The sequence below is a fragment of the Schistocerca piceifrons genome, chromosome 7 (genome assembly GCF_021461385.2).
Source record: "Schistocerca piceifrons isolate TAMUIC-IGC-003096 chromosome 7, iqSchPice1.1, whole genome shotgun sequence".
Lineage (NCBI taxonomy): Eukaryota > Metazoa > Arthropoda > Insecta > Orthoptera > Acrididae > Schistocerca > Schistocerca piceifrons.
This window is the reverse complement of record NC_060144.1, coordinates 386127300-387280732: the sequence shown is the minus strand read 5'-3', so window position 1 is coordinate 387280732 and position 1153433 is coordinate 386127300. Positions and strand designations below refer to the sequence as shown.

The 1153433-nt window shown below is 41.8% G+C and overlaps 3 protein-coding genes and 1 pseudogene across 3 annotated transcripts; 2 read left to right on the top strand and 2 right to left on the bottom strand.

The window, feature by feature from the left end:
- The first annotated feature begins 250587 nt into the window (after positions 1-250587).
- LOC124805271 (serum response factor-binding protein 1) lies at positions 250588-286996 on the top strand. Its single transcript, XM_047265780.1, has 6 exons — positions 250588-250704; positions 265090-265251; positions 265338-265409; positions 270555-271281; positions 286556-286747; positions 286837-286996. Exons 1-6 carry the CDS (start codon positions 250678-250680, stop codon positions 286947-286949), a joined length of 1293 nt encoding a protein of 430 aa, XP_047121736.1. The 5' UTR covers positions 250588-250677; the 3' UTR covers positions 286950-286996.
- Positions 286997-312093: 25097 nt separating this feature from the next.
- LOC124805720 (sialin-like) lies at positions 312094-372559 on the bottom strand. Its single transcript, XM_047266289.1, has 10 exons — positions 372517-372559; positions 364040-364186; positions 359513-359697; positions 356213-356446; positions 343364-343520; positions 342877-343121; positions 340123-340281; positions 335939-336068; positions 329785-330026; positions 312094-312276 (listed from the first exon to the last, which is right to left on the bottom strand). The coding sequence occupies exons 1-10, from the start codon at positions 372557-372559 to the stop codon at positions 312094-312096; spliced, it is 1725 nt and encodes a 574-aa protein (XP_047122245.1).
- Positions 372560-396236: 23677 nt separating this feature from the next.
- On the bottom strand, positions 396237-1017851 carry LOC124805719 (bumetanide-sensitive sodium-(potassium)-chloride cotransporter-like). The gene is made up of 20 exons (XM_047266288.1): positions 1017597-1017851; positions 671185-671265; positions 611823-611898; positions 605906-606001; positions 581688-581941; positions 561799-561913; positions 561497-561636; positions 552138-552368; positions 544197-544304; positions 534198-534321; positions 533953-534074; positions 529458-529593; positions 495207-495418; positions 493190-493431; positions 467297-467463; positions 434374-434709; positions 426024-426138; positions 401611-401768; positions 396951-397071; positions 396237-396542 (listed from the first exon to the last, which is right to left on the bottom strand). Exons 1-20 carry the CDS (start codon positions 1017849-1017851, stop codon positions 396407-396409), a joined length of 3225 nt encoding a protein of 1074 aa, XP_047122244.1. The 3' UTR covers positions 396237-396406.
- LOC124709452 lies at positions 849227-849344 on the top strand (annotated as a pseudogene).
- Positions 1017852-1153433: the final 135582 nt, after the last annotated feature.

Below are 1153433 nucleotides of genomic sequence, written 5' to 3'. Positions count from 1 at the left end.
CAAATAGGCAAGAGGACGGAATGCCAAAACAATGCAGAACCGACACGCCAAACAAACGTAACACGCAACGAACAGAATTCGAGCTACACTCAACGATCCAGACGAGGTCATCACGTTGAGACAGGGTGTCCTGCCGATGGTCTGCGGCATCCCAACACGGTATTTCGACACCATATCCCGACGTCTTCATCGGGAGGTCCGTAAGGTAACGAGATGACAACGAATTTCCTGGAAAGTCTAAGAGATTTAACCCATCCGAAGGTTTACGAAAAAAAGGAGGGGGAGGGGGGGGGGGGGCAAACTCAAGTGAAGCACACGACTCATCCTCAGATGAGGACGAGCTGCCAAACAGAAAATATTCCAGCCAAAATCACACGGTAATGAAAAAACTACCTGGAAGTTGCAAAAACGAAACCTTACTCAAGAAATGAGACATCCAATTGCGCAGAGACAGACCTGTTACATTAAGTAAGTAAAGCAGTCATCAATCTTAAGATTGTTTTGAACACCACAATGCTGTACTATATGTGGTCCTGTTGGAGGTGGTATGCTGTTGCCCTCCTCCGACTTTTGAACTGATTTACCCAGCCAATTATAGGGGACATAAAGTTTAACGTGGATTCCGAATCAGGGTGCAACTCATACCAACAAACTTTGACAGAGCGGGGAAAAAAGTGATAAGCAACAGGTAAAATAAATCTTACAAGTGAGCGGGCATCGAACCTGGGACCTTTAGAATTTGCAGTCTGGCATTTTATCATTGAGTTAACTGAACTAAAATTCAGCATTGTAGTGCTAAGAATTAAAGACGATCCGTCCATTCAGTCATCATATGAATGTCGAAATGCGAATGTTGAGATAACTGGTCGCGAAACAGAAAAGCAACTACAATCGCTTAGTAATGGAAGGGCATCAGGACCAGATGAGAAACCTATAATATCCTGCGAAGATTATGCGATAGAACTTGCTATCCTTCCAGCAGTAATTTATCGAAGATCGCTGAAGGAAAGAAAGGTACCTACCTTGCGATTAGAGAAATACCCAGGTCAACCAGTTTTCAAGAAGGGTCGTAGGGCAGATGCATATAATTGTAGGTCTATAAGGTTGATGTCAATCTGTTGTAGAATCTGGAATATATTTTATGCTCAATAATTATGACGTTTTTGGAGAACAATAATCTCCTCTATAAAAATCAACATGGATTCCGCAAACAGAGATTTTGCGAAATTCAGCTTGCTCTGTTCTTCCACGAGATACGTAGCGCTGTATACAACGGCGCTCATGTTAATGCTGTGTTCCTTGAGCCTTAGGAAGGCATTTGAGACCGTCTACCACTGTCATTGGCGAAAAAAATTCGACTTAACCGAATATGGGACCAGATCTGCGATTGGATTCAAGGCTTCCTTGCACGTCGCTCTTAACGCAACAAAATTGGCAGATGTAAATGTTATTTCCGGAGTACCCCGAGGGAGTGTGATAGGATCGTTACTGTTTAAAATGTATATAAATGATCTACACTCATGCTCATAAATTAAGGATAATTGCAGAAAGTGGTGCCACACAACGTGGCACTACACAAAACTGGCTCTAGTAATTTTGACACACACGGAACACACACGATACAGATATGTAAGTCCATGGTATTGGTGATAGGTTGAGAAAAGCGTCCCGAAGCACATGTGTTACAAAACGCCACTGTTTCCTGCGCATGTACCCCGACATGCACCATGCACACGTACTCAGGCCGCACAACGGGTCGGCATACTCTGGATCAGTTGGTCGAGCAGCTGCTGGGGTATAGCCTCCCATTCTTGCACCAGTGCCTATCGGAGCTCCTGAAGTGTCGTAGGTGTTTGAAGACGTGCAGCGATACATCGACCGAGAGCATCCCAGACGTGCTCGATGAAGTTTAGATCTGAAGAACAGCAGGCCACTCCATTCGCCTGATATCTTCTGTTTCAAGGTACTCCTCCACGATGGCAGCTCGGTGGGGCCGTGCGTTATCATCCATGAGGAGGAAAGTGGGACCCACTGCAGCCCTGAAAAAGCGGACGTACTGGTGCAAAATGACGTCCCAAAACACCTGACCTGTTACAGATTCTCTGTCAAAGACATGCAGGGGTGTACGTGCACCAATCATGATCCCACCGCACACCATCAAACCACGACCGCCATACAGGTCCCTTTCAAGGACATTAAGTGGTTGGTATGTGGTTCCTGATTCACGCCAGATGAAAACCCGGTGAGAATCACTGTTCAGACTATACCTGGACTCGTCCGTTAATATAACCTGTCGCCACTGTTCCAATGATCATGTACTGTGTTCTTGACACCAGGCTTTACAGGCTCTCCTACGATCAGGGGTCAGTGAAATGCACCTTGCAGGTCTCCGGACGAATAAACTATGTCCGTTCAGTCGTCTGTAGGCTGTGTGTCTGGAGACAGCTGTTCCAGTGGCTGTGGTAAGGTCCCAAGCAAGGCTGCCTACAGTACTCCATGGCCGTCTGCAGGCACTGATGGTGAGATATTGGTCTTCTTGTGATGTTGTACACTGTGGACGTTTCCTGTCTGCTGGAATCATTGTCATAATCTTGAGATCATACTTTGCGGCACACGGAGGTCCCGTTCTGCGACCTGCTGTGTTTGATCAGCCTTCAGTTACCCACGTATTCTACCCCTCACAACGTCATCAATATGTGTTCTTTGAGCCATTTTCAACATACGGTCGCTATTAACACGTCTGAAAACCTCTGCACCCTTACTCGCTGCACCGTACTCTGACATGCACCAACACACCTCTGCATATGCGGACTGCTGCCAGCGCCACCGTGCGACGACGGCAGGTCAAATGCACCGCATGGCCAAACTCCGAGGTGATTGAAACTCGCAAACCGCCCACCAGAAAGTTGTTTCACCATGAATCAGCATTATCCTTAACTTATGAGCACGAGTGTAGTACAAAGCATAGGAACGCCTTTAATACTGTTCGCAGATTATGCGCTTGTCTGTAAGTAAGTAGCAATGCCAGGAGACAGTATCGATTTGCAAACTGACCCGCAGAGGATTGACGAGTGGTGCAGACTCTGGCAGTTGACCCTCAACGTAAATAAATATAACATACTGCGCGTACATAAGAAAAGAAATTCACTGCTGCACACCTACATTATCGACAAATTGCTGAAAACAGTATCTACCGAAAAAGTTTAGGCGTAGTGGTCCAGAGTGACCTTAAGTGGAATGACCACAAAAACAAACAGTAGAAAATGCAGATGCCAGACTGAAATTCATAGGAAGAATCTTACAGGAAATGTAACTCATCCACGAAGGAAATGGTTTACAAGATGGTTGTTCGATCGAGTCTTGTACTGTTCATCAGTCTGGGATCCTGGGATCCTTACCAGGTACGACTGGCATAAGGGATAGAGAAGATCCAATGAGGACAGGCACGTTTTATCACGGGATCGTTTAGTTGGCTCGAAAGTGTTACAGCGATGCTTAACAGACTTCAGTGACAGACGTGTTGTGCATCACGGAGCGGGTTACTACTGAAATATCGAGACAGCACTTTCCGAGAAGAGTCGGACAACATGACTGTTACTTCTTCCCATATGCATCTCGTGAAGGGACCACGACGAGAATATCCGAGAAATTAGAGCTAATGCAGGAGCTTACGACAATTATTCTTCCCAAATGCCAATAGCGAGTGGAACTCATAAGGGTGGGGGGGGGGGGGGGGGGGGGAGCACTACGTTGTACCAGAAGTACCCTCCTCAACAAATCGTTAGGTGGTTTGCCAAGTATGATGTAGACGTAGGTAGGCTAAAGGCGAAACGTTATATTTAACTTTGAGCTCAGGTAACAAGAATATGGTGAACGAGCCAGCTTCGGAATTTCAAAGGATAAAGGTCAGAACAAGAAACCCTCCCGGATGGATAGCCGTTGGTGTTAAAGCGCCCGCTTCCGGTTCGAATTCGCCCGGCGGATGAACGACCTGGATGTGATTTCTAGGCGGTTTCCCACATTCCATCAGGTGAACATCGGGCTGGTACCCAAGTCCAGCCTCACTTACACGATTCGCAAACATTTAGAAAACTTGCGCTCACTTTAACATGGATAACACTCCACGCAGACAGTTGGGGTACACATATTCCGCCATAGGATTACTGCACAAGAAAAAGCAAGAAGAACGAGCAAAGTAAGATGCGCATCTAATCCAAATACGTCGCTTACATTTCTCCTAGCTTCAATTTTAACAGTGTTAAATTTCGTAGGCCGCCATAGCTTGCCAACCGATGTAGGTAGATTTTTGTTGATTCAGGTGGCGACTGATCCGGTACAGGACTTCTCCTATTTTCTTTCGAGCCATGTTGCAACTATGGTGGCAACTTCCACAAAACAACAGGACGAACATTAATTACACGTACTTGTCTAACTTCTTACGAAATTTGAACCGATTTGCACAGGTTTGAAACAAAGAAGTGGCCAACGCAAAAAAAAAACTCATCAAGAAAGTGTTTTTTACACGTAAAATACGAATGAAGCTACATTTTTGGAAGTGAATTTTCAATCTTATGGTAAGAATGCATATTTCATTTATTTTATCCACTTGAAACCGTTCCAGCGCATTCAGTTCAACTAAAAATTAATTTTATGTGCTACATTTAGCTCGACTTTACCATAGTACTCGACAACGTATAAAGAATACTGGGTAAAAAAATTCGTTTTGCTTTATCCATTTATCAACCTTTGTGCAAAGTTCCAACCTATTCGTACAAGTTTAAAGTGCAGAAGCGACGTGCTTCAAAAACCTCCCAGAAAGACGTGTCATTTCACGTAAAGTTGAAATGACACAAGATTTTTCAAACGATTAAAACTCATCTTAGAGCAAGGGCCGAAACACTGGTGGACCAAATTGAACCATCACTCTCGCTCCAGTTCGGAGTTATTTAAGGGTGACTGTTTTGCACTCACAATCCCAACGGTGTACATACAAATGGTGGAGCATTAATTTCAGCCCAATTAAAATATTTTGAAAAAGAACTAATCGATTCGCACAGTTTGGCTGGGCGACAGCTCTAGTTCGTCGTTCAGACTTAGCTTAATATACTGTAACATAGCTACAGTGAGACAGATGTTCGACTGGCTAAACAAATGGTTTTTGGTCCGAGATAAAACAAAATTTTCTATTCCACTGTCCCAAATAGCAACCGAGCACCAAGACATCCCCTCCCCCTCCCCCCCCCCCCCCCCCCACCTCATACAAAAAATCGCCTTTTCATACCTATCTGTTACAGCACTTCCGCTGAAAAATTAACATATTTGACAATTTTGATACGCTTCATAATTAACAGATTGTTACCACTGCAGCGTGCACTGGTATTAACACCTAGCTATTATGATATATACACACATCAAAAAAAAAGTTGTGCACCACCCCGGGTCCCAGAACTCCTGAAGATAGACGTTGACTGTGGATGTTTGTGTCACAGACACAGTCCCTTTGACCGTTCTGAGATGTCACTTAACCCGCCCAAAGACGTACACAACTGTGCATGAGCAGCGTCTATTAGACGGAGGGGGTCCGACAGCCGATCAGTTCCAGTCATTCCATCAGGAAGGCGGTACACGGCTCGTGTTGTCTGTAGTTCAACCATGCCTAGATGGTCTATACTGTGGTTCGATCGCGTCCGCATTGTTACTTTATGCCAGGAAGGGCTCTCAACAAGGGAAGTGTCCAGGCGTCTCGGGGTGATGCAAAGCGATGTTATTCGGGCTTGGAGGCGATACAGAGAGACAGGAACTGTCGATGACATGCCTTGCTCAGGTCGCCCAAGGGCTACTGCTCCAGTGGATAGCCGCTCCCTACGCATTATGGCTCGGAGGAATCCTGACACCAACGCCACTATGTTGAATAATGCTTTTCTTGCAGCCACAGGACGTCGTGTTACGACTCAAACTGTGTGCAATAGGCTGCATGATGCGCAACTTCACTCCCGACGTGCATGTCATGGTATATTTTTGCGACCACGACACCATGCAGCTCGGTACAGATGGGCCCAACAACATGCCGAAAGGACCGCTCAGGATTGGCATCATGTTTTCTTCAATGATGACTGTCGCATATACCTTCAACCAGACAATCGTCGGAGATGTGTTTGGAGGCAACGCGGTCAGGCTGAACGCCTTAGACACACTGTCCAGCGAGTGTACAAGGTGGAGCTTCCCTGCTGTTTTGGAGTGACATTATGTGGGGACGACGTATGCATCTGGTGGTCATAGAAGACTCCATAACGACAGTACGATACGTGAATGCCATCCTCCGATCGATATTGCAACCATATCGGTAGTGTATTAGCGAAGCATTCGTCTTCATGGACGACAATTCGCTCCCCCATCGTGCACATCTTGTGAATGAGCTCGTTCAGGATAGCGACATCGCTCGACTAGAGTGGTCAACATGTTCTGCAGACATGAACCCTACCGAACATCCCTGGGATAGACTGAAAAGGGTTGTTTATAGACGACGTGAACCACCAACCATTCTGAGGGATCTACGCCGAATCACTGTCGAAGAGTGGGACTATCTGGACAAACATTGCCTTGGTGAACTCGTGGATAGTATGCCACGACGAATACAGGAATGCATCAATCATCAATGCAAGAGGACGTGCTACTGGGTATTAGAGGTACTTGTGAGTATAGCAATCTGTACCACCACCTGTGAAGGCCTCGGTGTATGGTGATACAACATGCAATGTGTGATTTTCATGGGCAATAAAAAGGGTGGAAATGGCGTTCATGTTGATCTGTATTCCAATTTTCTGTACAGGTTCCGGAACCGAGGATATGCAAAACTTTTTTTGATGTGTGTAGTAAATGTAAATTAATATCAAAATTAGATGACGCTAAACCTACATCTACATTTACATCTATACTTTGTAAATCACTGTGAGGTGCATGTCAGAGGGTACTTCCTATTGTTATTAGAGTTTCTTCCTGTTCCATTCACGTAAGGGAAATGATGTAAGAGGTTTATCAGCACAATCATTCATCAATTTTTCTAAGGGGACGTTTCAACAGCTGCGTTCAGGCTACACCCCCGTCCGGACCCCCTGAAACGCCTGTGCAGCGCGTAAACGAGCGTCTCGAAGTGTGTGGCAGAGGCTGTACCACACGTTAGGTTTTCTTCCAGTTCCAATAATATATGAAGCACAGCAAGAATGACTGCTCAGCTGCCTTTGCGAGCGCTGTAATTAATATACTCTTGTCATTGCCGTCGCCACGGAAGCGATGAGCAAGGGGCTGGAGTAGATTTCTAGAGTCTTCGCTTAATACTGATTATTGAAACTCTGAATGCAGGCTTGCTGTCTATCTTCAGGTGTCTGAAAATACAGCTTTTCCGGCATTTCTGGGACACTTTCCAGTTAGTCGGAGAAACCTTTGACCATTTGTGCTGCTTTTCACTGCAGATTTTCAATATCGTCTGACAGTATTATTTGCTTCAGATTCCACCCACTTCAGCTATATTCTAAGAAGGGACGCACCAAGAGCTTCGGAAGCAATATCTTTCGTAGACTGAGTGCGTTTTCCCGGTATCCTGTCAATGAACCGAAGTCTGCCGCCTGCTTTCTTTTAACCTATATAATCAGTCCATTTCATAACCGTACAAACTGTTACACCCAGGTATTTGTATGAGTTCATTGAACCAAACTGTGATTCATTGCTAATGTAGTAGTAGGATACTAAAAATCTACGTTTTGCCAAGTACACAGTTTTAATTTTCTGTAGGATTAAAGCAAGCTGCCAATCCTTGCGCCACACTGAAATCTTGTCACGATCTAGCTCGACATTTGTTTAGCTTTTTCAGACAGTACTTCATCATACACTGAAGAGCCAAAGAAACAGGTACACCTGCCTTATATCGTGTAGGGCCCCGCGAGCAGGCACAAGTGCCGCAACACGACGTGGCATGGACTTAACTAATGTCTGAAGTGTTGCTGGAGGGAATCGACACCATGAAACCTGCAGGGCCGTCCATAAATCCGTAACAGTACGAGGGGTTAGAGATCTCTTATGAACAGCACGTTGTAAGCCATTCCAGATATGCTCAGTAATGTTGATATCTGAGGAGTTTGATGGCCAGCGGAAGTGTTTAAACTAAGAAGAGTGTCCCTGGAGCCACTCTGCAGCAATTCTGGATGTGTGGGGTGTCGCGTTGTCCTGCTGGAATTGCCGAAGTCTGTCGGAAGCACAATGGACAAGAATGGATGCAGGTTATCAGACAGGATACTTACGTACTTTATCTAGAGGTTCCATATCACTTCAAATACACACTCCTCATATCATTACAGAGCCTCCACCAGCTTGAACAGCGCTCTGCTGACATGCGGGAGCCATGGATTCATGAGGTTGTCTCCATACCCATACAAGTCCATCCACTCTATACAATCTGAAACGATACTCGTCCGATCAGGCCACATGTTTCCAGTCAGCAACAGTCCGATGTCGGTGTTGACGGGCCCAGGCGAGGCGTAAAGCTTTTTGTCGTGCAATCATCAAGGGTACATGAGTGGGTCTTCGGCTCCGAAAGCCCATATCAATGATGTTTAGTTGAATGGTTCGCACGCTGAGACTTGTTGATGGCCCAGCATTGAAATCTGCTGAAGGCTTGCGCTTACCAAGTTCAAACTCACTTAAATCTTGATAACCTGCCATTGTAGCAGCAGTAACCGATCTAACAACTGCGCCAGACATTTATTGTCTTTTATAGGCGTTACCGACCGCAGCACTGCATTCTGCCTGTCTACATATCTCTGTATTTGAACACGCATGTGTATACCTGTTTCTTTGGCGCTTCGGTGTAGATAACTGCTTCACCTGCAAAAAATCTGAGGCTTCCATCCAAGCAATGTCATTAATACCAAATGTTCAAATGTGTGTGAATTCCTAGGGGACCACACTGCTGAGGTCATCAGTCTGTAGGCTTAAACACTACTTAAACTAACTTAAACCAACTTATGCTAAAAAAAAACACACACACACACACACATGCCCGAGGGAGGACTCGCACCTCCGGTGGGAGGAGCCGAGCAATCCGTGACATGGCGCCTCAAACCGCGCGGCCACTCCGCGTGGTATTAATATCCAAAATGATCATATTCTACTTATTTATCGTGTTCAGTGACTTGTGGGACACCAAAACACTGGCAGGTCGTATTTTTCTTAATATTCTTCTTTCCAGGAAAGCAAAAATGAAAAAGAGCTATTTCTGGGAGATATAGCTGCTTCTTCTAGGAGATATCTTTGCTTATATGTTCACTACCGAATGCAAGACGTGTAACTGCGAGGTTCGCGTCGTCTTTTTTCTCTGTGTTCACACAGTTAAGATCCAGTGACCTAGCGGGGAGCCTATGCATATGACTCGCGACTGGGTTGCGAGCACATGTACTTCACGGGACAGGAATTGGAACAGCCTATCCTAGATGATATCTTCTATGAAATTAATTGATCGAATCTACATTTAGATTCTCGATCAGCGCTACAACTCTTGGACGCGGTCTCACGAATTTCATCTTGATTTCGATATTTTAAACTATGCAGAGGTTATGACCCATGTAGGCAGTCAGAATGCCCCCCGCTCACCTTTCCCCATAACCACATACCCCAAAAACTGACTGATTAAAATTTATTTAGCATACATATGAAAAATAAAAGGTCAAAACCTTTCTTACTTTGTGATAAATAATAATACACTTTCACTCCCAAAAAAATTTCAAGCTGGCCAATTTTGAAAATCGGTGTTAAGGGGATACATGTGTTTCATATTTCATGTTAACTTGGGATTATCAGTGTTAACTTTTTTATATTAGAATGATTTTATCAGGATGGCAATTATGGAAGAAAGCATAACGAAGCAGTACCAAAACTTATTTATTCTCCTGACAATGAAAAATATGAAATAATGCACACAGATTTTCAACATAGCATTTGAAGTTAGTTTTGGCATACCACACAGCAATGTTCTCTACATTCTATCAGATTTTTTGAGACAGGTATGTGCAATCAAATATGTTGTACAAACCAGCAGAGTTACTGTAGTAATCTTTCAAAACAATGTCTTTGTCGTAGAAGAAAACACAGTTAGTTACTTTAGACATTCTTGGAATGGAGAAGAGCGTGATTTGATATGATTTTTGTAAAACAGACACGCTATAACCACACGACACCCCATTTGATCTCTGAGAGCCTTCTACAGGGTGTTTCAAAAATGACCGGTATATTTGAAACGGCAATAAAAACTAAACGAGCAGCGATAGAAATACACCGTTTGTTGCAATATGCTTGGGACAACAGTACATTTTCAGGCAGACAAACTTTCGAAATTACAGTAGTTACAGTTTTCAGCAACAGATGGCGCTGCAAGTGATGTGAAAGATATAGAAGACAACGCAGTCTGTGGGTGCGCCATTCTGTACGTCGTCTTTCTGCTGTAAGCGTGTGCTGTTCACAACGTGCAAGTGTGCTGTAGACAACATGGTTTATTCCTTAGAACAGAGGATTTTTCTGGTGTTGGAATTCCACCGCCTAGAACACAGTGTTGTTGCAGCAAGACGAAGTTTTCAACGGAGGTTTAATGTAACCAAAGGACCGAAAAGCGATACAATAAAGGATCTGTTTGAAAAATTTCAACGGACTGGGAACGTGACGGATGAACGTGCTGGAAAGGTAGGGCGACCGCGTACGGCAACCACAGAGGGCAACGCGCAGCTAGTGCAGCAGGTGATCCAACAGTGGCCTCGGGTTTCCGTTCGCCGTGTTGCAGCTGCGGTCCAAATGACGCCAACGTCCACGTATCGCCTCATGCGCCAGAGTTTACACCTCTATCCATACAAAATTCAAATGCGGCAACCCCTCAGCGCCGCTACCATTGCTGCACGAGAGACATTCGCTAACGATATAGTGCACAGGATTGATGACGGCGATATGCATGTGGGCAGCATTTGGTTTACTGACGAAGCTTATTTTTACCTGGACGGCTTCGTCAATAAACAGAACTGGCGCATATGGGGAACCGAAAAGCCCCATATTGCAGTCCCATCGTCCCTGCATCCTCAAAAAGTACTGGTCTGGACCGCCATTTCTTCCAAAGGAATCATTGGCCCATTTTTCAGATCCGAAACGATTACTGCATCACGCTATCTGGACATTCTTCGTGAATTTGTGGCGGTACAAACTGCCTTAGACGACACTGCGAACACCTCGTGGTTTATGCAAGATGGTGCCCGGCCACATCGCACGGCCGACGTCTTTAATTTCCTGAATGAATATTTCGATGATCGTGTGATTGCTTTGAGCTATCCGAAACATACAGGAGGTGGCGTGGATTGGCCTCCCTATTCGCCAGACATGAACCCCTGTGACTTCTTTCTGTGGGGACACTTGAAAGACCAGGTGTACCGCCAGAATCCAGAAACAATTGAACAGCTGAAGCAGTACATCTCATCTGCATGTGAAGCCATTCCGCCAGACACGTTGTCAAAGGTTTCGGGTAATTTCATTCAGAGACTACGCCATATTATTGCTACGCATGGTGGATATGTGGAAAATACCGTACTATAGAGTTTCCCAGACCGCAGCGCCATCTGTTGTTGAAAATTGTAACTACTGTAATTTCGAAAGTTTGTCTGCCTGAAAATGTACTGTTGTCCCAAGCATATTGCAACAAACGGTGTATTTCTATCGCTGCTCGTTTAGTTTTTATTGCCGTTTCAAATATACCGCTCATTTTTGAAACATCCTGCATATGTCCACACCATGATCCGTAGTGTTTTCCTCCAAGTTCCGAAAACATCTCGCTACATGCTAGCACTGTCCAGAAATGAGATATAGACGACCCAACACTCAAAACTGCATATTACTTTAGTGGGACGTACGGTATGCATCTCATCAACCACGAAAGGATTAATAAACGGTGTTGCGAAAGTACATTCGAGGTCGCACACAATGACAAAAAAAAAAAACCTGTATCGTAATAGGTTTCATGACGCATCCTATCTGGTAGCGCTTTTACCCCAAAGAAGAGCAAGAAAAGGTTCAGAAATCGTTTCTAGGTGCATTCAGTAAATCAAGGACTTCTAACCATTTCTTTACAGTGACTCATACTCTGGCAATTAAAAGTTATGTAGCATAACTTCATGCCCCCAGTTCTTGAGACTGTTGACTCTTAGTTTCTTCGTACCTTAATACAAAGTAAAAGATCTGGTTAGATGTTGAGTATTTTGCGTTCATTAAGGTAAGTAATTATTTTTTATTTACTTATCTTTTGTAGTAGAATTTGTTGTAAAACGACTCGTTCGATGATTGTTGTTGCAAAATGGATTTTCAGGTTCTGTCGTTTCATGCATTCCATCAAATAAATAATCATTTTGATTGAAGACTTGAGTGAATATTTATCATTGTTTCCGTCTTCTTTAACAAAATCTCCCATACAAGACCAAGTCGAACCAATAACTCTCCACTACTGCTAAAACAGAAACTGCATGTAGTGAGTGCCCAGAGATGACACGCGTGAGACACTGAATGACTCTTGCTACAGCTATTTTCCAGAATAAAACACATTTCGTTCATAAATGTCATATTACCTGGTAGGCAGGAATTATTACCTTTGTTATCGTATTGAGAAATTTTTTTAAAAAACGGACAATAAACGCTCTACTTATCATTATAATTCGAGTGATATCACAACCAACATAATTCCTAATAATTTGCAAGAAAATATTCCGAGTAAAAAATGCAAAATATACGGTGATCAAATTTGATTAAAAATGTTAATTATAAAGAAGAGATGATACAAATGTTTGTTTTTCCGTAATCGAATGTGCAAGAAGCGAATTAAAAAAAATTATTCAGATTTTCTTGAGTACATGTAAACGCAAGCAAACTTTTTAATGTATCTGGTAGCTACAATCCTTTAGTAGTAAAATATGTAAGATATCAGTAACCAATGACGAAAATCTGATTTCGTGGATCGTGTTCTTAACTGAGTGTGACACACTGCCCAGTTTCGTTACGGGCTGATGACAGGGCGATTTTACAAACTAGACGAGGCATTTCTACCAGTACTATTGAGTTAACAATGATAGTTGGATCTGTTGCTCGTACTAATGGAAACAGCAATAACACATTAAAACACGACATGAGGCCTATACCACCTGATGGCGCTTATCAGTGACTATTCTTTTTTTTTTTTAAGTACGCATTTGATACAAACACTTCTACTGTCTTCGTTCCTACATTGCTGTACAGAAAACTCAAGAAAATTGTTAAAGCTTGGGTTTGGAAAACTTGTTTGTTATGGTAATAAATTCTGCACAAAACAGATGTTTTTGTCTACTGGGTAGACAGTGAGAGGCAGAAACACTGTCGAGGTGCCGTCCCACGAAGGACATCCGACGAAGAAGGCTGTGTGAACGACACATTTGATTCTAAACTTCATTTACGACGTAAATGTAAATCTTCATTTTACGTATAACGGTTGGTACAGATGTTCACACTTTACTTGAGTGTTGCAAATGTGATTGCACAGAACAAATAATATGGCTAGAGACTGACATTTCTGGCAGATAAGCTACTTGTATGGTAACGTAGTGTTCTGTTCCCCAAGGTGTTGGTAGTAGTGAGTCCACAAGCCATCGGACTGCATAATTTCGGTGGCTATCCTCAAACCCTACCATGAGAGTGTCTGATTCGGTGTTTGTTTCCATCCAACCGCCGTAACTCTCGTGCTGGTAGCTACACGGCTTCCGGCGGTGCTGGTGACAGGCGCACCTACCATGGGTACTCAACGAAATCAAGCTTCCCAGTGGTGAGAGGCAAAGGGGACTCAACGAAATGAAGCACCCCAATAGTGAGAGGCAATGGGGCTCACCAATGTCAAGCATCCCGAGGGCACAGAAAACTATCACATACACGTCGTTTTGTTCATGGATCATGTTAAACGTGGTATCAAACCAGTCATTGAAACGGCTAAGCATTTTATATTGTGCTATCAAATTTGCAACACTAAAGTAAAGTTAGAAAGATTAGAACACAATGGTTTACATTTACATAGTGAGTAAATGCAATGTAGAATCAAATGCGTTGATTCATAATTGCAATAACAAGCACACTTGATATTCATCGATTACAGCGCGCCGGCCGGAGTGACCGAGCGGTTCTAGACGCTACAGTCTGCAACCGCGCGACCGCTACGGTCGCAGGTTCGAATCCTGCTCGGGCATGGATGTGTGTGATGTCCTTAGGTTAGTTAGGTTTAAGTAGTTCTAAGTTCTAGGGGACTGATGACCTCAGAAGTTAAGTCCCATAGTGCTCAGAGCCATTTGAACCATTTTTTGATTACAGCGCCATCTGCCACGAATGAAAAACGATGGTTTGAGTAAACCGTACGCACTTTTCTGCATAGAATCCGAATATTCTATAAAAATGGACAGTTCCCATTTGAAAACACAAAGTTGACACCTCCCACACAGGAGAGGTTGTTAGGAAAGTGACCAGTTGTAGCACAGACATAAGCCTCTTTACTAATATTAACTTTTCACCTAGAACATTTTTCGTGCGATGCGTCGCTTTCGAGATATTTAGCTGTCTGAAGTTAAAATTAACATTAACATCCCGTATGTGTAACTTGTCTCCCATCACGGATCCACTCTTTGTGGTACTTAATTGTTAATGACAAATTTCCCCACGAATGATAAAATGCGTATTATTCACCTAGTTGCCTATACCGCCTGCGAAATATGGGGAAACATTGATTTGTTGTTACACAGATCGCTTTCTGGAAGTTTGTTAGTACCGGTTGTCAATCATCGACCGAACGAATCCACGCCTTCTCATTTCAAGCGAACTGCTTCGGTCCGACCTTCTGCGATATGCACGTACAACAGATAATGCTGCCCTTCGGATGCTGGAACACACTGCCGCATGCGTCAACACAAATCGAAAAGCGCCTCTATTGAGGGAGAATTTTGGCGGGTGAGTGACGGGAAGAAGTAGACAAAAAACAAGGCAACAAATACAACAGTGAAGGAATACAAAGTACCTTTTTTTAAAAAAAAAAAATATGGGTGTTATTCGGCAACCGTATTCTAGTTTAAACCTCAGAATAAATAGCCAACGGGTTGCACAAAAATGTTAGGTACATTGACCTAGGTTTCGACACTTACTAGGGATGTCTTCTTCAGAATGAAATGTTGATAAATCGTAAAATTACATTGCTAAAAAGCAATAGTCAGAATTTGGAACAGCTATGTTCAAGTCAAAACTAAAATACAATGTCCCAGCTTTCGCCACTTGTGCCCAGCTGGGAACAACATCGGACTCATTCTGATGAAGATAGGCCTAGTAGTGTCGAAATCTAGGTCAACGTACCTACCATTTATGTGCAGCTGGTTGGCTGTTTAATACTAAGTTGAAAATACAAACTACTTTCAGCCTTAGAACAGATCATGACATGAAATACCTGGAACGTATGAAAACACAGTGAATCTGAACACTAGTCATGGCAAAGATTTGTGCCACTCCGTTCTTTATACATAGCTAAGTACCTGACGTTGGCCGAGTATCCATCTCCTCCTTCCGTGTCCCTCTCTCTCTCCATCTCCTCTATCCTCTCTCTCTGTCCATCTCCCCTACTCTCTCTGTCTACCTACTACTTCCCCCCTCTCTCTGTCCAACTCCTCCTCTCCCTCTCTCTATCCGTCTTCACCTCTCTTTTCTTTTTCTGTTCAACTCGTTTCCCCTCTCTCTGTCCGTCTCCTCTTCCCTTTCTCTGTCCATTTCCTCGTGTTTCTCTGTGCATGTTCTCCTCCTCCTCCCTCTCTCCGTCCATCTCCTCCTCCTTCTCACCCCCCTCTCTTTCTGTCCATCTCCTCTGTCTGTGCCCATTACCCCTTCTCTTTCTCTGTCCTCCTGCCCTTTCTATATCCGTCCCCCCTCCTCCTTTCTGTTCGTCTATCCGCCCACACATCACTGTCCATCTCCTCCTGCCCCTCTCTGACCATTTCCTGCTTCCCCATCTCTGTCTGTCCATATCTTCCTTCTATCTACACGTTACCACCCCCACACCTATAGGAGCCTCCTGGTTCTTACCCCCACAATATTTCGTTCCAGATAGTAAGTAATGTATGTAACAAGTTTGATTGAAATCGATCCATGGGTTTAGGAGGAACTTTTTACCCATGGCTTTACCCGCATACACACACGTCATATGTGTTTCAGATATGTTTAACGTATTTCACACATATTTCACCTGTATCTCTAGCGAATTTGGATCTGCAGCTTTGTTTTCATGCAGCTCAATGTTTATGACGTCATATCTTTTGAACTATGTGTCGTACGGTGGTATACTTTTGCAGGTACATTTAGTGGTGTGTGTGATACTGTCTGCAACTGTGTAGCGAATAGAGTTACCAGTAAAGACGTAATAAAAGGTCATGCCTGACGCACCAGTTCTACGGAATGAACAGTGAAAATGTAGTTAGTGATGAACTTTTCTTCCTTTATCATTTTTTAGGCGAGTGTGAGCGAGAAAAGGCCTCTTAAAGGTTTGAAACTATCTGTAAAGTTTGTTGGAAGTCGTTACATGCTCTTGTTCTCAAATAATGAGCGAGTGAATGTAGTCTGGCTCGCGCCATCGGCTACTCTGTTACTTCATCCGCTCCCCCATTCCTTTGAGAGGTTCTTAAACCCACAGTGGTCTTTTCCATACTGTGTACTATGTGTACCAAGTTTGGTTGAAATCGATCCACTGGTTCAACTGATGTGAAACATATATACATATTACACTTTTATAACATGCACGGATTATTCATATCGAGCCTTATAGTATCGAGTCTTCTGTAAAGGAAGTAGAAAAGAAAATATCATAAGCGACGAAAACAAATGGAAGGTGTTTCTCAGTGATTCGGCCAATTGAGCAACCTTTTTCTACGTTTTCTCAGTTTTATAGGACAAAGACGGCAACAGAGCTACACAATTTTTATGGGATGCTGTTTGTGACTTGATTGTTTTGTATGTGAAACATTGTGTGTAATCGTTTCAATTCGATTCAGTTTAAAGAGGGCAAACTTTGCCCCCCCCCCCCCCGCACCAACCGACATCATCTCATTTTTTTTTTTTTTTGGTCCACATTAGTCTCTTTATCCCTGTATCGAGATCATCAGTTTACAACGAAGAAAAAGTACAAATATGGATAATTCTTTTTGTATGATACAATTCAAAGCACACAAACCGAAGTCGCATTACTTTTAACAATAACTGGATTCATTTTTTATTGTCGTTCAATACAAAGCCGTAACAAAGAAAACAACAAACGATTTAGGTGTTTTAGACGTGTTGGCTCACTTGGCGGAGGGGGAACGAGAAGGGCTACATCAAGCAAGCGAGGAACAAGGACCGTTGTATCAATAAAAGGTAGGTCTTACGGAACTGTTGCCGAACACAGTCCAATCCGAATCTCCTGTTGTTTTCCTTTCGTACATCTCCGCATTTTAGTGCTTTGCAAACCCTTCATCTCTTCTCCTTTCGCTTCCCATCCTGCTTCGCCTAACTCTTACCATTTTCTTTCGTCCTACCTCCTTTTCTCCCCTGTCACAAATCTGTACCGCTATGGAAATGGCGCGCGTCCCGGGTGGCATTTATAACATAGCTAGACTATCACCTAGCGGAGGTGCAAATCGTCCTCCACAGACTAGATGTAGCGCAATTCTTGTTTTTATTTTATTTATTTTTCGATCTTTCAGCTCTCATGTCTAGCCATGTGTGGTTCTTTTTCAAAATGGTTCAAATGGCTCTGAGCACTATGGGACTTAACATCAGAGGTCATCAGTCCCCTAGAACTTAGAACTACTTAAACCTAACTAACTTAAGGACATCACACACATCCATGTCCGAGGCAGGATTCGAACCTGGGACCGTAGCGGTCGCGCGGTTCCAGACTGAAGCGCTTAGAACCGCTCGGTCACACCGGCCTGCGTTCTTTTTCATTGTAGTCCTTGTTTTCTTTGCGAATTAGCCTTTTACATGTGACAGGTAACTGTATCAGTAACGTGGAGAATTGAAAATTGTGTTTTTATCTTTTAAGTAGGACCATTATCGGCTATACGTACTTAATCTGTTTAGTCCGATTAGAAAGTTCGATGAGACGATATTTACGAGGTTTGGTGTAATGAATGCCTAGAATGTATGAGCTGTTGTTTCGTTTCATTCAAAGCACCGTTAATGCGTCCATTAATAAGTTTTAAAACTTAAAACTGTCGTCTTGGTTTTGCTATGATGTGGATTTAGCGTTTCCATTATAATATAGTATTCATAGTCAAGCTGAAATGTTTGTTGTTTTTTTAGTGCCCTTAACAGCAACTTTACTCCTTTTGGTGCTCGCTTTTTCTTCTTTGTATAATTTTTTTGTCTGAAGAAAACAAGCTGACTGCCTTCGGCAACAAGTTGACTGCCTTAGGCTTTGGGTCTTATGAGTCACAAGTCGAGCCTTTTTTTCTAGTTTGCTGAAGTATTTCATGTTCATTTGTTTTAAGCCTTATGTTGTCGTTTCGACAATTACAGTTTCACTCGCGTATAACGCTAAAACTTCGCTCATGAGTTGGGCAAAGTATAACAGCAATATAAGGTTATATACTATACAGCGATGAAGTTAAGATGGCTCCCTGGGGTACTCCAGTTCCAGGAATAAAAATCGCAGAATGTTTGTCACCTACTGTGAGGCGGTTGTGGGCCTACCATGTGGGACAGAGATGTCTAGCGACCGCATGGAGCGCCAACCTGAGGAGCGCCAGGGGCGTTCACGTGTTACATTTGCACACATATAGTAGTGCAAACTGAAACGAGTGAAACTGTACGTGGGAAAAGGGAGTAATAGAAGGGGGCACCAAATAAAAAGTTGCTTCTGTGCAAAGATGTTCTCCAACCGGTCCGGAACGCAGCTAAATTGTCACCCATACCGACGCAGAACCTTGTGCAAACGCGTCTCGTGCAGTAGCCTAGTCTGCCACCCCTCCCCCTCGTCTCTCTCTCTCCCTCTCTCTCTCTCTCTCTCTCTCTCTCTCACACACACACACACACACACACACACACACACACACACCAGCTTCTCAGAGTACGTTCCCTTTACTGGGTCCCCAAACGTCATTGTCCCGATTCTTTAAACTCGGAAGTTCATAAATGTTGAAAAAATTAATTCTACCATGGCATACACGCATCATTTCTGAACGAACTGACACTAAATACCATATGTCCAACTTCAAGTTTTGTGTGAGTTACTACAGTTTATAGCATTTGTATTTGAATAGTCAATATACATATTAATTTTATGCTGATGTAATAAGTAGGGACTATGCTGAGCAGAGCTGAACGTACTGAGACATTTCTCTCTTTACTTATTTTGATCATCACTAAACTGACACACAATATTTTTAGCGCAACGCAATCTGACTTTTAATAATCCCTACAAAAGAATGGCCCTGACTAACAATAACCTATACCTTTCATGAATCACTTACCTCACAAAAATCTTCATTACTCGAACTACTGCAATACAGCGAGCGCCAATACTGCCAGCTAAATAAAAGATTCTAACTACTGAAGTCACTAACTACTGATAGGCATAGTTAGCAAATGAAAGATTTTGATAGAGAACAAACAATGTATTTACCTTAATAGTGTTCAAAAGTCATAATATATATATATCAATTCATGACATCCAGTCTTACAAATTTACTGTCTCTGATGGACACACGTCCAGATCACCCGCTCTCAAAATTCCGCCATCTCTCTCCCCACATCCACCACTGCTGGCGGCTCACCTCCAACCGCGCAACGCTACGCGCTGTTAACAGCCAACTGCCCAGCACTACAATAGCCAACAACAATGCAAACCAGCCACAGACTGCACACAGCACAGCCAGTGATTTTCATACAGAGCGCTACGTGGCGTTACCAATAAAAAAACTAAACAGCCTACTTACACTGTGGCAGCTGGGCCCCTGTGCTGCTGTGAAACTTGCTACCGTTCGGATTTGACGTCGCGAGAGTCGTTACTAAAATTCAAATCATCGAAATGCACATTTGCACGCGTGGAGTCTAAACCACTAAACCAGCAGTGGGCACAATACACCAGATTAGAGAGCTCAACGAGACGAATATTTAGATATACTGGGTGATCAAGATAACCTGAAAAACTTGTAAAAGTGTTGTAGGGTATATTGCGCTGAGAAATAATTATTAATAAATAAATTCGATACGTTGCTCTCTTGTTCGGTTTTAGGAAACCTATCAAAGAACATGGTTGATGACACTGTCTCCAGCACGCCGCTTGAATTTTCGTGCCCATGGGCCTGACTGATTAACTTCAGTGCTACCTAACTCAGAAACGGCGAAATTTGTATAATTATTTCTCAGCACAATCTACCGTCCAACACGCTTACAAGCTTTTCAGACTGTTTCCGATCTCCCTGTACAGACTGAATGTAGCAGTGACGTATTTAATTAGTTAGTGAGCGGGAAATAAATATGTAACGACTTTTTGCAATATCTGTAATAGCATTTGTACTAATTAAGCCATAGAGGAGATCGACCTACCGAATGAAAGCACTGATCGAGACAAATAGAATGACTTACTCACTTGTTTATTTATGAATTAAATGATTAATTAAAGCCAGCACAGCTAATTATACAAGGCAGTCAAATGAATAACATTGCAGCATGTTTTGGGTCACGTAAGCACACAATATCAACAACATTCATATCGCAAGTTTTCAGTGTGTAATTGCTGTTTTAGATTAATTAATTAGATTTCTCACAGTTGTGAACATAATTGAAAATGAATTAGAGCTAAATAAATTTGAATGACACCAGTGAAAAGAGCAGCTCATTTCCTATAAGACTAGTGTACCACTTGTATGTATGTAGTAAACGTTCGAGTCATAGTTAACTAAGACTAAATATGGTTCTCATTATGTGAGAATTGCGGTTGATTTAAGTGAGATTGTGGACGAATTATTCATTCGAAAATTTAGCGTAATATGTAATTTTAATCAGCACACATCTTTTGGTAACTCTAGTTTTAAGATGCACACGAGGATGGAAGGTTGTAATTCGGGCTGGTGAACGCTCACACTAGTTGTTTATCGCAGTTGTCGGGAAACTTGGGCCGCGTCTATTAAGGAGGGCCATCATCTTGGCCTGGATTCAGACTGACGGACACGATTGCAGAGGCGGGATCAATGCCACTCTGGGAAGTGATTTAGCCACTTGAATTTTTATACTTCGAAAATTTCGGGTTTTTAGATACTTGGACTTAGAATTATTTCGCCTTGAGCCAGAAATACTTGTGTTTTTCGAGTGTAGAGCCAGTGTGGACATCGGATTATCTTTTTGTGATTTGGGTCTTCAACTCTGGCAGGACAGTGTCGACGTAGAATATTTCTTGTCTGTGAACATGTGCAATTTATTTAAATTAATACTGATTTTTAAACCACTATATGAACGCTCAAGTCACATTTCGGTCGCAATAATGGCAGCTATTATGTTTTCACTAGTCCACTGTTGTTGATGTGGATTCGTCTAATAAATTACTGTCATACTTTAATTGTAAATCTCGTCGTTGGGTAACTGCATTTACATGCCACAACTATTTATCAGATCTAACAGACGTTTTTCCTGATTGCACACAGTCCAGTCATGTTAATTTGACCACCGCCGACATTCGAAGTTAACATGCAATAACCACTCACAGACGCCAGGTGGCAACACTAGCAGTGGAAGGTATATCAAGCCTGTCGATGGAATGCTGGAAACAGTGCAGCCGTTGATATAATGCGGAAATAGAGCGATTTATCTGATGTCCAAAATGGCATAATCATTGGCTTTCGGGTCAAGGGTCGAAGCATTTCCGAAGTGGTAAGTTTGTAAACAGTTAGCGAGCCACCATCGTTGAACCACACCGTGCGAGGCAGTATAGCCCTATCCGGAAACCAGCATTGAAGTAACTTTGGTGCACCACGGGCCATTGTTGATGGGGGTGAACATTGCTGCGGAGATATGTAGGGACGAATAGACGTGCAACTGTCGAGGATCACATCAACCCTACGTGCATTTTGTTTTTCCTCGGTATGATGTGATGACATGTTCCAGCAGGACAATGCTACGTGTCACACGGTTCGCAGTGTACATGCGTCATTCGAACACCAGGATGAGTTTACCGTACTCCTCTGGCCACAAAGCTCCCCGAATTGAACCCTAGTCTAGAATCTATGGAACCATCTCGATCGGGCTGTTCGCGCCATGGTTCCTCAACGGAGAAACATAGCGCAGAAACGGCGCCGGGGTCGGCATAGGTCCACATCCCTGTCGATACCTTCCAGAACCTCACTGACTTCTTCCTACACGTCTTGCAGCAGCCGATGCAGCAGAAGGTGGTTAGGTTACTCAGGCTTTTAACAGGTGGTAATGTAAATTTATTGTGAAGGACAGACTGCGAACTTGGAGACGACAACTAAATATGTTGCAGAGATGAAACGAAGATTTTGTCCAGGGAAGCATTGAGAGATACAAATTCTGTCGCAGTTTGGGGCTTTTCTGAATTTTATTATGCACAGCAACTAGACTCTGAGGTTACGATGTGTAAGTAGGCTGTTTAGGTTTTTATATTGGTAACGCCACGTAGCGCTCTGTATGAAAATCACTGGCTGTGCTTTGTGCAGTCTGTGGCTGGTTTGCATTGTTGTTGGCTATTGTAGTGTTGGGCAGTTGGCTGTTAACAGCGCGTAGCGTTGCGCAGTTGGAGGTGAGCCGCCAGCAGTGGTGGATGTGGGGAGAGAGATGGCAGAATTTTAAGAGCGGACGATCTGGACGTGTGTCTTCCAGAAAGAGTATATTTGTAATACTCGATGTCATCAACTGGTATAATGACTTTTGAACATTATTAAGGTAAATACATTGTTTGTTCTCTATCAAAATCTTTCATTTACTGACTATGCCTATCAGTAGTTAGTGCCTTCAGTAGTTAGAACCTTTTATTTAGCTGGCAGTAGTGGCGCTCGATGTATTGCAGTAGTTCGAGTAACGAAGATTTTTGTGAGGTAAGTGATTCATGAAAGGTATAGGTTAATGTTAGTCAGGGCCATCTCTTTTGTAGGGATTTTTGAAAGTCAGATTGCGTTGCGCTAAAAATATTGTGTGTCAGTTTAGTGGTGATCACAATAGGTAAAGAGCGTGAACGGTCTCTATTGGATTCCTTTCATGTTAATTTCTTAAATTTGTTGTCATTTAAGGCATAAATTCCTCTTCTAAATTTACTATGGTGTTTCTGGCTATGTGGGAGGAGACTGAGCAGTGAAACGTGTTATTTTTACACATAAACAAGAACGATCTGTCACACTACTACACTTTGAAACACAGTTTAGATGTAATTCATGTCACACAGTCTCATACGGAACCTACATCTGCTTTCTTTTATATACTGTATATGATAAGATACTGTCATCCCCCTTCCCTTCTATGTGAGAGGATGAATGAGCAAATGTATTTCTAGTTGCATGCTTGATGGTAGCAGAGAAGCCTGTCTGCTAGAGAACAGTAGGACCAACGTCGGAACAGGTAGCTACGCTTTCTAAAAGCAGAGAGGTTTCTATTCTTAGTATGGTCCTGTCCGTCCCTTGTCATGTTGGTATAGGAAGCTGCCCCTCTGGTCACTTCCGTTTGTATCTGATAAGCACGCTCGGTAGGGGCACAGGGCAGTCTGTCCGCGGCGAGCGTCTGAAGTGGTAAGATCTCCGGCTAAGTGCGTGTCTGCTAAGTTTGTAGGACAATGGATTTCTTAAGTTCAGCCTAACTGAAAATTTAAGCACCTTTATTTCAGGTTTAGCTCTAAAATATCGAATGTTATCTTAAATTGCAACACAGTGTAATTCGAGTGTGAAGTTCAGATTATCTTCTGATAGTTGCTTTGTCACTACTTTGTGAGTAAAGTGGAACCACGTGTTGATCAGTAACTCTAACTAAGATCATCAATCTTAAATGCGAATGTGCGTGAGATTATAACGTCTCGTCTTGAAAATATTTTTCAATATAGCAACTTTTCTTTATGTTCAACCCACGTGGAGTGTACTTTGTGAGACCAGTACCATGTGCTTATACAGTTGTTTAACTCATCAGGTTAATAGTAAGACGATAGTAACCAGTTCAAGGTTTTTATTTTGTAAATTGCGTTTCGATGTAATTTATTTTAATTATCGAAATTATTGTGGAGTTACACTCTTTGTGTAAACCAAGTTGACCACGTGAAGCATGTGGTGTAAGTATCAAAGTAGCCCACAGCTATTCTTTTCGGGAAGATTTCACAGAGAGTTAGTATGAATTTAGTATACCAGTGTGTGGTAATTTCATGATGGACAGGATTGCGCTACGAACGTAACTTCTTTGGGTGAAAATTGAATCAGTTGGTTGTGGTTAATTTCCTCTTGCACATGTTTCAACGTTCTTCGTGTGTTATTTTATGAATGCAGTGTTGTATGTAGTCTCCCAATCTTGGCTCCCTATTTGATGTGTTCCATAAGATTACAAACTCACATTTACACAATCCTAAATAAGGCACCAGTTTAGTTATGAATCAAGTTTGATATGCTGAAATTTTAACGGAACAATGATCAATGTTAAAATAAATGTCCAAATATAAAATGATTTATTTCTTTTTATTTAAATTGTCTGTTTATATATATATATATCACCGGTTATCGTAAGATGAGTACTAAAAGATTATAATTAATGTTAGTCTGGTTGGGAATTTGGTAAGCTAGACTGGATACCTGGTGAAACAGTTGCGCAGTAATGCAAGGTTAACTTCTCAGATAGCTCACAGCTTTTAACCCGCTTTTATTGTCTTGAATATCAGCAGCGCTTGCAGAACAAATTAATGCAACAACATTACAAGCGAAATGTGTGAGTACGTTCAGTTCTGCTCAGCTGTTTGAAAATCAAATAACGTAAGGGATTTACCAGCACAGTAATTCACTAATTTTTCTAAGGGGACGTTTCAGATGGAACAGGTGAATATCGCGTGTGAAATTTGGATGAAGAGAGCCACAAGTTTGGTTTTCTTCGGTCACGCACATACACACATCAAAAAAAGTTTTGCATCAACCCATTTCCCAGAACTCCTGAAGATAGACGTTGACTGTGGATGTTGTATCAAGGCACAGTCCCTTTGACTGTTCAGAGATGTCACTAAACCATCCCAAAGATGTAAACAACCATGCATGAGCAGCGCCTATTAGACGGAGGGGGTCCTACAGCCGATCGGTTCCAGTCATTCCACCAGGAAGGAGGTACATGGCTCGTGTAGTCTATAGTTCACCACGCCTAGACGGCCAGTACCGCGGTTCGGTCGCGTCCGCATTGTTACATTGTGCCAGGAATGCCTCTCAACAAGGGAAGTGTCCAGGCGTCTCGGAATGAACCAAAACGATGTTGTTCGGACATGGAGGAGATACAGAGAGACAGGAACTGTCGATGGCATGCCTCAGTCAGGCCACCCAAGGGCTGCTACTGCAGTGTATAGCCGCTACCTACGGATTATGGCTAGGAGGAACCCTGACAGCAACGCCACCATGTTGAATAATGCTTTTTGTGCAGCCACAGGACGTCGTATTACGACTTAAACTGTTCGCAATAGGCTGCTTGGTGCGCAACTTGACTCCCGACTTCCATCGCGAGGTTCGTCTTAGCAACCCGACACCATGCAGCGCGGTACAGATGGGCCCAACAACATGCCGAAACGACCGCTCAGGATTGGCATCACATTCACTTTAGCGATGAGAGTCGCATATGCCTTCAACCAGACAATCGTCGGAGACGTGTATGGAGTCAACCCGGTCAGGCTGAACGCCTTGGACACACTTTCCAGCGAGTGCAACAAGGTGGAGGTTCCCTGCTGTTTTGGAGTGGCATTATGTGGGGCCAAGGTAAGCCGCTGGTGGTCAAAAAAATGGTTCAAATGGCTCTGAGCACTATGGGACTCAACTGCTGTGGTCATAAGTCCCCTAGAACTTAGAACTACTTAAACCTAACTAACCTAAGGACAGCACACAACACCCAGCCATCACGAGGCAGAGAAAATCCCTGACCCCGCCGGGAATCGAACCCGGGAACCCGGGCGTGGGAAGCGAGAACGCTACCACACGACCACGAGATGCGGGCGCTGGTGGTCATGTAAGGCGCCGAAACGACTGTACGATACGTAAATGCCATCCACTGACCGATATTGCAACCATATCGGCAGCATGTTGACGAGGCATTCGTCATCAAGGACGATAATTCGCCCCTTCATAGTGCTTATTTTGTGAATGACTTCCTTCAGGATAACGATATCGCTCGAATAGAGTGGCCAGCATGTTCTCCAGACATGAACCCTATCGCACATGCTTGTGAGAGATTGAAAAGGGCTGTTTATGGACGACGTGCCCAAGCAACCACTATGAGGGATCTACGCCGAATCGCCGTTGAGGAGTGGGACAATCTGGACCAACAGTGCCTTGATGAACTTGTGGATAGTATGCCACGACGAATAAGGCATGCGTCAGTGCAGGAGGACGTACTACTGGACATTAGAGATACCAGTGTGTACAGCAGTCTGGACCACCACCTCTGAAGGTTTCGCTGTATGGTGGTACAACATGCAATGTGTGGTTTTCATGAGCAATAAAAAGGGCGAAAATGATGTTTATGTTGATCTCTATTCCAATTTTCTGTACAGGTTCCGGAACTCTCGGAACCGAGGTGATGCAAAACTTTTTTTGATGTGTGTATATCGCCGTCATGTCAGCAGCAGCACGAGGCATCAGTGCTCTGTAGCACGCCAACATGTCAACAGCATATGGCAGTCGTACAAAGAGAGTAAATCCAAGCTGCATCTATGACTGCTCTTGCATTATTCTTGCAGACTGCTAGCCATGGCCGATAGTATTTTAAGAAGTCGCCCAGTGAATGTGGTACCGGTAGCGTAATGAGTGAGCAGGGGAACCGAAGCTGGGACGTTTAAAAAGTCAAACTCAGGGAATAACCGGTAGATGTGATGAATTAAAAAGTCAAAATAAGAAATTAAAGTTTCAGAATGAGGCAACTAGGTAATATTCCGATCCAAAGATATTAAGAACTCAGGATTTGCTAGAGTGAATTGGTATACATGTAACTAAGTTAGAGAATAAGCTGGCAGTTCGGATAACTGCGGTAGAGGAAGAGTTGGGGAAAGACTCGGCGCTTTGTTAACCGTGTGGGGGGACAAAACCTAGGAGACAGAATCCGCTGATACTAAAATTTCCGAGAATGGAGGCCAGACGGTACAGCCCCAGATAGAGATGAAAACAGAATTGGACGCTGGAAGATTAGGCAGACTGCACACTGCTGTGAGGAGGGAGACAGAGATAAGGAAGAAGGAGATAACCTAGGTTAAAAGCATTCTAAGTAACAGCGATGGCCGCCCGGCTAGCCGTGTAGTCTAACGCACTGCTTACCGAGCGGGAAGGCGTGCCGGTCTCCGGCACGAATCCGTCCGGCGGATTACTATCGAGGTCCAGTGTTCCGGCCAACCTGTGGATAGCTTTTGAGGCAGTTTTCCATCTGCCTCGGCGAATGCGGGCTGGTTCCCCCTATTCCGCCTCAGCAACACTATGTCGGCGATTACTGCGCAAACACTGTCTCTACGTAAGCGTACACCATAATTACTCCACCACGCAAACATTGGGGTTACACTCGTCTGGAATGAGACGTTCCCCGGGGGTTGGGGGAGGGGGGTTGGGGGGGGGCGAAGTTTGGTCCACTGGAGGCCGAACCGCACAATACCCTGGGTTCGGTGTGGGGCGGCGGTGGGATGAGTGGACTGCTGTAGCCTGTTGTGGGCTTGTGTACCGCTGAGGGCTACGGCGGGGACGAAGCCCCTCCTCCGTTTCTAGGTCCCTAGTTCAATACATACATACGTAGAACATAGTGATGAACCAAAGAGAGGTAGTAGGTATGCAATTAAAGCCGAGCCGAAAATAAGTATTTTAGCTGAGATAAAAAGTACCATGTGGTGGACTTATTCTCATGCGAAAGTGTTTTACTGAAGGAATGTCCGACGACGCAAAAGTTAAGACTGGGGCGCACCAGAACGCTGCGCAGTTTTGCGATAACGGTACCGGTACATTAGAAACATTAGCCTGACTAGTACCGGGGATTAGGAAGACAAATGGAATTGCAGAGTGCTTTCCTAAGGTGAATGCTATCAAAGTGGTCGTAGATGTATGTACGAGTTCTGCCAGGAGGGACTGCAGAAATTACTAGATTTGGACAAGCCGCTAGGTATGCTAACAGAGATTTCCACCCTGAAAAGGCGCTTGCAAGACTTTCTGCTGCGGGATTTGGTTCATAGCCCTACTGAGTCGATAGACGAGTTCCTTGATTTCGTGGAGCGCATGTATAATGCGATTTGTTACAGATACAAAGGAAACGGTTCACGAAACAATATTGGGAATAGTCGGGCAGAAAGGAATTGTCGAGAAGTGCAAGGAGCAGATAGTGAGCTATTCCAGGGGGTTTGAATAAGTATCACCAAAATTCCGAAACCCTAGGGATCAGCAGTGAAACAGAATTGCGAACAATAGTAGGCATAATGGCGATAGCCAGCAAAATGGTGCCCGATCCAGGCAGCAGTCGGATAACTAAACTTTCTCCCGACTGAAGAGACTGCAGCGAGGAGAACGGACTTAGCAAAGATTAGAATCGCAGAAGAAATGTGCAAAACAGATAGCAGTATCCATTGACAGAAAAGGAGACACAGATATTTACAATAGAGGCTGTAATGGGTAACGAGGAATTGTGGGGAGGCTGGACTCAGCGCTAACGAGAGGCAACAAAAAGCAGAAGCGACAAAGAACTTCAGCAGATGTATATTCGAAATGTTTATTTAGTCATGAAGATCCTGATTAGTGGATTTCGTTAGTTTGGCAGTGCTAAAGCTAGAAAACCAGGCAGATGCATCCATAGTAATAATGGTCGGCGGAGGCAATGTTTATTCTGATGTGGTTCGAACAGAAGTTGTTCCGGAGTCGCAAACTTATTTACTAGCGAACAGTACACGAATCTGTAGCTGAAGCTACGTGTGGTACAATACTAACAAGGGAATGGTCAGGCTTGTCATGTCGAAATCTGTGTTGCTTTTTTTACCACTGTGAGTTAACATTGCAAGAAGTCTGTATGCAGAATTTTAGCTACTGACATGACCTGGAAGTCTGTAAACAATTTTATGAAGTAAGACATTATTGTCGCTTGGTTTCCGCGCTTACAACTGCCTCTTGTACAACCTTCTCTCGCTACGTTATACTAACACCATCTAGGGACAAGGTGGCGTTAGCTACGCGCTGTTCTCTTGCCACAGCAGTGAGAGAGCTGTTTCCCCCAGTGAAAGCGATCGTATGATAATTAAACATTCGTTGACAAATATGGCTGATGTGTTATCTACAACATTCTTTCCAAATAGCTATGAAATAGACACAAATAAATATACAGTTTAGAACAAGTCCAAATTTTATTTCTTGTAATTACCGCAAAAATGCGAAATATTGATACAATGTTCAAAACATAGGTTTTTTGTGCACCAAGAATATACAAGCAAAGACGACATATGACAGCCCTGCGAATCACAGACGTTGTTAGATGTCCGTAGACAAAACGGGGCTGGTGTTAGGAATGAATCAGGCCTAGTATCAGTATATTTCGAGGAGTGCCACTCATATTTAATCAACTTCTGAAACCGTGGGGAGGAAAACTGATAATGTACTACTGACTGCAGCTTGAGAATATTGTCACGGTGATAGACAGAAAATTGCAGTGATCTGCACCCAATAATTTTCTCTGTTAGTTTTCTGCCTTCCACTGACGGAAAAATTCTCTGTCTAAAGGTTGAATTACGTTCGTCGTGCCGGGTGGAATCTGGAGTATCTCTACTTCTTTGTCAGGGTGGGCTCGAAATACAGCTTTTAATGAATCAGACCTTTTATGACCTGACCACGAATTTAGAAGGAGAAGAGATTTGCTCCCGCAGAGCGGAAGAAAAGCATGACGCATGAAAAGTGTAACGTTTTCATTTCCCATTTTTCCAGACTTCGATGCGTCTACCACAAGATTGTTTGCGTAGAACATTGTTCTTTTGACACGTGGTCCAAAACGTCCAGTTGGTTCTTGAAGACACACATATAGTTTAGGCAGCAATGAACCATCCAGACTAATTATGGGCATTATAGTGTATGAATGGCTGAGTGCAGTCGTGGACTGCATAATCGCCTCAATATGTTTTTTCCCCTTTGAATGACAGTGTTCTCTTCGCACGCATTTCTTTTTGAAAACCTGACTGATCTGCATTGTACACGTACGATTCACTAAAACAAGCGATGTGATTTTTTGCATTCGTAAGAAGAGCTTCTATCATTTCGATTTGTGTCGCTTCATTTTCCGACCTGTTTCTCGATACAAATTTTGTTATTTTTCTTGCCACAATTTTATGTGATCTTTTGAAGCGACAAATCCAACTTTGAGAAGCTGTAAATTCTTTAGCGCCTATCGCGTTTCCAATCTCTAACGCCCAAGCACGCAAAGTTGTATCGCTGACACTAAATGACTGTTGTCTGGCATCGGTAAAATAGCTCAAAAAGTCGCGCATTTATCCCCGTCGCAATTTCCAGTCGACTCTTACGTCGTCCAGCGACTTCCTTTTTCCATCTATACAATTCACGTTCAGAATGGACAAGGCGATACTTATTTTGAACAGCACTGACACGTAGGCGATTCTTACCACTTTCGTTCAACCAATGCGTCACCGCTTTTTCTTTGTCCGATAAGGTAATTATAGTTGCTGGTGTTACTTTCGGAGATAATTGATGATGGTACGTGGCACTATCACTCGAAGAGTCTTCATGAGTTCAACTTTCGCCGATGTCTTCGCCGTCTGTAGATTCACTGTCTGCAATATCGAGTGTTCAGTTGTTTCTAGCCACATGTTTGCGCCATTTACATACTCGTCTAGAAGTTTGACAACCATGTCGCACAACACACAGTCTTCACGCGTGTTTTTGTTGATTGCTTCATTTGGCGTCTGTGGTATATCTCCATGGCAAGCAGAAAAACATTTACAGGATTCGCCATCACCTGTGAGGGGAGACTGAACGTTCACCGTAAAGTGGCTTGCGGAGTATAGATGAACATGTACAGAACATCTTTCACATCTCTAACCAGTTTCAGGACGGTATGTTTCGAAATACGTACCAGAAATTAAAAGGACGTGCATTACACGGAAACGAATATTCGTTTCCCCTTTCCACCAAAACCGTGCAGCGATATTCCTCTTTCGTGAACGCCGCGATAAGACGGCCGCACTTCCCGACCATGCGCACAACGCTCGCGACTCTCCATTTCCAGGGGTGGCCAGACGTCACTGCAAGCGCCAAGCAGGAAAAACAGCCATGTTCGTGATTTTTTTTAGGTGACTTCCAGTTCATGTCAGCAGCTAAAATTTTGCATATGGACCTTTTCCACAGTTAAATAACAGTGCTAAAAAAAAGCAATACATGTTTCGGCATGACAAGTCTGACCATTCCCTTGTAAGTGCCCTCTGCCATCTACTTCACAGAGGCTTGCAGAGCATGTACGTGGATGAAGATGTGCAGTGTCATCAAGTGTTCACCACAGTGCAAGTTTGGTCACCTGGACAACAATTCAGTGAAGCCACTTAGTGCCTTTCTGAAGGGCCAACCATAGCAAAAGATAGAGGTAAATTTGAGACAGACGTTCTTCTCATGTAGAGTTGGTGCATGTTATTTCTATATACACACTTGCATTATCTCCTGAGTGTCTCGTAATTAGATGGCAGAAGTTAAGAAGTCTTCATATGATGCAGGAATGCGAACGAGGCACGAAGTGGCACATATCGTGGCTACAAGTGGCACTCCGATCTCGATAAGGCTCAAATTAGGTCTGCTCGTCATCGTGAAGTGCTTCACGCACGGAAAATTAACAAAAAGTGAGGAATTTCGCCTCTTCAAGCAGATAGCAAAGGAGTGGACCTTAAAAGCCAGATACAAATAAGCTATTTAATCATAGCTGATGCGAAGGAGGATGTCCTGTCGCTACGGTGAATAAATTCGAACAGCATGTTACTTGAGAGTACGTGGCCGTCAGCTTACAGTCGCGTGCAGTGTGGACAAGACGCGTGATGCGTAGTGGTTGCAGCCAGTGCCTCGCGCATGAGGTACTCATGGCTGAGATCATCCAGGAACTATGCTTTGCACTTGCCATAGTGCCAAACAGACAGAGGGGTCAGGGTGCAGCAAAATTACTCGCCAGTCCAGCTCCTGGCAACAGTCGGCGAGCTGGTGGATAATGGAGCAGATAGCTGTGGAAGCACTATGTTCCTGAAGTTCAAACAGTGAATAGTGACAGGTACTGTAAGTTACTGCGATTTTTGAAACCCAAAGGTCTCAAAACTCTTGATCTGGCTACAGGATAATGCCCACTCTCAAATAGCTGGAAAAACAATCCAGTGCATTCGGAATCTTGATTTATTGCTTCTACACCTGTCCTGACATAGCTCCAACTGGTTTTCACATTTTTGGTTGACAAGGTTGTAATGGCGGTGCAAGAGTCGATGCACATTATTCTGCAGAGCTCTTTCCAGCACGAAATTAGGAAATTTGTCAAGAAACGGACAAGGTGCATAGAGGTTGAGGGAGATTATGTACAGAAATTATATGACTTGCGATGTCGTTTTCCCAATAAAAAGTTTATTTTTAAAAATTAATTTTACTTTGTGACATGTCTTCGTATTAACAACAGCACTGACTGATTCTGCTCAGACGGTCTACAAAGATTTTCCAAACTAGTTACTATCTTGTACATATACCAGGACAAGAAAAGTGTCTCTCCCCAGCAATGCTTAGAAACACTATCCTTTACAATATAACAATGGAATTGTTTGCGAAAGAAAACTTATCTCTTTGACGATATTTCAAAGCAGATTCATAATCTTCCAGCAAAAAAACGTGTTGCTAAGTTAGACTTATCCCACGACAAGACAACACAAACTTACTACACTTAAGCGTAAAATAACCATACACTAATAATTAAAGAAAAACAGTTCACTGAATACATATAGCATAATATGGAAAGTGTGTGTAGTTTGTGTTTCAGTACGCTCATCACATCATTAGTTAAAACTCATAATTACTGTCTCTCCAGCCGGAACGTCCACACCCGTTCGCCGCCTGTTCGTCGCTTCCCACCGTTCATATAACGTGCCGAAGATGTCACCTGGCCTCGCGATATCTTTCACACAGTTGTTGTCGATTGCAATAGTGCCAACCACCGCTACAAGTTCGTTTCAATAAGATTTTGTTGTTGGATTTCTGCCGTCAGTAAACTGTTCACATATACGAGCTTGCTGTATTGCTGCACCAAATCCACTCTGATGAATTACATCGAGCTGTTAAATTTCAGTATAATATCTCTTACATTTGTATGAGTACACGATGTCAGGCCCCCTGGATGCCGTAAAATTAAGATTTATATAAAAAAAATTGAAACACCGAGTAACTAGAGGGTTGGCAAAGACGTTAATTATGAACACGCGGTAAGGCGCTGACAAACAAAAACATTTTCTCATTCAATTTGTCGTACAGTTTTTGATTTTAGACAGACACAGTCTATCTCTCTCGTATGTAGAAGGACGATGAGAATTTGCGATTTTAGAAAATGGTTCAAATGGCTCTGAGCACTATGGGACTTAACATCTTAGGTCATCAGTCCCCTAGAACTTAGAACTACGTACACCTAACTAACCTAAGGACATCACACACATCCATGCCCGAGGCAGGATTCGAACCTGCGACGGTAGCAGTCCCGCGGTTCCGGACTGCAGCGCCTAGAACCGTGCGATTTTAGAGATGAAGTATTCCGATCTCGGCGTATTATATGTGTGAGTGAATAATATAATGTTAAAGAACCGTATCAAGCATTTTATTTATTGAAGTAAGTGAAGAGGAAAATCACAGGAAGAGGATTTTCGTGATTACGACAAGCGTCGGTGTCATCGGAGTCCTCAGCTGCCTGCAGCTTCAACAAAAATGTAAGCAAGTCCGATGCCCAAAAGAATACCAATAAGCACAAACATTTTAACAACGCAATCATATTCAATTATAATTCATTTAAGTTTTTTTAATATATTGTATTACAGCTGTCGATCTGTGTGCCAGGACTTCTGTGCACCGGCCATGAGTAATGTTTGTTAACTATGGCTATAGTAAGAAATTTCTATGGCATTGTTATGAATTATAAAAATTAATTGCCTGTATTTCTGTTTGCATGAATCAGACGGGAAGCAAGCATCACAAAAAGGTAAAAATTGAGGAGAAAAATTTTGAAAGGGATAAGAATTGGACGCAGGTTACGTAAAATTTTTCCATAGTAAACTGTTTTATTCGGCGCGGCAAAGGTAGGACGGCTATGCAAGTTGCTTGCATGGTTATGCTTGGTAGCGCCACTTTTGATGTAGATAGAAACCTTTTGACCATTATTTCCTTCCTTGGATTTTATTGGGGAAAAATTTACAGAAATTTTTCAGTGTGATACATATTGTCAGTAAAACTTAAAGATTTGTGACTTTAAATAATTTAAATTTTTCAAGTGTAATAATTAGTGTATGAAATTTTTAACATTTTTGTGAAATTTCCATGTTTTGCAAATTTATATAACATGGCTGAAAAATATATGCCCATTGTTTATAGCGATAGCGAAAACGCAATCAACCAAGATGGTGGAGAAGTGCAAGATCGAACAATTGAAGTTCAAGCACCATGCATGCCTACTGTGGAAGCCTATCGGGTGGAGAAATGTAGGGTCCCCCTGAATGGGTCAGGCGTGCACTACACGCATGAAGCGGCTACAAGGGTAGCGGAGTACGTGTGGAATGCACTTGTGGGTTTTTAGGTTAGAGAATTCCCTCCCTAGGCCCGACAAGACGCCTCCTGAGACGCGACAAGGCAAAACGCAACAGGGAATGATAGTATTGATGTGGTAATAGTAAATTGCAGAAGCGTCTATAGAAAGGTCGCAGAACTGCTCTCAATAATAAACAGTCCAATGCCCACATAGTACTAGGGACGGAAAGTTGGCTGAAACCAGGTGTAAACAGTAATGAAATGCTAAACTCAGACTGGAATGCATTCAAAATGGCTCTGAGCACTATGGGACTTAACATCTGAGGTCATCAGTCCCCTAGAACTTAGAACTACTTAAACCTAACTAACCTAAGGACTCTCACACACATCCATGCCCGAGGCAGGATTCGAACCTGCGACCGTAGCAGTCCCGCGGTTCCGGACTGAGCGCCTAGAACCGCTAGACCACCGCGGCTGGCGAATGCATTCAGCAGAGACAGGCTGGACAGTGTAGGGGGAGCCGTTATAGCGATAAAAAGTGCAATAGTATAGAAGGAAATTGACGAAGATCCGAAATGTGAAATAATTTAGGTGAAGGCCACGGTTAAAGCAGGCTCAAACATGGTAATTGGATGTCTCTATAGGCCCCCTGGCTCAGCAACTGTTGTGGCAGAACACCTGAAGGAAAATTTGGAAAATATTTCGAGTAGATTTCCCGACCATGTTATAGTTTTGGGTGGAGTTTTAATTTACCAAATATAGACTGGGAGACTCAACGTTTATAACGGGTGGCAGGGACAAAGAATACCGTGAAATTTTTTTAAGTGCATTATCTGAAAACTACGTTGAGCAGTTAAACAGAGAACCGACTCGTGGCGATAACATATTAGACCTTCTGGTGACAAACAGACCCGAACTATTTGAAACAGTTAACGCAGAACAGGGAATCAGCGATCATAAAGCGGTTACAGCATCGGTGATTTCAGCCGTAAATAGAAATATTAGAAAAGGTAGGAAGATTTTTCTGTTTAGCAAAAGTGACAAAAAGCGGATTTCAGAGTACTTGACGGCTCAACACAAAAGTTTTATCTGAAGTACAGATAGTGTTGAGGATCAGTGGACAAAGTTCAAAACCATCGTACAATATGCATTAGATGAGTATGTGCCAAGCAAGATCGTAGGTGTTGGAAAACAGCCACCGTGGTAAAACAACCGAGTTAGAAAACTGCTACGGAAGCAAAGGGAACTTCACAGCAAACATAAACATAGCCAAAGCCTAACAGACAAACAAAAATTACACGAAGCGAAATGTAGTGTGGGGAGGTCTATGCGAGAGGCGTTCAACGAATTCGAAAGTAATGTTCTGTGTACTGACTTGGCAGAAAATCCTAAGAAATTCTTATCTTATGTCAAAGCGGTAGGTGGATCATAACAAAATGTCCAGACACGCTGTGACCAAAATGGTACTGAAACACAGGATAACAGACTAATGGCCGAAATACTAAATGTCTTTTTCCAAAGCTGTTTCACAGAGGAAGGCTGCACTGTAGTTCCTTCTCTAGATTGTCGCACAGATGACAAAATGGTAGATATCGAAATAGATGATAGAGGGATAGAAAAACAATTAAAATCGCTCAAAAGAGGAAAGGCCGCTGGACATGATGAGATACCAGTTCGATTTTACACAGAGTACGCGAAGGAACTTGCCTCCCTTCTTGCAGTGGTGTACCGTAGGTCTCTAGAAGAGCATAGCGTTCTAAAAGATTGCAAAAGGGCACAGCTCATCCCCGTTTTCAAGAAGGGGCGTCGAACAGATGTGCAGAACTATAGACATATATCTCTAACGTCCATCAGTTGTAGAATTTTGGAACACGTATTATGTTCGAGTATAATGACTTTTCTGGAGACTAGAAATCTACTCTGGGAATCGGCATGGGTTTCGAAAAAGACGATCGTGTGAAACCCAGCTCGCGCTATTCGTCCACGAGACTCAGATGGCCATACACACGGGTTCCCAGGTAGATGCCGTGTTTCTTGACTTCCGCAAGGTGTTTGATACAGTTCCCCACAGTCATTTAATGAACAAAGTAAGAGTATATGGACTATCAGACCAATTGTGTGATTGGATTGAAGAGTTCCTAGATAACAGAACGCAGCATGTCATTCTCAACGGAGAGAAGTCTTCCGAAGTAAGAGTGATTTCAGGTGTGCCGCAGGGGAGTTTCGAAGGACCGTTGCTGTTCATGATATACAGGGTGTTACAAAAAGGTACGGCCAAACTTTCAGGAAACATTCCTCACACACAAATAAAGAAAAGATGTTACGTGGACATGTGTCCGGAAACGCTTAATTTCCATGTTAGAGCTCATTTTAGTTTCATCAGTATGTACTGTAGTTCCTCGATTCACCCCCAGTTGGCCCAATTGAAGGAAGGTAATGTTGACTTCGGTGCTTGTGCTGACATGCGACTCATTGATCTACAGTACTAGCATCAAGCTCATCAGTACTTAGCATCAACGGGTTAGTGTTCATCACGAACGTGGTTTTGGAGTAAGTGCAATGTTTACAAATGCGGAGTTGGCAGATGCTCATTTGATGTATGGATTAGCACGGGGCAATAGCCGTGGCGCGGTACGTTTGTATCGAGGCAGATTTCCAGAACGAAGGTGTCCCGACAGGAAGACGTTCGAAGCACTTAATCGGCGTCTTAGGGAGCACGGAACATTCCAGCCTATGACTCGCGACTGGGGAAGACCTAGAACGACGAGGACACCTGCAATAGACGAGGCAATTCTTCGTGCAGTTGACGATGACCCTAACGTCAGCGTCAGAGAAGTTGCTGCTGTACAAGGTAACGTTGACCACTTCACTGTATGGAGAGTGCTACGGGAGAACCAGTTGTTTCCGTACCATGTACAGCGTGTGCAGGCACTATCAGCAGCTGATTGGCCTCCACGGGTACACTTTTGCGAATGGTTCATCCAACAATGTGTCAATCCTTAGTTCAGTGCAAATGTTCTCTTTACGGATGAGGATTCATTCCAAAGTGATCAAATTGTAAATTTTCACGATCAACATGTGTGGGCTGACGAGAATCCGCGCGCAATTGTGCAATCACGTCATCAACACAGATTTTCTGTGAACGTTTGGGCAGGCATTGTTGGTGATGTCTTGATTGGGCCCCATGTTCTTCCACCTACGTTCAATGGAGCACGTTATCATGATTTCATACGGGATACTCTACCTGTGCTGCTAGAACATGTGCCTTTACAAGTACGACACAACATGTGGTTCATGCACGATGGATCCCCTGCACATTTCAGTCGAAGTGTTCGTACGCTTCTCAACAACAGATTCGGTGACCGATGGATTGGTAGAGGCGGACCAATTCCATGACCTCCACGCTCTCCTGACCTCAACCCTCTTGACTTTCATTTATGGGAGCATTTGAAAGCTCTTGTCTACGCAACCCCGGTAGAGATTCTTCGTGCTCGTATTGTGGACGGCTGTGATACAATACACCATTCTCCAGGGCTGCATCAGCGCATCAGGGATTCCATGAGACGGACGGTGGATGCATGTATCCTCGCTAACGGAGGACATTTTGAACATTTCCTGTAACAAAGTGTTTGAAGTCACGCTGGTACGTTCTGTTGCTGCGTGTTTCCATTCCATGATTAATGTGATTTGATGAGAAGTAATAAAATGAGCTCTAACATGTAAAGTAAGCGTTTCCGGACACATGTCCACATAACATATTTTCTTTCTTTGTGTGTGAGGAATGTTTCCTGAAAGTTTGGCAGTACCTTTTTGTAACACCCTGTACAGGGTTATTACAAATGATTGAAGCGATTTCACAGCTCTACAATAACTTTATTATTTGAGATATTTTCACAATGCTTTGCACACACATACAAAAACTCAAAAAGTTTTTTTAGGCATTCACAAATGTTCGATATGTGCCCCTTTAGTGATTCGGCAGCTCCCTGCTTTCTTTATTCGTCGACTTTGCGGGCTACGCGTGAAACTTGCCCGCACGCGTTCAACCGTTTCTTCGCTCACTGCAGGCCGACCCGTTGATTTCCCCTTACAGAGGCATCCAGAAGCTTTAAACTGCGCATACCATCGCCGAATGGAGTTAGCAGTTGGTGGATCTTTGTTGAACTTCGTCCTGAAGTATCGTTGCACTGTTATGACTGACTGATGTGAGTGCATTTCAAGCACGACATACGCTTTCTCGTCTCCTGTCGCCATTTTGTCTTACTGCGCTCTCGAGAGCTCTGGCGGCAGAAACCTGAAGTGCGGCTTCAGCCGAACAAAACTTTATGAGTTTTTCTACGTATCTGTAGTGTGTCGTGACCATATGTCAATGAATGGAGCTACAGTGAATTTATGAAATCGCTTCAATCATTTGTAATAGCCCTGTATATATAAATGACCTTGTGGATAACATCGGAAGTTCACTGAGGCTTTTTGCTGATGATGCTGTAATATGTCGAGAGATTGTAACAATGGAAAATTGTACTGAAATGCAGGAGGATCTGTAACGAATTGACGCATGGTGCAGGGAATGGCAATTGAATCTCAATGTAGACAAGTGTAATGTGTTGTGAATACATAGAAGAAGGATCCTTTATCATTTAGCTACAATATAGCAAGTCAGCAACTGGAAGCAGTTAATTCCATAAATTATCTGGAAGTAGGCATTAGGAGAGATTTAAAATGGAAAGACCACATAAAATTAATCGTCGGTAAAGCAGATGCCAGACTGAGATTCATTGGAAGAATCCTAAGGAAATGCAGTCCGAAAACAAAGGAAGTAGGTTACAGTACACTTGTTCGTCCACTGCTTGAATACTGCTCACCGGCGTGGGATCCGTACCAGATAGGGTTGAGAGAAGAAATAGAGAAGATCCAACAGAGAGCAGCGCGCTTCGTTACAGGATCATTTAGAAATCGCGAAAGCGTTACGGAGATGATAGATAAACTCCAGTGGAAGACTCTGCAAGAGAGACGCTCAGTAGCTCGGTACGGGATTTTATTGAAGTTTCGAGAACATACTTTCACCGAGAAGTCAAGCAGTATATTGCTCCCTCCTACGTATATCTCGCGAAGAGACCATGAGGATAAAATCAGAGAGATTAGAGCCCACACAGAGGCATACCGACAATCTTTCTTTCCACGAACAATACGAGTCTAGAATAGAAGGGAGAACCGATAGAGGTACTCAAGGTACCCTCCGCCAAACACCGTCAGGTGGCTTGCGGAGTATGGATGTAGATGTAGATGTAGATGTAGATCAGAGATGAGTGTCGCAGCAGTGACAAATGATAGCGACGCTCCACAACAGAATAACCTTGACGACACAATGTTTACAATTGACGAGACAACGTTCACGCATCTCCCAGAGGAACATACCGCTGATGAATGAAACGACGGAGAGTGATCTAAATACGAATCTTGGTAACACGTTACAAACACCACTTGGTCACAACACAAACATTAATCTGGGAAGTACAGCAGACAGCAATCACAGTAGTACAACTGGAGCACTGCTATGGCAGCTACTATCTATCATAAATGCGAAATTTGATGATATGAAACACAATATACCCATCAATTTCAGTAATTTGACACAAGTCATGAACATGGTAAAACAGCAGCAAAACACTATTACACAAGATGTAAATACTATGAAGCAAGAACAAAAACAAGTATTCAAGAATTTGCAAGACATTTTCTCACAGAATTTCGATGACTTAGCCACTGAATGATATGAAAACACAGGTATAGCATGAAGTACTTTCTGAAGTTAACAGTAACATTACGGAGATAAAACAGAAGGTAGATTCTTTTAATGACCATTGTGATCTAGTAAAACAACAGATAAAGAAAATCACAGGGACCAACACAAACATTGAAGCCACACAAAACCAGTTGGTTTCGACAGTAAAAAAAAGGAACCACTGTCGTTAACAAACTAAATAAAGACTATGAAGGCGTATCTCTAGCTGTAGAAAGCTTCCTTTAAGCGTAGCAACATTAGAAATTGACTTAGCATGTGCTAAGAAGGAGAGAGAGAAGATTAATGAAAATCTGAGTGATTGTAACAGAAAAGGCCATTCAGAAAAAAGAAAATGAATTCGTGAACAAAGTAAACATTAACCTACAAGCCGCGGAAAATAGGATCCGCAATCTTTTAGAAGAAAATATTACCGGATCTCGAAATATGCATGCAAATAATACACAGGCTACAGCGAACAATTACCAGCCGGAATTACAGGTAACTACAATAACAACATAAATACGATCGAAAATGCCACGAGTCTATCAACTATTTTTGTAGACGAAAGTTTGCTGGGACATCGACAATTTCCTACATTTACTACCGAAGGTAAAAGAATGAATCTCGTAGTATTTATTAGTGTTTTTCGTTATATATTTCCACGCAACTGGACGGAAGCACAGAAAATCAGATTTGTCGCGGGATATACGCAAGGAATTGTGCTCTTATTGGCAACTGAAGTGGCCGAACGTTGCAGTACTTATACCCAATTTGAACGAGCTTTCTTCGACACGTACTGGTCTGAGACAGTGCAAGAAATACTCAGACGCGAGGTTTTCAACACTGCACCATTCACCATTCAGTGGCAAATACGGTAGTCTACGTGGGTACTTTGAAAAATACGAGAACAAGACACGGTACTGGACGACCCCAATATCACAGGTAGACGTGTTAAAAATTTTTAAAAGTCGTTTACCATCGATCATTAGAGAAAAATTAGTTACAACGCCCGAGCGTGACACTGAATATTTTCTGCAGTGCTTAATCTATGAGGAAAGACCGGTATCCCACAGAGAAACAGAAAATCTGGCACAACAACATAATTATGTAGATCAGTCAGCAAAACGTGAATTAAACACACAGCAAGGTTGGTACACACGACAGCAAAATAACATACCCAGAGGTAATGAGTACAGCAACGGGAATGGGAAAAACAAACGATTTAAAAGAAATTTCCAAAACAACAGGGGTAATTTCAACGCACGAACGAATTACAATTCACCATCACAAGGCCCTATGCCAAATATGAATAGAAACAGTCAGCCGCAGCAGTGGCCGACGCGCGGCAACAATGCCTTGCCTTGCACTGTACCGCAGCCGACCTTTAGGCAGCAAAATAACTGCACAGCAGCTAACGATACAAATTAGCGAAGTACACACACAGTGGAACTCACTGAAATATCTCCAGCTAATGAACCAAGTCACACAACGCCGTCGGAGAACACCAACCGGTCGTAGTTAAGCTATTGACCTCTCAGGGAGTGGGGGCAAGGCAGAACTACAAACATGTTTCATAAGATTTGACAACGAGGTGATATCAAGGATGATTTGTATCAGCATGAGTTAGATTTAGTAGATGAAGTCAAGGAAGAACAAATACAAGCAATCATTAAGGTGAAAATATTTAACATTGACACACAGTTAATTTTAGATACAGATTCAACTACCAACCCAATGTCAAATGCATTTTTTTTTAATTGAAGAAGCGAGGCAAGTCCCCAACATTTCCTGTACAAAATTGCAAATAGCTACAGGCAGTAAGACTAAATTGGTTGAGCATCAAGCACTTATTCCAGTACAAACTGAGCATTTACAGTGAAGTGCAACTTTCTTATAATTGACAAACTTATAATTAATTGTCTTATTGGCATGGACATGTTTAGAACGTACAAAACACAGGTTGACATAGGTAATGGTAAATGCCACTTTCACGTGAAGGAGCAGATCTTCTCTATTGATTTAGTCAAAACACCTGATGAAAGTAAGAAAAACAAGCCAGAGTCAAATGTCGTAGTACAATGTTCCTTTCCAGCTGTGTATTTCACAAAACAAATTTGATACTGAACAAGAAGCGAACACTGAGGTTAGTTACGAAATGGTAGAGCAGAAACTAAGTGAATCACAGGTACTAAAAGATATCCAACGACAATAACTTTCTAACTTGTTATTTAAGTATGCCAACGTTTTCAGTAAGGAGACAGGAGTAATCAAAGACTATGAATATAAATTTGAAGTCTATCCACATGAGACATTTTGTGTAATGTCATATCCTATTCCATGGGCAAAACGAGAGGTAGTAAGGCAAAAGATCAATCATGTGATTAAATGAGGAATTATACAACCTTCATTATAACACTATTGTAGACCAACATTAACAGTAAGCAAACCATATGGTTCTGTAAGATTAGTTCTCGACGCTAGAGGTATAAATAAGATTATAATACTAGTACGCATAAGATCAGACAATATGGACGAACAGCTTCTAAATTTTTACAGTACAAAATATTTCAGTGTATTCGATCTCAAGAGGTCCTACCTTTTGGACTGAACATTAGCGCAGGAGTGTTTATATCTGCACTGGGCAAGGTTTTAGAACCAGAATTGCATAGCAAAGCCACTGTCTATGTAGACGACCTGCTAATAGCCACACCTACTTGGTTAGAACATATCAGGCTCATTGAACAGGTGCTTCAACGATTTTCGGACACGTTGTGTCAGTACAAGGTATATTACCTGATCAGAAAAAACTTGATGCCATACGCAAATGTCCAGCTCCAAGGAATGAAAAGCAACTAAAAGCCTTTTTAGGACTAGCTTTCGTTTTTCCGTAAATTCGTACAACTGATGAACAGTGATGCATTGCTCAACTTGTTACGAAAAAATAGGCTCTGGTTCTGGGATGATAAGTGTCAAGAGGAAATTAATAACATTAAGCAGGCATTGGTAAATGCAGACATTCTTAGCCACCCTGACATGTCCAAGGATTTTTGTCTATGCGCAGATGCCTCATCTCAAGGGCTGGGGGCATGCTTATTCCAGATACGAGAAGAAGAAGGTAAGGAAGTACCCAAGGTCATCAGTTTTGCTAGTCGCACGTTATCAGAAGCAGAAAGGTCAGAATTGGAAAGTTTAACGGTAATATGGGCATTTAAAAAGTTTGATTATTTTTTGCGGGACTAGAATACCAAAGTTTACTGTGACCACCAGTCTCTGTCATTTCTTTTAACATGTAAGCTATTGCATCATAGATTAGCTAGGTGGTGTCTATATTTGAAAGAATTCAATTTTGAGATCATTTATATTAAAGGAAGTCAGAACTTTATTGCAGACGCTTCGTCTAGGCTACCACTAGGTTTAGAGGAATTTAGTGAATCAACAGAGCAAGCTGCAGAAATCAAAACGTTATTAATGCAAGGTACAACACAACTGTCTGACTATCATAAGTTTTGTAAGCACATGAAAATTATACAACAGCAAGATCGCAGGTGGAGTAAAATCACGCAAAACCTTAAGCAAGATGAAGGTGGCAAGGTAAGTAAATAGTATCACGCGTACAAGGGCGTGTTGTTTCACAGGAAACATGAAAAATCTGATTAATGTATTCCTGAAGATTATATCGACGAATGTATAAGACACACACATGAATTATGAGGACATTGTGGAATGATCAAATGTACTGCAAAAGTTGCAGCACTTTGTTATTTTCCAAATTTTAGAAGGCGAGTCCTACAGGTACTAAGAAAGTGTGCAATATGTCAAAAATCAAAACAGTCCAATGTGTCAAAATATACTGAACTACACCCAATACTCACAAAAAATCCTCTAGATATTGTCTCCCTGGACATAGTTGCTCCATAACCAAGGAGTAAAGGATGAGTGAGATACGTAGTAGCACTACACAATTTTTTCTCGAAACACATCAAAATGTATACCATTAAAAATGCAACAGCTACAAATATCAGAAAAAGAATTGAGGGAGACTATTCGAGAAGAGTAGGTAGCCCAAAGATACTACTAACTGATAATGCTTCATATTTCGTTGGGCGGAAGTGGAAACAATTTATGACCTCACAGTTTTTTTCACCCAGAAGCAAGCCCAGTTGAACGAGTCTTTAAATAATGTAACTGGTTTATTAGGACATACACCCCTCACAAACATACCCAATGGGTAGAATACATAACTTCTTTCATGCAAGTTGTCAATAACCTTCCACATTCTTCAACAGGTTTCACACCTAATGAATTGATGTTCCGGACAAAGCAAACGAATGAGTGGGAGTCGCCTATACAAAAGGTATCCACTACAGAAATGACACTACAAAATAAAATCAAACAAAACGGGGCCGAGTACAGAAGGAAAATTTATAACAAGAAGCTGAAACGTGTTACACAATTGTTTGAAGGGCAACGAGTCCTCTTACGGACTCGTCCTAAATTGACAAAACTTGGCAAACCGAATAAGAAGTGGCAATTACTCTATGCAGGACCATATGTAATTTCCAAAATACCATATCCTGGGACGTACAGATTAGCCTATGAGAAAACAGGAAGAGACAGGGGTCTCTACCCTCACAAAGATATAAAAGCCTTTATAGAATGACGAAGCGTGGTAACATTTTTTTTTTCAGAAGATAATTGTACATAGTCTACATAATTCTAAGTGTAATTTTTCTTCTAGAGATATTAAGATAAAGTAATGTGTATGGATATAAGTGATTCTTTTGATTTGTACACATAGGCATAAAAGTTATCAGCAATGAGAAGTAACACACCGCTTCCTTCGAAGCGAAAGTATGAAAGAAATTAGCTTATGGCTCAGCTGTCGCGCTCTCAACAATACGCGCTGACGTCAGTAACAGGAGAGGAGACATCGACCTGTGCGCATACGCGACAGACTGGCTCAAGGCGCAGCCAAAATAGGAATGCAATATGTACCTAACTTAAACACAAAATAAACGGAAATACTATGTAAATACGTATACTGGCTAAGAACTAAAGAACCTAATGATATACGTACACAGAGATTTAATTAAATACTAAGCTATATACTACATATTTAAAAACAAAAGGAAGCATTATAAAAAACTATACGAGACGTGTAAGCTAAGGACGAACGACAAAACACCGTAAGAAATGTCATATAATTGTCTTTGCAGGGACAATGATCATAAAGGGTAACAGAATAAACGAATGTCTGTGAATTTAAGCAAAATATGGAAATATCTGTGGGCGTATGCAATGACAAATTGTATCAGTGACTTCGAGCTACGAAATTCAGTTAGCTTTAAGTTAGTTTTACGTTTTTTTTTTCTCTTTCAGCAACCAGTGCATCGTCACGGTGCGGAAGAAGACAATTACGCCGAGAGTAGCAAGTACCAAATGACGAAACGGGCTGCACCTCGAGTAAACAATTTAGTTATATTTACAATAAAGGTCATAAGGCAAATGAAAAATGAAATATGGATCGTCGCAGTGTATCTCAGTGGCAATTATCGCTGCCTATTCGCTGTAGAGTACACATAAACATTTAAGCATGAGATTTTACAAAAACCAATTAATTTCTTATCGTCACATATGAAAGCTTGAATAATGACATTTCCAGGTATTTGAGAAAGATAAGTATACGATGGTTAAAACATCAGATTTCACACTAAGCTATCCGTGAATTGAAGTAAACAACATTAGTACATGAAAAAACAACCTGACACTTAGTCAATATTAGTCGGTACACATTATTTCAATGAAGCAAAAGTTTCTTGGCAACTAGTCCATGGTTCAAATGGCTCTGAGCACTATCGGACTTAACTTCTAAGGTCATCAGTCCCCTAGAACTTAGAACTATTTAAACCTAACTAATCTAAGGACATCACACACATCCATGCCTGAGACAGGATTCGAACCTGCGACCGTAGCGTTCGCGCGGTTCTAGACTGTAGCGCCTAGAACCGCTCGGCCAACCTAACCGGCCACTAGTCCATGATTGTGCGAGTAACATTTCCTCATAAATCCTTGAACCAGTAGATGAGTATTTCCTTTCTTCCCTTCGAAACAAAGGAGGCGGCGCCGAGCGTAGTTAGGCTAGCAATGTGCGATGTTTTAGTCCTATTTCCAATGTTTTTCTCCATCCTGTACCTAACAAGGGAACCTCCCCATCGCACCCCCCTCAGATTTAATTACAAGTTGGCACAGTGGATAGGCCTTGAAAAACGGGACACAGATCAATCGAGAAAACAGGAAGAAGTTGTGTGGAACTATGAAAAAAATAATCAAAATATACGAACTGAGTAGTCCATGCACAAGATAGGCAGCATCAAGGAGAATGTGAGCTGTGAAACGCCTTGGTCCCGTGGTTAGCGTGAGCAGTTTCGAAGCGAAAGGTCTTTGGTTCAAGCCGCCCTCGAGAGAAATTTTGTTATTTTCAGACTATTATCAAAGTTAAGGCACTCAAACATAATCAACTTCGCTCTCCAAAATTCCATGACATGTTCAGATTTGCTTGGACACATGCAGGATTTGACGGTCTACACACGGAAAAATTTGAAAACGTTAAAAACATATTTTTTGACAGAGCACAGGGAAAACTGTGCGACTGTGAAACTGTTGCATTCATTTGTTGCAGTTCATGTGACAAACTCTTATGTTTTCATCACTTTTTTGGGAGTGATTATCACATCCACAAGAAAACCTAAATCGGCAAGGTAGAAGAATCTTTTTACCCATACGCCAAGTGTGCAAGTTAGCTGGGTCGACAACATATTCCTGTCATGTGACGCACCAGTGTCGTAAAGAATATATCAGATTTGTTTTCCTGTGGAGGAATCGGTTGACCTACGACCTTGCGATCAAATGTTTTCGGTTCCTATTGGTGAGGCACATCCTTTCGTCTACTAATCGCACGGTTTTGCGGTGCGGTCGCAAAACACAGACACTAAACTAATTACAGTGAACAGAGACGTCAATGAATGAACGGACAGATCGTAACTTTGCGAAAATAAAGAAAGTAAAATTTTCACTCGAGGGAGGACTCGAACCAAGGGCCTTTCGTTCTACATTTGCTCGCTCTAACCACGAGACCACGGCGCTCAGCAGCTAGCATTGTCCTCCATGTTAGATATCTTGCACATGGACTACTCAGTTCGTATATTTTGCTTATTTTTTTCGTAGTTCCACACAACTTCTTCCTGTTTTCTTGATTGATCTGTGTCCCGTTTTTCAAGGCCTATCCACTGTGCCAACTTCAAAATCTGAGGGGGGTGCGATGGGGAGGTTCCCTTGTAAGAAAGAAATAAGCTCCCATGAGTGATAAAAGCCTATCTACAAAATGAGGCAAAAATGTATCATATGCTTATATTGTGTCGTAAAAATGTATATATGTAATTAATTTGTATATGTGATGTGAAGATAAGCTGAAACTAACTAACAAACTGTAGTAACAGAACCCAGTTAATGAAATTTTTATGACGTTTTAAAACTTAAGAAATTTATATTCGTAATGTCACCAATGGATGGAACGTCAGCCGTAGGTATAAGCTATCATATTATGTATACTGTTGTGACTCAATACTTGTATGAATTTTCATTGGAAAGCAAACTATATATGAAGAAATGAACTTCAAAGACAAGCAATTTATACAATGTTTTGGACGGATATGTGTCATTCAATATGTTCGCGGTCAAGTGTGGTGACATGAACATGGGTGTGCAACGAAATAGCTTATGAATATCGTGGCTCACACCGCTTGATACATGGACAAATGATCTACAGTTGTTCGAGCAGGTACTCATCTCATCGACGAATGCTGTTGGTCAGGGCTCTTTCCGCTGAAGATGCGAGTACGACGGATTGTAATGATGCCCGGGCCGTAATAATGGAGATCTTCTGGCACAGCGTCGGATTTTGAACAATAAGCACACACTCACTGCACCCAGAACGAAGACAATCGCCACAGCAATTCTTCGATACGTGGCACTCACATGAAAGTGACTCTATGTGACGTCAACAGTAAGAAAACGAGTGCACGTACGTGCAACGGTACCATATAGCATGTTGACCGTTGGCAACTAGTTATTGCCGCCAAATCAGCCAGTGCCTGTGCGCCAGCGCGAAACCCGGCAGCGAGAATGAAGCAAAGTGGACATTATTGTTAGCGCGCAAAATTTAAATATGTAATGGACTCACATATTATGTTTATAATATTTTAATTTCTTGCAGAACTTTAACATGCTTAGGATAAGCTGACATGTCCATTCAAAAATAAATAAATAAATAAATAAAAAATTAAAAATTTAAAAAAAGGTAACCGACAATAAAGGGCATCGACCTCTCGGCAAATTTAAGTAAAAAAACACTGTACACCTCCACAGCATGTCAACGTACAGTGTGGGGGCAATTGTATAAGTACATGATGACAGTCCCCCAGGATGCCGTAAAATCAAGATTTATATAAAAAAAATTGAAACACCAAGTAACCAGAGGGTTGGCAACGTCGTTAATTACGAATGCGCGGTAAGGCGCCGACAAACGAAAACGTTTTCTCATTCAATTTGTTGTACAGTTTTTTGTTTTAGACAGACACAGTCTATCTCTCTCGTATGTAGAAGGACGATGAGGATGTGCGATTTTAGAGATGAAGTATTGCGTGAGTGAATAATATAATGTTAAAGAACCGTATGAAGCATTTTATTTATTGAAGTAAGTGAAGAGGAAAATTACTGGAAGAGGGTTTTCGTGATTACGACAAGCGTCGGTGTCCTCGGAGTGCTCAGCTGCCTGCAGCTTCAACAAAAACGTAAGGAAGTCCGACCTCTTCAAACATTTTAACAACGCAGTCATATTCAATTATAACTCATTTAAATTTTTTAAATATTCTTTGTTGCGCGTTTCGCATGCAGAGTTATTCATTCTTCATGTGTTTCCTTCCCAAGAAACATTAACTGCTGTGGGAAACATTAACTGCTGCTGGCAAATATTAATTGAGTCCAGATTGCAACGAAGATAACTTACTGATTAGATCACATTAGTTGATATTCGGTATTGGCCGAAATCGCTTATGCGAAATTATCTTCGCTGTGATCTAGACTGAGTAAATATTTATCAGTTAATCTTTGGGCCACTGTGTTTTTCCTAAAGGTATTATGCCAACAATTAATGCGTCACCAAATGTTCAGCTGGTCTAGGTATCCTCTCATACTTCCTTTAAGCTTACGAAGGGGGTGTAGTTCAATAAAAAATGATCATTTGAATGGTCAGATCTCTGGTGCAGTCTTCGCTGTTGTTGCTGCGCAAAATTCTCTTCAGATTACCATTCGAAATATCACTTTCGAAAATGTTCACAGAATTTTTGGATAGTGAAGCTCAGCAAAGTGATATTATTTTTTATCAATGTGTGCCAATTACCTTGAATCTGAAACATTTATTGGCACTACGCCAGCTTTTCGTTTTATGAGGCAGATCATCACTTTACACCAAGTAACAACAGCAATATTTCTTGCCTCCATTCTCGACTGTGTGCTTCCAATTGAGCACTGCGTGCTGCGTCCAGCAGCGTATGGAACAATCCAGAGGTGAGCCGACTTAATGCATGCGCAGGAGGGTGAGTTAAACAGTCACGATGGACAAATGATGTGACGACTGGTCTTTTCAAAAACATTTCAGAGTTTTTTTCAGAAAGTGTCGACGTGGTAGTTAGGCGGGAACCGGAGTACAGGTTAAATATTACGGAACAATTACGTTTTATATGGCAGCATTCTGCACAACTATATTTTAACATGGGCGCTAGATTACGTCATTTTGTCGTCAATTTCTGTGGCCGTTCGGGTGGAAAGAAGCTGTCTCGCCCGCCAGTCCGGGCCTCCACGATTCCGATGACGTCAGCAGGAGTGAGAGGCCAACGCCAAATTCGAAATTGTTGCTCCTGCCCGACCTGTAATTCTCAAGCATTTTCCTGTATTTCTGTTCACTTTCTACTGCCTGTCACTATGCCTACTAAGTATGTGCCCCTGTTTTCTGTTAAGTTACTGCGCCGTAATCGAATCTCAGCTACTTGTTTTATAGCAGAAACCCGGAATGCAATCGTTTGGGTCAGCATCCTCCTCTTCTCAAATAATTTGATGTGGTCAGTCTCGAGACAAGTTCTTGCCACGTCCGACTTGTTCAGTTCTCTTTGTTTTATGTGGTGCTTGGTTTCAGCGGATCTTTTGTCTCACGTAAACACAATAGCATTTTCAGGGGTTACCGAACGCACCTAGCACTTTAATGACCAACGATGTTTTTAACAGGGCAGAACTTTTTCCGAACCTTCGGTGAGGGCCGGAATACAGGTTTCGACCACAAGTCTGTAGAACGCGTCCTGTCTCCTTAGTCGTTGCCTCACACTAAAATCCGTCGCATATAAGGTAAAATTCACAAAAAATTAATAAAAATGCCGTCAACATTGTTTATTCGTATAGTTTCAATTTTTTCCCATGAAAACAAAACATCTGTAATTGTCTTTGTAGCTAATTCCATGCATTTCAATTGTAAGCATAAGATGATAACATTTTTTATAATTATCAACAACTTCTGTAATTGTACTTGGAAAATTTACTGTATGCAACAATACATCAGTTGTTTGGAAGAGTGAACAAGACCGTGAGAAATCGTCTAGGGGCCCAGTACAATGTAAGATCTCGTGCAGCTCTGAGTGACATTACAAATTTTCCTGAAAAATTAACTTTTCACGTCTTTTGAGAATCATGGTGTTCTCTGGACTGTCTTCACTTAAGAGTCATCTGGACAACATTTATTTTGAAAAAAATTGAGCTACACCCACCCAACTTTAAGAAGATTTATTCCAGCTACTTTTTACAAAACGAATATTTCATTATTTCCTTATATTTTATCCTCAGCAAGACGGTTACACCGCAAAGTCTGGCTTTTTGCTGTCCAGAAAACGTTCCACCTCGAAAATCACTTCATCGTCATTTTGGAAATGCCTCCGACATAATTACTTCTTCGTCCGAAGAAAGAAAAAATAATCACTGGGAGCGACAGTTGGACGATACGGTGGTGAGGAAAAATTTGGTAACACTCCCCTGGACAGCTCCAAGTGACGCTTCATCATGAAAATCCCCCTCACCAGGAGCTACGTTAACTGATTTTCGTTGTGTGCTCCTGCGATGGTCTGTCACTTACGAACATAATCTGTTAGCACCAGATCATGGAAGTCTCAAAATATACTCAGTACCACCCTGTCTGAGGACGCTTGGATCGTCTCCTCTTTTGGAACTGTTCAATCCACATGTTTCCACAGCTTCGTTACTTCGGGGTATGGTCATACCTTCTGAATTCGTCCAATATGTTTGGCCGGCTGAAAAAGTCATCTGGATTGGCCTAACATAGACGTGGAATTTCCGTTGATGCCTTTGTTCGGCGGGATTTTTGAATAGGTATAGGCTGACCAGATTTCAAAGAGAAAACAACTGGACCCTTATGTTTATACTTAACTTCGTTACCCACAACTATGCTTTCCTTTCTTGCCGGTTAACATGATTTTTGGAATCGATAATAGGGCTATGACGATCCAACAGCTGAAAAACCCATAGTAAGACTGTATCTTCATTTTTGAATTGGAAAGAAAAATGTTGGTACATTACACATCAATAACATGCTTTTCTTCAGAAATAAAAAAGACCGATATATTCTTTTTATTATAACAGCCTGGATACATTTCCTGCAATACTCAGTCATTTACTGCTTAAATCGGTACAATTTCTTAATCATAAAAACTATGTAATATTGCTAATCAGTAATCAGATACAAATTATACATTTAATCGTAAGATTTACCTTCGCTACATTTATCAGAAGACTGACTTGATTCTAGCAGTTCCTTGTCAGAAAGAGATAATCATAAAATTCAGTGCGATATATATTTAAACGAGTTTTCACAATTATAATAGCTGTCATTGCCTCAAAACTAGTGTGGTCATTTTCATCATGGTAGTACATGTTAATGAAACTGAAAACCGTTTCTACTGCACCATCTGCACCTGGCACAGGTAACTCAAAATTAACAATTTTCTCTACTTTTCCGAAGAGACATTGCAAATTTCACACATTTTAAGTATTCCAATACATCTTTCTTCTAGAGACACTTTCTTCGTTACCAAACCTTTAATCTGCTGTTCTATTATGTTCTTAACATATTCAAACTCATCAGACAATGAATTCTCACTGAAATCAGACAGAGGAATACCATATTGAGACAAAAATCGAAGTGAATACTGAACATTTCTCCAGGAAGGCAGATTGTCGCAATGAGTCAAAGATGTATGTCTGAAAACTGACCAAAGGTCCGCTTCTTTAAGTAATTCACTGTTATCATAAAATGTTTTGAAAGACTTGAAGAACTCTTTTTCTGTAATAAGTCGTCTGCCACAGGATTTTTCAACATTTCTTTAACAGGCTGTTAGTATGAACATGTTGACCTTTCTAGAAATTAATTTTTCTGTAAGACTGCGAATTAAATTAGAAGTTTCAACGACAGAGATATTTTGGTTCTCGATTTGTTTAATGGTAACAACAAAAACTTCGAACTGATCTGCTAAAAATCCCACCCATAATGCGGAGGAGCTATTAGAGAAGAAATCTAGCAAAATTTGAGGACTGTTGTCAATGGACGACAAGTATGACTTACATCCTTCTAGAACATCCAGGATCCTCTGCTCGGCAGAAAGAAGAGGCAGCCAACGTCTTTTGCTGTTACTTAATGGGGACTTGTATTCAACACTGGTTAACTCACAGTTCTTGTAAGTCTAACAATGTATGTTTCAAAACATTCGTAAATTTTGAAGACAATCACCTCAGCATCAATTGGCAGGCCATTTGCTGCTGCAAAACGTGAGCACAATGGCCCCCACCAACAAGTGATTTATTTAATTTTGCTTGACGTTTCTCGTAAACAGTCTGCATTCCATTGCGGTATAATCTCCCCACTAAATTTGTACCTGTCTGAAATTTACCCCAGTTTATCTCCCACTCTATAAAAGTCAATGTATTGCCAAAACTTTGTACCCACAAACTGTTATCGAGCTTAAACTCGTATGCTAACCTTAGATTAAACAGAACCTATAACACCATAACTGTAGTACTCTATTGATTTATTTTGCTTTTGTTCATTTAATATTACATCGTTGAGCTTCTGTAAAAGTGTGTGTTTGAATCGATAACATAAAATTGTGTACTCCTTTCTTTGTTAAAACTTTGATGTCGTGGTTTGATTCTATGCACTGTAGTATATCTGTTATTTAAATTCTTTGTCCTAACTGGAGGGAACAAAACTTACTATATATAATTTTAATTTCTGAATGAATAATTTTTTGTAGAAATGTCAATATGTGCAAATGTTCTGTTTTATTGAATGAATTTGGTTGCTGTTATGTAAACTGCTGATCCTCACTTAGGGTTCTTAGTTAGTTTGTATGTAAAAGGTGTAGTGGTTCCCCCCAGGAACGGAACTGTGTAGCGCGCACAAGTTGTGGTTGGCCTAGGTAGAAAAGGTGGAACAAGAGTCAGTCGGGGACGAGCTACCAGTCGGGGACGAGCTACCAAACTGTGCACTGCCATGTAAAAGATGCATATTGTCCTGGTTCCGAGAGGGGCGTTTTCTGCTACTGTCCAATGCCTCGGATGGATGGATAAATAGCTGGAACGATTCTGGATTTGGTATTCATCATCGCCACCAAGAAGGGCCAGAGTCCAGCAATTCTGCCTGCGGATCCACCCACCAACATGCAGTTGCCACCACGTTGCGCAATCACTGTAACGTAATACTATAGTGATGTACAGTGAAGGATCAGCTTACTGGATGTTTTAGTGTGCACAAATATAAGGTAATTTATAACTGAATTTATGTACCTACCTTAATATTTTCCTTATCATAACACCTCTCAGGTTCCTTTCCGTTTGAACTAAAGTAATTACCAAGTGTCCCTACTGAAAGAACATTAAAGACCATTGTTTTGCTAATTAATGCCTCTTGAACTCAGTAAAAAGAAAGTTAAAGTTAATGTGGCAAGAGAGTGAGTTAAAGTAAATGTTGTTTGCTGAAAATAATTTTCCTATTAAAACTGCTTATTAAAGTGCTGTTGCCAGCTGCAAAATTAAAAGTTCTTAAGATTGAGGCTTATGAAGTTTTGCTTAGCAAATGATCACCTTGGTAGCTGTAGTAAATTCTAAAAGGTGAGTCAGTTTCTTGCAATTTTGTCAACATTGTGTTTCGCTGTAGTAAAAGTGGAAAACTGCAATAGTAGGAAATTATATGTTCATGATTGCTCAGTGTTTGTCTCTCTTGTGTATTGTAAGTGCATAGTAATAGTATAGCTGGATCCACAGTTTGTCTGTTGTGTTAATGCTCGGTAACAAGTAACGGAAAGACCATTAACTATGAAAATCATAATTTCTTTCTTCAAATGATAGTGGCAAGCAACCTTTCAGTGGATTCCAATTAACTTTCATTTTAAATAGTAAAGTATTTAACTGGGAGAGACTTAACCTATATCCAATTAATGATTCTGCAGTGAATATAAATAGTAACGTTATAAAGACCATTTAGTTTGAATAAGCCCTGATAGTAATAGTGTGTTTCGTTATCTATTATAATTTTACAAATAGTTTGTGCTGCTCTAGCTGTTTGTTTCAACCTTAACGTTAACAAATGCAGGTGTCAGAGTTCATTGCACTCGCGTGTGCTAAGTCTAGGTTGGGTTTGTCCGTTAAAGTTACGCATACCTACTTTCATAAACGAGAACGTTAATCTCTCTCTTGCCTAATTATGCTGGCGGCCGTTTTCCTTTTTCTTTAAACAGTGTAGATAGGCAAAAATCTTGTTTGTTACTGTTCGAATATTTACGTAATTCTGACTTTCATTTTCCGATAAGCCACCTCCATTAGGTACAATACGGTCAACATAACAAAATTCCTCTCAGAGGGTAACACTGCTCTGTTGCTTTATACCATAATTGCTTTAACAAAATAGTTTTATTTCACAACCTTTTTCCAGCTTTAAGGTTAAGGTGCAGCAATAGCAGACAGGAGTGTTATAAACCTAACTTGAATTTGACTGTAGCTGCTTTGAAAGCAACTTGTCTTTATATTAAATACACAAATTTCCACTTACCTCAAGGACTTGACAACATTGTTGCAAATTTCACGAAAGCACAACAGCAAACAGCAAGAGGGCAGCGGCTTAGGTAGATTCCCCTTTCCGTTTCTAAATACATATTCAAACTGTTGCATATGGTAATGCGTAATGATAAACAGTGGGGTGGGGAGAGTAACCATTTCTACGAAATAATACGCCAAGACAACGATTTTAGAATGAATTATATATTCAAAAAGACAGAGTAGCACTTCACGTGATCTTCACACATAGCGTAGGTCTGAACAATATTAACCTTAACGAAGTGAACAATGATTTAAAGAGGGTATAGTGTCAAGAGCGAATTTTCATAAAAATCAAACAACTTAACCAATTAATATGTTAATCTAAGACTCTGTGAAGTGGGATGATCTTTCTCTCAGCTCTGAGCTAGTTAACTAGCTGACAATAATCATTCCTAGCTGCACAGTGCTACAGCCGTATCTCAAACTTCTTCTCTTCAAAAATAATAACATTATTCAAAGTATATATTCTCTTCGCTTCCTAATGTATTCATCTTATTCGTCCTTGCTGTCCTTTGCAATCAGTCTTTCTTCATCTAACAGATGTCCACCACCATAGCTGAGTGGACAGCGCGCCGGATTGTCATGCCGAGGGGCCCGGGTTCGATTCCCGGCTGGGTCGGAGATTTGGATGTTTGTGTCCTCTTCATCATCATCAACTCATCCTCATCGACGTGCAAGTCGCCAAAGTTGCACCAGGCGATAAGGTCTACCCACTAGGAGGCCCTCGCCACACGACATTTCATTTTCATTTAGTCTAACAGTTTCCGGCTGTCTCATACTGTGGGCCCTCAAGCTGTGCGGGCTCTCGGTTGGTAAAAGGCAGTGTGGGGAAGGATGCGTCTCAAACAGCCTCTCCTTCTCAAGTGCCCTTACCTCCCTTCTTGAGGTGGAGCTGTTAAGCCTTCGGGCAACTGAAGGGTAGGGGCGCGACGGTGTGCTGAACAACTTGTACACTGGTTCTGATGGCTGCATTTGCTGTGGTGGGATCCTGCCCCAAGTCGGCGATGGCCACTCGCCTTGTCTTGGACTCCGGTTGACGCAATATATACGCAAAATTTTGATGTAAACATGTCAAGAGGAGAATTTGACGAACAGTTCAAATTACGCTTGAAAGTAGGTCCACGTGAGAAGTTAACAGTACACCACGTGGTAGAAGTCTCGCCAAGTTTATGGAAATTACTAACGAGAGTGGGTCGGTTGTATGTTGGCTACTCTGCGTTGAACATAAAAGATTACCTGGCGGTGCCACGATGCACTAAGTGCCAGGACATAAATCATACTAAGACATAAATCATACTAATAAGTATTGTACGCAACCCGATGTCATATGCGGCCATTGTGGCCTGTCTGGACATAAAAAGAAAGGCTGTCCTAATAAGGACAAAGCAGCAGTATGTGTACCATGCAGAAGACGAGGCCGTAAGTGTGGTGGACCTAAAGATTGTCCAACCCACTGAAAGTTCTTAGATAGACTTATACAAAGAACAGATTACGGCGATGTTTAAAATGGTACAAGTCAATGCAATGCGCAGCCAGATGGTTGCACATGAGCTAAGGGAAGTAGCGGAACAAGAACGAATAGATGTTCTATTGATACCAGAATCGAACTCCTGTGCGGGTCGAGTCCCTGGCTTTCCCGCAACAGCACAGGTGGTTTCCTCGGGTGGGAACCCCATGAGTGCAATTATAATATTGAACAAAACTATTAAAACTACGATATTAAATCAATTCTGTACTGAGCATATTACAGTTGTACAACTTAATTTGTTGTCTTACAGTATGTACGTTGTAAACGTCTACTGCCAATTCAGACATGACATCAAGATTTATCTTGATCAGCTGAATTGGATACTAAGAGTTTTAGCTGGGCAGACTATAATTGTAGCTCTAGATGCCAATGCTAAGTCCCCACTCTGGCACAGTTATGTACAGGACGGTAGGGGTGCGGAGCTTGTTGATTTGATAATGGAAATGCACATGCATGTGCTAAACTTGCCTGGGTACCCCCCAACCTACTCAGGGAGGGCGGGAGCAACGTCAAATATAGATGTCACACTTGCAAGCGAGAGGGCAGCACCCCACGTCCATAACTGGCAAGTAAGAGAACACTTGACTGTCAGTGATCACAACTGCATAACATTTGAAATAGCGACAACCATTGCGGATGTGCCAGGCGAGTGGGTGGAACGGTTTAATTATGCTCGGACAGACTGGGACCGACTCGTGCAGGTGTTCAGTCCTCCAGAGTTTGGAGAGGACATAGGAAACATTGATGAAGCTGTGGAGGAGCTTGTGAGCTCCGTGCAAACAGCTATCACACTGTCTGTACCTCGAATAGCGAGATACATCTGCAGGGAACCCACCCCGTGGACCCCTGAATTGACTGTGCTTAAACGGTCGGTCAGAAGGACGCGAAGCAACTACCAGAGAAGCTTTGCCCATGACGAACGGCAATACCACCTGCGTTTTTATCGTCGTCTGAAGCAGAGGTATAAGGATCAGTTGGACGGTGTAAGGCGCCTGTCCTGGGAAAGATTTGTGAACGATCAGTTGGGAACAGACCCTTGGGGAGTTCCTTACAAAATCGTTCGAGAAAAAATTAGATCGCCCGTGATGTTGTTTACACTACGTGCTGGGGATGGTGGCACGACCAAGAATTGGGAAGAAACAGCAAGACTGCTGTTGAACACCCTACTACCAGATGACATCGAGGACCGGGATTCGCACGAGCAGCGGGAAATACGTCAGGCGCTCTCGAATCCGTACGTTAACGATACAAACGTTAACCCCTTCTCTGCAGAAGAGGTAGAAGCAGCCATCTACACCTTTGCAAGGAAAAAGGCACCTGGTCCTGATGGGATCCCTGTGGAGATCTTACAGGGACTCGCACACTTGGTCGCCCCAGCAATAAGTCGTATTTACAACATCTGTTTACAAAAGGGCTATTATCCACTAAAGTGGAAAACTGCAGAAGTCGTAATTATCAGGAAAGGCCCTGATAAGGATCCAAGGATGCCGAAATCCCATCGGCCTATCTGTCTGCTGGATGTAATGGGCAAGGCATTTGAGAAGTTGCTGGCTGACCGACTCTTGAGTCACCGGACTCTGCACGGTATGAGTGACAGGCAGTTCGGATTCCGAAAGGGTCGCTCCACTCAGGATGCGATCAATGATGTTTGCCGGATTGTTCACTCTGCGACATCGAAGTATGTTCTTGGCATAATGATAGACATCTCAGGGGCCTTCGACAACCTGTGATGGCCGGCACTCTTCTCTCGCCTAAGAGAGATTGGGTGCCCGCAGCTGCTGTATGGATGCCTGGAGGCCTACTGTGATGGAAGAACTGCTAAAATAACGGCTCCTGGAGCCGTCGTATCTGAAAGAGTATCCCGTGGTTGTCCCCAGAGATCGGTGTGTGGTTCCATTTTCTGGGATATCAACATGGATCCATTGTTGAACGTCCTGTAGGGAGAGACTGCAGTTTTGAGTGTCGTTGCTTATGCGGATGATCTCGTAATTCTAGTGGAAGGGGACACTCGCAATGTGATAGAAGAGCGATCACGAATGGCTATTGGACTGTTAACAAACTGGTGTGAGAAGACTAAAACGTCTATTGCACCACAAAAATCGCTATATATGCTCTTAAAAGGCAAGTTAAATAGGGACCCAACAGTCAGAATTAATGGCCAGGCAGTGTCGCGACAGAGATATGCCCGTTACCTAGGGGTATACCTAGATGAGAATTGGAGTTTCATTCCGCATATTGAGCAAGTAACGACAAAACCCTTAGCTCTGTTCAATAAGATAATATCAATTGGACAAAGAAGATTTCATCTGCCGTCAAAGGCAATAAATATCTATCACAACAGTATATTGGCACCAATAGTAGGGCACGCATCCAGTGTGTGGGCCCACAGGTTAGCTCTGGTGCGGCCTGCCGCTGCTGTCAGGCGAATACAGAGGAACGTTCTGTTGAGATGCATTGGAGCATTCAACACAAGTCCAACGGATGCACTGTTGGTAATTATGGGTCTATGTCCACTAGACCTGATAATAAGGCAGCACGCAGCCTTCTACTGGCTGCGCAAACAGAACATCGACATGGTGCAAAATATAATGGGCACTCCTCTGGCAAGCGTCAAATGCATAAAATAGGGAAAAGGACAACACTGGAGTGTGACTGTGGTGCCCACGCAGGATCGCCAGAACACATAGTGTTTGAGTGTCCAATATACGAACAGGCTGTCTCAGTTGAGAGACAGCTTCTGCAGACAAGGGATATAAATGATATATTAACAAATGGCGAATTATTTAGTAATTTCGCAAAATTAGTGAATAAAATCTCTAGGGAGGCCCAGCGAGCCTACCTTTGGAGAGGATAAATGTGCTTTAGGTCTAATGCGCAATTGTAAATATGTAAATACTTCGTTTGTTTAAGTCTTTGAATTGTAGTAGCTAGTAGTTGTAGTTAGATCAGTATGGTGGTGAGGGGAATAAAAGAGAGGTATAAATGGAGTGGTTTCTTCTAGTAGTAGCGGCCCGCCTCCACGTGGCTAGGGACGGGCAACTCTCTGGCAAGATTCCAGAGAGGCTAAGAGGCCGATCATTCGTATATAGCACAACGTTCCGTAATAAATAGATAGTGTGCATACATTAATAAACCACTTCTGTAGTACTAATAGCAGAGATAGTTAGTCCTAATACACCCACTCAAAAGTGTCAGAAAGTGGGCTATGAATGTTTCACAAATTTGCAAAAAAAAAAAAGTTACCGTCACAAGTCAACACAGCACTACCCAATACATCCATCACCTACCACCCTCCAAGTAAGAACGCATCAAACCGTGCAGAGGCAAAGACTGTGTCACAAAAATACCAAGGATTGTTCAAGAGTAATATAACTTTCTCTCTCTCTCTCTGACTTGCCCATCGATGACAAACAAAAATTAAAATGACATGTCCATCTTACATATTCTCCACCTTCCCACAGTAGAATTTTGTACGAGGGTCATTTCAAATAGGAATGGGACGAGGACAAAATTACAAACACTAAGTATAGGAATATACAAAACATGTTACAAATACAAAGAGCAAAATAGTTTTACCATTGGTAAGTAGTCAGTTTTTTATGATGTCTATGAGAATGTTCTATACAGGCCTATTTTGGAAGTTTATGTGTAATGTTTTGTACTGAAGTACGTAGTATTGGTGATCTTCACTGTTTTTGTGGCACACGGGAAGTATGTTAGTGTGTTTATATTACAGAAGGCCTACATTTCTGAAGCACAGTCACATATGGCAGTAGTAATTCGCATGATGCAAGTAGGTAAAAGAGTGTCCTGCTCACGAACGACTAAACTTTCTTTAGTTCGTTGAAATAATTTCGCTGTTGTGGAAAGTTATATGGAAGCAGACTCAGTTAGACCAAGCACAGTTCTCAGCTGACTACCCCACACATGAACAAACAGTAAATGTTGTAGTATCTGCTTGAAGCAGACTTAGATCCATTGATAACTCCAAAACCACATTGTAGAATCGAAAAGTTCCTTATGAAAGTTAGTTGCAGCTTGTATCAGTGAAGTATGCCAACATCTGACAGAATGTGTCAGTGTATAATCAGCAGACATATTTCTTCTGTCCTGGCAAGTCTCAATCATTTATGGTAAATGGTCAATCAGTTCCAATTTGTTACATTTACAATATACATTTACCTATTTTAAGACATGAGTAATAAGATTTTACGTCGTTGTGTATATGGAATGCACATGAAGTGTAATGGTAACAACAGATTTCTATCTCTATAAAAAATCTAAGAAAAAAACAGCATCATGGGTTTACAATAATGAACTAAAGAAACATCAGACAAGTACATCATGTGAAACAGTGTACAGTAATAGGCACGATAATAGTCAGTTATAATATCTGTACAGGATGACCCTACACAAGATTCTAAATCTATTCAAATAAATGTTCGTGTGGGCATCAGTGAAATGAACAAAAGTATCCAGAGAAAGATTGAAAGAGACATATAAGGTTAGTGATTACACACTAGAAATAAATACGTAAAGATAATGGTCACACACACAGATAAGGAGAACACAAATATATATGTAGAAAAAAAATTGATTAGGGAGTAACCAAGGTTCACATCAAAGAAAACTTTATACAGCCAGTCAAATGTCAGTCTATGATTGTACCTAACAGCGGCAGCCGCTGCGACATTCCATTGGTGGTGCCAAAAAAAACTTAATTTGGTAGCATACTACGTGCTACAGTATTTTATCGATACTTCATATTTTCATAATATATTATGTCAAACAAACGTATAGAGATACAGAAATAGATACTTTGTAAGTAGGCTGTTAAGGTTTTTTTATTGGTAACGCCACCTCTGTATGAAAATCACTGGCTGTGCTGTGTGCAGTCTGTGTCTAGGCTGTTTAGGTTTTTTTATTGGTAACGCCACCTCTGTATGAAAATCACTGGCTGTGCTGTGTGCAGTCTGTGTCTAGTTTGCATTGTTGTCTGCCATTGTAGTGTTGGGCAGCGGCAGCTGGATGTGAACAGCGCGTAGCGTTGGGCAGTTGGAGGTGAGCCGCCAGCAGTGGTAGATGTGGGGAGAGAGATGGCGGAGTTTTGAAATTTGTCATGAACTGCTATATTTATATATGATGATATCAAGGTAAATACATTGTTTGTTCTCTATTAATATCTTTCATTTGCTAACTATCCCTATCAGTTGTTAGTGCCTTCCATAGTTTGAATCTTTTATTTAGCTGGCAGTAGTGGCGCTTGCTGTATTGCAGTAGTGGGAGAAATGAAGATTATTGTGAGGTAAGTGATTTGGTGATTTGTGAAAGGTATAGTTTAATGTTAGTCAGGGCCATTCTTTTGTAGGGATTTTTGAAAGTCAGATTGCGTTGCGCTAAAAATATTGTGTGTCAGTTTAAGCACAGTCGTGTATAATTGTTCAAAGGGGACGTTTCATATGGCGACCCTGCCAGGATACCTCACTGGAATCTTCTGATTTTTTCTTGTAGTTTGTGTAATTAGTGTAGATTTTGTTTATTGCTAGCGCGTAATTATAGAGAGAATTTCCTTTGTAGTTGTAGTTTTTCATTGTTGTACAGTAAAACAGGTGTGGCACGCATGTAGATTTGCACCAAGTATTTCGCAGCTGCAATTAACTAGATATTTTCAGTGCTATGTTAATATGTTCCCCTATTTTTGCTCTTCAAATTGTGTTTTTCTGTGTTGTCGTGTGAAATATTGTGACAATAATGGCGTGTGAAAAACGTAATACTAGGCTCCAAAGTAAACTGAGAAATGACAGTGAAGACGAAAGCAGTGTGTTAGCGCCGCAGAGTAATGAATTAACAGACATTCAAAGTAGTAATTTGGTAATTGTGCATAGGGAAATAGAGCGGGCGGCAAACAATGGCGTGGACAGTGAAACAATTAGTGAAGAGGGAAGCATTATCGATCGATCGGTCGGCAATAGCTCGCCTCAGGAAGCCGAAATGACACGACACGATCTCGCAAATACTGTAGATTCAGGTTTTGGATCCTCACCGTTTTCTCAAATAAGTCAAGACACATTTTCTGCTTGTCAAAATGTGAATGTTTCCGGTGCAAATTCACTGCCGAAAAGCACTGAGGAACACGTTTCAGACACCAATGCATTGTTATTACAATTAATACAACAAATGGGACAAACACAGCAAAAGCTTCAAAAGTTAGACAACAATGCAAACTAGACACAGACTGCACACAGCACAGCCAGTGATTTTCATACAGAAGTGGCGTTACCAATAAAAAAACCTAAACAGCCTAGACACAGACTGCACACAGCACAGCCAGTGATTTTCATACAGAGGTGGCGTTACCAATAAAAAAACCTAAACAGCCTACTTACATTAACTTGTTAGTTACATTTCACTGCACACGTTTCTGTTGGTCATAGTATATGGACAATATGTGAGAAGTTGGGACTGTTAGTGTTTGCACGCGTGTTACTAATTCAGCAAGGGACTGGATAACAGCATTGCTGGTTCTAAGGACAAGTCCAAAAACTTTGTGAGTGCACAAGTGGTGATTTATGGACTTGCTATATTCTCCGCAAGACTCTTCGATGGTGAATGTGCACCTGCACAATCGCAACAGATGGCTGCTGGACATTCTACAAGGACTACAGTGGGTCTACATCTTTGATGATCCATCAATACCATTATTTCTACAAGGACTGCAGTGGGTCTGCACCTCTGGTGGCCCACCAATACCGTAATCTCTACCAGGACTGCAGTGGGTCTACTCTGTGATGACCTACCTACCAATGTTCTTCAAAACGTCGACTGACTCTGCTGTGGGTTTACTCGGTTGTGGCCCATTACCTGTCTGTATGTCGAGTCAGCACTGTCTTTCCGTTGGAAGGACAACACTACTTCTTCAAGACTGCATGGAAATCCACTACGTCTGTGTGCATTGTCTTTTACTGCTCAGACTTTGAGAAAAGAAACGGCAGTTTTACGATGAACGATTAGGACTGTCTTTATGGACTGTGAGAAAATTTTAGCTTTTGACCAACATTGTATCAATAAGTGTGTGCATTTGATTTCTTTGTTATTGTAATTATCAAAAAAAATTTTTCAAATCTGTATTGGCCACTGCCCAAACCAATTTGTAAAATTTTTTTGTGGGGAGCATGGGGGCTATGTAAGTAGGCTGTTTAGGTTTTTTTATTGGTAACGCCACCTCTGTATGAAAATCACTGGCTGTGCTGTGTGCAGTCTGTGTCTAGGCTGTTTAGGTTTTTTTTATTGGTAACGCCACCTCTGTATGAAAATCACTGGCTGTGCTGTGTGCAGTCTGTGTCTAGTTTGCATTGTTGTCTGCCATTGTAGTGATGGGCAGCGGCAGCTGGATGTGAACAGCGCGTAGCGTTGGGCAGTTGGAGGTGAGCCGCCAGCAGTCGTGGATGTGGGGAGAGAGATGGCGGAGTTTTGAAATTTGTCATGAACTGCTATATTTATATATGATGATATCAAGGTAAATACATTGTTTGTTCTCTATTAATATCTTTCATTTGCTAACTATCCCTATCAGTAGTTAGTGCCTTCCATAGTTTGAATCTTTTATTTAGCTGGCAGTAGTGGCGCTTGCTGTATTGCAGTAGTGGGAGAAACGAAGATTATTGTGAGGTAAGTGATTTGTGAAAGGTATAGTTTAATGTTAGTCAGGGCCATTCTTTTGTAGGGATTTTTGAAAGTCAGATTGCGTTGCGCTAAAAATATTGTGTGTCAGTTTAAGCACAGTCGTGTATAGTTGTTCAAAGGGGACGTTTCAACTTACTACAACAGAGCCCTTGTTGATCACAGTAAGAGTTTGATATATTACTGGAGATCATGTTAGCAAGTGTTTGTATAAGAGAGAGAGTGAGCGAGGTTGCTTTAGCTATTTTTTTCGCATATGTGCATAAGATATAAAACGTAACACTAACTCCAAAAATCTCTCTCACATACACAAATGCGCACACATATCAACAGCCTAATTATTCACTCCTCATAGGGTATGTTCGGTCGCTTTTAGGTGGCAGTCATAAGCAGAGGGTGTTTTGATGTAAAGTTGCTCAAAATACCGGTGGAGATCGGACCTGAGCTACCATGTGACGACACCACCAACCTCAGTTAACAATTGCGCTCCAGCCGTTACCGAATGAACTATGTGCTCTGCTTTGCTTTGAGTTGTGCTTGCTGGTTATTTCCTTTCCGTATTTTCAAATGAGTGCAAAGAGTTATCTTGCTCTGTCACAGGGTTCGAATACGACTCTCACAACACCAGATCGAATCAGCGATCAATATTCCATTATTACATCGGTTCTGCCTTCACAGGACACGGACGTAGGCTGCCAGCCCTGTAAGAGGGAGGCGTGGCTTGTCTCCCTACTTCGCTCTTTTCCCCTCGACAGCCAGAATTCCTCTTCTATTTTACGTTCGCGGCCGATTATTTTACATTCGCGTCTGACTGCCAGAAAAGTGCCTGCTACAACACGAGTGCCATTACGAGAAGTGACAGAACATGTATAAATTATTAGAACTTCTAATCTGGATTTTTTCGAAGCAAATTTAATCAAATTATCAACATTTAAAATTAAAAGCATTGTACTCACCAAAAGCAGCAACGCCATGACTTTGGGAAGACAGCTTCAAAATAATTAGTAGGAACGATATTGTAAATCGATTCATCTTTCGGTCTTGTTGGCAAATAAATCTGTCATCTCAAATTGAAATGTTCAGTTTTACTCACGAATGACTTTTCAGAGGATAGCATCCCTAAGGCAGTCAGTCATTCTTCTTTTATGGTGTTTCGTAGGAACGTTTTAATGCTCTTGAGTATTGAAAAGCACCGCTCGGGTTCTGATGTGGAGATAGGCGTTGTGATTAGCAGTTTCAAAACTTTAACAGTCTCATCGAATGTATCACGAAATTCATCCTCTAGTATTAGTCAAAGAAACGGAACTGCATCAGCAATTGCTCTCAACTCAGGCCTAGCATAGAAGACTTGAAGCTCATCTTCCAAACTTTCTTTCTTCCGGAAATGTATATGTGTCTTTAATTTCAAGATATTTGTATGGAAAATCTGCATGTATTTGTCAAATTAATTTATAACAAATAAGTTGGCTGCAATGATGTGTCCAGTGAACTGAAAACGTAATTTTATTTCAGAAAGGACAGCATCGTACACTTCCAAAGCATCTTTTTTTTATGCCCTTCACGAACCCGTGTCCTCTTGGCAGGCATCATTTCGTCATTTTTGAAGCTAATCTCGTTAAGGATGGAGTTAATGTCATCTCTGATGTTTTGCATCACAGCTTCAAAGTTCTAGTTGTCTTGCGTTGCTGTGGTCAATTCGGTTGTCTTCTTCTGAAGCTGATTAAAAAGTATGTCTGCTTGAGGCATTATCTTATAGCAAAATAATAGCCAGGAAATGAATTCCTTATCTTGCAGTTTTTGTTTGTATGAACCAGTTTTTTCAGAAATGGAAGATATTTTTATGCTCTCACTTGTTTCAGTGAGTTCCATAACAGTAATAAGATTTTTTCCTGATTTCAAAAACATCTGGTACTACTCGCGAATTGTAATTCCATCTCGTCACACACACGGAACACAACACTTTTGGTCTCTGTGGCGAGTTAGAAACGAAAGAAGACTTACCTGAAAGATGTGCAAAAAAGATGATGTAGTTTGCATTTGGATATCTGTCTTTAATTATTTTCTGAACCCCGTTCGACTTGCCACTCGCAACGTCAGCACCATGGTAACTCTGAGCTACTATTTTTGCTAGAGCATCGCCAATTAATGCTTCAATTTCTTTCAGAATACTCTGAGCTATAGTATGAGTATTCTGACCTTCTCGATTAACAAAGTTCCAAAACCTTTCAATAGGTTTTCCCTCAATAACATAACGCAAAACAATAACCGATTGAAATTCTGGAGACAAATCTGTGCTTTCATCCGCGATTATTGCAACGTAATCGGCACGTTTTATTGCTTTACGAACTTCGTCATGATACACTTCCAATGTGCATTGCAATAGTTCGTACTGGACAGTCTTAGAAATGCTTTAGAACACTGATGCTTGAATGAGATGAACTTGAAGATCTTTATCCAGGCCGGACGGTGTGGCCGTGCGGTTCTAGGCGCTTCAGTCTGGAACCGCGAGACCGCTACTGTCGCACGTTCGAATCCTGCCTCGCGCATGGATGTGTGTGATGTCCTTAGGTTAATTAGGTTTAAGTAGTTCTAAGTTCTAGGGGACTGATGACCTCAGATGTTAAATCCCATAGTGCTCAGAGCCATTTTTTTCTTTATCCAATTTCGCGATGAACTGAGTTAGCTTGCGAAATACCCACCTATTTCGAGAGGCATCAGATTCATCATGGCCCCTGACTGCCAGCTCCAAAGCACCACAGAACCGAATAAAGTTTACAATTAAGTTCAATACATATCTATTCTTTTCTACACGTTTGTTGTGACTGTCAATTGTTTGTCTATATGGTGAATCTAATTTCTGCTGAATGTTGGTTTTGCCTACAAATAAAAGACAAAGCGCATTATTCATGTATCGCTTTGACATTTCATGTACTTTCATTTTAGACCATATATGCCCAATGTCAGTTATTCCGGTCTTACACCAATGAACATTTCCCCCAAATAACACACAAGGAAAACAAAAACAGCGTTTCTTTCTTAACAAACACAAATCCATTTCTTCTTTTGGTACATTTCTGGCCTGAACTTTGCATGGGGGCTTAATTATTTAAAATGAAAATATTTTTAGTAGCTGTAAGTCCGATTACGCTGTTTCGTAAACGGTTGGCCCTGACTAGTATTATTACGCAATCTGACTGCATAGAACAACAACAAAGAATGAAATGAAAATTTTCGTTAACACAATTAATTAATTAAGTCCCCAGCAACTATAAAACCTACGAAACCAAAGCACAAGTATAACTGTTCTGTGTGTGGAAGTATGACTCAACGTACACATCTGGCACGGTTCTTCTTCAATAAGACAAGAAATTTTAAATATCATTTATACTGAAGTAATTAAAAAATAGAAATACTATAATTGCGTAAGGAAAGCAGAATTACACTCTAATACAAGAACACAAGCCAGATGCTTTGTTGACTGAACCTGTAATGACGCATTATTTAAGACATTGAGATAATGAGAGAGAAAAGAAAAGAAATTTTTTTTACCTTCGTTTATATTGATGAAAAGCACTCTAAACATTACAATATATCACCATACCGACTCGTTACTATCACATCTCAACAAGAACTTTTCAGTATCACATCTCAGCAAGCACTGCCTACTACGAGTTCTCGACCAGCACTGACTACTACGAGTTCTCCCCAAGCACTGCCAGTGGAGGCGGCTGGATAATACTCTTTGGCGCAATCTCTGGCGCAGTGGCTCAGTGTAGCCACCTTTCATATGTCCCTCCTCCACAGGCCAGAATTTGATGGTATTTTTGCCAGCATTGGTGGTGAAAATACCACCAAATTCGTCCACAAAAATACAGACAAAAATAAAAGATAATATTAATACGTAAATATCACATAATTAGATAAAATTTTGGCTTTGCACTGACCTTTCAATAACCTAATATATAAAATACAGTAAGCAATACAACTTCTTTTCATACATGTGACTTTACATAATAGTTTACACAATACACAAAAATCAGTTTATACAAATGTTCACATAAAATGCTTTCAATGATTAGTTCCAGCAGTAGCACCCAGCAATGCTCAACAGGTGCAGACACCAACAAGTGACATCATTCAGCAGAAGCAGTTCCATTAGTGGCACCCAGCAATGTTGAGCAAGTACAGACACCAACAGGTGACATCTTTTCAGTAGAAGCAGTCCATCAGTGGCACCCAGCAATGTTGAGCAGGTGCAGACAGCAACAAGTGACATTATTTCAGTAGAAGCAATCCATCAGTGGCACCCAGCAATGTTGAGCAGGTCCAGACAGCAACAAGTGACATCATCTCAGTAAAAGCAGTCCATCAGTGGCACCCAGCAATGTTGAGCAGGTGCAGACAGCAACAAGTGACATCATTTCAGTACAAGCAGTCCATCAGTGGCACCCAGCAATGTTGAGTAGGTGCAGATACCAACAACTAACATTATTTCAGTAGAAACAGTTCCATTAGTGGCACCCACCATTGTTGAACAGGTGCAGACACCACAAGTGACATTATGTCAGTAGAAGCAGTTCCATTAGTGGCACCCAGCAATGTTGAGCAGGTACACACAGCAACAAGTCACATTTCTCAGCAGAAGCAGTTCCATTAGTGGCACCCAGCAATGTAGAACAGGTGCAGACACCAACAAGTGACATTATTTCAGTAGAAGCAGTTCCATCTGTGGCACCCAGCAATGTTGAACAGGTACACACAGCAACAAGTCACATTATTTCAGTAAAAAACAGTCCATCAGTGGCACCCAGTAATGTTGAGCAGGTGCAGACAGCAACAAGTGACATCACTCAGCAGAAACAGTTCCATTAGTGGCACCCAGCATTGTTGAACAGGTGCAGACACCAACAAGTGGCATCATTTCAGTAGAAGCAGTCCATCAGTGGCACCCAGCAATGTTGAGCAGGTCCAGAGAGCAGTCCATAATATTCACTATCACTGATCACACTGTTCATCAGAGTTTATTAGCAGAAATTAAACATGTCCTAGTGGCACCAATCATGTAGAAAAAGTACAAGTAACAGTCAATAATATTCACTACCCTAATCACACAGTTCATCAGCAGAAGCTAATCATTTCTAAGTGGCACCCATTATGTTGAAAAAGTGCAGGTAACAGTCCATAATATTCACTATCACTAATCACACAGTTCATCAGCAGAAATTAAACATTTCTAAGTGTCACACATCAATGTTGAACAAGTGCAGGTAACAGATCATAATATTCACTATCACTAATCAGACAGTTCAGGCATGAACAATGGTTTGAATCCACATACAAATGCTTTTACACTAAACATACAAATCATAACAAACACACAAATGATGTCAGATAATTGTCATATTAAGTATTACAAATACTCAAATATCAGTAAACCTATAATATTTATGGGTGTCAGTGCAAGCCACTACAAACAAATAAAATAATATTTAGGAGATAGGTGGGTAGGATTAGGAAAGGAAAACACACAAAACACACACACTCATCTTTCATCCACATTAAGTACTACTGTGTAATTGAATAGTGTTAACTGTGTAAATGTAATTCTGTCAAAATTTGATGTTCATCTTGTGTATCAAGTAGTAGTGGCAGCAATGTATAACAGTCAATAATAGTTAAGTTAACGTCATAGTCATCATGTCAAGACCAATGTTTGCCAAGCCAAATCAAAATGTACGGTTGCTGAACAACTGTCAGTGAGCCAAGATATGCAATTACTTCCTCTCTCTCAAAAAAAAAAAAAAAAAAAAAAAAAAAAAAAAAAAAAAAAAAAAAAAAAAAAAAAAAAAATATATATATATATATATATATATATATATATATATATATATATATATATATATATATGTACTGCTTATTGATTTAACAAGTGTGTGTAGACAATCTTCCTTCTACTTTAGTGTTCTAGTCTGCTATCTTCATCCTCCTTGTTCCATATAGACCAACAAAAAAAATATGCACCTCACTTACTTTACCTCTTATCCACCAAAACTCCAATAATCATCAGCATCACATAATCTCAATACTTCAATAATACCTCTTACGTCGATACATATAAATCTTATCATCAATATCATTTACCTTACCTCTTGTCCACAAAAACTCCAATAATCATCAACTTCATATAATCTCAATACCTCAATAATACCTCTTCAATACGTCGACACATATAAACCTTATTACCAATATCATTTCACTTCCATAACAACTCTTTCCTCTAGTCAGTCTCCTCGAACAGATAAAATCCTAATGCAAACCTCATCATCCCATACAATCCGAAGACACACTGTCAACACACAACCTCTGTGTAATCCATCTGACCCAAATCTTCTACTCATTATAAATTATAAGATGGATTTTGGTTACCCTGTCCATCATTAAATAAAAGAAATGCATACATAACCTCTAACAGACTTAGTTCGAATAACTCTCAGTAATTAAGTACGATTACGGAGTGTGAATGATCATAATATTTCACAGTGTGTACACCACTTCAAGAATTATGGCAGAAGCAAACATGTGGAGAATTTTTTGTGTCAAGTGTCACTTACTATTTCAATTGCTCACGAAAAATGCAGTGTAATAACTGTCAATGGTCTAAACCTAGTTTTGGTATGTCATGTCGTTAGCTTCCTTCCTATTAGCATACATTTATACAGCTTCCATAAAACCTCAGCTCATGTGACTTCTTTGAAGTTTCTTGTACTAATGTCGTTTACGTCGAATTATAGCAGTTCATTTTCCTATCTTAAAAATATAAGGCACTGAGCGTAAGCAAAACAAGCAATAGCGAGTAAATATACCAGTAGAGAACAGAATGTCAACAAGTGGATGCAGCACAATTCTTACAACGAGGCTCTGCCAAGCGAACAATCTATAATTAATACAATAGTGTGACCTAAACTCTCTGTTCGTACACAGTACATCAGCATTTCTATACACCAAATTAAAGAGTAGTTATGACAACAAAACAGAAATGTGTAAATATGCAATCTATAAGCAAGGCAGCAAATATGTTATCTTACGTAATAAACAGGTCATTAGCATCATATCAGCATAAGCAAAGAAATGTTCATATGTCATCTTAATAAGTAAACATGAAGGCGCAAGCTGATAAATCACAAAGTATAACTTACATACATATCAGCACAACTAATCAGGTGACAATTATAATTTAAATAAATAAGCACAGCAGACACATAATAAAAAAAATATAACATCAGTGAAAAAGCAATGCAGCCAAGCGATGCATAATATATACAAATAACAACCCTGTTCATTAATAAAACATTGACAAAAATCAGCAAATGTACGCAAGCACGTCGCTTCACAAGTAAATTCATAGAACATGAAATTAGCACAAAGTATGAATCACGTAATTGCGAGCAGCAACTGACAAGATTTTTAAACGACCAGGACGCTTAGCTGATTTCTCTCTTCTAGCAGCCGCAGATGCAATATTTTGTAGAGCCATGTTCATAACTTCAGAATGCCGCAGTTTCCGTGAAGGCAGAAAAGGAACGATTTCAGATATGCAATTTGTCGGTGCTTTGTTTTTTAATATCAGTATAGGCGGTAAAGAAGTTGAGTCATTAGGAAGTTCATTCAGAATGTTTTGAAAAATATGAAGATACTGATCCCACGTTCTGTGATTCTGATGATAATAAAGACGACACAATTTATTGATTTCCTTCATCCATCTCTCTGAAGCGTTAGATTGAGGGTGAAAAAGTGAAATGAAAATTGGTTTAATTTTACGACGTCGTAGAGTACGAAGCCAAATTTTAGAGCGAAACTGTGATCCATTATCTGATATAACCTTATCAACATGACCAACTTCTTTAAGAAAATGGTTAATGAAAGCATTAGATACTGAACGAGCTGTTGCTTTGCGTAAAGGTGTAAAACACACATATTTTGATGTCAACTCCACTGCTACGAAAATGTACGCAAAACCATTAGTAGAACGAACCACTGAACCGAACAAATCGACTGCAGCCATGTCCTTTAATTTCGCTGGAATGATAGGAAACAACGGTGCTCTGTGAGAAATTGTTGGCGGCTTAGCCTTTTGACATAATTTGCATTTGGCCAGAACAGATCGAATTCGTTTTTCCATATTACTGAAGTAGCAATTTTCCTGTAATTTATGAAAGCATTTTCTGGAACCAAAGTGTGCATAACTGAAATGCGTATACCAAATCAGCTTATTAACCCACTCATCAGGAATACAAACTAATCAAACAGAGTTGTCGAGCGATTTTCGTTTAAAAAGAACTTTCCAGATAGATCACAAAAACGAGGTGTGGCCAAATCGTCCAATCTAACAAAGCGTCTAAGAAAATTAGAGACACCAAGGAAACTACGAACCTCACGTTTTGTGGTGCGAATAGCATCTAATTTTTCTGGATCAGGAAGAATACCTTCTGTAGAAATAATGTGACCAAGAAATTTCACCTGAGAACGACCAAATTCAGATTTTTCCAAGTTCACTGTAATGCCAACTCTTGCAAAAATACATAATAATGAATCCAATATTTTGTTGTGCTCACTCCAAGAACGTTTAGCAATAAGAATATCGTCAACATATGAAGTAATATTGTCACGAAGATAAACAGGTAAAATTTCATTTAAGCTACGAATGAATGCTGCAGAAGATACAGTAAGTCCAAACGGTAATTTCCGAAATCACTTTTAGGTAAAATAGTCATATCAGGTTACTGTTTACTTACTCTCTAGATAGATTGATAGTCGAAGAGTTGTTTTGACAGATGCAAAGAATAGTAAAAGAGTAGGCAGCGGTGCAGAAAACTAAAAGGGAAATAGCACCACTACAGCTCGGGGCCCTATGCACGCTACGGCACATATTCACTTAGAGTAGTGAATCCCCTGAGGACCTTAATAGCCGCACGTAATTTCCAGTTTGTGACTTAATGGCAACTTTGGCGGAAGTGCGTACATAAATTGATCTAACCATGCACATGGATGTAAGTCATTCTTAGAATTGCGAAAGATCTTAAATTTCCGAACAGTCAAAAAATGTTTATAGTCAAAGTTTTCGCCTCGTGGCGACAAAGACCTACTGCGTCTGTCCCTGTCCCAATGTCGATTATTGTCAAGTTCGCGCACCTGGCGCTCTCTTGTTGCATCCCGTAAATGAAACAAATTATTTTCTTCAAAGCCCTCTGCTAAACTAACACTTGTCAATTTATCTGAGATCTCCTCAACTCATTCCGATGAGTCACTTAATTGTTCTTTCTGTTTATTTACGTCTTCTGTAAATGTCGCGACTCGGGTTTCGGTGTTGTCACATTTAGTAGTTAACTGTTCACACTGTTGCGTTAAGTTATTTATTCTGTCATTTGGTACGGATTCCTCGATTCTTTCAATTATTTCTTCCTTATCGTGTGCACGTTGTAAATTTAATTCTGAAAATTTTTGTACTATCACGCGATCTCTTTCTTCCTGTTCTCTGTCCTGTTCCTCTTGTCTAATTTCTATTGAAATTAAATTATTATTGTGAGCATTCAAAATCGGTTGTACTTCTTCTCTACTTTCTTTCTTTGATGCATCTTTCATGTTTTTGAAACATGTCCCTAATCGTGAGTCCAACCGTGTTTCCATTGTTTCCATCTCTGTTTCTAAACGTGTTGCCACTGTTTTTAATTCAGATCCTAACCGTGTTTCCATTGTTCCCATATCAGTTTTTAATTCAGATCATAAAGTTCCCATCTCTGTTTTAATTGTTCCTATTTGTGATCCCATTGTTCCCATCTCAGTTTTAAATTCAGATCGTAACTGTGATCCCAGTGAGTCTAACCGTGATCCCAAATTTAATATTGCACCCATCAACTGCTCCGTATGAACTAGTTCAAAATTCCTTTCGACCCTAACATTTCCCACAAAACCAACTTCCTTCGTCATAGCTGTAAGGCTATCTGTGTTTGATACTATTTCAGAATCTTCTATCGTTAATCTCGTATTCTGTGAATTTTCTGATTGAGAAAAATTTTGAAATGGTTCCGGACTATTTTCCCATCTTATTACATTGTTTTCCACTTCATTATTCATCACACTGTTTTCCTCTGTTGGCGAGTTCGCCATGTTAACAATTTCGTCATTCTCACTATCCATCATTTTTACCTTCTTCATCGATCGCGTAATCATTTACAAAACATAAAAAATTCGTCACTGTACGTACGAAAATTACACACAATGACTCCTCATCTCCAACAATACCATTCACACGAAATGTTTCCCTCAAACACGATTAACGAACAATTGAAATAATTGCACAAAATTGTCAAACCCGTAGACAAGACAACAAATTTAAATTTTGAAAAATACCATTAGAAGAATGCCAATTACCAAATGTACACATGCAAAATAGACTACAATTACTAAACTACAAATTACTACAACAATACTACTGTCTACTATTTTTACAATCAGAAGAATTCCAAGGGACGATCCGAAGCAGCGGTCGCCACATGCATGGGGGCTTAATTATTATTAAATTTGAAAATAATTTTTATTTTTCGTAGCTGTATGTCCGATTACGCTGTTTCGTAAACGGTTGGCCCTGACTAGTATTATTACGCAATCTGACTGCATAGAACAACAACAAAGAATGAAATGAAAATTTTCGTTAACACAATTAATTAATTAAGTCCCCAGCAACTATAAAACCTACGAAACCAAAGCACAAGTATAACTGTTCTGTGTGTAGAAGTATGACTCAACGTACACATCTGGCACGGTTCTTCTTCAATAAGACAAGAAATTTTCAATATCATTTATACTGAAGTAATTAAAAAATAGAAATACTATAATTGCGTAAGGAAAGCAGAATTACACTCTAATACAAGAACACAAGCCAGATGCTTTGTTGACTGAACCTGTAATGACGCATTATTTAAGACATTGAGATAATGAGAGAGAAAAGAAAAAAATTTTTTTTTACCTTCGTTTATATTGATGAAAAGCACTCTAAACATTACAATATATCACCATACCGACTCGTTACTATCACATCTCAACAAGAACTTTTCAGTATCACATCTCAGCAAGCACTGCCTACTACGAGTTCTCGACCAGCACTGACTACTACGAGTTCTCCCCAAGCACTGCCAGTGGAGGCGGCTGAATAATACTCTTTGGCGCAATCTCTGGCGCAGTGGCTCAGTGTAGCCACCTTTCAACTTACGGCTTCGATCTTTTCTTTGCTGCCTCAGATTCAGATTCACGAGTGGCCTACCTAGTGTTTACTATCTGAGAGTCCTTTAATTGTTAATGAAAATATATATAACAATACAACTGCATATATAGTTATGTATGGTAAAAACTTGTGATTCATAACATAGAACTTTAACAGAAATTTTTTTATTGCATAAGTGAATGAAAAATGGTTTGGTCAAACGTTTTAATTTTCGCAACATACATTCCCAATTTATTTTTTAAATTTGCAATTTACATTTTTAGGAAATATGCTCTTTGGTCCAGAATCGGCAAGTAGACACTACTTAAGCTAAACAATGAATAAAAAGGTATCAACAAAGAGTTGTAATTCTTCAGGCTTTACCGGAGAGATCTTGACATGTGGAATAATCGGGTCTACTGCGGTCATCAGTCCCGTAGAACTTAGAACTACTGAAACCTAACTAACCTAAGGACATCACACACATCCATGCCCCAGGCAGGATTCGAACCTGCGAGTTACGTGGCCGAAACATTGTGCCAGAGCGACATAAACATCCAGCAGTAGACCTGATTATTCCATATGTCAACAAAGAGTTGGCTGTAAGCCCTGGTCTTTTTCTGATACAAGGCAAAAAGGTGAGTCTTGTATATAAAATACACCAGCACGTCTGCTCCAAGGTTAAAGCTTGAGGATTCCTCTGTCCCAGGAAATCAATGGTCGGCCTGCAGTGAGTGAAGAAACAGTTGACCATATGCGGTCGAGTTTCGCATGTAGCCGACAGAAGAGGAACAGCAAACAGAGAGCTGGACATAACATAACCGACTGTTTGGAAGCTCTTAAGGAAACGACTGAATCTGTAGCCTTGCCATTTGCAACTGCAACAAGCTCTGACTCCTGATAACAAAGTCAGTTACTTTGAATTTTTGGTATAGTTGCAATAGCCTGTGTAAGAGGATGGACTGTGTGCAACCCATCTTCAGTGATGAAGCAACATTTTTTTGTGAATGGCACAATGAACAGACACAAATTCTCAGTATAGGGGACAGAGCATTCCCATGCTATCGTGCGTCACATTCGGGATTCACCAGAAGTTAATGTATTCTGCACAGTTTCATGGTTTAAAGTTTATGGTCCCTTTTTCTTCTGCCGTAAAGCCATTACAGGACGCGCCGTTACTGGAGACCGACAGTATACACTTCATCTAACAGCAGGATGGTGCTGAACACCACTTACATCATAACATTCATGAATTCTTAAGCAGGAAATTGAGAAACTGATGGATCAATTGTTCAAATGGTTCAAATGGCTCTGAGCACTATGGGACTTAACATCTGTGGTCATCGGTCCCCTAGAACTTAGAACAACTGAAACCTAACTAACCTAAGGACATCACACACATCCATGCCCCAGGCAGGATTCGAACCTGCGACCGTAGCAGTCGCGCGGTTCCGGACTGAGCGCCAAGAACCGCGAGACCACTGCGGCCGGCGGATCAATTGTGATGGGTTTGAAGGTCAGTAATTCATTTCATGGCTTCCACGCTCTCCCCCACAATCCCATGAGATTTTTTTTGTGTGTCATTATGTGAAATCTTCAGTATTTACGCCTCCTCTACCAATAAATCTACCAGAACTGCGAGCTCGCATCAACAGTGTTCTTGAAGAGCTTGATACTAAACTGCTCCGCCGAATATGGGGAGAACTTGATTATCGATACCTGCAGAATCTGTAGGGGGCTCATAAGTAGCACTTACAGAACTAACAAAACCCTTTGACAATATGTCGTACTATGTAGATACAGTAAATACATGAAATCACTTCAATCATTTATAAAATTCCTTACCTTGCTGTCGTGATTGTTTCGGCTTATTATTCTTTCTTTCTTTCACTTACGCCATGGTCTCGCAGCGATCGCAGGGTCGGCTTGGTTACAACGGATTTGGCAGTGTTAGTGTTACAGATGGCCAGATGCCCTTCCTGCCGCCACCCCGTACTCCCCCAGGACAGAATCGGTGTACCCCAACTGTCTGCGTCTAGTGTACATCGTGAAATAGTGCGGACGTGTTTCAAATGTCTGTGATGCATGTAACTGAGGTGGACCGTGGGGACCAGCCCGGTATTCACCTAGCGGGATGTGGAAAACCGCAAAAAACCACATCCACGCTAGCTGGCACACTGGGCCTCGTCGTTAATCCGCCGGGCGGATTCGATCCGGGGCCGGCGCGCCTACCCGAGTCCAGGAAGCAGCGCGTCAGCGCGTTCGGCTACCCTGGCGGGTATTGTTTCGGCTTTTTTATACATGATGTTTTCTCATTTATAAGTTAACAGTTTCTAAAATTATATTCTATACTGAGTAAACAGTACAAAACAGTTCATTTCAGACTCAGTTTCAGCCAATTCCCAATTCTCTCACACTTTTTCTGTTGTATTTGGGAAAAAAGTATACAAGTTGCTGGTTCAAAATACAGCCATCAGGTTGAAATCGAACGGCGCTAATCAATCGCTGAGATAGGTAAGTGATACCAAAACGTTAAAACAACTTTTAACTTTTTGTGGCTAGGCGAAAATTTACTTCATACATGTTGTTACAGCATAAGATCAAGCGCAGGCACGCCAGTCGGGAACGATAGAGCAGAGAGGGCTGTGAGAAACTGTTAGCAATCGCACGCTAACCGACCCCTCTCCAGGACAACGCGACGGAAGCGGCCTCTATGTGAAGAGGACATAAGTGCCGCACCCGACTGGTCGCGAACAGTTCAAGAGTAGCATCAAGACGAGTCATTTCGCTTATACTATGTAGAATTGTCTATACTGAAGAAATTTGAGTATTTCGTATATCACCCCTTGCTTGCGACGTCTGTGTAGCCACAAAGTTAAGTATCGTAATCTCTTCCTTTTGTAATGAAACTCATTAATACGATTTGTTTGAATGTTGTACAGCGATCCGAGAAAGTAGGTATCCTAGACCCCCCCCACACACACATTTGACAACTAGGCTGGGTTTAACATTTGGCGACAAGAAGTTGAACGAACACCAGAGTAACAACCGAGAGCCGACAGCCGACAGCCACCACATATTCTCTGTTTTTTTTTTTTTTTTTTTTTTTTTTTTTTTTTTTTTTTTTTTTTTTTTTTTTTTTTTGTAGTCGCTCGCATTGTCTGTTTATATCATTTGTCTGTTTCAAAATGAACAACCCACCTCCTCCAGCCCCTGCTCAGGCACCACAATTGCAAGCCATAGATGCAACGCGTCTAGCACTGATGTTTCAATTTCAGACGCACCAGATCTCCACACTACTAAACATGGTACAGCAGCTACTCACCAACCAAGCCACCAATATAGTACAACAGGCAACAACTGTCGCTCCAAGTGCTATACCGCCTTTTCGCCAGTTTGACGAAAAAGACGACGAATGGCTCAAGTAGTTGCAACAATTTAAAGCCCACGTAATTGCTCACAATGTACCAGGTACTGTGAAACTATGTTACTTTTTGTCAATGGTATGAAAAGCTGACTTCCGCCTCATTCAGAAATTGTTCCCTAACGCCACTCTGAGAGAGCTTTCCCATGATCATGGCAATTGCCCGCGAAAGGCAAAGGTCCCGGGTTCGAGTCTCGGTCCTGCACACAGTTTTAATCTGCCAGGAAGATTCATATCAGCGTACACTCCGCTGCAGAGTGAAAATCTCTTTCTGGAATCATCCCCTAGGCTGTGGCTAAGCCATGTCTCCGCAATATCCTTTCTTTCAGGAGTGCTAGTTCAGCAAGGTTCGCAGGAGAGCTTCTGGAAAGTTTCGAAGGTAGGAGACGAGGTACTGGCAGAAGTAAAGCTGTGAGGAGGGGGCGTGAGTCGTGCTTGGGTAGCTCAGATGGCAGAGCAACTGCCCGCGAAAGGCAAAGGTCCCGGGTTCGAGTCTCGGTCCGGCACACAGTTTTAATCTGCCAGGAAGTTTCACATCAGCGCACACCCCGCTGCAGAGTGAAAATCTCATTCTTTCCCATGATCAGGTTGTAGATTCGCTAACTAATTATTATGACCAACACGTGAATGTGCTGGCAGCAAGGTATTGATTCTTTAATTGCAAGAAAAGGTCAGAAGAATGTTATTGCAAGTGGGTGACAGATTTGCAGGGTATGATGAGATAATCAAAATTCAATTGTACTTGTGGTGCTTTATATTCAGATACTAGCTATACCCGGCGAACTTCGTTGCGCCTCTGAAAATCTTTATATGTTATAGCTGACCCAGAAAACGTTGTTTTGCCATATAAATTATCTCTAGTCCATAAGAATAATGTATACGTTTAACACAATGTATACGTGTAACATAATAGCCGTTGTTAGGGGGATCTCGTGACACAAACAATAATAATGGCCGAAAACTGTGTAGGGAGTGAGAAAAGGCTTAGGTGGAAGTCTGGCAGTATCGGCCACTATTAGTTCTACCGTTTCTACGGCAGATAGCGGGGATTTAACAACTGCAGCCGATACATGGTTCGTTCATGAGCATACAAACATAGCGGCAATTTCGTGTCCAAGCGCGTTCGCCAGCATTACGAATAAGGCCAAGCGCACAAGTATCGATTTTTATCGTACGTAAAAATATTGTACGATTAAATTCTTATAGAGGAACAAAGGAGAGCATAGGAAATTCTTTGTTCCACTAAAAGAATTTGATCATATGATATATTTCCGTACGATAAAAATCGATGCGTGTGGGCTAGGCCTAAATGTCGGTTTGGCGAATGATGCGTGCTACCTGGTTAAACTTCTCGGTCTAGTTACGTCGATTCAAAGAGAGATATTCGAGTCGTCGCTTTTGGTATGTTTTCTTCAGTTACCAATCTATCGAATAGTGAAAGACTATCACCGGTAGACACCTGGCGGGGATAACTCATCAAGTGATAATTGATCAGTTATAGACTGGGGCTGAAAATTATTAAATTACTAAAATCGCTATTAAAAAATAGAGGTTGGTGGTAGGAGGGTGAAAATTTAGGGTTGTGTGTATTTTATAAAACTACATCATAACAAAAAAATTAAAAAGTTCTGTCCAAAAAATAAGAAAATTTTTTTTGCTGTGGACCACCCGTATCACTTAGGGGCATGAAAAATAGATTACGACCGATTCTCAGACCTACCGAATATACATGTAAAATTTCATCAGAATCGATGGAGCCGTTTCGGAAGAGTATGGCAACTAACACTGTGACACGAGAATTTTATATATAATGATAAGGATGTATTGAATTTAACTGTAAACTTTATTCGGTTCTGTGGTGCTTTGGAACTGGCACTCAGGGGCCACGATGAATCTGATGCCTCTCAAAATAAAACGGTTTTTCGCAAGCTAATTCAGTGCAGCGTGAAACTGGATAAATAGCGGAGCTATTGCGCTCATACAAGCTAGTCTGTGGGCGAGTCCACTGGTTTTGCTCCCCAAACCTTCAGGTCGCATTTGCCTCTGAGTTGACTTTAAGTGTACAGTCAACCTACAAACTGTAGTTGATACTTATCCATTGGCACGCCCAGAGGATCTTATGGACCGATTAGGCGCTGGTATCAACTTTTCATAAATTGATTTGCGCGACGCATACCTACAAATAACACTAGATGAAGAAGCTCAAAAAGCGTGTGTTGTGAAAACTCCTTTGGGCTTGTTCAGATATTTCCATTTGCCTTTTGGCAGTGCTTCCGCACTCGCCATTTTCCAACGGTATTTGGAACAGCTGACTGCGCAAGTACCAAACTGTTCAAACTGTTTGGACGATATGGTTGTGGCAGGTCGTACACCTGAAGTTGTTGCTGTGGTCTTCAGTCCTGAGACTGGTTTGATGCAGCTCTCCATGCTACTCTATCCTGTGCAAGCTTCTTCATCTCCCAGTACCTACTGCAACCTATATCCTTCTGAATCTGCTTAGTGTATTCATCTCTTGGTCTCCCTCTACGATTTATACCCTCCACGCTGCCCTCCAGTACTAAATTTGTGATCCCTTGATGCTCAGAACATGTCTTCCCAACAGATCCCTTCTTCTAGTCAAGTTGTGCCACAAACTCCTCTTCTTCCCTATTCTATTCAATACTTCCTCATCAGTTATGTTATCTAGCCATCTAATCTTCAGCATTCTTCTGTAGCACCACATTTCGAAAGCTTCTATTCTCTTCTTGTCCAAACTAGTTATCGTCCATGTTTCACTTCCATACATGGCTACACTCCCTACAAATACTTTCAGAAATGACTTCCTGACACTTAAATCTATACTCGATGTTAACAAATTTCTCTTCTTCAGAAACGCTTTCCTTGCCATTGCCAGTCTACATTTTTTTTCCTCTCTACTTCGACCATCATCAGTTATTTTGCTCCCCAAATAGCAAAACTCCTTTACTACTTTAAGTGTCTCATTTCCTAATCTAATTCCCTCAGTATCACCCGACTTAATTCGACTACATTCCATTATCCTCGTTTTGCTTTTGTTGATGTTCATCTTATATCCTCCTTTCAAGACACTACCCATTCCGTTCAACTGCTCTTCCAAGTCCTTTGCTGTCTCTGACAGAATTACAATGTCATCGGCGAACCTCAAAGTTTTTATTTCTTCCTCGTGTATTTTAATACCTACTCCGAATTTTTCTTTTGTTTCCTTCACTGCTTGCTCAATATACAGATTGAATAACATCGGGGAAAGGCTACAACCCTGTCTCACTCCCTTCCTAACCACTGCTTCACTTTCGTGTCCCTCGACTCTTATAACTGCCATCTGGTTTCTGTACAAATTGTAAATAGCCTTTCGCTCCCTGTATTTTACCCTTGCCACCTTCAGAATTTGAAAGAGAGTATTCCAGTCAACATTGTCAAAAGCTTTCTCTAAGTCTACAAATATTAGAAACGTAGGTTTGCCTTTCCTTAATCTTTCTTCTAAGACAAGTCGTAGGGTCGGTATTGCCTCACGTGTTCCAATATTTCTACGGAATCCAAACTGATCTTCTCCGAGGTCGGCTTCTACTAGTTTTTCCATTCGTCTGTAAAGAATTCGCGTTAGTATTTTGCAGCTGTGACTTATTAAACTGATAGTTCGGTAGACCAGTGCCTAATCTGTCCATGAGATCCTCTGGGCATGTCAACGGATAAGTATCCCCACAGTTTGTAGGTTGACTGTGAAGATCACATTGCAAATTGGCTTGCTTTGTTTCGTGTGTTATCAACGTGTACACCTTTTTCAGTCACGTTTGTTAGCCTTACGTGACCTCTCAGTTCTTTGCAATGTCACAGAATTGCAATCAGTCTTAGGAAAAATGAACTATTATATTCGGTTCATACCGAATGCTGCACAAATCGCAGCTCCATTGCGTCGCTTGCGTCGCAAGAACGTCCCCTTTGTTTGGACAGCTGAGTGCCAAGAAGCTTTTCAAAAACTTAAGGATGAATTGCTCAGTGATCGATGCTTGGTTCTCTTTGATCCTGACAAAGCAATTGTGTTGCAAGTTGACGCTTTTTCTTACGGAATCGGTGCAGTACTTTCGGACAGATTTGGTGATAAAGACAGGACTATTGCTTTCGCATCAAAAGAGTTTTCGAAGCTCAGTGTAACTACCCACAAACAGAGAAAGAGGCATTGGCTATTGTGTATGGTGTCATCAAATTTCACCACTATTTGTATGGCAGAAAATTTTACTGTGTAAAGGATCACAAGCTATTGCAGTTCTTATTTCATCCGATGAAGGCGGTTCCTGTACGAACTGCCCAAAAATTGCAAAGATTTGCTTTGTTGTTGTCTCAATATCAGTACGAGATTGTGCATCGTCCGACAGGTCAACATGGTAATTCGGACGTCCTTGCAGGTCTTCCGATTGGTCCTGATACAGACTTCGACGGTTCTGCTGCATCTTGTTGTCAAATTGATGCTCACGATTTTGAATTGCTTCAATCCTTTCATATGAACTATAGGAAGATCGCACTGGCCGCGAAAGCTGATTCAGATTTGCACATTTTGCTGAAATACATTCGCACATCTTGGCCTCATTCATTGCATAGCATAAAGAACTCTGTAGTGTGCCGATACTTTGCACGTAGGCAAAGCATGGCTGTACAGCTAGGTGTGATTCTTGTTCAAAAGGACAGTGGACAGTCACGTGTGTTGATCCCCAAAGCTTTTTTCTTTTTTTTCATTTTTTTAAGTGTTGCACTTAACTTCACCAAGGACACTCGGGGATTGTTTGTACGAAACAGCTAGCGCGTCGACACCGTACTTGGCAGGGTATGGACTCACAAATAGAATAGATGACATCACAGTGTCACGCATGTGCGGAAAATCAGTCCGCTACGCCACAAAAATTCTCTGTTTGGCCTAAATCGCAATCACCATAGCAACGTGTACACATAGACATTGCGGGACCTTTTTGGAATACCAGTTCGTTGACTGTGGTAGGCTCTTATAGTTAGTTTTCTTTTGCTGTGCCAGTGAACTCGACAACGTCACGTAGCACAATTCAAGTGTTGTCCTCCATTTTTTGCCTCGAAGGTTTGGCTGAAGTCATAGTGTCTGACAACGGCCCTCAGTTCACGTCATATGAATTTGAAACATTCTGTGAACCGAATGGCATACAGCATCCAACACAGTCAAACGGTGAAGAGGAACGTTTTGTCAGCACCCTCAAGCAGCAGATGGCCAAACATCGCACCGCATACTCCGGAGATCAAGCACTGAAACTATTTCTCACGTCCTATCGTTCTCTTCCACGAGATGGACCAAGGCCGGTGGAATTGCCTCACGGCTGGCGTCATCTGACACTGCTCCACCTGCTCCACCCTCATCAGCATCCGGCAAGTATAGCTTCGCGCCACATGATACGCATGTATGGAATAAATTTTAGTATCACAACTACATTCCTGGAAATTGAAATAAGAACACCGTGAATTCATTGTCCCAGGAAGGGGAAACTTTATGACACACTCCTGGGGTAAGATACATCACATGATCACACTGACAAAACCACAGGCACATAGACACAGGCAACAGAGCATGCACAATGTCGGCACTAGTACAGTGTATATCCACCTTTCGCAGCAATGCAGGCTGCTATTCTCCCATGGAGACGATCGTAGAGATGCTGGATGTAGTCCTGTGGAACGGCTTGCCATGCCATTTCCACCTGGCGCCTCAGTTGGACCAGCGTTCGTGCTGGACGTGCAGACCGCGTGAGACGACGCTTCATCCAGTCCCAAACATGCTCAATGGGGGACAGATCCGGAGATCTTGCTGGCCAGGGTAGTTGACTTACACCTTCTAGAGCACGTTGGGTGGCACGGGATACATGCGGACGTGCATTGTCCTTTTGGAACAGCAAGTTCCCTTGCCGGTCTAGGAATGGTAGAACGATGGGTTCGATGACGGTTTGGATGTACCGTGCACTATTCAGTGTCCCCTCGACGATCACCAGTGGTGTACGGCCAGTGTAGGAGATCGCTCCCCACACCATGATGCCGGGTGTTGGCCCTGTATGCCTCGGTCGTATGCAGTCCTGATTGTGGCGCTCACCTGCACGGCGCCAAACACGCATACGACCATCATTGGCACCAAGGCAGAAGCGACTCTCATCGCTGAAGACGACACGTCTCCATTCGTCCCTCCATTCACGCCTGTCGCGACACCACTGGAGGCGGGCTGCACGATGTTGGGGCGTGAGCGGAAGACGGCCTAACGGTGTGCGGGACCGTAGCCCAGCTTCATGGAGACGGTTGCGAATGGTCCTCGCCGATACCCCAGGAGCAACAGTGTCCCTAATTTGCTGGGAAATGGCGGTGCGGTCCCCTACGGCACTGCGTAGGATCCTACGGTCTTGGCGTGCATCCGTGCGTCGCTGCGGTTCGGTCCCAGGTCGACGGGCACGTGCACCTTCCGCCGACCACTGGCGACAACATCGATGTACTGTGGAGACCTCACGCCCCACGTGTTGAGCAATTCGGCGGTACGTCCACCCGGCCTCCCGCATGCCCACTATACGCCCTCGCTCAAAGTCCGTCAACTGCACATACGGTTCACGTCCACGCTGTCGCGGCATGCTACCAGTGTTAAAGACTGCGATGGAGCTCCGTATGCCACGGCAAACTGGCTGACACTGACGGCGGCGGTGCACAAATGCTGCGCAGCTAGCGCCATTCGACGGCCAACACCGCGGTTCCTGGTGTGTCCGCTGTGCCGTGCGTGTGATCATTGCTTGTACAGCCCTCTCGCAGTGTCCGGAGCAAGTATGGTGGGTCTGACACACCGGTGTCAATGTGTTCTTTTTTCCATTTCCAGGAGTGTATTTAATACATAAAATACTAGGATATATGAATCCACGCAGAGAATATACTGATACACACTTAAACCATACCTTCACTTTGGATGCAGCATTCCCACATAATGACCTAACATATATTATATTTGGTCCTAGCTTTAACTTTCAAAAGTGCCCATTTACCATAGGTGTATCTTAATTTACAAAAAAAAAAGTCTTTGACTTCACAGTTCTATTCTTATTCCTCTATTAGTTACCCTTTTGTCCCCCCCCCCCTATAATAGCTTCTTCTTCATCTCATTAGTCATTTTACAACCTCCCCCCATCCATCCTTCTACGCCCCCCTCCCCTTACACTTCCATTCCATATGCCTACAGTCTTCAATGAATGATTGATAGTATTCTTGACCTTGTGTTTCTTCTCAGTTGATTATTACCTCTCTAAGAAGTAACTATGATCAATAACGTTAGATTTATCTTTGTTGTTAAGAAATAGGAATTAACCCACTTGGGGCTTTTATATGTGGTAGCTGATTACGTTGTTAACATTACTATGTCATCTTTACATCATGTAAGTAAGATGCCACTACTATAACGTGTAAATAAGATTACAGCACCAAGAATGCAGCCATATGTATCAATACCATGATGCACTCACGTTTGTAATTGTATCTGAGCCACCATTAACAAATACTAGGGCATCCCTACTCTTTATATTATGTTAAATTTAAATGTGCTGTCTAACATGAAATCGTTTGATTCTTTTATTTGTTTAAATGCTTTTATGTACAAGACATGTTTCACATACCTGTGTTATTTGCACTTATTCCTCAGTAATGTTCTACCAAATGTAATAGGATTTATATGCCTGATGATACGTACATCGTAAATATCGCCTCAAACCTCACTGGTTAATTAATTATTGAGCAGAATAAGTAATTGCACTGTATTGTATTAATTCTGAATTGAGGCAAAATTACACAACTTAGAGTTGGCCATGTGTTAAATTTCACGTACAAAACAGTATAGTTACCTACTGAAATGTACTTTAAACAACGTCAATGATTAGCTGGACTGTTATATTTATGGATGCAGTGAATATTATCGAAAGGTTTGTTACTGTTTATGTTTATGAGCAGGCAACTTCATTGTACACTTAAGATAAACAGGTATTGCAAAGATGTAACAACTACCAAGGAAAAAAAATTGCTCCTAACCGTTCCTATCCTACCGGACACTGAGTCCAAAGATTAAAAGAAAAAGTCACCTTTGTAACAGGAATTTCTTTGACCAAGACAATTTCACACTTAGCCAACTGTCATTCATTCAAGATGGTATATTCAGTGATGAAACAAAGCAGTAGGCTCTGCGAGAAATATCGACTCCTAGACAATGTGTCTAATAGTGTATTTTAAATACGACAGTATGCCATCTTAGGCACTGTATAACACTTGTAAGTAAGCATTATAAATATGGATTCTTATATGGTTATATCGCTTGTTATGTATTTCACGGTTATTGTCTAATATGCTTTCAGAAAACACTTGATAATGGCACTTTGAAGCCGAAATCATGATTGTGTAAGTGCAAATGTTACACTGTAAATAAACAACAGTCTAATGGCGGTACTGACTCTAAAGGAAAAAAAAAGAAGCATGATATTGTGTTTTTCAGAGTTTTTATTGGCAGCAGACAGTGGGCACAAAGCAAGATCCTTCGTCGACTTGGCGCATGCAAGTACCTCATTTCAGGCCCAGACGGATTGCAGCGCCGACATCACAATCAAATTCGCCACTGTCATGTGCACGGTGATTCTTCTGTATCTCTTCCCCCAGATTCACGGACGCCGAGTACAGCGCGGTCACAGTATCTGCCAGAGGATACAATCACGACACCGAGGGACGACCCCATGGAGGCAGGGTCTTCGTCTCCTCCGCCTGCTCTTGTCCTACCGATGAAGCTGGACCCACCTACACTGCAGCAGCTGACACCTTCTACATCTGGTTACAGGCCTCAGATGGTGGATGCGTACCCTTCTGGGCGTTTTCTGGGGGACGTTTCCACCAGAGCGAAGGCCAGATGGCGGTGTACAACTGGAGGTCTGACGTTCCTTGCAGCCACAGCATCCAGTCTATTGCAGCGTCCACACTCCTGCCTCCCCTCCCATTGTCGTGCTCTTTATACGACGATGGTCCTTCGCTTTGGGGGGGAGGGGGGGGGGATGTGACGGCGTAAAGTCAAGCGCCGGCAAGCCAGTCGGGAAGGACAGAGCAGAGAGGGCTATGAGAAAACGCCAGCCAATCGCACGCTGACCGCCCTCTCCAGGACGACAACGCGACAACAGCAGCCCCTGCTTGAAGAAGACACAAGCGCCGCGCCCGACTGGTGGCAGCCAATTCAAAGAGTGGCTTCAAGACTAGTCATTTCGCTTGTACTATGTAGCATTGTCTATAATGAAGAAACTTGAGTATTTCGTATATCGCCCTTTGCTTGCGACACATCTGTGTAATCACAAAGTTGAGTAATGTAATCTTTTCCTTTTGTAATAAAACTCATTAATACAGTTAGTTTGAATATTGTCTAGCGATCCGAGAAAGCAGGTTTCCTAGACACCCCACATTTGACGACTATGCTGGATTTAACACGTGTGACACTCGTCGCTCTCATAATCTGGGAGTTTCCACTTGAATGTGGAGGCTCTGGCTCAAGAAGCTGATCTCACATTAGCGAGGTTTAGGTTCCCCATAGTTTCCGAAAATCCCCTGAAAAGACTGAGAGAGGGTTCCTTTGTGAAAGACACGGTTGATTTTTTGTCCCATACTCAATCATCTCAAGTTTAGGCACAGTCTCAAATGATGTCGCAACCGACGGGGCGTGACCCTTAATCTCTCTCCAGTAAATAAAGAAGTGTTATTTGTGAGACATCCTAGAATGTTACCAACGGCAGTCAATTATTTAGATGACTTCGTAACAACATATATATTTATTTATCAATTTATTGCTCTCAAAATTAAGATAACTGATACATTTTAAAACTTTCCAACTGACTTTCTAGACCATTATAATAATATCCCTGTGCATCAGAAAATTAGTTAATAGCGTTAAAGATGGCTGCGATTAAGCTAAGAGGGTCAAAGACAAACGGCGTTTTGGTGGGGGTCAACGGATTCTTATTTAACATTTGTATTGTGTTTCTGAATAATTCTATGTGGAAACTGGCATGATTGTTTTTAAAGAGACTACGTTTGCTGCCGCTCTAGTGTTTTCCATGGCAGAATGTTAGAGAGTCGTAGGAAAGAAGTTAGATTACATCATGGTCAGGCAGAGATTACGAAATAATCTACTGGACTGTAAGGCATACCCAGGAGCAGATGTAGACGCAGATCACAATTTAATAGTGATGAAGAATAGTTTGAAGTTCAAGACATTAGTCAGGAAGAATCGATACGCAGAGAAGTGGGATACGGAAGTATTAAGGAATAACGAGATGCGTCGGAAGTCCTGTAAGGCTATAGATACACCAGTAACGAATAGCTCAGTAGACAGTACACTTGAAGAGGAATGGAGGTCTCTAAAAAGGCCAATCACAGAAGTTAGAATGAAAAACATAGGTACAAAGAAGGTAACTGTGAAGAAACCATAGGTAACAGGAGAAATAATTCAGCCGATTGATGAAAGAAGGAAGTACAAAAATGTTCACGGAAATTCTGGAATACAGAAATACTAATCGCTGAGGAATGAAATAAATAGGAAATGCAGGGAAGCTCAGACGAAGTGGCTGCAGGAAAAATGTGAAAAAAATCGAAACTGAAGTGGCTGTCGGGAAGACAGACTCGGCTTATAATAAAGTCAAAACAACCTTTGATGGAATTAAAAGCAAGATGGTAACATTAAGAGTGCAATGGGAACTCCGCTGTTACATGCGGAGAAGAGAGCGGATAGGTGGAAAAAATGTATTGAAGACATACATGAGGGTGAGAATTTGATGTGATATAAGAGGAAACAGGTGTCGTTGAGAGGAGGCAGGGGATTCAGTATTAGAATCAGAATCTAAGAGAGCTTTGGAGGACTTAAGAACAAATATAGCAGAAAGGGCAGATAACATTCCATAAAAATTTCTAAAGACATTGGGGGCAATGAAACGACTATTCACGTCTGTGTGTAGAGTCTATGTGTCTGACGACATAACCGTCTGACTTTCGGAAAAATATCATCAGCACAATTCCGAAGACTGTAAGAGCTGGCAAGTGCGAGAATAATCGCACGATCAGCTTAACAGCTCATGCAGCCAAGTTCCTGACAACAATAATATACAGAAGAATGGAAAAGAAAATTGAGGATGTGTTAGATGATGATCTGTTTGGTTTTAGGATAGGTAAAAGCATCAGAGAGGCAATACTGACGTTGCGGTTGATAATGGAAGCAAGGCTAAAGAAAAATCAAGACACGTTCGTAGGATTTGGCGACCTGGAAAAAGCGTTCAATAATGTAAAACGGTGCAAGATGTTCGAAATTCTGAGAGAAACAGGGGTAAGCTACAGGGAGAGACGAGTAATGTACAATAAGTACAAGAGCCAATAGGGAATAATAAGAGTGGGCGACCAAGAACTAAATGTTCGGATTAAAAAGGATGTAAGACAGGGATGTAGTTTTTCACCCCTATTGTTCGATCTCCACATCGAAGTAGCAATGATGGAAATAAAAATAAGGTTTAGGAGTGGGGTTAAATGCAAAGTGGAAGGATATCAGTGTTACGATTCGCTGATGACATCGCTATCCTGTGTGAAAGGGAAGAAGAATCTGCTGAAAGGATTGAAGTCTAATGAGTATAGAATATGGATTGAGAGTAAATCAAAGAAAGACGAAAGTAATGAGAAGTAGCAGAAATGAGAACAGAGAGTATCTTAACATCAGGATTGATGGTCACGAAGTAGATGAAGTTAAAGAATTCTACTACCTAGGCAGCAAAATAACCAGTGATGGACGGAGCAAGGAGGACATCAAAAGCAGACTAGCAATGGCAAAAGGGGCACTCCTGGGCAACTAGTATCGACAACAGGTCTTAACCTGCCGGAAGAAATTTCTGATAATGTACGTTTGGAGCACAGCATTGTATGGCAGTGAAACATGGACTGTGGGAAAACCGGAACGGAAGAGAATCGAGGCATCTGAGACGTGGTGCTACAGACGTATGTTGAAAATTAAGTGGACTGATAATTTAAGGAATGGGGAGGTTCTGCGCAGAATCGGAGAGGAAAGGAATATGTGGAAAACACTGACAAGGAGAAGGCATAGGGTGACAGGACACCTGTTAAGACATCAGGGAACGACTTCCATGGTACTAGAGAGAGCTGTAGAGGGCAAAAACAGTAGAGGAAGACAGAGATTGGAATACATCCAGCAAATGATTGAGGACGTAGGTTGCAAGTGCTACTCTGAGATGAAGAGGTTGGCACAGGAGATGAATTTGTGGTGGGCCGCATCAAACCAGTCATAAGACTGATGACTGAAAAAAAAAGAAAAAAAGGAAAGAAGAAGAAAACAGTAGTGCTACCTCACATCCTTTACACCTATGTTGGACGAATTTACTGAACTATTGGATACTGGTTTATCCACAAAGTGCTCTTCCAGCATGTGGCATAACACGATGAAGCAGTCGATGCAAGATTCCGAGAAGACAAAACAGGCTCTCAGGATAAGAAAATTGTTTTAGCGTTGTTAAATTCTTTTAAAACAGAGCATTCTTGGTTAAAAATGAAACTTGCTGACGGTCAAAAACGATTTCTTTATTAATTCTAAATGCCATTTCGACTCTGCGGATCGATAGCCAGATATAAGTGACGGCCTTCATCGCCCGATGACATCTGCACAGAACGCGAAACGTGCTGGGCACTCAGAGAACGAGACATCAAGAAACTGAAAAATTCCATTTTTTAAAAGACGTCACGATTTTATCAATATACATTAAGTGAATTAGCTTTTTTTTTATCTAGACTGCGTAGCTTCCGTAAGATCTGCCGGAGGTCTCTGCTCCTAAGATCATTATCTCATCCTGTGGTCATTCAGTTAGTAGTATCTGTTTGTGATACGTATTTGCTGTTATCACGTGCTGTGTACGTGTGTAGTGAACGAGCGTAGTTTGGTAAGTTAATTGACTGCTCTTGTCGAACCTACTGAGTCGTACAGGACATTTTGATCTAGTTTGGCAACCGTCGAACTAGGTTGCTGATACTTCCTTGTCCCAGTGTAGCGGAGCCTCTTTGCTTCAGATTTGTTTCTCTTTCCGAACGAGTGAGCAATGGAGGAAAAAGGTATCCGGCAGCAGAGTATGTAACAGGTTTGCCGAGAGACGGTGGAGGATGAAATTTTGGGCGAGGCGCATGTTTGGAGAGCCGCTGTTTGTTTATTGAAGACTACGCTGGACAGAGCGGTTAGCGCATCGCGTGGTGTGTGGCGGACGCTGTGGCTTGGAGCAGGCTGCCTGCACATAGCATTTTCAGGACAGAGACGTGAAGTGAAATGCGGCTGTTGTGTTTTTGGAATACTTGCTACAGGTGTAAGAGCTGATATTGCATTTCTGTGGAGAGACAGACTATGGTGGATTCTAGTGAAGCTCTCAATGATGCAGAAGTGGTCGAGACATGGCCAGCCGTTAATAAACAAGGGAGGCTATGTTCCATCTCAGATTATGTACTCTTAAGTGAGCATTAGTATCTAGTGCTTTAGATTCCTTTCTGTAGTGTTGTAAGTAGGCTGTTTAGGTTTTTATGTTGGCAACGCCACGTAGCGCTCTATATGAAAATCACTGACTGTGCTGTGTGAAGTCTGTGGCTGGTTTGCATTGTTGGAATATTTGCTATTGTAGTGTTGGGCAGTTGGAGTTGAGCCGCCAGCAGCGGTGGATGTGGGGAGAGAGATGGCAGAATTTTAAGAGTGGACAATCTGGACGTGTGTCCGCCAGAAAGAGTAAATTTGTAATACTGATATATAAATTATGACTTTTGAACATTATTAAGATAATTTGTTCTCTATCAAAATCTTTCATTTGCTGACTATGCCTATCAGTAGTTAGTGCCTTCAGTAGTTAGAATCTTTTATTTAGCTAGCAGTGTTGGCGCTCGCTGTATTGCAGTAGTTCGAGTAACGAAAATTTTTGTGAGGTAAGTGATTCATGAAAGGTATAGGTTATTCTTAGTCAGGGCCATCTTTTGTAGGGATTATTGAAAGTTAGACTGCGTTGCGCTAAAAAAATATTGTGTCAGTTTAGTGATGATCAGAATAAATAAAGAGAGTAATGTCTGAGTACGTTCAGTTTTGCTGAGCTGTTTGAAAATCAAATAACGTAAGAGGTTTATCAGCACAGTAATTCACTAATTTTTCTAAGGGGACGTTGCAGTGTGAAACTGTTAATTCGTTACTGACTGGTATTGATGTCAGTTGCTATGTTTATATGGGCCTCATAAGTAAATGTGAGAGAGGCAGTTCTTAACTGTTTGTGCAAAGTAAACATCAGTGAAATTAAAATTGGTAGAGCACTTGCCCGCGAAAGGCAAAGGTCCCGAGTTCGAGTCTCGGACCGGCACACAGTTTTAATCTGCCAGGAAGTTTCATATCAGCGCACACTCCGCTGCAGAGTGAAAATCTCATTCTGGATCAGTGAAATTTATTGTGAGGTAAAGTTTTCGTTCCTTTATTAAATTTACTGATTTAATTGAGAGGTTTTTTTGGTTCTTTTCTAAGGTCTGTTTCAGAACTAAAGTATTTTTTTAATTATTTACTTTTGAAAATAATTCTTGTTTCAATGTTTAACACTGTTACAGTAATTGTGGCCCACATTAATGAAAATATTTGTGCCGTCATCAGTGACCGAAGTTTTATGCAAATTTGGTCTCTAATGTATGTTTTAAAACTGCAGATGTAATCCAAAGTCAATCAATCGCTTCACCCTTTTCCTACTGTGGCCCAGTTACCGATAACATTTGTGGCAGCCGAGAGAGCTCGATCGATTGAGTAATGTTTGACTAAAATATAGCTTGTCTTTTGTAATTGTTCACTTCGACATCTGGCTTTTTTCAGAATGGCAGATGTAAAGAACCAGGCTTGTTTGAGAAGAAGTGAGTTGGTGTGTGAATTAGAGAGACGGAAGATGGAGACAAAGGGAACTGTTCGTGAGTTGGTCATCAAGTGCATCAAAAGTCATCTACACGCACAAAAAAACAACGGTCCCCAGTGAGGGAGTTTGGCTGCCGCCGTTATCATAACGGCATTTAAGGAAATACAAATTCGTGCAGAGCCAGCCTAGTTGTTCTCCTATCCACACCCGTAGGTAGCAGGCTCGTTGACGCACTACCTGGATAGGATGAATGAATTGGTAGGTGTGGAGAGAGAGCAGGCGCAGCAGTTGCTTTCTAATAGTAATATTATTAAGGGATGATTGCAGGATCAGGACGGTAACGCGAGCGAAATCATTGAGCAAATAAATCAGATAGATCACGGTAGCAACACTAGGGGGACAGTTTTGGATACAGTTTTATCTAAGTTACCAAATCTATTGCAAAATGCGTTACAAGAGTGTTCTAAGTTATCATTAGTCTCAGTTTCGACCATGTAGTTGAATGTTTGAACTTTTCGGTGGAACTTCAGGATAGAGCACAAGCACTGCAGATGAGTGATCTAGAAGCATTTAGATTAATTGCTGTCGCTGAGAAGGGAAACTTACTGCACGAAGTATTACAGGCATTTTGAAAGAAAATTACATGACAGCAATCCCTACGTAGAATCTCTGAGCTAGTCCCACTAAACGCCATGCAAGAAATTATTTACAACCAGTACTGGCGCGAAAAGGGTACTAGAAAGCCACTAATAAAATAGGTGAAGTGAATTAATCAAAGTATGGTAGCGTTTGAGTTGGCATACACTGAAGAACAAGTTGTGAGGCATATTTTAGGTTGGCTGAACACAGAAAAAAGACGAAGGATGATATTTTGTCAGATTCCCGGAAAGTTTGCACGGTTAAACTAAGTAATAAGGTAAACCCAGGCTATGGAATTACCCGATGTGCCTTAAGAGGAACATTACGTGAGAAAGGTCGAGATGGCTAGCAGACAGACACTCGTAAAATGGAAGCACAGCTATATTGTAGCAGACCACATCAGAGTAGATCCTATTTATCAAAATGGAATGGAATGATATCAAAGTTAGCATGTTGGAAGAGTGGTAGGAAGGGTCATATAAGCCCTAAGAACCAACTGGAATTCTGTAGGCATGGACAGTGGGGAATCAAGGCCATAACTGAGGATACTTTCAATAGGCGAGAAAGGAGGGGAGGCAGTATGGAGACATTGGAGGAACAGCTGATACACCTAGACAGATTCGGAAAAAGTTAAAGATCAGTGTGCAGAGTTCCATAATGTATTGATGGAGGAGCTGGAGTGACCAGTTAAGATGAGAACTGGGTCGAATTAACTGATCAGATCCCTGTTAATAAGGCGCCTTGTAGGTTATAACCAAGAAAGATGAAATTATTAAAGCAGCTTACAAGGAGGATATTAGAGCAAAGAGTTATCCATCCGTCCAAATCTCCATATGCAACCTCAATACTCTTGGAGCCCAAGCCTAATGATGAAGATCGTCCAGTAGTGGATTACCGTGAACTGAATAGAAAGGTTGTTGAGATTGTTGCCACTACCGGACTAATGTTCCTGCTTTGGGTGGATTCGAGCAGCACAAATAATTACAACATTAGCAACAGGGGCGGCAGTAATTCCTCAGCTTATGGATACCATTTTTTCCTACATCAAATTTAAATACGTTTACCACAGCCTAGATAATTTAGAGATATAGAGTAGTTTACTCACAGACGTATACAACATCTGAGAGAGGTATTCCAACGTTTAAGAAGGGCAGATATTACTGTAAATTCATAGAAGTTCATGTTTGCTTGTTCATCCATGAAATTTTTAGGGCATAAGGTTTTGGGTAAAGGAATCTGGATTGACCCAGACAGGATAGGACTGTTAAGCAGTTTCCACAGTCTCGTAATGTCAAGCAGGTAGCTCGATTTGTTGGTGAAACCATTTTTTTCGAAAATTCATAAATGGATTTCTAGAAAAGGCTACCTCACTTACTGAACTGCGTAAAAAAGGGTATAAGTTCGCTTGAGATATTGTTATTGGTATTGGCATTGTTAAAATCATTAGTAGAGAAAAGGAGATAAATATATTGTTTACAGAAAGAAAATTTCTGGGTCATATTAATTCCAGTTTTTAATACTTCTCATTATTTTACAACATGAATTAAGCAATTTATACAGAATTCACACGTGAATAAGCTGAAACAAAATAATTAACCAGTATCCTTACCGAATCGCTACTACAACACACCATACTTTCATATGTGGTGACCCATAATATCACACCTTTACCACCCTGCATATCTACGATACTGTTTCTGGACACATCCTTCTTAGCTTGGAGATTGAACTCGCTGAATAGCATTGTACAACACTTAATGGTAGGTCACTGCAGAGAGTTTATGATCTTGGAAAGTTCACTTTCCAAAATGGGTAGGTATATATTTAAGAAAAGTATCAGAATTTGTTACCCGACCATATTATTGATGCATGAAAGCAATATCTTTTCCCTAGAGGCATCTTGAATCACCTGCAGTAAAGCTGTGTGACATACCTGACCATCATCCTTACTAACCAAATGGGTAGGGACGCTGCTGGATAACGCATGATGATCACTAAAGCTACGAAGATCTCTTCAGATGTCAGTGTTTGTGATGGTCTGGGTGTGAGAGCATTAATAGCACGACTGCTAGTGAAAGTCTGGGCATTGCACTGGCATGGGCAACGTGAGCACTTAGGTTCACAGTAATCCAGATGCTGGTGCAGCCACCCATGTTGTGGATGCAATCCGTGCAGGTAGTGAAGTAGGCGTTGTCAATTGTGAAGGCCTAGTTGCAGTTGCAGGTGATGACATCGATGATTATTGGAAGGTCCAAATCGTCCAGTATTACTGCAAAAACGTCTCAACAAACAATAAATATAACGTGAAAATTTATATACCCACATACACAAGTGGAGGCGAGAAAGAGAGAGACAGAGAGAGAGAGAGAGACAGACAGATAGACAAACAGAGAGAGAGAGACAGACAGACAGACTTTCTTAGTTTCTTTGAATTTAAATAATCGTGATGCTTGAAGCGAGCTACGAAAGATTACAGTTAGCTTTTGATGCCTTGTGGCTCTCTGTCAGCTGGTTGTACTGAGCCGAAATTGTGTTTGAACAAATTGCAAGTGCTACAATTCTACCTTAAAACAAATAGTATTTTCATTTAAAATTATCTTTGGCACTCATTGTTATAGCCCTTTTACTGAATATTAAGTTTTATTACTATTTCTTAAAGTCAAATAATTTAATTTGATTTGTACCGCAGGATTGGCTGTATATGTTTCAACCAGGTTTTCTTTAATTTTATTGTATGATTATTTGCCAGTCTACAGTTTGTAATTTTTAGTATATGTGCGTTTTATATTTTATTTTTACCCAACATATATTAGTGTATTCTGTTAACGCAGTGGTCAGCAAAGCTATAGGGTCTGTTTGCTTGGACGCTACACTGTTCGTTGCGTACCAACTTCACTGCCATTGAAAATTTTTGTAAATTATTCAAAGTGTTATTTGTTAGTAATTTACTGTTGAATAAATTGTTCCTCTGTGTTTGTGCCCACGGCCCTTCCAGGACAGAATTGAGTGAACTTAATTTTTTGTCTATTAGTACTACCAGGACTGCTCATTGGTAGTAGACACAAATTCGGTAGTGCGAGGAGCAGGCATACATTTGGACTCTTGTAGTTTTGAGTACTGGTTGTTTTGCTACTATTTCAGAAAGAATCTGAGCCCCTGTAGTAGTGGGGGTTAACGTATTTGAAGAAGGCGTGTTTGATATAAGAACTTCATATACAAGAGGCCTCTACTGAAGGTACTGTTTCTAAAATTGTCCAATGGTTGAGGGTCTCTTGGACTGGCTGGATAAGATTCCCGTAAACATCGTTAGGGAGGTGAGTACCGCTTGCACTGCTTGTGCTAAGCTGTTGCGTGATGGCTGAGAGAGTGTTGTAATTTTAGAGTAAGTGGGTCTTTCACAGTGTCAGGTTTAATATGTGCAGGCATAGTGTAATCATTTATACAATCACATTTTAGATCTGAGTTTCGTAAATACGGAAGTCGCCTGTCGTCCACAGATTCAACAGTTACAAGTTGTTTACTTTAACAGAAAATTAGTTTATTGACTTGGGAAGAGGAGATGGGAGGTAATATACTGCAGTTACGTCAAGGTACCGATCAGCAAACTGGTAGCGAGCAAGCCCAATTTTGGCAGGGTTTTGCTAAATTACCAAACTTGTTAATGTCGATTATGAGAAGATGTAAAAATTTGTTCTTGAAAAACAGTAAGGGGAGAATGAAAGTGCTTTTCTTAACTGTCAAGTTAGATGAACAGGTGCCGTTTTACGGCTTTCACATGATTTTGTGTTCGAAGTACTGTGTTCAGTGACAGTAGGATTCTTCAATAAATTGGTGGCTGAAGCCATAGAGAGTGGTCTTTTAATAAAGTATCTCTGTAGTAAAATCGTTCATGGTAAGTTGGGTGTCCATATGATGGAGGATCTAATAACTGAGTATGTTTTTCGAGTGCGGCGAACGCAAGAAGGGCTGAGTACTTAAGTGGAGGATATTCGTAAGCTGGTATTGTGTTGTCAGTAAAATTGTCAGAAGCTGAGATGGTATGCAGGATCATTGAGGGAATGCTTTCCACTCCCCCTGTAAGGCCAGGGGTTAGAATAGGGCTGACATATTCCTGCCTGTCGTAAGAGGCGACTAAAGGAGTCTCATATGTTTCGGCCTTTCTGTGATGGTCCTCTGTGGAGTTTGACCTCCATTTTTCAAAACTTTCCCGAAGAGCGCGCCAATTGGGGAAGGGCGCCTTGCATGGTACATAATGCCCATCATGTGCTGAGACCTCTCGTATTCTTCGTCGACGTGGATCTGCACTTTCGTTTATTATCCAGCTGCTGGCCGAGGTCGCCCTCCTGGATGCGTTTTCCTCCATCCTCTGTGCAGTATATTTTTCTATGCTGTCGACGATATGGATTTCCTAGCTCGGTTGTGTCTGATATCCAGTACAGTAGCCAGTTCGTTGTGGTGGGGCCACCATGTACCCTATTGGTTGTAGCCCCCTGACCACACAGGGACCCCTCTGCTGATGTCTGCGCCATTAACTCCCCACGTATGCCAAGGAGTAGATGCCCGTCCCCCTGGGGCATGGGGACTCCCAGCAATGGCCATGCTGCCAGGTGGCCTTTGCTGCGGCTGGGTGGCACCTGTGGGGAGGACCTCTGGTCAGAGTGGGTCGCATCAGGGCAGATGACACCTCCTGATGCATAGTATGTCATCTCTTGCTGGTGGTCAGACACCAGCAATCTCTAAGCGGTCAATCTCTAACTTCAGTGCTAAGAAATACGACCCCAAATCGTTCCCCCCTGGCCACACCATAGGAGGAACACCAGGCTAAGGATTGCAGCGAAGCTTATTCACCCCGGCACCTTGTATGTATGAGAGTTGATGGGGAATCTTTCTTGTCAATGAAACAGTTTTTTGTGGAGCATTTAGAGGAGAATATTGTGGAGGTGGAGGGCTTGTCCAAAATGCGGTCAGGGTCGATCTTTATCAAAACAGCATCCTCTGGCCAGTCAAGGGCACTACTTGCCTGTGACAACCTGGGGGATGTTTCTGTTCCCATCATGCCCCATAAGAGCTTAAATATGGTCCAGGGTATCATATTTCACAGCGACCTTCTTTTGCAGTCGGACGAAGAGTTGCGCGCCAATTTGTAGCGGCGAGGTGTCCATTTCGTCTGGTGCGTCCACCAGGGCCAGAGGGATGATCAGGTTGCCACCGCTGCCTTCATCTTAGCCTTTGGCGGTGACACATTACCCGAGAAGGTGAAGGTCATGGTCTACTGCTGTGACAGAAAGCCATATATCCCTCTGCTGACGCAGTGCTTTAAGTGCTGGAAATTCGGCCATATGTCTTCCCACTGCACTTCCAGCATCACCTATCGGGATTGTGGACGTCCTTCATATCCCAATACTCCCTGTGTCCTGCCTCCCATCTGTGTCAACTGCGGAGGGCACCATTCGCCTTGCTCGACAGACTGCAGGATTCTCCAGAAAGAAAGAAAAATAATGGAATAAAAGATCCTGGACCGACTGACCTACACTGAGGCTAAGAGTAAATATGACAGGCTACATCCTGTGCATATGACGTCAACCTACGTCACCACTACGACAACAAATCTACCATCTTCCATTCTGCTACATACAGTTGACTCTTGATGGTGGGGGGCACTTCCCTCCTGGCTGCTCCTGCACAATCTACTTCAGGAGCAAGACCCACCTCCCCAAACCATCGAGGATGTCTGTCCCCACTTCTCAGCTGCAGAGGTGTAAGTTTTCTTTGGCTTCTCTCGCCAGGATGGAATCCTTTGGGTCAGTCCCTTCCCAGGTTCCAACCGGTGGCAAAGCTGACACCTACCAGTGGCTGAAGTAACCACAGGTCGTAGGGCTTCACGCTCCTCCTCAGTCCCTGAGACTGAATCAGTGCTCCCCCAGCCGGAAAAACCTAAGGAGCAGCGAGTGAAACTTGAAAAGAAAAAGACCCCAAAGAACCAAGGCAATGCAGTGGCACCCACACCACCACTATCTTCAAGCTCTGTGTCTGAGGATGAGGTGGAGATTCTGGCGTCCACACAGGACCTAGATCTCACTGGGCCCTCAGACACAATGGATGTCGACCACACAGGTACTCATCTGGTGGTAGCAGGTGACCTGAAGCGTAGACTGCCTCATTGAGTGTTTCATGCCTTCTCAGTCTCACGATCACGTAATCCGCCAGTGGAATTTCGGCAGTTTTTTCCACCACCTGGCTGAGCTACAGCAACTGTTAAGCTATAGACCTGCTTTCTGCATTGCCCTCCAGGAAACTTGGTTCCCAGTTATGCGGCCCCTGTCTTCTGCAGCTATAAGTGATATAACAGGAACTGTAGTGACTTTAATGGAGTGTCAGGTGGAGTTTGCGTCGATGTCTTGAACTCAGTATGTGGTGAACCTGTGCCGCTTAAAACCACTCTTCAAGCCGTGGCTGTCGGGATAAGGACGACGCAGAAAATAACAGTCTGCAATGTACATCTTCCTCCAGATGGTGCAGTACCTCTGAACGTATTGGTTGCACTGATTGATCAACTCCCTAAACCTTTCCTACTTCTGGGAGATTTTGACGCTCATAACCCCTTGTGGGGTGGCGCCATGCTTACTGGCTGAGGTAGGGAGTCGAAAATTTACTGTCTCAGTTCGATCTCTTCCTCTTAAATACAGGTGCCCCCACACACTTCAATGTGGCACATGGCAACATATTCGGCGATTGATCTCTCGGTTTTGCAGTCGTGGCCTTCTATTCACTGAATACCTGTGTGGTAGTGACCACTTCCCCATCTTCCTGTCACTCGCCCCGCGTCATGCCCACAAACGCCTACCCAGATGGGCTTTAAACAAGGCGGACTGGGAAGCCTTCACCTCTGCTGTCACCGCTGAATCTCCTCCATATGATGCCATCGGTGTTGTCGTTGAGCAGGTCACTACAACGATCCTTTCTGTGGTGGAAAACGCGATCCCTCGTTCTTTAGGGTGCCCTTGGCGAAAGACAGTCCCTTGGTGGTAGCCGGAAGTCGCTGAGGCAATTAAAGAGCATCGGTGAACTCTACAGCGACATAAGCGACACCCTTCCCTAGAGCACCGAATAGCCTTTAAGCGGCCTTGTGCCTGCGCTCTCCAGCTTATAAAACGACAGAAATCGGTGTATTGGGAGAGGTACGTGTCGACCATTGGGTGCCATGTCACCTTCCCAAGTCTGAACGAAGATTAGACGTCTTTTTGTGTACCAGACCCCAACAGGTGTCCCTAGCATTAACATAAATGGCGTGTTATCTACCGACGCAAACTCGATTACCGTGCACTTTTCTGAGCACTATGCTCGAGCCTCTGCATTGGAGAACTACCCCCAGTCTTTCACACCCTTAAACACAAGATGGAAAGTTCTCTCGTTCACTACTCGCCACATTGAATCCTATAATGCCACATTTACATAATGGGAGCTCCTCAGCGCCCTTGCACATTGCCCCGACACAGATCCTGGGCCCAATCCGATCCACAGTCCGATGATTAAGCATCTCTCGTCTGGCTACAAGTGACATCTCCTCGTCATCTTCAATCGGATCTGGTGCAATGGCGTCTTTCCATCGCAATGGCCTGAGAGCACCATCATTCCGGTGCTCAAACCCTATCAAAACCCGCTTGATGTGAATAGCTACTGGCCTATCAGCCTCACCAAGTTTCTTTGTAAGTTGCTGGTGCATGTGGTGTGTCAGCAGTTGGGTTGGGTCCTGGGGTCACATGGCCTACTGGCTCATTGTCAGGGTGGCTTCCACCAGGGTCGCACTACCACTGATAATCTTGTGTTCTTCGAGACTGCCATCCAAACAGCCTTTTCCGACGCCAACATCTGGTTGCCGTCTTTTTTGACTAACGTATAGTGTACGACATGACCTGGTGACACCACATCCTTACCACATTGTATGAGTGGGGTCTCTGAGGCACGCTCCAGATTTTCATTCAAAACTTCCTGTCGCTCTGTACTTTCAGTGTCCAAGTCGGTGCCTCCCATAGTTTCCCCCGTATTCAGGAGAATGGCGTTCTTCAGGGCTCCGTATTGAGTGTCTATTTTTAGTGGCTATTAACGGTCTAGCAGCAGCTGTAGGGCCGTCATTCTCACCTTCTCTGTATGTGGATGACTTTTGCATTTTGTACTGCTCCTCCAGGACTGGTGTTGCTGAGTGGCGTCTACAGGGAGCCATTCACAAGGTGCAGTCATGGGCTGTAGCCCTTGGCTGCCACTTTTCAGCCACAAAGTCGTGAGTCATGCATTTCTGTCGGCGTCCCACCGTTCATCCAGAAACAGAACTTTACCTTAATGACGATCCACTCACTGTAGTGGAGGCATATCGATTCTTAGGTTTGGTTTTCGATGCCCAATTGACTTGGCTACCTCACTTTCGTCAGCTTAAGCGGAAGTGCCAGCAGCACCTCAATGCCCTCCACTGCCTGAGCAACACCAACTGGGGTGCAGATCGCTCTACGTTGCTGCAGATCTACAGAGCCCTTGTTCAATCCCGCCTTGATTATGAGACTCTGGTTTACAGTTCAGCGGTGCCCTCAGCGTTGCGTTTACTGGACCCAGTGCACCATTGTGGCGTTCGCCTAGCGACGGGAGCTTTTAGAATGAGTGGTGACCAGTGTCCTGGTGGAGGCCAGAGTCCCTCCCTTGAAGTTTAGGCGCGCACAACTGCTCGCCAGTTACGTTCCACATGTTCATAGTTATCCTGCGCATCCGAGTTGCCATCTCCTTTTCCCAACCACGGCGATTCATCTCCCGCATCGGCGGCCCAGGTCAGGGCTTATGATTGCGGTTCGCATCCTGTCCCTTCTGTCTGAAATGAAGCCCAGCACTCCTTGCCAGATGGCTGCAGTGTTTTCACTACAGAAGTGACGGCCATATCTCGTGCTGTTGAGCACATTCGCTCATGCCTTGGCGAGTCATTTCTCCCGTGTACTGACTCCTTGAGCAGCGCACAAGCTATCGACCAGTGCTACCCTCGCCATCCTTTTGTAGCGTCCATTCAGGAGTCCGTCTATGCCCTGGAACGGTCCCATCATTCAGTGGTGATTGTGTGGACCCCAGGACATGTCGGAATGGCAGGCAACAAACTTGCCGACATGCTGGCCAAACAGGCTACACGGGAACCGCTTTTGGAGATGAGCATCTCCGAACGTGACCTGCGTTCTGTCTTACGCCACAGGGTTTTTCGGCTTTGGGCGACGGAATGGCGTAACAGTACTCACAACAAACTGTGTGTCATTAAGGAGACTATGAATGTGTGGAAGTCTTCCATGTGGTCCTCTCGCAGGAAATCAGTTGTCCTCTGCTGGCTCCACATCGGCCATATGTGGCTAATGTATGGTTACCTCCTCCATCGTGAGGACTCCCCTCGGTGTCGCTGTGGCTCACAAATGACGGTCGTCCACCTCTTGCTGTACTGCCCACTTATAGCCACTCTGCGGCAGACTTTCAACTTTCCCAGCACCCTAATTTCTGTATTGGGCGACAGTTCATCAACAGCAGCTCCGTTTTATTCATGAGGGTGGGTTTTATCATTTGATCTAAGTTTTACCGCACGTCCTTTGTCCCTCTGTGTCTTCCACGCTAGTGCTTTTAGGGTGGAGGATTTAATGTGTTGCAGAGTGGCTGGCTTCTCCTTTTTATTCTCATGGTCAGCCAGCCATGGTAATCTGCTTTCTTATTTTGATCTCTTCTACATGTTTCTTGTCCGTTTTTGTCCATTTTAGTGTTTGTTGCCCTTCTGTCATTCTTGTGGTTTTCTCCTTTCTTCCAGCTGTGTTTTGTATGTCTCGATTATTTTCTCCCACCTTTCTGCAATTATTTTAATCGGAATGTGGGACCGATGACCTAACAGTTTGGTCCCTCCTCTCTTTTAAACCAACCAACCAACCGGAATGCTTCCACCGGGTCGCTTCTGTGAGGTGTGATAAACAGAGTTCGTTCGCTGATCTGTATGGGATGATATCAGCAACTGTAAACATTAGGTCAGCAGACCGAAAATGGCAGTTAGCCTTGGAGGTAGACATGTGCGAGACATTGATAGGCCGGCCGTGGTGGCAGAGTGGTTCTAGGCGCTTCAGTCTGGAACCTCGCGACTGCTACGGTCGCAGGTTCGAATCCTGCCTCAGGCATGGATGTGTGTGACGACCTTAGGTTAGTTAGCTTTAAGTAGTTCTAAGTTCTAGGGGACTGATGACCTCAGATGCTAAGTCCTATAGTGCTCAGAGCCATTTGAACCATTTTTCTGACAATGAAAGTGTGCGAGCACCAAGTAAAAAATGAAAACGTTTTCAAGAATCAGTCTGTTTTCGTTGCCGCAAACCCGGTAACTTGGTCCCTGACTGTCAACAACCACACGGGTCAGTTAGGAATAAACGATGCTCTCGGTCGGTGGCGCGGCATCAAGGGCGCCGCAAACCGAAATTTCATGAGTTACATGTAAATTCTTTAGCATTTGTTTGTTTCTTTTTCAATTCTGGGCTGGTCTGTGCATTGGTCGATTGTGGCAGTTCAGTACCTTTAGTGAACAGCAAGTACTTTTTTCGATATGGCAGTGTTGGAGGGTTTGGGCCAAATACCCACATGCAGAGGAAGTGTTTTACAACTAATGGTTGTTTTCTTTCGATAGTTGGCCAGTGTCACATCAAGACTAAGACTGTTAGTTTTTATGGACTTTCCCATTTATGGTGGTCTATGGGTTGACTACTCAGGTAATATTGGTGTGTAATTTTTTAACTAGGACTGGATGCATGTCAAACTATGCTGGAAAACATTATTTTCTTTTAATTTAAGGAGACGGTATAAGCTTCCCTTTGTCAGTATAACACCCAGCAAAGACTTTGTGCGGTCAATAGAGAGGTCAGTATGTTTAACGTGACTTAGTTAACCAATAATCAAGCTAAATACGTGCTACGTCTTCTTGAGTAATTTCCTGAAGTACACTCTGACAGTCTGAGAGTCACTAATAAGATACGAGACCACATTCAATTACCTGGTGACACATATATCAGACACACCCAGTTTCGGTTATCACCAACGAAAATGGAGCAAACTGATACCTCAAACAGTGGATTTCTTGCCTTGTTGTTTCAGGAGGAGGAGGAGGATGAGTGCAGGCCACTCACTTATGCCTCACGGTTTCTCTAAGAGTTGGAACATGAGATAGACCTTTGCACGCAAGAAATCTAAGTTTCATCTTGAACATAAATAATTCGCGTTGGAAACTGATAACCAGGCGCTGAGTTGGGTGAGTTGGTTCGTATTTCGAGTCAAACACATATGTAGCACTGGAAATCATATTGCCAACGCCTTGAGCTAGATGTTTCAGGAGGAGCCATCCAGTTTGGTTTCTGATAGCTTGGAACACCCTGCAGAAGGGTTGCTGCTATCTTGACTCAGGTCTCATTGTTGTTTGCTAATGTGAAGCATGGATCGAGGAGAGACGGTTGACTGATATCGCATACCAAAGAGACCATTGCGTTACCAAACCCAATGTAACGGCTGCATGAAAATCCTCTTGCCTATGAGGATGATACCAGTGGTGCATTAGCATTTCCATGACCCTTTGTATGATGGACATGTAGATTACGCTAAAACTGTCCAGAAGATTGAACAACACCTTCCATGGAACGGTCTTATGAATCATATTAAAAGTCTGATTGGGAAATGTGAACTGTCCAGGTTGGCTAAACCCAATTCCAATACCTGCAAAAATGTAGAAGATGGCAAAACCAAATTCCAGTACCTGTAAGGGGGTTCTTATGCTCCTCCTGAGAAAGTTATCCCTTGGATGAAATATTCATTGACTACCCTTGCCACATATTAAGGCTAAGTATCAGCAAGTATTCATGATAGCAGATGCATTTAGTAGATTTTTCTGATTGATACCCAGTACGGCAGTTACTACAGATGTGGCCAGTTAACATCTCTAGGCAATTTTTGGCAGTTTTGGCCAACCTTAGCTCTTGATCTGTGATGATCTCTTTGTCTCATTTGATGATTTTGTTTTGATCATGTGATTTCTCATGTGACCACCATATCTTATTTTCCACAGACATGTTTTGCTCAGTCCTTTAATAGATATCTGAAGTCCACAGTAATTATTATTTATAACCCTCCTAAGTAGGCACAGTGGGATCAGGTGGTTGGCCTTTGCTTTTAATACCGTGTTCATCATACCCATAAAAATACACCCACCAGGTGTTTGCTGGCTTACCGCATTAATTCCCTACTTAGTAGTCTGTGGACTATCGACGGCAGCCTACCTGAGAAAGTGGACCCGGGCAGTATTAAGAAGAAATGGGATGTGGCCCACTGCAATATCTGTCTTTCACATCAAAGGCAGACTAAGTGGTAAACCCGAGGGCATAGTGGGCATTCACGTCATGCTGGGGACTTGATGTACGTGAAAAACCTTTACGCTCATAGTAATAGGTAGGACGACGCGTGGCGTGATCGATTGTCAAAGATCTAGGGCCTTGCTTGAGTTCGTGCTATCTCCCGCCTCGCTAGGAGGCGATAGTCACGACTCTGAAAAATAAAGTAGCTCACATGGCGCAGCTAAGGGCGCTATAGGACCCACCTGCAGGCAGTGTTCAGTGTAACACCAGACGAGTAGTGGCCGGACCGGTGAGTCTCTTGCTGTTGCTGTTGAGTGAAGATCATGTAGGGGCTGTGCGGTGGCGCTTTCGCAGTTGGATGCATGGTGTTCTTCCTTGACTGACGTAGTGCACCTACCAGTGGAGTAACTGTGGTCGCCACTGTGAACTGTTGCCGGATAGAGCCTATTGAAAGTTCTGCTGCACGTCGGTGACCAGAAACATCAGACGGAGTTGTCAGCCACTCCCCATTTTACACTACTGGCCATTAAAATCGCTATACCAAGAAGAAATGCAGATGATAAACGCGTATTCATTGGACAAATATATTATACTAAAACTGACATGTGATTGCATTTTCACGCAATTTGGGTGCATAGATCCTGAGAAATCAGTACCCAGAACAACCATCTCTGGCCGTAATAAGAGCCTTGATACGCCTGAGCATTGAGTCAAACAGAGCTTGGATGCCGTGTACAGGTACAGCTGCCCATGCAGCTTCAACATGATACCACAGTTCATCAAGAATAGTGACTGACGTATTGTGACGAGCCAGTTGCTCGGCCACCATTGACCAGACGTTTTCAGTTGGTGAGAGATATGCAGAATGTGCTGGCCAGGGCAGCAGTCGAGCATTTTCTGTATCCAGAAAGGCCCGTACAGGACCTGCAACATGCGGTCGAGCATTGTCCTGCTGAAATGTAGGGTTTGGCAGGGATCGAATGAAGGGTAGAGCCACTGGTCGTAACACGTCTGAAATGCAACATCCAGTGTTCAAAGTGCCGTCAACGCGAACAAGAGGTGAACGAGACGTGTAACCAATGGCACCCCATACCATCACGCCGGGTGATACGCCAGTATGGCGATGACGAATACACGCTTCCAATGTGCGTTCACCGCGATGTCACCAAACACGGATGTGACCATCATGATGCTGTAAACAGAACCTGGATTCATCTGAAAAAATTACGTTTTGCCATTCGTGCACCCAGGTTCGTTGTTGAGTACACCATCGCAGGCGCTCCTATCTGTGATGCAGCGTCGAGGGTAACCGCAGCCATGGTATCCGAGCTGGAAGTCCATGCTGCTGCAAACGTCGTCGTACTGTTCGTGCAGATGATTGTTGTCTTCCAAACGCCCCCATCTGTTGACTCAGGGACTGAGACATGGCTGCACGATCCGTTACAGCCATGCGGGTAAGATGCCTGTTATCTCGACTGCTAGTGATACGAGGCCATTGGGATCAAGCACGCCGTTCCGTATTACCCTACCCTACCGATTCCATATTCTGCTAACAGTCATTGGATCTCGACCAACGCGAGTAGCAATGTCGCGAAATGGTAAACCGCAATCGCGATATGCTACAATCCGACCTATATCAAAATCGGAAACGTGATGGTACGCATTTCTCCTCCTTACACGAGGCATTACAGCAACGTTTCATCAGACAACGCCGGTGAACTGCTGTTTGTGTATGAGAATTCGGTTGGAAACTTTCCTCATGTCAGCACGTTGATGCACCTTGTGTGAATGCTCTGAATAGCTAATCATTTGCGTATCACAGCATCTTCTTCCCGTCGGTTAAATTTCGCGTCTGTGGACCGTCATCTTCGTTGTGTAGCAATTTAAATGGCCAGTAGTGTAGTCACCTCCTGTGGATGCTTCTCTAGACATGCTGATGGACAACAAACCAACACTTAATCGCATGTTGAGCGTCATATTTGGATGTAAATATTTTTTTCTGGTATTAGGCCAAAACGCTCATATGTGCTCTGATCGTTTGAATGTGTCTCTGGGCTTTGAAATTACTGAATATAACTGGGCCTAAGGCTTTTCTTGGTTTAAGAATTGTTTCTTTCAAGAACAGAGGTTAAACTGTTTAAATTTTATTATGTGTTTGTTGATACAATACCTTTTAAACGTTATTATTGTATTGTCCAACTTATTTTAGTGACAAAGTTCCTGTGGTTGCTTTGAATTTATATAACTATGATCCTTGAAGTGAGTTACAGTTATCTTGTGGTGCTTTGTGGCTCTCTGTCATCTGGTTATACTGACCTGAAATTGAGTTTATACAACTTACAAATTTTGAAAACAGTGTATTTTCATTTAAATATGCTCTTTGACACTTCTGGGCAAAGCCCTTTTAGTGAATATTTAGTTTTATTACTAGTTCTTAAACTCATATAATTACATTTAATTGGTGCTCCAAGATTAGCTATGTAAGTTTCACGAAGGTTTCCTTTAATTATATTGAATGATTATTTGCCAGTGTACATTTTGTAATTTTTTAATATATGTGCTTTTTAGAGTTTCTCTGTGGCCAACATATTTTAATGTATTCTATTAAGGCAGCGGTCAACAAGGCCATAGGGGCTATTTGTTTGGAGGCAACACTGTTCGTTGCATGCCAACTTCACTGCCATTGAAAATTTTTTTAATTATTCAAATTGTTATTTTTGGTAATTTGCTGTTGAATAAATGTAAATAATATGTGTTTGTGTTTCTCTGGAGTTGTGCCTACGGTCTTTCCATGATAGAATTGAGTGTGCTTAAGTTTTTGTCCAGTAGTACTACCAGGACTCCTCGCTGCCTTCCCCTCTCAGACTGATTGTTAGGGGATATGTGTGCAAATCTGTTCATAGAAAGATGTAGAATGATTTTGTTGTTCCACCATTTACACCTCCCTTCATCTTTTGAAACCTTCCTGAAAGTTCTGTTCATATCAACTGTCATTCAGTCGCCGCTTTTCAGAAACCGGAAATCTATGCTGTGAATGATTCCAACAATATATGATGTAAATTCGTTGAATCTCATGTCGGTTGCTGCATGGAGATGGTAAATGTGTTTTAAATTAATATAATCTTATTTGATAATAATAAGGTTTGCTATATCTCTTATCAGTAGCTTAGAGATGCTCGAGTATGTCTGATTTCGGTAAAAGACATTAGTTACTATACGTCGGTCAAATCAGATGTATTTTGTATTTCAACGTGATTACTACTGCTACATCAGCAAATATGAACGAAGTATTCGGTTTCACTCCTTCATGTTGTAGGAAATTGCAACTTTTGGCGAAAATCTTGTATGTAGCGCCATCAATCTCCTCTAGCAGTTGGTATTTAGTCTGGAATAGTATTTTTCAAAATATATTGTACCATATGGATGCATTATCAAAGGTATCAGAACATTTGTCTTACCACAATCCAATGGACCTAGAATTATCAGTCTGATGCTGTCTGGAAGTAGTGATTCATTCTTCTTCTCATTCTGTTGTCTGCACTATTCTCAGTCCAATCAGTTATCATAAAGCTCTTATGAAGAAGGTGTTTCTTCTGCCAGTACAGGGTAAATACTATATAACTGCATCAGCATGCTTGGGGCTTTATAGGGAAAAAACACGTATGTCAAACACACACAATTCATTTGTTTTTTATGCTCTTACATTTAGCTAGGCATATGTAATCATTCAAATAAGAACGCAATTCTGTGCTATATCTAATGTGATAAACTTATACGAACACTGGTGTGCAAAATTTAAGGATGACTGTAACTGTTCCATGTGTGACTGCCAAGTAACAGAGCTCGATGAAACTTGAATCATACATAGAAAGAATTGCTACAGTATAGTACAGTAGGTAAGTAAAAAAAATATGCAATGAGACGGAAGGAAACGATACTTTTATCTAAAAACAATGATTAAACTGAAGTCATCGACATTTACGTTAGTCCATGCGCGTTTCAGAAAGTGGAACATGATTTTGAATACAGTGTGCGACCACCACGGATTGCAATGAATGCTCTGTAGTATGCCACATCCTGGCCGCAGCATTAGTAAGGAGTTCTTGTGTAGGGTGTTCCACTCCTCCGCTAGTGCTGTGGTTATTGTTGCATATGGGTGTGCTGCAATATGTCTCGCCATCGGATCTCACACATGCTTCATGGGATTTACGGTGGGAGAGTGGGCAGGCAAGTTCATTCGACAAATATCCTCTCATTCCAAGAGCTCCTCCACGAAAAGCTCATCCATGAAAAGGAATTAAGGGCAAATGCACCCCTGAAAAGATGCACATGGGGAAGGAGAGTAGTACCATAATAACGTTGACCAGTGAGGGTATCATCTTCAAAGAATTGGAAGTCGGTGTGTCCATGCAACATTATGCCTCCCCACACCATAATTCATGTTCAACAGTGATGGATGTACCTTTATATGGCAAGATGTGCGACCATGCATTGCACCCAGGAACATAGGGATTCTACACTCACGGTAGCAGAAGCTTAAACATGTGAATTGTGATGTCAGGGGTGTTGTGAGGGAAATCGCTTGAACATACAAGCTAAACTGTTTGAAACTTATCGTACGTGGATTCTTAGTATAAGTAAACTAATGACATAGGAGAGGGGAAAATTAATTAGTTTTAATTTTCCACAATTTTAAACCTAGAATCAGACCCTAAAGACAGCAAAAGCGGAATGTATTTTCACTATGTAGCGAGTGTGTGCTGATATGAAACTTCCTGGCAGATTAAACTATGTGCCTAATCAGGACTCGAGCCCACAACCTACCCTTTGCGCGAGCAATTGCTCTGCCAACTAAAGTACTCAAGCACGCCTCATAAAGTACCCTCATAGCTTTACTTCCGCCTCTACATCGTCTCCTACCTTTCAAACTTCTCTGAAGTTCTCCTGCAACACCTGCGGAACTAACACTTCTGAGAATATCGCGAAGAGCATTGCCTGTGTAGCAGATTGTGCAATGATATGAAACTTCCTAGCAGAACAAAAATGTGTGACAGAGCGGGATTAGGACCTTTGTCTTTCGCAAGTAAGTGCTCTAGTAACTGAGCTACCCAAGCGTGACTCGTGGCCTGACCTCACAGCTTTACTTCTGCCAGTACCTCATCTCCTACCTTCCATACTACACAGAAGTTCTCCTGTAAAACGCGTGGGACAAGCGCTGACAAATAAAACTGTGTGGATGGTTTGTGAGTCACGCTCAGATAGCTCATTTGGTAGAGTACTTGCCCACAAAAGGCAAAGATATCGGGTTTGACTCCTGTTCTGGCACACAGTATAATCTGCCAGGGAGTTTCACAGCACAATCGATGTGGCAACCATGCAGGCTGCGTCAGTAAGACAGGAAATCTGTTGCAACTGATATGAAGTTCGACAAATCATCCTTTTATCTCGTCGTCAGTGAGATTTGTTGTCTGAATACATTCGTTAATGAAGTTACGATTTGCTGACCACTGTTTTACATAATCATAAAGGTATCAGAGGTCTCCTTAATCACAGTGTCCCGGATTCGATTCCCGGCCGGGTCGCGGTTTTCTCTGCCCGAGGACTGGGTGTTTGTGTTGCCTTCATCATTTCATCATCATTCGTGACAGTAGCTAGTCTGGACTGTATGAACAATTAGACTGTGTAAAAATTGGGACTTTGTACGAGCGCTGAGGACTGCGCAGTTGAGCGCCACACAAACCAGAGGTCTCGCTGGTAACAGTTATTCATCAAGTCTGACAGAATGCAAGGGTCACATAAACAAGCCCAGGAAGTGTACACAAAGCGACATTCAGAGTGTAAACAGAACTGTACATGTGTCTAGTACATTGGTCAGTATTAAATGTGTTCTTTTTATACAGGGTGACGCAAAAGTTAGTTAACATTTGAAAATGCACTAATTCATGGAATAATGTTGGTAGAAAGATAAAAACTGACACACATTTCTGAAATAACAGAGGGTTTTATAGGAAATAAAAACGACTGCAAAAATCTGCCAAAAGACGGCGCTCGACAGCAACATGTCAGTGACGCCAGATGAGAATCGCGTGTAAAATAGGCCCTAGTGAGAGAGGATGTCGGGTCATCTCTTAACATCATTGATAAACACCTGTTGGAAGGTACGCTCCACCCTACAATGCTACACGTGTGAAAGGTTTCTCGCGCACATCGTTTGGTGAGGATCTCGTGCTGAGCCGCCACCTCCTTTATGCTTGGTCTTCCAGGTCTCCAGACCTGAACCCGTGTGATTATTGGTTGTCGGGCTGCCAGACGTCGTAAGTCTGCAGCGATCATCTGATCTCAGTAGAGACGCTAAAAGATAGTATCCGACGTCAGTATCTTACCACACCTACTGATATGCTGAACTTTACCGTCCACAACTTTGTCCCTCTGCAACACTATTATCGGAATAACCTATAATGGTCTTATCTAACTTCTTTGTCTGTTTTTACTTAATGTGATATCTGTATAATCATGCTCATTGAAGTTACATCCATGGAAGTTTCCGAACGAGCGAGTTCACGCTGAAGACATCCGGCCCAAGTGTACTAACAATCAATAATTTGATGGGCAAGTTTGAGGGAACAGTTAGTGTTCGTGATGACAGTGTTGGCAATGTCTGTCGTCCTAAAGGAGCGAAAACGCCTGAAAACATCGAAAAGAAACGCGCTGTGTTTCAAACGAGCCCCAGGAAATCAATCAGACGAGTTACACAACAGGTGGGAATCAACAGGGAGACACTGTGACAAATTATTGCTGAAGGTCTGCATCTCTTCCCATACAAAGTTCAAACCCATCAGCCATTAAGACCCAGGGACATGAAACATCGGTTCTATTTGGCCAACACTGTTCTCCACAAAACTGATGAACAGGACTTTGATGCAAATATGGTTTGATTTAGCGACGAAGCTCACATTCTTTTGGATGGGTTCGTCAATAGGTAAAACTGGCACATTTGCGGGACAGATAATCCGCATTTCGCGATCGAAAAGTCTCTTCACGCTCAATGGGTGAATGTGTGGTGTGTAGTGTCCAGCCACGGAATAATCAGTGCGAGATATTCCTTGATGGCACGGTGACTACTGAATGGTAAGCGAAGGCTTTGGAAGATGATTTCATCCCCATTTTCCAAAGTGACCCTGATTTCAACAATATATTGTTCATGCAAGACAGAGCTCGACCCCATCGAGGCAGGAGAGTGTTTGATGTCCTGGAGGAGCACTTTGGTGACTGCATTCTGGCCCTGGTGTACCCAGAGACCACTGGCATGGCCCTCGACTGGCCGCGATATTCTCAGGATGTGAACACATGCGACTCCTTTTTGTGGGGCTACATTAAAGACAAGGTGTACAGCAATAACCTTAAAACCATTACAGAGCTGAAAACAGCCATTCAGGAGGTCGTTGACAGCATCGATGTTCCGACAACTCAGCGAGTCGTGCAGAGTTTCGCTATTCGTGTGCGCCACATCATGGTCAATGATGGCAGGCATGTCGAACATGTCATAACCTAAATCCGAATATCTGTAGTGACGTATACATGTTGAATAAAGTGTGGGCACGCCTTAGTTTGTAACTATTTTTTTTATATATTTTTTTCAATAATTATCACCTTGTATGTACCTGTAATTAATCTATGGATGTAATTTCAAAAGTAATATGCTGTAAAAGAACGAAAATGTAAAAACTTACTTGTAATACTGATTCATGCATAGGGAAAGTAGGTTTGTAATCATGTAAGTCTTGGAGGGAAGTCTCTCCACAACGGAACTGGCTCAACGAGTATACAAAAGGTTGATCTGGCCGTCGAACTACAAGGCTCCTGTGAGGAACCAGTCAATCGGTGGCCAGCAGGCAACGTGTGCACATCTTGTGAACTGAACGAGGCGAGAAAAACTGCAAGATTATATGACATAGCCTCGGATGTGGATGTAATTTGGCTTATTGTTCATGGCATACTTTGGCTGGCTCTGTACTACGAAAATCCGACGCTAAGAAGAGAGTTTTCAGTGCTAATTACACAACAAGAGCCATGGATACTTTTGCCGCCTTTTTTTTAACTGTACAGGAGACCGACATTGCCACCAACTTCCTCTGAAATTATCAGTTGTGTGCTGTATAATTGCATGGACAAGATATGTGGATTCTTTTTTAATAATGAGTGTGTGCTCTATAAACTCTGTGTTGAGCGCCCATATTCTACCCTTAGTCGTTTACCTAGACAGAGTCCTATTCCAAGTGCTACAAGTTTTCCTAGTATCCCATTTTATTGAATTGGAAAGTTGTTTCAATAATCTTTCACTACAGTGAATAAAATTTGTGGAGTAGTAAATTTCGTAATTATTCAGTCAGCATAAGTCTTGAAGTAATCCACGTAATTTTCTTAAAAGGATAGTTACAGTTTCGTCAAAGTACAGTTTCTGAGTAGAGATTTAAAGTATTGAGTTTAAAGGTTTTTCTTATTAAAATACCAGTGTTTATAATTTCATGTGTTATGTAGTTATAGTGTTCCTACTATAGTGTTGTGACTAAGATGTTCAGCTTAGATCAGAGTCTTACTGATATACTAGTTTCTGGATTCCCACGCCAACAGTTGAACCAGATTTAAATTGCATATTACAGCAACAGTACTTATAAAGTACAACTTTCATTCTTATAGCTTGTGTGTACTACAGTAAGCAAATAACCATTATTATTCAAACTATAATAGGTTCAGGTGTCACAATTCCCATTTCATTTAAATAGTTTGAGGAAGTAAAAGCAGCTTGAGAATACTAATAATGATCAGTAAAGTCAATCTCAATAGTTAACTTTCTTTATGAACCATGCTAGTACTTGGTACAACTTTGACTTATTAGGCTGGCGACCGTTTCCTTTTACATAATTACAGTTTACTTAATTACTGATAGAACCTTCGTTCGGTTTCCGTTTGCTCTGCTAATGCTTCCTTTGTATAGAAATCTTCAAAAAAATAAAAGTAGTCCGACAGGTCTCCATTACGCATGCTCTCTGTCAAATAAAAATCCTTTCATAGGAACAACATCGTTGTCTTGCTAATTTAGTAGTAACCGGTAGTGTTATATCTCGATGCAGGTATTGTTGATGAATGAAGGCCGACATGTTGAGCATTTGCATAAAGAAGGTCGATTTTGCTCAAATCAGTTGTTATGCTAATCATTGCTTTCGTATGACGCGCCATCTGTTGGTCATTTTCGCATTTTTTTTCAGTAAAACCCATGTCGTTCCAAGATGTGTGTCAATATCTACCTTTCTGCCTACATTATTCCACAAACCATTGCATTTTCAAATGTTAGCAGATTTTATGGTCATCCTGTAAACAAATGATCTCCCATCGTACCTTGAAGAAACTAAAATAGTTCTCCTTGTTGATGGTGCACATTATTATAATAAAAACCAATGGAGAAAGTTACACTTGAAATCGGAAATAAAATTTTCATGGAATTTTTAAAAATATTTCTCTACAAATGGACTGCCAGTGATCTTACAATAACCGCAATGCATGCAAATCTGTACAGAATAGAACTCACCATACCGATAGAATAATACGGAAATATAATAAACAGAATACTCTAAATAATTCGGTGATCATGTTAATACGATTCTGAGCTGGAAGTCTCATACAGTATTATTGATATTTCCAACTTCTAAGTTATACATCTTTTATATTACGACTACTAGCAAATTTTGAAGATGAAAATGTCCAAAGGAGATTAATTTCTCTTACATCCACAGTAGCGTTGCTCTTGGGGAGCGAAAAGAGAAAGAATTGTTATTTTATATTTTTTGAAAAATGTCGAAAAAGTGAATATTTTGGTGGGCCACTTGGCAACAGAACCAGGGATTGATTACACTATTATAGTAACATACGTTGAGCATTAAATACCTGGTTGGATTATTTTGAACAAGAGCAGCAGATTGATTTATTTGAGATCCTTCGGAAGAAACATTATCATTTCTGTGCATTTTTATAGACGCGATTTAGTCTTACCCGGAACAACACTAAGGGACTAGAAGATTTATAGACTTTAAAAGAAACGCAACACTACACAATAAAAAAAAGAGCTGATTCAGAAATAATAGGAAAACGATAATGTTCCTTCTGCCTCATGCTGCGTTCGGCCCATCAGCGTGATCGTAATTTCTATTGATGAACTAACAGAAAATAATTAACATTCAAGTAAATGAGGAGATGTAAATCATCAAGGTTAATTTACTAAAATAAGCACGGCACCGACACACTTACCTTTAACACACGTTTTTAATGCTACGTACCTTTTCATATTAGATCACAGTGGATGACCATTGCGGTTAAATACTTTATACGTAACGGTCAAGATGCTGTCTGTTCGTAATCAGTTACAAGGAACTACATGTTCTCTGATTGGAAAAATAAAAATTAGCATATTTACTGAATATTTTCACACAAAATATAAAATACCGATGCGGAACGCAACAAGTCCGCGTCCGCCTTTCATGGAATACAAACAGTAAAAGGTGAGGCGCCCAATGCCTCATTTGTCTTGAAACAACAGAATTCTTTTTTATATCATTAATCGATACATATACATAGAGATTTACAGGCACCGCGCAAGAACGGCAAAGATAAAGAATAATAGATTCTGTCGGTGCTATGCGGTGGTTCATTTCTTTTACTTTACAATTGTTCGATAACTTTAGGCCATCAGACGTTTACTACTGAGCGTATATTAATGTTTGTGAGGCGAAAATTACTAATATTACACTGCCTCCCATGAGGAGGGAAGGAATGCCGAAGGTATTACTTTCATCCTCATGCCCACTGGAATATTTGTAATTTCTTGGGGTAACATACGAGTTATTAAAAGTTTTCATTTCATATTCATTCCATAATAAAGGAATTCACGTTACAATTTGCAATTACTGACGGTAGATCATTGTGAATTTGTTCTGCGTTTCCATCAGTCTTTGTATGGATTCAGTCTTTCTTGATGATTCTTAAAATTTAGGCTATACGTACACATATTTACAAAATTTATAAGGAAAAAGAGTCACACTTCATTTTTCACCGTTGCAAAAGTAATTTGACTATCACAACTGGTTCACAACTTTCTGACTTGACTGTATTCATTATATTGTCATCGTCTTGTCAGTTGATTGCTTTGTCAGTTATCGCACTTAATTATACACTTATTTTCGTCGCACATACTCTATTTATGATAAACTTGGATTGTAGAGCGGCCACTGGTGATGGCTTCGCCAAGGAAGTCCGTATCTTTCACTTTCAGGGCTCGAGAGTGGCTCTCCGAATTATTTCACATATGAAACAGATAAAATATCTTATATTAGAATAGCTTACAAAACTAATTTTATATACGTGTGGGATGGGATATAGGAAGGATCAGATCCTTTGACTTTTTTTCGTGTTCTTATTTTCTTTCGAATCGTGACCTCTCGTTAAAGTTCACATTTCAACAGTGTTCTGAGGTGACCTTGTTACTTATTTCTCTGTGTAATCAGTCATTATACTAAATACCCTAACTTCTCTATCTTCGAGTCTCTCAGAAGGATTATGATACATGCAAAAATGTTTTCAGTACTGGGTGTCACGCACAGCAACTGCTGTTGGTGGTTGAACGTTTGCATTATTTCGTCATATGGTGTCTCTCCGCCTCCAGTGTTGCGAGTAGTCTTGAAATTCAGTCTGCGCGCGTACATGACTGGAGCTTAACTTGCAGAGCGTTGATTTCGCGTTGAGGTGCCGTGCGTTGCTTTTGTTCGTCGGATCGCGGCTTTGTGCTTTTTAGATTGCTGGAGGGAGCTTCTGCCACCGAAACTGCCTCACATCATTTCCTGTCCACTATCCAGTTACGGATTCATAGGCAAGTGGTAGCTACCGCTGCAACTGCATGTGTGGAATGCCACTGATTATGACACACCGCACACATCAATGAATTTTTCACACATATGGTCAGTAGAACACTGACACTGAAAATCGTCGTACTTTACAACTTCACTTGAACTGTGGTGAATGTCTGCGTGAAAATTGTATTCGATGACATTCTCACTTCATAACATCACACTGTGTTTACAAGTTGGTTTACATACTAATATTTACAAGAGTTCATTTAAATCAAGAAATAATCTAATTGACCACTTTGAATCAGAACAATTGTTTCTTAATTACTCTTTTCTTTTACTATTAATGCCTACGGTCACAAGTAAGCTATTAAAAGTCCTTTTTCTTTGACTAAATTCATTCCAATCTCCTTTACAAATTAATTTCATTCATAGTAATCTTTATCACACTTGCTTATTCATTTTGTAGGCCCAACAAATTTTTTAATGCTCCTCTTATTTAGTGACTTGTGAGTGATGCTTCATTATGCCAAAGTTTCTCTCGTATGTGCTTGTCTTTAAAGAAAATTCGAGGACAGATTTGAAAATAGCAAATCCGCCTCTGGATCTCGTGTAGAAATACAAACATTTGAAAAAGAAAAGTGGGCAAAGTGGGCCTACTCGCGGATCGTCGACAGAATTTAAATTACTCCTCAACGAGGTCGAAAATTTAAGTTTACAGTATCGCTAATGCTCTATAGTACCGTGAAGTTGCCATAATAAACCATGTTACTCATATGTTCTTTTACTGAGCTTGTTTATAGTCTAGACTCATCTTAATTTGCTTTATATAATTAACTTACTTTTTATTTCATCACGCTTTTACTTAAGGTTAACATCAGGTCTTTTCAGAGGAATTGCGCTGCGTCATCAATCTGTTCATGCTTAATCCTAGGTATCTGTTTACTTCAAAGAGATGTTATTTTATCGCTGGCACAGCACTGTGCTGGAACTGAACAAGTTAAATCTACCGACTGCTTTGCGCTAACAGGTGGTGCCTTATTTACTTCTCATTCGAAATTAGGGAATAACCACATGGAATCGAATCTTTTCACTCTATTTTCCTCCTTTGTCTGGACATTAAGTATTTTCTTTCAAAACAGGTCATTAATTTGTCCTCGATTAAATTTCACTTACTAATACTAAGAGCATATAATCATCATTTTTATATTTGCTATTTAGCGATAGAGGTGCATTATTCACTCCTTTCCTCCTCATTTTCATAGTACTATTTAATGAGAGAAGTGCATTATTTGCTCCTTCCTCTTTCCTCATTTTAGTACCTCGGGGCTAATTAATACCTCTCGAGTACATCATTTTTCTTACATACTAACTTATTGGAAATCGCCTCTAGGACATGTCCTCCTGTTTACAAAAAAATTATTCATCTAAATACTTGTCTATAAATTATTCTGTATTTTATTTTTCAGACATTTTGTTTTAATACACAAGGTTTTCTTTTAGCACCAGTTAACGTCCATAGTCAGTTCAGTTCAGTTCTTGTCACTCACTGGTTAATCCTGATCTCAAATACCTTAGAATTTCCTTACAGCTTAAATTGATTTAATTTCTGGCGTTATAAAATTTTCTTAAATCATGATGGTGGAACAGTCCTTTGATTTTATTCGTGGCAGGGTCAATAACGAATAGCTACCAATGTGTGGTTTCCTCATTATCACAAAGGGACCTTCATAAATTTGTTGCCACTTACGATTCTTCTTTAACACATGGATTTTTGCGTCTAGGTCCAATTAGTTGTCTTGTAACTTTGGAAGGGGGTCTATCCACTCATTCCTTTCTTTTGATCTTGACATTAACTCTTGTGGCGTGAATCCGGTGCCGGCCGCGGTGGTCTCGCGGTTCTAGGCGCGCAGTCCGGAACCGTGCGACTGCTACGGTCGCAGGTTCGAATCCTGCCTCGGGCATGGATGTGTGTGATGTCCTTAGGTTAGTTAGGTTTAAGTAGTTCTAAGTTCTAGGGGACTGATGACCACAGCTGTTAAGTCCCATAGTGCTCAGAGCCGTTTGAACCATTTTGAATCCGGTTGATAGATGAGGAACGTGGTTTACAATCTGTTCGAAAGGTGTTACGAAGTGTGCCCACTTAGATTGCTTATTCGGAATGTACGCCCTTATAAATCTGTTAAATTCTTTGAAGATTCTTTCTGTCGGTTTCGATTGCGGCCGAAACCGGGATATCAAAATTTGTTCGATTCCATTGCGAGCAAGAGATGCACGCCACGGGCGTGATGTTAAATTTGTAGCATTATCGGATAAGATTGATTCAGGAACCCTGAATCGCGGAAAATAATCATTTTCAATGCGACGAATTATCGGATTTGCACAAAATGATTTCACTGCGCACAGTCTTATGTGCTTAGAAAAATTGCCCAGGATTGCTACTAAGTATTTAGCGCCTCCCCTACCGGTGGGTAGTGGACCTGCCAAAACAATACTAAGAAGCTGGTTTGGCCTTTCAGCAATTATAATATTTAGTGGGATTGAAGTGGAAATGCTTAAGGATTTTGCCTTTTGACAGATGACACAGTTTCTCAATAATTTATGGATTCTCTGATGTAGATTCGGAACATAACAGTAAGTCGAGATTTTCCTTTTACATTTCACTGGTCCATAGTGACCCCATGAAATGTGAATGTACCACAGAAGATGTTCAATGAAATTTCGAGAGATGCAAACACACCACCTCTCAGATGACTCTGACGTCTTATGAAATAGCACTTGGTTATGAACTTTATAAAACTTTGAAAACTTGTGGGCTGGATTTTCGTGAAGAATTTATTTAATCTTTTTCCGTTTATGATCTGTATTTTGAAGAATCTGAATCTGCCTACATAACTGAAGAAAATACTTCCTGTGAATTGGATCTTTCATTAACAAAATTTTATAATTAGACGTTTGTTCCACCATTTGGCTGGTTTCTGGTAAGCCCTCAGGTGAGCAAGAAAGTGCATCTGCTATAGCATTATCTTTGCCTTTTATATATACAATGTCAAAGTTATATTCCTGTAGGAATAAGCACCATCGAGTAAGACGGGGATATTGCAACTTACATGTAAGGAGAAATGATAAGGCTTGATGGTCTGAATAGACTTTAATTTTTCTTCCATAGATATAATAGTTAAATCGCCTAAAAGCCCATACAACGTCGAGTGCCTCCAACTCCGTAACCGAATAAGACTTTTCACACTCAGATAACACTCATAACACTCGACTCGCAAAGCTAATCACTTGGATTTGCTCGTGTTCATCTACTAATTGAATCTGGAAAAGACAAGCGCCGATGCCGACAAAGAAAGCGTGTGCAATAATGCAAAATTCCTTATCCATCTGAGGATGATGGAGAATGTTACTGTTAACCAAACGGTCTTTAACTTTCTGAAATCCGTCTTGGCATTCCTGCATCCAATTCCAATGTGAATTCTTTTTCAAAAGGTTGTGAAGAGCGGGATTGTTCAATACTTGATTGGAAGCAAAACGTCTGAAGAATGACGTAAGACCGATAAATCCTCTCAGTTGCCTTTTTGTAAAAGGGGTTGGAAAGCTTTTTATAGCAGACAGTTTTTCCGGGTCAGCTTTAATTCCTTCAGGGGTGATGGTGTGTCATAAAAATTTAATTTCGCTTTTTCCAAACTTGGATTTCTTAAGATTTGCTGTAACACCATACTCTATAAATCGTTGAAATACCTTTTGCAGAAGGGCCACATAAGCTTCCCAATTTTTCGATGCTACAATAACAGACTGTTACCTTATCTGAAAGTTCAGGATCTAGTAATAATAAAGGGCTGAAATAAAAATTCCGGAACTCACATTTAGTCCAAACGGTACAACTTTGAAATGGTAAGATCTACCTGCAAATATAAACGCAGTGTAGCCTACTTCCTAGACCCCTGCGCAAGTTTTACTTGCCAGTAACTGCTTTTCAAATCGAGGGTACTCAAATACTTAACTTCATGAAACTTCTGCTGATGCTCTTCAAAAGCCTCAGGTCTCGTTCTTATGGGTACTATAATTTTATTGATTAATCTTGCACTAGGACTAGCCTTATGCTACCATCTGATTTTAGTATAGACAATAAAAGACTCGAATAAGGTGAATGAGACACTTCTATCGCATTCCAGCGTAACATTTTCTTGATCTCGCACTTAGACAACTTCGCGTCTTGCATATGGAATGGAATAGCTTGTTCTACAGTTGGTTGAATGGGGCAGGACAACCATTCGATATTCAAAGCCTTTTATTAGTCCAGGTTTCTTAGAAAATACTTGAACGTAATCTGTTAACAAATTGTAAAGCTCATTATTCTATTGTTTGGATAATTCAGTGGACTCACTAGCTTTAACGTGTAATTCATTCTGACCGGGAATTAGGTCTTTATATTCATCGTCATTAATACTTTCAAGATCTGTCATGTCTCCTGTCTGACTGTGCTGTTGTCTTTTAGTCCATGGTCGTACTGCTGTTTGAAGCACACCAAAGTTTGTCTTCTTAACAAATTTACTGTTACTTGTTGCTGACCTGCTACTAGAGTATAAATTCCACACTCGATGTCAATTTTAGCTTTCGTCTGTCTCAAGAATTCCATACTCAGGATACATGGCACTGATAGGTTTTTAACAATAAGAAATATGCATGTTACTGAAATAGACTCTATCTGGATTCGAAGTTGAGTCTGAAGATTTACACGTTGTGTTAGTGGACCAATTGCTCCCTAAACGGTGCAACCTTGAATTGGAAGTGATAAAACTTTGCATACAGAGGATATTTGCTTAAATAAACATAAAGATCAGACATTTATATTATCTCCTGTATCTACGACGGCTGTTACTGGTATGTTGGCAATTGATACTCTTATGGAAGCTTGAACTTGTTCGTCCCATGCATCATCATTTTCTTTCGTCTCCGTGTTTGCTACTAGATCACCCCGTAAGTTTGTCTCTTTGTCATATCTAATTGCTTTAATTTCGTGTGGACTAATAGACAGGGTGACCCCATTCAAACCTGCAGTATCCTCTAGGAGGCTCAAAGGTGCTGCTTTTAATTTTCCGCTCGACGCTTACTTTCCTGTTGATTTATATTTCTTAAAGTTTCTTCCGTCTCGAACTGGTATTGGTTTTGTGGTACGAACTAGGGTGGAAATGGATATTGTCCTGGCATATTCGCTTGCGCATAATAAATTTGCTTATTATAGGGGCGTTTAGGCTTCAGACTTCCCGAAGGTCCGTACGCTTGTTGCGTGAAGTGTATATTTTGTGGCTGAAAAGTATTTTGCTGTGGCTTGTGTTGATTGTAACAGTTATTGAAAGGTGTACGTTGGTCTCCACCTTGATTATGCCATTTATGTCCATTCCACTGACGATTTGAATCGTAAGACTGATCGTTTTGATAATTACCGTTGGTCGGCTGCGTGTTTCCATATTGCTGGGGCTGTGTATTATCATGTGCATTTCCGTACTGATGTGGTGACGAATTATATATTGGATTGTATCTCTGGCCGTTATTGTGCTTATGTTTGTATTTACTGATGAAGTACGTAGTGTGTTTATTTCTGAAACCGTTGTGGGGTTGGTACTGGCCGTCGCTGTGGCGCGCTTTCGCTCGGCCACCATTGTTGCCTGCATACTCCGTATTGTGCTGGCCGCCAGCACTGAAGTGGGCTTTGCCAACATCAACTCTAGCGTCCTCGTAAATCAGATCTAATGAGCTAAACACAGATAGGAAGGTGTCCGTATCGTCCTCAGACAGGTCTACTAACTTTTCTCTGATTGCAATCGGTAGCCTTGTTTTTAGAATCATAATAACGTCTTTGGCGGTGATCGGCGAATCCCAGAACTTGATTTTCGCTAAATACTTTTCACAATATCTCGTCAGACTACCGCGCTTACTGTTAAATACTTCGGCGTTGTAAACCTCTTTTCTCAGGCGCTGCTGCACACCAGAACTCCAGAATTTATCTAAAAACATCTGTTCAAACTCTGTAACTTTTACAAGAGTCGACCATTTCGGTTCCCCATAAGGGAGCATCGCCTACGGTAAATCCAGTAACGAATTGAATTCGCTAGCCGGCCGGCGTGGCCGTGCGGTTCTAGGCGCTTCAGTCTGGAACCGCGTGACCGCTACGGTCGCAGGTTCGAATCCTGCCTCGGGTATGGATGAGTGTGATGTCCTTAGGTTAGTTAGGTTTAATTAGTTCTAAGTTCTAGGGGACTGATGACCACAGATGTTAAGTCCCATAGTGCTCAGAGCCATTTGAACCATTTCGCTGGCAGTCACTCCAGCTATTCGGAAAAAATTCCTGAAAAATTTCGGAGGAATACTATAGGATGAATTTCTCTTTTCTGCGGGTGAAAGGTCGGAAAAACGCTTTCCTCCTGCATCAAACTGGCAAAAGTAGGTGGGCTGGTACTCTGATTAAATTGTGCGTCTATAGAACTGTGGGTTTGAGCGTTATCAGGTGGTGAACGGTAATGTACCTGCTGTTGTTCATCACATGGTGGTGAATTTTTCCACTCTCCTGACGCGAGATGTGGGGAATTTTCAACTTGACACTTTAGTGTACGAACTTCATCAACTATCCGTTGACATCATTCAGGTAAATCTTGAGGTAATCTTGAGGTAACAACTGACATTCACGTACGCCAAGAAGACAAGATGGTTCCTACTAATTACAAAGAAATGAAATATCACACGTTTTACCAGTTTTGAGTGTAATTATCCGCCATATTGTAAAATTTTTTTGATGCACTGACAACAATGGTACACTTTCACTGAATTTAACTACAGAAGAATGGACTATGGAGAAATTGATGTAAAACTGTTTCAAGGCGAGGAAAGACAGGTTTACGTTTGTGATCAACTTGAAAGATGCGACGTCACTACAAAATCTTGGCTACTGTGTATGAAAATTTCACTTACTATGGCTGTCTTGATGGCTGTACAGCTGGATACTCCCGTAATTTAGCCTTCACTTACTATGGCTGTCTTGATGGCTGTACAACTGGATACTCACGTAATTTAGCCATATCTTAAGTCGTTCTTCTGAATTGATTAAAGGTTTGTCCCACTTCTCTTTCTAGGTTGAATTGCATCCACATGAAAAGATGAAACAATTATTAGAACAAGCACAGAATTTTCTTTTCTTTTTAAACTCATTCATAAGATGATTTTTGATCAAGTCCTTGTTCGGGCGCCAAGTGTAGCATTGCTCTTGGGGGCCAAAAGAGAAAATTGTTATTTTATATTTTTTGAAAAATGTCGAAAAAGTGAATATTTTGGTGGGCCATTTGGCAACAGAATCAGGGATTGATTACACTATTATAATAACATACGTTGAGCATTAAATACCTGGTTGGATTATTTTCAACAAGAGCAGCAGATTGATTTATTTGAGATCGTTCGGAAGAAACATTATCATTTCTGTGCATTTTTATAGACGCGATTTAGTCATACCCGGAACAACACTAAGGGACTAGAAGATTTATAGACTTTAAAAGAAATGCAACACTACACAATTAAAAAAAAGAGCTGATTCAGAAATAATAGGAAAACGATAATGTTCCTTCTGCCTCATGCTGCGTTCGGCCCATCAGCGTGATCGTAATTTCTGGCGATGAACTAACACAAAGTAATTAACATTCAAGTAAATGAGGAGATGTAAATCATCAAGGTTAATTTACTAAAATAAGCACGTAACCGGCACTCTTATCTTTAACACACGTTTTTAATGCTACGTACCTTTTCATATTAGATCACAGTGGATGACCATTGTGGTTAAACACTTTATACGTAACGGTCAAGATGCTGTCTGTTCGTAATCAGTTACAAGGAACTACATGTTCTCTGATTGGAAAAATAAAAATTAGCATATTTACTGAATATTTTCACACAAAATATAAAATACCGATGCGGAACGCAACAAGTCCGCGTCCGCCTTTCATGGAATACAAACAGTAAAAGGTGAGGCGCCCAATGCCTCATTTGTCTTGAAACAACAGAATTCTTTTTTATATCATTAATCGATACATTTACAGGCACCGCGCAAGAACGGCAAAGATAGAATAATAGATTCTGTCGGTGCTATGCGATGTTTCATTTCTTTTACTTTACAATTGTTCGATAACTTTAGGCCATCAGACGTTTACTACTGAGCGTATATTAATGTTTGTGAGGCGAAAATTACTAATATTACACCGCCCACTAAAATCTTATGGCATCACGTTCTGAAGAAATTATTCATTGGAGAATAAAGAGTTTGATGTGCAGAAGTTTGTATCCGTTCTAAAGATAACAAATTGTACCCCAGAGAGAACAGTGACACAATTAAAAATTGCGCTATTTGAGATAAATAGTCTTAAAGAATTCTATAAAACTTATATTGAAGCGTCCTTTAAATTTCGAGGAAGTAATTTTGCTAGTTAATTCCAATATGGTCTATACAACAGTACTAAGGACATGCAGTTCCGTTCTCATGGAATGTGAGGTGTTATCTAGTAACTATTGTTTAATTCTTTGTGTAGCTTTTCTTGATTTTCTAAAAACCATTTGGTTTTTGTTATAATCCTCCATGTAATCCTTTTGCCACCCTTCCATCCCAAATATTAGATTTTTTGTTTACTTACTGCAATATAATATGGCATTCGAACCTCCATCAGGCGCAATTAGTACTAAAGTTAATTTAAAAAATGAAAATAAGTTTCATTTTTGTATTATAAAAATACAAATTCAGAACTGTAATTTATCAAAATTAACACAAGCAATAAAGAACAGAGTACGCGAAGAAACTTGCCCCCCTTCTTGCAGCGGTGTACCGTAGGCCTCTAGAAGAGCGTAGAGTTCCAAAGGATTGGAAAAGGGCACAGGTCATCCCCGTTTTCAAGAAGGGACGTCGAACAGATGTGCAGAACTATAGACCTATATCTCTAACGTCGATCAGTTGTAGAATTTTGAAACACGCATTATGTTCGAGTATAATGACTTTTCTGGAGACTAGAAATCTACTCTGTAGGAATCAGCATGGGTTTCGAAAAAGACGATCGTGTGAAACCCAGCTCGCGCTATTCATCCACGAGACTCAGAGGGCCATAGACACGGGTTTCCAGGTAGATGCCGCGTTTCTTGACTTCCGCAAGGCGTTCGACACAGTTCCCCACAGTCGTTTAATGAACAAAGTAAGAGCATATGGACTATCAGACCAATTGTGTGATTGGATTGAAGAGTTCCTAGATAACAAAACGCAGCATGTCATCCTCAATGGAGAGAAGTCTTCCGAAGTAAGAGTGATTTCAGGTGTGGCGCAGGGGAGTGTCATAGGACCGTTGCTATTCACAATATGCATAAATGACCTTGTGGATGACATCGGAAGTTCACTGAGGCTTTTTGCGGATGATGCTGTGGTACATCGAGAGGTTGTAACAATGGAAAATTGTACTGAAATGCAGGAGGATCTGCAGCGAATTGACGCATGGTGCAGGGAATGGCAATTGAATCTCAATGTAGTTAAGTGTAATGTGCTGCTAATACATAGAAAGAAAGATCCCTTATCATTTAGCCACAATATAGCAGGTCGCAACTGGAAGCAGTTAATTCCATAAATTATCTGGGAGTACGCACTAGGAGTGATTTAAAATGAAATTATCATATAAAGTTGATCGTCGGTAATGCAGATGCCAGACTGAGATTCATTGGTAGAATCCTAAGGAAATGCAATCCGAAAACAAAGGAAGTAGGTTACAGTACGCTAGTTCGCCCACTGCTTGAATACTGCTCAGCAGTGTGGGATCAGTACCAGATAGGACTGATAGAAGAGATAGAGAAGATCCAACGGAGAGCAGCGCGCTTCTTTACAGGATCATTTAGTAATCGCGAAAGCGTTACGGAGATGATAGATAAACTCCAGTGGAAGACTCTGCAGGAGAGACGCTCAGTAGCTCGGTATGGGCTTTTATTGAAGTTTCGAGGACATACCTTCACCGAGGAGTCAAGCAGTATATCTTGCGAAGAGACCATGAGGATAAAATCAGAGAGATTAGAGCCCACACAGAGGCATACCTACAATCCTTTCTACGAACAATACGAGACTGGAATAGAAGGGAGAACCGATAGAGGTACTCAATGTACCCTCCGCCACACACCGTCAGGTGGCTTGCGGAGTATGGATGTAGATGTAGATGTAGATCAATTAGGTACAATTTAAGGAACACAGTCTACTAAAACATAGACTCACAAATGTGCTTGTATAATGAAGGAATACTATTCGCCGATAACAGGGATTCGATATGAACTTTCTTTATGGGAGAAATGTCCATCTTTTCCTTGTGAGTTGGAACATACGAAATATTTACAACACCTGTAAGCGTCAAAACATCAGCTGTTCTGTCAGACATGCAGGCATGTGTGAAGGACACTGTAATGTGATGCAGACACTGTATAAACAATGACATTGTCATAATAATCAACGATATTGACAATTACATTCAAGTTACCTTATACATGAGAAGTTCCACAACTCATAATTTGCCACTCTTCGTGAATGACCCGTGCCCACCTGCCAGTAACAATGCTGACGCAATATTGTTTTTACCGTGGCGCAACATGAATTAATCTACAACAAAACCGACACATCTGCCCTGAAGTTGAAATATACCAGGGCTTAACAATTAATTAGCAAATACTCATCATCATTTCTCGGTGTTCTCTGATGCTGCAGAAGCTGTAAAACAATTTGAGAGTTTTATGCTCCACAAAAATTTTCTGCACCTTGCTGATTTATTGACAGTATAGCTATTGGTTTGGTAGTGCTAAGAGAAATTTCAAGAAACTCAGGCTGACATGGTGTCCTTTTCCAAAATCACTTACTTATTGCGCAATGCTGTAACAACACTGGCTCACATAAACTGTCGGAAAACTGACATACACATGGCTGATTCTTCACTACTTATGTTTATTTGTAACTAGTACTACCTATCTCATCCATTATAAGAAACAAAAAAAATTATGGATTACATCAAAATCTTGCTAGTGTACACAGACTGTCATCGTTCAGTTACGCATTAATTCGTTCCTCTCACTCTGCAACATAAAGCTGTACACGACTTTTAGCTTTTAGTATTGAAATTCGTAAAATATGCTCGCTAACAATGTTTAAGTAAAATTGCTTATATCATGAAGATTATTAGTTGGATAATGTTCCTAACATTTCTGTAAGTTTATTACGCAAATACAAATGGAATGCTAATTCCAAACCCTACAAAAACTATCCTGCAATTACAAAATGAGAATTTTTCATGTCTTACATTCAAGTTTCGATTAGTAACAGTCGAACCAGCGCAGAGATATATGTATGCTTGCTAAAGTCGGAATGAAATTAATGACGGAATATGAATCAGTAAAATAAATTGAATTCTAAATTACCAGATAGCTGAAATAAGATTGTTACAATATTTTTATAAGTCTGTAAATGTGGCAGTCTGACACTTGAGGTCCATACTTCATGTCATTCTCGTCCTAACGATCGGAGTGGACAAATTGCGAGATAGAGATGTGACGTTTTTCGTGCATGTTGGGGGACTTCACAAGTATTCTTTCGGTGACAAAACTAGAAATTGCCGTTCTTTTGACTTGTGTCACTTTTCTTGCCTGGGCATTATAGTGTCCACTCTAGACCTTTTTTCGTAGAGCTCCTTGAACTAAGTTGAACCGAAGCTCCTTGAACAGTTGGGTCGCAACATGGTTCGAGAGCCCGTAAGTTGAACCAGCAAAACCACAGGAGGTTGAGTACAGCAAGAAATAACGGAGGTAACACCCCTACTATCGACGGCGTCACCCTGCATTAAGTCCCTTATGAAGTTCGTTGTTAACTATCATTCGCAATTCAAAAAGAACGGTAACATCGATGTATGTAATACTATAAGAAGGAATAGCGTCCATTATCCAACAGTCAACCATAGTGTAGTGCAAAAAGTAATTGAAATTATATCACAGTGTCAGAATATTTGACGCTTGGCTCTCGTGGCGTATAAAATATTGTGTTTTGGAACAAATATGGGTTAGACTTGGCAACAATTTAGCAGCACCTTGGTCTGCATAGAGAATCAAAACAGGTAATTCGCGTATTCTTTCACTTCACCACAAGTTATGAAAATTTCTGCTCTCAAAATTACAAATGGATTCGAACAACGTTTTACTACGTCCCACATTACTGTGACGCTAATATTAAAGAAATTCTCAAGTACGCGAGCAGTCATTCCTCCAGCGTAAAACCAGCACTGATAAGTCACGATGGGCGCCAATGATACTGGCACAATTCTGCCACACACAATCTGTAAAATGCAGGTTTTTCTTTCTCTTGATAAGGGAAGGATATAGACTCTTCTGATTTTCGTAATATCTTGAGTGAAATATTTACGTAGAGCATCCATTGCATAAGAGGGTCGATGTTCTAGCCTCTTATGTATTAGCGTAATCTCAAAGGCTGTTGAATTAGCTTCAACTTTTGGTCAATATAAGATGTACGTCGCATCGATAACAACTGGTAATACAACACCACAAGGCAACAAAGAGTTGTATTTTCATCTGGCTTATACCAAATATTTACTTAATTTCAGAACAAAGTGCACCTACTAGTTTATTGTTTCCCTTGTGTCGCTTACAAGGAGAAATATTCAGTCGATCTCTTCTCCTCTTGATAATGTGGTATCTCACTAAGCGCGTTGGGCTTCTTAGAGATATAAGAACTATCTGGCGCCACTTCTTGATGGCTGGGCGTGATCAACTGTCACCCACTTATTCGTGCGATAATTGTATCGGCTGTAGAACGTATGATACAGCGCAGATTCTCTCTGCCCAACCCACGATATTAAATTGTCGTTAACATATTGAGCAACTACAGGACGTCGTCATCGTAACGAATAATTCATCTGCATCATTCACGTATCAGATTTCCCAACTACAGCTGTGACAGTAATATTGGCTAGACTTGAGGTGCTATCTTCGAGATTGCTATCAGTTAATGAGCCACTCCTAAAGCACATGACGCAGCTTCAGCATTTCACAACTGTTGTCAGATAACGTAGATTTCAAGTAACATACATAAATCAGAGTGGCTTAAAGGCTGTCATGCTGAGAGTGCATTCAACTGCACCGCTTCGTCAGGAATGCACGGGAATATGACGTAAGCTGTATGTCAGGAACACCAACTGTAAATGGTTAGAAACAATCTGTTTATTCATGGGCATGCAATATACCTAAAGGAAGACTTGTGGGATTCAGTTCAGAAGTATAGCAGCACACAGATTATATGGGAATGTGGGCAAGTGTATCCTCTTACACGGCCGAATTAACTGAAAATGTCTTGTGAGTCCCAGCACAGTGGAAGACTCTTATTTCTGTTGTGTTCTCTACAAGGCCCACTAACCTGTTGGCTGAGTCAGTTGAGAAAGACATGATTAGTACATGTTGCCGGGTGGTATTATGGATAAACATCTCACACTTAAACAATGTGAAATTGTTGAAAAGTGACGAGGAATATATGTTATTAAATACCGACCATCTGCTGTTCTGCCACAATCACAACTACATCTGATACTTGATACAATACTCGATACTGTATCGCTAATATGATTCAGTCTCTCTTTGGGGTTAATAAATTTTAACTTTGACGTCGATGGTCCTCCACATCGGAACCTACGTTGTGATTATGAATGTGGCAAACTTCTATTTTAAGTAAATAAATCCGTTGACTATAAGTAGTTAATTTCTTGTATATCTGCAGTTTCGTGTCATTTGAGAAAGAACAAAGTAAAGAAAGAAAGAAAGATTCTCTTCTGTGATCACTACAGGAATATTTGTAAATTACAGTTACTGGTTTTATTCCTTGCTCAGACAACAGGAAACCTGTTTAAACGAGCATTCCATTAAGGCACTGAATGATTGTCTTCTTTATCAGCAATTGCAGTTGAATAATTCCATAGGATAAATTCCCAAAAAAACGCACTTTATAATTTTGGTCAATATACAGTTCGTAAATCTTTTCCCTCCTCGAATCACTACATAGTATTTCTGTAAAGTAACGTCATCTAAGTATTCTGCAATTAGACCTCTCAGAATTAAATAACTTCTTCATATACGAAGGACTTTAAATAAGTAATGAAATACATTTTTTCTAAGCCAGTTTCGATTGAAAAAAATGCGGAATTTGTTGTGCGACATCGTGGAATATTCCCACTGAAGCTCCTACTGTTTCATGAAGTTCCGATAGGTGATGGCGCTAAACGTAGCCTTCAAATTGGCGACTGTAAAGGATGTGCGTTCCAAGCAGGGAGCTTTCACTGATTTTAGTCTGGCGGGAAACCAGAACATTGCAGACATTCATACCCGCTTGCAGAATGTCTACGGTGACCTGGCAGTGAACAAAGACGTAAGTTGTTGGGCGAGGCGTCTGTCATAATCGCAACAAGGTCAAGCACACCTGTCCAATCTCCCGCATGCCAACTAGCCACACACAGCTGTGACTCCTGCAATGTCGGAATGTGCGTACACTATCATTCGAAATGATCGGTGGATCACAAGCAAACACCTGTCTGCACAACCTGGACGTCTCTGTTGGTAGTGCTGACACACTTGTCCACCAGTTGAGGTACTCAAAGGTGTGTGCCTGCTGAATTCCTCACCTTCCAGCTTCCATCTGTTTGGCCCAATGAAGTATACTCTCCACAGAAGCAGTATGTGGATGAAGGAGAGGTTACTGATGCAGCAAAAGGTTGGCTATGACCTCGATCAGTAGAGTGGTACAATGCGAGCATACATGCCCTCCCAATGAAGTGCCCTTAGGCCGTCGTATTGCACGGAGATTACATTGAAAAAGAAGGGTTTTGTAGGCAAAATAGGGGGAATAATATGATGTATTGGACTCCTGAATAATAACCTGCTTTCAGAAAAGAAACGTGTTGGATTACTTACTGAATGCCCCTCAGATATTTAAACAACTAATTAAAATTGCACAATAAATGCAACTCAAATTGCCTTGCTCTTTTGTAAACCAACTCTGCAATGAATGACCATGTCCAGGCTGCTGCTTCTGTGTAGCGTGGGGGTGGGCCCACCACTGTGGTGGGAGACAGCTGTCATGCAAGTGATGAAACCCACTGTTTCCTGGGCAGGAGCCTGGCTGCAGATGGAATGAGCTCAGAAGGCATGATATGCTGTGGCACTACATCCGGAAGTGGACATAGTGCAGGAAGCTGTGGTTACTCGAACTTATGACTGTTGCTGGCAGCTGCATGTTGTCCCTTCGCCCAACATAGCGCCCATGTCCTGGTAGAACTGCTGGACTGTGGATGAAACTGCCATAAAAATTACATCTGTTATGCTAATGCACTGCTTCTGGTTACATACTCACCAAAACCAACAAAACCCACTGGTGGAGAAATCACCTTGGCCACATTGCAAAAACTGTACATTACTACGGCGCTGGCACATTTCGTTGAGTGCGTCTGACCCATACTACAATGATTCAATAGCTCAGTTGCTATAAGCAAAATGATAACACCCTGTGCTTGCAAATTACAGGCAGCTGCTGCAGTACTCCTTGTAACATGACATACTGTAACTGAAAATAAGTGACTGGCTTTGGTCAGAAGTGTATTTGGTTTGCAGGCACTGCACGATATGGAAGCTGGGTGCACACGGCTCCAGCTAGGGATATGGTGGCCATGACAGTGGCTGATAATGAGGGTGTGGCTAACATGTGGAAATTACTAGGTGGGTCATGCACTCCATCAAATTCAAACAAGATGGATGTGACATCAGTTCTGCCATCCACACACACAAGTATCTGATATATATTGTTTGTATTTGCACCCTGCTACACAAATATTATAGCTACAGATGAAACGATGTGTCAGGTTGATGAGATGCATGTGATTCTGCTAATATGTAGGTATGTTCTGTAATTAACGTGTGGGGAGTTACAGCACTGAGAAGACATAGCCAACTGAAAATCAGTAAATGATTAATAACTTTATATTATTTGTGGTATAAAAAAGAAAGTCAAATTGTAGTGTTCATTAAAGCACATAGATTGAACAATCCACCTGCTGTAATACAATCAAATGACTTGTGAAGCACATCTTTTAACTGAACTTTAATGAAAAATCAGCATATCATTTAATACTAGACACCTACACAACTAGCAAGATAGTACGCATTGTGAGAAGTAATTGCACATCACCTGTAAGATTTAGTTCGTAAGATTTATAATTTTTCCTATGTTTTAATTAATTTTCTATTAATTTGCATAGTTTCGCAAGTAACATAAAAACTATTAAAGCTACATTGTTTCTGATAATGCCAGTAGAAAGAAGAGGAAAATTCCTACAAGAAAATTTTCATTTTCATTTTCATTTTAATAATTGAGAAATTCCTCTATGTGTCAGAAGCAGTCTTAAGATAAAAATGCCTTCCGTGTGACTGTGATTTAATACTTGGGGCAGCCAGCAGTAAATCTTTTTGCCATAATGTAAAGTTGCTCACTGACTGAGGTTATTTTTTACTGTTCGATCTTGTAAATTGTTTGCCATGTGTTAGAATCGTAGACATATTCCTTGCTGCGGAACAGGTTTGGATTTACAATAAAATAATTCTTAAAAATCTAAAAGTCTCATTAATACAGGTAGATAGAACGGAGAACATTCTTGTTTTTATGAGGAGTGATCTACCAGACCTCTGTTTTCTTGCTTTTTCCTTTGTTTTTAAGTCTTTGGGACATGTGGGAAGGTTCAGGTATACAAACCGTATCTTAACTTACACTGAAGAAAACCAAAAGAAATGCTTTTCGGATAGTGTTTGTGACAAATATTTTCGACTGATCTCATTAGGTAACATTATATAACTGGATCACAATAACAAAGACACTGATGTCCCGCTGCTTGGAGGGCTACTTCCACAGTAACAGCCAATCAGGGAACAAACTTGATCCATTTTCTGTTTCGGTCCCTGTTGTCAAATCTCTCTGCTATGAATGGGGGTGAAACTTGTTTAGGGACTTCTAGTAACTCGACCTTGGTTCACTACCAATCCACTTGGAGCGCTGCGAGTTTACCAATCATCTCACTTTGTTATTGGTTGATATTTAGTCTTCCACATTTGTTTTCGTTTCGTAGTAAGCAGGATCTGGTTTCACGACATTGTGCTTCTTATTACGAAATCCTGTGTGTATTTCACTCTTTGGATTGCATTGTAAATATGTTACTTGTATTCTGACTGAGTTCTGCTTGCACCCATAATACTGGGTGGGTTAAATGATCCCATATTTGGTATTGTATCATACAAAACAGAAGATAGCTTCGTCACTTATTGTTCTATGGACTTTTGTGTGTTTATTACTGCTTATGGATATGTGTGTGAACTGTTCGATTTAAATGCATGTTAAGTGTACTGCCTTTATTCTACTTTATTTTTGTTTGCACCAGTTTTCTGTACTTCCTCGCATTTAGTGGAGAACTCCATGTTAGCCGTTGTTGACAGTATTGGAATCCAACTTTATTACCTCTTGTTATACAGGGTGTTACAAAAAGGTACGGATAAACTTTCAGGAAACATTTCTCACACACAAAGAAAGAAAATATGTTATGTGGACATGTGTCCGGAAACGCTTACTTTCCATGTGAGAGCTCATTTTATTACTTCTCTTCAAATCACATTAATCATGTAATGGAAACACACAGCAACAGAACGTACCAGCGTGACTTCAAACACTTTGTTACAGGAAATGTTCAAAATGTCCTCCGTTAGCAAGGATACATGCATCCACCCTCTGTCGCATGGAATCCCTGATGCGCTGATGCAGCCCTGGAGAATGGCGTATTGTATCACAGCCGTCCACAATACGAGCACGAGGAGTCTCTACATTTGGTACCGGGGTTGCGTAGACAAGAGCTTTCAAATGCCCCCATAAATGAAAGTCAAGAGGGTTGAGGTCAGGAGAGCGTGGTCATGGAATTGGTCCGCCTCTACCAATCCATCGGTCACCGAATCTGTTGTTGAGAAGTGTACGAACACTTCGACTGAAATGTGCAGGAGCTCCGTCGTGCATGAACCACATTTTGTGTCGTACTTGTAAAGGCACATGTTCTAGCAGCACAGGTAGAGTATCCCGTATGAAATCATGATAACGTGCTCCATTCAGTGTAGGTGGAAACACATGGGGCCCAATCAAGACATCAACAATGCTTGCCCAAACGTTCACAGAAAATCTGTGTTGATGTCGTGATTGCACAATTGCGTGCGGATTCTCGTCAGCCCACACATGTTGAGTGTGAAAATTTACCGCCAACTGGCGGTGAATCGAGTAAGTACAGTACATACTGACGAAACTAAAATGAACTCTAACATGGAAATTAAGCGTTTCCGGACACATGTCCACATAACATCTTTTCTTTATTTGTGTGTGAGGAATGTATCCTGAAAGTTTGGCCGTACCTTTTTGTAACACCCTGTAGAATGCTTATGTAGTTCTACTTGGAACCGCGTTGCTTCTTGCATCTGAAACTGAACAGTTTGCGTTTCGCAGTGGCTTGCCGAGTATGGATGTAGCATTAGATGAGTAAGCTTCGTAGTCTTGGTGACTGGAGCATTCTTCCTTGGAAATAACTAAAAATGCGACAGTAGTTACGCAAATGTTTTCACACGTTATTAATAAGTACTGCAAACAGTACATTTTAGCAAACTCAATTAAAATTTCATGGCCTCCATTAAACGCAACAGTAAGAAAAATTAATGGTAACAAGAACAACGTAGAACACGAGCAATGTACTTATAATGCATCTAAATCGAGCAGCTCACAAATGGAGCCATAAGCAGTAAGAAATAGACATTAGGTCAGAGAATACCATGCGATGAAACCAGCTTCTACTTCACACGATAGAAAAACAAATTTGGAATCATTTACTCCACCTAATATCACGGGTGAGACCAAAAATTAAGCATAGTATGAGCAACATACACTCCTGGAAATGGAAAAAAGAACACATTGACACCGGTGTGTCAGACCCACCATACTTGCTCCGGACACTGCGAGAGGGCTGTACAAGCAATGATCACACGCACGGCACAGCGGACACACCAGGAACCGCGGTGTTGGCCGTCGAATGGCGCTAGCTGCGCAGCATTTGTGCACCGCCGCCGTCAGTGTCAGCCAGTTTGCCGTGGCATACGGAGCTCCATCGCAGTCTTTAACACTGGTAGCATGCCGCGACAGCGTGGACGTGAACCGTATGTGCAGTTGACGGACTTTGAGCGAGGGCGTATAGTGGGCATGCGGGAGGCCGGGTGGACGTACCGCCGAATTGCTCAACACGTGGGGCGTGAGGTCTCCACAGTACATCGATGTTGTCGCCAGTGATCGGCGGAAGGTGCACGTGCCCGTCGACCTGGGACCGGACCGCAGCGACGCACGGATGCACGCCAAGTCCGTAGGATCCTACGCAGTGCCGTAGGGGACCGCACCGCCACTTCCCAGCAAATTAGGGACACTGTTGCTCCTGGGGTATCGGCGAGGACCATTCGCAACCGTCTCCATGAAGCTGGGCTACGGTCCCGCACACCGTTAGGCCGTCTTCCGCTCACGCCCCAACATCGTGCAGCCCGCCTCCAGTGGTGTCGCGACAGGCGTGAATGGAGGGACGAATGGAGACGTGTCGTCTTCAGCGATGAGAGTCGCTTCTGCCTTGGTGCCAATGATGGTCGTATGCGTGTTTGGCGCCGTGCAGGTGAGCGCCACAATCAGGACTGCATACGACCGAGGCACACAGGACCAACACCCGGCATCATGGTGTGGGGAGCGATCTCCTACACTGGCCGTACACCACTGGTGATCGTCGAGGGGACACTGAATAGTGCACGGTACATCCAAACCGTCATCGAACCCATCGTTCTACCATTCCTAGACCGGCAAGGGAACTTGCTGTTCCAACAGGACAATGCACGTCCGCATGTATCCCGTGCCACCCAACGTGCTCTAGAAGGTGTAAGTCAACTACCCTGGCCAGCAAGATCTCCGGATCTGTCCCCCATTGAGCATGTTTGGGACTGGATGAAGCGTCGTCTCACGCGGTCTGCACGTCCAGCACGAACGCTGGTCCAACTGAGGCGCCAGGTGGAAATGGCATGGCAAGCAGTTCCACAGGACTACATCCAGCATCTCTACGATCGTCTCCATGGGAGAATAGCAGCCTGCATTGCTGCGAAAGGTGGATATACACTGTACTAGTGCCGACATTGTGCATGCTCTGTTGCCTGTGTCTATGTGCCTGTGGTTCTGTCAGTGTGATCATGTGATGTATCTGACCCCAGGAGTGTGTCAATAAAGTTTCCCCTTCCTGGGACAATGAATTCACGGTGTTCTTATTTCAATTTCCAGGAGTGTATTTACAGTGCAATCAAAGAATGCAACACATATGAAAATGTCGTAATTAGTAACATAATTTCCAGTTCATAACATCCACATAGTCGAAATTGCACTATCGGTTTTTACACATAAATACAATTTAGTGTAAATTCATTTTAATAATTTCATTTTAATAATTGAGAAATTCCTCTATGTGGCAGAAGCAGTCTTCAGATAAAAATGCTTTCCATCTGACTGTGAAAATGAAAAGTATTATCATCTAGCATCGCATTTCGCAAAGCAATAATAGGGATTATTGGGCCCCATTTTCCTGAATTCGAGGTTCACTACCAGTCCACTATCTCCGGGCGGGGACTACTCAAGAGGATGTCGTTATCAGGAGAAAGAAAACTGGCGTTCTACGGATCGGAGCGTGGAATGTCAGATCCCTTAATCGGGCAGGTTGGTTAGAAAATTTAAAAAGGGAAATGGATAGGTTGAAGTTAGATATAGTGGGAATTAGTGAAGTTCGGTGGCAGGAGGAACAAGATTTCTGGTCAGGCGACTACGGGGTTATAAACACAAAATCAAATAGGGGTAATGCAGGAGTAGGTTTAATAATGAATAGGAAAATAGGAATGCGGGTAAGCTGCTACAAACAGCATAGTGAACGCATTATTGTGGCCAAGATAGAAACGAAGCCCACACCTACTACAGTAGTACAAGTTTATATGCCAACTAGCTCTGCAGATGACGAAGAAATTGAAGAAATGAATGATGAAATAAAAGAAATTATTCAGATTGTGAAGGGAGACGAAAATTTAATAGTCATGGGTGACTGGAATTCGAGTGTAGGAAAAGGGAGAGAAGGAAACGTAGTAGGTGAATATGGATTGGGGGACAGAAATGAAAGAGGAAGCCGCCTGGTAGAATTTTGCACAGAGCACAACATAATCATAACTAACACTTGGTTTAAGAATCGTGAAAGAAGGTTGTATACATGGAAGAACCCTGGAGATACTAAAAGGTATCAGATAGATTATATAATGGTAAGACAGAGATTTAGGAACCAGGTTTTAAATTGTAAGACGTTTCCAGGGGCAGATGTGGACTCTGACCACAATCTATTGGTTATGACCTGTAGATTAAAACTGAAGAAACTGCAAAAAGGTGGGAATTTAAGGAGATGGGACCTGGATAAACTGACTAAACCAGAGGTTGTACAGAGATTCAGGGAGAGCATAAGGGAGCAATTGACAGGAATGGGGGAAATAAATACAGTAGAAGAAGAATGGGTAGCTTTGAGGGATGAAGTAGTGAAGGCAGCAGAGGATCAAGTAGGTAAAAAGACGAGGGCTAGTAGAAATCCTTGGGTAACAGAAGAAATATTGAATTTAATTGATGAAAGGAGAAAATATAAAAATGCAGTAAGTGAAACAGGCAAAAAGGAATACAAACGTCTCAAAAATGAGATCGACAGGAAGTGCAAAATGGCTAAGCAGGGATGGCTAGAGGACAAATGTAAGGATGTAGAGGCCTATCTCACTAGGGGTAAGATAGATACCGCCTACAGGAAAATTAAAGAGAACGACTTGTGTGAATATCAAGAGCTCAGATGGAAACCCAGTTCTAAGCAAAGAAGGGAAAGCAGAAAGGTGGAAGGAGTATATAGAGGGTCTATACAAGGGCGATGTACTTGAGGACAATATTATGGAAATGGAAGAGGATGTAGATGAAGATGAAATGGGAGATATGATACTGCGTGAAGAGTTTGACAGAGCACTGAAAGACCTGAGTCGAAACAAGGCCCCCGGAGTAGACAATATTCCATTGGAACTACTGACGGCCGTGGGAGAGCCAGTCCTGACAAAACTCTACCATCTGGTGAGCAAGATGTATGAAACAGGCGAAATACCCTCAGACTTCAAGAAGAATATAATAATTCCAATCCCAAAGAAAGCAGGTGTTGACAGATGTGAAAATTACTGAACTATCAGCTTAATAAGTCACAGCTGCAAAATACTAACACGAATTCTTTACAGACGAATGGAAAAACTAGTAGAAGCCAACCTCGGGGAAGATCAGTTTGGATTCCGTAGAAACACTGGAACACGTGAGGCAATACTGACCTTACGACTTATCTTAGAAGAAAGATTAAGGAAAGGCAAACCTACGTTTCTAGCATTTGTAGACTTAGAGAAAGATTTTGACAATGTTGACTGAATGCTCTCTTTCAAATTCTGAAGGTGGCAGGGGTAAAATACAGGGAGCGAAAGGCTATTTACAATTTGTACAGAAACCAGATGGCAGTTGTAAGAGTCGAGGGACATGAAAGGGAAGCAGTGGTTGGGAAGGGAGTAAGACAGGGTTGTAGCCTCTCCCCGATGTTGTTCAATCTGTATATTGAGCAAGCAGTAAAGGAAACAAAAGAAAAATTCGGAGTAGGTATTAAAATTCATGGAGAAGAAATAAAAACTTTGAGGTTCGCTGATGACATTGTAATTCTGTCAGAGACAGCAAAGGACTTGGAAGAGCAGTTGAATGGAATGGACAGTGTCTTGAAAGGAGGATATAAGATGAACATCAACAAAAGCAAAACAAGGATAATGGAATGTAGTCTAATTAAGTCGGGTGATGCTGAGGGAATTAGATTAGGAAATGAGGCACTTAAAGTAGTAAAGGAGTTTTGCTATTTGGGGAGCAAAATAACTGATGATGGTCGAAGTAGAGAGGATATAAAATGTAGGCTGGCAATGGCAAGGAAAGCGTTTCTGAAGAAGAGAAATTTGTTAACATCGAGTATTGATTTAAGTGTCAGGAAGTCATTTCTGAAAGTATTCGTATGGAGTGTAGCCATGTATGGAAGTGAAACATGGACGATAAATAGTTTGGACAAGAAGAGAATAGAAGCTTTCGAAATGTGGTGCTACAGAAGAATGCTGAAGATTAGATGGGTAGATCACGTAACTAATGAGGAAGTATTGAATAGGATTGGGGAGAAGAGAAGTTTGTGGCACAACTTGACCAGAAGAAGGGATCGGTTGGTAGGACATGTTCTGAGGCATCAAGGGATCACCAATTTAGTATTAGAGGGCAGCGTGGAGGGTAAAAAACGTAGAGGGAGACCAAGAGATGAATACACTAAGCAGATTCAGAAGGATGTAGGTTGCAGTAGGTACAGGGAGATGAAAAAGCTTGGACAGGATAGAGTAGCATGGAGAGCTGCATCAAACCAGACTCAGCACTGAAGACCACAACAACAACATACCAGTCCACTTGGAGCGCTACTGTCGGTTTCTGTTTCTGTACTGTAATCTGGGCCTTGCACTTCTCATATTTTAGTATTCTTTGAGGTGCGGCTACTACAGCCAGTTGCAGACGACGCTTCCGGCTGGTTGTAACAGTTGTGATCAGGTTTCGTTTTTGTTTTGTTTATCTGTGTGTCGAATTTGTTTGGCACTGCAGACTGTCTGAAGCTTTCAGCGGAAGTATGCAGAAAACTGTAACTGCTAAATGGAAAGTTCAGCAACATGCCCATGATCTGCGTGGTCAGACACGTGAGTTTCTGTTCTCGGTGCTGGTATAATTCGAAAAGGAGAGAGAGAGATAGTGGTGTGATTCTATTGCCTCTAATGAAGGTAGTCGAAAGTACTGCATACTCTTTGGAGGTAAATAAAAACACTGTCGTCAAGTTTGTAAGCAAAAATACTAGGCAGAACAAGAAGGGGCTGGTTTATCTAAGCTACGGACAAAAAAGAGGAACACAGAACAACGAATAACGAACTTGGATTCATTCTAACAAGATGCTGGTTGCCGCCACACTTATGGATCGAGAACATCCAACAATAAAAAAAAAGAAAGAAAAAACCGTGGGTTATTCTTTGCGAGGCAGAATTATTCAGTGGCAGCAAGACTTCGTTGTTAATAGATGCCAGAGCCCTCGATTTTCTGTACAAAGAAAAACAAAGTAATGGAGTCAACATTGTGTTGGAGAGATGTGATATCAATGCGTGGTGTTGTCGATTTTTGAAAGATATTATTTTGAAGACACTGTGTGGCTCGACGAAACATGAATAAATGTCGGTCGCTCCGTCGCAAAAGACAGGACATGGGATAGTACGTATATGCAAAAGTTCTCCTGTTCCCAGGGGAAACGGTGCAAAAATTATTGTGTTGCATGCTGGAACATAATTTGGTTCCGAACTGTCTCCTCCATTACAAGTTGCCAAAATCAAGCGACTACCACGATGAGATGAACCACGACAGTTTTCTGGACTGGTTCAAGGGACAACTATGGGAAAACGTGTCGGCCGCCGCCGCGAAGAAGCCGACATTCTTGAACACCTGAAACGCCTCAGTGTGAAAGTTCAGAATGGTTTATATAAAGCGGAGCTCATAAGACTAGTGAAAGACAATAAGCCACATTTTCAACAGTATGTTGTTGATGAGGTGGCTAAAGAACAAGGCCACAAGTTTCTTAGGCATCCACCACACGCAGGTCAAACATTACGTGGCAACGAATAACAAAAGCTTCACTGTGGCAGAAATTCAAAAAATCTATTAGATATGTTATTGGTGCAAATAACGCCAGAGTAGTGGAGTAACGTAGTATGCCACACAACGGTAGCTGAAGAAGCATGGAAAAGTGAAGAGAGTGTAGAAAATAGCATCGAAACACAGATATCTCCATGGACAAATCCAATGAGACTTTTACCATGTGCTCCGATTCTAATCACCTCGTTGTCGAGCGGTCGTTGAACCATAGTCTTACTTCGTTTCGTATGATTACAGGAAGTAGCTATAGGACTGATAACAAAACAGCTTTGCAAAGAATTCTTAAATTTTTCATCCATGCCCACCTTGAAAGGTACTTCCGCTAAACATAATTCACTGAGTAATTCATTCCTCTGCCCAGTCAGAATTTCCAGAATGTAGCAACTCGGATGGCCTTATTTACATTGATCCAGTTTTGTGTTGTCCAAGGCTGTTCCATTAGAGGCTATATGAGCAAGTGGCCCAGCTCTTGCGTTGTGCTGCACTCTCAGCACATGTATTCATCAGCTGGTAAGATATCCCAGTATTGCATGTTGGTCTTGCAATGGGAGATGCCCATCCTAAGACGATTGAGTGATCTTCAAAGAGTGTGGGCAGATCGTTTCCTTTGCTGGGATATCTGATGACAGCTTACTTCTCCACCTGGTGATGCTGTTAGACTCTGATGTCCCTCCAGTGGTTGAGTTCTAACTACGTAGCTCCTTTTAGATTTCAGTGAACGGACTGTAGGCTGATAATGATGCAGTAGATGATAGAGGTCACTGATTTGCTTTGCCCTCTTCACATCGGCGTCAGTGGTCCTTCTGACATTGGAGAGAGCTATTTCAAATATCGGGTTGAGTTTGTAAGTTGGAGTTGGCTTCATACAACCTGACAAGTTTCGAATATTACGTCAGTACAGTATGTGAAATCAGCGGCGACGAGCGAAAATGTGCACCGGATTGGGATTCTAACTCGGAATCTCCTGCGTACTAAGCAAGTGCGGTAACCTCTGCGCCATCCGGGACACAGCATTATCGCAACTGCACGGACTGTATCGGCACGCATCATGGCCGATACATACTCCCACCGAGCGCCACCTATCTGCGTTCATGTAAGTTTCAGACAGTCTCGTCGACAGTAGTGTCAAGCTGCTAGATGTTAGAGTAGATGCACACCACACAGGTGAGGCGTACTCTTCAGCAGACATACACAAAGAAAGAGCACGGGTTCTTAGGTCATGAGGACTAGCTCCCCAAGTAGTGGCTGTCAGTTTTGTTGAAAATATTATTTCTTGCGCTGACGTTTAACTGGTGTTATAGAAATGTTTCTTGAAGGATAGTGTATAGTCAGAAATAACACTCAGATATACAGGTGTTGGTCAATGTTGAAGTCATTTACGTTGCCATATGAGATCCGATTCACATTGGGCTTCTCTGTACCACAAATGAAATGTTCACACCTGAGACTTGGAATTTCGCCTTAGATGCCTGACCTCATAATAAATGTCAGGCGTGTCCAAAGATGAAGCCAAATTTTCTTCTGTTTCTTCAAAAGTCTTACACTTGGGCTAATGCTGCTGTGTCATCAGCGTAGGTGAAATGCCTGGAGTGTTCTGTAATGGGCTGATCATTGGTGTAAATGTTAAAAGCACGATGGCGAGCACAATGTGTTGTGGTAGGCCGTTCTTTTCTCGTATGTGCTACCTGGTCCTCTTACCCTGGAGAAAGACCTGGAGCCTTCTATTCCGAAGGAGAGTGGGTGTGAGCGATGTATGCTCAATATCACCACCTTCCAACCCAGTGCATCGACCACAACTACTTAGATGAGGATGATGATGATGATGATGATGTTTGTTTTGTGGGGCACTCAACTGCGCGGTTATCAGCGCCTGTACAAATTCCCAAACTTTGCTCAGTCTAATCTCTCCACTTTCATGAATGATGATGAAATGATGAGGACAATACAAAGACCCAGTCATCTCGAGGCAGGTGAAAATCCCTGACCCCACCGGGAATCGAACCCGGGACCCCATGCTCGGGAAGCGAGACCACGACCGCGAGACCACGAGCTGCGGACACAACTACTTAGAGTGACATACTAATCATATTGATCAATTTCTTCTCTTATATTGTTCAGTGTTTGTTGTTTTTGCGGCAGACATTGTGTGGTGTCACCGCCAGACACCACACTTGCTAGGTGGTAGTTTAAATCGGCCGCGGTCCATTTAGTACATGTCGGACCCGCGTGTCGCCACTGTGTGATCGCAGACCTAGCGCCACCACAAGGCAGGTCTCGTGATACGAACAAGCACTCGCCCCAGTTGTACGGACGACCTAGCTAGCGACTAGATGTACGAAGCCTTTCTCTCTCATTAGCTGAGAGACAGAATAGCCTTCAGCTAAGTTAATGGCTACGAACTAGCAAGGCGCCATTAGCCTTACAGTGATTGTAATTAAAGTCTCCTGTGTATAGTCAAGAGCGATGTACCACAATGATTGATTAAAGATAAGTATTAATCCAGCTACGTACTTTTCTTCATAGCATTAATTACGTAGCCTGTTCCAGTACTTCACGCCCATCTGCGTTAGTCTAGCGTGCATTTTCAGCCATCTCGAACTACAAGGTGTTGGCCCAGCTGCCGACACATCACATGGCGACGAGTCTACAAAGGATCTTGTGTTTTACTTTGCCCTAATTTATTTGTGTCATGGCTTCGCCACATTCTCCAGATGTACTGTCCGAATTTTATCGCTTGCAGAATCAGCAGACGCAGGCGTTATTGGATGCTCTTGGACAACTCGTCCAGGGTCAACGTGCCATTCAAACCGATGCGGCCGCCGCCGCTTCACCGCTACCGCAGCCACAACTCGCAGTTGCACCGCCTTTTAGGCACTACGACCCGAACCATGAGACTTGGCAGGAATGGTCCCGCCAGTTCGCCTTCCACCTCGCCGCCTACAGAATTCAAGGTAATGAGCGGCAGCCGTTTTTGCTTTCTTGTGTCGGTGTGTCCACCTACCGTGTGATAGTGAAATTGTTTCCCCGACGCGACGTAGCAACTCTGTCCTACGAGGAAATTTTGTCTGCTTTAGATGTCTATTTCAAAGAAACAGTTAATGTGGTTGCAAAACGGTATACGTTTTTTCGTACAAAACGTACGGCCGGTCAAACTAATAGGGAGTGGGTAGCAACATTGCAAGGACTTACTAGGGACTGTGCCTTTGACTGTGACTGTGGTCTTTCTTATTCACATACAATGGTACGTGATGCTATTGCACAGAACGTTTCTGATGTTCGCATACGGGAGCAAATATTGAAACTAGTTAATCCCTCCCTTCAACAAGTGATAGACATTTTGGATAGACACGACACACTTGACTGTGCTCAGGAATCTTTTGACACTTCGCCAGCAGTGTGTAACATTAACCGGCCCGCCGGGCGAGCTGCGCGGCCCGGTCAACTGCCATCGCACAAACAAACGCAGCTGCCGCCGCGCTCTAAGCCACGTGTGCCGCGCCAGCCCACAAATGCAGTGAAATCATGCCCGCGGTGTGCTACTAGACATTCGCGTGAACATTGCCCGTCACGCCAAGCTATTTGCTTTTTCTGTAATAGGAAAGGACATGTTCAAATGTTTGCCAGAAAAAGCTTCGATCAGACAATCACAATCATTCTAGGCCCTTTGCTTCGCGCCGGAATCGAACCAAGGACACACAGGATCGTGGACCTTCGCCCATGGACATTCATGTAGTTAATTCCGATTCGTCCAGTGCCACTTTCTCTAACAGTGACTGTGTTCGTCCCACAAAAACTGTGCGTCGACGTCGCCGGAAATCACGTCAATTAGCAAGTGATTCTGTACCAGTGTCTGTTCACATTGCACAAAACAGTCGCTCTTGTCGTCAGCAGAACAATAAACTTTTTGTGGACTTAGACTTTGAAGGCAAAGTGATACCATTCCAGCTCGATACCGGAGCTGCAGTTTCATTGCTCAATCACGACACGTACATACAACTGGGCGCACCTCCGTTGCGTGCCGCAAATGTTAAGTTACATAGTTATTCAGGACAGACAATACCTGTGTTAGGACAGTGCACTCTTTTTGCAACATATAAAGGACAAACAAAACTTGTGTCATTTTACGTTCTTCGTTCTTCTACGGCAGTGAACTTGTTTGGCTTAGATTTATTTCAGTTGTTTAACATGTCTATTGTAAATCAGGTCCTATCAGTGAATCAAACTGTGCCTTCAGACAGTGTTTCTCGCTTATGTGACGAATTTGCAGACATTTTTGCACCGGACTTAGGTTGCGCTAAAAACTATGAAGCACATTTGGAACTGAAAGTAAACGCGCAACCGAAATTTTTCAGAGCGCGCAATGTTCCCCACGCATTGCGTGATGAGGTCGCAAGAACATTAAACGATCTAGAATCACAGGGTGTAATTGAACGTGTGCAAGCTTCTCTCTGGGCCTCACCCTTAGTAATTTTGCCAAAACCTTCTGGAAAATTGAGACTTTGCGTGGACTTCAAGGCCACAGTGAATCCACAACTAGCGACTGCTACTTTTCCTTTGCCCCGCCCGGAAGATCTTTTTGCTAAACTGTGCCCGGGAAAATATTTTTCGAAGTTGGACCTAGCCGATGCGTACTTGCCAATACTGGTGGACGACGAATCCCAGCGTGTATTGGTGGTTAACACGCATCTTGGATTGTACAGGTTCAAAAGACTGCCGTTCGGGTGTGCATCCGCCCCTGCATTGTTTCAGCAATATTTACAAACTATTTGTGCTTCGGTCCCTACTGCAGCAAACTATCTGGACGATATAGTGATCTCCGGACAGACAGAAGAAGATCATCTTGCGAACCTACGAACGTTATTTCAGGTCTTGCGACAAAATGGTCTTCGCTTGAGGAAGGACAAATGTGTGTTTTTTGCTCGTGACTTACCATACCTGGGCCATGTCATCAATGCCCAAGGCATACATCCGAGTCCAGAGCACCTCCGTGCCATACAAGATTTACCTTCCCCTCGCAATGTGAAACAGCTACAGAGTGTGTTGGGTAAAATTAACTATTATCACAAATATATGCTCAATGCCTCTTCCATTTCAGCTCCGCTTCATCGCTTACGCCGTAAAGGTGTTCCGTTCGTCTGGACGACGGAATGCGAACGCGCCTTTCGCCAGTTGAAATCGGCGTTGCTTTCTAATACTTGCCTCACGCCTTTCGATCCCCAGAAACCCCTTTTGTTGATGGTAGATGCATCGGATTTCGGGATCGGTGCTGTGCTTGCGCACAAAGTTGGCTCCCATGATCGCCCTATTGCCTTTGCGTCCAAATTGCTCTCGTCTGCGCAAAGAAATTATTCCCAGATAGAGAAAGAAGCTTTGGCTCTCGTGTTTGGTGTTACTAAGTTCCATGATTTCTTGTATGGTCGTCATTTTACTATCCTCACAGACCACAAACCTTTGACATCGCTTTTTCATCCGAACAAGCCTGTACCTCCGCGTACAGCGCAGAAATTCATTCGCTGGTCTATTTTCCTCTCGCAGTACCGCTACGATATCTTGTATCGGTCCACTGCTAAGCACGGAAACGCCGATGCGTTGTCCCGTTTGCCTGTTGCTGAGGATAAAGCATTCGATTCTTCCGAACTTGCTTGCATGTTCATTGATGCGGAAACTGATGACGTGGTCGAATCGTTTCCGATTGATTTTCGTCGTGTAGCTACAGCCACAGCTGCTGACCCTGTCCTTGCTACTGTTTTGCGTTTTGTTGCTACACAATGGCCTTTGTCAAAGTCTCGGATCGAGGATCCGTTGGTTCGCCGATTTTTTGCTCACAAGGAGAGACTTTTTGTTCGACGTGGTGTTTTGTTGTTGCGTTCTGATAATGATCAGTCCAGAGTCGTGGTCCCACGTTCGTTACAGTCCTCTGTCTTACGGCTTCTTCACCAAGGACATTGGGGTATAGTGCGAACGAAACAACTTGCTCGTCAGCACTGTACTTGGTTCGGAATCGATGCTGCGATTACGAATATGTGTTCTTCTTGCGTGGCGTGTGCCGAACAACATTCCGCACTGCCGCGGAAAGTCTTTGCATGGCCAAAAGCCACTTCCCCTTGGCAACGCTTGCACATTGATTTTGCTGGTCCATTCTGGAATGCTCGATGGTTGGTTCTGGTCGACGCCTTCAGTAATTTTCCTTTTGTTGTCCGGATGTCTTCCACGACGTCCTCCGCCACCATCCAAGCGTTGTCTGCTATCTTTTGCATTGAAGGTCTTCCGCAGACTATTGTTTCCGACAATTCACGTCCGCAGAATTTCAGTCATTCTGCCAGGCCAATGGTATTCAACATCTGACATCCGCGCCGTTTTCGCCTCAGTCAAACGGTGCCGCTGAACGATTGGTCCGGACTTTCAAGTCACAGATGTTAAAGTTGAAAGAGTCGCATTCTCGGGAGGACGCGTTGTTGCTCTTTTTGTCTTCGTATCGCTCTCGGCCCCGAGATGGTCGCTCGCCGGCTGAGTTGCTCCATGGTCGTACTCATCGCACCTTGATGTCTTTGCTGCATCCGCCGCATCAGGTTCCTTTGCAGCGGCAGACTCCTGCTTTTGCTCCAGGCGACGTTGTATTTTATCGCAACTATCGAGGTTCACGGCGTTGGCTCGCAGGGCGCATTCTTCGCTGCCTCGGCCGCGCGATGAATTTGGTTTTGGGGGCCTCTGGTGAGGTGCGTCGGCATCTCAATCAGCTGCGCCTCTGTCGTCGCACGGGTTCTGCCGCTCCCCGTCTGCTTTCAGCGACGGTGCCGTCCGGTCAGCGCCCTGGGGACCCATCTACTGGCTCGCCTCATCCCCAGGTGTTACCGACGCTGCCTTCCATTTTGCCCCATGGCGACGCGCCGCCGCCGCAGCCGCCGCCGCAGCCGCCGTCGCCTGTTCTCCCGCCGGCGCCGCCCGCATTCGACGCTTCGCTGCAGCCGCCAAGCGCCTCCCAGGGTCACGCGCCGCCGATCGCTTCCCGTGACCAGCTGTCCTCCGCCATGGAACTCCCGCCCGCTCCGGACCACATGACGTCTTCGCGCGTCGGCTACCCCGACGCAATGGAGGTCGACCCTTCGGCCCCTCCTGTTTCTTTACGGGCGCATACACCGCATGTTGACGTGCACCCTGGACTAGGTTTTCAGGCGTTTCCTAGCTCCCCTCGGACCGAATGGCCGGGTGCGGGTGGCACTATAAAATTAATAAAATAAAATAAAATAAAATAAAATATTAATTATTTTATCTGTATGATTGTCTCTCCTATGAGTCGTCAGGTTTTAATTATTCGGTATCAGACGCTTGACAATGGCTTTTTCGTAAAGGCAATGTTACTCGTAGTTGACCGTGAAATAAAACTGAAATAATCGGACTTCGTAATTAAATCGTTTCCAAAGACTGCTGCGGTAGGTGCGGACTCATAATCTAAATCTCAATATTACAATAATTTGCCAGCCATGCCAAAACGTCGTACAGAGGTGATTGTCTACTTAAACAAAAAAATTACACAGTTAGTTAAATCAGATATATTCAATGAATAAGCCTACAGTTCATAATCCTACTTACTTTTATAAATATAAATTCTTTTCAGAATCGAGTGCCTAGTATGGTTGCAACTCGCAGTAATTTTCTATAACATGAAATATGGCGGTGTGCCAGACAATAAACTAAAATACGTGCTTCTCGCACCACTTCAACCAGAGCTCTCCTTTCTTCATCAAACATACGAGTAACGTAATTGTGCTTTTGTTTTATCAGCGACACAGCGCTGCAGTTGTGTGCCATAGGCTTTATTTATTTGTCACTGATTATTTATTTAATTAATATCTCGCGTTTCCGAGGAAACTCACGCTCGGCATGCAAATGTGCCTTTATATTGCCCCCTGAATTGCGAGGCGAAAGGACACACCTGCAGGCGAGCAATTCACCTAAAGGCACAAGAAAATCTAAGTTATCTACAACTATTTACATGACCTACATTATACACATTATACACATTATATACAAAATTTGAATGACGCGGGTGCGCCGTAAAAGTTCTTATGTTGGCAGATAGAGTGCGCGCATGCGCAGAAGCGTCTGTGTGACTGCCGTTATGTCGTACAGTTAGATCACGCGGCACAGTATTGCAGTTCACATTGTTCGTGTGCGCGCGTTTCTCAGTCGTTGCACAAAGAAAATATTCAACCAAGATTACATATGAAGACTACATTCTATGACAGGTAACTTAGTTTTAAATTTACAATATTCGTTATAACACAATACAACTTAGATTGTTGAATGTTCTTAGTTACATAGTATTGTTTTGAAATACTTCAAAGAAAAATGTCCGTATGTTTCAGGTGCGTTGACCTATACACATCGTGTCGTTATCGCAGTTCATATTCATCTGCTGCACAATAATTTTTTACAGGTTAGTATCGTCGTGGTAAAGTTTTTTGATCAGAGTAACATCGTTGTATAACAACGTGATTAATACATAAGCATGTCCATTTCCTATTTCCATTATAGTCGTTGTGATGCAGTTCGTTGTGAGTAAAAGCATTGCTTATTACAGATCAGACGTGACCCGTCGAGTAATTGGTCCACGTGCAGTTCGTTTTTTACATTCCGTGGAAGCTTGGTTGCAGAACCTCGGACGGCACATCGCTGGCGTCGATCCTTGGACAGTCCAGGTAAGAGTGTCCGTCACATTTCGAGAACATTTCATTCCCTGAAGTTCCAACCAAAATTCTTCCACCCGTCATGTTGTTTTCTGGACAGGCACTTTGTGTCCATTTAATCCAGTTAACATCTTGAAGTTGGGTACTGTAGTAATGTCACTAGACGATGCACGAATTATGCACTTCACATTTTCAGTTTTTTGCTGAATATAGCTCACCTAAATGTTCGTAGTTATTAATCAAGGAAATCGTTCATCGCATTTACATAGGTACGATGCATAATGAATGGCATTAACCGTTTCCTACACATAGGTTTCTGCGTAGTTGCAGAGTTAGTAATGTTCGTTAATGTCCGTGAACAGAGGTTCACTATGCAATGTCTTTTTGGCACTCGTTTTGTTCAAATTTTTACATGATACATCAGTTAAAAAAATAAGTAATTATACATACACACGTCACATATTTTCTTAGTATAAACATAATACAGTTGCACATAAACATGTTTACATCATCATTACATAGCTACAGGTTATTACATTGTGTCACATTTGATTACATGAATTGCAGATATTTACGTCCTCTTTATCGGTTTTGTGATGTCATCTGAAATTAAGATAGGTTAGACACAACATTCATTACATCAGTAGGCAAGACCAGGCGTTTTCGCTACTCAATAAATATTCAAAATAGTAAGAGAGAGAAAATGTTCGATTCCTCGCGTTTTGTGCGTGTGTGTAGAGCGTCTGTGTGGCCTTGACTACTGATAGATGCTTTTCGTGTTGAGAGATGTGCGTCTAATCTATTTCTCAAAGTAAAAGATCGCTTCACAGATGACGTCTGTCAGTTCGTCAGGTGTCATACCAAGTCAGTGGTACCTACAATAACAAATGTTCCGTGAAAAATTAATATGTCATTCACTGCTACGTAATCATAAATTTTACTTTAATATTCAGTCTTCTCGGTGGAGCCGCGGCATTGAAAGAAAAGTTCTTCTGTCTTCAACTGCGACTCTGGAACGCTGAAATGAAAATTTCTATACTACTTATTATCTGTGTTGTAGCAACAGAGTTTTTCGAGTTGCTTAGCAATATTTTGATGGGTATGACTTTGACATTATTCAGCATGAAATGCTCTAAGATCTCGGTGTGCGTATAGCCCAATAATTTTGTTAGTTCTACGATGTTGTAACAGATACGCACCAGGGTGCGGTATGTTAACAATTATATAAGGTCCTTCATATAGCAGACGCCACTTAGCGTTGCGTCGTTTGAGTGCAACAGATTTATGATGAGTACGAAGTAGTACAAGCATTCCTACCTCGAATTTTTGTTTTCTTTTTATTATGTTTCTGTGATGTTTGTTTCGTATTTGTGCGTGATGTGTCAATGTAGTCAATACTTCTTTTATTTTCTGTTCAGGTGTGATTTCCTTGTCTGACAACCTAGGTAATGGTTCTATCCACTGATCGTTCTGTTTGCAATTGAACATGATCTCGTTAGGTGTGTAATTTGTATCGTAAATATTTAAGTTATTGTGTACGTCTTCGAAAAGACTTAGGTAGGACACCCAATTAGTATGTTTTGATGAAATATAGGTCCTCATGAAACGATTTAATTCTCGGAAAAGTCTCTCGGTCGCGTTACATTGTGGACTAAACCTCGAAATAAATATACTTTTAATGTTATTGTCCTTCAAGAAATTTCTCCATTTGTACCCAGAGTAGTATGCTGCATTATCTGATAGAATTGCTTTAGGTTTTCCCACGTGCGTCAGGTAATCACTTGAGAATCTTCGTATTATAGCACTTGCAGTGGCGGATTTTAAAGCATAAAGTTTAACATGTTTAGAAAATATATCGTAAAAAGCTAAGATATATTTGACGCCTCCAGAGCTTGCTGGATGCGGTCCACTGATGTCAGTACACAGAATTTCCAGGGGTTTACTAGGTAAAATAGAATGTAAATCTGTTTTTGTGGATAAATTCTGAGGTTTTAATTTTTGACATATGACACATGTTTTCAGTTCCCTGTAAATTTTTCTTCTCATATTGCTAAAATAACAGTATGTACTGAGCTTCGCTAAACACTTTTTTGTCCCATAATGCCCCCATACTAAGTGTGTGTGCCAAATTAAATTACGTTCAGACTCTTTGGGAATGCATACACACCAGTTAGTAGCATTTGGATGTCGTCGATAAAATAACACATCATTGTGTAACTTGTAATACTTAGTCGAAGGATGATTGTGTTTTTCTACCAGTAATGTTATTATTTTATACCAGTGAGGATCAGATTTTTGTAATTCAGCCATGTTTCTGCACATATCAATATAATATTGGTGATACTGCTTATCTTGCATTAAGAGAATCCTGTAGTCATTTATATTTTCTAAGTCACTGTTGGTATCATTCATACCTAGTGGAAGTCTAGACAAAGTGTCTGCAATGGTGTTGTCCTTACCTCTTATGTACTTAATTTCAAAAGAGTAGTTCTGAAGTGTAACTGCCCATCGTGATAGTCTAGGATGTACAAGTTTACAAGTTAACAAAAATGTCAGGGCCTGGTGATCGGTGTAAATTACTGTATGTTTTCCAAATAAATAATAATTGAATTTCTTGAATGCCCATACCATGGAAAGTGTTTCCAACTCAGTAGTGGAGTATGTACGCTCACATTCAGTTAGAGTGCGACTCGCAAACCCAATAATTCTTATCTGTTCCTCCTCTTTATTCTTTACAACTTGAAATAAGCAACAGCCCAAGCCAGTACGTGAAGCGTCACAAGTCATACAAAAATCTAAATTGAAATCTGGATGGCTCAATATGTTAGCTTTCACTAAAGCACGTTTAATTGTATTAAAGTCATTCTGGCACTGTTCCGACCAGATCCAATTTTGATTCTTTCTGAGTAGATTTAGCAGATGTTTACTGTTCAAAAGTGGTTGTGGCAAAAAACGTCTGAAAAATGAACATAGCCCAAGGAATGATTTTAACTGCTTTTTAGTTCGAGGGCTAGGAAAGTTTCTGATAGCATCTAATTTACTGGGATCCGGACGTATGCCCTGTGAATTAATGATATGTCCTAAATACTTTATCTCACTGCAACCAAACTTTGATTTTCTAAGATTGGCTGTGACTCCAGCTTGTCCAAATTTTTCTAAAATTCTTTGAAGTGTGTCAACGTGTTCATTCCAGGATTGTGTAGCTATCAGTATATCATCTACATAGTGTGTGACTGTCTCAACTAAATCGTCGCCAAGCACGGTATCCAGGGCTGTAATGAATACCCCAGAACTGACATTCAGTCCGAAGGGTAGAACACAAAACTGATAGGTTCGCCCCCCGAACATAAATGCAGTATATTTCCGAGAATCAGGAGTGATATCCACCTGCCAAAACGAATTAGCGAGATCTATTGTGGAAAAATATTTTGCATCTAGAAATTTCTGTAATTGCTCTTCTAAATTTTCAGGTTTTGTGTGAACCGGTAAAATTATTTCATTAATAGCTCTTGCGTCTAACACTAACCTAATGCTTCCATTTGATTTTTTGACAACAAGTAGAGGACTACAGTAAGGTGAGGTGGATGGTTCAATGACCTTCCAGTCTAACATTTGTTTTAATTCTTGCCACACAGCAGGTTGTTGAGATAACGGTACGTTATATGTCTTATGGTAGAAGATCTTGTGAGGCTTAACTTCAATCTTGTACACATAAGTGTTGATAACACCTAATCGTTTGGTAAAAACTTGTAAATATTTGGATAACACTTCCTGTAGTTTTATACGTTCATGTACACTGAGAGCTGTAGCTTCACTTATCTTATGATCAAGCAATGTTTTCCAGTCCATTAGCTCTGCGTCAGATGAGTGTGTTTGCATGTCTTGACTGTCTTTGTCAAGTACTAACTGAACCTTGTACCCTGTACAGTGTTTGTCATGCTTTAGAGTTCTCCTGTCCAAATCAATAATAATTACCCTGCTTTTATCATTTAAAATACATTTACCTTTGGAGAAGTCTATAATGCAGTCCTTCTCGCTCATAATATCTATTCCTAATATGCAATTAGTCACAAGGTTTTGTACAACCAGGAATGGCCATTGTACGGTTCCATTACCTATTTTAACGTTTACAAAAACTTGCTTCGTAACCCTACATGACTTATTCCCTAGTGCAGTAGTTATTTTACAGTTTTGGGCAGGAAACTCAGGCACAGGTTCCAATTCACACATCTTTTTATAAAAATTAAAAGATATAACGCTCACAGCTGCACCTGTATCTAGGATAATAGTAGTTGGAATCCCACCTACTACACCAGTAGTGGATGCTAAAACAATTTCATTTGTGTTTAAACGACATTGTGTACTGTCTTGTAAAAGTTCATCTGATATATTGTTATTGTGGTTGTATCTTATAAATAAAACAGGTAGTTTTTGTTTAGAATTACTCGGCATATCATTATTCTGTTGTTCAAGTGTGGTGTCAAATAACTGATTAACATTGAAGCCGCCCCCCAAGAATTCTTCAGCCACGACCTGGGGCAAAGTAGTGACTGTTTCTAGTTTGTTGGATTAGCATTTGTACTAGGTACTGACACAGATTGAGGTTGTGCATCAGGTGTCATTTCTATTATATTCACATTCGGATATTGCCTATTATGATCTCCAAACTTTTGTGGTTGTTGTTGCTGTCGCGCATTATAACTTACCTGTCGGTCGTAAGGTATGCTCCAATTTTGACCTGGTGGCTGCTGTGGTAAAGCAGAGTTTGAATGAAAGTACTGATCGTTACGAGTCCAACCTTGATGCTGTCTTGGCTCGTAGTTATTATTATTTCTATTTCTGTTTGTGTTTTTGTTATTACCTTTGTATCTGTTGTTACCGTTGTAGTTATTACCGCGGTGCCTCTTGTATGGATTGCCGCATGAAATGTTATTACTGTTGTAACTATTGTTTGTATTGGAATACGCGTGTTGATTTTGATTTCCGTACTGAGACGGCATGTGAGTTTGCTGTTTTTGTTGTACCGCGTATCCAACTGTGGGCGCGCCAGAATTGTGTTGGCAAGCCTGCATGTTTTGCATACCACTAGTGTAAACATTGTGGCTGCTGTTTTGCCGCGCGAAGCGCTGATCTTCAAGTAACATGTCAACCGAATCTAAAGCTGTTAAAAAATAATCTGAATCGTCATCCGGGATATGTAGGAGTTTTTCTTTAATGTTGAAAGGCAATTTGGCCTTCAACGCACGGAGTATATCTCGCGTTGCGACTGGTTCATCTAAAAAGTGTCCCATGTTCAAGTATTTTTCAAAATATCTGCGTAAGTTACCATTTTTACTGTTAAAAGTTTCAGGTTCTAAAATTTGTCTTCTGAGTCGCTCCTGAACGGATTGCGACCAGAATTTGTTCAGAAAAGCACGCTCAAACTCACTGTACGTGGTACATACGTCAGCTTGACTGTATGCCCAGACAGCTGCATCGCCTTGGATGTAACCGACAATATATGAAATCTTTTTCCGGTCACTCCAAGTGCGTGGAAATGCGTTACTAAAAGATTTGAGAAAAATCACCGGATGAATGGTTCGTTTTTCTGGGATAAAAATCTGAAATTGCCTGTGTTTCATTAAGCTTTCGTCTTCCTTTGCATTATGATATGGATTTGTCCCACTGTAATTACTGCTATGTCCAGCTGGCGAGTAATTACGATAATGTTGCTGTGGTTTACCATGATAATAGCTTGTGTTTGTGTTTCCACATCGTGGTATGTGTTGTAGTCGTGGTGTGTTTTGTTCTTGTGTGTTTGTCGTGTGCGGTATGAGTGTGTCATACTCGAATGTATATTGGTTCCTGAACTGTGCATTTTGACTGATATTTTCGTTACATTCAGACTGTGGTCGATCGGTGAATTGTCTCATGGGTGCAGTGACGGATTGTACTGCGTCACTGATCAGCTGTTTGTTATTAGTAATGTATTGCGCTACGGAGTCGTGCACCATTGTTGGTAAATTTTCACGTAAGCATCTATCAAAATGTTTGTCTTTGTTGACTACCCAATCATGAAATTCTTTATTAATATTTTGAAAATGAGCTGTGGCATCAGATTGTAAGATGTCAGTCAGGTGTTGTTCAACATTGTCAAATTTATTCTGTACGTCAGTAATTCGTTTTTCAAGGTTGTCATGTACTGAAGGATATGTTTGAATTTGTTCAGTAAGAACTTCACACGTGACATTAAGGTTTTTTACTTGTGTCTGTAAAAGTGCTACGTCAGTTGTAGTCTTTTCTTGTCTCGTATTAAGCTGGGAAAATTTAGTACTGAGTTCAGTCATCTGTTTGGTCAGTGTGGCGTCTATAAGTTCCACACGCTTACATAAAGTGTCATTAGCTGTCTTGAGTGCTATGAGATCAGATTTGATTCCGTCATTTTGTGTCTTTAACTGTTCATTTTGCTTCTGTAAGGTTGCCATGTTTTCGGCGTTTTGTTTTATTAGCATTTGTAACATGTCGGCAATGTTTACCGTTTGCGAGGTCTCTGTCCCCGCCGCGTCATTAGACGTGACGTCATGCATTAACATGGGCTCTGATTGAGACTTTGAAATTTTTGTGGTGGAGGGCCTATTGTCAAAATTTTCGTCAACACTTGCGTCAATGTTTGATGAATCGTCACTACCGGTTGCTGTCGTAAAGTCATTTTCTAACATTTGTCTCTCGTCCGAGTCGGATTGCGTCTGAATAGTACGTCTTTGCTGTTCCATTTTTGCGTATTGTTTTCTAGTTATTACCATGCCACACGTGATATATGTTTCAAGAAAATATTTGACACTGATTTTAAAATAAAATGCAGTTGAGCATGAATCGCTCGTAGCAACAATGGCTGTCTGTTAATTTAAAAATATAAACTGAATTTGAGATTATTGGTAATGGCTGCTGGCCATGTTACATGATATCGTACAGAAGTCGGCCATATTGTACACTCGTGTATTGGTATTGTTGCATACGTTATTGTTTAAGGAAAAATACTGAGAATGGAATTTATCACTGAAACTGTTATGCGGAAAAGAAACACTACAGAATCTACTGAAAAGCTAATACACTGAATTATACGTCTGGTCAAGCCTGCTAATGCAAAGATGCTGCGTCTTACCTTATTTTGCTGGAAGCTTCTTTGCGTCTTCCCGCAAAATTTTATAATTGGCAAATATTTTCTGATTTTTGTTATTTCTCATATAGTCAAGTCCAAGTCCAGAAAGTTGATTTTTCACATGAAACAAAGAGAACAATGTAACAAATGACAAAATAACAAGTCCGACACGCAGTCGCCAATATAAAATTAATAAAATACAATAAAATAAAATATTAATTATTTTATTTGTATGATTGTCTCTCCTATGAGTCGTCAGGTTTTAATTATTCGGTATCAGACGCTTGACAATGGCTTTTTCGTAAAGGCAATGTTACTCGTAGTTGACCGTGAAATAAAACTGAAATAATCGGACTTCGTATTTAAATCGTTTCCAAAGACTGCTGCGGTAGGTGCGGACTCATAATCTAAATCTCAATATTACAATAATTTGCCAGCCATGCCAAAACGTCGTACAGAGGTGATTGTCTACTTAAACAAAAAAATTACACAGTTAGTTAAATCAGATATATTCAATGAATAAGCCTACAGTTCATAATCCTACTTACTTTTATAAATATAAATTCTTTTCAGAATCGAGTGCCTAGTATGGTTGCAACTCGCAGTAATTTTCTATAACATGAAATATGGCGGTGTGCCAGACAATAAACTAAAATACGTGCTTCTCGCACCACTTCAACCAGAGCTCTCCTTTCTTCATCAAACATACGAGTAACGTAATTGTGCTTTTGTTTTATCAGCGACACAGCGCTGCAGTTGTGTGCCATAGGCTTTATTTATTTGTCACTGATTATTTATTTAATTAATATCTCGCGTTTCCGAGGAAACTCACGCTCGGTATGCAAATGTGCCTTTATAGCACAGCCTCGCCTGTTGTTAGGCTCCCCACCTCATCGCATACGTCAACATGGGGTCCTCCCCACGGCGGGCGGAAGCCTTATCTCACGACCGTTCGCCGATTTGCGGGGGAGGAATGTGGTGTCACCGCCAGACACCACACTTGCTAGGTGGTAGTTTAAATCGGCCGCGGTCCATTTAGTACATGTCAGACCCGCGTGTCGCCACTGTGTGATCGCAGACCTAGCGCCACCACAAGGCAGGTCTCGTGATACGAACAAGCACTCGCCCCAGTTGTACGGACGACCTAGCTAGCGACTAGATGTACGAAGCTTTTCTCTCTCATTAGCCGAGAGACAGAATAGCCTTCAGCTAAGTTAATGGCTACGAACTAGCAAGGCGCCATTAGCCTTACAGTGATTGTAATTAAAGTCTCCTGTGTATAGTCAAGAGCGATGTACCACAATGATTGATTAAAGATAAGTATTAATCCAGCTACGTACTTTTCTTCATAGCATTAATTACGTAGCCTGTTCCAGTACTTCACGCCCGTCTGCGTTAGTCTAGCGTGCATTTTCAGCCATCTCGAACTACAAGGTGTTGGCCCAGCTGCCGACACATCACATTGTCTTCTTTGCAATATCCCAGAGATAGATGTCTAAACGGGATAAATCTGTTGACAGAGCTTGATGCTCCGCAGCGCTTCCCCTTGGTGCTCTCCATCTCGAAGGGAATGTGCGACTGAGAAATTCCCTCACATCAAGTTGAAAGTGAGATGGTGGCCCATCTCATTGCAAGTAATAATCCGCACTGTCAAAAATATCACTAAGACCTGGAGTTATCGAATGCATCATTTTGTAGGTAAGAATCATCTGTGAAAGTCCTTTCAAAGAAGTACCGCCAGGTTAACTCTGTAGATGACTGGCCACACCAGACTTATACTCCAGGTAGATTAACATGCCATTCTCTAGTTATGCACGGGTTTTCACTAGCCCAGTACACACAATTATGGATTCATTCACAAATTCAGTACTAAATCAAAAGTTTATCTTATTACTCTTTTTTATAAATCCTCGGATAGTTGCATTCTGGTGTTATAAATCCCTATCAGAAAGTATTGCGGGACACATTATGCATTGTAAATGAGTCTTCAACATTCTGTATACGGTATTCTGTGCATTTACATACACTCCTGGAAATGGAAAAAAGAACATTGACACCGGTGTGTCAGACCCACCATATTTGCTCCGGACACTACGAGAGGGCTGTACAAGCAATGATCACACGCACGGCACAGCGGACACACCAGGAACCGCGGTGTTGGCCGTCGAATGGCGCTAGCTGCGCAGCATTTGTGCACCGCCGCCGTCAGTGTCAGCCAGTTTGCCGTGGCATACGGAGCTCCATCGCAGTCTTAACACTGGTAGCATGCCGCGACAGCGTGGACGTGAACCGTATGTGCAGTTGACGGACTTTGAGCGAGGGCGTATAGTGGGCATGCGGGAGGCCGGGTGGACGTACCGCCGAATTGCTCAACACGTGGGGCGTGAGGTCTCCACAGTACATCGATGTTGTTGCCAGTGGTCGGCGGAAGGTGCACGTGCCCGTCGAACTGGGACCGGACCGCAGCGACGCACGGATGCACGCCAACCGTAGGATCCTACGCAGTGCCGTAGGGGACCGCACCGCCACTTCCCGGCAAATTAGGGACACTGTTGCTCCTGGGGTATCGGCGAGGACCATTCGCAACCGTCTCCATGAAGCTGGGCTACGGTCCCGCACCCGTTAGGCCGTCTTCCGCTCACGCCCCAACATCGTGCAGCCCGCCTCCAGTGGTGTCGCGACAGGCGTGAATGGAGGGACGAATGGAGACGTGTCGTCTTCAGCGATGAGAGTCGCTTCTGCCTTGGTGCCAATGATGGTCGTATGCGTGTTTGGCGCCGTGCAGGTGAGCGCCACAATCAGGACTGCATACGACCGAGGCACACAGGGCCAACACCTGGCATCATGGTGTGGGAGCGATCTCCTACACTGGCCGTACACCACTGGTGATCGTCGAGGGGACACTGAATAGTGCACGGTACATCCAAACCGTCATCGAACCCATCGTTCTACCATTCCTAGACCGGCAAGGGAACTTGCTGTTCCAACAGGACAATGCACGTCCGCATGTATCCCGTGCCACCCAACGTGCTCTAGAAGGTGTAAGTCAACTACCCTGGCCAGCAAGATCTCCGGATCTGTCCCCCATTGAGCATGTTTGGGACTGGATGAAGCGTCGTCTCACGCGGTCTGCACGTCCAGCACGAACGCTGGTCCAACTGAGGCGCCAGGTGGAAATGGCATGGCAAACCGTTCCACAGGACTACATCCAGCATCTCTAGGATCGTCTCCATGGGAGAATACCAGCCTGCATTGCTGCGAAAGGTGGATATACACTGTACTAGTGCCGACATTGTGCATGCTCTGTTGCCTGTGTCTATGTGCCTGTGGTTCTGTCAGTGTGATGTATCTGACCCCAGGAATGTGTCAATAAAGTTTCCCCTTCCTGGGACAATGAATTCATGGTGTTCTTATTTCAATTTCCAGGAGTGTAGTTTTGAGGCTATTGTAGTAGATTCAGCAGTCGAGCTGTGCAACTAATAATGAACCAATTTTTATGCTCAATGCAGCTTATCAAATATAAATATGTATGGCAAATACTTGTGACAAATGGCGCAGAGCCATGTCTCTAATTATTATTAGTAGTAATCAATGCAATCCAACAATAAAAGATCTTCACCGCTGGCGTTAATGTAGGATACTTTTCAGGTCCTTTTACATCCCTGTGAATTCTCACTCGAGGTGGAGTCTGTGGTATTTAAAATGAGAAGGAATGACGATAGTATCCAGTGATTGCACCACATGTTGTAACAGATGTCAGCAACAATTGCTTCCAGCTCAACATGCTTACTCAATGCATATAAAGGAGAATCTGCACATGATATACTAAGTGTGAAAGATGCTCACAACTTATCCAGTAAGAACATTTTTGCAGGGTTGCAACAAAACTTCGTATTTTGCTTTAAATTAAATGTGGACGAAGCAGTTACTGATGTTATAGGTGAAGACTCCGAAAATATTTTATGTATATCTGACTCCGTGAGAGTGATGCCACTGCCATGCCAGTGCAACGTATGGCCAACTATTTTCACTTTTATTTATAAACCTCTGCTACATTTTATCACTGCAGGGTAAGCGAATTGTTTCACCGTGCTGCGGCATGGGAAACGCTTCATTTATGTATAATACATTTATGGGTGACGAAATCTGTTTGATAATTCTCTTATCTGAGACCCTACACTGTGTATGGCAGATGCGTCATTTGTGATATCATTACAAAAAGTGATAAACGTCACACAGTTATTCCAAGCTCCTATCATTGCACCACATGATGTTATTAGTGTAGGAGATAGTCATTACTGAGTGCTTCATGTACAGAGCAGTTACATATTGTGCTTTACTATAGGGCACACAGAGTGTAAAATATCAAGCCTTTGTATAACCGGTAATATTTTTTGAATGTATTTCAAAATTGATCTTTATATTTCAGCAAACTGAGGAATGTGGAATCGAACATTTACAGCAATTACAATGTGTTCTGTCTCCAAATTGTTTCGCATCTTACGAATAGGAATGGACTTTTACAGAAATCTGGCTTTTTTAAAAAGATAAGGAACTTGTCGTAGCTATATTAGTTATTGAGATATTGATATCAACGTCGCTTTTGCAAGTAATATTATAAATAATTATGCTGATAATACGATAGTTCTGAAACTGCGTTTCACTCTTCAAAATCTAAATAGTAGCTTCAGACAAATTACAATACTGAGAACTTAGGATTTCACTGTTTTGAACATCGAACAGATTGCGGAAGTTCGTGCTTTCACACCAAAATAAAGAAGTACTTTATGTAAGATTAAGAAGAAAGGGATGCACCGCCACATCGCACATATAAAAAGACCTCAGCGCAAATGCAGATTTCTATTCTCTCCCAGCGTACTTCTCACCAATCTACAGAGTGATGGATACATTAGAAAAAACGTGTTTCACAAACCAAGAGAAATTAGCTATTCTACTTCTCTACAAATAATGCAGAAAATACTCGAAGTGAACGGTTGAGTTCTACCCACAAAAGTCCAACAGAAATATCAATTCAGCAAATGTTAAAAAAACTATAACTGAAGGAGCACTGAAATGTTTATCTGAGGGTAAGTGGCAAACCAGCAGCGAGAAGAGCGAACGAAATAAGTATTCTGGCAGTTGTGCTCGCTAATCCGTATGTTGGCACCATCGAAACTTCTAGTGCCTCTGGAATACGTCAGTCAAGGGTCTTTCGCATTTTGGGCGCTAACAGTTTCCACCCATATCATGTGTCACTTAATTAGTATATTAACCACACAAGATTTCAGAAGACACATGGAATTATGTTATCCTGTTCTGATGCACATCAAGACAATAGGTTCCTTCTTGAAATAATTCTCTTTACCAGTGAAGCAACCTTTACAAGTCATGGCAGTCTGAAAGTATAGGGAGTGTTGAAATGAATAGGTACGAAACATCGTAACAACCAAACCGGTCGCAATTTGCATACGCCGCTTTGGAATAACGTGGTGAGACACCTAGGCAATGGTAGCATGCGTCGTCACCTCGCGCTAAATAATACGAAGCTCTGCAGTCTTTTTCGAACCCCGAAGTCCAATACCCATCGAATCCCTCGAGCACGGTAAAACAGTTAACGGTGACGTGTACCGTGAGACACTCCGTAGCCTTCGCAAGTCCTTCAAGAGCTAACGACCTGCGCTGCTCTCGGCGAGAATGATTCTGCTCCGCGGTAATACGCGCCCACACGTCTCGAAGGCCACACAAGGCGTAATGGCCAAGTTCAAGGGGGAGCAGGTTGAGCATCCGCACTATAGCCCGAACATGTCGCTCTGACTTCCATGTGCTTGGTCAGGTAGGAAAACATCGTTATTTGGCACCGTTTGTTTTGAACACACCACATAAGAAATACGCATCAATGGACTCTTGAGACTCCGCACAAACTAGGACAGGTTGAAAATCTAGTGAGGCGACAAGTCATGAGATAATGATATACGCATATACAGGTGGCCGTAGTATTGTGCACACAAGGTATAAAAGGGCATTGCATTGGCGGAACTATCATCTGTACTCAGGTGATTCAAGTGAAAAAGTATCCGACATGCTTACGGCCACACGATGGGAATTAACAGACTCTGAACACGGAATGGTAGTTGCAGCTAGACGCATGGGACACTCCATTTCGTAATTCTTTAGGGAATACAATATCCTGAGATCAAGAGTGTGCTGAAAATATCATGTTTCAGGAACTACTCTCTGTGGTGTCACCGCCAGACACCACACTTGCTAGGTGGTAGCCTTTAAATCGACCGCGGTCCGTTAGTATACGTCGGACCCGCGTGTTGCCACTATCAGTGATTGCAGACCGAGCGCCGCCACACGGCAGGTCTAGTCTAGAGAGACTCCCTAGCACTCGCCCCAGTTGTACAGCCGACTTTGCTAACGATGGTTCACTGACTACATACGCTCTCATTTGCAGAGACGACAGTTTGACATAGCCTTCAGCTACGTCATTTGCTACGACCTAGCAAGGCGCCATATTCAGTTACTATTCTGAACAGATAATATTGTGAATCAGGTACCGTCAAGAGCGATGTTCATCATTAATGGATTAAAGTTAAGTATCAAACTAATTATGTCCGCTTTTTGAATTATAATTCCTTGTCATGTTCCAGACCTCACGTCAGTATAGTTCTTCCCTCCTCACACCAGCCTGCGTGAGCTAAAACGCGTGCATTTCGGCCTCCTCTAGTAACACGGTGTTGGCTCTTCTGCCAACACACACCCTCACCACGGACAATGTAGTGGCCGACGAACTTCACTTAATGACCGAGAGCAGCGGTGATTGCGTAGGGTTGTCAGGGCTAACAGTCAAGCAACATTGCTGAAATAACCGCAGAAATCAATGTGGCGTTAATGGGCAATGACAACAGACGACCGATGCGAGTGCCTTTGCTATCAGCACGACATCGCCTGCAGCGCCCATCCTGAGCTCATGACCATATGGGTTGGGCTCTTGACGACGAAAAACCGTATCCTGGTCGGATGAGCCTCGGTTTCAGTCGGCAAGAGCTGATGTTAGCGTTCGAGTGTGACGCAGTCCCCACGAAGCCATGGACCCAAGTTGTCAATAGTGCACTATGCAAGTTGGTCGCTCCACAATGGTGAGGGCTGTGTTTACATAGAATGTACTGGATCCTCTGGTCAAAGTGAAGCAATCATTGACTGGTATTGGTATTTAATCTTCGTTGATCCATTATGGATCGTGGACGCCTGGCATGAACTTCTTGATGTAATAATTTACCAACAGCCGTATGTATTGTGGAAATTTATTTTATTTTATGAACTTCTAGGTGCTACCAGTTTCGGCATTACATTGATGCCATCTTCATGCCCCATTCGTCATAGCCGTAAAATCGCTATACACGGAAGGAGCCATATAACTGGATCCGTGAATTAATCGTCCTGCAACAGCTGTGTCGCCTGGCCACCAAGAGGTGTTGCAGGACGATTGATTCACGGACCCAGTTTATGGCTCCTTCCGTGTATAATGATTTTACGACTATGACGACTGTGGCTTGAAGATGGCATCACTGTAATGCCGAAACAGGTAGCACATAGAAATTCATAAAATAAAATAAATTTCCACAATGCATACGGCCGTTTGTAAATTATTGCATCAAGAAGTATTGGTATTGTTCGGCTACCTGGAGACCATTTGCAGCTACTCATGTTACTGTGTCACAATTATTTGCGGTTGGTTTGAAAAACATTCTGGACAATTCGAGCGAATTATTTGGTCACTCAGATCGCCCGACGTGAATCTCGTTGAAGATTTATGAGGCATAATCAAGAGGTCATTTCGTGCAGAAAATCCTGCACCGGCAACATTGTCGCCATTATGGACGGCTAAAGAGGCAGCATGGCTCAGTATTTCTGCAGGGGACTTCAACCGACTTGTTGAGTCCATGCCACGTCGAGTTGGTGCACTATGCCTGGCCAGAGGATGTCCGACAAGATATTAGGAGGTATCCCATGACTTATTTCACCTCAGTGTAAGAGGCAATAGATTGTGAATATGCAGAGCAGGAATATTGGACACTATGTGAAGTAGGCCTCATTTAATTGAAGAAATCTTACCGGATAATAGATACGCAGAATTCCTTACTGAAGTAATGCTGGCTGTAGGTTATTTGAAATACGTTCAACAGGAAAAATATTCGTCACTTACGTAAAATAACATAGTGGTCGTTTTGTCCGGCTGTAAATTGTATAAACGTACCAGGTGCTCATGTTACCTTCCACTGTCGATGCATGGAATCAGCACAGTAAGATGGGTCGATAAGGCAGTAACGAGCTATCATGTTTGCTTGTGCTCGTTATCATACCGTGAATAAAGTTGTCATCAAGGCGATCTACCCAACGTGTTTTCGGAGCGTGATGCACTGCTCACAGCTGTGTAAAGCCGCGAACAAAGAGCGGTCGTAAAAATATCTGTCAGGGATCGGAGACGAGTGTCACACCTTGTCAGTCACAATACGCTTCAAAGTCGCCAGGAATCGCTCTTATCAGCGAATGCAGTTTCTTATTTGTTAATGTGTCTTTTGTGTGCCAAGACTGAGAGATTTTGGTGCATTCCCCTGTGGTTTTTTTTTTGTGAAATTAGCAATATGTTGATACAGCACATTGGCAAGAACACTGAGTCGTCCCATCCACGTATAGGTTTTTTTTTTTTAAAAAAAAAAAGAAGTTGGGAGTTGAAGGTGGAGAAGGAAGTTTCCGGGTTATTCGTCTCGCGGCCGCCGTCTAGCGCTGAACGGCGCGCCCTACCATATTTTTGGGGAAATGTAATTACTGCAATTTTGTGTAGTGCAATCCATATTCTGAGCTGCTCACAACCTGTTGTGCTACCCAACTTGTGTTGCCTGTTTGACTGTAATATTTCGTCCCTTTTGTCACGTTTACTTTGAGTTAGCGAGCTGCCCAGATGAGTAGATCTTGCTGCTTTTTCTCCATACAGTCTTCACATAATTTGGTACCCCACCACCAGCGTAAGCGTCATTTTGTGTAAGTTCGATTGAAGTTTTAGAGAACTCTGCTATCTGTTAACTTTTTGTTAATTGTGTGCATCACAAAGAGCAAGCAAAAGTGCATTATACTCAGCTTTGAATTAAATGTCAAGATCCCTTAGATGTTCTACAGCTTTTCCATGGTTAGGTGACCTGAAAATAACAAATATAACCTATTGTACTCCTAAGTTGTTTCCAGAAGGAGAGTGTACGCTGGGATGAAACTTCCTGGCAGGTTAAAATTATGTGTCAGACCGAGACTCTAACTTCAGACCTTTGCATTTCGCAGCCAAGTGCTCTGCCGACTGATATATTCAGGCATGACTCACGTCCCATCCTGCAGCTTTACTTTCGTCAGTACCTCATCTCCTAACTTCCCACTGGACTCGCATTCGGGAGGACGACGGTTCAATCCCGCGTCCGGCCTTCCTGATTTAGGTTTTCCGTGATTTCCCTAAATCACTCCAGGCAAATGCTGGGATGGTTCCTCTAAAAGGGCCCAGCCGACTTCCTTCCCTATCCTTCCCTAATCCGATGAGACCGATGACCACGCTGTCTGGTCTCCTTCCCCAAACCAACCAACCATCCTAACTTCCAAACTTATCAGAAGCTCTCCTTTATTCTGGAAACATCCCACAAGCTGTGGGTAAGCCATTTCTCTGCAATGTCCTTTCTTCCGGGAGTGCTAGTTCTCCAAGTTTCGCAGGAGAGCTTCTTTGAAGTTTGGAAGGTAGGAAGGAAGTGTTTGATTACATAGTCTATGGAATTAATAGTTGGCAGGTTTTTCCTAAAGCCATGTTGTGATCCCCTAATTATTCCTAGATTTTCAAAGTAAATGTATAACTGTTGATAAATAACAATTCCAGCATAATAAAGGCTGTGACTATGGAAATTCGCCTGTAACTTGAATGAGAGCCTTTATCTCCTGTTCTGTGTACAAGAACTGCCCTAGACAGTTTAAGTTATCAGGAAAATATCCAACAGCTATACACCTGTTTATACCACAAAGGATAAGTAATACACTATGCAGCTATAGCTACATGACTACCCTGCAATTTACACTTAAATAACTGATGGAGGGTTCATAAAATCACTTTCACAATATTTCTCTATTCTTTCACTCTCTAACAGAGCGCTAGGAAAGCAAACACTTTAATCTTTCCGTGCGACCTCTGATTTTTCTTGTCTTATTACAACTATCATTTCCCTCTATGTAAGTAGGTGTCACGAAATATTTTCGCAGTCGGAGTAGAACGTTGGAGACTGAAAAGATCGTGCCAATGAAAAAAAGCCTTTGTTTTAATGATTGGCACACCAACGCTCTTATCATACCCATCATGTTCTCTCCACTATTTTGCGTAAACATGAGACGAGCTCTCCTTCTTTGAACTTTTTCGATGTCCTCTGTCAATACTATCTAATGCTGATCCCACAACACACAGTACAACATTTTTTAAAAGCAACTGAATGAACTGTTATCAGGCTTGATGATAGTTATTTCCTGCTTCTTCAACTGATTTAGTTTAAAAAATCATTTAATTTTTGGGGAGAGATATTAATTTTATTATTTCTTGCAACTTTAACAACACTACTTACTGGTTTCCATTCATTTATTGGGGGATTTCACAGTACTTTTGAGATTATGTTTTGACTTCCACAGGGGCTTTCTTATACTCATTTTTATATTTAATATAGGATAATCAGGCTTGGTCAGTATTCAATCTATTATATGTGTTGTACAAAAATATAACTCGACTTTTCAGTTTAGTCATTTATTTTGTGTACTAAGTGTGGCGAAATAAATAAAAAAAATTAAATTTATTGATTTTTTGAAAAGAGGAACATTTGTGGACATGGAATTGTAACTTCAGAATTTTTGAAAGGCCTTTTTTACGGACTGTATTGACCTGTTTGAATGCCTGTAATATAATTTACCATTCCGTTTAGTTACATTTTGAATACTACATCAATGTTGATTTAATCAGAGTTCTCCCCTTAGACGTAGAATTAGTCCTTCTGCCACAATATTAATTCATCAGTCGCCATCGATGTTCTTCTCTTTGTTGACCGTGTGTACCTTCCTGAGTTGGCATCAGTTCACTTCACGATGATGGTGGAAACCAAGGAATACAATGCTACGTCACTTTAAATAATTTTCGTAACACTTCGATACTTCTCACTATTTTTTATTCACAAGACAATAAGACTTGCTCTGCTCGTCGCACAAACCATAATTACTAACAATATGGCTACCTTTCCGCACACACCAAAAATTACGTGCATCCTCCACGAGGCAACAATCGAAAGTGTCTCTTAGCTCTTCTTGGAGTATGAAACAAAAGAGAATCCAATGTGAACATTACAAAGATTATAATGTACATGCCTCTCAATTTAATCTTTGGCGCAGCCTTTAAGGTATTGTATGTCTCTGCGTCGGAATGTGTCATTACACAAGGATTATATCCATTTGGAAGCTTTGTTCTGAAACATTATGCTGCACTTCTTCATGAGAATATTACCACTAAATATCTGTCAAATATTATCCTTTGTGAAAAACCAATACTTGAAGTACAATTTATGGCACATTAACATTGACTAAAGCAGTTTCTGTTAGCAAGGGAATTACAAAACCTGACAGTTTTATCATCAGTGACAAGTCTGGTAATCACAAGTTTTAGGACAGGTCTAATTATATTACTCTTATTAAGAGGGATCGAACTGGTTAATTCAGAGATACACAATTGTGATCAGAAAATGGAAACTTTGTCATATCACATGATACTACTGTAATTTTGAAATTACCGAAAATATCTTCTACACATAATTGCTTTCTTTTAGGTGCACTATTGGCCCTGCATAAATTGCTGTGTATTAGTAGGTTTTTCAAGACAGTGACACGATGTTTATGTGTTGTTAAATCGAAATCTTTGTTTATATGTCTCCCTACTACAGTATCATATTGCACCCATCTAGTCTGTCTTAAAACATCTAACAGCATGTCCAGTTTTTCTAAGAATATATTAATGATACACATTGGTGACCAGCAGAAAGATTTTACAACTAACTGAAAACTACCAATATTTAAAGTCAGAAACTTATTCTTTAGTCTGAATGTTTTGGTGACAGGCTATTAAATATTTTACACTACTGATCTTGTTAGCCCTCTTCCTCTTTCTGTTTCAAGTCAGAACTATTTAAGATGGAGAGGAAAACATCTATGGGGCCCACTGCTCCTGCAGCTCACTTCGCCCATCAGGTTGCCTACGCACAGGTGTAAGGCGTACCTCTACACGAGAAGCAGTGACGTCATCAATGATATGGAATGTGTGAATTCATCAAGATAATGGGTGACAGGAAATTTAAAAATGTAAAAGGGTGGATAGTGGTAAATTTAAAAATCCAAGATAGCAAATGGTGAGAAATTTAAAAATTAAAAATCATAAACCTAAGATGGTGGAATTAGACTTGTTATGTTTTGTAGCATTTGCCCTCTCTACCTCTCTCCATCAATCAGGTGTAGCGCTTTAAAGACCGTTTAAATGAAACAGCCATTCACAATGTAGCCACCTTGGCTGTGCTCAAAGTATCTGAAGGTTCAGATTTTTTTGTGCCACACTCAAAATTATTTATATAAATGTTTCCGTTTTTCCGTATCTAAAAGTAATTTACAGGCCATTAAAATGAAACAGCCCATAACAATGTAGTCATACGGGCTGTACTCAAAAGCACCCGAACACTTTGAACTTCTTGCGCCATGCTCTAAGGCGTTTCTTCAAAAAATTGTATGTGCAAAGTTTGATTTCTGCAGTGGAGATGGTATAAGGTAGTAAGGATCTCAAATTAATTATTTTACACTTCTAAATTGTTCTGTGATGCTTGTCAAAAACAGTGTCACAAGGCAGGCATCGTGAAGACTGAGCTCACTGACTGATCGTTTTGCTTGTTTCAACAAGCCTTGTCTAGGTTACATCTTATTCATTTGACTCAACTCGTTGTATAATGATATGTTCCAACAAGTCTTGTCTACTTTACACCCAATTCATTTGACTTGGCTCGTTGTATAATGACATGTTTCAACAAGTCTTGTCTAGATTACATCCAATTCATTTGGCTCAGCTCGTTATGTAATGGCAATATCTCTTACTGCCAAGATACCTGCTGATTTAATATACAGCTTAAAGTGCACTTGATGACGAGAACAACCAAAGTAAACAATAATGTGGTCATGTCTATAATTGCCAAAACTCGTTTCTAAAACCAATATCAAAGTCAGCCAAGTAGTATAATAACTCTATGTTAGCACATAACTTCAACCTGTAGTTCAAAAAGCTTGTCTTTTTTTGCTGTCACACTGTGGAAGCTATTGTGTAGACAGTGGATCAAATGAGAACTTTTAATGTCCGAGGGGAGAGGAACGGTATGGGAAAGAAACCTCCTCCACCCTCTCGCATGGCTTTCACCGTATGTCCGCGTTCTGAGCTCCTAAGAAAGCAGAACTGACACACCAGCGACTATGATCGCTCATTCCTCTTCATGTGGTGAGAGTCGCACTCAAATTCCCTTATGATAATTTCAAAAAAATTAGCCATTCGCAACACAAAACAAACTTAAGCACACAAAGCATTTGGTAGAGGCTACAGCGCCAATGTTTGCTGTAGCTGGTAGTAGTAGTTCAGACCTGACCTCTACCAGTATCTTACGCAACCAAAGTTCAAAACACTCCCCACCTAAAACTGGCACGACATAGGTTCTGCACCATGCATGCCACCTGATGAACGAGCATACTGAAGAGTAGTAATACGCAGTTATGGGGACGATGAATGAATGGTTACTATGCTTTCAGTGCCAGTTAAATACTAACCAAGTCAATACTAGGGTTTCAGTTTTATCCTACAGCGCAAAATGTTTGCCACCTTCTGTCGCTAACGCAAACATTATAGTACAATATAAATACACATTTATATAGGTGAGGAGTGGGGATTCGCTAAAGTTGGTGCCTAAAACATGACTGACATCTTTCAAATTATACCCTAAGTTATTTCCATGTTTTATGTACCTGTACTATTTTTATGAAACAGTATGAAATACACGTATCAGGCAGTTAATAATTCCTTATAGAGTGAAATGAGAGTGTGAATCCAGTAATGCAGAAACGATTTATTATTTATCAAAAATATGCAAGCACACACATAATGAGTATGTCAATGTAATTACCGTGTCTAAATTGTTGTTTTAAGCACATGTTCAGGAGAAACAACATATCAACTACTGGAACAGTCCAATTAATGTATAAAACCTAGAAACATCACGGGAGACTCTCAAATTATTATCCAGAATGCTATTTTTAGGCCTGCATTGTCCTATAACAAGATAAAACTCAACTGGCAGGCATTGTAGTAACATTCAACAGTCATTATTGATTTTTTGTTATATTTGATCTTGAACATACGTGTGGTAACAAGTTTATCCTTCAACATTACATTTTTTGAAACTTTACCACAACAAACCATACTAAAAAATTTTTTCTGTTGACACCAATGATGTCTTACATTACTTAAACTATATATCTTTGTAACATGCAAGTTGAACTTGATTGTCCATGACCTTGAAACATTTACATTTTTCACAACATGAGCAAAGATGGTACTGGTGGTGCAACAAGAAAGAGTTGAAACATAACAAAAGATGATAGTTCAACGAGGCAGAGTGGAACCTTAAGATATTGAAAATAAAATCTTTCGTCACCAAGATAAAATTATGTATCGTTTATCGAACACAAAACACATGCAGGTATCTTATATGAAATGTAAGCATAGTTACAGATCTCCAGTTGAAAACATAAATTCAAACTATGCAGCAAAATACAATTATTTCTCTAAATATGGAAGACTTCAAGCACAAAACACATATGGCAGTACTGATGCAATTTCATTAATCTATGAAATTTCAAAAAATGCATATAGCTTGCATATTAACACTACTGACAAGACTTTTAGGTTAAGCAGCCCTTGCTAATGACCAGAGTTCGATTGTTGTATCACACATTGTAAGCACAATGAACCCTGAATTTAAATATTTCCACATATCAACTGTCTGTATTATTCATTAAAATACATGCAGCTTGGGCATTGGTGCTACTGAAATAAATTATAGGTTAGTCGACTTCCATTTTTACATACGTTGTTGTAGCCGCTTTGGCTGGCGTTCTACATTTCGATTCAAAGGGTAGAGTGGTGGGGGGGGGGGGGGGGAGGGGGGAGTTGCTATGGTGTGCGCCCTTCACGTCCACTCTATACTACAATGGGGAAAGGGGAGGGGTCACTGTGAGTTGCGTCCAATTCACCCACGTTTTCATGCAGCTACCAGGCTGCCATTATCTGGTATGTCCTGTAGAACAAACAACAAAATTGCCTCAGACTCCGTTCACTTAATAGGTAAGGGAGGGTCACAATCAAATGGGGATATATACATTTTATCTCTCAACTCGTTACTGAAGCAAAGTTAATTGAATGGTTTTCTATTTCAGACTCATGGTCACTTTACTGTAATTAAATTGGTAAACAGATGGCTCAATACGCCGTTAATCACGTACTAAAGAAAATTTTATGCCCAAGGCATACAATCATGAAACCTTTAAATCTTAAATTATTATTTCTGGGCCAGAACACTGAACCAATGCTCGGTACATTCCTGACACATCTGTATTTATTTACAGGCTGACTCATCGTCAACTATCTCATTCTTACAGATGGTAAGAATATATTTAATTATTAGTTGTCATTCTTAGCTTCTCTGTACATTTGAGTAACTTGTGGTAATAGGAGTACAATTGCTTAGTGTTCAAAATACACTCTGATTAGTCGATTACTAAATTAACTTATTGGTCCTTCACTGCTGTGTCAGTTCCACATTTCATTGAAGTTTAATTATGCTGAGCTATTACTAATTTTTCACTTCTCCAGTTATGTTATTCAATTACGTTGCTAGTGTATGTACTTATGTAATAGTCACTCTATTAAAATTTAAAGACAGGATAGCACATTGGTTTCATTTCTATGGTGTATTGCAGCTGATCAGTTTGCTCACATGGCAATCCATATCCACTCGATCGGATGCTGATACCACAGGTAGCCTCTCTCGACTACCACTAAATTGCATTAAGTAATCATGGATATGCGTTATGCTAAATTCCTTAAACCTATAGGACACCATGAGCTGCTTTGTCTCATCTAACATAAGGGTACCTACAGTCGCATTCACTCCTCCAACTCATAACCTTAATATGTGTAGACGTGTCGTAGCACACACTACACCAAAATAATGGCCAGCTCCAACCTCATAAATACTTCAAGGACGTGTCCTTCACGTCTCAGCCACAAACACTGTTCAATTCCATTATTATTGCCATTCCTTGCTATACAAGATGAGTTAATCATTACAACTTATCTGCATATATTCCGTAATACTAAGCAATCTTTTCTAGCATTTACTAGTTAGCTCTAAGGCAGGCAATATGTCTCACTGCCACTTCAGCTTCTGCTTACAAACGAATTTGCATATCTTTTTAATATTACTGTGGAACCATTTTCAATAAAACAACACTTTGTACTTATAACATTACCAGGGTTCTTACTAAAACGTATATACCCTACCTATTTGTTACTCAGATACATTTACGTCTTCATTACTTCATACCTCTGTATTGTTTACTTGTCACTATGAGGTTTGCCACATCCAGTAGTTTCTTCACTAATCGATGGATAGAATGGTTACAGAACTTTTGATTTGTTACTGACAATATTTGCAAAATTTGTTATGGGAAGAAGAAATCGAAACTTGGGGATGGGAAAGATGAAGAATGAGTGAGACCTGAAAAGGGGGAAAGACGATCTCACACAGCTGGGTCTGCACAGCTGCCACACTGCGTAGAGGTTACAGAACAACCTCCTCTCTACAGAATTCATTGGCTTATTACTGCCTTGATAGCCATATCGGAAAATTTTAGTATTGGAAAGAAGGGGTCGAAACTATGGTGGATAGGAAAGGTGAAGAATGAGTGAGACCTGGAATGGGGAAAGAAGATCTCACACAGTTGGGACTGCACAACTGACACACTGCGTAGAGGTTACAGAACAACCTCCTCCCTACAGAACAACGTCTTCGTCCCAATACCTTCAATTTTTCAGAACTCGTATAGGCAGCTCCCAAGTCTCATCATTAGTTACTATGTGTTTGTCAATAAATGATACTGTAATTGCTCCAGTTATTGGCAAGACCATTTTTAACTGGCTTCTTTTAAAGTCAACAACACCCTGATACTTTGACAAGAAATCTATGCCAATTAGAACCTCGATACCGAGATTGTTTACTATTAAGCATGGATGATCAATTACATTACCATTAATATTAAAGGGGAGCAAAGCTTCTTGCTTTACCGATTTTGGCACCTTGACAGTAGCACCAATTATTCTCAGTCCCGATACCCTCCTTACTGTAAGCTTATTTTTACTAGGTAATGCATCAAAGAAGGACTGAGACAACGCACTCACCTCACTGCCACTGTCTAAGAGAGAATGAACATTGACACCTAATATATTTACTAGTATCATAGGGTGGCTTATTCTAGGTTGTACAGGTGGTTCCTCAAATTCATCCACAGTTCCTTTTGGATTTGTCTCCAGCTAAAGTGATCGACATATGTCTTCATTACCTTTAGATCAAAGGGGTACTGTGGCCGCAAGAAATGCTAATGTCTCTCTCTCTACCTCTCTCTACACTGGAACTATCGTGAATTTTATGTTTACTTATGTTTTGTCTCCTCTGTTACAGAGTTTGATGGTACGTGCGCCAGCGCCTATGCCAGACGCCGATTCATAAGAATCACACTATCTGAGGCTTCACTTCGAATCTTTCTTCCACGGACTGCATATGTAGTCTACATACCACTGTTTGCTTTTGAAATAAAATATAGTCCTCAAAAACATTTCAAGTTATTATGCGAACCTGAAGGCAGCTGAGAATTAATTTAGTGCTAACATTGTATTATTGTACAGTGCTGTATTGTCATTCAACACTTCCTTTCCTTGTATCAATGCTTTTTATCTGAGTTAGTTCCCCTCTATTCTGTGTATTGTTTTCGTGGTGGTTTATCGTATGAGATAATCTGCAAGAGTGGAGTGTGTACTGTCAATTTTTAATGCTCTGAGGTGCTCGCAATACACTTCAATAAAACCGACAAGTTGGAGGGTCGGATTCTTGACTGGAAATGGAGGGAAAGCGCACCTGTGAACGTGTGTCCGGAAATGCACCGTTGCTACAGCAGACGGCGCTGGCGAATGAAAGGTCCTCTGACCACGTGCCGTTTGTTTCTTGTGAGTAACAGGCTGTGTGATTGACGCAGCGTGCTGTGAGCAGCAAAATGGTCCGGCATCTATGTGTCTGTGTACGGCATAACAGATGGAAACGCTCGAGAGACAGCACGGCTATACCAAAACAAGTATCGTCACAGACACCAACTACATCACACGAATGTCAAGCCTTGTTTGGGTGTTTGCGTGATCATGGATCCTTCCAGAGTGACGAACGTGCAGGGTGGCGGCGGACTGTGCGTACACCACGTCTGGTGGACTAGGCTTTACAGAATATTGGGACGAACCCTATACAAGTTGCAGGAAAGTGGTCCACCAACATGGCGTAACCCAAAGTATGTCTCAGTATGCTGTAGAATCCGGCAGTCCTGTAGAACCCCCTTGATCACACAAAGGCCCAAAGAGGGTTTGAAACGTTCTCGTGCTTGTTTTGTTGTAGCTTTGCTGCCTCACAACCGTTTCCTTCTCCTTGGCCCTAGACACATACCATCTATGTTTGTTCTCGACATGAAGACCGAACCGTTCTGATGCTTATAGTACGTTGCGTCAGTCACACAGCCTGCAACACCGCAGGGGTTTCCAGAACCACATTTTCAGCTCCCTTTTCCAGTCGGTCTGCTAATTTTAAATCAAAACACCGCTCGACTTCATTACGTTTAGTTTGCTTAACCATGACCCAAATTATTGTGGTCTGAGCGACTCTGCGCCTGCAAACCGGGCAGTTACAGCCAAACCACTTTCATTATTATCGTCGGGTTCCTTCTCAAGTGACAACATTTTCACTTACATTCTGCCCTAAATCTATAAGTACAGTATCAACATCCTGCACAAGCACTTTAGATGAGAGCACATCATTCTCATCGTAGATATAAGCATGAATTTCTTCTGCTTCTTCACCTGACAGTTCAGTACTTTGTAGCTCTTCCCTAACATTACGTTGCTGCGTCTTCTCTTTCTCTTCCCACTTCGAAAGCGTCTCTAACACGGTATCAACTAAATACTGTGAGTGGTTTAATATTTCTGCTGTATCATTGGATGCTACCGCTCATCATCCGAATGCTCCGTTTGAGTATTTTGATCTGTCTTACCAATTGCTGTAATTACTGGCTTAGAAAAAGTAGCCGCCTGGTATGCGACAGTGTCTCATAGACGGGAACTAGTTTTCCTGCCTCTGCCGACTACTGCTTCCCTTATTGCCATTATTGTTAACTGGAACAGTATCGCTTTCAACACTGTTGTTTGCCTGCACATTTTCCTTACGAACATCAGGTTGCCATTGTTGGTTATGGTTATTATTTCTCCATTTCCTACCTTTCTTACAAGGGAACCTCCCCATCGCACCCCCCTCAGATTTAATTACAAGTTGGCACAGTGGATAGGCCTTGAAAAACTGAACACAGATCAATGGAGAAAACAGGAAGAAGTTGTGTGGAACTATGAAAAAAATAAGCAAAATATACAAACTGAGTAGTCCATGCGCAAGATAAGCAGCATCAAGGAGACTGTAAGGTCTGAAGCGCAGTGGTCCCGAGGTTAGCGTGAGCAGCTGCGAAACGAGAGGTCCTTAGTTCAAGCCTCCCTCGTATGAAATTTTTTTTATTTTCAGACTATTATCAAAGTTAAGGCACTCAAACATAATCAATTTCTCTCTCCAAAATTCCAGGACATGTTCCGATTTGCTTGGACACATGCAGGATTTGACGGTCTACACACGGAAAAATTTGAAAAAGTTAGAAACATATGTTTTGACAGAGCACAGGGAAAACTGCGCGACTGTGAAACTGTTGCATTCATTTGTTGCAGTTTATGTGACAAACTCCTATGTTTTCATCACTTTTTTGGGAGTGATTATCACATCCACAAGAAAACCTAAATCGGGCAAAGTAGAAGAATCTTTTTACCTATTCGCCAAGTGTGCAAGTTAGGTGGGTCGACAACATATTCCTGTCATGTGACACACATGCCGTCACCAGTGTCGTATAGAATATATCAGACGTGTTTTCCTGTGGAGGAATCGGTTGACCTATGACCCTGCGATCAAATGTTTTCGGTTCCCATTGGAGAGGCACGTCATTTCGTCTACCAATGGCACGGTTTTGCGGTGCGGTCGCTAAACACAGACACTAAACTTATTACAGTGAACAGAGACGTCAATGAACGAACGGACGGATCATAACTTTGCGAGAATAAAGAAAGTAAAAGTTTCACCCGATGGAAGACTTGAACCAAGGACCTCACCCTCCACAACTGCTCACGCTAACCACGGGACCATGGCGCTCTTGAGCTCAGAACATCCTTAATGTTGCCTATCTTGCGCATGGACTACTCAGTTCGTATATTTTGCTTATTTTTTTCGTAGTTCCACACAACTTCTTCCTGTTTTCTCGATTGATCTGTATTCAGTTTTTCAAGGCCTATCCACTGTGCCAACTTATAACTAAATCTGAGGGGGGTGCGATGGGGAGGTTCCCTTGTTAGGATGGCGAACCTACTGTTCGGATGTTTACATTGCCATTCTGCTCATTCTTAAAATTACCATTAGTTCTATTACTATTTCTATTATTACGTGCCTGCTCCTCATTGGTAGCAACACCCTCTACACGCTCCAAATATTCAATGAAACGGTCAAGATTGTCTCTAGGGGCGGATATGATTCTAGTTTGCCAATACCATGGCAATTTAGTTTCAAGACCTAGCATTATGATTTCGGGTTGCAGCTTTTCCGTCAAATGTGACAGACGTGAAATCCAAAATCTGGCAAACTCTTTGATAGATTCCCTGCCTGCATTGAAGCGTTTCCCACTCCAAAATTCTCTCAACACCTCATTCTGCTTATGACTAGACCAGTATTCATGAGTGAAAGCTGTCTTAAATTCCGCTAATGGGCTGCTCTTCAACATGACATCAGCTGACCAACGCATGGCATCACCTGCCAAATGACTGCTAATAAATGAAATTTTCTCGCATTCAGGCCAATCTGATAGAAACACATCTTCAAAATCGTTCCAGAAATCTAGCGGATGGATATTTTTGTCTGTATCGAACCGTAAGAACTTCCGACACCCGATAAAAGCGGCGTTTTCAGCTACACTTTGTTGTACACTATCATTACCAGAAGCTACTGAAGCTACTTTACTCTCAATTTCAGCAATGTTAGTACTAATAATTTCTGCTTTCATTTCAACATTACTTACTCTTTGCACAACATGAGTAGTATCAGTCTTAATTGCTTCTACTTCTGCTTGACATATGTTCACTTTTACATTAACATCTTTAAATCTATCTGAACACAGTTTAGATTCCACCTCTATCTTTTCTGTTAACTTTTGCTCCAGTTTCGCATCTTCCTTTTGGAAGGCTTTGCGAACCTCGGTAACCTTGGACTTTACCGTTTTATGCAACTCAGATAATTGCTGAGCAACCTTTTCCTTAAAGTCAGCATGGTGGGAATCAATCTTATAATTCAAACTGTTCAGATCCGCTTTGAGCTCAGCTTTTAAATCCTCTTTCAACTTACTGCAGCCAGCCTTGAAGGTATTGTCCATTACGTCAAATCGCTTATTAAAATTAGTTTGGCTGGCCACAATCCTGTTATTTACCTCAGTTATATCATATTTTAATTCAGCTGTCATTTTAACATTACTGGCTGATATTGCCTGCAATATTACGTTTAAATCGATTGTCTCAGTATCTTTGGGTCGCTCAGTAGCTGGTTTCTTATCACACTCAGGTGACCAAAAACTAGACCCAACACCAGAATTATCAAAACTCAACGAAAACATCTGATTGATCTGTTATATCCAACTTCTCCTTTTTCAATACTACCACCACTGATGACTGTTTCATTTTTAAATCATCAGAGAAACTACCATCCAGTAAATTACCAGTCTCTGATTTCTGCTTTACTACAGGGGTTTCTATTATTGAATCATTACCTCTTTTCACATTATTGTCAGGAGACAATGGTTCGGATTTCACTTTAACATCACTATATTCAAGTAGATTTACATTTGAAACGTTGTCTGGATTTGCACTTTCTTCATCAGACATTGGTTCTGATTTAATTTTAACCTCAGATTCTTTCGGCGGTTTCATCACCGACAGTCTTTTAGCGAAGGTTAGCAAAAGTTGACCAGCTTTTCACTTAGTTCCTTCTGCACGACGTATGGCGATGTCGGCGCGGCGTACAAGGATTACTGATGTGGCGCAGCACATTGAACTGCATACGGCACCTCGACAGCTGCTGTGTGTGTGCGTGGCCCGCAGCAGCAGGCGCGGCTCCGGCTGCACGGACGGACGACTGCGGTGGGGAGAGACTGGCTTCTTGCGATGCCGACGGCGCAGCTAGATTCAGAGCCAGTTTCGTCAATCCAGATGCGTTGTAATCCAAAGGCGTCGTTAATAGGTACACATAACACTGTTTATCACTGTACTATTGTTCAGTTGCATGTCGCATTTCACTCCCGAATCCGAAGAATTAAAATCACTTTCACTCAGTTTAACAGTATTTTTCCCGGCAATTGGCAATTGGTGGTGGGTGGAAATTTTCTATTGTTGCCGTTCCCAACACAGGCTCTCTAACTACTATGTTGGCAACCAGAAAGTGATTAGCAAAATCGTGATGCCTGTAATTAAAGTTCACTGTGCCCTGTATGATGGAGAAATAAAGTTGTTGATCATTGAAGTTCATTACGCTGTGGATATAGGATGATGTCTGGGATTAATAGAGAATGCAGTTTACTATAACAGTTTTCACTATATTCTGAAAACGATAAAATGTAAAGTTCCAGACAAAAGTTTACCCAAGCAATGCTACTATTAGCTCTTGTACTATCAGAGCTGTTCAGAGTCTATTGCGCTGATCCTATTATCCCTAGATAACGAAACTGTTCAATGATCGTTATCGATGTAAATGTTCAAAGTGAATGCTCGCCAAAATTTGATGTTAATACTCATCAAACGCCACGCTAGTAATGGTAGAAGCTCTGTCCTGCGACGACACGTGAAAATACGACATACGCAAACTGAGAATAAATCAGTGAGGTCATTCCACAATTAACACTTTACCACAACGCGAACTCATTGTTACGTGCCTACCGAGTTTTGTAATACGGCATCCAAGGCTGGTCCTTGCAACTGCACAGATGCGACGCGGCTTCCGACATGGAGTGCGCGCTGATACGAAAAGCATAGCTGACACAATTTGCCTTCCTGACTAGCCGCTGGGGCTAGTAGAGCACCAGTTTAAGTTACTAAATAATTAATTGCTTCATTCGCTGAAGGCCGATGAAGCTCTCAATTTAATTGTGCAATCAGCACACGGGTACGTATCTATAATAAAATTCTGATGTGGCTAGGTTAAATACTTTTGGCGAGAGAATTATTTTATTTGAACTGCACGCAATAGATGAGCTCTGAACTTGCCCTTTGGAGAGACGCTACAGCTATAGTTTTATAGCTACCTTTTGGAAACTTCTCACATCTTTGTCATTATAGCGTATCTCCATTCTACCTAAATCTAAACATTCTAGCTTTATCTAATCACTTACTTAATCTATCTTGCTTCCGTACTTTTAGGACACAAAAACAGAAAATCATCAATTTCAACCAATATATTACTTTGTGAGATCCGGCATGCTGCTTCCATTAAATTACAATGAAAAAGGAATCCGAATATAAATTTTGAAGTTTCTAGTTCCTTGCTGTTGTGCCGATGATTTTTACGTAAAACGTCCAAATTTCGAAAACTGTTAAAGTTACTAAACTGAAACTTAACACATTATCATTTTGGCATCACTCCTGACATGCTATTAACTTATCAGATTATTTACTTTACTTTTAAGGTATTGTGCAACACTCGTGACGTCATAGCTAGTTACAGTGGACTAGGTTGGCACAAAATGGAAAGCATGTGAATTCTAAATGCCGTGAGTAGGTTGCTTCCCTACACACAGTGACTGTACTGTTCCATACACTGCTGCTTTATACAATTTTTTGGGTAAGACGACTACGTTGTCATTGGCTGTTTCATTTTAATGACCTGTCAAGTACTTTTGGATGTGGAAATACTGCTAATTACACTTTAATGCACTTTTTTGATAAATACTTTTGATTATGGTGCAACAAAACAAATTTAAAAAATTCGGAGCATTCAGACAGTTTTGAGTATGACCAAAAATAATGCAGGTTACAACCATTATGTAATTTTCTGGGTACACACTTTTAAATATGGCATCAAAAAATTCAGATCATTCAATACTTTTGAGCTTGGCCAAGATGACATTGTGACTGACTGTCTTATTTTAATGGTCTTAAAATTCTAGGCTCCAATTGGAGGAGAGGGGAAAGTTTGGAAATGCAACAAAGCACAATTGGGATAGTTCTGCCATCTTGGATTTTTTGTTTTCTTTTTATTTCCCCTCCATCTTTAACTTTTAAATTTCCCACCATCTGCAGTCATTATTTTTTATATTTCACACGATCCACCATCCTGGATTTTTAAATTTCCTGGAGTCCACCTTCCTGGATTTTTAAATTTCTCCATATGACATCTTGATGGTGTCATGCTTTGTCAATAAGTTCCTGCCGCTGTGTGCAGGCAATCTGACCGGAAAATGCCAAAGAGCCCATAAATATACTGTTTTCTTTCTTCTCATAATACTTGACTATGCTTCTTCTACTGTAGAGTTCTTCCCTCATTTTAGTTACACTGTTGGTGCTGCTGTTACTGTTATTGATGGACCTTCTGTTACTGCTTGCAGTGGTCCTGCTACAGCTACTGTTGTTGGGACTGCTTCTGCTACCGTGTTTTGTACTAAAGATGTTTTGGTGTAGTTTTCAAGGTTAGTTAAAGATGCTATAGTCGGAGCTACAAAAGAAGCGCTCGTGTTTAGGTTTTTTTCTGCACCCTCCGACAGCCAATGAGCGTTCATTATTTTTCTGAACGCTCCACAGTGAATGTCTTAGTCAATATCAACATTAAACTTGGTCGTAATGAGATATTTAGCGAAATTTTGCTCCACTTGTTGCGAGCTGTCATCGCTGATGGTAGAGATAAGGCATGAATTCTACACTCCTGGAAATTGAAATAAGAACACCGTGAATTCATTGTCCCAGGAAGGGGAAACTTTATTGACACATTCCTGAGGTCAGATACATCACATGATTACACTGACAGAACCACAGACACATAGACACAGGCAACAGAGCATGCACAATGTCGGCACTAGTACAGTGTATATCCACCTTTCGCAGCAATGCAGGCTGCTATTCTCCCATGGAGACGATCGTAGAGATGCTGGATGTAGTCCTGTGGAACGGCTTGCCATGCCATTTCCACCTTGCGCCTCAGTTGGACCAGCGTTCGTGCTGGACGTCCAGACCGCGTGAGACGACGCTTCATCCAGTCCCAAACATGCTCAATGGGGGACAGATCCGGAGATCTTGCTGGCCAGGGTAGTTGACTTACACCTTCTAGAGCACGTTTGGTGGCACGGGATACATGCGGACGTGCATTGTCCTGTTGGAACAGCAAGTTCCCTTGCCGGTCTAGGAATGGTAGAACGATGGGTTCGATGACGGTTTGGATGTACCGTGCACTATTCAGTGTCCCCTCGACGATCACCAGTGGTGTACGGCCAGTGTAGGAGATCGCTCCCCACACCATGATGCCGGGTGTTGGCCCTGTGTGCCTCGGTCGTATGCAGTCCTGATTGTGGCGCTCACCTGCACGGCGCCAAACACGCATACGACCATCATTGGCACCAAGGCAGAAGCGACTCTCATCGCTGAAGACGACACGTCTCCATTCGTCCCTCCATTCACGCCTGTCGCGACACCACTGGAGGCGGGCTGCACGATGTTGGGGCGTGAGCGGAAGACGGCCTAACGGTGTGCGGGACCGTAGCCCAGCTTCATGGAGACGGTTGCGAATGGTCCTCGCCGATACCCCAGGAGCAACAGTGTCCCTAATTTGCTGGGAAGTGGCGGTGCGGTCCCCTACGGCACTGCGTAGGATCCTACGGTCTTGGCGTGCATCCGTGCGTCGCTGCGGTCCGGTCCCAGGTCGACGGGCACGTGCACCTTCCGCCGACCACTGGCGACAACATCGATGTACTGTGGACACCTCACGCCCCACGTGTTGAGCAATTCGGCGGTACGTCCACCCGGCCTCCCGCATGCCCACTATACGCCCTCGCTCAAAGTCCGTCAACTGCACATACGGTTCACGTCCACGCTGTCGCGGCATGCTACCAGTGTTAAAGACTGCGATGGAGCTCCGTATGCCACGGCAAACTGGCTGACACTGACGGCGGCGGTGCACAAATGCTGCGCAGCTAGCGCCATTCGACGGCCAGCACCGCGGTTCCTGGTGTGTCCGCTGTGCCGTGCGTGTGATCATTGCTTGTACAGCCCTCTCGCAGTGTCCGGAGCAAGTATGGTGGGTCTGACACACCGGTGTCAATGTGTTCTTTTTTCCATTTCCAGGAGTGTACATAAGCAAGAGAGAGACATAATTTGCAGGATACATGTTTTCTTCAGCCGCAAAACCTGCATATACAAGTACCACAATTGTCGCTTGGAACTGGCAACAATGCAATCCCCATCAGTACCTCGACATGCGCGAACCGCCATCATTCGTGAAACGGACTATAGTTTTGTTGGTGTTGTAATTGTTGACCCTGATGGTGATTGTGTAGCTACTGGTTTTGCTGCTGCTGCTGTAAATGTTTCTGTTCGTGTGCCTACTGTCATTGTCACTACTTTTGCCTTTTTGTTAGTATTGTTGGTGCTACTGCTACTATTGGTGTTGATGTTGTTGTTTTAATTGATACTGCTGCTACCTCTGTTTATACTGTCACTAATGCTGTCTGACGTTCCACGACAGGAGCTGATGCTGTTGCCCCTTTTTCTGTATCAACTATGAAAAATTTGCACAAGTGGCCTGCAATTGTCTCGTTCCATGCTTGTGTGAGATTTTGAGAATAGAAATTTTTTGGCCTTATGTTCTGGCAATCATTCTCACGTTTGTTTTCAACATGTTCTGATAAACTCTGTGCCATGGCTTTCAACTTGTCGGTATAGTTTATTATAACCGTGAACAGGCTAGCACTAGGATTTTTGGGCCCCAGGCAATCTTTCTTCGATTCCTTCCAAAAATTTTTTCTTTATCTTCATCATCATTTCATCCCCATCCGGGGCGCAGGTCGCCCAGTGTGACGTCGAATGTAATAAGACCTGCACCAAGGCGGCCGGACCTGCCCCGTAAGGGGCCTCCCGGCCAATGACACCAAACGCTCATTTCCATTTCCTTTAAACTTTGATTTTTTGGGCATTCAGAACATTTTAACGCAAAAAATCAAGCAACGACTTATTTAAAGAAACTGTTTTTAATGCACGCAATTCACAGAAATTCGATATTTTACGAAACTGTTCCTTGTTTCTAGCTTTTTTAGATGCAAACTCTTTTATAACCCCAGTATAATCTAGCACAGGGTTAACTCTGATTACTGCTGTTACAGTTAATCCAGCAAGCCGTATTGTAGTCTTAAAAGAATTCTTAACTCTTGCAAGAACGCTGAATGACCACTCTGCTTGGGTAGCAGTAACAACAAACTACAGAAAATCCCTAAGGCTGCCATTAAATTTGGAAATATATTATTAAAACAGTAGTTATGAAGAGCATGGTGAAAGCGCAGAGGACGAAGTGATTCAGATCCAAAATTAGTTCCTTGGATCTTTTTTAACTGAAAAATTTATTGTTTAACGTCTAACGCTGTGCAAAGGTACCATGTTTTCTACGCGATCTGATAGTGTAGAAACGTCTAGCCTTATGTAGTTCCATAAGAAACGAAATATGTCCATGTTGTCTAAGACAGAGTGTATTACAGTTCAGTTTCCTATAACTGTATCTACAATAACATTGAAATCATTTAGTTTAAAACTGTCCTTTGCGCTCAGGTTTAAATCTTCTTCTTTTTTTTATTTCTTGTATGTATTTATCTACAACACGTTTTGTTTTGCCTTTCTGTTTCTCTCACCGAAGTTAAGCGCTGTCGGGCGTGGCCGGCACTTGGATGGGTGATCATCTGGGCCGCCATGCGCTGTTGATATTTTTCGGGGTGCACTCAGCCTCGTGATGCCCATTGAGGAGCTGCTCGACCGAATAGTAGCGGCTCCGGTCACAGAACACCATCACAACGACCGGGAGAGCGGTGTGCTGACCACACGCCCCTCCTACCTGGATCTTCACGTGAGGATGACACGGCGGTTGGATGATCCCGATGGGCCACTTGTGGCCTAAAGACGGAGTGCTTTCTGTTTCTCTGCGCCGAGAAACGTTACATTCAGTCCGGTGATATTCCAATATTTTCTGTTAAATTGCAAATTTCTGTGACACGGAGGAGAGGTACCTATTCAGTTAGGTACTTGGCCTAGAAGATGTGACAGTCTCCTAATGTTGAACTGCACGAGAACATGAGAGCAGAAAAACTCGTCATCAAGGTTCCGGGCGACTATGTCTAACCACAACAAGGGGGAATCGCCCTATTGTGCACCAAACACATTATAATGCTTTACATCTACACCTGCCACCTGAGAACAAATAACTGACTTCCTGCAACTTTCTGTGTCATGCCACTCCAATGGTTGAAGACTGGCAGCAGTCGGGCTGCAGAATTACCATCCTATGCATAGACTTCCGTTAACGCCACAACAGAAGTGGATGCAGTTGGAGTGTAACCGTGACTGCGAAGCATACACTGCTGATGAATGACTGGGCATCACATTTAGCAATGAATTGCGGTTCTGCACTACCCCAGATGACCCGTGTTGACGAATGTGGTGGCGTCAGGGGGAGAAATCCCGTTCCCCATTGCTTTGAAGAGACACAGTGGTGTTACTCGTGACGTCATGGTGTAGTTAATCAGTGGAAATGATTTCAGGTCATGGCTGGTAGTGGCTGAGGGAACCTGTTGCCGGAAACAGTATTTCATGGACATCCCCCCTCCATATGCATCACCTCACTTTTTATCACATGACACATGTGTCTGTGAAACGTCTGAGTGATGTTAAGCCACTCCTGTGGCCAGCAAGATCCCCAGATCTAGTCCCAGTACAACACATGTCGGACCAGCATGGACGTCACCTCCACCCCAGTGCCAGTATCCTGGATATGAAGGACCATTTACGACAGTTGTGGGGCACCTTGCCTCAGGAGAGGATGAAACGACTTTGCAGCACTGTACCCAACTGAAACAGTGTGTGTACCTAAGCCAGATGGAGTGCAACATAATACTGATAAGTTGGCTCACACTGCCAAGTGACCTGTAAATTTCACTCTATTTTATGACCACTGCAGAAACATCACATACAATCTCAACCAATGATATTTCATTCCGTGTCCTCCTGAGCTTCTACGTGATTCATTTGTTTTGTCAGCAACAATATTTTAAGCAAGAACGGATCTAAACCTGGGGGCGAACAGTTCAGTGTCATATTTTTCTTTCCTCTCCCTAGAAATCTTAAGAAACTGCATTATTTCATGAGTAAAATTTATTATTACACGAAGTTCACTACAAAGATTGCCCAAATAGCGTACCCATTAGAACAGTTATGCAAAAAATGTGCTAAGTTTGTACCATCAGAAGTGTGCCATGAAGGGTGTCTCCAGCTAAAAAATTATCCCATAAGGGTTCCATTTTTACCGACTGAGGTACAGAATCCTAAAAAGTACCTGAAATCTGCATCGTGTCTGCCTACTTCATAATTGCAATGGACACATTGCACTACGGGATAGGTGCTGTACTGTCGAAGAAAAGGCTGAAAGAACTGAACAATCACTTGCTTTCCTTTCTAAAAAAGTATCAGCAGCACATTTAAATTATTCACAGTTGGAAAATGAAGCCCTGACAACAATATATGGCAGGAGTGTACAGAGTTGCAGTATCGTAGGCTAACTGTGACTTTGTAACGGGAAAAGTTGCAGATTTCATAGCGTGTTCTTAACTTGTTTTCCTTTGGAAAGCCTACAACTCCTTTGCAAATGTGACGAATGATGGTATTCAGCAATTGCACAGAATGAAAATGTTTCTCTCCAACTATCCTGACACTACCACTTCTCATCCTGCAATTTGCATTTCCTGCTTGGTCCTGCTTTATCAAGTCTAGGTTTAATTTTAGACCTTCTCGTGGTGGGGACAGTAAATCTTCACAACAACGACTATAAAGAGAAAAATATGTCCATATGCTAAAAACGATTGCTGTATAAAATTTTCGTATATTATTATTGATTGACGACCGTAAAGTAAATGTTTACAGATTTACAGAAAAACATAAAATTATTGCTTACCTTTGTTGCAGAAAGTTCAGTGAATTAATGAATAGCCCAATGAAACAAGTATGCACTGCAGAATACCCGAACTATTGACAGCTAAACAATTTCGTTTCCTGGAAGCCCAGTACTGATCCTGTTCCTGCAACTACAATGTTGCACAAGTTAAAAAATAACATGCCGTCAGACAAGTTATTATTCCGTATCTTGATCCTCCTGCTGAAATTCCAGCTAGATTGGTATGGCTCAAAAGAACTAACTCCTACAAGGGCCCACCTTCTCCTTTCTGGGAGGGAATGAAATGTGAGTAGAAAGATTTTGAAAGAACGACTGGTTGGTGTAGGTAGCTGTCAGATCAATTATGCGCTGCACACGGCACGCGGTCTGTTCTTTCTTGATCCATTGTAGCAAAAAATTTCATGTTTTCCTGTACGGCACCAAATTTCACTGATAACTGAATATAAGCCACTGATATTATTGTTCGGTTCCTGACTGAGGCTGCTGGAGAAAATGTCACAGTGGCTGCTACAGTTGGTCTTGTTTTTGACCGGTTACACATATGACTTACAGCATAGGACCACTGAGCAGCACGTAAACGCCATTGCTTAGCCTCGCCTGCCTATTGGCCTGGATAAGGACTTCAAGAAACAAGAAGCCTTATGCTTCACTATCAGCGACAACAATTGTCAGACACTGCAGTTGTTTGCTATTACTGCTCATGAAGTACAGTTCAGGATCCGTGACTTTGTAGGATTACATCGCTGGTTGAGTGTGCATGGCCAGAGCACTTACTCACAGAAACAGACCCATGCTATAAAACGTATTTTTAGCTGCGATATTACCTCATCACATCGGACACTATGTTGCTGCTGACCACTGATGAGTCAGAATGTGTGTCGTCATTATCACTTTGCTCCGGTCCTGTATCCTCTAGATGCTGCAGCAGATACACTTGGGATGTGTCGAATGAAGGTAACTGTTCGACATCATGCACGCTGGCCCAAAATCGACAGTGAGATGGAACATAACATCTGCAAGACCCATATAAGTGGACCAAATCATGCTTATCCTCATCAGTCTTTGTGGACTAATTCTGAGCATCCATGGGAGTGGGTGTTCATATTGTAGCGGCACCACCATTTAGAATAGGGAAAGTTAGCTTTGTGCGATATTTGAAGCACGAGTTACAGCCAGGTGCGGGCCTGATTGCAGTAAGTTACGCATACCAGCAGTTGCGAAGGCAAATAGAGGCCACCGTGGCGTAGAACTCCTGGAGAGAGCGCACAAAGCAGTTTCCATGGTGCAAGTCACAGCAGAAGAGGGCCACTGGCCAACCTAAGTGTTATGCGTATGTGACGCGAAGTGGTGCATTAGCGAAAGTACATCTACATCTACATTGATACTCCGCAAGCCACCCAACGGTGTGTGGCGGAGGGCACTTTACGTGCCACCGTCATTACCTCCCTTTCCTGTTCCAGTCGCGTATGGTTCGCGGGAAGAACGACTGTCTGAAAGCCTCCGTGCGCGCTCTAATCTAATTTTACATTCGTGATCTCCTCGGGAGGTATAAGTAGGGGGAAGCAATATATTCGATACCTCATCCAGAAACGCACCCTCTGGAAACCTGGCGAGCACGCTACACCGCGATGCAGAGCGCCTCTCTTGCAGAGTCTGCCACTTGAGTTTATTAAACATCTCCGTAACGCTATCACGGTTACCAAATAACCCTGTGACGAAACGCGCCGCTCTTCTATGGATCTTCTCTATCTCCTCCGTCAGACCGATCTGGTACGGATCCCACACTGATGAGCAATACTCAAGTATAGGTCGAGGTGCACAGGCGAGTATAAATAGGTGTTGTTTTCTAATGAGATTCATTCAAGTGTGGCAGCTCTCCTGGATGGCGAGGCGTGTCACACCGCCGGGCTATACGCAGCAACAGATGGGGCGACAGTGTCACAGTCTAAGGCTGGTCGTTGGTTCAAAGCTCTGAGGCCGACGCGGGATCCGCAGCCAGCCAGGGCGGGCCACTCTTCAGCTTGCTACCACGGGCAGTCGTCACGGCTCCCGACACTCACCGGAGACTTCCGAGGCGAGGGCCGCAGAGGTGGACGCCGGATAGCGGGCGCTTGGTCGTCACCGCGCCCAGCCACGCCAGCGAGAAGAAGGACGCAGCTAGCCGCCTGCAGCTCACATTGAGCTGCGCTGAGCAGGGACGCAGACCGCCGAGTCAACTGCGGCACCCTGACGACGACGCACTCCGCTGGCGTACAAGGCCGGCTCGACACAGCATTGCGTTGCAGTGTGTCGCTGGGGCAGTGGCCTCAGCATTGCTGGGCCCAGTGACGTGAACCGAGGTGAACGGAGCATTGTAGAGGAAACAAATCAATCATTTGGAGAGTTCTCGCCGAGTTTTAATACTACACCTCCGGGCGCACCCACCCACTACATTTGGTGTCAATACGCCACATTTGGCGTCGGATACCACAACATTTGGTGTCAGACTAGCGGACGTCGTCTGTCCAGTACGACGTTAGAGCCCACCGCCTGCAGTACAGTCACAAGATCTGCTGAGTGCTGACAAAACTGTTCTTTTTTGAGTGTTGGATGTTTGCTTTCTTTTTTGTTTGTTTTTTGAGTATGTAGTGTCAAAAGCCACATTTTTAGATGTTTTGCGTAGACATATTATTTTGTCGGAATAAGTATTAGTATGTTGAAAGAGTAACATTGTTTTGTTTCGTTTAATTACTTTTGTGTTAATTTGAGTATGATGATACTGAGTATGACGATACGGAGCTGTAGGATATCAGGCTATTCTTATACTTAGTCCCAAAACAAAGCGACTAACTGGGAACGAAAACAACACAATGGCAGATTCAAGGAGGCAAGGTGTGTCAGAACCAGAAGCGGTGCGGATTTTGATGGAAAAGATAGCACAGTTGACAGAGGACAATACACAGTTGAGAAATGAATTAACATCTAGAAGTGAGTGGGAAACCGCATCTGATCAGTCGTTGTTGTCTAGGGTGCAGGATGCCTCAAGTTTGATTATTCCGTTTTCTGGCAAGGCATCTGAGGATGTGCGTTCGTTTGTGGTGGACTCGGAGACTTCAGCGGTGATGAATGGTTGGTCTGGTGAGCAGTTGTTACATATAGCCAAGATTAGATTAACGGGTGAAGCGGAAACATACGTAAGGTGTTCAGAGGCCTTAAGGAAGGCAGGACAGTTCAAGCAGTTAAAGGAATGGTTTTTACAAAGGTACAAGAAACAGAATAGCACTCGGTACTTTAGGGAGAGGTTAAGTACAATGACAAAGAGACAGGGGGAGTCGGTAGGGAAATTTGCGGATAGGACAAGGGAAGTTAATGAGCAGAGGGGGCCCCAAGACCCACCTAATGGAGCTCCCGTTTAATTTCAATGCTACGAATACGTATGCAGAGGTGGAACGTTCAGTGGTTGGATCTATAGGGACTAATAAGTTTAAGATTTTGTTGGACACAGGGGCGCAAGTGTCAGTGGCTACTAAGAATATAATGGGACGAAGGAAGTTAGTTGGAGTCACCTTTGGGGTCGGTGACAGTTGACTTTTGCATAGGGAAAGTCCGATTTAATGCAAACATGGACGTGGTACCAACGGTGAGCGATGGCTACGACATGATCCTAGGAGTAGATTTCTTGCATCAACATCATGCCAAAATTGACCTTGGACAACGAACTGTGGAACTTTGTGGAATGTTATTTCCGCTAGGGGAAACTGTTGTCATTACAGAGCCGTCACGGGGGGCGTTCAACGTAATGAACAAACCAATTGAATCGCGTACATTAGTATTAAGGATTAATTCGCATGATGTAACCTCCCCACAAATATTTAAAAGACAATATTATTTATGAATGCTAATGGACATTGTGCTAAGTGTAAGCTCCCCAGAGAAATTTAAAATGACAATATTTAATAGAAATGAGAGTCAAGCGTAACCTCCCTAGCAATTAAATTTAATGACAATGACATTTAAGTGTTTGAATCGCAATCTGACTCAAGGTGTAAGCTCTCACGAAAATAATGAAAGACAATTCAGTGCTAATGAAACTTCAGTGACAATGAAAATTCAATTAAACCGAAATATCGGTCTTTGGCCCTGTGCAAAAAAAATTATAATTAATTTCTTACCTCATTGAAACTGCATGTCAAATTTCTGCTCTTATTGTTGGCCACGGCTTGGAGGAAATGCATTGCGAATAATATTTTTTTTTTTAAATTTAACTGAAACTTTTCTTTAAAGGAAATGGAAGGAGATCGTTGGTTCAATTAAAAGGTTCTTTTGTAAAAATTGCTTTGAAATCAGAATTATTATTGGGGCGATTATTGCACAAATTAGTCACAATTAATTTACATTATTAGCTAAGGGCATTGCTGATTCATTACCTTGTTTAAAAAATAATATACCTCGTCCTGAATCTTGACCAGAATGCCATGTCGGCGCCCGCCGACTCCTCACACACAACTGCACTGGGCTGCTACTACCGACAGACTGTCCACTGACACTGCTCGCAACTGTACTGCATGACGACTACTGACAGACTACTACTCGCCGACTACTGACAGAGTACTGCTCGCAACACTCGCGCGGTCAAGCGCAGACTAACCACGATAAATGGCTCTCTGGTCAAAGATTTTATCATGCCTCGCCATCGCCGCCACACAATATACGTGTTTCATAACCCTCCACTGGGGGGGCAAAAATTTGGCAGCGATGGTGAGTCATTTGGACTTGCCAAGCGCGGCAAAATTTTTCTTTAATATTCAACTTGTACAATTTACAGAATATTTTGATGTAGTACATGAATCAAATGTTGTGCACATGCACCGAGTACAAAACATTTCACACAAAGACAAAATGTGAGTACAGAACATAGTAGCAAATCAGAAAACTGTATATACAAATTATTTGACAGATAACAAAGTGCACACGCACCGAAAAAATTCTTTAGCATTTTCAGAACAAATAAACAGAATGGCAAAAAATCATGTTGACAAGTGACATGAGTGCACATGCACTGCAGTTGAGAACATATCAGCAAATGACGAAATGTATATACAATGAGTAACAATTGACATAAGTGCATACGCACTGAAGAATTGAACATACAGAATGCGTACAAATCATATTGAAAAATGAGTAAAGTGCACAGGCACTGAAGTTCAGTAGAAAACATATTAACACATAACATAAGTGCACATGCACTGTAGTTCAGAACATATCATCAAAATAAAAATGTATATACAATATAAAAGACAAGAGTGCACATATACTGTACTTCAGAACAAATCGAAAAAATGTCTTTAGCATTTTCACAACAAATAAACATAATGGCAAAAAAAAAATCATGTCGACAAGTGACATAAGTGTACTCGCACTGGAGTTCAGCAAATCGAAAAAAATGTATAACCCATGAACATAAATGATGTTAGGAAAAATGATCTTCACTATGTGACAAGAATTAGAATAGGAAAGGGAAGGATTGCATCATGGTTGTAGCACTTTAGATTGCACACAGCTGTTCTGAAAGTCCATATCTTTCCACAGAAGTACAACACCAAGTGACACAATTTGAAGTTCTTTTCCCATCAGAATTTATCAGCGTAGCCAAGACACTGAACTGTCGTAGTAATGTTCCATGTTTTCATTTTGGCAGTACACTAGGTACACCAAACAGTGCAACCATAATAACGTCTTCATCGCTCACGGTGGTGGACAGCATGTCGTGTCAACACCACGCTCTTACAAGGCACACCAACGTAGAATTAGTGCAAAAACCAAATATAGTGCTCCATGATCATGAGGATGGACAGGACAAATGGACATTGCAGTAATTCAGGGTAGTTAGCTCATAAGGTGAAGGACATTAAGTCACATAATATTGAGAATTACAGTAGTAGTTTGCGGCATTCATAGCCCAGTTATTGAACATTTCTGTACCAAGTATGTAGTATTACAGAATAATGTTCATAAAATTAAATTATTGGCATCATGGGTAATCGTATTACAATAAACAGTGGCAGTCCTTGGCCAGTTACAAAGCATATTTAGTATGACAGAATAATGTTCATCAGAAGTCTTAATTGAAGGAGAGTCAATTATTGGCCTAGCATTAACATAATACATTGAGTGATGCAAATTATTGGCACTCATTGGCCATTTACCAAAACATGAAAAGTCAACATTGAAAACAAGAGCTAATTAATGGCATAATTAATAACATAATTCATTTAGTGATATTAATTATTGGCACTCAGTGGCCAGTAAGTATTGAATAGTATAAAACATTGTTCATCATTCAGTATTATTCAGATCATTAAGAAGTCATTATTAAAAATCAGTTAATTACAGTCATTGCATTAATAATCATGGGCATTATAAGTATTCTCATTACAATAAACAGTGGCAGTTATTAGCCAGTTACAAAGCATTATTTTATATATATTTTTTTTGTATCATTAAGAAGTCATTACTGAAGTGACATACTATTCAGAGCTGATCAGCATTACTCAAAATTGTCTTAAACTACTATCATTATTTGGGAGTGGTAATACATTTTTTTGTTAGCAATGCATTGCGTTGGGATCGATAATTAATTGCTGAGGCATAACAATATTTGCTTTTGACCTATTGCTGCAAATGAGGATAGGTAACGTCATTCGTCATGAGTCAGCTGTAGCAAGGTTATGTAACAAGGCAGTATATGTGATCACATTTATAAATGATAGACACAAAAAAAATAAAAATGCAAGTACTAGAACAGGTATAATAAGTAACAGGTTTAGTAAGTATCATAAAAAGCTTCTCCTGGAAAAAAATACAAAATGGATTATTGAGCTGAAAGAAGAAACGCATACTATGCTGAAAAGTAGTGAACTTCGAATTAACAGGTAGTGAAATGTGTATAAAAATGTGTTCCATAGCTGTCCTTTCCAAAAGCTTCAATCATCATACCATGCAATATAACACCTGCTGTCAAAGCAAACTGCAACAAATACTTAAATAACTACATAGCATAAATACATAACTTCAACATTATCCTCATCTGTAAAGAAAAAAACTTTATTATCCATATTATCATAACTTCATTATTATCATCACCTGTAAAGAAAAACTTCATTATTCATAGTAGCATATCCTTCATCATTATTCATCAGCATTCATTATCATCTGCAAAAAAAATCACTTCATTACTCATTATACAACTATTCCTTATTTCTAGCATATTTCATCACTAAAACTAAGATGTGTAGTTCTGTCTGACAGCCTGCATCAATCACCTTGTATTCTGAAAGAAAAAATTAGTTAAGACTGCTATTCTACGATGTGTATAGTATATTCTTGTTAATGCTTGTTAATCCTGATCCATTTACTCTTCCTCATAAAGTTATTGCATCTTCTTTTGTTTATTCCGTAGGTAAAATTCCCATTTCTGTTGAATTTATTTCTTACACGCATCATTTCTTTCTGAAATTGATGAACAAAGATTAATGTCTTGCATTTAAATCATATACCCACTAAATAATGACTGGTTTATGGTGACATAATTAACCATACAGCATAACATGACAGAAAACGTAATATGTCAAAGACATTGACAGTGTTCAGATGCAAAAATTACACAGAATAATACAATGCAGCAGCAAAAAAAAAAGTAAAACAGTCACGATCTTGAGATGTCATAGGGCAACAAAAATGTCAAAGTCAACTGGTGTGTGTTATATCTTAACTATTTCAGAGTGCATATAAACAAAACTTGAAAAAATCGTATATATATATAAGAAACAAAAAATGTGATGTTCGTTGTGTTCAGCTTGTATGTAGTGTAGTTAATAGAGGCGAAAATTAAAGACTTTAATGGAGAGAGAATTTGGTAAAATTAATACGTCACTACATAGAATTGCGTAATTATTCATAAAATACGTAAGTTCATCTGGAAAAATATGCACGGTCTGATGTGTAACGACAAGAAAAGCGACCTGCTAACCTTACCTTGTCGGGCACTTGCCAAGAAAAAATACGATAATCATCAATAATTAGTCATGTGAATATAATTGCATTAGTAAATGGCATCATAGTGTGTCGAATCATACAGTGTCTTCATTCAATAAAGGGTTTAATATTTGACCAATGGTGGTTGCCTTTCGATTTTATGGTTCTCAAAGTTTCGACGTGTACAACATTGGGGTGAGGGATGCTGCGAATACGATATGGACCTGCGTATAGAAGTTCAAATTTACTGCACTTACCTTTTAATTTGCTGGATAAATAGTGTGTACGTACTAATATTTTCTGTCCAACGTGAAAGTCGCGGCGTGTACAAACCTGTTTTTGCTGTCTTCTCCGGCGCTCTGCGGCACGTTTGATGTTGTTCAGCGCAATGTCAATTATTTCATGGTGTCGTAGGCGACGACATTTAGGGAAGTTTACTAACTCTTTAATTTTGTTTGGTGGTTCAACGTTTTTCAGTATAACAGACGGAGATAGCATAGTGGATTCATTTGGAATGGAATTAATTACATCTTGGAATGAGAGTATGTGTGTATCCCAATCAATATGTCTATTGTGGCAGTATATTCGGCACAGCTTACCAATTTCTTTCATTAATCTTTCACAGGGGTTCGAAGAAGCATGGTACTTGGATATATAAATCGGAGAAATGTTTCTAGCTCGTAACATGCGTGTCCATATAGCAGAACGAAATTGTGATCCATTGTCAGAAATTACTTTCATCACATGCCCTACATGAAATAGAAAATGTTTTACAAATGCTTTCGAAACAGTTTTAGCAGTAGCTTTGCGTAACGGAGTGAAAGCAACAAATTTTGAAGTGAGCTCAACAGCGACAAAGATGTAGCAAAAACCTCTGTTAGTTCTCGGAATAGGACCAAAAATGTCTACAGCGGCCATGTGTCTTAATTTAACAGGTACAATGGGATATAAAGGAGGAATATGTAAAGTGGTGTCTGATTTAGCTTTCTGGCAAATTTTACAAGACGCTAAAACTCGTCGTATACGTTTCTCCATGTTGGTAAAATAACAGTTCTGTCTCAGTATAAGAAAACATTTTCGTGCTCCGTAATGTGCGTAACTTAAATGAGTGTACCAAATTAATTTGTTAATCTGTTCGTCAGGAATGCATAATAACCAATTGTTGCTGTCAGGATGAGAGCGGCGAAACAGAATGTCATTGCGTACAGTGTAATGGTTTCTAATCGTAACATTATTCCTATCTTGCCAAAGGTGTTTAATTTCTTTCCACACGTTGTCTTTATTTTGTTCTTTTGCTATGTCCTGTAATGACGATGAAATAAAATTTTCAAATGCTACTTGCTGAATGTACATGACACTGAAATTTGCTTTGCAGAAGTTGGTTGCTACGTCTTGCTGATTGTTGCTGAGAGAACGCGATAGTGCGTCTGCTATAACATTTTGTGTGCCGGGAATGTGAACTATTGTAAAATTAAATTCCTGTAAATAAAGTTTCCATCTACTTAATCTGTCGTGAGTGAATTTAGCCGAAAGTAAAAATTGTATCGCTCTGTGGTCTGTGTAAACGGTGGTATGTCTGCCATAAAGAAAATGCCTAAATCTCGTGAAAGCCCATACAACACATAATGTTTCCAATTCTGTAACGGAGTAATTTCGTTCAGCAGGTGACAAAATGCGACTTGCAAATGCGATGTTTTTAATTACTGTAGAGCCATCTTCTTCAATTTCCTGGAAAATGTGTACGCCTAAAGCGGTATTGGAACTGTCGGTGGCAATGGAAAAATTTCTAGTAAGATCTGGGTGCGATAAAAGTGGAGCATTCAACAAAGCATGTTTCAGGTTCACGAATTCAAAGTGTGCTTCCTTATCCCATGACCAAATAGTGTTTTTACCTGTTAATTGGCATAATCTAGGTGTGTCTAAAGCAGAATGATGAATAAATTTACGAAAAAAGTTAATTAAGCCCAAAAAACTGCGTGATTGTTTCTTCGTCGTAGGAACAGTAATGTCACGTAGAGCTTGAAGTTTTTCCGGATCAGGTGCAATGCCTTCTGCTGAAATTACGTGTCCAAGAAATTTTATAGAAGTTTTGCCAAAGTGCGATTTACTAAGGTTAACTGTAAGTCCTTGTGCATGAAAAGTTTGTAACAGATGTTCAAGAATCATATTGTGTTCAGACCAGTTAGCTTCTGCAATAAGAATGTCGTCTACGTACGTTGTAATTCTGTCTTTAAGTTCTGTCGGAAGTATTGTGTTCAAACCGCGAATAAAAGCTGCAGAAGAAACAGTTAAGCCGAATGGTAATTTGCAAAATTGATAACAGTCGCCAAAACAGAGAAAAGCTGTGTATTTTCTGCAATTCGGATGAAGTTGAATTTGCCAAAATCCCGATTTCAAATCTAGTGTGGTATAAATAGCAGTACCATGAAATTTCTGTAAAAGTTCCTCTAAAGTCTGTGGTCGATCTGTTTCATTAATAATAATGACATTAATGTGACGTGAATCAAGTACAAGGCGAAGTGAGCCATCTTTTTTCTTAACAATATGTAGCGGGTTTATGTACGGACTAACTGCTGGTTCTATAATTCCTTGGTCAAGCATATCCTGCAATTCTTTCTTAACTTGTTCTCTATGGAAATACGGAATGGGATAATGCTTAGCTTTAAATGTATCGTGCTGTTTGACTTGAAATTCATACATAAAGCCGGACATAGTACCAGGAATGTTGTCGAAAACTGGAGCTTGCTGTAAAAGAATTTTGTGTAACTGCATGCGTTCGTCGTCTGTATTTGCACTGCTTTGTTTAACTTTATCAGAAATCATTTGCATTACGTCGTAGTCAGCTTCGTCTGGAGTATTATAGTTATGTACGTACGTATCCGTGAACAATGTGGGATTACAGCCTATGTTACGAGATACGGAAATGACCTCTGTGCGATTAATTGTTTGTTCTTCCGCAGATAGTGAGTGCTGAAATTCTATAGCAAATTGTATATTTTCATCCTTCAACATTAAATAAGAATTCTGAAAATCAATAACTGCGTCGTGTTGTACCAGAAAATTAGTACCTAAAATGACGTCTGTTGTCAATAAAGGAACAATCCAAAAATTTGAGTGGAAAGTGTGACCTCCTATACAAAATGATAAATGCGTCTGTAATTTAACGTCTACTCCTTTACTCGATACTGCTCCTTTCACTTTTGTTTTGCCTAAAGGTAATGTCGGATAGGTATTCTCTTTGTTACACTCGTTAAAAGTTTCTTCATTTATTACTGATATAGGTGATCCGGAATCAATTACTGCTGAGAATGTCGATGAACCAATTTTAATTTCGATACAGGATGTGAAATAGATTTCTGAACAAATGGTCTTTCCTGCAAGAGAGTGTCTCTGATATCGTCAAAAGTAATTACATTTTCGTGAACAACATTTTGCGTGTCAAAGGTAGTGCTTGTGTTATTGGAAGATGCGTCCTGTGCAGTATCTAGTCAGATTCTATCTGACGTGTTATTATTATTAGGAGGATTCTGTGGCATTTCTACTATTTGAACTGTTCTATTACTTCTTCCAGACGTATTACGTTCTGGATGGTACCTACTGTCGGGTTCATTCATGAGAATATGCTGTTGCTGATCATTTTGTTGCTGGTAGGACCGACTGTTATTAAACGTATGTTGGTAATTATGCTCATTGTTTTTATGTCTGTCGTGAAAGTCATTCCTATACGGTGCATTGCGATAGGAATTGAAATACTGTCTTCTTTGTACGTAGTTGTTTCCTTGCTGCCGTGCGTTACTATTTGTTGGATCTGGGACTATACGTGCACGCGGCGGAACATTAAAGCCTGGTTGATCTTGTGCATTCCATTGTTGGTTAGGTATGCTAACCGGCTGGTTTTGATGTTGTTGTTGTGAAACACCTCTATTGTTACTAAAAATTACGTCCCTGATCATAATTACTGTAAGTTTGTTGACCTTGGTTATTATACGAAAAGTTTTTGTTTACAAAAGAATAATCAGATTGCTGCACTTCTAAAAGCTGTAACAAATCTCTGAATGCTGAAATATTTTCTTTTTGCTGACCTGTTAAAAGTGACACTCTTAATGACCGTGGTAATTTAGAGATACATAATTGAATAAGTGCAGATTCACTGTACGGTTCACTTAAGTACTGGTTTTGTTGGACCATATGCTCAAAAAATTGCGTGACACTGGGAAAATTTGTGTTCTCATAATTTGGTAAGCTAATTAACTGGTCTTTAATTCCGCGCTGTGTCGTCTTCGACCAATACGCTGACAGAAATGCATTCTGGAATTCTTCTACCGAATAGCATTGTCTCGCGATCGGTCTCATACGAGTTGCCGGTTCGCCTTCCAAAAAACTGCAAATAAATTCAAGTTTATGCGTAACGGGCCAAGTCGGTGGAAGAGCAAAGCTAAATTGTTGAATCCAATCTAGCGGGTGAATCTGTGTTCTGTCGTTTTTAAACACTTTAAACTTTCTCACTGACAGAAAATGTTTGTAATCAAAACTATCGTCTCTGTGTGATGGAACAGGTTCAGGATTGTAAGAGAATCTGTTGAACTGTGGTTGTTCGGAATCAAAGTCCCGTACTCTGTGTAGATTACCCAAATTATATGCGCTGCGTGAGTCTGACAAATGTTCGAAAGGTGGCGTCTGCTGTGGTGTGTTATTAACTGAAATATTTTTCATCTCTGTTACTTCTTGCTGTAAACTTGACAGTTTTCTACGCAACGTGTTATTAGATGAATCGATCTCATTAATAGTCTGCTGTAAATTTTGAAATTCAGGTGTTTGGTTAAATGAAACCGGTGCAGTATCGTCTGATTTATTGTCATTAGTATTTTCGATAACATCAATACGACTGGCCAATTCATCACATTTTTCAGTCAGTATTTTAACCTGATCATCGGTTTTAGAATCAGACGCATTAATCTGTTTTTGCAACTTACGTGTAGTTTCGCTCAGTTTTTTAGCATCAGCTTTGATGACATCGCAATCCTGTGTTAGTTCTAATTGCTCGAATCTGTCTGTCACTGTTTGAATATTTACTGTGTGTGTATCTGTTTTTGATTTAAGATCAGAAATTTCATCACGTAATTCCGCGTTCAACTGTTCGATGGTATTAATTTTGTCGGACACTGTAGTAATATTATTGTCTACATACGTCTTCGCTTTCGCGAACATTTTACGTTTGTCTTCTTGTCTTTGAGCAGTGATTGTTTCCATTACTTGTCGTTTTACTTTGCTTCGATCCTGAATAAATTTACGGAAACGCGTATCACTGTTTTGTATATGGTGATTAAGACGTTCGTTAATTTGAGAGTTTTGTTGCTCGAATTTCGCGTCTATCTTTTCATCCATTGTGCGCGAAAGTTCTGCTGTCATTGTTTTAAACTCGTCGCATAATTGTGTAGCCTTTTCAGAGCATTGTTTAGCGACTGTACTAATTTCTGCTCTAAGCGTTTCTGTTGCGGCTGTTTGCATTTCCCTTAACTCTTGCGCAACAGACCTAATTTCTTCGCTACTTTTCTTTGAACAAGCCTCAATTTCCACGCGCAACTGTTCCTTAGCGTCATGACACTGCGCGGCAACGGCTCTAATTTGTTCATAAAGCTGTCTGGAATTGTCGTCTAATTTTTCATTTAACTGTCTGTTCTGTTCCCTAAGTTGTTTGAAATCTTCACTCTGTTGTCTGACCTGTTCACTAAGTTGTTGTTTGAGATCTTCTTTAAGTTGTTTGAAATTGTTATCTAGTTTTTCATTAAATTGTTTAAAAAATCCCATAATTTGCTCCAACCCAAAATTAGCATTTCTATTCTCTGTGCTGTTTGATGGTGGATCTGGAATTGTCTCGCTTTCTGTAACCATTTGGTTATTCTGAGATTTACAAAAAGGTTTGCCAGTCGAATGTACACTGTCGGTCACTATTTCGGAATTAAATAAATCCGTCCTACTTTGTGTAATCTGTTCATTTTCATTAGACAAATTTGTCTGTTCGTCACGTGAATTTAGTAAACCGGTTGTGTTAAGCTGGGCAGCACTCATTACAATAGTGCGCCCCACGTCATCAATTGTCGTCAAATCAACACAAGACACAATCGAGTTCGTTTGTTCATCATTAAGGTCTACATCATTATTAATTGTTGGAACGTACTGATTGTCAGTGAACGCAGGATTGTCATCATTACAATGCGTGTCACAATTACTATCGGTCACGTTGTTTAAGTCGGTAATTTCGCTCATAATACCTCGCGATACACTATTCACAGTCTTTCGCGGCATTTTTACAATAGTCAAAATTATTCACAAAATAAATAAGCACAATGCAAAAGCAACACACAAATACAACAGAGCAACGAATTGCCGTTGATCTGTGGAAAGAAAGTCACAAAATTAGTAAAAGCGTAGCGCCAAATCCTAATTATTCTTAAGCAAATAAGAGCAGATATCTGACTGTTTTTCAAAGATTCTCAACGAAATACGGTCCTGGACTGGGTGTCGCCAAGTGTAACCTCCCCACAAATATTTAAAAGACAATATTATTTATGAATGCTAATGGACATTGTGCTAAGTGTAAGCTCCCCAGAGAAATTTAAAATGACAATATTTAATAGAAATGAGAGTCAAGCGTAACCTCCCTAGCAATTAAATTTAATGACAATGACATTTAAGTGTTTGAATCGCAATCTGACTCAAGGTGTAAGCTCTCACGAAAATAATGAAAGACAATTCAGTGCTAATGAAACTTCAGTGACAATGAAAATTCAATTAAACCGAAATATCGGTCTTTGGCCCTGTGCAAAAAAAATTATAATTAATTTCTTACCTCATTGAAACTGCATGTCAAATTTCTGCTCTTATTGTTGGCCACGGCTTGGAGGAAATGCATTGCGAATAATATTCTTTTTTTGAAATTTAACTGAAACTTTTCTTTAAAGGAAATGGAAGGAGATCGTTGGTTCAATTAAAAGGTTCTTTTGTAAAAATTGCTTTGAAATCAGAATTATTATTGGGGCGATTATTGCACAAATTAGTCACAATTTATTTACATTATTAGCTAAGGGCATTGCTGATTCATTACCTTGTTTAAAAAATAATATACCTCGTCCTGAATCTTGACCAGAATGCCATGTCGGCGCCCGCCGACTCCTCACACACAACTGCACTGGGCTGCTACTACCGACAGACTGTCCACTGACACTGCTCGCAACTGTACTGCATGACGACTACTGACAGACTACTACTCGCCGACTACTGACAGAGTACTGCTCGCAACACTCGCGCGGTCAAGCGCAGACTAACCACGATAAATGGCTCTCTGATCAAAGATTTTATCATGCCTCGCCATCGCCGCCATACAATATACGTGTTTCAATGAGTGTGTGTCTAGTGGCACCGGGAAGTCGCTTTGGGTAAGTGTGGAGTTGAATCTACCTGTGGGTACAGTATGTGTTATTGAACCATTGGAGGATAATGAAGATTTGGGTTCATTGGGTTGTTTTGTGAAACGTAGTGTTGTACGCGTACAGGAGGGGAACGACGGGCGACTAGTTCCTGTGAACGTGCGTAATTTTAGCGCTGTAGACACAAATTTGAGGAAAGGAGTTTTAGTAGCAAATTTGGATGTGTCGGATGACGAAGACTGGTGTTCGATAGGTAGGCTAAGCGATCAACCACTAACTGTCGATTGAACTGCACTGCATAACAAAATTAAGCATTTGGAAGGAGGAATAAGAGAGCATATGGAAGAATTATTGTGGGAAATTAAGGATTTGTTTTTTCCACATGGGCCGTTGCCAGCAACTCCATTAGTTGGACATAGGATACCAACGGGGAATGAAGCACCTTTTTACTGTAAACCATACAGAATACCGTGGTATTGGCAGCCGATTGTGGAGGATTTCATTGATCAGCAGCTTGCGGACGGTCTATAGAGCATAGTAATAGTTGCTGGGGAGCGGGCATTGTCGTTGTGCCTAAAAAATCTACAGATGGATCTAAGAAATACACAGTTTCTAATATTCTTCACGGGTTTGCAGCAGGATCATGTCGTCGTCCAGACACAATATTTCAGCGGACCAACTGGCCGTCATCTTCAGGTGAGTTAATGCTAGTGCACTGCCTCGCCGGAACTGAATTCCAGCCACAACGACGGCAACCTTTGTACACCACGGACAGAGCACCGCGCGTGCGTGAGATGATGGGCAGCGCCTCCTGGCGGCAAGTAGACACGCAGCGCGCCGGTGGGAGAAGACGGCAGAAACGATAAATCGCAACAGCACTAGTTGGAAGAATCCAATGATCGAAAAGAAGTCCGTTGTTGTTTAATATCGGACGAAATCGGATTCATATCTTACTTAGAGGAAAACCTTTATCGCTGTTAGTAATATTACTGGATAATCTAATTTCAATGGATTCTTTAAGAACACATTCCCAACAGCGAGAAGCAGGAGAGATCAATTGTGTCTTGTCATACATCATCCTGTGTCCTTCGTTAAGGCAATGATCCGCCACTGCCGACTTCTCAGGCTGGAACAACCGAGTGTGCCGATGATGTTCCACACACCGGTCCTGAATAGTTCGAATAGTTTGACCAATATACTTCTTTCCACAGTGACACGGAATTTCATAAACCCCAGGCCTCCTCAAGCCCAGATTATCTTTAACTGAGCCAAGAAGAGCTCTAGTCTTGGCCACCGGCGTAAAAACACTTTTAATATTATATTTTCTTAAAATTCTTGAAATTTTGGATGATATACTTCCTGCAAAGGATAAATAAGCAACAGCTTCAAAAGTATCCTCTATGGGTTCATGTGATGGACCAAACTGAGGAGCACGGCATATTTGTTGTTCCGTATATCCATTCTGTTTAAAAACAATCTTCAAATGATCAAGTTCTTCTTTCAAATGTTCGTCGTCCGAAATGGCATAAGCTCTTTTGACGAGAGTCCGCAAAACTCCACTACGTTGGTGTGGTGGATGACAGCTGGTCGCATGAAGTTAGCGGTCAGTATGAGTGGGTTTCCGATACGCACTATGTCCAAAAGTCCCACCATCCTTTCTTTGCACTAAAACATCAATAAATGGAAGTTTACCATCTCTTTCAATTTCCATAGTAAATTTAATACTTGGATGTAGAAAATTGAAATTATCTAAGAAGCGATTCAAAGCATCAGTTCCATGTGGGCTGTGGTGTCACCGCCAGACACCACACTTGCTAGGTGGTAGCCTTTAAATCGGCCGCGGTCCGTTAGTATACGGCGGACCCGCGTGTCGCCACTGTCAGTGATAGCAGACCGAGCGCCACCACATGGCAGGTCTAGAGAGATTTACTAGCACTCGCCCCAGTTGTACAGCCGACGTTCATAGCAATGGTTCACTGACAAATACGCTCTCATTTGCCGAGACGATAGTTAGCATAGCCTTCAGCTACATTTACTACGACCTAGCAAGGCGCCGTATTCAATTGATAATTAATATTATGAAGCATGTACCGTAACGAGAGATGTTCTACAATTGTGGATTAAAGTTAAGTATTATATCAACTACGTACTTTATTTGCAATTCTCAAGATACTGTCCTGTTCCAGACCTCACGCCAGTCAGCGTGTAATTAAACGCGTGCATTTCGGCCTCCTCTAGAAACACAGTGTTGGCTCTTCTGCCAACACTACATGGGCAAACCATAAAAATGTCATCTACTTATCTCAAAAAACACTTTGGTTTAAGAAACGAAGTTTTGAGTGCCATATCCTCAAAGTCTTCCATTAAAAGGGTGGCGACTATGGGGGAGAGTGGACTCCCCATAGCCACCCCGTCAGTTTGCTCAAAATATACATCATTAAAAAGAAAATACTTTGAAGTCAACACATGACGACATAACTTGGTAGTTTCTTCATCTAGTTTCTCACCTGTAAGTAACAGGCCTTCTTCAAGAGGAGCTTGAGTAAAGAGAGAAATACGAGGGCCTTTCAATAAGTAATGCAACACATTTTTTTTCTCGGCCAATTTTGGTTGAAAAAACCGGAAATTTCTTGTGCAATATTTTCAAACATTCCCGCTTCGTCTCGTATAGTTTCATTGACTTCCGACAGGTGGCAGCGCTGTACGGAGCTGTTAAAATGGCGTCTGTAACGGATGTGCGTTGCAAACAACGGGCAGTGATCGAGTTTCTTTTGGCGGAAAACCAGGGCATCTCAGATATTCATAGGCGCTTGCAGAATGTCTACGGTGATCTGGCAGTGGACAAAAGCACGGTGAGTCGTTAGGCAAAGCGTGTGTCATCATCGCCGCAAGGTCAAGCAAGACTGTCTGATCTCCCGCGTGCGGGCCGGCCGTGCACAGCTGTGACTCCTGCAATGGCGGAGCGTGCGAACACACTCGTTCGAGATGATCGACGGATCACCATCAAACAACTCAGTGCTCAACTTGACATCTCTGTTGGTAGTGCTGTCACAATTGCTCACCAGTTGGGATATTCAAAGGTTTGTTCCCGCTGGGTCCCTCGTTGTCTAATCGAACACCTTAAAGAGCAAAGGAGAACCATCTGTGCGGAATTGCTTGCTCGTCATGTGGCTGAGGGTGACAATTTCTTGTCAAAGATTGTTACAGGCGATGAAACATGGGTTCATCACTTCGAACCTGAAACAAAACGGCAATCAATGGAGTGGCGCCACACCCACTCCCCTACCAAGAAAAAGTTTAAAACCATACCCTCAGCCGGTAAAGTCATGGTTACAGTCTTCTGGGACGCTGAAGGGGTTATTCTGTTCGATGTCCTTCCCCATGGTCAAACCATCAACTCTGAAGCGTATTGTGCTACTCTTCAGAAATTGAAGAAACGACTTCAGCGTGTTCGTAGGCACAAAAATCTGAACGAACTTCTCCTTCTTCATGACAACGGAAGACCTCACACAAGTCTTCGCACCCGAGAGGAGCTCACAAAACTTCAGTGGACTGTTCTTCCTCATGCACCCTACAGCCCCGATCTCGCACCGTCGGATTTCCATATGTTTGGCCCAATGAAGGACGCAATCCGTGGGAGGCACTACGCGGATGATGAAGAAGTTATTGATGCAGTACGATGTTGGCTCCGACATCGACCAGTGGAATGGTACCGTGCAGGCATACAGGCCCTCATTTCAAGGTGGCGTAAGGCCGTAGCATTGAATGGAGATTACGTTGAAAAATAGTGTTGTGTAGCTAAAAGATTGGGGAATAACCTGGTGCATTTCAATGCTGAATAAAACAACCCCTCTTTCAGAAAAAAAATGTGTTGCATTACTTATTGAACTGCCCTCGTAACATCAAAGCTAACGAGCAAGCCAGAAGGACCACAGTACAAGCATTTTAATCGTCGAATAAAGTCGGATCGAATTTGATATGTGGTGTTCACATTTTCCCACGTATGGTCTGAGGACTGAAGCTGAATATTTGGCCAAATTATAGGTAGGGGCGCCCAAGTTGCTGACATTGGGACGCAGAGGAATACCACTCTTATGAATTTTCGGTAAACCATACAATCTTGGAGGAACCGCCGCACCAGGATGAAATTTCTTGATGACATCACTAGGTAAGCAGCTCTTCTTTAAAAGTGAGAGAGTGTTCCGTTTTATACTATCCGTGGGATCATTTTTGATTTTCCGATAGGTCGATTCCTCTAACAAAAGATCCATTTTGGCGACATAATCCTCACGTGAGAGAATAATCGTGACATTAACTTTATCAGCCGGAAGAATTATTAGATCCCGATTTTCTCTCAGAGACCGAATAGCAGCCCTTTCACAATATGGTATATTATTCTGTGGAGCGAGAACTCGACGAAGTTTATAGGCAACCTCCTGCTTGATCTCTTCTGCCCTGTTCTCAGGTAAGCGGGCCGCAGCTTGTTCTGCAGCACAAATAAAATCCGTAATAGGAGTCCTCTTAGGAGTAGGTGCAAAATTTAAACCTTTTTCCAAAACAGATAATGTAGCATCATCAAATTCCTAATTTGTAAGGTTAATAGCCGCCCGTTGGCGGGTGTCGTCACCAGACATAATAGTAGAAACACAGAGACATTGGAACTTAGATAACTGTTTACTAGTAGCAATTTTATGCACTGAGTCGGAAAAAGCCCATGAAACGCTATCCACCCATTCCCGCGATGTGGCATACAGTCTTGAAGAAATTTCCAAGTGCAAATAATGTAAATCTTTGGATACAAAGTCCAATTGTCGCCGCGTAAAACAAATACGTTCCCGTACCAATGCTTGACTGGCCCGCTTCTTGATTTTGTTGGCCGCTTTTGTGTCAATATAATGATTAATTCTGGAAAATTTAGGGATAATATGCTCATCCCGACATCTCAATACAAACACAAGAGCACTCAGTAACTTCCCTTTCTTCTTGCGAAAATGATCCAACTTTCGAACAAGACTCACCATCTCCTCCCCGTAGAGGCTTTGGATGTGATTTCGTAGACTTTCCCGGCCTAATAACTTCTGATATTCTTCATGGGTTTGCAGCAGGATCATGTCGTCGTCGAGACACAATATTTCGGCTGACCAGCTGGCCGCCATCTTCAGGTGATTTAATGCTAGTACACTGCCTCGCCGGAACTGAATTCCAGCCTTTTTTTTTTTTTTTTCCTTATTGTGATTTCATTCCCCTGCCCCATATGGGCAGGGGAGGGCTGTCAGCAGCACAATCCGCCGCTCTTCAGCCGAGTGACATAACAACTACAACAAGAATAAAGTAATACATACATAAGGAGGTAAAAAAGGGGATCATAAAACAGAGTAAGGGGAGAAAATGGAGGTAAAAATACACTGACATGTAGACGTTCATTGGGGACAGTTAAAAAAGTCACCAGAAAGTTAAAAAACACAGTTGGCGATTCTTAAAACACAGAGAAGACACTGGATGCGCATGCACAGGTTAAAAGTTGGCCACAGTATTAAAAACACTCCGAAACAACACACTTAAAACCCACTTGGAGCAGACACGACGAAGAATAAAACTACCAGGTGGGACCTGCCGAGGGAAAGGTCAGAGAGGATGGAAAAGGAGGGGAGAGCATGGGGCAGCTGGGGAAGCGGCGGGATGAAGAGAGGAGGGGCAACCGTGGGTTCACGAAGAGGCAGGAGACACATGGGGTCGCGAGAGGAAAAGGGAAGACAGGGCAGGAGGGAGCGCAGAGACACTGAAAGAAGGCACAAGAGATGGAGGGGGAGTAGGAGGGGAAATCCGCTCAGAAGGAGGGAGGGGGAGGATAAATTCCAGCCACAACGACGGCAACCTTTATACATCACGAACAGAGCACCACAGGTGCGCTAGATGATGGGCAGCGCCTCCTGGCGGCAAGTAGACACGCAGCGCGCCGGTGGGAGAAGACGGCAGAAACGATAAATCGCAACAGCACTAGTTGGAAGAATCCAATGATCGAAAAGAAGTCCGTTGTTGTTGAACATCGGACAAAATCGGCCTGACGCGTCAGTTTGGAACCGCGCCGCCGCTACGGTCGCAGGTTCGAATCCTGCCCCGGGCGTGGATGTTTGTGATGTCCTTAGGTTAGTTAGGTTTAAGTAGTTCTAAGCTCTAGGGGACTGATGACCTCCGATGTTAAGTCCCATAATGCTCAGAGCCATTTGTAGCAGAGCTGCCGCACACGCTGCCGGCCATCATGATAGCTGTGACTCACTTAGTGCTCCAGGCTGCTGACATGTGAGACAGTGTGCAGACTCCTGTTATGATTTCACAAGAGTGACACAGTCTATCCGTAGGATCCAAACACAAATATGCACTCAGCCTTACTTGTACAGATGGACGAGAGCAAACAGAAACTGTCGCCAGTCTAGAACAATAGCATACTTTCGCGACACCTCTGTGTGTGTGTGTGTGTACGTGTGTGTGTGTGTATGGTAGTTTATGCAGTTAGCGGTCCTCTACAATCATAAATAACAGAATCTGTCGATCATTTTCACAAAGTCCTTCCTGAGATACAGCTCTCCAGCTTCCTTGATGTCAAAACTTTCTGCAGCAGACCTCAATAATACAGCTATTTTCAGAGCATTCTGCTGTTAATGCTAAAAGCTTTCTCAGCACCTGCAGCAAGGAGAGAGAGGTAATACCTGTCGAAGCTAAACAGTTCTTTGTCTACATATCTCACAAGTTGTTAAATATTCTGGTTTCAAATACATCCCAGAACACTGAGGGGGAAATGCTTTCTGCAAAGCAACACATGCCGGCCTTGTGAAAATAGAAAAATACCTGTCTGCTGACCACCACTTTCTAAACGTGTATCCCACTCCCTATCTCTAGCGACTGAGCAAAATTACGTCTTCACGTTGCTAAAGTACCGCGAAAATCCTGTGCAGCAGTATGTCATAGTGTGTATTTCCTCAAAGTATTGATTCATCCGATAAAGAAAACTATTCTTTTCTGTTATGTCTGGTAACGAAAAGCACTTTATTACCGTTCCAACTGGCGAATCACATCTGTGGCCACTGCCATCGTCTGGTACGAAGTCTAAAATGTACGCTGTGTAGTAGGAATACTCGCATCTTTATTTAAACAATTATCTTATATCTTGCAGTGGGAGAGCTTCCTATTCCACGATCACAGAGCTCACAATCACCACGTATTTCAAAAGCCAATGGAATTCGCGGCACAGTCTTACAGACGAGAAAACTGCGAAAGAAACAAAGTCTAATAATTGCAACGCACCATCCTACTCGACAGAACCCCCCATCCCCATGGTAATAATAATCACGAAACATCTCTCACAATCCAGGAGAAACTTCGGATACTGCATCCTGCCACCGTGCATGCTTTTATGAAGTGGAACCAGACTGCTGTCCACTGTTGAATGGGGTGTGTTGTAAGCAACCACAAGTCCAACACAAAGACTTGCTGGATGGTGAGAGAGAGAAAGAGAGAGAGACTTGTCTCATTCTGAAAAGTGTAACATCATGGCTCACATCACATTACAGTCGACCAAGGGATTTCTGAAAGTTTTTGTCAAAGTTTGAATTTCATTGGATCCTGAAAATACTCCTTCGGAACTTCTCATCAGCTCCCCTTCGTGACTAGCGTCCATTCAAATTCGGGGCCTCTGGTTGGCTGCCTGTGAAACGTGGTGAGTCTATATAAGCCCCCAACCCACCTCTCTCATCCTCATTTGCTCCTACCCGCTTGGTGGCTACAGTTATTTTTCTGTTTTGTCTGTCAATGTGTGTGCGTCTCTGACAATGAAATGCAGCAGCAGCAACTCCAAAATTAGCAGCAACCGCCGAAGATTTCTAGAAGACAAACTACCACGAAAGTAAATAATTGTTTTCATAGAACTGTGGTTATGGTGTGGAAATCGCGAAAAATCCGCGTGTTAAATTCTATTGTGAATTTCTCGTCAGTAATTCCATTTCCTTTCGCTCATTACATCACATCTCCAGGATTTTATTCTAGAGTATGAGGAGAGACAGGAAGGCGTGGACGATGGACCATGGCAGACTGTTCAGCCTGTTCTTGTTGAGGTCCAGCCTCCTGTGAAAAACCCACAGCCAGGAATGTCTGGTAAGTATAAAAAGCATTCTGTAATTTGTTCTCTTAGTAGTAGGTGTAGTAGTAGCAATGGTTTAACGTCCAAAGTTTTGTTTCGTGCTTGTTCTTTTTACAGTTTATATGCCAAGAATGCAGGCTGAACTGGAGATAATGCTGGAAGCTGCAAAGAAACAACAGCAACATGCTGTGGAACTCCCACCAGCAGAGAATGCTTAGCAGCATCAGTCGCTTAAGCACAGAAATAAATACGAGGGATATTCGAAAAGTAAGTTCCGATCGGTCAAGAAATGGAAACCACTGTGAAAATTTAATAAAGCTTTGCACATATGTGTTCGACAGTGTCTCTAGATGCCAGTCGGTCACTTCGCTCTTTTCAGTTCTGAGCTCATGGTGAGCACATAAGAATGCGTAGAAAATAGTGTCTCCCGCCAAGTATGAGCTCCTGGTGAGAGATTTCGCCTGACGTTATGCAGCCCACTTTACAGAACTGTCATACTGTTTCTACTTTGTGACAATTCTCGGTCGCAATCTGCAGGGGCAATGAAAATGCTCCTGCAGCGTTTTCGATGGGAAGCGTTTGATCATTCGGATTACAGCCCATAATTGGCTCCCTCTGCTCACATTAACTAGTGGCTATGAAAACAACATTTTCGCACAAACAACGAGCTATAGATGAGCATAGACGATTGGCGGGAAGCATAGGCAGCTGCTTTCTATGACGAGGTATTGGAAAGTTGGTACAACGTTACGACAAATGTCTAAGACGGAGTGGTGGCTATGTAGAGCAGTGGCTGGAAGCTGTAGCTAGCTGTTGTAGATAAAATATTTCTGATTTTCAAAGTGGTTTCCATTTCGCTATCAATAGGGACTTACTTTCAGAATAGCCCTGGTATCTGTGTATTAGCTGTGTAATCCTTCTGTATGTGCGTGTGTAGTTCAATGTTAACAAAATTGTGTTTCTTATTGTTGCAGCAACTACTCTAGAGGCGCTTGACTTCATAGTTAGGCAGATGGAGACTGTTCACGTGCAACAACAGGTACTGGAACAGTCTCCAGCAGACAATGAGACGTCTGAGCAGCCTTGTAAGTAAAAATAAAAAAAAGTTCTGTAGTGCTAAAATAAACTCTCTTTGTGTCCATAGTATAGGAGAGAGGAGGTCTTGCTGTAACAAATCGATATTTTGTTGTAGCCCCCAATTTCGGCATAGCTGACCAGCAGCTGCAGAGTAGCTCAGACTCTGAGAAGTTGGTATTACCCGAGAGACAGGGGGGATAAGGGTTCGAGCTGCTGCTACCTGAATGGGCCCATGCGGTGCCTGATGATTTTTGGGGGGAGATGATAGCTTCCTGGCATCAGAACGACGACATTGGCAGCGCTGCTGACTCGGGTAAATTATTATATTCTCACGTTTTCTCTCTTTGCAGCATCTGTGTTTGTATTAATCAATGTACTTTTCTTCCTCTCTCTACAGCCGGCTCATCTATGTGTTTAAGTACTGTACTTTTTCATTCTACAGCTAGTCAACAGGCAGTATCTGGCGGTGACAACCTCCGCACTTAAACCCTCTGGGGGAGCCATGTGCACGGCGCTCACACAAGGCAACGGAAGCTGTCATGGATCAGCCCATATGCCGCTGGCCAGAGAAACAGTGGCGCCACAACCCTCAGCCACAGCCACAATGGCCGGCATTTCTGCAACCTGGCTGTTTGCTAAGCCAGGTGGCAGGGCTCCCTCCGCACCAGCGTCCTATGCCACCACCCCACCATTACCTTTGGTTATTTGTAGTAGTAGCAGTAGTAGTATTTAGTAGTAGTAGTAATGGCGACAGTGTTATGGCTAGTAACAATCCCCTCCTGTGTTATGTTAATTGACATCTGATTACAAACGTCATGCTGGAACTAGACTACGCAGTGATCGAGTGCGCATTTGATGAACGATTCTCGTTTACAAGGTTTGAAAATCCGGCAGGATGGTACAAGTTTCCTGTTGGCATGCTACCGTGTCATGGAGAGAGAGCTCATGATACTAATAAATGGTCCGCGATATCCCTCTATGAAATGCAGCGCCGCGATATCCCTCTATGAAATGCAGCGCTGTACTATGCTGCAAACTATCACATCTTCCCAAAGAAGAAGGCGCTGCCGAGGAGAAACGGTGTGGTATCGCGGAGTTCATAGATCACTGAGTGGTTCCATGACCTCAAAAATGGTTCAAATGGCTCTGAGCACTATGCGACTTAACGTCTGAGGTCATCAGTCGCCTAGAACTTAGAACTAATTAAACGTAACTAGCCTAAGGACATCACACACATCCATGCCCGAGGCAGAATTCGAACCTGCGACCGTAGCGGTCGCTCGGTTCCAGACTGTAGCGCCTAGAACTGCACGGCCACTCCGGCCGGCTCCATGACCTCATCTTGGTTGCTATTATGACCAGGCTTTCAGAGATGGCTGGTAGAGGATCCGGTAAAGCACTCATCAATGTTCTGCATATCGACACCCACTCACAACTCCATGACCCAATGAACGGAGGGTCCAGCTATATCGAGCTGCCAAAAGATATAGTAGCCAAACAGGCGTGTATTAAGTCAAGAATAAAACAGACAATGTCTGTTTCACGTGGTCAATCCTGGCTTGTGAAAAAAGTTATAAATTTCATCCAGTTCCAGACAAATACCCCGATATTGTGGTATTAAAATATGTTACAGCTTTGAGAGTATCGAGTACCCCATTAAACTCCAGGACATACTCAAATTCAAGAGGCAGAATGAGGGCATTTCGGTTAACGTTTTCGGCCTGGAGAATAAGAAGTCACATGACAATGGTAAAATCACTCACAAAGTCGTCAGACCCCTCCATTTAACCAATTTTATAGGTCAGTGCAAGCTGCATATTAACATGCTGCTTTTTGTCAACAGCAGCAAAAATGTGTGTGTTTCCTGAAAAAGAACTAAATTGTGTCATATGAAACAAATTCTATCAGCGTACCGAATCTGGGGAACCAATGTGTAGAAGGAACCGAAATGTATTACTGAACATTGACAAGCATTTGTGTTTGTTCTAAAAGAACCAATTCTACCTCAAGAACTAAATTGCACCTCAAGAATCAAACTGTATCTGTAAGAACTGAGTAAAAGTAGAAATTCCTTACCATATGTCTTTGTTTTTGTTATTTACAGAAAGCCTATCCCATTTTTCTGTATAAAGGACGTGTAGGAGACAAGTGACATTAGTTTTGAACATGAGTTCTACTAAGGAGGTGAAGTTTAAGATGTGGAATAAAGAAATATATGTATTGGTTGCATGGGACTATGAGTATTGTGCTGCATGTGTTTTGTTGTGGGAGCAGGTAGCCCATGACTATATCTACTTCCAAAGATGTATAGCAAACATGTCTAAAATTATGTCTCCTGTGCTTCAGAAAAGTTACAGACAAGGTAGCTGAGAAAAGTTACATACTGACAAAGCGTGAACGAAAATACAGTACACACAGATTATGAGGTAAAAATTTACTTATTTCTCTTCTGAATTAAAAGTCATTTTACATTTTCATGGGCACGCACAGCAAAACTATTTTCAAACATCTTCTTCTTTAGTGAATGGAGAGCAGGGTACCCATAGAATTCTAGGTCTTGAATAGCAGAAAATATGAATATTCGACGCATCCATGTGGCCTACTCCTCGTCTTTGATGTAGATGAGGGTAGCCATGTGGTCAGATAATCGAAGCGATGTCATAATATCTTTATAGTGTATACCAGGATCAGACCAGTGAATTCTATGGAAGAAATGAGTTAGTCGGTTTGCACTCCTACATGTTTTAAAACACTACACGTCTTGAAAGACCTTGGTTATGCAATGCATGCTGAGCATGTCTATATTATATAAGGATCTTCTGTGTATGCTATGAATGCAATGTCTTTAAACATGAATTGAATTGTCCATGCTGTTCATCATAGAAACCCTGAACGTTGGCAGTGATGTTCATACCTAGAGATGCCATTGTGAAATGCTTCTGGTGCGGCACAGCATTTGTTCAATTAAATAGCTCGTTGCCCAACACCAGCAAGAAGGCAATAGTTAATCACATGATCATGTAGAACTAGAGCATAAGATGCACTGGGTTCTGGGAAATTTGCTGAAGATTCAAAATCAGTTCTGACATGTATAGTCACTGATGTAACTATCTCGTTCTGTTTTAGCAGTCTGTTATGATGATTGGTGCCAGCTTCTTGGATTTCCGTGGGCTGAGTCGACATACTTCCTCTTCACAATAAGCAGTGTAGAAGTGCACACACATGCCAAATGCTAAACTGTTTACATTTTCACTCCGCTGCAGGTGTAAATTATCATATTACTAGAATTCTGAATTCAGGTAGACTCTGGCATTAGTTTACCCACAATCATCAAATCTGGTGGAATCATTTGCTATATTCCCTCTTCTGTTGATCTGGAATGCAAGTATGATGAATCTAGCTGTCTCCAATTGAGGAGAGGTTTTAATAGCCCATCTTTGTTTCCTTACAGTCGGTAGAACTGGGTATCCAAAAAGCTCCCATGAACAGAAAGACAATGGTAGAAACACAACTGCATTCAAAACTTCTAAAAGCTTCAAACACTGCTTATCCCATGCAGTGATGTGTGGCATTTTCCATATTATTTTATTGATGGTGATCACATTCTCCTCTTATGATCCCTAATTGTTTGATTTGTTGTCCATTGCACTCCATAACGGAATAAGTTCCTGCTTAGCTTTGAAAATTGCATGTCTTCATAGTATCACGTAAGCAGTTTTAGGAGTATACATCCAGTAAATCTCCTGTACTCTTCAGCTGTTCTACCCACTGGTTCGTCTATGAACCATCCAGCAATATCTAAATCGCTCAGATCCGAAGGAGAAGCAGAGACATGCGTTTTAAGAGTTAATGATATGCCTGCATTACATGTATGGTCACTCTCAACTCCGTTAAGTTCATACTGTACCCCATGAAACAGGAATGCTAAAGCATTATGTGTAAAGTTCAATGCCACTGTAGCAGTACCATCCCTTTTCGTAAATGATCTACCAAGATATATGAAGCTTGTGCATGGGTTGAAGCATAAGGTTTATGCAACAGTAGTCCTGACATAATATGCCCATCATATTCTCCTGTTTAGTTCTATCAAATGACGTCATTGAAGGTTTCAGGCACAATGATTTAAGAAACTCATAGTTAGAGCTTGTTCTGTTGTGAAGTGCCACACTGTCGGTTTTACGTCTTATTCCCAAAAAAATGGGACTTAAATTCTGACGTCATCAGTCCCCTAGAACTTAGAACTACTTAAACCTAACTTACCTAAGGACATCACATACATCCATGCTCGAGGCAGGATTCGAACCTACGACCGTAGCGGACGCGTGGTTCCAGACTGTAGTGCCTAGAACCGCTCGGCCACCCTGGCCAGCTCTTATTCCCATTGTCGGTTTCTGATCTGCGGCATGCCTCAAGACTTGGCTAGCTGAAGGTTGCTGTTGCCACTTCTGGTTTCTTGCCAAGGTGGTGTCTTTGTTCTTAACAAGAGTTTGGAGGCAGGTCCACTGCAAGTCATGACTAGTTGAAGGTCATTGCTGGTCTCTGCACATTCAAGGTCACTTGTGGTTCCATTTTAGATGTAGCCATACAATTATTTCCTCGCCAGAAAAGTCGACAAGTTGATTATCCTGGACCTCAATACACACATCCAGATAGTCGATTGTCTGGACTGTTACTGGTAGGTATATAGCGTTGGTATGGGTGTCAGTAATTTTCTACCCAGTTCCAAATAATGGGAAGGATCTGAAAAATGTATAAATCAGTCTACTGTTGATATGCATAGGAGTCTGCTGCAGTGTTGCACTTGACGAGGATGATACTGACAGGAAGTATGTCTACTGACTGATGAGATCTGTAAAATTTATTAGCATCTTCCTTTTGAGAAACCCAACAGTCATCTACTGAAAATTCCGTCTAAAGTCAATCGTTGCATTTTCTGCCTTTATTTAAGATTTAAGTGTGGTGATGTTTGCATGTAGCACAATTCCTATTCCAAACTGTTTTAAAATTTCGTTTAAATCATCAATATCATGTGTGTCATGTTCTATATCCACGATTTCTTTTCGACCATTAATTTCCAAATGAAGTTTGTTGTTAGCCTCTGTGATATTTGGAGTGCTGTTGTATGTCTCCAGTCCAATCAATGCAATGCTCCATCCTCCATTGCTTAAATCAATCGATGGGAAATAATTTGCGAATAATGCAAACAATCGTTCCTCTCAAGTCAAAGTATACGACATTGCATCTGAACCTCAACTGATGAGTGGATGCTTAGTGCACCTCTTTATATATCCTCATTCGTAAACGTTAGGAGGAACATGATGCATAGACGCCCCACAGGTAAGTATTAAAGTCTTGATTGCGATAAAAATTGTGAAGCGCACATCTCCTGTCGGTGAAGTATTGTTGTAACTCTTCTGTTAGTTGCAGGTCTCTAAATGACCAAATGAGTCGAAATAGTAGAAACTATTTGTATTTTTCTTAACAAATGCTACCCAGAAGGTTCCAGGTCCCCCAGCAATATTTAAATTCACATTTCCACATTCTCTGTGTTTCCACGTAGTCTTCGGTAATGTGTCCCAAGTAAACACAATGCGGAATCATGGAATGCTGATTTTTTTCCATAAAACTTGAGCAGATCTGTATTTTTAAGCTGTCTATCTGGTGGGCTGGCTAACAGGTTGTTTGTTTTATTTACATATGAAGGGATGCAGTCCTTTCTTGCTAGTTTCAGGTGTAGTCCTTTCCCGATGGCTACTGCTGCCATCATGTGGTTATGTCGCTCTGCCTCCTCTAGCTGCTTCTGAGAGTTCCATGCATTCTTGACTGTTCTGGCAATAGCTGCATCACCACCAGCCAATGATCCCATCGCTGACAGTCATGCAAGCGCAGGCATAAGAAAGGGGATACTTCTACATTATGTCTTGGGTGTTGACAAAACCCAGGCTGCTGTAGCCGGTCCTTTATGCTTCACGGCCCTTTTTAGCTGCATACATCGCTGACAGGATACAATCTTTTAAACTCCCTTCGCCTTCTTCTTCTTCATTGTTGTCTTCTTCTTCAGTGCACGATGTGCAGCATTCATAACTTGCTCGAAATTGACATCCAAGCACAACCTAATTTTACCATCTATGGTTTTATCAACTACAAACGCTGCAATGCGCTGTTTTGTAACAACACCCTTACTTGCATATACGTATATTGCCTTGGCTTTATCAATCTGTAGCATGATGTCCCAGGAGATCTTTATGTTTTGCATACGCAGTGTTGTGTTCCAAACACTTCTCATCAATCAGGTTAATCCCCTTATCACCACAAGCCAAATGTTTTTTTAACTTTGTACCAGGTCGACAGTAGTTATACCCCAGAATGTGCAATTTAGCTGCAATTTTGTGGATAATACCACTGCCTCCTATAATGTGTCCCTATCAAGCACGCTATGCTGCTGTGCTGGTTATGCTCTGTGCACTCCATTACATAGGAAGTCGTCAACATCAATCCAGTAGTTTTTTGTTGCAGGAAAACTAAACCATTTAACTAGTGTTCCATTCACTCGATGTCTTACGACATGCTCTATGAGAATTGTGTGATTATGAGCTCTTCTGGTTTTCCTCTGTGTAAAAGCATCCTTAAATTTCAGTACCACTGCCATCCTTTAAGATGTAAGTTCTTGGGTTTGTCCTCTGCACTTTGGAAACTGTGATATGTCACTTGACCTGTTTTGGAGGTATGACTTCTCAAATGTTGTCTTGTGTTTTGAGATACATATCAAATTACCCACACTAAATTTCTGTTGACATGGATCCAGTATTTTAATACCATAGTGCACCATCTCCATGAGTCAATTATCATGAACATTGGTTGGTCTCATTTTTATTGTATTATGTTTGGTTTGACTACATTGTGAAATTATTTCTAGGAGGATATCAGTCTATTTGTATGAGCCACAAAGATTAAAATGCATCCACATTTAATCTTTTATTGTTCTGTTCAGATGTTCCATGATAGGCGGCTTCAGGTAGATGAATGTTGAATAGTGGTTTATTTCATACCGCTACCAATTGTAAAACGCCCCACTCTGATTGGCTTGAAGGTTGTCCAGTTGTCAATTCAACCCTGTCTGCAACGAATGATCAAACACCCATGCAAGATCTTGCCCTGTTTTTGTTTTAACCATCAATGCCAAGACAAATTTAGAGTATGTTTCAATGACAATTAAAATATATTTGGATTCATTATTGGCATGTGCATATTCCCCCACATCTACAAGATCAGCCTGCCATAAGTCATCCAAATCTTTATTCATAACTTGTCTATGATGGTATAGTTTATGTGCGGATTTGTGCAGTTCTCGTACCACTGTCTCTCTATGCTCAGAAATTACTGAAACAACTTAGTTTGAATGAGCAGTATTACCAGCTGACTCTTTTATGCTGGGTGTCAATACCATCACCAATGCTGTATCAAGCATCTAATATAGGTCTTATAATGGTTTTTTATTTTGCACTGCATTGCTTTCCTGTTATCCTAAGTACACCAGGCATTTGCAGTATTTCACCATGCATCTCCAGATTTACAGTTTTTGAGGGATTTGGGAATATGAGGCTCATCAGATAATTGTTCTTTGAAATTCCCTATCACCTATCTGTAATGTTTTTTCTTTTAAACTTGTAGGTTGCATGCCCATCATGTGCGGTATTTCACCACTGACACCAAATATTTTGTCTTTCCTATTGTCACTGTGGCTGTTAATCAAATCAGCAATTTCCTCGTTAGTGCGAAATTTCGCTGGGATTTCATCGAATGATTCTGTCACTGGCTTAAAGGTTTCTCTCAGTATGTGCCCTTGATTCAATTGCCCTAGCTGTAGCAGTCACAAATTCTCTCAAACTGACTTCTGGTCAGTGATGGCCTTATGCTTAGTTGACATCATGTTACATATCAAATGGACTGCTTCATAATTTGCACCTTACATACATTTTGCCTAATTCCATCACCTGTACTTTCTTTTCAGTTCCATCAACCTTTACAGCTGTGTTTGTTATACAAATGACACCTTGTGTATTTTGTGGCGCAACTGATACTTGGATTGAAACAGTGTTTTTAAAAACACATTCAAGCTAAAATTGGACTCCATCTGGGAGTGTTAGCATTGACGTGGAAACATTTGTCTTGCCACAACTAGCTAGACCTACAACTATCGCTTGCATATTATCAGGGAAGAGTAATCCATTCTTCTCCTTCTTGTCTCCTTCCACACAGAACCAGTCGCTTACAGCAAAGCTCTGATGCTTCACTCATCCAGCCATGGTACCGATTACAACAGGTGTTGGAGTACAAAGACATTTTACAGAAAAACACTTGTAATAAAATATGTAGCATTACAGCGCAATCATCACCTTACCTACTGAACTACAATGGTTACATTATAATGAAAAGGTTATGAGGTAAGAAAAACAAAAGGTTTATCATAATACATTTTATTCACACTTCAGTAATCGTACATAGGACGTGGTACATCAACAAAATCCACTGGTTCTTTCTTCACACAAGTATAGTATTCAGCAAAGAATGGTTTCTTGTATGCACAGAATTCATTGTATACTTACCTGAAAGTGATGGGCAGGCCTTTAGCTTCTTCTTTTGGTCTCTTGTCAATATGGTGTTTTAATTAGTCTACATGCATACTATATGTATGGCGATAGTTCAAAATGTCTTTATATGCACTTTGGATTCCAACACAGTGGATAGCACTATTTGTAGACAAAACAAGTTTGTAAGGGTAGAGTGCTCTAAATAAATGGACTGACTACCCAGTCTCAGAATGAGTGCAGCACCATTGTACAGTGACGTTATGGATAGTGTCAGGCCAGAACAGCACATCTCTGGGGGAGAGCAGGATGGATCATATTCTGTGAGTAGTAATGCAAAGAGAGTGCTGGATGATTTGGTTTTTGCAGGTTGCATACACTCAGAGGCAAACTTGATTGATTTATGAGATTAACCTCTTGTTCTGCTAAGTGGTTTTCCACATAATTGCTCCCCTCAACCTTGTTCTGCTAAATGATTTACATCATCCTGGGGGATGATCCATCCCTCTGAGAAACACACCACCACTCCCCCTTCCCCTTTAACCTATTGTTAAGCTAACTGATTTATGGCCCATGGGAATAATCCAGCCCTCTGAGAAATATCCACCCCATCCCGCTCCATCTCCCACTCCCCTAATACTCTGGGAAATCCCCAAACCCCCACCTCCCTCGCCAGTACAAACACATTTTTTATATCAAACTAACTCATTAATGAAATCGATAATTAATTAGCCCCTCCCTCTCTGGGAAATCCCCTAGCCCTCCCTTCTCTTCCGCCACTTCCCACCACCCCTCCTCCACCTCGAAATTTGCAGGAAAAAGACTCAGTCTGGGCTGTAGAGGAAGGATAACAAGACAGGAAATTCAACTACAATGAAGAGGGCATAATAATATATTGTTTGTTTATAAAATTCAGTTAGCATACCAATTTCCAGGAGATGAAGCTCTTTATTTGGTTGGAAAAGCTTATCATTCTCTGCTGTTTTCTAAGATGAAGGTCTTGTAAAATACATCACAAAGATGTAATTAAATGTGTTAATAGATCGCTTTTTTCCGACTGCGTCAGAAATACCATCCTGAAATAGCCATCAGCATACCTCACCACACACAATTACGCTGTTGAAAACATCCTGATAGCGTCTTCACACATGCACACACGCCATTCACTGGGCTGCACCACACATTGTTGTCCACTGCAGTGCTCAGGTTGGCCAAGGGGCAAGCTCACACCATCTGCTGGAAGCCGTGGCGCACCCAGGTTCATGACACCACAATGTACCGTAAGGGACTGCCAGGCATCTACCGTTCAGCTCACGTCTCCCAGCATTAGCATGTTAACTATCGATTGACTGTCAATCATTACTGAAATTACGTGACGCATACTGAGGGACCAACAAGCTCTCTTGCTCATGACAGCAGACTCAAGATACATTTTCTATGACTATCTGGCAACCAGGTCACCCCACAGCCATGCTTCCCTTTGTTCACAGTAGCATCCTTCGCTGGGCAATTCCCACCTCAAGTGACTACTTCTGGTTGCAGCAAATGCACAATGTGCTCCCAAACACACACCTTCCATACCAGGTGGGTCGAAACAACTGCTCTATATGTTCGCTCTGCTGTGCATACACTTACTGAGTTAGTTCACAATACCACTGGCAGAGGACGCTGGAAAAAGCAACCTTCCCACATCTTGTCCCCTGCTTCTCACCCCTCTGGTTATTTCCCATTGGACAAATCATCAGGTGGCAGTAAATCTTTGATACAGGTGGTGGTACGTCTTTTACACTGATACCTGGGAAATTCCTGCTGAAACACATGCTCTCTCTCTCTCTCTCTCTCTCTCTCTCTCTCTCTCCTCTCTCTTTCTTTCCCTCCCTCCCTCTCTCTCATTCTCAAGTGGCTACTTCCTACCCAGTGAACATATACCACACTAACTCCGCTTTTGTCCTGAATAAAGTAGTCGATACCTGATAAGTATCCAACTTTGGATGTTTTGGAACTAGTCCATTCATGCTACCCACACTCTATCATACTTATTGATAATTAATTAAATCGATACCCTCTCTAAGTGATAGTAATTCCTTGCTTCCTATGGGTGGACACTTGGATTGGCATATTTGGTTTGAAATTCTGAGGCTATCCGGGAATCAATCCCACAACCAACCAGTTTCCAAACCCTACTCTTACCCCCTTCTGTACTTTCCTTGCATCCTGTTGATGGATGCTGGCACAGCTAGGGCAGTTGGCAGAAAGTCCATTACGTTGGAGGTAACTGAAAATTTCAAATTTCAGCTCAATTGCATTCAATGTCCTTAAACAATCTGGGGGAGCTAGGGCATTGGGTTGGACTGGTGTGTGTGCTCGCAATATCACTAGCAGAAAGAATAAATTGATCAGTCGGGAATTCGACGTTGCTATTGGTTATTAAAGTACTATATAATGCCTAAGTTGGTTCTCTCGCCTACAGCAGGATGAAGAATGAGGTGGATGGATCTATCACATGATAGGATAGTAACAACAATGAACAACTCCCACCTTTTGACTGCAAGGCATAGTACAGTGGACTGTATTGAGAAGCATTGAACACTGCAGACATAAACCATATACCATTCCATAGTAGTAGCTGTAATGGTTATAGGTCAGAGTTCGCTGAAACATTCACACATCTCATGTGCTTATGTCCCAATGTTCACATGCAGCACATCAGGCCACAGGTCACGCAGTGCTAGTTGCCACAGTGGACATGAGTCTCCACGATTGCACCAGGCCAGCAGATGGACTCAGCCAGCTGGAGAGGATTGCCTGGTCACAGAGGGTGTCATGGATGATCAGGATGACAACACATGTGATCACAAATGCAGCCCAACACATACTGAGTATTAGTTCACTATTCACCGGCTCTGAGGGCGACATAGTGAGGTCAACTGCATCCCGTACCACATCTGACCAGTTTGAGAGGCTCAATGATGGCTTGTGCTTTAAACTGGAAATGTCCAGTTGTTCCACTACTGGCTACCTCTGCCACATGCACGAACGCCAGGCAGAGCTCTGCTAGGAAATCAGCCACATATGAGTAATCATCAGTTTAATTACAATTAAATATTACGCTTACAGCACCAATCCGGTGACGTTAAAAAGTGAGCAAAATATTGGAATTATCTCCTCCTGATGACTGTGGCTCTGGAAATATCTATTTCCCCTGTAAATCTACATTCTCCTTATGACTGGAAATAATGTTCCACATAAAATATTACATAACCATTACGGCTATTAATGCATTGCAGTCACAGTTTTTCATGTCATATCTATAACTCCCTTATGAACGAATGTAGTCCCACCCACACCATTCTTTTAGAAATGTCGGATCACTGGCCACAGTAATTTTACACTTCAACACATACACGTTTCACACTAGCAGTTCAATTATCGTTTATTTGTGTATAGCCTCCAAAAAATTATGGTATGTCTGCAGGCACACCGCCTAAGTGTCTCGATTCTCCTCAGCTCTAGGAAATTTTCAGTCAGCTCTTTTGGAAGGTAGCTGAGCGCCTGGCAAACACTTGAAATCTAGCTTGTACAGTAGTTGCACTCTTAGACAGCAAATTAAGGACAGATCAACCCGTTGGTGATTATCAACTGCAACTATAATAAATACTGACGCGACAGCAGACTCAAATGCTAGATAATAACAAACAACATTTTCGCTATACAAAAAATTCGAGGTCGTACAGCAACGCTACTACATCACAAATAGATACACCGAAATATCTAAATGACACTGACAATCGCTATCTACCAGTAATGACAGGACTAGCAGAATACAGTGACAACACATGTTATCTTCCTATCATCCAAAACAAGATACCAAAATTATTTCAATACGATACCTGTTTATCCCCCCCATGAACCATGGACCTTGCCGTTGGTGGGGAGGCTTGCGTGCCTCAACGATACAGATAGCCATATCATAGGTGCAACCACAATGGAGGGGTATCTGTTGAGAGGCCAGTTAACGTGTGGTTCCTGAAGAGGGGCAGCAGCCTTTTCAGTAGTTGCAGGGGCAACAGTCTGGATGACTGAGTGATCTGGCGTTGTAACACTAACAAAATGGCCTTGCTGTTCTGGTGCTGCGAACGGCTGAAAGCAAGGGGAAACTACAGCCGTAATTTTTCCCGAGGGTATGAAGCTTTACTGTATGATTAAATGATGATGGCGTCCTCTTGGGTAACATATTCCGGACGTAAAATAGCCCCCCAATCGGATCTCCTAGCGGGGACTAGTCAAGAGGACGTCAGATCCCTTATCTGGGCAGGTAGGTTAGAAAATTTAAAAAGGGAAATGGATAGGTTAAAGTTAGATATAGTGGGAGTTAGTGAAGTTCGGTGCCAGGAGGAACAAGACTTTTGGTCAGGTGAATTTAGGGTTATAAATACAAAATCAAATAGGGGTAATGCTGGAGCAGGTTTAATAATGAATAAGAAAATAGGAGTACGGGTAAGCTACTACAAACAGCATAGTGAACGCATTATTGTGGCCAAGATATACATGAAGCCCACACCTACTACAGTAGTACAAGTTTATATGCCAACTAGCTCCGCAGATGACGAAGAAATTGATGAAATGTATGATGAGATAAAAGAAATTATTCAGGAAGTGAAGGGAGGCGAAAATTTAATAGTCATTGGTGACTGGAATTCGAGAGTAGGAAGAAGAGAGAAGGAAACATAGTAGGTGAATATGAATAGGGGCTAAGAAATGAAAGAGGAAGCCGTCTGGTAGAATTTTGCACAGAGCATAACTTAATCATAGCTAACACTTGGTTCAAGAATCATGAAAGAAGGTTGTATACATGGAAGAACCCTGGAGATACTAAACGGTATCAGATAGATTATATAATGGTAAGACAGAGATTTAGGAACCAGGTTTTAAATTGTAAGACATTTACAGGGGCAGATGTGGACTCTGACCACAATTTATTGGTTATGAACTGTAGATTAAAACTGAAGAAACTGCAAAAAGGTGGGAATTTAAGGAGATGGGACCTGGATAAACTAACTAATCCAGAGGTTGTGCAGAGTTTCAGGTAGAGCGTAAGGGAGACAGGAATCGGGGAAAGAAATACAGTAGAAGAAGAATGGGTAACTTTGAGGGATGAAATAGTGAAGGCAGCAGAGGATCAAATAGATAAAAAGACGAGGGCTAGTAGAAACCCTTGGGTAACAGAAGTAATACTGAATTTAATTGATGAATGGAGGAAATATAAACATGCAATAAATGAAGCAGGCAAAAAGGAATACAAACGTCTCAAAAATGATATCGACAGGAAGTGCAAAATGGCTAAGCAGGGATGGCTAGAGGACAAATGTAAGAATGTAGAGGCTTATCTCACTAGGGGTAAGATAGATACTGCCTACAGGAAAATTAAAGAGATCTTTGGAGAAAGGAGAACCTCTTGCATGAATATCAAGAGCTTTGATGTAAACCCAGTTCTAAGCAAAGAAGGAAAACCAGAAAGGTGGAAGGAGTATATAGAGGGTATATACAAGGGCGATGTACTTGAGGACAATATTATGGAAATGGAAGAGGATGTAGATGAAGATGAAATGGGAGATACGATACTGCGTGAAGAGTTTGACAGAGCACTGAAAGACCTGAGTCGAAACAAGGCCCCAGGAGTAGACAACATTCCATTAGAACTACTGACAGCCTTGGGAGAGCAAGTCCTGACAAAACTCTACCATCTGGTGAGCAAGATGTATGAAACAGGCGAAATACCCTCAGACTTCAAGAAGAATATAATAATTCCAATCCCAAAGAAAGCAGGTGTTGACAGATGTGAAAATTACCGAACTATCAGTTTAATAAGTCACAGCTGCAAAATACTAACACGAATTCTTTACAGACGAATGGAAAAACTAGTAGAAGCCAACCTCAGGGAAGATCAGTTTGGATTCCGTAGAAACACTGGAACATGTGAGGCAATACTGACCTTACGACTTATCTTAGAAGATAGATTAAGGAAAGGCAAACCTATGTTTCTAGCATTTGTAGACTTAGAGAAAGCTTTTGACAATGTTGACTGGAATACTCTCTTTCAAATTCTAAAGGTGGCAGGGGTAAAATACAGGGAGCGAAAGGCTATTTACAATTTGTACAGAAACCAGATGGTAGTTATAAGAGTCGAGGGACATGAAAGGGAAGCAGTGGTTGGGAAGGGAGTAAGACAGGGTTGTAGCCTCGCCCCGATGTTGTTCAATCTGTATATTGAAGAAGCAGTAAAGGAAACAAAAGAAAAATTCGGAGTAGGTATTAAAATCCATGGAGAAGAAATAAAAACTTTGAGGTTCGCCAATGACATTGTAATTCTGTCAGAGACAGCAAAGGACTTGGAAGAGCAGTTGAACGGAATGGACAGTGTCTTGAAAGGAGGATATAAGATGAACATCAACAAAAGCAAAACGAGGATAATGGAATGTAGTCGAATCAAGTCGGGTGATGCTGAGGGAATTAGATTAGGAAATGAGACACTTAAAGTAGTAAAGGAGTTTTGCTATTTGGGGAGCAAAACAACTGATGATGGTCGAAGTAGAGAGGATATAAAATGTAGACTGGCAATGGCAAGAAAAGCGTTTCTGAAGAAGAGAAATTTGTTAACATCGAGTATAGATTTAAGTGTCAGGAAGTCGTTTCTGAAAGTATTTGTATGGAGTGTAGCTATGTATGGAAGTGAAACATGGACGATAAATAGTTTGGACAAGAAGAGAATAGAAGCTTTCGAAATGTGGTGCTACAGAAGAATGCTGAAGATTAGATGGGTAAATCACATAACTAGTGAGGAGGTATTGAATAGAATTGGGGAGAAGAGAAGTTTGTGGCACAACTTGACTAGAAGAAGGGATCGGTTGGTAGGACATGTTCTGAGACATCGAGGGATCACCAGTTTAGTATTGAAGGGCAGTGTGTAGGGTAAAAATCGCAGAGGGAGACAAAGAGATGAATACACTACGCAGATTCAGAAGCATGTAGGCTGCAGTAGGTACTGGGAGATGAAGAAGCTTTCACAGGATAGAGTAGCATGGAGAGCTGTATCAAAGCAGTCTCAGGACTGAAGACCACAACAACAACCTGTTTATATTATGTCAAGCTACATCGTAAGTCCAGCTTGCAATTTCCTAATCTAGTTTAAGTAGAAAAATACTAAACAAAAGCTGTGGACAATAATTTCAGTGGAATAAGTTTTAATTGAATGAATACTAATTTTATTATTATTGTATACAATAAGTTTCATTGATATTCAAATAAACTATGAATTGTACATTGGAGTGGTACAATGTAAATCAGTATGCATAAAGCATCCGAATATAAAATAGAACGAAAGGAAATGCTAAGTTGCATATTAAATTGGCATATCAAAACTGAGATACACAGCATTGTATACAAACAGTAAGTTTTACACATTACTGGAAACAATCTTCACAAACAAGCACACTATGTTCATTGAAACTGAGATACACAGCATTGTATACAAACAGTAAGTTTTACGCATTACTGGAAACAATCTTCACAAACAAGCACACTATGTTCATTGCATACATTGTCAGAATGTTTTGAAGAACACAGCGATTTTCCTTTCCAGTTCACATGGGCACAAAGGCATCTTCTTCTGTGCCTTTTTCTTTGGTTGTTGATGTCCTGGCAGCTTTTGACGCCACATCTTTGCAATGATGGTATGACATTTCTTTGCAAATTTCGAATTTTGGCTCTGGACTCCATATGTGAATGAATAAGTTGCAGAGCCAAGCCTTTCATGAAAAGCCTCCTTTTATGTGATTTTCCATTTTAATGTTCAGGATGTTGTTTTGTGAATAAATAGAAAGCATTTATAGTTGCTGGATCCATTACATTAGTCCATAATACAAAAGGCCATCTCCTTGTCTGTCTTTTGCAAGTGTATGCACGTACCTTTTGATTAGTAGAGCCGTGCAGGATTAGCCGAAAGGCCTAAGGTGATGCAGTCATGGATTGTGCGACTGGTCCCGGTGGAGGTTCGAGTCCCCCCTCGGGCATGGGTGTGTGTTTTTGTCCTTAGGATAATTAAGGTTAAGTAGTGTGTAAGCTTAGGGACTAATGACTTTAGCAGTTAAGTCCCATAAGATTTCACACACATTTGACATTTTTTGATCAACAGAATCTAAACCTGATTTTGTTTTGTTATAAAATAGAATCATTTTTGATTTCTTCTTCTTATGAGTTTCATCAACTGCGGTGTCGTGATGCATGGAGCTTAGTGGCACCACACTCTTATTCTTCTTTGGTACGTAGCTCACAATAGTCAAATCATCTCTGAATCCAAATGTTGAAGATAAACCCACTCGTGTCTTACATTGTTTCATTTCAGGAGGAATTTGTGGTTTGTTATGGCGAAGAGAGCCGACTTCTGTAATTTTATCCTTCAATAAATCTTGAAACAGGGAAACACTGGTAAAGTAGTTGTCCATTGTGATGGTGGTTGAGTTTCCACTGAGCATCTTTGCCAGAGAATTTACCACATAAGCTGCAACATTAACTTCATGAGGGCGATCTGGAGTTTTTCCTGTGCACACTAGCCCATCTATGGTGTATGATGTCAAAGAGTCACAGAGACAGAATATCTTTATTCAATATTTTCCTGGTTTGCTTGGAATAAACTGTAGAAATTTGCAACGCCCTCTGAAAGACTAGCTGTTCATCTGTTATGCAGCTCACTCCTGGATGAAACCTTTGCCTGCAATTGCTTTTGAATAGTTCCCACATATTGCCAAAAGCTGTCATATTATCATCTTGGCTCCTGGCTTGTCCAGTGCAGCTATTGTTGAATCTTACAGCTCTCCTTATTTCTTCAAATCTGTTTATAGAAGAAGTTGCCATATAAAGAGGGTTGCCAGAAGAGTCGTGAAATAATTCGCTTATAGGAACATCCCAGCTTCTGTCACCGCCAGCCAGTGGGAGAATTCCAAAAAATGCATTCATTTCCCCATATGTGACATTACATAATGTTTGACCTTTTATAGCTGCTGAGCATCGTCCTTTCAGATTTGTGCAATGAACTATTCCATTCACAATATTATGTGTGATGAAGTAACTCCAAGTATCTTTTGGTATTTGTGTGTAACTTACCCTAACAGGACCTGGAGAAATTCTCATTATATTATGCGTAAGCATTCCACTAGAAAGAGGTAGTGTTTTTCTACAATGAGTCCCATCGCGCCCAATAAAAAAATTTGCAGGCTGTTATGTACTTGCTACATTATTTGAATTTGTTGGCAGCTGTCTGTTATCAGACCAGACATTTGTTGGTAAGCCCTCTTCATTTTTGTCGGAATATTCGTTACCACTTTCTTTAGATTTTGGGCTGTCCATCAAAGGTCTATATGCAGGATCAGTTTCATCTTCAGAAGCAATAATAGAGTCACATTCGTCCAACCATTCAGAAATAATCATTAAAGCATTTGAATCATCTGCATTTATAGCAGAATTACGTTCTCTCTTTCGAGATATACTCGATGATTCCATACTGTAAGAAACGAACATTCCATGACTAGAGAGGGAGTCTAAATAATTACTTTGTCAGAGAAAGAGAGAAGAAAGGAAAACAAAGATAATAACAAACGCAATTACTTACATTATCTATGAGAGAGACTTCTTTCACATCTGAGGTCAACGTCTACAATGAGTAGTAAGTCCATTATTGTTGTCGCTGGATTTTGACTCATACAACAACTGCAAGTATAAAAATATCACAGGTACCAACATTCATAAACTGGAAGAAAAGCGCTCACTAACGCATTAGAATACATCAGGCCTGAAAGGCTCCCTTCATGCATTATGCACATACCATTAAGAAAACACTATTTCATAAACTCTTTGCGACATTAAATACAACGTAAGGTCCAATTATATGTGATTTTAATATAATTAAATGGGTGATTAATTCACTCCTTAGCTTGAAAGGCCCCCATCATGGATCCAAGGGTTAAACATCCTACTGATTCCATTTCAAGCTGATTATAGTACCAAGTAGTGCTTGTTACTCAAATGTGTAATGAATATCTGAGGACGCTTGCATGTGTCCTGTGGCTTAATATCTGAAAATTGATTGAAAATACTGTATCTCAGTTTCAATGAAAGTTTCAGATACATATCATTGCATGTTAAAGTCATAGCCCAAACCCAGTGTTCTAAAATATCAAAAATACAAAGAAAATTTATTGCACTTACTGACAAGTATGGAATTTCCATTCAGAAAAATGAAACAACAGCCGGAAAGGAAACATCATTTGCTGAGTGTGATGCTCATTTGTCTGGCATAAGAAAACTTGTCCACTTGCCTGAAATCAATAAATTATCTTAAGGTACTTTTCTTTTGCTTGGAGGAATCGGTGACCTTTTCCAGCAATGAGCAATTATAAAGGTGTTCAGAACACTTTATTCATTAAAATTTTCTGGCACTGGGCATTCCACAAAGATATGACCTCCCATTATGGCGCCTTGTGTGAACAGAGAAATATATGTTGCAAGCATATTATTAAAATAAATGCAAATAGTAAAGTATTGAAAATGTACATCAGAATAATATAAGATGTAGATTCCATATCATGAAAATGAAAATTGTTTCATTAATTTATGTTTCTATTATGAAATTTTATGGTTTTTTGGTGCACATATTGTAAAAAGCTAATTCATTTTTCTTCTTCAGGTATTTGACCCTTTTTTGGAAGCAAAATAAGGAAGTCTTCGTGAAATATTTGTAAAATGTCACAACAATAAAGAAATTCGTAAAATAAAGATACTAAAACTCATACTCTAACTCCATAAAAAGAGTGAGCACAGTGAAATGAGGTTAACTTTCAATGTTGGCAGACAAAACTACTTCCCCTCTCTTCCCCCACCCAACAATGTCACGTTCAAACATTCTTCCTGACAATAGTTGATACTGACATGCTCTTCTTTTTGTTGACGGTCTGTGCATGTGTATGTCCACTTCAGATGCTTTGTGGAATGTTATGATTTTTTTCCATTCCATGACATTCACTGTGAATGTGGAGCACGGTAATTGTCCACATCACACCATTTGGCAAAAAATTCATACGAGAGAACACCATGGTAGGAAAAAGAGAATATTTTCTTCTTCACAATAAGAGAGGAACTGACTTAACAGCTACTGATAATACAAATACCACTATACATGATTCAGTGAGAACTAGTACGAACAGATAAAAAGGAAAGACATTTACATTGCTGAAAATCAATTTAAGCCTCACCATAAATGAACTACTTGAACTATAAGAGTATTGTAGAAGGACGAATCTTGGTGTTGTTTGCGTATCAGAACAATGGCAGACAATAACTAAAGTATACATTTTCATTCATCAGTCCTATGTAGCTGCAAGTTTCAAAAGTAGGAAATAGAAACAAAACTGTGTTGCTCTACATGTTATCAGTGCTAGTCACAAAATCACGAAGTTGATGTAAGCCAGTCATGTTCTGATTTAGATTAAGAGTTCGGAGTTCAGTTATATAAATTTAACAAACTAGAATATGACAGGTATAAGTCTTTACGGGTTTCCAAAGGGGGTTGAAGAAATACTTTTCAAAAATTTTTGCATTATGATTACAAAGTATTAAAGACAAAAATAAACATTACTGTTTGTGGTGATGTTCGAACAGAAATCTCAGACTCTGAAAAGCCAGTGTCATGATGATTGTTTCAATATTCTCAGATTATTAAAGTTATTTTATATAAACAGAAGTACTACGCACTAAAAAGCTTGCCTGGATAGTATTGTTGTTGAATTCCTAGTGTTATTTGTACCACCAGTCATGTACATGGATGGTTTTATGACCACAAACCTTTATTTTCACATTCTGTGTGTAATAGTCAATTCAGACTATCAATTCAACCAAAAAGCAACATGTAGAAAGATGACCGATAGGAGAGAAATAAGAATGTGTATACATGCCCACTGTTATACCAAGTAATGCAAAAGTTGACTTTTGTATGTAATGAAGATGAAGAAACTAATGTTGAAACTATGCCTGATTGATTAATTAGGGAATACATCAAGGTTTTGTTCTCCTTTTCTCCCTCTATGAATGACTCATTTTAAATTTAAATCTAAAAGAAATTGTATGATTGTGATATTGGCAGTATTAGGGGACAACGTTGTTACTACACATATATGTAAAAGTAACTGTTAATTTGGTATGCAATAGGTAGATTCAATTTATTATGCATATGTAAATTATAAAAGACTGTACAAAGTCAAACTCCCTCTCAGTGGGTTTCAAGAAGCATGGGAGTCTGTCACACAATAACACTTTCATACACACAGACAATAATTATTGCTTGAACATAACAAATTAAATGTAGTATTTACTCTATTCCACCATTGGCTGATTAATAAAGCAACTGGTTTTCATGGATATATTAAAAATAAAACAGCCACGGCTGCAAAGTTATTTTTATTTAAAAATAATGTGTTTTGCCATGGTTAGGAATCATCAGATTATGTAAAACTGTCATAGGAAGGCCACTGTTCTGGCTACCAAAACTCCGTCAGCCACAAACACATAAACCATCTGTATGAAAATCTGGTGGTCAGAATAACTAAAAGGATATGTGGGAACCCTTGAACTGTTGTGACAGCAAGTAGAGTACAGCTTCGAGCCACACCTACATATTGGCCTGGATGCCAGCAGCTAAGTGATCTTACTGGCAGTGGCACTCGCTCAGCTGTTTGGTGTGGCTATATGATGTGCCCTACTTGCTGTCATAACAGTTCAAAGGTTTCTGCAGTTTCCTTTAGTTATTTTGACGATCGGATTTTCACCCAGAGAGTTTTATGTGTATATGGCAAATGCAGAGCTTTGGTAGCTGGCACAATGAACTTCATTTGACAGTTTTACTTAATCTGATGATGCCTGCCCGTGATGAAACCATTTATTTTTAAATAAAAATCATTTCGCTATTGTGATTGTTTTATTTTCAATATAAAAAATTAAATGAACTCTTTGTGTCTTCAGTGAAAGAATTTGGAAATTATGTCGCCTCAAGTGATACTTCTGCAAGTGACCAACTTGGTTAATGGTGGCTAGTAAGACAGAACAGTATCATATCTACAACAATTATAAATGCAGCCACAAAATTGTCTTGCTCCAAAAGTACAGGTAATTACTTGTTACCCAGCTGCTTCACCAAGAAAACAATTAACTTGATTTGTGGACCTTTAGCACTTACATTTAACAAATACCTAAAGTTTAGAATTTTCTCTCACATTATAAACATTTCGAACATTATAATAACAATTTTGAAAATGCATGATAAATATCTGTCCCAAAATTATTGTCAGTTTTCAATATTTCCTGTGTTTTCCAAAATATTTTAAAATCCTGCTCTAAAATCAAAGAATGGTTGTTTTGCAACATATAATTTGTTTTCTAACAATCAGCCTGGTTACTGGTCAGGAAAAGGTGCCATCTCAGCATATCATGACATAATCATAACCACTGAAAATAAGGATAAGTCTCTATTGTTTTATATGACGGTAATAAATCTTTTAATGGTAGTCTTTATATGCTATTATTTGAGAAAGATTCCATTTTATGGAAATCGTTGAGACCAGCTCACTACAGGGCTCAGGTCATGAAGCATTCTTCATTATAGTGATTAAGCATTTCAACTTCATTTTGTGGTGTAGTTGCCACTCATTAACCTCCATCTGCCTTAGAACAATTTTCACAAGAAATTCTTGAGGAAGTAGTGAACCTCATTTTAACCCAAATAAGAGCCATCGTCTTATGTTAGCTATGTCAGATATAGAAAATAAGCCAACTAGACTTTCAGGATTATGTAGATTAGATTAGATTAATACTTGTTCCATAGATCACAAATACAACACTTCATAATTACGGTTAATAAAAGGTGTCTATGCTAGATATTACACTGCACAAATTATTACATGATACTTAATATTTTTAATTTTTTTGGTGGGGTTGGGGAAATTACCCACTTACTATATCAAAAAAATCGTCTAATGAGTAGAAGGAGTTGCCATTCAGAAATTCTTTTAATTTCCTTTTAAATGCTATATGGCTATCTGTCAGACTTTTGATGCAATTAAGTGACCAAAGACTTTAGTGGCAGCATAATTTAGCCCCTTCAGAGCCTAAGTTAGATTTAACCTTGAGTAGTGAAGATCATCCTTTCTCCTAGTGTTGTAGCCATGTACAGAGCTATTACTTTTGAATTCGTTCCGATTGTTAATAACAAATTTCATAAGTGAATATACGTATTGTGAGGCTACAGTGAAAATCCCTAGCTCTTTAAATAAGTTGTCTGCAGGATGATCTTGGATGAGCTCCAGCAATTATTCTGATTACATGCTTTTGTGCAATGAACACTCTTTTACTCAATGATGAGTTACCCCAGAATATGATGCCATATGAAAGCAGAGAATGAAAATAGGCATGGTAAGATAATTTACTGAGATGTATATCGCCAAAATTTGCAATGACTCTAATAGCGTAAGTAGCTGAACTCAAACATTTCAGCAGATCTTCAGTGTGTTTTTTCCATTCAACCCCTCATCAATGTGTACACCAAGAAATTTTGAATATTCTACCTTAGCTACCGATTTCTGATCGAAGTCTATATTTATTAATGGTGTTATTCCATTTGCTGAGTGGAACTGTATGTACTGTGTTTTGACAAAAAGTTTAATGACAACCCATTTGCAGAGAACCACTTAATGATTTTCTGAAAAACATCGTTTATAATTTCATCAGTTGATTCTTGTCTCTTGGGTGTGATAGCTATACTTGCATCATCAGCAAAAAGTACCAGCTTTGCACCTTCGTGAATATAAAATGACAAGTCATTAATATATATCAAGAACAGCAGAGGACCCAAGATTGAACCTTGCAGCACCCCACTCTTGATTGTTCCCCAGTTTGAGAAATCACCCATTTTTTGCATATTATGTGAACTGCTTATTTCAACTTTCTGCACTCTTCCAGTTAGGTATGATTTAAACCATTTGAGCGCTGTCCTATTCATACCACAGTACTTGAGCTTATCTAGAAGTATTCCATGATTTACACAATCAAAAGCCTTTGAGAGATCACAAAAAATCCCAACAGGTGACTTCCGGTTACTCAGAGCATTTAATATTTCATTAGTGAAAGTATGTATAGCATTTTCCGTTGAAAACATTTCTCGAAACCAAACTGACAGTTTGTTAAAATTTTATTTTTAGAATGGTGTGAAGCTACTATACAATACATTCCTTTTTCAAGAATTTTGGATAAGACAGTCAGAAGGCAGATTGGGTCATAGTTGTTGACATCAGACGTATCCCCTTTTTTATGCAGTGGTTTAACAATGGCATACTTCAGTCAATCTGGGAAAATACCCTGCTTTGTAGAGCTATTACATATGTGGCTAAGAATCCCACTTATCTATAGAAAACAAGCTTTTATTGTCCTGCTGGAAATGCCATCAATTCCATGTGAGCTTTTATTCTTAAGAGAGTTTATTATCTTCCTAATTTCAGAAGGAGAGGCGGGTGGAATTTCAATTGTATCAAACTGTGTGGGTAAGGCCTCTTCCATTAACTGCCTTGCTTCTTCCAATGAACATTTAGATCCTATTTTCTTTACAACATTTAAAAAATGATTATTCAAAATGTTTTCGACTTGAGGCTTGTTGTTTGTCAAGTTTCCATTCACTTTAATGGTAATGCCATCATCATGTACTCTAGGTTGCCTTGTCTCCCTTGTAATAATATTCCAAATTGTTTTGATTTTGTTATCAGAGGTATTAATCTCAGACATGATGCACATGCTTCTGGACTTTTTAATAACCTTTCTTAATGTAGCACAATAGTTTTTATAATATTTGGCTGTTTCTGAGTAATTATTCTTTCTTGTTGTTAGATACCGTTCCCTTTTGTGGTTACAAGATATTTTTATTCCTTTAGTGAGCCATAGTTTTTTGCATGGTTTCTTATAATTAGATATAACTACTTTTTTGGGGAAACAGTTTTCAAATTCTCTTACAAGTGTATCATGAAATAAGTTCGTGAAATCTTCTCGGGTGATCAGCCGAGTAAAGGCGTCGTCTTCTCGCAACGTTTCGAAGGGTTTCGTACCCATCATCTTCAAGCGAAGTGTCGAGATACTGTCTCTCTTCGCACTTGAATTCCTCTTCTTGAGGATGTTAAGGGGGAGTTTGTTGTCGTTAGACATTTACTCCACTGAAATGGGTTGAGGTATGCTGGGACTTTGGGAATAACTGGGACGGTTGTGCGTATTTGGATTCATGTGAATTGCCTGTCGGAGACAGGCGGTTGGTCACGTGAGTTGACAAGTATGCATCGGCTAGGGGCCATTACTTAACTGGCCCTGTCGACGCCTGGTACTGTCAGTCGGCGACTGACAGAGCGGATATTTAATGATGATGAAGATGATGGTGATGGGTGCCGGACGCAGTGAGGAAAGGAGTCTTCTAGGTCCTTCTGGCGTCTGGGTATCTCTTCTTGTCCTTCTTCTTCTTCTTGTTGTGGTGATTGTCTGCTTGTGACACTTTAGGATGTGTCACATCCTCCCAGTCGGCGTCTTCAGCGGTCCTCGCCCCTTGTTCCTGGCTTGCGTAGTCTTCTTGTTGCTCTTGTTGTTCTATTGAAACGAAGAGAGCTTCCCACTGGACAGGCGTGAGAGGAGGGCGGGCGTTGTAGGACCTGAGAGTGTCCAAGTGAATGGACACTACCTTCTGCAACTGCGTCTTTGAGAGGGGGCAAGGAGCCTCCTCCATGATGGTTTGGGTTGCCATGGTCTCAGCCACGACAATCGTCTGTGCGGCTGCGTCTTGTTTTTTCACCCTCGTGGCTTCCTGTATTACTACAGGTTCCACGGGGGCGGCAGTCTGCGTGTCGGCGTCCTTCTTCTGTGCTGGGAGGGGCTGGCTGGCCAGTGCATCACGGAGACTGTGCACCAGCAGCCGAGCCTCGGCCAGCTCGGCTTGGAGTGTTGCCCTCTCTTCCGCCATTGCGGCTTTGAGGGCAGCAATTTCTTCGTCGGCGGCGACGCGGACCCTGGCGCACGCCTCGCTGACCGCGTCCGGTGGTACAGCCACGTCATCAGCCACCACAGATCCGCTAGAGGCGGGGGGTGGCGAGGACGCAACGGCCTCGGCTGTGTCCGCCTTCTTAGTGATCTTGCGTCTCCGCCCGACTTTGTCATCGCGACTCCAGCTCTTGATGTAGCTGCAGCCGCGGTAATTCGCCGCATGAGGGCCGCCACAATTGGCGCAGCAGCGTGTGGCGTCTTTCTTGGCGCAGTGGCGCGAATCGTGTGCTTGCGCACAACGAAAACACGCCACTGCATTGCGGCAGTACTTGGCAACATGGCCAAGTTTTTGGCAGCGGTAACACTGCTCCTTCCGCTCCGCCGTCTTCGTGCGCTTCCCGTCTTCTGATGCGCCGAGCACGAGGCCCAGCAATTGCAGCAGGGCAGCAGCTTTGCCTCCCTTTCCGCCACGTCCGTACATGCTGGAGAGCTAGCGCTTACGTGCAGCGATTAGCTCAACTCCGCAGCCTGAGCAACGTTTTGAAGGGGTTCCTAATACGTCTGTGGCCGCTACCGTCTTCGTGCCGGAGCGTTCTCTTCTAATTTTAGTTATTGCGGGATTCCAAGCTGTACTAAGTTGGAAACCAGTGTCTCGATTGATCACTGTGAGCACCATGTCAAGAACTCGGCGGAGTTTGTGAAGGTACTACAAGGCTTTCGCCTGGATAAAGAAGATCTTCTTGTCAGCTTTGACGTCACCTCACTCTTCACACGAGTACCGCTGGAAGACTCCCTAGCGCTGCTCGAAACACGCTTTAGTGAGGACACAATAAGGCTGTTCCGGCATGTGTTAACAAACACCTACTTCAAGTGTGGAGGCAAATTTTATGAACAAGTGGATGGTGTAGCCATGGGGTCCCCCTTAGCTCCAGGCATCGCTAATCTTTACATGGAGCACTTTGAAGACATAGCCCTGGACACCGCCCCATTGAAACCTAAAGCCTTTTACAGATATGTGGATGACACTTTTGTCGTGTGGCCACGTGGCAGAGAGAACCTGCAAGACTTCCTGCGACATCTCAACAGCATACACAGCAACATACAATTCACCATGGAGGTGGAAGAAAACGGAAGCTTGCCCTTCCTTGACATTCTAATCAAGAGGCACCCTGATGGCACCTTGGGTCACGCTGTGTATAGGAAGAAGACACATACGGATTTATACCTTCATGCACAGAGTTGCCACCACCCAGCACAACGCAACTCAGTGCTTAACACACTTGTGCACAGGGCCAAGTCCATCTGTGATGATGACAGCCTACCTGCAGAGTTACAACACCTAAGGAAGACCTTCCGCAGCAACGGTTATAATGAGACGCAAATCTCGCGCGCCCTACACAAGAGCAGGAAGGTAGACACACCAGAAGAAGAAGATGAGACCAGATGCCTGGCATTTCTACCATACGCGGGACCGCCAACAGCCAAGATTGCCCGCATTCTGGAGAAACACAACATCAAGACAATTTTTCATGCCCCAAGTAAAATTAAGGACATACTTGGCTCAGTCAAAGACCACCTAGGACTGCAGACTCCGGGCGTATACAGTATTGAATGTGAATGTGGTACGAAATACATCGGACAAACGCAGCGCTGCATCACGCAGAGGCGCTCGGAACACATTAGAAATGTACGCCTTGGTCAGACAGAAAAATCGGCGGTAGCGGAACATAGCCTTAACGAAGGACACACCTTCCTCTTTGAGGGTACGGAGAAGCTGTGTGACACTAAAGGATTTTGGGATTCAGTTTTCAAAGAGGCTGTAGAAATTCGGTTGAACAGCAACCTGATCAATCGAGACACTGGTTTCCAACTTAGTACAGCTTGGAATCCCGCAATAACTAAAATTAGAAGAGAACGCTCCGGCACAAAGACGGTAGCGGCCACAGACGTATTAGGAACCGGCAGGGACTCGACGCCCGGTCCGCGCCGCGAACCCCCCACCACTGGCGCGGCGGCCGATTCCGCAGGTACCTGATTGGTCGGCGCCCGGAATCAGTCACTGGTCCAAGAGCCTTTATAGGACCGCGCAACACAGCATCTCGACACTTCGCTTGAAGATGATGGGTACGAAACCCTTCGAAACGTTGCGAGAAGACGACGCCTTTACTCGGCTGATCACCCGAGAAGATTTCACGAATGGAATACGCCGAGAAAGTCTCAAATCACATGAAATAAGTTATATTTTAAACTAGCATTGGGTTCCTTGTACACCTCATCCCAGTCTAACTGCTGAAGATTTTCCCTGAAATTTCTAATTGTTGAGTCATTAATTGAACACACAACTTTGGAGGGTAGTTTTGAATTACTGAATGGAGCTGTGTCATATACTGTAACTAACTGAGCGCCATGATCAGAAAGGTCATTCTCAACAGGACAAGAATTTATCTTTTTAAACTTACCTTGGTCTATAAAAGTGTTAAGTATCAATGTACTGCTGTCCTTTACGACCCAAATAGGAAAGTCAATGACACATGTCAAACTGACAGAACCGAGCAAGACTTCCAGGTCATTTTTCCTATTACACTCATTCAGTGAATCAACAATGATATCCCCACAAATAATAATTTGCTTTGCCCTATCTGACAGATAGCACAACAGGGCATCCAAGTTTTCCAGGAATAAATGAAAGTTTCCTGAAGGGGGCCTATATACAGTTACAATTATAAAAGAGCCCTCCTTCAGTTTAAGTTGACAGGCTCATGCTTCTATATGTTGCTCTAGACAAAACTTTTTTATATCTAAGCTTCTTACACAGTGATAACTTTTGACATATATAGCAACTCCTCCTCTCACCTTATTCTCTCTACTCATATGTGCAGCTAGTTTATAACCACTGACACTTACCTTTTCCATATCAGACACAATGTGATGCTTAGACAGGCATAGTATATCTATTACATTATCAGATTCAATGTCATCTAAACAAACCAGGAGCTCATCTACTTTATTCTTCAATCCCGAAATATTTTGGTGAAAAATGGTAACATTATTTTTTACTTTACTTTTGTGAGAATCTACTTTTTTCTTTTATCCACCAATATTTTGGTTAAATATGGTAACATTATTATTTACTTTACTGTTGTGAGAATCTTGTGAGTTTTGAACCTCTCTAGCACCTGCCTGCATGAATTTCTCATTGGACACTGATATACTATTAGTCTAAAAAAGAGGTACATCCATGATTACTGGTGTCCCCCTTATGGATTTCACTAACAACCCTGCCAGTTTACACTTCCCTTTCCTATTGAGGTATAGGCCATGCCTTGTGAAATTCCCCTATCGGTAGCTTCGACAGGAACCGATCCAAAGTGTGACAGAGTGGCTGCCCTATGCAACTGATCCAACTCCATATTTACCCTCCTGGCAGAGCGGTTCAACTGGGCCTGATCATTGGCATGGGTCGTTGCAGAGGCTATTTTCACCAGGTCTCACTCAACACTGTAGCCCTGATCCCTATCAATACTGTTTCTCACTCCACCTACTCTCATCACATGATCCTGCTTTGAGAAACCCTTGCGCAAGGAACCTATATCCTCTACCACCTGGCTAAGACAAGCACTTGGCTTGAAAAAGATTGTGACTTGGTACCTGCCATCTAATTTTTCCTGCAAAATCTGGCCCACAACTCTTCCATAGCTGCTACCTAGCAACAGAACTTTCCTCTTACTTTCTACTTTTTTTGAAACAGTTGGTTTCCTAGTGAGATTCTGTGCATCTTAACTACATCTACTTATACTGGAGTCTCTTCCTTATTTAACTGTGGTAGCAAGGCAAATCTATTGGTTGTGCCAATTGGGAAACTGTCAGACCCTGTTCTATTTCTGTGGCCCCTGTTCCCAGCTACCACTTCCCACCGCTGTTTACCCTCCTCCCCCTTAACCTCTTCAGTTTCTCCCTCTCTCTGTCCAAATCAGCCTGAAGGGCTCTAATTTTCTCCTTCTGTTCAGCTATAATCATATCTCTTGAGCAAACCCTGCCAAAGAATGAAAGAGTCTCGTTTGCTTCCCCAATTCCCACGCCGCTACAATTTCCCCAATGAAATCACCTGTCACAACAGCTGCACAAAACCCCTGAACTATCTTTCCTACTGCAGCTCACACACTTAGTATCCATGGTAGTTTGGAAATTAGAGATTTACTAAGTGATAACGATAATATATTAAATACAGATGTAAAAGGACACTAAATATGTTTTGGAAACTAATATGTAAGTAAACTATTAGCAAATGCACTTAAATTTGTGGTATAATGCCAAATATGCACATTCAAAGATTAGGCCTAAACAGCCGAATGTAACCAAAACAAACTTTTCGCGATTACTGGAACAATAAGCAAATAAAAGAAAAACCTTTAATGGTAAGCTTGAAAAGCACCCTAATGAACGTATTTAATTAGTTAAACTACAGCAAATGCACTTACGACTGCCCTATAACACTAAATATGCACACTCGAAAAATTAGACCTAAGCAGCAGTAAGTAAACAAACAAACTTTTCGCGATTATTGAAACACTGCGCAAATAAACGAAAAACTTTTAATGGTGAGCTTGAAGAGTACACTAAAGAACGTATTTAATTAGTTAAATTGACTCCTAATTGATCTGTGGAGATCAACGATATTAGCAAAAGAGCATCAAAGTTAACCAAACTTGTGTGGAAACCGAGAGATGTAGCTATTGTGAATATTTAAAGCTATATATTTTGATCTTATGCAGTCTCTTAAGTCATAAAAGGTGCTATTTGTATCTGTGATATGCTGAACATGCAACATAAAAGTTGAACAGAAAATAACGAGGGCTGACCAAATAGACCGCTAGCGACCTCTCTTTAAAGACCAATTCACACTAGCCATCAATGCACCGTCACGTAACAGCACAGTCACGTCAGTTTGTATTCACACTCACTCCGTTTACATAGAGCTCCCAAACTCAGATTTCGTAAACCAATTTTCCAGTACCGCTTTTGGGTGGTCATGTAAATACTTCGAAATCGATTCTGGAAATCCGATTGTAGCTGTCGGCTTCCCAATCGCTTAATCAATTTTTGGTATCATGTAAATGCAACCGGTTTTGAAACGTACTTGGGCTGACAGGTTTCGTCTTGTTTCTAAACATTTTCGTTCAATATGGACGGAGTGGCTTTTTGTGCAGTGAAGAGTAAGTGGAAATATTAGACTGAAGCTGTTTACACCTCGTCTAATTGGGTTGTTTGGGGAAAGAGACCAAACTGCGAGGCCATGGGTCTCATCGGATTAGGGAAGGATGGGGAAGGAAGTCGGCCGTGCCCTTTCAAATGAACCATACCAGCATTTGCCTGGAGCCTTTTGGGGAAATCACAGAAAACCTAAATCAGGATGGCCGGACGCGGGATTGAATTGTCGTCCTCCCAAATGCGAGTACAGTGTGCTGTCGTCTAACTGAAGAGAACTGGTGGGTGTGCTGGCTAAGTCAGAAACTTTAACAGCTGTTTTCCAAGCGCCATATATAACTGGACTAGCAAATCTGCTTCAGATCTTAACATGTAAACACAGCAGCGGAAAACGGTATTCAAAATTCGATTTTCGTCTTTCGGAAGATGTGTCACACGTAAATGTGGAAACCACAGTCTAACACAAAAGTCGCGACTCGCGACACTCACTGCTGTGAAAGTTGTTAGCGTTTGACAGCTGGAGCGACACTAGCGTTCCAAGTGGCGAGAAAGGAGAACGTCAGATGCATCGTAAGCATAGTGTTTGTTTTGTATCCCTTTCGTACATGATTTAAAAGGTATTTCAATAACTTTTGCCTCCAAGACTTTGTATAGTATCAGAAGACAGATGTTTCTAAAAATGATTCTAAAATAAGTGCAAGTACAGATAAAAATCACGAATTCAGTAGCAAGCTACAACACATTCGTGAAGAAATACTTGTAACACTGGATAGAACTACAGCTTACTACGTTGATATCAAAAGAGTATAAACACAAAGATTCACATATGAGAAGCACAGGGATGTACCCCTATGTGCAAAAGGGATCGACGCCCTCTGTTCCGTATGCCTACTGTGTTTTAGTCATTGCCGCCTGTTGCCACAAATACGACCTTCATCTTTATATTATTCTAAGTGGGACAAGCAACTGACAAATAGTGGTAGAAATAAGCTGTCCGTGTAAACCCCAAGTCCTCAAAGCCAATTTCAGTGCCAGAAGTGTTGCCAAACGTTAAATTTGCCATTAGATACATTTCATACAATAACAGTTCACCAGTTTATCAGTATCAGAGAAATTCTGTACCTTTCGCATTAAAAGGTGGAATATATTGTTACTTACTCCACATTGTATTTGTATGCCTTCCACATACCTCTGAAGTATAAATCATTCTGACAAAACCTGTATGACTGAGCGCTGTAATATAATAAATTTAGAGCAAGCAGCTTATTTTCGTCTTTCCATCTTGCATTAAGTCTCTCCTTCAGTGGCGTGCAAATCTGGCTTAACAATGAGTCACGGTCATCTGTTTTTTAAATATCAGGATCCTATAGTCTTCAAAATTTGTTTGTCCTTCTTCACTTGATCCTTTTGATACAGTTTCTGTTGCTGTCTGTACTTAAAATGATAGGCACTTTCCCTGTTCTGTAATAGTTTTGCCCGTAATCTAGCGATCACACACTTTTGCAAGACACAAATAACTGCACTTAATATGACTACTTCATAGTCGAAGCAGATCTGTGATGACGATGCATATGAATCTGGCACTGATAGACAGAGAGTTGAACTGGCTGCTTTTGTGCCATAGGACTGTTTTACAGCTTTAGACAGATTTTGAACCTATGTGGCAGTTTCCTCTTCATTGTCAAGTGGAGTGGCTTATTTGGGTTGTTAAACAGTGTGGGTACTGCATTCCACACGAGTTTATTATTGTCTGCATTCATGAACAGGTTTGGTTCATGGCGAACAAAACTTATCATTATTGTAAAGGAAAGCAGGATCTTTCTTCAGAAGATCTTCTCGTCTGCTCCTCACTAGCCATTTTATGTTCCTAAAACGAAACGTTAATCATTAATACACATGTAGTTTGCAAGCGAATACTGACAATACAGTTTAGTAACATGATGGTATATACATACCTCTCAGGATCCTCAAAAACCCAAAGAAAAAAAGACTGATCTGGTGTCTCCTTGTTGTTGTTGTTGCTACAATTTATTGCGCTGCACATCCTCCTGTTTGTAAAAACCATTGTACGAACCAAGCTAAACAGCTACTATTCGCTTTCCCTTTCACAATCTCGCCGAACTCAACAGTTTTACTTACTGGCTGCTTAGGGTGCTGCTGGCATAGTAGGCAACAAAATCGAGACAAAGTGTCACAACTTTATGTTAGACTGTGGTAGTCACTATTCATCACGACATGGCATGTCGAGTCAGTTCAAGTCACGTGATCACAACTCGCATGGCTGTCCTCAGCTGTTTGTTTCATGGGAATTGCGATCTTCACAAGATGATTTTCAGTTGTTGTTACAGGTGAAGTACACATTCACACTGCAGTAGTTTATGTATGTCCATGTAGGAATCCTCATTTGTAAGTGGTACAGAAGGGGAAATTCACACACTATCAAAAAGCTCGAGAAAAGGAATCTGTATATTTTAGAAAGTCGAAGCATCAATTTTTTCATTAGTTACATTAAATTGCGCCCAGAAATATCAAAAGGAACATTGTGTTACGAGCTGCCATCACATCCCTTGAAAAATTGGCTTGTTAAGATTAAGTTTAGTTGATACTCCAGTGCAAAGTTTTGTGCAATGTTCATGTCTCTCTCAATGCCGTTCCCTTCGAGAACTATAAGCTTTCTTTACATCTTGTATTTGGTTTTTAATAGTTCAAGTGTCTTTTTTGTACATGAGTTAGCTAGTGAAACAACATAGATATTTGTCACTGATGCTTGAAAAACTGTTTCACACACAATATAAGCCTGCCCCAAACACATAGTTAAAAAACTTGCAGTGTCTGAAGGTTTCAGTACCTTTCATTATGGAACACTACAAATGCCTGACAACATACAAATTCCACGTACTAATAAATTTGATTCTACACGCAGTGCTTCTTTCACTGTAAGTTGCAGCCATAATGCAATCCATTTCATAGTAAAATATTAAATACTGTAACGGTATGTATAAAAAACTACTCTAGAAATATAATACAGGGCAATTCAGACTGCTGCCTAACTGCTTCAATTAATATTTCGTCATTTATTATAAATTTTAACAAAAGAAATAACGAAACGAAACGATTTATAACAAGAATGAACATACTGTAAGAGACCATTTACTAACGGAGCACTATGTAAAAGAAAAATTGATATTCCTAGACACAGATGGTAAAAACTGGTTATTATTCCTACAAAATATTTCTTAAAACTTCCATCTTCGGCTCTTTCTAGGTCGTTAGAATTTTTCACGTTGAACTGAAAAATTGGTTGGCAGAACATCGGTTTTATAATATAACATAATTACTGGATGGAAGTGGAACAAAAATGATATTTTAAAATGTGAAGGGATGTCTAAATGTGAACTAAAAATAAGGCAGTTCATGGCTTGAAATGATGGGCGGTTTTAGACGAGTCTATAGGGACGAATTCCTATGTTCAAATATGATAGTAACTAAAGATTTTTGATAATACGGAAGTTTCCAATGACTTTGCGCAGTTTAGTAAGTACACCAAATACCTCCACAGTTCGTGTTACAACGAAGCGTTTGTGTGCTGTCTAGAACGGAGGATCACTGACAACGATCTTCAGACATCTTTTTTGTGTCGATCTTTGATAGTGTTTACAATTGCAGGACATGTGGGTGTAGTGTTTGTGTTTTGTGTACGATGGAGAAGCTAAGATTGAATAATGAGGTTTGACTGTGTTTTGTTGTAAATATAGAGCTTTTTGTAGAAATATTTTTATCGTACTTGAATTGCAGCGGTAACTTTTATCACTTGCACTTTTTTCTGTAGATTACTGCGGTTTACAAAAGCGTATTGTGAACATATTTTTAAGTCTGTTTCCCAACCTCTCCTCCTCGTACGGACAAAATTCTTGTTACTATTGATTTTCTGCGATATAACAATTTTGTTTGCAGTGATTTGTATCGCGATTGTTTTTATTTGATTTATCGTTACCGGTCACAATGTATAAGTTTGCAGACAGTATTAATAGCAATCTCGGTGGCAGAAACATAGCTGCATAGTTATTCAGTTATAGCTAGATAAGATTTCAAACTGGTACAAACATTGGTAAGTTGCTTTTAATATACAGAAATGTAAAATTATGCGCGTCACAAAACGACCGGACATGGTATTCATGACCACAATATCAGTGAGTGTTGAGTACGACAGTTCGTAGGGCTATGAAATAAATTTTGGTAAAATTCATGTAATGGACATCTGTTCCAATTTTCTTACTTTATGTACAAGACATGTTAATAATACTCATCAAAACACTCGGAAACTTGTCAATTACCTAATATAAATATCGTGAATTTGCGTGCACGTATAAGACGCTGACGTCAAAATTAAGGTAGGCTACAGGTCAGGCTGTTACCGCAACCATGATTTGGCATTTACCACCCCTTAATAAATCGTCACCTTTCAACCTTATCTAGACTTCATTCTCACACCACAACCAGTATTTCAGGGAGTCCAATGCCACTCTGGCCAAAAAAATCATATAGACTCAGTCATTGGTAATACTTGTTGCAAGCTTTAATTCATTGATAGAATACTAGGAATATGCAATCAGTCAAAAAATAGATTAGTTACAAAATACTCTTGTGATCCAGGCTAGAATATTAAGTATATGGGACCTGTACAGAATTTGAGTAAATTTGGATATGGGTCAATCCATATGATGTGGTCCAGTGATGGTTGCTTGACCAATTCTAAATATTTTAATTTTTTTTTATATGTGGTTGTCCCATATTTGAAAAGTGCAAAACAGTTTTTTTAAATAATTTATCTTGCGCATTTACTGGATGGCAGCAATTTTTGTTTGTAGAAGTGCGACGATTTTTCAGTCTGGAGACATTACTGAAAATTTGAATGTCTCTACACTGGTTAAGTTACAACATTCCAATTGACATGATTGTTTTTAGAAAAGTGTCCTCTACAACATTGTCTATTACACAAAATACCCTAAATTCAAAAATAACCAGTCAAAATGATCTCCAAAGTTTGGTATCCAAATTTTCAAAAATCCACTTTTAGGCCGAAAAATAACAAACACGTAGTGATTTATGAGAGTATGTTGTTTCCTGTAGTTAGATATTATACACTACTAGCCTCATATAGAGCAAGAACACTTACAAATGTTTCCTTAATTTTTTATGAATTTTTGAAATTTGAAAATTTTCATTTTTTGTAAAGTTTGGGGTTAGTTATCTTAGGTTGGACTGAATATAAAAATATTATTTTTGCACACCTATGTGATAGCAACATACTGTAAAAATTTCAACATTAATATCTGACTGTCAACAAAGATATGAATTTTTGAATATTAGGAGATAATTCACATTACTGTACAACTGATCTTATGGCTGTTGCCTACCATGTGTGATATTGGCTGGATATAATCAATTATTATTGAAGTAAGGTACTGAATTATATACAAAAAGTGGAAACATCACTGAAATTAACATTTATATTATTTTGAAATACTTAAAATAAATATTTTCAATTAACATCCTTCGAGATGCAACTGTTCCTAAACCTGGTGGTGAGTGTTAAGAACACTTATTTCTTCAGACAACTTCTGTGATATAGAATAAGACCTCCCAGTTGCTGTGGTAAGTTCAAGCAGTGAAAGTTTCCTCAAAACATTTTTCCTTTTGTATCCAAACTTTGTCACTAATCGATTTTTTGAATGATGATCTTCGGCCAACTTCATGAAACTGAATGCATAGTGCTAGCTGATTTTGCAGAAAATTTTACGTTTGTGATTCAGGATGCAATACAAGGGTACCACTGGGTCAATGACCAGGCAACAGTGCATCCATTTATTCTCTACTTTAAAAATGAGAAAGGTGAAGTTTGCAGTTCTTCAATTTGCATTCTAAGTGACTACTTGGAGCACATCACTTTGGCTGTACATGTGTTCAAAAGTATGTAATAAATTACATAAAAGAAAATTTTCCCAACATTGAGAAGGTGATATACTTTTCAGGTGGAAGTGGCAGTCAGTATAAGAACAAAAAGACTTTTTCAGATCTGTGCAGCCACAAAATTGACTTTGGGCTGTGGGCTGAATGGCACTTTTTTGCGTCTTGCCATGGTAAAAATGCATGTGATGGAGTAAGAGGTACAACAAAACGTGAAGTAAGTACATTCAGCCTACAAAGTCGAATCACAGACCAAATTCTCACAGTACAGGACATGTATGTTTTTTGCAAGGATAATATTAATTTTAGTGATTTTTCACAGTTGGATTCATTTTCTGATCAAGAAAGAAGTGCTTCTGCATATGAAAACAACACTTGGGTCATTCCATGTTAAAGAGACTTTGTGACAAAAAAATTAAAATGACAATATTTCAAATATAATCCTAAAAATGCCTAGTTAAAAGTACATTTGTTCATTGCAAAATAATCATGACTATGAAAAAATTAAATTTTTACCTTCACTAAGTGTTTAAAGTGCACTACTCTATGGCACCACGGAGAGGTATGTTTTATGCTATTTCCAGATGAGTATTAGTTGTGTTATCTGTGGCTGAATGTTCTATTGTTGCAAAGAATATTGAAGTCAACATTGTTATAGCTCACAATAATTCGTTTTGTTGAGCTAAGCTAATTGCATTTCTTTATTTTGTTAGTTTTATAATATATGTGCAGCTTGTAACACCCGTAACAAAAAAGATACAAAAGTTTAGTTTGTAATCTAGTAAATTTGTTCTGTACAATACCTTTCTGTAAAAGTGAGGTTATGCACATGTTTCACAATATCATACCATTACATGGCATTTTGAAGTCTTATTTAACACTCTTAGAGCTGTTACGGGTGTTACTAATTTTTGTTTCGGGTGTTACTTAACACATGCGTAACACCCGTAACTTGAATTGGAAGGTTTAATGCCAGCTTCATCTTTAGTAGGCCTAGGCCCTACATTTAAATTATAACCAGAGAGTATTATTATGAATGGAAAAAGTTTTTTAACTACACTCCTGGAAATGGAAAAAAGAACACATTGACACCGGTGTGTCAGACCCACCATACTTGCTCCGGACACTGCGAGAGGGCTGTACAAGCAATGATCACATGCACGGCACAGCGGACACACCAGGAACCATGGTGTTGGCCGTCGAATGGCGCTAGCTGCGCAGCATTTGTGCACCGCCGCCGTCAGTGTCAGCCAGTTTGCCGTGGCATACGGAGCTCCATCGCAGCCTTTAACACTGGTAACATGCCGCGACAGCGTGGATGTGAACCGTATGTGCAGTTGACGGACTTTGAGCGAGGGCGTATAGTGGGCATGCGGGAGGCCGGGTGGACGTACCGCCGAATTGCTCAACACGTGGGGCGTGAGGTCTCCACAGTACATCGATGTTGTCGCCAGTGGTCGGCGGAAGGTGCACGTGCCCGTCGACCTGGGACCGGACCGCAGCGACGCACGGATGCACGCCAAGACCGTAGGATCCTACGCAGTGCCGTAGGGGACCGCACCGCCACTTCCCAGCAAGTTAGGGACACTGTTGCTCCTGGGTTATCGGCGAGGACCATTCGCAACCGTCTCCATGAAGCTGGGCTACGGTCCCGCACACCATTAGGCCGTCTTCCGCTCACGCCCCAACATCGTGCAGCCCGCCTCCAGTGGTGTCGCGACAGGCGTGAATGGAGGGACGAATGGAGACGTGTCATCTTCAGCGATGAGAGTCGCTTCTGCCTTGGTGCCAATGATGGTCGTATGCGTGTTTGGCGCCGTGCAGGTGAGCGCCACAATCAGGACTGCATACGACCGAGGCACACAGGGCTAACACCCGGCATCATGGTGTGGGGAGCGATCTCCTACACTGGCCGTACACCACTGGTGATCGTCGAGGGGACACTGAATAGTGCACGGTACATCCAAACCGTCATCGAACCCATCGTTCTACCATTCCTAGACCGGCAAGGGTACTTGCCGTTCCAACAGGACAATGCACATCCGCATGTATCCCGTGCCACCCAACGTGCTCTAGAAGGTGTAAGTCAACTACCCTGGCCAGCAAGATCTCCGGATCTGTCCCCCATTGAGCATGTTTGGGACTGGATGAAGCGTCGTCTCACGCGGTCTGCACGTCCAGCACGAACGCTGGTCCAACTGAGGCGCCAGGTGGAAATGGCATGGCAAGCCGTTCCACAGGACTACATCCAGCATCTCTACGATCGTCTCCATGGGAGAATAGCAGCCTGCATTGCTGCGAAAGGTGGATATACACTGTACTAGTGCCGACATTGTGCATGCTCTGTTGCCTGTGTCTATGTGCCTGTGGTTCTGTCAGTGTGATCATGTGATGTATCTGACCCCAGGAATGTGTCAATAAAGTTTCCCCTTCCTGGGACAATGAATTCACGGTGTTCTTATTTCAATTTCCAGGAGTGTATGTTTATTACATATGAAAACATTTTTAAGCTTGAAAACAAAAATTTTTATTCCTCTGCATACACTTGTTTAAGCACTGCACCTACATTATAAAAGTTAATTGTGGCATTAACCTGAATCAACTGATGTTCTCCTAAAAAGTTAATTAAGCCCAAAATTCTTTAGATTACATATAGTTTATGTTTTCCATTCTAACTTTCCCAAGGACAACAATATTGCTAACCTCAGTTTTAAATTTTATATAGGCCCAGTAAACTGCTTATTGAGGCAAATTCTAGTCATTCATAAGAGCCTACAATTTCATAAGCATACTTGAGTCTTTGAGCAAAGCTGTTCCAAGCAATCACAAGGAATTATTGGACGAATTAAGTTGTAATTCGCACAACGAAGACTGTGTTTTTGGGTCATGCCACGAATGTCAAATTAAATTGAGAAAATTTATCCCAGAAGGCTTTGACGTAACTAAAAAGATTGTCTGGCAGCAATGGGAAAATGATGCGAAACATCGTCCTTGCCTTAGTGAACATTCAGGGAGCTGCAATGATGCCTGGTTGACAGATTGCCACAGTTTAAAAAACATTGCTACGTGAAGATAAAGCAGAGTGATTTCATCAAAGGAAAGAAAAACAGCCTTGACGCTGAAGAATGTGTTCTTCAAATGGACTTTGCAGAGAATTATGCTCTAATTTCACAAGATGAGGTACAGAGTGCACACTGGGCACATTCACAAGTAACTATTTGCACTTTCTGCATTTAGTTTGCAAACCATGAAGTCAGGTCCTATGCAGTCATCAGTAATGACCTTTCACACACAAAATATTTTGTGTGGACTTTTCTTAAAACAGTTATAACGGACATTAAAAAAGAGTTTCCTAAAGTTAAAAGAGTTTTTATATTTTCTGCAACTGTGCTGGGCAGTTCAAAAATAAATATACTGTGTCCAATCTATGTTATTTTGAGACAGACTTCGGATTGACAGTTGAGTGGAATTTTGTTGCCAGTTCACATGGTAAAGGAGCCATAGATGGCATTGGAGGTGCACTGAAGAGGAGCGTGTGGACAGCTGTTAGATCTAGGAAAGTTATTATTAACAACACAATTGACTTTTATGACTACACTCTGATGAGCTTTTCTAAAATTAAGGTACTATTGGTTGATAAGATAACAGTGGAGCATAACATTCCTGTTGTTGTGGTCTCCAGTCCTGAGACTGGTTTGATGCAGCTCTCCATGCTACCCTATCCTGTGCAAGCTTCTTCATCTCCCAGTACTTACTGCAACCCACATCCTTCTGAATCTGCTTAGTGTATTCATCTCTTGGTCTCCCTCTACGATTTTTACCCTCCACGCTGCCCTCCAAACATTCCTATTTTGGATGAAAGGTGGAAAAATTTACAAGCAATTCCTCAAATCCCCGGCTGCCGTCACTTTCGGCCTTGTAACACAACTGATTTGCTGGTTTCAAAAACAGCAGAGTCATTAATGACAAGGGTGTCAGTATTTAGCACTGAGGAGGCCAAAGTTAAAACATTACATGCAAAAGATGCATAAACTTCTATGAAGTGTGCAGTTCTGATGATTCTGATCAGGAGGCGGTTTCACTATCTGAATCACAAGACAATATTGGAAGTGCTTGTGAGTTAAACCTAAGTAATAAAATTGAAAAGTCTGATTTAAAATTTGGGTTATTTGTCTTGGTTGACATTCCAAGTGACAAAAAGAAGCCAACCCTATCCAAAACTCAATACCATTACTTGGGAATCTGCCAGAGTGAGGTTGATGAAGAGGAGGATGTGAAAATAATGTTTCTGAAGTCAGTAGGAAAAGGTAAGACACTTTTTAAACTAGATGAAACTGATGTTTGTTTTTTGAGATTGTCAAGTACTATCTAAGGTAACAACACCATAAATCAAACAACAAGGTAACCGTTTGTACTAAGAGTTCAATTTTGAGTTGGATGTTGCGGAAAAAGATTATTAAATGAAGTTTTTAAACCAATCAATAATAAGAAAACATTTTTGTCGTAAATTTATTAGGCCTACAAAATGAGGTAAATGTTAAGTAAGTAACGATATCTTGGCCTAGTTGTACTATAAAGTTGTAACAAAATTTTTTGTGTAATAAATAGCTTTATCCTTCAGATATGTTTCCTTAAGTACATACTTTTATTCCAAATAAACTACAATACTTCTTTTCTTTTTATGCAATTGTAAGAGGTAAATTTATTCCTTCAAGAATCAAATCTGATGCATCTATGTAACACCCGTAACAGCAAAAAAAAAAAAAAAAAAAAAAAAAAAAAAAAAAAAAAAAAAAAAAAAAAAAAATATATATATATATATATATATATATATATATATATATATATATATATAAAGTTATAATGTCCAAAAAAATAAAAATTTATATTTCAAAATAAAATTTGGGGCAATACCTCTTAACAGGTGTTTTACAAGAATAAAAGCTTCATCAAGTTTGCAGAAATTAGAGAATTCCCTAACTCATAACAGGGGCCAGGTCTACTTTTGGTAACACACGTAACACTACTTTTTTGATTAATAACCAGGAGAACAATAAAACAATTCCAGTATCAACATTTCTAAGATGAAATATAATGTAATCCTTAAAAGTTTTCAATATTAAATTCAATAAATATTTTTCCTTAGATTATTTTTCCTGATTTTAAGGTGTGTACATGTAACACCCGTAACTGTGGAATTGCCCACTTCAAACCAGATTTCAAAACTGTATAGCAATTAAAGGAACAATGCATTTCCACAAATTCCTTGGCATTGCAGAAAACTTAGTTCGGTGCTATGTAACACCTGAAATCAATATTTATGAGGATCATTGTATGAGTGAAATTACATCTCTTGTCTTTAATGTTGAAAGACATAGTGGCATGTGTGTATGATGGGCAGTGGTGGCTTGCAGAGGTTGAAAGAGTGAGTTTGGAAAACAATGATGTTTTTGTGCATTTTTACCACCTGCTGGCCCAAGAACATCATTCAAGAAATCTACTAGTAACAAAGTTTGGTACCAATGATAAATATTTTAAGGAAACTTCCAGTGCTTGAGCTTACCACAGCAACTGGGATGTCTTATTCTATGTCACAGAAGCTGTCTGAAGAAATAAGTGTTCTCAACATTCACCACCAGGTTTAGAAACAGTCGCACTTCGAAGGGTTTTAATTGAAAATATTTATTTTAAGATGTCAAAATAATATAAATGTTAATTTCAGTGATGTTTCCACTTTTTGTATATACGAGGGCAGTTCAATAAGTAATGCAACCCATTTTTTTCTGAAACAGGGGTTGTTTTATTCAGCATTGAAATACACCATATTATTCCCCAATCTTTTAGCTACACAACACTATTTTTCAATGTAATCTCCAGTCAATGCTACGGCCTTACACCACCTTGAAATGAGGGCCTGTATGTCTGCATGGTACCATTCCACTGGTCGATGTCGGAGCCAACATCGTACTGCATCAATAACTTCTTCATCATCCGCGTAGTGCCTCCCACGGATTGTGTCCTTCATTGGGCCAGACATATGGAAATCCGACGGTGCGAGATCGGGGCTGTAGGGTGCATGAAGAAGAACAGTCCACTGAAGTTTTGTGAGCTCCTCTCGGGTGCGAAGACTTGTGTGAGGTCTTGCGTTGTCATGAAGAAGGAGAAGTTCGTTCAGATTTTTGTGCCTACGAACACGCTGAAGTCGTTTCTTCAATTTCTGAAGAGTAGCACAATACACTTCAGAGTTGATCGTTTGACCATGGGGAAGGACATCGAACAGAATAACCCCTTCAGCGTCCCAGAAGACTGTAACCGTGACTTTACCGGCTGAGGGTATGGCTTTAAACTTTTTCTTGGTAGGGGAGTGGGTGTGGCGCCACTCCATTGATTGCCATTTTGTTTCAGGTTCGAAGTGATGAACCCATGTTTCATCGCCTGTAACAATCTTTGACAAGAAATTGTCACCCTCAGCCACATGACGAGCAGGCAATTCCGCACAGATGGTTCTCCTTTGCTCTTTATGGTGTTCGGTTAGACAACGAGGGACCCAGCGGGAACAAACCTTTGAATATCCCAACTGGTGAACAATTGTGACAGCACTACCAACAGAGATGTCAAGTTGAGCACTGAGTTGTTTGATGGTGATCCGTCGATCATCTCGAACGAGTGCGTTCGCACGCTCCGCCATTGCAGGAGTCACAGCTGTGCACGGCTGGCCCGCACGCGGGATATCAGACAGTCTTGCTTGACCTTGCGGCGATGATGACACACGCTTTGCCCAATGACTCACCGTGCTTTTGTCCACTGCCAGATCACCGTAGACATTCTGCAAGCGCCTATGAATATCTGAGATGCCCTGGTTTTCCGCCAAAAGAAACTCGATCACTGCCCGTTGTTTGCAACGCACATCCGTTACAGACGCCATTTTAACAGCTCTGTACAGCGCTGCCACCTGTCGGAAGTCAATGAAACTATACGAGACGAAGCGGGAATGTTTGAAAATATTCCACAAGAAATTTCCGGTTTTTTCAACCAAAATTGGCCGAGAAAAAAAATGTGTTGCATTACTTATTGAACTGCCCTTGTAATTCAGTACCTTACTTCAATAATAATTGATTATAACCCACCACTATCACACATGATAGGCAACAGCCGTAAGATCAGTTGTACAGTTATCAGTGAATTATGTCCTCATTTTCAAAAATTCATATCTTTGTTGAGCCAGATATCAATGATAAAATTTTTACAGTATGTTGCTATCATATAGGCGTACAAACTGTGCAAAAATCATATTCTTATATTCAATCACACCTGAGGCAACTAACCCGAAACTTAACAAAAAAAATGATAATTATCAAATTTCAAAAGTTCATAAAAATTAAGTAAACATTTGTTAAGTGTTCTTGCTCTACATGAGGCTAGTAGTGTACGATATCTAACTATAGGAAACAATAGACTCTCATAAATTACTCCTCGTTCGTTATTTTTCGGCCTAAAAAGTGGATTTTTGAAAATTTGGATAGTCAGGGAAGTGTCCGATTCCAGATGATATTGTGTTTAGTGGTATTTGGGGAGTTTGTGATGTCGGTTTTTTTCGACGTTTTGTGTGGTTTTGTATGGGGGTGGGTGTCTAAATTTGTTTATATTTACATCTTCAACTTTTTGTAGTCCTGTCTTCCTCAGTTGCACGTAATATTACGGTATATTGATAATTTTTTACTTATGGACCGTCTGACAGCAACTGAATAAAACACAATTTTAGTGGCACTAAAATTGTGTTTTATTCAGTTGCTGTCAGACGGTCCATAAGTAAAAGAAAAAAAAAATATCAATATACCGTAATATTGTTTATATTTAGTTTGTCCCCACCCAAAAACCCCCTATTTCCCGCGCTTGTCCCGTTAGTGTCATTAGGCTTTTTGTGGCACGTGTGTGTGTGTGTGTGGTTTTTTTTTTTTTTTTTTTTTTTTTTTTAAAAATCCTCATAATGTGTACGTAACGACTTTATATGCGCCATATTGGAATCGTGGTTTATGGTCCTTTAGAATATTGTCTATTACACCAAATATCCTAAACTCAAAAATAACCAGTCAAAATGACCTCCAAAGTTTGGCTCAACAGCAGCTCCCGATCCCATAAATTGGGATCGAACACTTCCCTTGACCTATATAGCTCAAAAACATCTCCCAATACCAACATTCACAGCCACACATTGGGATCGAACACTTCCCTTGACCTGTTATCCTTACGACCTCTCCACATACAGCCGTCACTTCCCTTGACCTATATAGCTCAAAAACATCTTCCGGTACCAACACCAACATTCACGGCCACACATTGGGATCGAACATTTCCCTTGACTTGTTATCCTTACGACACCTCCACATACAGCTTGACCTATATAGCTCAAAAACACCTACATTCACAGCCACACATTGGGATCGAACACTTCCCTTGACCTGTTATCCTTACGACATCTCCACATACAGTCGTCCCTGGTCCGAGATGCCGGAACTTTAAGTAAGCCTCATTTCTTCACGACATACTGAACACTTCACGACTTCACCCAAAAATCCGAATGGTTGAAGAAATTTTACTACAGACAACGCATTGTCCCTCATCATAGCCGACAACCGAAAACTGTTGACCCTGTCAGTCATATCCGTACCTACCAAAGACATAAAAAGAGCAATTTACCAAAATTCAAACACGACGCCACACTTGCAAACTAAACCAAAAACATCACCTAAACACCACCAGAGAGCACCACCGATCGCATCAAAATGACACCTACAAACATGCCACTCTCACAAACTAAATTCTGCGCCTTCGTGACGTCACACACCACAGCGGGCTTACTTCACAGGTGAAAGCCGACGGGTGGGATCGGATGCTTCGGTCGACCCGAATATCCTACAACCTCCTACATATTGCACCCACAGTGATCCCAAAGACAACATTAGACTAGTTATAGCAGACACAGAGGCATTCTTCTTGCACTGTATGTGGAAATCGAACAGGAAGCAGCCTTAATGAATGATACAATGGGAAGTTCTTCTGCCAGGCACTTCACAGTGGTTTGGAGGATATTAATGTAAATATTTATCACTTTTGCTGCTCATCATCATTCATTCTCATGACAGATTTGGCGTATTTGAAGTCAGTCACATTTTGATTGCACCTTCTCCGCACTTTTTGCAATTTTCCCTGCAGAATATATCTTATTCGTTAGTAGTGGACAAGGTTTTTTTTGCAATCATCCAGCTGTACCTCATTCAAAAGACTTAGTACAGGTAGTATTTTCAGTTGTTTCTAGCAAATAAAGCTATTACCTGTCAATCCAACCTGGCCCAAGGGCTACACTCAAGTAGTTTTTTATTACAATTGAGTAAAATGGATGAATATTTGGTTTGTTGTTGTTGTGGTCTTCAGTCCTGAGACTGGTTTGATGCAGCTCTCCATGCTACTCTATCCTGTGCAAGCTTCTTCATCTCCCAGTACCTACTGCAACCTACATCCTTCTGAATCTGCTTAGTGTATTCACCTCTTGGTCTCCCTCTACGATTTTTACCCTCCACGCTGCCCTCCAATACTAAATTGGTGATCCCTTGATGCCTCAGAACATGTCCTACCAACCGACCCCTTCTTCTGGTCAAGTTGTGCCACAAACTTCTCTTCTCCCCAATCCTATTCAATACTTCCTCATTAGTTATGTGATCTACCCATCTAATCTTTAGCATTCTTCTGTAGCACCACATTTCGAAAGCTTCTATTCTCTTCTTGTCCAAACTATTTATCGTCCATATTTCACTTCCATACATGGCTACACTCCATACAAATACTTTCAGAAACGACTTCCTGACACTTAAATCTATACTCGATGTTAACAAATTTCTCTTCTTCAGAAACGCTTTCCTTGCCATTGCCAGTCTACATTTTATATCCTCTCTACTTCGACCATCATCAGTTATTTTGCTCCCCAAATAGCAAAACTCCTTTACTACTTTAAGTGTCTCATTTCCTAATCTAATTCCCTCAGCATCACCCGACTTGATTCGACTACATTCCATTATCCTCGTTTTGCTTTTGTTGATGTTCATCTTATATCCTCCTTTCAAGACACTGTCCATTCCGTTCAACTGCTCTTCCAAGTCCTTTGCTGTCTCTGACAGAATTACAATGTCATCGGCGAACCTCAAAGTTTTTATTTCTTCTCCATGGATTTTAATACCTACTCCGAATTTTTCTTTTGTTTCCTTTACTGCTTGCTCAATATACAGATTGAACAACATCGGGGAGAGGCTACAACCCTGTCTTACTCCCTTCCCAACCACTGCTTCCCTTTCATGTCCCTCGACTCTTATAACTGCCATCTGGTTTCTGTACAAATTGTAAATAGCCTTTCGCTCTCTGTATTTTACCCCTGCCACCTTTAGAATTTGAAAGAGAGTATTCCAGTCAACATCGTCAAAAGCTTTCTCTAAGTCTACAAATGCTAGAAACATAGGTTTGCCTTTCCTTAATCTTTCTTCTAAGATAAGTCGCAAGGTCAGTATTGCCTCACATGTTCCATTGTTTCTAGGGAATCCAAACTGATCTTCCCTGAGGTTGGCTTCTACTAGTTTTTCCATTCGTCTGTAAAGAATTCGTGTTAGTATTTTGCAGCTGTGACTTATTAAACTGATAGTTCGGTAATTTTCACATCTGTCAACACCTGCTTTCTTTGGGATTGGAATTATTATATTCTTCTTGACGTCTGAGGGTATTTCACCTGTTTCATACATCTTGCTCACCAGATGGTAGAGTTTTGTCAGGACTGGCTCTCCCAGGGCCGTCAGAAGTTCCAATGGAATGTTGTCTACTCCGGGGGCCTTGTTTCGACTCAGGTCTTTCAGTGCTCTGTCAAACTCTTCACGCAGTATCGTATCTCCCATTTCATCTTCATCCTCTTCCATTTCCATAATATTGTCCTCAAGTACATCGCCCTTGTATAGACCCTCTATATACTCCTTCCACCTTTCTGCTTTCCCTTCTTTGCTTAGAACTGGGTTTCCATCTGAGCTCTTGATATTCATACTAATCTTTCTCTTATCTCCAAAGGTCTCTTTAATTTTCCTGTAGGCAGTATCTATCTTACCCCTAGTGAGATAAGCCTCTACATCCTTACATTTGCCTCTAGCCATCCCTGCTTAGCCATTTTGCACTTCCTGTCGATCTCATTTTTGAGACGTTTGTATTCCTTTTTGCCTGCTTCATTTACTGCATTTTTATATTTTCTCCTTTCATCAATTAAATTCAATATTTCTTCTGTTACCCAAGGTGTCTGCTAGCCCTCGCCTTTTAACCTACTTGATCCTCTGCTGCCTTCACTACTTCATCCCTCAAAGCTACCCATTCTTCTTCTACTGTATTTCTTTCCCCCATTCCTGTCAATTGTTCCTTTATGCTCTCCCTGATATTCTGTACAATCTCTGGTTCTTTCAGTTTATCCAGGTCCCATCTCCTTAAATTCCCACCTTTTTGCAGTTTCTTCAGTTTTAATCTACAGGTCATAACCAATAGATTGTGGTCAGAGTCCACATCTGCCCCTGGAAATGTCTTACAATTTAAAACCTGGTTCCTAAATCTCTGTCTTACCATTATATAATCTATCTGATACCTTTTAGTATCTCCAGGGTTCTTCCATGTATACAATCTTCTTTCATTATTCTTAAACCAAGTGTTAGCTATGAATATTTGGTACATCACTAATAAATACATCAACATGAGGCAACACATAGTGTGAGGGAATGGCCATTCACACAATGCAAGTGATTCATATTCCCCAGTGTATGTGTCTTTGGGTAAAAAATTTGTAGTTTGCTACCTTAGAGCTTACTCTGACAGGCTGCTTCCTTACGTGATGATGACTTATTGCCATCATCTGTATTGTACCTCGCTTAAATGCAACAAGTGGGTGGCCCAAAATAAATTTTAGCCATTTATCACTATGCATTATGTGCTTCAGTTGCTCTATCTGTGATTATTGTTTCTTCACATTTTTATTGTGTATGACATTGTAGTTTGTGGCTGCTAAGTGTGACTGTGTTTAACAGTTTGCAAATATTATTAATATTATCTAATATTATTGTTGTACTTAAAACAGATAGTGTCTATGAGACACAGTGTCAGGAAGGCCCAAGTGCACATTGTTCATAGACTGACCAGAGAAATTAACAAACTTAAGAATAGGAAAGGTAATGAAAAACAAGTTGAAAAGTGTAAAAGGAAAGCAGAAAGACTGATAGAAGAACTGCAAAATATAAAGGTTCGTCCAGTTTTATTTGAAATATGTGGCAAGGCCTGTAGTAGATATTATTGTCATTAATTCTTTTCTGTTTTCCCCCCATACAGAAACTTAAAGAAGATGATGTTTCGAAGTTTGCTATCAAAAATACTAGAGAACTACAAGAAATATTGACTGACGTAAGTGTGTTTAATCTGACATCCCGTTAGTACAAAGGTCCAGCAGTCCAGTAGAATTTGAATCTGTTTTGTTGGCCAAATAAGACTATATGAATACATTAAACACATTTCTTATTTTAAAATATGTGTAAAAATTGGTAAATATGTACAGTCACGTGATAAAGACTTCTCTGTTTCTTATCATGTTATTTATGCAGTGTATACAATACTTAAGTTTCCTTTTCTCTATTTGTCATATACGTTACAGAAAGTTATGAAAAGAAGACCAGAAACACTTTATCACTCATATCCTTTATAACTTCAAACAGTCCTTTCCCCTCTTCTAGCATGGTGTGAGTAGGTTCTAGATGTGTTGATTGCTTTTACTCACAGTATATGTATTTGTCATTGAGTTTATTGTAGATAATCCACTTCAGTACAAACGGAATGATGATGTATATAATTTCAATACCAGAAGGAAAAGTGACATTCATTACTCCACATTAAAGTTTTCTTTATTACAAAAAGAGGTGTACAGTGCTGCAATAGGTACAAATTTTTGATCAGTTATCCAGTGTTATAAAATGTTTCACATACAGCAGAGCAAAATTTGAAAACTAACTGAGAAAGTTTCTCTTTGACAACTCCTTTTATTCCGTAGAATTACTTTTATTATAGCATTGTGTAGAATTATTTTTATTATAGCATTGTGTAAAAAGGTGGTGGGTTATTTGCTACTAATTCACATCTGTCTATCTTTTTTTTAATGTTCAGAATGTATCTGCATGCACAAATTAATTTACAATGTGAATTTAAAGTGGCTTGTTCCACATCATTATGATACCTCGTGCAGAATGATCCATGGAACATGTAACTAACTAACTTCTCCTCCTCTCTTTTTTCATTCCTTCTAACATTTCTTATGTTTGTAACAAACCCTGTTACCAACTAAGTTGAAAAATCCTAAGATTTTTACTAGAACTGAAATGATGCTTTTGTTGTTTGCAAACATGACAAAATGATGAAGGTAGTTGCTACATCACATGCATTGGAGATAGTAGTTATATCTTTGAACTCAAATGTTCTGAAAATAAACTGTATACAGGGTGATTCGTGAAGTTATGCAAATATTTTAATATGTTGTTCTACATGCAACATTAAAGAAAATGTTTAGTTACGGAGCTACTTCTAATAAAAGATTTTGCCTGAAATTTAGCAAGTTTGCTAATATAAAGCCATCGCAAAACTGTACCAGGTTAAAATTAAGCACGACTTCTATTTATTTTTTTGTGATTGATTTGGTGAATCTAATAAAACATGTCCCAGGCATGTATCTGCAGTAGTTTTCCAGAACATCCAAAGAAGAAAAGATGTAATTTCGTAAAATTTTTATTTTGTTTACTACGTGAATTCATATTAAACAGGAAAAAATAAAGCTCAGTGTTACGGAAGTTGTACTGAGCACATACAATTCCACAATACATTCGCAATAGATGTTCAAAAATTTTTCCACCGAGTTCAATGCATTTAGCTGCATATGTATAAACAGATTTTGCTGCTCTTTTCAATTTCACAGGGTTGTTCTTAATTTCGTCTATTGCATTGAGAATGTGAGCAAGTAATGCTTCACATGTATTGACTTGTTCTCATCAACTATGTCTTTCATCCATCTCCATACACCAAAATCCATTGGTGTTAAATCGGCCAGTCTGGGTGGCCACAGACGTGTAGCACCACGACCAATCCATTTCAGAGGAAAATGTTCATTTAAATGTGTAGTAACAGTGTTGGTGAAATGTGTAGGTGTGCCGTAATGTTGAAAATGCATTTGCAATCGTGTAGCAAGTGGAACATCTTTGAGCAAGCGGGGAATTTCTTCTGGAAGGAATTGTAAGTACGACTCACCAGTTACACGTACTGGAAAAATGAATGGTCCAGAAAAGTGTGTGTTGATTGTATCACACCACACATTTATGCTAAATCACTGCTGGAAATTGCATTGCACTGTTGTATGTGGGTTTGCTTGAGACCATATGTGCTTGTTATGTAAATTGTTTATACCATCTCAAGTAAAGTGTGCCTCATCAGTAAATAAAATGTATTTGTGTAACTGCGGATTAGTATTTAGCCAGTTGCACAACTCCAAGCAAAGGGCAGGATCTCTCGGATGTAAATGGTGCACTTTTTGTTTATGATAATGATACAGATTACTGTACTTCAGTATACACCATACCTTAGATTGTGAAATGCCTAATCATTGAGCCCCCCGTCCGTGGTTCGAGTCCTCCCTCTGGCATGGGTGTGTGTGTTGTCCTTAACAAAAGTTAGTTTAAGTAGTGTGTAAGCTGTGGGGCCCGATGACCTCAGCAGTTTGGTCCCATAAGACCTTACCACAATTTTTTTTAATCATTGAGAGGTACGTCATGTACTGGTACCCAGGCTACATTGAACAATGTCCATAATATCCTCATCATCGTCTTCACGTATTGAGCACTCGTACTGATTATTAGAGAACCTGTCTCCCGTAACATTCCAAATACTCAGCTAATGGTTTGTGCATTCAAAATCATCTGAGTTGGATAACATATGCGATATTTGTTAACTGCAGCCGTAGCATCACCATCACATTTGCCACAAATAAATGCCATATTGGCATATTCCTGTCATAAATTTGAAAGGCATCCCCATTTCATAAATAATCAACAAACTACAACAGTTACTATGTGGTTTCACTTAAATACACTGTTGTTATTATGTTCTTTCACTGAAAAATACAGGAAACCAACTCGTTTCAAGGTTAGGAATGACTGAACAACTCGCTAACGGTTGCCGACAGTGACATAAATGTTTCTTCATTCTTAATGGAAAGTAAAAAAATTTACTTGTATAATAATCTTTACTTCTCTGGATATTCTGGAAAACTACTTCAGATACACATCTGGGACATGATTTGTTAGATTCGCCAGACCCATAACGGCAAAATAAATAGAAAACATGCTTTACTTTAACCTCGTACAGTTTTGCGATGGCTTCATGTTAGCAAAGTTGCTAAATTCCAGGCAAAAACTTTTATTAGCCATAACTCCATAACTAAACATTTCCAGACCTATGTTTACATGAACTTTTTCATTAGTTTTACTTGTAGAATAACATAATTAAAATATTTGCATAACTTCATGAATCATCCTGTATAAATAATCACAAAGAGAAGGGGGTACCTACCGAAGAGGATACCTGCAGCAGTAATGAAACATGCTCAAAAATCTTAGTAAAAATAATGCAGGGTGATTATTAAAACTTGTATCCTGGTTGATAAGTACGCCAAAGGTTTATGTTGTTGTTTGTAGTGGAGGATGTTGGAATAGAGCATCAGAGTGTAGTTTCAGCTCTCTGACATGCAGAAGTGTGTGCAAGTTGCGCTTGCGTGAGTGCGTGTGTGTATGTGTCTACTGCTGACAAAGGCCTTAATGGCCAAAAGCTATGATTGAGTGAATCTTTTTATTGTGTCTATCGTGACTCAGCATCTCCACTATATGGTGAGTAGCAACTTCCCTTCTCCCGTATTATTGCACCATACATGAATTTCATTGGAATAAATGTTAAGTAGTCTTGCTCAGCAAAAAATTCCTGGGATTGACCAGGAATCGAATTCCAGATCTTTGGATTTATAATCTCTCACTTTATCACTGAGCTACCAAGTCATAACTCGCAGTCAACACTAATGATACTTGGAGAAAAATGAAATATACTTAGTAACTGCTGTAGTGGGGAGTGATGTTTTCAAAGAATGACACCAAAGGAAGTAGTCCATGTATTAGTATCCTAATTTCATTGTACCATTGTTACCTATAAAATCAGTTATAAGCTTGCCAAGAGTCCATCAAGAGAAGATGAATTAAATACACTCTCACTCTGAAGGACTTTGTAATCTCACACTCATATGCAAACTGTTCATTGTGTTATCCTGAGCTGTGATGCTGCTCCACAGTTAATAATTCACGGAAGCATATAGCAAAATAATGGTTCAAATTCTGATTAATCTTTCTTGCCATTTTGAATGTTATTTGGAGGAGGAGGAGGCAAGTAATTGTAATTGCATTCCCCTGCCTGGAAAGAGACTACAGCAACCTAAATAACACAAAGCTTGGGATTATCCTGACTTCGAGGAGGAGGCAAGTAATTGTAATTGCATTCCTCTGCCTGGAAAGAGACTACAGCAACCTAAATAACACAAAGCTGGGGATTAACTCTTACATAGTATGCATAAGAATGTTCACTGTAAAAGTGCATGACAAGTAGTAATGTGCTACAAATAGGTTTCAGTATATTCAAATATAGGTAAATATTTTCTTTGAAAAGTCGTGTGTAATAAAGTAAACATTCAGCTACCAACAACAGCTGTTTAGTATAACTGTAAAGTAGCAGCATTTTACAAAGTAGCATTTTTTTAACTTCCTGGGTTTAATTTAGACGGCATATGCTTGACTAGCATTAAGCAGTGTAGTGATAATTTATTGTTAATACAGATTACATTTTTACAATGCACTTATCTCCACATCCATTCTTGATAGAATCAACAGAACATGTTGAGGGAAAGAATCAAATGAGGGACAGTAGCATGTGGCGCACACAGTACCGGTTAGAGATCAGTCTTTTGAATGGTTTGGTGCTGTTCTTCACCTTTTCCTGTGTTATATTGAGTCTTCATCTTTATATAATACTATACCAACATCTTCCTAGCAGATTAAAACTGTGTGCTGGGCCGAGGCTCGAACTTGGGACCTTTGCCTTTCGCGGGCAAGTGCTCTTCTGTAAAGTTTGGAAGGTAGGAGATGAGATATTGGCAGAAGTAAAGCTGTAAGGACAAGGATGGGTAGTGGGTCGTGCTTGGGTAGCTCAGAGGTAGTGCACTTGCCCACATTTAATGTCACCCCAGATAATCGATATGGGGTGTAACATGTAAATACATTTGCATTGTATTGTTGTACATTAGTTAACGATTAATTATTTATTTAGTAGTTATCCATATTCTTTTATGTAGTTCACAGCTAATTTACCAAATGTTTAATTTCATTGCAGATATAAGTATTTTTGTACAGGTGGGTTACTGCAGTCCTTTCAGTCGTAGTGAGCAACTTTTTTTCTGTTTCTCTCCTTGTGCAACAGCTGCAGTCATCCTGTCTTGAGCGTGCCCTTGGACGACTGGCTTGTCATCCTGATGTGGAGGCACATGTACGAAAACTACGATCTGAACCTGTTGACTGGGTAGCACTTCTAGATGATCTCGGATCTCAGACAAAAATGAAGAAAAAGAAGAACAAGAAGCAAAAGACAAAACAAAATGAAAATCTGCAAAAATATGAGCCTGGGAGGTTTGTCAGGATAAGGCATACTTCTAGCAGTGAAGACCTTACCTCTGATGTGGTAATTAGTGAGGAAATTGAGACATCAGATGAGGCAAAATGGGAACATAAAATTAAAAAACCTAATATATATCCAGATGCAGCTGTAGGTGTTAATATCTCAGTGAATAAAAATAAAAGTAAACCTAAAAATACCAATCCTGTGGCATCTGATGTCCCTCAGCATTCTGTAAAAAGGAAAAATGTCGCAAGTGAAGAAAATGTTTCATCTGGTGACAATAACAATTTCAGTGAATCATCAGATCAAGAGAGAGAACATTTGTCTGATGAAAGAGTCATAAGATCTGCTACCAGTGAAAACTTAAAATCATTACAGCCGGATCCTTTTTTCTTAACAGATGAAGGAGAATATTTAAGCAGTATTGTAAAAAGTGAAAGTGTACACAGTGAAGAACAGACTATGAAAAAACTTGGAAATTCTAGCAGCAGAGTGTCTACAAAATACCCCAAGATGAACAGAAATCAGAAAGGTACAGAAATTAGGGGCATACATATGGAATCCTGTATAATTACTAACTGGAATTTAATGCCCATATTGTTTTCTTTTGTTTAATTGAAGAAGAAATTCTTCTTACACATGTGAAAAAACACTGGTGGCATAATACCTGTCCATTGTCTTCATTATTGGCATGGGAATAGGGGAAGTAAATGAGACTCATCAGTGGTTTTGTAGGATTTGTAGTAGAGATAGGAAGATACTGGAACAGGAGGGGAAAATTGCCGCCCTTCAGGCCGAGTTAGACAAGGCCAGGGGAGATCTTGACAGGTTAAGGAGGGAGAAGGGTAAAGAGAGGTGGGAAGTGGCAACAGGAGGAACAGGCCTAGAACTTTGTCTTACAGCTTCATGGTAAATGTGGAAAATAGATTTGACCTGTTGCTTCAGTTAGAAACTGGTGAGCCTCAAGCAGTTGCAGGTGTAGACAGGGCACAACAAACTTTCAGCAGCAAATTGAAAAGTAAGAATGTAGGGAAATCAGTAAAGAGAAAGAAAGTGTTGTTGTTAGGTAGTTCCCATGGAAGAGGTGTTGGCCAACTTTTGCAGTATGAACTAGGATCAGAATACCAGGTCACCAATTTTTTTAAACCTAGTGCTTGTCTGGAGCAGATGACAGAGGATTTAGAATCACTTTGCTAAGATTTCATTAAGGAAGACACCATGGTTATAGTGGGTGGGCAGGTAACAGTATTGACAGAGATCCTGGGCACAGTATAGAGTGTGACCTGGCAAAGATTGCATCAGCATCGAAGCATACTAGTGTTGAGTTTGTATCTGTTCTTGGGCGCCATGACCGGCCTCATATGAACTCTTCTGTCAAGAGAGTTAATTTGGAGCTGGAACGGCTGCTTATGTCAGGTGCAGGGTCACACATTGGTGTGGTTCCTGTTGATTCTCTCAGCAGGTGGGATTATAGTAGGCATGGCCTTCACCTCAACAGGAAGGGGAAAGGTAAATTGTCTGGGGAAATAGCAGTAAAGTTAAAGGGGGGAGGCACTCTCATGAGTGGTAAAATATCAGTGGTTATAGGGTTCAGAAAAGACCCTTTTTTAGGGTAGGGAGGACAGAAAGAAAGCAAATTTTAAGAGAGGTTAGAACTGAGACAAACCTTCAGTTTGAGAAAGAAATCAAAAAACATAATTCCAGCTTATTACATCAGCATAAACAGCTATTGGTTAAGAATTTTCAACAGTCAACAGATATTTTAACTCTACCCAATTTTAACTCAGTTAATGTAAAATGTCAGCTATCTTTATTGCATCAAAATATTCGAGGACTGAGAAATAAAATTAATGAATTAACTATATGCATAGATGAATTAGAGTCTTCAAACCCAGCTGACATAATCTGCCTCTCTGAACATCATGTGACCGCTGGTATAGAACTTTTAAGTGTTACAGGGTTTCGGTTAGCATCTCACTTTTGTAGATCAGAAATGGAGAAAGGAGGAGTTGCCACATTCATCAGGAACTGTCATAAATTTAAGAACATAGCCATTCATACATTTTGCCTAGAACAGCATATGGAAGCATGTGCAACAGAAGTAGAATTTCACAAAAAATCCTTTATAATATTAAGTGTATATTGAGCACCTGCAGGCAACTTTAATCTGTTTGTAAACCACCTTGAAGCTGTACTGGCCCATTTAACAACCAAAAACAAAGAAATAGTGGTTGCTGGTGATTTCAATGTAGGTTTCCTTAAAGACTCTCCCAATAAGAACTTATTTGACTTAGTAGCACTGTCATTCAACTTAATTCCCACTGTAAAGTTCCCCACTAGGGTAGCCAATTGCTCACAAACAGCCATTGATAATATCTTTATAGAAAAGTCCAACGAACAAAATTATATTACAAAACCAATAGTCAATGGCCTCTCAGACCATGACATGCAGTTCCTTCTGTTAAATGTTGATACTGGACAGGATATAAAATTTGTTAAATCTGAGCTCAAGAGCGTAATCAATAAGCCAAAAGTTGATTATTTTAGGACACTCCTCAGAGACATTCACTGGACTGATGTTTACAGTGCTCATGGCATGAATGAAGAATATAACACTTTTGCTAATAAAGTGCTTACCTTATTCAAACACTGTTTTCCCCAAAAACTTACCAAGATTAGAGCAAAGTCTACAAAGAAGCCATGGATTACTCAAGGAATAGGGGTATCTTGCAATACAAAAAGAAAGCTGTATCTGTCAATCCGAAACAGTTTCGATGTTGATGCTGTAGCACATTACAAGAAATACTGCAAAATATTAAAGACCGTAATACGGACGTCAAAGCAAATATATTACAAGGAAAAGATAGTCATCAGATAACAAAATAAAGACATTATGGGATATAGTGGAGGAGACCAGTAGAACCAGACATGAAGAGGGACAAATAGCATTAAGAGTAAATGATACATTGGTGACAGATGTGTATAGTCTTGCAGAACTTTTTAACAAACATTTTATAACTGTTACTGAGAAGATGGGGTTGTCAGGTTCAGTAGATGCTGCTATGGAATACGTCAGACCAGACATTTCAAGTAACTTCCATAATATGAATTTGACCCTCACTACCCCAACAGAAATAATGTCCATCATAAAATCTTTAAAATCAAAAACATCTAGTGGGTATGATGAAATATCAACAAAGTTAATTAAAGAATGTGATTCTGAGCTAAGTAACATATTAAGCTATCTGTGTAATCAGTCGTTTATCAGTGGAATATTTCATGAATGCTTGAAATATGCTGAAGTTAAGCCACTGTTTAAGAAGGGAGATAAAGAAATAGCATCAAATTACCGTCCAATTTCATTGTTGCCAGCATTCTCAAAAATTTTAGAAAAAGTAATGTACAGTCGGCTTTATAACCATCGTATCTCAAATATCATACTGTCAAAGTCACAGTTTGGATTTCTAAAAGGTTCTGATATTGAGAAGGCTATCTACACTTACAGTGAAAATGTGCTTAATTCATTAGACAAGGCATTTGACTGTGTAAATCACAATATCCTTTTAAGTAAATTAAAATATTATAGTGTAACAGGAAATGCTGCAAAATGGTTCAAATCTTGTATCCCTGGCAGGAAACAAAGGGTGTTATTAGGAAAGAGACAGTATTAAACTATCAGGCATCATCCAACTGGAAACGAATTACATGTGGAGTCCCACAAGGTTCCATTTTAGGGCCCTTACTTTTTCTTGTGTAGATCAATGACCTTTCATCAGTAACATTACCAGATGCCAAGTTCGTTTTGTTTGCCAATGATACAAACATTGCAATAAATAGCAAATCAAGTGTAGTCTTAGAAAGATCAGCTAATAAAATAGTTGTGGACATTAATCACTGGCTCCTAGCCAATTCCTAGTCACTAGACTTTGAAAAAACACACTACATGCAGTTCAGAACTTGTAAGGGGTGTCCCACAGGTATATGTCTAACATACGATGACAAGAAGATAGAAGAAGTGGACAGTGTTAAATTCTTGGGATTACAGCTAGATAATACATTCAACTGGGAGGAGCACACCACAGAACTGCTGAAGTGTTTTAACAAATCTCTGTTTGCAATGCGAATTGTGTCAGACATAGGGAATATAAAAATGAAAAAGCAGGCATACTATGCTTACTTTCATTCCATAATGTCATATGGGATTATCGTTTGGGGTAATTCATCAAGCCAAGCTAAAGTTTTCCGGGCACAAAAACGTGCAGTAAGAGTTATATGTAGTGCGAACTCAAGAACATCCTGCAGGAGCCTGTTTAAGGAATTAGGGATACTAACTACTGCTCCCCAATATATTTATTCCTTAATGAAATTTGTCATTAAAAATATATCACTTTTTCAAACCAACAGCTCAATTCATGGAGTCAATACTAGAAATAAGAATAATCTTCACAAGGATTTAAAGTCACTTAGTCCTGTACGAAAAGGTGTGCATTATTCAGGAACACACATTTTCAATAACTTGCCAGCAGCCATAAAAAGCTTGACAACCAATGAAATTAACTTTAAGAGAAGTCTAAAGGATTTATTGGTGGCCAACTCCTTCTACTCCATTGATGAATTTCTCAGTGAAACCAACTGATTTGTGTATATATATATAAAAAAAAAACAAAGATGAAGCGACTTACCGAACGAAAGCGCTGGCAGGTCGATAGACACACAAACATACACACAAAATTCAAGCTTTCGCAACAAACTGTTGCCTCATCAGGAAAGATAGAAGGAGAGGGAAAGACAAAAGGATGTGGGTTTTAAGGGAGAGGGTAAGGAGTCATTCCAATCCCGGGAGCCGAAAGACTTACCTTAGGGGGAAAAAAGGACGGGTATACACTCGCACACACACACATATCCACCCACACATATACAGACACAGGCAGACATATTTAAAGACAAAGAGTTAGGGCAGAGATGTCAGTCGAGGCAGAAGTGCAGAGGCAAAGATGTTGTTGAATGACAGGTGAGGTATGAGTGGCGGCAACTTGAATTTAGCGGAGATTGAGGCCTGGTGGATAACGGGAAGAGAGGATATATTGAAGAGCAAGTTCCCATCTCCGGAGTTCGGATACGTTGGTGTTAGTGGGAAGTATCCAGATAACCCGGACGGTGTAACACTGTGCCAAGATGTGCTGGCCGTGCACCAAGGCATGTTTAGCCACAGGGTGATCCTCATTACCAACAAACACTGTCTGCCTGTGTCCATTCATGCGAATGGACAGTTTGTTACTGGTCATTCCCACATAGAATGCGTCACAGTGTAGGCAGTTCAGTTGGTAGATCACGTGGGTGCTTTCACACGTGGCTCTGCCTTTGATTGTGTACACCTTCCGGGTTACAGGACTGGAGTAGGTGGTGGTGGGAGGGTGCATGGGACAGGTTTTACACCAGGGGCGGTTACAAGGGTAGGAGCCAGAGGGTCGGGAAGGTGGTTTGGGGATTTCATACGGATGAACTAAGAGGTTACGAAGGTTAGGTGGACGGCGGAAAGACACTCTTGGTGGAGTGGGGAGGATTTCATGAAGGATGGATCTCATTTCAGGGTAGGATTTGAGGAAGTCGTATCCCTGCTGGAGAGCCACATTCAGAATCTGATCCAGTCCCAGAAAGTATCCTGTCACAAGTGGGGCACTTTTGTGGTTCTTCTGTGGGAGGTTCTGGGTTTGAGAGGATGAGGAAGTGGCTCTGGTTATTTGCTTCTGTACCAGGTCTGGAGGGTAGTTGCGGGATGCGAAAGCTGTTGTCGGGTTGTTGGTGTAATGGTTCAGGGATTCCGGACTGGAGCAGATTCGTTTGCCACGAAGACCTAGGCTGTAGGGAAGGGACCGTTTGATGTGGAATGGGTGGCAGCTGTCATAATGGAGGTACTGTTGCTTGTTGGTGGGTTTGATGTGGACGGACGTGTGAAGTTGGTCATTGGATAGGTGGAGGTCAACGTCAAGGAAAGTGGCATGGGGTTTGGAGTAGGACCAGGTGAATCTGATGGAACCAAAGGAGTTGAGGTTGGAGAGGAAATTCTGAAGTTCTTCTTCACTGTGAGTCCAGATCATGAAGATGTCATCAATAAATCTGTACCAAACTTTGGGTTGGCAGACCTGGGTAACCAAGAAGGCTTCCTCTAAGCGACGCATGAATAGGTTGGCATACGAGGGGGCCATCCTGGTACCCGTGGCTGTTCCCTTTAATTGTTGGTATGTCTGGCCTTCAGAAGTGAAGAAGTTGTGGGTCACGATGAAGCTGGCTAAGGTAATGAGGAATGAGGTTTTAGGTAGGGTGGCAGGTGATCGGCGTGAAAGGAAATGCTCCATTGCAGCGAGGCCCTGGACGTGCGGAATATTTGTGTATAAGGAAGTGGCATCAATGGTTACAAGGATGGTTTCCGGGGGTAACAGATTGGGTAAGGATTCCAGGCGTTCAAGGAAGTGGTTGGTGTCTTTGATGAAGGATGGGAGACTGCATGTAATGGGTTGAAGGTGTTGATCTACGTAGGCAGAGATACGTTCTGTGGGGGCTTGGTAACCAGCTACAATGGGGCGGCCAGGATGATTGGGTTTGTGGATTTTAGGAAGAAAGTAGAGGGTAGGGGTGCGGGGTGTCGGTGGGGTCAGGAGGTTGATGGTGTCAGGTGAAAGGTTTTGCAGGGGGCCTAAGGTTCTGAGGATTCCTTGAAGCTCCGCCTGGACATCGGGAATGGGGTTACCTTGGCAAACTTTGTATGTGGTGTTGTCTGAAAGCTGACGCCGTCCCTCAGCCACATACTCCCAACGATCAAGTACCACGGTCGTGGAACCCTTGTCCGCCGGAAGAATGACGATGGATCGGTCAGCCTTCAGATCACGGATAGCCTGGGCTTAAGCAGTGGTGATGTTGGGTGTAGGATTCAGATTTTTTAAGAAAGATTGAGATGCAAGGCTGGAAGTCAGAAATTCCTGGAAGGTTTGGAGAGGGTGATTTTGAGGAAGAGGAGGTGGGTCCCGCTGTGACGGAGGACGGAACTGTTCCAGGCAGGGTTCAATTTGGATGGTGTCTTGGGGAGTTGGATCATTAGGAGTAGGATTAAGATCATTTTTCTTCGTGGCATAGTGATATTTCCAGCAGAGAGTACGAGTGTAGGACAGTAAATCTTTGACGAGGGCTGTTTGGTTGAATCTGGGAGTGGGGCTGAAGGTGAGGCCTTTGGATACGACAGAGGTTTCGGATTGGGAGAGAGGTTTGGAGGAAAGGTTAACTACTGAATTAGGGTGTTGTGGTTCCAGATTGTGTTGATCGGAATTTTGAGGTTTTGGAGGGAGTGGAGCTGGAAGTGGGAGATTGAGTAGATGGGAGAGACTGGGTTTGTGTGCAATGAGAGGAGGTTGAGGTTTGCTGGAAAGGTTGTGAAGGGTGAGTGAGTTGCCTTTCCGGAGGTGGGAAACCAGGAGATTGGATAGTTTTTTGAGGTGGAGGGTGGCATGCTGTTCTAATTTACGGTTGGCCTGTAGGAGGATGCTCTGAACAGCCGGTGTGGATGTGGGGGAGGAAAGATTAAGGACTTTTATTAAGGATACGAGTTGACGGGTGTGTTCATTGGCTGAGTTGATGTGTAGGTGAAGGATTAGGTGGGTGAGGGCAATGGATTGTTCAGTTTGGAACTGGTATGGGGACTGATGGAAGGAAGGGTTGCAGCCAGAGATGGGAACTTTAAGTGTGAGCCAATGAACACACCCGTCAACTCCTATCCTTAATAAAAGTCCTTAATCTTTCCTCTCCCACATCCACACCGGCTGTTCAGAGCATCCTCCTACAGGCCAACCGTAAATTAGAACAGCATGCCACCCTCCACCTCAAAAAACTATCCAATCTCCTGGTTTCCCACCTCCGGAAAGGCAACTCACTCACCCTTCACAACCTTTCCAGCAAACCTCAACCTCCTCTCATTGCACACAAACCCAGTCTCTCCCATCTACTCAATCTCCCACTTCCAGCTCCACTCCCTCCAAAACCTCAAAATTCCGATCAACACAATCAGGTACCACAACACCCTAATTCAGTAGTTAACCTTTTCTCCAAACCTCTCTCCCAATCCGAAACCTCTGTCGTATCCAAAGGCCTCACCTTCAGCCCCACTCCCAGATTCAACCAAACAGCCCTCGTCAAAGATTTACTGTCTTACACTCGTACTCTCTGCTGGAAATATCACTTTGCCATGAAGAAAAATGATCCTAATCCTACTCCTAATGATCCAACTCCCCAAGACACCATCCAAATTGAACCCTGCCTGGAACAGTTCCGTCCTCCGTCACAGCGGGACCCACCTCCTCTTCCTCAAAATCACCCTCTCCAAACCTTCCAGGAATTTCTGATTTCCAGCCTTGCATCTCAATCCTTCTTAAAAAACCTGAATCCTACACCCAACATCACCACTGCTGAAACCCAGGCTATCCGTGCTCTGAAGGCTGACCGATCCATCGTCATTCTTCCGGCGAACAAGGGTTCCACGACCGTGGTACTTGATCGTCGGGAGTATGTGGCTGAGGGACTGCGTCAGCTTTCAGACAACACCACATACAAAGTTTGCCAAGGTAACTCCATTCCCGATGTCCAGGTGGAGCTTCAAGGAATCCTCAGAACCTTAGGCCCCCTGCAAAACCTTTCACCTGACTCCATCAACCTCCTGACCCCACCGACACCCCGCACCCCTACCTTCTACCTTCTTCCTAAAATCCACAAACCCAATCATCCTGGCCGCCCCATTGGAGCTGGTTACCAAGCCCCCACAGAACGCATCTCTGCCTACGTAGATCAACACCTTCAACCCATTACATGCAGTCTCCCATCCTTCATCAAAGACACCAACCACTTTCTCGAACGCCTGGAATCCTTACCCAATCTGTTACCCCCGGAAACCATCCTTGTAACCATTGATGCCACTTCCTTATACACAAATATTCCACACGTCCAGGGCCTCGCTGCGATGGAGCACTTCCTTTCATGCCGATCACCTGCCACCCTACCTAAAACCTCTTTCCTCATCACCTTAGCCAGCTTCATCCTGACCCACAACTTCTTCACTTTTGAAGGCCAGACATACCAACAATTAAAGGGAACAGCCATGGGTACCAGGATGGCCCCCTCGTACGCCAACCTATTCATGGGTCGCTTAGAGGAAGCCTTCTTGGTTACCCAGGCCTGCCAACCCAAAGTTTGGTACAGATTTATTGATGACATCTTCATGATCTGGACTCACAGTGAAGAAGAACTTCAGAATTTCCTCTCCAACCTCAACTCCTTTGGTTCCATCAGATTCACCTGGTCCTACTCCAAATCCCATGCCACTTTCCTTGACGTTGACCTCCACCTGTCCAATGGCCAGCTTCACACGTCCGTCCACATCAAACCCACCAACAAGCAACAGTACCTCCATTATGACAGCTGCCACCCATTCCACATCAAACGGTCCCTTCCCTACAGCCTAGGTCTTCGTGGCAAACGAATCTGCTCCAGTCCGGAATCCCTGAACCATTACACCAACAACCTGACAACAGCTTTCGCATCTCGCAACTACCCTCCCGACCTGGTACAGAAGCAAATAACCAGAGCCACTTCCTCATCCCCTTGAACCCAGAATCCCCCACAGAAGAACCACAAAAGTGCCCCACTTGTGACAGGCTACTTTCCGGGACTGGACCAGACTCTGAATGTGGCTCTCCAGCAGGGATACGACTTCCTCAAATCCTGCCCTGAAATGAGATCCATCCTTCATGAAATCCTCCCCACTCCACCAAGAGTGTCTTTCCGCCATCCACCTAACCTTCGTAACCTGTTAGTTCATCCCTATGAAATCCCCAAACCACCTTCCCGACCCTCTGGCTCCTACCCTTGTAACCGCCCCTGGTGTAAAACCTGTGCCATGCACCCTCCCACCACCACCTACTCCAGTCCTGTAACCCGGAAGGTGTACACGATCAAAGGCAGAGCCACGTGTGAGAGCACCCACGTGATCTACCAACTGACCTGCCTACACTGTGACGCATTCTATGTGGGAATGACCAGTAACAAACTGTCCATTCACATGAATGGACACAGGCAGACAGTGTTTGTTGGTAATGAGGATCACCCTGTGGCTAAACATGCCTTGGTGCACGGCCAGCACATCTTGGCACAGTGTTACACCATCCGGGTTATCTGGATACTTCCCACTAACACCAACGTATCCGAACTCCGGAGATGGGAATTTGCCCTTCAATATATCCTCTCTTCCCGTTATCACCAGGCCTCAATCTCTGCTAATTTCAAGTTGCCGCCACTCATACCTCACCTGTCATTCAACAACATCTTTGCCTCTGCACTTCTGCCTCGGCTGACATCTCTGCCCCAACTCTTTGTCTTCAAATATGTCTGCTTGTGTCTGTATATGTGTGGATGGATATGTGTGTGTGTGTGTGTGTGTGTGTGTGTGTGCGAGTGTATACCCGTCCTTTTTTCCCCCTAAGGTAAGTCTTTCCGCTCCCGGGATTGGAATGACTCCTTACCCTCTCCCTTAAAACCCACATCCTTTCGTCTTTCCCTCTGCTTCCCTCCTTCCTGATGAGGCAACAGTTTGTTGCGAAAGCTTGAATTTTGTGTGTATGTTTGTGTTTGTTTGTGTGTCTGTCGACCTGCCAGCACTTTCATTTGGTAAGTCACATCATCTTATTTCAGTGCAGTAATGTGTTCATTGTAAATGTGTGTGTGTGTGTGTGTGTGTGTGTGTGTGTGTGTGTGTGTGTGTGTGTGTGTATGTAAGTAAGTACAATCTAACTTCTGCACCTTTTCAGTGCAGTAATGTGTTAATTGTAAGTATTATAGTAGTTGTATTACATGTTTATTACCTAATAAATAAATAAATAAACTTTTTAATTTTAAATTCAGTGCATTTGTATTTGTAAAATGACTCTTTCATATAGTGTTCATTAAAAAATGACGATCATTCCACTTGGGACCTGTGGAATGTGACATTAGCTTATTTGTTTTAGTTGTAAATATTTGTAATGTATTGTTGTTTTTCTGACATGTTCCACATCCTGGAGGACCTCCTCACTATGCATCAATTGGAATGAAAGTAAATCTAATCTAATTATTAACAATTTCTGTTCTAAGCTCTTGATTGTTTGGAACCAATAACAAAAAAAAACAGTGTTATATGCCTACTCAGACTTTTTGGTGTGACACATATCACAAAATACAATATTAGGGTCAACTGAACCTATCGATACCAAATATGCCATAATGGTGTTGTTGCTTGTGGCATCATACAAGCACATACACAAAGAGAACAGAACACAGACAAAATTTTTGTGTTTATATATTTTTGTTGTAGTGTAGGTTTTGGTGGTAGGCTGATCTGTAATGTAGACCAATGTATAAGTTAGATTGAAAAGTGACAGTTTGGTTGTGAGTAGGTGAAACGAACAAATGCAAATACAAAATCTTACTTGTGGTGATATACTGATCTGTAGTGTAGCCCAAACCCTAAGTTAGATTGAAAGATGGCAGTTTGAATGTGAGTGGGCAAAGTGGTATTGAAGTGTCAGTTAATCCCAATATTGTAATCAACTGGCATTATATTAAATCACTTCACTTTTTGTTGGAATGATATGAAATTACATATTGTTTCAGATTTCCTGTGGCTTTCTAAAATTATGTTAGACAAGTATATGCTTGTCCAGGTTGGAATGTAACAATTTTATAAGAAGGAAAGTTGGTACTCACCATATAGCGGAGATGCTGAGTCGCAGATAGGCACAACAAAAAGACTCGCACAATTATAGCTTTTGGCCATTACGGCCTTCGTCAACATGTGTGTGTGTGTGTGTGTGTGTGTGTGTGTGTGTGTGTGTGTGTATTGTTGATGAAGGCCTTAATGGCCGAAAGCTGTAATTGTGTGAGGTTTTTTGTTGTGCCTATCTGCGACTCAGCATCTCCAATATATGGTGAGTCGAAACTTTCCTTCTCATAATATTGTTAAAATATATGCTTGTGGAAGTAGTACACTGTGTGTCTCGATTAGAGAAATCTAGAGAGAAGAGGAAGCAGCTAAAATTTAGTTTGTCTCTCTCTCTCTCTCTCTCTCTCTCTCTCTCTCTCTCTGTGTGTGTGTGTGTGTGTGTGTGTGTGTGTGTGTGTGTGTGTGTGTGTAAATGGGCTTTTCATAACAGTAACTTCAGAGAAAAATTAATTTTATATCCAGTGTTTATGATTGGTTTTGAAAGGTCAGTTAGTAATGGATAACGCTCTGTATATGTTATCTGTTCAGAATTGTCTGAAAGTACACATGAGAGCTTAAGATATGTGAGTTCACATACACCAAAAGATAGATTTTTGAATTGAAACTGTGACAGTATTTCCAAAAATCTAGCTGTCAAATCAGTGTCAAATGGTCAGAGTTAGGCACTTATCTGCAGCTTCACAACACAACTGTATATTCTGTAATGAAATATGTAGTAGATGATCATTCACAGCTCAAAAGGAATAATACTGGCCATAACATACGACACAAAATAAAAATAAATATGACTTTCCTTACACTTCCTTGAAGTTGAATTTGGCTCAAAACAGGGTTCAATTATTTTATGGCAAAACTTCTGATAACCTTCCCAATGATGTAAAATGTTAACAAATAGAAAAGATTTTTTATTGTAATGATACTAAAGTAAGAAGTGTAGTACACACTCTGGCTTTGTTAAAGTAATTTTCAGTGTTGTATGTATTCCATTATAAATAGACAGCAAGTACTGATGTGTGTGTGACACTCAACACCACAATATGTCATGCGAATAATCTGTAGAATAAGTAACTAACATTTTACAGATGAGAAGATATTATAAAGAAAGGAAATGAATACTTAACCCTGAGAAGTGCAATGTAAGACAATGCTCGACAATGCTTATTGCTGAAAGACACAAAAATTGGCTTTTAACTCTATTGCAATATTATATTTGAAGTTTTTATTAATTTATTGTTTTATGAGAAAGTAAGCAACTCAAGGTAACATGACAAAACAACATTGTTGGGAGGTTAGAAGGATCTGCACTGTAGTGAAGTGATCAATAAATTACAATCATCTCAAGAAGTAGACGCATACGGGATGACAAAATAATTTATCCTGAAAAAACAAAAGAACAGATCTCTGCCAAAAGCATTAATAATGTACAATAGCAACAAAGACGTTGGAAGCGATTACTTTGAAGTGGCATATGAGCAGTCTTGAACACATACTTTGTGATGTATTATATGACAAATAACTTTGTTTGATAGTCTTATGAACTGAGCAGTGGTAAAATGTTACAGTTACATCATGAGGAGCTGGGTTGAAGCCCTTGTGGAGCTCTACTGATAAATAGTTTTCTGTTGTTGTTCTAGATTACTCCTGATTTATCTTTGATTACTCCAGATTTATCTTGGAGGTCTTCAACAGTGAAGTCACAGCTTCTTCAAAGGCTGTCAGTGTCAAAGCTACAGTAGTAGTCTCTCTCTGAATGGTTTGACTGATAATGTATGCTGTATGTAGTTTGACATGTGTGCGTAAGAATCAAATTAGATATTCAGTGCATTGAACTTGTGTTGTATAGATTGCTGCTCTTTCTAAATGTTAAGTTGTGACTTTGAGTTGTACAAGTGCTACCTACCATTAATTGGTAGGTATAATCAGTATAATGTAGCTTGTTTTCCCATGGGAAGGCAGGCAGTTAGAAATGAGATTTAATAAATTAATTATGTTTGTATGAATTGGTCTTATTGACAGTTTTAGACAGTGAAAACATATTTTATATCATAATTGCAGTCAATTGTGAGGTTATTATTACTGAAATATTGTCCATACATGTGACTGACACATACATTTGTTCAGTGACTGCAGGATTAACTGTAGGCAATGACCACCTTTTGGGAGGCTTTAAGTTTGTGGTATTTTCATCTTAAATACCAGTATGTCAAAAAAAAAATTCTAGTTGTAACATTTTTTCCTATGGATCAGATTTGTGTGATTGTAATGATTTTTTTTTAAAAAATTGCACTTTCCTGTAACATCCATTTTATCTCTCTTGTATTGCGCACCACATTGTTTTGTATTTTCACTTAATACAAACTATATATATATATATATATATATATATATTTTACTAACATAGTACTGCAAAGTCTTGGAGGGAATACAACTAATGATAGGAATATTGTTAACTTAATAGTTGAGGTGTTGAGTGATTGTCAGACACATGGGAAAGATCGAAATTGCCCCTAAACTTCTGACTGATTAACAGAAACACACCATAAATACACTGAAGAGCCAAAGAAACTGGTACACCTGCCTAATATTGTGTAGGCCCCCCACAAGCACACAGAAGTCCCAAAAAATGACGTGGCATGGACTCAAACTAATGCCTGAAGCAGCGCACGAGGGAATTCCATGAATCCTGCATGGCTGTCCATAAATCCGTAAGAGTACAAGGAGGTGTAGATCTCTTCTGAACAGCATGTTGCAAGGCATCCCAGATATGCTCAATAATGTTCATGTCTGCGGAGTTTGGTGGCCAATAGTGTCTAAACTCAGAAGAATGTTCCTGGAGCCACTCTGTAGTAATTCTGGATGTGTGTTGTATTGTCCTGCTGGAATTGCCAAGTCCATTGGAATGTACAATGGACATGAATGGATGCAATTGATCAGACAGGATGCTTATGAATGTGTCAACTGTCTGTGTCATATCTAGAGGTATCAGGGGTCTCATATCACTCCAACTGCACACGCCCCACACTATTACAGAGCCTCCACCAGGTTGAACAGTACCCTGCTGACATGCAGGGTCCATGGATTCATGAGGTTGTCTCCATACCTGTACATGTCGATCTGCTTGGTATAATTTGAAAAGACTCTCATCCGACCAGGCAACATGTTTCCAGTCATCAACAGCCTAATGTCGGTGTTGACGGGCCTAGCAAGATGTGAAGCTTTGTGTCGTGCAGTCAACAAGCAGGCCTTTGGCTCTGAAATTCCATATCGATTATGCTTCGTTGAATGCTTCGCAAGCTCACACTTGTTGATGTCCCAGAATTGAAATCTGCAGCAATTTCCAGAAGGGTTGCACTTCTGTCATAGAACGATTCACTTCATTCGTCATTGATTCCATTCTTTCAGGATCTTTTTCTGGGCACAGCGATGTTGGAGATTTGATGTTCTACCGGTTTCCTGATATTCACATTACACTTGTGAAGTGGTCATACAGGAAAATCCCCACTTCATCGCTGCCTCAGAAATGCTGTGTCCCATCGGTCATGCGCCGACTATAACACCACTTCAAACTCACTTAAATCTTGATAACCTGCCATTGTAGCAGCAGTAACCGATCTAACAACTGCATCAGACACTTGTTGCCCATAGCGACATATTCTACTTGTTAACATCTCTCTGCATGTGAATACGCTTGCCTTTACCAGTTTCTTTTTCGCTTTAGTGTCTTTATGTACAGTTAAGCTACATTTCCCAGCCAGCTACAGTTCCCTGCACTGTAGTCTGAGTTCATTAGTCAATAAGCTCTAAGGAAAGACTCATCCAAATTCTTAACAATGATTTTGATATTTTTCAGTGCACATTGACTATTCAAGACCCCAGCTGTACAGTGGGTGGTTACCTGTGCTCCATCCTTTCTTCATTTATAAATTGTTTATGTAATCAGTCCTCATCTGGGACTACAAATGTAGGTTATATGCTATTATCATTAAACTAAACATGAGTATCATGTTTTCAGCCAAAAATGCCTTTAATGATGAGTTGCGAGGTCCAATGAGAGTGAAAGATGAATATAGACACATGAATGAGGGAAGAAGAACAGGAATGGAGAAAGAGAGGAAAAGATTCCAAGGGGAACCTCTCAAGAGAAAGCATACACTGAACACCCACATTAAGAGACAAAACACAGAACTGAAAACTAGCCAGAATGGTACGTCTGTTTAAATGCCTTATTTGTGTAGAGCTTTGAGATTTATTTTCTCTTGAATTTCTGTTTTTAACATGTTCTTTTAACTTCAGATGCAGGAGTATCACTACATCCATCTTGGGAGGCAAAAAAGAAAATGCAGCAGCAACAGCTGAATATTCATGCATTTCAAGGAAAGAAGATTAAATTTGATGATGATGAATGAAAATATGTGGAATGTTGTAACTAATAAAATATTTTATATAAAATGTTTTTGATACTTTGATGAGGTTAGGGTACTACTGGAAGTTTGATGACATATCATTATTTTACATATTTCAGATGTGGCAACAAGACAATATGAGGGTAAAGGAGAATTAATTGTAAAGAAAAGAAAGAATATCAGTTGAACAAACACATTTCTCTTAACTGTCTGAGTAGTGTACCAAGTGGAAGATCATTTTGTTTAATATGTAAAAAATAAGAGAAGTTTTCGCCTCTTGTGTCAGAGTTCCTCACTGTAGTAGACCAACATATTTGACATTGTTGAAAACAGTTATCAGTCTGTTGCTAAGTATTAATTATTTGCAAATGGACAGATTTTATGCAGCATGACAGTCAACAGTTATGTAACATTTGCATTACACTATGAGCACTGTGCCACACAGCAAGAGCTTCCAGAAATGTTATCGCCTGTAAACAGAGGAGCTGAAAGGATGCATTACACAAAAGGTAAAATGTACCCTCGCTTCCTCAAAAAAGCAAACTAAATTCTCATGTTTACCCATAGTAAGGTGTGATGTTTTTAGAAAGCTGAATTCTAAGGAAGTGGTCAGCAATGGATTGTTGAACAGCTATTTCCCCACACCACATGACTTGCACTAACACCTGCAGTGCACTGCGACCTGCTCATTGCCATGTACTTGTCCTTTAGGCCGCCAGTATCACAAAACTAGTCACTAGTTCTGCAACTGCCTTACAGGCACACCAGAAATCAGTTGCCCATTTCCTGGTTAGTAGTGAAGTACAGCAGGCGGCGATTTATGTCGATTCCGTTTGTCTGATAGTGTCAGACAGTTCATTTAGAATATTTGGTGATTTACTTAGTTTTTCAGAAGTGATGGATAAGCTTATTACACCGCAAGAAAATGTGCACAATACAAAGAGGAGGTATTTGCAGACTTGTAACGTAATTACAGCTTGTGTTAAAGAGTCAATACGCAAAGAACTGTTGGGTAATATTGCCAGCTCCAAAGAACTGCAATTTATACAAAAGTCAGACATGCCACAATAGTATGTATCAGAAAGGAGTGTGAAAATAAACCACATTGTTTACTGAAATCGCCAAGAGAGGGTGCTAAGAAACGATTGTTACAGACAGTTTTACAAAATTGGTAACTTGATAAATGCTGTTGGACTTTCAAAAAACAGTGTCAACATTATGCAAATTACTTACTGCTGTAAAACAGAAAATTCATTTTTCTTTGCAGAAAGCTGTTTTGCCGATGACACTGCATGAACTGAGATTTATCTGGAAGAGAAGTGTAGGTAAAAGGAAGATTTTGGTAGAGAGAACTGATGTAACTGACTGGTGATGCAAGTATTTTATGCAAGTAAGGAAGTTAAGTGAGCAAGACAAAGTTCTTTATATTGATGAAACTTGGGTGGAGAACAACATTAATAACAGAAAATGTCGACAGATTCGTGGACAGTTAATGGCAGAAACATAATTATTAGAATGAAATTTTCACTCTACAGCGGAGTGTGCGCTGATATGAAACTTCCTGGCAGAGCGCTTGCCCGCGAAAGGCAAAGGTCCCGAGTTCGAGTCTCTGTCTGGCACACAGTTTTAATCTGCCAGGAAGTAACATAATTATTGTTGTCTGTATAGGATCTGATACTGGTCTTGTGCCCCATAGGACTATCACAACAAAATGAACCTAAGAATTATTTTGGATTGGATTTAGACTGAAATAGTTATGAATCTGCCTCTCACCAGTACTACTGCTATGGACAGTGCTTCATATCACAATAAGTTTCATAACAAAGCTCCCAATTTGGCCCTTGAATAAAAGGGGGAAATAATTGAGTGGTTGTTAAAAAGTTATATGATTTCTGACTTGTCAGTGACAAAAACAATAATATTTCACTTAATTGTACAATTTAAGCAAAAAGACCAAGTATTTAAAATTAATAAAATATTTGAAACCCGAGAACGTACTGTGCTGCAGTTTCCACCATACAACCGCAGCCTTAATCCAGTTGAAGTGGCACGGGCAAAGCTTAAAAATGTTGTCAGAAGAAGAAAAATTTGCATTATGAAGTTACTACAGTTGGTGAAAGAAGGTGTGTAGTAATTTTGTGAGTTTTCTTTTTTTATTCCAAACCAATTTTCAGTAACTGAGAAAAAGCATATATTCTCACTTGCCCCCAATTGTTTCAGGTTTGAAAACTGTCACTCAGGATGAATGGATTGCATACTGCCTGCACATAGAGAAATTTGAAAAAGTGTGCTGGGTTCAGGATGGTGTTAAGAAGGAATAATGCAAGTAGATGCCATAATTATTCATTAGCAATTGGCGATGATCAAGACAGTGATATTGTTGAAGATGTCATATTTGGGCAATAAATAATAAATTTTTTTAAATATGTGTTTATGTTTTCAGACATTTCCATTTTCATACAGTCTACATTTTATTTTGGTATGAATGTACTACATGATGACAAAAGTATTATAAAATTTTCCAAGATAAATGCAGTCAAACTTGGTCCGAAGAAATAAACATTTTTATTATTGTTTGTACAAAACCAGCAATAATTCAAGAACTTTATACTCAAATTCATTAATTTTTTGCTAATAGAATGTGTTTCTGTTGTGTCAAACCTTTGCTGCTTATGAGACATGGCTCACCTGAATGGATTCCTTCACTAAATCTCTACCTCAGTTATTGTTCACCTGATAATAAGGAACATTGCGTAAAACATGTATACAATAGCTGTGCTGTACATTCTTAAAATTTCCTTCAAAAGATGCACTCTGGCTCTCAAGTTAAATGTAAAAAGTTTGAGACACAAGGTGCATCCAAATATTAAGGGAATTTTTATTTTTTTTTAAATAATTTTATTTACTGGTCTATATCAGTTTTACCCACTTCAAAATATTCTCCATTACATATCATACACTCATGTCAGCTCTTTCTCCAGTTCCTAGCACAGTTCTTTTACACTGTCTTTGAGGTAGCTTTTAGCCCTTTCAGCATATCATTTTCAATCTCACCTTTGCTTTTAAAATAACTGTCGAAGGTTTTATTTATTTTTGGATACATAAGAGTCACATGAGGTGAATATGGAGGCTAAGGCATCATTATAGTGTTGTTTTTGGCCAAACATTCATGAACATTGAAATAACTGTGAGCAGGTGCACTGTCATGGTGCAGAAAACTATGAATTGTTCCACCACAAATCCGGACCTTTTTCAGATTGTCTCAGTAGGATAGGGTGGTGGATAGTGAAGTGCTGCTGGGGAGCGTGCGAGGATGAGGTGGGGAGAGCATAGGGCAGCTATGTGCAGTCAGGAGGCTAGACAAATGGCAGGGGAGAAGTGGGGGGAGAGGTGTAGCAGTGAAAGAGAAGTAAAAAGACTGGGTGGAATGAGGGCTGTGTAGTGCTGGAATGGGAACAGGGAAGGGACTGGATGTGCGAGGACAATGACTAACAAAGGTCGAGGCCAGGAGGGCTACGGGAGCATGGTATATATTGCAGGGAAAGTCCCATCTGGGCTTTTCAGTAAAGCTGGTGTTGTTGGGAAGGATCCAAATGGCACAGGCTGTGAAGCAATCATTGAAAAGAAGGATGTCATGTTTGGCATCATACTCAGCAACAGGATGATCCATTTGTTTCTTGCCCACAGTTTTGTCAGTGGCCATTCATGCAGACACACAGCTTCTTGGTTGTCATGTCCAAATAGAATGCAGCATAGTAATTGCAGCTTGACTTGTGGATCACATGACTGATTCCACAGGTAGCCCTGCTTTTGATAAGATAGGTGATGTTTGTGGCCGGACTGGAGTAGGTGGTGATGGGAGGATGTATGAGACAGGTCTTGCATCTACGTCTATTACAGGATTATGAGCCATGAGGTAAGGGGTTGGGAGCAGGGGTTGTGTAGGGATGGATGAGTATATTGTGTAGGTTCGGTGGGTGGCGGAATACCACTGTGGGACGAGTGGGAAGGATAGTGTGCAGGATATTTATCATTTCAGGGCATGATGAGAGGTAGTCGAAACTCAGGCAGAGAATGTAATTCAGTTGCTCCAGTCCTGGGTGGTACTGAGTTATGAGGGGGAATGCTCCTTTGTGGCTGGGCGATGGGACTTCGGGAGATGGAGGGAGACTGGAAAGATAAGGCACAGGAGATTTGTTTTTATACAAGGTTGGGAGCATAATTGCGGTCTGTGAAGGCTTCAGAGAGACCCTTGGTATATTTTAAGAGGGTCTGCTCATCACTGCAGATGTGACGACCACGGGTGGCTGGGCTGTATGGAAGGGACTTCTGGTGTGGAACAGGTGGCAGCTGTCGAAGTGGAGGTATTGCGGGTGGTTAGTAGGTTTGATATGGACGGAGGTACTGATGTAGCCATCTTTGAGGTGGAAGTCAACATCTAGGAAGGTGACTTGTTGGGTTGAGTAGGACCAGGTGAAGCAAATGGATAAGAAGTTGTTGAGGTTCTGGAGAAATGTGGTTCTCACCTTTGTTCCAGATAGCAAAGATGTCATCAATGAATCTGAACCAGGTGAGGGATTTAGGATTCTGTGTGTTGAGGAAGGATTCCTCTAGATGCCCAATGAATAGGTTGGCATATGATAATACCATACGGGTGCCCATAGCTGTACCCCAGATTTGTTTGTAGTTAATGCCTTCAAAGGAGAAGTAATTGTGGGTGAGGATATAGTTGGTCATGGCGACTAGGAAGGAGGGTGTTGGTTTGGAACCCATCAGGCATTGGAAAAGGTAGTGTTCAATAGCAGTAAGGCCATGGACATTAGGGATGTTAGTGTAAAGGGAGGGGGCAACAGTTGTGACGAGCAGTGCACCGTGTGGTAAAAGGACAAGAACTGTGGAGAGTTGGTGGAGGAAATGGTTGGTATCTTTTATATAGGAGGGTAGTTTCCGGGTAATAGGTTGAAGGTGTTGGTCTGTGAGAGGAGAGATTGTTTCAGTTGGGGGCACAGTAACTGAGCACAATGGGCATCCTGGGTGGCTGGGTTTATGGTCTAGAAGGTAGGAGTGCAGGGAGTGATAGGGATGAGCAGAGAGATGAACTCTGGGGAGAGGTTTTGGGATGAGCGTAAGGATTTGAGAAGTAACTGGAGATCCTGCTGGTTTTCTGGAATGGGTTCACTGTGGCAAGGTTTGTAGGTGATGTGTCTGACAGCTGGCGGAGCGCTTCTGCCAAGTAACCCTTGCGGTAAAACTGGTGAAGCCTTTGTCCGCAGCTGGAATTATAAGGTCAGGATCAGTTTTTAGATGGTGGAGAGCAGTTCTTTCTGTGGATGTAAGGTTAGTTTGCATGTTGAGGGTTTTGGGGAATGATGGTGAGGTAAGGTTCGAGGCTAAGAAATTCTGGAAAGTTAACGGGGTGATTTTGGAGCAGTGGGAATGGATCTCAGTTGGATGGAGGAGCAAACTGAGTTAGGCAGAGTTCAACATTGATCTTTGGTTGAGTCTACATCTACATTTATTCTCCCCAAGCCACCCAACGGTGTGTGGCGGAGGGCACTTTATGTGCCACTGTCATTTCCTCCCTTTCCTGTTCTAGTTGCGTATGGTTCGCGGGAAGAACGACTGTCTGAAAGCCTCCGTGCACGCTCTAATCTCTGTAATTTTACATTCATGATCTCCTTGGGAGGTATAAGTAGGGGGAAGCAATATATTCGATACCTCATCCAGAAACGCACCCTCTCGAAACCTGGCGAGCAAACTACACGGCGATGCAGCGCGCCTCTCTTGCAGAGTCTGCCACTTGAGTTTGCTAAACATCTCCGTAACGCTATCTCAGTTACCAAATAACCCTGTGATGAAACGCGCCGCTCTTCTTTGGATCTTCTCTATCTCCTCCGTCAACCCGATCTGGTACGGATCCCACACTGATGAGCAATACTCAAGTATAGGTCGAACGAGTGTTTTGTAAGCCACCTCCTTTGTTGATGGACTACATTTTCTAAGGACTCTCCCAATGGATCTCAACCTGGTACCCGCCTTACCAACAATTAATTTTATATGATCATTCCACTTCAAATTGTTCCGCACGCATACTCCCAGATATTTTACAGAAGTAACTGCTACCAGTGTTTTTTCCGCTATCATATAATCATACAATAAAGGATCCTTCTTTCTATGTATTCGCAATACAGTACATTTGTCTATGTTAAGGGTCAGTTGCCACTCCCTGCGCCAAGTGCCTATCCGCTGCAGATCTTCCTGCATTTCGCTACAATTTTCTAATGCTGCAACTTCTCTGTATACTACAGCATCACCCGCAAAAAGCTGCATGGAACTTCTGACACTATCTACTAGGTCATTTATATATATTGTGAAAAGCAATGGTCCCATAACACTCCCCTGTGGCACGCCAGAGGTTACTTTAACGTCTGTTGATGTCTCTCCATTGATAACAACATGCTGTGTTCTGTTTGCTAAAAACTCTTCAATCCAGCCACACAGCTGGTCTGATATTCCGTAGGCTCTTACTTTGTTTATCAGGCGACAGTGCGGAACTGTATCGAATGCCTTCCGGAAGTGAAGGAAAATAGCATCTAACTGGGAGCCTGTATCTAATATTTTCTGGGTCTCATGAACAAATAAAGCGAGTTGGGTGTCTCACAATCGCTGTTTCCGGAATCCATGTTGATTCCTACAGAGTAGATTCTGGGTTTCCAAAAACGACATGATACTTGAGCAAAAAACATGTTCTAAAATTCTACAACTGATCGACGTCAGAGATATAGGTCTATAGTTTTGCACATCTGCTCGACGACCCTTCTTGAAGACTGGGACTGCCTGTGCTCTTTTCCAATCATTTGGAACCTTCCGTTCCTCTAGAGACTTGGGGTACATGGCTGTTAGAAGGGGGGCAAGTTCTTTCGCGTACTCTGTGTAGAATCGAATTGGTATCCCGTCAGGTCCAGTGGACTTTGTTTAGTATTTCAGCCTTACGCGTGTCATCCTCTGTTTCAATGCCATCATCATCCCGGAGTGTCTGGATATGCTGTTTCGAGCCACTTACTGATTTAACGTAAGACCAGAACTTCCTAGGATTTTCTGTCAAGTCGGTACATAGAAATTTACTTTCAAATTCACTGAACGCTTCACGCATAGCCCTCCTTACGCTAACTTTGACATCGTTTAGCTTCTGTTTGTCTGAGAGGCTTTGGCTGCGTTTAAACTTGGAGTGAAGCTCTCTTTGCTTTCGCAGTAGTTTCCTAACTTTGTTGTTGTACCACGGTGGGTTTTTCCCGTCCTTCACAGTTTTACTCGGCACGTACCTGTCTAAAACGCATTTTACAATTGCCTTGAACTTATTCCATAAATACTCAACATTGTCAGTGTCAGAACAGAAATTTTCGTTTTGATCTGGTAGGTAGTCTGAAATCTGCCTTCTATTACTCTTGCTAAACAGATAAACCTTCCTCTCTTTTTTTTATATTCCTATTAACTTCCATATTCAGGGATGCTGCAGCGGCCTTGTGATCACTGATTCCCTGTTCTGCACATACAGAGTCGAAAAGTTCGGGTCTGTTTGTTATCAGTAGGTCCAAGATGTTATCTCCACGAGTCAGTTCTCTGTTTAATTGCTCGAGGTAATTTTCGGATAGTGCACTCGGTATAATGTCACTCGATGCTCTGTCCCTACCACCCTTCCTAAATATCTGAGTGTCCAGTCTATATCTGGTAAATTGAAATCTCCACCTAAGACTATAACATGCTGAGAAAATTTATGTGAAATGTATTCCAAATTTTCTCTCAGTTGTTCTGCCACTAATGCTGCTGAGTCGGGAGGTCGTTAAAAGGAGCCAATTATTAACCTAGCTTGGTTGTTGAGTGTAACCTCCACCCATAATAATTCACAGGAACTATCCACTTCTACTTCACTACAGGATAAACTACTACTAACAGCGACAAACACGCCACCACCGGTTGCATGCAATCTATCCTTTCTAAACATCATCTGTGCCTTTGTAAAAATTTCGGCAGAATTTATCTCTGGCTTCAGCCAGCTTTCTGTACCTATAACAATTTCAGCCTGGGTGCTTTCTACCAGCACTTGAAGTTCCGGTACTTTACCAATGCAGCTTCGACAGTTTACAATTACAATACCAATTGCTGCTTGGTCCACGCATGTCCTGACTTCGCCCCGCACCCTTTGAGGCTGTTGCCCTTTCTGTACTTGCCCGAGGCCATCTAACCTAAAAAACCACCCAGTCCACGCCACACACTCCCTGCTACCCGTGTATCCGCTTGCTGCGTGTAGTGGACTCCTGACCTATCCTGCGGAACCCGAAACCCCACCACCCTATGTTGCAAGTCGAGGAATCTGCAGCCCACACGGTCGCAGAACCGTCTCAGCCTCTGATTCAGACCCTCCGCCGGCTCTGTACCAAAGGTCTGCAGTCAGACCTGTCGACGATGCTGCAGATGGTGAGCCCTGCTTTCATCCCGCTAGCGAGACTGGCAGTCTTCACCAAATCAGATAGCCGCTGGAAGCCAGAGAGGATTTCCTCCGATCCATAGCGACACACATCATTGGTGCCGACATGAGCGACCACCTGCAGATGGGTGCACCCTGTACCCTTCATGGCATCCGGAAGGACCCTTTCCACATCTGGAATGACTCCCCCCGGTATGCACACGGAGTGCTCATTGGTTTTCTTCCCCTCTCTTGGTGCCATATCCCTAAGGGGCCCCATTACGCGCCTGACGTTGGAGCTCCCAAGTACCAGTAAGCCCACCCTCTGCGACCGGCCGGATCTTGCAGACTGAGGGGCAACCTCTGGAACAGGACAAGCAGCCATGTCTGGCCGAAGATCACCACCCTTTCCCTACTATCCCTCCCCCTCTCTGCCCCAGCCTACTCCTTACCCCCACCCAGTCGTAAACCCTTGTTTTACTTAGCAGATTTACCAAAACAATATTTAACATTTCTAAAACTTTGATGGACTTTTTAGTCAATTCTTATACAAAAATTTAATATAATTTCTCTGATCCATTTTTATACAAAATAAATAATAATCAATACTTCTGAAACACATGTAACTTCTCAAACAGCTGACTGCAGACTAATATCAATATGGTTAATACTGTACACATGCTTTTGAGACATATTTATGAACATGGTGACAAAATGTGATACAAATCAGACTAGAACATCCAACATCATTTATTTAAAAATCAGGCACCTCTTGTGGTTAAAGGCTCTGAAACGAAACTGCCCAAAAATATATATTTTAATACATTTCTTAATAACGTAGTACAGAATTTAAATTATTAGGTTGCATTTTGAATATTTCCTAAGTGAATTATGGCAGTGAATCTTTTTGGAACTGTTAAGTGATGTTTATCAAATGATAGTAGCTAATGTTAAGGTGCACCTTGAAACCCCACCTAGCTCTTTCTAGTAGGGGCTGGGGGTTGTTGCCTCTACAGAATACGGCTCTTATCCGTCTCCAAAGCCTCGACTAGCAGAGCCTAAGGTTGTCCTACCACCTTCCACATAATTTTCACATTCTGTTGCTACATGAAAAGGAAGCAAACAGAGTGGCTTCGATATCAAATCCCTGTCCTTGTCTCTGTATATCAGTAATTGATATTTAATATTAATGTTTTGGATAGGTTTTTTGCTTTTAGCACTGCAAATTTATCCAATGTAATTTGTAAATGTCTCATCAGAGTACAGTAAAATGTGGTAACATGTATGCCACCACTTAGTGAGAGATTCATTAAGGAACAGAGGAAATATGCATGGGAAAAATGTTCTGTTACTGTTAGCAAGTTTCAGTTTTGAGTGTATTGTGCCCGAGTTGTGGTTGGTGTCATTTTTTTGCAAATAACTACAGCGTACCATGAGTCTGAAAACAACACAATGTGAATTCAGTGTACAATTTATTCGGTAAAAACATAATCTTGAAAAAGAACTATTGAATTGTCCAGGTGTTAAAGAAATGCTCATAGACCATTTTGCAGCGCAGAAGAGGAGACGAACCTGGGCAAACTGATTTCTTCTATAAACAAATGAATTACAATAAGCAGAATGTGCAATAGTAAATGATTAGAGGCAGTTCCTGCTTTGTAGCTGCCACAACAAACCATACAAAAAATTGTGTGTTTTGGTGAGATCTTTGTTGCTGTATATCGCTTAAACTCGATGTTTTCATAATATACAAGTATAAATTAAAAACCAACACCTGTGGTATGATAGCTTCACAAAAGCCTTTGAAGCAATTATTTTATACCGTTTGGTTGCTTATATAAGCCAATCACAGCACAAAACTTGCGGCAAGACCACGGAAACACTACTGTTTCGTCTCATGAATTCGTACGCACTGCATATTGAACACACATGAAACATTAAACATCTCTAGTTTATAACGGAAAGTGTGAAAAATTTTAAGTATCGATTGAAGCTGACATACACTGCATTAAAAAATCTCTCCAAAAGGTGCCTTTGTAATGGGTACAATTTGATGTGATTTATGACATCGGCCATATAAATATACTAGCTACCTATAGATCTGATCTTGAAGTTATGTGCTGTTATTCAATAGTAGTTGATTATGAAACTGATGGGGGGGGGGGGGGGGGGGGCACCTGTAACAGCTAGTACTGCAAGCAGCATTCCAGTTCTTAAAGTGCTGGAAACAAATGCAAGTTAGCTCTCATTGCAATTAAGAAATATCACATGCTGTAGGAACTATGCACCACTGTCATTTAATGTCAAGTCTTGTGCATTTTTCCTTTGGTGCCCATCATAGACAATGATGAAGATAAGGTTAAAGTCCTCATAAAAGTGCTACAGAATATTGACAAGTTCCTTATAGATGTATGATGTGACATTTAATGGAAAAAAAAGATTGAAAGCAAACACTGTTCCATCTTGTCCTTCCCGCAGCTAAAATGTCAACGAAGCACCTCTATGGCCAAAATAAAAGGCAAAGAGGTTTCAGAAAAAAGATGCTTCAGGTGCAGATAGATTCACCAGGTACTGTCTTCATTTAGCATCTCAAATCAAGGCAGTAAATCCAATGAGAATACTGCTTAGGCTGCAAAACACCCCAATGAAATGGAAAAGAGCAAAAGTGAATACCGTATTTACTCGAATCTAAGCCGCACTCGAATTTAAACAGCACATGAAAAATGAGACTCGAAATTGAGGAAAAAAAAAAAAATCCCAAATCTAATCCACACCTTAAATTTGAGACTCGAAATTCAAGGGGGGAGAAAAGTTTTAGGCCATACCTCCAAATCAAAACAAAGTTGGTCCATTCTAATATGAGACACAATTTAAGTCGAATGAATGACGATACAGCTGTAGTAGTTTGGTTCGAGTCGTAAGCTTAGCAGTTACGCTTTACCAGGTAGCCATTGCTATGTGTCAGGCACTCAGTCCGTATTTATACGTGTACCCTTCCTTTTTCACGTGCTTCATCTGGTTTGAATTGATTGCTTTTTTTCTTTGATCTGATAAGTGCCATTCTCTTTGTTATAGGTGTTTACGTCACTCTAGTCTAAGCTGAAAATGCATTACTGTACTGTGTCATGCATTGTTTGTCGCATTCTGATAATGAGTGTCTACAGCTTGTCGCCCCTCGCGGCATGGCTTCCTTTTGTGCACGATACCGGAAAAAAAAAGGAATCGTCTCATTATTGTTACTTACACTGCTGCTTTCTTTGATAATCGTCAACAAGAACCAAATAATGGACTGCGTATGATAGAAGATGTTCTGAAGGAGAGTTTGGCGAAAAATTTTTCTCCGTTTGAAAATCTTTGCAGATGCCTCTTCAGTACATTACATTCTGCACAGAAATTAGTCATCTTAGATTTAAAAATCTAGTCAATTGCCGTGCTTCATTTCTGACTGAATCACTATTAGGCATAAGGATAATATGAATATAAACATGACATGATATGTATATTGTTTCGCCTTAACTGTTTTCTCACTCTAGTTTCGTAGTTTATTCGGCAGACAGGATTTAAATGAGATAGCAGCAAACACGAAAGAATACTTGGCAAAATGTTTACATTCATATTGTTCTTATGGTGAAGATAATACTGAATGTGATTCTCAATTCATAAAAGTTCCTATTAACAACCGTGTCTTCTCACAGGTAGGAAAAAATTCAGAACGTAGAGTTGGCCATATTGACAAACATCCCGAACAGTCTTGCCAGTCGGATTTTCGTAGTACATCAAAATGCTGCTACATTCGAAGATGAACAATACGGAATTTGTATTTGGATAATGTATGAAAATGCAGTGGTCGAAACTCGGGGCGGAGAAAAAGGCTCGTCTTCCACCTTGTTTTTTTTTAATTCATTTACTGGCGCAAAATTTTTGGCGCCAGTATTTATCTTTGTGCCTGCAAAGCATGCCTGTATAGTGCTATATATATTCGACGGCAGAAGTTAGTTGTGGCGGCACCTACCAACATTTTTCAGAACTTCCGCTTACTTTGCACTCGATCCAAAGTCGCAGGCAGTTTTTTGGATTACAAAAACCAGAAAAAAGTGCAGCTTAGATTCGAGTAAATATGGTAAGCTGCTAAAACCTGCAAAGCTGCCTAGCAACCCACTGTCATCCATACCAAAACTTCTCATTATAGCAAAATTCTGAAAGAGTTGTAACCAAGCACATTCAAAAATACGTGACAAAAAAATAATTTAAAGAGGCTTTCAGAAAAAGTGTGGCATAATAGATCCCTTTATGTGTGTTAGTGACAACATAATGTAAGCTGTTGACCTATGTAATATCGCCTTTGCGGTAATTCTGGACGTCGAGGGACATTTGACAAGGTATGGCACAAAATACAGTGTCACACCTAACAAACATACTGGGCCAAAAACTGATGAAAATATATGTTAATGACAAGACCTGTGATATTTTCTACTCAGAAGCAGGTGTACCACAAGGACCCTTGCCATTACTGTAATCACTGTATACCACAGACATCCCTCAGACCACCAGGCCAAATGCAGGACTTTGTAATATATGCCAATGACCTGGTGTATAGATGCCACACACGAAAAAACAAGGAGCCAAGGAGAGATGAAGTGCCAGTTTATCAAAAATCTATAACTGTAGCTAGGTTGATTTGGGGGGAGAGGACCAAACAGCGAGGTCATCGGTCCTGTAGAATGGGAGAAGGATGGGGAAGGAGATTGGCCATGCCCTTTCAAAGGAACCCTCCCAGCATTTGCCTGATGCAGTTTAGGGAAATCACGGAAAACGTACATCAGGATGGCCAGACACACGTTTGAACCATCTTTGTCCTGAATGCGAGTCCAATGTGGTAACCACTGCGCCACTTCACTCGGTCCATAGCCAGGAGGACGGAAAATATGGCCAATCTGATGGATAGGGTGAGCAGTAATCTGCAACAGTTTACTGATGGTGCTGTAGCGTGCAGGAAAGTGCTGTCATTGAATGACTGTAGGAGATGTGGGATTACTTAGAATTTTCGTTTCGTGTGATGAATGGCGCTTTGCTCTAAATGCAGGAAAATATAAGTTAATGCAGATGACTAGGGTAAACAATTCTGTAATGCTCAAATACAGTAACAGTGGTGGACCCCTTGACACAGCCACATCAATTAAATACATAGGCTTAACGTTACAAAGCAGTGTAAATTGGAACAAGTGTATATGGTTGGTATCGGGGTTGACCTTGGTTTATTGAGAGAATTCTAGGAAATTTTAGCACATCTAGAAAGGATATTTCCTATAGAACATTTGTAAAGATGTCAAAGCAATTGAGAGGTGTGCTGCTAGACTTTTAGCGATAGGTTTGGTCAATGTGTGATTGTTACAAAGATGCTCTGTGAACTCAGATTGGAATCCCTGGAGTGTAGACGATGATCTTTTTGCGAAACACTATAGAGAAAGTTAAGAGAACTGACATTTTTGGCTTCTGCAGTATAAATCTACTGCTGCCATGCTGCCAATGTATATGTTGTCTAAGGAGCAAGAAATCAAGTTAACAGAAATAGTGCTTGAACAGAGGCAAATAGACAGTCATTATCCTCTTGTTTCATTTGCATACGGAACACGAAATGGAATGACTTGTAGTGGCACAAAGTATTCTCTGCGATTCACCATCTGATGGCTTGCAGAGTATGTAAGTAGATGTAGACATAATAGTCTTCCAGCATAGACAAAAGACAGAACACAGAATATGCTTTGGGGATACAATATCACTCCAAAGGAAATTATGGAATATCTTGGCATAACACTAGATAAAAAGGAAGACCTTTAAAAGATAAATGCAAAAATATGAGACACGTAGTGGGGACTAAAGAAACACATGAGAGGCAGGGGAAAGGACACAAACGCAACAACCATGTTACATGCACACTATGCACGACAGAAAGGAGAGTACTTAGAACCATGTTCAAAATGGCTCCCAACAAAGCCGCAAGAGTAGTATATGAACAATAAAAGATGGGACCTCTAGGTTCTAAACTGATAAAGAGAACTTCAAAAATATGGAGGCTTAAAGTACAACATTAACTACAGAAGAAATCGAGACACACTCCTACATTGCAAACTTTCCGTCTTATAGGTATCCACTTCCACTCTGTCTATATTAGAATCAGTCAGTTTTGAAAAACCAGATGATGAGACGACAACCCTACACAACAGCACACATCTACTCTGTGAAGAAGCATTGCTGAGGTTTTGGGAAAATTCCACCAGCAGTAAGGACAAATACATACTAGCATAAGGATATTAAAAACAGAACATAAAATACACCTAGTGTCAAAATGAGGCAGTCTTCATTGCACCTATCCTTAGCCTTTTGAAAAGAGAATGAAACTTAATGTTCAAGAAATTGGTGTGTGCCTATCACATTTTGTCTGCTTCCATAGCTGAGTGGTCAATGTAGATGGCTGCCATGCAGAGAACCCAGGTTTGATTCCTGGTACTGTCAAGGATTTTTCCTTGCTGAGACGATGGGTATGGGGTGCACTGAGCCTCATGATGCCAATTGCACAGCACTAAGTAGTAGTGGCTCCCCGGTCTGGAAAGTGTGCAAAATGGCTGTCTGTGTTGTGTGCTAACCACATGCCCATCCATACCACGTCTGCATGATGCTGCAAGACAGAGAATGATACTGTGGCCAGTGGACATCCCTTGAGCCTCCACAGCATGGGAAGGAGCTCATTTTGCATCAGATATTTTTCATGAAGGAATACAATAAGCTGTAATGCCTCTTCTTACGATACTGGAGATTGCAACTGGAATTCAGAATAGAATGATTGGTGGGAAGTGCAAAGAATGTGACAGAAATATTTCGTGTTCATAGTTCCCGTCATGACAGAGTTTCCAGGGATTTACAAATAAACTGCACTAAAATGCATCCTGGTATTCGTGCTTGCTTTGTGTAGTGGCTGAACAGAGTAATGGAGGTTTAGATGTTATAACTGGTAGCCTGGATAACACACCTGGGGTAGATGGTGAATTTTCTTGCAGCCGTGAAAAATCCACAAATGAGAGAACCTGAACAATGTAGTTCCCAGGGTGTGGCTTGAGCAGTGTATCTTCAAAGTTGTGCAGATAAGTAAAACATGTACACTAATTCTAAAAATTGTTATTAACAATTTTGATGCATCCATGGTGTTTTTTCTACAGGTATTTTGAAACCTGTGATTACTCAAGTAGATGAGTAGGGGGGAAAGGTGATCAAGAGGATCAGGGCTGAAGGTGAGGGTGGTCTGGTTTGTACATGGACATTGAAAGAACATGGACAGTGTGAGTGCAACAGTGAATGTGTACAGGGTTGGGTAGTGAGCTACCATCAAATCCATGAAAAAGTAAAAAACTAAACTATTTTGTCTGTGTTTGTCAAGTGTAGTTGGGTAGAAAATATGTAGGCAGACCAGTACAAGTAGCATAAGATGTAAGGCTGACCACCAAGACATGTTTGTAACAAAATTATTTTCAGTTTCTAGGAACTGTGTATAATTAGACGACTTGGCAATGTGGTCTCCTCTTAGTCCCTTTTTTAGCAGAAATCTTCATGCACAATTTCGAAAAATGTATCGTAGACGAAGAAAACTTCAGTGTTAATGTTGAACAATGGTTTAAATGCATAGATGATGTAATTTGTCTGTGGAATGGCATCACCAGACAACTTAACACAGTTAGAACATCTAAACTCGCAACACAAAAACATACAGTTTATCATGAAACTTAGCGAAAAATCCATTAGCTTCTTGGATCATAATGTAGACATTGCTACAAATACACATTATTTCCAAATTTGGAGAAAAGATACAACATACAACAGATGCTGAAATATCTTGTTGTACATAGCAACCAGTGACACACAAACATGCGGCCTTCTTACATCTACACCTAGAGCTACATCTGTACTCTGCAAACCACTGTAAAGTGCATGGGAGCGAATATAGCATGTTGTATCAGTTATTAGGGCCTTTTCGTGTTCCATTCACATGTGCAGCAAGGGAAGATTGATTGTTAAAATGCCTCTGTGCATGCTGTAATTAATCTAATCTTGTCCTCACAATCCCTTTTGGAGCAATTTTTGAGGATAGTAATATATTCCTAGAGTCATCATTTAAAGCTGTTTCTTGAAACTTTGTTGATAGCTCGTTCTATGGTGCATTGTTTTACATCCATACCAATGTCAAACACAACAAATTAAATTTACTGCATCTAGCAATGGCTATAGCCCTAACTTATTTGATGACATTCTGCATGAATACCAAAGAAGGAAGCTCTTACCCAACAGTTATGCTCCTTTTACAGTAACAGTCACAACTAAAATCAACTGGTGTACTAACCCATATTTAGAAAATTTATACAACAAATTAGCCAAAACTCTCAAATATACCACTATAAAACTGCATTGTATGTAAGAGGCACCACAGTTCGTGTCGTACACAGCAAGGATAAAACAGATTTATTAAATAATAGTGGGGCATTGACTGCAAAATTTTATATAGGCAGGGCTATAATCACTAGACTGAGTATGAACGTAGCTGGAGATTACATAAGTCAGACCAGTTCTGCTAAACATGTGCTGAAGGAATGTCATAGATACAAAGTCCACTCAGAAACGTTACATATAGCCAACAAAGGCAATTGAGAGATATATATCAAATAAATTAATGAGAGGGGATACTGATCTGTTGTGGTACATAAAGCAGGTCAGAACACCATTGCAGAAGCAACGAAGAAAGCATGCCAAATTTTAAAAGAATGCAAAATCTCCAAGATCAGCAAAGTTTTACAGAAGCTCAAAATTTAGAGCTAGTGTCAATGTGAGATGCCTTTAATAGAGTCCACAGTGAAACACACTCTCAAAATCTGGCAGAGAGTCCAAAGAGACACTGGTCATACGTAAAGTACACTAGCAGCAAGACTCAATACTTTCACCACATGATAGCAATGGTGATGTTGCTGATGACAATGCCACTAAAGCAGAGTTAAAAAACATGGTTCTCGAAATTACTTCACTAAAAAAGATGAAGTAAATATTCCAGAATTTGAGTCGAGAACAACTGCCAACATGAGCAACATAGATGTAGGTATGCACGGTGTAGTGAAGCAGATTAAATCACTTAATAAACACAAGGTCTCTGGTCCACATAGTATACCAAATAGGTCCTTTTCAGAACATGTTGATACAATAGCCCCATACTTAGCAGTCATATACAACTTAACTGCTCACTCATAGATTGATCCTTACCCAAAGACTGGAAAGCTGCACAAATCACACCAATACCCTACAAAGGAAATAGGAGTAATCCAATGAATTACAGACCCATATCACTAACATTAATTTGAAGTAGTATTTTGGAACATGTACTATGTTTGAACATTACAAATTACCTCAAAGAAAATGATTTATTGACAAATAGCCACACATATTCAGAAAATATCATTTTTGTGAAGGACAACTAGCCCTTTATTTTCATGAAGTAATGAGTGCTATCAACATCTGACGTTGAATTGATTCCGTATTTTTAGATTTCCCAAAGGCTTTTGACACTACTCCTCACATGATACATCTAATCAGATTGTGTGCTGTGGACTATCATCTTAGTTGCGTGATTGGATTTGTGATTTCCTGCCAGAAAGGTCACAGTTCATAGTAACTGATGTAAAGTCAATGATTAAGTAATAACAGACGTTCCTCAAGGAAGCGTTATAGGCCCTCTGCTGTTCCCAATTTATATCAGTGATTTAGTGGACAACCAGAGCAACCTCTTAAACTGTTTGCAGATAGTGTCCTCATTTACTGTCTACTGTAAAACAATTTGACAAGATATCTGTGTGGTGCAAAAATCGGCAACTGAATCTAAATAATGAAAAGTGTCAAGTCATCCACAAAATTACTGACAGAAGTCAACTAAATTTCAGTTACAAAGTAAATCAGAAAAATCTAAAGGTTGTGAATTCAACTGTGTATGCAGGGATTAAAATTATGAATAACTTAAATTAGAATGACCACATAAATAATGTTGTGGGGAAAGTGGAGCACAGCCTATGATTTACCAGCAGGACACTTAGAAAGTGCAACAAGTCTGCTAAAGATACTACATACACCACACTTGTCTGTCATTTTCTGGAGTACTGCCGTTTGGTGTGGGCTCCATATTAGAAAGGATTGGTATAGGACACTGAAGAGTAGCTGATATTGTATTACTGTGAACTAGGGCAGAGTGCCACAGATGTTATACATGAATTGGGGTGCCAGTCATTAAAACAAAGGTGTTTTTTGTGGCGGCGGGATATCTTCATGAAATTTCGATCACCAACTTTCTCCGCCATATGTGAAAATATTTTGCTGGTGCCCACCTATACTGCAATAAACTATCACCATAATAAAGTAAGATAAATCATAGCTTGCATAGAAAGCTTTAAATGTTCATTTCTCTGATGTACTGTTCAGGAGTGGAATGGTAGAGAAATAGCTCTGACAGGCAGTTAATTGTGAACTGCAGAGTAATAATGTCGATGTAGAAGAGAGAAAAACCTAACCTGTTTGAAGCGCTTGAGGTAAATACGCATTTAGCTCAAAGCCCTCACCCAATTCTAAATGATCAGTTACAGCTGACCACACCCCCACCTTAAGCTTCACCAGCTAAATACTTACAGACCTAGATTCCAATGATTACATATGCGTACCTTTGTTTTCCCTCACAACCTTTAGTGTTATATTTATACAACTTATATATTTCAATATTGTATGTTTTCGTTATGCACTGGATTGGATACTATCCATCTTCTAAAATATAATTTAACGTGTTTGGTACCTGATATGAGTGATGAGCTCTCAATTGAACATCCTTCACCTAATTTCATGCCCAGAGATTCTATGTGTATTGAGATGATCTTTGTTTGTAAATTTTGTTCCCATTATGCTCTAAGGGACACTAGTCAGTTGTTTCTTGGTGATGGCATAATAAACTGAAAACTGGTTCATAATAAACAAATATTAGTAGAACAAAAAAGCATTATGTCTGTTTTTCAATTTTAACAATGAAATTTTTCTAGCAAGAAGTGACAGGAGACTCTGTAAGTAGGAAATACTAACACATTCTGGTACAGGCATTCGAGTACAAGGGAATGCTGAAAAGTAATGCCTCCAAATTTTTAATTCTGTTCTAAATACTGGTTGACGTTTTACATTTCATGCATATTACTCAGCTGACTTTCCCACTTCTCTAACAGAAGTTACAACCGTCTGCTGCTAGGGGTCTCCAAACTGTAGCATGTAACATGGTGGTGTGTAACATAATTATGTTGGTCCAAAAATTGAAAACCCGGAAAACTGAAAACATGAGTCCAGAGAGCTCAGACCACTCATGAGTGCTGTGACATCAGCAACAATGTGACGCCTTTGGTTCACCATCGTCAATCTTCCTCCATATAGTCCTGACTTGACCTCATCCAATTTTCATCTGTTTCCAAAACTTAAAGAGTACCTTTGAGGACTTACTGCTGATAGTGGTGAAGTGGTGCAAGCAGAAGTGAGGCTGTCAACAATGATGGTATCATCAAAATGGTCTCTCATTGGAGGAACTGTGTTCATTGTCATAATGGCTATGTTGGGAAATAAATATTTATACAAGAAATAAAAGATGTAGAATGTCAATAAATTTTGTTTCATTCAAAAAGCTTTAAGAGTTTTCACATAAAAATTTTGAAGGCATTTTTTTCAGCATGCCCTTGTAATAATAAGGAAGTGAGTATCAGGATTCAGTAGAAATGACTTACTGAGTTTTTGATAGCAAGGTGAACAATGGTGCACTATCACTTAAATATGTTTCCAATGATGGTGCAGCATATTGTAAACTTGATGAAAACTTTTGATTTTAAAAGCCAAGTAATTGAATTTCAACAATTTCTTTTTATAGTTCTGTTTCTATTTGCATGTTTCTTTCTCAGTGACTAATTTATCTTTGTGGTTACTTTATATGTTTCTGTGTTTATTTATGGCCAGTATTGCTGTACTGAAACCTCCTTGCATTTCTTCAGTCAAAAAGAATGAACTCTAGGTATCCCAGATCGAAGTAGTGTGATGGTTTAACAAAATCTTTGATAGTCGCTGTGTTCAGGCTGAGGACCCCAATGTATAATCTGTGGATAGAATGAAACAATATTCTGAGTTTGCCGATACAATGAGGCCTTTGAGTGGTCTCATAAGTACAGTGTGTTTGAAAAGTTGTTGAACCCATAGGTCAAAACATAATATTTTATATTGATGTACTTATATCTAAAAACAACATATCCAGCAGACCTGTATGTACGCCACCGTACATTACACAGACTTGTCTCCTTGTCCTCCTCGACATATTGCAGAGCATTTCAGGAGTTTGGCTTTGAAATGCATCCTCAGCACTTTTTTGCAGGATTTCGCTAGTTTTATACCGATGTTGGGTAACATGGGATTTTATTATCCCCTATAACCAATTGTCTAGTGTGGTAGGGTCGGGGCTTCTTGGTGGTCTTTTAAATAGGGCTGGAGATTTTGCTGAATCATGTCCAGTTCAAGACACTTTGAAATTACTCATCAAGGAACTCGTGTGCCTTAACAGCAAAGTGTGCTGGAGCTCCGTAGTGCTATAAACACACATGATCCATGATTCCCTAGTCTTCAAGCTGATGTATTAGCCACATTTGAAAGATGTCCAAATACGAATTTCCTTTCATGCACCTTTGAACAAAATTTGGTTCAAACAGTTATTGTGAAGCCATCCCAGTCCATAATAATATGAAGAGGGTTCCTTTCCCACTGTTGCATACAGTGGGGATTTTTAGTAACTCAGAAAACCACGTCCTCTTTGTGTGTACTGTGTTAAATTACCCATTCATAAGAACATAATACCCTTGAGAGACCATGGCAGGCTCCATGCTGACATCAGATAATCCATTCAGAAACATCAATGTAAATACTTTCATTTTCAAATCTATTTTAATGTGCTAATGCACTTGTGACTGCAGTTTTTGAAGTTTAGCTGCACTTCTGAGAATGGATTTCATTCAAGATAGCTCAACTGACTGTACGACAGCAGCTCCTGTTTCCTCTCCCATTTTCTTATGTGCACTACACAGTCTCATTTTTGCACTGCCTGATTGATTGATTGATTTATTGATCCACTTTCATCTACAGCTGCACAACGTGCAAGAGATATTTGGATTTTTTGTTAATATTAACAGTTTTACATATAATTTACCTTTGTACATAATAACACACGTTAATATAGCAATTAATGATGAATACTTAAATAAATGTTGTTTCGCTATATACAGAGAGATAAAATACAAATGTTCTTCTGAATGAGACTACATTGGGTAAACACACAAAAATTTAGTTTTGTAGGTATTCATTTACTGTGTAAAAGCAGTGATCAACAAAGCACAACTTCAGTTTAGATTTGAAGTGACCAATGTTTTGTATGTGTTTAATGGTATCTGGTAAGGCATTGTATAGTTTGATATTAGGATGGATAAGGCTGTTTTGAAATAACTTTGTGTTGGCACTTTGAACATATACATCCAATTTTTGTCTTGTATCATAGCTGTCTATTGTGTGAGTTTGAGTGATGAGTGGTCTTTTGGTATGTAAGTTTTGCTTTAGATACATTACATTTTCAAGTATATATATGCAAGGAAGTGGCAGGATCATCCTTTATTGAAACAATGGTCTACATGATTTGCGATTATCTACCCCTTCCATTATTCTTATAATTATTTTTTAAATTTTGAATGTTTTGATGGCATCTCCAGAATTTCCCCAGAACATAATCCCATACTGGAGGTGAGAGTGTACAACTGCATAATATACACACTGAAGGGTGTTGTAGCTGGTACAATTTTTTAATGTATGCAACACAAAACAAGAAGTACTTAATTTTTTGTTCATTTCCTCAATATGTGCTTTCCATTTGAAGTTGTCTTGTAGATGAAGTCCAAGAAATTTGGTACAGGCTTTTTGGCAATTGTCTGTCCATATAGCTCTAGATTGGGTGATATCAGATTTTTTGTTTGTGCTGTGTGTATATCCATAGCTACAGTTTTTTCAGTGTTTATTATTAAGTCATTGTCATCAAAGTAACATGTTAGCCTGTCAGTGGCTTCTTTTATGTTTTTTACAAGAGTTTCTTCTGAGTTTCCCGTAATAAAAACACTCATATCATCAGCAAGTTTAGGTCATTTACATAGAGTAAGAACAGAACAGGACCCGTTACTGATCCTTGTGGCACTCCATATTTAACAGTCAGTAGCTTGGAATTATATTTCCTAATGACATTGTCCCTTTCTTGATCTATTTCCACATATTGTTCCCTGTTCTTAAGATAAGAGCTGAGCCAGTTGTTAGCTGTTCCCCTAATGCCAAAATTTTCTAGCTTGTGTAGCAATTTGTCATGATTTATGGTGTCAAATGTCTTTGACTAATCTCAAAATATGCCCATGGTAAGTTTTTTGTTGTCTAATGCTATCAGTGCCTCTAATAGAAAGGAGTGAACTGCTGATTTGGTTGAGCGGTTTGCTCTAAATCCATGTTGAGATTCTGACAGAATGCCATTATCCTCTAAGAAGTCTGTTAGCCTCTTATTGAAAAGCCTTTCTAACATTTTTGTGAAAACAGACAGAAGTGCCAGTGGTCTGTAGTTGGAAATATCATCTTTGTTACCTTTCTTGTATAATGGCTTTACTTTTGCTATTTTCAAACATGAAGGAATAGTTCCTGTAGCAAAAGATAGGTTACATAGGTGGGTTAAGGACTCAGTAATCAAGTCCCCACACTTCTTTATAATGAAATCAGGTATATTATGTACACCTGCAGGGTGTTTCATTTCGAGACTTTTTATTGTAACCTGTACTTATTCTACATTTGTTGGCTACAGAAACACTGATCTGCTTGAGACTTTTTTCCCTGTTTCTGTATGCTGTTTTCTATTAAAAGTCTGTTGTAGTAGTTTCTCTGTTACATTTATAAAATAGTTATTAAACATACTAGCTACTTCCTGTGGGTTATTAATGTTTTCCAAGCCAGCCTTTAATACTATATTAGTAACTCTATTTTTGTAAGATTTGGTTTCCTTTTTTACAACTTGCCAGATTGCTTTGGTTCTGTTTGAAGCATCTTCTATGTATTTGTCATTGACTCGTTTCCTTGCCTCCTTTATTGTTTTATTTAAGATATATATATTTTAAAGTAACTATCAAACTCCTGAGTTGTGTTGTAGCTTCTTGCAATATTGTGAAGGTACCGTTTTCTAGCACAAGATTTCCTTATACCACTAGTAATCCACTTGTTGCTTTTAGTGGTTTGAGTTGTTTTGGCTTTCAATGGAAAAGCAAGATCAAATAATATTTAAAATTATTCATGAATGTCTGAAACTTATCAGAAATATTTTCTGTACTATACACTATCTCCCATGATTCTTGTTGGAGATAATTCTGGAATGTTTGTACTGCAGTATTAGTGAAAGTTCTGCCCATGTATGTAGTCTTTCTCATATAATTATAGGATGGATTAGTGTTTACACAAAAACTTATAGCCTGTGATGGTCTGCCAGTCCAGCTTTAATTACAATTATTATTTGGTCTATGGTAGTACTAGAATGATTCGTTTCACATGTAGGGGAGTGGATTGTAATCTCCAAATTATTGGCTGTTAATATGTTCATCAGCTCAGATTTTGAATTGCTTTGCTTATTAAAGTCTGCATTTAGATCTCCACATATAAGAACTGATTTTCGATTTGTTGCTACTTCATTTAGTAAAGTATCAAGCTGTGTATTGAATTTTTTTAGGTGGGTATCTGGAGATCTATATAAACATATTACAATTAACTTGAATGCTGGAATTTCTATGCCTGATATTTCAAAATCTTTCTAAGTGTTTAAGGATTCAACATTGTCTAAGTTATTCAATTAGATATCTTTCTTTATGTATATGCAGTTCCCTCCACATGTAAACTGATTTCTACAAGTTTGTGCTGCTAACACATAATCTGTTATTTTCACTGTCTTTAACTCATTTCTTTCAGCCAGTGTTCAGTTAAGCACAGTATATTAACATATCTGAGTTCACTTGATAGCAAGATTTCAAGCTCTCTTACTTTACTCCTAAGTGACTGTATATTCTGATGAAGAAGAGTGACCTGGTAATATTTTAGGTTTGTTCTGATTGTACTTGGCTGACTACTTACCTTTTTTCATGAATTTAAATTGTGTGAGAAATCTTCATTCTCATCTAGAAGCGTGAGCTGGTTTTTTCCATTGGTCGTAAGAAAATGTCCTGATGGTGAAAAGGGCTGTTCTCCATCTCTCTGGTCATTTTACTTGTGTGGTCGATATTGAGGTGGTTTCTGTCTTTACTGCAAGGACTGCTACTGGAGGTGGTGTTGATAGGTGCACTAGTTATTCTAATTTGGTCTTGAGGCTTTTTGGGAATAAAAAATCTTATAGATGACGTCGTCGCCTTACATTTCTTCTCACTGGAGTTGCTGAACTTCCTCCTGTTGCTGGGGTAGTAGTTGTTGATTGTTGGTGTTCACTGATACATGTAAAATTAGATGTCCTTGGTGATACTTTTGAGACTGGATCTGCTGACGTCCTTAGTTGGTCTCCTTTGGTGATACTTTTGAGACTGGATCTGCTGATGTCCTTAGTGGGTCTCCTGTAGGTACTGCTTCTGGTTTCCAGTGCCCAGTTCTTCTTGTTGTATCTTGAATATCTTCAGGTGTGGAACTTGGTTCTGCTGCTTTTTTTGGGTTAGATGCTTTTGCCAGTATCACAGCCTGGTTTAGTCAATGGTAGAGCATATGCCTCCCAATGAAGCAGAGTTGTTTCAACAGGTGCGACCTTGCTAAAGCAATCTAAAGACATGTCAAGATTCTGTTATTGTTTGACCTGTTGTTTGTGCACCCACATGAATGCTAGTGATCACTTTTCAACAGTGTAACTGAGAGTGCTAACGTCAGCCAGGGCTTGGCCACCAAAAAAGTGCACTACTGACAACAATGCTTTTTATCAGCTTCAAACTAGGGATATCAATAAAACAAAATGTATCTGTGCCCAGTTGTACAACAACAACAGGGGTACATGGATTTCTCAAATTCCCAATACAACAGTGTTCAAGAAAGAGTATGAGGGAAAAGAACAGATACGTTACAGTGTGTAGATGACTGTATATTCTTCTCATTTGTACAGCTGGACAATGATGCTAAATTATATTTCATCATACATCCTTTCAGATTGTATCGTGTAGTATATAAACATTAAGAAGAAACTTAAGATTTAAATTTCAGGTCAGGTGTAAATGGTAGTAACAGACTACTTTCTTGCTCATGGAATTACTTTTACAGTCCAGAATACAGTGTAATGCTTGACAACTGCAAACTCAAAATCCACTGGAATGGAGTTTTTCATTTATTTATTTATTTATTTATTTATTCATCTGTGGAACAATGTATATTGTATGGATGTTGTCAGTTTATAATACATGAGCACACATTTACATTTACAATAAAACAGATTTCTCATATTTTGTGTAGTTTTTGTAACTAGTCAGACACAAATTTATAATTACATTATATTTTGGTGATAATGTCATATGTTGATAATAATCTACATTTATGTTAAATATTCTTTTACTGTATAACAACTTTTACTTACTAAGAAGGTTTTAATCTTTTGTCTGAAACTGAGGGGCTCATTTATTTCTTTAATTTCCTGTGGTAATTTGTTATACAGTTTTATCCCATTATAAAATATACTTTTTTGCGCCTTTGCCTTGTTCTTTCTATCTAGATGGAGGTGGTGACATCAGTTGTGATACAGATTTCAAACTAAGTAAGGAGTGACATCCAGTATTCTTGAAAATACAGATACAACATCAGGATCCAGTGTGGCAGAATTTTGATACATATTGACTATCTACTAAAAAATAGTTGCGGAATTTCATATTGATTGGCATACCAACTTCAATGTCTGAAATTTAACTGAAAATTTCAGGGTTATGTTTTCCTGTAATATTTTTGTAAAACCTGATAGGAGCTCTTCCATGATGAGGAATTGAAGAGATAAAAACCAATTGGTACTAGAACTTGTAACTACTTGGTATAGTTTCAGAACCAGCAAAACGCTCTCATTAACTGAGAAGGCTGAATGTATAGCACATACAAAAGACCACTGTAAATTCTGAGAGAGTGCCAGCAACTTCACCCAGCTGCAGTGCTGTTTGTCAGATTTGCTAACATGTAGCTTACAGTTGGCAATTTGGCTGTGGATCAAGGGCTAGATGTCTGCAAAAACGGATGCCCCTGCATATGTCTATGAGGCACTGCAGCTTATGGTTGTGAGGCAGGCTTTGTGATTTACCTTTTTTGTTTGGGGGGGCAACTTACTTAGGGACTGTCTTCTAAACAAAATTCTTTTCTTTTCAAGTGTTTTTACAAGCTTTCACACAAGAATGATGATAATACAGCTATTAACTTTGTATTTTTAGTTTTAAATTAAATGTTGAGGTTGAGGTACTTAGGGCCTCTTATATTTTTATGTTTTATGAACATGTGGTACATAGCACCAGTGCTATTTGACCACTGTGAGCTAAATCCAGCCATGGTGTGATGGTGTCATGGTGTTGAGATAGAGAGAAAATAATCATGCCTGTAACTGCACATTTATGATGGATTAGTTTCACTGTTCAACTTATAGACAGAGATGTATCAGAATTATTTTGTGTTGACCATCAACACAAACCTAAGAAAAAGTACCTCCCCTCTCTCTCTCTCTCTCTCTCTCTCTCTCTCTCTCTCTCTCTCTCTCTCTCTCTCTCTTGTTATTTACCTTTGAAATAACACTTATTGCTCCATCTCCCATTAACAGCGTATAAATGAACTCTACTTCAAAAAAATTAATTGTGTTTTAAGTAAATCATTGTAGGAAAAGACAAACTACTACTTACAGTAAAGAAGACATGTTAAGTTGCAGATGGGCAAATTAAAATACACTTACACAAAGCTTTCGGCCACAGCCTTCATCAGCAAAAGAAAAACAGAGAAACATGGACCATTCATGCACATAAGCAACCACATTTCATGCTCACATGACTGCCAACTCTAGCAGCTCAGGCCAGAATGCAACTATCATATGTGATGGAAGCAGCAATCTGGAGGGGTTGGGGAAGGGATAATAGTGTACAGATGGGGGACAGAGAAGCACTGTCTGGCAAAGTGTGCAGGGACTAGAATGCCAACAGGTGCAGCTTCAGGAAGTTGTGGGGCAGGGAAATGGGGAAAAAAGGAGAGGAGCAGGGAAAGATGGGCAGGTGTGTTGGCAGAGGACAGCAATCAAAAGAGGTTGGGAGATGAGAATGGGGAGATGGTAGGACAGAGTGGGTGGAAACAGTTAGGTGGGTGTGTGGGGACAATATGTTAGCGTAGGTTAAGGCCTGGATAATTACATGGGTGGAGAATGTGTTGTAGGGATAACTCCCATCTGCGCAGTTCAGAAAAGCTGGTGGTGGAGTGGAGGATCCAGATGGCTCAGGTAGTCAGCAGCCATTGAAATCAAACATGTTATGCTCAGCTGTATGTTGTGGTACAGGGTGGTCCACTTTACTCTTGGCCACAGTTTGGTGTGGCTGTTCATTCCAGTGGACAGCTGGTTGGCTGTCATACCAATATAAAAAGCTGTGCAATAGTTGCAGCAGAGCTGGTAAATGATGTGACTACTTTCACAGGTGGCCCAGCCTCTGATAGGATGGATAAACATGTCACAGGACTGGAATAGGAAATGCTGGTTGGGTGGATTGGGCAGGTGTTGCACCTGGGTCTTCCACAGGGACAGGATCCTTGTGGAGAGATATTGGGGTTGGGAATGGCATAAGGATGTATGAGGATGTTTTGGAGGTTGGATGGGCAATGGAACATAACTTTAGGAGAGGTGGGAAGCACCTCGGGTGCGATATCCCTCATTTCAGGGCTTGATGATAGGTAATCAAAGCCCTGGTGAAGGATGTGGTTCAGTTGTTCCAGTTCAGGGTGGTACTGGGTGATGAATGGAGGCACTCCTTTGTGGCTGGTTCTTGGGGGTGTACCACCTGTCAAAGAAGCTATGTCATTTACAAGCTCTGCTGCAACTATTGCACAGCTTTTGATATTGATGTGACTACCAACCAGCTGTCCACCAGGATGAATGGCCGCTGCCATACTGTGACAAAGAGCAAACTAACCACCCAGTCGCACAACATGTAGGTGAGCATAACACGTATGATTTCAGTGACTGTTTCACTACCCAAGGCATCTGGATGCTCCCCTCCACCAACAGCTTTTCTTAACTGCACAGATGGGAGTTAACCTTGCAACACATTCTCCACTCCCTTAATTATCCCTGACTCAACCTAAAGTAACAAATTGTCCCCACACCCTTCACCAAACAGTTTCCACCCCTTCTGTCCTACCACCTCCTCCCCATTCTCATCTCCCAGCCTCTTTGTTTGCTGCCCTGTGCCAATTCACCCACACACCTTTCTCTACTCCTCTCCTTTTTTCCCCACTTACCTGCTCCAAGACCTCCTGACACTGCACTTGTTCTACTGGAGTTAGCGGTCATGTGTGTGTGAGGTGTGCTTGCCTGTGTGTATGAATGGTGTGTGTTTCTATGTTTCTGTTTTGCTGCTGAAGGCTGTGGCTGAAACCTGTGTCTAAGTGTATCTTAATTGTACCTGTCTGCAACCCAATGTGTTTTCTTTACAGTAAGTAGCAGTCTATATTTTCCTACACTGTTGATATTCCTACGTGGAGTTTCCATTGTTTAAGTAAGGAAGGCTGATTTGTAGATTGAACAGCCAGGGAAGTCTGATCACTGAAATATTGTAATTAATTGTTCTGTGACAGTGATTCTTCAGTTTCTCCCTGCATATTTGTTGATCAGACAGTCAGAGATGTCTGATTGCTGAAATATTGTGCCCATTGGACATTATGGGCTGCCAATACACCCATGGAATGTTATTATGTGACTGTTTATGAGCATTTGTTTTGAAGTTTAGGTAGGATTTTACATAATTTGTTGTAAAACTATTGTCAATATTGAGTTAAAAGTTTAGTTCAATGGGAGCTATGTATCAATGAGAGGAAAAATACATGTGATTTACTGTTCTCTATGTTTTTCCTTTTTTTCCTTTTGTCAATTCAAATAACATTGGTATTCTTACATTTTTAATGACAGTATCGCATACTGCAGATTGACTCAAGTTAGGTGTGAATTTAGCTTTGTGAGCAAGTAGACTATTTAGGAAGTGTATATTTTGGAGTTATGTTGTTAAGCTTGAGAGCCAAGGTAATAATTAATAAGGAAATCGTTTTACAGAACTGCATTAGACGTATCTTAAGTACATCACATATATTTACCGACATTTCTGACTGGTGTGCATAGGCAATTCAATAAGAGATAAACAAACTCTAAATGTAAAATGTAAATACACAGTATTTCGCTGGATTGCATTAGTACCAGTTGTCATAGTAGTTGAAATAAATGTGTGTCCTTAATTTTGATTAATATTGCATAATACTTCAGTTCTAAGAAGAGAACTGCTGGGTGCTGTATTACCAACTCTAGTATAGTCAGTCAAGTATGGCCTGTCTGCTAAATGGTGAATATTGTATTGCATGACATATAATTTTACCGAAGAGATTTAAAGGATTTTGTTAGAAAATTATAATTATTTTTTTCCATGCCAGTGTTATTTATCGTGTGTGGTTTTTGCCAGATGATTGCAGGTTAAAGTGCTACATATTTATTAACATTTTTGTAGTAGTATCTCTCAATATCATGTTAACAGTTGTTTTTGCTCCAGAGGGCATTGTTAATTTTTTAATTTTTATAGCTTTGAAATCTCTGAAGGACGTTTTGGAGTATACTTTTTGATGTTTCATGATTTATTGCAAATGAACTGATACTGAAATCAAACATTAGACATATTCTTTGACAAAAATATAGATATGTACTGAAAATTTGAAAGGATGCATAGCACTGGTGAAATGGTGCATAACGAAGAATCTACATCAAAACCAACAACAGGTAAATATTATGTCTGGAATCCAGTGCTGGTCGGTTATAATAATACAAATGAAAATATATGATTTTAAATTTAAACATTATTTTATTTATTCCATAACATAGTTCAAATATACAGATTTGCACTGGAAAAAATAGATATTTCTTGTAGTATTTATATAAGTGATATAAAGAACAGACTATTTATGAGTTGATTTCAAAGTACACACCAATGTAGATTGAATTGTGTGTTGTTACGTACATTACAATTATTTATATGTGTTCATAACACATATTCTGCTCATTATTACTCATTTAGAAGTATGAGTAATATTGTGGTCTATCTTGTACGTCCTCTTCTGCTATTGCATGTGACAGCAGAAATAATATATTGCCTTCAGACAATTGCACACTTCTTTCCCTATGTCTGTTACAATCGTGTTTACATACTACATTTAACTTCCCTAGCTCTCGCCTATAACTCCCTTTTCATTTCATGTTATTCCATTCTGTGGCCACTTTCATTTCCACTATTCTATTATTTCCTCTTGCCTTCCATCTGTTTCACTGGCTTCATGCCATGGCCATTTCTCTTGTTTTCACTAAAAACTGTGAGATTCCTATTTCTGGCACCCTGACTGTCATGGTCATGTGCTCCTACTGTTTGATACAGTTATCAATCATATGGAAAAGTTCCACTTTTTGTCTGTTATTTTGCTTCGTGATTTAATTAGCCTATTAATACTTTCCCTCTCAGGTAGAAGTAATTTACTTCCAACAGTACTGAGGCCTATTTTCACTCTAAGTTGGACAGATTCTACAATGAATTTGAGCAGTCTTCAAGTCATAAATACTGTTGTCAGAATTTTCATCTTCTGTTATTCTTCACATGTTGTGTTGCATACTGTCTCCTGGAACATACCTGAAAAGAATTGTTGATTTAATTATGGTCATTATTGTCATTTGTAATTTATACTTTTTTTTACAGAGGTACCAAAATGTAGGGTCTGTCTTTTACATGTGGATTTATTTAGTAGTTGAAACAAAACATACTCTACTTAATATAGTTTGACAGTAGCATTAATTATGGAATCATCTGAATATGAATTCACGCTTAGATTTAAATGTCTAAATATCTTTCCAGCATTCAATAACCGACATATCCACAGTTACAAAAACTGTGTTCAAGAATTTATACAAACCTGTGTTTGAATTAGCACACAGCTGAAATAATTTTTTTTTAAGCTATAGAACTAAATTGATTCTCTGCGAAATACACGTACAGATGACTTCTCAATTAATATCACTTAAATACCCCCCCCCCCCCCCCCCACACACACACACACACAAACTGATTTATTCACAGGGCACTAAGGAGGATAAACAAGAAGCAATTGAAAGTTATAATTCAAATTACTACAACACCCAGAAACAAGAAATACGAAGGTTGAACCTTTAATAGTGGCAACCATTTATTTACAGCTCTTACAAAATAGATACGTGTTTCAAAATTTTACTGACCTTCAGAGTAGCCACCAGCATTGTGTATTACCCATTGCCAGCAATGTGGAAGTCATAGGATACTCTTAGCAGTGCCAGTTGTGTTGACAGTTAAAGCAGCACAATCTGTTGCCTGACAAAACTGTAGCAGTTCTGAAGTGAATGCCGTGAAGTGTTTCCTTCAGTTTAGAAATCAAATTGATGTTACAAGGGCTTAAGTCAGGGGAATGCAGTAGGTGGTATAGCACGTAGCAGCCCCATCAGTCAAACAAATCAGTAACATGTTGATTAATTGGGTTGCTGCCAATTATTCGTGTCTTTCCTGCACGATATTTCAAATGCATGACTCACAGTCTTCTTCAGGTTCCGTCTGATACCGATTCCAGTGTGGAACGAGTTCGGTATTTATGCCTACGCTGCGTCTGGCACTCTGTGTGTGGTGAGCACCATCCAATAGCAATGGCTGTAGCATTTTCTTCTAGCTGCAGCTGTTCCGAATGCTGTGTGCGTACTTTATGGTTATTATCCATTGTCAATATAGCTGAATTAAGTTCTGAATGGCGTCCAAGCTGTGCTAGACATTTTATCTTCCGATTGTCATCATTTGAGTCCTTCTGTGAATTAGGACGTTCTGTTACCATTCTGTCTTGTTTTAGGCGTTTTGTCCAAAGTTTTCACCCCCCAGGAGTGGCTGCAGCATTATTTTCAGGACGATTGTGTTCAGATCGTTGCTCGAGACTCGGAAGTGCGTCCTCAGATACTTTGTCTGTTGTCTGAGGTGCCATTTCACGTATGTCCTTGGTTGCATGTATTGGGCTGTCATCTCTAATTCCATCCTTATGCTTGTGCCCCTTAGGGTCTGGGTGTTGTCTACGTTGCGTCTTCAGAACATCAAGTGCTGAGTTCCAAGCCGAGCTCAGCTGGAAACTGGTGTCCCGGTTAATGAGATTCTCTGCAACCTTAATCTCATTAGATTCTTTGATGACACTGTCCCAGTATCTCAATGTTTGTGTTAAAATCTTTGCATCACTGTACTTCATAGAATGATTGAGTTCTAAACAATGTTCGGCAATTGCTGACTTGGTTGCCTGTCTCAGTCTTTTGTAGCTTTGGTGCTCTTTGCACCTGTTGTCAATTGTCCTGGTTGTCTGGCCAATGTATGCCATACCACATTCACATGGTATGTGGTAAACACCCAGTTTCTGTAGGTGCAGGTCATCCTTCCCACTCCCTAGCAGAACCTTAATCTTGGTGGGTGGATGGAACACACCATTTCTTCTTGTATCTCTTCAGGAATCTCTCATGGGGAAACAGGGCACAGCACCTTTTGAAGATCTCAAGAAAAGTACTCATTTTTGTAGAACACTGTTGCCAAATTATCCGAATCTGATAGAGTTCATGCCCTGTGAACCAGTGTTCTGAGTACACCGTTTTTCTGTGCCAGGTGGTGGCAACTGCTGGCCTGCAGGTACAAGTTGGTGTGAGTGGGTTTGCAGTACACACCATGACTGAAGGTAACGTCTCCCTTCCTCCTAACAAGTACATCTAGGAAAGGGAGCAGTCCTTACTTCTCCAGTTCCATGGTGAATTTAATGTTAGGGTGGCATGAGTTTAAGTAGTCCAAGAAAACATCAAGCCTTTCCCTCCCGTGGGGTCATATGACAAAGGTGTCATCCACATATCTAAAAAAGCATTTCGGTTGATCTGGGGCCAATGTATGTGCGTCTTCTCCAAATCATTCATAAAGAGATTGGCCACCACTGGTGAGAGTGGGCTGCCCATTGCTACCCCTTCCATTTGCTTGTAGAATTGACCCCCATACAGGAAGTACATCAAAGTCAGTATGTATCTGAATAAGTCCAGGAGCACACTGTTGAACTTTTCTCCATTGAGCTCAAGTGAATCATTCAGTGGTACGTGGGTGCACAGGGAGACCACCTCGAAACTGACCATTGTGTCACAGTCCAAGATCTGTAGCTGCCTGAGGTGTTGTAGGAAATTCTCTGAGTTGTGAATGTGATGGGCACACTTCCCCACTCATGGCGAGAGAACCTTCTTAAGGTGTTGAGCAGTGAGGCAGGTGGTCGTGCCAATATTGTTGACTATTGGACATAGAGGAACCCCTTCCTTGCGCACCTTAGGCAAGCCATAAAATCTGGGTGGCACTGGTGCTTTAACCCTTAGCTGCTCAATGGTCTTTTCTGGAAGGCCGGTTTCCTTTAGAAGAGCCCTGGTCTTCTTATCCACTTTGTCTGTGGGGTCACTTTCTGTTGGTCTGTATGCCAGATTGTCTCAAAGTTGTCGCACCTTGCTATCATAATCTGCCTTCTGTGGGATATCAGTTGCATTCCCCTTATCTGCTGGTAACACCACAATGTTGTCATCTTCCCGGAGTTGTTTGAGAGCCAACCTCTTGTCACCGGAGATGTTTGATTTGGGCAGCTCGGTTTTAGTGAGCATCCTACGTGTCTCTCGTCGGACTTCTTCAGACTCACTGGCAGGAAGTTTTAGGGCCACCTGCCCTACTGCACTGACAAAGGCCACAACTGGAATATTTCTGGGGGTAACTGCAAAATTGAGATCCTTGCCCAATACTTTCAAGGTGGTCGCATCCAGTTCCTTCTCACTCAGGTTGACAACATTGTGAGCATCATCGTTCAGCTGCACTTTGTGGTTAAGACGTTCAGACTTGGATTGTTGACAGGATGCCAATTTCTTCCTCATGCACTCAGCTAGGGACCAGGAGGTGCCATTAACTCGATCCCAGTCTTGTCTGGTTAGAGAATTTGCTATAAAAATGTGTAGAGCCAGCAACTCTGTGGATATCACGTCAAGTCGGTGGCGCATGTCATGTACTCTCTCCCTGACCAATGCTAAGCATGCTCAATGTTTAATTCTGTTGGCCACTCTAGAATTGAGGTGATGTTTGATTCTAGCAAATACTGGAACCACGTCCTCTTCTCGGTGTTGCAGCAGGAAACAGAGAGAATTGAGCAGTCTGCCCTTCCTTTGTCGAAGCTTGTCTAACACGGCACAGCATGGTAACAGAACGTCCTAATTCACAGAAGGACTCAAATGATGACAATCAGAAGATAAATGTCTAGCACAGCTTGGACGCCATTCCGAACTTAATTCAGCTATATTGACAATGGATAATAACCACAAAGCATGCACACAGCGTTCGGGACAGCCGCGACTAGAAGAAAATGCTACAGCCGTTGTTATTGGTTGGCACACACCAAGGACAGAGTGCCAGACACTGCACGGTCCACAGTGGGCACGCCTAGCACAACGTAGGCATAAATACAGAACTCATTCCACACTGGAATCAGTATCAGACAGCACCTGAAGAAGACTGCGAGTCACGCAGTTGAAATATCGTGCAGGAAACATGTGAATAACCAGCAGAAACCTGATTAATCAACATGACAATGCCTCACAGGGAAAGCTTGAAGAATTACAAATCAGTAACAGCTTGCACTGTACGCGCTTGAGCATTGTCCTACAAAATGATGGTCAGGTCCTGCAGAAAGTGTGATCACTTCTGTCTCTGAGCTGGTCGAAGGTTGTGTTCCAAAAATGAACTTTCAACACAACTGGCACTGCTAAGAGTATCCTACAACTTTCACATTGCTGGCAACAGGTTATACACAATGCTGGTGACTACTTTGAAGGTCAGTAAAACTTTGAAACATGTATCTATTTTGTATGAGCTGTAAATAAGTAGTTGCCACTATTAAAGTTCCAACCCTTGTAAAAGTAGTCAAAAACAAGTTTCATTAATGTTTTGCTTAAATATGAGGTACATATATTAAAGCAACTCTAGAATTATCTTATTTTAATTGGTATCTTGCCATGCATGTGTTTTGTGTTTCCATTGTCTTTTGAAGAAGTGAAAAATCCATATTTTTATAAATTATTGAAGAAAATTGTGTAGAGTTTGTGTTAACAATGCCAATTTGTGGATGTACAGATCATCAAACAACAGGTATCATGCTTAAATGTGCAAGTGGATCTGCTATTACAATGAAAAATATTACTTCACAGTAGTTGTAGATGAAAGCAATGGACTACATGCAGGAGTTTTTCACAGGTAGTTTGAAACCTTTTATATACACCACCTATGTACTCTGTAAAACACCGTGAAGTCAGGTGCTGATCCAGCAGCTCATGATCCCCTGCATGAAGCAAAACCAAATTTAAATAAATTATTATGATCATATGAAAATGTTCCATATATTTATATTATGAAAAGGAAAGTTGCTACTCTCCATATAGCAGAGATGCTGAGTCGCAGATAGGCACTTCAAAAAGACTGTCACAAATAAAGCTTTCAGCCAACAAGACTTTCATCAAAGATATACGACAGCCCACACATACACACCCACACATGCACACGCATATGCAGCTCACACTGTGTGTGTGTGTGTGTGCTGTTGTCTATTTTTGATGAAGGTCTTGCTGGCTGAAAGCTTTATTTTGACAGTCTTTTTGTTGTGCCTATCTGTGACTCAGCATCTCTTCTAAACGGTGAGTAGCAACTTTCCTTTTCATAAAATAAATATATGCAACATTATCATATGATCATAATAATTTATTTAAATTTGGTCTTGCTTTGTGCAGGGGATCATGACCTGCTGGATCAACACCTGACTTTACTGTGTTTTACAGAGTACATATGTAGTGCATATAAAAAATTATGTGTGTGTGTGTGTGTGTGTGTGTGTGTGTGTGTGTGGGCACACGTGCACCCCTATCATCTATTTTTGATGAAGGCATTGCTGGCCAAAAGCTTTGTTTGTGACAGTCTTTTTATTGTGTCTGTCTGTGACTCAGCATTCGCTACATGGCGAGTAGCAACTTTCCTTTTCATAATATTGTTGCATTTCATCCTGGATTTTCCATTGTATATATTTTATAGTTGTTATTGAAATTCTAGGCATCTGTAGCATGTTATACTACCTGACAAAAAATGTGAAGCACCTAGAAGGGCAGAAAGAAACGAACTGAAACTTCATGAGTTGAGAGGGTATAAGATTTTATTTCAGTGACTGCAAAACTGAGCCAAATGTTTCAATAAGATTCTGCTCTGGTAATCAGTGAAGACTTCCTGCAGTGCTCTTTTGGCAACCAAATGCATTTCATTCAGCATCTATCTATCTACAGCCCTTTGATTTGTTTTATATCTTTTATGCAGCAGTTACTGTTTCTTTAGAAATTTCTTCACAGAGACTATATCATAGAGAGCCTCCTGTCACAAAAGGTATATGTCTATCCAGTGCTTGGTCAAAGATTCTTTTAAACTTGAGCCACATGTCCTTGACTTGCTCCTACTCGAGGGTGAATGTTACCACTGACAAGTTGTGAGTGTGCTCTTATTAATGGTCAGCAAGCAATAATACTAGTTTAATGGAAAATCAATAGTTTAAAAAATAATAATATTATTACTTAGCTACAAGTTGTTCCTAATTGTAGATAGTGTTATTTTGTAGCATTTATAAGCACAAATAAAATAAAAGTGTCATTCAGGATCATTTGTATTGCTAATGTCTCTCTGTCAATATATGCTGGAACTCATTCCTTATCCCAAAATGGATGTGATCAATATAACAATCTATATAGCACAGCAGAAATAATGACTGATGTCCTAAACGAATATAGGGAACATTAACACAATAAAGAGAAGTCCTGACTGGAATACAGTAAATGGAAGGAGTCACTTAGTGATAGGTACAAAGAAAAGAGTGAACAAGACAGTTGCAAGCTGTAATTATTTGTGTGTGTCTGCAGCTCAACAACTCAGCACTAGGGGAAATCATTTCTTTTACTTCTTCCTTCGTACAAATATCAGGAAATTTGCACAGTGTGTGAGGTTGAGAACCATTTACAACATTTTTTGGTTGGATTTCCAGAGCTTCAGTAACATTCAAAACATCAATAAAAACAGATAAAAGTAACAGCTTCCTAGAAACAATGTAGCATTGTAGCTAATATGACAAAATAAATAATTATTGAATTGAGGCTATTGTAATCAAATATCCTTTTTAGAAAGATGTAATGTTTATATAATGTGTGTTATACAAATACAGTGTGAAAAAGGGTACAACAAAGCTTTGTACATTTTACTGATTATTACCTTTTACTGTTAGTTCTTACTTAATTTTTAGCTTCCATTGACTTCAAGCTTAATTTCACTATTTCAAGATTTTTTCTATGTTAGTGCAATTCTGTTGACCAGATAGTTATCTAAAATTCAATAAAAAAAACTTTGTATTTGATAAGCATGAAGTTAGTAGCGTGTAAGTATTAGTAAACTAATTTTTTAAAGAAAATTCAGAGGTACTTATTCAGGAGATAAGAAGTCACAAGAAATAATAAAATAGAAGGCATAAAAAAGTCATATATGACACTTTATTCTGTAAGTGTCATTCAACTCAGTTTTAACATTGTTCAGTCTGTAATCATATTTTGCAAATGCTCTAATCAATCATGCTCCTTTCGTTTTGATTTCTATCTTCCTCATCTTTAATTTCTGAAGAAATTTTCCTTTGTATACCATATTACTATGAGTGTTCCTCCTTTTATTCAGTGTTAAGCTGAAAGTGCTTCTTAACTTCTCACAATGAAATTGACAGTAGAATGAAAAATATTTGAAGAACTCAGTAATTTCTGCATCACAGAATAAAATCATCTACATCTAGATATACATCCATACTCTGCAAACCACTGTGGGGTGCAAGACAGAGGGTGCGTCCCATTGTACCAGTTATTTGGGTTTCTTTGTGTTCCATTCACATATAGAGCACAGGAAGAATGATTGTTTGAATGCTTCTGTGTGTGAATTAATTTTTGTAATCTTATCTTCACAATTCTTATGTGAGCAAAATGTAGCACCATTCTGTAAGTTGCTGCCTCTGCGGCCTGTCTGTGTCATGGAAACTTCATGTTGATGCTGTCGTCATAAAGCATACTCGAATGTACAAAGAATTTGTTATACAAGGAAGAAGTGAGTATGTTTTAGTGACTCACCTGCAGCACTTGTTAGACCTTCGGCACATCCTTTTCCTTCCTTTTGTTCATCCATCGTGTTTCTTGCTCCTCAACTGTCCCAAATAACAGATAGGCTAAGTATGGAATGGCAGATACACCCATAACCACATATAGTACTTTACTCCACTGCTGAATATTTTGCTGTATAAAGAAGAAAAGAGTTGGCGATTTTCCATTACTTCAGTGACTTCAAGGTGTTTTTGAATGGTCAAATTCTTTTAGGTGAAGATGAATTAAGCTGTTATGAGGAACAATACACACATACACAGTATAAATATATTTCAAATGAACTGGCACATTTCCCACTATGATGGAATATAAAAGACATAGTAAGATAGCGTCTGTATCTCTCTCCACTGTCCAAAACACAACACAGTGTTTGTCAAACTGGCAGTATTTGATGTTAGTTCTGCACTGTACATGTTACATGTGGCTATCAACTTTTGCTGATAAAAAGATGGTAATTTTTTTTATGAACACTACACTGGAAGATTGAAATGTAGCATACTGATTTTGAGTTTTTTGCATCAGAGCTCTCTTCAAACCAACTGTATTTCAAGATGCTAGAAGTAAGATACACAAAGCCAGAAACTTGTGCTGCATGTGTATGCTCTTCCACCATCCCTCCCTCCTACTCCCCAAGTGAGTGAGCAATCTGTAGAATTGCCAGTTCTAGAGATGTAGCCCAGAAAAATGTAATTGGACACATCTCTTGCCATGGACGTATGTGTGTGGGTGTCTGCATGAATGTGTGTACTTTAACTAGAGAAAGAGCAAGAGCCCAAAAGCTAGTGTAAATTCTGTTTTCTGTTGTGTGTTTCCATGCATCATGTGCCAGTCAGCTATAGGTGAGTTATTGCCTTTTCTTTATTTTATGTACATGGACACAGTCGTTGACAAACACCCTCTTGGATTACTTTTTGACACTGGTACTTCTGTGTCATTTTTAAATCAGTCTACTTAAGTTTAGAGTTGCAGGCAGGTGAGACAAATCTTTGAGCTTGTTGATATCATCACTTGCCTTTGCTAGGAAAGTCTGCTGTTTTAATTCTTATAATCGAGTCACTTGGCCAGTAAATTTTCGGGTAGCAGCTGAGACCAAAGTGGACAATGTTTCTGGGATAGGCTATTCCCACACTTTTGCATACTGTGCAGTCTGAAGGGCCTTGCAGTGCATTAAAGACTCCATGTGATATGCATACCCAAACAACAACTATTTTAAAGCTTAAAGTGATTGCAGCCCATCCTTTTTTCAAAGACCACCCATTGTGCTTGGCAACACTGAAACAGAGCTGGATAGGCTCACTCATGAAGACATGCTAACACCTATTCCCCATAGTCAACAGTCCACACCCCTGGCCACAGTACACAGGCTCATGCATTTTGATTTCTCATAATGGGATTGTGTTTACATCTTACCAGAAAAGTTTTTCCACCTGTAATAGGTTTCAACACATTCACACCACACCTTTTCACCTGGCCTCCAACAATCACGCAGAGAGATCCCCATGTTTAAAACCCAGCTGCACAAGGAAATGATGTGAAACAACACATCTAATGCTTTCTGTAGGTTTCTAGCTATTTACAGGACGACCACAGCTGAGGGCAGCAGGCAGTTAGAGTGGTTTTTTGGTCATCCTCATCACACCATTTTGAATATACTGTGACCAGTGCCCAGCCCTCTGCCTTCTGAGTGAGCACTACAGTGTGGGTGTGGCAGTTCAGGTGCCACTCAACCTGGATACAGAATTATCTCTGCCCACCATTGGTCCATGTTGTATACCGTGGCTTCCACCCACAGACTTCTGCAGTGGCAATGGAATCAGCTTAACCTTCACCACCCTGGCCGGCATCTATCTGCTTCCCATTTCTGGCAGAATCTCAAGTCCCATGGTGTCTCAGGCATTTCCCATTGGATCTTATCCTGTGTTAGCAATCCAAAGCAACACCCGTGTATATCAACCCACTGCCTTCACTGATGATAGCTCATCCAGACCAAGTACCACCTGCATCTTTTCCCCCATCAGTTTCTGCTCGGAGGAGAACAGAGAGTAATGGCACCACCCAACATTATCATTGAAACCAAGTAGCTGGTATAAAACTACTATTAACCTATATGGTGCCACTACTCAAATGACACTGATCATTGGGCATGCTCTCTGGTGGGATCGCGCCAGACTCTGACATATAGGCTGGCATAAGGCAGTGTTGGCTTGAGCAGTGGAGTGTGTGCCATTTGATATGATGCATATCTTACTCAAAATAATGATTTCTCCCTCTAAATTTGTCTTCTATCATTTGCCCAACCTGCACTTCCAGCCCAACACCTCATATGACATTCCTTGGTAGACGTCTCAGATACAATTTTTACGCTGTTCCTCCACCCACTACCTCCTGTTGCTAATCCTTCACATTACTTTCCTATATAATCAGAGTTAGGGCTACATGTGAAAACAGTTATGTCATCAAGCAGCTGTACTGTGGCTGCTGTGAATCATCCTTTGTGGTTATATGGCCAGCACTAAATTGTGGCTAGCCATTTGGGTAATGAATGTGCAGCACACTGCAACAGCAGTGATTTGATCAAAACTAGACATGTTCATCATTATGGATTGTCCATGATCTTTAGTTGTACAAAAATGTCCTATTTCAGTTTGCATTTTGCTTTTGTTTATTTTCATGCAATCTTCAGGTTGAAATTGAACATTTTGTACCAGTGACTTAATCTGTCACTTCAGCTTCTATACCACATTAATCGTCTCCCACCAGTCACCATCCCCTGAACTGCACAGATAGAAATGGTCTATCTAGAACATCCTCCAATCTCCTTTACACTCTGCTAGTCCTTATCCTACATCTCCTTATCTCATTCATTTGTCTCATTCTGTGTCCTTCCTTTGTTTTGTGCTTCTCTATATCTCTTCTATTCACTCCCCACTCCTCTGCTGCACATATACACACACCATTTTGTTGTGATTACTTTACTCCATACAGCAAAAAAAGATCTCTGACAGACGGTTGGATTGTTGCCATCTTTTACTGTGATATGGAGAATGCTACCTGAAAGCAATAGCTGCCTAAACTGTTGCAACACTGTGGTGATAAAGGAGCATAAGAAAATTGCATTATGTGATTGGTCATAATAAAAGTGCAAAGCAGCTGGTCAAAGTCAACTTCAACTGTCAGGGATGCCATATGGATACTAGGCAAATTTTCACCAATGGCATAGAGAGCATATGGTGTCCATAGTCCATGTCTTTCATATCTCTCTCTCTCTCTCTCTCTCTCTCTCTCTCTCTCTCTCTTTCTGTGTTTGTGTGTGTGTGTGTGTGTGTGTGTGTGTGTGTGTGTGTGTGTGTGTGTGTGTGTGTGTGTGTTTTCAGTCATTCAGTAATATAAAGTTTTTTCAGTGAGTTACGAAAATTCTGATTACTGGAAGAAATTTACAGCAGTGAAATATCATTAATAGCTGTTCCTCTTGTTTCCAGATACATAAATGTGTATCAAATGTAGACATAAGTGGTACTAGTAAAGTACAAGAACACATATCGTTACACACTAGTGCAACAGATTACTATTCAAACAAGAATTCTTATCTAAAGGTATAAATGCAGAAAATTAAAATACTGTCATAGTTGTCGAATTTTAGTACCTGTCATGTTAATATTAGTGGAAGTCTTCCATTTAAGGTAACATACCTGTCCAGAAATGAATGCACTTGTAACAAGTGGTGTTATAATTCCTGGGACAGTGATGAATGTCTGTGCAATTCCTGCTGCAGTTCCAGCAGCATGAGGAAACATATCAATGTGGTTTAGGTATGAACCTCCATAAATTGCACACCGTGTAACCATTGTGAGGACAAACATCGCAACAATTCCTGTCACATCACATCCGAGAAGTGTCACTCCCAACAGGCAAAGTGCAGGTCCAATACAGGCTGTGAAAAAAAGAAATGGGGAACATGAGTTCTTTCAGACATTTAACTTCACTTATATTTTTATTAATGATCAAATAGAGATTACACTCATAAGCAGAATTTTCAGAAAATGAATGGTGAGAACAGTGCAATTTTCTTTGTAAAATGCTCATAAGTTCTGTTTATTCAGATCTACTTAGTAGGCAAAAAATTTTGAAGTAATCAAACCATGGAAACTCCAGGTAGGAATATCAACAATGTAGGGAAAGACAGATTGCTACTTACCATAAGGAAAATACATTAAGTTGCAGACAGATACAATTGGAAGACATTAAGGACGAAATTGCAATCGTAATAATAAATATTTCATACATTCAACGGTGACTATAATGTCTTTTAAGAAGTATTATATGACTCTGAATCCCAACCATGAGAAGTTAAACTTACATAAAGCTTTTGGCCGCAGCCTTTATCAGTAAAAGAGATATACATGTCACTCATACACAGAAGTAAGCACACCTCACGCACACATTCCTGGCAACTCCAGCATTGCTGGCCGGAATGCGGCTATCACATGGGATGCAAGCAACAATCTGGAGGGGGGCACTGAAGGTGAAGTGATACACTCCTGAAAATGGAAAAAAGAACACATTGACACCGGTGTGTCAGACCCACCATACTTGCTCCGGACACTGCGAGAGGGCTGTACAAGCAATGATCACACGCACGGCACAGCGGACACATCAGGAACCGCGGTGTTGGCCGTCGAATGGCGCTAGCTGCGCAGCATTTGTGCACCGCCGCCGTCAGTGTCAGCCAGTTTGCCGTGGCATATGGAGCTCCATCGCAGTCTTTAACACTGGTAGCATGCCGCGACAGCGTGGACGTGAACCATATGTGCAGTTGACGGACTTTGAGCGAGGGCGTATAGTGGGCATGCGGGAGGCCGGGTGGACGTACCGCCGAATTGCTCAACACGTGGGGCGTGAGGACTCCACAGTACATCGATGTCACCAGTGGTCGGCGGAAGGTGCACATGCCCGTCGACCTGGGACCGGACCGCAGCGATGCACGGATGCACGCCAAGACCGTAGGATCCTACACAGTGCCGTAGGGGACTGCACCGCCACTTCCCAGCAAATTAGGGACACTGTTGCTCCTGGGGTATCGGCAAGAACCATTCGCAACCGTCTCCATGAAGCTGGGCTACGGTCCCGCACACCGTTAGGCCGTCTTCCGCTCACACCCCAACATCGTGCAGCCCACCTCCAGTGGTGTCGCGACAGGCGTGAATGGAGGGACGAATGGAGACGTGTCGTCTTCAGCGATGAGAGTCGCTTCTGCCTTGGTGCCAATGATGGTCGTATGCGTGTTTGGCGCCGTGCAGGTGAGCGCCACAATCAGGACTGCATACGACCGAGGCACACAGGGCCAACACCCGGCATCATGGTGTGGGGAGCGATCTCCTACACTGGCCGTACACCACTGGTGATCGTCGAGGGGACACTGAATAGTGCACGGTACATCCAAACCGTCATTGAACCCATCGTTCTACCATTCCTAGACCGGCAAGGGAACTTGCTGTTCCAACAGGACAATGCACGTCCGCATGTATCCCGTGCCACCCAACGTGCTCTAGAAGGTGTAAGTCAACTACCCTGGCCAGCAAGATCTCCGGATCTGTCCCCCATTGAGCATGTTTGGGACTGGATGAAGCGTCGTGTCACGCGGTCTGCACGTCCAGCACGAACGCTGGTCCAACTGAGGCGCCAGGTGGAAATGGCATGGCAAGCCATTCCACAGGACTACATCCAGCATCTCTACGATCGTCTCCATGGGAGAATAGCAGCCTGCATTGCTGCGAAAGGTGGATATACTGTACTAGTGCCGACATTGTGCATGCTCTGTTGCCTGTGTCTATGTGCCTGTGGTTCTGTCAGTGTGATCATGTGATGTATCTGACCCCAGGAATGTGTCAATAAAGTTTCCCCTTCCTGGGACAATGAATTCACGGTGTTCTTATTTCAATTTCCAGGAGTGTAGTAGTGTAAGGGTGTGGGAAAGACGAACACTGTCTGGTGCATGGACAAGAACAACAACAGGCTGCCTAAACCACGGAATTCCCCCCAAATGGCCTAACCATAAGGATTCCTTTTCTGGATCCCACCCCTTCTTTCACAATAACCTACACCTTTTCATATTCTGACAGTCCCTTGCCATAAACAATCTGGTACTGTAAAAACACATCTACATGGCACAGGCAACCCAGAATCGCCTCTGTTCGCTCCACAAGATACTACTACTACTACTACTACTCTACAATCCCATGCATCACATCACTGAAATTGAATTCCTTGCTCTCCAGCACCTAGAGCAGCATTCCAGATACCACCTCCACGAGTTATCCAACGTGCTGACATCCTATAACCACCTTGGGGCACCACTTTCCAAACCCTGTCATACCCACAGTGTTCCTCCTCATCCACCCCTCATAGCAGCTAAACCCAGCCTAGCTGATCTTTTCAAATTGCACAATCCCCAAAACTCCCTACCAGCTCTCCACCAAATCCATAGCCAAGACATCCCCGTATCACTGTTGTTAATCTTTTCACCAAACCCCCCAGCTCCACAGAAGTTTCAGTCTTATCCAAATGCCTCACCTGTAGCCCTACACCCATATTTAACTGTGCTGGACTTGTCAAAGACCTACTTTCCTTCTCCCAATCCCTGCAATGAAAGCACTTTTTTCCCGCCTTTCGAACAAACCACCCTATTTCCGACATTGAACCCTGCCTTTTCCAGTTCATACCACCATCTAACTGTGATCATCCTCACCCCCTCCCCCCTTTCCCTCCCAGCTAACCATCCACTGGTCATCTTCCAGGAATTCCTTATCTCTAACTTATTCTCACCATCCTCCTCCAGGTCCCTTCCTCAGAACACCAAACTTTCAGTAGAAGAAGGTACAGCCATACACAGCCACAAAACAAATCCTGACTTAATCATCCTACCTGCAAACTAAGGTTCCAACACTTTTTATGAATCACAGTGACTACCTGGCAGAAGGACTCTGGCAGTTATCTGACTCCTCTACCTATAAACTGCCAGAGTTATCCCATCCCACAAGTCCAACACAACCTCCAGTCTCTGCTTAAAGCCTTAGGTCCTTTTTGGGACATTTCCCCTGAATACATTTCCCTCCTCTCCTCTATGGCACCTTGCACATCCACCTTCTATGTGCTCCCCAAAATCCACAAACCCAACAATCCTGGACACTCTATTGTGGCTCGTTATTGAGCCCCTACTGAAATAATTTTGGCCCTCATTGAGCAACACCTCGAATCAATTGCCTACAATCTAGCCTCCCATGTCAGAGATACCAACCTCTTCCTTCACCGACTCTCCACCATCCCCACCCCTTTACCCACCCACTGGATCCTTACTGGTCACTGTTGATGCCACTTTCCTGTACACCAACATCCTCATGGTCTTACCACTATTGAATGTTACCTTTCCCAATATCCTTCAGGCTCAAATCCACTATCTCATTCCTCATACACCTTACTAACTTTGTCCTAACCCACAACTACATCTCCTTTGAATGAAAGGTAGATAAACAAATCCCCTGCACAACCATGGGAATCTGCATGGCACCCTCCTATGCCTAACTTCTTGTGGGTCATCTAGAGGAGACCTTCCTAGCCTCCCGAAACACCTAAATCCTATTCTGGTTCAGATTCATTGATGATATCTTCATGATCTGGACTGAGGGCCAAGACACTCTATCTTCGTTTCTTCACCTTCTCTCCCATCCACTTCTGGTGGTCCACCTCAACCCAGCATGCCACCCTCTTAGATGCTGACCTCTTCCTCTCTGATGGCTCCATCCACACCTCTGTCCACATTAAACCCACCAACCACCAATAGTACAAGTATTTTGACAGCTGTAATCCCTTTCACATAAAAACCCCTCCCATACAGCCTGGCCACCTGGGGACAGCTTATCTGCAGTGACAAAAGCTCTGTTGCTCAGTGTGCTGAGGTCTCACCAATGCCTTCACAGACAGGTACTATCCCCGAGACCTAGTCCACAAACAGATCTCCCGTGCCATTTCCCCTCACACCCCCAATCCTCCCACCACACCCAAAAACCAGCCACAAAGGAGTGTCCCTTCAGCACCCAGTACCAACCTGGACTGGAACGACTGAATCACATCCTTCGCCAGGGCTTTCATTATTTATCATGATACTCAGGAATGAGTGACATCGTACCCAAGATATTTCTCATCCCTCCTAAAGCAATGTTCCGTTGCTCACCCAACCTCCACAACATCCTTTTCCATCCCCATGCCACTCCCAATCCCAACACCTTGCCACAAGGATCTTTTCCCTGTGGAAGACTCAGCTATAAAACATGCCCAATCCATCCACCCAACACTTCCTATTCCAGTCCTGTCACAGGTTTGTCCTACACAATCAGAGGCCGGGCCACATATGAAAGCAGCCATGTCATTGCACAGCTTTTTACATTGGTATGACTATCAACCAGCTGTCCACCAGCATGAACAACCGCTGCCAAACTGTGGCCAAAAGCAAAGTAGACCACCCTGTGGCACAACATGTAGCTGAACATAACACACTTGGTTTCAATGGCTGCTTCACTATCTGAGCCATCTGGATCCTTCCCTCCACCAACAGCTTCTCTGAATTGCACATTTGGGAGTTATCCTTACAACATATTCCCTGTTCCCATAATTATTCCACTCTCAAGCTACAGTAGCATACTGTCCTCACACCCTCCACCCAACAGTTTCCACTCTCTCTGTCCTGTTATCTCCTCTCCGTTCTCATCTCCCATCCTGTTTATTTGCCGCCTTCTGCCAACACATCTGTCCATCTTTCCCCACTCCTCTCCTTATATGCTCCTTTTTTCCCCACCTCCCTTCTCCACAACTTCCTGGCACTATGCCTGTACTCTCCACCAGACAGTGTTCATCTCTCTCTACACAAATACAGTACCATACCTTCCCCTTTCCCACTCCCACCAGATTGATGCTTGCATTCCATGTGATGGTTGCATTCTGGCTCAAGATGCTGGAGTTGGCAATCATGTCCATGAGGTCCACTTGCTTGTATGTGTGAATGGTGTTTGTGTCTCTTTTTTACTGGTGAAGGCTGTGGCTGAAAGCTTTATATAAGTGTCCTTTAATTGTGCCAGTCTGCAACTTAATGTGTCTTCTTTACCGTAAGTAGCAATCTGTCTTTTCCTACATTGTTGTTTTAAAATAATCAAATAGACACAAATAAAAACATTTTTTTGGCTTTGGCAGATGACAGAGGATGAGCTGCAGTGGAAGGCTATATGTGAGTGCAATAAAATTCTTGTTAATTATTATTTTAATATTTTACAATATAAAAGAACAATTTTCCACTTGATCATTCTTTTTTCTGCACTGGATGAATAGGTCTTACCTTCTGGATGCTGTGATCCAGTTGCTTTTATGGTGATAATTAACACCTCTGCTATCTTCTAAACTATAAACAGAATCTCTTACTAGAAATGGCTGCTTAGTTCGTAGATTTTATCTGATACAATTTCAGATCAGCAACAGTAATTTGTGGTTTCAGCAAATTTTTATGAAGACAGAAACATAATACATCAAATGTACTGAATGGGGCAGAAGCTTATACACTTACAATGGATGAAATACTCTTTAATTGTACTTTATTCTGGATATACTTTATGCAGAAATGTTCTACTCATCAATTGCATTACATTTGGGGAATAGATTTTTGCTTATCTTTACTCATATACTTACTGGAACTGTTAGAGTTTTGTGTCAATAAGAGAGGGTTAGTAATTATAAAGAAGCTTCATCCATTTGACAATAAAAGAGCAGCAGAAGACAGTTTTGTATAAAAATAATAATTACCTATTGCATCCCATATTTTGAAAGCAACAATCTTACGCATGCCCTTTTGTATGAACCACTGTGTTAGGAAACTGTATATGCTGCAGCTCATCCAACCAAATAAGTAAGGCAGTGCAGATATAAATCCAGCCTGAAAAATAAAAAGAAAAGGTTTTCAGAGTATGGATCATCATCATAATTTGGTAGCTCTTATCCAGGGTTTTATGAACAGTTTCTGACATTACACATCTGTGACTGCCACTTATTAGAAGGACATATTTAGCTCTCTGACCACAATCTTTGAATTTTTACCAGGGCTATTTCCAACAACCTAATCTCTTGTTTATATGCATGGTTTTGTCAAAATACTTCAAAGCACCAAAACTATTAAAAATATTGAAAATTTGCTATACCCCCAGATTAAATGGCAGGGTTCATTCTAATCTTGTCATATAAGACATTTACAACATTATTGCTCCAGTATAAAATTCTTGAGTGTTTTAATTCTTTCTGGGCTGATTCAAAATCAGCTTGAAATTTAAAAATAAACTTTCTGTTTTCTCAGCTGTGTAGATAAATTGTTAAATGCCACAGAGGAAAACACATATAGCTGTCTCGTTTGAAATGTGAAATGTCTTTTCTCATAACATACAGAACTTCAAAACATGAGAGTGATGTACAGGAGACAAGACAGGCTCACAGTTTACTTATTTAAAAATTTTGCTAAACTTACAGTATTACTTGTTGAAGAATTTACTTATTTAAAATTTGTCAAACTTAAAATATTACTCATTGAAGAATTTATTCACGCTTCTCCCTGAAGCTCTTGAAGAATTTGCATCCACTATAAGTAGCAGGTAACTTTTTATTTCATTTTAAGAGTCCAGCTCAAAGTATCAGTTCGTCATTGCAATCTTCAACTGAGTAGTAGCTTATTTCAATTAGAAAATGACGTAACTTGCTTTTTAAAGTATTTAGCTTCATATTTGTTATGTCACACCCTTTTATTTTGTTGTGAATTTTCATGGCTATATATTAAGGGGTCTGCGCATACAATTTTAAGTGATGTAAAGTGAGCATAACATTTTCTTTATGTCTTGTGTAGTTCAAGTGTTGAAAATGATTTCTTTAAAATAGATCAGCTCTGCTGCATAGGAAAGGAATCATCTCAAATATGTATAATGAGGGGACAGTAAATATTTTTAGTTCTTTAAATAATGGTCAACACGATGCCCTTGGCTTTGCAGTGCACATGTTATGAATGATTGTCTTTTGTAGCTTTAAAATTTTTATAATGTTTCCTGAGCCTCCTCAAGAAATATGCTGTGTCTAATAATGGATTGAAAAAAGTTTTAGTATTACACTTCCCTAGTGTCTATATAAGTAGCACTGGCTAAAATTTCCATTGAAAATGAAAGCCTGTTTAATTTATTTGCTAGATATTCTACATGTGTTCTCCATTTGAAATTTCTATCTAAATCTACTCCTAGGAATTTGACAGAGCTGAGTTATTTTTTGATTTTTGTGAATAATAAATATTTCTTCAGATTTTGACATTTTTGTTTTAAAACTCATCATATGGGTTTTTGAAATGTTTAACATTAATTGATTTAGAGTGAACCATGTTTCCAAGTCCTTCATGACACTCTGTGGTATATTTTCAGCATTTACATTTTCAGTGGATGAATATTTATATTGAGAGCAAATCATTTTCAGAGAACAGGAATAAAATTGGCCCAAGGACTGAGCCTTGAGAAACACCTTGTGATACAGTTTTCCACTCTGAGAAGTAAACTGCTCCATTTGATGTAATTATTACCATTTGTTCTTTCTCAGTGAGATATGATTCAAACCAATTCAAAGCATATCATTTATTCCAGACCTATCGAGTTTGAAAAACAGCGGGGCATGGCTTACAGAATCAAATGCTTTTGGAAGATCACAGAATATTCCTGCAAATTTAGATTTCCTGTCTAACAATGAAGAAATTTTTTCAATAAACTCATTTATGGCATCTGGTGTGGTTTTACTTTGTTGTAAGTCATATTGATTATCTGAAACGATATTGTACTGTGTAATGAAGCTTTGAATATGTTAAGCAACAATTTTTTCAAATATTTTGGATATGATTTGGAGTATAGAAATAGAATACTTCACCTATCATCTTTTGAACCTTTTTAAAATACTTCTACTTGTTTTAAAAGAACTGGAAAGCAACCTTTCTTAAATGTTTTGTTCATTATGAGAGATAGAGGGTGAGCTATCATGTTGTAACTTTCTTTAATTACTTTGATGGTGACCCATCCCAACCTGTAGAGTCTTTGGTTTTTAAGGACAGTATGACATTTTTAACATCATTTGTTGAGACCATGTTGTATTTATAAGACATCCACTGACACCGTCTTTCAACCCAAAACTATTTACTTTGTGCTCATAATTCGGTACATCTAAATCAGATTTTTATACATTTATGAAGTACTCATTGAAATACTCAGATATTTGAGCTGGATTTAAAACAATTTTTCCTTAAGTTTAATTTTTGAAATGTCTTGCTTGTAATTTTTTAAACCCAAGTTAGACTTAACTAAAGACCATACTGCCATTGTTTTATTTTTTACCCTAAAATGACTTTATTATTTGCATTTGTTTTTAATCTTTTTCAGCTTTTAAAAAAATAATTTTATAGTTTTAACATCTTTTACAAAATGAGAATCTTTGTTGTACTTCAGATGATTGTGTAACTTTCTTTTCCTCTCACTGAGTAGAGGTGTGATCCACCTTATCTTACTAAATACTTTATTGCAATATGTTCTTGTGGGAAAGTTTCATTAAATACTCCAAGAAAACTATTTAAAAATTTACTAAAGCTTTCATTTGTTAAATCACTGTCCTTGTCAGACCATGTAGCTTTACTCAGTTTCTCATAGAATATTTCAATATTTCTTTTATTGGAACTTCTTGTAATATACCTAAGTTGTTTCTTGTATTATATTTATCAGTTTTTGACTGTGAGAAAAACAAGGCTGAGTGATTAGAAAGTCCTAAGTCTAATCAGAATTTATGTACATATCAAAGAAGTAATTTATTACAATGTTATCAGTGCATGTTGCTGAGTGAGTATTTTCTCTGGTGGACTCTGAAAAATTTAGTTTAAAACCATGCTTTTTAATTGAATCAATAAATTTTGTTGATTTTTTGCTGTCATTTGCATTGTTTTTATTAAAATCAGCAACTGTTAAACATTTTTTCTTTCTTTAGTTTATCCAGCATGTATTGGAATTTAGAGAGGAATGGTGTAATTAATGCTCTTTCTGGAATTCTGTAAACTGAAATGACTAACATGTTGAGGTCCTTAAGCTCTATGCAGAGGGTTCCAAGTATACAATCTTCATTCAAGTAATTGAAATGTGTTTTCACTACATAGCTTATAGCAGAATTCAGGAATACACAGCAATTTCCACAATATTTTTTTCCCCCTTGCAGTAGTTGCTTTCAGTTTTGAAATTTTCAGTTTTATTTAAAATATTATTGTATCTAGCTAAGACAATGTTCATTTAAACAAACAGTTTATATAATTTTACATTCTGAGTGAAGAATTTGTAAATCATCAAGTTTGTAGCTTAGGTTGCTGGAAGATTTTGAATTTAAGACATTTATATTCGACTGCATCAGGTAAGAATTTACACTCATTTTAATGGTATTAAGCATACATTTCAGAAAACAATATTTGCAATTAAATACATTTCTACTCAGCAGAAGGACCCATTTGGTCTTTTTAGCTCTTTTCACCATCACTTATTTTGATTAAATAAACTAAATTATACTAATTTATTGACGAAAAATTACATTTATTCAGTTTGTCAGTAGCTCACATTTTGTATTTTACCCAAGAAATTCAGTTAAGGGTACTTTTTTAATAAATAGTAAGATTTAAATAATCTTATGAATACTACTTATTTTAGATAAATGTTTTAGTTAATGATAATTATTCAGTGAACTATAATCTTCAAACTTTCTGATGGCCATAGTAGAGGTAGACACTGTTTCTTATTCAAAAATGCAAGGAAAACCTAAAATTAATTTGTCATGTTTACTTGTATGTAAGCAATAATGACTCATCTAGCATTTGTAATGGTAATCAATGGGCAGTATTTTACATAAGAAGTAAATAATATACTTACATAAGAAGTAAATAATATACTTACCTCATCAATGTCAAAGTGTAAAATGTTTTGCATATATGTTGGTAATTCTGAAAGCAATGTGTAGTTGACCCATCCAACAGCAAATAGAACAAGACAGTGTGCCCACATGCCAGGAGTCAATGGTATCATAATCCATGGATTAGTTCTGTTTGAATTATCCTAACAGAAGTGAGAATTTCAGATTATCATTATTGTCATAACAGTAATCATACAAATTTTAATACAGGGTAAATAAAGCTTAAATTGGAAAATTAAAAGTTCAAAAGTAGACATCAGATGATTATGAACATAAGTGAAGTATCTGTTATTGATAAAAAATGTTATTACTTGCATATAAAGGAATACTACATCTCAAGCTTTATGATCACCTCTTCAGCATGAGCTAAGAAGAGAGCAAGAGGAAAAAAATGGAACTGTGTGTCATTTTTAAAAAGACGAAAGTCTGTATGATGTAACTGTAATGTCAAAGAATGATTATTGATGCATTTAAATCTGCTATTGAGAACTGAAGAAGCCTGAAAAATGATGAAGATTATTATTCTTTCTTTCTTTTCTATTAATATGTTCATCTCTTAAACCTCCTGACTAGTTAATTATTTTCGCCTCAATATTGTTCCAATAAATGAACAGCATCCCACCTCTTTCCTGCTACTATACAAATTCATTGGTTGACTTTTCTTCCAAACTAACTTGAATGTTACTCTAATTCTAATTACTTTGTCATTTGCTATTAAACTCTTACATCATTATAATTTCCTCTCATTTCTATGTCTTTGTCCCACATAAGAAATAAAATTAAATAAAGAAAATAAAAAATAAAAAAACTAAACTTGAAATTTTATTCCTACAAAGACATTTTTATATGATTCTTTGTTTTTACAAATCTTTTATCTATTTTCAGCTGAAGAAAATAATGTCTCATAGATTACAGAAATACTGAATATTTAATAAAGTCCAAAGTGTATTATTTTTAAAATAAGAAGGATTTAATGGACTTCATAAATCCGAAAAAAGAAAATAACTAGATTAATAACATATTATCAGAAAAAATAAATATGAGGGCTAGTCATAAATTAACCCACAACTGGCTGTTAAAAATAAATGTTTGCAGTTACATTGTGCGAGGGGTTCAAAAACAGACTTTGTAGGTCATGTGTCAGTCAGCTCTGTTGTGTTTGTCACTGCATAAGCAGCAAGTGATTTAAATAGATGATGTTATTGCATCTCCTATAGTTGTGAGCTATGTTCTGTCATTCGCTTCAAGCAAGCAGAAGGTGTCAATGATGCTGAGATTTTTTGTCAGTTGTGTAGTGTGTACATGGATGGAGTTAAGAGTGATAGTGGTGTGACGGAGCAGTACAGAAAATTTGAGCCTGGTTGCACATATGTTCATTATGAAATTGGTCAGGAAAGACATTCAGATGTGACTTATAAACTTGTGCAACATGCTGATGAAAATGTATATGTGAGACTTTGACTCACTATTTCTGAACATTCTGAAGATAAGACTCAGATTTCAAGGATGACCCTCTTTAACACTGTCTCAGAGACGTTAGGTTATGAGGAGTTTTGTACACGGTGGGTAACAACATGTCTAACTGATACACATAAAACTGAAAAAATGGATTTGGGTGTGACATCCCTTCAACACTACACTAAGATGTTGGATGAGCTTGTGAACAGAATCATGACTGAGGACAAGACATGGGTGCAGTACATGAATTACAGTAATAATGAACAGTCCATCAGTGGAAGCACACTCATTTTTCCAGTGAATGCAAAACATTCAAGCAAATGCTGTCAAACTGCAAAATGATGGTTACAGTTTTCCAAGATATCAAATGAAATTCATAAGAGTAACAAATGAGAATATAGTGACATCACAGGTTTACTATCAAACTCTTATGGAACTCCTAGGATCAATCTAAAACAAACAATTTGGGAAAAAAGTCCTTCTCCTTTACAACAATGTGTGACCGTAAAATGCGAACTGAATGAAAGTAAATCTCATATTTTTGGCTGGAAGATTTTTCAGCATTCTGTCTGTAGAATGACGTTTTTACTCTTCAGTGAAGTGTGCACTGATATGAAACTTCCTGGCAGATTAAAACTGTATGCTGGACTGAGACTCGAATGCAGGACATTTGCCTTTCTCAGGCAAGTGCTCTACTGGCTGAGCAACCCAAGCACAAATCACCCCCTCACACCTTTACTTATGCCAGTACCTCATTTCCTACCTTGTGCTTTGGTAGCTCTGTCAGTAGAGCACTTGCCGCAAAAGGCCAAGGTCCTGAGTTGAGTCTCAGTCGGCACAATCTCTCTATAGTCCAGAATTGGCATGAAGTGATTTTCATCACTTTCCAAGATGAAGGTCGAGCTGCCACTCATCACTTCATGATTGACGCTGCACCCAAAGATGCTGTCAACAACTGGCTGAAGCACCATGCAGCAACATTCTTTGATGAAGGGATAAAGAAGCTGGTGTCACAGGGTGACAAATGTTTGAATAGGGGTGGCAATTATGTGGAGTAGTTTCTGCATGTAGGTACAAACTGTATATAAAATACTTTATCTATCTTTTTTTTTTTTAATAGCCATTGGAAGTTTATTTATGAATAGCCCCCATAAATTAAAATTATTTCTGAAAAGAAACAAATTAAAATTATAAATTCATGCAAATTCAGTTATTTCTACAAAGTGATAAGCTTGAGAGACGATTATTATTTAATTTCCATAAATATTATTGAAATGTACCTGGCTGTCCGCTGGCTCTTTGCTACTCTTTTCTTTCATACTACATCCAGTATTTTCCAGAATATATCTTAATTCTTTCTCTGTAATTCTTGGATGAGATTCAGGTTCACTGTATACAAAGTATACCCATGGAATTATTGTAACTGTTGAAATACCACCAAAAACGTAAAATACAGAGGGCCATCCCAAGTTCTTCACCATTGTTCCTGATACTGCCATTGAAAGTAGGGTACCCATGTAGTTTGCTGCAAACAAGTGGAAGTAAAAATTTCACAATCCTTTTCTACGAATAGTTCATCAATAAGTACAAGATATGTATTTATGAAACACCATCTTTAATGACACCTCACGTTACTCATCACTTAGCTCAACATGTAACTGAAAATGTACGTAAGAAAATTAGGTGGCTTTTTAATATTTGATGAATGTTTTAGTAAATTATTTTGCATGTTACCTTACTAACAAGCAGCAAAAATAGATATTCTACCTTTAGCTCTTACTTTTCCTTCAAGAAAAGTAAACAATTCATATATAATAGTAAACATCTGATAATAACCTGAAAATATGGCACCAGATAGTCTCTGACGTTCATGGTCGGGAAACCATTTTGTAAACATCACATGCATTGCAGGAATTATTACTCCCTGAAAGAATAAAAGAAATATGCATATTTGTCAGTGGGTTAAAAACTGTAACACAATATTTACAAATAACTAGGTGGGGTACACCACTTTGCTCAGGGAGTTGATATGAGACTGTGTGGTTGTTGGAATAAAAGGATGAACTGTAAAGTATAAGATGTAAAAAAGATGTTAGTGAAAGAATATTCTATTTACAATTCTTGTTAAAGTATGAAAGGTAAAAAATTATTGAAAACATATTCTAACTGTTTACAATACTTTTTTATAAAAAGCATTTTTCATTTTCTTATCCAGGATGAATATGTACAAAGTTTTTGAATTTCCTATTTGAGAACAAGTTACATACAGCTGACCATGAGAGAAACAGGACTCTTTGAGTTTGATGCCACAATATTTTAAAGTTTGTCCTTGTGCTTTGTTAACTGCAAAACTGAAGGCTAATTTCATTGGAAACTGCAGTTTTTTAAACTGAAATGGCAGTTCAGTGGAGATCAGTGGTATTCTGGGGATAAATAGTGTGCGTCCTTTGTACTTTCCAGTTATAAGTTCAGCCTCAGTGATGTTATTTGATAGCTGTTTGACGATCATCCTTGTTCCATTACATAGTTTTGGTGAGTTGAGATTTCTGAGTAGTACAATCAGAAATCCAATAATGGATTTCCTGGTACTTGCAAAGAGTTTAGAATCTCTGTAGGAAAGTTCACATTTTCTTCAATGATTTTACCATCTTTTCAGTTGGTTAGTATATTCACTCTTCACCAGGAATTTTATTTTAAATATTAAAGTTGATATCATCGCCAATATTATATTTAGTTCCCAAAATTGCCCTTTCAAATAGCCAGTCTGGATTGGTATTGTTGTGAACAATGTTTGGATAAATTTGGTCAACGAGTTCATTTTCAGCAGTGGCAATGTTGCAGAAATCACTGCTGAGTTTAATGAGGCTGATCATCCAGTCAGTAGGATATGTTCCTTCACCTATTGGTAGAAGTTGAACAAAATATGCTGTTGTATCACCTTCAGTAGTTCAACTCTCATATTTTTTGTTAGTCAAAGTATTTGTATGTGTGATTTTTTTAAAGCTTGTCTGCTTCTGTTTGTTCAAAATCTCCTGAGAGTATGAGTAGAGTTCCTTCTATCACTTCAGAATTTTCTCACAAGTCTTGTAATGTTCTGTCCATGGCTTCAAGTGATTTTTTGTGTGCCATTGTGCATTTGTACCAGAAGATAATTTTAGCTCGCTTTAGGAGTTAGTTTAGCTTGCTTTAGAAGTTCATCCCATCCAGATGCTCTTGACATTTTACATATCAGGAATTGTTCTTTGGCTATATTCAATGGTAGTTTGGTGGAATGGGCAGTTCATCCACCTTCCATTAATGTGGCTGCAATGGCAGATGATACCAGTCCAAGTTCAATGTGTTGTTTAGCACACATTTCCACCAGCAATAGATTTGTAAGAAATGTTTTCCCAGTGCTGCCTGGTGTTTTCAGGTAACTAATTCCACCACTGTTGATGTTGATCTGGTCCATGACAACATTGTAAATTTCCTTTTGATTGTTATTGAGGAGTGGTTTGCTGTGAGCAATGTATTGAAGTAATTCATTGATGTTGTAGCTTTTTTCCCTTTGTAATTTCGAAGTTTAGCACATTGATACCATCTTTTCATGGAGTTTGCACCCCAAGCTGTACTAAGGTCTGGTTATTTGTTGCTTAACATTTATCTTCTAAGTAAATGAGTGTTTCATTGAAGATGTCATCATTGAATTTGATAGTCAGTTCAGAATGGGCTTGTCATTAACGCTATGGTGAATAAGTCTCTCATTCGTTCACCTGAGGCTGTGAGTGAGGCTTTTTGTTTTGTTAATTTCCAGTGGTTGTCATTTTCGAATAGTACTAAGCATTGTCATGCATCTCTGTATGTCTGGCTTTGGTAACTGTCAACACTCTTGAGACCTGTGAAACCTGTTGGTCCTTGTATTTCCATGTCTGGTATTGGTAACTGTCAACACTCTTGAGATCTGTGAAACCTGTTGGTCCTTGTATTTCATGTAGCGACATCTGGAGATACAAACATTCAGTGCTGTTTGGATGTATACTTGGCCCAATGCACCAGTTTTCATGATGATCTTCTACTGGAGTTCCTTGTTTTCATCATTGAAAGATTTTTCTTCTTGTGTTCCACATATAATAGGTAATGTTTTTGTGAATGGATCTGTTTGGCACAGTTGATAAGAAGCTGTTAATGTTGTATTCTAAGGTGGTTCACTTGCAATTTTTCCGTTGGTGTCTTCTATCAAATAAACTCTCTGTTCATTCTCTAAATGCACGTCTAGATGTTGCACAGTGTGTTTGCATTCGTGTCTGGGAAAAGCGAAAATCTGCCTTGCTGCTTCATTACTGTTGATGTATCTTCCTGTTTTGTACTTGGGGATATTGTGATTTCTGTTTTGTTGTCTGCTGTCTTTGGCTATTTGAAATACTCTTTGTCACTGCCTTTGTTCACGTACTTACAGACATATTTGGTGGATTTCACTAAATTGCAGTATTCTACATTTATGTGTACTTGGAACATTTTGGAAAGTAGTTTGTTGTACGCTACTACCCATTGATTTGCTTAGCTGGGTGGTAATGTATTTGCCTCCCATGCAAGTGCGCCTGAGTTCGATTCGTGGCCAGATTGGAGATTTTCTCCGCTCTTGGACTGTTTGTTTTATTGTCCTCATCATCATTTCATCCTCTTCACCAGCATGCAAATCGCCCAATGTGGCGTTGATTGAAATGAGACTTCCCAGGTGGGGCCTCCAGGCCAACAACACCATATGCTCCTTTCCATTTTTTACCAATTGATTGTCTATTTCCAGTACATCGCTGCCTCATATTCATATTTTTGCTGAAGCCACAACTTTTGAGTCATCATCTTCTTTATTTGGGATAGCCATCAACTCTGGTTTGTGTGTCATCCAAGTATGGTTTTGGGTATTTTTTTTGTTCGTTTTCCATCACTCATACACAGGGACTTGGGGTTTAATGGCTTGGATGGTCAGTGAATCTTTATTTTCACTACTGTGTCACACAGTTCTGAATCATATTGGGATTGGGAAATTCAGCTTGGATGATTTTGTTGATACCTGTTGATTGAATTCTGTTATGCAGCCATATAAGATTGTATGAATGAGGCAGTCATATTTGCCATTCAATTATGTACATCCAGCATCTAATGGTTCAAAAGATGTGGTATTTTGTCATAACTTTGATAGATCTTATTTGTTTTTGTCAGAAAATTCATGCTATTATGTCTTGTCAATGCAGACGGGCTCGTCCATATCTTAGTTGTTCTTTGATTTCTGGCCACAATGAGTTGCATGTGAATGTTATGAAAAGGTCAGGTCACCCATATTTTCTTGTGGAGGTCATGGCATCTTGAAAGTGCCTATGGATGTGCCTCAGACTTCCTATGTATGATGAGGGTAAGATTACTATTGTTCCAATGTCATCAGAGTTTCCATAATTTATGATTGCGTCTTGAAGGTGGCTGTAGTCTTCTATACATAGTTTCTTCTGATTTAGTCTTATGTAAATTATCCATTCGACTTCTATTTTTGCATACATATCTACCAGGAATTATTAGAATAAACAGTGAGTGCAAAGAATTGTATGTTTCATTGTCTCTGATCATTGAACAGTAAGCATAGAACTCCTTGGAGGTGACTTTTTGGTTTGTTTCTGCACCTGTTTCAGGTTGGATTTGTTTCATGTAAAAATGATATCCATCCTCTTCATGCAGCAATATTAATGGATATTGGAGGGCACCAAATGAACAGTGTGTCTCTGCAATGCATTGTAGTTCTCCTCTTCTTTGTTGTACAATTATGTCACGCTTGTGTCTTAATTACAGTGGCAACTTTGTCTATCTGAGGTGGATTAAATTGATGTTCATGTTTTATCTTCATGATCTACTGGTGGTATTTTGTCAGCTCAAATTATAACTTTATAGTCATCAAAAATCATTCGGTCTACTGCTGTTTTGAATATGTAAAACAGTTGATTCTATTTGTGTAAGATCTTCTGTACATCTTAGACTACTTCTCATCTCAATCCACTGATATTTGTGCATTGTTGATCAATTTCTGTTTCTTCATTTCTGATGAAACGTACTTGCAGGAATTTACGGTCTCCATTGGGTAGTGATAGTAATGATCCCAAGTTTTGATAGATTTTTCCTTGAATGGGAAAAAAAGTAATCAGTTTGAGCTCTGTTAGTGTTGAACAAAGTGGTGCCAAAATAAATCATTTGGAAGCAGGTGGTGTACGCTTTTATATTTTGAAGTGTTTTGAATCTGGAGTTTCCCCAATCATGTAACGTAAAACTGCCTGCAGTGGTGTGTTCAGTGGTGGTAATTGAATTTTCCCATTCAGGCAACAGAATCCTGATGTTTCTCTATTGAATTTTTTTGCATTGCAAAATTGGTAGATGTTATTCATTTTTTCCAATTACGAGATGTTTGTGTTTGCTACATTATTTTGTCAGGTCATAGTGAAATGCTTCATTTGTTATGTTGTACTGTTTACTTGTCTGTGCTTCTCTTAGGGTGATATTTTCATGGCTGGCTTGAGTTTGCAGTCCTTTATTATAAGACTGTGTTGCAATTATTGATTCTTCAATCTGTTCATTTTGTTTTTCTTTGTTTTCCCTGCTTTTCACAGTGCTCATTGTTATTTGTTGGGAACTTAAACATGCTTCGCACTCTTTGTCTGTTTTGTTTTTTCATTGTTCTTTTTGTTTTTGCCATTTTGATTCAGAACTGGCAAGAGCTCTTCCTCTTTTACATTTGGGCATTGACTAAAGTATAAATAAAATAAATGTTTTACTAACAAATACACTAAGTACACTTTACAAATTTTTCACACTTGATTTATATGCAGTCACTGTATCACTTTGACTACTCACACTTCACTGTTTGTTTTTATTTATTGTTTTTCAGATCCTATCTTTGTCACTGATAAGAAACTGATGCTTGAACCTGCGACAGGTCTTACTTTATACCCCTACCACTGGGTAGCCCCACCAGGGTGAATTCCAGAATATACTAGAAAGGCTTCAAATGGCAGACAATGTTCCAGAACATTCCACAACATTTGAGGGTGTTCTGGAATGTTCGACAATGATCTGGCATGTTCTGTGATGTTCCCAAACATTCTGGAATCTTGCTGAATGTTCCACACTATCCCTGAACATCCTGGATCAGTCTGAAACATTCCAGAACATTCTGGAATATTGTGGAATTCTCTCAAATGTTCTGGAACATTCTTAAACACTCTCAAATCTTCTAGAATGCTCTAGAAATTTCTAGAGGGCAAAACTTCCCAGCTCTTACATCTTCTAAAGCACACCCTTCAGGTTAAAATGGCAATGTTCTTCCTGGATGGGGTTAGAGGGCTACCATACCATATAATTCCCCTTATTTATGTCTAATTTCATTATTTTTCAGTATTATGTTTAAAATTAATTTTTCTGTGAAACAAGTCAATATGTCTAATTATACACAACTGAAAATGATATTGTAGTAACATTTTTCCAATATAATGTTGTGAAAACCCCCCCATGAACCATGGACCTTGCCGTTGGTGGGGAGGCTTGCGTGCTTCAGCGATACAGATAGCCGTACCGTAGGTGCAACCACAACGGAGGGGTATCTGTTGAGAGGCCAGACAAACGTGTGGTTCCTGAAGAGGGGCAGCAGCCTTTTCAGTAGTTGCAAGGGCAACAGTCTGGATGATTGACTGATGTGGCCTTGTAACAATAACCAAAACGGCCTTGCTGTGCTGGTACTGCGAATGGCTGAAAGCAAGGGGAAACTACAGCCGTAATTTTTCCCGAGGGCATGCAGCTTTACTGTATGATTACATGATGATGGCGTCCTCTTGGGTAAAATATTCCGGAGGTAAAATAGTCCCCCATTCGGATCTCCGGGCGGGGACTACTCAAGAGGATGTCGTTATCAGGAGAAAGAAAACTGGCGTTCTACGGATCGGAGCGTGGAATGTCAGATCCCTTAATCGGAAAGGTAGGTTAGAAAATTTAAAAAGGGAAATGGGTAGGTTGAAGTTAGATATAGTGGGAATTAGTGAAGTTCGGTGGCAGGAGGAACAAGACTTCTGGTCAGGTGACTACAGGATTATAAACACAAAATCAAATAGGGGTAATGCAGGAGTAGGTTTAATAATGAATAGGAAAATAGGAATGCGGGTAAGCTACTACAAACAGCATAGTGAACGCATTATTGTGGCCAAGATAGATACGAAGCCCACACCTACTACAGTAGTACAAGTTTATATGCCAACTAGCTCTGCAGATGACGAAGAAATTGAAGAAATGTATGATGAAATAAAAGAAATTATTCAGATTGTGAAGGGAGACGAAAATTTAATAGTCATGGGTGACTGGAATTCTAGTGTAGGAAAAGGGAGAGAAGGAAACATAGTAGGTGAATATGGATTGGGGGACAGAAATGAAAGAGGAAGCCGCCTGGTAGAATTTTGCACAGAGCACAACATAATCATAACTAACACTTGGTTTAAGAATCATGAAAGAAGGTTATATACATGGAAGAACCCTGGAGATACTAAAAGGTATCAGATAGATTATATAATGGTAAGACAGAGATTTAGGAACCAGGTTTTAAATTGTAAGACATTTCCAGGGGCAGATGTGGACTCTGACCACAATCTATTGGTTATGACCTGTAGATTAAAACTGAAGAAACTGCAAAAAGGTGGGAATTTAAGGAGATGGGACCTGGATAAACTAAAAGAACCAGAGGTTGTACAGAGATTCAGGGAGAGCATAAGGGAGCAATTGACAGGAATGGGGGAAATAAATACAGTAGAAGAAGAATGGGTAGCTTTGAGGGATGAAGTAGTGAAGGCAGCAGAGGATCAAGTAGGTAAAAAGACGAGGGCTAGTAGAAATCCTTGGGTAACAGAAGAAATATTGAATTTAATTGATGAAAGGAGAAAATATAAAAATGCAGTAAGTGAAACAGGCAAAAAGGAATACAAACGTCTCAAAAATGAGATCGACAGGAAGTGCAAAATGGCTAAGCAGGGATGGCTAGAGGACAAATGTAAGGATGTAGAGGCCTATCTCACTAGGGGTAAGATAGATACCGCCTACAGGAAAATTAAAGAGACCTTTGGAGATAAGAGAACGACTTGTATGAATATCAAGAGCTCAGATGGAAACCCAGTTCTAAGCAAAGAAGGGAAAGCAGAAAGGTGGAAGGAGTATATAGAGGGTCTATACAAGGGCGATGTACTTGAGGACAATATTATGGAAATGGAAGAGGATGTAGATGAAGATGAAATGGGAGATATGATACTGCGTGAAGAGTTTGACAGAGCACTGAAAGACCTGAGTCGAAACAAGGCCCCCGGAGTAGACAATATTCCATTGGAACTACTGACGGCAGTGGGAGAGCCAGTCCTGACAAAACTCTACCATCTGGTGAGCAAGATGTATGAAACAGGCGAAATACCCTCAGACTTCAAGAAGAATATAATAATTCCAATCCCAAAGAAAGCAGGTGTTGACAGATGTGAAAATTACCGAACTATCAGCTTAATAAGTCACAGCTGCAAAATACTAACACGAATTCTTTACAGACGAATGGAAAAACTAGTAGAAGCCAACCTCGGGGAAGATCAGTTTGGATTCCGTAGAAACACTGGAACACGTGAGGCAATACTGACCTTACGACTTATTATAGAAGAAAGATTAAGGAAAAGCAAACCTACGTTTCTAGCATTTGTAGACTTAGAGAAAGCTTTTGACAATGTTGACTGGAATACTCTCTTTCAAATTCTAAAGGTGGCAGGGGTAAAATACAGGGAGCGAAAGACTATTTACAATTTGTACAGAAACCAGATGGCAGTTATAAGAGTCGAGGGACATGAAAGGGAAGCAGTGGTTGGGAAGGGAGTAAGACAGGGTTGTAGCCTCTCCCCGATGTTGTTCAATCTGTATATTGAGCAAGCAGTAAAGGAAACAAAAGAAAAATTCGGAGTAGGTATTAAAATTCATGGAGAAGAAATAAAAACTTTGAGGTTCGCAGATGACATTGTAATTCTGTCAGAGACAGCAAAGGACTTGGAAGAGCAGTTGAATGGAATGGACAGTGTCTTGAAAGGAGGATATAAGATGAACATCAACAAAAGCAAAACAAGGATAATGGAATGTAGTCTAATTAAGTCGGGTGATGCTGAGGGAATTAGATTAGGAAATGAGACACTTAAAGTAGTAAAGGAGTTTTGCTATTTGGGGAGCAAAATAACTGATGATGGTCGAAGTAGAGAGGATATAAAATGTAAGCTGGCAATGGCAAGGAAAGCGTTTCTGAAGAAGAGGAATTTGTTAACATCCAGTATTGATTTAAGTGTCAGGAAGTCATTTCTGAAAATATTCGTATGGAGTGTAGCCATGTATGGAAGTGAAACATGGACGATAAATAGTTTGGACAAGAAGAGAATAGAAGCTTTCGAAATGTGGTGCTACAGAAGAATGCTGAAGATTAGATGGGTAGATCACATAACTAATGAGGAAGTATTGAATAGGATTGGGGAGAAGCGAAGTTTGTGGCACAACTTGACCAGAAGAAGGGATCGGTTGGTAGGACATGTTCTGAGGCATCAAGGGATCACCAATTTAGTATTGGAGGGCAGCGTGGAGGATAAAAATCGTAGAGGGAGACCAAGAGATGAATACACTAAGCAGATTCAGAAGGATGTAGGTTGCAGTAGGTACTGGGAGATGAAAAAGCTTGCACAGGATAGAGTAGCATGGAGAGCTGCATCAAACCAGTCTCAGGACTGAAGACCACAACAACAACAATGTTGTGAAAAGGGACAGGAAAATATTGTTTTACTTTATGGCCAGTTTTGGTGTTATTTTTAGCAAACTTTTCTGTTATTTTTTGCTAATGTTGGTGTTACTTTTTGTTAGTTTTTGTGTGATTTTGTATGCTTATATTTCAGACACTGTACATCCTTTATTTTGTATTAAATAATTATTTTTCAGTGTTATGTTGAAAATATACCTATCAGTTACATTAGATTTATCAATTTCCCACATCACGTTCGTACATTACCAGTATTGAAAAAAGAATCACTTACAGGGTGACAATTATTGAACTATATGAAAAAAAATTAATTACAAACTATGGCATGCACACACTTTATTCAACATGTAAAAGTCGTGACAGATATTTGGATCTAGGTTATGACATGTTTGATATACCTTCCACCATTGGTGATGATGTGTCATGGGTGAATTGCAAAATTCTGCTTGACCTGGAATTGCAAAATTCTGCTTAACCTGCTGAAGTGTCGGGACATCAATGCTGTCAATGACCTTCTGAATGGCTGTTTTCAGCTCAACAGTGGTTTTAGGGTTATTGCAGTACACCTTATCTTTGATATTGCCCCACAAAAAGGAGTCACATGTGTTCAGATACTCAGAATATGGTGGCCAATTGAGGCCCATGCTAGTGGCTTCTGGGAACTCCAGAGTGAGAATGCAGTCCACAAAGTGTTCCTCCAGGACATAAAACAATCTCCTGCTTTGATGGGGTCGAGCTCCGTCTTGCATGAAGCACCTCTTGTCAAAATCAGGGTCACTTTGGATAATGGCGATGAAATCATCTTGCAAAATCTTCACATACCATTTGGTAGTCACCATGCCATCAAGGAATATCACACTAATTATCCTGTGACTGGACATTGCACACGCTCGGGTTCCAGGGTACGATTCCCGGCGGGGTCAGGGATTTTGTCTGCCTCATGATGGCTGGGTGTTGTGTGCTGTCCTTAGGTTAGTTAGGTTTAAGTAGTTCTAAGTGCTAGGGGACTGATGACCTCAGATGTTAAGTCCCATAGTGCTCAGAGCCATTTTTTGACATTGCACACCACACAGTCACCATTTTGCAATTTACAACATGCTGCTCAATGGCCCATGAATATGCAGTGGAATGTGGGACCTCACCTCCATGCTGCAAGGGTAGGAGAGGCCAGTATTTCATCTCTCCTAGGTAATTGGAAACTCCATTCACAACATTGTATTCCTCCAGCATATCGAACATGGGACTACTCGACGTGCCACCATGGCCATGTAGCGAACTACTGCATATCATAATAGACAGTACACTGTGACCAAAGCTCAAGTACTGTACAGACATAGAACAGGTAGTGGCTCTAAATGTTACAATACTTGTGCAGATGCACAAATGGATGATGAATGTTGCAACCACATAAGAAAAACTGAAATGATCCTGATTTACAGAGAAAATAGGAGAAATGTCGGGGCTGCTGTAGCCTCATATACAGAGCATTTTCCACAGAAAGCCCAGTCTCATTTGTTCATTTACAGGGTTGTGAGTACCTTTATCTCTGGTGACAGTGTACCCCTGACAAAAGGAAATGAAGCAAACATGTTACAGGAGACGCAAATAAAATAGCTGTACTAGTGGGAGTGCACCAACCCACTCATAAGCATCCGGCAATTACACTGAGATTCTGATATGTCCATAGGTATTATTTTCACAATATTGCATCATCATAAGAATCATCCACACCATGTGTTACTGCATCAAGAACCTCATGTGGCCAATTTCAATAACTCAGTAGTTTTTTGTGAATGGGCATTTCAACAAACGCAAATGACACCCATGTTCTTTGTTGAGGAACTATTTTCTGATGAGTCTACATTCACAAAACATGGTAATATTAACTGGCATAATATGCATTACTGGAATGTAGCCAATCACCATTGGTTATGGCAAGCTGATCATCAACATCCTTAGTCAGTTAACATAAGGTGTGGCATCATAGGGAACAAATTTATTGCTCCATATTTTATCAACAGGATGTTGAATGGATGCAAGTATCAAATGTTTTTGGAATAGGAACTACTGGTACTACTGCAGGATGGTGTCCTGGACATTTGACAAAATATGTGGGTTCAGCATGACGGTTGCCCAGTGCATTACTCAGTTGAAGCATGGGAGGTATTAGATCATGTTTACACCTGTTGGTGGAGCAGCAGAGATCCACTAGGTTGCCAGATTTGGCATCGCCAGATTTCTTTCTGTGGGGATATTTAAAAGATATGGTGTACCAGCAAGTGCCAACAGGCGGTGAGGTCACGGTTGACTGTATCCGAAACGCCTGTGCTGACATCCCCAAAGATATGCTTCTGTCCTGCATATGGTCATTTGAAAAGTGTATTGAAGTTGGCAGTACTTTGTTTGAACACTTCCTCTAAATGAAGAAATAGAGCAGCATTTGTCTTGAGTCATGGCCACAGAGGCACGTTGAGTAGTCCCCTGTTCAATATATTGGAAGAATACAACATTGTGAATGGTGTTTCCAATTAGAAATTATGAAATACTGTCCTGTCCTACCCTTTCAGCATGGAGGTGGAGACCCACGTGCTATTGGATATTCAAGGGTCTTTGAGTAGCATGTCATAAATTATTATTATGTATCCATTTCTATTTCTCCAATTACAGTGCCCTCTGTGGTGAACTGAAGAAAATGCTTCAAACAAAAGTATGTAGATTTTGCCATAGAATCGTAATTTGCAATGAAAAACAGTTGCCTCCTTCCACCCGCACACACGGTGGGATGAGGGGTCGAGTATGGTATCATTGGATGTTCTGCTCTGAGACAAACACATGAGAATTATAACGTTCTTTGATCTGATGTGGAGTTTTTGAGATATTTCAGTGTGTTCAGTTAAAATGAACACACTGTAGATTAATAGCATACTCATAGGTGTGATGGTATATGAAATATTCATATTTTTCTATCTTTGTTTCAATGGGCTTCCTTTCTTGAACATTTTCTTTGAATTATTCTGTTAAAGACATTTCTTAAACATGGATACTTACTCAAAATACTCCCAAAATGTTCCTATTATTCTGTGATTTCAAATTAATAAAAATGACCTTTCAGCACGTATAGTAGACATTACTGTTTAGACACTAAATGAAACATCCTGTATAATACTCTTTGGGATCCAGGAAAATGAAATCAGCACAGAAAAACTATTGATGAATGAATGAATTAATTAACTTTAGATGGTTTTGTTATAATGACACAGTTCATTTTACTCATGTTAAACATAGAGTCTAACTGAAATTTTTGATGTGACTATAGGGGTCATTAATTACCTAAATACTTGGTGATTGTTGGAAAAGGAGAAACCATTTCATTATTGAATTGCTTTGCAGATTAGCTGAATTTATCATTTAGATGCTGCTCTTTCACTATTTCCTAGTTACAGATGTTTCATTTCAATGAATGTGGAGGTATAACAATATTAGGGTGCCTGTATGTGATACAATGCAAAAATACATCTTATCAATCTTGGAATTCTTACTCATAATATTAGACTTAGGAGAATGAAGCACTAAACAAATGTCTTAGGGAAAATTCTTTGCAGTAGAATTAAATGAACACTTAATATGATAAAAGCAGTGACTTGAATATTCCAGCACATCAACTACATCTACATCTACATTGATACTCCGCAAGCCACCCAACGGTGTGTGGAACTCTGCTGTAATTCTTTTTTATGTGGCACATTTAAATCATAAAACTAGCACAGCTTTTTCTGATTCAAAGAAATTTCTTTACTCACAGAAGCAAGTCCAACACCTATGCGTGAGACCATGAAGACTACAGGTCCAGCATATGCTGCTAGTGGCCCCAAAAGTGTGAGGAGCCCTGCAGCAAAGAGTCCTGCTCCATACACCCACCGCCCACCAAACTTCGCAGCACTGTGGCCACCAACTATCTGCATTGCCACATATCCATAATAATATGAAGACAGAATATGACCTTGCATTTCCTCATCCCAATCGAATTCTCCAGTCTGCAAAAGAATGGTTTTGTTAACAGGTACTTCCTCCAACAGCATTAATTCATGATAATGTTATTTCAGTGATGCCCAGATACAAACATACAGAAAAAAACAGGCCTTACACACACACACACACACACACACACACACACACACACACACTATTGTTAGACTAAACCAGAATAATAACACCACAATGGCACAGAAAAATCATATTCAAATCTGTGTGAGTGACAGTAATAATGATATTGATGTGTGTCTACAAAGAAATAAATGGAACCAAACCATTAACATTTAAATAACGCATGTTGGAATCTAAATGTTTGTATACTTTTGTTTCATTTTTTCTTTATTTCATGGAATTTACAAATGATTTATAGCATAAATGTCATGCATATGTGTTTTCAGTAATTATTTTAGTTGTATAATGAGTTGGTTGTTCAGTCAGGTAAGAAACAACCAAATTTTAATTTCTTGCTTGGCTTTGTAAGAGCAAGGTGAAAAGTGCTTGATCAACTAGGGAAGTACTGCATTTTTTAGGTTAAGTATGCACATATTATTCAAAATATACACTTCTTAGGTCAGCATACTTTCTAAAATGGTTTTCCAGTAAGTAGATTCCATCCCTGAAATTTTACTATAGAATGTCTGCAAAATAACCAACTGTGACTGCCATAATCTTATCACTGGATTTCCAGCCACTAATTTCTTTAGATGGGAGAGTAATCAGAAATCGCAGGAAGCAAAATCTGATGTGAATGGTGGGAGTTCCATCAGTTTTTATTACAGGTCACTCAATTTTCCCATTTCCAAAGTAACTTTGAGGCAAATACATCGTTCTGAGGAATGACAGTCTCTTCTTTTGAAATCCAGATTTTGTCTAGCATTTTTTCACATTCAGTTCCCCTAGAATGCTTGCATGGTATCCACCAGTTGTCATTTTACTGTAATCATGTAGAATAATCCCCTTTGTGTAATGGAATACACATTTCACAAATATTCTGGCTGATAAAATTATCCACAAAAAGTACTGATTTCTTTCCAGAATGGAACAAATGCTACAAATACCTTAGTTTTTGCAACTTTTTCCCAGTATTCAACAAATGTGGCCCCCCCCCCCCTCCCCCTCCATTCTCACAAAGCTTCCTCTTAACTGATCCATTTTATAATCTGGACCAAACCTTCTCTTGTCGTGTGCCTATGATGTCAGTTAATTCATACACATTCAATACTGATCATCCAGTATAACATTGTGGATGTTATTGGTGTTCTCATTTGTAGTTGCAGTTTTGTGATATTCTTCACATTCAACACCTTAAGGAGAAGTGTGGCACATTTGAATCCCGTCCTCCGTATCTTAAATGTTGAGAATCTACACCTGCATTCCACAAACCACCTTTTGGTGACTGACAGAGTACACTTCCAGAACCACAATGATTTACTCCTCCTCCTGTTCTAATTGTTAGTGGTGCATGGGAAGAATGTCTGTTGTTAGCATATGTAGGAACTCAAAATTTTCTGATTTTCATGTCATGATCACTTCAAGATTTGTGTGTGAAAGAATTTATGCTTTCAGAATTTCAACAGTTAACTTTAAAATGCGTATAATGCCTCTCTATGTAATTCAATGATAAATTGTGTGTGTAATATACATATATGTATATTATGAATTTATTGTATATAGCTTTCATTATCTTATGTGACAAAATAATGTACATATGTATGTATAATGATGACATCCATACAAAGAAATTTGTTTACAGATGAATAAATAAATAAATTTCCCACTGGAGTATCATGAACAACTACATGACACTGTTGTGCTTGTACCATCTCACTGTGGCTTAGATGGTAAAGAAAAAGCAGATTTTCTAGCCAAGAAGGGCACAAAAATTAAACGGGCTGTAAAAACTAAAATGTTGTATTTTGCAGTGAAGCACATTATTAACACATTTCAAAAAGAATTATAAAGTTCCAATAAAATTTCATGTGAGCGAAAGATCTGGAAAAATCTCATCTATCAAATGGTAGTGTCTGATGGATCGAGAAGAGAAGCGGTAGTCATATTCTGCTTGACTACTGGATATTACTCTTTGGTCATCTGTCTGCATGAAATATTCATCCTGCTGTCTTCAGATTGTGTTGTGTGTTACAAGATTGGTTTGCTCATGAACAAAGAATGTTTAAACGAGTGTAAAAAATTAAGTGATTGTAATAATTCAGGCTTAACCACATTGTACTGCGAAGCAAGAAGGCAAAATAATAAATCAAGTGTCAGAACATTGAAATAACAATAATGATAACAGCTTCATGACTAAACATACCACTGTTGTATGGATCTTCTCTGTTAGCAGTCTCTAGCAAGGGTCCTAAATTGAGGAGCAATACTCACAAATTGGTCCAATGAGAGTTTTGTAAACAGTCTCTTTCATGTGTGAATGACATTTCCAGGGTAATCTTTGGATGGATCTTGATCTGGCATCTGCTTGTTTCAAAAACTTTTAGCCAAACTTGGTAAAAAAACAAGGTTGTGGCACAAAGGTACCTGTAAACTTCTAGTTATGCAGTTGGGTCAGTAAAGAAAACACTGGGGAATCTAATAGAACTGGCAGTCGTAACAATAAAGGGAAAGGGTGAAACAATATTTATCCTATAGGTATCACTCATTCCAACAGATTTTCCTTTTAACTTTAAGAGATTGCGCTTTCCGCTGAGACTTGTGTTCCTGATGACAGTCAATAAACCACAGGGGCAGTCTATGAAGTACTTTGGAGTGAATTTGAGATGATCCAGTTTCTCTGATGGACAGCTCATGCTGCTTGCTCAAGAATGGAATTACTCAAAAATTCATTTAGTCAACTGGAGGGGAAGTTAAAAAGCCAGTATGTAATTGAGTTTTGTGTTCAGTCAACTGAGAATTAAATAATAATATAGAGCTCTGTCTATTAGTATAATGTATTTGTTTAGAATAAAACTGGGATAAATTATCAGACAACACCCTGAAATTAGTTAGTGATCAATAAAGAAAAGAAGGAGCTCCCTTTAGTTTCCATTGTAAGAAATAAGCATGAGGTTTACCTGTGAACTTGAGCTTGTGTTAGTCACTGTGACGGGACATGTATCATCAAGAACTGCATCTTCGTCCTTGTCAGGTTTGGATACCATTCCCACAATCGCTACTGACAGTGTGACCTTTAGCATATATTGGAAAGCAATTCCAAGGAACCCCAACACAGCCACAGCATATCTTATTGGAAAGCAGGCTGCAAAAGAATTTCAAAATATTAGTTACACAATACAAAACAAGAAAGGGACTTAACTCTCTAATGGGTGAAAATTCTCCGAAGACTTGATTGAATACACTTTTTTATACATTAGACATTAAATTTGATGATATATAATGTAGATTCAGTACACTGACATCATAGATCTGTTTTCTATCAGAATAAATCAGTGTGATGAAATGAGTGCTTTCAAAAGTTGAATGATTTTATTTTTCCATTAACTCATTTCATATTAGCCCACTGTTTGTCTGTTGTCAAATTGTAGAACATAACATTAGTATGCCTCACAGTACTCTGCATTATTTTGCAGCAATTTACCCTTCATAATAACATTTTATTATGAAAACCTTACTACTTACTATGAAATTGACAGTTATCCTGATTTTCTTTTTGTTGGGCGTTTGACCATTTGTGTATCACATTTAACTATGGTGATGCCTTCTGAGGAAGTGCCAAGAATATCCCCTGGTAAATTATACCAATCCTGACTCCTTCTATCCATTGGACTCCTTTTATCTGATTTGGTACATATTTTGGCAAAATATCCCATATCATTGAAGAAGAGCACAAATGAGTTCTTACAAGGGACAAGTATGCTTTCTCCTTTGTGCTGCTTCTTGCTTACTTCATTATCTCTTTAACTTGAACAGAGACCAAAATACTTTGTTTGCCACCTGATATATGTTCACTGAGTGTCACATTATGTATTGGCATTGTTGTCTTGTTGAGATATCACACAGTCTCAGTTGCTGCCTGTATTTTATGCTGTTCCTGCTGTTGATGATTACCAAGTCACTCTTCTCCGTGTTTGTCAACATTGGTCCACAACTAAGAATAAAATGGAAACATGTGGGAGGTGATAATCTTTGTTATCACTTTAGAATGTCTGAGAAATCAAACAGATAGGAACTACAGCCTATTGCAGGAACCAGAAGCCACTGACCATAAGAATAAGTACATGATTTTGTTTAGTAAGTTTCAAACAAGGTGACCTTTGGTCAGCAGCGCAGTTGAAATAGGAGTGGTAAATAATATGGAACTCAAGTGGTCATACATGGATCTGGCAGATACCTGGTGAAAGGAGTTGTATCTTAGTTCATTAAGGAAGTAGTAAAATTAGCTGGATGTGGTGTGAATGTCTGGGGATGTTATTCCTAGCATAAGGACATAGGACTAATTCTCATTGAGAGCAGAATGGTTGCATGAGTTTATAAACATATTTAGATGATAGCATACTTCCCACACTGTAGTAACATTTTGGAGCAACATCTCTTATATATCAACATGATAAACCCCCTATACAGAAGCAAAGACCCTCATAGTTTTGAAAAAGATTGCATGGGTTAGTTGGAGTGGCCTGTTCAAAGTCCCAATGTTTATCACACTCCCCAGTTATTGTTTGGCTAGAGTACATCATCAGCTCAGTAGCAGATCACTTCACCCACCAATTATTCACCAAGCTTCAGAAAGATTCTTCATACCTATCTACATATTACACACTCTGCAAACCAATGTCAAGTGGTGGCAGAGAATACATAGCATGTAACACATGTTTTGGTTTCTTCCAGTTCCAGTTGCGTATGGATCATGTGAATAATGATTGCCTAAATGCTTGTGTGTGTGGTGTAATTTATCTAATTTTTTCTTCACAGTCCTTATTAAAGCAGTTTTCAGGTGAATGAAGCATATCTCTAGATTATTCTCTTAATACTTGTTCTTGAAACTTTGTGAGTAGTCTTCCACACGATAATTCATGACTTTTTTCATGGTTAGATAAAAATGGTCCTATAAGAATGCAAACAAAAGTCAGTGTCACCTGTATGGAGTTTGGTGAAAAGATGTCCCCAAAGACGAATGCTATAAAAGTTGTAAAATACGCCTCTGATCTACTACTCATTTTTGGAACAAATGACACTGAATGTCCACATACTTTTCAGACATGTAGTCGTAATGTATGCTCATATCTTATGTTTGAACTTTCAGTATCTCCTGTTACTAATGTGTCAGGTAGGCATCTCACAATTTTTAATGATTCTTCAGGAAAAGTCATAGAACTATTTTGTACACATCAGTGCTACGGTACATAGCATCCTGCCACATATCTTCATTGTGAGTGTATGTCTCCAGTCTCTTCATATTTTCTCACACCACTGCTGTCAGTTTTTTGCATCCAGAATAGCAGATTAGTTCATGATACCAAATTGTGAAATGAAATTTTAGTAATAAAAGAATGCAGCATTCAATGAAGTGCAGTCCTTCAGACAAGAGGGTTTTAAATACAGCATAGCTGGTCTACTTTTAATTTATCAAATGCCTGAAGCCCCCCTTGATATACAGCTCTTAAACCTGGTAGCAATACAGCAGCATGTGTAGATCCTGTGTGTCGTAGCTCACTAATACACTGTCAGAAAAAAATACACCACCCTTATGGACTGTGTTCAATGGCACCAGAGTATAATATGTGCATACTGAGTCATTTTAGTGTTAAGGAAACATTTGTCACAGTCATCAATGATGAGCTGGCTCTCAGGACGCCTGTCTGTGTACCCCTTGCAGATGGTAATTGTGCGAAACTTAGAAATGAACAGTTTTCGCGACATAATTGTTGGGTACCTGCACCTGTTGACGAGTACCTACACCTGTGGAACAACTTCAACCATTTGAAGAGGCTCACATTGTGGGCCTGCTGGAAGCTGGGTGTGTTTGTTGACAGATTGATGATTATTTTGGGGACAGTGTGTTGGTAGTGAGTCACTGCTTTCAGCAGTGATCTGTGGAACATTGCCACACTCATAGACATCCACGTAGTACAGACATGAACACATCGTGTGAGCAGAAGTGGCTGACTGTACATCGTTCAGGAAAGGAATCCAGGCACATTTTACACCAGCTGTGTCACCAAGGACCTTTGAGAATCATCTGCTTGCAGCAGGACGAAGACCGTGTGGGTTCCTGGCCAGGCTACCACTGTTACCGAGTCTCCACTAAGCATGGCTACAGTAGTGTTGTGAAAGAATTGGCTGGGGAGCGGAATGGCGCTCTGTTGTCTGGAGTGATGAGAGTGGTTTCTGTATGCATGCTAGTAGTGAACATACACATGTACGGTGTAGACCTGGTAGGCTAAGCTGCCTATTCTGGAATGTATTCCCCCATGACACACAAGTCCTACAGTAGGTTTCACACCTTGAGGGGTCATCATCTGATGTTTCTGCAGGGTAAAGTAACCAGTGCCCACTACATTGCACACACTGTTGTCCCCATGTTACTGCCATTTCTTCCACAGGAAGGTGGTATGCTTTTTCAGCACGACAATGCATGTCCACATGCGGTTGCTGCAAACATATTGTACAAGAACTCTTCTGGCCAGCAAGATCGCCAGGTCCCTCGCCAGTAGACTACGTGTGGAACATGATGAAGCGAGAACTTACTCGATCTCCTTACTCTGCAAGAACCGTTACTGAACTGCAACGAAAGATGCAAAATGTATGGAATAATCTATCACAGGGGACCATTCGCTACTTTGCATGCGAGGATACACGCCTGCATAGCTGCCAGAGGGTGGTAGACGGTGGACTGATGCGATTGTTTGGGCGCCCGTTATTGTGACGTGTGTGTTTCGTTCGGTCTGAATTCGTCACATACGTCTACAACGAAAACCCACCCGTTATGCCGCGTCAATAAAATAACCTTATCCTTGAGGTTTTTGCTTATTTGCCCTGCAGTGTGCAAATAAAAACGGCACTGATAAGTGTGTGCACTGTAAAATTAATTCCCAAACCACCGACCACCAGTCACAAAGTTTTGTGTATGGTGCTGTTCTTGATCACTGTAGTGGCTGTGCCGTTGTAACTGCCGTGGTTGTGCAGATATGAGTGCTTGAAGTGGTTACCATCACATCGTGGTGGTCCCCTGGACATTTTATGACTCTTTCGTATCAACGCATTTTTCAAGGAAAACATTCAAGATTGGTCTCTAATTTCTCGAGTTTTTACGAATATTCATATATGTTTTCGGATGTTCAAGAATAGAACTTGGGAACGGCACATATGGCACTGAGTCACTGACGCACACTCCGGCAAAATACGTCTTAACCTGCGATTTGTGCAACGTATTAAAAACAAAGGAACAACTTATCGATAAAATTTTCTCTTGTACGCAGAAACTACTACACTTAGCGACGCAGTTCAACAAAAAATTAGCAAATACAAAATATTGTTCCAGATGAAGATAAAATATTTTAAATCGATTGGTACAGTGATAAACCGAGACGAAAGCGTAAACTTCCCAATATCAGAAACTGCACTTATTTCATCCAATTTACCATTTAGCTTTAACTGGCTGCAATTGTGGTCACTTTCAACATCTGTTATAGTAGGATTAGTACTGCATTTACTTTCCTCTCTTAGTTTCCCTTTGCACCCTGGTACTCTTCTCAGGGCTACTTTTATTTGTCCCAGCCTGTATTTTTCTAATTGAGAAAACAAATGGTAAAAAAGGCCAAGCGAAGTGTATAATTTCAACCAGTATTTAATATTTATTTTGAAACGAAGTGCATTCTATGTAAGAGTTGTGAAAAGTGGTGAAAGACGCGGAATTTCCGGGTAGCGCGCTTTATCAGAAGTACAGAAGCAAGCGAGTTGTGAATAGTATTACGTGCCATGTGTAACGCAAAATCAAGCTAAGCTATAAATGGTGCAGTGCACTCCGTAACAACGAGGAAACCCACAGTGTCATTTTAAAGAAAGACAACCCCAACATAATATGGCGGCGAACATACATGTTCTGCTTAATCGACCTAACATTGTGACCATTCAGCGTCGATTAAATATCGCGTCTGTGCTAAAAATTATCTAAACGCATTACGCTGTTCTTGAACGCGCAAATGGTATCAGTAACATTGCTTCGTCAAAATGAAACTGCAAAATATATAGTGTAATTGTGAAACTTGAAGTAAGAGACATGATACAGCGGTGCAAACCAGCGGCAACGTGAACTATGCAGAAATATGCAGGTAGGCTACTCCTTTTTTTAACCTATTAATTTACTTTTACATAAAATGTGAAGATAACGTCTGATGAAATTTTATTTTATTAATTTAAGCTCTAGGTTGTTTTTTTTTCACCAATAATAGTGCTCTCCATCATGAAATAGAAAAAAAAATTTTTGCACCATTACCCATAGTTCAAAGTTTTACCACCGCTGAAATTACCGGCAAGCAGAACTGACCATTGCCTGCCGTTTCAGGCGCTGTCTTGTACAGACTATCTCGAAATTATTTGCAACTCACCTTAAAAAGTGCAATGCGTCCCATTATAAGCTTATAAAGTTTAGACGTGTGGATATAATAAAAAAATTTTATTCCATAAAACAGTGCAACACGGTCGTGAACGATTGGTGGGGGGAACCTGGTATATGTTGTACGAAGAGCAGGAAACTGGAAAACTAAAACTGCGTCACTAGGCAATTGGGAATAAGCACACTTAAACTTCACAGAAATGCATTGAAACATGATAGTTAGGTCTACTGTTAAGGGACTTTGGTTGAACTTAAAATTAGTGAAAGGGACGTAGAAAAGGATCTGAAAAATATTACTGAGCGATGTAAATTACCGCTAATCTTAATTGAAACTAATTCCGATTGTCCAACTGTTCCTTTTAGCGTCCTACGTAGTTTGGTGCAAGAGTGTATCAACAATTGATTTTTAGGCGAAAACTGAATGATGTAAAGTAAATAATCTCGGGTCGACAATATTGTACAGATTCTTAAGATGTAAATAAAACTATTGTGTCAATTTGTAGTACATAAAACATGATTACGTATTGTGGAATTTTGGTAAATATATTCTTCAATCGTTCGAAATTACAAACATGTCAGTGATCTGCTATTTCCAGTTATGCACAATCCCGATCATATAATCCTACACAGTAGTACTATTTTCAATCCAGCACTGCTAACAGTTAATTTTCCCCCAGAGAAACCTGGTTGTTCGTCTGTGTGGCCAGTAATTGCACGGGGCCTCTAGCGTGCTGTTTGGTTGAACCGACACCCCCGGGATAACAAGGCCGCCCAGCAGTGTTAGTGACGTCACACTAAGCGGCCCATAGCCGACGCAGCAGCCCACGGACACCTCCGTACAGACGCGCCTGGTGCTAACCATCTTCTGTCCGTCATACAGAAAGGAGCGAACTAATCGACAATTCGAACGAAAGACCAAATTATATATATATTCTTGTAAACAATATAAAGGTTCATAATGAAATACCGATTACATATACGGGCAGGAATAGGTTCTAGAACTCCTCTGAAAAGCGTTTATCTTCAGTACCAGAATGAACATCAAATTGTCAGGTTTTCTAAATAGAAAAGCACTTTGTTAGTAACAGACAGCAATAATGAGACTTGCAGTTGGTGATTTCTACGTGGAAAAGGAAATAAGCTGTAGAGAGATTGAAAATGGTAAGTAAAGAGAGCCTCAGCCTTTTGCTCACATTCTTACATGTAATGCAATTGGTTGTTTTTCATTTCCTTACCTTTCATAACATTTTTAATATTTTTTCAAGAAGTGTATCTTCAATAGCAGAGTGAACTTCAAATTGTCAGGCTTTTCTTAAAGGAAAGAGCAGTCCCTTAGTATCACAGTGCAAGACAGAATCTTGTGTTCAGTGATGTCTATGTTAAAAGGAGAATATTTGATATCTATCTTTTGTTTCCATTCTTTATTACTGGGGATACACTTGTAAAAATTCTTGAAAGAGCTGTCACCATGAACATATGAGTAAATTCACAATAGTCAGGTGTTTTATGAGATAAAGCGAACTCTTGTTAACTTATTGTAAACGAAAGTTGTGAGGGTTTTGCTATGTATGACAGTGTTTAAGATCATTTACTTTCAGTGTAATAGCTTGAAAATGTTAAGTCCTGCTGTCAGTTGGCATTTGTCACCACCTGTGTGCGAGTTTTAAAGCTAAATAGTGTTCTGACAATTATAAAATAGTGGCAAAGTTCCTCAATCGATTAAACTTATTCCTGCCCGTATATGTAATCGGTATTTCGTTATGAACCTTTATACTGTTTACAAGAATATATATATAATTTGGTCTTTCGTTCGAATTATAGTTCGCTCCTTTCTGTATGACGGACAGAAGATGGTTAGCACCAGGCGCGTCTATACGGAGGTGTCCGTGGACTGCTGCGTCGGCTATGGGCCGCTTAGTGTGACGTCACTAACACTGCTGGGCGGCCTTGTTATCCTGGGGGTGTCGGTTGAACCGCCTCCGGTGCAAATGTATTGTAGCCGTTACGCAGCAGGCCTACCTTGCAGGCGTTGCTTTATGCGACGCAGTGTTTACCGTAACCTTAACCGATCAGGTGATGTTGTAGAGAGGATCTCTTTTACACAGCCTCGGGGTTAATAACAGACTAAAATCTGTTTCTGTAGAAATATTACCAAATTTAGAATCCACGAGAGGATAAAAGACACGAATGCTACGTCAGGAGTAGTAAATTTGAATTAAAAGACAAATTATAAAATTAACCTTGGTTTTTTGTCGAAATAAAGATGGCGGTGTGTGTATAAATATCTCATTGTGTCAGCTGTCTGCTGCTTCTGTAAGTGTTGACCAAGTTCGGTCGCGCAGATAGTAATTATCAACACATCCCATCATAAATAAAGAAGGGTAAAGTGATGTATGGAGAAGCTTTCGATTCATTGCTGTACTAACGCATAGTAACGAAAAAAGTTCCGTATGGGATATCTAACTAGACTGGAGAGTACACTGAATTTCTCTTGACAGGAGAAGACAACATATTATGTGAATGGAATCTTCCAGAAAAATAATTTTGGACATGCGCCAGGGAAATGCGATAAGGCCACTACTATTCACGTTGTGTGCTAATGATTCAACTGAATATGTTGGCTGCAATTTCAGACTTTGCGTAAGTAGGTATATGAAAAAGACTTCAAGAAGTATATAACAATTCTAGTCCCAAGGAATGCAGGATCTGACAGATGTGAATATTTCCGAACTACCAGTTCAGTAAGGCGTGATTGAAAAATACTAACACGAATTCTCTAGAGGAGAATGGGAAAACTAGAAGCCAACCACGAGAAAGATTAGTCTGGATTCCAGAGAAATGTAGGACAACGCGAGGCAATACTGACCCTACGACTTACCTTAGAAGATGGGTTATGGAAAGGCAAACCTACGTTCATGGTATTTGTTGTCTTAGAGAAAGCTGTTGACAATGTTGACTGAAACGCTCTCTTTTAAATTCTGTAGGTGGCAGGGGTAGAATACAGGGACCGAAAGGCTATTTCCAACTTCTACATGTATCGAGGGGTGTGAAAGGGAAGCAATGATTGAGAAGGGAGCGAGACAGTGTTGTAGCCTATTCCCAATGTCACTCAATGTGTACATTGAGCGAACAGTAAAGGAAACCAAAGAAAAATTTGGAGTAGGAATTAAAGTCGACGGAGAAAAAGTAACAACTTTGAGAGACAACAAAGGACGTGGAAGAGCAGTTAGTTTTGAAAGGAGGATATAAGATGAACGTGAACTAAAGCAAAACAATGATAATGGAATGTCGTCCAATTAGGTCAGATGACGCTGAGGGAATTAGATTAAGAAACTAGACATTAAAGTAGTAGAAGAGGTTTGCTGTTTGGGGGCATAATAACTGATGATGGCCAAAATAGAGAGAACATAAAATGTAGAATGGAATGGCAAGGAAACCTTTCTGAAGAAGAGAAATTGGTTAACTTCGAATAGAGACCTAAATGTTAGAAAGCCTTTTCTGAAAGTATTTGTGTGGAATGCAGCCTTTTATGGAAATGAAACATGGACAATAAACAGTTTAGATAAGAAGAGAACAGAAGCTTTAGTAATGTGATGCTACGAAGAATGCTGAATGTTGGATGGGTTAGATCATATAGCTAATAGAACTGGGAAGAAAAGAAATTTTTGGCTTAATGTGGCTAGAAGAGGGGACTGGTTGAGAGAATACATTCTGAGACATCAAGGGATCACCAGTTTGTATTGGAGGGAAGTATGCGGGGTAAATATGATAGAGGGAGACCAAGAGAGGAATACAGTAAGCAGATTCACAGGTTGTAGTAGTTATTTGGAGATGAAGAGGCTTGCACAAGATAGAGTAGCATGGAGAGACTTCAGACTGAAGACCGCAACAACAATAACAACAACGTGAAAAACTGTTACCATTTAAGACTGTAATAATATTCAGCCAGTCATTGAAACGATATAGACCCAACTCTTAATACAGAAAAGTGTTAAACTGTGTCCTTCGTGAAACGTAAAAATATAGAAATTTTTGACTATACGGCTAATCAGTCACAGTTCGAGTCAAACACATATAAATACCTGAAAGTGGCAACGTTCGGGGATATCAAGTCTGTTGGTTACAGAGTCTCATTTCTAGACGTAAAAAATGACAGAATTCGATTCAGTGATATGATTTTGGAAACTGCAGCTGGTCTTATAAAACGTACGACTCATGTGGGAGTCTAAACTGTTCGAATACTTGTTCGATTGGTGGGAGGGTGCTACAGAAATGACGCAAATTTTGTCCAGGTAACCACTGGAAAACAAAAAAGGGCTCAACATCTTTAGAAAATATGCTTATAAAATAGCAAAACCAATTTATATGGCATAATCTATCACCTTTCTTGGTTCATATACATCGCTACCGTAGGGCCCGTAAACGTGAAATTCGACAAATTACAGTTCGCGAAGGCATATAAGCATTCGGTAGTCCTATGCTACATGTGTGAATGAAATGAGAAGAAACGTTGAAATGTGGTACAATGGAAAGTGCCCTCTGCCACGTGCTTAACGATTGGAATAGAGGTAGGGTTGTGAAGTTTCTGATCACTTGGCTATGAGCAACATGCTATGAGTTAAATCTCAGACCTTTATGGAACGTGTCGCGAATTGATATTCTGGCAAAGTTAACGGTGATCTGTACGTCGTATGGGACGTTAAGCACGACGGCTCTATTAAATAATACCGAACGAGGTTTTCCTAAAACGGATAATATAGGGGGAGGAGGGGTTCCTACCGAAAAAAGGCCTCGGTTGAATCCCTTTCCCCATCCTTCCTACAACCAGAGTTTATACTCCGCCTTTGAAGAACTCCTCGTCTCGTCGACGCTACTTTAAACCATAATCTTCCTCTCTTTTACGTCGAAGTACTCTGGAAACATTGTCAGTCACCTACATGGAACAGTTACTTGTAAGATAAGACACATGCATTTCGCAATGGGATAGTGCCTAGTGAATCTGTACAGAGAAAACCTTAAAGCGGCAGATTCCTTAAAGGACATCCCAGCCCAGAATGCTAGGCGGTATTTAGCTGTGGCTCTAGCGTAGTACGCTGCCTTTGATGAAATCTTTTGGATAAAATCACGAATCTCTTTCGATATGGTGTTGAAATTTCTTTCTTTCATTTTATCTTTCAGAGTAGTTAGCTTTACTCCCGATAGATAAATGCGTCTCTAACGTGGTATTGTCCAAAGAATTAAGACAGGTGACAGACAATTCAGTAGCGGAGAGTGGCTTCTAGGTGTCTGTCCTCACGCAGACGCAGGTAACGCCGGTTTGCGTTCCGACTTTTGTCAATACAGTGCTCTGCGCGTAGGATCGTGATCTATCACAGCAGTGTTAAAATGGGCCGCAAAAGTCATACTAGAACTTAAACAGGTTCTATATTATGCCGTATCAAAATCTTCTTCATTTATTTATTTAATTACTGTAATTCTGACAGACTATATTTTAGATATTGAGAAATGTAGCGTTCAAATATCAGTATTTGCTGTAGGTTTATATTGTTCTGAGGCATCAAGGGATCATAAACGTACCATTGGAGGGCAGCGTGGAGGGTAAAAATCGTAGAGGGAGACCAAGAGATGAATACACTAAGCAGATTCAGAAGGATGTAATTTGCAGTAAGTACTGGGAGATGAAGAAGCTTGCACAGGATAGAGTAGCATGGACAGCTGCATCAAACCAGTCTCAGGACTGAAGATCACAACAACAACAATATATTGAAACGAAATACGGAACCTGTATTTTCTATTTTCGTGTGGTTTTTACCTGTTTGTGTTCATATAGTCTCTACGAAATTATAAGGGGCAGTCAAATGAAAACCAAACAGACACTAGAACGGCACCATGGAATTGTTCCATCCAAAGGTAACCACCACACACATTAAGACATTTGCGCCACTGGGAGACGAGACTGTTAATTCTTGTTTCATAGAACGGGGTCGACCGCCGGCGGATCCACAACCGCACCACTCTTGTACTTCCTCGTCCAACTGAAACCGACGTTCACACATGTCATTCTTCAGGTCGACAAAAATGTGAAAATCAAACGGTGAAAGTTCGGGGTTGTACGGAGAATGTCGCAGTGTTTCACAACCAAATCACCGAAGCTTAGCCTTCGTCCGATTGGCGGTGTGGGCACGGGCGTTATCTTGCAACAGGATGCTTCCTCTGATCGTCGAATTTTTCGAGCGTGAAACCACAACCAACGCGCAGTGATATGGAAACGCTTTGCAGAAACTTCGAAGCGCCACAAAGTCAAATTGCCCAGGAAGGCTGTCAGATGGAAATATCCTGTCGGACGATAACGCCCGCTCCCACACTGCCCCGTACAGCCCGGATCTTTCACCGTGTCATTTTCACATCTTTGGCGACCTGAAGAAAGACATAAGTGGACGTCGGTTTGAGTCGAACGAGGAAGTCCAAGAGAAGGTGAGTTTGTGGATCCGTCAGCGGTCGACGAAACAGGAATTGATCGTCTCGTCGGCCAGTGGGATAATTATCATAATGCGTGCGGTGATTAATTTTGAATGGAACTATTCCATGGTCCCGTTGTAGTGGGCGTTCGAATGTCGTTTAACTGCCCCTTATATGAAATTTCATCCTTGCTTCACAAGCAGTTTCAGCAAGTTACATTAAAAAAATAGGACTTAGTGAACTTTCTTGCGTTTTCAGACTGTTAGATTTCAAACATGGTTTCCGTGCAACCGAGAGTAATCCAGCTCACGTGTCGGTTGCACACTGAGGAGGTGTCTCTCATATTACCACTTCTGCAACATATTTGTTAAATCATGATGAAGTCTAAATTTGAGCCGTAGCTTACCCAGTAGTTCTATATTGTTCCCTCCGACAGAACATGATCGTTTACTTGTCCAGTTAAGCAAAATTTTAAGTTTTTATTTTCCCCTTTTACCACAGTATTGTGATATTCAATGTGCTTATACCCTCAGCGTCCTGTTGGCAACAAAATTCTGAGCTCGTTTTCAAAATTAGTAGATTTCAAATCGCTTCTACTCTCTCTCATTAAAGAATTACTGAAAAACCGCTTTGAGTGAGAGCTGAGAAAATATTTTCAGCAACGTCGTACTCGGTTTAATTGGAGGACGTTATCGTAGATGAACTAGTGCACGGCCTTCTATGAGCTCTCAATAGACGGCTCCTTGAACCCTCCCAACAGAGAAACGGTATTGTTAATCGATTTTCATTTATGCATACAATCGGCATTTATCAAGTATAACAAGTTAATGTCATTGCAAAACTGTCTATAGAGTGAATTATGTTTGCAGGGCAACGAAATTATACCGAGTAAAAAAGCTACACTATTTTGTTCGTATATCTTAAGCAAATTATACCGACAGGAGTGACTACTCATTTTAAGTTACGACCATACTGAAACTCCGAGGTAATAAAACGCGTTAAGTTTAGTAAGACTGGACATATAGTAAGTATGCAATTTCTTACTGAATGGCTTGGCGCCAGAAGGTGCTGATGTCTTCTCCAACATGATTATGCTAAGCCTTTACTGTAGATGAATCTTTCAGATATGTCTTATTTATACATCTCTGTACCTTATCAGTAGCTTTATCAGTGTCTGTGTGTTTTAGATATCAACTCATTCAAATTTATGAAAGACCATCAGAAATATTATCTGGAGCAGAATATGAATGACCAGATTGAAGAGTCGGATTTAAAGATAAGTTTTTGATAAAAGTAATCCATCTGGAGGAACAAGATTTAAATGTACGAGATTGGGAAGGAGAGAAATGATTGAAATGCTGTCGACGTGGGAATCCTTTTCATTGGAACTGGTATTTCGGTGACAGCCAGCACCTGCTGTTTTCCATTTAAGAAAGTATTCATTACACGTATAAGAGATAAGGTTGCATGATACGCATAGCCTCCGTGGTACAAGAATAGACATTTAGACAAATAATAACATTGTGTTACATGATTTGCAAAATGTCGCAAGGGACACAGGTCATGGTACATACTAGCTTAAAAAAGTCTAGACGTGGTATAAGGACTTAAGCAAATTTATCGAAGGATTCAAAAATTTTCGGTGATAGAGAGTGAAAGTAGGCACCTATTGGGACTGGGGAAAATGATTTTATTGTCTAAATAAAAATAGAGCTCTTTTGCGCTCATAACAGGTTTACTCATTTTGGAGACCGATACATATAAAACCTGAATGGTGGTTACTCATGACCTCTCAGCAAGAGAATGGTAAGTGATGCCGGTGTCTAATCGTACACATAGCTAGGGAGGTGGCAGCTACTGCATTTCCATGGGTTGATGGTAGTTCAGCACCTCACCAGGTTCCCTGAGCGAAGCCTCCAGCGGGCCCAAGACTTCTCATCAACGAAGGTGGAATCAAGGTGGTAGCAGCCTAAGGCAGTTAAGTCCTTCAGGGCAGCCTGGCTGTTGCATCGTAGATCCTAGTCACCTAGGCAGGCTACAGATAGAGCGTCACAGGTCCCACCTCAGGACTGGTTAGCTGCAAAGTGAGAACTAAGCTGTGGAAGTCAGGATATTTGTAACGGTTGGTCTGTCCTGATGACGTTATTGTGTGACGAGAACGACCGATTGTGCCCTACTTTTCCGAACCTGTCAGCGCTTTACACTGTTCCAGGGGGTCGCAACTCTGTTCTTGAGGCTTTCAGTTCGGTTATTGCTGCAGCAACCGGGTGCTGAAAGCCATTCTTGTGTGTGGCTTAGGTATTGTTGGTTCACTGTGCATGGTCAACAAAGTGACAATACATTCATATTGTGGCACAGAATACAGATGAACACATGACAGTTAACTGGGTTATTGGACCAAATACAAGAAAGAAAATGAATACAGGAAGAGGGAAGTGACAGCCAGAGGCAATGCCAAGTCCATAGCAAATTCTAGTCCAGCATAGAGCTGTAGGTTTATAGAGTAACCAAGAGCGAAGTCCAAACAACAAAACATATCCAAATCTCGGGTGAGGTACTGTATGATGACAGTGAAATCCACAATGAAGAATGAAATTTGGAAGCTGGAATACAATAATAGGGAAACGACAGCTAGAGGCGATACCAGGTGCATAGCAAAGTTCTAGTCTAATGTAGCGTTAACGATCATAGAGTAACAAAGAGTGGAGTCCAAACAGTGTAGTGTATCGAAATCTCAGGTGCAGCGTGGTATGATGACAGTGAACAGCGTAATGAAGAATCTAGTTTGGAAGCTGGAGTCATCCCAGACATAGGCCAACATAGTGTTCACTAGTGTTGTCAAATGGTTCAAATGGCTCTGAGCACTATGGGACTTAACGTCTGAGGTCATCAGTCCCCTAGAACTTAGAACTACTTAAACCTAACTAACCTAAGAACATCACACACATCCATGCCCGGGGCAGGATTCGAACCTGCGACCGTAGAAGTCGCGCGGTTCCGAACTAGAACCGCTCGGCCTCCGCGGCCGGACCAGTGTTGTCGATGCTGGTGTTGAGCTGTAATGTGTTCAAACCTACCAGTAACAAATCTAGCAGCCCGCCTCTGAATTGCTTCGATATCTTCTTGCTACCCGACCTGTCATGGATCCCAAACGTTCAAGCAGTACTCAAGAGAAATAGGTCGCACCAGCGTCCTAACACGGTCTCCTTTACAGGTGAACCACTCCTTCCTAAAATTCTTCCAATAAACAGAAGTCGACCATTCGCCCTCCCTATCACAGTTCTCACATGTTCGCTCCTCCTCATATCGCTTTGTAAGGTTACGCCCAGACATTTAAATAACTTGGCTATGTCAAACAGGACAGTTGTAAGACTGTATCCGAACATTACAGGCTTGATCTTCCGCATCAACTTACATTTTTCCACATTTAGGGTTAGTTTCCATTCATCACACAAACTGGAAAGTTTGACTAAGTAGTCTTGTATCTTCTTACAGTCGGTCAACTTCGACACCTTATCGTACACCACGGCATTATCAGCAAACAACCGCAGAATGCTGCCCACACTCTCCGCCAAACCATTGCTCGGAAAAACCATTAAAAGTGATGTCAACCCAAAAAAGAACGTTCCTGAAGAATACCCTGAACCTGGACCTCATACAGTGAGTAAATGAACTGATAGTGAGACAAAAAGGACGAATCACATTGGGGCAAATACTTTAACATGTGCAAAAATATTGCAGAAAACAGCTTTACATGATTACGAGGCTACTGTGAACCCACTTAGCGAAGGGTCACTGTGCCCGCAATCAGCTGAAAGCCATTAGTTGAACTTGTTTTTCTCTGTCCGAATATCGACTGTGTTTCCGTTGTGGATGTGTGTACCTATCTCGAGTCTGCAAGAATTCTTTTTTCGTAACCAACAGTATTCATTTGGTATTCAGTGCCTACCCACTTAGTATTGCGTTCAAAGAATCTTTTTTTGGCCGGCCGTTGTGGCCGAGCGGTTCTAGGCGCTTCAGTCTGGAACCGCGCGACCGCTATGGTCGCAGGTTCGAATCCTGTCTCTTGCATGGATGTGTGTGATGTCCTTAGGTTAGTTAGGTTTAAGTAGTTCTAAGTTCTAGAGGACTGATGACCTAAGATGTTGTCCCATAGTGCTCAGAGCCAATCTTTTCTTCTTGTTTTAATACCTTATTCAGTACTTAGTATGTATTTCTGTTTCTCTAATCTCGTTTTTCACCGCTTGAGTGGTAATCAACTTTGGTGTAGTATTGGATAGGTTGTAACGTTACGCGTATGTTCGTGGACAATTTGGCCGCCTGGAGTTGGTAGGATGGTCTTGCCGCAGTGGTAACACCGGTTCCCGTCAGATCACCGAAGTAAAACGCTAGCACTTGGGTGGATGACCATTCGGTCTGTCGAGCGCTGTTGGCAAGCGGGGTGCACTCAGCCCTTGTGAGGCAAACAGAGGAGTGAGAAGTGGCGGTTCTCGGAAACTGACATACGGCCGAGAGAGCGGTGTGCTGACAGTTAACTGGGTTATTGAACCACACACGAGAAAGAAAAGAATACAGTAACAGGGAACTGACAGCCAGAGGCAATGCCAAGTCCATAGCAAATTCTAGTCCAGCATTGAGCTGCAGGTTTATAGAGCAACCAAGAGCGAAGCCCCTTCATATCCGCGTCCAGTGACGCTCGTGGGCTGAGGATGACAAGGCAGCGGGTCGGTACCGTTGGGTCTTCGTGGTCAGTGCGGGTGGAGTTTAGTTTTAGTCTAGAACTAGTAGGAGGTAAGGTAAACTTGTTTGTGTGGGCCTGGGCTCAGGGCGCGGCGTGGCCGTCTTATAGCCAAAGCGTCGCGGCTGGGCAACCGTTACAGGCCAGCCAGGTACGAAGACGAACAGCATCAACGGAAATGGGTAAATCCCAAAGCTGGGAATTTGGACGGCTGTTGTTCGCATGCTCTCTGTGCAGGAGACAATGCTCCAAAAATGGTGGAGTGTCAAGCTAGGTGAAAGATGACTTCTTGCAGCTTTTTGAGAGCCCATAATAATCTTCAATCAAATATTAATGCACATCTGAAAATATCGGCGATCCCAGGAAAACTAGGTGCATCCAATGTGACAAAAATAATTTCAATATCCTTAAACCAACTAACGTTAATAATGTAAAGTGAACAAACATTTTCACAGTGAACCTCTGAATTAGCAGCTTTTAATCACTTCATACGATTTCAACAAATAATATCTCAGGCGACAGAATTGAGTATAGTTATCATCCCAGAAAGCTACTCATCTATATCCATTTTATATATTGACTTATGATGTATTTTATATCTTTTTATTACGCACATGTTTGACAGAACATCATATTCTTCACAATTACACAACAAATGAATAGAGTCTGATTACCTCATACTGCCATACACTGTGAAGTTACTTGATGAACAGTGTACTATTTTCCAATAAGTTTATTTAAATGTTGATTGCAAGTACTGTTAAAAAAAACTGTCCAAATTTAAAAGCGGTCAATCACATATATTAGCGGACACCACAACTGAAAAGAAAATCAAAAGACGGTTCTGTCAAGACGGCATAAATAAATGTTCAAACAATATTTAGCGACAATCTGTTGTCATTTTTTCATGAGCACAGTTGCACAAGAATGCTGGCTTATTTTCTTATGAACCAACGATTACTTATATTTATTGTAAATGGTCTGAGTGTAACTGAATGTTTATGGCATATCTTAATTTAAATATTGTTGTAATACATTAGTTTAGTCTGGGAAGTGGCGATGTTGAATCAAATCATGCGTGTAGAGCTTAAGAACTATGTATTTTTGGTGGGGACAGTCTTCAGCCAATGGAAAAACAGACAGTGATGGAGAACCATGGGATTCAAATGGTGACTGGAAATTACCGAATGAAGAGTTTAAGGGAGCGATTCTGGGCACGTGGATGTTCGTTCAGGAAGAAGGCAGACTTTCCTGTGGTATCAGATGGTTTTTGATGAAGTGGGTGATAAATTCTGGGCAGTGAACGACCAATACCATGCTTTCATTTCTCAAGGGACTTCATATTTCGAGAGATCCAGATGAAAACCCTTGCAGGACTAGAATTTTTTTCACTTATATTAGAGAACTGAGGATAGACAGAGTAGGAGTTACTATTCTTTGTATTATGTGCGTTAATCTGATTTGAAAACCGTTATGTTGAACTCTGAACTGTTTTGGCTGCTAAATATTTCATGTACTGTGATCACGAAATGGACTTAGTTTTTGCGTATATTTGATTACAGTTTAGTTTGGGTATTTTGCTACCATCCTTTTAATGCTCTCAACGAAACGTTACTGTAGCTTAGAAGAATATTTCTGTCTGTATTATACTTGATCATAGTAGGACTACTTTCTATTTATTTGAGAGGTTCTTTCTTGAATAAACATTATTCAGCGTAATTCTCTGTTGTCTACATCAGTTACAGACGTCACAATATAGCCATTCTATTAAATTAGTCATTTATGTTTTATTTTTGCTGTGTACTTTATTAAACCGCAATTCTAGCCGATGTATAGGCTAACTGACTGCAGGATCACAGCTACAGGTTATTATTTGCAGCGAGTTAACTGTGGGGCATGAAAGCAGATGTTTGCGGCTCGATTCTATGACTTCATTGAGCTACACAATGTGATCAAAAGTATCCGGACACCTGGCTGAAAATGACTTACAAGTTCGTGGCGCCCTCCATCGGTAATGTTGGAATTCAATATGGTGTTGGCCCGTCATTAGCCTTTATGACAGCTTCCACTCTCGCAATCATATGTTCAGGCAGGTGCTGGAAGGATTCCTGGGGAATGGCAGCCCATTCTTCATGGAGTGCTGCATATTTAAATATTGTTGTAAAACATTAGTTTAGTCTGAAAAGTGGTGATTTTGAGTCAAATTATGCCTGTAGAACTTAAGAACTATGTATTTGTGGTGGGGACAGCCTTCAGCCAACGGAAAAGCAGACAGTGATGGAGCACCATGGAAGTCAAATGGTGACTGGAAATTACTGAGGAAAAGAAGTATCGATGTCGGTTGGTGACGCGTGTCACGAAGTCGGCGTTCCAAAACATCTCAAAGGTGTTCTGTAAGATTCAGGTCAGGACTCTGTGCAGGCCAGTCCATTACAGGGACGTTATTTTCGTGTAACCACTCCGCCACAGGCTGTGCACTATGAACAGGTGCTCGATCGTGTTGAAAGTTGCAATCGCCATCCCCGAATTGCTCTACAACAGTGGGAAGCAAGAAGGTGCTTAAAACATCAATGTAGGCCTGTGCTGTGATACTGCCACGCAAAACAACAAGGGGTGCAAGCCCCCTCCATGAAAAACACGACCACACCATAGCACGACCGTCTCTGAATTTCACTGTTGGCACTAAACACGCTGGCAGAAGACGTTCACCGGGCATTCGCCACACCCACTCCCTGCCATCGGATCGCCACATTCGTACCGTGGTTCGTCACTCTACACAAAGTTTTTCCACTGTAAAGTCGTCCAATGTTTACGCTCCTTACACCAAGCGAAGCGTCGTTTGGCATTTACCGGCGTGATGTGTGGCTATGAGTAGCACTTCGACCATGAAATCTAAAGTTTTCTCTCCTCCCGCCCAACTGTCATAGTACTTGCAGTGGATCCGGGGTGTCCGGATACTTTTGATCACATAATGTATTCTTTTTAAAAGAGCCGTGCATAGCCCTAGGTACCTAAAGTACAAGTAACAACAGGTAAAGTGGTTTGCTCGTATGGGATGCTTTGTGGAAGAGCAACTACACCAGAAATAACCGTTAAGTACCATTGCAAGGTTTTATTGGGTGCTTCATGCTATCTTATTATTGTGCTAAAACGATGATTAGTATTTCTGTTGGGATTTTCCAGTATGCCCGTCTTGAAAAGTTCAGTATCACATCCCTACCTCAGTGCTAATGGGCTCACTTTTTGCTAATTTTTATACTGTGGAATTACTTCACCTACTACTTACTAAGTCAGTTGTGGCCCATTACCAGTTGCCTACATTACTGAATCTTTTCTACCTTAATAATCTGTGGTACACTATCGTTTGGTTACTGTATTTCATCTTCTCTCACTTTTTCCATGTCATAATGATCTGTGGCCCTTTATCAGTTGCCTATAGTATTTAATATTCTAATAATCTGAGCTGTATATCCCAGCTGGTTTGCTATAGAACTTACGTTTCTTGACTTACCAATGCAAATATCGATTTACACTCATGAGGCTATTCACTTACGTGTTCTTTTGCATTGCAACTTTTAATCATCATGCCTATTGTGTTTATTTTTGTATGCTCATGCAACTTTTAGAGTATGTTATGTCTGCATAGCGTAATAATGAATCTGAAATAGTTGCGTCATTGATAATATGTAACAAGATATTTGGTATGTTTGTCTGATACCATGTCACTTCAGCACTAGACAGCTCTGCACCAATTACGTGTTATTTTGTTTTGTGATCTATTTCATGTTCGTGATTTCCACAACTTCTAAAGATTTGCATCCTTGTTGTTAGGGATAGTTAAAGAAAGTTTCTCCTTTTACTGAGCTGGGCAGTGTCCTTCACTCTATAAATGAGCTTTACGTAGCCTAATTCAACTCCTCGTAGATCAATAGTTAAAGAGTATTGTTGATAGATTTATAGAAAGTAGGAGAGTAGACAATAATGCAGAAATCTAAAATAAAACAATACTGCTGTAGCTTCAGATCCCCTGGAATCGCCACCTACATCCCGACAAAAAGGTGTGTCTCCGCGGAGGTTTTTATTGTTGGTTACTGCCGTCACTTTGTTCTTCATAGTCAACCTCGTACTGATTTTCTCCACTACCTGAATTAGTTTTTATCGCGTCAACTTTAACGAGATAAACTGGTACATTGCATTTATCGTGTTTTGCTAATACGACCATGTCCTGATCTTTCTCCCCATCGCTAATATCCCAAGTGACTGGGAAAAAAGTTCAGGTGACTCCTGTATAGAAGAAGGGTAAAAAAATGGACCCGCAGAATCATAGAACAATATCCCTAACAGCGGTTTGCTGCAGAATATTTGTACATATTTTCTGTTGGAATACAATAAATTTTCTTGAGACCGAAAAGATGTCCATGGATCAGCCTGCCCTTTCCTCACGAGATACACAGCAACTATAGATGAAGAGCAACAGGTAGATTCCATATTTCTAGATTTCGGAAAGTGTTTGACACGGTGCCCCACCGAAGTAAGGAGCATATTAAATAGGTTCCCAGATGTGTGCCCGCTCAAAAACTTCTTAAATAATAAATAACATCCAGTATGTTGTTCTGTTCGGCGAGTGTTCATCAGAGACAACGGTATCGTCAGGATTGCTCCAGGGAAGTGTAACAAGACTGCTGTTATCTTCTACATATATAAACGATGTAGCGGACAGGGTGGGCAGCAATCTGTGGTTGTTTGCTGATGTTGCTGTGATATATGGGAAGGTGTGGAAGTTGAGCGGCTGTAGCAGTATACAAGATGACTTACAAGGGAACCTCCCCATCGCACCCCCCTCAGATTTAGTTATACGTTGGCACAGTGGATAGGCCTTGAAACACTGAACACTGATCACTCGAGAAAACAGGAAGAAGTTGTATGGAACTATGAAAAAAATAAGCAAAATATACAAACTGACTAGTCCATCTGCAAGATAGGCAACATAAAGGATACTGTAAGCTCAGGATCGTCGTGGTCCCGTGGATAGCGAGTGCACCTCGGGAACAAAAGGTTCTTGGTTCAAGTCTTCCCTCGAGCGAAAATTTTACTTTCTTTATCTTCGCAAAGTTATGATCTGTCCGTTCGTTCATTGACGTCTCTGTCCACTATAATAAGTTTAGTGTCCGTGTTTTGCGACCGCACCGCAAAACTGTGCGATCAGTAGATGAAAGGACGTGCCCCTCCGATGGGAACCGAAAACATTTGATCGCAAGGTCATAGGTCAACCGATTCCTCCACAGGAAAACACGTCTGATATATTCTATACGACACTGGTGACGGCATGTGCGTCACATGACAGGAATAGGTTGTCGACCCACCTAACTTGTACACTTGGCGAATGGATAAAAAGATTCTTCTACCTTGCCCGATTTAGGTTTTCTTGTGGTTGTGATAGTCAGTCCCAAAAAAAGTGATGAAAACATAAGAGTTTGTCACATAAAATGCAACAAATGAATGCAACAGTTTCACAGTCGCTCAGTTTTCCCTGTGCTCTGTCAAAACATGTTTTTAACGTTTTCAAATTTTTCCGTGTGTAGACCGTCAAATCCTGCATATGTTCAAGCAAATCTGAACATGTCCTGTGTGAGTGCCTGAACTTTGATAATTATCTGAAAATAAAAAATTAAAATTTTCACTCTAGGCAAGACTTGAACCAAGGTCCTCTCGTTCCGCAGCTGCTCACGCTAACCACGAGACCACGGCACTCCTCAACACAGAATCACCTTAATTTTGCATATCTTACGTATGGACTACTCAGTTTGTATATTATGCCTATTTTCTTCCTAGTTCCACACAACTTCTTCCTGTTTTCTCCATTGATCTGTGTTCAGTTTTTCAAGGCCTATCCACTGTGCCAACTTATAACTAAATCTGAGGGGGGTGCGATGGGGAGGTTCCCTTGTTAGACAAAATTTCTAGTTGGCGTGATGAATGGCAGATGAGTAGGAAAAACTAACCCGTAATGTTCAGATACAGAATTAGTAGTGTCCTGCTAGACACGCTCAAATCGTTGAAATATCTGGGCGTAACGTTGCAAAGCCATAGGAAATGGAACGAACATGTGAGGATTATGGCAGGAAAGGCGAATGATAAACTTCGGTTTATTGGTAGAATTTTGGGAAAGTGTGGTTCACCTGTAAAGGAGACCACATACAGGATACTAGTGCGACCTGTTCTTGAGTACTACTCGAGTGTTTTGGATCCGTACCAAATCCGATTAAAGGATGACATTGAAGCATTTGAGAAGTAGGCTGCTAGATTTGTAACCGGCAGGTTCGAACAAAACGCAAGTTTTACGGAGATGCTTCGGGAACTCAAATGGGAATCCCTGGATGGAAGCCGACGTTCTTTCCGAGGAACGCTATTGAGAAAATTTAGAGAACCGGCATCTGAAGCTGACAGCACAGCTATTCCACTGCCACCAACATACATTTCGAGTAAGGACCACGAAGATGAGATACGAGAAATTAGGGCTCATATGGAGGTATATAGCAGTCGTTTTCCCCTCGTTCTATTTGCGAGTGGAACAGGAGGAGCGGAGGAGGAGATTACTGTTTAACGTCCCGTCGACAACGAGGTCATTAGAGACGGAGCACAAGCTCGGATTAGGGAAGGATGGGGAAGGAAATCGGCCGTGCCCTTTCTAAGGAACCATCCCGGCATTTGTCTGAAGCGATTTAGGGAAATCACGGAAAACCTAAATCAGAATGGCCGAACGCGGGATTGAACCGTCGTCCTCCCGAATGCGAGTCCAGTGTACTAACCACTGCGCCACCTCGCTCGGTGAGTGGAACAGGAAAGGAATTGAATAGTAGTGGTGCAGGGTACACTTCGCCACGCCCCGTTTGGAGTTTTGCAGAGAATGTTTGAGGATGCAGAGGTGGATGTAGATCACTGTCTTCCTTCTCTAACCCTAATTTTATGTCATGAATTATGTTGTAAAATGCGTCCATACTGTCACTTACAAGTGTTGTTATCGTAACATGAACTTACCTGCTGCTCCTTATTTGTACTTTCTTCGTTCTTGTCATTGCTTGGCTGTGCGTTCGGATGGCTTAATGGTCAGAGCTTCTGCCTCATAAGCAGGGGATCCTGGTTAGAATCCCGGTTCGGCACAAATTTCCGACATTCCACGTGGTTTTAAATCAGTGCCCACTCGCAGCCATTGTCTGCAATTCTTTTGTACCTCAGACAAGTCTCTCGTTATATGATCTCAGAGCGCTGCTTGAGCAATAATGAATCATGAATGCTGTAATGAACTGACTGAATGTTTCACATTACGATCCAATTCGCATTCCCCTTTCTAGTGTACTAACTGCGCACCCTGTCTTCTTCTCGTCATCGACTGTTTAAAATATTCCTCCAAATTGTTGTTTGAATACCACTGGGTGGATGCTGCTCATAGTAATAAAAAAAAAAAAACTTATACACGCAAATGCCGATCGTTAGACGTAACGTAGTAATAGGCCTCTGGTTGTAACAGAGCTACCATACACGCAAGGTTGTCGTAGGAGAAGTCCAAATTAGTCACACCTTACAGTTTTTCTTTTGTCTTCAGAGAAGTCTCTTCCGCTGCCGTGGATGTGTTTGGTTGTGGGCTTGTGGCACTGTAATGGTGATAACTGGAGGAAATCCTTAACTGCTGGGGCTTCAGGTAAAGAGAAAACAGTTTAACTGTTTCAATGTAAGACATTCCTGTGGCTAAGCACATCACAGTTCACTCTACACTTACTATGGTGCATAAGATATTTGTTTTCCATTAATCTGCAATTGTGGATAGATTAAACTTTAATAACTTCCAATTCACGTGCGAGGTGTGTGAGAAAAGTAATGCGGCTGATTTGCTATATACCAAAGTTTTCCTTTGAATGTTCTCCACAGTACGAAAATGACTTTTTTTAAAGACATTTTTCACTTTAGAGAAAAGAAAAGAGTCACAAGGACTCACATCAGGAGAATAAAGGGGGCTGTGGGCCAACAACAGGAATACCTTTTGAGGTCAAAAAGTGGAAATGGCCGTATGACATGGGGCGGTGTCACGATGCAGCATCCACTTGTCTGCGATGTCCGGTCTCACTCAATTCACCTTTTTCCTGAGCCTTTTAAAGACATCTTTGTAAAACATTTGGTTGATCGTTTCCCTGAAGGAACAAGTTCTTTATGCAGAATACCCCTACAGTCAAAACAGCAAATCTTTTTTTTGATCTTTGATTTTCTCATTCGAGATGTCTCAGTGTGCCACTCCTGACTTTGCCGCTTTGTCTCACGATTGTACTAAAAAATCCAGGATTCATCACCTGTGATCACACAACAGAACAATTCGTGGTCATTGGCAATCCTCTCAAGAAGCTCAATATTCACGTTTCCTCGGTTGTCCTGCTGCTCAGCTGTGATGTTTTTCGGCACAATTTTGACACAAACCTTTCGCATGTGCAAAACGTCGGTCAAAATTTTATGTACCCGTGACTATCCAAACGTAAATAATATTTTACTTGGTAATTCTCGACTAACGAGAGCTCAGTTCATACGATTTGATTTTAAATTACGTTTATTCATCTGCTTGAATTTAGGTTAACAGGTCATCCTTATTGCTAAAGGTCAGACTGGTGCCACAAGAGCACGCACACGTTCGACGTTTTCGTAGGTTTTTGAAGTTTAAGGCCTTTCTGGGCGAGGTACATCCTGAACGTGTTCTGGGCATTCCAAAAATGATTTGTGCCCGCCAATTAAAGGTCACACTCGCGGATTCCTCCAAGTTTAACATAAAACTTGGTGACAAAACATTCCTCTAAATTCAGCTGTTCTGTTTTCGGAACAAACAACAAACACACAGCTTCACTGATGGCGCTCTCAAAAGTAACGTGACGGCTGTACGGGGCTGAAAGTCGGACTGTGCATCCGGAAGGGACGAACACACTGGTATGCACAAGCAGAATAACACAGCGTTGCCAGATTGCTCGCAGTGTTGTCAGTCTCTTTAGTTTCGTCACGCACCTCGTATATAAACCAACTGTCCAAACGTAGACCGACTATGGACCGACTATCCAAAAGTGAATAATATTTTACTTGGTAATTTTCAACAACTAACTAGTATTTGCTGATTAATAAACACAGTTTCTCAGTAGTTTTGGGTTTTATTTTGGAAGAAATTGTACTTCATTTTCTTCTTCTCCCCTAGTTCCTCAAAAATAGTATGAGTTCCTCTCTCCTTTACTCAGATCTTGGGGATGGTCTTGAACACAAATAATTTTTCACGATTTTTGAATTCCATAAAGACTGTAGCTATTGATGCTTTCAGTAACACTGTTTGGCAACGAGGGAACGAAATACCGTGTTGTGTTGACACTGGGAGAAATGTGTATTTATTACTTTCTCCGGTAATTAGAGACCATATTTTGTTCAGATAATAATGGACATTATTCTCAGATCTGCTGCGTCTATATTTCATTGTTGCTGTTTAATACTTGGGAATTCTCCTAAAGGCGTTGTAGCCTTTTACACCATTAGGGCAAATTAGTTTTCCGAAAATCAGAAAATCATTCGTATCGTCAAACTATTGCTGACTGTGTAACGCTTTTTTCTATCGTGGTAAACTTGAATCTTGCGTATATAACTGCACCTTATTAGTCAACAAGGCAGACTTCATACGTTTTTTACTTATTCACAGAGGTATATCGTTGTGGTCCTTTCCTAAGCAATGCTTAGTAAGAACCTTCAGCATCGCAGCGCGTCAGCAATCGTTGGTTAATATATTAAAAACCAGAAACCCGCCTCGATTGCGAAAAAAGTACCTAGTGTTAACCTTAGTTTCGGCGTAGATAACTTTCCCTTCTTCAGAACAATAAAACCCACAAGTGCCTAAGGAGACCTTTGTCAATGATTAAAAGAACACCATGGCTATACATTTATAAACGAAAAAAAGGAAAACACAAACAGTACATATGTACAAAGTCTAAACCGTTATTTAACTTAATGGTGTAACCTCCACCTCTCACCGGCCTATGTTCGATGGGCCATGACCCGCCATAAACTGCAGCTACAAATGGTCGCTCAATTACACGCCCGACCCGCTACCTATGCACATGCGCAAGACAAGGGAACTTACTTGTATGCGCATGCGCATACGAATACGTGAAAGTTTATACATGGGTCGTAGCTAAATAGCCCTTATATTCTCAACCGTGGATCAACGTACATCAAAAAATAGAATGGATAGAATAAGTAACGAGCTTAATAGGAGATGAAGCTTAAAAATAACCGCACATGGTTGCTTATGGTAGGAAAGAAACATTTATGAAGCTATCTATGACAACAGGAGGAACTCTTAAAAACTATTCCTAAAGCCAATAGTTAGCCTGGGGTGGCTGAGGGGCTGACAAACAAGTGGCTGTAACGCCGGAAATGCATATCCTCCTATTTCCATCTATTGTACTGTAAATTTTTTCCTTATTTTTGCTACCTGAATATATGATATTTCTGTGTCTTTACATATGGTAATTGTTTTACTATTTCTATATATATATATATATATATATATATATATATATATTTATGCATTTATGTCGATGTATAATTGGTTTGTTGTGTAAAGATTATTTGTATTTTTACGCTGGGTCTTGCCTAGGGAAAACTGCTATCGAACGATTACATCGATAGGTCGTGTGAAGAATCAAAGTGTGTAGGATCTTTGGTAGTGTTAACTCTGCCGCGTGGAGCGCGGGCAGAGCATGGGAGAGTCCGGCTGGAGTAGCGAGTGGAGCAGGTGTGTTGTGTGTAGCTCCCGCGAGTTGCCGCGCTTTCGGGGTTTGGCAGCATGTAATTGCGCTCGACTTGCGATGATAGTTTCTGACATGGTGTCGCGGACGGGAAGCATTAGCTGGCGCACATCAAGAGCCCGTTTCGTCTGGTGACCGTGTTGAGAAGAAGGCGCGCCAACATCCAGCTTCTGCAACAGCGACGGCCGACAATGAGTGACTGTCGCCACCTCCTCGATCGACGGCTTCAAACCTTCAATCAACCAACAAGGAAGACTAAAAGCACGTAAAGTTTCAGAACTGTATGGCAGACCTCAGCTTTTCAAATTGTTCCATTTGCCTCGCAAAATTACAGCAACTTAGCATGAACCTTTGTTGCTCATTGTCCCAATTGCATTGCCAAGCAGGGTCCCTTCCTTTTCCGAAATGAACCCGAGTATCGTTGAAATTCAAACGCCAGCATTGAAATAATATAATTAGATTTCACTGCTTTAATTTCAAAGTTCAGTTAAAGTATTCATAGCTGGCTACAATATTTAGGTTACACGAGCACAAATTAAGAATGCGAGTTTTGTTAGCATATTTTAGCTTACCTGTGACTGCAGCTCAGCTTGGTACGTACTAAATTTTACTATTGTTAATTGTTCAGAATCATTTAATTCAAGTTCAAAGTTAAATCTCTTGTTTCTAAATTGCGTAGAGTCATTTTGCTTTTGAAATGATTGTTGAGGTAGTCCAAGACTAACCGTATTTTACTGGAATTCGATGTGCTTCAGAAAGAAAGCTCACTATTAACTTCAGTCACTAAATTAACTTTCGATTTTCCGGTTTTATTAATTCTTTTGCTAAATTAAGTCAGAGTGTAGCGAAATTTATTACTTCTGACAAACTTTCAGTTTTCACACTACACGTGTCAACCTTCAGTTGCCACGCTTCTAGTGCTAATTATATGTGTAATTACCTTTCTTTTTCAGTTACTATAGTAATTGTCCTTAGGACTGGCGACCGTGATTTCCCCCAAATCACAAATATCTAATTACCGCTAGTTAATTGTTAACGTAACGGCCGCACATTTACTTTCTTTATTAACTTTACCCCTTTTCAAAATTAATTTCCACCAGTTTCATTTGCATTTTTCCTTTCATTTAGATGTAACCCTTTCCTCCCTCTTTACCGACAGATTAACTTCGGTGACGATTGCTTTTCCCAAATTTCCATTAGGTACACGCGGTTTAATTTTTCACTGTCATTAAGGTCGATAAGTGAGGGGGAGGTTACACGTGGTGACCTGGTGACAGGACAATCTTCAGATTTGAGGTTGTTCTGGACACGAATTTTGCATTGTGCAAATCTCGTAACAAAGTACTGGTTACGAAATGGTCGATACGTCGGCGAGAATATTAGTGTAAGGAATCCTAATTAGATTTGAGATTTGGCATTTATATTGAAAAATATTAAAATGAGTGAAGGCAACAATTGCCAAAATTTGGTAGACTTGGATACGGAACAATCGGTCGAACAGTGGGAAACGCGCACCACGGTACCCATTGTTCAGGGGCAGGCGGCTAGCATGAAAGACGCCGCCGCCGAAACGCAACAAAGAGCAGAAATGGAATTCCAAACTTTAGAAATTGTTTCGGAATCGGAAGTGAAAATCAAATCTGAATCCCTTGATGACGAATACGGGGGGACAATTAAAGAGGAAGCCGCTGCGGAAGTAAAACCGGTAGTTTCCGAGAATTTAACTGATTTATTGAATGTTTTGATTAACGAAATCAAGAGTCAATCGGCAGAAATTAAAGCTCTGTCTGCCAAGCAAGACGATCAGGCTGCCAAGCAAGAAGCTCAGGCTGCCAAGCAAGAAGCTCAGGCTGCCAAGCAAGAAGCTCAGGCTGCCAAGCAAGAAGCTCAGGCTGCCAAGCAAGCAGCTCAGGCTGCCAAGCAAGTAGCTCAGTCTGAAAAAATTGAACGAATGCTAGACAATCAGAACAAAGCTATTAATGTTGTTAACAACAATGTTGAAGTTGTTAACACAAAAGTTGATAAAATCAAAGACGATATTGTCGTGATTAATACGGAAATCGGTAATCTTAAACAGGAAATGATAGACGTTCAGGCGGAAATTGCGAGCATAAATACTCGTTTTGATTCCGAAATTAGCAGAATCGAGAAAAGTGTAGGAGACGCAGTTGCTCCGATCATCGAGAATAAGGTGACGGAACAAATTCAATTAGTGAGAAAAGAGGATCAACAGAAGGTGGAATCTTTAAAGGCTTTAGTATCCGAAGTAGATACCAAAGTGACGAAGCAGGCTAATACCTGCGAAGAGAAAAAGAGGGAAGTGGAAACGCTTGCGACAACCACTTGCCAAGTGATTACGAGGGTGTCGGAATTAGAAAGGAAACTTGACGAAAAACAGAGCTATGTGCCAATCTGTGCACACAGTTCGGAATTGTTGATGAAAGAGGATCGGTTCGATCCCTTGAAAAAAGGCGGTATACATGCGACGGATTTCATTAAAAATTGTGAAAGAGTTTTACCCAGATCATGGACTAATGAGAGAAAAATTAATGCGGTTATTGATGTGCTGACTGGTGATGCCAAGCGTTGGGGCTTAAACCTCAACATTACGAACCTGACATTTGACGAGTTTAAAAATTTGTTTCTGGCTGAATACTGGTCAGAGCAAAAACAGCAAAGTGTCTGGCGCGAATTTGTCGTATCGAGGCCTTTCGATGCGAATTCGCGCGGCTCGATGAAGGAGTTTTGTGAGGGCTGGATCCGCAAGTTGGAATATTTGCGTGATCGCCGCACGGAATCCGAAATAGTCTGGGAACCAACAACAACGGGTACCACAGCAACCACAACAACGATAACCATGGGAATAATGCATACCGCAACTTTGGCAGCAATAACAATAGTGGTTCGGACCGTAATAACAATCGGTACAATGCAAATAATAACCGGAATGACGGAAACCAGTATCATACTAGCGTGATACGGGCTGCGCAGAATAGTAATAACGCCAGAGGGTGTGACCAGCCGCCTCAGCAGTATCCGGGGAGCGTATCTACTGGGACGAGACAGGGAAACCATTAGCCGTGCCGGTGAGGGGCCGACCGGGCGTGGAGAAATTTTGGCGGCCCAATAACAGGAGAAAACCCAGGTGTCGTCGTTATGAAAATTCCGTATGGAATAATCAACGGCGGGAGAGTGTGCCAGTGTTAGGAGAAAGGAGTGCGCCCACAAGTAGTAGATCAGCTGTAGACACGACCGTAGAAAATACATTCACTGTCAGTGAGAACAATTTAAGCAGTGTTCCGGAAATCGATTATAAAGTGGCAGCTGTAACACCCACAGTGGAACTGGAGATTGAGTTTAAGAATGATTCGCAAGTGTTGAAAGAAGATCAGATGTCGGATAAAACGTCCGTCATCGAGCGAGGGGATGCAGAGAGGTATGAGGTCTGGTTAAGGCAGTTCGGTCGCTTATACGACGAACTAAGAGATTATAGGGGCCTGTACGGGAGAAGTGTTTATGGGGAGCGCGGGCAGGATTTGCCGCGTCTCGTCCCGCAGGAAGATAGTGATTGTGAAGTGATAGAAAGTTCTGGCCCTAACCGGCAGACTTTATCGAAAGTTGTAGTGGTAGAAGTAGCCGACCCATCCGACGCGAACATCCAGTTTAAACATTGCGAGAGTATTAAGGAGAAAGATTACGAAAATTTTAGTGATAGCCAGAAACGATTGGTAGAAAAGCACGTAGATTACAGCGTGTATGAGGTTAGAGCTGACATTATACGGTCAGATGATGGCAGTGTGGGTTGCGCAGATCCAGAGGAAGTAATTGCAGATACTACTGGGCACATTCCTCCAGGTAGATTGGCAGATGAGATCGATCTGACCAAAGAGGAATCAACGAAGGTGACAATTAGTGAATCGATAGCAAAGCAACACTCACTAGTTGACGAGTTACAGGATAAGGTTTCGGTATTGGAAGCGAAGCTACAGACTACGCCTCAGGACAAACGTGTTGAAATTAAAACTGTATGTGAACAGAGGCTGAAAAAGCCGCCAGATAAGCCGAATTTAGGATCAAAGCCGGACGGTTGTTTCTGGAATGACATGGATATAGACGAGGATTTATTATGGGAAAATAAAGAAACAGTCGAGGACAAGTGTAGACAGATAGTAGTGTCTGTTAATATGCACGACCTACAACTAAACGTGTTGATTGACACCGGTGCAGAACTGAGTGCTGTATCTGGGAAAATATTTGAGTTACTGAAAGACAGACCCGGCATCGTAGTTATGCCAGTAACAGGAGTGAAAATTATCGGTGCTACTGGGAAAGCCAGTAAACCGGTCACAAAACAGATTTTTGTCAACTTCGAGATATGTGGGGCACGATTTGAACAAGAGTTTGTCGTCGTGCCAGACTTAACTACGGAAGTAATTATCGGGTTAGATTGGCTATTAAAGTACCGTGCAGTGATTAACTGCGAAAGCAAAACTTTGACATGTATGTCACTAGATAAAACAATGGTAGTTGGTTTTGACGAGGCAGGAGACGGTGTGCATAGGCAATACCACCCTATACACATTGTTAACTGGCCGGATGACATTGACGTAGGAATGAGTTTGAACTGCCGTAACATGAGGAATTTCGACATTGACAAAAGTGTAGAAAGTGAATTGGAAGAGATAATCAAATTCCCTCCACGGATTAACATTAGTATTGGTGTGAAAAAAGATCGTTTGCGAGAAGTAATGAAGCTAAAAGCCGATGCTCGCATACGTCGTCATGACGCTAAAGCGCGTTTTGCTAAGTTTGCAATCGGAGACTTAGTACTTGTAAAAGCTCATGAGAAATCGAGCGAGATAGACCATGAAATCTCTAAATTTAAGTTTGTTTATAATGGACCATATAAAGTCGTTGGTATACCTCACACAAATGCTTATTGCTTAGAGTATCCAAGCTCTGGAAAACTATTAGGTATACGGAACATTGTAGACTTGAAATTGTACCAACCTAGGATCGATTAATACCACACAATGGGTAATTTGTACAGTATGTAATATAGAGTGTAAGATTTAAAGATGTGCCATGTTGCGATGCTTTTGCCTGACCTAGAGGTCATTAAAGAACTTGTAATTAACAAGTAACTAATTTTTGATTAGACGTTTTAACCAACTGAAAAATCCAAGCTGCTAGTTTAAGTTTTCAGCTGAGTCACAGTAGATTAAGGAATGTAAATATGCTTTTGTAACTAGCTGTCAGATTTCATGAATGTGTGTTTTATTAGTCATTGCCGATGTACTTAGACGCTGTTTTAAGTTTCAGGCTAGTACATGCGTGTGATGATGGACAGTGTTGAGTTATCCACTGTGATAGTATTAAGGGACTCCTTGAGATTACTCGGGAGTGAGTTTTTCCTAAAGAATTCAGTGAAACGGACGTTCTGGTAATGCCGTTACGCAGGCGAGTGAGATCAAGCGTGCCGCACAGGCGGGCGCAACAATACTGGCGAGGCGGAGCCGCTGTTGGCTCTTCTGCCGCTGTCGGCTCTTGTGCCGCTGTCGGCTCTTGTGCCGCTGTCGGCATTCTTTGTACTTGCGAGTACGGAAGGCGGAATTGTTTTTCTTCCTGGACAGCTGAAAGAATTCTACTGTCAATATTTATGGGTTTTTTTCGATCTGCTGAATATTATTTTAATTGGACTCTCATGACGAGATAATAATTATGAAAAGGTTATATAAAATGCGTATTCTATGTAATTAAATATTAATTTGCGTATTTTAATATACCTGTTTTTTTTTTTACCATGTACTCCGATTAATTTTGTAAATAGTATTCCATTTCTTGATAGTGTTACGAATTTTAATGATTTTGAAGTAGCTAAACCATTTTCTATGCTTTCTATGAATTTTAATATGTTGTCAACCTGTTTTATTTTGTGCAAGATGACAGAGTGGAATAAGATTAGGACTGTCTCCACTCAAATTTTATGGTCTAAAAATTGATTTATGCTTAATTAGACGAATGCTAAATTTTGATGATGTTTTGAGCATATGCATTTCCGCTGTTTCTTTTTTGGGACATTTTCTGAGTCTGTTTAGGTTACACGAACATCCTCAGACAATGTGGGGCACGTGTAACGCCGGAAATGCATATCCTCCTATTTCCATCTATTGTACTGTAAATTTTTTCCTTATTTTTGCTACCTGAATATATGATATTTCTGTGTCTTTACATATGGTAATTGTTTTACTATTTCTATATATATATATATATATATATATATATATATATATTTATGCATTTATGTCGATGTATAATTGGTTTGTTGTGTAAAGATTATTTGTATTTTTACGCTGGGTCTTGCCTAGGGAAAACTGCTATCGAACGATTACATCGATAGGTCGTGTGAAGAATCAAAGTGTGTAGGATCTTTGGTAGTGTTAACTCTGCCGCGTGGAGCGCGGGCAGAGCATGGGAGAGTCCGGCTGGAGTAGCGAGTGGAGCAGGTGTGTTGTGTGTAGCTCCCGCGAGTTGCCGCGCTTTCGGGGTTTGGCAGCATGTAATTGCGCTCGACTTGCGATGATAGTTTCTGACATGGTGTCGCGGACGGGAAGCATTAGCTGGCGCACATCAAGAGCCCGTTTCGTCTGGTGACCGTGTTGAGAAGAAGGCGCGCCAACATCCAGCTTCTGCAACAGCGACGGCCGACAATGAGTGACTGTCGCCACCTCCTCGATCGACGGCTTCAAACCTTCAATCAACCAACAAGGAAGACTAAAAGCACGTAAAGTTTCAGAACTGTATGGCAGACCTCAGCTTTTCAAATTGTTCCATTTGCCTCGCAAAATTACAGCAACTTAACATGAACCTTTGTTGCTCATTGTCCCAATTGCATTGCCAAGCAGGGTCCCTTCCTTTTCCGAAATGAACCCGAGTGTCGTTGAAATTCAAACGCCAGCATTACAATAATATAATTAGATTTCACTGCTTTAATTTCAAAGTTCAGTTAAAGTATTCATAGCTGGCTACAATATTTAGGTTACATGAGCACAAATTAAGAATGCGAGTTTTGTTAGCATATTTTAGCTTACCTGTGACTGCAGCTCAGCTTGGTACGTACTAAATTTTACTATTGTTAATTGTTCAGAATCATTTAATTCAAGTTCAAAGTTAAATCTCTTGTTTCTAAATTGTGTAGAGTCAAGTTGCTTTTGAAATGATTGTTGAGGTAGTCCAAGACTAACCGTATTTTACTGGAATTCGATGTGCTTCAGAAAGAAAGCTCACTATTAACTTCAGTCACTAAATTAACTTTCGATTTTCCGGTTTTATTAATTCTTTTGCTAAATTAAGTCAGAGTGTAGCGAAATTTATTACTTCTGACAAACTTTCAGTTTTCACACTACACGTGTCAACCTTCAGTTGCCACGCTTCTAGTGCTAATTATATGTGTAATTACCTTTCTTTTTCAGTTACTATAGTAATTGTCCTTAGGACTGGCGACCGTGATTTCCCCCAAATCACAAATATCTAATTACCGCTAGTTAATTGTTAACGTAACGGCCGCACATTTACTTTCTTTATTAACTTTACCCCTTTTCAAAATTAATTTCCACCAGTTTCATTTGCATTTTTCCTTTCATTTAGATGTAACCCTTTCCTCCCTCTTTACCGACAGATTAACTTCGGTGACGATTGCTTTTCCCAAAGTTCCATTAGGTATACGCGGTTTAATTTTTCACTGTCATTAAGGTCGATAAGTGAGGGGGAGGTTACATGGCAACGATATCTATCCCTTACATAGGCAATATAAGTTACGAATTGGGGCGTTTACTCAGAGCCCATAATTTCAGAGTCGCCTATTCTGCTAATAATAGTTTACATAGGAATTTAATCCACTCCTTGCACAATAAGAGCGATAAACTTTCCCAATCAGGAGTATATAAAATTACATGCGAGGATTGTCCAAAATTTTACATCGGACAAACGGGACGAGCTCTGGGTCTCAGGTATAAAGAGCATATTCCTACTAGAAGCGGTGACGGTACTAAGGGCTCTACTTATGCGGAACACCTTGTGCAAACGGGTCATGGGCCGAGCCCTCCACTTAATATCGAGTTACTTCATGCCGAGGTTAAGGGCTTAAAACTGGATGTTTTGGAAGAAATTACCTTTACGATGAAGGTGATTTTAGCCCGTTGAACACCTCACGTTTTATCCCTATATCTCTATTACCCCGACGTCTTTAGATTTCGTCCCCTCAGCCACCCCCCTCCCCCCCGCCCCTCCCCACAGGCTAACTATTGGCTTTAGGAATAGTTTTTAAGAGTTCCTCCTGTTGTCATAGGTAGCTTCATATATGTTTCTTTCCTAGCATAAGCAACCATGTGCGGTTATTTTTAAGCTTCATATCCTATTTAGCTCGTTACTTATTCTATCCATTCTATTTTTTGCTATACGTTGATCCACGGCTGGGAATATAAGGGCTATTTAGCCAAGACCCATGTATATACTTTCACGTATTCGTATACGCATGCACATTCAAGTAACGTCCCTTGTCTTGCGCATGTGCATAGGTAGCGGGTCGGGCGTATAAGTGAACGACCATTTGTAGCTGCAGTTTATGGCGGGTCATGGCCCATCGAACATAGGCCAGTGTGAGGTGGAGGTTACACCATTAAGTTAAGTAACGGTTTAGACTTTGTACATATGTACTGTTTGTGTTTTCCTTTTTTCGTTTATAAATGTATAGCCATGGTGTTCTTTTAATCATTGACAAAGGTCTTCTTAGGCACTTGTGTTTTTTATTGTTCTGAAGAAGGTGTAGTTATCTACGCCGAAACCTAGGTTAACACTATGTGCTTTTTTTCCCAATCGAGGCGGTTTTCTGGTTTTTAAAATGCTTAGTAACATTTGGATTATGTGTAGTGCTATGTCTGATTCTAAATTCAGGTAGTATTAGTGAAAGATGATAGGTTGGTGTTCGCAAATGATATGTTTTATCGAAAAGGATTATCATTCAATAGTGTCATTAGTGAATATTTAGATAGAACTCTAAAACACTAGAACTAGCCTCTTTACAACCAGTTAACACATGTTCAGAAGACTGACGTTCTAAAACGCCCTTTGTTTCTTTCAAGATACAGGCATTTGTCTTGCAACTCCTGAAGTAGTACTCTCCGTCATTCAGGCTTAAAAATATAGCCTTGAAAATAAGAAAGTTTATTTACAAAAGTAAATTTCTTGATGTAATTATTTGGTACATTTCATGTTATGAATATAAATAGGCAACAAATATAATGTATGTGACAGATGAAATCTAAAAATTCTCTATTAATTTGTTCTAATTATAATTTTAGGACTAGCAACAAAGTTTTCAACAATAGAATGTGAGGACAGATGTCTGGTTTCCCCTGAGGATTAGGTACGGCGGCATTCCTCTGGTCAGCAGTTCCAGCCACGCCATGTACAGAGGTGCGGACACAACTCCCTTCCGTGGAATGGGAAGCGCCCTGAAACACAGTTCGTGATCAGATGGGAGTTTGTACTTCTGAAGGTTTCCCGTCATAGGACATTCCAAATTGATTAGAGAGTTATCAGTTTCTTCTGGGAAGCTGTTTGGTTTCTATTGGAACATGCAGCATTTGCACTGATATCTTGTGAAATTACGAGGTGTTTTGAAGTTACCAAGCGCTTCCAAATATTTAAGTCGTTTTAGCAAAACACAGGTAAACAGACCTAAATTCCAGAAACGGTTGGTCACGCACACATTGACACAGTGTTGAATTCTATAAATAACATAAAAAACTAATTACATATACTGGAATGATGATAGGGTAATGAGTTGACATAAATCGTAGTACTGTAATAAACTTAGCGATCTGGAAATGGGATTGAAGTTGTTAGAAGTAGTAACTCACATTACAACAAAAGTTGATGAGATGGAATATTCCAACAGCAGTTCTCTCAGCCTCATATGTCTGTTCGTTTTTTCCTTCAGAGCGAACAGCTCAGAATCTGTTATGTAAATCCCTTGATTGGCTGCAACAGATATACGTTACATTTACATTAGTCATAAAAATTAAATGCTTTCAGTGCTTTCAACACCATTGAGGTAATACCAACTAAGATTACATGGAAAAAGTTACAAATAAATCGTGTCAATCACACGAGTACTAGACCTTTGTCACCAGCAGGGGATGATGTTGTACCTAGGAAATAGTGTACCTTGGAGCGCATGTTACTTTTTGGTCGGTACTTCCGTCTAGTGCCTGATTTTGTAAATATGTGAAGGAATGTGCACTAGAGACCGCCAGAAGCAGGTTCCAACATTTTCTACAATTTTTGTAGTTGTTAGACATGACGTGTTTTGTGCAGAAATTATAAATACGAATGACGTTCAATAAGCAATGCTCAAATTTTTTTCTCGGCCAGTTTCGATTGAAAAAATGCGGACTTTATTGTGGGCAGTCGTGGAATATTACCGCTTCAGCCCGTATAGTTTCATGAAGTTTCGACTGGTGACGGCGCCATACGTAGCCTTCAAAATGACGTCTGTGACGAAGGGGCGTTACAAGCAGGAGCTGTCATTGAGTATCTTTCGTTGGAAAAGCTGAGTATCGCAGATATTCATAGATGCTACGAAGACCTGACAGTGAACAAAAGCATGATGCGAAGTTGGGCGAGACGTCTGCTACCATCGCAACATGATCGCGCAAACCTGTCCGATATCCCTCGTGCCGGCCAGAGGCACATATCTGTGACTCTTGAAATGTTGGAACGAGTGGATACTCTCATTCGAGGTGGTCGGCGGATCGCATTCAAACACCTCCCTGCTCACCTGGGCCTCTCTGTCGGGAGTGCTGACACACTCGTTGGTTCCGACGTCGACCAATAGAGTGGGGCCATGCGAGTAAATAGGCCTTCCCAGTAAGGTGGCGTAAGGCCATCGCATTGAAAGGAGAGCTTGTTGAAAAATGAAGTTTTGTAGCCAAAAGAGTGGAGTATAATACCGTTTATTAGAACCCTGAATAAAACCAATCTACTTTCAGAAAAAAATATGTAACATTATTTATTGACAGCCCTCGTATTACGACCTCAACTTGTTTAGGTATTATGTTATATGTTGATGCTGTTTGGAATATGTTGTTAATTCTTCAGTTACATGTTTTTGTGGCAAGTAAAATTTAACATATTTTTAAAACTAATTATATAACCTGTGGACAGTTAAACCATACTTCGTTAGTGAATACTGTCTTGTACCTTGAAACGAAAGGTGACCTTTTGACAAAGAGCATGTGATATTAGCAAAGCAGCTGAGTTTTATTAATGTCTTAATGATTTAACGTGCCTTGAAAACAGGAATTTGTAGTGGTCGTCAGCAGCTCCTATTTCAAAACGTGTTTAATTTGTAACAGGTTTCTGATAATACTTCTGCTTGATGTTATTTCATGTACTGGTCATTGGTGTATAGTAGAGTAATAATGTAACACATAGGCTATCAAGTACAGAATTGACAAGATTTTCTCGCTTGCAGCGCTTTTAAATTACAATAGAACACTTGTTCCTGGGTAATTGACCATGTTGTAACTTGGAACATGTTTTCACATTTGAAAAACTTTACTTTTTAGTTTTAGAAAAACACTGCATTACATAAAAAGTGAATGTCATCATTTAAAAATGGAATAAGAAGGTGTATTATTTATAAAATTAAGTTTGAAATGTGTTCTACGATTATTTTTAACTGATTCGGAAAGTTTTTAGACACCTATTCAACTTGCAGTAACTACTGTAAATAGGAGAGCATAAGATGAAATAGAGAACATGCTTGTACAAATAAATTAAAAGGAAAATTCTTACCCAAAAAGGAAAAACATCCACTTAAGTGCAGATGTGATTGGTTACGAATTTTAACTATTAAAATAACTTGCATTTCACAGCTGTACTCGGTACGAAAACAAAATGTACCCTAACTCGCAGACTTTCTTCAACAATCCATAAGGATTTTTGGGGTGCATGAATTGATCTTCAAATATTTTTATAATATCATGTTCAATTAGTGAAATCGAACTTTTATTGTAGCTGTTGTTACAGGAATTTTGTTGTACTGCGGAAACATACAATTTCAATGAAATAATAACAGATATTCTTATTTGGTTGACTGTACAGTTTAATAAGTTACATTTTACTCTGCCAATTTGTACGACATATTGTACTGATGACCTATAAGATATGTAGTATAATATTTATTTAAATATGATTACATGTTAAATAATGACATGTCACTTTGCATAATAGTAAATAAGGGAACTGTGTAAGTCAATGGTTCCCACATTGGGGATAGTTACGATCTGAGGGGTAAAACATAGTTTTCTGAGGGGTCAAAACAAAAGGGTTCGATTTTGTTTCGATTACGAAACAACGTTATTTTTAAAAGAACATTACTATTATCAATATCTTATAAGACTAATGACTATTACATAAATTGCCAATAATTTTTTTTACAAATTCGAGGATTAACGCGTGACACAATGTGGTGGAGTTACAGTTTGTGAAACGAATGCGTGAACAACACCTTCCTCACATTGTTCTACCGGTACACACATACTTTGTATTTTTTACGATGTATCGATAGCAGTAAAATTGGGACATATACGTCACATATACTAAAATTGTTCTTGAAAATGTGTTCTCCAACTTCCTGCAATCGACCAGAAATTTCTTCATTATTCGCTTCACAGCAGATAAATGACATTGACAGCGCAATACCATAGTACCTATGTAATGGCTGCTGCATTGCTGTCTGGCCTACGCAGTAGTATTATTATTAGTGGCAGTGGTGAGACACAAACACTGACGGCCTGAAGGCTTTCAGTTCAGAAGTAAGGAGACCCGAAATCAAGGGATTTACAAATGTAACGCACAGTGCACACTTTTAACGTGGTTGATTTAAATGTGAGTACAAGGTGTTAATAAGCATCTGTAGCTAGGAAGAGGACTAATGTAGAGGAATCAGGTTATGTAACAAGTGTCTACCATCAATGTGGATAGTTAACTTTCTTTCCTGAGAAAAAGTTGCAGGTAGCACACAAAAAGCACCGAGACTTGCTTCGCTACTCTGTAAACACAGGTTGTTCGAAATAAGCAGTAGTCATTGTCTCATTAGTACAGGTTTTAATAAAAAAATCTAAAAAACTAAATACTCTGTCACTCAATTTTTTCAGTTTACAAGTAAAAGTGTTCAAAGAAAATTCTTTTTAATTCTAAAGTTTACTTAGGAACTGAAGTTGATGATGGTGGGGGGAGGAGGAGGGGGGGAGTATGATGGGTTGGGGTGTACGAGCTAACACCTCATTGCATTCAGGGGTAAAGGCCTGGTGTAACTTATTGTTTTTCACGATGTAAAGAACAAATTTCATAACAACATCTTTTCATAGAATACGAGTTAACCACGGAACACTTTTTCAGATTGCTTACGAATTTAATGTTTCCGTCTGCCACATCTTTTATCATTAAGCAACTGATGAAAGACTTTGGAAGTAGCATCATTCACTCTTTTATTGCTTGACTGCCGTCTTTTCATAATAATGTAATTATTGACACCATTATTCCTCGTGACCTGTAATGCATTTTTGACTATAAATTTTATGAATATATACAGCTATAATGCCTAATTCCCTCAACGGTTCCTTCAAGATGATCGGGAGTGCACACAGCATCGTCATCATCATCAAACCATCATCCTAGGATCATCGGCTGTGAAGCCACCCATTACCTCAAATTGTCATCTATGTCAATTTATAACTTTCTTTTTAACACTGTCCTTCAATGTCCAGCTCGTTTGAATCTTTTACGAACTCGTGAGGACAGTCCCTCCGTTATAGCCCTTGGCATAGCGCACCCGTTATTCATTTCACATGGCTAACTCAGTTGATTCGGGGCTCCTGAACATATTTGTGATGCGTTGACATTCTGCCATGCCACATTTACCTCCATTTTTCCGCTATTTCCACTCTTTCCCATCTTTGATTGGACCTAGTATTCATGTGATCATCTTTCTTTCAAAGAAGTCAGGATTGTCTTTATCTGCTTTCCTGAATTCCCATATTTCTGCGCTATTGATAGCATTTGGTCTAATGATGGTGTTACATATCTCGATATTAATCTCACAGGAGATGGCGTTCGCTCCCATGTATTTGGCACGGCACATCAAAATAAATAGTTCACTTACTAATTTTGTTTCAGTGTGATACTTTGAATGACAAAAGGTAAAAGTGGCTTAAATGAATTGTTAAATAAGCTCCAGATCGTGTGTTTTTATTTAAATTTAAAACATCTGAAATAACTATACCAGATTTTAAAAAAAAATTTCTTAGTTGCTAATGGTTGGCAACTATGAATATGCAATAGATGCGTAGTAGATGTATTTTTTTGGGGAACCTGCTCATAATGATGGACTCACAGAACCATAAACTCATAGTTTATTGATCTTTTTAATTAGAATCTAGAGAGTTTCTTTAAAATGTAAGAGTAGTATCCTTTGTGTTGTGATACTGTAAAATTACAACCAGAAGCTCTTACCGTTGGAAGAGTTCTCTCCATTACTGCTGTTAATTCGGAATTTCTCGATCAGAGATTCAAATTCCAATCTTGTTTTTTCTTGTGCTTGCTGAGTGATGTTCGGTATCACGACCACATCGCTGTAGTCGATTCGGAATTTTGACAGGAGCGCAGCTAAACTGTGACAGAACATTTTAATTATAAAGTTTTTGTGTTAGAATAATAAGTGTACGTAAAATGTGTATGTTTAAGTTCTACATGCAACAGGTCATTTGCATTCAACACTTGATCAAGGAAATATAAGATCATTTTATGGATGTTTTATTATTCCCTTATTATCCGTATTACGCTAACAGGATCGTACCGACATGTCCATAGATAAATGACTTGTTTGAAGAATAACGATGGACCAGTATAAACTAGTAGTGGACTGTGAATGTTGATCAGAAGTGAAAACATACGACGTGGCCCAATAAAGCTAACAGATTCCCTAATGTTTTCAATATACATGAACATTTTATCAGATGGCGTCAGCGGCACAATCGAGTTGTTCGTGCCTCCAGAAAAGTGTCCCATCTTCGGACGATCGTAAAGAAAGACTTGGGCAAAATTTCCAGTTTCTATAACGAATGGTAGATATCTTTAAATGTGAGTAAATGAAAGACAATTCTCACAAGAAACAGAAAGAACCCGACTACTAAGAAACAGAGAATGTGAAGTAGATGACATTTCCTCTGGATTTCATGGTTACTGACATCCTTGGCAGAACCATCCATGAGAAAACTATTCCATATGATGCGCATGATATATGCAACAGGTGAAGTACCCTCAGAATTGAAGAAGAATGTTCGTGTTGTTGTAGTCTTCAGTCCAAGAAAATTGGTTTGACGCAGCTCTCCACATTACTCTATCCTGTGCGAGCCTCTTCGAATAACTACTGCGACTCACATCCATTTGAACTTGGCTTACTGAATTCGTCTCTCGGTTTGTATCATTTTAACCATTTTAATCCCCCCCCCCCAACGCACGCACACACACACACACACACACACACACACACACACACGCTTCCCTCCAATACTAAACTGAGAATTCCTCGATGTCTCAGAATGTGTCCTATCAACCGATCCCTAATTTTATTCAGTACTTTCTCATTAGTTACGGGATATACAAATCTAATCTTCAGTCCTCTATTGCACGATATTTCAAAACCTTCCATTGTCTTCTTGTCTTAACTGCTTGTCGTACTCTTTTCACTTCCGTTCAAGGCTACACTCCCGATAAATAGCTTTAGAGAAGATTGCCTAATAATTAAATTTGCATGGAATGTTAACAAATTTCTCTGCTTCAGAAACACTTTTTTTATCATTGTCAATCTACATTTTATATCCTCTCTACCTCGGACATCATCAGTTATTTTACTGCCCATCTAGCAAAACTCATCTACTACTTTTAGTGTCTCATGTCGTAACCTAAGTCCCTCAGCAATGGTTCAAATGGCTCTGAGCACTATGGGACTTAACATCTATGGTCATCAGTCTCCTAGAACTTAGAACTACTTAAACCTAACTAACCTAAGGACATCACACACATCCATGCCCGAGGCAGGATTCGAACCTGCGACCGTATCAGTCGCGCGGCTCCAGACTGAGCGACTAGAACCGCTAGACCACCGCGGCCGGCAGTCCCTCAGCATCGCATTATTTAATTAGATTCATCTCATTCCGCTAGTTTTGCTTTAATGTATGTCTGTCTTACATCCGTCTTTCAAAACACTTTCCATTTCGTCCAACTGCTCTTCCGTCTTTCGTTGTCTCTGACAGCTAACGTCAAAGTTTTTGTTTCGCCTCCTTGCACTTTAATTCCTTCCCCAAATTTTTCTTTCGTTTCCTGTACTTTTTGCTTAATGTATAGATCGAAAGACTTTGGGGATAGGCTATGACACTGTCTCACTCCTTCCCAACCACTGCTTCCCTTTCACGCCCTTAGACTCTTCTTTTCCTCACTGTATTTCACCCTCGCTCCTTTCGTAACTTCCAAGAATGCATTCCGCTCAACATTATCAAAAGCTTTCTCTAAGTCTACAAATGCTGTAAACATAGGTTTGCCTAAGATAAGTCGTAGTATCAGTATTGCCTCGTGCGTTTCTACTTTGCTCTCTAACTCTAACCGATATTCCCCAAGATCGGCTTCTACCGGTTATAATTCCATTCTTCTGTAAATAATTTGTGTTATTATTTTGCAACCGAGTCTTATTCACGTAGTGGTTGATAATATTCACACCTGTCAGCAACAGCCTTCTTCAGAATTGGAATTATTACCTTCTTCTTGAAGTCTTGGGAGTATTGCGCGCTATCACATGTGTGTTGCATACCAGATGGAATACTTTCGTCATGGCTGACTCTCTCCAGAATATCAGTTGTTCTGACAGAATGTTGACTACTTCCGAGGCCTTGTTTCTACTTAGGCCTTGCAGTGCTCTTTAAAATTCTTCTCGCAATATCATATCTGCCATTTCATCTTCACCTACTTCCTCTGTCCTTCCCATAATATTGCATTCATTTCCCTGATATAGCCCTTCTATATATTTCTTCCATCTTTCCACTTTCCCTTCTTCTTTAGTACCGAATTTCCATCTGAGCTGTTGATATTCATACAGCTGCTTCTCTTTCCTCCAAACGTCTACTTCGTTTTCTTGTAGGCGGTATCCATCTTTCCCCTAGTTACAAATACTTCTATAGATTAGCATTTGTTGTTTATCTATTCCTGCTTACCCATTTTACACTTTCTGTTGGTCTCACTGTTTAGATGTTTGGTTTCCCTTTCGTCTGTTTCATTTGCTCCACTTCTATATTTTCTCCTTTCATATATTAAATTCAGTATCTCGTGTGATATGCAAGGCTTTCTATTACGCCTTTTCAGAAAAATACAATAATTTCTATTCCAAAGAAGGCAGGTGCTGACAGACGTGAATATTACCAAATTATCAGTTTCATTAAGTCATGGTTGCGAAATACTGATTCGAATTATTTACAGAAGGTCGGAAAATTTATAGAAGCCGACGTCGAGGAAGATTAATTCGGTTTTCGGAGAAATGTAGGAACACAAGAGGTAATACTGATCCTACGACGTATCTTAGAAGATATACTGAATTAAGCCCAAAATACCCCAATACTATTTGTGGGTTAGAGTAGGCTTTTGAAAATGCTAACTGTAATATACCCTTTGAAATTCTGATGGTGACAGGTATAAAATAACGAGCGCAAAATGTTGTCTACATTGTGCAGTTACCTTCATGTTACCGCCTGTCAAAAGAACGAATAATCACCTTTTGCAACGCGGACCGCTGCGAGAAATGTAGGAAGAGAGTCACTGGGTTTCTGGAAGGTACCGACAGGAATATGGAGCCGTGCCGATTCCTGTACCGTGGCCAGCTGCTGTAGGTTTCTCGGTTGAGGATCCATGGAACAAGCAGTCTGATCGAGGTGAACCCACAGATTCTCGATTCACTTTAAATCCGGGGAGTTTGGTGGCCAGAGGACTGCGGTGAACTCATCCTAGTGCTCTTCGAACCATGCACGTACGCTGCGAACTGGGTGACAAGGTGCATTGTCGAGAAAAAAAAAACAATCAGCATGCAGGGTTGGACATAGTCCCCAAGCATAGAGGTATAGTTGTATTGATCCTTTGTACCTTGTAACTAACCTGTTTACGGGTTATTACGTTAAGGTTAGGGTCGCCACCGACTCTAACCATACAACTAAACAAAGGTTTGGCCGAGTCGGAAAATAAATTAATTTGATCACAGACCAAAAACTCATAAAAATGAATACGTCGTGATATCGCTCACAAGGGATTCGATGTAATTAATAGTATTGCCCACGCACTGTTCACGAGAATCAAACATTTAAAATAAAATAGTAAATGAATGAACACTGTGCATAAGATCAGTTCCAGCAACACACCTGAAAAGAAGACTTAATCAAATGCATTTGTTTTAAAATAAAAGAGGAAACTAATCACTGGACCTGTGCGTAAGGAAACGCGTTGGATGTGCTAACGGGAAAGCTACGAGGTGAGTGGCTTAGGTGCAAAAACGTAACCTCGGAACAGAAGAGAAAATTGTGTATGAAATCATTTATTGGTTCAAATGGCTCTGAGCACTATGGGACTTAACTTCTAAGGTCATCAGTCCCCTAGAACTTAGAACTACGAAAACCTAACCAACCTAAGGACATCACACGCATCCATGCCCGAGGGAGGATTCGAACCTGCGACCGTAGCAAAATCATTTATTCCTAAGACATGGATGTTAGGCATGTACACAATTCCTGATAACATTAATTCCTAAAACATTAAAGAAAAGCATCAATACGTTCACCGTTATAATCTACACCTAAAATCATTGGTGTGAATCATTCATACAACTGCTGTTGCCTGATAACTGATTGCAATAACTCGTGAAACGGTACACGTTTCGCAGTACACCCGCGTGAGCACGTGGTTTGTGGAGACGCAATTTCTAGGTATCGTGGCCAAGTTGCAACAATATCACATCACACAATTATGAACAGTTAACATTCTTTAAAACAAACAAGAGATTGGACAGTTAGTGATGACGGTAGCCCAACAAACTCTTATGTTCAACCGCGTGGTTGGCTCCCCACCGACGAAAGATATATAAAGCAAGGAAAATTTACGAGAAGGCAAAGCTATTGATATTCAGGAAAATAAACGCTTATACAGGCACAGCTGAAGGCAAACAGACATTCATACAGGAGCGAGTGCTAAGTTCTTAACGACACCTTTGTGTGGCGCTCTTCCGGCGGATCCAAGTCTGCTATAGAAATTTTCTAAAAGAAAAATGTGCCAAAGTTTTGCATTTCTTGCTGCGACAAGGCAAAGCAACCTTTCAGAGTTGAAAAGCGAGACCAAAAGCTAACAGCTCTCCCCTCGCCAAGTAACAACGCTCCACGCGGTCAGTCTAACTCACCCTTCTTCGACTGGAGCACAACTGTGGACGCTTCCCGTACCGGCGGCAGACTGCCTCCCTTTTTCTTCTTCAGCCTCTTCCACGTTCCGCGTGGCCCGGAAGACCCAAAGATGCCATTTCCGCCACCAACCTAACGCAGGTGGATTTCTCACAAGTAGCGCAAACCTCTTTGCCTACTTGACCACTACGAGAGTTGGCTATTCTGTACAACTGCTGCTGAATCTGTACGACTATCGCAGACTTTCTGCAGCAGACTACGCCACCGTCTAGCAACGTGACACATAACCACATTCATTCAATCACACCACTATGAGAGTTATGAGAAAAGATAAACAAGGAAAAGAAAGAGAAATGCTAGTGAAAATAGGCTAACGGACTAATGAAAGGTGGCTACAGGACCCTTTCAACCTTCCAGAATTAGGAGATCACCCAAAGAATGCCACGATAACATTCCCCAGACTAAAATGTATGCAGGGTGTTTCCTTTCAGAAGTTTCACGCCGTACACGCAAGCGCTAATCTCTACGACGGAATATAACGTATGTTTCATCTGAAAAGGTCACTTGTTGCCACTCAGTGGACGTTGACTTGCGGTATTTAGGTGCAATCTCCATCCTGCGCCTCTGATTGACGGTAGTCAGCATGGGTGCATGAACCAATCGCCTGCTGCGGACGCCCTTTCGCAACAACGTTAGCTGAACGATTCTTGAGAGACACTGTTGGTAGCCCTTGTTTTATCTGGGCGGTCAGTTGCTATTCGCCCGTACCCCATCTCCGCAGCCGTCGTTCAGCTTTGTTATTTATGATCGCGGTGGTATATCACAGTTGTCACAGCGCCGGTTGTGGGTAGAGCCATTTTGCCGTGCGCGATTTACTTTAACCACGGCAGCACGCGAACTATTTATAAACTTAGCTGTTTCGGAAATGCTTTCACCCTTGGCTCGAAAGCAAATGACCACGCAGTTCCGCCGGCTGTAGTGGCAGAGCGGTTCTAGGCGCTACAGTTTGGAAACGCGCGACCGCTACGGTCGCAGGTTCGAATCCTGCCTCGGGCATGGATGTGTGTGATGTCCTTAGGTTGCTTAGCTTTAAGTAGTTCTAAGTTCTAGGGGACTGATGGCCTTAGAAGTTAAGTCCCATAGTGCTCAGAGCCATTTTGAACCACGCAGTTCCGCATCATGCCATCGACTGCAATGTTTTCCGCGTCCACTGCTAATGCTCCTACGAGTCGTCTGTGAGTGATTATTGACGTAAAACATAGGAGATGCTCATTAAGATAATAATGAGCGTTCTTTAACGCCACTGCGGCGACTTGCGAGTGAATGAGGATGCAATGATGATGAAAGACACACAACACCCAGTCATCTCGAGGGAGAGAAAATCACCGACCCCGCCGGGAATCGAACCCGGGACCCCGTGCGCGGGAAGAGAGAACGCTACCGCAAGACCTCACATTAAGATGACTGGGCCGAGCATAGCTTGTATAGAAATCAGACAGCAGTTATATGAGTCTAGGGATAAGAAAGTGAAAGAAACTGGCCAGGTGCGAGTAGGGTACACACACTGAGGGTTGCGTACAAACTTAATTATGTATACAAAGAGTTCATACATTCGTGGAATCGATAAATGGTTCAAATGGCTCTAAGCACTATGGGACTTAACATCTGAGGTCATCAGTCCCCTAGACTTAGAACTACTTAAACCTAACTAACCTAAGGACATCACACACATCCACGCCCAAGGCAGGATTCGAACATGCGACCGTAGCAACAGCGCGGTTCCGGATTGAAGCGCCAAGAACCGCTCGGCCACAGCGGCCGGCCGTGGAATCGAGAATCTCGATCATTTTGCCTGTTACCGGTACTGATACTGGCAAGATATCGGTCCCAAGATTCCAAGATTTTCGAGAATGTTTTAATTTTAGTAATATAAATGTTGTTGACTCGAATACTCTCTTTCCAATTCTGAAGGTGGCAGGGGTCAAATACAGGGAAAGAAAAGCTATTTACAATTTGTACAGAAACCAGGTGGCAGTCATAAGAGCCGAAGGGCATGAAAGGGAAGCAGTGGTTGGGAAGGGAGTAAGAAAGGCTTGTAGCCTATCCTCCGATGTTATTCAGTCTGTATATTGAGCAAGTAGTAAAGGAAACAAAAGAAAAATTTGGAGTAGGAATTAAAATACATGGAGAAGAAATGAGAATTTTCAGGTTTGTCGATGACATTGTAATTCTGTCAGAGGCAGCAAAGGATCTGGAAGAGTAGTTGAACGGAATGGACAGTGTCTTGAAAGGAGGATATAAGATGAACATCCAAAAACCAAACGAGGTTAATGGAATGTAGTCGAATTAAATGAGGCGATGATGAGAGAATTAGATTAGGAAATGAGACACTTAAAGTAGAAAATCAGTTTTGCTATTTGGGGAGCAAAATAACTGATGATGGTCGAAGTAGAGAGGATATAGAGTGTAGACTGGCAATGGCAAGGAAAGAGTTTCTGAAGAAAAGAAATTTGTTGACATCAAGTACAGAATTAAGTATCAGGAAGTCTTTTCTGAAACTATTTGTATGGAGTGTAACCATGAATGGAAGTGAAGCATGGACGACAAATAGCTCAGACAAGAAGATGATAGAAGCTTTGGAAATGTGGTGCCACAGAAGAATGCTGAAGAATAGATAGGTAGATCACGTAACTAATGAGGAAGTACTGAATAGAATTGGGAAGAAGAGGAATTTGTAGCACAACTTGACTACAAGAAAGGATTGGTTCGTGGGACACGTTCTGAGGCATCAAGGAATCACCAATTTAGTACTGGAGGGCAGTGTCGAGGGTAAAAATCGTAGAGGGAAACCAAGAAATGAATACACTAAGCAGATACAGAAGGACGTAGGTTGCAGTGGTTACTTGGAGATGAAGAAGTTTGCACAGGATAGAGTAGCATGGAGAGCTTTATCAAACCAGTCTCTGGACTGAAGGCAACAACAACAACAACAACAATATAAATGTGCCATAAAGTCATGAAGGAAGCAGGCGACCATTATTATAATAACCAGTAGTTCAGAATTCAGGCTGACTGACGCGTTACGGCAACAGTCAGACATCAGACGATGAATGACTTTATTGCTCATACGACGCGTTTCGGAATTTATCCATCATCAGATATCAACGTGCGATTGCTGCACGTGCAGTAATCGCTCTTGGATATCTGATGATGGATAGAGTCCGAAACGCGTCATATGAGCAATAAAGTCATTCCTTGCCAGATGTTTGACTTTTACCGTTGCGGAACTATTGATTGTTTTAGTTTCAAGTTTGACGTTGCAGAACAAATGACAAAAGAAATATTTTTTCGTTTAATATAATTACAAATTAATAATTTTCGGATTTTTTTCCTTTACTTGTACTGTGAAACATTGCTTCTTGCCAAATTTCATGATTCTGTATCAACAGGAACTACCCTATAGATTTTGACTGAATTTGCGAGTATTCTTATAAGTGACACAAGCGGTCGTGTCTTTCGACTGCATTGTCTTACAAGCTTCAATGTTTTAATTACTTTTGAATACATTATGGGAGTGGCAGTGATCAATGTATTACAAATATTTACTATTAAAGACTGTTTTTAATAGTAAATATTTTCAAAGTTTTACTCTGCCAAGGGACAATAGATCTTAGCATGTGACTTAAATTTCAACTCAATGCGTCTACCCATTGCTGAGGGAAAAGACTATTAACAGTCGGCCAGGCAGATAGATAACAAAGCGATCCTATAGGGTTTCCGTTTTTATCTGTTGAGATACGTAACCTTAAAATTTCCAGATAAGGAAATGAGACAGTGGTATAGCCTCTCTAGACGTCACTCCATCTGGATATGAAGCAAACAGGAAAGCAAATCAAGGAAAATTTGGGTAGGGGATTCAAGTTCAGAAAAACGCTGAAGATTAGATTAGATGGGTAGATAGAATAAGTAATGAAGAGGTATAGAACCTAACTGGGGAAAAAAAGATTGTGGCACAACTTGAGTAAAAGTAGGACACATCCTTAGGCATCGAGGTGTCGTCAATTTGGCAATGGAATTAAGCATTTTGGGGGGGGGGGGGGGGCGGCTGGAGAGCTAAAAACTATAGAGGGAAAGCAAGGCATGACTACAATAAGCAGGGTGAAATAGATGTACGCTGTAGGAGATATATAGAGATAAAAAGCAACGGAAAGCACTGTCGTTCTGGCCACAGACGGGCCAGTTTAGACTAAGCGACTGCCATGTCATCCCGTGCCAATGGCATCATTTGGATGCGGTGTGGGTTGGTGGGGATCAGCACACAGCTCTCCCGGCCGTTGCCTGTTCAGTAGACATGGTACCGATACTGCTCACTGATGTTGCTCGAAGACTGGCATCACGAGGGTGAGTGTACCACCGTCCCAATCCTTCCAACAAGGAAAAACCCCTGGAAGTACCGGGAATCGATCCTGGTCCTACGCATGGCACTCAGCCACACTTACCAGAGGTGCAACAAACCAATCTTCGGACTGTACATCACAGCACGATATGCTAAGAAACGGCATGAATGGAACGAATGTCCAAAATTAGTAGTAAGGGAGGCGAATGGAAGACTTAGATTTGCTGGGAGAGTTCTGGGAAGAGTGCAATTCATCTGTAAAGCAAACGGGATAGAAGGCGCAAGTGCGACCAATTCTGAAGGACTGTTCACACCTTTGGAGTTGGTATCAAGTAGGCATAATAGCAGAAATCTGCTGAGCTACCAGTTAGGTGTAGCCCATAGAAAAGTGTAATAGAGATACTAGGGGTAGCTTTCACGGTAATCTATTGAGGAATAATGATGTTGATCTCGCGAGGTATTGTCGGGTAAACTCGAGAACCTGCATTGGATAAATATTGTGCAAAAATCCTCTTGCCATTACAATACAGGGTGTAAAAAGGGAACCACTGCTCAGAATGTCGTCAAATTTGACCAACATATTATTCACGCATGTCATAAGAAAAAAAAACGAAAATTTGACCAGCAGATGGCGCTGGAAACGCCAGAATATGCACACCAATAGATGCGCGGCACACGGTTGTTCCTCATTTTGCGTCCAAGGCACCTAACATGACTCCATGAAGATAACGCGCTGCTGGTAAAGCTCTTTTACAAGTACGGTGACGGTGTACCAGTAGGCCTGCGTAAGTTCCAGAGACTCAACACTATGGAAGAAAGGCATGAGTCTGATATCTGCTAAGGGTCTGGAGAAAATGGTTACAAAATTCGAAAAAAAAACAGGTTCTTTTGAAGTGCATTTTGGCAGTGGAAGCAAAGCAGTTGATCCGACGTCTGTCGAAGATGTGGCCACAGCACTGTATGAGGGGTCGAGCGGTGCTGTGGAAACATGCAGTGTATAGGGAACTGCCCGAACGTTGGAGATGCCCGCAAGCACGGTGCATAAAATCCTACGAAACATCCTGCATTGCTATCCGTACAGAATCTCCCATGTTCAGGAGTTGCTTTCCGCCGACCTGCCTGCAAGACAAACGTTCGCTCTGGAATTTCTTGTTCGCGTGAAAGTGGACAATTAATGGCCATGGAACATTCTTTGGACAGAGGAAGCCCATTTCCATCTCCAAGGACATGTAATACGCAGAACTGTAGAACATGGGCAACGGAGAATCCGCACGTTCGTCAACTTCATCAACCGGCTATATTTCATTCTGCAAAGAGGACTGTGTAGTGCGGATGGACAACATCGTTTGCAGCAGGGCCGTATTTTTTCGAGGAGATGAGTCCTGCAGACCCTTTTACGTGTAGTGTCAGTGGTAAACGCTGTAAGAGTCTTTTACGCACCAAGAATTCCACCGTTCAACAGTGTGCATGTGTGGATAGTATCGTTTTTATAAAAGATGGTGCCCCTCCGCACATTGCATAGCCAGTGAAGCGGCTGTTGGAGAGGCATTTCGGAAATGCTAGAATTATCAACCATCATTTCTCTACTCTTTGTCCACCTGATCTTAATCTGTGTGACTTTTGCCTATGGGGTTATCTGAAAGATGTGTTCAGTGCTGCAATTACGAACGTAGTTGAATTGAAAGCATGTATTGCGCAACGCGTTCTGAAAGTGACCCCCGAGACACTCCAATGTGTAGTGAAACGTGCTGTTTTTTTTTTCAGCTTTTGGCAGAAAACGATGGACAGCATACTGAACATGTCTTGCGCCAGTCTCAAGACAGTTAGAAACCGATATCATTTCGCTTTTTATGCGATTTTTGGTTTCTGGACAGAAAACCAATCTCATTTTGCTTTTTATGCGGTTTTGGCTTCAGGATAGTTAAAAACCGATTTTTCCCCTCCGTTGGCGAGCGACCTTCCCGCTTACATAACGAACAGTGGCACAAATGTCGACTGCCGAATTTGTGTAGTGATGCAGTTTACCAGGACGGATGGTGTAGATTGCAACTCAAATCATAGTTGTCGTACTGCGATTCATCTGTCATTTGTCGCCGACCCGATTTACGTTAAGGCGCACAGCGTCATCTACTGGTAAAATTTTCGTTAAATTTTGTTGTTGTATGACGTTTCCCTCCGCGTCGACAATACACTGATCAAATCTGACATCATTCTTACTCGTAACATGGTTCTCTTTGAACAGTGCTTTCAAACACCCTGCATATAGCGCATAGGGACTAGGAGAATCAGATAACAGAGTTTAGGGTGCTGAAACAGTTACATAGATAGTCATTTTCCCTCGCTCAGTACGCGAATGGACTAAGATAGAAAATCGCTAGTATTAATACGAAGTACTCCCCACCACAGACTCTACAGCAATTTGCTGAGTTCATATGCAGGTGTAGACAGTAATTTATTTCACCACCAGTATTTCTTAACTGTTGCAAGTACACAATTTTAAGGGCTATCCATCAGATATCCCAACTTTATATTTCTCTCTCGCAATAACAACTAGATTAGAAATTCACTCAACGTAGTCTTAAATATTTAAAATATTTCCAGACCCCCCCCCCCCCCCCCCCCGCCCAAAAAAAAAAAAAAGAACCTGTGTCAAGTTGATAAAACGTTTGTGTCTGCCTTGAGTCTAAGCATTGATGAAAAATGAAAAGCTCACCTCGAAATAGCTACCCTGACCCATCTTAAAAGCACTACTATACATGAAAATCAGTATTCCCCATAAAAGTCAGATCAAATAATAGGATTTCATTGAATATCCGCCTCAGGGTCACTGGTATACCGTGCGGCTGTCGACAGCAAACCTTGAGAACGATGGCAATAGCAACATGTTACAATTTTTCAGGGTGGGCGTTCCCAGTCTGATACAAATCTACCAACACAAACAAAGAAAGAAGGATCCTTTATTGTATGATTATATGATAGCGGAACAAACACTGGTAGCAGTTACTTCTGTAAAATATCTGGGAGTATGCGTGCGGAACGATTTGAAGTGGGATGATCATATAAAATTAATTGTTAGTAAGGCGGGTACCAGGTTTAGATTCATTGGGAGAGTCCTTAGGAAATGTAGTCCATCAACAAAGGAGGTGGCTTACAAAACACTCGTTCGACCTATACTTGAGTTTTGCTCATCAGTGTGGGATCCGTACCAGATCGGGTTGACGGAGGAGATAGAGAAGATCCAAAGAAGAGCAGGGCGTTTCGTCACAGGGTTATTTGGTAACCGTGATAGCGTTACGGAGATGTTTAGCAAATTCAAGTGGCAGACTCTGCAAGAGAGGCGCTCTGCATCGCGGTGTAGCTTGCTCGACAGATTTCGAGAGGGTGCGTTTCTGGGTGAGGTATCGAATATATTGCTTCCCCCTACTTATACCGCCCGAGGAGATCATGAATGTAAAATTAGAGAGATTCTAGCGCACACGGAGGCTTTCAGACAGTCGTTCTTCCCGCGAACCATACGCGACTGGAACAGAAAAGGGAGGTAATGACAGTGGCACGTAAAGTGCCCTCCGCCACACACCGTTGGGTGGCTTGCGGAGTATAAATGTAGATGTAGAAAGTTGGCAAGGCACTAAACGAAACGTGTTGGCTTATTACAGGATGTTTGAAACCTACGCCACTTGTAGAACTCTACCGGCAGGCGTAGGGCCACCAGTTATTCTTTGTGAAGTAGCCGCTAATGCGAAGGGAACTAATCAGGCTTATTAGGAAAACCATCCATTAAACGAGAACTTTACAGTAGCCACAAGTATGAGGTCCAGCAGAAGTTTCATCAAGATCACCTCAGTGTTGTGAACAATAGCAGCTACATGAGGTACACAACTGTGAATTTCTCGACTTGACAATTACTCACTCAATCTGGTCACCCCTTCCGGAAACCCTCCCACCTGGGCAGGAACAGAATTGGATCATTTGGAGCTCAGTCAGCTGCCTTCGATCTGAAGTTGAAAGACCCGGAGTAACCTCCAGAAATGGCACTTTCCGTGGATACCACAACTGTCACTGCAGAGTAGAACACCTCATGGAACAGCTGCTGGTCTGACAACTATGCCCAGCATGTTGCATAGATGGAGATCTTCTGCTCGCGGCTCTGAGAGGAACTGATGTTGTAAAATTTTGGGCAGCAATAGTGTAGCTTAATAATTCTTCCTCTCTTTTGTTTTGTCAGTTACCATGTATTGTATTTGTTTACGACTCCAATAAATAACGAATAAATACTTAAGGTCTTGGTAATAATTGTAAGTGAAGAAGATTCGACGTACCGCAGAATAGCTGCAATATTGTTCTTGCACTAGCAATCCTTTATTACGATGGTAATAGCTGTGAAGCGGGACTACACACAATTTGATTATACCAATCGGTTGACAGGATAGCCTATATTCTGTGTAATTTTCTAAAGCACATGAAACAACCACTTTAAAGCCGATAGGGATGGAGTGCTGTTGTTTGTCTTTTTTCACATGAGGACCTGATAAGCGGCTAATTATAACATGGTACAGTATATTTCTTATCTCTACAGGAAAGTCTCTTAATACGCTTTTCTTGACGGCAGTATTGCAAAACACTGATAAGTAGTATAAAGACGTAATGAGAACTGCTAACTGTCGAGAAGACATTGCCACTGGTTATCTCAAGTGGATACATCTGCTGATGGGTATCGGCTGCTGATACCGAAAACGCTTTGGCGCCATATAATTTTTTCGCAAGGTTAGGGGCACTTAAGGTGATACGTGTTCCGATTATTGACTCTCCGACTTGAAAATACAAATTCATGAGATTCTATGGGAATGTGATGCGAATATGATATAAAGAGATGACAAATTTATCTTTGGTGAGTGAAGCCAGCTGGACACATTACAAGATTTTCGTGGAATACTGGTCTGCAAAGATCTGTTCTAGACGTAATATTGAGCAATACTGGTTAGTTAAGTCTGTTAATAGTTATAACAACATCAGGGAAAATCAACTGTAAAATGCTACGAGTTCTTTGTATATAAGGCCAGTGCGTCGTCTCCGCATGTTTTGTTGTATCCGGTAATGCAACATTATTCAAGCTTTAAACTACAAGGATTTTGTGCACAAATATTGCAAACTTGTCGAAGGTGGTTGATGATAATAATGAACTGTAATTGTACTGCTTCCTATTATTAACAGTGACTGAAGTCTGAAGTCGTGTAGAAATAATAAAACATAATGTACAGGTAGATTTAATATTGCATTCTTTATATATTTCGATGACAATAGAAGATTAAAATTTTTAATGAATTTAAAAAGTACTGAAGTGACAAATCAGTACAAAAATTTACTAGATGAAGAATAAATTGGTTTTCGAACGTAAAAGTTTTATTCAGAATTGAAACTTAGAACTCAAGACCATGAAGGCTTTCATAGAGGAACACATATTGCGTTCATTCATTATGAGAAATAATTTGATTGTGTAAACAGAAATATGTTTTTTTCTTTTCGTTTTCCGTCGTTCCTTAGTTACTGCAAAGTTCATTGAGGTGTGTTCTGTCTACGGCATTAACTGCCATTCATTTACTTTCATAGACAGAACACAACACCATAAATAAAAAAAAAACCTTATTGAAATTTTAGAAATGATGAAACTTGTAATCAGATCACATTCGAACGATGTGTCACTGGCACATAATTCGATGAAACTTTGACCAATAATGGAAAGAACTGCTACGATATAGTACAGAAGCTAACAGAAAGAAATACGCGATGAGATGAACAGAAATTACACTTTTATTCAAAAACATTAATTACGCTGACATTGACGATGATCCCATGGAGCTAACGACGAGACATGATTCTTAATAACGATGTGTGATCACCGAGGACGGTAATGCATTCTCTGCCATGTGTCCCAGTGCTGGTCACAAGTTTAGTAATATTTCTTGTGGTGGGTCGTTCCATTCCTCCACCAGCGCAGTTGACAATTTCTGGATGGTCTTGGAGCATGTGGACGAGCTGCATTACGTCTCCCAACGCGTCTCACACATAGTCGATGGGATTAAGTCGGGGGTACGGACAGGTCAGTCCAATGGCCGAATATCCTCTCGTTACAAGAGCTCCTCCCCGTGAGCAGTTCGATGCGGTCGCACACTGCCATCCATAAAAATGAAATCAGGGCCGAATAAATGCCTGAAAAGACGTGGAAAAAGAGTATAGTGTGATAATAACATTGAATGGTGAGCGTAGCATGTTCCAAGATCTGGAAGTCACCAGTCCCATGCAACATTATGACTTATCACACCATAGCACCTGGACTACCAAACCGATCATGTTCGACGGTGTGCTTGGGTGCATTTAGTAAATGAATCGACTTCATTTACTTCCGGTACGATGGACGCGGATCAATTATGGGCAAATTTTAAACACATTGTAAATCACGCATTTGAAAAGTATCTTCCGAAAAAGTGGGTTACGGACGGAAAAGACCCACCGTGGTTTAACAGCGCAATTCGGAGAATGCTCAGGAAGCAAAGGCAGTTGCACTCGCGGTACAATAAAGATCGGGAGAATGAGGACAGGCAAAAGTTAGAAGAGATTCGTGCTGCTGTAAAAAGAGCGATGCGTGAAGCATTCAACCACTACCACCGTCATACCTTAGCAAAAGATCTTGCTGAAAACCCAAGGAAATTCTGGTCTTACGTAAAATCGGTAAGCGGGTCGAAGGCTTCCATCCAGTCACTCACTGATCAGTCTGGCCTGGCAACGGAAGCCAGCAAAACGAAAGCTGAAATTTTAAATTTAGCATTTCAGAAATCTTTCACGCAGGAGGATCGTACAAACATACCGCCGTTTGAGTCTCGTACACATTCCCGTATGGAGGACATAGTGATAAACATCCCTGGGGTTGTGAAGCAGCTGAATGGGTTGAAAATGTATAAATCGCCAGGTCCCGATGAGATTCCAATTCGGTTTTACAGAGAGTACTCTATTGCATTGGCTCCTTACTTAGGTTGCATTTATCGCGAATCTCTTGCCCAACGTAAAGTCCCGAGCGACTGGAAAAAAGCGCAGGTGACGACTGTATATAAGAAGGGTAGAAGGACGGACCCTCAAAATTACAGACCAGTATCCTTAACATCGGTTTGTTGCAGGATTCTGGAACATATTCTCAATTCGAATATAATGAATTTCCTTGAGACAGCGAAGTTGCTGTCCATGCATCAGCACGGCTTTAGAAAGCATCGCTCCTGCGAAACGCAACTAGCCCTTTTTTCACATGATATCTTCCGAACCATGGATGAAGGGTATCAGACGGATGCCATATTCCTTGACTTCCGGAAAGCGTTTGACTCGGTGCCCCACTGCAGACTCCTAACTAAAGTACGAGCATATGGGATTGGTTCCCAAGTATGTGAATGGATCGAAGACTTCTTAAGTAATAGAACCCAGTACGTTGTCCTCGATGGTGAGTGTTCATCGGAGGTGAGGGTAGCATCTGGAGTGCCCCAAGGAAGTGTGGTAGGTCCGCTGTTGTTTTCTATCTACATAAATGATCTTTTGGATAGGGTGGGTAGCATAGTGTGGCTGTTTGCTGATGATACTGTGGTGTACGGGAAGGTGTCGTCGTTGAGTGAGTGTAGGAGGATACAAGATGACTTGGACAGGATTTGTGATTGGTGTAAAGAATGGCAGCTAACTCTAACTATAGATAAATGTAAATTAATACAGAAGAATAGGAAAAAGAATCCTGTAATGTTTGAATACTCAGTTAGTAGTGTAGCGCTTGACACAGTCACGTCGATTAAATATTTGGGCGTAACATTGCAGAGCGATATGAAGTGGGACAAGCATGTAACGGCAGTTGTGGGGAAGGCGGATTGTCGTCTTCGGTTCATTGGTAGAATTTTGGGAAGATGTGGTTCATCTGTAAAGGAGACCGCTTATAGAACACTAACACGACCTACTCTTGAGTACTGCTCGAGCGTTTTGGATTCCTATCAGGTCGGATTGAGGGAGGACATAGAAGCAATTCAGAGGCGGGCAGCTAGATTTGTTACTGGTAGGTTTGATCATCACGCGAGTGTTACGGAAATGCTTCAGGAACTCGGGTGGGAGTCTCTAGAGGAAAGGAGGCGTTCTTTTCGTGAATCACTACTGAGGAAATTTAGTGAACCAGCATTTGAGGCTGACTGTAGTACAGTTTTACTGCCGCCAACTTACATTTCGCGGAAAGACCACAAAGATAAGATAAGAGAGATTAGGGCTCGTACAGAGGCATATAGGCAGTCATTTTTCCCTCGTTCTGTTTGGGAGCGGAACAGGGAGAGAAGATGCTAGTTGTGGTACGAGGTACCCTCCGCCACGCACCGTACGGTGGATTGCGGAGTATGTATGTAGATGTAGATTTCGTGTTCCCACATCTCACCATGTGAGGATACGTCCAGCATTGTCGAACATGACCGTTTTGGTAGTCCAGGAGTTATGGTCTGAGAAGGTATAATGTTGCATAGGCATGCTGACCTCAGACTGTTTGAGCACCATACACTCATCTGTCAACGTTACTGTGACACAGTACTCCTTCCCCATGTGCGTCTTTTCAGGGATGCATTCGATCCCGACTTCATTTTTATGGATGACAATCCGCGTCCGCATCGATCTACGCACTTGGAGGTCCTCTTGGAACGGAAGGTTATTCGGCCAATATACTGGCCTGTCCGATGTCCCGACTTACAGCCCATCGAAAATGTGTGGGGGACGTTTGGGAGAAGTACTGAAGCACGTCCACATGCACCAACGACCACCCACGCTGGTGGAGGAATGAAACATCTTTCCACAGGAACTCCTTGCCAACCAACATTGTAGCATGTCGCAGAGCATGCATTGTCGTCCGTTGTGATCACACAACCATGAAGAATCATATCCCGCCGTTTGTAATGTCAGAAGGACCATCATAAATCGCAGTGACTTCAGTGTAGCTACTGTCTCTGAATAAAAGTGTCATTTTAGTTGGTCTCATTACGTATTTCTTTCAGTTACGTTCTGTAATATCTTTATCAGTTCTTTCTAAGAATAGTCCCAAGTTTCATCGAACTACGTTACATGGTAGTGACACACCATGCGAAAGCTATTTTCGTCCTTAAATTTTTGACAGCGGTGTTGATCAACGAAATGAAGAATAGAATTTTCTGAATGTTGGCCAATAAATAGTGTGCTACGACCCACTTGTCCCTTATCACTAAGGTACTCAACAACTGTATCAGTGTTGCTGTAATGAAGATGAACAGTTCATGATGGCAACATAGTTTCAAGGTAAACAACACATTCGTCGCCATACTACATGCAATCGATCAAATTCTTTGCTAGTACTGAAGAAGGACAGAAATACTCCGTTCAGCATCTAAGGTTATATAAAAAAACACTTGTTGTAAGGCAGTCCCAATAACGAAAAGTTAAATCATTTTTTTTAGGGAAAGTGCCTATTAGAAACCAAATTTATGCAAACAGTTCGGTATTAAGGCAAACCAATTCTTTTAAACGTTTAGATTACACACTGTCTGATACATACGTTTCTGACGTATCATACAAAGTAAAAAAGAAATTCCCAAATAACAGAACTCCAAAGAGAAGCGAAATATGGAACATTCACACTCAAGGTAGGAAACGCTTAGCAGTCACTGAAATGAAATTTCAGACTCGACCCAATCAATCTCACTCTCATTTTAGTTTTGAAAATTATAGTGCAAGATTCTAAGACTGCAGTGAAGAACACCAACGGTTTTTTCAAACTGGTAGACATTTTGGGTATCAGAATAGGATTCGGTTTGGGAGATAGAAAAGAGGGTGTCTGAAGTCGTCAGTGTTGTGAGACCCACGAGAGATTAGAAGTACATAGGATGCGATGTTTAAATAATACGCGGATTTAATAAATTCCGAGGTGCCGTCGTCAACCTAATAAAGGAAGTTGTTCTGTTTACTAAATGAAAAATGTTGTGAAATCTGAATCTACTGATGCGCTACAGATGGCTGCTAGTTTCTTGGGTACACCACAGAACAAAAATAATTTCGTCATGGGCATCATGAGGTGCTTGTAGGCCGGGGCAATGGACAGTTCCACACGTCCTGTGCCCTCACGATGGCGAGGACAAGTATCACTGTAGACCCACATCTACATACATAATCCCCAAGCCACTTTATGGTGCCTGGCGGAGGGTACCTTGCATTAGGGCTGGCCATTTCCTTTCCTGTTGCACTCGCAAACAGAGCAGGAGAAAAACGACTCTCTATATGCCTCCATAAGAGCCCTACCTTCTCTTGTCTTCTTGGTTCTTGCGCGAAAATTACGTTGGCGGCAGTGGAGCCGTTCTCTACTCAACTTCAAATGCCAGTTTTCTAAATTTTCTCAGTAGTTTCCCTGGAGGGAATATATATAGAGTGAAAAGTGATGGCCCTATAACACTCCTTCGTGAGAACACCAGATGTTCCTTTACGTCTGAAGATATCTCTGCCTTGAGAATGCATTCTGTGTTCTCTTTGCTAGAAACTTTTCAGTCCAATCAAAAAGCTGATGGTGATATTCCGTATGCTTATAATTTCTTCTCTAGGCGATAATGTTGTACTGAATCGAACTCCTTCCGCAAGTCAAGGAACACAGAATCAACCTGTGTGCCGACATCTGCTGCTTCCTGGGCCTCCTGGACGAACAGAGCGAGCTGGGTTAAACACGGTCGTTGTTTTCGGAACCTATGATGATTCCTGTAGAGAAGATTATCGGTCCCTCTAGGAATGTCAGAATACATGAACATAAAACACGTTCCAAAATTCTACAACAGCCTCACGTCAGACATAAAGAGTGTTTCCGTAAGAGCTGCAACGTATTGCGCTCAAACAGGCAGAAAGATCCCATTACTGTATCATTACACAATTGCGGAACACTGGAAACAGTCACATCCACTAAATATCTAGGCTTATGCGTTCGGAGCGACTGAAAGTGGAAGACAACATAAAACTAGTCGCAGATAAGGCAGATGCCAGACTGCGATTTATCGTAAGAATCACCAGGAATTGCGATCTGAACACAAAGGAAACCCTCGTTCCACGAATACTTTAATATTGCTCGACAACCTTACATCTGTACCAGATGATAGAGGAAATAGAAAAGATCCAAAGAAGAGCAACACGTTTCTTTACAGATTCATTCAGTAATCGCGGAAGAGTGACGGTGACATTCAGCCAATTCCAGCGGCTGACGCTGCTACAGAGGAGTCCTGTAACACGATGTGCTTTACTGTTAAACTTCCGAGATCGTACGTTCCTAGAAGGGTCATTCGATATATGCTTCATCCTGTGTATCTTGCGATCAAGAATATCAGCGAGATTCCTGCTCACACGGCCTCTTACCACTACCAGCAGTCGTTCTTCCTGCGAATCGTTGCGAAAAGGGGGAAGTGACAGTGGACCAGAAAGTACCCTCCGCCAGACACCATGAGGTGGCTTGCGGAGCGTAAGGGTGGATGCGAATTTTTTTCTATCAATTTTTGACACAGTTATTTTGTTTCCCTAAAATGTGTACCCGTGGTCTAGGAGTAGCGTCTTTGATTCATAATCAAAACGTCTTCGGTCCCGGGTTCGATCACCGCCACTGCCTAAATTTTGATAAATATTCAGCATTGGGGGCCGAAGACTTCCGGCATAAGAAGTCAGCCTCATTCTGCCAACGGCCTTGTCAAAGAGGGCGGAGGAGCGGATAGAGGTTCAGGGCACTCTCTTGTCCAAGGGGTGGGAAATTGCCCCTAAAGGCGGAAGAATCAACAATGATCAACGACATGAGGATGCAGAAGGCAATGGAAACCACTGCATTAAAGACACGTAACGTGTATCCACAGGACATGTGGCCTGTAATTGAAGAAGTGTCATGATGATCTCTCCATTGGCAAAAGATTCCGGAATAGTCCCCCATTCGAATCTCCGGGAGGGGACTGCCAAGGGGGAGGTTACCATGAGAAAAAGATTGAATAATCAACGAAAGGATTTCTACGAGTCGGGGCGTGGAATGTCAGAAGCTTGAACGTGGTAGGGAAACCTGAAAATCTGAAAAGGGAAATGCAAAGGCTCAATCTAGATATAGTAGGGGTTAGCGAAGTGAAGTGGAAGGAAGGCAAGGATTTCTGGTCAGATGAGTATCGGGTAATATCAACAGCAGCAGAAAATGGTATAACAGGTGTAGGATTCGTTATGAATAGGAAGATAGGGCAGAGGGTGTGTTACTGTGAACAGTTCAGTGACCGGGTTGTTCTAGTCAGAATCGACAGCAGACCAATACCGACAACGATAGTTCAGGTATACATGCCGACGTCGCAAGCTGAAGATGAACAGATAGAGAAAGTGAATGAGGATATTGAAAGGGTAATGCAGTATGTAAATGGGGACGAAAATCTAATAGTCATGGGCGACTGGAATGCAGTTGTAGGGGAAGGAGTAGAAGAAAAGGTTACAGGAGAATATGGGCTTGGGACAAGGAATGAAAGAGGAGAAAGACTAATTGAGTTCTGTAACAAGTTTCAGCTAGTAATAGCGAATACCCTGTTCAAGAATCACAAGAGGAGGAGGTATACTTGGAAAAGGCCGGGAGATACGGGAAGATTTCAATTAGATTACATCATGGTCAGACAGAGACTCCGAAATCAGATACTGGATTGTAAGACGTACCCAGGAGCAGATATAGACTCAGATCACAATATAGTAGTGATGAAGAGTAGGCTGAAGTTCAAGACATTAGTCAGGAAGAATCAATACGCAAAGAAGTGGGACACGGAAGTACTAAGGAATGACGAGATACGTTTGAAGTTCTCTAACGCTATAGATACAGCAATAAGGAATAGCGCAGTAGGCAGTACAGTTGAAGAGGAATGGACATCTCTAAAAAGGACCATCACAGAAGTTGGGAAGGAAAACATAGGTACAAAGAAGGTAGCTGCGAAGAAACCATGGGTAACAGAAGAAATACTTCAGTTGATTGATGAAAGGAGGAAGTACAAACATGTTCCGGGAAAATCAGGAATACAGAAATACAAGTCGCTGAGGAATGAAATCAATAGGAAGTGCAGGGAAGCGAAGACGAAATGGCTGCAGGAAAAATGTGAAGACATCGAAAAAGATATGATTGTCGGAAGGACACACTGAGCATACAGGAAAGTCAAAACAACTTTTGGTGACATTAAAAGCAACGGTGGTAACATTAAGAGTGCAACGGGAATTCCACTGTTAAATGCAGAGGAGAGAGCAGATAGGTGGAAAGAATACATTGAAAGCCTCTATGAGGGTGAAGATTTGTCTGATGTGATAGAAGAAGAAACAGGAGTCGATTTAGAAGAGATAGGGGATCCAGTATTAGAATCGGAATTTAAAAGAGCTTTGAAGGACTTACGGTCAAATAAGGCAGAAGGGATAGATAACATTCCATCAGAATTTCTAAAATCATTGGGGGAAGTGGCAACAAAACGACTATTCACGTTGGTGTGTAGAATACATGAGTCTGGCGACATACCATCTGACTTTTGGAAAAGCAACATCCACACAATTCCGAAGATGGCAAGAGCTGACAAGTGCGAGAATTATCCCACAATCAGCTTAACAGTTCATGCATCGAAGCTGCTTACAAGAATAATATACAGAAGAATGGAAGAGAAAATTGAGAATGCGCTAGGTGACGATCAGTTTGGCTTTAGGAAAAGTAAAGGGACGAGAGAGGCAATTCCGACGTTACGGCTAATAATGGAAGCAAGGCTAAAGAAAAATCAAGACACTTTCATAGGATTTGTCGACCTGGAAAAAGCGTTCGACAATATAAAATGGTGCAAGCTGTTCGAGATTCTGAAAAAAGTAGGGGTAAGCTATAGGGAAAGACGGGTCATATACAATATGTACAACAACCAAGAGGGAATAATAAGAGTGGACGATCAAGAACGAAGTGCTCGCATTAAGAAGGGTGTAAGACAAGGCTGTAGCCTTTCGCCCCTACTCTTCAGTCTGTACATCGAGGAAGCAATGATGGAAATAAAAGAAAAGTTCAGGAGTGGAATTAAAATACAAGGTGAAAGGATATCAATGATACGATTCGCTGATGACATTGCTATCCTGAGTGAAAGTGAAGAAGAATTAAATGATCTGCTGAACGGAATGAACAGTCTAATGAGTACACAGTATGGTTTGAGAGTAAATCGGAGAAAGACGAAGGTAATGAGAAGTAGTAGAAATGAGAACAGCGAGAAACTTAACATCAGGATTGATGGCCACGAAGTCAATGAAGTTCAGGAATTCTGCTACCTAGGCAGTAAAATAACCAATGACGGACGGAGCAAGGAGGACATCAAAAGCAGACTCGCTATGGCAAAAAAGGCATTTCTGGCCAAGAGAAGTCTACTAATATCAAATACCGGCCTTAATTTGAGGAAGAAATTTCTGAGGATGTACGTCTGGAGTACAGCATTGTATGGTAGTGAAACATGGACTGTGGGAAAACCGGAACAGAAGAGAATCGAAGCATTTGAGATGTGGTGCTATAGACGAATGTTGAAAATTAGGTGGACTGATAAGGTAAGGAATGAGGAGGCTCTACGCAGAATCGGAGAGGAAAGGAATATGTGGAAAACACTGATAAGGAGAAGGGACAGGATGATAGGACATCTGCTAAGACATGAGGGAATGACTTCCATGGTACTAGAGGGAGCTGTAGAGGGCAAAAACTGTAGAGGAAGACAGAGATTGGAATACGTCAAGCAAATAACTGAGGACGTAGGTTGCAAGTGCTACTCTGAGATGAAGAGGTTAGCACAGGAAAGGAATTCGTGGCGGGCCGCATCAAACCAATCAGTAGACTGATGACCAAAAAAAATGTCTATGCAATTTTTGACACTCTCTGTGCTTAGAATCTTCTCTGCTTTTATAGAAATGTTACTGTGATAAAGGGCTGGTACATAAACATTCAAAATGGGTAACATTTGTGGTATGGTTAGAAAATGCACGGTGCTTACTTTCTCTGCTCTCTGTCGAGTTCGTTTTTGCTGCTCGCTAACGAAAAGATCCTCAGCTTGCAACCAGAGAACTGTGACCTCGTGCTCAGGATGTATGGAATCAGCAGCGTTAAACCTGGAAATAAGGCACTTCTGTTAGACAGTGTACTGATTAATAGTGTCGAAAATTAGCACATAATGCCGCGTAGGCACTCAACAACATTTCTATGTTTAGCGATCGGAGATCTGCGGCCCAAATCCATGTCCGGCAACCTAGATTTAGGTATCTCATGATTTGCCTAAATCACTTGAGACAAATTCTGGGATGGTTCCTTCTAAAAGTAACCACTCAGTTCGAGCATAGAGGCATTTTCGGCAGCGTGTTAACAGTAGGAACTGCATACAAAAAGAAACGAGACGGAAACTGGTAAAAAAAATCGTAATATTGCCTGGAGAGGAAGGTGCGGTTCCTATAAGAGCGGTGAGGCCCCAAACTCTCCACTACAAGAACGCAAGTGTGTACCCACCTGAGGGCAGAGCGAGCAAGTGCACTCGTCGACCTTCCATTGCATGCAGTCGACCCCGCATGCTTCCACTAGACTTTGTCGTTTTAATTCGGGTTCTAAGCGATGACACCATATCTCGTCTCCAGCGACCACTAGTGATTGGAAATCATTCCTTTTTTTGGCATAATACTGCTGATGTTCGAGAGAGAGTACTGTTCGATGCGCTGCCTGTGCTGGGAAGACTGGAAATTTCAGTTTGTCCTTGATGAAGGCGTGATCACTCCTGACGCTGAATCTGAGCTCTGCGACAATGGCTGCTGCCATTGTTGAATAATGAGGGTCTCCGCCCTTTCGACCTTTTTTTTATGTCATCAGTCTTCTGACTGGTTTGATGCGGCCCGCCACGAATTTCTCTCCTATGTCAATCTCTTCATCTCGGAGTAGCAGTTGCAACCTTCATCCTCGATTATTTACTGCCTTCTAGTATCGTGGAAGTCATTCCCTGATGTCTTAACAGATGTGCTGTCATCCTGTTCCTTTTCCTTGTCAGTATTTTCCACGTTTTCCTTTCCTCTGCAATTCTGCGAAGAATCTCCTCATTCCTTATTTTATCAGTGCACCTAATTTTCAACATTCTTCTCTCGCACCACAACTCAAAAACTTCGATTCTCTTCTGTTCCGCTTTTCCCACATTCCATGTTTCACTACTATACAATGCTGTGCTCCAAACATACATTCTGAGAAATTTCTTCCTCAAATTAAGGCCTACGTTCGATACTAGTAAACTTCTCTTGGCCATGAATGTTCTTTTTGCCACCTCTAGTGCGCTTTTGATGTCCTTCCTCCTTTCATCATTGGTTATTTTTTTGCCTAGACAGTAGAATTTCTGAAATTCACGCACTTGGTGACCATCACTCCTGATGTTACGTTTCTCGATGTTCTCATTTCTGCTGATTCTCATTACTTTCATCTTTCTTCGATTTACTCTCAATGTACATTCTGCACTCATTAGACCTTTCCATTCACCAGATCATGAATTCGTCTTCACTTTCACTTAGGACAGGAATGTCATCAGCAAATAGTATCATTGATATTCTTTCGCCTTGAATTTTAATTCCACTCCTGAACCTTTTTTTTATTTCGATCATTGATTCTTCGATGTACGGATTGGACAGTAGCGGCGAAAGACTACATCCCTGTCTTAGACCCTTTTTTAATCCGAGCACTCCTACTATTCCCTCTTAGCTCTTGTGCATATTGTATATTACCCGTCTCTCTCCATAGCTTACCCCAATTTTTCTCAGAATTCCGAACATCTTGCACCATTTTTCTTTATCGAACGCTTTTTCCAGGTCTACAGATCCCATGAACGTGTCTTGATTTTTCTTTAGTCTTGCTTGCAATATCAACCGCAACGTCAGAACTGCCTCTCTGATGCCTTTTCCTTTCCTAAAGCCAAACTGATCGTCATCTAGCACATCCTCAATTTCCTTTTCCATTCTTCTGTGGATTATTCTCGTCAGCAACTTGGATGCATGAGCCGTTAAGCTGATTGTGTGACACTTCTCGCCCTTGTCAGCTCTTGCAGTCTTCGGAATTGTGTCGATGCAGTCAGATGGTATGTCGCCAGACTCATACGTTCTATATATCAACGTAAATAGTCGTTTTGTTGGAACTTCCCCCAATGATTTTAGAAATTCTGATGGGATGTTATCTGTCCCTTCTGCTTATTTGATCCTAAGTCCTAGAGTATGGCATTGTTATTAAGGTGTGGCATTCCGCCCCACACTTCATCGGCCAGCGACATCCGCGCTGCCCTGAATCTCTTGTGCCTTGACCCTTGCAACGGACATGTAGTCCTCTTCGTACACTTGTGCCATTCTTCTGTGAATTTTCGTTCGCAGCATCCCTTCCGCTGTCAGGAAACTCACTAGATCCACCTGATCGTCTTTGGTGACGTCCATTCTTCTGTTTTCAGTACGAATTAGTGCAGTGGACCGTCAACTTGTAAGTGTGCTCGCTCTGTCTTCATGTGGGTATACGCCCGTGTCCTCGTAGCGGCGAGTCTGGGGCCTCAGCGTTCTAATAGGGACCACACTTCCTTCCGCAAATAACGACATTCCAATCATTTTAGCGGTTTTAATTTTATAGCCTCCGGCACGTTTCTTTTTGAATGCATCTTCAATCGACATTCTGTGAGTCCATTTCACTTCTAGCATTTTTATCCACGACCACCTTGAAAAACTGTCCAAGTAGGTTTATTTTCATGTCCATGATTCATTGGTGTGAAGTACTACATTCCAGATGTTACATGTTAACTGTTCCTTCTGTCGCTTTTTGGCGGAACATCTTGCTTAAAAACGAAGAGCACATTACTGTATACATTTTTAAATAAAGGCAACAAACACCATCCCTACTGTAGAAAATTTGTTAAAACCACGAAGGGTTTCACGCTAGTTGAGGCGAATCCTCAGGTTATCTAAACAGGGGTAGAGATGAAGTATTTGCAATTTTTGTCTTTTTACATAGGCTTAGAGAATACTGATACATGGAGTAAAATGGACCCACGCTGTTAGTACTAATGTAATAGTGGGTACAATATTATTTAACGATTTTCTTGAGGCCTCTCCCCGTCCATCACGCCATTGATAAAATTAAAGCCCGCTGGAAGCGTTTGTCAAATAGATAAAACGGAGTGCCCACAAAATAAAATGAAATGAGTATTTGGTTCTCACCCTGAACGCATAGCCAGAACTAAGACGTAACAATTTCTTGTTCGGATAGACCCTTGTTATAATTTTCGACGACTTATTGTGCTGCGAGTACGAACTTCTACTGTTTATAAATTCTCCATTGGTTCTCACAATGCACGGAATAATATTCATTATAAATATTACTAGTCTGCATCATACGGGATTAACAGTATTATCTTCCAATCTACGCATCGTCGGTGTTTTCTGATTAAAACTGTAATTATTTTATGTACAGCACCTCTTTCACGCTTCACCATTCGGTCACTAGCCCTACTTTTCTAGCGCCATTTCACTGTGTTTTCAGGTACCACGGCCAATGCAGTTTTCCTCGTGGCTGCTTGCATTGGGCTGTAGCTAGCTAGTCCAGTGTCTCTCATGGCTGAGCCCGCAGAGTCTACAGCTGATATTATGGTATGTTTTTATTGGTTCTTACATGAAATTCCGCACACTTTGAAGGGCTTATTTTTCTCCCTCCGCACGAAATACTCGTTTTACTTTGTTTTAGGAACACCCCGTTTTATCTATTTTACTAACGCTTCAGCTTTATCAGTGACATGACGGACTGGGAGATGCTTCAAGAAAAGCGTTAAATAATGTCGTACACATAATTATGTAACTATCTAACGTGCGGGTCTATTTTACTACATGTGACAGTATTCACTAAGCCTATGTACAAAGAAAAAAATGTAAAATACTTCCTTTCTAATCCATGTTTAGATCACCTGAGGATGCACCCCAAACAGACGTGAAACTGATCGTGGTTTTAATAAAGATGTTTATTGCCTTTATATAAAAATGAGGTGATTTGACTGCGATTTCCAGGATTAAAAATAATATTTAAAATGTTGTGTATGGTCACCGGGATTAATTTAGTTAGTTAACCGGTTTTCGGCTTACAAGGCCATCATCACAGTTTAACTGCCTCTCTTCGTCAAGAAAGTTACCAGTAACTAGAGTGTGGTACGAACGCAGAGTAACTGTCATCTTTGACAGTGGAGTGGTAACGAATTTAAAGTTAATATTAAATGGACAGAAACTGTTCAATACTTAACCTTTTCCAAACTTCACACAATCCTCACGGCTTCACAATATTTCCCACATTCCTTGCTATTCGTCTATTTTCCTGTATTTATTTATTTTATTGTAATTACATATGTTCTCTTTATATCCTGTTTTTACAATTGTCTTTTACTCTGTCTCTGCATCACTGTCCATGAGTAGGAACTCTTCAAGCTATTCCTTGGTTTCTTGTCAGCTATTAATTTTATTTTGTTGGGACAGTTAATTTCAAATTATGTAGAGGCACAGTTTTTCGAATTTAGTGCTAATGTTTTCCTGATTTTCTCATTTTATACATATTTATTCTTCAGCTTTTAACTTTCTAATTGCGTTGCCATTCCACTGTCAAATACAACTTTTACTCTAGGTTCGTGCCTCACTCTATGTTATAGCATCTATTCCAATGTTGTTTACAAATATTGTAACTTCTTTGACGACGACAGCCCGTTAAAGTTTCATGATTGCTGTGTAAGCCGAAAACCGGTTAACTTAAAAAAATAATCCTGTAGCACATACATGATATTGTGTTTTTCATTCATAATCCAGATAAAACACTTGGATAATCTCTTTATTAATTCTATCGGAATTCCTTGTATTGTTAACTAATCTTTCACCTTTTCAAAAGATTTTTCGCTTAAGTATTTCCTCCACGCAGTTCCGATTTCTGTCACCAAATTTCTTGATTACGTACAAGATTTTATTTGTTCCACAGTCTTTTATTCCAATGGTATGCTTCCTGATACTCATCAGTTTTGCCTTTCCTATATTTATCCTCACGTCATACTCTTTCTCACTTCTAGTATCCTCTTAGTCACCAAGTTCAGTTCCTCCTCCGATTCAGCAAACGCTACTTGGAGATCTGTATACTTCATTGTCTTTATCCATTCTCCTTCCACGATTATGCTTCGTGCTTTTTGCTTTTTCTGTGAGTCTATCAGCATAAATACTGAAAACCGTTGGCGAAACACTACACCCTTGTCTAATACCTCTGCCAACGTCTGTCTCGCGTGCTTTTCTCATCACCAGTGTTTGCTACTACTTTCTGTCTTGAGCGGACCTATTAAGAAATCGAAACCGGTCATGACCAGCGTGACCCGAGGCTGAGAAACACACTAAAAGAATTTCATTACACGACGGTGACTGCCCTCCTTTTGTAAAATCGAAGCCAATAAAAATTTACATTCCTGAACCCATATTCAACAGAAGCTACAAGTCCAACTTTTGGATTTCATCTACGACACGATGAATTAATCTGGCTCCAGTCCACTCCACGAGTTCATTTGTGCTAGGTACATATTAATAAGCCAGAAGCATGTATTCACTCTATGATTCTTATTACGTAGACAGCACATACAACCAGAAATCACAATAACAACAGATATTAACAAGTCTTTTCACTGCTACCACCCTATTCCACCTATTCCTAGAAACACAGATACTGTCGGTCTCACCGACCTACTTCGACATGAGCTCACATCGAACTGCTTTGTGGTATCACATAAAACTCTAAATATAAACATGCCCCTCCCTACCAGCGTAAAGATGTGAGGTCACGATAACGAAGTATAGATATTCACTTCATTGTGGAAACAAGCTGCCTAATTGCTAGCGCTATTTTAATTTATATAAATTTTAGCACAATAGAGTTTTTCCTTTGTACCTTAAATTAATTGCAATGCCTATTAATATCGTTGAAACCACATTTGAGTCAACTATTCTTTCCGTAACTCCTGCTAACATCTTATCGGAATAATATAAATATAATTTATACGGAATTTAATACGACTGTGTAAAATGTCTCATCTACAAGTAATTTTTGCGCTAATTCAAAAACTGTCTTAGATTATGCGAAGCTGAAACGTTTCCGAAGTTATTGAGAATTTAATGTCATGATTAACGCTCTGTCAATATTTATTCATCTGCCGCATTTGGGCTACAGTTGTATGTGCAAAACATTATATTTTGCCTTCTAGCGTTGGTTGAATGAACCCTACTTTTGGAAACAGTCGTTTAATTGTATTTCAGTACTGCACCATAACTACTTTCGTTAACACGTGCCACAATTTTGGAATTAGCCAAATGATCGGGTCTCCTACGAAACCTATCACCTTATTATGATCTTGTTATTGATCCTCTATTCGTGGTACCAAAATAGGATGTGATGAATTTATAGGTCTCCTATGATACCTAGCATCGTACTATAATCTTGTTATAGATCCTCTGCTCGTGGTACCAATATAGGAGGTGATGAATTTAACTACACTACTGGCCATTAAAACTGCTACACCAAAAAGAAATGCAGATAATAAACACGTATTCATTGGACAAATATATTATACAAAAAGTGACACGTGATTACATTTTCGCGCAATTTGGGTGCGTACATCCTGAGAAATCAGTACTCAGAACGACCATCTCTGGCTGTAATAACGGCCTAGATACGCCTGGGCATTGAGTCAAACAGAGCTTGGATGGCGTGTACAGGTACAGCTGCCCATGCAGCTTAAACACGATACCACAGTTCATCAAGAGTAGTGACTGGCGTAATGTGACGAGCCAGTTGCTCGGCCACCATTACCCGGTCGTTTTCAATTGGTGAGAGATCTGGAGAATGTGCTGGCTAGGGCAGCAGTCGAACATTTTCTGTATCCAGAAAGGCCCGTACAGGACCTGCAACATGCGGTCGTGCATTATCCTGCTGAAATGTAGGGAAAACAGGGATCGAATGAAGGGTAGAGCCACGGGTCGTAACACATCTGAAATGTAACGTCCACTGTTCAAAGTGCCGTCAATGCGAACAAGAGGTGACCGAGACATGTAACCAATGGCACCCCATACCATCACGCCGGGTGATACGCCAGTATGGCGATGACGAATACACGCTTCCAACGTGCGTTCACTGCGATGTCGCCAAACACGGATGCGACCATCATGATGCTGTAAACAGAACCTGGATTCATCCGAAAGAATGACGTTTTGCCATTCGTGCACCCAGGTTCGTCGTTGAGTACACCATCTCAGGCGCTCCTGTCTGTGATGCAGCGTCAAGGGTAGCCGCAGCCATGGTCTACGAGCTGATAGTCGATGCTGCTGCAAACGTCGTCGAACTATTGGTGCAGATGGTTGTTGTCTTGCAAACGTCCCCATCTGTTGACTCAGGGATCGAGACGTGGCTGCACGATCCGTTACAGCCATGCGTATAAGATGCCAGTCATCTCGACTGCTAGTGATACGAGGCCGTTGGGATCCAGCACGACGTTCCGTATTACCCTCCTGAACCCACCGATTCCATATTCTGCTAACAGTCATTGGATCTCGACCAACGCGAGCAGCAATGTCGCGATACGATAAACCGCTATCGCGATATGTTTCAATCCGACCTTTATCGAAGTCGGAAACGTGATGGTACGCATTTCTCCTCCTTACACGAGGCATCACAACAACGTTTCACCGGGCAACGCCGGTCAACTGTTGTTTGTGTATGAGAAACCGGTTGGAAACTTTCCTCAAGTCAGCGCGTTGTTGGTGTCGCCACCGGCGCCAACCTTGTGCGAATGCTCTGAAAAGCTAATCATTTGCATATCACAGCATCTTCTTCCTGTCGGTTAAATTTCGCGTCTGCAGCACGTCATCTTCGTGGTGTAGCAATTTTAATGGCCAGTAGTGTGGTTCCAGTATTCGAAATGTGGATTTCTTACAGGAATCCTAAAATACAGTTTCAGAAGGATTGTACGTATCTATGTAATTATCGATCAAATAGCAATGTTGTGCTGTTGTTGTAAACATGTCTTATGTACAAAAAAAAAAAAAAAAAAAGAATTTGCGTAATATCGAGAAGGGCTAGGATCAAAGAGTCTGTTGTTAGGTGTTGCGATCGAGTTTTCTACTGTATCTATTCTGATTCATATAACATAAAACAGTCTGTGTAAAAATGAAGTAACTGAAGCGAAAACATTGTGAAGTTCTGTTATCGTATTGTGTTGGGTAGAGCAAAGAGAGGTGAGGTTAGGACAGGTCACGGAAGACCGCCGTAACCGGAGCGGAGGTGCTCACCGCCATCGTCGTAGAGCCACCAGACGTCGATGTAGCCCTTGGGCTGCTTCTGGCGGAAGCGCGTGAGCCGCGCCAGCAGCTCGGGGCTGAGCGGCTCGCCGGTGGGTCCCAGGAACAGCTGGCTGCCCCAGCGGCGCATGCGCCGCGACACGCCGTTGGCAGCCCTGCCCGCGGGCGACGCCGACGCCGCCGGCGAGTCGTCGGCCGCCACCGAGGAGAGCGCGCCGGCGTCCGCGTCGCGGTCCGGGTCCGGGTCGGCGCTGACGGCGTCGCCGGGTCCGCAGTCGCAGTCCGAGCTCTCGTCCGTCTGCTCCAGGTCGGCCAAGTCGCGCGCCACTGCGCAGAGTGCAGGGTCAGCGACACTCAGGCGCGAGCGTTGAGGAGAAGAGAGCAGAGCATGAGACCTGAACGTGGTCAAGGGGCGAGAGAGAGGTGACCAGCGGCACAACTAGGGTGTGCCAGTCGGGACGTCTGCCCCAGGTGCCATTTCATGACTGCCAAAATAGAATGAGAAGGAGCACAAGGAAAAGGGAAGAGCGAGAGAAAAAGAGGAGGTAAATTACGAGAGGGACGAAGAAAAAGTGGAAGAAGAATAAAAAAAAGAAGCGGAAGGTTGAGAAGGCACTAAATTTGGAAGGAGAGTAGATATATGAATAGAAAACGAGAGGTCGTTCTTGTTGGATTGTGTTGAACAGCCATTACAAAACACCTATCTTTGCCTGCAGCACATACTCAAGTATTTTTAGCTACTAGATGGAACTACTCCTACGATGAAAATGAGCCAATGCAACAAAAGAGGACATAGCATATTTACCATTTGTTATTTTGTTTGTTACTATACTTCATTTGTGCCATGGATTGCTAATTCACCACGCAGTTGATGCCCACCTTACCTAGCGATGGCAGCAGCACAGCCTTATGTGCCCCTTTTCCCATTGGAGGCATGCATATTAGCGAGTTTTGTCGATGTATAACCACATCTAAGGAAGCTGTGGCTGTGTGGCACAGCAGGGTGCAGTCACTTAGTATATTTAGCATTTGATGTTTTGTTTGTTACTATAGAGGGTGTACATAAAGTGCGGTAACACTTTCAATTATTTATTGCACAAGAACAAAACATTGTACAGATGTCATACAAATTGCTTTTTGAAGAGAAACTCTGGAAGTTCTTCTTTTTACGAACATTAAGTATGCGAACCACGAGTGACCCGGCAGACGTCCTTACTCTAATCGAGTTCTTGCCATACCCGTCCCAGCATGGCATCGTCGACTGTAGCAGTCGCTTCCTTTATTCTCTCCCAGAGCTCTGCTGCATCACGTTCTAGAGGCGGTACATACACCAGATCTTTAATGTGTCCCCAAAGAAAAAAGTCCGTACCCGAGCGGTTCTAGGCGCTTCAGTCTGGAACTGCGCGACTGCTACGGTCGCAGGTTCGAATCCTGCCTCTGGCATGGATGTGTGTGATGTCCTTAGGTTAGTTAGGTTTAAGTAGTTCTAAGTTCTAGGGGACTGGTGACCTAAGATGTTAAGTCCCATAGTGCTCGAGCCATTTGAACCATTTTTTTGAAAAAAGTCACATGGAGTGAGATCTGGTGACTGGGAAGGCCATTTCATGAAACAGTTGTCCCCTACTGTAGCACGGTTGATCCATTGATACGGCAGCTCCGTGTTCAGGGACCCCATCCTACTGAAAGATAGACGGAGAGTCCGATTCCATTTGTAGTATTAGATATTGCTGCAACATGTCCAAGTAGGAATATCGAGTGACAGTGCTCTCGGTAAAGAAGTATAAAGAGGGGCTCGTACTCGCTCCACATTCACTTCACTCACACTGGGACGTCCGCTTCTCTATGCCAGGCACAAGCAACCCGTCATAACAAATTTGTTGGGCCAGTGGTAAATGGCCTTCCTTGTTGGTGGCTTCTTACCGTACTTGGTGCTAAAAATCCGTTGAACAGCTGCAGCATACTTGTTTTTGTCGAACTCCAACACACAGAAAGCTCGCTCCACACCAGAACTCGTCATGTTTGCGTTGACTGTCGGCAAATTACCAAATTACGCTGTGGCGGTATACATGAAAAAAAAAAAACTTTCAGGGTTTGTCTTCAAAATGACGTATGTATGATATCTGTACAATGTCTGGTTCTTGTGGAATAAATAATTGAAAGTCTTTCCGGACTTTATGTACACCATGTATTTCACTTATGCCATGGATTGCTAGTTCACCACACAGTTGATGCCCTCCATATCCAGCGGTGGCGGTTGCTCAGCTTATGTACCCCTTTCCCCAGTGGGCGCATGCATATTAGCGAGTTTCGTCCATGTACAAACACGTCTAAGGAAGCTGTGGCTGTGTGGCACAGCAGTATGCAGTCTGGCGACCGGAAGTGCAGTGAAAACAAAATCTTGGAGTCAGCATCTGGGGGCCACACACAGTGGTGGACAAGTCATCAGTGCAGCACCAGAGCCATTCATGGCACACCGGCCAAGCTGGTTTGTGCACTAGCATGGCTGGCTTAGGGAGTTGCAATTGGTAGTCTAGTGACCAGAACTGTAGTGACAACAAAATCTTGGAGCCAGCAGCTGAGGGCCATGGACAGTGGTGGACAAGTGGTCCGTGTGGCAACGGGTCCATTCATGGCACATTAGCTGACCTTATTTGTGTATCAGCGTGGCAGCCTCTGGGAGTTTCAGTGGGGAGTCTGGTGACTGAAACTGTAGTGACAACAAAATTTTGGAGCCAGCACATGGTGGCCATGGACGGTGGTAGAAAAGTTGTCAGTGTGGCACTGGAGCCATTCGTGGCACACGGGATGAGCTTGTTTGTGTATTGGCATGGCTGCCGCAGGGAGCTGCAGTGGGGAACCTGGTGACTGGAACTGTAGAGATAACAAAATTTTCGAGCGAGCAGCTTGGGGCCACGGACAGCAGCGGACGTCAGTGCGTCAACGTGGCTATTTGTGGCACACTGGCCGAGTTTGTTTGTGTTTAAACGCGAATGTCTCAGCGGGTTGACAGTGTAGTGCCGCTCCATGTAGGTGGAGGACGGGGCAGCTGCTGTCGTCATCGGATGGACAGCCTCAGTGGAGAGTATGGAACGGCCAGCGAAGGAGAACACTACCAGTAATTTGGACCCAACAGTTGCCTGGAGAGATGAACCAGGAATCGTGCCGAGGTGCAGCGAGGCGACCTGGTGGACGGACAGCCGACGCTAGTGCTGGCTTGCGGTCAGTTTTGGGCGTAATTCTGGCCAAATCAGTGGACAGTGCTTGACTTCGTGGATCCAGAAAACACAGCGCGGCCAGAAGTAAAGAACTGATTGCAGTGGCGCGTCTTCAGAAACGACAGAGCAGAGAGCATGTTGGTGTGATCCGTGCTAGCGTGTAGTGCATACAACTGCGTCATGGCTGGCCTACTAAAGCCATCTGTTGGTTACTTTTGTAAAACGTTATGAGACCACTTTGGGCCTAGTGTAATCAGTTGAAAAAGTTCTGTGTGGTCGGAGTGTGTGACATTTTATTTGCCATTGCTGTTGCATTTCAGTGTATTACTCTTTCTATTTTATCCTTGCAGCAGTATACAGATGTTGGATTTCCTGTGGATTTTGTCACTATTGTGTTGCGTGTCTAGTATTAAGTAAAGTGTCAGAGTTAGTTGGGTGCATTTTAGGGTCTGATTCTCTGGTAAGACATTTTATTGGGTATTCTCGTATTCTTCTTTTACTGTGTGTTGCCATTTGTGTCTATTACTTCATGTTCCTTGTATTGTAAGGCTGAATAAATTTAGAGGGGCTGATTTATCGATATCGTGTCCTGTTTTATTAAGTATTAGTGTGTTGTGATTTTGGTATATTTATCTGTGTACCCTTTATTGTAAAGTGATTCATACCAGGGTGCAAGTTGTTAAAAGGTGTAATATCCTGTATTCGATCTTAAGTAATAGTTTGTTAATCTAAGTGATGAGCTTTCTTGTTGTTTCTTATCTTGTATGCATTCTAAATTGTTTACACTTTATTAATAAAATTAAGACATTAGGCCAAGACAACCCTCACTTCCACTCCATCGATGCCATGTGCCAAATATTGATTCGCAATACTTTTGGTCACTATTGGTTTAATAGCTGACGGGACGTTAAACCCTGATCTTATATCCTTTCTTTCCCATTGTCCAAACTGAGCTATGTGGGGCAGAGGTCAAGGTACTGGATTCGCCTTTGGAATTAAGCCAGTTGAAATTCCCGTCTAGTCAAACAGATTTAAGTTTCCTATGATTTCCGTAACTTGCTTAATGCAAATGCTGGGACGGATCCTTTGAGTGGCTAGTTGCTTCTCTGACCTTCCCCAGTTCGAGTTTGTGCTCAGACTCTAATGAGATGGTTGTCGACAGGACATTAAACCCCTTCTCTTCCTTCCGTCCCATTGTCGGAAGAATCGACCTTTATGGTAGTGAAACGTTGTACTATATTTTGTACAGTCATTAATCCACGATAAAGGCACTCTTGACCATTTAGTTATCGGAGATCGTGAAAACAATTTGACAGTCTAAAACTTTGCTGGATTGGGACTGGGACCATGCCTTTTGCGGTTAATGTTCATAGAGACTGAGGCACAACTGTTGTAATCCCCTCCTCTTAGTTCCAAATCTGACAGTACCTCTCTCCTCTACTTCTCTAAATGCAATGAAAATCTTAGCTCTCTTGCCTGTTCTCCAGGACAAGCACTCGCGGAAGAAAACAACAGTTTTTTTAGTAAATTCACCCTGGATTCCGAGATTTGTTGGTTTGTAAACCATATGATCTTGCCTAGGAGGAATCGGGATAACACACCTTGCCACTTTCCACGAATCTGAAACAGGGGAAACATTTATGAACCTGTATCGATAGGCAGAGGAGATAGGTGAATCGTCTGCTACACTTCCTTCAACAGATGTGGGAAACATCGCTGACAGCGTAGGTCCGAGCTGTCCATTAGGGACCTTGCATTACCTGAATGAACCACTTCAGACTCACCCACACGCTTTGGTTAGGGGAAGCAGAAGTTACTAAGTTCTAACAGTGGAGCATAACGATGTATCTTAGCACTATACGTTTCTGGATTTCCATGACGTAAAGTGATGGTGGTTCTCAGTTGGAACGACATTTGTCAATGAAAAATTTAATTTTTTATTTATTAATTACTCTGTAATCGCAAAAATCACAAGTCAAGTTTTCCTAACTTTACCTTAGTATGAAAAAATTGTTCTAAAAATAGAATTTCTGAAAAAACTTAGAAAAATGAACATTTCATTACAAAAATATATAGAACTCGAAAGAGCAATCAGTGTTTTCCAGTTTTATGAAAGAATTTGACATAAATTAGATGTTACACAACGCAACATACCGAAAATTTGCTACATAAGACAAATAATACAAAAAGATTACATGATGAATTTAAAAAAGTAACATCTCTTGTTGAGCCATTGGCAGCCTCAGAACTAGGTTTATGGACTACTGGATGAGAGTGTCATTACATCTGCGAAAATTCTGCGATATATATTCAACAATTTTCTTCAAATCCTCAAACATTTTTTATTCAGTGAACCAGCCACAGAAGAGTTACGTAGCGAGCTGAAAGTATTGCTGTTTTGAAACTGCAGTGGCTTTTTTCGTCATCGACAAACAATTGAAAGTCCTGTATATTGTGCATAATGCTGAAATTTCAGGTAGTTACTAGGCGAAAATGTAACATCCTATTCGGCAACAAACGTGTAGTGATTCCCGACTAAAGGCTAAAGGACTTTTCTTGTAACAACCTTTCAACCAGTTATCAAAAGCCGAAGCGTGTAAAGATTCGAAATTTGTGGCTTGAAACTCAGGATAAGATAGTTTATAGTTGACTGCATATTCTTCTGGGATATACACGCGGTCATCTTTATTTAGTTCTTTTTTGCATCCGACAGTTGGGAAGATAGAAATGGTCTCTAATATGAAAAACATGTGTAATCTTGCTGAAGCATCGATAGCGCACATTTACGTCTATAACCTGCAAACCGCTGTAAAGTGCATGACAGAGTCTGTCTCCAGTTCTAACCCGTGTTGAGACTTCTTCTCGTTCCATATGCGTAAGGAGTGCTGAAAGAATGAGTGCTTAAGCGCGTCTGTGCATGATCTAGCTATTCTGATCTTGTCTGCACTGTCCCCACGGGAGAGGTACGTGAGGGGTTTAGTAAATTCCTATATTTAGCATTTAATACTGGTTCTCGAAACTTTGCAAGTGGACTTCCCCAAGATAGCTGATGTCTTATCTTCATGCATCTGCCGGTACATGTTTTCCTGCATCTCGGTGACCCATTCCCGTGGGTCAAACAAATCTAATACATTCGTGCAACCCCTCTTTGTTTAGGTTTAACGACCGCTCCTCGTCCTATTTTGACGGTCCAAACTGTTGAACAATATTCTGGTAATTACTCAGAGAAAGACAAAATCGGTTTCGCCCAGGTCAACAGTCAGAGAAAATAAGCCATTTAAACTACAGAAGTTAAAGATTAATTTATCCATCTGAAAAACATGCCGCAAACGTCATTGCTTTGTTTCTTTGCTTTTCCTTCATGTCATCTATCGTTTGGAGCAGAAACCACATGAGTTGCGGATTTAAGCTGTTCGTGCAGTTACCGCAAAATCGGTTTCGCCATGGTCAAAAGCCAGAAAAGGCAATCTCTTTAAATTATAGGAGTTAAAGATTAATTTATGCATCTGAACAACATGCTGCAAACATCACTGAGCCGTTTCTTTGATTCTGCTTCATGACATCTGTCGTTTGGAGCAGAAACCACATGAGTTGCGGATTTAAGCTGTTCGTACAGTTACCGTGATAAGACGTGTGTATTCGGGCAAGTAACAGAACTAGCGTGATATCTACATACACACACACACACACACACACACACACACAAACACACATATATGCGAGCGCGCGCGCACTCACTATATGTTGACTTGAGACAACTTCATTAATGACTTGAAACGTACTGCGAACAAATACGATGTATGCGTGGTTTCTGCGATCACTGATTCGATTGCAGCTCTGTTTTAGGTACATACTACTTGTATGAGCTAGAAACGTTTACGCAACTTATAATTCTGTCATACACTACATTACGTTCTTAGGTGAAGGACAAAATCCCCGAGAACGGCACCATTATTAATAAATAAGAACTTATTCCCTGTGATTAGGCTGCCGTTCAAAAGTATTTACAAGACATTTTTACGCTTGCGGTTACGGATCTAGAATAACGTTCAATATGCCAACTGAAGACATACACTGTTGTGCAAAACTTATGGCAAAAAGTAACGCTGTTCGACGAAACTTGAACCACAGAAAGAACTGCTACAGTTTAGTACAGAAGGTAACTGGAAAAAATACGCAATGAGATGAGCAGAAATGACAGTTTTATTCAAAGACAGTTACTACATTGAAGCTCCTAGACATTAAAAAAGGCGTGAAATGGTTCTTAACGGGCCATGTGATCACCGCGGACGGAAGTTCATGCTTTGCAGCGTGTTCCCATCCTGACCACAAGGTTGGTAAGGAGTTCTTGTTCAAATGGTTCAAATGGCTCTGAGCACTAAGGGGCCTTAACTGCTGAGGTCATCAGTCCCCTAGAACTTAGAACTACTTAAACCTAACTAACCTAAGGACATCACACACATCCATGCCCGAGGCAGGATTCGAACCTGCGACCGTAGTGGTCGCGCGGTTCCAGACTGTAGCGCCTAGAACCGCTCGGCCACTCCGGCCGGCCGGAGTTCTTGTGCCGGCCGCTGTGACCGAGCGGTTCTAGGCGCTTCAGTCCGGAACCACGCTGCTGCTGCGGTCGCAGGTTCGAATCCGGCCTCGGGCATGGATGTGTGTGATATCCTTATGTAGGTTTAAGTAGTTCTAAGTCTAGGAGACTGATGACCTCAGATGTTAAGTCCCATAGTGCTCAGAGCCATTTTTGGAGTCCTTGTGGTTGGGCGTTCCATTCCCACACCGCCGCGTTTGGCAGCTGTTCGACGGTCGTTTTTGCATGTAGACGTGCTGCGATAGGGCTTCCCAGTGCGACCTACAAGTATGGATGGGATCTGAGTCGGCGGAACCGGTGGGCCAATCCATTCACCGAAGAAGAGCTCTTACCCCTGCTTATTTTCTGTGAATTACGCTACTGTACGTTCAGTATCAACAAAATGTTGATGATAAATCATGACGATGTCTAACAATACCTTCAAGGATCATACTCCGAATTATGAATCGGAAATTCAGTAATACCACGTTATTTGGCGCTAGACGTCCTTATTCAGTATCATCTCTACGTCACACATTAACCTGTTTTGGCGGTACATCATTCGCACCTACTTCCGTGCTAAGTGATCTTCGACATATGTTGACCGAATTGTTTAGCAGGTTCGTCAGACGCTGGATATTTTGCAGGAACGTCGTTGATGGGTACGATTGGATTTAGGCCAGACGAATATGAGTACTTAATTATTCCGCGTGTGTTTTAGCTTTACAATAGCTTAGCGGTACGCTGTATGTGCAGTGCTCTGGCGTTAACAGCCACGATAAGAAGTTCGAACGAACTGAAGCGTACTGTAAACCACGATTCAAGAGAGATAGGAGCTGGCGAACTTTCGGCGCCATCAGTATCAAGGCACAGATTAGGCGTCGTGTTTTTCTCATTTCTCTCGCATGTGATTGCGCCAGTATATGTTGTCATAGGTTTCACTTGCTGCTCTGTCTGCTAACTCAGGCCATTATTACGCAAACTCTTTACAGCGACGTGATTTTGGCTCCTTTCATTCGTTTGAGATACGCAACGCACTGACGCTTTCACGCACCGTTTATGCACTGATAGGCACTGAAATTGTAATACCAGGAAATTTTACTTATTCTGCATATAAAGTACAATAGGAAAATTTACTTATTCTAGACATAAAGTACAACACAAACACATGATTAATGCGAGGACTTGTAAAAAGTCAGAATAACTACATTTACAACACGGGCCGGTGTGAGACACATAGGAAGTGAGCCAATGGGATTCTGGAACGGTACGGACGGGGATGTGGAGTCATTCCGACTCCAGTGGAGGAGCATAAGTTTTCTCGGTTGAGGATCGATGGCGCGAACAGCCTGATTGAGACGGCTCCACAGATTCTCGACTGAACCTAAATCCGGCGAGTTCAGAGGCCAGGGGAGTGCGGTAAACTGTTCCTTGTGCTGTCCGCGGTAGCGTTACCGCCTATCACGCGCGGGACCCGGGTTCGATTCCCGGCAGGGGACTGGGTGTTGTGTGTCCTTCATCATCATTTTCATTATCATTGACTCGCAAGTCGGCGAAGTGGTGTCAACTGAAAAGGACTTGCAATGCGGCGGCCGAACTCCCCCAAATGGGGGCTCCCGGCCAACAATGCCATACGATCATTTCCTTTCGAACCAAGCACGTACACAGCGGGCTACGTGACGTGTTGCATTATCCTGCTTCTAGTTGACATTGTGCCAAAGGAAAACACACTGCACCTGTCGCCACTCAGTGGACGTCCAGTTGCTACACTGGAATGCAAAATACTAACCTCCGTCGCCGATGAACAGCAGTCAGCAAGTGTGCATGGACCAGGCGACTGCTGTTGAGGCCCATAGGCAACAACGTTCGGGGTCTTTGAGAGACGCTGTTGGTAGCCCTTGTTACATCTGGACGGTCAACTGCTCAACAGTTGCACGTTTATTCGCCCGTACACATCGTCGTTCACCCCTGTCATCTACGCCTGTGGTGCGCCACAGTTGCCACGGTGCCAAGTTGTAGATAGATCCAAATGTTTTCACACTTGGCCCGAAAGACAATGATCATGTCATTTTAGATGTCAGATAAAACGCTATCTTTCCGCATTATGATAACGACTGTAATGTTTTTCGTGTCAACCAGACACTTTTTACGAGGGACTTTTGAAAAGTACGTGCAAAAAAAAAAAAAAGAAACTACTTACCTTTTTGGGGTAGACCTTTTTTATTTTTTAACAGTCTCCTTTTAGACTTATACATATCGTCCAACGCTGTTCTAATTTGTTGATCCCAACCGAATAATAGGAATTGTACAAGTCTGCAAAACAGTTATTAGTTGCTGCAATCATCTCCTCGTTTGAATAAAATCTTTGTCCCGCCAGCCATTTCTTCAAATTGGGCAACAAATAGTAGTCCGAGGGAGCCAAGTCTGGAGAATTGAGGGCATGTGAAACGAGTTGGAATCCTATTTCCATTAGTTTTGCGACCACAACTGCTGAGGTGTGTGTTGGTGCGTTGTCGTGATGAAAAAGGACTTTTTGCGGTCCAATCGCCGGCGTTTTTCTTGCAGCTCGGTTTTCAGACGGTCTAGTAATGATGAATAATATGCACCTGTAATAGTTTTACCCTTTTCCATATAGTCGATGAGGATTATCCCTTGCGAATCCCAAAAGACAGTTGGCATAACCTTTCCTGCCGAAGGACTGGTCTTCGACCTTTTTGGTACAGATTCTCCCTTCGTAACCCATTGTTTAGATTGTCGTTTGGTCTCAGGAGTATAGTAATGTATCCATGTTTCATCCACAGTGACGAAACGACGCTTAAAGTCCTGCGGATTCTTCCTGAACAGCTGCAAACCATCTTTGCAACACTTCACACAATTCCGGTTTTGCTCAAGCGTGAGCAATCGCGGAACCCATCTTGCGGATAGCTTTCTCACGTCCAAATGTTTATGCAAAATACAGGGTGATTCAAAAAGAATACCACAACTTTAAAAATGTGTATTTAATGAAAGAAACATAATATAACCTTCTGTTATACATCATTACAAAGAGTATTTAAAAAGGTTTTTTTTTCACTCAAAAACAAGTTCAGAGATGTTCAATATGGCCCCCTCCAGACACACGAGCAATATCAACCCGATACTCCAACTCGTTCCACACTCTCTGTAGCATATCAGGCGTAACAGTTTGGATAGCTGCTGTTATTTCTCGTTTCAAATCATCAATGGTGGCTGGGAGAGGTGGCCGAAACACCATATCCTTAACATACCCCCATAAGAAAAAATCGCAGGGGGTAAGATCAGGGCTTCTTGGAGGCCAGTGATGACGTGCTCTGTCACGGGCTGCCTGGCGGCCGATCCCTCGCCTCGGGTAGTTGACGTTCAGGTAGTTACGGACAGATAAGTGCCAATGTGGTGGCGCTCCATCCTACTGAAATATGAATTGTTGTGCTTCTTGTTCGAGCTGAGGGAACAGCCAATTCTCTAACATCTCCTGATACTGTAGTCCAGTTACAGTAGCACCTTCGAAGAAAAAGGGACCAACAACTTTATTGGCTGAAATGGCGAACAAATGTACAACTAAATGAAACTTTATAGCTCCCTTAATTCGCCGACAGATAGTGCTTAGCTCTGCCTTTTGTCGTTGCAGAGTTTTAAATTCCTAAAGTTGTGGTATTCTTTTTGAATCACCCTGTACTATGTACCCGTTCATTCGAGATGCCCACAGCACTAGCAATCTCAAGCACCTTAACTCTTGTCATCCATCACCATATCATGGATTATATCAGTGATTTCTGGAGTCGTATCCTCCACAGGGCGTCCAGAACGTTCAGCATCACTTGTGCCCATACGGCCACTCAGAAAATTTTGAAACCACTTATAAACTGTTCTAATCGAAGGTCCAGAGTCACCGTAACGTTTTCAAGCTTCTCTTTAGTCTCCTGAGGCGTTTTGCCTTTCATAAAGTTATGTTTAATCACCACACGAAGTTCTTCTTCGTCCATTTTTTGACAGTCACTCGACTTCCTTGATTTACACGAATGCCAAACACAAAGAAATAGACCAATATGGCTGAAACTTGGTGTGCGTTCTTTCCAAAGATGCTACTAACTAAACATGACCTCGATACGCGCCGGTGGTGCCATCTCTCGGACTTTGCACGGACTGTTCAAACGCACCACATTTATACCCTCCACTGCTAGTGCTGCCACTTGCAGGCTGTGAGTGGTTATTGTACCTTAACGTCAAACATAGGCGGTAATCTCATTAATGGGACCGGACCGTGTATTTATATGTGATTTGGATGTGTACAGGACGTGAAATTTAGTACATAGAGTTGCCATGTCTGGCCAATAAAATGGTTATAACCCGACTGGACATCGAGGCGAACTGAAGTTCGATGACGTATATGGGTACGTCATTGTGATGCTTCGACTCTAGGCCAGACTTCATCAACCATAGCGGCCGGCGAGTGGCTGCGTGCCGGCCTCTCGGCGACCGCGACCCTCTACCAAATGTTTTGAAATGGTGAGAGATCTCGAGAAAGTGATGATCCTACCGACAATTGAACATCATCTGTATCAAATTAGGAGAGGACAGTAGAGCTGTTGATGAAATTTCGAATTATCGATATTGCTTCTTCGGAATATCGATACATATCTTCGATACCTTACCCAAAATCTCGACATCAAAATGACAATATCGAGTGCCGATATTTTTATTCTATATTATATTTCTTTCACAATTTCCTAAAATATCGTAAGTTGTTCTTCTCATATTGCAGTAGAACATAATTTTACTTTTACTGTGTGAAGAACTCTTACTACTTTTTGAGCTTTCATCTCATCTAATCTTTCTCTTTGGGTGTGCGAAGCAACTGTAGGTGGCACAAAAAAAGAAGTCCGATTGTGCTGGGGGTTGTCGGTGTGAATGGTATAACAAGATTCCGATGTGAAGAAACAGCACACCAGTTGCGTTAAAATAAACAATTTTAATGCGACTAGTGTGTTGTTTGTTCACATCGACAGTCTTCAAAACCAGTTGCTGAAGGTGATGAACAAAAATCTGAATAACAAGATTGGTCTTTCCGGTTGACGGAGACGTGTGAGGGGAAATGCTGACGTAATAGGCGCTCGGCGCTACCAACAAATCTGCAGCGTTTAGCTTCACCGTGCGATTTTGACGCTACAACTGACAAATCGCTGTAGTTGGCTGAAATTAAAAAACAGGGAAGGCGACATGAAGTGCTCCGGACAAATCGGATATGTGACGAAACCGAACGACGAACCCATCGGACACCTTTTATTGTGCCACTTACATGCAGTTACGATTGTTAGCAAAGTGGTTATTGCCAAGCGTGAATGTGGATCGTTTGCCTTTCAATTCTTGCCTTAAGAGGGATAGGCAGGCTGCTAGCTTGTTGATGTACAGAATATCTAATAACAAATGATTCTTAAATATGCAGCTCTAAAACCAGATCAGTCCGCAGCTGATATTTTTATATGCCGATATATCGGAACTTTTTCGTCGATATATCGATATAGCTATAGTTATTTCGATAAATCGAGTACTGATTGTGGCCCTTTTTAGAGATCGATGTATTTGATTCCCGAATTTTTTAAAAAATATCAACAGTCCTACAGGACAGCACGGGAAAGATGGGATCTTGTGTTATCTTGTTGAAACATAAAGTCAAGACCTCAAAGTTTCGGGGAAGCTACTGGCCTTCAGGCGTCAGGAACGAAACGGCGGTTTTCCTAATTATCGGCTATGCGAACCAATGGCATCTCACACCACCGAGTCTCGTTCTGGCCTATATGGTGATGACGAATGCAAATGGCAACTTCCGATATCATCAAACTTCCATACACGGATACGTCCATCGTGATGCTCTATGCATAAGGGAGACTCGTCTGAAAAGGCTACATAGTGCCGCTCCTGCGCCAAGTGTTGTTGTTGTGCGTATCATTATCGACACGCCCACTCGCTCTTCCCTGCGGTCTCTTCAAGGGAAACTGCAACGATGGTCACTGCTCTGGCTGTCCGTTACGATTCAGACGTTGTCGCACTGTCCGTCTGGACACTTACCTTGCTGCAAACAAGCCCATGCAACAAACGTATGTCGTGGTTATACGATTATGAACGGTGGAGTGAACGTCATGTCTATCCTCTCGCACGATAATGAAATGGGGCCACTGAGATCCGGTATGCCATCGAGTATGGCTCATCTGAACTCGTCGATTGCATATTCGCATGACAGTCGTGGGATCCTGACCATCGCAAGCAATAGTTCCGCGGCATGGTAAACCACAGTCTGTGTAGACAATGATACTGCAGCTGAGAAATTCCGACACACATTGGTACAGGTTTCTCCGTCCTACACGAGACATAACGCAATTTTATCACAAACTACAACATTAAAATGAAATGTGTAAATGAGTAACCCAATGCGTAATCTTTACTTGTGTGTTGTAAGTACGAGGGGCGTTCAATAAGTAACGTAACACATTTTTCTCCGAGAGTAGGTAGCTTTCATTCAGGATTCCAATCCGTCATATTATTTCTTACTCTTTTGACTACAAAACCATATTTTTCATCATACTCTCCGTTCAACGCGACGGCCTTACGCCATCTTACCAGGATGGCCTGTACTCATGCACTGTACTGGTCGACGTCGGAGCCAACGTCTTGTTGCATCAATAACCTCCTCCTCATCCACGTACTGCTTCCGCACAGATGGTCCTTCATAGACCTTTATGTCTTCTATTAGGCGGCGAGAAACCACTAGTGGTGAACAAGTGTGTCAGCACTACCATCAGAGGCATCTAGTTGTGGAGAAAGCTATTTCATTGTGTAATGCCGATCACCTCGAATGAGACGGTCCGTACGTTCCAGCATTGCAGGAGCCACTGGTGTGTGCGACAGGCCAGTACAAGGGAGATCGGACAGGTTTGCGAGATCTTGTTGCGATGACGTCAGGCGCTCGCCCAACGATTCACCGTGCTTTTGTTTACTGACACGTCTCCGTAGACATTCTGCAAGCGCCTATGAATATCTGCGATGCTCTGATTTTCCGCTAAAAGAAACACAATGACAGCTCTCTGCTTCGAATGGTCCTCTGTTACAGACGCCATTTTGAAGGGACTACCAACAGAGACATCTAGTTGTGCAGAGAGATGTTACACTGTGTACGTCGATCACCTCGAATGAGACGGTCCGCACGTTCCAGCATTGCAGGAGACACTGATGTGTGCGACAGGCCAGCACGTGGGAGATCGGACAGGTGTGCACAATATGCTAAAAATTCTTAAATTTTGCATGTGACTGTGCAAGAAAAACGATGTTGGTAGATTTCCTAAACTCATATGATCTGATGCAGACTGTTTTTTTCAACCAGGGTGCAGCGGAACAGTAGCACAGCCATAGTCAATACTTTTATTCGCTCCTCGTTACAAGATGAGGATTCTGTTACTAAAAGGGTGAACAGCCTTCCAGATCATGATGCACAAATTGTAACACTAAAAGGTTTGTGTACTAAAAAATGTCACATATAATTACAATCTATGTAGGAAAGCTAATACAATGGCAAAGGTTTTTAAACCTCGTTAAGGAACAATAGTGACAGGATGTTTATAATGCCGATAACATAGATGACAAATATAACGCTTTCCTTAACACATTTCTCATGGTCTTTGAAAGTTACTTTCCATTAGAACGTTCTAAACGGGGTACTGGCAATAAAACGCAGCCTGGGTGGCTGACTAGTGGGATAAGGATATCACGTACAACAAAGCGGGAATTATATAAAAATGTTAGAAGTAGCCACAATCAAGCTACAGTAGCCCATTACAAACAGTACTGTAAGGTGCTTAAAAATGTTATTAGGAAGCCGAAGAGTATGTGGTACGCAAATAGAATAGCTAATTCGCAGAATAAAATTACAACCGTATGGTCAGTTGTGAAGTAAGCGTCTGGTCAGCAGCACAAGGTCGACGATATAAAGTCTGTTCGTAGTAAAAATGTTTCTGTTACTGATAAATCAAATAAATGTACAGTATTTAACGAGCATTTTCTCAGCATTGCTGGTGAATTAAATAAAAACTTACTTTCTAGAGTGAATCACATAGCCCTCTTGGAAAATGTCTTTCCCAGATTGATGTCTGAAACACTCCTCCGTGATATGAAAAGGGGGAGATTGAGCCAATAATTACTGAAGACTAAGGACTCTCATGGATATGATGGAGTGCCTAGCAGAATACTAAAGTACTATGCAGCACATGCTAGCCCTGTACGTAGCCATATTTGTAACTTTTCCTTTAAGAATGGTCAGTTTTCTGAACGATTAAAGTACTCAGTAGTACAGCCGTTTTATGAAAAGGGAGAAAGGGATTATGTAGACAATTTTAGAGCTATTTCTATGCCATCAGTGTTTTCTAAAGTTATTGAAAAGGCTATGTATGTAAGGATAATTGATCATTTTATATCACATAATTTGCTATCAAATGTACAATTCGGTTTTAGAATTCGTTTAACAGCTGAAAATGCTATAATCTCTTTTCTCTGTGAGGTACTGGATGGATTAAACAAAAGGTTTCGAACGCTAGGCATACTTTTTATTTAACTAAGGCATTTGAATGTATTGATGACAAAATATTGCTGCAGAAGTTGGACCATTATGGAATACAGAGTAGCTCCCAATTGGTTCACCTCTCACTTTAACAACAGATGGCTGTGATGTTGGGTCTGAGTGGGGTACAGTCAAATGGGGGATGTTGGGGCCACTCCTGTTCCTTATTTATATAAATGATATATCCTCTAATATTACAGGTAGTTCTAAAATATTTCTGTTTGCTTGGTAGTTAAGGATGTTGTGTGCATCATTGGCTCTGTTTCAAATAGAGCAGTTCATGGCATAAGTTCATGGGTTGTAGAAGAGAAATTAACGCAAAATCACAGTAAGACTCAGTTTTTACAGTTTCTAACATACAATTCATCAATACCCGACGTTTTAATATCACAGAATGGGCATATGATTAGTGAAACTGAACAGTTCAAATATCTAGGTGTTCAAATAAATAGTAAAGTGTCGTGGAAAGCCCACGTTCCGAATCTTGTTCAAAGACTTAATACTGCCATTTTTACTATTCCAACGGTATCTGAAATAAGTGATCGTTCGGCACGAAAATGATTCTACTTTGCTTGTTTTCATTCGCTTATGTCGTATGGTATTATATTTTGGGGTAACTCTTCCCATTCTCAAAGGATATTTTTGGCTGAGGAACGGGCAATTCGGGCAATTAGTGGTGTAAGTTCTCGAACCTCTTGTCGACCCCTGTCACTAGCCTCTCAGTATATATGTATACTATTTACCGTAGTTTCTTGTTAACAATGTCAGCTTATTCCCAATAATTTGCAGCTGTCACTCTGTTAATACTAGGCAGAAATCCAACCTGCATTTGGATCGCACTTCACACTTGTGCAGAAAGGTGTGCAGTATACTGCTGCATCCATTTTCAATAAGCTGCCAGAAGAATTCCAAAATCTTAGCAGTAATCCACATGCTTCCAAATCGAAACTGAAGAGTTTCCTCATGGGTCACTCCTATTCTATCGAGGAGTTCCTTGAAAAATTAAGCCGACTCTTGTTATACACTCCTGGAAATTGAAATAAGAACACCGTGAATTCATTGTCCCAGGAAGGGGAAACTTTATTGACACATTCCTGGGGTCAGATACATCACATGATCACACTGACAGAACCACAGGCACATAGACACAGGCAACAGAGCATGCACAATGTCGGCACTAGTACAGTGTATATCCACCTTTTGCAGCAATGCAGGCTGCTATTCTCCCATGGAGACGATCGTAGAGATGCTGGATGTAGTCCTGTGGAACGGCTTGCTATGCCATTTCCACCTGGCGCCTCAGTTGGACCAGCGTTCGTGCTGGACGTGCAGACCGCGTGAGACGACGCTTCATCCAGTCCCAAACATGCTCAATGGGGGACAGATCCGGAGATCTTGCTGGCCAGGGTAGTTGACTTACACCTTCTAGAGCACGTTGGGTGGCACGGGATACATGCGGACGTGCATTGTCCTGTTGGAACAGCAAGTTCCCTTGCCGGTCTAGGAATGGTAGAACGATGGGTTGGATGACGGTTTGGATGTACCGTGCACTATTCAGTGTCCCCTCGACGATCACCAGTGGTGTACGGCCAGTGTAGGAGATCGCTCCCCACACCATGATGCCGGGTGTTGGCCCTGTGTGCCTCGGTCGTATGCAGTCCTGATTGTGGCGCTCACCTGCACGGCGCCAAACACGCATACGACCATCATTGGCACCAAGGCAGAAGCGACTCTCATCGCTGAAGACGACACGTCTCCATTCGTCCCTCCATTCACGCCTGTCGCGACACCACTGGAGGCGTGCTGCACGATGTTGGGGCGTGAGCGGAAGACGGCCTAACGGTGTGCGGGACCGTAGCCCAGCTTAATGGAGACGGTTGCGAATGGTTCTCGCCGATACCCCAGGAGCAACAGTGTCCCTAATTTGCTGGGAAGTGGCGGTGCGGTCCCCTACGGCACTGTGTAGGATCCTACGGTCTTGGCGTGCATCCGTGCGTCGCTGCGGTCCGGTCCCAGGTCGACGGGCACGTGCACCTTCCGCCGACCACTGGCGACAACATCGATGTACTGTGGAGACCTCACGCCCCACGTGTTGAGCAATTCGGCGGTACGTCCACCCGGCCTCCCGCATGCCCACTATACGCCCTCGCTCAAAGTCCGTCAACTGCACATACGGTTCACGTCCACGCTGTTGCGGGATGCTACCAGTGTTAAAGACTGCGATGGAGCTCCGTATGCCACGGCAAACTGGCTGACACTGACGGCGGCGGTGCACAAATGCTGCGCAGCTAGCGCCACTCGACGGCCAACACCGCGGTTCCTGGTGTGTCGGCTGTGCCGTGCGTGTGATCATTGCTTGTACAGCCCTCTCGCAGTGTCCGGAGCAAGTATGGTGGGTCTGACACACCGGTGTCAATGTGTTCTTTTTTCCATTTCCAGGAGTGTATTTTTGATTGCGTTTACTTAAACTTATGGCTTGACTTTTTTTGGGTTCATAAGCATTTTATTTTTATCTGGTATTACTCTTATGTTATAATTTCATTTACTGACACGTTCCATGACCTTGGAGATTTGCCCCTCAATTTGGTCCTACCGAACTTTACGTGCAAATGAAATAAAATAAAAGTTTCGCTGCTGACATTACTATCCTGATTAAAGGGAAGAAGAATTGCATGAATTTTTGAATGGAATGAACAATCTAAAGACCACAGAGTATGGACTAAGACTACACCGAAGTAAAATGAAAGTAATGAAGAGTAGGAGAAATGAGATTATCGATAAGCGGGGACCACAAACTAATCGAAGTGAAGAAATTCTGCTACTTTGGAGGCAAATTATGACATGACGGATGAAGCAAGGAGAACGTGAAAAACAGACTAGCACAGATAAAGGAGGCATTACTAGGTAAAATAACTCTACTAAAATGTCAAATACTGTCCTTAATCTGAGGGAGAAATTTCTGAGAATATACGTTTGGAATACAGCACTGTACTGAAGTGAACCATGGGAAAACCAAGAAAGAAGAGAATCGAAGCGTTTGAGTTGTGGTGGTACGTAAGTATGTTGAAAATTAGCTGGACTAATATGAAATGAGGAGTTTCTACGCAGAATCGTTGATAATAAGAAGGAATAGGACATCTATTAACCCATGATGGAATAACTTCCATGCTGCTAGAGTGATCTGCAGTGGGTAAAAACTGGAACGGAAGATAGCGATTTGAAAGTATTCAACAAATAATTGGACCGTTAGGTGTAAGTTCTACTTGAGATGAAGAGTTTAGCAAAGGAGATGCAGTCGGCGTGGGCCAAAACAAACCAGTTTGATCGATTTCTGTAAATATTAATGTTTGCTAAAGTTCTCTCGTTAGAAGCCTCTATACTCTAAACCAATACTATAATAGCACTTTCCAGGCAAAGCGTCAGCCTTCGACTCCAGCAGGCGTGTGTTCATGCCTGCTACAAACTCTGACATAATGTCATAAGAGCTGTATGTTTCACTGACTGTAGGTATAGGGTAAATAAGTGTGTTTCCTTCCTCACGATAACGCACCGAGCTGCATCTGTTTGTTTCCGACCAGAATCTTGAGCAGCTTTTGAGCACCAAGAAGGAGGAAGGAGCAGACAAAAGAAAATGTAACAATCCAAATGCATGCGTTTTCCTATTCCCTCTGAAGTATTAAATTAATATGCATAGGGGAAAAGAATCATATCTCAACGCTTGTTGAGTGTGGCAGAAGGGCAATGAGTGGGAAAAATTTTGTTAACAGTTTTATAAAAATGCGCTGCATATTTACTGGAAAGAACTTCAGAGCTCCCATGCACAATAGCATTCCGGCGAATGGAGTACTCGTGAAACTACTGTGGATGCGGTGGAGACGAGGAAAAATTACCATGAAACAAGAGGTACCAAAGGCATAACCCACCAGCCAGTCCTTCTTTTGTATTCGTCTTAAGACTGACGTGTTGGAAATTTACGCCTGGCTTGGGCCATTATAGTTATTATTGATTAAAACTGAAAGATCAGGTCTACTGACATTGAAAAATATATTTATTTTGTTCCTCGGCAGTCAGTCTTTTCCATCACAGAATGAACTGACGTGAAATTGTGCTCATTTTAATTACACTCAGTTTGCGTAGAATGCAGTTTCTAAACCGGTGGGTGAAGCTATGATATTCATTTGCTTCTTGGCTTCACATTTTATTCGTTCAGTTGTCCGCTTAGAGGCACCGAAGCAGTGGAAACATTTTCCTTGCAACCCGATATTAAATCTAGGGACGCTGTCATAACTTTTTTACTGCTAACGTAAATTTCCCAGGGGTATCAATTAGGCACATTAATGCAGTTAGGCACCTTCAAAAGAATAAACATACATTTTTACTGAACTCTACCGCTTGTGACTGAGGGTTATCAAATAACTTTCAGCTCTGCCTCCTTCGAGGATACGGGGCCGTCGCAAAGTTTTTGAACCGTAGCATTCGGAGGATATTTAACAATGTGAACTTTTCCTCGTATATTACCACTACTGTTGAAGCTATCGTTCCGAATTAACCAATCCGTCAGTGCAAGTTTGTCGTGCAATCAACGCGAGATGACCCTGTGCATGTTTCTGATAGCTTTTGTTGCTGACTGGGTTTTGTAGGGAGCGTCGGCTCACAGTGGGCAGTGGCGTGCAGTTCCTGACCTACAACGCTGACGTGTGGCGACACACGTTGACATGTGATACAGCTTTCGCGGTTAAGAGTCGCACAGTTGTTCCTCCCTCGCGCCTCTCTGCCCCGGGAAACGGTATCTGGGCGCTGTCGCACCAACGTACGTACTAATCTCACTTCTCTCATTCGTTCCATCTATCAGCAGAGTGTTACACTCCTGAATACGTCTAGACGCTGACTGAATGGGGCGAGGGGCACATTTGACCAATAACGTTGGCACTGTTGTTTTTATCTACCGATTAGAAGTCGCCGGCCGGCGTGGCCGAGCGGTTCTAGGCGCTTCAGTCAGGAACCGCGCGATCGCTAAGGTCGCAGGTTCGAATCCTGCCTCGGGCATGGATGTGTGTGATGTCCTTAAGTTAGTTAGGTTTAAGTAGTTCTAAGTTCTAGGGGACTGATGACCTCAGATGTTAAGTCCCATGGTGCTCAGAGCCATTTGAACCATTTTTGAATAAAAGTCGAGAGTATCTTCAAATTTTTCAACAGGTACTTATTCCCCGGTAAAATGTGTCATTGGAAAGATCATTTCATATCAGGAAAAAACAAACATGTAATTGTAGATCTACGACGCCACTGGAAACGAACGACAAGATTCGGATATCATGGAAGTGTTACACACTACTACTTATAATATGGATATGAAAACAGTACCCAACTTTTCCACAACACTTCTGTGTGAACAATGATATGTGTAACTAAACAACTCACTATCTTTAATCTTGACATTGAAGTACTGAATGAGGACGCGTCAGGACCTTCGACTTTCACAAATTTAACCATTGTTAAATTCCTTTACCACTTCATATGAAAAAGAGTAAGCCTACCGCTCGATTATATAGCTTGTAAATATTGACAAATGTGACGTTAGACATCTTACCGTGAGGCGCAATTCAGGACAGTTCGTCTATCCTTTGGTTTTATTCGGCCTGCCTGACTGCCTAACCTGTGCCAACCTCTTCTACTCAGGGTAACACTTACGCCCAACTTCTTCCATTATTCGTTGGATACATTCCAGTCTCTATCTTATCCTACAGTTTTTACACTCTACTGATCCCTCTAGCAACATCGAAGTTATTCCATCCTGTCTTAACGCATGTGGTATCAAGCTGTCCCTACTTCTTATCAGTGTTTTCCAGATGTTAATTTCCTCATCGATTCTGCGCAGAAACGTCTCATTTCATATTAGTCAGCTAATTTTCAACATACTTATGTACCTTTTCAACATACTTATGTACCACAACATCTCAAACGCTTCGATTCTCTTCTTTCCTGGGTTTCATATGACTCACTTCAATACAGAGCTGTGTTCCAAACGTCAATTTTCAGAAATTTCTTCCTCCGAGAAAGACAATGTTTGATGTTGTATTGTATGTTAACCGGGGGCCTAGAAACGATGGAGAGGCTCCGTCCCCGTCGCAGCCGCAGTGGTCCGCAACCCCACGACGACTACCGCAGTCCACTTCACCCCTCCGCCGCCTCACACCACACCACTTTGTGAAGGTTATTGTGCGGTTCGCCCCCCATCTCCCCCCCCCCCCCCCCCTTCGGAACGTCTCACACCAGAGGAGTGTAACCCCTATGTTTGCGTGGTAGAGTAATGGTGGTGTAGGCGCACGTGGAGAACTTGTTTGCGCAGCAATCGCCGACATAGTGTAGCTGAATCGGAATGAGGGGTACCAGCCCGCATTCGCCGAGGCAGGTGGAAAACCGCCTAAAAACCATCCACAGACTGGCCGGCTCACTGGGTCCGCCGGGGACCAGGCGCTCCTTCCCAATCCGGAAAGCCGTGAGTTAGAGCGCACGGCTAACCGGGCGGGCATGTTTGATATTAGTAGACTTCTTTTGGCCAGGAGTGCCCTCTTTGTCTGTACTAGCAATCTATGTTTTATGTTCTCCTTGGTTCATCCATTATATGTCTGCCAAGGTAGCAGAATTCCTTCACTTCGACTGCTTCGTGATCACCAGTTTTGACGTGAAATTAATCGCTAATCTCTTTTCTTTTACTCTTCATTACTCTCGTCTTACTTCAATTTATTCTCAGTCCATATTTTGTGGTCGTGAAATTGTTCATTCCATTCAATAAGTCATGTAATTCTTTCTCCCTTTAATAGAGGATACTAATGTAGGCAGTGTGTCTTACCACTGATAGATTTCACTCTGAACTTTAATCCAACTCCTGAAATTTTCATTTATTTCCGTCACTGATTCTGCGATGCGTAGATTGAATAGTAGGGCTGAAAAATGGCATCCCTGTTTTGCACACTTTTTAATCCGAGTACATCGGTCTTGGCCTTAGCTTCTTATTTTTTCCCTCTTCGTTCTTGTACCTATTGTAGATTATCCGTTATTTTCCCATAACCTGCATCTATTTTTCTGAAAATTTTGATTATCTTGCATGATTATACATTGTGTAACGCTTCTTTTTAGGTCGACAAATCCTGTGAACGTGTCTTGATTTTTTTAAGCCAAGAAAAGAATGAAATCAATTACAGTTTTCACTATTCTCTTTACTTTGTCGTTTGTCACTACGTAGTCTCTGACAGACATGTATCCCCTTCCTGACAATATAAATCTGTGAAGGTCTTTTTTCGGAAGAATTTGTTTTTTATTTTTAATCTGTTAAAAACAGCAAAATCTCTTTCCTTTACAATTTTCTCCCACACAATTCCCACTACTTCTGAGATGAGGACATCACCTATTGTGGTATTTAGCTCCTACAGAGGGATTATTTGACGTTTATCGTTGTATTTATGATTAGTATAATCTTGTTGTTGTTGTTGTTGTTGTTGTTGTTGTGGTCTTCAGTCCTGAGACTGGTTTGATGCAGCTCTCCATGCTACTCTATCCTGTGCAAGCTTTTTCATCTCCCTGTATCTACTGCAACCTACATCCTTCTGAATCTGCTTAGTGTATTCATCTCTTGGTCTCCCCCTACGATTTTTACCCTCCACGCTGCCCTCCAATACTAAATTGGTGATCCCTTGATGCCTCAGAACATGTCCTACCAACCGATCCCTTCTTCTGGTCAAGTTGTGCCACAAACTTCTCTTCTCCCCAATCCTATTCAATACTTCCTCATTAGTTATGTGATCTACCCATCTAATCTTCAGCATTCTTCTGTAGCACCACATTTCGAAAGCTTCTATTCTCTTCTTGTCCAAACTATTTATCGTCCATGTTTCACTTCCATACATGGCTACACTCCATACGAATACTTTCAGAAATGACTTCCTGACACTTAAATCTATACTCGATGTTAACAAATTTCTCTTCTTCAGAAACGCTTTCCTTGCCATTGCCAGCCTACATTTTATATCCTCTCTACTTCGACCATCATCAGTTATTTTGCTCCCCAAATAGCAAAACTCCTTTACTACTTTAAGTGTCTCATTTCCTAATCTAATTCCCTCAGCATCACCCGACTTAATTCGACTACATTCCATTATCCTTGTTTTGCTTTTGTTGATGTTCATCTTATATCCTCCTTTCAAGACACTGTCCATTCCATTCAACTGCTCTTCCAAGTCCTTTGCTGTCTCTGACAGAATTACAATGTCATCGGCGAACCTCAAAGTTTTTATTTCTTCTCCATGAATTTTAAAACCTACTCCGAATTTTTCTTTTGTTTCCTTTACTGCTTGCTCAATATACAGATTGAACAACATCGGGGAGAGGCTACAACTCTGTCTTACTCCCTTCCCAACCACTGCTTCCCTTTCATGTCCCTCGACTCTTATAACTGCCATCTGGTTTCTGTACAAATTGTAAATAGCCTTTCGCTCCCTGTATTTTGCCCCTGCCATCTTTAGAATTTGAAAGAGAGTATTCCAGTCAACATTGTCAAAAGCTTTCTCTAAGTCTACAGATGCTAGAAACGTAGGTTTGCCTTTCCTTAATCTTTCTTCTAAGATAAGTCGTAAGGTCAGTATTGCCTCACGTGTTCCAGTGTTTCTACGGAATCCAAACTGATCTTCCCCGAGGTTGGCTTCTACTAGTTTTTCCATTCGTCTGTAAAGAATTCGTGTTAGTATTTTGCAGCTGTGACTTATTAAGATGATAGTTCGGTAATTTTCACATCTGTCAACACCTGCTTTCTTTGGGATTGGAATTATTATATTCTTCTTGAAGTCTGAGGGTATTTCGCCTGTTTCATACATCTTGCTCACCAGACGGTAGAGTTTTGTCAGGACTGGATCTCCCACCGCCGTCAGTAGTTCCAATGGAATATTGCCTACTCCGGGGGCCTTGTTTCGACTTAGGTCTTTCAGTGCTCTGTCAAACTCTTCACGCAGTATCGTATCTCCCATTTCATCTTCATCTACATCCTCTTCCATTTCCATAATATTGTCCTCAAGTACATCGCCCTTGTATAGACCCTCTATATACTCCTTCCACCTTTCTGCTTTCCCTTCTTTGCTTAGAACTGGGTTTCCATCTGAGCTCTTGATATTCATACAAGTCGTTCTCTTATCTCCAAAGTTCTCTTTAATTTTCCTGTAGGCGGTATCTATCTTACCCCTAGTGAGATAGGCCTCTACATCCTTACATTTGTCCTCTAGGCATCCCTGCTTAGCCATTTTGCACTTCCTGTCGATCTCATTTTTGAGACGTTTGTATTCCTTTTTGCCTATTTCACTTACTGCATTTTTATATTTTCTCCTTTCATCAATTAAATTCAATATTTCTTCTGTTACCCAAGGATTTCTACTAGCCCTCGTCTTTTTACCTACTTGATCCTCTGCTGCCTTCACTACTTCATCCCTCAAAGCTACCCATTCTTCTTCTACTGTATTTATTTCCCCCATTCCTGTCAATTGCTCCCTTATGCTCTCCCTGAATCTCTGTACAACCTCTGGTTCTTTTAGTTTATCCAGGTCCCATCTCCTTAAATTCCCACCTTTTTGCAGTTTCTTCAGTTTTAATCTACAGGTCATAACCAATAGATTGTGGTTAGAGTCCACATCTGCCCCTGGAAATGTCTTACAATTTAAAACCTGGTTCCTAAATCTCTGTCTTACCATTATATAATCTATCTGATACCTTTTAGTATCTCCAGGGTTCTTCCATGTATACAACCTTCTTTCATGATTCTTAAACCAAGTGTTAGTTATGATTATGTTGTGCTCTGTGCAAAATTCGACCAGGCGGCTTCCTCTTTCATTTCTGTCCCCCAATCCACGTTCACCTACTATGTTTCCTTCTCTCCTCGAATTCCAGTCACCCATGACTAGTAAATTTTCGTCTCCCTTCACAATCTGAATAATTTCTTTTATTTCATCATACATTTCTTCAATTTCTTCGTCATCTGCAGAGCTAGTTGGCATATAAACTTGTACTACTGTAGTAGGTGTGGGCTTCGTATCTATCTTGGCCACAATAATGCGTTCACTATGCTGTTTGTAGTAGCTTACCCGCATTCCTATTTTTCTATTCATTATTAAACCTACTCCTGCATTACCCCTATTTGATTTTGTGTTTATAACCCTGTAGTCACCTGACCAGAAGTCTTGTTCCTCCTGCCACTGAACTTCACTAATTCCTACTATATCTAACTTCAACCTATCCATTTCCCTTTTTAAATTTTCTAACCTACCTGCCCGATTAAGGGATCTGACATTCCACGCTCCGATCCGTAGAACGCCAGTTTTCTTTCTCCTGATAACGACGTCCTCTTGAGTAGTCCCCGCCCGGAGATCCGAATGGGGGACTATTTTACCTCCGGAATATTTTACCCAAGAGGACGCCATCATCATGTAATCATACAGTAAAGCTGCATGCCCTCGGGAAAAATTACGGCTGTAGTTTCCCCTTGCTTTCAGCCGTTCGCAGTACCAGCACAGCAAGGCCGTTTTGGTTATTGTTACAAGGCCAGATCAGTCAATCATCCAGACTGTTGCCCTTGTAACTACTGAAAAGGCTGCTGCCCCTCTTCAGGAACCACACGTTTGTCTGGCCTCTCAACAGATACCCCTCCGTTGTGGTTGCACCTACGGTACGGCTATCTGTATCGCCGAGGCACGCAAGCCTCCCCACCAACGGCAAGGTCCATGGTTCATGGGGGGGGGAGTATAATCTTAATACGTAAAAAATTTCCATTGTAACACAACGCTGTATAAAATATTATCTATTCAGAAATTTATCGACAGAGTAGATGGAGTTGTCAAGTAGAAATTACTTCAGTTAGTTGTTAAAAGTTTCACTATCTGCCAGCAACTATAATTTAAAAAAGCTACACACTATTCTTCTTTCTGTAAAAAGGTAAAAAATTTGTGGATAGTGGAAATTATTTACGTTCCTAGTGCTAAATTTATGAATGGTGCTATTATTTTCAAATTTAACAAACAAATTTGTAAGAGGGTATATGTATTGCGAGGGTATTATTAGTATGCTTCTTTTATTTAATTAGCTGCCTACATGAGGTTGGAATGGAGACACCAGATATTATTCATTGAGAACATTTCTGCGCAAAGAATGCTTTGTATCTACGTGTGACATTGTCTCGGAAAATTATTTCGTATGAAATTAACGAATATAAGTGCATAAAGTAACCTAACTTTCGGATGCTTTCCTCAACAAAATTACCAATTAAAATACAGAACACTTGATACTGGACTCAAGCTTTTGGATAGATGTATAACATGAAGTTTGCAAGTAAAGTTTTAGTCAGTATACATACACTTGAATTTTGAAAATTCAGTTTTACATCTTTCCTTTCCCTGTACTCTGTTGCTGCTGACGATGATATGTACAGAACTATTATCTATTAAAATTCTCTCGAGATTCCAGGTGCGCCAGTGGTTTAAAAACTATGAGCTCTCGGTCGAGTTCTTTGCCACTGTCAGATGGTATCTGTCGTATTGTTACTGCTGCCACACTTATGTAGCCTCGCTACCGCCTGTGAAGTAACTGACGCCCAGTCCAGCTCCATATAAGGTAAGATTTTGCTGCAAGACTGCTGCACCTTCTTCATTCTTCTAACGGACGGCTTCCAAGCAGTGCTTAACGGCAGACACTTATCTTTATTGATGACATTGTCAGATATGTTTATCTCGCTCGCTTCTTTTATAACGCTATACCAGAAAACCATTTGTTCGTTTAATAGTAGATGTTTCATCGAATGCAATTCGGTGTCCGTTATCCAGAGCATGTTCTTCCACAGCTGATTTATCAGGATGCCGTAGGCGAAAACACCTGTCATCTCATGAACAGTGCTGTCCAACGTAAAATTGGCTGCACCAGCATGGTATTTTTTATATTCCTGGCGTCATGAGGCCTATGTCACTTTTCATAGATCTCGTAAGCTGTCGAATGCTTCCTAGAAGCACGGAGACTTAACTGAATTTAAATTATCTGTGTTTCTGTCTCAGTTATGGGAGAGACCATATACTGAGAATTGATCATTATTTTTTCTGAATATTTTATTAGATGTTCCTTCTACGGTTGCCATTTTGTTAGGCTTTATTATGATTCTTACTACACCAGGAAAGAGCACTATGTTATGCTTTGTCAGTTTAAAGTGGAAGATAATTTATATATTCTGCAAACCATAGATCAATGACAACGGGCAGATTCCATATTTCCAGATTTCCCGAGAAGCGTTCGACACGATACCCCACTGTAAACTGTTACAGAAAGTAGGTGCATACGGAATAGGTTCCCAGATGTGTAAGTGGCTCTAAGACTTTTCAAGCAATGGCACCCAGTATGTTGTCCTCGATGGTGCGTTTTCATCAGAGACAAGGACATCATCAGGTCTGCCCCAGGGAAGTGCGATAGGACTCCTCTTACTCTCTGTCTAAATAAATGATCTGCCGGACCGGGTGAGCAGCAATCTCCTGCTGTTTGCTGATGATGCTGTGGTGTACTGGAAGGTGGTGCCGTCGAGTAGTTTTCCCCTTGCTCCGTTTGCGAGTGGAACAGGAAAGGAAATGACTAGTTTTGATACAAGGTACTTACGCCAAGCACCATATAGTGGCTTGCGGAGTATGTATGGAGATGTGCATGGCAAGAACAGGAGCAGTCCTAAGAATGAACTGTGTGCAACACCAGTAGTAACTTATGCATACGGACAAGAGAATTCATCATGAAGGCTGTATGAGCTATCTAACGTAGCACATTGCTTTGGATATGAAGCGAGTCGCTTACCCATTGTGCCTTGAACGTCTTTTCTTCGAAGTAGTACTGTGATTTGCTAATTCGAATGCCTTACGTAAATGACACAGATACTAGTAGGCGATACCATTCGAATATTTTGGTATACAGTCGGTGAAATTGTGGATGGTCTATTCTGTGGCGGAATCCTGCTGGAATCCAAATTGCAGTAGGCTCAAAATCTCGAATTTGCAGATATTTTCAACCATTCTTGGCCAATTACCCTTTTTCAAAGCTGTTGAGAAGGTAACGAATAATGTAGCAGGTTTATGGTTATTAATATCTGACAGAATATACTTCTTAAATGGTGGGCTAACAATGCCCTACTTCGTCTGAAAAAAGTGATGCATTATGCATTATATAATTTGCTGATAACAACAGCTGTAACAGAAGAACATGATTGTAATTTAAGTCAGAAGACTGGTCTCGCATAGCTAACTTATTCAGTGGAAGTCTCAGCGTAGCTAACTCAACCCACATAGCCGTTTAAACCACTATGCAGCGGAATGTGCGCTGATATGAAACTTTTTGGCAGACTGGACCGAAACTCGACCTCAGAACCTTTGTCTTTCGTGAACAAGTGCTCTACCAGGCGATGAGGTACTATCGGAAGTAAAGCTGCGAGGACGGGTCGTGAGTCGTGCTTGGGCATCTCGGCTGGTAGAACAATTACTTGCAAAAGGCAAAAGTCCAGAGTTCGAATCTCAGTTTTAAACTGCCAGGAAGTTTCATCTGAACCTGCTTCCTGTGGTCAAGTCTTGGTTTCTCTTTACACATGTTATCTCACACACTCCTCCCCGCTACCAAATACCTATCCCTTGAAGCTCAGGACGTATTCTATTGGCTTATCCCCGCTTTTAGTCACACTTTTAACACTTCGTTTTAAATTTATATAGGGTGCATCAGAAATGACGCGACGGGTCGTAGAAGGTGTGTTGAGGAACAAATCTAGGATAGGAAACGTCATCCAACAACGCTACAGAGCGTCGAAGTTATAGGCTCCGGCGCCTGCCACTAGGCCACCCCTGCAGCAGCAAACGTGACTTCGTACGCTGACCGAGAGCAGGCGGAACATCTCGTGATGTTGTTTGCTATTCAGTGATCACGAGTGATTGCCACGATCACCAGTGGAGAAGATACAGCTAGCTGCAACGTAGAAAGGCCATGTTTCCTATGATTGCAATGCTCTGATGCCACAGTGAATGACGGTTTCAGACACAGGTTCCCATCAGCAGTGTATTTTCCTCCTGGAATCCTTTAAAATCTCCATTGTATTTCAATATACAGGGGAGGAATAAATTACACATGGAAACTCGTGTCCGAAACTGTTATCTACAGACGTAACAGAGCATTACATTCACTGGAGACAAGGCCTTTCTATGCAGCAGGTGGTTTAACCTCCTCCACTGGCGATAGTGAAAATCAGTCGCGATCTCTGAATGACACACAACGTTGGGAGATGTTCCGCTCTACGGTCCGCCAGTGTACAAAGCCACGCTTGCTACCGAAGAGATGGCCTAGTGGCACGCGTTGTTGGGTGACGTTTCCAGACACGGGTTCCTATCCTCGGTTTGTTCCTCAAGACACCTTCTACAACCCTTTTAAGTTTGTGACATCATTTCTGGGACACCCTGTATAAGAATGTACCTGTGACAGAAGCTAGGTGTTCACAGACGATATTGTTGTTTATGGTGAGGTGAGTGAGAGATGTTGCGAAATTCGGCAAAATTGCAGAGGATTGGCGCCTGTCGCAGCAACTATTAGACGTTAGACAACCAGTATGGAAGTTTCCTGGGTATCAAAGCTATATTTCGGATTGGGCCTCGTAGCCAGTGCCGAATCATTGCCAATAGCGAGGAACTCTTTACACAACTGAGCCTTCGGGCACGTCCCACATAGCATCTCGAAGATTTACTGTATTAAAAGCATTCTGAAAATCCAACCAGTATGGAAGTTTCCTGGGTATCAAAGCTATATTTCGGATTGGACCTCGTAGCCAGTGCCGTATCATTGCCAATTGCGAGGAACTCTTTACACAACTGAGCCTTCGGGCACGTCCCACATAGCATCTCGAAGATTTACTGTATTAAAAGCATTCTGAAAATCCACTGTAGGGTTAGATTGTAGCATTGACGGGAAATGGATGGAGTAATTCCTGTGTCCGTTCAAGCAATATAAATGGCTCTATCGTGCAAATTTGATAAGGGGAAGAACATTCACCGAAAAACTTTACCTCTTAGCAGGAACTGCACATGTGAACATCACCAAGAAAGTCTGTATTGACAAAGAAATTTACAGAGTACCTAAAAGGCAGTAACCATTCACTGCATGGGACCATTTAGAGCAAATCACGACCTCAATCAAGGAGAATGCTCATATCTGGGAGAAAAGTTCGTTTGAATTAAACAACTTTAAGCAAAGTCAATGAACGGATGAAACCTGCTAAAGAAATTTCTCCAGGTCATGACTAATGTTAGGATGCCCTTAGGCAGAGCTTTAAAGTGGACACATCCATGACAGTTGGATAACTGGGTTATTTTAGAAGACGTAAATACTCTGTGTGAATGTGAAAGGATTCAGTCGGTGTTCGACATTTGAAACTGCTCTCAAAAAACCGGTGCATGTCGTCTTGACTGACTTACTGTAACCTACAGAGAAGGCAATAATCCTGGCAGAATACTAACGTAAAGCAATGTAATCTGATAAATTTTTTGAAATGTCTGTTTATTTAAAAAACGATTTACTGTTAAATTAACCACATTTCTTTTATAGAGATCGTGAGTGGTCGGATATTAACAGCGACAAAGTTTACATATCTCATTTACACACCTTCAATATTACAATATGGTGGGAAGGTCAGTAACAGGGAGTCCAGCGACTCTGCAGTTTCGTAAATGAAGAACCGAGCATAGTGAACTGGACTTATTGTTGGTATTTTGGGACGTAATCGTCTCTTATTTGGATCCACAATGAACAGTCTCCATAACTTCACAATGCCTATTTTCCACGGAATGGCACGACAATGCTTAGTGTGGGGAAACTTGTAAGGTTTCTAGTTTATTCAGTTCACGAAAAATAAACAAGTAGAAAAGTTAAAAACTGATCGGCAAGGATATCTTCCCAAATACAATAATGTTCCATGGTTTCTAAGATCACCATATTTGTCCGCTTGAGATTTATTATTTTTTTTAATATAACGAAAGACGAACCTACAGGGTCACGATGATACAGTTGAGAAGTAGCAGCCAGTTGAGGATCTAAACCGAAGACTGATCAATTAGATATCTGGAGGAGGAGGAGGATGATGCCGTCTACACGGCGAGAATCAAATGTAGTTATTGGATATTTTTCTTGTTCCAAACAGTCTTTGTAATGGCCTGTCACCTATATGGATAGAAGACTATGACTATCTCTGTAGAATTAAGTCGTATTATAGATGACAGTGCAGTATTATATACGTACAGGAAATGTTGCTATGATTTCGCATCTCCTTTAGTTGACAATTAAAATTTGTATACGATAAAAATAGCGATCGTTTTTCACTGATATGCAGAGAAGTCTGAGTTACAGCACTACAAGGGCTACAGTATCAAAATTACGATGAAACGATACACACAAATGACGTGATGTCATATTTACCTTGTGTAAGTTGACAAGCTGACTGATTTCTCCTAAGCTTCTCCTCTTCGTCCTTTTTGTCCAGTTTAGATATTGGAACGAACTCGTCGTCCTGCAGAACCCTCGAGTAATCCAGGCCTCCGTCGAGTCTCAATATGCCTACAGCGAGGTATCTGTCCAAGGCATTGCTGTTGGAGAAGAACATGACAGTAAACGTCACTCAGAGTGTGTTTCACACCAAAAACATTTAAAACAAAAAATAAAAAAAAGTTGTTACAGGTGAAGATAAAATCCTAACGCCGAGCACCTGCTTTCGTCTGCGAGTGGGATTTAGATACACTACACAGAACTTATTATTGAAGCCTAATTGGTGTTACATAATACGCTGATGAGACAAAACATTAGGACCACTGCTCACTGCGAGACTGAATGCCGCCTGGTGGCATACGCGGAGCAAAGACGAATGTGAATCATTCCAGTGACGACACGGCCAGCAAATGAGAAAATCCAGTGACATAAGCAACTCCGACAACGGACAAATTTTGATAGCCTGGCGCCTGGAAACGACATCTCAGAAATGGTGAAGCCACTTCTGTGTTCTCGTGCTACTGTCCCGGGGATTCATGCAAAGTGGTTAAGCGACAGTGAAATCACGATTAGATGATAAGCCTGTTGACGGCAACGCCTCATCAAAGAACTTGGAGGTTGGAGGCTTGCCCGATCTATAAGGCACGGTAGTCTGCAATCCGTGGCAGATCTGACGACAAATGCGCGCGTGCCCGAACATGCTGGTGTAGGCACGAGTGTTTTGGAGCATACCGACACCGAACACTGCTGAACATAGGAAACCAAGCATACGACCTTTACGTTTTCCCATGCAGACCCAATGACATGGCCAATTACGACTGCAATGAACACGGAATCGTCGAGATTTAACCACGGATCGATGGAAGGATAACGTCTGGTCGGAGGAATCAAGTTTCTTGCTATACCACGTCGGCAGTACTGCCGAATTGTGTTCCAAAGATGACAAACAAGCTAATAATCGGATGGTAATAATGTTTTTGCTCATTAGTGTGTATAGTAATCCCGGCTGTTACTACTTTTGGTAGTAGGAGCATAGGTCAGTATTCAGGGCTTTGACAGGGACGATCGTCCGAAGCAAAAAAGTCTAGTAAACGTGGGCTCTAAAACGCATATCTGAAGAGCTATGAGCACTTCTTCGCCTTTGATTCAGTGAAAAAAAAATCTCTTCTTCTGCAAGCTCTTTGCTGTCGGTATTTTGGGAGGAGGTAGTATGGACCAAAACAAGAAAAAACTGCCTAGTAAACATGGGCTCCAAAATGTATATCTTAAGACCTATGAACACCTCGCCAGTAGAAGAGATGTGTCTCACATTAGGAAAGATGAACAAGTGTTTATAGCTCTTACGGTATGCAGTTTGGGACCCTCCTTTACTGGACTTATTTTCTTGTTTTGGTTCATAGTACCTATGAATATCTATGCTGATATGATCATGAAAGAAAAACTCCTGAAGCATAGACAGTTTCAGCCTTTTGTGCCAGATAACAAATGTGTAAGCCTCGTAGCCTTTATAAAGGGATTTAAGGATATCCTGTCACAGTACTGGAATTATAAGCAGAAAATAAGTTACGAGTCGGGGTATGTACAGGGGAACGTGTATTGTAGGTGACGGAAATGATGGAGTCGTGTACTACGTACGATTATTTAGAGAGGGCGTTCATCAAAGAGTATGTAGCAGGATGTAGGAGAGACTACGCAAGGAAGTCTTCAGTCTGGAGCCACTGAGAAGATATAAGTGCGAGCCATATTGGGACTTGATTCACGATACCCTGTTATCAATTGTTATCAATACATGGCAAAGACGATGACCTAAATAATCATATAGGATGGGAGAGCTGAATATCTAGATTCGAAACCTTATATGGTACATAGTTACAAATATTGAATGGTGTATTTTTTTCCTTTTTCATTAATGTCCCATTAGCAAGGTCTAGTTGGGTGCAGGAAAAGTCCTCTCTTAGTGTCGTTGGAGGGACAGTATGTCAGTTCCTTAGGAGTAGTATAGGAGCATTTGGATTTATGAAGAATCACTTGTCTCTGACGTTAGTGGCCATGCAGATCTCTTTCAGTTTGCACCCTCCCCTCAACAGTTTGAGTGCATCATGGAAAGAAGACATGAAACAGAAGACATCATGATAGCTATCCCACCTGAACCGAAACACTTCTTTGATGACGGCAAGACTCTGCATATTAGACATGTCCATATTGCGATGGTACTATGACATTAGCTAGGCATTAACAGAACGTGAGCGGTTCTCATGTCAACAACAGAATTTGATTTTTGTAACTCACATAGTCGTAATATGTACTACTCGACATATGAAGGGTAAATAATACTAGATAATAATGAGCGCAGATCACAAATGCAGACGTCACTTAAGCCAGAATAAAGGGTGGGAGTGATAGAATAGTCACATCTGATTAAAAAAGCCTTGGTAAAAACAGGTCCGGCTGGTAATGTCTAGCGAGGGCATCTTGCAAGAATTACCATGAGACTCTTGGCTGTGGATTCAGGCAGAAGCACCAATCCTCTCTGTTGGAACACATAGAAACTTCATCCTAGAAGAAGGCAGCAATATACGAAAATCAAGGAGAGGGGTATGGAAACTACAGTGCTAGATGCAGGCGTCGAAGGGGCGACGTGAACGGCCGTTGTACAGTGATGCGAAAGGCAGTGGGAAATTAGCTTAGTACCTTTCTCTCTTACAAGGAGTCCTCAATTAAAAACTTTATGACGTTTCATTTTTTTTGCGTAAAATATTCAGATCAGCACTGTGCAGTTGTTTGCAAAGTATGTGTATTGATGTAGAAGGATATTTCCAAAAGACTACTAAGGAAGAGGTGTAAGGTATGAAGAGTGTACTAATTAGAAGGAAAGAAGACAACTTAAGGTCTTGTCATTAGAGACGGAGCACAAACTTGTTTTTGGCGAAGGATGTGGAGTGAAATCGGGTGAGCTGTTTCAAAGGAACCATTCTGGAATTTACCTTAAGTGATTTAGGAAAATCATGTGGATCCTATACCTGGATGGCCGGAGGGGGATCTGAACCACCGCCCCCCCTCGCCCCCTCCAAGTCCAATATATGTCTGTTACTTTACTACAGTGAGACTTCGCTAGGTAGTACTAAACAGGATGGGAACATGGAATGTTAATATGGTAAAGCAGTGTGGTGAACTAGAAAAATCTAAAGAGACAAATGGAAAGGACGCAGAAGATAGTTCAAGAATCAGTAAGCAGTGTTGGGGATATTCTGAGTGGGGTTCATAGAATTATTCATAGCAGGTACAGCAGGAGTAAAAATAATAACGAGTAGGTGATTTTGAAACGAAGTAAAGTATTATCTGTAACAAAGAGAAAGAAACATTGACGGTGGGATTGAATGAATATACTACAGTTTCCATAATAACACAATAATACAAGCTAGCCACAGATGTGAATGTCATAACAACTGCAAATATATGATAATATATACAAAAGAGAATGAGAATTTAATCATAATGGGAGGATTTAATCACAATGAGAGGCAGGAATGGAGTGGTTTCGGCAATTAATGTGAAAGAGAGGAAAATTAACTGAAATCTTTGATGTTTGTTGCGAACACATTTTTCTAAAACGTCTTTATAAGGAAATATACATGGAAGATTGCAGGGGATCAAGGGCAATACCAGATTGATTATTATTTTGTAAAACAAAGATTCATGAACCAGTGTGCTGACACTGATACTCACCGTAACTTATAACAAATGAATTCTATTTAAAATTCAAGAAAATAAAGAGAAAGTATCTGAAATGTTGGAACCTAGAAAAGTTGATGAAACTACAAACTGAGACTGCCTTTGTAGAAAGGTTGACAAAAGAAATATTGACAGTTCAAGCAGAAACTGGAAAATCGATGGAATGATTTTAAAAATTAAGTGACTACAGCATATTGAAGAAGGCAGAAAGGCAGCAGATCAATGGAAATGCACTGCAGTCGAAAGAGAACAGCAACAACATGGGTCACTCAGCATGGAAATTAAGCAGAAATGTAGAAAATTAAAATAAGAATTACTGGATATATGCCAAGAAATAGATATCTAATTGAAATACTGTAATGTAAATAATATGTAATAAAATCTAATTAACAGTTACTTTAGAGAGTAAAGAACGAGAATCAGAATGATGGTAGATAAAAGTAAATGAATAATGAAAGTAAGAATAATTCCAGAAGATGCAAACAATACTTGAAGAATATTTATAGTGGTCCAGAAGGAATTAGCCAACTGTAAATGAGCATACGGTAGAAGCTGATGATGGGGGCGATGCAGTATTTATTTTCGAATTAATAAACTTAGCACGAATTCGGAACAAATGTTCGTAAAATACCAGCAGAACTCTTATGGGCATCAGGCCGATGGACACAGTAACAGCCACACAAGCTCGTGAACGAAATTCATGTATCTCGAGAAGTTCCACAAGACGTCGAAAGACTGAAATTGTTATGCTTAGGAAGGGAAAATTGTAGTAGGTTTGGACAGGACCAGTTTGATTTTAGATAAGAAACACAAATTCGCTGAGATTGAAACTGTTTCTCCATACGATGTCGTTTGGGCACGATTCACTACAAAGGTGTGTAGAAATTTATAACTGGATCCTTCTATCGATCAGTAAATGCACCTCCGGATGCAGTCGAAAAGGGCAGATAAAACCTCTGCTCACTAAAACAAACGTTTCTTTTTAACACTGCCATTATTTGAGGAGATTTTAGTCATCCAACACTCGACTGGTATAATTACAGTTTTGTAAATGCTGGGCATGACGAGGCATTATGTGAAACAATACTAAATACTCGTACCTTCTAACAAAACTACTCAAAACAGTTACAAATCCAATTCTATTGGCAACAGGCAACAAATAGAACTGGTCCCTCTGGATGATCACATTGAAACTGGAACCAGTGGTGCTGATGCAGCTGTGGTGAAAATGATTTCCAAAGTATGAAAAACAGCTAAAACAAGCTAAAAGCTTTGTGTTCAGCGAAAAAAAAAAGAAGCAGTAATATCATATCCAAGGAGTAACTCGAAACATTTAGCCTGGAGTAAGCTTAGAAGAACACTTGTCCAAGCACTGGATAGATAAGCATCTAGTACAACAGATCGTGATGAGGGGGTCCTCCACGGTACACAGTATTTACGCTGATAAGCCAAAACATTATGAGCACTACCCACCGCGACGTTGGATGCCGTCTGATGGAGTTGCGGTCACGTGACATGGCAACAAAAGTATTTAAGCGGAGCAGAAACTGGCGGGAAATAACCCTAGCGAAGTTATGACCTGCGAATGGGAAAATCCGTCGCGATAAGCGACTTTCACAAGGGCAGATTATTACTACGCAGAATCTGTGAACGAGTGTCTCGAAAACGGCGAAGCTTGTCGAATGTTCAGGTGCCACTGTCGCTAGCACCTACGAAAAGGGTAGAGCAGGAAATTTACCACTAGCGCTAAATGCTTGGACGTCTACGACTCTTCACTAAGATGTGGTTTGGAGACTTATCTGCTCTGTAAAGTAGTATAATGATGATCTGTGGCATCTATGACGAAAGAGCACATTGCTGGTGCACGCACAAGTGTTTCGGAGCACACCGCTCATCGTACATTGTTGAACATGGAGCTCCGCAGCAGACTACCCCTATGTTTTCACATGTTGAGCCAACGACATGTCAATTACTACAATTGCAGTGAGCGCAGGACCATCGGGATTGGACCGTCGATCAATGGAAACGTGTCGGTATCTCGAGTGAATCACGTTTTTGCTACACTAGGCCACTTGTCTCCTCTACACATGCCGTCATCGATATGAACGTCGGCTCAAAATGTGTAGCGCGCCAAGGATGCAGGCTGGTGGGAGCAGTATTATGCTATGGGAGACATTCCCCTGTGCTTGGATGAGACGTGGGGTAGTAACCGAACACACGCTGACAGCTGCGAACCACTTGCATCCCTTCATTCTTGATGGTTTCCCCGACGACGATATCATCTTTCAGCAGTATAATTGTCTGTGTCTCGGAGAATTATAGTGAACTCACGTTGACGTCTGGGTGACCCGGGCACCATTAGCTCGCACGCAAACTGGGCGCCCGTTATTTACGCAAATTACATGACCTAAGCGTATACATGTAATGCCACATACACTATGTGATCAAAAGTATCAGGACACCACCAAAAACATACGTTTTTTTATATTAGGTGCATTGTGCTGCCATCTACCGCCAGGTACTCCATATCAATGACCTCAGTAGTCATTAGACATTGTGAGAGAGCAGGATAGGGCGCTCCACGGGACTCACGGACTGCGAACGTGGTCAGGTGATTGGGTATCACTGGTGTCATACGCCTGTACGCGAGATTTCCGCACTCCTGTACATCCATAGGTCCACTTTTTCCGATGTAATAGTGAAGTGGTAACGAGAAGGGACACGTACAGCACAAAAGCGTACAGGCCGACCTTGCCTGTTGACTGACAGAGACCGCCGACGTGGCCGAGCGGTTCTAGGCGCTACAGTGTGGAACCGCCCGACCGCTACGGTCACAGGCTCGAATCCTGCCTCCGTCATGGATGTGTGTGATGTCCTTAGGTTAGTTAGGTTTAGGTAGTTCTAAGTTCTAGGGGACTGATGAGCTCAGAAGTTAAGTCCCATAGTGCTCAGAGCCATTTGAACCATGAGACCGCCGACAGTTGAAGAGAGTCGTAATGTGTAACAGGCAGACATCTATCCAGACTATCTCACAGGAATTCCAAACTGCATCAGGATCTACTGCAAGTATTCTGACAGTTAGGCTGGAGGTGAGAAAACGAATTTCATGGTCAAGCGGCTGCTCATAAGCCACGCATCACGCCGGTAAATGCTAAACGACGCCTCACTTGATCTAAGGAGTATAAACACTGGACAATTGAATAGTGGAAAAACATTGTGTAGAGTGACGAATCACGGTACACAACGTAGCCATCCGATGACAGGGTGTGGGTACGCCGAATATCCTGTGAACGTCATCTGCTGGCGCGTGTAGTGGCAACAGTAAAATTCGGAGGCGGTGGTGTTATGGTGTGATCGTGTTTTTCATGGAGAGGGCTTGCACCCCTTGTTGTTTTGAGTGGCACTTTCACAGCACATACTTACATTGTTGTTTTAAGCACCTTCTTGCTTCCCACTGTTGAAGAGCATATCGGGTATCGCGATTGCATCTTTCAATGCGATCGAGCACCTGTTCATAGTGCACGGCCTGTGGCGAAGTGGTTACACGAAAATAACATCCCTGTAATGGACTGGACTGCACAGAGTTCTGACCTGAATCCTTTAGAACACCTGTGGGACGTTCCTGCCAGGCCTCACAGACCGACATCGATACCTCTCCTCAGTGCAGCACTCCGTGAAGAATGGGCTGTCATTCCCCAAGAAACCTTCCAACACCTGATTAAACGTATGCCAGCGAGAGTGGAAGCTGCCATCGAGGCTAAGAGTGGGCCAACACCATATTGAATTCCAGCATTACGGATGGAGGGCACCACGAACTTATAAGTCACTTTCAGCCAGGTGCCCGGATATTTTTGATCACATAGTGTACCTCTACAAACGTACCAGCAAGTTGTCAGATCCCTGATACGCTGAATCAGAGATATATGTCGTTCCAAAGTCAGGGAAATAAGCTATTCAGCAGGTGATCATAATGCTTTGGCTCATCAGTGTATATAGAAAATTCTAAAGGAAGAACAACTACAGACCATTAAGTTTAAATCAAAGTATATGGCTGTAGAGAGAGAGAGACGCTAAATGAAACACTTTCAGCTGTCAAAGGAGCAGTGCTTAAAGCCTTCAAAATAATGATCACATAGACTCCTCTGCAGTAAAGGAATTGACAGACTGTTTTATTTGTAGGTACTGGGATAATGCAGTCAGTCTACAAAGGAAATTCCTTACAATATACTCGTTCGACTCACCCAAGAATATTTCTCTACTGTGCAGGACCTAATTAAATGAGACTACCAGGGGATGCAAAGGTATAGAGAAATAATGGCATGACAAAAGTTGATAACTTTTGAATGCATTATGGCAACAGCAGTGATCAATGTCTTGTAAATAATTACTATTAAAAACAGTCTTGATCACGATTTATTTTATAAGGTGACCGGTTTCGACCACTACTGTGGTCATCTTCAGACCTACAAGATGTATACAAAGCACTAATTAGAGGGCTACATGCATTAATGAAAATACATAGAGTTATACGGCTATAAAACGTTGAATTAACATTGAGTGGAAACCCCTTTCTGTTGGAGAATCACAAGACTGTTTTTAATAGTAATTATTTACAAGACATTGATCACTGCTGTTCCCATAATGCATTCAAAAGTAATTCAATTATTGCCTAGTCAGGTATTGGGAGATTACAAGAAGTTTAGAGGGTTACGCACTAAAATTATGAAACTTAATACCAAAATATCTTTTAACAAACAATGCCTGATGAATAATGTGATTCCTAATTATGTAAAAATTAGTCTTAATACCAGATCAAATATAGAAAAGTTTCTACGACAGAAGAGTAGCATTCTGTGGATCAGATCTGAAATTAAAGATGCATATAAAGAAAAAGATACATTAAATCTTGAAATGTACAATTTACATTTAAAAATTAGCAGTCAGTTGTCACCATTAATATTTTCACAGCTACTTAACTTTACAGATGAGAAAATTAATGCAGTGCGAGAAACTATTTTTAATAAGCATAATAAGAAAATTGCAGCCCTTGTTAGTCACCAAAATATGTGTTCACAAGATGTTTCACCAAATGTACATCACTTTCATCCAAGAGTAACCAATCTAACCAAAATTTCTTTTACTCCTGCCGAGACAACACTTTTAAACAAAGGCCTAAAACATAATTTAGCTCCACAATTGAGCAATGCAAATATTAAACGTGTGATTGCTGATGTAAAGATTGCTGCAAAACATGCACAATTTAGTAGGTCTGAAATATGTGACATTGCACGTAAAACTAAGAATGTTATTACTAATGAAAAAGATAAAAATAAACATAATAATGAATTAAAACTTGTAAAGCAAATCAACCAGAAGTTAATAACTAATAAAGCTATTGCAATCAAGGCAGATAAAGGGAGTACTCTAGTCATTGTTAGCGAAGAGGATTATGTTTCTAAAACAATACAATTTTTTAACGCTAATGGAATAACTGAGGTTAATAAAGACCCGACTTCAAGATTTCAAACAAAAATTAAAAAACTGATTGATGATAATGACTCTTTACTTTCACCTAAAGATAAAATAACACTTAAAGTTATGAACCCCACTTTCCCTAAGTTGAGATCGCAAATCAAATTACACAAACAAAACTTACCAATTCGTCCAATTGTTAACAATACCAACTGTCCCTCTTATAACCTAAACAAAAAGCTCAATCAAATCTTAAAATCCTTCTATGTTTATGAAGAAAATTATAGTATTAAAAACAGTTTCGAATTAACTAAGTTAATTTATGATGTGGATATTCCAAAAAACGCAAGGTTTGCATCGTTAGACATCACAAATCTTTACACGAATATACCTATTCAAGAGACTATCTCTATTATTAATGATAACTTAACGCATCACAAAATCATGAGCCCCAAAGAAATAGTAGAATTCATTGAACTGTTAAGAATTACTCTAGATTTTAATTATTTTTCATTTAATAATAAAATATACATACAAGAAGATGGACTTGCGATGGGAAATTCCCTGGCTAGCACTATAGCAGATATCTTCGTCAACTATGTTGAAATCCAATTTTTCAAAAATAATCCAGAAATAACAAAAAAAAGGTATACTACAAAAGATATGTTGACGACACACTGCTATTATATAACGGCTCTAAGGAAGAAATTGATGCTTTCGCTAACAACTTAAATAATTTACATCCAAAACTTGTATTTACAGTAGAACATGAAAGTAAAAATAGTATTAATTTCCTTGACCTCACAATTACAAAACAGAATGGAAGACATAATATTTCTATTTATAGAAAACCCACATCAACCGACGTAATAATAAATGCTACATCATGCCATCCATTAAGATACAAAATGGCATTTTTTAAAACTATGATACATAGGATACTGAAATTACCTCTCCAACATGATGCAATCCAAAAGGAAATTGATACGTTAAAACAGATAGCAGTTTCTAACAATTATAATTCCCATCAGGTTGATCTGTTATATAAAAAATTACAAGAAAAAAATGATGCCGTTATAAATTCCAAGAAGAGATTTACACAAATGACATACATGGGACCTATCTCAGATAAAATAAATAAATTATTTAAGAACACAAGCGTGGCAATAGCATTTAAAACTAATAACCCCCTACAGATGAAACTGAAACACACAATTGGAGACTCAAATAGATACCAAAAGTCAGGTGTTTATAAAATAATATGTAATGACTGTGAGAAACAGTATATTGGCCAAACTGGCCGAAACTTTTTAACACGTTTCAGAGAACATACTACTGGTGCTGCACGTATCAAATCAATATTCGGTCAACATCTTGATGAATACAATCATTCTGAGGGTTGCATTTCTAGGAATTTGAAAATATTACATACTGTGCCAAAAGGACCACTGCTAAATACCTTAGAAGAAATTGAAATTTTTTCACTTCACAAAAGTAATCCATTATCTGTTTTAAACGAACAACTTCAGTTCAAAGACAAACATTTCTTTGAGCTTTTCGATGATCTGCTTTAGAATGTCTACTCTTCTGTATTTGTTTTAAAAAAAGGTCTTTCTAATTATTAAGACTTTTAGCAAATATTTTATCTTTACATTGTAATTGTATTTTACCAAACATTATTTTATGATTGACTATCTGTTTTAGAATTATTGCTTTTATGCTTTTAGACTGCTAATTCACATCGTTTTATTTTATTATTGACAATGGCTCATAATTTAATAATTTTATAATTTTAAATTCTTTCAATTTTATTTGCTTATATGACTGGTATGTAACTTGAAGAATAGCAATGCCTTATAAAAAAAAAAATGGCACTGGTAATCTACATACTAACTTCATAGATAATATTTCATATATACGGTCAACTACTTCGTAGCGTATTTGTGCAGCATGAGTTATATATATCAGCTACAGGTTATTGTGGCTTACTCTTTTCGTTTCAATAAAGACAAGTTGCTGCTCAATAATACATCGTCTGACGCCACAGTCTTTTCCATTCCACTTTGCAACAACTTCATTGGAAAGAAGCCTGCTGCCACATCTTTGCATTGGCGTTTGTCCTCACCATGGCAACCACTAGTTCAACTATCGACTCTACAACAACTTCAGTGGAAAAAGCTTGCTCCTTCATCTTTGCAACGGCGTCTAACTTCACCATAGCAACCAGTGGTTCCAAATGGTTCACTGACAGGCCACGAGAGGGCAACCCATGTACTGCCAAACTGAAGTTCATTTTCCTACATTTTTAAATATTTTTAACGCTTTTTAATTGACAATAGCTGTTAAATAAGCTAAGTTTAATGTATATTTATTTCTAATTCTTGACAATGTTCTTTTAACTAAGAAATTTTAAATTGTAATTCGACTTATAACTCATTGGTTAATAATGACATCATGCAGTCAGAAGTGGGTGGAGCCTCCATTATATAAAGTAAGACGTGCACTGGTTTTTCCCTCCATCTACCCCTCCTATCAACTTTGACCCTGCCCCGCCCCCTACTTCCCGTGTCCTTTCCTTTCGGCACCCTCCCTCCCTTCTCTTCTCTTCCCTTCTTTTTCCATCTCCCTGTCCCCTCCCTTCCCCCTCTTCCCCCGGGCTTCCTCTCCCCCTTCCTCCCTCCCCCCTATCTCCCCTGCCCGTGGCATCTCTTCTCTCCCCTCTCGCTCTCCCACTCCCCTTCCTCCTCCTCCTCTCTTGGCAGGTCCCCGGACTCGCACACGTATAGTGAACATTCGCGCGCCGGAGATCGTCGCCTTTTGTGTCTCGTGTGTGTGACGTGTTTTTGGTGTCCGCCGTCCCACTCCTACGTTCACTTGTGCCGTCGGACTCATCAGTGTTTTGTGCGCCGTGCCAACGTGTTGTCAGTGTTGTTATCGTCACATGTGCACGACTCCGTGTTTTTTATGTCTCTGTGCCCTCTCTCTTTTGCCCGTCACTTTGTTCATTGTCATTCACCATGTTTTATACTCTTGTAAAACGCTATGGCTGAAGAGCGGCGTAGTGTGCCGCTGCCAGCCTACCTGAGTTGTACAGGTTTTAAAATAACAATAAAGTAAAAAAAAAAAAAGCACTGGTTTCTCCATCTCCGGCGGTACACCGAAAGGTTACCGCCCTTCGATAGTGCAATTTTCGCGCTCATCGAAGTGCTAGGGGTTCCAGGTGCCAGCCAGCCAGCAGCAGCAGCAGCAGCAGCAGCAGCAGTTCCCGGTCCCGGCCTGCAGCAGTGGTCCCGCAGCCAGCCAGCCAGCCAGCCAGCCAGCCAGCCAGCCAGCCCTCCGGTGGCAGCAGCAGTCCAGCCAGCAGCAGTCCAGCCAGCAGCAGCAGCAGCAGCAGCAGCAGCCGCCGCCGCCGCCGCCGCCCCGGCCCCGTCCGCGGCAGCAGCGTCCCTGCCTCTCGCCGTCGCCGTCGCCGTCGCCGTCGCCGTCGCCGTCGCCGTCCGTCGTCTCCCAGTGTGTGTCCTGTCCTTTTAGTGCTGTGTTTTTTCTTTCTTCTTCTTGTCGTCATGTCCGCCCCCACCACCACCGTCACTACTACCACCACCGCCATCGTGTATACGTCCCCTTCCGCCGCCTCCACCACTATCACTTGGTGTGCCCAGTCCCACCGCCCTCCTTCCATCCCTCCCCTCCTCTCTATCCCTTCGCCCTCGCTCTTTGTCGCCCCCTCTCCCGCTTCTTCCTCTCGTTCTGATCCTTTCCCCCCACTCCCCCAGCCTGTCACAGCAGCTCCGGCTAGGGTGGTGGCCCGTCGGGCCACTGCCCACGCCCAGCTCTCCCCGTCGCCATCGCCATCACCGCCGCCACCGCCACCGCCACCACCGTCATCATCGTCGCCATCACCATCACTGACACACTCGCCTGCACCGTCACAGTCACTATCTCCGGCGCCGACTGCTGCGTCCGTGCCGGGACCTGTCCCTTCCCACCACCTCCCCATCGTTCCCGTCCCTCATATCACCACCCGCCCATCTGCCGCTGTCAAACGCCCTAGTGGCGCCTCCACTTCCTCTGCTCCTAAAAAGGCTCCACCCCGCCCCCCATCCCCACCCCAAAATGCCATGGACGTCTCCCCACCAGGCCCCGCTCCCTCCTCCTCCTCCTCCTCCTCCTCCCCACCTGGTCTCTACAAATATCTCCTGTCCCGTCTCGATCCTTCCTTCCTCGAGGCCCGGAATCTCTCCCTCCTCCTCCGCCAACATTTCCCTGGCGCCCCCATCTCTCTCCTTACTCCCAGACGGGATTCTGTTCTTATCTCCTCCCCCAGCCCAACCCTCCATAATGACATCCTCTCCCGCCTCCCCATCACCCGTTTTGGTCCTCACGCCTCCCTCACCCCTGCTCCCTCCCCATCTCCTACCCGCCAACCCCAACCCCCGCGTCGCCCGCCGACCCTCACCGCCGTGATCACTCGGCTTAGCCCGTCGATCACGGAGGAGGAGGTGCTGGCGGAGCTGAAGGCCAATCCCACCCTGGAGGTGCGGGCAGTCCGCCGCATTTTCAACGCGACCGGCCCCACCCGCCTTATGCGGGTTTTCTCTGAGGACGCCCCCTCCATTGACCGTCTCCTGAAGGAGGGTGCCCTCCTCTTCAATCAGCGGTACAAGGTCGACCCCTCCCGTTCCCCCCCTCAATCCCTGCGCTGCCAGAGATGTCTGCGCTACAATGCACATCCAACAGCAGAGTGCCGCGAGGCCCCCACCTGCCCGCATTGTCGGCAAGCGCACTTCCTCCGGCAGTGCCCCAACCTCCAATCCCCTCCCTCCTGTAATACCTGCAGCCTCCCCCACCCCACCTACTCCCAAAAGTGTAAAGCCCGACCCCCTCCCACCACTCCTGAACTCACCGTACCTGTCCGTCCCCTGGACGCCCCCACCCCTCCTGGCAATTCCCTTCGTCCCCCCCCCCCCCCCACTGCTGAGGACATCATCAGGTTCCTCACCATTGTCCTCCAAAACGTCCATCCCTTTCAGCGCCCCCACACCTTACAACAGATCTCCCTCGCCGCCCGTTCCATATTCCACCTTAAAATGTACGCCACCTATTCCAATAACCAGGCCCATTTCACCTTCTCCCGCCTTGACACCCTCGTATAAGTCCTTATCATGGCGCGACAGCATCGTATCCTTTTCAACAATAGCCGCTCCCTTCCCGCCAACAAGAACCTCTTCCTGCACACCCTTGCTACCCACCGTGTGGATGCCTTCCTCCTCAATGAAACCTTCCTCCAACCCCACCACTCCATCCACACCTCCCCCTATCTCCTCCACCGCTCCGATAATCCCCTCCCAGTTGCGCGTGGCGGAGTTGCCATTGGCCACCACCGCCAGATCCCCGTTCGGCTCCAACCTCTCCTTCCTGACCCCACCGAACACCTGATCCTTAGTCTCTTCTTCCCCGGCCTTACCATTACCTGTGCCACCATCTATGTCCGCCCCAATGCCCCTCTTCCTTTCGACTTCCTCTCCCACATCGACCGTACCTTTTCCTCCTACGTGATCACCGCCGACCTCAACATCCATAGTCGTTCCGCTGCCCAGTTACGGCGATGGCATCGGTTCCTCTCCACCCTTCAAGGTGACCTCGTCCCCATCCCCCGGCATACCCGTCCTGAATCCAACTCCACTCCTGATGTTATCCTCTCCTCCCCCAACCTCCTTGGCCGCATAACGGTGGATGTCCTGGAGCCTATTGGTAGCGACCATCTCCCTGTCCTCCTCACCGTTTCAGACGGTCGTCGCCCTCGCCCCGACCCTCGTACTGACCCTCCCCCTAAGTATGTCCACGACTATTCCCGAGCCGACTGGAATGCCTACCGGGATACCCTTTCCACCCAGGTCGATAGCCACCCTCTCACCTACCACCACCCTGACGATGTCACCCATGCCGCCTCCTTTCTCCAGCGGACCTTGTCTGAGGCCGTGGAGGCCCATGTTCCTACTGTCGCCATCCACCCCCACCGTCCTACCTTACCCCCACAGGCCGTTCTCCTCCTCCATGAATCCCGTCGTCTCTACCGTGCCTTCCTCCGCACGCGTGACCCGGACACCCTACGACGCCACCGGCAACTCCAGCGACACGTTCGTAATTTGCTCGCGGCTAAGAAACGCCGGGACTGGCGACAGACATGCACCCGTTTAAATGCAACCCTACCAATCAACTCGTCCAAGTTCTGGTCGGCCTTCCGTCGCCTTACCGGAACTAAACCCTCCCCCTATTATCCTCTTCTCCATGATGATCACCCTTTCCCTGACTCCCTTAGTAAGGCCAATCACTTTGCCTCCTACCTCTCCGATGTATTTTCCGTCCCCGATGATCCCCAGTTCGATTACTCCCTCTTCTCAGATATCCGCGATCGAACTGACACCTCTTCCCCTCCCCTCGCTCCTGGCTTCCAGTACTTGGACAACATTACACACACGGAACTCAATGCCCCTATCACTACACAGGATCTCATTGATACACTCCGCACAATACGCAACACCGCTCCTGGTCACGATCGTGCCACCTACCGTCACCTTCGTGAAGCTCCTGTCTCTTTCCTCTCCACCCTGGCCAGGCTCTACAATGTAGTCCTGTCCACCGGTTACTACCCCGACCTGTGGAAAACCTCCCGTATCCTCATGTTCCTTAAACCTGGCAAACCGCCGTCCGCCGTCTCCTCCTACCGTCCCATCAGCCTTACCTCGGACTTCAGCAAGGTCCTAGAATCTATCCTCACCCGCCGCATCCACCAGCATCTCCGCCAGCACCGCCTCCTTCCCGTCACCCAGTGTGGCTTTCGGCCATCCTTCTCTTCCGACGATCTTCTCCTTCACCTCACTCATCTCCTTTCCGAACAGCTTAATTCCCGTCGCTCCGCCATCTTCCTCTCACTTGACCTCGAACGCGCTTATGACCGCGTCTGGCATTCCGGTCTCCTCTTCAAGCTCCAAACCTTTGCCCTTCCCATTAACTACGTCCGTCTGATCGGTTCCTTTCTCTCCCGCCGTCCTTCCTATGTCACCATCCATAACACCGATTCCTACACCTTTTTCCCCTCTGCCGGTGTGCCCCAAGGCTCCGTCCTCTCCCCCCTTCTGTACCTTTTGTACACGGCGGACATGCCGCCGCCGTCGCCCCCTGTCCACCTCCTCCAGTTTGCCGATGACACCGCCTTCCTCGCCCTTGCCCCCACCCTGCAACGCTCCCAACGCCTTCTCCAATCCCATCTTGACCGGTTCACCGCTTGGTGCAACCAGTGGTTGCTCAAGGTCAATCCCTCCAAAACCCAGGCGATCATTGTAGGCAAAACCACCCCTTCCTTCCGCCTCCTTGATTTCTATCTCACCGTCTATGGCCGTCCTATCGCCCTCACTCCCACCCTTAAGTACCTTGGCGTCACCCTCGACCGTCGCCTCTCCTGGACTCCCCATCTCCAGACAATCCAAGCCAAGGCACGTTCCCGACTCCGTCTCCTCAAGCTCCTTTACGGCCGCACGTGGGGTCTGGACCCCTCCACAATCCTCCACACCTATAAATCCCTCATCCGCCCTATGCTTTGTTACCCCCATCCAGCCTGGATCTCCGCCCCCCCTACCTTCTATAAATCCCTCCAAATCCTTGAACGCCATGCTCTCCGCCTTGCCTATCGCATCCGTCTCCCCTCCCCCACGCGGATCCTGTATGATCTCATCCCCTTCCCCCACCTCCTCCTTTTCCTTGAAAGGATACGTATCCTGTACACCTCATGTAAACTTGATCCTCCTCACCCGCTCATTTCCCCGATCCTCTCCCACCCCCGCCCGCTGCCGCGCCTGTATTCCCACGTCCCACCCGGTCTCCATCTCTCCACCCTCCATACCCTCTCCCAAGGTGGCTTCCGCCAGCTCCCTCTCCCTGATGATGTCCTCGTCCCCTCCATCTACCCCTCCTATCAACTTTGACCCTGCCCCGCCCCCTACTTCCCGTGTCCTTTCCTTTCGGCACCCTCCCTCCCTTCTCTTCTCTTCCCTTCTTTTTCCATCTCCCTGTCCCCTCCCTTCCCCCTCTTCCCCCGGGCTTCCTCTCCCCCTTCCTCCCTCCCCCCTATCTCCCCTGCCCGTGGCATCTCTGCTCTCCCCTCTCGCTCTCCCACTCCCCTTCCTCCTCCTCCTCTCTTGGCAGGTCCCCGGACTCGCACACGTATAGTGAACATTCGCGCGCCGGAGATCGTCGCCTTTTGTGTCTCGTGTGTGTGACGTCGTATAGTGTTTTTGGTGTCCGCCGTCCCACTCCTACGTTCACTTGTGCCGTCGGACTCATCAGTGTTTTGTGCGCCGTGCCAACGTGTTGTCAGTGTTGTTATCGTCACATGTGAATGACTCCGTGTTTTTTATGTCTCTGTGCCCTCTCTCTTTTGCCCGTCACTTTGTTCATTGTCATTCACCATGTTTTATACTCTTGTAAAACGCTATGGCTGAAGAGCGGCGTAGTGTGCCGCTGCCAGCCTACCTGAGTTGTACAGGTTTTAAAATAACAATAAAGTAAAAAAAAAAAAAAAAAAAAACTGGTTTCTCCAGTTGTGATTCTCCAACAGAAAGGGGTTTCCACTCAATGTTAATTCAACGTTTTATAGCCGTATAACTCTATGTATTTTCATTAATGCATGTAGCCCTCTAATTAGTGCTTTGTATACATCTTGTAGGTCTGAAGATGACCACAGTAGTGGTCGAAACCGGTCACCTTATAAAATAAATCGTGATCAAGACTGTTTTTAATAGTAATTATTTACAAGACATTGATCACTGCTGTTCCCATAATGCATTCAAAAGTAATTCAATTATTGCCTAGTCAGGTATTGGGAGATTACAAGAAGTTTAGAGGGTTACGCACTAAAATTATGAAACTTAATACCAAAATATCTTTTAACAAACAATGCCTGATGAATAATGTGATTCCTAATTATGTAAAAATTAGTCTTAATACCAGATCAAATATAGAAAAGTTTCTACGACAGAAGAGTAGCATTCTGTGGATCAGATCTGAAATTAAAGATGCATATAAAGAAAAAGATACATTAAATCTTGAAATGTACAATTTACATTTAAAAATTAGCAGTCAGTTGTCACCATTAATATTTTCACAGCTACTTAACTTTACAGATGAGAAAATTAATGCAGTGCGAGAAACTATTTTTAATAAGCATAATAAGAAAATTGCAGCCCTTGTTAGTCACCAAAATATGTGTTCACAAGATGTTTCACCAAATGTACATCACTTTCATCCAAGAGTAACCAATCTAACCAAAATTTCTTTTACTCCTGCCGAGACAACACTTTTAAACAAAGGCCTAAAACATAATTTAGCTCCACAATTGAGCAATGCAAATATTAAACGTGTGATTGCTGATGTAAAGATTGCTGCAAAACATGCACAATTTAGTAGGTCTGAAATATGTGACATTGCACGTAAAACTAAGAATGTTATTACTAATGAAAAAGATAAAAATAAACATAATAATGAATTAAAACTTGTAAAGCAAATCAACCAGAAGTTAATAACTAATAAAGCTATTGCAATCAAGGCAGATAAAGGGAGTACTCTAGTCATTGTTAGCGAAGAGGATTATGTTTCTAAAACTTTACAATTTTTTAACGCTAATGGAATAACTGAGGTTAATAAAGACCCGACTTCAAGATTTCAAACAAAAATTAAAAAACTGATTGATGATAATGACTCTTTACTTTCACCTAAAGATAAAATAACACTTAAAGTATATGAACCCCACTTTACCTAAGTTGAGATCGCAAATCAAATTACACAAACAAAACTTACCAATTCGTCCAATTGTTAACAATACCAACTGTCCCTCTTATAACCTAAACAAAAAGCTCAATCAAATCTTAAAATCCTTCTATGTTTATGAAGAAAATTATAGTATTAAAAACAGTTTCGAATTAACTAAGGTTTGCATCGTTAGACATCACAAATCTTTACACGAATATACCTATTCAAGAGACTATCTCTATTATTAATGATAACTTAACGCATCACAAAATCATGAGCCCCAAAGAAATAGTAGAATTCATTGAACTGTTAAGAATTACTCTAGATTTTAATTATTTTTCATTTAATAATAAAATATACATACAAGAAGATGGACTTGCGATGGGAAATTCCCTGGCTAGCACTATAGCAGATATCTTCGTCAACTATGTTGAAATCCAATTTTTCAAAAATAATCCAGAAATAACAAATAAAATTATATACTACAAAAGATATGTTGACGACACACTGCTATTATATAACGGCTCTAAGGAAGAAATTGATGCTTTCGCTAACAACTTAAATAATTTACATCCAAAACTTGTATTTACAGTAGAACATGAAAGTAAAAATAGTATTAATTTCCTTGACCTCACAATTACAAAACAGAATGGAAGACATAATATTTCTATTTATAGAAAACCCACATCAACTGACGTAATAATAAATGCTACATCATGCCATCCATTAAGATACAAAATGGCATTTTTTAAAACTATGATACATAGGATACTGAAATTACCTCTCCAACATGATGCAATCCAAAAGGAAATCGATACATTAAAACAGATAGCAGTTTCTAACAATTATAATTCCCATCAGGTTGATCTGTTATATAAAAAATTACAAGAAAAAAATGATGCCGTTATAAATTCCAAGAAGAGATTTACACAAATGACATACATGGGACCTATCTCAGATAAAATAAATAAATTATTTAAGAACACAAGCGTGGCAATAGCATTTAAAACTAATAACCCCCTACAGATGAAACTGAAACACACAATTGGAGACTCAAATAGATACCAAAAGTCAGGTGTTTATAAAATAATATGTAATGACTGTGAGAAACAGTATATTGGCCAAACTGGCCGAAACTTTTTAACACGTTTCAGAGAACATACTACTGGTGCTGCACGTATCAAATCAATATTCGGTCAACATCTTGATGAATACAATCATTCTGAGGGTTGCATTTCTAGGAATTTGAAAATATTACATACTGTGCCAAAAGGACCACTGCTAAATACCTTAGAAGAAATTGAAATTTTTTCACTTCACAAAAGTAATCCATTATCTGTTTTAAACGAACAACTTCAGTTCAAAGACAAACATTTCTTTGAGCTTTTCGATGATCTGCTTTAGAATGTCTACTCTTCTGTATTTGTTTTAAAAAAAGGTCTTTCTAATTATTAAGACTTTTAGCAAATATTTTATCTTTACATTGTAATTGTATTTTACCAAACATTATTTTATGATTGACTATCTGTTTTAGAATTATTGCTTTTATGCTTTTAGACTGCTAATTCACATCGTTTTATTTTATTATTGACAATGGCTCATAATTTAATAATTTTATAATTTTAAATTCTTTCAATTTTATTTGCTTATATGACTGGTATGTAACTTGACGAATAGCAATGCCTTATAAAAAAAAAATGGCACTGGTAATCTACATACTAACTTCATAGATAATATTTCATATATACGGTCAACTACTTCGTAGCGTATTTGTGCAGCATGAGTTATATATATCAGCTACAGATTATTGTAGCTTACTCTTTTCGTTTCAATAAAGACAAGTTGCTGCTCAATAATACATCGTCTGACGCCACAGTCTTTTCCATTCCACTTTGCAACAACTTCATTGGAAAGAAGCCTGCTGCCACATCTTTGCATTGGCGTTTGTCCTCACCATGGCAACCACTAGTTCAACTATCGACTCTACAACAACTTCAGTGGAAAAAGCTTGCTCCTTCATCTTTGCAACGGCGTCTAACTTCACCATAGCAACCAGTGGTTCCAAATGGTTCACTGACAGGCCACGAGAGGGCAACCCATGTACTGCCAAACTGAAGTTCATTTTCCTACATTTTTAAATATTTTTAAAGCTTTTTAATTGACAATAGCTGTTAAATAAGCTAAGTTTAATGTATATTTATTTCTAATTCTTGACAATGTTCTTTTAACTAAGAAATTTTAAATTGTAATTCGACTTATAACTCATTGGTTAATAATGACATCATGCAGCCAGAAGTGGGTGGAGCCTCCATTATATAAAGTAAGACGTGCACTGGTTTCTCTCTCCTTTCCGAACAGCTCAATTCCCGTCGCTCCGCAATCTTCCTCTCTCTTGACCTCGAACGCGCATATGACCGCGTATGGCATTCCGGTCTCCTCTTCAAGCTCCAAACCTTCGCCCTTCCCATTAACTACGTTCGTCTGATCGGTTCCTTTCTCTCCCGCCGTCCTTCCCATGTCACCATCCTTAACACCGATTCCTACACCTTTTTCCCCTCCGCCGGTGTGCCCCAAGGCTCCGTCCTCTCCCCCCTTCTGTACTTGTTGTACACGGCGGACATGCCGCCGCCGTCACCCCCCCCTCCACCTTCTCCAGTTTGCCAATGACACCGCCTTCCTTGCCCTTGCCCCCACCCTGCGACGCTCCCAACACCTTCTCCAATCCCATCTTGACCGTTTCACCGCTTGGTGCAACCAGTGGTTGCTCAAGGTCAATCCTTCCAAAACCCAGGCGATCATTGTAGGCAAAACCACTCCCTCCTTCCGCCTCCTTGATTTCTATCTCACCGTTTATGGCCGTCCCATCGCTCTCACCCCCACCCTTAAGTACCTTGGCGTCACCCTCGACCGTCGCCTCTCCTGGACTCCCCATCTCCAGACAATCCAAGCCAAGGCACGTTCCCGACTCCGTCTCCTCAAGCTCCTTTCCGGCCGAACGTGGGGTCTGGACCCCTCCACCATCCTCCACACCTATAAGTCCCTCATCCGCCCTATCCTTTGTTACGCCCATCCAGCCTGGATCTCCGCCCCCCCTTCCTTTTATAAATCCCTCCAAATCCTTGAACGCCATGCTCTCCGCCTTGCCTATCGCATCCGTCTCCCTTCCCCCACGCGGATCCTGTATGACCTTATCCCTTTCCCCCACCTCCTCCTCTTCCTCGAAAGGATACGAATCCTATACACCTCCCGTAAACTCGATCCTCCTCACCCGCTCATTTCCCCGATCCTCTCCCACCCCCGCCCGCTGCCGCGCCTGTACTCTCATGTCCCACCCGGTCTCCATCTCTCCACCCTCCTTACCCTCTCCCAAGGTGGTTTCCGCCAGCACCCTCTCCCTGATGATGTCCTCGTCCCCTCCATCTACCCCTCCTATCAACTTTGACCCTGCCCCCCCTCCCTCCTGGTGTCCTTTCCCTTCGGCACCCTCCCTCCTTTCTCTTTCCTTCCCTTCTCTTTCCTTTTCCCCCGTCCCCTCCCTCCACCCCTCTTCTTCCGGGCTTCCCCTCCCCCTTCCTCTCTCCCCCCTCTTTCCCCTGCCCGTGGCGTCCCTGTTCTCCCCTCTCGCTTTCCCACTCCCCCTCCTCCTCCTCCTCCTCCTCCTCCTCTCTTGGCAGGTCCCCGGACTCGCACACGCATCGTGAACTTTCGCGCGCCGGAGATCATCGCCCTCGGTTTAGTGTCTGTGCTGTCGTGTCTGTGCATCAGTGTTTTTCGCCGTCCACGCTCCTTCGTTCACGTGTGTCATCTACCTCGTCAGTGTTTGTGCCCAGTGCCGACGGTTTTTCTTGTTTGTTTCGTCAAGTGTGAACGGCTTCATGTTTTTTTAACTATTGTATCTCCTGTTTTTTAAACCGCCATTCTGTTACTTGTCTGTCTCCCTTTCTTTTTTATTGTACTGCTTATGGCTGAAGAGCGGAGTACACTGTTCCGCTGCCAGCCCCCCTTGTATGGGGTGTCCAAATTACAATAAAGAAAAAAAAAAAAACTGGTTTCTCCAGTTGTGATTCTCCAACAGAAAGGGGTTTCCACTCAATGTTAATTCAACGTTTTATAGCCGTATAACTCTATGTATTTTCATTAATGCATGTAGCCCTCTAATTAGTGCTTTGTATACATCTTGTAGGTCTGAAGATGACCACAGTAGTGGTCGAAACCGGTCACCTTATAAAATAAATCGTGATCAAGACTGTTTTTAATAGTAATTATTTAAAAGTTGATAAGTTTATTAAACGCGGTCTCTCGGAATCCTACTTACGAAGCTCCAAGAACCAATGTTAAATGAGCGGTCTAGGAGTACGCTACAGCCCCCTTCACACCAGTCCCTCAGAGGATACGTTAGACTGCCTAAGAAGGCGATTAAGTGGTAATTTTTCCCATACTTCATACGCGAATAAAAAGGGAAGAAAACCTAACATATAGTACAATGGGAAGTGCACTCTGCCTTCAACCTCACAATGGTTTGCAGAATATGGATGCACACTTATGCTCATAAATTAAGGATAATTGCAGAATGTGGTGCCACACAACGTGGCACTACACAAAACTGGCGCTAATAGCATAGGCACATAGGGAACACACACGACACAGATCTGTAAGTCCACGGTATTGGTGATAAGTTGAGAAAACCGTCCCGAAACACATGTGCTACAAAACGCCACTGTTTCCTGCTCATGTACCCCGACATCAATATGGGATATGATCATCACGTACACGTATACACGCTGCACAATGGGCTGGCATACTATGGATCAAGTGGTCGAGCAGCTGCTAGGGTATAGCCTCCCATTCTTGCACCAGTGCCTGTCGGAGCTCCTGAAGGTTCCACGGGTTTGAAGACGTGTAGTGAGTGATACGTCGACCCAGAGGATCCCAGACGTGCTCGATGGGGTTTAGGTCTGGAGAACAGGCAGGCCACTCCATTCGCCTGATATCTTCTGTTCCAAGGTACTCCTCAACGATGGCAGCTCGATGGGACCGTGCGTTATCATCTATCAGGAGGAAGGTGGGACCCAACGCACCCCTGAAAAGGCGGACATACCGGTGCAAAACGACGTCCCGATACACCTGACCTGTTACAATTCCTCTGTCAAAGACATACAGGTGTGTACGTGCACCAATCATAATCCCACCCCACACCATCAAACCACGACCTCCATACAGGTCCCTTTCAAGGACATTAAGGGGTTGGTATGTTTCCTGATTCACGTCAGATGAAAACCCGGCGAGAATCACTGTTCAGACCATACCGGGACTCGTCCGTGAACATAACCTGACCTGGGACCACTGTTCCAATGACCATGTATTGTGTTCTTGACACCAGGCTTTACGGGCTCTCCTGTGACCAGGGGTCAGTGTAATGCGCCTTGCAGGCCTCCGGGCGAATAAACCATGTCTGTTCAGTCGAATGTAGACTGTGTGTCTGGAGACAACTGTTCCAGTGGCTGCGATAAGGTCTGAGCAAGGCTACCTGCAGTACTCCGTGGCCGCCTGCGGGTACTGATTGTGAGATATCGGTTTTCTTGTGGTGTTGTACACTGTGGATGTCCCGTACTGCAGTGCCTGGACACGTTTCCTGTCTGGTGGAATCGTTGCCATAATCTTGAGATCACACTTTGTGGCACACGGAGAGCCCGTGCTACAAACTGATGCGTCTGACCAGCCTCCAGTCGCCCTAATATTCTACCCCTCACAACGTCATCAATATGTGTTCTTTGAGCCATTTTCAACACACAGTCACCATTAGCACGTCGGAAAGCGTCTGCACACTTGCTCGCTGCACCGTACTCTGACATGTACCAACACACCTCTGCGTATGTGGACTGCTCCCAGGGCCACCGTGTGACGACCGCAGGTCAAATGCACCGCATGGTCATACCCCGAGGTGATTTAAACCCGCAAACCGCCCAACAGAGCGTTGTTTCACTATGTATCAGCATTATCCTTAATTTATGAGCATGAGTGTATAATTAGGAAGAGAGGAAGTGTGGGGCGGATGAGGTTGCATTCGAGAAGATATTTCAATACGCTGTTAATAACGAAGGACAGATTAGGAAAAACATCGCTTTTGTAGTTTTGGAGAAGGTATTTTATAATGTAGAAACGATTGAAATGGTTTCTATTCTGAGGTAGAGTAGCATCAACTACAGGGATAGGATTGTAATCTATTCTCCTTACGTGAATATAAAACAGAATTGAGAAATGAGCACGGATTAAATAGTACAGGCGGTCAAAATCAGTGGTAGTTTAAGGAAGGGTTGCTCATGGTAACAACTATATGATGTTGTGGTAATGTTGCCTACTGTCTGATGTCGTAATTGGGATGTGTGGTTGTACTGTCTGCTGTCTGATGTTGTGGTAATTGGCATGTATGATAGTATCACCTAATGTATGCCGATGAGGTGATGATACATGTGGTAACGTTGCCTAATGTCTGATATTGCAGTTGTTGAGACGTGTGATCGTGATCCATAGTATATGATAGGGTGATTGTGCGGTGTTGTAGTGTTGACTGTTGTCTAATGTTGTGGTAACTGGGAGGGTGGTAACGCTCCCTACTATACGATGGTGAAGTTGTTGAGACAATGGGTAGGCTTTCTTAGTAACTGAGGTAGAACTGTGACGTGTGGTAGTGTTTCCTACTGACTGATGTGCAGTGACCTGGGACATGCGGTAGTATGACTTGCTCTAGAGTGTTGGGGTGTGGCGGAAATGTTGCCGTGTTGTGTCAGAGTTGGTGGGACGCGTGGCGGCGTTCCTTACTGTATGATGTTGAAGTAGTTGCGGAGCTCGTCGTGGTCGCAGTGCTGCCAGTCGGCCTTGTACCCCATGAGGACGGTGTTGGGCCGCAGCTTGCCCAGCCCAGAGGTCCGCATCAGCGTCTCGGTGCCCGTCTCGAAGTTGTCGCTGTCCACGACGTCGAAGAACGCCTTTATCTTGTGCTTGCGCAGCCACAGGTACGCTTTTCGTGACAGAGCATTGTGCACACGCTGAGAATGCCTTCCCTGTAACAGACACAATACGCCTATATTCCTTCATTCCTTAAATGCCGCTCAATCGTCACATCTTAGTGACTGCAGAGCTTCCATTGCAGTCATCACCTGCGTGATCAAGATCCATGCTTTTTACATTGCCTGACAACATGACAAAATAAGAAATAATTTAATGCTTATCAGATAAGGGAACCGTGCTTGTACTGCACACGATAACTGCACAATATGGACGGCCGATAGAAGGAAAACTGACAGGGAAATGTGCTAAGGACTGATAAGCTTTGTCAAGTCTATGCAGTCTTGACGAGTCTTCAGCAGCACCTGTTAGCGTTGTCACACTTTCTTGTCAGTTGTCTTTGCTAGTGAGTGCGAATCTCTGCGTGCGCGTTTATCGCACATTGAATCGAAATAGTCGACTGTGGAACGGCGAATTTTGCGTCGTCAGACAGTGTGACACACCTCCTTAGCAAAATCAGGTGATTTTTCGAAAATGTACTTTTCTCGGCGTGAGCCTCCGAGTTGGAGACCTTCAGCAAGTATGGAAACGAGAGATACAGAACAGCAGCATATAGCGCCGAAGGATCGTTTAGTAAGCACGAGAGCGTTACGAATGTGCTCGTCAAACTTTAGTTGCAGACGCTTCCAGAGAGACGTTGTGCATCTCGGAGTCGTTTACTACCAAAATTTCGTGAGCAGAGCAAACAGATTTAAGTGATCAAAATGCTACTACGGCAAACACCAATAATGTGAGCAAGAGCAGCGCTGTTCTTACAAGAAGAGTCAGGCTACATATTACATCTTTTCACAAACATCTCGCGTAATAACCTTGGCCAAAGAATCAGACAAACTCATTCTTGCCACGTATCATTCACGATGAAATATAAGGTGGCTTGCAGAGTGTAGACATATATGATAGTGATTGCAGGTGAGAAAGGAAGGGAGAGGTGCCATCAAGGAAGGCACCAAATCAAACACTTCCATCCGACATATATATCGCCATCAACAATGCCCTCATTCTTACTTCGTTAAGATATTATGGAAAGGTTTGTACTATAAGCCTGGACTCAGCCTTAGACACATTCACTGAGCACATTTCAGCAGATGAGCGGTTAGATATCTTTGGTGACGAGCACCAATGCAGGCTACTTACGCTGAGGATATGTCTGTAGACAAACAAAGAAATACCCTAGATGATGAACGCCACTGCGAGCCACTTACGCTGAGCATGTGCAAACAGATGACCAGTGAGATGCCTTTGGTGATGAGTACCATGCAGAACTCTTGCAATGAGCACGTGTCTGCAGACGAATAGTAAGAGCCTATGGTGATGAGCGCCAGTGCAGGCAACTTATGCTAAGCACGTGTAAACAGAGAAGCACCAAGATGCCAACGCAGGCTACTTACGCTAAGCAGTTTTCGACATTGAGCAGTGAGATGTCTGTGGCGATGAATAGCAGGAATGTTACTTACACTGCACGAGTCCACAGCAAGCAGCAATATGCCTTCAGTGATAAGTGTCACACAAGTTACTTACACTGTGCACTTGGCCACATTGGGCAGCGTGATGTCTTTGGTGACGAGCGCCACTGTGGGCTAATTTACTGAGCACCTGTCCACCGACAAACAGCGAGCTGGCTGTGATAATGAGCGCTACGCAGGTTATGTTCACAGTGAACGGCGAGGTGCCTTTGCTGATTAACGATGCTGTGGGATTTTCACGCTTAGCACATGTCCGCCGACGAGCAGCGAGATGCGTTCGGTGATGAGCGCCGCTGCGGGCTACTTACGCTGAGCACATGTCCGCAGACAAGCAGCGAGATGCCTTTGGTGATGAGTGCTGCGAAGTCGATGAGTGGCGGCCGTGTGCCGGGCATGCCCGCCAGCACCAGCAGCTGCGGCCGGAAGTTCTTCACGTGCTCCTCCACGTGGTTCAGCTCCAGCATCGCCTTCAGGGCAGAGTTGTAGCACTGCGCCTGTGTCGACGAGCCCCAGTTCACGTCTGCAACACACGACCGTTACGCCAGATCTAAATATTTCAACTACATTACTCGAAGAAGTCGTCCTTGTCCTACGACAGAGCTGGAATTTCTCTGTTCAGTCAGTTGTGTTAAGACCTCACTATACAGGGTGAATAATTTAACGCGAGACATAAAATAATGGAATGTTCACACTACAATGCGTTACTAAGTTCTCTGCAGTTGTAGTCAATATATCAACGCAATTCTCCAGTCTGATAACCACTTCATGTAGCCTACAGTTACAGGCAGAAACCATATCAAGTTGCAGCTTGACATTGCCCATGTACACAAAGTTCATATATACAAAGTAGAGCCGGCCGTGGTGGCCGAGCGGTTCTAGGCGCTACAGTCTGGAACTACGCGACCGCTACGGTCGCAGGTTCGAATCCTGCCTCGGGCCTGGGTGTGTGTGATGGCCGTAGGTTAGTAGGGTTTGAGTAGTTCTAAGTTCTAGGGGACTGATGACCTCAGAAGTTAAGTCCGATAGTGCTCAGAGCCATTTGAACCATACAAAGTAGATTAACAGATCCCGGAAATCAGCAAGCTTATTTTAAAGTTATTTGTTTACTATTCTGTAAAATATTACACCAGTCACAATGTAACCCCACTGCGAATGCCGTTCTTGGGTAAGGGATGAATTAGTTGCTGTTTGTAAGCAGCTGGAAATCGCCCTGGCTATTGGCAAATGACTGGAAACTGCTGCAGGTGGCTGTGTTGGAAGAGTTAAAGATAGTCATGAACTGGAAATCGCCATGAATGTTGGCAAGTGACTGGAAAATGCTGCAGATGGGTGTGATTGGTGGCTACGCATCCTCGTGAATCAGCGATACCAAAGCTACCTCAAGTACCATGCTATCCTGTGGACGCTGTCTCCTCTCCAAGAAGTATGGGATCGAACACTGCTCGTCCACTTAGTTGTGAGTGACGTGTCAGTGGTAGGTCTAGGCGCCTGTACATGGAAGACAGGGATGAAAGACAACTCAGTGTGTTACACTCATCCCCATAATTATCAAGTTCGAAGTGCTCTCTTCCACCGAATCCGAAACTAAGCCAGTGATTTTCACTTCACCTGTTGGGAAAATTGATGTGTGTTGAGTCAAGATGACCCAAACGCATAGAGGCCATTAACCGTCGGCAGTTCATGCATGTGGCAAATAACGGTGAATGACAGTAAAGAATGGGAAAGGACACCGGCTTCAGTCACTGTGTATGGCTGTGGACCTCATTCAGTATGATGTAGAGGCTATGCCGGCAGCCACTGGAGGAATGGGGGAGAAAAAAACTGCAGTTTGTGCCGCATGCTGAAACAAATGATGTCAATCCTCTGCGCACCGAGGCCATACTTGGATAACTCAGCGACTGGCAGAGAAGGTTGAGAATATCACCCATATTCACAGAGTTTTAACGACGCTTACACTTTGAAGCACTGACCCCAGAACTGATGGTGACACACCAGTTCTAAGTCGAGTGGAATGTATGAACCAGATGCTTTGAAAGTTCTGCGGTAAGTTACTCTGTGATCCCCTTGACTTGAGCCATTTTTTTGATAACTAAAGAGTACCCTGAATGGGCCAGGTGTGCACTTTAGAGGCTATCTGTATGCGGGTTGCACATAAGAGCTTTTGAGATTATGTGACTCCCTATCCAAAGAAATGTCCCTTAAAGTAAAGAGTGATTAACTGCCGAAGCATTCGCAACAAAGTGTCAGAATTTCAAGCGCTCCTAAAAAGCAGTGGAGCTTAACTAATACTAGGTGCCGAGACCTGGTTAATATTCAAAATTGACGGCTGTGAATTTTTTTGAGAAAATGTATGTGTATATTGGTAAATGGAGGTGGTGAATTTGTTGCTGTAGAGAATATATTCAATTCGACCCAAACAGAAGTTGCAGCTACAGGTAAGATTGTTTGGGCAACACTTAATATCAAGGGTGGGCATACACTTGTAATTGAATCCTTCTATCGATCACCAGACTCACTCCAGGTGTAACGGAAAATTTTAGAGAAAGGCTAAGTTCATTAGTACGTAAGTAATACTTTCATCATAACTAAAACAAAACTCTGTCCGTACATGCCTCGGAGGGCCCAACGATACCGACCGATCACTGTGTCATCCTCAACCCAAAGGCGTCACCGGAAGCCGATATGGAAGTGCATGTTATCAGCACACCGCTCTCCCGGCCGTTACCAGCTTTCGTGACCGGAGCCGCTACTTCTCAGTCAAGTAGCACCTCAAATGACCTCACAAGGGCTGAGTGCAGCGGTTTGCCAACAGCGCTGGGCCGATCCGGGAGGTCACCCACCCAGGTGCTAGCCAGGCTCGACAGTGCTTAACTTCGATGATCCTTCGGCGATCTGATGGGACCGGGCGTTACCACTACTTCAAGGCCGCTGGCATTTCATCATAAGAGAAAATTTTCATCATCCGACAATGAACTGGGAAAATTACACTTTTGTAAGTGGTAGGCCTGGCAGAACGTCCTACGGAATAGTACTAAATGCCGTCTACGAGAACTACCTAGAGCAGTTAGGTCGGAAGTCCACTCATGATAGAAATACATAAGATGTAATGGAAACAAATACACTTGCCCTCTTTGAGCATGTCCACATCGAAACTGGTATCAATGACCATGAAATAGTTGTAGCAGCTATGATTATCGAAGTACAAATGCCCACTGAAACAATGGGAGGATTTATATGTTACGCAAAATGGATAAAGAGGCAGTACTGTTGTGTTCTGGAGAGGTACACTTAGAAGAATTTTGACTCAAGTTTAAAATATTGCTTGCACGGTAGCTGTAAAACAAAGCATAGCGCTATAGATTAACACCGAATGAAACACATTTGGCTGTGAAGAGAGCAATGCTTGAAGCTTTCAACGACTACCGTAGAAGAATATTATCGAGTCATCTCTCACAAAATCCAAAGAAATTCTGGCCTTATGTAGAGGCTGTCAGTGGTACTAAACTTAGCGCCGAGACTCTCTTGAAAGAGACAAAGAGAGAGACACATGCCCAATAGTTGGAAGATATCCCTTACGTCCATCTGCAAGAAGGGCAGCAGAAATGATACACAAAACTACTGTCCAATATGTTTGGAATCCATTTGTTGTAGAATCTTAGAACATATTCGGACCTCTAACGTAAGGATCGCGAACAGAATGTCCTCCACCATGCCAAACAGCACGGATTTCGAAAACATCGATCATGTTAAACGCACCCGCAGCGAAACATGTGTGCTTGAAAAAAAGAATAAACTGCGATTGCTAAAGATGGATCTTACCCAGAAACAAATTTAGTTTGAAGCAAACACGTACACAAGACTGAGTTTAAACCTCAAGATGAAGATACGAACTTTCACTTGTCTTACATAACATCCCGAAAGCGATGGAACAAGGTAGTCAGGAAGATGCAGTAGTTCTTGATTTCCGGAAACCATTTGACACTTTACTATACCCACTCTTATAATCGAAAGCGCGATCGTCTGCGGTATCAAACGACATTTGTGATTGAACTGAAGATATGTTGACAGGAAGGGCGCAGCATGTTATCTTGGATGGAGAGACTTCGACAGATGTAGAAGCAACTGCAGGTGTGCCCCAAGAAAGTGTGTTGGGATCTTGTTATTAATTTTGTATATTAATGACCTTGCAGAAGATATTAATAGTAAACTGAGACTTTTCTGAAATGGTGCAGTTATCGGTAACGAAATAGTAGCTGAAAAAATATGTTGGTAATATTTCAAAGTGATGCGTAGATTGGCAATTTTCTTTAAAGCTTTGAGTTCCGTGCATCTCTGTCGTTCAAATCTGGCATTTATTTGCCCGAATCAGGCTGTGAACGCTTGGCTGTACTCACCAGTATATTGGGGATATAAAGAAAGATTCACAGAGTGGATGAGACACGCGGAAAGGAATTACAGTATTTTGAAAGTGTTTGGGCTAACTGAAATGGTTGCCAACGAAGAAAGCTTAGTGTTTAACATCCTATCAATGGTTGGGTCATCAGAGGTAAAGCTCTGCTCAGATTGGAGGAGAAGCTGGCCATAGGGAGCAATGCGGCGTTCAGCTTGAGCGATACTATGTGGCAATTAACTTTGAAATTAATGTGGTAAGAGACGAAGGCAAAATTCAAAGTCTAAGTGTTGTGATATATTTTAGTGTATGTATGTGTGTGCTTGTTCTGCAACTGAAACACCATATCAGATATGGTGGTACATAAGGAGTCACGACGTTCTGTCAACGAACTTGTCAAGGAGGACGGAGGAGAGGCCAGAGGTACATGACACTCTTTTGCCCTTGAGGTGGGAAACTGTCCGTAAAAGGCGGAAGAATAAGCATTGATCAAAGGAGTGAGGGTACAGAGGGCAATGGAAATACTAAATTGAAGACACATAATGTGTATCCACTGGACATGTGGCCTCTAACTGAAAAAGTGTCATAATGATCTCTTAATTGTCTGAAGATTCCGGGTTAGTCCCCCATTCGGAACTACGGGAGGGGCCTGCCAAGGAGGTGGTAACCACAAGGAGAAGACTGTATAAGCAAAAGTCTATGAGTCGGATATTGGAGTGTGATAAGGAAGCCAGAAAATCTGAAAATAGGAAATACAAACACTCAGGAATCAATGAGCTGGAGAGAAGTTAGGGATTTATGGTCAGATGAACATAGCGTAATACCAACAGCAGCAGAAGAGTGTATAATGGGAGTAGGATTCGTCATGAATAGGAACAGCAGAAACTGAGTTACTGTGATTAGTTCAGTGACAGGATTACTCTCAATAGAGTCGACAGCAGATCAACACCAACACTAGTAGTTCAGGAATACATATAGGTGTGACAAGCATAAGATTAAGAGATAGGGAAAGTATATTAGGATATTGACTGAGTAATTCAGTATGTGAAGGGAGATGAAATCAATAACTATGAGTAATTATAACGCTGTAGTAGGGGAAGAAATAGACTGTGTTACAGGAGAATATGAGCTCTGTAGTAGGAATGAGAAAGGAGAAAGACTAGATGAGTTCTGCAATAAATTTTAGCTGGTAACAGCGAATACTCTGTTCAAAAACCACAACAGGAGGAGGTATACCAGGAAAAGGACAGTGAAATACAACCTATGAGAACTGGTTTGTTTCTACACTTTTGTGGAAAGTAGGACTATCAGAAAAATTCTGAAGCACTACTTTGGGCCGTATCGCATCCTTCATCACTTGTCAGATGTCACACATGAAGTCGAGGATCATGACCCTTCATCAAGAAAATAAAAGAGTATAGACGTCGTCCGTGTCCTTCGTATGAAGCCCTACTACAATCCAGAAGTGGAGATCGACAATGGGAGGTTCAAGGAAACTGAAGACACGCTCGCGAAGCTTCGGCGGGAAAAGCTACTTTCGATGCTCATCATAGCGGAGAGAACATAACAACAGCACCAGAGTACGATGATCTGTCAGAGCCGCCATATAGAAGACCACTGATAACATCTAGACACAGGGTGCTGTAGACCGCTCCAGCCAGACCTTTTGAAACAGCGGCTTGCTGTTTCTCCAGCAGAAGGAGCAACACTGTGAACTCTGGTGCATTAAGTGTATAGTATAATGATTAGCGTCGCTAGCTGGAATACTGCAGGCAGTTCTTGAAATATCTTAAGTTTGTAATCTTCATGTAATCTGGAATATTCGATGCTTTTGTAAATACCAGCATTCTGGAATATTCTATTTTTATAAATAGCAGCACTGTCAGTCGGGGTGGTCAGCTCAGTTCTGGCTGTACGTTGGTGCTTGCAGTAAATATTATTTCCGTGACAAGTATATCACTGACTACCCTACTTTCGGATTTGGACTTGAGTGTGGTTACGGCGTAACAATATCATCCTCACAACTCTGAAGAGAACAACTGCAGGTAAGTGCGAGAAGCAAAACACTATCAATCAATCAATCTCGAAGACTCCGTGTAACCTCGTACGAGGAATATCAGTTCATGTATGTATGGAGTAAAGGTCAGAGGACTCGTAATGTACCTGAAATTCGCAAGGAAGTAACAAGTATATGAGCAGCTCCAATCTTCACCCCAACTGTGAAACACTGTCTTTGTGAACTAAGTTTAATGGGGTGCCTAGCGGCTGAAAAACCTTTATTACCCAAAAAAGAAAAATAAGGTAAAAAGACTGCAATAGAAACAGGAGCATGTGGTTCTAGGTGTTATTCAAGCACGAATCCAAGTTCTACGTATTTGGAAGCCATCATCGGATGTTTGTGCGTCGACGTCTTGGAGAACGTATGAGGAGTCAGTGTGTGACACCAATGGTGAAACATGGTGGATGATCGGTCATGGTGTGGGGATGTTTTCCAGGTGATAAAGTCGGTGATCTAGAGAGAATTAATGGAACATTATGGGAGAAGGATATCATAGGATACTGATCAATAACGTAGTTCCATCTGGCAAGATACTTTTTGGACGCGGGTCTGTTCTGCACTAGGACAATGATGCCAAACATGTTTCTAAATTGTGCAAAGGGTATGTCAATAGAAAAGAAAAATTTGAGGAACTAACGTACGTGAGTTGGGCAAGTGAGTCACCTACCTTAAATCCCAGTAAACTCTTACGGGATGAACTTAACAGGGAGGTCAGAAAACTGACATCATCCAATGTTGAAGGTCAATGGAGTAATTTACAGGCGTGTTGGACTGCAATTTCTGCCAAAACACTACAAAATCTTATCTCCAGAATGCCAGGACTGTGAGGAGCTGTTCTGATTGCACAATGTGGATACTTTGAAGAGGCTACACCCTAAATCATATTGCATTGTATTTAAAGATATAGTGCGAAAATATTTATTTTGTTTGTCTATTTAGCTTTCTAATGTGGTTTTACATTGAAACATAGTATATGGTTTATAATGAGTGCTCGAAAACTTTTGACTGGTAGTGTTCATACAAGAACCGTGAGGGAACATAAGAACTGAAGACTGAGATCAATGCTGGGATTAAAAAGGTTGTAAGGCAGGGATGCAATCTTTCTCCCTCACTGCTCAATCTGTACATCGAGGAAGCATCGACGGGAAGAAAAGAAATATTGATGAGTGGGATTAAAAGTCAGGTAGAAAGGATAATAATGATAAGAACCGCTGATGACACAACTATCCTTGTTCACATCGAGGAAGAATGATAGAGCGTACTGAACGGGATGAGGTGCTCTCAGGATATGGATTTAGAGTAAACCGAAGAAAGACGAAATTAATTAGGAAAAGCAGAAATGAGATTATGTATAAAGTTAATATAAAAACTGAGGATCAAGAAGTAGACGAAGTCGTGGAATTCTCATGCCTAGGAAGCAAAATACGGACGAAGCAAGGACGACATACAAAACAGACCAGCAGAGGTAAAAAGGGTGTTCCTGGGCAAAATGAATCCACAAGTATCTAACATCGGCCTTAATTTGAGGAAGAAATATCTGAGAATGTACGTCTGGTACACAGCATTTTATGAAAGCGATCATGTACTACGGTGAAGCTAGAAAGGAAGAGAATCGATGTTTGGTACTTTCAGAAGAACGTTGAAATGTAAGAAATGAGGAATACCTCGCAGAATCGTCGAAGACTAATATATGTGAAAAAACTGACAAGAAGAAGAGACTGAATGGTAAACCGTGTTAAAAAGTCAGGAAATAATTCCATGGTACTAGGCGGATCTGCAAGGGATAAAAACTGTAGGGTAAGATAAAGATTGGAATAGGTCCAGCACATAATTGAGGAAGTTACATCTAACTGTAACTGTGAGATGAAGAAGTTGGCAGAGGAGAGGGAGTAGTGGCAGGCCATGTGAAACCAGTCAGAGAACTGATAATCCAAAGAATTACAGGATTCTCAAGGTTTGGAAAGTAACACTCAGGTGGTACAGCTCCACCGGTTTTAATAACGTATGCTTAACCAAGATGCGGCTGCCTTCTGCAGTCAAATGTGAAGTTCTAAAGAAAGAGCACGCTTTAATCGGCCAGTATCTGCAAAAGATTGACTGATAGTTAGTAAGATGTTTTATACTGCCTTGTTTGCCAATTGAAGCCAATTCGACTTCGCAGATTTGGACGTAGGTTTTGTTGGCAATTTTGAAATGCAGAATTACCTTGCGACCACGTGTAACAGAAAGATCGTGGTTGAGGAGAAATCTTAGTCTGAAGAGCAACGGGTTAGTCGTTTAACGCACGGAAAGGATGTCATGGGACATAAAAGTTTGTAAAGCCACCGATATACCAAAAATGGAAGATGTAACAGCAAAATTAATCAGCGATTCAAGGTTGGTGAGTACCGGACGAGCGAGTTAGTCAGGTTTTCCTGTACTTAATATGATTTCGTGTTTTACTAGATAAACAGGGGTAATAATTATCCTTACGTTATTGAGGAAATCATGAATGCAAGTATGTTAGAAATGTATTGGAAATGAAGCATTTGCAGTGTGAAACTAGAGGTTGTACATTAGTCAATTGACTGAGATACATAAGAACTTAAATAAAATCTGAAGGTAAAATTTCCGAAAGGAAAAGCTAGCAGACTAGTGCATCTGAAAGAAATATTACTCTTGCAAGACACGATGTTTGTGAAGCTAGAGAAAGTACGCAAATATTTACAGTAGAATTTGCACTTCTGAGGAAACTGGAAATACGGAACAGAGGCAGAGTAATTTACAGTATCTACAAAAACCAGGTACGAATAGCGGCAGAAAATTCAAGAAGGAAGAATTTATTTTAAAAAGGCTGCGAAATAAGCTTTCTGTCTGTCGTTTGAAATGGTCAACTTGTTTGACCAAGAAGAAATTTTAAAAAGTCGGAAAAAATCTAAACATGGATAAACGTGGCCGGGAAACAGACTCCCAGGTTAAATATTAGTGTGTGAAGACGCTATATCATTACGAGTCATTTTATTTACTTTTTTTTAAATTTTAGAAGTTTATTTCTTCTTTGGCTGCATACTGAGAATCGATAACCGAGCAGCAACAACTGGTAAGCCTTATCATGCGGTAAAAATCTCTGCTTGCTGACAATGGTATGCGAATGATAGTTATTGTTATCGTGTCGCAGCCGGCTGGGCGTAAAATTTTTGTCGGGCAGCTTTTCGGCAGCGTTCTCGAGATACAGATGCGTTTACTCGCAAGTTTGGATATAACTGGGATAAAATTGAATCCAACTCAAGAATGTTCTCAGTCTGGTTATTCCCGCAGCGGTTCGCTTATATCTGAAATTTTAGTATGAAGGTGTTAGTTATGTAGAGGGTGGTTATTATTAAACTTCTTCTACTTGAACCAGCGTAGACGAAAAAAAATCACAACATCAAGAAGGAGTTTTGTGACATAATCGAAAATTGATAGGCGTGTCTTAAAGAAGATGTTTTTCAGAATTCGTGCCAGTCGCGTAAGAGGGGCACTGGTAGCGGCACTTGGAGGATACAAATCAGGTTTGCTTCAAATACACGCTGCAATGATCGTGAACGTTACTTGCCTCTGAGATTGGATGTGGTGAGTTGATGTCAGTCAAGACTGCCTTTAAGGCGATAAAGACGCCATTTTCAACACCTCACTGAAAGGGGTCGTGTAATAGGTCTGCGAGAAAATGGATGTTCCTTCTGTGATATTGTAGAAACATTTGCCAGGAATGTAGCCACTGTACATGATTGCTGGCAGTGGTGGCCAAGGGAATGTGCGGTCGCAAGAAGATCGGGCTCCGGACAGCCATATGGCGATACCGCGAGAGAAGGCCATAGTGTTCGGCGTATGGATCTGGTGCATCGTACTGTACTGCAGCAGCAATTTGAGAAGCAACTGGCACGAACTGTTACAAATCGATTACTTCAAGGTCAGCTGCGGGCCAGACGCTCTGTAGAGTGGATTCCACTGATCCTAAAACACTCCCATTTGTGAATTCAGTGATGTCAAGGGAGAGCTCATTGGAGGGCATGGTGGAGATCTGTTGTGTTTCCTGAGGAAGGATAATTCTACCTCGGTGCCAATGAAGGCCATGTATTGGTTAGAAGGAAGCAAGTTGAGGACTTGCAACCATCCTGTCTGCGTTGTAGATAGACTGCACCTACTACACCTTGAGTTATGGTCTGGGGTGCAATTTTGTACGATAGCAGGAGCACTCTCGTGGTTATCCCAAATTTCTACGTCAGTCTGGTGATTTGACCGACCTGTCATGCTGCCATTCATGAACAGCATTTCAGGGGGTGTTTTCCAACAGTAACTCGCCCACGTACCGCTGTTGTAGCCCAACATGCTCTACAGAGTGTCGATATGTTGCCTTAGCCTGCTCCATCACCAGATCTGTCTCCAATGCAGCACATATGAGACACCATCGGACGACTCCAGCCTCATTCAAAACAAGCTTAACCGTCCGTGCATTATAGTCGCGTTAAAGGAATACGCAGAGGTCGTCTTTCCGTATTGGGGTTGAAGAACATGGCTCGAAAGTTCGAATGGATTAGCGATTTGGGAACTGCTCCTGGGAGACGACGACGGCCAATGCGTCACAAAGTGTTGCAGAAGTTCCGTTGCCATGGCTGAGAATGCTGGACGCAAAGTGCAGTCTTTAAGCAGTGCACGACAGCTGAATCTTCCATGGCCCAACTTCCAAATACACTCCTGGAAATTGAAATAAGAACACCGTGAATTCATTGTCCCAGGAAGGGGAAACTTTATTGACACATTCCTGGTGTCAGATACGTCACATGATCACACTGACAGAACCACAGGCACATAGACACAGGCAACAGAGCATGCACAATGTCGGCACTAGTACAGTGTATATCCACCTTTCGCAGCAATGCAGGCTGCTATTCTCCCATGGAGACGATCGTAGAGATGCTGGATGTAGACCTGTGGAATGGCTTGCCATGCCATTTCCACCTGGCGCCTCAGTTGGACCAGCGTTCGTGCTGGACGTGCAGACCGCGTGAGACGACGCTTCATCCAGTCCCAAACATGCTCAATGGGGGACAGATCCGGAGATCTTGCTGGCCAGGGTAGTTCACTTACACCTTCTAGAGCACGTTGGGTGGCACGGGATACATGCGGACGTGCATTGTCCTGTTGGAACAGCAAGTTCCCTTGCCGGTCTAGGAATGGTAGAACGATGGGTTCGATGACGGTTTGGATGTACCGTGCACTATTCAGTGTCCCCTCGACGATCACCAGTGGTGTACGGCCAGTGTAGGAGATCGCTCCCCACACCATGATGCCGGGTGTTGGCCCTGTGTGCCTCGGTCGTATGCAGTCCTGATTGTGGCGCTCACCTGCACGGCGCCAAACACGCATACGACCATCATTGGCACCAAGGCAGAAGCGACTCTCATCGCTGAAGACGACAAGTCTCCATTCGTCCCTCCATTCACGCCTGTCGCGAAACCACTGGAGGCGGGCTGCACGATGTTGGGGCGTGAGCGGAAGACGGCCTAACGGTGTGCGGGACCGTAGCCCAGCTTCATGGAGACGGTTGCGAATGGTCCTCGCCGATACCCCAGGAGCAACAGTGTCCCTAATTTGCTGGGAAGTGGCGGTGCGGTCCCCTACGGCACTGCGTAGGATCCTACGGTCTTGGCGTGCATCCGTGCGTCGCTGCGGTCCGGTCCCAGGTCGACGGGCACGTGCACCTTCCGCCGACCACTGGCGACAACATCGATGTACTGTGGAGACCTCACGCCCCACGTGTTGAGCAATTCGGCGGTACGTCCACCCGGCCTCCCGCATGCCCACTATACGCCCTCGCTCAAAGTCCGTCAACTGCACATACGGTTCACGTCCACGCTGTCGCGGCATGTTACCAGTGTTAAAGACTGCGATGGAGCTCCGTATGCCACGGCAAACTGGCTGACACTGACGGCGGCGGTGCACAAATGCTGCGCAGCTAGCGCCATTCGACGGCCAACACCGCGGTTCCTGGTGTGTCCGCTGTGCCGTGCGTGTGGTCATTGCTTGTACAGCCCTCTCGCAGTGTCCGGAGCAAGTATGGTGGGTCTGACACACCGGTGTCAATGTGTTCTTTTTTCCATTTCCAGGAGTGTAGTAATGCCAATAATTATGAAATGGTATCTCCAGTACGGTTCCAGGCTATCGTGGATGCAGACTGTCGTCACAATGAGCAACATTTGTAACCTGAAATGTAAATATAATACGCAATTACCCTCTCATGTAAAAATTGAAATGTGCTTCTAGCAATGGTCATTCGTTATATCCCTTTAACGTGTCCTTACAAATGTTTACAGAAAATTTCATTGACCTAGGTTACTAGTTTCCCATGGGAGCACTCTCAAGTAGTTGTAAACATCCTGTATTTTGGCTTACAACATTTCTTTGATTCAAAGTGTAGCCTGAAATGGTTTTGGAAGAAGGAACAATTCCAATACTAACAATATATTCTATGATCCATCATTAACTGTTGTGAATTTAAGTCTTTGGAGGTCGTTTCGTAATATCCTATTGCACAAAAGTGTATGATTAGCTGAGTAGAGAAACGGATACAGAAAGGTATAATGTAGCATTGTAGCTAATACCTTTGTGGCAATATGACACACGGCGAGTATTGCAGGTCATGGATTAACCTAGAAATCTCCCAAGGCATAGTCCGATCGTCGACAAGAAGAAACGGCGAATGTGAATTAAAATATACAGCAAAACCTCTCAGTGTTAGCTGTTCCAACTTTCGATACACTTAAAAAGTGGGAACTGTGAGTTTTGATTGCATTAACTATCAATCTTTTTAATATTTCTGCGATTTTGTGCGTTTTTGTGTGTGAAACAACTGTACCAATGGAGGACGGATCTGTTAACAGTGACCCAGTAGTTGGAAGTGACGCTAATAGATAAGAATTAGGTGAAACTGGTAAGAACAATAAACTAGCCGGATTCAGTTACGATGGTCGATGCAAACTGAAATTGTTCTAGTTCAGTTCAGACACTATGATGAACAATGCTAGAAACGTTGATAGTAATTGCCTAAATGTTCAGTATTTTAAACAAACGAACAATATGCTAGACCTCAACTTCTGCCAATTCGATAAAAAAAGACGTGCGAGTTAAAGAAAAAGGACGACATGCGAGAGCTACTCACAGATTCGAAAAACTAGCTTATGGGATTGACTAAATCGAAAATTCTCACTACATGCATGGCAGTAAACAACATGATGAAGACAAAGAATTCGAAGTGGTCGAAGTTCAGTCTCAGTCAATCTTACAGCGACTAGAAGCTCATCAGACTACTGAAACAAGTACAATAATTCACTATGACTTGTTATCATGCCAAAGTCACTTGACGAAAGTAATTCAGAGGACAAGTTGGTTTCTATTGTACGACAAAATCCTTGTGATCTTGAAATAATTGTTAACGAGCTGTATCAACTGATCAAGGCCAAACATAATTGTAATCTTTGATTCGATAATATAAGAGAACCACAATGATAACTGCTACTCTGATGTAACGACCAATAATTTCGCTATCAGCGAATAATTTAATGTTTCATGTTTAGGAATTCCCAATGAGGTAGATGATATTGATAATTATACACAACACTTGTATGTTAATGACTACACATTGAAAAAGTGTGGGGTGAAAAAATTTATATCTGCAGAGTTTTAAACAACATTCTCAGCCGAATACCGGTCAAAAGATTGGAATTCAACAACAGTTTTGAAGAAAAAATTCAGTAGAACAATAGATTAAAAAACAGCTTGAGAAAAAGAAGACGATTTTGCGCTAATTTCGGAAAGAAGAAAATTCGCTGACTAGTGAGAGATGAGAAAGAAACTTTATGTTTATTATTGGACGATAACAACTCATACTGGCATGCAAAATTTTGTCTTGTGAAGACATTCATTGTGTGCATCAGCCATCATAATCGGTAATGTGTAATAGACCGATTGAGAATTTTCCTAGTTATTGTTTGTAAGAAAGCAGCTTCTCTCTCTCTGTGTGTGTATGTGTGTTTGTAATTAAGCTTGAAGTATTTTGCTATAAGATGACGCCGCTGTTACGTACATAACCCTTTTCAATAAAATTCTATTTAGAAGTAAAGTTGTAAAATCCTTTTAGAATTACCCTATACAGAGAGCGTGGACATTGCAAGAAGTCAGGCAACACTTTACTTCCACTGGCGTATATCTCGTGAAATGACTGAGGACAAAGACGGAGAACTGCTTAAACTGTACAGTCGTTCTTCTGTTTTCGCCGGCCGAGCGGATCTAGGCGCTTCAGTCCGGAACCACACTACTGCTGCGGTCGCAGGTTCGAATCCTACCTCGGGCATGGATGTGTGTGATGTCCTGAGATTAGTTAGGTTTAAGTAGTTCTAAGTTCTAGGGGACTGATGACCTCAGATGTTAAGTCCCATAGTGCTCAGAGCCATTTGAACCATTTGCTGCAGACGCCCATTCGCAACAACTTTCGCTAAACGGTTGTTGAGGGACACTGTTGGTAGCCTTTGTTTTATCTGGACGATCAGTTGCTCAACAGTTACTGATTACATTTTTATTTAAATTTTCAACAATTGACGGGAAGTAATAATTAAATATTTCGCACAGTTCTCCCACGAAAGAGATATAATATGTTGAGCTTACACCTCGTGCCTTTTGCCTGAGAACACCCTTTTCTCTTTGTGTATTGCAGGTTATTAGCTTGTTTGATGATATTCTTTCAATACGTTGTAGTATCGTCTACAGTAAAAAACTATATGTGGGCTACGACTGAGTTTAAGTTGGAATATACTGCATCTCCGTTTTCTATTATGAGATATTACTCGTATAATGCAATTGGTTATCTAAACTGTTCTCTAGCAATTTTTAATGAGAATAAATTATTAAATGAAGTGATAAATGTTTTAGAAATGTGTTAGACTTTTCTTTCAAGTTGTCTGTATTGTAGACCCTTTCCGAAGTTCGCCCTTCCAGACTAACTCTCAGTGCTAAAATTCATGGTGAACCTTCAGCTTGCACTATACGCTTCGCTACTAGTTTCGGTCAAATGACCATTATCAAGCATAAGCTGGCATGAACGGCTGGAAAGTTATACCACGATAAGAGTAATTTGCGCTTTTGAGCCCACCATAGTAGTACAAAATTTCTTACAATAATTTACTGTAAAAAATTTTGTATTACTATGGTGCGCTTTTAAATCTTTTCTGTACTAATTTCAGTTATGCCTTTTCCTCTGTATTTTCAGTTTCAATACCTGGGCATAATCAATGACTAGTTGTCTCACAGTACACCCATCAATTAAGGAACAATAAATGATGTTGTCTGGGACTGTTCCACTGTTCGCCTGTGCTCAAGCTGCATAGCACTGTCTGTATCAGATTGCAGCAGGGAGATATTGTCTGATAGCTGACTGAGACCCGAAGTAGATAACTGAAAGTTCTTAAAAAGTAAAACAGCGGAAAAGGCGTAATAGCCTTTGGTAATACTAGCGCACTTACGACGGATAACGTAGGATATTTGATCAGGTACTAGTTGAGATGTTGCGTAAAACCCCTGTTTGATAAGTTTTATTAAAATTTCAGCCACAAATCTTCAGCTGTGGAACGGTAGCAGAACATTTAATCTAGACTTGTCCCGATAAACATGTACAACAGATAAAAAGACATTGTGAATGTACTGACATGAAAAATAAGAAGATAAATTATCGCAGTCGAAATACTTAATATCTCTTATCAGGTCACATGAGTGAAGTGGACACTGATAATCAATCTCTGTGGAGGGTCCACCATAAATGGAAATACTTTGCCTTAATCTAAATTCATTTCCGTCGGGATGGATCCAGCACTAATGGCTACATGTATAGTTACAATATTCATTATAAATTATTATTGGTGGAGGAAAAGTAATATAGAAATAACTTGAAAATGTTTTACAGAATGTCTGCAGAGGAACATAACTCCCCAAAACTGGAAAAAATGATATAATTACTGTATTAATAAGAAATGATACAAACAAGACTTAGGAAACCAGAGAATCATAGTCCTGCTTTTATTAACAGAGAAGGCATGGTCTCCAACCGTCAGAAAAAAATATTGGATTTTGTTTCCCTGTTACCGGGAGCTCCAATGTTAGGCGCTTTACTGAGCTGCTTAGGAAAATAGCGTCCGGGGCTCCAAAGAAATGTAGTGTGCACTCGGTGTATCTGCCGGGGAGGACTCATCCAAGATGTAGAGAGGGCCTTCCTGCAGCTATCGTGCGTGCAGGGTGCAATCGGCTGCAAGTTGTGCCTCAGGCCGCCACCAATGACGTCTACGCTTGGTTTCCGACGCTATCCTCAATTCATAAGAGCGTCTGGCGGAAGTGGTGAAGGCTGCTGGCCTCGCTTATGGGTTGCAAACAGACTTCGCAATTTACCCCATCGTTCCCGGAATTGATTGGGGCCCGTTAGTTTAGAGTCAAATGAAGGGTCTCAACTTAAGGCTCTGATAGTTCTGTGGCAGTCTTATCTGCAGATTTCCGGACCTGCGTTGTGGAGTGGAGAATTGTAGTACTTCTCTTGATAGGTCAGCAGTGCACTACGTAAAAGAAGAAATTACTCGCACAGCAAGGAACTTTTGGAGTGTACGTGACGCTTTTTTTTAGGTGAGGTGGTAGTTCGAGATCATCTGATGAACTCCCATTAGTCACTAAGCAGAGAGCACAATCATACAGCGTACAAAGTAAAGACGCTTCAAAATTCAACAGTAACGAAGTTCCTGAATTTACTGCCCTCCAGGATGGCGCACCAAGAAAGAATTATCCGCATGGATCGGGAATAGGTAGATGTAATTTACATCTGTCCTACACTCCTGGTTGTCGGACCGTATGGCAGGTTACAGTCAGGTTGGTACCCGAGACACGTCTTCGGACTGGAATATCACTACCTGGAGTAGAACTGTCTTCAGTGATAAGTCCCGCTTCGAACTGAACCCCAATGACCAGCGAGGCATGGAACGCATATCGGAAAAACAGTTTATACGCCATAGGAGAGGGAATGTTGACTGCAGTGGACAAACATCTACATCTACGTGATTACTCTGCTATTCACAATGAAGTGCCTGGCAGATGGTTCAATGAACCACCTTCAAGCTGTCTCTCTACCGTTCCACTCTCGAACTGCGCGCGGGAAAAACGAGCACTTAAATTTTTCTGTGCGAGCCCTGATTTCTCTTATTTTATCGTGATGATCATTTCTCCCTATGTAGGTTGGTGCCAACAGAATGTTTTTGCAATCGGAGGAGAAAACTGGTGATTGAAATTTCATGGGAAGATCCCGTCGCAACGTAAAACGTCTTTGTTTTGATGATTGCCACTCTAATTCACGTATCATGTCTGTGACACTATCTCCCCTATTTCGCGATAATACAAAACGAGCTGCCCTTCTTTGTACTTTTTCGATGTCATCCGTCAGTCCCACATGATGCGGAACCCACACCGCACAGCAATACTCCAGAATAGGGCGGACAAGCGTGGTGTAAGCAGTCTCTTTAGTACATCTGTTGCATCTTCTAAGTGTTCTGCCAATGAATCGCAGTCTTTGATTTGCTCTACCCACAACATTATCCATGTGGTCGTTCCAATTTAGGTTATTTGTAATTGTAATCCCTAAATATTTAGTTAAATTTACAGCCTTAAGATTTGTGTGACTTATCGCGTAATCGAAATTTAGCAGATTTCTTTTAGTACTATTGTGAACAACTTCACACTTTTCTTTATTCAGCGTCAATTGCCACTTCTCACATCCCACAGACATCTTATCTAAATCATTTTGCAATTCGTTTTGGTCATCTGATGACTTTACAAGACGGTAAATGGCAGCATCATCTGGAAAAAATCTAATAGGGCTCCTCAGATTATCTCCTATGTCATTAGTATATATCAGAAACAATAGAGGGCCTATAGCACTTACTTCTGTTTTACTCGATGACTTTCCGTCTATTACTACGAACTGTGACCTTTCTGACAGAAAACCACGAATCCAGTCGCACAAGTGAGGCGATATTTCATAGGCACGCAGTTTGGTTAGAAGACGCTTGTGAGGAACGGTGTCGAAAGCCTTCTGGAAATCTAAAAATATTGAATCAGTTTGACATTCCCTGTCGATAGCACTCATTGCTTCATGAGTAAAAAGAGCTAGATGTGTTTCACAAGAAAGCTGTTTTCTGAATCCGTGCTGACTCTGTGTCAATAAACCGTTTTCTTCGAGGTAATCCATAATGTTCGAACACAGTATATGTTCTACGGCAAATTTACATTAGTGATATGGGCCTGTAATTCAGCGGATTATTCCTATATCCCTTTTTGGGTATTGGTGTGACTTGAGCAGTTTTCTAGTCTTAAGCTACGGAAGCGGTTGTATATAATTGCTAAATATGGAGCTATTTTATCAGCATACTTTGAAGGAAACGTGACTGGTATACGTTCTGGACCGGAGACCTTGCCTTTATTAAGTGATTTAAGCTGCTTTGTTACACTGGGGATACCAACTTCTATGTTTCTCATCTTGGCAGTTGTCCTTGATAGGAATTCAGGAATATTTACTTCGTCTTCTTTGGTGAAGGAGTTTCGTAAAACCGTGTTTAATAACTCTGCTTTAGTGATTATATCATCAGTGACTTCACCGTTGTTTATCGACATCGAAATTGAGTCTGACTGTGAAGTTATAAGGAAGCATGTAACAGGTCTAGGTTAACTAAAGTAAATTATCGGATGTTTTTACTGGCCACTCAATTTCGCGGTGAAAGTTTTACTCGTATTTTTGCTATAAAGAGGAGATAAGCACTTGTTAGCATCCCACATAGTAAACGAATATGGATGTAGAAGAGATATGAGCAAAGTTTAAACAGATTGTTAATCGTGGTCTGAGAACTATGTGCCTAGTGAATGGGTTAAGGACGGAAAAGATCCACGGCATTTAATAGAAAAATCCGGAAATTGCTGAGGAAGCAGAAACTGTAGCATTCTCGGTTCAAAAACGAGCGCGCAGGTGATGACAGGAAGAAATTACTAGAAATTCTTGCTTACGTAAAACGATCGATGCGTGAAGCATACAATAACTACCACTCTTGTTTCAGTTTGCATTATTGCACTGTAGCTGTATTAAAGTCACATGTTACCATACATAACATTTACGTTAGGAGGCGCAGACAGGAACATGAAATCGTTATTCTACGAAATCAGTGGTGTAGGATTTTGCGATAAATAAATCAGTTAGCCTACACGTAAACTGTATTTTATTACTTTTTTTATGGTTGCTTGCATGTATTGAAAATATGTGTTTCTGAATAGCGAAAGATCTTGCCGAGAATCCGAGAAAATTCTGGTCCAACGTAAAATCGCTAAGTGCGTCGAAGACTTCTATCCAGTCACTTGTTGACCAGTATGGTGAGGCAATAGAAGACAGCAAATGGATAAACCAAGATTCAAAACTCGTACAGTCATTCAGTCGTTAGACAGTCGTACAGTCTCTCGTATGAAGGATATAGTAATAGTCATCTCTGGCGTAGAGAAGCAACTGACAGAGCTGAAAAAATGAAAACGCCAGGCCCGGATGGAATCCCAATCCGGTTTTACAGAGAGCACTCTACGTCGCAGGTCGTTTACTTAGGTATTATTTATTGCTGAGTTCTCGCCCAGCACTACGTCCCAAGCGACTGGACAAAGCGCAGGTGACTCCTATATATAAAAGGGGTACAAGAACGGATCCGCAAAATTTTAAACTAATATCCTTAAGATCGGCTTACTGCAGGATGCATTCTCCGCTGAACACGATAAATTTCCTTGAGAACGAAAAGCTTCTCTCCACAGATCAGCATGGATTTAAAAAGCATCACTCATATGAAAGTCAGCTTGTTCTTTGCTCGCATGATATTCTGCGAATCACTGAAAAAGGCAGTGGGGAGATTCCATCCAGAGTGAACCTTCCCTCTGTTTCGGATTGTGTACTGATTCTGGCAGATTAAAACCCTGTGACCTATGTGCCAGAGAACTAGGACTCGAACCCAGAACATTTACCTTTTGCGGGCAAGTGCTCTACCGACTGAGCTACCCAAGCACGACTCACGACACGTCCTCACAGCTTTACTTGAGCCAGCACCTCATCTCCTAATTTCCAAACTTCACAGCATTTCTCCTGCAATGGTGCCAGGTTCGAGCCCCCGTCCGGCATGCAGTTTTAATCTGCCAGGGAATTTCACATCAGCACACACTCCGCTACAGAGCGAGAGATTAATTCTGGAAACAATCCCCCGGCTGTGACAAGCCATGTCTCAGCAATATCCTTTTTGCTAAGAATGCTAGTCCCACAAGCTACGCTGGAGAACGTCTGTGTAGATTAGAAAGTAGAAAACGAGATATTGCTGGAAGTAAAGCCGTGAGGATGGGTCTTGAGTCGTTCTTGGGTAGCTCAGCCGGTAGAGCACTTGCGCGAAGAGCAAAGGTCCCGGGTTCGAGTTCCGATCCCGTTAATAGTTTTAATCTGCCAGGAAGTTTCAGATTCCGTATTCCCGGATTTCCGGAAGGCTTTTTACATGGTGCCCCACTGCAGACCGTTAACGAAGATACAACCATACAAAATAGGTTCCCAGATAAAGTGAGTGGCTCGAAGAATTCTTAAGTAACAGAATCCAGTACGTTGTCCAGTTCATTAGAATTTAGGGTGTCGTTAGGAGTGCCCCAGGAAAGTGTGATAGGACCGCTGTTATTCTCAGTATGCACAAATGATACGACCGACAGCCTGAGAAGCAGCCTGCAACTGTTTGTTGATGATGATGGCTTGTACGAGAAGGTGTCGTCGTTGTGTGATTCTCTAAATACAGGAAAATGAAGATTAAAACAGATGGGTAGGAAAAACAATCCTGTAATGTTCGATTATGGCATCAGAGCACACGTCGATTAAATACCTAGGTGTAACGTTGCAAAGCGTTATGAAATGGAACGAGTAAAAATAGTTCAAATAGCTCTGAGCACTATGGGACTTAACATCTGTGGTCATCAGTCCCCTAGAACTTAGAACTACTTAAACCTAACTAAACTAGGGACATCACACAACACCCAGTCATCACGAGGCAGAGAAAATCCCTGACCCCGCCGGGAATCGAACCCGGGAACCCGGGCGCAGGAAGCGAGAACGCTACCGCACGACCACGAGCTGCGGACGGAACGAGTACGTAAGGACGGTAGCAGGGAAGGCGAATGGGAGAATTTTAGGAAAACGTTGTTCATCTGTAAAAGAAGCCGCGTATAGAACACTAGTGCGATCCTTTCTTGTGTGCTGTTCGAGAGTTTGGGACCCCAACAAGTCGGGATTAAAGGAAACGTCGAAGCAGTTTACACGCGGACTGCTAGATTTGTTACTGATAGTTTCGATCAACACGTGAGTATTATGGAAATGCTTCGTGAACTCAGAAAGGAATCCATGGAGGACAATATTCTATTTGCGGAACGCTATTGAGAAAATTTAGGTAACAGGCGCTTTAAACCGACTGGAGTACGATTCTACTGCCTCCAACATACATTTCGCAGAAGGACCACGAAAATAGATCTGGTATGGAGGCATACAGACAGTCGTTTTTCCCTCGCTCTATTTGCGAGTGGAACAGAAAAGGAAACTACTAATAATGGGAAAGATACGTTCCTCCACGCATCATACTGTGCGCGTGCTAAGTATGTATGTATGTAGATGTAGATGCAAATGAAGCAACATAATGGCTTTAGTGCAAGAAACCACTTGCAAGTGGTGAATGAAATTACGAAACGAAGTAATGAGCACGAATTAACACTTTGCCTAGTATTCATAGATACTGAGAAAGATTTTGATTTGGTTTCCACGAAATCTATGCAAAGCGACTCAGAGAAACAAGGTGTTTATACATTTTATGTGTGTTTAGTGAAGAAAATATCTGTCAATGTTACTGGTTTTACCAGTATTAATCAAGACAGTGGGAAATTTAGAATTGTGTAAGCGGGTTCAGTGCAACCAAGGTTATTCCTAGTGTTCCTAGATGTCTCTTTCACATATTTAAATTGCGAAGACCTGAAGCAATTCTTGTTAATCGAACATAACTAGACCACCTACGGGTTGACACGCCGGAGTACTATTTGCTTCTGGTGCAGCAAAACTTTACCCCGAAAAGAGTAAGTTTGCAAGAAGGGTTGCAAATGAAATATAATAAGACGAAAATTATGAATCACAAGCAAATCGAAAAGAAAAGTTGTACCAATTAAAAATGAAGTTGTAGAACTAACGGAGAAGTTTTTGTTCTTAGGACAGTTGCAGACAAGGGCTAAATGGAAAGGAAGAGAGACAAACTCAAAAGTGCATACCCGGAGTGGTTTTAGTGTACTAAATATGACGTTAAAAATTAATGTGTTTGAAAAGGAAATTTTACAGTCATTGTGTATTACCAGTTTTGATTTATAGCATCGGGGGAAAGGGTGTCTCTCAGCAAGCAGTGTAGAAGTGTATGTTGGGAAGTAAATCAAACAGGTGATAAAGCCAAGAATGGAGTGTAAGACGTAATTTGACAATAGTGAAAGTGAAGCGGAGCTGGCGTGACACGGTAAATGGGCGATCAAACAGGTGATAAAGCCAAGAATGGAGTGTAAGACATAATTTGACAATAATGAAAGTGAAGCGGAGCTGGCGTGACACGGTAAATGGGCGATTTGACAAAAGATGAGCCAAGAAAATTCTGAGAGATGAGAAAAGACAGAAATGTCTACCTAAAGAAAGGTTAATGGATGAGAATGAAATAAATGTACGAGCATCAAAAGTACACTCCTGGAAATGGAAAAAAGAACACATTGACACCGGTGTGTCAGACCCACCATACTTGCTCCGGACACTGCGAGAGGGCTGTACAAGCAATGACCACACGCACGGCACAGCGGACACACCAGGAACCGCGGTGTTGGCCGTCGAATGGCGCTAGCTGCGCAGCATTTGTGCACCGCCGCCGTCAGTGTCAGCCAGTTTGCCGTGGCATACGGAGCTCCATCGCAGTCTTTAACACTGGTAACATGCCGCGACAGCGTGGACGTGAACCGTATGTGCAGTTGACGGACTTTGAGCGAGGGCGTATAGTGGGCATGCGGGAGGCCGGGTGGACGTACCGCCGAATTGCTCAACACGTGGGGCGTGAGGTCTCCACAGTACATCGATGTTGTCGCCAGTGGTCGGCGGAAGGTGCACGTGCCCGTCGACCTGGGACCGGACCGCAGCGACGCACGGATGCACGCCAAGACCGTAGGATCCTACGCAGTGCCGTAGGGGACCGCACCGCCACTTCCCAGCAAATTAGGGACACTGTTGCTCCTGGGGTATCGGCGAGGACCATTCGCAACCGTCTCCATGAAGCTGGGCTACGGTCCCGCACACCGTTAGGCCGTCTTCCGCTCACGCCCCAACATCGTGCAGCCCGCCTCCAGTGGTTTCGCGACAGGCGTGAATGGAGGGACGAATGGAGACTTGTCGTCTTCAGCGATGAGAGTCGCTTCTGCCTTGGTGCCAATGATGGTCGTATGCGTGTTTGGCGCCGTGCAGGTGAGCGCCACAATCAGGACTGCATACGACCGAGGCACACAGGGCCAACACCCGGCATCATGGTGTGGGGAGCGATCTCCTACACTGGCCGTACACCACTGGTGATCGTCGAGGGGACACTGAATAGTGCACGGTACATCCAAACCGTCATCGAACCCATCGTTCTACCATTCCTAGACCGGCAAGGGAACTTGCTGTTCCAACAGGACAATGCACGTCCGCATGTATCCCGTGCCACCCAACGTGCTCTAGAAGGTGTAAGTCAACTACCCTGGCCAGCAAGATCTCCGGATCTGTCCCCCATTGAGCATGTTTGGGACTAGATGAAGCGTCGTCTCACGCGGTCTGCACGTCCAGCACGAACGCTGGTCCAACTGAGGCGCCAGGTGGAAATGGCATGGCAAGCCGTTCCACGGGACTGCATCCAGCATCTCTACGATCGTCTCCATGGGAGAACAGCAGCCTGCATTGCTGCGAAAGGTGGATATACACTGTACTAGTGCCGACATTGTGCATGCTCTGTTGCCTGTGTCTATGTGCCTGTGGTTCTGTCAGTGTGATCATGTGATGTATCTGACCCCAGGAATGTGTCAATAAAGTTTCCCCTTCCTGGGACAATGAATTCACGGTGTTCTTATTTCAATTTCCAGGAGTGTACATTGAAAGGTTTATACAGTAATTGAATTAGTAGTAAATCGCAATTATTTTGGTATATTACCAACTGGTACATTTTTAAATGCATATGTAATGAAAAGCATCTGTTTATTCAAAATTTTGTCAATTCAAGCAAATGGCGTTGTTAAAAAAAATGTCAGAGTACTTCCTTCGTATATAAATATTTCACGAAACATATTCCCACTCTTCAAAGAAAAATGTTTAGTAGAATATACATTGTCACGCCATGCGCTTCCTCGTGAACAGTAATCGATAATTTTGAAAAGTGAATCAACTGATTTGCTAAAACATCAACTAAAAAGAGCAGAGTCAAGTTATCCGTTGCAAGGTAAGAATTTTTTGTTCGTCTAAATGAAAATTTTGTGACAGAATATTAGGAACAATTTCCAATTAGTGAAATTTCATGTACATTCACCAGATGCATTTTTGTGATAGGGCATATTTAAGTTACGCGACAGGTAGTCATTCTAAAAATAACGAAAAAAAAACTTTATGTTTGCCGATGGCAATGTAATTCTGTCAGAGATATCAAAACACTTGGAACAGCAGTTCAACGGAATGGACAGTGTCTTGAAAGGGGGATATAAGATTAACATCAACAAAAGCGAAACAAGGATAATGGAATGTAGTGAATTAGATCAGGTGACGTTGATGGAATTAGATTACGAAACTTGACACTTAAAGTAGTTGATGAGTTTTGCTATTTGGGCAGCATGATAACTGATGAAGGCTGAAGTAGAGAAGACAGAAAATGTAGAATGGCAATGGCAAGAAAGGCTTTCTGAAGAAGAGAAATTGGTTAACATCAAATAGAAATCTAAATGTTAAGAAGTCTTTTCTGAAAGTATTTGTGTAGAATGTAGCCAGTGTAGAAATGAAACATAGACAATAGCCAGTGTGGACAAGAAGAGAAAAGAAGCTGCATGAAACCAGTCTTTGTACTGAAGACCACAACAACAGTCTTTATGAGTATTTTTGTAAATTGTTCTTTGGTTTACCAAATTTACAGATCAACAGATACATTTTAGATTAATGAAAACACATTCTTGAAATTATTTTGCATAATAAGATCAGAATCTGTAATCGGAAGTTTAGAAGTCACTCGGTTTTCAGATTGTTAGCGATAAATTCAATGAAAGGCAGTTTCAACATCAACACTAAACAGGTAACTTTTAGGGTGCGGCTAAGACCGTAATGTGTAGAAAAATATATAGCTCCATTAGTTTATGTGAAATGGCTTATGACTGAACACTGATGACCAGTGGTGAGCACTGCTAACCCCGACGCTGAAAGGCGCGCGCTGGCGTTGTGGACTTGTGAAGCGGTAAGGGAAGTATGTAATCGGATCAAAAACGATATGGGCAGAGGATGGGGAAATTCTCTGGCATAAGAGACTTCGACAAAGGGCAGATTACTATGGACCGGTGTCTGGAAACGAGCGACTCGCAAAGGGCGAAGCTAGTCGGCTGTTTTCCTGTTACTACCGTCAGCACCTACAGAACGTGATGGAAGGGTGGTTAAAGAGCCAGTAAGCAATAAGCTGTTGAACGTCTACGCTTCGTGACACACCCCGGACGCTGCAGGCTTGGATTTTTCAGAAAAGGAATATTTATTCTGTTGCCAGAAGACTGAAACATACATTATTTTTCTACATAATCACCCTCCACTTCAACGCACTTTTCCCAGGGTTTCACAAGTTTTTTGATTCCGCCGGAAAAAATGTTTTTTGGCAGTAGCTGTAATCAATTTTGCCCCGATTCAATGAAATCTGCATCGGTTGCAGATTATCTTCCCTGGGCGTTTTGTTCTATGGTCGAAACGTGTGGAATTCGCTTGGAGCCAGGTCTGGACTGTACGGCGGATGCTCCAGCAATTCGAATCCCGACGCCTTTATTATTTCGGCAGTCCCTCTGGTAGAATGTGGCCGAGCTTTGTCTTGCTGCAGGATGGCACCTTTTTGCAGTTTTCCGCGACGCTCGGATCTGATTGCAGGTTTCAGTTTAGTTCGCAACACATCACAATAGTTCTCACTGTTTATATTTTCGCCATTTGGAGTGAAACGAACGGCTACCACGCCTTCCATGTCTCAGAATAGAGTTAGCATAATCCTACCAGCTGCTGGCTGACGTTTAAATTTCTTAACTTCTGGTGATTACGAGTGTTTCGAAACCATGCTCGCAGCCTTACTTTCCGGTTCGTGATGATGCACCCACGTATCGTCTGCAGTAACGATTTGGTGTAAAAATCTATCTCCTCGCGATGATAACGGGCCAGATGTTTACGAGAGATGTCCATCCTCTGTGTCTTACGCCGCGCTGACAGTTCTTTCGTACCTACCCCGCACGCAGTTTCCCAAAATTTAGCCTGCCGTGTTAGACGGAAGACGCTGAACCATGGCTGATCGATCTTTCCTCGTCACATAGAGAAGTTCTTCCCTGTTTGAAGTGCTCTGTTCACTCGTAGATCTTGCTCCGCAATGGACAGCCGATATTGCTTTTGCATTCGACGAATGGTTTCCGCAGGTTTAACGTCTTCTGCAAACAAAAAACGAATAATTACCCTGATTTCTCCCTTTGTGCAGTTGACAATGGAGCTGCCATGTATCACGGTCTGCAACGATACAACGACTAACGTTACATAGAATTGTTGCTGCGACGATACTTCATTCCTGGATGCTACCAGCGTTACAAAGCCCTACGGCTAGAAACTGTAAAACTCCCTTCACCTTTGGATTCCCGTCGCACAACTGCAGAGGGCACGGTATCAAAGAGATTGTACAGTGGATCAATGGAAGCACATCACTTATTCAGGTGAATCATGCTTCATGATACTTCAGGTCGACGGTCGCGTCCGGATACGCCGTCGTCCAAGCCATCAACTGCTCGATACATACACTCCATCACGAACGGTGGCCGTTGAGGGCAGTATTGTACTACGGGGTCAATCACCTTAGCTTCCATGGGACTTTTGGTAGTAACCGAAGGCACCATGGCAACTGTGGACTACTTGAACAGTACTGTGGACCACTGCTTCCTTTCATGCTTGGTGTCTTCCAGGAAATCGAAGGCATCTTTCAGCAGGTCAGCTGGAACTCATGTCGATGTCTTGCCACCAAATTCACGTGACGAGAATCCGACAGAACAGATCTGGGCCGATCGGGCGTCAGCTCTGCTCCCACAAAGTACCGAGCAGCACCTAAAGGGATTTGCGTGATCTGTGCCTAAACATCTGGTACCACATACCTCAGGAAATCTACTAGGGACTTGCCGAATCCATATCACGCAGAATCGTTGCTGCATTTCGTCCAAAAGGTGGACGACACATGTATCTTACATCTATGTGGCGTCTCTCCCTTGTTCTAGAGTTGCAGTCACATAGGCAGTTAAGTCACTTGGTGGTCGTGCAATTAGTTAACGCTCGTAGCTTAATCTGACCTGTGACTTGCGTCGTCAATGTGAAAACCACATGAATTAGATGAATTTGGTGAAGTGTTTCACCCATAGTCGGGTGACAACACTAGTAGCTTTTCCCGTCAACGCTTTCACTTTCAGCTTCGATGCGACGGTTTGAGTAAAACAAGTTTTGACTACAGCGAGCCTACAGACACACAGGACCCCTAAATAAGCTACAGCGAAGAAAGTATACAGACAACAGTTATTAATCTATACACGCGCACACGATTATTGTATAAATACAATATATTGCAAATCAGTATTTTGAGCCTGTGCTTTAGGAACGGTTAGAAAATAGTAAATGAATCCAAAGCAACCAACCAGTTGCAACAAAAGGTGGTTTTATTCATCCTTTGAGAATGGTTCTGACTGATGTTAATCCGTCTTCTTCAGAAATATGTGTAACCTGAAGACAATGTAACAGCAATAGCTACAAGCTCGAAAACATGATATATGTGATATTCTCACCCTTTTGTGAGGATCTAGTCTCTGTATGAAGTGTAATTTCAACATGCATTTTTCCCGGTTTGTAATTATTGCTGTTACATTGTTTCAAGGTTTAACGAATTTCTGAAGAAGACGGGTGTACATCCGTCGAAACTGTGGTCAATGGCGGAATAAAACCAGCTTTTGTTGCAACTGTCTCGTTGCTCTGGATTCATTTACTGATACTGCAAATCACTGAGAGTGAGCTTAGAATCCAGCACGCCTTAACAAGTAGACGGGTGGTTCACCGACGGACCGAATAGCCAAACTGCAATTAGGGATTCATGAAATAGTAGAGGATCTTTTAAAACAGGAATACCTGAACGCAGAACACGTATATCGGATATAAAAGCTCTACATTGAGTCGCTACCTATTTATTATTGCATGGATTTTCATAGTACTACTGCAACATCTGCAACGCTGGAATGTAGTTTTATTAATACTTGTTAACGTTATGGTCATCTGATTCGTAGTTTAGCCTTACAGTTTCTACTGAAAACACAATATAAATACATAAAATGGCTAATATGTTCATATAAGTATCAGCGTGTCTGAATAAAAATTGCATCTGTAATATTACTCAATTTCCGCAAATCCTGCAAAAATTCAGATAATAGTTACAACAAAAATCCCCAACGTTTCCCTTCTCGAGACTCTACTTCACAATCAACAACCGCATCTTGTAACGGAAGGTGGACAGCAGACTAAACTTACTAACCATTCGAAATGGAGACTGAACCCCTCGGATATCACATAAATCTACGAGGCCCTCACCTGTCCAGTCATGTTGTTGTTGTGGTCTTCAGTCCTGAGACTGGTTTGATGCAGCTCTCCATGCTACTCTATCCTGTGCAAGCTTTTTCATCTCCCAGTACCTACTGCAACCTACATCCTTCTGAATCTGCTTAGTGTATTCATCTCTTGGTCTCCCTCTACGATTTTTACCCTCCACGCTGCCCTCCAATACTAAATTGGTGATCCCTTGATGCCTCAGAACATGTCCTACCAACCGATCCCTTCTTCTAGTCAAGTTGTGCCACAAACTTCTCTTCTCCCCAATCCTATTCAACACCTCCTCATTAGTTATGTGATCTACCCATCTAATCTTCAGCGTTCTTCTGTAGCACCACGTTTCGAAAGCTTCTATTCTCTTCTTGTCCAAAATAGTTATCGTCCATGTTTCACTTCCATACATGGCTACGCTCCATACAAATACTTTCAGACACGACTTCCTGACACTTAAATCTATACTCGATGTTAACAAATTTCTCTTCTTCAGAAACGCTTTCCTTGCCATTGCCAGTCTACATTTTATATCCTCTCTACTTCGACCATCATCAGTTATTTTGCTCCCCAAATAGCAAAACTCCTTTACTACTTTAAGTGTCCCATTTCCTAATCTAATTCCCTCAGCATCACCCGACTTAATTCGACTACATTCCATTATCCTCGTTTTGCTTTTGTTGATGTTCATCTTATACCTTCCTTTCATGACACTGTCCATTCCGTTCAACTGCTCTTCCAAGTCCTTTGCTGTCTCTGACAGAATTACAGTGTCATCGGCGAACCTCAAAGTTTTTATTTCTTCTCCACGGATTTTAATACCTACTGCGAACTTTTCTTTTGTTTCCTTTATTCCTTGCTCAATATACAGATTGAATAACATCGGGGATAGGCTACAACCCTGTCTCACTCCCTTCCCAACCACTGCTTCCCTTTCATGTCCCTCCACTCTTGTAACTGCCATCTGGTTTCTGTACAAATTGTAAATAGCCTTTCGCTCCCTGTATTTTACCCCTGCCACCTTTAGAATTTGAAAGAGAGTATTCCAGTCAACATTGTCAAAAGCTTTCTCTAAGTCTACCAATGTTAGAAACGTAGGTTTGCCTTTTCTTACTCTATTGCCTCACGTGTTCCAATATTTCTACGGAATCCAAACTGATCTTCCCCGAGATCAGCTTCTACTAGTTTTTCCATTCGTCTGTAGAGAATACGCGTTAGTATTTTGCAGCCGTGACTTATTAAACTGATTGTTCGGTAATTTTCACATCTGTCAGCACCTGCCTTCTTTGAGATTGGAATTATTATATTCTTCTTGAAGTCTGAGGGTATTTCGCCTGTCTCATACATCTTGCTCACCAGATGGTAGAGTTTTGTCAGGACTGGCTCTCCCAAGGCCGTCAGTAGTTCCAATGGAATGTTGTCTACTCCGGGGGCCTTGTTTCGACTCAGGTCTTTCAGTGCTCTGTCAAACTCTTCACGCTGTATCGTATCTCCCATTTCATCTTCATCTACATCTTCTTCCATTTCCATAATATTGTCGTCAAGTACATTGCCCGTGTATAGACCCTCTATATACTCCCTCCACCTTTCCGCTTTCCCTTCTTTGCTTAGAACTGGGTTTCCATCTGAGCTCTTGATATTCATACAAGTGGTTTTCTTTTCTCCAAAGGTCTCTTTAATTTTCCTGTAGGCAGTATCTATCTTACCCCTAGTGAGATAAGCCTCTACATCCTTACATTTGTCCTCTAGCCATCCCTGCTTAGCCATTTTGCGTTTCCTGTTGATCTCATTTTTGAGACGTTTGTATCCCTTTTTGCCTGCTTCATTTAGTGCATTTTCATATTTTCTCCTTTCATCAATTAAATTCAATATATCTTCTGTTACCCAAGGATTTCTACTAGCCCTCGTATTTTTACCTACTAGGTCCTCTGCTGCCTTCACTACTTCATCTCTCAAAGCTACCCATTCTTCTTCTACTGTATTTCTTTCCCCCATTCCTGTCAATTGTTCCCTTATGCTCTCCCTGAAACTCTGTACAACCTCTGGTTCTTTTAGTTTATCCAGGTCCCATCTCCTTAAATTCCCACCTTTTTGCAGTTTCTTCAGTTTTGATCTACAGTTCATAACTAATAGATTGTGGTCAGAGTCCACATCTGCCCCTGGAAATGTCTTACAATTTAAAACCTGGTTCCTAAATCTCTGTCTTACCATTATGTAATCTATCTGAAACCTGTCAGTATCTCCAGGCTTCTTCCATGTATACAACCTTCTTTTACGATTCTTGAACCAAGTGTTAGCTATGATTAAGTTGTGCTCTGTGCAAAATTCTATCAGGCGGCTTCCTCTTTCATTTCTTAGCCCCAATCCATATTCATCTACTATGTTTCCTTCTCTGCCTTTTCCTGATACCGTATTCCAGTCACCCATGACTATTAAATTTTCGTCTCCCTTCACAATCTGAATAATTTCTTTTATTTCATCATACATTTCTTCAATTTCTTCGTCATCCGCAGAGCTAGTTGGCATATGAACTTGAACTACTGTAGTAGGCGTGGGCTGCGTGTCTGTCTTGGCCACAATAATGCGTTCACTATGATGTTTGTAGTAGCTTACCCGCACTACTGTTTTTTATTCATTATTAAACCGACTCCTGCACTACCCCTATTTGATTTTGTATTTATAACCCTGTATTCACCTGACCAAAAGTCTTGTTCCTCCTGCCAGCGAACTTCACTAATTCCTACTATATCTAACTTTAACCTATCCATTTCCCTTTTTAAATTTTCTAACCTATCTGCTCGATTAAGGGATCTGACATTCCACGTTCAGATCCGTAGAGCGCCAGTTTTCTTTCTCCTGACAACGACGTCCTCCTGAGTAGTCCCTGCCCGGAGATCCGAATGGGGGACTATTTTACCTCCGGAATATATTACCCAAGAGGACGCCATCATCATTTAATCATAGAGTAAAGTTGCATGCCCCCGGGAAAAATTACGGCCGTAGTTTCCCCTTGCTTTCAGCCGTTCGCAGTACCATCACAGCAAGGCCGTTTTGGTTAGTGTTACAGGGCCAGATCAGTCAATCATCCAGACTGTTGCCCCTGCAACTACTGAAAAGGCTGCTGCCCCTCTTCAGGATCCACACGTTTGTCTGGCCTCTCAACAGATACCCCTCCGTTGTGGTTGCACCTACGGTACGGCTATTTGTATCGCTGAGGCACGCAAGCCTCCCCACCAACGACAAGGTCCATGGTTCTTGGGGGGCTGTCCAGTCATATCTTATGCAAATGATGCACGGATCTCAGCCCATCCCATGCATTCCTCCTCGCATTCCGTATCCATTTAACCCCTCTCCTCCCGCACCCTGAACTAGCTGAAAAAATTCCCCTATCTCCTCTAACACCCTCAATACCTTCGTCAGTCCTATACATCTCACAAAATGTAATCCCAACAATCCACTGTATGCGCATCCTTGTGTACTCAGGCCGCTGCCTCGTCTCTGCCAACAGCTTCCAATTTCCTTATCCCTCCAAGCACTTATTGTCCTTTCACAGCGTAATTTCAACCGCCTCCCTCTCCCAGGCTACGAAATCATCTCCAAGAACTATCCCTTCTACCAATCACAGCTTACCTCACCTCTTTCTTTTCCCGCTTAACTGCAGTGCAGCCCACCTCCTACAATCCGTCTTTTGACCCTTCCAAATACTCATCCCACATAATTTTTTACAGAACTTTCCCTCCAATCCAATTTACATGGAAACACCATACGTAGGAAGTATTACGAGAAGACCATAGTATCATCTGCTCCATAAAGCTGAATATTAGACATATCACCGTACATTTAACCTTGAGGTCACTGTTTATATTCCAAAAAATGTCTGTTTACGTATGTGATTGTTTTAATCAAAGGCTGAGCGACAATATGGCTGCTACCAGTCCACCTCTCTAAGAGGATCACGTATATGACAGAGAAAAGTGAAAGAAAAAAATCAGGATAAGTGCGAATAGGACTCGCGGATTGTGGATTCCTCATAAACTTACTTATGTATATAGAAATTTCATCCTTCCCGGGAGTCGAGAAATTCAACGACTTTTGCGTTTTATCGATATCGATACTGGGAAGATATCGAAATAGTGACATTAATGGTCGTGTCTTTTGCTGCCATTGACTTGGAAGCTTAAAGTTTTTACGGCGCCGCCGGCCGCGGTGGCCGTGCGGTTCTAGGCGCTACAGTCCGGAACCGCGGGACTGCTACTGTCGCAGGTTCGAATCCTGCCTCGGGCATGGATGTGTGTGATGTCCTTAGGTTAGTTAGGTTTAAGTAGTTCTAAGTTCTAAGGGACTGATGATCTAGGATGTTAAGTCCCATAGTGCTCAGAGCCATTTGAACCATTTTTTTACGGCGCCAAGGGATCATAGACTTAAGTATGTTTCGTAAATTTCAACTCCATACATCCACCCTTTCCTGGAGAAAGGGATCTTAAGAGACAAACAACCTGACAGTTGAATAGAAAATGGCAAAAAAATATTTTTTCATGTGTCGTAATTACTGATTAATAATTTACGGATCTTTTTACCTTACTTGCACTCGGAAACTTTGATTCTTGCCATATTTCATGATTATTGGTTAACGAGAAGTACGCTATAGGTTTTAATGAGTGAGTTTGCGAGTTTTAAAATACGTGACGCAAATGGCCGCATCTTTTGATTGCACTTACTTAGGAGGTTAAATGTTTTACACCGCAAGGATACCGTAGAGTTTAGCATGTGATATAAATTTCAAATTGATACATCTACTTATTCCTGAGAAACAGGGTTCTTAACAGTCGGACAGGAAGAGAGACAAACGGACAAGAAATCGATCCTATAAGAGTTCCTTTTTTACTCTCTGAGGTACGGTTCCCTAAAAACAAGAATATGCTACTGCAAGAAATAACTTGGACATCTTATTGTAGATGAGCTGCAGCGATCAAAATGGAATGCGACAACTCTGATTAAAAAATGGAAGAATATCAAATGCAATCAAACGATAAAGAGGATGTATTTACAAATGTGGGTAGATTACATTACAAGAAACGAGAGTAATGGTGGCTTACCTGGTTTGCGGTAGGAGACGTAGAGGTAGAGGGTGACGACCACAACGAAGGTGATGAGCGCCATGACCCAAGACATGAGGAACATCACTCCGATACACATGAGGGTTCCCAGCAGGCTCACCCAGGCATTGTAGTACTGCAACAAGAGGTCACCATGTAGTGCTACTCGCTGCTGACTTTAATTGTCAGTGATAAAGTTTAACACCTCAAAAAAACTACCATCTTGTGAATTGTACATGTTGTTAGTCCTTCTCCACATATTCACTTCTCAATGCGCTGGATTTTTCCATAGATGGAAGGCATAACGGGAACATTGGTGGTAGAATTCTGCATTTTGCCTGTTCAGAAAACAATCCATTTCCAGAAAATTGCCATTTCGTCATTCTGAAAATGCGTGTCATTCAACGGCTTCTTCATTTGGGAAAAGGGGGAGAAGTCACAGTGTGCTACGTCAGAAGAATACGCAGAATGACGCAAAATTTGACAGCCTACAGTAGCCGTATCTGTGACTGCCCTGTGCAGAATGAGCTGAGGTGTTGTTGTGGGGCAGGAACACCTCTAATGACAGCTTCCAGCGATGCGACGTCTGGTCAGTATACCTCAATCTCGTCAGAATATTTGGATAGTATGCTCCTGTGACGGTTTACCCCCTATGAGATTAATTTATGTGCACCATATCATAGCAGTCCCAGTAAACACTGCCGGCCGCGGTGGTCTCGCGGTTCTAGGCGCGCAGTCCGGAACCGTGCGACTGCTACGGTCGCGGATTCGAATCCTGCCTCGGGCATGGCTGTGTGTGATGTCCTTAGGTTAGTTAGGTTTAAGTAGTTCTAAGTTCTAGGGGACTGATGACCACAGCAGTTGAGTCCCATAGTGCTCAGAGCCATTTGAACCATTTGAACCAGTAAACACTCGGCTTCACCTTGTCCAATGATGGTTGTGTCTTCGCGACTTCGGAGGTGGCAAATCCAATTGTTTCCGCTGCCAGCTCCGCTTCTTTGTCTCAGTCCAAGTGATGCATTCACCATTCGTCCACGATGATTAGATGGCTAAAGACGTCTTCTGGACTGGCCTGACAACGCTATAACATAACCTCTGCTGCCTCGATTTTACAGGCTTTCTGAATGGGTGTGAGCAGTCGTAGAACCCAGCGGGTTGCAATCTTTGTCAAATTCAAAATATCGCGAAAGAGAATGGAAACTGATCAATGGCAAATTTTCACTTTTCCACAATCACTTCGATCGTGATATGCCGGTCTTTCGGCACCAGACTCTACTTCTCTTGAGGTTCTCGTTTCTTCACAGGCTCTTGATCTGCTACTTGTTCACCATTCAGATTTGTTTGACAACACTGGAAGTGTCTGTGCCAGCTGCTCACTGTGTCATTGTACATATCCACCAACGCAGTGTGGATTGTTGCTGTATTGTTCCGCTTCAAATGCAGAAGCAAATGAATTACTGCAAGATACTCAAGTTCATAAAGGGGAAGCTTCGTTTTGTTTTGGATCCTCTAGAGGCGTGTTGCGATATTGTGGCATGAGGATTTCAATGAATACTAGCACTGCAGACATGAACTAACAAGAAAAAAAATCAATTGCGTAACTTTGCGTTTTGGAGGTGATTTCTAAAGCTTTATTACTATCCCTTATACGTGTTCTTTAATGTCATCTAACTGCCATCCATTAGCTGGTACGATGGTCTTTTCTTATCTCTTGGAACCCTGTGTATGACGCTTATTCGCTTGTCTACATGATCTACCTACGTTTATTTCAGTCGCAAGACAGTCGAATTTACGTCTTATAGTCCGATCTGTTTCCTGACTTACCTGTTTTTCTGTATCTCTGAGTAACGATGAATGTCCATGAATAGTTTTTCGCATTTTAAGATCATACCTCACTACCATTTATCAAAAGTGGAAAAACATATACTTATTGTAAACTTTTCTTTTCAGACACATCAAAGGCATAGTTCTGAAAACATTACTTAATTTATCAAAAATGCTCCAGAACATTTATATTCTTCTCGTATTTCTTCTGCTCTCCGTCCAGTGACTGTTATCAGCTGCCCTGAACAAAAACTCGTCAACTTCTTCTATAACTTCTTTGCTGATTTATAGAATGCTCCTTGCGATCTGTTCGTTATTCTCTATTTCAGCCTACTTGCAAAATTCTGGACTAAGATTCTCTATTCGTTTTCTTAATTCATCTGCGCTAGAGGCAACCGGCATAATTTCAGCAAAACGAAGGAGGTTCAGCTGTGCTAAATCAATGCGTAGTCCGTCTTTATCGCAGTCTTTGGTTTTGAAAAGTTCTTCTCTGGCTGTTGAAATAAGTTTTTGCGATGCATAATCTTGTTGGCCACACTCTTAAAAAAGAAAAAAAAAGATGTATCACGAAGGAATTACCCAAATGGGACGACAATCGGTAGATGTGACGTTCGAGGACTTCTCCAACACATGCAGATCAGCAAAAGCGACGGACTTAGGACAGATCCCTGTGGCACTAGCCAGTTAGATTCAGATTTGTTCCTTGTTTCTGGAAATGAAGGAAAACCTTCTGCTTCCGGTTTGCTAAATATAGTGGAATCAGATTTTCCCTCCAACATGACAGAATATATTATTGTTCATTATGTCAAATGCCGCTGCTACATCACAGGAGATACTAGGGCACTCATCGTTTAGACCTTTAAAGTACCTCAAACACGAAATAATAAACTGAAATTACTATTGAGTCTCGTTTTCTCGAGCCATATTATGAGTCTGCACTGAGATCTGATACTGTTCTCGTACTGGTTGCCTTCTCTAAGGCCTTCGACAACACTGATAACAAGGAAACTGAGCTGTAATTGTGAAGTTTCTCTCTCACTTCTTATGAAGCAGTTTTACTAACGAGTATTTTAATTCCACATTTATGTACATACTCCGTCAGCTACCGTATAGTGTGTGGCGGTAGATCACCCCTAACCGCTATTCTCCTCCAACTTCCCTGTTTCATTGGTATATGAAAAGAACGACTGTCAATAAACTTCAGTATGAGGTCTCATTGTTCTGATTTTCTTGGTGTAGTCATTTCGCGACACCTCGTAAATTCATCAGCAACCCTCACGGTGACGCAGTGTAGCATCTCAGTAACACTCCCGGCCGACTAAACGATCCCATAACGAAAGATGTCCGCTCTTCATTGGGTCTCTGTCTCTTCTGTTTGTCTAACCTGGTATGGATCGTAGACTGGTGGACAATTCACAAGCATCGGTCGAACAAGCATTTTGTAAGCCACTTCTTTCGTGGGTGAACTACATTTCCTTGGGATTCTTCCAATGAATCTCAGCCTGTAATCTACTTTCGCTACAATTTGCTTCGTATGGTCAGTCCACTTTAGGTCGCTTCGTATGGTTACTCCTACATATTTTCAGTAGCTGCTGTACACAATGATTTTTTTCCAATAGCGTAATGGTGCAGTAAGATCTGTTTGTCTACTTACGAGCAATATGTAACATTTTTACACACGTTCTGGGTCCACTGTCAGTCCCTGTACTAACCATTATCCATCCGCATGTCTCTCTGTATCTTGTTACAGTCTTCTGACGATTCGTGGAAACATCCTGCCAGAAAGACGCGTTGCATAGTTTGCTGAGTGCAGCACTAATGTTTGGTGCACTGACATTCGTACGTCTACTTGGTGTTTCGTCATAATGTCAGTACTTACTTCTCGTTAATTTAAGAAATGGTGGTACTTCCTCATTCCTCGTTCCATGTTTGTGTATGATGCAGCAACTGCTTTGGAATACCACACTGAAAAGGTTGTGGAGAAGAGTATCGTTTTGACTGAACTTTCCAAGAACTGACAGACACTGGTAACTGAGGATGTTGCACAATTATGCTGGATCACTGATGCTGTAATCCTCACACACTGCAGTTGTAATATGTCCTGCCATGATACCTCTTACAAACGACCATATACTTTCAATTTACTATTCAGAGTTTCTTGTTCTCTCCATGCAATTATAGTATAACTCCCTTTTCTCTTACATGACAATGTAATATTAAATTAAAGTATCATATCCATCGAAGTGCTGAGATTTTTGAGTTTTTTACTCGACAATAAAATAAGAAGTATGATGTGAAAGTCTTTGATTTATGTCTTACATTAAAACTTCACATTACTATCACCTTTAACGCCTGGTACTGTAAAAAGGAACCTCGCTCAGTCACTTCTTCTTCCACTGATATCGTGATACCTTCTTCGTAAGCTGATCCACGGATGAAAAGTCGTTAATAGTTTTAACGAAGCATCAGAAATGTTAGTTTAGGTCTGTAGCTGAGTACTGGACCTAAGATCCGTGTCTTCGTGTAAGGTCATAGATGTTTTTGTTAATCTGACAGTTATATATGACTACGAATTTAAAATAAACAAAGTATATCTTACAGAAAACAGAGGAAGAACCATCATAACCAATGAAAAGATGATATTGTAAAATAAAAGTATACCAGATTGTACCTTGAACGCAGGCCTCCAACCGGGGCTCTTTGATATGGAAGCATGGAAGACGGAGAAGTTGATGAGAGCGTAGGCTGCGAGGAAGAAGTTGGAGAGCAAAGGTGCGATCGCGTTCAGCTGTGCTGAAAAAAAAAATACAAACTCAGATTAATCAGCAAGTTACAGGTCTTATTACAGAAATGTCTCATTCTATCATAATTGTTAGTAGCACCGGTTTTAAGATTATTACAAGTTTTTCAGCTCACCGATTAATATGCATCCGAAGGAAATTAGCGACACGAGAATATAACCTCTGACAGGATCGTTGTTCGCACCATACCCAACGGAGAAGAATCCTATGAATGGATACAGCCTGTCCTTTGCGAGAGCCTAGAAAAATTGAAAACACATGCTTATTGTATTCATCATCAAAGTATAGCAAAACATACTGACATAATTAAGCGATATTGCATGGCAGCATATGCTCTACAAGTCACACTTAATTAAGGCAATTCAGGCATGTGTCATCAATTCATTAATTTTTGAGTGTCCTCGTCCAAAAAGTGCATTTTTCTGGTTCTTTTGACTCATAAGTTTGTACCCATCTAAACATTACAGCGTAGTTCTTCCGATTACTCTTACACTCACTTTCTATAAACAATTCCTCCTGCACAATATCAGTGGCTAAGAACAAAAACTAGCAACCAACATGAGGATGAATTTTGTAAGAGATTCTACCCCAGGGAGTAACCAATCTCCCAATTCTAAGGAAATGAAAAGTAAGAATTCGGTTTCTGTGGACTTACAACATCGTGCAAAGGGGGAGTCGGAGCGTCTTGAAACATACTTAAAACGACAAAGATGTAACATCAAACATAAGAATATATATTGTCTAGCCACCTTTAATGTGCACCCCCCTCTAAAAGCAGGCAAACTAAAAACATTAACAGAATTTCTCAAAAAGAAAAATATTGTGGTAACTGAACTCCAAGAAAAAACATAATCACTGAAACACCTTTTTGACTCAGAAAAATTCCAGATTTTTAAGAAGGAAAACCAAGAAGGAGTATAAAAAAGCCATTATCTTCAACACAGTTAATTGTAAATAAAAATAAATTGAACTCGAGAACAGAATTTAAACTCATAAATGGAAGACTTTCCACATTAACCTTTAAGTCAACATGGAAAATATACACTACTGTCAACACACATGCACCAACAAACAAAATAAAAACAACACAAACAGAGCAAACACAAGAATTTTGGCAAATAATTAATCAGCAAGACATTAGACCGAATTCCGTAAAGAAACAAAGTAATATTGCTTGAAGATTTTAATGCCCAAATCAGCAAAGAACTTCGTCACGTGTAGTAGACAGACATACTGCACATACCGTAACTAATGCAAATGGATAACTACTTACCAGCCTATGTGAAGAACAGGGTATGGTATTAAAATCAATATTCTTTTAGAAGCTTCCTCGTAAGCAAACTACATTGGTGTCACTGAATCTAGTTCTAGGTAGGGAAACAACTTGATCATGTGGTTATAAGTAAACACTCTGCGATAAAATATTCCATGTTAAAATCGCTAAAAGTGCTTGTTTGGGTTTAGATCGTTATATGCCCATAATCAAGTTCAAAATTAGACCCACAGTTAGAATAAAGAATCAGTACCAACGAAAGAAGTTTGACACACAGTGATTAGCCAAGGACAGTGATTCTAAAACAATATTAATACGATCAGCAGAAAATGCCATTGGCCTCAAAAATAAATAGACAAATAAATAAATAAATAAATGAACACCCTAAGTGGAATGATGAATATGGTGAACTTGTCCTCAACAGACAGAGAGCCCGGACATCTGCAACGCAAAAAAGGTAAGGATCGAGAAGCCTTTATATAAGACAGGAAAGCAACATCAAAAGTTCTTCAGAGGGTCACACTGTATGATCGGTTGAGCTCAAAAGAATCGGAGTTTAAGTAAAACACCGTAAGTCAGTTCTACAAAGTATTCCAAACCAGCTCAATACACCAACAAATTTACGTTCCAAGTATCTAAAAACGCTCAAAACCGTATACAAAAACAACGAAAACTTTAAAATACTTGCAGAACATTTCAAGCAATAACACAACTGCAACCTACCAAAGAAAACAATATGATAGCATGCATAACAAAAATAATTCAAGAAATTTGGAAAACCAGCAGACTCCTAGCTGGATAGACATCTGCCTTAATACATCCCCTACAAAAGAAGGGAGATAAAACTGATGCTAACAAATACAGAAGGCTCTCCCCGTTGTCAGTGACCTGTAAGACTTTGTAGAAGGCCCTTTTAAACAGAACTGAAACAATACTTGAGTCATAGTTACGTGAACGCAAAGGAACGTACAGGATGAGAGGCAGGAGAGAGATCATGTGTAGAAAAAGTCACAAATTTAAAGCACAACTTAGAAATATGGAAAATCATAAACTTGAAATAAGTTTTGACATTTGTAGACTTTAAAAAGATACACGATTCTATTGATGGAAATATATCACTCGATATTTTAAAAGAGTTTGGTGAAAGTAATAAAACAACAGACATATTTAAAGCAACTTTAGTCAAAAGCAAAATTTATGCGAGAACTGTCAGATAATTGTGAAACAAATTCTGGGGTAAGACAAGGAGATGGTTTATCGCACCTACTTTATAACTGTGCATTAGTGAAAGTGGTTAGTGATTGGAGGAATTCCATAAATACTAACGGTATACAACTAGGGAGAACGCCGAACAAGACCACTGTACAATGTCTAGCTATTGCAGATGACATGGCACTTACTACAGACTCACTCGAAAACGCACAGAACTACAAAGTCGAATAGTAAAAGTACAGTTACAAACACCATTTGAAAAAATGGAATTCATGACAGACATCGATAACGCACCTCAAAAGCTTAAAATAAATAACAATACAATATCTAAAGTAGACTATTAAGTATCTAGGAGAATGGGTATGAAACAACACGAAGGAAAAGACAGAAATAGAGACTACCCTACATAATACTGGGAGGACTTTTCAGATATCAAGAAACATGTCTACCAAAAATCTTTATCCTGAAACACAAAAGTGGAACATTATGGAAGAGTGGTCATACTAGAAATACTCTATCCTGTGGGAACTCTTAAACTGACTACGAAGGGAGAGCTGTAGAAAATAGAAGCAACTCAAAGAAGAACCTCAATACAAATACTAAGAGCCAAAATCAGCAGCAAATTAGAGCACAGATAAATAGAAAATTATTCCGTGAACCCATATGCAGGACAGATAATGGCAGAATAACTAAACAAAGCTCTGACTTCCTAAAGAATCACAAATCCAAAATCACATTGGTAAGAAAAAAATATGAAGAAACATCAAAATATGGGAGTCGACATGGATACAATAAGAAATAGAACACAATTAAAAGGCAGGCTTTCAAGACAGGAAAAAATTGAAAAACTGGAAGAAAATGAGCACAGGAAAAGGAGGAACAACATTCTCGAAAGATGAAAACAGTGTGAGCCCAAAGAAAACTACAGGTGAAAACAAAGAGAAATGTTGATTAATTGTACCCCTAGAAGTAAGAAAATAACTGGGGGGGGGGGGGGGGAGGGGTACACTAATCTATAACAGAACCAAATCACAGCATGCCGTTACGAACGAGGGAAAATATACGGTCTCAGAATATTCCTTCTTACTATTCAGTCCTGATGAAACTTTTGAAGGGTTTTGTTTAATCTTCATGCTTCCCATTTTTTGTCATAGGAAAAAAAGCTCTTGGTAAGTTATCAGCGATGCGACAAAAATCTTCCTGACAACACGCTCGTTACACGTGCTGCGTGTAATATGCCAGATGATAACGAAGGCAATCGCTGGTCGCCTGCAAATGGCTGTCTACCGTTTTTAAAAAGGAAACGTTCTTGTTTCCAAGTGCCCTGATAATAATGTTTGTGTTTCTTTTATGTCGTTTGCTATCGAGACCAGCGCTTTTCATTGGTGTACACGAATTTTGTTGGAATATCAGAAACGTGGAGGCTGAATAATTTAAGAAAAAGAATGTGGCGCTAAGTTGTTACACTTTTTAAGATTCCAAACTCTCTATTCAAACGGCACAGTATAAAGAAGGATGGAGAATAAAATAAAATAAATGTTAGATGACGATTAGTTTGGTTTGAGGAAAAGTAAAGGCACCAGACAGACAGTTCTGACATTGCCCTACTAATGAAAGCAAGATTACAAAAAATCAAGACACATTCATGGGACTTATCGACCTAGAATAAGCTTCAGACAATTTAAAATGGTGAAGAAATTTGAAATTCTCAGAATAATAGGTGTAAGCTATAGGGAAAGAACAGAAAACAATAAGAATGGAAAACTAAGAACGAAGTGTGCAGATTAAAAAAGGTGCAATACAGAGAAGTAGTAATGGAATGGGCATTCTGGATCAATTTGTCCTTTGACTGCCGAGTTGCCTACAAGTTGTGGCAAAAGCGTAACGTAATGATAAACCCTGCCTCTCTTAAGTCCCACACCATTCTGAAGCCACGCCCCTTCCTCTCCTCCCTCTTTTTTTGGAAATAGGTCAATCAGAGAGCAATTAAGAAAACACTTAGCTCTCCCAAAAGCGGTTCAGAATTTTGTTGTAGAATCACATTTCTCAACTCCTTTCTAAGCCCTGTCCCTGTAATTCATCTACGAGTCATGTGATATCATCTACACACATGTGCCAGTATAAGACTTTACATTTTTTTTCTGTGATATCTGCAAAAATTCTGTTTTCATTGTGATATTTGCTAGTATGTATGACGTTGGTTTTGCATTCTAATGCCTTTATTTTTAAACAGTTGAATTGTTAAATTTGATGTATTTCTGCTCAGGATTATTTTTGTGATTTGTATCAGTTCCTATGTAACGGTATTTGGGGTTTTGGGTTTTCTGCCAGTTGTTCTTTTTTGATGTTGATTGTGTCACTGAGTGGATTAAAGTGTATATCTCGCACATCAAAGGAGATCAGTTTTGCAGTTGGCAGGATGTGTGAATCTTTTTGTTTTGTGATTAATGCTAAGGAGTTTTATATAGTCCTGTTGTTCTCTAGTTTATAATGTTAAGCTAAGTAATAATCTCTAAACTTTGCAGTGTGGCATGTGTGACCACTCTTGAAATTGATAACTGATCTGAAGGGGTTATTTTCTATATATGTCTTCGACTGGATTCTGTGTTTTGGTGACACCTCTTTGTTTTGTAATAATGTTTGTTTCAGTATTCTTGATCAGGTATTTGATATTTTTAATGTATTTTTCAATTTCATTTGGAATCTAATAGATGGATCAGACTTTGGTTTTTGGACATTATTTTTTTTAATAATTCATCTCTGTTTTATTCGGATATTCCCCTGTAACTTATAACTATGAGCACCACAGTATTACTTTACCTGATTTTGTAGCTATAGTCCCCTTTTTCTTGCTTTTTCCTTTATAGATTTCAATATGGCTTCTTTGTTATCTTACTATTTGTTTCTATGAGTTTTGCAGTTTTAACAAGGTCATTTACTTGTTTTATTATGAATTTCCTCATTCGTCCTATATTTACATTATTGTTCTTCCTTCTTGTGCTACAGTACTTTCTGTTTCTATTATGATGTTCCTATTGTGTATGTGTGTTCCTTTTACTTGTTAATGTTATAGTATCAAATGAGATTAAAAGTCTGATAGACAGCCAACCAGCATTAAAAACAAATTAAAATAATTTCTGAGTGACAATTCCTTCTAGTCAACAGATGAATTTTTAGATATGAAATAGTAATTGTAAGAAAATAATAATAATTTAATTATATCATGTGAATAAAACTTACGTTAAACTGACATGTTACAAATGGTTACAAAATGTATTCATGATGTGTTAAGCAAGTATTAATATCATGTAATGAAATGTATTTAAAATTTTTCCAAACAAGTATGTTTCCACTTTACTTAGTTGTATGACAGTGAGATTCAATACTCTTTGGTAAAAATGTCTTCTGGAAGTTCTACTGCAGTTGTTCTTTCATGAACATACTTAATTATGGTTGCTGCTTTCTGTTGATATTTTCTGAGCTATCTGTTCTGTTTTGTCTACCATATGTCATAGGATTGTAGGATTCTTCACGTAAATAAGTATCTGCAAATGAAAATTATATATTTTTTGTTTAGGTCAAATTTTTTTTGCATATAGTTCCCTAATTTCACTACTAACCAATATCTCTGTGCTGCTAACATAGCTTTGCACGATGCTTGAGAATCACTACTTAACTTTACCCAAATGTAATTTGGACTCAAATAATACTGATTACACTTTTTATTGATTTTAAACTTTTTCATTATTGATATGTATGAGGGGCTTCTTGCACGTGTTGTAGGTCTGCAAAGGGTATGCTTAACAGACAAGGGCGGCCATTTCATAGTTTTTAGGGCGGCCTGGACGTGGGGATATGGTGTATCTTTAATATTTTGTAAGACGAATGGCAACTCGTAAGTAGCCTTAAAGAAGATCCAGTTCCGATCCTGTTAAAAACCTACGTAATACCGATTTTAAATCTTTTTCCCTCATAGCTAAACGGGGGGGGGGGGGGGGGGGAGGGTGTTCCGCATTCCCCTCCCACTCCACAACCGTCGCCCACGAGAATAGGCGCCCTTGTTAACAGTCAGAAATAATATTATATATTTGAGTAATGGCGCGACTGGTGCGTTTCAAAGAAATAATATTGTTGATATTTGCAAACATCCTTCCTCAGCTGCTGATCAGTCATGTCGATAAGAACAGATCTTATTTGCTCCCACAGAACATAGCTTCAGCGAAGGCTAAAATCGAAACTAAAACGGAGAGAGGTGATGCGTGGTTAGCACAGTGGACTCGCATAAGGGCGAACTACGGTTCAGATCAGTTAACGGAGAGCAGGGAATCAATGACGATAAGGACGTGATATCATCATTGACAACAGATTCCAATCGGAATTTAAAGAAAGATAGGAGGATATTTTTGCTTATTAATCGTTACAGGACACAGATTTCAATTTATGTAAGCAGCCAGTATCAAACATTCATCCCTGAAACTGAAAATGTTGCGTATGGCTGGACAAAGTTCAAGAGTATTGTATGTACGCCTTTGACAGATATGTGCCGAACACGGTTGTGAAGTATGGAAAAATGCACTGTTGTTTTACAATTGTGTTGGAAAGCTGCTTCAAAAACAACGTAGCCAAAGCCTCGAGCACAAGCAGAAACAGAAAGAAACGGAGAATAGCGTATGGCGAACTATAAGCGAACCAGTCAACGAATCCGAAAGTAAAACTCTATCTAGCGATCTGACAATAAATTCTTTGACATTCCGTTAAAACAGCAAACAATGAAAGAGATTTATCCAGAGACTCAGCGACTGTAACGAAGTTGAACGAAGGATGACAGAGAGAAGATCGAAACATTAAGTTCCTTCTTCCAAAACAGTTTCGCTGAAGATGGTAGTACTGCTGTCTCTCCTTACAATCTTCCCAAGAAATAGCAATAATCAAGGTTAGTGAACGTGTGATAGAAAATCAGCCAAAATCGCTCAACAGACGGGACAGGCGACTGGACCAAAACGAGTATACGTAGGGAAAGCGAAAGAGCTTGCTCCTCTTCTAGCTGCAGTATACCGCAGGTGACTGGCGGTACGAACTACGAAACGTTTCAAGTGATTTCAAACCTGCGCAAATCAATTTTGTTCTCAAGAAGGGGCATCGAAGAAACACACAACTGCTACACAGTTTTAGAATACATTTTAAGGTCCTGTATTCTGAACTTTCTGTGGACCGAAAACCCACTCTGCAGGAATCAACATTGATTTTACAAATAAGGCACGTGTGAAAAACAACTCACTCAGTTCGACCACATTAATTACTGGCGCTCAGGCTGATGTGTTCCCCGACTTCCGTAACGCGTTAGATAGAGTTCGGCTTTGCTGCCTAATCAACAAAGGACGAGCATACGGAATATCGGACCAACTTTGTGAAGTTTGAGGAGCTCCTAATTAATGGAACACCTATATACGAGGGTTATTCCAAAAGTAAGGTCCGATTGATTGCCAAATTGAAACCACAGTGAACATCAGAAATGTTTTACTTGTAACAATTAGCTACACCTTTCAGCTACTTCTCTACGTAGTCGCCGTTCTGACTTAGACTTTTGTCATAGCGTTGTACCAACTTTTCAATAGCCTCATCATAGAAGGCAGCCGCCAGTGCTTTCCGCCAATTCTCCACGCTGGCCTACACCTCGTTGTCTGTGTCAAAATGTTGTCTTCAAAGACAGCGCTTCATGTGACCAGAGATGAAACTCAGGGGGAGACAATTGCGGACTGTATTGTGGGTAATCTAACATTTCCATTTGAAAACGATGCAGGAGCATCTTCATTGCCCCTGCAGAATGCGGCTGAGAATTGTCGTGAAGACGAAACAGCACGACAGTTATGTAATGTTGGCTGCATAGCTTCAGGCGAAATTTCTCACCAGGCCCTCGTACTTGGCGGCAGACACTATTTTCTAGACATCTTTACGCACTCACTGCGAGCTCAGAAATGAGAAGAGCGACGTGATGCTAACTGGGGTTATACTAGAGACACTACCCAACACATCTGTGCAAAGCTTTATCGGATTTTCATAGTCGTTTCCATTTCGCGACCGATCGGACCTTACTTTTGGAATAACCCTCGTATATCTTAAGAGAGAGAGAGATCTTCAGACGTAAAAGTAACTTCGGGTGAAAAAAAAGAAAAAGACACACCACGAAGGACTTATCCCAATGGCACACGGCGTGAGTTTCTTCTGATTTTCTTCGTGCTTGCCACACCCTTCCTTGCCCAGCAAGGTCGCCGAATCTCTCCCCAGCTGAGAAAATTTGGAGCATTTTGGGCAGGACTCTTCAAATAGCTCGGTATTCTTATCTAACGTGCCAATTGCACGGAATTTGGCACGTTATCCCTCAATGGGACATCCAATAACTCTATCAATCAATGCAAATCCGGATAACTGCTTGCATAAGAGCCAGACGTGGAACATCGCATTATTGACTTACTCAATCTTTGAAAATCTTTCTATTGCATAAATCATCCAATTTTTGTGAAATTGTAGTTTTTGTTTGACAGCACATGCACATCACATATGCCGATTCCCGTCCTATTCGGATAATTCCTTCGTGGTGCGTCTTTTTTTGTCTTAGAATGTATGTAAATGTTATTTTATTCATGTTGGATCGTGAGAACTCCGCGGTCGTTAACGATAGTAGCTGAAAGCTTTAGTCAGTAACGTCGGATAATTAATGAGGCTGTTAGCGAATGATAATGTTGTTTATAGTCGCAGAGCTAGAAAATTTCAGCTAATTGCAGATAAACGTGTAGAGGATCGACGCTTGACACAAGACTGACAGTTGAACCTCAGGATGTGTGTGTGTGGGGGGGGGGGGGGGGGGACTGTTTCAAATGGAACGAGTACACAAAACAAATGTTAGGAAAGGCAGATGCCAGAGTGAGATTCTTTGGAAGAATTCTCAGGACGTGTAGTCCATCCACGAAGGAGGCGGTCTACAAAACCCTCGTCTTACTGATAGTTGAATACTTCTCGAAATTCTGACAACCTTATCAGATAGGACTGATGGAGGACACAGAGGAGATCCAAAGAAGGGTAGTACGTTTCGTCACTCGTTCGTTTAGTACGCGTGAAACCATCAAGGTGATGCCCATCCAACAACAGTGATAGACGCTGCAAGACAGACGTTGCTCATTTCGGTGAGATTTACTGTTAAAATTTCGAAAGCATAAGTTCCTAGGAAAGTCAACCAATATACCGTTTTCTCCTACGTACACCCCGTGAAAAAGATTACGAACGTACAATTAGAGAAACGTCAGCTCACACGGAGGCTTCCCGCGCATAATTGGCCAGTGGATTTGGACAGGGAGGAAGTGGCAGTGGCATAAAAAGCATCCTCTGCCACACATAATAAGGCGGCTTACCAAGTATAGGCGTAGAGGCATCCTTGGTTCACCCTACATGAACTCAGTGATAAGTGTGGGGATGTAAAACTGCAACTTTCCCGCCCCTGTCTCTGTATGACCACAGGTAATGCTATGCACCCTCACAGTATCAAATGCGGCCTAACACGAAAACCAGCTCAAGAACAGTATATCTGCGACATATGCATTGGACTTCCCGCCACGCTAGTAGAAAATTACTTACCTGTAAAACTCTAGGAGCTCCCACGAGACTTGCAATAGCTGACGATAGTGCCGCTGCGAAGCACCCACCGTAGATCAGAGGTCCCCACCACGACACCAGCTCCATTACCTGAACATGATAAACACTTAACGGTTATTAAGCCACTGAATCAGAAATGTAGATAAACTGTTACGAAAATAATAAGATCGTTGCATTAATGTCTGATGAGGTGGATGAAGTAATTCGAGGGAGCCGGGAGACGACAGTGTTCCATTAGAAATTGTTAAAGCGCTAGAAAAAGTAAACATATGAAACTTGTAATTTGCTTACATAATGTCGAAAGAAGACAATTTCCAAATATGGAGCAATTTTTTAATTGTTGTATTTTAAAAGAAAGGAGACAGGCAAGACAAGCTGTAGGACTATCTACCTATAAGCCTGATACACAAGATATTCACTAAAATATTATCAAGCGCATAGAAATAAACCCATGCATTTTGATCAAGCGAAGGAACATGTTGGCTTTTAGGGTGAATATAGCATGACAAACCATTCACATGTTCTGAACGAAGTTGCGGAACAGACGAGTCAGTACAAACACTTGGAGTCTACAAGATGCCCTGGAAATGTGGCCAACTTACGTCGGACATATAGTGCGCTCATTCAGAGCAACGCAGGAAGGAGCATGCGAAGTTTTATAGCCTACACCAGCCCGAAAATTCCTCTCTAGATGAGTATGTTCTAGAAAACAGTAGCCGGATCGAATCTGACGAAACGTATGTCGTGGCTCGCACTTATGGCTTCTGGGACCATACAGTTAAAGAAGCCATCGAATTGAAAATCACTGAAAACGTCCTTAACAGAGATGGTGGGCTGTGGCTCAGCGCGGCGTGAGATCCAGCGAGCGCGAGGAAGAAGAGGGCGCAGCATAGGCTGAATCAAGGCATGCCCATATATAGCGATGAAAGCTCATCTGTGGCTCGTTCCAACAAACAAACAAAAAATATATATAACGCATTCTGAAGCTATTTGTGGGGCGACGGTAATTGTACACTCCGCGCACATCAAACAAAACGTTTACTGTGTCAAATGCATTAAATAATCAAGTAAGTCGTGTATCTCTATTCACTGGTTGCGAAATCTATTAGTGTACTCTTGAATGTATTCCGTCGCAAAGACTATTCGTAACTGATGGGGTTTCAAAATATTTATGAAGTTACTTATAAAAACAATTGACAACTGGTTTGCGTCTCTTAAACTCTGTATGAAATGCGTCCCTAAACAGCTTACTGATAAGGCTACAAGCAAGATTATGAAAATCAGCACGTGGAAGTTGGTCCAGTAAAACATAGAGGATTAAATATGCTTGAAGAAAATTGTTAGCGTACTATTGAGGAATCCCAGTAGCCGAAGATATTCCTAATTTTTATGTTATCTTTGGACTTGTGATCGTGTTACATTCATAAAAGGTAATAGGAAACACATTCACCCTCAGTCACCAGTCGTGATATTTATTAAGAAGCAGGATACATATCTATTCCCAAATATGTATATTTAGGTGCTCCACATTACTTCTGTTATCACTTGCACGGACTGTATGTATGGCACACGTTACGAAAGATAGATTTTGCACATTACACTGGTTTCCGTACATACAGGGTGATTTTTCCATCGCGTACAAAATCTACGGATTGATCTGTGAGAGGATACGGAACAAAAAGAAGGTCTAATGAACTTAGGTCCGGAAATACATGGTTTGCACTTATTCAGTCGTACTTTGTTACAGAGACTGCGGTCTAATATGCGCTGTTCCATGCAGCCACAGTTACAGCATCCTTGGTTTCCTCCTAGAGGGTGGTACTGTTCATCATACATCAGGCTCTAACGCCCTCTCCCGCCATAGTAATTGGTAATGTTGCGTCCGATTCACTTCTCTTGCTGACTCACTTTGTAATGGTGTGATGCAACTTTGTACACAGTGGTCCCATATTCGAATCGAGAGCTTACCGACATGGTGTTTACTTACGGAAACGCAAATGACAACGGGAGCGGGCAGGAAGGTTGTATCAGGAGACCTATACCCGCTGACAACAACAACAACATTCAAAATGTTTGCAACAGTGTTTCGCCGTTTGTCTGAGACAGGGTCGTTCCAGGGAGCAGGAAAACATGAAGGGTGAACCCGAAATGTTCGGACACCAGACTTAGAGGAAAATGTGATTAACATTGTGGAAGGCGAACGCCGTGTCAGTACCAGGCAGTTGGCCCGCCAGTACGGGGTAAGCCAGATGACCATGTGGAACATTCTCCATGACAGTTGTTATTACCCTTATCATATGCGTGTGAAGGGCTTACTAGCGACAGATTTTCCACATCGAAAGCAGTTTTCTCACTAGTTTGTTCACCAGGCAGCCACAATTCCAGGATTTGTGTCATCCATGCTATTCACAGATGAGACCACCTTTAGGCGGAGTAGTATCTTCAACTTTCATAACTCATTTGTAGCATAGTTTGCAGAACCCTCATGGAATGGTGACAGTGAATAATCAGCATTGATGGAACCGGAATGTATAGGATGGGATAACTGGCGACAGTATTTTGTAAGCAGTCTTCCTTGCACATCGCCTAACAGGCCGGAAATATCGGCGTTTCTTGCGGGTGACTCTGCCTCCCTTGCTGGAAGAAATGCCTTTATGATTCGAATGGTTATGTGGCTGCTACATGATGGTAGCCGTTAAGGTCCAGACGCATCTCAATCGTGTCTTCCCTGGTCGATGGATTGGACGAGGGGGTCCAGTTGCATGGCCTGCTCGTCGACCGGATCTCAACACGTGTGATTTCTGGTTATGGAGCCATCTCAGAAGTATCGTGTATGCAGAGCCCGTTTCAGATGTGCAGAGACTGGAGCAGCGTATTCATGCTGCCTTTGTCACTGTTCAGAGACAGCCTGACCGATGTGAACGTGTGAGATAGATCATGCTACAGGGCGTACATGTATGCGTTGAGGCATATGGAAACCATTTTCAACACATACCGTAACTTTGGCTGCATGGTGCAGCGCGTATTTGACAGCAGTCTCTATAACAAAATGGTTCAAATGGCTCTGAGCACTATGGGACTTAACATCTGTGGGCATCAGTCCCCTAGAACTTAGAACTACTTAAACCTAACTAACCTAAGGACATCACACACATCCATGCCCGAGGCAGGATTCGAACCTGCGACCGTAGCAGTCGCGCGGTTCCGGACTGAGCGCCTTAACCGCGAGACCACCGCGGCCGGCTCTCTATAACAATGTATGACTGAAAAACCATACATTTCCGGACATAAGATCACTGGACCGTTCTTGTCGATCAATCATTTGAGTTTGTACACGATGGAAAAAGTCACCCTGTATATTAACATTTTGAACACTTGTGGTTCGTGTTTTTGTGTCGTACACAGGTCTTCAAAATGTTAATGCAAAGGCTACTCATAAATTTATAATTATCACTTGGAAAAATCAAGCTGTGAGGATGAGACCTGGCAGTAGTCGCCCTCCACATTTTCACCCTTCACAGCGGCACCTGTTTCCCAATGATTGATGGTTTGGCGGAGGAATCGGTCGTAGAAGTCTTCATTTTCAGCGTTCAGGAAACCTCCCACCTTGAAAATCATCATTCTGGAAAGGCCTTTCATACATTAGATTCTTCACTCAAGGAAGGAGAAAGAAGTCACTGGGTGTCTTGTGACGAAGATATGAGTGATGGAGGGAGGGAGAAGGGGGAAGGGGGGAGGCACAATTTGATAGCTCAAAGAAGCAACATGTGTGGCTGTATCCTGTGCTGGATGAGCTCGGTCGTTGTCGTTGAGGAAAAACATTGCCATGACGCTTCATCGTCACAGACTCCCCTAACCACGTCAGGAGATTACTGTCCTGTGACAGATCACACAATTACAGTCCCAAAAACAGTCAGCGTTGCCTTTCCCGATCATGATTGGGTCTTATCCCTAGACGAATCCATATGTTTGCACTACTAGCTTTTCTCCTTTGTCTTGTGGCCATATAGCTCTCGTCTATGGTAACTAGGCGGCTAAGGATGCCTTTTACATTTGCCTGTCACAGTTGCACATTTCCGCTGCTGCTTCAGTTTGACGGATCCTTGAATGGGGAATCCAGCGAGAAGCGACCTTTGTCAAGTACAAGATGTCAGGGCAGATGTTGAATACTCATCCGCTACTGAATTTTACTTTTTCCACTGGGTTATGACACGTCAGTCTTCCAGGGCCTCAACGTCTCTTGTAGTAGTCGCCTCTTCACAATGATATGGTCTACCACTTTGTTTTTCATCACCAAGACTACACTGATCACACTGGAAGCGTCAGCACCACCTAACCAGTGTCATATGATGGTTTACTATGCCACATACTTCCCCAACTCGGCGTGCATTGCCATGTCGGCTGCGCCACGTTGTCTTAGCTCCTCTAGCGGCTCGCTATGAAACTGCGGCGCGGGGAAATCGGTGTTTACCAGGACTGCAGACGTGCACCAAGTTGTTATAACTAAAATGCAGCTCCTTGAAGAGGGCTGTAATTATCGTGGCAGCGAAATTTGGTAGATATTCACCCTTGACAAAATAATTAGTTCTAATTTTGACCACCAGGTCCAAATCTGGAGCTGTGTCCGCAGCTCGTGGCTTCGCGGTCGCGTACTCGCTTCCCGAGCACGGAGTCCCGTGGTCGATTCCCGGCTGGGTCAGGGATTTTCACCTGCCTCGAGATTACTGAGTGTTTGTGTAGTCCTCATCATTTCATCATCATTCATGAAAGTGGCGAGAATGGACTGAACAAAGGTTGGGATTTGTATGGGTGCTGATAACCGAGCAGTTGACAGCCCCACAAACCAAACATCATCATCATCATCATCTGGCGCTCTGAATGCAAGAAAGACGAACAGGAATGGGACATGGGCAGAAAAGGCGAAACAAATGAGAAAGGCATAATGTTACCTTTATTATTCCAGAATGAGATTTTCACTCTGCAGCGGAGTGTGCGCTGATATGAAACTTCCTGGCGGATTAAAACTGTGTGCCCGACCGAGACTCGAACTCGGGACCTTTGCCTTTCGCGGGCAAGTGCTCTACCAACTGAGCTACCGAAGCACGACTCACGATTCCTTCGGATATCCACAGAGCCAAAAGTCGCTTCAGATCAGATGATTTTTTTTAATCTGGAAAACCTCTGGAGATAATACGTTCAGCACATGTAGCATTACGCAGATCTTTCACTAGGGGAGAGATATGTGGTGTCGAATTCAGTGGTTTCCACAGAGCCGCGCTCTCCCAAAGCAGGAATCAGATGCTGTAGAAGGACGTCTCGATGATGTGAAGATGTCACGTACACCTGACAAGCCCTCACGTTGTATTCTCTTCAAAGAAGAACGGGCCAAGAATAAAGATGCTTGTGAATCCACACCACACAGTCACATCGGCGAGTGCAATGGTTATTCGTGCAGAAATCGCAGTGTAACAGTACTACAAATTCGGCAGTTATGTCTATTCACTGTACCCTGTTGTGTAATAGATGCATCGTCCTTCCATAGAATATTCCCCGGTGACATGTCGTCGACTTCGATCCTTGCCAGAAACAGAAGAGTGAATTCAGGACATTGCTGCGGATCATGAGGTTTCAGTTGCTGCGCAGTCTGCATCTTGTACGGATACCAGTGTAAAATAGACGGCAAAACTTGCCTTACTGCTTATCGTTGGATGTATAATTCTCGTGACATTGCTTGAGTACTAATACTACAAGGGGCACGTAGTGCATGGTCAGTTAATAGCAACAGCAACCTCGTCAATAACTTCTACCGGGATAGGACGCCTTCCTCTTCCAAGTGCCACGCCATGCTCACCCGTGTTCTCGATTTTCATTTTCTTCTTCTTTAAACTATTTAATGACATCAGGGTACTCCTAAGACCTTTCTGTCGGCGATATTATCTCAATGCAGCATTTTAATTGTTGCCGTTCACATAAAACAGTTTCACAAATAGCGCACAGTCTCTTTTCTCGATACCCGTACTGTTCACTCACTATATATTTTCTCAAATGACAGCGTGGATGTCATAGTGTCACACAGACAGTGTACAGCGTCAGACTAGCAACTAGTGGCCACAGCTGTAATTAATTTGTTTTCCTGTGTAAATCGATTACGCATTATCGCAAAATAAAAAAAGACGACCTTTATTTTTTCGAGGTGATAGTTAAAACTTTATGACTACGCCACGTACGTGTAAGGAAACCATCGAAATGTGGGAAATCTGTGCTGCAAAATGCAGATTATCCGTTCTTCGCGTATGTGTAACTGTCGAAGACAATCAGACCGGCAGGAACTCCTACATTCAAATGTTGACGGAATAATGAGTTAAACACCTGGCAAGGCAGGGGCCACCAGAGCTCAAAATATATCATGCTAAGAAAATTATAATACAAATAAAAAAAATGTAAACCTTATGACTGAAAGTAGTTCTTTTTCTTATCACATTTCAAACAATATCCACTGTAGAAAATGTGTACATAACATGCTATGGGATTATGAAGGTGGTAAATACGTAGATTACGAAAGAGTTGATTGAAACAGGAATGTTTGTGGCAAAGTTACATCATAAAAATGTTGTTTACCTGGTGTTTAATACGAAAAGCACAACTCAGTGTCTCTCGCTGAGAGAGGTAGATTTAATCTTCCATAATACTTCAGTAAAATAGTTACAGTGTCTTAATGACGCAGAAAATTCCAGTGTAAAAACAGTAACTGTTGAAAATTGTCGAGCGCAAAGCTTCGTCTCATCTTATTAGAACAGATGCACCAAAATAGCTGCTTATAATAACAAATCTGCATTTACGACAGACTGTTTCCGTATTTATTGTCATTGTCAAGTACGTCTAGACTGATGTGACCTCCATATTACGTCGTTAGTGAACTGTCTTATAATACTCACTTTTTTATATAAGATGGTAAATGACGTAATATATTGAAAATAAAACGTTAAAAAATCGGTGTGACAATAGTTTGACAGTTCCACTCTTACGACCCTGTATGTTTGCAAAGATCTTTGTAAATATATAGCGCGTAGGAATGGAAGTCTCAAACTACTGATACACCGCAATTCATATTTTGTTTTCATTATATTACATCATATACCATCTTATTAAAACAGTGACAGTTATAAGAGAGTTCACTAACGACGTAATAAGGACGTCACATCAGTCTAGACGTACTTGAAAATGGCGGTAAATGCCGAGACAGTCTGTCGCAAATAAAGATTTGTTATTATAAGCAGCAATTTTGCTACATCTATTCTAATAATCATGTCGTTATCAGACATATACAGGGCTTAGATAAAGTCCGGGAACACTTTCAATTATTCACCGCACAGGAACTAAACATTGTACAGATGACATACATATTGCATTTTGAAGAGAAACTCTGTTTTTACAAACATGCGAACCATGGGTGACCTGGCAGACATCAATACGGTAATCGAATTCTTGTCATACCTGTCCCAGCATGGCATCGTCAACTGGCAGTCGCTTCCCGTATTCTCTCCCGGAGCTCTGCTACATCAGGTGGTAAAGCTGGCGCATACACCAGATCTTTAATGTGCCCCCACAGAAAAAAGTCACACGGAGTGAGATATGGTAATCGGGGAGGCCATTTCATGAAACTACAACACACAGAAAGCTCCCTCCGCACCTGAACTCGCCATGTTTGCGACTAGCGCTGACTATCGGCAAATTACCAAACTACGCTGTGGCGGTATACATGAAAAAAACTTTCAGAGTTTCTCTTCAAAATGGCATATGTATGATATCTGTACAATGTTTCGTTCTTGTGCAATAAATAATTGAATGTGTTCGCGGTGTTTATGTACACCCTGTATAATTCTGCTGGCCCTGAAGAAGAAAAATTCCATCCATCCATCTCACCTGATTATCGTTCTGAAGTCCGAATTTGCACGTTGAGTTGGCGCAGTAGTTGATGAGTGATAATGGATCTACACTGCTTGCGTTGTCGAATACGTTCATGGGGTACATGGTTTCGTTACCAGTAGCATCTCTCAGTACGCAGGCGCCCACCATGAAAGCGTAGCCAACGTACGACAGGAATGTGACGACGATCGCCAACAGAGTCCCCAGTGGTATAGAGCTGCTTGGGTCCTGAAATGAGATAAAAAAGAAATAAACAAGAAGAATGCGGTGTTCTATAACACCCATTGGGTTCTAATAAACTTTACGTGCATTTGGATATACACCCTATAATTATTAAATGTTGTTCCTCTACCTCTGAATAATTTGCAAACATGACAAGAATGACCGTTGTTCAGAATTGTAGGCTGACATTCTGCCTTCTGTACACCATTTGTGACGTCGTGGCATCCGTTCTTGAGTTGAAATGACAGTGTCATTAATTTGCATTTGCGAAGAGTCGCAGTCAAGATTCAGTTAGTCTTGGAGCTTTCTCTGAGTTCTTGATGGATGACAGTCTAATGCATAATCACTGTTCAGCGTACGTAAATAATCATTTGAACTTATAAACGCTCACAATTTCGGTCCTGACGGTGCAATATTTTGCACATAGCTCTCAATTATTTTGAATAGCACTTCAAAGGTGGTCATAAACATGAAACTATCACTTAAAATACGTTGATTGCAGTAAATATGAGACAGAATTTATTCTAAACTAATGTCCTGCTAGCATTAAGAACTATTTTTGTCAACAGCTGATTCTGGGATGTCATGTTATCTATTACTAGGCCAACTGAACATCATGCACCGAGAGCCAATTTAAAACTGGGTGGTTGTTTAATAATTTTTTCGTGAACAAAGCATTAGCTATGAAACTGCTACCGTCTTTTAAAAGTGTGTGTGTGTGTGTGTGAGGGGGGGGGGGGGGGAGGGAGGGATACATTGAAACTTAAAGCAAATTACGTGTTAAACAGTACTTGTTTCCACTCAGTTTATTTTACGAGAAGTACGAGTATTTTGACATATAATGTAACAGCGTTGCAAACATTAAATATATTCAAAAGAATGATTCATTGTAGTGTTACAATTAAGCTACTTCGTACACACAACGTTTATTGAAAGATCCTAAGACATTGTAACTTTTGATCAAAGAGGGTGATGTATGTTCATCATAGTGAACGTTATGAATGTATATTTATGCACATTTCTTTGACAGAGGAATCAACAGTTATATTGTCTTTGGCCCCTAAATAGTCCTCTATATCCCTCTAACTATTATGCATGGAGATACCATTCGTTTAGTCTGGCAGTGCAGGCCTGACTTCTCTTACTCTCACGAGTTATATACGCACATTAGGAGAATAAGGGTGGCAACTTACGTGTAAGTCATTATCATAAAAATTGTACAGGTAGCAATTTTTCTGTTTCTTTGTAAATGTGCACTAGCAGTTTGTACATTAACTTTTTCACCTGTTTCTAAATTTTGCAATAGTTCAGACTATGTTATGACTGTCCGCCTATATACAACAATATAACAATACTTCATGTAGAAAGGTTTTGTTAATGGATTCTTTCGTCATTGCTTGATATAAAAATTTCATATTTAACAATGAAACATCCACGTTTGTTGTTTTAACTGAGAAATATGAAACTTGTCACATTTTTAACCCAGTTATATATGATGATGCATGTGTTCTATTATCTAGATACTATATTTATCCACACACTGTATTATAATGATTCCCATTTTTTTTGTACTCTTCCTTGTTAAGTTGGCTTGAGAACAGTACCCTAAGCGAAACTAATTATCAATAAACATCGTATTCTTCAAGCAGTTTGCAGGGTTAATATTCTCTTCGGTCTTATAATTGCTTCAAATTAGTATCTGCTTTATTTGTTTCAGAGGTGGAAATTTATTTCCTAGAGAAAACTGTAACCTATAATGTTTAGAAATCGACCATTACGCATTTTCGCGTCATACCACATGCCTCAACATGTTGTTCTGTGCAGCATTTATTTATAGAAATAACTTCCATTTTACGGCTATTTCTTACAGCGTCCACACAAAATAACTTGGTCCTTAACTGTGCTGGTGATGCAGTAGAGGAAAGAACAATGGAAGTGGTGTGAGCTTCACTGCGAGCGACCATCCTGCGGTAGGGGAGTTATGGTTCGACACGTGTAACTTACGCGCAAATGTTAATTTGTAAGCTACAGCTAGATAGTTTGTAAACGACTGCAGTAACTGATTAGGTTCTGTCAGTACGTACAGTAATAGGACAAATCAGTAAGTGACAAAATGTATGGCCAAAGTTCCAGGAAACATTCCTCACCCAAGAGGAATAAAATGTGTTCTGTGATGATGTCCCTGGAAACACTTTATTTCCATGATAGAGCTCATTTTCTACTTCTCTTCATAATGAGATTAATCATCGGAAATACACAGAAACAATGTACCAGCATTACATGAAATAATCAACATACCCTCTTGATTACGTTTGGTTGGAGTGTACAGTAAGGCAATTTTTAAGTTCACCGACAGCGTTTGTTGTCGCATCTGAACGAGGGTAATGTTGACATGTGACTCACTTCATTGCTTGTGTTGACAAGCGACGATATCATTGCTCTGCTAAGATGATGCATGTGGCATTAACAGTTTAATTCTCCTCACGAATTTAGTTTCCGGTGTAGTGCAATGGAAGTATAGTCAAATGAGGAGTTGGCAGATACCCTTCTGCTCTACGGATTAGGAGATGGAAAGTGCCGTGGCGCTCAACGTTTGTATTGGAAGAGATCACCAGAAGGATGATGCCCCGACAGGAGGACCTATGAAGAAATTGATCGCCGTCTTAGGGTGCATGGGACGCTTACGTCTGTCTACTACTCGCGACTAGCGGTGAGCGGGGGGAACCGGGGGGGGGGGGGGGCTTAGAAGCACGAGGACACATCAACTGGAGGAGGAACGTCTTTGTCCAGTTGATAACAGCCGTAAATGTCAGCGTAAGACTGTTAGCTGTAACAAGTACATAATGTTGACCACATGACTGTCTGGAGAATGCTATGTGAGGCAGGCACTACCAGCTGTTGATTTTTCTGCATGAGTTCGACGTCTGCGAATGGTTCCTTCAGCAATGTGTCAACCTTCACTTTAGTTCAAGTACTGTTCGTGGATAAGGTTTTGTTTCATAGTAGATGGTTAATATATGGAAGAATTGTAGAAACTGAGCACTAGTACGGAAATGAACCGCTTTTGGACCCACGTCCATATAACATATTTTCTCCCTATGTGTGTGATGAATGTTCCCTGAAAATCTGGTCCTACCTTTTTTGTTACGCCCTGTATAGATGTTCAAAATCAATAGACTCCCGCCAGAGTACCCAAAAATTTATTTAATCGTATGGCTAGGGCCCCCCGTCGGGCAGGCCGTTCGGCGACCTGCAGTCGATGAGGATGACAGGATGATGATGAGGACAGCACAACAACCAGCCCTCGGGCGGAGAAAATTCCCCGATCCGGGCCCAGAGGATTGACAATCAGTCACGCTGACTACTCAATTACCCGGGACGGACGGTACCCAAAAAGAAATAATCATATAAACAAAAGATCTCAAAGCAAAACAAAATCAACCACACACAGCTGGAAGGAAATCTCATAACACAAAAAGGCGGGTAAAAATGCAGCATGATATTTACTATGATACTGACGATGCAATCTAAAGAACGTATGTCATATGAACATTATTTGTCAGTCCCCCATAACCTGTTCAGCAATATTACCCACAAATGAAATTTTCTTTTCCTTCTTCCGCATCTTTCCTGAAGCAGTGAAGCCCTGGGACGAAACTGTAGGTACGTTTTCCCCTCTCACTCAATGTTCTCTTTACTGAGAGAGATTGGAAAAGATAACTCTTCCTCTAACCGTCTCAAGAACAAAATGGTTCAAATGGCTCTGAGCACTATGGGACATAACATCTGAGGTCATCAGTTCCCTAGAACTTAGAACTACTTAAACCTAACCAACCTAAGGACATCACTCACATCCATGCCCGAGGCAGGACTCGAACCTGCGACCGTAGCGGTCGCGCGGTTCCAGACTGAAGCGCCTAGAACCGCTCGGCCACTCCGGCCGGCCGTCTCAAGAACAGTTTTGAATGAGATTATTGCTTCTTTGTTTGCCTGTTTCGACAAAAACTTAATGGCATTGCATATAAAAGTATGTGCCTTATTTTGAAGAACTTTCCCTGTAGCTGCGCGGTGTGAAGACTGCGGTGCCATGCCGTGTAGCAAAAACATGGCAAACTCCAAACTGTGTTAGTGTCCCGTTGATAAACCCTGACATTCAGGTAACCCAACAGCCATAATTCACTCTGGTTCAAATCTGATGATCTTGATGGCCACGCAGTTTGGAACGATTCGCTAATGATCCCGTTCCCTCCGAATATTTTACCGAGTAACCGAGTAACCTCAGGAACAGAGGTGGAGCTTCATCGCGCATCATGACAGTTGAGCCCAAAGCACTTCTCTCCTCTTGAGTAGGGATCACATGTTGGCGAAGTGGATTACAGTAACGTGTGCGTTCACGCTGCATATCATCGGTCTTTAAGTTCCTCAAGGAAAAATGGTCCAATCATGGACTGTATCGTGCAGTCAAATCATATTGCGACGCGTTCACTACGCAGCGGAATTTCATGAACGTTCGGGACGATTCGCAAATGCGACAATTGTGTGCTGACGGCTCCAGTGAGCGTAAAGTGTGCTTCATCACTCCACAAAATGCACCACGGCCACAGGTTGTCAACTTCAGTCCCAGCAAGATAAAGAGCAAAATCTGCTAAAATTTCTGTATCACGTGCCAAAAGTTGGTGAGCAATGTGGAGTTTATATGGATGCCATTCACAGTTGTTTGCAGTACTTTTCGGACAGAAGACCATGGAATATTCAGCTGTCGTAACACAGGTCGTCCGCTACATGAAGCTCGCACATTGCGTCCAACGTTCTCAGCCATGGCAACAACAATTTCTTCAATAATTTGTGGCACGATTGGCCGTCGGCCTCTCCCAGGAGTAATTCTCAAATCGCCAGTTAATTCGAACTTCCGAATCATATTCATCCACACCGGTGCGGAAAGAGGATCTCTCCGTATTCCTTTAATGCGTCGACACTCGCGATGAGCAGTAGCACTGTTGCTGACGTTGGGATAAAACAGCATTACGAGCAACGGTCCCGCTCGTATTGCCCAGATCGATGTTGACTGTCTGCGACTGTAACGCTTGTGTTTCTTGTTGTGTTTGTGCTTGTTTTTCAACTATACGTCGCCGTACCAGTACCGACGCTGAACGGCAAGTCTACATCTAGATCTGCATATTCCGCAAACCACTGCACAGCGCATGGTGGAAGGTACCCTGTGCTGCTGCTACTTATTTCCTCTCCTGTTCCACTCGCAAACACGATTGCCTGAAAGCCTCCGTATGATCCCTAATTTCTCGCATGTTATCTTCACGGTCCGTATGCGAAATGTACATTGGTGCAGTAGCATCGTTCTGCAGTCGACATCAAATATCGGGTCTCTAAATTTGGTCAAATTTGTGGAACGTGCATTTTCTTCCCTCCACGGATTCTCATTTCAGTTCATAATGCATCCCAGTAATACTTGCGTGATGATCCAACCTGCCAGTAACAAATCTAACAGCTGAATTGCTTCGATACTTTCCTTTAATCTGACCTGGTACGGACTCCAAACACTCGAATAGTACTCAAGAACGGGTCGGACCAGCGTTTTATACGCCGTCTCCTGTACTGATTAGTACACTTTCCCAAAATTCTCCCTATAAAACGACGACAAGCATTCGCTTTCGTTACTACCAACCTGACCTACTCATTCCATTTGATATCGCTTTGTAACGGTAAGTGTAGATATTTAATCGAAATGAATGTTCACGCTGCGCCCTATTAATACTGTATTCGAACGTTACAGAATTTTTTTCCTACGCATCCTCATTAACTTGCCTTTTTCTACATATAGAGCGAGCTGCCATTCATCACAACGGCTAGAAATTTTGTCCAAGTCATTTTGTATGTTTCTACAGTCACCACCGCAAGATCATCAGCAAATATCCGTAGACTGCTGCTCTGTCTGTCCGTTGGTCATTTGTGAATGCAGAGAACAACAGCGGTGCTATCACCCTTCTCTGGGTTACTCCAGACTATACCCTTGTCTCTGGTGAACATTCGCCGTCGACGAGATGTCACTAACACTACTGACAACGCAAATCCCACAGTTTGAGCACCATTCCTATGAAGTTGGGTATCCACACGATAAATATTTTCCGTCTACTCTGACTCAAGTAGCCAAAATTTAACTAGAAGCACCCAGTATGCCAACATAGTCTTAACGTTAATATTTATGTAAGCAGGTTAGATGATCATTCTTTTTCAAATCTCACACATACGCTGCATTGTGCTGAATATATACCTCACTGTATCTTTCTCTATTGCATTTAGAATATCACTTATTTGAATTTTTGTTGCTTCTGCCTGTGTCAACAAATAGCTTAATCTAAAAGTGAATGTCCATATAAAGCTAGTAAATAAAGAAACATGTTGTTGTTGTTGTCTTCAGTCCTGAGACTGGTTTGATGCAGCTCTCCATGCTACTCTATCCTGTGCAAGCTTCTTCATCTTCCAGTACTTACTGAACCTACATCCTTCTGAATCTGCTTAGTGTATTCATCTCTTGGTCTCCCTCTACGATTTTTACCCTCCACGCTGCCCTCCAATGCCAAATTTGTGATCCCTTGATGCCTCAGAACATGTCCTAACAACCGGTCCCTTCTTGTCAAGTTGTGCCACAAACTCCTCTTCTCCCCAATTCTCTTCAATACCTCCTCATTAGTTATGTGATCTACCCATCTAATCTTCAGCATTCTTCTGTAGCACCACATTTCGAAAGCTTCTATTCTCTTGTTGTCCAAACTATTTATCGTCCATGTTTCACTTCCATACATGGCTACACTCCATACAAATACTTTCAGAAACCACTTCCTGACACTTAAATCTATACTCGATGTTAACAAATTTCTCTTCTTCAGAAACGCTTTCCTTGCCATTGCCAGTCTACGTTTTATATCCTCTCTACTTCGACCATCATCAGTTATTTTGCTCCCCAAATAGCAAAACTCCTTTACTACTTTAAGTGTCTCATTTCCTAATCTAATTCCCTCAGCATCACCCGACTTAATTCGACTACATTCCATTAACCTCGTTTTGCTTTTGTTGATGTTCATCTTATATCCTCCTTTCAAGACACTGTCCATTCCGTTCAACAGCTCTTCCAAGTCCTTTGCTGTCTCTGACAGAATTACAATGTTATCGGCGAACCTCAACGTTTTTATTTCTTCTCCATGGACTTTAATACCTACTCTTAATTTTTCTTTTATTTCCTTTACTGCTTGCTCAATATACAGATTGAATAATATCGCGGAGAGGCTACAACCCTGTCTCACTCTCTTCCCAACCACTGCTTTCCTTTCATGTCCCTCGACTCTTATAACATGCAACATCAGTATTTAGCATCCCTTATGGAAGTTTATATGCTCTTAATCACTTGCCATACTTACGTTCCCCTAAATACACTCCTGGAAATTCAAATAAGAACACCGTGAATTCATTGTCCCAGGAAGGGGAAACTTTATTGACACATTCCTGGGGTCAGATACATCACATGATCACACTGACAGAACCACAGGCACATAGACACAGGCAACAGAGCATGCACAATGTCGGCACTAGTACAGTGTATATCCATCTTTCGCAGCAATGCAGGCTGCTATTCTCCCATGGAGACGATCGTAGAGATGCTGGATGTAGTCCTGTGGAACGGCTTGCCATGCCATTTCCACCTGGCGCCTCAGTTGGACCAGCGTTCGTGCTGGACGTGCAGACCGCGTGAGACGACGCTTCATCCAGTCCCAAACATGCTCAATGGGGGACAGATCCGGAGATCTTGCTGGCCAGGGTAGTTCACTTACACCTTCTAGAGCACGTTGGGTGGCACGGGATACATGCGGACGTGCATTGTCCTGTTGGAACAGCAAGTTCCCTTGCCGGTCTAGGAATGGTAGAACGATGGGTTCGATGACGGTTTGCATGTACCGTGCACTATTCAGTGTCCCCTCGACGATCACCAGTGGTGTACGGCCAGTGTAGGAGATCGCTCCCCACACCATGAGGCCTGTGTGCCTCGGTCGTATGCAGTCCTGATTGTGGCGCTCACCTGCACGGCGCCAAACACGCATACGACCATCATTGGCACCAAGGCAGAAGCGACTCTCATCGCTGAAGACGACACGTCTCCATTCGTCCCTCCATTCACGCCTGTCGCGACACCACTGGAAGCGGGCTGCACGATGTTGGGGCGTGAGCGGAAGACGGCCTAACGGTGTGCGGGACCGTAGCCCAGCTTCATGGAGACGGTTGCGAATGGTCCTCGCCGATACCCCAGGAGCAACAGTGTCCCTAATTTGCTGGGAAGTGGCGGTGCGGTCCCCTACGGCACTGCGTAGGATCCTACGGTCTTGGCGTGCATCCGTGCGTCGCTGCGGTCCGGTCCCAGGTCGACGGGCACGTGCACCTTCCGCCGACCACTGGCGACAACATCGATGTACTGTGGAGACCTCACGCCCCACGTGTTGAGCAATTCGGCGGTACGTCCACCCGGCCTCCCGCATGCCCACTATACGCCCTCGCTCAAAGTCCGTCAACTGCACATACGGTTCACGTCCACGCTGTCGCGGCATGCTACCAGTGTTAAAGACTGCGATGGAGCTCCGTATGCCACGGCAAACTGGCTGACACTGACGGCGGCGGTGCACAAATGGTGCGCAGCTAGCGCCATTCGACGGCCAACACCGCGATTCCTGGTGTGTCCGCTGTGCCGTGCGTGTGATCATTGCTTGTACAGCCCTCTCGCAGTGTCCGGAGCAAGTATGGTGGGTCTGACACACCGGTGTCAATGTGTTCTTTTTTCCATTTCCAGGAGTGTATGATACCAAACATGTATTGTTTGTATTGAAGTAACTAGTCACATTACAGCCGTGCTCAGGTAGCATATTAAATAAACTTGAAAAAAATATCATACTCACAATGACAAAAAGCTCTTAAATAGTATTCGAAATATTTGTATATGAGTAATGTTTCTGTAAGAATTACCTGAAGCATACCTTCTTTCCCGGTATTTTCAGATAAAAGATGAAGATCTCTAGAACGTAAGGACAGTTCGAGGACGCTATTCTACTCTAAGCACCATTTTTACACATACTTACTTTGAGGTCCCCCGACAGATTGGCTCCAGCCACAATTCCAGTGACGGCCGGGAAGAAGACAGAGAAGACGGAGAAGAAGTTGTGATGGACTCCCTCATAGTAACGATAGTCGTTCCACAAGTTTTCTTTGAAAGTCTCCACTGAAACACACAACAGCCGACTCGTCGAATGGAATACTGCATTGTCAGACGTGCTAATCGCATCATGCCACTAAAATAAATTTTGAATGTAATCTGAAGAATAAATACATCAAATACTAGAATATTGTAAGAATGAACTGATACGTTTACTCAACCACTTACTATTGTAGCCGACAAATCCTCTAGACCTTTCCTCGGCGCTCTTTGGTCCGATTATACTTCCTGCTATAAAGTCTATTTGCGCAGCAATCAGAACAAATAGAAGTATCATCTGCGTCTGGAAACAACGATTTCATTAGAATCTCAATTGCTGAAGATTGTGAAACATAGCAAGATCCAGTCATCAGACTGCTTGATGTATTCCGTAATTAACACACACAATACTAAAATAGTTTATTTTCTTTCATCCAAACTGATGTTACTAAATTTCAACCTGACACTTTCTTAGTCACTTGTATGTACCTAGTTAAAAATACACATAGAATGAAACTACTAATGATAACAATGTTCAAGGACATAGAGATAGAAACTCCAGGATACAAGCGTCAGAGAATTTTCCAACAGAAAGATATTCTCCACAGTGTCCGCGACCAGAGTACGTAATTCGTTACTCGTGAAAAATGTGATAACGAAATAAGCAAAAGTTTGTGGTGAGAAACCTCTGAAGTATTTTATTGGTAATAATTAAATATGAATAATCAAGTGATGGTCTGTAAACTATGGTGTGCAACCAAAAACATTTTTACAAACGTATTCCATTCGTAACTGTACGTGGTGTATAGATATGTAATGAAAGATTTTTAAAGATTATGAAAACTACTAGCTATGCTGGAAGAAAAATATCAGATAATGGCAAATGATATGTTTTCGTACTTAAAGAGTCAATTCAACCTCTGCTTTGAATATACTCGAAACGATACCGTAGCGCGGATTTTCTTTCACTGTATCTCTTAGCAACGACCCAGCTGACGGTAACTTTAACATACCTGAGCTTTTGTACCGTCGGCAGTGCTTTGTGATAAAGTTAAGGGAACAAGTTACAGTTAGTTTATTAACAATGTTGTTTTACAACAACAAACCATGGAAAAATTGCAGGAAATTCTCCTTGTCTGCAATACTGTTACATCTCAGAACGAGTACATTGAAGCTGATAGGAGTGGAATACTTCACATTCTGTGCTACCGTGGGACTCAGAGGCCCAAACCTTTGAAATAAGCCACTGCAAAGTAATGTTCCATCAGCTTCCCAGGAAGGACTATAAAATCAGTTTAACGTCTCAAGTTGTTTTTAGAATGAGGCAGAAAATCCGATAAGTCTACCTTAAATTATTAAGAGAGTGCACAATGGGTACAAAATCAGGATCTTATACTGAACTTTAAGATGTTCCACGTGATCATTAAATCGCAACGAAAGCTGATAAGCGATAATTTCGTGAGACCGTTAATCCCACACTGATTGACGGTACCGAGTTACCAGAGCAAAAACAGAAAAATATTACACAGTTAATTCTCTTTATTACTTTTAGACACAACGGTAGAATACATTTTTTTTCGTGACTTGTTTCGCCCATACTTTGGCAATGTGTGTTGTGGACAGCACGTATGCTGCCTAAAACCTATGGCTCCTGAAGTTGACGAATGTGTGGCCGTACCAACCAGGATTAAAAATGTGTTCTAGGATTGTGTATAGACGAAATAAACAGAAATGTTAATACATGTCACACACTTTCCTCCATAGACAGAATGCCACCTTTTAAAAGATTTAGGCGTAATCTTGGATAAATCTCCAGGATGGAAAGGACAGACTATCACCTGTCACTGACCCACCTCAAATTAAGTAAAATCTAGTCCACTCATTTATTCCGCCGTTTCCCTGCTATTGTTGTGTAATTCAACACGACATAAATAGCGAAAACTTTTGACGAGTCAAGAGTTCACCATGAATTCTTGCGTACGATATGTGTATGTAGCACTGAGTTGTTTCATCACTACAATCCTTCCTGAGATCAGTTAAGGTGGATGCGACCAGATAAGCGATGTGATTTTCACACTTTATGCTTTTATCCATTGGTTTCTTAGTCACTGGTGTCCTTCTCTTAGCATACAAATTACGTCTCATCATCTCATAACTGTAACAAAAATATCTTAGACGTCCAGTAGTCGGCCGTAACTAAACCAGACACTAAATTTTCTCTATCTTTTCCTCCATTTGAGCTAATGGACTTTGGAACAAATAGTCCAGCAACCTGCGTCTGACCCAAAGTCACGCAGCATTCAAGAGGAGATGAGAGCATTACCTATTATAACATAGCTTCCCTCTAGGCATATCCCAGTCGTATTACTTCCGTACAAAGTGAATCAGCATTTGTAACACAAAATACTATCCGTGCTTTCCTGATCTCTGTCTTCTCCAAATTTAATTCCTTGTGCACTGGTTGACACCAGCGTTTCTGTTAACATTTCATTATTCCCATTTGACTGGAACGTAATGGTAGAAGGTTATTGTGTTTCATAATAAGACTGATATTACTGTATTACTTATATATGTTACTACTGTTACAGTTACCATTATTATGTACACCTTATGTGCTATAGAAGTTGCAATGTTAAATGTAAGACTTTTCATTTAGGACAAATGTATAAGTAAAAGAATTACACCGCGGGGAACGCCACATTGTCACGTACTATAAAATTCTCACATATACTTAAGGTCAAACGCAAATGGAATTACTCATTTCAACATTAACAGGAATTTTAAAGTCGGTATAAAAGACTAACACTAGAGATTATAAACGTGCAAAATAGAATAAATCGAAAGGTACAATATTCCAGATCGCTCTACTACGAAGAATAGAAAAAATGAGCTAGGATACACGCTTTGACTCAGAATCCTAAAATGTTAGATGTACCGTTCAGTTCTGATCCTATTATTACTACATGAAGCTTATTAAGAACTGAAACACAATACACATCTTCCACTGCAATCATACAAGACTTATTGTGTAGATGGGTAGAGGAAGGGGGAGGAAGGAAACGAAAGGGTAGGAATTAATTATATCAGCTGCATCGGGACTTACATGTGGAATCAGCGGCGGCAAGTGAAACAGTATGCCAGATCGGGACTCGAACCCGGGACCTTCTGCTTATTAGGCAGTTACGTTTACAGTTGTGCAACCCGGACACGGTGGTTATCGCACCTGCACCGACTATTTTCCGACGCTCCCCGGCTGAGCCACACTCCTATCGAGCGCCACATATCCGGAGACCTCCGGAGACCCCGTCAATGTCCTTCACGCTTGCTAATTTTAGATTTGCGCTGGAGATCGAATGTAAATGTGCATCCTCACCGAAACTTCTGGGTTCATTGTCCATTGAGGCGAATCAATTATATTTCTTTGGATCGTGACTACACTGTATACAACAGAATCTTTGTGAACGGTGTCATGAATTTTCCTACGTTATATACTAGGTCGTTTATACACCGAGTGTAAGCGAGAGCTATTCACAACGTACCATAGACGTGTAGAGGAAGTCCAGACGAACAATTCGACATATACATCAAAAAAAGTTTTGCATCACCTCGGTTCCGAGAGTTCCGGAATCTGTACAGAAAATTGGAATAGAGATCAACATAAACATCATTTCCTACATTTTTATTTCTCATGAAAACCACACATTGCATGCTGTACCACCATACAGCGAGACCTACAGAGGTGGTTGTCCAGATTGATATAAACACAGGTACCTCTAATACCCAGTAGCACGTCCTCCTGCACTCATGCACGCCTGTGTTCATCGTGTCATACTATTCACAAGTTCATCAAGGCACTGTTGGTCCAGATTGTCCCACTCCTCAACGGCGTAGATCCCTTAGAGTGGTTGGTGGGTCACGTCATCCATTAACAGCCCTTTTCAATCCATCCCAGGCATGTTCGATGAGGTTCACATCTGGAGAACATGCTTCCCACTCTAGTCGAGCGATGTCGTTATCCTGAAGGAAGTCATTCACAAGATGTGCACGATGGGGGCGCGAATTGTCCATGAAGACGAATGCCTCGCCAATATGCTGCCAATATGGATGCACTATCGGTCGGAGGATGGCATTCACGTATCGTGCAGTCGTTGCGGTGCCTTCCATGACCACCAGCGGCGTACGTCGGCCCCACATAATGCCACCCCAAAACATCAGGGAACTACCACCTTGCTGCACTCGCTGGACAGCGTGTCTAAGGCGTTCAGCCTGGTAGGGTTGTCTCCAAACACGTCTCCAACGATTGTCTGATTCAAGGCATATGCGACAGTCGTCGGTGAAGAGAACGTGATGCCAATCCTGAGTGGTCCGTTCGGCATGTTGTTGGAGCCATTTCTACCTCGCTACATGGCGTCGTGGTTGCAGATTTACCTCGCCATGGATGTCGTGAGTGAAGTTGCGCGTCATGCAGCCTATTGCACCCAGTTTGAGTCGTAACACGACGTCCTGTGGCTGCACGAAACGCATTATTCAACTTGGTGGCGCTGCTGTCAAGGTTCCTCCGAGCCACAATCCGTAGGTAGCGGTCATCCACTGCAGTAGTAGCCCTTGGGCGGCCTGAGCGAGGCTTGTCATCGACAGTTTCTGTCTCTCTGTATCTCCTCCATATCAGGACAACATCGCTTTGGTTCACTCCTAGACGCTTGGACACTTCCCTTGTTGAGAGCCCTTCCTGGCACAGAGTAACAACGCGGACACAATCGAACCGCGGTATTGACCGTCTAGGCATGGTTGAACTAGAGGCAACACGAGCCGTGTATCTCCCTCCTGGCTGAATGACTGAAACTGATCGGCTGTCGGACCCCCTCCGTCTAATAGGCGGTGCTCATGCATGTTTGTTTGCATCTTTGGGCGGGTTTAGTAGCATCTCTGAACAGTCAACGGGACTGTGTCTGTGATACAATATCCACTGTCAATGTCTATCTTCAGGAGTTCTGGGAACCGGAGTGATGCAAAACTTTTTTTGATGTATGTAGGATAGTTGTTATCTTTCATGCCAGGAAGCATGGCTGAGACGCCACCGGCGTAGTTGTGCACTTGTAAATTGTAAAACTGACGTTGGTGTAAACTGTAACTTACAGTTTTGTGAATTTTAATAATGTAAAAATAACAATGAAATCGTTTTGTTTCTTTCGCCGTTTTACTGCGTGAGTGCTGTGGCTGCCATTTCAGATCGAATGAAAATGTAACAAGCTTTTGCATAACGTTTTCAAAAGTATTTTACTTTTATCACTCTCACAGGAAAGGTTAACCTACTCCTGTTAAAGAAAGCCGTTGGCGTAAGAGGCGGGACGACGCAAGTGCTGCAGTGTAGGTGGCTTTCCTAGGCCAATTTTAGGTTGTCTCGCGGCTTGATAGATCACAAGTTTTTGATATCAATTTTTTCGTCTAGACTTTCCCTAAACCACCCAGTATCTTGTAGACAGTTACCGTTTACGCTCTGTATACTGTACACATAACGGTTCTCTAACAATCTCGCGGTGTACGTTCAAAGTCATTTTCATGTCTGAAGATGTTTCTCCTTTTGGAATAAATATGAATTGCCGGCCGGTGTGGCCGTGCGGTTAAAGGCGCTTCAGTCTGGAACCGCGTGACCGCTACGGTCGCAGGTTCGAATCCTGCCTCGGGCATGGATGTGTATGATGTCCTTAGGTTAGTTAGGTTTAAGTAGTTCTAAGTTCTAGGGGACTGATGACCATAGTGCTCAGAGCCATTTTAAGCCAATAAATATGAATTAAAATACTAGGAAGTCTTTTCTGGAGATATTTCTCTGGAGTTTAGCCGTGTATGGAAGTGAAGGAGAAGATAGGCCAATGAGTCGGAAGAGGATAGAAGCTTTAGAAATGTGGTGCTATTGAAAACTACTGAAGATTAGATGAGGAGATGGAGTACCTAACTAGGAACCAAATCATACTGTAGAAAAAAAAAATTATGGCACAATATGACTTAACCCTAGAACACTAAAGGGGGGAAATGTTACAGTGTTACTAAACTATCGTAAATTTTACTACGCCATTGAGCCGTGCACGGCTCGTGTTCAGGCCATTTATTGTTTGTCACCTTCTATTACGGTACTGCCGCCTGGTTTTCTTATTCCATTTACTGGCGTCACTAACTTCCTGCCTTACTTGCCCGTGAGTGGCAGCAGCAGCCCGTATCGATAGTGCACTGTCTCGTACCATCTCTGGAGCGGCCTATAGTTTTCTGGGTCGTCGTGTGTTGAGAAGTCGGGAAGTGGGTTGGAGACGGACCAAAAGTGCAGCCGGGACCCAGCAGCAGTGAAGTCGGGGACGGAGCGCCGGTGAGCCGCGGATAGCCAGTGCTCGCCGACCGCTGGCGACACACATGAACTGTCCGACGGAAGGAGATTGGAGCGAGACGACCGTGAGTTGGTCTTTCGGTTGGTCGTCTCATCGGCCATCGTGTATTTGGTCCTGTGACCATTTCCGGGCCTAGGCAGTCGGTCGGATGGGGCAGAGCAGTGAGGAAGTCTCCGTGGTAGATAGTCAGGACGGACCCGCTTGCGGCTTCCATGCGCGGTTGGAGTTGTGAGGCGCTTCTTGCGAGGGTTACGAAGTTCGTCGCCCACCGATCCTGGACGCTAAAGTTGAGTGCTCACTTAACCTGCTATCAAGCCTCAACTGCTATCACATTTCTCATTTGATCCTGGTTGTCGCTTTCTGGGAGATTCCCATGATCAAGAACATGTGTGCAATGAAATCGGCTAGAATTGCAGCCGTCTTTCTGTGTGGTGTTTAACTTAATTTAATTCATTCCTTCATTAATGAAGTGTACCAGCACTATCTTCTGCCTTGTGGCCGTTGACGTTACGGTGACCTGCCCTGGTCATTGACGTAGTTTTTGGCAGTGTTGATGCTATCCAGCGCGGCGTGTAGTTCGACAGCTGAGGTGTTGTTGGTAGTTTTGGGTGTTTATTCTGACATGGCTGGATTCGGCACCAGTATCCAGAACATTGTGCTATTGACATCTTGTCGTTTTGCTCGTCGGGTGGAGCAGACAGAATTGATCTTGTTGGTTGGTTCGTCTGCTGGCTTTCGGTTGGGTTGCCCTCCGATTAAGAGGTTGTCTGTCTGGCTGCCTGTCTCACCTAAACGTGCGTTAGTGTTACCTTCCCAGGCCGATCCTTCGAACCTGCTGAGTGCCACTCCTTGTGTTTTACATAGTGATTTCCTTTTTAGTCTTAAGTACTCCGTATGGCCTTCAGCTGAGTTTTACCTTATTAAAGTTGCAGGGCTTTTCTTCTTAGCCGTTAAGCCGAAAGCAAAATTGTTTCTTGTTTGGTAAGTGAGCTTCAGCCGAGTTTCAGCCTTTCAAAATTAAAATTGAAAATTCCTTGTGCCTAGGCCTTAAGCTGTAAATTAGTTTAAAGTTGGTAAATGGCCTTAAGCCGAGTTTTCAGCCTTTTCAAATCAAAAGTTGAAAAATTTGGTCAAATTGGAAATTTCTTTGTCTGGGTTTTAAGCCGTGAGATAGTTTGGGTTTCGTATGTGGCCTTCAGCCGAGAGTTATGTGAAGCATTTTAGGATAAAGCCTTTAGCCTATTTTAGTTGAAATTTTGAAGCTCTTTCCTGTAGGCCTTAAGCCGCAGAATTGTTTTCTGCATGGTGTGTGGCCATCAGCCGAGTTTTAATCTCTCTTAAATTAAAAATTCAAAATCCTTAAGTCATAAGATTGTTAATCTTTAGTATGAGGCTTTCAGCCGAGGGTTACACGAAATATTTTAAGGTAAGGACTTCAGTCTTTTCAAATTGAAAGCTCTTCTTAAGCCGTTAAATTGTTTTGTTGATATGCGGCCTTCAGCCGAGTTTTCAGCCTATTTAGATTAAACTTTGAAAATCTTTGTCTCGGCCTATATCCGTAACACTGTTCTTGATTAATGTGAGGCCTTCAGCAGATTTCTACGTGAAAAATTGAAGCCTATTTATATTGAAGATAAAAATTTTTTCTAAAGAAGGGAAACCTCCAGAAGAACTCCTGTACCTCAATTCTTTGCTTAGGCCTTGTGCTTTGTATTTTCGATGTGGCCTTCAGCCGATCTAAATAAATCAAAGGAGATCTTTCGTTAACACCTTGAGAGTTTTTGATTCTTGCTTGTGTGATTGACTGTTTTAAGAAATAAAGTTTATATGTTGAGTGCAACTGACAGTAACTTATTCTGGCCCTTTCTACAAATATAACCCCATCTGCTCTGTCCTGCTAGCCCAGGGATTTCAGCCATATTTTACTCAACGTAAGCCATAATGTAAAGTTTATGCACTAGTTAATTATTACAAGGTCTCCAGTGGTATATCACATACAAAATAAGTACAAAATGTCCCGTTTCAAACCCTACACTGACGGTATCAGTTTGGCGGGAACCGCGAATTGGTACCAACTGCAATCGTAAATTTTATGAAGATTTAATAATCTTGGGTTAAAGAAAGGATCGGTTGATGGGACAAAACGTGAGATGCGAAGGCATCGTCAATATGGCAATGAAAAGGAGTGTGAGGGGTAAATTGTTGAGGGAGACCAAATGATGAATACAGTAGGCAAGTTCAGACGGATGCAGTTTGCAGTAATTATGAAGAGATGAAGTGGCTTGTGCAGAATAGACTAGCCTGGAGAGCTGCATCAAAACAGTCCTCGGTTTGAAAACCACAACAACGACACCAGAGTGACACGCTGTGTTCCGTTTATTAAGAAGTCTCCATACCAGTAACACAGCTGGTCTTACATTCCATACGTTCGCGTTTATATCAGTAGATGGTACTGCACAACTGTATCGGATGCCTTCTTGGAGCCAAGGAACGCGGCACCAACCTGGGCGCTGGCATATACTGCCCTCCCGGCCACGTGGACGGACAGAGCGAGCTGCGTTTCACGCGAGCTTTGCGGAATTCATGTCGATTCCTACAGAGGAGATGATGGTATCGTGTATTATTTTCATTTATTATGATACACTGTGAATATCTAATTGTATCATTTCAATGGGTAGATTTGCATGTGTTTTATATTTTAAACTATATTTTTGCAGATCTTTATGCTGCGCTCCCGTTTGTAGGTTACGGCCTGTTGACCAAGGAGTAATAAAAAACAAAATTCGGATAAGTGCGAGTTTGACTCACGAACCGAGGGTTCCGTACAAAAACAATAATATATATATATATATATTCTTCATCGGTCCTAGGAATCAAGAGTTTCGACGATTATTGCCTCTTGCTGATATCGATGGCAAGATATCAAAATATGTGACATAAATGACTATATTTTTTGATTGCATTGACTTAGAGACTTAGATATTTTTCACCTTAAAGGGACTGTAGACTTTAATAAATTTCATCTTGATACGTCTACCCATTCCTGAGAAAAAGGGGTCTTAACAGATGGACAGATATACAGACGGATAACAAATGACAGAAGAATACTTTTTTCTTATGATATAATTACAAATTAATAGTCTTCGGATTTTTTCCTTCACTTGTACTGTGAAATCTTGCTTCTTACCAAATATAACGATTCTAAGTCAACGACAAGTACCGTACAGGTTTTGATGAATGGCGGGTTTGTTTGCGTGCCATCCTCGGCAGCAAACACAGGAATATTTGTTTTGTAAATAAAAAACGCCTTCTCTTGCTGCATTTTATTTTATTCTCCCAGACTCGTTTCACCTTTTTTCACTTTAAGGCATCATCAGTGGGATCTGTAACGATACAGTTACGATATACCGTTTGTTTTTATATGTATTATTCGTAGATTAGAAAACATTTCACTTCTCGCTTTTTATATAAGTGATTACTTAAGGTTCTTCGCGTTTTTAGATGGCACCTGCGTTTCCTCTTATCTGGTCACGTGCTGAGAGCCATATCTCTCAATTGCACTGACGTAGAAGCTTAAATGTTTTACGTCGTCAAGGGACCGCATGCCTTAGTACTTAGCATAGATTTGGACTTTATGCGTCTGTCCATCCCTGAGAAAAGGACTCTTAACAGTCGGACATACAGACAAGAAGTTGGTCAAAAAGTGACCCAAATGGGTTCTGTTTCTACCGATTGAGGTTTGAGAACCTAAAAAGTGCTCTGACTCGGCTATTATGTGCTGAACGCCACTCTTAAGAGCATGCCGTCAACGTCGGTGCGTCTGCCGTACGCTGTAGTGATTGCGGTAGACACCTACACATTGATTCGATTGATCACGCGACAGTGGCAGCTGAAATAATTCAGCGAGCCAGGTTTCACCAATAGGAACTGGTTTACGGTCAACTTATTAATAACATGGAGGGTTTGGCTATCATTCCAATGAGGTCATCGTACGGAGTGTGTAGCTGCGTAAGTGTCCGTGAAGCAGCCCCTCTTTGACAGCTGTTAGAACTCTGTTTAACCTCTTGTGAGTGGGGGAGGGGGGAAAAGTCTCGCCCGCAAACAAACCGTAACTCTGGTACATCCAGATCCCCAACAGTGTGTTGCTTTAAAGTACGTGTAGGTCTCTTGCCCGTACGGCCAGTCTCGTTCAAGTGATTACTTATTCAACAGTAGCTTGTCAGCAGCACTGAAATTTAAGCCAGTACCTATCTTCAACTTTTCAAACTTCGCAGAATCTATCCTACTTTTTTTGTTCTAGTCTAGCACTCACAGAAGAAAGGGTATCTCGAAGAAATGACTTAACCACAGCGTAGGAAATGTCTCACTCAGCAGCGGAGTGAGCGCTGAGCTAAATGACACCATTTCTTCTGCAAATCTGTTTTATTTATTCGTAATGGGCAATTCGATCACAGTTAAGTTATCTTGCATTTTGCAATGAGCTTGGACCTATGCGCTCAAAATTCTTTTACTATTTTTGATTGGATAGAGTTTGACTATCATTCCAAGGGGACACTTGTCGTGAATCTGGTTGATAGACTCAGTTTATCCCTTTCTTGGAAGAGATGTTGTGCCTACGTTCTAATATTTGCAGTTTCCTTTGGTGTTTATAAACAATAGTATTTATTTTTTTATTTTTTTATCATTATAGTAACACCTTTTCCGTCGATTCATTTGAGGTAATCATAACATAGCACCCACCTCACTGAAAACGTTTCTGCGAGTTCTCCTACTTAACAGTAAAATTCTTCGGTGCATTATTTTATGTACTCCATTCTTGCAATTAGATTCCAATACTCCTGTAACGATTTTGCGCCCTTCCTTCTACAGCTCTCCTAGAATCTCTCATAGAATTTCAGGAACAGGCTTACGGCTCCATCCAAAACTTCTGATTCGAAACATTTATGGAAGATGAGGTAGCAAAGACAGGTCACCCCCAATACATCCAAACAAGTAAATGCACCGACGTGACAAAAGTCAAGGGGTACCACCTAATAACGTGTCAGGTCTCCTTTCTCCCAGCGTAGTGCAGTAGCTCGACGTGGCACAGACTCACCAAGTCGTTGGAAGTCCGCTGCAGAAATAGTGAGCCGGGCTGCATCTACAACTATCCATAACTGTGAAAACGTTGCCAGTGCAGGATTTTGTCCATGAATTGACCTCTCGATTATGTCCCATAAATGTTGGATGGGATTGATTTCGGGCGATCTGAATGGACAAATCATTCGCTTGAATTGTCCAAAATGTCCTTCACACCAATCGCGAACAATTGTCACCCAGTGACGTGGCACATTGTTGTCCATAAAAATTTCATCATTGTTTGGGAACATGAAGTCCATGAATAGCTGCAAATGGTTTCCAAATAGCCGAATACAACCATTTCCAGTCAATGATCGGTTCATTTGGACCAGAGAACCCAGTCCATTCAATGTAAATACAGCCCACGCTATTATGGAGCGACCATCATCTTGCTCAGTGCCTTGTTGATAACTTGGGACCATGGCTTCGTGGAGCCTGCGCCACACTCTTACCCTACCAACAGCTCTTACCAACTAAAATGGGGCTCATTTGACCAGACCACGTTTTTCCAGTCGTCTAGGGTCCAACCGACACGTTCACGAGCCCAGGAGAGGCGCTGCAGGCGATATCGTGCTGTTTGCAAATGCTCTCGTTTCGATCGTCTGCTGCCATAGCTCATTAACGCCAAATTTCGCCGCACTGTCCTAACGGATACGTTCGTCGTACGTCACACATTGATTTCTGCGGTTATTTCACTAGTGTTGCTTGCACTTAGCACTGATAACTCTACGCAAACACTCCTGTTCTGGGTTCTTAAGTGGATGCCTTCGGCCACTGCGTTGTCCGTGGTCAGAGGTAATGCCTGAAACTTGGTATTCTCGGTACGCTGTGGATCTCGGAATATTGAATACCCTACTGATTTCCGAAACGAAACAGCCCACCGTCTAGCTCCAACTATCATTTGGCGCTCAAAGTCTCAATTCCCGTCGTGAGGCCATAATCACGACGGAAACTCGTGAGGCCATAATCACGACGGAAACCTTTTCACATGAATCGCCTGAGTTCAAATGACAACTCCCCCAGTGCACTGCGCTTCTATATCTTGTGTATGCGATACTACCGCTATCTGAATACGTCTATATCGTTATCCCATGACTTTTGTCGAGTGCCGTGTTCCCCAAGTGGCCAATGTGGTGAATTTCGTGAGATACGCAAGGAATCTGTAATGTTTATAGTTGCCGAATTATGGCACTGACTGTTTCATTTAAATGTAACGAAATACTTTTTTGTGGCATTGGGAAGAACCTCTGAAGAGGACTTCGCGACATAGCATGCATGGGACATAATTACACAGTTACGGGTACTAGCTCCACAAACCACCTTCCTGCCTTCAGAAGATGAAGTCCTGTGAACTTTTGTACCAGTCGTAAGCAAACACGTAACTCACTTACAGATCGTGTGTTCACTTGTGTACTGAAGCTCACTAGTCTGCATATTTCCTATTGTAGCAATCAGACAATTTGCTCATGAACCTTTTCACACTTCTACAATGTATACTGTAGCCGAGAAAGTGGATATGGTTTTCGTTTATGGTCATTGTCAACAAACCGTTTGAGTAGTTTCGCAGTTATATGCTGAATGGAAACCTGACCGTGAAAACACTCAGGATCTATCGTTGCAAACATTGTAAAACAATTGAAATAAACCGGAAATTGGAGAAATAAAAGACGTCAACGATAAAGTGTAACAATTTATGAGAGGAATGCTCGTAACATTGCAGCAGCGGTAACATGCAAGCCACAAGTCACCACGAGACAATTGAATATGCGAGTGAGATCTGCCAAGACGTTCCCTGCCAATACTACATCCCAACGCATTTAATGCAATCCACATTCCTCTCCACCAACAGCTTCATGGCAGCGAGTTTCAAATTGGACTGTCGTTTTCCGAAAGGATAAGTGATGAGGTTTCTATGAAAGATTTCGTTTACGGCAGAAATGTGGTTTATAAGCCAGAGGCAAATCAATATTGGCAATAGGCATTACTAGTAAGTTGAAAGTTGTCGAAAGAACCCAAAACTTATCTGTTATATATGCCAGCTTCCATCTATGTAGAGTGGGAATAAATAACGGACTAAGCGCCAAAACAATTTTTTTTTAGTTACACCCGAAAAACGAAGCTACGCGCCATTGCCAACAACCTGAAAAGGGGGTTAGGAGCTACGATTATTTATAGCAGACCGAATAAGGCCCGAAGATGGTATGAGCGGTATGGTGGTGCTAAAGCGTGTTAAGTGCCACAAAAGCTTTGGAATTGTTTGCGAGCATTGTCTGCAACAATACTGTGCAGTTCAAAAACATGTTCAAATGTGTGTGAAATCTTATGGGACTTAACTGCTAAGATCATCAGTCCCTAAGCTTACACACTACTTAACCTAAATTATCTTAAGGACAAACACACGCACCCATGCCCGAGGGAACTCGAACCTCCGTCGGGACCAGCCGCACAGTCCATGACTGCAGCGCCCGAGACCGCTCGGCTAATCCCGCGCAGCTACTGTGCAGTCACAATCCGTTTTTTTGTTTTGTTTGTTAACTACACGAAAGTACATTATAAATGCGATGGATTTACACAGTGACACAAGCAGAAAAATAAAGAAGAGAGAACCAGTTCGCGATGAAAGAAAGGCAAGTATGATGAGATAAACCATAAATTTTTGGTCTCTGGCCATTCATTTATGTCGTGTGACAGATTTTTCCCAGACTGAAAAATGCTGGAGACTGTAAGAATGTCAAGTACCTAAGAACCGTGTAAAACTTATGGAGAATTCGACACCAAACAATCGATTTGTTATGTAAATAACGAAAACAGCACCAGCTAATTATTTCTTTATGGTTAGCACAAAGAGTTTCGAGCATTTACTCTCATTTTCAATTGCATTTGTATTTTTGTTTACGAGTATACGTTTGGTGATGTTTGCATGTGTGATTTTCTGCCTCTCTTGCATCTTTTTGAAGTTAGACTGCAATCGGAAAATCGGACAAAATAAACCTTTGAGTATTTTAAACGCTAATATTAGAAAGGGTATTTTTGTTTGCATACTTACGAGTATTGCGCCTCCTCCATTATATAGAAAATCACAAACACGCTAATCATCACTTACACTGTTTGTTTACAAAACATACTACAAAGATATAACGACACTGTGGCTGCATAATGAGTTTGTACACAGTCAGCATTGTTACAGTGTTATTGGGTTACATGCCACAAAATGTAACCCAGATGTACACAAGAATGCTGCATACAAAACGATGATAAACAGAGGAAACAAAATCCCAATGAACAAAGAGGGCAGGGAGAAAGAATTAGACATCATTAAGCAAACAGCAGTGCCCAATTACTTCCCCAACTCAGTGATCGACAGTATGCAGAGACAAACAACAAAAAAGAAAGAAATTCCTGACTCTTTAAAAGGAAACAATTATACAATCAAATGTATGGCTAGCATACCTTACACAGGTAAAATTTCTCAAAAAGTGACAAACCTACTTAGGCCACATAATGTGAAAGTAGCTTTCACCAAAAACAAAAAACTACAACAGAAACTAGTCCCCATCTTAAACAATAACATAGATGAATTCTGAGACTCAGTAATATAGAAAATAACTTGTAAAACTTTCTCAAGCTACTACATTGGACAAACTGACAGGAATTTTCACATTAGATACACTGAACATGTCAACTGTTACATACATAACCAATTTACAAAATCAGCAATAGCAACACAGACAAGAAACACTGGACACTCATTCGAGTACACGGACGAATATCTTAAGATACTCCACCACTTCCAAAAATCTCATGTTGATGTAATGTAGGAGCTTGAAATTATTCTTGCATCGCGAAGAAAGGAAAAAATATTCTCAATGAAAAACTAGATAGTGAATCAGTTACTTTCTTCAAATGGTTCAAATGGCTCTGAGCACTATGGGACTTAACATCTGTGGGCATCAGTCCCCTAGAACTTAGAACTACTTAAACCTAACTAACCTAAGGACATCACACACATCCATGCCCGAGGCAGGATTCGAACCTGCGACCGTAGCAGTCGCGCGGTTCCGGACTGCGCGCCTAGAACCGCTAGACCACCGCGGCCGGCAGTTACTTTCTTCAAATGTTTCTCCTGCATATGACAACTGTAACAGTTATCATACATATCCACATATCGTCATTAGGAATAAAGTCATTGATAATTTAGTAGTCAACAGTGGTAAAAATATGTTTTATAATAGCTATGTGGCATGTTTTGTTAACGAACAGGGTAAGTGATGGTTTGCATGTGTGTGATATTCTTATAACGGAGGAGGCACAATTCCTGTAAGTAGGCAAACAAAAATACCATTTCTAACATTAGCGTTAAAAAACACTCAAAGATTTATTTTGTCCGATTTTCCGACTGCAGTCTAACTTCAAAAAGACGCAAGGGAGGCAGAAAATCACACATGCAAACATCAACAGACATATTCATGTAAACAGATGCACAAATGCACTTGAAAATGTGAATAAATTCACGATGCGCCTTGTGCTAAGCATAAAAAGTAAGTAATTGGTGCAGTTTTGATTATTTAAATCATGAATGACACAGTTGTAGGCTTTCCTGAATCATCTAATGCGATGAACGAAATGAAATCCATTTGTGGCCACTTTGCTACAGCCTGAGGACTTTTTGACTTTAAAAAAGCAGTCGATACACATGTAAACACAACGAAAATAAATATTTCCAAATGTATTTGAATTAAGTGAAAAAAACTGCTCGTGAAGTCGCCAAGACGAGAACAATGTTTAACGAACTTTAAGACTGGATCGCCTAAAAGATTTTAGAGGAAATAGTTACCACTGACATAATTTTTACGATCACAAAAATATAAAGGGATCTGCAACAGATGATGCTATATGTGAAAGTAGCTAACAGAATATTTTTAGAGCAGTTTATCAGTTAAACTGCTTTGTGCTCTATAAAATTGAAAAGAGGGTCAGTAATAATTTAACCACAGGAAATTCTATCTGTAAAATGTATCTGTAAGATGTTGTTATTAAAAAACTGATAAATGCTTGAGATTTCTTTCATTGTCCTACGTTTTTCAGAATAAACTGTTTATTTTCATTGATAAGAGAAAAGCAACTTAAAAAAATTGTCGTTATTGTGTGATTCCTATTCCAGACAGTAAATAAAAAGTTCAAAAATGTTCAGATGTGTGTAAATTCTTATGGGACTTACCTGCTACGGTCAGCAGTCCCTAAGCTTACACACTACTTAACCTTAATTATCCCAAGGACAAACACACACACCCATGCCCGAGGGAGGACTCGAACCTCCGCCGGGACCAGCCGCACAGTCCATGACTGCAGCGCCCTAAACCGCTCGGCTAATCCCGCGGTCAAATTAAAAGCATTGTTCATGTTTTTTCATAAGTGCATTATTGTCACAACAAAAATAACTGAATAACTCGGAATCAGTGTTTTGGTAATTAGCCTGTTATTGATTTCCATTCAACATATTACGTTTGTTTCTTGCCTACTGCTCGCAAGCAGTCTTTGCTGTCATACTTACATCCACAGGTCGACTTCCATAAATTCCCTGCTGCATCTGCTACGCTACTTCCTCTGCCTCTGATCTTTGTAGCGAGAACATCCTCAGCCAGTGAGGAAGGAGGGCACTGAGACACCAAATGGCTTGTGAGTTTTGCCGGCCGAAGTGGCTGTGCGGTTAAAGGCGCTGCAGTCTGGAACCGCAAGACCGCTACGGTCGCAGGTTCGAATCCTGCCTCGGGCATGGATGTTTGTGATGACCTTAGGTTAGTTAGGTTTAACTAGTTCTAAGTTCTAGGGGACTAATGACCTCAGCAGTTGAGTCCCATAGTGCTCAGAGCCATTTGAACCATTTGAACCAAGCTTGTGAGTTTTGAATAGGAACAGAGCATTCTTCTTTATGTCTGTTCTATTCGAGACTGTTGTTGAGAGAATATATGCTTTTCCTTGTTAGTGATATGACGTGTTAATGAACGGTGTTGCTTTGTGGAGAAAGAACTGTCTATGAAAGCAGTTATAGGTTTATATTGGCGAAGTTGTAAGCACAATTATATACAGTTCTTTTCCACGTGTTTACTCTGGAACACAAAGTAATATCGTTCCTCAAATACACTCTTGACGAGCCACACTGTTATAACGAGATTTCTTAGGCACTGTTCTTGAATGACTAGCAGAGTGATGTTTGCGGTTTCGATTAATGTGATGGAGATTCCGTTTTGTTTCATGTAATACTTGATTCTTGACCAAGTTTAGTAAGCTGGTATTTCATTCACCAAAGTGTTTTTCCATCTTTATATTATGGAACAAGGCTTTGTACGACTGTGTCGAGGCACCACAAGAGTCATGTAACATTAATCTTATTGTTCTGTGTAACGCCTTTGTATTCTTGGGATTCAGTAATAATTACAAGGTTAAAGAGAATTTCAACTCTTTCTTCACGTTTCATACCATCATCAGTTTAATTAAATAACACATATCTATTTAATGGGGGCCCTGAAAAAACACGAGGCACTGTACCAATATCTTATGCAGAAGTAATAAAAGAAATGATTTCATACCCTCAATTCTATTAATAGTTCAGTGAGAACCGCTAATGGACTCACTTGACTTATTCAGATAGTAAATACTTCTTTCTCTTTAGGACGTAAAATAACGAGACAAATAATGTCAGGAATTTGGATCTATGTCGCGACTGGTTGCAGTGAACTTCGTTCAAATCCTACGAAGAGCAGTAAATAAGTGAAATACGTATTTCCTTTGATCGAAGTATGATCTATAGCGTGTTGGGCCACTTAAAATGGAATTAGCTGTCCCAGAGGCTTTTTGTTATTGGTATTGGTTTCGCTGTGGCCGCCAGTCCGAAGACAGGTTTAATGCAACTCTCCATTCTAGTCTATCCTCTGCAATCCTCTTCATCTACGAATAACTACTGCAACCTACGTCAGTTTAAGCGTGCTTACTGTGTTCAGCCTTTCATCTTCCTCTACAATTTTTACCTCAAACACTATTATTAATTTGAAATCGACAATTCGAGGATACCTGAGAATGTGTACTATCGACAGATCCAATCCTTCAGTAAAGTTGTGCCATAAATTTATTTCCTCCCCAATGAGATTCAGTACCTCGTTGTTAGTTATTCGATCTACCAACTACCCTTCAGCAATCCCCTATGGCCCCACATTTCAAAAGATTACATCCTCTCCTTGTTTGAACTCCCTATTGTCAACGCTTCATTTCAGTAAAAGGTGACTCACCAGACAAACAACTTCAGAAAAGGCTTCATAACACGTAAATCTATATGCGATGTTTACAAATTCCCTTTCTTCGGAAATGCTTTTCTTGCTGTAGGCAGTCTGCATTTTATATCCAGTCTACTTTGTCCCTCAACGGTCATTTTGCTGCCCAAATAGCAAAACTCATCTACAGTATTACTTTGAGGTCTCATTTCCTGATCTAGTTTCCTCAACATTGACTGATTTAGTTCGACTAAATTCAATTACTGTAGTTTCGGCTGGTTCAAATGGCTCTGAGCACTATGGGACTTAACATCTATGGTCATCAGTCCCGTAGAACTTAGAACTACTTAAACCTAACTAACCTAAGGACATCACACACATCCATGCCCGAGGCAGGATTCGAACCTGCGACCGTAGCGGTCGCGCGGTTCCAGCCTGTAGCGCCTAGAGCCGCTCGGCCACTTCGGCCGGCTACTGTAGTTTTACTTTTGTAAAAACCAAACCTCTTTTTACGGCACTATCAGTTAAGTTCAACTGCTCTTACAGTTTCTTTGCTATTTCTGACAGAATTACAATGTCATCGATAGACATAAAAATTTTTATTTCTTCAGCATGAACTTTAATTCCTTCTCCAAATATTTCCTTCGTTCCCTTGACTGCTTGCTCAGTGTACAGACTGAATAACATCTGAGGTAGGCTACAGTTCTGCCTCACTACCTTCTCAACCACAGCTTCCCTTTCTTGACCCCTTGATTCTAATAATTACCGTCTGGTTTCTACGAAAGGTATATGTATCCTTTCCATCCCTCTTTCTGTTACAGTACCAAAATACAACATAATTCCAGAAAATTTCTTTTGATCTATTTATGGCAGATGCTGGAAAGGTTACGAATGGACATGCTTCGTTTTTTACATCTAGTAAAATCAGATCGCTAATGTCGTTAATGTGTGGAAATATATTTTAGATGAAAATATTAGGCATCGCATCTTGCAAATTGAGGCGCATGTTCAGACCTGAATTCGCACTAAGAAGATTCAGCATCAGTTTCAGTGAATGGTTGGTAGTTCATCAAGCAAAAAGCTGGTTATGGGTCGTCCTCATAAATCATTACTTTTAATAAAGTTACACTAAGGCAGAAATTACGGGAGACAATTGTGAGCATCACTGTGTTAATTTGCATCAGTACCATTTACACTTTTATGATATAACAAGAACAATCAGACAACATAAACAGTCAGTTATTAAAATGCTTGAAATGAGAACTTCTAATAAGTGAGATTATTGTGAAAAACAGTAAAAGTGTTCTGTTGCACGTACCCTTGTCACCCAGTCCATTCCAACCAGCGCCAGTATTAGAATAGCAACGAGTGTTATGATGCCAACGATCCTTATATCATTGATGTCACCGTCAACAATGGTGAGTGAATAACCTCTTAGCAGGTCCTGCAGTGACTCGCAGAAACCAACAATATACATCGATACAGCTATAGCATTGGCTAGGGTGAACATCAGACCGATAGCGCCGCCAAATTCAGGACCAAGAGATCGAGATATCATGTAATAAATACCGCCTGAAACACCATAAATGTACATAATGTTAAAGATATCATAGAGATGTCACTGTAGTGGATGAAAATAATAACGACAAAAAACAGTTTTCATGGTCACAGATCTTAACTTTACAGCACCTAATGCTGTAGAGAATTACTAGTCGCTAAGACTATTTCTAAATTTACTAACGAATTAAACATGCAGCATGCAATCTGCAAGTGTGGCAGTTTTACCAAGGTACCGCTATCCGTGGATATTCATTCATTGATTCGTGTACTGCTCCATAAATTCCATCAAGAAGAAATGTGAAACGAATCACGATATACATTGACAAATGATAAGCAGCATGTGATATGTACTCTGTATTAACTACGCAGTATCACCATATGGATCAATAATATTTATACGTGCGTTAGTAATTTTGTCAATTAGTATGAAACCCATTTACTGAAGAGGCGCAAAGTAATTTTAGATTTAGTGCAGTACAGGACAGATTGCACGCCCGTTAAGTTTCTAATGCGATATTTTCTTACATTTTAACCGAGCACCACAACTACATGTACCTGTACTCACGGATGGGTCTAAACAGGGGGATTCCGTTAGCTGCTCTATAGTTTCGGCTGATCGTGTCCTCAAGATTCGGTTTCCTCCGGACTTCACTGCCTTCGATGTCAAATTATACGCGATCTTGAGAGTGCTGGTGGAGATGCGATGTGCCATGCGTGTTAATATTCCTCGTCTGTTCCAACTCCCTGAGTGCCCTTCACTCTCTGCAACAACTTGTACCGAGCAGATATGGTAGTCCAGGATATCCCAGGACGCTTTTCTCCACTTTACAAAGTATGGGGTTGGAGAAAAGCCTTTCTGCTGAGTGCCACGGCACATGGGTATTGCAGGCAACGAAATGGCAGACAAGTAGCCAAGGAGGCATCTCACAGTCCTCAGTTCTTTAGTGTGCTATCCCTCTATAAGCTATCACCTCGCTGTTGCGGTACAGAATCATGCATCAATGAGAAGAGGAGTGGCTGTAAGTAACAGATAGCAAACTACTCTGATGAAGTCTACAATTCGGCCACAATGTATCTGGGTCCATTCGCTCAGACAGGATGAAGTTGACATATGGAATAATCGGGTCTATTGCCGGATGTTTGTGTCGCTCTGGCTTCTTCAGGTGCTACCTGAGGTAGCACCTGAAGAAGGCAACGAGTTACGTGGCCGAAATATTGTGCCAGAGCGACACAAACATCCGGCAATAGACCCGATTATTCCACATATCAAGATCTCGCCGCGAAAGCCTGAAGTGTTACAGGATGAAGTTCTTCTCAATCGTCTTCACATATGAGACAGCCCTCTGACGCATGGCTTCTTGCTCTGGCGAGATGGCGAGAGAACCCTCCAATGTGTAGTGCTTGTGGTGTGTAGATCACAGTGTGCTATATGTTGGTAGACTGTTTCTGTATTCAGAAAAAAGGTCAATGGCCTCAATTTACCCTCTATTTTAAATGACAATAACACGAATGTGGTACGTCTTTTTTTTTCTTAAGTAATGAGCCAGCCCCATACTCTTGCGAATCTATTTTGGTTCAAATGGCTCTGAGCACTATGGGACTTAACATATATGGTCATCAGTCCCCTAGAACTTAGAACTACTTAAACCTAACTAACCTAAGGACATCACACAACACCCAGTCATCACGAGGCAGAGAAAATCCCTGCCCCGCCGGGAATCGAACCCGGGAACCCGGGCGAATCTATTTTAGTTTTCCTCTTTTACTTCTCGAGCTTTAACTGACAGTTTTAGGACAGCTCACCGTTTTACCGCTATCGTACATGTTCTGACCTAGTGAGACTGTACAGGCAATCATGGGTGAGGCTGGGAGGGAGTAAGTGCGATTTTATCTCTCACTGCTTCTTATTTCTTTTATCGCATTTTCTACTTTTTACCCACATTCGTATGGGAGCTCATAACCTCCTCGCTGAGCACCTCTGAATCACCAACACACACACACACAGCTGCTCGTCTGAAAGACAAATTTTCTTTCTTTATTCGTATCAGCTGCTGTTTTATCTACTATTGGTGGCTCCATATTTTCATCATTTAGTGATGTTTTTCATAGAAAATAGTTAACTACAAATGTACTAACAGAGTTACGTTAAAACTACGCCACTCTGTTTCATAAGCGATTACTGTTGACAACATAGTGGCGTTCGTTTCGAGCCGGAATTTGACAATGGCAAAATAGTAACCTACCAAGACTGTGGTTTATTGTCCCACGATATTACTGTCTGTGTTGGTCCTCACGTTCGGATATCGCATGAATATTGAATCGTGTGGGGCAGGAGGTTCATATTCAGTACCATGCAAGATCTCAACGGCCCCCGCTGCTAGTGCCCGAGACGATAGACATGTTATTCACTTGGCGCCGAATGATAGTTGAGCCGGTAAAGGCACAGTTGTTTGCAGCAAGCCCAGTACCCACACTGACAGTGCGATGACATCAGGAGCACCATGGAGTGTCAGCAAGACGACCATTGATGCGGTTTCCCTTGACGAGGCAGCCGAAAGAACCTCGACGACAACGCACCCGTGTGTGGAGCCTCTGAGAATACTGAATGTGACGAGACTGCATTCGTACTCTTCGAATATCGGTTCTCTAAATTTAGCTAATTTAGTTACCAGAACACTTTTATTCTACTTTTGAGGGGCTACAGCGAACTTTCCGAAGTTCTAGTCAAGTCTGCGTAAGGAAGTACATGACAGCTGGCAGCGCTGTTCGAACGCGAAGCGCAAACGACTGCAGCCTTTCAGTACATCTACATACATACTCCGCAAGCCACGGCATGGTACGTGGCGGCGGCTACCTTGTACCACCAATTGTCATATTCTTTCTCGTTCCATTCGCAAATACAGCGAGAGAAAAACGACTGCCTATATGTCTCCGTACGAGCTCCAATCACTCTAAACTTATCTTCGTAGTCCAACGTACAGTTGGCGACAGTAGAATTGTTCAGCAGTCAGCTTCAAATGGCGTTTCTCTAAATTTTCTCAGTAATGTTCCTCGAAAGGAGAGTCGCCTTCCCTCCAAGGGTCCCCATTTGACTTCCTGCATCTCGGTAAAAGTTGGTGTTGATCGAACCTGCCGGTAACAAATCTAGCAGCCCGTCCCTGAATTGCTTCGACGTCTTCCTTTAATTCGATCTATCGGTGATCCCAAACACTCCAGCAGTCCTCAAGAATTGGTCTCACTACTGTTCTACATGAGGTCTTCTTTATAGGCGAAACACACTTTTCTTAAAGTCTTCCACTAAACCAAAGTCGATCATTCACCTTTTCTACTACCGACCACACGTGCTCGTTCCATTTTATATCGCTTTGCAATGTTACACCTATACAGTTAATCGACATGACTGTGTCAAGCATACTCCTAAATACATTTTTGCTACCCATCCGCTTCAAAATACATTTTCTACATTTAGAGCAAGTTTCCATTCACAACACCAACTAGAAAGTTTGTCTAAGTATCCCCCTACAGTCACTCAGGGACGACACCTTCCCGTACACCACAGCATCATCAGCAAACAGCCGCAGATTACTGCTCATCTTGTGCGTCTGATCATTTATGTATGTAGAGAATAATGGCGGTCCTATCACACTTCCCTGCAGCATTGTTGATGGTATCCTTTTGTCTGGTGAACACTGCGAACTACTCACATACTAGGGAACCTATTGCACATGCCCGTACCTTCGTTAACAGTGTAAGGATAAGTCAGACAGTAGGGGATTTTACCTTACTTTATTAACTTTCAAAAGATAACTTTATTTTTCTTGTTATGGCCAAGTCTCGGCCGCAGTGTCGGCTGCCCGTAAATTTTCTCATCCCACAGCCTGGCAACAGGAAGTCAGCACCAAGGAAGGCTACCTCGATCACGCGCCTCCCTCGTGTGCTGACGAAGTAATGCTTCCCAGGCGTCACTGACCAGGCCACGCTCTGGGAAGTTTCACTGCCGCCCCCGCGGGTTCCTCGGCTTCTGACCAATCAGGGTGGAGGAGGCCGCGTGGCGGCGTTGGATGTACCCGGCCGCCTGCCACCGGGGCTCTCTCTCTTGGACGGGCGCCCTGTAGCAGTGAACATCTCCCACTTCTCCCGGTGCTGCAGCTCCGTGGACTTAGCTTTCGCAGCCAACATGCTGCTCGAATTCGCCCGATTGGCAGACACCAACTTTCGTTAGCTTCGCGAACTACGTTTCACCATATTCTACGCTCTGGCCCACCCTCGCCTCTTTAGGTCTGACGATGTGACGCTTCACAAGGCAAAAGTGGTCAATAAATGACCTATTACTTCAACTCTTTTAATCATTCCTCCGCGCCCCCAGCCTTCCCATCTGGCCGTCCTGTACAACAGCCTGCAGTGGGGCACTGTGTCAAATGCTTCTCGGATATCTAGGAATATGGAATCTGTCTGTTGCCCTTTATCCACTGTTCCCAGTATATCATGTGAGAAAACCAGCAAGCTGAATTTCGCACAAACGATACCTTCTGAAAACCTGCTGTTTCGCGGACATAAGCTGTTCTTTCTCAAGGAAATTTATTATATTCAAACTGAGAATATGCTTAAGAATTCTGCAATGAACCAATATTAAGGGTATTCATCTGTAATTTGGCAGGTCTGTTCCTTTTCCTTTCTTATAAACAGGAGTTACCTGCACTATTTTCCGGCCGCTAGGGAATTTGTACTGGGCGAGATATTCAAGTTTAATGAAAGCTTAGTAAGGGGTCAATGCCTTAGAGTACTTTTCGTAAAGCCGAACTGGAATTCTACCCAGACATGGCGACTTACTTCAAGTCTTTCAGTTGCTTCTCTACGTCAGAGGCCTATTAGTAAGTCCTTCTCATGCGAGTCTGTGCAATGGTCGAACGACGATAGGTTTCCACGATCCTTCTGCGTGAAGGATTTCTTAAATGCGAAATTCAAAACTTCAGCTTTCCATTTGCTTTTTTCTGTCGCAACACCAGTCCAGGCAAAGAGTGCCTAGATAGAAGTCTTCGACCCATTTCGTCTTCTATAGGGCTATGGCAACACTGAGGCGCTGCCATAGAGTAGAGAGTACAGAGAATGGAAACTCGACTGCAATCCGTGTGCCAAAATTTAGTGCACACATACGAAGCTGCCGTACTTAAACATAGTAAACAACTGTGTGTGAAGCAAAAGGCGAACTGGTACCTTTGGTTTATTTTTTAAAGTTGTGTATTGTAGCTGTCAAACTTAGAAACATATTATGAGCAGTTGTAAGAGAAAAGACCAAACAGGAAACAAACGAGTGGTTTCTACAAAATGGCTGATGGCAATACGTGAGTAAAATGGGTTTTCTGATTTTCTTGCTGTAAACAATAAAAGCTAATTAAATTGTAAAAAAATACTGTATGTAAATGAAGCAAAGCTAAATGAACTACTCGTGTTAGTTTTTCGGTAGAGGTTCTCCTTTTCATTAAAAAAATTAAAAACAACTTGTTCCGCATTTGCACGTTTTCTTCACTATTGTATATAATATCTCTCATTTCATTCCGAGGATAGTGATTGTCACACAGAATTGATTTCTTTCCTATCTTAGATCACACTTTCTTTGTGAGACTTATCAATCGCCATTTATTAAACGAATGTGATTCATATTACATAATATATATCTGCATATTCATATTACATAATACAGGTACATATCTGCGTATTCAAATACAGAGAGATATAAACAGGCAGAATACGGCACTGCGGTACGCAAAGCCTATATAAGACAACAAGTGTCTGCTGCAGTTGTTAGATCGATTACTGCTGCTACAATGACAGGTGATCAAGCTTTAAGTGAGTTTGAACATCGTGTTATATTCAGCGCACAAACGACGGGACACGACATCTCTGAGGTAGCGATAAAGTGGGGATTTTCCCGTACGGCCATTTCACGAGTGTGCCGTAAATATCAGGAGACCGGTATTGCATCAAATCTCCGACATAACTGCGGCCGGAAAAAAATCCTGCAAGAACGGGACCAACGACGACAGAAGAGAATCGTTCAACGTGACAGAAGTGCATCCCTTCCGCAAATTGCAGCAAATTTCAGTGCTGGGCCATCAACAAGTGTCAGCGTGCGAACTGTTCAGAGAAACATCATAGATATGTGCGTACGGAGCCGAATGCCCACTCTTGTACCTTTGATGACTGCATGACACGAAGCTTTATGCCTCGCCTGGGCCCGTCAACACTGACTTTGGACTGCTGATGACTGGGAACATGTTGCCTGGTCGGAGGAGTCTCGTTTCAAATTGTACCGCGCGGATGGACGTGTACAGGTATGGAGACAACCTCATGAATCGATGGATCTTGCATGTCAGCAGGGGACTGTTCAGGCTGGTGGAGGCTCTGTAATGACGTGGGGCGAGTGACTCTGACACATCCCGTCTGATCATCTGCATCCACTCATGTCCATTGTGGATTTCGACGGGCTTGGGCAATTCCAGCAGGACAATGCAATATCCCACATCTCCAGAATTGCTACTGAGTGGCTTCAGGAGCACTCTTCTGAGTTTAAACAAACTCCCCAGATATGAATATTATTGAGCATATCTGGGATCCCTTGCAACGTGTTGTTCATAAGAGATCTCCACCCCCTCGTACTCTTACGGATTTATGGACAGTCCTTCAGGATTCATGGTGTGTCAGTTCCCTCCATCACTACTTCAGACAACAGGCGAGTCCATGCCACGTCGTGTTGCATTTCCGCGTGCTCGCGGGGGCCCTACACGATATTAGGCAGGTGTACCAGTTTCTTTGGCTCTTCAGCGTATGTTTAAGTGAACTTATAGGTCTGGACATAATTGAAAATATTTGAATAAATTAAATTTTAATGGAAGTGTATTTTTTTCGATATTGGTCATAGTTACTGTGATACTTAATTTCCAAGTATTCTGAAGTACAAAATTTGAAAAGTTTGCAGTGATAAATATGGTTGTGGTCGGTTTACATTTGCTTCGTTTTAGATGATACTTTTCTATGTACTAAATGTAGCTAACACATCGAAATTGTTTTTAAAGTTGGAAAGAAAGCGACATCTCACTACAGTGTGGAAAAAAAATAAAGTATTTTATTTTAACGTGCTACCTGATAGCGCCACGTGCAACCAGCATGCAGCTCAGTCGGGAACATTTCGTGCAAGTAGACGCTCGTTTCCCAAATTAGTGATCGCGATTTATTGTTGTACTAAATGAAGAAGACATTCCACACCGGGTTACACGATGAAATAAAACTCTATGGTTCCAGAGGCCTTTCCAAGTCTCAAACATCTACGATGTACATATGCAAGCAGAAGCAGCCAATGAAAATTTGTACCAAAACGAGTACTCGAACCCAGGTTCCCTGATCTCGAGGCGGATCTCTAACCATTACCCCACCCTGTCACAGTGCCTCTGCATAAATGTACGCACTACACTAGCATGCCTCCCCTCTCAATCCAAATTGCAATTAACACCTCAGCCCACATGCTATTCCAATTTAGGGGGAATACCATTCATCGCTTGTCTGCATATATTCAATGTTACATAATGGAAAAGCTGAAACACATCTCATCTTTACGTCAAAATTACAGAGAAACTTCTTAGTGATACTTACCAATCGTCATCTATTAAACAAATGTAATTCATATTATATTATGTATTAGAGTGCACTTAAAGCTCTGGACGTAATCCCGAATATTTGCATAAATTAAATTTTTGTGCAGCCTACTGTCTCCATTTAAAGTAATATCTATGCGTTACTTTCCGGCTGAAAACTTGAAAGAAAATTCCAGCCCCGGTACAAATACCGAAACTCCTGCACAGTGACTCATAACAGCTGTTTCTGTTGAAAGTGAAGTTGATTTATTAACTCAAAGTACCAGGAAAGAAAAATTAAAAAATCAAATAAGATTTCCGAAACGAAAAGAACGTTATTTACAAAAAGTAACTTTATTGTCAACTTAAGCTATAAACAGTGACAGTTCACAATTTGCGCATGTGAACAGTAATGAATTTAAAAGCTTATGAAATAAGTTTTTAATTAAAGGTTTATTATAATTTGTTTCATTAGCGTTTCCTTTTGTGTAAGTTTTCACTTAGTTGGTTAGATTAGTTCCATTTCGTAAGAATGTCCATCTCGTGCCTTACTAGTGGGCAGCTATCGTTCCGCTTTTGCTCGGCTTGAATGTGGCTTCGAGTGCAACTTTTGACTTCGTACAAATGAAAGAAGCCGCCCTCTGCTTTTCTTTCTGTGTACTCTACACTCTATTCTGTGGCGTTGCTACAGAGACGTTTAAAAAATCGCGTTACTTGGTTGGCTGAAGTAGATGTACGAAGCTGTCGTGCAAATACCAGCGATCTTCTTACGGCAACTCGACTGTAGCAGCGTTATCTCTGAATTCGTTCTGCGTCTGCTGTCATGGTTTAGGTGCTACTTACTGAATACGAAAGAACAATTCTTTGCAGTTGCTGGTAGAAAGGTCTTGTGTGCGATTTTCTTAGTGCAGAGCGCTTCCAACAACTTTAAGTCTTTCGTTCGTATTAGAGCCATTTCATACTGCCTCTTAATATTACCCCTAAATAGTAAACGGTGTGACGGGTTCTTGAAATTTATCAGTAAACTTTTATGTACATTGAGAGCATTGGTGATGCGCGATTTTGAAGTGTTTAGTAAAGGGGAGAGTATTGTACCTAGAGGATAGTGCACCGAGGAACAAACGATGTTTTTTGATCGTTACTGCAGTCTAGAGACTGATTTTAGAATCGCGGGAAGGAATGCTCACTAGGGACCGCCGTAAGCAGTTCCCAGCACGTTTTACAGGTTTTCTTTTTTTTTGGAACTGAGGTTGGGCTTTGTGCAGCACTTGTAAGTATATCGCGTTCTACAGATTTAAGTACTGTATAATATATTAAACAAGCTTGCAACATACTGTTAAGGCGTCAGATACAGAATTTTATGGTAAGTAAAATGCTTCACATTTTTAGAACTGTTTATATAACATGTGGTTCATCAACCCATACTTCCTCGGTCGTGCACCATCCTGTACCTCGAAAAAGAAGGCCCCTTGCCATGCAACAAGTGATACTTGCATATGCACGGAGTTCTTTTAATGTTTAACCATTTTATCTGTCTTGATAATTGAAATTTGCGTTAGTTTCGAGTAGCTTCTATTTCAAATGTAATCAACTTATAATTGGCTTTTAATAATATTTCTTAATTTTATTTTACTTACTGTTTATTGGTGTGTAATAGAGTAATAACGTAACGGATAGACTATGAAATACAGTAAAGACCAGAGTTTCTATTTAAATTTGAATGGAATATTTGTTCGCAGGTACATGACATAATTTTTTCCTTGGAACATGATTTCACATTTGGAAAACCCTTAATTTTTCGGAGCAATTTTTTGTAATTTCAGAAAAAGACTGCACTACATAAAAGGTGAATGTCATCATTTAAAACTGGAATAAGAAATTAATTAAACTTATTTTACAGGGCTGGATAGAGGCTAAAGTCTGAAAAGTGCACCAACGTACAACAATCTCCCCTGCTGTTCGTGAATATTTCCAGAGAACTTACGCTGCAGTGTTTGTTGTATATCTTCCATCGTTCTTTGGCGCATGCGTTATACGCAACGATGTTTGACGTAACGCATTATTACAGAAGTACTTCTAACAATACTTTTCGTGCTGTTTTTTACATCGTTTTTTCTTTCTTTTTGGATCGATCTTCCTCCTGAAGTTTCCACTTCTGTTGGAGCGTGGTAAGTTCGTAATCCTCGCTTTCAATTACGTCTATAGACAATTAATAGTTTAGAAGGCGACTTAAGATTTTTAGAACATTTTACTTCCTTACAACTGTTAAAAGTAATTAAGAGAGTCGGGAACTTAAGAACTTTCTGACATAACGTGCATTTCAGGAACGGAAGAAACAAAGATTATGTAACGTGAGCGAGTCACCTTCAATGCTCCATTCTTTGCTTCACATCAATATTACGACTGCAGGTAACGAAGTTACACAATCCGTGAGAGTTCTTTGGCATGCGTTACTTTAACGTGTATAGCATATATCAACAACGAACGCTCAGTCGAAATAAACCTGCATTGAATGATTACAGGGCATCGTAGCGAGCCCAAGGTTCCAGTTTTACATACTCCTGTTTCACACGTACGAGTACATAGTTAGAATAGCACAAAATCCTTAAAATTCCTTCTGGCACGTGCCACGTCAGTTTACCGTTTCTGATACTAATGTATTGATGATGAGTTGAGGGTGAGTTTACGCGTAAGTGAATAAGTGTAATTTTGAGTATTTCCTGTATTTACATAACCCCCGCCCCCTTTATTGATGTGTACATCAATGTCTCCCCAAGTTACCAAAAAATGACCCTGAGCACTATGGGACTTAACATCTATGGTCATCAGTCCCCTAGAACTTAGAACCACTTAAACCTAACTAACCTAAGGACATCACACACATCCATGCCCGAGGCAGGATTCGAACCTGCGACCGTAGCGGTCATGCGGTTCCAGACTGAAGCGCCTAGAACCGCATGGCCACTCCGGCCGGCAAGCTGTCAGGTTAACGGTCAGATTTGACTGCGGAAAACTGCTTCGATTGCTTTCCCTATTATTCGCGGACTTTGCAAAATTTCCATATGCACAATTTTAGCTGCCGACACAAACTGGAAGCTACTCAAAAATGTATGAAATGCGGTATTTCTCGCTTGGTTTTCGTGTTTGAAACTCGCTGGTGAACAGCCGTCAATTCATGTGCAAAACAACTCGGCGCTTCCTTGTAACTGCTTCAATTGATTTGCGAGATGAACGCTAAATCCACGATTCAATATAACTAAATGTTTTTGGAGAAAAACCAGACTCATATTTTATCCATAACAATGTTTGTTTCTGCACCTTGAGCATAAATAAGGACGATCTTTGACAGCCTTGTGAGCCGCAGACAAATTTCGACGTTGGTACATAAAACATACTATGTTGAGGAATGAGATTTTGAAGAAGGCTGGCACTGTAATAGTGATTACAACTTAAGAATACTGTCGCGGTGGTAGAGTGGAAACCGCAGGATCTGTTCATAATCACTCTGTCAATGTTCTGTAAAATCCCCGCCTCTGTCGGGATATTTCTCGCCCTGATGATTAAGTCACATCAAGTGAAATCTGACGTATCCCTGTTGATTTATCAGGATCATTTCGAAATACGGCTGATGGATTAATTCTGAATTTTATGGCCTTACTAAGAGGGTAGAAGTAGGACGGAATGGTTGCTACAAAACAGAAGAACAGCATGATGCAAGCAAAAATGTAACGTTTTCAGTGCTCATTCTCCAGACTTGGGAACAGTAATACAACATTTTCTGTGCAGAAAATTAATGTTTTTACGCGTAGTGCAAAGTTTCCGATCGATTCTTGAAGAAAACGTACACAACGCAGGTAACAATGAACCATCCAGACTGATCGCGGCCATTATTGTGCACGAGTATAAACAGTAATACACAAATGCCTCTGTATGTGTTTTTCTCTATGAATGAAAACATGTTTTTCATAATTGAAGTGATCTGGAGGATTCATGCACGACTCACTAAAACTACAGGTAGCAATCTTATACTCCGCATTCGCAACAAACGCTTCGATCACTTCCCATTTGAATTACATATTTTTTTCGACGTGTTTCTTGACGCGTTAACTTTATAGACACAACACTGTGCGATTTCTTGAAGCGAGTAATTCAACTTCACAAAACCGTTAATTGTTTTGCTCCAATGTTGTTAGCAGTATCTAAAGTCCACCACTTCTGCAAGACAGTAAAGTATCACTGAGAGTAAAAACAAATTTGTCTGGTTTCATAAAATTCAGAAAAGATGGCGTATGTAACGTCGCCGTTATTTTCGATTTGACTCTTACTTCGTTCTGCATATTCGTTTCTCGACCTAGATATTTGACGCACAGAAGGAAAAAGAAAAATTCATTTTCAACAGTACTGAGATTTTGGGTTTTCTTACGTCCTCTTTTCACCCAATACATTACTGCTTTTTCTTTACCTGACGAGACAATTTTAATTTCTGACTTTTATTTCGGGGTGATATATTAATACAATATATTCTTATCACTCTTTAATTCGTCAGTGACCTATACTATCTCCAATTTCTTCGCCATTGATAGATTTTCAGTCTGTGATATCGATTGTTTCAATCATTTCTAATCATATTTCTGCTCTGTTTAAACGTTTATAGATTTTCAGTCTGTGATATCGATCGTTTCAATCGTTTCTAATCACATTTCTTCTCTATTTAAACGTTCACCACCGTCTCGCACTTCACACGGCCTTCACGCTTGTGTACTGGTCTTGACTCCAGCTGGCGTCAGTTGTGTATCTCCATAAAAAGTAGTGAAACATTCAGACTGTTCCTCATCACCTGTATGACGAGATGGAATGAACAAATAAATTTCGGTGCTTGGACGTTGATCAGAATGGTGCGTTTGCAGACTTTTTTCAAAAATTGAAAGACAGAGATGCAAAATACGAATATTAGCTTCAGTTTTCAACAAAGCCTGTTCAGTGAGTGCTGCGCCGATAATTAGAAGACCGCACTTCCACGATCACATGCAATACCATCGGCGTAACAACAGCTAACGAATCCAGATTTATCCGTCTCTTAAATGAAAGGGTCAATCGTGAAAATAACCTTTTTCGCGAGTTTTTTGGGCCGCGCGGGATTAGCCGAGCGGTCTAGGGCGCTGCAGTCGTGGAACGTGCGCCTGGTCCCGGCGGAGGTTCGAGTCCTCCCTCGGGCATGGGTGTGTTTGTTCTTAGGATAATTTAGGTTAAGTAGTGTGTAAGCTTAGGGACTGATGACCTAAGCAGTTAAGTTCCATAAGACTTCACACACATTTGATTTGATTTTTTGAGTTTCTGGGACAATTTACAGCGTGTATAGGCTGTTGAATTTCGGCACGTGAATTTTAAGCTACGTTAACTACGAGAGTGGGAAGAAAAAAACAATTCGTCTCGACACATCAGTTCGGACTAAACCTTTGTGAGCCGTACGTGCTCGGCGAAGAAATTAACTCCACAGTTTATATTTTAGTGTCTAATAGCTGAACTGTGTTGCACTAGGATACGATAGTGGTTCTATAGTTCTTATGAGCTGAGTTTCTACCACGTCTTTTATGAGATTTCACTTAATCGAATCTTACATAATCTTCTAAATTATGCTTGTAATCAAAAACATATTCGGTATCTGTTGAACTCCTAAAGTTTTTGATTTTAAGGGAGAAATAGCTTGAAACTTCCTGGCAGATTAAAACTGTGTGCCGGAGCGAGACTCGAACTCGGGACCTTTGCCTTTGCGGGCAAGTGCTCTACCATATTTTTTTTTTAATTGTAAATTATTTTCTCTGCCAACCTTTTTTTTATATATGGAGAAAGGCGTCTTTCAGTTACGACAAACAAAATTAGAACGTACTTCCGTAGCAACAACAGAACAAGAGTTCCTTCTAAACTATGAAATAGAATTTGAAACTAATAATGTGATGATAGATAATAAAGAAAGAAAAATGTAACCAAATCCCGCATGCCATTCCATGTGCATGGCCCATCTGCGTACAGATTCCATGTTCCAAATTGGTACAACATTTCGCAGCGTGTGGAGCCCCATGAAGGCGGTCATCCTCTGCCTGGTGCTCCCCAACTGTGAGGGGGGTTATCGAAGACACTGCGCAAATAGTTCGCAAATAGTTGTCGGTATCGGGGTGTACACTCAAGTGTACTGTCGTGGAGAAATTGCCAGTAATCAAGCACCATCTTCTCATCATCTCGAAAGAGGTAGTATGTGGACATGCCTTTAAACCATGTGAGAGTGTGAGTCTTCGCAGGTGGGAAATAAGTATCCTCTGGACAAAGAAGGAGCCGTGGCTCAATTGTGTGAGGCGCGATACGTAGGTAGCAGGCGAAGATCTTCTGCACTAGCAGCCATACCTCTAACGCCGATCCACATGTTAAACGGTGTTCGCCAGTATCCACGAGGTGGCAACGTGGGCAAAGGGAGGAATCCGTCATCCCAATAGCGCGCAGCCTTTGTCGTGTTACAACCTTCCCGTTCACCACCTGGTACCACGCGGCTCGTACCCGCGTGGGGAGGAACGGCTTCTGGACCGCTCTCCACACTGCGGGCCATAGGGTCGTAGGGCTCTTCCTCTCAATCACATTGCGAGGGATGGGCCTTAGCAGCAGTCTGTAAACGTCTCTCGCCTTGGGAGTGCGAGTGTTGGGAAGGTCTGGGTGCACGTAACTATACTCAAGAATAAATGCCGAGAGGTGCGAGAGTGAGGGTGTAACGTGCGCAACCGTGTCAGGTGGCAGAAGAGACGCCGGCAGCAATTCCTCTAACAGACGTCCCGTAAGGGAAGCATCTTTGTGGGTCCACAATTTCAACATTGTGTACAAGTATAATGCTGTAGCTCTCGCTCGTACATTTATAAGTCCCAGTTCGCCATCACGCGGACGGAGGGTGAGTGTTTCGTAGCGGACTTTGAATAGGTGTCCGGCGGTAAGGTAATATCCAAATGCTGCTTGCAGTCTGTGTGCCAACGCTGTCGATATCGGTAGGACCTGGGCCATGTGGATCATCTTAGTCGCCACGTGAAGGTTGAGGTATTCCACACGCTGTAGGAGGTCCATCCGTCGAATTAAGTTCTGGCGAACTTCTGTGCGCATTGCCTGTAATAATCGTGCATAGTTCTTAGCAGCCGTGCGGCGCACATCCTGTGTAAATGTTATGCCCAAGAACCGGATCTTGTTAACTAGTGGGAGTGGGGCTAAAACGTCCTCCTGTAGACCTCTCCCAATGGGCATCGCTGCCGACTTGGCCACATTCATGAGGCTGCCCGCTGCCAATCCATAGCGATTGATCCATTGTATCACCGAGCGTATCTCGTCACCAGGTCGGACAAGTAATAGAAGGTCATCAGCATATATCCTGCAGTGAAAGGTGTGATCCCTCAATGACATGCCCTAGAGCCTGTTTTTCAACCCTCCGACAAGTGGTTCGAGTGCGATCGCGTAAAGGATCATGGAGAGTGGGCGTCCTTGGCGAACTGACCGTCGGATTGGAAAGGGAACCGCAATCCGTCCATTCACCAGTACACGGGATGCAGCTCCACGGAAAAGGCACTGAAAGACGTCGAGAAAGTCAGGCGGGAAGCCCATGCGGGCCATAACGGACAGAAGGAACTTGTGGTGAACTCTGTCGAAGGCGTGGTCGAAATCAATGGAGATCAGAGCAGCTCGAAGGCGACAGGATGTGGCGATGGCTATTAAATCCCTGCATTCGCTGGTTGCCGTTTGCATGTTGGTCACTCCGCCCTGTGTAGTTTGCTCCATTGAGAGGAGTAGGGGCAGAACCTTCTTTATGCGGCTGGCGAGTAGTCGGGCGAAGATTTTATAGTCCGAGTTGAGCATTGTAATTGGCCTGTAGTCTTCGACCGTCCGACCTCTGGAAGGCTTGTGTATCGGCATAAGGAGACCTTCCACGAATGCAAGTGGCACGTGGGAACCGGGGGTCATCAGTTCTTGGCACATGATGATCCATCGGGGCGTCATTAGATCGCGGAAAGTCCGATAAAACTCGAGCGGCAGTCCGTCTGGCCCGGGAGATTTGTTGAGTGCTCCCTTGTTAAGCGCGTCCTCGATGTCGTCCCGTGTAAGTCCACCTAACAGCGTCGCCGCTGCTGCATTGTCGAGGGTGTGCGACACGTGCTGCAGTATGTCGTGATCGCCCGCTTCCTCGTCCTCTGTATTCACCTCGTCGTAAAACCTGCGATAGTGATCTGCAACGGCTTCTGTAACAGCCGCCTGAGTCATTACGACCCTACCACCTGGCAATACGAGGTCCGTGATCAGCTGCTGTCGGCGTCGGCGGCTGTCGAGCACGATGTGATGCATAGACGGGTTTTCTCCTTCCGCTCGGTCTTGACGTCGCGATCGCACTACGACCCCCTCCAAACGTTTCCTCGTCAGAGACAATATTTTACCTTTAATTCGGCGGCTTTCCATTTGTCGGTTTGGAGATGGTGGTTGGCTGTCGAGTTCGCGTAGCATCATGTAATAAAAGTCCAATGTGTGACGATGCCAAGCTGTGATATTTTTTCCGAATTGTGTTAGCACACGCCGAAACGCTGGTTTTGCACAGTCCACCAACCATGCTAGAGTCGAAGGGTATCGGGGAAGACGACTTTCAGAATCCAACCACGCAAGGTGACTGTCTGAGTGACTAGTAAGGTATGTCGGCCCGGGACGGTCACCGTGCACTGTCTCCCACGTGTCGGTGAGATGCAGATCGCGAACCAGGAGCCGAAGTTCTTGACAAGTCGAGATATGTGGGACTTGGTCTTTGGGGTGGACCACACAGTTAAAGTCGCCGCCGAAGATATATTGATCGAAGCGGCTGATAAAGAGGGGGGCGATATCCTCCGAGTAGAACAGCGATCGTTCGCTGCGTTGGTCAGTTCCTGATGGAGTGTAAATGTTAATAATGCGCGTGCCCAGTGCTGTGATCGCCAGTCCCCTTCCTGACGGAAGGTAAGTCACTTCTTCGATGGCAATTCCGTCGCGTACTAGTATTGCCGTACCGCTGCCATTCCGGTTCGCCGGTGACACATATGTCACGTAACCGTAGAAAACGGGGAGGGCCGCTATATACACCTCTTGCAACAGGGCAATGTCAACATCCTAAGAACGTGGCATCTCACGCAACAACTGGATCTTCACTGCCGTTCGTATCGTGTTCAAGTTAAGCGTGGCGATACGATAAGCTTGTTGCCGAACCGCAGGTGTTAAGTTATCCATTAAGACTGACCATCTGAGCTACCCAAGCACGACTCACGCCCCGTCCTCATAGCTTTACTTCTGCCAGTACCTCGTCTCCTACCTCCCAAACTTTACAGAAGCTCTCCTGCGAACCTTGCAGACGGGGTGTGATTCGTGTTTGGGTGGCTCAGATGGTAGAGCACTTGCTCGCGAAAGGCAAAGGTCCCGAGTTCGAGTCTCGGTCCGGCACACAGTTTTAATATGCCAGGAAGTTTTATATCAACGCATACTCCGCTGCACAGAGAAAATCTCATTCTGGAGAAATAGCTTTTTTGATTTTGTCGTTAGAAATATTTTATCTTGCAATGGTACTCCATTGTATCTATTTCGCCACCGCATTGGCATAGTCAACCAGCTACTACATTATAGGACCTGCATCATATTTTGTCCGAATGGCCGGCCGAAGTCGCCGAGCGGTTCTAGGCGCTCCAGTCTGGAACCGCGTGACCACTACGGTCGCAGGTTCGAATCCTGCCTCGGGCATGGATGTGTGTGATGTCCTTAGGTTAGTTAGGTTTAAGTAGTTCTAAGTTCTAGGGGACCGATGACTTCAGAAGTTACATCCCATAGAGCTCAGAGCCATTTTTTGTGTCACAATGATGAAAGTGTTTCACACTTGTACGCGTAGAGGACATTTTTGGAGATGCTTATTGCGACAGTTGGGGAATAAATGTTAAAATATCGGCTCAAACATCTATTTACAGTGTAAAAAACTCAATGTTACGTGCTTCGAAGGTCGAGCTTTCATCATAAGAACAATCTTACAAAAATCTCTAAATGTTACTAGTATAAAACATGAACAACAACAATAAAAGTAATAATAAAATAACGTGGCTACCTCCCTTACAGTTGTGTCCTGTCAAGATATATATCTTGATCACCGTCAACCTATAAAATATACCAATCAGCCAGAACACTATGACCACCGTCCGACTACCGATATAGATCCGCCCAGGCATAGCAGCTTCACATGGCGAGGAATGACTGCTAGTAAGACAAACGCACAGTGCTTGTAGCATCAGTGAGCGTACTGTCCATTTGTAGAATGGGGAAGATGTGCGATGTATCTGAGTTTGGCCGCGAGCAGACTGTGATGTCCCAGAGTCTCGCCACGAGCGTTTCGGAAACTGCAGGACTTGATGGGTGTGCGAGGAGTACTGTGGTGAGTGTCTTCAACACATGATGAAACCAAGGTGAATCCACGTCCAGAAGTCGTGGGGTTGGGCAGACACCCATCATTACAGATGTGTGACGTCGTAGACACATTGGCAAAAGAGGACAGTCGGCGAACTGTGGCGAAACTGACTTTAATGCTGGGCAGAGTCAAAATGTGTGTGAACACACAGTCCACCGAACACTCCTAACGACGGGTCTCCGCAGCCGACGACCCACGCATGTGCTACTGTTAGCCGGCCGGAGTGGCCGTGCGGCTCTAGGCGCTACAGTCTGGAACCGAGCGACCGCTACGGTCAAAGGTTCGAATCCTGCCTCGGGCATGGATGTGTGTGATATCCTTAGGTTAGTTAGGTTTAATTAGTTCTAAGTTCTAGGGGACTGATGACCTCAGAAGTTAAGTCGCATAGTGCTCAGAGGCATTTGAACCATTTGAACCATTTTGTGCTACTGTTAACACCACGACATCGGCAACTACGACTGAAATGGGCACATGACCATCGGCACTGGACCTTGGCGCACTGGCAGAGCGTTGCATAGTCTGGTGAATCCCAGTACCTTCTTAATCATGCCGATGGCAGGGCGCGGATCCGTTGTTTTCCAGGGGAACAGCTCCTTGACACCTGTACCGCGGGACGGAGACAAACTGGCGGCGGCTCCATTATTCTCTGGAGAACATTCACGTGGACCTCCATGGATCTAGTGGAGCTCGCGCAAGGCCCACGACGGCCAAAGAGTATCGCACACTGTTTGTAAACAACGTATACCCCATCATGTCGACCACGTCTCCCAACAAGATAATGCGACATTCCCAAGACCAGGAGTGTGATGGAGTGGTTCGAGGAACACAGTGGCGATTTTCAGTTGATGTGCTGCCTCCCTAAATCAACCAAATCGAACACATCTAGGATACGACTCAATTTGGCGTCAGAGTTCATCGCCACCCTCCCCGGAATTTATGGGTATTAGGTGACTTATTTGTGCAGATGTGGTGCCAACTCCCTCCAGCGACCTACCAAGGCCTTATTGCTTCCGTGCCACGACACGTTGTCACTGTTATCTGTGCCAAAGGTGGACATACCAGCTATTAGGTAGGTGGTCATAATGTTCTGGCCGATGGGTGCAGATTAAAATGGAATTCCGTATGTCGTGGGTACTGGCGGCGCCAGCTATATGCTAACACAACCCGTGTATCATCCTGAACGTCACACCCCAGAGGCCGACACAGAACTCAAGTTTCTGGCAGTTCCTGGCCGCTGGGGGCACTAGGGTCCCACGAGAAATACGGGTCCCACAACAAACTTGTGATCTCACACTATACTCTGTTGATCATAAGAATAAACCTGATGTAACAATTACGCCACGTATTCTTCTGCGTTTGCTTGAATCTAATTGGATTTCGTTTCACGTGGAGCGGAAGCCCAGCTGTGACCTGTACAGTCAAGTACGATCATAAGAATACGTTTTATGCTGTATTCACACGCACAGAGACTGACCGATAATGCGGGACAACAGCTTTATCGGCGCATTAAACTTAGACAGCACTAGCCAGCCAGCCGTCCAGCTAACCTGGAATGATGTGAGCGGTTGCAGTCCAGACGTAAAAAGAGACGAGCAAAGAAACAATATAGCTTCTAATGTCATTTAACTTTTAAAGAGAATGAAATAATATTCGGGAGAAAGTCCAGCACTACAGAGCGCTTCTTAGGTGACCAGACGAAAAGCATAAAATGCACTCGTTCGCAGCTGACATAGTATTCTAATTACAAACAAGAGTGATGAAAATTTCTAACTTAAACATAAGGTATTTTTTCTGAGCGAGCTGTGTACAATGCAAAAGCATACTGCAGTGATTTCACCGTACTGTTGAATACTGAAGCTACTGAAGGTATTAATTACAGTCAGTTGTCTGTTAATCTCTTAACTCCTTCCTTATCCGCTGCGTGCGTTAGTTCCAGTATGCCTGGCAGCTTAACAGTCTTGTTACTTCTCGGGCCAAGTTCTGCAACTTGGCTCCAGAGCAGTTCTGTTGGGTTCATATTATAGTGATACAGTTGCTAGGATCGCCTCCGTAGCGTAGCGGTAGCCTTATCGCCTGCCATGCAGGGGGCCCGGGTTGGGACTGGGTGTTGTGTTGTCCATCATTATTTTCATCATCATTGACTCGCAAGTCGCCGATGTGGCATCAACTAGAAAGAACTTGCAATACGGCGGCCGAACTCTCCGAAGGGGGCCTCCCGGCCAACAATGCCATACGATCATTTCAGTAGCAAATATAAAAATGCAGCGTTTGTATGATGTGCTCGATACTGTGAAAATGATTGTTTTTCATGTTTCTACGATACTTATCTACCTCTGTGATGTAAAACGATGGACACAGTCCAAATAAAGAGTATTTGGTTTTTCATTTTTGCCTTAAAAATTAAATTCTTATGTTTTCTTAATTTAAGCAACTTTTATGAACAATCTTTCATAAAACATCGATAATCAACCATTTGTATTTAAAATGAAAATAGACATTTCGCGTCCTATATGCAATTAGAAACAAGAGGACGTGCACTATTCATAAAAAAATGATGATAGGTTTTATACTTACGAGATGTACATATTTTAGATTAAACGAGAAAAAAATGATGCAGGGGAGATTGAAGCCAAAGAACGATTAACTGTATGCGGTTAACATTCCATAACGCTACCAACTGCGCTATATGTACGATGTGCAGTAATTTATCAATTGTATTACATACAATGGCTCGGAAAACTTCAAAGCCGATTATCTCCGTAAATTTATGAAAAACATTAAAAACAGCCTATTTATTGACTCTTTTTAAGTGTATTCCACACGCGTGTTTCACTACGGAAGCAGCCTCAGCCATTTTCACAGAACAGAAAGCAGCCTCAGCCATTTTCATACCGTTAATTAACAAAAAATGGTTCAAATGGCTCTGAGCAGTATGGGACTTAACTTCTGAGGTCATCAGTTACTTACACCTAACTAATCTAAGGACATCACACACATCCATGCCCAAGGGAGGATTCGAACCTGCGACCGTAGCGATCGCGCGGTTCCAGACTGTAGCGCCTAGAACCGCTCGGCCACCCCGGCCGGCGTTCATTAACAGGGCGACAATCAGAGAACAAAGCTGCAGAGGCTCTGGTTGCAGACGATTTTTGAAATAAAAACTAAGTAGCTAAAGCTTGAATAAGAAAAACGTTGATGGCTGTTAATACATTTGAGTATCTTAAAGTTTCATTGAACGTAACTTAGTAATAATGTATCTAATGCATAAGTAGGACCTACTTCCATGAGAGCGTAACAACACCAGTGTAAGTGTGCTACGGTTTGTGACCAATCATCGCGCTTGTGTTTGTTTACATCAGGTTTATTCTTATGATGCCGCGCGGGATTAGCCGAGCGGTCTCAGGCACTGCAGTGATGGACTGTGCGGCTGGTCCCGGCGGAGGTTCGAGTCCTCCCTCGGGCATGGGTGTGTTTGTTTGTCCTTAGGATAATTTAGGTTAAGTAGTGAGTAAGCTTAGGGACTGATGACCTTAGCAGTTAAGTCCCATAAGATTTCACACGCATATATTCTTATGATGAACGGATTATAGTCGCCTTGTCCGCCATACTTCGCGACTGCTCAGCTCCTTGCAGGGCCCAGGGAAATCAATATATCAATGGAAAGGTATCCACTAAAGATTTTAACATCCATCGCGTGCTATCGAGAACCTGCATACATTTATATGCGCAGTGAAGAATTATTAAATTCGTCTGAAACAGTTGTTTGCTCCCTCCCTGAGACGGCTACTGCATCTCGAAAGACCTGCCGTGTCACGTACTGTGATGTACGCGCCATGGCGTGCTTTTTTCTCTTGGACCTTTGGGAAGAATGTGAAGAAGGGAGAGGGGGGAGGGGTGTTGGGTGACTTTAGGTGACGCGTGGAGCCGGCGTCACGTTTGAAATGTCGCTCCCACCTCCACACAAGCTCTAAGCAATCGTATTTGCTTCCGACCCGTATCCACAGCCCGACTTATGTCTTACCAAGTGTGTATCCTTGATCTCGGGTTAAAATTGTTGCAATTTATTGTAATCTCTACTGCCTCCTGCATGACGGAATTCTTATATGAACATGCCTGGGCTAAGACTATAAACTTTAAAACTGTATTTTGCGTTCGTCCGGTCGGCAGTGTTCAACCACGTCCGACTTCTCATTTCCTTTTCCCTGATACGGCACATGTGCTCAGCATAAAGCTCAGAGACAGTGCGAATTATTTGGATTCTGTATATTTATTCAGGCATACCATCATGAAAGACTCTGTGAACATCTGTCTCATATGACAATGAGCCCTTATAAGGTCTTGTAAGATTAATAATTAGTACTATTTCAGACGGCATATTTGGATAATCCTAGCAGAGTATTTTTCTCTATATGGCTTAAAACATATCCCTTATCGCATTCTCGAGTGTTGCTCATATATAAGTGTGTTTTTTCATGTCAAAACGACTGAAGAAATCGAAGCAGTGCAAGTTAAAATATTGCGATTTATTATGGGTTTGTATCGTTGGTTGAAGAAGGTACTCAGCGTAGCTCTAGGGAAGACTTTAAGGGGAAAATGCTGTTCATAAAGTATTTGCGTACTTTAAAAGTTCCAACAATCCACGAGCGCGGTTGATAATAACTCTCCACACATTCGTAATACCCAAGAATCACACTAGTAAGATTTCAGAGATTAGGACAATGTGGGGGACTGTGAAACCAATCTCCCTCAGAATGGACAAAGGAGACATGTAGATAGGTAAAAGGAGTATATTTTTGCAGTCCAGTACCTAGTCTAATCATGATGTAGTCCACTTGAAATTTTCGCGAATCTCATGATCTCTTCGATACAGCTTGTTACGTATTTCTATTAATCTCTCACTTTGCTCGTATATGCTCATCACCACCTTGGGACATGTGCTTGTAAAGTTTCAAAATTTTGGTCGGTAATTGTCCTGGGGAGTTTGGTGGCCAGCGGCAGTGTTTAAATTCAGAAGAGTGTTCCTGGAGTCACTCTGTAGCATTTCTGGGCTATTGGGGTGTCGCTTTGTCCTGCTAGAATTGCGGAAGTCCGACGGAATGCACAATGGATATGAATGGATGCAGGTGATCACACAGGTTACTTACGTACGTGTCACTTGTCAGAGTCGTATCTAGACGTGTCAGGGGGACCCATATCACACCAACTGCACACACCCCACACCATTACAGATCCTCCACAAGCTTGAATAGTTCCCTGCTGATATGCAGGGTCCGTGGATTCATGAGGCTGTCTCCACACCTGTACACGTCCATCCCCACGGTACAATTTGACACGAGGCTTGTTCGATGTTTCGTTGAACGGTTCGCACGCTGACACTCATTGATGGCTCAAAATTGAAATCTGCAGCAGTTTGCTAAAGGGTTGCACTTCTGCCACGTTGAACGATTCTCTTCAGTCGTCATTGGTCCAGTTCTTGCAGGATCTTTTTCCGGGCGCAGCGATGTCGTAGATTCGATGTTTTACCGGATTCCTGATATTCACGGTACACTCGTGAAATGGTCGTACGGAAAAATCCCCACTTCAACGCAGCCTCGGAGATGCTGTGTTCCAACTCCCGTGCGCCGACTATAACGCCACATTCAAACTCACTTAAACTTGACAACCTGCCATCGTAGCAGCAATAACCGATCTAAGAACTGCAAAATCTTTAGACTTCTTTCAAACCGAAGAAGCATCCAATTAAGTAGCAGGCCTTTATACCACCTGAGAGCAGAGACAAGCATATAAAATAAACTCATCATTCATGCACAATACCAAACGCAAAGTTATATTTACAGCTTGTCCGTGTCACTGTGATTTGCTTACCTCCTTTTATCTGTCCATTGGTACAGACCGCCGACATTGAGATTGTGGTTAATAACGTAACAAAGTTTGCTACGACTATCACACCAACTCCTTCGCCTGAAAAAAAAATCTCAGTCTAAATGTTTTTTAAACAATTCATGATGTCAATTAATTGAGATGTCTGATACACAAGAGGTGTTAGTTTTCCAGTATGGAAAGAGTACAGTGTGATACAAAAATGTAAGAGATAAAAATACTGCAATAAAAGAAGTATAACAATAAAAAGGACTATTACGGATAATTATTCAGGCGAAGATAAAAATGCATGGCTTTGACTATTTACTATTCAATAATTAATTCCCTTTAATGTGTTATTCTTTTTTTCCAGAATTAAAAATTAAACATGGTTTACAATTTTTAATTAATAGGAAACAGTACTTCTGCGGTCATCTTGATTATATTAACAATTTTGTACCTGAACCACAAATCGATGCGAGGCAAAATTGTTTTCTTTCTTTTCCTTTTTCAAGTAACATAACGCATTTAAGTGGAAAAGCCGATCTCCTTTCTCTTTTAAAAAGTGATTGTCCTTGATGAGCCTTGCGAGTCGAACACTGACTAGTAATAATAATAATTTGTATGGAGTGAGAAACAGGATACTAATCACATTATAAATTTGAAAAGTCGCTTTTTGTGCTGATCGTTACTGAACAATGAACAAGTAATTACGATTCATAATGTGCGACAAATGATAACATTACGCATCGTTTTGTAGGATTTCATTTGCTAGTGTTAACGCCCATTTAAAAGTTCAGTCGTCAGAAGTCATAGAAAGACTGTCGCACTTGATGATGTGCCTTGTATAACCCCGAATCTGAACAGTGTGACAAGATATGTGTAGTGAACATAACAGCATATCGCGATTTTCGAACGTGAAACTATAATCGGTGCAAGATGGTGACTACAGAGGAACTGGGTTTTCCTAGCCCAACAGTGTGTAGGGCGGATCTTTAATTTCGCAAAGACAGTATTTCCATACCCATAAGTTGCTCAGTAGGCAGTACAGTTGAGGACAAACGGACATCTCTAAAAAGGTTAATCACAGAAGTTGGAAAGGAAAACACACATACAAAGAAGATAACAGCGAAGAAACCATGGGTAACACAAGAAAAACTTCAGTTGATCGATCAAAGAAGGAAGTACAAAAATGTCCAGGGAGATTCAGGAATACAGAAATACAAGTCGCTGAGGAACGAAATAAATAGAAAGTGCATGGAGGCGAAGACGAAATGGCTGCATGAAAAATGTGAAGAAATCGAAAAAGAAATGATAGTCGGAAGGGCTGTCTCAGTATATAGGAACATCAAAACACACTTCAGTGAAATTAAAAGCAAGGGTGATAACATTAAGAGCGCAAGGGAATTCCACTGCTAAATCCAGAGGAGAGAGCGGGTAGGTAGAAGGAGTACATTGAAGGTTTCTGTGAGGGGGGAGCTTTGTCTGATGTGATGGAAGAAGAAACTGGGGTCAACAGAGATTGGGGATTCAGTATTAGACCAAGTGTTTAAAAGAACTTTGGAGGACTTAAGATCAAATAAGGCAGAAACAATAAATAACATTCCATCTGAATTTCTTAAGTCATTGGGAGAATGGCAACAAAAGTTACTATTCACGTTGGTGTTTAAAATGTATGAGTCTGGCGATATACCATTTGACTTTCGGAAAAATATCGTTCACACAATTTCGAAGACTGCAAGAGTTTACAAGTGCGAGAATTACCGCACAATCAGTTTAACAGCCCATGCATCCAAGTTACTGACAAAAATAATATACAGAAAAATGGAAAAGGAAATTGAGGATGTGTTATATGACGATCAGGAAAGGTAAAGGCACCAGAGAGGCAGTTCTGATGTTACGGTTGGTAATAGTAGCAAGACTAGAGAAAAATCAAGACACGTTCACAGGATTTGTAGATCTGGAAAAAGAGTTCGTCAATGCAAAATGGTGCAAGATGTTCGGAATTATGAGGAAAATAGGAGTAAGCTATAGAGAGAGACGATTGATACACAATATTCACAAGAGCCAAGAGGGAATAATAGGAGTGCTCGGATAAAAAAAGGGTCTGAGACAGGGATGTAGTCTTTCACCCCTACTGTTCAATGTGTACTTCGAAGAAGCAATGATGGAAATAAAAGAAAGTTTTAGGAGATGGATTAAATACGATACGCTGATGACATTGCTATCCTGAATGAAAGTGAAGAAGACTTACATGATCTGGTGAATGGAATGAACAGTCTAATGAGTACAGAATATGGATTGAGAGAAAATCAAAGAAAGACGAAAGTATTTAGAAATAGCAGAAATGAGAACAGAGAGAAACTTAACATCAGGATTGATGGTCACGAAGGAGATAAAGTTAAGGAACTCTGATATCTAGGCAGCAAAATAAGCAATGATGAACGGAGCAAGAAGGACATCAAAAGCAGATTAGCACTGGCGAAAAGGGCATTCCTGGCCAAGAGAAGTCTACTGTTATCAAACACAGGCCTTAATTTTGGGAATAAGTTTCTGAGAATGTACGTTTGGAGTACAGCATTGTATGGTAGTGAAACATGGACTGTGGGAAAACCGGAACAGAAGAGAATCGAGACATTTGAGATGTGTTGTTGCAGACCAATGTTGAAAATTATGTGGACTGTTAAGGTAGGGAATGAGGAGGTTCTGCGGAGAATCGGAGAGGAAAGGAACATGTGGAAAACACTGATAATGAGAAGGGACAGGATGATAGGACATCTGTTAAGGCATCAGTGAAGGACTTACATGGTACTAGAGAGAGCTGTAGGGGTCAAAAACGGCAGAGGAAGACGGAAATTGGAATATATCCAACAAATAATTGAGGACGTCGGTTGCAAGTGCTACTCTGAGGTGAAGAGGTTGATACAGGAGAGGAATTCTTGGTGGGCAGCATCAAACAAGTCAGAAGATTGATTACCCTTCCCCCCCCCCCCCCCCCCCCCGCCCAAAAAAAAAAAACAGGCTCCCTCACGGAACGACCATAAGTGTTTGATGAAAGGCGCCATTCCGATTCCTCTTAGCCACAGGGGCAATCGACTATCTATCGTGAATCAGATCACCGCCGATATGAATGTTGAGCGTCACGAACTCGTTTCTATCTCTCCGCAGTGTGTCATGAAATGTGAACATGAGATACTGTAGATGGTGATTCGTCCATAGGATAGAGATGTTAAACTCGGTTCTCATCTTGGTGCTCTCCGAGAGGAGTAGGCTGTGTGATGTGTCTTACACCATCCCTTATCATCTCCGACATCAACACATCACTACACTCCACGCGCACAATTACAGTCGTCTACACTTAACAGACGCACTTACACGCACCACTCTGATACTTCTCGAAGGAAAGGTGCCTGTGGTCGTGGAGGATAAGGGAAAACTTTCGAATTAGGTGGCCAATGTGCTCTTCGGTATCTCCAAGCTTTTTATGCCATACGACTTTACTTTTTCTACCACGCGCTGCATAGGCCTCAGCAGCAGTGCGTAAACTCGCTAATAACATCTCAACCAGTGCCTTCCCACGACCTTTTCACAATCAGAGAATTTAGAAATAAAATTAGGAAAAAGTTACTTTAGTCTATGATCACTCTATTATTTTTCTGCCGTGTAACAACATACCGTTTCATTGCCAGCTCTGACTTTACAAAAGTCTGTAAGTACACCAATGCTTCCCCGGGTGTATTTGTACATACGGCATGTGTAGGAGTGATGGTTTTCAAAGTTGTGTTCGCAATGGAATGCTCACGCCTAAAAGTGAGTAAAATTAGCACTGCCATAGACAGCTTTCAACCAGGATTAAAATGTAAGTCCCCAAGTTGTAATAATACTCCACTCTAAATCACGACTGGTACTTGGAATCTAATCTAGGAAAAGTAGAACAGCTGGGTACTGTAAAAGTATTTATTATGATAAGCAACGCTAAAAAATGTAAAATGAGCAGGTGTTGACATAGAACGGTAACTCATACTCATTAGTCGAAATTTAAGATCGGTAAAACATCTGTGACTTGACTTGAAATCGCGCCCCTTTTTATTCGGGGGAAGTACTAAGTGGTTAATACTGTAGCATTGAATTTATGAAAGCCTCCACCCTACATGGCACTCCCAGTCAGGAGTTCAGAGATCTAGCAAACTGAGCTTAACACATTTACTATTAAATATTCCCTATTTGACGAGATGTGGTGCGTATCACCGAATTCACTGCAGGGAAGAGCAGTTTCTGCTGCGCTGATCTGGTCAGCACTGATGGCCGTCGTGCAGATGACGTAGGTTGTTTAGCCGGCTACAAAGAGGAAGTGAAATAGCGGCTACAAACTCCTAGGGTTGGAAACTACTTCAATACAATGCAGGACACGAATCAATAATTCTGCTTGCTCATAAGCCAGGAGCAGAAACTTGACTCGGGCATGCTGTTATACAGAAGCACTTCGTAATGCCGCCGTCTCCACAAGAAGCACAGATTCGATTCTCTGCTCATGCAGAAACGAATACTTCTGCTCCTAGTGGCGAAATCAGCACTTTACGGAATCTAATAGTGGGACTGTTCACTGGCACCGTGCCAGCAATGTCTCAAAACGCTCTCAAGCGATGGTGTCCTGTCTACATCCCTATGCTCAGCCGTGCTCCGGATTAGAGAAAAACCTCGCTTCTTTTGTAAGCAGTCTCCATGCGATCAATCGTCATACCCATTACAAATGGAATGGCTCCCACCCTACGAGTGACAAAGCTGCGAACCAACCGCTTTCGAATCGAGCGATGTGGCGCAGTTATTAGCACACTGGACTCGCATTCGGGAGGACGACGAATCAATCCCCCATCCGGCCATCCTGATTTAGGTTTTCCGTGATTTCCCTAAATCGATCCAGGCAAATACCGTGACGGTTCCTTGAAAGGGCACGGTCGACTTCCTTCCCGAATGTCCTCGCTGTTTGGTCTCCTCCTCAAACAACCCAACCCAACCGCTTTCGACTCAGTTCAGAAAAAGGTTCTAGAATATCCTCTAGGTCCTCTTACGGCTACAAATTCAACCAGTCAGACTCGTTTCTCTGCTCTGTTGTGGGAATACAGCTTGGCATCTTGCGTCATAATTTTCGTGTGCATTAGCCCACGTCTGTATCAGGTGTCCCCCGTACATTCCTTTGTGCTAGCAATACTGGTGGCGACGCTTGTAAGAGTCATCTCTACGACCTTATGCCTTATGCTTATGCCTTATGCCTTTCAGCCACCCTCTCGCCCTAATTATTTTTAGCGACACGGATCACCACGAGGAGCCCATTTCCTTGGCTTCTGGACAGGGTGCGGGCCTAGGCAGTAAATGTTATCTATCGTACTATTGTTTTCAGAGCCATTAAATATACCCTACCACCAGCGCTATCTCCCTTGGCCTATGTCTCTTTCGAAGACTGTGGGCGCCCTTGACTTCACCCTGCTGTCAGAGCCAGTGCGAAATTACTTTCCAAGCATACTGAAATGTTCGTATGAGGCTACCCTGTATCAACCAATAAATGATTAATAATTCGATAACCCCACCTAAAATGCGATCCCATACTAAGTAAATATGAATTACGTATTGACAAAATTGTTCGCGATCGGTGGCAAAATCGTACCGCCATACAGCAATAAAGATGGAATTAGAACAATCAGTCAACAGCTGATTTGACTTAGGAAAAATACGTAGTGCTTCTTTAATAGTGTGTTTTCATGGGTTCAAAAGGACAAATCCTCAATGTAACATTGCTTAACTCAATACACGATTCAGTTTCAGATAGCGAAGACTTGGTTGCCGCAAAATGCTATCTAAGACTAGCTGTTGACTTGAAGTATGTTAATAAACTTCACCACAGTTGTGAATAATTAATTTGACTCACCTATGCCGGCCTGTCCCACGACCCAAGAAAGTCGCAGGAACAGCATTACACCCCAGATGTTGAGCAGGCATCGCATCTGAAAACATGAAAAAACAAATGTATACTTCTGCACTTTCCTGTGCTTACGTAAACAGCAAAGCCTATCTATCTTCATTTAATACTCAGTGAGGACCTATTTCCCCAATTGAATGTACTGCTTCGATAATCATATAGTCTCGATAACTGGACATGAAACCATTCTTTACTGTAATGGACAACTTCTTAATATTGTTGTTGTTTTCATTGAAAACTGGTTTGCAGATCTCCATCGTTGCCTACCCTGCTTAAGTCACTTCATCTCTGCATAGCTGTTACAACCTAGATCCTTTCCATCCTTATAAATGCATTCGTTTATTTGACTGTCTCCAGCATAAAAAAAAAAAAAAATGGTTCAAATGGCTCTGAGCACTATGGGACTTAACATCTGCGGTCATCAGTCCCCTAGAACTTAGAACTACTTAAACCTAACTAACCTAAAGACATCACACACATCCATGCCCGAGGCAAGATTCGAACCTGCGACCGTAGCAGTCCCGCGGTTCCGGACTGAGCGCGTAGAACCGCTAGACCACCGCGGCCGGCCCAGCATTTTCACTCACCTCTACAATTCCCTCTATTAGCAAAATAAATAATCTTTCATGCCTCAGAACGCGTCTCATCAATGCATACCTTATTTATGTCAAGTTGCGCAGCACAGATCTTCGTACGTAAACATCCATGTGGTCTAAATGTTTACGTGCTTATGGTGCTGTACATTGTCTGTATCTTCGAAACTCAGAAAAGTGTTGAACATTGCTTACTATTTGTCGAAATACTAACTTCTTCAAAAGCAGTCAACAATGCTACAAGAGAATTAGCGGTGTAACACAACATTAACTAAACCCTTATCATAGAAAGTTGTTTACGTTGTTTTAATTTTCTGGTAGATCTCATTACAGTAAAATAAACATTGAGAGAGATCCATTAGACCGAGCACATTTGTTTTTCTGCTAATTTTTTTGTCTCCGTTGTTTGCCTGTGTCACGATCTTCTCGGAAGGAAGTGTGTCGCTTCTTTGCTTTATTGTATTATTGGTAATAGTGCACCTGAGTCATTCTCATAGCCTTGTCCTATCAGTTTACCTATGATGTGTGGCTGAAACCAGTGAATGTGACTTTTCCAGTAGTAGCTGTTGTCTGCTACTGTAGTTTTGCCAATAGCTGTATAGTAATTAAAAAGGCAGAGAGGTCTAGCTAGGTCATCAGGACACGAATATAGCAGGTAGAACGAGTTAGGTTGACAGATAACTATTGTACGCACCTCTGGTGGATATCCTCACCACAAGATTAGATGAAGCGGATAGTACTTTGGCCTGTGCGAATACGCAGTGCTCTGCTGTCTCGTTAGTGAGGCAGTCCACCAATGCAGACATTTGAATTATTTAGTGTGTGAATTATAAACATTTCCACTTCAGTACTCTTGGTAATCAGGGGTACACATGCTAGTTATTGACAGAGTAATTATATGTGGGGTTTTAACATTATCCTTCAGTTTTTGGTAGGGAATTCCTTGTGTGTGGGTGTGTTAGGCTCCACGTGTGGAGTAAGACAAAGAGACTTTATTTTCCGAGTTAGGTTGTGCAGTTGAACTGTTCTCAAGGTGTGGGATTAATTTATTAAATGTAATTGCGAGAGGCGTGATATGAATTTTTCGGAACTTGGAATTCGGTGACTTTGTGCAGTAGAAGTTAAATCTACTCCTTGTTATTTTCAGTAAATGTATGTGCCTTATGTGCGTGAGTGTTACCCGTAGTATATTCGAAATTTATACAACGTGTCCCGGTTAAATATATAAAAATATGAAACGTAATTCGAGACGCTGTTGAGATATTTATTGGCGGTTTGATTCTACAAGTATGGTAACTGAAAATGTTTTCTGTGTTTATTTGCGACAGTTGGTACCGCATGTACTCCAGAGAAGAGGGTGTTCTATGTGCTTTCTCTCGCAGAGCTAAAGTATGTTACACCGAAACAACGTCGTTTTCGTTGTACGTATGGACTACGACCAACTGACGATATTTCCACTTACGTAACAATCAAGAAATGGGACAAGCGGCTTCGCGAAATTAGGAGTTTGCTTTCGATGCCGGGCCACCACGCCATGCACGCATTTCTAGAGGGTACTGTTGAATTAATCCATGCGTCCATCCAGTGGAGACCTCGTATGCCAATCCAACAACCAAGTAGGCAGTTACAGTTACCAAGTTTGATAGTACACAATGTCGTCCATAAAACAGCTGCAGGTTCATCATCGAACCAACCCATAGGATAGGTCGCGATGGAAGGCAGCCGCAGAAACAATTCTGGCAAAAATGGATGAAAACGAGGCATTCTTCGATTTCGTCTGTTTCTCGGACGAGGCTACATTCAACACTTCTGGCACAGTAAACACTCACAACAGGCTCATATGTGAAACTGAACCCCCCCCCCCCCACGTACTGATAGAGTGCGAACGTGGCTCTCAGAAAGTGAATGTATGGAGGAAATTGTTGAAGGACAGGGTTATGGGCCCATGCGTCTTCTCGGAACCTGCAACAACGTATGTAAACATGATGGAAATGTATGCTGTGTCACAACTTCTTCGTGACGTGATTTTTCAACGCCAGTGTTGCTCTTGGATCACGAGTTTCCAGATCACTGGATTCGGAGAGAAAGGCCATTGACTGCTTGGTCCCCGTAGAAGCCCAGACATTTCGTCGCTTGAATTTTTTCTGTGCGAGTTTATCAAGAATCAAATGTGCCAGACACCAGCTTGTGATCTGTCAGATCTGCGCCATCGCTTTCGTGCAGCTGTCGCACATGTTACTCCTGCAATGCTGCAAAACACTAGGAAGGAAGTGGAATACAGATTAGATGTCTGTCGCGCCACTGATAGTGCGCACATCGGGGTGTATTAGGCATGTAAAAAAAAAGTGTTCTGAGTTACCATACTTGTAGACACATACTGTCAATAAACGTCTCAGTTATTTCTCAGCTTATTAAATTTTACGTTACTATATGTTTAACCTAGACACTCTGTAGTCAGTTTTTCTTTCGTAAACAGATGCTTTTCCAATGTGTGAGCCTGGATGTTCTCAATCACGCGTGTTCCGGGTAAAGTGTGTAGCAATCCCTTATCAATCAGTGATCTCAATTTGCAGAATGGAATGAATTGTGACGTGGCCAAATTATTTTCGTGTTTGTGAATCATTTGGGCATATCACTAAATTTCTGTTGATGTTGACAAAGTTGTAATGGGGTTCTTCTCTGTATGTATGGTGCCATATGCTACCACGTGTTGTTCAGAGTACATTGCATTTCACCTCTCTGCTAAGGAATCTCTCTTCTGAGTAGGCATTGGCGCTCAAAGTGGTATTGATAGTGGTAATGGGACGTTTGTTTCGATTTATTGCGGTATGCACGAATGCAAGATTGGTTTCCTAGTTCACGTATCTTTATGATATTCCAGCTACGCTGTATCATTAGTCAGTTCAGTGCACTGATAAATTTCATTTAACTTTCGTGTGAAGCAGACGCTATACCAATGCATTATACTATTAAATGCAAGTTTTGCTATCTATGCTTAGCCTATGTCTAAAATAAATTGTTCAGTGTATTATTCGTATCATATGTTCAAAAGAGAGTCATGGCTTCTTAACTGCAGTCCCATCTTCCACCAGTAAGGAAATTTTGGAGGAACACGATGAAACCCCATTAATGAAATTAGATGTGATATTCTGTCTCCTTGATTAATATATTAAAAGAAACGTGTCCATTTCATTTTTAAGTAATTGTCAGATATACGCAATAAGTGGGCCAGTAGATCAACTATTAAAGTGAAGGAGATAAGTAAATTAAAACAACGAAATATTTTACTTTATAATGATTATCTTTTACCTGGCGACCCACCCAAAAAAGGCAGAGTGTAACAACGTTTTATATAGCTCTCTTGCCGGTTTAGCTGAATTTCGACTGATAGATTAGGAATCTTTGAATATATAATCCTCTTTGTTACGTAACTACTGGACGTAGGGGACCATCAAACTCAACAAACTTTCGCCACAACGAAAATCAGCCAAGATCGCTTGTGCAGCTTAAGCTATGAGCAACTTAAACTTAAACAGCCGTCTGATGATGAACCTGTCAATTTGAAACCGGTAACGGCGCTATTTTTTCTTAATAAGTAGCGTCATCAACACCGATATATCAATCTGCGTCTGTCAAACGCCCACGTACATTGTGCCGCGGATGGCGTCAAAACTGGACAGATTGGAATGCTTTTTCGGTAGAAGTATGAAGTGAACTCGTGAGGACTGTACACCATCCTAGGTCGCTCAGATCTCACGAAAGTAATTGTTTTTGTGTCACTCGTAATGTTGACAAAACCGCGTGGTAAGTGGCGAGATTATTTTCCAATTTTAAGATGAGCAACTAACTTTTGGTGGTTTAGAAGTCATGGCGGTAGACCGTTTTATTTGGAACTTTCCGTAGAAGTCGCCTCTGAACTGTTATAATAGTGCTGTTTCCAATAGGGATATTATTATTATTATTATTATTATTAGGGATGTTATTATATTTTGTGCGTGTAAACCTTTACAGAATAAATCAATCATTTAAAACTCAAAATTTTCATTTATGATCATAGTTTATAGTCATATAGTTCTTGATCCCACTGAGTCAATAGCAAGTAGGAACATTTTCCGTTAATGAGCACAAAGAGTAGTATTGGCTTTCAGAATGGAAATTATGGTTAGTGTGTCCTCTATTGCTTTCTGGCTGACTGTAAAAATAGTTTTCAGGCTCTTGTAAACGGCAAAGATAGTGTAAAACACTCACAGACAATTTAAGTGTCTTTTCACGACGAAACAAGTAACGACCATTGGATTTATTACTCGCCGCCCCACACTGTCTACAAAGTTTAAAGTCTCATTTCTTACTGTAAATCTCACAGCATCATCTGAGGTAATTCGACTGTACGCCACTATACTAGTTTTATATTTACTGATGTTGGTGTTATCTATATCCTCTTTTCAAGGCACTGACTGTTTCGTTCAACTCATCATTATCATCATTGTTCAGCGGTCGAGAAATGAAGTCCCGTTGTCTATTCCGTGGCAAAAAGTTTTTTGACCGGGAATGTACAGTCATACTCAAAAGTATCCGAACGAACTGAATTGCATTTCGCCTGATTCGCATGCAACCCACATAACGCAGCTGCCTAGCAGGTCCTCTAATCGCTCCTTGGTACAGTCGTTTGACTATTGGAAATGGTTCCAACAAGTCACCACTAGAAAAGACTACTCTGCATCGCAATAACTCAAGATGTAAGGTAATACTAAGATACTACAAACATCAGGGAACACCTTATCACAGGTAACACTGTCCTTAAGGCTGAAAGGTGGCTACACTGTGCCACTGCGCCAGAGATAGCGCCAAAGAGTACTATTAAGCCGCCTCCACAGTGCTTGTTGAGAGTTCGTGGAAGACTGTGATTGTCGAGAGTTCATAGCAGTCAGTGCTTGTTGTGACATCGGAGAGGACAGTGTGTGTTAAGAGTTCGTACCGAGATGTGCTAGTGGGCACTGCTTGTCGTGAAGTTGGAGTAAGATGTTGTAGTAAAGAGTGTTGTTCCATGTTTTATGCAGTTATTTGATGGGAGAGATAGCAGATGTTATTGTGTGCATTTCGTCAATATATATGAAGGTAAAACTTACAATGTCTTTTTATTATTTGTGTGTCTGAAATAATGCGTCACTACAGGTTCAGTCAACAAAGCATCTGGCTTGTGTTCTTGTATTAGAGTGAATTCTGGTTTTCTTGCGTAATTATAGTTTTTCTAAATTTCTTTTGTCACGTCAGCATAGTTGATATTTAAAAATTCTTGTCTTGTTGGAAAAGAACCGTGCCAGATGTGGATGTTGAGTCACACTCCCACATACAGAACAGTGACTCTTGTGCTTATTGGTCTTGTTGGTTTTCTTTTTTTTTTAGTTGCTGGGGACTTAATTAATTAACTGTGTTTACGGAAATTTTCTTACATTGTTCTTTGCAGTCAGATAGCGTAATAATACTAGTCAGGGCCAACCGATTACGAGACACAGCGTAATCGGACTTACAGCTACTAAAAAATTTAAATTATTTTCATTTATTTAATTAAGCCCCCATGCACGTGGCGACCCTGCCAGGATCGTCCCTTGGAATCTTCTGACTGTAAAAAATAGTAGACAGTGGTATTGTTGTAGTAATTTGTAGTTAGTAATTGTAGTCTATTTTGCATGTGTAGATTTGGTAATTGGCATTCTTCTAATGGTATTTTTCAAAATTTAATTTTTATTGCCTTATATACGCGTTTGACAATTTTGTGCAATTATTTCAATTGTTCGTTAATCGTCTTTGAAGGAAACATCTGGTGTGAATAGTATTGTTGGAGATAAAGAGTCATTGTGTGTAATTTTCGTACAGTGACGATTTTTTTTTTTATGTTTTGTAAATGATTACGCGATCAATGAAAAAAGCGAAAATGATGAATAGTGAGAATAACGAAATTGTTGACATGGCGAACTCGCCAACAGAGGAAAACAGTATGGTGGATAATGGAGTTGAAAACAATGTAATAAGTCGGGAAGATAGTCCGGAACCATTTCAAAATTTTTCTCAATCAGAAAATTCACAGAATACGAGATTAACGATGGAAGATTCTGGAATAGTATCGAACACAGATAGCTTTACAGCTATGACGAAAGAAGTCGATTTCGCGGGAAACGTTAAGGGTGAAAAGAGTTTCGAACCAGTTACTATGGAGCAGTTAATGAGTGCAATATTAAATGTCGGATCACGGTTAGACTCACAAATGAGAACAATTGAAACAGAATTAGGAACAATTATAACCGAGATGAAAGCAGTGAGATCACAGTTTCGATCTGAATTTAAAACAGAGATAGGAACAATTAGAACTGAGATGGGAACAATGGAAACACGGCTAGGCTCACGAACGGGGACATCTTTCAAAAACATGAAAGATGAATTAAAGAAAGAAATCAGAGAAGAAGTACAGCCGATTTTGAATGCTGACAATAATAGTTTAATTTCAACAGAAATCAGACAAGAGGAACAGGACGGAGAACAGAAAAAAAAAGATCGCGTGATAGTACAAAAATTTTCAGAATTAAATTTACAATGTGCACACGATAAGGAAGAAATAATTGAAAGAATCGAGGAATTCGTACCAAATGACAGAATAAATAACTTAACGCAACAGTATGAACAGTTCACTACTAAATGTGACAATACCGAAACCCGAGTCGCGACACTTACGGAAGACGTAAATAAACAGAAAGAAAAAATAGGTGACTTATCGGAAAGAGTTGAGGAAATTTCAGATAAATTGACAAATCTTAGTTTACATGGGGACAGAGATTCAGATGATACAGCCCCATTGCCATTTTCAGAAACCGAAGAATACCAGAACATAAATAAGCATGTTGAAAATCAGGGAAAATTTAATGAACGCGTGAAAAGGGAATTTGAGGCATTACGAAAGCAAGTCAAGCAGATCGAAGGCGAAATCGTAGGAAAAGACGGCAGAAGGAACTTAGAATCACAGATAGCAGAGGGGTATGAAGAAAGTAATTTATTTCATTTACGGGATGCAACAAGAGAGCGCCAGGCGCGCGAACTTTACAATAATCGACATTTGGACTGGGACAGACGCGGTAGGTCTTTGTCGCCACGATGCGAAAACTTTGACTGTAAACACTTTTTAACTGTTCGGACATTTCAGATCTTTCGTAATTCTAAGGATGACATACATCCATGTTCATGGCTAGATCAATTTACGTACGTACTTCCGCCAGATGTGCCACTAAGTCACAAACTAGAAATTATGTGCAGCTATTAATGTCCTCAGGGGATTCACTACTCTAAGTGAATATGTGCGGTAGCGAGCATAGGGCCCCGAGCTGTAGTGGTGCTATTTCTCTTTTAGTTTTCTGTACCGCTGCCTATTCTTTTACTATTCTTTGCATCTGTCAAACCAACTCTTCGACTATCAATCTATCTAGTGAGTAAGTAAACAACAACCGGATTTGACTAATTTACCCAAAAGTGATTTCGGAAATTACCATGTGGAGTTACTGTACCTTCAGCAGCATTCATTCGTAGTTAAACGAAATTTTACCTGTTTATCTTCGTGACAATATCACTTCATATGTTGACGATATTATTATTGCTAAATGTTCTTGGAGTGAGCATAACAAAATTTTGGATTCATTGTTACGTATCTTTGCAAGAGTTGGCATTACAGTAAACTTGGAAAAATCTGAATTTGGTCGTTCTCAGGTGAAATTTCTCGGCCACATTATTTCTACAGAGGGTATTCTTCCTGATCCAGAGAAATTAGATGCTATTCGTAATTATGCTGTTCCTACTACAAAACGTGATGTTCGTAGTTTCCTTGGTGTCTGTAATTTTCTTCGACGCTTTGTTAGATTGGACGATTTGGCCACACCTCGTTTATGTGAACTATCTGGAAAGAAATCTAATTGGTGTTGGGATGAGGAAGCTCAGTCAGAATTTGAACAGCTTCGTGATGCTTTAGTTGCTGCTCCACTTCTTTCACATCCGGATTTATCTAAAGATTTTTGTTTGGCGACGGACTCATCATACAAGGGCCTAGGTGCACATTTATTTCAAGAGATAGAAGAAAACGGCGTTGTAGTCCAGAAAACTATTGCATTTGGAAGTCGTGTTCTCTCTAAATCAGAGAAGAATTATTCGATTACGGAACTTGAAGCTTTGGCTGTTGTTTGGGCTTTTACAAAATTTCGCACATTTTTGTTTGGCAGACATACTAAGGTTTACACCGATCATCGAGCTCTGGAATTTCTTATGTCAAGAAAATTAACTCACGGCAGATTGTCACGATGGGCGTTGTACCTACAGGAATTTGACTTTAGTATTGTTTACATACAGGGTTCTTCAAATATTGTTGCCGATGCTTTATCACGTGCACCTATGGGTTTGAAACAAAGTGCTGAAGAGGACTGCAAGGAAAACAATTTTTGTTTGATGTATATTCAAGGTGTTGCGTTTGAGAACTTTATTTCGTCTTCGCTCCAGGACATCGCTAAGGAGCAAAATAAGGATCCAATCTGGAAGGACATTAAGGAGAAGTGGAGGAGAAAGGAAAGCGTGGCGATTAGACAGCATTATTTAGTTCGCAATGACATTCTTTTTAAACGAAAATCCGTCGACAACTTTGTTTGGTTAGTTTGTATTCCTGATGAGTGGGTCAATAAACTGATTTGGTATACGCATCTCAGTTATGCACACTTTGGTCCCCGAAAATGCTTTCACAAATTACGAGAAAATTGTTACTTCAATAATATGGAAAAACGTATTTGATCTGTTCTTGCCAAATGTAAATTATGTCAAATGGCTAAGCCTCCAACGATTTCTCACAGAGCACCGTTGTTTCCCATCATTCCAGCGAAATTAAAGGAGATGGCTGCAGTCGATTTGTTTGGTCCAGTGGTTCGTTCTACTAATGGTTTTGCGTACATTTTCGTAGCAGTGGAACTGACATCAAAATATGTGTGTTTTACACCGTTACGCAAAGCAACAGCTCGTTCAGTATCTAACGCTTTTATCAAACATTTTCTTAAAGAAGTTGGTGATGTTGACAAGGTTATATCAGATAATGGATCACAGTTTCGTTCTAAAGTTTGGCTTCGTACTCTACAGCGTCGTAAAATTAAACCAATTTTCATTTCACTTTTTCACCCTCAATCTAACGCTTCAGAAAGATGGATGAAGGAAATCAATAAATTGTGCCGTCTTTATTGTCATCAGAATCACAGAACTTGGGATCAGTATCTTCATATTTTTCAAAACATTCTGAATGAACTTCCTAATGACTCAACTTCTTTACCGCCTCTATTAATATTAAAAAATAAAGTACCGACAAATCGCATTTCTGAAATCGTTCCTTTTCCGCCTTCACGGAAACTGCGGCATTCTGAAGTCGTCAACCTGGCTCTACAAAATATTGCATCTGCGGCTGCTAGAAGAGAGAAATCAGCGAAACGTCCTGGTCGTTTAAAAATCTTGTCAGTTGGTCAAAAGGTATTAATTAAGTCCCACCGTTTGTCTCATAAAGGAAAAGGCTTGTGTCGCAAATTTTTTCTGCTTTATAACGGTCCATATAGAATTCGCAAAATTATTCATGATAACACTGTTGAAGTAGAAACTCTTAAATCACGACGCTCTAAAGGAATACATCATATATCAAATGTTAAAATTTTTGTGGAATGACATACTTGTGAGAAACTAACAGCTAGATGTAAACATGCGGAGAGTACAAGGATACCGCGCTGTGTTTTGGCGGCGGCACATACTCAAAGCAACAGTCAAGTCTGCGCGCCGCACAAGGCAGTCGTTGACCGCGAACAATAGCTTCCTACGTCACGCGCCCACAGCTGATCGAGCGCTCAGTGCGAATGCACTGATAGCCGTAAACAAATACTCAGTTTAATTTCTCCGATTAAATTCAGTATAAAGCTATAGTGACTTGATGAATTCTGTTATTAACATTCAGTATTTTTCAGGATACGGTTGTGTAAAATATTTAAGAACTTCAGGTAAATTCTATATGTCTCCGACGTTAAGAGGACTTGCTATCGAGAAATTTTCAGGAAGAATGTAATTTCGAAGAAGAAACTAATAAACTAAAAAGGGTAACTATTAATTGAGTTTATTTTTCAGGTAACATAAATTCACTTAGGTACGTACTTAGACGTAATTTGCTGCTCGCGATTACGTGATTCATACTTTGTGCTAATTTCATGTTCTATGAATTTACTTGTGAAGCGACATGCTTGCATACATTTACTGATTTTGACAATTATTGATTAATGAACTGGGTTGTAACTTGTGTATATTATGCATCGCTTGGCTGCTATGCTTTTTCACTGATGTCATATTTTTCTATTATGTGCCTGCTGTGCTTATTTATTTAAATTATAATTGTTATCTGATTAATTGTGCTGACTATGATTATGTATGTATGTTGTACTTTGTCATTTATCTGCTTGCGCCTTCATGTTTACTTATTAGGATGACACATGAACATTTAATTGCTTATGCTGATATGATGCTAATGACCTGTTTATTACGTAAGATATATGTTTGCTGCTTTTTGTATGGATTACATATTTACACATTTCTGTTTTGTTGCCATAACTGCTCTTTAATTTGGTATATAGAAATGCTGATATACTGTGTATAAACATAGAGTTTAGGTCACACTATTGGATTAATTATAGATCGTTCGCTTGGCAGAGCCTCGTTGTAGGGATTGTGCTGCATCCACTTGTTGACATTCTGTTCTCCACTGGTATATTTACTCGCTATTGCTTGTTTTACTTACGCTCAGTGCCTTACATTTTAAGATAAGAAAATGAACTGCTATAATTCGACGAACGACATTAGTACAAGAAAGTCATTGAAGTCACATGAGCTGAGGTTTTATGGAAGCTGTATAAATTTATGCTAATAGGAAGGAAGCTAACGACATGACATACCATTACGAGGTTTAGACCATTAACAATTATTAGACTGCATTTTTCGTAAGCAATTGAAATAGGAAGTGACACTTGACACAAGAAATACTCCACATGTTTGCTTCTGTTTGCCATAATTCTTGAAGTGGTGTACACACTGTGAAATATTATGATCATTCACACTCCGTAATCGTACTTAATTACTGAGAGTTATTCGAACTAAGTCTGTTAGAGGTCATGTATGCATTTCTTTGTTTATAATTTATAATGAGTAGAAAATTTGGGTCAGATGGATTACACAGAGGTTGTGTGTGGACACTGTGTCTTCGGATTGTATGGGATGCTGAATTGAAGTTGCATTAGGATTTTATCTGTTCTTGTTCGAGGAGACTGACTAGAGGAAAGAGTTGTTATTGAAGTGAAATGATATTGGTGCTGAGGTTTATATTTATCGATGTATTATTATAGGTATTGAGAGTATATGAAGTTGTTTGTGGACAAGAGGTAAGGTGATATTGGTGCTGAGGTTTACATTTATCGACGTATTATTGAGGTATTATTGAGATTATGTGATGCTGATGATTATTGGAGTTTTGGTGGATAAGAGGTAAAGTAAGTGAGGAGCATATTTTTTTTGTTGGTCTTATGGAACAAAGAGGATGAAGAGAGCAGACTAAAACACTAAAGTAGAAAGAAGACAGTCTATACACACACTTTGTTAAATCACTAAGCAGTATATACTTTTTTTTGGAGAGAGGAAGTAATTGCATATCGTGGCTCACTGACAGTTGTTCAGCAACAGTACATTTGATCTGGCTTGGCAAACATTGGTCTTGTGAAAGGTGGCTACACTGTGCCACTGCGCCAGAGATAGCGCCAAAGAGTACTATTAAGCCGCCTCCACAGTGCTTGTTGAGAGTTCGTGGAAGACTGTGATTGTCGAGAGTTCATAGCAGTCAGTGCTTGTTGTGACATCGGAGAGGACAGTGTGTGTTAAGAGTTCGTACCGAGATGTGCTAGTGGGCACTGCTTGTCGTGAAGTTGGAGTAAGATGTTGTAGTAAAGAGTGTTGTTCCATGTTTTATGCAGTTATTTGATGGGAGAGATAGCAGATGTTATTGTGTGCATTTCGTCAATATATATGAAGGTAAAACTTACAATGTCTTTTTATTATTTGTGTGTCTGAAATAATGCGTCACTACAGGTTCAGTCAACAAAGCATCTGGCTTGTGTTCTTGTATTAGAGTGAATTCTGGTTTTCTTGCGTAATTATAGTTTTTCTAAATTTCTTTTGTCACGTCAGCATAGTTGATATTTAAAAATTCTTGTCTTGTTGGAAAAGAACCGTGCCAGATGTGGATGTTGAGTCACACTCCCACATACAGAACAGTGACTCTTGTGCTTATTGGTCTTGTTGGTTTTCTTTTTTTTTAGTTGCTGGGGACTTAATTAATTAACTGTGTTTACGGAAATTTTCTTACATTGTTCTTTGCAGTCAGATAGCGTAATAATTCTAGTCAGGGCCAACCGTTTACGAGACTTGCGTAATCGGACATTACAGCTACAAAAATTAAAAATATTTTCAATCATATATTTAATTAAGCCCCCATGCACTTGACATGATGACTATGACGTTGACTTAACTATTAGTGACTGTTATACATTGCTGCCAGTACTACTTGATACACATGATGAACATCAGATTTTGACAGAATTACATTTACACAATTAACACTATTCAGTTACACAGTAGTACTTAATGTGGATGAGAGATGAGTGAGTGTGTTCTGTGTGTTTTCCTTTACTAATCCTACCCACCTATCTCCTAAATATTATTTTATTTGTTTGTAGTGGCTTGCACTGACACCCATGAATATTATAGGTTTACTGGTATTTGTGTATTGTAATAGTTAATAGGATAATTATCTGATATCATTTGTGTGTTTGTTGTGATTTGTATGTTACTGTAAAAGCATCTGTATGTGCATTCAAACTATTGTTCATGCCTGAACTGTCTGATTAGTGAAGATAAATATTCTGAACTGTTACCTGCACTTTTCAACATGATGTGTGACATTTGGTCGTGTTTAATTTCTGCTGATGAACTGTGTGATCAGTGCTAGTGAATTTTTGGAACGGCTTCTGCTGAGAGATGTGACTTTTTGCTGTCTGCACCTACTCAATATTGCTGGGTGCCACAGATGGACTGTTTTTACTGAAATGGTATCACTTGTTGGTGTCTGCACCTGCTCAACATTGCTGGGTGCAACTGATTGACTGCTTCTACTGAAATGATGTTACTTATGAACTGTTTCTACTGAAATGATGTCACTTGTTGCTGTCTGCACCAACTCAACATTGCTGGGTGCCACTGATGAACTGCTTCTGCCACAGATGGAACTGCTTCTACTGAAATAATGTCATTTGTTGCTGGGTGTACCTGCTAAACTTTGCTGGGTGCAACTGATGAACTGTTTCTACTGAAATGAAGTCACTTGTTGGTGTCTGCACCTACTCAGCATTGCTGGGTGCAACTGATGAACTGTTTTTACTGAAATGAAGTCACTTGTTGCTGTCTGCACCTACTCAACATTGCTGGGTGCCTCTGATGGACTGCTTCTACTGAACTAATGTGACTTGTTGCTGTGTGTACCTCTTGAACTTTACTGGGTGCCACACATGGAACTGCTTCTACTGTAATAATGTCACTTGTTGCTGTCTGCACCTGCTCAACATTGCTGGGTGCAACTGATGGACTACTCCTACTGAAATGATGTCACTTGTTGGTGTCTGCACCTGCTCTCAACATTGCTGGGTGCAACTGATGAACTGTTTTTACTGAAATGAAGTCACTTGTTGCTGTCTGCACCTACTCAACATTGCTGGGTGCAACTGATGAACTGTTTTTACTGAAATGATGTCACTTGTTGGTGTCTGCACCTACTCAACATTGCTGGGTGCCATTGATGGACTGCTTCTACTGAAATAATGTCACTTGTTGCTGTCTGCACCTGCTCAACATTGCTGGGTGCCACAGATGGACTGTTTTTACTGAAATGGTATCACTTGTTGGTGTCTGCACCTGCTCTCAACATTGCTGGGTGCAACTGATGAACTGTTTCTACTGAAATGAAGTCACTTGTTGCTGTCTGCACCTACTCAACATTGCTGGGTGCAACTGATGAACTGCTTCTACTGAACTAATGTGACTTGTTGCTGGGTGTACCTGCTAAACTTTACTGGGTGCAACTGATGGACTGCTTCTACTGAAAAGATGTTACCTGTTGGTGTTCTTTTTTGTATAAACTAATCATTGAAAGCATTTTATGTGAACATTTGTATAAACTGATTTTTTGTATATTGTGTAAACTATTATGTAAAGTCACATGTATGAAAATAATTTGTATTGCCTTCTGTATTTCATATGTTAGGTTAGTAAAAGGTCAGTGCAAAGCCAAAATTTTTAACTAATTATGTGATATTTAGGTATTAATATTATCTTTTATTTTTGTCTGTATTTTTGTGGACGAATTTGGTGGTATTTTCACCACCAATGCTGGCAAAAATACCATCAAATTCTGGCCTGTGGAGGAGGGGCATATGAAAGGTGGCTACACTGTGCCACTGCGCCAGAGATAGCGCCAAAGAGTACTATTAAGCCGCCTCCACAGTGCTTGTTGAGAGTTCGTGGAAGACTGTGATTGTCGAGAGTTCATAGCAGTCAGTGCTTGTTGTGACATCGGAGAGGACAGTGTGTGTTAAGAGTTCGTACCGAGATGTGCTAGTGGGCACTGCTTGTCGTGAAGTTGGAGTAAGATGTTGTAGTAAAGAGTGTTGTTCCATGTTTTATGCAGTTATTTGATGGGAGAGATAGCAGATGTTATTGTGTGCATTTCGTCAATATATATGAAGGTAAAACTTACAATGTCTTTTTATTATTTGTGTGTCTGAAATAATGCGTCACTACAGGTTCAGTCAACAAAGCATCTGGCTTGTGTTCTTGTATTAGAGTGAATTCTGGTTTTCTTGCGTAATTATAGTTTTTCTAAATTTCTTTTGTCACGTCAGCATAGTTGATATTTAAAAATTCTTGTCTTGTTGGAAAAGAACCGTGCCAGATGTGGATGTTGAGTCACACTCCCACATACAGAACAGTGACTCTTGTGCTTATTGGTCTTGTTGGTTTTCTTTTTTTTTAGTTGCTGGGGACTTAATTAATTAACTGTGTTTACGGAAATTTTCTTACATTGTTCTTTGCAGTCAGATAGCGTAATAATACTAGTCAGGGCCAACCGATTACGAGACACAGCGTAATCGGACTTACAGCTACTAAAAAATTTAAATTATTTTCATTTATTTAATTAAGCCCCCATGCAAGGCTTATAAGCTCACATTTATTGCAATAAATGGCAATACCTGAAATGTTACCACTCTCATTATTATGTCAGATAGGTAATGCACGTAGTAAGTTCGTCGTATTCATTATTTCCTCTTCAGAGTAACATACCGTATTTATTATTTAACACAAAATGTCGTTAAAAATTTAGGTTATTCATGAGCAGCTAGTTGAGAATATGTATGAGCTTTAAATGACATGACGCACCGTCTCGTTCTGCATATGGATTCAAACCCAGGTCATGCAGACTAAGCAAAGATTTCGTGACTGACGGAAACTAACAGTCATTCCTGATTAGGCATACAGAGAGTGATATACCTCGATTTTAGACAGTTTCAGTTAGCAAATATCACCTTTAAATTACATAAGTCAAACATTTTAAACGGACGCGAATTCCTACTGTCCCTGTTAACGAACTACGAGAGATGTTAAATATTGTTTCTTAACAAGTAACTTATTTGAAATGCCGTGATGTAAAGCTTTGTGTTGGACAGGGATTCGAACCCAGAACCTAATCGGGTAGATATCGAAGCACAATCAACTGTGACACATCGCATTTTCTAGGCAGTAGCTAGAAGACGGCAAGAGCTGACAAGTGCGAGAATTATCGCACCATCAGCTTAGCAGCTCATGCATCGAAGCTGCTTACAAGAATAATATACAGAAGAATAGAAAAGAAAATTGAGAATGCGCAAGGTGACGATCAGTTTGGCTTTAGGAAAAGTAAAGGGACGAGAGAGGCAATTCTGACGTTACGGCTAATAATGGAAGCAAGGCTAAAGAAAAATCAAGACACTTTCATAGGATTTGTCGACCTGGAAAAAGCGTTCGACAATATAAAATGGTGCAAGCTGTTCGAGATTCTGAAAAAAGTAGGGGTAAGCTATAGGGAGAGACGGGTCATATACAATATGTACAACAGCCAAGAGGGAATAATAAGAGTGGACGATCAAGAACGAAGTGCTCGTATTAAGAAGGGTGTAAGACAAGGCTGTAGCCTTTCGCTCCTACTCTTCAATCTGTACATCGAGGAAGCAATGATGGAAATAAAAGAAAGGTTCAGGAGTGGAATTAAAATACGAGGTGAAAGGATATCAATGATACGATTCGCTGATGACATTGCTATCATGAGAGAAAGTGAAGAAGAATTAAATGATCTGCTGAACGGAATGAACAGTCTAATGAGTACACAGTATGGTTTGAGAGTAAATCGGAGAAAGACGAAAGTAATGAGAAGTAGTAGAAATGAAAACAGCGAGAAACTTAACATCAGGATTATTGGTCACGAAGTCAATGAAGTTAAGGAATTCTGCTACCTAGGCAGTAAAATAACCAATGACGGACGGAGCAAGGAGGACATCGAAAGCAGACTCGCTATGGCAAAAAAGGCATTTCTGGCCAAGGGAAGTCTACTAATATGAAATACCGGCCTTAATTTGAGGAAGAAATTTCTGAGGATGTACGTCTGGAGTACAGCATTGTATGGTAGTGAAACATGGACTGTGGGAAAACCGGAACAGAAGAGAATCGAAGCATTTGAGATGTGGTGCTATAGACGAATGTTGAAAATTAGGTGGACTGATACGGTAAGGAATGAGGAGGTTCTACGCAGAATCGGAGAGGAAAGGAATATGTGGAAAACACTGATAAGGAGAAGGGACAGGATGATAGGACATCTGCTAAGACATGAGGGAATGACTTCCATGGTACTAGAGGGAGCTGTAGAGGGCAAAAACTGTAGAGGAAGACAGAGATTGGAATACGTCAAGCAAATAATTGAGGACGTAGGTTGCAAGTGCTACTCTGAGATGAAGAGGTTAGCACAGGAAAGGAATTCGTGGCGAGCCGCATGAAACCAGTCAGTAGATTGATGACCAAAAAAAATCTAGATGTTTTAACTGAAATGACGAGACGAAACATTAATTTTTTCCTTCCCAGGACTCCAACCCAACATCTATCGCTGTTATATTCTAGAGAAAACGAACGTTAAATATCGGTTTCTTGCACCAGGAGCGACATGTGAACATGGTTGACCTAGAAATAATATGACGAAGTGTTCAGTGCTGACTGGGAATAGAGCTCCACACATGCGTTGTTGACTACACACAAAGAGACGTCAGCTACAGAATTTTTCTCCACCAGCAGCTCGGAATAACATATTGAACTTACAGTGGTCTCGCAAATAGTTCTGTGTCTCACTGGGAGTCAAAAACGTCAAATATCGTTAGTGTTGACAACGAATGAAAATACATTAAACACGAAATTATTATCCACCAGCAAATAGGTGTTCTCATGGTAGAGCTTGATAATACATAATGAAATATTTAGTGCCGGGCCAGCATTCGAACCCATTCACGCGCAATATGTGGAGATGTTGAGGAATCTGCAGTTTTGAACAAACAACAAATTGTAACCGAGCTGTATTGTCACGAAGGGAACAAATTCCGCGTTAAGGGCGGTCTGAGTTGCATTCCCAGTTCAGAACCAATGTTATCGACATACAGAAGCTCAGATAAAAGATGGAATAAGTGTCTTGTGAGCCTACATAGCGTTTGTTTCGTCACTATAAATACATAACTAGTATAAGAAAGGTTACTGGTGATAAAGTTTCTACAAGTCGCCACTCCAGACATCATTGTGGCTCAACGTAACGTCTACTTGGTAGAGAAGGAATATCATTTTTAATGTGAATTTCAGACCACAATGACATTATATCTTCTTCACTTGGTGTAGCCAGAAGAGAATGGAATCTGTCTCTTCCTATCTAAAATCACTGACCGAAGTTGGAACCGAACCCAGACCATAGATATATGAACCTATCATCAGCCCAGCAGACCACCAAATCCTCTTTTCTGGGGCTCATTTTTCTGTCATAAAGCCGTTGTGCCACACTGGCTGAGAATTCTGACACACAGGCTCCCTGTATCAATTTGCGGCATGTTCAGTAAATTCATTTACTTGGTTAATTGAATCACCATAAACTAGATGCTTCGGCTACCCAGTACATACATTCAACTTTATTTTGTAATCAGCAAAATAAAATCACGTACCTGCCACCAACACAGAACTGACAACAGAGAAGGATGCAGAAATTTAAATAGGAAGTTTTCCTTTCCACTTGAGCTACTCTATTGCGCTATCTGTTTGTTCAAATCGTCGAGCAGTGCAAAAGAAAAGGTATAAATGTTTGTCTCTCTTAAGTATTGACCTGGCCATATGTATTATCCCACAGCACTGTGGAATGGAGAAGTTCTGGAGGAATTGTTGTAGACTTCTGGAGGTGTTACAGCTATGTGTCAGCTAGTAGTGTAATGGAAAGTATCGCGCACGGTAGATAAAATGTCGCGAGTTCGAGGACATTCACTGCTTTATTTTTTAAAGCGCAATTCTGCTGTCTGCTAAAGTTATCAATCTAATGGAACTTTTAACATAATTCCCTTCACTTCTCAACCCAAAATAGTCGTATGTGGAAAAAAGGCTAACTTCTGCGACATTTTGTTCATTTCGGGTTTAACAGACAGCCAGACAGTAGATGCATCTCGAAACTTTTGTATTATGTATGGGTAGAGCGCATCGTGCCAAAATATGTCGGAAAAGTATTTTCTACATTAGCTGTCGTCTGATAGTGGTATTTTATTCTTCTTCAAACCTTGTTTGAGAGCTTTAACTCAGAACAAGTTTTCTACATGCATGTAATCAATAAACTGCATGTGCATTTTCAAACTGTTATAGATAACATCAGAGAATTAGCGTATATCGTTGATGATTAATTTCTCTCTCATGTTTACTATTGTTTTAACAACATTAATGGAAACCTTACGAAAATTGTCAACTGTATTATAAAAAATGAAATAAAACTACCCACAATAACCGTACGGCGAAAGTCTGTTTTAATAAAACTGAGTATCTGTACACAAGCATGCCTCTATCGTCACGAATTGGTAAAATACTACTCACTTAGATTTTGATTGGGTCTTTGTTTAATTGGTATGCTGTGTCATAGTCAAGAGGTATGCACATGTGGCATTTCATAAATAAAGTTATGTTTTCCTACAAACCCAAAATTAGCTTGTAAGCAGCGGAAAGAGAGGTTACCTGTTGTGCAGCATTGTGAGTTTTTCACCATTGTACTATGAGCCGAAAGTGTTTTCTTGCGATTTCCTTATCGATGTTCGATCTGACTGTTTGTAGCTCTTTCACAGAAGGGATAAAAACGCTACACTCAATGAGACTGGAACTGCGAACCATAACAGACGCTTTTGCACAGGTCAGCACGGTAACATAGAGCTGGCGAAGAAGTACGTGCCTGAGCTTCCTCTTACGAGACCAGTAGTGGCTCGAACTCGTGAACCGCTGTTTGAAGGACGAGATTAGTTGCTATTTCCGCGTGCAACGACTTTCCTGGGCTGAAAACCGTAAATTTACAATCTTTTGTTACACCTCAAGTGATAATAACTAAGATTATTCAATGGAAATGTCAGGTAAAATCAAGTGAACTTTGAGGCTTAATTTCGTGCACACCAGGAAGTAACTCGTCTATCACAGAGTTGGCAAACATACACTGCCTTGTTGCCAAATCTCAGTTAGAATACCAGCAGGAAGAAGACGAACCGATGTTATCTTACATCGGGCTGGGAAGTGACCGTAGCTGGTGTCTCCAAGCCGCGGTTCCAACGGCCTGGAATACGTAATGCGTCAGATTCGCATTTCTGTGACTAGGTTCGGGGACTGGAGCGTAGTTACTAATAATACTCAGAACTGACTGCAAACTAAGCATCATAAATCAGTAACTGAATAGTTCTTTTTATATTTCTTTCGTAAGTGTACTCAAAACAAAGAAACACATTCACAGACGTTTTCGTGCCTCGCCGATAGTCGAGCACAGCGAACAAATAAAAATAAGAAAGAATGTGTGTGTTTGTGTGTGTGTGTGTGTGTGTGTGAGAGAGTGTGTGTGTGTGAGACAGAGAGAGAGAGAGAGAGCGAGAGAGAGAGAGAGAGAGAGAGAGAGAGAGAGAGGGTGGGTGGGAGAGGGATAAAAATCAAAAAGAATGAGAGAGAGAAAAAAATTGTAAAGAAATTGAATCATGGTATGTAAAGAAATCTTTCATTAAAATGACACGTTCCACATCATTACGAAATATCATATCCATGATCTATGAAAACAAGAATTAATCTAATGTAATCTAATCTAATTATATCATATTGATGACTAGCCATGAAGAGTACTGAATTATCGATGTTTTTGCGAATACCAGGAAGCAAATCTAAACTTGAAAATAAAAGACGACAATTTTTGTAATAAACCGGGACTTCTGTCAAGACCCTTTCGTCCCTGTTAATTAACCACGAAATGTGTCTGATATACCTCTATTCTGAAGTATCAAAGTGTGCATGCAGTTAAAGATGAAGTGCATGATGTGATGTTCTGTGACAGAGATGCGAACCCAACACGGTTCTTTCCCTGTCTACGGAATCCTTTTCATGTTAATATCTAACATCAGTAATTACTCGTAGATTACATTAAAACTAAAGTAATTGATGAAGACGTTACTTGATAGCAAAAACGCGCTGCCTTTCTTCATTTACTTGCGCCTAGGAATGGCTATCGAGTACTGCCAAACCAAAAGGCAAGAGATCTTACTGCCTTCCGATATACGTCGCTGTCAGTTCTTCCATATAATTTGGTCGACATGACCTGTTTAAAGTTGTGTGTGACAGACAATGTTTTAGAAAATGAATTGTTTTCCTTTGAAATAAACAGAAAGATTTTCATTCTGAGCTATCCAAGTACAAAATTATCGCAGTATTAGTTCAAATTTAATATTCGCTTCTATAATGTAGGAAAGTATTTCACAGTTGCAAAACTCGCATCCGACTCATTGACCTTACACTTAGTCGCTGACCATAGCGAAGACTGTTAGCCAGTGCTCTTTCTCACCGGAAAATACGGAATTCACTCGTTTGGCTCCATAAGTGCACTATACCTGTAATTCCTGTGTGTATGCAATGCATACGGATTAGAATTTAGTGGTGCTCTCTCTTCCACTTCTGTATACAATATGCCTGACCTAAACGGGCCCTTTCTCATCACAGGCCCTGGGCAGTGCAACATCATACTGACAACAGTAATGTGCTTATACTGACAACCTGACTGTTCGTTTTACCTGATTTTGTAATCATTTAAATAAAACAACATGACCTTCCAGTGGGAGACATTTCGTCTCTCTTTTCCTTCTGTGAAATTTGTCAGTAAGGTTTTTGCCTTCCAGCCAGCGAAATGCGGCAGAGTACGGCCGGGGAACGATTCACAAACCACCATTTAGTGCGTTAAGACGATTTCTTTAAACATTGTCGTAGATGAAGGAATTTAGTTTTGTCTTAAATCGTCTCAAGCAGCAATGTTCACTGACATCTCATACAGGAAAAAGCTCATTATCCACGTACGAAAGTTGTAAAACAAACTTCCCACAGTTGATCTTTTCGTCCGATAGCACTGCGTAAGTATTTTTTCTATGAGGTATCACAAGAAGTGTTCCTGTAGCTGTGGGAATCATTGAAAACGAGTTTAACACCAATGGGTACTGTACTGCTTAATATTCAAAATGATTATCAACTTAAGTCTCAGTTCTCCGAAAAATGAGGCGAGTTTATAATATTGAAGCTAGAATGTGTATCCTTGTCTTCCTTGAGTGGGCACTGGAAGGCGTTTCCACACACGTATACAATACTATGAATACTTCGAACGCTATAGCTGACGTTGCTCTCATACACTACTTTTGATTTTTAATTCTTCTGGGTCTTCAGCGTGCAATATGTGTTGTAGATACAGTCTTAGAGCAAACAATTGACCGCCGAGTCGTTCACATAAGGGGTGGGCAATACAGTCGTGCTCCTCTCAGAATCCTATGTCCGGCAATATTCTCGATCTGGCAACATTGTAGACTGCGACACTTCTCAGAGGAAGTCTTGACTTCAGTCTTAGTACTTTATTCTTGAATACGCCCGTAGTCTTGAGGTAAAACGCGAGAATGGCTAATACGACGTCTGGTAACTAAAAGCACACGTCGACAAAGTTTTTATCGCCCCTTTCCTCTCGGTGCTGAAGCTATGAGTGTAATTCAAGCGAATCTACAATATATTTCGCTTTCTGTCACACTGGTAATAGCAGTTTGGTCCAACAGTGTTTTAGCGAAAGATTTCCTTGACAACCATCTGCCCCTGAACACCGCATGCGTCTGAGTTTTCTGGGACCCGTTTACCGCCTACCGGCGGGGCTGAGGAACTGCATTGTCTCGCCTTCTGCCGACAACGTCTGCTCCACTCCGCACTTTAATGCTGTTGAATGGTGACCCATAAAATCTATCTACGATTTGTGTTTCACTCTTGATAGTAAAGGAGACACAAAACCGTTTTTATTTGATGATTATTTTATTACGCTAGAATGCAATACATCAATGTGGCACAGAATTAATTTCATTGTTTCTGATCCAGTGCACTACAATTAAAGCGTCACGTTCTGTTCTTTTTCCTTTCACGGGAGGTTCCTCAAATAATTTATTATTGTCATGGATTCATATGTGTTAGTGAAGGCACAGAGAGTAAATGCAATGTAATGTGTTTGATTTCTTAATTTGATTCTCTGTGGTAAATGGATGCAAAGATTGTGTCAGTACCTATCAGAACCTGCTCTATAGCTACTCAGGCAAATTGCTTGTTTTGTGGTCTATACTTTAATTAATGGAGAAGTTAACGCTGTTCACAAGTGATATTTAAAATATTCAATTGGATTTAAGGCGACAAAATTGCCCATATTTGAAGCTACCCAGAGAAAAAGTAAGTTGCTAGAGCCGCTGTTAGCAAATGTCTGCAGGGAGTTCCTACTTGTTACTGTGGAAATTTAGCATAGAGGCAAGATAGTAATCAAGAGGTTCATTTCCTTCATACTTATCACCCTCACCCTGGCATGTGAGTCTTAAGTGAAGAACAATATTGAAATTCGTATCGCTGATGGTCGGTTCAAATTTCTTCAGAGACGCTGGTATTGCGAAGCAGCTTGGCAGTCAGAAAGCCAAGATCTGTGACCATTGACACAACTTACTGAGTCGAGCTACCAAGAGGATTTGATGTGTAAAGGTTTTCTTCCGATTTCGATACAGAATTTTTTCTGGAAATTCGCAGCTCCATAAAATATATCAGAAAAAAAGCTCGCATACTCTGGCCCCTACCACGGTTAGAACTCACGACTGTGTGAGCCGTTCTGACCGGAGACACGGGCAGTACCACCGGGCTACGGAGACACTGCTGCCTGTACGCCACTCTCATCATGGTATTTGTCACTCAGCCTCATAACGCATCTTGAAAGTGCGGAGTGGAGCAGACGTTGTCGGCAGAAGGCGAGACAATGCAGTGCCTCAGCCCCGCCGGTAGGCGGTAAACGGGTTGTCACTTATGTGAAGAATAGCATTTTTTTAGGCAAAAGATTGAATTTTCTGTCCCAGTTTACATGGGGATTATATAGCACGAGTCATTCAAATGGAAAGGGAATATCAAGTGAATTTAGCGAGTCAATGCAGTACCATACGCGGAAGTGATTGCACTGTCACAGTGTTGCCTAATGTTTGTGACGATGTTGCCAATTCTCAGCGGTGCTAGGAACAGCTCTGTAGCGGTATGCGAGGAGAATCCAGTGCTCGTGTTATAGGAGGATATGGAGAGGAGGCGCAGGGTTTGGTTAATATGCAGCGTTTTCTCCTACCAGTTGTGTCAAACATTCAGGTGTATATGGATATGGAGAGGAGGCGCAGGGTTTGGTTAATATGCAGCGTTTTCTCCTACCAGTTGTGTCAAACATTCAGGTGTATAATCTTCCATCACGATTACAGTTTCCTACAAAATATATACGAATAAAACACTTACCTTGTTACTTTGTGACAAAAGATTATTTCAGTACAATAAAAAGTCTTTGGAAGTCACTTATGCCCACCTGTCACAAAAGTAAGATAACAAACACTTTGCACCTCGAAATCCATTGCACCTGTGTGCAGTCTTGTGACGTTTAAATAAATCGTCTTAACGGCACTAAATCGTGGTTTGTGAATCATTTACCGGCCGTACTCTGCCGCATTTCACTGGTTGGAAGGCAAAAAGCTTACTGACAAATTTCACAGGAGGAAAGAGGGAAGAAATGTCTCCCACTGGAAGGTCATGTTGTTTTATTTAAATGGTTACAAAATCAGGTAAAACGAACAGTCAGGTTGTCAGTATAAGCACATTACTGTTGTCAGTATGATGTTGCACTGCCCAGGGCCTGTATTGATGAAGGGCCCGTTTAGGTCAGGCATATTGTATACAGAAGTGGAAGAGAGAGCACCACTAAATTCTAATCCATATGCATTGCATACACACAGAAATTACTGTTATAGTGTACTTATGGAGCCCAATGAGTGAATTGCGTATTTTCCGGTAAGAAAGAGCACTGGCAAACAGTCTTCGCTGCATTAGGTTACTTAAACTGGTGTCACTCTGAGCTAGAATTTATGGTCAGCGACTAAGTGTAAGGTCAATGAGTCGGATGCGAGTTTTGCAACTGTGAAATACTTTCCTACATTATAGAAGCGAATATTAAATTTGAACTAATATTGCGAAAATTTTGTACTTGGATAGCTCAGAATGAAAATCTTTGTGTTTATTGCAAAGGGAAAAAATTCATTTTCTAAAACATTGTCTGTCATATACAACTTGAAACAGGTCATGTCGACCAAATTATATGGAAGAACTGACAGCGACGTATATCGGAAGGCAGTAAGATCTCTTGCCTTTTGGTTTGGCAGTACTCGATAGCCATTCCTAGGCGCAAATAAATGAAGAAAGGCAGCGCGTTTTTGTTATCAAGTGACGTCTTCATCAATTACTTTAGTTTTAATGTAATCTACGATTAATTACTGACGTTTGATATTCCGTAGACAGGGAAAGAACCTGTTCTTGGGAAACTACTTCTATAGTGACCAAAAGGCATGAAATGATCTTCAAGTACAGTGTTCCATCAGCGGTATGAAGAAAATGATAGTAATAAAGACGGTAATAATCGAATTATCCGGTAACTTCACACTTCCCAGTGGATTTTCTCGAACTAAGAAATTTGCTGAATTTGTGAAAATTTCAAAATGGCTTCACATCGAGCCTATGATGCCTAGAAGAGTCTTTACATGCTCCTGACATGAGGATAGCATAATCTCCGCTTCAGAAGCTTGCTTCTACTTAACCATTTAATAGACTCGTGTTTTTTCCACAGTGACTAATTTTGTAAGCTAAGCACATCATCTGTTACAGCACACTCCTGGGGCTGGGAAATGTGGCCAAATTGGTCTGGCGGAACGAACTATCACAGGTGCAATGCGTGGGTTCAGGCACTTACTTTTAAGAGGCACCAACAGATTTACTTTACCCCTGGTAACATCAAGAGAAAGACGTTATAATCCAGAATCCGCATTAAAAATCACGTTCCTTCATTACCAACTGGGCAGAGCCAGTTTACGTTGGGAAATGACATAGCGGAAGTCATGGTAAACAGAAACACAGTCGCCAGTAAACTTACTTACATTAGAAAATTTTATTTTATTTGACGAACCGATAGCCAATTAAAGGAACAGGGCTCTTACTTTACTTGTACTTCATAGAACTAGAGACGTTGAAAAATTTGGTGCTGGACTGTGATTCGAATTCGTATCTCCTCTTTCGAGGATCTGCATCTCTCGGAACAGTATAATTCAATCATTTCGTTCCTTTTCTCAAGACTGCAATCTTCTCTAGTTCTCCTCCAAAGGTAAGTATGTGGGTCCGAATCCTAATCCAGAAAAAAATTATCATAATTTCATTTCAAGCCCTATCACGTGCACACCGGCCTATTAGTGAAAATTAACGTATATTTTTAATGTCTGTTCATGTGTTGCCAACAATCGCAATAGGTGTCGTTATTTCTGGTCAAACACGCACACATCTTACTATTGGTGAGTAAGCAACTGATACTTAATCTATATTCGTGGATGCACGGTAGGTGTGCAGTTCGATTGTCGCTTAGGCACAAAAGGATGTATCCTTATTTTAGATTCAAACACCTAGCAGCTGGTAAGAAAAACCGAGACGAAACATTTGATTTTACTTAGTTAACAATCCGATTAGGTGTTGGGTTCGTATCTCCGTCACGGAACTTCACATCATGCACTTCATCTTTAAATGCATGCACACTTTGTTGCTTCAGGATAGAGGTATATCAGATATCTTTCGTAATTAGTTAACAGGGACGAAAGGGTCTTGATAGAAGTCCCGGTTTATTACAAAAACTGTCGTCTTTTATTTTCAAGTTTAGATTTTGTTACTGGTATTGGCAAAAAACTTCGATAATTCAGTACTCTTCATGGCTAGTCATGAATATGATATAATTAGATTACATTACATTAGATTAATTCTTGTTTTCATAGATCATGGATACGATATTTTGTAATGATGTGGAATGTGTCATTTTAATGAAAGATTTCTTTACATACCATGATTCAATTTCTTTACAATTTTTTTCTCTCTCTCTCTCATTCATTTTGATTTTTATCCCTCCCCCCCCCCCCTCTCTCTCTCTCTCTCTCTGTCACACACACACACACACACACACACACACACACACACACACACACACTTTTTTTTATTTGTTTGTTGTGCTCGACTATCGGCGAGGCACGAAAACGTTTGTGAATGAGTTTCTTAGTTTTGAGTACACTTACGAAAAAAATATAAAAAGAACTATTACAGTTACTGATTTATGATGCTTAGTTTGCAGTCAGTTCTGAGTATTATTAGTAACTACGCTCCAGTCCCTGAACCTAGTTACAGAAATGCGAATCAGACGCATTACGTATTCCAGGCCGTTGCAACCGCGACTTGGAGACACCAGCTACGGTCACTTCCCAGCCCGCTGTAAGATCACATAGGTTCGTCTTCTTCCTGCTGGTATTCTAACTGAGATTTGGCAACAAGGCAGTGTATGTTTGCCAACTCTGTGATAGACGAGTTACTTCCTGGTGTGCACGAAATTAAGCCTCAAAGTTCACTTGATTTTACCTGTCATTTCCGTTGAATAATCTTAGTTATTATCACTTGAGGTGTAACAAAAGATTGTAAATTTACGGTTTTCAGCCCAGGAAAGTCGTTGCACGCGGAAATAGCAACTAATCTCGTCCTTCAAACAGCGGTTCACGAGTTCGAGCCACTACTGGTCTCGTAAGAGGAAGCTCAGGCACGTACTTCTTCGCCAGCTCTATGTTACCGTGCTGACCTGTGCAAAAGCGTCTGTTATGGTTCGCAGTTCCAGTCTCATTGAGTGTAGCGTTTTTATCCCTTCTGTGAAAGAGCTACAAACAGTCAGATCGAACATCGATAAGGAAATCGCAAGAAAACACTTTCGGCTCATAGTACAATGGTGAAAAACTCACAATGCTGCACAACAGGTAACCTCTCTTTCCGCTGCTTACAAGCTAATTTTGGGTTTGTAGGAAAACATAACTTTATTTATGAAATGCCACATGTGCATACCTCTTGACTATGACACAGCATACCAATTAAACAAAGACCCAATCAAAATCTAAGTGAGTAGTATTTTACCAATTCGTGACGATAGAGGCATGCTTGTGTACAGATACTCAGTTTTATTAAAACAGACTTTCGCCGTACGGTTATTGTGGGTAGTTTTATTTCATTTTTTATAATACAGTTGACAATTTTCGTAAGGTTTCCATTAATGTTGTTAAAACAATAGTAAACATGAGAGAGAAATTAATCATCAACGATATACGCTAATTCTCTGATGTTATCTATAACAGTTTGAAAATGCACATGCAGTTTATTGATTACATGCATGTAGAAAACTTGTTCTGAGTTAAAGCTCTCAAACAAGGTTTGAAGAAGAATAAAATACCACTATCAGACGACAGCTAATGTAGAAAATACTTTTCCGACATATTTTGGCACGATGCGCTCTACCCATACATAATACAAAAGTTTCGAGATGCATCTACTGTCTGGCTGTCTGTTAAACCCGAAATGAACAAAATGTCGCAGAAGTTAGCCTTTTTTCCACATACGACTATTTTGGGTTGAGAAGTGAAGGGAATTATGTTAAAAGTTCCATTAGATTGATAACTTTAGCAGACAGCAGAATTGCGCTTTAAAAAATAAAGCAGTGAATGTCCTCGAACTCGCGACATTTTATCTACCGTGCGCGATACTTTCCATTACACTACTAGCTGACACATAGCTGTAACACCTCCAGAAGTCTACAACAATTCCTCCAGAACTTCTCCATTCCACAGTGCTGTGGGATAATACATATGGCCAGGTCAATACTTAAGAGAGACAAACATTTATACCTTTTCTTTTGCACTGCTCGACGATTTGAACAAACAGATAGCGCAATAGAGTAGCTCAAGTGGAAAGGAAAACTTCCTATTTAAATTTCTGCATCCTTCTCTGTTGTCAGTTCTGTGTTGGTGGCAGGTACGTGATTTTATTTTGCTGATTACAAAATAAAGTTGAATGTATGTACTGGGTAGCCGAAGCATCTAGTTTATGGTGATTCAATTAACCAAGTAAATGAATTTACTGAACATGCCGCAAATTGATACAGGGAGCCTGTGTGTCAGAATTCTCAGCCAGTGTGGCACAACGGCTTTATGATAAAAAAATAGCCCGTATCTCGTGGTCGTGCGGTAGCGTTCTCGCTTCCCGTTCCCGGGTTCGATTCCCGGCGGGGTCAGGGATTTTCTCTGCCTCGTGATGGGTGGGTGTTGTGTGATGTCCTTAGGTTAGTTAGGTTTAAGTAGTTCTAAGTTCTCGGGGACTGATGACCATAGATGTTAAGTCCCATAGTGCTCAGAGCCATTTGAACCACATTTTTGATAGAAAAATAAGCCCCTGAAAAGAGGATTTGGTGGTCTGTTGGCCTGATGATAGGTTCATATATCTGTGGTCTGGGTTCGATTCCTACTTCGGTCAGTGAGTTTAGATAGGGAGAGACAGATTCCATTCTCTTCTGGCTACATCAAGTGAAGAAGATATAATGGCACTGTGATCTGAAATTCACATAAAAATGATATTCCTTCTCTACCAAGTAGACGTTACGTTGAGCCACAATAAAGTCTGGAGTGGCGACATGTAGAAACTTTATCACCAGTAGCCTTTCTTATACTAGTTATGTATTTATAGTGACGAAACAAACGCTATGTAGGCTCACAGGACACTTATTCCATCTTTTATCTGAGCTTCTGTGTATCGATAACATTGGTTCTGAACTGGGAATGCAACTCAGACCGCCCTTAACGCGGACTTTGTTCCCTTCGTGACAATACAGCTCGGTTACAATTTGTTGTTTGTTCAAAACTGCAGATTCCTCAACATCTCCACATATTGCGCGTGAATGGGTTCGAATCCTGGACCAGCACTAAAGATTTCATTATGTATTATCAAGCTCTGCCATGAGAACACCTATCTGCTGGTGGATAATAATTTCGATATTTAATGTATTTTAGTCCGCAGCTCGTGGTCGTGCGGTAGCATTCTCTCTTCTCACGCCCGGATTCCCGGGTTCGATTCCCGGCGGGGTCAGGGATTTTCTCTGCCTCGTGATGACTGGGTGTTGTGTGATGTCCTTAGGTTAGTTACGTTTAAGTAGTTTTAAGTTCTAGGGGACTGATGACCATAGTTGTTAAGTCCCATAGTGCTCAGAGCCATTTTTTTTTAAATGTATTTTCATTCGTTGTCAACACTAACGATATTTGACGTTTTTGACTCCCAGTGAGACACAGAACCATTTGCGTGATCACTGTAAGTTCAAGATGCTATTCCGAGCTGCTGGTGGAGAAAAATTGGGTAGCTGACGTCTCTTTGTGTGTAGTCAACAACGGCATGTGTGGAGCTCTATTCCCAGTCAGCACTGAACTCTTCGTCATATTGTTTCTAGTTAAAACATATTCACATGTCGCTCCTGGTGCAAGAAACCGCTATTTAACGTTCGTTTTCTCTAGAATATAACAGCGATAGGTGCCGGGTTGGAGTCCTGGGAAGGAAAAAATTAATGTTTCGTCTCGTCATTTCAGTTAAAACATCTAGCTACTGCCTAGAAAATGCGATGTGTCACAGCTGATTGTGCTTCGATATCTATCCGATTAGGTTCTGGGTTCGAATCCCTGTCCAACACAAAGCTTTACCTCACGGCATTTCAGTAAGTTACTTGTTAGGAAGCAATATTTAACACCTCTCGTAGTTCGTTAACAGGGATAATAGGTGCTGTGTAGGAATTAGCGTCCGTTAAAAATGTTTGCCTGATGTAATTTAAAGTTGATATTTGCCAACTAATACTGTCTAAAATCGAGGTATATCACTCTCTGTATGCCTAATCAAGAATGACTGTTAGTTTCCGTCAGTCACGAAATCTTTGCTTAGTCTGCATGACCTGGGTTTGAATCCATATGCAGAACGAGACGGTTCGTCGTGTCATTTGAAGTTCATACATATTCTCAACTAGCTGCTCGTGAATAACCTAAATTTTCAACTTTAATTAATTACTGACAGAGTAATGGAAAACAGACCAGAAGGAAGATAAAATGTACGAACGCACTAAGCAATACGAATCAGATAAGATAATCTAGTGTAAAATATAGCATTTGTAGCTTTGGAGAAAGTTTTGCCAATGTTGAAAGCGAAACGTTATCTACCACATTTACTCTATACAGGCTGGGGAGGATATGGGAGGGAGGCAGTAATCGAGAAGGCAGTGAGATAGGATTGTAACCTATCCCCCATGTTATTCTGTACGTAAATTGAGCAAGCATTAAATGAAACTAAGGGAAAATTTACGTGGGAAGTAGTGTTCAGGAAGGAAAAAAAATACCGTTGCTAATGACATTATAATCCTCTCAGAGATACAGAAGGACCTAGAAGATCAGGTCATCAAAAGTGAAACAAAGGTAACGAAATGAAGTCTAATCAAATCAGGCGAAGCTGTAGATGAACTTTGCTAATTGGCAGCAAAATAACTGACGACGCCCGAGTTCGGGACGATATAGAATGCAGACTGGCGATAACAAGAATACCTTTCTGAATAACAGAAATTCGTTAACATAGTTCATAATTTTTCGTAATATATTTGTTGAAGTTTAGTTTCATACAGAGCTGAAGTGTGGGTGATAAACACCTCAGACAAGAAGAGAATAGAAGCTAGGAAGAATTCTGAAGATGACATAGGCAAATCGGACAAGTAACAACAAGGTTTGATTCCAAGTCTAGGAGAAAAATTCATCACCAGCCAGTTTAATATCCGCTAAGTCATTATATATATATCAGTAATGCCAAGAACACACATCGCAAAATTGTTCTATGTCTGAAATCGACTCTGTATTGAGTTCTGTCGGACCAAAAATTTTCGCTGCAGTGTGAAATTTTTTAAGCAGTCATCGAGTTGGTACTAAACCGACATCTTTTCGAAAGTACATACATGAAACCCACCTTAAAACCGCATCTATGTTCAATTTATGGATGTCCATCTTATTGCATGGACGAAGGTCTTCAGCTGATTATATGTATGAGAGAAAGTACCACCACAGCTATATCTTGAGAATGTCTATTCCATCGTACGACTAATTTCGGCGGTGCATTACCGCCTTCCTCAGGCCCTGTTTACGAAAGGAGGAGGACATAATGCCAATACAGGAAAACTAATATTGGCATTGAGTTATTGTTCTCTGGTAAAAATGGCCTGAGGATGGCGGTAATGTGTCACCACATCTAGTCGTGAGGTGGAATAAAGAAATTCTCTGGATACAGCTGTGGCGGTACTTTTCTCATATCTATCTATCTTGTTTACGGTATCGCGCATGAAGACCACAAGTTGCGTTTTGTTTGATCTCTATTTTAGGAAATAGAGCTAGGTTCCAGAGTGAAGACCATTTCGTTCGAAGTATATGAAGCATAAAATGTTCTACAATTCTGATGCAAATGAAGCTGATGATACTGAATACAATTCTGCCGTCCTTTATATGTGTATGAATTGTGCTCATTTCAAATCACTGGGTACGTCGATAACGGGTTTGATGAGTCTTTGACATTTTACCTGCTTTTCAATACCACATTTTCTACTGAAGTGGATGAATAGTATTCAGGTATCATAGCTGCACAAATTAATCACTCTCTCACGATCCTCTTTGTCGTAACGTATTTGCAAGTTCCTCACGTCGACGACGAGGTCATTCGAGTCAGAGCACAAGTGCAGATTCGGAAAGCATGGCTAATGATAACGTCCTTATCCTTTTCGGAGGAACCATGTTAAAATTTGCCTTAATTGGCTTAGGCAAACCACGGAAAACCTAAATCTCAGTAGTCAGACGGGGAATTAGTCTCCGGTCATCCTGAATGCATGTACATTGTTTTACCATTGGCGCCACTTCAAGTAAAAGATACACGACGTATGCAATACAATTATTTTATTGTGATTAAGCAGCCATAGATATAGGACGCAAATATTGACTACAAGAAGAATATCACGACGTCTGACCAGCAAGCCATTCGAACGACAAGAGTCCGCATATGACACAGCTCATAACTTAATTGCTGTTGTGGGAGGCAACATTTTTCTCACTGTATGACTCGTCTTAATAGGAGAATGAATAATACAGCATAACATCCGTTAGCGGAGAAGAATAGTTTGGGGGAGGGGGGGGGGATGTGTCTTGACAACATACAACATCCCTGATGCTAGTGATGTTTCTCTTCTTCCAAACATAGGATACCCAAGGAAACTCAAACAATTGAAACTGCAGAAGGTACAAAAAGATAAACGGAGAAATTAATTTAGAATTATTAATAAAAGTATTGGATGTTTGGAAAGCAAATAAACTATCTTCTTGTCTGTTTAACTGAACTTATAAGTGAAAGACTTGTTGGTACTTTATGCCTGTCAAAATATCATATGAACAGAATGCAGATGATGAACATGGAAGGTTAGAAATTAGTAGTTTCCGATTGCAGAATCAGTACGGAGAAAGGACAAGTTTTCACATTTGTGAAAAGCAACCACAAATTTAAAAGTATAGGTATCAGTAATATACTACCGGAAAAAGTGCAACACCCTCAAGGACTTTATTTAGTGGCACCAGGGTATAAAATGTGCAGGCTGGGTATTTGTAGTGTTAGTGATTCTTTCTCACAGTCATCGGCGATCAGATGACGCTGGGGAGTACTTATGCTGAATTTAGAGGTGAACAGTATCTGCAACATTCATCCTACGGTAAAGCCATGCCCCGCCGACAAGTAACTACTCCTGTTGTAAAACATAAGCCATTTGAATTGTGGGTCTACGGGAAGCGGGACTGTATCGGTGGTGTGTTGCTGCTTTCAACAGTGGTCTATGGAACATTGCCACACTCGTAGACCAGGTTCTGGACTTCCACGCAGTACTCACGCACATCGAGATCGAACCGTTGTGCGAGCAGCACTGACCGTCCGAACATTATCCAGGGAAGATATCCGGGCACATGTTGCACCTGCTGTATTACCAAGGACCACAGGGAACTGTCTGCTTGCAGTAGACTAAGACCATGTGTGCCTCTGGCCAGACTACCACCGACTCCACGACACCGCCAAGCAAAGTTACTCTGACGTCATGAAAGAGTCGATTGGAGTGTGGAATGACGCTGTGTTGCCTTCAGTGATGAGACTAGGTTCTGTCTGCAAACGAGTGATGGACGTACACATGTGTTGCGTTCACATGGAGAGCTGCCTGTTCCAGAGTGCATTCGCCCACGACACACAGGTTCCACCCCAGGCTTCAGGTGCGGAGATCATTACTTGCAATTCGCTGTCAGATTTGATGTTTCTGCAGGATAAAGTAAACAGTGTCCGCTACATTGTACAGGTTGTTATGTCTATCCTACTGCCATTTCTTCGACAGGTAGATGATATGCTTTTTCAGAAAAGCAATGTACGTCCATTACGGCTGCTCAATGCAACGTGCTCTTAATGATGTAAAACAACCGCCCTGGCCAGCAGGCTCACCAAATCTCTCATCAATTGAACACGTGTCGGACACGGTGACGCGGGAACGTACTCGTCCACCAAAGACTGCAAAAACCAATGCCAAATTGTAGAAAAAGGCGTAAGATGCTTGGGGCAATCTTTTGGAGGTTGCCAGTGAGAACGTTTATGATCGTTTGCATGCGAGAATACAAGCCTCCATTGGCGCCAGAGCGGGCTACATTATGTATTGATCTGACTGTTTTGGCTCCCTTTACTATGACATTGTGTTTCATTTGTACTTAATTTGCTATCATATACTCCTACAGTGATGAACTATCCGTTACATCACATGTCAGTAAAATGATCTTGTTCTTGAAAGGGTGTAATTTTTTCCAGCTGTGTATTCAGCAGAGAAACATAAGCATCTGCATGTCGTTTGTTACTGACTAATAGTTTTTCAAGATCGCTACTATGAAATATTTGGGAGACTCTATAGAGAACTGAAAAATATTCCTTTCTCTACGATTAAAGGAAGTAAATAACAATTTGTAGTGACTACAAAAGAAAGTATTTGAAGAAATCAAAGCGAAAACATGACACAGAAATACAACTGAACTCTTAATTGATTTCAGTGATGTATGTCTCCCCAGAAATTCACAAGATAATAGCCCATTAACAGGTAACATCGTGCTATATGGGGACATAAATGACGATAACATTCACCTTATTACAAAAAGGTTCTGTCATCACAGTTATCAGATGTACGCGACGAAATGAGTAGTCTAAGTCAGCGAATGACAAAGAAACCACTTAGAGTAATTAATAATTTCACAACAGAATATTAGTTGGAATGATGGATGTAATGCATTTGATGCGAACGTTAAATTCGATGCATTTCTAGGTAAATTTACCTTCAACAGCTACTCAGAATGAAACCTGTAAAATGCGGAACAAATTCAGCATTGGAGAAGAGATGGGTAATGAAGAAATTAAAATACACGGTTCAGTCACATAAATGCGACCACCGCCGTGCAGTGCTCACTCACAGACGGCCAGTGACAGCGCTAGCAACGGAGGTATACGAAAAGTAATTGACTGGATTTTAGAAATGCTGAGTAGTCGCAAACAAACAGGTATAGTTGTATCTCGGTGCATTTATTCCAACTGACGTGTTTCGGGCTCTGCCCATCATATTTCCTGGTGTAAACAATGTAATAAATAATTAGTTACACATTTTTAAAACATCAAATGGCCGGTCGGAGTGGCCGAGCGGTTCTAGGCACTACATTCTGGAACCGCGCTACCGCTACGGTGGCAGGTTCGAATCCTGTCTCGGGTATGGATGTGTGTGATGTCCTTAGGTTAGTTAGGTTTAAGTAGTTCTAAGTTCTAGGGGACTGATGACCTCAGAAGTTAAGTCCCATAGTGCTCAGAGTCATTTGAACCATTTTTGAACATCAAATGTTAACAAGAAAGCGTAAAATCAAACTAAGTCTCAGAATCAATACATACCATTTCATACCAAAAATAACTTTTACAGCTTGTTCCTTACTCGTACATTGACGAACCAAAAAGTGTTACACATGAGTTACACTTGGAGAATAGGAATGTCGGTCGTGAGAAAACGGCTACTTCAGTGCGCTCGCACTAGGTACGTAAACCATGCGGTGCATTGAGGTTGTGCAAATGCCGATATGTTTACTTTTCTGAAGTTGGGTATAAACACAACCACCTTCCCTTTGCTATTTTTTGTGTCCTACAGTGATTAGTGAATACCACATTAATTAGGTTCATCAATGACTAAAGATTGAAACATACTCTGATCAGTGAATCAATTCAAATTTGTCTATAATTTTCATACTTTATCCTTTTAGGATAAATATTTTAATATTTTGAAAGGTACAATCTCGTGCCCATGTACTACAGTGATGATTCTTTCGTTGTGCTTATGTGCAGGCACACTACATGTATTTTTGTTGTTGTATTTTACTATTTCAACGGGCAGTAAACATTTTGGCATATGGATAGCAGCAATAATAAACCACGGGGTGGGACAAATGTCTTAATATTTTATGTTTAATGAATGGAGAAGAAGCGTAATTGCAAATTGAAACAAATACTTCCGTAATTCTCGACAAGTCATGTCTTTTCAAGACAAAATGCTTTTTCTACAATTTAGTTATGTACTTTCTTGTATTTTTGCTATTGCGATACAACATGTTCGTCTGGTTGTTATTGGTTACCGTTTTAATTTTTAGTAAACATATCGGCACTTGTCCAGCTGTAATGCCGTAAGGTGCATGTGCATCGCATGGTTTACCCACCAAGTGCGAGCGCACTGAAGTAGCCGTTTTCTCACGACCAACATTCCTATTCTCCAAGTTTAAAATTGTACGTAACACTTTCTGGTTCGTGAATGTAGGAGTTAGGAAGAAGCTATCAAAGTTACTTTTGCTATAGAATGGTATATATTGGTTCTCATATAAAGATGTGAAACAAACACTAACAAAGAGATACAGGGGCTGGCCAGTACTTACCTCAGCTCAGTACAGCCGATAGATACACAAAACACCACAGAAAATTTACGTTCCTAGCTTTCGGAACTTAGTTCCTTCATCAGGGAGGAGAGAGGGGAAAGAAAGGGAAGAAGGGAAAGTGGATTCAGTTACTCACAACCCAGGTTATGAAGCAACAGGGAAAGGAAAACAGGGAGGGTAGCAAGAATGGAGGCATGGTTGTCATACTTTTCTTGTTAACATTAGATGTTTTAAAAATGTATAACTAATTATTTGTTATATTCTTTACACCAGGAAATCTGATGGTGGGTGGAGCCTGAAACATATCATTTGACATAAATGCACCAAAAAGAACTAGTACCTGTTGTTCGCTACTACTCAGTTTTTCTAAAATCCAGCCAATTATATTAATAATAATGATTGCATACCTCTACTGGCGTTTCAGGCCAACATACGTGTGTATGGAGGATGAGAAAACAGTGCAGTCGTTATCGTGATGCAGAAAGAGACCGAATTATGGTCAAAGGCCATGATCATTGGCATTCGGGCCAAGGGTGGAAGAATTTCCGAAACCGCTAAGTTTGTAAACCATTCGCATGGTGCCAAGGTTAAAGCAAACCCTGAATGTCAAAATGGCACTATCCGGAACTCTCGCCGAGACTGCTGTGGTGTACTGCTGGCCATAGATGACAGGGGTGAACGAGGGCTTTGCAAATGTACATGGCCGAATAGTCGTGCAACTGCTGAGCAGCCGACTGCCGAGATGAGCCAATGACCGTTCAGTAAATGTTACTTTGTGTGGGCCTCCTCTGCAGGCTCATGGTTCATGTACGAATGCTGACTGCTATTCATTAGCAACAAAGGCTGGAATTTGCACGCCAATACCATCACTGGGTGGCACCAGGTGGCCTTTTCAGAAAGTGAAACACGTTCTATGCTCCATCATTCATAAAGCAAACATCCAGCAACAATCCTCGGCGGGGCCCAGGCCGGAGGATGGGGCGTTATTGTCTGTGGAAGGTTCTCGTGACATTCCCAGCGTGATCTTGTCATTCTGGAAGGCAGAATGGGTCAAGCTACACCTATCCTCGGGGACTATATCCACCCCTGCATAAAAGGCGTGTCGCAAAAGCAGACTGAGTCTGTTGAGAACTTTGTGCACAGGATACCTATCGGCGTCGGATAATGATGAAGCCAAATAGAATCATTCTGCAGTATGTGGAACATCGGGCATTATAGGCATTCTTAAGGGAACTGCCACCTTATCTGTCGAGAAAGACGGGTGTAGAATTTACAAAGGACATGGCTGGCCTATCAGCATAGCCAATGCGCCGGAAGAAACAAGTGCGAAGACGAAAGTTTCTCCAGTCAGTTGGTAGTTGATGGTTGATGGCACAACATCATTGTTCATAGATGTTGGCCACTGATGAATGGCATATACGACTGGGGTTAACCCCCTTAGCATCGACTATGGCCTGAAGATGGTGCATTGAAGCACCGAAACTGGTGGCTATATAATAAGTAACATCGTACGGGCGGCTACAGCTGTTCTATTTTATTACATAAGTGAACGGCCCAAGTCCCTCAAACGTCCAACTACAAGGATGGACGTACAGAAACCGAACTGGTTGCTTTCTGCCAAGAGACCATCTGGCCACCTTCTACCGACTTCAGGGTGCCTACATGGAGTTTCAGGTTTCGTGTCAAGCTCTAACTAATTTATTTCACCAACCAACCTGACAGTGTGCTTTATCTGGTGACGGGTGGCTGACTGCTGACAACAAGAGGCAGCAGTGACCATGTGGTTTTGGGAGAACATCGAAAAATAATCCTGAGTTAATAACGAGCATCAAAACCGATATGGGGATTAGTGAACATAGGGTTGTCGTAGCGAGATTGAATATTGTAGTCCCCAAACCCTCGAAAAATAAGCGAAAAATATACCTATTCAAAAAAGCAGATAAAAATTCACTTGACGCCTTCCTGAGAGACAATCTCCATTTATTCCAAATTAATAATATAAGTGTAGACCAGATGTGGCTTAGATTCAAAGAAGTAGCATCGGCAGCAATTGAGAGATTTATACCAAATAAACTAACAAACGACGGAGCTGATCCTCCTTGGTACACAAAACGGGTTAGAACACTCTTGCAGAAACAACTAAACAAACATGCCAAATTTAAACAGACGCAAAATCCCCAATACTGGCGATCCTTTACAGAAGCTCAAAATTTAGCGCGGAGTTCAATGCCTATTACAGTTTCCCCAACGAAACTTTGTCTCGAAACCTGGCAGAAAATCCAAAGAGATTCTGGTCGTATGTGAAGTATGCTAGCGGCAAGAAACAATCAATGCTTTCTCTGCGCGATAGCAATGGAGATACTATCGAAGATACTATCGAAGATACTATCGAAGATAGTGTTGCCAAAGTAGAGTTACTAGACGCAGTTTTCCGAAATGCCTTCACAAAAGAAGACGAAGTAAATATTCCAGAATTCGAATCGGGAACAGCTGCCAACATAAGTAACGTAGAAGTAAATATCTTCGGAGAAATGAAGGAACTCAAATCACTTAATAAAAGCAACTCTTCTGGCCCAGACTGTATACCGATTAAGTTCCTTTCTGAGTATGCTGATGCATTAGCTCCATACTTAACCATCATATACAACCTTTCGCTCGACGAAAGATCCGTACCCCAAAGACTGGAAAATTGCACAGGTCACACCAATATTCAAGAAAGGTAGTAGGAGTAATCCACTAAATTCTGGCCCATATCGTTAACGTCGATATGCAGCAGGATTTTAGAACATATATTGTGTTCGAACATTATGAGTTACCTCGATGGAAACGGTCTATTGACACACAGTCAACATTGGTTTAGAAAACATCGTTCCTGTGAAACACAACTAGCCGTTTATTCACATGAAGTGTTGAGTGCTATTGACAAGGGATTTCAGATCGATTCCGTATTCCTGTACCACACAAGCGGTTTGTAGTGAAATTGCATGCTTATGGAATATCGTCTTAGTTATGTGACTGGATTTGCGATTTCCTGTCAGAGAAGTCACAGTTCGTAGTAACTGACGGAAAGTCATCGAGTAAAACAGAAGTGATTTCAGGCGTTCCGCAAGGTAGTGTTATAGGCCCTTTGCTGTTACTTATCTACATAAACGATTTGGGAGACAATCTGAGCAGCCGCCTTCGGTTGTTTACAGATGGCGCTGTCGTTTATCGACTAATAAAGTCATCAGAAGATTAAAAAAACTGCAAAACGATTTAGAAAAAATATCTGAATGGTGCGAAAAGTGGCAGTCGACCTTAAATAACGAAAAGTGTGAGGTCATCCACATGAGTGCTAAAAGGAACTCAAATTTTGGTTACACGGTAGATCAGTCTAATCTAAAAGCCATAAATTCAAAACACGAACAAGTTAAATTATAAAGAACACATAGAAAATGTTGTGGGGAAGGCTAACCAAAGGCTGCGTTTTATTGGCAGAACACTTAGAAAATGTAACAGACCTACTAAGGAGACTGCCTACACTACGTTTGTTCGTCCTCTTTTAGAATACTGCTGCGCGGTGTGGGATTATTACCAGAAAGGACTGACGGAGTACATCGAAAAAGTTCAAAGAAAGGCAGCACGTTTTGTATTATCGGGAAATATGGGAGAGAGTGTCACAGGAATGATACAGAATTTGGGCCGTAAATCATTAAAGTAAGGCGTTTTTCGTTGCGACGGAATCTTCTCACGAAATTCCAATCACCAGCTTTCTCCTCCGAATGCGAAAATGTTTTGTTGACACCGACCTACGTAGGGAGGAACGATCACCACGATAAAGTAAGGGAAATCAGAGCTCGTACGAAAAGACATAGGTGTTCATTGTTTCCGCGCGCTATACGACATTGGAATAATAGAGAATTGTGAAGGTGGTTCGATGAACCCTCTGCCAGGCACTTAAAAGTGATTTGCAGAGCATCCATGTAGATGTAGATCAAGTGCGACGTACAGCATCGGCATTGTAGTGGGGTGAATCGAAAACCTGTTTCTGGCTATTTTTGCAATGAAGATTCAGTTATTTTTCTGTAAGATTTCCAATTATGGTTTGTGTGTGCATACTGTGACATTACAATCGGAAGATGACCCCAGGGTGTATAAAGAAATTTAGGATGTGATGAATGCTAATTTGCGCCCGTTTAATATGGGCAATGTAACTTGTTGTGGCCAGGGAATATGACTCAATTACTACATGCAGTTTATCTTGAAATATGTAAAGCGAAAACATGATCAGTCACTCAGACGGAGAAATTGAGTTATAGAAAGCAATGTTATGGTAGAGTTACATTTAAGTGACCTTCATGTCATCCCATTGTTTTTGGCTCTGGCTCTGAGCACTATGGGATTTAACATCTATGGCCATCAGTCCCCTAGAACTTAGAACTACTTAAACCTAACTAACCTAAGGACATCACACAACACCCAGTCATCACGAGGCAGAGAAAATCCCTGACCCCGCCGGGAATCGAACCCGGGAACCCGGACGCGGGAAGCGAGAACGCTACCGCACGACCACGAGCTGCGGACCCCATTGTTTTTGTTTGCCCTGTTGTTTTGTTTATTAGATAAAAGTTGCATAATACCGGGGTCAAGAACAGGCGCGTTTATCTCTGAGGAAGCAATTAAATCTTTGATAGAACCAGTAATTCATTTGAGAGCGGATAATGCAGACCCGCGTAAGCAGTCAGATACTTTGAAGGAGAATAATGCAGAACTGCATAATCAGTTGGATGCTGTAAAGGACAAAGCCTCGTCCAGTTTGACTGCTTCTAGCTAAGATTCAGTTACCACGGGATTAGGTAATCTTTTTTTCTTGGCAAGACAGAAGAGTATATACTGGAATTTATAGATTATCTGTTGACAGCTGGAAGATGGGATTTTAGAGAGATGACTAGCTGTTACAAGTGATTGAGTTAAGCCCAGTGGGACAAGAGAAAACAGATGTTATAAACCAAGAGGACCTAAGAAATGCTCAAACATCCCTTGAACTCAAGGAAGGCATAGTACAACGTTATAAAAGGCAGAAGAGATGCAGCCTCTACTGCAAACAATGCGGGAGTCGGAAAAGCAGAATGAGTCTGTTGAGAATTTTGTGCATAGGATGTATATCAGTTGACAGATAATGATGAAGCAAACAGAATCATTCTGCATGATGCAGAACGTGAGGCATTATAGGCATTCTTAAGGGGACTTCTACCTGAGGCGGCAAGGAAGAAATTCCGAAGGACCTGGCTGGCCTATTAGTATAATCAAGGCACTGGAAGATATAAATGCGGTGATAGAAATCCGAGATAAAGAAGGTACTCTCTACTAACGCGAAGTGCTGTCGTTGTTGACATTCAGGAGAATGTCACCAACACCAGTGTAAAAAAGGCAGGTAAGTGGGGCACCGAGAGTGAGACTTCAAAAGGTGCATAGTGCAAAAAGACGAAAGACAAATAATCAAGCGTAAAACCAAAAGAGGAGCCCCCATTCGCCGAAATGTTGCTTGACTTGGGGTAGTAGACGGTAGGGAAGATAGACTTATATCACACACAGACGCTCACGTATCTGTGATGAGTTTGTGTCTCATGGGGAACAGACTTTTAAACACCCCCCCCCCCCCCCACCACACACACACATTATAGGTTACGTTGAGTGGGAGATAATGATGTGTGGTTGCTATGTCAGCGATGTTATATTTTCAGGTTGGAGCAAAGCGGTTCTGAGAAAGTGTGGAAGTTTTGTCCTATGTATATGAAGGGTACTGCGTTATCCTAGGGTTAGATTTCGTGTATAAGCACCATGACCTTGGGCAGAGCCTGGTAGAAACTGGGGAAACATCGTTCCAACTGTAGGAGACTGTTGTTGGTGACACGTCGCTGCAAAGGTGTTCAGGCTTAATTCGTGTGAGAGAGCATCGCAAGATACAGGGTGTAAGTAGGCTGTTTAGGTTTTCTTATTGGTAACGCCACGTAGCGCTCTGTATGAAAATCACTGGCTGTGCTTTGTGCAGTCTGTGGCTAGTTTGCATTGTTGTCTGCCATTGTAGTGTTGGGCAGCTGGATGTTAACAGCGCGTAGCGTTGCGCAGTTGGAGGTGAGCCGCCAGCAGTGGTCGATGTGGGGAGAGAGATGGCGGAGTTTTGACATTTGTAAGACTGGATGTCATGAACTGCTATATATATATTATGATTATTAAGATAAATACATCATTTGTTCTCTATCAAAATCTTTCATTTGCTAACTTTGCCTATCAGTAGTTAGTGCCTTCAGTAGTTAGAATCTTTTATTTAGCTGGCAGTAGTGGCGCTCGCTATATTGCAGTAGTTCGAGTAACGAAGATTTTTGTGAGGTAAGTGATTTGCGAAAGGTATAGGTTAATGATAGTCAGGGCCATTCTTTTGTAGGGATTATTGAAAGTCAGATTGCGTTGCGCTAAAAATATTGTTTGTCAGTTTAAGGACAGTCATGTATAATTGTTCAAAAGTGGACGTTTCATATGTCGACCCTTAGCCGAGGATACCTCACTGGAATCTTCTGATTTTTTTTCTTGTAGTTTGTGTAATTAGTGTAGCCTTTGTTTATTGCTATCGCGTAATCATAAAGAGAATTTCCTTTGTAACTGTAGTTTTTCATTGTTGTACAGTAAAATAGTTGTGACATGCATGTAGATTTGCACCAAGTATTTCGCAGCTGCGCTTGCGATTAAGTAGACATTATTTCCATTGATATGTTATCTTATTTTGCTCTTCAAATTGTGCTTTTCTGTGTTATCGTGTGAAATATTGTGACAATTATGGCGTGTGAAAAACGTAATACTAGGCTCCAAAGTAAGCTGAGAAACGACAGTGAAGACGAAAGCAGTGTGTTAGCGCCACTGTGTAATGAATTAACTAACGTTCAACATAGTAATTTGGTAATTGTGCATAGGGAAATGGAGCGGACGGCAAACAATGGCGTAGACAGTGAAACAATTAGTGAACAGGGAAGCATTATCGATCGATCGGTCGGCAATAGCTCGCCTCAGGAATCCGAAATGACAGGACACAATCTCGCAAATACTGTAGATTCAGGTTTTGGGTCCTCACCGTTTTCTCAAATAAGTCAAGACACATTTTCTGCTTGTCAAAATGCGAATGTTGCCGGTGCAAATGCACTGCCGAAAAGCGTAGAGGAACAGATTCCAGACACTAATGCATTGTTATTACAGCTAATGCAACAAATGGAACAAAATCAGAGACAAATACAGCAAAAGCTTCAAAAGTTAGACACAATAGAACAACACCAGAGACAAACACAGCAACAGTTAGACACAATGGAACAAAATCTGCAAAAGTTAGACACAATGGAACAACACCAGAGACAAACACAGCAACACTTAGACACAATGGAACAACACCAGAGACAAACACAGCAACAGTTGGACACAATGGAACAAAATCAGAGACAAACACAGCAAAAGCTTCAAAAGTTAGACACCACACTTGAACAAACACGTGAAGATTTAACTACTGAGTTACATAACATTGAATCGAAATGTCAAAAAGTCTGTAATGAAGTAAAAACACAAATTTGTGAGCATTTTCAACCAATTTTTTCGCAGCATGAAAATGCATTACAGAATCACGAAGCAGCCATAAAAGAACTGCAAACCATTGTTCATGAAAATCACGACACCTTGCAAGCTAAAATTACTCAGTTGCATCTACCGATTCGGTTACGCAACTTGCAAAAACTCAGGAAAACTTAAAGGACACAGTAGATACCCTGAAACTTGGTTCAGAAAAACACACTGAGGAAATAAGTACACTATCGGAGAAAGTAGCCGAACTTTCGGATCAGTTCACTAACTTATCTACAAAGGTAGATGATGATCTGAATGACACAAGACCTGTAGCCATCACTGACACAGAAGAGTATGAACAAATTAAGAAATTCAAACAAAATCAGAATCAAATTAATACCCGGCCCAAGTAATACAAAAATTACATATTTCAGAGGACACTCGCGCTCCAACACGGGAAGAGGGACTTAGAAATACGGAACAACCACAAAATAATAACACAGGACACTTCAGAAATTATGAAAGAAATTGGCAAGGCACACCGAATTTTGAGATGGAACCGCCGAAACGACGTAACAATGACCGACATGCGACTCGCCGACATGATGATTTTGACTATAAGCTGTTCATTACTACACGTAAATTCAAAACATTTAAGAATTCTGGCAACGACATTCATCCACAAGCATGGCTCCATCAATTCTCTCATTGTTTTCCTCCCAACTGGTCGTTAGAACGCAGATTAGAATTTATGTGTGGCTACTTAGAGAATGAACCAGCTGTAAGAATGCGATTGGTCATTCACGATTGTCACAGTGAAGGAGAATTTTATCATGCCTTCCTCTCAGCATATTGGTCTCAAGCTACACAAGACCAAGTAAAACATAGCATCATAATGATGAAACATTTCGAACAATCTGAATTTTCCATTTTGAAGACATGTTGCATAAGAATCAGTATCTTTCAAACCCATACAGCCCCTCAGAACTCATCCGCATTTGCTTAATCAAACTGCCTGAACATTTACGACATATTATTTTGGCAGGACGTTGCAAAGACGACATTGAAGCTTTTCAGGGACTCTTACAAGAATTAGAAATTGACACTGACAATCGCGGAATGCGAAAACAAGAACACAACAATTACAGGTCACATCCGTCGCAATTCCGCGATGAAAGAAATAATAACTGGACACGACAAGGCTATTCTCACAACAAAAATCCTGACCAAAACAGACACCACCCGTATGACAACCGTTGGCAGAGTAGTAATAATTACAGGGAAAGATCATCTCTCCACTGTAATGACTATCACAGAGACAATCAGAGAAACAGACAATATGGGAACCAAAACAAATATTATCAAGGGAGACAGAATAACTTTAGACGCAACGGTCCACCGTGCAGTGATAATTCAGGGAGAAATTCTCCTGTACTTAACCGAGAAGAAAGAAACTACAGGAACTACCGACATGACGACAGACGATATAATCGTAACGACATACTTGAATTGCATCAGAACTGGCGAGATTCAAACAGAGCAGGGCACTCTCGACAAGGTGTATTTGTAGAAGTTAGGTCTCCTAATCCCAATAACGATGCGTGCCAACAAAGGAACAGACAATGACTTGCACCGCAGGCAGTCACGTACGCCGGCTGGCTCAGAGAAAAATAACATAGGCGCTAACCTTCAGAAAAATTCCAGTATTGTTTACCGATGTACACCACATGATAACTGCGTTCAAGCTGAAACTCTGCGTACTAGGAAGAGTAAAGGTTTACACCACATTTCACATGTCAAACCGTTTATTGAATGATAACCTGCTTTTTAACTTGCCATATAACTTTTCACTTTACATTACTAGTATGCTTTGTCAGACTTAGAATCGGTTAACATGCAACAATGTTTGAAGTTAAATATCCAGTCAAGAACCAAGAGAACTTATTTAAACAGAAATTACGAATGCATTGTTATAGTGAACAGACGACACAGTGTTGTTATTTGTACATTCTTGCTTGTTAGTTGCACGATCACATAATGACTATAAGGCTCACATACTTAGAACATATACTGGTACTGCTAATGAGATTTTAATGCAACATTTTGGTTTACTTGAAAATACATTCTGGATTTAAAGTACTGTCTCTGAGATACCAGACGACACAGTGGTTAGTTTATGTGACAACTACACGGTTTTATCACGATGCTACTAATGAGTGACAATTTACAATGTTGCTTTTGCGGTGTTTCTGTTTTATATTTGCACAGTTTTTCTCCATTATTCTGGAAAGTAAAAGATGTTGTAGTAGTAACTTTTGTGGTATAGCAACAATGAGACAGCCTTTTTCGTGGCACAACGATACGTTACTGTACAGTACTTTCTTCATCACGGCAATAAGCGTAATAACTAAGATATCTATACGCAAAGCATTTCATTTTTGTGTATCATGAGGTCAGTATATTGACTTCTGCAGAACTTAGCTTTTGGAGGACGATAACTACGACACTTCCACAGAGATTATCTTACAACAAGACACACAGTTTAGCGCTACAGTACACGTATCTGAGTGATTAATTTTGTACTTATATCATTTATTTTTAAAGATATTTGAAGTACAATGATACAAAGGTTTTCCGTGATACATTTCATTCCATTTCTGTAATCTGTAACACCTGAGGGTATAATTACATTAATCCTCAGGGGGGTACACGCTTACTTTGTGTACCATGTGTGTGGCAAGCACATGAGCCCTAGTTAATATGGTATTTGTTTATACAACTTTACACATCGGTACCATATTTCTCCAACACAGAATTACACAGCTACCTGATTATATAACAGAGAAACAAACATTTTTTTACTACATCAGTGACACATGTTTACGCAATTACACAGTTGGGTAACTTCACACTTACGAAACTGTATTTTGTCTGTACTTTGTGAACTGTTCATATTTTTTCAGACCCATTGTGATATTATGAGAGCTTTGAATGATATATTTGGTATGGGATTACGATTTTTAAAGTACGTTTGAGGCAGATGACACTTTTGACATGAGCAGAGAATTTTTTTTAGGTTTTGAAATTATTGGAGGAAGCTACGACGATTTTGAGAGTTGACTGAGGTGTTATGATGTTATTATTACGATGACTATGTGTATTATGCTGTTGCGGTATGTTTGTGATCAATAAGCTGATGCTATATGAGTTATTTGAGTATACTACGTATCTGTTATGATGAAATATTGAAGAAGTGTCGACGAATAAGGTAAGGAATAATGAGTAGTGGTTAGGGACTCTGGTTTGTGAAAAAGGTTGTTGGAAACCAAGAATCGTACTTTAAGAGTTGTGAAATGTATGTAAATGCGTGAATGTATTACAATGCCAACGACAATTTTTTGGACACAGTTATATCAATAGGATTTTGTTTCTACAGATTTGTAATGCAAATTCTTGACCTGTGAAATATTTTTATATGAGACTGTCACTGTAGCGGAAACTGCTGTCGTAAATATTTCCGTAAGAAAGTTAAGTGACCACCCGTACGTAATGCGTCGTGGGCAGCTGTGCGACAGTCGCCTGGAAAAAAGCCATTAGTGTGTGCCTTTCAGAGGCACAGGTGGAAAAAAAGAGGCCATTATCCTTGGTATTGACATTTCTTTGTAGAAAGCATCGCAAATACGACACGCTCAAACTTGAAAACATATGATTATACTGTGGAGCTTTTAATTTATGATATCTACTAAAATGCCTAATGAAATGATGAGAAACATTTTACATCTATTGTCTTTCTAGTTGAGAGTTTGCTCATTTTGTTTAATATCAAGTTTCTAGCTGCAGCAGCATTGGTTAAAATAAAATTTAATAGATGTACTAATATAAATATTTTATGCCTACAGATCCAGTAAATAATTTTATGATCTATTCAAAAAAACGAAGCAGCATAAAAAGACATTTCCCTTCACAGGAATTGCATACGGAATTTTCTTTTCAACTACTTGGTAATTTTTTTTGTAGAATAACTTCTTGTGGTGCACCACTTTAATTATATAGACATTAAGATGTGAATATACATTTCCCTTATCTGCGTTGTTGTCTTTAGTGTACTATTTTTTTTTACTTGAGCTATGTCATGTTTAGATATAAGTTATTGCATTTGCTGCTGCTGTTTGCCAGGCATAGTGCTACTAAATTTCACTTTGTATTACTCTGTTAAGCTAGTTTCACTACTGATTTATTTTTCTTGTTGCTGCACATTGGCTCATATTAGTTGTAATGTTGCATTGCTTGGTAATTTAGATTTATTGCAGCTTGCTTTGACAATTCCCATTTTTTTCATTGCTGTTTGTATTAACTGTTTAATGCTGCTGCATTGCCTCGTCCCTTAGTTTAGCATCTGAGCTCAGTAGATTTAAGTTAGCTTAAGAGGGGGTAGACTATATAAGAGAATGAGTTGCGATGAATTGGAAGAAATGCATTGAGAAATTTTACGAAAAAAGTACAGGAAGCAGGTATAGGTAGCACTTTTTGAAATAATGAAGAACGAAGGGAGATCTCCAAGAAGTAAAGAAAGTTTTGTTTGCAAGATACTGCAGTAAAACAAACCCTGTCCTTTCCCTTTCTGTTATTCCACTATGTGTTTGTGTACTCTTGTATATTTGTGTTCTTCCTGTCTTTATGTGTTTATGTGATGAGAGTTACATTGTAGAATTTTTCTGATATGTTATTTACTTTGAAAAGATGTTTAGACATTATTTATTCTGTTTTGTTGCTCATATGTGAAGGTGATGTTTCAAAAGTTATTCTGATCTTTATGTATATACTTATGTCATAATTCCTGTAACACTGATGTATATTTTATTTCGATTCTTTTGTAAAGCCTGTACTACTACAGAGTTATCTGTATTGTTATGTTCTTTAATGATGTATTTTGTACCTTTGTAATTGTATTCTTATGTTATAAAATTGTAATTGACATCAGTTCATCATATTATTAACTTGTAAGTTCCATTTCACTGTACACGTTTCTGTTGGTCATAGTATATGGACAATATGGGAGAAGTAGGGACTGTTAGTGTTTGCACGTGTGTTAATAATACAGCAAGGGACTGGATAACAGCATTGCTGGTTCTAAGGACAATTCCAAAAAACTTTGTGAGTGCACAAGTGGTGGTTATGGACTTGCTATATTATCCGCAAGACTCTTCAATGGTGATTGTGCACCTGCACAGTCGCAGCAGATGGCTGCTGGCCACCTCTACAAGGACTACAGTGAGTCTACACCTTTGCTGACTCACCAGTACCATTATTTCTACAAGACTGCAGTGGGTCTGCACCTCTGGTGGCCCACCAATACCGTAATCTCTACCAGGACTACAGTGGGTGATGACCTACCTACCAATATTCTTCAAAACTTCGAATGACTAAGCTGTGGGTTTGCTCAGTTGTGACCCATTACCTGTCAGCATGTCAAGAGTCAGCATTGTCTTTCTGTTGGAAGGACAACACTACTTCTTCAAGACTGCATGGAAATCCATTACTTCTGTGTGCATTTTCTTTGACTGCTCAGACTTTGAGAAAAACACTGCAATTTTACCATGAGGAACAATCTGGACTGTCTTTATGGACTGTGAGAAAATTTTAGCTTTTGACCCACATTCTATCAATAAGTGTGTGCATTTGATATCTTTGTTATTGTAATTATGAAAAAATTTTTCAAATCTGTATTGGCCAGTGCCCAAAACAATTTGTAAAATTTTTGTGGGGAGCATGGGGGCTATGTAAGTAGGCTGTTTAGATTTTCTTATTGGTAACGCCACGCAGAGCTCTGTATGAAAATCACTGGCTGTGCTGTGTGCAGTCTGTGGCTACTTTGCATTGTTGTCTGCCATTGTAGTGTTGGGCAGCTGGATGTTAACAGCACGTAGTGTTGCGCAGTTGGAGGTGAGCCGCCAGCAGTGGTCGATGTGGGGAGAGAGATGGCGGAGTTTTGAAATTTGTAAGACTGGATGTCATGAACTGCTATATATATTATGACTATTAAGGTAAATACATCATTTGTTCTCTATCAAAATCTTTCATTTGCTAACTTTGCCTATCAGTAGTTAGTGCCTTCAGTAGTTAGAATCTTTTATTTAGCTGGCAGTAGTGGCGCTCGCTATATTGCAGTAGTTCGAGTAACGAAGATTTTTGTGAGGTATGTGATTTGTGAAAGGTATAGGTTAATGTTAGTCAGGGCCATTCTTTTGTAGGGATTATTGAAAGTCAGATTGCGTTACGCTAAAAATATTGTGTGTCAGTTTAAGGACAGTCATGTATAATTGTTCAAAAGGGGACGTTTCAAGGGAAACTAATTTAGGTAAACATAGGAACAAATCTACTTGCAAACATGTTGTGTGTGGCAGAAACACTAAAAGAAAACGATGAATTACTTAAAATGTGGTGTTTTGTGCACATGGGTATTGTACATGTATGGGAAGTAGATGGCGAACGAGCAGTGGATAATTTGGATACCAGTGACGTAACTTTATCGAAGAAATTATTCATCACCAACTTAGATATTCCGGAAAAGTATGACAGATAGGACACGTTCGGAAACTACCCATAAGCAAGTCGCCAGTGTGACAGCATTATGTGCAAAAGGGTGACATTTGGACAGTGCAGAAAAAGTAGCAATAGAGATGTTACTATTGGTATCAGAGGATCTATTTAATCCTTGTGGGGCATTGTCAGCAATACCCGATGACGGAGCACAGTATTCCAGCAAAGAATTGGTCACCAGTTTACTATAAGACACATAGTTTGCCCCATCATCTACAACTGGTAATGGAAGAATTCGTTAACCAGCAATTGTGCAATGACATCATGGAGTACATCTATTCTCACAGTGTTGAAAAAAATCTTCAGATGGGTCGAAGAAATATCGATTTCGCTGCGATCACAAATATCATTGCAAGGACAATTCTATTCGCATATCCAGTGCCAGATATCTGGAAACCCTGAACAATGTGGACACTGTAGATATTTTTCCATGATTAGACGTAAGAAGTGGGTATCATCGATTGAAAGTTGCAGCACAGAACCAAAAAACAGGCATTTACAGTTCCTTGGGGTCTTTACCACTAACAGCAAATGATGTTTGGTTTGTAAACTGCACCAGTCATCTTTAAGTGGTTATTGAATAGAGTTTTCAGAGGATTCAAACCGATACAGAATATAGTGAATCTTGATGATATTATTATATTTGCAAAGATTTTGAAGAAACATGTGCACTGGTTGAAAGACGCTTTTAAGAGACTGCTCTTTCGACCCTGAGTACAGGGAAGTGCCATTTTTGCATTGAAGGAAGTGAATTACTTGGGATACATGACTAGCCAAGACAGGGAAAGAACAGACCCAGCGTTAGTTAATGCTGTATGAAGATTTCCAATGCCTCAAACTAATAATAAGGAATTGTAGTCGTTTCTAGGAGTGACTAATTACTATAAGAAGTTCATAATGAGATTTGCAGATATAGCACAATCATTCATGCACTTGTTAAAAAAAGGGTGTGAAGCTACAGTGGACACCAGAGTGTGAAACCACATTTTAAAAACTGTTCACAATAGTACTACGCTGATCTTCCAAGATTGTGTAAAGGAATCCATTTTATCATTTTATGTTAGCAGCCATGCAGTGGGTTGTGTTTTAAGTCAGGAAGTGCTGAGTGAGGAACATCCAGTTACGTATGAATCATGGCACTTGAAGAAAGCTGAAGAAATTATTCTACCCCCAAAAAGGAGATGCTGAGTTTTATATATGGTGTCACATACTTCCACAGTTATTTATATTGGAAACATTTATAGTGCTGACAGGTCATGCAGCATTGAAATGGTTGTTTGAGTTGAAGGATCCATCAAGTAAGCTTACATGATGAGCATTAAAATTTGGTGAATTAAACTTCAGAGTAATTCATAAGTCTGGTAAGAAACATGGTAATGCAGATGGGCATAGTGGGAGAATTGGTGTAGTGCAGACACTCGACTAGCCTTGCAGAGTGGCTGCTGATGAAGATTGCAAGATTTTCACATTGCGTCCACAGTTCGCCATTCACAGGGGGTATTATGTAGGACAACTAGACATGGGCCTTGCATGGTAGTGCCTGCCGTATAAGTATTAAAGAAAGTGCATTACCACATGTTATCCAGTCATGGATGATGTAGAACCGAAGGCCTGAGAATATCTGAGTTCTGTTAATCAAGAACACGTCAAAAAGATGTAGAACAGTATGTAAACAGTTGTGTGCCTTGTGCATAGTGTGCAGATTTAAATCATCAGCGTATGTCGCTGGAGAAGTTGCCAGTGGCTACTAAGCTTTTTGAGATGATCAGAATAGGTATTTTGGGGCTTTTTAGCCAGACTGCAGTGGGGAACCACTATGTACTGTTATAGATCATTTCTCTCACTATGTTACAATAATAGCTATTCCTAATCATGAAGTGGACATGGTGGCACATGTTGGTAAGTAATTGGTTGCTATGGATCGGTGTTCCAGTGATGATAATCATGGATCAGGGCACCAACTTTACTTCAGAACTGATGAAATACTGAATCCCTTGCTAATTATTTGCAAGCTAAAAACAGACCCATCACTTCCACACGATAATGGTAGGACAGAACAAGTACATCGGACAACAAGCAAGGTACCAAGCTATTTCATGAAAATCCATAACAATGATTGGGATATTTTCTTGCAATATGTGGTGGCAGCACATAATTCGAAGCCCCATGAGAACACAGGCCCTGTCACATTACAAGGGTGCATGGTAAAAAATTCGCTTCGCCTTTTGAAGCAATCAAACCAGAGTTGGGTGCTTAAAGGTGAATTTGTACAAAAATCATGAAGAGATTGAAAGAAGTGTGGACTGTCAAGAAAGAGTCGTTCGACGGAATGCTAAGTTACCAGCATATTGTGTAAGTCAGTGAGTGATACTGACGAGCATGCACTCCAAAGGGTAAAACGAAAAAGCCTGTCACCTGGTACCAAGGTTGGTTTTAGAATGTGCAGATGACCTCACCAGTAGATATTAAGCTGTAGTTATTGACATGTACGGCTTTTGTGAATGTTGGGCCTATTCGACCTTTTGTAGGTGCATCAGATTCATTGTTGCTTGTGGTGGCAGCACTCTATCATATGGAAGGATGGGGTGGGAAGAAAAAGAGGAAAGTAGATAAACTTAAGCAAACACACATACGATTCCACATGCAATGAGATAGCAGAAGGAGAAGTAGTAGATAGGGATGTTCCATTTTTATGTGTATTGATGATGTAATTATAGCAGACGATGGGAGTAGAGCATCTTATTTACATTCGGGAATATACACTATGTGATCAGAAGTATCCGGACATCTGGCTGAAAATAACTTACAAGTTCATGGTGCCCTTCATCGGTAACGCTGGAATTCAATAAGATTCTGGCCAATCCTTAGCCTTGATGACAGCGTCCACTCTCATAGGCATACCGCCAATCAGGTGCTGGAAGGTTTCTTGGGGAATGATAGCCCTTTCTTCACGGAGTGCTGCACTGAGGAGAGGTATCGATGTTCATCGGTGAGGCCTGGCACGAAGTCGGCGTTCCAAAACATCCCAAAGATGTTCTGAAGGATTCAGGTCAGGGCACTGTGCAGGCCAGTTCATTACAGGGATGTTACTGTCGTGTAACCACACCGTCACAGGCCGAGCATTACGAACAGGTGCTCCATCGTGTTGAAAGATGTAACCGCCATCCCCTAATTGCTCCTCAACAGTGGGAAGCAAGAAGATGCTTAAAACATCATTGTAGGCCTGTTCTGTGATAGTGCCACGCAAAACAACAAGGGGTGCAAGCCCCTCCATTAAAAACATGACCACACCATAACACCACCGCCTCCGAATTTTACTGTTGGCAATACACACGCTGGCGGATGACGTTCACCTGGCATTCGCCATACCTACAACCTGCCATCGGATCGCCACATTGTGTACCGTGATTCGTCAATCCACACAATCTCCTTACACCAAGCGAGGCGTCGTTTGGCATTCACCAGCGTGATGTGTAGCTCGACCATGAAAGTCAAGTTTCCTCACCTCCCGCCTAACTGTCATAGTACTTTCAGTCGATCCTGACGCAGTTTGGAATTCCTGTGTGATGGTCTGGATAGACGTCTGCCTATTACACATTACGACCCTCGTCACTTGTCGGCAGTCTTTTCCAGTCAGCAGACGAGGTCGGCCTGTACACTTTAGTGCTGTAAGTGTCCCTTCACGTTTCCACTTCACTATCACATCGGAAACAGTGGACCTAGGGATGTTTAAGAGTGTGGAAATCTCGTCTACAGACGTGTGACACAAGTGGCAAGACACCCAATCACTTGACCGGGTTCGCAGTTCCGTGGAGCGCCCCATTCTGCTCTCTCATCGATGTCTAATGACAACTGAGGTCGCTGATATGGAGCACCTGGCGTTAGGTGGTAGCACAATGCACCTAATATGAAAAACGTATCTTTCGATCACATAGTGTAATTATAGGTGTTATTTGAAGATGAGACAGAATGAACTTAATCTCTCACCTCTCCTCAGTGTATTCTCTACGAAGGCTTTCGTTTATTTACGTTTCATTTTTCGTGTGTATTCGTTTTACTTAAGGTGTCAGTTTGAGGGTTATTTACTGTATTTCAGACGTTCATTTATTATAACTGATTGTAGGAGTATGTTTTTTCTAATTCATGGGTGCAATGTTTAATGGACTGTCTTGGAGACTCTTTGGTGTCCAGAGTGATTTTATCCTGTGCTACAGTGCACAGTTGCGGCAGTTGTGAAGGATTCACATGAGTTCAGCACTTTGAGGTTTTCTGAGTAATGGGGCCGGAGATGCCAGTGGTTTATGTGTAGCACAGTATGAATGGATTATGGGAACCATTACTGACAGTTATATTTTGGTTTTGATTTGGTTATTCGTTATTTGCCTTGTTAGTTTAGGAAGCAGAGAATTAGTTTGATTTGTTTTGTTAACTGTACACCTAAGAAGGTGCTTGCTTCTAAATAAATGTGTATGATGGGCATATTGTAATCAGAGCTTCATTATGAAGAATTTAAAAATATATGTTGTTCATGACACTCCGTCGAAGTGCCGTAGAAAAATTTGCTACTACGTGAATGTTATCCCCTAATTTTTCTTCGTTGACTGGACTAAGAGCTGATCACATAACTCAGTGTTAGCTGTCGCCTGCTCGACAGGTCTAGGCCATAGGCTAGCCATTACATAAGGACGCTTGCTGAAGTGACCATCTTCCCCCAACTGATACCAGCCTGCGTCTCGGGGGAGCTGACCGCACCATGCCAACTCTACAACTATCTTTCGATCGGAATAAATGTGCAGATGTCAGTTATGATTTGCCGCCGGACATCCACCTGACTCCACGACCCCTCTGCCCTGCTATTCAACTCACACTATCACCGCGCTTGTAGCGGCGGTATCTGGCTTCATCAGCCATCCTCACAAAGCGCAACAGTGGTGATAATACAATTAGCTCACATAAACACCAATCCACTGTGTGTAAAAATCTCGGAAATAAGTAGTTCTGTTCAAAAAAAATCAGACGAGGTTAGTGAGATTCCAGACAGAATGATAAAAGTCTGCTCATCTGAGATGACATTCTTATACTTTGTATTATTATACTTATTCACATACTTATTATTGCTTTAGTATATCGCTCTCAACAGATTAACGTTAACTGTATTAGACTTCTCTATAAGAAAAAATTAAGACATATATTAATGACGGTGTTAACTACTTTCTCTAGTAACAAATTTCATAAATATTGTGAAAGACAATGTACTACAGAATTGCTGAACATCTAAGCAACTATTGCAGACTGAGGAAAGGCACAACTTTTATTCCACTGAGATATTTCCACTAAAAATGATGCAGTATTTATTGATTAACCCGCCACATATTAAAACATTTAAATGATACAATACCTGCAACTGAAATTTTATTGGCTGTGTACAAGGCTTTCTAAATGCACAAATCATAAGATTATCTGCTTCCTGCAGACAAACCATTACTGGTATATGTAATGTTTGATGCTGGGTCTATGAAAACTATTATATATCTTATTGAAAAAGTATAATAGTCTTACTTACTGATGATGCAAACATTAAAATCAGATACACACAGATGTAGTAGGTGAATTAAAGATAAATGGCATTTTTTACAATAATAATTGATTCTCTGTAAATGGACTGTCAGTTAACTCAGGAAAAACAGTGTTCATATGGTTCATAATTTAAGGTGTATGAAAGAGAATATTCACTGATTCTGTGTATGAATATTCATAAGACTTCGGATCGTAAGTCACATATCATATAAGTTCTTGGCTAGATACGTTTAACTGCTTACACTATGCATGTGATTGCTGAATTTGATGAGGAAAGAGTATAAAATGCAAAATAATCTAACTTACTGACATTTAAATATCATACAGAAAAATAATCTGGTAGAAATACTGGACTTAAATGTACGATTATTATTGCACAAAACACAAAATGAGAATTATAAATGGCACACGTCCTCATAGCTGGTGTAAACAACGATTTAAGATTCTTGGGTCACTAATAATAGTTTCATAATACACTTACATCATAACGGTAGTCTGTCCTAAACGATAGTTTATGATTTCAATGTATTATTAGCTTCCATAAATACAACTCTAGAAATAAATATGATCGGCACTAGTTATAACTTCTGGCGTTGGAACATAAATGTGCAGAGTATATACCGGTAAGTATCTGATCGCTTCTTTTGTGAATTAGAGTTGCTGAATTTATTGGTGATAAGAAGCTTGTATTTCCCGAAGTAAGGCAACATCTGAAATGGACTTTAAGTGTTTATCTTTCGTGTTGCTGTTGTCTACTTCTGTTCCTGTGTTATCAGCTGCAATCTGGAGATTGATGTTTTTCGTCATCAACAGCCTGCTACGCGATTTCCTTCATCTTTGCTCACTAAGAATTTGTGAATTCTCTCGTCGTTTGCTGTAAATGCACCTACTTTACACCGTTATTCTGTGTACATGTACGTGTCGAGAAGGCCTCAGCTTGGAAACTATGTATCAGCTATCGACTAAATGGAACAGCAAGATAGATTCTTCTGCCAAATTAGCTATTATCACTGCTGCATGATTGAACCAAGATACTAAACCACCCAGTACAGTAGCAACTAATGACCTCAGCCGATCAGCAAAGACGTACGGGTCGTCTCTGCGTAGCTACGTTTGTAAATAACATCAGACGACTACTGTTATCCGGAGCGCTTGCTCTTCCCCTTCATTGTACTGTGATGTTAAATGCGCAATAGATCTCTGTCATTTCTTAATCTAGTATGTGGTCGTAATGACAGCCAATTGCTGCTTGTTTGTGTTTAAGAAAGCAGACGAAACTTCGACGATCCGTCGATGGAGCTAAAGCTATGATTAACATTAGAAATTGGGCGGTTCAGATGAGATCAGCTTTATTTTCCTCTAAATTACGCTAACATAATACCGTGACCACAGCCGATTTCGTACGCCTTGCTTGTCGAAACTGAAGTAGATTTAGTCTGAAACGCTGGCCTCAAACAAACCTGTCTTAATTTAGAGGACTAATGTAAATATGACAGCCGTGTTATTTGTTACACCACTTCGCTTAATACTCCTAATCGCGCAGTGAGATAAGAAACCACGACTTTCCATTGATAAAGAATAATGATGTACGTCAACCAGAGAATTTGACTGTTTTTCCCAGAAAAATAATCGTTTATTCTCGAACGATCATTCACGCTACAGCGAGGCGTGTGCTCTTCTGGGTTTTCCTGGCATTAAAATCGGGTACCGGACCGGGATTCTTACCTTGACCATTGCCTTCACAAGCTATCCAAGCGCGACTCAGGTCCGGAATCAAAGTTCCAAGAGTGCAATGTCGAGTCCTATAGAGATTTTATTTGTCAGAAAGTCAAATTATTATTCTTATGCCTTGTGTTGCACTGGCGAATTACCACAAAGAAATTAGCACTAAATTTTAGTAGGATATGCTAAAATTTGCTGATGTAAAAATGTCAACGGTAAAATATAATCTAACATACCCCCACAATAAAAGCTGATTATGAAATATCGTAAGAAAATACTTACAAATACGCCTTCCACCCATCCGAATTTTATGACTTTCCCCTTCTTCTTTTGAAGAGTTTCTTCTTCTTCTTTGATTTCGTTCTGGAAAGAAAGAAAAAAGGATGTAATACCATATATTTTAATAGAATTAAAGTCATAATTGTAATACGGCCATGTTACTCTTGATTATTTCGGTACCTTTACGTATGTAAGCAATCAAACATTGCAGTCATGGAAAGAAATTAATATAATATCAATATTCAAAGAGAAAGCAAGGAACAGTACACATTATTTAGAGAATTGTCTATTTTAAAAGGAAAAAATCAGGAAATTTTATATGGAATATTTTCAAATTTGTTATTTTATCCCGTAATCATTCCATTAAGGTCTTCGAAAATTTAGAAATTCTTAGACTGCACTGCCTTTGAAACACGTTATTGAAGTGCATAATCAGGATAGTGTCATAAGGTTAGCTTAAGTCAGTTCGGTGATTATGTGGTGATAAGGATCCATTTCTTGACTAACATTCCTGTATGATAAACATAATTTCTTTCAGAACAAAGAAAAATTGTTGTTTTTTTCGCAGTACGGCAGCATATGATAGAACTACTGGTGTGCAGAAAATATTCGCTCTTTGCTCAGTACTTCAGGGAAACTGTTTTTCGACAACATGGAATCTTGAGAATGTTCTCGTTACGAGAGGTACTCAGTATAATGGATTTATAAGACAGAGGAGAGTACTCTTCTCCATTGGAAAGTTACTTGATAATTGTAAGGAAATACTGACCCACTAATACGAGATTTATCCATTCTGTAAGTGCCGTATGTCCATCTGGTGTGTTAATATATATATATTGCACCTGAAAAGAACATATCTGTTTTTATTCAAGTTCAGAATTAACGATAAGCTTTTGGTCATCCACATCGATTTTATGTATATGCTAGCTGGGCACCCATAGTCGATGAGGTATTCATTTATTTCAAGATTCTGTCCATCTCCTCCTCCCACTCTCTCACCTCCTCCACCCTCACTCTTTGCCCATCTCCTTCTGTCCCCCTGTCTCTCCATCTTGCCCCCCCCCCCCCCCGCACATGTACTTCCCTATCAGCTTCTACCTCCCTCGCCCACCCCTATTCATAACTCCTTCCGCCCTCTTTTCATCTCATTCCCCCTCTCGACTATCTCCTCCTCCTTCTTCTTCTCACTCCTAAGTCCATCTTATCGTCCCCCTTTGTTCATCTCCTACCTCTCTCTCTGTACATCCCTGTCTCATCTGCCTCTCTGTCCTTCACCTCCCTCTTGTCCATCCTCTTCCCCCTTCCGTCTGTTCATCTCTTTCTTACCCCTGTACATATACTTCCCTTTCCTTACTCTGTCCAACTGCCCCTTCATCCTCTGTTCGTCTGCTCCTTCCCTCTTTCCATCTCGTCCTTCACCCTCTGACCAACTCCTCCTCAACCTCCTCTCTAGCTATCTCTTTCTCCCTCCTCTCTCGGTCTGTCTCCTCCTCTTTCTTTTCTCTGTCAATTATCTTCTCTCCCTTTCACCATCTCTTCCTCTTCTCTTCCTGTCGTTTCCCCCACCTTCCTCTCTCTGTCCATATCCTCCCCCAGCCCCATCTGTCTCCATATCCTTCTTCTCCCTCACAATTTGCCTATCTCCTCCTCCCCTCTTCCTCTCTATACATTGTCACCCCCCCTCCAGCAGAAGGTTTCTGGTTCTTACGTTCACAGTATTTCTTTTCTGAGAGTAAATAATTTGTGCACCAAGTTTGGTTGAAATCGATCCATGGGTTTGGGAGCAGCTTTTTACCCATAGCTTCACCTGCGTATGCACTATTTACATATATTTAACATATATCACTAATATATTTGAACATGTATTTCACTTGTATCTCTTCGAATTTCGCTTTGCAGTTCCGTTTTCATGTGCTAAATTTTAGGACTTCACGTTTTCTGATCTGTGTGTCCTAGGAACACATATTTTAGCAGGTACATTCAGTGTTACGGGCGAATATAGTCTGCAAAATATGTTTTGAATATAGTTAGTAGTAAAAAAGTCAAAACTTACATCATGCCTAATGTGACAGTTTTACTGCATGAACAGCGAAAATGTAGTAAAGTATAAGATCCTTTCTTTCATCATTTTGTGTGGGATGTCAACGAGGAAAAGTCTCGTAAACGTTTGAAACTATGCGTAAAGACGGTTGTAAGTCACCAAGTGCTCTCTTTTCAAATACTGAATGAATGTGGTCTGGTTACTCTGCACGTCGTAAGCTACGCTTCTTTCCCCCACCCCTTATACATAGGTCGTTCTTTCCAGACGGTAAGTGATACGTAAACCAAGTTTGGCTGAAATTAATCCAGTGCTTTAGGGGCAGATGTGAAACATGCATCCATTTTTATAATATGCATAGATATATTAGTAAATATCTGGAAGTAGGAGTAACAGTGTGAAACTGACGGGTACAAAGAAGTTAGGTGAAAGGAAAGCAAATGGAAGACCAAGTTATTGAAGTGTGGAAATATGTAGGGCTAGTGTAAATTGTAATAAGGCTGAGTGGAAAATGATCTCGAAGAAAGTCGGAGAAACACTGCTTACTTAGTACGTACAAGGATTCAGGGTAACTTAAATTGTAATCACTGGAAATGGCGAAGATGTTGTTATCATGAAAAACTAGTTAACAAAGGTTACTTCAAAAAGTGGCACAATGAAACCGTCGCTTTGTGAAAATATAGGGGTAATATTTAGGGAAGTTAAAACAGCAACTGGCCGCTATTGACTATTTTCTTTTAACAAACTACAGGCGCTACCGTTGTTTAACTGACAGTTGGGGCACTAACACCCCAACCAACTTATACCACAACTGGAAACAATCGACATCGTATGGTCAACACTATGTGAATTAAGTAAAATAAATGTGAGGGGCGATCTGACTGTGAACCTACCGTTTGAACCCATATCAAGGCAACTCGTTAATATATAGAGTAACTGATTGATGAGATCTTCTCGGGTTTTCAGCCGGCTCATGTCCTCGGAACGTTTAGACGAGTTTCCTACTGGTCATTTTCAGGCGAAGATGTGCAGAAAATTCGTTGAAACCTTGCCACAACACGACACCAAGACTCGACTGGCAACCCGAGAAGATTTCATCAATGAAATTCGCCGAGGAAGCATGCGTTTCCATAGTATAAGTGATGTCTGAAGCTTTTTGTATGAGTGTACTGTAGAAAAAGAAAGACGTACGCAATGAGATTTAAGTCGGGTGATCGGGCATGTCAGCCCATGCAGCGAATATCCTCTCGTTCCGAGAGATCCCCCACCTGTTCATCGCTATGCAGGCGCACATTCAAATGGTTCAAATGGCTCTGAGCACTATGGGACTTAACATCTGAGGTCATCAGTCCCCTGGACCTTAGAACTACTTAAACCTAACTAACCTAAGGACATCACACACATCCATGCCCAAGGCAGGATTCGAACCTGCGACCGTATCAGCAGCGCGGCTCCGGACTAAAGCGCCTAGAACCGCTCGTCCACAGCTGCCGGCACAGGCGCACATTGTCATCCATAAAAATTAAAGGATAGGCCATCACACGGTAGGAAGTAGGAACGCGTAACACTCCCAGGAACACTGTCGAACATGATCGTTTTGGTTGTCCAGGTGTTACGGTGTGCGGAGGCATTACATTGCGTGGGCATACTGGCCTCCAGATCCTCGAACACGGTGCGCTCACCACTCAACGTTACTGTCACAGTGTACTCGTCACCCATGTGCTTGTCTTCAGGGATGCATTTGGCCCTAACTTCATTTTTAGGGATGACAACGCCTGACTGCATCGACTGCTCAGGTGGAGGAGCTCTTGAAACGAGGGAAAAAAAATTGGAAATTTGTGGTAAGGTTCTATGGGACCAAATTGCTGAGGTCATCCGTCCCTAAGCTTACACACTATTTAATCTAACTTAAACTAACTTATGCTAAGGACGACACACACACACACACACACACACACACACACACACACACACACACACACTCACGCCCGAAGGAGGACTCGAACCTCCGACGGGGGGAGCCGCGCGGACCGTGACAAGACGCCTGAGACCGCGCGGCTACCCCGCGCGTCAACTGTTCAAGTCTGTGTTCCTAAGGGATCAAACTGCTGAAGTTATCGGTCCCTAGACTTACACACTACTTGAACTAACTTGTGCTAAGAACATCACACACATCCATGCCCGAGGGAGGACTCGAACCTCCGGCGGGAGGGGCCGCGCAATCAGTGAAATGCTGCCTCAAACCGCACGGCCACTCCGCGCGGCGGAACGAGAGGATATTTGGCGGATGGACTGGCCAGCTAGTTCCCTTGACTTTAGTACCATCGATCACGTGTGGTGTGCGTTGACGAGACGTATTGTAGCACGTTCACATGCACCAACGACTATCCAATAGTTGACAGTCTCGCTGGTAGAGGAATGAAAAACTTTACGATAAGAACGCCCCAACAAACTTGTGGCCAGCATGGAGCATTGGCGCACGTTCCAGAGCATGCATTACGTCCGTTGTGATCACACACCCTATAAAAACCATGTCCCGCGTTTTATAATGTTCTGGAGACCATCATGAATCGCGGTGAATTCATTGTAATTATTGTCTTTGAACAAAAGTATCATTTATGTTCGTCTCATTACGTATTTATTTTAGTTACCTTCTGTACGATACTGTAGTACTTCTTTCTATGTACGGTCCAAGTTTCATCAGTCTCTGTTATTTTGCAGTGACACGTTACTAGCGTACATGTGTATAACATATACACTGGTGCCCAAAATTAAAGCAACAAACAGCAATTTCCCCGTCCTGTGTCTAAATCACGATATAATCATACAAACCGTCAACAAATGTTACGATCGTGTTCTGCACGGAAGATGGCATTCAGATCTACTGACAAGCACGCTAACAATGACTTTGAGGCACCTATCAAGCCTGGTAGTGTCTGCAGGGTAATCCCGCATCAACAGTCGCAGCGTACACAGATACAGACGGTGCAATATGGCGCAGAGAAGACGCCTACAGACTCTTTGCCGTGGAGGGCCGTAGGAAGAATGGAAGCAGGAGAGTCGCAAGCTGATGTGGCCCGATGGCTTAATGTGAATCGTTCTGTTGTTTCTCGGATGAGATGTTAGTTTACAGAGACCGAAACTGTATCCCGGAGACCAGGACAGGGCTGACCACGTGTGACATCAGAAAGTGTGGACCGTTATTTAGCTGTAAGGGCGCGACGGTATCGCCTTAGTACTGCACTGCAACTAGCATCTGACCTTGCAGCATTTGGACATCTTTTATCGAGCACACGGTGTACAGAAGGTTTCAGCAGGGTGGCTTTCATTGCTGGAGACGTGCTCTCTGTTTACCCCTGGCGTGTCTTCACAGAAGGGATCGTCTAGAGTGGAGCCATCAATATGCCACCTTGGACGGTCGAACAGAGGACCAATGTTCTTTTCACAGATGCGTCCCGATGGGGTCTGGAAAGAGATTCTCGACCTACTCGCATCTGGAGGGCATGTGGAACACAATTTCGGTACCCAAACATTGCGGAAAGAGACCGATATCGGGGAAGATCCCTAATGATGTGGGCAGCGACACCTCTTCATGAAATTGCACAGGTGAATCAGCAACATTTAACTTTTTTTTTTCTACTGATTGCACGCATGGCGTGGCCTGCTCGCTCTCTCGATTTGAATCCCACGGAGTATGTCTAGGATGCACTGGGGTGATGGGTTGCATCTGTCAACCTCTTTCCAAGACTTGTGAGCAGTTCTTCAGGAAGAATGGGAGTTATTGCCTCAACATGAGATGATGACGTAATTTACAGCATGTCCCGTCGTTGTCAAGCCTGTATTGGTGCCAGAGGTGGTCACATCCCATACTGAGCACATTAACTAGTTGCCAGGGTGTATGTGCTAATGGTGAAGTTGGGGAAAAAACGAACATTTTTGTCTACCGTTATGCATGTTGCTGTTGATTACGTTCTGTAATCTTTACATTGTTTCTACTTTACTAATCACCTGTTTATACTGTTTAGTGGCAAAATAAACGAAATCTTGCAATATTTCCGTTTCTGCTTTAATTTTGACATAAACAAATCGTAGCTCATCCAAAATAATAAATAGGCAATTCGTTAGCTACGAAAATAAGCAAGAATCACAACTGAATCAGATACCACATTACAGTGCTCATTAACAAATCTGACTAAAATTCACAAGAATCAGCTTACACTCAGCTGCAGAGTGAAAATGTCATTCTGGAAAAATTGACAATATCGAAATATTACCGTGGCACATCTGGATGAAGTGTCGAGGGTCTGATTCTAATAATTACGTCCCAGTATAAAACGATTACGTTCGCGAAGTCGCTCTGTGATTGCTGAAATGTTGATATTAACACAACGATATACAGTAGAAGGGTGTGCGTTTGTATGTGCGGCCGGAGGTGAAAGCATATTGACCGTAAAAATTTTCAAGTACATCAAGACTGGAGCTTCAAAATAACCGAAACCTAGTCGCAACGGTTCATCTCGCTGTCATGGCTAGATCTCACTACGTATGTTGATTTACAGGTGGAAGCTGAAGTGGCTACAACCTGCATCTGCAGCTAAGTGTGACTCAGACTGCAGTTCTTGCAAGTCCTCAGCTCATCTGCTCGAAAAGGCACTCAACTGCTCGGCTCCTGGCTAGCAGTGATGGCTGGCGAAGACGCCAGGGGATGAAGTCAAAGTGATTTTGTTCCATGTACTTCCGATGTGGAACACTCAGGTTTGTGTGTTTTGGTTCTTTACGTCATTTCAATTGTCTATGCTACGGATTCCGGGCGCTGACCAGTAAAAAGATGCCTTACAAGACGCTGGCCCTCTCTCTGACTCTTATTTTAGGCGGTTAACCAGTTGGAAGTGTTACCTAACATTTGGTGCCGAAGAATAGTGTTCTGCTCTCTCTGTAATTTTCTATGACCAGTGAGGTGAATCCTTAACAGCACAGCCATATTTCTCTATTGCTAGTTTATTTACGTTAGCCAGTCCTGATAGATCGTACATTCTTTTAAACTTTCTGTTTTTCCAATGCCTGGGCCCTAGCGGCATCTACGCACACAAAGGTGGTTTGGCTATGGGAACCAAAGGCGGTTTTCTTTGCGGCGAGATCTATTTACGAAATTTCAATCAACAACTTTCTCTTCCGAATGTGAAAATATTTTGTTGTCACCCACGTACGCAGTGAGAAATGATGATCATAATAAAATAAGAGAAATCAGAGCTCGAACCCAAAGATTTAGGTGTTCCTTTTTCCCACGCGCCATTCGAGAGTGGAATGGTAGAGAAGTAGTATGAAAATGGTTCGATGAACCCTCTGCCAGGCACTTAAGTGTGAATTGCAGAGTAACCATGTAGATGTAGAGGTAGGTGTAGATCAAATTCTACCTACAGAAGAGCAGCCTAGAACAGAGGATTTAGGAAGATTCTTCATTTTGTCCCACCGTTCTTATCTGCTTCAACATTCTAACGGAGCCTATATAATAAAAATAATTAAATTAAAAATAAATAAATCCTATTCTACGTGCGTAGTTATCAAGCCCCATTCATTATTTCTTTGTTTCTAGGATGTACACGTATTCCTAAGAGATTGGCGCACTGCCTGTTGGATTTTCTCGCCTTCCATTGCTCGTAGCAGACTTTAAGGTGAATATATGACAATGACAGCCACTCGTCCTAAAGGAAGGGAGGAAAGAAGTTTAGGGTTTAACGTCCCGTCGACATCGACGCCATTAGAGCTCTGATAGTTTCAAAGAATGTGGAACGAAGTTGGCCATGCCCTTTCCAAAGTAACCATTTCGGCGTATCACGGAAAATCGAAATGAGAATGGTAGGCCGCGGATATGAACCGTCGTCCTCCCGGATGCGAGACCAATATACCAACCACTGCGCCACTTCGCTCGGTAGCCACTCGTCGTGGCGAAACGACAAAGTAGAAAACTTCAGCAGAAGATCCCTCCACAAAAGTCAACAGGAGGTACGTGAACAAGTGGCCACGAAAGCCTTAATAATTTTGTCTTAAAATCTCATTTATTAAAGTTTGTACAAAGTCGATTACCAGGCCTCTGTGATACGGGCACACACAGCATACAAGTATAATGTCCAATAATCCGTGTAAACATGTTATTTTTAGCAAATGGGGACTATGGCTAAACTAGTTAAGGCTGCGATTCGATATTAACGTCAGTTCCTTCTTTGCCCTCTCAATCGACAAATGTTTCTGGTGATCATCTATATTACTAAGCGATGTTCTGGAATCCAGTATCAGTTTAGATTCCAGGGTTGACAAAAATTTGATTTTCAATATTTCACGTAATTATTGACCGAATTTAAAAATTTAAAATTCTGCCGTAATCTATTCATTAAGATAAGTATTACAATTAGAAACAATGTGTGTATGTCTCGAAGCAGCGTAACTGATGGCTAGCAAATACCAGGTGTTTCTTCATCCAGTATTTGAGAGTGAGAGCAGTTAGCGACTTCCAACAAACTTTACACATAATTTCAAACCTTGACGAAACTTTTTGTCGCTGACAGCCCTCACAAAGTGATGAAAGGCAAAATTTTTACCTCTTACTATATTTTCCCCATTGATGCAGTAAAACTTCAGCAGCAGGCATGACGTTTTAATTTATTACTGCTTTACTGTCTACAGTATCTGTAGTATCCACTGAATGTAACTGGAACGTTATATCATTGTACGATACATAGTTCAGGAGATATGACTTCAGAAACTTTGAGATGAGTGTAAAACTAGCATTTGCTTAAAATGGATTGCAAATTACACAGATTATATTGGTCATTTGTTTCGTATTGAGAGAACCTCCAACAAACTTTAAACATATTTTCTAACCTTTTCGAAACCTTTTCTGGCTAACACACTTTTTACATGTTTAACTTCAAATTGTCGTCGACTGCAACACGGCGAAAATTCGTAAAGTCTTCCTTCATAGAACGAGCATTTCAGCTTAACTTATATCATATAGGTGTCTGATGACTGAGCAGACCAATCCTGATATAAAACGTGCGTCCATACAACTCACACCAAGTGGTTACAGGAGGGAGGGGTTGTACTGACAGAGCTTTCTTGTTTGTCGCTTGGCCTTTTCACGTCTGTGGCGTTATCCTTCAAACAAGTTGACAGCGGTGGACGTTGAGTTCCTCCACGGTTAACGGTTATGATCGTATATTTATACCAGTCGTCTTCATGATATGTTTCAGTTGGCCCTTAAAGTGTCTGAGATACATTCTATGACGTCTACTGCCAGAGCAGATTTCACCACAAGGGATTTGGCGAGGATATTTGGTATCACTCATGCGTAGAAGTAAATATTCTCCGAGTAGTGAAGCAACTTAAATCACTTAATAAAAGCAAGTCTTCTGGTCCAGACTGTATACCAGTTAGGTTCCTTTCGGAGTATGCTGATGCATTATCTCCATACATAACAATCATATACAACCGTTCGCTCGACGAAAGATCCGTACCCAAAGACTGGAAACTTGCACAGGTCGCACCAATATTCATGAAAGGTAGTAGGAGGAATCCACTAAATTACAGGCCCATATCGTTAACGTCGATATGCAACAGGATTTTAGAACATATATTGTTCAAATGGTTCAAATGGCTCTGAGCACTATGGGACTCAACTGCTGAGGTCATTAGTCCCCTAGAACTTAGAACTAGTTAAACCTAACTAACCTAAGGACATCACAAATATCCATGCCCGAGGCAGGATTCGAACCTGCGACCGTAGCGGTCTTGCGGTTCCAGACTGCAGCGCCTTTAACCGCACGGCCACTTCGGCCGGCGAACATACACTCCTGGAAATGGAAAAAAGAACACATTGACACCGGTGTGTCAGACCCACCATACTTGCTCCGGACACTGCGAGAGGGCTGTACAAGCAATGATCACACGCACGGCACAGCGGACACACCAGGAACCGCGGTGTTGGCCGTCGAATGGCGCTAGCTGCGCAGCATTTGTGCACCGCCGCCGTCAGTGTCAGCCAGTTTGCCGTGGCATACGGAGCTCCATCGCAGTCTTTAACACTGGTAGCATGCCGCGACAGCGTGGACGTGAACCGTATGTGCAGTTGACGGACTTTGAGCGAGGGCGTATAGTGGGCATGCGGGAGGCCGGGTGGACGTACCGCCGAATTGCTCAACACGTGGGGCGTGAGGTCTCCACAGTACATCGATGTTGTCGCCAGTGGTCGGCGGAAGGTGCACGTGCCCGTCGACCTGGGACCGGACCGCAGCGACGCACGGATGCACGCCAAGACCATAGGATCCTACGCAGTGCCGTAGGGGACCGCACCGCCACTTCCCAGCAAATTAGGGACACTGTTGCTCCTGGGGTATCGGCGAGGACCATTCGCAACCGTCTCCATGAAGCTGGGCTACGGTCCCGCACACCGTTAGGCCGTCTTCCGCTCACGCCCCAACATCGTGCAGCCCGCCTCCAGTGGTGTCGCGACAGGCGTGAATGGAGGGACGAATGGAGACGTGTCGTCTTCAGCGATGAGAGTCGCTTCTGCCTTGGTGCCAATGATGGTCGTATGCGTGTCTGGCGCCGTGCAGGTGAGCGCCACAATCAGGACTGCATACGACCGAGGCACACAGGACCAACACCCGGCATCATGGTGTGGGGAGCGATCTCCTACACTGGCCGTACACCACTGGTGATCGTCGAGGGGACACTGAATAGTGCACAGTACATCCAAACCGTCATCGAACCCATCGTTCTACCATTCCTAGACCGGCAAGGGAACTTGCTGTTCCAACAGGACAATGCACGTCCGCATGTATCCCGTGCCACCCAACGTGCTCTAGAAGGTGTAAGTCAACTACCCTGGCCAGCAAGATCTCCGGATCTGTCCCCCATTGAGCATGTTTGGGACTGGATGAAGCGTCGTCTCACGCGGTCTGCACGTCCAGCACGAACGCTGGTCCAACTGAGGCGCCAGGTGGAAATGGCATGGCAAGCCGTTCCACAGGACTACAGCCAGCATCTCTACGATCGTCTCCATGGGAGAATAGCAGCCTGCATTGCTGCGAAAGGTGAATATACACTGTACTAGTGCCGACATTGTGCATGCTCTGTTGCCTGTGTCTATGTGCCTGTGGTTCTGTCAGTGTGATCATGTGATGTATCTGACCCCAGGAATGTGTCAATAAAGTTTCCCCTTCCTGGGACAATGAATTCACGGTGTTCTTATTTCAATTTCCAGGAGTGTATATTGTGTTCGAACATTTTGAATTACCTCGAAGAAAACGGTCTATTGACACACAGTCAATATGGGTTTAGAAAACATTGTTCCTGTGAAACACAACTAGCTCTTTATTCACATGAAGTGTTGAGTGCTATTGACAAGGAATTTCAGATCGATTCCGTATTTCTGGATTTCCGGAAGGCTTTTGACACTGTACTACACAAGCGGCTAGTAGGGAAATTGCGTGCTTATGGAATATCGTCTCAGTTATGTGTCTGGATTTGTGATTTCCTGTCAGAGAGGTCACAGTTCGTAGTAACTGACGGAAAGTCATCGAGTAAAACAGAAGTTATTTCTGGCGTTCCAAAAAATAGTGTTATAGGCTCTTTGCTATTCCTTATCTATATAAACGATTTTGGAGACAATCTGAGCAGCCGTCTTCGGTTGTTTGCAGATGACGCTGTCGTTTATCGACAAATAAAGTCATCAGAAGATCAAAACAAACTGCAAAAAGATTTAGAAAAGATATCTGAATGGTGCGAAAAGTGGCAGTTGACCCTAAATAACGGAAAGTGTGAGGTCATCCATATGAGTGCTAAAAGGAACTCGTTAATCTGCGGTTACGTGATAAATCAGTCGAATCTAAAAGCCGTAAATTCAATTAATAGCTAGGTATTACAATTACGAGCAACTTAAATTGGAAGGAACACATATAAAATATTGTGGGGAAGGCTAACCAAAGACTCCGTTTCATCGGCAGGACACTTAGAAAATGTAACAGACCCACTAAGGAGACTGCCTGCACTACGATTGTCCGTCCGCTTTTAGAATATTGCTGGGCGGTGTGGTATCCTTACCAGATAGGACTGACGGAGCACATCGAAAAAGTTCAAGGAAAGGCAGCACGTTTTGTATTATCGGGAAACATGGGAGAGAGTGTCACAGAAATGATACAGGATTTGGGCTGGACATCGTTAAAAGGAAGGCGTTTTTCGTTGCGACGGAATCTTCTCACGAAATTCCAATCACCAACTTTCTCCTCCGAATGCGAAAATATTTTGCTGACACCGACCTACATAGGGAGGAACGATCATGAAGATAAAATAAGGGAAATCAGTGCTCGTACGGAAAGATATAGGTGTTCATTCTTTCCTCACGTTATACGAGATTGGAAAAATTAATTGTGAAGGTGGCTCGATGAACCCTCTGCCAGGGAGTATCCATGTAGATGTAGATGTGAGCACGGCCTAATCCAAAGCTGATGAGATATCGTGGTTGTCTCAGTGCTGTTAGCTGCGCTTTCTCGGGAACCGCAGTGTTGGTCACATGGTGCTCCCACTTAATTTTCGAGATGTGTCTCATTTTTTGACGGTGGAACCGCTCAGTTTTTTGATATCACGGTGACAGTTTCCAAGTTTCATAGCCGAACAGGAGCGTGGAAATTATAACATTTCTGTACACTATGAGTTTGGTATGCAGCTTTAGGTCATTATTCATGAAGACTCTGTGCATTAAAGGCCCGAATGTTGAATGTCCAGCCCCAATTCTTTTATCAGCGTCTTTTTCGCAGGTACACTGTTCAGGCAAGTTGTCTCCAAGATATGGAAACTTATCAGTTTTATCCAGTGCTGTGTCCAAGACGGAGATATCGAACTAAGGGAGAGTTAATGCTGGGGCGGGTTGTGCGCGTACCTTTGCATTAATCGTAAGACTAAAGCGATCACATGCATTTTAAAGCAGCTGACTGTTGTAATCCTAACAGTGTTAGAGTTGGAGAAGCTGCGTCATCGCCGTACTGTAGTTCTGCTACCCGGGTGACTGGGTATTTCTTTGCAAACTAAATCTTGCCAGAAGTTTTGGAGTAATATGGATCAAAACGAAACTTAATCTCGACGCCTCGGTTGATTTCAGATGATTCACCCAACATGGCAGACATATACACAGCAAAGAGTGATGGAGCAAGCACGCGGCCTTGTTTCGAAATCTGAGTCGTTGGGAATTAATCCGAGGCAGAATTACCATTGAGAACCTGCCCAGACATACAGTCATAAAGAGCTTGATTGCTAATGAGTTTCCCGCGCTGTATGGGCGTGGCCGAAGAAACTTTAGTCCAGAGCTGTGCTGGACACGTCAGGAACCTAAAAGCTTCTTTGACCGCAGCCATACAGCCCGGAAGACTCATCAGCAACTATGACATCCACTCGTTAAAGCCTTCATAATACAAAATATTTAAAGTATTAACTCTTTTGTGTAGAGATCTGACGTTAGTTTTATACACGGGAGGTCGATACTTAAAGGAATCGGGGGTTCATTGGCAAGCTGCTGTTCAAAATTTATTTGTGTGGCGTCCTCGTTCAGACGCCCGGCTAAAGCGGCGGCAATGGCGGTGCGTCCCCGGCACGGATCGACCGTCCAGTCCAGCCCGGCGGCCGCGCTTTGCCCGCGGAGCAGTTGGCGGCGTGGAGCAGGTCGCGGCAGCAGCCAGGAAGAGCCCAATGAGCGACCAGTGGAGTGGGTCGCTGCCAGTGATTGGACGCGAATCCGCGCCTGCTCCGCCGTCTCCTCTCCGTGCCAAACTCCCTGTCCCTCGCGTAGCCGCCGTACAAAACTGCACTCTTCTGCTCTCCCGCTTACCCGCAAGAGAACACGTGAAACGTTAGGTCAAGTGCTATCACAGTCTAATACGGGGTTCTCCAAATTACTAGACCGTGAGGGCCACATATCAAGTGTGGGCGGATACTAATTTTTCCAGAAATTGAAGAAGACTATTATAAAGTAGTTTATTGTTGCTTGACACGAACACAATATTCAGTGGAAGCCTCAGGTAGACTTTATTGCTATGGAGAACACTTAGATAACATTCCACCAGAATTTTTAAAATCATTGGTGGAAGTGGCAACAAAACGACAATTCATGTTGGTGTGTAAAATATATGACTCTGGCGATATGCCATCAGACTTTCGGAAGAACATCAGTCACACAATTCCGAAGATTACAAGAGCTGACCCACACAATTCCTAAGATTTCAAGAGCTGACAAGTCCGAGAATTATTGTACAATCAGCTTAACAGCTCAAGCATCAAAGTTGGTGACAAGAATGATATACAGAAGAATGGAAACGAAAATTAAGGATATGTTAGATGATGATCAGTTTGGCTGTAGTAAACGTAAACGGTGGCAGGAGGAACAAGACTTCTAATCAGGTGACTACAGGGTTATAAACACAAAATCAAATAGGGGTAATGCAGGAGTAGGTTTAATAATGAATAGGAAAATAGGAATGCGGGTAAGCTACTACAAACAGCATAGTGAACGCATTATTGTGGCCAAGATAGATACGAAGCCCACGCCTACTACAGTACTACAAGTTTATATGCCAACTAGCTCTGCAGATGACGAAGAAATTGAAGAAATGTATGATGAAATAAAAGAAATTATTCAGATTGTGAAGGGAGACGAAAATTTAATAGTCATGGGTGACTGGAATTCGAGTGTAGGAAAAGGGAGAGAAGGAAACGTAGTAGGTGAATATGGATTGGGGGACAGAAATGAAAGAGGAAGCCGCCTGGTCGAATTTTGCACAGAGCACAACATAATCATAACTAACACTTGGTTTAAGAATCATGAAAGAAGGTTGTATACATGGAAGAACCCTGGAGATACTAAAAGGTATCAGATAGATTATATAATGGTAAGACAGAGATTTAGGAACCAGGTTTTAAATTGTAAGACATTTCCAGGGGCAGATGTGGACTCTGACCACAATCTATTGGTTATGACCTGTAGATTAAAACTGAAGAAACTGCAAAAAGGTGGGAATTTAAGGAGATGGGACCTGGATAAACTAAAGGAACCAGAGGTTGTACAGAGATTCAGGGAGAGCATAAGGAAGCAATTGACAGGAATGGGGGAAATAAATACAGTAGAAGAAGAATGGGCAGCTTTGAGGGATGAAGTAGTGAAGGCAGCAGAGGATCAAGTAGGTAAAAAGACGAGGGCCAATAGAAATCCTTGGGTAACAGAATAAATATTGAATTTAATTGATGAAAGGAGAAAAGATAAAAATGCAGTAAGTGAAACAGGCAAAAAGGAATACAAACGTCTCAAAAATGAGATCGACAGGAAGTGCAAAATGGCTAGGCAGGGATGGCTAGAGGACAAATGTAAGGATGTAGAGGCCTATCTCACTAGGGGTAAGATAGATACCGCCTACAGGAAAATTAAAGAGACCTTTGGAGATAAGAGAACGACTTGTATGAATATCAAGAGCTCAGATGGAAACCCAGTTCTAAGCAAAGAAGGGAAAGCAGAAAGGTGGAAGGAGTATATAGAGGGTCTATACAAGGGCGATGTACTTGAGGACAATATTATGGAAATGGAAGAGGATGTAGATGAAGATGAAATGGGAGATATGATACTGCGTGAAGAGTTTGACAGAGCACTGAAAGACCTGAGTCGAAACAAGGCCCCCGGAGTAGACAATATTCCATTGCAACTACTGACGGCCGTGGGAGAGCCAGTCCTGACAAAACTCTACCATCTGGTGAGCAAGATGTATGAAACAGGCGAAATACCCTCAGACTTCAAGAAGAATATAATAATTCCAATCCCAAAGAAAGCAGGTGTTGACAGATGTGAAAATTACCGAACTATCAGCTTAAGAAGTCACAGCTGCAAAATACTAACACGAATTCTTTACAGACGAATGGAAAAACTAGTAGAAGCCAACCTCGGGGAAGATCAGTTTGGATTCCGTAGAAATGTTGCAACACGTGAGGCAATACTGACCTTACGACTTATCTTAGAAGAAAGATTAAGGAAAGGCAAACCTACGTTTCTAGCATTTGTAGACTTAGAGAAAGCTTTTGACAATGTTGACTGGAATACTCTCTTTCAAATTCTAAAGGTGGCAGGGGTAAAATACAGGGAGCGAAAGGCTATTTACAATTTGTACAGAAACCAGATGGCAGTTATAAGAGTCGAGGGACATGAAAGGGAAGCAGTGGTTGGGAAGGGAGTAAGACAGGGTTGTAGCCTCTCCCCGATGTTGTTCAATCTGTATATTGAGCAAGCAGTAAAGGAAACAAAAGAAAAATTCGGAGTAGGTATTAAAATTCATGGAGAAGAAATAAAAACTTTGAGGTTCGCCGATGACATTGTAATTCTGTCAGAGACAGCAAAGGACTTGGAAGAGCAGTTGAATGGAATGGACAGTGTCTTGAAAGGAGGATATAAGATGAACATCAACAAAAGCAAAACGAGGATAATGGAATGTAGTCGAATTAAGTCGGGTGATGCTGAGGGAATTAGATTAGGAAATGAGGCACTTAAAGTAGTAAAGGAGTTTTGCTATTTGGGGAGCAAAATAACTGATGATGGTCGAAGTAGAGAGGATATAAAATGCAGGCTGGCAATGGCAAGGAAAGCGTTTCTGAAGAAGAGAAATTTGTTAACATCCAGTATTGATTTAAGTGTCAGGAAGTCATTTCTGAAAGTATTCGTATGGAGTGTAGCCATGTATGGAAGTGAAACATGGACGATAAATAGTTTGGACAAGAAGAGAATAGAAGCTTTCGAAATGTGGTGCTACAGAAGAATGCTGAAGATTAGATGGGTAGATCACATAACTAATGAGGAAGTATTGAATAGGATTGGGGAGAAGAGAAGTTTGTGGCACAACTTGACCAGAAGAAGGGATCGGTTGGTAGGACATGTTCTGAGGCATCAAGGGATCACCAATTTAGTATTGGAGGGCAGCGTGGAGGGTAAAAATCGTAGAGGGAGACCAAGAGATGAATACACTAAGCAGATTCAGAAGGATGTAGGTTGCAGTAGGTACTGGGAGATGAAAAAGCTTGCACAGGATAGAGTAGCATGGACAGCTGCATCAAACCAGTCTCAGGACTGAAGACCACAACAACAACAAACGTAAAGGCACCAGAGAGGCAGTTCTGACGTTGCAGTTGATATTCGAAGCAAGACCAAAGAAAAATCAAGAAACTTTCATAGGATAGTGTAACTTTGTGCAAGATATTCGAAATTCTTAGGAAAATAAGAGTAAGCTATAGTGAAAGACGGGTAATGTACAATGTGTACAAGAAGCAAGAGGGAAGAATAAGACTGAAAGACCAAAAACGAGGTGTTGGATGTAGTCTTCCGCCCGTACTGTTCAATCTACACATCGAAGAAGCAATGTCGGAAACAAAAGGAAGGTTCAAGAGTGGAATAAAAATGAATGGTAGAAGGATATTAACGATAAGATTCGCTGGTGATGTCTGAGTCCTTAGTGAAAGTGAAGAACGAAGAAAGACGAAACTAGTGAAAAGTAGAAGAAATGAGAACATTGAAAAACTTAGCATAAGGATATATGATCACGAAGTAGGTGAAGTTAAGGCATTCTGCTAACTAGGCAGGAAAATAACGCATGACGGACGACGCGAGGAGGAAATAAAAAGCACACTAGCGCCAGCAAGACGGGCATTTCTGGCCAAGAGAGAGGTCTACTAGTATCAAACATAAGCATTAATTTGAGGAAAAAATTTCTGAGGATGTACATTTGGAGCACACATTATATGATAGTGAAACAGGGACGGTAAGAACCCAGAACAAAAGAGAATCGGAGCATTGCTACAGAAAAATGTTGAAAGTTAAATGGACTGATGAGTAGGGAATAAGGAGGTTCTCTGAAGAGTCGGCGAGGAAAGGAATGTATGGAAAACACTGACAAGAAGAAAGGACAGGACGGCAGGACATCTGTTAAGACATCACGGAATATAAATTCCAGAAAGAAAAATGTTTGTTCACTCCTGTACGTATTTCCAAATACAGATTACAAATCAAGTGCAATGTCTTTGATCTTGGGATCTTTTCTTCTGGAAGAAACTTGTAAAACTGAACTAGGCTCCCTTCTTTAAACTTGTCCTTCATTGTGTCATCGGCTTGCAGATCAATGATAGACATCCACTTCATAAAAAAGGGGCTCTGGAAAATTTGGATCTCGCAGGAATAAGCATCTAAATCTGAGGACTTCCCTTCAGAACTCCAGTTCGTGGAGTGTGAGAAAATTTCCTGTTTTATGCTCAAGAAGAATCAGTTCCTCCCTGGAAGTTTTAACATGTGTAAAGGTCAACAACAATATTGTCCTCCTCTTCAAAGTTTTTGTTTAGTTCGTCTAATGGAGACAACATCAGCCAAGAATACTAGTATCCATAGCCATTCTTTGTCCGACAGCACTTCTGAAGGATGTTTTCCTCATTCATAAACAAGAACCTCGACAAAATTACACCGCAATTTGACCACCTTAGTACCGTGTGATACAGGAAATCACCTGACAAAGATTCTACCTCTTCCAGGAAAGAGTGGAACTGATAGTGTCTGAGTCTATGACATCGAATGAAATTGAACAGAAATTACTGGCTTCAGCACACAGGATATATCGACATATCCATTGACTTTGAAGAAAGTATTGTCAATGGTTTGGAGACACAACTTTCTCCACGTTCTGAGTTTAGTCTTACAACGAAACTTGTATATTTTCCACAAACATACATATGTGACCAAAAGTTTCCGGACACCCCCAAAAACGTACGTTTTTCATATTAGGTGCATTGTGCTGCCACCTACTTCCAGGTACTCCATATCAGCGACCTCCGTTGTCATTAGACATCGTGAGAATGGGGGGCCCCGCAGAACTCACGGACTTTGAACGTGGTCAAGTGATTGAGTGTCCTTTGGGTCATACGACTGTACGCGAGATTTCCACACTCCTAAACATCCATAGGTCCACTGTTTCCGATGTGATAGTGAAGTGGAAGCGTGAAGGAACATGCACGTCACAAAAGCGTACAGGCCGACCTCGTTCGTTGACTGACAGAGACCGCCGACTGTTGAAGAGGGTCGTAATGTGTAATACGCAGACATATATCTAGACCATGACACAGGAATTCCAAACTGCATCAGGATCTACTGCAAGTACTATGACAGTTAGACGGGAGGTGGGAAAACTTAGATTTCATGGTAGAGCGGCAGCTCATAAATCACACATCACGCTGCTAAATGCCAAATGACGCCTTGCTTGGTGTAAGGAGCGTACAAATTGGGCGCTTGAACACTGGAAAAACGTTGTGTGGAGTGATGAATCACGGTACACAATATGGCGATCCCATGACAGGATGGGTGTACGGCAAATGCCCGGTGAACGTCATCTGCGTGTGTAATGACAACAGTAAAATTCGGAGGTGGTGGTGTTATGGTGTGGTCGTGTTTTCCATGGAGGGGGCTTGCACCCCTTGTTGTTTTGCGTGGCACTATCACAGCACGGGCCTACACATGTTTTGAGGACTTTCTTGCTTCCCACTGTTGAAGAGCAATTCGGGGTCGGCGATTGCATCTTTCAACACTATCGAACACCTCTTCATAGTGCACGGCCTGTGGCGGAGTGGTTACACAAAAATAACATCCCTGTAATGTGCTGGCCTGCACAGAGTCCTGACCTGAATCCTTTAGAACACCTTTGGGATGTTTTGGAACGCCGACTTCGTGCCAGGCCTCATACGACAGACATCGATACCTCTCCCCAGTGCAGCACTCCGTGAAGAATGGAGTGCCATTCCCCAAGAAACTGCTCAGCACCTGATTGAACGTATGCCTGCGAGAGTGGAAGCTATTATCAAGGCTAAGTGTGGGCCAACACCATACTGAATTCCAGCATTACGGATGGAGGGCGCCACGAACTTGTAACTCATTTTCAGCTAGGTATCCGGATACTTTTGATCACATAGTGTATATCTCTCCCATCTGTTTTAATACTGATAAAGAAGAAATTCATACGTTTCAGCTGGAATTAACTGTACGCCTGTATTTTTACCACGAAGGAAATTGGATCTGATAGTTCTTCAGTAACTTGGAAATCTGTGTTGACAACACTAAAAAACACCAGTATTTGAGCAGTATCAGAAATGCTTTTAAATTCGTTTAGGCCTACTGAGGACCAAGAAAACTTAGAGGCCTTTTCTTGTAAGTGATTTGATAAAGTGATTTGACAAAATAAACAGCATCTTCAATGCGATACTCCGTAGAATTTCCGAAACAGTAACCGCGTTACATTGTTCGATTTTCTTGGGAAACGTTCTTCTGCTGTAATTAAAATGCAAAACGCATCTCGTTATGGAATCATCATCACTGATTGACTTGCCTTGTTTGGCTATTTCATTGGCTATTCGTAAACGTACGTTCGTAATGCCTTCACTTTCCTGAACTCATATCATGAAAATGTTTTGTTGAAAACAATGTCCATGTCAATGTTTCGAGTTTATGTTCACGGACCTTGACATTGGATTTATCAAACTTTGCATCATACTTTCAATCGTAGTGGCGACGAATATTGTATTTCCTGAGAACAGCAATATCTTCGTTACAGATAACATACAATGCTTCTAGCGACTTCTCTTAGAGTTAAATAAGTGGGAGGAATCGCGCCCTATTTTAAATAACTGTCACTCACGCACCGGCCGTATTAAATCCCTTCGCGGGCAGCATTCGGCGCGCGGGCCCTATTTTGGAGACCCCTGGTTAACATATACAGTCGCGACATTTAGAGTTGTGAAAATGGTTACCATCTGACAGTTGGAACGGTATTAGCGTTCCCGGCGGCGAGAAAGCCAGCCGTAAAATTACTGTTTGTTTTTAATTATTTTGTTGCTTAATTAAGGAGATAGATATTGAATTTTTGCTTAGTAAATTAGTAAATTGTTAAGAGGCACGATTGACAGCGAAATAAATGTAAAAACATCTGAATCTCCTTGATTCAGCGACGTAAGCTACAATTTATTCATGAAGAAATGTTTGCGAATATGTGTGTAATTACAGCTTAATTTGCTGAAAGCAAGAGGATATGAACACATATTTCATGCATGAGAGGCATATATTTCTGTTATTTCCTGTTCTTAATATGATAAGCACTTTCCTTGACACCCAACAATTTTGTATGGAGTCTAATGATTGGGAGATTCTTACATGTCACTCGAATTTCTAAAGCTTGAATATTTTTGTAAATGTAGTAACTTTTGTTTCAGAAGCAGGTGTGTTTAAAATTCTTCATCTACATCTACATCTGCATGGTTACTCTGCAGTTCACACTTAAGTGCCTGGCAGAGGGTTCATCGAACCATTTTCATACTACTTCTCTACCATTCCTCTTTCGAATGGCGCGTGGAAAAAAGGAACACCTACATCTTTCCGTTCGAGCTCTGATTTCTCTTATTTTATTATGATGATCATTTCTCCCTACGTGGGTGAGTGTCAACAAAATATTTTCGCATTCGGAAGAGAAAGTTAGTGGTTGAAATTTTGTAAATAGATCTCGCCGCAAAGAAAACCGCATTTGTTTCAGTGACTGCCACCCCAGCTCGCGTATCATATCAGTGACACTCTCACCCCTATTGCGCGATAACACGAAATGAGCTGCGCTTCTTTGCACTTTTTCGATGTCCTCCATCAATCCTACCTGGTAAGGACGGACAAGTGTAATGTAAGCTGTCTCTATAGTGGGTTTGTCGTATCATCTAAGTGTTCTGCCAACAAAGCGCAGTCTTTGTTTCGCCTTCCCTACAGTATTATCTGTGTGGTCTTTCCAATTTAAGTTGCTCGTAATTGTAATTCCTAGGTATTTACTCGATTGACAGCCCTTAGATTTGTGCGATTTATTCTTGCTGTTTGTGGCTCAGATGAAGCAACAATTGTGAAACTGGTTTCGCCTGTGTTGGGACACAGTTTCACTTGTGTGTGGTTTTCCCTTCAGCTACAGTTCTCGTGGATTATTTAATACTTGAAATGGTACAAGTATTGCATTCCACACAAGTTTTCCACATACCACATTCACTTATCTGACTGGAAGTGTGGTGAAGAATACTTCACGTTGTTGAATGGATATACAGCTACATCTACATTATTCTCCGGATGCTAGCCGATAGTGTCTGGTGAAAAGTATTTCTGGTACCACTAACTGATCCCCCTATACTATTGCAGGTCCTGATGGCGTGTGGGAAGAATCATTGTCGGTAAGCCTCCATATCGGCTCCAATTTCTTGTATTTTCTCGTCGTGGTCTTCTCGCGAGATGCACGTGGGAGGAAGCAATATGTTGTCTGACTCTTCCTGGAAAGCACTCTCTCGAAATTTCAATAGTAAACTTCTCCGTGATGCACAACGGCTCTCTTCTAACGACTGACAATGTAGCTTGGTGAGCATCTCTGTAACGCTCTCGCGCCGACTAAATGATCCTGTGACGAAACGTGGATCTTCCCTATCTCTTCTATCAGTCGTATCTGGTAGGGATACCAGATGGAAAACAATACTCAAGAATCGGTCGAACAAATGCCTTATAAGCCAGTTCCTTGGTGGGTGAGTTACCTGTCCTTAAGATTCTTCCTAGGAATCTCAGTCAGGCGTGTGCTTTTCCAACTGTTTGTTTTACGTGGTCATTCCACTTGAAGTCACACTGATGATGGTGTATCATCAATGAAACATGTTTTCAAACAGTAGCAACAACACTTTATAAGTCTCGTGAGGGAACTCAAAAAATGTAAATTTGTTAGTGTGATTCAAGAAGTTTTTACAATATTCCCTTTTTAGTCTTTAATGTCTCAGTTATTTGTTTGCGGTATCTGTTGTGTCGGTCAGCAGCATCGTATCAAGAATTATGGAAAAAGGCTGATCCAAGGTAACAGCGAAACAAAAATTGATTATCAAGTCATGATGAAGACTGCTACATGACAGCAGGAATTTCAAGTAGCAGGAATGTACGCCCATCTCTCCAGCAAGGGATAATTTATGAAATTGTTACCTACTCTAAAGCACTTAGCCGTTAGACAAACTTCGGTGGTTTACTTTTGAGAATATTTTGGAGGCGACAACATGATTGCTAACAGATACCTAGAATGAGTCCCCTAAGGTACATTATGAAGAACATGCCAATAATTAATCAGATCAATGAGCAACAGTGACTACAAGGTACATTGTGTCACAGATAACTAGCAAATTTTTTCACGAAATAATAATTATTAGCGATATATTGAAGTTGTTGTTGTTGTTGTGGTCTTCAGTCTTGAGACTGGTTTGATGCAGCTCTCCATGCTACTCTATATTGTGCAAGCCTCTTCATCTCCCAGTACCTACTGCAGCCTACATCCTTCTGAATCTGCTTAGTGTACTCATCTCTTGGTCTCCCTCTACGATTTTTACCCTCCACGCTGCCCTCAAATAATAAATTGGTGATCGCTTGATGCCTCAGAACATGTCCTACCAACTGATCCCTTCTTCTAGTCAAGTTGTGCCACAAACTCCTCTTCTCCCCTTAAAAAGTATGAATCGATCGAAGAAAATTAAATTTTCGAAACTGTGATGCTTGAATGTCTTGGCATGGTAAAGAAAGTTAATTGAAATTGGATTATTACACGCTAGGAAGTCTGCAAAAATAGATTATTCTGAGTTACTTCTGCAGACTCAACGTAACTCACAACTCTCTATACGAGTGTATCTGCTTACAAGAAGATGTGAAACCATTTTGAGTGGCAATACATCACAGTGCTGGTTTTATTGCCCGCCACAGCAACTCGGTTTTTCTTTTTATACAGGTCGTACTGCTAAATTTTTCATTAGAATTAATACAAATGAACTGGTTCAATAAAAATAGATTGAAACACACGTGGAGATTATTCTGTAACACACATGAGGTTTTCATATTTTTGTCTGGTTCCAATCGTCGAAGAATTAAAAAAAGAAAAAGAAATAGCTCCAGCCCCCCCGTTCGGATTAAGGATTTTCTCTTGATTACCAGTCGAATGTCAGAACTAGAAATCACCTCCCAAATATTAATAGCTAAGAATCACTTTGTCGCACTCCAAGCTTTACTGGGATTTGGCTGAAAAGAACAACGTCCTGGTATAATCTGTACTGCTCTTGTGAGTAGGGAATGGAAAAAGAAGTGACATGTCGATCAAGTCATCGGTTTTTACACACTAAAAGATATACGTATATACAGGGTGACAATTACTGAGCTACATGAAATAAAATTGTCATAACTTCTGAACGGTTTGCGTTCGGACGTTAAAACTGCACGGTTGGACGCGGGCCATGAAGGGAATTAGAATGCGCAGTATGGTTTGTTTTTACGACGAAGCTCACTTTCATTTGGATGGGTTCGTCAATAAGCAAAATTGTCGCATTTGGTGGACTGAGAATCCGCATTTCGCGATTAAGAAGTCTCGTTACCCTCAACGGGTGACTTGTGTGGTGTGCAATGTCCAGTCAAGGAATATACGGTGCGATATATTCCATGATGACACGGTGACTACCGAATGGCAATTGAAGGTTTTCAAAGATGATTTCATCCCCATTATCCAAAGTGACCCTAATTTCGACAATATGTGGTTGTATGAGAGACGGAGCTCGACCCCATCGAAGAAGGAGGGTTTTTGATGTCCTGGAGGAGGACTTTGGTGACCGCATTCTGACTCTGGTGTACCCAGAGGCCACTGGCGTGGGCCTCGATTGGCCGCCATGTTTTCCGGATCTGAACACATGCTACTCCCTTTTGTGGGGCTATTGAAAAACAAAGTGTACAGCAATAATCCCAACACTATGGCTGAGCTGAAAATAGCCATTCAGGAGGTCATCTATAGCATCGATGTTCCGACACTTCAGAGGGTCATACAGAATTTTGCTATTCGTCTGCGCCACATTGTCGCCAATGACGGCAGGCATATCTAACATGTCATAACCTAAATCTGAATATCTGTAGTGACATTTGCATGTTGAAAAAAATGTGTGCACACAGCAGTTTGTAATTAATTTACGTTTTTTCCATATATTTTAATAATTGTCACGCTGTACATGAACTAGGCATTCATATTTTACAGTGCCTTGCTTCCTATCAGGATTTATCGAGAGATTTTCCTTGGTTGCGATGTGAGTGACGAATACGGCAATGGTCTCCTATAAATCACAACTGGAAACCCCTTCTCTCTGATTATTGGAATTTAGTTGAAAAGAACTGAATTCAAGAATGGGTCGGATCTCAAGCACCTCGCAGATCTGGGGATATGGAGTGAAAAACTTATTATTTTAATTCATTCTGATCTTCACTTTAAAAAGGTGGACCACCATACGACGTATGGTGGAGCGTCTATGGTACGTGTTTGTGTGCTGACCTCTGTGTTACATACTCGGTTGGTTCCCTGTAGAATCGACCGCTTCTGCGCTTCTAAGTCGCAGTCTCTCCAGTTTTATCGCTATCATGTAGATGGATAATATTCATGGGCTTATCCCACGATTGTTTGGTAAGCTACTTGTTCTTCGAAAAGCTGTAAGTTCTCGTCTGGCACTTGCTCAGCCATTACGAGATTATCTTAATCTTTCAGGCTTATGCTGTTTTGGTGGATTGCGCCAAGCTTTACGACGTGAATGAATCTTATGAGCTATCGGCGATGTTACGTTGAAACGATACAGGGACTTATCGTCTACTTGTGTCTAATATTAGCTGTTACTCTCTGCTTCGGACATAAGCATAGTATATACCGTTGAACTTCGCAACCGTCACCGCAACTTACGAGACAGTATAGTCTAAACGGTTCAAATGGCTCTGAGCACCATTGGACTTAACATCTGAGGTCATCAGTCCCCTACAGTTAGAATTACCTAAATCTAACTAACCTAAGGACATCAAACACATCCATGCCCGAGGCAGAATTCGAACCTGCGACCGTAGCAGTAGCGCGGTTCCGGACTGAAACGCCTAGAACCGCTCGGCCACAGCGACCGGCTTAAGTATAGTCTGCTAAAAATCTTACAGAAAAGCGCCATTATGAATTAAAGAAACGGTACGCACGTTCTCACGACGCGGCGTTTTTTTTTTCTTTTTTTTTCGGGCTCCGCACTTAATTTTTTCCCATGAACTATACTCTGCTGTCTTTGAATGCCAGACTGCGGATCTCTTAACGTAGTTTTGGTCTATAAGGATAAGATCTGTTTCCGCTTTTCAGCAAGTCATAGCAATGTTTCGTCACTGACCTTACCTTGGGAAAATATTTCATTAGTAAATACTGCGTACGAGTTTTAAAATAAGCGCACATGGGACTTTCTTACAATCGCATCTCCATAGACCAATATTTCAACCATAATCATAAATGTGGTGATTCTTATTTTCACGCGCATGTAGTTATGTAGCTAGAACTACCGCTCTGTTGGGCAGACGGATTAGGGAAATATATATTGAAATTTGATTCACTCCTTACAATGTTGAGTTTCATTTCTATGTCCCATTAAGAAACAGTGACCTATTAGCAGAGTGTGAGAAACGAATTATACTGCGCTTGGCTGCAAGAAAACTTCTGTTTCCTCGCGTTGCACGTCGTTTCTATGGTTTTATTATCCTGTTCGCTACATTAATTTTTTTGTTGTTCTTATATATTGGATTAATTCTTTTGAAAAATGAAGAATTGCCATTAACGGGGCACAACAGCTAATTATCCAGTGTCACCATCAATGTAACGAAATTCGTTTTGAAAACATTTACGTTAAGTAGTTAAAAATGTGTAGCGAAGTTTTAAATGGAAGAAAGCAGTCAGAGGTGGAAAGCATTTCAATCAAAGTTCCGATGGACGAGCAGTTTACAAGGGCGATGAGATTCAGCATCAACCGACCACACACATTCTCTATGGAATGAGCAAGTCACATGCGAACAGAGTTATCTTCTAGCTGGCTGTAGCCGAGCCCTACAGAAGCGGGGAAAAGCTGGGCAGACGGGAGTTCCACAAGCGACCTACGTATTATGTTATGTTATGTTAACCGGGGACCTAGAAACGACGGAGAGGCTCCGTCCCCGCCGCAGCCGCAGTGGTCCACAACCCCACAACGACTATCGCAGTCCACTTCACCCCTCCGCCGCCCCACACCGAACCCAGGGTTATTGTGCGGTTCGGCCGCCGGTGGACCCCCCAGAGAACGTCTCACACCAGACCAGTATAACCCCTATGTTTGCGCGGTAGAGTAACGGTGGTGTACGCGTACGTGGAGAACTTGTTTTGCGCAGCAACCGCCGATATAGTGTAGCTGAGGCGGAATAAGGGGAACAAGACCGCATTTGCCGAGGCAGATGGAAAACCGTCTAAAAACCATCCACAGACTGGCCGGCTCACCGGACCTCGACACAAATCCGCCGGGCGGATTCGTGCCGGGGACCAGGCTCTCCTCCCCGCCCGGAAGAGCTAAGTATTACTTCTAGAGCCATGTGTTTTGAAAAGTACGCCGTCAATATGAACTGCGAAGACATTTACATCATTCACTGACAGCTGTATTAATAGTTTATACAGTGCGCCTTTGTCCGACAGCCGAACAATTAACAGCCAATCAGATTATTTTCCATCTGTAGCAGCTAGTAAACGTATCTCTCAATAAGAAACGGGCAGAAGGGCAAAGGCTGCTACAGCGTCACCTATTGATGAGAAATGTAACTATTCTGTCAGAAAATTTGTTTCATTACTGAAAAAAATCTCATCATTTTCTGTAATTATGTGACTAAACTTTATTACGCCCTGTAAATACGATACGTCGCATTGATTTTTAAGTTTTGTATTGCTTGAAAGTTAGTAGTAAGCATAATTACAGAGCATCAGCTTTCTCCTTGGGTTATTAACTAACACGTCTGAAGAAGAAAGTATGTTGACCTATTGTTGTTATCCAGAATGAGATTTTCACTCTGCAGCGGAGTGTGCGCTGATATGAAACTTCCTGGCAGATTAAAACTGTGTGCCCGACCGAGACTCGAACTCGGGACCTTTGCCTTTCGCGGGCAAGTGCTCTACCATCTGAGCTACCGAAGCACGACTCAGGCCCGGTACTCACAGCTTTACTTCTGCCAGTACCTCGTCTCCTACCTTCCAAACTTTACAGAAGCTCTCCTGCGAACCTAGCAGGACTAGCACTCCTGAAAGAAAGGATATTGCGGAGACATGGCTTAGCCACAGCCTGGGGGATGTTTCCAGAATGAGATTTTCACTCTGCAGCGGAGTGTGCGCTGATATGAAACTTCCTGGCAGATTAAAACTGTGTGCCCGACCGAGACTAGGTTCGCAGGAGAGCTTCTGTAAAGTTTGGAAGGTAGGAGACGAGGTACTGGCAGAAGTAAAGCTGTGAGTACCGGGCGTGAGTCGTGCTTCGGTAGCTCAGATGGTAGAGCACTTGCCCGCGAAAGGCAAAGGTCCCGAGTTCGAGTCTCGGTCGGGCACACAGTTTTAATCTGCCAGGAAGTTTCATATTGTTGTTATGTTTTACGTTTTCTTTACGATACTTCACTATGCCGGATACCGTCCTCCTCTATACTTCGGCATACGTCATTGTCTTCAGCTCTCTGCAGCCACGTCGAACCTACATGTTTTCTAATTACCTTTATCATCTCCCAACTAACCATCATTCACAGCTGCCACGGATGATGTAAGTTGGGTTGCTTGCCTTAAGGTGCATGAAATATTTCGGGACCAAGTTCATACTTGTCCCATCTATCATTCATTCGTGTCGGTGCATGTCCCAAATATCTCCCATTCATTTTCATTGTAGCTGTCATCACATCTTACACTCCACCCTATTTGCTGTTTTTTCGTTTCACTCTCGGTAATTCTCAACATGCATCTCTCCATTACCCATTGAACGACCCTTTCGCAATGGAAGGGATTGTCTCTTTTAAAGGATTAACATAAGGCAGCATTATTGATTTACTCTAAAACTTACCTGTTCCAAGTACCATCAGGAGCCAAATTCACGTCAAATGAATTGGCAGTCGGCCCCTCCCGATGGAGGTTCGAGTCCTCCCACAGGCATGAGTGTGTGTGTTGTTCTTAGCATAAATTAGTTTAAGTAGTGCATAAGTCTAGGGACCGATGACCTCAGCAGTTTGGTCCCTTAGGAATTCTACATAAGAGAGAGAATTGGCAGTTTACATCGCGCCCCATCCAGGAAGCTGAAATGTAGACCAAAATCTGCTGTGTTGTCCAGAAGACACAGGACAAAGAGCGCTGAGATTCTACTACTCAGATGCAACATACCTGAGGTCAGATTCCTGATAGGGCACACACGACAGGGGCCTCGTTACGCATCGGCCTTATGTCACACAAATAGTTACTAAATGGACATCCATCCGCCAGAGATGAATATAAGCAAACAAAACGGCTCTGCTGACCAGCTGCCACGGATGATGTAAGTTGGGTCAGTGTCCCAGACTCATCTACTGTCGCCGCAAAGAAGAACTATACTGGGCGTTTTGAAAGTGGTGCTAGTCACCGGTCACTGGATTTAACACTCTTAGCAGTGTTAAAACACACATCAGTGCAAGTGAAAACTGAACTACACTGCCACGCATCATCATCAGACTCCAATTAGATACTGTGAAACTTCTATCAATAAATCATTGGTCTACTTAAAATAAAAAAGTCTATCAGTCAAAATTAAATTAAAACATTACAAGACGGTGGTTCAGCGAGAGGTGATATAAAACAGTGAAATTTGTTTCCAAAGTCACTTAGAAGCACAGAATCGACTAAATCCTAAAAGAAGAGAGAAGAACAGCTAGAACATGCATAAATGAGAAATGTCAAAAAGATGGACAAAGGCGGAAAGTGCCAAATTAAGTGGTTTTCAGCGAACTGGAGCCCATTACAGATATTAAACGAAAAAAAGGATCTCCTTTTTGTGGAATACCAAGAAAAAGGTATTGAGAAACTTTCGAAAACGAAGCAACAAATAGGATAGAGAAAATCAAGGAGGAAATGAAAGTTAGAAATAATCCTGGAAAATTTGAAAAAGCAAAACAGAAAATTTAAAGAAACTGAAAAACATCACAATGAAATTCAAATCAAGAGTATAAAAAGACAAATTATAAAAATTTATTAAATATGAGAAACAACAAAAAGGATCAGAACGAATGGAAAGATACCAGGCAATTCGGAAGGAAAACCTGTTGTAGAAGATGGCCATAAAATGACTGTCTGAAGCGATCCAGTAAGGCTGTAAAAGCAGAAGAAGAAGTACAAATCATTGTAAATTGTTTCTAACCTGTGTTTCCATTCATTTTGTCAAACCTGTTGCCTAGCGCTATTTAGTACTGTGACGGATCTGTGTAACTGCTGGGAAAGGAAAGTCACCTAGCAACAGAAACAACTTCGGTGGTAGGGGGTTCTGATCTGGATCACCTTTATTTTGATTGTGTTGTCATCAGTGTTTGAGATCGAGCGAAAGCAAGTTGCAAACCAACCAGCATCGTAATATATCTCGTACAGAGCTGTGTACATCTCGGTTGAGCAGTAGAGATGCCATTCATCATTGAAACAATCGGTCTTCGATTATACCGGTTTTTTCGTCTCCAGTGCAGCCTGATCGCTAAAACCGCTCAACATAACCTGTTTCTGAAATAAGCAGTTTTCGGTTTATATTTGTATTATTTTCAGTCATAAAAGTAGACTTCGAACAAAGCTGGAAAAATTCTAATGTCTGTGATGGAATAGGAAACATTGATCGATAGAGATTTGAGGGTGTGACAGGAATTGGTCCCACTGTCTCGAGCAGAGATGGCGAGAGTGAAGGATACACGCGTGCCGACAGCGTGAGCGGAAAGTCACACATTGATCACATCCCTGCATCGCCAGTGTTGGATTACGTCAATTGTTCACTCTGAAGCAACCACAGAAGTAAGATATCAGTTATTATCCCAAGTTGATAGCGTGTCAACAAAATTTTAAGTGTACCAATCTAAATTACCTTCTCTTCCAAGGAAAATTCCTCTCCTTACATGTCCGAAACGGCTCAAGCTGACGAAGGCAAAGAATCTCGACAGCCTTGGTTGAGGCAACTCAGTTGGTAGCGTGGGTTCAAACGTCCTAAAACGGAAGCAAATACCACCTAGGTAAATGGCACTGGTTAAGGCACTGGACTTACATTCGGGAACAGCGAGATTAAATTTCCGTACAACCTTCCCAAGTTAGGTCCCTAGGGATGGTTCCTTTTCAAAATACATCGCGGATTTCCTTTCCCTGCCGCTTATCCTAATCTTCCTTTTCTGTTAAAAAAACTGACTTTTGTAGAGCGTGTTTGTCGACTAAGAACCATTTACTAAATTAATTAGCTAAAAAATGAGCTCACGTAACTGTCGTGAGGCGTAAAATTGTGTATTGTTGATAGATCGGTGTGCTGTCAGGAAGGGACAATGGCCACGAACACCCATTCGTGCAGTGGCGATCGAATCTGAGGTTTCCGGTTCGAATCCTCGTGGGAAAAGAAATTGCCACCGCCGATTTTTTCCCGCCTTCAGGACGAGAGATAGTGGTGTAAAGTTTCTGATCACAAACGTAGCCCCTATGTTCTGGAATAATTTACAAAGTGCTTTGCATTATCTCACAGAAGGAGGCTGAATGACATTTTTGACGTAATCCTTTAATCAGACTAGGACGTTAAGTTTGGCATTCTACTTGGTGCTCTTTGAGAGGAGTAGACTATGTGCCGGCATGCTCTCCAAATGAAACTCACATCTAACGTCTTGATAGTAAAAATCTACACGATAACTGTCACAAAACACACAAGGTGCCGTGCGGGGTAGCAGCGCGATTTGAGGCGCCTTGCCCAGGGACTGATGACCTCAGCAATTTGGTCACGTTGGAACTTACCACAAATTTCCAACACACACTGTCCTTTGAGGAAAGATTTTTTAATCGAAACACGTGAAGGTACTCTTCCTGGTTAGCGATCAGAATCCCTACGGAATATGTCAGCGAATAGTGGCGCACAACATTTGCATTTTATATTCGAGATGTACAACCACTAAAAATTTAATCAATGTCGTTTATGTTTATGACATTGCACAAAGACCACCATCTTCAGTCAGACTAAAACAGGACTTACACAACTTTCGTGAATACCGCAGAGGAGACAGAGAAGGAGGATTGCGATCACCGGACTTTTACATCACTGCATTTCATAAATTTCCTCATATTTATTTTGTTGAAGAAGAACATCGGTGAATACATTATTTTTAACAATAACGCTCACTTAAATTGCTTAGCGACTGCACAGGTTGTAAGTGGTTACTCATTTCCTGAAGCAACCATTGGCTAAGAAGTATTCATAGCCTTACAGTGGCCAGTGGGTTGAAACAAGTATACCCATCATACAATTTACGTGAGCATTGACTGAAATATGCTTTATACGAGGGTTGACACCCCCCCTCCCCCAGTGAACAATGGACCTTGCCATTAGTGGGGAGGCTTACGTGCCACAGCGACACACACAGCCGTACCGTAGGTGAAACCACAACGGAGGGATATCTGTTGAGAGGCCAGACAAACGTGTGATTCCTGAAGAGGGGCAGCAGCCTTTTCAGTAGTTGCAGGGGCAACAGTCTGGATGATTGACTGCTCTGGTCTTGTAACACTAACCAAAATGGCCTTGCTGTGCCGCTACTGCGAACGGTTGAAAGCAAAAGGAAACTACAGCCGTAATATCTCCCGACCTCATTCAACTTTACTGTATGGTTAAATGATGATGGCGTCCTCTTGGCTACAATATTCCGGAGGTAAAATACTCCCCCCTTCGGATCTCCGGGCGAGGACTACTCAGGAGGACGTCGTTATTAGAAGAAATAAACTGGCGTACTGCGGATCGGGGCGTTGAATGTCAGATCCCTTAATCGGGCAAGTAGGTTAGAAAATTTAAAAAGGAAAATGAATAGGTTAAAGTTAGATATAGTGGAAATTAGTGAAGTTCGGTGGCGGGAGGATCAAGACTTCTGGTCAAATGAATTCAGGATGATAGATACACAATCAAATAGAGGTAATGCAGGAGTAGGTTTAATAATGAGTTAAAAAAATAGGAAAGCGGGTAAGCTACTACAAACAGCATAGTGAACGCATTAATGTGGCCAAGATAGACTCGAAGCCCAAGCCTACCACAGTAGTACAAGCTTATATGCAAAATACCTCCGCAGATGACGAAGAGGTTGATGAAATTTATGATGAGATAAAAGGAATTATTCAGAGAGTGAAGGGAGACGAAAATTTAATAGTCAAGGATGACTGGAATTCGATAGTAGGAAAAGGAAGAGAAGAAAACGTAGTAGGTGAACATGGATTGGGGGTAAGAAATGAAAGAGGAAGCCGCCTGGTAGAATTTTGCACAGAGCATAACTTAATCATAGCTAACACTTGGTTCAGGAATCATGAAAGGAAGCTGTATACATGGAAGAGGCCAGGAGGTACTGGAAGGTTTCTGATAGATTATATAATGCTAAGACCGATATTTAGGAACCAGGTTTTAAATTGTAAGGCATTTCCAAGGGCAGATGTGGACTCTGACCATAATCTATTGGTTATGAAGGATAGATTAAAACTGAAGAAACAGCAAAAAGGTGGGAATTAAAGGAGATGGGACCTGGATAAACTTAAAGAACCAGAGGTTATAGAGAGCTTCAGGGAGAGCATTAGGGAACGATTGCCAGGAATGAGGTAAAGAAATACAGTAGAAAAAGAATGGGTAGCTTTGAGGGATGAAATAGTGAAGGCAGCAGAGGATCAAGTAGGTAAAAAGACGAGGGCTAGTAGGAATTCTTAGGTAACAGAAGATATACTAAATTTAATTAATGAAAGGAGAAAATATAAAAATGCAGTGAATGAAGCAGGCAAAAAGGAGATCGACAGAAGGATACATGCAAGGATGTAGAGGCTTATCTCACTAGTAGTAAGACAGAACTGCCTACAGGAAAATTAAAGAAATCTTTGGAGAAAAGAGAACCACTTATATGAATATCAAAAGCTCAGATGGAAACCCAGTTCTAAGCAAAGAAGGGAAAGCAGAAAGGTGGAAGGAGCATATAGATGGTCTATACAAGGGTGATGTGAGGGTATTTCGCCTGTCTTATGCATCTTGCTCACCAGATGAGAGTGTTTTGTCATGGCTGGCTCTCTCATGGCTATCAGTAGTTCTAATGGAACGTTGTCTGCTCCCGGGGCCTTGTTTCGACTTAGGTCCTTCAGTGCTCTGTCAAACTCTTCACGCAGTATCATATCTCCCATTTCATCTTCATCTACATCCTCTTCCATTTCCATAATATTGTCCTCAAGTACACCACCCTTGTATAGACCCTCTATATACTCCTTCCACCTTTTTGCTTTCCCTTATTTGCTTAGTACTGGTTTTCCATTTGAGCTCTTATCTCCAAAGGTCAGTTTAATTTTCCTGTTGGCAGTATCTATCTTACTAATAGTGAGATATGCCTCTACATCCTTACATGTATCCTCTAGCCATCCATGCTTACCTATTTTGCATTCCTGTCGATCTCCTTTTTGCCTGCTTCATTCACTGCATTTTTATATTTTCTCCTTTCATCAATTAAATTCAGTATCTCTTCTGTTACCCAAGGATTTCTACTAGCCCTCGTCCTTTTACCACTTGGTCCTCTGCTGCTTTCACTATTTCATCTCTCAAAGCTACCTATTCTTCATCGCCTGTATTTCTTCCTAATGTTCTTATCACTCATTCCCTAATGCTCTCCCTGAAACTCTCTACAACCTCTGGTTCTTTAAATATATCCAGGTCCCATCACCTTAAATTCCCACCTTTTTGCAGTTTCTTCAATTTTAATCTACAGTTCGTGACCAATAGAATGCCTTACAATTTAAAATCTGGTTGCTAAATCTCTGTCTTACCATTATAAAATCTAACTTAAACCTTCCAGTCTCTCAGGCCTCTTCCACGTATACAACCTTCTTTCATGATTCTTAAGCCAAGTGTTAGCTATGATTAAGTTATGCTCTGTGCAAAATTCTACCCACATTCCATATTCACCTACTACGTTTCCTTCTCTTCCTTTTCCTAATATCGAATTCCAGTCACCCATGACTATTAAATTTTCGTCTCCCGTCACTACCTGAATAATTTCCTTTATCTCATCATACATTTCTTCAACCTCTTTGTCATCTGCGGAGCTAGTGAGCGTATAAACTTGTACCACTGTGGCAGGCGTGGGCTTCGTGTCTATCTTGACTACAATTATGCTTTCACTATGCTGCTTGTAGTAGCTTACCCGTGCTACTATTATTTTATTCATTATTAAACCTACGCCTGCGTAACCCGTATTTGATTTTGTATTTACAACGCTGTATTCACCTGACCAGAAGTCTTGTTTCTCCTGCCTCCGAACACCACTAATTGCTCTATATCTAACTTTAACCTATCCATTTCCCTTTTTAAATTTTCTAACCTTCCAGCCCGATTAAGGGATCTGACATTCCACGCTCCGATCCGTAGAATGGCAGTTTTGTTTCTTCTGGTCATGACATCCTCCTGAGTAGTCCTCGCCCGGAGATCCGAAGGGGGAAGCAATTTATCTCCGGAATATTTTACCCAAGAGGACGCCATCATCATTTGACCATAAAGCTGTATGCCCTCGGGAAAAATTACGGCTGTAGTTTCCCCTTGCTTTCAGCCGTTCGCAGTACCATCACTGCAAAGCCGGTTTGGTTAATGTTACAAGGCCAGATCAGTCAATAATCCAGATTGCTACCCCTGAACTACTGAAAAGGCTGCTGCCCCTTCTCAGGAATCACACGTTTGTCTGGCCTCTCAACAGATACCCCTCCGTTGTGGTTGCACCTACGGTATGGCTATCTGTATCGCTGAGGCACGCAAGCTTCCCCACCAAAGGCAAGTACATGGTTCATGAAGGGAGGAAAGTTTATATATAGCACCAGAATTATAAGTGACACCTGAAAGAGATAACGCCTGAAATACAAATAAATTAAGGAATAAAACAAGAGTGTAGCTTGTCACCAACATTAACACATCTATATAAATGACATGATCAGGAAATGGATAAGAGATAGAACACCATCAGGCATAAATATTGGAAGGAATAAACAATGTAATACCATATTATTCGCGAGTGATCAAGTTATCGTGCAAGACAGCGAAGAATCCAATATGAAAAAAATATAGTCATCAACAATAAGCCGAAAGAGCAGGTAGACCTTTTCAGCTATTTAGGGATTGACACATCAAGTGATCAAGATATGGATATACAGAAGAAACGTATATGTGACTCAATAAGAAGAACATTTCAGAGTAAAACAACGAAAGATACACAACTGAAATTTTCGAAGTCGTGGCGATTCCTACTTTACCATATGGGCAGAAAGTTGGATACCGAGAAAGATTTACGGCAACAAGAAGCATCAAAATGAAATTTCTAAGATCTGTGAAAGGCTGCACTAGGAAAGACAACATAAGAAACGAAGTAATAAGGAAGGAATTAGGAATGCAACAGATAAACCAATAGGCAATCCACAGCCAGAAAAGTAGAGAGGACATTTACTTCGTATGTCAACACGAAAACTTCCTAAACTAGCAATCGATTATAAACCATGGGGCAAAAGAGGTGTGGAAAGACCGAGAATGAGATGGTGAGACCGGAACAGGCTCTAGGCCTTGTCTTAGAGTGGCATAAGAAGAAGATTTTGCGTGAAGTTTCAACTGTATAGGGTGGACATCATTGTAAACCGATAATAGCAACTCCATCCAGCACCAACTGGAAGACTGAGTTTGAAAAGTGGCGTCTAACATCACAGTCAGGTACTCGGTGTTTGACTGAGTAGCGTAGTATACGAAGGTCTGACAAAAAAAGGTTCTTCGCTTCGCTAAGAAATAATTTGTCGTGGTGTATTTATGTTTGAATGGTTTCTTATTTACACGTCCTTCCGTTGTGATAAGGTACATCGAAATCTATCAACTAAAGTGGCGGTAGACGAAGGAAAGAAGAAATGTAAAAATGATGTTTTAACTTCCCGCCGACGACGAGATCATTAGAGACAGAGCACCAGCTCGTTTTGGGGAAACGAAGTCGTTTGCGTCCTTTAGGTTGGAACCACTCCTGCTTTTGCCCTGAGCGATGTAGGAAAACTTTCGTGGTCGAATGGGGATTTGAAAGTACAACCTCCAGAATGCAAGTTCGCTCTGCTGGAAACTGTTTCTCTTCCTGCGAATGGCAGTGGACCAGCATTTTACTGCATATGTATTCTTTCTCATCACCGGAAAATGTCCTGTGCATGGTCAGACACAAAATGAATGAGATTATGCAAATTTGTGGACTTACGAAAGACATTCAGTTTTTGGTGTTTGTCTTTAACGTAGACCTCAACTGAGCTCACAAACGTCTGAAGTATTCCTTCCATTTCCCGAAACATTCTTGCGTTTCCGTAAGGCTACGCAGGAGTTCTACTGTTCTTGCGTTCCGGTAGAGCGATTGAGTACAACCACTGCCTGTGAGATAATCGATCAATTTGAAACGCCTCACAGCTTCAAGACAGTTCAAGAACAAACAACAACCGCATACTAATAAAGTACATCACGAAAAATAATTCCTTAATAATTCGACCTTCCTCGTTTCTCTTTGAACAATGTGCATCTCCTTCTACATACATATTCCGCAAACCACCTTGCGGTGCATGGCGAAGGGTACCTTGTACCACTGCTAGTAATTCCCTTTGTTCCACTCGCAAATGCAGCGCGGAAAAAACGACTGTCTACGCGCTTCCATACGAATCTTCATTTCTTTTGAATTCGGGTCTCAACGCGAGCGTATGTGCTTGGCAGCAGGGTTATCCTGCAGTCTGTCACAAATACGATTCTCTAAAGTCTCTGAAAAATTTTCTTTTCGCGAAAAGAACGGCATCTTCCATCCGAGGAATTCCCATTTGAGTTCACAGTGCATTTACGTAATACTCGTGTGATTATCGAACATACTGGGTACAAAACTAGCGGCGCCCTTCTGAATCGCGTCGGCGCCTACCTTTAATCACATCTATGGGGTTCCCAAACACTCGATCAGTACTCAAAAATGCATCACACAAGGGTTACGTCCGCAATTTCATTTGTAGGAGAGCTAGACTTTCCTCGAATTGGCTCAGGAAACCGAAGTCGACCGTTCGGCTGTCTTGCAAACACTTCCGTTTGACGTCGTTTCGCAATGCTACGCCTGGATATTTAATCGACGTGACTTTCAAGCAGCATACCGCTAATAAATATAGGTACACAGATATCATACTGTAATCATTTTTTTGTGAATCATTACTTTTATCTGCCTGTCAAACATTACCACTGTTCATATAGCCCACTCAAACAAGGAAGGTAGGGTAGAGAAAATAAACAATTTTTTCAGCCTTCAGTTGCAAGGTAATTTTTTACTCGTTTACCTAGGTTTCGATTCCAGTAATGGAATCTTCTTCAGAACAAAAAATTAAATTATTTTGAGAGCCAAACACTGGCCATGTCACAGATTAAAAATTAAAACAATAAAGACGCATAATCATAAGATTATGTCTGTCAAAATAAAAACCATTAAGGCGAACATAGACGGAGCTACGCCGGCCAGAAATAAGGACCACACGTGAGCGGCACGGAAACTCTTATGATTATGCGTCTTTATTGTTTTAATTTTTAATCTGTGACATGGCCAGTGTTTGGCTCTCAAAATAATTTAATTTTTTGTTCTGAAGAAGATTCCATTACTGGAATCGAAACCTAGGTAAACGAGTAAAAAATTACCTTGCAACTGAAGGCTGAAAAAATTGTTTATTTTCTGTACATTTCACGGTTGCTGACGCGCTGCATTATGTTAAAAAAAAAAAGGTAGGGTAGAGTGTAACGTCCTGTCTGTTATACAATCACATACAATTATTTATGTACAGAGAAATTTTATGAGCACCTTATGATGCTAATGTGTACATATATCTTGCAATGTCGTATCTGTTGGTCATGAACAAACTGGAGTTTGTAGTACTTGTCGTTTCTATGTAGCGAGACATTATAGGTAATGAAGAGCTGTTTTTAAAGGGAAGAAGCCTCTTGAGATCAGTGTCCGATGTTGTTTATCCAGCAGTTCGAGATAAGGCAGTCAAGCAGGCACGGTCGTGACCTTGCACGCGATAGGAGTCGAGGACACATCGTTCAGACCCCACAATACTCTTGTAGTACGCACACGACTGTTTGATAGCAAATACGAAATACTTAACGCGTCTGTGTAAGAAAACTGGAAAAATCAAACTGGCTTCCCACTGGTCTCATTTGACATGAACAGAAATGAATAAAAAGTTTGCCGACTGAACCATTTAACAGGTAACTGGAAAACGTGAAACCGATGAAAACAGTTAATAATTATCTCTGAAGCTCTTTAAAAGAACTTTCAAATAAACACAGTGTAGTTAAAATTATAGCACGAATTATAAGGGTTTGTTTGAGAAATACTAAAATAAATGAGCATCATATCAAGCAGAAACTTTTAATAAAATTAGAAATTGACATTTGATTATGTGTGATATACAGGGCGGTCCATTGATAGTGACCGGGCCAAAAATCTCACGAAATATGCATCAAACGAAAAAACTACAAAGAACAAAACTCGTCTAGCTTGAAGGGGGAAACTAGATGGCGCTATGGTTGACCCGCTAGATGGCGCTGCCATAGGTCAAACGGATATCAGCTGCGTTTTTTTTGTTTTTTTTTTTTTTGGAACCCCCATTTTTGTTACATATTTGTGTAGTACGAAAAGAAATATAAATGTTTTAGTTGGACCACTTTTTTCGCTTTGTGATAGGTGGCGCTGTACTAGTCACAAACTTACAAGTACATGGTATCACGTAACATTCCGCCAGTGCGGACGGTATTTGCTTCGTGATACATTACCCGTGTTAAAATGGGCCGTTTACCAATTGCGGAAAAGGTCGATATCGTGTTAATGTATGGCTATTGTGATCAAAATGCCCAACGGGCATGTGCTATGTATGCTGCTCGGTATCCTGGACGACATCATCCAAGTGTCCTGACCGTTCGCCGGATAGTTACATTATTTAAGGAAACAGGAAGTGTTCAGCTACATGTGAAACGTCAACCACGACCTGCAGCAAATGATGATGCCCAAGTAGGTGTTTTTGCTGCTGTCGCGGCTAATCCGCACGTCAGTAGCAGACAAATTGCGCGAGAATCGGGAATCTCAAAAACGTCGGTGTTGAGAATGCTACATCAACATCGATTGCACCCGTACCATATTTCTATGCACCAGGAATTGCATGGCGACGAATTTGAACGTCGTATACAGATCTGCCACTGGGCACAAGAGAAATTACGGGACGATAACAGATTTTTTGCACGCGTTCTGTTTAACAACGAAGCGTCATTCACCAACAACGGTAACGTAAACCGGCATAATATACACTGTTGGGCAACGGAAAATCCACGATGGCTGCAACAAGTGGAACATCAGCGACCTTGGCGGGTATGAAGCGGCATTTTGTCGATGGCAATCTAAATGGCGCAATTTATTCTGATTTACTACGTAATGTTCTACCGATGTTACAACAAGATGTTACTACAAGATGTTTCACTGAATGACAGAATGGCGATGTACTTCCAACATGATGGATGTCCGGCACATAGCTCGTGTGCGGTTGAAGCGGTACTGAATAGCATATTTCATGACAGGTGGATTGGTCGTTGAAGCACCATACCATGGCCCTCACGTTCACCGGATCTGACGTGGGGAAAGTTGAAGGATATTTTCTATCGTGATCCATCGACAACGCCTGACAACATGCGTCAGTGAATTGTCAATGCATGTGCGAACATTACGGAAGGCGAAGTACCCGCTGTTGAGAGGAGTGTCGTTATACGTATTGACAAATGCATTGAGGTTGACGGACATCATTTTGAACGTTTATTGCATTAATGTGGTATTTACAGGTAATCACGCTGTAACACCATGCGTTCTCAGAAATGATAAGTTCACAAAGGTACATGTATCACATTGGGACAACCGAAATAAAATGTTCAAACGTACGTACGTTCTGTATTTTAATTTAAAAAACCTACCTGTTACCAACTGTTCGTCTAAAATTATGAGCCATATGTTTGTGACTATTACAGCGCCATCTATCACAAAGTGAAAAAAGTGGTCCAACTAAAACAATCATATTTCTTTACGTACTACATGAATATGTAATAAAAAAAGGGGGTTCCTATTTAAAAAAAAAACGCAGTTGATATTCGTTTGACCTATGGCAGCGCCATCTAGCGGGCCAGCCATAGTGCCATCTGGTTTCCCCCTTCAAGCCAGACAAGTTTCGTTCTTTGAAGTTTTTTCGTTTGACGCTTATTTCGTGAAATATTTGGCCCAGTTACGATCAATGGACCACATTGTATAACTGGTGATGTGTTAGACATAACATGACGGTACACGATGTTGCTCATGGAGGAACTGTTGGATTTGAGCTAATATAAATTTTTATTCCCGTTCGATAGGCATTTAATGGCAAATTCGATATATTGCTTATCCAGAGCCGTCGCTGAGAAGGTGTGATAAGCAATTTCGTGGCAGAGAATGTATGCGTCTTTAAGGGAAATGTGAGTACGCAGTCAACAAATCGCGTGGATGTTTCACATTTACTCAGAGAAATCAAATGCAAGGAGCAAGTCAGAAACATCACATGTGAAAAAGATTTTGTGGTAATGGTCGCAGTATATCCCGTATAAACCACAACCTGATGACCACACAAAGAGAAAGGCGTTTTGTAAGAATATTACTGCCATTACTGAAATGTCTGAGCAAAGAAAGAAGATTAGAGTTTAACGTCCCGTCGTCGGCAGCGGCGTTGTTAGAGACGGAGCACAAACTCGGATTACGAAAGGATGGAGAAGGATATCAGCCGTGCCCTTTTCAAGAGAGCCAACCAAATATTTGCTTGCAGTGATTTAGGAAAGTCACAGGAAACCTGTATCTGGATAGCCGGACGCGAGTTTGAACAATGGTCCTCCCGAATACGAGCCCAATATACTGACAACTACGCCACCTCGCGCTGTGAAGTGCTAAAGGGCTTTCCAGATGAGTCACCATGAGTGACGAAGAAATATTTCATTTATTTAGAAAATTCAGTAGACTTAATATCCGCTTATAGAGAATGTGAAACTCTGTGACTCCGTTGAGGTGATAGTTCAAAAATAAGTTTGGTCTGTAGCCATTTCCAAAGTTCTATGCTTGGCCCATTTTTTCTTGCTTAGAGAACAAAGGGAAATCACTTGTAGCTCCACACGTTTATATGTGGGTTAATGCCACAACTCACAAAGGAGCAGAAACAGCGGGTGTTCATTTTCCAACAGATAAACCGCCACTTTGGCATACAAACCTAAATCGACATTTACCAATTGGATGGATGGAGTGGTCGCGTATCGCCTGCAAACATATTGTATGTTGTATTAAATGATCTGTTTCTTCAGTAGAAGCGGGGGATTACTAAAGGACCGCACCTTCTGGTCGTCTGTTTTCAGTAGTGTTAGCAACCGGCAAAAAACTTAAGCACTGTGTAAAGCCAACTGTAATCGTGGGCCGCTGTTTTAGTATGCGGAACGCTCTATGTTTCTTTTCTGCGCAAGGGATTACTGTGCATGGGTCCGACCCTTCTTCATGATGTTACTGTCCAATTTGCTACGTAGTTTTGAGCGTACTGACTGTCATGACTAGTGGAACCATTCGTCACAATATCAGAAATGGAGACAGCTACCTCTAAAATTCACGTCTAAATCTCATCCTAGAACCGTTCCTTACTAACTCTTCTCCATGGGAGCTCCGCAGCACACCCTATGTGTTAAATGAGTTTCCTTCGTTTCTCACCACTTGAAGCCTACATAGACCTACTGAATCCATGTGCAGTGTGTTAATTCGAACCTTAATTGTTTTTATGAATAACATTTTGCGCACCATAACTTACGGCTGGATGTTATTACTTCTTTCTGTGCATACGGTTAACACTTAAACTTGTTCTTCGTATAGTTTATAGCCCATATCATTTCCCGTTCAACATTAGAGAAGTTTAAAAAATAATAATTAATTTGACACGTCATGGGTAAAGGAAATAGATGACCAACATTAAACGAGCTGCGAGTAACAATCATTGATATGACAGACGAGAGATCGCAGATCTCTCAGAGCATTATTTCTTCACGTCCAATAGCGTCAAATCTACATCACATCTTTTTCCAGTGACGTTGCCAGAATTCAAAAGGTGTGCTACAACATCAGTCTAGAGTCTCATACGAAATCCACTTGAGGCGAGAATGAACTCAAACTTTGTTTTTCCGTCGTGTTGCACATGAGACCCATATTCAAGGCCGTTGATACACAGCTAGGTGATGAAGTGTTTAAGAAACTGGGAGTAGGCGGCTCAATTAAAAGTCCTAGCATCTAAATATAGGTTTCCCAGGGATTCCCTAAATAATTTCATCTGAAAGCTGGGATGGCCATTTTATAAGGCATTGGCCTGAGCTCAGATGGTTCAAATGGCTCTGAGAACTATGGGACTTAACTTTTGAGGTCATCAGTCCCCTAGAACTTAGAACTACTTAAACCTAACTAACCTAAGGACATCACACACATCCATGCCCGAGGCAGGATTCGAACCTGCGAATGTAGCGGCCAGCTTAGCCTGAGTCCTATAGTATCTTTGTCAAGGGACTGACCTCAGTATCAGATGACTTTGTAGTCGATGAGGGTTAATTGTAATCTTATTTCTCTAAATCCCTTTTTGGTCGGTGTTAAGTGTTTCTTACTTATCTTTTTGGGACAGTGATTAGATCAGTTATTTATTCACAGTGTTGGCGAAAGTCCATAATTGCGTAACTGTCCAAAAGATGCTTCCTTTGAATTTCTGGGGATGTAAGTGAAATGGCAGCAGGAAAAGTGAAAAAGAAAATAAAAACAAATTCTCTTTAGGAAGACACTGTCAGTATGAAGTATAGTCAAAATAACTTTAGGAGAATTCGATAACAAAATTTTCAACAATAACAGTGCATAACGATGTCCATTAGTTAAAAGTATGGATCGGATAGGTGGAAAGAGTTCATTGTGTGTCTCTGCTGCGATGGGGAAGAACTGTCTGTTGAAGTAACAGAAGAAGAAATGGATATCGACTTGGAGAGCATGTATATTATCGAATTAGTATCAGAGTTTCACAGAGTTTCGGAAGACTTGTTATCAAACTAATCAGGAGAGGTAGAAACCATTCCTTCGGAATTTCTAGAATCGTTGTAGGAAGTGTCAAGAAACCATTACTAACGTTATTCTATTGAATTTTGAGACTAAACACATATCGCCAGACTTCTGAAGGATTATCTTGGGCCGGCCGTTGTGGTGCCCCATAGTGCTTGGAGTCATTTGAACCATTTCGAATATCTTGGGTGTTAATAATCGCTCCAGCTGTATTTTATTACTGTACCACTACCGGTTTCGTGGCGTTAAACCCAACTCTTCAGGTGACATCTGTATAACAATAAATCCAGAAGAAATACAACCCTGGTATAGTAAATTGTTTTAAGATTTTAAGAAAATATTAAAACCTTTTAGATGAGAATATGAAAATGTTATTACTCATATGATTAAAACATCAGATGTCACCTGAAGATGCGGCTTTAACGCCACGAAACCGGTAGTGGTAAAGTAATAAAGGACCAAATTACAGCTGAAGCGAGTATTGATACCCAAGATGAATACTCATACCTGTGGTTGCCCCACCCACAAGGTTGTCTGAAGGAATAATATTCACACATACCGGATGTGACACATGCGAGAACTACTGTACAATCAGCTTTACAGCATAAGCTTCCAAGTTACTGACCTAAATAATATACAAAAGAAAGAGGAAAGAAACTGACGATCACTATGGCTTTAGAAAAATAATGGTACCAGAGAGATAGCTTTAAGTCCTCAGGAAAATAGATATACGCCGTAGAGAATGACGATTAATAAGCAGTGTGTACAAAGAACCACGCGGGAGTAATAAGAATGGAATGCCAAGAAACAGTGCTCGCATTAAGAATGGCGTAAGGCAAGGATGCAGTATTACTCCTTCCACGTGTCGAAGAAGCAATAAAGAAAATAAAAAAAAAGGTTGAGAAATGGGATTAAAATTAGGATTACGGATGGCAATGATTTGGTTTGCAGAAAAGAAAGATCAAACTTATGGTCAAAATTGGGGTCAATGAACGTTCTGAAGTGAAGGAATTCTGCAACCTTGGAAATTCATCACAGACGAAGTAAGGAAGTACAGGCAAAGAGATCATTCCTCGCCAAACGAAGTATGGAAGTATCAAACATAGGACATCACTAGGGAAAGTATTTTCTGATAACGCCAGTCTGCTTCTGGAGGACAACATTGTACGACTGTAGGAAAGCAAGGAAAAATGGGACTGAAGCGTATGAGATGTACTATTACAGAGAAATATTAAAAAAGTAGATGGGGGTTATAATATGGTGCAGTACGTCGAAAAGCCTGCGAGGAACGGAATACATCTATTAAATTTACTAGAAGAAGGGACAGCATAATATAAAGGGGTTTTGAGACTTTGCGTGAATCAAGCGCCTAGGGGTGGTAGATCACGTCATCCGTTGCAGGCAAAATGTTCTCTGATGTTTCCCAGCGATGCTAATCCTCTTTTACGAGGGGTGTTCAATAAGTAATGCAACACTTTTTTTTGGGAAAACAGTTTGGTTTTAGTCAGGATTCCAATACGTCGCATTATTCCCCACTCTTCTGGCTAGAAAACCCTATTTTTCAATGTAATCTGAGTCCGATGCAACGGTCTTACATAAACTTATTGAGAATGCCTGTATGCCCCCATGGTACCACCCTACTGTCTACGTCGGAGCCAACGTGTTGCTTCATCAATAATGTCCCCATCATCCACGTACTGCTTCCGCAGAGTGCATCCTTTATTGGGCCAAACAGATACTCTTTATGATCTTCTGCTAGATGGCAGGGAACCCAGCAGGCACACATCTTTGAGTAACCAAAGTGGTGGACAAGTGTGACAGTACTACCAAGAGAAACGTCCAGTTGAGCAGAGAGGTGTTTGGTTATGATCCGTCAGTCACCTTGAATGAGAGTGTCCACACGTTCCAACATATCAGGGGTCTCAGCTGTGTGCAGCCGGCCGTCGCACGGGACACTGGCCAGTTAGCGCCAACTGATTGCGATGATGACAGACTCCTCGCCAACGACTCACCGTGCTTCTGTTCATTGCCAGGTCTCCGTAGACATTCTTCAAGCCCTTGTGAATCTCTGAGATGCTCTGTTCTTCCGCCAAAAGAAACTCAACGCCAACTCTCTGCTTGGAACGCAAATCCGTTACAGACACCATTTTAAAGGCTACGTGTAGCGCAACCTATCGGAATTTCATGAAGCTGCAGAGGCTGAAGCGAGAACAAATTCCGTGTGTTTTCAACTGAAATTGTCGAGAAAAAATGTGTTGCACTGATTATTGAACGTCCCTCTTACAACTGGTGATGCCCAGAGAGACGCCAGAGCGTAGGAACACTGCGGTGCTAATACCTATTATGAATTGCCCATAGCTGTCTTTTGCTACGCGTGATAGAAGGGCGGCCGAGCTTCTAAAATATCTTTCTCCATTTACAGATACTCATTATTAAGGTTTCCTTGTTGAAAATCACTCTATCAATTTACTGGGGTAGGTAGTAAGCAGATGCAGCTCATGTTGTTAATACAAGTAGAACGGCTAATTCGGTGAAATATCATCCCAGGGCGGAAAATTGAATAAAAGACTTCTAGCGTCGCCGAGAAGTGTGAAAGAAAATTTTGTTCAAATGACTCTAAGCACTATGGGACTTAACATCCGAGGCCATCACTCCCCAAGACTTAGACGTACTTAAACCTAACTACCCTAAGACATCACACACATCCATGCCCGAGGCATGGCTCGAAAATTTTGTTTCACACAAAAGTTGTTCTGTACTAATTCATTCACACCCCAAGACGTTTTATACAAAGATTTTGAAACATCCTGCGTAATAGGATATCTGCTAGTATGTCAGGGAATAGCTTCCCTGGTACTAGACGAAGTAGAAAAACACAATACAAATATTGGAATACGTACAACAAATAATTAAGATTGTTCGATGAGGCTGTTTTTCTGAGGTGAACAGAGTGGTAAGACAGCAGGTTTACGATTTCCCTAAGTCGCTTACGGTAAGTAAGTATCGCTCCTTTGAAAAGGACACAGCCGATTTCCTTGCTCATCCTTCCCCAATGCGCTCCGGGTCCAACACTCTAGTAGTCGATGGGACATTAAACCCTAATATTCCTTTCTGTTTTCCTTTCTATGACCTCCACCACCCTACTCACAGAGAAAGAGAGAGAAAGAGAGAGAGACACAGAGAGAGACAGAGACAGACAGACAGAGAGAGAGAGAGAGAGAGAGAGAGAGAGAGAGAGGTGCTGTACAGTTCCCACGCTCTTGTAGCACCCACCTGGCGTGAGAGCTTATCTGGCGCGAGATGTGCAGACTTTTATCAGTAATAGAAGTACACGTGTTGCTCTTGAGTAACCGGCACCCTAAGTAGCGCCTGGCGCCACACTGACGTCTGATTACATATACGACAGTCGTTATCGCACAATGGCTGATAGCAAGACCATTGTCGCTGGGCAGAGTTGACAGGAAAATCCTGTACGCCAGCTAATCGCTCGATGTATGACGCAATGTGGCCGGCAGACCTGATCACCAGTTGCATTTGAGGGCTACCATTTTCGTGACGTCTATTTAATCGTATTTTATTTTCTCCTGAGGAAGTTCCGCTGGCAGAGCTATAATTAGAGATTAATTTATTATTCGCATCTGGTAATAACCGGCAGTGGCTTTACACTGAAGCACCCGGAGTCTCGAGGTGATTAAGAAACCCAACCGCTACCAAGATGGAGATAATGCGTACCTCGTGAGTCAGTATTTCTGTATTACCTGTTCTACATGACGACTGAAGGTTAAGAGTCTGATGTCCTGCTGGCGCCAAGTCATTAGGAGAACATGCACAGATCGAATATGTGCTGGAAAGCAAATTAATCTCTGAGCTGGTTTAGAGGCTAATACCGGTAATTTAGGGAAACTACCGGCATTCTAAACCTGATTGGCTGCACTGTAATCTGAATACCGTCCCTCACATTGCAGTGTCTCTACCATTGCGCCGTGTCTCTCACTCTAATCTTGTTCATTTTGTGCCTCCACAGATGAATAATGTAATGATAAGAAAGACCACCACAACTGTATTCTTCCTTCAATTTTTGCTCTACAACCGAGTTCCTTCCATATGGAGATGGAGCATTTAGCAACAGGCCTCGTAACTGATTCTCCGAAAGTGATACAGTCATGACGCCACCACCTTTCTACCATTTTGTGAGAATTAGCTACAAAGACTGTTGGTGAATTATCGATGTAACCTAAAGATATTCATTTAGAAGAAAACCGCCGGTGCTACAGTAAAACAAAACCTGAAATACAGCTGTGGTGATCTTTATTAACGTAACTGTCTCACTCTGTTTACATCAAATTTCCAGATACACTCTAAAAATCATTTTGAAGTGTGTGGCAAAGTTTACTGTTTGTTGTATAATCACAGGTTCTCGTGACGTGTTCCATATGTTTTTCAGAGTATCTGACACTTAAGATTTTTTTATGTTTCCCTCGTCATCCAAAAAAGCTTGTCGTCTTTTGCACCGTCATTCTTCGTACACGTTTGATGTCCCCTGTATGTCTGACATGATATGAGTCCTATACATACGAACAGTATTGAAGTATAGGCCATTAAATTGTTTTTTAGCAATTTTTTATAGACAGACCGCTATTTCCCAATATAAACTGTCACTTGTTTTGCCTAGTGATGAGTCTATTTGTCATTCCAATTCTACACACTTTACTCCCAAACATTTGTATATAACTTATTAATGCAATAGTCAAAGGCACCACGCTTTTACATTTCCTGAAGCGCGCAGCTTGACATTTCTCTACATGGAGAGGTAGTATCCAGTCTTTGCACAAGGCTGACCTAATTTGATATTAGTGCAGTTTTTACCATTTGGAATTTCGTTATACATTCGAGGGCATGCTGAAGAGTAATGTCCCCCAATTTTTTACGTGAACATTCTATATTAGCCAGCCTATGTGGCCGAGCGGTTCTAGGTGCTTCAGTCCGGAACCGCGCGACCCGCTACGGTCGCAGGTTCGAATCCTGCCTCGGGCAGGATGTGTGTGATGTACTTAGGTTAGTTAGTTAGGTTTAAGTAGTTCTAAGTTCTGGGGGACTGATGACCTCAGACGTTAAGTCCCAAAGTGCTCAGAGCCATATTTATTTATATGTTTGCATATAAGACCCGAAGCTTATATCACAGATTTGGCACTCCACTGAAAAAGTGTTACTTTGATTGTTCGGCCCTTGCACACCATGCTCTCACATGTCAGTGGAACGACACATTCTCATTCGATAAACCAAATATTTGGAGCAAGTCAGAATGGGTGCTCCCATGCTGGCCGAGCAGCATTTCAGTGTCTGGGCCTCTAAAGCTAACGCATAAAACCAAAAATGTCTAACTCATATCACTCCAGAGGATGGTAAATCGGGTGCGGTCTTCACTGTCCAACACACAAACCGGCGTCTGCCACAGCCTGACTTCTCTGGCAGTTGTTCGACAATTCAAGGAGGTATGACTGACTGAATGAGATTCACAGACTGCTCTCTGCCGACAAAGGAGACCCAGGAACATACCGAGGCCCACTTCCACTGCAGGAAACGTTCTCGCCGAGTACACTCTCTAGTGCCCATACATGTTGCTCCGAAAATAGTGGCATTTTCAAACATTCTGATTTCTTCGTCGGTTTCGTAGTCACGAGTGTCTCCTCGCATATCAAATAGCTATTATGATTCGATAACTGCGATGTAAAATTTGTCAAGTCCATCATATTACTTACATCTATGCATATTCTCCATTTCAGTCATACGAGTTTGAAACTTTCCAACCAATAACCTGCTTCTTAAGCAAAATCACTCTGGATTCAGGATTAAATCCGTAGCTACCTGCTATCACTGGCTTAGACTGTCCCTCGGAATATCTGAGCTATACTGTTTCTGTCCAGCAGCGAACCAGTATTTCTGCTGTATTGTCAACACAATCCATGTCTTCCTCATTCCATTCTATATCTGTTGTCTTTCCTCCACCTTACTGCCAGCCTTAACCTACTATTTTTTTGCTCTTAGTCAGGCCAGTCAACTTACACAGATTTGGTTCCTTCTTTAATGCTGCCATACATTGTTCGTAGAAGTCATTTCATATTTTCGAAAAAGAAAGAAACATAGAAATTATTTTGCACAATGTTAATTAGAGTGGTATTTCTGAAATACCGTATACAAAGTGGTATTTCTTCTTCTTCTTCTTCTTCTTCTTCTCCTCTTCATTATTCTTCTTCTTCGTATTATTATTGTTATTATTATTATATACTGCTCATTTGCTACATACTGCAATGTTAACTCACTAAGGATATCCATTTAGAGCTAAGAGAGGGCATGAAAGTTCTAATCCTGCCAGGTTCAATACATGCCTAAGTAAACAAGTGTAGTTATTTTCAGTACGGTGCTAGCTAAGGCTTCCTTGTGATAGTCCGTCAGATTTACGTGTCTTAAGCTCTGAAGCACTGTGATTGACTTAAGAAATTTCACAGTTTCACTCCATTATATATCCGCAACATGAGGCTACCGCTACAAGACTGAATGCTATCCTGATTCCTAGATACATCCATCGTCTCCAGTGGTTTTTGATGTTTCAGGATCAACATGTTCCTTGTGCCATCAGCCCGGGCAAATATTTTACCTGCTACTTGTCTACATCCACACAAATACCTGACGACTCGTGATTCATATATGCCTTAATGAAATTACGGTCCCGTATGGTATGATTACGTTAGTTTCCACAACAGACTTCTTAGTGAACTGTTATACTGTGATCCAATTTGCCTCGTTAAAGTCGAAGCTAGCTGACAGCGTTGTTGCCCACTGTAATTGTCTCTGGTATCTGCTTTTTTTCCCAGTACCTTCCCTTGACCCTTCACAAAGTTGCTGTCAAAAGGCCCAGTTTATTTATGGTTTTCGAAATAGAGTGCCTTATCCGTATCTAGTGATATATACTTGATCAAAATGCTGAATCTGGTAACATCACCCTGACAAAGGCACAGTACCTGACGTCTTCAGTATCATGAGCCATGACGAACTGTTCCATTTCCCAGGCGATGATAGCGTTACCTCTCACAAGTAAGACGCACCTTTTCATTAATCACTTATTGTACGGCGGAAAGAGAAGAATCTTCTGCCATGCAATTTACAGAATTATGCAATGTCTAAATTTAGACTCAGATGCAGGAGTACTTCAGATCTATTTTCTTGTACAGCTGGCGACGTCGGTTTTCGTTGTGGACGTGACTATCACAGACTGCGAACCACTCTGTAGACGTTGTGCCTCAGTCTTATTCCACCTCTTTAAGTAATTGCTCTCCACGCCTTAATATCACAAACATGGTACCCCAAACAGATAAGAAACATACACAACTAACTCACTGCTGGAGATTATATTGTATGTATATGCTCACTTGGACGAAACTAATGTCTCGTAAAAGTTTTATTGTTACGAATAAAGACTTTTTACAGTTGATAGGTTGCGAAGTAACAGTTATTTACTGTTCGGTAATGTCTCATAATTTTATTATGTATTGAGATAGCAATTGATACAAAATCTTGCGCAACTCAGAGTGATCACAGAAAATATGACGAGTTAATGTAATTTTTGTCGTGTTATTTATTGGTTGTTATCATCGCTTAATACTTTAGAATGTGTAATAGCTCTAAGTACAATCGCAGTGTATGAATTTTGCTGTTCTACAGTGAAAACTTCAACACCTTATAGTTCATTCATTTATCCACACAAAATAGCAAATGTCATAGTTCTAAATGCAGAAGTAAGGGAGAGAGAAAAATACTGTGCAGTTGAAATGTTTTGGAGGTAGACACTCGCCTAATATGGCTCGTAATACACCAAATCAGGACCTATTTCGCCACTGCTGCTCAACTGAATACAGGCTGATTCAGCTGTCCCTGCTGCTGGATTTTATACAACTCACAACGCCTTCATATATCACCTGCAAAATTTTCATATTTTCTCGCCCGGTAAGCTCAAAGTATTGTAACTATATAAAAATTGAACAGGACCTTTTTGTAGGAAATTTAATGTAGTTAAATTTTGTACTGGGATACGTATTCGCTAGAGGCCATAGTTTTTGAAGTATTCAAGAAAAGCGTTCAAGTGTGAGCTTCAAATGCGTTTCTCTTGAATAACTTCAAAAACCGTGACCTCCAGCGAAAACATACCCCAGGACAAGATTTAACGTCATTAAATTTCCTAAAAAGGTCCTGTTCATTTTTTCTACAGGGCTAATAGTTTGTGCATAGGGAGCGAGAAATAAGAAAATTGCACATAGGGTTTTTGAAGGCGTTGTGACTTGCATAAAACCGATCGGTCGGGGCAGCAGTGCGAGTTAAGGTGATAGGTATCCCATCTGCCTCCCTCCCTCCTCCACCCACCAGCCAATATATTCATTAATGCTGTGTAGCTAATATAAGTACCAGAAAAAAACAGCACGAAATTCTCATGAGTTCTCCTAAAGTTTGCGCTCTTCTCTACATAGAAATTGAATTATCTTGGAACTCTTCATGAAGACTGTTACTGAGCATAACTTCTGCAATGGCGTTATTGCTCCTTCCATTCACAATTGCATTGGTTAGCAAATACTTTATGGTAATCCATCCACTGTGATATGCACGAATTGCGTGACCTGTGAGTGAACACTTAACGTCAACAACTCTGGTCATGTATGAAGGATCTGTTGCATTCATTTTATGAAGAAGCACAAATCCTCCGCCTGATGAAAGTGGTCTGACATACTGCTTGGTTGATGATCACAATATTCCGATTAACGTAGTGGTCGCTGTAACTAATTGTGTGAGGTCACGAATGATGAAATCTAATATCTTAGCCTTCTCCGTTTAACTTGTGGTTAGTATCTTAGTAGCTTCCGTCCGTCAGGTATCGTATTTATCGAAACGCATCTTGAGTTCTACTTACGAAATTTTCTATAAATATGAAAAACACTTCACAATCTCTCTGTGATGCAAAGTACGTGTGAAAGGTCAAAATTTCATTTGATAAATATCGTGCTCTTCTCGTGACTTGTGAATGAAAGCTGATAATATACACGCAACTCTCACATCCTGCGCGATATCTATCGCCTTACCAAGTGATCAATGGAGACAGCTCGCATATCCTATGCGATATCTATCGCCTTAACAAGTGATCAATGAAGACAGATCAGTGATATGCAGTTTCGAAGTACGAAACGCCACTGCAGCACAAGCTAGGATAGCATATTTGGCTCTAACTTTTTCAGAGGACTGAAGGTGAAAAAAAAGAGATATTCGAGATTATGTCGAACGATAGATTCACAAATGGCTCTGAGCACTATGGGACTTAACTTCTGAGGTCATCAGTTCCCTAGAACTTAGAATTACTTAAACCTAACTAACCTAAGGACATCACACACATCCATGTTCGAGGCAGGATTCGAACCTGCGACCGTAGCGGTCGCGCGGCTCCAGACTGTAGCGCTTAGATCCGCTAGGCCACTCCAGCAGGCGACAGATTTGCAAGTCGATACGATCATTATTAGTGGCGTCAAAATTGGGCGTTCGTGGAGTGCTTACCAGAGAAAGTATTTGTTAGTGTACAATCACCATTTCCGGCTTTAGTAAGGAGAGTTGTGTCACCGAACAAAGACCATCGTTACAGCAATATTTTGAAGCCGTTTTATTGTCGTACAGATCGAGTTTACAACTTAAGTCAACAATCTCACACAGCTGTCAACTACTTCTGACCGGACTGAAGCTTTCACTGCGTTATATGTCAACTTTGACGGTTTTGTATATGATGAATTCAGTCAACGACCTCACGCTGTTGTCCACTCTGTGACAGATGCTTTACGTAGTGAAACGTTCCTTTTGTCCGTAACTCGGAGTTTTCGTGGTTTCGCGTGAAATCATAGTCATGACTCCGCCGTGAATCCTCGCACTCTTGGCATGTAAGGCGCGCGAGACAAATTACGCGAATACTGCCCCGCGGATTTAATGGAAACTTCAGTAGCGAACCCGGATTAATTCTCTGAACTACTACATGAAAAAAAATCCATACATATTACAACAGTGTATGTATGTACCACATCTCCTCCTAAATCACTGGATCGATTTCAACCAACCTTGGTCACATATCACTTACCGCCTGGAAGGAATCACTGTGTGGTAAGAACCAACTCACTTTTAAAGCGGTAGCGGTGAAATAGTGTCACAGCTCACGACACGCAAACAGCGAAACAATACTCATCCAGTACTTGAGAATGAGAGCTCTTAGTGATGTGCAACTAACTCTACACATAATTTCCAACCTTTACGACAGAAAACGATGCAAGGAAAAATGTTTATCGCTTACTACATTTTGGATGTTCATCCAGTAAAACTGCCACATTAGGCATGACGTTTTAATTTTTTACTTATTTACTCCTAATTCTAATTGCAACATATGTTGTGAATGCTGCATGTGTTCACATATATGCTGCATTTGTTCACATAGACCACTGAATGTACCTGGAAAAATGTATGATTCTACGGCACATAGATCAGGAGATATGACGTCATAAACACAGAGCTGCGTGAAAGCGAAACTGCAGGGGGAAATTTGCTACAGATAAAGGAGAAATATGTGTTCAGAGGCAAGTGGTATATGTTAACTATATGTGACAAGTGCTTATGCAGGGAAAGCAGTGGGTAAAAAGCCCTTCCTTAACTCCTGGATCGATTTCAGCCAAACTTGGTATGCATGTTACTGTCTGGAAAGGAATACTTTGGGGCTAAGAACTAGCAGTGACCTATTTGGGTGGGGTGATAATGTAGAGAGATGTGGACAGAAAGAGAAAGAGAGGGGGAAGGAGGCTGTGGACACATATCGGGGGTGGAGCCGATAAATGGAGAGATGGAGAGCAAGAAAGGAAGAGAGTAAGGGAAGAGAAGGAGATGCCCAGAGAAAGGAAAGAGAAGGAAGTGGACAGAGGGAGGCGGTGGGGGCCCGGTGGAGATGGACAAAGAGGGGGAGAATGAAACGGAGAAAGGAAAGAAGATGTGATGGATAAGGAGAGTGGGAAAGAGGAGATGGACAGAGAAAGGAAAGAGGCAGAGATGGCTAGAGAGAGGGGGAGGAGCAAATGGAGAGAGAGAGGGAGGAGGAGTTGAATAGAGGGGGAAGGTGCAGATGGACAGAAGGGGGAAGAACATATGGAATGAGAGAGGGGTAGGATCAGAGAGATAGGAGAAGCAAGTGGAGAAGACGGACAGAGAATGGGTGGAGGAGGTGGACAGAGAGAGAGAGAGGAAGAAGGAGACGGACAGAGGGGAGGAGATGGACAGAGAGAAGGGAGGAGGAGATTTACCAAGAGAAGCGAAGAGGAGATTGGCAGAGAGAGCAGGTGGATAGATGGACAGGGAGAGGGGGGAGGAGTAGGAAGAGAGAGGAAGAGATATGGACAGGTAGAAGATGGAAGAGGAGATGGAGAGACAGAGGGATGGGGAGGTGGAAAGAGGGGGAGGAGAAGATGGAGGGAGAATATGAAATGGGCAGAGGGGGACAAACTAGAGGGTCAGAGGGGGAAGGGGCAAATGGAATGAGAGAGAGGGGAGTAGCAGGACAGAGAGAGGAAAGGGGGAGATGGACAGAGAGAGGGTGAAAGAGGCGATGAACTAATAGAATGGAATAAACACATACATGCGTACGTATGAGAGTCGCCAGTCTCACTTCGACTGTGAGACACTGTTAGACTTCTCACAAGTCGAAAGTCATTAAACCACTTTCAGGAAAGATTCCGACCTTCGACCTCTGGGCAAGAATAGAATCGCTACCACAGTTTATAAGCAGACTTCAGCTGGCCACTATCAACTCTCGCTGATAATCACAACCACCTCAGAATCAGAAATACAGTTTAAGGGAATATAGTTCAAAGTCAATAGGGAGAGAGTCACTCAAAAAACATCACTCTCAAATTTGGCATGAAATTAAATCTGTTGTCGTGACTTATCTCCAGCCACATCCGTTATGTTCATCCATCCAACTAGCTACGCTGTGCTATGTTCTGAGTTCTGTGTTTTTACTGAACAAGTGCAAACGCAGTAATCCACAAAACTCGTGGAGAAAGATAGGAAAGCGCCTGAGCAGAATTCCACGCCCGCGCACGAGAACGCTCTTTCGAATGATTTGTAGTTGTTCCATACCGGAAAAGCAATCTCGTCGATCACTAAGGATCACTAACTCTCGACTTCCGATATAACCACTTACAAACTCCGTCCCAGACGGCCCAAGACATGTCACCTCAATTCCACGAGGGCTGCTGGACAACTTTCGATTTCGGGAGCCCCCAAAACGCTCCTCGAAAGTATTTAACCCTTAAACATTCTTGCCAACCAGAATCAGGAGCACAGACTGTGCAATTCATTAGCCATTTCCTGCTCCTGCTTACGGCGCCTCTGTAGGATGCTTCTTAAGGAGAAGGCTTCACGAACTATTTTTCCAACGAACGCTGGAAACACAGGCAGTCTTGGGGAAATTATTCGTCCTTAAAATCAGCTCAGTCAGCTCCGAGCACCACCAATTTAGGAGGATTAAGGAAAGCCCACCCACATCGAGTCCATGTCGAACAAAAACCCCCTTCCTCCTGCAAGTGGAAAATAATCGATGTGACTACAATAGCGAATAGGGCTGTCACATTTGGGTGGCCAGGAAATGATACATTACAATAGTTCGTGACATTAGAGATTCTATGACGCTTCTCCAGGAGCAGTATAGAAGATTGATTGGAAATTTCGCATCTACGCTAAAGTAAATTGTGTTTTATCAGTGACAGCTTTGATCAAATTGGCTACTTCTAGATATAATCAATTTGATACTGATATTGCTAACAGATAAAGTAATCCCTCAGTGTTACAAAGTCAATGTCACGGTGTGTTTGCAAGGTGGTCTCACACAGGTTGAAGCTGGACGATATAGAGAGTGTTATTACAACTACCAATGATACAGTAGACTGAAAAAAAATGACGTAAATGTCTTAAGGATGCGCGATAAACGATCTGGAACAACAGACATATGGTTCATACTCACGGTGTGCAGAAGAAATCTCGGAGAACTAGAGAGGGCATGAGGATGAAACATACAAACTCTTCGCGTAACCAAAGTGGTCGATGATACTAAAACGGAAGGAAAGGGCAGAAATGACGTCAAGCAACAATTTAAGCAACTGTTTACTCCATGTATCTACTTCTGCATAAGAAATCGTTATTTATACATATTACATATTTGCACTGCGTCTTTATTTTTATATGTAACCCCTGTTGTTAAAATCAGTGACCGCAACACATTGCATAATAAAAAATAAACAACAGTTTTATGGTATTACACGAAGTCATTTCTGTAAGGGGAGAAGAAAAATTTTCGTTTGATGGTGTTGCTGCAGCCTATACGCAATGTAATGGGACTCCGATGCGAGAATATAAACATCGACATGCAAGGAATTAGTGTGGCGCACGTGTCATTCCGACTTGCGTGCTGTAAATGTGGGGACGTGTACTATGGAGACATTATTACCAAATGCGTCCAAATAGGACCAACGTACTGTTATTCTTCTATTGGCTGCGGAAGGACAAACACCGGTAGACATCCATCGGAGAATGAAGAGCCGGTCGCGGTGGTCGAGCGGTTCTAGACGCTACGGTTCGAATCCTGCCTCGGGCTTGGATGTGTGTGATGTCCTTAGGTTAGTTAGGTTTAAGTAGTTCTAAGTTCTAGGAGGTCTGATGACCTCAGATGATAAGTCCCATAGTGCTCAGAGACAATTTTTTTTTGGGGGGGGGCGGGGAATGAAGAATGTAGTATGTTTGTCGAAAGCCACCGTTATGGAAACGTGTGCCAAGTTCCGTGCTGGTCGCGATTGGACACAAGAGGTCCCTATATCGCAAGTGTCGTAGCGTAGAAGTTACGCCAAACCAAGTAGGAGTCACTCGAGCTCCCACCCTATAGCCCTGATGTCCCCCCACGCGATTGTCTAGCCTTTGACACCTTAAAAAGGCCTTCAGCGTCGACAATTCCTATCGGACGACGATGTTCAGCAGGCAGTTACGCACTTTTTCAAATGGTTCAAATGGCTCTGAGCACTATGGGACTTAACATCTGAGGTCATCAGTCCCCTAGAACTTAGAACTACTGAAACCTAACTAACCTAAGGACGTCACACACATCCATGCCCGAGGCAGGATTCGAACCTGCGACTGTAGCGGTCGCGCGGTTCCAGACTGAAGCACCTAGTACCGATCGGCTACACAGGCCGGCGCACTTTTTCGCACAGCTGGAAATGGTATACTACCAAACGGGTCTGTTGAACCTGGTGCGTCGATGGGATGATTGCCTCAATGTTTATGGCGATTTTGCCTGACTGACATACCGATTCTGGGCTGTACGTCCTTCGAATGGATACTTTTTCATCGCCTTTTATGCAGTTTATCAGAGCTGTGCAACACAATCAACAAAATATATTTTGGAAGAAATGGGCCTCCGAATGCTGAGTAATAATGCAGCCAGTTCACGAACAGAGATCAAAAGCCATCGTTAGAAATGTTAAGGCAGTTGATTCCGAAAAGCGGAAGGTGAACATTAGCGCGCTCTGGCTGTGCAAACACTTCTTACTCAGCTAGTGATCGTGCAATGTGTACGGTGATAATTCGTTGTGGTATTCGATAAACTGAAATAGACTCTGCCAAATCGCCAAAACTTTTGCTACGTTGCCACCACCACCATGGACCGTGGTGATTGCAGCCCGTTTGCAACACAAGCTTCGCAAAACCAGCCACACGGTGTCACAATGGATACTGATGCACTTTATGCACGAATCAGTGAAGTGATTAGCGACGCAGTCATTGCGTCCCACAACGCAGACACACACACCAAGATATTCCATCTGTCTGTACATTTAAAACGAGAGACCTGCAACCCTCATAGAAACGTCAGCGCGACTGTAACAGAGGGACACGACGACCGAGACCAAATGGAGAAAGTGTTGCGTGTCGGCGCCACCAAAGAAGGAACCGTCACCTACCAATATGTAAATTGCGTTTTTAATTTTTAAGCAACTTACCACAAATGACCTTTTATCTTGTTTTTTTCGAAGTAGAGACAGAAACATAGGCAGACTCAATCCTATGGCGCTAGGCAAACTTATTAGACGGGAATGTGAGTTATTACTTAAACATACAATCAATATTACAGCGGCAGGGAAAAACTGAGACTGCATCAAGAGTATCAGCGTTCTTGGATTAGCGTTCTTTCTTAGCCAGACCAAATTTGGAGGCCTATATTCCGAAGTTTTCACAATTAAACAAGGCATCATCAATGATGTTGAAACCTCCCTTGCGGAGGGCGAATTACGGACGGAAACGACCTGTTTCAGCGAAGTTATTGCCATCAGGTGATTTAGTAAAATTGTAAACCTGAGCGGAAAAAGGGGAGCAAAGCCGTCACCAGTTTTTATTGTAACAGATCACTGCGGCTCTCACAGTTGGTTTATATTCATGGAGTCCTCCGACCAGTGGACGTGTGTGTACCCTCCACCTTAAAGTGCTATAATTGTTTGCGATTTGGATATGGCAGCGAACGGTGGAGAAGTGAGATAAAATATATAAAATATTCGTACTGTGGGGGGCCAATCATCAAACCTATATTCATGGTATCAGTTGTCACATTGCCCTATCTCCAACCTGCCCAATGTATCTCAAAAACAAGAGAATTAACAAAATTGTCTCTCTCAGTAACATTACCTACCGAGAAGCAGCATCTGTGTTTGAAAAAAAGACCTTATGCGAATGCAGTTACTTCTCCCTCAAAAATTCCGAGACAGGATACATATTATCCGACATTTTCGACTCAGGTGCGTATCAATGCAACTACCGGCACTGCCACCTATATCTGCAGTAACCAGCCATGTAATGACGACTGTTCCGGCGTAACCACAAGCGCCGGCACGAATACGAAGAACGCAAGAGCAGAGAAGGCTGTGAGACGACGTCAGCCAATAGCCCGCTGACAAAGATCGCGCCACGACAGGAGCGGCCCCTACAAGAAGAGAATATAAGCACAGCTCCTGCCATCCTCGGCCGCACAATACTAAACTGGCACTCGCATAACAGTTATTAGTGATCCATATCAATGGCATACATGGATATTGTGTATAGCCAAGGACTGACAGTTTGAATGTCGCCAATCACTTGCGACACGTTCTTGTAAATACCAAGTTAAGTACTGTCAATCCTCTTTATTGTAATAAAAACTATTAATGTGATTTGCTCGAATTTTTGTAGAGATATCCGAGAACGCAGCATCCTTTAGGCACCCTATAAGCAACCAATGGGCAGAACCCCACAACGACGTCAGGAACGGTGGCTCCAAGTGGATTCATCGCCGATACCACCGCCCCCTCCTCTCATACAGCATGCCCATCTACAGCACCAACAACGGATAAATTCAACAAAACATAAAGGAAACAAAACATAATGGATCCCACCAAAGCGCAGTCCCCCGGGACCAATTGTACGAACCAGAACTCTGCCTGCCTCTTGCTCCAACGGATCCCAACCCCTACCCATCACAATTTTACAGACTCAGCCAACAAAATGATGTTGGCAACTACCTGGTTAACAACATTTCAAGTATAATAATCGCAGTAGTGAATGATGTATTGTACCAGCAGATTACTAATGGGCCCACTCCTGTACTACAAACAGATTCGATCCGGATGTCAATCCAAAACATGTCGACCCCACTCCTTATCCCCCAAATTCGCCTGTAAAATCATCTAGTGGGACGCAAGATAGCTCAAGGCAACTAAAGACAGCCTTCGACATTTTCTGCTCGTAACTAAAGTACACGTTTGTGCCATCACCGAAACATGTTTAAACTGGATACTATGTCATCTGCAAAATAGAGATAGTGGCTACAGCGGTGCAGCGTTGTTGGTTATACAAAATATCCACTTTTTTGCTGTTAATATTGCCATTCAACAATAGGAAATATCCGCATGCGCATCAAAGACTTCCATTTGAATTTGGTCTGACCATAAAAACGTCAAGGCAACAGTTAACAACAATCATTGCCTCTATCGGGAAACCCTATTAGGTGACTTTAGCGGGCACCACACATTGTGGAGCTGCGGGCGTGCCTACGCATTGGGAGAAATGCCAGTGGCGCTCCTAGATTCATAAAGCGTTACAGCGCTACATCATACAGTCTGCAAAGAAACATAATCAACCACGATTTGGAATGTCGTAAGGAACATAAAAAACGGCCTGACAATCGACATGTGAGCACCTCCACAATCTGACGTACTGAACAACGAAGACGAGGCGGAATATGAGGAGGACAACAGTGTACGTACACGAACCTTTTTACTGGAAGAACTCCAGATTGTGCGCTCTCGAGAGAAGGGTACTGCACTTGGCCCGGGTTATATTGACTACCCAACGCTACGACACCTCCCAAGGAAAGGCAAACTGCTGCTGCTCAAAATTTACTAAAGCGTATGGACACAAAAGATCAAAATCGACTCACTGAAAACATGTTGTGTTGTCCCCACCTACAAATAGGGAAAAAGATATGATAAACCCGACTATTATCGGCCTGCCGCCTTACTACTGTGCTCGGCGAAGATGATGGAAAGTACTATAAAGTGGCGCTGAGAATGGTGGTGTAAAAAGAAGAAAATATTATCGGAAAAACAGCTTTGGTTTCGCAAAGGAAAAGGGACAACCGACTTCTTTCTGTGGTTAGTTACTGACATGCAGCTAACTTTCTCTAGGAATAATTGTATGATGGCTGCTTTCGTAATGTAGGAAGTTCGTTCAAATGAAACCTGGTCAGTGCGTCTACCTTTGCCTTACACGGAAGGTGGCACCACGTAACTGCGAGTATGGTTGCGCCATCTATTGGTAGAGAGACTGACTCGTGCGCACCGTTTGATGTTGCATAGTGCCAGTGTGGTTTCACGCTGAAGAGCAGGTAGTCACACAAGTTATCGTCCACTACCGAACATGCAGGCGAGTAAGCAGGAACAACGAGGAGTGATTCGATTTTTAGCGGCGGAGGGAGTTGGAGGCTATGAAAGACATCGACGGAAGAAGCCTGTGTACGGTGAGTACAGTCTGAGTCATTCAAGTGTTGTGGAATGGCGCAAACGATTCCTTGAGAGGCGCGAGTCACTGGAAGACGATGCTCGTCCTGGACAAGCTCATCGTGTCGTCACACCGGAAATGGTTGCGGAAGTGGATGCCTTAGTCTTGGACAACCGCAGAATCAACGTGGACGAGATCTATCGGTTACTTGGTATTAGCGTGGGCTCCGCCCACACCATAATGCATCAACACTTGAACTTTCGAAAAAACTCTGCGCAGTGGGTTCCCCACCAACTAACCGCCGAACAGCTCAATACTGGAATGGCGCTGTCTTTGAGTCATCTGAAACGTTATTATGAGGAGGAATACGGCTATCTGTCGCGTATTGTCACAGGTGATAAAACATGGTGTCACCATTTTGAAGCGGAAAACAAGCGTCAGAGCAAGCAGTGGAAACATGTGACTTCACCACTTCAAAGGCCGTGCACACCAGTTCTGGTAAGCTCATGATGTCCTTTTATGATCACAAGCGCCCATTACTTGTCGAGGTCCTGGAACGGGAAACCACCACCAATGCCCAGCGTTATCAAGCCACTATACAGAAACTTAGACGAGCCATCAAGTCGAAACGCCGAGGCACGTTGTCCAATGGCGTTATCCTCCTGCATGATAATGCCCGCCCACACGCGGCCAATGCGGTGAAGACGACACTGCAGCAGTTTCGGTGGGAAACGCTGGAACATCCACCGTACAGTCCTGATCTTTCACCTTGTGACTTTCATGTGTTTGGACTTCTAAAACAAGCTATTCACAGACATCGATTCGCAACGGACGACGAAGTGTGTGACTGGATCCAGGCCTGGATCAGACAGCAGCCTACTAGCTTCTGCAAGGATGGAATCGACCAGCTAGTGTCGCAATGGGAAAAATTTGTCAACAGTTTTGGCTACTATTTTTGAGTATGTGCACTGCATATAACTACATTTTTGAGTTAATAAAATCGTTACCGTTACTTTTGGACAACCGTGTTTCATTTGAATGCTCCTTATAGAATGAACCATACGACAAAGTCGTCCTGTCAGTCTTACGGAAAAATTTGGAGGCACATATCGTGCGTAACACTGTAAGCTCCCTCAAAAATAGGAAGACAATCATTTTGCAATACGGAACTACACTGGGCCCCAGAGAAACTAGCAAAGGTCTCTCACAGAGATCAGTCTTGGCTCCCATATTATTCAATCTCTATTTCTCGGACCTTAATGACCTCTTTGCCGGAGACATCCAAATGTTGTAATATGCAGACGACGTATTCATCTATTCCGAAGACAGTACTCTTCAGTCCTGCCAGCTTAAAATGCACACTGCTCTCATACGCTGCATGAATGGTGTACAGAAAATGACCTCGTAATATCTTATAGCAATTCTACTATAATAACAGCATTCCGTTTCCCCAATCAATAAAACTGGGACAGCATAATTTTCAGTTGCGAAAACAATATAATATCTTGGGATGATCATCAGTGATAAACTAGGGTGGGCTCATCATACCCGACATATCATTTGTGGACGCGAAAAAGCATGCAATCTTATCACAGCTACGACTGGAGTATGATGGGCGCTGATCGACGGGTAGCAATGAGCTATAACAGTATCTTCTAAAGACACACTCTGATTACGGACACATGTGCTACGGACCAGCGTCACACAGCACGCTCCAAATACTCGACAGCATGCAGCACAAACCTTTACGTACAGTTACTGGTACATTCATGTCAACGACAACCAACTTATTACTATGTGAAGCAAATGAACCATCGTTAGAGCTGCGACGAATATTCCTCTGGAACAATTTCTCCCACGGCCCATTCTCGACGAATAACAGCCCCTTGACAAAAAAATTAGGGAATTAACATCCTCCTACGTGAGCGGACGATATTTGACAAATAAGGAACTTCCACAATCGCGGCTGAATGTGTGGAGTGCAGGCATTAAGGCAGATGGTGTGGGAAAATCTCTTATTCCGCGCTCCAACGGATCGCACGGTACGTCGACTCTGCAGATTGATGCCAGGAGCAGAGCTATGTTTCGAAACGGAGACCCATCTAACGCAACGGCAATGGAATTCCGATGCAGCTGACGGCAGTGATCCCTCTCCATCTCCTATCTCACTGTCACGATGCGTACATGGTGTACACAGATGGGTCCAAATCTAGTGAGAGCGCTGGCAGTCCTACTAGGACGTCGAGGCCTATACAAGCTAGATCCACACACCACTGTCATGACAGCCGAGCTGACTGCTGTTTTGGACACCCTGCTGTTGGCACAGACGATCACAGCAGAAACAGTAGTCGTATCTCTGATAGTATGTCACACCTACAACGTATTAGACACCATCATAGTAGGTGGGCCAACCCACCAGTTGCAGCAATTGTCAACGTTGTGTTTCGGGTACAGCGGAACTATGGCAACATCGTGATGGTAAGGATTAAAGGCAGCTCTGGGATACCTGTAAATGAACAATTAGGTATAGGGTGACTATTATTGAACTATATGAAATAAACGTAATTTAGTTAAAGTGCACACACTTTATTCAACATGCAAACGTCACTACAGATATTCCGATGTAGGTTATGACATGTTCGATATGCCTGCCATCATTGGCGATGACGTGGCGCAGACGAATAGCGAAATTGTGCATTACCCGCCGAAGAGTCGGATCATTGATGCTGTCACTGACTTCCTGAATGGCTGTTTCCAACTCAACAACGGTTTTGGGATTATTGCTTTACACCCTATCTTTAATATAGCCTCACAAAAAGGAGTCCAAGTGTTCAGATCCGGAGAATATGGCAGCCAATCGAGGCCCATGCCGGTGGCCTCTGGGTACCCCAGAGCCAGAATGCTGTCCCCAAATTGCTTCTGCAGGACATCAAACACTCTCCGGCTTAGATGGGGTCGAGCTCTGTCTTGCATGAGCCACCTCGTATTGAAATGAGGGTCACTTTGGATAGAGGGGATGAAATCATCTTCCAAAACCTTCACGTCCCGTTCAGTAGTCACCGTCCCATCAAGGAATATCGACCGATTATTCCGTGACTGGACATTGTACACCACACAGACACTCGTTGAGGCTTAAGAGACTTTTCGATCGCGAAATGAGGGTTCTCAGTCCCCCAAATGCACCAGTTTTGTTTGTTGACGAACCCATCCAAATGAAAGTGGGCTTCGTCGATAAACCATATTTGCATTAAAGTCCTGTTCGTCAATTGTATGGACAATAGTGTTGGCGAAACACAACCGCTATCCCATGACCCTGAGGCTTAATGGCGGATGGGTTTGAATTTTGTATGGAAAGAGAGGTAGGTCTTCAACAACAATATTTGTCGCAGTGTCTCCTGGTTGCTTTCCACGTGCAGCTCGGTTGATCGATTTCTTGGGTCTTATTTGAAATACAGAGCGTGACTTTTCGATGTTTTCAGTCGTTTTCGCCCTTTTTGGACGACCAACATAGCCAACACTGTCATGACGAAAACTTTCCGTTCTCTCAAACTTGCGAATCAAATTCTTGATTGTTGGCACGCTTGGACTGGTCGTCTCCAGCTTGAACTCTGTCGCAAATTTCCTTTGAACACCAACTGGGCTATTACTGCCCTCATAGAAGGCCTTCACAAGCGCTATGCTCTCAGCACGTAGTACCATGACATTTTCTCGTGCAAACAGCCTACAACAACAAGGCGCGTGCGCATGCACATACTAATTCCATAATGCCCCGTGGCCAACATTGAAGTTTGAATGCCGAAACGCAAACCGGTCAGAAGTTGTCACGATTTTATTTCATATAGTTCAATAATTGTTATCCACGTATCACATAAACGTCCTAGTAAGTAATCTTCGGGCTCTTGGCCATCGGTTCCCAAGCAGTCTCCAAATCTTGTTCGCATCCAACGATATAGCAACATATGTACTACTATACGAGTTCGTCGACAGATGCAGGCCCCTGCGCTTGGAAATTAGAATTCCAGGAGACAAGCAGCGCTCAGTTAACCGACTATATTCCCATATGCTATTCAGCAGAATATGGAATGTGTCTAAATGTATGTCACTATGTACGTCCTATATGATTGTATCTGAATACGTTTCTGTATCCGAATATGTCTCTTCTGTACAATGCGGATCTTGTATACTGTTTTTAAGTTCTGTTTAGGTAGTACATGTAGACCCGCACAAATATTCAATTCTCTATCCGCAGCTTATCAAACAATCTTACCGGACATACAAAAGAACATTTTATAGTTAATTTAACTTTCAACACTTTCATGACAATTTTTCGTCGAATATTGTTACAGGCGATGAAACATGGTTTCATCATTTCGAACCGGCAATCCATAGAGCAGAGCTACACCACCTCTTCTCCAAAGAAAAATCCGCGCCCTAAGCTGGTAAAGTCATGGTGAAGGGTCGTCTGGGACTCTGAAGGAATTATTCTGTTTGATGTCCTCCTTCATGGTGCAACGATCGACTCTGAAGTGTATTGGTCTATCCTGAGGAAACTGAAGAAACGACTTCAGCATGTTCGTCGCCACAAAAATGCAAACGAACTTCTCTATGGCAACGCAAGGCCTCACAGAAGTCTGTGCACCAGAGAGGACCTTACAAAACCTCACTGGACTGTTCTTCCTCATCCACCATATAGCTCGGATCTTGCACTTTCCGACTTCCGTTTGGCCTAATGAGGCATACGCCCAGGGGGAAGCAGTATATGGATGACGAGGAGGTTACTGATGCAGCAAGACGCTGGTTCCGACGTCGACTAGTAGAGGGCCTACAGGCCCACACAGTAAAGAGGCATAAGGCCGTCCATTGAACGGAGATTATTTTGAAAAATAGAACATTGTAGCCAAGAGAGTGGGGAATAATGTGATGCGTTGGAATCCTGAATAAAAACCAATGTGCTTTTAGAAAAATAATGTGCTGCGTTACTTGTTGAACGCGCCTCGTTACTGAAGCATGGGCAGTAAGTAGTACAGATAAGAGCAGAATGGACGCTTTTGAAATGTGATATTAGGGAAAACTGCCGAAGATTAGATGGGTAGATCGGCTAATGAGGAAGCTCGAAAGAGAATAGGGGGCAAATGGTACAACTGCCTTACCATAAACTTTGACCGAAGGAAAGAGAAGTTTGGCACTACACATTCTTAGGCAACAAATAACAACTAATTTGGCAATGGAGGGAGTGACATTGTAGACGGAGGTGAAGGTTTGGGTACAGTAAGCAGGTTCAGAATGATACAGGTTGCGGTAGTTATGCAGAGGTGAAGAGATTTGCACAGGATAGACTAGCGTGGAGAACTGCATCAAGCTAGTCTCCGGACTGAAGACTTCAATAAATAACACTCCTAAGTTGGGCCCATGTGCTCGAATAAGTAGCTTTCTTCTTTCCTTTCTCGTTTCTCACTTTATATATTTCTTTCTGTATTTCTCTCTTTCTCCTCCCCTCTGACCACTTGCCCGGTCATTCGCTCGTGCCCTTGAAGCTGATCGTTATAGAACTGCCTCATGCTGTTAGACATGGCCCACGGACTAGCGAAGCTGCTCGGCTTAACTTAGAACTTACTGCGGACAATTGGCCCGCGGCTTGCTGAAGGAACTGCCTCGGGCGGTGCCTCAGCGCGTGCCAGCAGCCAGAAGTAACCGGACACAAACCGCTCGCGGAACGTCGGCACAGGAAATGCGAAATTGACGGAAGAAACAATAAAGTGACATTTAGCGTCGATTGCATCACGAGCGCTTACGTAAGGAAGCGGCCGCTAGGCGCGTCCCGCAGTGGACAGACGACGTTTCCATTCGCAGAAACTCTTAACGGAGAGCGCCAAACTTTTCCTTCCATCACCGTTTGATCTCTTTTTTAAAACGTAAAGTGACTGCGCATCGTATCAAGTTGTGAGAGCTAGTTTCCATATCACATTCAGACAATCAGAGGAACAATAATGTTGGACGTCTACGTGTTTTTCAAGATCCAAAAGAACTGTTTAACCCTTTCATGGTTAAAATTTATTTTGCAAATAGTTGGAAAATAAAATATTACAAACGTTCTTATCAGGAGGCGATCAGCTGATTGTAATATTTGCAGAAATACTTCAGAGTCAAGATCGCACTTAAATATTTATTTTTGAACTGCTGATCGGGTTCAACAGTACTGTTCTGTCATCTTCGGATGAGATCGGATGAGATCCGAAGATAACAGCAAAGTAGTATGGAAACCGGTCATCAATTCAAAATAAGTATTTAAATGTGATCTTGGTTCTTAAGTATTTCTTCAAGTACTATAAAAAATATAGGACTTGTGATAAGTAACAAACTTTCGCCATAAAAAATTTTAACCTTACCCTTTTTGAAATCGGTGAAGTGGAACACATGTTTCCCACGAACCTAACAAGATCCATGTTTTCATGTGAACCTAGGATTTTCAGAGGTAAATTTTTAATTTTAGAATGATTTTATCACGATGACAATGAAAAACATAAAATATCGCACACGGGTTTTCAACATAGCATTCGAAGATGGCTTTGACATACCACACGCTAATGTTTTCAACATTCTATGAAGTTTTCTGGGGCATATACGTCCCACTGCATACAAATTATGAGGAAACCGCAGAATTACTCAGATGTGTACTAATATTTCAAATCAGTGTCTATGCTGTAAAAGAAAACTCAGTTAGTTACTTCAGGCATTCTCGAAATGGAGAAGATGTTGATTTGATCTGAGTTTCTGTCAAGAACTCGCTGTGTCACCTGTAAACAAACACAGCCCTATATGATCGCTCATAGCCTTTTGAATATCCACCCCATGGTCGGTAGCATTTTTCTTCGAGTTCAGAAGGCATCTCGCTACATGTTAGCACTAGACAGGCGTCCTTATGCTCAGAACTGCATACTACTTTAGTGGAACATTTGTATCCCGTCAACAAAAGGGTTAATATATTTTTTCGCTCTCTGTGTGTGTCTGCGAAAAGAATTTAGTAATCCAGTTACGACGTTCCATTCAGGAACTGGAAGCTATACCTAGTCTAGGCTTAAAAATTGGTGAAAACCTCAGTCACTGATAGTTGTTGTGTTTGAGATGGAAGTGAAGATTCATCTAACGTATGCTATTCCCCACACTCATGTAAAGGAATGTCGAGTTGTTTCTCCAGTTTGCCGAGTCAGTTTACTTAAAAACATGAATATCATGAATGAAACATGCTCGTTTACAGACGTTGGCCCAATGAAATCAATGTTAACAGTTTATTTACGTATGTCACGTATGTGGATGGAACCTAAGGAGTTAACCAACAGGAACGCGGCACTTGGCTTTTCCTCGGTTTGTGTCCGAGCCATGACTGTCTCCATGAAGGGTACACGGTGCTGGTAAAGTTCTTTACAAAAACAGTGACTGTGCGTCAGTAGCCCCGCAGAAGTTCCGGACACTCAAGGGCATGAAAAATGGCAGTGGTCCGATGTCTCCTAAGAGTCTCGAGAAAATGATTATATGTGCAATGGGGCAGAGGGAGGAAAGCAGTTCATCCGACATTTATCGAAGATGTGGTCACAGCACTGCCTGAGAGTTTGATCGGTGGTGTGTAACAATGTGCACGGGGAATTGTCGGCACGTTGGACATTCCTGTGAGCACGGTGCATAAAATCCTACGAAGCATCCTGAATTGCTATCTATACAGTATCACTCATGTTCAAGAATTACTTCCTGTTGACCTGCCAACAATACAAACCTTCGATCTGGAATTTTTTGCTCCCATGAAGTACGCGATGAATGGTCATGGAACATTCTGATTCAGTTGGCAGACGAAGTCCTTTTCCGTCTCCAAGGACATCTCAATACGTAGAATTGCAGAATATGGGCAACGGAAATCCGTACGTACATAAACAGGTACCTCTTCATTCTGCAAATGTGACTGTGTGACGCGGGTTGAAGACATCGTTTATTGTAGGGCCGTATTTTTTCGAAGAGATGAGTCCTACGTGTCCTGTTACCTGTACTATCACTGGTAAAGGCTGTGAGAGTCTTTTGCCCACCAACGTCTTTCCAAAACTTCAACAGCGTGGATGTGTGGGTAGCACCATTTGTATGCAGAAGTGCACTCCTCCGTACATTGACACGGCTGCTGCAGAGGCATTTCGGAAATTTTAGACTTATCATCCGGCACTTTCCTACAGCCTGGTCGACCAGATCACCTGATCTTAATCCGTATGACTTCTGGCTGGGGATTATCTGAAAGACGTTGTGTTCAGCGGTCCAGTTATGAACGTAGAGAATTGAAGGCACGCATTGCGCAACGCATTCTGACCGTCGGCGCCAAGACACTCCGATATCTTGTGGAGCACGCTGTTTTTCGATTGCAACTTATGGCAGGAAACGGTGGATGGTGTATTGAACCTGTCTTCCGCCAGTCTCACGACGATTAGAAAACAATGTTAGTTTGTTTTTTATGAGGTTTTTGGCCTCAGTACAATTAAAAACCGATTTTTCCCATCCGATATGATACGACCTTGCCGTGGTTGATGTTAGTTGTTTAGTTAGATGTTACAAAGATCCACTGAACGACTCTTTTATCGAAATGATGTTGAACAAGTCAGTTTACGATGTATGTATACATAATTAGTATTAACATTAATGAACACATTATTTTATTTCCAAACATGCAATTACATTTAAACAAGATTTTTTTTAGCTGTCTTCCAATTTTAAGTAGTAATTCATAAATCGAATAGAAGGAGCTGTCCAGGGGAAATGATTTTAAATTAGATTTAAAATTTATTTCTCTACTTATCATAGACATTTTATGTTACTGGGAAAACGACCAAACAGTTTTATTGCTGAGTATTGAAATCCTCTCTGGGCCACTGACAGCTTTAACAATGGGTAATAAAGGTCACTTTTCCTTCTTACGTTGTAGGTATACACATCAGTGTTCTTCTGAAACTGTGATGAATTATTTATGACGAATTTCATTAGCGAATATGTATGTTATGACGGGGGCAGTTAAAACGTCTAGCTCCTTGAAGAGGTACGTACACTATGTCCGTAGGTGAACACCACGTATTTTTCTTACTGTTCGCTTTTGTGTAATCAATGCTTTATTTCTAATGGATGAGTTACCACAGAAAATTATTCTTTACGTCTTGATCGAGTGGATGTATGAAAATATATTAGGAGATTGATACGTTTGTTTCCAAGATTAGCAATTGTACGAACAGCAAAAGTAGCTGAACTTAATTGTTTAAGAAGCTCCGTAAAATACATCTTGCAGATCAAGTTTTCAGCAGTATGTATTCCTCAAAAATTTGGAGCATTCTACCCTACTTACTGACTCTTTCTCATGTGCTACATCAGTCGTTAGTATGACTCTATTTGTTGCACGGAACTGAATGTAGTGTGTTTCTTCAAAATGTAGGGAGAGTCCATTTTCACAGAACCACTTAATAATTCTTTTGAAAATATCATTTACCGATTCTTCTGTTGCTTTCTCTCTAATGGAATTTATTATGAAACTAGTATCGTTCGCATAATGGGCTTACCTTGTTAACAGTGCTACAACTGTTGACTTCCGAAACCGTGCAGTTGTACACTTTGAGCAATACAGATCTATCATTTTAGCTGACTCCATTTGAGTTAAGACGCTTACAGCGTCATCTATTAGTAAAATTTCCATTAAAACATTTTTTGTTCCGTGACGTGTCCTTCTGCGTCAATGATATGCTATTTAAATTTGACGTCATTCTGAGCAGTGGTCCTTTTTCTACAGTGTTTTAAAACTGGAACTTTTGTTAAACTTCAATGTCCATGAACATGTTACAAGGCAAAAAGGAATGCAGTATATGCAGCCAATGAGGTCATCCATCGGCTTATGAAAATTCCATTACAAAAAGTGCAATGCAATTTTCGTTAGTTCTCTACTTAAGATAAAAATTGTTTCATCTTCTCACTTTTTTAATAAAAACCCTTAGGTCATTGCTACTTGATCACTGTTGCTGCTATTCAGTAGCAGAATCTTTACAGACTGGAAATACAAAACTTAGTGTAAAGCATCTTACTGCAAGTAGTGCAAGTAGTTTTGTATATTAAGCCAACCAATCAAACTCACTCCTCCGAAATTGCGCTCTTACATTCACATAATATTGGATATTATACAATATACTGTTATTAAAATAGTAAGAAAATGTCAGAACATATTAGAAAACGTGAATGTTTGTGAAAAATGTTTGGATCGAGTGAGGCGCAATCAACAAGACATAACCTAACACCTTACAGTTCCGCGACTGTAATCATTGTGCTACACCGACCGCGAATAAGTATTGACCATAGTTTACATCTTGTCATCTCATGAAAGCTGTAATCGTACGTATGTTATTAACTGACATTTAATTATAAACAGCTATACCAAGAAGAATGCGTTTTCGATGAATCGTCAATGTGCCGCTGCGTTAAACGGCATACTTCCATAACACGCAAGTTACAATACTTCTTTAACCACCAATATAACATTTCCTATCATTTTGTTGCAACAGATCACAAAATTAACGACGGATTTTCTAGATATACTCAATTTTCTGTTGCTTAGAAACAGCGTACATACCATATGAGCTTTACTTGAAAGCCAATATGGTGCCTCGCGAGAGAGATGACATGCATGTGACGTAGGTACCGTTCTTCCTTCTCACTGGCCTACATTCAAACTCACGTTCAGAGTATCATACGTGCTAAATATTGCTCTACACCTTCGGAAAGACTCGCCAACGCTGGTTTTTTATCGTGTTACTACGTCAAAAACTCTAAACGCTCAGTGCTCAACGTTCGAATGCACGATCCGTGTGCCGTCGGCGTAACGGTACCAGGGGTTGAAAGGTATAGACGTATGGTAAATTAATTCAAGTTTTGTAAGAAAATATTATCACAGTCTAATATAACAGTCGCGACACTTCGCCTCGATTTTGTTGCCCACCGCGCCAGCAGCGCCCGAAGCGGCCAGTAACTTAAACCGAGAGTTCGGCGCATTCGTGAAAGCGAATAGTGGTTGTTTATATTTATTTCTACAATGGTTTTTACAAGTGGGAGCGTTTGTAGCGCAATAAATTGCAGCAACAACAGGAAGAAGACACCACAACTGTCTTTTTTTAGGTTTCCTAAGGATCCTGAGAGGTATATACCATCATATTACTAAACTGTATCGTCAGTATTCACTTGCAAACTACATGTGTATTAATGATCAATGTTTCGTTTTAGGAGCGGAAAATGGCTAGTTAATAGCAGACGAGAAGACCTTATGAAAAAAGACACAGTATACTTGCATAATAATATTAGGTTTTGTTCATTACATTAAGAACAAAACCAGTTCATGAACGCAGACAATAATAAACTCGTGTGGAATGCAGTACCTACACTGTTTGACATCCCAAATAAGCCAGCCAACTGACGATGAAGAGGGAACTGCCAGAAAGATTCGACAATCCATCTAAAGCTGTAAAACAGTCCTATGACACAGAAGCAACCAGTTAACACTCCTGCTTTGACGATGAAGTGGTTAGATTAAGTGCAGTTATACGTGTCTTACAAAAGCGTAGTGTTTGGTATGTGTTTCATTCACTTCTGTTGTTAGTCACTTAAATTTCCTAGCTTCCTTCGTGTGATGACGTTATTTTGTTAGCACCTTGTTCACTGACAGATTGCTTGAAAATTATTCAAATATTTGGTTTTGTGTGAAATGTAATGTAATCAGCTCATTATAATTTTTTCAACATATATCTCCCACTATTTGGCAGTTGCTTGTCCCAATTAGAATAATACACTATTGGCCATTAAAATTGCAGCACCACGAAGAAATGCAATGAATAAAAGGGTATTCATTGGACAAATATATTATACTAGAACTGACACGTGATTACATTTTCACGCAATTTGGGTGCATAGATCCTGAGAAATCAGTACCCAGAACAACCACCTCTGGCCGTAATAACGGCCTTGATACGCCTGGGCATTGAGTCAAACAGAGCTTGGATGGCGTGGACAGGTAAAACTGCGCATGCAGCTTCAACACGATAACACGGTTCATCAAGAGTAGTAACTGGCATATTGTGACAAGCCAGTTGCTTGGCCACCATTAACCAGACGTTTTCAATTGGTGAGAGATCTGGAGAATGTGCTGGCCAGGACAGCAGTCGAACATTTTCAGTATCCCAAAGGCCCGTTACAGGACCTGCAACATGCGGTCATGCATTATCCTTCTGAAATGTAGGGTTTCGCAGGTATCGAATGAAGGGTAGAGCCACGGGTCGTAACACAAGTTCAAAGTGCCGTCAATGCGAACAAGAGGTGACCGAAGCGTGTAACCAGTGGCACCCCATACTATCACGCCGGGTGATACGCCAGTATGGTGATGACGAATACACGCTTACAATGTGCGTTCACCGCGATGTCGGCAAACACGGATACGACCATCATGATGCTGTAAACAGAACCTGGATTCATCCGAAAAAATGACGTTTTGCCATTCGAGCACCCAGGTTCGTCGTTGAGTACACCATCGCAGGCGCTCCTGTGTGACGCAGCGTCAAAGCTAACCGCAGCCATGGTGTCCGAGCTGATAGTCCATCCTGCTGCAAACGTCATCGAACTGTTCGTGCAGATGGTTGTTGTCTCGCAAACGTCCCCATCTGTTGACTCAGGGATCGAGAAGTGGCTGCACGATCCGTTACAGCTACGCTGATAAGATGCCTGTCGTCTCGACTGCTAGTGATACGAGGCCGTTGGGATCCAGCACGGCGTTCCGTATTACCCTCCTGAACCCACCGATTCCATATTGTGCTAACAGTCATTGGATCTCGACCAACGCGAGCAGGAATGTCGCGATACGATAAACCGCAATCGCGATACGCTACAATCCGACCTTTATCAAAGTCGGAAACTTGATGGTGCGCATTTCTCCTCCTTACACGAGGCATCACAACAACGTTCTACCAGGCAACGCCGGTCAACTGCTATTTGTGTATGAGAAATCGGTTGGAAACATGCCTCATGTCAGCACGTTGTAGGTGTCGCCAACGACGCCAACCTTGTGTGAATGCTCTAAAAAGCGAATCAGTTGCATATCACAGCATCTTCGTCCTGTCTGTTAAATTTCGCGTCTGTAACACGTCATCTTCGTGGTGTAGCAATTTTAATGGCCAGTAGTGTATAAAGATGAAGGTCGTGCTTGTGGCAACAGGCGAGAATGACAAACACAGTAGACCTACAGAACGATAAACGATCTGTCGATCGTTTTTGCTTGTAGAGGTACATGTCTGTGCTTCTTACATGTGAATCCGTGTGTTTATATTCTTTTGATATCAACGTGGTAAGCTGCAATTCTATCCAGCGTCAAAAGTGTTTCTTCACGATTGTGTTGTAGCTTGCCACACGATTCACGATTTTTGTCCATACTTGCGCTTATTTTAGAATCATTCTTAGAAACATATATGCCTTCTGATAATATACAAACACTTGGCGGCAAGAAAATCACTCAAATATTTCGTAAATTACGTAGGAAATTGATGCAAAACAAATATTATGCTTAGACGCATCTGGCGTTCACCTTACTTGCCGCTTGGAGCGCTAGTGTAGCTCTATCTGTCAAACGGTAACAACTTTTACAGTAGTGAGTGTTGCGACTGTTACGTTAGACTGTGATATTATATTGAACCAGGGATGGTCAAATGTAGTATCGATTGTGTAGTAGCGTCACTGCTTAACAGCGATCCCTGATTCAATGTGTTATGGGTAACTTTACATCGAGTAATGTATGGAGTGATGATGGAGGATTCTCGAGTGTAAAGACGTGTTGTATTTTATGTGTGCTGGATATATACTTACTCGCTACGTGCAGTAATGATTTTTTTTGTTTGCATGATACAATGATGTTTACTAACTGTAAAAGGAATCTCAACTGAAGCTGGAACTAATTAAGGTAAAGAAAGTTGTTTTGTTACTAAAATGCAATGCGCGTGTTCATGAGTGATGATTGAGACAGTGTGTGACCATTATTAAGTTTCACAGAGTCAAAACACAAGGTTTAAAGTTAGTGCCACATTGTTGCTTATTTTGTTAGTGCCACATTGTTGCTTACCGCAAGCCACTACCAGTTCCCAGATCCATATCATTTTCGATTACCTATTTTTCTCAAGAAGTTATTGTCTCAGTCATATTCCATTAATTAAAATGTATACTAAGCAACAGCCATGCACAATAGCCGTTTGCTAACTATACTATTTAAAGTGCTAACATAGAGCAGTACGAAGAGCCTTACCATTGCGCAGATAAAGGTAAGAAATTTGATTATTTCAGAGATAGCATTCATTAACCACAGGGACCTCTATTTCCAAACCGATCAAGTTTTGTTTTATTCCTAGGGCCATTTTCAATCACTGCCTCTGCCAGGCACTTTATTGTGAATAGCAGAGTAATCATGCAGATGTATATGAACAGTGTGGCATCAGATTCAGTTTTTGTGTTACGTAAATTAACTGCAGTTTTGATTAGGTTTAAAGTTATTAACAGTTTACTTTCTCGCAGCTAAATTAAATTTACATTCTGGCAGTGAGAAAAGTTCAGTACAGGGCAAAGCGCATAAGGGACGAGATAAAATACACGTTCACATCCCATTCCCATCCTAACAGTTGCGTTTCAGATTACTGTCAGTTACGTAATTTCAATCACATTTCAAACATACATGTTTCAGGGTGTCTTACATCCCTGGGTATTTTCCCTCATAGAATGCCACACTTTTGTTATATTCGGTTGAAATAATTTCATGTAACTAAAACGTACTTTTATATGTCCGCTACCCCTATCTTTTTCCCTAAGAGACGTGACGCCGACCTACGTGTAGTGAAATGATCATCATAATAAAATACGGGAAGTCAGAGCTCACACGGAAAAATATAGGCGTTCGTTTTTTCCGCGTGCTGTACGAGATTGGAATAATAGAGAGTTATTGTGAAGGTGGTTCGATGAACCGTCTGCCAGGCACTTAAATGTCACTTGCAGAGTATCCGTACAGATGTAGATGTAGGAGTTCTAGGAATGTCCTAGACCGTCAGTGCTTTTCTCAATTCAAATTTTTTCATGTAGTAAGTAACATATTTGTCGAATACAAATGAAGACTATGGAATGAATACTCTTCACTAGCCAATACCACACATATACATTGAGAGGCGAAATACATGGGAAGGCACTGGTAAACGTGGCGGACGTCGCACGCCGAAGACTACGTGATGCACTTGTCTCGCTTCAGTCGTGCAAGAATGTCTTGGTCACGTCACACATTCAAATCGACGGCATTTGACTGACAGTCGGTCATCGTCGATCGCCGCGATGGCTCCACAGCGGACACGTGACGTCCATTCGTGTGTGGGAACGTCTCTGCGATTCTAAATATAATAACTGTTGATCTCGGAAAAACAAATTTCTTTGTAGTATCCGATATGCCATGGTCCATGCGTGTAGCAACGGTTATCATCCCAGATCCAAAGTCGATTAAATTGAAGCGTGCTGTCATGTGCGATGCGCACTGTCTGTCACGGACTCTTCAGATATCGTGCCCAAAGTTGCGCGGTATAATGCGTCCAGCAGCAACATCTTGACGTCGTTCGTGGCACACCAATAGGCTTACAGCGCCATCTATTGGTCAGATTTTCGTTAAATTGCTTTTATCCCAAGGCGTTTCCTGCTTGCGCGAATAATATGTTTTGCAAAATTGACTTTAATTACGGACAGCCAGTATACTACAGACACAACAACATGACTATCGCATTGACAAGGGAGGAAATGTGCGTTTTAACAGAGCTACCGTAGGAATTTTACCGTTTGCACAAGTCGCATCGTTTCTGAGCGTTCAGCAGCACATTTAACTCGGCGCACCCGTCGTTGACGTTCGAAAACGGTCCGTGTATCGAAGGCGGCTTTAGGATTTGCGTTTGGTGTCAGAAGTGGAACTTTTAACATATTCTTTAAACTCAAAAGTAGCATGCATTAACGGCGCTATTATAATGGAAAACACAGTATTTTAGTAGAACATTAAATTCGGTTTGCATCAATGTGATTTTATGAGCTTGCATCTTCTGTAAAATGGGCTAATATTTTTGTTCAGAGGTACACCCATGTCATCACTTAACTTCTATCAAGAACTGGACTTGTTTTTAATTGCTAGAAAAGCGGAAACCCTTTGTTCACATAAACAGTTTTGGAGGGAAGCATAAGATATCGCAAGGTGATTTCTCGAATTTTAATGTATTGAAATGGCTTTTTTTACACCAAAACCGATCAAGAGAATCAGAGTCAAATTCGTCCTTACAATTTCAATCGTTTTAGATTTCAATGAGTTCTTTCTTGGTTTCTTCTGCAGCTAATCCTGCATTAGTGCTAAAAGCATTGCGAATCAGTTTTTGGTCAACTTTAGCTTCTGTTTTGTTATATTCTGGGAAGTAATGACTGAAGTCACAAGCCAACATCTGCAGATAACTCTTGATGTCTTCTTGTACCTTTGCCTTAATCGTGTCATACCTTTTTTTATCTAGTGCTTTTAATATCATGAATGAAGAATAATTATTTTCGCCAGTTTTACCAATCAATAACTAAAGGTTGCAGATAAAGGCATGAAGTTTATCTTCAAACATAAATATATTTGCAACGTCTTCTAAATGCCTTTTTCCGGAACCTCACAACTTCAACTTCTTCAAACGTTTGAAAATATTGACATGATAAGCCAAATGCAACTGAGATGTCAGATCAGAACACTGCTTCCATTTTTTTCCCACCACAAACACTTCCACCTCTCCTTTGAGTTTGTATAACGAGTAGTTTGAAATTTCCAATCTTTAGCAGGCCATTTTTTAACTCTTGCAAACCACAGGTGGTCTGCGGACGTTTAGATCCAATGGTGTAACAGGTATAAGTGCAGATATATCTATTGTTGACTGAGGGCGGTCTATTGAACAACATTACATCAATATTTATGCCATTTGCAGACTAACAATTGTAGCTGTTACAAGTCGTATGTTTTTAGCTTGTTTACTACATCCAAGCATGTGTGGCAAGAGCAAGCTTTGGGGGAGCGCTGGGGCAGCAGGTCAGACGTTGAAGTGTGGAAGCGTGGCTGCAAAATGGTTAGTCTATTCTGACAGGCGTAGTCCACTTAATGGTGCAGTTACGATCATGCGGAAGACATCAGGTTGTAAAGTTGGTGACGTCTTTGTAGGAAGACCATTCGACACGGAGAGAAAACAACGAGCACAGTGAAGTGGGTACATATTCTGAACCAGATATAAAAATATCTTCACTTGGACCTGTTGCACCCTGTATGTCTGTCCTTTGAGGTGCCAGTCTCTCTTGGGCCCCTGTAATCTGGCATGGCGTTGAACGTGGCCCTCCTTAACCCATCGATTCCGCATTCCAGGTGCAGTCATGGTATCCCAACCTACACGAGCAGCCCTGTCGGGTAACAATAAACCGAAGTGTCTATAAGAATCGATCCTGCTACTGCTTAATTCCAATAGGTGCTGGTAGGCGTTTCTCGTTCTTATACGAGGCAAAATACGATCTTGTCACAAACAGCCTACATCACGAGAATTAAGTGCATAAAGAGGTAATTCACCTGCCAACTAGTGCAATTTTACCATCCGATTGTTCCTGAGCGGTCTGTAATAGTAGCGAAGGGGGAGAGGGGGTAATGGCCCACAATGTTCAGTTTGTTTGTGATACTGCGGGCAGTGAGAGGCAGATTTCCATGCGATTTCGAGTTAAAGTCGAAGGTTAGGATGTTACCTATAATTCACCTAAATTCCAGCTCTGTCTGATTACAGAGAAATTAACAATTTAGCTAAAACAAAGATTTCGGGGTTTTACCCTACAAATGGGGTAAAGCCCTTGAGTGCGGGTCTTAACGCCATTTGAAATAAACGTGGATAACAATAGATGACTGCATAATAAAACACTTGACATAACTTATTTGTAACATTGTGGTGTTGTAGCCAACTTACCCAGCACAATATTGAACTGAAATAGCTCGTAAATTTGAACATAATGCTTAAAAATACGTGTACAGAAATAATAATTTCCTTTCCACGAAAGGAGGATTCGTAGGGTAACCTGGAACTGTTCAATTACTGAGGCTAAGCTATTTAGATACCTAGTAAGTATTGTACCTCGTTAGGTCTTCTGATCCTTTCTTGAACTCCCAAGACAGGAACTTCACAAGACAGGAAGTCCATGTCTATATCTAAAGTACTTTCATGATATTAAATGTGTGAATCTGACTCTGAACAATTATTAGAGGGCTATGTGATCTGTTTTCGTTTTTCCTTTTTTTTGTCATTGATGTAATGAAATCTAACTTGCGGCGTTTTGTTTCTGCAGCACGCTCGTTTGTTTCTTTAGCACGTCTTTCGTTCTCAGTAGCAAAGTTTTCTTTTCCCATGCATTCTTCTTCCATTCGTTCTTTATTGCGTGTCGACGTTACAAGCACAGAGTTCAGTGCTTTGCCAGAAAGTTACTCCTAATTCCTAATTTTATTGTTAGACAGGGGAATTATATCTTCGGATGGGATAATCTTACGCAGTGTGTGTTGAAAGACATTTTTTGCGGGCAGTGTCATTGAAGAACTGTCGTCACATTGTTGGAGCTGCGGGGATTTACACCAAAACCCTTGCTGCGATTTGCCCCATTTCGCGATTTTCTGACATACGCGCCGTCTGAACCCCTGTTCTATATTGGTGAGGACCAGTTTCGGTCTTACTAGCAAAACATCTTCAGTCACGATTTGGGAAAATGGAATGAAGTGCGACAATATAAAAGAAATTGTGAAAGTGTAACACTATAAAATTTAACATAAACCTACGTAAGAAAGTATGGAGCATGCAATGGGGATGATTAAACAGAGAATAACGTGATATGTGCACAACTCAGTCGCCAGTACATTGGTGCAGCGTACAGAGAATTCTTCCGTCAAGAAATAAAGAGAATTACTAAAATAAAAAGCAGATCGAAGTAATATACTGCAGAATGTATGCTGCATTATAAGATGAAAGTAAGAATACAAATGTAGAAAACCATCTCACAGTAAATTTACATTTTCGTATCTGTTTAAGTATTTCGTAAGATGGAAAGCGTGAAATTATCAAAGTTTAATTTCATGATGGAAGAATCTTCTGTAAACTGTATCAACGCACTGGCCACTGACTTCGCCACACGTCACGTTACCGATAAGCGATTTTCCTCATTGCACCATCTGTACTATGTTACGTAGTTTTATGTTACATTCTTACAGCTACTGGCAAACTACACCTTGAAGCACTTTGTATGAATAAGACAAGGATGTTTTCATGTTATTTGCCGTACCATTGACGGTAGTCTTTATAGTGTTACACGTACATTATTTTTAGGCTCGTTTTCCTTTTCCCAACTTGTAAAGTTGGCTTGATAGATCGAAAGCGATCATTGCCGGTAAAAAAAAAAAAAAAAAGAAAAAAGTGATCCAGACGCTATTTGTCTTGCATAGAAGACTCCAACCGTGGGAACTCGGTCTACTGCTGTGCGGGCTGCGTAGATCTCATCACCGATAACTATATTGTATCAAATGATGTCTCAAAATGATAAAACAGGCAAGACAGTGACACAGTGAAGAGTTCGATGTGGTCGGGGATATCTCGAGTACAGCATTTGGCTGGCTCTGAGCACTATGGGACTTAACATCTATGGTCATCAGTCCCCTAGAACTTAGAACTACTTAAACCTACCTAACCTAAGGACATCACACAACACCCAGTCATCACAAGGCAGAGAAAACCCTTGACCCCGCCGGGAATCGAACCCGGGCGTGGGAAGCGAGAACGCTACCGCACGACCACGAGCTGCGGACCGAGTATAGCATTTGAGATCGCCATGATAGCCCTGAAAATACTGCGCAAAACGTGAACGTATTCCGACTGTCACTTCTGAGAGAGGTGATAACATGACAAAGCTAGTGATCATGACATTCATATGAGGACAATTCATATTATATTAAATACATTGAACAGAGCTCTCAATATTTCTAAACAACAATTCTCGCCGAGAAAACGTCTCCATCTAAGTACAGTCGAAACTGCTACTCCTCCTCCTCATCACCTTCCGCTTAATATTCAACAGATGAAACTGCGGCTACTAATATGCCATGTTTCCACATTTCTTCTGCACGGGGCGGAAGCGTGGACACTGATAAAGCTACAAAGAAAAACCGTAACTCTTGTGAGGTTTGGACGACAGGTTCACATTCCAAATTACGAAACAAAGGAATGTTTTTGAAAACTGCAGCTCTAAGAAGCATACATGAGACTTATACAGACTTCATCTACCAGTGCAGGTAAATGATAATATACAAATAATTAGATTCTTGATTTGTGTGGCCATATTACCCATAATTCCTTTATAATTACTGAAGGTATTTTAAATCATCCTTACAACTACAAGAACATGCGTATTTTGTCACCAAACACGTTTCTTTTTATTGAAATAAAGCATCGTAGGTCGTCTGTAATGAGAGATATTTGCAATTTGCCTTGCTTTCTAGATCGAAAAACAGTTCGTTGCAAAAGATGTCGATTTTACTTATGGTGTTTTATGTCAGATTTTCCTTCACACTTCTTGCTCTCTTTGAGGTATTCCATCTTTTGGTACTGTTGTTTCCGGCCTAATCTCACGTTCCTTTTCAGAACGATGAATTTCGTGATGTTTAACACATCAGCATAGCATCACTATGCAGAGAAGAACATATTTGTGCACCAAAGGAAAAAGTAGCGATTACGCTGGTAATACTGCTCAAAACAGAGGAGACATATTTAGCGAGAAAGATGCAAACTAACAGTAGTGATGTAATATTGTGTTGTTTTTCGAATTAAGAAATATATAGTTATGCAAATAAATATGGACTTAGGTTGGAATCAACAGCTTTAAACGAAAGAATACCTCGAAAACGTGCAAACAGACGGCAGTCCCTGACACGAGTGAAAATCGGAAATGAAATACCATGAGTGAAATAAATATCTTTTGTTGTTGTTGTTGTGGTCTTCAGTCCCGAGACTGGTTTGATGCAGCTCTCCATGCTACTCTATCCTGTGCAAGCTTCATCTCCCAGTACCTACTGCAGCCTACATCCTTCTGAATCTGCTTAGTGTATTCTTCTCTTGGTCTCCCTCTACGATTTTTACCCTCCACGCTGCTCTCCAATACTAAATTGGTGGTCCCTGGATGCCTCAAAACATGTCCTACCAACTGATCCCTTCTTCTGGTCAAGTTGTACCACAAACTCCTCTTCTTCCCAATCCTATCCAATACCTCCTCGTTAGTTATGTGATCTACCCATCTAATCTTCAGCATTCTTCTGTAGCACCACATTTCGAAAGCTTCTATTCTCTTCTTGTCCAAACTGTTTATCGTCCATGTTTCACTTCCATACATGGCTACACTCCATACGAATACTTTCAGAAACGACTTCCTGACACTTAAATCTATACTCGGTAGCGAACTATTTTTCGATCTAAACAGCAAGCCAGATTGCGAATATCTCTCTTTATAGGCCACCAATGGTGTTTTATTTCAGTAATACGAAACTCGTTTGGTGACAAAATATGGTTTTCTTCTAGTTGCAAAGATGTATTTAAAACTCTTTAATAAATACAAATAATTAGGATTGCAGAAAATTACATGATCTCTGCGTTTGAGAAAAAATTCCTGTGCCTGTAGGTAGGGCGTTGCGGCTTCTAACTAGATAGAAAGTTAATTTGAAATCGATGACTGGAGTTGTTTCGATGTAGAAAGAAAAAGGAACTAATCCGCAATAAAATATCCTAGATGTATTCCACGGGCGAGATATCATTCAAGCGGACAGCGAAGGCCACCATGATGCTCATGATTCTTCGACTGAGGGTCGCAAATGTATGTCTACATGTGGCCAGACCAAACTGAGTTATGGTTTGTGTAGTTTCGTTAGGGAGGAGCGATGCCCTCGGCTCTAAAACCTTAGTGGGATGATTGTTTAGATAAGTCAGGAGAAGACGACTCACAAGAATTGGCTACTGTATTGGCGGGATACGTCGGGCGTGCACATAGGAGGAAACTGTAATGTAAGTACGTGTATTGGGTAGTACACTAAAAGCATGAATTATTAGATCTACCCACCTAATCTTCAGAATTCTTCTGTAATGCCACATTTGATAAGCTTCTATTGTACTCTATTCTCAAATATTTATCGTCTACGTCTCTATCGTCTACGTCTCGCTCCTGTACAGTTCTATACCCCGTACAGACACCTTCGTCATCGTCTTCCTAAGATTTATATTTAATATTAACGATGTTCTCTTTTTTAGAAACGCTGTTTTTGCTGTTGCCAATATGCATTTTATATCTTCTCTCCTTCGGTCTTATTATTTTGCTGTCCGAATTACAAAACTTATCTATTCTTTTCAATGTCTCACTTCACAATCTAATCCCTTCAGCGTCGTCTGATTTAATTCGACCAACATTTAGCAAACTCAAGGTCACAAAACTTGTGCCTCGTTCCATTATACGCCAAAGTATACGCCTGCCACCTAGTGGTGCTCTCTGTAAATAAGTCACGACACGTGTTACGAATCGATACTTAGAAAGATGTTCTAATCACTGTCTTTTTATGGTTCCGTACCTGAGTAGATGACAATGGAACCCTTATAGGATCACTTTGTTTTACGTCGTTCTGTTTATCTGTCTGTCCCACTGTTAAAAACCCCCTTCTCAAGAGCAGTTAGACGTACCAAGCTGAAGTTGACGTCGCGTACTAAGATCTACGATCCATTGACGGTGTAAAAATGAAGCTTGTAGGTCGATGCAGTCAAAAGATACGGCCATTTGTGTCACAGTTTGATACTCGCAATCTCACTCATCAAACTCAGGGTACTCCCCGTTGACGTAGAATCGTGAAATTTGGGAAGAAGCAAGGTTTCACAGTACAATGAAAGGAAAAAAAGGAAAACTGGTAGTTTGTAATTATATAAGAAGAAATTTTTTTTCTCATTCTTAATCCGGCTGTCTGTCTGTCCGCCCGTCTGTTAAGATACGTCAGTCCCAGGAACGGGTAGATGTATCAAGCTGAACTTTATGTCGCTTACTAAGGTGTACGGTCCCTTGGCGGAGTACCAAATGTAAGCGTCTAAGTCGGTGCAATCAAAAGCCACGGCCATTTATGTCACATGTTTTGACACTAGCAAACCCACTCATCAAAACTAGAACTGAGATGACAGATGTCATGAGATACCTCCTGATATCGTGTAGGACCTCGTTTTGCTCGGTGTAGTTTAGCAACTCGACGTGGCACGGACTCAAAAAGTCAGAAGTCCTCTGCAGAAATAATGAGTGATGTTGTCTCTACAGCCATCCATAAGTACGTAAGTGTTGCCGGTGCAGGATTTTGTGCACGAACTGTCCTCTAGATTATGTTCCATAAGTGTTCGATGGGATTCATGTCGGGCGATCTAGGTGGCCAAACCAAGCGCTCGGATTGTCCAGAATGTTCTTCAAATTAATAACGAACTGCTGTGGTCCAGTGGCATAGCGCGTTCTCATCCATAAAAGAATTCCATCGTTGTTTGGTATCGTGAAGTCCATAAATGGCTGCAAATGGTTTCCAAGTGGGCGGACATAACCCTTTCCAGTCCACATCATTATGGAGCCACCACCAGCTTGCACACTGTGCCCTGCTGACAACTTGGGTCCATGGCTTCATGGGATCGGTGCCACACTCGAACCCTGCCACCTCATCGTATCAACTGAGATCTGGACTCATTTGGTCAGACCATGGTCTTCCAGCTGTCTAGGGTCCAACCGATATGGTCACGAGCCTAGGAGAGGTGCTCTAGACGATGTTGCGCTGTTAGCAAAGGCCATTAACACCATATTTCGCCACACTGTCGTAACGGATACGTTCGTAGTATCTCCCATATTAATTTCTGTGGTTATGTCACTCATTATTACTTGTCTGTTAGCACTGACGACTCTACGCAAAGGCCGCTGCTGTCGGTCGTTAAGTAAAGGTCGTTGGTCACTGTGTCGTACATGGTGAGAGGTAATGCTTGAAATTTGGTATTCTCGGCACGTTCTTAACATTGTGGATCTCGGAATATTGAATTCCTAATAATTTCCGAAATAGAATGTCCCATGTATTTAGCTCCAAATACCATTCCGCGTTCAGAGTCTGCTAATTCACGTCATGCGGCCATAATCACGTCGGAAACTTTCACGTGAGTCACAGCTCCTCTAGTGCAATGCACTTTTATACAATGTGTACGCGATATTACTGTCATCTGTATATGTGCATGTCGTTATCCCGTGACTTCTGCCACAGCAGTGTATAAAGTACTTGCCATTCACCTACAATCGTGAAATTTGGAAAGCAGGAACGTTTCGAAGTACAGGTGAAGAAAAGAATCCGATAATTCTTAGTTTGTAGATATGTAACACACAAAAGATATTTTTGTCATTTGTTATACGACTACAAACTTATAATATTCTCGAAAGCCATGGAATTCCCAGGACCCATATCTCGCGAGTATCAATGTAGAGAACAAGCAAAAATCGTCGAAAATCTTTGATTCCTGGGCTAGATGATTTATGAATGTACAGTTGAAGCACAAAGGACGGAACATTTTTAGAACATACAGAATCCAGCTCAGGTAGTAGGAGTGTGGGGACTGATATGGTCACGTGTTTGGTACCTCCTGCCATCTTGTGTAGTCGAGGTCATGGAGCCGTGGACTGTGAAAGATCGTGTATTTGCTTACGATAGTTTTATGCCTAACAATGAGTCTATCGTTGCAGCTCGGCGTGCGTTTCGTTGCCATTTCAGTCTTTCAAGACATGATAGTGTTCCCACTTGTAACAATATTTTACGTTGGGCTGCACATTTCGTTTATGAGGGACAGTGATGAACACAAAATCGTGAGTGGCTCCTCCCTGAGTACGCGCTGCAATAAATGTTGAAAGAGTTCGGCAAGCCATATTCCGTAGTCCTGATCGATCTGCTTGGAAACATTCTGCTAAACAGCACCTCAGTAATCGTTCAGTAAGGCGTATTTTGCATATTGATCTAGGATATCATCTCTACAAAATCGCCATGATGCAACAATTGAACCCTAGAGATTATGTACCGCGGCTAAATTCTGCTCGAGAAAGGGAGGCCATACTTGAGCCAAATGACAACACAGTTTTGTTTACGAGTGATGGAGCTCATTTTCATCTGAACGGCATGCTAAATCAACAATACTGTCGTTTTTGGGCCACTGAAATTCCAAAATTAATGCATGAGAGACCACTACATAGTTCCAAGGTGATCGGTGTGCTGTAACCGGTAAAGATGAAACTTCCTGGCAGATTAAAACTGTATGCCGGACCTAGACTCGAACTCAGGACCTTTGCCTATCGCGGGCAAGTGCTCTACCAACTGAGCTACCCAAGCACGACTCACGCCCCGTCCTCACAGCTTTACTTCTCCTACCTTCCAAACTTTACAGAAGCTCTCCTGCGAAACTTGCAGAACTAGCACTCCTGAAAGAAAGGATATTGCGGAGACCTGGCTTAGCCACAGCCTGGGGAATTTTTCCAGAATGAGATTTTCACTCTGCAGCGGAGTGTGCGCTGATATGAAACTTCCTGGCAGAGGTCCCGAGTTCGAGTCTCGGTCCGGCACACAGTTTTAATCTGCCAAGAAGTTTCATATCAGCGCACACTCCGCTGCAGAGTGAAAATCTCATACCGGTAAAGATGTTACTGGTCCATACCTCTCCCAAGTCGATACCGCGAACACTGTAAATGTAGCCTCGAAACCTTATAGACATATTATCACTGAATTCTTCCTACCTGAGCTAAGAAGAAAGGGTACTGCTATTCGGTGCGTTTGGTTTCAGCAGAACAGGGCCACAGCTCACTCAGAAAGAATGTCAATGGAAGCTATTCGGACTGTTTTTCGTGGTCGTGGCATTTCCCGGTTTAGTGACATTAGTTGGCCTTCTTGTTCCCCAGTCCCGTTCATGTGCGACTACTTTTTGTCGGGCTACCTCAAGTCACGTGTATACGAGCATAAGCGATGTACACTTGAAGAACTGAAGGAAGCAGTTCGTAAATTGTTTAAATTGACAGAGCGATGTTGAAGAGAGTGCAAGGCAACTTCTGAGAGCGGCATGAGAGGTGCGTCGCTGGAACGGCCGTCACCTGTACGATCCTGTTTTCAAGCATTAATTTTGTAAAATGGCAACATTATTTGAGTATTATGTTGTAAATAAAAATTTTTTGAAGCACAAGTAACAATATAAATATTTTTAAGCGTCCGTCCTTTTTCCTTCACCCGGTATAAATCTGAGTTTTTATCGAATACACTAAACGCAAGTCCTGCTCGCACCTGCTGTAACGTCACGAGTACATAGGCTATCTAATCGGCTCCCTAGAACTGGTACGAGGCAAGATGGAATTGTTGTACGGCTGAACACTAGTTGGTCCATGGCTAAGGGCACGCCACAGCATATCCGGCTAGTTGACCGGTAAGGGCGAGTTCAGTTACAAAGACGAGCAGCATCGCTGGAAATGGGTAAACCCCAAAGCTGGGAATTTGGACGGCTGTTGCTCACAAGACCTTTTTGCAAACATACTACGAGATGGCTTTCCTATAACTCTTTGATAATCTATAATAATTTACAGTCAAGTATGAAAGTAAATCTGAATATATTTGCGATCTTAGAAAAGTGAGCCGCATCCGATGACACAACAATATTTTCAATATCTTTGAAATCACAGGAGTTAATACTTCACAGTGACTACGCATTTTCACAATGACCATCTGAATTAACAACTTTTAAACACTTTGTGGGATTTCAACAACGATATCTCAGATTATACCATTGCACTATAGTTATCATACCAGAAATCTGCTCTATTTATTTTATTTGTTAACTTACGACGTCTTTTATATTCTCCACAATTGTACAGCATATGAGTGCAGCATGAACACTTCGTATCTTGGCATGCATGTGTACTTATTTAATGTACAGTTTACTATTTTGTCAGTAACTTTATTGAAATGTTGATTGCAGATGCTATTAAAAACTGTGCTTGCTTAAAAGTGATCAGTGATATGTGATAGCAGACACCACAATTGAAAAGAGAACCAAAAGATGCTTTTGTCAAGAAGACATATATAATTCTTTAAACAATATTTAACGAAAAGTGATTGTCATTTAAGTGAGTGCACTTGCAACAAGAACATTAGCTTATTTATTTATGAACAAGGTTCAAACGGCTCTAACCACTATGGGACTTAACATCTGAGATCATCAGTCCCCTAGACTTAGAACTACTTAAACCTAACTAACCTAAGGACACCACACACATCCATGCCCGAGGCAGGATTCGAACCTGCGACCGTAGCAGCAGCGCGGTTCCGGACTGAAGCGCCTAGAACCGCTCGGGCACAACGGCCGGCTTGTGAACAAGGGTTTATTTGTAATTACTGTGAAGACTGATGGATTTAAATATTGTTGTGATATATTAGTTTAGTCTGGGAAGCGGTCAAGTTGAGTCGAATCATGTCTGTAGAATTAAGAGCGATGTATCTTTGGTGGGGATGGCCTTCAGCCAATGGAAAAGCAGACTGTAGAGAAACACTATGAGAGTCGATTGGAAACAGGGACTTTTTGAATGAAGAGCACCAGTCAGCAATACGGAAACTAGGGTGTTCGTTCTGGAAGAACGCAGACCTGCCTGTGATAATGTGTCATATTTGGTTCGTATTAATGATAGACTCTGGGCGGTGAATGGCTGCTGCAATAAACTAACTTTTGAAGGGATTTTATATTTCGAGAGGTCTGAATGTGCTCCAGAGCAGGACTCTTTTTCCGATTGTATTACAGAACTTAGGATAGATGAGGTATGAATTTCTACTCGTCATGTCACGTTTGTTAATTTATAGATCATGATTTTGAACTCTGGACTGTTTCGAGCTAGTCAATACTCCCTGTATTGTGACCACGAAATAACTTGGTTTTCACATACCTTTTTATGTCTATTTAGTTTGGGGATTTTGCTACCGTTCTTGTAACGTCCTCAACATAACTTTTCTGCATTTCATAAGGGTATTCACTGTCTATATTTTAACTGAAAATCCTAGAACCACTGCCAGTTTATTTGAGATACCCTTTCTTAAATAAACGTTATTCAACATAATTCTCAGTCGTCTTTATCAATTACAGACGTTAGAATAAAACTCGTGTTATTAAATTATTTATTTCATTTCCGCTGTGTATTTCTGTGACTTTTTTTACTCGCAATTCCAGCCAGTGTTTAGACTATTTGATTGCAGGATCCCAGCTATAGATTATTATTCGCAGCGAATTAGTGCGGGCATGAAAGCAGACGTGCGTTGCTCGACCCACTGACTACATCGAGTTATTGTTTTTAAACATAGCTGTGCATAGCCTAAGTACCTGAACTACAAATAACTGCAGGTAAAGACTAAACTGGTTTGTTCGTATGAGGTGCTGTTTGGAAGGGCAACTACGCTAGCAGTAACCGTTAGGTATCGTCTCACTGGCCAATTTTTCTGGATGTCTTGCAGTTTTCACTCAGTAGTCTTGTGAAACTTAAGAGTAACTCTGTACATTGTATTGTTTTATTTGTATAATTTTGTTGTATCAGTTGATCCGAAAAATAAGCGTACGATTCAAGAGCAACCTGTTGAGTGCCCCCATAAGCGACGGCGACGGCCTCTCGTCACGCCCCGTGCAGCTGTGCGGCAGGCGGTCCGCAGCCACACCGCACCCGGAAACGTGTGCCCTTGGTCGGCCACAGCGCCGGCTACGCCACACCCCGGCACGGCGCTCCAATTAGTTGATGAGCGCTGTCCGCCCTCGGCTGCCGTGGGAAGGCGGACCTGCCAATATCTGCCGGCGCTCCGGTCCTTAACCCTGCCAATTAGGGTCGCGAGGTGCACTTGCGAAACGACCGACAAGCAAACACTCGCACTCGAAATTCCACGTTATCTTATCTAAACTCCAGTAGAAATACACTCTAGGGCAAAAACAAAGACGCACCACGAAGGAATTATCCGAATGGAACGGAAGTTGGGAGATATGATTTACATGTACAGATAAAAAAAAATTACAATTTAGAAAAAAATGGATGATTTATCAAGAGAAAACGATTCACAAGTCAATAACGCATCTGTCCTTCTCCGGCCCTTACGCAAGCAGTTAGTCGGCTAGGCAATGACTGATTTGTTGAATGGTCTCCTGAGGGACATTATGTCAAATTCTGTCCTAGTGGCAAGTTAGATACCAAAATCCCGAGCTGATTGAAGGATCCTCTCCATAATCCTCCGAACGTTCTCAATTGGAGAGCGATCCAGCGACCTTGCCGGCTAAGGTAGGGTTGGCAAGCACGAAGAAAAGCAGTAAAAACTTTCGCTGTGTGCCGGCCGGAGTGGCCGAGCGGTTCTAGGCGCTACAGTCTGGAACCGCGCGACCGCTGCGGTCGCAGGTTCGAATCCTGCCTCGGCCATGGATGTGTGTGGTGTCCTTAGGTTAGTTAGGTTTAAGTAGTTCTAAGTTCTAGAGGACTGATGACCTTAGAAGTTAAGTCCCATAGTGCTCAGAGCCATTTGACCCATTTGAACCTTTCGCTGTGTGCGAGTGAGCATTGTCTTGCTCAAATGTAATCCCAGGATGGCCTGTCATGAAGGCAACGAAACGGGCGTAGAATATCGTCGACGTACCGCTGTGCTGTAAGCGTGATGCGGATCATAACCAATGAAAGGAGATGACGCCCCAGACCCCGTATGGTGGGCGACTGTCAGGTTGGTATCCCACTGCTGTTCGGGACGTCTCCAGACACACCTTCGGCGTGGAATCTCATTGACTGGAGTAGAATTGTCTTCAGTGATAAGTCCCACTTCGAACTGAATCATGATGACAAACGAAGATCTGTCTGGAGACACCCCGAAAAGCAGTGGGATACCAACCTAATTGTCGACCGCCACACAGCCCGACAACCAAGAGTGATGGTCTGCAGTTGCTTTTCTTTTCATAACAGGATCCCTTTGTTTGTCATCCGAGGCACACTTGCAGCCCAGCGGTACGTCGACGGTATTCTACGGCCGTTTCGCTGGCCGGTGTGGCCGAGTGGTTCTAGGCGCTTCAGTCTGGAACCGCGCGCCCGCTAAGTCCCATAGTGCTCAGAGCCATCTGAACCATTTTTTACGGCCGTTTCGTTGTCCTTCATGGCAAAGCATGCTGGCGTTATATTTCAGTAATACAATGCCCGCATGCACAGGCGAGAGTTTATACTGCTTGTCTTCGTGCTTGCCAAACTCTACCTCGGCCAGCGAGTTCGCTGGATGTCTCCCAAAGTGAGAACATTTGGAGCAGTATGGAAGAACCCTCCTACCACCTCCGGATCTTGACCATCTAACGCGTCAGTTGGACAGAACTGGGCACGATGTCTCTCCGGAGAAGAAGCAATAATTGCTTGCCGGGGGTGGACCAATGCATTACTGACTTGCTCAATTTGTGAAGGTCTTTCCCTTGAGTAAATCATCAGTTTTTTCGGAAAATGTAATCATTTGTTTGTTATGTACAACACATCTACTGATATTCGTACCATCTGGATAATTCCTTCCTGTTTTGTCTGTTTATATATATATATATATATATATATATATATATATATATATATATATATATATATATATATATAGGGTGGTCCATTGATCATGACCAGGCCAAATATCTCACGAAATAAGCGTCAAAAACCTATATTTGCATTTCACTTAGAACTGTTAAACTGTCAGAGAGCTTATTCTGACACTATAACTAGTAATGAAAGGAGGACAAAGAAAGAACCAGGATGCTTTTGTAGCAATTGTAGTCGAGAGAAATGCAAAGTAGAATAAAACGTCCTGAATCCTGAGATTAATAAGGGCGGAGTACAGATGCAGGATAGTAACAAGAACGTTGTCATCGACTGCAAATCTTTGCGGAAGCGATTGACCACAAAAGGCATAACAGAACCACTGATGGTCACATTCTGTATAGATAATGAAATACTATCAGTACTATTATCATCACTGAAACCTATAAGTATGATAAAAACGTAGAAGTCAGCTCAGAAGCAATCTCTTCACTGTCGGCTACTCGATGAAATTTTCATCTCTAAAAGCACTTTCGCAAAGGGAAAGAAACGTCTGCTTTCAAGCTCATGATGATTGCTCCAACTCGCAAGTAAAATTCGAAACTCTCTCTTAGTAGCATTTGCTAGTGCTGCGGCCTTCATCCCCCAGACCGGTTTGATGCAGCTCTTCAAACTAGTATGTCGTAGGAAACCCTCTTAATTTCTGCATAACTACTGCAAAATGTATCCATTTGACTCTCCTTTCTAAAGCAAATTCTTGGTCCTGATCTATAACATGAACCCCAACACTCTCCTTCATACCCAAACAGGTGGTTCCCTGATGGTCCATGACGCGCCTTATCAGCCGATCTCTTCTTTTGGTCAAGTTGTGTTATGCATTTCTTTTCCCTCCGATTCAGTAAAGCACCTCTTAATTATCCGATACACTCATTTGTTCTTTAGTATTTTTCCGTAGGACAACGCATCAAAAGCAACTGTTCTTGTGAGATCTTCACTGTTTATCGTCTCCATTTCATTTCCGTACGGGGCTATACTCCATACAAATACACTCAGTGTTTTCCTGTAGCACAACGCTCCAAAAGCATATGTTCGTTTCTTTTCTTGACTGTCTATCGTCTCCGTTTCACTTCGGGGTATACTCCACACAAATACAGACAGGAAAGACTTCCTAACACTTAAATTTCTATTAGACATTAATAAAAATTTACTGAAATTATTTTCTTGCTATTGTTTTCTGCCTTTTTGCCTTCTCTGCTTCAGCCATCTTGCGTTATTTTTCTGGCCAAACAGCATAATTCATCTACTGTTCTTAGTGTCTCATTCCAAATTCTCTCTAAATCGGATTACTTAATTACGAAAAATTCAATAGCCGTGATCGCATAAATTAATCCTTAGTGTTGACAACCGGTTTTGACAGTCGTGACTGTTGTAACAAGGACGATGTATTTGAGGTCAATATTATAAAACGTGTTCCGTTGTGACTCATGCCATGTTGTCATTATGATGAATAAAATACAGCACACTATACACAGGTCTGTTGACAATAAAGCCGTTTGCAGTTAAAAAGTACCATATGCACAGGGGCCAGTTTGCATACGTTGCACTCGTAGAGGCTTGTTAATTCTGAAAACGCGCGTTATAAGTAAAACTCACATTTGTACGTCTGCTTATGTTTGCGTAACATGTTTCATACGTCATGGATCCCCCTTAGGCGAAGTATACGATGCATGTAACATGTCACGGAGTGGAATACTGGCAGACGTGTATAATTAAGTGCAAGGAAACATGGTAGTCTTGTATGACGATGTGGGTGAATGGAGGGGGCGGGAATGTCTGAGAAGACAAGGGTGTGGGACAGATGGGTGAGGGTACAGAGGTGGTGGGATAACACGGGACTACAGCCACAATGCAGCATACAAGTATGCATACGAAATATAATGCAAAAATGGGATAAATATAGTGGCTATAATATGCATACAGAACCGTATTAATGCATTACCAGTTACATATGGCATGCGGCTATTACTTCTTGGAAGGTAAGGACACATAAAAAATTACTTTTGTTCAACAAAGCATGAACACTTCAGTGCACATGTACACCATATCTTATTAACAATATACATAGATCCTAAATTCTGTAAGGAATTTTACTAGGAGCAGGAAATTCACAAACTCTCCAACAGGTACGATGCACTCTAACGTAGAGTGAGACTACCTGTGCAAAATTGGTATATGCTTCAACCGTGAAGAGCACCAGAATTATTCTGTTCAAAGAAGATAGTAAATCAAACGCAAGATACTGCGAAAAAGAAGTTACCAATAATGCAAAAACAGTAGTGCTCATGTTTACACTGTCAACCAGTAATCAAAATCCACTGCTCATACAAAACCACTTACAGAAAATTTTAACAAAGTACATCTAACCAGAAAAGTTTACAAACACTTAATTAAGTTAGAAAAGCAATCAGCAACACAGGGGTAAACCACAGTACCAGGTACCTAGAAATGTTTGCTACTGTGACATGCTAACGTACAGGTTTATATATTACAGGTGCGATGCAAGTCAATCGGCACAAAACATTAAAAGTGTAGACTATTATAAAATTGGTGTGCATAGAAGAAAACATATTGTAGATGGAACCTATGAAAGGGAGGACTTAAAACAATTAAAATGGACTTGTACAAAAAAGTCACAATTCCCCATCCCAGTGTCGTTGTGAGCTACATTGCAAGAAAAAGAAACCATATAGTAACCACGGTATGCTCATAGGAACGTATTATGTATTGCATAACATGGTGTAACAGGCCCTAAGTAGGAAAAACCACTTAGTGTAAAACAACTTTGGTTCAACCCAACATGTGTGCTGGAGGAAGATAGTTAATTCATTGTAGAATAATAATGCAAAAATGAAGTCAGCAGTAACTTAATGTAGAAGTTGTAGTAGTCACGTTTACAGTGCCAACAGGTAACTACAATACGTTCCTCATATCAGCTCGATTACTGGAGCTTCCAGCAAAGTACATTGATCCAAAAAACCTTGCACACATGTGTGTTAATCTATCTGTCCGTTGTAATTTCTTCATCCCCCTTCCAAGAATTCTCCCCTCCCCCCACATCCTCATTCTGATCTGCCCAACTTCAGTATCTAAGCAAATATTCATACAAGTTTCGCCGGCCGCTGTGCCAAGCGGTTCTAGGCGCTTCAGTTCGGAACCGCACTGCCGTCTCGGGCATGGATGTATGTGATATCGTTAGGTTAGTTAGGTTTAAGTAGTTCTAAGTCTAGGGGACTTATGACCTTAGATGTTAACCCCCATAGTGCTTAGAGCCATTGATCCATTTCATACATGTTTCTTATGCTGTTTCCCTCCTCCAACCCGCCTCCCTCCTACACCCCCTTCACTCTCTCTCTCTCTCTCTCTCTCTCTCTCTCTTTCTCTCTCTCTCTCTCCCCTACAAACATTCACTTCCAACATTATACTTCCTATGTATCCATTTCGCTAACTGACCTCTATAGGAAAGCCGTCTCTCCTCCTCCAGTCCCTCATCCCGCTTTCTCTTCCAAGCACTCTCTTCACTTTCTTCCTTTTCTTAATCATATACTATCTTCACATAATAATATCTACTCCTATTTCTTCTGCCCCCATTTCCACTCCCACTATCCTCCCCTGTATTTCACTCATGTTGTTATGTTTAGTACTTTTTATATTATTACTAGCACTTATTATATCGCTAAGTGCGATTCATTGTCTTCTGTACTTTATTTTGTCTGTTACTTAGAGACTTCGGTTTCTTCATGCTGTATAACGCATGCTCGCTTCATATTAGTAACGATTTGATGTATACATGTAAATGCAAAGATGATGACTCACAATGCTGCCTCCAAAGGTGATCACATGCGATGAGATGACACCTAACACTTGTAAGCTTATATCTGTGATACTACTGTATTTACTGTCTTCTAGAGTCTACATTCTTTGACAGTTACATCTTAAAGACATGTATTAGTTTTGTTTAACTGCTTAGGTCTCCCTTACAGGTATGACTTGTTAATGGCCTAAGAAGTAAGTGAATATTTCGTAATTTTATATCAGTGTGCATCTAATATTTTCTTAAAATTTTGAATTTTTACTATGTCTTACTGTTTGCCTGTTCCTGGTTTTAGCATAATGGCATTAAAGCCGAAATCTATATAGATACAGAAGATAGATAAAGAAATACACAGTCAAATCGTGGTGTGCTGTTTGAAAAAAAGTGACTCGTTATTTGAGCCAGTGTAGACGCAAAATTATTTACCGTATGGGAGCGATGTTCAGACAGTGCGCTGAAAGGTTTGTCTCAGTAGTCACGGCTTAGCGTCAGGTGGCGTACTGGTACGGCGACTGGCGATTCAAACACAAGCATCAGTGTGCATTACAGGTGCAAACACTTATCTCAGCTCTGGACAAGATGAGAAGGGCTTTACTCGTAAAGTTGTTTTATCAAAACAACAGCATTAATGGTGCTGCTCTCGCTTGTATCCACACGTTAAAGGAATACGGAGAACCGCTCCTTCCGCAACGGGGTTGAAAAACATTTGAATTAACTGACGATTTGGAAATTGCTCCTGGGAGAGGCACTGGACGCAATGAGCATTCTTCAGGCATTACACATTACACGAGCTGTGTCACGACAGCTGCACGTTGTATGGTCCAGCTGAGATGTTTCGGGCCGCAGTAAATGAATCTCTAGTGCTGTTCCAGGCTGTCTTGGATGTTGTTAGTCGTGATCGTCTCAATCGGAAACGTTTGTAACTTGGTAAAAAGGGTAAGCAATTAACAAATGTTACCTCCTAATGTGAAGATTAAAATGTGTTTCTGTGAATGGTTTATTCGTCATTTCTCTTCCGTATGTCCTTACAAATGTGTCCACAAAGTTTCATTGTCCTACGCTTAATCGTTCTTCATGGAGGCCCGGTCAAGTAGCTAAAATTTAATCATAACCACCCTTCCGTCAGGCTAGACTAAGGTAACATTTATTCCACACGAGGCTACAGCGTGATAGCCTGGAATGGAAGTGATACAGGCGCAATTGATGAATATTACATGTGGACTGCTCGTGACAGTCGTAGCCTAGGCAATCGTCTGGCGCTCATCACGTGTTGCTTTACGACTTTTGAACCGCGCCCGCAGCGGCCGTTCACACCTCCAAGAAAAGCGAGACATTGACGTGGGTCCCTGACATTTCTTCACGCGTGTAACCCTCATACAAAGAGCGTAGTAACGACGGAAAAGGAGGACACTGTTTTCCCGTAGCCATGTACTTGGTCGGGCGCCCGATAACGCAAACATGTAACTACTGACGTTTATCGGTGGCAATAGACAAGTCAAGTGCTGGCACCACGGACACGCCTGATTGATGTGAACTCAGGCGTATCAGATGGATCTCAGTGATAGCAGCATCGGAAATATGTTTGTTCCAGTCTTAGAGTCGTGCAAACGCGGTGTCGTCAGCCTTTAAAATGTAGTTACGTAAGAAATGAAATGATCGTATGGCATTTATTAGCCGGGATATCCCCCTCGGGGTTCGGCCGCCGTATTACAAGTCTTTTTGTTTGATCCCACTTCGGCGACTTGCGTATCAGTGATGATGAATGACACACAACACCCAGTCCCCTGCTGGGAATCGAACCCGGGCCCCCTTGCGTGATAGGCGGTAACGCTACCGTTGCGCTACGGAAACGGACGGTTACATAAGAGAAGTTGTGCGACAATTATTAAGTATTGGAGGGCGAATGCGAATTATGCGTAATTCCCCGTATCAGTCTTCTGTCGGATTAATCTAAACCTAATGTTGAGCATGGCTGCGCTTCAGCAACTGTGCATCCGAGGACTGCAACGGACTGAAAATAACAGCCAACCAATTTCAAAATACAAGTTTATTAAACCTCGACCATGATTTAGACAGTTTTAAAATTGCTTTCTTCAGAATGTACTGCACGTATTGACGAATAATTACTGCAAATGCCGCTACAAAGCATAATTTTTTCGATGGAGTATTTTCGCTCCAGAGGGAAATGTAATTTTACGTAAAAGTTTCAAGTACAACGGTTGCCCCAAAGCTCAATTGTTATTTACAGTTTTGTAATAGATCTCAAAATAGGTGTAGACATCCCCAAATCTGATAAGATCAAACAGGCCAAGGTCAAACACGAATGGCATAATATAATAGAAAAAGAAATTGCGTAAAATATTAACTTTTGTACAAAAGGATAAAAACTGATTAATAGTATTAATAGCAAATTAAAAGAAAATGTTGGTCTGATAAAGAAGTCTGACAAAGGTAACTCCATTGTTATTGCCTACGTAAAAGAATACATAGATAAAACTGTAAAGATTTTTGACGTAAACGACATCGTTAAGATCACCACCGATGTCACTGTTAATCTGCAAAAAGAAATACGGCGATATTTAGCTAATACTGATAGCTTGTTTGAAAAGTTTAAAGAGAAATGACTTGTCAAAATGAACCCGAAGCCTCCAGTTCTTAGAAGTCAGTTTAAACTATATAGCACAAAACCGTCCGATCCGTCCTGTAGTCAGTTGGATAGGGACCGCACACCATAGATTAGCTAGGGGGCTTCATTACAGATTCAGAGACTCGTTCGTTTTCGAGCGCAACTTTTCAGTTAAAAATAGTGCTGACTTAATCAACAAAATAAAACCAATAAATTGTATACCGGAAATTAGGTTGATCTCATTTACAAAGTAATTTTTTTACACTACTGTACGTGTTGATCTGACTCTTTAACATTATCTGAAACAATTTATTATTGTACAAAAATTTAACTGACGTACAAATAGCTGAGCTTATTAATTTGGTAGCTGTGGTACTTAAATATAATTATTTCACGTTAAATGATAAAATTTAATTACAATCACACGGCCTAGCGATGGGTAGCTCTTTTTCCGGAATCCTAGCTGATATCTTCGTTTATTCTATGCAAAGTGCTTTCTTCAGTTGTAACAAATATAATTATTGTCTTTAATGGCAATGACAAAGAATTAGAACAGTCGTTCAATACGCTTAATACTGGTCATGAGAAAATATGCTTTACAACAGAAATCCAGAATGAAAACGTGGAGCTTACGTTACTCGATCTTAAAATATCTACAGCAAATAACAGTATCAGCTTTCGTGTTTCCCGCAAGCCATCTTATTGAGATAATACTATCCCAATAATTCCGCTCACCCACGAACACACAAATTAGAATTTTTTCATTCCGCTACCAATCATGCCATAACAACGTCCCTAACTTCTAGTAATCTACAAAATAGAATTAATATAGTAAAATCCATCGCTGCCAACAAAACATATAAGCTAGTAGTAGATCATATCCTCATTAACAAAACTACCAAATAATTTTCAACTCTACAAGGTAACAGATGCCCATTCAGTAAGGGGGACAAGAGTAAATTCGTTTCCATACCGTTTTCAGGCAATGTGTCCCATAGGATTAACTGCCTCTTCGTGAATAAATATAAACGCTACTTAACTTTTTCTGCTAACAACCTAAAGAAATATCTTGTGCATATCATCAAAGACGCGGAAGATTTGTTGTCAAATTCATTTACAAAATGATCTGCAGCAAATGTCCTAGTTACTGTAGCGAACAAACTGGTAGACCAATCTAGTAGAGATGTAACGAACATCTCTTCGGAAAGAAAGGCAGTAATGCACACAATTCCACCTTCGCAGAACATTTATTTTTTGCTTGTCATACTCTCAAGGATTTAGAGGATAACTTAAGCTTACAGAAAGAAGTAAAAAGGCGTAGATTAATTTGTGATGACTGGGTGTTGTGTGCTGTCCATAGGTTAGTTAGGTTTAAGTAGTTCTAAGTTCTAGGGGACTGATGACCATAGATGTTAAGTCCCATAGTGCTCAGAGCCATTTGAACCATTAATTTGTGTGAGAAGTTCGAAATTTTCAAACACTTAGGGAAAAGCGATTGCTGCATTTCAAATGATCGATTTCAGCTTGCAAGTAGACATTTACTGGAAGGCTTTAAGCCTCTACTTCAGGCCGAGTAGCCAAGCTTACCGCTCGGTGGTGCCTCCGCACGGTGTTTCTTTTCCTCAGAATTCTATGTTCAGTAGGATACTTCCTTTATTTTCTTGTTTTGCAATATACACTTCGTCGTCCGCAGTTACGTGGCTGGTCAACATTTTAGTAATGAACCACCTTAGGCCCATCCCCCCCTCTTTTCTCATTTTTAGTGTTTTTTATTCTGCCTTTAACATAGAGATTTCTAGACATACGTACACTGGTTAGTGTGGGTTCGTTTATTCATTATCTTATTGGCCATTTTATAATACCTTGTGTTGTAATATATTTGTTCTTATAGTATGCTCCATCAGTACGACCATTTCCTTTAGCATTGTGCTTCACAAGTGATGATTTTTTAATATTTTCAGTTTCTCCGTCACAGTGTGCCCTTTTACAATATTCCCTCAGGTCAGGGGTCAACTTAATACGTCAATTATTAGGCCCCTTGTACATTGACAATGTTTCCTTGAAGCGTTTTCTTTAACACTCTTGCTTGTATTCACACACTAGTGCTTCTCGTGCGTTTTTTTGACATTGTAAAGGGTTTGATATGTTTACCTCAAGCCGACCGCTGTGGCCGAGCGGTTCTAGGTGCTTCAGTCTGGAACAGAGCGACAGCTAGTTCGCAGGTTCGAATCCTGCCTCGGGCATGGATGTGTGTGATGTCCTTAGGTTAGTTAGGTTTAAGTAGTTCTAAGTTCTAGGGAACTGATGACCTCAGATGTTGAGTCCCATAGTGCTCAGAGCCATTTTAATCATTTTGTTTACCTCAGCCTGATGGTCTTTATAAGCCATATGACTTTAATTGCACGCTTTTATACTCCTCTCCTCTCTCCCTCTATCAACTTTTTAATTAATATATTAATTCTAGTAATGAATATGTACCGGGTGATCAAAAAGTCAGTATAAATTTGTAAACTGAATAAATCATGGAATAATGTAGATAGGGAGGTACAAATTGACACACATGCTTGGAATGACATGGGGTTTTATTAGAACCAAAAAAATACAAAAATTCCTAAAATGTCCGTCATATGGCGCTTCATCTGATCAGAATAGCGATAATTAGCATAACAAAGCAAGACAAAGCAAAGATGATGTTCTTTACAGGAAATGCTCTATATGTCCACCATCATCCCTCAACAATAGCTGTGGTCGAGGAATAATGTTGTGAACAGCACTGTAAAGCATGTCCGGAGTTATGGTGAGGCATTGGCGTCGGATGTTGTCTTTCAGCATCCCTAGAGATGTCGGTCGATCACGATACACTTGCGACTTCGGGTAACCCCAAAGCCAATAATCGCACGGACTGAGGTCTGGGGACCTGGGAGGCCAAGCATGATGAAACTGGCGGCTGAGCACACGATCATCACCAAACGACGCGCGCAAGAGATCTTTCACGCGTCTAGCAATATGGATTGGTTCTAACAAAACCACATGTCATTTTTACCTCTCTATCTACATTATTCCGTGGTTTATTAAGCTTTCAAATTTATACTGACTTTTTGATCACCCGGTACTTGTGAAATCGCACACGCCGTCCATTGCAGCTAAGCGCACACAGGACTCGGAGGAGCGCCACCTACCAGAGGCAACTGAAGGCTAGCGTCTCTACTCTGCAGGCTGTCGGCACCAGCCACTAGCTATGTACGTGGCACACTTACGCTTTGTAGGATCCGACGCCGCGTTTCATATTTAAATGTCATATGTATACAAATCTTTCAGGTGGCACAGTTCATTATTAAATGTGTGATATTTTAAAAAGTTTTAAGGTAAAGCTTTACAGTAGAGAGCTAATACTTTTATATCATGTATTTTAAATGGCGATGAAGTGGATGACACGCACATGTACTACACTATCAATGACTCCCACATCGGATATAGATAATACGTGATTTTACGTGAGTACGCTTTACTGAAATTACTTGTAAACATTTCCCGTAATTTTGTGTGTTATAATAATACCGAATCTGCTCTACACACAATAACAATATTTCTTAATTGGTATAATACTTTCCGAAGAAGACAGCTTTAAAATTGTCGAAACCATGGTCAAGGTTCAATAAACTTTTATTTTGCAGCTGGTTGGCTGTTATTCCCAACCCATCGAAGCCAATCTAAACCTGGCTCTTAAAAAGCCCATCCTTAAATAATGCGAGTAGCGTTAGAATAAAGAAAAGTAGTACGTAATCTAACGCACAAGAGGTGCAGAGAACGAATCCTAGTCTGTTGTTCCTGATAAAGCTGTTTGTGTTCTCTCTCAACAACTCAAGCGAACGCCTAAAAAGGACACTTACTATTCATTTTCACTTCCTTGTCGAATAAAGTTGTTCTAAATGAGAAACTAGAAAGAGCAACCTGTGATTAAGAGACACACACTCAATATGACGTCTGTGTATGTTTATTATTGGACACATAATTCGGGCCCCCATCAGTAGTTTCTCAGTCCCAATTCCCATGGATACACTTATGTTCGTTACTTTTCTTTCCTCTTGTGGGTTTCAGATCTACGGCTCCATATATGCCTGAGGTGATCTTAATGGCCCCTACCGCCGGAGGTTCGAGTCCTCCCTCGGCCATGGGTGTGTGTGTTGTCCTTAGCATAAGTTAGTTTAAGTTAGTTTATGTAGCGTGTAAGTCTACGGACCGATGACCTCAGTAGTTTGGTCCCTTAGAAATTCGTACACATTTGAACATTTCATCTTGATGGTTTAAGCCAGCAATGCCACCAAGGTATCCCCAAATAAAAACAAGGATCCACTGCACCTCAGTATGGCTACCGCCAGTGTTCACATCATACCGCCAACTCATAAACGAAAGTACGAAGTGTCAAATGAAACTGTGAAACGAAAGTACCTCTTGTCGCCCAGTCGCTCTAGTACTATCTGTAGCGAATTCCCCAAATTGCTGACGTAGCTGTTTTTATTGTATGGTTTGTAACGTCATTCTTTTCGTCTACCATGACAAACATCAGAATTAAGCGTGTGTTTCAAGTTAAATTATCATTTATACAATTTCAAATTACGCAGAAAACCAATTTTAAGTTTATTCAGTCCATAAATACAGAATTCGGGGAGCCACAGAGATAACTAGTTCTGTTTTAGTTTAAATTATGTTTACAAAGTATTTAAAATGCAAGGGGCGATCAAAAAGTTTCCGTTCTAAGGTCATACAGTTCATAATCAATATTCTTATCAGACAAAGGCCCCCGGAGCATTGAATCAAACATTCCACGATGCACGAGGGTGAATATGCCCATTTGGAAAAACACTGTGACTTCCTACATGAAGAAGTCCGTAACTGTCTGCGGCATATCTTCGTCCGACAACAATCATTGATCATTCTGGGCCTTTTTTTAAGGTCTGATACTCGCATGGGGGAGAACTAGACTACAGGGCGGGTGCTCGAATGTAACTACTGCATTACGATATTTGCAATAGGGGACGTGCGTTACTATGAAACAGGGGCACCACACGTGCGCCATTCCACAACGGTGGTTTTGAACAGATGCTGCCCTTACATATTCTGCGTTTTCCGATGGATGTCTAGGGGCATTTGTACTTTGGCATCTAAGAAAAGAATAACATCACGTTGGTCCTATTTCCACGCACGACGGAAAGATACAAATGCCACACTAATCTCTTACGTACAGGTCGGTGCTTATATACCCACATCGGAGTCGCAATACGTTGCGTATACGCTGCAGCAAAGACCCCAAACGGCAATTTTGTAATCGCCCCTCACATACACTCCTGGAAATTGAAATAAGAACACCGTGAATCCATTGTCCCAGGAAGGGGAAACTTTATTGACACATTCCTGGGGTCAGATACATCACATGATCAAACTGACAGAACCACAGGCACATAGACACAGGCAACAGAGCATGCACAATGTCGGCACTAGTACAGTGTATATCCACCTTTCGCAGCAATGCAGGCTGCTATTCTCCCATGGAGACGATCGTAGAGATGCTGGATGTAGTCCTGTGGAACGGCTTGCCATGCCATTTCCACCTGGCGCCTCAGTTGGACCAGCGTTCGTGCTGGACGTGCAGACCGCGTGAGACGACGCTTCATCCAGTCCCAAACATGCTCAATGGGGGACAGATCCGGAGATCTTGCTGGCCAGGGTAGTTGACTTACACCTTCTAGAGCACGTTGGGTGGCACGGGATACATGCGGACGTGCATTGTCCTGTTGGAACAGCAAGTTCCCTTGCCGGTCTAGGAATGGTAGAACGATGGGTTGGTTTGGATGTACCGTGCACTATTCAGTGTCCCCTCGACGATCACCAGTGGTGTACGGCCAGTGTAGGAGATCGCTCCCCACACCATGATGCCGGGTGTTGGCCCTGTGTGCCTCGGTCGTATGCAGTCCTGATTGTGGCGCTCACCTGCACGGCGCCAAACACGCATACGACCATCATTGGCACCAAGGCAGAAGCGACTCTCATTGCTGAAGACGACACGTCTCCATTCGTCCCTCCATTCACGCCTGTCGCGACACCACTGGAGGCGGGCTGCACGATGTTGGGGCGTGAGCGGAAGACGACCTAACGGTGTGCGGGACCATAGCCCAGCTTCATGGAGACGGTTGCGAATGGTCCTCGCCGATACCCCAGGAGCAACAATGTCCCTAATTTGCTGGGAAGTGGCGGTGCGGTCCCCTACGGCACTGCGTAGGATCCTACGGTCTTGGCGTGCATCCGTGCGTCGCTGCGGTCCGGTCCCAGGTCGACGGGCACGTGCACCTTCCGCCGACCACTGGCGACAACATCGATGTACTGTGGAGACCTCACGCCCCACGTGTTGAGCAATTCGGCGGTACGTCCACCCGGCCTCCCGCATGCCCACTATACGCCCTCGCTCAAAGTCCGTCAACTGCACATACGGTTCACGTCCACGCTGTCGCGGCATGCTACCAGTGTTAAAGACTGCGATGGAGCTCCGTATGCCACGGCAAACTGGCTGACACTGACGGCGGCGGTGCACAAATGCTGCGCAGCTAGCGCCATTCGACGGCCAACACCGCGGTTCCTGGTGTGTCCGCTGTGCCGTGCGTGTGATCATTGCTTGTACAGCCCTCTCGCAGTGTCCGGAGCAAGTATGGTGGGTCTGACACACCGGTGTCAATGTGTTCTTTTTTCCATTTCCAGGAGTGTATTTATTGAAGTGGGTTGACATGGAGATGTTTAAATCACTCGAGGCGGACGTGGGCCATTATAGATTGTTTCTCTATTCTTGTCCAACCACAGAAAATTCTCGGTTCAACGATTCACTGTCCTAGGAAGGAAATATGCCATTTTTAAAGAAAATAAATAAAATTTCAGAGAAGTAACATGTTCAGTAAAGAATAGATATCCGAACTTCTCACCAGTTTTAGGGAAGATTTCCATTAGATCAATTTTTATGATGAACAAAGTAGCTGACGCTCTCTGTTTAGGAAACAAACAAGGAATTAATGCAAATAATGACTTTTAACCCCGTTTTCAGTAGAAACCATGATGAAGAGTAAACACAGCAGACATGTGCAGCATGCTGGCTGTAGCTCTCAGCAATCGAGATTCATCGGTTTCATCTCACACCAACGATCTTTAAGTAATACAGGATGACGAGCTGCCACTGTCTGCACGTGCCGGTCAAAGATTCTCATTTTCGTTATTTGCCTAAGTACAACATGGCAGCCAGGACGTGACAGTAGAGTATGTTCCCCATGAGCCTATTATATTAATTGTTCCAAATTTCTGGAAAAGAATAAAGTACACTGTTTGAGAACCAGTGCAAAATAAAAAGCAGTAACTGTTCTGCTCGATCATTTCAAAACGTTGACAGACTGACAGGAAAATGGTTTCTCCTTTATTTCACATGCGCGTTACTCATAAATTCTATTGGCGCATAAGACAACGCCATGTGATACAGTGGAATTCAGTAAATTAGATACTATACTACCACGAAAGTTTTCTGGGCTTGGTATCTCATCACACTGTAAAAAAACTATTAGTGATGAAACCAACGTTTCGGCCACGGTTACAGTGGCATTCCTATGGTTTACTAGTTACACCATTAATACCACACGCAGAGAATCTCCGTGTTAATTTATTCTGGTCACGAAACCCTACGCAATTATCAATATTTCTTGGAGGTACCGGCACAAGGCGCAACTGGGCATTAAAATAATTCAGTGACGAAAGTTGAAAATTCGTGCCAGAGCGCGACTTGGAGCCGTACTTTACGCGAGCGGTCGCCTTAACCACTTGGGATATCCGAGCACGCTTTCAGTCCGACCTAAATTCACGCTTTACAGCCCACTACGAAATAGCACCCCTGTGAAATTACCTCATTTGCTGGCAGGGTTTCCTGTGTTCCCGCAAGAGTTCGGACCCTGTTGTGCATCTGCACTGAGGATATCACAGCAGTCAGGCTTGCCCCACCTACACATTCCGCAATTAACACTAGGCTGACCCTTGACAGGATGCTCGACGGGCGTTTCATAGGACGTGGAGGACGCATAAATTGGCCAGCCCGTTCTCTTGATCTTACACCTCTGGACCTCTTTCTGTGGGGTACGTTAAAGGAGAATGTGTACCGTGATGTGCCTACAACCCCAGAGGATATGAAACAACGTATTGTGGCAGCCTGCAGCGACATTACACCAGATGTACTGCGGCGTGTACGACATTCATTACGCCAGAGATTGCAATTGTGTGCAGCAAATGATGGCCACCACATTGAACATCTATTGGCCTGACATGTCGGGACACACTCTATTCCACTCCGTAATTGAAAACTGAAACCACGTGTGTACGTGTACCTCACCCCTCATGGTAATGTACATGTGCGTCAGTGAAAAAGACCAATAAAAAGGTGTTAGCATGTGGACGTAATGTGCTGTTCCAGTCTCTTCTGTACCTAAGGTCCATTACCGTTCCCTTTTGATCCCTACGTAATTCGGTACTCTCCGATACACACGATCGAACAGCGGAGGAGTGGTACTCAAGCGTCAACTTTAGATTACAATATCTCCGGATGTAATTAACATTTTACAATCCAACAAACGGCACTGATTACGTATTTGTTTATATGTTCAGATGTGCTAACAAAACTAACGGGGTTCCATTTAAAAAAACGTAGCTTTGTGTTAAAAAACATACTTCCGTGCATTTTTTTATGGTTTATATTAACCAATTACACTAGCCCCTCTCCTCACGTTCGGTCTGTGGAATCGATTCGTCAGTATTTGATGTGGTTTACGAAATATATCCAGCGGTAACGTTAGGTGACTCACCCTGTATATTATGAAATTGTATTGGATAGTGTATTATATAAACCTTTCAGTACATGTAATTCAAAAAATTGTGTCAAACAGTGCAGATGCCTATTAAACAAAGCTGACATTGTCTGCTCGGACTCGCCTTTACCAATAATTATAATTAAGAATACACTAATTAAGAAAGCATTAAGCATAAACTGATATTAAAGTTGCAAGGGAACCTTCTTCTCACACTAAAGTGAAATACATTTTCACAAACATGTTATATGAAATGGATTGTCTTCCATTATTTATGTCGCCAGTTAGTGTCATAGGGATACGTACTGCAAATACGCTTACTTATTAATCTCAACAGAGTATTAAAATCGAGTTCGCAGGAAAACTGTCTGCAATTCTGAATATTACGTGTAGTCTAGTTTCACAACAACGGTACATGTACAAGGTGACGTAAATGGATATCGCAAACAATTTTGCAAACGCTTGTCAATTTCGTGCAGGACATACACAGTAAAGATACAAAGCGCAAGAAATGTTTCTGGGCACAACATTTTACGTTTTCATTTACGGGACCAAAAACACAAAAAACGTTGCAAAATTCGTACGTTATGTGAAGAAAGGAACTATTCTCGCTTTGAGGTATTGCAATATTATGTTGAGATGATACATCCCTGCTTCAGACACTGTTACGGTATTTGACTGGTAGTTACATAGAAGCCGATGGAAACTTTTTGCCTTACTACAACATGGCAATCAATGCTTACGACTGGAATCAGAACACGCGATGAAATTCTGTGTTAAAAGACGAGAGTTCCACATGCAGGAACTTTAGACCTCACTGTCCAGCAGCGGCCATTAAGAATATATTTTGTTTCTGACGGCTATTCCGTTCCATCCGTTCAAGCTTTTTTTCTCCTCTGTTTGTTATTTCAACCCCCCACGAAAGGCAGAATGGCAGCGGACGAAACCGATCTTCAACCAAAGGTCAAACAAAGAGAAACTATGGATTAAACTAAATAAAGACAGATGAAAATAAATGATTATATTTCAAAATCTCATTGGTGGACAATATTAGCGATTACGAATAACAATAAATGAAGGCTGCTTAAAAATACGTTGGTGGACAATATTGATGATGTTTAAAATTTTGTATGTTCTTTTATGTTACAATTAAAATAAAATCACCGCTGATGATGTGAATGATGCTATGGTGTAACGCTGATGCTGGTGATGCATGTAAATGATCATGGTTATGGCGGAGACGGAATGATGAGTATGACTACGGGATCGTGTGGAACCGCAGATAGCGACTAAGTCAGCAAGGTGGAGGAAGGAGAAGAGGGAAAATGGAATATGGTGTGAGGTGGGGCCTTGTGAATAGGGTTAGAAGAGGTGTATACCTCGGCACAGATTTAATCTTTGGAGAGTGGGAGTTGGTTGAAATTCCGACAGGAGAGGATGGATAAGGCATGAAGTTGCAGGAAAGGTGGATTATGGATGTAGTGGCACAGCACGGTACCTAGACTGGTGATTAGTGTATGGGATACTTGGTTCAGGGACTAGGTTTTGCGATTAATTTGTTGGATCCAGGTGTTCTAGGAACAGAAGAGAGAAAGGGAAGTATATTTTTTTATTTATTAGCTTTCGGAACATTCTCATACAGCTTTTTCAACAATGGAAATATTTTATTACGATTTGCTTTGACAATCCAGACTTTACATTAGCTTAAATCGTACCCTGATACGAAGTTAAGAGTGGGACGTAGATGACTTGGTAGGAATACGAGTTGCGGAAGGTAGGCGGATGCGAAACGCAAAGCGGAGTGAATGTCTTTCCAGAACTTCAAGTGTCTTGTAGAATTCAGGAAAAATTAAGATCCAGGCAGCATCAGCACAGCTGATGGAGGATGAGGGATTTATTGGTGAGGATAATAGTAAAAGGATATAGACACCACGTGCGGCCTTTTAGTAGTTTTAGTAATTTTCATCGGTTTCGGGCTTTGTATTGGATGGTAAGGACATGAACATTCCGTGTTATATTCCTGTCGAGGGTTAATCACAAATACTTTACTGTGTTAGTCAGAGGGATAGATGATTGATTGTGGATAAAGAGATGGAAATCTGGACGACAGAAACGCCGAGTGGTGCGACCAAAGTTGGTGGCTGGCTTTTCTGTTGATTAATTTGAATTTGCCACATAACCATGCCGCACCATTCTACGAGGATATTCAGGTGACGATGGAGGGAGGCATGGAAAAGAGAAAAGGTGTGGTGAGTGGCTAGGTAGGCAGTGTCAGCATAATGCAGCATGTGGGTGGGGTATCCATTAAGCTCGTTGTGTCACATATGTAATGGTTCCTTTGTGACTGTTGTAAAAGAAGAGTTGCAAATTTCGCAGAAGAACTTCTGTGAAGTTTGGAAGGTAGGTGAGGTACTAGCGAAAGTATAGCTTTGAGGAGCGGTCGGGAATCGTGCTTGGGTAGCTCGTCTGTAAAGCATTTGCCCGCGAGAGGCAAAGATCCCGATTTCGTGTCTCGGTCTGGCACACAGTTTTAATCTGCCAGGAAGTTGCTGAGAGAAGTTATTTGTAATGCTAAGAAATTGCTGTGGTCAATGTGCTGTCGACACCGAGCGAACATAAAATACCCTACAGATGTCTCGTCATGGAGGAAAAACTCTGTAGCAAAGTTTCACTTAAGTGAAAATCAAATCGCCAGGGCGCAGCACAGGAACACCTGTTATCAGATATCCGTTGTACTGCGAACGCCATCTACCTGTGAATTCTGCACTACCTGTAGTCTCCCTCTGTTATCAGTCATATCTGAAGTTGTCTCTCATTGATGTTTCGCACCGAGTTTCTACGAAAGGAAGTACGACGTCTGCAAGAAATTGCAGCGAAACTAGCGTCATCAGACTGTTGTTACACGTTTTTACAGTCAGTGTTTCACATGTATTACCTCTTATCCTTTTACTCGCCTCCGAGATACTCAGACGCTTAATGGTTGTTCTTCAGTTTATTGGCTGTCTCTAAGCTGCGCGCGCTGATGACCTCGATGTTGAGCGCCCATAACCCCCCCCCCCCCCCCCTTTCTAAGCTGCGCGTGTTTCAGAAGTTTCAGGCTGTCACTATACTGCGGCGACATAATCACTACTTTTGAATTTTCTCCTTCGTGTTTACGGTTCATCTGCACGTGGGCGTGCTGACTTGAAGCAAGCGAGAAATAAAATATGTTTGCACTGTCTATGTGCCACGTGGAAGGTTAGCAGAATTTGACCAGTTCTAGGGGAAAATGAAGGGATTGAACTACGCAGTTTCAGTTATCTTATACATATGCAAAGGAGCAAGGGGAATATAAAATCAAATGATTTCATGGTCTCTGTGGCAACGGCAGTGACAGAGTCATTGGTGGCATTATGTGAAATTGTAGCTCCCCTGCAAAAATACGAGTAGTAGATGAGAGAAAGAGCTCGTTAATATTGTACGGTTGGTTGCTATTTGCAGCTGTTAATATCCAAAAATAGAAACCTTGGCATCAGAAAAATTGGATCTTAGCTTTGTATACCTTTGCGTATGTCCATCTATAAAACTACTCCGAAGTTAATGTTAATTATTTGGCAGAGTGTTTATAGAACTACTTTCAGACTATTTCTCGACAGCTCCACTCACGAATGGCATGTGTGAAAAATGAAATTTTTCCGTGCGAGGTATGATTTCTCTTATTCTATTACGATGATCATTTCTCCCGACGTAGTTGGGAATTAACAAAATATTATGGCATTTGAAGGAGAAAGTTAAGATCTTTAAATATCGTGAAAAGACCTCGCCGCAACAAAAAACACCTTTGTATAGAAATCGTCAACTCTACTCACTTATCATATACCTCAAACTCTCTCCCGTATATCGCAATAATACAAAACAAACTCCCTTCTTTGAGCTTTCTAAATGTTCTTCGTCAGTCCTATCTGGTTAGGACCGTATATCTCGTAGCTGTACTCCAGATGATGGACAAGCGTAGTGTAGACAGTGCTTTTAATAGATTTGTTGCACCTTCTAAGTCTACTGCCAATAAAATGCATTTTTTTGGTTTTCCTTCGGCACAGCATTTTCTATGTGATAATCGAGTTAAGTAGTTCCTAATTGCAATCCATAGACATTTAGTTGAATCGACAAATCTTTAAATTTGTGTGATTTGTCTTGGAAGAGAAATTGAACGGAATTTTTTAAGCATTCGGGAGATCTCACTCTTTTCGTTGTATATGGTTAATTCACACAATACAAAAATCTTGTCTAAACCATTTTTCAATTTGTTTTGATCTTCCGATGTCTTTAGTACGTAGTACACGACAGTAGCATCTGCAAACAGACTACGAGGAATGCTCAGATTTTCTCCTAAATCGTTCACGTAAGTTAAGAACAATAAAGGGCCTATAACGCTAACCTGTGCAAACACAGATATCATTTCCGCCTCACTAGATGACTTTCTGTCAATAAATGCGGCCTTTCTGACAAGAAATCAGGAATCCAGTCACACAACTTATAGGCATGCAATCTGATTAGAAGCCGCTTTGAGGAACGACATTGAGGTCCTTCTGGGAATCTAAGAACATGGAAAGAACTTGAGGTATTACTCATTGCTTCGTGTGAATAAAGAGACAGTGGTGTTTGACAATAATCACAACGTTGGGACACAGTATAATGTTCCAGAATCCTACTAGACATCGATATCAGTGATTTGGGTCTATAATTCAGCAGATTACTTCTGTTTCCTTTCTTGTGTATCGGTGTGGCCTGTGCGGCTTCCAGTCTTTAGGTGCGGTTCTTCAGTCGAGCGAGCAGTTGTGTGGGATTGCTGAAAACAGAAGCAAACGTGGACAGTGGAAAAGACAGAAATAAAACCATTAGAATACTTTGAACTGTTGTTTCACCGGATACTGTTGAAGATCAAAGAGATTGCCAGAGTGCACAATAAACACATTCTACGAGGCAACGAGAATAAAATGCCTGATAACATAATGAATCGAAGAGGGAGAACGGTTGGGCACATTTTGAGATGATTCGCTACTGTAAACTATAGTTTAAGGGAAGGTGGACAGCAAGAGTCGAATGTGTGTATGTATCGTAAATCGCATACGTGATACAGCAGCTATGCTGAAATGAAGAGGATGTCACTTTTGACGAGAAGTTACTTAGCAGATCTGCGACCATCTTCAGCACTGAATGAAAATATACTAGTCTTACTCATCAATGTAATTTATATTAACATCTCACCATTATGCGTTTTGGGATATCCCTATCATCAGATCTGTGGTATAAACGTAGAATGTAAGACAAGGAAAGATATATATTTCACCGCGGTGAAGCTGACAAACGTACCTGTCACAAATCATACACCTTACACTGCATTCCAGCAGACCATCAGTGCCCAAATTGACACAAGCATTACAACATGGCACGAAGTAAGCAATTTTGCCATTTCGTCCGTGACGACAGGCTAAACTGTCATAAGACAGGGCTAATTGAACCTTGAATTACTGCACTGATAAAATATAAATAATTTTGTTGACTAAAGAGTATAAAAATTTTTCGTAATAAAAGCAGAACACTGTAATAAATGCGTAGCTGTTACATTCCAAGCCGCTAGATTTTAGACATAGGAAGAGACACGATGTTAAAAGCAACGTAATGTGGCTTAACGAAACAACAAATAGTTTCATATATTAAGATTGTATAAAGACAGTTGTGATAGCAGTGAAAATAATAAATATCAGAATTGTAATTCTTTTCTTAAATGCCAAATAATACAGCCAATTGTGCTGTTCCGATGACCATCGTTTTCTCAGTGTTACAGAGTTTCTTCTGTCGGTAGGTCGATACCTTCACGCTTTCAAAAGTCAGCTGGCCTGTCTACATAAACATGAGAATCTCTTCAGCGTGTACGGTACTTCAATACACTGTGTGCTTTTAATTCCTTAAGTGTGTCTTCATTTCAGAATACCTCTTCACTATATCTCCGTTTTATAGCTTGAAGAAATCTCATTTCTGTGGGCTGCAGCATTGGTTCTCCCCATTTTGTACGTGTCCAAGTTTCTCTTCCATGTAATTGCATCTCAGTCGGCATTGCATTTAAAATATAATCTTCGTCTCATTTCCTACGTCGTTCCTCAGAAAGTTTTATATTATACTAAACATCTTTTTGATCACTTTAAACAAATAGCCTCCAAGGAAATCTCCGATCATGTCGGCACTACATGTTAAAACATGTGCCTTGATCACCAAATAATATTATTTATCATCACACGACGAGTTTCTGGAGAACCACATGATCAGAACTGTGACATTAAATATACGATAGAAGTCAAGATATTAAAAGGAGTACTTTACGACGATGTAGTAACTGCAGAGAACACACGAAAAATCAATACTCGGTATTTTGTCCTTAGTACCGTGCCCAATTGACATAGATCCATACAGTACAACAATTTCAACACAATGTGGCATTAGTGAAAGTAATGCCTATAACTTCAAGTTTACCAGAAATCAAATATACTATTCAGATTCCGTAGACGGGGTACCCGCCAGATTAGCGGAGAGCGCTAATGCGCTGCTTCCTGGACTCGGGTAGGCGCGGCAGCCACCGGATCGAATCCGCCCGGCGGATTAACGACGAGGGCCGGTGTGCCAGCAAGCCTGGATGTGGTTTTTAGGCGGTTTTCCACATCACACTAGGCGAATACTGGGCTGGTCCTCACGTGCCGCCTCAATTACACGCCCCGCAATTTGAAAAACGTTCGCACTGTTTCATGGTTTACATTTGGCGCAGACAGTTGGGGTACACTAATTCCGTCCTGGGGGGGGGGGGTACGGGGTGGCGGCAGGAAGGGCATCCGGCCACCCTTTAAAAAACTGACCATGCCAAATCCGGTTTAACCATGCCGACCCTGCGCAAAGATGCGGGACACAGGTGCTAGCAAACGAAGAAGATCCCGTACACACTGTCCCAGAAGTGTTAGACAAACTTCGAGAGGTTCACGAGGAAGCCTTGAGGAACAAATCGAGGAACCCACGTCCTGAACCGTCACCCAACGACGCTACAGGACGGCGCAGTTCTAGGCGCCGGCACCGGGCAAGAGGCCGTCCCTTGGGCAGGAAACATGACTTTTTATGCTGACGGCAGCTTGCGGGTCGTCTCGCACTGTTCTTTTCTATTTAGTGATTTCGACTGAATGTCACGATCGGCAGTGGAGAATGTGGAGTTACTTGCTACTTAGAAATTCCTTGCCTCCTATCAATGTGATGCACTGTAGCCTCAGTGGATGACGGTTGTGGACACGGGCTTACATCATAGGTTTATCTCCTGTACATCGAAAAAATAGAAGATTTTAGAGCAGTGGTAATCAAACTGCGGCCCGCGGGCTGCATGCGGCCTGAATCAAGTATATGTGCAGTCCAAGACTCTCAGCGGTATTTTATGATAATATGAATCTAGCAACTAACAGGCGAATGTACAATCGTCAAATAACGTTAATAGGTTCTTAAGAGTGTAGCGTTTCTGCTCAGTACCAGACAAAAATACATAGCCGCGAGGGGTTGCCGTGAGGTCTAGACGTCTTGTCACGGTTCACGCGGCTGCCCCCGTCGGAGGTTCGAGTCCTCCCTCGGGCATGAATGTGCGTGTTGTCCTTAGCGAAAGTTAGTTTAAGTTAGATTAAGTATGCGTAAGCCTAGGGACCGATGACCTCAGCAGTTTGGTCCCGTAGTCTTACCACAAATTTCCAATTTCCAAAAACACATACAGAAACAATAATCCAGAATGAGATTTTCACTCTGCAGGGGAGTGTGTGCTGATATGAAACTTACTGGCAGATTAAAACTGTGTGCCGGACCGAGACTCGAACTCGGGACCTTTGCCTTCCGCGGGCAAGCGCTCTACCAATTTTTTTTTTTTTTTTTTTTTTTTTGCGGACGTCACATGACATCCGTTCAAGTGCGTTTGTCCATCCTCCCACTCAGTTTTTTATTACAGAGGCCAATCGGCTCTCTGACCGAACACGCTGAGGTACCGTGCCGGCAGCTGAGCTACCCAAGCACGACTCACGCCCCGTCCTCACAGCTTTACTTCTGCCAGTATCTCGTCTCCTACCTTCCAAACTTTACAGAAGCTCTCCTGCGAACCTTGCAGAACTAGCACTCCTGAAAGAAAGGATATGCGGAGACATGGCTTAGCCACAGTCTGGGGGATGTTTCCAGAATTTTCATATCAGCGCACACTCCGTTGCAGAGTGAAAATCTCATTCTGGAAACTTCCCCCAGGTTGTTACTAAGCCATGTCTCCGGATATCCTTTCTTTCAGGAGTGCTAGTTCTCCCAGGTTCGCAGGAGAGCTTCTGTAAAGCTTGGAAGGTAGGAGACGAGATACTGGCAAAAGTAAAGCTGTGAGGAGGGGGCGTGACTCGTGCTAGGGTAGCTCAGTTGGTAGAGCGCTTGCCCGCGAAAGGCAAAGGTCCCGAGTTCGACTCTCGGTCCGGCACACAGTTTTAATCTGCCAGTAAGTTTCAGAAACAATAATAATTTAAGCTGTGCTTAATTTTAATTACCGTTGATGAATTTGGTCATGAGTTAAGTATAGTAGTTGGCCGCATACCTTGGTGGTAGAATGGCAAGTGGTGTGGTCACTGCGAGGTTAGAGAATGTGAGACGAGGAATGTTTTACTGTATGTTTTACAGTACTTACACTTCACGGCCACATGTGTCATGTAATGATCAGTTGGTATGACAGAAGTAACATCTATACTTGAATGCGCGTTATACAGACGATCGTCTTCAAATGCAGTTGATAGTTGTAGCAAGCAGTATGAAATGAAATAGAGGCCGTTATAATGCAACACAATGAGCAGAAGAAAACACTCAAAACATTTACGAAACATTTGTGATCATGTCTCATAATGCGTAATGTATTTAAATATAAGTTCAGTTACTGTTATTATCAATTATCCGCTCACACAGACAAAGCAACGCTACAATTATCTGTGACAGCCAGAATGGCCAGCAGAGTGCATTAGTGCTGTTACCGGCCTTGGTAGGATATATACAGTGTGTCCCAGTTTCGTTAGGACTGTGGCTATGAAAAATAAGTCATGGATAATGTTCACAATATTTATTCAAAACAGATTCCCTCTGAATCAAAACTCAGATTAAATTGTTTTACAAGTGTTTTGAAACAATCAAGTAGCCCTCTTTTGGAGTTGCGTTTAGTACTGCAGTAAAATTTATTTTGGATGTCCTTCATTACGTCATAACTGTGTCCTTTCATTTTCAGCTTCAATTTGGGGAACAAGTATAAGTCGGCTGAGGCCAAATCCGGGGATTACGGTGGGTGATCCAGGACTGTGATCTATTCGCTGGAGTGTCGTCATGGAGGAGCAACCAGGAACCAGGCTCTCGATATTTAGGTCGAATGCGACGAATTCTCGCCCACGAACGCTGGACGACTCAAAAAACTTGATGTTTCCTCACTGCCATTTTCCGACGAGTGTAAGACACGTGCTGTTAGATACGGGGCTAGGATGCCTACTTCAGCAAAGCTAGCACTTTGAGTTTCTACTCAGTTTTTTTTCTTTTTTTTACATTTCAAGGATCATAATACCGCAACTCACCACGAGATAGCATTGCAGTTTGCTGTTCACATAAGCAATCCTAATCAATCCTAATGAAACTACGACACCCTGTGTGTAAGTGGCATGAACAGCATATCGGATGTAGCATGATCACTGTGAAGGAAACAAAAATACCGTGTACTCGGGCGTAACAGAGTTATCAGCAGGTGACAGAGTTTGGAACGGGCCTCATTTTGAGCCCCCATTTGTCCGACTGGTCGAATCGGGTTTATGGGGTCTCGGTTCTGTAATACCCTGGATGATCATCGCCAGAGAAGATGGTCAGAGAAGATGGCGGCGAGCTTGGAAGAGGTCCCGTTCTTGTTTGGAGAGGCTTAGTAGTATTATTCATGGCGTTGTGGTGTGGGGAGCCATCGGTTTTGACCTCATGTCATGGCTGGTATTAAGTCAGGGAACTCTGACGGTATGACGGTTATTATGCGTCGATGTGTTACATCTCAAGCGACACTATGGTAGTGTTATTTTTCAGCAGGACAATCTTCGACCACACGTGGCTCTCGTCTGTATGAACTGTCTGCGTGTTGCTGAGGTACTCTTGTGGCCAGCAAGATCCCCAGACTCGCCCCAAGCAGAACATGTGTGGGACCAGTATGGAGGATAGGAGAGAACAGTTACAACAGTGTGGCCTAACTTGCCTCGGGTGAGGTTACAACGGCTTTCCTACCGGATGAGTTAAAATGTCTTTGTATACGCCTTCTATTCACTACGCATTATATACACGGCGTTTAAAAAATTAACCATTATTTCAGGGGATGACAGTAAGCATCAAAACAAGACAAAAATGTCTTATGACCGTTGGTCCTACAAAGCATACGTTCTGACATATGAACACTCGTTCATAGGAGGTGCTCTTGTGATGTCACCCATGGTAATGCATTACTTGTCCTACTACAGACGACTACCCGCTAATTAACATGAATTAGAGCCCCTGGCATGGAAAGTGCGAGGTAGGAAGGCATCTGGTTGCGGATGTGAGCACCTTTGTTGCATTGGCGCTCCATGTCATACCATGGTCAAGAAACTGTTCAAATGTGTGTGAATTCCTAAGGGACCAAACTGCTGAGGCCATCGGCCCCTAGAATTACAGACTACTTAAACTAACTTATGCTAAGAACAATACACACACCCATGTCCATGTCCGAGGGAGGACTCGAACCTCCGGCGGCAGGGACCACACAATCCGTCACATGGCGCCTCAAACCACGCGGCTACCATGCGCGGCATGGTCGAGAGCGTGCTGGGATACTGCTGTGCAGTATTCACGTAAGCATTAGTTGGCTCAGTGGTCTGCAGTGAGCTATTCCTTTTAGGCTGTGTGATTATACTGTAGTTTTGTTACATCTGTTTAAGTTCTTCTCCTAACTTCGGGTCCTACCGTGATGTTTGGCCTACTTACAGGTCAGGGTTTAAAGTACATGTTATTGTGATGTTTGTGGTGCGGTACAACATGTTTTCCCCCTTGCAGATAGTCTGACATAACCTAGAAACGGAGGTCTTTTATTCCACAGGGGAAATGGCGGACATGATTTACTGCTATGTTTAGCAGATTGAGATAATCACAGAGCCCGTAACCTATACACTGAGCCATTCCCAACACGCAGGGTACGATATGTTAAGCTGTTCAGTCCATTGTTCCAGCTTGTTGAGGAAACAGATTCCGTAGCACCCAACAATGCAGACAGAGTAGGCAGTGGAAGGTCTCGTTCAATTCGCACGCCAGAAATGGAGGAGCGTTTGCTAGGTGCAGTGGACGACAATCCTGGAACCAGCGTGTGACGAATAGCTGCAGCTGAAGGTGTTAGTTACATTCTTGTCTGGGTTGTACTTCATAAGCAGTTGTTGTATCCGTACCAAGTTCAGCGCTTGCAGGGCCCTGGGGCACAAGACCATACTGCCAGAGCGCAGTTCTGCCAGTGGTTCTTGCGGCAATGTAGTGCACGTCCATAATTGCCTCCAACATTTTGTTTACTGATGAGGCAGGGTTTACACGAGATGGCATTGTAAATTTCCATTATCAGCATCTGTGGGTCGACGAAAATCTCAAGGCAGTTCAAGAAAAAGGGCATCAGGATCGAGTCTCAATGAATGTATGGGTAGGCATTCTTGGGTAGATTACTGGGGCCCTTCGTGCTATTACAGAGATTCACCGGGGCTCGTTATCACCGCTTTCTGAAAAACATACTATCTATCCTGCTGGAGGAAGTGACATGGCTAGCCTTGTGGCCGAGCGGTTCTAGGCGCTTCAGTCTGGAACCGCGCTGCTGCTACGGTTGCGGGTTCGAATCCTGCCTCGGGCATGAATGTGTGTGATATCCGTAGGTTAGTTAGGTTAAAGCACTTCTAAGTTGACCTCAGATGTTAAGTCGCATTTTGATGTGACATGTAAGGAAAGACTGCAGATGTGGCTCATGCATGATGGCGCACCGGCACATTTCCTCTGCATTGTGCGTCGGGACCTGAAAAAGACATTTGATAACTGGTTGACTGGCTAGGGAGGTCCCATACCTTGGCCTGCTCGTTCCCTGGATTTCAGTCCCCTAGACTTCTGGTTTTGGGGACACATGAAACAATTGGTCTATGCCACTCCAATAACTGATGTGCAGAAGCTTCGCAATCGTGTCTTCCGTGCATCTCTGCACATTCAGAATCAGTCATGGCGATTCCAAAGAGCGCATGAGTCCTCACAGCGAACGGCAGAGGCATGCACTGTGATGAATAGACATCATATTGAGCACCTCCTCTGAACAAGTTATCATATGTCATAATGTATGCTTTGTATAACTCATTGTTATTAGACTTTTTTCTTGTTTTGATAAGTACATATCGCGCACAGAACAATGCACGATGCTCCTACGCGGCTAATTGTCAGTGTGATAAGTATATTTTAATATTTTAAAATAATTAAGGAAAAATGAATAGCTATGTCAATTAATTAAATGAGCTTGATTAATTACTATGGAAATGCCTCACCAGAGCCCTGTTTCATACTCTCAGTCTTCTCACACAAAATCAGTATCAGCACATCACAAGAATCGTGCGAATATTGGCTGCTACGAAATGGCTAGTTGCTGTACGATAAATTGCGTCTACCCTAGTATGAAGCTAAACTCGAAGTCCATTAAATCTCAGTTGAACAGTCACAGAATCAGATATAACAGTACGTGCAATGCGATCTTCATTTCATGTGCTATGGTAACATTTACTCTGATACACACAAAACGTGTAATCACCATTAAGAGGCATTTTGCAATGGATGCATGCGGGCCAGAGGGTGGTACAGCGTCATGGTGATATATGGGCTCATACTGTCGAGTTATTTGCAAATTTGACTAGATTTCATAGTCGCCAAAATAAGAACAAATATACTCCCAACTCGTGCAGTTTCATTTCGTTTCCTCGTTCCCTTCTGGTGTTTCATATTATTTGTCAGCCAGTGTACAACGCTCTTGAAATACAAGTTGACGTTAGGAACAGTTTCGTGCGGAAAGTTAATAAACGTTACAAGCCTGAATCAGTCGTAGAGACTTACAGGTTTCCGCGCATGTCTGATTTACATTCGTAGCGTCATCAGAATATAACAAGCAAGGTGAACCTTGTTATGTCTTGCTTCTTCCTAAGGATTTCAAATCCTTTTGAAGAGCTGTAGAAGAGGTCGCACGTGCTGAGGCGTAAGACGAAAACAGATATCATGCACCAGTAGCTGATCGATTCGTAGACAGTAATATTACTTGTGGTCAGAGAACGTATTGCACTGGCAGAAAGAAGGGGCTGTACGTGTATCGACGAGGAAAACAGGTGTCCGCTTCGTTCTGTCTTTTCTTCTGACGGCTCTTCACTCCATGAAATGACTAATACAGTTTGTAATATAAAGTGACGATCTCCGATATAGAGTTCTCGGATTCACAATTGAGTAAAACACTTATCAAGCAGAAATTCAGCTTGAACAGATCAGGTCGTAACAGCATTTTGATACCGCTTTGTTTAGTTAATAGCTAGTTTAATATTAATTACAACTACAGAGCAGTTTCACTTTTTTCACTTGGAGCAGAAAGTAGTTTAATTGGAAATCGGATACGAGAAGTAATTTTGTTCGATATAGAGGCAGGAAAAACGTGACGACCCACAGCTCCTGATCACCACACTGTGGTCATTATCATAGATTAAATCCCTAGCGTCTGCACTGTCTCTTGTGATGTTAACAGCACTTCACACGGCTGATAGCAATTGGTCCGTTGGCTGTGGAGTTTAAGTTCGGCGGTGCCCTTACAGCCATTCGAGAGGAGCAAGTTATGTGCCAGAAACAGATTTCTTCCTTTCTATTTTCTCATCTGCAACGTAAATGTAACATGACGCACTACACGCACTTGCCTCAGTCATTTACACTAACCAAGAGAACTTACGCCACAATACTATAAACGACGAGACGAAAGGTACCAATGTGTGTGGTGATGGGCGCGTCGTTGTTTCGACAACGCCGCGGACATTTCGCTGGGAAACCCTTACACATCCTCTATAGAGTCCCGATCTCTCCCCAAGCGATTTCCATATTTTTGGAGTCCTGAATAAAGAAGTTCGTGGCTATCAATTTACCCCGGACAAAGGGATGCACACCGTAGGCATCAGCAAAGATTTTTCCATTAAGGCGTTGATCGTCTTATCACATAATGAGATAAATGTATTAACAGTTACAACGATTAATTTAGAAATAATAAACAGTTTACTTACTTTTCTACATCTGTCACATTTTCATTTGACCGCTTCTTATATTTGAACTGTTTGTGGTGTCAAATTTTCTAAGGCAGATATTGCGGTAAAGCCCAGCATTTGCGTGAATGACCGTGTAAACAGTAAAAATTACACTTACGTAGAATGGTGTACCAGACCAAAGCTCGCTGATCCACCACGCGGATTCGACTTGGGCCTGGTTCACCTCCCTGTATAAGACACTAGTGCAATATGCGTTAGGAGTAGGTCCAACGTCTCCCAAAGGGAATGGAGAATTAGGAATAAATCTCTGTAAGTTAGACGGTTCGGTTTGAATGTTTGTCTAGCAGTCTTCAATTGAACTACTAAAGATGTTAATATCACAAGATTATCATAAAATTACACTGAAAAATAAAGTAAGTATGCCACAAGGTTTTCATAAAAGCACAGTGAAAAATAATGCTAGTATATTTCATCAGAATATGAGGGGATAAAAAAACAAAGTAGATTAGCTTCTTGTTTAGAAGATTAAAAACTGAGTGTGGAATAGATGTACTATGCCTGCCTGAACATCATATAATCACAGATATGGAAAGGGTAAATGTAGATCGATATATATGGTTTCGGCACATGTAAGCAGGGACACCGTGGAGAGAGGAAGAGTTGCCATATTTGTTAAAATCTGTCATAGTGTGAAAAATTGAGAAACTAAAACATTTTCTGTATAGCAACATATAGAAGCATGTGCTTGTGAGCTTAAACTAAATAATGGTACTTTTGTTCAAATGGTTCAAATGACTCTGAGCACTATGCGACTTAACTTCTGAGGTCATCAGTCGCCTAGAACTTAGAACTAATTAAACCTAACTAACCTAAGGACATCACACACATCCATGCCCGAGGCAGGATTCGAACCTGCGACCGTAGCGGGTACTTTTGTAATCGTTACCATGTATAGGTTCCTATTGGGAAATTTTCTGCTGTTTTTGAAAAACATGGATTCTTTGTTGTGCTGTCTGTCAGACAGAGGGAAGCAAATTATTGTTTGTGGGGACTTCAGTGTAGTTTTTGTGAAAGAGTCCGATAGAAAGCGTGAGCATGAAGTATAAATTGCTTATTTAAATTTGACATCAGTTATTAATTTTCTTATTCAGGTGGCACAGGAAAACACTGATAGATAATGTTTTTATAGACCAAGATAAACTTAATCAACTGAAAACTTTTCCTGTTAAGAATGGTCTGTGCAATTAAGATGCACAGCTAGCTACAGTATATGACATAGCTCTGTACAGCAATGCAAAATAGTCCACCAAAATAATCTGTTCAATTAAATATTTAACAATTGAAAATTTTAGGAGAAGTCTGCAACAGTTAGACTGGGATGAGGTCTATAGGGAACCTAATACTAGTTTAAAATTTAACCTATTTCATTATGCCTTTGTGAGTATATTTGAAAAAGTTTCCCTAAGAAATCAGCGACATATAATTGTAAGAAACCATCTAAAAAGCCATGGGTTACTAAATGATAAAAATTTCTTGTAAACAGAAAAGGGAAATGTATCTTATAGCTACTCAAAGTAATGATTCAGAAACAGTGAAACACTATAAAAGTTACTGCACAGTTTTAAGAAAAGTTATAAAAAATTCCAGAGGTATGTCCATTATGTCTGAGATTAGCCCATCTGATAAAATTAAAACAATTTAGAATATTGTCAAAAATGAAACAGGGCAATTGAGAGCACAGGAAGACTGTATTTCTATCATGCTCAATGAAAAGTTTGTTAACAAGAAGTCAGAAGTAGAAAACAGTTTTAGTAGTCATATTTTAAGTATTGTAGAGAAAATTGGATCCAGCTATTCATTAGAAAATGCAAGGCAGTATGTGGAAGAGGCAATATCTATGCAATTTGATTAAACTGAAGTTCAGTCCACCTCTTCACCTGAAATTAGGAAAATCATAAATTCACTCAAAAATAAAATTCCACATGGAACTGATGCCATTTCCAACAGAGTACTAAAAGCTTGTTCCAAGAGATAAGTAGGATTCTAAGCCATATATGTAGTATCCCACTGAAACATGACATTTTTCCAACTAGACTAAAATACGTTATTATTAAACCATTGCATAAAAAAGTGGATGGGTGTGATGCTAACAACTACTGCCATGTCTCACTTCTGACAGCTGTATCAAAAATTTTTGAAAATGTGATGTATTCAAGTGTAGCATCATATATCTGAAAAAAATAAAGTACTGACAAAATATCAGTTTGGTTTCCAGAAAGGCTTTTCAGCAGAAAGTACTATATATGATTTCAATGATAAAATATTAAATGCTTTGAATAACCAAAAATCACCCATTGGGATATTTTGTGATCTCTCAAAGGCTTTTGATTGTGTGAATGATGAAATTCTTCTAGAGTGGTATGAGTGGGACAGTAACAAATGGTTTAATTCATATTTAACTGGAAGAATGCAGAAGGTTGACATTAACAGTACAGATAGTCTGCAAAAAATCAGCAGACTCCTCTAACTGGGCAGGTATCAAGAATGGTGTCCCACTGGGTCCAGTCTTGCGTCCCTTGTTGTTCTAAATATATATTAGTGGGTTGCCAACCTGTATTCATGAAGATATAAAACTAGTAATTTTTGCTAATTATACAAGTGATCACACACAACAAACAAGGATCAGCTGCGGAAATTGTAGATAATGTCTTTCAGAAAATTATTAAGTAATTATCTGTAAATGGACTCTCACTAAATTTTGCGGGAACACAGTATACTCAGTTCTGCACAATAAATGATATAACACCATTAATAATATAGACTTTGAACAAAAGTATGTTGCTGAGACAGAATATTCCAAATTTCTGTGTGTGTGCGTGTGTGTGTGTGTGTGTGTGTGTGTGTGTGTGTGTGTGTGTGTGTGTCCGTGTGTGTGTGTTGATGAGAAATTGAATTGGAAGACACACATTGATGATCTGCTGAAACGGTCAGGTGCAGCTACTTATGCTATTAGGGTTATTGCAAATTTTGGTGATAAATGTATCAGTACATTAGCCAGCTGTGCTTATTTTCATTCACTGCTTTCATTTATAATCATATTTTGGGGTAATTCATCGTTAAGATAAAAATATTCATTGCACAAAAAGTGCATAATCAGAATAATAGCTGTAGCCCACCCAATATCACCTTGCAGAAATTTATTTAAGGAACTCGGGATATTCAAATTACCTTCGAAAAACATATATTCACTAATGAAATTTGTAGTTAATAGCCCATTCCAGAAAGGATGATCTTCACTATTCTAGATTAAACCTGACTTTGGCACAGAAAAGGGTAAATTATGGCGCCTCAAAAATCTTTGATTATTTGCCAAATAGGATTTAAAGCCTGGCAGATAGCCAACCAACATTTAAAAAGAAAGTAAAAGAATTTCTGAATGGCAACTCCCTCTACTCAATAGATGAATTTTTAGATATGAATATTAACTTTAAAAAGTTAATTATATTGTGTAGGGAAATCTGTGTTAAACTGACATGTTGCATATCATTATGAAATATCGTATTCATGATCTATGGAACAAATATTAATGTAATGTAATGTAATGAACAAGGGATCGCGTTGTTACATCTGGGAGTCTACAGATACCAGTTACTTAATGGTGGTCCCTATTTCGACTCCAAATGAGGTGGAATTCCTTCTGCACTTTGGTCAAGGAGCCTGAAAATGCCGTTGTGAAATGCTGAAACCGGTCGTATAAATAAATTGCATTCAAAATACAGATGGCAGAAGGTACTTTTAATTTTACATTTTATTTTACTTAGAAATAAGGCTATTTTGTTATTTGTTTCTAATATTAGTTATACATATGCGCAAGTAATGGAAAATATGATAGCGGTGTCAAGACAGCCATATTGTTTCGAGGAATGAATGGGTGGGCAGCATCCGCATTGTTTTCTGTCTCACAAAGCACTTTCAATCCAGTCATGCTACATCACGTATTCTCTCGAGCAAACCACATGGAGCGCTAAGTTGAATCTGTTATGTGTTCGTGACGTAACAGTTGCTGTTGCGAGAAGTACTAAAAAGAAACATTCGTCAGAACAATGCGTGTGCGGAGTTGTAAACACGTGCTTGAACAGAGTTGTAAATACCACAGCTATTACGGAAATTTGCTGTAAACCAACTAAACAGAGGCACCACAACAGCAATAGCGGCACCAAGACGGCAGCCTGTTACTGCTAGAGTCCAGAATCTAAAAGAAATGTCTGTCCTACAAATACAGTATTTTAATGATAATGCTTGCTTAGGGCAAAATACATCGGAACGTGTGCTGCTTCGGCCAGTTCGTTTTGACAGTGAAAACTATAGCTATATTTTACTTTCTATTTTAACACCTAATAAACACACTAGGTTGGCATCATCCGAACACCGTGGTTATGAAGTGTAATGTAAGGAATCTTTCGAAGTCGGCGAATCAGGGAACTTGGAGCTAACAAGTTTCTGTTGGGAATCCAGAAAATTTTCACAAACTGGATTTGTCAGCTTAGGGTTTTGGCGGTTCAGTATTCTAGCCAGGAAGTTACAGAAGATTCTTGTGGTCACTCAGAAACCAGAGAAGTGGGACTCATCTCTCTGGCGTGGAAGAGTATTTCAAAGCCTACCATGTACATACCAAAAGCATTACACAAAAGTGAAAAGGACTTTTTATTGTATCTCATTCCTAATCTTAATCTCAAAAGTTTTCCGTTCCTATAATTTGTTCTGGGTTAATAATCTGGGTTAATAATTGGCAGCCAATGCCGTACAATCTCAATACAGTCATGAGATGTTCAATTGACTCATGACTTGATTGCGATTGTACAGCATTGGTAGCCAATTACTAACATAAAAATGATCGCAGGTCTCAGAAGGGATTTTGTCCTGTATATCATAGTTCGGGGTTACCTAACATGGAGTAACGACAAGAAACAAGTTGTAGGAAAAGCATCTGCCAAGCTGAGATTCATTGGAAGAATCTTAAGATTATGTAATTCATCCACGAAAGAAATGGCTCACAAAACATTGTGCAATCGATACTTGAGTACTGTTCATCAGTCTGAGACCTTTATCAGTTTGAATTAGTAGAAGAGAAAAACCAGCGAAGTGCGGGATGCTCAACGATCTCCAGAGGGTAGCGCTGTAAGAAGTGCTGTGCATCACAGAGAGGTTTACTACTGAAATTCCGAGAGGGTGCGTTCTGAGAAGAGTCGGCAACATATTACTGCCTCCCTCGTATGTCTCGCGAAATGCCCAAAGGAAAAAATCTGAGAAATTAGAGCTAATACAGAGGCTGGACGACAATCATTCTCCCTACCCGCCATTCTGAATTGTAACAGGGAAGGGTGGAAACAGTTAGTGGAAGTAGAAGTACCTTCCACCTCACATTGTAAGGTGGCTTGTGCAGTATAGTGTACATACAGATAATTTCCTTGCAGTTGAATGATTAATTGCATGGTTGTGATTAATGTTATTATTAATGTTAATGTAATTCCTGGCACGGATGTATGAGTACTGAAGTGCACAGATACTTTTTTTCCTACACTAGTAAAATCCACTGCAACATATTTCTTGAATAAATACAACCTCTAAATGTAAAATATTAATCGGGATTTCACCTCCAAGTTGTTATTGGTGGCACGTGCACCAGTTTATTTACCAAAATAGCAGTCAAAATAAAACACTGATATGCTAATGCTTAGGTGCAGTATACAGTTGTTTAAGCTGCGGTGTCACAAATAGCATGAGCTCTTCTCAAGAACGAGACGAACTACAGTGGAAATAAATTGCTGAGAAACTAACCACTATTCTGTCACATGGTGTCCATGGGTTGTTTAGTATTTGGATGATTCTCACTCGATTTTCTTTATGTTGATATGCTCGTACACTTTGCTGTGTTCTATTCCTAAATTTCACTACTGCTACTAAACCAGATAAGTTGGGATGCATTATAGTTGCTGTAACATAAATAGAAACAAAATGTTAGAATTTAGTGTTACGTTGGCGAGGAAAGGGTGCCTGGGAGAGGGAAAAAGGGAGGGGGTGGCCAGATATTATCTGATCAAAAGTATGCGGACAGCCCTATGTAACGCAAAACTGATACTAAATGTCGCTAGAGACGATTGCACCAGTATAAAAAGAGGAGTGGAGTGTTATGTTGTCATTAGAGAAGCCATAACAGCAGATTGGGTCTGTCAGGAGAGGTCAGTGACTTCGAAAGTGGTCTCATTGCTTGTCACCTGAGTTGTCCAAGTCAGCTGTTGGTGATGCGATTCACAAGTGGAGAAGTGAACGAACAACCACAGCTAAGTCAAGAGCCGGAAGAGCTCATGTACTGGTGAACAGAAACCATCAAGCATTGCGGAGGATGATTGTAAAAAATCACATGAAATCACTTGTGAGGTCCGAAAGTGCTACCAGCCATCCATCTAGCGCAATAACTCTGTAGGGAGTTAAAAAAGATTGATTGAGAAGTTCCTCCTAACTCACATATTTCTGTGGTCAAAACGATGCTTGAAGTGGTGTAGCAAGAGATGTACTGGACACTGAATAAATGGAAACGGGTGATTTGTATGAATCACCCTGTAGCGATCAGCAGCCGCCTATGATGTGTGTGTGTGTGTGTGTGTGTGTGTGTGTGTGAGTGCGCGAGTGTGAAATTACCGCGCGTGCGTCAGTAGCTCCGTGCTCGCTGCCAGGGGCGCGCAGTGCAGCTGTTTTACTAACGGCATGACTTGAGCCGCAGTGTAAATGAATTAGCTCCTGCGATTCTGTCACGCCGTTAGTAAAACAGCGACACATCGACAGCACATCTAGCGGACATTTTGGCGCGCAGTGTAGCTCTTTTACTAATGGCGTGGCAGAGTCGCAGGACCTGATTCATTTACACTGCAGCTAAAGTTACCTGCTCACCATCGTCGACAGGTTCACTCGTTGGCCGTTTGAAGGCGGCAGCGGTTCGACGACGTCTACATCTACATCTACATTTATACTCCGCAAGCCACCCAACGGTGTGTGGCGGAGGGCACTTTACGTGCCACTGTCATTACCTCCCTTTTTTGTTCCAGTCGCGTATGCTTCGCGGGAAGAACGACTGTCTAAAAGCCTCCGTGCGCGCTCGAATCTCTCTAATTTTACATTCGTGATGTCCTCGCGAGGTATAAGTAGGGGGAAGCAATATATTCGATACCTCATCCAGAAACGAACCCTCTCGAAACCTGGCGAGCAAGCTACACCGCGATGCAGAGCGCCTCTCTTGCAGAGTCTGCCACTTGAGTTTGCTAAACATCTCCGTAACGCTATCACGCTTACCAAATAACCCTGTGACGAAACGCGCCGCTCTTCTTTGGATCTTCTCTATCTCCTCCGTGAATATGTGTGAATCGCATTGTGATGTCGGGGAAATTACCTACTGGCACATTTATGTGGCTGCCGACTTCACTGCGTTGGCGCTGGAGACAACACTTCGTCCACTGTCTACAATCCTTCCTTGCTCCCATCCACACAAAGCGATCTACGTAGAACCTGACAGAGCGTAGATCTCGTACCTGGGTGCTCAGACTGCGTAAGGATTCTAATTCTTGCTCTCGGAAGTTCAGAGGCAAATATGAACGTAGCTTGGCCGTGGACACATTGCAATACAGGAATGTAGGTGTTTTGCTGATGGAATGGCAGAGTCGCAGGACCTAATTCATTTACTCTGCAGCTAAAGTGGTGAACCCAACAAGATCTGGACTGCCTGTGCGCACGTAACGTCAGTAAAGTATGAATGAGAATCAAGCAGCTGCTAACCAAGCAGTATCTATACGGCTACCGCCGTTCTGGCCACAAAATCCGGCACTGTGGTTTGCCCAGGTAGAGGCAGATTTTATTTATTTAGGCGTTACCGCTGACGCATCTAAATTTGCATTGGTGGTGAGCCAATTGGAGCAGCAATATGTGGCAGAAGTGTAAGATATCATCGTCGCACCACCTGAAGGGACTGCATACGAACAGTTGAAGACAGAACTGATCCACTGCATATGTGCTTCCCAAGAAGAGCACATCCATCAGGTACTAACTCAAGAACATATTGGAGACCGAAGACCATCAGAGTACCTGTGGCATCTTAGAAGTAAAATTGGTGCTGGTATCATACTCGATCATCTGCTGGGTACAGTCTGGAGCAGTCGCTTACCTCCATCTATCAAGGTGATTATCGCTACGCAGTAGAAGATGTTGTTAGATGGCGTGGCAGAATTGGCCGACAAGGTGCTTGTGCCGTGCAGTGCGCGAGTACAGTCACCTCGGTAGCGCGAGCTGAGTACAACGCATTAGTGGCGGAGGTCGATCAACTGATGCAATAGATTAGCCAGCTGGTAGCGTGTTGCAGCGTCGGTGGAGTTTGTAGCAGGACATGTCCTGGTACCACTGGCGTTTCGGGGAACATGCGCAATGCTGCACCAAACCGTATGCATTCTCAAATGCCAGCAGTAACTGACGTAGGCACTTCGTCTGATTGCCGGTCAACATCATAGCACCTATTCATCAGCGATCGACACACCAGCTGTAAATATTTGATTCATACTGGCTCCAACTTATGTATTTACCCATGTATGATGCTACATTAGTGCCGACCACGAACGTCGTTCTGTCTAATAGTCGCAAGTAACTCGCCTATTACAATGTACGGCTTGCCCAGAATAGAGCTGATCTTGGCCTCCACCACGCGTTCCTTTGGAATTCCACAGTGGCGGATGTGGCAGAGTCAATAATAGGAGCGGATTTCTTGCTGTACTATATCCTTTTGCTAGATATGACCAACACCCACCTTGTAGACCGGACCATAGGGCTGACGGCCGCGGTTTTCCCTCGTCAGACATCCACCCAATCTGCCTGTCTGATTAGAGCCACTGACGATGAGTATGCCGCGCTATTGAAGTACTTTCCAGCGTTAACAAAGCCACTGGCCATACCGAAGGCCTCAGGCACAACACTGTATCAAGACAACTGAGGGTGGTGCATGGCGGCCTTGTGGGGATTACAGAGCACTGAACGCCTGCAAGGTACCTGACACGTACCCGATACCTCTGGTCCGCGACTTCAACTAAGCGCTGAGCGGCGCTTGTGTCTATACTAGATTGCGCCTAGGCCTAAATACAGATTCCAGTGGTCGACGAAGATACGCCATTTGGCGCATTTGAAAGCAAATTTATGACTTTAGGTCTCAGGAATGCAGTGCAAACGTGTCAAATGTTCGTCGATTCAGTGCTGGAAAGCATGCAATTCTCTTTCGCTTACCTCGACGAGATATTTTTCCGAAAAATGTAAAACCTAATAAGGTTGTCCTCTATTGCCAAATTTAGGCCAAATAGTCACCCCCAAACCTTCTTCCATTCTTGCATACACCGAGCGCTCGCCATTCCTCTTTCAGCAGACGCAATGGAGAACGAGTTACAAACCCTAGAAGTTATCGCCTATAATAATGGATACAAACCAGAAATTGTGAGACAGCTCTTTAACAAGAAAACAGGTAAAAAAACCCGCGACCTCATCTACACTAGGTGTCGCACCAGAGGATAACTCCACTAGCTTCATTTCTATTCCCTTCATAGGCAAAGAATCTTATAAAATAGGGTGACTCGTAGAGAGCCACGGTATATTCTACGAATAATAGCCTCAAAAAGAACTTGGTCCCTCTCAGCTAGATATAAAGAACATATACCCACGAAAAGTGGTGATGGCACGCGTAGCTCGACTTATGCCGAGCACCTTGTTCAATTGGCTCATGCTCCCAATCCACCAAATAAGACAGAGCTATTAAATTGCGAGGTTAAAGGCACTAGGCTTGACATCCTTGAGGAGTTGAAAATCTTTAAACACCTGTTGCTTGATAAAGAAATCCTACTTAATGACCAGCTACAATTGAGAAATAATAACTTTTTCGAAGGTTTTGGCTGGCTGGTTCAAATGGCTCTGAGCACTATGGGACTCAACTGCTGTGGTCATAAGTCCCCTAGAACTTAGAACTACTTAAACCTAACTAACCTAAGGACATCACACACATCCATGCCCGAGGCAGGATTCGAACCTGCGACCGTAGCGGTCGTGCGGTTCCAGACTGTAGCGCCTTTAACCGCTCGGCCACTCCGGCCGGCTTCGAAGGTTTTCAACCTTTGTTGCACCGGCCCTGATGTTACGTTGCCTTTGCAGTCGCCGTCGCCTGACCCCACTTTCTCAAGTCGAATACTAATGTATTCAAAATTGAGGAAAAATTTTGCCGAGTAATAGCTAGTCTTTGTTACGGGCTCCGAATCCGTTTGTAGGGTTCTCGTTCTCCTCAGAAGTAAGCTCGGTTACATATTCCGCCATTAACAGTTTTAATGCTTATATTAATCCAATTCCTAACGTAAAGGTAGCTACTGCTCTACGATTAGTTGCAGCGCAGCTCTCGCGGCCTACCGACCTCGTCCGTGCAGTGGGGCCTGCTGTTTCTCTTTAGCTAAGTAATGTAGATTTATGACTGGGTACTACGGTACTATAGTTTTATACTTGACATGGCTATACTTTGGCATGCAATAGTTTAGTGTCAATAGCTTCTGAAGAAGGCCAAATTATTTTGGCTGAAACCTAGGTAAAGATTGGTTTCTATTTGCAACTGAGGCTGACGTATTATATGTTTACTTAATTGCTAAAGTTACTTTTCCTGAGGAGAGTTGATAAAAATTTTGATACGAATGATGTTCAATCGTTATATTACCCCGTCCTCCCACTCTGTGGCAACCTTACGCCGGTAGGGCGTACCAGCACCCTGTCATGAAGCAGCATCTGTGAGGCAATGGTTTGCGGACAATAACAGTTTCGAAAACGACTGGGCTGCCCAACGTCGGGGCCTGAGCGCAACAAGACAACTTTTGGTCGAGTTAGAATGTCGACTTTGCTCCAGACCCCTGCTTCCAACATCATTACCTTCTCTAGTTTCGCGTCCACAGATACCTCATTCAAAGTGCTCCCAGCAGAGTTCAAGAGGTCATAAAGGCGAAGGGTGGACACAATCGTAGTAATGTCCAGTAGCAGGTATGAAGATAGTTTTCATCAGCCTACATTCCTCGCCTTGGCCGCCGGAATACCTAAACCTCAGAATCGCACTCGGACCGAAATCAGTTCACCATTCGGCGCTCAGATGACAAAATGTGTAAGCTACTTATGTAAACCGCTAGTTCGCCGGTCTACAGTGGGAGCTACTTCTATTTATGGGTGTAAGCTACACGTCGTAACCTTATCGATGGTAATGGCCTGAATCGAACCATATTAAGTGTCGAATTGCATCCGCACTTGGCCAATATCTGCGGTTAAGATACCATCAAAAGACCATTTTTTTACAATAAAATTTACAGGGTCGCCACCAGCCCAAGCCCTTCCTAACATACAAGAATGACTGAACTGGAATTAATTCAAATTTGGAATTCAATGGAAACAAATGAAGTAGCAGGTCACACAGTATTATCATTTACGGCATATTTATTCGTTAATAAAGATTTTTGAAATAGCGTGCACATCCTATGGGTACACTTATCTGGTGCCTGAACATGAACTACATTAATTTATTTTCGATAACTGAAATTATATTGTACAATTTAACTGTTGTGATTAATGGAAAAGGTGAGGACGGGGAAACTGGAAACATCCTCTCAATCATTTAATCTAGATTCACACGACAGAGAAAGATCACAGTAATAACCGACCACCTTTACAAACATACACTAATTTCCAAAGAGGTTTATTTCCGTTGCAAGATTTGGTCAGCAGTACATGAAATGAGAAGCCGTGCGCCCACGTGCAAAGAACGCAGTTCACCACGTGGTGAATTGGATCACACATTTATGGTTTCAAAGCAGAATTTAAGCGGAAAGCACAAATACAAGAAGCGTTTCTTTTCTTAGCGAACGACTATAAAATGCATTTGTCACTACAACGGAAAACTAAATCACCATGGCAGAAACCTTCCGATGATTCAAGGTACACGTGGTCCATTAAGAACCAAACCATTACAAAAGTTCGCCTTAATTCACAAAAATCCGATGTTTCAACGAATTTATTCCGCACAAAACAGATTAAATCAGCACTGTAAAAACCCATCGGTATGCAATAGGAAGCGGAAACGTACATGGTTTATCAGACCCGTAGTACAATACGAACACAAGCATATACTATCATCAAGAAGCCACAAAAAATAGAAAAAAATAAACCCACTCACTCAAAAACACACTATTAGTCTCACATTGGCACGAGATATAAGTTCACTAGCTGTTCCTAATCATGTTCAGTGGTGGATGCTCCACACGACGATTTCCCAAAGGAACAAGCCAATTTCCTCCACAACTATTTTTAAACGCGATCATGACCTATTATTAACCAATTGTACCACAGTCCGAGCAGAAATTCGTAAGGTTTCAGTTAGGTTGAACGACTTAAATACTCCAACGAATTTAACATAGGAAAATCGCGATTAACACTACTTCCTACTTTGTCATTAGTACTAGCAGCCTTACTTAGGAGCTGAGAACCGTACTGACCAACAGCCTGGAGAAGAGTGCCTGCTCTACACAAAGCTCCTAGCAACCCCTGGCTGAGACGGAAGCGACCAGAGGGATCGTTTTCGCCACCAACCTGACAAACACACAAATCTCGGGACAAAAGGGATGAACCTCGGATGAACCTCTTTGCTCAGGTACGCAATTCTAAGTTGGCGAGTCTGTGAACCCTGCCAAACGACAGGCACTCATCTTCTGCTCCCAGCAGACGACAACCAACTAGCTTCCACCACAAAATAAGCCCGAAAAGATACGTAAAACACCCATTCACTCACATTCAACCACACATAAGATAACATAACGGAGGGGCATGATAAATATGGCTCATGATTTCACGTAGAACATAAAATTAGAATACAATACATTGAAATACTAGTGCAAGGCACCATTTGCTTGCATTTTACGTTGGATATATAGTGAATTACTTTCAGTTCCACTGCTCAGTCTTTCTGAGAGAGTTAATAAGCAAAATCTCAATTATGCAGTGGATCACATGAGACGTAACTGAATCATATGAGGCAAACTTGTATGAAAAGACTCGACAGAGACGTTTCAATTGTATCACATGTTCAATAAACTCATACGATCTATCCAGAATTTCTGAGCTAATAACAGACAGTGGGCCATGATATGCCACTACATATCTCAAAACAAATTTCGTAGACACAGAGATCCAGACGAGATATTTTGAGATAAGGAACTAATAGGCGAAAAATGACATTTCAGGCGGTGCGAGGTCTTGAATCAGCAATACGTGAGAAGTAGTATCTTATAAACTGTTTATGTTTCATAAGAAACAGCTACTCGCCACATCAGCGATGGTGGCACTACCTTGAAAAACGGTACACAGCTGTCAGTGATGTTCGCACGGTGGAGCTAACCAATGTTTACAGTTCATGACTGGTCCCCAAACATGGACCTTTAGTCGCTATAACAACTTACAGACGTACATTTAATAATTTGCACAGCAGGATATAGTGGCCGGAAAACCGGACGAGTGTGCAACAACAGCCGCCATCGTAGTTGAAAGAAATGAATTACGTTGGATAGAAACTTGAGGAGACACTGTAACTTTCAGCTACACTGAACTAGCCAAGGTTCTTATCAAATAGTTGCTCACAATCTAGAATTTGAGGATATGGTATTGGCAGAGAAGATTTATCAACATGAATGCGTCAATTTTCCCGTGAGAACGACCTTCGAAGAACACAGTCTGGTGAGTACTGCTGGAGCAACAATTATACTGACGCTAGTTATTTGGAACACCTGCTATGTGTTTAACTTGCTTATGTCAGTGAAAACTAGGACCTCGTTTCCGAACATTACTTCCTTTCAAAAAGTACTCATTTTCCTGAATAAGAGTAATCTTCGTCACTTGGCGTCTGTACTTGGATTAAATATGATTTTAGTTTGTAGTCTCCACTGCTGCAGTTTCGCCTGTGTAGTATAACATGTCAAAAGGGACATACAAGGGCGGGCTGAAAAGTTATGCCTCAAAACTTTCATTCTGTTCTCAATACTAGTTGCAGTATTATACGTCATGCGTATTACTAGGTCGAATTTCCCGCTTCGCTAACGCAAGATGCACTCTCTGCCGCTAGAGGGATCCGACTTGTAGTGTATAACATGACGGTGTGTAACATAACTATATCGGTGCGTGAAAAACAGCGTGTTGCAATCGGGAGGCTAGCCACAAAAAACTGAAAACACGAATTCGAAGGGTTAGTCAACACATGGAGCAGCCTCTCCTTGCGCTTGACAATGCGAGACCACACACGAGCTCTGCAACATCTGCAACGGTCCTTGCGTTCGCTGCCTTAAAGACCTTCGACGACTTCGCTTTCATAGTGATGAAGCGGCGCAAGCCGAGGTGAGGTTGTGGCTACGTCAACAAAGTCAAATATTCTACAGTGACGATATCAACGAACTGGGTTATCGTTGCTCGGGATGCACAGCCTCTATAAGTTCTTTAAATGACGTCATTACCGGTTTTGGCCGTAACTGTTTTTATTATGTGCTGCGGTTTTGGTTTGTGTGACTCTATGAAGCATCCAGTGGCTGGTCCCGGAGGAGGTTCGAATCCTCCCTCGAGCATGGGAGTGTGTGTTTGTCCCTAAGATAATTTAGGTTAAGTAGTGTGTAAGCTTATGGACTGATGAGCTTAGCAGTTAAGTCCCGTAAGATTTCACACACATTTGAACATTTTGAAGCATCCAAAAAGATATTATACAATGTATCAAGGAGAATATGGAACGACAGCATGTACAACAGATCTGCAGTCTGTTAACATTCACATAATTACGAGTCGTTGTCATATTATATTACAGAAACAGCGTAGAGCGTTCTTTTAGGGCTGCGTCATCCTTGATGATAATAGGGTCAATGTTGACTCACTTCAATCTGCATCTAAATACAAATCTACATCTCATGTTACTCGTGTAATTGATGACAGCCATAGATCCTTGACGGTGACACGTAAGCCGAATCTGCAGTAGCGCAACAAAAACAGTTACAGGCAAAAGTGAGAATGATTTCAAGTGTTTCTTGAATAACTGTCACGTAATATACCGCTTGCATGTATAAACGTATACTTTATACAGACAAGTGGTATGTTACATTACAGTGATTTAAGAAACCATTGATGTCATGTCGCTTATTTTAAAGTCTTGTTTTTCCCCTCGTTCTATAAGCGAACGAAATAGTGCGGAGTCGCTGATATTGGTAGAAAGCACCCTCCGTCATACACTGTGCAGTAGCTTGCAGAGTGTATACATTACATGGTCAAAAGTAACCGGACACCTGTTAGCGAACCTCCATTCGCCTTTATGACGACCTGAGCTGTGCTGAGGACACATTCGCTGATGTGTCTGTGGAGGAATGCAGTCCTTAGTAGCCGAAACCAGAGTAGGTAGTAATGGCGGGCGCCGGGGATTAGAACGAAGTTGACGCTGTAACTGATCCCAGTGGACGTCTGCTCAGTTCAGGTTGGGGCTCTGAGCAAGCCAGTCCGTTTTGGGAATGTTGTTGTCCATTGCTTCAGCCATGCTGGTTTATGTCAGGTTGTATCGTCATGACGATACAATCATCGTCTCCGAACTTTTCCTCTATTGCACGCAAAACACACTGCTTCCAGGTTTAGCGTTTTCCTGAGCGTATTAAGGGGATCATACCCTAATCACATAAACAGTTCCACGCTGTGACACCCTATCCCCGTAATTCACTGTTGCCATTCACCAATCCCAAACACTTCCATTGGATTGCCAAAGGGTATAGGGTGATTCATCCAAATCACCGTTTGCAGTTATCCAGTGCGTCTTTCTTTACATAATTTCAAGTATCGCTTTGACTACACAAATATGTGACTTACGAGGAACTTCTTGATCATTCTGTTTTAACTCCCTATGGAATGTGCTAGGTGGACTGCGGGTAGCACTTTCGAACACTCAAGAGATTACTTCCACTTATGTCATGTGATATTTTTACAGTCACTCCCCGCAATGCTCGACGGTTCCTCTTCATCAGTACATGAGGTCTACTTGCTGTTGGTTTAGTTGTAGTTGTTCTTTCGCGTTTCCTCTTCACACTCAGACCACCGACAGACGACTTGGGCAGCCTTGGAAAGGTTCAAATGTCCCTGATTGATTTGTTGCCTACATGTCATCTAATGAATAGTCCACGTTCGACGTCAGTGAGCCCCGCCCTTTTTACATGTCTTACGTGACATCTAGCAGTTTTTTCTGCATAGACAGTGGTCTCCAGATACTTTACACCACATAGTGTATGTAGATTCAGAATTCAGGAAAGAATTCCTTGTTCCATTATCCACTCACTTGGCGAAATGGCCGGCAAGCTATGTCTAGTATAGTCAAGTACGATCATAAGGATTCGTTTTATGCTGTGTTACAGGCACGCAGAATGAGCGATAACGGCGGCCGGAGTAGCTGAGCGGTTCTAGGCGCTACAGTCTGGAACCGCACGACCGCTACGGTCGCAGGTTCGAATCTTGCCTCGGGTATGGATGTGTGTGATGTCCGTAGGTTAGTTAGGTTTAAGTAGCTCTAAGTTCTAGGGGACTGATGACCTCAGCAGTGAAGTCCCATAGTGCTCAGAGCCATTTGAACCATTTTGAACGATAACGTGGGACAACAACTTTACCGGCGCATTAAACTTGGACAGCTCTGGTCAGCCAGCTGGTCCAACTAACCTGCAATGAGGTGAACAGCTGAGTTCAAATGTAAAAAGAGACGGGCAAAAAAAAGTATAACTTCGAATGTCATTTCTTATAATTTTTAAAGAGAATGAAATAATATTCTGAAAAACTCCGGCACTACCGTACGCTTCTTACGTGACCAGACGGAAAGGATAAAATGTTCTAGTCTTCACCTAACGTAGTATTCTAATTACATACAAGAGAGATGAACATTCTTAACTTTAACACAGGGTAATGTGTGGTGTGAAAGCATACTGCGAGGATTTCACTGTATTGTTCAATACTGAAGCCACTGAAGGTATTTATTACAGCCAGTCGTCTGGAAATCTCTTAGCTTCTTCGTTATTCGAATCCGAGAAATACGTTTCAGTTCTGAAAGTGTCATCTGTTTCGTCAATAACGAGTCGATCAACAAAAAATCCACGAAGCCACTCAGGCGCCGCGTTTTCTCCTTTTATGACGTGCCGTTCTTTATCCCGCCAGAGTTCATCACTGGCATGAGAAAAGCTGCCTGCGTTAGTTCCAGTATGCCTGGCAGCTTAACAGTCTTATTATTTAAAAACTTGCCTCTAGATCTGTTCTGTTGTGTTCATATTGTAATGATACAATAGCAAATGTCAAATGTAGCATTTATATGTTGTGCTCGATGCTGTAAAGATGTTTTTCATGTTTCTGCGACACGTCACTCTGGTTCGTGTGACTCTACATCTGTATTATAAAGCAATAAATTATATTTGGTTCTTAATTTTTTCTCTAAAAATTAAATTGTTATGTTTTCTTAATTTAAGCAACTTTTACTGACACTCTTTCATGAAATATCGATAGTTAATCAATTATATTTGAAATGAAAACAGGAATTTCCCGTGCAACATTTAATAAGAAACATGAAGATATGCATTATTCATGAAAAAGATGATGAATTTTACAGTTACGAGGTGTAAGTATTTCAAATTGAACGAAAAAAATAGAGGCTTGAAGCAGCGACCCATGAACTTTGCAAAGTTATCAAGCTACTACGCAACCAATTCCACTATACATCCGATGCGTGTTTGTATCTCAACTGTATCAAATACAGTTCCTCGGAAAACTTCAAAGCTGTTTTTTCTGTAAATTTAAGAAAAATATTAAGAACAACCTATTTCTCGGCACGTTCTAACCGTGTTAGACACGCGTGTTTCAATACGGAACAGGAAGCAGCCTCAGCCATTTTCATAGTGCGTATGAACAGCGCGACAGTAGGAGCACAAAAGTAGAGAGACTGTGACTGTACATGGCTTTTTAAATAAAAATTAAGTAGCTAAAGCGTGATTAAGAAAAACGTTGATGGCTGTTAATACATTAGAAGATCTTAAAGTTTCATTTAACGTAACTTAGTAATGATATATCTAATACATTAGTACAAACTACTTCCAAGAGCGTAACAACGCCAATGTACGTGTGCTACGGCTTCTGACCAATCATCCCGTTTGTGGTTGTTTACATCAGGTTTATTGGTTCGAATGGCTGTGAGCACTATGGGACCTAACTTCTGAGGTCATCAATCCCCTAGAACTTAGAACTACTTAAACCTAACTAACCTAAGGACATCACACACATCCATGCCCGAGGCAGGATTCGAACCTGCGACCGTAGCGGTCACGCGGTTCCAGACTGTAGCGCCTAGAACCGCTCGGCCCCCCCCCCCTGCCGGCTCAGGTTTATTCTTACGATGAACAGAGTATAACATAATTGGTCGGTTCCGTTTTTCCATTAGCTCTTGCAACTTATCCGCACTCGAGGCAAACCATTTAAAGTAGTCATAAAAACAGAACTTATTCCTTGTTCGTTTACCCAACACAGCTGAAATTGTTTTTCTCGATGTCTGTGTCTAGTTTCGCGAGCGACCTCAGCAGCATTTTCGCAGATTCGCAGAGCAGGGCATTGGCGGGCCCTCGCAGTGCCGGAAGCGGCCAGCCGATCTGGCGGCTCCGCCCACGCACAGACGCACACTGAGCATTCAGCCTCGCTTTTAACGTCGACTGCTGTGGCTCCCGCCTGCTACGTCGATAACGTAGCGACCCTGTCCCACCTGCGCCACCTACGTCTGCATTTGCAATCTGCTGGACGCAGCAGAAATACGAAATTCACTGCGACATGTGTACAGTACTGCTTCAACGTGCATAATAAAAAAAAAAGGAAAAATTGTAGTGCGTCCTAAAATCTTTGTTTCGGAAGCTGTTGTCAAACAAATTCCTTCCATGCACGTAAGAAGGGAAACACAAGCTTATACAAACGTTCAGATGCTAAGAGCGTCAGTCTTTTGTACAAATCGTATGAATAATCATTGTGCTGTAGGTTGTGATCTTGATACGATTACGGAAAAATAGAATGTACAATCGTATAAACTGAACTAAACAGACAAATATAACAGCAATAAAGTTGCGATAGTTCTTATAGTAAATCGGAAGAGCGAATTACATCTTTATCGCACCCATCCTAGCTGCCAAAATGTGACTTTATTAAACGGCATCACCCCTCTTTCTCTGCCCCTCTCACTCTCTCTCTCTCTCTCTCTCTCTCTCTCTCTCTCTCTCTCTCTCTCTCACACACACACACACACACACACACACACACACGCACACGCACACACACACACATCGTCAGTTTTATTTGCATGGTAGTGTCAAAGAGCTTTATAGTAGCTTATTTCACACCTTCCTATGCTGTACATTCCTTTAAAGAGTAATGCAGAAAATTTTTTCCTTCTACTGTTGTACAGGTGTTTCACAATGTTCTGACGATTTTGCTGTTTGAATAACGCTCGCTGAAAGCAAGGTACAGCAACGATGGCGCAGTCTATTAGTAGAGCGGAGTGTCAAGTTTTACCCCATTTACAGGTCACTTATGTCGTATTGGTCAAAACAACAACGTGTTTTCGCAATGGAGTGCTATTTTCGCTACGGCGAATCTGCCGTTGACATTTTTGATATAATTGGGTTAATCAGTTTCGAGACATGTCATACCAGGATAATTAAAATTTATATGTGACACTAAAAACTTATTAAATCCCAGACAGTTGGTGGTTAGGCACTCAATATAGGAATGTAAACTCTGTCTTCTAGATTCCAGGGGGGGACAAGTGCCACCTCTTGTCCTCCCCTTGTGGACGCCTATGTTTCCATGTGTTATTTACACATTCTGGCTGCCACTTGGAACTCGTTACATTCACCGCTCCTTGCTATTAACACGTGACTCTAGCGCTTTCTGTCGCCTAACCTCGTAATCATTCTGGCGGGAAACTCACGCGGTGACGCTGTGTGAATCCCATTGTCTCTACAAAAACATTGCCAACTTCACAACTGCTTTTTCTACACGCTGGTGCACAAGCGAACGACACACTTAGGTTCTTACACGCAAAAATCAAAATTAACTACTTGTATGCAAGTACATATCTACTTACTCTCTGAAATTCATCTGGGTATACTGCCGCGTAATTTCATAAAATACTTGAGATGATGAAAGACCGACGTTTCAGCCGTACTGCAGCAGCCTTCCTCAGTGTAAAGGCAAATTAGTAGGGGTGGGTGTTTCAATATATTGCACCTTTAATGGTGTCAGTGTCCGCCTCCGTAGTTGAGTGGTCATCGTAGACGGCTGCCATGGGAAAGACCCAAGTTCGATTCCCGGTATTACCAATGAGTTTTCCTTAGTAGGAGGACTGCTACGAGATATAGACAGCCTCGTGATGCCAATTCTGGAACTAGTCGGTCGTGAAGTAGCGGCTCCAAAGTCTGGAAAGTCGGCAAAAGTGTCGGCAGAACGCTGCCCCTCCATACTGCACTCGCATGACGTCGAGTGGTAGACGGTGACATGACGGCGTTTCGACATCCTTTGGGCCTTCAAACTCTGCTCGAGGAGCTCGTAATGGTATCAGCAGACCACCAACGTCACATCTGTTAGATTTCATTACTTGGTGTCGAGAGAGAGGCAGGGGAATTACACGGCTTGGTGGAAACTGGCAACCCGCTACAGATCAGCGACAAGCTTCGGGGGGGCTGTGTTTTCCTGCTGTTAGTGCGGAGAAGCGACACTAGTTGTCCATGCGCTCTTTATGCCAGAGGTGTCCAACAGGGACCCAAGAAGTGGGCGCATCTGTTAAACGTTTGGTAAAAAAAATATAAATAAAAAATTAAAAAATAAAAATAAAATTTGAAACTCCTGCCTCATAATGCTGTTCATTGTAGCAACCCCTTTCTCGCCGTCGTTTTCTAAGTATATTATGTGCGGCCCAAAAATACTTGTCTTTTTACAGTGTGATCCAGCTAAGCTAAAAGCTTTGGACACCTATAGTTCAGGCAGTCGCGGCAGTGTCCGATGAAGATGCTGCCCTGCGATCACACATAACCCAGCGTACCTTTATTGCTGATAGCCACTACGCCCCGGGAACCGTCTTCCACGTTGATGTCATCAGGCTGCTTCAAGATTTCGATTGCGTTTCTTATTTTTCGTGTGCGAATCCACAACTCTCTTACCAGCACTTGCGCTTCTTGAAACTTAATAGGTTGCTCACAATCTCTATGGTGCTCCTCTAGTGTCGGTCTGTTGCGCTGCTGCAATCGAACATTAGTGCCTGTGCTCTGCTATGCGGGTAATAACAAGCCTTTCAGTTTCACCAATGTAGGTGTGCTGACCACATGCCCCTCCATTTCCGCATCCAGTGACGCCTATAGGTTGAGGATGACACTTCGGTCGGTCAGAACAGTTGTGTCTTCCGAGATCTTTCGGATGGAGTTTTGTTTTAGTTTTGTAGGAGTGGGTTGGCGTTTGCAGCATTCAATGGCCAGAACATGACTTTCAAGGAGTTAAGGTAAGTGATTAATCTTGGAGTAGCAGGAATCCGATCAGCATTGGCAAAGGTAAGATAAGGCTTTTTTAGGTGTGAGTATACAGACAATGTGTCAGTACCACTACAAACTAATTTCGGTGGCGCTCGTCACATGACATTAGGTCGTAGCTATTCTCTGTAGGCATCTGAGAGGGGAAATAGTAATATATATGCCATAACCCTAAAAACCCTTTGTTTACCGGTAATAAGATCTTTTTAGAAATACTATTTTCCTAATACGGGTACATGAAGGTCAAATGTGTCAAATGGCTCTGAGCACCATGGCACTTAACATCTGAAGTCATGAGTCCCCTAGAACTTAGAACTACTTAAACCTAACTAACCTAAGGACATCACACACATCCATGCCCGAGGCAGGATTCGAACCTGCGACCTTAGCGGTATCGCGGTTTCAGACTGAATCGCCTAAAACCGCTCGGCCACATCGGCCGGCGTACATCAAGGTAGTGTCAAATTAACATTGTAGAAGTATTTTCAGAAAAAATTCTTTACAGTATTTTTATTGAATTTGTTTTGTTACTTGTTGTATTTTGAAAAGCAGCTTTATTACTACTCATGCAGAGCGCAACACCACATGTCTGGCACCTCTATTTGAGACGAAGGAGGTGCCACACTTGGCTACAAAATGCACACCTACATGACTTTGGCGTCTAGAGATATATGATTAGTTTCGTTTACTCAGTTACTTCTGGAATGTCTGGTTTGTTACATCCGATGCGTAGAGCTTTATGTGCTCTTGTAGGAAATTTTTGAAATTTTTGGGAAGTTCCTATGTGACAAAACTGCTGAGGTCATTGGTTCCTAGGCTTACATACTACTTAATCTAACTTAAATTAACTTACGCTAAGGACAGCACACACACCCATGCCCGAGGGAGGAATCGAACCTCCGACGACGGGAGCCGCGCGAACGTGACAAGGCGCCCCAAGACCGCGCGGCTACCCCGCACGTCTTGTTGTAGGAGAACAGATTACTGCTCACCCAAGCCCTCCAGTGGCAGCAACTCAAAATTTATTCTATCTTCTGCTTTAATTTCGCTGTCGATTATGTTGGTATTAGCAACAGCCAGACAGAAAAAATGCCACATTATGTCGTGCTAATATTCCACTTTCATTGTCCATTTCGGAGGCTGCTGACTGCTGATCGCTTTGTTATTCAGCCAGTAGCTGATACAGCATTACACTGTTCAGGTGACCAGCACACAGGTTCCATGATTTCTTGGCTGAGAAGAGGAGGTGACACAACCATTATTTGCCACTGCTTACAGGCTGAAAACACACACTATTATGTTGTTTAGTGGAGAAGCTCACACTTAGTGACAGCTTCCGAAACACCAAACGTCAACAAAAAATAAAGTTCTTTGAACGGTATAGTCATCAGACAAGGAACAATTTACAGACAACGGAGCGACAAAAAGGATGAGCTGCAGCGGTAATCGCATAGCCACGGAAGGCGGGAAATGTGTGATCTTCAATACCGAGTACTGGAGGAGGCGTTCAGAGGTCAGTAGATTCCAGTAGTCGTCTTGGTTTTGCAATCACACCACTGCTAAACTAAATAGTCGACCTAAAAATGTTGGTTTCACTCGGTAATCACTGGTAAACAAAGTGCTAGAATCCACTGCCTTAACCCTCGGCACTACCGTTACTATACTCTTAGCACGTTCAACCCACCGTGAGTACGAGAACGCTACTCATTTAACTAACATATCGTATGCATTAATTTATCTGCTGCGGCACCGTAATTTGCAGTAGTCTGTTTAGTGGAAATCTTGCGAATAGAGCCATTCGCAAAAATTCTGGTGCTTACTATGTCTGCAGCCGATGCGAGCTACCAGCAGAGTGGCGGACAGCTGGTACCACCCACGATGCGGCCACACGCCAACCGTGGCGTCAGCACCCGCTAACAGCCACCAGCCCACACTCACCTCCAACGTGATGTTTCGGTACCGTCGCAACTTCCTCATAGCACGATCAGTATCGATGATTCCCTGACACGAGCATCTCGTAAGGCTGCCCACCGTAATCACAGATTTCTTTTACATCTATCTGTCCAGTATCCAGTGCTTAACAGTCCTCCTAAACTTGCAACATCATGGAGTACTAATTAAAGAATTTGGTCGTGCTTCCTCTACTTCTGCTTGATTTTACAGAATAGTGAGCCTCGCCTACAACAGAACGGAATCGATAGGTTCTTACGGTCACCTGTCCAAAATGCACGAAAAAGTAGAAAACAAGCACAGCACCAAGACAGAAACGCAGCCCCACCTGATTAAAGCAACCATGCCTTATATCTCTGTGGAATTCAAATCAGTTTTTTATTGCATAGTGTTTTCTTTGTTATGACTGTCATCAGATGCGCCTTTCTTCCTACAGCACTAAACAAAACACGTAAAACTTACAATGAAGATAAGCTTCGTGAGTAGCCGTAGATACATAATAAAACTGTGATAAACACGAAACACTCTTAGTGTAGCGTCGCCTTCGGCATAATGTGTGTTTATCACAGTAGTACACACAAATGACCCATAGTCTGGACCCACAGTACGCATATTGTGTTTTTCGTAGTTGTATTATGTTTTTACATCTTTTGACGGTGCCTGTCTTAACTACAAGATTTTGTTTACTAGTTTAGGAGGACAGACGCATCCGATCATTTCATGGATCGAAACCAGTCCAAAACTAAAGAACAATTTTTGCAATCAAAGACGGTTTTGAATCCCACAAATTTTAAACACTGCGTCGCTGTATATTTCAGTGTGATTATGCTACACTTCGTCTTGTGTTGCTGCCTAACGTGAGTGTGGGCACTAACACTCACAAAGATATATGTTACTCTGTGGCACTGAACATGGTAGGCGATCGACCCCATCGGTTTCACGGTCCTCCCCAAGGGTTGCGGTAAACGCATAAGACAATAAGCCGCACTACATTGCAGTGGGCATAATAGTAGAGCACTTTATAAATGACAAAAACATTCCGGGTTAGAAGTTCGGGCCTAGCAACATCATGTAAATATTCTGAGGTTACGAGGACCGTCACCACCACAACCAACAACGGGCTGCCGTTTGCAGCTAGCACACTATTTCGTGCCACTCCGACGCGGGTCGCCGCATTTGCTGCTATGCTATGCTCCACGGGCTGACGCTGTAAAGTGTGTCAATCACGACCAGAACCAGCGATGTTTTCTTTCAACGAGTGTTTCAAATATTGTGCATGCCTGCCATACAGGGTGTGTCAAGATGACTGTTAAATATTTTAGGAGCAGTGTAATTCGAATAAAACATTCCATATAACGCATGTCCACTTTTTACAGAGACACCAATGTTAGAACATAACCCAAACAAATACTCACACATGGTGTCGCACAAACGCAAATGATTAAGTTAAAAAATTGATTTTAAGAAATTACACTTCCGACTTCAAAGCACTTTCGAATTTTCTTGACAGCACTACGTGTAGCTCTTCTGAGTGCTTCTTGGTGTTCTATTGTGAGGACAGAGCTGTACATAATCCGTACGATCTACGCCTTAGTAGATTTCGCCATTCAACCATACACACAGGCAAACATCTGAAGGGGTTGAGCCCGGGGACCTATATATGAAGATAGTAACTGTTCTCGAAAGAACAGATACCATTGATGACCGTGCAGTTTCTTTAGAATAAATGATAATTAACTGAAACCCTCAGCTGCCGACAGGTTTTGTTGGTATACCTCAATGGGGACAGCTGAAAATGTGAGCCTCGACCTGGACCCGAACCCGGGATCTTCTGCTTGCATGGCAGACGCTCTATCCATTTTTTTCTTGTTGATCTCATTTTGTTCTATATTGTTCGTTGAATTTGTTCGTGGCGGACGTCCGATGACACTCTTTCAGGTTGTTCATTTATCCGTGCACTCAGTTTTTTATTACAGAGGGTAGCTAAGCCCTCTGACCGAACACGCTGAGCTACCGTGCCGGCACCATCTGAGCCACCATGGACACAGATGAATAGCGCGACTGCAGAGACTTATCCCTCGCACGCTTCCCGTGAGACCCACATTCCCAACTGTCCACATTCTACATACATAATGTTCCTAATAGAATGCGGACACTTGGGAATATGGGTCTCACGGGAAGTGTGAAAGGGATAAGTCCTTGCAGTGGTGCTATTCATCTGTGTACTCGGTGGCTCAGATGAACAGAGCGTCTGCCATGTAAGCAAGAGATCCCGGGTTCGAGCCCCGGTCGAGGCACACCTTTCCAGCTGTCCCCATTGAGGTATATCAACAAATCCTGTCGTCAGCTGAGGATTTCAATTAATTATCATTTACCCGGGGACCTAGGTGACCAAGAAACATGATCATATATGCCGATCCCTGTTCCTCGGAATTTATGGTTCAGATTATGTTACCTGACCACTAGAAAGTGCAAGGGACCCGTAATTGCTGGAAGAACATGTGAAAGGAACCTCTTCCAATAATCCAGGAAGCTCGTTTTCAAGAAAATTAAGACGACATAGCCCTGTAACATTACGCGGTTACACAACACCTCCAAACAGTCGTCTTTGATACCACAATACACATTTAGAGAGAAATGTTCTCGAAAAAGCGTCCATACAAGGACATGTAGATTGTCGTCGGACCACCGATGAGAGTTGCGAGTTTTAAAGTGGCTCCATCAGAATTAATGGCTCTACTTGGCGATTATCAGTTAGGAAATTGCAACCGTCTATCTTCAGCTCCTTCTCGAAAGTGTTGAATCCGCTGTAAATGCCAGCTGTAGATGGTGTACATACTTAATGTCCATCATATTCTTGTGGGTGCAACACCGATACGTGTAGAAATTCTGCATATGCTTGTTGAAGGACTGAGTTATAGCCTACTTCTTCATCCATACACAATTCATCCGCGCATTCTTGAGTACAGTTAGCGTTTGGTGTCCGCGTCAGGTCGGGTTAAAGGAAGACATCGAAGCAGTTCAGAGGCGGACTGCTAGATTTGTTCCGCGTAGGTGCGAACAACACGGAAGTGCTAGGGATATGCTTCGGGAACTCAAATGAGAATCATTGGAGGAAAGGTGACATTCTTTTCGAAGAGCACTGTTGAGAAAATTTAGAGAACCGGCATTTGATGCTGATTGTAGAACGATTCTATTGTCGCCAACTTACATTTCGCGTAATGACTATGAACAGATTAGACAGATAAGAGCTCGTATGGAGGTATATGGACAGTTTTACCCTCGCTCTATTTGCGAGTGGAACGGGAAAGGAAAAGATTAGCAGTGATACGGGGTATCCTCCGCAACGCACCGTACGTCGGCTTGCTGAATATGTATGTAGATGTGGATGTAGATGAAATCCATCGACTTTGGCAAAGGGCAGATTGTTTTGGGCTGGCGCCTGGGAACGAGCATCTCGGAAACAGCGAAGCTGATAGACTGCTGTCTTGAGCCTATAGGGAAAGTGACTTAAGAAATGGCGTAGGTGACTAGGTATTGGATGTCTACGCCTTATCACAGTATGTGGAAGGGTAGGTGGCTATCTGTGACAATTCTGATGACAGAGTACATTTCAGGTGCAAGCAGAGGTGTATCGGAGCATACCGACCAAAAATCTTTATTGAACATGGGACTCCACAGAACACCTACTTGTACCTAAGTTTTCCAACAACATCTTCGTGTGATAGCAACGTACAAGGGATCGTCTAGATTGGACCGTGGATCAGTAGAAATTAGTCGCCTGGTCGGATGAATCATTTTTCTTGTAAAACAAGGGCAACGGACGTGTCAGGACACGCCATCATACGGGTCAACTGCTGCTCTAAATACGTCCCGTACCACGGACGCAGGCTGGTGGGGGACAGTATTACGCTAAGGCGAACATGCACCGGGGCTTCCATAGGACCTGTGGTAGTTCCCAGAGGCACTTTCCGGACCACCTGCGTCTCTTCATGCTTAATGTTTTCCCCAACGGCTATCTGTGTCACAAGACTAGATCGTACTACAGTGGTTTCAGGAGTATCATAGAGAACTTACGTTAATCTGTTGTTCACCAAATTCCTTGATGTAAACCGGAGGAAACTCCTCTGGGACGCTATCAGGCGCCAGCTCAGCGTCCATAAATCATCACCACGAACTTTATGGTTCAAATGGTTTAAATGGCTCTGAGCACTATGGGACTTAACATCTGAGGTCATCAGTCCCCTAGAACTTAGAACTACTGAAACCTAACTAACCTAAGGACATCGCACACATCCATGCCCGAGGCAGGAGTCGAACCTACGTTCGCAGCGGTCGCGCGGTTCCAGACTGAAGCGCCTAGAAACGCTTGGCCATTGCGGCCGGCCGCACTTTATGGGAATTGCATGTTCTGTCCGTAAAACATCTGGTGCAACATACCTCCGGAAACGTATCAAGGACTTACCGAATCCATGCCACATAGAATCGCTGCTGTATTGCTTTGCATCGTGGACCAACACCTTTAATGACGTTAATCTTACGTCTCATCAATTTATTTCCCCTTATGAACGTTTTGCCACTTACTCCAGCAGTGCCTGAAACATGGGACTATCGCAGACTGCATTACAAGACTCTCACATAAACAGAATAATTCCTTCCTTCTCGTAAACTATAAATTTCTCTGTGCCTCTCGTGGTTTGTTCCTGCTAAATGTAATGGAAACTTAAGTTCTCGAGAAATATATTGCGTGGTTCTTACCTCTATCCTGCGGGAAACTGAACAGAACTTGCAATGTTATTCCAGAAATCTATTCCACCTTGTACATGCACCACTGATTTCAAAATGTACTGGCAGAAAAAATTGCAGCACCAAGAAATAATTAATGTAGAGTAGTAAAATTTCTGGAATAAATTTCTCTAGATAACATATTTAAGTCATTAACATTGCAAGATAACAGGTTAATCCAAGTGCCAGGTAAGCAATTACAAGTGTGAAGTGCTGGTACATTAATAACTGGTGTAACCCTCATAATGTTGACTGCAAACACGCAAACGTGCAAACGTTGTGTTTTGTAGGTGCCGGATATCAGTTTATGGGATAGAGTTCCATACCTGTTGCACTTGGTCGGTCGATACAGGGACGATTAATGTTGTTTGTGGATGACGCTGGAGTTGTCATCCGACGATGTCCCTGAGCCGTACACGGTTCGTGTTCGTGCCGTTATTTCTTGACATCTTGCTTTGGTGGTACTCCCATCTCGTTTCTTATTCGATTTACTGGTGTCACTATGTTGCTGGCTTGCCTGCCCGTGAGTGGCAGCAGCAGGGCTTATCCATAAGAGCATTGTCATACTATCTTTGGAGCGACCGCTAGTATTTCCGGATCGTCGTGTGTCGGGAGTTCAGTGGGCAGGGAGCAGCAGTGAGGCCCGGACAGCCAGGACTCGTCCGACCGTTGCCGACACACATAACTTGAGTGTGGAGGACCTTGGTTGGTCGTTCAGTCGGTCGTCTCGTCGGACGACGTGTATTTGGTTCTCTGTGAGTGTCGACTTGTGATTCCTCCTAGTTGTTCCTCAGCGACTGGTGAGTTGTTCGTGGAAATGTTTTGCGGAACCGTGTGTAGCTTTTGTGGTTTTGACTAAGCAGTTATTTTAATGCTGTCTGTGTGCTGGATTGGGGTCAGTCGGTTGGGACGGAGCAGCGAGGACGTCTAGGCGGTGCGGGATCAGGCCGGGACCTCTGGCAGCGTGCACGCACTGACGGATCGTGAGGCGCTAGCTGTAAGAGCGACAGGGTTCGTTGCCCACCGAACCTGGACGCTGAAGTTGAGCGATCACTTAACCTGTTATGAAACCTCAACTATTGTGACATCTCTTCGTTGATTTGTGGGTTGTTGCTCCCTGGGCCGTTTGGGCTAGTAGCAATGTATGATGTGTTGGAGTCGGCAGAATCTTGCAGCCGTCTTCCTATATTGCGATTAATTATTAAATTGACTGTTACTTGCCAGTGAAGTGCACTAGCGGTATTTTCTGCCCTGTGGCCGTTTACGCCCCAGTTACCTGCCCTGGTCGTTAGCGTAGTTTTCCGGCAGTGTGCCTTTCCTCGTCGTATTGATGCTGTCCAGCACGGCTTGTTGTGCGACAGATTTTAAGTTGTTTGGTTCATATTTTCCTTAGTGGTTATTGTTTCCTAGGCTGTTTTTAGACGCCAATTTCTGAAGACATAGTGCTGTTCGTATCCTCGTCCTCAGCCGACATTTTCCATCGTTGTTCCGTTGGTCAGTCGGAAGGGAATTGGTTAAATTGTTGGTCGGTCCTTGGGCCGTCCCTTGTTTGGGTTGCCATCCGATTATTTAACTTCAACTCTTGGCTGCCTGTCTCACCGCACTTTACATTTGAGCTACCTTCTCAGGCCGACCCTTGGAACACTTCTGAGCACCACTTGTTTTGTTTGTTTCAGATTGTGATTTTCATTTTAGTTTTAAGTATTGTGCGAGGCCTTTGGCTGTGTATTAATACAGTTCTTCTTAAATGTTACTTAAAGGCCTTCAGCCACGTTAAATTAAAATTTTGACGATTGACGTTATCTTTAAAAAAATTTTTTTCTTAAAATTTGTTCTATCTGAAATTGTTTGTAATCCAGGCCCTAAGCCGTTAGCTGTTTGACGTGTTATGTGTGGCCTTCAGACGAGGATTTACGTGAACCTCTTTTAATAAGGCCTTCAGTGATGTGTATTCTTTAAAGGAATTTTTTTTTGTAAGAAGGAAGGGTTTTATTTTAAATTGTTTGTCTGACTTGTTGTTCAGGTCTTCAGCCGTTTTTCAAATTTGTTTGTGGGCCTCAGCCATGCAATAAGTTAATATTTTTTTAAATTAGGCTCTCAGCTGTTCTGTTGTAAGCTTAAGAAGTTTCTTGGTTAGCAAAATTGTTTATTAATGTGTTTTAATTATAGTTGACCTTCAGACATGTAGTGTAGGCCAGCAGCCACTAATTGTTTTCCATTGCATGTTTTTTTTATTTTACATTCTATTTTTAATTTCTTTTGATTTCTAAGCCAGGCCTTCAACCATTCTTGTTTTTGGTGTGGTTTTGGGCCTTCAGTCCACGAAACATCTCAAGTTTTCTTTAACTAGGCCTTCAGCCGTATTGTCTAATTGTGATCTTTTAAAAATGTGTGTGAAATCTTATGGGACTTAACTGCTAAGGTCATCAGTCCCTAAGCTTACACACTAATTAACCTAAATTATCCTAAGGAAAAACACGCACACCCATGCCCGAGGGAGGACACGAACGTCCGCCGGGACCAGCCGCACAGTTCCATGACTGCACCGCCTCAGACCGCTCGGCTAATCCCGCGCGGCTGTGATCTTTTAAAGCAATGTGTAAATAAGCGGTTCTTAGAAAAACAAAGTTGTGTGTTCGATTGTGTAACTCACAGTAACTGTTTACGGCCCCATCCACAACCTTAACCCTATCCCGTGCGCAGTCTGTGTACCTACCTACAAGGTTTCAGTCCCATATGTGCTCGATTGGGGACAGGTCTGGTGATCGAGCAGGTCAAGGCAACATGTCGACACTCTGTAGGGTAGAGCATGTTGAGTTATAACAGCAGTATGTCGGTGAGCATAGTCCTGTTCGAAAGCACCCCTGGAATACTATTTATGAACCGTGGTGACCGTGCGGTTCTAGGCGCTACAGTCTGGAATCGCGCGACCGCTAGGGTCGCAGGTTCGAATCCTGCCGCAGGCATGGATGTGTTTGATGTCCTTAGGTTAGTTAGGTTTAAGTAGTTCTAAGTTCTAGGGAACTAATGACCTTAGAAGTTATGTCCCATAGTGCTCAGAGCCATTTGAACCATTTTTTATGAATGCTAGTAGAACAGGTCGAATCATCAGACTGATGTACAAATTCGCCGTCAGGGTATGAGGGATAACCACAAGAGTGCTCCTGCTGTCATACAAAATCGCACCCCAGATCATAACTGTAGGTATAGATCCAGTGCATCTAGCATGCAGGCAGGGTGGGATCAGGCCCTCAAGTGGCCTCTTCTTAACCAACACACGGCCATCACTGGCACCGAGGCGGAACCAGCTTTCATCAGAAAAGACAACAGACTTACGCTCTGCCCTCCAACAGCTCCTGCTTGATACCACTGAAGTCGCAAATCAGTGTGGTTTGGGATCAGTGGAATGCACGCTGCAGGGCGTCTGGTTTGGAGCTATCCTTGAAGTAACCGTTTTGAAACAGTTCTTTGTGTCACTGTGGTGCCAACTGTTGCTCAGATTGCTGCTGCAGATGCAGTACGATGCGCCAGAGCCATACGCCAAACACGATGGTCTTCCTGCTTGGTGGTGCCACGAGGCCGTCCAGAGCTCAGTCTTCTTGCGACCGTACGTTCTCGTGACCACTGCTGCCAGGAAGCGTGTACAGTGGCTACATTCTTGCCAAGTATTTCTGGAATATTGCAGAAGTAAACCCTAGGTTCTCGTAGACCTGTGACACGGCCTCCTTCAGATTTGAAGAGGTGTTGATAATGGCGTCTTTGTCGCCTAAAAGGCATTCTTGATCCGCACAACTCACCACGTCCAGAAGAGGTGTTGATAATGGCGCCTTTGTCACCTAAAAGGAATTCTTGATCTGCATCAACTCACCACATCCAGAAGAGGTGTTGATAATGGCGTCTTTGTCGCCTAAAAGGCATTCTTGATCTGCATCAACTCACCACGTCCAGAAGAGGTGTTGATAATGGCGTCTTTATCGCCTAAAAGGCATTCTTGATCCGCATCAACTCACCACGTCCAGAAGAGGTGTTGATAATGGCGTCTTTGTAGCGTAAAAGGCATTCTTGATCCGCATCAACTCACCACGTCCAGAAGAGGTGTTGATAATGGCGTCTTTGTCGTCTAAAAGGCATTCTTGATCCGCATCAACTCGCCTCGTCCAGAAGAGGTGTTGATAATGGCGTCTTTGTCGCCTAAAAGGCATTCTTGATCCGCATCAACTCACCATGTCCAGAAGAGGTGTTGATAATGGCGTCTTTGTAGCGTAAAAGGCATTCTTGATCCGCATCAACTCACCACGTCCAGTCTCAAAGGTAACTAACCTTCACAACCGTTCCAGCGTGTATTTAAAGCAAACCTTATTTGCATCCTCATAGTGGCGCACCTAGCGCCACTCTTATGCGACTGGCCCGAAATTGGAATAGATATGACCTTTCAGATTATAATATAATAAAATACTGGAATAAATGATAATAAAATGTTGAAATGCGTGACTTTTCAAAATGTGTTGAATTAAGGAGATTAATTTTTCGGCATCAATGACAAGCACAATAAGCTGAGCTATGCCTGGAAATAAGTTCGTATTAGTTCATATTATTTTGCAGGGGGGAAGTAGTTTCTTTCTCTGCTGTAGATTTGTGCTAACCCTTCTTTGTAATGCTACGTTTGGTCGCCGTGTTCACCTTCGAAGTCTTGACCATGTTCCCATTGAGCTTATCGGATCTTCGTAATTTTCCAAAGTACACAGGTGGGCTTCAGTACTTGTCATTATGTACTATTTGAAATAACAACTCACACGACATTTCTGTTAATAAAACAATCCTGTATTTTTCTAAACGGTGCACATATGAAATACACGCTCCTCACTTATTCATAGCGACCCCAAAATGACGGTCTACAATTACTCGCCAAAAATGGCGTGGTTCTCTCTCGTTCACTAGCTGAGTGCGAATCCTTCCTTCCTCCTACTGGTACAAGAAAAACTCCTCTGTTTTTTAACAACTGAAAATCTAAAATACCTGACTGTAGGCATAGGCTCTATGATGGGCTACCGCTTCATCTTTTCTCTTTGCCTTTAAAGAAGGCGAAAACATAAAAGAAATGCAAAAGGTTTATCACAAGATGTAGAAAGACGTTGACCAACTTTGATTTATGTCCCACATCTCCTTCTTGATACTGCGATTTTTGTCAGTGTAGAACATATCAAGTACTTAGAAGTGCAGGTAATCACCCTGAAAACTGCAAATGTAATGTCGTGTTGAACGAAATGTTTCGTCGTGCCGTTTGACGCTGAGTGCCACCAAAAATGCTAATAGGGAATGCATCACTTTTCGTAACGCTATGTAAAAATGTATTTTGCTTTAGATTAAGAACTGGATCTCTTTGCACATTTTAATTTGAGTTTATACTCAATGACTACTTGCTTGTTTAACTCGTAATTTTTATCATCACTTGCGGCATATCTGAATTAACGATATGAACGTTGCTGAAGTTGCGCCTGCGTGGGTTGCGGCAGTTTGTAGCACAACAACTCTGTGTATTACTATTTGTTTTTCCTTTCAATTTTGCTATCACGTTGTGTTTTTTTCTGTGAAGCAAATTTTACTTTTTTTTTTTTCTATGGAACAGTCGCACAGAGATGCTGAAGAAATAGAACTGGCAGTCTCTTGAAGACAGATGCAAAACTATAAAATGGTTCAAATGGCCCTGAGCACTATGGGACTTAACTTCTAAGGTCATCAGTCCCCTAGAACTTAGAACTACTTAAACCTAACTAACCTAAGGACATCACACACATCCATGCCCGAGGCAGGATTCGAACCTGCGACCGTAGCGGTCGCGCGGTTCCAGACTGTAGCGCCTAGAACCTCTCGGCCACACCGGCCGGCGCAAAACTATCCCCTGGAATCTCACTTTGAATTTCAAGAATTGACTTTAAATGGTGACTATAGGAATACACTAAAACCACCTATGCACCGCTGCTGTAGGGACCATGAGAACAAGATTATATTACTTGCAGCACGCAGAGAGGCATTTAAACAGTTATTCTTCCCGCGTTCCATACGTAAAGAAATTGGAAGAAGCCATAATAACTGGTACAATGGAAATACCCTCTGCCATGCACCTCATGTTTTGCAGAGAATGGATGTAGATGTATATGGTGAACAAGCGCCTCGATAAGACAAGCGGGTGAGCTGCCTGTAACACTGTGGAGCGGAGAAGTCCACGTTCTTATTGGCAGGACGAAGGCAGAGCGATTTGCGCCCGGATGTGGCGATCGTCAGTGGAACCCCGACGTTGTCCACGGGCAGACTCGTTTGACAATGGTCTTAACTTATGTCACACGCATGAATTCCTGGGTATCCTCAGTTAAAGAAAAGCTTCCTCGTTATACACTAAAGCGCCAGACAAACTGGTATAGGCATACGTATTCAAATTCAGGGATATGCAAACAAGCAGAATACGGCGCCGCAGCCGGCAACGCCTATAAAAGACAGCAAGTGTCTGGCACAGTTGTTAGATCGGTTACTGCTGCTACAATCGGAGGTTATCAAGATTTAAGTGAGTTTGAACGTGGTTCTGTAGTCGGCTCACGAGCGATGGGACACATCATCCCCGAGGCAGCGATGAAATGGGGATTTTCCAGTACGACCATTTCAGGAATGTATGTTGAATATCAGGAATCTGATGAAACATCAAATCTCCGACATCGCTGCGGCCGGAAAAAGATCCTGCAAGAACGGGACCAACAACGACTGAAGGGAATCGGTCAACGTCAAAGAAATGCAATACTTCCGCAAATTGATGTAGATTTCAATGCTGGGCCATCAGAAAGTGTCAGCGTGTGATCCATTCAACGAAACATCATCGATATGGGCTTTCGGAGCCGAAGCCCCAGTCGTGTACGCTTGGTGACTGCACGACACAAAGCGTTACGCCTCGCCGACATTGGACTATTGATGACTGGGAGCATGCTGCCTGGTCGTACGAGTCTCATTTAAAATTGTATCGAGCGGATGGACGTGTACGGGTACGGAGACAACCTCATGAATCCATGGACCCTTTACGTCAGCAGGGGATGTTCAAGCTGGTGGAGGATCTGTAATGGTGTGGGGCGTGTGCAGTTGGAGTGAAATCGGACCCATGATATGTCTAGATACCACTCTGACAGGTGACAGGTACATAGGCATCCTGTCTGATCACCGAAGAGATCTCCACTCCTTCGTACTCTTACGTACTTATGGACAGTCCTGGAGGATTCATGGTGTCAATTCCATGAGGCACTACTTCAGACATTAGTCGCGTCCATGCCACGTCGTGTTGCGGCACTTCTGCGTGCTCGTGGGGGTCCTACACGATGTTAGGCAGGTGTACCAGTTTTTTTGGCTCTTCAGTGTAGTTGCCGGCGTAAGCTACCAACGCGTGGTTTGTGAGCATAGGACGTCCCAGTTATTATTCTGCCCGTGGACTTCGTCCAGCATCTCTTACTTTGGAGAAAGTTCTTCAGTGTTAACTATAACAGTTGGTAGACGGTGTAGGCCTGGAATTCCAAGGGTACCATTCGGGAATGTTACAGACAAACTCACAGACAGTGTGAAACGAGCAGTAAAAGTATCGACTGCTTTCTCCTCGGCTCCCTCAGTCGGCAAAAATCGGAAACTGTCCGTGAAACCGCATATTTGCTTCAGCACCCGCTCGCCGACCTTTGAAATCCTACAAAACTGTAGCGAAGTAGCAGCAAGAACACCGTTGAACATTACAACTACCCGTTCGATTCCCCTTAGCTGAACGGTCAGCGCGTCTGACCGCCATGCTGCGGGCCCGGGTGCTACCCGGGTCGGAGATTTCCTCCGGAAATCGGCGGCTGAACTTTCCCAGATGGCGTGTGGCGGAGATCAGTGTCGTACCATCATTTCATTTTATTTCATTCCAAATAGTACGAAAAATAAGAAAACTGACCTCGCACTTTTTTTAAAATCGTTATTTCTTTCCACATATGACAAATACTCTGAAAGAAAGTAACTTTCATAAAGTTATGTCTTAAATGTTTACGAGTTTTCGAGTTGAAATTCGGTAAAGTTCGCGTTATTTTCCGTACGAGACAATTTGCTGTGAAACCCAAGAACCTTATAACGGATTTCAGTTAACTGCGATTCATTTTGAATCTGAATTCTGTCGTTCATGGAGGTATAACATAAAGTAACACAGTTTTCATAAAGTTTTAACATATATGGAGTTGAACCTCTTTTTTTTACACACTGATTTCAGTTTCAAGTTTCGTGGATTCACTTCTCTGAAGCGTGTAAAAAATTATTATATAATAAATATTTTCGCTCTCGCTGTACTTAGTTTGTGATGGACTGCCGTCTGTAACTCAACTTGGCCAGAGCCGTCACAGCGTTGTGTTGCGTAACATGGTGCGGCGCAGCCAGCGGGTTTTACCGCTGTTTTTACCTTCTTTTAATTTTTTTACAGCTCTCTACTGAAGATACCATAACATTTTTTACTAATATTGTTTTTAATTCAAACGCTGAACTATAAGAGTAATTTTTATTCCACTTAAAATATGTTTTCATAAAAAATATGAAACATAATGAAAATTACATTAAATTTAAGTTCTGATAGTACCACATAAATACTACCTCAAACTGTACAATATTAGCTTCATTTTGAATTTTATCTGAGAATTTTACTTTGAGTAATTTCTGACCTACAATTTCAGAATCGCGTGGTTTTATTAAATTACGGTAACTTCGACTCTTAACAAATGCGAAGGCGCTTCTTTACCGCACCTGCGACTTTGCAAAAGATATGAACGTAGCGTCTAGTTCAGATGACAGCAAACGGAACCCCCATAGAAAATGCAAAGTTCCTTCCTGTCCGAACTGAAATGGAACAACCCATTAGCGAGCTGTGTAGAAGGGAGCTGTTTGAAACAAAAGCACTGTTGCCACAAAGATCGTGTCAAAAATAAATGTATGTTCGCTAGGAGTCGTTTCTTCAAGATGATACTTAGGTTTAATGACACTGTAGAAATGACATTGTGACAACAGCGTGCGTTTACAGTCTCAGGTAGACGGAAATGCTTCTGATCATCGGCAGAAGACAGGAACACGATGGGTAGGGGAAGTCACTCACCTCCTCCAGTTAATTCTAGACACCTGAAATAGTCTTTGTTTCCTCTTTTGATCGCATTTTGCGCCCCCTTTCTCTTGCATACTTGGCGAGGACCTGTCTCAACACAGGGATGACGTTTATCGCTGAAACAACCGCTTTTCTGTTGTATCGTTTTTTTTCCACGCTGGATTAATCTGACAGTTAAAACCGCTGGAAGTAACTGGTTTCTGCAATAACCGAATTTGTATTTTTTATTACTTTTGTTTCGGGTAATGAACACTGAAGAATTTTGCTCTCTGTTTCAAGATGCACAGAATCAAAATATTATACTGAGAGAGGTCAAGTCTCTCTCTCACTTATTTGAAAATTCAGTGCTATTCTTTAATGTTCTTGTTACAACCCAGATATCATTTTCTTGGAGACGGCAGGAAGTTATCAACATGAACAAGTGCTGATAGGAGCATGTACAGTGTTAATCTTTTTGGTAGTTCTCCTCTGAACAGTATTTTCTGGGGTTGACAACAAGCATGCGGTTTGGTTATTTGACAGCAAATCTTGTAGTGGACATTCGGTGCTAGGAAGCCATGTACTGATTGCACAGATAAATCTTAGACTTTGCCATACAAACGCCATTCAGTGGAGTGCCAGTTATTTGTTGCTTCTATTTGTGTTGCCGTGATTGGTTCAAATGGCTCTGAGCACTATGGGACTTAACATCTGTGGTCATCAGTCCCCTAGAACTTAGAACTACTTAAACCTAACTAACCTAAGGACATCACACACATCCATGCCCGAGGCAGGATTCGAACCTGCGACCGTAGTAGTCGCGCGGTTCCGGACTGAGCGCCTGAACCGCTAGACCACCGCGGCCGGCGGTGTGTTACCGTGAGTTCGTGGTTTATTTGTCATCTCGCTTATCTTGTGTTGTTTGTCCTATTTTATAATTAATAAATTCCTGCCATTTTATAAAAGATAAAATCTGTATTGGTATACTTTAATCACCCATCACTAATTGAGTACAATAAATGACAGGGTGATCTTTTTATTCATTTTTCTCAGGATTCCATTTTTATTTCAGATTTTGATAAAAGTGATAAATTCCAGTGCAGGCTAGCAATAGAGGCCACTGTCAGAGTGCAGATTTCATTTAGCAGACGCGTGGTCAGGTAGACATGTGGGAGGCTTACAGGGTAAAGCGATTGCTGACAGGGTGTAAACTTGCAGTCACTTGTAATCTTTCAAATCAAACCTCCAGACCAGCGTAGTCTTGGAATATTAAATATGGCCAAATAAAAGAAAAGTTAGTCTGTCCACAGTTCGCTGCGTTTCTCAAAAAGTTATATATGGTTGAATACTATAAAAAAATCACCAATATTCTGCTATTGATGCTAATTTTTTTGAAATTCTGCTGAAAAATCATGTTGTAATTGAGGATATACCACCATTTAGGCATTACGAATAGTCAGTGATAAAGGGTGAAAACTGAGATTGAAGAACTGGCTAATGGCTCTGAGCACTATGCGACTTAACTTCTGAGGTCATCAGTCGCCTAGAACTTAGAACTAATTAAACCTAACTAGCCTAAGGACATCACACACATCCATGCCCGAGGCAGGATTCGAACCTGCGATTGTAGCGGTCGCTCGGTTCCAGACTGTAGCGCCCAGAACCGCACGGCCACTCCGGCCCGCATTGAACTGTTTTTCGTGTTAATTTGTCCGTTTTCAATGCGTACAGGCAGCTAAAGGCATGTTATGCAAATGCAGGCAGCAGATCATCTACTTTCTATTTTTATTGTATGCCATTAATGAATTGTTGGCAACTTTTTAATTTATTGCTGTTACCCTCATTTCCTTCCCCTTTTATTATTTCATGGAAATGCACGACATGTCTTTAACCTTTTAAAACAATTGAAGCATTGTACTTCATTGGTACATCACTTCGTAAAGATATTTCCAGATTACGGCTGGTGTCACTCTGCAGTACAACGGGTAACCAGCACTGACAGCGGGGAACTACCGTAGAGACCATGTGAGGGGGGGGGGGGGGGGGAGAGGCTCTGAGCACTATGGGACTTAACATCTATGGTCATCAGTCCCCTTCCCCTAGAACTTAGAACTACTTAAACATAACTAACCTAAGGACATCACTCAACACCTAGTCATGGGTGGAGAGGGGGGGCGGGGGGGGGGGGGGGGAGTCTCGCACGCTCTATGTGCACTCGTACTTTAGGCACAACACACGATGAGAGGGACATTATCGTCTCAGCAATGCTGTGCCAATCCCTGTGCCATGTGTTTGTGGCTCGTTTCTGTGGGCATTATTATTAAAGTAGCAGTGATCACTTTTCCTGTTTTCTATAAAAACCTATGTATATCTTACGAATAAAAACCCTCTTTTTTAAAAAAAAAAATATTAATAAACGAAAAATTTTAGCACTGTTGCTATAGCCAATTGATATTTCGGTTTTTTTTTCACTCGGTTATTAGTAAAAATAAAAAACTCCTTTTATAACGGAGGCCAAACAAATACCGAAAAATAGTGGTTATTCAGAACTAGAACACCGGCATCGGCTTTAACCGTTTGGTTTTTGCCATCCCCCACGCCCTTGGTACGGCCTTGGGCAAACGCTAACAATAGCGTGTCGGCCTCTCGCAAAGTGACGAACGCGGTAGCTGCGCTTCACGCCGCCTAACCGCGGAATGTGTTTCCAGATCTCTTCGCGTGTCACGGCTGGTGGCCACCACGCGCCCTCCTCGAGGTCTTTCCATTCTCACGGTCATTTGCGTAGAGCGCCGCCGTATCCGCTCCTCCGTATTACAGCCACTTGCTGGCTCGAGGCTACAGCCTTTACGAGCAACCACCACTCGACTTTGTGAATTATGGTTTAGCTGTCTACGGTCTCCCGGCAATGCAAGGCATCCGACAGACCTTTATTTGATGTCACAGAAATAGCAGCATTTCCAGAGAAGGAACAGTAGCAAATACCAAAAACTTCGTTTGCATACTGGTATGGGACCATTGTTACTACTCTCATGTGGGATGCGTTATTTTTGTTACTGAACATTCCTCCTGTAGACCAAGTGCAGTACAGTAACAGTTTCTAAGAGTCACATGCACAAATCCAATGCACATTCATTCATGCATCGTGTTCCATAAGACCAATTACTAAGATCTCAGGAATATGGAACAAGTCGAGTTATAAGATAATAGACTAAGGCAGCCATTCGAGGCTACTTCTCGTACACCTAAACTTCTATATTTGTACTTTGCTAATTACTGTAAAGTGCATGGAAGACTGTACTTCTCATAGTGAAACGTGTCTGTTGCCTTTTACGCACTGAACTCAGGAAGAATAACAAATGCCTCTTTGTGCACTATAGTAGTGTAACCTGGTTTTCGGGGTCGTTAGGGGAGAGATGTGTATAAGGTTGTGGTATTCACTATCTGATCAAAACTGCTGGGACATTTATTAGCCAACACTGCTAAGGTCTACGTCCACCCTGAAAGGAGTGTACTGGGGCTCACTAGTATGCGGCACCAGAATACGATAAGAATATTAATAAATTAAAATGAAACTAGTATACTATAAACGACGAACGTCTCTGATAGGCTCGATGATGCGGATCGCTGACTGCGCGCGACCGCAGAGCCAAAGATACTGCTTTGTTGGAGTAAGAGAGCGCTGGGCGCACAGTTGTAGGTAGCTGTCTGCGAGGGAAAGACGATGGAGTAGGCAGTTTTTCTGGAGTAGGCAATTTTTCTGGTGTGCTGTGTGAAGCCACCAAGTGTTAGATTAATGTAGATATGTCAATATTGTTGAACATGGAGGCAGAAGTCTTCATGCAGCCAAGGTAAAGATATTAAATAATTGTGATTTTTTTTTTTTTTTTTTTTTTTTTTTTTTTTTTTTTTTTTTTTTTTTGTCGTCGCGTTAGTGTAGAGGAGTTGGCTGGTAATTTGTAATTGTTGAGTAACCCCAGAATGTGCGTGAACCGTTTTGGTAAAAAGGCTAGTTAGATATTTCACTTTGTAATGTTTCTAAGATTTGTTAACAGAGCTATATTTAATTTGATGATTTGCATTTATGTTGGATTAGTGAGGTTAAATAACACTTGCTGTTTAAATCTCATAGTTTGTGTATCAATTGTGAGTAATGTAACTTCAGTTATCAGATGTTTTTGAAAAGACAAACCTAACTTGCCATATAATTTTGCAAAACAAAAAAAAACTCAGTCCTAGTAATTCACCACAATCAGTACCGCCTCCCTGTCCATGTCATATATTTTTTTTAAAGAAGTTGGATTCTCTTAAATGTGCTCGTTAATGATCCAAAACAATTTCATGTGCATTTCAAAGTATTACAGCCAGCGTCATCCACAAACAGCATTAACCGTCCCTGTATTGACCGACCAAGTGCAACAGGCATGGAACTCCATCCCACAAACTGACATCCGGCAGCTGTGCGACACGCTGCATGCACGTTTGTATGCTTGCATTCAACATTCCGGCGTTAAACCGGTTATTAATGTACCATTTCACAATTGTAATGGCTGTACATGCGCTTACATTAACCTGCTGTCTTGCAGTGTTAATGACTTAAATATGTCACCCAGACAAAAGTGTTCCCGAAATTTCAATACGATACATTAATTAGTTTGTGGTGTTACGATTTTTTTCCCCTCGGAGTATTTGGCGTCTGTTTCCAAGCGTGTGCCATTTGGGCTCCAGCACCTCAGTGACATTCTCCCGTGAGTTAGAGACAGCTCTAACCATTCGTGCTGCCCTTCTTTGTATGCAGTCAGTGTCGCCGCTTAGCCCGGTCTGTTATGTGTCCTACACACTTCAGCGATGTTCTGCTATGGATCGCAGAAATAATTTGTGACCAATCCCGATTATAGACAATTTCCGCAGGATCCGACTATTGAAGCGTACCTTCGAATGAACTAACTATTCCTTTTCATGCGTCTAGAAACTGTCACACCCAAGTGTTTGTATGAGTTGGCTGATTCCAACTGCGACTCACTGGTATCGTAGTCACAGGATACTGCGTCTCTGCGTTCCGACAACTGACAGGCTTTGTATTTCTGAACATCCAAAGCTAGTTTTAAAGCGTACTAAGGTGACGAAAGTTATTGGATAGTGATATGCACATATATAAGGTGACGGTAGTATCGCGTATTCAAGGTATAAAAGGGCAATAAATTGGTGGAGTTGTCATTCGTACTCTGATGATTCATGCAAAAAGGTTTCCGACGTGATTTTAGCCACACGACGGGAATTAGCGGACTTTGAACGCGGAATGCTTGTTAGAGCTAAATGGATGGGACATTGCATTTCGGAAATCGTTAGGAAATCCAATATTCCGTCATCCACAGTGCCAAACGTGTTCTGAGAGTACCAAATTTCAGGTAGTACCTCTCATTAAGAACAATGTAGTGGCCAACTACCTTCACTTGACGACCTAGTCCAGGGACATTTACCCAGAGTCGTCGACGCTAACAGACAAGCAACACTGAGTGAACTGACAGAAGAAATCAGTGTGGGATATACGACTCACGTATCCGTTAGGACAGTGCGGCAAAATTTGGCTTTGCTAACAGCACGACATCGCTTTCAGCACCTATCCTGGATTCGCGATCATATCGGTTGGCCCCTATATGACTGGAAAACCGTGGCCTGGTCAGATGAGTTCCGATTTCAGCTGGTAAGAGCTGGTATTAGGGTTCGAATGTGGTGCAGGCCCCAGGAAGCCATGGGCCAAAGTTCTGAGCAAGGCACTGTGTAAGCTGGTGACGGCTCGGTAATGGTGTGGGCCGTGTACGCATAGAAGGGACTGAATCCTCTGGGCCAGATCACTGACTGGAAATGGTTACGTTCTGCTACTTGGAGACTACACTACTGGCCACTAAAATTGCTGCACCAGGAAGATGACGTGCTACAGACGTGACATTTAACCGACAGGAAGAAGATGCTGTGATATGCAAATGACGTGCCGACATGAAAGTTTCCAACCGATTTCTCATACGCAAACAGCAACTGACCGGCGTTGCCTGGTGAAACGTTGTTGTGATGCCTCGTATAAGGAGGAGAAATGCATACCATCACGTTTCCGACTTTGATAAAGGTCGGATGTAGCCTATCGCAATTGCGGTTTATCGTATCGCGACATTGCTGCTCGCGTTGGTCGAGATCCAATGACTGTTAGCAGAATATGGAATCGGTGGGTTCAGGAGGGTAATACGAAACGCCGTGCTGGATCCAAACGCCCTCGTATCACTAGCAGTCGAGATGACAGGCTTCTTATCCTCATGGTTCTAACGGATCGTGCAGCCACTTCTCGATCCCTGAGTCAACAGATGGGGACGCTTGCAAGACAACAACCATCTGCACGAACAGTTCGACGACGTTTGCAGCAGCATAGACTATCAGCTCGGAGACCATGGCTGCGGTTACCCTTGACGCTGCATCACTGACAGGACCGCCTGCGATGGTGTACTGAACGACGAACCTGGGTGCACGAATGGCAAAACGTTTTTTTTTTTTTTTCGGATGAATCCAGGTTCTGTTTACAGCATCATGATGGTCGCATCAGTGTTTGGGAACATCGCCGTGAACGCACATTGGAAGCGTATATTCGTGATCGCCATACTGGCGTATCACCCGGCGTGATGGTATGGGGGGCCATTGGTTACACGTCTCGGTCACCTCTTGTTCGCATTGACGGCACTTTGAACAGTGGACATTTCAGGTGTGTTACGACCCGTGGCTCTACCCTTCATTCGATCCCTGCGAAACCCTACATTTCAACAGGATAATGCACGACCGCATGTTGCAGGTCCTGCACGGGCCTTTCTGGATACAGAAAATGTCCGACTGCTGCCCTGGCCACCACATTCTCCAGATCTCTCATCAACTGAAAACGTCTGGTCAATGTTGGCCGAGCAACTGGCTCTTCACAATACGCCAGTCACTACTCTTGATGAACTGTGGTGTCTTGTTAAAGCTGCATGGGCAGCTGTACCTGTACACGCCATCCAAACTCTGTTTGACTGAATGCCCAGGCGTATCAAGGCCGTTATTACGGCCAGAGGTGGTTGTTCTGGGTACTGATTTCTCAGGATCTATGCACCCAAATTGAGTAAAAATGTAATCACATGTCAGTTCTAGTATAATATATTTGTCCAATGAATACCCATTTATCATCTGCATTTCTTCTTGGTGTAGCAATTTTAATGGCCAGCAGAGATCACAATGTGCCACGTCACCAGGCCACAACTGTTCGCAGTTGGTTTGAAAAACATTCTGGAAAATTCGAGCGAATGATTTGGGCACCTAGAATGCTCGGCTTGAATCCCATCGAACGTTTATGAGACATAATCGAGAGGTCAGTCCGTGCACAATATCCTCCACCGGCAACACTTTTGCAATTATGGACGGCTGTGGGGACAGCATGGCTCAGTATTTCTAGAGGCGACTTTCCAACGACTTGTTGTGTCCCTGCCACGTCGAGCTGCTGCGCTACGCTGAGGTAAAGGAGGACGGACACTATTTTGGGAAATACCACATTACTTTTATCACCTCCGTGTACAGTAGCAACAAACTGTGGCTGGTACCTGTCTGCAGATCAGTAACGTCACTCACTGGAAGGCAAGCCTAGCGAGACAGCGCAGTGGTTGCCGCTCTACATGCAGCGAGGTTTAAATCAGAGAAGTGCAGTGTGACCCGCCGCTCAACAGTCCCACGGGCTTTGCTGGTCCTGCCCAGCCCATCTCATTCGACGCGGCCCCCTGCGCCGCCCGTGGCCCTGGGTTGCCTCGTCTCTCAGCAGACCTGCCCTCCGTTCTGGGTGGACAGCGGCACTGACACCGGCAAGCAGAGACACCACACTATCGTGGGGACACAGGCAGCACGTGGCACCTCCATAGAGGATGAATATCTATGGAGAATTCTGTCTACAACATCTCCTGCACTCAACTCATGTGATTTTTTGACGGGGCATTTTACCCCGTATAGCAATATTCTGTTACGGGTCGCACGAATGCCTTGTGACGAATTCCCTTACAGTCAGTTTCCCCGGGATCCTTCAGAATTGTCGTAAAACTTTGTATATGCGTTTTACAGACATCTTAACAGTTTGATAGCAGGATTCACTTGATTTACGTTTTTTCGGCAACGCAACAAGAAATGGCAGCCAACATTTTTCGTAAGTTTTCTATCGCACTTGTTCATATTGCCGAATCTCTGTTCCAGCTAACTACTTTACAATGATTCTGTAGACTGCGTGTGCCGGCCGGTGTGGCCGAGCGGTTCTAGGCTCTTCAGTCTGGAACCGCACGACCGCTACGGTAACAGGTTCGAATCCTGCCTCGGGCATGGATGTGTGTGATATCCTTAGACTAGTTAGGTTTAAGTAGTTCTAAGTTCTAGGGGACTGCTGACCTCAGAAGTTAAGTCCCATAGTGCTCAGAGCCATTTTGTAGACTGCGTGGAAGTGTCACCAAAAAATAATGCATTTGGAACTATGAAACTGTTATAGCAAATACGGTAAGCGGTTTGCACCATCTGCTTGTTCATTATTATCATCCTTCTACTTTTTACAGACAAGTAAAATATCTACACCATTACCATTTTTTCGCTACATCGTCAGAGATGTGAAACCATACAGTACACACATTAAAAAATACAACATCAATGCTCGAATGTTGGAGAAACAAAAGAAGTGACAGCCAACAATATTCTTTTTTTGGGGTTTTCTATTGCACTGATTCATGTTGTCGAATTCATTCTAATTAATCGAGTTACAATGACACTGAATAAGAAATTGTCTCGCGCAGGAATACTCAGACACATACAGGAGTCTGAGAAATTGGAAAAAAAATGTTCAAATATGGGTGAAATCTTATGGGACTTAACAGCTAAGGTCATCAGTCCCGAAGCTTACACACTACTTAACCTAATTTATCTTAAGGACAAACACGCACACCCATGCCCGAGTGAGGACTGGAGCCTCCGCCGGGACCAGCCGCACAGTCCATGACTGCACCGCCCTAGACCGCTCGGCGAATCCCGCACGGCGAGAAATTGGATTAAATAATCCGACTGTAGCATTTGTAGACTTAGAGAAAGCTTTTGACAATGTTAACTGGAATACTCTCTTTCAAATTCTCAAGGTGGCAGGGGTAAAATACAGGGAGCGAAAGGCTATTTACAATTTGTACAGAAACCAAATGGCAGTTATAAGAGTCGAGGGGCATGAAAGGGAAGCAGTGGTTGGGAAAGGAGTGAGACAGGGTTGTAGCCTCTCCCCGATGTTATTCAATCTGTACATTGAGCAAGCAGTAAAGGAAACAAAAGAAAAATTCGGAGTAGGTATTAAAATTCATGGAGAAGAAGTAAAAACTTTGAGGTACGCCGATGACATTGTAATTCTGTCAGAGACAGCAAAGGACTTGGAAGAGCAGTTGAACGGAATGGACAGTGTCTTGAAAGGAGGATATAAGATGAACATCAACAAAAGCAAAACGAGGATAATGGAATGTAGTCAAATTAAATCGGGTGATCCTGAGGGAATTAGATTAGGAAGTGAGACACTTAAAGTAGTAAAGGAGTTTTGCTATTTAGGGAGTAAAATAACTGATGATGGTCGAAGTAGAGAGGATATAAAATGTAGACTGGCAATGGCAAGGAAATCGTTTCTGAAGAAGAGAAATTTGTTAACATCGAGTATAGATTTAAGTGTCAGGAAGTCGTTTTTGAAAGTATTTGTATGGAGTGTAGCCATCTATGGAAGTGAAACATGGACGATAACTAGTTTGGAGAAGAAGAGAATAGAAGCTTTCGAAATGTGGTGCTACAGAAGAATGCTGAAGATTAGATGGGTAGATCACGTAACTAATGAGGAGGTATTGAATAGGATTGGGGAGAAGAGAAGTTTGTGGCACAACTTGACTAGAAGAAGGGATCGGTTGGTAGGACATGTTTTGAGGCATCAAGGGATCACAAATTTAGCATTGGAGGGCAGCGTGGAGGGTAAAAATCGTAGTGGGAGACCAAGAGATGAATACACTAAGCAGATTCAGAAGGATGTAGGTTGCAGTAAGTACTGGGAGATGAAGAAGCTTGCACAGGATAGAGTAGCATGGAGAGCTGCATCAAACCAGTCTCAGGACTGAAGACCACAACAACAACAACAATCCGACTGTCAAGCACAAATTTTATCTGCCTATGAACATAGCAGCAATATGTACGCACTGACTGCCAGTTCGCTTATACTTCCAAATTTATGTAACACTCGTCTCGTAAACACGTGGCCATAAAATCGCAAAAATTATCTCTATAATACAAGACATAACCATGAAAAGTTATTGATTCTGCTTTCACATACTTCTCATTAAGTCCGTAACAACGTCAATACAGCACCATAGCTGTTACTAAAAATCAAACGTGCAGAAACGCACATAAAACAAGTCGAATGCGAATAATATTCAAGTTTCGCTACTTCCACAAATTACATACAAGCAGTGGCGTACGGTTTGTATCAACTTTTGACGATATAAAGCGTTCCTTCCGCCATCCTTACATCTCGGTCCCGTTGTTCTCCCATTCGTGGAAACAACTAAGTTTCTAGGGCTCACGTAGGACAGGAAACTGTGTTGGTCTCCGCATGTCTCTTATTTGGCGGCCCGTTGTACACGTTCCCTTAATGTCCTCAGAGTTCTTAGTGGTTCATCTTGGGGAGCGGATCGCACTGTCCTGCTTCGCTTGTATCGGTCCATAGTCCGATTGAAGCTGGATTATGGGAGCTTCGTCTACTCGTCTGCTCGGCCATCCCTCTTACACCGTCTCAACTCCATCCACCATCGGGGGTTACGTCTTGCGACCGGAGCCTTCTACACTAGTGCTGTCGAGAGTCTTTATGCTGAAGCTGCCGAATTACCATTGACCTACCGGCGCGACGTACTGCTTTGTCGGTATGCCTGCCGGCTGTTGTCTATGCCCGACCACCCCTCTTACCAGTCCTTCTTCGCCGATTCTCTCGACCGTCAGTACGGGTTGTATGTGTCTGCCCTGCTGCCCCCCGGAGTCCGCTTCCGTCGCCTGCTTCGATAATTGGATTTTGCCCTCCCTACCACCTTCAGAGAGGGTGAGAGCCCGACACCACCTTGGCTCCAGGCTCCGGTTCAGCTCACTCCCGAAGGAGGGTACTCCGGCTGCAGTGTATTGCTCACGGTTTGTCGAACTTCGTGCTCGACTTGCCGGTCACACCTTTATTTACACCGATGGCTCCAAAACTGACGATGGTGTCGGCTGTGCCTTTGTCGTCGGGGCCGCCACCTTTAAATACCGGCTCCTCGACCAATGTTCCAGCTTTACGGCCGAGCTTTTTGCTCTCCATCAGGCTGTTCAGTATGCCCGCCGCCACCGCCATTCATCGTATGTACTCTGCTGTGACTCACTCAGTGCTCTTCAAAGCCTTGGAGCTCCCTATCCGGTCCATCCCTTGGTTCAACGGATACAGCAGTCCCTCCATTCTTTCGCTGATAATGGTTCTCCTGTCAACTTTCTGTGGGTTCCCGGACATGTAGGAGTGCCTGGGAATGAGGCTGCGGATGCTGCAGCCAAGACTGCAGTCCTCCTGCCTCGGCCAGCCTCCCATTGTGTCCCGTCATCTGACGTTCGTGAGGATGTTTGTAAGAGACTTGTGTCGTTGTGGTGGGATGCTTGGTCATCCCTCCAAGGAAACAAGCTCCGGGCAGTAAAACCGCTCCTAACTGCTTGGACAACCTCCTCCCGACCATCTCGGCGAGAGGAGGTCCTTCTGACCAGGTTGCGGATTGGGCATTGCCGGTTTAGCCACCGCTACCTGCTCTCCGGTGACCCAGCCCCACAGTGCCTTTGTGGTCAAGCATTAACAGTGCGCCATGTTTTATTGTCGTGTCCCCGCTTTAGTCAATCTCGTGTTGTCCTGTCCCTGCCATCTACTTTACCGGGTATTTTAGCTGATGACGCTCGAACAGCTGCTCGTGTTCTGCGTTTTATAACTTTGACTGGCTTGTCCAAAGACATCTAACCTTTTTACTTATTTTATCTGCATCTTTGTCAGGTCTTTCTGGTGTTCCCCCCTCCCCTTGAGTTTTACTAGATTCCATGTGCGCTAACAACAGTGACTGGGCGCTAATGACCTCAGTAGTTGAGCGCTCTTAAGCCCCACCAAAAAAAAAAAAGAAAAAAAAAAGCAGCGGCGTCCCAGAATAACACCACCAGACCCGTTCGATGTTGAGAACATCCGGAATAGGCTACGCTCACTCCATGCATATACATACTCTGTGGTCGCGTCGAACGTTGCTATGCAGCCTGCGCGTCCCATCGTCACCCGCTCTCACTGACAGGGAAACGTCACCGACTCGACCTAATATTTTAAGGAGAAAAGAGCACAATCTCTAGATTCCAGCCCTACGAATCGATACCACTCGAAAATTTGGATCATAATTCTCATAGCACGCAGTTAATAAACGAAAGTAAGTGAAGAATAATTAAGAACCTGATAATTTTGGATTTACAACTGAATCATGCCAAGCAAATTTTCAGCAGTCGCGCATACCAATTGTTTGTCACTCGCACCGCTCCACTGCAGCCACTTAATGCGCGTGCGATAAGTACTGTACAATGGAGTGAGTGACAGGTTTGTGAAATACTGTTTTCATATTCGTAACATGCTTTGATCGTTGTGTCCAAAAGCGCAGTTACTAAGCTGTAGCTGATGCCAGACATCTTTTTGCTTCGGATATTTTTATGTTGCAGTAACCAAATGCAGCATTAATGAATGAAATGAATTGGGGTGCCGTTAAGAAGTAGCGTAGCGTTATTCAGTTATCGCTATTTCAGCTATCGCTGTTGGCCTTATTTTTTTTGGATTTCAATGCTGGCCCTGTTGAAGTACACTCATGCTCATAAATTAAGGATAATTGCAGAATGTGGTGCCACACAACGTGGCACTATACAGAACTAGCACTATACAGAACTAGCACTATACAGAACTAGCACTAATAGCGTAGGCATATAGGAAACACACACGGCACAAATCTGTAAGTCCACGGTATTGGTGGTAGTTGAGAAAACCGTCCCGAAACACATGTGCTACAAAACGCCACTGCTTCCTGTGCATGTATCCCGACATCAATATGGGATATGATCACCATGCACACATACACAGGCCGCACAACGGGTTGGCATACTCTGGATTAGGTGGTCGAGTAGCTGCTGGGGTATGGCCTCCCATTCTTGCACCAGTGCCTGTCGGAGCTCCTGAAGTATCCTACGGGTTTGAAGACGTGCAGCGATACGTCGACCGAGAGCATCCCAGTCGTGCTCGATGGGGTTTAGGTCTGGAGGACAGGCAGGCCACTCCATTCGCCTGATATCTTCTCTTTCAAGGTACTCCTCCACGATGGCAGCTCGGTGGGGCCGTGCGTTATCACACATCAGGAGGAAGGTGGGACGCACTGCACCCATGAAAAGGCGGACATACTGGTGCAAAATGACGTCCCGATACACCTGACCTGTTACAGTTCCGCTGTCAAAGACATGCAGGGGTGTACGTGCATCAATCATAATCCCACCCACACCATCTAACTACGACTTCCATACAGGTCCCTTTCAAGGACATTAAGGGGTTGGTCTCTGGTTCCTGGTTCACGCCAGATGAAACCCCGGTGAGAATCTCTGTTCAGACTATACCTGGACTTGTCCGTGAACATAACCTGGGACCACTGTTCCAATTACCATGTACTGTTATCTTGACACCAGGCTTTACGGGCCCTCCTGTGACCAGGGGTCAGTGGAATGCACCTTGCAGGTCTCCGGGTGAATAAACTACGTCTGTTCAGTCGTCTGTAGACTATGTGTCTGGAGACAACTGTTCCGTGGCTGCGGTAAGGTCCCGAGCAAGGCTACCTCCAGTATTCCGTGGCCGTCTGCGGGCACTGATGGTGAGATATCGGTCTTCTTGTGGTGTTGTACACTGTGGACGTCCCGTACTGTAGCGCCTGGACACGTTTCCTGTCTGCTGGAATCATTACCATAATCTTGAGATGACACTTTTTGGCACACGGTGGGCCCGTGCTACGACCTGCTGTGTCTGACCAGCCTCCAGTCGCCTAGTATTCTACCCCTCATAACGTCATCAATATGGGTTCTTTGAGCCATTTTCAACACACAGTCACCATTAGCACGTCTGAAAACGTCCGCACACTTACTCGCTGCACCGTACTGTGACATGCGCCAACACACCTCTGCGTATGTGGACTGCTGCTAGCGCCACCGTGATTTAAACCCGCAAACCACCCACCAGAGCGTTGTTCCACTATGTATCAGCATTATCCTTAATTTATGAGCTTGAGTGTACATTTGCAAAGGATGCGCTGTCCTTCAATGTGCTTGTCGTTATTAAGCTATAAATCCAAAATTATTATGTTCTTAATTATTCTTCACTTACTTTCTTTATTAATTGTGGTTTTGAGGCGTATATATAACTACAAAATATCAATATGAGAATGTCGTTAAAATGATAGTGAAGGTATACAGTAGTGGAAATCAGTAAAAAGGCAGGGTTCCACGAACGTAATAACGCAATGTCGGAAGCATACGTGTATCGAATTTACTATGGAAGCACTAGACACATATAACATATAAACAGTCATGACGAAATTACAAAGTTTCTTTCATAACAAAGCAAAAAAATAAGGCATTTGCATTTCCTGGATGGAAACTAGTATAAAGGCACTCCCTGTCCTGTTGTGTTATTAGTACTTTGTCCAAACTCCGTTCTTCCTAATTTCTCCAAAAATTCTCTTCGGCATTGATTTTGTTGGGGTTTGTAGTTCTTCCAGTGAAATTGTCCGCCATTCTTCTCGTATTGCTCTTTTCAGCTCACATACGGCCTCAAGTTGCCTTCCATTGCGACAAACACGCTTTGCAAGTATTCCACAAAGGTTTTCCATGGGGTTCAAATCCGGGCTACATGCAGGCCATGGCAAGGCATCGATATTTTAACCTCCAAACCACAATTTGGTTCTAACAAAACCAGACACAGGTGCATTGTCTTTTTGAACATTAGACTTTCGTCCCCTAGGTCCTTATACATTGTAATCAGTTCTGTTTCTATCACCTCAGTGTACCTGTTAGAGTTCATTCTAATGTTCAGCCGAGCAATACGTTGATTTACGTTTAGCGCAGAAGTCTGGAAAAATCATAACACTTCCACCATCAAAATTTCTGCTCATTCTTACCTGTTCTCTGAGCATGCTAATAACACTGAAATCAATCGTGCCCATCTAAATTAACCTTTTTATAACCGAAGATCACTTTATCCCATTCTGAAGTCCGTGACATGTGTTTTTCGGCAAATTCCAGTCCAGCCTGTTTATGTTTGGATGTTGACGCAATTTTCTGCAGTCATGTGACAAAATCTGTCGTACACGTCAGGCAGTTACTGACAATTGTAAATCAGCGACAAGTTGAGAAGAATAACGATTTGCGGCCCTTGCTTTGCGCAAAAGTAATCCTTTCTGTGCCTCAGATAATTTCCTGCTTTGCCTATATTTTACGTTGTGTCCACATCGTGCCCCCAATCTAACGAAATTATCAATCACTGTACTTGAACGGTTCAACTTCTTTGCGATTTCACGATTAGAGTGTGCTATTTCCCAGTAAGTACCAGTTTTTGCTTTTTCATCACGTGATAATTGTTTTCCGCGTGACATGGTCACAATCGTGTTTTATGTACGCAACATCCACTGTCAATGACTCTTTCCTATCTGCAATAAAGGAACGTAAGCACACCCTAACACCGCACGGAGCCGACTGACTTTATGCCGAGTTTCGCCCTCTACCAACTGAATCGTTGATGTCTTGTTGTATATTGGACTACCGACATCAAATGCGATACCATTAGACTGCATTGTCGATATACTTGATTCTAAACTATTCCATATACACTGTACACAACTATTCCAACCGACGATGTTAATTTTCCTGCAAATATCCATGATTTTATACTTATTTCTACTACTGTATGTGCATGAGGTTGACATATTACGCACTTATATTATGTACTGTTTTTCGCGTAGAAACTGCTTTGGAATAAGGTTTCAGAACGCGTCACGCTCAATATTCCGCGAGTAGTTGGGCTATGATTGTCATTCCGCTGTATGGCGCTCGGGCATCCAGAGGCTACAGTGGAACAGAGCGAGTGACAAACAGTGCGCCCTATGTTTAATTGCTGTACTTTCATTAGGTCATAACTGCGTACTATCAGTACTATGGCCCCAACTTTCCTACGGAGTCGATTGCTGGGGTTGACATCCTGGAAGTGTTCTTTTTTCTCCCTAAAATAAGATGTCCAGTTGGTGATGTTACCTTGTGAGACATCTTTAATGACTTTGCCAAATTGTAGCATGCGGACCATTTAAAATGCTCTTTTATTCACAAATATCGTGACTGCATTTGTTACTTGCCTATTAAATGACCACAATGCGTTTCTGATGACGAATTCATGCGTTAGTTTCGTAACAAGGTACTGGATGTTTATAATGATAACTCTTTATAGTTGAAACCGTCTAACAGTACTATAGAGAGTGTGGGCAAAAATTTGGAAATGCCGAAAATACAATACATTACCATGATTAATACGGTGTAGGAAACGTTCAATACAGCTTCTAGTCGTCTCGGAGTGGATGAATACGGGCTCTGTATGGTTTTCAAGGGAATCTTACACCATCCTTGCTGCAAAGTAGTGGTAACGATGATGGAGGTGGAGAACTATCTCCTTTCTGCCCAAAGTATATCACAAAGGCTCAACAGTACTGCGGCTTGGTGACAGGGGTTGGCGTAGGAAAAATTTTGGAAATTTGTGGTAAGGACTATGGGACCAAATTGCTGAGGTCACCGGTCCCTGGACTTACACACTACGTAATCTAACTTAAACTAACTTACACTAAGGACAACACACACACCCATGCCCGAGGGAGGAGTCGAACCTCCGACGGGGGCAGCCGCGCGAACCTTTGGCGGAGGAGATCCGATAACTCATCCTCGTGCTTAGAAAATCAATCTTGGACGACGTGAGTTGTGTAAACAGGGGCCCTGTCGTCTTGGAACACAGCATCACCACTATTGCGGAAAAAACATTGCATTGGACGTGATCAGCAAAAAAGGTCACATAATTCCTGGCAGTAATGCGACCTGGCGGAGTAACCACGGCACCCATGGAATTCCGCGATATGGCAGCCCGAATCATCACCTTCCGTCCCCCGCTCCCCCATGGTCCACTCTTGGAACGTAAATTCGGCCAGAAGCTGGAAAAAGTGTGAAACAAGACTCATCTGACCAAATGACTTACTTCCAATCCTCCATACGACATTCCCATAGCGACATAACGCTCAATGAATTTCATCCTTTAAACATTCTAAAGAGGCAACAGCCTTGCCGCAGTGGCTACATCGGTTCCCGTGAGATCACCGAAGTTAAGCACTGTCGGGCGTGGTCGGCACTTCGATGGGTGACCATTCAGGCCGCCATGCGCTGTTGCCGTTTTCCGGGGTGCACTTAGCCTCGTGATGCCAATTGAGGAGCTACTCGACCGAATAGTAGCGGCTTCGGTCAAGAACACCATCATAACGACCGGGAGAGCGGTGTGCTGATCCCACGCCCCTCCTATCCGCATCCTCCACTGAGGATGACGCGGCGGTCGGATGGTCCCGGTAGACCACTCGTGGCCCGAAGACGGAGTGCAAACATTCTAAAGACAAGTTATATATATTACGAGTCCTGACACTACGCCCATCATGCTGCATAATTACATAATTACAGCACTGGTGCTTCCGGCATTCTGTCTAAATTTTTTATTGTCTCCATTTTGCATTGCATATAACACTACTAAACAATTTCAACTGTATTCCCAGTATCTGCGATTCTTATAATTTCTGTTCACTGCTTATACATTCACGGATATCAAAAGTTGATGGACAGTGGTAATTTCTGTTAAAAATACGCTGCAGTGTATCAAGGAAGGTAGTAGGAGTAATCCACTTAATTACAGTCCCATATCATTAACGTCGATATGCAGCAGGATTATGGAACATACATTGTGTTCGAACATTATGAATTACCTCGAAGGAAACAGTCTATTGACACACAGTCAATATGGATTTAGATAACATCATTCTTGTGAAACACAACTAGTTCTTTATTCGCTTGAAGTGTTGAATGCTATTGACCAGGGATTTCAGATAGATTCCGTATTTCTGGATTTTCAGAAGGCTTTTGTCACTGTACCACACAAGCGGCTTATAGTGAAATTGCGTGCTTGTGGAATATCGTCTCAGTTATGTGTTGTAATTGAGGGAAGGTTATCGAGTAAAACAGAGGTGATTTCTGGCGTTCTCCAAGGTGGTGCTATAGGCCCTTTGCTGTTCCTTATCTGTATAAACGATTTGGGAGACAATCTGAGCAGCTGTCTTAGGTTGTTTGCAGGTGAAACTGTCGTTTACCGACTAATAAAGTCATCAGAAGATCAAAACAAACTGCAAAAGGATTTCGAAAAGGTACCTGTAAGGTGCGAGAAATGGCAGTTGATCCTAAATAATGAAAAGTGTGGGGTCATCCACATGAGTGCTAAAAGGAATCCGTTAAACTTCAATTACACGATAAATCAGTCAAATCTAAAGGCCGTAAATTCAACTAAATCTAGTAATTACAATTACGAACAACTTAAATTGGAAGGAACACACAGAAAATGTTGTGGGGAAGGCTAACCAAAGACGGTGTTTTATTGGCAGGACGCTTGGAAAATGTAACAGATCTACTAAGGAGACTGCCTACACTACGCTTGTCTGTCCTCTTTTAGAATACTGCTGCACGGTGTGGGATCCTTGCCTGATAGGACTGACGGAGTACTGTACATCGAAAAAGTTCAAAGAAGGGCAGCACGTTTTGTATTATCGCGAAATATGGGAGAGAGTGCTGGACGTCATTAAAACAAAGGCGTTTTTCTTGGCGACGGAATCTTCTCACGAAATTCCAATCATCAACTTTCTCCTCCGAATGCGAAAATATTTTGTTGACACCGACCCATATTGGGAGAAACGATCACCACGGTAATATAAAGGAATCAGAGCTCGTTCTTTCCGCGCGCTATACGAGATTGGAATAATAGAGAATTGTGAAGGTGGTTCTATGAACCCTTTGCCAGGCACTTAAATGTAATTTGCAGAGTATCCACGTAGATGTAGATCTACATGACCGATTGCAGATATTTTGGTAGTCTCAGATAAAAGAGAACTTCAGTGAAATTTGGAAGGTAGGAGATGAGGTACTGGCGGAAATGAAGCTGTTAGGGCAGGACGTTAGTCGTGCTCGATACGTAGAGCACTAGTCGGTAGAGCCATGCTTGCAAACGGCAAAGGTCTCAGATTATATTCCCGCTGCTACACACAGTTTTAATCTACCAGCAAGTTTCCTCGAAACTTCTGCAGCCGTAGCAAAAGCGGCTTGTGTCTAGCATAACTTCATTTGCTATTGTGATGGGAAGTTTCAGCATCCTTCACTTTTTGCACGCAGACTTGCTGCTGTACCAGTAATGCCTTTCCTGGTGTACCTTATAACAGTAGTTGCTAGACTTTTCTACCTGGATAGCTCCTTTGCTGTTCCAGAATATCTCACGCCTCCCTATGTTTATTTATTTTGTTTACTTACTTATTAATTTTTTTGCTCCTTTTTCCCGGGTTCGATTCCCGGCGGGGTCAGAGATTTTCTCTGCCTCGTGGTGACTGGCTGTTGTGTGCTGTCCTTAGGTTAGTTAGGTTTAATTAGTTCTAAGTTCTAGGGGACTGATGACCATAGATGTTAAGTCCCATAGTGCTCAGAGCCATTTTTTTGCTCCTTTTGAAAAACTTTGTTTGACAATAATCTGCAATCCGCACTTCAGTGAAAGAGTGTATCCCCCAATAAATCTCTCACCGCCCAATAAATCCATCACGCTGGCAAGGGGGCTTCCCCGCCCCCCCCCCCCCCTTGCGCCTCATTGGGAATCCCTGCCTTAGAGGAGTCACAAGCTGTTCGATTGTGGAAGATGCTGATAACTACTTTCTCATGTCAGAAGGAGCAATTATTATTCAATTGAAGTAGACAGATTTAGATTATCCAATGCTACATTTTCTATAATTTCATTCAAACTGACTAACAAGTGGTACGTAAAGTAGCACCATCGACAGATGCTGCTCATTGTGCTGCAACTGCCATTTTCATATTGTTGTAAGTAGCTGTGTAGAGCATTTTTTAGTAAATCACAAGAATATAATTAAGGTTCACAACGTCTCCCTTGGCCACTGCTATCAGCAACAAGTGTGAAGTAACTGCTGGTTGACAAATGCTTGTGTGGGGCAATGTTGACTCGTTACACCATCTGCTCATCGCACTGCAGTCTCACTTCCCTCACATCATTTGGGTCTGTCCTGTAGCAAACTACACCATGAATAAATTTTTGATCTTACACTGAGGTTGCTTACTTGCAATAAAAGAGCGATAAGTAACACCATTTAAATAATTCATGGCTGTCTGGTCCACATGAAGTACCCCAGCGATAGGGGGAAACCTGTGCGCCTTTCTGAGTCATATTCACTAGGGTTTTACTGTGGAACCTTATAATCAGTTTTACACCGTCATGACATCCTGCGATTAAACCTGAACTGTAGCCTCGTCTTTTCGTCAAAGCAGTTGTACAAAAATTTCATTCGAACCTGAATGTTTAAATGTACTGAAACCGGGGCTTGCTCCGTTTTTACACCTGAAATTGTTTTCAGAGCCTTCAATGTTGTCTCCTCAGCTTCGAATGAAGCTACTGTAGAATATATCAGACCAAAACCATAGACTTTTTTATCTGTATTAGAAAGTGCAACAATGAAGATAAGAAATTGAGAATTGAGCCGTGTGTGGCTCGTGTTCCCGCCATCATCTATTTTACACCCTGTTTTTAACGTACTTCCACCCCATTACGTTAATTCAAATTACTACTATCACTGAGTTGCTGCTTTGCTCGACCGTGAGCAGCGTATATTGATATATCCTCTCTAGCATCTTTGCTCAACTGCTATTACTTCCCGGTCGTTATCTGTCGTAGGCAGTTCCGGTCGCAAGTTCGGTGTGCTAGTCAGTTGTAACGCGTCTGGGGTACAGTCCGGAACAGCCTATCGGGGAGTTGCAATGCGGCACTAGTGCAGTCGCCTTAGAACAGCAGTGAGGTCTTTGTCGACCTGGCTCGCCTGACCATTGCCGCTACGCATCACTTGAGCCGGGCCATGGTCTTGGTGGATCTCGGTCGGTCGTCCTACCGGACGACGCGTTTTGGCTCGCCGATCGTTCATGAGTCGGCTGTGTGTGTGTGTGTGTGTGTGTGTGTGTGTGTGCGTGCGTGTGTGTGCGTATCGACTCCCGATTTGTCTTTGTGCGTGCTTAGTTACTGTTGGGTATCGTTCAGGTCTTCGTGCAAGTGTTTGTCAGGTTGTGTCTGTAGTTGGCGTTATTTCCACTGACGACTATTTTAGATGTTGTCGGCATTCTGAGAGGAGACGGTCGGTTGCTGCGGACCAGGGAAGTTATCTCCGCGCGGTGCAGTCGGCTGGGTCCGCTGGCGGTCCCTGCGCAGTGTCGGAGCGTGTGTGGAGCTGTCCGATCGCTACGAGCTTCGTGGTTCACCAACCCAGGACATCAAAGTTGAGTAGTGGTTTCAACTACCCAAGCCACGTCCATTCATGTTATGTAGTTCGTTTCGGTCGTTCGCTGTTGGGGAGGTTTTCCTCTGAGCAACACCGAGTGTTTCTATTGCTGAAATTTTGCCGCAATGCGGTGCAATTAACCATATTGGTTGACTTCAATTAGAGTGCACCAGCGGAATTTTCTGCCTTGTGGCAATTAGTTTCTGGTTACCTGCCCCCACCACTGACATAAATTCAAGCAGTGTTCCTATTGGGTGAAGTTAACTACATTACTGTATTTCAAATTCGAGTGTACCAGCGGAATTTTCTGCCTTGTGGCCGTTAGTGTTCCGGTTACCTGCCCTGGCCACTTACATAATTTCAGGCAGCGTCCTTTCCTCACCTGTTGTCGCTGTCCAACATGGTGTTTAGTTTTGACAGCTAACACATACTTCATTGTGGCTTATCACGTTCGTAACCTTTTGTGTTTGACTTCTCGTGTACTGATTGGTGGCAAGCAAGTCGTTGTGTCTGTCGGTCCGTGGATGTCCCCTGGTTGGGTTCCGACGGATCAAGTGTAGCTGGGCTCACCACTTGTCTCACCTAAGTGAACGAGGGTAGACCAACCTCCCTGGAGGCTTCTGAGTGCCGTTTTCTTTGTTGTCCTCCTCACCGGTGTTTAATTGTCTGTTTATAATCTATCATAGCCAATTATTTAAAAATTTCTTGTTTTAGTGGACTTTAGGTATTTTTGAATTTTGGTAAGTCAATTGTGGGCTTTAAGTCGCTTGAAACCCTATTCTTGAAATTACCCTTTAAGCAAAAACATTGCGGCCTTTTGCCTTAAAAGATTATGGTAATATATTTTAAAATTTTCAAATTTGTGGCCCTGAGCCGCTTGTATTGCGCCTTGCATATGTTTGTTGTATTTACTTTTGCCCTGAGACTTTCCAGCCTAGCTGTGATGCCATGTATATTTTAACTATTTAATTTGCTGTTTTAACTGCATTTTTATTTTGTTGATTTTTAAGATTTCTTGTTTGGAGGCCTTCAGCCGTGAAATACACTCCTGGAAATTGAAATAAGAACACCGTGAATTCATTGTCCCAGGAAGGGGAAACTTTATTGACACATTCCTGGGGTCAGATACATCACATGATCACACTGACAGAACCACAGGCACATAGACACAGGCAACAGAGCATGCACAATGTCGGCACTAGTACAGTGTATATCCACCTTTAGCAGCAATGCAGGCAGCTATTCTCCCATGGAGACGATCGTAGAGATGCTGGATGTAGTCCTGTGGAACGGCTTGCCATGCCATTTCCACCTGGCGCCTCAGTTGGACCAGCGTTCGTGCTGGACGTGCAGACCGCGTGAGACGACGCTTCATCCAGTCCCAAACATGCTCAATGGGGGACAGATCCGGAGATCTTGCTGGCCAGGGTAGTTGACTTACACCTTCTAGAGCACGTTGGGTGGCACGGGATACATGCGGACGTGCATTGTCCTGTTGGAACAGCAAGTTCCCTTGCCGGTCTAGGAATGGTAGAACGATGGGTTCGATGACGGTTTGGATGTACCGTGCACTATTCAGTGTCCCCTCGACGATCACCAGTGGTGTACGGCCAGTGTAGGAGATCGCTCCCCACACCATGATGCCGGGTGTTGGCCCTGTGTGCCTCGGTCGTATGCAGTCCTGATTGTGGCGCTCACCTGCACGGCGCCAAACACGCATACGACCATCATTGGCACCAAGGCAGAAGCGACTCTCATCGCTGAAGACGACACGTCTCCATTCGTCCCTCCATTCACGCCTGTCGCGACACCACTGGAGGCGGGCTGCACGATGTTGGGGCGTGGGCGGAAGACGGCCTAACGGTGTGCGGGACCGTAGCCCAGTTTCATGGAGACGGTTGCGAATGGTCCTCGCCGATACCCCAGGAGCAACAGTGTCCCTAATTTGCTGGGAAATGGCGGTGCGGTCCCCTACGGCACTGCGTAGGATCCTACGGTCTTGGCGTGCATCCGTGCGTCGCTGCGGTCCGGTCCCAGGTCGACGGGCACGTGCACCTTCCGCCGACCACTGGCGACAACATCGATGTACTGTGGAGACTTCACGCCCCACGTGTTGAGCAATTCGGCGGTACGTTCACCCGGCCTCCCGCATGCCCACTATACGCCCTCGCTCAAAGTCCGTCAACTGCACATACGGTTCACGTCCACGCTGTCGCGGCATGCTACCAGTGTTAAAGACTGCGATGGAGCTCCGTATGCCACGGCAAACTGGCTGACACTGACGGCGGCGGGGCACAAATGCTGCGCAGCTAGCGCCATTCGACGGCCAACACCGCGGTTCCTGGTGTGTCCGCTGTGCCGTGCGTGTGATCATTGCTTGTACAGCCCTCTCGCAGTGTCCGGAGCAAGTATGGTGGGTCTGACACACCGGTGTCAATGTGTTCTTTTTTCCATTTCCAGGAGTGTAATTGCCTTTTTGAAACTCGTAGTTCTAAAGGTTTGGCTATGTGCCGTTTTGGTTTAAAGGTGTTATTAAATTACAATAAACTACAATTTTGAGAGAACCTGACCGAAACCTTATTTGGCCCTTTCCACAATCCTGATTACCTGTTCTGCCCTGCCGGTTTCAAATGGTTCAAATGGCTCTGAGCACTATGGGACTTAACATCTGTGGTCATCAGTCCCCTAGAACTTAGAACTACTTAAACCTAAGTAACCTAAGGAGATCACACACATCCATGCCCGAGGCAGGATTCGAACCTGCGACCGTAGCGATCACGCGGTTCCAGACTGACGCGCCTAGAACCGCACGGCCACAACTGCCGACCCTGCCAGTTTGCCGGGCGTCTCAAGAACCATGGTACATATTTCACTGTAAGTTCTTACCTCGTTCTTTCATTTCCATTGGTACCAACCTCCATGCCAATATAGTCACATCTGCCCTCCGGTACAATTTCGGTATGTAATTCCATAGAAAAGGGCTTTTTTCAACAAGCTTGCGTGAACAACGTGTTGATACGCAACACAGAAAGAGATGTACAGATGAAGACGTATTACCATACTGAAAACACCCATGCAAGTCGACGCTGTGGCTAATATCAGCATAAGACGAAAAACAGAAACGTGAGGCAACTCCGCGTAACAAGTGGCAATAGCTTCAGGTGTGATTTTACTACCAACCTAGTCGTGGACAACCTACAATATAAATCACTTGTTTACTCATGACTGAAAAGAAGTATGGCTCTCGTTCCAGTGTGAAAAACAATTTCAAAGTGTTAGCTACATTTAAAATACAGCAATGTATAATCTAAAATCACCAAATGTAAACTGACCAACGACTAATTCATTCACGGCAAACTTTTCAAGACAAACTGACAGGAGAAAATCGCAATCACCAAGAAGGAGCTGTATGGCATAAACGAAAGCTGGTAGGCGTGTTTCTGCATCTGAAAGATATCTGTTCTAAATTCGCGCCAGTCGCATAAGAGTGACGTTAGTAGCCCCACGATGCAGATCAGGATTGCTTTAAATACACGCTGTAACGGTCGTGAGCATTAGTTACCTATGAGATTGAACGTGGTGAGCTGGTTTTAGTTAAAAATGCCTTTTAGGCGACAACGACGTCATTATCTACACTTTACTGAGTTTGATGCAGCCACTGTGCATGACTTCAGGCAACGGTGTTCACGAGAATGTACAGACAAAGAAAGACGGGGCTCCGGAGAGCCACGTGTCTCTGCCCGGAGGAAACACTATCGTGACCAACGTACGGGTGTAGCGCGTCGTATCAAATCTGGTGCGGCAATTTGGGCAGCAGTTCACACCACAGTACACACAGAACTGTTGCAAATCGGTTATTTCAAGTAAAGCTCCTAGTCAGATGCCCCGTAGAGTGCATTACAATGACCCCAAACTATCGTCATTTTTTACTGCATTGGTGTCAAGTTATAGCTCGTTGGAGGACAGGGTGAAGGTATTTTGTGTTTTCTGATGAAGGCTGTTTCTGTTTCGGTGTCATTGATGGCCACGTGTTGAAGGCGTCAAGTTGAGGGCTTGCAACTTAACCAGTCTGCATGCTAGGCACACTGGACCTACACCTGTAGCTATCGTCTGGCGTGCAATTTCATGTGTCAGCAGGAGCACTCTCGTTGTTATCCCAATCACCCTGACTGAATTTATACGTCAGTCTGATGATTCGACCTGTTGTGCTGCCATTCATAAACAGCATTCCAGGGAATGTTTTCCAACGTGAGAACGCTCTTCCACATACCACCATTGTAATCCAGCGCGCTCTAGATACTCGACATGTTGCACTGGCCATATCGATCACCAGATCCATCTTCAATTGAGGACATATGGGACGACAACGCCAGTGTCATTCACACCCGGCATTACCATTCCCTGCATTGACCGACCAACTGCATTAGGCATGAAACTCCAGCCCATAAACTGACATCCAGCATCTGTACGACACAGTGCATGCTTGCTTTCAACATTCTGGCCGGGATACTGGTTATTAATCTGCCAGTATTTCACATTTTCAAAGGCTTATTTCACGCTTACTTTATCCCGTGATCTTGCAGTGTTAATCACTTAAGTATGTTACCTAAACGAATGTATTCCCGAAATTTCGCCAGTGTATAAGGGATGGTTTACTAATTTCCTAAAATATAACAATAACTAAGGGCAGTAGCGAAAAGAAAACCAGTTCAGTATCAATCTGTGATGTGAGACTACAAGATGTGATGTAATCGGTATTTTTTACCAGACAGTTCCCTCAGAGTGAAAAGAGAAGACTGCAGAGAGGAGAACAAAATAATCTTTTTTTCTTATTTTTTAAACAAAATGTACAATCTTTACTGAACAACTAATTAGAGAAATGGATGTAGCTTTGTTCCATTTACGTAAGACAATTTTTATCGAGGGAAAACAGATAACTCGAAATGTTGTTCTCCCTTTCCGTTCCAGCGCATCATACATAGTTGCATGGAGCAACCAGCACTGAGGGAGGCGCGTCAGTGATACGTGTAAGGTCCCCAGAATAAGATTTTCACTCTGCAGCGGAGTGTGCGCTGATATGAAACTTCCTGGCAGATTAAAACTGTGTGCCGGACCGAGACTAGAAGTTGGGACCTTTGCCTTTCGCAGGCAAGTGCTCTACCGACTGAGCTACCCAAGTACGATTCACACACCGTCCTCACAGCTTCACTTCTGCCCGTACCTCGTCTCCTACCTTCCAAACTTCACAGAAGCTCTCCTGCGAACCTTGCAGAACTAGCACTCCTGGAAGAAAGGATATTGCGGAGACATAGCTTAGCCACAGCCTGGAGGTTGTTTCCAGAATGAGATTTTCACTCTGTAGCGGAGTGTTCGCTGATATGAAACTTCTTGGCAGACAAATACTGTGTGCCAGACCGAGACTCGAACTCGGGACTTTGCCTTTTGCAGGCAAGTGCTCTACCACTCTCATTCTTCCTTTGCAGCCATTCGTAATTTCGGAAGTGCTGCTGGTGCAAAAATTTAGTGCACCAACTGACCTCTCGATTATGTCCCCTAAATGTTCGATGGGGTGATGGAGGCTGATTTGGTGGACAAACCATTCGCTCAAGTTGTTTAGAATGTTCATAAGATCAATCTCGAATAATTGTTGCCCGGAGACAGAGCGCATTGTCATTCTTAAAAATTCCATCGTTGTTTGGGAACATGAAGTCAATGAATACCTGCAAATGGTTTCCAAGTAAACGAACATCAACATTTCCAGTCAATGATCGGTTCAGCTTGGCTAGAGGGCCCAGTCAATTTCATGTAAATACAGCCCACACTACTATGGAGCCACCAACAGCTTGTCCAGTGCCTTATTGGCAATATGGTCCATGGCGTCTTGGGATATGCGCTACACTCGAACCCTACCATCAGCTCTTACCTGCTGTAATCGGGAATCATCTGACAAGGCCACAGTTTTCCTATCGTCTAGGGTCCAACCGATATGGTCACGAGCCCAGGAGAGGTGTTGCTAACGGTATCGTGCAAAGGCACTCGAGTTGTTCGTCTGCTGCCAAAACGCATTAACGACAAATTTCACCGCACTGTCCTAACAGATACGCGCGTCGTACGCTCCACATTAATTTCTGCGGTTATTTCGCGCAATGTTGCTTGTCTGTTAGCACTGACAAATCTACGCAAACGTCGCTGCTCTACGTCGTTAAGTGAAGGCCATCGCCCACTGCGTTGTCCTTGGTGAGAGGTAATGCATGAAATTTGGTATTCTTGGTAAAGTCTTGACACTGTGGATGTCGGAATATTGAATTCTCTAACGATTTCCGAAATGGAATGTCCTATGCGTGTAGCTCCACCTAAGATTCTACTTTCAAAGTCTGTTAATTCCCGTAGTGTAGCCATAACCACGTCGAAAACGTTTTCACGTGGATCACCTGAGAACAAATAACAGCTCCGCCAATGTACTGTCCTTTTATAAATTGTATACGTGAAACTAGCGCCGTCTGTGCATCTGCATATCGCTATCCCATGATTTTCGTCATCTCGTTTTATATGGGCTACCTGCGAAGAGCACTATGTGATCTACAATTGTCAGTAGCCAGGTTTGCAACCGCTACGAATAATCTCTCTTAGAGCTCGGTGTCACCCCCGTGTATAGCCTTTGGTTTTGCCTGATGGTTTATCTATGTTCAAACTGAATTACGTTACAGTACGTCTCCTAGATTGCTTCGGTGTTGAGTACTTGATAGACACCTAAAACGTGGTTTGCATCTACCGGGCTGCGACACTAAAATGCGACCAGGCATCATAACAGATCTAATTAGCTTGCAACCACTGTCAAAGCGTGATTCACAGGACCTGTTCCTGTGGACCATGTGTATTTCGTGACCGATAAGGAGCCAGCAGATTGACTTTAAAGCTTTAATACTGCCACTAAATAATTTACGGGAGTAAATAATAATTTATTAGATATTTACCAATATCTATCATAGTGTTAAATAAAAAGAAAAATTTTAAAATACGGTCTCATCTCCTTGTTTTTATATCTGAGCATTAAAACATTCAACTCACCCCCATGCTCGTTAAATATCCTATTGCATCACAATAAAAGGATGACAGCCAAAAACAGTTGCAGGATAAAATTTTTTATTAAAATTCTTGACCAAGGTTTCGGTACATATAAATATACCTTCATCAGAAGTAAAACTTCCTGAACAGAAAGACACATTCATTAGAAAAGCCATATCAACTAAAGTGAGAAACAGAAGCTTAAGTAACGGTGAAATTACCAAAGTAATACAGGCACAAAATCTTTCGTACTTACTAAAATTACATCATGCAATGGAGAATAATAAAACAATTATGCCAAAGGCGTCGTCAGTAATTAAGATATCATCTCCATTTGTATAACATGTGTAATGGGCACAGGGTCAAAGCGAACAGTTTAGCACCATTACTACGCTTATGAACTATTGAGACAAGAGTGTGAAAGCACTAGGGCAGATGGTTTCGCCGAGAGAGGGCACTTGCATGTGCCAGACTCGCGCATATTAAAAACCCATGAATACGTACATACACGCATCAAAAATTATTAAAGGTTGTGTTAATTCAAACTCTGTCTTAATAAATAAAATGTATCAGGCCAATAAAAGACATTTATGTATAATAGAAATATAGAATCAATTTACCTGTGTCCTAGTGTCAAACGGATAAAGCTTGCGCTTGGAACATCTAACGAGAGTCGTTGTAATGCGCGAGAGTCTCGCGTAAAGTAGGCAGTGAAATACATACTAGTGAAACAACCAAAATGTTATAATAAAACGAAACCATCTGTCATTGTGAATAAAACATAGTCATTTAACCACACATACACATTGAAATTCATAACTAACAAACATCAATATACGTAGAATCCCAACAAGACAGGAAAAGCGCATTTCAACGGCATCAACAAGCAAGAAAATAACTACTAGTCAGCCAGACTATATTACATTAAGGCAATGAGGGGTTTGAAACTGTCTAAAAAATTTTTGTTTCGAAGCTGCACCTGTTCATTAAGAACAAAACCATTTTTTAGAGACAGATGCTTGAAAATCTCTAGTTCTTCAAGCAAGTCTAGTTTGTAACCTTTATTAGCTTCATGAAGCAGCTCTACGTCGTCCAGTTCACACGGCGTGTGCCGTAAGAGCCATAGATGTTCAGCAAAGGTGGAATTATATACGTTTTCCCCATTTTTACCTAACATGTGTTCTTTATACCTAACTTTAATGGGTCTACCTGTCTGCCCTATGTAATAGTTTGGGCAGTCGTTACAAGTAATTTTGTATACCCCGGATTTAGTGCTGAGTTCTTCTCGTGCTCCAATATTATGAATTACTCTACGTTTCAGGCTATTATTTACGAAAAAGGCAACTCTATAACCGTATTGTTTCTGTAAAAGTCTTCTTATCTTATATGAAACGTTCCCCAAAAATGGAATAGAAATAAAATTATTACTCTCATACTTCTTTGCCACGTTATCTCCTAAAGTAGAAAATTTTACAGCTGTTTTTTTTTTCTTAGCAATTTGGTCAATTAATTTAGGGTCGTATCCATTGTTAGTAGCTATTGATTTTAATAAAGATATTTCATTTTCAAAACAATTCTGTGCTAAAGGTATGCTCACAGCGCGATGAACTGCAGAATGAAAAAAGGCGATCTTGTGAGTTTGAGGATGACAGGAATCTGCTGGAATAATATTATTAGAAAAAGTTTCTTTACGAAAAATGTCGAAGCTAATAGTATTACCCGATAACTTAAGTTTCAAATCAAGAAAATGGAGTTCTCTCTCGTTATTTTGTATCTCTTTTGTAAATTTCATTTTCTCGTGGAAACTGTTGAAAACATGAAACAGTTGTTGTAGATCTTGGTCACACCCTTGAAATAGTATGAGTATATCAACATAACGAGCATAAAAAGAAATCTAATTGCCTAACGTAGGATTGTTTTTGAAGAAATTTTCTTCTAGTGCATTCACAAAGATGTCAGCTAAGATGCCAGCTAACGGGCAACCCATGGCTAGGCCGAATGGTTGCTCATACATTTTACCATTAAACTGAAAGTAATTATAATCTAGTACAACCTGCAGTAGTGACATAAGTTCTGACAACTGTAGCTCACTTAGAGTTCTATGTTGTCGAATGTTACCTTCAATAATCTTAAGAGTGATATCCACTGGAACATTAGTGTATAAACTTACGACGTCAAACGAAACCAAACGAGAGGAAGAAGTGATCTCTATCGATTTTAGCTTATTTATTACCTCAGCACTATTTTTAACAGAATAATTGTTTCCAAAAACAAAGGCTTCTTTAATTTTAGTGTGTAAAAATCTCCCTAATTTATGATGTGGGCTCTTTATTCCGTTAACGATGGGACGAACTGGGTGTTGACTTTTATGTACCTTAAACTGACTTCTGAGCATAGGTGCTCTAGGGTTCATATTAATTAAGGTTTTCTTTTGAAACTCTTTCATGAGATGTTTGCTACTTCTTAACATATCCCTAATTTGCTTTTGTAACGTAGGGGTAGGATCCTGTTCAATTTCAAATATACCATTTTCTTCGAAAAAAGCCAAAGTTTTAGCAATGTATTCACTTTTATAAGCTACAACAAGCGAATTTCCTTTGTCTGATTTAGTGATAAGAGCCTCATTATTTTTTAATTTACGGTTAATACTAGTAATAATGCTGCCCCCTCTGTTTCAAATCACTATTTTTTTTACCGACTTGACCTCTCTTTCTATAATTGCGCTACATTCATGAGCAATCCTATTTTGTTGGGATTTTTCAGTTTTTACGGAGTCAAGACCAACTTTAAGGTCAACAATAAAATTATCTACCACTTTAGGATCGTTAATATTAGGCATGAAATTGTATTTAAAACCTCTCGCTAGCATAGCGCTTTCTTGAGGGGTAAAGCTTATATAAGTTTTGTTTAGTACTCTGTCGAAAAATTGGTGTTCGCAATTGACGGTTCTTTTTGCATGAACAACATTAGATTTTGGGGTAACATTTTCTAGTTTATGAAGTTTAAAATCATGCCTACACTGAATTTCAACCTTACGATTGCGTAACCACTCATTAACACTATGCCAGATACAGTCTACGTGAAAGTTAAAATAATCTTTAAAAGTTCTACTAATACAGAGATACAATGAGTAAGTTTCTTCATTTAGTTTATCTTTCTTCTTATAAAGGTCACTGATTCTGTCACACATAATTTGTTTCACCAGTTTAGCTTTAGTAGATGGAAACTTCTTACACTGTTTCACATTGATAATAGCCTTCACGTAATTCGGTGTCAAATGGCGTCTCTCACACTGTTTAGTGAAGTTAATAGCCATACCTGTTTTCAGGATTTTAAATGAGATGTCCATGTATTTCGAAACAGCCTTTCAAACCTGGGCAGGTACAAATTTCAAGATTTTAAACATGGCTGTAGCAGCAACTGTTAAAATTCTTCACAATAAAAGAATGACAGCCAAAAACAGTTGCAAGATAAAATTTTTTATTCGGCGAAACCATCTGCCCTAGTGCTTTCACACTCGTGTCTCAATAGTTCATAAGCGAAGTAATGGTGCTAAACTGTTCGCTTTGACCCTGTGCCCATCACACACGTTATACAAATGGAGATGATATCTTAATTACTGATGACGCCTTTGGCGTAATTGTTTTATTATTCTCCATTGCATGATGTAATTTTAGTAAGTACGAAAGATTTTGTGCCTGTATTACTTTGGTAATTTCACCGTTACTTAAGCTTCTGTTTCTCACTTTAGTTGATATGGCTTTTCTAATGAATGTGTCTTTCTGTTCAGGAAGTTTTACTTCTGATAAAGGTATATTTATATGTACCGAAACCTTGGTCAAGAATTTTAATAAAAAATTTTATCCTGCAACTGTTTTTGGCTGTCATCCTTTTATTGTGAAGAATTTTAACAGTTGCTGCTACAGCCATGTTTAAAATCTTGATATCCTATTGCAGATTAATTTTAAAAACCTATGAGCTAATTAAAATACCTAGTCGTTTAACTGTAGATCTATTCCAGTTACAGACGTTTCCTCTCTGAATTATATCAAGCAGATAAAACAGTATTTTAAAACTGATAGAATGTTATTAGCGAGCTAGCTTTGTCATGTGCCAGTTATAGCTCAAGTAAGCACTCCATTTTGGTAACTAAAGTAATGATACAGGGTGTTTCAAAAATGACCGGTATATTTGAAACGGCAATAAAAACTAAACGAGCAGCGATAGAAATACACCGTTTGTTGCAATATGCTTGGGACAACAGTACATTTTCAGGCGGACAAACTTTCGAAATTACAGTAGTTACAATTTTCAACAACAGATGGCGCTGCAAGTGATGTGAAAGATACAGAAGACAACGCAGTCTGTGGGTGGGCCATTCTGTACGTCGTCTTTCTGCTGTAAGCGTGTGCTGTTCACAACGTGCAAGTGTGCTGTAGACAACATGGTTTATTCCTTAGAACAGAGGATTTTTCTGGTGTTGGAATTCCACCGCCTAGAACACAGTGTTGTTGCAACAAGACGAAGTTTTCAACGGAGGTTTAATGTAACCAAAGGACCGAAAAGCGATACAATAAAGGATCTGTTTGAAAAATTTCAACGGACTGGAAACGTGACGGATGAACATGCTGGAAAGGTAGGGCGACCGCGTACAGCAACCACAGAGGGCAACGCGCAGCTAATGCAGCAGGTGATCCAACAGTGGCCTCGGGTTTCCGTTCGCCGTGTTGCAGCTGCGGTCCAAATGACGCCAACGTCCACATATCGTCTCATGCACCAGAGTTTACACCTCTATCCATACAAAATTCAAACGCGGCAACCCCTCAGCGCCGCTACCATTGCTGCACGAGAGACATTCGCTAACGATATAGTGCACAGGATTGATGACGGCAATATGCATGTGGGCAGCATTTGGTTTACTGACGAAGCTTATTTTTACCTGGACGGCTTCGTCAATAAACAGAACTGGCGCATATGGGGAACCGAAAAGCCCCATGTTGCAGTCCCATCGTCCCTGCATCCTCAAAAAGTACTGGTCTGGGCCGCAATTTCTTCCAAAGGAATCATTGGCCCATTTTTCAGATCCGAAACGATTACTGAATCACGCTATCTGGACATTCTTCGTGAATTTGTGGCGGTACAAACTGCCTTAGACGACACTGCGAACATCTCGTGGTTTATGTAAGATGGTGCCCGGCCACATCGCACGGCCGACGTCTTTAATTTCCTGAATGAGTATTTCGATGATCGTGTGATTGCTTTGGGCTATCCGAAACATACAGGAGGCGGCGTGGATTGGCCTCCCTATTCGCCAGACATGAACCCCTGTGACTTCTTTCTGTGGGGACACTTGAAAGACCAGGTGTACCGCCAGAATCCAGAAACAATTGAACAGCTGAAGCAGTACATCTCATCTGCATGTGAAGCCATTCCGCCAGACACGTTGTCAAAGGTTTCGGGTAATTTCATTCAGAGACTACGCCATATTATTGCTACGCATGGTGGATATGTGGAAAATATCGTACTATAGAGTTTCCCAGACCGCAGCGCCATCTGTTGTTGAAAATTGTAACTACTGTAATATCGAAAGTTTGTCTGCCTGAAAATGTACTGTTGTCCCAAGCATATTGCAACAAACGGTGTTTTTCTATCGCTGCTCGTTTAGTTTTTATTGCCGTTTCAAATATACCGGTCATTTTTGAAACACCCTGTAAATTATTCTATAGAAAATTTCAATTTTCTGGTTTTCATTTAAAGGAAGGAATTAACGGTTCAGATATGTGATTTTATTTTCACTCACGCATGGTTTCTTTTGTGAGGTTTTATTCAGAAACCGGAAGCAATTATTTTGTATTAATTCTATTTGAAGCTCTTTGCTTTTACTTTGCGCATACTGGAAAAGAATAATCAAATAAATTTCTTTACAGCTGTGGCCCAGGCGATGGCCAACAATAAATATCACATACCGACCCTTTTCGGACGTAATCGCTTTATAACAGTCGTAAAAGTATTCTTCCCGAATTCCATAGTAGCATTTCAGGTGCTTCCACTACACCTATCAAAGTGAGTTATGCTCTATGTCCAGTGATCTCTCTCTCTCTCTATTTATCTATCTGTCTATCTATCTACTTATCTACAGGATATATCGAAATGCCACAACAAATTAAATGAAACGGCTGACGTGCAACAATCTATGACGACATACGACATGTCAGCCGTCCAACATCAAAATGGTTCAAATGGCTCTGAGCGCTATGGGACTTAACTTCTGAGGTCATCAGTCCCCAAGAATTTAGAACTACTTAAACCTAACCAACCTAAGGACATCACACACATCCATGCCCGAGGCAGGATTGGAACCTACGACCGTAGCGGTCGCGCGGTTCCAGATTGTAGCGCCTAGAACCGCTCGGCCACCCCGGCTGGCATCCAACATCAAAAATTAAGTCCATGTCCCTTCGGTAAAACACTGTATTTTGGGCTCTGACTGAGGCAGTGTATTCCACATAACGTCTTAATCTTAGCCTACGATTGCCACACTTGCGGCAGACGTGGATCTAAATGACTTATCGGATTAACGATCGTTGGATCATTACAAAAGGCAGTTTAAATTGCTTTGTATTTAACCTTTCTACACACATCATGCGCAGGGTCACCTCTTCTGTCTCTCATATAACATGTAAACTATTCTTTCTGCTCTATCGACTCCTCTTTAATTGAAATAGTGAGCTTAAGCATATAATAATTCAATTGCATCAGTTTTTCTTTCTTTTGTTTTTTACTACTGTGTAACATCGAAATTAGACTCGTAAGAGAACCGAATAAATACGTCGATTTTTGTAAGGATGCTGAAGAAAGCTGGCAGTAATCTGGAAAAATGCGAAAACTTTTCCTATTAGGTTATAGTTCACGAGACTGAGAAGCAAATCTGCGAGATTCTACGGTCTAGCATTCTTATGAAACAAATTGAAAGGAAGTACTCCATCTCAAGCAACAGATGCGAAGCGAAAAATGACAGACAGCTGTTAAGCGCAATAATTACAGGCAAAGACACAGAAATAAAAGGAAAGTTGGGTTACGACAACCTCTTACAATGAGAAAAGACGAAACTGACAAGGGGAAAAAAGGAGAAAACAGTACAGATTCTCATCTATTTTTGTCAGACATTTTTTGTCATTTTTTCCGTCACTGAAATACGGTTTTTCTCATGCCCAATAGTATATTTTCTTTTCAGAAAGCAAGGCTGGGAGCTTCATTTTTCTTAAATGGCGTGATACACAGCATTACCAGGTACAACGATCTATCTAAAAGAGAGATTTTAGGTATGCCGTTCCTACAAATACGTAAAGTAAATTGCATTGATTATTTCTTCAGCTTTATGTAAAGAAATAGCTAGGCCATTCCATTTATTTTTTGTACCCGTCTCTTATGTTCCGAGATCGTATCACTAATGACGATTTCATTGGAGTTGACGCCTTTCTTCTTCCCTAAGGGTAAACTACGGTAGAAATGCTGCAGTGAGCGACAGCAACAGCTGCCATACAGTGTGTAGGAAGGCACGTCATTCCCCGACTCCCGGTCCGTGGCAACTCGTGTGGCTAGTTGCAGAATTAGTCGCCGGAATGACACACTGACAAGCCTAAATATTATGACCACTATGACACAAAGAAAATAGCTGCCAGTGGTCATTGATTTATATCAATGGGGAAAGATGAAAATTTGTGCCAGAGCAGGATTCGATCCCGAGACTCCTGCTTAGTAGGCACACGCTCTGACCACTACGCCATCCGGACACAGGCAGTCTAGTTATTTATCGTCGCAGTCCTTTAAAAATGAATGGGAATCACCGAGGAGAAGGATGAGAACTCTCAGTAACTATTATGTAGTCACAGAATAGTACCACAAATTTGCTATGGATTGGCATTACAACATTATGCCAAAAGAATTTAAAGAATTAAATGACTTGTCCGAAAGAAAAGGCATCACATGTATTATAACCGCTGCCCACAGGAAGACTGAATTCTGTCTGAGGTCGTCACAGGTACATGAGGCGGTAAGGGAAGTTTGAAAGCGGGGCAGAGAATGGGGAATCATTCTAGCGACGATACGAGCCCAAATGAAGAACTCCACTGACATAATCGATTTTGACAAACGATAGTTTTTTATGGTCCGGCGCCTGGGAACTTGCATCTCGTAATTGGTGAAGCAGGTCGGCTGTCCGTGTCCTACTGCCACGAGCATCTGTTGAAAGGGATTGAAGGACGGTGAAAACACGAGAGGGTGACAAGAGGTTGAATGTTTACGTCTCATCACAGAACGTGGAAATCAGAACCTTACGCGATCTAAAGCGGGGTAGATTGTGATCTACGGCAGATGTAAGGACAGAGTACAATGCTTGTGCAGGCACTAATGTTTTAGAACACACAGTTCAGAGAACATTGTTGAAGAGGAGGTTCCACATCAAACGAGCTCTATGTGTTTGCATGTTGACCCAATGAAAACATGGGAACAGCTACGATTGTAGCGGGTACGGGATCACCGAGAGGGTTGGGGGATCAACAGAAACTGTCGCATGACCGAATGAATCACTGCTCTAGTTACAAGAACTCGATGCTCCTGTCCATATACACCATCATCCAGCGAAGGGCTACTCGAAACAACTACCGCGCAGCGGACGCAGTTCTGTAGGAGAAATATTACGCTGTGAAGGCGATTCACTTGAGGACCTCTGTTAGTAATCGAAGGCACCTTGTCAACTATAGACTACATGAACATTGCTCCAGGTTGTCAACATCCTTTCAAGCTTGATGCCTCTTCCGCAACGAGTACTTCTTCCAGCAGAATAACTGTCCACGCCACAAGGCCAGAATCAACTATTGTGGTTCAAGGACCATGGTAATAAACGTACCTTGATATGTCGCGCACTAAATTCACCTGACATGAAACCGATGGTACACATCTGGGCAACTAAATTCACCTGATCTGTATCCGATGGAACGGGTCTGGGTCACTACCGGGCTGACTCAAGCTCTGTGTCCACAAACCACCGACCCCTAATTTACGGGATATGCGGACCCGTACGTAGTTATCATGCGTCGTATCAACGAAAACCTGTGAAGGACTTGTCGGATCCATACCATGCGGAATCGCTACTGTTTTATGCTTCAAAGAGGGACCAACACATGATCAAGCTGGTGTTCACATTGCTTTGGCTCATCAGTGTATTTTAGTCGGGCAAAGATGTCTTTCCACAGTACGTACTAACAATAAAAACAACTAAATTTCATTGATATCGTCGGGACGTTTCTGCCGTATCTTGATTTTCCCCTTACCCTGATCCATCACGTCCTAAAAAGTATGGTAACATTAATATTAATGTAATTGGCGCGAAAGACATTAGTTTTTACTCTGTATCTATCCTTGTCCGCTGCAACATGTCCTGCATAAGACTGCGGAAAGTATGCTGCAGAGTGAAGAGTGTGTGTGTGTGTGTGTGTGTGTGTGTGTGTGTGTGTGTGTGCGCGCGCGCGCGCCTGTTGGACTTACGAAAGACGAGCGAGGTTTTCATATAATCGATACTGATTTAGATCTCATCATCGATTTCTGAACATCAATGGACAGTTATAATTGGCCCCGAAAGTGGATGGTTTTAACATCAATGTTAAATGACACATTTATAGACTGTCATAACAAGCGTCTTGAGAATACGCCTAACAGCACAAATGTTGTTGTTGTGGTCCTCAGTCCTGAGACTGGTTTGATGCAGCTCTCCATGCTACTCTATCCTGTGCAAGCTGCTTCATTTCCCAGTACGTACTGCAGCCTATATCCTTCTGAATCTGCTTAGTATATTCATCTCTTGGTCTCCCTCTACGATTTTTACCCTCCACGCTACCCTCCAATACTAAATTCGTGATCCCTTCATGCCTCAGAACACGTCCTACCAACCGATCCCTTCTTCTAGTCAAGTTGAGCCATAAACTCCTCTTCTCCCCAATTCTATTCAATACCTCCTCATTAGTTATGTTATCTACCCATCAAACCTTCAGCATTCTTCTGTAGCACCACATTTCGAAAGCTGCTATTCTCTTCTTGTCCAAACTATTTATCGTCCATGTTTCACTTCCATACATGGCTACACTCCATGCAAATACTTTCAGAAACGACTTCCTGACACTTAAATCTATACTCGATGTTAAAAAATTTCTCTTCTACAGAAACGCTTTCGTTGCCATTGCCAGTCTACATTTTATATCCTCTCTACTTCGACCATCATCAGTTATTTTGCTACCCAAATAACAAAACTCTTTTACTACTTTAAGTGTCTCATTTCTTAATCTAATTCCCTCAGCATCACCCGACTTAATTCAACTACATTCCATTATGCTCGATTTGCTATTGTTGATGTTCGTCTTATATCCTCCTTTCAGGACACTGTCAATTCCGTTCAACTGCTCTTCCAAGTCCTTTGCTGTCTCTGACAGAATTACAATGTCATCGGTGAACCTCAAAGTTTTTATTTATTCTCCATGGATTTTAATACCTACTCCGAACTTTTCCTTAGTTTCCTTTACTTCTAGCTCAATATACAGATTGAATAGCATCGGGGAGAGGCTACAAACCTGTCTCACTCCCTTCCCAACCACTGCTTCCCTTTCATGTCCCTGAACTCTTACAACTGCCATCTGGTTTTTGTACAAATTGTAAATAGCCTTTTGCGCCCTGTATTTTACCCCTGCTACCTTCAGAATTTGAAAGAGAGTATTCCAGTCAACATTGTCAAAAGCTTTCTCTAAGTCTACAAATGCTAGAAACGTAGGTTTGCCTTTTCTTAATCTAGCTTCTAAGATAAGTTGTAGGGTCAGTATTGCCTCACGTGTTCCAATATTTCCACGAAATCCAAACTGATCTTCCCCGAGGTCGGCTTCTACCAGTTTTTCCATTTGTCCGTAAAGAATTCGAGTTAGTATTTTGCAGCTGTGGCTTATTAAACTGATAGTTCGGTAATTTTTACATCTGTCAGCACCTGCTTTCTTTGGGATTGGAATTATTATATTCTTCTTGAAGTCTGAAGGTATTTCGCCTGTCTCATACATTTTGCTCACCAGATGGTAGAGTTTTGTCAGGACTGGCTCTCCCAAGGCTGTCAGTAGTTCCAATGGAATGTTGTCTACTCCAGTGGCCTTGTTTCGATTCAGGTCTTTCAGTGCTCTGTCAAACTCTTCACGCAGTATCGTATCTCCCATTTCATATTCATCTACATCCTCCTCCATTTCCATAATATTGTCCTCAAGTACATCACCCTTGTATAGACCTTCTATATACTCCTTTCACCTTTCTGCTTTCCCTTCTTTGCTTAGAACTGGGTTTCCATCTGAGCTCTTGATTTTCGTGCAAGTGGTTCTGTTTTCTCTAAAGGTCTCTTTAATTTTCCTTTAGGCAATATCTATCTTACCTCTAGTGAGATATGGCTCTACGTCCTTACATTTGTCCTCTAGTCATCCTTGCTTAGCCATTTTGCACTTCCTGTCGATCTCATTGTTGAGACGTTTGTATTCCTTTTTGCCTGCTTCATTTACTGCATTTTTATATTTTCTCCTTTCAACAATTAAATTCAATATTTGTTCTGTTACCCAAGGATTTCTACTAGCCTTCGTATTTTTACTTACTTGATCCTCTGCTGCCTTCACTACTTCATCCCTCAAAGCTACCCATTCTTCTACTGTATTTCTTTCCCCCATTCCTGTCAATTGTTCCCTTATGCTCTCACTAAAACTCTGTATAACCTCTGGTTCTTTCAGTTTATCCAGGTCCCATCTCCTTAAATTCCCACCTTTTTGCAGTTTCTTCAGTTTTAATCTACAGTTCATAAACAATAGATTGTGGTCAGAGTCCACATCTGCCCCCAGAACTGTCTTACAATTTAAAACCTGCTTCCTATATCTCTGTCTTACCATTATATAATCCATCTGATACCTTCTAGTATCTCCAGGCTTCTTCCATGTATACAACGTTCTTTCATGATTCTTGAACCAAGTGTTAGCTATGATTAACGGCTTCCTCTTTCATTTCTTACCCCCAATCCATATTCACCTACTACGTTTCCTTCTCTTCCTTTTCCTACTATCGAATTCCAGTCACCCATGGCTATTAAATTTTCGTCTCATGAGTAAATACAAACCTATTTATGAAGTCACATACCTTAGAAATGTAGTTGATATAAATGCATGAATCACTGTTACAGTCTCAAAATTGTAGCTCATAGTATTTGTGTATTCCCTTTGTTTTACCATTTAATTTAGTTGCTGTAGTTTGAAGCTGAATGTTGAAATCATTTTTTTTTAATTCTCGATCACTTCATTTAATTAAAGAATTTTAATGAAATGACAGATACTTTAATAAAAATTGAGATTGAATTGAGGAACTTTCGAAGATTTCACCCGCTGAACGAATTCAGTCTTTGTTTCACATAAATGGAAAATTTAAATAAAAGTTTGTAGTAGAAGAAAGATGGCTATTACCAAAATTCTTCTACTCGGCGATAGTGAACCTTATATTAGATGACTGAGCTGTGTTTTATTAGCTGGGAGGCAATACATTATATTAGAATTTTAATTTGTTGGAGCTGTGTTTTTTAGTAAAGAGTCAATTACATTAGAACTTAAATTTGTTTGGCAATAGAATGAAGTTATCATATTGCTAAATAAAGAAACATTTAGTTGCGTATTTGCAAATGAGAAGCCCGCCATTGACCGAGTATTCATTTGTCCTTTTTCTATTGGAAACAAAAACAAAAAATGAACTACGTTTGTAGAGCAGTATTCCCGACAGCTTCTATAACCTGAGCGCAGCCGCTTTACGTGTCAACAACACGATTTTGTAAACGTCTCTATGGCAACATCTCTTCTTAACTCTATAGACGACTTTTGTTGCTACATACAGCTGTCTGCGCTTCGCAGTTGAAAGCTGTCAAAAGCGCTGCCAGGAGTCGGGGATTTCCTTAAGTTGATGGTTCAAATGGCTCTGAGAACTATGGGACTTAACTTCTAAGGTCATCAGTCCCCTAGAACTTAGAACTACTTAAACCTAACTAACCTAAGGACATCACACACATCCAAGTCCGAGGCAGGATTCGAACCTGCGACCGCAGCGCTCCTTAAGTTGACACGACTGTAGGAGTGTCTCAGTAGTAAAGAAAAAGTGTATTAAAACTTCATGCATTCTGCGGCGTTTTTTGACATGCCTCAGTGCTTACCGGTATGACTTTATATCTCTTGTTGTAGGAAGGTATATTTATGTAGGTATATTCAGCTGCATACGTGGATAATTTCTGCAAAATGTGTTGCGAATAGAATTGGTAGCAAAGAAGTAATAAATTTAAACATAATGCGGAATGCGGCAGTTTTTCACGCATCTCACTGATTGTGACGTCTATCTCCTATGATAGGTAGGTCGTTTTCACCCCCACAGCAATTGTTCCCTGACGGTAAGCGGTATGTGTACTGAGTTTGGTTTTGGCTCTCATCGATTCATTCGTGTAGGATGAGATGTGGAACACAGGAACGTACGAACGTACACACACACACACACACACACACACACACACACACACACACACACACACACACCTTTATACGTCCACACATCCGTTTCTCTACCAGGGTCGGCAAAGACGTAGACAGGACTTTGTCAAAGGGTGGGTCCATTTAGAAAACATTTAAGGGCTCATGTGTGTTATTTATTGTGAAAACATATTTATTTACTTTTTAAGTTTCGTGTATATATACACACACTTACTTATGTATATATTTGAAACACATTTCTTGCTTATGTACTTAAACTTAAAATGTAAATAAATGTGTTTCCAGAATAAGTAAAAAACATGTGCCCTTTAAGGTTTTATTTACTAAAGAAAGAAACTGATTATTTACTTAGCTCATCAGTCACCATTAGACTTCACACAATCCACACTACAGTCCTCACAGCGGGCACTCAACTCAGGCGGTTTTTATTTTCAATACACCTATTTGCTATCAAATTGAACATGTGGGCGAAAAACAGCACATGAAGAGTAATGAATGTTATGACAACTGGATAATACATATATTTTGTCATGATCGGTTTCGCTCTTTTATAAAGTCATAAGGTTGCCGAATTGTGGCGATGTCATAATATATGAGGTGCGACAGTACAGTAATGAGACTGATTTTCTTTGCAAGATGTGGAAACGCTGCAAGCTTGCTTAGGCACAATATCTTTGACCTTGGTCTATAAGCTGCTTCTAGTCCAAGCGGCACATCCATGCAATTGCTCAGTCATGAGTTGTGCCGTAATAAGTTAACTATTGTTTGTCTCTCTCGTCACGGAAATGGAACCGCATAATATTGCGACGGTATGCCATTTCTTTTTGCGTTAAACTGGGTGAAAACGCGACGACAACTTACGGTAAGCATCAGAAGGCTTTTTTGAGGGAAGATTATGTCAAGAGTTCAAGTTTTTCATTGGCACAAAATGTTTAGTGAAGGCAGAACGAATGTTGAAGATGAAGACCGCAGTGGACGACCATCAACCCCACGGACGGATGTCAACTTGGCCAGGGTGCGTGAACTCGTACGATCTGATCGAAGATTATTCGTGAAAATGATTGCAGAAGAACTGAACATAAATCGAGAAACGGTTCTTCTAATAATAACTGAAGTTCTTGCTATGAGAAAGATTTGCTCAAAAACGTCTGGTTGTCCTACGTACTCGTAACGTCGAACTTCGATATTTTGTCTTCAGAATCGTTGTTAAGATATTTCAAAGACATCAGTACCGATACTGATACATCGGTGTTTAAACACCAACATCGATATCCCTCACTGTCGATCATCGTCGGACAAGAGTAGTGTCGGCGTGTGCGAGAACGAGCGTACGTGGATGCACAGCGTATTCGGGACGCAACTCTGGTGAAAGAGAGGAGCGCGAGACATGATCGGTATGAACATAAATCACAAAAGCAGTCGTTGCCATGGGAGTCGTGTTCGCCGCCAGATTTTTCGCTGCCTTCCAGAAAGTGACGGCCGCATTTCGCTTTCCGCGCCCGTCGCGCAGTCGCAGTCGCAGTCGCGCCTGTCGTAAAAGCCTCGTGCGTCCGAGGCGGCCGTTCCGGCAAATCTCCGTGCGCGAATGTAAATGGCGGCGGAATTCAGCGACAAGCGCTCGTTTACGCCGGCAGCCTTCTTCATGACTATGCATCGCAGACTGGCGACGCCCGTCGGGGACACGCGCCATGGGCAGGCGGGCGGCCGGAGGGAAGCGAATGAAATTAAATGAAGAAAGACGACTCCAGCAGGTGCCGGGGCAAAGGTGGGTCACTGTCTTCTTTCGTAATTAATACGAGTGGACTTCAAAAAGTAAGTTAAACATACCCTCCCACGCCAAGAGCATTGCACAACGAGAGTGGGGCATTATTGATAAATACTAAGTGCTCCGGGCTTCGATCGAATCCGCCCGGCGGATTAACGACGACGGCTGGTATGCTGGCCAGCCTGATGTGGTTTTTAGGCGGTTTTCCACATCCTATTAGGTGAATATCGGGATGGTCCCCACGTCCCGCCTCAGTTACACGACTCCCGCCTCAGTTACACGACTCCCGCCTCAGTTACACGACTCACAGACATTCGATACACACACACCATTTCACGATTTACACTAGACGCAGACAGCTGGGGTACACTAATTCCGTTCTGGGGGAGAGGGAGGGGTGGGGTGCGGGATGGCGTCAGGAAGGGCATCCGGCCACCCATTACAATTAACATGCCAAATCCGGTTAACTATGGCCGACCCTGTGCAACTGCGGGACAAGGCGCAAGCGATAGATAGATAGATAGATGGAACTAAGTGCTCTGGGTTTCCTGCAGATACAGTTCTGATGCGGTACGGATAACAGGTGCATCACAGCGTGCGAATGAAAGGGCTCGGTAGCTGCAAACGTGCTCCGAAGTTGGAAGTAGGTGGGGCAGTACGATTGTTGTGGGTAAAAATTCCAAATTGCACACAGATTCGCCGTAAAACTCTGGTGGTATTTGGACCAAATGTGCATTTGCATCCAGCCGTAGTGAACTGATGCTAACAATTTGATCAAGGCCGCACACATGTGAGTGGTGCGGATCAGGAAGGAAGGAAGGAAGGAAGGCAGGCCATCGGCACCGACCATAGTGTACAATATCCAGGCAAGGAAATTATCCGCAGGAGTCACAGATTTTCCAACGTGTGGACGTTCACACAACGGCTCTCGGATGGCTCGTGACAAGGAGCACATTTCTGTCGTCGAGAAACTGAACGATTGGAAGAAGGTTTATACCGTTGTTTACAGAGACTTGCTGACTGTTGAAAAATGGTGTTATGAATGTCTGGTACCTTGTAATGTAGTAGAGTAGTGAATAAAAGTTACTTGGTCTGCGACAGTAATGTGTAAGTTGTTTTTTGAAATTCCCTCGCATACAACACAGTGGCGATTTAGACGGCATCTTACGACTTCATATCTAGATCTGTGTGTTGGTTGCCGGCGTTGTGTCAACCAAGAAGTGTCAGCCAAGGCATAGTATAGAATGCCTAAGCAATATAGAAAGATACTAAAATTTTTTGCAAGGTGTCTAGCTTAATTTTAATACAATACTTTCCCTAGGAAATGTATAAAATGCATGGGTATTTTGTAAAACTCTAAATGGACACAGAGAACGTATACGAATAAAACTACAATGAAGTAACATAAAAGTTTTCTGGGTTTGGAACTGCGTCATAATGTAAAAACTACTGCTGCTATAGAAAAACCAACGTTTCGGCCACAATTGCAGCGGCCTTCTTCTGGGTCTAATGGTGCCTTCCAGCTATGCACTGTCAACACGAGGCACGAGCACTACCGGCGAGTAACTGCCGCCGCGCGGCCAACGTCCAGCAGTTGGTAAACAGCAGCAAACTTCTCATTCGACGGTGGCCACCAATCATGGTACATAACACAAGAGCCAATGGACAACAGAGGTCACGTTCTCCCGCCACCGCAACAACCTATTAAAATAAAGTTCCCTCTCCTTCTCCCTTCAAAAAAATGGTTCACATGGCTCTCAGCCCTATGGGACTCAACTTCTGAGGTCATCAGTCCCCTAGAACTTAGAACTACTTAAACCTAACTAACCTAAGGACATCACGCAACACCCAGTCATCACGAGGCAGAGAAAATCCCTGACCCCGCCGGGAATCGAACCCGGGAACCCGGGCGCGGGAAGCGAGAGCGCTACCGCACGACCACGAGCTGCGGACTAACAGTTTCAAATTAGAAATTTATGTATTTTACGAAAGTTAAAGTACAACATGGGAGTTACCACAATTGTGAAAGCACATTGGCCTATCCCAAAAAAACTGGTTTTATTAGTTTTTGAAATATTACTAAAATGTGACAAACAATTGAAAACTCCCTATTTTTAAAGAATTATTGCAAATATGATTTATAAAAACTATCTTCTGTCACATCAACCACTACAGCCAAAATGTAGCGAGCGTCCCCACGAACTTTATCAGTTTCATGAACAGGAACTCTAAATGTAGATCCTTTTCCAACTAAATGGAATGTTTTGTTGGAGATCATTTTCATTTTCTCCGCCTTGCTTTTTTGTTAATCTTGCAAATAGGGCATCTAATACGCTTGCCAAACCTTCCTTTCCCTATTCTGAGTTTAATTCTCACAGATGAGATGAATCTAGCGTTCACAGTGTGGACACAGGTATTTGAACAGACCTAACAGGAGAACTCTTGTATTTCAGAGTAAAAGCTCCAGCCCTCCGCTGATATACGCCTACAGAGCGGCAACTTAGATGTTTCCTTTTATGCGTTTCCACGTAGTATATTTATTAAATTTTGTGCTTGTTTCTCTGTTTAATAGGTTTAATCTCGCGTTTTTGTAAGCGTAAATTCAATTTGTAGCGCAATAATTGCTCACTGAAAAGCCGGCTACGTAGCTCGTTTACGCATCAGCACAGTAGGGTAGCAAGTTACATATACAGTGCTGTCTGCTTTTATAGTTCCATTTTTCAGTAGCCGCCTGCTTAGCTGAGCGGTAGAGTGTTTGCCTTCCATACAGTGGGCCCGGATTCTGTTCCTGGCCGGGTTGGGAATTTTCTCCACTCATTGACTCGGTTTGTGTTCTCCTCATCATCATCTCGTCATCAATGACATGCAATCGCCCAATGTGGCGTCACCTGAAATGAGACTTGCGACCTAGCGGGCGAACTTCCCCGGATGGGACCTCTCGGCCAACAATGCCACACGATCGTTTTTACTTCTTCAGTCAGTCTTGCTAGCACGGCTAGGACGGGTGCACGCTGTGTGCAGGCGCACGATGAGCTGACCGCAGTTCGCGAACAGCTGAATGTGCTTTTGGCTACGATCACTCACCTTCAGGCTACTGCCTCTGGGCGTAGAGGTGGCGGAGAATCTGGTGCGTCGCACGAGACACCACAGGTGTAGCTTGTTTTGTCCATGGGCTCTGCTTCCGAGACACCTCCTAATGCACAACGCTGTGGATGGGCCCTCACAGTAGGGTCAGTGACTGGTGGTAACGCATTAGCGTCGCTCGAGGCGGAGGGCCATTGTGAATACTGGCCTTGTGAGTTGTCAGGTGGCCGCTCTTTCAGAAGGGTCCGAGCAGGCACACGGGGCGAGGGGTTTACTAATTATTGGGAGCTCCAATTTTAGGCGCGTTATGGAGACCCTTAGGCAGAGAGCATTCTGGGCTGGGAAGAAAGCTAATGTGCACTCGGTATGTCTGCCAGGGGGGCATCATCCGAGATGTGGAGGCGGCCTTGCCTGTGGTTATCGAGCGTGCAGAGTTCAGTCGTCCGCATGTCCTGGCTCAAGGCGGCACCAACGACGCCTGTCGCATGGGTTCTGAGGCGATCCTCGGTTCGTACAGGCGGCTGGCGGCGGTGGTGAAGACTGCAGGACTTGAGCGCGGGGTGCAAGCAGAGCTCGCAATTTGCAGCATCGTTACTGTGATGTCGTCAGTCATACGACCACACCGCCGCCTCAGAAATCTTCCGGATGCGATTCTCTCGATAAACGGAACAGAAGAACGGCTGTGCTAGCCAATGAGTACACAGCCAGTCGCAGTACTTATGCCCGCCGCGAGGCGCCGCTGGGCCACCTCATGTGTAGCAGGAGTTAGAGCAGTTGTGCCAGTCTACAGTTCGCAACCGCGTTCAGTGGTCAGCCAGCGCCGATGTTAGTCATCGTTTGCAGCTCAGTCATTGCTGCCATCAAGTCTTTCTAGCTCCGTTCCCAGTTAGTCTTCAGATTTACCGGATTCAACATTCAAGATTTAATTCGTCACTGCAAGATTTGTGACTTAAAAATTATGTCATTCTACAGACGCTTAATCTAGTCGCGTCTTCTCTATTTGTCAACCAACAGATTATGGACTACAACAAAGTAAAGTAATACGAGGGTCACTCCAAAAGAAATGCACACTATTTTTTTTAAATCCATATTTTATTCTATATGTTTGAAAGTTTTACAGTGTGTAGATACATCCTTTAGGAACAATATTTTCATTTCTCCACGTAATTTCCATCCCTCTCAACTGCCATACGCCATTTTGGAACCAGCGCCTTTATACCCACACGATAAAATGCTGGACCAACCTGTTGGAGCCATCATCTTCAAACCTTGTTCCACGAAGAGAGTCTTCAGTTTTCCAAAGAGATGATAGTTGGTTGGTTGGTTTTTGGGGGAAGGAGACCAGACAGCGAGGTCATCGGTCTCATCGGATTAGGGAAGGACGGCGAAGGAAGTCGGCCGTGCCCTTTCAAAGGAACCATCCCGGCATTTGCCTGGAGCGATTTAGGGAAATCACGGAAAACCTAAATCAGGATGGCCGGACGCGGGATTGAACCGTCGTCCTCCCGAATGCGAGGCCTGTGTCTAACCACTGCGCCACCTCGCTCGGTGGAGATGATAGTCACATGGAGCCAAGTCAGGACTGTAAGGCTGGTGTTTCAGTGTTGTCCATCCGAGTTTTGTGATCGCTTCCATGGTTTTTTGACTGACATGTGGCCGTGCATTGTCGTGCAGCAGCAAAACATCCTGCTTTTGCCGATGTGGTAGAACACCGCTCAGTCGAGCTTGAAGTTTCTTCAGTGTCGTCACATATGGATCAGAATTTATGGTGGTTCCACTTGGTATGATGTCCACAAGCAAGAGTCCTTCGGAATCGAAAAACAACGTAGCCATAACTTTTCCAGCAGAACGTGTGGCTTAGATTTTTTTTGTCTCGGGTGAATTTGCATGATGCCACTCCATTGATTGCCTCTTCGTCTCTGGTGAAAAATGTTGGACCCATGTTTCATCACCTGTCACAATTCTTCCAAGAACCGCTCGCAAGATTTTCATATTCTCTCACTCGCTAGACACGAACTAATAGTCCTACAGAAAAAAATGAACGGGATCTTTTTGTGGCAAATTTAATATAGTTAAATTTTGTACTGCAGTATGATTTCGCTGAAGGTACCAGGTTTCGAATTATTTAAGAAATATGCATTTGGAGGTGACTTTTGTACATTTTTCTTGAATTACTCGAAACCGATGGTCTCCGGCGAAAACTTATCCCAACACAAAATTTAACACATTAAATTACCCACATAAATATTTTTTTTTTCTCTGTAGGACTAATATTTTGCATGTAGCTAGTGAGAGAATATAAAAGGCTCACATGTGGTTTTCGAAGGTGTTGTCGGTTGCAAAAACCGATACTTAGGGGCAGCTGAATCACCCTATACACTGACCAGTCAGTAGATTATGACTTCTGGTCACTGCCAGACTGAATGCCACTAGTGATATTTAAGCATACATGACATGGCAAGGAAATCACATAAGTGGAGCAGAGTGAATGCGAAATCATTCTAGCGATTATACAGGCCGCAGACAGGGAAATTCACGGACATAATCGATTTTGACATAGGACACATGGTTATGGGCCACCGACGAGGAACAGCATCTCAGAAATGGCCAAGTTGTTTGACTGCCACATGTCACTATCATGTGCATCTACGAAAAGTGGTTGAAGGATGGTGCAACGACTAGGAACCAAACTGTTGGAGGTCCATGCCTCACCAAAGTACGTGGAGTTTGGAGGCTTTTCCAGCCTGTAAAGCAGGATAGGCGGCGACCTGTGGCAGATCTGACAACAGAACGCAATATTGAAGCAAGCACAAGTGTTTCACAGCTTAGAGCTCAGTGAACATTATTGAACATGAAGCTCCACAGCAGACAACCCTTACATGTTCCCATGCTAACCCGACGACTTTTTTCAAGTACAATTGCAATGTGAATGTGATCATCGAGAGTGGACCTTGGAGCAATGTAAAAGTGTCGCTCTGTTACACTAGCTCGATGGTCGTGCCTAGATACAGTGTCGTCCAGGGAACCAATTCTCAAAACGTGCACTGCATCACGGACACAGGATGGTAGGTGCTGTGTTTTACTGTGGGTGGAGGGGAGGGGGGATTCACCTGGAATTTCAGGAGACCTGTGGAACCAGTCAAAGGTACCATGACGGCTGTGGACTTCGTGAACATTGTTGCATCTCATTATATGCGATGCCTTCCCCAGCAGTGATGGCATCTTCCAGCCGGATAATTGTCACAAAACCAGAACCATGCTGTAGTGATTAGAGGATCATGATAGTGGTCTCACGTTCATCACTTGGCTGCCAAATTTGCCTGATCTGAACCAAATGAGAGATGTCTGTGATGCTACCAGGCACCAGCTCCACACACACAAACCACCAGCGCATATAATTTACAGAAATTTTTTGACCTATGCATAGACATCTTGTGCCGCATACCTCATCTACATCTACATCATACTCTACAAGCCACCTAACGGTGCGTGGTGGAGGGTACTTCTGGTATCCTTAATTGAACCCCTCCTTCCATGATCCACACGCGAACGACGCGTGGGAAAAATGACTGTTCGTAAGCCGCTATATTAGCTTTAATCTCTCAAATTTTCTCGTCGTGGTCATTTTGCATGATGTACGTGGAAGATAGTAATATATTATCCGACTCTCTCTGGAAGGAGCTCTCTCGAAACTGCAATAGTAAACCTCTCCGTGATGCACAAAGTATCTCTTGCAACGTTTGTCACCGAAGTTTGTTGACTATCTATGTAACGCTCTCGTGCCGTTCATAGTTGGAGCTTCTCTATGTCTTCTATCAGTCCTACCTACTACCTATCCCAGATCGACGAACAATGCTCAAGAATCAGTTGAAGAAGCGCTTTCTAAGCCACCTCTTTCGTGGATGAGGTAGGTTTCATTATGATTCTCCCTTCGAATCTCAGTTTGTCTTCCGCTTCTCAACTGTTTATTTTGTATGGGCATTCCATTTAAGATAGTGTGGATAGTTACTCCTATGTATTTTAAACGTAGATACTAAAGCCAGAAATTTGTCATCACTAGTATAGTGGCACAACAGAGGATTTCTTTTCCTGTGTATGTACATTATGTTACATTTATTTATATTCAGGATCAACAGCCAGAGCCTGCACCATTTATCAATCCTCTGCAGGCCATTCTGCAAATCCGATACTGCCTTCTCGCGTTGCTAGTTTCTTATAGACAACCGTATCATCTGCGAACAGTCTTAAAAAACTCCCAACGCTTTCTGCTAGATCATAAACATACGAGAGGATTTCAATAACCAATGCAACACATTTTTTTCTCGGCCGATTTCAGTTGAAAAAATTCGGAATTTGTTGCGCGACATCATTGAATATTCCCGCTTCAGCCTTTATAGTTTCGCGATGTCCCAATAGGTGGCGGGCTTAGTTTCTTATGGTGAAAAACAGAGCTTCGCATATATTCATAGGCGTTTGCAGAATGTCTATGGAGACTTGGAAGTGAACAACAGCAAGGTGAGTCGTTGAGCGAGGCGTCATTCGTCATCAGCAAGGTCGCACATCCCTGCCTGATATCCAGCGTGCTGACCGACCGCACATAGCTGTGACTTCAGCAGTGTTGGGACATGTGGACACTCTCATTCGAGTTTTTGCATGACCATCCTGCTAATTGGAGGTCTGAGGACTTCAGACGTTCACTTACGTAATAAAATGGAGTTACATTCGTCCGTACGATGATATTTATTACATGGCTACCAGTTTCGGTGCTTCAGTACACCATCTTCAGGCCTTAACAGACGCTGAGGAGGTTAGCTCCGATCGTATACACGATTTCTCAGTGTCCAGCGTCTATGAACTGGTTTCCACAGACTACCTGTAACATGTAACAACGATGTTGTGTCTCCAATCATCAACTAGTTGATGTGTGGTACTGAAGAACCGAAAATGGTAGCCATGTAATAAATAACATTGTAATGACGGCTGTATGTGTTCCATTTTATTACTCTCATTCAATGTGATCGACGATCACAAATAAACACCTAGCAGCTCAACTAGAAGTCTCTGTTGGTAGTGTCGACACACTCATCCACCAGTTGGGGTACTCAAAAGTGTGCCTGCTGGATTCCTCACCACCTAACAGAAGATTATGAAGAGCAACGAAGGACCATGTATGTGGAATTACTTGCGCGTTACAAGGTTACCATTACAGTTTTTCTGTCGAACATCGTCCCAGACAATGAAACATGGGCTCATCACATCGAAGAGGAAACGAAACGGCAATCCATGAAGTGGCGCCACGTCACCTCTCCTCGGAAGAAAAAGTTCAAAGCCAAACGCTCAGTCGGTAAAGTCACGGAGACGGTCTTCTGAAAGGGCTGTTCTGTTTGATGTCCTCTCTCATGCTGCCACGATCACCTCTGAAGTGTATTGCGCTACCCTCCACAAAAATGCAAACTAACTTCTTCTCCATGATACCGCAAGGCACCGCAAAAGTCAACGCAACCTAGAAGAGCTCACAGAACCTGATTGGGCAGTTCTTCCTCATCCACCCTACAGCCCGGATCTCCCACCTTCTGACTTTCATCCGTTTGACTCAATGACGAATGAACTCTGCGGGAAGCAGTACATGGATGCTGAGGAGGCTATTGATGCGGCAAGACGTTGGCTCCGACGTCAACTGGTAGCGTGGTACCATGCGGACACACAGGCCCTCACAGTAAAGTGGCGTGAGGCCGTCACATTATGTTGAGAAATGAAGCCAGAATATTGGAGAATAATATGGTATACTGAAATTTGGAATATAACCAACCTGCTATCAGGAAAAAAAAAAGTGTTGCGTTACTTACTAAACGCCTCTCGTACGCTGTAAACACTAACGCTCCTATCACACTTCTTTGGCATACTCCGGAAGTTAACTTTACACCTGGCGATTTTGTTCCGTTAATTTCTTTTGGAGCCGGCCGCTGTGCCGAGCAGTTCTAGGCGCTTCCGTCTGGAACCGCGCTACTGCTACGGTCGCAGGTTCGAATCCTGCCTCGGGCATGGATGTGTGTGATGTCCTTAGGTTTAAGTAGTTCTAAGTCTAGGAGACTGATGACCTCAGATGTTAAGTCCCATAGTGTTTAGAGCCATTTGAACCATTTGAATTTGAATTTCTTTTGGACAACTCCTTCTATTCCATGGACGAGTTTCTGTTTCAAAACTGGTAAAAAAAATTGTACCCCTAATGTATTTGCATGTGTAGAACTAAAAATTTCGCTAATACACTCCTGGAAATGGAAAAAAGAACACATTGACACCGGTGTGTCAGACCCACCATACTTGCTCCGGACACTGCGAGAGGGCTGTACAAGCAATGATCACACACACGGCACAGCGGACACACCAGGAACCGCGGTGTTGGCCGTCGAATGGCGCTAGCTGCGCAGCATTTGTGCACCGCCGCCGTCAGTGTCAGCCAGTTTGCCGTGGCATACGGAGCTCCATCGCAGTCTTTAACACTGGTAGCATGCCGCGACAGCGTGGACGTGAACCGTATGTGCAGTTGACGGACTTTGAGCGAGGGCGTATAGTGGGCATGCGGGAGGCCGGGTGGACGTACCGCCGAATTGCTCAACACGTGGGGCGTGAGGTCTCCACAGTACATCGATGTTGTCGCCAGTGGTCGGCGGAAGGTGCACGTGCCCGTCGACCTGGGACCGGACCGCAGCGACGCACGGATGCACGCCAAGACCGTAGGATCCTACGCAGTGCCGTAGGGGACCGCACCGCCACTTCCCAGCAAATTAGGGACACTGTTGCTCCAGGGGTATCGGTGAGGACCATTCGCAACCGTCTCCATGAAGCTGGGCTACGGTCCCGCACACCGTTAGGCCGTCTTCCGCTCACGCCCCAACATCGTGCAGCCCGCCTCCAGTGGTGTCGCGACAGGCGTGAATGGAGGGACGAATGGAGACGTGTCGTCTTCAGCGATGAGAGTCGCTTCTGCCTTGGTGCCAATGATGGTCGTATGCGTGTTTGGCGCCGTGCAGGTGAGCGCCACAATCAGGAGTGCATACGACCGAGGCACACAGGGCCAACACCCGGCATCATGGTGTGGGGAGCGATCTCCTACACTGGCCGTACACCACTGGTGATCGTCGAGGGCACACTGAATAGTGCACGGTACATCCAAACCGTCATCGAACCCATCGTTCTACCATTCCTAGACTGGCAAGGGAACTTGCTGTTCCAACAGGACAATGCACGTCCGCATGTATCCCGTGCCACCCAACGTGCTGTAGAAGGTGTAAGTCAACTACCCTGGCCAGCAAGGTCTCCAGATCTGTCCCCCATTGAGCATGTTTGGGACTGGATGAAGCGTCGTCTCACGCGGTCTGCACGTCCAGCACGAACGCTGGTCCAACTGAGGCGCCAGGTGGAAATGGCATGGCAAGCCGTTCCACAGGACTACATCCAGCATCTCTACGATCGTCTCCATGGGAGAATAGCAGCCTGCATTGCTGCGAAAGGTGGATATACACTGTACTAGTGCCGACATTGTGCATGTTCTGTTGTCTGTGTCTATGTGCCTGTGGTTCTGTCAGTGTGATCATGTGATGTATCTGACCCCAGGAATGTGTCAATAAAGTTTCCCCTTCCTGGGACAATGAATTCACGGTGTTCTTATTTCAATTTCCAGGAGTGTATTAATATTATTAACACTATTCATGTGTGAATATATAGCTTGTAATCGGACCTGTTCCACATCATATCGATAGAATAACCGTGAAAATGATCCAAGAAGCATGACATTACTAAACTAAATTGTCGAGGTGTTGAGTTCTATCTGCAAGGATGTCTTGAAATCAGTCGTAAATCTGGTCCAATACTCGGCAAGCTTTTTTTTTCACTAAATCACCGGAAACCTACCAAGAATCGTTGCTGTACTGCATTCAAAAAGTGCATCAACATGCTGTTAAACATGGCGTTATACTCTTGGGGTCACGAGTTTAGTTAACTGTCGTATGGGAGGATGTGCTAATTAATAACGGAAATAAGCGTGAAGTTGGGAAGGAAAACATAGGTACAAAGAAGGTAGCTGCGAAGAAACCATGGGTAACAGAAGAAATACTTCAGTTGATTGATGAAAGGAGGAAGTACAAACATGTTCCGGGAAAATCAGCAATACAGAAATACAAGTCGCTGAGGAATGAAATAAATAGGAAGTGCAGGGAAGCTAAGACGAAATTGCTGCAGGAAAAATGTGAAGACATCGAAAAAGATATGATTGTCGGAAGGACAGACTCAGCATACAGGAAAGTCAAAACAACCTTTGGTGATATTAAAAGCAACGGTGGTAACATTAAGAGTGCAACGGGAATTCCACTGTTAAATGCAGAGGAGAGAGCAGACAGGTGGAAAGAATACATTGAAAGCCTCTGAGGGTGAAGATTTGTCTGATGTGATAAAAGAAGAAACAGGAGTCGATTTAGAAGAGATAGGGGATCCAGTATTAGAATCGGAATTTAAAAGAGCTTTGGAGGACTTACGGTCAAATAAGGCAGAAGGGATGGATAACATTCCATCAGAATTTCTAAAATCATTGGGGGAAGTGGCAACAAAACGACTATTCACGTTAGTGTGTAGAATATATGAGTCTGGCGATATACCATCTGACTTTCGGAAAAGCATCATCCACACAATTCCGAAGATGGCAAGAGCTGACAAGTGCGAGAATTATCGCACAATCAGCTTAACAGCTCATGCATCGAAGCTGCTTACAAGAATAATATACAGAAGAATGGAAAAGAAAATTGAGAATGCGCCAGGTGACGATCAGTTTGGCTTTAGGAAAAGTAAAGGGACGAGAGAAGCAATTCTGACGTTACGGCTAATAATGGAAGCAAGGCTAAAGAAAAATCAAGACACTTTCATAGGATTTGTCGACCTGGAAAAAGCGTTCGACAATATAAAATAGTGCAAGCTGTTCGAGATTCTGAAAAAAGTAGGGGTAAGCTATAGGGAGAGACGGGTCATATACAATATCCAGAATGAGATTTTCACTCTGCAGCGGAGTGTGCGCTGATATGAAACTTCCTGGCAGATTAAAACTGTGTGCCCGACCGAGACTCGAACTCGGGATCTTTGCCTTTCGCGGGCAAGTGCTCTACCAACTGAGCTACCGAAGCACGACTCACGCCCGGTACTCACAGCCTTACTTCTGCCAGTATCTCGTCTCCCACCTTCCAAACTTTACAGAAGCTCTCCTGCGAGGGAGACGAGATACTGGCAGAAGTAAGGCTGTGAGTACCGGGCGTGAGTCGTGCTTCGGTAGCTCAATTGGTAGAGCACTTGCCCGCGAAAGGCAAAGGTCCCGAGTTCGAGTCTCGCTCGGGCACACAGTTTTAATCTGCCAGGAAGTTTCATATCAGCGCACACTCCGCTGCAGAGTGAAAATCTCATTCTGGAAACATCCCCCAGGCTGTGGCTAAGCCATGTCTCCGCAATATCCTTTCTTTCAGGAGTGCTAGTTCTGCTAGGTTCGCAGGAGAGCTTCTGTAAAGTTTGTTAGGTGGGAGACGAGATATTGGCAGAAGTAAGGCTGTGAGTACCGGGCGTGAGTCGTGCTTCGGTAGCTCAGTTGGTAGAGCACTTGCCCGCAAAAGGTAAAGTTCCCGAGTTCGAGTCTCGCTCGGGCAAACAGTTTTAATCTGCCAGGAAGTTTCATATACAATATGTACAACAACCAAGAGGGAATAATAAGAGTGGACGATAAAGAACGAAGTGCTCGTATTAAGAAGAGTGTAAGACAAGGCTGTAGCCTTTCGCCCCTACTCTTCAATCTGTACATCGAGGAAGCAATAATGGAAATAAAAGAAAGGTTCAGGAGTGGAATTAAAATACAAGGTGAAAGGATATCAATGATACGATTCGCTGATGACATTGCTATCCTGAGTGAAAGTGAAGAAGAATTAAATGATCTGCTGAACGGAATGAACAGTCTAATGAGTACACAGTATGGTTTGAGAGTAAATCGGAGAAAGACGAAGGTAATGAGAAGTAGTAGAAATGAGAACAGCGAGAAACTTAACATCAGGATTGATGGTCACGAAGTCAATGAAGTTAAGGAATTCTGCTACCTAGGCAGTAAAATAACTAATGACGGACGGAGCAAGGAGGACATCAAAAGCAGACTAGCAATGGCAAAAAGGGCATTTCTGGCCAAGAGAAGTCTACTAATATCAAATACCGGCCTTAATTTGAGGAAGAAATTTCTGAGGATGTACGTCTGGAGTACAGCATTGTATGGTAGTGAAACATGGACTGTGGGAAAACCGGAACAGAAGAGAATCGAAGCATTTGAGATGTGATGCTATAGACGAATGTTGAAAATTAGGTGGACTGATAAGGTAAGGAATGAGGAGGTTCTACGCAGAATCGGAGAGGAAAGGAATATGTGGAAAACGCTGATAAGGAGAAGGGACAGGATGATAGGACATCTGCTAAGACATGAGGGAATGACTTCCATGGTACTAGAGGGAGCTGTAGAGGGTAAAAACTGTAGAGGAAGACAGAGATCGGAATACTTCAAGCAAATAATGGAGGACGTAGGTTGCAAGTGCTACTCTGAGATGAAGAGGTTAGCACAGGAAAGGAATTCGTGGCGGGCCGCATCAAACCAGTCAGTAGACTGATGACCGAAAAAAAAAATTATATCATAAGTTAATCGGAGGAAATATTAGTCCGCACCCATCCCCCACCCACCCTCCCCCTAAAAGAGCATGCAGCTTTGCAGTGCTGATCTGTAGGAGGTGTAGAAATCCGGCCACATGACTCTCTACTGCTGACGCAATCATGGCAGTAAAGTTAAATGCGTGTGGCAGTCGGTTGTATGGAAGAAGCGCGGTAAGGTAACTTGACGTGGAGACGTGACATACTGGACGTGACATACAAAGCGTGATAGCGTTACGGAGATGTTCAGCAAACTCAAGTGGCAGACTGCTAGAGAGGCGCCCTGCATCAAGGTGTAGCTTGCTGTCCAGGTTTCGAGAGGGTGCGTTTCTGGATGAGATATCGAATATATTGCTTCCACCTACTTATACCTCCCGAGGAGATCACGAATGTAAAATTAGAACGATTCGAGCGCGCACGGAGGCTTTCCGGCAGTCGTTCTTCCGGCGAAACATACGCAACTGGAACAGGAAAGGGAGGTAATGACAGTGGCAGGTAAAGTGCCCTCCGCCACACACCGTTGGGTGGCTTGCGGAGTATAAATGTAGATGTAGATGTACGATCGGAAAAGGAGCTGTCGTGTGCCTAGAGAACAAAATAAACTGGAACTACACACGACGAAATGCAATGAGCTGGATGGCTATTGTCTTGACAAACTGTTCTTTTATTGAAACAAAATTTATTCGTTGTGATGCATTTTAATCACAGCTTATCAACCCAATCTTTTAGCTATCGCTGATGATCGCAACAGAGGGTAAACATTTTCTGGGTTGTCAATAACGGAAGTGCACGAGGGGAGTTCAATTAGTAATGCAATACATTTTTTTGAAAGCAGTTTCTACAGCTGCATACATACTCCGCAATCCACCATACAGTGCTTGGCGGAAGGTACCTCGTACCACAACTAGCATCTTCTCTCCCTGTTCCACTCCCAAACAGAACGAGGGAAAAATAACTGCCTATATGCCTCTGTACGAGCCCTAATCTCTCTTATCTTATCTTTGTTGTCTTTCCGCGAAATATAAGTAGGCGGCAGTAAAACTTTACTGCAGTCAGCCTCAAATGCTGGTTCTCTAAATTTCCTCAGTAGCGATTCACGAAAAGAACTCCCCCTTTCCTCCAGAGACTCCCACCCGAGTTGCTGAAGCATTTCCGTAACACTCGCGGGATGATCAAACCTACCAGTAACAAATCTAGCAGCCCGTCTCTGAATTGCTTCTATGTCCTCCCTCAATCCGACCTGATAGGGATCCCAAACGCTCGAGCAGTACTCAAGAATAGGTCGTATTAGTGTTTTATAAGCGGTCTCCTTTACAGATGAACCACATCTTCCAAAAATTCTACAAATGAACCAAAGACGACTATCCGCCTTCTCCACAACTGCCATTACATGCTTATCCCACTTCATATCGCTCTGCAGTGTTACGCCCAAATATTTAATCGACGTGACTGTGTCAAGCGCTACACTACTAATGGAGTATTCAAACATTACGGGATTCTTTTTCCTTTTCATGTGCATTAATTTACATTTATCTGTATTTAGAGTTAGCTGCCATTCTTTACACCAATCACAAATCCTGTCCAAATCATCTTGTATCCTCCTACAGTCACTCAACGACGACACCTTCCCGTACACCATAGCATCATCAGCAAACAGCCGCACATTGCTATCCATCCTATCCAAAAGATCATTTATTTATTTATTTATTTTATTTATTTATTGATTTATTTAACCTGGCAAGATTAGGGCCATCAGGCCCTCTCTTACATCTAACCAGGCATTCTACTTATTTTACATTCATATGTTTTAGTAGGCATGTTAAAGTACATCTAGTACAAAAAGTGAAATAAACAATTTGAAAGGTACACCTGGAAAAATACATACATATAGAGTTTATATTCTTAGGTCACAAGTACTGTTATAATTAGACATTATTGAAGAGACAGATTTTAGATAGGAGTGCCGGCAGCAGGGAGTATGAGGGAGACTCATGTTGAAGGGAGGAGAAGAATAGAGACATGATGAAACATAATTAAGGAAATATAAAGGAAAAGAAGATTGCGTGGCTAATAGAGAAAGATGAAGAGGAAGGCATCTCAGGAGCAAGATAGGAGACGCTAGCTTTGCTATTTGACAGATGAGGGGATTGTCCTTGTACATTAATTTTGTGGAGAACTTTGTGAGGATGATAGTAGGAAATGCTTCAACTTCTTCTTAAAAGCAGCAGGAGATCGAATTTTGCGCAAGGTAAGGGGCAGTTTGTTCCAGAGGCGGACAGCGGCAACTGAGAAGGAGTTTGCAAAAGTTTTTGTTTTGTGAGTGGGCACAGTTAGGATACCAAATAAGAGTGACCTCGTGTTTCGATTATGATGACATGACAGGTTTTTAATCTCTGAAGCAAGGTACTGGGGTGCTTGCGCGATGAGGAGTCGGTGGAGTAGACATAGAGTGTGGTAGTCACGCAATTTGTCCGGCCGCAGCCACCCTAGCTCGGAGTATGAAGCACTAACATGATCATATCGGCGAATGTTGCAGGTGTAACGCACACAGGCATTCATGGTTAGCTCTAGCCGTCTTTTGTTTTCACTACTCCTGCCTTGTTGAATCACATCACAATAGTGGAGGTTCGGTAGAACGAGTGCTTGCACGAGCTGGCGTTTCAAGTCCTGTGGAAATATGTTCCGAAACTTTTTGAGAGCATAGAGACAAGCAGACGTCTTTCGGCACACTGCGACTGTATTCTCCGCCCAGTTGAGATGCTCATCCAAAGTTACACCCAAGTTCTTCACTGTTTTCTGATATGGTATTGGAGTACCGTCGAGCAGAATAGGAGGTAGCCGTTCGTGGAAATCTGAACTTATTAATTTCTGATGGGCTATTAAGATTAATTGCGTCTTTTTTGCATTTAGTTTAAGCCCCAGGTTTTTCGCCCATCTCACTACTGAAGACAGATCATCATTCATCTGAGCGATTGCAGTGTTTACATCTTCAGGTCTGACGCTTAGGTAGAGCTTGAGGTCGTCGGCATAGAAATGATATTTACAGGAGGACAGAACCGACGAAATATCGTTGACATATAAAGAAAACAAAAGTGGTCCTAAGACTGATCCTTGTGGCACTCCCGAGGAAACATGTTTCCAGGAAGATTTTTCATTTACGCAGACAACACATTGCTGTCTGTCTTTTAAGTAGCTTTCAAACCATCTCATTGCACTATCAGAGAAATTAAGCTGTTGCATTTTTCTGAGCAATATGTCAAAGTTAACAGTGTCAAAAGCTTTGCTGAAGTCCAGTAGCGTCAATATTGTTGCCTTTCGATTGTCGATGGCATATTTCAGGTCATCAGTTACTTTAATTAGAGCAGTGTTTGTGCTGTGATGTTTACGGAAACCGGATTGAAATTTGTCATATAGGCTGAATTCATGCAAGTGTTCAGTGATTTGGTCATGAACAATACATTCAAGTGCTTTGGAAACAGCAGGCAGTATGCTAATTGGTCGGTAATCACTAGGCAGTTGCGGGTTTTCGATCTTAGGGATGGGTCGAATTAGGCTTCTTTTCCATGCAGTGGGATATATTCCGTTCACGAGGGAAAAATTAAATATGTCAGTTAAGACAGGTACTAAGATATCGGCAACACTCTTAATCATGGTTATACCGATACTGTCGTTGCCTATTGCATCGGAAGAGATTCTCATTATTGCTTTTCTTGCCGTATTTGTTGTTACATGTTTTAGATGGAAGGTATCGTTGTTAGTTATCCTGTTTGTGGATTCTTGTGGATGGTAATTATCAGCTGTGCTGGTATTCAGAGGTGCAGAGAAAAATTCATTTAATTCGTTAGCTGACACATGAAAAGTAGTTTCCGATTTTGCCTTTCCGACCCCCAAGCTACGAGATTCTTCCAAAGAGTCGTGGGCGTCAGATCGCTGCATACAAGGGAGCGAGCGTGCCTGATTTTAGCATTGCGAATGCATTGTTTCACTCTGTTCCGTAGCTTTCTATATTCTTCGAAACGCTCGGGTTTCGGATCTGCCTTGAAACGCCTGTGGACAGCATTCCTATTAGTCATCATTTGACGTAATTCAGCTGTCAGCCATGGAGCAGGAGATTTTCTTACACGGATTGTGCGCACAGGTGCATGTTTGTCATAGAGGGCAGTGAGTTTATCACCAAGTTCATTAATTTTGCCGTCGATTGTGGGTTTTCTGATTATTTGATGCCATGAGATTTCTGAGCAATCGGCTGTTAGAGCGTCAAGGTCAATACGTTTCATGTTCCTACAAGTTATGTAACGCGATTTGATCCTTGGGGGCTGCACAGAGTAGGCCAGGAATATTACATCATGTGCTGAGAGGCCAGGGGCCAATGTTTGACCAACATCTCTTACTTTGTCAGTCTGTTTCGTTGCGATTACGTCTATAAGAGTATGACTGTGCGCCGTATGGTGTGTAGGTTGTAATGGAAGAATGTTCATGCTATTGCAACTAAACAGTCTTCTTAGGTTTATTGCGGAGGGAGTGTCTCTTAGCAGGTCTATGTTCAAGTCACCCATTACGATGACATGTTCGTATTGACACTGAAGTGAATGTAATTCCGACTGGAAGGAACTCATTGAGCTTATTTTTGGCGGCTTGTACACGACGCCAGTCAAGAATTTCCGACTTTGTATATTTATTTCAATGAACATGAATTCAGCCTCTTTTTCTTCAGCAGGATTTGACGTACATAAGACTTTCGCTTTGAGATCTGTTCGTATATACGCGCCGACCCCGCCACCTCGCTTTTTTTTATCTGTCTGCCCTAAGAAATGTGTACCCTGGGAGATGAAAAGATGCAGAGGATATGTGTGGTTTCAACCACGTTTCGGATAAGAGGATTACGTGGTAGTTTAGTTGGTTGAAGAGGAGGCTAAGTTCTTCGTAGTGCGCAGGTAAAGACTGGATGTTGCAGTGAGCTGCTAAAAGCTCTGACGCGTTCCGCCGAGCAGCCTGGAGTAGGGTGGCAGACTGGTTTGTCCCGCAAGGGGCACTGGCCGCTGCTTCCGCCAAGTGACATAACACAGGGGTGTCCGAGATTTTGCACGCCCTGTTTGTAGATAGAAAACAACAGCGGACCTACCACACTCCCCTGGGCACTCCAGATGATACCCTCAACTCCGATGAACACTCATCATTGAGGACAACGTACTGAGTTCTATTATTTAAGAAGTCTTCGAGCCAATCACATATTTGGGAACCAATCCCATATGCTTGTACTTTAGTTAGGAGTCTGCAGTGGGGCACCGAGTCAAACGCTTTCCGGAAGTCAAGGAATGTGGCATCCGTCTGATACCCTTCATCCATGGTTCGTAAGGTATCATGTGAAAAAAGGGCGAGTTGCGTTTCGCAGGAGCGATGCTTTCTAAAGCCGTGCTGATGCATGGACAGCAACTTCTCTGTCTCAAAGAAGTTCATTATAATCGAACTGAGAATATGTTCGAGAATCCTGCAACAAACCAATGTTAAGGATATTGGTCTGTAATTTTGAGGATCCGTCCTTCTACCCTTCTTATATACAGGTGTCACCTGCGCTTTTTTCCAGTCGCTCGGGACTTTACGTTGGGCAAGAGATTGGCGATAAATGCAAGCTAAGTAAGGAGCCAATGCAGTAGAGTACTCTCTGTAAAACCGAATTAGGATCCCATCAGGACCTGGCAATTTATTTATTTTCAACCCATTCAGCTGCTTCACAACCCCAGGGATGTCTGTCAATATGTCCTCCATACGGGAATCTGTACGAGACTCAAACGGCGGTATGTTTGTACGATCCTCCTGCGTGAAAGATTTCTCAAATGCTAAATTTAAAATTTCAGCTTTCGTTTCTCTGTCTTCCGTTGTCAGACCAGACTGATCAGTGAGTGACTGGATGGAAGCCTTCGACCCGCTTATCGATTTTACGGAAGACCAGAATTTCCTTGTGTTTTCAGCAAGATCTTTTGCTAAGGTATGGCGGTGGTAGTGGTTGTATGCTTCGAGCATCGCTCTTTTTACAGCAGCACGAATCTCTACTAACTTTTGCCTGTCCTCATTCTCCTGATCTTTCTTGTACCGTGAGTGCAACTGTCTTTGCTTCCTGAGCATTCTCCGAATTGCGCTGTTAAACCACGGTGGGTCTGTTCCGTCCGTAACCCACTTTTTCGGCACAGACTTCTTCAATGCGTGATTTACAATGTGTTTTACAATTGGTTTTAGTCGTCTACAAAACCCCATTTTTAAACATGATCTTCGTTCAGTGCGGCGGCCTTACGCCATCTTACTGGGAGAGCCTGTATGCCCAAATGGTACCACCCTATTGATCGACGTCGGAACCAACGTCTTGATGCACCAATAATCTCCCAATCATCCATCTATTGCTTCCCGCGGAGTGCTTCCTTCATGGGCCACACAGATGGAAGTCGGAAGGTGCGACATCGGGGCTGTTGGGTGGATGAGAAAGAACAGTTCAATGAAGTTTTGAGAGCTTCTCTCGGGTGCGCAGACTTGTCTGAGGCCTTCCGTTATCATGGTGAAGGAGAAATTCGTTGGCACAGATGGTTCTGTGTTACTCTTTATGGTCTGTCAAGGAACCCAGCAGGTTCAAATGGCGCTAAGCACTATGGGACTCAACATCTGAGGTCATCAGTCCCCTAGATTCAGAACTACTTAATCCTAACTAACCTAAGGACATCACACACATCCATGCCCGAGGCAGGATTCGAACCCGCGACCGTAGTAACAGGCGGTTCCGGACTAAAACGCCTATAACCGCTTGGTCACAGCGGCCGGCGACCCCGGTAGGCACATACTTTTGAGAACATCTGCTGACGGACGACTTTGTCAGCACTACTAGTGGAGACGTCCAGTTAAGAGGCGAGGCGTTTGCTTGTGATCCGTCAATCACCTCGAAAGAATGTCCACACATTCCAACCTCGTAGCAGTCACAGCTGTGTGCGGCCGGTCGGCACGAGGGACATAGGACAGGTTTGGCGACCTGATTGCGATGATGACAAATGCCTCGCCCAAAGACCCACCATACTTTTCTTCACTGCCAGGACTCCCTAGACATTTTGCAAGCACCTGTGGACACGTGAGATGCTCTGGTTTTTGGCCAAAAGAAGCCAATGGCAGCTCTCTGCTTGGACGCCATTTTGGAGGCTACATATAGTAACATCACCTGCTGGAACCTCATGAAACCATAGGGGCTGAAGCGGGAATATTCCAGGATGTCTCCAAAAAACTCCTCAATTTTTCAAACCCAAAACGGCCGAGAAAAAAAGTGTTTCATTATTCATTGAACGCCCGTCGTATAGTACAGTTAACGTCTTGGAAACAGTATATACGCAGGTATGGAAAGCTTTATACGGTGTCGAAGGAAATCCTAGACGGGTCAGACCAACAGAACAAGTCAAGCCAAACGTTATTTCATGTTTTCCAAAGATAGCTGGACATGATGCTTACAGGGACTGGACACAATCATTTGGTGTAACGATTACGAAGCTTCCTTTTGATACATTTTGAAGCGTCATGTGTTTATGTATGCGTTATGCATGATTTTTATTAATTCTTGTGCAGGGTCGTCACTTGTTTTCGGTCTCGGATGAGTATCTGATTGAGAGGAAAGGAGGGAACTGGGGGCCACCATCTCTCCTTCGCTTTACGGGATTCCACTCACTCTAGGATCCTACTGGAGGCGTATGTGTAGGGTACCATTCCTCAGCTGACAGCATTGGTTAACGTGCTAGGCTGCAAGATTCCTAGAAAAAGAAGTAAATACATTTTGTCTTATTCGTCTTTTGACCGTCGGGAGGTAGTTACGAAAAATGACTCAGCGAAGCTGCTATACTCTGGTTTCAATTCAGTAACTCTTACTGTGGCTATAAGTGTGCACATTAGAGTGTATAATGTGTAAAGCATAACGACATTACGAAAACAGTTTTATACATCCACATTACCCGACAATAGTTTGAGATTAGACTTATCAACATACGCGACGTGAAGATACATTTCTTATGTGTTTATGTGGCGACAGTTTCGAGGGTTAACAAACTTTTAAGGAACGGCTACGAGTCACTTTTCTGAGTTGAGAGATGAAGATTCAGTAATTTTCTACTGCCTGTTGTCAAACAATACAGAGCTTGCATCAAAGAGGGATACTAGGGCACGTGTAAATGTCTTTATAAACAAGAGACTATGAGAAATGTATTAATATCAAACCTAATGTCCGAACAAAAAATTATCAGCCAAGATTATGTTGAGTATTAGCTGTAAACATAAGTACAGCAGCATAGAGACACTCATTTTATGTTGGTAAGAAAATAATTCTTTGGGACAGTGCTTAGCGACCAACGTTGATACCAAAAATGCTGTTAGCCGCATCTGTTGCCTGTGTAGTCTGTGTAGACAATAATTTAAGATGAAATGTCAACCGTCTTGAATATTGTTGACCTCAGTTGCTATTTAGTTAGTTAGTTAGTTAGTTTCATGTTCGATGGATCATTTTGCACGATAAATGTTAATGACGCGGAACTAGTCATTTTACACCCATATCGCAAATTAATTTGTACATATGGTTACATTCTGAACATTTCTGAGTTGTTTTATGAATGAGTTTGAGATTACGTCTGTTTACCATCAAATAAATGAAATTAATATTTTACTATATGCTTTTCTCTCCAGTTTATACTACAGCAATGTAGAGTAACACATGGAAATCGTGGATACGTATGTGCTGTACTGGCAACTGTTAATTGCGATGAGCCGGCCGCTGGTGGCCGAGCGGTTCTAGGCGCTTCAGTTTGGAACCGCGCGACCACTACGGTCGCAGGTTCGAATCCTGCCTCGGGCATGGATGTGTGTGATGTCCTTAGGTTAGTTAGGTTTAAGTAGGGGACTGATGACCTGAGATGTTAAGTCCCATAGTGCTCAGAGCCATTTAGCCAAATGCGATGAAATCAGACCACCCTCAGCCAGCAGAACAGAAACAACGGATGTATTAAAACATCATTACTAACTGTACGCAATTAAATATGTATTGGCCAAGAAACCATCAGTACTACAACTGTTTAAAACCTAACATTGTAGTGGCGCCATTTGTAAATTAAATTTACATCATCCAAGAGAAAATGTGTTTTCCCTCCACAGGGTGTGCACGACGAGAACTGACATAGGTGAAATCAGACGGTAACAGAAGTAAAATTGTTTCAGTAACCATGGATCTACAAACGAGACTTTAGAGAGATATTTGTGAACGTGTGGTTACGGGCTGTCATTGACACAGTTATGAAATACAATCCTGGTCAGTACAAATTTATTTGAAATATACACTTTGACGAAGTCCTCATCTAATTGGGAACAAGTTTAACCCATGTCCTTAGCTGGGGAATGTGGTACATGCGTGAAGACGTACCGGCACATTTTGCTGCTGATCTACACTCCGGTGAAAAAAATCATGGATAGCTCCTGACATCACGTCGAACCTCCTTTTACCCAGTGTAGAGCAGCATCTCGAAGTGTCATGGACTCAACAAGCCCATTGCTGAAATACTGAACCATGCTGCCTCTACAGCCATCGAAATTGCAAAAGTGTTGCCAGTGCAAGATTTTGTGCACGACCTCTCGATAACATCCCATAAATATTCGATGAGATTCATGTCAGGTGATCTGGGTGGCCAGACCATTCGCTAGAATGGTCCAGAATGTTCTTGAAACCAATCGCGAACACTTATGGTCCGGTGACTTGGCGCAAGTCCTCCATAAAAATTTTATCGTTGTGTGGAGACAAGAAGTCGATGAATGGGAAACAACCATTTCCAGTTAATGATCGGTTCAGTTAGACCCGAGGACACAGTCCATTCCATTTTAACACAGCCCACACCATTATGGATCCACCACCGGCTTGCTCTGTGCCTTGTTGACAACTTGGGTCCATGGTTTCGTGGGGTCTGCGCCATACTTGAACCCTATCATCAATTCTTACCAACTGAAATCGGATCTCATCTGAGCAGGCCACTGTTTTCCAATTCTCTAGGGTCCAACCAATATGGACACCAGCCCAGGAGAGGCGCTGCGGACATCGTGCTTTAGCAAAGGCACTTGCGCCGGTCGTCTCCCAGCACTGATTGTTGTAGTTATTTCACGTAGTGTTGCTAGTCTGTTAGCACTGACAACTCTGTGCAAACACCCATGCCCTCGCTCGTTTAGTGAAGGCCGTTGGTGTCCATGGTGAGAGATAATGCCTGAAATGTGGTATCCTCAGCACACTCTTGACACTGAGGATCGCGAAATACTGAATTCCCTAATGAGTTCCGAAATGGAGCGTCCCATGTGTCTAGCTCCAACTAACTTTCTGCGGTCAAAGTCTGTTAATTGCCATTGTGTGTCCATAATCAAGTCGGACATCTTTTCACATGCATCAACTGAGTAGAAATGACAGCTTCGCCAATGCACTGCCCTTTTATACCTTCTGTACGCGATACTATCACCCTCTGTGTGTGTGCATATCAATGTTCCATGACTTTTGTCACCTGAATGTAATAAAAGTAACGCTCCATGAAGCGTAGGTCGAGTAGGGCCCAGTACCTTGACCTCCAAGATGATCTAACCTCCGTCATCTGGATTTCTGTGTGTGTGGTCATTTGCAGGGCAGGATTTCCTTAATACCGTTGAAGAAAGGGAGCAGCAAATTTTATAGTCTTGTCAAGAATTATTAGGCGAGCTGGGGGGGGGGGGGGGGTTGAAAGCTTTCGTAACTGCCTCTAGAGGTCAGCGTAGTGATTAATTAAAAAGCGAGGGCGACGGGCGACACATCAAACAATTCATTTATGTTGCGAGTGTACAGTAAATATAAAGAAGTACCGTATTGTTTCAGTATCGTATTTCTTTTTAAGGTACGTCGTTGATGGAATCTGAGCCCATTTACATGAGGTCTAATACAAGTGTTTACATTTAAATACTTTTGTACTTGTTGAGAGAATACTGCGTGCTGATAACAGTGCACGTTCGTAACCACACATTCGCACTTATTTCGCAAACAGAGCACGTCTGTGTACAGGAACGTTTTCTACACGGTCCAGTGATATTGCTGTGACCGCCTGTGAACGTGCAATAACCACTGACAGATGTCAGGCGGCAACACTAGCAGTGTAGGGTATGTAAAGTGTGTCGGGAGGACGAAAAACCAGTTTAGTCGTTGTCATATGGAGCGATTTATCTGACGTCCAAAAGGGCATGGTGACTGGCATTCGGGCGAATGGTGCAAGCAATTCCGAAACGAAAACTTCCTGGCAGATTAAAACTGTGTGCCCGACCGAGACTCGAACTCGGGACCTTTGCCTTTCGCGGGCAAGTGCTCTACCAACTGAGCTACCGAAGCACGACTCACGCCCGGTACTCACAGCTTCACTTCTGCCAGTATCCGTCTCCTACCTTCCAAACTTTACAGAAGCTCTCCTGCGAACCTTGCAGAACTAGCACTCCTGAAAGAAAGGATACTGCGGATACATGGCTTAGCCACAGCCTGGGGGATGTTTCCAGAATGAGATTTTCACTCTGCAGCGGAGTGTGCGCTGATATGAAACTTCCTGGCAGATTAAAACTGTGTGCTCGACCGAGACTCGAACTCGGGACCTTTGCCTTTCGCGGGCAAGTGCTCTACCAATTGAGCTACCGAAGCACGACTCACGCCCGGTACTCACAGCTTCACTTCTGCCAGTATCCGTCTCCTACCTTCCAAACTTTACAGAAGCTCTCCTGCGAACCTTGCAGAACTAGCACTCCTGAAGGAGTGCAATGTGTCACACAGCACGCAGTGTATGAGGGAGTTTCGGAGACCACCAGGATGAATCTATCGTGCTACTCTGGCCACCAAAGTTCTCGGATCGAGAACCTGCGCAACCACCTCGATCTGGCTGTTCACCCTACAGATCGTCACCGGCGAATCTTAGCGTTTCTGGCCACGGCAATGGAGTCAATATGGCTCCACATCTCTGTCAGAACCTCAGTGACTCTCTTCCTGCACGTCCGCGTTGTAAAAAGTAATTACTCAGAGGTGGTCACGTTAATGTGACTGACCGTGTATTATCGTATCCTTACATTTGGCCGGCCGGAGTGGCCGTGCGGTTCTAGGCGCTACAGTCTGGAACCGAGCGACCTCAGAAGTTAAGTCGCATAGTGCTCAGAGCCATTTGAACCATTTGAACCGTACATTTGTGTCAACTTCCGCATTTAATTACACAGGCCAACGATGGAAAAACTTTTTTGCTGAAAATACCTTATTCTTATGTTTTTTAGGGTGTGAAATCCAAATTTGATACTTAAAAAACTGTATCACCCACCATTTCTTCACATTTTACAGTTAAATTTATCAAATTAAGCGATTTTTTAAAGAATTTAATAGCTTTTATACACTCCTGGAAATGGAAAAAAGAACACATTGACACCGGTGTGTCAGACCCACCATACTTGCTCCGGACACTGCGAGAAGGCTGTACAAGCAATGATCACACGCACGGCACAGCGGACACACCAGGAACCGCGGTGTTGGCCGTCGAATGGCGCTAGCTGCGCAGCATTTGTGCACCGCCGCCGTCAGTGTCAGCCAGTTTGCCGTGGCATACGGAGCTCCATCGCAGTCTTTAACACTGGTAACATGCCGCGACAGCGTGGACGTGAACCGTATGTGCAGTTGACGGACTTTGAGCGAGGGCGTATAGTGGGCATGCGGGAGGCCGGGTGGACGTACCGCCGAATTGCTCAACACGTGGGCGTGAGGTCTCCACAGTACATCGATGTTGTCGCCAGTGGTCGGCGAAAGGTGCACGTGCCCGTCGACCTGGGACTGGACCGCAGCGACGCACGGATGCACGCCAAGACCGTAGGATCCTACGCAGTGCCGTAGGGGACCGCACCGCCACTTCCCAGAAAATTAGGGACACTGTTGCTCCTGGGGTATCGGCGAGGACCATTCGCAACCGTCTCCATGAAGCTGGGCTACGGTCCCGCACACCGTTAGGCCGTCTTCCGCTCACGTCCCAACATCGTGCAGCCCGCCTACAGTGGTGTCGCGACAGGCGTGAATGGAGGGACGAATGGAGATGTGTCGTCTTCAGCGATGAGAGTCGCTTCTGCCTTGGTGCCAATGATGGTCGTATGCGTGTTTGGCGCCGTGCAGGTGAGCGCCACAATCAGGAGTGCATACGACCGAGGCACACAGGGCCAACACCCGGCATCATGGTGTGGGGAGCGATCTCCTACACTGGCCGTACACCACTGGTGATCGTCGAGGGGACACTGAATAGTGCACGGTACATCCAAATCGTCATCGAACCCATCGTTCTACCATTCCTAGACCGGCAAGGGAACTTGCTGTTCCAACAGGACAATGCACGTTCGCATGTATCCCGTGCCACCCAACGTGCTCTAGAAGGTGTAAGTCAACTACCCTGGCCAGCAAGATCTCCGGATCTGTCCCCCATTGAGCATGTTTGGGACTGGATGAAGCGTCGTCTCACGCGGTCTGCACGTCCAGCACGAACGCTGGTCCAACTGAGGCGCCAGGTGGAAATGGCATGGCAAGCCGTTCCACAGGACTACATCCAGCATCTCTACGATCGTCTCCATGGGAGAATAGCAGCCTGCATTGCTGCGAAAGGTGGATATACACTGTACTAGTGCCGACATTGTGCATGCTCTGTTGCCTGGGTCTATGTGCCTGTGGTTCTGTCAGTGTGATCTTGTGATGTATCTGACCCCAGGAATGTGTCAATAAAGTTTCCCCTTCCTGGGACAATGAATTCACGGTGTTCTTATTTCAATTTCCAGGAGTGTATAACATGAATGGACTAGTCGAACTAATCCGATAATTGACTGAAAATTGTGATTTTCGGATACTTGGAGACCATTTGCAGCCAGTCATCGACTGCTTGTTCACAACTGGTTTGGAGAAAATCTGGGCAATTCGAGTGAATGATTTGCCACATAGATCACCCCACATGAAACCCATCGAACATTTATGGGACATAATCGAGGTGTCAGATCGTGAACGACATCCTGTACCGGCAAAACTTTCGCACGCCTATAGATGGAGCAATGGCTCAATATTTCAGCAGGGGACTTCCTACGACCTGAGTTCATGTCACGTCGAGTTGGTGCACTACGCCAGGCTAAAGAAGATCCGACACAATATTAGGAGGTATGCCATGACGTTTGTTCCCTTAGTGGTTTGTTTTTGAGTAATTGTTTGATTTCTATTCGTCTCACTGCTTATGTCTCGTAGTTATCTTGTGTATTATATTCTAGCAATTTTTTTTGTGCGTGGCCCAAGTTTTATCGAGTTCTTTTAGTTGGTAGTAATACGTCATGCGAAAGCTACTGTCGTCCTTAGGCGTTGCATGCTAGGGTAAAAACCTGCCAAAAATCGATGTGTGCGCAGTCCGTGGTCTAGTGTCCAGCATTGGTGCCTCTGGATCACGGGGTCCCGGATTCGATTCCCGGCCGAGGTGGGGTTTTCTCTGCCCAGGGATTGGGTTTTTGTATTGTCCTCATTGTTTCATCATCATCATCATTCGTGTCTGTGGCTAGATTGGAGTGTGTCAAAATTGGCCTGTGAAAGAATTCGGACTTTGAAAGGGCGCTGATGAACGCTCATTTGAGAGCCCCAGAAATCAACCATCATCATCATCAAAAATCGTTGTCAGTAGTGTAGTCTTACCAGAATCAGGTGGGACAGTTTTGGTGCGTTTTTGCGTATTACAACTGTACTGTAGTCACTTGTTTCCATTTTCTAAGTTACAATTATTTGTCGACAGTCACGAGAGGCGCGTGTCATGCAAGGACGCGAGGACGAAGTCCATTTCCGCACATGCGAGCACAGTGAGATGGAGGCTGTTATCTGTCTCGTTGACCCCAGGCGTTAATGACGCTGCCCTCTAAATGACTTCCGGCGCGCACGTTGCGCAAACAGCGGTGTGGCCTATAAATGATGCCACTCCTGCTTTACGCCATCTTCGCGAATGACTACAAGGGCTACGATCCACGTGCGTGTCAGCTGCTGCGGCATCCGCGTAACTGTCAGCTCAGATCTGCTTCTGGACGCCATTTATTAACCACAGGAAGAAATACCGTGAAAATTCCTTATCGCAATACTCTTGGGCATCTGGGTTAGTTTATTAGTTTGGGTCGGAGCTCTCTCAGTACAATTGTACCACAATGCACGTAGTCCCACGGAAATTAAGTACCATGTGATGCTTTACTTTTGATCTTTTGACCTGCCTAGAAAAGGTCCTCATCTGCCCTTCTTGATGTTACGGATATGAGAATCCAGGAAATGAAACAGACAGTATTTAGATACGTTATTTTTATAGTGTTAATTACATTACGTAAACACACTTTTTAGTCATGGCATTTTCTTGAATAACACAAATGGAACTTACGACCAATGTCAGAAACGCAGATAAATTGATTTTTATTATAAAATGCTAAATTCTAGTTCCTTAGAATTTGAATCACCATTCACATAAATTCAGCCAGGTCTGTTTCTAGACAGCATCGTGGAAAACACTTAATAAAAACTAAATTTTGTTCAAAACTAGTAAGTGTGTATAAGACAATACCTAAATGTTTGTATTAAGTGCGCAAACAACATTTTTGACACTTAAAGCGCTTCAAGATATATGTACTAGAAATTATCAGGAATTTTAGTTAACTATATATTAATTAAAACATATCCATTTGACTGCATTCGATTAGTAATGCTGGGGTAGTCTGCAATGGTTTGTTTAACGTACGGGACAATCAAAATAACGTAATCAGTAGTACACAAATTGTACATTTCAGGCGTGATAGAGTACATTAATGAAGCAATCTCCTACGAAGTCCTTTATGTTATGTGATTTTTCTCTCATTTTGTCTTACAATTAATGACAAGAAAATATATGTTGAACGCAAAACAAAGATAAAAAAACCAATTTCACCTCTTATACTATTATCTATATATGCAAAAGTTTTTTAAGCCTATTGGTATCAAATTACTCAGAATTTTGTAGTCAATAATATGCTGCTGTCAGAAGCGTTAGTGCTGTATCAAGAAAAGTAACTGTAAATGATGGTTATGATCCGAAGATTCAACTCTTATTCTTCTGTAATCTGTCCCTTACCGACCTTGAAAATACAACCTGTTTACGCGTGTGTCCTGGTGTTGCATCACTACTTCATTAATAGGGAATTGTTTTCATCCATAGTAACGCTAGCAGAGAAACATGAGTTGACACGAAGACTAATAATGCCCCACATCATAACCAAATTAAATGGACTGTGCATAAACGTAGAATCTCTGATCAACCAAGACGCTCAGAAAAATTACGGTGGCTTCTGGAGTAACAACCACTTACATCTGAATATTGGGAGGATAGAAGACAGGTTCACAGTAATTGAAAGAATCCTAAGAGGTAATGTAAGTCAAAGTCGAAAAAAAAACTACTCCCGAACAGGCCATGAAGGCTCAATGGCACCGACCGGCCGCCGTATCATCCTCAGCCCACAGGCGTCAGTGGATGCGGATATGGAGGGGCAAGTGGTCAGCACACCACTCTCCCGGCCGTATGTCAGTTTCCGAGACCGAAGCCGCTACTTCTCGATCAAGTAGCCCCTCAGTTTACCTGACAAAGGCTGAGTGCACCCCGCTTGCCAACAGCGCTCGGCAGACCGAATGGTCACCCATCCAAATGCTAGCCCAGCCCTACAACGCTTAACTCGGTGATTTGACAGGAACCAGTGTTACCACTGCGGCAAGGCCGTTGGCCATCAGAGTCGGAGGTTCTTATGAAACACGTTTTTTCGATGGAGACCTGTGGATTGTTCATTAGATTAGAACCGTCTCTAAGTCCAATTTTTGGAAGAAACATGGAACAAAGACCAGTTACATCATCAGTGTGTTTTTCAGAGGGTGCCGTTTGATTCTTCGTCAACATCTTTACTACTGGTTTGTTACTGAATACCTATTCAATCGCTAAATCTTTCCCTACACTAGACGTGTTGTTTCCGTTTTATACGATCTTACTCTATTGTTTTAACCACACAATACTTAAGCTCACCGGAGAAAAAGTTAATTCCCCGTTAACAGGGCACACTGGTAGCTTTGGAGTACCGTAGATGTCGTAGAAATGGTACCAGAAGGTCATGTGACAGGTCACTGACCTAGCTCATGGCACTAAAGTGGCGTGATGCGGCAGTACACTCTGGTCCATTTTCCAGAAGAGGCTGACAATTCTATGAGTGTGTAATATAATTAATTTTTTATGGATATAAACACTGATATTAAAATGACGCTCTCTTCCATTATTGTTATGCATATATATTTTTTAAACTGAACAATGTGGTGTTTTGTTTTACCGAATTTGATGGTCTACTTAATTTGAAGAAGAAGCCTAGGACATTGTTTTTTTCCGAGATCTTGTACCACGAGCGTTTTTAACGTAACTTTTAATATCACAACTCACGATGCACAGGTAGCCAATAGGACCGCTATTGAGCCAAGAGAGCTAAGTTGCTTTCATTGTGCGAGTGTTAGTTGAAACCAACTATGTTTTCCTCAATATAAATTTTTTAAAGTTAGGGTCGCGTATTTGAGCGATTACAGTGCAATCAGCATGAAATCTTCGATATTCTGTAAAAGCAATTTCATTTGCAACACATCGAGAAAGTTGTGAATCGGAAGATAAAGAAACAATTTATATTTAATGCAGACATTTCAATCCAAGTTCTGTCGTTCGTATTCGGTGTTAATGTAGATCTTTTTAAACAGAATTGTGTGGATACTGTGGAAATGTTAGTAGAAATTGTTCTGTGGTTTATTTACCTACGTTTCTCTATGAAGTACTAAAACACGGTCCCCTCATTGATGAATGGCTACCACTGCCAATCGAGCGACTACCCAAGGAACCTACTACCCAAGGAACCTCAATAACGCCGAAACAGAAACATAAAAGATGTCGAGAAAGGTATTCGCGAAAATCTTCTAGAGCAAATACCATGAAAGATGTTCAAAATTGGTTGCTTGTGTCACCAGATCCTTAATTTCTAATTTGCGGGCTGAAAACAGAATCATGAAGTCTTAAACAGTTCCGGAATTATTTGAGATGTACAGTTTAGCTTAATCGCTAGCTTTTTATAAATACTGAATTAATTAACATTGGCCCATAAAAACATTACTTTTGAGGATGTATGACTGCAGTGGGTAGAATGTTGTAACCCCAGTTTGTAAAATGTCCGTCTGCCCTCTTTTTAAAGTATAAAGTGCATGGCAAAATGGAGCTATCCAAAACCGATGCAAGGCAGCTGTGGTGCCACAGGGGCCATAAATGACAGAGGTGACCGACGGCTACGGAGATGTGTACAGGGAATAGACGTGCAACTGTTGAACAACCGACTGCTTAGATGAACTAAGCAGCAACCAACAGTGTCTCCTCAGCGACCATTCAATTACCGTTGCTGCGAATTTGTCTCTACAATAGATGCCTGGTTCATGTACCCTTGCTGTTCGTCATTCATCGACCACAAAGACTGGAAGCTACACGCTAATACCACAACTGGACCCCCGTTAAATGGCGACAGATGGCTTTTTCGGATGAATCACATTTTATGCTCCATCGAACGGATGGATGTTAGGGTGTACGCTGTGAAACGTCTGAAAGCAAAGGGTCTAAGCCGGAGCCCCCCCCCCCCCCCCCCGCCCCCCACTCCCCCCAGTGGGCTCGCTGCTCTTTGGCGGGTTCGTGCTTGGCTACTATGGGGCCTCAGCCTTGGCAGCATCATTTCTCTTCCGTGCTGCATGTCTGTCCTCTTGCTATTCTTTGTCCACTCCATCGGGGAACATGTCTGGGATATTTTTGGAAATGTGTTCTGCATTTTCAGTAGCCGATACCAGAACAGCCTCTCCATTGTTTCTCGTTCCTTTTTTTCTTCATGCCCCTTCTCCTATCATTCCTCCGCTCCGGGTTTGTGGTTCTTCTTTTTCTTCTTGCTCCATGTGCGCTCCTGAAGGCCAGCCCACGCGTCTCGCACGTAAGAGGTGACTGGGAAACGCGTATTCCCAGTCCCAGTTTGACAGGTCGAGTTCGCACGTACCACCTGGTACAGGCCAGACCATTGGGAGGGGTGACGGCCTGAGCTGCTACCTTCCCAAACTGCCGATTGGTGAACTGAGATGTGAACAATCACCTAAGGCGTGTGCGCCCACTTCTGAAGGGGGCACATAGTTGGAAGGAGCGCACTATCGGAGATGCTGGCAACCATGGGGGCTTTTCTCGTAATGAGCCAATCATCTTTTTCACAGTCAATGTCTACTAAACGTAAACGGAATGAGGCCAACGATTCGAAAACCCTCCCAGCTGCACCACGCTTCCTCGTGGTTTCACGCACTGATGATGGTCAGTCCTTTGCTACGGTAAATCCGTTTATTATTCAGAAAGGTGTTGATGCCATTTTGTGGCCCTGTGAGATCCTGCTCTCGTTTACACAATGGCACTTTGATTTTGGAGACTACTTCTGATTCTCAAGCGCAACAAATGCTTGCAGCTTCACTCCTCCACAGGTATCCTATTCGTGTCGAGGTCCATTGATTGCTGAATTCTTCCCGTGGTGTTATTTACACTAGGCTGCTCGATGGTCTGACCGATGTAGAAATTCAAACGTACCTCTCTGATCAGGGTGTCATTGCAGTCCATCAGGTAATGAAAAAGGTAGACGCCTCCTTGGAGCCCACATGAACTCTTTTCCTCACTTTTACTAGATTGGTGCTCCCATCAAAAATGAAAGCAGATTATGAAGTTACCATAGTCCGACTGTACATTCCAAACCTGATGTGAAGCTACAACCACACTCGAATGTCCTTTCGACACCCAGCCAAATATGTAACCTGTGGTAGGGATGGTAATGAGGGCGATTGTCCCCCTTCTTGTCCCTGCTGTATCAACTGCAATGGCGACCATGCCGGCTCCTCCCACAATCGCCCCGTGTATTTCGGTGAGCAGGCTGTCCAGGAGATCTGGGTGAAGGAAAAATTGCCTTACGCGGTCGCTCGCAAGTTGTTGGCTGGCCTGCGTTCTACCGTCCGGCGCTTACAATACTGTTCTTGCTGCTTTTCGCTCCACGAAGGACAGGACCACGCAGACATTTGATCTAAAATTCGGTACCGTGGCTGCAATGTCGCCCAGTGTCATGGTAGCACTCCCGTCTCCTCCTCCAGCTGTGCAGCAAGCCATCAAACTTTCACTTTCGCTCACAGGGCGAAGTCACCTGCTATACAACCAGCACACTTGAAAGGACAGAAGGAATACTCCCGCGAAGACTTCCTACTTCCCTTCAGCCACCAAACATCTGAGTCTTCCTCTGCCAACTGGAAAGGCTCCAAGAAGTCAAACATAGACAAATGGTCTTCTCCTTCGCCGACTCAGAGATTCCACGTGATACCCTCGCCTGGCCATCTTCGTGTCGACACTGCGCACCCCCAACCGTTTTTTTCCCTGCTCTGCACACCGACGGAAGAATGCTGACTCCTCTGTAGATTTCATGGATCCTCCAGCCTCTGTGCCCTGTGCAGTGAGTCTTCGAAGGCAGGCACCCGCAGCCGTCGAGGTGACAGCCCTTCATGCTTTCCCTCCTCCCCTTTCATCATGACTCTCCTCCAAAGGAATGTTCACAGCCTTCGATCCAACAAAGAGGACTTACAGCTGCTCTCAGAATCGCAGCTTGTTCTCTGCCTACTGGAAGCAAAATTGCGGCCTCACGACCACTTTGGGCTCCCGTATTTCTTCCGAGTCCGCTTTGATCTTCCCTTCCGAGGATGGCATTCCATCTCATGTGGGAGTCACGCTGCTCATCCAGGATGACGTTCATAGTCAGCCCATCTCCCCGACTACCCGGCTTTAAGCTGTTGCAGTCCGCATTTTCCTTCCTCACTTCACCTTTTCCCTATGATTCCGGGTGTGCCTTCGTCATTGGCACCAACGTTTTTCGGTATCGGCGTCCGGAACTCTGCTCAGTGTTTACAGCAGAGCTCTTCGCCCTGTATCAGGTCACGCAGTACACAGGCTTTTCTATCATGTCATCTGCTCCGACTCTCTCAGCAGTCTCCAGAGCTGCAATGGGTCCAGGAAAGCTGTCACTTGCTCAGTCTTGATGAAGCCACTGTGATGCTTGTGTGGGTTCCTGGTGACATCGAACTGACGGGAAAAGAGGCTGCTGATGCTGCTGCCAAGGCTGCCGTCCTGGTACCCCAGCCCACTAGTTCTTCCATTGCCTCCGATGATCTCTGTGTTGCCGTCCGTCGGCAGGTGGTGTTACTTTGGCATCCCCACTAGTCCTCCCTTCATGGGAACAAGCTCCAGAGAATGAAACCTCTTCCAGCGGCTTGGACGACCTCCTCTCGGTCCTCTAGCCATGAGATCATTTTAGCTAGGTTGCGTATTGAGCAATGTCCTTTTAGCCATCGTCATTTGCTAAGTAGTACTCCCTCGCAACTTTGGGCTCATTTCCCTCAGCCTTTGACGGTTGGCCATTTCATGACGGAGTGCCCTTTTTTTAACCATTTACGTTCTAATTTATATTTGCCGTCTAAGTTATCGGCTGTTTTAGCGGACGGTGCTCGGGTTGTCGGCCGCGTTTTACTTTTTATCCATCATAGCAATATGGCTAAGGAGATTTAGTCTTAGGTTCAGGACCACTGTTTCTCTATTATTTTGTGGAATATTCTCCAAGTATCTGTTTTTGACTGTCTTTCCGTTCGTCGATTGGGCTTAACAAGTAGTCGCTTCTAACTCCTTTTCTTGTCTTCGTGTCCTACGGTTCCGACATGGGCGTGTATGACTCTAGTTGTTTTTGTGTCCAAAAACAAAACAAAAACAAAGCCGCAGGACGGAGCGTTATGGTCTGGGGAATGTTTTCGCAGTATTCCCTGGGTGATATCGTCTTTCAGGAAAGCACAGTGGATCAACACAACTATACGTCTACCCTTACAAGTAGTTTGCTATTTGTCGGCACGATTGCATTTAACAGCAGGACAACGCAACGTGTCACGCAGCTCGCAGTGTACGTGTTGTGGTTCAAAGAGCACCAGGATGAGTTTACCGTACTCCCCTGACCAACAATCTTCCCGGATTTAAACCTAATCGAAAATTTATGGGACCAGCTCGACCGGAAGTCTCAACGGGGAAACGTAGCGCACCTGGGCACGCTACTCGTGTCCGCATGGCTGCGCATCCCTGATGGTGCCTTCTAGAACCTCGTTGACTCTTTCCCGTACGTTTCCGCTGCAAGAGGTGGTTATTCAACCTTTTGATAGATATCACATTAATGTCACTGGACCGTATAAATAACTTTGACAGTCACGTAATTCTTGAGACTTTTGTGGAGTTACAAAAGTGATTTTTATGAATCGATATGAGCCACGTTCAATTTCTTGAACTAAATCTGTTTAACGTGTGATGCTGTTAAATGATGACGCTCATACAAGCGGTGTCCCTTATTGTACATTCATATTGGTGGTCCCGTTTCGTTTTGATCTATCCGCACTGCTGTGCGAAGCACATACGAATTGTAGTATATAACCTGTTACCTGATTTAAGTAACTGGGTCCTGTACATTGTTATTTCAACTTTCTTTGTTTCTGCACTCTAACTGTTAAGTATTACTCCTAGCCTCAGGGTACTAGATAATGCCAAGGGACGAAACCGGCAGAAAGTCAGTGCAATAAAACGTTTATTTATGAAGAACGCCTCAAGCAGTAAGAATCCACTTAGAAAGGATACCTCAGCGCTTGAAAGCGCCCGCTTCCGGGACACGAATTAACGACGAGGGCCGGTTGTTTGTAGGCGTTTTTCCACATCTGTCTAGGTAAATAGCGGTCTGGTTCCCATATCTCGCCTCAGATAAGCGATATGCAAATGTTCACAAGAAACGTTCTCACCTCTGAACATAACATTAGATACAAACAGATGGGGTACAAGAATTCCGTCCGGGTGACATCTGGAAGGGCAATCGGTCACCCACTTCCATTATCATTGCCAAATCCGAAATAACGCGCCGATCCCGTGAAGACGCGGGAAAATGTAGGAAGACGAAGAAGGATAGTTACATAATGCAGAATTTTCTGACGGCATTTATCTTTTCCTTGCGGAGGGTTTCAGGCCACAGTCCATGTGGTGCAGAAGGAAACCACCCTCTCTGCTGGAAGTCAAGGTTCGCTTTCACATTGGGAACGGTTTCTACAAACGCGGAACGAGTCTGTTCGCCGGAGAGGCCCCGCATAGCTGGCGATTAGAGCTGCTGGTCTGCTGGGCGGTGACGGACACGTCTAATCAGGCACTTCCCGTCATTCTGCTTGACTTGGCAGACTCTACCGCCGGCGGCGTCCTCTGCGCCTCTCACGCGCTGCAGGTGACCACCGACAGACCAGACTGCTCCGGGAGACCACTCGTGGTGTCGAAGTTACGCAGGTGCTGCTACTTACCGCAGTGTAGCAGAAAACTGAGAAGGAGAACATCAAAGCGTTTGACAAGTGGTGCTACAAAACCGTGCTGACACCTAATTGCACTGATCAGGGTCTCTGCAGAATCGGTGAGGAAAGGAGTACATGGAGAATAGTAGAAGAAGAGGGAGAATGATAGAACTTATACTAAGACAGCAGAGAATACATACCATGATACAAGAATGAGCCGGAGAGGGAAAAATGACAGGATAAGACTGAAAATGCAATATACACAGCTAATAATTGAGAACGTGGGATGTAAGGGATACTCTGAGTTGAACATGTGAGTACAGGAGAGGAAACTGTAGCGGACTGTCTCAAACTAGTCAGATTGATGAACACCCCACCTCCCTTACTCCTCGTTGCGAACTTGTGCATATGCAGTAATTATTTGCACGAAAGTCCTTTTGTTTCCTCAGTACTAGTCGAGCATGACAGCGTGTACCTGCAAAACACCACTGAAAATAAACGACTCCATCGACTTATTTCAAAGGCATTTAGTTATTAACAAACCTCAAAAGCTATGACAGCCCGTAGTACCTTATTTAACAATGCTTTGACTGGTAGTTCTGTCTTGTTGGCATTTAATTTCCAAGTACCTCACACATAGGATTTTCGTATTTTTTTCTGACTTTACAGAAACGAAGTCTAGGTTTCCCGAGAGGTCTATGACGTTTACTCTTGGTGGATTACTTTCCCTTCTTCCGGAGTTCGAAGTGCATCCTCGGCCCGACGAGGTCTCTTATCTTTTATTTCGGATATAATGTCTGGCTCTCCCAATAAATCATAGACTTCTGTATTTGTTAGTTTTGTCCATTCAGCTGTGGTCTTTCTTCAATCTCTCCAAACCCCTTCATCAAAATTTTCCTATCAAAGATTTTTAGTTTCATCCCATTAAATTCATGTCCAAGTCTCACTAACGCTATAACGAACAGATCTAATAAATGTTTCATGTATTCACATCTTAGAATTCTTGAGATTTTATTTTTTATTCTGTCCAGTAGTCCAAAATGCTACATGCACCACTGGCCATTAAAATTGCTACACCAAGAAGAAATGCAGATGATAAACGGGTATTCATTGGACAAATATATTATACTAGAACTGACATGTGATTACATTTTCACGCAACTTGGGTGCATAGATCCTGAGAAATCAGTACCCAGAACAACCACCTCTGGCCGTAATAACGGCCTTGATACGCCTGGCCATTGAGTCAAACAGAGCTTGGATGGCATGTACAGGTACAGCTGGCCATGCAGCTTCAACACGATACCACGGTTCATCAAGAGTAGTGACTGGTGTATTGTGACGAGCCAGTTGCTCGGCCACCGTTGACCAGACATTTTCAATTGGTGAGAGATCTGGAGAATGTGCTGACCAGGGCAGCAGTCAGTATCCAGAAAAGCCCGTACAGGACCTGCAACATGCGGTCGTGCATTATCCTGCTGAAATGTAGGGTTTCGCAGGGATCGAATGAAGGGTAGAGCCACGGGTCGTAACACATCTGAAATGTAACTCCCACTGTTCAAAGTGCCGTCAATGCGAACAAGAGGTGACCGAAACGTGTAAACAATGGCACCCTATACCATCACGCCGGGTGATACGCCAGTATGGCGATGACGAATACACGCTTCCAATTTGCGTTCTGCGCGATGTCGCCAAACACGGATGCGACCATCATGATGCTGTAAACAAAACCTAGATTCATCCGAAAAAATGACGTTTTGCTATTCGTGCACCCAGGTTCGTCGTTGAGTACACCACCGCAGGCGCTCCTGTCTGTGATGCAGTGCCAAGGGTAGCCGCAGCCATGGTCTCCGAGCTGATAGTCTATGCTGCTCCAAACGTCGTCGAACTGTTCGTGCAGATGGTTGTTATCTTTCAAACGTCCCCATCTGTTGACTCAGGGATCGAAACGTGGCTGCACGATCCGTTAGAGCCATGCAGATAAGATGCCTGTCATCTCGACTGCTATTGATACGACGCCGTTGGGGTCCAGCACGGCGTTCCGTATTACCCTCCTGAACCCACCGATTCCATATCCTGCTAACAGTCATTGGATCTCGACCAACGCGAGCAGCAATGTCGCGATACGATAAACCGCAATCGCGATAGGCTACAATACGACCTTTATCAAAGTCGGAAACGTGATGGTACGCATTTCTCCTCCTTACACGAGGCATCACAACAACGTTTCACTAGGCAACGCCGGTCAACTGCTGTTTGTGTATGAGAAATCGGTTTGAAACTTTCCTCATGTCAGCACGTTGTAGGTGTCGCCACCGGCGCCAGCCTTGTGTGAATGCTCTGAAAAGCTAATCATTTGCATATCACGGCATCTTCTTCCTGTCGGTTAAATTTCGCGTCTGTAGCACGTCATCTTCGTGGTGTAGCAATTTTAATGGCTAGTAGTGTACCTGCTTTTTGAATTTTGCTGTTTATTTCTCCTTTGATATTTTTGTCTGCACCTAACATGGTTAAAAGGTAAGTAAACTGATTTACTTTTGCAATTTTTGTGCACCAATTTTTAAGTAATTTACTTCATCAGTTTGCCGTAACATGACAAAGGTTTTGGCTTCTTCAGTATAAATTTCCAATGCTGTTAGGCGTGTAAACACGTATAACTTCTATAACCTGATAGAACGTTTTCTCAGAGGTCAAACCCTATTCTACCATATGAAACACAGTGCCTGTTATGTAAAGCATTAGAAAAATATGTATAGCTCCTACACTGAGAACAATTTTAAAATACAACTTTTGAAAAAAAAACATCAAGTCATCGCCAACAAAATGTTACTTAAGGGAAAGAACAGATTAAATACAGTTAATTACAAAAATGTCAACGCACTGAAACATGTAATCAAGACTGATATGCAATGCTGAAGTGTGCCAATTCACAGTGAAGCAAGCTATCCCATTTTATAAAAGGTAAATCAAACTGTGTGGCGCAACCCGGCAACCGGGGTCCTGGCCTGTCTGCAGTCCTTCTTCGCCACAGCATTAGGAGTTGCAGGGTTGAAACATCACCACTCCGTCCGTGCGGCACACATTTGACAGTAGGATGAGTGGACCTGGTGCCGTCCTGGGGAGACTGGAAGGAAGAATAATCGCTGTCCCTGTCCGGAATTGAACACAAGACCTCTATGGTCAGAGTCTAGTGCTCTACCCTCTAGACCATCACTGCCACATCCTCTTCCATATCACTTGAAAATCTAAATACTGATGAGTAAGCCCACAAAAATTATTATTTCCTGGGAGCTTTCTTTGAAATAAATTAATTGGCACATGGAATGTATGATAATATTTAACTCTAACTGGTAAGAAACTTTGTCTTGCTTGGTATTGTATTTTCGGAAAGGAGGAAGGCCAGGTTATTGATTTGATATACAATATATCTAAAATAATTGTGCTTTAGATTTCAGTGTTGTTGGTCCTAAATAGACAAAGACAAAAAGGTATGATACATAATTATGGATCCCAGCTGAATAGTGGTCAACTTCTTCGCGATTTTATTAAATTACAAACGTACAGGTCTTAGAGAAGGACAGTCATAATTGGCCAAGTCATTCCTGGTGACACGTCCTGGTCATGTGTGCAAAACAGTGGTTCGTATTCTGTACAAAACTACATCGTTTTCTCATGATGCTGGACGAGAGTCGTAATTAGTTAAGAGATAATGCTATGACAGTTCATCATAGGCAATCATGACACTTGCGAAAAACATATTACTGCAAGAAACACTGTTCGGTCGTTAATATATGTACCAAACATACACTCCTGGAAATGGAAAAAAGAACACATTGACACCGGTGTGTCAGACCCACCATACTTGCTCCGGACACTGCGAGAGGGCTGTACAAGCAATGATCACGCGCACGGCACAGCGGACACACCAGGAACCGCGGTGTTGGCCGTCGAATGGCGCTAGCTGCGCAGCATTTGTGCACCGCCGCCGTCAGTGTCAGCCAGTATGCCGTGGCATACGGAGCTCCATCGCAGTCTTTAACACTGGTAGCATGCCGCGACAGCGTGGACGTGAACCGTATGTGCAGTTGACGGACTTTGAGCGAGGGCGTGTAGTGGGCATGCGGGAGGCTGGGTGGACGTACCGCCGAATTGCTCAACACGTGGGGCGTGAGGTCTCCACAGTACATCGATGTTGTCGCCAGTGGTCGGCGGAAGGTGCACGTGCCCGTCGACCTGGGACCGGACCGCAGCGACGCACGGATGCACGCCAAGACCGTAGGATCCTACGCAGTGCCGTAGGGGGCCGCACCGCCACTTCCCAGCAAATTAGGGACACTGCTGCTCCTGGGGTATCGGCGAGGACCATTCGCAACCGTCTCCATGAAGCTGGGCTACGGTCCCGCACACCGTTAGGCCGTCTTCCGCTCACGCCCCAACATCGTGCAGCCCGCCTCCAGTGGTGTCGCGACAGGCGTGAATGGAGGGACGAATGGAGACGTGTCGTCTTCAGCGATGAGAATCACTTCTGCCTTGGTGCCAATGATGGTCGTATGCGTGTTTGGCGCCGTGCAGGTGAGCGCCACAATCAGGACTGCATATGACAGAGGCACACAGGGCCAACACCCGGCATCATGGTGTGGGGAGCGATCTCCTACACTGGCCGTACACCACTGGTGATCGACGAGGAGACACTGAATAGTGCACGGTACATCCAAATCGTCATCGAACCCATCGTTCTACCATTCCTAGACCGGCAAGGGAACTTGCTGTTCCAACAGGACAATGCACGTCCGCATGTATCCCGTGCCACCCAACGTGCTCTAGAAGGTGTAAGTCAACTACCCTGGCCAGCAAGATCTCCGGATCTGTCCCCTATTGAGCATGTTTGGGACTGGATGAAGCGTCGTCTCACGCGGTCTGCACGTCCAGCACGAACGCTGGTCCAACTGAGGCGCCAGGTGGAAATGGCATGGCAAGCCGTTCCACAGGACTACATCCAGCATCTCTACGATCGTCTCCATGGGAGAATAGCAGCCTGCATTGCTGCGAAAGGTGGATATACACTGTACTAGTGCCGACATTGTGCATGCTCTGTTGCCTGTGTCTATGTGCCTGTGGTTCTGTCAGTGTGATCATGTGATGTATCTGACCCCAGGAATGTGTCAATAAAGTTTCCCCTTCCCGGGACAATGAATTCACGGTGTTCTTATTTCAATTTCCAGGAGTGTATTTACTCATCTGAAATTATTTTCGTAAATAAATAAATAAAAGGTAGGTTTTACCCAGAATTATTTCTTTGCCTGGCCCGAGTTTGATGGTGATGAAATTAACAGAAAAGATTTGGAAATTTGAGGAACTGAGTTCAAACAATCATTTTGGCCATTCAGAATACATTTTGCTCGTTTTTTCTATATCGTTTAAGGCTGGGTCCGTTGAAAAGGACACGGACAGGTTACTTCTCCACTCCGACTTTAACACTGCTTTCCGATCACCTCGTCATTGAAGTGACGTTAAACCTCTACATCCTAGGGAACGCATGCGCTTGCTATTTAGGTTCTCAGTGTGGTCTCAAATCAGGGCATAGGTCTCTCTTGAACGTAACTTCTTTAACAGCCGCTTTTCGTTTGCTCGGTCTTCTAACTGATTTGATGCGGCCTTCCACAAGTTGCTCTCGGCTACCAGTCTCTTTATCTCAGAGTAATAGCTGCATCTAACGTCCTCATTTATTTCTACGACATACTCCCATATGCCAGTATGAAGGTAATTAAGCGGGAGGAAAATTTAATTGTCGTGGTGGACTGGAAGTCGATAGTAGAAAAAGGAATAGAAGGAAATATAGCATGAGAATATGAAATGGATGAAAGGAGTGAAAGAGAAATCCATCTAGTAGAATATTGCACCGAGCGCAATTTAATCATCGCTAACACTACGTTTCAGAATCAAGCATGAAGGTTGTACACATCGAACAAACCTGGAAACCCTGGAAAGTTTCAGACTGATTATGTAATGTAAAGAGAGAGATTCTGAAACCAGATTTATAAACTGTAAGAAATTTCCAGCGACAGACGTGAACTCTGGCCATAATTCATTGGTTATGAACTGGAAGTTAAACGTAAGAAATGGCAAGAAGGTAGGAAATTAGTGAGATGTGACCTTGCTAAGTCGATAGAACAAGAGGTAATTGAGAGTTCCAATGTGAGCGTTAGGCAACGTTTAACTGAAACAAGGTAAGGGAAGTCGTGGAAGACAAATGGGTAGCTTTGCGAGATGGAATTGTGAAGTCAGAACATAATCGAGTAGGTAAAACAGTGACGCCTAGTAGGTATTCTTGGATAACACAGGAGATACCGAATTTAACTGACTAAAGGAGCCGATATATAAGTGCAGTGAAGGAAGCAGGCAAAAGGGAATACAGACGACTAAAAACTGAAACTGGCAGAAAGTGTAAAATGGCTAAGCAGGAATGATTAGAGGACAAATGCAAGGCCGTAGAATCATTTACAACTAGGGGAAAGATAGATACCATTTACAGGAAAATTAGAGAGGCCTGTGGAGAAAAGAGAAGCAACTGCATGAATATCAAGAGCTCAGGTGACAACCCAGTGCTAAGCAAAAAAGGGGAAGCTGAAAGGTGAATGGATGGGTAATGAAAGCTATATTACAGAGAGTATGCGAGAAGAATTTGTCAGACCACCTGAAGACCTAAGCCGATAACAGGCCCCTTGAGTAGACGATATTTCTTCATAATTGTCGATATTCTTGGGAGAACCAGTCCTGAACAAAACTACTCTATCTGGTGTGAAAGATATATGAGACACCGAAAATTCCCTCACACTTGTACATATACAGGGTGGTCCATGGATAGTGACCGGACCAAATATCTCACGAAACAAGCGTCAAACGAAAGAACTACAAAGAACGAAACTTGTCTAGCTTGAAGGGGGAAACCAGATGGTGCTATGGTTGGCCCGCTAGATGGCGCTGCCGTAGGTCAAACGGATATCAACTGTTTTTTTTTAAAATAGAAACCCCCATTCTTTATTATATAGTAGTACGTAAAGAAATATGAATGTTTTAGTTGGACCACTTTTTTCGCTTTCTGTTAGATGGCGCTGTAATAGTCACAAACATATAAGTACGTGGCATCACGTAACATTCCGCCAGTACGGACGGTATTTGCTTCGTAATACATTACCCGTCTTAAAACGGACGGTTTACCAATTGCGGAAAAGGTCGATATCGTGTTGATGTATGGCTATTGTGATCAAAATGCCCATCTGGCGTGTGCTATATATGCTCCTCGCTATCCTGGACGACATCATCCAAGTGTCCGGACCGTTCTGCTGATAGTTGCGTTATTTAAGGAAACAGGAAGAGTTCAGATATATGTGAAACGTCAGCCACGACCTGCAACAAATGATGAGGCCCAAGTAGGTGTTTTAGCTGCTGTCGCGGCTAATCCGCACATTAGTAGCAGACAAATTGCGCGAGAATCGGGAATCTCAAAAACGTCGAAGTTGAGAATGCTACACCAACATCGATTGCACCCGTACCATATTTCTATGCACCAGGAATTGCATGGTGACGACTTTGAATGTCGTGTACAGTTCTGCCACTGGGCACAAGAGAAATTATGGGACGATGACAGATTTTTTGCACGCATCCTATTTAGCGACGAAGCGGTAACGTAAACCGGCATAGTATACACTATTGGGCAACGGAAAATCCACGATGGCTGCGACAAGTGGAACATCAGCGACCTTGACGGGTTAATGTATGGTGCGGCATTATGGGAGGAAGGATAATTGGCCTCCATTTTATCGATGTCAATCTAAATGGTGCAATGTATGCTGATTTCCTACGTAATGTTCTACCGAGGTTACTACACGATATTTCAGTGCATAACAGAATGGCGATGTACTTCCAACTTGATGGATATCCGGCACATAGCTCGCGTGCGGCTGAAGCGGTACTGAATATCATATTTCATCACAGGTGGATTGGTCGTCGAAGCACCATACCATGGCCCGCACGTTAATCGGATCTGAAGTCCCTGGATTTCTTTCTGTGGAGAAAGTTGAAGGATATATGCTATCGTGATCCACCGACAACGCCTGAAAACATGCGTCAGCGCATTGTCAATGCATGTGCGAACATTACGGAAGGCGAACTACTCGCTGTCGAGAAGAATGTCGTTGCACGTATTGCCAAATGCATTGAGGTTGACAGACATAATTTTGAGCATTTATTACATTAATGTGGTATTTGCAGGTAATCACGCAGTAATTGCATGCGTCCTCAGAAATGATAAGTTCATCACAAAGGTACATGCATCACATTCGAACAACCGAAATAAAATGTTCAAACGTACCTGTATTTTAATTTAAAAAAACCTACCTGTTACCAACTGTTCGTCTAAAATTGTGAGCCATATGTTTGTGACTATTACAGCGCCGTCAGTCACAAAGCGAAAAAAGTTGTCCAACTAAAACATTAATATTTCTTTACGTACTACACGAATATGTAATAAAAATGGGGGTTCCTATTTTAAAAAAAACGCAGTTGATATCCGTTTGACCTATGGCAGCGCCATCTAGCGGGCCAACCATATCGTCATCTGGTTTCCTCCTTCAAGCTAGACAAGTTTCATTCTTTGTAGTTTTTTCGTTTGACGCCTATTTCGTGAGATATTTGGCCAGGTCACTATCAATGGACCACCCTGTACATTTATATGAAGGACTTATTTCAATAGTGGTACAAGTCCAATCCTGTTCATTTTGAGATAGAGTCCTAAAGTTAAATGAGCGCTGAAAAATCTGCAGTTGAGATACCAGAAATATTCAAGCATATGGTTTCTTGCTAGAGATAAACCTTTCTTTCTGTTTGTTTGGATCATTAATGTCAGAAGCATTGTAGGCAGAAAAGTGGAGGGAATGGACTTGTACCACTATTGAAATAAGCCCTTCATATATATCTCTAGTATTATGTGTATGTGTGTGTGTGTGTGTGTGTGTGTGTGTGTGTGTGTGTGTGTGTTTGGTACTTGCGCCAGGACCCCCAGACGTGGTAGGAGTTTACAGGTGGCGCACAACTCCCGTATTATAATACAATAAAGTAACAAATCACAACGAATAAACATACAAACAATTAACAGTTTTGAAAAATAAGTCATCCGATCGAAAATCCTATGGGTCGCACAGCACGACACTAGCACTATGGGGCCGATAATAGGTAGTTCACGCACTTTGAATCCCAGTTGAGTTAGGTCGGACGTCAGTTTTGGGGGCCATTTCCCCCTCCACTTAAATGTGGCCGATGTTACAGACACATCGGTGACGCTGGGACGCAGGTCGAGGACGGCGTGCTTTACCTTGTCGCTTTCTCGTTGTGGCACCAGTCGAGCCGAGCATCGACTATGTGCGCTTGGCCGTCTTAGATCGTCACGATGTCAGGCTTGCAGAATCCATCGGTTGTTCCAGGTGGGGTCCTACAGAGACGTCGAAGCCCCTCTGCGCGAGTCCGCGGGCGGGTTACTTTACGACTGCGTCGTGACGCTTCACGCGGGAGCCGTGCGTCTGCTCATAAGCCTGCGTGATGTGGTTGTTGGTCTCCACAGCTCTACAGCCCGTTCTGCACCTGGTGTCCGTCATCCGCCCGCGACTCAGCCACGTCTTAGGTGGTAAAGCTTTTAAGCGGATGGCGTTGATGTAGTCTCCCCCAGACAACAATCGACTGGTCTCAGCGACCCACTGGTGTTGCCCCCACAGCCGGCGGACGCCGAGAAGGCCGTTCCGTCGAAGGTGATATGTAAGCGAGTCGCCCACATCTCCCCAACCTGCACCGACGTCTTCAGAAGGTGTCCTTCCCATGTGAAGTGCCGCTCCAACGCCGCGACGTTTCGTTGCGCCTCAACCAGGCCTGAGTTGTCTATGACTGGCCCTATCTTCCACAGCGCCAGAAGTCGTGATCGCCGGTCGTTTGGCCCTATCCAGCGGCCGAGTCCCCCTTGGCTCGCAGAGGCTTGAAGTAGCTCAAGGGGATGTCCGCTGACTTCAGGGCCCCAGTCCAGGTGCAACTGAGGTCCAGCCCGTGATACAGGCCTGGCAGCAGCACATGTACAATGCTATAGGGGCGCTGATGCGGCTTCAGGGGAGCCCGATTGATGATGTTCAGCGGCTCCTACAGATGGCGGCGACGACTGAAGAGGCACCGACAAGGTGTGTGGCCGAGGGTACTTTATGTATCGGTGCCAGTTCCTCCTTTCCTGTTCGATGCGTATGGTTTGCGGGAAGACGACTGCTGGTAGGCATCCGTGTGAGCTCGAACTCTCTTATCTTCATGGACTTTTCGCGAGATGTACGTAGGAGGAAGCAATGTAGGAACGTGCGCTTCGGAACTTTAACTGTAGATCTTAACGTGATGTAGATCTCCTCTGCTGCAGCGGAACTGGCTGAACATATTCGTGACTCTTTCGCGCTTACCTGTAACGAAAGTGCTGCTCTTCTTTCACGCTTCTCTATTTTGTCTCTCAGTCTTATCTGCTATGGATCCCATTCTGCGTACTTTCGACTGCATTTCCTGAGGATTGTTCACTTCAGGAATATTGTAATAATTCCAAAGATGGCTAGTGCTGAAGGTGTGAATACTAGGAAGCTACCAGTTTTGCAGTTCAGGACTGCAAAATACCGATATGACTTATTAACACAAGAATAGTAAAACTTATAGAATCCGACCTCGGGGAAGGTCAGTTTGCGTTACCAAGAAATGGAGGGATATGCGAGGCAATTTTAGCCCAATGACTTAGAAGGTAGATTAAAGAAAGACAAACCTACTTTTATTCCATTTGTAGAATTAGCTGAAGCGTACGACAATGTCGACAGGAATAAACTCTGTGAAATTATGAAGGAAGGAATGGTAAAACACAGGGAACGAAAGATTACATACAGCTTGTACAGATACCTGACGGCAGTTGTAAAAGCCGAAGGATATGAAGGTGAAGCACTAATTGACAAGAAAGTGAGACAGGATTCTAGCCTATCCCCCAAAGTTATTCGGTCTGTGCATTGAGCAAGCAGAAACTGAAACAGAAGAAAAGCTGGAGAAGAAATTGGAAGTTAGACAGAAGAAATGTCATTGTAACACTGCCAGAGACAGTGAAAGACTAGGAATAGCACCTGAATGGGTTGTACAGCGCCTTGAAAAGAGGTCATAAGATGAATATAAACAAAAGTAAAACAAGAGTAATAGAATGTAGGTGACTTAAATCAGGCGAAGCTAAGGGTATTAGTTAGGAGATAACAACTAACACTAGATGAGGTTGCTTATTTGTTAGCAAAACAACTGATGATGGCCAAAGTGGAGAGGATATAAAATGCAGGCTGACTGTAGCAAGGAAAGTATTTCTGACAAGGAAGAATTTGCTGTCATTTAATATAAATTTAAGTTTCCAAGGGAAGGCCTCAATAGGGCATATAAATAATTCGATGGTGAAAGTTGATACTTTGGGCCGGACTGGGACTCAATCTGGGTCGGCCGGCCGGTGTGACCGAGCGGTTCTAGGCGCTACAGACTGGAGCCGCGTGACCGCTACGGTCGCAGGTTCGAATCCTGCCTCGGGCATGGATGTGTGTGATGTCCTTAGGTTAGTTAGGTTTAAGTAGTTCTAAGTTCTAGGGGACTGATGACCTCAGAAGTTAAGTCCCATAGTGCTCAGAGCCTTTTGAACCATCAGAGCCAATCTGGGTCTCCTGCTTAACGCGAGCGGTTGCCTTAACCGCCTCAGTTTTCCGGACATGTATCCCCGCCGACCCAAATTGTCAACTTGTTACACGCTAGTAGCGTCCACTGACCGTTCACATAGTGCTCGCAGCGAGCAAGAGACTCGGACCCTGTTGTGCAACCTCACTGATGTTATTAGGACAGTCACACCTACAGATATACTATGTGTGTGCGTGTGTGTGTGTGTGTGTGTGTGTGTGTGTGTGTGTGTGTGCGTGTGTGCTGTCTGTTGTGTCGGACATGAGCGACAGAAAAGACGCCAGACATATAAATAGTATAAATTTAAGGGTTAGGAAGGCATCTGAAGGTATTTGTCTTGAGTATAGCCTTGTACGGAAGTGAAACGTGTGCGATAAGCAGTCCAGACTGTGGTAGTACAGAAGAATGCTGGTGATTAGATGGTTAGGTCGAATAACTGATGAGGGGATAATGAATCTAACTGGGGAAGAAAGAATTTTGATTCAAATGGCTCTGAGCTCTATGGGACTTAACATCTAAGGTCATCAGTTCCCTAGAACTTAGAACTACTTAAACCTACCTAACCTATGGACATCACACACATCCATGCCCGAGGCAGGATTCGAGCCTGTGACCGTAGCGGTCGCGCGGTTCCAGACTGAAGCACCTAGAACAGCTCGGCCACACCGGCCGGCAAAGAATTTTACGGTTCATTTTAACTAAGAGGGGTATCGGTTGATAGGACCCCTTCTGAGGCAGGAAGCCGTCAGTTTGGTACTGGGGATGAGTGTGTTTAAGAGCTCAATAACAACATTCCAATCATAGTCTTCGACAGATCCCCCGAATACATTGGAAGATGAGATGTCTTAACATATGATTAATCTTCTTGTCCCTTCTTGTTTTCAGTATTTTCCATGTCTCTCTTCTCGCCGATTCTGCGGAGAACTTTCTCGTTTCTTATCATCAGTCGACCTAATTTATTTAGCGCCACATCTCGTATGTTTCGATTCTCTTCTTTCCTGCCTTTCCTACTCTCAGTGACTCATTTCCGTTACAGTTCTGTGCTCCAAATGTACATAGTTTGAAATTTGTTCCTTAAATCGTAGCCGACGTTTGGTACTAGTAGACTTCTTTTGGCCAAGAATACCCTCTTTGTTTTTTCTAGTCTGCTTTTTATGTACTTCGTACCTCATCCGTCAAGTGTTACATTCCTTTCTAGGTAGCAGTATATTCCTTCAAGTCGTCTTCAGTTAATATGATATACTTATGGGTAGTTTCATCTTTGTCACTACTCATTACTTTCGTCTTTCAATGGTTTATTCTCAATCTGTAGTGTTTGTTGGTTAAACTGTTCGTTTCATTTAACACGTCCTGCAGGTCTTCCTCACTTTCTTTGAGGATTGCCGAGTCATCAATATATCTTATCACTGATATTGTTTCACCCTGAACCTTCGCTTCATTTTCCTCGTTGCTTCTTTGCTGTGTAGACTGAATTATCAGGCGTAACGTCAAGACTGTCTCCTAGAGCCTTTACCTTTCCTAAACTAAACTATTGTCATCTAATAGACTCTCAACTTTTTGTTCCATTCTTCTGTATATTATTCCTGTCAACAACTCGGTTGCGTGAGATGTAAAGGTGATTTCGCGATAGTTTTGACATTTACCTGCTCTTGCTAACTCTAGAAGTACGTGGAATATATTTTTCCCGAAAGTCAGATGGTATGTCTCAAGACCACTGATTCTACAATCAATTTGAGTAGTCTTTTGTTTCCGTCTTCCCGCAATGATTTTAGGAATTCCGAAGGCATGTTGTCTGTAAGTTGCGCCTTATCTGATAGCGTGCCGTCAAAAGCTTCGTTAAACGGAGGCACCAATACTGTACGGTGCTGAAAGCAAGGCGTTGCACTGTACGGTGCTGAAAGCAAGGCTTTGCAAAAAAGGCCCCCCGCGTCCAAAAGCGAGCGGCGTCGGCGAGCGGGCACGTGGACGGCTTCCCACGGCCCTTAGTCCGCTGCCGGCGGCGCTCCGCCTGATGACTCGCAGTCATCTGAAGGGCGCCATCTGTTCGATTTAGCACTCCGTCGTCGTGATTAATGTTTCCTGCAGTTTCCAGCAGTCCGTCCAATCTAGGCCAGCGGCTCCGCGCTTCCTTCCAATCCAGCCCCGCACCGCAGACGCCGGCGCTCCCGTTCCCACCCGCGCAGATGACACTCTCACACATCTGTCACCGCAAAGTCTGTCTCCAGCCGCGGCAGTTTCCTCTCCTGTCTAAATCTACATCTGTACTGTGCAACACCTCTGCGCAGCGTCTGTCGGCGGGCACGTAGGATACCAGTATCACCCCATACAGCCGTTTCCTGTACTTGCGTGCCGTTGGATAAGCGAAATAGGTTTTGGTGTTCCTGGACGGATGAGGATTTACCTACGTAGCGTAGGCCGTGCATGCTGCATAGAGCACGGCAACTCGGCCTGCGGGTCGCGCGAGGCGTGTTTACAGTCTGCAGCCGCTTCCGACCGCCTCGACCTTCTATCGTACAATATTTCCCAGCGTCTTTTAAGCGAAGTTTGAATCGCAATAGCAATATGCGTTACATCACTATACGCGTCTTTTCCAGAGCGTTCGGATGATGGTAGAAAAAGTACAGCATCCCATTTAAAGAACATGTACTTGCCTCATTATCTCGGTCAATACAAACGTTGTGATTATTGTGCATGTACCAAAGTATGTGCCCCATAGTCGGCTATGATTCGCCAAACACCGCTTGTCGATACGTGCAATCGCTCCCGGAATAATGGGGGTGTTACGTCTTACGCGACGTCTTATAATATATATATATATATATATATATATATATATATATATATATATATATATATATGGCCATTTGGCCATCTTCTTCCGTGCGGATGCACAAACAGTGCCCGAACTCTTACGGGAATCGGCAAAAACCCGCGAGTAACGAGTATAATGGGCAGCGGGACTATGAATATAGCGCGGGACAATAAGTTCGGAATGTGGGTCTCACGGGAGGCGTGCCAGAGTTAAGACCCAGCAGTCGCACTCTCCTCTGTGTCCTCAGTGTCTCGGATGGGTAGCCGGCACGGTAGCTCAGCGTGTTCGGTCAGAGGGCTGCTAGGCCTCTGTAATAAAAAAACTGAGTAAAGGAAACAACGACCAACTTGAACGGATGTCTTGTGACGTCCGCCTGGACCAAACGCAACGAACTATATCGAAAAAAAAAAAGCAGGAGATCCCGGGTTCGAGTCCCGGTCTGGGCACACATTTTCAACTATCCCTGTTGCCTTATATCAACGCCTGCATGCAGCTATCGGTATTCATTTCATTGTAAAAACAAACGTTATTAATATTCTACATATTTGTTCTTCATGTCTTATTTATCAGTGTAGTCACTCTGACGACGAACACATTTCTCTCAATGAGAGACCAGTGTCTTGATACCGTCACTGTAGCATGTGTGACATATCTGACGGAGCCACAACCTCACCTCTGCTTGCACTGCTTCATCACTATCAAAGTGAAGTCTTCGAATGTGTTCCTGAAGTTTCGGAACCAGATGAAAATTGGATAGGACCAAGTCGGGACTGATGGAGGATTCTACGAGGGTTCGGGATTGCAGCAGCATCATGTTAATTTCTTGCGACAATATTTCGGCGGTCAACCGTCCAGCCATCTTCAGATCAGCGTCCGCCACTGATGGAGGATGATCGATGGCTGCGAACCCAAGGCGTCGGATTGCTGCAGATGTCGCATGGCTCGTGTGTAGTCTCGCATAGTTATGCTGAAGAAGATTGTGCTCCATGTGTGGACGAACTCTTCAAATTCGAGACCCGATTACAGCTCGTTGTTTCTCACGCACCGACATGGTTGTTACACACCGTCATGTTGCACCCTACAATTTCGGGATCCTCTAGCGGCAGAGGATCATGCTTCAGCTAAGCGGGAACGTCGGCTGAGTAATGTGCGTGACATGCTATACTTCAACCGATATTGAGAAGAGAATAAAAAATTTGGAAGTATTACTTTTCAGTAGGCCCTCGAATATGCACATCTTCCTTGGGGTGAGAGAAATCACACCACTGAGACATAATTTAGTTTGTCTATTTGCTCTTACAGTTGTCAGTCCTGTGTTTTACTCTGTTTCGACACCAGCTTCCACATGTAATACCTCTTCAGCTTATTCTTCAGAACTCACAGCTTGTATTAAATTAATTTAATTTTATTGTGATTGTTAGTTTGCTTTAAATTGTTATATAGTCTTTTAGGGTGTTTTAGCATATTTACGTTTACTATTCTGCTAAGTGTAATTCTTGAGAATGTTATCCTCCTCTTGTTCTACCTAATCTCTATGGATGCGCCCACGCACGCGCGCCACACACACCGGTTTTTCGGTGTTTAGTGTTTGTCTTATTTGCTGTTTAACTTTTCAGTTACGTTACCACGGCGTTGCCACAGATTACATTTACTCTGTTTTTACAACTCACTCTCCATGCATAATTTCTTTTCCAGCGTTGTTCATCAGAATTATATCCTCTTTGATCTGTGAATTTTGCATTCCGTGCCGATATAAATCGGCGGCCTTAAATCTGAGAGTAAAAAAATTTGAGGATATTTTCTGTACTACATCTTGTGCCTTTCCTGCGTATCTTTCTTGTACTTTTTGGAAGTCTGATGATATCTTTTTAGGCTGCAATCTAGTTAACTAAACAAATTAAGACTGTAGAACACCCACAATTCTGTGCTTCTCATTTATTAAAGTTTTAAACATGGCTACATTGTCAGCGACCGTTACAACGTAAAATTAAAGCAACAAACAGCCCTCGGTCACAAAATGAAGTCTTTTTGACCTAGGTTTCGGCCACTTCTAGGAGTGCCTTTATCTGAAATAAAACATTTAAACTGGCATGTCACGTATAAAATAAATATCAAGCGATAAAGCTTTATTTTAAAATTATGTGACTAAAACTTTATCGCTTGATATTTATTTTATTCATGACATGCCAGTTTAAATGTTTTATTTCTGATGAAGGCACTCTTAAAAGTGACCGAAACCTAGGTCAAAAAGACTTCATTTTGCAACCGAGGGCTGTTTGTTGCTTCGATTCTTCTCATTTATAATTATACCGTGAAACGACGGAAGAATCAGTCAACTATGTTGAAAATGGATCTATATCTTAAATCTGCCAAGAGCCGCCGTCAGTTACTCTTTCTGCGCTATCTGTTTCAACCTTCTGAACATCTTGTTTCATAACATTATTTACAGCAGCCTACATGGCAACGTTTTTACTGCAGTGACAAATAAAATTAATGCCGTCAATGATAAAATACATTATACAGTCAATAGCAAAACGTACTAACACAGTTAATCAATCTAGAATGAATTTCCATTCTGCAGCTCAGGGTCAACTGATCTGAAACTTCTGCACAAATCAAAACTGTGTGCCATTCTGGAAAACATCACCTAGGCTATGGTTTTTTTTGTTTTTTTGTTTTTTTGTCATCAGTCTTCTGACTGGTTTGATGCGGCCCGCCACGAATTCCTCTCCTGTGCTAACCTCTTCATCTCAGAGTAGCACTTGCAATTATGTCCTCAGTTATTTGCTGGATGTAGTCTAATCTCTGGCTTCCTCTACAGTTTTTGCCGTCTACAGCTCCCTCTAGTATCATGGAAGTCATTCTCCGATGTCTTAACAGATGTCCTGTCATCCTGTCCCTTCTCCTTATCAGTGTTTTCCACATATTCCTTTCTTCTCCGATTCTGCGCAGAACCTCCTCATTCCTTATCTTATCAGTCCACCTAATTTTTCAACATTCGTCTGTATCACCACACCTCAAATGCTTCGATTCTCTTCTGTTCCGGTTTTCCCACAGCCTATGTTTCACTACCATACAATGCTGTACTCCAGACGGTCATTCTCAGGCTATGGCTAACGCGTAATAAAAGTGTAGTTGTGAAGGCTGGTTGGCGGTTGTGCTTGTTCAAATTGCCTTTTCTCAAATGAGCAACCGCATGTATCAACGGTTCATTTTGGCTGAGAAATCCGTACGAGTATTTCATTACTTTATTCCCAAAACGTACAAGCAAGATACACAGGAAAGGCGCAGGCTGCAGTACAGAAAAGATCCTCAAATTTTTTGACCCTCAGATTTAAGGCCGCCGATTTATATCGGCACAGAGTGCAAAATTCACAAATATGTCTACACCCACTACGTAGAAACAAGGAGCACACTGAAGCATTCCTCTGCAAGACTCTACCAATAATTATTCCAACGCGCTCCTAAGCGTCCTACGTCAATCAAATATCCTCACCCAAATTGGTCACGTGTTTGGAGAAATGTTCAGACAAAGGTTTTACCTACAAATATTAGAGCTACGTGGGTAAATGTCATTACCGAAACGTACTCAGCTCTGATAGGAAATATAAAATCAAACTTACACTTCTCAGCCTTATGCGGTGTGCAGTGTTGAAATCAACATGGAACACATGTATCTGTAGCATAAAACGATTAGTATTTGGAATTGGTTATAAAAAAAGCTGTTTATTATCACGAGAACCGCCATGAATAAGATAAACGTCGATGAAGTTTTGCGACCAGATTCGAATTTTTTTCTGGTGCTAAGCACAATGCGTTTGCCTGGCTTGTCGGACATTTGATTTACAGGAGTTTGTCGTTGCAACATCTGAACCTTAAATTTCGACTAGAATCAGATATGGATAGTCAGTGCACAATTATCTGCATGTGATTCTCGAGACAGGTTAAGAAAGGAAAATACGGTGAAGAGCATGCACTAGCCAATAACGTAATCACCTGATCGAATAAGACGATCGAGAAAATAATTGAAGTTACAAAGACTGTTTTTGAGACCACATAATTATGCGGATGCAACAGAGACAAGTCATTGTTTAGTGTAACTCATTAGTTTTTTTTATTTTAAAATGTGTTATAAATCTGAATATGCATAAACACTTGTAGGACCTCATAATACTTATTTCAGTTCAATAAATAAAGAACAAGATAGCTCATTCGGTGGAGCACTTGCCTGCCTAATGCATAGCTCCCATGCTCGAGTCACGATCTAGCATACAATTGTAATCTGCGGGAATCACAGTTAATCGGTCATTATATACTGCCTATCACGGTCATCTTTTCCTGTTGCCTCACTCTTCATACTAATTTTTTTAAGTATGTCGTGTCAGGCCGGCCGGGATGGCCGAGCGGTTCTAGGCGCTACAGTCTGGAACCGCGCGACCGCTACGGTCGCAGGTTCGAATCCTGCCTCGGGCATGGATGTGTGTGATGTCCTTAGGTTAGTTAGGTTTAAGTAGTTCTAAGTTCTAGGGGACTGATGACCTCAGATGTTAAGTCTCATAGTGCTGAGAGCCATTTGAACCATTTTGTCGTTCCAGTGGCACGAACTAATCAGGACGTTGCATCAAAGCTTCGGTAGGAGAAAAGCTTAAAAGTACCAGTCATGCAGCAAAAATATTTACTTTTTTGGTTATTATCGCTCCTTGGAAACATTGTTTCGGTATCCGTTACATAATTCTTATTCGCGTTTTATCCGTGTTGCATCACACGATGTATAACAATGGACATCTCAAATTTTTTAGCCTTTCTTTCTGCGAATAATACTTTCAGTCTCTCATAACAAGAGCTTCCCTACACTGAGATGAAAAACCTCATGGCACAACAGTATGCATATGTATAGATGGCCATAGTGTCGCGTACATCAGGTATGAAAGAGCAAGGCATTGACAGAACTATCATTTGTACTTGAGTGACTCATGTGAAGAAATTTCCGACGGAAAAGCGAAATGTTAGTTGGAGCTAGAGGCATGGGACATTCCATTTCGGAAATCGTTAGGGATTTCAATATTCCAAAATCCACAGTGTCAAAGTGTGCCGAGAATACCACATTTCAGGCATTACCTCCTACCACGGACAATGTAATGGCCGACGGCTTTCACTTAACGACCGAAAGCAGCGGCATTAGCATAGACTCGTCGGTGCTTCAAGGGGCTATGGCACCAGACGACTGACGCGAGTGCCATTACTAACAGCACGAAGTCGCCTGCAGCGCCTCTCCTGGGCTCGTGTCCATATTGGCTGAACCCTAGACGATTGGAAAATCGTGACATGGTCAGACGAGCGCCGATTTCAATTGGGATGGGCTGATGATAGGGTTCGAGTGCGGTGCAGACGCCTCGAACACAGGGATCCAAGTTATGAACGAGGCACTGTGCAAGCTGACGGTGACTGCATAATGGTGTGGGCTGTGTCTAAATGGATGCACTGGGTCCCCTGGTCCGCTGACTGGAAATGGTGACATTCACCGACTTGGAGGCCATTTGTAGCCATTCATGGACTTCAATTTCCCAAACAACGATGGAATTTTTATGGATAACAATACGCCTTGTCAGAGGGCCACAGTTTCTAGACAATTCGAGCGAATGATTTGGCCACCCTGATTGCCCGACAAAAGTCCCGTCAACGATTTATGGGACATCATACAGAAGTCCGTTCATGCACAAAATCCAGCATCAGGTGCATTTTCGCTATTACGGTGGCTATAGACGCAGCACGGCTCGATATTTCTGCAGAACAGCCAACAGCTTGTTGAGTTCATGCCAAGTCGAGTTGCTGCACTACGTCGGCCAAAAGGAGGTCGACACGACATTAAGAGATATCTCATCACTTTTGTCGCCTCAGAGTACCTTCAAGCCACGTGCTACCGGTCTTTATGGGTTTTACTCGCCAGCAAGTATCCAGTCGTAAATTTTCTGCCTAACTTTTTTTCTACCTCGTATTTCCTGTGGATCATTTTATTGTAGTAGTTGTGGCTTTACTTCGAGTTGCGCCGAACTCCAATACTTGTCTAGTTGCCTGCTTGAGTTCATCTTCTGAATGTACCAGTAAAATATGAGCTTTCATTTTTCATGTCTGAATAAATATTGGGATATAAAATTTTTTAACATGTTGCAGCCCTGTTAGCAACTGTTATAAATTAATACGTCAAAGAACAGCCTCAGTTGCGAAAAGTTACTGGTCTTTACTCAGTTTTCAGCTAGAGTAATCTAGCCTTCTTCAGAAGCATAAAATAAACTAATACATGCCAGAACAATGCACAGTCAAACATAAAAAGCTAAAGTACCGTGGTACCATGTCAAGCTACGTTACTCAGCTGAGGAACAGCCCCGGCCCCACTTCATGGAAAGCTGTCGGTTAGCCGCGGACGCTGCGTTGGAACTCTGCGACGGTCTGCGTATTAAATATTGGGATACTTTTGAATTTCACTGTTTGCCCTCGGCTTCTTTAGTGTATTTTGGACCAATTATTTTCTGAAATACTATTTGTTCCGTCGTTTCAATTTTTTATGTCCCGCATTCTGTTTCAGACATTCTGGTGTGATGGCCGTGTTCTAGAGATTTTTGTGCTTTTTGAGATGCATTTTTATCATGTAAATTTCTTTGCTAAGTCAGAGGGTTTCTTTTGAGTGTTCTCGCTTAAAGATATGAGCTGACACACTCGATTGTTCCTGGTGTTCCCTTATTACTGCTTGTTAGATAAGACCACATGATCAAGGATCGTCATTATTGTACATAATACTAACGTAAATCAAAAAAGTACATCATCATGATGGTTACACGTGACCAAAACGAAACTGAGACCATAGATTAATTACATGACAAACAAATAATTAGTCTTACAGCCCATTTCATTTATCTCTTACTGTGAGAAATCAATGTGGCGTGAAGCCACCATTTACTGCTGTCGTATCTTCGGCGAGAGAAGTCCAGTAGTGTCAAACATAGGTGTTAATTTGACGAAAAAATTTCTGAGAATGTACCTTTGAAGCACAGCGTTGTATGGTAGCGAAACATGGACTACGGGAAAACTGGAACAAAAGAGAATCGAAGCCTTTGCGATGTGGTGCAACAGAAGAATTTTGCAAATTAGCTGGACTGATAAAGGTAAAAATTGAATAGGTTCTCTGCAGAGCTGGCGAGGAAAGGAATATGTGGGAAACAGTGACAAGAAGAAGGAACAGGATGATACGACATGTGTTAAGACATCATACTTCCACTGTAGAGCGAGAAACAGATTGGAAAACAGCCAACAAATAATTGAGGACGTAGGTTGCAAGTTCTACTCTGAGACGAAAAGGTTGGCATAGAAGAGGAATTAGTTGCGTGCCGCATCAAACCAGTCAAAAGACTGATGACTCAAAAAACTAAAAAATAATAAAATAAAAATCCTCTAAAATCGTGCTGAGGAATCATAGCCTGTTTTCTGTGAAACCTACTTCTAAAGAGAGTTCTATGTTATTTCACGAAGGATCAGCTATGGTTGCTGGAGGGCTGTGATGAATTCGTTGCCGACTAAGGTCTCCTAGACGGCGAATATGAATTCAGCTAAGAAAAATACCTGAGAACTTGAAATAAATTATAATTTGGAAGAAATGAACACTAAAACAAAACAAAATCTAAATTTGAAGTCATAGTCTCTATCTGATTCACGATGGAGAAAATTATTTTTACAGTCAACTGATATCAAACTGGACAGCATTATCAGTGTCAGGTGTGACTTCCTCTGTTCAAGAATAAAACAGTACTTGCTCAGATGAAACTGGATAAAAAAGACTCAATGTAATGTAAGCCTCCGGTAATAAGGAAGGCGTTCATTTAGTTTAAACCTTACAGCACTTCCCATTTTAAAACTCCGTGGAACACGTGCTTGTCACTCATAATCTTCTCGTGTTCGCGAGCACTGTCCGCAGCCAATTTACGAGAATCGTGTGCTTCTCGTTTGAGGAATACCCTTCGCACAACAGAAACTTCAAAGGGCGACTACCCTGACGAAGAAAGATTGGTCGTCGCTTGGATGGAAATACCAGATTCGAGAATGGCTTTTGCTGTGTTCGCCTCGCCTACCATAACAGAGCCTATCGAGTTATTCTATTTCAACCGTGAAAAATGCAATAGTGCAATCACACGTTTGTCGTTATAGGCCGAAGATATACAACTAGAAGGAATTTCATCTTTACCCTACAAAGATGAATCTTCTACACTAATGTTCAGAAAGAAAAGAAGAACACTTTGAACAACTAGAGATAGGACGATCATATTCACAGGACGGGTACATTAGTACGTTCTATAGCGCATTTGTATCATGTCGACCCATGGGTTTAAGGTTAACGTCGACGCCGCGGCGCAACACCTCCTATTGGTAAAATGTGCATGTGGTTCTCGTTGCCGCTATAAACCGAAGGTAATGGGTCATTATGACATGAGCAGATGTGTCAGATGCCTCGAAGACGTATGTGCGAACCGTACCGTTATATCAGTGAGTTTGAAAGAAGGCAAATCGTTGCCCTGAGAGATTGTCATGCATCCATCCGCGTAATTGCTGCTCATATGGGTCGGAGTGTTTCAGCAGTGCAACGGATGTGTGCCGATTGGTTCACTAAAGGCCGTAGAACACGACGAGATAGGTCACGTCGCACCACCCAGACCACATCATCCAAATGGCATTGAAAAACAGGTCTGCGTCCTCCTCGGCTCTGACTCAACATTGGAGCAGGGGAACACATCGTAGGCTACCAGGGGTGACAGTCCATCGCCGTTTATTCGGCGTGGGTTACGTGCGCGTCGTCGATTTCTCCGCCTGCCTTTGATGAATGTGCAGAAACATACTAGACTGCAGTTGTGCATGGAACGACGTCACTAGGGGTAGGACTGGCACCAGAGAGTGTTTTCGGACGAATACAGGTTCTGTTTGTTTGAAAATAATGGCGGCATTTTGGTTCGCCGTAGACAGTGGAAGCGGCATAACAGTGACTCCATTTGCGCAAGACATACAGCGCCAGCTCAAGCGCTTATGGTGTGGGGTGCTATTGGGTACAAGCACAAATCTCAGTAGGTGCGTGTCCAGGGCACTGTGACCAGTATGACCAAAGTGAATGACATGGTGCGACCCGTAGCCATACCCTTTCTGCACAACACACCAACGCCATTTACCAGGAAGACACCGCACGACCCCGTGTTGCACGAATACGCGTCTTGTTGGTGTCACAGAATGTCAGCCTTTTGACCTGACTCGCCAGATCACCAGACTTGTCGCCAACCGAAAATATGTTGGTTATGGTGAAACGATGGGTGGAGCACAGTGACCCAACGTCAATCACCACAGATGGGTGGCAACACCACAGGACGCTATTCGTTCCTTATACGTGTCGATGCCATCTCGTATGGGACAAGTTTTCAGGGCCCATGGTGGACCCTATGCGTCCTAGGCAACTGGACACATGCTGAACCGAGGAGACTGAAACGTCCGCAGCTCGTGGTCTAGTTCAAACGTTCAAATGTGTGTGAAATCTTATGGGACTTAATGCTAAGGTCATCAGTCCATAAGCTTACACACTAATTAACCTAAATTATCCTAAGGACAAACACACACATCCATGCACGAGGGAGGACTCGAACCTCCGCCGGGATCAGCCGTGGTCTAGTGGCTAGCGTTGCTGCCTCCCGGCCGGGTTGGGGATTTTCTCTGCCCAGGGGCTAGCATGATGATGATCATCATCATCATTCGTGACAATGGCTCCTGTGGACTGTGTAAAAAATTGGACTCTGTAAAAATTTGGACTTCGTACAGGCGCTGATGACCGCTTAATTTAGCGCCCCACAAACCAAACATAATCATCATCATCAAGGAGGCTGAAACAGTAATCATTTCTGCAGAACATACTAAAACGTACACGTCCTGTGAATATGAACGTCCTGTCTCTAATCCTCAAGCTGTTCTGTTTTTTCTGTACATGAGTCTACTATATTATAAATGGAATCCAATGTAATTTGTGGTTTATTCGAATCAAGTGTTTAAATGAACAGTTTTAGTGCACACAGCTGTAATTTATCACATACACTATCTGATCAAAAGGATCTGCAACATATTACTGGACATTAATATGGGGTGTATCCACCCTTCGTCTTTATGACTGCTTGAATTCTTCTGGGAAAGCTTTCAGTGTGATGTCTGAGGAATGGCAGACCATTCTTCCTCAAAAGCCGAAATCAGAGATGGTTGGACGCTGGAGTCTGAAGCGAAGTCGACGTTCTAACTCATCCCAAAGCTGTTCAGTTGGGTTGCGGTCGGGACTCTGGGCAGGTCAGTCTATTTCAGGAATGTTATTGTCTACAACCCATTGCTCACCGTTGCTGCTTTATGACAAAGTACATTGTAATGCTGATACGATCTTCAACCCAGATATAGAGTTGTAAAACTACCGTAGACTATCGTAAGTAAGCTAACACTGCTGTGGTTTTTCTAGCAGCCTTAGTCAGTTAAGATCGTAACGGCGTTACCTGTATGCACGGTGTTTTGCATAACTATCGGGCGTTGCCTCACTTCGATCGCTTTGTCTGCGTGTGCGATCAGTGTCTTATTAGATACCCCTAGAAACCGGAAACGGTGAACAGTCCTGAAACTGAATCAGGTTATATAAAGGGCTGCATAACCAACGGAACATTTTTGTTGTACACAGTTATCCTCCTGTCTGTTACTTAAAAAAATACACAATATTTACCTCAAAACTGAAATTGTCAGTGTTTAATTTTACTGGAAAAATGATTTGTAATGCGAAACAGAAGGCTTTTCTGCTAAAAATAAAAAAAACAATGTAAATTTATCACATAGCGCTAGAAAAAAATAAAATTAAGAAAAACGCAAAACTAATCATATCAAACAAACGTTTTGTAGATACTTTTCTTGCTACAATACATTGTATTTCTCCTAGATGCTTTCAGACTTTTACTTTAAGGCATGTTCAATGAAATCTGAAATGATACAGTTTTGTTTTGATATGCGATATTTGTAGATTATAAAACAGTTCACGTCTTTTTTTACTTGTAGTTCTTCGCATTTTTTGCTGGCATCTGCGTTTTCTCTCATATGGTCAGATGCCGGAGATAGCACTATAACTGCTGATTTAATATGTTGCCAGGTTCTTGCAGACGGTGTGGAAAAATCTCAGTTTCTTTATCGGGAGGTGTCCCTTTGGTTTAATGTGCAGTTTTTCCAAATCCATATCAATAGCTCCAACAGCATGCACCGATTTTAGAAGGCGCTCACCAAACGTTGTTTTATTACTGTGAACTGAAGAGTGCTCTTTGAAGCGTATTTCGGATTGGATTGGATTGGATTAATTGGAGGTAAGAGACCAAACAGCGAGGTCATGGGTCTCATCGGATGAGGGAAGGATAGGGAAGGAAGTCGGCCGTCCCCTGTCAAAAGAACCATCCCGGCGTTTGCCTGAAGCGGTTTAGGGAAATCACGGAAAACCTAAATCAGGATGGCCGGACGCGGGGTTGAACCGTCGTCCTCCCGAATGCGAGTCCATTGTTTAACCACTGTGCCACCTCACTCGGTGCGTATTTCGGACGTCCTAACTGTTTGACCTGTCAGCTTTTGGAAAGTTTCCATACTCTGTATACAGTCTAAAAAATCTAAAATGCTTGACTTCACTGATTACTTGATCATCCTGAAACAATAAAGTTTCACTTGCACAAGACTACCGTATCAGCAACTGTATAGGATTTTTTACACTTAAACGTCAATCTATTTCCTGTAGACCATGAGCTAATGTATTCACTACCCTAGATTAGAATAAAACTTGTTAGAAAACATGAATACGACACTTTGTAACGATGTAGAACGTGTCAGTATAACAAAAGTGTCACTTCAACAAAATTGTCTTTACATGTCATAATCCAACATTTTTTAAAATAATGTGATTACTAACTTATATCTAAAAATTCATCTACTGGGTGCTACACATTTACACTGCATTGCACACCCTCCATAATGTCACTCGCATCGTCTGCAAATTGAAAAACTTAATTACGGATCGTTGCCATTGATTAGTGAAAGCAATGGACCAAGTACAGCATCATTATAGAATACGAGCCAGATTAACATCCATTCCCTGTTTATCATTACGTAAGGACAACTGCCTCTTTCCAATTTTCTAGGTATGAAATGGACAACTTTCCCCTAAATTTACGCAATCGACCGACTTATGCTAAAATATGGAATGATCAACATAATTAAATGTTTGGTAAATCGAAGTAGGTACCTTCTGCCCTCAACTTCCCATTTAGCTCTGCAAGTACGTCACGCACGTAAGATGAATCACATTTCCTGTTGATGCTCCTTTCCTGAAGCCAAATGACAATTCTGACAACAAATGACGGGTACTGAGTTGCGATGTTACTTTTTTATAATGTGCGGTTTCAAAAAACTTTCCGCGTCTCATCTAATGATCAAAGAAGAACAGGGCAGCAGTAAAAAATAATGAGCAATAGAAAAACAAACTCATCCAACGCAAAAAAAAGCTTGGGAGTGCAGGTTAATACCACATCTTGAGTTCTGCCACCACGTGAATTTAAGTCCAAGCATTCGCGGCGGGAAATCTTGGCTTGGCGTGATAGTGACTGTTAGTCCGAAAAGCGACATTAAATGACACCGAGTATTACTTTACCGCACCTGCTGTTATCCTGATGCGATGTTCAACGTAAATTGACCTTAAGAAGGAGAGTTAAGAGCGCAGTTGGAAAAATAACTGGTGGAAAGTAGCAGAAAACAAAGGACAGAAGGAAAAGGATCAACTGAAGTGTGATACTTCAGAAGAAGGTTAGAAACTAAGTGGTGAGATGGAGTACTAAATGAAGTTTTTCTAAAAGGTATAGCTGTCCATAAGGAGAAGTTTGGTATGAACACGTGTTTTACGAAGCATGATCCTTACCCTCCTCCGACTGTTGAACCGATTTTCGAACCCGGTTGTAGGAAGAGGAGGGGAGTAGGGAGGGGGGGGGGGCAGCTGCAAAGCAACTTGGAATTTGAAATCGTTGCCAGAGACGAAAGGAGCTGCAAGTAACAGAAGAAAAATCATAAGGTAGCTGGGGACTGAATCGTCGATTTTTGGATGTGCAGTGTGACCGGATAGACGAAGCCTATGGAAAACGTGCACGCAATGAAGAATAAAAGGTGTTGCTTGGAGATATTTAGTCAGCATCTGGATCTAGTTAATCAATAAATGGAGAGACCAGTTATCAGTAAACAAATCCAGTGACAAATAATCCAGTACAATGTGTCAGTGAAATCATTTTGCAAACTGACTGGATTTTTGATGAAACATTGTAATTATTACACAAGAAAATACACTTTTTTTACTGAAGAAAATGATACAAAATGTAGGCAAAGAAGTGTTTTAATTGTACAATATCTTACATTTATTTGATTAACTACAACACATTTTCTTGCTTTCTTTCAGCTGAACCAAAGATATACGCCACAGCTCAAGACATAACCATTTCAACTCTTTATTTATATGACGACGAATGAATAGATTGTGAGAATGCTATAGTCTTCATTTTTATATTTGCCACTGTATAGTCTCGCATTTTGCTAATACAATTTAACACTCTTCGTCTCGTTTAGGATATTCTACTGCTTGCTCTTAACTGCAAATAGGCACACCAACGATTGGAAGAACCTAATAGAGCAAGTTTGTAAGAATGCTTGGTAAGCAACAGTAATAAGAAGAGTAAAATTGTGTATAACCAGCATATCGAAAAGAAAGTGGAACGAATTAACAGAGAAATCATAAAATCTTTAGATGAATTTTTATTTTCAGGGCAGTGGGAGACAATGACCAGACGGACTATAAAGAATAATACACAAGCGCAAAAATAGCTTAAAATTGTTTTGGGAAAGTAAACAGCTTTTCCAAAATTATGTACACTTATACGCAGTCCAGTCACATTAATGTGGTCCCCGCCTATGTAATACATCAGCGTAGATCACTTACAGACAGCAAGTGGAAGCATTAACAGTGGAGGGTGTATAAAACTTGTCGCCGGAAGCGGAAAACAGTGGAGTCGTTGTCGTTATGCGGAAACGAAGCGATTTATCTGACGTCCCAGAGGGCGTGATCATTGGCTAAGGGCGGAAGCACTTCCGAAACGGATAAATTTGTAAACTATTCGCCTGCCGCCGTCATTAAAGTGGGGCCTATACTACGCATTGCAAAATGGCGCTATCCAAACCGTCACCAAGGCAGCTGCGGTGCGCCACGGGCCTTAGATGACAGGGCTAGACGCCGGCGGTGGAGAAGTACGGGTCAGCAGACGTGCAACTGTTCAGGGGACGAACCAAGGGGCTACTAACAGTGTCTCCTCAACGATCGTTCAGCGAACTTTGCTACTTGTGGGCTTCCTCAGAAGGCTCTGGTTCATGCACCCATGCTGACTGACATTTACACGCCAGCATCTCAACTGGATGCCCACTGATTGGTGGGTGGCAGGTGGCTTTTTCAGATGAATCATGTTTTATGCCTCATCGGACACATGATCGTTGACGCGTACGGCCCTGCAACAATCGTCGGAAGGGTGCGTACCGGAGAGGGAGCATTGTGGTCTGAGGAATGTTTCCCTTGCATTTCCTCGGTGATGTTATTCTGGAAGGTACAGTGGATCAACACGAGGATGCCTCTATCCTTGGCAACGTACATGCAGTTTGTTTTTCCTCAACACGATGACGTCTACCAATAAGACAATGCAACGTGTCCCACAGCTCGCAGTTTTCATGCTGGTTCAAAGAACACGACGATAAATGTTCGATGGGATTCATGTTTGGCGATCTTGGCCTCGAACAAATTGCATGTTCCATTGTCTTCCATAAAAATTCCATCGCTGTCTGGGAACATGAAGTCCATGAGTGGCTGCAAATGGTCTCCAAGTAGACGAATATAGCTATTTCCGGTCAGTGATCGGCTCAGTTGGACCAGGGAATATAGTCAATTCCTTGTATATAGAACCCACACCATTATGGAGCCACCAGCAGCTTGGATCAGTGTCTTGTTGAGAACTTGGATCCATGGCTTCTTGGGGTCTGCGTCATTCTCGAACCCTATCATCAGCTCTTACCAACTGAAGTCGGTACGCATCTGACGAGGCCAAGGTATTCCAGTCGTCTAGGGCCAACTGAAATGTTCACGACCCCAGGAGAGACGCTGCAGGCGATGTCGTGCTGTTAGAAAAGCCATTCCCGTCGGTCGTCTGCTGCCATAGCTCATTAATTTTTATTAAAAATGAAACTCCTCCAGCTGTACTTAAGATTTCATATTCATACCACATATCCATGTGGAGGACGTATTGGTCTCACCGCGGACTTCTAGTACTCAGCCACACACAATTGATATCATCAAAGTGTACGGGCGTGAAGATGATGTTGACGCAACGTCGAAACTAGTAGCCAAATAAATATTAAGTATTAAGTACAGCTGGAGGAGTTTAATTTTTTATAAAAATTATACCAGCTGATGTCCAACCATCATCCAATTTAAATATGGATGCACGACGATAGCTCATTAACCCCAAATTCCGCCGCACTGTCCTAAAGGATACGGTCGTCCGTCCCACATTGATTTCTGCGGTTGTTTCACACAGTGTTGGTTGTATGTTGCGTCTGACAACACAAACCCCTCTGCTCTCATTCGTTAACTAAAGAGCATCGGCCACTGCGTTGTCTGTGGTGAGAGATAATACCTTAAATTTGGTATTCTCGGCACGTTCTTGACACTGGGAATTTCGCAAAGATTTCCGAAATGGAATGTCCCATGTGTCTAGATCCAATTACTATTCCGAGTTCAAAGTCTATTAATTCCCGTCGTGCGGCCATAATCATGTCGGAAACCTTTTCACATGAAAATGCTCCGCCAATGCCCATATATGCCTTGTTTACGCGATACTACCGCCATATGCACATGTGCATATCGCTGTCCCATGACTCTTGTCGCCTTCAGCGTATGTTAAACTATAGTTTCCTCCAAGATCAGGTTCCCTAGTCGGTTGCATGTGCTTAGGTTTGTTAAATTACGTAGCGATGATACCACGTTTTTGGATGGGACACACTTTCCAGAACAATTTCACATTCTTAATGACGTAATGCAAATAATGTAGATAAACAGTAGTGTCGGATGAAAGTGATCTGATAGACTTTTGCTGTTCCGAAACTTTTTACTGTGATATATTTTTTTTCTGTCTGTATGTTTGTAATTATGTGATCGGAGTCAATGTTGGTAGGTGTATTATTGTTGCAAGTGAAATAGTCATTATTGTGCGTCTGGCGTGCCGCAAGATATTGCCTACAGAAGATCGAATGAAGTGTTCATTCATTTATACGTATGTAAACGGAATTATTCACGAATATTTTTTGTATATCATTTTGTTCCTGTTTTATTCGTAATTTAGGTGACAAGGGGTTTCTTTTTCCTTGATGCAAAATGTCTGAAAATTCATGCGGAAATATTTTTCAATAATGGTGATGAATCTGTGAGATGTTTCTTTGAGCCACGAGCCACAGTTCGTGGATAATTATGAATTTTCCGTACCTACTCCCAACCCAGTTTTGCTGTTAAGATTTTACTTAACATTGGGTTCTCGATAGCGTAATGTGAGGGGAGGCAAGCTGTTGTGGCCGAGCGGTTCTAGGCGCTTCAGTCTGGAACCGTGCGACCTCTGCGGTCGCAGGTTCGAATCCCGCTTCGGGTATGGATGTGTGTGATGTCCTTAGGTTAGTTATGTATAAGTAGTTCTTAGTTCTAGGGGACAGATGACCACAGATGTTAAGTCCCATAGTGCTCGGAGCCATTTGAACCATTTTTGTGAGGGCATTTTTTCAAAGCTCAATCTAATTACCGATTGTGTTAGGTCCACTATGAGTCAAGCACGCCATTTTAGTTTTGCAATTTTCTGAGTCGAAAATAATGTAGGCAAAGGTATATATTTTGATTCATTTATTTATCGTGTCAAAGGTACAGAAACATGAAAAAAAGGATCTCACTATGGCGGGAGAAATGTCGGTATTTGGGAGAATGGATGGCTCCAAAGGAAGAACTTCCCCATGGACATTCGGAGAAGTGGTCAATATGGAGGTCTCTCAATAGATTACGATCAAACACAACGAGAGGCAAGACCAATCTGAGGACTTGGGGTTTCTCTGTGGACTCAGTTCTTTGCCAGTGTGGCGTTCAGCAGACTAAGAGCCATTTCCTTCAGTGTTCGTCATCACCAACCACCTGCACCATATATGACCTTATGAGAGCTACATCAAGTGCACTTGAGGTGTCCAATTTTTGGCCTTCTTTTGTGTAAAACTGAGAACTGGGTACCAGGCTATCTAGCTACGCCACTGTTGTTAATGAGTGGTTCAAGAAAGTATTTTAGATTAAATTCAATCAATAATTATATTAAATACTGAAACTCAAATTTTTGTTGCCCCTGGAACCCGTTATATAGGCAATCTGTAACTGCAACTGTGTTCTGTGAACCATGAACTGGATTAGCCACTTAGTAATACAGACAGAACAAAAGGGCAAGATAGCGACACAATGGGCTATTCAGCAACACAGAGGCCCGTAGCGAAAGATTATAATGCGTGTAAACGTCTGGAGGAGGTTTTTATCCAGCAGTGGACGTCAAATGGCTGATGAAGATGAATACTGTTTAAAGCTGGTAGGAGGTAAATTTCCGTTCGCTTTCCAACAAAGTCTACAGTTAAATAATTCTACATCTACGTGACTACTCTGTTTCTCGCATTTGAGTCTGTAATGAATCTTGTCTCCTCAGAACTTCTGTACTGCAATTTAAATGTTCGATTCCGTATAAATTTCGGCTTGACTTAGATAGTTTTGTACTTAAGTTATATGTTACACTTCTAAAGATAATTTTGCATATATTTGTTCACCAAACTCTACTTTTCTTATAATATGATTTTCTTTTTCACAGCGATCCATTTGCCAACATTGATTTTGAACCAGGAAAATTGGTAATAACGGTTGTTAACTTAAAAGAATCAAAAACCATTTTACAGTGAAATTAATGTTATTACGCTTTAGTTTTCATGTAAACAAAATTTGTTTCATTTATGTTCAAATGTGTGTGAAATCTTACGGGACTTAACTGCTAAGGTCATCAGTCCCTAAGCTTACACACTACTTAACTTAAATTATCCTAAGAACAAACACACACACCCATACCCGAGGCAGGACTCGAACCTCCGCCGGGACGAGCCGCACAGTCCGTGACTGCAGCGCCTGAGACCGCTCGGCTAATCACGCGCGGCTCTGTTTCATTTATAATTTTTCTAATTTTATTATTGATAATTCAGTCGACAGCTATAAAAGACGGGAAGCTGGCAGTTTTTATATTGTCAAGATTTGCAACCTTCATTGTTAATTATTAGGCGCATTAATATTTCTATAAATAATTATTTCTTGAAAACATTATGTAAATTATATGAAAAAGTAATTTCAGTTAAGTCAGTCATAATAAAATTAATTTGAGCTGCATCCTGTTCTAGAAGGATCTGGAAGCTATAATCGCAATACTTATAGACATTTCAGGCGCCAGAGGCGTCATAACAGTTTCCGTTGTTGTCGAGATTGGTCAATGTAACTATCACTTTCTTTTTGTTGTCTTTAAATGCTGCACAACGCATTTACTTAACAAGTGGCGTTTTAAAAAGTATCAAGAATTTATAAATAAATAGTGCTAATGCCAAAAATCAATAATATTCCAGCGACTTTTTCTGAAACAAAAAACCTTAGACCTCTTAACTGGAAAGCATAAACAGGAACCGATACCCTAGGTAACGAGACAGCCATAGTAGCAAGATTTATCTGCTAATACAATGTTTGTGCTTCTTATGAAATTATATAAACATTGACAACACTAGAATAGTTAGTCTAACGTAGGGCATTTACTTTCTGTACATCTACGAACATTTTAATAGTAAGGGGTATGTAATATTATAAGTACCTAACAAAGGGTTCTTTAAACAACCTTCAGACAATTTCTCTATCGCTCCACTCTCTAACATGGGAAAAACGGACACTTAAATCTTCATCGTATTTTATTATGATTGCCATTTCTCCCTATGTAGGTAGCCGCCAATGAAAACGCTTTTGTTTTAATCGTCGCCACCTCAACTTCCTTGTGCTATCCGCGACCCCCCCCCCCCCCCCCTCCCCTGGCCCCATCCCCCACCGCCATTTCGCGATAGTGCAAAATGAGCTGCCCTTCCTTGGAGTTTTCCGGTTTCTGCTGTCAATCCTATATGGTACTGTCCCCATAACATACAGCATTACTCTTAGCAGAGGAGGAACAGGGGAAATGCAGTCAGTCACTTTAGTAGACGTGTTGCTTCTTATAAGTGTTCTGCCAATAAAACACAATCAACGGTTTACCTTCCCCACAACGTTATTTACGTGATCGTTCCAATTTAAGCTGTACGTAATTGTAAGTGCCTTTAAATTTGTGTGATTCATCGTACAACCGAAATTTAAAGGATTTCCTTCAGTACTCATGTGGATTACCTCGCACTTTACCTTATTCAGAATCAATTGCAACTTTTCGCGCCATACAAAAGTCGTATCTAACTATTTTTTGAATTGATTTTCATCTTCTGATGACTTTACTAGACAATCTAAGAGGGCTGCTCCGATTGTCTCCTAAATCGTTTACAACGATCAGAAACAGCAAAGGGCTTATAACAGTTTATTTGGGGAATGACAAATATCGCTTCTGCGTTACTCAATGACTTTCTGTTGATTACTACCTACTGTATCCTAAGTACTTTTTCCTTTCTGACAGGAAATCACGAATCCCGTCGCACAACTGGTATGATATTCCATAGGCACGCAATTTTATTAGAAGTCTCTCACGAGAAAAGATATCAAAAGCCTTTTGGAAATCTAGAAGCATGCGATCAATTTGAGATCCGCTGTCGATAAGACTCGTTACTTCGTGGGAGTGAAGAGATAGTTGTGTTTTACAAGAACGATATTTTCTGAATCTGTGCTACGTACCAATTCCGTTACCTTCGAGACAATTCATAATGTTTGAGCACCGTACGTGTTCCAAAATTCCACTGCAAATAGACATCAGTGATATGAGTCTGCAATTCATCGTATTACGCATATTTCCTTTCTTGAGTATTGGTGTGATCTCTGCAACTTTCCAGTCTTTACATGCAGATCTGTCGTAGAGTGACGTTAATAGGCTACATGATTGCTAACTATGGGGCTACTGTCTCAGCACGCTCTGAAAGGAACCTTATTGGACCGGAGGCCTTGCTTTTATAAAGTGATTTATGCTGCTTTGCTACACCGAGGATATGTAGTTTTAAAATATATTGACAGCTGTTCTTCATTCGAATTGTAGACTATTTACTTCACCTTCTTTGGTCAACAAATTTCGGAAAACAATGTTTAGTAACTTCCCTTGCTGTTATCGACAATATTCCCACGGGCAATTACTACTATTATTAAGTGCTACAACAAACACTTAACTGTTAATCCCATTAGCAGACCACAACCACTTTCCCTTCCCCCTCCCTTCCACGAAATCAGGCTATCTGCGGCAGTGTGTTAAAGTTACACGGTGCAAAGATACTTCCCAATAGATAAAAGAAACTTACTGCAAAAGACAAGTGACCATAAGCACGGTCAAGTATTACTACAGGACTGACAGCGGTCTATGAAGGGCGATCTAAAGGAGGTGACGTATTGCTCCGGGAACAATCTAAAGCATTCAGGATTCTACCACCCACGGCTACAGTGACTCATTGTCAACACGGAATTTGATATTCCGTACTGCACTGCATTGTGTGGTAAACGTTACGTTTCAGGTTGACTAAATGAGTCTGTTACCGGCTAGTTTTACATAACCTTGAACAGGAGGGCTCGGCTAGAAAAGCGATGTGATGTTACTTGACAGACACTGTTTACATCGAGGTACGAAGATTTGCTGGAAAGTCCTCCTTTAGCGATGAACGGATTCAAAGCCTCTAGCGCAGTGGGCATACACAAGTGTTGCATTTTGACAGATAAACGTCGAATTAAGTGTTAGTCTATGGATGGTTGAATCCGTGTCGTAAACCTACACATGTTGTAATACTTTTTTGAGCTTAGATGGTCCAGTATGTGATTTACATACCGTTGCTTCCATGTGGATAGATCGTCACCAGTTTGAGTGAAGGGCGACCCCCGGATCTTGGGGTTCCGGCTCACTCTGTGTTCTGTATTCTACTGGTAGGTGTCGGAGCCAACGTCTTGCTGCATCAGTAACCTCCCCATCACCCACGTACTGCTTCCCTCTGCAGTGTATCATATAGGAAAAAAGTACTAGGAGCACCTAAAACAACTATTTCGACTGCTGAAGGTATTAAACCACCTCTTCTTGAAGAGCGTAACTTAAGACACCATCATGTTGATGACTGACTGAAGCTTTGAAGCTTACTTATTTATTTTATAATACCGCGTGCATCGTGATATAATTATGAATAGCCCTATAATCCATATGTTTAAATGTACAATAAGAGTTTCTATTAGCGCGATGTAGAAGAGTGTTCCACAAGCCACGATGACCAAAGATTTGTAGCGCGTGACGTTAAGCGTGCTGTTCGTCGTGTTAAAAATGGATTTTAAAATCTAGTTATTACGTAAATGACTGTTCCATTAGCCTTTCTTTTCAGTGATATAGCGATGACTTAGCAGAATGTAGCGATACTCTTTAAACGGAGGATGCACCTTTGCTGTCGATGCAAGCGACAAGTGGGAAAACGAAATTTCTACTGGAGTTGTTGATGGTGAAACTACAAATTAGTATTGCCAACTAACAATCCTGAATTTGCATCTTTCTGAGCATCTCCCTACGTAAATACAGATGGAGAAAAGAGACTAAATATTTATGAATTATCTTCCACCAGACGTTGTAGAGAGCTTAATGAGTAAAACCGAGCGAGGTGGCGCAGTGGTTAGGCACTGGACTCGCATTCGGGAGGACGACGGTTCAATCCCGCGTCCAGCCATCCTGATTTAGGTTTTCCGTGATTTCCCTAAATCGCTCCAGGCAAATGCCGGGATGGTTCCTTTGAAAGGGCACGGCCGACTTCCTTCCCCATCCTTCCCTAACCCGATGAGACCGATGACCTCGCTGTCTGGTCTCCTTCCCCAAACCAACCCCTTAATAAGTAACGCAACATTTTTTTCTGAAATCACATTGGTTTTGTTCAGGATTCCAGAACTCCATATTATCCCCCACTCTTGTGGTTACAAACCGCTGTTTTTCAGCATTGTCTCTGTTCAAGACGACGGCCTTAACACCACCTTATTGGGAGGGCCAAAAGGGCACGGTACCACTCTACTGGTAGGTGTCGGAGCCAACGTCTTGCTGCATCAGTAACCTCCCCATCACCCACGTACTGCTTCCCGCGGAATGCATCCTTGCTGTTCCCTACGGTCTTGCTGACAAGGGATCTTGCTGGGATCTTGAGGCAGTGTATGTCTTAAAATCACGCAGACAGTTCATAAAGACACGGGAGATGTGTGGACAAGCATTATCATGAAACTTCCGGACCGAGACTCGAACTCGGGACCTTTGCCCTAAGGTCAAATGCGTGTGAAATTTTATGAGACTTAACTACTAGCCATGTTTTGAAGTCACACACAATGGCTCCCCACATCATGAAGTCAGGAGTAACGTCATCAGTCCCTAAGCTTACACGCTACTTAACCTAAATTATCCTACGGACAAACACACACACCCATGCCCGAGGGAGGACTCGAACCTCCGCCGGGACGAGCCGCACAGTCCATGACTGCAGCGCCTGAGACCGCTCGACTAATCCTGCGCTGCAGGACCTTTGCCTTTTGTGGGCAAGTGCTCTACCGACTGAGCTATCCAAGCACGACTCACGACCCGTCCTCACAGCCTTACTTCCGCCAGTACCTCGTCTCCTACCTTCCCAACTTCACAGAAGCTCTCCTGTTAGTTTGGAAGGTAGGAAACGAGGTACTGGCGGAAGTAAGGCTGTGAGGACGGGTCGTGAGTCGCGCTTGGGTAGCTCAGTTGGTAAAGCACTTGCCCGAGATAGGCAAAGGTCCCGAGTTCGAGTCTCGGTCCGGCATACAATTTTGATCTTCCAGGAGGTTTTATATCAACACACACTCCGCTGAAGAGCGAAAATTTCATTCAAGCATTATCATGTTGAATCTGCGACGTACCGCTGTACCGTTGGAGTTCCTTCAGTCACCACTAGCCATGTTTTGAAGTCACACACAATGGCTCCCCACATCATGAAGTCAGAAGTAACGTCATTGTGCCTCTCCAAAACATTGGAAGAACTGAACCTCTCACCAGGTCGCTGCCATATCCACCGACTGTGGTCATCAGGGGTAGTGCAGGACTGCGGTTCATCGCTGAAAACCATGCGACACCATTCGTTAGCAAACCATGCTTCCCGGTCACGGTCTCACTCTACACGCAGCTCTGTTGTACTGCTAAACGCAGCCTACGCGAAGGACGGTAGTTACCTAATCCGGTGCTGCTAGTCTCTGACCGGTGCGGCCGGATGACATAGAATGTTCCAAGGAAGGCATTACTTGTTAGTCTGCAAGCTTTCGTGGCCGTTGTCACTAAATTAAAATCTTCTAGGTTGTTAGACTGCGTCATATTTCCTTTTAAAATAATCGACGTGTTTCGACCCCTCTTGTGGGATCTTCTTCAGGAAGTTTCCGTGTCCACTGTTTGCTAGTACACTTGCTTTCGGACGGAAAGAGCTGATGTGAATTGGTTACAGTGTGCTTCGCGCAGAATATAGCGGTCCGTCCTCGTTGTGGTCGACCGGAAACTTGACGACGAGTATACCTGCCTTGCTGTTCCTATACAGTCCAACGACGGGCCAGTGTCGCATCCCATTGCCCTGCAGTTCTAGGTATTGCACGATTCGACCGGCCCAGCAAATGGACATCCACAATAAGACCCCTGTCAAACTCCGTCAGGTTCTAATAACGGTCTCCCAGTGTTCTTCTCAATGATAATTCAACATCTGACGCTGTTCTCGCCCCTTACCTACCCTACGAGGTCTAGTAATAACCATACACTTACAACAATATTGCACTATGGTGGCATTTGTACCTGTCACGGAGTATTGTAGCTCTTCTACATACCTACCAATGGTGTAGACATAGCCGGCCGGTGTGGCCGTGCGGTTAAAGGTGCTTTAGTCTGGAACCGCGTGACCGCTACGGTCGCAGGTTCGAATCCTGCCTCGGGCATGGGTGTGTGTGATGTCCTTAGGTTAGTTAGGTTTAATTAGTTCTAAGTTCTAGGCGACTGATGACCTCAGAAGTTGAGTCGCATAGTGCTCAGAGCCATTGTGTATACATATATGAAGTTATATTGACATCCGAGCATGTCTTCTGGGCCGTACACTTTTTTTTTTCGAGCAGTGTAGATAATAAGGGACAGTGACGTTGGTCTCAATGTTGCCAATTCTATCTTATCAAGTACCTATTTTCGATATGTTGTTCTAGAGGGACACAAAATACTGTGCATTGTTCCTGATTTCACCTATGTCCAATACTCCTTTATTCAATGAAAACGGTTTTATAACCCAGCTGTTTGTTCCTCGATTTTCCAAATGGGAGAGCTGGTACTAATAGAATTTATTATTCATGACTAGTGCTGACTTAATAAATCTGTGAAAGAACATTTTCCATAACGTGCGTAAAGCACCATAGTCAGCTCTGGAAGCATCGAAATGATTTCAACATAAACTCTTCGTTGGTTTCGAAGAAATGTGACTTCTTTATTGTGAGATTATACAGGGTGAACAAAAAAACCGACAAACTTTCATAGGCGGTAGTAAGAACCAAAACAAGAAAAAAATATCTAGTAAATATGGGTTCTAAAATGCATACCTTAAGAGCTATGAGCACTTGTTCGTCTTCGTGATCGTGGAACACATATCTTCTATTGAAAGCACTTTGCTTTCCATGTTTTGGAAGCCATTATGGACCAAATCAAGAAAAAATATGCCGTAAACACGGCCTCTAAAATGCACGGCTTAAGACCTACGACAACTTGTTCAATAGAAGAGATGTGTTTCACAGTATGAAATATAAACAAGTGATCATACCTCTCATGGTATACCCTTTAGAGTCATATTTTCTGGGCATTTTCGTACTGCTTGGTCCATAATATTACCTTTCCAAGTATGGAAAGTAGAGTACTCTCAGTAGAAGAGATGTGTAAGGGGCTGTCAAATAAAAACGAGGCAGATGGAAAAATTAAGTAAATCATTTATTATTTCAAAATTAATCGCCATAACTGTTACCACAGTTATCCCACTGTGAGACACGACGGCCAATGCCTTCATGAAAAAATGTTTGCGGTTGCCTACGGAACAATGATTGTACCCAGGCGTACATCTGTTCGTCCGAAGCAAATCGACGCCCACGAATGTCTTTAAGGCTCCAAAAATATGGAAATCGCGTGGGGAGAGACAGGCACAATATGGAGGATGTGTAAGGGCTTTCCAGCGAAACTTCTGAAACTTTTTCGAAACAACCTGCCAACAAATAACCGCTTACGTACCTAGTAGAATCTGAGAGTGATAATAGAGATGATTTAAAAAATAAATTAGGTCACTGTTCAGACCTAAATCGAACAGTTATTGGTTTTACCACCTAGAAAATTTCATTTTGTCGTCGCAAAGGTAATTACCAGCTGAATAGGAACCAAAGTTCTAGTGAATCTACCTTTGGCACACCATCCACCAATAAAAATAAAAGGTCTGAGAGACAACAGAATCGCTTTCAAATAGACATTAAAATCGTTCTCCTTAACGACTCCTTCTATACCACAGAAAGATTATTGAATATAAATAAGCATAAAATTACAAACCTAAAAATGGCCAGCACATAAAATTTTCTATTATTTACGCGACCTATTGCCTATTTGGCAGGTTTCAAAATGTTATGGGTATTATCTATGGGAATAGGGACTAACTTACTATGGTAAGGTAAAAAATACCCTCTGCCAAACCATTTACAGCGATCTACGAAGTGTGTATGTGTGTTGGGTTGGGTTGTTTTGGGGGAGGAGACCAGACAACGACGTCATCGGATTAGAAAAGGAAGTCGACCGTGCCCTTTCGAAGGAACCATCCCGGCATTTGCCTAGAGCGATTTAGGGAAATCAGAGAAAACCCAAATCAGGATAATAGAGATGATTTAAAAAATAAATTAGGTCAGTTTTCGGACCTAAATCGAACAGTTATTGGCATTTGAATGTGATTTGGAGAGTATCCATGTAGACGTAGAGGATGATGACTGGACACGGGATTGAACCGTCGTCCTCCCGAATGCGAGTCCAGTGTGCTAGCCACTGCGCCACCTCGCTCGGTGGGTGTGTATGGGTGTTCTACATCATCAGTATCCTACATACTGAAATTGCAGCATCAAGAACGAATGATCGTTAAAAGCATCGATAAGTATATGTTCCTAAATGTATTTACTAGACCCGTTTGCCTAACATTAGAAACTACAGCCGACATAATCATTGCGAGAGAATTCAGCAGCTGTACTGATATTTAATATCTGCGTCAGCAACCCGCTGTGTCTCTACAGAAACTACTCATCCAAATTGAAACATTGCGTTTTCGTTGAACCTAGTTCTTCCAGCTCTAATGCTGGCAGCATTCTACATCGCCACACCGTGTTGTAATAGCAGTTTTAGAACAAAGGAAGCCTAATGAATCTATTTTCTCTTCCGTATGGCAGAAACGCTTCGCCGCCCTTCCCTTGAACGGCAGCCCTTTCCATCTCAATTTAGACAGCTACGTAAGGTACAGTAATTTTCTGACCTTCTGAATCTTCAAGTTTGTCTCTCACACAGAGACAATGCTGTATAGGATGAAGAGACAAAAGTCGTATGCACTAAGCGCGCCAAGGTTCTTCTGCTCTTTTTTTAAACGTCAGACAAGTATTTTACACGCACCGTCACCGTTAAAACCAATGGCTATGTCTACAGTTTGCGTCAGCTGCATGGAAGAATTCTTTTCTGTTCCGCTCGCAATTTGATCGAGACGAAAGTATTAGCTTGGTGCATAAGTTCGTAGCGTTCTTGTTTTTTATTTTGGTATTGGAGTTTATTTATCGATTGTCATTTTTTATTTGTTCACTGTTGCTGTTTGAGTCTACATATTGTCATTTTGCCACTTCGAGACGCTAGAAAATTGAGTGTCACATGTAGAAATCGGAACATTTTCGACAGTCTTTTGTTTCCTTGAATCAAAGTCAATAGTTATGATAGCCAGCGCACACACACACCATTATCCTGTTCAGTTTTCTGTGCATGATGTAGCGTACTCTATCTGTGAAGTTAACTTCATCGTCAGTATACCTCGCGCAGTTTCATCCTGCAGTCTTCCATTACTGTGTCACGCACTTCTCAATGGTTTCCTGAAGTTGACAGCGGGAGTGTGTCTGATCTTCTCTGCTACTGAGTCCTTGCTAGTTCGTCGTATCATTTGCAGGATTAATCGCAGTGATGTTTAACGAGTCATTTTACATACATATTATACATTCAGACTTGAAAGTAAGTCTACATGCTGATCATTTACAAGAGTTGTTTTATTAGATGTGTAGAATACACGGTAGACTACCAACATACATAACTGACTGCACCATGTGAGCTATGTGAACAAGTGTATAACCATCTTATTTCCAAATTAGTATTCGAGACTAAACTTTTCAGCAAAGCGTCTACAAAGTACAATGCGTCAACTCTGTGTCATGTGTATTTAACTGTGAAGATAAATTAACATACAGTTCGACACCTAATTACTGCTCCTTTGTACAAGTAAATTGCTTTATGCCAAAAAGTCATATTATCTCCATAATCATTTAACATTAATAATAATTTTCAGAAAGAATATAAATATAAATTCATTGTAGATTGCACCGAAAATGGTGAAACACGTTTGGATGAAACAAAAGTAATAAAACGACGTCTTGCATAAGGCTGAATTCGACCGGTGTGGCCGTGCGGTTCTAGGCGCTTCAGTCTGGAACCGCGTGACCGCTACGGTCGCAGGTTCGAATCCTGCCTCGGGCATGGATGTGTGTGATGTCCTTAGGTTAGTTAGGTTTAAGTAGTTCTAAGTTCTAGGGGACTGATGACCACAGATGTTAAGTCCCATAGTGCTCAGAGCCATTTGAACCATTTTGAAGGCTGAATTGAGAAGTTTACATTTCAAATACATGTTCAGAAATTAAAAAAATATTTCATACTGTACTCAGTGCCGACTCGTTACCACCCAATCACTTACGTTATTTGTTTTTTGAATGTGTAAATGACGTCAGCCCTAAAAAATACTATCACATTTTCGTGCGATGCTCGGCATCGACAAAAAGCATCGGTTTGTTTCTCATTACCAATAATTATTTGTTTAGCTGGAATTTTATTTGCACATTTGATAGATGGGGTCTCGAATTAGTCTTTTAGGGTATTCGATTTGACTACGTGTCCTAACAGGGGTAGTAAAACAGGAAAAGTAACGTGTACTCCAGCAGCGATGGAGTATCGCTACTGCACGGCGTGGCAAGCACCACCACACGGCACAGAAGACAGGGCGAAGTAATGGTCACACTCAATGTTTTATATCTTTTAGATACGATCATAGAATATAATTACAGGACTAAAAGTTTCGGTCCTATACTTACTTTCTTCAAAATCCATACTCCGCGTTCAGTCGATGTTGGAGTACTTTTGGTGCACCTGTTAAAACATAGGGTTAAATTGTATATCGCACTAGACTAATTCAGTACCGATCTTCGAATGTGCACATGAAATAGCACTTTACAAAATATTTTGACTACAACGAGAAACAAAGCGAGGCTTTCCGGCAAAGCAGTCGTCACATAAGTGATGAGCAACATTTGTTTCAGCTGACTACTTATACACTGAGTAAACGGAATTGCAGATATCTGTCTAAATACCAGAGACATATGACTCCTGATATCTGTTTGGAAAGACAACCGTCATATTCATGGTGCAACAAAATAATATCGACAAACTTCCAGACTTTGTAGGTTAACAACCTCGAGTTCGTACAGTGACTGACGCCTCTGCTATCACTGTGCTTAGCGGTCTCTACAGTGTTTTCGTGATAAGCTTGAACATATTCGATGCCACCTCAGTTCTATAAGTTCCACTGCCAACGTAAAAACTGACGTTTTCTGATTCATATGGGACAGAAAGTGACAGTGGCACCATTCGAAAATCGAATATTGTAAAAGAAATTAAAAATTAGTAATTTCATCCTAACAAGATCCTCAGGCATTTCTCATCTTTTTTTATAGCGATTGGTAGTTGAAATGAATGAGCTTTGCTGCTATGCCGAAAGCTTGTACTGGCACGGTTTGTGTACAAGCGATGTGCTCTCTCAGATAAACCGGTAAGGATATAGAGGGGGATTTTATCTTTCTTTATCTACATATACCTTCTGCAAGTGACCTTGCAGTGTGTGGCAGAGGTTACTTTGTGTTTCGCTGCCACATTCTTCCTTTCCTGTTACAGTAGCGAATATGCTTCGCGGAAATAAGCCTCCGTGTGGGCACGAATCTCTCTAACATTATCTTCATGGTCTTTTAGCGAGATATTCGTAGAAGGAAGCAATATGTTTGCTGACTCTTCTATGACCGAGAGCCCTAGGAACTTCAACAATAAACCACATCGCGATGTAAAACTTCTCTGACTGGACATTTCAGCAGTGTAGACCTAGTAACAATTTGTGCTGCTCTTTATTATGTGTACCTGGAATCTTTAGCTTCTTCGACGGGTAAAAATACCTTCTACATCATCCATAATCCTTGGAAATATCGTGTAAGCATTTGTAGACTTACAACGTTGTTGCGTTAAACATACGTTTCCCCTTTTTCATTACGAGTATAACTATTCCATTTAGAGGGCCGAATGGAGACACTTCTGCGTGACGCCAGGATACTTGTGGGAACTTGTGAGGGGTCGGCGACGATACTAAAATATTATTAGATTTTAATCATTTATTCTTGATACTCTTCGGCACCAGCCTCGGCTGTTGCTCATTCAGCTGAGTGTTGCTTTCTAGCTGACGTTTGTCCACTCAGCTCTGCAGTTGCATGCCCAGGCGGGGTTAGGCCACCTCGGTGCCACGGCGATGAGCGCGCCAAGTTTCTGTCACTTCCGACAGATAGCATAGCTGCAGGACAGTTCCAAAACGTCGTCTGTAGGTGATGTACGTCATCGAATTTCTCACTGCAGAGAAAGAAACTGTGGGGAATATTCACAAACGCTTGTGCAAAGTCTATGGAGCATCTACTGTCGGCAAATGTACAATTAAGTTGCTGGGCACGAACGGTGAGGTCATCAGAAGGCGGTTCGCCGGGAAGACCATCCACAGCTGTCACACTTGACATGTTGCAGCGAGCTAATGCTGTAATTCCCAAGTTCAGACGCATTACGATTCGGCAGTTGGCGCTGCATCTGTCAATCAGCAAAGGAAGTGTGAGTGCAATTATACGCACTCTTGGATATTAAAAGTGTGTGCAAGATGGGTCCCGCGGTGTCCAACAGTGGATCATAAATCGCATGGGCCATTAAATGACGCCATTCGTGAAAGATGTTTTGAGGATGACGAGGAGGTTCAAATGGTTCAAATGGCTCTGAGCACTATGGGACTTAACATCTGTGGTCATCAGTCCCCTAGAACTTAGAACTACTTAAACCTAACTAACCTAAAGACATCACACACATCCATGCCCGAGGCAGGATTCGAACCTGCGACCGTAGCGGTCCCGCGGTTCCGGACTGAGCGCCTAGAACCGCTACACCACCGCGGCCGGCGACGAGGAGGTGATTCACACAGTGAAGCAATAGCTCCGCCACCAGAACAAGGGTTGGTACCTACAGGGTATACACGCCCTTCTTTCGCGCTGGAGGAAGTCCTTGGAACGGGGTTGAAAATTACGTGGAAAAAGTAAGGTGTGTCGATAAAACCCCATTCTTTGGTTTCTGTAATTCTCATTGTGTTCAATACGGAACTGTTGAAGAAAAAAATGCGGTGCGTTACTTTCTGGTAACCCTCGTATTACGTTACTGAGTTTGGCTTTCCACTCATCTGGTGCTAATTCACATACAAGGCTTAAATTTTATTACCGACCGAGGTGGTGCATTGCTTAGAGCACATGACGGAATCGAGAGGACCGGAGCTCAAATCTTTGATTGGTCTTCCAGTTTAGGCTGTAACATCCGTTGTCCTATCTCAATAATTATTTTGAGTTTCACTTCGTTTCAGGCAATTTGATATACTCCTCAAGTGAATGGTATCAATGGGAATGAAATCAGTGAAGAAGCAGCAACGTTAAATGATATCAGTGACATCCGATCAGACATTTGTATGTTTTGTTAAACAGAAATTTGTGTCAACGTATTCGTTCACTTCTTTCCAACTAACTCCATTCATTTTTTCATCACTAAACATAATTCGTCTGGAACGTATCGATATGGGAGGGTTATGCCCCAGCCCGTTCCCCTAAGGACGCTGTTTTTGCATAAGCACACGCGAAAAACGTTATTCACTCCTAGGAGACATCTAACGTGTAACACCTACTCTGGCATTTATAATGGCCTCAGTTCTGCGAGGAAGAAACTCTACTAGTTTCTTCCAGTATCCTATATCCAGCTGAAGCGTCTCACTGATCATTAGATATAATACAGCAGCTAAATCGCGTGGATATTGATTCTTATATTTCACCTGCTCTTCGAAATAGTACCAGACATTTGCTGCGGGCTTAATGTTGTGTGATGCAGCGGGCCCAGTCAAGCAGGGTGCCTGAAACTTCGTCAAAGCAGGAAAATACACGAGCAGCCCTGCGAAGATGGTTTTTGTTATTTCAGAACACGGTAGTGTCCACAGGACACTCATCATGAAGAATAAAAAGCCGAGAATGGTGGAGTAATCTGAAACTGTGAGCGAAGGGTACCGAGCATGGTGGCTTAAGCAGCCCTATTCATGAAACTTCCTGGCAGATTAAAACTGTGTGCCCGACCGAGACTCGAACTCGGGACCTTTGCCTTTCGCGGGCAAGTGCTCTACCAACTGAGCTACCGAAGCACGACTCACGTCCGGTACTCACTGCTTTACTTCCGCCAGTACCTCGTCTCCTACCTTCCAAACTTTACAGAAGCTCTCCTGCGAACCTTGCAGAACTAGCACTCCTGAAAGAAAGGATATTGCGGAGACATGGCTTAGCCACAGCCTGGGGGATGTTTCCAGAATGAGATTTTCACTCTGCAGCGGAGTGTGCGCTGATATGAAACTTCCTGGCAGATTAAAACTGTGTGCCCGACCGAGACTCGAACTCGGGACCTTTGCCTTTCGCGGGCAAGTGCTCTACCAACTGAGCTACCGAAGCACGACTCACGTCCGGTACTCACTGCTTTACTTCCGCCAGTACCTCGTCTCCTACCTTCCAAACTTTACAGAAGCTCTCCTGCGAACCTTGCAGAACTAGCACTCCTGAAAGAAAGGATATTGCGGAGACATGGCTTAGCCACAGCCTGGGGGATGTTTCCAGAATGAGATTTGGAAGGTAGGAGACGAGGTACTGGCGGAAGTAAAGCAGTGAGTACCGGACGTGAGTCGTGCTTCGGTAGCTCAGTTGGTAGAGCACTTGCCCGCGAAAGGCAAAGGTCCCGAGTTCGAGTCTCGGTCGGGCACACAGTTTTAATCTGCCAGGAAGTTTCATATCAGCGCACACTCCGCTGCAGAGTGAAAATCTCATTCTGGAAACATCCCCCAGGCTGTGGCTAAGCCATGTCTCCGCAATATCCTTTCTTTCAGGAGTGCTAGTTCTGCAAGGTTCGCAGGAGAGCTTCTGTAAAGTTTGGAAGGTAGGAGACGAGGTACTGGCGGAAGTAAAGCAGTGAGTACCGGACGTGAGTCGTGCTTCGGTAGCTCAGTTGGTAGAGCACTTGCCCGCGAAAGGCAAAGGTCCCGAGTTCGAGTCTCGGTCGGGTACACAGTTTTAATCTGCCAGGAAGTTTCATATCAGCGCACACTCCGCTGCAGAGTGAAAATCTCATTCTAGCCCTATTCATGTTCAGGATATCGTGAAACTGTGGGCTTGGGTCACCGAGAATAGTGGGAAAAGCAGCCTCGTACACGTTCAGAGTGGCTTGGAATTTCAGGCTCAGTTTACCGCAAATGGTGGAGTAAGCAGCTTCGTTCGCGTTCAAAGAAACCTGAGACTGTGGTCCCAGGCCACAGAGAATGGTAGTGCAAGCAGACTTGTCCATCCTCAGAGTAACCTGAAACTGTGGGCTCAGTTCAACTAGAATGGAGGAATATGCAACCTCATTGATATTGAGAGTAACTGTGGGCTCAGTTCACCGAGAGTGGTGGAATAAGCTCCATCGCTCCATTGGAAACCTGGGTAAAGAAGAATATTTATTTTAGTGCTGCAGGGACGCAGTTAAAGAAAATATGTTTTACACCTAACAGAATTTTAGCTACACCAGTCCCACAGCAGCGTTAGTTACCGCAGGAAAAAAAAAAAAAAAACTTTGTTCGGTTTCAGTCTCTCTACCGCAGCGTATATCTCGTCGTACTTGGTCCGCTGTTTTCATGATTTGTCAATTTTAGTTTTATTTCAACTTTATGACCGGGTGCCCTTTCTCTCAGCAGTCTGTAAATCGCTTAATCTTTTTCTTCTGCATATTACCGAATTTTAAATGCTCGTGCATTGTATTTTTTAAAGCGGACATTGGCAATCAACCCAGCATTTGCCTAAACGAGCAAGGAAAAACACGTAATGAGCACGCCGTGCATTACAGATATTTTCGCTCAGTTGCACTAAGAGAATCGGTTCCAAGACATTATTTAATTTAGTGGGATGTAAGAATACCTGACGCAAACTTGTCTAGCACCTTAAGAGTTCAAACTTTTACTCGAAGTAAGTAAGGGTCGTTAGAATCGTACACTCTCTGAGCAAGGAATCTTACCTCTTGCTACCTTATTGCTCGTCGATCGACGCGCAAGTCGCCGAAGTGGAGTCAAATCGAAAGACTTGCACCCGGCGAACGGTCCACCCGACGGGAGGCCCTCGTGACACGACATTATTATTTATTACTGCTCGTCGAATTTTCTTTCTGCCAGATATCATACATAATGAAACAGTGCTTCTCTGAGATAGATGTGAATATGTGATCATGACATGCAACCGAATTCTTGTATTCGTAGCGCCACCGGTGATACCTAGGTGGCATTGGCCTTAGCTGCACAACGCACGTTTACGACACAAACAGTATACAAAATACCAGAAATGCAAGTAAAGGTACACTTCGACAATACTGACAGCAGAGCCCTTGGAAGAACTTCCATGGCTATAACGAACGCCAAGATGGTTGGTTTGAAAGGGCCGATTTCGTTCCCCATCCTTCCCAAACCATAGTATGTGATCCGTTTTAAACGATCTAGTCGTTTGACAGGACTTTAATTTATTATCTTCATTCTGTCTTCAACTATTGTTATTTCGAATAATTGTGTGCTTCCAGGTATATTGCCGAATTGTTTCCACAAATTCAAAAAATGGCTCTGAGCACTATGGGACTCAACTGCTGAGGTCATTAGTCCCCTAGAACTTAGAACTAGTTAAACCTAACTAACCTAAGGACATCACAAACATCCATGCCCGAGGCAGGATTCGAACCTGCGACCGTAGCGGTCTCGCTGTTCCAGACTGCAGCGCCTTTAACAGCACGGCCACTTCGGCCGGCTTCCACAAATTCGTTTTATCAGTCACACCAAGAAAACCAGAGTTATCACATAATTTCAAATATTCACGATTTTTTTTCCGTAGCACTTTGTCGTAGATAAGCAATAAATACCAGTATTTGCACCTAGGAGCACCCTGAAAAACACTATCTGAGATATCGACAGTTACTAGGAACAGCTTCTCCCGTATCATAGTCTTATTTTTTGTTGTTACATCTGACCCACTACTGTTCTACTTTTTTTGTTCGCTTACCTGCTTATAACGGTGAATCAATCGCAACACCAGACCGAGCGAGGTGGCGGAGTGGCTGCCACTCTCAACTGTCATTCGGCAGATTTCGGTTTTCCTCAATAGCTACGCCTAAGCCGTTTAAAAGATACGGAATATTTCCTTCCCCCATCATTCTCCCCTTCTGTGCTGCTGATTAGTCCCCATCGACCTAGTCGTTGACGGAACATGAAACTCTAAAGCTGTGTCTGTCATTTTTTATCCATAACGGTATTTTACTTGTCACACACATATCTTCTCTGTCGCTGTATTTCATGTTTTTGACCTCAGCACTTCCCCTCATTCGGGATAATAGCTCTTTGGCTTTCAAGGTCTTCAAAGTTCCACAATAAGGCCCCTGATTATTTCCGTAACAGAGTCCGTCCTTCTGACGACGGAAGGTACTATTTCGAGAGCACTTGTTTGAAGGCGCCATTCCTGGATGCGATATCAAAGTTTTCGGAGCGGACAGTGCGTCATCCACATCCTGCACTATCAAAGCCGAGGTCAGGCAACTGGGCCGGAGCGGCAATGTTTGTACTGCGACCACGGCGGAACACGGCGCCGGCTCCCAGAGATACGACCTTCCAAGCAACTACAGTCCGATTTAAAGTAGCTTGCATTTGGCAGCGAGCGCACTGGACTACTCTCGCCAGCGATGCCCCAGTAGCAGCTGTACTGGCATTGACGGTTCCCACTGTGTTGTTATTTCCCCTGTGCAAAGGATGGTGCCTGCCAGGCTTCAAGTGCAAGACGTTTACGGACACGAAAATGTTCCCTTTTTCAAGACAAAACATACAGCTGTCTACAATTAAAATTAAGAATGATTTTGAGACGCTTAAAACGCGTTATAGACGTGTATACCATACGTTAATTTCAAAATGTGTACGTAGTTTTTGTAGGAGACAAAGACTTTACACTTCACACTCATTATCAGTTGTTGTTGTTGTTGTATTTGTTATTGGTGTTTATGATGTTGCTATCTTCACTTTGAAGAGTGATGCAGCTACTAAATGTTCTCCTTCTTTAAAAATACTGAATTGTATCAGAACTTAAAAAGTTTCCACAATAATCATTTATCCAATGATGTGGTTCACTTTCTCTTACGTTTTAATTCACTGAAATAAAAAGGTCAAAAATTAGAGTTCATTTGTTAATTTGATAATTATCTTTTTTATCGAAATCCATTGTAGTTTCTTCATTTGTAGGCTCTATTGTCGGTAAGTATTTTCATTCCTGTTGGTTCCAGAACGATATTTTGGTTCAGCTTTATAGCTGGTCACTAACGTGAGTGAGAAAAGTCGCAGGTGCTCAGTACATATTTATTCCACATTACTTCAGTCTAACAGTTATAACGACAATTCCTTGTGTTCTTAAAACAAAAACAACCAACATGTAACCCTTCGCGTCACGAACGTACAACAGTTTACAAGCCAAAGCGCACAAAAGATGCAAAATTTGCAATACAAAGGTAACTATTTTCGTGAAGATCGATTTGTTTTTACATTTACATAAACTTATAAGTGATTAATAGTTCGTTGTTGTTGTGGTCATCAGTCCAGAGACTGGTTTGATGCAGCTCTCAAATGTTCAAATGTGTGTGAACCTTATGGGGCTTAACTGCTAAGGTCATCAGTCCCTAAGCTTACAAACTACTTAACCTGAATTATCCTAAGGACTAACACACACATCCATGCCCGAGAGAGGACTCGAACCTCCGCCGGTATCAGCCGCACGGTCCATAACTGCAGCGCCTCAGACCGCACGGCTAATCCCGCGCGGCGATGCAGCTCTCCATGCTATTCTATCATCTGCAAGCTGCTTCATCTCCAAGTAACTACTGCAACCTACACCCTTCTAGATCTGCTTACTGTACTCATCTTTTGGCCTCCGATTGTTACCCTCCACGCTGCCCTCCAATACTAAATTGGTGATCCCTTGATGCCTCAGAACATGTCCTACCAACCGATCCTTATTCTAGTCAAGTTGCCCCACAAATTCATCTTCTCCCCAGTTGTGTTCAGTACCTCCTCATTAGTTACGTGATCTACCCACCTAATTTTCAGCATTCTTATGTAGTACCACATTTCAAAAGCTTCTATTCTCTTCATGTCAAAACTATTTATCGTCCATGTTTCTCTTCCATACATGCCATACTCCATAAGCATACTTTCAGAAAAGACTTTCAGGCACTTAAATCTATAATCGATGTTAACAAATTTCTCTTCTTCAAAAACGCTTTTCTTACTAGTGCCAATCTACATTTTATATCCTTTCTACTTCGACCATCATCAGTTATTTCGATCCTCAAATAGCAAAACTCATTCACTACTTTAAGTGTCTTATTCTATAATCTAATTCCATCAGAATTACCTGATTTAATTTGACTACATTCCATTATGGTCGTTTTGCTTTTGTTGATGTTCATCTTATATCCTCCTTTCAAGACACTGTCCATTCCGTTCATCTGCTCTCTCAGGTCCTTTGCTGTCTCTGACAGAATTACAATGTCATCGACAAACTTCTTCTCCATGGATTTTACGAAAATTTCTCTTGTGTTTCCTTTACTGCTTGCTCAATATATAGATCGAATAGCATCGAGAATAGGCTAAACCCTGTCTCACTCCCTTCCCAACCACTGCTTCCCTTTCATGCTCCTCGACTCTTACAACTGCCATCTGGTTTCTGTACAAATTGTAAATATACTTTCGCTCCCTGTGTTTTACCCCTGTCGCCTTCAGAATTTGAAAGAGATTATTCCATTCAACATTGTCAAAAGGTTTCTTCAAGTCTACAAATGTTAGAAACATAGCTTTGCCCTTCCTTAATCTATCTTCTAAGATAATTCGTAGGGCCAGTACTGCCTCACGTGATCAAACATGTCTACGGAATCCAAATTGATCTTCCCCGAGGTCAGCTTCTACCAGTTTTTCCATTCGTCTGTAAAGAATTCTTATTTGTATTTTGGAAACGTGACTTATTAAACTGATAGTTTCGTAATTTTCCACCTGTCAACACCTGCTTTCTTTGAGATTTGAATTATTACACTCTTCTTGAAATCTAAAGGTATTTCACCTGTCTCATACATGGAAACCCAGTTCTAAGCAAAGAAGGGAAAGCAGAAAGGTGGAAGGAGTATATAGAGGGTCTATACAAGGGCGATGTACTTGAGGACAATATTATGGAAATGGAAGAGGATGTAGATGAAGATGAAATGGGAGATATAATACTGCGTGAACAGTTTGACAGAGCACTGAAAGGCCTGAGTCGAAACAAGGCTCCGGGAGTAGACAACATTCCATTAGAACTACTGACCGCCTTGGGAGAGCCAGTCTTGACGAAACTCTACCATCTGGTGAGCAAGATGTATGAAACAGGCGAAATACCCTCAGGCTTCAAGAAGAATATAATAACTCCAATCCCAAAGAAAGCAGGTGTTGACAAATGTGAAAATTAACGAACTATCAATTTAATAAGTCACGGCTGCAAATTACTAACGCGGATTCTTTACAGACGAATGGAAAAACTAGTAGAAGCTGACCTCGGGGAAGATCAGTTTGGATTCCGTAGAAATGTTGCAACACGTGAGGCAATACTGACCCTACGACTTATCTTAGAAGCTAGATTAAGGAAAGGCAAACCTACGTTTCTAGCATTTGTAGACTTAGAGAAAGCTTTTGACAATGTTGACTGGAATACTCTCTTTCAAATTCTGAAGGTGGCAGGGGTAAAATACAGGGAGCGAAAGGCTATTTACAATTTGTACAGAAACCAGATGGCAGTTATAAGAGTCGAGGGGCATGAAAGAGAAGCAGTGGTTGGGAGGGGAGTGAGACAGGGTTGTAGCCTGTCCCCGATGTTATTCAATCTGTATACTGAGCATGCAGTAAAGGAAAAAAAAGAAAAATTCGGAGTAGGTATTAAAATCCATGGAGAAGAAATAAAAACTTTGAGGTTCGCCGATGACATTGTCATTCTGTCAGAGACAGCAAAGTACCTGGAACAGCAGTTGAACGGAATGGACAGTGTCTTGAAAGGAGGGTATAAGATGAACATCAACAAAAGCAAAACGAGGATGATAGAATGTAGTCGAATTAAGTCGGGTGATGCTGAGGGAATTAGATTAGGAAATGAGACAAAGTAGTAAAGGAATTTTGCTATGGGGAGCAAAATCACTGATGATGATGGAAGTAGAGAGGATATTAAATGTAGACTGGAAATGGCAAGGAAAGCGTTTCTGAAGAAGAGAAATTTGTTAACGTTGAGTATAGATTTAAGTATCAGGAAGTCATTTCTGAAAGTATTTGTATGGAGCGTAGCCATGTATGGAAGTGAAACATGGACGATAAATAGTTTGGACAAGAAGAGAATAGAAGCTTTTGAAATGTGGTGCTACAGAAGAATGCTGAAGATTAGATGGGTGGATCACATAACTAATGAGGAAGTATTGAATAGGATTGGGGAGAAGAGAAGTTTGTGGCACAACTTGACTAGAAGAAGGGATCGCTTGGTAGGACATATTCTGAGGCATCAAGGGATCACCAATTTAGTACTGGCGGGCAGCGTGGAGGGTAAAAATCGTAGAGGGAGACCAAGAGATGAATACACTAAACTGATTCAGAAGGATGTAGGCTGCAGTAGGTACTGGGAGATGAAGAAGCTTACACAGGATAGAGTAGCATGGAGAGCTGCATCAAACCAGTCTCAGGACTGAAGACCACAACAACAACATACATCTTGCTCACCAGATGGTAGAATTTTGTCATTGCTGGCTCTCCCAAGGCTAGTTCTAATGGAATGTTGTCTACTCCCGGGGCCTTGTTTCGACTTAAGTCTTTCGGTACTCTGTCAAACTCTTCACGCAGTCTCATATCTCCCATTTTATCTTCATCTACGTCCTCTTCCATTTCCATAATGTTGCCCTCAAGTATATCGCCCATGTGTTGACCCTCTATATACTCCTTCCACCTTTCTGCTTTCCCTTCTTTGCTTAGAACTGGTTTTCCATCTGAGCTCTTGATATTCATACAAGTGGTTCTCTTTTCTCCAAAGATCTCTCTAATTTTCCTGTAGGCAGTATGTATCTTATCCCTAGTGATATACGCCTCTACATCCTTACATTTGTTCTCTAGCCATCCCTGCTTAGCCATTTTGCACTTCCTGCCAATCTCATTTTTGAGACGTTTGTATTCCTTTTTGCCTGCTTCATTTACTGCATTTTTATATTTTCTCCTTTCATCAATTAATTCAATATTTCTTGTGTTACCAGCCCTTGTCTTTTTACCTACTTTAATCTCTGTCGCCTTCACTGTTTCATCTCTCAAAGCTACCCATTCTTCTTCTACTGTATTTCTTTCCGCCGTTCTTGTCAATCGTTCCCTAATGCTCTTTCTGGTACTCCCTACAACCTCTGGTTCTTTCAGGTTATGCACGTCCCATCTCTTTAAATTCCCAACTTTCTGCAGTTTCTTCAGTTTTAATCTACACTTTATAACCAATAGACTGTGGTCGGAGTCCTCATCTGCCCCTGGAAATGTCTTACAATTTGAAACCTTGTTCCTAAACCTTCCAGTGTCTCCAGGCCTTTTCTGGTATACAACCTTCTTTCATGATCCTTAAACCAAACCATTCTTAAACCCTCAGACTTCAAGAAGAATATAATAATTCAAATCCCAAAGAAAGCAGGTGTTGACAGATGTGAAAATTACCGAACTATCAGTTTAATAAGTCACGGCTGCAAAGTACTAACACGAATTCTTTGCAGACGAATGAAAAAAAAAATCTGGTAGAAGCCGACCTTGGGGAATATCAGTTTGGATTCCGTAGAAATGTTGGATCGCGTGAGGCAATACTGACCCTACGACTGCTCTTTGAAGATAGGTTAAGGAAAGGCAAACCTACGTTTCTAGCATTTGTAGACTTAGAGAAAGCTTTTGACATTGTTGACTGGTGACAATGTAGTAGGTGAATATGGATTGGGGCAAGAAATGAAAGAGGAAGCCGCCTGGTAGAATTTTGCACAGAGCATAACTTAATCATAGCTAACACATGGTTCAAGATTCATGAAAGAACGTTTTATACATGGAAGAGGCCTTGAGATGCCAGAAGGTATCAGGTAGATTATAATGGTAAGACAGAGATTTAGGAACCAGGTTTTAAATTGTAAGACATTTCCAGGGGCAGATGTGGACTCTGACCACAATCTATTGGTTACGAACTGTAGATTAAAACTGAAGAAACTGCAAAAAGGTGGGAATTTAAGGAGGCGAGACCTGGATAAACCGACTAAACCAGAGGTTGTAGGGAGTACTAGAGAGATCATTAGGGAACGATTGACAACCTATCCCCAATCTCACTACTGGTCTCACTACTGGTTCCGTTTTATGTCCTTCGAGTCTTATAACAGCAGTCTGGTTTCTATACAAATTGAAATCAACCTACTACCTTCAGATACATAAAGAATGCAGTTCAGTCCACATCGTCAATAGCTTTCTCTGCATCTACAAATGCTATAAACATAACTTTCACTTTATTCAACCTATCTTCTAATATAATGCGTTCAGTCAACATAGCGCATTTTAACTTTTCAAGAAAACCTAACGGTTCTTACCCAAAGTCGGCTTATAACAGTTTTCCGTACTTCTGTACATAATTTCTCAGTATTTTTCAACCATGACTTATAAAACTGATGTTTCCGCAGTGTTCACGTCTCTCGTCACCTGACTTCTTTAAAAAATTAACCTATTACGTTCTTCTTGAAGTCTGAGTATTCTCTCTTGTCTCATATTTTGTGTATCAAGAGTTACATATTCATAAAATTGAAAAAAAAAAACGCTTTTTTCGAAGCTTACTCGTAGTAAACTCAATATGATATGAAAATCTGGAAAGATCTGTTTTCGAGCGAGGTATTTTAAGAATCAACGGAATATCTGTTTCAGTAATTTCAGTAGATTTCAGGACATCAAGTGATAAGTTTGAAACTGTTATCTGGGCAGGAAAATTGTTTCTCTTTCCAAAAAATTTCCTTAATACCGGCCAAAATAAAAGTAAGACAACATACTGCAGAAGTCAGAAGCACTACGGAGATCTACAAGATGAGATTGGAAAGTTTTAAGAATCCATCCGCTACTGCTTACTGGTTTGGGGGGGCAGGTACATGGAGGGTGGGAAGTGAGTCATTGCCTTGCCCTTGAACGCCCTCTGACAGGAAACTGCGTTTCTTTTATTCAGTTCATTGTGCCAGCTGGTTAAGTGTGGTTCTGTTAGGGCTTGTTGCCGGATTCTGTCTGCGTAAAAATGGACGTAAAAACGGAGAAACGAGTTTGTGTGAAATTTTGTTTTAAGACCGAGAAATCGGCTTCTAAGACTTACAAACTAGTAAAAACAGCTTTTGGAGATTTGGAGACGATTGTATGAGCCAGTCAAATGTTTTTGTCTGGTTCAACAGATTTAAAACTGGCCGCAAATCATTTGAAGATGAACCTCGGTCTGGCTGTCCTTCCACCTCAAAAACGAATGAAAATGTTGTGAAAGTTCACGACTTGGTGCCCTCTGACTGTAGACTTACAGTTAGGGAGATGGGTGATGAACTTAATTTAAGTTTCTATGCGATTCCGTCAATTTCAACTGAAGATCTGGACATGCATCGAGTGTCCGCAAAATTCATTCCGAAAGTGTTTTCAAGTGACCAGAAATAATACCGACTTGAAGTGTGCCAAGAACTCATTAATCAGACTGAAAATGACCCCGATTTGTTAAATATGGCAATTACTGGAGGACAGACAATTAACCAAGAATACTACAAATGTGTCCTTGAGAGCTTGCGCAAAAAGGTGTGGAAGAAAAGGCCAGCATTGTGGAAAGACAAGAGTTGGGTGCTACACCATGACAATGCTCCGGCTTATCGTGCCTCCTCCATCGTAGAATTTTTGACGAAATTAAAAATTCCTGTGCTTCCACAACCGGTATATTCCCCTGATTTTGGCCCTGCGGACTTCTACCTGTTTCCTAAAGGGAAATTTTCTCTGAAAGGGAAGCGGATTGACTCAACTGAAGACATCCAGGCAAATAAGGAGAGTGTCCTTAACACACTTCAGGAAAAAAATTTCCAGGTATGTTTCCAAAAGTGGAAACACCGTTGGAGTCGGTGTGTTCAGTCAGAAGGGGACTATTTTGAAGGAGATGCATCACAGTAGCATGTAAATACCACCATTGTATAATTACAAGCCCATTCTTAAAACTTTCCAATCACACCTCGTATATCGCACGTCAATTTCAGATTTTTTCTAGGACTGTGGTGGCTGCCTACACACAGTACTTGCCGCAACAACGATGCAACTTCGATTTGAAACATCAGATGCCAGATAATTTAAGCCAGGCTACACAGACTATCATGGCCATCTTCAAGTGTAGTCATCAAGTACCACACCAATGCCCGCCCGTTTCGAGAATATCGGGCTGTCATTCTGCGTAAGGCTTGTGCCGATCCAAAAGGATCCATGTGTGTGACAGCGGAGACAGTGGTATCAGAAGCGGTGAGTCCCGGCTCTACTTTGGCACCGAGTAGACTGACGCAGTGGTTAGGGCAGTTGATGAAATAGATACATTTTGTGGTGTCATTCTCATGAATCCGCCACTCTCGTCGCACAGAGATCACTAGCAAATAATCGGTCGATGTCTGCTCGATCGCATCTGACTAAAAGACTGCACTTGCAGGCATCTCTATTTTAGGCCTAAAAATATAACATGTACGATTTATTTTGTTGTTATGTCCATTCGCTTGAAACTACAGTAATTTTAAAGATGGAATTCTTCAAGTTGGCCTACTTTTGAGCGTTTTGTGGCTTGACAGAACGTCATCTTCAAAGTAGTCTAAAAATATATTTGCTGCAGTTTCAGGTGAACAATCACGACAAAAGGAAATGTTAGGTCGAAACCAGTTGCAGAGAAATAATCTGAATAGTTTTAACAACTCGGTGTGTAAAATGTACATGTTATAGCTTTTAGGCCTAAAGTAGAGGACCAACCAAATTTTGTAAAATGTTTCACAGAAATAAATGGGGATCCACTGAAGACGAGATAATTGCAGAAAAGTATTTTGATAAAGAATTTAAAAAAGGGAGGACATTATGTTCTGCAGACGCTGCAGTTATAAAAACAAAATTTAATTCCCAAAGACGGAAAAAACAGGAGCGTAAGATGATTATTGCTGGCGTTTGGTGCAGCAGGAATTAGTGCCCAGAAACCTGAACGAGTGTGTAGACAAAAGTTTTGCAACGGGCGCCATTTTATTGGATAGAATTTATAGTCTTGGATGGAGACATACGAGGCACTGATTCACTGAAGCCATAGTGAAGTGAGGAAAGATTTCGAAAAAAAAGAAGAAAAAGATGTGTTCACACAGTGGAGAACGTCCCTCAACAAGCACCGCTGATCGCTCTTTGGATCTGCACTTGGAAATACTCTGACGGGAAACAGCTCTTAACACCAAGGAGGAACTGTGCGACGTAAACGGAAGTTGGTAGACTTGGTCCTATACCTGACAGATGATGTCTGTTCAAATTTTGCGCCAGTCGCATAAAAGTGACGCCAGTAACGCCGCTATGAGGTTGCAAATCTGGCTTGCTTTAAATACACACTGTAACGGTCGTAACCGTTAGCTACCTTTGAGATTAGATGTCGTCATTTGTTATTAGTAGAGAATGCTTTTAAGGTGACAAAGATGCCATCACCAACACCTCACTAAGTTTGAACGAAATCGTATAATACGACTACGAGAAGCTGGACGTTCCTTCTACGATACTGAAGAAAGGCTTGGCAGGAGTGTAGCCACTGTGCATGATTGCTAGCAGCGCTGGTCACGAGAATGTACGATTCCAAGAAGACTGGGCTCTGGACGGCCACGTGGCACTACCAAGATGGAAGATCATCGTGTTCGGGCAGCAGTTGACACCACAATGAACTGTTGCAAATCCGTTACTTCAAGGACAGCTCCAAGTCATATGCCCTGTAGTTTACATTCCATTTGCGATGTCAGTGGTGCCAAAGGAGAGTTCACTGGTGGTTAGTGTGGTGGTCTGTTGTGTTTTCTGACGAAAGTTGGCTCTGACTCGGTGCCAATGATGGCCATGTTGTAGTTAGAAGGAAGCCAGCTGAGGGCCTGCAACCAACCTGTGTGTGAGCTAGATACACTGATACACTGGACCTACTCTAGGAGTTATGGTCGGAGGTGCGACTTCGTATAACACCAGGAGCACTTTCGCGGTTATCCCACGCACCCTCACTGCAAATTTGTACGTCAGCCTGGTGATTCGACCCGTTGTGCTGCCATTCATGAATGGTATTGCAGGAGGTATTTTCCAACAGGGTAACACTCGCCCACATACAGAGTATCGACATGTTGCCTTGACCTGTTCGATCACCAGATCTGTCTCCAGTCTACCACATACCGGCCACCATCGGACGACAGCTCCAGCGTCATCCACATCCAGCATTAACCGTCTCTGTATTGATCGACGAAGTGCGACAGGTATGGAATTCCATCACACAAACGTCTCCGGCACCTGTGCAACAGCATGCCAGCACGTTAGCATGCTTGCATTCATCGTTCTGGCGATCACACCGGTTATTAATGTACCAGCAATTCACATTTGCAATGGCTTATCTCGGCCTAACCTTAACCTGTGATCTTGCAATGTTGATCACTTAAATATGTTACTTAGACAAATAGGTTCCTGAAATTTCATTACTCTACATTAATTTTTTTTTTGTGTTAATGTTTTGTTCCGTCAGTGTTGACAGCTACGGCGCAGCAGCAAATACGGTCCTGTCACAAACAATGTTTGCAAACAGTGAAGCCAAATGATAACTTATATTCCAGTTTTATCAATCACTTACGATGCCATGCATTCGGCGAGAGTGTCAGTAGTCTAAATAGTTGCTGTGAGCTTAAGTTTTTGCTATCAGGTGAAAGTTGCTTATGCCAATGAAAACGAAATTGTAATTTCATGCTGGAACGCGCCACGCTGGAGGAAGCCAGTGGTTTCATCTTTGTTTATTATCATTATTCCTTCACTATTTTTGCTAATTACATTCGTTTCCTTTTCCTAATTAATTGATGCAGGGCTTCATATTTCAGTTGAGGCATGGATGGTGCGGAGATCATAGCATCCCTTTAATAACGTCATTCCGATAAATTTGGTACTGGGTTTGTACGTTGTATTAGGCTGGCAAATCGACCGGTCAGCGGTCCGTCGTCGCAGAGGGGTGTCCTGCTGACTAGATGGAGCGTCTACCTGTAGACTAGGCACCTGGCGGGTGGACCGCACAAGACAGCCACAGCAGTCTGGAATAAAAGAATCGGTGGGCACTGCAGTGACTTAAGCAAATAACGTATAAAACAAGGGTGACATCCTCGAACAACGACGTGCAGGGACAAGGAAGAAATTTATCCGTAGATGAAACTGAAATAATAGAAAGATGGGAAGAATGTTTTAAAGAGTTACTGAAATATGGGGAAATCCAATAATTTGGGGAAGAGGAACAGGTGGAATAAGCTGTCAGCAATGATAATGAACGGAAACTAATGTTCGAAGAAGCGATTGTAGCTTTTAAGGAGATACGGAGCTAAGAGCTGTGGGGGAAGATACCAAGTGAAAAGCAGGCCGGAGTGGCCGTGCGGTTCTAGGCGCTACAGTCTGGATCCGCGAGACCGCTACGGTCGCAGGTTCGAATCCTGCCTCGAGCATGGATGTGTGTGATGTCCTTAGGTTAGTTAGGTTTAAGTAGTTCTAAGTTCTAGGGGACTGATGACCTTAGAAGTTGAGTCCCATAGTGCTCAGAGCCATTTGCACCATTTTGAACCAAGTGAAAATTTCCGGTATGGTGGTATAGGGATATTAAAATATATGCGTGAACTGGTTCGCAAAACATGTAGAAGTGAAAAGATGCCAACAAACTGGAACACATCCATCGGTATTCCAATAAATAAGAAGGGCGACAGAGCAAACTACAATAATCATAGAGGACTGGCAGTGGTGAATACTACCTACAGAATACTGGTTGTGATAGTGAACATATGCAGAAGCTACGACTGGGGAATACCAGTGCGGGTTTAAGAAGGAAAGAGCAACAACAGATCAGATGTTCGCCTTTAGTTTAATGATGGGAAAGTGTTACGAATACAATATAGCGTTGCATCAGCTGTTTGTGGATTTTAAAGCAGCTATGACAGTGTCAACAGAAGCGGTCTTATTAAAGCGTTACGGGGATAGGGGATCTCACAAAGATCATAAGGTTCGTGAAAATCACCGCAAACAACACCAACTCCAAAAGTTTAGCTAATGGCAAGTATTCGGATTTTGCAAGAAGAAACTGTATCTCTGACGTTATTTAACTTGGCTCTGGAGGCTGCCAAGCAAAACAGTCGGTACTATTTTCAACAGGACGACTCAGAATGTGGCATTTGCCGACTACATAGCCGTGCTCCTCAGAAATATTTACTAAAAAACTAAGTAATTTTGGAACGCAAAGCGGCTGCCCTTGGCTTGGTCATAAGTTAGGAAAAACAATGCAGATGATGAACACAAAAAACAAAACAAGATGGAGAGGCGTTGAGCAGTCTGAAGGGTTTGAAAGACTAAATAAGTATTTGAGAGGGATGGTTATGGAAGATAATATGATAGCAACAGAGATAAAGGCAAGAAGAGGTGCAGGTAGCAGATGCTATTTCAGCGTCTTTAACATGTTGCGATTCTCCAAAATTTCAGGACAGCTGAAGACGACACTTTACTAAACCATTATAAAATCAATTATATATAGGTCTGAAACGTAGATAATAACAGAACAAGTGAATACCGCTTTGAATGCATGGGAACGCAAGATATACCGCTGCAGTCATGGACTGAGTGGCTGGTCCCGGCGGAAGTACGAGTCCTCCCTCGGGCATGGGTGTGGGTGTTTGTCCTTAGGATACTTAGGATAATTTAGGTGAAGTAGTGTGTAAGCTTATGGACTGATGACCTTAGCAGTTAAGTCCCATAAGATTTCACACACATCTGAACATTTTTGAACAAGATATATGACGCAGTATATGAAAATAGTGCTCGGAGAATTAGGACCGATGCAGAACTGTATGAACTCTAAAATTCCACCAATCACCGTTGATGTAAAGACGTGAAGATTACAGTGTTAGTGATGGGATCTGTATGGAGGATTTTTAACGGCTTTCCCGAGAAAATTGTGCAGCGTATTTGAAACAACCTGCACGCCAGCTCCGGGAAGGTAGAGACTACAAGGGCCCGCTGCTCATAGAGCTTCTGGAACAAGGCACCGTAATAAATGGACAGCAGTACGTGGTGACTTTGCAAAAACTGAAGTGCGCCATCAAGTCCAAAAGCTCAGTAATGTTGACGGACGGCATCATTCTGTTGCAGGATAATGCCCGCCCACGTGTTGATAACGTTGGATAGACTACGCTGCAGAAGTTTCGCTGGGAACCCCTTACACATCCTTCATGCAATCCTGATCTCTCCCCTTGCGATTTTTGTGCCCTGAAGTAAGAATTTCGTGGATGTGGATTTGCTTCCGACGAAGAGGTGCACGGCTGGGTACAATCATGGTTCCGTAGGGAACCGTAAACATTTTCCCACGACGGCATTGACCGTCTTATCTCACAGTAGGATAAATGTATACTAAACAGATTACTTCCCTCTCTTCCACCTGTCTCGCTTTCATTTGAGTCCCCTTTGTATTGTACAGTCCTCAGTTAATTCAACATTTAAAAATGTAGCCTCTTCAATCGCAAGCTATCAGTTTCCGTGCCTCTCTAGCTCCAGCTATCCTCTGCCAATTGAAGACAGTGGCTTTCTTTAGTTCTTTATCCCATCGGTCGGATGGGGTATTTTGTAGTGGTAATCTATCTCTGGGATTCCACTTTAACACAGCCTTTGTCCATCTTCGTATGGTACGTCCTGTCCATTTCCTTTTTAGACTCTTTATCCTTTCCACGACACCCTGAAAACCTATTGTTGCCCTTTCTGATATTTCTCAGTGAGACCTAGGAGTGACCTTTATATAGCACTTTGAGCAGTTCGAAGTTCTATTTTGCAGTAAAAATACGATAGCACACAGAAGACAGTCTACACGATTTACAGACAGATGGCGCACGCGTTACATCTACATCTACATGGTTACTCTGCAATTCACACTTAAGTGCCTGGCAGAGGGTGCATCGAACCATTTTCATACTTCTTCTCTACCATTCCACTCTCGAATGGCGCGTGGGAAAAAGGAACACCTAAATCTTTCCGTTCGAGCTCTGATTTCTCTTATTTTATTATGATGATCATTTCTCCCTACGTAGGTGGGTGTCAACAAAATAATTTCACATTCGGAAGAGAAAGTTGGTGACTGAAATTTTTTAAATAGATCTTGCCGCAATGAAAACCGCCTTTGCTTCAGCGACTGCCACCCCAACTTGCGTATCATATCAGTGACACTCTCACCCCTATTGCGCGATAACACGAAACGAACTGCCCCTCTTTGCACTTTTTCGATCTCCTCCGTCAATCCTACCTGGTTAGGATCCCGTACTGCGCAGCAGTATTCCAGCAGAGGACGGACAAGTGTAATGTAGGCTGTCTCTTTAGTGGGTTTGTCGCACCTTCTAAGTGTTCTGCCAACAAAGCGCAGTCTTTGTTTCGTCTTCCCCACAATATTATCTATGTGGTCTTTAAAATTTAAGTTGTTCGTAATTGTAATTCCTAGGTATTTAGTCGAATTGACAGCCCTTAGATTTGTGCGATTTATCGGATACCCAAAATTTATCGGATTTCTTTTAGAACCCATTTGGATGACCTTGCACTTTTCTTTGTTTAGTGCTAATTGCCACTTTTCACAGCATACAGAAATTCTTTCTAGATCATTTTGTAATTGGAATTGATCATCGATGATTTTACTAGACGGTAAATTACAGCGTCATCTGCAAACAATCTAAGGGGGCTGCTCAGATTATCACCTGGATCATTTATTTAAATCAGGAACAGCATAGGGCTTACGACACTACCTTGCGGAGTGCCAGATATCACTTCTGTTATACTCGATGATTTGCCGTCTGTCACTACGTACTTTGTGACCTCTCTGAGAGGAAATCACGAATCCAGTCACACAACTGAGACGATACTCCATATGCACGCAATTTAATTAATAGTCGCTTGTGAGGAACGGTATCAAAACCCTTCTGGAAATCTAGGAATATGGAGCCGATCTGAGATCCCATGTCGACAGCACTTATTACTTCATGGGAATAAAGGGCTAGGCTGTGTTGCACAAGAACGATGTTTTCTGAATCCGTGTTGGTTATGTATCAATAAGTCATTTTCTACAAGGTGATTCATAATGTTCGAATACAGTAAATGCTACAAAATCCTACTGCAAATTGAGGTCAGTGATATGGGTCTGTAATTCAATGGGTTACTCCTATTTCCTTTGTTGAATATTGGTGTGACCTGTGCTACTTTCTAGTCTTTAGGAACATACCTTTCGTCAAGGGAGCGGTTGTATATGATTGCTAAGAAAGGCGCTATTGTGTTTGGATACTATGAAAGGAACCTGATTGGTATACCATCTGGACCGGAAGACTTGCCTTTCTTAAGTGATTTGAGTTGTTTCGCAACACCTAAGATATCTACTTTTATGTCACTCGTGGTTTCGAATTCTGGAATATTTACTTCGTCATATTTCGTGAAGGATTTACGGAAAACTGTATTTAGTAACTTCGCTTTAGTGACACCATCATCGGTAATTTTAGGTTAACTGATGGTTGTCGCGACAGCAATGTCATCCTGCTGCAAAGCTGATTAAAACAAAAATGAAAAATCATGAAAACAGTTGATCCTATACGATACAAACTCTCGGAAAGGAAGATGTTTCTGTTGCTTACACCAAGCGGATACGAATGTTTTCTGCAGTTGCTACAGCCTGAAACTGTCATACATATAAATGCGGCCTTAACAAATAACCTTGAGTGTCTCCTATTCGTCTTCCATTTGCGGTGTGTTACCTACAATGAGCTTTTAAGGTAAAATGGGCCATTTCGTGCGTCCACTGGTAATGCTCGTCTGATCCATCTGCTGGCAGCAGGAATCAATGACGTTGCGGACGCGTGTTCGTCGCTGACCAAGGGCAACCAGACATCAAACTTCTCCCTTCGATCAATCCCCACGACACAGAGAAGTTGGAGGGGAGCGATGTGGAGGCGCCGCAGGATGAAACTGCTATTCATTTGCCTTTTGTGGATCAAAAATTTAATTTTGCGAGCGCGCGGGTGAGCTTTTAGTGGCGTATTAAAGGCATCTAGCACGAGGACCGCTATTTGTGGCAGCGGAGCAGTTGCTGCAGTCCATCACTCTCGGGACCACGATCAAATGACAGCTGCCGATTCGGTTATGTACTCGATAGCGTTCTATTTTAAGAACGTTTAAATTTCCCACCTCCTGTAGAGCGTGTGCAATTGCTGTTACAAGCTCTGCCACAACCATCGTTTTACATTCTGTAGGTTCGTCTTAAACATCTGCAAACGGAGGAATGTTTATTTATTTTCCACCCACTATTTTCTCGGGGCTTCTTTTGTAGCCGGTGTCGTGTTTTATTATCAGTTTCTCATTATTCTAACCTCAGACGATTTTCAACACGGACTTCAATGATTATTGGTCACTGCTTTCACTGTTCCATCGAACACCAGCTTGCTAGTGAAAATGTTGGGTTCATCATAGGCAATGTATCCGTTAGCGCAGTTCTATATATAATTTCATGGCTTGCAGGAAATAAATTAATGCTACATCACAGTAAGACTCGGTTTTTACCATTTCTAACACACAGTTCAACTAAAACGGACCTGCTAATTGAACAGAATGGGCTTATGATTAGCGAGTCTGAAGAATCCGAATTTCTACGTGTTCAGATAGATGGAAAGCTGTTCAAATGGTTCAAATGGCTCTGAGCACTATGCGACTTAACTTCTGAGGTCATCAGTCGCCTAGAACTTAGAACTAATTAAACCTAACTAACCTAAGGACATCTCACACATCCATGCCCGAGGCAGGATTCGAACCTGATACCGTAGCGGTCGCTCGGTTCCAGACTGTAGCGCCGAGAACCGCACGGCCACTCTGACCGGCTGGAAAGCTGTCATGGAAAGCCCATGTTCAGGAACTTCTTCAAAAATTGAATGCAGCTGTAATTAGCATTAGAACAGCATCTGCAGTAAGTGATAGTACGACACGAAAATTAGTCTACTTTGTCTATTTTCATTCACTTATGAAATACGGTATATCTTCTGGGATAATTCTTCACATTACAGATTTATGGCTCAGAAACGGTTAGTTCGAACAGTACGTGATCCAAGTTAAGTTTGCGAACTTCTTGTCGACCCCTGTTCTGGAATCTGGGAATCAATGACATTAGCTTCTCAACGTATTTATATTTAACCTTATTTGTTGTTAACAATGTGCACTTATTCCCGAGAATAATCAGCTGTCACGCAGTTAATACAAGGCGGCAGAAATTCTCGGTGTTAGCGTACCCAGACGGCTGATATCTATTGTCTGCCGTCCGAGATTCAACCACGGAAGCTTTCCGGTGCACCTCCACCGTATTAGAATTTCTCCAACTCCGTTCTGTGACCGGAATAGCACTACAGAAGATGACATCGAGCACATATTCTTTGCATGTGCAAAATGGAAAGGCAGAGACCATGTTTGTTTGTTTTTTTTTTTTTTTACAACAATTACTTACGGCTGCCGCCCTTCTACTTTTATTTGAATAATAGCGCACATAACAAAGAGACTTTCATATTTTTACAAGCTGCCAAGAAATCTTTGTAATAAAACCCAGCACCGCAAACTATGTTAGCAGTTGTTTTAATCGTTATGTTAACATGTATCTTCTGTGCTTGGTTATTTTAATTTAGGTTCCGAACAGTTGTATTTCTAGTCCTCCTATTTTTTCGCTTTAGGTATTAATTGGTGCTGTTAGTCGTTATGTTAATTGTTATGTTATATGTATTTCATACCTATAGTTATTTTAATTTAGGCTCAGAAAAGTTGTATTTCTAGTACTCCTATTTTTTCGTGTTATGTATTAATTGGTGCCGTTAGTCGTTAATGTCGTTATACTTGCATCACTGCTATGTCATTAATTTACGGATTGTACTACATATCTCTTATTTAACATTTACCTGGCAAAATGGCCGTTAACTGCCGGAGGCCGAATAAATGAATACGATAAGGCAGAAATCCATCTGTACTTGGGTCACACGTCCTCGTTGTACAGAAAGGCGTGCAGTATTCCATTGCGTCCATTTTCAATAAGCTACCACAAGTATTTAAAAAAATATCAGCAGTAATTCACGCACTTTCAGATCCAAACTGATGAACTTCCTCATATCAAACCCGTCTATTCTGTTGGACTGGTTGGTTGATTTGGGAAGAGGGGGAAAGTGTGAGGGGTAGGTTTCTTATCTAGTCGGAAGATTCATAACAGCAAAAGTGAAAAGGCTAAAAACGTAATGGACATCAGTAATAAAAGAAAGATGAAAGGAATATGGAGGTCAGCAGGTGGGCGTCCCAGACCTCTGGTGGGACAGGAGACGCCCCGCCCACAGCTTTCCTACCTGTGATCCATTACAGTCAAGAGCGCCCACTATTCAACGAAGTGCGACACGCAGAATAGAAAATTGGGTAAGGCAGAAGGGAGGCAAACAGAATCCAACAGCGATTAAAAGAGAGTAAAAGAGCAATGAGAGAGTAGCCAGATCAATGAGGTAGGGTCGCGGGTACCACCTCCCCCCCACCCCCCACCCAGGCCTGTTGGGGAGTTCCTAGAAAAAATTAAGCAGATCCCTGTGTTATCTTGTTTCTTGTTGTTTATGCGAATATGTACTCAGCAGCTTGTCGTCTGCGACGATTCGTGTACATTTTGTTTCATGTATTTATTGACTTTCATAATATTAATATCTTGTACTGACTCGTTTCTTGACCATGGAGCTTTGCTCCACAATTTGGTCCTACGGACTAGACTGTAAAATAAATAGAAGCAACATGGCACAATGGTTAACACACAGGAGTTGACGGTGGTAGTTCAGATCCCCGTTGGATGATCCAGATTTATTTTTTCCTCGGTTTCCCTAAACCACTTAAGGCGAACTCCGGTGTGGTTCCTTTCAAAAGGGCATAACCGATACGCTAATCCATCCTTTTTCCAGTTCGAGCCTGTGATCCTTCCCTTAAAGACCTCGTTCTTTGCCACCTTCCCTGCTCTGTTTCTTCATCTGGCGACGTCTGTTCCTTAGGCAAATGACGCAGCAGAAGGGGTTATTATTATTTGTCGACTAAATTATTATTATACCAGCTGACAAGTTCGACATGGCTCAGGTATTCCTTTTGCCTCTTTTCTATTAGAAACGAAAACAAAAACTGAACTGTGTTTGTAGTGTAATTTCGAATAAATTTTATTTCCATGTATTCGTGAAGAGAAACACTTCTGAAATTATGAAACGATTTCTGTGCGCTGGGCGCAGCTGCTTTGTGTCTCTGCTCCACGATTTTCCAAACGTCTCCATGGCAACGCCACTTCGTAGCTCTATAGACGGCTATTATTTTCGCCTATAGCAGTTTGTGTTTCGCTGCTGAAAGCTGTCAGAAGTGCTGCCAAGTGTCAGGGGTTTCCTTATGTTGACTGCATTGTAGGAATGTCTCAGTAGTAAAGAATAAATATATTAAAACTTGATGCATGATATGGCAGTTTTTCACGGATCCCAGCGTTTATGACGTCATATCGCCTGATTTGAGCGTCATACAGTGATATAATTTCGTAAGTACCTCCGGGGCATATGTCGATACTGTCTGCAAAATGTGTTGGGAATAGAGTAAGCAGCATAGAGGTACTACATTTAAAAGTTATGCGTGATGCGGCAGCTTTTCACCTACCTAATTATTTATGACGTCATATCTCCCCGACTATGATAGGTAGGTGATTATTACCTCCACAGCGATTGTTGCCTGACAGTAAAGGAGATGTGCACCAAGCTTGGTTGAAGTCGGTCCATTGGTTTAGGAACATACACACACATACATCCATTTAAATAATATTTGTGGATATTTGTTATTGATACAATGATAGTGGTTTATATAGAAACCGTCAATAAGTTACATATGCTCTCCGACACCTCGTCGAACATGTCAACAGATTTGCAGAATGAATCTAACCAATGAGCGCTGTTTTGAAACTTCCTGACGGATAAAAGTGTGTGTCGAACCGGGACTCGAATCCGGACGCTCTTCTGTCGTTGGCAATGTTCTTACCAACTGAGCTACCCAGGACCACAGGAAAACTTTCGGGTCTGAGTCCCGATCCGACACACAATTTTAATTTGCCAGAAAATGTTCAGCATGTGTTCTGCGCGATTTCTGCTATCAACAGAAGTCAAGAATGTTGTTTTTGGTCCTGTAGACACTTTCCCGTTCGCTTTGGAGGAAGAGGAAGAAGAGGAGGAAGACGAGGAGGAGGACGACGGCGACGACGACATCAGTGTTCAACGTTCCGTTGACGACGATATCCTTAGAGACGACCAGTTCGCTTTCGGATAATGCCAGAGTCTGATATAACTGAGACGATGTACACAAACTTCTGTTTCCACATGGTTTTTACCTCAACTCCCTGATTCAATTATTTGGACTTTTTCTCACTGTTTGCAAATTATAGGCGTTTGGAACAGCGATGTCTATGAGCAAGGTGGCATCCTCAGCTTACACTGAGGTGACAAGTCACAGGACACCTCCTAATACCGTGTCGAACCTCCTTCTGCCCGTCGTAGTGCAACGACTCGATGTGGTATGGGCTCCAGAAGTCGTTGGAAGTCCCCTGTATAAATATTGACCCATGATTGCGAAAGTCTCGATTATGTCTCATAAAAGTTTGATGGATTTCATTGTCGGCCGATCTGGGTGGCCAAGTTATTCACTCTAACTGTCGAGAATGTTCTTCAAACCAGTGGCGAACAACTGCGGCCCACTGAAAAGGCGTTTTGCCATCCATAAAAATTCCAGCGTTGTTTGGGAATTTGAAGTCAATGAATGGCTGCAAATGGTCTCCAAGTAAGCGAATGCAACCATTTCCTTTCAGCGGACCAGAGGACCCAGAACATCCCATGTAAACACAGCGCACACTATTATGGAGCCACCAGATGCTTGCACCGTGCCTTGTTGACAACCTGGGTCCATGGGTTCGTGGGGTCTGAGCCACACTCGGAACTTACTATCTGTTATTAACAGCCGGCCGCGGGGTGGCCGAGCGGTTCTAGGCGCTGCCGTCCGGAACCGCACGACTGCTACCTTCCAGGTTCGAATCCTGCCTCGGGCGTGGATGTGTGTGATATCCTTAGGTTAGTTAGGTGTAAGTAGTTCTAAGTTCTCGGGGACTGAGACCTCAGATGTTAAGTCCCATAGGGCTCAGAGCCATTTCAATTTGTTATTAACAACTGATATCGGTACTCATCTGACGAGGCCGCGGTTTTCAGGCGCCTAGGGTCCAACCGATATGGTCACGAGCCCTAGAGACGCGTTGCGGGCAATGTCGTGCTATTAGCAGAGGCACTCGCGACGGTCATCTACTGGCATGGCCCATTAACGCCAAATTTCGTCGCACTGCCCTAACGTAAACGTTCGTCGTACGATCTGCATTGATTCCTACGGTTATTTCAGGCACTGTTGCTTGTCTATTAGCACTGACAACTCTACGCAAATGCCGCTGCCGTCGGCCACTGTGTCGTCCGTGGTGAGAGGTAATGCCAAGTATCTTCGGCCACTCTTGTCACTGTGTTTCTCGGAATATTGAATTCTCTAGTGATTTCCGAACTGGAGTGTACCATACGTCTAGCTCCAACTGCCATTCCGCGTTCGAAGTTTGTTAATTCCTGTCGTGCGGCCATAATCACATCGGAAACATTTACACAGGGATCACGTGAGTTCAATTGACATCTCCGCCAATGCAATGTCCTTTCTATAATTTGTGTATATGGTACCACCACCGTCTGTACATGTGCCTATCGCTATCCCATGACGTATGTCATAAAGAGCTACAGACCACCTCATAGAATGAAGAAATAAAATTCCCCTGATCTTCTTTCCCATGATGTGTCCTGCATTGATACAGGGTCTGCTTGCTAGGTTTCTTTCCGCCATGATTTTCTGTCTAGTTTATTTGTATCTCAGATCGAAATCCGCATTTCTTCCAACTTGAGGTGAGGTGACAGTACACCCTCTAACCTATGACGAAATGAGAGGAAATTCAGATTTCACCCGCAGAAACGAATAACTCTAAGTAATAATTTATTTATGTCAAAATTATGCCGTGAACTGTTTTCTAATCTGTAAGTATTGCGCCGCGCGGAGTGGCTGCGCGGTTAAAGGCGCAATGTCACTGACTGCGCGGCCCCTTCCGGCCGGAGGTTCGAGTCCTCCCTCGGGCATGGGTGGGTGTGTGTTGTTCTTAGCGTAAGTTAGTTTAAGCAGTTTGGTCCCTTAGGAATTCACCCACATTTATAAGTATTGCATGTGAAAAGAAACTGCATTATTCCAGATTAAATCCACTGAATATGCCTTATAGTAAAAGGCTAAATGCGTCTGGAATAAATAGACTGCAGCAAGAAAAAAGAGTTTGAATTTATAAAACGAATCGGTTCTTGCACCATAGAGCACTTTCTAATATTTTCCAAAAAGCCGCGCGCGAAAATGTGATTTTTCAGGGGGGTCATATCTCGGGTCCTGTTGATCACAGAGATAAGGGGTCAAGTGTTTTGGATAGCCCTTGGCCCAGGAATCATTTGTATACCTATCGAAAGAACAGGCACACTGTAGCTAATCTACAGTGAAGTGGGAATATGAACGTTACGCACTTTCTGCAGCCCAGGCAAATTGATCAAATTGGTTGGTTCTTTTGCATTAGATGTGGTCTAGGCTAGACTCTAGGCGGCTTGTAAAAGCACAACTAATTTGCTCGCGGGTGGTTCATGAGAAAACCCTGAAAGACCATAATTTTTGGGTGATTTCGGGATTTACATTTCTATTCATGGAAAATCGTCAAAATTTTTACCATTTATTCTTAAGACGATTTTTTTTCCAAAGAACATTGAAATATTTTTAGATATCGTTTCCGTTACCGAGATCCAGAGGTCCAACGTTACCGAACTTACGTATGTAAAATATGCACATAATGTCCGGTCTCAGGCGTAAATATAGTTTTAACACATGGCGCAGGGGTTCTAGGGTCATCGCAAGGATTCTATGGTCACTACATTTTTAGTCACCATTTTTTCACCAATAAAACTTTTTCGTGGCGCTGTGCCTCTGTGTAATGGGCACTTCATGCTTATACAAATATGTTTAAAGTTTTACTGCAGTTACAAAAAAAATGGGCTGAAAAGAGTCTTATTAAGTCTGAAACGAACACAAAAAGACTCCCAAAAATTATGTGAAATTGAAGGCACCGGAAATTCAGCAATATATTTTTACTCTTTTAAGATAAAAACCATAAGCTGGGCGTTTTCCATGAAATGCGATCGATGAGCAAAGCATCAAGAAAGAGAAATAATTGAGTCAATCTTATATTATCATATATGTTGTTTACATGTGTCAAGTTATATAAATGTGATGAAGTGTATAAATAAAGTGTCAAAACTTTACTGACCCATAGAAGTCGGTTTATACAACCTGTACACCCTGCTGTAGCAGTGAAAAGAAGAGAATTTGCGGAAAAATGCTCTTGTCCGAAAATAAAGAAGGCAGGTATGCTTCTCTTTAAAAGAGTCTGGCAGGAAACGAGAACCAGCTACCTCAAACCTCAGTCCGCCTTCTTCACCGCAAAAGTTTAGTATACGAACATATTCGCATTTTTTTTTTTCGAAAGGAAGTAGCAAAGAGGCAGTGACGGTGGAAGAGAGAGAAGACAGCGCCAGTGGGAGAGGAGAAAGTGATGGAGGGTGAGAGAAAGTGGCAGTCAAAGAGAGAGAGAAATAGATGAAGACAATAACAGTGGGAGCCAAATAGAGAGGAGATACTGGTGGTCAGTGAGAGACAGTGGCAGTAAAAGAGAAAGAGAGATGGATGGAATAGAAGCAGTAGAAGCAAAAGAGAGAAGAGACAGTGGAAATGAAAAATACAGATGAGACCTAAGAGAGTCTGGACCGTGCCAGACCGACGAACTTTAGCAGGTAGTTATAGGCGAGGCATATTTTGGACCGAAATTTTAAACACGCGAATACAGAGAAAAAATATGTTGGACATCCAGAAGTTTTGAGCTGCCTAGGTATGGCGGTGACTGTTACAATGGGAGAGAAAGACAAAAGAAGACAATGTGAGAGAGAAGACAGGGGCAGTCGGATATACTATAAATCAATGGGAGAAAAATGAGACAAATATATATAGACAGTGGCAATGAGAGGGGGATGCTAGGAGGTAAAGCTTAACTACAAAAAGAGACTGGGTAAAAGGATTAAGAATGTTCTGTGTGAATATGGTCGCATGCCAAAATTTTTGCCAAGGAAAGCGAAATGAGGATTAAGGCAGCTGTTTCCCCACTTTTCCGTCAGTCTTTTAAAAAGGAACGCATCTGCCTTTTTGTGCTCCGACACCGAGCATTTTTCCGCTAGTATTTATATACTTGCTGCACATGATGACCACGCGAACAAAACGGAGGTATCAGAGTATCCGAGTTTGGTTGTAGTAGGTGTCTTTGAATGAGTACTAGCCACATAGTAACCGTCAAATACGGGTTCAGCACTTAATTTTCATTATTTTTAATATTCTCTGATCCATGCGTGCAACCGATTACCTAGAGGAAAGCTTCCTCAAAAGAGCCCACCATTCGTAAAGAGCTACAATTAGAGCCATATGTCCACGTGAGAATTTGCGGACTGTCTGAAATAGACGATCGGAAACAACTCATAAAACTTCTCTTTATTTTCAAGTCACGAGCTCTGATAAGCGAAGTTCATGAACACTGCATTTTTTACCTGATACCGCTGCCTTCTGTAAAAATATGCTCCTTAGCTTCTGCCGTGACGTTGCATGGAGTAAACAAAAGGGCTCCAGGCTGTCTACACCAGAAATAAGACCACAGTGTAACTTCCTAATGTGCAGAACTCCACATTAGGCAATATGCAGGCCTGGAAATACCGTTTCACCAGACATTCACTAAATATGCCCGCTTTTATCTGACCAGTATAGAATAAACAGTGATTCACCGATCCACAAGCCTCTTTCCGCTGATCTATATCTACGTCTGGACACTGCAAATTTACATCTATATCTGTACTCCTCAAGCCTACAGAAGCGGAGCCTAGACTGTCAATAATATTGAATAATAGTGTTGTGAAATATTACGGACGTTCTCTCTACACTGATCAGTAATATTGTCAATAACACGGAGCTATAATACTGTGTTTTGGAGTGTTGGATGATAAAGACGCTTTTGTTGTGATAACTGCTTTACGTTGTTACAGAAAAGCAGGTGGATGAGAAACTGGTTCAAGGAGCGTCAAGGATCACTCACGAAAATTGTTGAGAGAATTCAGGTAGAACGAAAAAAAAACTATCATAACTTCTTGTGTGTTGATAGTCCAACATTTAATACACCACTGCAAATAGTTCGTCTTGTACATTAGCGTCCCCATACATAGGTACTTGCCCCCATCCTCACGCACAAATTTATGCAGACGCCCATATCCCCACCATCAAAAATCAAAATAATACAGTGAGAGTCCCAGTTCCACCAGGTCAGTGCTTATCTATTACACATGTGGTGTCTGTTCTTTTCGAAATGTCCGAAAGAACAGACACCACATATACAGTTACCCCCTTAACCTGAGCTTTAAGTTTCAATGGCCCGGGCTCAAAATGTAAACACTTCGCCATAAGATGATGGGTATGAAACTCATTGAAACGTTGCGACAAGACGACGCCACCACTCGGCTGATAACCCTAGAAGAATTCATCAGTGGAACACGCCAAGGAAGACTGCAATCGCATGTGAACACAATAGCCTGGCCTCCGGGTCGTTCCACGGTTCGGGAAATCGGTCCGACCTTGTATCAACTGCGAACGACTTACTGGATGTAAGTACGTTCGAACAAGTTGACAGTTATTAACCTTTATTTATTTATTATTATTATTATTTTTACATCAGTCTTCTGACTGATTGCATGCAGCCCACCACGAATTCCTCTCCTGTGCTGACCTCTTCATCTCGCAACCGACGTCCTCAATTATTTGCTGGATGTATTCAAATCTCTGTCTTTCTCTAGAGTTTTTGCCCTCTACAGATCCCTCTAGTACCATGGAAGTCATTCCCTCATGTCTTAACAGATGTCCTATCATCCTGTCCCTTCTCCTTATCAATCAGTGTTTTTCACATATTCCTTCCGATTCTGCGCAGAACCTCCTCATACCTTACCTTATCAGTCCACCTAATCTTCAAAATTCGTCTGTAACACCAAATCGCAAATGCTTCGATTCCCTTCTGTTCTGGCCGTGCGGTTCTAGGCGCTGCAGTCTGGAACCGCGAGACCGCTACGGTCGCAGGTTCGAATCCTGCCTCGGGCATGGATGTGTGTGATGTCCTTAGGTTAGTTAGGTTTAACTAGTTCTAAGTTCTAGGGGACTAATGACAGAAGTTGAGTCCCATAGTGCTCAGAACCATTTGAACCATTCTTCTGTTCCGGGTTTCCCACAGTCCATGTTTCACTACCATACAATGTTGTACTCCAGACGTACATTCTCAGAAATTTCTTCCTCAAATTAAGGCCGATCTTTGATATTAGTAGTTTTCTCTTGGCCAGGAAGGCCCTTTTTGCCATTGCTAGTCTGATTTTGATGTCCTCCTTGCTCCGTGCGTCATTGGCTATTTTACTGCCTAGGAATCAGAATTCCTTAACTTCATCTACCATTCCTTAACTTCATCTACCATCAGTCCTGATGTTAAGTTTCTCGCTGTACTCATTTCTACTGCTTCTCATTACCTTCGTCTTTCTTCTATTTACTCTCGATCCATGCTCTGTAATTATTAGACTGTTCATTCCGTACAGATCATGTAATTCTTCTTCACTTTCATTCAGGATAGCAACGTCATCAGCGAATCGTATCATTGATATCCTTTCACCTTAAATTTTAATTATGCTCCTGAAACTTTAATTTCCATCATTGCTTCCTCGATGTACAGATTGAACACTAGGGGCGAATGGTTACATCCTTGTCTTACACCCTTTTTAATACGAGCACTTCGTTCTTGGTCGTCCACTCTTATTATTCCATCTTGGCTGGTGGACGTATTGTATATCACCCGTGTCTCCCTGTAGCTTACCCCTACGTTTCTCAGAATTTCGAACATCTTGCACCATTTTACATTGTCGAACGCTTGTCGACAAATCCTGTGAACGTGTCTTGATTTTTCTGTAGTCTTGCTTCCATTATTAACCGCAACGTCAGAATTGCCCTTTCCTAAAGCAAAACTGATCGTCATCTAGCGCATCCTCAATTTTCCTTTCCATTCTTCTGCATATCATTCTTGTAAGCAACTTGGATGTATGAGCTGTTAAGCTGATAGTGCGATAATTCTCGCACTTGTCAGCTCTTGCTGTCTCTGCAGTTGTGTGGATGATGCTTTTCCGAAAGTCAGATGGTGTGTCGCCAGACTCATACATTGTACACACCAACGTGAATAGCCATTTTGTTGTCACTTCCCCCAATGATTTTAGAAATTCTGATCGAATGTTATCTATCCCTTCTGCCTTATTTGATATTAAGTCCTCCAAAATTGTTTTAAATTCTGATTCTAATACTGATTCTAATAATACTGGATCCCCTTTCTCTTCTAACTTGCTTTTAATGTCACCGAAGGTTGTTTTAACTTTCCTGTATGCTGAGTCTGCCATTCCGACAATCATTTCTTTTTTGATGTCTTCACATTTTTCATGCAACCATTTCGTCTTAGCTTCCCTGCACTTCCTATTTATTTCATTCCTCAGCGACTTGTATTTCTGTATTCCTGAGTTTCCCAGAACATTTTTATGCTTCCTCCTATCATCGATCAATTGAAGTATTTCTTACCCATGGTTTCTTCGCAGTTACCTTCTTTGTACCTATGCTTTCCTTCCCAACTTCTGTGAAGGCCCTTTTTAGATATGTCCATTCCTCTTCAACTGTACTGCCTATTGAGCTATTCCTTATTGCTGTATCTATAGCCTTAGAGAACTTCAACTGTATCTCGTCATTCCTTAGTACTTTCGTATCCACTTCTTTGTGTATTGATTCTTCCTGACTAATGTCTTAAACTTAAGTCCACTCTTCATCACTACTTTATTGTGATCTGAGTCTACATCTGCTCCTGGGTACACCTTACAATCCAGTATCTGATTTCGGAATCACTGTCCGATCATTATGTAATCTAACTGAAATCTTCCCGTATCACCTGCCCTTATCCAAGTATACCTCCTGCTCTTGTGATTCTTGAACAGAGTATTCGCCATTACCAGCTGAAACTTGTCACAGAACTCAGTCTTTCTCCTCTCTCATTCCTTGTCCCAAGCCGATTTTCTTCTACTCCTCCTCCTAAACTGCATTCCAGTCTCCCGTGACTACTAGATTTTCATATCCCTTTACATAGAGTATTACCCTTTCAATATCCTCATACGGTTTCTCTATCTCTTCATCTTCAGCTTGCGACGTCGTCATGTATACCTCAACTATCGTTGTCGCTGTTGGTTTGCTATCGATTCTGATAAAAATAATCCTATCACTGAACTGTTCACAGTAACACACTCTCTGCCCTACCTTCCTATTCATAACGAATCCTACTACCGTTATACCATTTTCTGCTGCTGTTGATATTACCCTGTACTAGGGTGACCAAACGTCCCGGAAAACCGGGATTGTTCCGGTTTTCATCCCTGTGTTCCGGTGTCCCGAAAATTTGTTTCGGGACGCTCGAAAGTCCCGGAATTCAATTTTTAAATACATTTCGTGGAACTTTCTCAAATTTTTGGGATTTCGCTATATTAAAGGAAATACAACACAATAAATTAATATATTTTAACTTTTGTCTAAAACCTCCATTGTCCCATACGAGTAATCACAGTATCAGTATTGATACACTCAGGCAATAATTTACTTTGAGCGGTACTTTGCCCAACAAGTAGTAAGTTGTATTATTGTAACAGAGCTATGAAACCGTCCGATTGTCGCGCCAATTACACACTCATTTTCAGAACAGTGTAGTAGTTGATGTTTTATCAGACAAACTGCAATAGTTTTTTCTCATATTAGTGGTATTATTGCTGCAGTACTGTGAAACGCAATGCTGAAACGTGCCTGCAAGTTCAGTGACTGTTATTCCAAGGAATGGAATTTCATCAAGAAAGGTCGTTTTGATTACGAAGCAGAGTGTTCCGTATTTAACTGTTTTTTTAGTATAAGTCATGGTGGACGTTCCGACACAGTTGATCACATCAGGTCAAAGAAACACATTAACAGATACAGTGCACCGAGCTGCAGTAAAACTCTACAAAATTATTTTGTGAAACATCAGTCAAGTGAAGAGACGAAAGTTCGAGCAGCCTACCACACGGTAAAACATCACCAAATTTATAGATCTAGTGATTGTACTAATAAGCTTAACAGCATTATGTTTGATGATTTTTCCATTGCAAAAAAGTTTAGTTCAGTAAGAACTAAAGTGTCAGCCGTAGTGAAAGGAGTTATTTCTCCCCAGAGTGTAAAGGAAAGCCTTGAATACATCAAAAAGTCTTCTTTCTAAGGGATATCCACTGATGCCAGCAATCATAAGACCACTAAAATATTTCCGTTTCTTGTTCAGTTTTTCGATATTAATCAGGGAATTCAGACCAAACTTTTGAAGGTGAGTTCCCTACCTAATGAAACATCTGACGAAATTTCAAGATTTTGTATGAATACTATCGAAATGTTTGATCTTGAGAAAAATAAATGTGCGGCATTTTGTGGAGACAACACCAACACACACTTTGGTGGTTTAAAAAGACAAGGCAAATGCAACGTATTTACTAAATTAAAGGCAACATTGCATGAAAGCATTGAAGGCATAGGGTGCCCTGCACATGTTTTACACAATAGCGTGCAGACATCTGCTGACAGTTTAAGCTGTGATGTTGAAACTATCGTCATGAAGGTATACTCACACTTTTACATATATACTCTTAGAACAGAGGGGCTTAAGGAGTTCTGTGATTATGTGGGAACTGAATATATGAATGTAATGTGTCACTCGAAAGCTCGCTGGTCATCACTGTTTCCAGCAGTTGAAAGAGTAATCCGCCTGTTCGAACCGTTAAAAGATTTTTTCCTAAATGAAGACAAAGCCCCCAAAATATTGGTTCAGTTTTTCAGTAACCCTTTAAGTGAAGCGTACTTATGGTTCATTCACAGTCAGCTTAGCACTTTGCAGCATGGGATAAAGGAAATTGAGGGAAGCGCGAAAAGTGTAATAGAGGTAAATGATGTTTTGAAAAATACTCTGGAAACTGTTACTAAGAGGAGAGAAAAGCATTTCTTTTAATGTTAAATCAGTCCTTAAAAGAGCACAAGTATCAGAAGCAGCGGAAAGGAGTTTTAGAGAAGAAGTTATCAAGTTTTATAACACTTCTGTAGAATATCTCAGCAAGTGGAGCGCCTCATATTTACCCTCATCGCCGGTGTTTAATTGGATGTTACTGAAGAGAGTGCCAAAATGGGAAAGTGTTGAATAGACAGTTTCTTATTTGAAGAGTAAAGAGATTGAAATCGATGATTCCATTCTCTTTGATCAGTTCGGCATACTGACAAATTTTGTTGAAGAAAGTCTTCACAAGTGGAATGATGAAAAAAAAACACCATTGTAATGTCATGAGAAGTGGATGAGTTTTTTTAAAAGCTGTGACTGTATTACTTTGAGTTGGTAATAATTGCAAGGTATTTATTTGCAATCCCAGCCCATAATGCCAATGTGGAAAGAATATTTTCGTTCATGAATATCCAGTGGACTGATGAAAGAAACAGAATTGAGGTGGACTCTCTTGAAGCAATCCTGCGGATCCTGTACAACTACAAAACGGATTGTGCCGAGTTTTATCACTGTGTCTCAAAGATCAAAGACATGATCAAGAAGGCTGGATGCAGTGAAAAATACCCTTTTCTCCAAGGACAGTCAATTCCATCTACAAGTGCTCAGTAATATTAAAGCTCATGTTAATGTTAATTGATTAAAAGTTGAATATCTGTAAAATTTTGTAAAATCGTAATACATTTCTTTATTACTGTATACGTTTATTAAATGTCATTAATTATACAGATAATCTAGATTATATCAATCTTTTGTATCCTCTTATTAGTTATAATAATCGGGTTAACAAAATGTATCAACAAAACACTAATATTTAAAATTAAGAAACATGGGTACATGTGGAATGAGGTGTCCATTGGCAAGCGGGTGACTGTGTCCCGGTTTTCACCGAAAATAATTTGGTCACCCTACCCTATACTCATCTGACCAGAAATCCTTGTCTTCTTTCCACTTCACTTCACTGACGCTTACTATTTCTAGATTGAGCCTTTGCATTTCCCTTTTCAGATTTTCTAGTTTCCTTACCACGTTCAAGCTTCTGACATTCCACGCCCCGACTCGTAGAACGCTATCCTTCCGTTGAACATTCAACCTTTCTCTCGTGGTAACCTCCCCCTTGGCATTCCACTTCCGGAGATCCGAATGGAGGACTATTCCGGAAACGTTTACCAATGGAGAGATCATCATGACATTTCTTCAACTACAGACCACATGCCCTGTGCATACACGTTACGTGTCTTTAATGCAGTGGTTTCCATTGCCTTCTGCATCCTCATGCCGTTGATTACTGCTGATTGTTCCGCCTTTAAGGGTAGTTTCCCATCCCTAGGACAAGAGAGTGCCCTGAACCTCTGTCCGCTCCTCTGCCCTCTTTGAAAAGGCCGATGGCGGAATGAGGGATGACTTCTCAAGCCAGAAGTCTTCAACTGCCAATGCTGATTATTAATCAAAATTTAAACAGCAGCGGGTTTCGAAACCGGGACCGAAGACGTTTTGATTATGAATCAAAGACGCCACCGCTTTTTTTAAATTTTTTTTATTTTTGTCCGTTGTTGATCGTCGGGTTTGGTCGTTGCGGACGTCACATGACATCCGTTAAAGTTCGTTTGTTGATCCTTCCACTCAATTTTTTTATTACAGAGGCCAACCAGTTCCCTGACCGAACACGCTGAGGTAACGTGTCGGCTTCGCTAGACCAGGGTCTAGGAGTAAATAAAATCGTAACTCATGAACGGTTTACGTTAGGACGTTCAAACTGCACGATTGGGCGCGGGACATGATGCGAACTGGTATATGCATGCGCACGCGCCTTGTTGTCGGCCATTTTCATTTGGATGGGTTCGTCAATAAGCAAAATTGGTGCATTTGGGGGACTGAGAATCAGCATTCAACGGGTTACTGTGTGGTGTGCAACGTCCAATCATGTAATAATCGGTGCTATATTCCTTGATGGCAGGGTCACTACCGAACAATACGTGAAGATTTCGGAAGATGATTTCATCCCCATAGTCCAAAATGGCCCTGGTTTCAACAAGAACTGGTTCATTGAAGATGGAGCTCGACCCCATGAAAGCAGGCGAGTGTTTGATGTGCTGCAGGAGCTCTTTGGGGACCTCTTTCTGGCTCTGGGGTACCCAGAGGCCATTTGCATGGGCCTCGATTGGCCGCCATATTCTCCGGATTTGAACAAATTCGACTCCTTTTTATGGGGCTATACTTCAGACAAGATGTACAGTAGTAACCCCAGAACCATTGCTGAGCTGGAAACTGCCATTCAGGAGATCACCAACGGCATCGATGTTCCGACACTTCAGCGGGTCATGCAGCACTTCACTATTCGTGCGCGCCACATCATCGCCAATGATGGTAGGCGTATTGAACATGTCGTAACCTAAATCCTAATATCTGTAGTGACGTTTATATGTTGAATAAAGTGTGTGCGCGCCGTATTTTGTAACTAATTTACGTTTTTACGCAGTTCAATTATTGTCACCCTGTAAGATTCAACTCGTTTAATTTTGTGAAGTATATGGTATGTAATCGCAAGCCCACGGAATAACTGCATTATTAATACCACGTTGAAACTAACCTGTTCCACTGTTTGACAAAAAAACTTGACGCAGCCAAAAGGAGACGAGGTAACGAAATGAAATTTGACGAGTTGTGAGGGTGTGTTGTACTATTTCAAGGATTATGACATCGAGTTTAATTTGCCATGAACGTGGCAGTATTACCTCACACATTATTATGACGTTGCATCTCCCTCCCCGCCACTTTCCCTCGCCTGGATGCATGCATTAATTCGGTTGGGAACGGTGTCATAAAGCAGTTATATCCTGTCCTGAGGCAAAGTGGCCCACAATTTTTGTAACTAATTCTTGGTATCCTGGGTACTAGTATTGGGGCAGAACTGAGATAAGAGCTGGTCCCGCACACGTTCTGTTGAGAACAGCTCTTGTTATCATTAACATCACACCGACAGTTCACAGAGTCACGTACCGTACCGTATGTTGACGAGCATTATCCCGTTTGTAAATTGGTGTAAGAGGAAATACGCTCCAAGACAGAAAACGTCGCACCACAAAGGAATTATCCGAATTTGATGGATTTCTGTAGAGATGATGTCCACTATTGGCCATTAAAATTGCTACACCACGAAGATGACGTGTTACAGGCGTGAAATTTAACCGACAGGCAGAAGATGCTGTGATACGTAAATGATTAGCTTTTCAGAGCATTTACACAAGGTTGGCGCCGGTGGCGACACCTACAACGTGTTGACGTGAGGAAAGTTTCCAACCGACTTCTCATACACAAACAGCAGTTCTCCGGCGTTGCCTGGTGAAACGTTGTTGTGATGCCTAGTATAAGGAGGAGAAATGCCTACCATCACGTTTCCGAGTTTGATGAAGGTCGGATTGTAGCCTATCGCGATTGCGGTTTATCGTATCGCGACATTGCCGCACGCGTTGGTCGAGATCCAATGACTGTTAGCAGAATATGGAATCGGTGGGTTCAGGAGGGTAATACGGGACGCCGTGCTGGATGCCAGCGGCCTCGTATCACTAGCAGTCGAGATGACAGGCATCTTATCCGCGTGGCTGTAACGGATCGTCCAGCCACGTCTCGATCGCTGAGTCAACAGATGGGGACGTTTGCAAGACAACAACCATCTGCACGAACAGTTCGACGACGTTTGCAGCAGCATGGACTATCAGCTCGGAGACCATGTCTGCGGTTACCCTTGACGCTGCATCACAGACAGGAGCGCCTGCGATGGTGTACTCAACGACGAACCTGGGTGCACGAATGGCAAAACGTCATTTTTTCGGATGAATCCAGTTCTGTTTACAGCATCATGATGGTCACATCCGTGTTTGGCGATATCGCGGTGAACGCACATTGGAAGCGTGTATTCGTCATCGCCATACTGGCGTATCACCCTTCGTGATGGTATGGGGTGCCATTGGTTACACGTCTCGGTCACCTCTTGTTCGCATTGACGGCACTTTGAACAGTGGGAGTTACATTTCAGATGTGTTACGACCCGTGGCTCTACCCTTCATTCGATCCCTGCGAAGCCCTACATTTCAGCAGGATAATGCACGACCGCATGTTGCAGGTCCTGTATGGGCCTTTCTAGGTACAGAAAATGTTCGACTGCTGCCCTGGCCAGCACATTCTCCAGATCTCTCACCAACTGAAAACCTCTGGTCAATGGTGGCCGAGCAGCTGGCTCGTCACAATACGCCAGTCACTACTCTGTGGTATCGTGTTGAAGCTGCATGGGCAGCTGTACACGCCATCCAAGCTCTGTTTGACTCAACGCCCAGGCGTAGCAAGACCGTTATTACGGCCAGAGGTGGTTGTTCTCGGTACTGATTTCTCAGTTTCTATGCACCCAAATTGCTCGAAAGTAATCACATGTTAGTTCTAGTATAATATATTTGTTCAATGAATAGCCGTTTATCATCTACATTTCTTCTTGGTGTATCAGTTTTAATGGCCAGTAGTGTACATGTACAGACAAACAAATGATTACCATTTCAGAAAAATTGGATGATTTATTCAAGAGCGAGAGCTTTACGAACTGAACAAGATAGTAATGTGTTGGTCCACCTGTGACCATCAGGAAAGCAGTTACTCGGCTTGGCAGTAACTGTTAGGGCTGCTGGACGTCCCGTTGAGGGACATCGTGCAAAATTCTGTCCAGCTGGCGCTCGTCAAAATACCGAGCTGTTTCGTGGACCCTGCCTATAATACTTCAAACCTTCTCAATTGGGGATAAATCTGTCGATCTTCCTGGTCAAGGTAGGGTTTGGCAAGCAAGGAGACATGCAGATGAAAGTCTCGCCGTTTGCGGGCTGGCACTGTCTGGCTCAAATGTAAGCCCAGGAGGCTTGCCAAGAATGCCAACAAAACGGGGCATAGAATTTCGTCGACATACCGCAGTGCTGTAAGGGTACCGTGGATGACAACCAGAGCGGTCCTACTATGAAAATAAATAGCACCCCAGACCATCAACCCCGGTTGTTGGGTCGTATGGCGGGCGACAGTCAGGTTGGAACCCCGCCGTTGTCAGGGCCGTTTCCAGACAAGTCTTCGACGTGTAATCTCATTGACTGGAATAAAACTCTCTTCAGTGATGAGCTCCGCTTCGATCTGAGCCCTGATGACCATCATTTAATAGTTTAACCGCTGGTAAATTGAGTGACATACTAATCTACAAGTAGTGTTGAAAAACAGCTTAACTCGCTACGACATACCAAGGTCTCAGGGCGCAATGGAGTCGGCCACGATCTATAAGGAATTTGCATCTGAATTAGCTTCGTTTTCGATGAAAATGTGCCGTGGATACGTTGAGCAGAGAAAAGTTACCTGTGACTGGAAACGAGCGCAGCTCACACCCATCTGCAGAAAAAGCAATTCAACCGAAGATCTGCCACCACCCTATATCACATACAATCATCTGTGCCAGAAAACTGAACCCTATTCTGATTTCAAACAGGAACAAAGCTGGAACAAAATTACATTCTTTGAGGAAGTCAACGTGGGTTTCAAAATATTGATCATGCGAAACTCAACTCCCACTCTTCACACGTGATGAGCTCCGTCCCTTGGACAGCAGAAGCTTTACTGAACCGATGTTTCTAGACTTTCGAAAAGCTTTTCATTCAGTACCAGCCTTGACGCCTTCTAAATTAACTACGTTCCCGAGTTATGTCTAATCAGATTTGAGATTGTATTGAGAATGTACTCAAGGGGAAGATTGCAGCTGATTATCCTGGATGGGGAGTCATCTACTGACACTGAAGTAATATCTGATTTGGCCCAATAGAGTGTAATGGGACAGTCGCTGTGGCTGTATTCTTATATGTTAATGACTTAGAGGGTAGTGTTAACAAAAATCTCAGGCATCTCGTAGATGAGGCCATCTTCACAAGGAAACTAAATCTGGCAAAAATTGTACTATCAAACGGGCAGATCTCGTGACAATATCAGCCAGACGAAAACATTGGCAACTAGCTCTTATTTTAGATAAATTGTGAATCCATACACTTCACGAAACTTAGAAGTGTGTTATTCTTTGGCTACATAATTAACGAGTTACAACCATGGTCCGTCGTCATTTTCTCTTCCTAAGCTCGTGGGCCGTATAGGAAAAGTATTGTGGACTTGTGGATATATAGAAAGAGTCCACGACGCATAATTATTTCTTACAAAACACACACATACATACATGCGTACGTACCTTCGTATTGCCTTATTTCCCATCGTCCTGCATTCTAGGTCCTCCACAGCCACCCTACGTCTATGAATAATATCATATACATTTGGCAGTTTGAGTAGTGGTCTCAACTTTTGTTCTTGACCGGAAGAAGTGCGGGATAATCAGGAATTCCTCACACCTCAGAATCTAAGAAGTATATTTCAGCATCTATTGTACATAATTTATTATTTTTGCTCTTATGATGAAATCAGTAATTTTATTAGTAGCAAATTTCAAGTTCGATTCAACATTAATTCGCTTAATCCTCTTCCTGAAGATACTGATTGTGTCCGCTCTGTTCGATATTGCCTTTTGTTTGTTGGGCACACACTAGTTCACTAGCGGAGGCGCTCTTAGTAACACAGTACGTACAACGCTCACTCGATTCTGTTCGTTGATCGAAATTCGACAGACCAAACAGTAAGTTATTTACTATAAACACGTACGGGGAAAACTCAGGTTGTTCAACAATCCCTGGACTAATAGTTACAAACTCTGAACATAAATAACGTTAGTTTCGGGGAAGACAATCGACTAGAACTGTTTGTATTTGAGCTAGAACGACAACATTGCTTGTTTGCTAGCGTGGGTAGACATTGTGTCACACCATGGAAGTACAACCAGTTTACAGTGACGGGCTTTATATCTGCTGGAGTAATTGTGGGGCCACTCTTCTCTGAAGACAGGTGAATGACAACATACCACTTTGCAGCAATGCCAACCTCGTCAAAATAAAAATTACTAAGTCTTCCAACAATATACACTAATGTTCATAAATTAGGATAAATGCAGAATGTGGAGCCACATATCGTGGCACTACATAAAACTGGCGCTAACAGCATAGGCACATAGGGAACACACTCGACACAGATCTGTAAGTCCACCGTCTTGGTGATAAGTTGAGAAAACCGTCCCAAAACACATGTGCCACAAAACTCCACTGTTCCCTGTGCATGTACTCCAACATCAATATGGAATATGATCACCATGCACACGTACACAGGCCACAGAATGGGTTGGCGTACTCTTGGTGAGTTGGTCGAGCAGCTGCTGGGGTATAGTCTCCCATTCTTGAACCAGTGCCTGTCGGAGCTTCTGAAGTGTCCTAGGGGTTTGAAGACGTGCAGCGATACGTCAAGCGAGAGCATCCAAGACGTGCTCGATTGGGTTTAGGTCTGGGAAACAGGCAGTCAATTCACCTCATCTTCTGTCTCAAGGCACTCCTCCACGATGGCAGTTCGGTGTGGTCGTGCGTTATTATCCATCAGGAAGAAGGTGGGACCCAGTGCACCCCTGAAAATTCGGACGTACTGGTGCAAAATGACGTCCCGATACACCTGACCTGTTACAGTTCCTCTGTCAAAGACATGCAAAGGTGTACGTGCACCAATCATAATCCCACCCCACACCGTCAAACCACGTCCTCCATGCTGGTCCCTTTCAAGGACATTAAGAGGTTGGTCTCTGGTTCCTGGTTCACGCCAGATGAAAACTCGGCGAGAATCACTGTTCAGACTATACCGGGACTCGTCCGTGAACATAACCTGGGACCACTGTTCCAATGATCATGTACTGTGTTCTTGACACCAGGCTTTACGGGCTCTCCTGTGACCAGGGGTCAGTGGAATGCACCTTGCAGGTCTCCGGGCGAATAAACCATGTCTGTTCAGTCGTCTGTAGACTGTGTGTCTGGAGATAACTGTTCCAGTGGCTGCGTTAAGGTCCCAAGCAAGGCTACATGCAGTACTCCGTGGCCGTCTGCGGGCATTGATGGTGAGATATCGGTCTTCTTGTGGTGTTGTACACTGTGGACGTCCCATACTGTAGCGCCTGGACACGCTTTCTGTCTACTGGAATCGTTGCCATGATCTTGAGATCACACATTGTGCAATACGGAGGGCCCGTGCAACGACCTGCTGTGTTTGACCTGCCTCCAGTCGCCCTAGTATTCTACCCCTCATAACGTCATCAACATGTGTTCTTTGAGCCATTTTCAACACACAGTCACCATTAGCACATCTGAAAACGACTGCATACTTACTCGCTGCACCGGACTTTGACATGCACCAACACATCTCTGCTTATGTGGACTGCTGCCAGCGCCACCGTGCGATGACCGCAGGTCAAATGCACCGCATGGTCATACCTCCAGGTGATTTAAACCCGCAATCCACCCACCAGAGCGTTGTTTCACCATGTATCAGCATTATCCTTAATTCATGAGCATGAGTGTGGTTCACCGTCGTATTATGTTTCACCCATGCAGCCATTTATAGGTATCAGATTTCTTCGGCGCCAGATTAGTTGTCAAAGAACTTAACCTTTTTATTTTTATTTATTTTTTTTAATCTTGCCACAGATAACGTTGCACTATTGTAACTGCCTATCAGTCCATTCTCGTGAAGAATGTAACTGTTGTTTCTATTTAACAATGTTGTCGACGTTGTACTGCCATCGAAAGATAGCTTTCGGACATTGTTACCTATTAACGTTTTTTACATAACAGTATAGGCTTTCATGGCGTCCTCATATACTTTGTATCTTCTTAGTTTAGAGGTTGTTACCAGAATAAGGTGGAGGGGGAAAAGGAAAGTGAAGGGAAGGAACTATTGATGTCAGCTGCATCGGGACTTTATGAGTAATCAGAGGCGACGAGTGAAAATGTTTGCTGGACTGGGGTTCGAATCTGAGATCGCCTGCTTGCTAGGCAGTCGCGCTAACCATTGCGCCATATGGACAGTTTTTATCGCAGTTACGCAGACCGTTTCGGCACGCCTCTCTGCCGACCCACATTCCCACCTAGCGCTACCTATCCGCAGTCCCTATCCACGTCCTCCACTCTCGCTACTTTGAGATTCCCGCAGGAGGTCGAACATAACTGTGTATCAGCACTGAAGGTGATACATCGATTCCCCATCGAGGCACATCAGTTATTGAATGCGCGGTGTCTCTTCTTTCGGACATATCCGAAAGAACAGGCACCATGCTTTCATACAAATGACTTGTATTTTGCCATGAAAGCTCCTGGAAAGAAGGAGAGAGAGATACTAACAAGTGGAGGTTGGGATCTGAGAGTGAATCGTCCGCTGTTGCTTCAGTCGAGAACAGAATCTCCGCCGAACGGCCGAAGTCCGGATTCGAATCCCTACCTAGCACATCATAATAGTTTCTAGCAATGGTAATGACCGAAGGGCCTACAGAAATAGGTCAGAATATTTATTAATTTACTATCAGCGATGGCGAGATACAATGGAGAGGGAAGATCGGTTGTCAACGCAGAGATCCATTTCACTGTGGACCGCAGAAACAGACAGGTTGGAGTTTTCGATTCTAGTTTAAATTGCGGTCAAGGTTAGGAATTAGTGGTAATTTTAATTTTATTCTCAAAGGTAAAATATAAAAGAATCTTTGAAACCTACTAACCATTCATAAATATTCTTGTATGTTTTACCTGACGATGAGGACCTGCTGGACCTGCTCTCGAAACACTTCGTGTGTCGTTTGATTTTATCGCGAATTTTAATATTTTACGAAAACTTGGGTTGCTACGACTCTCTGAGATGGCTTAAGAGTGGAAAGTGTGCTCCCTGCTGCCGTTGGATAAGCAGCTGCCAGCAGCAAGTCGTATACTCTTAACTTACTTATTTATTACATAGTTTAATTCTTAAGTTCTTTGCGTGTTTTTGGGTACTTGCATTGTTTAATTCATAAATTTCGGGAGTATTATAGTATTTGAGAGTTGTAGCATCGCGCTTTAGTGTTTATTTCGTAGATTCTTACTTAAATTGCGTGTGAGTTTCGTATATGAGGTGTAATTTCGAGTTTTAGTTACTGTAATCGTAAATTCAGGCAGATTGTAGCGCAATCGTTAGGCATTTGTACACGTTAGTTCATACATTCTTTACGTGTTTCCCTTGCGTTATCTAGGCACGGACTCGTGTTTCAGTAACTGTTGTTCAACATCGATTAGAATGGACAGGGACTGTGATTGCTGTGTTCGGATGAGGGCTGACTGCAAGCGGCGCTGACTTCGGTCGCGCAGCTTGAGGCTGTTGCCAATAGGCACCACTGTGGGGAGCCGGACTTGGGTATCACGGCGATGTCAACCTCGTCCCGTCTGTCCCCAGATCGGTCTGCCTCTGTGGTTGCCCCGGTTGCTGCCCGCAGTGGGGCTGAGCCCTCGCCTGTGGTTGATTGGGAGGTCGTTCCAAGGCGTGGCAGGCAGCGAAAGACGTCCCCGGAGGCTGATCAGAAAGCTTCCCCGGTGCGTCTGACAAAAAGGTTTCAGGCACTGTCTGTGACTGAGCCAGATGCAGCTGCCTGCCCTGTTTCAGAGGATGATTCTCAGCCTTCAAGGTCCGAGCAATCGCAGAGGGTGGGCTTATTGGTAGTTGGGAGCTCCAATGTTTGGCGCGTAATGGGGCCCCTTAGGGATATGGCGGCTAAGGAGGGGAAGAAATTCAGTGTGCACTACGTGTGCATTCCGGGTGGAGTCATTCCTGATGTGGAAAGGGTCCTTCCGGATGCCATGAAGAGCACAGGGTGCAGCCAGCTGCAGGTCGTGGCACATGTCGGCAATAATCACGTGTGTCGCTTTGGATCTGAGGAAATTCTCTCTGGATTCCAGCGGCTATCTGATTTGGTGAAGGCTGCCGGTCTTGCTTACGAGATGAAGGCAGAGCTCACCATCTGCAGCATCGTTGACAGAACCGACTGGGGACCTTTGATGCAGAGCCGGGTGGAGGGTCTGAATCAGAGGCTCAGACGGTTTTGCGACCGTGTTGGCTGCAGATTCCTTGACTTGCGCCATAGGGTGGTGGGGTTTCGGGTTCCGCTGAATAAGGAGTTCATTACACTCAGCTGGCGGCTACACGGGTAGCGGAGGCTGTGTGGCTGGACTGGGCGGTTTTTAGGATAGAAGGCCTCGGGAAAGTACGGGGTGGGCTGCAATCTCAAAGGTGCATGGCAAATACAGGACGTTCTTGGATCAAGGAACAGTCGGAATTGTAGTTGTAAATTGTTGTAGTTGTGCTGGGAAAGTCCATGAGCTTCAAGCGCTAATAGAAAGCACAGAAGCTGAAATCGTTATAGTTACAGAAAGCTGGCTAAACCCTGAAATAAGTTCTGCAGAAATTTTTACGAAGTCTCAGACGGTTTTCAGGAAAGATAGATTAGGCAGAATTGGTGGTGGAGTGTTTGTGTCTGTCAGTAGTGGTTTATCTTGTAGTGAAGTCGAAGTAGATACTCCGTGCGAATTGGTATGGGTGGAGGTTATACTTAACAGCCGAACTAAGTTAATAATTGGTTCCTTCTACCGACCCCCAGACTCCGATGATATAGTTGCTGAACAGTTCAGAGAAAATTTTAGTCTCGTAACAAATAAATACCCCACTCATACGGTTATAGTTAGTGGGGACTTCAACCTTCCCTCGATATGTTGGCAAAAATACTTGTTCAAAACCGGTGGTAGGCAGAAAACATCTTCCGAGATTGTCCTAAATGCTTTCTCCGAAAATTATTTCGAGCAGTTAGTCCACGAACCCACGCGAATTGTAAATGGTTGCGAAAACACACTTGACATCTTAGCCAGAAACAATCCAGAGCTAATAGAGAGCATCATGACTGATACAGGGATTAGTGATCACAAGGTCGTTGTAGCTAGGCTCAATACCGTTTCTTCCAAATCCACCAGAAACAATCGCAAAATAATTTTATTTAAAAAAGCGGATAAAGTGTCACTAGAAGCCTTTCTAAGAGACAATCTCCATTCCTTCCGAACTGACTATGCAAATGTAGACGAGATGTGGCTCAAATTCAAAGATATAGTAGCAACAGCAATTGAGAGATTCATACCTCATAAATTGGTAAGAGATGGAACTGATCCCCCATGGTACACAAAACAGGTCCGAACGCTGTTGCAGAGGCAACGGAAAAAGCATGCGAAGTTCAGAAGAACGCGAAATCCCGAAGATTGGCTAAAATTTACAGACGCGCGAAATTTGGCACGGACTTCAATGCGAGATGCCTTTAATAGGTTCCACAACGAAACATAGTCTCGAAATTTGGTAGAAAATCATAAGAAATTCTGGTCGTATGTAAAGTACACAAGCGGCAAGACGCAGTCAATACCTTCGCTGCGCAGTGCCGATGGTACTGTTACCGACGACTGTGCCGCTAAAGCGGAGTTATTGAACGCAGTTTTCCGAAATTGCTTCACCAGGGAAGACGAATGGAATATTCCAGAATTTGAAACACGAACAGCTGCTAGCATGAGTTTCTTAGAAGTAGATACGGTCTAGTCTTCAGGTCCAGATTGTATATCGATTAGGTTCCTTTCAGATTACGCTGATACAATAGCTCCCTACTTAGCAATCATATACAACCGCTCGCTCATCGATAGATCTGTACCTGCAGATTGGAAAATTGCGCAGGTCGCACCAGTGTTTAAGAAGGGTAGTAGGAGTAATCCATCGAACTACAGACCTATATCATAGACGTCGGTTTGCAGTAGGGTTTTGGAGCATATACTGTATTCAAACATTATGAATCACCTCGAAGGGAACGATCTATTGATACGTAATCAGCATGGTTTCAGAAAACATCGTTCTTGTGCGACGCAGCTAGCTCTTTATTCGCACGAAGTAACGGCCGCTATCGACAGGGGATCTCAAGTTGATTCTGTATTTCTGGATTTCCGGGAAGCTTTTGACACCGTTCCTCACAAGCGACTTCTAATCAAGCTGCGCGCCTATGGGGTATCGTCTCAGTTGCGCGACTGGATTCGTGATTTCCTGTCAGGAAGGTCGCAGTTCGTAGTAATAGACGGCAAATCATCGAGTAAAACTGAAGTGATATCAGGTGTTCCCCAGGGAAGCGTCCTGGGACCTCTGCTGTTCCTGATCTATATAAATGACCTGGGTGACAATCTGAGCAGTTCTCTTAGGTTGTTCGCAGATGATACTGTAATTTACCGTCTAGTAAGGTCATCCGAAGACCAGTATCAGTTGCAAAGCGATTTAGAAAAGATTTCTGTATGGTGTGGCAGGTGGCAGTTGACGCTAAATAACGAAGAGTGTGAGGTGATTCACATGAGTTCCAAACGAAATCCGTTGGAATTCGATTACTTGATAAATAGTACAATTCTCAAGGCTGTCAATTTAACTAAGTACCTGGGTGTTAAAATTACGAACAACTTCAGTTGGAAAGACCACGTAGATAATATTGTGGGGAAGGCGAGCCAAAGGTTGCGTTTCATTGGCAGGACACTTAGAAGATGAAACAAGTCCACTAAAGAGACAGCTTACACTACACTCGTTCCTCCTCTGTTAGAATATTGCTGCGCGGTGTGGGGTCCTTACCAGGTGGGAATGACGGAGGACATCGAAAGGGTGCAAAAAAGGGCAGCTCGTTTTGTATTATCACGTAATAGGGGAGAGAGTGTGGTAGATATGATACGCGAGTTTGGATGGAAGTCATTAAAGCAAAGACGTTTTTCGTCGCGGCGAGATCTATTTACGAAATTTCAGTCACCAACTTTCTCTTCCGAATGCGAAAATATGTTGTTGAGCCCGACCTACATATGTAGGAATGATCATCAAAATAAAATAAGAGAAATCAGAGCTCGAACAGAAAGGTTTAGGTGTTCGTTTTTCCCGCGCGCTGTTCGGGAGTGGAATGGTAGAGAGATAGTATGACTGTGGTTCGATGAAGCCTCTGCCAAGCACTTAAATGTGAATTGCAGAGTAGTCATGTAGATGTAGATGTAGAGTGAAATGTTTTTTAACCGGTGACAGGTGTGACTTCATAGACAAGCCTCTGGAGCCGAGATAAGTGAAGTCACTAGCGTATGCGCAGGTATCGGGCTCGAATTTCGGATATGTAAGAAGATTTTCACAACCAGTATTTCGCCGCAAAAGGAGAGAGATACTGGTAGCGTGAAGTAGCCGATCACCTGTTTTCTTTGCGTCTGTGCTCTGGATCAAATTCGGAAGCTCTCCTCAGTGTCACATAGATGAGGCTCATTTGAGTCTTTTGACTGTTATCCGCTATGTGCGCAAATGTCCGCGAGGAGTAATCTATGTAACGGCATCCTCTCCCATATCTCTCTCATCGTCACCAATTCAAACACAACACCACACTGTATGCTGAAGCCGTTTACAGCACTTGCTTATTCACCCCCTTACGAAATGCTGCAGACACACATCTGTCAAGTTACTCGTGTCTGAAGGAAGCTGTTCTACACCCACACCAATAATCTGCAAGCCCCCTCAAGGTGTGTGGCGATCATTTCCCGAGATGTATGTTGAAGAAAGTTATTTGTTGCCTGGCTCTTCATAGTACGTTTGTTTTTGAAATTTTAAAATCAGACTTGTCTGCAATGTGCAGTGCCTTCCTTGTAGGATCTGCCACTTAGTAAAGGAATCCATGACAAATCCTGCCGCTCTTCGATCGATCTTGTCTATCTTCTCCATCAGTCCTACGTCGTAAAGTGTCAAGTTTGGCGTCGAGCATTGAGAGGGGAGTCCTTCAGAAATCAGGTTGGTTCTATTCAGGATTCCAATACACCATATTGTTCCCCACTCTTGGCTACAACACCCTATTTTTCAGCGTAACCTCCGTCCAATGTGACGGCCTTACACCACCTTACTGGAGTGACTGCATGCTGGCATCGTATCACTATATTGTTGGACGTTGGAGTCAACATCTTGTTGTATCAATAATTTCATCATCTACATACTGCTTCCCATAGAGTGCATCCTTCATCTGCCCAGACGGATGGGAGTCAGAAGGTGCGAGATCCGTGTTGTAGGATGACTGAGGAAGAACAGTCAAGTTTTGTGAGCTCCTCTCGGATCACAGACTTGTGTGAGGTTTTGCGTTATCATGGAGAAGGAAAAGTTTGTTTGCATTTTTTTTTTTTTTTTGGCGACGCTGCAGTCGTTTCTTCAGTTTCCTGGGGGTAGCACAATACACTTCAGAGTTGATTGTAGCAGCAAACAGAGTAACTCTTTCAGAGTCCCTGAAGATCGTCGCCATTACTTTACCGACGGATGGTGTGGCTTTGAAAATTTCTTCAGAAGAGAAGTGGTGTGACGCCACTCCATTGATTGACGTTTAGTTTCCGGTTCGAAGTAGCGAACCCATGTTTCATCACCTGTGACGATGTTCGACAAAAAACTGTCACGATCAGCCTCGTAACGCGCAAGCAATTCTGCGCAATGGTCCTTCGTTGCTCTTTACTGCTTTCTGTTAGGAGGCGAGGATTCCAGCGGGCACACACCTATCAATACCCCAACTGGTGGAGGTGTGTGTCAGCGCTAGTAACAGGTACGTTCAGTTGAGCAGCGAGGTGTTTGACTGATCACCTCGAATGAGAGTGTCCGCACGTTCCAGTTTTACAGGAGTCACGGCTGTGTGCGACCGGCAAGCACGCGGGAGATGTACAGATTTTCGCGACCTTGTTGCGGTGATCACAGACGCCTCTGCCAACGACTCACCGTGCTTTTATTCATTGCCAGGTCTCAGATATTCAGCATGCATCTATTAATAATTGCGGTGCTCCGGTTTTCCGGCAAAGGAAACTCAGCGCAGTTACCTGCTTGAAACGCACCTCCGTTACATTCGCCATTTTGAAGACTAGGTATAGCACCGCCACTTATCAAAATGTCACCAAGCTGTAGGTGCTGAAGTGTGAATATTCCATAATATTCCACAACAAATCCCGCACTTTTTCAACCGAAACTGGCCGAGAAAAATATGAGTTCCCTAACTTACTGGACGTCCGTCGTACTCATGAATCGAACATGTGTTTTGCAAGCTATTTCTTTCGTGAATGCATTACATATCCTTACGAATCTTCCAGTGCATGCCTGGCATCTGCTTTCCTATAATAGTTTTATGTGACTGTTCCACTTGGGGCGGGTACTCCCAGATATTTTACGGTAGCTACTGTTGCCGTGATTTATTGGCAACAGTGTAATCTAACAGTATTGGGTCCTTCCACCTATTTGTACGCAATTTACTTTGAAGGTAAACTGCCAATTCGTCTCCCAAGCTCTGCCTGAGGCAGAGAACCTCTTATCACAATTCTCGCTTTCGACAAATGTGACACTCAAATTGCTGTAGATTTGATTATAGGCTGCACTCACGATGATGCATACTCTTTACGCAGAAAAGCAGGGTGTATCTCTTTCTTAACCATTTAAAGCGGTTACACAATCAAAGTTAAGTGCAGGCATACAATTGACTTCCGTTCGAATGTCCGAAAGAAACTACACACCAAAATGAGGCTTCAGCAGTATGTCGTGAGGGAAGGCCCACTGAACAATTAACGTAACCACTACTTGAATATTTATAAACTAATTCTTTCTACAGTTAGTAATTCTCTGTCCTTTTTCCGTGACATCGCATATGTTCGGCTTATAAAACAGAGTCTTTGATTCTCATTCTCTATATCAACCCATTTAAATTGTTTTTATTACAATCCCATGACATTTCCTTGAACTGACAACCTCTAAATTTGTTTATCCAGGATATTACAGAAATTATACGGAGTTCACTTAGTGCTCAAGCGGAGAGCATAAGTTTTTCGTTGTTCGTGATCAGTTTACACTTTTCTCAATACTCAACTATTTTGTTTAAGTAATTTGTAATTCGTTTTTATCTTCTGTTGGCTTTAAATGGTTCAAATGGCTCTAAGCACTACGGGACTGAGGTCATCAGTCCCCTTCCGGACTGAAGCGACTAGGAACCCACAGTGTCATCTGCAAACATACTAAGAGGGCTCCTCAGACTGTCTTACAAACGATTTATATAGATCAAGAGCTACAACGCTTCTGTCGCCAGATATGACCTGAGTTTCACCACAAGAGTTCCCATCAGTCATGCTTTACTGCGACCCTTATGGCAGGAAATCATGAGTTCAGTCGCGTAGTTGAGACGATATGCCATAGAACGCCATTTGTTATAAAGCTACTTGTAACGAGCGGTGTCCGTATTCTGCTGGTAATCTTCGAGTATGGATATCAACAGAAGAGCCCTTGTCGGTAACTCATTGGTTCAAATGGCTCTGAGTACTATGCGACTTAACTTCTGAGGTCACCAGTCGCCTAGAACTTAGAACTAATTAAACCTAACTAACCTAAGGACATCACACACATCCATGCCCGAGGCAGGATTCGAACCTGGGACCGTAGCGGTCACTCGGTTCCAGACTGTAGCGCCTAGAACCGCACGGCCGCTCCGGCCGGCGGTAACTCATTACTTCAGACGAATGAAGAGAGAGATTTTCTGAAACTTTGCTTGGTGTATGTCAGTAGTACATCTTCGACGTATTTTAGTAATGGTTGAACAAGATATATGTCCCAAAATGCAAGTGCAACTCGATATTACTGAAAATAGTCTACAGTTCTGCGGATTACTTTTATTTCCCTTTTGTGAATTAGTGTATCCTGTAAAACTTTCCAGTCTTTAGCAACAAATCTTCAGTCGAGCCGGTTGGTCCCGGCGGAGGTTCGAGTCCTCCGTCGGGCATGGGTGTGCGTGTTTGTCGCTAGGATAATTTAGGTTAAGTAGTGTGTAAGCTTAGGGACTGATGACCTTAGTAGTTACGTCCCACAAGATTTCACACATATTTGAATTTTTTCAGTCGAGCGAGCCGAATGCCTCATGTATCTGATACTTTGAAATTTAATTTATAAGAATACTACAGTCATGTGTTAATATTCTACTAAATGATCGCTTGATGATGATTTATGACTTGCAACGCATCGCGGCCTATTGTAAATGTCTATAAAATACACGTAGCTTATGGCTCGTACCTCTTTGATCTTTTTTTTTTTTTTTTTTTTTTTTTTTTTAGGAGTGCAATAACTCAGTGTTGAACGCAATTCTTCCAAAACATTTAAAATTCATTTCCCCATTAACTTTCATACCAATTTCTCTAAAATTTACCTAATATGCACATAAGGCTCTCGTTAATTAAAAGAATTCATTTTAAAATATTTCATTGTCACGAACTTACAGCTTCTAACTACGTTCCACTGCTGTAGTAGAAGTACTGCATATATCTTTTCTTAAAAAGTATTAACAGGAGACAAATGGAACTTACAATGTCGCCAAAAAATATCTATGACCCAATCTAATGAAATAAAACTATTGTATTTCAGGTACTTTTAATTCTATAAGTATGGAAGCACTTTTTATTTATAATTTTCAGCTTCGAATTGTTTATGAGTTTATAGGTGTATGATATTACAAAACAATTTCGTTGGCTGGAGAATGGATACTATAAAAAGCTAGAGTAAAAATCTGTCGAGCAGATTTTGAGAAAATATGAGTTCAGAACCAAAAATTTAAGTCACGGAAAAAAGCATTTAACGAAAAATACACATTATATTTAAACACTCTATGCACACCAGTGTTCCGCAGCAAGTGAATACATGCTACGCGAAAAACTATTAATAACATGGCATTCCTTTTCAATGTTTTGGTGACACTAATTTTTTTAAACTTAATGATGATTTTTTGTTATTAATTATGATTTGAAATTGAAGTAATCGCTGAACAGAACGAGTTTCTCGTTCTTTCAGAATTCTATCAACTTTCAAAATAAACAAGGACTTTCATCAAAACACCCGAATTTTCAAAGTGTTGCATCAGAGGAGAAGTTTGGAAAACCCTGATGTAGAGATTCTCTTCGAGCCACATCTACTCGGATACCAAATTCAACACATCATAACTCGAAATCAGTAGACGATATGCGTGTGAAAAAAATTTTCTAAGAGCTACAACCTCTTAAATAACAATAAGTGGAGTTCCATTGTTTTGACCATAACACTAAACTAGAAAGCATAATCGAGAGTGTATACATTAACGACCAGCAGCACTTAATAGCGTGGGCTAGCGATGCTATTGTGTGCTGGATAGTTGCGTCGGCGGACGGTCATAAGAACTAGCAGAAAAAAACTGGAAGATAATTGCACTTGCTGCGATGTGTACGAGAACCACACTTGGCAGCGTTTACATCGTAATAAACGATTCCGGCCGCTTTGCGTTTGAAATTCAGCACGTCTCACGGACGATTTTATGAATAGTTTCACTGTCAACATTAACAACCACTGTAACACTGCGCACGTCTTTTCCAGAGCTGTCAAGTACCATTAATCAAATGGCATCGTTCGATTTACAAACATATTTACTTCAATATCTCGGTTGATACAAGTTTTAAGTGGCTTAAACGTGCAACAAAATTACGTGAATGCATTACATCCATTGAGGACGAAGTAGTACGTCTGTAATATGCAAACAGTCGCTTTTAGAAAGTGATAAGATTTATGATACCATTAACTATTTTACTACTCACTGCAGTTTCATTCGCAGAAGACGGTGTCACGGAAACGATATTTTCTGGACCATGTGCAACTAAGTGCTGATGTCCACGTGCTTGCGCTGTCTCGTACTATCCTTTCCAGTAACGTACATTAAAAACAAGCACTGAACGTAAATTCGAGCATGTGAGTTCAGTGTTCGTTTACTGTGAAACCAAATGCGCGTAAGTACTGTGTGTTTGCGTGTGTAAACTACCAAAATGTAGTTTATCGGAATGAATTTATCATGGATGCCACGAGGAAGTGGAGTCACAACGATCGAGCCGCACGTGCTCCAGAAAATGCTTCTGTAACACTTCCATTTGATGACGAGCCTGAAGTGGTTGGAAAACTATTTAGTGGTACAATAATCGTATCATATTTAAAAAGCGACTGATTGCATATTACACGTACACAAAAACCTGACAAATGCTGGTAGGACTCGCGCTTGAGGTTTCCATACATATTTAATTATGTATGTATGTTTTGATGAGTGAATTTGTGAATGTCAAAAGTGTGACATTGATAGCCATACCTTTTGATTACACTGACTTAGAAGATGATTTTTTACACCGCCAGGAGATCGTAGACATTGATATTTGACGTAAATGTCAATTTGATACCTCTATCTGTTTATGAGTAAAAGGGTTTTAACAGATGGACGGATAGACAGACAGGCAACAAATAGAAAAAGAATATTTTTTGTATGATATAATTACAGGTTAACAATTTTCAGGTTTCTTCCTTTACTTGTTCTATGAAACCTTGCTACTTGGCAAATTTCATGATTCTAGGTCAACGAGAGGTACCCCATAAGTTTCGATGAGTGAGCATCAAAATGTGTGACATAAATGGCAGTGTATTTAATTGCACTGACTTAGAACCTTGAATTTTTTATACCACCAAGAGATCGAAGACCTATGTATCTGCCTAAATTTCAGCTTGATACCTATACCTGTTTCTGAGAAAAAGTGGTCTTATCAGACAGACAAATAACAGAGTGATAGTATAAGAATTCCGTTATTACCGACTGAGGTTAGGGATGCGAAAAACCGACTGGTTTAAACTGATACCGGTAATTTAATTCTGAATAACCGGTATTTTTCGGTCCCTGTTCAGTCTAGGTTATAACATTTTTTTTTTACTTTTTATTAATTACCGAGCAAAAAACCGAAATATCAATTAGCCATAACAGCAGTACTAATTTTCTTTCTTTTTTAAATGAACTTTCTTTAAATAGAATCCGCACTGGTTTGAAATATTTCGTTATTACAGAAAATGCGAAAACCGATCAGAGCTTTTTTTTCATAGCAATCCGGACGAAACGAACAACAAATGTATGGAATAAGAATTGGTACGGAATTGTTGCGACAATAATACCCCTATTGCCGCGTGTCGTGGTTACGTGGCCGTGTACATTTAGTGTGCAAGACTCGCATACCTCATAGTACTCTATACGGCATTTTCTCGTTGCAGAATGGCACCAACCATAGTCTGGAAATATTTTTACGCTGTGACGTAGCCCTGAGGCACATTGCTGCATTTGCTTTAAGAGATTGAAGTTTTGTCTGCCATTTCAATAAAATAATGAAAGAGGAAGGAAATTATGGTAAAAGTTGTTGTTGTCTTGAGTCCAGAGACTGGTTTGATGCAGTTCTCCATGTTACACTATCCTGTGCAAGCTTCTTCATCTCGAAGTAAGTTCTGCACCCTACATCCTTTTGAATCTGCTTAGTGTATTCATCTCTTGGTCTCTCTTTACGATTTTTACCCTCCACGGTGCTTTCCAATACTAAATTGGTGATCCCTTCATGCCTCAGAAAATGTCCTACCAACCGGTCCCTTCTTTTGTTAAGTTGTGCCACAAATCCCTCTTCTCCCCAATTCTATTCAGTACCTCCTCAATAGTTACGTGATCTAATCTTCAGCATTCTTCTGTAGTGCCACATTTCGAAAGATTCTATTCTCTACTTGTCTAAACTATTTATCATTCATGTTTCACACCCATAGATGGCTACACTCCATACAAATTCTTTTAAAAAAGACTTCCTGACACTTAAACCTATACTCGATGTTAACAAATTTGTCCTCTTCAAAAACTCTTTCCTTGCCATTGCCAGTCTACATTTTATATCCTCTCTACTTCAACCATCATCAGTTATTTCGCTCTCCAAATAGCAAAACTCATGGCCTTTGCTGTCTTTGACAGAATTACAATGTCATCGGCAAAGCTCAAAGTTGTTATTTCTCCTCCATGGATTTTAATTCCTACTCCACATTTTTCTTTCGTTTCCTTTACTATGGTAACAGCAATAAATTAAAAACTTAAATATTCACTCATAATAAACAATAAAAATAGCAAGCAGCTAATTGTGGATGCCTGTCTACATAATATAACCCTCTATCTGCCTGTAGCCCTTGATAACGGACGAATTGAAGCAAAATCAGAGTTCTTCACACTCAGATTTCACCTTTTAGAACTACCTATCCCTAATGTCCAAATAGTGATATGATCCCCAACTACAGTATGATTTTTGGCAGAGTTTCAAAAAATTAGAACAAATAGGAGAGTACTGGCGATTTTTCTAGTAATCAACCACGTATCACTTTTCGAGGAAAACGGAACGGCCGGCCTGTGTGGCTGAGCAGTTCTAGGCGCTTCAGTCTGGAACCGCGCGACCGCTACGGTTCGAATCCTGCCTCGAGCATAGATGTGTGTGACGTCCTTAGGTTAGTTAGGTTTAAGTAGTTCTAAATTCTAGGGGACTGATGACCTGAGATGTTAAGTCCCTTAGTGCTCAGAGCCATTTGAACCATTTGAAAACGGAACGGTGGACGGATTAAGTTTTCTTTTATCGTGTATTTAATTTAATATTCTGATTCTATGTATCTTGAAATCAAAAGAGTCACAGTTTTTCATTCTTTATTCGATTTCTACGTTTACTACAGGAAATAATGAGAATAAAAAACGAAAATCGGTCATTTCAGAAACTGGTTATTTTGAGAGGGGTTAACAAAAAAATTGGTTCAAATGGCTCTGAGCACTATGCGACTTAACTTCTGAGGTCATCAGTCGCCTAGAACTTAGAACTAATTAAACCTAACTAACCTAAGGACATCACACACAGCTATGCCCGAGGCAGGATTCGAACCTGCGACCGTAGCGGTCGGTCGGTTCCAGACTGTAGGGCCTAGAACCGCACGGCCACTCCGACCGGCAGGGTTTAACAGCTGGGTTGAATTGGCGTGACGAAAAACCGGCTGCTTCGGTGATAATCGCCATCCCTACATGAGGTACAGTAGAGCGTCGATTATCCGAAAGTCAGTCAACCGAACGGCCGCTTAACCGAACTGTGTACTCGCTCGCACCTGTTACTCTCCCACCCTACCGTCCATCATCCCCCTCACTACCAAAAAAATGACGAACAGAATGATATGTCCGAAATTCTCGGTATGCTAAAAGAAATAGATTGCCACGAATGGGATGAAGAAGACGTTAATGAATGGATGAAAATCGATGATGCAGATCCAGGACACCAAATCATGCAGGACAGCGAGATTGTAAACGTCGTCACTGATAAAGATGACGCCGCCAGCATCTCATCAGTCAGTGCTCAAGAAAGTGAAGATGAAAGTGTACCAACAGCTTCTGAGGCGTTTACTTGTTTAGATACTGCCTTGCGATGGTTTGAAGCCCAAGATGAAAGTGACCAGTTTCAGATATCTGTAATGAAAAAAGTACGTGACTTAGCTGCTCATAAGCGTGTAGGCTTGCTTAGACAGACCAAAATAAAGGATTTTTTTAAACGTTAATTTTGTATACTGTGTGTATGTTCATACTAAGTGCGTATGTGATATGTATATATTTTTGTTTAATAAACTGTGCCACATACTAGATATTCCTACTGAAGTTGCCTTTGTATGTTACTTTGTAATACTAAAAGAGATGCCTGTTTTTATGAATAAATTTACTGTACAGTACTTCTTTTTGGCAAATAAACATGTACAGTTCGATTATCCGAACAAACCAGTTTTCCGAACACCCATGTCCCCCAATTACTTCGGATAATCGACGCTCTACTGTACCTGCAAATTACGTGCCCCTCTGCATACTACGTTTTGCCGAAAACCTAATTTCAGTTTCCCGAACGGTTGACGAAATAAAACGGGTACAAGTGTGAGGTGATAGGTGGACGTAACGGGGTGACGGGCACGAGAGCGCGCGGGGGCGCAGCCGGCGGCGTGCGGCAACAGGTGGGGGCGGTCCCGGCGCGCGGCGGCTTACCTTGCCGGAGTACTTGCCCTCGTGCAGCTCGTCGAGCGTGGGCCGGTAGGCGTGCGGCGAGTTGGTGAAGTCGCGGTAGTGCTCTGCCCGCGGCGGCACCTCCCTCGTCAGCTGGCCCAGCGAGCGCCACTCGTCCGCCACGGCGAACACCTCGAAGCGCTGCGGCTGCCCGTCGCCGCCCTCCGCGTCGTCGCCGGCGGGCGGCACGGCGTGCATCTCCAGCTCCAGGCGGTCGCGCGCCGGGCTGCTGGACATGGCGGGGCGTCGGCGGTGGCCACACTGGCGCCGGCCGCCGGGCAGCGCGGCCCGCGGGCGTGGGCCGCCCCCACCACAGCCGCCGCCGGCCGGCCCGCCGCTGCCTTCCGGTAGCCGCCGCTGGCGCTACAGTGGCCGCCGTGCGCGCCACACGCAGGGGCGGTCTTGCATTCTAGGCGCATTCGCCCCTCATCCCCAAGAAAAAGCCGGCTTTCCATATGCAACTAAGGTGACATCACGCGATTGACGCCACTGAAGTTGCGGGTGGAAACACCCACGTTCGATATGAAAGTATACGGTGCCAGTAACAGTCCCACAACGAAGATCGCCGGCCGCTGTGGCCGAGCGGTTCTGGGCTCTTCAGTCCGGAACCGCGCTGCTGCTACGGTCGTAGGTTCGAATCCTACCTCGGGCATGCATGTATGTGATGTCCTTAGGTTAGGTTTAACTTCTAAGCGACTGATGACCTCAGAAGTTAAGTCGCACAGTGTTCAGAGCCATTTGAACCGTTTGTTGTCCCATAACGCTCAGAGCCATTTGAACAACGAGGATCGTCATCAGGGCCGGCCGCGGTGGTCTCGCGGTTCTAGGCGCTCAGTCCGGAACTGCGCGACTGCTACGGTCGCAGGTTCGAATCCTTCCTCGGGCATGGATGTGTGTGATGTCCTTAGGTTAGTTAGGTTTAAGTAGTTCTAAGTTCTAGGGGACTGATGACCACAGATGTTAAGTCCCATAGTGCTCAGAGCCATTTGAACCATTTTTGATCGTCATCAATTTAAGGAAAACGCGTGGAAGGGTGACCCAACTTGATGCGCCGTTTATCAACACATTTTTATTTAATAACAATACTAAAGAAACTGCAAAAAGGTGGGAATTTCAGAAGATGCGACCTGGATAAATTGACTAAATCAGAGGTTGTACAGAGTTTCAGCGAGAGCATAAGGGAGCAATTGACAGGAATGGGGGAAAGAAATACAGTAGAAGAAGAATGGGTAGCTCTGAGGGATAAGGTAGTGAAGGCAGCCGAGGATCATGTAGGTAAAAAGACGAGGGCTAGTAGAAATCCTTGGGTAACAGAAGAAATATTGAATTTAATTGATGAAAGGAGAAAATATAAAAATGCAGTAAATGAAGCAGGCAAAAAGGAATACAAACGTCTCAAAAATGAGATCGACAGGAAGTGCAAAATGGCTAAGCAGGGATGGCTAGAGGACAAATGTAAGGATGTAGAGGCTTATCTCACTAGGGGTAAGATAGATACTGCCTACAGGAAAATTAAAGAGACCTTTGGAGATACGAGAACCACTTGTATGAATATCAAGGGCTCAGATGGAAACCCAGTTCTAAGCAAAGAAGGGAAATCAGAAAGGTGGAAGGAGTATATAGAGGGTCTATGCAAGGGCAATGTAATTGAGGATAATATGAAATGGGAGATACGATTCTGTGTGAAGAGTTTGACAGAGCACTCAAAGACCTGAGTCGAAACAACGCCCCGGGAGTAGACGACATTCCATTAGAACTACTGACGGCCTTGGGAGAGTCAGTCCTGACAAAACTCTACCTTCTGGTGAGCAAGGTGAAATTTCCTCAGACTTCAAGAAGAATATAATAATTCTAATCCTAAGGAAAGCAGGTGTCGACAGATGTGAAAATTACCGAACTATCAGTTTAATAAGTCACAGCTGCAAAATACTAACGCGAATTCTTTACAGACGAATGGAAAAACTGGTAGAAGCCGACCTCGGGGAAGATCAGTTTGGATTCCGTAGAAATGTTGGAACACGTGAGGCAATACTGACTTTACGACTTATCGTAGAAGAAAGATTAAGGAAAGGCAAACCTACGTTTATAGCATTTGTAGACTTAGAAAAAGCGTTTGACAATGTTGACTAGAATACTCTCTTTCAAATTCTAAAGGTGGCAGGGGTAAAATACAGGGAGCGAAAGGCTATTTACAATTTGTACAGAGACCAGATGGCAGTTATAAGAGTCGAGGGGCATGAAAGGAAAGCAGTGGTTGGGAAGGGAGTGAGACAGGGTTGTAGCCCGTCCCCGATGTTACTCAATCAGCCGCGCGAATCGTGACAACAGGGCAGCCGCGCGAATCGTGACAAGAGCCTCAGACCGCGCGGCCCCCAGGAACAGCCACAAACAGAAATTACAATCATTATTATCAAATACTCAATGATAACAAACAATGATTTCAAGTACCATATTAATATTGCAAAATACTAGCTTGGCGCCTACAGAAACCTCCAGATTGACTTGTCATATACAGCCCCAAAAGGGGTCCCTCAAAGGCAGAACCGGATTCTGGCCAGCTCACACAATCTTTAAGTACAGTACTTAATGAACAGTCTTCATACATAATTTCAAATAAATGTCAAAGAGGCCTATAGCTTCAGGACTCCAGGTCGGCACTGGATAGTATTGCCCTCTTGCTCGACGCTGCTAACAAGTTTTTCAATACGTCTCGACGTATTTTGCACACCGAAATTGACTGATACCCTTCGTAACCAGGTTGCACGCGACCAGAACCGCTCCTTGCCCGCCAAACTCGCCGGTAGCAACGGTCAACGCTGCAGAAAACGCGGGCCTACATAGCCCAGCAGTCAACGGTTTCAACTCGGTGCAACGCCGAGTACTCAAGCATATCCCGTCCAGATCCGTGTTCCACGCACCACACGCTACCACACAGCCCCAGAGGGAACACAGAACCAAGCGAAGATGATACGACGAGGGCTAGAATCGATGGAACGCGCGCACAAGTGGCGCCAGTAGGACTGGGCGAGCGCCCTCGCAGAAGCTGCCACGGCTCAGTGACCTTTTCAAGACTCAGTCACCTGTGATGTATATCCGCAGACTGAATCAACGAATGAAAATTTCTGCCAAATACGGGATTCGTGTTGAAGCCCAAAAAGAACCAAGGTCTGTGTTGATTATACTGAGTGCATTGTCCGAAAATTACCTCGAGCAATTAAACAGAGAACCGACTCGTGGAGATAACATCTTGGACCTACTGATAACAAACAGACCCGAACTTTTCGACTCTGTACGTGCAGAACAGGGAATCAGTGATCATAAGGCCGTTGCAGCATCCCTAAATATGGAAGTTAATAGGAATATAAAAAAAGGGAGGAAGGTTTATCTGTTTAGCAAGAGTAATAGAAGGCAGATTTCAGACTACCTAACAGATCAAAACGAAAATTTCTGTTCCGACACTGACAATGTTGAGTGTTTATGGAAAAACTTCAAGGCAATCGTAAAATGCGTTTTAGACAGGTACGTGCCGAGTAAAACTGTGAGGGACGGGAAAAACCCACCGTGGTACAACAACAAAGAAAACTACTGCGAAAGCAAAGAGAGCTTCACTGCAAGTTTAAACGCAGCCAAAACCTCTTCAGACAAACAGAAGCTAAGCGATGTCAAAGGTAGCGTAAGGAGGGCTATGCGCGAAGCGTTCAGTGAATTCGAAAGTAAAATTCTATGTACCGACTTGACAGAAAATCCTAGGAAGTTCTCGTCTTACGTTAAATCAGTAAGTGGCTCGAAACAGCATATCCAGACACTCTGGGATGATGATGGCATTGAAACAGAGGATGACACGCGTAAAGCTGAAATACTAAACACCTTTTTCCAAAGCTGTTTCACAGAGGAAGACCGCACGGCAGTTCCTTCTCTAAATCCTCGCACGAACGAAAAAATGGCTGACATCGAAATAACTGTCCAAGGAATAGAAAAGCAATTGAAATCACTCAACAGAGGAAAGTCCACTGGACCTGACGGAATACCAATTCGATTCTACACAGAGTACGCAAAAGAACTTGCCCCCCTTCTAACAGCCGTGTACCGCAAGTCTCTAGAGGAACGGAAGGTTCCAAATGATTGGAAAAGAGCACAGGCAGTGCTAGTCTTCAAGAAGGGTCGTCGAGCAGATGCGCAAAACTATAGACCTATATCTTTGATATGGATCTGTTGTAGAATTTTGGAACATGTTTTTTGCTCGCGTATCATGTTATTTCTGGAAACCCAGAATCTACTCTGTAGGAATCAACATGGATCCGGAAACAGCGATCGTGTGAGACCCAACTCGCTTCATTTGTCCATGAGACCAAGAAAATATTAGATACAGGCTCCCAGGTAGATGCCATTTTCCTTTACTTCCGGAAGGCGTTCGATACAGTTCCACACTGTCGCCTGATAAACAACGTAAGAGACTACGGAATATCAGACCAGCTGTGTGGCTGGATTGAAGAGTTTTTAGCAAACAGAACACAGCATGTTGTTCTCAATGGAGAGGCGTCTACAGACGATAAAGTAACCTCTGGCTTGCCACAGGGGAGTGTTATGGGACCATTACTTTTCACAATATATATAAATGACCTAGTAGATAGTGTCGGAGGTTCCAGGCGGCTTTTCGCGGATGATACTGTAGTATACAGAGAAGTTGCAGCATTAGAAAATTGAAGCGAAATGCAGGAAGGTCTGCAGTGGATAGGCATTTGGTGCAGGGAGTGGCAACTGACCCTAACATAGACAAATGTAATGTATTGCGAATACATAGAAAGAAGGATCCTTTATTGTATGATTATATGATAGCGGAACAAACACTGGTAGCAGTTACTTCTGTAAAATATCAGGGAGTATGCGTGCGGAACGATTTGAAGTGGAATGATCATATAAAATGAATTGTTGGTAAGGTGGGTGCCAGGTTGAGATTCATTGGGAGAGTCCTTAGAAAATGTAGTCCATCAACAAAAGAGGTGGCTTACAAAACACTCGTTCGACCTAAAAGAAGAGCGGCGCGTTTCGTCACAGGGTTATTTGGTAAGCGTGATAACGTTGCGGAGATGTTTAGCAAACTCAAGTGACAGACTCTGCAAGAGAGGCACTCTGCAACGCGGTGTAGCTTGCTGTCCAGGTTTCGAGAGGGTGCGTTTCTGGATGAGGTATCGAATTTATTGCTTCCCCCTACTTATACCTCCCGAGGAGATCACGAATGTAAAATTAGAGAGATTCGAGCGCTCACGGAGGCTTTCCGGCAGTCGTTCTTCCCGCGAACCATACGCGACTGCAACAGGAAAGGGAGGTAATGACAGTGGCACGTAAAGTGCCCTCCGCCACACACCGTTAGGTAGCTTGCGGAGTATAAATGTAGATGTAGAGCTGTAACTTGTGATTAAACGTTATAAACTGTTTCTCAGTATAGTGCTTTGTATAACTGAAAACCGCAGAAATTTTACAAGACATTAATTTTTATTAATGACAGACGACTGGTGAAAACTCAAGAGCTATGTTTCGTTGCATTCATATCACGATGTTATAAATGAAGAGAGAGAACAATAAATAAACAGCTGCTTGTTTCTTCGATGCTGACGTGCTATCCCAGTACTGTTAGAAAGTCTCTGTATTGCTGTTCGAGTTTAGGGAGAATAGGAAGTCGGTTTAGGTGTGACTAGGAATTGTGCATTGAGGAGGGAGGTGTGCAAAGGTAATCCGTTCAGTTGAGCAAAGCCGCTGCGCCAGGTGGCGTAGTGGTTAGCACATCTGCCTAGTAACCAGGAGACATGGGTTCGAACCCCAGTATTGGTACAATTTTCATTCGTCGCTTCTGTCTGCATATATGCACCCATATTCCAGTTATGTCATTCTAGTGAAGCCACTTTTTGCCACGCCACTAAAATTTATAGTTGATACTCCCCCCCCCCCCCCCCACCAGCCCAATTAACCTCATTCGAAAGCCATCTTGTGGCTGAATTTTGAAGCGCCTGCGTCACAGTCGTCGGCAGGAAGTTATCCAAGCGGAGGTGAAATTCCAAAATTCCATTTTTAGGGTTCGTTACTTCAGTCGGCAAAAAAGGAACCATTACACGATCACTCTGTTGCCCGTCTGTCTTTCTGTCTGTCCGACTTTAAAAACCCTCTCTCTTAGGAACAGGTAGAGGCATCATGTTGACATTTATTTCACACTCTAGTCCCTTGGCGCTGTAGCGCCGTGCATCGAAACTTTCCACAAAGTTTTGGTATTTTTCGACTTTGTGCCTTTCAGGTGGAATCGATGGTTGTGTAGAATCTCTTTGCTAGAGAGGCTTTCGGTACAAATCTGGTCTGCGGGGCGGCGTGTGATGGACAGTGACGGGATGCTTTGACTTAGCAGCGGCACGAGGAAGGTGGCGAGTGGGCCCCTGTGCTGGGAGCAGCCCATGTGTCTGCCGGAAAAAGTCCCTCCAGATCCTTGAGCGTCATGCACTCCGCCTCGCCTCCCGTATACGCCTCCCGTCCCCCACGTGGATCCTCTATGACTTCATTCCTTTCCCCCATCTCCTACTATTCCTCAAACATCTCCGCCTACTCTGCCCCTACCGCTGCCTTGATCCCTCTCACCCCCTGGTTGCTCCCTCCTCTCCCCCCCCCCCCCCGCCACGCCATCACTGTTGTGTCCCCCCTACCCTCCTTCTCTACACCCTTCATCTCCTTTCCCAAGGTGGCTTCCATCAACTCCCCTTCCCGGATGATGCCCTCTCTCCCTCCATTTATCCCTCCTATCAACTCTGATCCTCACACCCCTCCTTTCCTCTATCCTTTCCCTGGGCTCCCTCTCCCCCCCCCCCTCTTCCATCCTGTTTTCTCTGCACCCACCCTCTCCCTACCTCCCCCCAAGTCCTTTTGTATTCTCCTCCTCTGCCTTCCCCACTCCCTGTCACGTCTGCCCAGAACCCCCGCCCCTCTTATGGGTACTCATCCTCCATCGGCTCCTTCCCCCCCCCCCCTTAGTTTTTCCTCTCCTGCCCCTTCTTTTATTTTTCCCATCTTCTGTCCAGGTTCCCCCCACCTGCCCTCGGCTGTGACACGTTATATTTGCCAACTTTTTAGTGCAGTGTTCAAGTGAAAGTTCAGTGTTGTTCGTTTTCTTAAAGTGTTGCGAACAGAAATCATGCTGTCGCTTGGTGTGAATTTTATGTCTCTTGCGAACAGAAACCAGACTGTCGCTGTGTTTTTTTAATTGTCTGTCTATTATTTTACCTGTCTGCTTCATATATATTTTATTAGCATCATCATCCCTTTGTTTCTGTGTTTTAAGTTCCACATTTTTTTCCGCAATGTTAAAATTTAAGTCTCCGATTTTATCGCCTGTTTTTAAAACAAATTCTGTAGGCTGAAGAGCGGCATACTAAGCTGCTGCCAGCCCGACCCCTTCGGGGGGAAATCGAAACTCAATGAAGAAAAAAAAAAAATACACCATATGTCTGCTGGTGCAGCCGACAAAGACGGCAAAAGCCCAATTAAAGGGCGTCAACGCAAACTTAGTCACAATGACATAATTCATATCACCAATCTATTTATCTCCACCCCCCTTTCACTCTTCCCTCCTCTACCCCCCTCTCGTTTTTCCTTGTCCTATCATTTCCATTCCCATCAAGCAAATGCTCGGCACATGTCAACGGCGACATGTTCAGCAAATCTAGTTTCAATTTTACAGCTTGGACAAAGTATTTTGTAAGCCCCTGACTGGAAAAAAAAACGAATGAGGTTATTAGTTTTTTGGATCTATACATAAGGAATAGTTACGGAGGGCTTCGTTTTGGCATATTTCAAAAAAAGACATAAACTGTCATTCAGCCCACCCTAATCAGCATTTTTCAGATTTGCATTGAATCGTGTTTTCTGTACCCCACTTTCTGAAGAGGATCATAAAACTGAGTTAGATATTATTTTTTCCGTAGCTAAATCTAATGACTATCCGCTACCCTTTGTTCAAGAAAGTTATGAAAAATTTGCTAGTAAATATAAAGACATGGGAGCAAATGAAGTAATTGTAGGGAAAAATGAAGCAATGAAATATATTTCTTTACCATACTATGGGGCAGTTAGTCTTAAAGTTGCAGCTATTTTTAGGAAACTCAAGGTTAAGATTGCTTTTTCAACCAAGAATAATTTGGGACAAATTTTATACCATGGCATAGATAAAGTAAAAGTTTTACACCAGTCAGGGGTTTACAAAATACTTTGTCCAAGCTGTAAAATTGAAACTAGATTTGCTGAACATGTCGCCGTTGACAGAAAGGATGCAGCTGATAGGTCAAATTTTGCAGCCCACGTTATAAATAGAGGACCTGGACTTCCTCGAATTGAGACACATGTGAGGTTACTACATAGAGCAGAAAAGGGAAATTATCTTGATTTGCTAGAGGATATGAAGATCTTTTGTCATCATAGATCAGCTAGCGTGTGCCTTCTCAATGAGCAGGTGAATGTGAGGTGAGTTCATTTTTGGGAGCTCTTCGCCAAGCATTTGCTTGATGGGAATGGAAATGATAGGACAAGGAAAAACGAGAGGGGGGTAGAGGAGGGAAGAGTGAAAGGGGGGTGGAGATAAATAGATTGGTGATATGAATTATGTCATTGTGACTAAGTTTGCGTTGACACCCTTTAATTGGGCTTTTGCCGTCTTTGTCGGCTGCACCAGCAGACATACGGTGTATTTTTTTTTTTTTTTTTTTCTTTATTGAGTTTCGATTTCCCACCGAAGGGGTCGGGCTGGCAGCAGCTTAGTATGCCGCTCTTCAGCCTACAGAATTTGTTTTAAAAACAGGTGATAAAATCGGAGACTTAAATTTTAACATTGCGGAAAAAATTGTGGAACTTAAAACACAGAAACAAAGGGATGATGATGCAAATAAAATATATATATGAAGCAGACAGGTAAAATAATAGACAGACAATTAAAAAGACACAGCGACAGTCTGTTTTCTGTTCGCAAGAGACGTAAAATTTACACCAAGTGACAGCATGATTTCTGTTCGCAACACTTTAAAAAGACGAACAACACTGAACTTTCACTTGAACACTGCACTAAAAAGTTGGCAAATATAACGTGCCACAGCTGAGGGCAGGTGGGGGGAACCTGGACAGAAGAAGGGAAAAATAAAAGGAGGGGCAGGAGTGGAAAAACAAAGGGGGGGAGGGGGGAAAGAGCCGATGGAGGATGAGGACCCATAAGAGGGGCGGGGGTTCTGGGCAGACGTGACAGGGAGTGGGGAAGGCAGAGGAGGAGAATACAAAAGGACTTGGGGGGAGGTAGGGAGAGGGTGGGTGCGGAGAAAACAGGATGGAAGTGGGGGGGAGAGGGAGCCCAGGTAAAGGATGGAGGAAAGGAGGGGTGTGAGGATCAGATTTGATAGGAGGGATAAATGGAGGGAGAGAGGGCATCATCCGGGAAGGGGAGTTGATGGAAGCCACCTTGGGAAAGGAGTTGAAGGGTGCAGAGAAGGAGGGTAGGGGGGATACAACAGTGAAGGCGTGGCTGTGATTGGATCATTATCACGCGAAGCCATCTTACTGATAGATTTGGTAACCGGATTAAAAGTTTCTCTTAGTGTTTGCTCGTGATCCACATGTCCCAACTTTAGCAAATGTAATTTCTCTCGAACTGCTTTGTGCGCCTGAATAACTTTATGCTTTGTCGACATCTAATCAGAGCTCTATGTATCACGTGGTTTTATAAATGCTTTGTTGTTTTTCTTCTTACGCTTGTTTCCCACACCACCTTCTTCAATAACAACCACATCATCTTCTATCTTCCCCTCAATTATGCTAATTATATTCTCTAGCCGATTTTGGTTAAGCGCAAGAAGTTTGTGAGTGTCTTTTAATTCCCTTACAACCTTATCGATTCTTGCGTCAAGATTCTTAAATTTCATATCGGTGTACGTGCGAGCATTCTGTCTATGCACACCTAACCTCTCAGACTGAGCGTCCGCCATGTGTGCGAATTTGTCCATAGCGTAGTGTCTACTGACAGGCTCAGCTATTTTGTATGTTTATATATGTAGAAAGTCCTGGAAGTTCCAGCTATACCTACTGTCATTCAGTTTCTGACTTTTATCAGTACCAAGAAACCCGTATTGTGAGTGGATCCAACAATCAGCACATATCTTTACAAATTCATTCTACGACATGTCGCTCCCTACATGAGCCTGGTAAATGTGTTTTAAATTGAGATTGTCTTGTTTGAAGGCTATAATTAGGTTGGCATTATCCCTCACCAACTGTTTAGAGATCCTGGAATATGTCTGACTCAGATAAAATACGTCAACACCCATATGACGACCAAAGCAGAAATATCTACGAATATGATCCTGCTTTTGAACAGCCACACCGTCAAATATGGAGACAGTGTTAGGCTTTACCTCTTCAGGTGGGGGGATGTTATTGCTTTCACTGAATGCTCTGTACTTTACACCATCTACCCCATCTAATATTTTCTGCAGTAGCTGGTACTTGGGTTGAAAGAGTGTTTTGGAGAAGACGAAAAGGTGCTCGAGGCGGACTCTGTCTATGTGTGTTAACAGAGCTATGAGGACATTTGTCTTACCACAGTTGGAAGGACTTACAATTATCACTCGTATGCTGTTGGGAAGGAGTGCTCCATTCTTATTGGTCTTCTGGTCTTGGTCATCATCACAGGATCAGTCACGTACAACAAAGTCCTTGCAGCGAGGGTGCTTCACCCAGTCTGCCATGATACCTATTGTGCTAGGTGCTGGCATGCAATAGGCTTTTATATGATAAATAATATGTGTGTGTAGTCACTATAGCGCAGTCACCTTACCAACTGAGCTACAATGGTTACAGGATAGAATGAACTCCCAAGTCATATATTAAAAGGGAAGAGTGTCACGTACATAGACGTATACAAACATGCATTAAGGTATGTGACATTTTTGTCTAGAGAAATAAAAAAGACAAGCAGAAATTTAACATTATAAATATATTTATTTATTCTAGATATATAATTATGATCGGCATGGAAAACAATAAGTTAATTCTTTTTTAAAAGGTGCAGCAGAAGTACACTATTTCGAAAATAGCTGCTTCTTATATCCCTTAAATTCAGCACGTATACCTCATAATGTTACAGGTGCATTGCAATAGTCTGGTATTCCATCAGTAAATTTGAGTTCAACATTTTCAACACCTATTCAAGAAATAGCACAAGACTTCAGCACTGCAGTTATACAGGTACTAAAACAATGATCTATATCTTCTATGTGAATGCTACATGTGTGAAGCCAGTTAATGATGTCACTGCATACAGTTTGAACGTAGGGACGTCACCTATTTAGTCTCTCTATTGTACTAGTTACTGCCATGTCTAGATTGAAAAAATTAACAATAGTAGAGTGCTGCATGAAATTACTATGACCATCAGCACTTTTAATTATTAGTGTAGCGCCATCATACATTGATAGAGTACTCACAGTTAGACTACCACAGTACATGCACTGGTAGGAGTGGGCTGGAGCGTATTTGGTAGTCATATGCTTCTTGATGTATGTTTTTAGATGACAGAGTTCATCCCACTCGTAGTCAGAAAACCTAACTTTAATATTTTTGGGTACATTTTTGAGCACTAACACAGTTGACAGGCTACTATCTTGTGAAACTTCAAGTCCTACATGAAGACACTTTGAACCACTAACTGTTAACACATAGCATGAGGCGAACAGTAAAGGCTGTGGTGCACTGGAGGTCGGTATCTTCTCATCCACAACATCCATACCAGCGCGGTTAGCCTACTGTTCTTGCACTGATGGTTGTAAGTCTCTTGTGCGATGATCAATGCATGGCACGTATGGAGGAGTCCAGTACTGTGAAGCCGCCTCAGACGCAGTCTCTGACACTGACATTAGTACCTCGCTATCCTGCTCAAGCATTCTGAGGAGCTGTACTACAGGATCCTGTATGGAAGAGTCCGAGGTTACCACGTGTGCTGGTCCCGACAGGTTGGAACCTGCTGATGCTGACGTCACGGGTGAAGCTAGCGGACAAAGAAGAAATTTCATAAGCATAATATGCTGCTGTTACAGAAATAATAATAATAATTTTGCTAAATTGATAATTACTTTTCTGCTGCTTCCTCCGCCTATTCTTCTGCTGCTGCGGTGACTGACACTTCATCTTGACTTGACTGACCTGAACAGAGATCGTCAGCTGCCGAGTCCTCCTTATATACCATCCACCTACGTCATGACGATGCCGTGTTCATATTGACTGAATTGTATGATCACATGACCTATCGAGGCGCCCTCGAGCGGTGAGCTCGTTAACTAGATAAGTTCTTCGGTCTGCTGGATTGGAGGCAGTCATCTCTTGTGGGCTGGGAGCTTATATGGTGCTTTTAGAAAAGTCAGACAGTTCCAAGAATAGCCGATGTTTCCATGAGATGGGTAATGCATCTTTAAAGCATCTCACTGCAATGCATTTATTTCCTCTTCATATGTTCTAGCATTAATGCGTGCTTCCATACAGCATGTAGGAGGCTATGGGGGCAGTCCTCAACTGTATGCTTAAAACAACATAGCTGTTAAACTCATCCCACTCAAACACCAGTAACTCATCGATGGACCACATTCGATGTGGCCACGAGGATGGGGGGATGAGCAGCTGATCTTCAATGGTATACACGGAGTATACAAATATGCTTAGTCCGAAGCGAATTGACATCAACTGGATGTCTCTTCCATTTTGGGAGAGTGAATGCTTGATGGTGAACATGTCTGCAGTTTGCGCATGCGCATGAGCATGTGCTGGTTACAATATGCATCCTGACTCCATCCCTCTGCATGGCCGAAAGCTGCTGAACAGAATTCTTGTACTTATTCCTTCGACACTCCTCCATTATTATACTCTTCCATATGTGGTGTAGTGAACTGTGGCTACAGTACTTCCTCGAATGTCTACATGTAATGCAGCTATTGAAAGCTGCTCTATCCTTCACATTCATCTCAATGATCGAACACATGGCGATGGTTTGACAAGGACAGCTCAGCAAAGATTGAATGTGCAGGAGCAATTCAAGTCAGCTGAGCTTTCTGCCCGCCAAAATCGGCCATTTTGGATAGCGTCATGGCAGCGCTCCCTGGTGGCAGAGATATGAACTAACTCAGCTGGACTGCGGACCTTGTGGTGAACACATGTGCATTATATAAATAATAATAAATGATAATGAATAATAATAAAGACAAGTATGGTTTTGGAGACATTATCATGTTGGAATTTGAATTTGGCGCCAAATGTTTTCTGGAGGGTTAGGTTAGAGGCCATAGCACAATTGACCTCTTTTCCCACCAAAATCCAAATTTCCTCCAATTTTCTGGGGGTTAGGTTAGTGGAGGTAGCCCAATTGGCCTATTTTCCCAGAAAAATCAGCCATCTTGAATGGCGTCATTACCGCCATCTTGAATAAATTTGGCAACAATGAAATGTGTGGCAGCACCTCCCATGTCCCAATACTGCAGTGTGGTGGTTTGTCTTGTTCACGGCATGCTTTTCGCATAGCATTTCCAACTTCAGCAGCTGTTTTCAGCCGACTCGTCCACGATCACAAGGACTCAAATTATGTCTTGCAGACGTATTGCCATATTATACGAAGTGTCACACTAATCAGTTCCACAACCGCCGTCACCAAAAACCATACTGCATGAGTTGTCGAATGCATGCAGAGCATTCATAAACAAGCTTCGCTGCAGTTAACATGTCCCATCCTCAGCATTTCCTTTTACTATCAATGGTCAGGTATTCTGCAGAAATTGTCAGTTTTCTGAAGTAACTGACAGTTGTTCTTCAGCAGTTGTCAAACTGTGTAGGTAATTAATATAATGGAAGGAAACATTCCACGTGGGAAAAATTATATATAAAAACAAAGATGAGGTGACTTACCGAACAAAAGCGCTGGCAGGTCGATAGACACACAAACAAACACAAACATACACACAAAATTCAAGCTTTCGCAACAAACTGTTGCCTCATCAGGAAAGAGGGAAGGAGAGGGGAAGACAAAAGGAAGTGGGTTTTAAGGGAGAGGGTAAGGAGTCATTCCAATCCCGGGAGCGGAAAGACTTACCTTAGGGGGAAAAAAGGACAGGTATACACTCGCACACACGCACATATCCATCCACACATACAGACACAAGCAGACATATTTCCGGCTATCCACTGCTGACCACAGACCACAACAAATGTGATCAATAATTCGACTAACGTCAGCAGTAAAAGACAACAGACAATCCTTGAACACAATTTCAACAAAGTATAGATCCTTTAAGGTCTATCATACTAATACTTGCGGTGGTGTCGCTGTGACAGCAATACAACAACTCACACAACTTAAATGAACTGAAACGCAGCTTGACACAGACGTCTGCATAATCCAAGTTTTGCACTGAACACAACGGGCATAAACTCGTCTCACACTTTTGTGACTAAACCCATGCCACAGCTAATATCAGCCAGTATCTTGTCAGCGCCACACTCCCTGGACAAGAAACACCAAGCACCTCCTCCCCAGACAGTAAACATTGTCCCACGTTGTCAGCAAGACGCCAAAAGCCCATCCAACTGGCTGCCTTCTCAAACACTCACTTGCTATGACGCTTTCTCACTGGCCGTCTTCCTACTGCCATGTCACTGCTGAGGCTCCCCGTCCCATGGTGACAGTGGCTACTCCATCTTCCCTAGACACAGGGCTACTGGCTGCCTTCTGCCAAGTACTACATGTATAACCAGGTGGCAACACCCTAAGCCCGCCACATCAGGACATAACAAGACTAGACGGTGTGCCATCCATAGCCTTGCACTACAACTGAAATCTTGTCCTGCTGATGTCCACGATCCCCAACAATAACTCTTAAGTGAATACCCTGGCTATTCCACCACTGGCTCCTCTTGTGAAGATAACACTACTCTTCGATATAATTATTTTTTTCCTTTTTCCTGTGTGTTCTTTTTGCTTGTTTACTGCTTGATCTCCTTGATACATCAGATGAGTTACTTTAGAATGAATTTTGTAAATTTCTTTCTTTGTAAACCTGGTTTCTGTCTACATCATGCACTTGTTATGAATGTATTAGTTATCTGTTTTTTTTCTGATGTTGCATGTTTGCAAATTTATTAATATGCTACCCAAAATTTGTTTTCCAAGAAAAAAGTAATGTGATGTTGTACTCGGTATAGTTCTGAGCGTTATATGTTGAACGGCGTAGAGAGATACAGATAGGTTGGCAGAGAAAAGCATCATTAAATAGGAGAGAAGGTGATTGCTGTGCCAGGCAAGTGCAAGTATCCTGTGCTCTTGGTCAATGTAAAATAACTGTTTGAACGCTGGTACGTTTCTGTGTAAATGTAAGACGGCATTGCGTATAGAAGTGTGTATAAACAGTTCCACGAAAAATGGCTACATATCAAGTATAAATTGTATAAAGTGCAATAACTACATTGCGAAAGGTATCACTTTATGTGCAGCGTCGCACAAAAGGATTCGTGCAAAGTGTTTCGCGAGAATGAAAGAATGGGACACGAAATGTGACTGTGGCATGGAATGCTGTGATCTACTAATGGTAGCTTTGTCAAGATACGATAACTGCATAGAAGAAAGTGTTACTCCATCGCTTCAGCAAGACCTTGTGCTTGCAAATCGTTATGTAAATAAGTTAGAGGAACTGATAAACCAATGGAAAGGTGGCAATTTAAAAAACGAGTGTAATGAAAAAATACCGGCAATTTTCGTTTCAAACAAAACTTCTACTCATAGTGAACGAAATCTTTCTGATGGTATGGAATTGTCAGTGAATAGAGTGCAATGAAAAATGGGTGACAAAGACACTACAGGACAAAATGTGAACTCAAAAAATAAGACAAGTGAAAGTGAAAGTGAATCTAGATCATCTGTGTGTTCTAAGGTGAGAAATGTTTCTTCAAAATGTACTGTAAAGCCAATGGAACGAGGGCACTTGAAGAACAACAAATATCAGGTCTGTGTATTACGTGATAGTCATGCAAAGTGTGTGGCGCAAATAATAAATGATCGGCAGTCCCAATTTAGGGTAACAGGCATTATCAAACCTGGCACTCCCCTTAATGAAATAGTAAATAATTGTGAAAACTTAGTTAAGACTGGAACATGCTGTGTGCTAATTGGTGGAGCAAATGGCATATACAAAAATGAAAGCCAACTAGCAACAAGGGCACTTCAAACAACTCTAAAAATGCTGTCAGATCTAAATTTAAAGGTTCTCATTGTAAGTGTGCCACATAGACATGATCTAATCGAGGAATCATGTGTAAACAAAGAAATAAAGTCAACAAATAATAAACATAGCAAGAGCTGCTGTGCTTTTAAGTGTGCAACTTCTGTGGATGCAAACAGCTCAGAGAGAAATCATTTCACGAGGCACGGGCAGCACAGGAACTATTATGGAAAAAAGATGACAAGTGAAAAGATACTAGACAAAATAAGCTGTATATCAATAGAAAAGTTCCCTAAAATCCCACTCCAAATTAGGGCAGAAGCAGAAGAAATGAAAACCTTAACTAGAGCAACATTTGCTGAAGCACTGAAAATATCAACATCTGCTATAGTTAATATTAAAATGTCATGACCCCCTGTTCTAAAGATTATGACTCTAAATGTGCAGTGCCTCAAGAACAAATATTATGAACTTGAAATAGCAGTTAAGTAACACACAACCTGATTTCTTGTGTATTACTGAACACTGGTGTAAGGACCATGAAATTAGTAGTGTTCATATTAATTCATTTAAACTGGCAAATCATTATAGTAGGAAAATTGCAAAAGGTGGTGGAGTCACTATTTATCTTAGACAAGGGTTAGAATTTAAAAAGAGATGTGAAGCAGAGAACTTAAGTTTTGAAAAGTTCTTTGAAGCAGGTGCTGTCCAGCTATATGGCTTGCAGAAAAAAGTCATAGTCATAACAGTGTATAGGTCACCATGTGGAAACTTAGAAGTCTTTTTTGATAAATTAGAATTTTTGCTAAATACTTTTTACAAAAAAAAAAAAAATCTGTGATTATTCTTTGCGGTGATTTAAATATTAATATTCTAGTTGAAAGTCAACAAAAAAGGCAATTTTTGGACATATTAAAGAGTTTCAACATGTCACCACACATAAACAATTCAACTAGAATAACAAACACCTCCAGTAGCCTCATAGATAACATTTTCTCAAATATGTCAACAAATGACATAGAGGTAACAAACATAGATTTAGGGCTGTCTGACCACTATGCTCTCACCATTGAAATCCTTTTAAGGTCGAAGGAAGATAAAGGTGTAAATAATATTTACAAAAGAAACTTCTCTGTGAACAGCTGTCATCAGTTCATAAGTATCTTAGAAAATGAAAATTGGTTAGATGTTATGAAGCAAACAAGTACAGATGAGGCATATAGTGTATTTGCATCGAATTATATGATGAACTTTGAGATGTGTTTTCCAAAGAAACTGACCAGAATCAAGTCTACTGGACACATAAAGCCGGCCGTGGTGGTCTCGCGGTTAAGGCGCTCAGTCCGGAACCGCGCGACTGCTACGGTCGCAGGTTCGAATCCTGCCTCGGGCATGGATGTGTGTGATGTCCTTAGGTTAGTTAGGTTTAAGTAGTTCTAAGTTCTAGGGGACTGATGACCACAGAAGTTAAGTCCCATAGTTCTCAGAGCCATGTGAACCATTTTTGACACATAAAGTCAAGTTCTTGGATGACTCTTTGCATTAAGAAATCGTGTGAAAACATGAAAAAACTCAGTTCAGAGTTTAGGGAGTGTGCAGATATTGATTTTATAGAATATGTAAAAAGGTATAGGAAAATATACTACAGAGTAATTGCAAATGCAAAGTTACTAAGTAATGACATGGAAATAAAACTAAAATAGCGTGGGAAATTGTGAGGAAAGAAAATGGGATACCTATCGAAGATAAGGAAATTATTCTAAAAGATGAGGAGAATAAAATGGCAGATAAATATGCCATGCCTAATTATATAAATAACTACTTTTTAAATATACCCCAGACATTAAGCAGGAATTTTGGGGAGCAGATTAAGAGAGCAGCACCCAAGGCAGCCAGTAGTAAGATGGCAGCCCCAACAAATGAAAAGGGAGTTTTAAAAGTGATTAAAAGTCTGAAGTCCAAGCTGTCAGCTGGAGTAGATGAGGTGCCAATAATACTAGTAAAGAGAACAGCTAATCAAATAGCGAAACCATTGATGCACGTAGCAAACCTGTCAATGACTGAGGGTGTGTCTCCACAGAAACTGAGAATTTCTAAAGTCGTTCCCCTGTTGAAAAAGGGTGATAAGCTTAAAATAGAAAACTACAGACCTGTCACATTTCTCCCAACTTTCTCTAAGGTTTTAGAGATACTAATGAAATATAGAGTCACACATTATCGTAATATCCACAAGCTGATTAAAACAGTAATCAGTATGGATTTCAAGCTGGGAAAAGTACCAAAATAGCTGTACTGGAATATACAAAAGAAATAATCAGTAAATTGGAAGAGGGAAAAAGTGTAGCTGGGATAAATCTAGAGTTGTCAAAAGCCTTTGACACTGTTGACTACAGCATACTTTTGGAAAAGCTTGAAGCTGTAGGTATCAGAGGACCAATAAAAAAGTGGTTTGAGTTATATCTGGAAAAGAGGATGCAGGTGGTTAAAATTACAGCACCAAATATTAACCAAAAAATTAAACTAAGATCAGATCCAAGGGAGGTCACAGTAGGAGTATTCCAAGGAAGTGTATTAGCCCCTTGCTGTCCCTCATTTACATTAATGATATTCAGGTGTCAGAGAGAAAAGCTAGAATCATGTTATTTGCTGATGATACTAGTTTAATAGTTAGCAATATGAAGCAGTCATTGCACAGTACTGTGAACCTTGTCCTACAAGATATACAAAAATGGTTTAGTGCAAACAAGCTAACACTGAATGCAAAAAAAAACTAATTATGTGCAACATGGAAAAATAAGTGAGCATGACGACCTAAATCCCACCATGGAGGGCAAACAACTTGAAAGAGTACAGTGTGCAAAATCCCTGGGTATGCACATTGATGAGAAAATAAACTGTAAGGACCATGTGGTGAGCGTAGCACTAAAACTAAATTCAGCATGTTTTGTACTCAGAATAATTTCAAGAGTGTGTAGTAATGACTGTACCAGATTAGTATATTTTGGCTATTTTCAGTCCATTGCATCCTATGGGATGTTATTCTGGAGAAAAACAAATTGTCGTCCAAACGAGATTTTCAAATTACAAATATGCACTGTTTGGATAATGACCCAGAGCCCACATCAAACACATTGTAGGCCCCTTTTGAAAGCATTGAAAATTTTAACAATTCCATCATTATACACTCTGAAATATCTGTTGGTGATCAAAAGAAATCAGGACAAAATGAAAACCAATACAGACTACCATAATTACAATACATGGCAATGTAAAGATCTCCACTTACAAGCTGTAACAAGGACCCAAAGTCAGAAACATGTATGTAATCAAGGCATCAAACTTCTTAATGCACTACCAACACATATCAAAGAGCTGGAAAATGAGGATAAATTTAAAACTGTTATAAAGAATCACATGCTTGACAAATGTTATTACAGTGTAAGTGAATTTCTATGCTCAACTGTATTAGAATATAAAGAACCACATGCCTGACAAATGTTATTACGGCATAAGTGATTATCTCTGCGTAAATGTATAAGAATATATGTTTAAATTAATGTGACAAATGAAAGTACATCCATGAATATGTCTGTCAAGCACATAAGAAGATTAAGAACCACATGCTTAACAAATGTCACTACAGTACAAGTGAATAGCTCTGCTCAACTGTTTACGAATATATGATATCATAAATGTGACAAATGAAATCACAACATCAAGGAATAGGTCTGTCAACCACATAAGAAATTATGTTATAAAAATACTTATTAGTTGTATATTGTATTAAGCATAAGACAGATTCATATGAATTCAGCATAGAAAAAAAATTTTGTAAAGATATTAGTGGTTCATGGTGTGGGTTCCTGTAGTCATGTCCTAGTTCATGAACCACGGGCAACGTATGAGTGGCCAAGTAAGTGGTCCCGACAGTCGGGATACCAGTTACTTTGGAATAAGGCTGGGCGTCTCGGACATATTCTGAGTCGTGGTCACCTTTGTGCTCATACGGCAAAGACTACCAAATCCACCGGTTAGTCCCTCAGCCGTTAGGGGTAAAACCCAATGGGACTCGGGGCAAGTAAGGCTAGCAACCTGCTTCCCTGGTACTTTAAATATGATGCTGGCAACAATCAGAGCAAAATGCCTCGGACCTTTGGAGGTGACGGAGTCCCACCTCTAACTGACAAACCAGGGACTCCTAAGATACGACTTGGCAAACAAATGGTAATGAGATGGGGAGCTATTAATATCAATGGGGGCTACTCTTGGAAGAAGGTAGAGCTGGCAGAGGCTGCAAGTAAGATGGGGCTGGACGTTTTAGCTGTTAGTGACATTCGGGTAAGGGGTGAGAAAGAAGAAGAAGTGGGAGAATACAAGGTCTACTTGTCAGGAGTCAAAGCAGGAATAGCACAATGGGGTGTAGGGCTTTACATCAGGAAAGAAATGGAACCCAGTGTAGTTGCAATAAGGTATGTAAACGAACGACTGATGTGGATAGATTTGACAGTGTCTAGCAAGAAAATTAGGATTGTGTCAGTATATTCGCATTGTGAAGGGACTGATAAAGATAAGATGGATAGTTTTTATGAGGCACTCAGTGATGTAGTTGTTAGAGTAAAGGACAAGGACAGTGTTCTGCTCATGGGTGATTTTAACGCCAGGATTGGAAATCGAACAGAAGGGTATGAAAAGGTTATGGGTAAATTTGGAGAGGATATGGAGGCCAACAGGAACGGGCAGCAACTCTTGGATTTCTGTGCCAGTATGGGCTTAGTAATCACAAACTCCTTTTTTAAACATAAGAACATTCACTGGTATACGTGGGAAAGCAGGGGAACCAGATCTGTCATTGACTATATAATAACAGATCAGGAATTCAGGAAGGCTGTGAGGGACACATGTGTATTCAGGGGATTCTTTGATGACACTGATCATTATTTAATCTGCAGTGAAATTGGGATTGCGAGGCCGAAAGTGCAGGAGGTCAGGTCCATATGTAGGAGGATAAGAGTGGAGAAACTTCAGGATAAGGAAATCAGGCACAAGTACATAACAGCGATCTCAGATAGGTACCAGTTAGTTGAATGTAGTCAATTACAGTCATTGGAAAAGGAATGGACAAGGTACAGGGACACAGTACTAGAAGTGGCTAAAGAATGTCTTGTAACAGTAGTGTGTAAAAGTAGGAGGAAGCAAACAGCTTGGTGGAATGACACAGTCAAGGCAGCCTGTAAAAGGAAAAAGAAGGCATATAAAAAATGGCTACATACTAGAACTCAGGTAGACAGAGAAAGTTACATTGAAGAAAGAAACAAAGCCAAACAGATAATTGCAGCATCCAAGAAGAAATCTTGGGAAGACTTTGGAAACAGGTTGGAGACATTGGGTCAAGCTGCTGGAAAACCATTCTGGAGTGTAATTAGCAGTCTTCGAAAGGGAGGTAAGAAGGAAATGACAAGTATTTTGGACAGGTCAGGAAAACTGGTGGTGAATCCTGTGGATGCCTTGGGCAGATGGAGGGAATATTTTGAAGAGTTGCTCAATGTAGGTGAAAATACGATCAGTAATGTTTCAGATTTCGGGGTAAAATGGGATAGGAATGATGATGGAAATAGGATCACGTTTGAGGAAGTGGAGAAAATGGTCAATAGATTGCAGTGCAATAAAGCAGCTGGGGTGGATGAAATTAAGTCGGAACTCATCAAGTACAGTGGAATGTCAGGTCTTAAATGGCTACACAGGATAATTGAAATGGCCTGGGAGTCGGGACAGGTTCCATCAGACTGGACAAAAGCAGTAATCACACCAATCTTTAAACATGGAAACAGAAAAGATTGTAACAACTACAGAGGTATCTCTTTAATCAGCGTTGTGGGTAAAATCTTCTCAGTTATTGTTGAAAGGAAAGTGCGAGTATTAGTTGAGGAGCAATTGGATGAAAATCAGTGTGGGTTTAGGCCTCTTAGAGGTTGTCAGGACCAGATCTTTAGCTTACGACAAATAATGAAGTGTTATGAGTGGAACAGGGAATTGTATCTAGGCTTTATAGATCTAGAAAAGGCATATGACCGGGTTCCTAGGAGGAAGTTATTGTCTGCTCTACGAGATTATGGAATAGGAGGCAAACTTTTGCAAGCAATTAAAGGTCTTTACCTGGATAGTCAGGCAGCAGTTAGAGTTGACGGTAAACTGAGTTCATGGTTCAGAGTAGTTTCAGGGGTAAGACAAGGCTGCAACCTGTCTCCACTGTTGTTCGTATTATTTATGGATCATATGTTGAAAACAATAGACTGGCTGGGTGAGATTAAGATATGTGAACACAAAATAAGCAGTCTTGCATATGCGGATGACTTAGTTGTGATGGCAGATTCGATTGAAAGTTTGCAGAGTAATATTTCAGAGCTAGATCAGAAATGTAAGGACTATGGTATGAAGATTAGCATCTCCAAAACGAAAGTAATGTCAGTGGGAAAGAAATATAAACGGATTGAGTGCCAAATAGGAGGAACGAAGTTAGAACAGGTGGATGGTTTCAAGTACTTAGGATGCATATTCTCACAGGATGGCAACATAGTGAAAGAACTGGAAGCGAGGTGTAGCAAGGCTAATGCAGTGAGTGCTCAGCTACGATCTACTCTCTTCTGCAAGAAGGAAGTCAGTACCAAGACTAAGTTATCTGTGCACCGTTCAATCTTTCGACCAACTTTGTTGTATGGGAGCGAAAGCTGGGTGGATTCAGGTTACCTTATCAATAAGGTTGAGGTTATGGATATGAAAGTAGCTAGGATGAGTGCAGGTACTAGTAGATGGGAACAATGGCAGGAGGGTGTCCACAATGAGGAAATCAAAGAAAAACTGGGAATGAACTCTATAGATGTAGCAGTCAGGGCGAACAGGCTTAGATGGTGGGGTCATGTTACACGCATGGGAGAAGCAAGGTTACCCAAGAGACTCATGGGTTCAGCAGTAGAGGGTAGGAGGAGTCAGGGCAGACCAAGGAGAAGGTACCTGGATTGGGTTAAGAATGATTTTGAAGTAATAGGTTTAACATCAGAAGAGGCACCAATGTTAGCACTGAATAGGGGATCATGGAGGAATTTTATAAGGGGGGCTATGCTCCAGACTGAACGCTGAAAGGCATAATCAGTCTTAAATGATGATGATGATGATGATGATGATGATGATGATGATGAAAGATATTATATATTTGTTGAAATGTATCCTGACAAATCCTATCAATAAATAAAGAAATAAATAAACAGATTAATCTTAAAAACTATGATGTGCAGACTGTCCAGCTGTGTGAACCCTGTAAGTTCACAGTTTAATTTTAGACTTCACGGTTTGAATGGTGCATATTGTGTAAAATTAAACAGAAAGATGCTAACATGCATCCTCATCGTTAAATGATACACGGAACTTTAATACTGAATGTGCAGTGTGCCGATAGCAACGCAACTGATGTGTGAGTGTGCCATGATTATTGTGCACAGTACAGATTGACTCATACTGTGAACTGTTCCTTTAGATTACACACACTCATACACACACATACAGGGTGAAGCGAAATTTGCACACTCGGGCTTCACAGAATAACTCCTCACATGCCAGCGATAAAAAAATGTCTCTCAGAAAATTTCGGCCCACGAGTACATCCTTCAGAAAAAGGACATTAAAGAGTGGCAATCTGGCAACACTGTAACCAAATACATGGTAAACTTCTCTGTCAGCCCTCAGTAATTGTGCTGTATAGTTGGTGCAGTGGATAGAGTTTTGGGTTAGTATGGAGGAGGTCGAGAGTTTGAGTCTGGGGTGGGTTAGTATGGAGGGGGTCGAGGGTTTGAGCCTGGGGTGGGGCGCATTTTTTTTATTTTCTAATTTTATTCTGACATTTCATACTGTAATCTACACCATTTCTTAGGACAGATGTACCCTCAATTTATAACATTTTGTAACGCTGCATATGACAAATAAGTCGTTAGACAATTAAGAAACAGACAGTTGAAACAAATGACATGTCATAAGACAGAATAACTACAGAAACAATATCAGTTTTGAGATGCTAAAGATGATAGCACATTACAATAACACAACGTGTACTTGTCATTTATACTACATGTAATATGAGCACTCAAATGTCACACATTAGCAACCATTGACAATAATAATGTCCATATTAATGACTGCATGACCACAACAGAATACGTTGTCCTCAGAACAACAGATGCTCAAAGTGACATCCCTGAATGTCCAAACATTGTGCAACCCACCAGATCAAAGAACTCTGGACCCTTCGCAGCAAAGCTGCATTCACTGTAACAAGAGCATTATGAACACATGCTACCAATTCTTCCACATTCATCTTCAGGTGTCCCCACAGACAGAAATCCAGGGGATTTAGGTCAGGTGAATGCGGTGGCCACACAACTAGACCTCCATGTCCGAGCCATTACCCTGGAAATGTTCCATCCAAATACTGTTGCGCATTAATTTCAGAGTGTGGAGGTGGACCATCATACTGGAACCATATCCTCTGCCGAACATGTAGTGGAACACCTTCCAGTGCATCAGGCAGATAGTTTGAGAGGAATGCGTGCTACCATCTTGCAGGCAACATGTAGGGGCCAAAACATATGTCGCCCAATATTCCACCACAGGTGTTGATAGCAAAGTGATCTCAGTATCCATGACCATGGGTGACGTGTGGGTTAACCTCACACCAACAATGGTGGGCATTGTGCATATTGAAGACACCCTTACGAGTGAATGCTGCTTCATCTGACTATGCACTGAGCAAGGTGGTGCAGTGGCTAGCACACTGGACTCACATTCGGGAGGATGACAGTTCAATTCCACATCCAGTCATTCTGATTTAGGGTTTCTGTGATCTCCCTAAACTGCACCAGGCAAATGCCAGGGTGGTTCCTTTGAAAGTGCACGGCCGACTTCTTTCCCCATCCTTCCCTAATCTGATGAGACCGATGACCTCACTGTCTGGTCTCCTCCCCCAAACAACCCAACCCTCATCTGACTATATTACAGTGTTCACAAAGTCATTGTTAGCTCCTTGTTGTTGTTGGAACCATTAACAGAACTGCATCCGCTGATGGGGATCTGCAGGATGCTGATGTTGCGTGAAAGCATAATGATAGGGTTGTAGCCTATGCTCGTACAGCACGTTAATGACCGTGTGTTGCGGGACAGGCAGTTGCCTTGCTATGCTACTTATACTTCACCTAGGGTCTTGGTGTATGACCTCCAGAATAGCTTCCTCAGTAGCTGGAATATGGTGAGTCTGCGGATGACCACTTTCACGCGATGGTGGAAAGAGGGAACCTGACTCCCAAAGGCCCAGCTACAGATACATTTTTATCTGGATGGTGTCGATGAGGATATCTAGCAGCATATTCACAAGAGGTAACACCACCCCGGTTATCAGATGCACCAAGGACCAGAAGCATACCCACATATTCATCGTTTGTGTATGCCATATGTCTGCCACACTGTTTTAGAGGTCTACAATGAGAAAATTTGATATGTGTATACATGCACGTTGGAGTGTCACAAGCATGTTACTCTGCTTGCAACTAGTGGACATCACATACAGTATAAACACACTGTCAGTCCTGTGCACTGTTCCAGCTAATGCACATTACCCCTCTGACAGATAGTGTTCTGTATGATTCATTCCAACACTGCTAATTATGAAATGTTTGGTTTTGAATTACACTGTTTCCCTAATGGTAATAGAAATGATGTTTCCACAATCACATCAGTAGAATAATAATAATAATAATAATAATAATAATAATAATAATAATAACTACACAAGGAATAACTTATCTGAAACCTAAAGATCAAGCAGACACAGCAAACCCAGCAAAATATCACCCCATAACATGCCTACCAACAACATACAAAATATTAACTTCAGTCATTACACAGAAATTAATGACACATACAACACAGAACAAAATTATAAATGAGGAACAAAAAGGCTGCTGCAAAGGAGCAGGAGGATGTAAAGAGCAACTGATAATAGATGCAGAGGTGACATATCAAGCTAAAACTAAACAAAGGTCACTACACTACGCATACATTGATTACCTAAAAGCTTTTGATAGTGTAGCCCACTCATGGTTACTACAAATATTGGAAATATACAAAGTCGATCCTAAATTGATACAGTTTCTAAACATAGTAATGAAAAATTGGAAAACCACATTTAATATCCGAACAAATTCAAATAATATCACATCACAGCCAATACAGATTAAGCTTGGAATATACCAATGAGACTCATTAAGTCCTTTCTGGTTCTGCCTTGCTCTAAACCCACTATCCAACATGCTAAATAATACAAATTATGGATATAATATTACTGGAACATACCAACACAAAATCACACATTTGCTATACGTGGATGATCTAAATCTACTGGCAGCAACAAATCAACAACTCAACCAATTACTAAAGATAACAGAAGTATTCAGCAATGATATAAATATGACTTTTGGAACAGACAAATGTAAGAAAAATAGCATAGTCAAGGGAAAACACACTAAACAAGAAGATTACACATTGGATAACCACAGCGACTGGATAGAAGCAATGGAAAAAACAGATGCCTATGTGGCGTAGAGCGCCATAAAAATCGATATTTGTTCTGTGCGCAAGTGTACTATCTTTGAGGAGAGGGCTTTTCGGGGCAGGATGTTGGACGCTAACGGCAGTTAGCCTCCGGACTTGTATCTGTGTAGACGCTAAGTGTGAATAAATCTGTATATGAGAGAATTCTAGTTGTTTACCTACAACTATACCATATTCCCTCACTGGTGACCCCGTTTTGTGTAATACACGTCCGAGTTACCGCCCGAAGGTTATTTACGCGCCTACTGTGTCAGGTTTCTCCGCAATCGCGAGGGCCTTTGTTCAGCTCCAGACAATGGCCTTTCAGCATTCATCGCCGCCCGGATTCCAGCAACATCTCCCCAGCATTCCTGCCGTTGTAGTGGGCACGCCGCAAGAATCTTTGGAATCCTTCAGCCAGAACATGCAGTGGAATTCATCGCGTGCCACCAGTATCTTCCAACCACCAACGGTCGTGGACTCTGGCTTTGTTAGCATGGACCTTCCCACGTGTTCTCCACAGCGTGTTGGTCGGAACATTCCTACTCCTGTGTCAAACACACAATTCAATACAGTTCGTGGCGTCGAGCGAGGTTTTGCTACTTTGGAAAACCCAGTAGTAAATTCAAACTCGAATCAGTTCCTGCCACGTGTGTATCCTTCTGCGCCGGCTAGTCAACTGGTGTTCAGTGCTCGCCAAACAGCAAATATCACACCGCGTGTGCATCCTAGTGGACGTGTGTGGGATCCTTGTGTTGCTCCTAATCAAGTCAACAATTCTGTGCTGGACAGTAATTACTCCAACATCTACAACCAGCCCCAGCACCCACGGTCGAGTGAATACTGTGTGCATAACGGACATTCACCGGCGTACTTAAGCACTTGTGGCTTCTCTCTGAGCTACCACGTCAATGAGAATGCACATTTTGACTACGATCCTCACACCGTTCGAGCGTCCACCACTTCTCAGCCGCCCCTCCGACGTCAAGTGAATTTCACGATTCCCGCATTACGGGATGCCAATAATTCGGACTCGCAATCCCCTGCATGCTCTACTTCCGTCCGAAGTAATAGGCGCACCTCCACAGTGACTGCAGTGCCGAATCTGCCGAAATTACCAGACTTCAAACACGCTCACCCAGAGTTCTGGCTTAACCTGGTTGAGCAGACATTCAATGTCTGTGCTTTGGACAATGACGCACGCTTCACCTGCCTCATGAACCATCTTCACGACCACGTCGATTTAATTTACGATCTGGTCAAAGCACCCCCCCTAGCAGGGAAGTATGCTGCAGCGAAACAGACGATACTGGAGCGCGTCTCTAAAACCAGGAGAGAAAATGTGCGACAGCTCATCTACGAAGAGCGTCTCGGTGACAGGTCTCCGTCCCAGCTGTGACGGTGCATCCGTCTTCTCGTCGATGAGCAAGTTATGCCTGATGACACGCTCGCAGAAATCTGGACTGAAAAGCTGCCTCTGCCTGTCCAGACTGCAATCTCTGCGTATGAAGATAGGCCAGTAAATGAACGTTTACGCACCGCCGACAGAGCATACTCTGCCAGGCAACATGAGCTCCGTGCACTGCATTCTGGACGTGACCGCACTAAGACGCTTCCTGACGCCACGCCCTTGTCTGGTGCTGCTAATAACAAGTTTGTTAAACTAGCCACCCGGCCTGCACCTTCAACTCCTCGCAACGACAGTGCATCGGCCTCTGTGGAAGATTCTGGGGCACATACTCCGTCACCTAGCAACCACCCACAGGAGCACAGGCCCGCCCAACCTTACTGTTTCTTCCACGCGAGATTCGGGGAGCAAGCTCGCAAATGCCAGTCACCGTGTTCTTACCCAAACTCCAACCACAGGTAGGCTACGGTGCCACCTCCTGCGATGTAAACAATGGGCACCATCCCATGTTGCACTCCGTTTCGGACAATAACAGTAAGTGTGGTCGAGTCTATGTTCACGATTTACGATCAGGTGTATGTTTTCTGGTAGACTCTGGCGCAGACGTCTCTTTGCTGCCGGTTCGCCTAGCAACCAATAAAGTGCAACCACACAAAACAGTACTTCGTGCAGTGAACTTGTCTACCCTACAGTGTTCGGGTTCCACTTTGTATACAGTGAAACTTTCGCCCGAGTGCAAGCTGGAGTGGACGTTTCTAGTGTCAACAATTGAAGAACCTATTCTCGGAATTGATTTCCTCAAGCACTATCAGTTGTCACTAGATTTTGTGCAAAATACTGTGTTTTACCCTGCCCTTAACAAACATATTCCTTTCGCTTCACCGAGTGACAGTTCGGCTAACACCAAACATGTGTGCTGTGCTAAGAAGTGTGTAAACCTATCCTTGGAGCTGCAATCTTGGACAAACAAGTGGCTAGTGGAGTGCGCCAAGTCTTCGAAGTTGCGGATGGAACGTATGGAAATGCTGCTGCATCTCCGCGACGTACACCACGAGTTGGCCTCCACACAACAACGCCTCGCGGCACTACAAGCAGACGACTCGTCGGCTACAGACAAGGTCAGTCCATGCCAATCTGGTGTTCCCGTGCCTGCGCACATTAACAACAATGTTGTGAACTCTGTAAACTGTGTCAGCACCCCCTTTTTCAATGATAGGGTATACCCGAGTGCTCATGCTCCTTGCGTTCCGAATGGACAATTAACTTGCCAAGCTCGCGGCAATGAACTACGGCCATCTGCTGTCCGGCCATGCCCACTCGTGCCTACAGCGCTCGTAGCGGCACGGCCCACTACCAAGAACCAGTGTACCAACCTCGCCCATGTTAACACGTGTGCGGCCTTTACGCAGCCTACGAGCACGTGGCACACCAGTACTTCCGTGCCCGTCCGCCACTGCCTGCTCTGCTTCACGGACATCTGACTGTCGTGCCGCGCCACGTATTGCAGTAGTCACTAACAGCACAGTTCATCGGTTACGTCTAACCGATGGGCCGCCCATATCGCAACGTCCACGCTGCCTCAAGCCGGAATTTATGAAAATTGCAAAAGAACAATTGGACGATCTGTTACAAAAGGGAATAATTGAACCTTCTTCCGGTTGCTGGGCTAGTCCTATCCTGTTTGACCAAAAGAAAGACGGTACTTGACGTATGGTTGGAGACTATAGGCGTTTAAATGCCCGCACCATCATTGATAAATATCCGGTCCCCCACATCGCAGACTTCAATCATGCGCTCGCAGGTGCAAAGTACTTCTCTGTTTTGGACTGTAAGCACGCATTTCATCAGATTCCTATGGCTCCGGAGGACATTGAAAAGACTGCCATAACCACTCCCTTCGGGCTGTTCCAATACAAATTTATGCCGTTTGGGTTGAAAAACGCCCCCCAAACGTGGCAGCGTTTCATCAATCAAACTTTATCCCATCTAGACTTTTGTTTCGTATACATGGACTACATATTGGTTTTTGCTTCTACTTTAGAACAGAGTGAGGAGCGTGTTCAAGTCGTGACGGATATTTTAGCAGCCGCTGGTATTGAACTGAACAATAAAAAGACTCAATTGCACCAGTCATCTGTCACATTCCTAAGTTATGTTGTGTCATCGGATGGTCTGACATCACCACAGGACAAAATCAAGCCTGTTCTCGAGATGCTACGCCCTCAGACCTATAGGGAATTACGCAGGTTCATCGGAACAGTTAATTATTACCGGAAACATTTGCCAGCCGCTTCTGCGGTGCAGGCTCCTCTCACAGATGCTCTCGCTGGCCCACAAACTTCTGGCACCCGCCAGGTACCATGGACACCAGACATGGACAAGGCATTTAATGAACTCAAACAGCTGTTGGCCTCTGCTGTCACTATTGCTCACCCACGGGCGGACGCCACAATGTTTATCACTACTGACGCTAGTGACAATGCTATTGGTGCAGTACTGAGTCAGACATACAACGATGTTACGACCCCCCTGCAGTTTTTCTCAAAAAAGCTAAACAATGCGCAGAAGAAATACTCAGCATTCAACAGAGAATTACTTGCAGTTTACGAGGCCATAAGACACTTCAGAACTGATGTTGAGGGACGAGATTTCTATGTGCTCACTGATCACAAGCCATTGGTTCTTGCCATAAAAAATCCTGCGGCTGATCCACCCCCACGACGCTTTCATCACATCGATTACATCTTGCAATTTACAAATGACATTCACTACATCTGAGGAGCGGACAATGTGGTCGCTGATTTTCTCTCGCGTGTTGGTGCTGTCACAACCTTAATTGACATAACGGACCTACCTCGGTTGCAATCGGCAGACCCCGATACCATGCAGTTACTTTCAGACCACAGCTCCTCTCTCCAACCAGTACGCTCTACTTTCCCTGGCATATCTGACTTAGTGTGGTGTGATGAATCGACTGGTACATTGCGACCATTCATTCCTAAGCCCCTTCAACGCCAGGCCTTTGACAAACTACACACATTAGCGCACCCCGGTGTCAAAGCTTCCACCCGTCTGGTAACTGAGCGGTTTGTCTGGAGAGACATGCGCCGTGACTGTCAGTCTTGGGCAAGGGGATGCATGGTGTGTCAACAGAACAAAGTTTCCAGGCACACTTCTCCCACCCCTTGGCTGTTTTGCCCAACCGCCAGGCCGGTTTCACCATGTTCATGTTGACCTCTTAGGCCCTTTGCCCCCCTCCGAGGGTTTCCGTTACTTGTTTACAGCTATTGACAGGATGACTCGGTGGGCTGAGGCTGTGCCTATTCTAAACATTACCTCCGAGACAGTAAGTTGAGCATTCTTAGATTCGTGGATCTCTAGATTTGGCTCACCTGTTTACCTCACCACTGACCAGGGGCGACAATTCGAGTCTTCAGTTTTCTCTGACTTATGTAAAATGTGTGGTATTGTCAAAATTCATACTTCTGCATACCACCCCCAAAGCAATGGGCTTGTCGAGCGATGGCATCGCACCTTAAAGTCTGCCCTGCGTTGCCATGACTCACTATGGACAGAGGCACTGCCCTTCGTGCTCCTTGGCCTTCGTGCAACTTTCAAGGAAGACCTCAAGGGTTCCGTAGCCGAGTTTGTGTATGGCCAACCTCTGGTTTTGCCTGGAGAATTAGTCACTCCGACCCCACTTCCACGGCCCTCTGAACTCCCTTCACTTCTTGAGTGGGTGCGCTTGCACTGCAGCAAAATTCAGCCGCCACCTCCGGCTGCTCATACACCTCTGCGCGTGTATGTACCGCGCTCGCTAGACTCTTGTGAGTACGTGTTTCTCAGAGACGACTCAGTCAAAGCCTCGCTTCAGTCACCCTACACAGGTCCTTACAAGGTTGTCAAACGCTCTGAGAATAACATGGATCTCCTCATAAAAGACTCTGTAACCACGGTCTCACTCAACCGAGTGAAACCAGCTTTCATTGAGCCTCAGGTGAACCTCTCTGATTCTGCCCCTATTTCTCCCACTCCTGCTTCAAGCGGCCATCCATCTTCCCACACCATGCATTTGGCTATTGATTCTCCACAGCGTGCTTCTCTGCTGAGCACTGCTCCTTCTCCGCATTCATCTAATTCGAGTGGGTTCACTCCTCACAGCCCTCGCAGTCGAACTGCCAACCACTTGGATTCTACCATTGTGTTACCATCTTCGTGTGACAGCTCTTTGTCATGCAGTTCAATCCACGCTGGCTCCTCGTTGCCTTCGGTCACGCTCCCTCGTCTGTCAGCTGATCGCCCGAGGTTGTCTCCTGCGCAGTCCAGTGCACCTGCCACCCCCCTCTTAGCAGATGCTTCCCCCTGCCATGGCTTTCCCACACCTCCCTGCCTCCCTACCATTGCTCGTACAGGTGCCATCCAAGAATTCACAACACATGTGCACCCTGATGACATACATAAATTATCTGTTGTCATAGATGGCGACATGGTGTGTGTGGTACTCGCGTGTGACAATACTGAGGGAGGAAGTGCAGAATCTCGTGTGGTGTGCCGCTTTAAATTGAGCAGAAGTGCTGCGTGTGGCAATTTGCGTGCCTTTGTTAGGCCTTCTGGCAAGGTGATTCTCCGTCTGCTGGCTGACGAAGTGCTACACCTCCACTCCAGGATGGGACGTTGTCTTCAGCCGCTGGCGTCGCTTGCTGACTTCACCGTCGACGTACCGGGTTTCACCCCCCGGTCTCCTACCAGTCGACCGCTTCCGCCCGACACAGAAGAACTTCTCCCCCCCCCCCCCCATTCACAGGGACGTACTCCATACTGGGCGGGGGGGGGGGGGGGGGGGGGGGCTATGTGGTGTAGAGCGCCATAAACATCGATATTTGTTCTGTGCGCAAGTGTGCTATCTTTGAGAAGAGGGCTTTTGGGGGCAGGATGTTGGACGCTAACGGCAGTTAGGCTCCGGACTTGTATCTGTGTAGACGCTAAGTGTGAATAAATCTGTATATGAGAGAATTCTAGTTGTTTACCTACAACTATACCATATTCCCTCACCTATAAATACTTAGGATACAGACAAAAAATAGGAATAGATAATACAAATATTAAAGAAGAACTAAAAGAAAAATATAGACAAAAGCTAACAAAAATACTGATAACAGAATTGGCAGCAAGAAACAAGACAAAAGCTATAAATACTTATGCTATACCAATATTGACCTACTCATTTGGAGTAGTGAAATGGAGTAACACAGACCTAGAAGCACTCAATACACTTACACAATCACAGTGCCACAAATATAGAATACATCACATACATTCAGCAACAGAAAGATTCACATTAAGCAGAAAGGAAGGAGGAAGGGGATTTATCGACATAAAAAACCTACATTATGGACAAGAAGACAATTTAAGAAAATTAAGAAACTAGCAAAATACACAAAGTAATCACTCATATAAATACATCGGCTACACCATTACAATTTCATAACCACTTCTACAACCCTTTAAATCACATAACATCAACAGATACAAAGAAAGTAAATTGGAAAAAGAAAACACTACATGGCAAGCACCTGTATCATCTAACACAGCCACACATCAATCATTGCAAGAAAAGGCAATATATACAGCGATATGAATGGATTCATGATTGCAATACAGGATCAAACAATAAACACCAGATATTACGGCAAGCATATTATTAAAGATCCCAATACCTCAACAGACAAATGCAGACTTTGCAAACAACAAATAGAAACAGTAGATCACATCACAAGCAGATGTACAATACTAGCAAATACACCAGAAGACATGACAGTGTAGCAAAAATAATACATCAACAACTTGCCATACAACATAAACCAATAAAACAACACGTTCCCACATACAAGTATGCACTACAAAATGTACTGGAGAATGTTGAATACAAATTATAATGGAACAGAACTATTATAACAGATAAAACAACACCACATAACAAACCTGACATCATATTCACCAATAAAAAGAAGAAATTAACACAACTAATCGAAATATCCATACCCAATACAACAAATATACAGACGAAAACAGGAGAAAAAATTGAAAAGTACATCCAACTGGCTGAATAAGTCAAGAACATGTGGCATCAGGATAAAGTTGACATTATACCAATTACACTATCAACTACAGGAGTCATACCACACAATATCCACCAGTACATCGATGCAATACAGCTACATCCAAACGTATACATACAACTACAGAAATCTGCAATTATTGATACATGTTCAATTACCTGAAAGTTCCTAAATGTAATGTAACATATACCGTACAGTTAAAAGGAAGTCACACTTAATCCAGGTCCATGTCACTTTCCATTTTTAACCAGACATAAACGTCTGAGAAAGGAAAGAAAGAAATAGTAATAGTAATAATAATAATAATAATAATAATAATAATGCATTGAGATACATACTAAACAGCATGCAGTTACCGGACTCATTGTTGAAAGGCATAATTAGTGGGACCATGGTGATAACACAAACAAATAGTAACTGAGTTTGGACAAAGCGTCTTGCTAGTCTTACTGGTAACATAAGGGCCTAATGAAATGTAACTGACCTGAACGAAGCAAGAATAATAGTTGGTACTAATCTATGGGACCATTTGAAAAGAGTACAAAGAAAACTGGTTTCGCATCTAGTAGATGAAGTGGTGCAAATAAATTCATGTCCACGATGTGGAAAGGGCTTCTTTCACAGCTGACCAATCTTCCATTTCTACAATTATAGTATGTAAGTGTTTTCTAGAGGACCCACTGCAATCACTGTTGATAATTAAGATGTCAGATACTGTACCACCTGGACTACATTTACCAAATAAAAAACATGTCTCAACACAGGAGTGAACCATCGACCTCCTGCATGCTGACCCAAAACTCTACCCATTGCACCGATTGTAAAGCATGACTAATATTTGTTGACAGAAGTAGTTACCATACATGTGGTTACAGTGCTGCCAGATTGCCACTCTTTTTTCGCTTTGGCACTGTAATAGTCACAAACATGTGGCTCGCAATTTTAGGTGAATGGTTGGTAACATACAGGTTTTTTAAATTAAAATACAGAACACAGGTACACTTGAACATTTTATTTTGCTTGTTCCAATGTGATACATGTACCTTTGTGAACTTATCATTTCTGAGAGCACATGCTGTTACTGCATCATTACCTGTAAATACCACATTAATGCAATAAATGCTCAAAATGATGTCCGTCAACCTCAATGCATTTGGCAATACGTGTCACGACGTTCCTCTCAACAGTGATTAGTTTGCCTTCTATAATGTTTGCACATGCATTGACAATGCACTGACACATGTTGTCAGGTGTTGTCAGTGGATCATGATAGCAAATATCCTTCAACTTTCCCCACAGAAAGAAATCCGGGGATGTCAGACCCGGTGAACGTGTAGGCCATGGTATGGTGCTTCGACGACCAATCCACCTGACATGAAATATGCTATTTAATACTGCTTCAACCACAAGCGAGCTATGTGCCGGACATCCATAATGTTGGAAGTACATCGCCATTCTGTCATGCAGTGAAACATCTTGTAGTAACATCAGTAGAACATTACATAGGAAATCAGCATACACTGCACCATTTAGACTGCCATCGATAAAATGGGTGCCAATTATCCTTCCTCCTATAATGCCATACCATACATTAACCCACCATGGTCGCTGATGTTCCATTTGTTGCAGCCATCATGGATTTTCTGCTGCCCAATGGTGCATATTATGCCAGTTTACGTTACCACTGTTGGTGAATGACGCTTCGTCGCTAAATAGAATGCATGCAAAAAAATCTGTCATCGTCCCATAATTTTTATTGTGCACAGTGGCAGAACTGTACATGATGTTTAAAGTCATTGCCATGCAATTCCTGGTGCATAGAAATATGGTACGGGTGCAATCGATTTTGGTGTAGCATTCTCAACACCGAAGTTTTTGAGATTCCCAATTCTCACGCCATTTGTCTGGTACTGATGTACAGATTAGCTGCAACAGCAGCTAAAACACCTACTTGGGCATCATCATTTGTTGCAGGTTGTGGTTGACATTTCACATGTGTCTCTAACACTTCCTGTTTCCTTAAATAATGTAACTATCTGGTGAACGTCTGGACACTTGGATGATATCGTCCAGGGTACCAAGCAGCATACATAGCACACGCCCGTTGGGCATTTTGATCACGATACCAATACATCAACACAATATCGACCTTTTCTGCAATTGGTAAATGGTCCATTTTAACATGGGTAATGTATCACAAAGCACATACCGTCTGCACTGGGGGAATGTTATGTGATACCACGTACTTATACGTTTGTGACTATTACAGTACCATCTATCACAAAGCGAAAAAAGTGGTCCAACTAAAACATTCATATTTCTTAACGTACTACACGAATATGTAATAAAAGATGGGGGTTCCTATTTTAAAGAAATGCAGTTGGTATCCGTTTGATCTATGGCAGCACCATCTAGTGGGCCAACCATAGCACCATCTGGTTTCCCCCTTCAAGCTAGATGAATTTAGTTGTTTGTATTTTTTTCGTTTGATGCTTATTTCGTGAGATATTTGGCCTGGTCACCATCAATGGACCACCCTGTATACGGTATATGACTAACCTTATTACCTCAGGTATGCAGTGCATTAATTGAATGAAGCGTGTCTTATTTTCATCACTGTATGTAGATATGCTAAATGAGATAATTCTACAAACATTCCACGTTCTTGCTGCATTCACAATGGACAGCTACAACTGAGAGAAGCAGCAAGACTATGATAAATTACTGGGCTGCATACTCAAGGACTGTGGATCAACAATTCAGCCGTTGATGACTCATCGACAGCACCAGTTAAATGGAGACTACTGTGAAAAACATTGATAAAAAAGCTCAACCTTCACGAATTATTTCTACATATAATGTCGTAAAGAATTTTTTAAAAAGCTATGTTGGTTTTTCATTACCACTAATTTTCACTCAGCTGCAATTTACCGCATTGAACTGTATTTCTCAGTGACACTCAGAGCAATAATTAAAAGTTCTTTTCTTGAATAAACTCTTTATTGCTATAAACTTTATAATTTTGCCAACCCATTAACTTCCGACAAACAATAGCATAATTGCTACTGTTATCAGTGAGACTAAAGGTAATCAGTCTTTTATATTTGCTTCTAATTGATTTTTCATATTTGTGTTGTTTGCTAATGTTATTTTTGCAATTGCAAATCGATTTTTTGTGACAGTTCTCAAGTGGATTATTGGCGCACACTGAGCAAATTTGTCCTGTGTATGCCATTAAACTATCAGGCAGCAGGAAATCAGATAGTGTGTTCATGTCAGTCATGTGCTTTGGGACAGGGAAGTTTTTGATTTTCACTGATGTATGGTGATTTGCAGATGTGGGCATAATATTCAGTTAATCCTGAGGGAAGTGAAACATTATTGGTTTCAGTTACTTTCAAACTTTAGTACATAAGACATAAGGGGTGATGTACCTCCATTTTTGTTAGATGAGCACTGGCATTTCTAGTTCGATCGATTTTTAAGGGGGTCCTGTTCCATCACTCTCTCCACTGTCACTCCAGGCGGTCCCCATCCTCGGTGGGGCACTGCGTTCGGTAATTTTACAATCAGTAATCCAACACGGTAAAACACACCATCAGTGCTAGCACCAACTGCCAAGCAGGGTGGAACTTTGGATACCCATCAATCTCTAATTCATAGCACAGTGTAAGAGAGGCATTTCAATAAGTAATGCAACACACTTTTTTCTCGGCAGAATTTGCAGTGGGACATCATGGAATATTTGTGCTTCAGCCCTTATAGCTTCATGAAGTTCCAACAGCTGCCAGAACTATATGTAGCCATCAAAATTAAGTCTGTAATGGAAGCGTATTCCGAAAATAGACCTGTCATTGAGCTTCTTTTGGTGAAAAACCAGGTCAATGCAGATATTCATATGTCCTTCCAAAATGTCTGCGTAGACTTGGTAGTGAATAAAAGCAGGGTGCATCATTGGAAGAGGCACCTGTCATCATCGCAACAAGGTCACACAAACCTGTCCCATCTTCTGCATGCCAGCCAGCTGCACACAGCTGTGACTTCTGGAATGTTGGAATGTGTGGACACTCTCATTCAAGATGGTCAATGGATCTTAATGAAACCCCTCACTGCACAACTGGATGTCTCCATTGTGTGTGTGGCAGGGCTGACACACTCATGTGTGTGTCTGCTGGGTTCCTTGCCATCTAATTGAAGACCATAAAGGGCAACAAAGGAACATTCATGTGGAACTGCTTGCACGTTACGAGATTGATCATGACAGTTTTTGTTGGACATTGTCACAGGTAATGAATCAGGGTTTCATCACTTCAAACCAGAAACAAAATGGCAATCCATGGGGTGGTGTCTTAGTGATGTCTTGTTGCTGTTTATGGCGTACACATGCTGGACAGCAATCTCCCTCCTCTGGAATCTCCAGTCTTGATTATCAACATCCCCTTGGTCAGCATTAATTTACAGCACTAAAATTGCCAATATTCATGGGTACCACCTTCCTGCCATCATTCTCCCATGTGAATACAATACTCCTTAAGCAAAACAGCTTCCTGAAGCTAATACATCATTCCCTTCCAGTGGTTCTGTTATGACTAATATCTGGCCTAATCAGTCTGGCACCATACTTATCCAAAGCAATATACATAGCTTAATCAGATTACCCACAATGATGGAAGCAACTCGCTTCAGATCTACATTGGAGAAGGCTTCCTCTAGCTGGAATGTCTTCCCACTAAATTCAATCAAACATTGCTGAAAGTCAGTTATGGCATGACGTTGATGCAAAAATTATAACCTCAGGATCACACAGTAGCCCTCATTTATATGAGTCACTATTTCCATACACTGCTTAGGCCCAATTGCTTCTGCCTGAAAATCTACTTCCATTAACACCAATGGCCTTATATTATTATCTCCCACATGAAGCAATCAATAGCATCATAGGTTCCACTGTCTCCGACCCACTAGGTCCCTACTGGCTACCAACATATCTGCCCCGGTGTCTATTAAAAACTTATATTTTCTTACGTTCACCACACCCACTATTGCACCTCTGCCTTTGCATACATATACTTGTTGCAATTCATTTTAACATGAGCACCTTTTGGTGGACTTCAGATTCCCTTTGCATTTAACAGTTGCTTCCTTCCTCTCTTCCACCCCTACTACCATTACCATAGTGCCGCTGATGATACATGCCATGTTTGTTTCACTAAGGCTGGTGACACTGCTTCTGTACATGCTCGGAATACCCACAATTGCAGTGCTTCACATCTGCAGAGAATACGTGAAGCCTGTCCATCAACACATCAGTCTCCCCACACTCCATCGCTAATCTCATAGCCCTAGGCACCCCAGTACACACCCTCCTCAACATATCTGGTGGTAAACCCTATAGGAAACCTATGAGCACCATCTGCTTGGCCTCCTGCAGCAAAACTTTCACTCTCAGTCACTTCATATGCTCACACATTCACTTTTCTAATTCTGTCAGCAAAATGTTCAACAGCTTCCCCTTGCGTCTTTATAATAGTATTGGACTGCTACCAAAGGAATCCCATGCTACTTTGCTTCTCTTATCTCTGAAGAAGCCCATTTCAACTGCTCAAATGTCTCCACCTTTTTCAACATCTCTGAGCATCTCACAAAAGTCTTTGCTTCTTCCATTAAACGTAACTTCACTACTATCAACAAATAGTTACTGGCCAAACCCCCAATACTCACTGATGTCAGATCCTACATGAAGGACGTCACACTCTCAGATGTCGTTCCAGAAAAAGGACTGATTTGGCTAGCAGCAGCTGGATCAATTACAAGGCTTGGTGCTCTAAGCAGTGATAACTCCTCATCTCTACGTGCCATCTTCTTAGGCATTGTATTTGCTGCTCTCCATTATGTTGCCTCATTAATTAATGCCTGAACTGCCTTGGGCCCAGTGACACCCTGCTCCTCTGGCGCTGCTGTTGCAATATCTTTATCCTTCATTCATACACAATACAAATTTGCAGTAATTACCAACAGCAAATAATAATAATAATTATTATTATTATTACTACACCTTGTGCCTTTTCCTCAAGTATCTACATTCTCTACACTGCTTCACAACATGATCAAAATCATGCCACATAAAACAAGTTACAGATACAGATTCAGCACATGGTGCAGAATGCCCATGCAGATTGCACTGAGAACACCTCTGAGAACTGCTCTTTGCTAATGCCACAAAATTTACACACATCAGCCAGTTCTCCTGGTCAAAACAAAGTAACCCTCAGGCTACAATGACATTCCTTAGATGAGTGACACACATAAAAAGTAATACAGTTTCTCCACTCATCACACTAGGTGGTACTGCAGCTTGTGACCCTGAGGTCACATGCACAGGCAATGCACCCTATGCTGCCCAGTGAACACATCATCAGTACTTCTGACACCACTTCATAGCTGACCTCAGAGGTAGCATGGGATAGCTATATTGTCAGGAGGTCTGGCGGCCTAGGTGTCAAATTTGAAGGCAGGTTGATGAGGCCAAGGAAGAAGCAACCCATACCCTGGCCGAGAAGAGGGAGCCAATAGTCAGTCAACTGTGGCTTGTGTCCATCCAGCTGGCTGAAACATGGTGGTGTCCTGCTTTCCTGACATCTGCACTCAGTGCTGGGCCCAGGAATGTGTTGCATGACCCACAGCTCCAACATCATTAGCACATGAATCTTGCAGATAGTCACTAGAGTGCTGCAACGTTCAATGTTTGATCGATCACGGTTCGCCTGTTGACGGGGGGACTGAACCGCTCGTGTCCGGCCCCACACGACTCGGCTCGGTCACGTACTCGCCCCATGTCTGTTGTCCGGATTCCGGACACACGGATAACCGAGCATGACTGGTCACCGCTGACGTCTCACCTCGCTTTGCCCCAGTTCGCTGCACTGTACTGTACAAATCTGACGTCTCCCTCTCTCTCTCTCTCTCTCTCTCTCTCTCTCTCTCCCTCTCTCTCACTCACACACACAATGTATTTATCTCTGTCTCTCTCTCTCTCTTTTGATAGAAAAGTAACGTTTCCAAGAACGGGTACGCGACACAGCTAAATTCATAAAGCACTTGGAAAGTAAAATGATATTTAAATACAATCGCGGATAGAGGACGAGTCTCATTTCCAAACAGAAAATGTATTTTTTCTTTCATTAAGAGAAAATATTAAATAAGTGCTGCCCTGTAATCTAGAAGACAACCATCTTCATAAAGAAAGCATACAAAGAACATTAAACATTCACATACTTAACTTGTCATACTTTGCACATGTTTCCAACAGAAACAAAATTATAGTTATTGTTGATCAGCAGTAAATCACTAACGCGTCCCGGATTTATTTGGTTGGGGCGATTTGTTAGTAACATGCCGGCTTTACTAAAGCATCTTTCACTAGGTGCGGTTGTTGCTGGGATGCATAAAATACGTCTTGAAACTGCAGCCAGGCCTGGCAGATTTGTTTCATGTCTGCTTCACCACTTTAAGATGTCATCATCATTGTATATAAAACATTGTTCACAAGAGACCAATCTGTGTTAATGTAATGTGTTGTAAACGTCAAATAGTGCACCTTATTATGCGAATCAGTCCACATATCAAATGCCGCAGCACATGTTTTATTAGTAACTTCCGCAATAACAGAAGGCATTATGCTCTTTTGTATTGCATCAGCTTGCTCTTTGACATGTCTTCTAGGAATGTGGCATGACATCTGCCATGTTAACTTCTCCATAATGCGCACCTAGATGTATTAATTCTTGGCCTAGTTCTCTGAAACCTTCACCAGAAACAATATTAAAAGGTCTCATAGCTTTAGCACACATTGCAACACACTTTGCTGTAATACAACTTTTTATTACTGCTAGTATCCCTGGAGGAGCTGTATCTTTGTGAGGTTTCTTGCAACTGTGTTTCTTTAAATGAGTGGTTCCTGACTGCAAACACAATAATGTGGAGCAGTTTATGCACGATACGTACCCAGTAGACTCACTGTTTTCGTCTACAACTAACAGAAATGTACTCCATACTTGGCTTTTTAGACCTTCCCGTTTCTTCAATGTGTAAACATTGGTTTCAATCTTACGTCTTACTGCACTGGTTTCTTCCCGCTGCATGATTACAGAGAGACACCGCAAATGGGAAGCCCTTACTGGCTGCAGTCTCACACGGATAATGACACGTGTAATGTGTTTGAAGTTACGCGCTACGTATTCGGTTATGGCTTCTATGCTCGGTCACTAGGACTAGTGCGGGCAGCCTATCCAGTTAGGGTGTGCTCGCCCCACCTCGTATTTTGTGCTCGCTTACTCGGTCATGCAGGACTCTAATAGTCACTTATGATGAATGGCCGAATCAAGTGGCCAAGGCAAGTGGCAAGAGACACACCCACTGTATTGTCGAAAGTCATCTGCTGTGCCCAGGATCTGATCTGGTACCTCCTGGCAGGAAGCCAACTGCAAATGGGGTGGTCCAGCAAGCTTACTGCATTGTTGTATGGTTTCCTAGTGCAAAAACCAGGTATCCTGGCAGGGACTCAAACCAGCAGCTGTGGCTCATAGCTACATTCCATCTCCACATCTAGTGCAGCCTCTGTTTCCTGGTGGTACTGCTGGACTGTGAATGAATCTGCTACAGAATTAATGGTTATTTATTCAGATAGCGGTGTAGTTGTGCCACTGCAACCACACTTGGTCATGTACTTGACAATACTGCTGAAATCCCTAAGACTGAGACATCGTCTTTCCTGTCCTGTGCATTATCATTGGGCTGGCAAGGTATGCAGAGAGAGGCTAGTGTGTCTCACAATAATATCTCATGCCTGTTGTCTTATCTCAAATGTAGACATGCTATGTTCACCAGCCACCAGTCGCTAGCAAAGTTCCACTCCACCTTCTCACAAATTTTACCAACCTGATAATGGTGCTATAATCAAAATAGCTTTGACGACAATTGCACCACCCAGTAACATTAAAGTGATCTCCTGTCAAAAGCCTGAATAACTACCTTTTCAGCATAGGCTGCTACGAGATGTGCAGGAAGAAAGTCAGTAAGGTTATGGATGTTACAGGTAGGGTTGTGCAGCTATGACAACTCCAGTGATGTGGCCAGTTGTGCTAGGTTTCCCAGTTGAGGATCCATGGTGTGAAGAGCCCAGACAAGGTGATCCCACAGATTCTCAATTGGGTTTAAGTCCAGGGAATTCGGTGGCTAGGGGAGTGTAGTAAACTCATTCTGTTGCTCTTCAAACCATGTGCATACACTGTGAATTGTATGACACATCATGTTGCGCTGCTGGCAGTTACTATGATGCTGAGGAAAAACAAACTGCATGTAGGGGTGGACATGTTCCCAAGGATATATGCACACTTGTGTTGCTTGTTGAATGATGCGATCACCCAGAAAATGCCACGAAAATATTCCCCAGACCACAACACTACCTCCTCTGATCTGTACCCTTTGCTTTCAGATGTTACATGCCTTACACACTAACGACAATCTCTGCTTGTTGGCACTCAGAAGATTTCCAGTTGTGGTACTGACATGCAAATTCCAGCCTTCAATGCCGGTGAACAGCAGTTGGCATGGATACGTGAATCAAGTGCCTGCTGTACAGGCCCATACACTACAGAGTCCGCTGAATGGTGATTGAGGTAGGCCATGGTTCATTTTGGTGTCAATTGCTCAACAGTTGCATGTCTGTTCACACGTACACATCTCCAGAGCTGTCATTCACCCCTGTCATCAGTGGCCTGTTGTGCGCTACAGATGCCTCCTATAGTTTTGAATAGTGCTATTTCACCATGTGGGGTATACTTCAACCACGGCAGCAATCAAACAGTTTACAAACTTAGTCATTTCATAAATACTTCCACCTTTGGTCCAAAAGCTAATGATCATGCCTTTTTGGGCATGAGATGAGTCACTCTGTTCCTGCATTAAGACAATGACAGCACTGTTTTCCGTGTCCTGGACACACTTTATATACCCTCAACTGCTAGTGTTGCCACTTGCCATCTGGGATTCATTATTGCACTTTGATGTCAAACATAGGGGTGGTCATATTAATGTGACTGGACCTTGTATAACAATGTCACTGACTGAAGCAGCTTATGAACAAAGTTTTAGCAAATTAAAGATTATAAAAAAACTACTTAATGTTGATTATAGGTCATAGGTGCCTATAGAAGTTTATTCAGTTGGAAGAGCAAGGCACAAAACTGCTACTTTTTTATGTAAATGAGTTGGTCACTTTCCAAAATCAAAATGAAATGTGTGCATGGCATATTTGAACAGAAACTTCTCCTGGGTAGTTCAGCTACCTGGAGCAAGTCTTTATATTTGGGAGAAAGGCTATTTATTTGACACCACTTCACGCCATGTGCACATATTTTACAGATGACACAAAAAATTATTATTTCCTATAGAACTGATGGTTATCTTTGGTTTACAGGAATGTGTAGTGAATAAAGTATACTCCAGATTCCAATGGGGAGGAGGTGGTAAGTATCCTCTCTGCCCCCCCCCCCACCCCCACCCTCCCCTTATGGTCACCGGCACCACAGGTGAAAGCAGGCTGTCAAATTTATAAGCAGCGATCAAAAACTTTCTTTTTGAAGGCTGTACAGACCAGAGCTGTAAGCACTGAGGCAGTTATCCTGGAGATGTATCAGGTTGAAGATAACTGTCTGGTATAACACTGTGTCCTGCTGAGTAAAGTAGTGCATAACTGCCTGCTGCACATACTCATCTGACAGGAATTGTTGATCCTTTGAGGCCTTTTTTTAAGGCACTGAAGGCATGACAATCACATGGACAGTGATCAGGAATCTAGAGCAGGTGCTTGATTGTTTCCCATCTCAGCTAGTGTAATGGATGAAGCTGGCCTCCCAGATCAACCAGCCTTTTGTGTCGAATCACGACCATGACACATCTTGGTGCACCATTCAACAGTAGTGGACTGACATACTGCCTCGTACAGATTTCTCTTTCTTTGATGAATCTCTTCTGGTTTTTTTCCTTCAGCAGGCAAGAAAAGAATAACAGCATTTTTGTTCTGTTTGGATGCATTTCGTAACAACATGCTAATCCCCATGCCTACATTTCAGGTCTTACATACTCGATTCGTAGTTGTGTTATGTTGCATGTATGCTGCAGCAATACTCTCAAATAGAAACTTCTTGATTGCCCCTTATCTTGTCAATAGAATCTGACACACTTTCTAAACTTGACTTCAGTCTTATAATCAATGAGTTTTCTATACTCAAAACAAGGAAACACATAATAAAATTATACTAAAGTCATCATCCTTGGAAAAAAACATTTTCTCAACTCTTGGTTATACACTTCTTCTTTTATTGCTAATTAATAATTTATGACTTACTAATAACTCATGAAAATAAAACTGTTCTTCGTTATATGTCACAATATAAGCAATGAGCTGTAGCTGCCCTAAACAACAGGAATGGATTTTGTTTTATTTTCAGTTTTAAGGAGGTTTATAGTTTGATTTTATTTACTAAAATGATACAGGGGTGCAGTGTCACCACAATAGGGATCTGGCTACAGCGGCAATATCTGTGCGATTCTGTACTGAATCAACTGGCACATTTCCCTTCAGTGTACACTACATAGTTAAATTTGCAGGACTTTAAGGATTGTATCCAATTTCTTCTCACTTCCACTCTTAACTGCAACCATTCTGCTCCATACAATAATAAATGGGGACAGAGAAACATAGCACACAATCAAAATCAGTTCATCAGTTCTCATAGTTTGATCTCTGACCCCCGCTTCACCATCTTGTTCTCATAGTCTGACCCTGGTCCACCACCTTCTTTTCATAGTTCAATCTCTGCTATGTGTCGGTAACTTCAGGTGTGATGTCCATTTTCTCCATGAAAACATGACTGCATACTGGCCAATTCAGCAAATGGATTTTGTTAAAATCTTAATCTGCAAAAAAGTTATTAAATGTAATGCACTCACTTACAGATACAGTCCCTTCAGAAATCTTTTATATACAGTGGAACCTCGCTTAATGAGCACCTCCCATAATGCGCAATTTACGTAACAAGAAAAACAAATTGTAAAAGAATGGCTCACTTAATGAGCAATGTTTCACATAATGAGTGACAATGATTTGATGTGATGTCACCAGCCATATGCTTGTACTGGGGGAAAAGTTCAACAATATGAACTACTCTCATTGTGGGCAATGGCATATGAACAATGTCTTTAGTATGTACTGCAACATGTATCCAACTCATAGAATTATAGTTGGTGGTGACTTTAATTTACCCTCAAAATGTTGGCAAAAATACATGTTTAATTCTGGAGGTATGCATAAAACTTCATCCCAAATTATGCTAAATGCATTCTCTGAAAATTATTTTGAGCAGTTAGTTCATGAGACCATGCAAAATGTAAATGGTTGTGAAAACACACTTGACCTCTTAGCAACAAATAATCCTGAGTTAATAACAAGCATCAAAATGAAGCAGGGATTGGTGAGCACAGGGTTGTCATAGCAAGACTGTATACTGTAATCCCAATATCCTCCAAAAATAAACAAAAAATATACCTATTCAAACAAGCAGATAAAAATTCACTTGACACCTTCCTGAGAGACAATGTCCACTCCTTCCAAATTACCAATATAAGTGTAGACCAGATGGGCTTGAATTCAAAGAAATTGTACCAGCAGCAATTGAGTGATTTATACCAAATAAATTAACAAACGATAGAGTTGATCCTCCTTGTACACAAAAAGTTTGCAGAAACAGTGAAACAAGCATGCCAAATTTAAACAGATGCAAAATCCCCAAGATTGGTGATCTTTTACAGAAGATGTAAACAACCGTGCATGAGCAGCACCTATTAGACGGAGGGGGTCCGATAGCCAATCAGTTCCAGTCATTCCACGAGGAAGGGGGATACACAGCTCATGTGGTCTTTAGTTTAGTCATGCCTAGATGGTCAATACCACTGTTCAATCACATCCACATTGTTACTTTGTGCCAGGAAGGGCTCTCAACAAAGGAAGTGTCCAGGCATCTCGAAGTGAACCAAAGCAATGTTGTTCGGACATGGAGAAGATACAGAGAGGGCCGCCAAAGGGCTACTACTGCAGTGGATGACCACTACCTGTGGATTATGACTTGGAAGAAACCTGACAGTAATGCCACCGTGTTAAATAATACATTTCGTGCAGCCACAGAATGTAGTGTTATGACTAAAACTGTGTGCCATAGGTTGCACAATACATAACTTCACTCCCAACATCCATGGCGAGGTCCATTTTTTCAACCACAACACCGAGCAGTGTGGTACAGATGTGCCCAACAACAAGCCGAATGGACCACTCAGGATTGGCATCACGTTCTCTTCACTGATGAGTGTCGCATGTGCCTTCAGCAAGACAATTGTTGGAGATGTGTTTGGACGCAACCCGGTCAGTCTGAATGCCTTAGACACACTGTCCAGTGAGTGCAGAAAGGTGGAGGTTCCTTACTGTTTTGGGGTGGCATTATGTGGGACTGACATACCCTGCTGGTGGTCATGGAAGGTGCCGTAATGGCTGTTTGATAAGTGAATGCCATCCTCCGACCAATAATGCAAACATATCAGCAGCATATTGGCGAGGCATTCATCTTTTTGGACAACTATTCACGCCCCCACTGTGCACACCACGTGAATGACTTCCTTCAGGATAATGACACCGCTCGACTAGAATGGCCAGCATGTTCTCCAGACATGAACCGTATCTAACATGACTGGGATAGATTGAAAAGGGCTGTTTATGGATGACGTGATGCACCAACCACTCTGAGGGATCTATGCTGAATTGCCATTGAGGAGTGGGACAATCTGGACCAACAGTGCCTTGATGAACTTGTGGATAGTATGCCTCGATGAATACAGGCATGCATCAATGCAAGAGGACATGCTACTGGGTATTTGAGGTACCGGTGTGTACAGGAATCTGGACCACCACCTCTGAACAGCTCATTGTATGTTGGTACAACATGTAATGTTTGGTTTTCATGAGCAATAAAAAGGGCGGGAAAGATGTTTATGTGTATCTCTATTCCAATTTTCTGCATGGGTTCCGGAACTCTCGGAACTGAGGTGATGCAAAACTTTTTTTGATGTTTGTAGTTTCCACAACAAAACTTTGTCTCGAAACCTGGCAGATAATCCAAAGATATTCTGGTCATATGTAAAGTATGCTAGTGACAAGACACAATCAATGCCTTCTCTGCGCAATAGCAATGGACATACTGCCAAAGTAGAATTACTTAACACTGCCTTCTGAAATGCCTTCACAAAAGAAAATGAAGTAAATGTTCCAGAATTCGAATCAAGAACAGCTGCCAACATGAGTAACAAAGACTTAAATATCCTCAGAGTTGTGAAGTAACTTAAATCACTTAATAAAGCAAGTCTTCTGGTCCTGACTGTATAACAATTAGGTTCCTTTCAGAGTATGCTGATGCAATCATATACAACCATTCACTCAACAAAAGATCCATACCCAAAGACTGGAGAGTTGCACAGGTCACATCAATATTCAAGAAAAGTAGTAGGAGTAATCCACTAAATTACAGGCCTGTATCATTAACGTCGATATGCAGGTTATTGAGTTCAAAAATTACGGATTACCTCAAAGAAAACTTTCTATTGGCATACAGTCAACATGGATTTAGGAAGGCTTATGACTTGTAGTGAAATTGATGGCTGGTGAAATATCGTCTCAGTTATGTGACTGGATTCATGATTTTCTATCAGTGAGGTTACAGTTTGTAGTAATTGTCATAAAGTCATTGAGTAAAACAGAAGTGATTTCTGGCATTCCCCAAGATAGTGTTATAGGCCCTTTGCTGTTCCTTATCTATATAAATGATTTGGGAGACAGACTTAGATTGTTTGCAGATGATGCTGTTGTTTATTCACTAATAAAGTCATCAGAAGATCATAACAAATTGCAAAATGATTTAGAAGAGATATCTGTGTGGTGTGAAAATTGCCAATTGATCCTAAATAATGAAAAGTGTGATGTCATCCAGATGAGTTCTAAAAGGAATTTGCACAATAAATCAGTCAAATCTAAAGGCCATAAATTCAACTAAATATCTAGGAATTACAATTATGGGAACTTAAATTGGATGTAACACCCAGCAAATGTTGTGGGGAAGGCTAATCAAAGACTGCATTTTATTGGCAGGAGAATTAGAAAATGTGACAAATCTACTAAGGATACTTCCTACACTATGCTTGTCCATCCTCTTTCAGAATACTGCTGCACGGTGTGGGATTCTTACCAGATAGAACTGACAGAGCACATTGACGAAGTTCAAAGAAGGGCAGCACATTTTGTATTATCGCAAAATATGGGAGAGAGTGTCATTGAAATGATACAGGATTTGGGGTGGATATCATTAAAAAAACAGAGACATTTTTCATTGCGGTGGAATCTTTTCACAAAATTCCAATCACGAACTTTCCCCTCCAAATGCAAAAATATTTTGTTGACACCAACCTACATAGGGAGAAATGATCACCGTGATAAAATAAGGGAAATCAGAGCTTGTACGGAAAGATATAGGTGTTTGTTCTTTCTGTGGACTAAACGAGACTGGAAAAATACAGAACTGTGAAGGTGGTTCGATGAACCGTCTGCCAGGCACTTAAATGTGATTTGCAGAGTACACATGCAGATGTAGATGAGTCTGGGTTTAGTGCTCATTCTGCTACCATCTTAGTGCAGCCTGTGAGCACACATTTCTCTAAATTTACATTTACACAGTGTTTTTTTTATGTGCAAATTTTAATAACCTACATAGAAATGTCTGCAAAGATAAAGCCACAAGAAGAAAGCCACAAGAGGTAGAAAGAAGAAAGCCACAAGAGAAAGAAAGTGGCCTTAGAAATGAAATGCAAAATCACTGAAAATCGTGAATGTGGTGTGTTCTTTGCTGATTTAGCATGAACACACACTCAGTCTAATTCAACTATCTGCATTATGCTCAAGAACCAGGACAAGATTAAGGAGATAGATGCTTCAAAGGGTGTGGCAAGAGTATCTAAACAGCAGTTTCGTATTCTCGAAGTTGTTGAAAGGTTGCTCCTTATATGGATAAATGAAAGCAATTGCAAGGCAACACTATTAATGAGAACATCATTTGTGAGAAGGCAAGAATGATTTTTGCTGAACTCTCTAAGAAGACACCAGGATCATCAGCGACCAAAGAAGTGTTCGAGGGGATCTGTGGGTGGTTTGAGAAGTTTAAGAGAAGAACTGGCAATGGCAGTGTTGTGAGGCATGGTGAAACAGCCAGCTCCAACACAAAGGTAGCAGAGAACTTCACCAGCAAATTCAAGATGCTTGTAAATTCTCAGTGTTATCTCCTGCAACAGGTTTTTAATTGTGACGAGATGGGTCTGTTCAGGAAAAAGATGCTGAATCCTACCTTTATAACTGCATATGAGAATGCACTGTCTGGTCACATGCCAATGAAAGACCATGTCACACTGCTATTCTGTGCCAATGCAAGTGACGATTTGAAAATTAAACCACTGCTTGGTTACCATTCAGAAATTCCACGAGCCTTCAAGAAGTGCAATTCCAGAAGAGCAGGTTAAATATGATGTGGAGGTCCAACAACAAGCCTTTGGTGAAAAAATATTTGTTTGAGATGAATCTGCCAATCCATGCCTTGCTCATTCTCCAGGACTGCAAGATCACCTCCTCAGTCCATCAAGATAAACACCTATCTCTAAGACTCTAAGACACACTAATTCTAACTCAAGCACTGCTTTGAGTTGACTGAAGCTACCGATCTCACTCTCTGAGAGTTTTGGAAATATCACTTCAACACCGTTGCATGCATTAAGGTGATCAAAAAGGCATGGGAAGAGGTTACCAAGAGAACTCTCACTTCTGCTTGGTGTAAGCTTTGGCTGAAGTGCATTGTCAAATGTGACTCTGAAGCATTTGAGTCAGCACCTGTGGAGTCGGTAATCAATGAGAGTATGTGTTTGGCCAAGAACATGGGACTAGAAGTAGATAAAAATGCACTCAATGAGCTTGTGGAAGATCACAGCCAAGAAATGACCACCAAAGTGCTTATGAAGTTGCAGTGTGTTTCTCAGCAGAAAGTTGTGGAGAGGAGTTCTTCGGAGGAGGAGGTGGTAACAGCAAAGCAGCAATCTTCTGGTGCAATAAGAGAAATGGTGAAGGCATGGGAATTGGTTGCATTGTACACTGAAAATCATCACCCCAATAAAGTAATGGTTACTCATGCTACAAATTTATTTGACAATAATGCTGTGCTGCTTTTTTGCCAAATATTGAAGCATCGGTAGAAAAAAATGACTATAGATAGCTTCCTAGTAAAAACAATTCATTGTGTAACTCTTCAGGCTTTCCTGGCGATCTAATGACATCTTGGGTTGTCGGGTGTTCTGCTGGATATCAGCGTCGTACTTGCATGATATTTCAGTCACGTAGCTTGTAACCTTCATCAGGTGCGACCTGAGACTGCTCCTCGAGTGGACCTGGTCCAGTATTTATGCCTATGGCCTTCCCCCTCCACCAACGGCTGCAGGCACTTCCTCTGTGGTCCACGCCCATTCCCTGCGGCCTGCTGGAGCGTTGCTGGTCCGTTTTCCGTCCGCTGCAGTTCTAGGTGTTCCCTCTGCGGTCCGTGGTACCCCAGACCGTAGATGAAACCCCCAGGAGTGGGTTTGGTGGGCGCGGACCGCAGAGGGAACACCTAGAACCGCAGCGGACGGAAAACAGAGCAGCAACGCTCCAGCAGGTCGCAGAGAATGGGCGCGGACCACAGAGGAAGCGCCTGCTGCTGTTGGTGGAGGGGGAAGGCCATAGGCATAAATACTGGACCAGGTCCACTCGAGGAGCAGTCTCAGGTCGCACCTGATGAAGGTTACGAGCTACGTGACCGAAATATCGTGCAAGTTCGACGCTGATATCCGGCAGAACACCCGACAACCCAAGATCTTAATTCATTGTGTATCATGAATAATAAAATACATAATATCAATATAATAGAAGGAAACATTCCACGTGGGAAAAATTATATATAAAATCAAAGATGAGGTGACTTACCGAACGAAAGCGCTGGCAGGTCGATAGACACACAAACAAACACAAACATACACACAAAATTCAAGCTTTCACAACAAACTGTTGCCTCATCAGGAAAGAGGGAAGGAGAGGGGAAGACGAAAGGAAGTGGGTTTTAAGGGAGAGGGTAAGGAGTCATTCCAATCCCGGGAGCGGAAAGATATGTGCGTGTGTGCGAGTGTATACCTGTCCTTTTTTCCCCCTAAGGTCAGTCTTTCCGCTCCCGGGATTGGAATGACTCCTTACCCTCTCCCTTAAAACCCACTTCCTTTCGTCTTCCCCTCTCCTTCCCTCTTTCCTGATGGGGCAACAGTTTGTTGCGAAAGCTTGAATTTTGTGTGTATGTTTGTGTTTGTTTGTGTGTCTATCGACCTGCCAGCGCTTTCGTTCGGTAAGTCACCTCATCTTTGATTTTATATATAAAATACATAATATTCTATGTATAATTTTCTTTGAATAAATTATACAAATAAAATAAAATTTTCAGTACTTTTTCTACGTGGAATGCATTATCACATTTACATTAATTTATATGAGATAAATTGTTTCAGTTAATAATTGTTTCACACTATGAGTAAGATTCAGGAATGAATTATGCTTGCTATGTGCGGGTCCACTGTGTATAAAAATACATCCGATCACATCAGAGGCATGCTTACTACTACTTCACACTCCAGTAAATAACCATATTCCAAAGAGTTGACAGTTTTTCTTGACAAATGAATTTCTGTTAATTTTGCTTATTATTTCATAAATGAATCCAGAAATAAACATAGTAAACAGTACTAGATTGCGTAATTAATAACAGAAATTCTAAGTGTGCCAAATAATTTGTAATTTCTAATGTTTCTAAGAAAATTAATTGTAACTGTACATTCAGAGCTAGTATAAACTGTAGCATTAAAATATAGTAATTCCTTTTCATGAATTTTAGCTTAAAGTATAACATATTGGGTATAAAATTATGTGAAAACTTTCAGAAAAGCAGCTGAAGTAATATTGATCTGTCCAAAATGCGAAAAATAACACTGGTATCAATAACTACTGTTGAGAAAAAGTAATGCTGGAGGAGGATGTCTCATTACAATACCCAGGAGACTTACAGTATTCTGCCTATAATTGGCACTGAAAGTTGGGGCCAGATGAAGTTATTAAGTAACAGTATCCTTTAAATTAATTAAGTCTGGGCTAATGTAAATATAAAGAGAAAATGTAAATATATAGAGAGAAAATAGCTCTTTAATTTGGAAGTGATCTTTCCCTCAAAATTTACGTAGTAGCTCATAAAATTTTCCCTTTGGCTAGATTTAAGAAATTGTTTGTTAACAGCTTTGGATTGGAAACATTTCTGATGAAATTAATTAGCTCATTGCAATCAGAACAACAAACTTAAATGATCTGAATAACAGAGTTTCGTGGAGGGAATATGTTTCTATAATTTTGATAATTTGCACAACTTATGCTTAATGCAGGAACTTTTGACATCAGAATTTGGAAAGAAAATCAGTGAAATTACTTTCTACTTTACTTTTTCATGTCCGGATCTATTAATTTTTGGCCCAGTACTGCACTAGGTCAAAAGCTTCAATTTTACATAGCCAGAGGTAGTCCAGGTAGCAACATGCAAGACAATTTTGGTTCAAATGGTTCAAATGGCTCTGAGCACTATGGGACTTAACATCTGAGGTCATCAGTACCCTAGAACTTAGAATTACTTAAACCTAACCAACCTAAGGACATCACACACACCCATGCCCGAGGCAGGATTCGAAACTGCGACCATAGCGGTTGCGCGGTTCTGGACTGAAGCACCTAGAACCGCATGGTCACACCGGCGGGTGACAATTTTGGCATGTTAGATGATGTTCCATGTTTCGTCTTTCTCCATAGTCATATTAATTGTCATCAGGTTGATTTTTACATGGGCTACACCAGTTCTGATACAGTTTAGCGTCATCCATGACTTGTAGTTTAATTCAGCAACAGTTGTTGGATGTTCTGAAATAGGGTAGCTGACAGAGGGTCCATCCAAGGTGTAGTAGAGGACTGATATCTTAATTTTAATCTTTGTAATCTATTAATTAGGGGAAAGAAATACAGTAGAAGAAGAATGGGTAGCTTTGAGGGATGAAATAGTGAAGGCAGCAGAGGTTCAAGTAGGTAAAAAGAAAAGGGCTAATAGAGATCCTTGGGTAACAGAAGAAATATTGAATTTAATTGTTGAAAGGAGAAAATATAAAAATGCAGTAAATGAAGCAGGCAAAAAGGAATACAAACGTCTCAACAATGAGATCGACAGGAAGTGCAAAATGGCTAAGCAAGGATGACTAGAGGACAAATGTAAGGATGTAGAGGCTTATCTCACTAGGGGTAAGATAGATACTGCCTACAGGAAAATTAAAGAGACCTTTGGAGAAAGGAGAACCACTTGCACGAATATCAAGAGCTTTGATGGAAACCCAGTTCTAAGCAAATAAGGGAAAGCAGAAAGGTGGAAGGAGTATATAGAGGGTGTATACAAGGGCAATGTACTTGAGGGCAATATGATGGAAATGGAAGAGGATGTAGATGAAGATGAAATGGGAGATATGATACTGCATGAAGAGTTTGACAGAGTACTGAAAGACCTAAGTCGAAACAGGGTGCCGGGAGTAGACAACATTCCATTAGAACTACTGATAGTCTCGGGAGAGCCAGCCCTCACAAAACTCTACCATCTGGTGAGCAAGATACCAAGTGTACCGGTATGAAATGAGTATTAAGATACAAATGTGTCGATAGGGAACATTTGTTGTGAACGAGCCTTAATTTTTTTTTTTTTTTTTTTTTTTTTGTTTGGTTGGTACGACATCTGTCAAAGATATTTAGTATACATCAAGTCATGGAACAAACAACATCCTATGTTTTCATCGTGTTAACAATGTTGAATTTTGTACCAGAAAGTGATGATTTGCGGAAAGCATTAATTTTTTGTTTTGATTTGAAAAAAAGTGCTGCAGAGTCGCATCGAATGCTTGGTCGAGGCATATGGTGATCATGCACTATCAGAAGAAACAGGCAAAAGATGGTTTCAATGGTTCAGAAATAATGATTTTGATGTAAGAATTGAAGAATATGGAAGATCACCAAAAAAGTTCAAAGACGCTGAATTGCAAGCAATGTTGGATGAAGATGATACTTTGAGTCAGAAGCAAATGGCAGCAATGCTAAGTGTTGCACAACAAACAATTTCTGACCGTTTGAAAGCTATGGGAAAGATCCAAAAATGTGGAAAATTGGTGCCACATGAATTGAATGAAAGACAGATGGAAAACCTAAACACCATTTGTCAAGTTTTACTTCAAAGAGATGAAAGAAAATCTATTTGCATCGAACTGTTACTGGCAATGAAAAATGGATTTATTTTAAGAATCCTAAATGGGAAAAATCATGGGTTAATCTGGGGCAACCATCAACATCAACTGCAAAACCAGACTGATTCGGCAAGAAGATAATGCTCTGTGTTTGGTGGGATCAGAAAGGTGTGGCATATCATGAGCTTCTAAAACCCAGTGAAACTGTGAATACTAATCCCTACAGACAACAAATGATCAATTTGAACTATTCATTGATCGAAAAAACACCAGAATGGGACAGAATACATGGTAAAGTAATTTTTTTACACGACAATGCACCTGCACACAAAGCAAAACTGGTTCAGGATGCAATCAAAACACTTGGCTGGGAGCTGCTACCCCAGCTGCCGTATTCACCAGACTTGGACCCTTCTGACTACCAATTGTTTTTCATCAATGGGACATGCATTGGCTGAGGAACACTTTGATTCCTATGAAGAAGTCGAAAATTGGGTGTCTGATTGGTTTGCTTCAAAAGACGAACATTTCTATTGGCATGGTGTCCACAAATTGCCAGAGAGGTGGTCAAAATGTATAGAAAGCAAAGGTCAGTACTTTGAATAAAATGTTTTTATTTTTCAATTCAAAATTAGTGTTTCATTTTCACAAAAAAACGCTCATTTCATACCGGAACATCTGGTATATGAGACAGGCGAAATACCCTCAGACTTCAAGAAGAATATAATAATTCCAATACCAAAAAAGCAGGTGTTGACAGATGTGAAAATTACGGAACTATCAGTTTAATAAGTCATGGCTGCAAAATACTAACACAAATTCTTTACTGATGAATGGAAAAACTGGTAGAAGCTGACCTCAGGGAAGATCAGTTTGGATTCTGTAGAAATATTGGAACATGTGAGCCAATACTGACCCTATGACTTACCTTAGAAGATAGATTAAGGAAAGGCAAACCTAAGTTTCTAGCATTTGTAGGCTTGAAGAAAGCTTTTGACAATGTTGAATGGAATACTCTCTTTCAAATTCTGAAGGTGACAGGGGTAAAATACAGGAAGCATAATGCTATTTACAGTTTGTACAGAAACCAGATGGCTGTTATAAGAGTCGAGGAGCAAGAAAGGGAAGCAGTGGTTGGGAATGGAGTGAGACAGGGTTGTAGCCTATCCCTGATGTTATTCAATCTGTATATTGAGCAAGCAATAAGGAAACAAAAGAAAAATTCAGAGTAGGTATTAAAATCATGGAGAAGAAATAAAAACTTTGAGGTTCCCCGATGACATTGTAATTCTGTCAGAGACAGCAAAGGACTTGCAAGAGCAGTTGAACAGGATGGACAATGTCTTGAAAGGAGGATATAAGACGAACATCAACAAAAACAAAACGAGGATAATGGAATGTAGTCGAATTAAGTTGGCTGATGCTGAGGGAATTAGATTAGGAAATGAGACTGTTAAAGTAGTAAATGAGTTTTGCTATTAGGGGAGCAAAATAACTGATGATGGTCAAAGTAGAGAGCATATAAAATGTAGAGTGGCAATGGCAAGGAAAGCATTTCTGAAGAAGAGAAATTTGTTAACATCGAGTTTAGGTTTTAATGTCAGGAAATCGTTTCTGAAAGTATTTTTATGGAGTGTAGCCATGTATGGAAGTGAAACATGGACAATAAACTGTTTGGACAAGAAGAGAATAGGAGCTTTCAAAATGTGGTGCTACAGAAGAATGCTGAAGATTAGATGGGTAGATCACACAACTACTCAGGACATATTGAATAGAATTGGGGGGAAGAGAAATTTGTGGCACAACTTGACTAAAAGAAGGGATTGGTTAGTAGGACATGTTCTGAGGCATCAAGGGATCACCAATTTAGTATTGGATGGCACTGTGGAGGGTAAAAGTAGTAGAGAGACCAAGAGATGAATACACTAAGTAGATTCAGAAGGATGTAGGTTGCAGTAGGTACTGGAAGATGAAGAAGCTTGCACAAGATAGAGTAGCATGGAAAGCTGCATCAAACCAGTCTCTGGACTGAAGACCACAACAACAACTATCTATTAATGTTACCATGTAGTGGATGGTTCTCATCAAGTCTCTCTCTCTCTCTCTCTCTCTCTCTCTCTCTCTCTCTCTCTCTCTCTCTCTCCTGTCTGCCATCTTGTTTGTACTTGTGCTCTTGCAGAGGCATGGAATCACTGTGGAGTGAGCAGCATGGCACAACCATAGACAATGTATGATGCCAGGTGTGATTGTATACTGAACACATCCATGGATATGCCTCATTGTTGATGGATGATGCAGTATGCCATTACTAATCCCACACTACCCATCTGCCTTACTGGGCAACCAGGGGCTGGGGACACCACCACTTTACCCATGTCACTGCACAATGTGGGTAGTAAGATAAGGGAGGGCAGTTAATGGTCCAGAGAGAGTGGGAGGGAGGGGGGTAGTTTTGCCTGCAGATTTGTTTGATATGTCCAGCACTGCCTCCCCATCCTCTGTGATCATCCACTCTTCTTCCCATATCTATAAATTTCCTTCTTCTGATCCATCTCCTCCTGCCCCTCTCTGTTCCTTCCCCACTCTCTGCCCAGGCTGTATGGTAGAGGGCAGGGAGGGGTGGGAGGTAAAGTGGGCAGGACACTTCTCATTTCAGGGCACAATGAGTGGTAATTAAAACCCCCATGGAGAATGTAATTCAGTTGCTCCAGTCCTGGGTGATATTGAGTTACTAGAGGAATGCTCCTCTGGGCCAGAGAGTGGGTCTTTGGGAGGTGGTGGGAGATGGGAAAGATTGGTCATGGGAGATTTGTTTTTGTACTTGGTTGGGAGGATAATTATGGTCTGTGAAGCCTTCAGTGACACCCTTGGTGCATTTTGAGAGCAACTGCTTGTCACTACAGATGCAACGACCACTAGTGTCTAGGCTGTATGGAAGGGACTTCTTGGTATGGAACAAGTGGCAGCTGTCGAAGTGGAGGTATTGCTGGTGGTTAGTATATTTAATATGGATGGAGGTGATGATGAAGCAATCTTTGAGGTGGTTTGTTGGGTTGAGTAAAACCAGGTAAAGCAAATGAGGGTGAAGTATTTGAGGTTCTGGAGGAATGTGGATAAGATGTCCTCACCCCCGGTCCAGATAACAAAGATCTCATGAATGAATCTGAACCACGTGAGGGGTTTAAGATACTGGGTGTTTAAGAAGGATTCCTCTAGATGGCCATGAATAGGTTGGCATAGGATGGTGCCGTGCAGGTGCTCATAGCCGAACCTTGGAACTGTTTGTAGGTAATACCTTCAAAGGAGAAGTAATTGTGGGTGATGGTATAGTTGGTCATGGCGACTAGGAAGGAGGTTGTTCTTTAGGAATCCATTGGGCAATGGGAAAGGTAGTGTTCAATAGTGGATAGACAATGGGCATTAGCTATGTTAGTGTAAAGGGAGGTAGCATCAATAGTGATGAGCAGGGCACCATGTGGTAAAGGGAGAGAAACTATGGACAGTTGTTGAAGAAAATGCTTGGGATATGTGGTACTTGCTGGAATTAAGGAAAACATGGAAGGGAGGACCCACCAATATAACTTTCTTTTAACACAAACTGTTTATTTAACAATGTATAAACTGTGTTTTACAGATAATCGAGGCATTTAACCATAAAATTTTCTTTGACAAAATGAACAATTTGCAGAATTCTTTTGACCTTAAACCTTGAACTGAATAAGCTTTTAATCCTGAAAAAGAAATCTAAAGTGCTGTGTTGCAAAACAGCAGACAATATGACAATGATGACCAGGCAGCAGGACTTGCAGCCTGCCCATTATTGGGTGAAACAGCAGTGTTTACTACAACACTGGACACAGTCTGTCTTATTAAATGTCCTTCTGCAAAACATGAAAACTATATAAGCACCATTGATAACAAGAGTGATTCAATTACTAAGAACAGATGACTTGAATTTAATTTGAAAGCTCTATGTCGAAAGGTTCGGGGTTAAGAAGCACACCTGTGTTTAAAGGTTAAACAGATTAGCAAACAATATGACAATGATAAGTCTTACTTCAAAGTAACCAACCTCTTAATTTCAATTGTCAACCAAGGTGCAACTGGATCCCAACCTCTCTCTTCTGACAATTTTATTTTGACTAAAGCCCTGGTGACAGTTGGCTGATAATATTTTCAAAGTTAAACTGATTGACAGTTATTAAGACCACTCTGAAAGAACATCTTAACACATTACTTGTGAACACTTATTACAAGAGAATTCACTCGGCGGAACCACAAGATCCAGCTAAAACATACCAATAATGACCCGGTCTTTCAAACACAGAAACAAACAGCTTAGTGCAACAGGTTATTCAGAATATAACTAATGACTAAGAAATGCAATTACAATCAAAGAATTGAACTGGTTGAAAGCTAAATCTAACCACCAGGTCCCTCTTTTGTTTATCAGCAACCTGTGCTTTAGTACAATCATTTCAGCTGTATTTACAACCAAGAGCTGATTAATTAGAACATTAATGATCAGGTACAGACCAGAAGGAAAGGCAATATAGCAATGGGACAAATCTTCAAATGACAACTTGTGTCTCAGTACAATACTACTGCCTATATTTAAGAACAAAGAGCCAATCGAGTAAAACTCTTAAGTGTCAGGTACAAACCAGAAAATAATAAGGAGGGCAGGTAGACAATGAAACAAATCACCATGAGGATCACAGAAAGTTACTCTCCTTTATCAGAAGCCAGTTCCATGGATCCATGGTGTGTCAGAGTGGATACTGAGTGATGCCGATGGAAGCCAGGTAGAAGAGGGCAGCCAGGCCACAAGCAGTCATCCGACATGAATGTTGCCAGCCAACAGACAGGATGTGGGTTTGCTGCTTGTTGTTGACACTGCTCCTGGTGAAATACTCCATTATCTTTGCTCTGTGCAGTCCGTCCTCGCGCAGCTCGTGGCTTTGGCCAGTCGAACCTCGTAACCACCTCTTTTTGCAATGTTACTTCTAAGGACACAACCCACAGATACCAACTCTTCCTTATAGATATTGGCAATGGGGCCTCAAGAGGGGTAGTCCATACTATACCTGAGCCAGTGGCACCAGACAGAACAGTCTACTAATTCAACGGCGCCATGGCTCAACCTCCCCCTCTCATACCTGAAGAAGCCTCCCTTGGGGCTAAGAACCCCTGACTCCACTGGAATGTTTAATCTGACTGAGACGAACCCTTATGAGCTTCACTTTTTCCAGATATTTGGCCAAAAGATTGACTGGGCTTAAAATTTTGACAATGGAATATGGACCTAGGAAACACAGGGAGAGCTCCCCTAAACATTTATCCAGGGAAGTCTGCCCAGGAACGTTCCTGATGTAGACAAGATCCCCTGTCTTCCCCTGAAGGGAGTGCTTGTTTCTTTTATGGTGACAAGCCTGTCAATCTGTCAGCCCAAGCTCACTCCCATTTCTCCCTAAGGAACCTCCAGAGTGATATATGGAGGTAAAAGATCATTTGTCATTTGTCTCCCATAAATTGGGGAGCGAGGAATTCATGGGATATGCGAGCATTAGGCTAGCTGGGGTGGCCTGGGATGCTTCATGCCGCATGGAGTTAAATGTTAAGTTTAACCACAGCAAGGCGCTATCCAACTTCTTGGGTGATTTATGGCGGTAAATAATCAATGCTAACTTCAAGTTGTGGTTAATTCTTTCAGCAAAGGAAGCCTTAGGATAATAAGGTGTGGTGGTAACATGTTTTATCCCGCTGCCAAAACAGAATTGTCTGAACGACCTTGCCAGAAAGCCAGGAGCATTATCCATAGTCATGCAATAGGGGTAGTTGATATTACACCTGAGCCAGTGGCACTAGACAGAATGGTCTACTAATTCAATAGCGCCATGGCTCAGGTTGGTATCTTTTATGTAGGAGGTTAGGTTCCAGGTAATAGTTTGAAGGGTTTTTTTCCAACACCAGGATCCTTGCTCTTTCCATCTGTATCAGTACAGAAAAGTTTCCTTATCCCTAGTGAGAACCCAGTCCCACATACTGTTCCTAAGTTGTTGCTTGGCTCATGGAATCCATCCAAATGGCCTTACCCTCAAATTACCCATCTCTGGCAGCCACCCCTCCTTCCACAATGATCTCCACCTGTTCAGATTCTGCCAATTCTTAGCCCTCACCAACATAGTCCTGCAAAACCACATCAACCAAGCCCAAATGTCCTTCCAGTACCTTATCTCCATCCACAAAATTCTCCAGTTATGCAATACCAAATTCCTGGAACCCATAACACAAATTGAAACTCTTGTCCTCCAGGAAATAGAGCAACATGCACAACACCATCTCAAAAAGCTCTCCACCCTGCTCACTTCCTACTCCTGCCTTGGAGCTCCACCTTCCACCACCTCTACAACAAAATCCAATCCTCCTCCATGTCCCCTTATAGCTGACAAACCCTGTCTCACAGACCTACTACATTAGCCCACGCTCCAAAACTCCCTCCCACCACCACACAGAATGAAGAACCTAAACAGACACAAAACAAAATCATGAACCTTTCCTCCAGAAGCCTTAGCTTCAAAGAAATATCAGTCCTATCCAATGGCTTCACCTTTTGTCCCACTCCCAAATTCAGTCATGCACAAATTGTTAAAGACCTTCTCTCCCTCTTCCAGTCCCTACAGTAGAAACACTTTGCCTAACTCAGTTCACTGCTCAATCCAACTGTGATCCATCTCCACTGCCCCCAAAACACACCCTGTGAACTTTCCAGAATTTCTTAACCTCCAACCTTGCCTCACCTTCATTCCCCAAATCCCTCAATATGCAAACTAACCTTGCATCTGCAGAAAGAATTGCAGTCCACCATCTAAAAACTGATCCTGATTTTATTGTCCTGCCTACAGACAAAGGCTTCAGCACTAATGTTTTGAGCCACAAGGATTATCCAGCAGAAGGACTCTGCCAGATGTCAGAAACATCAACCTACAAACCTTGCCCCAGTGACCCCATTCCAGAAATCCAGCAGGATCTCCAGTCGCTCCTCAAATCCTTAGGCCCATCCCAGAACCTCTCCCCAGAGTCCATCTTCCTACTCATCCCCACCATTCCCTGCACTCCTGCCTTCTACATGCTTCCTAAAGTCCATAAACCTGACCACCCAGGACACCCCATTGTGGCAGGTTACTGTTCCCCCACTGAGAGATTGAACTGCATTGATTTGGGGGAAGAGACCAAACAGTGAGGTCATCGGTCTCATTGGATTAGGGAAGGATGGGGAAGGAAGTCGGCCATGCCCTGCCAAAGGATCCATCCTGGAATTTGCCTGAAGTGATTTAGGGAAATCACAGAAAACTTAAATCAGGATGGCTTGACGCAGGATTGAACCGTCGTCCTCCCGAATGTGAGTCCAGTGTGCTAACCACTGCACCACCTCACTTGGTGTCCCCCACTGAGAGAATCTCTGCTCTCATAGACCAACACCATCAACCTATTACTTGGAACCTACCCTCCTATATAAAAGATACCAACAATTTCCTCCACCATCTCTCCACAGTTCCTGTCCCTTTACCATATGGTGCCCTGCTCGTCACTATTGATGCTACCTCCCTGCTCATGGTCTCACCACTATTGAACACTACCTTTCCCAATGCCCAATGGATTCCAAAACAATAACCTCCTTCCTAGTTGCCATGACCAACTATACCATCACCCGCAATTACTTCTCCTTTGAAGGCATTACCTACAAACAAATCTGACGTGCAGCTATGAGCTCCCATACAGCACCATCCTATACCAACCTATTCATGACCATCTAGAGGAATCCCTCCTAAACACCCAAAATCCTAAACCCTTCACCTGGTTCCAATGCATTGATGACATCTTTGTGATCTGGACCAAGGGTGAGGACACCCTATCAACATTCCTCCAGAACCTCAAATACTTCTCCCCCATTTGCTTCACCTAGTCTTACACAACCCAACAAGCATACTTCCTAGATGTTGACCTCCACCTCAAAGATGGATACATCAGCACCTCCATCCATATCAAACCTACTGGCCACCAGCAATACCTCTGCTTTGACAGCTGCTACCTGTTTCATACCAAGATGTTCCTTCCATACAACCAAGCCACTTGTTGTTGTCACATCTGCAGTGATGAGAGGTCCCTCTCAAAATATACTGAGGGTCTCACGGAAGCCTTCACAAACCATAATTGTCCTCCCATCTTTGCACAAAAACAAATCTCCCTTGCCTTATTTTTCCAGCTTCCCACCACCTCCCAAAGTCCCACCATCCAGCCACAGAGGTGCTTTCCCCTCATAACTCAGTACCACCCAGGACTGGGGCAACTGAATTACATTCTCCACCAGGGTTTCAACTATCTCTCGTTGTGCCCTGAAGTGAGAAATGTCCAGAACACTATCCTTCCCACCCATCCCACAGTGATATTCTGCACTGGCCAGAGTGGCCGAGCGGTTTTAGGAGCTACAATCTGGAACCGCGCGACGGCTATGGTCGCAGGTTTGAATCCTGCCTTGGGCACGGATGTGTATGACGTCCTTAGGTTAGGTAGGTTTAAGTAGTTCTAAGTTCTAGGGGACTGACAACCTCAGAAGTTAAGTCCCATAGTGCTCAGAGCCATTTGAACTATTTGATATTCTGCCATCCACTGAACCTACACAATATACTAGTCCATCCCTGCACAACCCCTGCTCCCAAACCCTTACCTCATGGCTCATACCCGTGAAATAGACCTAGATACAAGACCTGTCCCATACATCCTCTCACCACCACCTACTCCAGTCCAGTCACAAAGATCACCTGTTCCATCAAAGACAGGGCTACCTGTGAAAGCAGTCATGTGATCTACAAGCTAAGCTGCAACTACTGTGCTACATTCTATGTGGCCATGACAATCAACAAGCTTCTGTCTGCATGAATGGCCACCGACAAACTGGACCACCCTGTTACTGAGCACGCTGCCAAACATGACATCCTTTATTTCAATGACTGGTTCACAGTCTGTGCCATATGGATCCTTCCCACCAACACCAGCTTTTCTGAATTGTGCAGGTGGGAACTTCACCTTCAATATATCCTACGGTCCCCTTAACCCTCCTGACCTCAACCTTCATCAGTCATTGTCCTCACCCATCCAGCCCCTTCCCTGTTTCCATTTCAGCACTACACAGCCCTCATTCCACCATCGCACTGAGGCTTTTTACTTCTCTCCTTTCCCACTACCCCTCCTCCCCACCTCTCACCTGCCCACCTTCTAACCTCCCGAATGCACATAGCTGCCCTGCACCCTCTCTCTACCTCATCCCTGTGCGCTCCCCACCAGCACTGCACTGTCTGCCACCCCTACCCTACTACCCCTCACCATCCCTGCCCCAGTGTCCTCCTTACCAACACCCAGTCTCCACTCTAATCATGCAATGGTGCTGCTGCTCCCATTGTGGCACCAGTTGCCTGAGACTGCAATCACGTGTGTGTGATATATATATATATCTGTGTGTGTGTGTGTGTGTGTGTGTGTGTGTGTGTGTGTGTGTGTGTTTTTCTGTATTTGAAGGAGACCTTACTGGCTGTAAGCTTTATTTGTAACAGTCTTTTTGTTGTGCCTATCTGCAATGCAGTACCTCTGCTATATGGTGAGTGGCAACTTTCCATTTACTAGTATTGTTACGTTTCATCCTGGATTTTCCATTGTTTGAAAGATAAGTATAAACTATTTGTGAAGTTAATTTGTTTGTGGACTTGTGTGCTTGTTAACTAAGTGAATAGGGATGAAAGCAAAGATGAGGTAGAAATGAAAGCTGCAGAATCCAGTCAGGACATGTTTGAGCCAAGTGAAATCATAGTCAGTAAATAAACAGTAAATACTGATATTTTGCAGTTAATTTTGACGAAACTAGAGGAAATGAAGCCAGATAACAAAGCAAATTTAGGGCAGTTAATGATCAATTAACTGAAATAAGAAGAAAACATTAGCAAAATGGACAGAATACAAGATCAGATAGATCAACTTAGTAATCAAGTTTCAGAGTTAAAAAATGAATTGTGAGAGGGGTTAAAAGTTTGAAAGAAAAAGATGGTGCTTTAGAAAATAAATTTATTGTTTTGGAAAATGAGTTTGTAGCTGAGTCAGTGAAACAATCAAAGTGTGTTGATAACATCATAGTTGAACAGAAGGCTGTAGTGGAAAAAAACAACAAAATATAACCAGTTGAAACCAAAAAATTGTAAGTGTAGAAAACAATGTGCAAACTGCTTTAGATCAAAAAATTTAAGCAGTTCAGGAAATTTACATTCCCAAAAATCTGTTGCAAACAATAGTATTGTGTGGTCCAACATTCCTATCAAAAGTTTTCCATCAGATAATTTACATCCAGTGGATTTTCTGTACCACTGCAGAGACAGATTTGTGTCAGGCTTCAATGACAATCAGAAAATTAATTTTTTTAAAAGATTTCTGGAAGATGAATCTCTGTCATGGGTAAATTTAAATTTAAGTCAGTGGGAAGTATATCAGAGTTTTGAGAAAAGTTTTTAAAATAAATTTGGTCAGAAGCTGAACAGAAGAGAATCAAAAGTGTATTTTTGAATGGTCCTAAATACAGGAATAGGGGCGACACTTTGAAAAAGTTTTGTAAGAAACAACTTAAAAAACTAGCACATCTTGACAAACCATTTGATGAAATGCCCTTGATTGATGCACTTAAAAGGAGATTACCAGAAAGAGTGCAGTGGAATTTGGTATGCAGACCTGACGATTTTCTTAAATAATTTTTACAATATATTGACAGGCTGGATAGGGCAGTACAAAGAAGTATGTACCATAATAATTAGAATGATAGAAATCACAATGAGAGTAATCACAAAAACAGAGATAATGGTAACACCTTTCAGGATCAAAGTGTCAATAGAGAGAGAAATTCTGAACATTGGCAATACAGGAATAATGGGGATAACCAGGGGCACTTTAATATAAAAAACAACCATAGAAGTAATTACTTGGGAAATGGCAGCTTGCCTCAATGAAGGTCCATAGTTTTGGGGTGAGGAAACATAACAAGCACAGGACCCCCCCAAGTTATACTTGCAATTAGACAATAATAACAGTGTTAATGATATGGCACATGTATCTCAAATTGAACAGAAGGAACATCAGATTTCTCACTTACATTTGATCAAAAGTTTTTGGCTACTATCTTTAATTATGGTGATGTAAGTGCTAATCACAAACCAGAATGTGAGAGTAGTGAGAATTTTGATGTAGTATGTACTAATGATTTCTTCTCTTGGGCAGAAAACAGTAGTGTTGATGTATGTAAATCAGGCGTTTACTGTATTTGATCTGAACTAGGTGGTATTTTTTATATAAATGTGAATGAGAGGTGTGAAGTAACTGAGTTTGGTAAGTCTGAGACTGGTGGCTAATTGCAAATGAATGTAGGTGAGGTACATGACTTTGATGGAGACGAGACTCGTATTGTCAGTGATGTTGATGAAATAATTTTGGAGGAATATGATGATGATGATGATGAGTATCAGGTATTTGTGAAGTTTAAGAATAATGAAGTTTCAGAGTTATTTGTAAATGATGTTGATGGTACAGGTAAGGTAAGTGAAGTATGTGACATTGTAAGTGAGGGTCATGGAATACCAGACCAGTCAAAACAGTTTTTCATTAATGTCATGCAGAGTAATGATCCAAACAGTAAAGGTGAGGTATCTGTAAGCCTGGAGAATAAAGGTGAAAACTTTTTGAAGTTTAATAAATAAAGAGCACCAGTTTGCTTTTGTTCTACAATATTACTTTTATTGTGTTAACCAGTTTTCAGCCTATAAGGCAATCTTCAGACATTTTGAGGTTAGTCTGGGACCAGCATGATGATAACACAGATAAAGGTGTATTCTGGAATAAGTTAGCTGTGGTTAGTCAGAATTTGTATCCCAATTGGTGGAATGGTGTGAAAGAGGATCTAAGGCAGAAGTGTAATTTTGACAGAAGGAACTTCAGATTTCTCATTTATTTATGTTTTGATCAAAAGTTCCTCCTGTAACAAGTGATGTTAGCTGTGCCATGAAATCTATTCATTGTGTTCAATCTTTACCTGACAATATGAGTAATCAAAATAATATTATGATACATGTAAAGTTCATAAAACCTTGTGAAGACAGTCAGTTGATGAAATTGAAAGTGATCTTTTGCACAGAGTGTCTGACAACAGAGAATATGATTCAGATTTTGGGTGTCCTCACATTAAAATTAAGACTGATCAGTGGGAAGGTAACTGTTTGATTGATACAGATAGCCAGATTTGTGATACATCTGAACAGTTTAGGGACAAGATCAAGTATAGTGAGAATTTTATGGAAATGCCCATTGTAGGTGTAAAGATAAGAGGAGGTACCAGTAAAAATTGGTAAAATCTCAGGTACAATCATTTTTAGTATAGAAGACAAGACCTTTGAACATGGATGCTTAGTGATTGCTAATCTGTAAGAAAATATAATTATCAGTATGGACTGGATAGTGAAAGTTGAGGCTTGTTTTGGATGGAGTGCTAAAGAACTGTTTCTTTTGGAACCTAAAAGTACTACTTACATGAAATTTAATTTCTGTATTTCAATCTGTGGGAAAAGTTGTAACCATTTGCAAAACGTTATGAACCAAGGTGAGTATGAGTAGTTTGATGATGATATAAATTTTGATGAGACTGAGGATCAGGATTTTGAAAGTGTAGTAGATTCTAAAGTGAGGGAAGCTACAACTCTTAATGATCAACAAAAGGAAACAATTAGGAATTTGTTATTGGAGTTAAGAAATGTGTTCAGTGAAAGACGGCGAAAGTGAAAGGCTATCAGTGCTTGCTTTACCTTAGAGGTCATTGACCTTTCTTTCTCAAGCCATATAGTATACCTTCTTCAAAAAGGAAAGATGTTGAGAGAGAAATCTAGAAAATGTAAATGTGGGGAGTAATTGAGAGAAGTAGGAGAGCTTACAATAATCCTTTGGCTGTGGTAAATAAGTGGAATGGTGGAGCGAGCATTGTTTTGGACTCTAGACATCTTAGTATGTTTCTTATCAGAGAGATTGATCATCCTGAGAGTGTGGATGAGCTCTTACACAAATTTGATTATGTAAAACTCATGAGTAGTTTCAATTTGACCTCTGGATTTCATCAGATTCCACTTGAAATTAATTCTAGAAAGTATACTGCATTTTTGTATGGAGGAAAGTATCTTCAATACTGTGAGGTGCCATTTGGGCTAAATGTATCTGTAGACGAATTCATAAGAGCTCTGGATTCTGGCTTTCAAAGTGAAGTGAGTTAAAAATTAATTATGTATGTTGATGACATTTTTGTCACTGAAAAGACTTAGAAACAACATTTGGATCTGTTAAGATGTAAGAGTATGTTTTCATAAGCGGAATGAGGAGGTATGACTTTGAAAATAGGTAACTGTAAATTTGGTGTGGAAGAAGTAAAATTTTTAGGACATGCTATATCTGAGAAAGGAACTGAACCTGATAAAGAGAAACTAGATGGTATTGCTAATTTTTCTGCTCATCACAACAGGAAACAACTTAAATTGTTTTTTGGGTTAAAGGGATTCTGTAGAAAATTCTGTGGTAGCCAAGGTTTGAATGCTTCATACCTGTGTAAACTTTTGAAGAAGAATACTGTTTGGGATTCGAATCAGGAAAATCAGGATGCTTTCAGTGATATTTTGTTCAGGCCAGATTTGTTTCTTCCTTTTTGTATTGTGACAAACAGTAGTGATATTGGTGTGGGTACGTGACGATGTAAGCTGGGATATTTTTACTTCCCCTTTATTTTTGCCATCTGCCTCCTTAAAATTCATTTTTTCTTGTCTGCCTAATTAACGTTAACATACGTGAGTATAATATGCATTTTCATAAAAGAGAAAAGTTGGCCTTCAGTTTTAAAGAATATAACACCAGATCTAATTTTATGCATAGATTTATGTATGTCATTGATTTTTTAATTTATTTTGACAATTCTGAGTTAGTATCTGTTGTTATGGGGTGAAATCAGTAATTGTTTCGTAACCTAAATTCTATTGTTGACGTATAAACAAATATAAATTCTGTACTAATTGTAAACATTTGGAGGGACAACTAATAGTAGTCTTAAAGAATCTATTTGACTCTATTTTAAAACATGTTAGCAAAGCCAGCTCTTAATTAATTCCAAAGTAATTTCCAGTTTTGTCGAAAGTACTGTTTGCGTAACTATGATTGTTAATTTCATGATTTAAACAAATAATTCTGCCTTACCCTTGTAGTAGAAGATACTGTTAAAAAGACAGAATTTTTTGATGTATTCAGTTAATTTAACGAGTTAACTTGTAATTGTAATTTCAGTAAATTAAGCATCAAACAATGTGTAGGAACAGTGCCTATTATTGTGATGATATATAAGGGCCCGATTTTTGGCCCCAAGACAGTCAGTTCATGGTTGAGGTTCAGACGAGGAACCCATGTTGGTTAGATCAACAACAATGTATCCATTTAACCATTAAATAAGAGTAATAGGCTGTGCACTAAAACAATGACAGTCTCTGTTCAATGCGTACCGTATTATGTGGCAAGAACTGTGTGGTTAGGTTTTTACTGCTTGTAGATGTTCAACAGTAAACTATTGTAGCAGTATGTTGATTTAACGAGTTACTTGCTGAATGTTAAACAATAGTGCACTGGTCATGTAACTGTGTATTATGGGCGAGGGAGGGGGGTTGTGAAAAGTGAAAGTAAAGAACTGTGGAATGCAAATGTGCATCTGTCGGCTACATCTTTTAAAGTAGGCAGTGTTAAACTTCCACTCCCCATTATTCAGCCAATATCACAACACAGTACATTAACACCAATGACCATCAACAAAAAAATAAAGCAAGTGAATGCCACATATGGTGCCCCTGGTGAGGAATATTGTAATTGTGCACAATAAAGTAGGACTTGTGAACTTTGAACTAGTTAACTCAAGAGCAGTTTGCAGTACAGTGATGTAAGAGCCTTCAGCACTTGGGTTTCCTTGTCACAGTAGGGCAGCAGCCAAACAGTGAGCGGTTTCTATGGAAGCAGTCATAGAGTACAGGAGCAGCCAATCAGCATGCAGGTGGACACAGCTGACCGAGATAAGATGCTTCGCCTAGAAAATTACAACTTGGAGCAGCTGTGCAAATGACGAATTGAGATGACAATCATAGCAGCAGCAGATGAGTGAATATGAATAACGTAATTTCATAGCAAAAGCCGTTTCATATTAAGTGACAGATAATGAGTGGGCTTAATGAACAAGACAGTGCAATGGGAGACAAGGCACAACAGGGGCCTGGTTCAGTAGATGATAGTGGTTATAAGTCAGACATGAATGTAAATGATAAATTAACATTGTTGTTGTTGTGATCTTCAGTCCTGAGACTGGTTTGATGCAGCTCTCCATGTTACTCTATCCTGTGCAAGCTTCTTCATCTCCCAGTACCTACTGCAGCCTACATCCTTCTGAATCTGCTTAGTGTATTCATCTCTTGGTCTCCCTCTATGATTTTTACCCTCCACGCTGCCCTCCAATACTAAATTGGTGATCCCTCAATGTCTCAGAACATGTCCTACCAACCAATCCCTTCTTCTAGTCATGTTGTGCCACAAGCTCCTCTTCTCCCCAATTCTATTCAATACCTCCTCATTAGTTATGTGATCTACCCATCTAATCTTCAGCATTCTTCTGTAGCACCACATTTCAAAAGCTTCTATTCCCTTCTTGTCTATACTATTTATCATCCACGTTTCACTTCCATACATGGCTACACTCCGTACAAATACTTTCAGAAATGACTTCCTGACATTTAAATCTATACTCATTGTTAACAAATTTCTCTTCTTCAGAAAAGCTTTCCTTGCCATTGCCAGTCTACATTTCATATCCTCTCTACTTCAACCATCATCAGTTATTTTGCTCCTCAAATAGCAAAACTCCTTTACTACTGTAAGTGTCTCATTTCCTAATCTAATTCCCTCAGCATCACCCGATTTAATTCGACTACATTCCATTATCTTCGTTTTGCTTTTGTTGATGTTCATCTTATATCCTCCTTTCAGGACACTGTCCATTCCGTTCAACTGGTATTCCAAGTCCTTTGCTGTCTCTGACAGAATTACAATGTCATCAGCGAACCTCAAAGTCTTTATTTCTTCTTCATGGATTTTAATACCTACTCCAAACTTTTCTTTTGTTTATTTTATTGCTTGCTCAAATACAGATTGAATAACATCGGGGAGAGGCTACAACCCTGTCTCACATCTACATCTACATCTATACTCCGCGAGCCACCTTACGGTGTGTGGCGGAGGGTACTTATTGTACCACTATCTGATCCCCCCTTCCCTGTTCCATTCACGAATTGTGCGTGGGAAGAACGACTGCTTGTAAGTCTCCGTATTTGCTCTAATTTCTCGGATCTTTTCGTTGTGATCATTACGCGAGATATATGTGGGTGGTAGTAATATGTTGCCCATCTCTTCCCGGAATGTGCTCTCTCGTAATTTCGATAATAAACCTCTCCGTATTGCGTAACGCCTTTCTTGAAGTGTCCGCCACTGGAGCTTGTTCAGCATCTCCGTAACGCTCTCGTGCTGACTAAATGTCCCCATGACGAATCGCGCTGCTTTTCGCTGGATCATGTCTATCTCTTCTATTAATCCAACCTGGTAAGGGTCCCATACTGATGAGCAATGCTCAAGAATCGGACGAACAAGCATTTTGTAAGCTACTTCTTTCGTCGATGAGTCACATTTTCTTAGAATTCTTCCTATGAATCTCAACCTGGCGCCTGCTTTTCCCACTATTTGTTTTATGTAATCATTCCACTTCAGATCGCTCCGGATAGTAACTCCTAAGTATTTTACGGTCGTTACCGCTTCCAATGATTTACCACCTATGGCATAATCGTACTGGAATGGATTTCTGCCCCTATGTATGCGCATTATATTACATTTATCTACGTTTAGGGAAAGCTGCCAGCTGTCGCACCATGCATTAATCCTCTGCAGGTCCTCCTGGAGTATGTACGAGTCTTCTGATGTTGCTACTTTCTTGTAGACAACCATGTCATCTGCAAATAGCCTCACGGAGCTACCGATGTTGTCAACTAAGTCATTTATGTATATTGTAAACAATAAAGGTCCTATCACGCTTCCCTGCGGTACTCCCGAAATTACCTCTACATCTGCAGATTTTGAACCGTTAAGAATGACATGTTGTGTTCTTTCTTCTAGGAAATCCTGAATCCAATCACAAACCTGGTCCGATATTCCGTAAGCTCGTATTTTTTTCACTAAACGTAAGTGCGGAACCGTATCAAATGCCTTCCTGAAGTCCAGGAATACGGCATCAATCTGCTCGCCAGTGTCTACGGCACTGTGAATTTCTTGGGCAAATAGGGCGAGCTGAGTTTCACATGATCTCTGTTTGCGGAATCCATGTTGGTTATGATGAAGGAGATTTGTATTATCTAAGAACGTCATAATACGAGAACACAAAACATGTTCCATTATTCTACAACAGATTGATGTAAGCGAAATAGGCCTATAATTATTCGCATCTGATTTATGACCCTTCTTGAAAATGGGAACGACCTGCGCTTTCTTCCAGTCGCTAGGTACTTTACGTTCTTCCAGCGATCTACGATAAATTGCTGATAGAAAGGGGGCAAGTTCTTTAGCATAATCACTGTAGAATCTTAAGGGTATCTCGTCTGGTCCGGATGCTTTTCCGCTACTAAGTGATAGCAGTTGTTTTTCAATTCCGATATCGTTTATTTCAATATTTTCCATTTTGGCGTCCGTGCGACGGCTGAAGTCAGGGACCGTGTTACGATTTTCCGCAGTGAAACAGTTTCGGAACACTGAATTCAGTATTTCTGCCTTTCTTCGGTCGTCCTCTGTTTCGGTGCCATCGTGGTCAACGAGTGACTGAATAGGGGATTTAGATCCGCTTACCGATTTTACATATGACCAAAACTTTTTAGGGTTCTTGTTTAGATTGTTTGCCAATGTTTTATGTTCGACTTCGTTGAATGCTTCTCTCATTGCTCTCTTTACGCTCTTTTTCGCTTCGTTCAGCTTTTCCTTATCAGCTATGATTCGACTACTCTTAAACCTATGATGAAGCTTTCTTTGTTTCCGTAGTACCTTTCGTACATGATTGTTATACCATGGTGGATCTTTCCCCTCGCTTTGGACCTTAGTCGGTACGAACTTATCTAAGGCGTACTGGACGATGTTTCTGAATTTTTTCCATTTTTGTTCCACATCCTCTTCCTCAGAAATGAACGTTTGATGGTGGTCACTCAGATATTCTGCGATTTGTGCCCTTTCACTCTTGTTAAGCAAATATATTTTCCTTCCTTTCTTGGCATTTCTTATTACACTTGTAGTCATTGATGCAACCACTGACTTATGATCACTGATACCCTCTTCTACATTCACGGAGTCGAAAAGTTCTGGTCTATTTGTTGCTATGAGGTCTAAAACGTTAGCTTCACGAGTTGGTTCTCTAACTATCTGCTCGAAGTAATTCTCAGACAAGGCAGTCAGGATAATGTCACAAGAGTCTCTGTCCCTGGCTCCAGTTCTGATTGTGTGACTATCCCATTCTATACCTGGTAGATTGAAGTCTCCCCCTATTACAATAGTATGATCACGAAACTTCTTCACGGCGTTCTGCAGGTTCTCTCTGAGGCGCTCAACTACTACGGTTGCTGATGCAGGTGGTCTATAGAAGCATCCGACTATCATATCTGACCCACCTTTGATACTTAACTTAACCCAGATTATTTCACATTCGCATTCGCTAATAACTTCACTGGATATTATTGAATTCTTTACTGCTATAAATACTCCTCCACCATTGGCGTTTATCCTATCCTTGCGGTATATATTCCATTCTGTGTCTAGGATTTCGTTACTGTTCACTTCCGGTTTTAACCAACTTTCCGTTCCTAATACTATATGCGCACTATTTCCTTCAATAAGAGATACTAATTCAGGAACCTTGCCCTGGATACTCCTGCAGTTTACCAATATTACGTTAACTTTTCCTGTTTTTGGTCTCTGAGGACGGACGTTCTTTATCAACGATGATAATGTCCTCTCTGGTAAGCCGTCAGGTATTTTATCGTTTCGCCCAAGGGGGGGTCCCTCTAACCTAAAAAACCCCCGTGTGCACGCCACACGTACTCTGCTACCCTAGTAGCTGCTTCCGGTGTGTAGTGCACGCCTGACCTGTCTAGGGGGGCCCTACAGTTCTCCACCCCATAACGGAGGTCGATGAATTTGCAACCATTATAGTCGCAGAGTCGTCTGAGCCTCTGGTTTAGACCCTCCACACGTCTCCAAACCAGAGGACCGCGATCAACTCTGGGCACTCCCTTCCCAACCACTGCTTCCTTTTCATACCCCTTGACTCTTATAACTGCCATCTGGTTTCTGTACAAATTGTAAATAGCCTTTCGCTCCTTGTATTTTACCCCTGCCACCTTCAGAATTTGAAAGAGAGTATTCCAATCAAGATTGTCAAAAACTTTCTCTAAGTCTACAAATGTTAGAAATGTAGGTTTGCCTTTCCTTAATCTTTCTTCTAAGATAAATCATAGGGTCAGTATTGCCTCACGTGTTCCAACATTTTGATGGAATCCAAATTGATCTTCCCCGAGGTCTGTAAAGAATTCGCGTTAGTATTTTGCAGTTGTGACTTATTAAACTGATAGTTTGGTAATTTTCACATCTGTCAACACCTGCTTTCTTTGGGATTGGAATTATTATATTCTTCTTGAAGTCTGACGGTATTTCGCCTGTCTTATACATGTTGCTCACCAGATGGTAGAGTTTTGTCAGGACTGGCTCTCCCAAGGCTCTCAGTAGTTCTAATGGAATGTTGTCTACTCCGGGGGCCTTGTTTCGACTCAGGTCTTTCAGTGCTCTGTCAGACTCTTCACGTAGTATCATATCTCCCATTTCATCTTCATCTACATCCTCTTCCTTTTCCATAATATTGTCCTCAAGTACATCGCCCTTGTATGGACCCTCTATATACTCCTATATACTCCTTCCACCTTTCTGCTTTCCCTTCTTTGCTTAGAACTGGGTTTCCATCAAAGCTCTTGATATTCATGCAAGTGGTTCTCCTTTCTCCAAAGGTCTCTTTAATTTTCCTGTAGGCAGTATCTATCTTACCCCTAGTGAGATAAGCCTCTACATCCTTACATTTGTCCTCTAGCCACCCCTGCTTAGCCATTCTACACTGCTTGTCGATATCATTTTTGAGACGTTTGTATTCCTTTTTGCCTGCTTCATTTACTGCATTTTTATATTTTCTCCTTTCATCAATTAAATTCAATATTTCTTCTGTTACCCAAGGATTTCTACTAGCCCTCGTCTTTTTACCTATTTGGTCCTCTGCTGCCTTCACAATTTCATCCCTCAAAGCCACCCATTCTTCTTCTACTGTATTTCTTTCCCCCATTCCTGTCAATTGTTCCCTTATGCTCTCCCTTAAACTCTGTACAACCTCTGGTTCTTTCAGTTTATCCAGGTCCCATCTCCTTAACTTACCACCTTTTTGCAGTTTCTTCAGTTTTAATCTACAGTTCATAACCAATAGATTGTGGTCAGAGTCCACATCTGCCCCTGGAAATGTCTTACAATTTAAAACCTGGTTCCTAAATCTGTGTCTTACCATTATATAATCTATCTGATACCTTTTAGTATCTCCAGGCTTCTTCCATGTATACAACCTTCTTTCATGATTCTTAAACCAAGTGTTAGCTATGATTAAGTTATGCTCTGCACAAAATTCTACCAGGCGGCTTCCTCTTTCATTTCTTAGCCCCAATCCATATTCACCTACTATATTTCCTTCTCTCCCTTTTCCTACTCTTGAATTCCAGTCACCCATGACTATTAAATTTTCATCTCCCTTCACTACCTGAATAATTTCTTTTATCTCGTCATACATTTCATCAATTTCTTCGGCATCTGCAGAGCTAGTTGGCATATAAACTTGTACTACTGTAGTAGGCATGGGCTTCGTATCTATTTTGGCCACAATAATGCATTCACTATGCTGTTTGTAGTAGCTTACCCATACTCCTATTTTTTTATTCATTATTAAACCTACTCCTGCATTACCCCTATTTGATTTTGTATTTATAACCCTGTATTCACCTGACCAAAGATCTTGTTCTCCTGCCACTGAACTTCACTAATTCCCACTATATCTATCTTTAACCTATCCATTTCCCTTTTTAAATTTTCTAACCTACCTGCCCGATTAAGGGATCTGACATTCCACGCTCCGATCCGTAGAACGCCAGTTTTCTTTCTCTTGATAACAACGTCCTCTTGAGTAGTCCCTGCCCTGAGATCTGAATGGGGGACTATTTTACCTCCGGAATATTTTACCCAAGAGGACACCATCATCATTAACAATTATGACTAGTAAATGTGTAAAAAAGAGAAAAAGGCTTTGTGATGACTATAGTATGGGGTGGAGGCTTCCGAAAGACAGTGTCAAGATGAAGTCAAAGATGCCAGGAAATTTTTTGCTGAAAACAGTGTTAAACTTCAGAATCAAATCGATCAGATTAAAAATGATTTTGAAACAGAGGTAGAAACCAAGTGTGCAGTAGTGGTAGAGGAAAAATTGTAAAAGTAAATAAAGATGTAGATTCAAAATTGGCTGAAATAGAGAAAAAGATGGAAGAGGTACAAACTCTAAAGCATAGGGTATGTAGTGTCCCATGTCCTTCATTTGTTAGTTGTAAGAAAATTAATAATTTTGAATCATATCGGGAAATGCATCCACTGGATTTCATTAGAGGATTTAATGATTTGTCTGAAACATGGAATGACAAAGAGAAAATGTCATTTGTGAGAGGTATTTTGAAAGGGGATGCTTATAGATGGGCAGCTCAGGTAGCTGATAGCTGTACTTCATGGCAAAGTTTTAAGAAAGCAATTTTAGTTGAATATTGGTCCAAAGAGAGGCAGCAGAGAATTCTGAGTGAATTTGACTCTGGGAAGGGTACTGTGAAAGGTACCTGTCGGCTTTAGATAAACAAACTGAAATATTTGGACAAAGAGCTAGGTAGTGAATCAATTATTATGGGTGTAGAAACTAAGTTGCCTCAGAAAGTTAGAGAATTGCTTGTATCTGCCTCTACAGGTAGTATTAGTGATTTATTGAATTATGTTCATAAAATGGAGAGGGTGAAGCCCCCAGTGGAAGATTGTAGGAGGAATTTTGATGGCAGTATTCAAAGAGAGGAATTAAAAGGTATTCTCCTGAGCAACTGTAAGGCATTTTCAGACAGGCCAGGCTTGGTAAAATATTTCGAGTGCAAATTAAAGTTTGAGGATCATGAACCATTTTTCAAGAGACCTTATATTATTCCATTTTCAGAAAGGAAGCAGTGAGAAAAGAAATTCAAAAGATGGTCTCATGGGGGATTATTGAAAGGTCAATTAGCAGGTGTAATAACCCACTTGTAGTTGTAAAGAAGAAGAATAGTCGTGTCAGGTTGGTTCTGGATGCCAGGAAGTTGAATGAAATTGTAATAGGGAAGAGTGACAGACCAGCTAACATAGACGAAATTTTGCAAAAGTTCCATGAATGTAAATTTCTGACTTCTTTTGATGTGACTTGTGACTATTGGAATAGCAGTTTGGCCAAGGAATCTAGGCCATGAACAGCATTTTTACATGAAGGTAAGTGTTACCAATACTGTGTGGTGCCACTTGGTCTGAATTTGTCTGTGTGCGTGTTTATCAGAGCTATTGAAAAGGTGCTAGGTGAGATATTAACCTATGAAATCACAGTCTATGTAGATGATATCCTCATAGTGAGTGCAGAATGATTCCAGCACTTTAAGATTCTGAATGAAGTACTGAGAGCTATGTATAGGGGAGGTATGAAAGAAAAATTAAGTAACTCTGAATTGTAAAGAAGGAAATTTCATTTTTGGGTCACAGGATTACACATGATTACACATGACACAGAAAAGCTTGCTGCTATTGCAGGTTTCCCACCCACAAAGAACAAGAAGGATCTTAAAGTTATGTTCGGCTTCTACCAAATGTTTGTATCAGATCAGTCATTTAACCATCCTTGCCTTGGTAATTTATTGAAAAAGAATGTTGTGTGGAATTGGACAGAGGAGTGTGAAGAGGTATTTCAGAGTTTGAAAAAAGAATTAGTAAACAGTAAGATGTTAGGAAATTCAAATTTTTCGCTGCCTTTCTGTATTGAATTGAATTGAATTGAATTGAATTGAATTGAATTGAATTGAATTGAATTGAATTTTATTTGATCCTGTAAGATTACATCATGTACAGTAAATGTACGTGTAATATAGGACATGTCAAAGTATTAAAATTCTTTATCAATTATTTTTCTACACCTTTAGCTTACATTTTTACATCACTGATAATGAGTAACAATATATACAAATTTAATGGCATAAGTATTCTGCAACACTGTAAAACTCTTTTTCAATGAGATAGTCTTTAAGTTTCTTTGTAAATTCATTGTGAAGTACACTATCTTGCAAGGTTTTGGGCAGACTTCTTAGTAGTCTGATACCAGAGTACTGGGGTCCTTTTTCTAGCATTGCCAGTCGGTGGGGTATGCTCCGTACTTCATTCTTCTTTCTTGTATTGTGGGTGTGTACACTAGCATTTGTAATCCAGTCCTCACTACCTTTTGTGATGTACATTATTGTTTTGTATATATATAATGATGAAAAAGTTAAGATACCTAAATTCTTGAAACAGTTTCTGCATGTTTCAGAGGTCTTTCTTCTTAAAATGGTCCTAATTGCTTTTTTTTGTAATGTGAACACTCGTTTTGTCTCTTGTTTGTTTGAGTTTCCCCACACCGTCACTCCATACTGTAAGTATGGTTCGAAAAGTCCATGATACACTGTACACAGAAGGTTCTTGTCTGAATACTGTGATAGCTGCATCATTAAGAATATGACAGAGCTCAGTTTCTTACAGACATTATTAATATGTTTTTTCCATTTCAGTTCATTATCCACAAGAATACCTAAGAATCTAGCAGATTCTACTTCTTCCAGCCTTGTTCCGTCAACCTCTAAATCCATGTCTACAGCCTTTTCCTTGTTTTTAAACACTGCATACATAGTCTTTTTTAGATTTATAACCAGTTCATTTTCCAACAGCCATTGAGCTGTGACATTTGCAGATATGTATGCTCTTCTCTCAAGCTGTTCCATATTTTGGTCACTATTTAGTATTGTCATGTCATCAGCATACAATATTTTCTTTTCTTCCTCCTCAACACCTATATCATTAACAAATACATTAAATAACAATGGCCCCATTACCGAACCCTGCGGCACTCCATATTTGATGGATTGGGTTTCTGATTGGTATGAGTTTCCTAATGATACATACTGCTTGCGGTTGCACAAGTATGATTTTATCCATTCACCTGGTTGCCCCCGAATGCCATAGTTGCTTAATTTTTGTATCAGCATTTCATGGTCAATGGTGTCAAATGCCTTTGAAAGATCCAGAAACATTGCAGAGACAACCTTTTTCTCATCTAAGGACTGTAAAATGTATTCTGTTAGACTGACAATTGCTGATTCTGTAGATTTACCCTTTCTGAAACCATGTTGTGAGGTCATGAGAATGTTATGTTTGTCCAAATAGTTAACTAATCTGGTATACATAAGCATTTCTAGGATTTTTGAGAAACCTGATATCAGTGAAACTGGTCTGTAGTTGTTGGGATCATCCTTACACCCTTTCTTGTACACTGGCACTACCTTCGTTATCTTCAGTTTTTCTGGAAAAATTGCATCTCTGAAAGAACAGTTTGCTATGTTCAGCAGTGGTGTTATTATCTCCTCACATACCAGCTTTATTACATGATTTGATATTTCATCATCACCAGCTGATTTCTTGGACTTCAGTTTCTGTATAGTTTTCCGCAATTCATCTTCCGTGACTGGTCTTAAGAACATAGTACTGCATGATCTTCTTGGTACCTTAATACCCTTCTGTTTTTGACTATTTCTTTCCAATTTTAGGTTTTCTACTACACTGATATAGTTATTATTCAGTATGTTTGCTATTTCCATACCATCTGTGACCACTGTGTTGTCTACTTTAATTGACCTAATACCTTCTTCTTTGTTTGACCCATCTTTTTCCTTTCTTTCAGCATTGATTGCCTTCCAAGCTGCCTTTGCCTTGTTTTTTGAGTTCGCTATAGTGGTGTCAATTGCTCTTGCTTTCGCTTCTCTTATTGTTTTTCTATACTTCTTTTTTAACACTTTATAGTTTTCAGCTTCGCCCATCCGTCTCACATCCTGAAGCTTCCTTCGCTGTTCTAGTATTTCACTCGTAATCCACTGTGTTTGATCTTGATGCCTTTCTTGTCTCTTTACTTTGGGAAATGCTACGTTAAAATGGTACTTAATTTTTGAAATAAATGCATCATATTTTTCATTTACACTCTGGGCCTGTAGGATTTCATTCCAGGTTTCCTTACTTAACATTGTTCTAAAGATGTTGATATTTTGTTCACTGATGATCCTAATTTCTTTGGTTGTTTGTTTTGGTTCTGATACTGTGTCATTACTTCTGCAAAAGCTGATTAGTTGTCCATGATGATCAGATATTTCTGTCTGAACTACATGTGACTCATAGTTACACATATTAGTAATTATGTTGTCAATAATTGTCTCACTTTGTGAAGTCACTCTTGTTGGTGCAGTTATTGTCACTTTCATGTTATGCTGTATTAACAATTCTTCAAAATCCTGTCTTATTTTTGTGTCTTTTCCCATGTCAATGTTGAAGTCTCCACATATAATAAGATTTCTCTTCATATTCATTCTCAATAAGCTAGCAACTTTTTTTAGAAAGATGCTAATATTGCCACATGGTGACCTGTACACACAAAACACTCTAAAATCTTCTGCCACTATACCAGTAACTTCAAAGTCTTTTTCTCTAGCTATGGGAAATGTAGCAGCTTCACTGTTTACATTCTTTGAAAGAGTACCTGTTTTAATATATATACAAACGCCACCACCCTTATATTTAGATCTGCAGAAGTAACTAGCTAGTTTGTAGTCCTTTACTGCCACATTATGTATTTTACTTTCAGTTAGTCCATGTTCACTTATGCATAATATGTCTGGTCTTACTTCACTCAGGAGTACTTCTGCTTCTAATTTTTTGTTACCAAAGTATTGAATATTTTGATGAAGTACTTTTATGTAATTTTTATTTTGTTGGTTTACATGTTGTGAGCTGTATTCTGGGGCAAATTCTTTAGTATCGTCTTTTTTTGTATGGTGCTTATATTTTTCTTTTCCAGCTGTAGTGTATGATTTTTCATCCCCTTCAGGCCATATTAGTTTCCCTTGCATCTAATGATTTTGCAGACATCTGCAAACATTCTGCTGAACGTTACAGACCCCAGTCTATTTAAATGCAAGCCATCCTTCGCTAGTGAGTTTTTACATAGGAATTTGTTTGGGTCTATAAAAATTGCCCCAAGACGATCACATTGTTCTTTAAGAGCACAGTTTATTTTGGCGATATATTTTTCACTCACCGACCTTCTGTTTATGATTCCGCTAAGTATCAGACGAGATCCTGCATACATATTTCTTGCAGTACGGATCATGTTTCTTGTTTCGCTTGCCATTTCTTCCTCACTGCTGCTCCTTAACGAATTCGTCCCAACATGTATAAACACCCCATTATAGTTATGTCTGGTTTCAGAATCTGGTTCTGTAGTATCTTGTCTTGCATTTACCATATTTTTAAAATGTTTACCGAGTTGATGCGTTCTAATGCCAGGTCGTACATCGATCTTGCAATTGGGGACAGCGATATTCTTCAGCAGCGAATCGCCAATTATTAAAAAGTCATTTTCCTTTTGTTGCGTATCTGTCGCCTTGTTTTTCCTTTTGCTGTATGTCACCACCTTCCATTTATATTTATCTTCCGGTTTTTGGCTTACTGAGTTTACCGAGACATCAACGGGAACACTTGAAATGTTGTTTTTAAAGTACGATCGGTCATTCGTATTTTCGCGATCTTCTTGCTTTTCCGTTTGATGGCTTTTACACACACAGGACTTCTTTTCTTGTATTAATGTATCGTTTTCTTTCTTGATGGTTGAAAGTTCGGTTTTGTGGTTTTGGGGTAGAAATTTTCCAGTTAGTACCTACTGAGATGGGGGTTGAACACAAACTATTGCTTTTGCTAGTACAACATTACAGCCACATGAAAAGAACTATTACATTTCAGAATTAGAGGCTTTGGCAATTATTTTTGGATTTCAAAAGTTTGAGTACTATTTGATTGGACGTAAGAAATGGTTCAGATGTCTCTAAGCACTATGGCACTTAACATCTGAGGTCATCAGTTCCCTAGACTTAGAACTACTTAAACCTAATTAACCTAAGAACATCACACACATCAATGCCTGAGGCAGGATTTGAACCTGCGACCGTAGCAGCAGTGCGGTTCCAGACTGAAGTGCCTAGAACTGCTCAGCCACAGTGGCCGGTGACTGGACATAAGACTATAGTGTATACAGATCATAAGGCTTTGAATTACCTTCAGAAGTGCTGGCTGAAACACACCAGGTTAACTAGGTGGGATTTGTATTTGTAACAATTTGATTTGGAGGTAAGGCATGTAAAAGGAAAAGACAATAGGACAATAGGATTCCAGCAGGAAAGATGGATACTGGCAGTAGTGAAAACTGTGAAGAACAAGTAAGGTCGTTTTATTTACGGGGAGTGAAGGATGAGAAGCTTGTGATGACCATCGACCGCCAGTAACTGCCACCAGTGAAGTACAGAGTAAACAGTCTTTGGGGACTCGTTTTGTGGTGCAGTCTCATGGAATTAGGTTGCGATGTGTGTGTTGTGAGTTTCTGTATTGTTTTTCTGGTGTTTTGTGTAATTATACAAACGTTAATAAAAGTGCCTGCTCATAATAAATTGGAGTTTTCTATGTGCAGTCGTCACTATAGCCAGAAAACCCACATTGGTGACGCTGAGTCATGAAAATATGTTGCATACACTCACTTTGTATCACCGATTTTTCGCCAATAGACAGCGTCACAAACTCCAGTTCTTCCGGCAGGGCAGGTTGCCAAGACCTCAGAATGGACATTTGACTGTGAAGCAAAACGCTTTACCCCATGTGCTACTAATATACGGGGAATGTTCGTATCTCCGATGTTTGCTTCGACTGGCCAGATGACCCTCTGCCGGCACACCCCACCGGGTACTGTTCACATTGGTGCGGACACCTATGGCATTCTACACTCAACAGAATGCCCCTCCAGCACAAGATCCCGGAAACCTCTTGCCCAAGTTTCTACTGCACAACATGGACCAAATGGCTGTCCAGTTTTGGCATCCACAAGCGTGGTCGCCTCCTCCTCAGAGCAGTTCGCTGTTTTAATATGCCCCCCTTCACGCCGGTTGAAGGGACACTCATGTCAACAGCACCGGGCCATGTATATGCCTACCCATCCTGCCACCCCACGCACACCTCGGGCGATGCACCTATCGTGGTTCTGCCCTGTCACTTGGCACTCACTCGCGATTTCGTCTGCATCAGCCATTGATCCTTCCATGACTGATGTGCTGTGCTTGTCGTGTGGTCGTACAGATTTCCTGCCTACAAGGATGGGATATCATGTCTCATCTGCACAGCTAACAGACGTTCAACACAACACATCACCCATCACTGAGGCACAGTTCGCATCAGCAAACATAGTGCAGAATCCCTGTATGGTTCATGCCTTTCCTACAGTACCCCACTAGCACTGGTCCCCGGTCATTTTCTGAAGCTGCTGCTGTTACAACTGGACAACCCAGTGACATGGTTTACCTTGGTGGACAATATGTTGGACATACATGGTATTGCAGATGACAGCACTCATTTTGTGTGTTTAGTGAACCACTTGCGTGACCACCCTGATCTCATCAGCGACTTGTTGCTGAACCCATCCAAGAGCAACAAATATGCCTCTGCCTGCACACTACTCATCAAATGCGTTTCTTGTCCACCAGCTGATACAATTCACAACATTAGTTATGACAGGACTTTAAGCGACAGAACCCCCTCACAGCTGTTGCGACACTCGCACGTGGAGGTCAGTACCGAGATCTTGCCAAACTTAGTGCTCTGGGTGTTGTGGTTGGCAAAGCTGCTGCAAGAACTACAATTGCACTTACTCCTACCTATCACAGCATCACTATGGCTGGCAGACCAGGCATACTCCATTATCCGGGACTGCCACCTCCCTCCACACAGCACAGTGCCTAATGCTGCCGAGGTTGGTAATCCTGTGAATATAATTCCACCATCGGGCAGTAGAGGCTGGGTGCATGCATATCATGGACAGCACACAGAACAGCAACCATTTAGAGTCCAAGAATGGGAATCGCCAATGGGCTGGCACCAGCCTCTCCCCACCCCATCCGGGCTAGTGCCTGCCCGCCCCACCTTCCCCTCGCCTGATGCTTCAGCTGGCGGGACGAGTACAGCTGACTCACGCATATGCTGGTTCCACTCTACTTACAGGGATGCTGCTCGCAACTGCCTCCTGCCCTGCACATTTCCAAACGCCTCATGCAGACCACAGTAGGCGCCACAGCCCGCGGATACATGCAAGGGCACCCACAGATGTTGCATTCTGTCAGATACCCCACCTCACGAAGATGTCTGTATGCCTCGGATTTAGGTTCACGCCGGTATGTTCTTGTCAATACCAGAGCAGATGTCAGTATTGTACCTCCCACATTTACCGTAAAGGACACGACACCAGCCAAACTGTTCCTTCGAGCTGCAAATAAATCACCACTTCATGTCAACGGTTTGGCCGAGTTACCTATTGAACTCATACCTGGCAAACAGCTCACTTGGTCCTTCTATGTGGCTGACGTAGAAGACCCCGTATTAGGCACTGAGTTCCTGACGTAGAAGACCCAGTATTAGGCATTGAGTTCCATTTTCATTTCAGACTGTCTCCAGACCTCCAGTCAGTCGCATTATTGCACCACGCCTCGTCCACTCATATTGTGTGTTCAGTCGCCTCCTCAGCTCCCCTTCCCCCTCAGCTTCCTGATGATTGTGACACGGCTCTCATTGAGTGCTCTTCACTGGCGTACAGCCTCACAACTTCCATTGCCCAGCTTCAGATCGAGTGCAGTCGGTGATCTCCGCCCTCGCAGTGCCAAACTGAACCGTGCCATATTGTCGGCTATGCAAGCCGTTTCCGAGGCGCGATGCCTCGTACAACACCTGTCAACGCCACCAGCCCCTGACACGGTGATGCACCATGTGGGACTTTGACACCGATGGCCCCCAACACTGGAGACACACCTCGTGGAACTTTGTTACTGCCAATGCAGAGAGCTTCCACGGCACATCAGGTTTGTGGCTCTCACGTGCTACCAATTCCCATTCACAATGGCCCCTGAGTGAGTTCACCAGCCCAGCTGAATGCTATCACAAATGGAATAACACACAATGTTTTCACAACAGACAGGCCACCAGTGCGTCATAAAGCACACTGACTGCCACCACATAAACTACACCTTGCTAAGGCCACAGTGGAGGAACTTCTGTGGGCAGGTATTGTTCATCCATTGGACAGTAACTGTCTTTGCCCATACATTTAGTGCCCAAAAATGACAGCACAATGCTCCTCTGTGGTGACTATTGCCAAGGCATATTTACAGATACCCACAGAAAAGAGTGACACACCAAAGACAGTGATGATCACACCTTTCGGCCTCTACAAATTTTGTTACATGCCTTATGGTCTCAAAAATGCGGTCCAAACTTGGCTACATTTTATAGACTCACTTCTGTTTAACTGCACACATTGTTATGCATACCTCAATGACATATTCATTTTTTCCTCCACTGACAGAACATGAACTCCAACTGGCCTCAGAATAGGAAATATTGACAGGTAACAAATCCGAGATCAATAACTACAAGTCATAACTCTGCTAGACTGCTGTCACTTTTCTGGGGTACATCATCTCCTTGGAAGTTATACACCTCCCTCAGGAATAGGTTGATTCCATTTGTGATCTACCTCTTCCAGTGTCGTTTCATGAATTACGCCAGTTTTTAGGAACTATCAGTTTCTACCACCATAGCTTGTCGATGGCGGCAGCAATTCAAGCCCCTTTGACTGACACATTGGCCAGGAAACAAACCATGGGCAATCATTGAATAAAGTGGTCTGACAACATAGTGAGAGTTTTCGAAGACCTTAAGTCAGCGTTAGCATGTGGTGTCACTCTTGCCCACCCTTTGACAGATGCCTGCATCTCTATTACAGCGGATGCAAGTGATTTTGGAATCAGTGCAGTCCTTCAACAGCATGTCGGTGACATGACACAACTACTCTGTTCCCCCCCCCCGCCCCCCCCCCCCCCAAAAAAAGCTATCTATGGCTCAACATCAGTGGTCAGCATTTGACAGAGAATTGCTTGCAGTTTACGAAGCTGTAAAATATTTCTGCACAGACATTGAAGGAAGGAACATAACAATTTTCACATACCATTTGCCTCCTCATGGAGCCTCTATGTAACCCCACTGTTGACCTTCTGCCACGTAGGTTTCGGCAGGTGGACTTAATTTGTCAATACACAACAGACATCCATTACATCTGAGGTTCAGAAAATGTGGTGACCGGCAACCTATCACATATCACTCCTATTTCGTACCCCATTAATTTCGAATAATTGGTCCACTTATTCAGGACAATGATACCAAATTGCCCAACCTCTGACAGGACCCAGATACTTCCCTCCAGATCGTTTCTTGCAACATACTGGGCTTGGTCAGGCCACTGTAGTGTGATACGTCCATGGGCACCGCCCAACCTATTGTATCCCCTTAACTGTGTTGCCAAGTATTCACTAGGTTACATAACCTTTCACATCCTGGTGCTAAGGCTACTACGCATCTTGTTACATAATGCTTTGTGTGGCCAAGTGTGAAGAGGAATTGTCGTACTTGGGCTTGTGCTTGTTTACAGTGCCAGTGCAGCAAAGTCGGCAGGCACACACAACCCCGTCTAGATAAATTTGGCATCCTGAAAGGCCGCTTCCGACATGTAGATCTGGGCCTCATAGGACTGTTACCCATGTCTGATGGTTGTCCAGCACCCTTCCCTGGGTTATGTTAGGAACATGCACGGCTTACAAGACAGACCCCCAGGCTTCACTTGCAGAACTCCTGAATGGTGAGACCCTAGTTCTCCCCACAGAGTTTGTCAACGACAAAGCAATTGTCAACCTATCCAACCTCCCCACTCTAGATAAGTGTGTCTGGAGGGACATAGCTGCAATATATCCTGTCTTCATCGACCACATTACATGTTGGGTGGAGGCAATACCCCTGCAGGACATCACAGCAGATTCCATAGCACGCGCATTTGTATCCTCCTAGATAGCTTGATTCGGCTGCCCTACATCCATCACCACTGACCAGGGCCAGGGAAGGCAGTTTGAATCCTTGATGTTTAACAAACTCTGTATACTCTGTGAGGTGGATAGATTCTGTACTCTGGCTTACCACCCACAGAGCAATGGACTGGTCGAGCAGTGGCACAGGACTCTGACAGTGGCCCTCATGTGCCATGGTGGTGAGTGGTCCAACACCCTTCCCTGAGTTATGTTAGGAATACGCATGGCTTACAAGACAGACCTCCAGGCTTCACTTGCGGAGCTCCTGTACGGTGAGACCCTAGTTCTCCCTGCAGAGTTCATCAATGATGAAGCAACTGTCGACCTATCTGACCTCCCCACTCTAGATGAGCTTGTCTGGAGGTGGTAGCTGCAATCCACATGCTCCCTCTATGACCACATACCCATACTTGGGTCTTTCTGTATTCAGCACTGGGCTCTTGTGAGTTCATTATGTTACAGGATTACACAGTCAAATTGGCATTACAGTCGCCTTACTCTGGCTAGCATCGAGTAGTGGCTCACATGGACAATACTATGGACATTCTCACCAGTGGCCATCAGCAGACAGTTTCCCTTCAATGCATGAAACAGCCTGGACGATCGAGGAATCTGTACCACACCCTCTCGAGTCGAGTGTTCCTCCATCAGGTGACAAACCCGATCTCACACAGACTGCCCACTCCCCTGTGCCCCACCATGATCATATGTGCAGTGCAGTAAGCCTACACCTATGGGCAACTCAATGGTTGCTTGTGATGATACTGTATCCTCATTTCATTCAGGCACTGTATGTGACAATCCACAACCTCAGGCCCAATCACATGTTGCATGTGACATTACCTCGTCACAAGTGTTGGCATCCAATACCCCCACAGAGAGTTCTAGTGTTTCTCCTGAACTACGTTGTTTCCCCCCACCTCCCACTTCCCACCCCCTAGTGCCCCCTATGTCCACTATCAACAAAACTTGCATCTCAGTCGATGCCTCTGAGTGCCCATGTGACGACCCTTCCTTGCAGCTCCACAAGGGATCCATCTTCAGCCCCCACATAAGCGACACTTCACGCAAGTCCACATCCACGTCATGTATCACCAACCTGTGCACAGTCCCTATCCGAAATCGGGTGGATATGGCTGGCATAGCTGCAATGTTCAGCACCAATGGGATGCTCAAGATTCATACCCCCTCTGCCTGTACTGCAACACTGACAGCTTCCGTGCCATTCCAGTTCACACTTACAGGTCAAACAGTCTGTCCCCACCACTGGATAGCAGACTATACCAGGGCTAGTCCACCCTGCACAGACAGCATGGACTCTTGGCACATGCCGCTATCAACCAGTGAGCATCCCACAACACCACTACACAGGAAGACACCCACCTCCTTCTCCCAGTGCTCTGCACTCATGGGGGAGGGGGAGGGGGAGGGGGAGGGGGAGGGGGAGGGGGAGGGGGGAGGGTGGGGCGTGTCTGTGAGTAACTGCCACCGGCAAATAAATGGTCTTTGGGGAATCGTTGTTCTTTGGTACGGTCTCGTGGACTTAGGTTACGATGTGCATGTTGTGAGTTTCTGTATTGTTTTTCTTCTGTTTTTGTAACTATATGAACTTTAATAAAAGTGCCTGATCATAATAAGTTGGAGTTTTCTGTGCACAGTCAGTCACTATAGCCAGAAATCCCACAAGCTTATTAGAAGGATTTGCAAGCAAATGAGAAAGGGAGCAGAATGAGGATCCAAATTTAAGGCTGGTTAAGCAGTACTGCAATTCAGACAACATGCCAAAGGTGAAGCAGTACTATACTATACATAAAGAGTTGTTATTTAGGAGGAAAATTTTGAATAATCAGGACTGGAAGTAATGCTTTCCTGACCAACATGTTGATAAATTTATTGACTACTTGCATAAGAGTTATGGACATTACGGGACCAGGAAAATATTAACTAAAATACAGGAGACAGCAATATTTAACAATTTGTGGAGAAGGGCTAAGCAGAGACTAGAAAGATGTGATAAATGTCAGAGAGTAAAGACAACTGGTGAGCCAACAAAAGGCTTAATGCATTCTGTCCTTCCTAATGAACCTAAGGAGCTTATAGCAGCTGACCTCCTAGGAGTGTTGCCCACATAAATATATTTTCATTGTTTTGGACACATTCTCAAAATATGTAAAACTGTATCCTATCAAGAAGGCAAATACTAGTACTATAATTGAGAACATGACATCTGATTACTTTTGCAATGTAGGGGTACCAAAGCCACTTTTATCTGCCAATGGTCCACAATTTGTTTCAGACACTTTTGAACACTGTGTGGCAACACACAAGATAAAACACTTAAAGTTTTCTATATATTTTCCACAAGGTAACATGAGTGAAAGGATTATGAAGGAGATTAATAGACTGTGCAGGACGTATTGTAGTAAGAAACACACTGCTTGGGCAGGTCATAGTCAACATTTGGAAAACATTATAAACAACTTGTGGAATGAATCGACAGGATATGCCCCATATGAACTTATGTTCAATGAGAGACCCAGTAATATCATCAGAGAAGAAATGGATTTCTATCAAGTAAGTTAAGTAGCACAGGATGAAAAGATCAGATTGGCTAAAGAGATGATGAAAAGGGAAGCACAGGATGAAAAGATCAGATTGGCTAAAGAGATGATGAAAAGGGAAGCAGCATGAAGGAAGAGAAGGCATGGCAAAGGAGTGAATCCAACTAGTTTCAGAATAGATAACCTTGTCTTCGTCAAAACCAAAGAGAAATCTAGCAGAGTAAATGATGAGATAAAGAAATTTTTGCATGTGTATCATGGTCCTTTCAGAGGACCATGCATTGCCCATGACAACTCTCATGAATTGGTTTACACAAAGACTGATAGGATGTTGGGTTAAAGAATATTATTGACCTGAAACCCTGAGCATCACCAATTACATGTTTGAATATCAATCCACAACAGTTTAAAACATTTCTAAGCTTGGGTAGTATTGATTTTGTTAGGAGAATGGAGTGTGCATTGTACCAGAAGTAAGACCTACAAGCAAATAGGGGGTTCAACATTCTGTGGTGGATTCATTATGTGGCAATAATGCTTAATCCAGCTGTCTGTCTCATTTTTCATGTTTTCTGAGGCATTCAAACTCTTCTACTATCCTATCTGTAGTTTATAAGTGAATCAGAAACATCCTTTTTTTTGTAAACAGACAATGAAAGGTGTCAGCATATGTGAAGGATAATTAACATCTGAAGTAATCAGCTCATGTGTGAAATTAGTGTGATTTGGTGCAACAACAGAGACAATATGCTATATAAACCATCTGGGATACCAGGTCTTAATATTAATTGTGGTATAGTAGAAGTGTTTGTGTTTGGCACAGTCAAGTATATGTGAGATAACTATCTATCTGTGTCATGGAATAGTCTTTTCTAACATTAGGGAATTACAACTTTAAACATAGTTGCCTGGAGTAATGTGTGTGGAAAGAATAAGCAAGGTTTGTATGTATATCACCCTTCAGGATAGAATCTTAAGCAATTTGATGCAATACAGTGAAATAATAGTTTTTCTAAGTGGTAACTTTGTCTGCTTGGTAATGAAGGTTAAGTTTGCTTTAGCATAAGAAACTGTTACTGTGGAGTGTTTCCCAGTAGAATCAGTTTCGCATAAGATAAGCAGAGCAGGCGTTTATTTATTAGATATCAATAATGAAATAGTAAAATAATGAATAAAGTTAGGGTCTTAATGGTTAGGGAGCCTGTCTCTGCAGTAGGGATATTTTTTGAGAATGCACTCTACTGGCTAACAAGGTAAGAAAGTTAAGTAAAATAATGGAGCTGACAGACATAATTAATGAAAAATATACCTGTATACAAACAAATGTGGTGTAACTGTGTTGATGATCTAATTTTTGAACTAGGCGGCATTGGGTACTGTGTATATTGTGCAATTCATGACACTGCAACTGGGAATGAGAGCTTAACAGAAAGAGCAAATTTTTTGTGAGGTAGAAGTCATATAATGCTGCATTATTGGATCTATAGGCTATCTGAAATCCTCTATTTGTGTTCTGAAGAATTATGAGCTTAAACTGGTAAAACTGGAATAAAGAAAAGTAATTTTCCTGATTAACTGATAACTGTGGTGCTAGACTGATATGAATATTGTGACAGGTCAACTATTTTGTAACATTTTGTGATTATTTAATTTTCTGGGTGAATGAGAGTAGTACTCAGAGTTGAGTGGAGAAGTAGGGAAAGGATTTAGTACAACTTCCATCCCCTTGATTTTGATTTGAATAGTAATTAAGTTATGTGATGGTGGATAACTTTTTTCATAACATAGTGATTAGTAAATCTATGCTACTGCACGCCTTGAGTTTTTGCTATTTTGCAAATGGGAAAGAGACCCTAGTCTTTCAGGTTTAACCAGTTTCAGACAGTTATAACTTAAGAGTAATGTTTTGTAGTGTAATGTGCACTTGATTTTAAATTTTTACTAGTCCCCACCTTTCATACTATAGTCAATTTTAGTGATAATTATTGTTTATGAGAACTGTGTAATGTATCTATTTATGAAGTAATGGCTATCATTTTTAGTGTGAAACGTTTTTTCTTAGACTAAGTTAGAAGTAACAGTAAGTGTACTAATGTAGAGTAATTTGTCTTGATTTTTTCAAGTGCTGTGGTGGAGGAGAAACACCTCCAAGAGAACTGATAGCAGTGCATTTCCTTACTGACTCCCACTTGGACATGTTGAAGGCATGGACAACTTGGTAAGAAAATGTGTAAAAGCTCATTGAAAAATAGTGAAAGTGCTCGCGAAAAATACTAAACACTGAGCAACTGAAATTTTATGTCTAAAAAGTGAACTGCAATGCGCAGTGTAATTTAACTTTTTGCAACCCATGAGGATTTATTCTCTTAAGCAAGAAGGACTTGTATAAAGTGATACGGATCTTAGAATGTAATCTTTGTTTACCCAAAAAGGACATCACTTACGATGAAGAAGCCTAATTTTTATTAAAGTATAACTTGTGGATATTTTGTGCAAATGTACGATACACTGTATGTAAATATTTAGTATGGGGATTTTTGTATGGCCAGTTCATATAAGTATAAATTTGAAAAAATATATGTACTGTAGTTTTTGATAAGATTTCTTATGTAATATTTTTTTTTGTGTGTAGCTTGTTAAACCACAGTCTGGGGTCACTTGTGGTTATTGAACTGCCCAGTTAGCTATTTGAAATATCTATCTGGTCAATCCAATGAGGAGGTGATGTGACAAAGCAAGCTGGAATATTTTTATTTCCCCTCTTGTTTTGCTATCTGCCTCCTTAAAATTCATTTTTTCATGTCTGACTTATTAATATTAACATACATTAATATAATCTGCATTTTCATAAAAGAGAAAAGTTGGCCTTCAGTTTTAAAGAATATAACACCAGATCTAATTTTATGCTTAGTTTCCTGTGTGTAATTGATTTTCTAATTTATTTTGACTATTCCTAGTTAGTATCTTTCATTACAGGGTGAAATCAGTAATTGTTTCGTAACTTAAATTGTATTGTTGACTTATAAACAAATATAAATTCTGTAAGAATTGTAAACATTTAGAGGACCAGCTAATAGTATTCATAAAGGATCTATTTGGCTCTATTCGAAAACATGTTAGCAAAGCCAACTCTTAATTAATTGCAAAGTAATTTACAGTTTTGTCAGAAGTATTGTTTGCATAACTATATTTGTTAATTTCGTGATTTAAACAAATAATTCAGCCTAACTCTTGTAGTAGAAGAAACTGTTAAAAACATGGAATTTTTCGATGTATTCAGTTAATTTAATGAGTTAACTTTTAATTGTAATTTCTGTAAATTAAACATCAAACAATGTGTAGTTTCAGTGCCTATTATTGTGATGATATATAATGGCCCAATTTTTGGTCCCAAGACAGTCCATGGCTGAGTTTCAGACGAGTAACCCATATTGGTTAGATCAACAACAATGCATCCACTTAACTGTGACCTAGATCACAGTGAACCTAGATCTCATGTCTGTGGATGTCTATGGACCTTTGCCTAAGTCTAATAATGGTTTTTTGTTATATTTTTGTGGTGGTTGATGTATTTTTGAGGTTCATAAGGCTGTTTCCTCTTAAGAAAGCTACCAGTAAGCAAATCATTCCTAAGTTTGAAAACACATATTTTCATTAGGTGGGTATTCCTAAAACAATTTTATCTGACAATGGCTCTCAGTTTACATCACAAGCTTCAAAAGATTTTGTTGATCATGCAAAAATAAGGCGTATTTTAGCCTCTGTGTACCACCTGTCAAGTAATCCTGCAGAAAGATATATGAGAGAAATTGGAAGGCTGTTTAGAACATATTGCCATAAAACTTTGAGGATATTATGAATGGCTTACTACATTCTTCAACAGGTTTTTCACTATTTGAAATCATGTTTAATTGCAGACCAGTTAACTTTATTTCTAAGTATATTTTGTTTCCACCATGTAAAATTCTGTCACCGCAAGAGAAAGAAGAGTGTGTCAGGCAGATGATGAAAAAGCAGGGGGATAGGAGAAAGCAGAGACTTGATGGTAAGGGCAGATTTTCTAACTTTGAGGTAGGAGATCTTGTGTTGGTGAAAGCCAAAGAGAAATGTAAAGTGTTGACACCTGAAATAAATAATTTTTTCAATATTTAAATAAGATCTATTGAAATTCTTGAAAATCCACATTATGTACTATGGTCCATATCTCATTTTGTAGGTATTTTTTGGATGCTGTGTAAGTGCAATCCAATTTGTCTTGCTTGTGTAAATAATTTCTTCTAATCTGCTAATTTCTAAATAAATGTTGCTTTGAGACATCTTAGTATATCTACGTATATTACCTTACTAGTTCATTTTTTCATTGGACTTAGCTCTGTTTATTAATTTACCATATATGTGAACACTTTTTAATCCATTCTGACGTGACCCCTGTGTACTTATTTTTTCAATATAGACAGGCAAAAGATATGCCGTGCGATGTAAGGGAAGTATTAAACAGCATGCTTAGTACACAAAACAATGTTTCAGGATTTGATGTGAAAGCTAGACAGGAAGTTATCTATCCGTTGGAGCATGTGGTGAGAAACCTAGGGAGAAAACTGAAAGATGTAGGTGGATTCACTCCCACACTCCTGTATGGCTGCACCCTTGTTGGTCCAGTTGACTTACAAGAGATCATGGGTAATGTACCCAAGCATGTGTCAGTTATGTCAGTCTTGTTAGCTAATAAATTATCCCATATGAAAAAATTGTGGAACTATTTGTTTAGAAAAGTAGTCGCTGCTATGAACAGTGTTGTCCCACATAAAGGTATATTTTTTCAAGTAGGAGGATTAACTACCCAATACACTATAAAACTTTTTATAATGCTGTGGAAGGTTACATAGTGTTATGTTCAACAAAGAAATGTGAAAACTTAAAAAATTCAAGAGTACATTCTAAGAACCATGTTGTAAATAATTATCAGAATCTGATAAAATTAGGCACTGTTAGGTTAGTAGTCATACATTTCAATGAATTTTCTTATCTCAACATTCAGTATGAATTTTTTTATCAATTGTTAATGAGATGTATGTAGGTTAGTTTGTATGAACAATTAGCAAATAGTATGGAATACATTTATGATTGTGATCATAAATTGTGTATGGACTGTATATCAAGATGTATACATTTCTGATTTCACACACTGATTTTGGTCCTCAAGTGACTCGATTACATCAGCATTCAAAGTTATTTATTGCTCTTATTATCTGTATTTATCCTGAGTACTGCATTACTGTATCTCTTTGGAACTTGAGTTGTCTGCAAAATCTCACTTAACTCTGTTTTGGGAACTTGAGTTGTCTGCAAACTCTTGCTTATTGATTGAGGCTAGATGCTTCCTCTGATTATTCTTTACATATGATTGAACTTATTGAGATATGATTATGAACTTCATTCATTTTGTTGTGCCAAAACGTTTCTGCTGGTGTGTAGCCACTTTGGTTTTGGATTCATGGCTCAGTCCCCACATAATAAGCACAGGCCCTAATATTTTTTTCATTATTTTCTCCTTTCATCAGTCAACATATCCTTACATACTGTGGTTTATGTGACTGATTGATGTTGTTCTGTACTCCTATTAGTGATTGTGTATATTCTTGTGGTCTGTACCCAACGTTGTGAGTTTTTTGAGTTGACTCACTTGTCGTACACTTGGGCTCTGATTATTTTGGTGATTTTGAAGGTGTGACTTTATAGATGTAAACTTGCAATTTGTAATTCAAGTAATTTACATTGCCTCTGCACTTATTTCTGTAGTTTAGTATTGTAGTTTTGACTTTGTATCATTTGTCTTGAAACAGAAAATTCCACAGATCTGAAAATCTGAATGCCATGTCCACGTATAACTAGCAGAGTAGATATTTTTCTTACATTTTCTGTAATACATTATGTATCATATACTTCTATACACCTGTATTCTATCTTTTGGCCTCATTTTGTACACTGTCCTAAGTCACATACTGAAAACACTGAGTGCACACATCGATTTTATATTATGTACATTGTGGCATTATCAAAGTTGTTTAAGGTTTTATTATTATAATTTTAAATCAATTACATAGATAGCACTTGAGCTTTAGAAAAGTTTTGGGCAAACACTTTTAAAATAATGTATTTTCCTGAACTTCACTTTCTTGTAAATTATGCTAAGGTGAGGTGTTACACACTATTAGACACAAACTATTACATGACAACACCGTATCTGTGCTGCAGTAATAGTGGGAGTGGCAGAAATGATCAAAGTTGTTTGTCAGATTCACTGTTTCACCAAACAATCACACAGATGCACCAACCAAATATGTCAAATTTAAGCTGTCTATCTGTGTATGTTGTGTTGTGAAGTATTTTGACACTATATGGCATTGTATGAGGTGCAATACAATAAATCCTCAAAATCTGCTCAAGTTCCCAAATATTTTAAAGCTGTAGGTAAGTCTGGCAAGCAACTACCTGTTGTTTGGGAACTGTGTATAGAATTGATCAAACTTATTTGTCAAATTGGCTGTCAATTGGACTTTCTCTCAGACATGTCATACGCAGTCTATGTTTGGTAAACACATCAAACAAAGCAGCATTCTGCTAAATAATTTGACAAACTAGTGAAGGTTGACAAATTGTTTGATTTGTTACAGGGGCCTTATTAACATACTGTGTCCCCATCACCAAAGCTGGATTCATGCCTGACTAGAAGGTGGTAATAACAAGTACATCATCAAAGATGTACCATGTGATGGTTTTGCTATGATTAAAGAAGACAAGAGTCTAAGTTACTATGAGAAGTCAGTTTCTCAATTGTTCTTTTAAGACCAGACATTAACCTAAAATAAATTTTTCATCAGACATTCTGACAATTCAGATGATGGTCACTATAGCAAGTGAATTGGTGATTTCTTTCAGCTCATTGTAATGTACAACTTCTTTCAAACTTACAAATGCTTGGAGACACTGTAGTGCATCTATTGGAACATATCACCATCAGGTTATAAGAATCAAATGCCAATCTTTCACATGTCCCTGCATATTACAGGGTATAAATATTGTAATGCATGTTCAAACAAATTTTGGGCTTACGGTCAGTCGTCGTTCGGTTCATTGTACAATATTTTGACTGGTTACCTGCTACTCATCTTCAGGTGAGCCATCACACACTGATAGAGACTTGTTCTATTCCCCAATATATGGCACGTTGTGAGTATGTTATGCATATGTCAAAATAAAGTTGATAGATGGACCACATTTCACAGCAGCAGTACCCTCACTGATGGAACCATGGAACTCAGTTGTCCTATGCATTAGCAAGCATTAAGTTGTTATCACCCGTTGCATACTAGGAGCAGTAATTCACCTTCTCCATTGTTTTTTAACCTTTCTGATTATTTTTCAAGCCAGTGGATAATTTGGAAACTGGGTGTAATTATAAAGTCATGTAATAATTCTCGCCATCAAGCAGTGTTGTGACAATAGCAATATGCACAAGTGGAAACAATGCCAAAGAATATTAATAAAATATAAGTAATATTTAACACCAGATGCTGTAACAACGTGAAAAGGCACATACATTCACAAGTGAGTGGGCTGTATAATAACTACTGCATTTGGGGATGATGGCAAGAAATTGTAATTATTGTAAAAGTCACTCACATATGACAAATATACAGGAGAGGTAGGCATATATATTTTCTTAGATTTACCTTACCTTGTGGCCTGCCTGCAAAGAATATCGGTTATGGTGGAAATAAGAATCAGATAAAAATTGCAACAAAGGAATTGCATTTTTTTTTTAGAAAAAGAGAAGCAATGAAGATTGTAGGTATTTCTGTTGCAGCAAATGACCAAATTAAAAAAAATTAAAACGACAGCCACAAAGAAAGAAAAGGGCATGTACATCAACCTCCATTTTTGTTCTGTGCCTTCATGAAGATTGCTGCTGCTATCTGTATCCATCTTGTATAAATAATAACAATATTGGTCCAGGAGAACGTGTTATTGGGGCTTCCATAAATAAGAATAAACACAGAGATTTCATTTTGACTTAAATTGGTGATTATTCAAATAAACTTTCATAAATATAGTACCAGGTTTCACATATTGTCTACCCTTTACGACGAACAACAACAGAAGAGAAGACTACTACTAAAGCTAATAATTGAAGAGCATAATTATTTTATTGTCTCTCAGAGTTTATCAGTGCTCTTACTTAGCTTTGATTTGTCGATTGATGACTGGCAAATATTTATCAAGAAATATTGAAAAAGTAATTCCACAGAGAATGCTCAAAACACTCACGTATAGAGCATACACTGTCTCAGATCTAGGCTTTTCTAAAGACAGTGTTTAGGAAAATTGACATTCCACCCATCAGATTAATAGGGCACTGTCAGTTAACACTAAGAATCAGGAAGTGGATAAAGAACTGAACACACCAGCAATATATTTAGCTTTTCTTCCTTTTGTGGGCAACATTTCATTTAAAATAGCAAGAATCCTCTTCAATTACTTTTCATCCATCATATAAGATTGCAGATCTCTTGGGATCAGTAAAGGATGACTTGCTATTGCAGAATGCCAGAATTTACAAAATACCTGGTCAGTGTGGTATGGCTTACATGGACAGACCACACACACTGTGAAAGAACATTGTATCGAACATTGATGTTGCACTCACCTTTTGCAACTTAGCAAGTCCGCTACTTCTGAACACTGTATTTCCACTGGACATTTAAGGAGTATGATAGAACCATTATTCTGACAATAGTGACATCTTTTTGGGACTCCATATTGAAGAAGCCATGGAAGTATGCTTGGCAGAAAAGATGATGAACCGTGATAGTGGCTACCTGTTGGACTGTGCATGGAACCCCATCATCTCCATGATTTGTTCTAATTGAAGATGACAGAAAGTGCCAATGGCCATGGCAAGTGATAATGCAGAGGACAACTGAGTACTGCAGTCCCACTAGTGAGGGTGCTGCTGGTGGAAACTGTGGTCTGTCTGTCAACTTCATTTTGACGTATATGTGGAATACTCGCAGCACACTATATATTGTGGAACAGAGCAAGTCTTAATCAGTCTTTGAGGACTCACCTGATGATGAGTGGGAGGTGCCTAGTCAAAATATCATGCAATGAATTAAACAACATCTGGCTACAAGCCCAAAATTTCTTTGAACCTTAAATTTGCTGGGAAAATTATTAAAAAAATTACAACTATAATGTAGTAATGATGGACGAATGGTTAAAATTTAGTGGAATGAAAAAGGAAGAAAGAGTAAGGTTTTCATGCCCTATCAGTGATGAGGACATTACAACAATGCACAAGCACAAATTGGACATGAATTGGGAAGGAAATTAGCCACTTTCTTTCAAATGAGCTGTATTGGCAGCACATTGATTTATGGAACTTGCATAACCCTTGGCAACCAATTGTTTATTTTAACTACACTCATCCACAAAACATGACCAGGTCCTTACCCACTGGGTTATGTGAGCCTAATGATAGCAATAGGACTCTAGAAATAGAAGTACACACTCACTGTCATGAAAAGAGCTGCAGCCAGAAGAACCCAACCAATTTACTACAAACTGGATGGGTATTGCAAACCATCAGCTATGACAATGATTTCTTTTACACAGTCAGCCATGCAGTCAGGGAGCATGGGTAGGGCCATAATGTCATGCACATTGGCTAATACAAGAGGGCAGCATCAGTGAAGAATTACCTGAGGATGCACTGTGCCCAGGTGAAACATTTGACAGTAGGTTGCCCAGCTGGATGAGTTGGAGAGGGGCCACTTAATGGGGCTGCGGGAGGCTGGGTGGTACTGTCATTGTATTCCGCACCACACTGTCCATACAGACACACCATTGCCCATTGTTTCTGGTAAAGGATACAGGAAGGCACATGTGCACGGCATGTCAGATCTGGATTTCTGACATGCACCACAAGGAGGAGGTACCGAAGGATTGCCTGAAAAACACAAGCAGATTTGACAGCAGCAATAGGAGCCATTCAGTGGTCTGTACTTTCTTCTGTACAACATCCCATGAGTGCTAGTAGCATTGGAAGGTGCCTGCCTGATGCAGGACACTCCTGTGCCAACTATTATGACACCTGCTCCTCACATACTCACACCATTGTACCCAGGTTGCCTGGTGTTAGCAACAATGGACATGAAGCCCTGCAGACTGGCAGAAAGTTATTTTTAGTAGTAAGTATTATATTTAGTGGTTGTCACAGGGTCTGTGTCTGGAGGCACAGTGAAGAGTGATATGAAGAGTAGTTTATGCTCCCATCTCACATCGTGCCAGCCTGGTGTGATGGTGTGGGGTGCATTATCCTAAGGGTGTTCATTCACCATTAGTGTTCCTAACAGGCTCCATGACAGCTGTATGGTACATGGATGAGGTCCTGCAAGTGGAAGCTCTACTGCTCTTGAACACCCATGCCCATGCCTTGTTTGAACAGGACAGTTCTCATCTTCATATCATTGCCACCTCCCAAGTGTGTCTTGCAGCTGTGAATACTCTGCCATGGCCAGCCATATTGCCCAATCTCTTCCTAATCAATAATTAATTTGTTGGATGCCACATAGCAAGTCATCAGGACGCCACCTTCACCTACCAATCTGTTGAATCTATGCAGGTGCAAGTGGCATGGGTTGGAATATCACAGGATTACATCCAAGACATACAAAAGCTCCATGCTGCATATCTTGATGCTTGTATTCACAACTAGGGGGGAGAGGGGGGGGGGCAATGCCATATGAATGCATGTAGTGTAACACATGAAGGAAGATAGTGACAAATTAAGTAAAATGAATTGTAGGTAAACTTGTTGAAGGGGGTACAGTATAATGACAATGAGATATAACAAGATAGGACATAATTAAAGCCAGAGAGGTCAGTATACATACTGCAAATGCTAATGTAGAAAAATAGTCGCTGGTTCAATTAATGCTTCCATTGATCTGCTGCTGTTGTTGTTGCTGTCTGCAGTCCAAAGACTGATCTGATGCTGTTCCATATGCTGGTCTATTCCATGCAAGCTTCTTCATCTCTGTGGTAATCTACGTTTATCTGAAGAACCTGATTACTGTATTCCACTTCCCTCCATTACCAAACTGTCTATTCCTTGATGCCTCAGGGTGTGTCCTACCAGCCAATCCCTCCATCTAATTAAGTAGTACCATAAATTTCATTTTTCCCCAGTTCAATTCAGTATCTACCCATCTAACCTTCAGCATTCCTCTATAGCGCCACATTTCAAAAGCTTCTACTCTATACTTGTCTAAACTGATTATCATCCACATTTCACTTATGTACGAGCTCACATTTCAGACAAATATCTTCAGAAAAGGCTCCTTAACACTTATATTTATATTCATTGTTAACAAATTATTGTTTTTCAGAAATGCTTTCCTTGCTGTAGCTAGCCTGCATTTTGTATCCTCTCAGACTGGGGAAATGTAAAACACGGGGCTCCCCAGGGCTTGTTTCCTGATCTAAATTAATGATCTACCAGTTACAATTAATGACAGAGCAAAAAGAGTCATATGTAAGTTGAAGGAGATCACTGCTGTCAGCTGCAGTGGCACATTAAGTGGAATCAGCAGCGAGAAGTGAAAATGCGTACCAGACCGGGATTCAAATCTGAGACTTCCTACTTACTAGGCAGGTGCAGTAACCACTACACCTTCAGGGACACAGTATTATCACAACTGCTCAGGGACACAGCTATATCACAACTACACTGGCTATCTTGGTATGCCTCAAGGCTGATCCACGCTCTCACTGAGTGCCACCTATCTGCAGTCCCTGTCCATTTACACTCCCATTTGATACTTAGAGATTCCTACAGGAGGTCGGACATATTTGTGCATTCACACAGAAGAAGTGGAACCATATTTAGTCTGACCTGATATTTTAAACATCCTAAATAGTCACTGACCCATGACTATTTGTGAATTAACTCAGTCAGTCATTCAGTAGTCTTCTAGTATAGATTTGCTCACCATAATGTCTTGTAATTTGCACGGAACACACTACGAGGAGTTTATGCATGACTTGAAATGTTCACATACAAATTCTCCTAAAATAAATCACAAAGTTCAAACCTTCTCAAAACACTCAACACTGTAGTCACTTTTCATCAACTACATGAGAATCGGGATTACAGAAGCGTCCGATTCCACCAGTCTGCTTTGACCCATTACATCATCAATATGGTGGAAATGACCATTCTCAGTGTCTCCAATATGGCACCTATGATGTCACTACATGAACACGAGAGCAAACACTAAAATACATATGAATACAACAATAACATTGCCCTCCAAGAAACATAATCAAACTAACGGGACAACTGCGAGAAATCTGGGGTTTTAGGGTGAGGACAAGCTAAATATAAATATAAAAAAATGCTCACCACGATCCCAAACCACACAAAGCGACAAAAAAAAGAAAAAAAATCCACAGGAATCGGTCATTTCCCTTGACCTATATAGCTCAAACCACCCCCCCCCCCCCCATACACACACACACACACACAAAACAAAAAAACAACACCCTTACGTCACAGGTCAAAGTGCAAAGCGGACCGGTGAGACACTTCCATTGACACTGAGAATCAATCAGACATGCAGATTCTTCATTTTGGTACAAATCTGGTCAATGCAATTTAACACAGGTGTATACCACAAGGCAGCTCCAGAGCGACTCTCGGCTCATAGACCTGAGGCACCAAGCCCCATTTAAACACATGGAAAATGCTCAATTCCTATTGGCTAGTATGTTAAGCAGCCAATCAGATCATTTTGATCACTTCTACACTCACAGTATTTCTAATGCCAGCCAGTCAGATTACCACAAGTAACTTAGACTAGAATTCTCATAATTCCATAACTAGATAAAATTTAATGAAAACAAAATGTGATTCCTTTTCACAAAATAAATTACTAATAAATTTAGTACTAGAGACGCCTTCTGGCTGCCCTTTACAAAATCAAGCTTACTCAGACATACGTCACAAATTCCCTTATTACACAACTCTCTCACACTTACATTTACATAGATTTAATAAAACATCGCATTCTCTCTGTACATATGTCCTCACAGTCTTTCCAAAACCACATGCAATGAAAATATGATGAAATAATAATTTTCCAAACTACTTTCAATTAGATCAGAAATCTGTGGCAATAGGCCTAAAGAAAATTCCAGAAAAATGGATTATATGAATCTATCCACATGGTTCTAGTTTCAGTTGATACTATAGATGAATACATTACAGCCCTAACTCAGTTATTATATGTTTTATGTAAAAATTTATATCTCTGAAAGTATTGAAGTTGTTGATTTGAAATTGTAACAGCGTGGTTGTGTTATCCATGGAATTTGGTATACTAAGCATGAAAAAGATTGATAAATATTTGAGACTAATAGTGTTTACATGTAATGTATTGCACACAGCATTAATGAAGTACACAGCTCTCTTGGCCCAGTTATCTGCTCCCCTCCTGGCTCCATGGCAATGAAACTAGTTGTCATATGAATTTGTACTACTTCTGTAGATGTTGGCTTTGTGTATATCTTGGCTAGAATAATGCACTGACTTTACTGCAGCTTATTCACATACCTTACATTCTTATTTTTTATAGAGTTACACTGAGGTTACAAAAGTCATGAGACAGTGATAGCACATGGCAGTAGTGTTACTTATACAAAGAATAAAACAGCAGTTCCTTGGCAGTTTGTATTAAAGGATTCATGTGAAGAGGATTCCAATATAATCACACAAGCACACCAGGAATTAACAGACTTTGAACACAGAATGGTAGCTGGCACTAGATGCATTCCATTTTGGAAATCCTTAGGGAATTCAATATTCTGTGATCTGCAGTGTCAAGAGTATGCCAAGAATACCAAATTTCAGGCATTACCTCTCACCACAGACAATGCAGTGGCCGACAGCCTTCACTTAATGTCTGAGAGCAGCAGTGTTTGCACAGTTGTAAGCAACACTGTGTGAAATAACCATGGAAATCAATGTGGGACGTATGATAAATGTACTCATTATGACATTGTGGCAAAATTTGGTATTAATGGGCTATGGCAGCAGATGATTGATGCAAGTGCCTTTGCTAACAACATGACATCGCTTGCAGTGGCTATCCTGGGCTTGTGTCCATATTGGTTGGACCCTAGATGACTGAGAAACAATGGCCTGGTCAGAAGAGTTTTGATTTTAGTTGGTATGAGCTGATGGTAGGGTTAAAGTGTTGTGCAGACCCAATGGAGCCTTGGACTCAAGTTGTCAACAAGGCATTGTGCAAGCTGGTGGTGGCTTTGTAATGGTGAGAGCTGAGTTTACATGGAATGGACTGAGTCCTCTGGTCCAACTGAACCTGTCATTGACCAGAAATGATTATGTTTGGTTGCTTGGAGACCATTTGCAACCATTCATGGACTTCATGTTACCAAACAAAGATGAATTTTTATTGGTGACATTGCACCATGTCACTGGCCGCAGTTATTCAAGACTGGTTTGAAGAACAATGAACAATTTGAGCAAATGGTTTGGCCAACTAGATCACTTGACATGAATCTCATCAAACATTTATGGGACATAATCAAGTGGTCAGTTTGTGCACAAAATCCTGCAGCAGCAGTACTTTTGCAATTATGGAAAGCTTTGGAGGCAACAAGGCTCAATATTTCTGCAGGGGAGTTCCAGTTACTTGTTGAGTCCATGCCACAACAAGTTGCTGCACTAAGCTGCAAAAAAGGAGGTCTGGTCCAACATATTGGGAAGTATCTCATTTCTTTTGTCATCTCAGTGTATGCTGATCGATCATTATGTACTGAGCTGACCAGAAGTCTTGTTCTTCCTTAACTTCCACTACATCCAACTTCAACCTATCCATTTTTATTTATTTATTTATTTATTGTCCCATGGGACCAAATTAAGGAGAAGTCTCCATGGTCATGGAACAAGTCAATACATGAAATTATAACACGATATTAGAAACAGATAAAATGAAATATATAAAAACATATTCAGGTGACAAGTCGTAAGTTTAAATGAAGAAAATCAACAATGTAACACTGGAATTTGCTTAATTTTTTAGCTCTTCCATGAGCTCCTCGACAGAATAGAAGGAGTGAGCCATGACGAAACTCTTCAGTTTAGACTTAAAAGAGTTTGGGCTACTGCTAAGATTTTTGAGTTCTTGTGGTAGCTTATTGAAAATGGATGCAGCAGAATACTGCACTCCTTTCTGCACAAGAGTCAAGGAAGTGCATTCTAGATGCAGATTTGATTTCTGCCTAGTATTAACTGAGTGAAAGCTGCTAACTCTTGGGAATAGGCTAATATTGCTAACAACAAACGACATTAAAGAAAATATATACTGTGAGGGCAATGTCAGAATTCCCAGATTTTTGAATAGGGGTCGACAAAACGTTCTTGAACTTACACCACATATAGCTCGAACAACCCATTTTTGAGCTAAAAATACCCTTTTTGAATCAGAAGAATTACCCCAAAAAATAATACCATATGACATAAGCATATGAAAATATGCAAAGTAGACTACTTTTCGTGTTGAAGTGTCACTTATTTCAGATACTGTTCTAATGGTAAATAAAGCAGCATTTAGCTTCTGAACAAGATCCTGGACATGGGCTTTCCACAACAGCTTACTATCTATCCGAACGCCTAGGAACTTGAACTGTTCTGTCTCGCTTATAATATGCCTATTCTGTCTGATCAAAATATCGGTTCTTGTTGAATTGTGAGTTAGAAACTGTAAAAACTGAGTCTTACTGTGATTTAGCATCAAATTATTTTCCACAAGCCACGAACTTATTTCATGAACTACATTATTTGTTACTGTTTCAATATTACACACAAGATCCTTCACTATCAAGCTGGTGTCATCAGCAAACAGAAATATTTTTGAATCACCTGTAATAATAGAAGAAACAGCTCACGCCCCAACATCGTGCAGCCCGCCTCCAGTGGTGTCGCGACAGGCGTGAATGGAGGGACGAATGGAGACGTGTCGTCTTCAGCGATGAGAGTCGCTTCTGCATTGGTGCCAATGATGGTCGTATGCGTGTTTGGCGCCGTGCAGGTGAGTGCCACAATCAGGACTGCATACGACCGAGGCACACAGGGCCAACACCCGGCATCATGGTGTGGGGAGCGATCTCCTACACTGGCCGTACACCACTGGTGATCGTCGAGGGGACACTGAATAGTGCACGGTACATCCAAACCATCATCGAACCCATCGTTCTACCATTCCTAGACTGGCAAGGGAACTTGCTGTTCCAACAGGACAATGCACGTCCGCATGTATCCCGTGCCACCCAACGTGCTCTAGAAGGTGTAAGTCAACTACCCTGGCCAGCAAAATCTCCGGATCTGTCCCCCATTGAGCATGTTTGGGACTGGATGAAGCGTCGTCTCACGCGGTCTGCACGTCCAGCACGAGCGCTGGTCCAACTGAGGCGCCAGGTGGAAATGGCATGGCAAGCCGTTCCACAGGACTACATCCAGCATCTCTACGATCGTCTCCATGGGAGAATAGCAGCCTGCATTGCTGCTAAAGGTGGATATACACTGTACTAGTGCCGACATTGTGCATGCTCTGTTGCCTGTGTCTATGTGCCTGTGGTTCTGTCAGTGTGATCATGTGATGTATCTGACCCCAGGAATGTGTCAATAAAGTTTCCCCTTCCTGGGACAATGAATTCACGGTGTTCTTATTTCAATTTCCAGGAGTGTAGAACAATACTTCAGTATTCTGCTAGATGCCCTGTCATATCCATGAGAGTTCTTGGTCTTTAGTGATTTAATTATTAACTCAATCTCCCTCTTGTCAGTATCATGGAGGAGCATTTCAGTTAACAGTCTCGGAACACTTTTTTCTAAGAGCGCTATATGATTCCCTGTTGGGACTAGGTTTCTATTCAGTTCACCTGCTATATTCAGAAAGTGATTATTAAATACTGTACATATATGCGACTTATCAGTAACACGGACATTCCTACTATGCACTGATTCTATATCCTCGACCTGTCTCTGCAGACCAGCAACTTCCTTTATGACTAACCATATGGTTTTAATTTTATCCTGAGACTTAGCTATTCTATCTGCATACCACATACTTTTTGCCTTCTGAATAACATTTTTAAGCACCTTACAATACTGTTTGTAATGGGCTGCTGCATTTAGATTTTGACTGTTTCTAACGTTTTCATATAATTGCCACTTTGTTCTACAAGATATTCTTATCCCTCTAGTCAGCCACCCAGGCTGCCTGTATGTGCTAGTACCCTGTTTTAAACGTTCTAACGGAAAGCAACTTTCAAAGAGCATGAGAAAAGTATTGAGAAAAGCATTATATTTGTCGTCTACTATATCAGCGCTATAAACATCTTGCCACTCTTGTTCCTTTATAAGGTTTACATAGGTCTCTACAGCAACTGGATCAGCTTTCTTTCCTGAACAGCTGATGACTATATTTAACACGTGTTGCAGCACAAAAATCTTTTAAAGTTAAAATTTGTGCATCATGATCTGAAAGGCCATTCACCTTTTTGCTAACAGAATGCCCTTCTAGTAATGAGGAATGAACAAAAATGCTGTCTATGGTTGTTCTATTGTTCCCTTGCACTCTTGTTGGAAAGAATACGGTTTGCATAAGATTATATGAATTAAAGAGGTCTACCAGCATCCTCTTCCTTGCACAATCACTTTGTTGTTGTTGTGGTCTTCAGTCCTGAGACTGGTTTGATGCAGCTCTCCATGTTACTCTATCCTGTGCAAGCTTTTTCATCTCCCAGTACCTACTGCAACCTACATCCTTCTGAATCTGCTTAGTGTATTCATCTCTTGGTCTCCCCCTACGATTTTTACCCTCCACGCTGCCCTCCAATACTAAATTGGTCATCCCTTGATGCCTCAGGACATGTCCTACCAACCGATCCCTTCTTTTGGTCAAGTTGTGCCACAAACTTCTCTTCTCCCCAATCCTGTTCAATACTTCCTCATTAGTTATGTGATCTACCCATCTAATCTTCAGCATTCTTCTGTAGCACCACATTTCGAAAGCTTCTATTCTCTTCTTGTCCAAACTATTTATCGTCCATGTTTCACTTCCATACATGGCTACACTCCATACAAATACTTTCAGAAATGACTTCCTGACACTTAAATCAATACTGGATGTTAACAAATTTCTCTTCTTCAGAAACGCTTTCCTTGCCATTGCCAGCCTACATTTTATATCCTCTCTACTTCGACCATCATCAGTTATTTTGCTCCCCAAATAGCAAAACTCCTTTACTACTTTAAGTGCCTCATTTCCTAATCTAATTCCCTCAGCATCACCCGACTTAATTAGACTACATTCCATTATCCTTGTTTTGCTTTTGTTGATGTTCATCTTATATCCTCCTTTCAAGACACTGTCCATTCCATTCAACTGCTCTTCCAAGTCCTTTGCTGTCTCTGACAGAATTACAATGTCATCGGCGAACCTCAAAGTTTTTATTTCTTCTCCATGAATTTTAATACCTACTCCGAATTTTTCTTTTGTTTCCTTTACTGCTTGCTCAATATACAGATTGAACAACATCGGGGACAGGCTACAACCCTGTCTTACTCCCTTCCCAACCACTGCTTCCCTTTCATGTCCCTCGACTCTTATAACTGCCATCTGGTTTCTGTACAAATTGTAAATAGCCTTTCGCTCCCTGTATTTTACCCCTGCCACCTTTAGAATTTGAAAGAGAGTATTCCAGTCAACATTGTCAAAAGCTTTCTCTAAGTCTACAAATGCTAGAAACGTAGGTTTGCCTTTCCTTAATTTTTCTTCTAAGATAATTCGTAATGTCAGTATTGCCTCACGTGTTCCAGTGTTTCTACGGAATCCAAACTGATCTTCCCCGAGGTTGGCTTCTACTAGTTTTTCCATTCGTCTGTAAAGAATTCGTGTTAGTATTTTGCAGCTGTGACTTATTAAGTTGATAGTTCGGTAATTTTCACATCTGTCAACACCTGCTTTCTTTGGGATTGGAATTATTATATTCTTCTTGAAGTCTGAGGGTATTTCGCCTGTTTCATACATCTTGCTCACCAGATGGTAGAGTTTTGTCAGGACTGGCTCTCCCACGGCCGTCAGTAGTTCCAATGGAATATTGTCTACTCCGGGGGCCTTGTTTCGACTCAGGTCTTTCAGTGCTCTGTCAAACTCTTCACGCAGTATCGTATCTCCCATTTCATCTTCATCTACATCCTCTTCCATTTCCATAATATTGTCCTCAAGTACATCGCCCTTGTGTAGACCCTCTATATACTCCTTCCACCTTTCTGCTTTCCCTTCTTTGCTTAGAACTGGGTTTCCATCTGAGCTCTTGATATTCATACAAGTCGTTCTCTTATCTCCAAAGGTCTCTTTAATTTTCCTGTAGGCGGTATCTATCTTACCCCTAGTGAGATATGCCTCTACATCTTTACATTTATCCTCTAGCCATCCCCGCTTAGCCATTTTGCACTTCCTGTCGATCTCATTTTTGAGACGTTTGTATTCCTTTTTGCCTGTTTCACTTACTGCATTTTTATATTTTCTCCTTTCATCAATTAAATTCAATATTTCTTCTGTTACCCAAGGATTTCTACTAGCCCTCGTCTTTATACCTACTTGATCCTGTGCTGCCTTCACTACTTCACCCCTCAAAGCTACCCATTCTTCTTCTACTGTATTTTTTTCCCCCATTCCTGTCAATTGCTCCCTTATGCTCTCCCTGAATCTCTGTACAACCTCTGGTTCTTTTAGTTTATCCAGGTCCCATCTCCTTAAATTCCCACCTTTTTGCAGTTTCTTCAGTTTTAATCTACAGGTCATAACCAATAGATTGTGGTCAGAGTCCACATCTGCCCCTGGAAATGTCTTACAATTTAAAACCTGGTTCCTAAATCTCTGTCTTACCATTAAATAATCTATTTGATACCTTTTAGTACCTCCAGGGTTCTTCCATGTATACAACCTTCTTTCATCATTCTTAAACCAAGTGTTAGTTATGATTATGTTGTGCTCTGTGCAAAATTCTACCTGGCAGCTTCCTCTTTCATTTCTGTCCCCCAATCCATATTCACCTACTATGTTTCCTTCTCTCCCTTTTCCTACACTCGAATTCCAGTCACATATGACTATTAAATTTTCGTCTCCCTTCACAATCTGAATAATTTCTTTTATTTCATCATACATTTCTTCAATTTCTTCGTCATCTGCAGAGCTAGTTGGCATATAAACTTGTACTACTGTAGTAGGTGTGGGCTTCGTATCTATCTTGGCCACAATAATGCGTTCACTATGCTGTTTGTAGTAGCTTACCCGCATTCCTATTTTCCTATTCATTATTAAACCTACTCCTGCATTACCCCTATTTGATTTTGTGTTTATAACCCTGTAGTCACCTGACCAGAAGTCTTGTTCCTCCTGCCACCGAACTTCACTAATTCCCACTATATCTAACTTCAACCTATCCATTTCCATTTTTAAATTTTCTAACCTACCTGCCCGATTAAGGGATCTGACATTCCACGCTCCGATTCGTAGAACGCCAGTTTTCTTTCTCCTGATAACGACATCCTCCTGAGTAGTCCCCGCCCGGAGATCCGAATGGGGGACTATTTTACCTCCGGAATAATTTACCCAAGAGGACGCCATCATCATTTAATCATACAGTAAAGCTGCATGCCCTCGGGAAAAATTACGGCTGTAGTTTCCCCTTGCTTTCAGCCATTCACAGTACCAGCACAGCAAGGCCGTTTTGGTTATTGTTACAAGGCCAGATCAGTCAATCATCCAGACTGTTGCCCTTGCAACTACTGAAAAGGCTGCTGCCCCTCTTCAGGAACCACATGTTTGTCTGGCCTCTCAACAGATACCCCTCCGTTGTGGTTGCACCTACGGTACGGCTATCTGTATCGCTGAGGCACGTAAGCCTCCCCACCAACGGCAAGGTCCGTGGTTCATGGGGGGGGCACAATCACTTATACAATTAGTTATATGTGGTGACTTCAAAATTAATTAACAATCACTTATACAATTAATTTTGAAGTCACCACATATAACTAACTTTTTGTATTTCCTATAAAGTGAACCAAGAACCTCCTCTAGCTTTAACAAAAATGTTGTGAAATCAGAGTCTGGGGATCTATAAATAACAACAGTTAGAAGTTTAGCTCCACTAAATTTAACCACACCTGCACAACATTCAAACACCTTTTCAGTGCAGTACTTTGAAACATCAATTGACTCAAATGGGATGCCGTTTTTCACATACATGGCTACTCCCCCACACCGCAAAGAGCTCCTGTAAAAGCTGCCAGCCAACCTGTATCCTGGTAAAGGAAGCCTCTGAATTATCTCCTTATTTAAGAAGTGTTATTTCAGAGTCAACATCTATAAGCAGTTCACTAACTTTATCTCTAATACAAAAAATGGTTCAAATGGCTCTGAGCACTATGGGACTTAACATCTATGGTCATCAGTCCCCTAGAACTTAGAACTACTTAAACCTAACTAACCTAAGGACATCACACAACACCCAGTCATCACGGGGCTATCTCTAATACCTTGTATATTTTGAAGAAATATACTAATTCCCTCATTACTCGGATACCTAAGCTTTGTCAAAAGTGATTCCCTTGTTAGAGAGACTTCCCTTAAGCAGGAATACCTATCAGCTGACTTCAATCTAAAAAAGGTGCAGCTCTAGCACCCACTACTGCAGGAATTTTCCCATGAGTGATCCCACCAACCCCACCTATACTGTCACCTATAAGCTTTGCCAACCTCCCCTTCTCATACCTGTTGAGGTGCAGGCCATGTCTAGCGAAACCCGTCCTGCTGATAGACTCTACTGACACCACTGAAATGTGACCCATGCTTTCTGTCATCAGCGCACCCTCAAGTCTCATGTTATTACGCCTGACGGCTGTATTAAGATGAGGCAGATCGTGACGCTGAAACAGTTCCACGAAATGCACATCGTGTTGCCAGTCTGAGTGGCTATCTTTTTTAAAATTCTCTAACCATTCTACCTACCTGATTAGGGGCTCTAACATTCCATGCTCCAACTCAGAGAATACCACTTTTGTTTCTCCTGATGAAACATCCTCAAGAGTAATCACAGCCTGGAGATATGAATAGTGAATTACTTTATCTGTGGAATATTTTGTACAAGAGGATTCCATCTTTGTTAGGCCATATTGTAGTGCTGCATGCCCTTGTGGAAAAATAGTGGCCTTAGTTTCCCTTGTTTTCAGCCACTTGCAGTACCAGAACAGCAAGGCCATTTTGGCTACTGTTCCAAGGCCATATCAGTCAGTTGTCCAGACTGTTGCCCCTCCAGCTACTGAAAAGGCTATTCCTCTTCAAGAGCCACATTTGTCTGGCACAGACATCTGTATCATTGAGGCATGCAAGCCAACCTGCTGTTTAAGTTCCATGATTCATGTAAGGGGACCATCGTTAAAAAAATGCAAGAACGTAATATGTGAAGTGAAAAGTCAGAATTATATGATAGAATGATATTAAAGGGATGTCCAAAGACAGAATGAAGCAGGGGCATAAATTAATAAACTGACTTCAAGAGCAGTGTAAGAAAATTCGGTACTGCTTACAAGCAAATTAAACAGAATGTTCTAGGAGTGTGAAATAAATATTTTAATATGTGACTCAAGAGGAGATGGTTGATGGTAAAGAAAAAGTGTATGTGACCCTCTATGATCAGACTTTGAGAGGGCACTTCATGATCCAACATGTATAAATTAACATGAATCAATAGTGTACAACTGATGTTGTGAAAAGCAGTAGGGGTTGATCTTGCATCCAAAATCTATGAAACATAACAGTTTCTATCAGATTTCCATATGAGTATTACCGTCAGACAATAAGGAGAATCTAATTATTGTTCTGTCATTCCCCTTTTGTAAAAGGTTCACTGGAATAGTAATTACAAGAATACAATGAAAAATGAGGGGTTACTGTAAGAAAACCAGGTAAGCTTCAGAAACAAAAGACCAACCTTCATAAATAGTCCTGATCATGAAGAAATCATCAAGGTACCTGTCCAGATTGATGATCTTGACTCATTCTTTCACAACCTCAACACCTTCTCTCCGATCCACTTCACCTGGTCCTTTTCAACTGAGCATGCAACCTTCCTGGATCTTGACCTGCTCCTCTCTCATGAGTCCATCCACATGTCTGCTCACATTAAACCCATCAACCATTAACAATACCTGCATTTCAACCACTGCCATTTCTTCCACACCAAAAAGTCCCTTTCATGCAGCCTGGCTACTGAAGGACAGTGTATTGGTAGTAACAAGAACTCCTTTGCTCAGTGTGTTGAAGGTCTAACATCTACATCTAGTCTGCAAACAGATTTCCTGTGTCATATCCCCACACAGCCCCAATCCTCCCACCACCCCCAAGAACCAGCTACAAAGGAGCAACCCCTCCATGACCTAATATCTGTGCCAATGCATCACACTTCACCCATTGAGAATCCTGCTGTATCCAGAGTCCAGAATAAATAAGTACAAAATGATGGAGTCTGTTAATTGTCAGTGGTTCAAATGTATGGTGAATAATAGGACCCATTAGGAAAATGGCACCAAAGGAGGGGAAGAATCAGTTTGTACACCTGGAGGCCCCATTCAACATGTTAAAGTGACTGTTTCAGCAGTGGTAAGGGAACATTGTGTTATCACCTGCAGATTGTTGTACTCACTGGAACAAACAATACCTACTGTCATATGGACTTTGATGTCATTCTTCAGTTATTCCAGTAACTGTCAGAGAAGGTATGCTGGTGAACTTTCAACAAAGCTAACAATCTGTGGTTCTCATTTGAGCTGAATGCTTGGACCAGAGACTAAGAAGGTTCTGTGAAAAACTATGCTGTGACTTCCTAGACTGGCACCATAGGATTGTCAGCTATAGGGTTGAGGGTGTGCTACACATCAGAGGCAGCTACCAACATAGCCAAATATGTGTGGGCTGTACACCAGGACTTTTTTGATTGGTGATTCTCTGCCCAGTCTACATAATGAAAGCTGTATGAGACCCAAAAGTATTAGTGTAATAGAGAATGGCCCAACAGATGAGACTGTTAAAATGCCACTAATCAACTGCTGAAGTGTTAACGGAGTTCCAGAGTTTGAAGCACTCCTAAAAAGTAGCAGATCTCACATAATATGAGCTAAAGCCTGAAACTGACAGCAGTGAGATTTTGTTGGGGTAAATGTAGGTGTATATTAAAGAAAAGGCTAATAGAATATGGAGGTGGTGTATTTGTCACAGTTACTCAAAGTCACCAAGACAGAAACTGAAACTACTTGTGAGATTATTTGCACAAGTCTCAATCACGACTGGACATAGAGCTGTAATTGGGTCCTTCTATCAACCACCAGACTCACCTGCAGATATAACTCTAAACTTTAGAAGAAACCTCAGTTCACTAGAACATAAGTTCCCAATCACACTGTCATATTTGGAGGAGACCTAAATCATACAACAATCAAACAGGATACTTGCAGTTTTGTAAGTGATGGACATGACAAAAGATCCCTAAAACAACTAAACACTGTTTCTGAAGACTACTTAGAAAAGGAGCCCAGTCATGACAGAATTGTGTTCAATGTAATAGCAACATCAAGATATGACTTCTTTCAAGATAGCGTCAGTGACCATAAGGCAGTTGTAAGAACAGTGATTGCCTTGGTATAAAAGGCAACTAAAAGAGGTAGAAAGATTTTCATGTTCAGTAAACTAGGTACAGAGACAGCAATTTCTCATGGAAAAACTTGAAACTTTTAATCTGGGCATGAAAATTTTAGAGGAACTGTAGCTCAACTTTAGAAAAATAGTTGACCAAACACTGGAGAGGTAGAAGGGCAATGTGAGAAGCCTTGAATGGCTGCTGTAGCAGAACCTTATTGAAAGATCTCTCATAAAAGCCAAAGAATTTCTGGTCATATGTACCTGTCGTCTAGGTTTAGTACATTTGATTAATGATCAAAATGTCCTAGATCCTACAGTCAATCCCAGCTGTTGCTAAAATTCTGAGTAAAAATCAGCAGTGATAGTGGCTGAAGACTTCTCACATAGGGAATCACCATCATTGTGCCAGTGGCCTCGTCACAGAGACTGGAGCATTGGCCAGAGGTTCAGGACAACCTCTTGGCCCTTGGGGTGGAAAACTGCTCCTAAAAGGTGGAGGAATCAGTAATGATCAACAGCACAAGGATGTGGAAGGCAATGTAAACCACTGCATTAAACACAGGTAATGTGCATCATCCTCAGTACTTGTCACCTGTAATTAAAGAATATCATGATCTCTCCCATTAATCCCTTGTTTCAGTCTGCAGGAGGAACTTCCAACGGGAAGGTAACCATGAGAAAAAGACTGAATAAACAACAAAAGTGTAACATTCTGTGAGCCAGAGTATGGAATGCCAGAAGTTTGAATGTGCTAAGGAATCTAGGAATCTGAAGAGGGAAATGCAAAGGCTCACTGTAGATGTAGTGGGGATTCAGTGAAGTGAAGTGAAATGAAAATAAAATAAGAATTTCTGGTTAGAAAAACGTAGGGTGATACTAGCACCAGTGGGAAATGATGTAACAGGAGTAGGATTCATTATGAATAGTAATGTAGGGTGGAGAGTGAGTTACTGTGAACAGTTGAGTGATAGGGTTGTTCTCATCAAAATGGACAGCAAACCAACACCATTGACAGTAGTTCATTTGCAGTTACCTTTGTTTGGATTTAATTTTCAAAGTAAGGTTGGCAGCACTAATGCTATAAACCCTTTGGTGAAATGAGTGATGTAAACTTTACTGTGTGTCTTAGTGTTTGAACACATGATTTACAAATGTGAAATAAAATATGGATGAGTGCAATCTCTTCTTTCAGCTTAAAACTATTATAAATGGAACAGTTTATGGGCCCAGTTTCATTTAAGTGCCTCAAGTTAATCAACAATTCAAAACAGTGACGAAAAGTCATTGAAAATACTACAACACCTGCTTTGAGTGAAAACTGTGTTGTGAAATCTTCCTGTGAACTTTGTTAGTGCAGGTAAGCGTTAAAAAGGGTGATTTTTTTGCCCCCAGCAAATACATAGTCAGAATTGGAGGCTAAAGTTTCATCAACTGAGATTTGAGTAATGTACAGGCAGCTGACTTTTGAGTTTAGAAACATCAACAGCTGAGTTTTAGATTAAAATATCTACATTCAGAAGTATTGCTGCCGGTTATACGTGGGCTGCCTTAAAACAGCAGTTTGAATCTTCAGCCAAGGATCAGTTGTTCACAGTCTGCACAGACATCTCTCTTCTAGCTGGTTACCAAGTGAGAATGAGTCTACTCATGCAGCAAAACTGAAAAGTTTATGGAATGAGTTAAACAGAGGACCAAAGCTAAAAATGAAACTGTTTTACCAGACTTAATGCTAGTTTGCATGACTATGCATATTTTACCATGTGAATTTGAAAACTTTCAATCAAGTTGTATGTTGTTAACACAGGATGAGAAGAGAACATTCGACAAATTAACAATACATTTATGTATGTTTGAAAGAAATTTCATGAAGAATATCAATGGTGACAGAACACCAAAGGATGCATTAATGGTAAATGTAAGCAAACAAAAGGCAAATGGCAAAGGCATGTTTGTTAAGAGTGAATCAAGAAGAGGTGACACTTGCAATTACTGTAACTGAAAGGGCCACTTGGTGAGGGACTGCAAAAAGTGGATTTCTGATGGAAAACCAAAGAAAAATAGAAATAAAAGCCAGGAAGATTGTGCAGCTGCTATTACTGTGTTGATGTCTGTATGTGAAGAGGCCTGTTCAGTTGTAAAAGATTCAGCAACATGGTGGGTCGACAATGGAGGACAACGAGCAAAACAATCAGAGAAAGTTACACAGCCCAAGAAGAAGATGAAGTAAGCCCCAGCAAAGAAGAGTCTGAAGAATCAGAGACTGAAAAGGAGAGTGCTGATACCAGAGAAGAGAAAATCGTTGCTCAGTGTCGTCATCAACTGCAAAACTTCTCAAAATTATTGAAACCCTCATAGCTGAAAGACTTTGTGATGATCACTGAAGAGATGATAAATCAAACAAATGAAGAGCCAGCATCATATGAAGAAGATGTAAACAATATGTAAAGTTTTCACTGGAAGGAGTCTACGAGAAATGAAATGAAGTCATTACAAGACTATCAAGCATGGGAACTGACTACTCTACCAGAAGGTGCTAGAGTTATACCATGTAAGTGGGCTTTTCGTGTGAAGGCTAATCCCGATGGAAGTATTGAGAAATATAAAGCAAGGCTTGTTATCAAAGGTTTTAATCAATGATACGGTGTAGATTACAGTGAAACATTCAGTCCTGTAGCTAAGCTGACACAGTTCATTCAATGTAATTGTTGCTGCAGCTGAAATGATGCATCTCATACAACTTAATGCATCTACGGCATTCTTGTTTAGAGAATTAGAAGAAGTAATTATTTGCAACAGCCAGAAGGGTACACTGATGGCACAGAGAAAGTTTTCAAATTAAAGGGAAGTCTTTATGGGTTTAAGCAAGCCCCAAAATGTTGGAGTAAATGTTTTGCAGGTTTCAAGGCAAGTGATGCAGATCCTGGACTACGTATCAGAGAAGGTGACAAGAAACTGTTCATTGCCCTTTATGTTGATGATGGGTTAGTTATGGCAAGTGATCAGCAGAATGCCAAGAAGTTTGTTGATGGATTGAAGGCTGAATTCAAGATCACTGTGAAACCAGCATCATATTTCCTTGGACTTGAAATAAAGTGCTTTGATGATGATGCAACCTATATAAGTCAAGAAGCCTGTGCAAAGAAGATCTTTAAGTGTTTTGATTTTCAGGACTGAAAACCAGTCTCAACACCAATTGTGAAGGAACCAGATACATTACAGATAGAAAGGAAGAATGCAGATAAGTGTAACTTTCCCTATCGACAAGCAGTTGGAGTACTGATGTACATGATGCCTTGAATGTGATCTGATCTAGCTTAAAGTGTGAGCTTCCTGTCTCGAACCCTGGACTTAGCATCAACTGAAGATGTAGTGAGGTTGAAGTGGATACTCCGCTATGTAGTGGGTACATGTGAGCTAGGCATAATCTGTCATCCAAATTTTGTGTAGTGGGATGTTATATTGCTACAGTGATGTGGACTTTGGGAGTACAACAAAACTGGATGGTCAACACCTGGTATAGTTATCACACATGCTGGTGGAGTCATCATCCGGCTCAGCCAAAAGCAGGTGATGACTGCCACATATATAACAGAAGCTGAGTTGGTAACTGCAACAGAAGCTGTTAAAGAGGTAATTTATCTGTGTAGTATTTTTAGAGGAATGAGGAAGCTAGCAGAAGTTCCAGTTCTTAAGGTTGGCAATCAGGCAACAGTGAAACTCACACAAAATCCTGAATTCCATCATTGAACAAAACATATAAAGTATTTTTTTCTTTAGAGAAAAAATTTTGGAACAAGAGTTGGGCATTCAGCACATTTCAGCTGAGGATCAGTTAGCAGATAAACTGACAAAGCCCCTGGCAAAACCAAGACTGTTACTTTTATGTCCAAAATTGGGTCTTTCATGTTGATATGTTTGTGTTTCTCATTTCGTCCTTTTATCTTAGTTAAATAAGGGAAAGTGTTGGAGTTATCCTTGACTGTATATAATTAAGGGTCAAAGTGAGGTTGGCAGCACTAGTGCTGTAAACTCTTTGGTGAACTGAGCGATGTAAACTTAACTGTGTGTCTTAGTGTTTGAATACGCAGTTTACAAATGTGAAATGAAACATAAAATACAGACTAATGCAATCTCTTCCTTCAGCTCAAAACTATCATAAATGTAACATTGCAGGTATACATGTAGAAGTAACAAGCAGAAAATGAAGAAGAGAGAGAAAGTATATGAGGACACTGAATAATATGTAAAGGGAGATAATAATATAATAATCACAGAGGACTAGACTGTGGAAGTAGAGGAAGGAACAGAAGACAAGAATTGAGAAGAATATTGGTTTCGTAGAGAGAGGAGAAAGACTAAGTGAACTATGCAGTAAATTTCATCTAGTAACAGTGAGTAAACTGTTCAAGAATCACAAGAGGAGAGGCATACTTAGAAATTGTCTGGGAACACAGGAAGATGCCAGCAGGATTACATAACGGTGAGACAGAGATTCTGAAAGAAGATACTGAATTATAGGACATGTACAGGAACATGTGTCATGCTTACCCTGCTATCGCTCCCCCTTCCCCACCCACATTCCACATTGCTATTGATGTGGCAGTTGCATTCCAGTCGGACCTACATTGTTATCTGCAACAGGCAGAAGGCATGCTTTGTTGGTGCTGCACATTTTAGAGATTTTGATCAAGATGAACTTGTGCTGCAGTGTTATTCTTCAGCACACCAGTGTAGAAGGGTGCACAGAATCAGCTAAGTGAGAAACCCATGCAATACGCACATTTATTTATATATGAAATCCAACTTGTGAGAGATCATTTGTGCAAGATTGTGTATCGATTTGAAGTTCTATATTCATGTGTTTTACTGTTCACATCACTTCTTCTGTGTAATCTTTCATTGATTGTACCAGTACCCATTTGTATTCTGATATACTGTGAAATTTTGAACATTCGCAAAAAATGCTGCGGTAAACTAGTATTGTTGTCGTCAGCTGTAGGCTTAAACAAAATTGTGCTTTTTTAAAATTTTTAAGGACAGTAGGCCTATAGGCCTATCCTTGTTCAAAACAATCTTTTTCTAATTGTATTGTACAATTACATGAGAAATAGGTATGTTCCAGAATTGTCAGATGCTTACAAAACTATATTTTTGTAAGTTACCAGTACAAGTATTTTGGACGTGTAATTTAATTCATAGCAAATCAGCATTTGTGGTTCACAGTTCAGCCAAAGTATACATCATCACTGAATTTCATTGTATATAAAGACAAATAAATGTGCATTTTTGAGAATTTTTGGAAGCTACCATTGTCCATTGCATAATCTATGAGCAAAACTGGGTTTGTGATTTAGTTACTGCAGCATTTTCAAATGTATTGTTAAATCTAGTTTTCCCTTAAAGAGGAGTAACACCATGTATTACTTGCATTTATCATAATTTAACTCAGTTTTCGAGTATGCTAACAGCTATAATTAATATCAAAACATTTTAGAAAATTAGTAATTTTTACCAAAGATTTTTGTGTTGCCTTAATACAAATCTGATTTCATATATCTGCTTCAATTCTTATAGGGAATTAGCAACTTTTTACATTAGCAGATTAAAAGATATTAGCAGGCTTAATATGAAGTTATTTTTCCCCTGTGCTGTAATACACTGACCAGCCAAAATACAGCTCTGCTTGAATGCTGTTCTCAAACATGGAATGAATTGGTTAGCATTTACAAGCAGCTGGAAATAGCCCTGACTACTATCAAACAATTGACAGCTGCTGCAAATCAGTTTGTTGGAAGAGCTCACAAGAATCAGGTTCCTGTGATACCTGTACCAGAGATACCTCAAGTACTATCCTCTCCTGTGCATCCTGTCTTCTCTGAGGAAATACCCATCCACATGACTGTGAGTGGCATGTCAACAGTAGAGCTAGGCCTTCTGGATGGGGACTAGGGAGGACTCAGGGTGTTATATTAATCCCTGTAACCAACCAGTTTGAGGTGCTGTCTTTCACTGATACTGAAACTGAGCCGGTGGGACCCTCTTCACCTGTTATGGGGAAAACTGTTTCATTTGGTGTCAGGAGGGGGCAAACACAAAAGGGTAGGGATCTATTAATCATCAGCACTTCAAACTTATGACTAATGATGGTACCCCACAGGGAAATGGCAACAGGAGATAGGAGAGGACGCCATGTGCACTCAATGTGTATGCCTGGAGGCCTCATTTAACATGCTGAAGAGGCTATTCCAGCAGCCATTGAGGGAACAGGGGAACAGGGTACAACCAACTGCAGCTTGTGGCACACATTGGAACAAATGATGCCTGTTGTCTGAGCTCCAAAGTCATTCTTGGTTCATTCCAGCGACTGGCAGAGAAGGCTGAGAAGACCAGTCTTGCATGTGGAGTCTCAATGTAGCTAACAATTTGCAGCATTGTCCCCAGAACTGATCATGATCCTTTGATTCTGAGTTGAGTGGAAGGACTGAACCACAGACTTTGAAGGTACTATGACAAGCTAGGCTCTCGCTTCCTAGACTTATGCCATAGGGTTGAGAACTGTAAGATCCCCCAAACAGCTCAGGTGTGAACCACACATCAGAGGTTGTTACTCAGATAGCTGACAGTGTTTGGGGTGCTGTAGTAAACCCAGAAGAATCAGTGTAAGATTGAAAGAAATACCTCCCACAGATGACACTATTAAAATCCTAATGGTAAACTGCCATAGCATTCACAACAAAGTGCCAGAGTTTGAAGTACTTGTTGAAATCAGTGAAGCTCTTGTAATACTAGGTACAGAAAGCTGGTTGAAACCTGAAATTGATAGCAGTGAGTTTTTTGGGGAAAATTTAAGTATATATCAAAAGGATAGGCAAAAGGGAAATGGAGGTGATATATTTGTTACAAAAACTCAAATCCACCAAGATAGAAATTGAAGCTGTATGTGAGTTTGTTAGAGTAAGACTCAGTACCAGGGGTGGCCATAAAATGACAACTGGATTCTTTTATCACCCATAAGAAAACTTCACAGAAAACCTCAGTTCACTTGTACATAAGTTCCTTAATCATGCTGTAATCATCGGTGGAGACTTTAATCACCAAACAACTAATTGGGAAAAGTACAGTCTTCTTAGTGGTGGGTATGATAAGACATCCTGTGAAACTACTAAATGCCTTCTCTGAAAATTACATAGAACAGATAGTTAGGAACCCCCACTCATGATTGAAATATATTGGATCTAAAGGCAACAATTAGATGTAACCTTTTGAGGATGTCCACATCAAAACTGGTATCAGTGACCATGATAAGGTTGTGGCAACAATGATTACCAAAGTACAAAGGACAGCTAAAATAAACAGAAACATATATATGCTGAGTAAACTACATAAAAAATTAGTATTTTGATATCTCAATAAGGAACTCAAAACTTTCAGCACAGGTCAGAAGCAAGTAGAGGAACTCTGGCTCAAGTTTAAAAGAATAGTTGACCAAGCACTGGACAGATATGTACCCAGTAGAACAGTTCATAATGACGGAACCTCCGTGGTATACAGTCACTGTAAAGAAACAGAGATTACTGCATAATAGGTATAAAACGAAGCATAAGGAGATAGATAGAGTAATGCAGAATGAAATGTATTGGGCTGTCAAGAGAGCAATGCATGACTACCATAACAGAACATTATCAAATGATTTTTCACAGAACCCAAAGAAATTCTGGTTGTATGTAAAGGCTGTTAGTGGTACGAAAGTTAAGTGTCCAGCCCCTAGCAGATGAATCAGGAACTTAAATTGATGGCAGCAAAGCAAAATCTGAAATGCTTAACTCCATTTTCAAATATTCCTTTACAAAGGAAAACCCAGGACAATTGCCCCAATTTAATCCTCGAACCACAGAAAAGATGAATGAAATAAGTATTAGTGTCAGTGGTGTTGAGAAACAGCTGAAATCATTAAAATTGAGCAAAGCTCCAGGCCCTGATGGTACCCTACCAGATTACATACTGAATTTGTGGCTGAGTTAGCCCCCCTTCTAACTATAATCGCTTACAGATCCTTTGAACAAAAAACTGTGCCTAGTTCTTGGAAAAAGGTGCAGGTCACACCCATCAACAAGAAGGGTAGAAAAAGTGATCCACAAAACTGCTATTCAATATCCTTGACATTGATTTGTTCTAGAATCTTACAACATACTCTGAGATCAAATATAATGAGGTATCTTGAACAGAGTGACCTCCTCAGTGCCAACCAGCATAGATTTCAAAAATGTCGATCATGTGAAACCCAACTTGTACTTTTCTCAGACGACATACTCAAAGCTTTGGATAATAGCAACCAGGTAAATGCAGTGTTTCTTGGCTTCCAAGATGTATTTGACTCAGTACTGCACCTATATTTATTGTCAAATGTACGATCATATGGGGTATCAAGTGAAATATGTGACTGGATTGAGAACTTTTTGGTATGGAGGACACAGCATGTTGTCTTGGCTGGAGAATCATCATCAGATGTAGAAGTAATTTCCAGTGTGCCCCAGGGAAGTGTGTTGGGACCCTTGCTGTTTGTGTTGTGCATTAATGATCCCGCAAACAATATTAATAGTAAAATTAGGCTTCTTTGCATATGATGCGGTTATCTATAATGAAGTGCTGTCTGAGAGAAGCTGTATAAACATTCAACCAGATATTGATAATATTTCAACATGGTGCAAAGATTGGCAATTTGCTCTAAATTTTTAAAAATATAAAATTTTGTACTTCACAAAATAAAAAAATGTAGTATCCTATGACTATAATATCAATGAGTCACTGTTGGAATCTGCCAACTCATATAAATACCTGGGTATAACACTTTATAGGAATATGAAATGGAATGATCACGTAAGTTCAGTCATGGGTAAAGCAGATGGTAGACTTCAGTTTATTGGGGATGTGCAATCAATCTACAAAGGAGATTGCTTACAAATCATTCGTGGGACTGGTTCTAAAATATCACTCAAGTGTGTAGGACCCATACCAGGCAGGACTAAAAGAGGATGTTGAACATTTACAGATGATGGCAACACAAATGGTGACAAGATTTGTTTAATCTGTGGGAGAATGTCACAGAGATACTGAAGGAACTGAACTAGAAGACTCTGGAAAGTAGAAGTAAACTATCCTGAGAAAGTCTGTTAATGAAGTTTCAGGAACTGGCTTTAAAAGATTACTCTAGGAATATATTGCAACCCCCTACACATCACTCAGATAGGGGTTGTGAGGATAAGATTAGAATAGTTATTGCATGCACAGAGGCATTCAAACAATCATTCTCCCCACATTCCATATGCGAATGGAATAGGAAGAAGATGGCGATACGGCTGTAATTAGTCATACAACATGATTGCTATTATATTATGGACAGTATTATGTGTCACTAGACAAGCACCAAAATGTCATGTCAAAGCAATTTCTTTGCATAAAATAGCCCTTGTTTTGAATGCAACATCTTTCCCTAGTCTCCCTGTCTTGGTTTTCGTTCTTATGTTTCCGTCCCCTTTTTGGTCTCCACTGCAATAAATTTCTGTCTAGTCCAGGAATGTTAGTTTGTACATCATTTGTACACACATTCTGCTGTGGGATATCTTCATTTAAGTTTATTTGTGTTTCATCATTGTCAACGTGGTTACTACTAGATCTGCAATTCTCATCTTCATTACAAGTTTCAGATCCGTCACAGGGTTCCATTCTCACTACTACATTTGAGGTCAAATCATTGTTACAGGTATTTTCATTCGGAGGACAATCTTTGCTTGGAATGTCCACACTTGATGATGTATATTCTCCCTAAAGAATGGAATGTGTAAGGTCTAGGTCTTTTTCGAGCAGTTGTGAAGTTACCCCGCAAAAGAAACTTGTTTTTATACCTTTATAGTTCCAAATCCATTAGACACCCTTCTTGCACTTTCAGTTACATACTGTGTTCTTGTTTTCAATGCATCCATTATTGCATCTGATAATCATAACATTCACAATGTTATAACACACAATCTAATATTAGGTCCTTAAACACCACACACTTCACAGATCAAGGAAAGAAGGCATTTTGCTTAGTCTGTGGACACAGTCGATGTTGTTAATCAGCATTGCCACATTTTCTGTTTACCATCACTAGACCAGAGACTGGTAAGTGGTGCTTGGTTTACTGTTGCAAAACTACAATTTGGATTGTGGCTTGTGATGCAAAATTGAAGATCAAATATAAGCGAAGCAGCACATAGTCCTTTCCAATATTTTGTGGCAACCACTGCTAACATGACAATGGTGACCTTTTTCCAAATACATTGTTTCCCATCAGAATACTCTCACATCAAAAAGTTTAAAGAAATGGGGCTTGGGTCTTCTGATGCATAACATGGCTCATATTTTGTAACATTAGTAATGTATTTATTTACTTATCTATTTGTTTTTAAACATGAGATTATTGGTATATTTCGATGTTTGGGGACCCATGTCTTTTATGTCTTGTTAACTTATCCTCTGTTATTATGAAAGACTACCCAAAACTCATTGATTATTTAAAACTTAACAAAATGCAGAGAGTCAAACGATGGAAAATCCAGGATGGAATGTGTGATGAAGCAAGCTGGGATATTTTTTTCTTCTCCTCTTGTTTTGCAATCTGCCTCCTTAAATTCATTTTTTCAGTTTTAACTAATTACCATTAATATACTTCTTCTTCTTCTTCTTCTTCTTCTTCTTCTTCTTCTTCTTGAGTTACAGTCTCTGTAGGACCATGGGTAGCCCCTTTGTGGACTGCATTTTCCTCTTCTTCTCCCAGAACCTCTACATTCTTTCTCTTCTTCTCTACTGCTCTTCTTCCGAGATCTTCAGTGTCCTTTTCTCCTGGTGACACTTTAATCTTTTCCTGTATTCTTCTCTGTCACTGATCTCCGGAATCTTGGTCAGTGTATATTTGTTCCTCCAATTTTCCTTTCCTTCAACCTTGATCTCCAATTCCAAACAGTCCTTCCAAAGTTCAACAACCCACTTGGTTCCTGTCTTTCCCTTGTCCTCTCTGTTGTTCCCACACTCTATTCATCATTCTGTCCATCTGCATTTTCATATAAGAGAAAGGTTGGCCCTCAGTTTTAAAGAATTTAACACCAGATCTAATTTTGTGCTTAGTTTTAGGTATGTAGTAGATTTTCTAATTTATTTTGACTATTCCTAGTATCTTTTGCTATAGGGTGAAATCAGTAATTGTTTTGCAACTTAAATTCTATTGTTGATATATAAACAAATATAAATTCTGTAATAATTGTAAACATTTGGAGGACAAAATGCGAGTATTCTTGAAGTATCTATTTGGCGCTTGTCAGAAACATGTTAGCAAAACCAGCCCTTCATGAATTCCAAAGTAATTAACAGTTTTGTCAAAAGTATTGTTTACATAACCATATACAGTATGTTAATTTCATCATTTAAACAAATAATTCGGTTTAACCCTTGTAGCAGAAGAAACTGTTAAAAAGATGCAATTTTTTGATGTATTCAGTTAATTTAATGATTTAAGTCTTAAGTGTAATTTCTGTGAATTAAACTTAGGACAATGTGTAGTTTCAACACCTATTATTGTTATGATATATAAGGGCTCTAATTTTGGTCACGAGACAGTCAGTCCATGGTCATGTTTCAGATGACAAACCTATGTTGGTTAGAACAACAACAATGCATCTGTGAAAAAAGTGTTACACAATTAGGCTGTGTGTTAAAACAATGACAGTGTCTGCTCCATAAGTACCTTTTATTCCTCAAGAACTGTGAATTTTGAGGTTAGATTTTTACTGCTCTTAGATGTTCAACCGGAAAATATTGTAGCAGTATGTGGATGTTCACCTGCAACCTATTAATTAGGCTTATCAAAAGTTAAACAATAGTGCACTGGCCATATATAACTGTGTATTATTGGGGGGTTGTGAAAAGTGAATGTAAAGGACTGTGAAACGCAACTATGCATCTGTCGGCTACATCATTTACAGTAGACAGTACTGCACGTCGATCCCAAATTTTTTTAGCCAGTGCATCAACACCGAGGACAACAAATGAAGAGATAAATAAAGCAGGCCAAACTGCTACATATATAACAATATTATGAAAAGGAAAGTTGCCACTCACCATATAATGGAGATGCTGAGTCACAGATAGGCACAACAAAAAGACTGTCACAAATAAAGCTTTCGGCCTTCATCACAAATGGACAACAAACACAAAGCTTTATTTGTGAGAGTCAGAATACGGCCCTGCAGTCAGCAACATCTATATAAGACAATAAATGTGTGGCCCAGTTGTCAAGATTTAAGTGAGTTTGAATGTGGTGTATTAGTCAACGCATTAACGATCGGACACAGCATCTCCGAGGTAGCAATGAACTGGGGATTTTCCCATGCGACCATTTCACGAGTGTGCTGTGAATATCAGGAATCTAGTAAAATATCAAAACTCCAACATCGCTGTGGCTGGAAAAAGATCCTGCAAGAACGGGACCAACGATGACTGAAGAGAATCATTCAGCATGACAGAGGTGCAACCCTTCTGCAAATTGCTACAGATTTCAATGCTGGGCCATCAGCAAGTGTCAGCATGCAAACCATTCAATGAAACATCATCAATATGAGCTTTCAGAGTAACCCTGATGACTGCATGACACAAAGCTTTATGCCTCGCCAGGGCCCTTCAACACCAGCATTGGGCTGCTGATGACTGGAAACATGTTACCTAGTTGGCTAAGCCTCATTGCAAATTGTATCAAGAGGATGGACATGTGCTCATGTGGAGACAACCTCATAAATCCATGGACCCTGCATGTCAGCAGGGAACTGTTCAAGCTGATGGAGGCTCTGTAATGGCGTGGGGTTCTGCAGTTGGAGTGATATGGGACCCCTGATACGTCTAGATATGATGTCTGATCACCTGCATCCATTCAACCTTTGTTGATCCATTATGGACTGTGGGACAATGGCTGGCATGTATTTCTTGATGCAATAATTTACCAACAGCCATATGTACTGTAGAAATTTATTTTATGAACTTATATGCTACCAGTTTCGGCATTACATTGATGCCTCTTCAGGCCCCACGTGTCATAGTCGTAAAATCGCTATACACAGAAGGAGCCATATAACTGGATCCGTGAATCAAATCTAAAATACAAAACAGTGGGGTAAATGATAAGAGTTTCAAGAAGACATCAACACACTACATTTTATGCTCGACATACTGTTAAGCAACCATTAGCATTGCTGTTCTTTTTGCAGATGACACTAGTATTGTAATCACTCCCAGTATACATACAGAAGTGGAAGAAATGATAAACAAAGTTCTCAAAAGTATCATTGACTGGTTTTCTGCAAATGGTCTCACCCTGAATTTCACAAACACACATCATATTCATAAAAACACGGGAGAACTGCCGGATACCAGTAACGTCCTGCCACGATATTTTGGCGCAGAGTCTTCTGGCCATCTTCAGGTGAGCACCACTGTAGTAGTACTGGCGATTACGTGCTGATCTCTGCTGTTTAAAGCCATACTTAGGTGACATTCCACATGCGCTGCTCAGCGTGCGCGTTCATAACAACTCCATGCGCTGTGCCTCACGCTCTCCACGGTGAAAGCTTGGCGTATCGATATCAGGTCGATTTTCATCTTTATGCAGATAACTACGTCAACTACGAAGTTTCTCTATAACACAATTCCAAGCAGAGTTTAGCTGATAACTGATATCTTGATTGATGAGAGTCTCGTTGTCAGACAATCTTATTTCCACAGATTCATTGAAAATCGGGGTCCAAAAGCTTGATCTATGGTCCAAAATTTTTTAATCGGTGTAATTCATGGAATGGTCTGTGGAAATACAATGTTCAGCAATTGCAGACTTGGTGGGTTGGAGAAGGCGAGTATGTCGTTGGTGTTGAACCACAATGCGTTCCTGCACAGTTCATTTTGTTGGCAGACAACCATCATTTTTAACGTCTTGGTGCAACGGAAGAGTGATGGCACACTTGGTGACTCGGTGTACAGAAATCCCACTCATGCAGATCTGTATCTACAAGCTACTAGTTGCCACTATCCAGCACAAGCAATGGACGTTCTCAAAACCTTGATCCACCGTGTCCATACCATCTCTGACACCGACATTCTTCAAGCAGAACTGGAACACCTGCAAAAAGTATTTCTGAAGAATGGCTTTTCACCTAGGCTAGTGAACAGAGCGATGAAGACCTACAAACGATGGAACAAGGAAGAGGAAGAGGCCTTCAGGTCAACTGCTTATCTACCATTTATTGGGAATATTTCTTCACAGATAGGCAGAATATTGATAAAGTATCAAGTGAGAGTCATCTTTCGCCCTCCTTCCAAAATTTCATCACTGGTGGGATCTGTTAAAGACGACCTGGGCCTGCAAAAATCAGGTGTTTACAAAATTCCGTGTGAATGAGGCAAATCATATATAGGGCAAACAACACGAACTGTGCAGGACCGCATTGTGGAACACCAACAACATACTCACCTTCTCCAACCCACCAAGTCCGCAGTCGCCGAACATTGTATTTCCACAGATCATTCCATGAATTACAACGATAAAAAAAAAAGCTTTTGGACACTGATTATCAATGAATCTGTGGAAATAAGATTGTCTGACAACAAGACTCTCATCAATCGAGATAGTGGTTATCAGCTAAACTCTGCTTGGAATCCTGTTATAGAGAAACTTCGTAGTCGACATAGTTATCTGAATAAAGATGAAAATCGACCTGATATTGATACGCCAAGCTTTCACCGTGGAGAGCACGAGGCGCAGAGCACGGAGGTGTTATGAACGTGCACGCTGAGAAGCGCAAGCAAAATGTCACCTAAGTACGGCTTAAATAGCAGAGCTCAGTGCGTAATCACCAGTATTACTACAGTGGCACTCACCTGAAAATGGCCAGAAGACTCTGCGCCAAAATATCGTGGCAGGACATTACTAATATCCAGCAGTTCTTCTGTGTTTTTATGGAGCAATCAGCACGCCAGGAAAGCTTTAAACATCACATCATATTCAGTTCTGTACCTCTAGGGGTACTGCACCAATGATAAGTGTAACACATGGTGATGAAATAATACATAGGGTGGAAACTTCAAAATTCTTTGGTATCCATATTGATGTGAATTTAAATTGGCAAAAACACTTTTTGGAACTCCTAAAACAACTTGGTTCAGCCACATTTGCACTTAGATCATCATCATCATCATCATCATCATCATCATCATCATCATCATTTAAGACTGATTATGCCTTTCAGCGTTCAGTCTGGAGCATAGCCCCCCTCATACAGTTCCTCCATGATCCCCTATTCAGTGCTAACATTGGTGCCTCTTCTGATGTTAAACCTATTACTTCAAAATCATTCTTAACCCAATCCAGGTACCTTCTCCTCGGTCTGCCCCGACTCCTCTTACCCTCTACTGCTGAATCCATGAGTCTCTTGGGTAACCTTGCTTCTCCCATGCGTGTAACATGACCCCACCATCTAAGCCTGTTCGCCCTGACTGCTACATCTATAGAGTTCATTCCCAGTTTTTCTTTGATTTCCTCATTGTGGACACCCTCCTGCCATTGTTCCCATCTACTAGTACCTGCAATCATCCTAGCTACTTTCATATCCGTAACCTCAACCTTGTTGATAAGGTAACCTGAATCCACCCAGCTTTCGCTCCCATACAACAAAGTTGGTCGAAAGATTGAACAGTGCACAGATAACTTAGTCTTGGTACTGACTTCCTTCTTGCAGAAGAGAGTAGATCGTAGCTGAGCGCTCACTGCATTAGCTTTGCTACACCTCACTTCCAGTTCCTTCACTATGTTGCCATCCTGTGAGAATATGCATCCTAAGTACTTGAAACCGTCCACCTGTTCTAACTTTGTTCCTCCTATTTGGCACTCAATCCGTTTATATTTCTTTCCCACTGACATTACTTTCGTTTTGGAGATGCTAATCTTCATACTATAGTCCTTACATTTCTGATCTAGCTCTGAAATATTACTTTGCAAACTTTCAATCGAATCTGCCATCACAACTAAGTCATCTGCATATGCAAGACTGCTTATTTTGTGTTCACGTACCTTAATCTCACCCAGCCAGTCTATTGTTTTCAACATATGATCCATAAATAATATGAACAACAGTGGAGACAGGTTGCAGCCTTGTCTTACCCCTGAAACTACTCTGAACCATGAACTCAATTTACCGTCAACTCTTAACTGCTGCCTGACTATCCATGTAAAGACCTTTAATTGCTTGCAAAAGTTTGCCTCCTATTCCATAATCTTGTAGGACAGACAATAACTTCCTCCTAGGAACCCGGTCATATGCCTTTTCTAGATCTATAAAGCATAGATACAATTCCCTGTTCCACTCATAACACTTCTCCATTATTTGCCGTAAGCTAAAGATCTGGTCCTGACAGCCTCTAAGAGGCCTAAACCCACACTGATTTTCATCCAATTGGTCCTCAACTAATACTCGCACTTTCCTTTCAACAATACCTGAGAAGATTTTACCCACAACGCTGATTAAAGAGATACCTCTGTAGTTGTTACAATCTTTTCTGTTTCCATGTTTAAAGATTGGTGTGATTACTGCTTTTGTCCAGTCTGATGGAACCTGTCCCGACTCCCAGGCCATTTCAATTATCCTGTGTAGCCATTTAAGACCTGACATTCCGCTGTATTTGATGAGTTCCGACTTAATTTCATCCACCCCAGCCGCTTTATTGCACTGCAATCTATTGACCATTTTTTCCACTTCCTCAAATGTGATCCTATTTCCATCATCATTCCTATCCGATTCTACCTCGAAATCTGAAACATTACTGATCGCATTTTCACCTACTTTGAGCAACTCTTCAAAATATTCCCTCCATCTGCCCAAGGCATCCACAGGATTCACCAGCAGTTTTCCTGACCTGTCCAAAATACTTGTCATTTCCTTCTTACCTCCCTTTCGAAGACTGCTAATTACACTCCAGAATGGTTTTCCAGCAGTTTGACCCATAATTTCCAACCTGTTTCCAAAGTCTTCCCACGATTTCTTCTTGGATGCTGCAATTATCTGTTTGGCTTTGTTTCTTTCTTCAACATAACTTTCTCTGTCTACCTGGGTTCTGGTAAGTAGCCATTTTTGATACGCCTTCTTTTTCCTTTTACAGGCTGCCTTGACTGTATCATTCCACCAAGCTGTTTGCTTCGTCCTACTTTTACACACTACTGTTCCAAGACATTCTTTAGCCACTTCTAGTACTGTGTCCCTGTACCTTGTCCATTCCTTTTCCAATGACAGTAATTGACTACACTCAACTAACTGGTACCTTACTGAGATCGCTGTTATGTACTTCTGCCTGATTTCCTTATCCTGAAGTTTCTCCACTCTTATCCTCCTACATATGGACCTGACCTCCTGCACTTTCGGCCTCACAATCCCAATTTCACTGCAGATTAAATAATGATCAGTGTCATCAAAGAATCCCCTGAATACACGTGTGTCCCTCACAGCCTTCCTGAATTCCTGATCTGTTATTATATAGTCAATGACAGACCTGGTTCCCCTGCCTTCCCAAGTATACCGGTGAATGTTCTTATGTTTAAAAAAGGAGTTTGTGATTACTAAGCCCATACTGGCACAGAAATCCAAGAGTTCTTTCCCGTTCCTGTTGGCCTCCATATCCTCTCCAAATTTACCCATAACCTTTTCATACCCTTCTGTTCGATTTCCAATCCTGGCGTTAAAATCACCCATGAGCAGAACACTGTCCTTGTCCTTTACTCTAACAACTACATCACTGAGTGCCTCATAAAAACTATCCATCTTATCTTGATCTGTCCCTTCACAATGCGAATATACTGACACAATCCTAATTTTCTTGCTAGACACTGTCAAATCTATCCACATCAGTCGTTCGTTTACATACCTTATTGCAACTACGCTGGGTTCCACTTCTTTCCTGATGTAAAGCCCTACACCCCATTGTGCTATTCCTGCTTTGACTCCTGACAGGTAGACCTTGTATTCTCCCACTACCTCTTCTTTCTCACCCCTTACCCGAATGTCACTAACAGCTAAAACGTCCAGCCCCATCTTACTTGCAGCCTCTGCCAGCTCTACCTTCTTCCCAGAGTAGCCCCCATTGATATTAATAGCTCCCCATCTCATTACCATTTGTTTGCCAAGTCGTATCTTTCGAGTCCCTGGTTTGTCAGTTAGAGGTGGGACTCCGTCACCTCCAAAGGTCCGAGGCATTTTGCTCTGATTGTTGCCAGCATCATATTTAAAGTACCAGGGAAGCAGGTTGCTAGCCTTACTTGCCCCGAGTCCCACTGGGTTTTACCCCTAACGGCTGAGAGACTAACCGGTGGATTTGGTAGTCTTTGCCGTATGAGCACAAAGGTGACCACGACTCAGAATATGTCCGAGATGCCCAGCCTTATTCCAAAGTAACTGGTATCCCGACTGTCGGGACCACTTACTTGGCCACTCATACGTTGCCTGTGGTTCATGAACTAGGACATGGCTACAGGAACCCACACCATGAACCACTTAGAATCATAGAAGATTTTGGGGAGAGAGAAATCAGTAAGCTGACATATTTTGCTTATTTTCATTCAGTAATGTCATATGGAATAATGTTCTAGGGTAACTCATCTTTAAGGAAGGTCTTCATTGCCCAAGAATGTGCTGTAGGAATAATACGTGGTGCTCACCCGCAGTCCTCTTGTAGACATCTGTTTAAGGCGTTGGGCATTCCGATTACTGCTTGACAGTATATTTATTCCCTCATGAAGTTTGTCATAAATAATCCACTACAGTTTGAAAGGAACAATGAAGTACATTATTACAATACTACAAGCAAAAATGACATTCATTACTCAACATTAAGATTGTCTTTAGCACAGAAAAGGGTGCACAACATTGCAACCAAAATTTTTGACCACTTACCTAGTGATATAAAAAGTGCAACAGACAGCAAGTTAAAATTTCAAAATAAATTGAAAAAGTTTCTCCTTGACAACTCCTCCTATTCTGTAGAAGAATTTCTAAGTTTGTAATGTGTTAAAGGAGGTGGGTCGGAATTGCTAACTCAATCTGTATATCTCATTTTCATTTCAAGAGGAAGTGGGGGGGGGGGGGGGGATAATTATATGGTGATGTTAAGAATACAAATAGATGTACAAATTAATTTGCAATATGAATGTAAAAGACTTGTTCCACATCATGATGATTTATCATACAAAATGATCCATGAAACATGAAAGTAACTAACTAACTAACTATGGCAAAAGCTTTCACAAGATTTTGAAAAAAAATTTCAAGAATTTCATCATTATGTCATCACACTCCAAAAAGAGAAGAATTGTTCAATGGACCGAACTGTTTGATGGGCCAACTGATGAAGTGCACATTTGGTTGGGTTGGATATGCCACGTAATTACATGATTGATGAGAAGGAGACAAAATTAGTTACTATCAAAACATCAGGTTGTGAAAAACAGCATATAACTGTAGTGCTGGCAATTGCAGCAGATGGGCACAACTCCCCCCCCCCCCCCCCCGCCTTCTTAGTATTTAAGTGGGAAAAAAGGCCCAAGACGCCTAAAAATGAAAAGCTGTTTCCTGATTATGCCATTGTTCGAAATCAAGAGAAGAGATGGATAACTGAAACTTTAATGCCTGACTGGCTCTGAAACATATGGGAATTCCATCCTCGTCAGCTTTTCAAACCACCATCAATGTTCTGTCTTGATGCATTTCATGGTCATCTCACTGACAACACAAAAAAGTAGATGCACAACCAA

What these genes read in the sequence shown, in the direction of transcription:
- LOC124805719 (XM_047266288.1), bottom strand. Translation starts at nt 1,017,851, where the DNA reads ATGTCCAGCAGCCCGGCGCGCGACCGCCTGGAGCTGGAGATGCACGCC. An exon ending in CAATGGACAGATAAAAGGAG is followed by an intron (nt 581,942 to 605,905) that starts GTAAGCAAATCA and finishes ATGGTGTTTCAG; the next exon opens with GCGGTATTTATTACATGATA. An exon ending in GAGCTCCTAGAGTTTTACAG is followed by an intron (nt 534,322 to 544,196) that starts GTAAGTAATTTT and finishes CAATTTTTCTAG; the next exon opens with GCTCTCGCAAAGGACAGGCT.
- LOC124805720 (XM_047266289.1), bottom strand. Translation starts at nt 372,559, where the DNA reads ATGTTGGAGAAGACATCAGCACCTTCTGGCGCCAAGCCATTCA. An exon ending in TTCTGGCGCCAAGCCATTCA is followed by an intron (nt 364,187 to 372,516) that starts GTAAGAAATTGC and finishes TTTCTCAATTAG; the next exon opens with AAAAATACAGGCTGGGACAA. An exon ending in CAAAATATGGGATGCAATAG is followed by an intron (nt 330,027 to 335,938) that starts GTAATTATTATT and finishes TTTTTTTCACAG; the next exon opens with CCTGTATTGGACCTGCACTT.
- LOC124805271 (XM_047265780.1), top strand. Translation starts at nt 250,678, where the DNA reads ATGGAGAAGCTAAGATTGAATAATGAG. An exon ending in AAGAACTGCAAAATATAAAG is followed by an intron (nt 265,252 to 265,337) that starts GTTCGTCCAGTT and finishes CCCCCCATACAG; the next exon opens with AAACTTAAAGAAGATGATGT. An exon ending in TACAAGAAATATTGACTGAC is followed by an intron (nt 265,410 to 270,554) that starts GTAAGTGTGTTT and finishes CTTGTGCAACAG; the next exon opens with CTGCAGTCATCCTGTCTTGA.